The sequence below is a fragment of the Ambystoma mexicanum genome, chromosome 12 (assembly GCF_040938575.1).
Source record: "Ambystoma mexicanum isolate Mex_15411 chromosome 12, UKY_AmexF1_1, whole genome shotgun sequence".
Lineage (NCBI taxonomy): Eukaryota > Metazoa > Chordata > Amphibia > Caudata > Ambystomatidae > Ambystoma > Ambystoma mexicanum.
In genome coordinates this window covers 851,011,114-852,066,998 of record NC_090936.1, presented here as the reverse complement: position 1 = coordinate 852,066,998, position 1,055,885 = coordinate 851,011,114, and the positions used below count along the sequence as shown (strand labels likewise).

The following is a 1,055,885-nucleotide window of genomic DNA, read 5'->3' as shown; positions in this document are numbered from 1 at the left end:
AAAGGGGGGCGATAGAGCTCGTCCCTTAGCGGCTCCAGGGCTCCGCCGTGTACTCCAGATTATTTCCGTTCTCCAGCATGGGGTCTGGCATGGATTCACATGCTCATGAATATTCCCCGTCGTCAGGCCGGGAATCCTCGGTATAGAAAAAAATCAGTATCAGTTTTGTTTCTGAATTGTCTTTCTTAGCAGTAACCAATCACTGGTCTCTGGGTCATACTGCCCCCAGCCAATGACTGCCCTCCCTAATCCCCGCCTCTGGCAGCCATCCTCAGATTTTTACCGCACGTTCAAGTGTTGGGAGTCCTCGTGCTGTATCTCTCGAGCTTTTGCTGCGTTTTCGCGCTTTTTCAGGAGATTTTTCTCATTTTTCGGTTAAATAGAGCCTCAAGCTCCACCGTTTCTACATCCGATCAACGGGGATCCGTTGTCATGATCACTGCTTCCAAGGAGCTAGGACCAGCCCAACGTCCTTGGAAGCAGGCCCCTAACCTTCATCCTAGGCACCAGCCGGTCCCCACTGGGACCTTTTGGACCTTGTCCTGGCGCCGGTGGCACCAGGCTCATCAAAGTCACTGGTCCCGGCACTGGAAGCGCCGGGCTCATAATTTGTATGAAGATGCTTGGGTGGACTTACCTGCAGCAGACCATGCTGCTTACTTACCAGCCACATAGGAATCCTCTGTGAGCCGGGACTACTTTCTTACCTGGGTGGGGCAAGCTCCACTCCCTGGATACAACACTGGAACTCTTCTGGAACAGGAACTCTTTTCTTACCTAGGCGAGGCCGTGGAGGAAGACGCCTCATCACTCCAAGGCTATTTAAACCACACCCGATTGATGAAACGTGCTTCGCGTTATTCTGCATCTGCAGCAGAACGCTCACCGTGTCTGTTCCAGTTTTCTTCTTTCCGATCCTGAACCTGCAAGAACAAACGCTTACCATTCCTGTATCCAGCCTTCGGTAGCACCTGCAAAGACAAGAAACAACAGGTTAGCACGGCAACCTTCACGCGCAGCGCTTTCCTCACCTGATCCATCGGCAGCTACCATCTCTTCACGCTGCTCCTCCGCCTGTGAAGACAAAAGCATAGTTATTCCTGTGTGGAATTACTTACCGGCACTCCGCGAATTCCGTTTTTCTTCAGCTCTGCAATCCTGCACCTGAAAGACAAAAGAAGAGACATTAGACAGGTATTTTACTTACGCGCCATCGCGCCCGCCACAATAGGGCGCCTGCAAATACTCCGGCGTTTCCAGCGTCTCTTCAACACCCGAACTCACAACTGCAAGGGAAAAGAGACAGTTAGAGAGCTTTTGAAAAGCAGGCAACCGGCATTTACTTACGCATTTCCAAGCGCTTCATTCCAAGACTCTGGCTCGAACTTCGGCTTTCTTCACACCATCTTCTACCTCAAGAGCCCTGCAAGACAAATAGAAAAAGCATTATACAGAGCCCTGTTCCACATTAACGTGCCCACGCGCCTAAAGACTGTAAGGACTTAAAAGGTGTCCGGAAACTCACCGTTCGTGCAGTTAACGACGGTAGCAACCCTCTGATGTCAAGAGGCCTACGTTTCACCCAGTGAAGGAACTGGCAACGGCACCCTGCACCAGACGCAGATGGAGAGTCCAGCATTCACCTATCTAAGGTGAGCACGTTGACCTTGGGGCTCCACGGAAAAGCGAGGAAGGGAAAGGGAGAGAGATACCCGACAACCCCAGATCATTAACCCCATATTCTTTCACCTGCAGATATCTCACTCTTCGAGTTAGACACACAGTGCGAAGAGGCTCAGCCCCGGAAGCCAATCGAGTCCTGCACTTCACTTTTCGAGTCACAGACACCATCCTGCCAAGACCGGCGCCTCCGCGGGAATTAGGTGAGCGTTACATCCGTGTTGGAGTTTTCTACGCCCCTCAAGGGTGAAGATTTCGTCGAGTTTTGCTTTTGGAGGATTGCAGAAGTTCTGAGGCCTACCCTGGGTATGGCCCAGGAGAAAGGAAGCTCGACGCCCGGGAATCTGTTCAGGACCTGCCCTGGATGCCAGCTTCAGAATGTTTTCAAGGAGGATGAGCATTCGTTATGCCTCTACTGTCTCCATGAGGACAAGACGCACACGGAGAAGGACTGTGCGTTTGTGGGAACATGTCGGAGCGGACCATGAAGGATCGCCACCTCCGTCTCGCCAACTGGCTGGAAGGGAAGAGCCCGTCAGGCGAGAAGAAGAAAAAGAAGTCAGAGCGGTCTTCTAAGTCCTGTGAGGGCGCCCCGGCGATGGGGGCCCAACAAAAGGCCAAGCACCACGAGTCTGCAGGCGCCGGGAGCGCCGAACGGTCAGGCTCCTTGGCTGCCAGGCAGGGCGCATCCTCCGCGGCGCCATCAACCACGAGCCAACGCTCTGGCTCGGGTAAGAGGAAGTCCGAGAACCCGGCGAAGCTTCTGGAGAGGACCCGGTCGATCTCGAAGATTCCGGCAGAGGGGGAGCGAGGCTCGGACCCTCCCCCCAAGGTGACGGCCCCAGGCGTACAGAAGGTGACGATGGCCTTAATTCACCCTGCTAAGACCTCGATTGAGGATGTTGCAGCGGCCCTGGCTCAGCCTGTGGAGGCTACGCCAGTGGAGGCGACCTCAGGACCCAGAGTCTCCCTGCCACCGCGGAGGGAGTTGTCTTTCAGGCCCATTGAGAAGACCCCCACAAAGTCCTTGTTGGAAAAGGTGGGGGAGGGGTAGGTGGCCATCGTGGATACGGACACGACCTCTGAAGAAGAGCTCATCGAAGTCGTGGAAGAGACTCAGCCCATCGGGAGGGATCCCGACGAGGGCGACGAGACGCCGACGAGGTTCCTCAAGAGCCCTCGCGCCCGTCGTTTACGGTGCCGCAGGACACTTCGGTGGCCATTTTGTCAGCTATTCAGTCCTTATGCTCAGAGATAAGGACAAGGTTGCCCCCCCCCCCGCCGGAGGTACCTGAGCCAGACCCGATGGGGGAACCGGAGCCAGGACCTTCGGAAAGTCCACCGCATAAGAGGAGGAGGACGCATCCTACGCCACCTCTCCCACATCTGCGGCCTGCTCTGCCTTCCCCCCGGTCTACTACCCACGGGGATGATACAGGCACGGACACGGCTACGACAGGTACAGATGATGACGGAGGCAACGACGACGGGACGTGTCCCCCTTCGCCCCCTGCTTGGGCGTCCCCGCCCGACGAGATTGGATCCTTTCATGCCATGATTTCCAGGGCATCCGAGCTCTTCCAGCTCTGCCCAGAAGAGAAGAAAAAGGAAGGGTTCCTTTACCAACGGCGCGAGGCTAAAAGGAAGACGGTCCTCGCCGTACCACTTCTTGATGACATCTGGGATGAGGGGCTCGCCCTCCTCATGAACCCTGCCACGGCGCCGGCAAAGAGGGACCGGTACGAGAAGAAGTACCGGGTCCCGACGCTGCCCCCTTGTGCTTTCGGGTGCAGCCTGCCCCGGATTCGGTCGTCGCGGCGGCAAAGAAGAAAGCTGGGAGGGCATCGGCCTCGACATCAACTTCCCCGCCGGACGGGGAGGGCAGGAAGCTGGACACGATGGGACGACGGGTCATCTCATCCGCAGCAACGACTATCAAGGCGGCCAACGCCTTGGTATCGTAGCCTGCTACGACAGGGAGTTGTGGTTCAAAATCGCCCCTCTGTTGCACTTCCTTCCGGACGCGAAAAGGGCTGAGGCCCTTGAAATCCTACGGGAAGGTGAGATTGCTTCGGACCACGCCATCACGGTGGCAACAGACATCGCCGACATCAGTTGGGCAACAGCGTTTGCCTGAGACGTTGAGGATGGCTCAAGGCGACGGATTTCCGCCAGGATGTACGAACCAAGGTTTTGGACATGCCCTTCGACCGGAACAACCTGTTTGGGAAGGCGGTTGATGAGTCTCTTCAGGCCATCAAAACCGACACGGAGACGGCCCGGGCACTGGGAGTGCTCCAACAACGCCGGCCGTCCTTTTGGAGCTCTGGAGGCAGACAAGGTGCCTCCAAGGGATCCGGCAGTGGCTCCTCCACGTACCGCCAAGCGGCCAGATCTTCGTCCCAGGAAGCCTACAGGGGACGCGGGAAGTCAGGTGGTGCCCGTCGTCGTCGACAGGGAGGCCAAGGAGGCAAGGCGGCCTCCAAACAAGATTGAACCGACCGTGGGGTCGGGCCCCCGCCGAAGCACCCCGGTGGGAGGCCGGCTGGTGAGGTTAGTCAGCGTGTGGGAGTCCATCTCCACCGACCGTTGGGTGCTGGACGCCCTGGCCCAAGGGCACGCCCTCGAGTTTCAGAAGAAGTGCCCTCGCGTTCCACCCGTGGCCCGGAAGGAAAATCACGTCCCTCAACTACTGTTGGAAGTAAGGGCGATGCTCAAGAAGGGTGCCATCGAGCTCGTCCCAAAGAGGCTTCGGGGCTCCGGAGTTTACTCAAGGTACTTCCTCGTAAAAAAGAAGACAGGAGGATGGCGCCCCATCCTGGACCTGCGACGACTGAACAAGTACATCAAGGCACAGAAGTTCTGGATGGTCACCCTCCAGCACGTGCTGGGACAGCTGGAGGAGGGCGATTTCCTGTCGTCGTTGGACTTGGAGGATGCGTACTTCCACATCCCCATTCTAAAAAGACACCGAAAGTTCCTCAGGTTCGTGGTCCAAGGGCGGCACTACCAGTTCAAGGCCCTCCCGTTAGGATTGCAGTCGGCACCCAGGGTTTTCACCAAGTGCCTCGCACCGGTGGCGGCGCGGCTGCGCCTACAGGGGATCCACGTCTACCCCTACCTGGATGACTGGCTCATCCGGGAAAGGACAAGGGAGCTCGCCGTGGAGCACACTGCGAAGACCGTCCAGCTGCTCAAGGACCTGGGATTCTCCATCAACTTTCCAAAATCCCACCTGATTCCGTCGCAAGTCGCCCTGTTTCTGGGAGCCAAGCTCGACGCAGTGGCGCGGCTGGCCTCACCGTCGGAGGAAAGGACCAGGACCATTCTGGGCAAGGTGCAGTGTCTGCTGGCCACGGACATGGCCAGGGTAAGATCTATCAAGTCCCTCCTCGGGATGATGTCCTCCTGCATTTATCTGGTGAGCCTTTGCAGGCTTTGGATGCGCCCCTTACAAGAGTTCCTCGACGCCTGCTTGGTCCAGTCGTCGGGCAGCTTCGAGGACAGGATCCCTCTCAACGAGACGTTCTGTCAGGCGAACCGGTGGTGGGGTACCCGCTCTCATCTGTCGGCTGGCACGGACTTTCAGACCCCAGCTCACCAGGTGACTGTGACGACGGACGCCTCCCTGGAAGGTTGGGGAGCGCACTCCGGAGATCTTCACGCGAGAGGCCTTTGGCTCCCGGAGGAGAAGTCAATCCACATCAACATCTTGGAGCTCCGCGCAGTGTTCTGGGCCCTCAGGTCCTTTCTTCCGTCCCTCAAAGTCAAGGTGGTGAGGATCTTCACCGACAACACCACCACGATGTTCTACATCCGGAAGCAGGACGGAACCAGATCCCCGGCCCTATCCAAGGAATTCCAGGATCTGTGGCATTGGGCCGTCACCTAAGGGATTTTTCTGGTGCCTCTTCATCTGGCAGGAATAAAAAACACGATCACCGACTCACTCAGCAGAGAGCTGCGCTCGTGCCACGAGTGGGAACTATGCCAGGATCAAGTGGATCGACTCTTCTGACGTTGGGGCGAACCCCAAATCGATCCCTTCACGACGGCGATGAATTCCAAGTGCCGGAGGTTCGCCAGCAGGTTCCCCCAGCCGAGGAGCATGGGCGATGCTTTCTCGTTCCCCTGGGACGGCCTATCTCTTTATGCGTTCCCTCCGCTGCCGTTGCTGCTCCGGCTCATCAACCAGCTCAAGAGGTCCCGGTGCAGGATGATCCTCGTCGCACCGGCGTGGCCGAGACAGATCTGGTTCCCGGACCTTCTGGACTTGTCAACGTCCACACCAGTCAAGCTGCCGATGGACGCAGACCTTCTCTCCAGAGAAGGAGGCGCCATTCTTCACCACAACCCGGAGTCGCTGAACTTGCAGGCCTGGCTCCTGCAGCACTAGAGTTTGGAGGGTACGACATCCCGGCCGACTGCAGAGAGGTTCTTGCAAAGGCCAGGGCGTCCTCAACTCTCAAGTGCTACGGACATAAATGGAAGAGGTTCTCTGTCTGGTGCCGTGCACAGAAGATTAACCCTCTGCGGATTACGGCCCCCCCAAGTATTGCCGTACCTACTGTCATTGGCCAAGGCTGGACTAGCTCACGCTTCCATCAAGATACATCTGGCCGCCATCTCACGATACACCAGAACTACGGGACGGGCGTCCTTGTGGTCTCATCGACTGGTGAAGGAATTTATGAAAGAATTGTTCTGATCATTCCCGCCGGTGAAGGCCCCTGCCCCGGCGTGGGAGCTCAACGTGGTGCTGACCAGGCTCATTGGGCCCCCATTTGAGCCTATGCATTCGGCACCGTTGAAGTTTCTGTCGTGGAAGACAGCGTTTCTCGTGGCCATCACCTCCGCACAATGAATGGGAGAGATCCAGGCCCTATCTTGCAAGCCGCCATACTTGACGTTTCACGACAGGAGGGTGGTGCTGAGGACGCACCCCTCCTTCATGCCCAAGGTGCCATCGGACTTCCACCTCAACGAACCCCTGGTGTTGCCAGTTTTCTTCCCGTCTCCTTGGTCGCCGGCTGAAAGGACTCTGCACTCGCTGGATGTAGCTAGAGCGCTGAAGTGCTACGTGGACCGCACGAAGAGTTTTCGGAAGACATCACAGCTGTTTGTGAACTTTGGGACTGTGAATCAAGGGAAGGCTCTCTCGAAGACTTCCATTTCCAGATGGCTCTCCGGCTGCATCATGCACTGTCACCGGTTGGCAAACCGACCGCTGCCTGGCCGTCCGAGAGCCCATTCGACCAGAGTGATCGCTGCTATCACGGCGTTCCTGTCTGGTGTGCCCCTGCTGGACATCTGCAGGGCTGCTCCGTGGAGGTCGACGCACACCTTCACAAGATTCTACTGCATCGATCGGGACTCCACGGAGGAGTCCAGGGACGGCCAAGCAGTGCTGCGCAACCTGTTCGCTTAAGGTGAGCCTGGTGAGGAGGTAAGAGATGCTTAGTGTTGAGTTGTTGTATTGCTTAATGTTGAGCCTGTTGCCACCTCCCGTGGTTGTGCATGTGTGTACTGCTATGTATTCTCTTATTCATGAGGATGTGAATCCATCCCAGACCCCATGCTGGAGAACGAACAAGTTACTTACCTGTAACTGTTGTTCTCCAGTGTGGGTCTGGCATGGATTCACATGCGAACCCTCCCGCCTACCCCTTTGTGGCTCTTCACTTGGTCATACTGCCACTTTACGTGCTACCAAATCTGAGGATGGCTGCCAGAGGCGGGGATTAGGGAGAGGGCAGTCATTGGCTGGGGGCAGTATGACCCAGAGACCAGTGATTGGTTACTACTAAGAAAGACAGATCAGAAACGAAACTGATACAGATTTTTTTCCTATACTGAGGATTCCCGGCCTGACGACGGGGAATATTTATGAGCATGTCAATCCATGCCAGACCCATGCTGGAGAACAACAGTTACAGGTAAGTAACTTGTTCCTTTCAGAAAAAGTCAGGACGGTGGCGACCGAACCTAGACTTCAGGTCCCATAACAAGTGTTCGAAATCCCGGAAGTTCAGGATGGTCTTGTTGCAGCATGTGCTCAACCACCGGGAGGACAGGGATTTCCTGGCAACCTGGAGGACGTCTACTTTCACATTCCCATTCATCCAAAGCATCGAAAGTTCCTGCAGTTTGTGGTCGAGGGACAGCACTATCAGTTTAAAGCCCTGCCCTTCGGCTGGAAATCAGCACCAAGGGTGTTCACAAAGTGCTTGGCTCCGGTGGGAGCACATCTACGTCTCAAGGGCATTCACATCTACCCTTATCTGGACAACTGGCTCATCTGCTCCCGCTCTCACGCGGTGACAATCCAGCACACAGGCTGGGACCATTTGCCTTCTCATGGAGCTCGGATTCTCCAACTATCTGAAGTCCTGTGCGGAGCCATCATAGAACGCTCTGTTCCTGGGCGCTCATCTCAACATGGTCGCATGCCTGGTGACCCCCTTGGCGGAGAGGGTGATGGCCATCCTGCGGAAGGTACAGCACCTATCGTTGGCGCAATCTACGACAGTGCGAGACATCAAGTCGCTGTTGGTTTCGATATCCTCCTGCATTCGCATTGTTCCATTCTGCAGGCTCCAGATGAGACTTCAAGAGTTTCTGGATGTGCAGTTTTTCTGGATGTGCGGTGGCTGCAAGTCACGGGCACTTGGACGGACAAGATCGCCCTCATCCAGGAGTTTTGACCAGCTCTACGATGGTGGGGAGTGCGCCCATATCTGATGCAAAGGAACTCACTTACAGGACCCACTGTACCAGGCCACGGTCACCACGGATGCCTCTCTGAAAGTGTGGCGGGGCCACACTGGACAGTCGCATGCCAAAGGCCTCTGGCTCCCAGAGGAACATGACCTTCACATGAACGCTGTGGAACTCTGGGCAGTCTTCTGGGCCATGAAATCATTCCTGCTGCAACTGCGGGGGAAGGTGAGGAGGAGCTTCACGGATACCACCACCATTTTCTACATCCGAAAGCAAGGGGGGGAAGCGCTCCCCGGCAGGAAGCTCGGTCCCTGTGGCTCTGGGACATTATTCAGGAGATGTTACTTGTCCCTTTTCACTTGGTAGGCACCAAGAACATTATCAAAGACTCGCTCAGTAGGGAGCAGCGGCCCTGCCACATTTGGGAGCTTTGTCTGCAGCACATATCCTTTCTCTTCAGCAAGTGGGGTCAACCCCAAATTGACCTTTTCACGACGGCGGCCAGCTCCAAGAGACAGAGGTTTGCCAGCAGGTTCCCTCAGCCCGAGGGATGCCTTCTCGTTCCCGTAGGAAGGGCTTTTCTTGTACGCCTTCCCTCCGATCCCGCTATGTGTGATCAACACACTCAGACAATGTCATTGCAGGATGGTACTCATTGATCAGGCCACACTCTCTTCTTGTGTCACAGTGCAGGGACCTGGCTCGTCCTCATTCTGGCTCCGCAGTCGCCGTGTTCTGGATCAATCCCATATAACTATCTATTGTCTGTCGTTACGGTGCAGGCTCGCCGAATTTCGATTGATCACACAGGAAGAGAGTGTGGCTCGGTGCGGTTTGGAGACTGTTGACCATGCGAGTGCCCACAGATCTGGGTACCAGATCTGGTACCCAGACCTGCTCTGTCTGTCTGTCGGTGGCCCCGTTCATCAGGCTGCCTCCACTCCCCGATCTCTCCAGAGAAAACTGAAACATACTGCACCATGACCCAGTGTCTCTGAGCCTCACAGCCTGGGTCCTGCAGCCCTAGAGTTTGGACATGATTCCCTGCCGCTGGAATGCAAGAAGATGCTGGCCAAGGCCAGAGCTTCCTCTACGCTATGGTGCTACAGTCACAAGTGGAAACGCTTCTCAGTGTGGTGCAGGACTCAGACGATTACGTCGCTGCGAGTCACAGCTCTGCATCTCCTTCTGTATCTGCTTTCCCTAGCCAAGGCTTGACTGGCGCATGTCTCGATCAGGGTACATCTGGCTGCAATATCCCCTTACACCAGGGCATCGGGTAAGCCATCTCTTTGGTCACACAGGCTCATAAAGGAGTTCCTCAAAGGCCTCTTCAGGACTTTTACACCAGTGAAGGCTCCTGCTCCAGCTTGGGAGATCAACGTTATTTTGGCTAAGCTTGTGGGGCCCATTTTGAGCCAATGCATCAGGCCCCTTTGAGGTTTCTCTCATGGAAGACTGCTTTCTTAGTGGCCATCGCCTCGGCCAGGCGGGTCGGGGAGATCAGGCCCTCTCTTGCAAGCAGCCATACTTGTTCCACGCTACGAGGGTGGTGCTGCAGAATCACCCCACCTTTATGCCGAAGGTTACTTCAGAATTTCATCTCAACAAGCCTTTGCTTCTGCCAGTCTTCTTCCTGAATCCTTCTTCGCTGACAGAAAGGACGTTGCATTCACTGGACTTTGTTTGTGCCTTGAAGTTTTATGTGGCACGCACAAGGGACTTTCGTTAGACATCTCAACTCCTTAAACAGTTTGGACCTATGAATCACGGGAAGGCTTGTCTAAGGCTTTCATATCCAGGTAGCTCCGGCTGCATCATGCACTGTCATTGTCTGGCTAACAGACCTCTTCCAGGCTGGCCAAGAGCCCATTTCATCAGGGCCAGCACAGCAACAACAGTGTTTCTCTCTGGTGTTCCCCTGCTTGACATCTGCAGGGCTGCTACGTGGAGGTCCTGCTACACCTTCACAAGATTCCACTGCGTCGACAAGGATTCCAGGGAGGAGTCCTGTGTCGGCTAAGCCCTGCTATGCAACCTGTTTATTTGAGGTGAGTCTGTTCTTGGGGCTAAGTGTTTTGCTTCTATTGAGTTTTGCCACCTCCAGTGGTTGTGTATTTGTACTGCTGTGTAATCGTATTCATGAGAATGTGAATCCATGCCAGACCCCATGCTGGAGAAGGAACAAGTTACTTACCTGTACAGGTAACTCCTGTTCTCCAGCATGGGTCTGGCTTTAATTCACATGCAAACCATCCCTCCTTCCCCTCTGTGGCTCTTCTTGGTTCATATTACCACTTTAGATGCTCTACACAATTCAGAAGATGGCCACCAGGGGTGGAGCTTAGGGAGACAACCGCCTTTGGATGGGGGCAGTATGACCCAAAGGGCAGTGATTGGTTATATGGGGAAATGCAATTTTCAGGCTAAAGCAAAATTGCTTTTCTTTTTGACCGAAGATTCCCTGCCTGACGACAGGGAATATTCTTGAGCATGCAAGTCCATGCCAAACCCATACTGGAGAACAGGAGTTACAGGTAAGTAACTGCTAGTTCTAAAGAGGCTGCAGAAGCTAGAGCCTACCATGATCCGGATTGCTCTGGAATGGCCCCAGAGAACATGACATCCAGAACCTCTGTACATGTCCATCTGTCCTCCTTGGTGCCTTCTGACGAGGGTGGGCATGCTATCCCAAATTGGGGGTTGGGTCCTCCACCTGAACTTTAGCAGTCTGATTTTTCATGTGTGGCTGCTGAGATGCTGAGGGATGTGAGGGGTCAGAAATGAGAGACGGACACAAATTTGTACTTTTCTCAACATTTGGCATGTTTATTAAAAAATAAAAGGGGTTGAGATAAAGGCCTATATGTCCCTATCCTAACAAGGATGTCCCTGCCTAACAAACTAAAACTAAAGAAAATCGAGGGGGTGTGGCTAACAAGCCATGCGATAGGCTGTGTTATCCGAGATCTCCCGCGGATCCGTAACTATCCTGGAATGCTCATAGAAGGAAGAAAGCACCCATAATTAGTGTAGGCATGGAAGCGGCATGCTGCGCACTGAGCTGTAGCTCAATCTGATGCACCTGATGCGAGATACGAGCCATCTAAGCATGACGGAGTCCCGAGACACGGGGGCAAGATGGCCGCCCTCTAATAACAAAGGAATCGAAATTCGGCGAGCCTGCACCGTAACGACAGACAATAGATAGTTATATGGGATTGATCCAGAACACGGCGACTGCGGAGCCAGAATGAGGACGAGCCAGGTCCCTGCACTGTGACACAAGAAGAGAGTGTGGCTCGGTGCGGTTTGGAGACTGTTGACCATGCGCGTGCCCACAGGGACGGGAGCCAGGTGAGGATATGTGCCGAGCCGAGGTTACAGGGAGAGGAGCAGGAGGCAGCTCTTCCTCGCCAGAAGATCACATTGGGACGTAGGTAACTGTGATACGAGTTACTGTAACAAGCCTAAACAAAAACTGCGTGGCAGGTCCCGTGGGACTGCAACTGGTGCTGGAAAAAAGAGGAGGAAAAAAAAAAGAAAACCAAAAGCCCGGCGCTTGTGGAGCCCCCAGCAGCACTGACACATACGGGAAGGGGTGTCTCAGAAGCGGAGACTACAGCGGTAGAACTGGAGGCATAGAAGCGAAAGTTCTCATTCTGCGTGCTGAAGCTTAATATGGAGATTGGCCCTGGGTGATTCAGCTGACCGTGCGCACAGCGGCAACATTACTCTGTTGCCCAGACACTGGGATTCCTGCGCCACAACAATGCACAAAGGTCCAGTAACTGGTGGGGCAATATATTCAGGATTGGTGCAGTCCCCAAAAGACGGAAGCAGCAGGATAGAAGGTGGGTACCCGAAACGCACTGACCTACGCTAAATACACAGAAATATCAAGCATATGGAGGCCAGGTTCCGCTGAGCAGGGAGTTCATAACCCAGATTGCGTGCCCTGAGAGCCCCGAAGGCACCAGAAAGGGGGAGAGTTTTCTCTGGGCAAAACAAGATAAGCAATAAACAAGGTTAATGCAGACAACCTACAGCTAAGTGAACTGGCACTGCATGCACACGGCAGTGCAATACTCTTTATGAGGGACACATCAGTGGCTATTGTTGAGGTAATACAAGACAGAATCCTGCATGTGTGGAACCCATGGACACAAAAGACACGCTGCAGGGCACATCAGTAACAAATATATGGTAGCACAAACAGGGACCCCGAACACTATGGTTGTGTAACTGGAGTGCAGAGGATCCTGAGACATAGTGGGAACAAGACGGGCGAACACACCGTACAAAGGCGAGAGCCACAGGCTGAGGAGACACAAAACCCCAAGCTGCGGAGGAACCAGCAACCTATGAGAATCACGCGATTAGGGCGCCTGGTACTACGGTGCACGTTGGAAGAAGAGACGCGAGGCGCTCGTTCTGAAGATACATAACCGTGGATTTCAAACGAAATTGAGGGATGGTACCAGATTACACAGGTATTATCCGGGTTGTATTAGCAACATGCAGCTCGGGCGGACCCTCATTGGTACACTGACAGCTCCCAAACAGAACCAAGGAACAGATGAGCCGGGACAGGCGGAAGGGCCTGAAAGGCTAGCTCCAATTACTTTGAACTGATACACAAAGCGGCACCAAGAATGTGTCCAAGTTACCCAAAACAAAAGGGAAATGTTATGCTCACCTGGCTCCCACAGAGGCGTCGATCTGGACTGGACTGCTGCGACCTCCACCAATGTGTCGCGTAGGGCCAAGATGACAGACTGGACTGGCCCACCTAGCTTTGTTTGCTTGGCCCGTAGGAATATTCTTCTGCAAATGGAGAAAGGGAATTAACCACCCGTGGAGTTGATCGTAAATCCCCCCACCCCGCTGTTCTCCCCACTGATCACCTTGGATGTCCCCTCTTATAGTCTCACCTGATGATTTGAAAAGATGAGCTCTCCATCCTGCATTGAGTGCAGGGGTGCGTAGATAACCAGTTACTTCACTAGCTCGAAGGAATTGGTGAGTTCCAGGACAATATTGACTCCGATATTCCCGGCAAGACGCCGTAAGTATGTAGTTCGTAAGAGTTCAAATGCCTGACTTTCACTCTTGTCTGATTCCTTGCAGGTTGCAGCTTGACCCTACTGATGAGTTCCTCGTGGCAACCGGTAATGTTCTGGTAAGGATTTGTATTATCCAACACAGTTCGAAAAAATAATGTCCATATGTAACCTGTTGCTTTCTCCCTTATTCAGGCACTGAGAGAAAGTATGAAGTCTCGGGAATAATGCCTCTGGCGGTAAAATCAGGTAAGTCTTTTGTGGTGAGGAGGGTTCCCCTTGTTAGTCCCTTGTTTCACCTTGCTGTCCTTTTGTTTCCCCTTAGGGGCCGGGGTTCGGCTAGGATGCAGTGGAAGCTGCGCAGACCCGTGAAGAAGAATAATACCCCCGGTGGTAAAATCAGGTAAGTCTATAGGGGGTATTCCTCTGTGTATTCCCTTGGCTCACCTTGCTGTTCTTGTCTTCTCCTTAGGTGCCGGAGTGCGGCGGGAACATGCAGGAGGATGCGGTGAAATGTGAAGATGCAGCAAAGGCCAGTGAGTTCAGCGTGGCGCTGCAGCAGGTGAGGCGGCGCGCATAAAATAACTTCTTTCTTCCAGCTTGAAGGCGCGATGGATCGGGAATTCAGGTAAGGATCAAAGGTATTGCTCTTGTTCTAACCTTTTCTCCTTCTTTCTCCCTTTTTCTAGGAGCTCCAAACTCGAGGCGGGCAGAAGACTGGATGCGGACTTGCAGGCACGGTGAGCGTTACGCTGCTGGATGCAAAATAACGCAAAGCGTGTGCTGGTCTTCGGGAGTGGTTTAAATAGCCTCCATAGTAGTCCCAGGTAAGTATTCCTCCTCAGCCCCACCCGAGTAAAAAAATAGTCCCTAGGTAAAATAGTCCCTTCCAAGCCTCGTTTTGGCTTGGAGCTCACCAGCATGGTCTGCATCAGGTAAGTTTGCAGCATGGTCTGCATCAGGTAAGTTTTAATCTATGAGCCTGGCACCTATGGTGCCAGGACTGACTCTCCATATGAGCCTGGCGCCATAGGCGCCAGGACTGCAGCCAGATAGCCCCTAGTGGGGGTTGTTGGGCTTGCTTGGGGTAACTTGATGCCTGCTTCCGGGGTTGCTGGATTTGGTCTGGGTCCCGGGGGTAGGCATCATGACAGGAAACAATCAACAATGGACGAATTTACCAAAACACCTCAGTCAACAGAGGGGGCCAGGAATAGGGAAAAGAGCCAGCAAACGGACAATGCACCAGCACGCAACGATCAACAGATCCTAGACGCTATTGCGGACCTGAAAATTGCATGGGAAACCAAGTTGGAGGCAGCCATGGTTGAACTTAAAACATCACTGGATCTTAAAATTGGAGCAGTACAAAAAGATGTAAACTTGCTGAGACAAGATGTAAAGAAAGTCGCTGAATGCATCGGCGAACTGGAGAAGGAAGCAAGCTCAAACACAGCTGCCTGCACGTCACATGCCTCGGAGATCCACATACTGCGACAACAAGTGTGCAACCTGGAAAACAGAGCGGAGGAAGCTGAAGGACGGGCCCACAGAAACAACATATGCATTGTGGGGTTCCGGGAAGGAGAGGAAGAACCAAACCCCACGGACTACATTGAGACCATGCTGCTGCGAGAAATTGAAGGAGGGGCACTAACCCAGGGGTTCGTGATGGAGATAGCGCACAGAGCCCTAATAAGGAAACCGCCGCCAGGAGACCCCCCCACGAGACCGATAATTGCCAAAATCTTGAATTATTGAGACAGAGAGAAGATCCTGGAATTCTTCCGAAAAGGGGTTACAATACAGAGGGCAGCCGCGACCATAACGGCGTACCCAGACTATACACTCCTGGTGCAGAGGAAGCGACTGAACTATGGGACATGCTGATGTACCCGGCGAAACTGAAAGTGTTTCACTGGAACAGAGCCCTCTTTTTCGAAACCCCAGAGGAGGCGACAGAATGGCCGGATGGACAGAATTGCCCGTCAGGGACATACACACAGGAGGAGGACGGAACAGAGAGCTCCAGGGGGTGAGGTGCTGTGTAAACTAAGACACTGGGACTTGAATATATGATAGAGTAAACGTAAGCTGAGAAATGGGCTAGGTTTTTAAGAAGAAGAATATTAGCGCGCATAACATAATGAGCTCAAGTGCGGGAGATACAACTGACCCACTATCACACCCCAATAGTTAGTTTAGATAGGTTACCGGTAGTGTGGTAACCTCCTGCTGAGTTCCTAGTACCAGCAAGCCGAGATAGGACTAAATGCGGGATCGCCTGAGATCCAGGGATGGAGCTGGGCAACAGTTGGGGGAGGGAGGGGAGTTGGGGGGAATTGCAGTGTTTTTAGTTGGGGAACGAGCTTACACACATGCGTGCCTGGACTTGAAGCATGACGAGGAGGGACAATGGAGGGGACTGGGTATGATTGAAATATGGGGGACCTTAAGATAGTTACCTGGAATGTCAGGGGCCTCAACAATTACCTGAAGAGGAACAAGATTATGACGTATCTAAGAAGGCAGAAAATAGGTATAGCCCGAATACACAAAGCACATCTCACGAAAGAGAAACAAGAGGTGATACAGCAGAAATGGAAGGGGACCGTCATAGGTGCAACGTACTCCGCTTATGCTAGAGGGGTGATTACTTGGGTAGCACCACATGTCCCTTTCCAACTGCTACAGACCACAGTGGAGGCGGATGGGAGGATGGTGGCAATAAGGGGATTGATAGAAAATAGAGAAATATGCATTATCAATATATATGTCCTGAATCAAGACACAGTGGCTTACTTCAAGACCCTATATAGCAAAATGAGCCCATACCTGGGAGGTGCAGTGATATGGGGAGGCGACTTTAACTGCACGTTAAACCCCAAGGGTAGACAGGTCAGACAGGAAATCAGACAAACCCACCCCCGCTGCCAAAACCTTACATACCCTGTTGGTAGACCACCTACTAGAGGATATGGGGAGGTTACACCACCCACACGATAGACAGTATTCGCATTACTCTGCCCCACAGAACTTGTACACAAGACTAGACTATATGTTTTCCTCAAAGGAGATGACGGTGGAAATAGTCCGATCAGAGTACAAAGCGAGGGTCCTCTCGGACCACTCGCCATTAGTTTTAACATGGCTATATCTGCCTCCAAGAGCTAGGATCCCAACATGGCAACTTAGAGCTGAAGCATTGAAAGACAGTGTTCAGGGAGGACCTGAGAGAAGAAATTATCGAATACTTTGAAAATAACACTGGGAGTGTTGAATCGGCCGGCACTCTATGGGAAGCATTTAAGGTGGTGGTGAGAGGATCGGCTATAGCCAAATCTAAAGGGCTGCAGGGAGGCTTACTAAGGGAACTGCAGAGGCAAAACTAGAAACAGTTTTGGGTAAAGGAGGTAACTCCCGGGAGGACGCTGAAACCATAAACCAATTGCAGCAGGAATGCGCAGGGCACTGGGAGAGATTGTGTAATCTAAACTATAAGAAATACATAGAGAGAAGACACGCGGGGGGAGACAAGCCAGGGAAATTGCTAGCATGGTTGTATAAAAGCGAGACCCCCAGACCAACGATCAGAGCAGTAATGGGGGAGAGTGGGCAAATATTGGATACCCAAGAGGGCGTGAACGGAGAGTTCCTTGAATTCTATAAACGATTGTACAGGGACGTAGGAGGGGGCGAAAGTAGCGAGATAAGGGAAACATTAGAGGATATTGGCCTGCCAAAAATAAGTGCTGAAGAGCGTGAGAACCTAGATGCCCCAATTACAATGGAAGAATTAGAAGCGGTGGTGGAGCAACTACCCACCAGCAAGAACCCGGGAGCGGATGGACTCTCCAGTGAGTTTTACAAAATGTATAGGAAAGAAGTGCTCCCCTCGCTGCTCGCGATGTTAATCAAAGCATTTGAAACAGGGACACTACCAAAATTCTTGAGAGAGGCGATCATTATCCTACTCCCCAAACCGAATAAGCCAAGCACGGACTGTGGGTCGTATAGACCGTTGTCAATGCTGAACCAGGACAGCAAGATACTCACGGCTGTGTTGGCAAACAGAATGAGACAGGTCATAAGCAGATTAATACACCATGATCAGTCTGGATATGTCCCATGCAGAAGCATATCCGACAACCTCAGATGACTTCACCGGGTCATAGAGCACACAGTAGGAGACTCGAGCGAGATTGCAATCATATCACTAGATGCAGTGAAGGCCTTTGACTCTGTCAAATGGCCTTGGCTGATGGCAGCTCTAAGAGAATATGGGATAGGACCCGGGTACCTTAAGTGGGTGAATTTATTATAATGTGCACTGCTAGCCAGAGTAAAAATGGGAGTGATCATCTTGGAGAAGTGGCAACTCAGTAGGTGCACCAGACAGGGATGCCCTTGGTCCTTGATGCTTTACATCCTAGCATTGGAACCCCAGGCAATATGCTTGAGACAACAATATGAGGAAGTCGGGATTTATACAAAAGGGGAACCACACTTAATTTCATTATATGCAGATGACATGTTACTATACTTGAGATACCCTGAGGAAAATCTTCAATACATTCTAGAAGCAGTGGAGCGATTTGCGTTGCTCTCTGGCTTTGCAGTTAATCCCAAGAAATCGTGCATATTCCCCCTGGGGAGGTATATAGGGGTCCCGCTGGAACAACTGCCAGTCTTACAGATACCGTGGGAGACCAGCAGAGTTGATACGGTGGAAGCAGAATATAAACACAACACACCAAAAAAGCGGTAGTGAAAATGGAAAATAGCATGAGGTTCTGGACTAAGCTCCCCTTGGCCATGATGGGGAAGGGGGCGCTGTTGCAGATGGTGGTATTGCCATGGCTACTACATTTTTTTGGGAACATACCATATATGATACCAAAGCGTTTATTTGTTAAACTCCAGAACATATGCAGAGGCTTTATTTGGCATGGAACTAGGAACAGAATTGACCTATGGAAGTTACAGAACACGTATGATAAAGGGGGTATAAAACGGCCTAATTTTGAGATCTATTTGGCCAGTCAACTGCAATACGTGGCAAAATGGTTAACGGAAGACCCGACATCAGAGTCCAGACTGTTGAGATCGGAGTGTGCCCCGTTCTTTCTGAAAGTAGTAATATGGCTGCCCAAAACCGAGCTAAGAGGGCGCCCTGGGATTTTGGAATTGGGTTGGAAGATATGGCGCAGAGCTTGTCAGGTCATGGACAACCCAACCCTGTGTTCTCCGCAAGTTTGTCATAAACAGAAGATGTTATGTAAATATGATGTGTAGTGATATTATGTCCAGGATCTTTGCCCATGACAGAATCATTAGAATTAGGCAACGTCGCATGTGACTCATTGATTCCTAAGGATTAAAAACATATTCTGTTTAGGTGGTTTCTCATATAATTTTCTTTGGTTTTTAACATTGGAGGGACTTGGGCCGTGACAGCATGCCATTTGGTATTTGGGAATTATATGATCTCTTTATCCTCACAAAAGGAATAATAATGTATCTCTCCTAAGGGAGTCACCACTTCTCCCGACAGCCATCTCCTCCCATTTGATCATCCCTCATAATGCCACCCCCAGAGTCAGGATCAGGTACGGCTGCCTTCCCCATGCCACATGGTTGGAGATTTTAGGCTGGGGATCAGTCATGACTATGCAGGATTCATCTTGGGGATAAGGCGCAGGATTTGGCAGACAACATCCTAGCTATTTATTCATGCAGAGGGTGTACATTTTCTTCTTGGTGCAAGGGCAAATATTTGGATCTCTTGAGTTGTCATACAACTGTTGTCCTGGATTTTCAGATCTAATTAGTCTGGCTGAGCCTGCCGCTTTCTTGGTGTTTAAGAGGCTAATTTCTGTAATGCCCACTGTTATGAAACTCTTGCAGGGATAGGGTAACCAGTTTCCTACAGGGCCATTTGTTATTCCGGTGTGGGACTTAAATCTTGTGTTGACTTTATTGATGGCTCCTCTGTTTGAGCCTCTTCATTCTTGTTCCATGTGAATGCTCACCATTAAGGTGTTCTTCCTGACTACGATTACTTCTACTGGGTGTGCGAGTAAGTTCCAAGCTCTTTCTGTAAAACTCTGCTGTTCTCTGAGGAGAGTGACCTTGAGCTTATGGCTGACCTTCACGAGGTTGTGTCAGATTTTCATCTAACTCAGTTGTCTGATCTGAACGAACAAGATCTTTGGACCCATCCTGAGCTTTTTAATAAAGCCACATTAATTAGGGTCAAGAAAACCATTGCTTTCCGTACAAGAGAAATTATGATCAATGACTGCCACAAACTGAGGTTGGGAGACGCATACCTAGAGAGTAAGTTTGAAATCGGTTTTGAGGCATACCTAGATCACATTGAACTATCTTATGCGACAACCTTATATGTCGACTTCCATTTGGGTACACTGGGGCTAGTCTCGTATATGAAATCATGGGGCCCAAATAAAACGGATGTATGCCCCTTCTGTAACTTGGATGCTGAGACTGTCATTTTCTGTTCTTTTGCATTAGCCTCAGGAGTTTGAGGTTTCTTTATATAAGCCCATCCTAGGTGAGGTAGGTGTAATGACTGTCACTGACACACTCGGCTATCAAACATCCACCCAAGACCTCATGTCGTTGCATCACTGGCTAAGTTCATTCATCGGGCATGGTACAAAAGACCTAAGATTTGATGTATTGGTACTGCATTAAATGGACTCTTTCTGCTTACATCATTATAGCTGTGATCCTAATGGAAAAACCATCCCATATAGGATAGGGTTTACAAGCCCATACCCTGGTAAGTGAAAGATCTAAAACTATGTAAAGGGCTGCGAGATACCTCCCCCTGTGTCGCAAAATTTTATATCAACTCACACACCCCTAGCTCTGTAAATGAAAGATCCTAAATTATCTAAACGAAAGACCTAAAATATATGAAGGGCTGAAATATATCTCTCACTGTGTTGATACACTTCATACTAGCTCACACAACCCTAACCTTGTAAATGAAAGATTCTAAATGATGTAAAGGACTCTGAGATATCTCTCCATGTGTTGAAAGAGTTCATATTAGCGCCTCATATTTACTTTTCCATAAGTGTAAAGGGGCTACGACTGATTTTAAAAGCTGGCATAGTAAGCCTTGGGCTTGATATTTTAGCATACCCTTATCCTACATTTAAATGTTCATGATTTATTGTTCCTATTGATCTCTTTTAATCCGATCTCTAATGCTTTTAATCGGATATTTGTGTGAACATTTTCTTGTTTGTCTGTATAATTATGTGATGATCATTCGTGGTTTTACACCGAATAAAGAACTTTTGATGATGATAAAGATTCTAGGAGTTTTGTTTAATCTTTCATGTAACCCAAGCTTTGTCAGTACAGCACCCACACAGATTGTTTTCAGATCCATAGTTTTTGAATAGTCATGCACTTTCTCCAGCAATGGATTTTTCATGGATTCACATGCTTTAAGAAAAATGTAAAAAAACACTTTGAGTTTCGTTTTCAACCTGTTAGCAAACAAAACTTGCATGCATGCAACAGACGGGTTACCACACAATATAAACAGCATCTTGGAGCACAGTCCAGGTTGTCACCATTTGAACCGAGTTCACAGTCCCTCGAGGATCTTGGGGGCACTGTTTGAGGGGTAGGGGTCACGAGTATCTTAGGGGCCCACTTCATTGGGGGAAGGGGACTGGGGCGAGGCTTCATATGCTAATCAGCAGCTGTGAACACACCAGGGTGACCCATACACTTCCGCTCACAGCCCCAGTGAATTCTGTGACTTTGTCTATTACACCCTAAGATTGCTCCGGTCCGACATTGTTTGGATCATGGTATTCCAGGCATCAATTTGTACGCTGCTTTCCTGCATACCCTTCTGTGATGCAGTGTGCCATGCTGCTGATTCTGCCCACCATGCTTCTATGTTTGGGCCTGTGATGGATTTCCAGGCCATCGCGATTCTGCGTTTTGCCAAGATACACATCCGGTCTTTCATCTTGGCCAAGTGTACTGACTGCTTGCTACCCCTCGGGAAGAGTTCAGGTGGCCAAGTATGCAGTTGGAGGCTGCCAGTGGCCGCTCTGGCTCTGATCTGTTCCCAAAATTGCACAATACTTGGCATGACCAGAACATATGTATCATGTTTGCGTTTACTGTGGAGCAACGTGGACCTGTCTGCTCCTCCCTGCCTCCCATTTTTGGATAGCATGTACGGGGTTAGGTACGCCCTCTGTGTTACGTACAGCTGTGTTACTTGAAATCTAGCATTTCTGGAAACCTTTTTGATATACAGCACGGCCCTTGCCATTTCGTGTCGATTGGTGCCCTCCCGAACTCATGTTCCCATCTGGCACGCGCGGGAAGTGCTGCAGTGTTATAGTTTTGCAGGAGCAGTTCATACAGTCTCAACACTGTGTATCCACCTTCTGCCACATCGAACCATGTGTCCAGCACTTCATTTGTATCCTCTCCCATGCTTAGCCCTGCCCATCTTTTATTTAATGTTCTTATTATGCCTTTGTATGCTATGAATTGGCCCCTGTGTATGTCGTAGGGCCTCATTACGAGTCGGCCGTGCCGGAATCTGATGATTCCGTGACAACGGTTACTCCACTTCCGCGACCGCAAGGTTGCGGAAAGAAGGGCCGATTACGGCACTTGGGTCGCGCGCAACACACCGAGGCAGAAACGGAGTCAGCGCCGTCATGTAAACACCCACGCACATGGACTTTACGCCACAGAAAACAGTGCTAAACCCGTGTCCGCCCCCGCCGACACAGAAACACCGGAAGCGGAAACACCATGACCGTGGGAAAAAAACGGAAACAGAGAGGCGGCCGTTATATAAAGCACAATACACTGCCATCCTCAGACACAACAGGTCAGATTACCTCCCTGAGACTGACAACTCATCGAATGGCATCCAGGATACCAGCCCTGAGGCTGAGCTCACAGTTCTGGTGGACCACATTGTTGAGCATGCGGAAATGCTCTTTAGTGCAGACCTTCTGCGAGCTACTCAGCAACGGCGCAAGGAGGTGTGGGCGGAGGCAGCACGCAAGTGCACAGCTGTCGGTGTGACCACACGCTCTGTGAAGGATTGCCATAAGAGGTGGGATGACCTCAGGCTCAGGGTGCGCAACCTCATGACTGCACACCGCCAACACAGCACTGGCACTGGTGGAGGCCCTGCATCCCCTCTCAAGTTGCAACCGTGGGAGGAGCGCTGCAGCAGTGTCATGCACCTCGAAGGCATCCACGGCATAGGAGAGGCAGAGGCAGGAGTGAGCCCACCTGCACATGCTGGTAAGTGCACATAGTACAAAGCCATAAGTGTGAATGGGAGTGACCCTATGGACCCACTGACAATGCCCCCCCCCCAACAGGGCAGGAGTGGCCCAATGGACCCACTCACAATGCCCCCCCCCCCCAAACAGGGCAGGAGTGACCCAATGGACCCACTGACTGGCCAGATGACAAGTAACACATCCCCAAAGCATGAACCCTGGAAATGCACACAGTGCGTGCCTGACTGGAAGCAGACACACACACACCTGAGTGCATCAATAGTCACAAGTGTGTACATGCAAGTGGTCATGGATTATCATGTTGGATGCATGTGATGGACACATCTAGTAACATCACACAACTAACAGCATGCCCTCTGTATCCCCACAGTCGAGACAAGTGACAGCGACGGCCAAGAGGCAACACAGCGGCCACCTGCACGTGCCCAACTCAGCACTTCTGCCCAGGAGGATGATGCTAGCTGCTCCAGCACACAAGCACCGGCTGCATCAGGCACACCGGCTACATCAGGCACACCGGCTACATCAGGCACACCGGCTGCATCAGGCACACCAGCATACGCCACCATCCCCATGCAGGCACCCACCCTAGCCCTGGATGATGATTTGCAGCCCATCTGCACAGCTGAGGAGGCTGAATCAAGTGATGGAAGTGCCCCGGCCATGCAGGCCGAAGCAGTACAACAGGGTGAGGGGGACAACATGGATGAGGTGTCACCCATCCATGGCCTACAGTTCAGCCCCCAAGAACTGCACAGCCCCATGCGCTCCCCAACTCCCTCCATGGCTGAGCTCAGTACACGCTTGCAGCACTTTGAGCAACAACAGGCCACCCTGACGCAGCTGGTGGAAAGTCAGCTGGAGGAGGCCAGGCTGCAGCGTGAGGAGGCCGTGCATCAGCGGAAGGAGGCCAGGCTGCAGCGTTAGAGCAATGCTACGTCGGTGCGGCGGCTCTCCAGGTCGATTGGACGATTTGCGGCCACCATTGTCACCCTGGCACGCCATGTCAGGGAAGGGAACAGTGTGCAATCCAGCATTGCTGAGTCAATGTTGGTAGCCCAGCAGGCGTTTCAAGGGCGCTTGCCCACAGTCACACCGACAGTCACCTCAGCCAGCACCACCCCATCCAGCTCTGCCACTGCCAGGACACGGAGGCCTTCTAGTCGGCTGACTTTGAGCCGCCAGCAAGGACACGGCACCGCATAAGCGCCCCGCAAATAGTGGCATGTGGGGATGCCAGTCAACATGACATTTGGGGACACCATGGGTGTAGGGGGGTGGGTACGTTTGGGTGGTGGGGGAGGTCCATTAGGGGGTTAGTTGTTTGGGGCCTGGTTGGGGGGTGTGTACGTTTGGGTGGTGGGTGGGCACAGGTGTACAGCTTACCTACCCAATGCACTTTCTTTCCTGGTTTATTGAAAATACAACACCTTTGAAAAGTACCATAATGAGTGGACATCAGTCATTTCATATGCAGTACAATTAAAGGGTATTTCCGGTCCTACATTTTTATTGTCCCTACGGGTCGGCCATGTGTTTTTAAACATTAATCGGTCGATCGTAGTAAAATTTGCTATGGACCTTACCCGATCTTTCGTCCACTAAACAAACGATAAATCACACTTTTACATAAATAGACAATTATCTCCATATTTATGGTTCTCTAGGGCTGCAAAGCACGCTGACAATATACAAAGATGGAGTGTAAAATTCAAGTTCTCAGGGATGGCTTTACACAGAATGTTGCAAAGTAAGAATGTATGCACGTTCACAGTGAAGGTCAGCTGCTTCGATTTATTGCTCGCGGGCCGGAGTGGCCCACGACTCGCAGTATAAGGTTCTATTGTTTTTTGACCTTGACAGACAGGCACCGTGCCTAAAGACTTCTTTTGAAGGAGGGTGCAATAACGTAAGAGAAGATAAGGATGAAATTTTAGAAACTAGACCGATTTTCTTGTTTGTTCACTATAAGTAAGATCGTTGGCACAGACGGAGTGGTATTTAGGGACTGCATTACGCCTAGACAACGGAAAATGCAAATCTAATGTAAGTAACCCTTTAGATGATTTTATACCGGAATATATTAACAATAGCGTAGCGTTGTTAGGGAGAATTCTCTGTAAAGGCTAATTTCCCAAACCTAGTGAATCCCCCAGCAGCTTTGCTGGATTTTTGGGGTTTATTTTTTTCTCTTGCTAAGAGTGAGTCTCTTTTTACTCCCACTCTTAGACATGATTTGAGGTGTGCCTTTATCTTTCCATGTGTTTTATGGGCTATGGGATCTTTTACTCCATAGGGTCTCATGTGTTTTTGATGTGGTTTACACAGCACCCTCCGTGCCGTAACCCAGGGGTGTCGTAGCGACCCCCCAACGTAGACTCCATACCCTGGGACTGTCTACTGTCTCCCAGGGCATGTAAAGTCACCATTGGCTTTACTAGTCCCAAATTATGAACAGAAACCAGTACAAACCTTCATATTGTGGACGTACTGGTCGGGGCAATTCGATTGGCCCGGGGTCTGTTGTTCGAGGGGGCACGTCTCCGTCCCCCCTGATCGAGTTTTGGCTGGTGGCAGTGGATACTACTTTTTATATTCGACCGCGAATATATCCCTATGGGATTTTCCCATTGTTCGAGGCTACCAACTTTAATTATTTCATTCTTATAGCCTCGAACATACCGCCGGTTTATTTATTTAATATTAATTCACCGGTTGGTATTTTTTGCCAGAACTCGATTCTAAAATGGCGTTTGTGTTCTCTTCTGTGACTCCAACCCAAGTCGAGCCCTTTGTTCCACTTTTTGGCGGGCTTCTCCACAGAAGCCTCCAAAAGTGGTTTCACTCTGTCTGGGTAGCACAGGGGGTGTGGGAGGGGGTTTAGGCACCCTGGACTGAGTTGCCTTAGCAACTCAAGTCGCACTCTTGTGTGATTGGCCCAAGTGGTGAGCCGGCCGGCTCACCACTTAGCATGTTTGATTGACAGCTAGGCTGAATGAATGGGGGTTTGCTGCATAAAAGCAGGGCTTTGGGGACTGGAACTTCAGAAGTCGCCACAGGACCTAAGAATCCGAGGAGGGAGAAGCTGAGCCGACCTGCAACGACGACGCCACCGGTGGAGCCCTGCTGAACCGTCTCACCACTTTTCCCGATGACAGAGGAGATCTCCAGTCCGGAGAGTCTTCTTCCTTTGACTGGTGGGGATAACCAGTTTTGCCTTCTTTTCACCTTCCTGGAGCATCTCATGGCCGCCTTGCCCGTGCCAAGCACCCCGGCAACCGGAATACCATGGCTTACCATTACCGTGAAGAGAAGGGTAGTACCTTTTAACCAAACCAACTCCACGGCTGGTTTCTTCCCTGGCAGTGCAACAACCTTCATCTTTCCTCCACGGCAAGACCTCCTCTTCCTCTGGACGAAACACCGACTTGCACCTGCTGCCAGGAACAACTGCCCCCACTCGAGCTTCCTTCACACTTAAGGTACTGTGTCTCGCCTGGCTTCCCTTGCGACAGATCGTTCGGGGCGACAGTAAAGGCTTGACTTTCTAACCTGGGCTGGCCTGGGACAACCTAGCTAACTTCTCCTGACTTTAATTTCATCCTTTGTGTGCAAGCTATCTACAAGACTCTTTGGGCATAACCCCACTGTGTGAACCTGGACCCCTTCTGCTTGCTCTCTCCAAGAGCTGGGCCTTGCAATTGACTTCCTTGCTCTCCAGTAGAACTCTGCCTATCCCATAACTCTGCCTTTTTCCCTCCCTTTTTAATAACTTATTAGAGTGCCATCTTATGTTAAGTGCTCACCTCTGTCTGAAAATAAGTGGTGTTTCTCACTAACACTTGTCTAATAAGTAATTAGGGTTGTATATATACAATAGTGACTGTGTGCTCAATTTACTTACCTCTTTGTGCTAGTGTAATTTACAAGTGTGTCTTTAAAATAAATAATTATATACTTTTACACCCAAGCTCTGGTCAGTATTTGCTTGTGCTACTGTATCTCTGTACCTATTGTGTATACTCTACATACTGCCTAACTCTTCTTGAGGGAAGTCTGACTGCTCAGCCACAGCTACCAAGTGAATCTGTGTGGTACAGACTGCTACCAAGTGGGTTTACTGCCAAACACCTGTAGTCTTAAATCTTTTGCAGTGGTCCCTAAGCGAACTGCACAGGTTTCTGCCTAACAAACGTTAAAGCCTGGTTAAGTTGTACTTGTTCGTTCAATGTGGCATTTTGTACCGCGCACTATCAACGCCGAAGTGGTCCCCTGGCGCTCAGGCGGCTCTGAAAAAGGCAGAGGAGAGGGGTGGGTTAGTGGGAATAACGTAACATACTCTGTTGCACTATCCTCGCTAGCAAATAGTTTCAGGCCCAATAAATAAAATGAATAATTTTAATGAAGATCGGCTGGAGAGACTAATTTATGTTTTTAATACAGGTACATCCTTCCCTACTGCCAATGCCATCATTTCCAGACCCCGGCCGACGGGTTCTTCAGCTGCCAGGTGCAGCTCCATGTCAACAACTGACCATTTTATGGGACGATCGGCAAGGACCAATATGCCCTTACGCGGTACTAGCGGTACTAGCAGCTAGAAGCAACATACCAACCGTTACGGTGGTGTAGTGCCTCGTTGTTGGAACAGCCTTGCGATTATCAGTGCGACCATAGTGCTTCTTTTATCGTAAACCAACACCCTGTGTACCACAAAGGAACAGCGCGTGACCCAAGATGAACTTTTGCGGATCGAGAGCAAAGACAAATGCGAATCGTTGAATATTCTCTAAACATTTGACGTCAAATAAATGTACTTTACCAATTGTACAATCTTGCTGTTTGCTTTTAAACCACAGTTTCATATTTCAAATTGTGGCGCGCTGTGTTGTGAGATGATCTGTGTTGTTTTACGGGTTCTGTGTGAAGTCACGTAGAAGTCGACTGTGCGCGTTTGGCTATGCAGCCCAGTAACGTCACGGAGAGAGGCGGGGAATATGAATGCTTTGTTGATGTCAGGCTCAGGGGCGGGGGATAGGATTTAGTGCCGCAAAAGCAGGTCAGCCAGGCCGATGGGGCAAGTGATAGGATTATCACATAATGTCGGCGCACAGCAGCCTGATTTATCGTTTGTTTAGTGGACGAAAAGTCGGGTAAGGTCCATAGGAAATTTTTCTACGATCGACGGATCCATGCCTGAAAACACATGGCCGACCCTTAGGGACAATTAGAATTTGGTCACGGAAATACCCTTTATTCATTTAGTGGCATCACCATATCCCTGAAATGCTGTGGATGTGCTCTCTCTCAAAAGTAAATGCGAATCAGTGCATCCCGTACTTGTTGGCCATCTAGTGCACCCCCAGGAGGTGGTTGTGCCATCCCATCCCCATCTCCGTCTGGGGGCATTGTTCCTGCGCAGGCACAGATTGTGCAGCATGGCACAAACAAGCGTAATTTTACCCGTCTTCACTGGGCTGTACAGCAGTGATCCGCCAGATCTGCTTAAACAGCGGAACCGGGCCTTCAGTAGTCCAAATGTCCTCTCAATCATGCCACGTGTGCGGACATGTGCCCTGTTGTACGCATCCTCATGCCTGTTCGTTGGCCTCCGTACAGGCGTCATCAGCCATGGCGTGAGTGCATATCCGGCATCTCCTACATGGGATGTAGATGGGGGAGACATGTCAGTGTTGGTAGTATCATGTCTTCATCAGATGCAGTGCAATCTTGTGTCATTGTTCATTCATGCGTATGTGTCATGCAGTGTTTTCACTGATGGGTGTTAATCTTCTATGGCCATCATAGTGGGGGTTGGCAGCTGGACATTGACCAATGCATTGGTGTGCATGTGGCTTGTGAGTATGGCATTGTGCAGTGATGTGCACACATGGCAGGGTCACTCCACAGTGATGATATAGTAGATGCAGGACGTCTCATGTACAGCCATCATGTGCATTGTGAGTGCTGTGTTGCATATTATGGGGGGGGGTTGCTGTGGCTCCAGGTGTGTGTGCCAGCGGGAGTTCAGGCTGTGTGTGTCAGGTGGCAGGGTGTGTACGGCCACACTGTGGCTACCTGTCATGTGTTGCTTTGTGAAGTTTGGATTCTGCTGTCTATTCAGTGGATGGGCGGGGGGTGATGCATGTGCAGTCTCAGCAGCCCACTCACGTAGCTCATTGCCCTGGTCACACACACACCCCCCACTTACACAGGTCCGGAGCATTGGCAGCTGTACTCACCCAATAGCCATGTGCTTTGTCCAGCAAAGCGTTCCATGTACCGTGGCAATGTTGAATTCCGCAGTACCATTGAGTCATGGGTTGAGCCTGGGAAACGTGCGCAGCAATGTGTAATCACTTGCGTCGCATCACATACCATCTGTACATTCAGTGAGTGGTACTGTTTTCTATTGCGGAACACCATTTCAATTGCACGTGGTTGCTGTCAGCTCAATGTGGGTGCAGTCGACTGCACCTATGCAATTTGGCATGCCTGCTATGGCATGGAAGGCCAACTTGGTGGCAATCACCTAGGGGAGGGTACGGGGTAGGGCAATCTGTTGAGAAACATGGCACAACAGGGCATCCAGTACCTGAACCAGGATTATTGAGAAACAGGGTTGTGATAGGCCGTGCAGCTCACCGACTGTGTGTTGATAGGTACCGGTGCCAAGAAAGTGCAGTACAGGCACGACCTTCAGGAGGGGGGGATGGTGGTGGGGGTGTCTATGTGGCTGCTGATGTCGTCCTCTATCAGGCCAGTGATGTACAGGATTGTTGGACGGTCCAGCCGGTATAATGTGTGGATCTGTCCTGGGTTGAGGTTCCAGGGTGAGGCCCTGATGCGTGGTATTGCAGGCTGCCTGCGGGGTGCTGCCGGCTAGACAATGGGGTTTGCCATGGGTACAGGGTTAGCTGGTTGCCGCCTACGCCTCCTCCTCCTCTGCAACATTACTGCCATCATGTGCAGTGCTGCCTGTTGGTTGAGTAGGCCCAGTCCCAATGCTACTAGAGCTGCTGCCTGCATGGTTCTGTTTTGAGTTGGCCTGGGTGTGGCCCTTTTGTACGCTCCCAGTGGCCTGCTGGGTCCAGCTGGGCTGATTTGGTGCACCTGTGGCCTGATTAAGGACAACAGGGACAGTTTAACATCATGTTCGCTGTGGCGGCGGTACCGCCACCGTGATTACGGTTTTACCGCCATTTTGTTGTCGGTGTTTCCATGTCTGCGCTACTTGTGATGCTCGCGGTGTTTCGTATTGCCGGCAATGGAGGGGTTTCCGTGCAGGCAGAGTTTACGGGAGCTTTAACTCCGCTGTGGCGGTTGGAGGTGGTGCTATTTCCGGGTTCGCAGGTCACGATTAGGCGGACGCGGAAACGGTGCCGGTATGGTTATACCGGCAGCGTTAATTCCGGACCGGAGCACTTGTAATGAGGCCCATAGTCTTCCATAAGCCTCTGAAACTCTATCCACTGTCCATCCTCCCGCAATTCCCCTACATGTGCAATTCCCTTGGTTTCCCATTGCCTAGGAAATGTGTCTAGTGTACCCTGTTGGCTATCAATGAGTCCTGCCAGGGGAATATGTATAGAGCAAGGGTCCGGGGTTTTTAGGATCTTCCACGCTCTCTGCCACAGGGCAAGGCCCAGTGTGACAAGAAAGGGGGTTTCTTTTTTTTTAAACATATTTTTATTGAGAGAGTAGGTCAGCAGCAAGACACAATATAATAAACATATCAAAACATAGCTTCATTATTTTACAGCCTTCAATTTAAGGGAGGAGTAGTAGACATTGCAAATCAAGGCGAGGACCCGGGTGTTGCATCAGGTCGCAGAGGTAAAAGCGTAGCAATGACCAAATATCTTTGGAGCAACATGGTGACGGAACCGACAATACAAATAGTTCCTCATCGTCATTTACCATACAAAGGTCTTTTAAGAAAGTGGCTCTGGTTGGGCGGTGGAGGACTTCCAACATTTAAGAATACAGCGTTTGGCAATAATGCAAGAGATGTTAAATAATCACCTTGTGGTTTCCTTTACTTTGCCTATATCGCCCAACAAGTATTTCAGGGGGGAGAGAGTCGCCGGGATGGCCGTGATATCTTCAAGGAGCCTCGCGACTGCCTTCCAGAACTCCACAATTAACGGACATGACCAGTACATATGATAAGGCCCCGCATTGGGGGCGTCACATTTGGGGCAGGCACCTGTGCAATTTTCCACAAATTTAGCTAATCTGGCAGGGGAATAGTGTAATTGGTTTAAAACTTTGAACTGAATCAGCCGGAGCCCAGCATTCATGGACACTGATCGAGTAAGCTGACAATCCCGGGCCCAGAGGCCCTCTTCTATCTGAGTGCCCACATCTCGCTCCCAGATTTCTCTCATCGTGTTGCGCAATGGGGAATTGGTCTGCACCAATGAATATAGCATAGAGACCCCCTTGCCGTGACCGTCCATGGACACTATTGACCTAATGCATGCATGGGACTGGGGTTCCTGCGGAAATGTCGGCCACTTCGCCGAGAAGGCAGCCCTCATCCGGTAATATTGAAGGCGTTTAAGCTGGCCCCTCCCCACCTCTTCAGTAAAGCCCGTGAGGTCACAGAACTCACCATCTGGGAACATGTTGCGTAGTGTGAAAAGCTTGTTAGGGTCCCAGGATTGCTGGAGGGCTCGATCAAATGTGGGGGAAATGCTGTAGAAATCCCACAGGGGGACTTCCGGGTCGTAGGGGGATTCCAGTCCTAGCCTCTTGTAAATTCTGGCCCAAGCATGAGTGGTCGTGTATACCGGATCGAACGGGCATATGTCCCCATAGCTTGGGTTAAGAAGGACTGAGCGTATGTTGTTTGGGCGAACAGAGTGCTTTTCAATCAATATGTGTGGGGGCAGTGTCCTCTGGGTCGAACCAATGCTTTGCAAATTGCGCTTGCACGCATAAATAGTAAAGCTTGAAGTCTGGTGCCGCGATGCCTCCCTGCACGAAAGGCTTAACCATCTTATCCCAACCCATCCTGGCAGTTTTCCCATTCCAGATAAACGAGGAGGCGAGTGATTTAAGTTTCGAGAAGAAGGGTTTACCAGGCCAAAGTGGGATGTTATTGAAGTAATATAGGAGCTTGGGGAGGACCACCATTTTGAGTAGCGCAACTCTGCCATACAGGGATAGTGGAAGGCTAGCCCACATCTGAAATTTGGTCGAAAGGGTTGACAACAGTTCCCCATGATTGTGCGTATAAAGCAGGGTTTCATCTCTGGTGACCATTATCCCTAGGTAACGTACCTTTGTGGGGGCAGGTCTAAATCCCTCTATTTCAGCTAGGTCTCCCGTGCCGTCAGTAAGGGGAAATATTTCTGACTTCGGTACATTAATTCTAGAACCCGAGTGTTCTGAGAATTCATGTATGTCGGACATGATGTGTTGCACATTTTCTTTGGGGTCACGGACATATAGTAAAGTGTTGTCAGCGTAAAGTGATATTATCTGAGGGGGGCCGTCATCCTAAGACCCCTGTGTGAGTGGTTCTGACGTATGAATTCCGCCATTGGTTCAATGGTCAGAGCGAAAAGTATGGGTGAGAAGGGACATTCCCGCCTGGTCCCCCTGTGTAGGTGGAATGACGGGGAGAGAGTGGTGTTAGTCAGGACCTTAGCTGTCGGTTGTGTATATAATAATCGGACACAGTTGATATAGTACTGGCCGAGACCAAACCGCTCCAGCACCAGAAAGAGGTATGCCCAGGAAACAGAGTCAAAAGCCTTCTCAGCATCTAATGCGACCACGGCCGCCTTGGCATCTGGGTCTATCTGTGCCATAACATTAAATAGGCGTCTCAGGTTGAAAGCCGTGGATCGGGCTGGTATAAAGCCGGCCTGGTCAGGATGAACCAGGATCGCCATGTATGGCAGGAGTCTGGTGGCCAGCACTTTTGCAAAGATTTTTGCGTCAGTGTTGATTAAAGACAGGGGTCGATAGGACGCCATGTCTTGTGGCAGTCTACGGGGTTTCAAAAGGACAGTGATGATTGCTTCTCGCATCGATTCCGGGAGAACCCGCAGGCTCATTGCCTCTTCCCACACTTTCAGCAGTATCGGGGCCAATTCACTAGAGAATTCTTTGTATAGTTCCACTGGAAGGCCATCCGAGCCAGGGGAACGGCCGCTCGATAGAGCTTTTATGGCCTCTGTAATCTCCTCTGATGTGATTGGCCTGTCTAGTATATTACGGGTTTCGGCCGTTAATGTGGGAACGTCATGATTATCTAGATATTGAAACGTGTCCTCTTTGGTTTTTTTATAGTGGTTGGAATAGAGGGAGGAGTAGAACTCAGTAAAAGCGGAGTTAATGTCTTGGTCTCTGTTTACCGTCCCTCCAGTCGATGTCTGTATGCTCGGGATCGGGTTATGGTGCCTATCAGTTCTAAGCATGTTGGCCAGGAATCTCCCAGCCTTATTGCTTTCACCGTATCGTCGGGCTTTGGCTGGTGCAGCCATATAAAGAACTTCTCTATGGGCCAACTTGTGGAATTCTTTTAGCGTGGTATGTATTTGCGACAGGGTTCCCTTATCCTGTGTGATGCTGTACTCAGTCTGTAACAGGTCAATTTTTGTCTCACCCACCCCCAATTCCTCACGTACCGACTTCAACATACCAGTCGACTTGCCCAGGATGGCTCCCCGGACCCAGGCCTTGAATGCATCCCATAGTGTGGCATAAGTGGCAACCAAACCCTCGTTTAGTTCTAGGAACTCCGCAATCTCTGCATGCAACGATTCGCATATGTTGGGGTCTCTTAGGATTGCAGGGGGCATCCTCCATCTTCTCGCCGGGGGGGAGACATCACTAAAGTTAATGTCAAGCGATACCGGCGAGTGATCCGAAAGGGTACGGGGATGTATATCACATTGGGAGATCGCCCCAGATAGGGACTGACTAACGATCCAATAGTCGGTGCGCGAATGAGAATCGTGCACCGACGATTAAAAGGTGTATTTCTTCTCGCTTAGGTGTAATGCACGCCATGCGCCTACCATACCCATCTGTTCCATTAATTGTGTTAGTACCAGTGCGGCCTTGGAAGGGGTTCTGGGGACAGTCGATGAGCGATCCAGGGATTGGTCCAATATCATGTTGAAATCGCCACCCCAGAGTATTTGTGTCTCCCCAGATGATGATAGCATATCCAGTATGGTGCAATAAAACTGTGGGTCATCTAAATTGGGACCATAGGTATTAATCAGAAGCACTTGGTGCCCCGCCAATTCCCCCCACACCAGTACGTATCTACCCTGTGGGTCTATTTTGCTGGACTGATATTTAAAACACAATTTGGGTTGTATGAGAGTCAACACTCCCCTGGATTGTGCTGAGTATTCTGTATAGTACCTGTGCGACCCCCACCTCGGTAAAAGTTTAGTATTGACCTGCCCAAGCGCATGCGTCTCTTGTATAAAAAGAATGTGAGGGTTGTGGCGTGTGATGTATGCTGTGATCTTCCTTGCCTTAATCGGGTTATTTAACCCCCGGATATTCCAGGAAAGGAGCTTAACATTCAAGCCCTTATTGACCTGTGTCATGGTCGTACCTGAGACTAGGCATACGTCCATACTCCCGCCCCTGTCGCAGAGAGAATGGGTATCCCGCTGCAAAACCGCTCTCTATTTTAACCGCTATAACAACCCGAAACATGGGTTCCCCCAACAAGCCTGGCATTTCACACGGCAACACCATATCCCTATTCCACTCCCAACCCCCTCCCGCATCATCAACCCCAACTGGACGATGTACCCCTAAAACCATAACCTAGGAACACTCCTGGGGGTATGAGCTGCACTCATACGACCGTTGACCCAGGAAGCCTGCACGGCTCCATTCCAACAAACATTTACATTCAGGGCCACCCTGCGGCCTTCAATTTAAAACATTATAGCAGTGTGGCATCAAAAAAACATATCACCCCGCGGGGTCGTCGGGCTCCACCGCACCCCGGGGCGGCAGATTCTGGTTCCCGGCCCGTTCCCGAGTCGGTAGAGGGATGGAGACTTCAAAGTAGAGCATGGCTCCGGTTGGATTTTCAAAAATGTGAGCCCTGCCTCCATGCTGAATTCTCATTTTCGCTGGGTAGACAAGGGAGTACGGGACCTGGCGGAGTCTCAGTTGTCTCTTGACGGGCTCATAGGATCTCCTAAGTGATTGCACATTGGTGGAAAAGTCAGGATATATGTGGATTCTGTTGTTTTCATGGATTAGGGTGCCCTTATCCCTGGATATCCGCAGGGTAGCGTCCCTATACCTATAATTGAGAAGGTGGGCAATTATTGTACGAGGTGGAGCTCCAGGCCTGGGCGGAGGCGCCGATGTACGGTGTGCTCGCTCCACAAGGAAATGGTCCGAAAAGGAGTCGGAACCCAGGAGTTCCTTCAGAAGGGCCTCTACCTGGCGTTCCATAGACCCTTTGCCAAAGGTTTCAGCCACCCCAACCGGACGGATATTGTTCCTCCTGGAACGGGATTCCAAATCCTCGCATTTGTCAAGGGTTTTCCGGAGGTCCCCTTTCAACTGGGCAATATCGCACCCATGTTGTAGTATCGAGTCTTCATTGATAGCGATCCTGCCTTCGGCCTCAGTAATCCGTGTGCTTTCCTTGTCCACCCTCGCCTTCAAGGAGCTGATTGTTGCCCCTATGTCATCCAATTTAGTGTTCACAGCTAGGAAGCCGTTCTGAACCATAGCCATCAATCGGTCCACCCTCTCCTCCATTGGCAACTCGGGTTGACTGTCCACTTGCTGCAACGGGGCGCCGTGGACCCGCTGGGCTGGGATTTGGCAAAGGAGTCCATTGGGCCTGTTTTCTTGGGGCGTGCTCCCTTCTGCTCGTATCGGCCCATGTGTAGATTCAAGTAGACCGCGTCTTCCAGCGCCCCCAGCCCCGTTGCCCCAACGTATGGTACGGCCTCTATACAGGATTGGTAGTGAGCTTAGACCCAGTTATCGTGCAGGAGAGGTGTGTAAAGGTTATCGCCCAGGGAGGGCTGTAGCCGGATAAAATGCCCCCTCCTCGGCAGATCCTGTTCGGGGTGTCCACCCTCCTCATGGGTTGCCCCACCTGTTCTTACTTGTTTTAACGTCCGTCCACATGTGGAGGGGCACTCCACCAGCAGAAGATATCAGGGGAGCCAAGGGCAGCTCCGCAGGCACGGGAGTCGGATCAACAGTGGCCCGCGTAGCACGGCGGCTGCACACCACGCGGCCGTTGGCGGGGGACCACCGTGTTCGCCGTGCCTAGTATGCGGCGGCGATATATACCGACGTGGCACCCTCACATTAGCCGGCAGCGATGGTCCGATCACCTCCAGGAGTTTGGTCGAAGCGCGGCCTCTTCGACTTGACCCGACCCCTCCCCCCGCGGCTCCAGGGAAGATCGCCCGGAACTCGCGGGCGGCCAATGTCCCAACCTCCGTCCGCAGGATCTTCAGGACAGTGTATCTTCAACACGGTCCGGCGTAGCGGCCCAAATTTTTCCCAGTATGTGCCCACAGCCTTACGCCACAGATCGACGCACTTCGTTTGTTCCGTGGGCGGCCCTGAGAGAGGATGCGTATCTTGAAGGATTTATAGAAGCCGGAGCTCTGGAACTAGACGGCCATCTTAGATGTGCGCAACAGCGCCCCCCAAGTAACGGGGTTTCTAAGTCAAGGTTTTACCCGTCCACAGTATTTCTTTCAGATAACGGTGGCTAAGCGCAGGCTGCAAAAGCAGAATGTCCAGGGAGGACTCATCCCCTAGCCAGTGAGCAACAAACTGTAGTTGACCTGTGTTATGCTTGAGCTAAAACATGGCGCTGGTGCACAGTGTGTTCTGGGGGCACTCAGAGCCATAATGGATATTTAATCCATGCCTCAGTGAAAAGATGTACTTACTTTGCTGAGAGCTGAATTTACTTTGCTGAAAAAAACATGCTTTCCAAACCTGGTATGCAGTCAAGGACATTCTGCTGGGAAAGCTGGTTTTGTTATGTCTTGTTATGAGTTATGGGACTGTTTTCCGTGGCGTTTGTTCTTAGGAGAGGGAAGCGCTTTGCTCCTTGAGGTTACTGTCGGTTGACCCAGCTGGCAACCAACGGTTGCCCATCAATGCGCAAGTGCATTGCCAGAAGGTTTGAGAAATGACCACCCCTTTTTGAGGAGTGCATATATGCAGAACCCCTCAATGGTCAGACGGGACAAGTACAAAGACCTCAGTCGGAAGGGGGACGCCTTTGTCCGGCATACCTGTGGGCTGTTGTGCTCTCGGCCTGGCTGTTACCGGGGTCTTCCAGCCGCTTCTGGCGAGATGAGGGATTCAGTTACTCCCACGGTGACGTATTTTCTTTTGAATTCTCTGTCTTTTCTGTGATTTATTTCTGTGTTATCACTTGTTGCTTCCAAGCTTTGAATAAATAGCCGTATAAGTGCTCATTATTTTCTAAGCGTGCGTGTGGTTGTAAGTCATTGCGTCGTCTACCTGCGTTCAAAGTATTGGCTCTGAAATTGCGCTGGTGATTAATGACTGTCCGTGCACTCTGGGCGAGCAATACAACCTGCTAAGTAGTATAGTTCAAAGGGCGGTAGTTTGATCCCCCCTGGCTGTAGTCTCTCTGCACTGTGCCCAGGGCCACCTTGTTCCTGCCTCCTCCCCACAAGAATTCTCTAATGACTGTGTTCAGCTGGTGAAAGAAAATCCCAGGTATGTTATGGGGGATATTGGTGAAATTATATAATAGACTGGGGGGCACTTTCATTTTTAGTAACGCCGCCATGCCCAGGAGCCCTAGGGGCAATGTCCCCCACAATTTCATGGAGGTCTGGATTTGCTTAAGCGCCACCATGGTGGTGTTGCGATTCAATGCCTCAGGGTCATGGCGTATATTAATTCCCAGGTAGTGGAAGGTGGTGCACGCCCATTTTCGGTCCAGTACTGGTAGCTGTTGTGTCCTCAATTCCTTTAACGCTGCCAGGGGAGACAGGCAGGACTTCTCGATATTGATGCGTATGCTTGACACTATGGCGAACTCAGCTATAATGTCCAGCAAGTGCTGCATGTTTTCTTCCGGCTTATTGACATATAGGAGTATGTCGTCCGCTTAAAGGGAGATTAGGTGAGTTGTTTTACCTATACGTATCCCTGCGTCCGCATATTCCTTCCTGAGGAATGCCGTCAAGGGTTCCTGCACCAATATCTAGTGCATAGGCGACAGTGGGCAGCCCTGTTTCGTACCTTTTTGGATCTCCCATTCTGCCGAGACCTGTCTCTCTGTTTTGACCCTGGCTTTGGGTTCAGTATAGATCAACTTGATCCATTTCAGAAATCCTGGCCATAGTCCAAAATGCTCCAGCACTTGCAGCAGCCAGTCCCAGCGTACCGAGTCGAAAGCTTTTACTGCGTCTACGGAGGCCACTGCACTGTATCCTGGCGCCTGGTTGGTCTGATCAATGACATGATGGAGTCTTCTCAGATTCCATGTGGTCTTGTGGCCTGGGCCCTTTAATCGGTTGGCGAGAACCGCTGTTAGGATTTTACTATCTTGATTGATCATGGGGAGGGGCCTATATGAACCGCAGTCCAGTGACTGCTTCCCAGGTTTCATTATCAGTATGATTAAGGATTCTCGCATGAAGTCAGGTAGCCTGCTGCGCTCATATCCTTCCTCATAAACTTTCAGTAATGTGGTTGCCAGCATTTCTTTGAATTTTTTGTAGAACTCCCCCGTGAGTCCGTCGGGCCCCAGAGTTTTACGTCGGGAGATCATTAGTAACTGCCTCCAATTCATCTAATGTTAATGGAGCATCTAGGGCTGCGGCTTGCTCCACGGTCAGTTTTGTTACATCAATTTGGGCTAGGGCCTCAGGCACATCCTTCTCTTCTGTGCTCTGGGCTAGTGAGTCAGATTTTTTAAGCATTCTGAAAAGACCTCATTGATACCAGTTTGGGTCCTAATAATCTCACCTCCCTGATTCCTTATCTCGCTTATTGCATCTTTCTAAGTTTCCCATTTGGTGAGCAAGGCAAGCAGCCTGCCAGGCTTGTCGCCCCCTCTGTGTGTAGCTTTTGCATATATTTTGTGTGGTCTAGCTTCCCTAGCTCTTCCCAGTTGCTCATACATTTTAGTCTGTGTTAGTAATTCTTCTGATTCCACCCCACCAGTCCCGCTATTCTCTCTTCTCTTGCTATGTTTTCTTCTATGTCCGATAGTTCTCTCATCACATCCCTTCGGAGGCCTTCTGTTTTCCCAATTGCTGTGCCCGAACCACCACCTTAAAAGCGTCCCAGAGTGTGCTTGCCTTGTCTACACTCCACGTGTTGAGCTGGAAATATTCCTCCATCACGTCTGACATGTGGGCAAGAAATTCCCCATCTAGTAGGGCCTCTGCCCGCAGACGCCATGTCAGTATGGGTGCTCTCGCAGTGGTATGTGCCCATCTCGCTATCAAGGGGGCATGGCCGAAAGTGTCATTGTCTTGAATTCCATCTCTGTGAATTTGCCCAGGGTCTCCGATCCAGTAAATATGTAGTCTTTCCGTGTGTGTGTGCTGAAAAATGGGAGTATCCGCGGTCCTCCCCGTGCTTTTCCCTCCAAACGTCTGCTAGGCTGAGGTGGTTTAGGAGGATTTTCAATGATTTAGCTGGTGGGGCTGACTTCCTGAATTTGGTGTCAGACCCGTCTAATAACTGGTTAAGTGTGCAATTGAAGTCCCCCACCCAAATGTATGTCACACCTCTGTATGTGGTCATTTGGGGGCCTAATGATCTGAAGAACCCAGTAGCGTCGTGATTGGGGGCATATGTATTTATCAGGCACACTTCCCTGTTTTCAAGTAGGTAATGCACCATCACCAACCATCCTTCCTTGTCCTTTTTTTACTTCTATGTGTTGGAAGGGACATTACGGGCTACCCATGTCAGCACTCCTCTCGCATAGGTGGAATACGTTGAGCCATATACCGTGCCCCCCATTTCCTTGCGAATGTGGATTGCTTATTATCTACAGTCCCAATCTTACCCTTTCACGTGGCCATACAAAATAGGGTGGCCAAAAATTGGGAATCCCCGGATTCTATCCCTGCAGTGAGTAAATCCCTCACGAGAAAAAGCTGCCTTCCAGTAGCGACCCCGGCTATCTGTCCAAACACCCCAATCCTGAGAGTCTGGTGGTCCAGGCAGCCACAGCTACATCTAATAAAGCGGCATACCCTTTCATCCCTCCGGATAGGGACGACAAGCGTGTGGATGGATGGGCACAAAAGGTAATTTCAGCTGGAAGTATGGCCCTTAAGTCTGCCAACTCCACATGTGCCTTAGCCAAATTTTCATACTCTATGGGAGTGCATATCAATGGCAGCGGAGCACATACCCGAAGGGGAGGAAAGGGAAGGTTTCCTAGCGACAGTTAAGGATGGCAAAGAAGCCATGCAGGAATCCCTTCAATCTGGATTGGATACTGCAGATAGTGTCAGCAGGTCCATGGCTACAAGCACGGTTATGCACAGGTTTGCATGGATGCGGAAGTGGGGTTTTGTACCAGATGTGCAGGCCCGTCTTCTAAACATGCCATTTGACGGGTCTCACCTTTTTGGCAACAAGGCTGACGAGAGCCTTGAGAGGTTGCAGACCTCAAAGGTGGCTGCCGAATCTTTAGGGGCTACTGTTAGGCAACCTAAGCCTTTTCGTTCTTCAGGACAAGCATGGAGGGGGCGATCCTATCATTACTACTCCTCATTTGGAAAGGCGAGAGGAATGGCCAGTCAAAGAGGCCAAAGAAACACTCGTGGTGGATGAGGAAAAAGTGCAAAGCCAGCTCCAGCTTCCTTGCCATCGACAGCTGCAGCAACCACTTCAAAACCACTTTGAGAGCTTGCGTCGCAAAACACTGGTGGGAGGCAGACTATCTCAGCATCTCGAAGATTGGCGACCCATTACTTCAGATGCTTGGGCTCTGGAGACAATAGCCCAAGCTTGCTGCCTTCTGTTTATATCGCAGCCTCACAACAATCCACCGGAGAAACACTCTTTGAGGATTCCAGATCCGCTCCCTGTGCAGGAAATAATAACCCTGCTAGAGAAAGGTGCTATAGAACCAGTGCCTGTAGCTGAGAGGAACAAGTGTTGGTATTCCCCATATTTTTTGATCCCCAAAAAGGACGGGGCACTGAGACCCATCTTGGACTTGAGATACTTGAACAAGTTCCTTAGGAAGGACAAATTCAAGATGGTCACACTTTCTCAGATCCTTCAGGCCGTCCAGTTACAGGATTGGTTGGTGTCATTGGACCTTCAGGATGCTTATTTTCATGTGCCAATCCATTTCAACCACAGAAAATCCCTAAGGTTCGCCGTTGGAGGCTCGCACTATCAGTTTCGAGTACTACCATTCGGGTTGACCTCCACCCCGAGGCTCTTCACGAAACTGATGGTGGTGGTGGCAGCGCATCTCAGGAGAGGGGGGATTCATATCTACCCCTACCTGGATGATTGGCTGATCAGGGCACGTTCTCCCGAACAAGCTGTGGATCATCTCAAAGTCACCTACCACTCCCTTCAGACTGGACTTCTCCCTCAATTACAAGAAGTCACAGATGACACCTTCCCAACAACTCCTGTATATCAGGGCTGTACTAGACACATCCCTGGGAAAGAGTTCGCCACCCAAGGCAAGGGCTCAAGACATTCTTCAGATGGTTACCAAATTCCAAACTTCCCAGAATCTTCCGGCCTCGATTTCTTGAGGTATCTCGGTCTCATGGCATCCTGCATTTTTCTGGTGCCAGAAACCCGCCTGAGAATGAGATCCCTTGAATGGGCTCTAAGAACACAATGGTCCCAATTCTCAGGAAAAAGGTCGGACCTACTTCAGGTTCCAAGCACGGTCGCACAGGATCTTCTGTGGTAGGCCTACGAGGACAATATCCTGAAGGGAGAACATTTTTGGCAGCCATGGCTGGAGATTACAGTAGTGACGGACGCCTCACTCACAGGGTGGGGAGCCCATGCCAACGGTCTGACAATCAGCAGTCGTTGGTCTCCATCCGTGTCCAAACTACACATCAACCTTTTGGAGCTGAGGGCGATGAGACTAGCGCTGAAGTCCTTCTTGCCCTCGGTCAGGGGAAAAAATGTCCTGATTATGATGCACAACGCAGTGGCCATGCATTACCTCAACAAGAAAGGGGTGTAAGGTCACTAGCACTGTGCAGAGAGGCAATGCAGCTCTGGTACTGGGCAATTCAAGAAGGAATCTCCTTATCAGCAGTCCACCTAGCCGGAGAGGAAAACACGACGGCGGATGCTCTGAGCAGGCAGGGCAGTCTCCCACGAGTGGGAACTAGCTCAGGAAGTCCTTAAAGAGATCTTTGCCCTTTGGGGAACCCCTCAAGTAGACCTGTTTGCGACCGTAGTCAACCGGAAGTGTAAAAGGTATTGCTCAAGGGAATTTTGTCCAAGAGGAGCTCTAGGAGACTTGTTCATGGTGGATTGGGAATTCACACTACTTTGCGCGTTTCCACCGATCCCCGTCATTCCTCAAGTAATCAGGAAGTTGAGACGGTTCGGAAGCCGCATGATCCTAATTGCCCCATATTGGGCCAGATGAACGTGATTCGTCTTCCGATAGGGAGGGACAGGCTCTCCATCCAGAGGTCAAACTCTCAACCTTCATGCTTGTTTTCTGAAAGGCTGAGATACAAAGATTGGGACCTCCCAGATGATGTCATGGAGGTGTTGCATTCGGCATTTTCTATGTTCAGCTCCAGAGGTGTATCTTTCCTCTTCTCATTGGCACACAGAGGTCTCAATGTTGGTACCATTAAGGGTTACCTGGCAGCGCTCTCCATTTTCAAGCGCTCTTCAGAGGAATGCTCCTACGGGTGATTCAATTTCTGAAAGGGCTCACAAACGTATTCCCACCTTCTTCTTTACAAGTCCCAGTTTGGGATCTTAATCTGATTTTAAAGTTTTTAATTTGTGCCCCATTTGAACCCTTGCACACATGTCCATTGTGGTCGTTGGCCTTCAAAATCATATTGTTGATTCCATTGACATCTGCACGTAGAGTGAGCGAGTTGCAGGCACTTTCCTCTAGGCCACCTTATACTGTATTCCATAAGGACAGGGTTGTGTTAAGGGTAAAACCCTCCTTCCTCCCTAAGGTTGTATCTGATTTCCATCTAAATCAGAAGATTGTTCTGCCGGCATTCTACCCCCCGGCGTGTCCCGTAAAGAGGAAGAAAGGCTCCATAGGTTGGACCCTAGAAGAGCTTTAAGCTTTTATATATCTAGGCTCTCCAAACTCATATTGGATGATAAACTCTTTATTGGATACACCAGAAGGAAATTGGGTCAAGCTGTTTCAAAACAGACATTATCACAGTGAATTATTCTTGGCATCTCAGAATGTTAAAAATTGGCAGGCTAGGATCCGCCAGAAGTCTCGAGAGCTCATTCTACCAGAGGTATAGCCTCTTCTGCAGGCCTTCAAAGGTGCGTACCTATTAAATCTATCAGTGATGTGGAAACTTGGTAATTGCTGCATACTTTCACAAAGCATTACTGTTCAGATGCTTCCCACTCTCAAGATGTTGCCTTTGTTAAGGCGGTACTGTATTCGGCCTAATCAAATTCCGACAATTTCAAATTCTACTCCCTCCACCAAAATTCTGCATACTGCTTCGGGAGTCTATCAAAGATGAGGAATACGCTGGCGGACACAATCCATTCGAAGACCAAGTTACTTACCAACTGGTAACTTTCTTTCTACTGGCTGTTCCTCCAATGTATTCCTCATCGCCCTCCCAGCCTACCCCACTGTAAAATGTCCTATGCTATTGCAGCTTCCGTTCTCACAGGGCTAACTACTGCTTGCCTAAGCTGACAGCACAACACGAACAGGAGGGAAAAACATAACTGAGGCCATCGGGCGCCGTGAATGCTTCTTGTACTCCGATGATATCACCCTCGATGGAGGCCTTAGAGGGACATTGAATCAACGGCATCGACGCATGGCGCCCTCTGCCGAGAAAAAACATAATAAATACATTTCCGAAAGCAGCCGAAGCTGGACGAGATATCAAAGATGAGGAATACGTTGGAGGAACATCCAGTCGAAAGAACGTTACCAGTTGGTTAGTAACTTGTTCTTCTGTGCGCTAGCGCTCTTACATCCTGGCGTAACAGGCCCACGTCCACCATCACTGCATCAATTTTTTGCCCCAGCGCAGATTTTAGTGCTGCAATCGCCTCTAAGATAGGACCATCCTCTTGGCGCTGCACTAGCGGGTCCGGTCGCATGGCATTAGCGTCTTGAGAAAGCTATGGGTCGCTATTTTCCTTACAAGCGTAGGATTCCATCACTGTCTGTTTGGCATTTCCACTGCACTGTTTTTCAGGCATTTTGCCATTTCTTGTGAGGTGCTGTGGTGGCTCAGCCTGCAATTTTCCACGAGGGCCTCCAAGACCCACTCTGCACCCGAGGCTTACGTGGGGCTCCTGATTGCTTGGCTCTGCGTGTGGTGGCTATTGTTGTGGGGCTGATTTGTATCAGCCAGTATATCACTGTCACACTCACCTGATTCCCACGGAGGCGCAGGTCTGGCTTCGAGTGCTGATGCTTCTTCAATGGTGAAGCGCAGGACTCTGAAGATGGACAGGTAGGGCCCCTCTACTCTGGCTTCTCTGGCTCGTAGGAATATACCCTGTGTGTGAAAAGGGAGTATTACCTACTGACGGAATAATGCTCAAGCCTCCCACTTCCTTCCAACCCTCCACGATACCCTTCCACGATTCCCCGTGAAGTCTCACCTTAGGGTCTGGAAGGATGAGTTCTCCATCCTGCTTCTGATGCAGGGGCGCGTTGAAACCCAGTTACTTCACTGGATTGAGTTTTGATGGAAGTTCAAATAAGCTTGACTATTCAGGTAAGGCGCTGTAAGAGTTCTGTTGCAAGTTCAACAGTTCAAGCTTAATAATAATGTTCATAGTCTTATTGCAGCAAGCACTAACGCTTATGTCTTTTTCCCCATAGGGGCCGGGGTCCGGAATGCCAGGAAGCGGCAGGACCCGAAATTAAATGGGAATGACCCAACTGGTAAGTCTTAGAAGGAAACTGAGCTTTTCCTATTCCCTTCCTTCTCTCACCTTGTGTTCTTGTCTTTTTCTCTCTAGGCACTGGGAAGTGGTTGCGGATCCGGATGATCGCTGCTGAAGATGGAGGTGCCCAGGAAAGGTGAGTGAAATGCAGCGCTGCAGCGATCGAAACGAAATGCTTTTAAAAATGATGTCTTCCCTTTCAGGATCGTTGGTGTGATGTCTCCGTGGTACAGCTTTAGCAGGTAAGGTCTTCTTTCTCCCCAATTCTCTCTTATCTCCCTTTGCAGGTGACCCAGGATGCTGACAGGCGTGGCTGAAGTCCAGATACAGGAGCTGACACAGTGAGCGTCCAGCTGAGAGGAGCAGAACAACGCGAAGCATGAGTTGCCGATCGGGCGTGGTTTAAATAGCTTTGGAAGAAGTTCCAGGTATGTATCCTTCCACCGATCAGGTATGTATCCTCCCCTGACCACCCCCAGGTGGAAAGTAGTCCCACAGGTAAAGTAGTTCCATTCAGGCCTCAAGAGGGCCTGGATGTAGCAGCATGGTCTGCATCAGGTAAGTTCACATTGAAACACTTGAACACATGTCTAGCTTTATGAGCCTGGCGCCTAAGGCGCCAGGACAGGGGTCCAACATGAGCCTGGCGCCAGGACTGTGTCCAAAGGGCCCCAGCTTGGGCCCGCTGGCACTTCCCTGGGGGGAATGATGCCTGCCTCTGGGGTTGTTGGGTCGGACTCTGCTCCTTGGAGGTAGGCATCATGATAGTACCCCCCCCCCCCCCCCCCTCAAGGCCCCTCCCAAGGTTGTTCCCTCCGGGGGTCTTGGCTTGTTCGGAAATCTCCGGTGGAACCTTTGTATTAATCGAGGTGCGTGAACATGGTTACTAGGCTCCCACAATCTCTCCTGAGGTCCATATCCCTTCCAGTCAACAAGATAGAAGAGTTTTGACTTTAACACCTTGGAGTCTAAAATATCTTTAACTTCGAATTCTAATTCCCCTCCAATTTGAACTGGGTCTGGAGGCTTGGACAGTCGGGTCCCTGGTTGTACTGGCTTCAAAAGTGATGCATGAAAAACTGGATGAATACGCATGTTGGACGGTAAATCCAGTTTAAAGGCCACGGGATTGATTATAGCCTTGATGGGATAAGGTCCTATGTATCTGAGATTGAAGGTTCGCGGGCCCTTGAGGGGTAAATGTTTCGTTGCTAGCCATACCTGGTCTCCTACTTGGTAAGGAGGAGTTTTACTTCGGTGCAAATCAGCATTTTCTTTATACTTTTTCTTGGCTTGCTGTAAATGAGTTGCAGCTTCTTTGAAGGCTCAGGTTATTGTGGAATGCAAATGATTTACTGCGGGCATTTCCAGGGTCAGAGGTGGATCTAGGTCAGAGGTCCGAGGATGGTGACCATACAAAGTATAAAAAGGAGTTTGTCCGGTTCCAGAATGCACTGAATTGTTGTATGCACATTCTGCGATCCAAAGGATGTCTTTCCAATTTAACTCGGATTGGTGTAACATGCACCGAAGATATTGCTCGAGAGTCTGATTGGTTCTCTCGGTTTGTCCGTCGGTCTGGGGGTGGTGGCTGGTGGATAACCGCACATCTATTTGTGCTAGTTGGCAACACTTCTTCCAAAAATGGGAGATAAATTGACTTCCACGATCCGAGACTAATATGGAAGGGAAACCATGTATGCAAACTATATTCTCCAGAAATTCCTTGGCCAAGGTGGAAGCTGAAGGCAAACCTTTTAAAGGGATAAAGTGGGCCATTTTGGAGAATAGATCCACAATTACAAGAATAGTGTTGTAACCAGCACAAGGAGGCAGGTCAGTTATAAAGTCCATTGACAAGGTGTGCCATGGTGCCGGTGGAATATCCAAGGGTTGAAGTAGGCCGGCTGGCCTTTTCTTTTGACCCTTGTTTTGGGTGCAAATTCCGCAAGACAATACAAAAGACTTTGTCTTTTCTCCAAGAAGGCCACCAGAAGTGGCGTTTGATTTTTTCCTCTGTTTTAGTGATACCAGGGTGTCCTTCCATTAATGATTCATGATGATGGGCAATAACAAGTTCTTGCAATTCTTTACTTGGCAGAAACAACCGCTCCTGGAAGTAGGGTAAATCATCCTTAACGGTGTAATGAGGACCCTTCTGACTCCATTCCAGTAATGCTGAAGAGTCTAGAAGTTGTTTTACTTGCGTTTGGATGTCCTCAATAGTTTGCAATGAAGTTAGGCCTAAGATTCTTTGTTCCGGTATGATTGGCACAGGTTCTAAACTCGAATTGGGTTCTTCCATGCCTATCCGGGATAAGGCATCTGCCTTACCATTCTTGCAGCCAGGGCGATAGGTAATTACAAAATCAAATTCCGCAAAGAATAAAGCCCATCGGAGTTGTCGCGAAGATTGAGCTTTGGCCGTCTTTAAATACTGCAAATTTCTGTGGTCCGTAATTACGGTGATGGTGTGTCTTGCACCGAGAAGATAGTGACGCCAAGCCTTGAAAGCTGATTTAATAGCCAGTAGTTCTTTGTCGGTAATTGCGTAATTGAGTTCAGGTGGAGAGAATTTTCTGGACCAAAAGGCTACAGGGTGTAGTTGGTTAGTTTCTGGGTCTCTTTGCGACAGGACAGCTCCCATGGCCGAACTGGATGCATCGGTTTCCACGATGTAAGGGAGATCTGGGCGCGGGTGCTTCAATACAGGTGCAGAGGTGAATTTGGTTTTCAGGTCCTGAAAGGCTTGTTCAGCCTCAAGAGTCCATTCAAAGCGTTTATTTTTCTTTAGGAGAGCTGTGATGGGTTGAACAGTTCGAGAAAATTCCGGGATGAACCTTCGATAGAAATTGGCAAAGCCAAGCATGCTTTGCACTCCCTTCACAGAGCTAGGAGATGGCCATTTGAGAATGGCGTCCACTTTCCGCGAGTCCATTCGGATTCCTTGAGGTGTCAGGATGAATCCGAGAAACTCCACTTCTGTGGTATGAAAAACGCATTTTTCGAGCTTGGCAAATAATTTGTGCTGGCGCAATTTCTCAAGAACTGCCCTAACATGGTTTCTGTGATCAGATTCTGAGGAGGAATACACCAGGATGTCGTCAATATAAACGATGACACAAACATCGATAAGTTCCCGAAGAACATCATTCATGAAGTACTGAAAGGCGGCAGGTGCGTTGCACAAACCGAAGGGCATTACTTGATATTCGAAGAGCCCAAATTTGGTGCGGAATGCAGTCTTCCACTCGTCGCCCTCTTTTATACGTACCAGGTGGTAAGCTCCTCGGAGATCTAGCTTGGTGTACACACGAGCATCTTTTACTTGGTCGATAAGCTCAGGTATCAGGGGCAAAGGGATTCTTAATCGTTATCTGATTTAGGGCGCGGTAGTCAATACAGGCCCTAAGGTCTCCTTCCTTTTTAGGTACGAAGAACAAAGCGGAAGAGACTGGTGACTTTGATGGGCGAATGAAGCCATTGGCCAGGTATTGATCCAAATACTGGCGCAAATGCAGGTTCTCAGGTTCAGTAAGAGCATAAATCCTACTACAAGGTAGTTGTGCATTGGGTACCAAGTCGATTTGGCAATCGTAAGATCGATGGGGAGGTAAGGTGTTAGCCTGCTCTTTCTGAAAAACGTCTTGGAATTCTTGGTATTCAGATGGTAGCTGTACAGGGGTGGAAGTTACAGAGGCTAGACCCATAGCTGGATTCCTTGGGTAACAGGTTGGTTCACAATCAGGAAAAGTTATCTTCTTTGCTCGCCAGTCTATTCTCGGATTATGTGTTTCTAACCAAGGGATACCAAGAAGTACTTGAAATTGTGGGGCCTTGATCACATCAAACACGATTGCTTCCCGATGTCCGTCCTGACCCACCAGAGTGATTTCAACTGTGGAATGCGTTACAGGCCCTGAGGCTATTTCGGTTCCATCAACTGTAGTAATTACATCTTGGGTTACTTTCGGGCGGAGAGGAAGCTTAATCCTGGAAGCCAATTCACGGTCTATGTAATTTCCAATAGCTCCACTGTCTATGTATGCTTTTATAGCATGCAACTGCTAAGGCTGTTTTGGGTTCACAAGCACCATTGGCATGACAAAATGCGAGGTCAAAGAGTTTGTTTTCAAGCTCGGCAAGCGGACCCCTACGCTTGTCGGGCTAGGTCGTTTCCCGAACCAGGTGTCAATAACTCGTCATCAGTGGCTCCAACCACCTTCTTGGGTGGTTTAACTGGACAACTTTGAAGAAAGTGACCGGAAGTTCTGCAATACAGACAAAGTTGCATTTGTCGCCTTCTCTCTCGTTCCTTCTGCGTTAATGGTCCTTTAACACTGCCAATTTGCATAGGTTCGGAAACGTCAGTACTTGTAACGCTCACCTGATTCTCGCAGAGGCGCCGGTCTCGACTGGGCGACTACCGTATCTTCAAAGGTGATGTGTAGCACCCGGTTGGCTCTTTGGGCTGGACCTCTGTGCACTGTATGCCTGACGTGCAGAGTAAGATGTCTGCAGATAGAAAATATGGGGTTAATGAACTGGGGTTATTGGGGTGTCCCTATCTCTTTCCTCTTCTCCTCTCCTGTAGACCCCCAAAGGTTAACGCTCTCACCTTAGGTAAGTGAATGCCGAGCTCTGCATCTGCCTCGGGGCAGGGTGCTGTAACCAGTTTCTTCACTGGATAGGTAGCGCAGGCCTCTTGACTTCAGGGGACTGCTGTCCGTCGTTTACTGCACGAACGGTAAGTTTCGAGTCATTCAAATGTCTTTAAAGTCTTTAGTAATGATGTCTCTTGTTTTGCAGGGTTCCGGCGATGGCGGATGACGGGCTGAAGTGAGTTGAAGATGGAGCCCGTGTGATGAATAGAAGCGCCTGGAAGCACGTAAGTAAGCGCTTGTTGCCTGCTTCACTATGCGCTCTAACTGTCTTTTTATTTTGCAGGTACGAGTTCGGAGCGGCTGCAGGGTGCCGGAATACCCACTGGATTAGATGTGGAAAGGAGTAATGGCACGTGAGTATTAAAGTTCCCCAATGTCTTTAAACGCACCTTGTTTTGTCTTTCAGATGCGGGATGCAGCGCCGAAGGCCTCCGGAGCGTGCGAAGAGTTGGTAAACTTTTGTCTTTCAGATGCCGGAATGCAGTGTGAAGACCTCCGGAGCGCACGAAGAGTAGGTAAGCCTTTGCCTTTCAGATGCCGGAATGCTAACCTGTTCTTTCTTGTCTTTATAGGTGTTGCTGAAGACTGGATTCAGGATGGTAAGCCTTTGCCTTTCAGATGCCGGAATGCTAACCTGTTCTTTCTTGTCTTTATAGGTGTTGCTGAAGACTGGATTCAGGATGGTAAGCCTTTTTCCTTAGGCCCAGGACCGGATGCAGAAGACACGATGAGCGTTCTGCTGCAGAGGTTGCAGAATAACGCAAAGCAAGATTCATCCACCGGGTGTGGTTTAAATAGCCTCCTGTAGTGCTTAGGTGTCTCCTTCCACAGCCACGCCTAAGTAAGAAAAGAGTTCCTGGTAAGAAAAGAGTTCCTGCCTTCCAGAAGAGTTCCAGTTTTCTGAATCTAGGGAGTGGCTCCAGCCCCACCCAACAGGAAAAGTAGTTCCAAACAGAAGAGGATCAGAGGCTCAACTGGCAGGCAAGTAAGCAGCATGGTCTGCTGAAGGTAAGTCCACCCAAGCATTATGAGCCCGGCGCTTCCAGCGCTGGGACTGGGCATATTTATGAGCCTGGTGCCACTGGCGCCAGGACTGGGTCCAAAAGGTCCCAATTGGGACTGGTTGGCACTCGGAACCTGGGTTATGGATCTGCTTCCAAGGGAGTTGGGAAAACCCTGACCTTTTGGAAGCAGAGATCATGACAGTACCCCCCCTCCCAAACCGGGCTTCTCCGGGGGTTTTGGCTTGTCAGGAAATGTTCGGTGAAATCTTTTGATTAGGCGAGGAGCGTGGACATATTCAGCAGGTTCCCAGGATCTCTCTTGGGGGCCGTAGCCTTTCCAGTCAATTAGGTAGAATAGTTTAGATTTGGAGATCTTGGAGTCCAGAATGCTTTTGACTTCAAACTCGAGTTCTCCATCCACTAGGATAGGTTTTGGAGATTTGGTTAGTCGGGTTTGAGGTTGCACGGGTTTTAATAGAGAGACGTGGAAGACCGGATGTATCTTCATGTGCGGGGGCAAGTCCAACTTGACCGCTACTGGGTTTACTATGGTAGTGATGGAATAGGGACCAAGGTATCTTGGGTTGAATGTGCGTGGCCCTTTTAGAGATAGATATTTGGTGGATAACCAGACTTGATCCCCTACTTGATAGTGAGGGGCTTCCTTCCGATGTTGATCTGCTCCTTTCTTGTATTGTTCTTTAGCCCTTTGAAGGTGAGAAACAGCTTCCTTAAAGGCTTGGGTGATTGTAGAATGCAGGTAGTCTACTGCTGGTGTTTCAAGATCTTGGAGGGGATCCAACTCCGAGGTTCGAGGGTGACTGCCGTACAAAAGAAAAAACGGGGTTTTCCCAGTTCCCGAATGGACAGAGTTATTGTAGGCATACTCGGCTATCCAAAGGATATCTTTCCAAGTTTTTTCAGTTTGTTGCAGCATGCAGCGTAAATACTGTTCCAGAGTTTGATTGGTCCTCTCGGTTTGTCCGTCGGTCTGAGGGTGGTGACTGGTCGATAGTCTCACATCAATTTGAGCCGACCGACAGCAACTTCGCCAAAAATGAGAAATAAATTGACTACCTCGATCCGAAATTAGAACCGAAGAAAAACCGTGCAGTCGGACGATGTTTTCGAGAAATTCTCGGGCCAGAGTTGCTGCTGTTGGCAAGCCTTTGAGCGGAATGAAATGCGCCATCTTGGAGAATAAGTCCACGATTACTAGAATCGTATTGTATCCGGAGCATGGAGGTAGATCGGTGATGAAGTCCATAGAAAGCGTATGCCAAGGGCGAGGTGGGATGTCAATAGGGCGTAAGAGGCCTGCTGGTCTTTCCTTTTGACTCTTGTTTTGGGCGCATACTCCACAGGACATTATAAAGTCTCTGATATCTTTTTTCCAAGACGGCCACCAGAAGTAGCGCTTGATCTTTTCTGAGGTCTTGGCTATACCGGGATGACCTTCCATTAAAGAGTCGTGATAACAAGAGATTACTTTTTTCTGTAAATCTGTGCTGGGTAGGTATAATCGTTCTTGGAAATACAATAAGTTGTCCTTTACTGCAAAGTCCTTTCCCTGCAGATGCCAATTCTGTATGTCTGCTGGAGCTACAAGTTGCCTGGCTTTATCCTTAACTTCCTCTATGGATTCTGTGGCGATTACACCCAGAATTCTTTGTTCGGGAATGATTGGTACAGGTTTAGGGTTGACCAAGTGTTCTTCCACTCCCATCCGAGAAAGGGCATCGGCTTTACCGTTCTTTGTACCAGGTCGATAGGTAATTATGAAGTCAAACTCGGCAAAGAATAATGCCCAACGGAGTTGTCTAGAGGATTGGGCTTTTGCGGTCTTCAAATATTGCAGGTTTCGGTGATCCGTAATCACAGTAACGGTGTGTCGGGCCCCCAGCAGATAATGCCGCCAAGCCTTAAAGGCAGACTTGATAGCCAGAAGTTCCTTGTCAGTAATCGTGTAATTGATTTCAGGAGGCGAGAATTTGCAGGACCAAAATGCCACGGGATGCAACTGATTGGTTACCGGGTCCTTTTGTGATAGAACTGCCCCCATGGCAAGGCTTGAAGCATCAGTTTCCATGATGTAGGGGAGTTCGGGGCGAGGGTGTTTTAAGATTGGTGCAGAGATAAATTTAGTCTTCAAATCCTGGAAAGCTTGTTCCGCCTCGGTAGACCATTCAAAACGTTTGTTTTTCTTTAACAAGGCAGTGATGGGCTGGACTATTTGAGAGAATTCGGGGATAAACCTGCGGTAAAAGTTAGCGAAACCTAACATGCTTTGCACACCTTTTACGGAGGATGGTGATGGCCATTTGAGAACTGCATCGACCTTCTTTGAATCCATACGCACTCCGCCAGGTGATAATATGAATCCCAAGAATTCAACTTCAGTCACGTTGAAAACACATTTTTCCAACTTAGCGAAAAGTTTGTGTTGACGCAATCTTTCGAGGACCATTTTCACGTGTTTCCGATGTTTAGATTCCGATGAAGAATAAACGAGGATGTCGTCAATGTAAACAACAACACATACATCTATGAGCTCTCTGAGGACATCGTTCATAAAATATTGAAAGGCGGCCGGGGCATTGCAAAGTCCGAAGGGCATGACCTGATATTCAAATAGCCCATACCTGGTGCGGAAGGCCGTCTTCCATTCATCGCCCTCTTTTACTCGTACCAAGTGGTAAGCTCCTCTAAGATCCAGCTTTGTATATATGCATGCTTTTCTGACTTGGTCCAGGAGTTCAGGGATCAAAGGTAACGGATATCTATTCTTAACGGTGATCTGGTTCAGGGAGCGATAATCGATACAAGTTCTAAGGTCTCCTTCCTTTTTTGGAACGAAGAACAAAGCTGAAGAAGCAGGGGACTTGGAAGGACGAATAAACCCATTTGCCAGGTATTGATCCAGGTATTGTCGAAGGTGAAGGTTCTCGGGCTCGGTGAGGGCATAAATTCTACTACAAGGAGGAGTAGATCCAGGTATCAGGTCTATCTGGCAGTCATAAGACCTATGAGGAGGTAGAGAGTTAGCCTGATCCTTCCGGAAAACATCTTGGTATTCTAGGTATTCGGGAGGTAACTGGGGAGTCTCTGAAGAAATTGCGGCCAGTGCAACACCAGGTGGAGGGTGACAAGTAGAGACACATTCTGGAAACTGGACCGTTCTTGCTCGCCAATCGATCAGAGGATTGTGTTTCTCTAACCAAGGTATTCCTAGAATAATCTGAAACTGAGGGGCCTTGATCACATCGAACACAATCTTCTCATGGTGTCCATCTTGACTTACTAGCGTCACCACTTGAGTGGTATGCGTTACTGGCCCGGAGGCTATCTCCGTACCATCCACCGTAGTAATGACGTCCTTTACAGCCTTGGGACAAAGAGTCAGATTCATCCTCAAAACCATTTCATGATCCACATAATTGCCGATGGCACCGCTGTCGACGTAAGCTTCAATTGCATGTAATCGATCCGGATTATCAGGGCTAATGAGGACCATAGGTATCACGAAATGCGAGGTCACGGAACTGGTTTTCACGCTCTGCAAGAGGACCTCTATTCTTGTCGGGCGAGGTCGTTTCCCTGCTCAGAGTTTGTAACTTTGGTAACTGCAGCTCCTACTGCCTTCTTGGCAGGTTTCACCGGACAGTCTCGAAGAAAGTGCCCTGAGTTTCCGCAATATAGGCATAATTGCAACTGTTTCCTCCTTTCCCGCTCCCTTTGTGTTAGAGGACCTTTCAGACCCCCTATTTGCATGGGTTCCCCGGAGTCTACTCCTTTGGAAGGAGTTGGCGGTTTGGAAAATACTCGAGCATCAAACTTGGAACGATCGGCCTTCCTGTTCTGCAGCCTGTGATCTATTTGAACGACCAAGTCTATATAATCCGAACAGTCTTGTGGGGGATTCACTACTTGGGCTAAAACGTCTTTGAGCTCTCCACGTAGACCTCTATAAAACAGCGTAATCCTTTTGTCCTCAGGCCATTGAGTTTCCACTATTAGTCTATTGAAAGATGCAATATAAGCCAAAAGGTCTTGATTACCCTGTCGCAACGAAAGAAGCTCATTGTCCAAGGCCTGCCCCTGTGAATGTCTTGCGAACAGTTTTTCCATACTAAGCTGAAAGGCTTGAAAATCATGGAGAACCGGATCATCTTGATTAACTAGAGGGATCGACCAGTCTGCCGCATTGCCACTAAGGTACGAAAGTACAAAAGCTACTTTTGCTTGATCAGTTGGAAAGGCTGCTGGCCGGCATAAGAAGTGCAACCGGCACTGATTGATAAATACTGCAAACCTCTTTGGGTCACCAGAAAATCGTTCGGGCGGAGCCAGAGGTACATTCCCAGGTAGGTTGATCTGCACTGGATTCATAGAGGATGTTGAAGGAAGATTTGCCCCTGATGCGGGTAACGGGGTCTGTCCGGCTTGTGACTGTAGCACTTGTCTAGCAAGATTGTCTGTTCTCTCCTTGGAAATAATTAGTTCCCTTCTTAGAGCATTTGTTTCCTGACGAGCTGCATGCACTTCTGCCCTTAGTTCCCCAAGTAACCGGGCTAGGGGGTCAGTATCCGAGGTTTCCATAGCGCCTGGGCGAGAGTTTTGCGGTAGGCTTTGCGTTCTGTAACGCTCACCTGATTCTCGCAGAGGCGCCGGTCTTGACTGGGCGACTACCGTATCTTCAAAGGTGATGTGTAGCACCCGGTTGGCTCTTTGGGCTGGACCTCTGTGCACTGTATGCCTGACGTGCAGAGTAAGATGTCTGCAGATAGAAAATATGGGGTTAATGAACTGGGGTTATTGGGGTGTCCCTATCTCTTTCCTCTTCTCCTCTCCTGTAGACCCCCAAAGGTTAACGCTCTCACCTTAGGTAAGTGAATGCCGAGCTCTCCATCTGCCTCGGGGCAGGGTGCTGTAACCAGTTTCTTCACTGGATAGGTAGCGCAGGCCTCTTGACTTCAGGGGACTGCTGTCCGTCGTTTACTGCACGAACGGTAAGTTTCGAGTCATTCAAATGTCTTTAAAGTCTTTAGTAATGATGTCTCTTGTTTTGCAGGGTTCCGGCGATGGCGGATGACGGGCTGAAGTGAGTTGAAGATGGAGCCCGTGTGATGAATAGAAGCGCCTGGAAGCACGTAAGTAAGCGCTTGTTGCCCGCTTCACTATGCGCTCTAACTGTCTTTTTATTTTGCAGGTACGAGTTCGGAGCGGCTGCAGGGTGCCGGAATACCCACTGGATTAGATGTGGAAAGGAGTAATGGCACGTGAGTATTAAAGTTCCCCAATGTCTTTAAACGCACCTTGTTTTGTCTTTCAGATGCGGGATGCAGCGCCGAAGGCCTCCGGAGCGTGCGAAGAGTTGGTAAACTTTTGTCTTTCAGATGCCGGAATGCAGTGTGAAGACCTCCGGAGCGCACGAAGAGTAGGTAAGCCTTTGCCTTTCAGATGCCGGAATGCTAACCTGTTCTTTCTTGTCTTTATAGGTGTTGCTGAAGACTGGATTCAGGATGGTAAGCCTTTTTCCTTAGGCCCAGGACCGGATGCAGAAGACACGATGAGCGTTCTGCTGCAGAGGTTGCAGAATAACGCAAAGCAAGATTCATCCACCGGGTGTGGTTTAAATAGCCTCCTGTAGTGCTTAGGTGTCTCCTTCCACAGCCACGCCTAAGTAAGAAAAGAGTTCCTGGTAAGAAAAGAGTTCCTGCCTTCCAGAAGAGTTCCAGTGTTCTGAATCTAGGGAGTGGCTCCAGCCCCACCCAACAGGAAAAGTAGTTCCAAACAGAAGAGGATCAGAGGCTCAACTGGCAGGCAAGTAAGCAGCATGGTCTGCTGAAGGTAAGTCCACCCAAGCATTATGAGCCCGGCGCTTCCAGCGCTGGGACTGGGCATATTTATGAGCCTGGTGCCACTGGCGCCAGGACTGGGTCCAAAAGGTCCCAATTGGGACTGGTTGGCACTCGGAACCTGGGTTATGGATCTGCTTCCAAGGGAGTTGGGAAAACCCTGACCTTTTGGAAGCAGAGATCATGACAGTACTCTTGGAGTTAACGTGGGTCTTGATAGGTACTCTGGTTTCATACTTGAGCCGATCTGCTTTTCTATTTTGAAGTCTGTGATCAAGTTGAACCACTAAGTCTATGTAGTCTACGCAGGCCTGGGGTGGATCTACTATCTGAGCTATAACATCTTTAAGCTCTCCGCGCAGGCCTCGATGAAACAATGTGATACGTTTATTTTCAGGCCATCCGGTTTCCACAACTAGTCTATTAAAGGTGGCGATATAGGATAAAAGATCCTGATTACCTTGTCGTAAGGATAGCAGTTCGTTGTCAAGGGCCTGTCCCTGCGAGTGTCGAGCGAACAATCTTTCCATGCTGGCCTGGAAGCCCTGGAAATCCCGGAGATTGGGATCATCCTGATTTACCAATGGAATAGACCAATCGGCAGCACAGCCACTGAGGTAAGATAGTACAAAGGCTACTTTGGTCTGGTCGTTGGGGAAGGCCCCGGGCCTGCATAAAAAGTGTAAACGGCATTGGTTCATAAAAACGGCATATTTCTTGGGATCCCCCGCAAAACGTTCCGGCGGGGCCAAAGGCATGTGTCCAGGTAGATTGATTTGTACCGGGTTATTCGAACCCATTGTTGTAGAAATATCTCCAGAAACAGGTAAAGAAGTGTGCTCTGCCTGGCCCTGCAATAACCTTTTGGCCAGATCATCAGTTCTTTCCTTGGATAGGATTAGTTCCCTTCTGAGAGCATTAGTCTCCTGGCGGGCTGAGTGCACTTCTGCCCGTAATTCCCCTAAAAGATGGGCCAGCTGATCTATCGCGGAAGTCTCCATAGCGCCCAGGTGGGAAATTGTGGTAAGGCTTCGCGTTCTGTAACGCGCACCTGGTTCCCACGGAGGCGCGGCGTCGAAGGCGCAGAACTCTGAAGATGGACAGGAAGGGCCCCTCTATTCTGGCTTCCCTGGCTCGTTGGATACCCTCCTTAGGGTTTGGAAGGATGAGCTCTCCATCCTGCTTCTGATGCAGGGGCGCGTTGAAACCCAGTTACTTCACTGGTTTGAGGATTGATGGGAGTTCAGGTAAGCTTGACTGTTCAGGTAAGGCGCTGTAAAAGTTCTGTTCAAAAGTTCAAGCTTAATAATAATGTTCGTTGTCTAATTGCAGCAAGCGCTAATGCTTATGTCTTTTTCCCCTTAGGGGCCGGGGTTCGGAGTGCCGGAGATATGGCGCCGACCCGAAGTGAAACAGTTCTGGATGAGCGCTCAGGTAATGTCTTTGCATTCGCTCATTCAATGTCTTTGTCTTTTTTCCCCATAGGGGCCGGGGTCCGGAGATGCCAGGAAGCGGCAGGACCCGAAATGCAGTGGGAATAATCCAACAGGTAAGACTTAAAAGGAAACTGAGCTTTCCTTATTCCTTTTCTCCCTCTCACCTTTGTTCTTGTCTTTTTTCCTCTAGGCGCCGGGGCGTAGCTGAATCCGGAAGATCGCTGCTGAAGATGGAAGCGCCTTGCAAAGGTGAGTAAAATGCAGCGCTGCAGCGATCGAAACAAAATGCCTTTAAAATGATGTCTTCCTTTTCAGGGCCGTTGGAGAAATGACTCCGGGATGCAGATTTAGCAGGTAAGGGCTTTTATTCTCCTATTCTCTTCCTTTCTCCCCTTGCAGGTGTTCCAGGGTGCTGGCAGGCGTGGCTGAAGTCAGGATGCAGGAGCCGACACGGTGAGCGTCCAGCTGCTAGGTGCAGAACAACGCGAAGCACGTGTGGCTGTTCGGGTGGGGTTTAAATAGCCTTGGAAGAAGTTCCTGGTATGTATCCTTCCACCAATCAGGTATGTATCCTTCCCCGACCACACCGTGGTGGTGAAGTAGTCCTACAGGTAAAGTAGTCCCATTCAGGCCTCAAGAGGGCCTGGATGAAGCAGCAAGGTCTGCATCAGGTAAGTGTGCACCCAAGCACTTAAACACATATCCTCTTCTATGAGCCTGGCGCCCGCTATGAGCCTGGCGCCTAAGGCGCCAGGACTGAGTCCAAAGGGCCCCGACTTGGGCCCGCTGAGACTTCCCTGGGGAAAATGATGTCTGCCTCTGGGGTTGCTGGGCCTGGCCTGGCTCCTTGGAGGTAGGCATCATGACAGCAGGTTCTCAGGTTCCGTAAGAGCATAAATCCTACTACAAGGTAGTTGAGCATTGGTAACCAGATCGATTTGGCAATCATAAGACCGATGGGGAGGTAACGTGTTAGCCTGTTCCTTCTGAAAAATGTCTTGGAATTCTTGGTATTCTGACGGTAGCTGTACAGGGGTGGAAGTTGCTGAGGCTAGACCCATAACTGGATTTCTTGGATAACAAGTTGGTTCACAATCAAGAAAACTTATCTTCTTTGCTCGCCAGTCAATTCTGGGATTATCTGTTTCTAACCAAGGAATTCCAAGAATTACTTGAAATTGTGGGGCCTTGATCACATCAAACACGATTGTTTCCCTATGTCCATCCTGACCCACCAGTGTCATTTCAACAGTGGAATGCATTACAGGCCCTGAGGCTATTTCGGTTCCATCTACTGTAGTAATGACATCTTGGGTTACTTTCGAGCGGAGAGGGAGCTTAATCCTGGAAGCCAATTCATGGTCTATGTAATTTCCAATAGCTCCACTGTCGATGTATGCTTTTATAGCATGCAACTGCTGAGGCTGTTTTGGGTCCACGAGCACCATTGGCATGACAAAATGCGAGGTCAAAGAATCTGTTTTCAAGCTCGGCAAGCGGACCCCTACGCTTGTCGGGCTAGGTCGTTTCCCGAATCAGGTGTCAATAAATCGTTATCAGTGGCTCCAACCACCTTCTTAGGTGGCTTAACCGGACAATTTCGAAGAAAGTGACCGGAAGTCCCGCAATACAGACAAAGTTGCATTTGCCGTCTTCTCTCTCGTTCCTTCTGCGTTAATGGTCCTTTAACACCGCCGATTTGCATAGGTTCGGATACGTCGGTACTCGAAGTTGGCGTGGGTTTTGATCGGTACTCGGGTTTCGTACTTGAACCGATCTGCTTTTATATTTTGAAGTCTGTGATCAAGTTGAACCACCAAGTCTATGTAGTCTGCGCAGACCTGGGGTGGATCTACTATCTGAGCTAGAACATCCTTAAGCTCTCCGCGCAGGCCTCGATGAAACAATGTGATCCTTTTGTTTTCTGGCCATCCAGTTTCCACAACCAGTCTATTAAAGGTGGCAACGTAGGACAGGAGATCCTGATTACCTTGTCGTAAGGATAGCAGTTTGTTATCAAGGGCCTGTCCTTGAGAGTGTCGAGCAAACAATCTTTCCATGCTGGCCTGGGAACCCTGAAAATTCTGGAGAATGGGATCATCCTGATTTACCAATGGAATAGACCAATCGGCAGCACTGCCACTGAGGTAAGATAGTATAAAGGCTACCTTGGTCTGGTCGTTAGGGAAGGCCCCAGGTCTGCATAGAAAGTGTAAACGACATTGGTTCATAAAGACGGCATATTTCTTGGGATCCCCCGCAAAACGTTCAGGCGGGGCCAAAGGCATGTGTCCAGGTAGATTGATTTGTACCGGGTTATTCAAACCCATTGATGTGGAAGTACCTCCGGAATTAGGTAAAGGAGTGTGCCCTGCCTGGGCCTGCAATAACCTTTTGGCCAGGTCATCTGTTCTTTCCTTGGATAGGATCAGTTCTCTTTTGAGAGCGTTAGTCTCCTGGCGGGCTGAGTGCACTTCTGCCCGTAATTCTCCCAAAAGCTGGGCCAGCTGATCCGTCTCGGAAGTCTCCATAGCGCCCGGGTGGGAAATTGTGGGTAGGCTTCGCGTTCTGTCACGCTCACCTGATTCCCACGGAGGCGCAGGTCTGGCTTCGAGTGCTGATGCTTCTTCAATGGTGAAGCGCAGGACTCTGAAGATGGACAGGTAGGGCCCCTCTACTCTGGCTCGTAGGAATATTCCCGTGTGCGTGAAAAGGGAGTATTACCTACCGACGGAATAATGCTCAAGCCTCCCACTTCCTTCCAACCCTCCACGATACCCTTCCACGATTCCCCGTGAAGTCTCACCTTAGGGTCTGGAAGGATGAGTTCTCCATCCTGCTTCTGATGCAGGGGCACGTTGAAACCCAGTTACTTCACTGGATTGAGTTTTTATGGAAGTTCAAATAAGCTTCACTATTCAGGTAAGGCGATGTAAGAGTTCTGTTGCAAGTTCAAAAGTTCAAGCTTAATAATAATGTTCATAGTCTTATTGCAGCAAGCACTAACGCTTATGTCTTTTTCCCCTTAGGGGCCGGGGTTCGGAATGCCGGAGATATGGCGCCGACCCGAAGTGAAACGTGCAGTTCCAATAAATGACAGGTAAGTTCTGGATGAGCGTTCGGGTAATGTCTTTGCATTCGCTCATTCAATGTCTGTCTTTTTTCCCCATAGGGGCCGGGGTCCGGAATGCCAGGAAGCGGCAGGACCCGAAATGAAATGGGAATGACCCAACTGGTAAGTCTTAGAAGGAAACTGAGCTTTTCCTATTCCCTTCCTTCTCTCACCTTGTGTTCTTGTCTTTTTCTCTCTAGGCACTGGGAAGTGGCTGTGGATCCGGATGATCGCTGCTGAAGATGGAGGTGCCCAGGAAAGGTGAGTGAAATGCAGCGCTGCAACGATCGAAACGAAATGCTTTTAAAAATGATGTCTTCCCTTTCAGGATCGTTGGTGTGATGTCTCCGTGGTACAGCTTTAGCAGGTAAGGTCTTCTTTCTCCCCAATTCTCTCTAATCTCCCTTTGCAGGTGACCCAGGATGCTGACAGGCGTGGCTGAAGTCCAGATGCAGGAGCTGACACGGTGAGCGTCCAGCTGCGAGGAGCAGAACAACGCGAAGCATGAGTTGCTGATCGGGCGTGGTTTAAATAGCTTTGGAAGAAGTTCCAGGTATGTATCCTTCCACCGATCAGGTATGTATCCTTCCCTGACCACACCCAGGTGGAAAGTAGTCCCACAGGTAAAGTAGTTCCATTCAGGCCTCAAGAGGGCCTGGATGTGGGGGGGGCGCTGTTGCGCTCGACGAAGATGGCCGCCTGCTGATTAGCTCCGAGCCGCGAGGCGCTCCTTCAGCCGAAATCCTCCCGTTTGCCTTGGCGCTTCAACACGGAATTGACGGAGGGGGAAGCTGATGTGTCTGGGATCCTGTTAGCCTCGTCCCGCCCTCCTAACTCCATTTGCTGCGGAGCTGTTGGCCCCTGCGTGAGTGCCGGGAGCGGGTGCTTCCTCCGATCCCCCACAGGGCTCCGGGGGATCGCGGCCGTGTTCCGTGGCTTACGGCCTTCCTTGGGGGGAGGGGCGTCCTTCCCGCCCTGCGCGCCCGCTCTCTACAGCCTTCGTGAGGAGCGGCTGACGGAATCCGAGAGCGTTTCGCTCCGCTGCCCCGTCCTAGGCGGCGTGCTGATTTTAAATCGAGCCCCCAGACCGTGGCTCCGAGCGGTGAGTGGGGCCCCTGATCCCCGCGGGACGTACCGCTTGGTTGGTGGCCCTGGACGGGGTGAAATCGCGCTTGGGGCACAGTGGTATCCCTCGCATGGTTTTGGACGCGGCGACTTGGCCATGTGACATTCGACACACTCCGCCTGCATCCTGATACTCTGTGGGGGGGGGGCCGGTTCCTCCGGAGCCCATCTCCCGGCAAATCCCACCTTCCCTGGACCCGTGGAAGCGGCGCGAGACTTCGCCCCCCCCCCCCCACTTGCCTTGTGCTGCGCACTTTACTGGGCCTGTTCTGCTGTATGGAGGCATCACCGATTTGGCCCATACCCGCCTTATTGCTCTACTAATCTAATCACCTGTTCCATCTCATCCTCGGCCACGCCGCTCCCTGGGCCCATAGGAGCGGCACGAGGCGGCGACTCCTTCCCGCTTACCTGATACTGTTCATGCTCTGTGCCGCTGAATGCTTTGACCCCTGAATCCACTGTACGGAGGCACCACTGATTTGGACCATACCCACCTTATTGTTTACTAGAGTGCTGACCACCTGGCTATCCCATCTCATCGCAATAGCTACGCGAGGCTCCTCTTGTTTCTCTTACTGGTTGCTGTCTCCTTGGCGCCTGTCTCCTCAGGTTATCGGGGGAGTACGTGTGCTTCACTGACCACCACATACATCGGCTGCCCTGGCGACCCAACATAGATTGGTCTCCCCTACCTGAATTTGGAACACCGCATCTCGTTTGCCAGTCGGCTGTGGCCTCACGCGTACCTGGCACTTTCTCTTGGCGTCCCCCTCGTCCCCCTGTCCTCCGATCCACCGGACTTGTCTTCACCTTTTACTGTCACCATGTCAACGAGGATGGGAAAGAAGCAATCCTCTATCAACATGTTTGCGAAGCCTCCGGGTGGATCTGGCGCGGAGACACCTGTACAGGAACCATCCACTGCACAAGAACTGGAACCTTCCGAATCTCAGAAAATGATGGAATACATTCGTGAGGGGTTCACTGCGATCCATAGTAAACTAGACGACATGAATGGCACGATATCCTTCATTAAGGCACACATGGAGAGGACTGATGGACGCGTGACTGAGGTTGAGTCACGTGTGAGCACCGCTGAAGACGGCCTGGGCTTCCTTCGGGCAGAGGTTTCCACACTATCCGCACGCGTAGCAGAGGTGGAGAAGAAAAATGAGGATCTGGAGTCTCGCTCAAGACGCAACAACCTCCGCATAATCGGGGTACCAGAGGATGGCATACAAGAACCCATGGAGGACTACGTGGAGAGCTTGCTACTTCGACTCCTTGATTCCCCAAAACTCTCCTCACAATTTGCAATCGAGAGAGCCCACCGTGCACTCACGGCAAAGCCTAGGCCTGGCGCTCCCCCTCGCCCGATTATAGCCAGGATCCTTAATTACCGCGACCGAGATGCCCTGCTCAGGGCGGCGAGAGTCAAGGGAGACCTCTTGTTGGGCGCGGCCAGAATCCATCTATACCCGGACTTCTCGATGGCGGTCCAGCGTGAGCGTAAATCCTTCCTGGCGGTGAAGAGGCGATTGCGCGAGCTTCAGGTTAAATACGCTATGCTTTACCCCGCCAAACTCCGGATCGAACACGCGAATCGAGTATACTTCTTCACGTGTCATGATCTCTGCTTCCAAAAGGCGCCAGTGGCACCATGCTCATAAATATGCCCAGTCCCAGCGCTGGAAGCGCCGGGCTCATAATGCTTGGGTGGACTTACCTTCAGCAGACCATGCTGCTTACTTGCCTGCCAGTTGAGCCTCTGATCCTCTTCTGTTTGGAACTACTTTTCCTGTTGGGTGGGGCTGGAGCCACTCCCTAGATTCAGAACACTGGAACTCTTCTGGAAGGCAGGAACTCTTTTCTTACCAGGAACTCTTTTCTTACTTAGACGTGGCTGTGGAAGGAGACACCTAAGCACTACAGGAGGCTATTTAAACCACACCCGGTGGATGAATCTTGCTTTGCGTTATTCTGCAACCTCTGCAGCAGAACGCTCATCGTGTCTTCTGCATCCGGTCCTGGGCCTAAGGAAAAAGGCTTACCATCCTGAATCCAGTCTTCAGCAACACCTATAAAGACAAGAAAGAACAGGTTAGCATTCCGGCATCTGAAAGGCAAAGGCTTACCATCCTGAATCCAGTCTTCAGCAACACCTATAAAGACAAGAAAGAACAGGTTAGCATTCCGGCATCTGAAAGGCAAAGGCTTACCTACTCTTTGTGCGCTCCGGAGGTCTTCACACTGCATTCCGGCATCTGAAAGACAAAACAAGGTGCGTTTAAAGACATTGGGGAACTTTAATACTCACGTGCCATTACTCCTTTCCACATCTAATCCAGTGGGTATTCCGGCACCCTGCAGCCGCTCCGAACTCGTACCTGCAAAATAAAAAGACAGAGCGCATAGTGAAGCAGGCAACAAGCGCTTACTTACGTGCTTCCAGGCGCTTCTATTCATCACACGGGCTCCATCTTCAACTCACTTAAGCCCGTCATCCGCCATCGCCGGAACCCTGCAAAACAAGAGACATCATTACTAAAGACTTTAAAGACATTTGAATGACTCGAAACTTACCGTTCGTGCAGTAAACGACGGACAGCAGTCCTCTGAAGTCAAGAGGCCTGCGCTACCTATCCAGTGAAGAAACTGGTTACAGCACCCTGCCCCGAGGCAGATGGAGAGCTCGGCATTCACTTACCTAAGGTGAGAGCGTTAACCTTTGGGGGTCTACGGGAGAGGAGAAGAGGAAAGAGATAGGGACACCCCAATAACCCCAGTTCATTAACCCCATATTTTCTATCTGCAGACATCTTACTCTACACGTCAGGCATACAGTGCACAGAGGTCCAGCCCAAAGAGCCAACCGGGTGCTGCACATCACCTTTGAAGATACGGTAGTCGCCCAGTCAAGACCGGCGCCTCTGCGAGAATCAGGTGAGCGTTACAGAACGCAAAGCCTACCGCAAAACTCTCGCCCAGGCGCTATGGAAACCTCGGATACTGACCCCCTAGCCCGGGTACTTGGGGAACTAAGGGCAGAAGTGCATGCAGCTCGTCAGGAAACGAATGCTCTAAGAAGGGAACTAATTATTTCCAAGGAGAGAACAGACAATCTTGCTAGACAAGTGCTACAGTCACAAGCCGGACAGACCCCGTTACCCGCATCAGGGGCAAATCTTCCTTCAACATCCTCTATGAATCCAGTGCAGATCAACCTACCTGGGAATGTACCTCTGGCTCCGCCCGAACGATTTTCTGGTGACCCAAAGAGGTTTGCAGTATTTATCAATCAGTGCCGGTTGCACTTCTTATGCCGGCCAGCAGCCTTTCCAACTGATCAAGCAAAAGTAGCTTTTGTACTTTCGTACCTTAGTGGCAATGCGGCAGACTGGTCGATCCCTCTAGTTAATCAAGATGATCCGGTTCTCCATGATTTTCAAGCCTTTCAGCTTAGTATGGAAAAACTGTTCGCAAGACATTCACAGGGGCAGGCCTTGGACAATGAGCTTCTTTCGTTGCGACAGGGTAATCAAGACCTTTTGGCTTATATTGCATCTTTCAATAGACTAATAGTGGAAACTCAATGGCCTGAGGACAAAAGGATTACGCTGTTTTATAGAGGTCTACGTGGAGAGCTCAAAGACGTTTTAGCCCAAGTAGTGAATCCCCCACAAGACTGTTCGGATTATATAGACTTGGTCGTTCAAATAGATCACAGGCTGCAGAACAGGAAGGCCGATCGTTCCAAGTTTGATGCTCGAGTATTTTCCAAACCGCCAACTCCTTCCAAAGGAGTAGACTCCGGGGAACCCATGCAAATAGGGGGTCTGAAAGGTCCTCTAACACAAAGGGAGCGGGAAAGGAGGAAACAGTTGCAATTATGCCTATATTGCGGAAACTCAGGGCACTTTCTTCGAGACTGTCCGGTGAAACCTGCCAAGAAGGCAGTAGGAGCTGCAGTTACCAAAGTTACAAACTCTGAGCAGGGAAACGACCTCGCCCGACAAGAATAGAGGTCCTCTTGCCGAGCGTGAAAACCAGTTCCGTGACCTCGCATTTCGTGATACCTATGGTCCTCATTAGCCCTGATAATCCGGATCGATTACATGCAATTGAAGCTTACGTCGACAGCGGTGCCATCGGCAATTATGTGGATCATGAAATGGTTTTGAGGATGAATCTAACTCTTTGTCCCAAGGCTGTAAAGGACGTCATTACTACGGTGGATGGTACGGAGATAGCCTCCGGGCCAGTAACGCATACCACTCAAGAGGTGACGCTAGTAAGTCAAGATGGACACCATGAGAAGATCGTGTTCGATGTGATCAAGGCCCCTCAGTTTCAGATTATTCTAGGAATACCTTGGTTAGAGAAACACAATCCTCTGATCGATTGGCGAGCAAGAACGGTCCAGTTTCCAGAATGTGTCTCTACTTGTCACCCTCCACCTGGTGTTGCACTGGCCGCAATTTCTTCAGAGACTCCCCAGTTACCTCCCGAATACCTAGAATACCAAGATGTTTTCCGGAAGGATCAGGCTAACTCTCTACCTCCTCATAGGTTTTATGACTGCCAGATAGACCTGATACCTGGATCTACTCCTCCTTGTAGTAGAATTTATGCCCTCACCGAGCCTGAGAACCGTCACCTTCGACAATACCTGGATCAATACCTGGCAAATGGGTTTATTCGTCCTTCCAAGTCCCCTGCTTCTTCAGCTTTGTTCTTCGTTCCAAAAAAGGAAGGAGACCTTAGAACTTGTATCGATTATCGCTCCCTGAACCAGATCACCGTTAAGAATAGATATCCGTTACCTTTGATCCCTGAACTCCTGGACCAAGTCAGAAAAGCATGCATATATACAAAGCTGGATCTTAGAGGAGCTTACCACTTGGTACGAGTAAAAGAGGGCGATGAATGGAAGACGGCCTTCCGCACCAAGTATGGGCTATTTGAATATCAGGTCATGCCCTTCGGACTTTGCAATGCCCCGGCCGCCTTTCAATATTTTATGAACGATGTCCTCAGAGAGCTCATAGATGTATGTGTTGTTGTTTACATTGACGACATCCTCGTTTATTCTTCATCGGAATCTGAACATCGGAAACACGTGAAAATGGTCCTCGAAAGATTGCGCCAACACAAACTTTTCGCTAAATTGGAAAAATGTGTTTTCAACGTGACTGAAGTTGAATTCTTGGGATTCATATTATCACCTGGCGGAGTGCGTATGGATTCAAAGAAGGTCGATGCAGTTCTCAAATGGCCATCACCATCCTCCGTAAAAGGTGTGCAAAGCATGTTAGGCTTCGCTAACTTTTACCGCAGGTTTATCCCCGAATTCTCTCGAATAGTCCAGCCCATCACTGCCTTGTTAAAGAAAAACAAACGTTTTGAATGGTCTACCGAGGCGGAACAAGCTTTCCAGGATTTGAAGACTAAATTTATCTCTGCACCAATCTTAAAACACCCTCGCCCCGAACTCCCCTACATCGTGGAAACTGATGCTTCAAGCCTTGCCATGGGGGCAGTTCTATCACAAAAGGACCCGGTAACCAATCAGTTGCATCCCGTGGCATTTTGGTCCCGCAAATTCTCGCCTCCTGAAATCAATTACACGATTACTGACAAGGAACTTCTGGCTATCAAGTCTGCCTTTAAGGCTTGGCGGCATTATCTGCTGGGGGCCCGACACACCGTTACTGTGATTACGGATCACCGAAACCTGCAATATTTGAAGACCGCAAAAGCCCAATCCTCTAGACAACTTCGTTGGGCATTATTCTTTGCCGAGTTTGACTTCATAATTACCTATCGACCTGGTACAAAGAACGGTAAAGCCGATGCCCTTTCTCGGATGGGAGTGGAAGAACACTTGGTCAACCCTAAACCTGTACCAATCATTCCCGAACAAAGAATTCTGGGTGTAATCGCCACAGAATCCATAGAGGAAGTTAAGGATAAAGCCAGGCAACTTGTAACTCCAGCAGACATACAGAATTGGCATCTGCAGGGAAAGGACTTTGCAGTAAAGGACAACTTATTGTATTTCCAAGAACGATTATACCTACCCAGCACAGATTTACAGAAAAAAGTAATCTCTTGTTATCACGACTCTTTAATGGAAGGTCATCCCGGTATAGCCAAGACCTCAGAAAAGATCAAGCGCTACTTCTGGTGGCCGTCTTGGAAAAAAGATATCAGAGACTTTATAATGTCCTGTGGAGTATGCGCCCAAAACAAGAGTCAAAAGGAAAGACCAGCAGGCCTCTTACGCCCTATTGACATCCCACCTCGCCCTTGGCATACGCTTTCTATGGACTTCATCACCGATCTACCTCCATGCTCCGGATACAATACGATTCTCGTAATCGTGGACTTATTCTCCAAGATGGCGCATTTCATTCCGCTCAAAGGCTTGCCAACAGCAGCAACTCTGGCCCGAGAATTTCTCGAAAACATCGTCCGACTGCACGGTTTTCCTTCGGTTCTAATTTCGGATCGAGGTAGTCAATTTATTTCTCATTTTTGGCGAAGTTGCTGTCGGTCGGCTCAAATTGATGTGAGACTATCGACCAGTCACCACCCTCAGACCGACGGACAAACCGAGAGGACCAATCAAACTCTGGAACAGTATTTACGCTGCATGCTGCAACAAACTGAAAAAACTTGGAAAGATATCCTTTGGATAGCCGAGTATGCCTACAATAACTCTGTCCATTCGGGAACTGGGAAAACCCCATTTTTTCTTTTGTACGGCAGTCACCCTCGAACCTCGGAGTTGGATCCCCTCCAAGATCTTGAAACACCAGCAGTAGACTACCTGCATTCTACAATCACCCAAGCCTTTAAGGAAGCTGTTTCTCACCTTCAAAGGGCTAAAGAACAATACAAGAAAGGAGCAGATCAACATCGGAAGGAAGCCCCTCACTATCAAGTAGGGGATCAAGTCTGGTTATCCACCAAATATCTATCTCTAAAAGGGCCATGCACATTCAACCCAAGATACCTTGGTCCCTATTCCATCACTACCATAGTAAACCCAGTAGCGGTCAAGTTGGACTTGCCCCCGCACATGAAGATACATCCGGTCTTCCACGTCTCTCTATTAAAACCTGTGCAACCTCAAACCCGACTAACCAAATCTCCAAAACCTATCCTAGTGGATGGAGAACTCGAGTTTGAAGTCAAAAGCATTCTGGACTCCAAGATCTCCAAATCTAAACTATTCAACCTAATTGACTGGAAAGGCTACGGCCCCCAAGAGAGATCCTGGGAACCTGCTGAATATGTCCACGCTCCTCGCCTAATCAAAAGATTTCACCGAACATTTCCTGACAAGCCAAAACCCCCGGAGAAGCCCGGTTTGGGAGGGGCCTTGAGGGGGGGTACTGTCATGATCTCTGCTTCCAAAAGGCGCCAGTGGCACCAGGCTCATAAATATGCCCAGTCCCAGCGCTGGAAGCGCCGGGCTCATAATGCTTGGGTGGACTTACCTTCAGCCGACCATGCTGCTTACTTGCCTGCCAGTTGAGCCTCTGATCCTCTTCTGTTTGGAACTACTTTTCCTGTTGGGTGGGGCTGGAGCCACTCCCTAGATTCAGAACACTGGAACTCTTCTGGAAGGCAGGAACTCTTTTCTTACCAGGAACTCTTTTCTTACTTAGACGTGGCTGTGGAAGGAGACACCTAAGCACTACAGGAGGCTATTTAAACCACACCCGGTGGATGAATCTTGCTTTGCGTTATTCTGCAACCTCTGCAGCAGAACGCTCATCGTGTCTTCTGCATCCGGTCCTGGGCCTAAGGAAAAAGGCTTACCATCCTGAATCCAGTCTTCAGCAACACCTATAAAGACAAGAAAGAACAGGTTAGCATTCCGGCATCTGAAAGGCAAAGGCTTACCATCCTGAATCCAGTCTTCAGCAACACCTATAAAGACAAGAAAGAACAGGTTAGCATTCCGGCATCTGAAAGGCAAAGGCTTACCTACTCTTTGTGCGCTCCGGAGGTCTTCACACTGCATTCCGGCATCTGAAAGACAAAACAAGGTGCGTTTAAAGACATTGGGGAACTTTAATACTCACGTGCCATTACTCCTTTCCACATCTAATCCAGTGGGTATTCCGGCACCCTGCAGCCGCTCCGAACTCGTACCTGCAAAATAAAAAGACAGAGCGCATAGTGAAGCAGGCAACAAGCGCTTACTTACGTGCTTCCAGGCGCTTCTATTCATCACACGGGCTCCATCTTCAACTCACTTAAGCCCGTCATCCGCCATCGCCGGAACCCTGCAAAACAAGAGACATCATTACTAAAGACTTTAAAGACATTTGAATGACTCGAAACTTACCGTTCGTGCAGTAAACGACGGACAGCAGTCCTCTGAAGTCAAGAGGCCTGCGCTACCTATCCAGTGAAGAAACTGGTTACAGCACCCTGCCCCGAGGCAGATGGAGAGCTCGGCATTCACTTACCTAAGGTGAGAGCGTTAACCTTTGGGGGTCTACGGGAGAGGAGAAGAGGAAAGAGATAGGGACACCCCAATAACCCCAGTTCATTAACCCCATATTTTCTATCTGCAGACATCTTACTCTACACGTCAGGCATACAGTGCACAGAGGTCCAGCCCAAAGAGCCAACCGGGTGCTGCACATCACCTTTGAAGATACGGTAGTCGCCCAGTCAAGACCGGCGCCTCTGCGAGAATCAGGTGAGCGTTACATCACGCTACCGGAGGAAGCCTCTAAGTTTATAGATGAACATTTCCCAGGCTGAACAATACTTACATCGATATCTTCCATTGCTTATGCCTTGCTCCAGTGGTCCACACGCTGTACTTTTGTTCTACCACAACATGCTCTTATTGCGGGATAGCCACCATTGAGCCCTAACCCAGAACTGAGGCGGTCTCACGGCGTCCCGCCTTTCTGGTTGCGGCACTTCGTGGACTCCTGGGCCGGAGGGTTGCTGCACATTTCGTCCTGTTGACGTTATGATTATGAATGTTTATGTCACTGTTTTTTTTAAGCGATGCATCTGTGGGTGTTGGGTTGTGATGCAGAGGGAACTGACTGCTGATCTGAGGGCGTCACTGACTTCACCGTCAATGAGTCCCAGCTATCCGCCACAGTACACCCATTGCCCGCTCGATTATCCTGAAACACTGTGGTAACCCCTAGTTACTGATATTTGGTCTGAACACATACACCATCCCATTCTAGCTGTTCGGATGGTTGCCCCATATTATTTTGCTATATTGGTCATTATTGATGGTCGTGCCTTCCCCCCCGCCCCCCACCGCGGGCTCATCCCCGTATGGGACTTGCTCTCATTGCCAGGCATTAAGTTTATCCTCAAATTGCCTCAAGGTTCGGAGCATCGCCGCCAGGCCGACGTACAGGCCCCCCAGGCGTTGATGCCAGTGTTTTTGACTTTATTGGTTGTATTTGGGTTGTTCATCTCTCTGATTGGGGGAGGGATGTGGGAGGGGGCGGGGGGGTAGGGGAGTTAACGTTAAAAAAGGCTTGGTAACTGCAGAAAAGGTAGAGTTCGGGGAACCAGGGTCTCTAGGCCATTGCAAGTCTGTCGGCAATGGGGCCCGCTTATGGGGAGCACTGTTCCATCCACCGGTGTATTTCTATGTCTGCTTTGAGTGTGTCGAGTGAGGAAACCCTTACATTCCTGAGTTGGAACGTGCGGGGGCTGGGGAACTTCAAGAAAATGAGATTGCTACAGCTCCAGGCTGAACGGCATGGGACTAAGATCCTGTTTCTCCAGGAGACACATGCGGTAACTGATCACTGTGAGAAGTTTGCTAAAACATGGGGACCACAGAGATACTATACTTCCTACTCCACACAAAGCCGCGGGGTTATGACCCTTATTCACAAGAGTATTAGATTCATCCCCATTGCCACGACAATAGACCCTCTGGGCAGATATGTCTTACTCCATGGCATCCTACAGAATAGGGAAGTGGTCCTACTAAATATCTACGGTCCCAACATCGATGATCCTGAATTTTTCACACATCTCACGTCCCTCCTAGATGGCTTCCCGCTGATACCTATTCTCTGGGGAGGCGATTTTAATACAATATTCGATGTGGATCTCGATAGATCTGGTTCTCGTCCCCGTCACCTCACTAGGGCTGCATATTCTACACTATCTTCACTCCCTCGCCTGGCCCTGTTTGACGCATGGAGGCTTCTCTACCCTGACTCCCGCACCTTTTCCTTCTATTCCTCGGTACATGATTCCTTCTCTCGGATTGATAGATGGCTAGTCTCTGACACACTCATAGGGCACATCTCAAGCTTGTCGATTCTCCCCAGGACTCTCTCCGATCATTCACCAGTAACTATTACCCTATCCTGGGGCTCAGATCACGATCGTTCTAGACACTGGAGGATGAAACCACTCTCCCTCCTTGACCCGGTCTTCGGTTCGGAACTGGAATCGGCAATTGAGGAATTCTTTGAGATCAATACCGGCTCCGTCTCATCACAAGCCTCCCTCTGGGAAACTTTTAAAGCCTACATCAGAGGCATCGCCCTCTCTAAAGAAAATGGCATCCTTAGAACCATCCGAAGAGAAATTGCTGAGAGCGAGGCCACGCTATCCGTGCTGGAGGCCCAATATGCATCAAATCATACTCCTGATACTCTTGCATTGATCGGCACGGAGCTGGACACCTTCCGCGCTCTTGCGGACCGAGAGCAGAGGTTTCTTGACAACCCCGGGCTAGCGAGGAGATACGGTGAGGGTGAGCGCCCTTCTCGTCTTCTGGCTAGGCTTCTTCGCCGTGAGTTTGGCGCTCCTCTCATTCCTGGCGTTGAGAGACCTGATGGATCCCTAGCTACTTCCCCCGGCGATATCAATTCAGAATTCCTCTCCTTCTATCAATCCCTTTATGCTAATGCGGATAATGCCACTATAGCAGAAATAGACGTCTTTCTGGACAAGCTCCCTCTGTCGGTTCTTTCCCCCGATACCATCGGTGCCCTTGAGAGTCCATTCACGCTCTCGGAACTCTCGGAGGCCATAGACTCCCTCTCATCTGGCAAATCCCCGGGATCGGACGGTATACCGGTTGAGTTCTATAAGCGCTACAAGTCTCTTCTACTTCCTCACCTGGTCGCGCTTTGGGAAGAATCGTTGGAGGTGGGCCAGCTCCCTCCTACGCTCCGCGAAGCCATCATAACTGTCCTGTTAAAACCTGGTAAATCCCCCACGCAATGCGGTTCTTACCGTCCACTCTCGCTAATCAATTGCGACGTCAAAATTTATGCTAAGCTACTCGCTTTACGTCTGGCCCCCTTCATGCAACATATCATTCATCCAGACCAGGCGGGGTTTATTCCGGGACGCTCTACCTCCCTGAATCTCAGGCGTCTCTTCAATATTATAAGCAGGGTGAGCCCGGACGTTCACGCTGTTGCCGCCACGCTCGATATGAAAAAAGCTTTTGATTCCGTCTCTTGGAGGTATCTTTGGCGGGTACTTAATAAATGTAAATTCGGCCCCACATTTCTCTCCTGGGTCAAGCTGCTATACTCAAGCCCCGTGGCCAGAGTCCGTACCGGGGACCGGTGCTCTTCCCTCTTCCAAATAGCTAGAGGTACTAGACAAGGTTGTCCCTTTTCACCATTAATCTTCGCTGTAGCGCTGCAGCCGTTCGCGGATATGCTTCGTCAATCTCATTCCCATAGAGGTCTACGCACTGCCGGGGTCTCAGATATAGTTTCCCTATATGCTGACGATGCTCTGCTCTTTATTCGCTCTCCTGAAATCAATCTTGCCCCAATCCTGGAGGATGTTGTTCTTTTTGGCCGTATGTCTGGTCTGACGGTAAACTGCGCTAAATCAACTCTCTTCCCACTCACCCCCGTCACTCTCCCTCCTCCCGATACTCTTGGATTCACTTGGGCCCAAGCTGAGTTCACCTACTTGGGTATAGTGGTGTCGCGACATATCGATTTGGTTTTCGAGAAGAACTATCAAGTATACCTCACAAACCTCATGCAAAAAATTCAGGGTTGGGACAAACTCCCGGTTTCACTGGCAGGTAGGGTGGGAATACTAAAGATGGTGGTACTCCCCCAGCTATTGTATAGGTTTATTAATATCCCGCAATGGCCGGGTGCTGTGTTCTTTCAGACACTGACACGCACCCTCAATACTTTTCTCTGGCACTCTGGTGCAGTCCGCCTCAAGTTAGAGACCCTCGCTTCTCCGATGGAAATGGGTGGCTTCGGTGCACCCGACTTTCTCAAGTACTGGCTGGCAGCCCAGCTTCAACACATCGCACACTGGTTCAACACATCTGACCCCCCTCCCCATGTCAGACTAGAGAAGTTATCGGTTGGTGACCGAGATATCAGATCCCTGGTGATCGCACCTATGCCAATGGAATCGGGCTCATTAGACCCGTTGAGATGCACATCCCTGGCTTTACTCAAAACATGGCAATTACTGGGCACCACCCATCCCTTCCATGGTAACTTCCCGATCTGGAACTTTCTCCCGGGAATCCCGCAGGTCCCCCCATCGGTTGTTCGCACATGGGCTGAGGCAGGATTTGAATTGCTTCGAGACATATTTGTAGATGGTAATTTCACGGAATGGCCTGACCTTCCGCCGTCCCTCAGACAGCGTCCCTCAGTGTGGCTTCAATACTCATCCCTCCGTAGAGTCCTCAAACATAAGTATCCATGCTTCCCAGCTTTACCGCCGGATGAGCCGGCGATCACTGAACTGACCTCTCCTTTCCCTATGAGGGGGAAAACTTCCAGACTATACACCCTGGTACAATCCAGATCGCCCCCTTCTTTTTCTAAATTAAAGCTCGCCTGGGAGTCTGATCTCGGAGTGGAAATGACCGAAGACCGTTGGTCCCAAATGTGCTCACGTATCCAGAGGGTCTCCTTCAACTCCCGTTTCAAGTTAATTCAATTTAAACTACTCCACAGATACCATTACACCCCAATCAGACTGCACCGTATTTCTAATAGCCTCTCCCCTAGATGCGGCCACGACGGTGCTGACTACTTCCACATGATCTGGTCATGTCCCCGCCTTACCCAATTTTGGGACACTGTTTGCTCCACCATCTCATCTATTCTGGACCACCCTATTTCCCCTACCCCAATGAAATGCTTATTCCATGACTTCCCTGATCCCCATGACTTTCCTGATCTGCACCGAGATTCTAGGAGACTGGCCGGCCTCTGCATGCTTCTGGCTGTGCGGGCAATACTTCTTTGTTGGCTCAGGCCTACCACCCCGACCCACGCACAGTGGCTCAGAGCAGTCACTTGGGCCTCCGATACTGAGGAATCATGGGCGGTACAACAGCCCACCTGCTCTAGACCCAGGAACATCTGGCTCAAGTTCCGAATATTTATGTCCCCCTCTGACACCGACTCGGGTCCTACATCCCCAGCAGACTCTTCTCGTCAATCCCCTGCAGCCCTTTGAACGGCCCTCCACCGGGTCTTGCGTTGTCCTGCTACTCTCCATTGCCCGCGGGGCATGCCCCGCTACTTGCTATGTGATTATGTGATGGTTTAATTGTTTGATGTTATATGCTCTGTTTGTTGCTCGCCTGTTTCTGTGCTACCAAGCTGTAAAAAATAAAAGTTTAAAAAAAAAAAGAGGGCCTGGATGTAGCAGCATGGTCTGCATCAGGTAAGTGCACATTGAAACACTTGAACACATGTCTAGCTTTATGAGCCTGGCGCCTAAGGCGCCAGGACAGGGGTCCAACATGAGCCTGGCGCCTAAGGCGCCAGGACTGTGTCCAAAGGGCCCCAGCTTGGGCCCGCTGGCACTTCCCTGGGGGGAATGATGCCTGCCTCTGGGGTTGCTGGGTCGGACTCGGCTCCTTGGAGGTAGGCATCATGACAATCACTTATGCCCAGATGATGATGTGGTGCTTCTCACCTGTCGCTGCCCCATGGGCTCCAATTTCTCGCTGTCCAGGCGGCTTTCAAAGTCGCTTTTCGGGCTACTGTCTTCACCACAGGCGAGGCGCACCTACTGCCGCCATCTTATTTTCGCACTGTCACGCTACGAGCACTGCTCCTTCTGATTTATGCTCGAACGCTGCACTAAGGCACCGCAGCGCTCGGGTTCTGCTATTCTTCAGGTGTTCTGACGCAGGATTTTGCAAGTTGCTTCTTAAAACGGACCAATCTTAGGATCTTGATTTCGGATCTAGCGGGAGCTCTTGTATCTGCTGCCTTACTGCATGACTGCTGGCCACGCCCATGGATTCACGTGCTTATTGAATATCCCCCTCGTCAGCCTTGGAATCCTCAGTAATATTAAAACAGTTTAACTTTGAAGCTTAAAACTGCTTGTCACTTTTGTAGTCTATCAGTGTCACCTTGGATCATACTTCCCAAGCCAGTGACATAGGTCCTCCTTAGCTCCACCCCTGGTGGCCATATTCAGATTTTTACTGCACGTTTAAGTGTTGGGAGTCCTAGATTTATACAACTCTTCGTTTTTTGTCCGATTTTTGAGTAAAATGTCATCCATTTCTTTAAGTTTAGTGCCTCACCGCTTCCCGACTACGGTGATCTGTTGCCGGTGAAGTTTCGACCATCAACGGAGCTCCAGTCTGACTGGGGCCTTTTTTGTCTATCAGAGCATGGCAGACACAAGGAAGAAAAACCTTTTTAAGGCTTGTGCCAAATATTACCTCAAGAATGTGTATATTGAAGATCTCCATGCGAATTGTTTGTACTGCCTGCATTCTGATCACAACATCAACGGCTGTCCCATCGGCCAATCCTTTTAATCAAAAACACGCAAAGATCGCCATTGCAGGTTGTTGACATGGTTAGATGAAGGGACCAGGGTCTCTGACTTCACCACAGTCCGCAGTCATGCCTCCGCCAGACACAGCAGATGCTTGGAACGCACTCCCACTTCTAAGAGGTTGTGGTCCTACAAGGAACCTTCCCTGGGAAAGAAACTCAAAAAGGGACACGGGTCGCATCACGCTGTTCCACCGTCAACCACCTCATCGACGACTGCCCAGCTCCACCATCAACCACTTTCTTTACTCCCATGACTGTCTCATCAGCATTTGCGGTGCCGTGACAGTCAACCACTATGTCCAGGGGGGGCGTGGCTAAGTAGCCATGAGATAGGACGTGTTGTGTGCTGTCTCCTGCCGATCCTACAAGATCCTGGGGCATGCATTTGCCTAAACTGACACACGAGCCATAAGAAGATACGTGGAGCAGTGTGAAATAAGGAACAGCTGAAAGGCCTCTTTGCTGAAGACCGGACTGTGGTAACAAAGTTACGATATGGAATTTAACAAGCACGGACTGCAGTGACTTCTGAAGAAAATGGCGGCCTTCTTCACACAAAGAACAAGGAACCCTGCTGATTCATGCAGGGACTGACCGCAGCGTGAGCATTGCAGAGGAATCCAGCTAGTGAAAATAGTATGGTGCACATCGCAGGACCAGTGGCATCATACACCCTTGCAGACACTGAGCAGACACATATTACAGAGAAGTAGCAGTGGGACTGTTTGCAGAGCCCCGGCAGTGGAATGCACACTTCATTGGAACGAAACAGGCTTCTCACAGCGAGACGTCCGTGAAGAGGCTGGTAGGAAGCAACGGGACGGACCCCTGCGAAGCGACTGTTCCCCGATGTGGCGTGGACGACTGCGGGGATGCGCTGGGTGGACTCGGACAAGCAGGGATATGGGTGTGCAGTGAAGTCGCACAGTGCTGCAGCACAAAGACGGAGAGAACTGTGCAGATAGAATGCACACCGTGTGCAAAGTAATGGCCTGTCGGATCCCCACAGCAACATGGGGAGTAGCGCATTGCCTCAGCTGCTCTAACAGGAGATTAAACCCGTGACAGCTGCTGTGTGAGAGGCTGCCTACGAGAGTTCTGATTGCTGGAAGTAAACGTATCGGAGCGGGATCCTTAAAGGAAACGGGACACGGCAGCTACGGCGGAGATACACTGCTCGGGCCAAGCTAAATGCATCAACCAGAATACACTTCCACCTTAGGCACGCGACTGGCACAGGCAACGCTCATTGTGTGTGGGTCCTGAAGTTGCCACATATACAGGAAACCAGTGAGAACAAGGACTCTAAAAGACCAGAACGGGCAAGTGCCAGACAATGCCAATAGAAGAGTGTGAGACCCTTACCCATGCAAAACTGGAAAGCATTGCAGCATACAATGGTGGCAACTGCTGAGGGCAAGGACTGAACGCAGGCTCGACCAGGACCTCGTAGCAGACACCAGTCCCAGAGGCCAGCACGCAGGAGGACATCCGACTGGACTCCCAGACTGGCAACAGGTGGGGGTAAGGACAGTACACAGGACCGGCCAAGACTGTGTAGCAGACATTAGACTCTGAGGTCGGCAAGCAGGTTGACATCTGATCATCAGACCAGAGAGGACTCCCAGACCGATCAGCAGAACACAGTGAGGTGGCAAATAGAGAACTGACCTTGCCAAAGAACTGAAGGAGCTCCCCCGGTTGATCAAAGGTCCACCATGCTCATGGGCGCGCCTAAAGACTAGAGAGTGAGCACAGCCAGGCACAAGCAGGAATGAAAACTGCAATGAACGACGCCACGCAGCATACATCTTAACAGCAACCTAAGCAGTTAAGGCAGGTCAACCCCGCCGGACTGAGGAGGCATAGGGGCCACGACCACGCTTGGGAAGTGCAATAAGAGATCTCTGACACCAAACCCATGCATCTACTCAGTGCACCTCAATATGCACTAATAGCTACAGACACACCCCACACCGCAAGCGCAGCTGGCAGTCCCTTATTCAAAATCACAAGCACCAGGCGAGCCGGGGCAAGACGGAGAATCCGTGGACTGGCCCCAATTACTGTGAATTGATACACTAGGCGGCACCGGGATGGCATCCAAGCTGCCCAAAACGAAGGGGAAGCAATCAACAATGGAAGAATTTACAAAAACACCACAGCCAACGGCAGGTGCCAGAAATAGGGAAAGGAATCCGCCAACAGACTCTGCACCAGCACACAATGATCAACAGATCCTGGACGCGATTGCGGACCTGAAAATAGCATGGGAAAACAAACTGGAGGCAGCCATGGTTGAACTCAAACATCACTGGATCTTAAAATTGGGGCAGTGCAAGAGGATATAAACCTACGGAGACAAGACGTTAAGAAAATATTAGAACGGACAGGCGAACTAGAGAAAGAAGCAAACTCCAACACAGTGGCTTGCACGTCACAAGCTTCAGAGATCCATATACTGAGGCAACAAGTGAGCAACCTGCAAAATAGAGCAGAGGAGGCGGAAGGACGGGTCCGCAGAAACAACATATGCATCGTGGAGCTCCCGGAAGGAGAAGGACTGAACCCCACAGATTACATCGAGACCATGCTGCTGCAAGAAATTGAGGGAGGAGCGCTTACCCAAGGGTTCTCGGTGGAGAGAGCACACAGGGCCCTGACAAGGAAACCGCCACCAGGAGCCCCCCTGAGACCGATAATTGCCAAAATATTGAACTATCGCGATAGGGAGAAGATCCTTGAATTTTTCCTGAAAGGGGGTACAATAGAAAGGCCAACCGCGCCCATCGCGGCGTACCCAGACTATACACTCCTGGTGCAGAGGCGGCGACTGAACTATGCGACTGGGAAGAAGAGACTACGGGAAGCGGGCCTTAAGTACATGTTGATGTACCCGGCAAAATTGAAAGTGTTTAACAAGAACAGGGCACTGTTTTTCGAAACCCCAAAAGAAGCAACGGAGTGGCCGGATGCACAGAACTGCCCATCGGGGACGAGCAAACAGGAGTAGGACGGAACAGAGAAGTGAAGCAGCAAGCCCAGAGCTCGAGGTGCTGTATAAACTGTGACTTTGGGACTTGAATATAAGATAGAGCGAATAAAAGCTGGGACACAAGCTAGACGTTAAGTAGAAGAATGCGGGCAGTCATAGTATATTGTGGCATGATTGGGAGAGATACCGCAGACTCTATCTCATACACCTATAGATAGTTTAGATAGGTTACCAATAGTATGGTAGCATCCTGCTGAGTTCCTAGTGCCGGCAAGCCGAGAAAGGACTAAATGCGGGACCGCCTGAGATCCAGTGATGGAGCTGGGCAACAGTTGGGGAAGGGAGGGGAGAGGGAAGGGATTTGGGGGATTTGCTGTGTTATTAGGGAACGATCTTACGCACACGCGCTGCCATGCTAGCAGCGGAAGAGGAGGAGGGTCAGAGGTGGGACTGGATACGGTTGAAATATGGGTGATTTTAGGATAGTAGCTTGGAATGTCAGGGGGCTCAACAGTTACTTGAAGAGAAACAAGATCATGATGTACCTCAGGAGACAGAAAATAGATATTGTCCTAATACAGGAAACACACCTTACAAAAGAAAAACAAGAGGTGATGAGAAAAAATGGAAGGGGACCTTTATAGGTGCAACATATTCGTCTTATGCCAGAGGGGTGATCACTTGGGAAGCACCACATGTCCCCTTCCTGTTGCTACAGTCCACGGTGGAGCCTGACTGGAGGATGGTAGCAATGCGGGGATTGATTGAAAATAGAGAAATATGCATCATTTATACATACGCCCCAAACCAAGATACAGTGGCCTACTTTAAGACCCTATATAAAAAGAAGGGTAGATAGGTCAGACAGGAAATAGGATAAACCCACCCCCACCGCCAGGGCCCTAGGGACCCTGCTGGGAGACCTTCGGCTGGAGGACATGTGGAGACTACACCACCCACATAATAGACATTACTTGCATTACTCGGCCCCACAAAATTTGCACACGCGGCTGGACTATATGTTCCCCCTCACAGGAGCTGACGGGAGAAATAGTGCGATCAGAATACAAAGTGAGGGTCCTCTTGGACCACTCGCCACTGGTAGTAACATGGCAATACGTAACTCCAAGAGCTAGGATCCCAACATGGTGGCTTAGAGCTGAAGCATTGAAAGATACAGTGTTCAGGGAGGATTTAAGAGAAGAAATCGTAGAATACTTTGGAAATAACACTGGGAGTGTAGATTCAGCCGGTACTCTATGGGAAGCATTTAAGGTGGTGGTGAGAGGATCAGCTATAGCCAAATCTAAAGGGCTGCAGGGAGGCATACTATGGAAGTTGCAGAAGGCGGAGGCGGAGGCGGAACTAGAGTCAGTCCTGGGTAGAGGAGTTAACTCCCGGGAGGAGGCTGAAAACATAAACCAATTGCAGAAGGAATGTGCAGGGCACTGGGAGAGATTATGCAACCTAAACTATAAGAAATGCATAGAAAGACAGCACGTTGGGAGAGACAAGCCGGGGAGATTGCTGGCATGGCTGTTTAAAAGCGAGACCCCTAGACCAACGATTAGAGCAATAATGGGGGAGAAAGGACAAACACTACATACCCAAGAGGGCGTGAATGGAGAGTTCCTTGAATTCTACAAACGATTGTATGAGGACGCGGGAGGAGGTGAAGGAAGCGAGATAGCGGAAATACTAGAGGATATTGGTTTACCAAAATTAAGTGCTGAAGAGCGGGAAAACGTACATGCCCCTGATTACATTGGAAGAACTAGAAGCGGTGGTTGAGCAATACCTTCCAGTAAGACCCCGGGAGCGGATGGATTCCCCAGTGAGTTTTACAAGACGTACAGTAGGGAAGAGCTCCCCCACAAATGGCAATGTTAAATGAAGCATTCGAGACAGGGATACTGCCAGAATCCCTGAGAGAGGCGATTATTATCCCACTCCTCAAACCAAATAAACCTAACACAGATTGTGGGTCGTATAGACCGATCTCGATGCTAAACCAGGACAGCAAGATACTCACGGCTATGTTGGCAAATAGAATGAAACAGATCATAAGCAAGCTAATACATCCCGATGAGACCGGATATGTCCCGCACAGACGCATATCCGACCACCTTAGACGGCTACACCATGTCATAGAGCAAACAGAGGGAGACAAGCATGAGCTGGCAATTGTATCGCTGGACGCTGGATGCAGTAAAGGCCTTTGACTCTGTCAAATGGCCTTGGCTGATGGCAGCCCCTAAATGAATATGGGATGGGACCCAGGTACCTGAAGTGGATGAAATTACTATATAGCTCACCGTTAGCCAGAGTCAAGACAGGAGCGACCATCTCAGAAAGGTGGCAACTCAATAGGGGCACAAGACAAGGCTGTTGTAACGCTCACCTGATTCCCGCAGAGGCGCCGGTCTAAATGGGTGAATGCCGTATCTTCAAAGGTGATGTGTAACACACGGTTGGCTCTTTGGGCTGGACCTCTGTGCACTGTATGTCTGACTCGAAGAGTAAGATGTTTAGGTAAGTGAACGCCGAGCTCTCCATCTGCCTCGGGGCAGGGTGCCGTAACCAGTTTCTTCACTGGATAAGGGTGCAGGCCTCTTGACCTCTGAGGACTGCTGTCCGTCGTTAACTGCACGAACGGTAAGTTCTGGGCACTTCAAATGTCTTAAAAGTCTTTTGTAATGATATCTCTTGTTTTGCAGGGTTCCGGCGATGGCGGATGGCGGGCTGCTGAGAGTTGAGGATCGAACCCACGTGAGGAATAGAAGCGCCTGGAAGCACGTAAGTAAGCGCTTGTAGCCTGCTTCACGATGCGCACTAACTGTCCCTTTTATCTTGCAGGTACAAGTTCGGAGCTTTAGAGAAGCTGAAGGGTGCTGGAATACCCACTGGATTCGGCGTGGGAAGGAGTAATGGTACGTGAGTAATAAAGTTGCCCAATGTCTTTAAACGCACGTTCTTTTGTCTTTCAGATGCGGGATGCAGCGCCGAAGGCCTCCGGAGCGTGCAAAGAGCTGGTAAGCTTTTGTCTTTCAGATGCCGGAATGCAGTGCGAAGACCTCCGGAGCATGCGAAGAGTAGGTAAGCCTTTGTCTTTCAGATGCCGGAATGCAGCGCGAGGCGTTGGTGACAGCCGATGGACCAGGTAAGAGATGCGCTGCCACTGAAGACCGTAGTGCTAACCTGTTCTTTCTTTGTCTTTACAGGTGCTGCTGAAGACTGGATTCCAGGATGGTAAGCCTTTGTTCCCTTAGGCCCAGGATCAGAAGCAGAAGACACGATGAGCGTTCTGCTGCAGAGAATGCAGAATAACACAAAGCAAGATTCATCCATCGGGTGTGGTTTAAATAGCCTCCTGTAGTGCTTAGGTGTCTCCTTCCACAGCCACGCCTAGGTAAGAAAAGAGTTCCTGCTTTCCAGAAGAGTTCCAGTGTTCTGAACCTAGGGAGTGGCTCCTGCCCCACCCAACAGGAAAAGTAGTCCCAAACAGAAGAGGATCAGGGGTTCAACTGGCAGGTAAGTAAGCAGCATGGTCTGCTGCAGGTAAGTCCACCCAAGCATTATGAGCCCGGCGCTTACAGTGCTGGGACTGGGCATCTTTATGAGCCTGGTGCCACTGGCGCCAGGACAGGGTCCAAAAGGTCCCAATTGGGACTGGAAGGCACTCGGAACCAGGGTTATGGGTCTGCTTCCAAGGGAGTCGGGCAAGTCCTGATCTTTTGGAAGCAGAGATCATGACAGCACCCCCCCTCAAGGCCCCTCCCAAACCGGGCTTCTCCGGGGGTTTGGGCTTGTTAGGAAATGTTCGGTGAAATCTTTTGATTAGACGAGGCGCGTGGACATATTCTGCAGGTTCCCAGGATCTTTCTTGCTGACCGTAGCCTTTCCAGTCAATCAGGTAAAATAGTTTAGATTTGGAGATCTTGGAATCCAGGATGCTTTTGACTTCAAACTCGAGTTCTCCATCAACTAGAATAGGTTTTGGAGATGTAGTTAGTCGGGTTTGAGGTTGCACGGGTTTTAATAGAGAGACGTGGAAGACCGGATGTATCTTCATGTGAGGGGGCAAGTCCAACTTGACCGCTACTGGATTTACTATGGTAGTGATGGAATAGGGACCAAGGTATCTTGGGTTGAATGTGCGTGGTCCTTTTAGAGGTAGATATTTGGTGGATAACCAGACTTGATCTCCTACTTGATATTGGGGGGCTTCCTTCCGATGTTGGTCTGCTCCTTTCTTGTATTGTTCTTTAGCCCTTTGAAGGTGAGAAACGGCTTCCTTAAAGGCTTGGGTGATTGTAGAATGCAGGTGGTCTACTGCTGGTGTTCCAAGATCTTGGAGTGGATCCAACTCCGAGGTTCGAGGTTGACTACCGTATAAAAGAAAAAACGGGGTCTTCCCAGTTCCCGAGTGGACAGAGTTATTGTAGGCATATTCGGCTATCCAAAGGATATCTTTCCAAGTTTTTTCAGTTTGTTGTAGCATGCAGCGCAAATACTGTTCCAGAGTTTGATTGGTCCTCTCGGTTTGTCCGTCGGTTTGAGGGTGGTGGCTGGTCGAAAGTCTCACATCAATTTGAGCCGACCAACAGCAACTTCGCCAAAAATGAGAAATAAATTGACTACCTCGATCCGAAATTAGAACTGAAGGAAAACCGTGCAGTCGGACGATGTTTTCGAGAAATTCTCGGGCCAGAGTTGCTGCTGTTGGTAAGCCTTTGAGTGGAATGAAATGCGCCATCTTGGAGAATAGGTCCACGATTACTAGGATCGTATTGTATCCGGAGCATGGAGGTAGATCGGTGATGAAGTCCATAGAAAGCGTATGCCAAGGGCGAGGCGGGATGTCAATAGGGCGTAAGAGGCCGGCTGGTTTTTCCTTTTGACTCTTGTTTTGGGCGCATACTCCACAGGACATTATAAAGTCTCTGATATCTTTTTTCCAAGACGGCCACCAGAAGTAGCGCTTGATCTTTTCCGAGGTCTTGGTCATACCGGGATGTCCTTCCATTAAAGAATCGTGATAACAAGAGATTACCTTTTTCTGTAAATCTGTGCTGGGCAGGTATAACCGTTCTTGGAAATATAATAGGTTGCCCTTCACCGTAAAGTCCTTTCCCTGCAGATGCCAATTCTGTATGTCTGCTGGAGTTACCAGTAGCCTGGCTTTATCCTTAACTTCCTCTATGGATTGTGTGGCGATTACACCTAGAATTCTTTGTTCGGGAATGATAGGTACAGGTTTAGGATTGATCAAATGTTCTTCCACTCCCATCCGAGAAAGGGCATCAGCTTTACCGTTTTTTGTACCAGGTCGATAGGTAATTATGAAGTCAAACTCGGCAAAGAATAGTGCCCAACGGAGTTGCCTAGAGGATTGAGCTTTTGCGGTTTTCAAATATTGCAGGTTTCGGTGATCTGTAATCACAGTAACGGTGTGTCGGGCCCCCAGAAGATAATGCCGCCAAGCCTTAAAGGCGGACTTGATAGCTAGAAGTTCCTTATCAGTAATAGTGTAATTGATTTCAGGAGGCGAGAATTTGCGGGACCAAAATGCCACGGGATGCAACTGATTGGTTACTGGGTCCTTTTGTGATAGAACTGCCCCCATGGCAAGGCTCGAAGCATCAGTTTCAATGATGTAGGGGCGTTCTGGGCGAGGATGTTTTAAGATCGGTGCAGAGATAAATCTAGTCTTCAAATTCTGGAAAGCTTGTTCCGCCTCGGTAGACCATTCAAAACGTTTGTTTTTCTTTAACAAGGCGGTGATGGGCTGGACTATTCGAGAGAATTCGGGGATAAACCTGCGGTAAAAGTTAGCGAAGCCTAACATGCTTTGAACACCTTTTACGGAGGATGGCGATGGCCATTTGAGAATTGCATCGACCTTCTTTGAATCCATACGCACTCCGCTAGGTGATAATATGAATCCCAAGAATTCAACTTCAGTCACGTTGAAAACACATTTTTCCAACTTAGCGAAAAGTTTGTGTTGACGCAATCTCTCGAGGACCATTTTCACGTGTTTCCGATGTTCAGTTTCCGATGAAGAATAAACGAGGATGTCGTCAATGTAAACAACAACACACACATCTATGAGCTCTCTGAAGACATCGTTCATAAAATATTGAAAGGCGGCCGGGGCATTGCAAAATCCGAAGGGCATGACCTGATATTCAAATAGCCCATACTTGGTGCGGAAGGCCGTCTTCCATTCATCGCCCTCTTTTACTCGTACCAAGTGGTAGGCTCCTCTAAGATCCAGCTTTGTATATATGCATGCTTTTCTGACTTGGTCCAGGAGTTCAGGGATCAAAGGTAACGGATATCTATTCTTAACGGTGATCTGGTTCAGGGCGCGATAATCGATACAAGTTCTAAGGTCCCCTTCTTTTTTTGGAACGAAGAACAAAGCTGAGGAAGCAGGGGACTTGGAAGGACGAATAAACCCATTCGCTAGCTATTGATCCAGGTATTGTCGGAGGTGAAGATTCTCAGGCTCGGTGAGGGCATAAATTCTACTACAAGGAGGAGTAGATCCAGGTATCAGGTCTATCTGGCAGTCATAAGACCTATGAGGAGGTAGAGAGTTAGCCTGATCCTTCCGGAAAACATCTTGGAATTCTAGGTATTCAGGAGGTAACTGAGGAGCCTCCGAGGAAATTGCTGCCAGTGCAACACCAGGTCGAGGGTGACAAGTAGAGACACATTCTGGAAACTGAACCGTTCTTGCTCGCCAATCGATCTGAGGATTGTGCTTCTCTAACCAAGGAATTCCTAGAATAATCTGGAACTGAGGGGCCTTGATCACATCGAACACGATCTTCTCATGGTGTCCATCTTGACTTACTAGCGTCACTTCTTGGGTGGTATGCGTTACTGGTCCGGAGGCTATCTCCGTACCATCCACCGTAGTAATGACGTCCTTTACAGCCTTTGGACAAAGAGTCAGATTCATCCTCAAAACCATTTCATGATCCACATAATTGCCGATGGCACTGCTGTCGACGTAAGCTTTAATTGCATGTAATCGATCCGGATGTTCAGGGCTAATGAGGACCATACGTATCACGAAATGCGAGGTCACGGAACTGGTTTTAACGCTCGGCAAGAGGACCTCTATTCTTGTCGGGCAAGGTCGTTTCCCTGCTCAGAGTTTGTGACCCTGGTAACTGCAGCTCCTACTGCCTTCTTGGCTGGTTTCACCGGACAGTCTCGAAGAAAGTGCCCCGAGTTTCCGCAATAGAGGCATAATTGCAGCTGTTTTCTCCTTTCCCGCTCCTTTTGTGTTAGTGGTCCTGTCAGGCCCCCTATTTGCATGGGTTCCCCGGAGTCTACTCCTTTGGTAGGAGTTGGTGGTTTGGAAAATACTCGAGCATCAAACTTGGAACGATCGGCCTTCCTGTTCTGCAGTCTGTGGTCAATTTGAACGACTAAGTCAATATAGTCCGAACAGTCTTGCGGGGGATTCACTACTTGGGCTAACACATCTTTGAGCTCTCCACGTAGACCTCTATAAAACAGCGTAATACTTTTGTCCTCAGGCCATCGAGTTTCCACTATCAGTCTGTTGAAAGACGCAATATAAACCAAAAGGTCTGGATTACCCTGTCGCAATGAAAGGAGCTCATTGTCCAAGGCCTGCCCCTGTGAATGTCTTGCAAACAGTTTTTCCATACTGAGCTGAAAAGCTTGAAAATCATGGAGAACCGGATCCTCTTGATTAACTAGAGGGATCGACCAGTCTGCCGCATAGCCACTAAGGTACGAAAGCACGAAAGCTACCTTAGCTTGATCAGTTGGAAAGGCTGCTGGCCGGCATAAGAAGTGCAACCGGCACTGATTAATAAATACTGCAAACCTCTTTGGGTCACCAGAAAATCGTTCGGGCGGAGCCAGAGGTACATTCCCAGGTAGGTTGATCTGCACTGGGTTCGTAGAGGATGTTGAAGGAAGATTTGCCCCTGATGCGGGTAATGGAGTTTGTCCGGCTTGTGACTGTAGCAATTGTCTAGCAAGATCGTCTGTTCGCTCCCTGGAAATAATCAGTTCCCTTCTTAGAGCATTCGTTTCCCGACGGGCTGCATGCACTTCTGCTCTTAGTTCCCCAAGTAACTGGGCTAGCTGGTCGGTATCTGAGGTTTCCATAGCGCCTGGGTGGGAGTTTTGCGATAGGCTTTGCGTTCTGTAACGCTCACCTGATTCCCGCAGAGGCGCCGGTCTTGACTGGGTGAATGCCGTATCTTCAAAGGTGATGTGTAACACACGGTTGGCTCTTTGGGCTGGGCCTCTGTGCACTGTATGTCTGACTCGAAGAGTAAGATGTCTTAGGTAAGTGAACGCCGAGCTCTCCATCTGCCTCGGGGCAGGGTGCCGTAACCAGTTTCTTCACTGGATAAGGGTGCAGGCCTCTTGACCTCAGAGGACTGCTGTCCGTCGTTAACTGCACGAACGGTAAGTTCTGGGCACTTCAAATGTCTTAAAAGTCTTTTGTAATGATATCTCTTGTTTTGCAGGGTTCCGGCGATGGCGGATGGCGGGCTGATGAGAGTTGAGGATCGAACCCACGTGAGGAATAGAAGCGCCTGGAAGCAGTAAGCGCTTGTAGCCTGCTTCACGATGCGCACTAACTGTCCCTTTTATCTTGCAGGTACAAGTTCGGAGCTTTAGAGAAGCTGAAGGGTGCTGGAATACCCACTGGATTCGGCGTGGGAAGGAGTAATGGCACGTGAGTAATAAAGTTGCCCAATGTCTTTAAACGCACCTTCTTTTGTCTTTCAGATGCGGGATGCAGCGCCGAAGGCCTCCGGAGCGTGCGAAGAGCTGGTAAACTTTTGTCTTTCAGATGCCGGAATGCAGTGCAAAGACCTCCGGAGCATGCGAAGAGTAGGTAAGCCTTTGTCTTTCAGATGCCGGAATGCAGCGCGAGGCGTTGGTGACAGCCGATGGACCAGGTAAGAGATGCGCTGCCACTGAAGACCGTAGTGCTAACCTGTTCTTGCTTTGTCTTTACAGGTGCTGCTGAAGACTGGATTCCAGGATGGTAAGCCTTTGTTCCCTTAGGCCCAGGATCAGAAGCAGAAGACATGATGAGCGTTCTGCTGCAGAGAATGCAGAATAACGCAAAGCAAGATTCATCCATCGGGTGTGGTTTAAATAGCCTCCTGTAGTGCTTAGGTGTCTCCTTCCACAGCCACGCCTAGGTAAGAAAAGAGTTCCTGCTTTCCAGAAGAGTTCCAGTGTTCTGAACCTAGGGAGTGGCTCCTGCCCCACCCAACAGGAAAAGTAGTCCCAAACAGAAGAGGATCAGGGGTTCAACTGGCAGGTAAGTAAGCAGCATGGTCTGCTGCAGGTAAGTCCACCCAAGCATTATGAGCCCGGCGCTTACAGCGCTGGGACTGGGCATCTTTATGAGCCTGGTGCCACTGGCGCCAGGACAGGGTCCAAAAGGTCCCAATTGGGACTGGCTGGCACACGGAACCGGGGTAATGGGTCTGCTTCCAAGGGAGTCGGGCAAGTCCTGATCTTTTGGAAGCAGAGATCACGACAGCTGTCCTTGGTCCCCGATGCTATACATCCTGGCATTAGAACCCTTAGCGATATACCTGAGACAACAATACGAGGAAGTGGGGATCTATACAAAAGGGGTACCACACTTAATATTGTTATACGCAGATGACATGCTGTTATACCTAAAGTACCCCAGGAAATTCTGCAATACATTTTAGAAGTAATGGAGCGATTTGCGTTGCTCTCCGACATCGCCGTCAACCCTAGGAAGTCGTGCATATTCCCCCTGGGGAGGTATATAGTGGTCCCGCGGAAACAACTGCCAGTACTGCAAATACCTTGGGAGACCAGCACCTTTAGATACCTGGGGATTGACATCTATCATATAGTGGAAGTAGAATATAAACATAACACTGAGAAAGCGGTAGCAAACATCGTGAATAGCATGAGGTTCTGGACTAGGTTCCCCTTAGCCATGATGGGGAGGGGGGCGCTGTTGAAGATGGTCGTACTACCCAGGCTACTACACCTTTTGGGGAATATACCATACATGATACCCAAGCAATTCTTTGTTAAACTTCAGAGTATATGCAGGGGCTTTATCTGGCATGGAACTAGGAACAGGATAGCCCTATGGAAGCTACAGAACACGTATGACAAAGGGGGGATAAAATGACCTAATTTTGAGATCTATCATTTGGCTAGTCAACTACAATACGTGGCCAAGTGGTTAGCAGAAGACTCAACATCAGAGTCCAGACTGTTGAGATCTGAATGTGCCCCGTTTTTCTTGAAAGAGTGGATATGGCTGCCTAAGTAAGAGATAAAAGGGCGCCCAGCAATGTTGGAACTGGGATGGAAAATATGGCGTAAGGCTTGCCAGGCCATAGAGAACCCGACCCCGTGTTCTCCGCAAGGGCTGTTAGTGGCACTGATCTGAGGAGATGTGCAATTGAGGAAGATGATCCGTAGGCACTGGGAACCTGTGGGAATTGCAAAAATGGGAGACATATGGCAAGAAGGAGAAGTGAAAGAATTTAATGTGCTGGTAGAAGAAACGGGTTTACACCCAGGGCAGTATACCACTTATACCAGATTAGTGCAGCGGGTGAGAGAGACATGGTCTGAAATAATGCTGGAAGATCAACCCGATAGGGCCATTGAAACAATGTATGATGTTGCAGAGGGAGGACACGAGGTCTCCCGAATCTATTAATTGCCGATGTCCAGAGTGGGTAAGGAAACGACTCCGCTGAGACGAGATTGGGAGGAGGAATGAGGGGAACTCATGACAGATGGGTTGTGGGAGCGGGTCCAAGGGTATGATAAAAAAGTGTCTAGAAATGCAAGACTACAACAAATACAGCTATATGTAACCCACAGAGCATACATGACCCCCCAGAGGATAGCCCGATTCAAAAGCACAGAACGACAAATATGCCCCAAATGCGGGGAAGAAAATGCAGGAATGATACACATCTTTTGGGCATGTCCGGAAATTGGTAAGTTCTGGGTAGAAGTAGCCCTCAAATTAGATGAGAAAGGGATCAAGCTAAACGTGGAATCAGTGTGGGCATGCATGGTAGGGGGGTTTCCTAGACCACGACAACTGAAACATGCGAGAAAACTCAAGGACTTGGCATATATACTTGCCAAGCGCAGAATTGCCATGGGGTGGAAAGCATGTAATAGACCTAAGGTAGAGGTCTGGTGGAACGATCTCCAGAAATGGACCGAAGCAGAAACGACAGTATGGAATGAAGCGCCCAGTAGAGGGGGGGAGGAAGCGGAAACTCTGACGGCCTGGAAACACTTAGTGGCCGCACTAACGAGGTCCACTCAGGACGGTTCAAGCGTTGATACCTCCGAGAATACTGATGGGGAGGCACCCCTAGAAGGAAAAATGGCAGAGGGCGAAGTGAAATAAGCTTAAGGGGTGGGTTGGGGGTGAGCAGTAGATATTTAACGATTTTCTATGATGTTTAAAAGGTTAGGCCAAGTACTGCTGGGGTTGTTTAATGTTGATTATTTGTTGTAAAAAACCAATAAAAATTGTTTAAAAAAAAAACACTATGTCCATGACTACGACTCCATCGATGACTCAGTGTCGCACAAAGTCACCGTTGATGACCTCGTCAACGACCCATATGCATCCAAGACCGCCTTCTTCGATGACACGCCCATCCTTGTTGATGACTGCCTCGTAGATAACCGCTTCATCGACAATCTCATCGGAGATTCTGTCTACTGCTACGTCCACGACTACCGTCACTGCAAGCAAGACTATTACTACTCCGTCAACCAGTTCTTCTATGTTCAATATATCCCTGCCACCCAGACCGTCATCAGCACCACTGGTTACACAGTGTTACTCCTACCTTGTCTCTGCGGGAGTGCCTGGAGCCTCGGTGGGTCTGGTCTCAACTGGGGAGTAGAGTGGGTATGGTTCACCTCCCGGAATCACTCATAGCGTGAACAGAACAGGAATTAGTTTACAATAGGCATATAGGCATGCCCCACCTAGCTCCTCCCTCCTCAATGTATGTATTATGCTCCCTGGATTCTGCTCACCTTGTGAATGATGTGGATGAGCTCTCCGTCCTGCTTCCAATGTCTCTGTAGTCTTGTGATGCTTTGTCAGTTGTTGCACTGAGTCCTAGGTCCAGTGCTACTGTGACTCAGGATGCCTCTGTGTTTGCTTGTTCAGGGCTGCAGGGTTGTACTGCGCTCACAACGCTTGATGTAAATATCCCTATGAAGCTGCTCTGTTCTTTCCCTGATGTAATTAGTTCTTCTTGCTGCTGTGGGCGTAGTGGGCAGCTAGCTTGTCTGCCTACATGTGTTTAGCTCCATACACGTGTGATTTTCGGTGCATGTGCACTTGTAGCTGGGTTCTGCAGGGTATGGTGCTAGTTCATCTGCAGTATGCCAGGTAAGTTCAGCCGAGTACCTATGTTGCTTCACACAATCTGGTCGTTTTGCATATATCTTGACTTTCCACTAATGCGCCGCAGTATGACGGTTAAATGTCCAGAGCTGTGTGCGTGTGCTTCTTGTTATAACTCACTTGCCATTTCCCAATGTTTTTCCTTTCATGCTTTCAGGTGTCCGTGTTGAGGAAAGCTGGTTCTGGGACAGCTGCAGTGCGCCGAGAGTCCCAAACGTGGATCCCGACCGGGGCACCGAAGTGCGGATACAGAGAACGAAGGAGCTTCTTCCATCGGCGATGGAAATGATGATCAGATGTTTCTTTCCTCTGCAGGTCGGGTCAGAGCAACGGTAGCGTTACGCTGCCAACAGTAGCAGAAACAATGGGAAGCAGGGGCTGGCTGCCTGGGCGTGGCTTATATAGCCAACCACTTCCAGAAACATGACAGCCCCTGGCAATGAACATTATGGCCCAACCCACCTCCATCTTGGGAGAACTAGGAAATACCTACTCTCATACTGTACCCTGCCTTAAAGACTAATGGGAATGGTGCCAAGCTTGGGCCCAGCTAGTTTTCTTCCTCATCTTCTGTGGTTCATGCCTAACACCCTTACATGCATGGTTTTGGGGGGGTCTAACAGCCCAGGGATGATGTTGGAACTGAGGAATACCTGTTTGTGGGAGCAAGCCGATGGTTGTGACACACAGGTCCAAGGACCCGTACTAGTCACATTTCCAAGAGGAATTAGTGTCAACAGGGACATGTCATTTGCTTTGGAGTTTCTGCCAAGACCCACGTGGGCTCGGCCATTGTTCTCTCTGGCCCCTTATGTTCCGCCCATGACTACCTATCAACCCACTACTCCACCTCAGCAATTGCTTCAGCAGGGTGGATTTTCAGATGATGAGCCTCTGGAGGCTCTTCTCTGACCATGAGGACGTGCATGAAGAGCCTGCCCCTTTTCCCAATATGCCTTTACCACTCCCTCATAAACAAACCCTCTACCATTTGAAAGGGTGCTGACGGAGGAGACTGACACACAGGTGGCATGCTTGTTGGCATAAACATTTATTTAGTAAACATAAAGAGGAAAACTATCTCTCCCTAACTCTGAGGGGTTTCCCTGCCTCAACTAAGGAACTAAAGATTCTGTCAGTATGTCCAAGTCAATGAAAATAGCCCACCGTCGTGTGTGAAAATGCCTTTGTCTGTCTCTCATAATTGTAACCGATACTAAAGACGTAGTGCAGCTGCTTGGTCCTGAGCTATGGCTTCCTTCTTCTGAACAACGCACTATAATTCCCATTGCAGGTTAGAACTTCGCCTGAGAGAATGACTCCCTTCCCCAGGTCCCAGTTCCTTTCCAAGATGCATAACAAAGTTCCAGCTTGTGATGTTGTAGAGTTCTCAGTTCAAAATAAAAAGGGAAAGTACCAACTCAAACATCATTCCTTATTGCCCATATTTGTCTTCACTATTGGATCCCTGGAAAATGCCTCTCTTTTCCAAGTATCTTGTCTTCAAAACCTTCACAGTGCCTGGGGAATGATTCTCTTCCCCTGGCCTTCCTTGGCTTTGCTTCACGGTACACACGATCAGGGGGTATGGCTTCCTTCCCCTGATCTTTCTTGGCTTCGAAGGTACACAACACCAGAGGGTATGGCATCCTTCCCCATGGCTCTCTCAGGCTCTTTACCATATTTCATGAAGCCTCGGGGATTGACTCCCTTTCCCAGGCCCTTCCCAAGCTCTTTATCACAATTCACGACGGTTGGGGGAATGACTTCCTTCGCCAGGCCCTTCTCAGGCTCTTTATCAAAGTTCAGAGGCTGGTGGATTGATCCCCTTCCCCAGGCCTTCCTCAGGCTTTCTGAGGCAGTTTGCAAAACCAGGGGGAATGACTCCCTTCCCCCTGCTTTGGTGTACCAAGAAGATGTCTCCATTCTCTTCATACTGTATTCTCACAGTTCTACTCCACCAGGGCGTATGCTACTCTTCCCTTGGTCTTCCTTTCACCTTGTTTTACTGTCTGTAAGTGTGGTTCCTAGGATTCTGCTGCTTCCCTTTTGCATACCCGGTTCACTTTCCTGCCAGGTGCTGCGCCGAATAAGAGGATTTGGGATGCTCTTCTCAAGTGAGTGTGGGTCCCTGACCTCTACTTCTTTCTCTAGTTGCTCTTGCCGGCCTGGTTCACCCCTTGGCCAGGTACTGTGCAGAAGAAGAGGATTTGTGATGCTCTCCTCAATTGGGTGGAGGTTCCAGACCTGTGTTTCTCTCTCTGATTTCTCTGGTCAGCCTGGTTCACCCCTCTGCCTGGTACTGTGCTGAAGAAAATGGCTCCTGTGCTCTTTCTTGTGTTTTTGGTGCCTGACCTGTATTTCATTACCAAGTGGCAGACCTGGCTTGCTAGTCTGCCTGCCAGGTTCTGCGACTATGAGGAGGACTAAAGTAGTATTCTTCTTGCAGTTGTGGGTCCCGACCTGTATTTTATTTTTAACGGCTTTCACACAGTCTCTCATCTGGGCTGTTCCACAAGCCCTTTTTCCCAGGGTCTCTCTACCCTTCAGCACTGGCGTCTTATCCCTTCTTCTGTGCCTGCCAGTCATTCCGGAGGAGCCCCTATGTCCAGGGAGCCTTTTCTTTGGCTTCTGCCGGTCCAGGAATTCGGTTTCAGTCCACTTATAGTGACTCTGCAGCTCTTGTTACCATCTGGTCTGCCTTTCTGATGTGGACAGTGCCGTCCCCGCTTTCTTGTCAGGTCTTGCAGCCTGTTTCCAGTTGGGAAAAGTGTCCAAGGGTCCTTCGTCTTCTGTGACCCAGTCTGCATGCTTCCTCTTCTCCCCATATATGTTGGTTCACCTGGCTTCTCTTCTCTGTAAGTCTGATCTGCTCACGGTTCCTCGAGGGAGGGTCGAACTCCGACTTGAGTCCTTCATCTCTTTTTACGTTAGATTTGCCTGTACATGGTGCATATATACAGATCTGCTGCCAAGAGATTCACCTGCAGATGAAATAGGCTTGTTTCAAGCCCGCATGACACGTGCAGCCAAACTGTTCGACCTTATACTGGAAGAACAAAGGTAGAAAGGTAGCAAGGTGTTCTTTCAATTAATTACTTTTCTCTTGCAGATTCCTCATCAGATAGCTATGCCTTCCAGCGTCAGCTGCTCTGAAAACTTTTAGACAGAAGCGTAGTGTATGTCGACGGATGTGGTGTCAGTTGTCATACATATACTGGATCATTGCACCCCTTTACCAACTCTCTCTCGGAGAATAATTTTTCAGCCAAAGAATTTACCATCTTTTTTGACGAGGTTATGGCAGAATGTCAGCTCCTAAGGTGTTGGGCTTCAAACGCTGCAAGGACTTTAGTCTTAAGATGTCCCTTACGGAAACACACAGCGTCTGCGTGTGGTGCCTCGGTGTTGGTCACGTCGCTGAGGTCTGCGGTTCTTGCATGAAAATGAACCGAAGTCACTGCGGGAGAGGGCTGCGATACTCGCGGTACGTCGGCCCCCTCCTAAATCTCCAGCCCGCTCAGTCAGCTGTCAGAGCACGATGCGAAGGGGCCCACTCCGGCATCGCCCTATACATGCAAACTCATCACCGCCTGCAGACCGTTTCTGAACCCTCATAACTGCATTACCCTTGCTAGAACACTCATGTCCAAAATCGACTACTGCAGTGCCCTCTACTTAGGGACCAGTCAGTCTAACCTCAATAAACTGCAAACTATCCAAAATATTGCCATAAGGGCAGCTCTCAATATCCCCAGATGGTCCCATATCTCCATCGTCAGATCTGACTTACGTTGGCTCCCGGTAAAACAAAGAATTGCCTTGAAAACACTAGCCTTGACTCATAAATGCCTGAACAACAATACCCCACCTTACCTCTCCTCTCGTCTTACACTCCACACCTCCTCCCGACCCACCAGATCAGCCCAAACTCACAGCCTAACCCTGCCCTACCCTTTAAACTCAAAAAAGCAGGTGATGTGAGCTTCTGTGTCCTAGCTTCCAAACTCTGGAACACTCAGCCGACCTCCATCAGAACTGAACCTTCGTTCCTAACTTTCAAGAACAACGCCAAATCTTGGCTGTTCACTCAGAACCTATGAAGTTCCTCATTCAAGTTTTGCTTCCTACTTGTAATATATCTCATTTGTGTATATACGCTATACTGTACTTGTATTATAACTTGTAAATTTGTATTCTGTGTATAACTTGTAAATTGGTATTCTGTGTATACTTTTAATGTAACCTGTGTCTAAGATTATGCGCGCAGTTGCCCATGGGCCTGACTGCGCTTTGCAAATAAACTAAACTTCAAACTTAAAAAAAAACAAGAAGCATTCACATTCACCGAGCCATTCGCCCTCTTCTTCACATAAAAAGAAGCAGCAGTATCGACGCAGAGAGTATTACAGCACTTCTGAAGAACGCTGTAAGTTGGCATCTAGAGCCGAGTGTGTGGCCTTTAAAGAGCAGATGTTCGACATGTTTAAAAAAAGCAGCTGCGGGTATGGTTGACACCTCGAAGCAGCAAGCTCCCGATGTGTCGGTAGACCCCAGCGACAAGGAGACTGTGTCAGCACTGATGCCTTTAATCTCGTTGCCGACTGTCACCAGGACGGCCTTGTCATCAAAGCCGTTATCTGCGCTGTCATGCATGGGTCCGCCGATGCCCGACTGATTATACATCCCCCAATCTCGAACATAGTTTTTCGACACAATGGCAACAATTTCCGGTGACGATGATGACCAAGAGTCGTTTATTCAGGCTCTAGAGGCCTGGACACTTCTCCTGATGCAGAGAATCAACAACCCTACCCTTATGGTCATGCAAGTGGCAAATATTGCTCCACAGTTGACAGGGTAGTGGATGCCCTAGGTTGGAGTGCTGCTCCAGCCAGACCTCTATCAGGATATGATCTGACATCATTCTGGATGAGGGGGGGACCCTAAAGAAACAAATAGAGCCTGGCAAGGGGAGATCCAGATTACCTTTCCACTCATCCTAAGCCCGAGGGGCTGGTGGTCCAGGCAGCCACGGTCAATACTAGGCCGCCACATCACCTTCCATTCTCCCTATACCTTTGGGCTGTGGAAAGAAGCTTCTCAGTACATTCCCGAAGGGTAAATGCGAGAAGACTTTTTAAGGATTGTGGATGATGGGCAAGAGGTGGCCCGGCAGTCCTTGCAGATGGCCCTGGACGTCGTTGACTGCGTCGGACGATCAATGGGATCAGCTACTGTTTTGAGGAGACAGGTGTATCACCACAATTAAGGTTTTTCATCTATTGTGTGGAATAAGTTGCTGGATGTTGCCTCTGTTTGGGCCAAAGGTCGACAAGTCTTTGAAATGTTTAAGGACTTAAAGCTTGCTGCAAAATCACTGGGCCTAGCTGTGCAGCAGCCGGCTAAACCTGAATTTGGTTTTGCGTCTAGAGGACTGGGGCACAGACGTTAAGTCTCCTTTGGCAGGAAAGCACAGCTCCTGCAGGCCAGGCAAGCGCCAGGGCATTTCCCATGCTCCGGAAGGGGAGTCTCTAGGGGTTAGCAGACGGCGGCTGCAGCGACTGTAGCGGCAACGCTCTCAAAGCCGCTTTTGAGTTCTCCCCCATGTTTCACCAGCTGGAGGACGGATAGGCGAGCACTGACCCCAATGGCGGGAGATTACTTCTGATGCCTGGGCCCTTCAGCTCGTCCGATGGGGGTACTGTCTGCATTTCCTAAAGAGGCCATCTAACAGACCACTTTCACCTCCTCAACAACTGGAACAGGAGCTCCAGGAATAACTGCAATCCCTGCTTTTGAAGGGTGCAATGGAAGAGTTACCTCCCGAGCAGAGCGGATTGAGCTGGTATTCCCGGTATTTCCTGGTACCCAAGTAATGGGGAGGACTTTGGCCCATCTTGGACCTCAGGCCCTTGAACAAGTTCCTGAGGAAAGACAAGTTCAAGATGGTGACATTGAGAGAAATTCTCCACGCTCTCAGACTTCAGGATTGGCTGGTGTAGTTAGAACTCCAGGATGCATATTTCCACGTTCCGATCCACCAAAAGCACATGCAATTCCTGAGATTCCTCATAGGGGACAAGCACTACAAGTTCAAGGTGCTCCCCTTTGGGTTGACGTCCACTCCAAGGGTTTTCACCAAGCTAATGGTGGTAGTCACGGCCCACCTCCACGGGATCCGGCGTCCATGTGTTCTCATACCTGGACGATTGGTTGATCCGAGGGAAGTCGGCGGAGCAAGTTTCTTCCCATCTTGAGGACACTTGCTCTCGCTACTCCACAGGCTATGCTTCTCTCTGAACTTACAAAAGTCCCACACGACACCAACACAAAGCTGTTCTGGACATTAGGGTGGGGGTAAGTCCTCTTCCACCGAGGAGAGAGTCATCATTGTCAGACAGATGGTTCATTTGTTCTAGAGCCATGCCACCTTGCCGGAAGTCTCCTTCCTCCGCTTTTTAGGTCTAATGGTTTCCTGTATTTTTCTAGTGCCAGAGGCCAGGCTGTGAATGCGGTCTCTGCAGTGGGTACTAAGAGGTCAGCGGTGCCATTATTTCTGCACCTTGAAAGATGTTCTAAGTGTATTCGCGTCAGTAGCCAACAATCTCGGTGGGCCACTAGTACCAACATGATGGCGGGAGAAACTTTTTGGTCCCTGTGGCCCCAGGTCTGAGTGGTCACAGATGCGTCTCTGAAAGATTGGGGGGCTCATTGCAAGGATATGCACGGTCTTTGGTCCCCAATGGAGATCCGGTGGCACATCAACAGGTAGGAGCTGTGAGCAACCAGGCTAGTACACTCCTTCTCGAAGGAACGCATGTCCTGATCATTGTTAGGCAGAATCCTGGGCAGTGCCCTTAGGGACCATTACACACAATTAAGACTACAGGTGGCAATACAAGTTTTACCTTTGGTACAAGCCTGTACTACTATGTCAGAGTGGTAGCAGTGGCGGAGCAGCCAGGCTTATCGCAAGAGTATATGAGCAGTAGTAGAGATTACACAAAGGTACCACAAGTACTGTGACTCAAGCAAACACTGACTCAAGGTTTCAGGTAAAATATATAAGTACATTTATTTTTAAACCATTCGTTATAAACGCAACACTTCTATTAAACTCAAATAAAAACCACACATTAAATATACTACAAATAACCAATTCACTTTGTACACTAAGTCTCAAGGTAAGTTGAATGAACCGGTGTTACGAAGAAACAGCGTTACCCCAAATACGATTGCGATCACTTTTTGACAGTTTGGTCTACTAAATAAATGCGTATCCGTGACATGAAATGCTACCGGGGCAAAAACACACTTAGCACGTGAGATACCCAGAGGGAGTTGGAGGCAAAAATCACAGGCAATATTTTGGTTAGGCAGGCAGAATCAAGAAACACTCAGAGACAGGAGTTCAAAAGTCAAAGGGCCGGAGCCAGGGTCGAAAGACAGCGGGGCCTGTTGCCGAAGGTCACACAGTCAGACAGTTCACGATTCCTTGTAGCCAAAAGTACTTCGATATTGTCAATGTTCGGAAGCAAAAGTAATAAGAAGGAGGGAAGAAAACGGCAAGCCTTGGAAATGAAGAAAAGGTATTCACCCAGTTTCCTCAATTAGAACACAGTACCTTGTTCCAATGGTGCAGCTGGTGCCCTGGCAGTTGTTCCTGTTGGTTTCCCGCAGACCCACGATTCCTGGAGCTTCGTTGTGAAGGAGGACGTCTGAAGGGGGTCTGCACTACACAGGGATGAAGCCGGCATTAGCGACAAGGAATAAAAGGTGCGCACCTTAAAAACAGGAGAGGCTCTTCAGGTGGCTATCCGGATCACTACAGCAGCGTGCAGCAATTTCGACCAAGGAAGAGGATCCTCTGCCTGTGGAAGATGAGCTGGTTATCCCCACCAAGCTCAAGGGAAGAAGATTCCGGACTGGAGTCGTTGAAGGGAAGATAGCTCAGGACTGCAGCAGGGCTTCACCAGGACGGGGTAGTTGCAGCAGCCGTCGTTCTCTCTGCTTCTCTTCGGTTCCTTGTAGTTCCAGTGTTGACTCTCTGATTTTATAGCCCAAGACACCTGCCTTTTAATGTGGAAAAACCCCACTCACACAGCCTGGCTGTCAATCACCCAGCAGGGGGGTTGTCCAGCCCGGACAACTACCCTGGCCAATCATGACAAAGTGTGACTTGGGTTTCCTATGATACCCTGTGCAGGGGGTGACTACACCCCTCCCTCACATTCAGCCCACCAAAGGACAGTGAACAAAGAATTCGAACCTAGTTTGCCACGCAAAGTAAAACACAAGAAGGACTTTAACAAAAAGAAATGGCAAATAAACCCAATCGGAGCCAAAAGAAAGACTATTTGGTCAAGTGGGTTTATGTTCGAGGCTAATATAATAGCCAAGAACAGTACCACGTTTATTTAATATAATCGCGGTAGAAAGGTTAGGGTAGATACCACTGCCACCAGCCAAGTCTAAATGTTAAAAGAGCGAAACAATGCTCTAGGAGGTACAGATAAAAAGGGATACGACGTAACCCTTTTCAGTACTCCATGGAAGATGGGGTGTACTGGATAAGTGGTAGATTGACTAAGTAAAGTTAATGGTAACTTTACCCTTTTCTGGGGGATGGTAGTCGCCTCAGAAATGGAGTTGAGGGAAGTCTCAAAGACAACCCTGTGCCACGGCACTGAAGGTGCTGTGTGACACACAAAAGACAAGGGCTACTGAAGTGGTGTACTTCAGCGTCCACAATCACAAAAATAGGTAGAAACACATAGAAAAACACAAGTAAGAGTGGGGAAAAAGCTCTCACTCTTACCAAGTGGAAACAAATAAACTCCAGAAGTCCAGCAAAGCTGCTCGGGGACTCACTAGGCTAGGGAAATCAGCCATAGATGAGAATTCTCCCTAACAATCATGACAGACAATACAGTGGCCATGTACTACCTGCACAAGTAGGGAGGTCTACGGTCTCTTCCCCTCAGGAGGGATGCAATGCAGCTGTCGTTTTGGCTTTTGGGGAAACAGGTCTCTGTCTCAGCAGTTCATCTGGTGGGGACAGAGAACAGATTGAGTCTCTGAGCAGGCAGAGCACGGTCTCACATTAGTGGGAATTGTGTCAGTTGTCCTCGAGGGGATCTTCACTCAGTGGGGTACCCTGGTGGTGGACCTGTTTGCCACGGAGTCCAACAAGAAGTGCAGACAGTTTGGCTCGAAGGAATTCCCAGTGAGAGGCGCACTAGGGGATGCATTCCTAGTGGAGTGGGACTTGAACCTCCACTATGCCTTCCCTCCGATTACCGTCATTCTGTGGGTTCTCAGGAGGTTGAGGAGGCTTCAAGCATCCTTGATCTTGATAGCCCCAGACTGGGCGAGGAAAACATGATACTCGGACCTCCTGGACTTGGCCATTGCCCACGTCTCCAGTTGCCTCGACGGCCGGATCTCCTTTCTCAGCTGGAAGGTCGGGTACTACACCCGAACCCGGAGTCCCTCAATCTACATGTTTGGCTCTTGAGAGGATGAGATATGACAGGGACCTCTGAGAGGAGGTACTTGAGGTGCTCTGTCTGCACGCAGATCTTCAAAAAGATTGCTGTATGTCGGCAGGTGGAGAAGAATCGAGGCATGGTGTGGGGAATGTGAGATCGACCGTATCTCTTGCCCCACCACTTCTGTGATGGAGTTCCTTCTTTTACTGGCCTTGTCAGGCCTTCAGGTTGCAACAGTCAAAGGATACTTGGCGGCTTTGTCTGTTTTCAAGCGGTCTCTGGATCAAGACTTATTTACGATTCTGGTTATTGACTAATTCCTGAAGGGCCTTGTAAATAGATTTCCGCCTACCACCTTAGTGGTTCCTGTTGCACCTGGAAAAGGGACACAGCCCCTTTAAGGCGCCCACACACAGCAGGGCGGGAAGAGGACTGAAGGGGAGGGACAAGGGAGGGAAAAGTTAGTTCGAATGTTGAGAGGAATAAAGAAGGTTAGATCAAACAATGTCTCTGTGTTTAATACGCAGTGTTGGCATAATTAGGTGAGGGACCTGAAGCCACCGAACAACTGGCGATGAAGCCGCCGTCCCAGGCGTGAAGCAGAGGAGGATTGTCAACCAACTGGTCGAGGAAGCAGTGAAGATACGTCGCGGTCACCCGACCGCAGCAGAGGAGGACCGCCGCCCGCAGCGTGTGGCCCAGCAGCACAGGAAGTCGCAGCAGGAGCAGAGGCCTCAGCAGCAGCAGGTCGTTGCTAGATAGAGCATCTGCAGCAGCAGGAGAATCGCCGGTGGACCACGGGCCAAACAGCGGCAGGAGACCGTGTGCCCAGCAGTGAGGAAAAGCGCCGGTGGACCAGGAGCCCAGCAGCGCCAGGAAACCGTGAGCCCAGTAGTGAAGTGAAACGCCGGTGGACCAGGAGCCCAGCAGTGGAGGGAGAGCGCCGTCGGAACATGGCAACTGGAAGGGACACCAAGGCAGAGGAGCTGCGAGACGAAATAATACGACAAAGACAACAGGTACAACGTCGCGCCCCCAGATAGCAAACACACGAAAGAAAGGGACTGCCGACCATACCCCAGAGCATCAGAAAGCCTTGCCCGTACCCAGCTACCACCATACGCTTGAGTGTATTACGAACATCCAGCACCACATGTGAGCCCCGCCGTCAACACACGTGTATGCACAACCTAAAACGCTCACGCTGCTCTGACTTCTCTTATAGCGGATCCCTTTGACCCTTTGTATTCCTGCTCCATTTGTTTGCTTACTCTGAAGACCGCTTTTTTGCTGGCCATTACGTCAGCCAAATGGTTCAGTGAGATGCAGGCCCTATCGTGCAAGCCACCATAACTTTTTCAGGGAGAACGTTTCTCTTAAGGTAGGACCGGGGTTTTTACCCAAGCTTGTTTCAAAGTTCCATCTGTCCCAGGCTATCAACCTGCTCATTTTCTACCTGCCCTCTCATCCCTCCAAGTAGGAGGTTCCAGAGGCTAGACCAGAAGAGGGCTCTTAGCTTTTATGTTGCAACAATGGCAGAATTTAAAAAACGGACCAACTGTTTGTAGCCTTCTCATTGGCAGGAAAGGGTTTGACTGTCTCCAAGCAATCCATCTCTAGGTGTATTACACTCTGCATTTCAGAATGTTATCACAATGCAGGAAAGGAATTACCTCTGGGCACCAGAGCCCGCTCCGCTAGGGGTGTGACAGCCTCTTCGGCTCTACAAAGGGGTGTGCCAGTGAGAGACATCTGACGAGACATCTGCCGAGCGGCGACTAGGTCCTCACTGCATACCTTTACACAACACTACTGCCTGGATGTAGCCTATGGAGATGTCGCTCGTTTTGGGAGAGCGATTTTGCATAGTTTTCTGGTATGAGGACTTTCATCCTGCCTTCTTGATACATACTGCCTGGGGCAGTCTATCTGAAAAGGAATCTGCAGGAGAAAAGTAACCCATTGAAGGAGAAATTGTGCATCAGTGTGTTTTGTGGAGGCAACAAGGCTACAAGTATTTTTCTAATGGTGTCTGGCAGTGGAGGCTTTTTTCACTTTCTTTGGAGCCAGCAGGAGGAGGAGCCCTTAAAAACGTATACACCGCGTGGAGCACAGACTTGTGCATCAGTGTGTTTGGTGTGCGGGGCAGTGAGCAGTGGCAAGACTTTGAGTGCTTGGAGGTAAAAGCTGCATGACTTTTAGTACAGTTTGTACTGACATTACATATAGGCTTTGCCTTCGTTTCTCAGTTATCAATTGTACTCTTTAGTTCCACTCCGTTACCCACCTGCCCCATGCACCCCAACGTTTGGTTGGTTTATGGCCCTTTGACAGACACGTGCTTTCTGAACTGTCATCTAGCAAGTTGAGTTTTCTGGTTTAAAGTATTGTTGCCGGGAGTCGCCTCTTAAGGAGAACTATCTTTGCTGCTGTTGGACTGATCATCTTGTAATTCAGTTCCTCATGTTTACTTTTACTGACTGGAAAACTGCTGGGGTTAGGTGACTGCGGCTTAATACCTTTTGAACCGCCCGAGCTGAGTAACGTGTGTTTAGTAGTATAACCGGTTCTTTTCCATACAGGTAATGGTGGCTGTATTGCGGAGTAAAGCGAATCTCCCTCAAGGCGATTTTGGGGTAATCCCTGTAACTAACCTGGTCACAGATATGGAACAAGGGCCCAATGAAGCAGAAACTGGTATACCCGCTAACGCAATTGTGCCACAGGAGGTAAAGGTGGTAATTGTGTGGAGGACAGGGCCTGATGGTAGTGTGCTTAAACCCCACTCTAGTGTAGTGGGAGAAGACTGTGATGGGGACCCTAAAAAATTGTCTTTGACAAGGGGGGGTGATACTGACACTAACAATAATATGAGCGCTCCACAGCTATTGACTGCAGCTATTGACTAATGTTTTACATTGTAACAAGTCACCGGTCAGCATACCTCAGTCAGAGTTTACCCCATGAGATGGGCCACACCTTGTATGTGGAGGTAGCAAATTAAATAGACTTGGTATCAGATGTCTTAATTCTTGCCCCAATAATTTCATATGAACTGGGGAAGCGAGTGCGCCTTTCTTTGGATTTTAAAGCAAACCAATGGCTCGTACCAGAGACTATTACTGTTGAAGATGATTTGACTGAAATCTTACTACACTGACCCTTGGAAGCAGCTTTGCTGGACACAGTGATTGTGTCCCCCAAAAGAAATGTTTCATTACTGTCCTCTGGTTTGAAAGGCCCCAGTGATCTAGAGAATGTCACTCACAATGCGTTAAGACAGCACAGTGAGAACTTGTCTAATGTGGTGATGGGGACACCCCCTGAGAGGTTTGACTTTGAAGGTGGGCAAGTAGCAACTGCTATCGTCAAGCTGTCCGTTCCGGTGTTGGTTTGCCTATTTGATACTATGGACAAGAATGTATGATATCCTACATTTTGAAATGAGGGAGGTTCACTCAACATTAAAAGAAATGTGTATACGCTAATGGAGTTACCTGACGTTGGACGTGGCGGGAGATAGAAATCACGGCCAGGACTTCAAGATGGCCGTCGGACCGTGAGGGTGTTTGTCGTGGTGCTCTGTCCCGAGCCACGACAGTAGGGGAATTCAGCAGCAAACAAACACACATGCTGTGTGATATTCCCAGCCATGATCGGAGGAGGACTTTGAGAACGTCTTCTAACCCCCCCCCGCCCACCGCTGTGATAACACGGTGCAGACTGGTTCGGAGACCCGCCTCCGGAGGAAAAGATCAACGGCACCACACCCGGCTGGGCAGGTGACATAACGGCTGCGGACCGCCTGCTTTGGAATAGAGATCCGAGGGCGCCCGGTGGAGCTAAAGGAGACCACAACAAACCTGTGAGGGGTCCCATACATCCGCCAAACGGTGGTAAATATCACTGACACACTGTGGCAGCCAGGAGGGAGAACCAGAGCACCAGTCGGCTGCGCTTCCGGAGAGAGCAACAGTGTAGACATGCTGTGATGCCTGGCCTCTGCACAGAATGACACTTCAAAAGGTGATCTGCAGTGCAAACAAGCTGTTCCCCGCGGTGGACAGGGAGTTGGACCGCAGCAGCAGATGCACCCCTGGAAGGGGCTGCAGTGAAGAGGCAGCTCAGCACCCGCCATCCGTATAGCACGGCGGAACAGAAGGTGAGCCAGAACAGACAATCGTCCAGCCCGCTACCATAGCTGAAGCGGACCCCCTGCGGGGTTGGCACGGAGAGGAGGCGTGGGACACATTATAAGCAGCAGCTGGTAGGACTTCCTGAGGTTTCTGCCACAACACGCAAACAAGGGGTTATACACGTTAAGCCCCACCATAAAACGTATTGAAAGCGCCGAAAAGAAGGTGCACCCAACACACATGAGCAGCAAAGAGACATACAAGGTTAGTGGGGGGGCGAGAAGACGCGGCACACAACAAAAGGTGCTGCACAACTAAATGAACAGCAAGAAAGGGTGATCCCCAAATCATCAACACGATGTATCACAGCAGACCGTGAAATCTGCTCATCAATTCAAAATAGACACAGAGAAACACCAGAAGTCCACCTGGGGGCGTGTGGAAGAGGAGAAAATTGGAAGGCCCTTTCCATACCTAGCCCCACAGTTTAGAAGTAGGACCTGCCTGGGGTTACTGAAGGCTACAGAAAGCTACTGAAGGCTAGCAAAAGCCACCAATGGCTTAAATTGAAGGATCAAACTACCCACAAGGACAGCAACTAAGCCCATAGGGATCGCCACAGAGCCCCCGGGTACTATATAATCACTGCCAGACCGGTAACCCAACAAATAAAAGTTCCCCCCACCCACCCGAAAGAAATCGAAGTACCATTACACACAGTGTGAAGGGTAACAGTGTCATATACCTAGAGGAGAAACAAAGCATAAAGAAAGCTCTCGGATGCCAGGGGCAAAACCTAAGAGTACCCCAGCAAGAGCTAAAGGGACATTAACCTCAGAAGGCGGACAGCTGGAGTGTTCTTGGAGACAACAAGAGGACACCCAGACATTGGCGCCGGAGCATCAAGCCGAGGAAAGTGGGACTGAGAGCCACCCCACCCCAAGATGGGGTTAAGTAAGGAAGAACTACAGTATTGCCTGGGAGGAATGGAGACAAGAATGATGGAATCACTCCAGGGGCAGTTTGGGAACTTGAAGGAGGAGCTCAAATCCTCACTACAAGAAGTGAGAAAAGAAATAAATGAGCTGGGGAATAGAGTAGATCTCACAGAGGAGTGTCTGACGGAAGTGACAGAAGAAATCAAACAAAAGAGCGTACTACTGGAACAGGTGGTCCCGGGCCCCCCACAACTTAGAGATCCAAGCAGAGGACCTCGAGAACCACTCTAGACGTTCCAACATCAGGATCAAGGGCCTGGTCTTAGACCAAGATTTAAAAGAGACCATGCAACAATGCTTCAGCAGCCTTGTGAAAGGTACTCAGCCCGAGGACATAAGGATCGACAGAGTGCATAGGGTGGGCCCGAAGAAGAGGGACCCAGGTGCTAGACCCCGGGATGTCCTGGTAGCCTTGACCTCTTATGTCATGAAGGAGCAGATACTTATGGAGGCATGACCACACCAAAACCTATCCATAAATGGCTCTCAGGTTCATCTATTCCAAGACCTGGTCCTCTCCACGTTACGAAAAAGCAGAGCGATGCAACCAATCACGAAAATACTGGTAGCCAAAAATATCACCTACAAATTGACCTTTCCCTTTGGTCTGCTGTTTTTGTGGGAAGGAAAGCCGCATCGGGTCACCACATGTGAAGAGGGAATGTCAATGATGCAAATTGAAAACGAGGAGGATCTCTCCGAGCAACAGGCAACTCAGTCCTCCTTAGAGGACATTCCAGATCATGGTCAGGGACTACTGTCCGAAACAGGAGCCGATAGAGAGAAGCGAAATTAACAGGCCCGTGATCCAAATCAACCAACAAATGAAAGGGGGCTCACGACAATTCAATACCACAAGACGTGGGAGGAAAATGTAAGAAATTTGCTATGGTAAGGTGAAGTGACCCCGGGCAGAGGAGCAGACAATGGACTATCTTGGAGTCTGACACAAGACTCAGAGTACCCTGTCCATATCCCATCCCAGAGTTGTACAAGGCCCAATGCCCTAGAGTTCTGCCTGTGGGGGTTTGTGAGAACCCAGGCCAAGAAGGGGTAAAGGGATGGGCGACGGGAAGGGGAGTGGCAGGGGGAAATGGGGAAAGTTATTGTTGAGGTTTTGAGAGTTTGGGAAAAGTTTTATGTATGGTATACATCCGATGCACGTTTTAAAGATACGGGGAAACAGAAGCAGCAACAATAATAAAGAGTCAGATAGATTCTCCGTACATGGCTGATATGAACATTGTAACTCTAAATGTGCAGGGCCTGAACTTGCCGGCAAAACGCCACTCCATACTCAGGAGGCTTTTGGAGCTTCAGACATCCATAGCGTTTCTACAGAAAACACATTTACTTCATAAGGATGAGAAAAGACTGTTGCATAAAGCATTCCCCAAACAATACTATGCCCCAAGTGGGACAAAAACAAAAGGAGTGGCAATCCTGATTGGCGCCAGCCTATCATTTACAAAACGATTTTTGTATATAAAGACCCAGAGGGAAGGTTTCTAGTACTCAAGGGCATACTGGAGGGCCAGATGTACACGCTGCTGGCAATATATGGGCCTAATGAAAAGCAGGGCATTTTTCTAGCGAAAACGCTTCAACAGATAGGAAGCTGGTGTGAAGGGCAGGTGATTGCGGGGGGTAGATTCTAATTGTGTAATGGGCCCCGCACTAGATAAAACACTCCCACCATCCTAGGCAGATGGCAAGAACAGGCAAGCACTGGGGAAGCTATTCCGAGATCTGGGGGTAATAGAGGCATGGAGATTTGTCCACGACTAGGAGAGAGACTACACGCATTACTCAGCAGTACCCAAACGCTACTCAAGAATAGACATGATCTTGGTCTCCGCAATAATAATCCCCCAGGTGATAAAGATAGAAATCAGAGTCAAATACCTATCCGACCACGCCCCAGTGATAATACAAATTGAAAGGCCCAAAGTAAACCCTGTAAACTGCAAACGCTGGAGATTGAACTTCTGATTAATAAAACCTGTGTCAGACTATTAAGATCTAGCAATAAGAACTTTTGAACTATTCCAAGATGTAGAACTGTGAAGGTCTTTGCAATTGCCCCGAAGGCTTGGAATGATCTCCCTTTAGAGCTACGATGCACTGAGTCAACAGAAATATTCAAAAAGAAGTTAAAGACTCACCTGTTCGCCTGATTAAAGAGACCATAATTGCCTTAGGAATTTGCTTCATGACTGCCTCTGTGAACTTAGCCCAAGGGTCAATGGCTGCACATAACACATTTATTAAAGTAAAGTTGAATGAGCTGATTCAAGGAGACATAGCACTGAGAGCACATATGGAGGGGGTGATTGGTAACTACTTTAAAGAAAATGAGGATGGGAAAACCGATTGGAGAATAGTCTGGGATGTGTCTAAAGCAGTGGTGCGGGGGAAATTTATATCCCAATCAATAATATTTACTAAAGGTAGAGAAGCGATTAGGAAGAAACTGGAGGGGGAGGTTGAGGAAGCAGAAGCCCAACATTAAACCCTGCAGACCACAATATCAGAGCACAAGTGGAAGCCCACATAGCAGACCGCACGGCGGGAGTGTTAATAAACACTAAACAAACATACTATGTGCAGGGAGGGGAAGCCAACCGATTTTTTGCAGCAAAACTTAGACAGCAAAAAGCCCAGAATTATATAGCCCAACTGCACGATGAGGGTTGTAGATTATTCTCAGCAGAAGCAGATAAGCTTAGGATCATGGAACAGTTCCATGCTGCTCTGTCAAAACAAGAAGGGCTAGACCCACAGCTCCAGACTAAGTATATGGAATCCCTACATCTACACCAAATATCCAGAGAAGATAGTGAAACCCTAGAAGCACCCATCCCGTCACAAGAAGTTAGCGATGCAATTACTTCGCTACCTAGCAATAAAACGCTGGGCCCTGATGGCCTAGGGAACAGCTTCTATAAAACCTTTAGGGCCCAACGGATCACACCATTAACTACATTTTTAAATCACATAAGAAAACACAGGGTGATCACCGATGATATGGGGAAGTTCAACACAGTTCTCATCCTAAAACCGGGCAAAGATTCTCTGGACTGCGCCAGTTACCGCCCCATTGCTCTACTAAATAGCGACGCTAAGAAATATGTCAAGATTTTAGCTGCCAGACTAATGAAAGTCCTCCCGGGTATAATTCACGAAGATCAGGCGGGCTTCATAGTAGGGAGACACACACAGGATAATGTTAGAAGAGCCATATATATAATAGACTTAGGCACCAAAACTGGGCAACGATTCTCAATAGCAGCACTAGATGCACAGCAGGCTTTTGACAGCCTGGATTGGGGGTATCTGCGATTGGTTCTTTCGTTGTTTGGTTGTGGACCGGAATTCACCAGGATGATTATGGCAAACTTCCAAATACCTTCAACAACCTTCCTACTTAATGGGCAAACTTCGGCACAGATTAATATACGCCGAGGTACACCCCAGGGGTGCCCCTTACCCCATTGGTTTTTGCCATGGCTACGGAGCCACTCGCGTTTGCAATCAGACGGGACCAAAGAATTCAGGGGATAACGAGCAGAAACGAGATACATAAAATAGCGTTGTACGCAGACAATATACTTTTATTTCTGAAGAACACAAACAGATCCCTGTCCGGAGTGATGGAGAAGCTGCAAGAATTTGCAGCAATCTCTGGGTTTACCATAAATTACACAAAATCCAAAGCCTTAAATATAACTGAGGACTGACATGAAATACGCAGTTTAAACAAAGACCACCCCTTGATATGGGAAGAGAACAGCATAGAATACCTGGGGATACAAATAACAAGAGAATACAAAGGACTATATGGGGCAAATATAACCCCATTATGGAAACTCCTGAAGGAAGACTTACATAGATGGGAAGTCCGGGAACTCTCCTGGTTTGCACGAATAGCGGCAGTAAAAATGACTGTTCTGCCCAGTCTACTGTACATAGTGAACTTGCTCCCAGTAGAGATACCAACCCGCATGTGTAAGACATTACAGTCTGTAATTGTAGCCTTTATATGGCAGGGAAAGAAACCTAGAGAACAACAGAGAGTCCTGACACGCATGCCACTCTTGCCACCCAGCACTCCTCCTCCTGCGCCGGACCAGCCAGATGCTCAGGTGGACACAGACGAGGGAGAAGAACCTGACACACCATCATCAGCCAAGGCCTCCCATGAATGATTTACAGGTCTGGCTGAGTACCTGGGCCTTCCTCAGCCCGAAGTCGAACAACCAGGGGCAGGGGTACCTGCTGAGAGCCTCACTCTATGCCCCTCGGCTAGGACGGGGATCCTGATGCAAAAGGATGTTCTCACCTTGTCCAAAAAGGGGTGGCTCAACCCCCACTCGGCCCAGCCAGTCAATCGATGACTGGATGCCAAGTACAGGCAAATCGAGGGGGATACACTCTTGCTGTCGGCCCACCCTCAACCACACTCTTCTGTGATTGCAGCAGCGTCACTCTACTCAAAGCCTCAGTCGTCCTCGGTCACCTCGTCCTCTGGGCTGCTAGGCAAGGAGGAGAAGATCTGTGAGCGTACGGGAAGAAGCTTTATTCCAACGCTTTTCTGCATTGTAGTCAAGCCAACGCGGATGCCACGCTGGCAGCCGTTAACCAGAGGCTTGGGCGGGAAATAGCCAACTTCCTTCCAGAAGTTCCGGTGCAGAGCCAGTCCTGTTTCAAGGCGGGACTGGCAGAGGCTAAAATGGTGGAGAACAAAAAGGGCTTCAACCACAGATGTAACTCTTAACACTATCCTAATGTCGGAGTGTCTGCATGATTCTATTGTCAATTATTTTAAAGTGGGGTTTCAAATAGTAAACCAAGTATCCTTTACATGCATTATCAGATCACCATATATGGCAGAAAGAGGCACAAATCCCTCATTCTTAGTCATTATTCAATTTGAGTTAACCATTGTTCAAGTTATTCTTCTTTATTTATTTTAACCAAAAAGTCATAAGCCATAACTGGCTGGTTTGTAAGTAGAAAAACAGACAAAAATACAATATGGGGAACAATATTTTCACAGTGAATATTTTCGCTTTTCAATAGTCACATAGTGAGTGGGCTAGTATCAATTAAGTGCACAAAAGACATTTGTGTATAATAAGAAAACAAAAAAGATGTTTGCATTTATAACTATGAATTGTTCAATATTGATACAGAACCAATAGGGGGAGCATACCGGCCAATTGTTTGGTCCCCCAGTTTCAACGAGGGCTGGCTAGAGCCCCTGTTTAGGGCTGGGTGTCTAAGCAGTCAGGTATAGAGGGTCGACTTGAATTTAGTCAAATCAGAGCCGAGTTACATTGACCCAAAAATGCGTATTAGCAGTACACAACGAAAACAGGGGAAACAGATAGTAGCGAAACACCTGATTTGCCAGTCCACAAGTAACGCAAGGTGCATAAATCGCCCCGCTAAACTTAGAGGTACTGAGAGGTCAAATAAGGGTATGAATTAAATTACAAATACAGAGGACCAAAACCATCGGTCTACGCCAGGGGGAGGGGCCCCCTATCTAGTTGGTAAGGACAATACAGCACATGGGGTGTTTGGCCTTTGGGCGTTTCGGCTGGAAATTAGAACGCCTTCGTCTGGGCCTCCGGTATGGAGATCTCTGTAGTATGAGAGAAAGGAGAAAGAAAAAGGAAAGGAGGGTGAGATCTACATGTGATTGCATTGCCTATTGAAAGCACCAAGGAGCTAAAAATAAGAAAGCATTGCTGCCTAGCATACAATCTAAGTAAAAGATACTTATTAGAGTAACACCAAAAATATCAGCTATAGTCTGATATGTTAAAAACATAATGGAGTTGCGAAGAGGCCAACCTGTAGGGTGGGAACCGCTAATCTTCACTGTAAGGGGGGGCGGAAACCTGTGATCACTGAATCCAGACATAAAGTTGCTGGCTAAGGACCCCGCGTGATGGAAACCACTTCAGGAAAGTTTAATCCAGTAAGTGAAGGGACAGGTCATCTCAAAGATTAAGAATCTGGAAAACAAATGTTAAAATAGCACTGTGGAATCAGAATATGTATGTGAGGGCCTCAAAATAAAACAAAAGGGGGCAAGAACAAGTACATTGCTTGCTATGGAATTTGAGGTTAAAGCGAACTGTACCTTTGTAAGATGTCATAATAAGAGGAGTAAAAAAGGGTGAAGAAGTGCAGTCGTGCTGAGGAGCTCCAGGATACTGTTCTCTGGTAGCACGTTGTATAAACCCCAGGGGTAATGCTGACAGGAGTTAACAAAAAGAAAAGCGGGGTCAACATGGTCGAGGTACTCGAGTGGTAACAAACTAAACGAAATAGGGGCTGGTAAAAAGAGCCTCTCGAGCGCTCAAGTGCTTACCTAGAGACAAATCAAGCCAGTGATTTGTGTTGCGTCTGTACCGCGGGGCTCTCCTGCACCCGCGGGGAAGCTGTACCATTGAATGGTGCACTGCGCATGCACCCGGGACTAGTGTCATATAGTCCCGCTCATGCGTGGGGTGAAGGTAACAACATGTAGTCATGGCGACGTTGTTGGGGGATGTATCGTATAGTCCTGCGCATGCGCTGGGTGCGGGTGTCACCACGTAGTCATGGCGACGTTGTGGGAAAATAAGGTCGCCGTATCTGGGGCCTTTAAGATATAAAGGCCGAGGAGTGATTTTGTTTTTAGCATGAAATGTGCCTTAGTGGTGTGGCCGACCGCTGGTGAAAGAAGTTCACCAGTGTGTTAACTGACTGCAGACAAGGTGGAGTAAATGCTGGTCAAGACGGGCTGTACATATAAAAGAACTATTAAAAAGCATAGAGCTGCGAGCGGCTCATCTTATATGGCATAATACATCTAGTGATGGCTCAAGTTGTACAGTGTGAGCCAAGTGGATCCTAGGGATTACGTGTTTGTATAAGTGGGTCATATTAGAGAGATGACGGCAATTCCAACGATCATAATGTCGTACGAATGATCATTAACAAGTGATCTAATCTCAATCCAGTGTTGCGTTGGACAATTCAGTGCTCTAATAGACTGCACAGAAATGTGCATCTTCTACAGTCAGCAAATCGGTCGATTGACCAATCGAGGATGGTCTTGTATATGTGTAGCGGTACAGTAATCGCTACAAAGGTGGAGATATGTCATAGCAAATAATGCACAGGAGTACATGGATCGTGCTCGTATCAAGGGCCTCCTTACATCAATCAATGACTAGATGCCAAGTACAGGCAAATCGAGGGGGATACACTCTTGCTGTCGGCCCACCCTCAACCACACTCTTCGGTCATTGCAGCAGCGTCACTCTACTCAAAGCCTCAGTCGTCCTCGGTCACCTCGTCCTCTGCGCTGCTAGGCAAGGAGGAGAAGATCTGTGAGCGTACGGGAAGAAGATTTATTCCAACGCTTTTCTGCATTGTAGTCAAGCCAACGCGGATGCCATGCTGGCAGCCGTTAACCAGAGGCTTTGGCGGGAAATAGCCAAATTCTTTCCAGAAGTTCCGGTGCAGAGCCAGTCCTATTTCAAGGCGGGACTGGCAGAGGCTAAAATGGTGACGCAAGACATCATGAAGTCCACTGTGGCCCACATCAACACCTCTGGCCGGGCCATATGCCTCGCTACGAGCATGAGAGGGACGGCCTGGCTCCAGGCTACTAAATTCAATCCTGATGTCTAGGAACGCATATTGGACCTTCCGTTCGAGGGTGGCAACCTCTTTCACTCCACCACCGACGAGGAGCTAGATAAAAAGAAAAACAGCTTGCAAACTGCAAAGTCTTTATCCTTACGAAGGCCACGCCCAGTCACATCAATGCTCCAACAAGGGACAGACATTGGGAGGGCTCCGCGGCTTCCAAGAACGGAGGTCGAGGCAGCATGACCGTTCACTCAGTCAACACCTGTGCTATCAACAAAGGGGGGGGAGTAAGGGCTTTTTCCAGTCCCCCTCCTTAGCAACAGCCTCAGAGGGAAATATAGGCATGACGCGCCCCTTCAGGTCATGTGTCTCCGGTGGGGGGCACACTTGCCCTTCACACACAGTTCTGGTGCCAGTATTTTGCGGACCCTTGGATCCTCTGTAGTATCCACGGGTTACTGCCTACCGATCCCTTTCTCACCTCCCTCCCCCCCTCCACTCCCACAGATTGGGACAGTAACTCTGTTGGCGGAGATTCAGTTGCTCGTGGAGAGCCAGGCAATGAAAGAAGTCCCAGCCTCCCACCGAGGATTGGGATTCTATTCCAGGATTTTTGCCATACAGAAGAAGAACCAGGCTGGCCTGAGAGTTGTGTTGGACCTTTCCACCCTCAACCTCTCTCTCCCCTTCAAAAATTCAAGATGGTTACGCCAGCACTCATAGCAGAGACATTGTGCAGGGGAGACTGAATGTGCTCCCTGGATCTGAAGGACGCATAACATGTCCCAATTTGGCAGCAGCATCGTTCCTTCCTATGGTTCAGGATCATGGGCTGCCATTTCCAATACAAGGTGCTACCCTTTGGCCTCAACTCAGCTCCCAGGGTGTTTACCAGACTCATGAATACGGTGGCGTCCCTCCTCAGGGCCCAGAGCCACATCTACCCATACCTTGATGACTGGCTCGTCAGGGTGACATCGCCGGAGGCAGTGCCCCACACTTCTTTTGCTCTTATGAGCACACTCCACGACCTGGGATTATCGCTCAACCTCAACAAGTCTCAGCAGCCCATGCAGAGACTTACTTTCCTGGGCCTCATCTGGGACACATGCTCCAAGTGAGTTTTACCCTCAGAGGACAAGATCACGGCCATCAAGAGTGCTACGGCTCACTTCCTCACCTGAGAAGTGACTTCGGCCTAGTAGTACCAACACTTATTGGGACTCATGGCAGCGCTCCCCCTGGCCGTCCCCCACACGAGACTCAGGATGAGGAGACTGCAGCTGCACTTTGCAGCCTCATGGAATCAGGAGCAGGGCTCAGCATTCCTCATTCTCTCTACTCGGACCTCACATGGTGATCCAGGGACTGCAACCTGCGGACGGGCAAGCCCTTCAGGCTTCCAGCCCGCAGGTCATCAACACTACAGACTCCTCTCTTGAGGGCGCACTCTGGACAGCCACAGCGTCCATGGAGTATGGACCCAGCAGGAGTCTTATATCAACTGGCTGCAACTGAAGGCCATCTGGCTAGCGCTCAGAGCTTTTCTTCCAGACATTGGGGGCAAAGTTGTCCTCATCCAGACAGACAATTTCCCCAGCATGTACTATGTCAACCAGCAGGGGGGTACCAGGTCCCCTCCACTGTGAAGACTAGCCGTCAGCATGTGGGAATTGGCCCTGGAGAACAACATCTACCTAGCGGCTGTCCACCTTCTGGGGGAGTCCAACTTGGAGGCGGACAGGCTCAGCAGGCTGGGAGCGGACAATATTGAATGGCAATTGAAAGACCAGGTGCTGCAGGAGATCTTCGGCAGATGGGGACACCCTTGGTGGATCTCTTTGCCTCCTGGGACAACAAGAAGTGCCAGCAGTGTGCGTCCTGGCAGGGGCACGGCCCCAGCTCCCTGGGCGACGCATTGCAGATTCAGTGGAATGGCATCATGACAGCATATGCCTTCCTACCCACACCACTGGTCCACAGGGTGATATGATCCATGGTGGCCGTCGAGACCATGGTTCTCGGAGCGGCTCAGCCTCTCGGACAGGCCACCTATCCACCTTCCAACAGGCCCATCACATCTGTTGGCGCAACAGGGGGGCAGGGTTGACAACCTCGCGCCACAGAAATTAGCCCTCGCAGTGTGGTTCCTGAGCAGGTCACGCTAAAGCACCTCAACCTCTTACAGACTAACCTATACATCATTCAGGGTGCGAGGGGCAAGGCTACCAGGAGCCAGTACAAGAGTAAGTGGACTAGGTTCTGTCACTGGGCCGACTCTAAGGAGATTGACCCCCTTACGTGCAAGTTGGACGATGTGCTCGCCTTTCGGCGCACCTTGCACACTCAGACGTGCAGGTGGACACATGCGGCATGTATTTGGCAGCCATAGGGGCCTACAGAAACTCGGAGGAGGAGGTCATCTCCTCTTCCAACCCGATAGTCAAGAGGCATTTGACCGGCCTCGCCAGACTTTACACACCCATCAAAAAGCCACACCCCGTTTGGGACTTCAATGTAGTGTTGGGCGCCGTAGCGCACAAGCCGTTTGAGCGAATGGCGTCCGTGGACATCAGGCTGGTCACCATTAAGACACTGCTGCTAGTGGGCCTCACTTCGGTTCGCAGAGATTGCGAGATCCAGGCTCTGGTGGCGTCCTAGCCATATACTACTTTTCACAAGGATAAAGTAGTCCTACGGACACACCCAGCGTTACTACCAAAGGTACCCTCTGCTTTCCATCTAAACAAGGAAATATTCTTACCTACGTTCTTTGGCAAGCCTAAGGACAAGGCTTAGAGGGTTCTGCACTGTCTGGATGTTAGACGTGCTCTGAAATTCTACTTGGACAGGGCCAAGGGCTTCCTCAAGTCGGACGCACTGTTTGTCACCTTCGGCGGGTCAAGGCCCGGGTATCAGGCATCCAAGGCCTCAATAGAACAGTGGATGGTTTCGGCCATCAAGGAGGCCTATGAGGGGCAGCACAAGCCAATTACAGCTAACATGCATGCCCATGCGGTCAGAGCCAAGGCCTCGCCCATTGCATTCCAACGGCAGGTCCCGTGGCAGGTCATAAGCAGGGCCACCCCTTCAGCTTTCTGCAAGCATTACTGTTTGGACGCCGGCTCTAGATCAGACATGGCTTTCGGACAGGCGGTTCTAAGAAACCTATTTGCTTGACGACGGTCTTCTCCACCCTGGGGCTACATTCAGTTGTAATCGCCCATGCAGTATGGAGGAAAGGGGACAGGACGTAAGAGTTAAAGTTACTCACCATAGTGACTAGCGTACTTTTAGTCCTTAGTCAACTTTCCTCTATACGTCCCACCATTCTCCCCCGTGATAAAACTGGTGTCATAAGGCAATGTTAATATATTGTCGACGCATCCATGGGGACTGTGGTGTGGCGCCGGATGACGCAGTCAGAGGAGCGCATGCTCCCAGGGCCGCACCCCGCGCTCCACTAAATTTGAAGGGGAAGATGGTTTTTTTCTGGTATAAAAGGTTCCGTTCCTAGGAAGGGACACCCATGCAGTACGGAGGAAAGGGGACCAAGAGTACGTTAGTCACTATGGTGAGTAACTTATAATTTATTGACCTTGTTGAAATGGGTTGACCCGGATTCAAAGACATGGCAAAAATGTTTACTCTTTAATATGTATTTTAATACGTATAGTGCTAGTTTAGATGCATTTTTAGCAGATTTCTTTTTTAATGCTTGGTGAGACTCCTGAAGATGGTGCACACACAATGTAGTGGGAGACTTTAATGCCGAATGTTTGAGCAATGAATGGTACCTGAAACCTGATGGTCTTTTGATCACTCATGAATTAGCAGCATGCAATTTGGTTGCTCTAAATGGTATAACTCAGGGGCACATCCCTCCAAATATTTCATGGTTCAACAAGCAATGGAGGTCGACCCTGGATTATATTTTTGCTTCGTTGTCTTTGCAAGTGGAAGGTGGTGCCCTGAGGATTTTGAACTCGTGTATAAGCGACCACTCGATGGTAACATATGCAGTGCCAATAAAGACATGTGCGTAAATGCCAGTAGCAACTCCAGAGACCATAGTGTGAGATGGTGCAACAGAATTGCTGCACCATTTAATGTTTTAATTGAGAGCCAATATAACAGCCGGAAGGTTATATGTGAACCGTTGATGTGAACCGTTGAAATTTGAGCATGTTATTCAGGTAACCCTGGGTGAGTTGACATCCTCAAGGTAAGTGTTAAAGGGGGCTTAACAATGTCACACACACGCCTTTGATGTGGAGGGTCAAAATCGCAAGAAAGCATTGCGTAAGAGTACAAGAATGTTGCAGAAAAAAAGGGCCCAAGTTTTGCTGAGATAAATAGCTTGAAACTGAAATTTAAAAATTGGCTAGACGGTCATAAATGGCTAAAGCTTATCAAAGACGCAGGGAGATTCGTTGTGCTGCCTTTCGAGGAATTGTCCGGACATGTTCGGGAACTTGATTGAAGCAAAGGGAGTAGAAGCCTCTCTGCAGATCAAGCCAATAGCAGAAGGAACGGGGTCTCATTTTGTGGATTTGCATACTGTAATTGAAGTGGGTAACACACTCGCTTATGAGGGGTCAAACTGGTTTGGTGCATTAAATTGGGTACTGGACGATATTGTAGCCCTGATAAATCGGAGTAAAAAATCAAATGCTCCTGGGTCAGACGAGCTTTCTGCAATGACACTAAAATCAGATGCTCCCCTATGGGGTAAAATTCTATCAGGGTTGTTTTACAACATTTTATCCACCCGTATGATTCCCCCGTCTTGGAAGCTGGCAACAGTGACTTTGGTCTTCAAGGGGGAGGCAGATTTTTTAAATCAGATCTTTGCGAGAATACTCCTTGGTGAAGTCCACAGCTGTGATAGGGAATCCGGTAATATGGATCCTTATCAAGCTGGTTTAAAAAAGGGGTGGGGAGACAGGCATTAATAATTTTGTGGTCTCACTGTTGGAGACCCAAGCAAGGGCTCAGAAAACAAAATTGTATCTTGCATTCTTGATGTGAGTAAAGCGTTTGATTGTGTGGATCACACAACTCTTTGGAAAGAGCCAACTAATTGTGGTTGCTCGGCCCCCTTGGTTGGTATTTTGGTGGCTTTACACAGGGGCATAAAAATAAGGGTGCAGTTGGACACCCATGGATCGAATCAAATCAGGGGCTTTGCCAAGGTTGCGTCTTGACCCCCTTTTTATTTAATTTTTACATTAGGGGAATAGGTGTCTGTTGGAACACCAAACGCACTTACCCTCCCAAATTTGGGTGCAGAAAGATTCAATATTTGAATTGTGCAGATGATACCATTATCTTTTGATTTTGACACCTATTGACCTGCAACGAGCACTAGATGGATTTAATGCCTAGCTAATGAAATTAAAGCTCAATATAAATATTGCAAAATCAAAAATATTGATATTGAATCCGGGGAAGTCCAAGAGTAAACCCTGTAAGTGGAGTATTTTAAATGAAAACCTGGAGCTGGTGAATGATTTTAAATATTTGGGCAGCTATATTTATGCAGGCGAATCAAAATTGTCTTTGTATAAAGAGAAAAAGGGGATAGTTTTAGCAGCCGCTTCCCAGTTTGACACAGTGTGATTATGAATTTGGTTTGTATTCAGCTTTGCCAATGATTAAATTCTATAGGTAGAAGCTGGAACCTAAACTAATCTTTGGAAGAGAGACTACTACTGGGGAAATTCCCTGGTCCAATCTTGAGTCTCTTCTCTGGAGAAAGGTGCTTTGGTTGCCCAATTTAGTGCCAATGGCAGGTATTAGCTATGAACTGAGCTTACTGCCTTTGGGTACATTTCTTGAATGGAAGAGGTTACAACTTTATGCTTCAGTGGTGTCTCCACCGCTGTCCTCCATCTATGTGAAATTGGGAATTGAAATGGACAGAGGTATATGCAAGACCCTGGTTACCTGGAAAAACGAGTGTGAAGGTGTCATGCCACTCACCTGGGGACCGGGGTGCGTACGCCAAGCCTGGCGCGCCCCATCATGGCGGATTTATCTGTGGTTTAGGTTGGGGGGCTGCGGTCCCCCGCAGCCTTCCTTTCTTCCGGGATCCCCGTTCGGGTGGGTTCGCGCATGCATGGGTGGCCATGTCCTGCCCTCCGTGCATGCGCAGTCCACCCTGCACTCAGACCAACACAGGCTTGCGTTGCTGGCCTCGCTCTGGGAACGTCAGCGTCCCCAGACAGTTGCAAGCCTCTCTTTGTAGGCTGCCCTTCATAAGGGCTCTGATCACGGGAGCTACCCGCGTCTCAGCGCAGTTTGCTCCCTGATTGCGAGCTTCGCCAGGATTGTTTTCCTCAGTCCTGTCTCCAGCCTTGTGTATCTTGGTTTCCTGACCCTTGCTCCCTAGTTTCCAGCTCCTTGACTTCTTGCCTTCTGGCTTCTTTGTCTTCACCCTCCTTGTACCCCTGTGGCACTCCAGCTCTTAGGGCCTCCTGATGGTTCGTGCATCCTGGGTTCCCCGGATCCTTGGGGTGGGATCTTTCTTGCGTCTTGTTTTCTCTTATCTCCTGGGTTCCCAGTTGCCCCTTTGGGTTTGGCTTCCCTCACCCGGGTCCTGACCTGTTTGCTCACCCAGTACTGTTGTTCTATCCTGGGTTGTGGTGCCTGGCCTCCAGCCTCTGCTTGGGTACTCAGCCACAGCTGCTGCGCCTGGTACACCTTCGCCTGAAGATCCTACAGAGTTTTGGTCTCTGCTCCAGCAAGGACTTGCCTTCCCGGTCAGTGCTTGCACTGTCCTGACACCACGCTAATCAGGGAAGTGCCCACTCATGGCGTTGGGAGCTGGTTCACCTCTGACTCTGTGCTCTCACAGGCGGGTGTTGGACTGGTTTCTAGCATCACCTATTCTTCACCTGTTTCTTGGACAGCCTGGTTACCTCACCGCGACAGTCATCTGGAAGTTCAGGTACTCAGCGCCCCCGTGACGCTTTCCCCAACAGAAGGTTGGCTAGAGAAATTAGATTTGTCTGCTGAAGAACTTAGCATGAACCCAAACAAGGTGAAGTTAAGACTGTATAGATATAAATGGATTACACATGTTTTAGTGATAATTAATTGGAATGCTAAGCATTTTAATGGTTTTGCTCCCTACTTGTCCAAACATCCATCAAAAGAATTTCAAACTAAAATGCTAATTTCAAACTAAAATGCTAAGATTCAAACTGAATTTGCTACCACCCCTTGAGGTTGTGGGAATGGGGCAGAGGTTCCTGATGGATCAAAGGTTATGCTGCCACGGTAGTCTGGATATTGAGCCCTTAAGACACTTGTTTATGGAGTGGCTTGCTCATGAGGACCTTAGGCAGGTCAAGCTGTGTAGATGTATGCACTAGTGGGACCTAATGAGGGTTAGCCAGTTTTATGTCCAGATTTTAAATACAAATGAAATCTTACTATCAATTGCTATTTTTGATTTTGTAGAAATAGCTTTCATCAATTTTAATATAGGATCTTAAACTGGATTGTAATGTGGTTCTTAATATGTTCAAGAATTGTTTTGTAGGATTTGTGGGTTTTAGTTGTTCAGGTTTTAGCTTGGTTTGCCATATGGTTAATGTTTTAAATGTCCCTGTTTAATTGTTTTTTAATGTGTGCTTCAAATGCAATCCAATCCAATAAACACAATAAAATAAATAAAATTAAAGAAGAAATGACTTACCGGTAATGTTCTTTCTATGGATTCTTCTCACACAGATTCCTCATTTCCCTCCCATCCAACCCCGCTACGAAATTGCCTGCAGTTCGATGAATGACTTATTTAGTGTGAAAAGGAGGCAAGCTCTCTTTTCAAAGGTCTACCGTACAAGGTTATTTGTGTTTTCTGAAATATCTTACAGTTCCGTTCTTCACCAAAAAACAAAACCTTCATAGTTGTGGCTGTTTCAGCCGAATCCTTAGATTCTTCCTCTGCAGCACATAAGCTTAAGGGGGGGAAAGGTGGGGAACTGAGGTACAGAGGTACAGAGGCGTAGTGACACAGTATATGTATGACAACCAACATCACTTCCGGAGTCGATGGTTCGCTGCATTGAGTCAAAAGGGATCGACGGCTGAGTCGAGGTGCACTACACCGCCTGTCGAAAAGTTTTCCGAGCAGCTTACGCTGGAAGTGATATCTGTCTGGTGAGGAATCTGCAGGAGGAGAATCCATAAAACATTACCAGTAAGTAATTTCTCCTTTCAAAGAAGGGAAGCCTCAAGAAAATCTGTACTGTCTATTCCCTTGTTGGAAGATATCTGGGAGGATGGTCTTCTGGTCATGAAAAACCCCTTTTCAGCACCTATGAGAGACCGGCTGGATAAAAGGTATAGGGTACCAGATTCAGCTCCAAAGTGCCTTCACACTGAACCCTGCCCAGATTCTGTAGTCTCAGCAGTAGAGCGGAAATGGTCCGCCAGCCCTTCCTCCCCCTGCATGGTGCTCCTGGACAAGGAGGGTAAGCAACTCAATGCCTTCGGGAAGATGGTTTTATCCACAGCCGCAACTTCCATCAAGGCGGCTAACTCATTGGCGATCCTCTCCCATTATGATCGCGAGCTTTGGTACAAGATGGGTCCCATCCTGGAATTTTTTCCCAGATGATAAGCGGGACGAGGCTCTCTCACTATTACATAAAGGGGAGGCTGCTTTAGACTATGCCCTCACCATGGTGTTTGTCATCGCCGATACAGGTTTTCGGCAGATGGAAAACCGGGCTGTTCTGCGGCACCAAGAATGGCTGAAGGCCACCAAATTCCAGCCAGAAGTTCAAACAAAGGTGGTCCATATGCCCTTTGACAGGGTAGACCTTTTTTTGAGGAAAAGGGACCAAACCCTGCACACCATAAAAGGAGACACGGACACAGGCCATTCCCTGGGCACCCTGCAACAACACTGCCAGTCCTTTCGATCTGGGAAACCAAGATTCCCAAGGACGTCAAGGGAGTACAGGTCCTCCTATTGCCTGCAGACATCCCGCACAGGCTACCAGCAGGGTTACAAAGGAAGCTTCCAGGTGTACAGTGAAAACCAGTGTTGAGGCAGTGTTTCTTCTAGTGCCCCAGCCGCTAAACAGCCATGACCAGCCCCACTGTCCTACACCCCCTCTGCCACACCGCAGTATGGGGTTGGTTGTCCAACTTTGTCACTCAGTGAGAAAATATCACCACAGACAAATGGCTGCTCAAAATCATTCGTCAGGGTCACACCCTGGAATTCATGGGGAAATGCCCTTCCATTCCTCCCATGCGAAAAAAGGAACACCACCAATCTTTCCTCCTGCAGGAGGTTCAGGGCCTTTTAAAAAAGGGGGCTATAGAAGACGTCCCATTGCTCCTCTAGGGCTCCTGAGTGTACGCCAGATACTTCCTAGTCAGAAAAAAAGTCTGGAGGATGGAGACCCATTCTATCTCTCGGAAAGCTCAACAAGATCGTAAAGGCCCAAACGTTTTGTATGGTCACTCTAGAACACATTTTGGACCAGCTGAAACAATGAGACTTACATTCCTCTCTGTACTTGGAGGACACGTATTTCCACATCCCTAAACATCAATGACACAGACACTTCCTCTGCTTCGTAGTGCAAGGCAAGCACAATCAATTCAAAGCGCTACCCTTCGGCCTAAAGTCAGCACCACTGTTGTTCACAAAATGCTTAGTTCCAGTGGCAGGCCAACTCAGGCACTCAGGCATCTACATCTACCCTCTTAGACAGAATCCTGTGCAGTTCCCTTAGGGAGCACTACAGAAGATTAAGACTACAGGTGAGAGCAATAAATCCCCTTTGGTATCAGTCTGTACCACAAAGATTTAGTTGGTAGCCATGGCTGAGAAGTCAGACTTATCTCAAAAGGGAGATGAGCAGTATTCAGGGTTTACGCAATAGGCCTACAGCACTATGGCACAAGGAAACACTGACCAAAGCTTTGTATTAAAAAGTACATATACATATTTTATACACTTCTAATAAAACACATGTATCACAGTCATCAAGCAAGCTAAATTAAGTCAAAGGAAAAATATACACACTCCCAAGTTAAATTGTAGACCAAGTGAACCAGAGTGAAAACTGAGCAAAACGGCACAGTGAAAACCACACACAAGGGATACTCTATCAATTTCTCACAAGGGAGGGAAAGCACAAGTTATATAGAAATAGTTTCTTACACACCCTAGCAACCCTTCCCATAAATGTGTGAACCAGTTTAAGCAAGACAGTGCATCTGTATAGGCAATACTTAAATGAAAACTGAGCAAAATGGCATTTCACAAGGTTTAGAAAGGGGAAGAAAAGGGTAGTTATAAGAAGTGCGTGCACCAACACAGTTCTAAGTGAGAATCAATCTAAACGAGGCAGTTCTAACAAATGTAGCCAGAGTCAGTAGGCCTGTGCCAGAGTCAGTGGTACAGGGCAAGGGCCCAGGAGCAAAATGTTCTTGTAGCTCCAGTCAAGTCTTTGGTTAACGATTTTGAAAAGGTGGATGCAGAAGTTGAAAAGACAATGTTAAGAGAGAGGGGCAGCCAACCCAACAGGTAGATAAAGGATTTAAAACACCTCTAGTGCTACCGAGAAGAAAGGGCGGCCTGGCGGAACAATGTACCTTTAAATGAAGAAGTGGCTCCTGCGGTGGCGGTTGTCCCTGGTAGTTCCTGCAGTTCGGGTGATCCAGCAGAGGAAGAGAGGCTCTCGTCGTGGTGGAAGGTTCGAGTTACTGCACTACCCAGGGATGAAACCAGCCGCGGTGCTGCCTGACGAATAAAAGGTATGCTCCTTTAAATCGCGGTCCGGGTGGACTGGTGCCTGGCTATCCAGCCTCCGAGTACAGGGTACGGGAGATTCAACCAACGCAAGTCCGGAAGGCGATTGGCAAACTGGTTGGCCCCACCAGCTCAAGGGAAGAAGGCTCTTGCAGATGAAGATCTTCTTTCGTCGTGTGGAGAAAAGTGGTGAGACGCTGCAGCAGGGCTTCACCGGTGGTTCAGTCGTTGCAGATGTCTTTGGCTTCTCTCCTCTTCGGCTTCTTAGTTCCAGTAGCGATGTCTTGCTCTTCCAGTCCTCAGGACCATGCTTTTATGCAAAAAGATCCCCATTCATACAGCTTAGCTGTCACTCACACAGTGGAGTGGTCATCTTGGCGGGAGACCCTCCAGCCTATCAGGATAGAGTGCGATGTGGGTTGCTGAGGCAACCCTTCCAGGGGTCCAACTACCCCTCCCACACAATGGACCCACCCCAGACTCAGTGGCACCGAAAGGAGGGCTTCTTGGCAGAAGCCCGCCAAAAGGACGAACAAAGGATCCCCGACCTGGGTTAGGAGTTTAGAGAAAGACATGAGAAAGAAGTTATATTTAAAGTTCTGGTAAATAAAACCTACCAGAGTAAAGTTAATATTAAAATACACCGGCGGTATGTTAGAGGCTGTCAGAAAAAGTGGTAGCCTCAAACAATGGGAAAATCCCATAGGGAAATATTTGCGGTCGAATATTAATGGTAGTAACCACTGCCACCAGCCAGAAACTTTTGAGAGAGGGACTGTACGGTACCCTCTCGAAAATGAACATAAGGGAAAAACTATTAACCCTTTCAAGTACCTCCATAGTAAGATGGGTTCTACTGGTTTAGTTCATAGGAATTGACAAGTAAAGTCAATTGGGACTTTACATGCCCTGGGAGACAGTAGTCAGTCCCAGGGTATGGAGTCTATGTTTGGGGGTCGCTACGACACCCCTGTGTCACTGCACTGAGGGTGCTGTGTAACACATGTGAATAAAGATGGTTCCTATGGGGTTGAGAAAATCCCATAGGCATTTTTGCTATGTGTGTTCTAGGCTATTTTTGTGTTATTGTCTATGAGTGGGAAAACGAGTCTCACTCTTAGCAGGAAAAAAGAAACAAACCCTTCAAATCCAGCAAAGCTGCTGGGGGACTCTATAGGTAAGGGAAATTAGCCATAAAATGTTACGCTCACCTGATATCCACAGGGACGCCACCCAGCCGGGTTACTCGCTGGTATACTTCTCAGCTTTGCCCAGGTGTGGTCAGCGGGGAAGGTTCTGCCTTGTGGAAGAGTTAGGCGTGCTCTCCGTCCTGCCTTCTTTGCAGCGGCGCGTTGTCTTTCGTGGGCGTGTGCGGTCCAGTTACTTCACTGACGCCGGCCCGTTTGATATTGTTCGTATTATTGCTGTTCTTTAGTATTGTTGCTATCCTGCATGCCTTTCTTTGTTTGAAATGTATCTTGTTCTCCCTTAGGTATGCAGAGCTTCAGCGTGGCGAACTGGCTTGGTTGAGCCCCGCTGGTAAATGATGGCGCATTAAGAGCGCTATGATGCGGTAAGTAAGCACTATGCGCAGTGCTGCGAAGTCTTGCCTTTGCTAACCTGTGTTTTCCTTCCTTGTAGGTCGCAGTGTTCTTCAGCACGAGTGGAATGTCCGGAGTGGTGCCAGCCGAGAGGCAACCAGCCAAGTAAGCCTTTTGAGCAGTTCGTAATTGGCAAATGTCTCTACTGCTTTCTTTAATGTTGCCTCTATCTTCCTCTTTCAGGTCGTTCTGTCCGGGAGGTGTGCAGATTCGAGGAAGCTGTTCTCAGGAGCTGCAAGTGGCTAAAGATGAAGACTGCAGGTAAGATGCTGCTGCTAATGATGTTCCTTTTGTCTCCTTGCAGGTTCTGCTGCTCCGTGGTTCGGGGGGAATAGCTGGACACGGTGAGCGTCACGTTGCAAGCTGCAAAGTAACGCAAAGCGTGTTGTCTTGCTCGGGTGTGGTTTAAATAGCCCCAGCAAAATAGTCCAGGTAAAGTAGTCCCTAGGCTACCACACCCAAAACACTAGACCGCATAGCTTGGTTCCTAGGAACCAAGCTATGTGGATGCCTCCATGTTGGCTGACAGTACAATAAAGTAGTTCCCAAGCACATTGTTTTTCATGATGTATGAGCCTGGCGCCATAGGCGCCAGGACTGGCCCCATGAGGACTTTTGGAGAGGATGCCAGGCTCTAGGGGCCTGAGTCCTGACTCCACCTGGCCAATGGGTTTGCCAGAGGGGGTTTTGGGCAAGGGTTGTGACATAAAATGAGAATTCTCCCTAACATACCCTTACCTGAACTATTGACTAGTGTGCGCTCCATCCTTGGCACTAGCAACACAGCACACTGACCAGACCATCCAGTGTCCAGCATCTCGGGAATTCTACATCAATTTTCTGAAATCCTGCATACAGCCTGTTCAAAGTTCTCTGTTCCTAGGCTCACGCCTCAATACTTTAGCATGTCTTGCCACCCCCACAGTGGACAGGGTGAAATCCATTCTGCACAAGGGCCAGCAACTGTGCAAATGAATAATAGCGTCACTCTGCTCCATCAAGTCTCTACTAGGGATGATGTCCTCATGCATCCCTTTGGTCCCACACTGCAGGTTCTACATGAGGCCTTTTCAGGAATTCTGCAACGCTACCTGGCAACAAGTGTCAGGGTCCTGGGAAGACCAGCTTCTCCTCACACCACCTTTCCACAAAGCGCTCCAGTGGTGGAGTCATTGCAATAACCTCATACAGGGCACTCCCTTTCACCTTCCAATACACCAGGCTACAGTTACCACGGATGCCTCCCTAGAAGGGTGGGGCGCCCACACAGGACAGTACCACGCCAGGGGGATATGGCAACCCAAAGACAAAGCGCTCCACATCAACATGCTTGAATGATAAGCCGTGTTCTGGGCTCTAAAGTTGTTCAAGCCACAACTTCAGGGCAAGGTAGTGTGCATCTTCACGGAAAACACTACCATCATGTTCTACATCCGGAAATAGGGTGTTACCCGCTCTTGTCCACAAAGGCACAGGCGCTATGGTACTGGCCATAGCGCACAACATGTTTCTTATCCCTTTCCACCTACTGGGAATCCACAATACCATTACAGACTCCCTCAGCACTGAGCTCCAGTCCTGCCACTAGTGGGAACTTCATCATGAATAGGTTTTACGTCTCTTCTCTCAGTGGGTGCGCCCACATATCGAATTGTTCGCCACAGCGACCAACACCAAGTGCACCCAGTTTGCCAGTCGATTTCCCCAGACGAGGAGTTTAGGGGACGCTTTCTCATTACCATGGTAGGGACTTTTCCTCTATACCTTTCCACCAATTTCACGAATCCCTTGAGTTCTAAATACACTCAAACAGAGCTCCTGCAAAATGATTCTGGTAGCCACGCCAAATTTGGTGCTCTGACCTGCTCCACCTGTCAGTGGCCCCTTACATCAAACTGCCTCCACTTCCCGACCTGCTTTCCAGAGACAGCGGGTCAGTCCTACACCATGATCCAGCATCCCTCAACTTGATGGCTTGGCTCCTGCCGCACTAGAATTCAGGCATATACCATAGCACCCGTAATGCAAACAAATTCTTGCCAGGGCTAGAGCCTCCTCTTTGCTGACATGTTGTAAGCACAAATAGAAGCGTTTTACAACTTGGTGTGCATCCCAGCAGCTGCACCTGCTCCAGATCCTGTCTCTGGCTAAAGTGGATCTGGCACACTTGTCCATCAAAGTACATTTAGCAGCCATTTCCTGCTACACACGTACCGCAGACCAACATTCTGTATGGTCACAACGACTCATCAAAGAGCTCCTCAAGGGACTGTTCCAAGTGAGCGTTCCCCCTGTACTAGCCCCGGTGCAGGTTTGGCAACTAAATGTGGTCTTCTCCAAGTTAATGGGGCCTCCATTTGAGCCTCAACATGGTACTCAATTAACATTCCTCTCCTGGAAGACCGCATTCCTAGTCGCCATCACTTCAGCCAGGCGAATAGGGGAATCGCAAGCCTTTCCCTGCATACCACCATACCTGACTTTTCACCACTCCAAGGTTGCTCTCCAACCAAACGCTTCATTCATGCCAAAGGTCCCTTCAGTCTTTCGCCTGAATGAACCACTGCTGCTGCTTGTGTTCTTTGACTCTCGCTCTACTCCAGCAGAACAGGCCTTGCGTTCTCTTGATGTTGCACGTGCCCTCAAGTTTGATATGACCCGCACCAAGGAGTTCCGCCAGTCATCGCAGCTGTGTGTGGCATTCGGACCTGTGGGCAAGGGCAAAGCCCTCGCAAAGTCTTCCATTTCCAGATGGATATCTGAGTGCATCTCACATTGCCATTGACAGGACAAAATGCCCCTGCCAGGAAGACCAAGAGCACACTCGACCAGAGCTGTGGCTTCTGCTATGGCCTTCCTGTCCGGTGTCCCCCTGCTCGACATCTGCAGCCATGTGGAGGTCTGTCCACACCTTCACAAGGTTCTACTGCATCAATAAGGATTCCAGGGAGGAGTCCTGTGTCGGCCAAGCAGTGCTCCTCAACCGGTTTGTTTGAGGGGAGTGTTCCAGAGGTGAGTTCAATTGCTTCTGTAGAGCTGTGCCGCCTCCCATTGGTTGTGTATATGTGCTGCTGCATAATCATATTCAATATCACAAAAACACAAGGTAGGAAAGCTCATAAACCCTCATTTCCTGGTTGAAATGCATATCACTCTAACAACAAGAAGGAAGTGAGGGTCAAGTCCAATACGAGAAAATGATCAATATATGTCATTTTTAATAATTCCATGTAGCGGCAAACTGCTGGCTTTGACACATACACGTTAAAACAACAAATGAATGAGGGTCATTTTGTATTTTTACTTTTTGCTCCCTGTTCTAACACATTTCCATATTTCTTTGCACATTATTCCTTCTCTTTCTTTTGTGTCTTGATATTTTGTGATACATTGGTTTTGTGCATTTCATCTGTTGTTTTAACGTGTATGTGTCAAAGCCAGCAGTTTGCGGCTACATGGAATTATTTAAAATTATATATATTGATAATGTTCTCGTATTGGACTTGACCCTCACTTCCCTTTTGCTGTGGAGTAATCATATTCAATAAACATGTGAATCCATGAAAGATCCAATGCTAAAGAAGCAACAAGTTACTTACCTGTAACTCCTGTTCTCCAGCATTGGTATCTTTCATAGATTCACATGTGACCTTCCCGCCTCCCCTTCTGGCTCTTCTTGGTTCCTACTGCTACATTACTTGCGCTTCCAACTCTTAAGCTGGCCACCAGGGGTGGAGCTAATGAGGACCTTTGTCATTGGCTTGGGCAGTATGACCCAAAGTGACACTTACAGACTACAAAAGTGGCAAACAGCTTTAAGCTTTAAAGCTAAACTGCTTTAATATTACTGAGGATTTCCAGCCTGACTGAAGGGAATATTCAATAAGCATGTGAATCAATGACAGATAACAATGCTGGAGAACAGGAGTTACTAACTTGTTCCTTCTCCCATATGTAATGCAACTCTGTGTTTGTGCAAAGTGTTTTCTGTCAGTTAGCATTAATCCTGCAGAGACCACTCTGCTCTTTCTAAATGTGCCTAGAAGTGTTGATTTTCAAACATTATGCTTTTTTAAAGTGTTATGCCCAGGGAATGGACTTTATCAGGCTAGTGGCCTGTCACCCACACACATAATCTGTGGCACGGATTCCGGACAAGGTTGGTTGATCGAAAAGTTAGTTCAAAGAAAAGAGAAGGACAAGCCCTCGGATTGGAGAAAGAATTCAAACACTTTCACTGCGGTTGAACGAAACAAGCAACCAGATTTGCACAGTACCTTAAAACGGAGAGGAAGCTGTAGCTGAGGCGAATGATCCTGGTAGTTCCTGCAGGCTCACGGTTCCTGAAGCGACTGTCGGACTGACAAGAAGTAGGAAGACTGGAGGTTCATGCACTACCCAGGGATGAAACCAACAGCAGAGCAAAGCAACAAATAAAAGGTGCGCTCCTTAAAACCCAAGCAGGGTCCGACCTTCCTGGCTATCCGGCCCACTGTAGCTCTACAGAGCAAATATGACCAGATGAGGGGTCCTGGCTTGCAGTTTGGGTGAACTGGTTGGTCCCACCAGCTCAAGGGAAGAAGTTTCCTGGAGGATCTTCTCTGTCGTCGGATTCTGAAGATTCGGACCTGCAGCAGGGCTTCACTGGGCGGTTCAGTCATTGTAGGGGTCCTTTTCCATCAGCTCCTCATTCGTTCTTTTGTTCCAGTGGCGACTCTGCCTTTCTAGTCCCAGAGACCTGCTTTCTATGTAGTTTTCCCCCATTCATACAACCTGGCTGACAGTCCCCTCAGCCAATAAAACAGGAGTGTGACTTGGGTTACCAAGGGAACCCATGGCAGGGGTCCAAAGATCCCTGCCTCACATCCTGCCTACCTAGACTTTCAGGCGCCTTAAGGAGGGCTTCTGTGCAGAAGCCTGTAAAAAAGACGGCGAACAAAGGAATGAACCCCGGTTTGGCGCACAGAGAAAAACACAAGAAAGACTTTAACAAAAAGAAATGGCGAATAAACCTAGCCAGAGCCAAAATAAAATGTATTTAGTGAAGCGGGTTTATGTTTGAGGCTAATATAATAGCCTGAAACAATACTATGATTATATAAGATAACAGCGGTAGAAAAGTTAGGGTAGTTACCACTGCCACCAGCCAAGTCTTGATGTAAAGGGAGCGAAACAAGACTCCAAGAGATACAGACAAAAAGGGATACAAATTAACCCTTTCCAATAATCCATGTAAGATGGGGTGTACTGGGTCTGTGGTTTAAAGTTACTAATAATGAAGTTAATGGCAACTTTACCTTTTCTGGGGAACAGTAGTCAGCCCCAGAAAATGGAGTCAGTGGGAAGTCTCAAATGCAACCCTGTGTCACTGCACTGAAGGTGCTGTGTAACACGCATGAAAAATATGAGGCCAGGGAGTAGGTGAGGCTCCAGTGCTCAAGATCACACAAAAAGGGAAAACATACACAGCAAAACACATGTAAGAGCGGGAAAAAGGCTCACACTCTTACCAGGTGAGAAAAATAAATCCTAGAAATCCAGCAAAGCTGCTTAGGGACTCATTAGGTAAGGGAAATCAGCCATTTATGAGAATTCTCCCTATCACCCCCACCCCCAGACTAAGGGACAGGAGGATTTAATCCACTCCTGGATGAATCTCTACCTCTAGTCGGTTAAAAACATCCTAGAGAGACCATCAGCATTTTGGTGGTGACATCCTGCTCTGTGCCCAATGGTGAAATCAAACCCATGCAGGCTGATTGACCATCTTAGAAGTTTTGGGTTCTCCCCTTTCATTTTTTTTTTTTTTACTTGAATTTTAATTAAAAAATAAATTTTCAATTTTTACAAGGGTTTTTCCCAACTTAAGGAGTCCCGAAGTGCGGAGATGAACTATTGACTCTGGAGTCCTTTGATCCCGTCTGGTTATATTCCGTTTTTTTTTTTATTATTATTTTTTGTTTTGTTTAGCTGCAGGAAGCATTAACCATCTCAAGGGTTGGTGTGTTAGGCAGAATCTTGTGCAGTGCCCTTAGGGACCACTACACACAATTAAGACCACAGGTGACAATACAAGTTTTACCTTTGGTACAAGCCCGTACTACTATGTTATAATGGTAGCAGTAGCAGAGCAGCCAGGCTTATCTCAAGAGTATATGAGCAGTAGCAGAGATTACACAAAGGGACCACAATTACTGTGATGCAAGCAAACACTGACTCGGTTTCAGGTAAAAAATATAAGTACATTTATTTTTAAACCATTTGTTATAAACACAACACTTCTATTAATTCAAAAACCACACGTAAAATACACCAGGACTAACTAATTCACTTTGTACGGTATACTTCAAGGTAAGTACCCTGTGTTTTAGGGGACCGGTGTTGTGAAACAAAAGACGTTACCAGGAATACACTTGCGATCACTTTTTGACAGTAATGACAGTTCGGTCTTACTAAAGAAACGCGTATCCGCTGCAAGAAATGTTTGCCCACAACCTTGAAGGGTCCTATCCATTTGTCCTGCAAGACCCTCTGCCTTGTTGGCACCATAACTAGTACAAGCTGGTCTTGAGTAAACTCAACCATGCTGGCCTTCTGGTCGTGCCAATGTTTGACCAGAGCCTGAACTGCTTTTAAGTTATCACTTGCTTCTGCCATCATGTGTGACATTCTCCTCCGGAGACCTATCACCTAGTCAGTCACTCTGACTGGCTTGGGGGAAGGAGCACTCTCCAATCCCTCCTTGATCAGGGCCAATGGACCTCTGACTGGATGGCCATAGAGAAGTTCAAAGGGACTGTAACCAGCTCCCTCCTGAGGGACTCATGTATATGCAAAGAGAAGGCATGGCAGTAGAAGGTCCCACTTTATCTATCATGCTCTTCATAGTATGATTAAACCTCTCTACCAGTCCATTTGTCTGTGGATGGTAGGCTGTAGAGAACTTGTAAATGACACCACAGTTTTTCCACATGTCTTGCATGTAGTGGGACATAAAATTGGATTGGCTTCTGGGTACCTTGTAGCATGGTCTACTACAACCAGGATAAACCTGTTCCCTGAAGATGTGGGATGGTCAAGGGGACCAACAATGTCAATGCCCACCCTCTCAAAAGGAACTCCCACCACTGGGAGAGGCACCAGGGGTGCCACATTCTTGACTCCACACTTGCCCGAGGTTTGGCAAGTGTGACAGCTCCTACAGAATTTGTCAACTTCTGAACCCATTTTAGGCCAGTAGAAGTAGAGAGAGAGCCTTTCCTTGGTCTTCTTGAAACTCAAGTGACCAGCCAAAGGTATTTCGTGGGCTAACTGTAGGAACTGGAGTCTGTTGGCAAGGGGCACTACAATTCTTTTGCAGTCCCGAGGGATAGACTCAGTTGGTTCACTGTAGAAGAGGCCATCTTCCCAGCTCAACCTGTGCTTTCCAACTTCTTGCCCATCAAGTTGGTTAGCAGCCTGTTTTCGAAGACCTTCAAGAGTAGGACACTCTCTCTGTCGTTTGCTAAAGTCTGCCCTGTTGGGTTCACCTTCTGCCAGTAAAGACTGCAGCTCAGGATGGTCAACAGGGTCAAGATCTCCAACTAAGACAGTGTCTTCTTCCCGATCTGATTCTTCAGATATTGGTTGAACCACACAAGGTTGCACCTCACACTCTGACTCAGCAGGTGTAGGAGTCACAGGTGTTACTTTGGACAATCTTGGGGATATCCTTGTTGGTAGCACAGGGGTGCTTTCTGACTTTTTCCTGGAGGTCGTGGGTTTCCCCTTTGCCTCTGTTTTCTTAGAAATGGCAGTGAGCAACTCATGTGGAGTGGGAGTGATGGTTTCCTCTATCAACTCCTCTGGAGAGCCCCTCAAGGTTCTCTCCCTTGCAGACCTAGTGAGCTCCTGTTTCCATTTACTGGGAGGCCTGGGGGTGCTTGACACAACTCCAAGAGTTTTTAGGTCATTACTCAACAGGACTCTCCCAGGCACTTCACTCTGTACACTAACAGGTATTTTGACAATCATATCATTACACTGGATGAGAGCTGGTAACTGGGGAAGCATTTGCACAGGGCGTCCAGCTAACTTGGTGAGGCGTGTGGGTGCTTTAGCAACATCCTCCACCTTGAAAAATGATTCATCCACCACAGTTATGCTGGCTCCAGTGTCTCTGATGGCAGGGGTTTCCTGACCATTCACAAGAATACTATATTTATAATACTCTTTAGTATTATCTGGGATGGAATTATAGACATCTAAATTATGTTCCCGCAAGCCCAGGGACACTAAAGAAACACTAGCTGAGACTCTCATGGGTTCATCAGCCAGTAGGTGAAAGTTTCCTCTGGTCATACGTACTTCTTCCTCTGGGGAGAAGGCTAAGGAGACAGTGTGGACCCCTGAAGGTTTACCCTTGCATCTGGGATCCCCTTTCACATAGTCAGTTGACCCACAAACATAACATTTCCCAAATGTTTTGATGAATTGGGGTTTGTTCTGACCTCCGTCTGGTTTGGGTCCAGATGGTACACTAGCCTGATTTGGTTTCCCTTGTGGTTTACCCATATGTTGTTGTTTGTGGCCCTTTTTGGATTGGAGGTTTTAGAATTCTCTTTGTTATCTTTCTTTGGCTGTTTCCCCTCATCCTTTTTCTGAGTAGCCCCAGAATCCTTGTGAGTAGCCCTGTTGGCAACCCACAAGTCAGCAGCCTTAGCAAGCTTCTTTGGATCTATCTCCTTAGAATCAGCCAAGTGCTGTCTGAGCTCAGGAGAACAGACATCAAAAATAGACTCCAACATAACAAGATTTCTCATTCCTTCATAAGTGTTTACTCTGTAACACTTAATCCAACCATCTAGGTTTTTCAAACATTCACATACCCAGGTGGCCCAAGGGGTACCATCATGCTTTTTGAGGGTCCTAAACCTCCTAAGGTACTGGGAAGGGGTCATCCCAAATATAGCAATTAAAGCTAGCTTCAAACACTCATAATCCATCCTATCCACCTCCCCCAACTCCATCACAACATCAGATGCAACAGTGGGTAGCTGTAACGCTCACCTGGTATCTTAAGGGACGCCACCTGACTTGGCTGGATTGCTTCAGACTTGGATTCACCTCCCCCGGGTACTCGTTCTGCCGAGGATCTATTCTGGAAGACAGGAGTTCTGTTTTATCCACAATCTCCCCCTCTCGGGGCCCACCTCCCAAATGTCCCCCAGCAACCCCCTTAGTGTCTTCCTCACCTTGTGTTTTGAAAAGATGTGCTCTCCGTCCTGCTGTTCTGTGCAAGGGCGCATTGTGGCTGGGCACCTTGCTGCCAAGTTACTTCACTGGGGTAGGCCCTGGAGTCCAGTCCTGCTGCGACTCCGCTCTTGAAGTAAGTCTATAGTTCTTAAAGAGTGTGTGTCCGTAATAGTAGTTGCCCCGTTAATCTTCTCCTTCTCTCATAGGTGAAGAAGGGATGATCTAGTAAAAAATTGTATTTAAAAAATAGATAGGCAACATAAAAAAAAAATACTAGCATTCTCTGTTTTAAAACTTCCTATGTAAAATTTTGAGCTATTCAAGCTCAAAATTCGCAAAAGCAAGCACATGGGCGCATCCATTTTGTGAAATGGAGGCCCTCCTGTGCTGGCTTTTGCGGCACTAATGAAGGAAAAGCCAGCCAGCTGTAGTAAACAAAATAAAACCGCAGCTTTAAAAACGTTGTATTTATGTTTGCGGTCGCTTTTGAAGCGACCGCAAACATGAATACAACGTTATTGTGTTGGAAAACGCTGCAGTTTTTCTTTCCAAGTTTCTCAGGCTCCTCCAGTATCGGAGGATAGCTCAAAATTTTACATAGGAAGTTTTAAAACAGAGAATGCTAGTATTTTTTTTTTATGTTGCCTATCTATTTTTTAAATACAAATTTTTACTAGACCATCCCTTTAAGATGGTAAGTGAATGCGCGGAGCGCAGCACTATGAGCATTTTTATAATTGGGCAAACCTGTATTGTTCTTCCCTTACAGGTCGCCGAGAAGTTCCTGGATGAAGTGCGATCGGATAGAAGTGGAACGTAGAGTGGAAGATGTCCAGACCGCTGTTGAATACCAGGAGAGCTTTGCTAGCTAAGTGCGAGTCTGAAAGGTGTTAGAAACGGAAGACGAACGCTTACTAAGATTGTCCTCTTCTCTCTTCTCCCTAGGATGTTGCTTGCAGGTGAGAACGGACTCCAGAGAAGACACCGGAGTGATCGAGGAGCTGGATTGCTGAACAGGTAAGGAGGACTATTGGCGTTCTTCTTCTCCCCTCTGTAGATGCAGGCCTGGAATGCTGCGGACAAGTCACGGTGAACGTCACGCTGCGAGTGCAGAGCAACATGAAGCGTGTGCTTCAGCTCGGGCGTGGCTTAAATAGCCTACAGGTATCCCAGGTGCCTCCAGGGTGGACCACGCCCTAGATGCTAAACTGCATGGTTCATTTTCCAAATTTAAGGGTGTGGAGGCAGCCATGTTGGTCCATTCCCCAATGGACACTCCATCTGCCATATGAGCCTGGTGCCAAAGGCACCAGGATTGGCTCCAGGAAAGCCGAGAGGGGCATAATTGGGCCCTTGGGGCCTTGCAGGAACACTGTGGTGAGGCCCAGAGACCCCGAGTCCCAAATCCAGGAGCTATGGCCGTGACAGCACTCTCCCCTAAGGCCCCACTCAAGGTGGTTCTTCTGTCTGGTCCCTGCTTGGTGAGATACTCCTGATGGAAGCGTCGTATTAGACGTGGTGCATGAATGTGATCACTGGGTTCCCATGTTCTGTCCTGTGGGCCATATCTTTTCCAGTCTACTAGATAGTATAGTTTTGTTCTAACGTACTTTAAGTCTAGAATGTCCTTGACTTCAAACTCCGGCTCTCCGTGGATCATCACAGGTCCCGGTGGAGTGGTTACTTGAGTCCCAGGCTGAACTGGTTTCAAGAGGGATACATGAACCATGGGGTGTATCCGCATGTTGGGTGGTAATGTCAGTTTAACCGCAGCTAGGTTTATGATGGACTCAATGGGAAACGGCCCTAGGAATCATGGGCGGAATGTCTGGGTTCCTTTTAGAGGCACATGCTTGAATGCTAGCCACACCCTGTCCCCTACTTGGTAGTCGGGGGCCTTTTCACGATGCAGGTCTGCGTATTTCTTCTGGCGAACTTTGGCTTGACGCAAATGTTCAATGGCTTTTGTGAAAGCCTGTGAAATGGTAGCATGTAGGGTCTTGTTGGCTGGCATTTCCAGAGTCGTAGGAACGTCCAGTTCTGGCGTGCGTGGGTGTCTGCCATACAAAGTAAAAAATTGAGTCTGCCCGGTACTGCTGTGTAGTGAATTGTTATAGGCATACTCGGCGATCCACAATAAGTCTTTCCCATCCCCTTCCACTTGGTGAAGCATACAGCACAAGTATTGTTTGAGCATCTGGTTCGTCCTCTCAGTTTGACCATCCGTTTGGGGGTGATGGCTAGTGCATAGTCGAATGTCTATTTGGGCCATTGAACAACATTTCCTCCAGAAGTTGGATACAAATTGGGTACCCCGATCCGAGATCAAGACTGACGGGAACCCATGGAGCCTTACCACGTGTTCAAGGAAGGTTTTAGCCAGGCTGGATGCATTTTGTAGTCCTTTAAACGTTAAGAAGTGGGCCATCTTGGAGAACAGGTCTACGATCACTAGGATGGTGTTGTAACCTTGACAAGGGGGTAGATCGGTGATGAAGTCAAGAGACAACGTGTGCCACGGAGCCGGTAGGTTGTCCAGTGGTCACAGGAGCCCAGCTGATCTTTGTTTTGACGATTTATTTTGAGCACAAATACCACAAGAGGTGATAAATTCAATAACGTCTCTGCGCCACGTCGGCCACCAGTAACTCCGTTTCACCTTGGCCAGTGTTTTAGCAATTCACGGGTGACTTTCCATGAGGGAGTCATGATACTCCGAGATAACCTGTTCTTGAAGCTCTTTTTTAGGCACGAATAGCCGATCCCTGTAGTAAGGTAATTGGTCCTTAACCCTATTATGTTCTCCTCTCGAATTCCATTCATGTAGTTGTTCCCGAGTTATTCCTTGTTGGATTTCTTGCAGCAACTCGTCTTGAGTCATGGTGGTTGTAATGCCTAAGAGTCTGTCACTCGGAATGATGGCCACGGGTTCAGGGGGTGTATACACCAGCTCATCGGTGCCCATGCGTGAAAGGGCATCAGCTTTGCCATTTCTGACTCCAGGCTGGAACTTGATCACACAGTTGTACTCCACGAAGAAAAGGGCCCAGCGTAGTTGCCGAGAGGATTGAGCCTTCGCACTCTTCAGGTATTGTAGATTTCGGTGGTCGGTTATCACAGTGATAGTGTGTCTGGCTCCCAGTAGAGAATGTCGCCAGGCCTTGAAGGCTGCTTTTATGGCCAGGAGCTCTTTATCAGTGATGGCATAATTGAGCTCAGGTGGCGAGAATGTACGTGACCAGAAGGCCACAGGACGTAGTCGGCTGGTGTGTGGGTCTTTTTGCGATAGCACAGCACCCATAGCCATGCTGGAAGCGTCCGTCTCTACCACATACGGAAGGTCTGGGCGAGGATGTCGTAAGATTGGAGCAGAAGTGAATTTCGCCTTGAGTTCTTGAAAGGCCTTATCAGCCTCTTCTGTCCACTGGAATGTCTTGTTGCACTTCCTTAACAACGAGGTGATCGGGTGTACTATTTGAGAGAATCCTGGGATGAATCGGTGGTAAAAGTTTGCAAAACCTAGCATGCTCTGGACTCCTTTGAATGAACTTGGGGCTGGCCAATTGAGGATGGCGTCGACCTTGTGCATATCCATTCGGATTCCTTTTGGAGTGAGGATAAACCCCAGGAACTCTACTTCCGTAACGTGGAATGAACATTTTTCAAGTTTGGCGTAGAGATGATGTTGACGGAGCTTGGTAAGGACGGACCGCACATGCTTAACATGATCTTGCTCTGAGGCTGAATATACTAGGATGTCATCTATATAGACTAAGGCGCAGACCTCAATCAGCTCCCTCAGAACATCGTTCATGAAATATTGAAATGCGGCGGGGGCATTGCACAGGCCAAATGGAATTACTTGGTATTCATATAAGCCATATTTGGTACAAAATACTGTTTTCCATTCATCCGCTTTTTTAATGCGCACAAGATGGTAGGCCCCTCTAAGGTCCAATTTCGTGTAGATTTGGGCATCTTTGACCTGGTCTAACCATTCCGGGATCAGGGGTAGGGGGGTAGCAATTCTTGACGTTGACTTGGTTCAATGCAGGTCCTCAATTCTCCTTCCTTCTTCAGCACGAAGAATAAGGGAGACGCTGCTGGTGACTTTGAGGGGCGGATGAAACCGTTGGCCAGATATTGTTCCAGGTATGACTTCAAATGTTGGTTCTCGGGTTCAGTGAGCGCGTAGATACGGCCAAAAGGAATTTGGGCACCAGGTATCAGATCAATCTGGAAATCATAGGGTCTGTGGGGCGGCAAACATTGGCTTGTTCTTTTTGAAACACGTCTTGAAAGTCCTGATATCGGATTGGCAGGGTATCAACCACACCTAAGGCACTTGTCTCCCCTTCTTGAACAGATGAGCCAGTATTTTTACTCTTCCTTCCTTTGTGATAGCAGGTGTGTGTGCAGTCCTGGGAAAAAAACAATTCTCGGACATGCCAGTTGATCCGTAGATTATGCGCGACCAGCCACGGCATCCCTAGAATTAGTCGGAACTGCAGTGCTTTGATGAGGTTAAAAGTGATTGATTCTCGATGACCATCCTGACACAAAAGGGTGAGAACAGTGGTAAACTCAGACATGTGACCGGAGGCAATTTCGGTGCCATCTACAGTGGTTACAGTCTCTCTAGTGGGCTTAGAGCAGAGTGGGAGCCCCATCTTTGCTGCAAGATCCTGGTCCATGTAATTCCCCACAGCTCCGCTATCAATGTAAGCTTCTAACAAATGCATCTTTGATGGCTGTTGGTGGTTGATCAGGATCACAGGTAAGGCATAATGGGAGGTCTGTAATTGGGTTTCTTCGCTCAACAAATGGACCCCTACAATTGCCGGGCTTGGTAGTTTTCTGACTCCTCACTTGGTTTCTCCTTGTCTGTTTCTCCTACGGTTCTTCTTGGTAGTTTTACTGGAATTCTTTGAGAAAATGGCCTGCCTTTCTGCTGTACAGGCATCACTGCTGTTCCCTCCTCTTGTCCCTTTCTGCTTTGGTTAGAGGAGGTCTAACCCCTCCTAGTTGCATTGGTTCTATGGAACTTTCTGTTCCCCGCTGGACATGATCTTTGGAGCGCACAAACATGGGGCGTGCATCTGGTTTACTTCGATCCGTTCTCCGATCCTGCATGCTATGGTCAAATTGAACTACCAGATTAATGAACTCGGCACAGTCCTTGGGTGAGTCCACTACTTGGGCAAGTACATCCTTTAACTCCCCTTGCAAGCCCCAGTGGAACAAGGTGGTTCTTTTGTCCTCTGGCCATTCTGCTTCGACCACAAGCCTATTAAAGGTAGCTATGTATGTCAACAGATCTTGATTTCCTTGACGGAGGGACAAGAGCTCATTGTCTAAGGCCTGTCCATAAGAACGACAGGCGAAGAGCTTTTCCAGCTCCAGTCGAAAGCCCCCAAAATCGTTGAACAGTGGATCATCCCGGCTAATGAACGGTACTGACCAGTCTGCAGCACTGCCACTCAAGTAGGACAACACAAAGGCCACTCGCGACTGGTCATTGGGAAACACCCCAGGTCTGCACAAAAAGTGGAGGTGACACTGATTCATAAAGGTCGTGTATCTTCGAGGATCCCCCAAGAAACGCTCTGGGGGAGCTAGTGGGACTGCTCCAGGAAGGGTAATCTGCACCGGATTGCTCGTGGGGGTTGGCATTGATGGGCTAATTCCAAGCAAAGGGGCTTGTCCGGCCTGTGATTGAAGGAGTTGTCTGCCGAGATCATCAGTACGTTCTGTGGCCACAATTAGTTCTCTCCGCAAGGAATTGGTTTCTTGTCGGGCTGAATGTGCCTCCACGCGTAACTGCCCCAACAACTGAGCCAACTGGTCGGTTTCCAAGGTTTCCATGCTGGGTGCCTGGGTGGATTATAATGTTTGGGCTTCGCGTTCTGTAACGCTCACCTTGTATCCACAGGGACGCCACCCGACTTGGCTGGATTGTTTCTGACTTGGATTCACCTCCCCCGGGTACTCGTTCTGCCGAGGAACTATTCTGGAAGACAGGAGTTCTGTTTTAGCCACAATCTCCTCTCGGGGCCCACCTCCCAAGTGCCCCCCAGCGACCCAGAGTCTTCCTCACCTTGTGTTTTGAAAAGATGCGCTCTCCGTCCTGCTGTTCTGTGCAGGGGTGCGTCGTGGCTGGGTACCTTGCTGCCAAGTTACTTCACTGGCGTGGGCCCTGGAGTCCAGTCCTGCTGCGACTCCGCTCTTGAGGTAAGTCTATAGTTCTTAAAGAGTGTGTGTCCGTAATAGTAGTTTCCCTGTTAATCTCCTCCTTCTCTCATAGGTGAAGAAGGGATGATGAAGACGTCGAGCTGATGGAGAGGGTGGTGCTCGAGATGGTAAGTGAATGCGCGGAGCGCGGCGCTCTGAGCGTTTTTGTAATTGGGATAACCTGTATTGTTCTTCCCTTACAGGACGCTGAGAAGTTCCTGGATGAAGTGCGATCGGATGGACGCGGAACGTAGAGTGGAAGATGTCCAGACCGCCGACGAATACCAGGAGAGCTTTGCTAGGTAAGCACAAGTCTGAAAGGTGTTGGAAACGGAAGACGAACGCTTACTAAAATTGTCCTCTAATCTCTTCTCCCTAGGATGTTGCTTGCAGGCGAGACCGGGCTCCAGAGAAGACACCAGAGCGATCGAGGAGCTGGATTGCTGAACAGGTAAGGAGGACTAATGATGTTCTTCTTCTCCCACACATATACAATCAAAAGATTGAGGGGAAATTATTCACTGGCCCCGGGATTCATCCCCCCTAAAAAGGGCTGGCGCAAACTAACAAACTCAAGAATCATGTTACCTTTATGCTGTGCCCCATAGGCGGGACAAGGAACACTACTGAGCACAATACCTCGACTTATTACCAAAAATACACTCCACCACTAGAGAACTTGCATACTACAAAACATCATTTGTATTAAGATAATAGATTAAAAATGTATTAAACAGTTCATGTACACAATCCATAAGCATAAAAAACATTACATTTACAAATGGTTACCTAAAATTCATACCACACACTACGAAGCTTACAAAGTGAAAAAGTGCTTCTTTTCTACTCACACACCTCACATACAGATGTTAGTCCACACTCCCCTCACCATACATTGTTGTTCAGACACCTGTCGAATACACAAAACAGAGAGCTCACAAATTCTGAATTGCTCCCTCCAGACCATTCATGTCCTTATTAAACGAATCCTATTAATACAAGCTTCTCATTAATTTAATTAATCATTAAATAACATTGCCTTCCAATGAGGCAACCGCAATGCCCGACATGTTTCGTTCTTCTCACAATGTTAGACAAATGAAAGAACTTCTTCAGGGGAAATTCGACAAACAGATTTTCATGGTCTTCTCAACATTTGTGTGACAGTGCTCCTCTATGACCCTATGGGGGACAGCATAAAAACCAGCTATAAGTTAAGCTGTTACTTAATCACATCTAATACCAACATTGGAGTGTTTTAGTCTCCTATGGTTGACTCACCGTGGTAGATTTACTGAATTAGTTTATCCGTGGGCTCGTAGGCGCGTTCTCAAAGTAAAACGACCCACCGTAGTAGTCAACACCACGCACGATGATGCCACCGTCTTTTAGCGGCTCTGGAAAAACAAACAACCCTTAAGTGCCAAACAGCAACCTCCAAGCTTCAAACTCTGCTCTTTTTTTACTCCCAAAACATTGAGTATTGCCCACATGGCATTCTACCCCTGGGCGGTGTTAATGGTAAAGACCATTTAAAATATGACTCCACAGAAGGAGGTGAGTAATTCCTCCTATGCCCAACTCCACAAATGAACAAAGCCATTTCAAAAACGTGCCTCCTGTTCCCCTTCAACATTTTACCATGGCACCTTTTTCCTTCCAACCTGGCTCTATTCAAAGGTTCAAAATGTTAACCAAGCTGTGTTCCAGACAAACAGGTAACACAACAAAAACAAATACGTTGTGATTCAAGGAAAAAAAGCCATCTAAGTGACAACACTTACATCAGCAGAAGAAAAACCAGTCGTGCCAGCAGTTTGACTGGTTACACTTCATCTTGTAAGCAGGACCGCCTGTTAAATTGGTCCATTCAGTTATTCACGGGATGAAACTCCGCTCGATAGGCTCTCCTTAAAACGGCTGCAAAAAGAAAACATGCCGGTTAGTTCCGCATGCCTCAATAAAAGCAGATGGGTTGTACAGCCCTTGCCTACAGGCACACAGACAACACTAAGGTGCTGTGTTTCACACTGCACGGGGCAGTGATAACAACAGCGACCGTCAGCGTTTCCCAAGAGGGTTCAATTAGCACTTACTTGCAGTATGCTAAACGTCCTGTGTCTCTTCCTCCGTGTTTGCGTGCAAGCTACCTTGGTCACCTGATGCTGGAAAAGGCACTTCCCAGTCCTTAAGTAGGGCAAAATAAGCGCACCAGTGTCGCCAATTAGCGGAATCTAATACGGAGGAAAGGCAGCACCATGGGTGTGAAGTTGCCGGCGGCAATGTAAAAAAACGTTTTCAATTAAAGACAGCTCAAACAAGCATCCCGCAACACAAGTGTTGGTTGCTACTTCTACTGCCAATGTGTTGCATATTAACAACATGGACCAGCATGAATTCAGGTGAGCGGAATCAGCATTTCACAAAATTCGAATGTTAACGAATATTTTGTGTTGATGCTACACCGACGGATTCCTGAAGGCAACATAACACTGTCAAACATCTAACCCTTAGAGTGACTCGCCTAACCCAAAAAGGATATTGCCTTAATGCTCGAGCGTTATTAGGATTTCTGAGTGTATTGTAAATCAATTAGTATGTTACATGACACAATTCCAATCTACATCTTCATTCAAACCCGTGACAGCTGTTTTACACAGAAAAATGAGCCATTGCTCTTTTGCCTGTAACCTTGTAGATATACTTGCTTCATTACCTGTTGCAATATGAAGTAGTACTGTCTACTTGAAGTCGTTTGGACCATGGTCCATCATCATAAAATGATTGACCATAGGAGCTGTGGTGACCTTATTCTTAATACAACTCCTATGTTCAGAAATCCGAAATTTGATTTTCTTTTTGGTCATGCCAATATACAGCTTACCGCATTGGCACCATATTGCGTACACAACATTACTTGTATTGCAATTACTAAAAGACACTTGGGCCCAAGGTTTGTCCAAACCTAGGTCTACCTGAGTCGTACTGCAAGTCTGATTACAGTTGATGCATTGGCCGCATGGTGCATGGCCTAGTGTCTTTGGAAGTCCCCATATTTCAGTAAGACTCATTTGCTTTGCTGGTTTTTTAGAGATATCATTTTTTGTGAGCAGGTGCTTCAAATTCGGGCCTCTCTTAAAAGCACACAAAGGGAGATCAAGAGGGCATTCCCCTCCCATCAAGATACACCAATGTTTCTTAATGATCTTAATGACCTGGTTTGTTTGAGGGGTATATGTACTTACAAATGCTAGCCCTTCTTGCTCTTTCGCTCTAACATTATATTCTAACAGGCTCGCACGATCATTATTTTGGATCTTTTGAGTGCACGACGCACTAACGTGATGGGATATTTTGTAGCGGCCAGTTTGGAGCTTAAAGAGTTAGCTTCCATTAAAAAAAAGTCTTTTGTGGAGCTATTGCGTTTGAGGCGAAAAAATTGCCCCACAGGAAGGTTCTCCCTTGTATGTCGAGGGTGACAACCGCCAAACTCTAAAATCGAGTTACGGTCAGTTGGTTTATGGTATGGGCTGACCTGTAAGATGTTCCGGCTGGTGTCAACCCAGATTGTAATATCCAGAAAATCTATTTTAAGATTGTTCTGTGTGGAAGTAAATTTCAAATAAGAATTTTGGCAATTGATCCATAACATAAATTATTTGAACTCGTAAGTAGAACCGCCCCAAACTAACAGTATGTCGTCTATATAACGACGCCACAAACCCAACTTAGAACAGTATGGGTTGGTGGGACTGTAGATGACCTTGCGTTCGAAACTAATAAATTTGCTGCTGAAGGAGCTACTGAAGAACCCATTGCTGTACCATGAGTTTGACGGAACAGTTGTCCATTGAAACTAAAATAATTCTCAGTAAGTGACATTTCTGCACACCACATGATAAAGCTGTTAGGTGTGTTCCCCTCTGTTCTTTTAGTGAGGAGTACCTCTTCCAACACCTGTAAAGTTTCCTGTTGTGGGATACAAGTGTAATGTGACACTATATCTAAACTTACGAGCAGTTGTGTATTTGGGTCAAATTGCATCTCTTCCACTATATTAATGATCTCCGTGGTATCTTGTACAAAGGAGTACATATAATGTACAAAGGGTTTCAAATACCTGTCGGCAAATTTTGCTAATGGTTCCAGGATGGCACCAGTCCCAGAAACAATAGGACAGCCTGGCGGGTTGATCAAAGTCTTATGAATTTTAGGCAAGATGTAAAATTTTGGAACGGTTGGATTCTTGACTACAAGAAACTCGCTTTCCTGTGGACAAATCCAGCCCCTGGCACAAGCTTTCTCTACTTTGTGATTGATCAAAGTTGCAAGTCTATTAGTAGGATCAGTCTCGATCGGTTGATAAAACTGCCGGTCTTGCAATTGCCGCTCACATTCAGTTATATATGCCTCTCGATTAACCATGACAATTGCCCCGCCCTTATCTGCTTTCCGCAGAATGATGTCTGGATTTGTAGCCAGACTTTGAAGAGCTGCTTTTTCCAATCTGGAGATGTTTTGGAAAGGGTGTTTCAAACCCTGACTCTCCAGTTGATGTAAGTCATGCCACACTCTCTTAGCAAAGACAACTGCTTCAGTAGTATAACTACTGGTTGGCGTATTAAAGGAAGATTTATTTGCGAAAACCACTTTCATTTTTCTCGATATCGAAGTTCTGGTTGGCAAAGAATTGTCGTAGGTGGATTTTGCGCAGTAACTGCTCTATCTCTGCGTGCGTTGGAAATTTATCATAGCTGACCGTCGGAACGAAGCCGAAACATCTATTGATCAATTCCACTTCTTCTACACTCGGTAGGTATGAGGAAAGATTCACTAATAGGGTCGGCTGCTGTGTAACTGTCTCGGTTCGTCCCAAATGTCGGGTGTTTGGCGTGGATCTAAAAAAGGTTGTAGTTGTTGTTGTTGTATACCTCCGCCTGTGATGCCCTGGTTTCCCACATTATAATTTCTTCTGTTACATGATGTCCTGTTCTGTCGGCCTTGATTCCTACCTCGATGACGAGGCCCTCTGTACTCCCTTTGATTGGAGGAATTACCGCCATTTGAGCTACCTGAACTAAAAGAAGTGTTCCCGAAACTCACTTGTCGGCCTTGATTTAGACCACCCTGTTGTTTTCAGGGCTCTATAGATGCAGGCCTGGAATGCTGCAGACAAGTCACGGTGAACGCCACACTGCGAGTGCAGAGCAACGCGAAGCGTGTGCTTCAGCTCGGGCGTGGCTTAAATAGCCTACAGGTATCCCAGGTGCCTCCAGTGCCGACCACGCCCTAGATGCTAGACTGGATGGTTCAGTTCCGAACTGAACCTTGTGGGGACAGCCATGTTGATCCATTTCCCAATGGAAACTCCATCTGCCATATGAGCTTGGCGCCAAAGACGCCAGGATTGGCTCCAGGAAAGCCGAGAGGGGCATGATTGGGCCCTTGGGGACTTGCAGGAACACTGTGGTGAGGCCCAGAGACCCCGAGTGCCAATGCCAGGGGCTATGGCCGTGACAGTAGCCTAGAGAAGAGCCAGGGAAGCAATTGATTCCCTGTAAGACCCTGAATAACATGGTTATATTCAAACATTGCTAACCAATCCAAAATATCAAGCTTAACCTCATACATACCCACAATTTCTTTAGGCATACAGGGTCTCTTAGGACTGGAAGACCTGGAAGACTCTGGGAGAGAAGCATTTTCAAGAGACAATCTTTTCATTTCTAGTTCATGATTCAACTCAATTTCTCCGAGTTTAAGTTCTTGGTGTTTGTGTTCAGTTTGAGCATTTAAACGTTTGAATTCCAGTTCAAGCCTCATTTTCTCTAGAGCAATGAATTCAGGACTGAGTGTAGGACCTGTGTGGGTCCCAGTGGACAAGGGTTGAGGTTGCGGAGCAGGCAAGGGGCAGAGAGGCTTACATTCATAGACACATCTACCTCTTCCAACTCATCATTGACAGACATATTATCATCCTCAATACTTTCCACATTTGTTAGAGAGTCAGGCATTTCAGACCCCCTCCTCAGACTTTGGTTCTTTAACAACTTTTCAACTACTTCAATCTTTTTGCCTTTGGCAGAGAGTTTCCTTTCTTTACACATGTTTCTTAAATAATCAGCAGTGTAACTCAGGAGGGTCTCCTGACTGTGGCTTTCCATATCAGACATGGTATGTTATGTTATTTGGCATTTATATAGCGCCTTATATATCATTGGTATACATCTCAAAGCGCTGGTAGGTTGAACGCCCTCGGGAACCGCAGTTCAGACAGTAGAGAGAGAGAGAGTGTGGTATGGTGTTTGGGTGCACCGGATATGTGTACAGCTGGTGTGGTTGTTGCATGATAGCTGCATCTTAGCGGTAGGTGTGGTGCTGAGGAAATCAGTTGGATGTGTTCAGTCCAGAGGGTGGACACCCAGACTGAGTTCTGCCTGCGTTAGGCCTGAGGAGATGCTTAAGCTACCCATAAAGTGCTCAGCTAGCTGTGTTTTATTAGGATGATGTCGAGTTCGTGGGGTCATGTCATTATGAGCACAGCTAGACCGAATGTGCCATAGTACAGCTGTGTTCTAGTTGAATGATGGTTTATAAGGGAGAGTAAGCATAGTAGTGTGATATGGTGGTTATCAGTAAATCACCTGCGATCAAGCACGAGAGCAGAACGGGGGTGTACATTAGGCACAATTTCTAAGTTCAACAATAAGTGTGAGACATGATATCATTCACAAGTCTATCTAAGTGCGGCATATACTATCATTCACAATTCCAACTAAGTGAGGGTTATGCTACAATCATAATTCTATTTAGATGAGGCACATGCTATCATTTACAATTCCATCTAAGAGTGGCACATGCTATCATTTATAATTCCAACTAATTGTGGGATAATGCTACCGCTCATAATTTTATCTAGATGAGGTACATGCTATCATTCACCATTCCATCTAAGTGTGGCGCATGCTACCATTCACAATTCTATTCAAGTGTGGGACATGATATCATTCACAATTCTAACTAAGTGAGTGATAAGCTACAATCATATTCTATCTAGATGAGGCACAATGCTATCATTAACAATTCTATCTAAAAGTGGCACATGCTATCATTTACAATTCCAACTAATTCCAACTAATTGTGGGATAATGCTACCAGTCATAATCCTATATAGATGAGGCACATGCTATAATTTTCAATTTCATCTAAATGTGGCACATACTACCATTCGCAATTCCATCTAAGTGTGACACATGCTATCATTTACAATTCCAACTAAGTGAGCTATATGCTACTCATCATAATTCTAACTAGATGAGGCACATGATATCATTTGCAATTTCATGTAAGTGTGGTTCATGCTATCATTCTCAACTCAATCAAAGTGTGGTGCATGCTATCATTCACAATTCCTTTCAGGTGTGGCACATGCTATCATTTACAATTCCATCTAAGTGTGGCACATGCTGCCATTCGCAATTCTATCTAAGTGTGGCACATGCTATCATTTACAATTCTATCCATATTCTACCAATCATAATTCTGTCTAGATGAGGTACATGCTATCATTTACAATTCCATTTAAGTGTGGCACATGCTACCATTCGCAAGTCTATCTAAGTGCGGGATATGCTATCATTCACAATTCAAACTACGTGAGGGTTATGCTACAATTCTAATTCTATCTAGATGAGGCACATGCTATCATTCACAATTCTATCTAAGTGAGCTATATGCTACCAGTCATAATTCTGTCTAGATGAGGTACATGCTATCATTTACAATTCCATCAAAGTGTGGCACATGCTACCATTCGCAATTCCATCTAAGTGTGGGACATGCTATCATTTACAATTAGAACTAAGTGAGCTATATGCTACCAGTCATAATTCTGTCTAGATGAGGTACATGCTATCGTTTACTATTCAATCTAAGTGTGGTTCATGCTATCATTCACAATTCCATCTAAGTGCAGGATATGCTATCATTCACAATTCTATCTATCATTTACAGTACCAACTAAGTTAGCTATATGCTACCAGTCATAATTCTGTCTAGATGATGTACATGCTATCATTTACAATTCAATCTAAGGGCCTCATTACACGGTAGGCGGTAGCCATGGCGCTACTAGCGCCATGGCTACCCCCATACCGCATTCCGGGTCCGTGTTGCCGGAATAGGGACTTACCAGGTCATTCCGACCTTGGAGGACCTGGTAAGTCCCCATTCCGCGAACCATTCCCCATTCCCATTTGGGCCCCCATAGGGTTCAATGGGAATGAAGATGGAGCTAATAACGGGCCCGTTATCAACGGGCCCGTTATTAGCGCTGAAGTCCCTCAACGGGTCCCTTCCATAACGCCTGGTAAAACCAGGCGTTAGGGACGGGACCCGCTAAGGGACCTCGTAGTAGGGCAGTAAGGGATTACTGGCACTGGTGCCAGTAATCCCTTACCGCCTACCGTGTAATGAGGCCCTAAGTGTGGTTCATGCTACCATTCACAATTCCATCTAAGTGCGGGATATGCTATCATTCACAATTCTATCTATCATTTACAGCACCAACTAAGTGAGCTATATACTACCAGTCATAATTCTGTCTAGATGAGGTACATTCTATCATTTACAATTCAATCTAAGTGTGGTTCAGCTACCATTGGCAATTCCATCTAAGTGTGGCTCTTGGTAACATTGTTGCACCTGTCTTAGTGTGAGGCTGGCTAATCTTCATCATTGTCTCTGGGAGTGGCACAAGTTAACATTGGTAAGTATGTTAGTATGTTATGCAGGACAACATTTACAGTCCAGCCTTGAATGGATTTAGCTTGGTGGTCAAAACTCTCTAGGTGTGCATGGTGTGAGTCTATGGCAGTTTACGTTATGGTAAGGTAGAGTGTCAGGGGCTTTCTTGCTCTACACCCCACCCATGCCACACTTACAGTTTTGTTGGTGTCTGTTCACTGCTGGCTTCACTGGCTTCCCCTGCTGAAACCTGCAGACACTTTCTGGAGCCGCCATTGCGGGAGCCGCCCTTTGCCTTGGGGTCCTTAGCCCCAGGTGCTGCCGGGCAGAGTGCTGTCCTGAGAAGGTCAGTTATGACCCGGTGAATGTACCAATCAGGTTGGTTTGGAGGGGGTAGAGTGGGACTGGGAAAAGGCCAGACACAAACAAAGGACTACACCCTACAGACTGCACCCTTTGGATGCAGCCCAGCACAGAAAAACGGCCTCAGAAGCCAAAACAAACACTAGACAGACACCAGATTAGCACATAGTGCTCACCAAAAAATATAAATACATAAATGGTTAAGTAAGTAAATAAATAAATAAATAATAAAAATTTGACGGGAAAAAAAAGTATTATAATTTGAAGAAAACTCACACCACTCCAAAAGAGTGCATAAAGCAGGCCACACACGGATTACAATCATTGTGAAACTACTCACTCACAATCAATCAGCACCTGCGGTTGATTAAAGACTGGTGTCCCTGCCACATCCTTCCACATGGCTCTCCACAAAGCATATTGTTTTTTTGTGATGTTATCCTTGTGGTTAGTTGATCCAAGGTAATAGCAGCACTCCAAGTGTAATTACTATACTTTGATCCTCACCGCTGTACACCAGTGTTAGGCAGAATTACATGCAGTACCCTTTGGGAACACCACACACAATTAAGACTACAAGTGACAGTACAAATTCACCTTTGGTACAAGCCTGTACTACGCAGTTAAAGTGGTAGCTTGCGGTAAAGTTCGTGGCACGGATTCCGGACGAGGTTGGTTGATAGAAAAGGTAGTTCAAAGAGAAGAGAAGGACAAGCCCTCGGATTGGAGAAAGATTTCAAACACTTTCACCGCGGTTGAACGAAACGAGCAACCGGATTTGCACTGTACCTTAAAACGGAGAGGAAGCTGTAGCTGAGGCGGACATTCCTGGTAGTTCCTGCAGGCTCACGGTTCCTGAAGCGACTGTCAGACTGACATGAAGTATGAAGACTGGAGGGCCCTGCACTACCCAGAGAAGAAACCAGCAGCAGAGCAAAGCAAAGCAACAAATAAAAGTTGCGCTCCTTAAAACCCAAGCAGGGTCTGACCTTCCTGGCTATCCGGCCCACTGAAACTCTATACAGCGAATTTGACCAGAGTAGGGGTCCTGGCTTGCAGTTTGGGCAAACTGGTTGGTCATCCCAACAGCTCAAGGGAAGAAGTTTCATGGAGGATCTTCTCGCTCGTCGGATTCTGAAGATTCGGACCTGCAGCAGGGCTTCACCGGGTGGTTCAGTTGTTGTAGGGGTCCTCTTCCATTAGCTACTCATTGGTTCTTTCGTTCCAGTGGCGACTCTGCCTTTCCAGTCCCAGAGACCTGCTTTTTATGCAGTTTTCCCCCATTCTTACAGCCTGGCTGTCAATCACACAGCAGGGGGGCTGTCCTGGCAAGGGCAGCCCCCTCAGCCAATCAAACAGGAGTTGCGACTTGGATTACCAAGGGAACCCATGGCAGGGGTCCGAAGATCCCTCCCTCACATCCTGCCTACCTAGACTTTCAGGCACCCTAAGGAGGGCTTCTGTGCAGAAGCCTGCGAAAAGACAGCGAACAAAGGAATCATCCCCGGTTTGGCACGCAGAGAAAAACACAAGAAAGTCTTTAACAAAAAGAAATGGCGAATAAACTTAGCCGGAGCCAAAATAAAATGTATTTGGTCAAGCGGGTTTATGTTCGAGGCTAATATAATAGCCTGAAACAATACCATGGTTATATAAGATAACCGCAGTAGAAAAGTTAGGGTAGTTACCACTGCCACCAGCCAAGTCTTGATGTAAAGGGAGCAAAAACAAGGCTCCAAGAGACACAGACAAAAAGACCTTAGAATTAACCCTTTCCAATACTCCATGTAAGATGGGGTGTACTGTGTCTGTGGTTTAAAGTGACTAATAATAAAGTTAATGACAACTTTACCTTTTCTGGGGGACAGTAGTTGGCCCCAGAAAATGGGGTCAGTGGGAAGTCTCAAATACAACCCCGTGTCACTGCACTGAAGGTGCTGTGGAACACACATGAAAAATATGAGGCCAGGGAGTAGGTGAGGCTCCAGTGCTCAGGATCACACAAAAAGTGAAAACGCACACAGCAAAACACATGTAAGAAAGTGGGAAAAAGGCTCACACTCTTACCAGGTCAAAACAATAAATCCTAGAAATCCAGCAAAGCTGCTGAGGGACTCATTAGGTAAGGGAAATCAGCCATTTATGAGTATTCTCCCTAACACTCTTCAGCACCGAAGTGCCTCCGAGGGTTGCCATGGTGACAGATGAGCAAAGCCTGTGATTGGCAACCGTGTGGGATTTTCAGGCCTACCAGGAGCCGGCAGGTGAGAAAGCCGGCCGGCCCCCAGCATCAAAACCCACGACTAAGGCCCCTGTTTGGCCCTGTCCCGAGCTGGAAGGTGCCCCCCTCCATGCTACCGCCCCTGCAACTTTCCCCAGCCCACGCAACACACAGAACAAACCCACTGTATCCCTGCATTTCGGGACGATAAACAATGGGCCACTACTCTGCACCGGTAAGCACATCAGATCACCTGCCCCTGGTACACAACCCTCTATCTGGTTGCCTACTGTCTCCTGCCTCTCTTGTCTCACAGCCTGACTGCAAACTAACATGTGTCTTCACTGTGCCTCTCACTTATAGCATGCTTTCTGCTGCCTACGAGAGCCAAACCCAAATTTCCTCATTAAGAGCACCTTAAACATCTTTACCCTCCATTGTGTGCTGTATTAGTGCTGTTTGGCAAAATCCAATCTAGGTGTGCTTTGTAAATTGTTGGTGTTTGCATTACCTTGGAGCTTCGTTTTGCAGTTTGAACTCTACCCTGCTACTCACAGCATTGCGAGCTGCAGATAGCTCTTGCTGTGGCCCCTTCTGCTTCCTGGAGGAGGCGGAGCCACGCTGCATCACGTGACGGATCACGTGACTTATCCGGACCTTTTATTCAGCCGTGAGTCAGCTGAGCGGTGTGTTTGCATTACCTTGGAGCTTCGTTTTGCAGTTTGAACTCTACCCTGCTATTCACAGCATTGCGAGCTGCAGATAGCTCTTGGTGTGGCCCCTTCTGCTTCCTGGAGGAGGCGGAGCCACGCTGCATCACGTGACGGATCACGTGACTTATCCGGACCTTTTATTCAGCCGTGAGTCAGCTGAGCGGTGTGTTTGCATTACCTTGGAGCTTCGTTTTGCAGTTTGAACTCTACCCTGCTATTCACAGCATTGCGAGCTGCAGATAGCTCTTGCTGTGGCCCCTTCTGCTTCCTGGAGGAGGCGGAGCCACGCTGCATCACGTGACGGATCACGTGACTTATCCAGACCTTTTATTCAGCCGTGAGTCAGCTGAGCGGTGTGTTTGCATTACCTTGGAGCTTCGTTTTGCAGTTTGAACTCTACCCTGCTATTCACAGCATTGCGAGCTGCAGATAGCTCTTGCTGTGGCCCCTTCTGCTTCCTGGAGGAGGCGGAGCCACGCTGCATCACGTGACGGATCACGTGACTTATCCGGACCTTTTATTCAGCCGTGAGTCACTCTCGCGGCGTTAAGCCCGGCGGGGAAAAACCCATCAGCTGTTGTGCGGCTGTGAGGCGCTGGTGGTGCCAGATTCACTCGGGAAGTGCTCCTATGTGCAGACAGTGGCAGGGAGACAAGAAGGCAGCAAGGTAACTGCAAGATCTATTTATTCTGAAAAGACCTGTATATCAACCTGGTACTTCTGAAATCTTAGTAATTCGGCCTGGTCTTACTGACTAACTGTTCACAATGGCGGACTCACCGGTCTCAAAGCTCTCGCCATATAGGACAGGGGTGGGCTGCTACCCCGAGGTAGCCATTACATGCAGCACTGCCTCATTCGAAAATATTTTACAAACAAATGTGGAAACGGCTGAGGAGGTGGTGAACGGATCAAGTATAGGAGAACGGGAAGGCTCCCACACAGAGCTTCACCTACAGCCCCAACAGTCTTCCAAGACCCCGGATACATCAGTGCCCCCCATAGAAATTGAAAATCGGGGACTTTTTAATAGCACGGTGGTCATTGACGATAGGGGCCAGAACGCGAAACCACAAATAGGACTGTCCCCCAAGGCCACAGTGTGGGAGGTTTCGCCCAATTCGATTCCCTTAAATTCTACTCTCTCCTCCCAAAAGGACTTGGGCACAACTTATGATGATGAGACGGGTTCTCTAAGGCCAACCGCACCTCCTGTTGTGAACCCCTTTGTCTTCGGTTCCTTAAATGGGAACAAAAGAGATCAGCCTCCAGCAAAAAAATCGGACAACGGTTGGAAACCCTTCGGGATTTCCTTACTGAACACCGATTTCCACACAAACTATTCAAGTACGAACCAGCAAAACAGGGTGACTATTCGAGAGTGTCTTCTGGACCCCTCTACGCCACGGTCTAGATCCCAACAAATGACCACCCCAGGGTCGTACACATTTATCACTGAGCGTAAGGGGTCATCACCAAATAAATGGGGGGGTCTCTTGCCTCAGTCAACAAAACTTTACCTCAGGGACCCCCACAAAGATTCCATAAAGGAGTATTCCCCCAGCAAGCGCCGTTTCCAAGTAAACGGCAAAGTAGACAACCCTCTCCCACAGACGAGGATCTCTTGTCCGTCTTGGAATCAACTCAAGGAGATGCTCCTTCTAAAAAGGATCCCCAAATCGATCCTGGAATGATCACAGCTTTTGCTCTTGTAATGGCCCCCTTTATGAAACTTATTGAGTCGCAAAATGATCAGCTTCGGGACCATACGACAACAATCGCAATGATGTTTTCTAAAATGATCTTTATAGAAGGCTTTGTTTCGGCAATTCAGTCGAAACTCGAAAAAAATGACGAACATACGACAAACATTTTGAAAAGTATCATCGAGCCAATCATAAAAGAAAAAGAAATAAGAAGATCGGAAAGGACAAGTCTCAGGTTAGGGAGTGCAGGTGGCCCGAGAGTGTGGTCCGACTTCCCTGGAACAGACTCATAACCAGCAGGTGGTTCTGTCTACAAAGAGTACTTTTGAGGAACTTTCCACTACTAAATACAAGGACAGTTCTACCAACACGGACCCTGCTGTGCGGGCAATTAGCCCAGTAATGAAGGAGGGTAGGCTAGCACCGAAGGAAGGATGTTCAGCATCTTCCATTGCAACTAATACTCTGCCCCTGGTTACACGGGATCAGCTCGTGGCTCCAGTGCCAACTAGCAACATCAAATTATTTGACTTATTTAAGAAACCAAAATCAGGTGTATCCCCAATGAAGGAAGGTCTACTTAAAGTAAACAAGAAAGGCGACAAAAACTATGGGAAAATAGTCATACCAACGGACAAACCTATAGGACAGAGACCTTTGCCTACAAGAAAACCCACATTGAGATCTAAAATTGCAACTGGTCTATCCCTTCCAAGGAACTTGGCACTTCCCTGCAAACTGCCAACTCATGAGAGACCAGTAATAAAAAAAACAGAAATTGCTCCTGCTGCCTGCCTAAAAGTAACTCCTGATGAGTCCCCTCGCCCAGTGGACATCACGTCGACAAATGACAACATGGACATCTCTCTCATGGACTTATCTGTTTATTCAGACATAAACACCACATGGGAGGGGGAGTCAGGATCGAATACCTCCGGAACAGAAAGTGGTATCGAGGAAGAAGATCCAGAAATATACAGCAAGATAAAAGAAGTCGACCTTAAAGGGGAGACGAAGGCCCAGACGATTAAAGACAGGGCGGTGCGGCTAGTGTCCTTCAAAAAGCCCTCAATGCCCACGTTATCGATTCCGAATTCTCGGTCTTCGATAAAAAACTCAAGTGGAAAACTAGAGTGCACTCCGGTAGAAAAATATCGGCCAGCCCCACAGAAAAAGAGAGGGCAGACATACACCCATCTAATGCCTTGGTTTACACAACACTGGAAGACAGACGGAACTTTCTTGTCCAGAGATCCCTGGAAACTACCAGTAATAAAGGAGTCAGCCCTGACGCGTCAAAGGAAACAAAAAGAACAGTGTCATGGGCAGAAACGATTGAGAGAAAACCAACATGTGGGCCCAACAATCACAATGCCCACAATGGACCGGGGGCAAGAAATGCCAAGGAACACTACAGAATACTATTGGAAAGAACTCTAGGCTACGAAGACAACTTAATTATGAATCGGGCTAACGTTATGAGGCTCTTACAATCCCTGGATCTTCTGAAGAAATTAAAATCGAGGGATTTAGACTGGATCGAATTTCATAATGAACAGCGACACGACAGTGTGATTCTTCACACAACTGATCAAAACACTAAAAATTTACTCTTAGAGTTGGGCCCAAAACTTAACTTATGTGGATTCGTGCTTAGGGAGTTGGAGGAGGAAAACAGATCCGACCGTGTAGCTACTCGGAAACATCTACTACACAACCACCGAAGTACCACTACCAAACCCTATAAGGATCATCCGATGAAAGCAGGAAATAGTGGTAGAGGGACCCGAGAGGTTGATAGTGGAGGAGACCAAGTGCATATTCAATCAGAAAAAGCAGGACTAAACTTGGTGAATAGTCAAGACGACTGGAGTTGGCTGGCTGGGGTCCTATCTGCTAAGTCATAACGCCAACACCCATCTACGAGTGCCCACTCCAACTCCAAACCAAAAGGGATAAAGATCATGAGTTGGAACACAAGGGGTTATGTGCATTTACTTGGCAATTCAGCAACACACCTGTCCTCTTACGACCTATTTTGCTTGCAAGAAACCTGGTTGTGTGATCTACCTCTTCTGGACAGGTTTGAGCTATATCTAAACCCCGCAACAAAGGGCTCAAAAGGCAGACCGAGCTCGGGTTTACTGTTGGGGGTAAAGCGCACCAGTGGCATAAAAGTGCTCTCTTCTCTAAACAAAAACCCTTGGATCCAACTTACTAGGATTTCATCCACATCAGAACCAGCTTCACTTACTTCAGACTGGCAGTTGCTTATATGCAACGTATACTGGGGCCCGACAGCCCAAGATGAGGACAAACTTATGGAAGTCCTACTGGAAGCCATAGACGACGCCAGGATTGAATGCCCACTACTTGAAATTCTGCTATGTGGTGACTTGAACATGGAATGTTACGACAAGAAGCAGAGGAAAATAGAGTTCCTGCCTTTGAACGCCTCAAAAAAAATAACGAGAGGCGTGGTCATGGAGAAGGAACTACTAGCCAGAAATATATACATGGTAAACGGTAACTTGGCGGGCGACAAACCAGCCGCCCGCACATGGAAACGGGGTGCCCAAACAAGTACACTGGACTATATGTTTGCATCAGAAAATCTCTTTGGCAAATTAATATCGTTGGAAGTGATCCCCACGATCCAGAGTGATCACAACATCCTGGAACTCAAATCTGAGGCCTGGAACAAGCTCTCATCTGTACCAGGCAAACATCTACCAAACCAGTTTCTTGAGTCAACTCCTGGTGGCAATAGACTATGCATGGGAAGAAAAGAGATGGCCCTGGTGCTGGATTCCTTAAACAAGGACCAAGGTCCAAACCTGATAGAATATGCTGAAACACAGAAGATCTTTCGCCCAAAAGTAGTCGCCAAGGAAATTCACCAATGCAAGCGGCACCACTATGATCACCAAGTAGTGACAAAAAAAAAACTGGTTAAAAAAGCCAGGAGATTATATGTTAAAACTAGAGCACCAGCTGACTTAGTCCTGTATACTAAAGCTAGAAACACCTACAGGAACTGGCTTAAGCAACACAAACATCAAATAATGCAACAAGACAGTGAGAAGATGCTTCACCTACTATCTACTAAAAACATCACTGGTATTTGGAAGTTGATCAATGAAATAAACATCCCTTCCGACTCAAAAATGGTAAATCCAATAGCCTCAGAAGTTTGGGAAACTCACTTTCGGAACCTTTACTCTATGGGCAAAATCTGTGGTCCTGCCCCATTCTTCCCATCGAATGAGCCCTGGGACTTTAAATTTGGAAAACAAGATATTCTAGACCTTATTAAACAGTCCAATTCTTCAAGGGCTGCAGGACCTGATGGTCTCACTAACTACATCCTCAAAAGGGACCCGGAAAAATGGGCTTTGTTCATGCTGGATTTGTATAACAACATAACAAGACTAAAAAAGTTACCTAAATCTTGGACGACGTCCATAATTGTGCCAATCTTTAAGAAGGGAGATAGGTCCGTGCCCACTAACTACAGACCGATTGCCCTTTTGGATGTCGTAGGCAAAATATTTGCAGCACTAATCTTGAAACATCTAAATGATTGGAGTCGGCTGGCAGACCATCTGAACCCTTGGCAATCAGGCTTTCGAAAGGGCATTGGAACATCCTTAAATGTGCTACTCATCAACATAATCAAATGCATGGTTAAGGCCAAGAAATATAAGAACATCTATATCGCGTCAATAGACTTGGAACAGGCATTCGATTCTGTTGATCGCGGAATGCTATGGCACAAATTAGGGAAATGGGGATGTCCGACCAACCTGAGAGAACCTCTCGAAGCACTACACACGGGGACAACCCTCAGAGTAAGGTTGGACAGACAGGGCAACCTCTCAAACAATGTGGTGGCCATGCACGGTCTGAAACAGGGCTGTCGGTTGGCTCCTGCTGTTTTTTGCCTTTTTATATCCGACATGCAGGAAGCTTTCGAAGCAGTGAGGTGTTTCCCCCCAAAAATCGCGGAGACCGTCGTGGGAAGGCTGTTATTTGCGGACGATCTTCTGTTGCTAGACCAAACGGCCATCGGACTTCAGCGGTAACTAAAAGCACTCGAGTCATACACATAAGTAAACGGCCTCCGTATAAATCCAAAAAAATCCAAGATCTTGAGGCTAGGACCTATCATCGGCATGAAAAATCTAAGGTGGTACCTCTCCGGGGAAGAAGTACCAGTGGTTTCGTCCATGATATACCTTGGAGTAACTTTAAACAACAGCATCCAAGATGGTCCAGGTATCTGCAGGCTTAGAAGTAAAGTTACGAACTTAGCTTCGCAAGCCTTGTTAATCAAGCGACGATACTGTTCTTTTTCCCTTCGTCCTCTGATAGATTTCTACAAACTGAAAGTTGTGCCAATTCTCACTTACGCAGCAGAGGCGAATTTCTTCATCAATTCAGATGTTTGGAAACTGTTGGAGGGCCTATTCGGGAAAAGAGTATTGGGCTTACCGACATCAACTCCAATGGAAAGTGTGCGTAAGGAACTAGGCCTATCGTCCCTTTACATATCTACGGTCTGGAAATCCCTGACACTCCTCTGCAAATGTCTGCACCCCCAGGAAAGAAGTGGATTTGTGGCAATTAACGAAGCAATCAAAAGACAATTGATTCCGGTCCTAACCAAGTGGCAATTAATTTGTTTAGAAATCCTGAATACCATAGCACTAAAACCAGACAATCTCATGTTAAATCCGCTCATGGTAAAGAGAAAACTCTTGGACTGGGACTGGATAGCCACCCTGGACAGGCTCAGTGCTTCGCTATCAATCACCCAAGGCATGGACGAGCACTATTGCAGAGGCACCGTCCACCCTTACTTGGATAAATTTCCCTCAAATACGGAAAGACAGCGGTTCTTAAAATTCAGACTAAACCTCTTCCACACAAGAGAAGTCTTAGGGAGAAGAACCAAAAAAGAGGAAAAACCCAGTCTGCTGCGTCGTGGCTGTGGGCAAGAGGCTGAAACCTTACAGCATCTAGTGATGAATTGTGTTACCTTAACTAAGTTCAGAGAGAAATGGTTGGGGACGCACTTTTCAAATTTAAGCACTTTAACCTTGCAGGACAGGTGGCTAATTCTGAGAAGGGGGGAAAAAGTATTTACGACCCTGGCTCTGTTGAACTTTATGAGAGAAACCTTTACAATTTTGGACATTTAGTTATTTTTCTCGAGTTATACTGTTTCCCCCCCTATATATATATATAATTGATGTAACTGTGTTTTTTTTTTTTTTTTTTTTTTTATCTCCACAATGCATTTAAAGTTTCCTTTGGTAACTAATTGATGCAATAAAATAAAAAATAAATAAAATAAAAATTGTTGCATCGTCCATTTTGTGCTGTATTAGTGCTCTTTGGCAAAATCAAAACTGTGTGCTTTTAAATTGTTGCATCCTCCATTTTGTGCTGTATTAGTGCTCTCTGGCAAAATCAAATCTAGTTGTGCTTTTTAAATTGTGGCATTCTTCGTGTTGTGCTGGATTAGTGCTCTTTGGCAAAATAAAATCTAGGTGTGCTTTTAAAATTGTTGCAGCCTCCATTTTGTGCTGTATTAGTGCCTTTTGGAGAAATTTGAATCTAGCAGGGTTTTTCAATCGGTGCACTGACTGTTTCCCTTGCACACCTCCTCCACTGTGCCTGCCTGGCTGCTAGGACACCTGGTTAGCTCCAGTGCACTGTGCAGCTCTCTTGCCTATCTCTCTCTCTCCCCGTCTATTCCCATGGTACTCTCCATCTCTCCTATCTATTCCAACTGCTATTCTATCACCTATCCTTCCTCTCTCACAAAGTCTGGAAGAAAAAAGCTCTCTTGGACTCCAACCCAGGCCTTCTCATCGCTGACAATTACGTCAACACCACTTCCAGGCAGACGTTCATGGACATCTCTTCACTGTCCCCTCTCCTGATCCATGGACCCTGCATCTGGTCTCCACCCTTTCACTTTTCTCCTCTTCACCCATTAAGGGTGGCACTAAATGGGAAGTACTTGCATACTTCTCATCCTCTAGGTGCATCATTAATGTCTATCACAATTCCACTATTATGGCCCAAGATTCTCGCCCAGCACCTCAGTTCTCTCATAAACCTCCTCCCCTCTCCACCACCTTCTCCACCACCACCAGTGGAGTACCACGTCCCTGTACATGCCTCGAAAAACATTCAAAGGTGGAAACCAGCTTCACTTAGCTACTATGAATGCTCGCTCTGCTGTCAAACACTTCTCTACAACCAAAAAAGTGATGAGTGGAAGGTTTTGAATTTATTTATGTATTTATTTAAATTTTTGTATACCGCGCCACATGCCCGCGGGCTTCAGGGCGCACACAAAGACAGCAGACAGAATGGACTCAGATAAGTAACACAAAAGTTCGGGTCAGGTTGCATAGGAGGAGACAGCATTAAGCCCAATACTAATCAGGCGAACGGTTAAAGAGAAGAGTCTTTAATCCTTTTTTTAAATCAATTGACGTAGAAGTGGTTCTTTGTCACGACCATAGCCCAGGGCCTTGGAACTTGGGGTCTTTGGCCCTCGCCACAGTATTCCTGCAAGCCCCAAGGGCCCAATCATGCCTCCCTCGACTGTCTTGGAGCCAGTCGTAGCGTCTTTGGCGCCAAGCTCATATGGCAGGTGGAGTTTCCATTGGGGAATGGACCAACATGGCTGCCCCCACAAGGTTCGGCGTGGAACTGCACCATGCAGTCTAGCATCCAGGGCATGGTCCGCCCTGAAGGCACCTGGGATACCTTCTGGCTATTTAAGGCACGCCCAAGCTGAGGCACGTGCTTCGCGTTGTTCTGCACTTGCAGTGTGACGTTCACCGAGACCTGCTCGCAGCATCCTTGGCCTGCATCTGCGAGGGAGAAGAAGAACACCACCATTATTCCTCCTTACCTGTTTAGCAACCAGCTCCTCAATCGCTCCGGAGTCATCCCTGGAGCTCGTCCTCATCCGCAAGCAACATCCTAGAGAGGAGAGAAAAGAAGAGGACAATTAGTAAGCGTTCGTCTTCCGATTCCAAGGTCTTCCATCCGCCGCTTACCTACCGAAGCTCTCCTGGAATTCAACAACGGTCCGGACATCTTCCACGCTACGTTCCACTTCCATCTGGCCGCATTTCTTCCAGGAACTTCTCGGCGACCTGCAAGGAAGAATAGCACAGGTTAGCCCGATTCAAAGGACACTCATAGTGCCGCGCTTTGCGCATTCTCTTACCTTCTCGAGCATCGCCCTCTCCATCAGCTCGACGTCTTCATCAACCCTTCTGCATCTACGAGAGAAGGAGAAGGTTAACAGGGCAACAATGATTGCGTGCATATACTCTTTAGAAGTAAAGACTTACCTCAAGAGCGAAGTAGCAGCTGGTCTGGACTCCCGGGCCCACGCCAGTGAAGTAACTCGGCCGAAGGTGCCCAGCCATGACGCGCCCCCGCACAGAACAGCAGGACGGAGAGCGCACCTTATCGAAATACAAGGTGAGGAAGACTCGAAGGGGGCTGCTAGGGGAACGCTTGGGAGGCGGGCCCTGAGAGAAGGTGATTGTGGCTAAAACTGAATTCCTGTCTTCAGGAATAGACCCACGGCGGTGCGAGTCCCTGGGGGAGGAGAACCCAGCCCAGAAGAGATCCAGCCAAGTTGAGGGGCGTCCCTGTGGATACAAGGTGAGCGTTACAGAACGCAAAGCCCAAACAATATAGTCCACCCGGGCACCTAGTATGGAAACCTCGGAAACCGACCAGTTGGGGCAGTTACGCGCTGAGGCACATTCAGCCCGACAAGAAACCAACGCCTTGCGGAGAGAACTAATTGTGGCCAAAGAACGAACTGATGATCTTGGCAGGCAACTCCTTCAATCGCAGGCTGGACAAGCCCCGTTGCCTGGAATTAGCTCATCAATGCCTACCCCCACAAGTAATCGGGTGCAGATCAACCTACCTGGGGCAGTTCCACTAGCACCACCAGAGCATTTCTCGGGGGATCCCCGAAGGTACGCAACCTTTATGAATCAGTGTTGCCTCCACTTTTTTTGCAGACCTGGGGCGTTTCCCAATGACCAGTCGCAGGTGGCCTTTGTTTTGTCCTACTTGAGTGGTAGTGCAGCAGACTGGTCGGTCCCGTTCATTAGCCGGGACGATCCGCTGTTGCACGATTTTGGGGGCTTTCAACGGGAGCTGGAAAAACTCTTCGCCCGTCGCTCTCATGGTCAGGCCTTGGACAACGAACTTTTGTCCCTCCGTCAAGAAAACCAAGATCTGTTGACATACATAGCCACCTTCAATAGACTTGTGGTCGAAGCAGAATGGCCAGAGGACAAGAGAACCACTTTGTTCCACCGGGGCTTGCGAGGGGAGTTAAAGGATGTTCTGGCCCAAGAAGTGGACCCACCCAAGGACTGTGCCGAGTTCATTAATCTGGTAGCACAGTTAGACCATCAGTTGCAAGATCGAAGAACAGACCGAAGTAAACCGCATGCACGCCCCATGTTCTTGCGCCCCAAAGACCATACTCAACGGGGATCAGAAAGTTCTGCAGAACCTATGCTACTAGGAGGATCTAGACCCCCTTTAACCAAGGCAGAACGGGACAAGAGGAGGGAACAGCAGTTATGCCTGTACTGCGGAAAGGCAGGCCATTTCCTCACAGTGTGTCTGGTAAAACCACCAAAAAGAACTGTAGGAGCCACAGACAAGGAAAAACCAAGTGAGGAGTCGGAAAACTACCAAGCCCGGCAATTGTAGGGGTCCAATTGTCGAGCGAAGAAATCCAATTAGAGACCTCCCATTTTGCTTTACCTGTGAACCTAATCACCCATCAACAGCCATCAAAGATGCATTCGTTAGAAGCTTACATTGATAGCAGAGCCGTGGGGAATTACATGGACCAGGATCTTGCAGCAAAGATGGGGATCCCACTCTGCTCTAAGCCCACCACCGAGACAGTAACCACTGTAGATGGCACCGAAATCGCCTCTGGTCACGTGTCCGAATGTACCACTGACCTCACCTCTTATGCAAGGATGGCCATCGAGAATCCATCACTTTTTGACCTCATCAAAGCACTGCAGTTCCGATTGATCCTAGGGATGCCTTGGTTGGTCCCACATAACCCACGAATCAACTGGCATGCCCGAGAGTTGGTCTTCTCCCATGACTGCACACATACCTGCTATCCCAAAGGAAGGAAGGGTAAGCATGCCGGCTCATCCGTTCAGGAAGGTGCGATAAGTGTCTTTTGTGTGGTTGCTACCCTACCAACTCAATACCAGGACTTTCAAGATGTGTTCCAAAAAGAACAAGCAAATACTTTGCCGCCCCACAGGCCCTATGATTGCCAGATCGCTCTGATACCAGGTGCCCGAATTCCTTGTGGCCGTATCTACGCAGTCACTGAACCCGAGAACCAACATCTAAAGACATATCTGAAACAATATCTGGCCAATGGTTTAATCCACCCCTCAAAGTCATCAGCAGCGTCTCCCTTATTCCTCGTGCTGAAGAGGGAAGGAGAATTGAGGGCCTGCATCGACTATCGTGCATTGAACCAAGTCACCGTCAAGAACCGCTACCCCCTACCTCTGATTCCGGAATTGCTAGACCAAGTCAAAGACGCCCAAATCTACACAAAATTGGACCTTAGAGGGGTGTACCATTTTGTGCACATTAAAGAAGGGGACGAGTGGAAAACGGCGTTCCGTACCAAATATGGCCTATATGAATATCAATTGATGCCGTTCCGCCTGTGCAATGCCCCGGCCGCATTCCAATATTTCATGAACAATGTTCTAAGAGAGCTGATTGACGTCTGCGCCTTAGTCTACATAGACGACATCCTGATATATTCGGCTTCAGAACAAGAGCATGTTGAGCATGTACGGTCCGTCCTTACCAAGCTCCGTCAACATCATCTCTACGCCAAGCTTGAGAAATGTTCCTTTCACGTTACAGAAGTAGAGTTCCTGGGTTTTATCCTCACTCCAAAAGGAATTCAAATGGATATGCACAAGGTCGATGCCATCCTCAATTGGCCAGCACCAAGTTCATTCAAGGGAGTCCAGAGCATGGTAGGTTTTGCAAACTTTTACCGCCGATTCATCCCAGGGTTCTCGCAAATAGTACACCCGATCACTTCACTGTTAAGGAAGTGTAACAAAACATTCCACTGGACAGAAGAGGCCGAAAAAGCCTTTCAAGAACTCAAGGCAAAATCCACTACCGCTCCAATCTTATGACATCCACGCCCAGACCTTCCGTATATGGTGAAGACAGACACTTCCAGTATGGCGATGGGTGCTGTATTATCACAAAGGGACCCACACACCGGTCAGCTACACCATGTGGCCTTCTGGTTACGTGAATTCTCGCCACCTGAACTCAACTATGCCATTACAGATAAGGAGCTGCTGGCCATAAAAACTGCCTTCAAGGCCTGGCGACATTATCTGTTGGGAGCCAGACACACCATCACTGTGATAACGGACCACCAAAACCTACAATACCTGAAGAGTGCAAAGGCTCAATCCTCTCGACAACTACGCTGGGCCCTTTTTTTTGCGGAGTACGACTATGCGATCACGTACCGGCCAGGAGTAAAAAATGGCAAAGCTGATGTCCTTTCATGCATGGGCACCAATGAGATGGCGTATACACCTCCTGACCCCGTGGCCATCATTCCGGGTGATAGACTCTTAGGTATTACAACCACCATGACTCAAGACGAGCTGCTGTATGAAGTCCGACAAGTATTGACCCAGGAGCAACTGCAAGAATGGGATTCAAGAGGAGAACACTTTAGCGTTAAGAATCAATTACCTTACTACAGGAATCGACTATTCGTGCCTGTAAAAGAAATTCAGGAACAAGTTATCTCGGAATACCATGACTCCCTCATGGAAGGCCACCCAGGAAATGCTAAAACCCCAGCCAAGGTGAAACGAAGTTACTGGTGGCCAAGGTGGCGCAAAGATGTTATCCGATTCATTACCTCTTGCGGTATCTGTGCTCAAAATAAATCATCAAAACAAAGACCAACTGGTCTCCTGCAACCACTGGACATCCCGCCGGGTCCGTGGCATACGTTGTCTCTTGACTTCATCACCGACTTCCCCATCCTGTCAAGGTTACAACACCATCCTAGTGATCGTAGACCTGTTCTCCAAGATGGCCCATTTCTTTCCATTTAAAGGTTTACCAAACGCATGTGGTCTAGCCAAAACCTTCCTTGAACATGTGGTACGGCTGCACGGGTTCCCTTCAGTCTTAATCTCAGATCGGGGTACCCAATTTGTGTCTAACTTCTGGAGGAAGTGTTGCTCGATGGCCCAAATAGACATCCGATTATCCACTAGCCATCACCCCCAAACGGATGCTCAAACTGAGAGGACGAACCAGACGCTCGAACAATACCTGCATTGCATGCTTCACCAAGTGGAGAGGAGTTAGACGGATTTATTGTGGATCGCTGAGTATGCCTATAACAATTCATTGCACAGCAGTACCGGGCAGACTCCATTCTTTACTGTGTATGGCAGACACCCATGCACATCAGAGTTGGACATTCCTACAACTCTGGAAATGCCAGCCATCAAGAATCTACACATGACCATTTCCCAGGCTTTCACAAGAGCCATCGAACATTTGTGCCAAGCCAAAGTAAGCCAGAAGAAATACGCGGACCAACATCGCGAAAAGGCCCCCGACTACCAGATAGGGGACAAGGTGTGGTTAGCATCTAAGCATGTGCCTCTAAAGGGAACCCGGACATTCCGCCCACAGTTTTTAGGGCCATTCCCCATCGAGTGCATCATAAACCCAGCCACGGTAAAGCTGACTTTGCCAACCCACATGCGGATACACCCGGTGTTTCATGTATCCCTTCTGAAACCAGTTCAGCCTGGAACTCGAGTGACTACCCCACCAGGACCTGTGATAATTCACGGAGAGCCAGAAATCGAAGTAAAGGACATCCTAGATTCAAAGTACGTTAGAACGAAACTTTACTATCTAGTAGACTGGAAAGGATATGGCCTGCAGGACAGAACATGGGAGCCCAGTGACTACATTCATGCCCCACGTCTGATACAATGCTTCCATCAGGAGTACCCCACCAAGCCGGGAACAGACAGAAGAACCACCTTCAGAGGGGCCTTAGGGGGAAGTGCTGTCACGACCATAGCCCCTGGCCTTGGAACTCGGGGTCTCTGGCCCTCGCCACAGTATTCCTGCAAGGCCCCAAGGGCCCAATCATGCCTCCCTCGACTGTTCTGGAGCCGGTCCTGGCACCTTTGGCGCCAAGCTCATATGGCAGGTAGAGTTTCCATTGGGGAATGGACCAACATGGCTGCCCCCACAAGGTTCGGCGTAGAACTGCACCATGCAGTCTAGCATCCAGGGCGTGGTCCGCCAGGAAAGCCCCTGGGATACCAGCTGGCTATTTAAGCCACGCCTGAGCTGAGGCACGCGCTTCGCGTTGTTCTGCACTCGCAGCGTGACATTCACCGAGACCTGCTCGCAGCATCCTTGGCCTGCATCTGCGAGGGAGAAGAAGAAGAACACCATTATTCCTCCTTACCTGTTTAGCAACCAGCTCCTTAATCGCTCAGGAGTCATCCCTGGAGCTCGTCCTCATCCGCAAGCAACATCCTAGAGAGGAGAGAAAAGAAGCGGACAATTAGTAAGCGTTCGTCCTCCGATTCCAACGCCTTCCATCCTCCGCTTACCTACCGAAGCTCTCCTGGAATTCAACAACAGTCTGGACATCTTCCATGCTACATTCCGCTTCCATCTGGCCGCATTTCTTCCAGGAACCTCTCGGCGACCTGCAAGGAAGAATAGCACAGGTTAGCCCGATTCAAAGGACACTCATAGCGCCGCGCTTTGCGCATTCTCTTACCTTCTCGAACATCGCCCTCTCCATCAGCTCGATGTCTTCATCAACCCTTCTGCATCTACAAAAGAAGGAGAAGGTTACCAGGGCAACAACTATTGCAAACATATACTCTTTAGAACTAAAGACTTACCTCAGGAGCAGAGTCGCAGCCGGTCTGGACTCCCGTGCCCACGCCATTGAAGTAACTCAGCCGATGGTGCCCAACCACGAAGGGCCCCTGCACAGAACAGCAGGACGGAGAGCGCACCTTATCGAAATACAAGGTGAGGAAGACTCGAAGGGGGTCGCCAGGGGAACGCTTGGGAGGCGGGCCCCGAGAGAAGGTGATTGTGGCTAAAACTGAACTCCTGTCTTCCAGAATAGACCCACGGCGGCGCAAGCCCCCAGAGGAGGTGAACCCAGCCCAGAAGCAATCCAGCCAAGTCGAGGGGCGTCCCTGTGGATACAAGGTGAGCGTTACATTCTAAGGGTAATCAGGAGTAAATTCCAAGCAGTAGGGCTAAGTACATCAAAGCTATGACCACCTGCTTTTACCAGTCTGAACCAGGGCTGAGGGTACATGATGGAGTGTAGTGTTGGAGGCGAGCAGATAGATATTTGGGAGCTGTGTTAAGGATACATTTATGAGTCACGTTGAGGAGCTTATGAGTCACTCTATGCTTAACAGGAAGCCAATGTAGATCTCGTCTTGGGGCTGTAATATGAGCATGTTTAGAGAGCCCAGTAATAGCATGAACCACGCCATTCTTGGTAACCTGGAGAGAGGATAGGATGGACTGAGAGCAGCCACTCAGGAGACTATTACAATAATCCAGGCAAGAGTCTACCAGAGCCGTAGCCAGGACGGCGGCGTTCTCGTGCATCACAAAAGGCCAGATATTACAGAGCAATTTATTAACAAGGCCACAGGAGCTCCGAACCTGTGCAACATGCTGCTTCATTGTTAGCTCAGAATCAAGAATGACGCTGAGAGATTTCACCTTGTCTGCCACAGGGGTGACAGCATTAAGAATGGTAAAGCTGTCATACTCCCGGGGTAGAGTTTTGAGCTTGGGGGCAGTGGCCACAATGAGAAGTTCAGTCTTCTTTGTGTTTAGTGCTAGAGAGTTAGTGATCATCCACTCATGGATAGTGCTGTAGATTTGATTGAGATCGGCTTGGTGCGCAGCATAATTCCCGGTGAGTTTCAAAACGACCTGGGTATCCGCGTAGTTGGTGTACTGGACACCCAGGTCATCTAACAATATCAGAAAGGGAATAATTATTTTTTTTAATTATTTTTTTAATTGATTTAGCTGAACATTGTCATCTTCACAATACATCATACGAAAAATTGTCTAAAATAATGACTAACATCAGAAAAAATATACAATAACACACTTTAAGATTAATGGGTTTTTTCTTTCAATTTCAAACTTCATCAATCGTTGAATCAAGTCAAGCAAGCGTGGACTCAAAAATTAATCATGCTTAAAACTGATTTCCATTCAATTTCAATTCATGTAAAAAAACAATTGCCCCAATTCTCAATTTAGTTAGGAAACCAAAGTGAATAATTTTCCACATGGTATCATAAGTCAATTCTCGGTACTCTTCAGAGGGGATTTCAAATATTTTAGTCGGATGTTCATCAAGGCTCCACACTCAACTAGTATATGTTTCAAAGTTTCTCTTTGAGAAGATTTATTACAATATCAACAGACCTTATCCAATTTCTGAATTATTTTGTGCTTAGCTAACACATCTCTGGTTAACCAGAGATTGAGGCGTATTCAGAAAAAATCACCTCTATGAACCATTGAGGGATATTTGTTTATATAGCTCTCAGGAATGGAGTGGCTTTTCAATTTGAAGGGATTTCCACCAAAATCTCTACAATTTACATTTATTTCCATCAAAATCTCTATACAATTTACATTTATTTCTATTGGAACTCCAGAAAGGCAATAATGTAAATGTTAAACAGGGAGGGTGATCGTCTCCCGTGTTCTTTTGGAACCAATTAAAGAGCATGATGACCAAACTTATCTGAGCCGGGAAACAACCTCGCATTTCACTAGACATACTATGCCGACTGTGCTCCCAGGGAGGATTAGACGTCCCTGACCTCTTTCTATAGTACTTGGTGGCCCAGGTTCAGTATCCCGTCTGGTGGTGGTCCCCCACAGGCAACCTCCCTCATTCGCGCCTTGAGAAGGCTATTACCCAACCTGGTGACCTCAGGGATCTCCTGTGGGCTACGCGGGAATGCCACTTGAGGGCAGAAATACAACCCTTGGATATCACTCTCAGAGCCTGGAACTGCCTGGCGAAATGGGCCGGGCTGGGTCAATGGTACTCCCCATCCATGACTATATACCACGTCCGAGGCATACCACTCACACATGAGGCTATCTTCATTCAACACTTCACTAACCTACAGATCCACACAATGGGAGATATTGCCCCTGAAGGCAAATTCATATCATGGGAAGACCTCAAGTCCAGGGGTATATGGACCCACTTCACGCAGCTTTTGTATTTCCGGCTACTGGAGGTATTGAGGGCCAGATGGCCGGACTTTCCAAACACGCCTCACACATCTCCATTGCTGATGTATGCTACTACGCCGACATCCACCATCCCCTCTTACCCTACACAAATTGTTCCCACTCAGATCCCCAAATTGTAAGAGGTGCCACCAGGCCCCAGCTGACTTTTACCACGTCGCCTGGCTCTGCCGTCAGGTTCAATCTCTTTGGTCAGGCATAGCAGAGGCAATGGCGAGTATGGTTGATAACCCCATTCCACTTACCCCTGAGATTTGGCTGCTGGCCCTAGTTGCGTCTGACTCCCGTTGCGAGAAACGACTAGTTGGCATGGCCTCCGTGTTCGCCAGATCCTTGGTGGCGCATACGTGGGCGGCTACCAGAGCACCTTCATTTCAACACTGGCTCAATCTTATGTCGAGTTGTGAACAGAGGGAGACACAGTACAATCTGACGCTCCCGCCTAACAGCAAACCTAAGGACTATTTTGCAGTCTTTAGGAGTTACATGGCCAGGGAGGTTGATCATGAAACCGACCTCAATGTACAGAGGCCCCATGACCCTCCGGATAGTCTCCCCGCCCCTCTCTCCCTGGGTCGCATTTCCTGTGATCATTCACGAATGAGGTCTCTGAGTGATTAAAGCTGGGATCACAATCCATGGACAACTGGCTAATTTCAACGGTGCTGTGTGCCTCACAAAGACTGTGGTAATTTTGTGTGCAATTCAATATTGTTTGTAAACGATGGAAGAAGTTGGGGGGTTGGGAGGAAGGCATGTTGCCCCTTTGTTAGTATCAGTATGTACTGTTTAACATGCAAAAAGTTAATAAAAACTGTAAAAAAAACCAAAAAAACAGGGAGGGTGAAATACACGACCCCTGAGGAATGCCACATGATATAAGAGCAGGCCTAAACTGGGCTTCCCCACTAAAAACTCTAGCCGATCGTGGCCCAAGAAAAGAAGAAATCCATTGTGAGGCCAGACTGGAGCAACCCACTAGGGTTTGTAATCGTTCCACCAGAATGGTATCATCCACAAGATCGAAGGGGGAACAGAGGTCCAAGAGCATTAGAATTTCAGGTTGGACCTGGTCCATGATGTTAAGTAAATTAGCCTTGAGATCAAGCATGCCCATCTCCGTGCCATGACAGGCTATGAAGCCAGATTGGTGAGTCCACAGGATGTCATTCTGTTCTAAGAAACACTTTTATTGTGAGTAAGCTACTTTATCGAGAATCTTAAGAAGAAACGAGACATTGGTAATAGGGCAGTAATTTTCTGTCACTAGGTGGTCAAGACCTTCCTTCTTCAAGAGAGGGGTGACCCAATCCTCTTTGAGAATAGGGGGAGAACGGATCCCTGTGCAAATGAAAAATTGACAACTTTGGTGACTCAGGGACAGAGTACATCGTAACTGATAAAAAGGTCGGAAGGACAGACGTCGCCCCAACAGGTGTACTAGGAGAAAAGGCAAAAATAGGAGACTCAGAAATTATGGGAGAAGCTAATTCAAAAGAGACCAGTGAGGGCTTTTTAGCATAGTTAAAAGAGGTCTCGGAGGACTGAATGGCATTCTGACGAGATGTAACCTTATTAGTAAAGGCATTGTGAATGGTTTGACACCAATCAGCATTCTTTACTGGACCGGGGGCTGTACCAGGCTTACTCTTAAATTCATTAAGGATGGTGAATGATTCTTTAGAGCTGGACTTAACTTGGAGAATCCTATCATTGTACACAGCAGATTTATCCTCTATGATAGCAACTTTGTATTGCTTAATTAAATGTTTATAAGTAGCCAGAGTGGATGAAGAGGGGTTATTGGCTCCAGCAACGTTCAGCAGACTGTTTCTTTTGTCTAAAAGAAGAATTAATCTGAACCACTGGCACTGCCCTGGCCAACCTTCCATACCACAGTTCTTAAGCCTGTCAGCGCCATTGCAAAAGGGCGCAAATCAGTCAGGTTCAGGAAACATATTTGGGGATGCTTGTGATCTCGTGCAGAAGGGATGTGACCTAGCAGTTTGGGCTGGACTGCCCCTTTTGGGGCGGGTACAAGCCTGATTTGCATATGGTCTTTCCCCTTCTGTAGTGGCTTGGCAGGTGAAGAACGATGGTCTGTAGGGTTTCCCAGGGCAATGTCAGAGGTTAAGATTCATTCTAAACTTCCAGGCATCACCTCTTTATTTTTGCTTTGTCACCCCGAGTGAAACGGGTATGCCCAGATGTGGGTCCCGTGCCTGCTTGACCTAGAGACCCAAGGTACTCCTCACTGATGAGGCCCAACAAGGCTGAACCATGGTTAGGGATGCTTGTGGTCTCGTGCAAAAGGGATGTGACTTAGAAGTTCAGGCTGAACTGCCTCTTTTGGGGTGGGACCAAGCCTGCTTTGCAAAAGGTCTTTCCCCTTCTGTAATGGCTTGTCTGATGAAGAATGATGGTCTGTAGGGTTGCCCAGAGCAATGCCATAGGTTAAGATTCATTCTAAACCTTCAAGCCATCACCTCTCTGTTTTTGCTTTGTCTAACACTCCTCTGACATCTGCCTCCTTCTCGAATACCTTGACTTGGATGTCCTCTCTCTTACCTAGATGCAGTTCAATGCCAACTCTGTCACTGCTCTTGACACTCTCCTTCCTGAGGGCTGCCAAATCCTCTCCAAACCCAGACCCAACAGGACTGGAGGTGGAGTGGCCGTTATCTTCCCTGAGTGGGTCCATGCTGCCATCATTCCTACTTAATCCTACTCCTCTTTTGAATACCTTGCCTGTAGACTGGGGTCTCTCCAACTTTCTCCCTCACCCTTGCCACTATCTATAGACCCCCTGGCCCTTTCTCCCTCTTACTCTCTGAATGGGAAGTCCTCGCCTCATCTCTTTGAACCTCTTCTTTTAAACTCATCCTCCTTGGTGATGTCAACATCCACCTCGACTCTCTTGATTCAAGCACCTCTTAGTTCTGGGTCCTCTGTGACTCCCTCTCACTCACTGTTCTTCCTTCCGGCCTGGCTCGCTCTACTGGCCACCTTTTTGATGCCCTCATCTCTGGTGACATCTCTATCTCTAATCCAGTCACCATCCCCCTCTCCTGGTCTGACCACTCTCTCCTTTCCTCCTATCTGCGGCCCCTTCGCCCTCTATCCGAGCCACCCCCTGCACTGCCGGCCTCCTTCACCATCATTCGACCAATGAAGCGACTGCCCGTTGCTGTTTTTGCCTCCACCTTCATCCCCCCTCCCACCCCTGCTCCTGACTCTCCCTCTGACTCTGTCTTTGCTAATCTGCATCTTGTCTTCTCCAACACTCTTGACATCCTTGTGTAGAGAGCGGTAGGCACTATCCTGCCAGTCCTTGTCCCCTCACCACCGTCATATTGGAACACTCGGAGAAGAGCTATAGATGGGACCCTATGTATCATTCCTATACTACATCGAGCGTATGAGAGATGCTATGCACTCAGACAGCCCTACAGAATGTACCCTCGAAATCAAAGTGTGGCAGATTTTCAGCTGGAAGAAAGCTATGTGAAAGGATGTTGTTTGCCAATATGTCAGAATGCATTGGTGAATATCATGGATGGACGTTAATGAAATCTGATGAGGACGAAGTGATGTCACAAAGAAGATATATGAACCTATGTTAAAACGATATGTAACGATAAGTAACAATGTAACTGAAGCATTAAGAGTAACAGGAACCTAAAACTAAAATAATCATGGATCTAAAGAAAATGAAGTAACTTACTGACCAATAACTGTAAATACGCAATAATGCAAGGCAGAAAGAAAACGTATAGAAGCTTGCTATAGAGAAATATATAACGTGGCAAGGACGTCCATATCAGGAAAAATGGAAGACAGTTCACGTTGAATGTAACCGAGCTACTTCAGAAACAGGCCTACACTGTAAGAATCAAGAGGCGTGGAAAGACAACCCCCGTGAGCAGATCCGGCGCTGAGTCAAGGTTGGCTCAGAGTGAAGATGCTAGTTTGGGGGTTAAGCTCTGAATGTCGGACATTCTTTATAGATGGAAGAAGACGAAAACATCTGTGAGAACTAAACTGCTGGTCAATTAAAAACATACGAAGTTCATATGAGATAGAGTGAGCAAGTCTCTAGAGGCTAGGAGGAGCAACAGCACCTTGCATAATTAAATCAAATAGTAGTAAATGGAAGGCTGAAAAGGACAAATTTGCGGTCCACTCACATGTGACTCAGAAGTTGAAAACAAAGACTATTTAGAGCCTTAAGCTAAGATAGTGGTGTGATCACACTCCCTTGAATGTCCCAGAACAGTGAGCAGCAACAAGGTCAACTACAAATGAAAGACTTTGGCTGATGGCCTACCGATGACAGATGATGGACTAATTGGGAAAATGGGGAGTAGTCTGATGGGATTCAAACACCTAGGTTTCGTTTCACGTACGTGTTGCTAAAGAGCTAAAAGTCCAAGGTTGGGATAGAATGCCAACCAATCAGTGGCGTTGGGGGGCAACCTAACATACAAAGTTGTAGGAGCCAATTCACTAATGTTTTGTTCCCAATAACCAGTACTTTGTGTTTTGAGGTAGTTCAAGGCGTGCCCTACAGACAAAGGGTAGCCAATGAAGCACTGATCCTTATTTATTCTATAAATAGATATGTCCCTTCACCAACCCCTTCCCTCGATAGGTTTTGCATTTTGCCATGTAGAATGACTTCATAGATGACCTCTATGTAATCAGGCTGCTATGTGAGTGTAAATGCATCAGTCTGACGTTTGTCATGTCTCCCCACTTTATTAAACTGAGACTAAAGATTGCCATAATCTTTGAGTCTGTCTGATTATTTGGTCTAAGATCTATTAATGTAATTCCATCTAGCAGAAAAAGACGCTTCAATGTGCTAGAGCACACTTGCCTCTGCCATGAAGATCCGTCTAAAACCTGCCACCAAGAACCACAACTGGTACGATTCCGATCTAGCATCTCTGAAACGCAAGTTATGTTATTTGGCGTTTATATAGCGCTCTATATATCATTGGTATAACCTCAAAGCGCTGGTAGGTTGAACGCCCTCGGGGACCGTAGTCCAGGTCAGTTGAGAGAGTAAGGCGTCATAGGGTGCTTGGGTGCACCAGTTAAGTGTGCAGCTGATATAATGCCTGATGGTAGCTGCATCCTAGCATTAGGTGTGGTGGTATTGATATCAGTTGAATGTGTGAAGTTTGTAGGGTGGCCACCAAGACTGGGTTCTGGCTGCGTTAGGCCTGTGTAGGACACTTATGTGTGCAGGTAGGCCAGTTTGTCATGGGTTGTAGCTGCGTTTTATTAGAATGATGAGGTGTTCATAGGGTAATGTTCGTATGTGAGCAGCTAGGCCAAAATTGATTGAGGGATGTAACTGCACTCTAATTGTTTGTTTGTTTGTTTATTATTTATAGCGCACACCAAACCCGAGGGTAACCGGGCGCGTTGTTCAAGGATACTTTAAACTTTACAGGTTACGCATGCTTACAAGTGGTACATCGTAGAAATTACATAATGCAGGACAGTAGGGAGAATATACATTGAGTATAGTATAAGCATATAACATAATATATACAGGAAATATGCAGTAGGAGATGGAGAGTATATAATTATGTGCATAGTACGTCGGTAGAACAGTAGTTGTGTTGGTGTAGGGCAGGACTATTGGTCATTTTCTTTGATCCAGTTAATACAGTTAGATCTGAAGAGAGCGTAGGATTGGGTAGATCTCAGGCCGGGCGGGAGGGAGTTCCAAAGCTGGGCAGCTTTGACCGGGAAGCTGTTTCCTCCGGCCGTACTTAGTTTAAATGGGGGTATCACTAGCTGGTTGGAATATGCTTCTCTGGTGTGTCTAGTGGAGATTTTTCTGTTGAATCTAGCAGCTAGGTATTTGGGTGCTAGATGGTTGATACTTTTGAAGGTAAGAGAAGCTGTCTTGAGTTTGATTTTGTCCGCTGTGGAGAGCCAATTGGATTGTCTTCTAGCCTCTGAAATATGCTCCCTTCTTGGAATTCCTAAGGCAGCTCTAAGAGCATTGTTCTGTAGTGTTTGAATCTTTTGCAACGTATGTTTATTGGCCCCTAAGTATAGAGCGAACAATCTTTGTCTCAATGCCATTGTGTGATGCAAGTGCAGAGTTGCTGAATGGAAGTGGCATACCTTAGGCTCATCCACTGACAAACTGACCTGCCGCCGTTCTAAAAGGCAATATCGCTACTCTATCGGCTCTAAAAAGAAGGCCCACATCCAAGCCTGTATTACTGGAGCCCCGAACAACATGGAAAAACTTTTCAAAATCTTCAGGGAACTTGCCAATCCACTTGCAGTCTCCACCTCTCTCCTTCCTTCCCAGGCCCTTTGCACTGCCTTGTCCTCCCACTTCACATCCAAAACTCAGGACATCCTGTCCTCACTCTCCTCCACCACATCTCCCCTCACTCGCCCCCCTCCTGCCCATAACATCGGACACAGTCTCTAAAGTGGTTTGCTCTATGAAGGCCTCCTACAAACAGGTGCTCCCCTGCTCTTCCAGAACCATTAAGGACAACATCTCATCTCTCACCCGGCCCTTGAAGACCTCTATAACCACTTCTTCAACCATGCTTGCAAATCTTGATTCCGATTCTCCTGCTGTTCTCATTCTCCTCGATCTCTCCTCCGCCTTTGACATGGTCAACCATTCCATCCTCATAAAATGACTCTGTGACACCCTTGGCATCACTGACCGGGCACTGGACTGGCTTACCTCTTTCCTCACTAACCACCCTTCCCAGCTGCAATTGGGCCCTTTCTCCTCCTCCACTACCCTTTTTACCTGTGGTGTCCCCCAGGTATCGCCTTGGCTCTTCAATATCTATCTTGCCCCTCTTGCTCATCTGATCTCCTCCTTCTATCCTCATTTCCAGTGCTATGCTGATGACACACAACTTTCCTTCAAATTTACATTTACTTCCCTCTCTTCCTCCTCTCTCATCCCCCACTGTCTGTCCACCATTCAGGCATGGTGTTCAGCGAACAATCTTTGTCTCAATGCCATTAAGACAGAGATCCTCCTCATCCGAAAATCTGTGCCCTCTTTTCCTCCTACCCTTTGGCCACCTCTCTTGGGCCCTCTACCCCCACCAAATTGTGAGGCCAAAAACCTTGGGGTCATCTTCGACTCCACTCTCTCCTTCACCCCTCACATCACCTTTACCAAATAGTCCCACTTCCAGCTCCTCCTCCTCAGAGGTATACTTCCTTTTCTCACCTTCCCCCAGAAGCTCAATGTCTCCATAGCTCTGGTCCTTTCCAGGCTGGACTACTGCAACAGCCTCTTTCTCAATCTCCTTCTCTCCTCTCTTCAGCCCATCCAGCTAATTCAGAATAAGGCTGCTAGGCGTATGCTTGGCCTCAAGCCCAGGGACTGTATCTCGCCAGCCCTAAAATCTCTCCACTGGCTCTCAGTGGCTGCAAGGGTCAAATTCAAGACCCTCTGCATCATCCACAAGGCCTTCTGGGGCCAGAGACCATGCTATCTCTAACTTTCCCTCCATAAATACTCCCCTGCTCGAGCCCTATGATCCTCTAATTCCAACTCTGGCTGTCAAACGTTTCTCTAAGCAGAGAGTGGGGGCAGATCGCTCTCTGCAGCTGGTACCTCTCTTTGGAACAGGCTCCCTGCCCATCTCAGATTTGAGCCGCACCTCCATAGGTTCTGGAAATGGCTCAAAACTCTGCTTTTTTCTACCTCTTACCCTCCCTTGCAAATCACTGCATTGCCGCTGTGACCGGTGGCCTGATCCTCATGAACCTCACAGATCTCAGGCCCTTCCTCCCCATCATTACCATCAGCCCCCCATTGCATTGCCCCATGGGGCCCTGCCTAGTGGCTCTACACATACCCCCCATGAAAGACGCTTGTACTAGCACTTAGCCTGAGATGCTCCTCCTGGCTCCCCTTAGCACTTCCCTCTTGGGCCCTCCACCAGCACTTGTTCACTCTTTTGCTCTCCCTTTCGATCCCCCTCCCAGGCACTTCTCATCAATGCACTTGCACGGCCAAATGCCACAAGGCCTAGTAGGACTGCGACTGTATATATATTATTATTGCTTTCGTTTCTTACCACTGGTATCTCCCCTGTTCCCTTCCCGTTTAGCTTTGTGGTGCTTTGTAACACAATTCTGTTGTATAAAGTGCCTTACAAATCAATAAATAAATGAATAAATATTGGGAGGGGATTTTAATGTGGTGTTAGACGGTGGGATAGACGGGTCCATTTTGTCAAGGGGGTTGAATATTGCTGTGTCGGAATCCCTTCGACAAGTGATGATAGATTTACAATTGGTAGCCATTTGGAGACTGCAACACCCCCTAGAAAGGGACTAGACCTCCCAGATTGATTTCTTTCTAGTCTCCCAGTCATTGGTCCCAGAAGTGGCTCACACAGTTATAGGGTTGGCAATAGCTTCTGATCACGCTCCAATTATGCTTCGGATGCATCTGCTTTGGGGGCAAGGAGAACTGCTTTATAGAAAATAAATGACTCCTTACTTGATGATGTAGCCTATAGCACTGCCATCTCAGAGAGCATTGCTTTATATTTTCAGGAAAATCTCACGAGTGATGTACCAATTGTGACTGTTTAGGATGCTCTTAAGACCACTTTGTGTGGTGAGTTTATAACTTGTCCTCCGCTAGTAGGCGGCTGTTGGTGTACCAACGGGAGGAAGTGGAGAAACGAGTGTCGGAATGAAATTTGCAATGTAAGAGGGGAGGTGCGAGGAGGGTCTATAGGCAGCTTCAGATAGCCAGATCTGCACTTAAAGCGCTTTGGGCATCAAATGTCTCCCATAAGCTACTCCAAGCCAAGCAATTTTACTTTAGTACTTCCAATAAAGCCTCACGCTTCCTTGCATACAAGTTTAAGGCCCAAAGAGCTAAGAATACCATTGCTAAATTACAGGATGGTAATGATCACCTAAGCCAAAACAAAGCACGATTCACAGAGGCAGCAGAAGTTTACAAAAATACTTTTCACAAATCCAAAGCCACTACCTATAACGTGAGGATTACTGAAGCTGCTTCAAACACCCCGAGAGCTGTTCTCCATCTTAAGAGAACTAGAATCCCCATCACCCCACTCCAACGTCACATAAAATGCCATTTGGTGAAACAAAATACAAGAAACCCTAACAAATGAAGTCACACAACTCCAGGATAAAATTAAAGCCAAACTCGACAGCTAGTCTTCAAAATGGTTAGGTCATAACCAGAACAACCCGACTCCCACCGGCCAACCTTTTGAATTAAAACCTATTTCAGAGCCTGAATTAGCTACCATTATTGCAGGCCTTAAGCCATCCCGCTGCATGGGTGATATCTGCCCCGCCACTCTGGTAAAGGAATGTGCAGTCCCGCTGATCCTTCTCATCACCGCCATTGTCAACTCTTCATTCAAATCCTGTACCATCCCGACCTGTCTTAAAGAGTTGTGGATCACCCCCCTCCTCCAAAAAATCTCTCTGGACCCCTCTATCCACACCAACTAATAGACCCATCACTAAAAGTACCCTTCCTCCTGAAAATCATTGACAGAGTAGCCTACACCCAAAGCCAAGCCTTCCTGGAAACTTACCACATCCTCAGCCCTCACCAGTCTGCCTTCCGCCCCTCCATGGGACTGAAACAGCACCCCTTGACTTGGAGAATCAGCTTGATGAGGCCAATTACGCAGGAAAACTATCTTTCCTTCTCCTCCTGGACCTATCAGCATCCTTCGACTTAGTCAACCACCAAATCCTCTGCAGCCACCTCACTAAGGTTGCAGGCTTCTCCCCTGAGCCGTCCAACTGGATTGCATCCTTCCTTGCCAACAGAACCTCCATAGTCTTCTCTGATGAAGCATCTGCCACCCCCACTCCTATATCCTGTGGTGTGCCCCAAGGCTCCTATGTCTCCCCCACATTGTACAACATTTACAGCAAACAGTTATTTGACCACCTTGACGCCCTCTGTATTACCTTCACAAACTATGCCGGCGACTCCCAGGTCCTCACCCCCCTTTCAGGTGACTACAACCAGGACTCTGAGGGTGTAAACAAAATCTACAAATTAATTCAACACTGGATGGCCCAACATAATCTATGTCTGAATGACGAAAAGACGGAGCTCCTCTTAGTTGGAACACCATCCAGTCTAGCACATCTCGACCTAGCCTTCAGACTCTTCTTTATTGATGGCCATAAAATCCCAGTCTCACAAGCAGTAAAGACCCTGGGAGTCTACCTTGATGCCTTGCTAAGCATGTCATGCCAGATCAACCATATCACCTCTTCTGCAGCGTATGTCACCAAATTGATATGAGCCAGCAAACCATTCCTATCATCTGACAACCGCCTCACCATCACCCGAGCCCTTGTAGGCTCAACGTTGGATTATTGTAATGCCTTGCTCTGCTGTTCATCTGACAAAACAATAAACAAAATCCAAGTCACACAAAACAATGCTCTCCGGGCAGCACTGGATCTAAGGACAACTGACCACATCTCCGAAGCTCGAAAATCGGTACACTGGCTCTCAGTCAGAGAAAGTATTACTTTCACAATCCTTTCAACTACGCATGAATGTCTACCCAACAATGCCCCACCCAACCCAACCCAGGAAATTACTCTGTATACATCATATAGCCGACCAGATTCACTGTCTGGTCAAACCTAGATTCAGATGAAAAAGAGCCTGTGGCTCCAGCTTCCCGACCATGGCAGCCAACCTCGGGAACAATTTACACCTGCCCCTATGCTCTGAGATATCTTATCTCAGGTTCCGGAAATGCCTAAAGACCCATCTTTTCAACTCATTTCTATGCAACTGTACTGAATATGTCTATAACCAGGGCCTAGATGCCCCAGGGCTTTGTTCCCTTTATAAGTGAAAAAATAAATACATATAAATAAATAAGAGATGGCGAAGCCTCTAAAATGCACATTCTGGTGTGGTTCTATGTCTTTGTTTAGCGCAGATAGCTGGGACACTGCGGCCCAGAAGGACTTTATTACGGAGGCAAATTTACCTTCAATGTCTGAGCAGGACCGACAGAGTCTTGAAAGCCCGATCACACTTTAGGAAGTAACTGGAGCCATCCGGTCCCTGCCTAATAATAAAGCTCCTGAGCCTGATGGTTATCCGACTTTATTTTATAAGAAATGTGCAGAACTCCTTTGCCCCTATTTGGCGACTTTATTTAATAGCTTTGCCGACAGTGGGGCAATTAAACCTACAATGGGCAAATCCCTACTATCATCACTTGGCAAGCCTGATAAAGACCCCACCCTTAGCACATAATACAGACCCATTGCGGTCTTAAAGTATGACTCTCAAATCTATTCAAAGGTCCTAGTGGCCCGTTTAGAGGATATTCTTCTGAGCATTGTCCAAATGAACCAAACAGGTTTCATCACAGGACGTCAGGCTTTTGATGATGTTCGCAGGACCCTGAACGTAATTAAGTATGCAATGAGGCATGATCAGGAATTTGCTGTGCTATCTATAGATGCAGAAAATGAATTTGATACCGTTGATTGGGTGTGTCTCTTTGAAGTGTTGGGCAGTTTGGGGTTTGGTCCCACTTTTATTAGGCGAATACAGGCTAATACTGTCCACTCGACCCCTCAAGTAAATTTGAACAGGGCTTTGTCTGATCCACTTGCCTTGTCTAGAGGGACCTGTCGGGGATGCCCGTTATCCCCTCTCCTGTTTGCATTGTTGATGGAGCCCTTGGCAAGTACATTTCGTCTGACGGACAATATACGTGGGATTGATATAGCCGGGTATCAGCATAAGGTTTGCACTCTACGCTGATGACCTTATCTTTTTTATGCACCACTCTCAGACAACCCTACCCCATGTGGCTTCTCTACTGGAATCATTCCATCAGGTCTCTGGCTTTAATATTAATTATACATATTTTAATGTTTCTGTGAAGCCTGAGGCGGTGCAAGCACTTCAGGTGGTGTTTGCATTTCAGTGGACTGGGACCTCATTGAAATATTTGGGGGTTCAGTCGTTCAGACCACACCTTCTCACTCAACCCCATGCTAGTAATATCCCTGGCCTCTTTTCCTCAGCCAAAGCAGGCTTGCTTCGTGGACGCAATTAGTTATTCATGGCTTGGAAGGGTGGCAGCTTTTTTTTGTAAATTTGGTTTTATTAGTTTTACAAATACAAGTTATGCAGATAAAGTATACGATAGGTACATAGATAAGAGTTGCACTATAATAAAATAAATCCCCACAGAATTCCATATTTTGCATCTGTCATTTGTAGGTTTTCTGCATAGATAATGTTCGTGCTACAACATAACTTTTCCCCATGTTCTCAATTCCCACCCCCCTCCCCCCTGGTCTGAGCCTTTACCACAGTTCATGCAGCATACATTGTGTAATGATCTGAAGCATTGTTTTGTTTGCTGTCGGATTCTCGATATTCATAACAGTGTCCGTCTGAGAGATTAACTTTAGACCTCATTTAGATAGTACCTTGCTCCTCTGCCATCAAGGCAATAGCTGTGTTAGGGGATAGGCCGTCTGGTAGATATTTGCTTTTGTATTCCATCCACAGTGATTCGGTCTGTGACAGTTTACCATGTAGTGCTGCTGTTATGTGCTCCATTACACAAATGTTAGTGGATATGTGGATCCATTCGTTTTTCGTGGGGCTTGTGGGATTTTTCCATCTCATGACTAGTGTTGCCCTAGCCGCAAGGAGCAGTAGTGGAGCTATATCTTTGATTTTGACCCATTCGTCTTCATATTTCTCAAGGCCAAACAGTATGAGGTAGGGAGTAGGTGTTCTGGCGATGTCATCGACTTCTTTGATCCAGCCTAAAACTTCTGACCAAAACACCTGTATCCGTGGACAATCCCACCACATATGCCAGTAATTGGCCTTTTGCCCGCACCCTTGCCAGCAGTCTGGGCTCGTGGTCTGAAACATTTTTAGATAATCTGACAGGGTCATATTACCATCTATGTAGTAATTTGATAGCGTGAAGTTTGTACTGATTTGAGATGGATATCTGTGTGGCTGATTGGCATATAGTGTCCCAAAGTTCGGTTGTGAACTGTTCGGAGACGTCCTTTTCCCATCTGTTTTTAAGCGCATCAGTGTTTACCCCCTCTCCCTCTATCAGAGCTCCGTACATATCCAATATCAAACCCTTCATTATAATTCTTGAGTCCAGTATTTTCTCAAAAGGGGTGAGTTCTCTGACCAATTTGGGTCTCCACATGTTTCTTGTTAGAATCCCTTTGAGTTGTAGGTACTGAAATGTGGATAGTGGGCCTATTCTGAGGGCTTCGGTGAGCTCAGGGAGTGTGATGAATGCGTCTTTTCTCTGTAATTGGCCTACTCTCTCCAAACCAGCCTCGTACCAGCTTTGGTACCTTCCTACATCTGGGATATGGTCGTTGATTCCCGGTGACCACAAGTGACTCAAGGGGCTCGGCCAGGTGGTGATGCCTTGCATGTTCATGCCCTGTTTCCAGATATCCCAGATGGTCGTTAGTATCGGGTGAGCCTTAATTTTCCGAAATATCCGTTGCTTGGGTGCCCAGAGCCATTCAGAAACAGTGGCTGGCGAAAAGTAATGGTTATCCATTTTAACCCACTGAATGTTTGTCTGATCACGCAGGTGTGGGATCAGCACTCTAAGTTGGGAAGCTTCATAATATTTTTGGAGATTGGGTAGACCCACCCCTCCCTTGTCTTTGGGAAGAATTAGAGTCTTATATGGGATCCTCACCTTCTTTCCCTGCCATAGGAAGTGGAGCATGGCCTTTTTGATTTCAGTGAAGAAGCTTTCCGGGATCTTAATCGGTATTGTTTGGAAGGGATATAGAAAGCGGGGAAGTGATACCATTTTTAGTGCGTTTAGCCGACCTAGCCAGAAAATCGCCAGTTTGTCCCACCTTGCCAGATCTACCTTGAATTGTTTCATTAGAGGGGGAAAGTTAGCTTCAAATAGGTCCTCCAGCTTTCTCGTAATGTGTATTCCCAGGTAGTGTAGTTTTGAATACTCTATGTGTAGGCCAAGTGAAGAGAATTTGGTGATATTGTCGTCTTCTCGGCCTTGGAGAGGAAATAGAGTCGACTTTGTTCTATTTATTTTGAACCCAGAGAGTTTGCCGTATTCTTCTATCAAGGATAGGGCCTGGGGGACGGAAGAGGAGGGGTTTGTGACATGGAGAAGGATGTCATCAGCATAGAGTGCGATTTTGTATTCTGTTGTCCCCAGTCGAATACCTTCAAGCATGGGATCCGTTCTCATCGTTATCGCCAGGGGTTCAAGGGAGAGGGCGAAAAGGATCGCCGAGAGGGGACAGCCCTGTCGGGTCCCATGTTGAAGCTGGAACCACCGTGAATATTCACTGTTCACAAATATAGACGCTTTAGGGTCAGTATACACCGCATGTATTGCTTGTCTGAATTTATCGCCCAGTCCCACCTTTTGGAGTACCGCCATTAGGAACCCCCACTCCACCCTGTCAAAAGCCTTTTCAGCATCGATAGAGAGTAAGATCGGGTCATTCTCCATAGACTGGGACGCATGTATTAAATGGAGGGTTTTGCGGATTGTGTCTGCCCCCTGTCTTCCCAATATGAACCCAACTTGGTCAGAATGTATGAGTTGAGGGACAAGGGATTCTAGTCTTGCGGCCAATACTCTGGTGTATATCTTTGCATCAATGTTGAGCAGCGAGATGGGGCGGTATGAAGCACAATTCGTGGGGTCTCTTCCAGTCTTGGGGATGACCGTAACCAGTGCCCTGGTGAATGAGTCAGGGGGCTTCCCTGTGTCCATTATGTCATTGAAAAGGAGTGTTAGAAAGGGAGCTAATATAGTTGTAAAGGTTTTGTAAAAGCCGGCGATATAGCTGTCCTCGCCCGGGGACTTGCCTAGGGTCAGTCTCTTTATAGCAGCCTGGACCTCCTGTTCTGTAATGGGAGATTCTAGGGAGTCAACGTCTATGGCAGGTATGCGGGGTACCTCTATTGAGGATAGGTAAGACTCAATCCCAGCTGGGTCTGGGTCCGCATCGGATGAATATAATGTTTCATAAAAATTGGCGAAGGATTCTGGAATAGTGGCGTGGGTATGTGTTGTAGGGGATAGGTCGTCTTTAATCTCTATTACTCTACGTTCAGCCCTTTGCTCACGCAACCTGGCAGCCAGGAGTGCATCGGCCTTGTCGCCCTTTTCGTAAAATTTCTGTTTTAGCATTCTCAATTTGCGCTCAACCTGTTCATACTCAAGGAGTTTCAATTCACTTCTCTTCTCTTTGGCCTTATTTAATTTTTGCGAGTCTAATGTTTCCCCCACTTTGGATTTGCTCTCTAACTGGCAGATTTCAGCTCGCAGTCTTTGTTCAATGAGGGCGCGTTCCCTTTTTTTCGATGCCCCCTCCCTTATCAGGATCCCTCTCCAAGTGGCCTTCCCCGCCTCCCACACCGTTTGTCTGGATACTTCACCATTGTCATTTGCTTTGAAGAATTTGGAGATCTCTGTCTCCATTTCTGCTCTAAAGACAACATCTCTCCACAGGCTCTCATTACAACGCCATTTACAATTCTTTTTTGGCAAGTCGTCCCACTGGATGTCTGTGATGACCATGTCATGGTCAGACCAGGTGATCAGCGTTATCTGTGCCCCTGATATTACCTCGGAGAGTTCTCTGGAGAGGTATATATAATCGATATGGGTGAGCGTATTGTGGGGGGCTGAGTAGAAGGTATAGCCCTGTTCTTCCGGGTGGCAGACCCTCCATGCATCTAACATGTCGTGCAGCTCCATCATATGAGCCATCTCAGACAGTTCAGACCTGTCTTGCCTCACTATCTCGGGGTTCACAGGCTTTCGATCTTTCACAGGATTCGGCCATTGGTTGAAATCACCTCCCAGGATAATGTGCCCTGTGGCTTCAAGTATTATCTTAGGGATCGTTCTGGAAAGGAATCTCGATTGGGCCATGTTCAGAGAATACAGGGTGGCTATGGTGACATTTAGCTTACCCAATTGACCATTTACCAATATTGCACGGCCTTCTACATCCGACCATGACTTGGTTAGTGTGAAACCTATACCTTTCCTGATGAGGATTCCAACCCCCCCTCGTCTGAACGGGCCCGACCCCCAAAACTCCAACCCAACTTGTTTCCCAAGAATGCATCGTTCTTCTCCTCTCAAGTATTTTGTTTCCTGCAGCAGTAGGATGTCCAGGCAACTCCTGTGGAATTCCCTGGCCACAAGGGACCTTTTCGTTGGCGAGTTAAGCCCCTTGACGTTGAGTGTCCCGACTCTTAGGGAGGTAGGCTCCCTTATGCTACTGTTTGCCATGTGATCGATATCGTTCTTTCATCTCAGATTGTAAGCTGCATCGATTGTTCTGATGTACATTTGACATTGCTCTGACCCTTTTCCCTTCTTTCAACCCCTCCCGACCCTCCCCCCTCCCTTCCCCTTTCCCTTGTTGAAGGCATCCGATTAAACTCGGTTGACTGCACCGAGTTATCATCGAACCACCAGTGGGGGTCGTTACTTCACGCCCCTCATTCACGTGCTACTCCTCTTAACTGAGTTGAGCCCTTCCTTGGTATCCCCCTAATGCTCTTCGTCCTCATCTTGGAACTATGTATATGATAACGTTTCATTGTAGTATTGGCAGATGAGATACATACATTTGTCTTACCAAAGTCGACCATTTTCAATCACCCCCTTCCGGAGAGAGGTTTCCTCTACGGAATTTCCGAGATCCTTTTACTTTCTTCCTCCTGGGTCCCTGGATCAGCCATTCACGATCTCCTTTTTTCACCTCGGCCTGGCTTTCACCGTCTGGCCAGGGCCCAAGAAGATCTGAGATGCATTTCTGTATTTCTTTTTCAGACCGCAATTTAAATTTGGTTCCCTCATATTCAAACGAGAGAGAGAAGGGGTAACCCCATCTGTACCGAACATTCTTCTCTTTGAGTTTCCTTGTGAGAGGGCCGCACATTTTCCTGAGGGCCAGTGTTAAAGAGGAGAGGTCCTGGTATATCGAGATCCGAGCTCCTCCCAACGTAATCTCATCACTTGCTCTCACTTTCTCGAGTATTCGGGTTTTGTCTCTGAACCGGTGGAACCGGGCTAGGACTGATCGTGGCCCTCCTGGGGGGCCGCCGGCCCTATGGATTCTCTCCGTCATGGGTGCGTCAACCACGTCGTCGGCCACAAGAAGTTTGATAATATTATGGCGAGTTTCCCTGAGATACGCCTCTGTTTCGCCTTCTCTTTCCGGAATTCCAAAAATGCGAAGATTATTGCGGCGCTCCCTATTTTCCAAATCATCAAGTTTGAGTTTAAACTCCTCTTCCTTATGCTCCAAGTCTGACAGTCTCAGCTCGAGTTGGACCTCAAGAGCGTCGATGGAGGTCTGATTGTTCTCTACGCCCTCAAGCCTATCCTCCATATTGTCCAGTCTTTGGGTGATTTTATCTATCTTGCCCCCTATGTTGGCACCCAGGTTTTTGATTTCACCTAGTAAGGCAGCAATATATCCTTTTGTGGCTGCAGTCAAGTCATTCGTCGTGGTAACGTTATTCGCCATCATAGACCCTGTTGACGTGTGTGGAGTGGCGGTGTAGGCAAAAGGAGCCAATTTATGCTTAATGTCCATATGATCTTCTATCAATATGATCAGCTCAGCAGTTGTGATGGTTAGGGTCTTCAATTCCTTGAACCCACTGGCAAGGTAGAGGAGGCACATGCCCCTGTGTCGGGGGCCTTACCCTCTGTGCCAGCCCGTCGCGAGGTCTTGTTGACTTGTATCTCCTTGGCGGTAGAGAAATCACTACAGTCCCAGGTTACAGTATCGGGGATGTACCGCCGAATTGTGGAAGGTAGTAGAGACTTCAGTCCGTGTGGCCGGAGGAGGCACTCGCCCTGTTTTCAGGGGCCATACCCTTCGTTCAATATGTGTTCTTGTTCACCAGGTAGGAGGCCAGTGGCTTCACAGGGGCCAAAGCATTGTGTGCGTGGTCTAGTGTTATACAGCGTCATTCAGTTCGTGGTGTGCCACCTGTGATGGGCGGGCATTCACCACCTGGTCTTCCTCCAATATTGTGGGAGCGTGTAATGACAAGGTGTCTCTAGAGAGAGACCTTAATTGAGACTGCAGTGGGGGATCTCTGATATGCTTTGGGAACCGTTGTCGTGTAGGTAGCCTCTACTGATGGGCTACCGAGTTGTGGAGGAAGGTCTCCATGGCCTTATAGATTCCTCCTGTATTGGTCCGTGGGAGGGGGCGCAGGGGGGTCCACTGCTCTCCCAACTTCTGCGGGCCCGCTCTGCTATTTCTTACAGGGGCCCGCGTATAATACGCAGATGTCTGCCACGTAGCACTGCACACCGAGTTTCCGCACGAGGGGCCTCCTCTGGATATGGCGTAGCGTCCTCCGCGCCCCACCGCGGCTCCCCCCCCCACACCCGGGGCTCCGAGCCGAACTCCGGGACAAGATCTCAGGAAACCATGCAGCCGGGACGAGCCGCGTGAGCGTGTCGGTGTCCGGGTCGGGCCCGGCCCCAATGATGTCCGGGGGGCCGCGTGGGGTGTCTCCGTGCAGCTTCTCACCTTGTTGTATTATACGTGTGGCGGGGAGCGGGGCCGCAGCAAGGCGCATGTAGCGGCCTGCTCGTCTCCGTAACAGGGCTCGACGCTGCTCCGCGGGGCTTCTCCACGCTCTTCCTAGTTTCGCATGCCGAGGGAAGGGGAGGTCTCCAAACATGGGCCGTCTCACAACGAAAGGGGGCCGTTTTTCTCAGAATTTTCGACCAGACGGTGGGGGGCTGTGTCACATCGCCGTGCTCCAGTTTACATACCCGGGGTGGTCCAAAAAGTGGGGGCTCAACTCACTTCTTTGGGCTATGTAACGGGAGCTCACACGGAGAGCTTCCACATCCGTGCGCCCCCTGGTGGCCGATAGGGTGGCAGCTTTTAAGATTACTTTCTTACCACGGTTACTATATGAATATATATAGAACTATCAGTCCTATTCTATGCTCACCTATCCGCATATGCACTAGCCCCACAACGATTTAGGACCGCCGCCTTTTGCATTTGTGCACACCTGCCAGCATTTGTATGGTCCCTTACGGACCTTACTCTCTTTCAACTAGCATCACCTCGTGAACTGCACTACTGCAATTTGCGCCTCGCTCACCCATCATACTCCGTTTGAACCAATCACTGTGCAAAGTTGTATTTCTCATGTTTGTCACTGGGCACCTGTAACTAATGTAACTTGCACGTTGCTTGCCCTTCATGATCGAGTGAACTGAATTACAGCATAAAGATTGCTTGCGCACAGATCTGCCTGCCACTCGCCAACTGAGACTTGACGTGTGTAACCCCGGCCTATTGTGATTACTGTGACTTGTCTGCTGCCTGCCCTTCCCATTCGAATCAACAATTACACTGCAAATTGCTTGCGCCACCCATATGCTAGCCGCTCGCAACCCTAACTTACTGTGATTTGTTCACCATTGCCCCTCACATCACAAGTGAATCAAGCACACCTTGCAGTTGCCTGTGTAATTGCTATGCATGCCACTTGCTTATTACAAATAATACACTTTGCTTTCACGCTTTGAGTGATTTACTCTCACTACAAAGTTGCACATCTTAAAATGACAGCTATGCCTAACTGTTGCCACATTTCACCCACTGCATTGTAAACTAATACCTCTCATGCGCTTAACTGTTGCCACTTCCCACCTAGACAGTAGTGCCTAACTTCGGCCAGGTCCCGCCAGCAATTTTTACACCCTATCTAGACCACATGTGCCTTTCTGATTTTGCACTTTACTTAGACTCTTGTGCTTGACACCCACCACACCCTACCTAGACCACAGCGCCCTCTCCAAATTCTACACCGGCCACACCTATGGCAGCCTTTCACAGAGCTACCCTCACCATGGCCTCAATCCTCCCACTCATCCACTCCATTACTCCCACCAACTTCCTCCCACCACTCCAAGCCTTTAACGGCCTTACCACCACCACCACTAAACCACAATAAATTAACATCTCTGCTAACCTACTCTGCCCACAGGAATGGATACAGTGGTATGAAACTCCCCCCACACCTCTGATCCCATGCCCTGTTAACATTAGGAACTGGAGACTACGATCACGTTTTACCACCCACGTTCATCCCCCTAGGATGCCGCCCCATTCTGCAAAAGTCACCCCTATATCTGGAGTGCGCACTCCAGCCACCACCCAAACAAGGACACTGTCATTTGCCATTACTCCTAAACTGCACAAGCCAAACACTGTATCACAGACTCCCACCATCAGAGGGGCTCTGATCAATGCATGCTCCTTAGTTGCGCATGCCACAAACATTGCAGACCTTACCTCTAAACAACCTCGATTTCTTATCCATCACAGAAACCTGGCTCCGCCAAGCGGCAGGCCCCGTCCTCGCCTTAGCCCTCCCAGAAGGATACCCAATTATCAGATCAGACAGAACCTCTGACAGAGGGGGAAGCCTCGCATTATAGCTAGAACCTCGCTGGGCCTTAGAGATACCACCAGTGTTAGCCTACCCTCAGCTGAACTTCTCTCTGCTAAAATCCCACTAACAGCCACTCAAACAATCCTCCTACGTCTAGCCTACAGACCACCAGGTCCCATCTCTTCCTTCGAGGAAGACATCACTAGTCTTCTCTCCTCCAACACAAAACCAGGCTCCCGCATCATATTCCTCGGAGACCTCAACCTAGGGTTCCAAGATTCAAGTGATGCCAATGCCCTCGCTCTCGAAAAATCACTATCCCAACTCGACTTCAAGCATCACATTTTTGAGCCTACCCATGCCAAGGGTCGCACCCTGGACTGGATTTCTGACTTGAACTGCTACATAAACATTCTTCAGAACGAAGCTATTGCCTGGACAGACCACCACTTCATATCCTTTACTATTCAAGGATCAGCACCTCACACCCTGCTATCGCTCCCCCCTCATTTTCCAGGAACACTCACAATATAACACTACCTAATCTAACCCCACTAATCAACAATATTCTGGACGATACCATCTACAAGAATTTAGACCCTACTGAATTGGTTGATCTCTATAATACAACACTGAATTCCGCATTGGACATTATCGCCCCTGTTAATCTAAAAAAAGCCAAAGCTGCTGCCCACCTCAACAATTGGTTCACCCCAGAACTTAAATCATTGAGAAACCTAAAAAGAACAGCAGAAACTAACTGACACAAAGATCCCTCCATTCATAACAAGGCTCTGTTTTCCAATGCAGCTACTACCTACAAATCAACCGTTATCTCTACCAAAAAGGAAATCTATAACACTAAAATACTCAACGCCAAATCCAAGACTAAGGAACTCTTCAATATACTAACAGAGCTAGAATCCCCAGCACCACCCTCCTCAGACTGCACTAAAGATGCCGTCTGGTGCTCCAAAATTCAACAAGCCCTAGCAGACAAACTAGCCTCCCTCCAAACTAAAATAGAAGCAAAAAAGAACAGCCTTGCAAACAGCTCATCAGACAATGCCCCTCCGAAACCTCAACACCATCAGTGCCCACCATTCTCATTCGCTATGGTCACACCCAGCGAAGTGGAAAACATCATCAAAGACCTTAAGCCTTCAAGATGCCAAGGTGACACTTGTCCAGCCCCCGTTATCAATGACTGTGCCAAGGAATTATCTCCTTTCATTGCCACTATAATAAACGCCTCATTTAAGACTAATCTATTACCAAAAAACCTCGAAGAGGCATGGGTAATGCCTCTCCTAAAAAAGCCCACTCTAGACCCAAACACACCTACAATCTACAGACCAATCACCACTGTCCCCATCCTCTTAAAAATTCTGGACCGAGCTGCCTACTTACAAATCCAGAAACATCTGGAGGACAACAACCTACTTGGTTTACCCCAATCAGGCTTTCGGCCTAGGCATGGCACTGAGACCGCACTCCTGGATCTGAAAATACAAATGGACGAGATGAGAGACAAAGACAAGCTGGCCATGCTCCTCTTGCTAGACCTCTCAGCCGCATTTGATCTGGTCGACCACCAAATCCTCACCGATCACTTAACCTCTGCTGCAGCCTTTTCCACCAATGCCTCCTCCTGGATGAAATCTTTCCTTTCCGAACATACCACCAGAGTCTTCTCTCCCTCTGCCTCTGCAGATCCTATCCCCATCCTCTGTGGGGTGCCACAGGGTTCCTGTACATCCCCAACTCTATACATCTTTACAAAGCTTCAATTCGACCGCCTTGACAAATCTACACAAAATATGCTGATGACACCCAGGTCCTCTTCACTCTGTCAGGACACTACGCCAACGACACCAAATTAATTAACAACATCTATTTGGAAATCCAGGCCTGGATGGCAACACATAGCCTATGCCTTAATGACGAAAAAACCGAGCTCCTGATCGTAGGCACCCAAGCTCGTCTGAACAAACTTGACCCTCAGTACTCGTCCTTCATCATTGATGGTAATACAATCAAAGTTTCAAAAGAAATAAAGACGCTTGGCGTCCACCTCGACTCCACCTTATCTCTAAAAAAAACAAGTGAGTGCTATCGCCTCATCAACTGCTTACACTAACAAGCTAATCAATGCCTGTAAGTCCTACCTATCCCTTACCAGCTGCCTGCCATTAGCCAGAGCTCTAGCTCTATCCAAAATGGATTACTGCAACACGCTCTTCTCAGGTACCTCTGAAATGAATCTCAATAGACTCCGGGTCTTACAAAATGACTCCTTAAGATCCGCCCTAAACTTCCCACGATCCAGCCACATCTCCAGCCACAGAAAAAATTCTAACTGGCTCCCAATGCACGACAGAATCTCACTCCGCACCCTGACAATCACCCACAAATGTATCTCTCACACCACTCCCAAATACCTCAGACAAGTTCTCCCTAGATCACGTCACCTGCCCTACCAGATCATCCCACACTTACCGTCTCACAGTCCCCAGATTCAACCTCAAAACCGCAGGAGGAGCAAGCTTCCCTGTTCAAGCGGCCAACCTTTGGAACTCGCTACCCCCTTCCATCAGTCTAGAACCATCCTTAAATGCCTTCAAAACTAACGTCAAACTCTGGCTGACTAATAAGCCTTCCAACTACTGAGCCCAAACAATCCTGCACCACTATGATCCAGTATCACATCCCTTTGCTTGGCCTAAGTATCTCGCGGCTCCCCACCTCACCCGTACCTGCCTTAAATGGTCAGACTAATATGTAACCTAGTCGACCTGTCACTCTTATTGTATATATCTATACTTATTTTGAAGGTGCGACCAAAATGTAAATCGGAACCTGTGTAGACCCTTCCGCCATTACTGTACCTATCCGTTATGTAAATATGTATGTACCGTTGATCTCTGCCTATATCATGTTAAGTTTTCCAGCGCCCAGTTACCTCAGGGTTAGGTGCGTGATACAAATAATAAACAAATACAAATACAAATGTCTTATAAGCCCTTCCGATCTGGATCCCCAAGCAGACCCTCAAAGATTTACAATCCTCTTTTTAATTTGATTTGGACTAAACAAATCCCTGACAGTCTCCCGATGTACATTGATGACAGCAAAAGATAAGGGTGGCTTGGGTGTTCCAGATAATGAGTCATCTCTACGCTGCGCAGCTTGCCCCCCTATTTGATAGTATGGATGCGGCCCAGAATCCTAGGCACTGGATCAATATCGAACAGTCAGTGCTACGGATTCCCCTGCATGATTGGTGCTGGAGGTCACCTGGGATTCAGGAGTTTCGTCTCCTCCTGGCGACCTGGGTTCTGATGGAATATTGAGACAAAGCGGGTCGTAAGTACCTGGGGACTACGTTCCTTTCCCCTCTTATACAAATCTGGAATACACCCGAATTCCCCCCCCCCAGCTGTCAACAGGTTAGATTTACTCTGTGGATTAATCCAGCTATTTGAATCTGTAAAGCCACTGACCTTCGAAAAGTGCAAACAAGTCTTTGTGGTTCTGGACATTGATAAGTATACTTACATACAACTTTGTCATTGGGTATCCGGTACAAAGGTGTCCCAGCACGCTCAGCATGAAACCACTACATTTGAAGATCTCTTTTTTGGGATCCTCCCTCTCAGAAGGTTTCCTCTCTGTATCGAGTTCTTAACGCTTGCTGTTTTAAGCACCTGCATGCCTATATGTTAAAATGGGAGGAGGATTTGAACATCCCAGTGGGGGACCTTACATGGCACAATGTGTGGACTAGGGCCGGTATATCCTACAGGTGTGTGCTCCTGAAAGAGAGTAGTTATACATTGTTATTCCAGTAGTAAATCACCCCTGTAAGACTCCAGAAGATGGACTTCACTATTTCGGACCGATGCTGGAGGTGTGCGCAGGCCCTGGTGACTCTCTTCCATATATGGTGGTTGTGTATACTGATCCAACCCTATTGGAAAGAAATGGTAGCTCACATCAAGAGGATTAGTGGAATAGAGCTTCCGTTGGAACCCTTAGTGATATTGTTAGGGGATGAGAACCTGGAAGGGCGATATAAGCTAGCAGGAAAATCGGCTAGATTGCTTACGCATTTCCTGGTTGCTGCCAGAATAGTTCTGCACGTAATTGTAAATCCCCAACCGCCCATGACATAAAGGAAAGGTGGGGTCAAACTGTGGTTGCTATGTGCAAGATAACGGCCAATCTTAAAGGTGAAATGCCCCAATGCCTCGCGGAATGGGAACCTTCAATTCAGTTTGTGACCCAGAATGATAACCCCGGATTACATGATAAACCATACAATGGGATATATTTACGTTAGTGTGATGTTTTACGATGTTTTATGTCAATTCGCTAATGATGTAATTGGTTTGTTAATCACCAGTGCTGCGAAATTTGTATTATTCAGATTGCTAATTTAGTGTTTTCCTCCTTTTGTTTTTGGATTTTTCTTATGTCTTATTTTATTCTGTCCTGTGATGTAAAAGGCTGAATTTCTATGGTCATGTTCAAACAACACCGGATGATGGAGCTGTGTAATTGCCTAATAGTAATATGCATTAGCCCAGTGTATGTGTCTGGATATTGCTCCGTGTTCTTTTTTCTCAATAAAATTGAATGATTAAAAAAAATGTGCATGTATACCAGATAATAAATAGAGCTATATTTAAACTAGAAAAAGGCTGTTTTTTGGAACGATTAGAAGAAAGTGAGTTTTAGATTGAAAAAGTATTCAACATCTATCCTTCAATAGCAGAATGATTGCAGGCAGTGGATGTACTGTAGACAAGTTCTTTCCTTCTAAACCTGGGTATCATATGCCTACTGTCCAATGACAATTCTATGCAGATTTTCAACAGCTCATGTGTATGCGATCAGCATGAGAGATCGGCTTGAGCCATGACAACCCCAATAAGGAATTGCTAGGGAACAGGACCTAAATACCTCCATTTCGAGTATGCTTCAATGAATAATTAGAGTAATAGCATGCTTCTGCCCTCTTGCTCATCACTGTTATATCCCTCCCTTCCCTCCCCTCCCCCCAGAGGGGGTCTCAATGAATGGGCCTCAGCCTTCGAACTTGTGTCCTTCAACTAAACATGTTGAGAATGCTTGTTTTAGGTGGCCACCATTGTTCCATATAGTCTTCCTGTAAGTAGTTCAGGGTTGTATCCCAGTCTGTCCTACACTTCTGACGGTCTCCTTGAACAATGTAGGTGATTCGTTCCATTGCAATGTGTGTCCACACCCTCTGCAGCCATTCATATATTGTCGGTGGGGCTTTCTGTTTCCATTTTTGGGCTATCTTCAACCAAGCTGCTATCAGTAGCCCCATGAAGTTCAGTTTCTGTCACTTTGACATTGCTTTCTCTCGGGGGTCCCAGAGCCCACATAGCCACACTTCTTCCCCTATTCCACTCACCCTCTCAAACATCTCCTGCATTTGGGATTTGACTTTGCCCCAAAACTGTTGTATAGCCGGACAGTCCCGCCAGGTGTGTCTCCAATCCCCTACTCCCCCACATTCCCTCCAGCATTTATTCGTTGTATTTTTGTACATGGTGTGGAGCCTCTCTGGGGTGTAGTGCCATTGTACTCAAATCTTTGTCCACATCTCCCTGGTCTGTATTGCTATCGCGAATGTGGGTATTGCCTCCCATACATGTTCCCACTACAGAAGAGTCCACCCCAAGGTTTTCTCCCATCTTTGCATATACCGCCATGTGATTTCTTCCGCCGGGGCGTTACGAAAATGTATAGGTTATCGAGACAAATTTCTTCGTACATGTATGAGTCGTGATGTAGGTTTCGAATGGGGTCAGTTCCCTTGTCACTGCCTGTTTGATCTGTGAGGTTTGTAGCCAATGGTGTAGCTGTTTGTATTTATATCTATCTTTAGGGGATAGTTCTAGCCGTGTTGTGCACTCTTCAAATGACCTAATTTCCTGGGTTTGACACATGTCTCCTATTTTGTCACAGCTCGGTTCTTCCCATTTCTGATATGCATTCTTTACCATGCCCGGAGGGAATTCTGGGTTATTAAACATCAGCAGAAATGGGGCCGGGTCCTTAGTTAACGTCCCTTCTTTCGTGGTGTTGTCCCATATATTTAATGACGCTGTCATTACGGTGCTGATCTGTAAGTTAAGGTGTCTATATTGTTTCCCCCCCACAAGACCTGACGGAGATGTGTTGTTGCCACCGCTCTTGGGCCACCCATATTTTCTGTGACGTTTCTGGGATCCATTCTTTCAGCACCCAGAGATGAGCCACTTCATAATATTTACAGAAGTGCGGGAGTGCGCATCTGCTGTTCCGTCTCTGTGCCGTGAGGATTGTCCTGGACACTCTAGGGGTCTTTTTTTTCCAAATGTAAGCCATTATTATTTTGGTCAGGGCTTTAAAGAACGAGGCAGGGACTTTGATTGGTAGTGCCTGGAACAGGTAGAAGGCTCGGGTAGGACAGTCATTTTGACCGCAGTGATGCGGCCCCACCATGAAGTTGACATGGGTTTCCATCTCTCCACATTTCGTTTAACCCTTTCTAGCAGTTGGGGGTAATTTTCCCAGTATAGTTTGTCTATCCCTCCTGTTAGCGTGACTCCCAAATATTTGACCCCTTTATCTGCTACCTTCAAGTGTATTGCATTGGCCAGATGATGTATGAGGTCCCTGTACCCTGCTAATATTAGAATATCTGATTTTTGTCTGTTAATTATTAGCCCTGAGATAGCCCCGAATGTTTCTTTCTCTTATATTAGAGGTGGAAGAGTCTTTTCCGGGTCTCTCAGTACCACTAACATAACGTCCGCATATGTCGCTATTTTGTGGGAGTGGCCTACCATGTCTATGCCTATTATATCTGTTTTTTCTCTTATTAACGCTCAAAGGGGTTCCAGGAAGATTGCATATAGAAGTGGGGATAGGGGGCACCCCTGCTTGGTCCCTCTCTCTATTCAGATTATTTCGGAAAGTTCTCCATTCACTGCTATTCGAGCACTTGGAGTATTATAGTTGGACCGGATCATGTCTATGAAGGCTGTCCCCATGCCCTTTTTTCCCAGAATTCGGAAGAGAAGGGACCACTCAATGTGGTCAAACGCTTTTTCCGCATCGAGGGCTAACAGTATTGCCGGTGTGTGGGTTATCCCTGTCTTTTCTATCAGATGAGTTAATCTCCGAATATTATCATGGGTCTGCCTGTTGGGGATAAACCCTGACTGATCTTGATGGATCAGTTTCGGGAGGACATGTGACAGTCTATTGGCCAGAATTTTCGTAAACAATTTAATTAGCGCTATCGGGCGATATGAGCTAGGTAGCACCAGGTTCTTCCCCTGTTTTTGAAACACTAACATTTTTGCCTCATTCATGGATTGGGTTATGTTGCCTTTTCCTTTGGAAGTGTTGAACAGCTCTGTTAGGACAGGGGACAAGACCTCTATATATGTTTTGTAGAATAGCGCGGTGTAACCGTCCGAGCCCGGGGCTTTGTTCATGGGTAGTTTGCGGATTCCTTTCTTAACCTCCTCCTCCATTATTGCCTCAGCTAAGTATTGTTTTTCTTCCGCTGAGATTGTCGGGAGGGAGATATCATCTAGATGTGTGTCTTGAGCCTCCTCATTGGGGTGGTCAGAGGTGTATAGCTTCTGGTAAAAATTGTTTAAAGATGTTCCATATGTCCGCTGTTTGGGTCTCTGTTTGCCCTTTGTCATCTATGAGGACTTTCCTTTGAGTTGCCTGGCCAAGAGGTTGTCTGCTTTGTTCGCTTTTACGTAATACCAATCTCTCAAATGTAGCAAGTTTCTCTCTGCCCTTTTGGTGTGGAAGGCCTCTAGCTGGCCTTGGACATGTCTCAAAGCTTTCTTTAATTTTGACGAGCATTTCTGGACCATTTCATTTTGTATCCTGGTCAAGTTCCCCTCTAACTCTGCTTCCCATTGGCGGTCTAGCTTGTCCCTCTTTGCTTTAAGTGCTATTAGATGCCCCCTCGTCACGACCTTGAACGCCTCCCACAGTGTCTCCCTAGAAGTCTCAGGAAGGTTGTTGCTGGTGAAATATTCTATTATGTTTTCCCTGACTGACTTACCCATGACCAGGTCTTGGATTATTTCTGCAGGGAGACACCTCCTCCAGAGTCCTAACTGCCGTTGAGAAAGTGAGTGTTCGACCCATAGCGGGACGTGATCAGAGAGTGAAATCGCTCCAACCTCCATGTGCTGGATCCTTCCCAGGAGCCCTGTAGAAACCCAGGCACAGTCTATTCTAAGCAAAGGGTAAGACATTGGGCCTCATTAGAAGTTTGGCGGTAACCTTGCTGGTAAACCCGGCAGGCTGCCGCCAAACTTCCGCAAATTTCCGGCACCCGCGAATGAGCAATTATCGGGTCATTACGGGCCTCCCTGTCGCAGTAATTGCCCTTTCATGGCCGCTGGAATGGAATGCTCCCCATTCCCATTTGAACTCCATAGGGCTCAATGTGAATGGGGAGGTCGGATGCACCGGCACCGTTATAAACGGTGCCGGTGCATCTGACATGCACTGCTCGCGGGTGCCTTTACGGCCGCCAGGCCAGTGCTGGTGGCCAAAATGGCACCCGCAAGCAGAACTCGTAGTTTTCTGGTTAGGGAACTACGGTACCGACATGCTTACCGGTACCGTAGTTCCCGGACCGGCAAACTTATAATGAGGCCCATTGTATTTTGAATGTGTGAAAAGTACGTGTAGCCTGGTTGAGACCCTTTGGTGCTCCGCCAAGCATCTTCTAGTGCTTGGTCTCCAATTTTAGCCTGTAGTTCTTTGGAAGGGGTGCCCTGTCTGTGTGGTCTGATACCCGATCTATCCAGAGTGGGGTTCCATGCTATATTAAATCCCCCCCCTATAACCACCTTCCCCGCGGTTAACCTTTCAAGCTTATCCAGTGTGTCCCTTATGAAGCCATCCTGTCTCGTGTTAGGGGCATATATTGTCACCCACGTCAGGGAGTGTCCCTCTAGCTTGGTGTTCACGATGAGGTATCTCCCTTGTTTATCTGCGTGTATGTTCTGATTTTGGATGTTTAGGGAGTTATGAATTGCAATTAGGACCCCCACTTTTTCCTCTTGCCCATTTGCCTGAATGATTTGGTTGTATCCTTTCAGGCGCACCTTCCCTTTTTCCTTGTCCTTAATATGTGCTTCTTGAAGCATTCTGATGTCATATTTCCCTTTGTGGAGGAAGTGTTCCACCTTCTTCCTCTTTACAGGAAAGTTTAAACCTCTAGTATTATATGTTAATACCTTTACCCCCATCCTGCCCAATTGTAGTAATTCTCTGCTTGTGTGCCCGGGCCTCTTCATAGTAGATTCTGCTGCCTTCCAGATCCCCTCATGTTTCCACCCTCCCTGATCTGCACAACCCCCAACTTGCAGTAACCCCCCCATTACTGCCCAGAGGAGGGCTCTGGTGCCTATGTCCGCTCAGGCGTACAGCCCTTTGCGCCATACCCTCTTTGTACTCAGGGAAATCCTTGTGGGGAGTCCTAAACCCCACTTGGATTCCTCCAAAGGCGTCGGGGATGGGTCTTCCCCACCCCGCCCATCACCTGGAGTGGTGGATTCTCGCTCCATAGATGTCTTGCCATGTCCAGGGTACCAGGGGCATGCCGGTATTCCTTTCTGCCCGCCTAGGGTCCGGAATGTCTTACTTCTTTTTACTTGGGCGTCGTGACCATCTGTTCATTGTCTGCCATTGCCATGGGTTTTGTCCCTTGGTCGAATCTTCTCTGCAGCGATCCGGGGGATCATCATCCGGGTCTTGGATGTTCAGTATCTGTATCCCCTCCTCACATGTTATTCTTTGTTGCTTCCCCTCCCACGAGAAGAGGAGACCGAAGGGAAAAGGTCCACTTATATGTTATTTGTTTGGCTATCAATTCATTTATTACTGGACCCATTTCTCGCCTTTTGTGTAGCGTTGAACATGCCAAGTCCCGGTATAAGTAAATGTCCAATCCCTTCATCCGGATATGGTCCATTGTTCTGTCTTTCCGAAGGATCATCTCCTTTTGGGAGTAGGATGTGAGGGCCACCACGACCTCGCAAGGGCAGGATCCTGGCTCTTCCGTTTTCCGTGGCCCCACCCAGTGCATTCTGTCTATTGGGACCTCTGTATCTTTCTCTGAAGCTAAGATGTCTTTGAAGACTTGTTCAATCGCATCCCTGAGATCTTTATCATCTACCGTTTCCGCCATGTTTTTTATTCTAATGTTCGATCTCCGTGTTCTTGCGTCTCCGCGCTTTGCTGTGTCTCCTCCTCAATATTTTCTCCAGGGTGTCCGTTCTTTCCCCAGGTGCACCACTCCGGCTTTCAGTTCATGAACGGCCGTTTTCATTTCACTTTTCATTGTTTGAAACTGAATGTGCATCGAGTCCATGAACTTCATCTTGAGTTCTCTGTGCCAAGCCTTGTTATCCTCCTTTGTGGCTATCTCCGCCGGGTTATCGTTTGTGTCTGTGCTTGCAGTTGGGGCTCTGTGTGCTTTCACCTTTGCTAGTGTCCCAGGATCCGCCCACCAGAGCTGTACTAAGTTGGGCTCCTGCCTTGATTGTGGTGTCTGCGGCAGCGGTTGTTGTTGTTGTCTTCCTTTGGATTTTGACATGTGTGCTGGCCTCGTGGGTTCCGCTAGCCACAGGGGAGACCCTCTGCGTGCACCTGTTCTTCTGTATGGGCCCCTGCGGGTGGGTGTGGTCGCTTTCCCCTTTATGTATCAGCCGTCCTTAGTCCTGGCCGGATTGTGCCTCTGGGGGGTGTCCCCTTTCTTGTCTCAGATATGTTCTCTGTGCCTCTCCGGCCCCCCAATGGGCCCTAATTGCCTTGTAGACCTAGGACTGTGGCCTGCTAGGCGCTGTTCTTTTCCTCGGTGGTGATCCCGTTCCTGTGGACACTCTCGTCCACACTATTTGCCTGTGTGGATTGTGGGGAAGCTTGGATCCTGGAGGTACTGATTATTCCTTCCTAAAAATGACCTCCTCCCTCGAGGAGACGCCCCTACCTTGTTCCCTGGGCCCTTTTCGCATCTTATTTCTTTTCCTTAGGTGCCTCTTAGGTTCATGCATTTCCTCCCTTTTCGTTTTGTAGATTTATCATGGGGGAGTCCCCCCCAGACGGTCCCTCGTGTTATCTCCTCCCGTGGGGTGGCTGAATATTGTAGGTGGCCACAGGGTTTAGTTCTCGTGGTTCCTGGTAACTGCCCCCGTTGTATTTAGCTCTTCGATATCGCCTGGTTCACTGTTCCACTTTGCTATCATGGTGGGTGTGGTCGCTATCCGTTGGAGGCTCTTACCCTCCACGACGTACTTTCAGCCTGCTGGTGTTAGGGAGAATTCTCATTTATGGCTAATTTTCATCACCTAGTGAGAACCCCAGCAGCTTTGCTGGACTTCTGGAGTTTATTATTTTCCACTTGGTAAGCGTGTGAGCTTTTTCCCACTCTTACCTGTGTTTTGCCATGTGTATTTCTCTGTTTTTTTGATTGTGGACTCTGAAGTACACCACTTCAGCAGGCCCCTCCTTTTGTGTGTCACCCAGCACCTTCAGTGCCATGGCACAGGGTTGTCTTTGAGACTTACCCGGACTCCATTTCTGAGGCTGACTACAGTCCCCCAGAAAAGCGTAAAGTTGCCATTAACTTTACTTAGTCAATCTACCACAGATCCAGTACACCCCACCTTCCATGGAGTACTGGAAAGGGTTCATTCGTATCCCTTTTTATCTGTACCTCCTAGAGCATTGTTTTGCTCTTTTAACATTTAGACTTGGCTGGTGGCAGTGGTATCTACCCTAACTTTTCTACCGCGATTATATTAGATAAACGTGGTATTGTTTTTGGCTATTATATTAGCCTCGAACATAAACCCGCTTGACCAAATTGTCTTTCTTTTGGCTCAGGTTGGGTTTATTCGCCATTTCTTTTTGTTAAAGTCCTTCTTGTGTTTTACTTTGCACGGCAAACTAGGTTCGCCTTCTTTGTTCACCATCTTTTGGCGGGCTTCTGCTCAGAAGCCCTCCACCAGGCACCTGGGTGTCTAGGTGGGCTGAAAGTGAGGAAGGGGTGTAGTCGCCCCCTGCACAGGGTATCCTAGGAAACCCAAGTCGCACTTTGCCATGATTGGCTGAGGTGGTTGTCCAGGCTGGACAACCCCCCTGCTGGGGGATTGACAGCCAGGCTGTGTGAATGGGGGTTTTGCGCATAAAAGGCAGGTCTCTTGGGCTAGAAGTCAGAGAGTCGCCACTGGAACTACAAGGAACCGAAGAGAAGTGGAGAGAACGACGACTGCTGCAACTACCCCGTCCCGGTGAAGCCCTGCTGCAGTCCTGAGCTATCTACCCTTCAATGACTAAGAGAAGATCCAGTCCGGAGTCTTCTTCCCTTGAGCCTGGTGGGGATAACCAGCTCATCTTCCACAGCCAGAGGATCCTCTTCCTTGGTTGCAATCGCTGCACACTGCTGTAGTGGTCTGGATAGCCATTTGAAGAGCCTCTCCTGTTTTTAAGGAGTGCACCTTTTATTCATTGTCGCTGCTGCCGGCTTCATCCCTGTGTGGTGCAGACCCCCTTCATACGTCCTCCTTCACAACGAAGCTCCAGGAATCGTGGGTCTGTGGGAAACCAACAGGAACAACTGCCAGGGCACCAGCTGCACCATTGGAATAAGGTACTGTGTTCTGCTTGAGGAAACTGGGTGAACCCCTTTTCTTCATCTCTAAGGCTTGCCCTTGTCTTCCCTCCTTCTTATAACTTTTGCTTCTGAACATTGACAATATCGAAGTACTCTTGGCTACGTTGAATCATGAACTATCTGACTGTGTGATCTTCGGCAACAGGCCCCCGGTGTCACTTGACCCTGGCTCCGGCCCTTTGACTCTTGAACTCCTGTCTCTGAGTGTTTCTCGATTCTGTCTGCCTAACCAAAATATTGCCTGTGATTTTTGCCTCCAACTCCCTCTGGGTATCTCAGGTGCTAAGTGTGTTTTTGCCCTGGTAGCATTTCATGTCACGGATACGCGTTTATTTAGTAGACCGAACTGTCAAAAAAGTGATCGCAATCGTATTCGCGGTAACGTGTTTTGTTCGTAACACTGGTTCATCCAAACACAGGGTACTTGAGACATACTGTACAAAGTGAATTGGTTAGTTGTAGTATATTTGGCGTGTGATTTGTGTTTAAGTTTAATAGAAGTGTTGTGTTTATAACGAATGGTTTAAAAATAAATGTACTTATATTTTTCTACCTGAAACCTTGAGTCAGTGTTTGCTTGAGTCACAGTAATTGTGGTCCCTTTGTGTAATCTCTGCTACTGCTCATATACTCTTGAGATAAGCCTGGCTGCTCCGCCACTGCTACCACTCTGACATAGTAGCACAGGCTTGTACCAAAGGTAAAACTTGTATTGCCACCTGCAGTCTTAATTGTGTGTAGTGGTCCCTAAGGGCACTGCACAGGATTCTGCCTAACAGCCGGTCCCGCTCTGCTGGTGCGGTCTGTCCTCCCCTTCTTTGCCTCTATGTTTGCTTCGAGAGTGGTACCTGGATGTCCTCCCTGACCGCCTCCTCACCGTACGAGGATCCGCTTGCTCCCGCTGTCCGTTGGGGCTACGTAGTTCCGCACCCACCGCTTGTCCGTGCTATGGCGTACTTTGGAGAATTATCTGCTGGGAACTTCCCTTACATTCCCCCGGCAGCTGTTTTGTGTCTGGTTGTGATTTGCTGTGTAGGTTCCCTACGCGGCCTCGAGCCGGGGCTCTGGACTCGCCTGGTGCACCCTGGGGGTGTTGTAGATTGTGTTCTCTGGTTAGTCCGGGCACCCCGCCTGGGGAGTGCTCCCCCTCTTCCTGTGCCCCGGTTGCTTTCGCCCGTCTGCTTCTGTGCCGTGTGTGATGTGTCTGATGGGGCTGGACCTGATGGTTTGCGGATTACTCCCAGCGCGGAGGGTATCTCCTCTCGGTCCTTCGCTTGGGTCCGACGGGTTGCACCTCTGCGTTCTGCCTGTGGATGTGGCAGCCCGCTTCTTTCCGTTCCTCCGTTGGCGGTACGGGCCAGCGGCCGCTTCTCCCTGCTTTTCCACTGAGTACCCGGCTGTGTTATTAGCCTGTGGAGCCCGAAATCCGCTTCATTGGACTGCTCATTTTGGCGCGGCCAGGAGGGGAGACAGAGCTGCACTCATGCATGTCTTCCCCTGGCGGCTGCCATCTTGAAATCCCCAAATTAATGGTTTCTGAATTTAGCAATGTCGGATATATAAAGGACTGAGTCCGGATTCCAAGATATGATTGTATGTTGTTCACCAATGTCAGATCTGAGCATTTACCTAATTGAGCTGTTGCCAGCAAAGAACATAGTCTATGTAGACATGAGCATGCCCAAGATGTTTGGCAAATACTTGTGAGAACCATGTCAAATGCATATGAGAAGTCCGAATAAATGACTCCCTATCATCCAGCATATGGAGGGAGTTATCAGCAACATGAGCATTTAATGTGGCAACATTGGCCAATGCCAGATTGAAAATTGTCCAATGTAATTTAATGGATTGCATTCTCCCACAGATTCCTCATCCTAACAGATATTCATCCAGCATCAGCTGCTGGGAAATCTTTTCATGGTGGCAACAAGTAAGACTGACACAAGTGATCACAGTTCAAGGGTGTTTATTGAACAATGAATGTTTTATTTTTTATTTAAAATATTTTATTTGCTTTTTCCAACAACAGTACAACATGTACATACATAGTCTATTAACTACCCGTTACCCACCCTCTCCCTCTGACTTTTTCTACCTTAATCATTCTAAGTTCCGGACAAGAATCTCGTCCTCTCTATCTTTCGCATCACTGAGTATCTGTCTTATTGTCCTATTGTTTGTTCCTTACTGGTCTGAACGTGAGCAAGGTCTGTGTCAGTTCGACCCAGGATGTGAGATTGTCAGAGTCTTCCCCATTTCTACCCCTGGCCGCCTGCAGCCTTACTGTTGAATCCGCCATTATCAATTTTTCTAAGTTATTCCACCACGCCTCCATTGCAGGTGCTTCCCTTGATTTCCAAGCCATGGCCAGCCTTCGTTTTGCCAATGTGTATAATAGGTCTTTCAGTTTCCTTGTAGATTCTTTCCTCGTAGTGTGTGGGTAGTGCCATAGTAGACAGGTACTTGGTGACTGTAACTCTAATGTGATATCTCCTCCGGCCATTATGTTTGCCATGTCCTCCCAATATTGTCGTACCTTCGGGCAAGACCATAACAAGTGGAGCATCCCAGCATCCCCATCCCCACATTTCAAACAGCTCTGCTTTTCCACTCCATTAATTGGTGAGACCTTTCTTGGGCTCAGATAGGCCCCGTGCGTAATGTAAAGCTGTATCAACTGTAATTTTGCATTCCTGGAAACCTTTTTTATGGTATCCCAACACTCCACTCCACTCCCTATTTACGCATACTTTCCCCATGTCCATCACCCATTTCTGCCTGATGGTTAATACCCTGCGTGTGCCCTTGGTAAGTAATAGCTCATATAGCCATGACGTTGTGTGTCTTCCCTCAGCTATATCATACATTGTGGCTATCGCCTCTTGCTTTCCTATCTGCTCAACCAGTGCAGGCCATCTGAGCTCAATCCTATATCTTGTTGCACGGTACAGCAAGAATTTTCCCTCATGTATGCCTGTGTTTTCTGCTAGAGTTTTAAAGTCTGCTAGGTCGTCCCCTCGCATCAGGTCCCCAATGGTCACCACCCCAACCAGTTCCCAATGTCTCGTGACGCCTGCTTTCCACTGTTCCTTGTCAGCCATTACTGCAGCCTGCAGGATCTGTGGTGAAATCGGATCTGTAATTCCCAAAGTTTTACAGTCTCTATGCTATATCTGTATGTCTAACGTTATTAGCCAGGAATGGCTTCTGATGTACGAGTCCATAACACTTCTTTTAAAAATAGTTGTTTTATTGTTGGTTGTAATAAATGTGTATGAACAAATGAGTGTACCCTTACTGACAATGGTTCGAACCAAAAATGTATTTGGGTGGACAGATACAGAAATTTAGGTCTGTCCGCAAAGTTTAAAGTGTGGTCTCCTAAATTAGAGATCCAGAGAATAAATCCCAAAATAATAACCACCCACTGTATCAATGTACTGAGTGCTAGAAAACATGTGTTTATTCTATTCAGCAAAAGGTCATATAAAATATCTGTATAGACAATTGTGACCAGAGCTCCAGATAAGATTTTGTGGTGGGAGTATTTTACGCACTATTTTTCAAATTAGAGAGTAAATGCAATTTCAAGAGAGTAAAAATGAGTTTTCTCCTCTGAAAGAGAGTAAAAACGTATCCAACATACACCCAATGCATACATAAAATCAGACCTGTAGACCAAAAGAGTTGTAGATCAAAGATGTCTGGCTTGCCTTTAACCATTTTATTAAACTTGTGGAAAATATTCTGCCATAATAACTTGTAAGTACATGCAGCATACACAGCTTCATTTTCAAAATTCTGGACCCTAGAAACTCTATTAAGAACTACTATAGATAGAGACTAATGTATTGCTTGCAGAGGGAGTGTGTCTAAGCAAGTGTTACCATATGATTTATTTACAGGAACTTGCACACATAATCTCAGCAACTGTCACAACCTGCTAAGCTACCTTCCCTGCTGTCTGCTGCAGGAAATTAATGTGGATCCCCACATTGTGTACAAAACCAAAAACATGATTCTGGCAATTACAGTTGGGAAGAAATGCAGACAAGTCCATAAGTTGCAGACTGGTCCAAAATCCCTGATTCAACACTAAAGTGTGTGATCCTGGGCAACTTATTTTGCCGCTGTGCCTTTTTAGTAAAAACACAAATTTCTATAACAAGTGATTTATTGCCAACTAGTTACTACTCACAAAAGCCTGACTGACCCCGTTTCCACTGTTTGAACTATGCCATTAATAGTAGTGACCATTTATATAATCCACATGACAAAGGGCCTAATTCATTGAGCATTTTCCAATGGGGTGTTGCCATTATAAAAGGTTTCTGTGAATTAGGCCCAAAGTGTATATGTCTCGCGGCTTACTCCTTGCTGCTTCTTTAATATAAATTCACATGAACTCCTCGAGTATTAAAAACTCACCTGTTCCTGCCCCCATCTTGCACTTCCATCATAGGTGAGCAGTCTTGCTTGCCCGATAGGTTTCTTCCAAGATAGTCAAGAATCTGCATATCTGGCATGACACGCATCACAGCCAATTTAGCCCGTAATCGCTAATCACAACAGGGGGATTAAAGAGTGGTGCAAGTGGAAAAAAGGAACTACTGGTACTCTGGCTGCATCCAAAAAGGGAGTGGGGTGGCCAGACAGATGGGGCGGGTAGGCAAGGGGGTGTGCGGGACGGTACCAGGATCACAAACCTTGCCTGAACTGTGAAGCAGGGATTTTAATCCACTCTGCAAATTTGACCACATCGCTTCCAAGCTTTACTTGGTACAAATAGTTTGGATTTCAAGGCCAACAGTAATGATGTCTTATAGAGTTTACTTACAAAAAACACAAATTGCATAATAACGCCACATGCCAACATGTAAATCCTTACAGCTATGTGTTAAGCCAAAAGAATATCATTGTGGCTTTAATGTTCGTCCTGAATGGTATACTGTAAGTCCCAGAATGCAAGATAATGTCAACCTGAAAGATCTAGTTAACCCCACAGTACTTTCAGTGATTTAAGACATGTAATAAAATATGATGTATAATAAATTCAGATATGGAGATTCTTTGCAACAGACCTCCATCTCATTGTTATTCATGATGTTGAAAACATTTGATTAGTGACTTAAAGCAACTTTACTTTTTTTTGCGAGTCAAGCTAGTAGACATCATAGATATATAAAGCGCCCATTTAATGTTGTGTTAATATAAACACATAATTAAATGGGCGCTTTGGGTTGCTCACTTTAACTATCATGCATTTGAAAGGCTCTGCCACTGACAAAAGAAATGTGTTTGCAACCTGAGCACTTAACAACCTGCAGAGCCGTGTGTCTGCCTAGTGAGACCTGGTAAACTGTCAGCTGCGAGCCCAAGGCTACTCTTCCTATGAAAGTATGCGGCAGTACTGTGGAGTGAAGGACACTTGCGCAGGAAATGTCTTGCTGAGGGGAGGAGGTGAGGGCGAGCCCTGGTTACATGTCTCAGAGAGACCAGGAAGGGAAGGAGCGAGCGGGTCAGAGCAATGCACTTATTATGCCACATGCTGCACATGCGTTAACTCTGCAAGAAGGCCCAGGGTGTGGAGATGCGTTCACAACTTGACACAGCATGATTGGTAGTGAGGCTGGTTTCACCTTGTACTTTAAGTTCAAGGCTTCCCTTCTCAGTGGTTGTCCAGACTGCTATTCACTGTTCACTTTGCTATTTAATGTTTGCCTCCACGTCCCTGGCTTACTCTGGCCAATCAAATCAATAAAGGCTCCTCCTCCTCGGGCCCTTGAGCAAGCAAAGGCATAAATGCCTTCCCCACAGATGATTACTGTTCTTATGAAATGGGTGAATTCTTTGTTTCCGTTTTTCTAGTTTTTACTCCTCTCATGAGGAGCTCCTGGCCCGCATGGGAATCTTCCCAGAAGTCAGGGAATGCATCAAAACATTCCCTGGAGATAATCCCTGGAGGACACCTATGGCCTGTATTTTACTTTTATGGGCTTGTTCCATAAACTCCAAGACACAGCACGGCACACTAGTGCAGATCCAAGACACCTTCTGCACTCTAGTGCCATCTAGTGGAGAAAAGTATGCTTTTTAATGAAAATAAATACAGCGTAAACGGTATGCAGAAGAAAATGAAATGCTCCGTAATGGCCATAATTACATGCGTAAAATGGAGCAATACGCACCTTATCTGGAGGGCTGATTGTGACATAAGTAATATCTAAACAAACAATAATGACTAATTACAATAACATCATAAAAAAACAGTAGTACAACATTACATGGTGTACGTAGTTATGTGCAGGTATCAATTCTACTTCATTGACACAAATGATTAAATGGGAATTTTAAAAGAAGAGAAAAGTGCCTGTTAATTCAAACACTATTTTAACAATTCTGGCTCAGGTGCAAACTGATGGTTCAATGGATCCACTGCACTGTTGAGCTGAAGGGATTTCAAAGTTGCCCTTGGAGGAAAAAATATAATTTCAAATGAACAATAAATGTTCCAGGGTCATGGGGTAAAAGATATCGTAATAAATGTGTGTCAATGGTAGGTTCATCCGCCAACCAGCCGACTACAAATTGCAATTGGCTCGCTATATAATAACCCTCAAATGTTGGTATTTTAATACTTCCTTCATCATAGGATCTCTGGAGAAAACTTAACACAATTCCATTGGGTTTGTTTTGCCACAGGAGGTTCCTGCACAACGTTTCCAACTTCTTGGAGAAGAGTCTCGGGAGGTCATATGGGATGTAGTGATCCTACCATCTTCACTAGTGCAGCCCTCCCCATTAGTGTCAGTGGCAGCTTACTCCTATTTTATTCTGCAATCTGTTTGCCAGTATTGCCGTCAATATCTTACTATCCTGGTTCAATAGGCATAAGGGGCCTGTATGACCCGCATTCCTCTTTAGGTCTGTTGGGTTTAAGCAACAGGACTATTACCGCTTCTCTGAGGCTATTTGGTAATGTCCCCCTCTTGTACGCCTCGGCAAACATATTTAAATTTGCCAGTGCCAGATCTTCTGCCTATTCTTTATAGAATTTGCTCGGAAGTCTGTCTAATCGCGGTGTCTTACCAGTGGGCAATGATCTAACCGTGGCCAATATCTCCTCAACTGTAATGGGGCTCTCCATTGTTTCTGCCTCTTCCTCCTTTAGACGCGGCAGTGGGATTAAATCTAGAGCCTCCTGTATGTGTTCACTTCCTCCTGTGTATTGCATAAGTGGCCTTGTCCGTTAGTGACGAGCAGTTGACCTCTTGAATCCTATCACTTTTATATAACGATGCTAGGAGTTTTCCGGGCTTGTCTCCTTCTGCATGTTGTCTTTTCACATGTCGCGCATAGTTTAATTTCACAAGCCTGCACTCCTGTTTTAGTTCTACCTCCCTACCTCGATCCATACCTGCTTTCCCATTTAGTTTTTCTAAGTCTTCCAGTTCATTTTCAGCTTTAAGTTCCCTAGTCAATTTCGCCTGTATTCCCCCTGACTTAGTTATGGCTACACCTCTGACCACCACTTTAAACGCCTCCTATATCGTACTCAGGGACTAATCTAGTATGAACATCGTGTGGGGCTGAATAATGCGAACCGTCTCGACCGTCTGGGTGTAGGTGTCGCCATACTATCAGTGCAAAAGAATGCAGCAACGTTCTAAGCAATTTTGTTTTTTGCCGGCAGGGATGGATTTTACATAGACCTAAAAAAGATGGCTGCTTTGTGATTTGGTGCATAGGTGTTCACAATGCATAACTGTCTATTTTCAAGTTTGCCTTGTATATTTACCATCCTACCCTCCGTGTCTGTTTCTGTATGCTCTATTTGAAGAGGCAACATTTGGTTTAGAGGAGAAATACAGTTTGTAAGTGAAAATGAAACCGTTTTTTCTTTTACTGAGGATTCTCACCCTGACAACAGGGAATATTCATGAGCATGTGAATCCATGCCAGACCCCATGCTGAAGAAATCCAATATGCCTAACATTGCCTTAAAACCCGAATTCTGTCTCCTTTTCTAGGTAATGGATATTGGATAGCTGTGAACTTGACGTCGGATATTTTATCTCCTTCATTATTTTGCATTCAATGTCTAGCCAATGGTTTCATCTTTACTTGGTTCAAAATTGCCCTTAGATTTTTCTATTTTCTGTTTTAAAGGCCTGATGATGCTACCAATGTATGCCTTGTTGCAGCTGCAGAAAATTACAGATGACTTTGGTGGCAGTTCTCAAACTCTGTCAACTTATATTTGAAGTTATGCTTGGTGTCTAGTTCAGTTAGCTTGTTCGGTGCATGGGGGCACACTTTACAAGCCCCCCAATTGTGACAATCTATTTACCTTTTCTGAGTAGCCATGTCACATGTGTTTACTTTTTTCTATGTGGGGGGAAAAAAGGCATGAACTGTCTTCAATAGTTGCTGCTCTTCTGTAGATAATATTGGGTGTTCTGGGCGTTTCTCTAATGTATCAGTCACTGGCTTTCTTCCTTCTTTCTCATATTGTGTATTGTTGGGCAGTTTTGTTTGGCCCTTAGGAATTCCCCTAGTGGAATATTCTGAATCACTGATCTTTGATGGCCCTGGCTGGGTGGAGTGTTTTGTTAAATTTGGTGCATTTGCGGCATAGACTACTGCATGGGCGATTCTTTGTATTTCAAACTCCTTATCAACAAAGGACATTATTTCTTGGCTATTATTTACGGCTAGCTGAATTTTAAGCTCCTTTTCATGTAGTTTGTTGTAATTTTCCAATAGTTCGGGATCTCTCCCTTTCCACACTAGTATGATGTTATCCATGTACAGCTTTATAATATCGTTTGGTGAAGAGTAGTCCCTCAACGCACACCATAAGAAATGCAACCCACTAGGGAAAAAGGTCAAGCACACCTCTGGCAAAGAGAACAAGGATTTTTCTCACAATAATACAAGATTGTGCCAGCAAAGAACTCTGCTGCCACGGAGCGCTCTGACAAAAACAGCATAAGCAATGGGTTTTTAAGGTACGCAGCGTCACAAGTGACGTACATCACATATTTTACAAATCCAGGTAGCTGGTTGGTGCAACCCTATACACATATAGCCTGCTCCATACGCCAGGCGATTGGTCCCAGCATCTCCTGTCTATCTGTTTCTATGTGAAGATCTTCTTTCGTCACCAAGTAAGAAGACTCTAATTGGCAATTTGGTTACACAATTCATTATTTCATAGCTCTACAGTGTACCTAGTACCAAGGACATGAGCAAAGTGGCTACTTTCGAGGTCATACTAACTTCTCAGAGAGAACCCCCACTCCTTCCCAGACACACCGGCGCCTCCACAACTATCCCACCCGCAGCCAAAATTCTTACCTTCTCCCCTGGCACCTCGCAGCACAAATCACATGAACCGATAGTGGGGGAAGCCCATCCCTGCTTTCTGATCGCCCTGATCGATTGGCCATTTTACAGACTTTCGGCCAGGGGTCTTGGGCTGGCCAGGACCTTCATATGTTTGTGTCGTGGGCTCGGGGGTCCTGAGTCCCTATAACTTAGAGATCTGGACTGGCAAAGGCCTAAATTCCCCACCCCCTTCTCGTGGGATAGTTCTGCAAAGGTCCTTTCCGGCCCTCTCTTGGTGTTGCAGGGCACATTCCTTCTGGATTACATTCACTAACGATAAGACACAAGAAAGAACTGTGTGTTCTGAGAAACCTAAAGGTGTCTCACCCGCTAGTTGTTAGGGAGAATTCTCATAAATTGTTAATTTCCCTTACCTACTGAGTCTCTCAGCAGCTTTGCTGGATTTCTAGGATTTATTTTTTCACCTGGTGAGAGTGTGAGCCTTTTTTCCCACTCTTACATGTGTTTTGCTATGTGTATTTCTACTTTTTGTGTGATCTTGGGCACTGGGGCCTCACCTACTCCATGGAACCATATTCTTTCATGTGTGTTACACAGCACCTTCAGTGCAGTGACACAGGGTTGTCTTCTAGACTTCCCACCAACTCCATTTTCTGGGGCTGACTACTGTCCCCCAGAAAAGATAAAGTTTCCATTAACTTTATGTAGTCACTTTTACCACAGACCCAGTACACCCCATCTTACATGGAGTATTGGAAAGGGTTAAATCTTAACTCTTTTTGTCTGTGTCTCTTGGAGCATTATTTCGCTCCCTTTACATCAAGACTTGGCTAGTGGCAGGGGTATATACCCTATTTTTAATACTGCGGTTATCTTAAATAACCATGGTATTGTTTTAGGCTATAATATTAGCCTCAAACATAAACCCGCTTGACCATATATATGTTATTACGGTTCTGGCTGGGTTTATTCGCCATTTCTTTTTGTAAATGTCTTTCTCGTGTTTTACTCTGAGCGCCAAACAAGGTTTGGTCCCTTTGTTCATTGCCTTTTTGCAGGCTTCCACACAGAAGCCCTTCTTTAGGCGCCTGAGAGTCTGGGTAGGCAGGATGTGAGGGGGGGGTTTTAGGACCCCTGCCATGGGTTCCCTTGGTAACCCAAGTCGCACTCCTGTTTGATTGGCTGGGTGACTGTCCTTGCCAGGACAGCCACCCTGCTGTGTGATTGACAGCCAGGCTGTATGAATGGGGGGAAACTGCATAAAAAGCAGGTCTCTGGGACTGGAAGAGCAGAGTCGCAACTGGAACAAAAGAACCAATGAGGAACTGATGGAAGAGGACCCCTACAATGAGTGAACCGCCTGGTGAAGCCCTGCTGCAGGTCAGAATCTTCAGAATCCGACGACAGAGAACATCCTCCAGGAAACATCTTCTCCAAACTGCAAGACAGGACCCCTCCTCTGGTCCAATTCGTTGTACAGAGCTACAGTGGGCCGGATAGCCAGGAAGGACGGACCATGCTTGGGTTTTAAGGAGCGCACCTTTTATTTGTTGATTTGCTATGCTGCTGGTTTCTTCCCTGGGTTGTGCAGGACCTTCCAATCTTCCTACTTCTGATTAGTCCCACAGTCGCTTCAGGAACCGTGAGCCTGCAGGAACTACCAGAAATGTCTGCCTCAGCTACAGCTCCCTCTCCGTTTTAAGGTACTGTGCAAATCCGGTTGTTCGTTTTGTTCAGCCACGGTGAAAGTGTTTGAAATCTTTCTCCAGTCTCTCTTGTTCGATTGCCCTGAGTACTTACCTGTTGGTGTAATTCAATTTCAGTTAACTTTGTCTTTCCCTCCCTTTTTAATTGCTGGAGTGCCATTTTGCTCACACTTCATTTTGTGAGCTTAACTTGTCTGGAACTTATTGGGAGTTGTGTGGTGTATTAAAAGTGTGATTTTTAAACTGCTTAGAATAGTTAAATTGTTATACAACTGAAGAGTGAAGTAAATGTATATTATTTTACTTGAAAACCTTGAGTCAGTGTTTGCTTGAATCATAGTAATTGTTGTTCTTTGTGTAACTATTTGATACTGCTCACTTACTCTTGAGAAACGTCTGGCTGCTCAGCCACTGCTACAACTTTAACTGTGTAGTACAGGCTTGTACCCATTGTGAAATTGTACTGTCACTTGTAGTCTTAATTGTGTGTGGTGTTCCCAAAGGGTACTGCATAAAATTCTGCCTAACACTAGTCCCCGGGGTTCTGCCATCCAGGTGGCAGGACACGGCCATCGCTTTTGGATCCAGTTCCTGGGGGGACCAGTGTGGGAGGATTACCTGGATGAGGGGTCCTCAGGGAGTAGAAGTGGGACACCAGAGGGTGAGACACGGTATCCCCTTCCTTGTAACACCTTTTCCCCATCCTACTAGGTAGGATACATAGGAACTCAAACCCCCCCACCCCCCACTTTTCCAACACAAACACTTTCTCGTGGACAGTTCACTGTGAGCGGCAACAGACTAACACCAGAACCGTATACCTGACATGTCCCAACACCCTGGCCAGGCAAGGTCAGGCAATTATGGATCATTACACACACCTGACTTCCATCACACTTCCCCACACGGGTAAAAGGCGGAGCATGAAAGCACACTGAGCAAAGAACTCAGGAACTCAGGCGACACGCCCAGAGACCGAATCAACTACAGTGTTGTGGAATTGCCGAGATATTGGCAACTAGCACACAACCTGTTGACATTGGCAGGTGCACTGGCCACAGGAGTATGAAGGGAGGACAGGTGGGGCTATGAGAGCGCCTGGTAGACGCGGGGACAAGAGGAGTAAGGAACCTTGAATGTCAGAGGGACCCAGATCAGGACAGGCACATCAGGCGAGACTACACAAGCCCAGACCCTCAATTCAGGATAAAGATGCTAATTAACCAAATCCACTAACAATTTCCCCTCTCCATACACCTCTCACATTCCAAACCAACACAACCAAAACCTACAGCACAACAAACCGCACAAACTTCACTACACTGCAACAACAAAAAAAAGACACATAGACTCGCACAACAGTACACAACGTCTACCGGCCGCAAACACCCAGGCCCAGCCAAAAGACCCACCGGGCTGAGGCCGGCAACAGCACATCACTGCTCTCTTGCACTTTTCCTGCTTCTTACCACTAACCCAACCTCCCCCCCTCTTTCAGACCCGCCAGAGCGCCAGGGGACCACTCCGGTGGTGATAGTGCGCGGTAAAAATGTCCTTTAACATTAACAAAGCAAAACAAACGAGGAAACAGCAGTTTCAAGATGGCAGTTCAATACAAGGAGAAAGACAGCGAGACCAGAGAGGGTTGCGAGGAGGGAAGAACCCTTGACCTATAAAGACCATTACTTGAACCTTGGAAAGTAAGAAACCGAAGACCAGGAACTAAGGCTGAACAAACCTGCACAGTGTGTCGGAGGTACCCAGGGCTCTCCAAAGCGGCATCCGAAAAGAAAGTACAGCCGGTGAGTCGGAGAGACTGATACCAAACCAGCTTGTGTTTTGAACCAAGGTTGCAAGCAGCAACATTGCATAAAGAGAACAGTGTGTGAAGCATTTAGGATAAATGACGCAAATACAACTGAAAGCTAAAAGAGACAGTTGAACTTTGTAACTGAACTTTGGGAAACCAAGGAAAGATACCATACACAGAGTTGTCCAGCACCACGCAGCTGCTCATACGGAAGTCTCTGTCAGGTATCCAGCTGATGCTGAGTGGGAGAGAAGAACAAGTTACTTTCTTACCTGGTAACGTTCTTTCGATGGGATGGTCCGAAGACGTATTCCATATCTATGACAGGTAATGTCCACAGCTGTCCTGCTTCGGAAAATCTTCGGCGTCTGCGTCCTGCGTCGATGACGTCGATGCGCCGTCCCCAAGGACCTCCTCCGACGGCCGACGTCACCCAATGTGATAAGTAGGACGCACAAAGCCCGTAGCCTCAGTTGTAGTTTTTTCCCCCAAGAACGTGTGCCACCAGTTTTCTGCCAGTCAGACACACAAGGCCTTGCGGAACGCTAGCTGCAATCGCAAAAGAAATTCTGCAGCGGGGAAGGTAGGGAGGGAGCGATATGGAATACGTCGTCAGACCATCCCATCGAAAGAACGTTACCCGGTAAGAAAGTAACTTGTTCTTCGAGGGGATTGGGTCCTCAGACGTATTCCATATCTATGACAGACTCCCAAAGCAGTACCAAGCAAGGAGGTGGGAAAAGAATTTAGAACACAAATTTAGCATGCCCAATCAAATTGCGGAATAAAGGACTGCCTTGCCAAAGGCCAGATCCTGCCCTCTGATGGAATCGAGGGAGTAGTGACGTACAAAAGTATGTACTGAAGCCAGGGTGGCTGCATCACAGATGTGACGAATAGGAACACCCCTCTGCAGGGCAGTAGACGCAGCCACTCCCCTGGTAGAATGGGCCCGCAAGCCAGCGGAGGGTCCTTACCTGCCAAGCGGTAACACTCGAGATAGCTAAAATAATCCAACGAGACAAAGTCTGTTTCATCGCAGCTTGTCCCAAATGCTTTCCAGCGTAACCAATGAAAAGTTGATCATCCACTCTGACACGGGACATGCGCGAAATATAAAAGCTCAACGCTCTCCTAGGATCAAGCCTATGGAGCCTCTCCTCTTCCTTACCAGGATGTGGAGGAGGATAGAACGCCGGAAGAACAACCTTCTGGCTCAAATGAAATTCCGAAACCACCTTCGGAAGAAAGGAAGGACGAACTCTAAGGACACCCCTGTCCTTATGAAGCACAGTGAAGGGTGGCTTAACTGAAAGTGCCTGTAACTCACTCACTCTGCGAGCGGAAATAACCACAACCAAAAACACAGTTTTCAGAGTTAACAGTCTCAAAGGGCAAGAATGCAAAGGCTCAAACGGAGCACCCATAAGAAACTTAAGAACAAGGTTCAAATCCCAACCGGGCACCAGAAAAGGTGACGGAGGAAACACATTAGTGAGCCCTTTCAAAAACTGAGAAATTAAAGGAATCTTAAAATAGGAACATTCTTCAGACGAGCGCTTAAAGATGGACAGCGCCGCCAGGTAACCTTTAATGGTCCCCACTTGCAAGCCCTTGTGGGCCAAGGAAAGCAAAAAAGACAGAACCATGGGAATGTCACACTCAAAAGGATCCACATTCTTAACTCTGCACCAGTCGCAGAACTTTCTCCAAAAGCAACGGTACAGAGACTTTGTTGCCGGCCGCCTGGCCGAGAGCAACACCTCCATCACGTCTTCAGGGAGGTCCCAATCCTTATACCTCAACCTTTCAGAAGCCAAGCGTGAAGGTTGAGGGATCTGACCTCTGGATGGAGAACCTGACCCCCCGTCCCGTGAGAGCAGATCGTCTCGGTAGGGAAGACGACGTGGAGGGTAGATGGACAAGTCGAGAAGGTCTGGGTACCACGTCCTCCGGGGCCACGCCGGAGCAATGAGGATCATCCGAGAACCGAACCTCCGTAACCTCTGCAGTACTTGCGGGATGACGGAGACTGGAGGAAACGCGTACAGCAGTGGGAATGACCACTCCACCACGAACGCGTCTCCTAAGGCTCCTTTTGGAGGAAATTCCAGCGAGCAGAACCTTTCGCACTTCGGTTGACACTGGAGGCGAAGAGATCCACTTGAGGGGTCCCCCAAAGGGTGAAGATCTCCAGGAGAATCTCCTGAGCCAGCTCCCACTCGTGAGAGATCGTGCTCTGCCTGCTCAGAGCGTCTGCCGTCTCGCTGTCGTCTCCGGCCAAATGAACAGCCGAGATCGAAACTTCTTGATGGATGGCCCACAGCTCGAGCTGCATCGCCTCCCTGCACAGAGGAAGTGACCCTGCCCCCCCCTTTTTATTGAGGTAGTGCATGGCCACCGTGTTGTCTGTTAGAATCAGGACACTCTTTCCTCGCACAGTCGGCAGAAAAGCCTTCAGGGCAAGCCTGACGGCCCTCAGCTCCAACAGATTGATATGGAGTCTGTCCATCACGATCGTCACCTCCGGCCAAGGCAGCCAAAATGGGGCCCCCTTCATCAGATTGCCTTCGACGGCCCACCACAGAAGGTCCTGGGCGACCGAGGGCGGCACCTGAACAGGGTCCGACAGCCTGCCGGAGGACTGAGACCACTGGAGCTTGAGTGCCCACTGCAAAGATCTCATCCGCAGACGAGCCTCTGGCACCAGAAGAATGCAGGATGCCATGAGGCCGAGCAGTCTCAAGAACTCGGATGCTGGGAGATTCTGGGCAAGTTGAAACTTGTGCACCATCTGCTGAATGTGAAGAGCCCTCACCTTGGGAGGAAAACACTGCCCCAGGGATGTGTCGAGCACTGCTCCGATGTACTGGAGCTGCTGTGTTGGTGTCAAATGGGACTTCTTTAAATTGAGGGAGAAGCCCAGCTTGTGAAGGGAGTGGCAGGTGACGGACAGATGATCCAGGACTTGCTCAGGAGAGCTCCCCCTGATCAACCAATCGTCCAGGTAGGGGTAGACGTGAATCCCCCCTTTCCTGAGATGCGCTTCCACCACCACCATGAGCTTGGTGAAAACCCTCGGGGCGGAGGTCAATCCGAACGGCAGGACCCGAAACTGAAAGTGCGAGTCTCCAACCATAAACCTCAGGTAGTTCTTGTGCTTGGGATGGATCGGCACATGGAAGTAAGCATCCTTGAGGTCGAGAGACACCAACCAGTCCTGAAGTTGAAGGGCCTGGAGGACTTGAGAAAGAGTAACCATCTTGAACTTGTCCTTCCTGAGGAGTTTGTTCAAACCGCGCAAGTCCATGATGGGTCTCAATTCTCCGTCTTTCTTTGAAATCAAAAAATAAGGGGAATACCATCCCTTGTTTCTCTCCGCTACAGGCACCGGTTCTATGGCACCTTTCTCCAGCAGGGCTTGAATTTCCTGCGCAAGGAGCGGATCCAGACTCTTCAAAGAGAGGTTCCCAGGTGGATTGTCGTGAGGCCTCTGCCGAAAAGGAAGACAGTAGCCGTGGGTTATGATCTCCAGAACCCACACATCTGAAGTAATGGCTCACCACTCTACAAGATGCTGCACCAGCCTTCCCCCAACCGGCGAACCATGGGACCTGGCCTCATGACTGAGTGGTAGCGGCTGCGGCGTTGCCTGAGGGCAAAGAGGCAACTGCCCGAGCGGCCTTGGCACCTTGAGTACCCTTGTTTCCACATCTCTTACTCTTACGGTGGCCTCTTTGACTGCTAGCTCCTCTCGCTTTACTGAAGCACGAGTAATAGCGAAAGGAACCTCCCCTCTATTGCTGTCCCCTAGGACAAAAAGGCAGAGGTTGTCGAACTGCAGCGCCCAAAAACTTCGCTGCAGCTTTGGAGGTCTGCAACCTCTCAAGGCGCTCGTCAGCCTTGCTGCCAAAAAGATGTTCACCGTCAAAGGGCATGTTCAGCAGCCGGGAGTGCACATCAGGAGCGAACCCAGACTTCCGCAACCACGCAAACCTGCGTATTACGGTGCTCGCCACCATGGACCGGCTGACACAATCTGCCATGTCCAAACCCGACTGAGCGGCCTCACACATGGCATCCTTGCCATCCTGAACCATAGCAAGGAAACCATCCCGTTCGTCCCCTTCGGGAATATGTTCAGCCGCTAATGCAACACAGTTCCACAGGGTGTGTGTGAAACGAGACAAGGCACATATGGAGTTGGCCGCCTGAAGCGCCATACCCCCTGAAGAAAACACTTTCTTCGCCCAGCTGTCAAAACGTTTGTAGCCGCCTGCACCACCAAACTCTCTGGAGTGGGGTGCCTGGACAAGTAGCAGGGGTCGCTACTGGCTGGACGGTATTTTCGCGACAAAGACTTGCCCACTGCCGGGAGACTCTCCAGAGCAGTCCAAGCCGCTGCCACCCTTCTCTGCAGAGCCATATGAAACGGCAATACCGGGTCAGTGGGGGGACCAAGATCAACGATGTCCGTGAGATCATCCTGAACGAACTCCCCTGGGGGAGCCGACCAACCCAAGTACTCGGTGACCCGAGACATATGGCGCCGATATGAAGAATCGGCATGAGTGCCAGGCTCCGGCCTACAAAACTCCACCTCATGCAATGACTGCCTCAGGTCATCAAACTGGCTATGGCCCGAGATAAGCTCATCTGGTACTGTAACCGGAAACAAGCCTTCATCAGAGCCTTCATCGCCCTCTGAAATGTACTCAAGGCAGTGAGAGGAAGACATCTGGGGACCAAAGCTGTGCCTGACCTTAGCCAGAGCCTTTCTAGGGGATAACCCTGTGCCACAAGGCCCCTCCGACACCACCGCCTCGAAAGGCGTCGAGGGCACCGAACGAGTCAGCGCCGACATCAAGCAAATCGGCGTCGGCGTCAACTGCAGCGCCGCCAGCATCGACGGCGTCGACACAGGCCTCGAAGCCGGAGCTCCGAGCGTGTCTCTCGATGACCTAGGCACCAACAGCGTCGACGACCCTCTCGGAGGTGGAGCCTCGAGAGAAATCGTCGACGACCTCGGCGCCACAGGCGTCGACGTCTTCTTTGAAGACGGCACAGGATCACGCGGTCTCGAGCGCGTCGAGGAGCGGGACCTGGAACGGGCATGGCGAGAACGGCTACCCTTGTCCGAGCGGGACCTCTCCCGCGAGGCGTGCCGACCACCCGAGCCCGAAGGCATACGAGCGGTGTCTCTCGACTGGTGCCGCTTGACCCCACTCGGAGGCGCGGACAGACCGGTGCCCTGCGATTCAAGAATCGCTAGCATCTGCTTCCCGAAGGAAGCCCATTCCTCTGGTGTCGCTTGCATGGTGGGATAAGCGACCCACCGACGGGCGCAGTCCTCAGAAGAGGATGGGGAAGGTGCCCGATGCCGGTGCTTCCCGGGAATGCCTCGAAGAGGCGGAGGAGTGGCGAGACCGACTCCTGGAAGGAGACCCACTGGACTTCCGACGATGATGCAGAGAGACGCCTCTCGAGTCATCCGTCGAAAGCCCCGTAGACCTCGGCTTCCGGGGCTTAGACACCCAACCTACCGACAGCTTCTTCTTGCGTTCCCGCAAGGCCTTGGCGGTGAGCGACTGGCAGTCGACACAGTCGTCCGTATCGTGGGCCTCCCCGAGGCACCAGAGGCAGGCGTTGTGCGAGTCCGTGACCGACATCTTGGACCCACAGTCCCCGCATTTCTTGAAGCCCGGACGCTGGGTTGAAGACGAAGTAGACATCGCCACAAACAGGTCTTCACAAAAAACCAAACAGGTTCAAAGAACCGAGTAGAAAACGGCAAACTCCAAAGAGTCAAGGCGTACCGAGATTCACGAAGCGAACACGTTCGCCGAAAAAACGGAACTGAGGCTACGGGCGTCGTGCGTCCTACTTATCACATCGGGTGACGTCGGCCGTCGGAGGAGGTCCTCGGGGATGGCGCATCGACGTCATAAACGCAGGACGCAGACGCTGAAGATTTTCCGAAGCAGCACAGCTGTGGACATTACCTGTCATAGATATGGAATACGTCGGAGGACCCAATCTCCTCGAAATATTCAGATCAAAGTGGTTATGCAACGGTTCAAGCTAAACCCTGTGCAGATTCGAAAGTCTTTGACAGTTTAAAGTAAATCCAAATTGGTCAGAGCCCGGTTAATGGAGACTAATTGAACCTTGTTTATGAAAAGGATCTGAGCCCGGCGGAGGGAGATCCAGGGTGAACACTCAAGTTGAATATAGAAGAGAACATTTATGTGTTGTTTCTGGTACAGCAGGCCATCTGCGTCAAGAGAACTAAGAACTGTAGCCTTGTGCCACAGAAGCCAGAGGGTGTGCTTTGCTCGAGTGACCCACCTTGCCCTGTGCTGAAAACACAGCCCGAGAATGAGAAGGGCGAGTGTCGTTTTACTACGACTGTTTGGAGTTTGCTGCTTTCCTGCTGACCGGTGGGCGCTTCAGTGCAGCTGAGCCCACCCTCGAGCCCAAAAACTGCTAGTGGGTTCATGACGCGGTCTGCGGAAAGTCCCCAGACCCGGAGGAAGACGCTTCACAATCGTAGAATGGCAAACCCATGGACTGCATTGAAATCCACCTCGGACGGGGGTGGCAAGGTAAGCAAAAGTGCTCACTGGCCCACCTCTGTACCCTCTGCCACACCCCCTCCGAAAATGCCTATTATTGCATTGACAAATACTCACTTGTTAAAGGACTGGTCTATTGTGCATGACGATGGCGACTGCCTCTGCACCACCCACATTCAAAGTCTGCCATCCTACCATGCAAATTTAGACATAAACAAATGCATGGATAGTCACATCCATGACCAATTTCAAAACAACAGTATTCACGCCTTCCAGGCTCGACAACAACTGGCTGCCGAAGCAAGTGCAATCCAGAAGGAAGTAACAATAAATATACCTGGTACTGCGAATATGCAGGCGACGCTACTCCCTCCATCTTTGATACCCACCATACAAACTGCAGCGTCTGATTTGCCCAATTCACATGTAAAGATGACCATGATAATGAATAGTGACCTTGGCGACCTGTCTCACAACCTCAATTCTTCTTTGTCTGCTATCGAGGTTACCAACGCCGAGCTAATCAGTGCTGCCAATGTTCCGAATGTGGATCAACAAACAGCCTTTAATGATATTCAAGAACAGGCGGAAGGTGCCACTCTAAAAAGCACCTCTAACGAAAATGAAAACCAGACAGCACAAACATTAATTAAAAATGCCTCTGTTTTTCCAATACAACTATGTCTGCATGCTCGTCAAGGAGCCACAAACCGTACCATCAATAATAATACGAACATAGTGTTGTCAGCACTCAATGAACGAGTTGACAAAACACACAATGACGCTCAACTACTATGTAATGGGAACAATTCACCTGCACCTAAAATTAACTTCGCTGGAAGTTCAACTCATAAAAACATGGATAGACGAAAATCAGGTAAAGGAAAGCGCAAATCAAAGCGCATATGCATGCCAAGCCCCTGATGACTTAGGGAAAAACAAATTGCCTATTCAGGCAGCGATCCTGTGGAATCAGACCAAGGACTACCTTGTCCAACACCCAGGTTGGCAAGCATGGATTCAAGCTCCATTGCAAGAGTTCGCCGCCGCCTCCAGCGAATCATCAAATTGAAATTAAAATTAAATCAGTCGGCCTTCGACGAGCCTGTATCATTACCAACAAATGTGAGTACTCCATGTACCAAAAACCATAACAGCTCCAGCCAGGAAAATGCTAAAAAAGTACAAAACTCTTCACTTCAGGATGATCAGTTTGACATGGAACACTTGCAACAATCATCAAATGGAAACAACTCATCTGTGCAACAAGTGATTTTATCTGTTGATACCTTAACCCAACTTCACAACAATGTGGTAGCTGCCTCTTCAATTGTCCTATTACCTTTTACCAAATTATATGAATCCTTGAATGGGACAATAAGTGATCTAGGAGCGATGCTCACAAATCTAACAAACAAAATGGAAAAACTTGAACTCTTCACAGGCTTCCTACAAAAACAAACTGAACTACAGGCAGATCTGTCTGTTCGTTGGCAGGAACGTTTATGTGATTTAGCTGCAAGACATCACTGCCAAAATGATAATCTAATCGAAAGTTTGCTGGAAGCAGTGAAATGGATGCGTCACCAGTCTGGAGAGGCAGAAAAGAAAATCCAGACGTGTGACTCCCTCTTGACACGAAACAATCTGCCAAAACTGACCCCTCTACAAAGTGGAAACAAGATCTTAAAGGTTCAGGGGCATTGCTTGGCAACCACGTCATCAACGGTTGAAAGCTCACGGCCACTGGCAACGCCTCCTCACGACATTCAACCCCTGCCTCCGATAATAACCCTGAGTTTCAGGCAAGGTCTCAGCCTCTTTCGCAGACAAAATTGACATCAGGATACCGGAAACAAATAACCAACAAACTATTGAGGTTACCACAAATGCAAATAACATCTTGCAAAGTGACGCTGGAAAGTTACTGCTCGCACCCGTGGCACATACGCTCCCAGCCTCAACGAACATCTCGGAGAATATGACATCAATAATGCCTTTCAATATTACAAAGAGCTCATTTGACATATTCAATGGGTCATCTAAAACCATTTTGATGACCGAAAAGCACGCTAGAATGGCAAGGAAAGAAAACAATGCATTACTTCAAGAAAATAAAAAAAGACAAACAAAGCCAAAACATCCAAACGTGAAAAAATTCATAAGGAATCTCACAACGTCAACAAAACCATGCTTGTTTGACCGCACAACGGGAACAAGCAAGCAGACGACAAACGACGTGCTTGACCAAGACCTAGACAAAGGAAACGATCATGCGCCACACAAAAAGTCAACAAAACGTCGGTGTCTCGACTCTGATGAATTGAGTAATGGCAGTTCTACGGGGGCCTCGGCAATAGATCTATGCAATTTCTCAACATACTCGGCAGAAGTTGACGACCTAGATGAGCCAACAAATATAGGCCATCCCAAAGAAAGTGTGGGTACTCGAAAGACATTGTCTGCTGAAAACTGGAAACAACAAAAAACACTGGCCGGAAAAAAATCAACCGGGACTGGCCTACAAAAAGAGACAGCAAAATCGATCGAGAGACCATAGTCACTACTAGCATCTAAGCTAAATCCAAAACTGACGTATAATCAAAGAAATACTAAAACCCGATATACATCCAGGGTGCACTCAGGCAAAAAACAAACATCCAATAATCGACTCTGGAAATTACGACTTCAAAACATCCAATCTGACGACAATGATGTCAACATAAACAGAGCAAATATCATGAAATTATTTGCATGCATCCCAGTTCTACGGACAATATCGTCGGACGACATAAAGATCGTAGAATATCCAACCGAGATAACTTCTGATCAAGTATTACTGCACATTGGCTCTTCAGCGGTGAAAAACATGCTATTGCGAGCAACAGAAGAACTACTTGCATTCGGTTTCGATTTAACTCTGGAATCTGAACATGAATCTCAACACGACACCTTGGAGCATGACGTTCGTGCAAAGGCGGAAGGAATGGACATTCAACGTGCTACCCTGCGGAAATCATTAGCTTATTCTGTTGTAAAATACAATGAAAGCAAGACGCGTGGTTCTCCCTCTCGAACACGGCCAGGAAACCGGCTCTCAAATGGTAAACACCAATAACAATGATTGAAGATGAACAACTCGGCCCAAATCGTGATATCCTGGAACACCCGAGGATTCATCCACCTATTTAACAACTTCGAGATGCCTATGGATAATATCCTCGCCGTATGTCTACAGGAAACATGGCTACGCGAGTCACCGACCCAAGACGGCTTTACTACATTCCTAAATCCTGCTGGGAAAAACTCTACTGGTCGTCCATTCTCTGGTCTGGTCACCTTATTGAAGATCCAAAATTGGCTGACACCGCTGGAATCCCAAAATCCAAATCCTTTTGTCCAAGGCACTCTGGTACAAATAACATCTACAACAACGTTGGTGAAACAATATCTACTCCTAATAAATGGATATTGGAATCTTGCCAAGATTTTCTCAAATAGTTTCATCAGAACCGTAACAACCTTAATTGACGAGACATCACTGAAATACAATAATTTAACCATAATGGTATGTGGTGACCTAAACTGTAGTTGGTACAAATATGATAAAACTACAAAGACAAACACGCTGAAGAAGCCCAACGAGGTTGAATATAGAGGAAAGCTTTGGTTCGATGCACTAGCAATAAGAAACTGCATTATGGTCAATGGGAAAACCAAAGTGGATCAGCCCTGTAATCCAACATGGCAAGGCCCATATATAGTCGAAACACACTGGACTACATTTGGGTTTCCCGAAATCTTTTTGACCAAGTGGATTCCCTAAATGTAATACCTATGTCTCATAGCGATCATGATCTACTCCGCCTAGTTTTGGAGACGGATTGGGGGAACCTCCTGGTATATATGACTTACAAGTCATATCAAATGCGGCAGGAAATCGCCTGAGGATCAATCGGTCGCAAATTGGGAAACGTACAACTGACCTAACCAACGAGAACAAGGTGGACTATGTCCCCTTGTAGTCAGACCGCCAGCTGCAAATTGTAAATTCTAGAGTAATTGGTCACTCAGATAAACATCTGTTCAGCAATGTCATCGCAAAAGCAAAAAGGGAATTAAGGAAAGACTTGCGGCAGATTAAGAAAATGAAGTCACCACCAGGAAAAATTGCAATCAAAGTAAAAGCAAGACGTCAAGAATAACGACATTGGCTAAAGGCGCACTCAGTGATGATAGAACAAAATCACGCTGAGTTGATGCTTCAATTGCTGATTACAAAAAACACGCGCAATATTTGGGCAATCCTAAATAAAGGTAACACAAAAGTTGCACCGACAATCTCCAATCCAATTGATGGTACGAAATGGGCAGAGTACTTCGAGAAAGTGTATATACAACCCACGGAAGACATTCAAGTTCGAGAAAGTGTCTCAGCACTACACTACCGTGGGATATAAATCCTCAAAGTGATGAAATAGAACTAGTAATACAGAAGTTAAAAAACTCAAGAGCAGTGTGTCCTGACCAAATTTCAAACATCATGCTGAAGAGAAACAAAGGACATGGGGCCAAGTTCATGGAATCTCTGTTCAGAATAGTGTCGGAAAATAAGAGAATTCCTGAGTCATGGTCTAAAGCGATTGTGGTACCGATCTATAAGAAGGGCAATAGAAACGATCCGACGAATTATCGTCCCATCGCCCTCCTTGACACAATCGGGAAAGTCTTCGGTTCCTTCCTTCGAAAGAGACTTGCTTCATAGGCCTCCAAGTCAGGAATACACGCATTCGACAAACAGGCTTCACCGAGGGGGTTGGAGTTCATGTAAACCTACTCTTATTGAACATTCTAAAACTCGAAGCTCTTCGTGCAAGGAGGAAAATCTTCTTTGCATTTATAGATTTGAGGCAAGCCTTCGATACGATAAACCGGGAGTAACTATGGTCTAAGCTAAAAAAGTGGGAATGTCCTTCAACAATCTTGGAACCACTAAAAGCACTTCATTCTAACACCACGATACAGATCAGGTTAAATCAACAAGGCGAGTTGAGCTTACCGGTAACAACCCATAAAGGTGTCAAGCAAGGATGCCCGTTGGCAGCTGAATTATTCAAAATCTTCATAGCTGACCTGCCGGAATGGTTAAACTCTGTATCATGCTTCTCGCCCAAGATCAATCACACCCAAATCAAATACATTATCTACGCAGATGATGTAGTACTAACTGATTACACACATATCGGCTTACAGCGCCTACTGACACGATTGAATGAGTATATGATATCAAATGAGCTGCTGATAAATACCGAAAAAACAAAAATCACGAGTATCACCCATACGCTCAACAGGGCAGATAAAAAATTCAAATGGCAAATTGCTAATGACAAACCCAGCATCGTAACATCCATAAGATACTTGGCCGTGATGTTTAACAACTCTGTTTGCGAAACAGCATGGATTAATGATCTGACCAGTAGAACAATTAAACTCGGTCTACAAGGAGCAAAAATTAATCATGACTATGGGAAATTTACTATTGCGCCAAGGTCATTCCGACCATTGTGTTTGGTGCTGAAGCAGGTTGGAACTTGAATTACCGTTTATGGCAAAGATTGGAAGGCATCTTCTGGAAACGTGCATTGAGGCTTCCTCATTATATTCCGATATCGGCGTTGAGACACGAACTGGCACTCAATTCACTCTATACGACAGTTATTTGGAAATCTTTCTCCACCATGAGGAAAATGTACTGTGGCCAAAAGATACCAGCATATAAAATCTTCATGATCGGAAACGACGATATGCAATCCAAATTAATCCAAATTTGGAAACAAAAACTAGACGCCGTTATGGAAGCTGCAAATATAAGCCGACTCGAGCTAATCAATCGCCCCCAACACGCCAAAAAAAAACTAGAAGAATGGGATTGGATTCAAAACATCGAAAAACGCATGAACCTAAAAACTGCCCTTCCATCAGGCCCAGGAGAAATCAAACTGCACAAGCCACCGAAACACCTTCACGCTACCATAGGAACAGGTTCCTAAAATTTAGGCTAAATGCCTTAAATAATCGAGAAATGCTTTGGATAAGACGAAACAAAGACACCACAGATAATAAATGCAGATTTTTAGTATAGGCCCTTTTAATTTGGCAAGACTCTAGGACTGCATTATTATTATTTGATGGTCGTAGCTTTCTCCCATCTGTATATATTTGTTTTTAAACATCTTTTTATTGTTTTTATAGCACAGTACAGGTGATTAAAACTTTTGCATACATCAGATTTGCTCAGTATAGCCGTTGAGGCCATTCATTCGAATGAGTTCTGAGAACTACTTTCACCCGTCCCAACATTGCCCCCCTCCCTTATCCCGGTTCAGCTACCCCCCTACCCCCACCCCAAAACTGTGTGTGTGCTCCTCTAGTATCTAAGTCACTATGAGTTGGTGCATGATGTGGTCAGTGTCTCTCTAGACGGTCCTTACTTGCTTCCTTGTTTAGTAGTGGAACCTTCCCAATTGTTACACTCACCTGGTCTCTGTGGGGGCTTTGGGACACGATTGGAGCCTTCGCTCTACTTGGCTCCCCTGGCTCCCCCTTCCCCAACTGCTGTATTGTGGACTGCTCTAGCTGCTGGCACTGCCCCTGAGAGAAGACAAGAGGTAATAAGAATGCTGCAGATGAATGGTGATTCCCCTCGAACTCTTCGTTCCATCAGGTGAGCATGCGTTTACCCATATAGTCTCATCTGTTTTCTTGTGAGGATGAGCTCTCCGTCCTGCTTCTCTTCAGCAGGGGCGCTGTTGATGGACCTAGTTGCTTCACTGGTCCGTGTGTGTGGCGGCCCAGACCGGCTGTGACCGAACCACCTTGAAGGTAAGTGTTTGTAACATTGATTATTGTCCGTATCCTTTTGCAATGTCTTTGCTCAATAATTATTGTCTGTATCCTTTTGCAATGTCTTTGCTCAATGATTATTGTCTGTATCCTTTTGCAATGTCTTTGCTCAATGATTATTGCCTGTATCCTTTTGCGATGTCTTTGCTCAATGATTATTGTCTGTAACCCTTTTGCAATGTCTTTTCTATCCCCAATAGGTGTGAAGATGGCCAGGCAAAGTCACAGTGTTGGAAGCGAGTCTGAATGGTGCCAGAGGGCGTTGCGCAGTCCCCACTTAGATGGTAAAGTAGTGTTTCAAGGTTGTACGCAAGGTTTATATGTTGCATGACCAAGCATAAGGTATTTATACAGATTCTAACCTTGTGTGCTCCTTTTCTCTTGCAGGGATGGCCTGGCGGCGCCTGATGGGGAGCGATGATCCGAAGACCTGCTGGCGATTACTGGATGGATGGATCCATGAGGATGCTGGGCAAGAAGAAGGCTCTTGAGTAGCTGGACGCTCGGAACAGGTGAGGATGCGCTCCGACTCCGATGACAAGGGAATCAGGTAAGATGAGATGCGCTGCTGGCGATGGTATTGCAGAGACAGGTAAAACTTGCATCCGGCGATGGAGTTGCTGGAGTCAGGTAAGCTGCGCATCGAGCAATGGTATTTGTGGAGGCAGGAAAGATGTGCAATGAAGATGCAGTGTTGGAATCAGGTAAGCTGCGCTTCAAGTGATGGTGTGGCTGGAGTCAGGTAGATGCACGCTGAAGAAGTAGTTCAGGAACCTGATGAGTCGCGTGCAGAGATGAGCTCGAAACAGGTAAGGGTGCTTCGACGGCGGTAAGCGTTATGCTGCAGAAAGCAGACTAACGCAAAGCGCTTGCATGCGGGTGGAGCTGGCTTAAATAGCCTGGCCCCAGCCACTCCCCTTAGTCCTGCGTTGTGGCTCCACCTTGCTCTTCCCACAGACTCCTGCACGTGCCCTCCAATGTCTTTTAATGGCCACGCAGGGCCTGGATGCACGTGCCCTAGACACAAAGTGTGCAGAGCACACTTTCTTATTAGCCTGGCGCCAAAGGCACCAGGACTGGGTCCATTTGGACCCTTTGGGTGATAAAGGTTGTGGCTCTTGGCTAGTGGCCATGACAGCACTCCCCCTCAAGGCTCCTCTCACGGGCATTCCTCTCCCGGGCCCCGGTTTGGCGGGATTGTCCCGATTGAATTGTTGGATTAGTCGTGGGGCATGGACAAATTCAATGGGTTACCATGTGCGGTCTTGCGGTCAATAACCCTCCCAGTCGATCAGGTAGTACAGTTTTGATCGCACAATCTTGGAGTCCAAAATGCCTCGACTTCATATTCTGGTTCTCTTTCAATGATCTCGGGCTCAGGTGGAGTTGCGATCCAAGTGTCTGGTCTCATTGGTTTCCGGATGGATTTGCATATTGGCTGGTAAATCCAATTTCATGGCAGCAGGGTTAATGATGGCTTTGATGGGATAAGGTCCGAGGTATCTTGGACGGAAGGCCGAGGTCCCTTCAATGGGATATTCTTGGATGCCAACCATACTTTATCTCTGACTTGTATGGGGCCTCTCTTCTATATCCGTCTGCAAACCTTTTCTGTTGTTCCTTGACTCGGGTCAAGTTCTCGCTAGCTTCTTTAAGGGATTGAGTAATGGTCTTGTGCAAAGAGGTGATTGCTGGCATTTCCAATTCGTGAAGTGGGTCAAAGGAGGATGTCCGAGGATGCTGACCGTTTATTGTGTAGAATGGGGTCTGTCCTGTGCTAGTTTGGATAGAGTTATTGTAGGCAAATTCGGTTAACCAGAGAATGCTTTTCTAGGACCCTTCCGTCTGCTGCAACATACACCTCAGGTATTGTTCCAGAGTCTGATTGGTCCTTTCCGTTTGACCATCGGTTTGAGGATGGTGACTAGTAGATAAGCAAAGGTCGATTTGGGCTATCTTACAATACCTGAATTGAGTTCCCCAGTCCGAGATCAATACAGACGGGAAACCGTGCAGTTTGACAATTTTCTCCAAAAATATTGTGGCCAGTGCAGCAGCAGTGGGAAGAACCTTTAGCAGAATAAATTGTGCCATCTTGGAGAATAGGTCAACCACGACAAGGATTGTATTAAACCCATCGCAGGGTGGAAGATAGGTAATAAAGTCCATAGACAGTGTATGCCATGGTGCTGGTGGTACCATTAATGGATGCAACAACCCTGCAGGACTTAACTTCTGGGATTTGTGTTTCGTGCAAACACCACAAGTTGCAATAAACTGGGCCACATCTTTTCTCCAAGTAGGCCACCAATGTTCTTTTGGAATTTGGCTCGAGTCTTGGTGGAAGCACATCCTGGAATTGCTAACGACTCGTGGTAGTTGGCTATTATTTGGTTTTGTACTTCCATGTCCTGGATATACAGAAGCCGATTCATGGAATAATTAGCGCGGCGCAAGTGGGCAAAAACGTGCGAATCGCAGTGGAATAGCGAAAATCGCAGTGCAAGTGCGAAAATCGCACGAAAAGCAGCGCACATCGATTCATGGAAGGCCATGCGCGAGAAAACCATCGGATGTGCGATAAAAAAGTGCGCGGCGCACGTTGGCGCACAGGCCATCTAACTGCGTGCGCCAGGTCACAGCGAAAATCGCACAGGCCACAGCGAAAATCGCACATAGCGCGGCGCACGCAACAAAAGTAGGCAGAACACGGGGCGTAACACTCGGAATGGGGAACAACTTGCCAAAACGTGGGCGTCACGGGGGAAGTACAGGGTACAAGTGCGCGGAATGCCCACACGCTCGCCTACAACACGTATTCATGGAATAGAATAGGGCATAAAAACGCACGCTCAAACCAGCGCACAGGCACAAACACGACCGCCACAAGAAAGCAGGCGGTAGCGTCTCTGCGCCTGGAAGAAATGTGCGCCAAAAGGTGCGCCAACAAATAGCACCTATATACAGCCATGATGAATGTCCTATACTGTGGCCCTCCAGGACAAATGACGTGCAAAGGGGTACCCACAAACACGGACACCCGCAGACAAAAAATACGTGTGCGTGTATACCGGGGTGCGCGGGAAGTCTCACACGCGATTTCGGCAGGGTACGTGTATTTCAGGGGTGCGCGGGAAGTTCCACACGCGATTGGCCCAGTGCGAGCAGGGTACGTGTATTCCATGGGTGCGCGGGAAGTTCCACACGCGATTACGGCAGGGTACGTGTATTTCAGGGGTGCGCGGGAAGTTCCACACGCAATTGGCCCAGTGCGAGCAGGGTACGTGTATTCCATGGGTGCGCGGGAAGTTCACACGCGATTTCAGCAGGGTACGTGTATTTCAGGGGTGCGCGGGAAGTTCCACACATGATTTCAGCAGGGTATGTGTATTCCAGGGGTGCGCGGGAAGTTCCACACGTGATTTCAGCAGGGTACGTGTATTTCAGGGGTGCGCGGGAAGTTCCACACGCGATTGGCCCAGTGCGAGCAGGGTACGTGTATTTCAGGGGTGCGCGGGAAGTTCCACACGCGATTTCAGCAGGGTACGTGTATTTCAGGGGTGCGCGGGAAGTTCCACACGCGATTTCAGCAGGGTACGTGTATTTCAGGGGTGCGCGGGAAGTTCCACACGCGATTTCAGCAGGGTATGTGTAGTTCAGGGGTTCTGGGGAGTACTACACGTGAATTGGCCATGTGGGTCCTCCCAGGTGTACGCTCCACAACCTCCACGGCCCCTGCAGGCAGCCCACACCACGGGGGACTACCCTGCACCCCTGCTCATGTCCCGCAGGCAGCCCATCCACCATGGGCATGCCCCCCAGCCAACCCACATGTCACCTTGCACTACTGATCAACAATGCATGTCTCCCACCACCCCCACCCCCCAGCCACCATGGCCAGCCCCCACCAGGCCCCCACTCATGTCTCCCACCACCCCCACCCCCCAGCAGTGCAGGGGCACACTCCACCAGGCCCCCACTCATGTCTCCCACCACCCCCACCCCCCAGCAGTGCAGGGGCACCCTCCACCAGGCCCCCACCCATGTCTCCCACCACCCCCACCCCCCAGCAACCAGGGGCACCCTCCACCAGGCCCCCACTCATGTCCCCCTGCACCCCCACCCCCCAGCCACCAGGGGCACCCTCCACCAGGCCCCCACTCATGTCCCCCACCACCCCCACCCCCCAGCAGTGCAGGGGCACCCTCCACCAGGCCCCCACCCATGTCTCCCACCACCCCCACCCCCCAGCCACCAGGGGCACCCTCCACCAGGCCCCCACTCATGTCCCCCTGCACCCCCACCCCCCAGCATCCAGGGGCACCCTCCACCAGGCCCCCACTCATGTCTCCCACCACCCCCACCCCCCAGCAGTGCAGGGGCACCCTCCACCAGGCCCCCACTCATGTCTACCACCACCCCCACCCCCCAGCCACCAGGGGCACCCTCCACCAGGCCCCCACCCATGTCTCCCACCTCCCCCACCCCCCAGCCACCATGGCCAGCCCCCACCAGGCCCCCACTCATGTCTCCCACCACCCCCACCCCCCAGCAGTGCAGAGGCACCCTCCACCAGGCCCCCACTCATGTCTCCCACCACCCCCACCCCCCAGCCACCATGGGCAGCCCCCACCTGGCCCCCACTCATGTCTCCCACCACCCCCACCCCCCAGCAGTGCAGGGGCCGCCTCCACCAGACCCCCACTCATGTCTCCCACCACCCCCACCCCCCAGCAGTGCAGGGGCCGCCTCCACCAGGCCCCCACTCATGTCCCCCTGCACCCCCACCCCCCAGCCACCAGGGGCACCCTCCACCAGGCCCCCACTCATGTCTCCCACCACCCCCACCCCCCAGCAGTGCAGGGGCACCCTCCACCAGGCCCCCAACCATGTCTCCCACCACCCCCACCCCCTAGCCACCAGGGGCACCCTCCACCAGGCCCCCACTCATGTCCCCCTGCACCCCCATCCCCCAGCATCCAGGGGCACCCTCCACCAGGCCCCCACTCATGTCTCCCACCACCCCCACCCCCCAGCAGTGCAGGGGCACCCTCCACCAGGCCCCCACTCATGTCTACCACCAACCCCACCCCCCAGCCACCAGGGGCACCCTCCACCAGGCCCCCACCCATGTCTCCCACCACCCCCACCCCCCAGCCACCATGGCCAGCCCCCACCAGGCCCCCACTCATGTCTCCCACCACCCCCACCCCCCAGCAGTGCAGGGGCACCCTCCACCAGGCCCCCACTCATGTCTCCCACCACCCCCACCCCCCAGCCACCATGGGCAGCCCCCACCTGGCCCCCACTCATGTCTCCCACCACCCCCACCCCCCAGCAGTGCAGGGGCCGCCTCCACCAGACCCCCACTCATGTCTCCCACCACCCCCACCCCCCAGCAGTGCAGGGGCCGCCTCCACCAGGCCCCCACTCATGTCTCCCACCACCCCCACCCCCCCGCAGTGCAGGGGCACCCTCCACCAGGCCCCCACTCATGTCTCCCACCACCCCCACCCCCCAGCAGTGCAGGGGCACCCTCCACCAGGCCCCCACTCATGTCTACCACCACCCCCACCCCCCAGCCACCAGGGGCACCCTCCACCAGGCCCCCACCCATGTCTCCCACCACCCCTACCCCCCAGCCACCATGGCCAGCCCCCACCAGGCCTCCACTCATGTCTACCACCACCACCACCCCCCAGCAGTGCAGGGGCACCCTCCACCAGGCCCCCACCCATGTCTCCCACCACCCCCACCCCCCAGCCACCAGGGGCACCCTCCACCAGGCCCCCACTCATGTCCCCCTGCACCCCCACCCCCCAGCATCCAGGGGCACCCTCCACCAGGCCCCCACTCATGTCTCCCACCACCCCCACCCCCCAGCAGTGCAGGGGCACCCTCCACCAGGCCCCCACTCATGTCTACCACCACCCCCACCCCCCAGCCACCAGGGGCACCCTCCACCAGGCCCCCACCCATGTCTCCCACCACCACCACCCCCCAGCAGTGCAGGGGCACCCTCCACCAGGCCCCCACCCATGTCTCCCACCACCCCCACCCCCCAGCCACCAGGGGCACCCTCCACCAGGCCCCCACTTATGTCCCCCTGCACCCCCACCCCCCAGCATCCAGGGTCACCCTCCACCAGGCCCCCACTCATGTCTCCCACCACCCCCACCCCCCAGCAGTGCAGGGGCACCCTCCACCAGGCCCCCACTCATGTCTACCACCACCCCCACCCCCCAGCCACCATGGCCAGCCCCCACCAGGCCCCCACTCATGTCTCCCACCACCCCCACCCCCCGGCAGTGCAGGGGCACCCTCCACCAGGCCCCCACTCATGTCTCCCACCACCCCCACCCCCCAGCCACCATGGGCAGCCCCCACCAGGCCCCCACTCATGTCTCCCACCACCCCCACCCCCCAGCAGTGCAGGGGCAGCCTCCACCAGGCACCCACTCATGTCTCCCACCACCCCCACCCCCCAGCAGTGCAGGGGCAGCCTCCACCAGGCCCCCACTCATGTCTCCCACCACCCCCACCCCCCCAGCAGTGCAGGGGCACCCCCCCACCAGGCCCCCACTCATGTCTCCCACCACCCCCACCCCCCAGCAGTGCAGGGGCACCCTCCACCAGGCCCCCACTGTAACGCTCACCTGATTCCCACGGAGGCGCGGGTCTTGGCAGGAAGGTGTCTGTAACACGAAACGTGATGTGCAGGATTCGGTTGGCTTCTGGGGTCGAACCTCTCCGCACTGTGTGTCGGACTCGTAGGGTGAGGTTTCTGCAGGTGAAATAATATGGGGGTTAAAGGTCTGGGTTGTGAATGTCCCTATCTCTCTCCTCCCAGCCTGACTGTTGAGCCCCCCTCCCAGGTCAACGTGCTCACCTTAGATAGGTGAATGCTGGGCTCTCCATCTGCGTCTAGTGCAGGGTGCCGTTGCCAGTTCCTTCACTGGTGAAACGTTGGCCTCTTGACTTCAGAGGATGGGTACCGTCGTTGTCTGCACGACCGGTAAGTTTCTGGACACCTTTAGTCTTTATAGTCTTTTTATGCGTGGCGGTGAAGCGCCTGGAATTGCGTAAGTATGGCAAGCGCTCTTACTGTCTCTTTCTTTGTCTTTGCAGGCGACGATGCAGAATGAAGAAATCCAGAATTCGCTGCGTGCCGGTAAGTGTAACTCTGCTGTTGTCTATGAAGATGCAGCGTGAAGAATCCGGAATGCACAGCGTGCCGGTAAGTAGAATAATGCTGTTTATCTTTGCAGGTGAAGATGCAGCGTGAAGAGGCCGGAATGCACAGCGTGCCAGTAAGTATGATAATGCTGTTTATCTTTGCAGGTGAAGATGCAGCGTGAAGAAGCCGGAATGCACAGCGTGCCAGTAAGTATGATAATGCTGTTTATCTTTGCCGGCGAAGGTGCAGCGTGAGACACGGCCGCTGCCGATGGATCAGGTAAGTAAGCACTGCGTGTTAAAGTTCGTTCTGCTAACCTGTTGTTTCTGGTCTTTTGCAGGTGCTGATGTTGATCGGGTACAGGAATGGTAAGTATAATTCTTGCAGGTTCAGGATCCAAAGAAGAAAGGCTGGAACAGACTCGGTGAGCGTTCTGCTGCAGATGCAGAATAACGCGAAGCACGTTTCATCAATCGGGTGTGGTTTAAATAGCCTAGGAGTGATGAGGCGTCTCCTTCCACGGCCCCGCCTAGGTAGGAAAAGAGTTCCTGCTTCCAGAAGAGTTCCAGTGCTGTATCCAGGGAGTGGAGCTGCCCCACCCAGGTAAGAAAGGAGTCCCAGTTCACCGAGGACTTCTAAGAGTCTGGTAAGTAAGCAGCATGGTCTGCCGCAGGTAAGTCCACCCAAGCACCTTCACACCAATGATGAGCCCGGCGCTTCCAGTGCCGGGACCTATGCTTCTGATGAGCCTGGTGCCACCGGCGCCAGGACAAGGTCCAAAAGGTCCCTGTGGGGACCGGCTGGTGCCTAGGATCAGGGTTAGGGGCCTGCTTCCAAGGACGTTGGGCTGGTCCTGACTCCTTGGAAGCAGTGATCATGACACCCACTCATGTCTCCCACCACCCCCACCCCCCAGCAGTGCAGGGGCACCCTCCACCAGGCCCCCACTCATGTCTCCCACCACCCCCAGCCACCATGGGCAGCCCCCACCAGGCCCCCACTCATGTCTCCCACCACCCCCACCCCCCAGCAGTGCAGGGGCACCCTCCACCAGGCCCCCACTCATGTCTACCACCACCCCCACCCCCCACCCCCCAGGGGCACCACCAGGCCCCCACCCATGTCTCCCACCACCCCCACCCCCCAGCCACCATGGCCAGCCCCCACCAGGCCCCCACTCATGTCTCCCACCACCCCCACCCCCCAGCAGTGCAGGGGCACCCTCCACCAGGCCCCCAATCATGTCTCCCACCACCCCCACCCCCCAGCCACCATGGGCAGCCCCCACCAGGCCCCCACTCATGTCTCAAACCACCCCCACCCCCCAGCAGTGCAGGGGCAGCCTCCACCAGGCCCCCACTCATGTCTCCCACCACCCCCACCCCCCAGCAGTGCAGGGGCACCCTCCACCAGGCCCCCACTCATGTCTCCCACCACCCCCACCCCCCAGCAGTGCAGGGGCACCCTCCACCAGGCCCCCACTCATGTCTCCCACCACCCCCACCCCCCAGCAGTGCAGGGGCAGCCTCCACCAGGCCCCCACTCATGTCTCCCACCACCCCCACCCCCCAGCAGTGCAGGGGCACCCTCCACCAGGCCCCCACCCATGTCTCCCACCACCCCCACCCCCCAGCCACCAGCGGCACCCTCCACCAGGCCCCCACTCATGTCCCCCTCTCATGTCCCCCTGCACCCCCACCCCCCAGCCACCAGGGGCACCCTCCACCAGGCCCCCACTCATGTCTCCCACCACCCCCACCCCCCAGCAGTGCAGGGGCACCCTCCACCAGGCCCCCACCCATGTCTCCCACCACCCCCACCCCCCAGCAGTGCAGGGGCACCCTCCACCAGGCCCCCACTCATGTCTCCCACCACCCCCACCCCCCAGCAGTGCAGGGGCACCCTCCACCAGGCCCCCACCCATGTCTCCCACCACCCCCACCCCCCAGCAGTGCAGGGGCACCCTCCACCAGGCCCCCACCCATGTCTCCCACCACCGCCGCCCCCCAGCCACCAGGGGCACCCTCCACTAGGCCCCCACTCATGTCCCCCTGCACCCCCACCCCCCAGCATCCAGGGGCACCCTCCACCAGGCCCCCACTCATGTCTCCCACCACCCCCACCCCCCAGCAGTGCAGGGGCACCCTCCACCAGGCCCCCACTCATGTCTCCCACCACCCCCACCCCCCAGCTGTGCAGGGGCACCCTCCACCAGGCCCCCACCCATGTCTCCCACCACCCCCACCCCCCAGCCACCAGGGGCACCCTCCACCAGGCCCCCACTCATGTCCCCCTGCACCCCCACCCCCCAGCATCCAGGGGCACCCTCCACCAGGCCCCCACTCATGTCTCCCACCACCCCCACCCCCCAGCAGTGCAGGGGCACCCTCCACCAGGCCCCCACTCATGTCTACCACCACCCCCACCCCCCAGCCACCAGGGGCACCCTCCACCAGGCCCCCACTCATGTCTCCCACCACCCCCACCCCCAGCAGTGCAGGGGCACCCTCCACCAGGCCCCCACTCATGTCTACCACCACCCCCACCCCCCAGCCACCATGGGCACCCTCCACCAGGCCCCCACCCATGTCTCCCACCACCCCCACCCCCCAGCCACCAGGGGCACCCTCCACCACGCCCCCACTCATGTCCCCCTGCACCCCCACCCCCCAGCATCCAGGGGCACCCTCCACCAGGTCCTCACAATCGCCAATCATGTGCGTTATGGTCAGCCTCCACAGCCAAAAAGCCCTACCAAGTAACCCATTCACCCACATGGAAATGGAAATTACATGTTACACCCCCAATGTTCATGAAGCTAATGAACCCATGTCCGTCACACACAATGGTTGCAATTGAATGGGAAAACACCCAACATGACATGCATGAAACCAATGAGATGATACCACACAGTGAAGTATGAAAACAAAATTGTATTGAAAAAAAGAAAGAATGCTAAAGAAATGAAACAAACTACAATGGGAATGAGAAAAAATAAGCTGCATGTCCGTATAAAAAAAAAAAAGCAAATCCGAATCCAAAAAAATGTTGTCCAAAGTCAAATGTAAAAAAATATCTATCCAATTAAGAAACATGTAAAAAACTTCCAAGGGTCCATGAGCCCAACTGAACAAAGGAAACCTACAAAAAAACCTAACTAAAATGCAACTATATACAAAAAGTGGAGCAGTGTCCGTCGACTCCAAATCATAATAAGAAAGAAAGGAAACCTAAAACTAAAGAACTATATACAAAGGCGGCGGGCAAGTCCAGCGGCTCACTCCGTGGTGTTCCGGGCCAGGGCATCATCGAACTCCTGTTCGATGTCCCGGAGGCGGTCCAGTTCCATGGCCCGAGGGTCCGCAGGGACGACGCCGTGTCCTCCTCCAACCCCCTGCGGATTGCCTCGAGGCACTCGGCCCGCCTCAGGGCCCTCCGCATGGAGTTCTCCGCCCTGACCATTGTGAGTCGCGCCTCTTCCGCCCGCCGCCGCTCCGCACCTATGGCGTGGCCCAACCGCTGCCACACGGAAGACACTCTCTGTCCTGGGTCCTCCTGCCTTCCGGCCGATGCCTGCCCCTCCGATGTCGAAGGCCCCGAGCCTTCATGGCTCCCACCATGTTGCTGCTGCTGCTCTGCCTCTGCCCGTGCACTGCCTCCTGCTGCCTGCACATCCTCCGCTGGCTGGGGTGCAGTTGTTGATGTGGCCACCCCTGCTGGACCTCCGACTCCTGACTGTGGCAGGGATGCCTCCTCCACCAGCCTGGCCGCACCGTCAGAGGCAGCTCCACAGGGCACCCAGGTGACTGATGGGTGGGAAGATGGCACAGAGGATGACTGGCGCGTAGGGGGTCCAGTTGAGGAGGGGGTCGGAGCAAGCCCCATCAGACAGAGGAATCCGGCCTGGGTGACCTGTCCCAGCAGGCTGACGTGGTCAACGAGCCATTCGAGATGACGTGCAGTCTCTCCATGAAAAGACTGCAGGTCACCTCGCATGGCCCGTTGACGCAACGCCACACCAGCCAGGACAGGCTCAACCCGGACCTGGATAGCCACGTCCGCAGGCAGAGGAAGGCCAGTTGACGTCAGCTCATCCCCTGCCTGAAAACGGGTCTGGACGTAGGTATCCCTGCTGGTGCAAGATGATGCAGGGACAGGATCGGGGACAGGATTGCACACAGGCACCTCCGCGGCGGCCTGTGCTGCCTCCTGTCCTTGGTCCTGTACTGCACCACTAGCACCAGTGGGATCCCCACCTCCAGACCCCGTCTCTGGTGCTTGCATGGCCTCCTCCTCCACCAAACCCCCCACCAACCTGGATGATTCCGTGCCATCTTCCCCTGTTGGGCCCTGTGGGGTCCCAGCTGCCCCTTCTGCTGCCGAGGAGTCCAACTCCAACCTCCGCCTCTTGGACCTCCCCCCGGCAGCTGCGGCCTGGGACGCGGCACCGGACTCCTCACTCCCCGACGAGATGACAACACGGGAGGGGAGCCGGGCCTTGCATCTCCGCCTGGCGGTGGGATCCCCGCCGCTGTGCTCCACAGCACCTTCTCCGCCCTCTTCATCAGTTGACGCTGCAGACAGGGAGAAACAAAACACAGGCATCAGGGCACTGTTCAATGGACACATACACACATGACAGTTGCACATGAGTGGCATTGGCAAACCTCAGACATGTCATCACAATCCCCAACACACATGTCATTGCAACTCGCACACATGAGCCATACCACAGCCATATCGCAACTGCCACCACCATCCATACACATACAACAGCATGAGCAGCCAAAGGTGAGCCAGACATCACATGCAACACAGGAAGTGCACCACACATGTACACACACCACCACACTTGCATGCATGTGTACACCTCTGCCAAGTGTCGCACTGTTCAGATGGGCATTCATGTCACATCTGCCAATCAGGCTTCCACATACCGCTGTCACATGCATCCATGTTGCATCACTGTTGCACCCTTGTCAAATACACACACATGCACATGTACACAGTGCTCATACATGCAGCCGAAAACAACATACATGCGTGACATCACGGACATGTCTACTTACATACACATTCATCCAAACATGTGTGCACGCACAACAGCATTTGGCATGCAAGCCTACACACACAAGCACCATCCATGTCTCACACATTACAGCCCTCGCATGTGTCAGCCCCACGGCCCTGTACACCCCCACCCATACTCGACCCCATACAAACAGATGTGCAACCTGCACACTACCGAATAATCACCACACGCACTGCTCACAATCAGGATGCATGTACACTCACCGCTCGACTCCAGACGGGTCTGCTTCTCCAGGACCTGGACGTGGAGCGCTGGGGATATGCGCTCCAGGACCCTCATCTGTTCTTCCGACAAGTGGCCCAGGCGCCCCTTGGCATCCGCTGCCTTCAAGAGGCGCCGGGCCTTGTTCAGGGTCCTGGACCTGAAGTCCTCCCAGTGCTTCCTGACATGTTGTAAGTCCCGGACTGCCACCCCCTCCGCGTTGATGGCAGTCACGATGTCAGTCCAGATCCGAGTCCGTCCTTCCTTGTCGGCGCGGGAACTTCCGAAGAGGGCATCATACTGCCCCAGGACTTGCTCCACCAGGACACCAACTTCGGTGGCACTGAAGCTGGTGCCCCTCTGCCTCTCTGGCCGGGGGTTGTCAGTGGTCACAGATGGTGTTTGCCCCGACATGACAACCCCAGAGGCAGGAGTGGGTGGGCAACTGGGTCCTGCGGCTGGGCTGTGGAGCGATGGAATCCCAGTCGGGAGTCTTCAGTTCCAGCAGGGGTGGTCACAGCAACAGCACCCCTGGCTGATGTGCAGGCAGCAAATGGCAGTGCACGCGGGCAGCAGGCAGTCAGGCAGCAGCAGATGGCAGGTGGGAGCGTGCTCGGGGCTCTGGGGGGCAGTAGTTCGGCCTTCTGGGCAGGAGCGTGGTCTTCCGTGTGCTTACGCGTGGCCAGCTTGGTACGGAGTGATTTGGCACGTGAAAATCCTGCACGTCAGCGTGAAAATCGAGGAAAGGCCCTTAGCGCGTAAGCGCGTCAGCACGCATACGCGATTCTATTGGACCAAAGGCCCTCAGCGCGTAAACGCGTCAGCACGCATACGTGATTCTATTGGACCAAAGGCCCTCAGTGCGTAAGCGCGTCTGTGAAGTGACCCGCACGGGTGTTTCCCACACAGCACGTGATGACAGAGCACACGTGGAAAGACTGCACGTCAGAGTGTCATCGCGTGTAATTGGACAGCACGTCAGAGTGTCATCGCGTGTAATTGGTGGGAATGGGCCTAGCGCGTACACGCGGCAGTGACAAAGCGTGTAATTGGTGGAAATGGCCCTACACGCAGAAGTGACAAAGCGTGTAATTGGTGGAAATGGCCCTACACGCAGAAGTGACAAAGCGTGTAATTGGTGGAAATGGCCCTAGCGCGTACACGCCGCGTAAGTGACGCTGGACGTGTGGGCCTGTATAAAAGGTACGTGTAGAACACCATTTCCTTGTACGTGCTTTTCGTGGAGAGCGAGTGGGTGAATTCTGTACTTCTTGTCGTTTCACATGCGATTTACTTCACGGCGTTTCAAGTTCGTATTCCCTGTTACCTCTGACAGCTTTTTCTCTTTCTTCTCTTTGACTGGTTTACCTGGGCCTGTTCCCTCAAACAGTGTTCCCTTCTACTGTTGTCCTGTCTCCTCAGACAGCGTACAAATCTTCTTTTGGCGGGGGTGTTGCCAACCAAACGCGCTCCTTTTTCACGCTCTTTTACCTGGCAGACGGTGAGTCACGCACGTATCTAACATCTGTGCTTGCCCCGTGTGTAGCCTACCCCTTCAGAGGTCATTCTAGGCTGCGTGTGACACGCATACGTTCATTCTTGTGTTACTGGGTGCCACAGCGTAGTGCAGCTTTTTCTTTCTGCACACGTGGTCTAGGAGGGGTTGCGTGCACGTCATCTCCCTTTTTTGGGGCTCCTGTGCGTAGCGTGACCCGTCATCTTTCCCCAGGGGTTACATTCAGCCTTGCAAGAGCACTAGGGTACAATTACCATCTGGTACCCAACACCTTTGACCCCCAATTGCCCAGGACAATAGTTTACAGCCACTCCCATACGCACATTTACATCAGTGCCATGGCTGGGAGGCGAGGATTCCGTAAGGGTGGCAAAGGTGGAAGAGCCACAAGTGGTGGCCGTGGTGGATCCGGTAGGGGACGTGGTTGTTACTTGCAGGGTGAGCCTGTCCCCCCATGTGTGGAGGACCAGTCAAGGGCACCCATAATCCCCCCCCCTCCCGTTGAGGCTGATGTGGCTGACACCATCCATGCTCAGCCCTTGTTGGACCAGCCCATTGTGGCACCAGACCTGGCTGACTCCATGGCTGACTTCCAGGTCAGCAGGCCTATGACACGTGCGCTGGTGCACGTTGATGTCACCATGCCACGTGCATCTGGGGCAGCAAGGTCATCTGCTGCCCCAAGTAGGCAGGGCGGAGAGGCTGCAGGGGCAGCTGCGGCTCCATCCACCCCAGCCCTCACACACCCAGCCAGGACAGTGTCGGTCCTAGTCCATCCTGCTGACATTCCCCCTGACACCATCACACTTGAGCCAATGCCTGCACCAACTCCCATGCTGAGTGTGCAATCCCACACTCCTGATACAGAGTCCACCAGGGCTCCTGCCCCTAGTGTCCAGAGCGGCGCAGGACACTCAGGATCACCACCACCTTCCAAGCGGAAGAGGAAGAGTGCTTGTCCGGCACAGGCTGATGCCCCAGACACGGCTACACAGTCCGGCCCGTCGAGGAAGCCCAGCTTCACGGATGACGAACTGAATGCACTTGTCGAGTATGTGTCCGCACATGACAATGAGATGGTCATTGTTGCAGGATCCAAGACCACACCTGCACAACGCCAGGCACATTGGCAGACCGTTGCGGACATCGTAAGTGCCCTTGGAATCGTGAGGCGCACAGCCAATGATTGCTATAAGCGCTGGAATGACCTAAAGCGCAGGGCAAAGAGTAAGCTGGCCTCAAGTCATGCCGCAACTCTAGTGACTGGAGGTGGGTCTCCAGTAGTAGACATGGAACTCACTCCACATGAGTCAGTCGCTGGGACCTACGTCACGGAGGAACAGATCCAAGGCGTGGGAGATCTGCCTGATTACGAGGCATTGTCCGGTGAGTGCACATGCATGTGTGTGTCATCCATGTGCATGGTGTGTGTGAGGGCTTCTGTTTGTGTGCCAGGTGAGAGTGTGTGCGCCTGAGTCGTATGGGTCAGCCATGTGCTTCATGCAATACATCCTGCGCAGCTGCATTTGGCCATAGCAGTATCCCTTCTGCCAACAGTAGACAACTAGCCCAACTGCACGCCAGTTGCCCTTGAAGTGTCACCTTGCCACAACATTGTTGCTTATTTTTCACTGTTCATTCAGTCAGATTGTTTGCATTCCACCACTTTTACTAGGCATGTCGCAGTCCTCTAGTCACATGTCTGACATGGCTATGGTAAAGTGGAGTGACTTTGTTACCTGGATATCATTTGTTCACAAATGTCCCTGTGCAATTGGACCATTTCGGACTGGCAGCTCCAGGTGAAAAATCTGACCTGTTTGAATTAGAAGAGCTATTACATGCGGGAACTGGACTGAATGAATAGGTGCTGCCCTCCTCTCCATCTTCACTCAATAGCAATGGTACATGCCATCTGTGTGATGGCATGTGTGTTTCACCTGGCAATCACAGGCCAATGTGTGATGCCACTGCCAGGCAGCATGCAGAAAATGTGTTCATCTTCCATCTTGGTGTCATCAGTGTGTGCCATTTGCCTGCCCTTCATATGCAGTGAGGGTGCATGCATGGGAGGGTTTTAGTCATGTGGGACATGTGTCAATCAAGTACTGGTTCTCTTGCTTCTCAGCCCTCATTGTGTGCCATGGTGCTAATGCCTGTTTCCATTTCTTTGTTTTTATGTCTTTGCAGGGGAAGACGCACCTGATACTGCTGGGGTTGTGGAGATGGTGCAGACCCAGGAGGGGTCCGAGGGCCGACCAACCACCAGTAAGGGACGTGGTGTGGTGGTGGGTGAGAACCCACAACTGCTGCAGGTCATGCTCTCAAGGGGTGTCTCTGGCTGCACCTCCCCCGAGCTGTACTCAGGTGTTGATTCGGATGAGACCTACGTGCCGTTGCAGGTGAGTGTTCCAGGGAGGGATTCTGTTCTGTCCCACCCACCTGCACCAGGGTCAGAACCCTCAATGGGGATGTCAGTGTTCGCAGCTACGCCTTTGGTGGTTACGGATGCAGGGTCACACTCCGCGACATCTGATCCTGATCCTGGGCCAGCAGATCAGAGGGGGAATGCAGTCCTGCAGCCTCAGGCAGTGCCGGCACAGCAAGGCGCAGTTCGCCTTGCCCCAGACAGGTGTGGTGCCCGCCGACGTGGTGGCCGTACGCCACCTGGCAATACCGCATGGGAGCAATCCATTTACGGTATGGCAACCCAACAGGCAGCCTCATCCGAGATGATGGCTCAAGCCATGGATAGGGTGGCCACTTCCATTGTCCCCCCTGAAAGGCTGATGGAGCGACTACAGCAGGCAACCGACTCCATCTGCCAGTCACACAGGGAGGACATGTTGGGGTCCAACAGGGACAGGCGGGCGGCACTGGCGACTCTGCAGGAGGCCATCTCCATTGAGTCCCAGGGCCACAGGGAAGCCCTGATGCAGGAGCTCCTTCACCTCAGGACGACTCTTGTTGAGCTTGAGGCTTCAACACACCAAAGGACAGAACAGCAGCTGGAGCGTCTCACCCGTACGCGCTCAGCTGAGATGCAGGCAACGAGCGCGGAGGTCCGGGCATCCCGTGAGTTGTTGCATGGGGACCTCCGCACACTCATCCTCCAGAACCAGACCTACCACACCCGCATGCTTGCAGCCATGGAGGAGCAGACTAGGGCCTTGCGTGGGCTGCCTCCCATAGTGCAACCACCTCCGGATGCAGCTGCACAGGGTGATAATAGCGACAGCAGTGATACTCCCACAATAGGGTAGCCGTGTGGGCCATGAGCCCATGGAGGTGTTTTTTTTTCCCAGGATCCACACAGGTGGGTTCTGGTGTGCACCCTGTCCTCGGACCTCCTGGGTGGCCTCCCCAACCCCCCCGGGCCCATCACTGGCCATTTTTTATTTTTTTTTATTTTTATTTTTATTTTTAATTATTTTTTTCCCAATTTTCTTGGGACAATTTGTTGGCTTCCGTGGTTTCTGTGGGCATACGCTGCATTGTGGCTGGGCACATGCAGGCTTGTCATGTATTTGGTTCAGATGCTTGGGTTTGAGTCACACACACCCCTCCTGCTTCCCGTTTCCATGGGCTTGCAAAGGGTGTGCCCAAGTGACATTGACGTACATGGTGACATTGGACTCCCACTACATGTGTGGGTAGTCTAGTCAATACTGTGTATACATTCCTAGTGCATATTGCTGTTGTGTTGTACACTGCATGTTGCATTGATGTGTAACTCATCATCTGTGTCTACCTCCCAATTTGCAGGTCCCTTCCTCATGTCTACACAAGGCCCTCTAGTCTGGAGATGGGGTCCATGTTGGCAGCAGTGCACCTACAACTCTACATGGCGCCAACACTGCACAGTTGGTAGTGGTGGGAGTGCAGGCATTTCCAGGTGGCGAGACTACTAATATATAACATTTGTGATGTCATGTTAATGGTAGTACCTGCTCAAGTTTGTTGTTGGTCCTGCATTACTGTGAGCATTTCAGGTGTTGCAAGTTTCAATTAGGGACACTCTACATTGTGACACTAGTGTCATGTTGTGGGGATTACTTTGTTTACCTGCAAATAGCATGACATGGCACGGTGTGTCGTGTGGCGGTGCTGGGGATGGGTTGGCTGACATGGCACTGTCCTCTTGTTGCATTTTGCAAGTGGGTATTCATTTTAGCTGCTTGAATGTGTTACTTCACAAAACTGCATTGGTGGTGTCTGTGTGGGTAGGGATGCACACATTGTGACACTTCCAGGTTAACAATCTCAGGCTGATATGGTTTTCACGGTTGATTCTCCAGACATTCAGGATCAGTGTCAGGTTGAGTCATCATTGATTGTCAGATGGAATGTGCCAGGGCAGTGTGCCCTCCACATGGGTGTGATTTCTATGTGAAGTAATTAGCCACTAGCTGTGTACGGGCTGCCTCCCCCCGTGCCCTTTCCCCTCCCATGCGCAGCGGCTGTGCATGTGGTTGGGGATGTGGGGCCACCACCATGTCCACGGCCAGGCCCCGGCGTGTTGCAACGTTGTGCAGGACACATGCTGCCACTATGATCCTGCACACTACTGGGGGAGCGTACAACAGCTGCCCGCCAGAACGTTCAAGGGAGCGAAAGCGTGACTTTAGCACTCCGAATGTGCGCTCCACTATGCCCCGGGTTGTAATGTGGGCTGTGTTATATCTTACCTGGGGTGGCGTGGTGGAGTTCCGAATTGGCGTCATCATGTGGGGGCTGAGAGGGTAGGCACTGTCCCCTGTGGAGGTGGTGATTGGTATCATTGGTGGGGTTGTGAGCTTGCTCAGTATCTGACATGCATGCATGTGCAGTGGCATTCATACTCACCAAGCAGCCATGTATCGCCATGCCGCCCAGCTTCTAGGTCCCGGCTTAGGGTGGACATTCGGTAAATGAAGCTGTCGTGGGTTGACCCGGGATAGTTGGCATATACTGAGGTGATGATTCCCTTGGCATTACATACTACCTGCACATTGATGGAATGCCAGTGCTTGCGGTTCCTATAGATGTGCTCTGATGCCCTGGGGGGACGTAGAGCCACATGGGTGCAGTCGATGGCACCTAGCACTTTGGGGAATCGTGCCACACCGTAAAAATCCAGGGCGGCAGCATGCCTTTCTGCAGGTGTTCTGGGCAGGTATATGTGCCTGCGGACTGATGGGCGTGCAGTGATGATGTTCAAGACCTGGTGTAGGCAGCGTGACTGGGTGGCCTGTGATACACCACCCACAATGGCACTTGTCCGCTGAAATGATCCAGTGGCTAAGAAGTGCAGTACATTGAGGACCTTCTCCAGGGGGCTGAGTGCTTGGGAGCACAGGGTGGGTGATGTGAGGACATCCTCCCACTCACTCACCAGGTCCAGTATAATGTGTGGTGGAAACCTGTACCTTCCATGCACCTGGTCATCAGGCATCCCGAAAAGGCTGGTTCTGGGTGTGAATATTCTGGCCCTGACTATCCTCCTCCTCCTCCTTTGGTAGCCCACGCCCACTGCTGCTAGGAACGGTATGTTCATCCTGGGTCTGAGCTTGTTATTTTGTTAGCGCGCAAATTTATGCGTTGCGTGTGTTGTAGGCGAGCGTGTGACCCGCGCACCCCTGAAATCCAGTACCCAGTCCAATAGCGTGTGGAAATTCCCGCGCACCCCGGGATACAGGTGTGCTGACGTACTTGCGTGTGTAAGTGCCCGCGCACCCCTGATATACACGTACATAGGCCAATCGCGTGTACGCGCACTTTTGTCCAATTACACGCGATGACACTCTGACGTGCTGTCCAATTACACGCGATGACACTCTGACGTGCAGTCTTTCCACGTGTGCTCTGTCATCACGTGCTGTGTGGGAAACACCCGTGCGGGTCACGTCACAGACGTGCTTACGGGCTGAGGGCCTTTGGTCCAATAGAATCGCGTATGCGTGCTGACGCGTTTACGCGCTGGGGGCCTTTGGTCCAATAGAATCGCGTATACGTGCTGACGCGCTTACGCGCTAAGGGCCTTTCCTCGATTTTCACGCTGACGTGCAGGATTTTCACGTGCCAAATCACTCCGTACCAAGCTGGCCACGCGTAAGCACACGGAAGACCACGCTCCTGCCCAGAAGGCCGAACTACTGCCCCCCAGAGCCCCGAGCACGCTCCCACCTGCCATCTGCTGCTGCCTGACTGCCTGCTGCCCACGTGCACTGCCATTTGCTGCCTGCACATCAGCCAGGGGTGCTGTTGCTGTGACCACCCCTGCTGGAACTGAAGACTCCCGAATGGGATTCCATCGCTCCACAGCCCAGCCCCAGGACCCAGTTGCCCACCCACTCCTACCTCTGGGGTTGTCATGTCGGGGCAAACACCATCTGTGACCACTGACAACCCCCGGCCAGAGAGGCAGAGGGGCACCAGCTTCAGTGCCACCGAAGTTGGTGTCCTGGTGGAGCAAGTCCTGGGGCAGTATGATGCCCTCTTCGGAAGTTCCCGCGCCGACAAGGAAGGACGGACTCGGATCTGGACTGACATCGTGACTGCCATCAACGCGGAGGGGGTGGCAGTCCGCGACTTACAACATGTCAGGAAGCGCTGGGAGGACTTCAGGTCCAGGACCCTGAACAAGGCCCAGCGCCTCTTGAAGGCAGCGGATGCGAAGGGGCGCCGGGGCCACTTGTCGGAAGAACAGATGAGGGTCCTGGAACGCATATCCCCAGCGCTCCACGTCCAGGTCCTGAAAAAGCAGACCCGTCTGGAGTCGAGCGGTGAGTGTACATGCATCCTGATTGTGAGCAGTGCGTGTGGTGATTATTCGGTAGTGTGCAGGTTGCACATCTGTTTGTATGGGGTCGAGTATGGGTGGGGGTGTACAGGGCCGTGGGGCTGACACATGCGAGGGCTGTAATGTGTGAGACATGGATGGTGCTTGTGTGTGTAGGCTTGCATGCCAAATGCTGTTGTGCGTGCACACATGTTTGGATGAATGTGTATGTAAGTAGACATGTCCGTGATGTCACGCATGTATGTTGTTTTTGGCTGCATGTATGAGCACTGTGTACATGTGCATGTGTGTGTATTTGACAAGGGTGCAACAGTGATGCAACATGGATGCATGTGACAGCGGTATGTGGAAGCCTGATTGGCAGATGTGACATGGATGCCCGTCTGAACAGTGCGACACTTGGCAGAGGTGTACACATGCATGCAAGTGTGGTGGTGTGTGTACATGTGTGGTGCACTTCCTGTGTTGCATGTGATGTCTGGCTCCCCTTTGGCTGCTCATGCTGTTGTATGTGTAGGGATGGTGGTGGCAGTTGCGATATGGCTGTGGTATGGCTCATGTGTGCGAGTTGCAATGACATGTGTGTTGGGGATTGTGATGACATGTCTGAGGTTTGCCAATGCCACTCATGTGCAACTGTCATGTGTGTATGTGTCCATTGTACAGTGCCCTGATGCCTGTGTTTTGTTTCTCCCTGTCTGCAGCGTCAACTGATGAAGAGGGCGGAGAAGGTGCTGTGGAGCACAGCGGCGGGGATCCCACCGCCAGCCAGAGACGCAAGGCCCGGCTCCCCTCCCGTGTTGTCATCTCGTCGGGGAGTGAGGAGTCCGGTGCCGCGTCCCAGGCCGCAGCTGCCGGGGGGAGGTCCAAGAGGCAGAGGTTGGAGTTGGACTCCTCGGCAGCAGAAGGGGCAGCTGGGACCCCACAGGGCCCAACAGGGGAAGATGGCACGGAATCATCCAGGTTGGTGGGGGGTTTGGTGGAGGAGGAGGCCGTGCAAGCACCAGAGATGGGGTCTGGAGGTGGGGATCCCACTGGTGCTAGTGGTGCAGTACAGGACCAAGGACAGGAGGCAGCACAGGCCGCCGCGGAGGTGCCTGTGTGCAATCCTGTCCCCGATCCTGTCCCTGCATCATCTTGCACCAGCAGGGATGCCTACGTCCAGACCCGTTTTCAGGCAGGGGATGAGCTGACGTCAACTGGCCTTCCTCTGCCTGCGGACGTGGCTATCCAGGTCCGGGTTGAGCCTGTCCTGGCTGGTGTGGCGTTGCGTCAACGGGCCATGCGAGGTGACCTGCAGTCTTTTCATGGAGAGACTGCACGTCATCTCGAATGGCTCGTTGACCACGTCAGCCTGCTGGGACAGGTCACCCAGGCCGGATTCCTCCGTCTGATGGGGCTTGCTCCGACCCCCTCCTCAACTGGACCCCCTACGCGCCAGTCGTCCTCTGTGCCATCTTCCCACCCATCAGTCACCTGGGTGCCCTGTGGAGCTGCCTCTGACGGTGCGGCCAGGGTGGTGGAGGAGGCATCCCTGCCACAGTCAGGAGTCGGAGGTCCAGCAGGGGTGGCCACATCAACAACTGCACCCCAGCCGGCGGAGGATGTGCAGGCAGCAGGAGGCAGTGCACGGGCAGAGGCAGAGCAGCAGCAGCAACATGGTGGGAGCCATGAAGGCTCGGGGCCTTCGACATCGGAGGGGCAGGCATCGGCCGGAGGGCAGGAGGACCCAGGACAGAGAGTGTCTTCCGTGTGGCAGCGGTTGGGCCACGCCATAGGTGCGGAGCGGCGGCGGGCGGAAGAGGCGCGGCTCACAATGGTCAGGGCGGAGAACTCCATGCGGAGGGCCCTGAGGCGGGCCGAGTGCCTCGAGGCAATCCGCAGGGGGTTGGAGGAGGACACGGCGTCGTCCCTGCGGACCCTCGGGGCCATGGAACAGGACCGCCTCCGGGACATCGAACAGGAGTTCGATGATGCCCTGGCCCGGAACACCACGGAGTGAGCCGCTGGATTTGCCCGCCGCCTTTGTATATAGTTCTTTAGTTTTAGGTTTCCTTTCTTTCTTATTATGATTTGGAGTCAACGGACACTGCTCCACTTTTTGTATATAGTTGCATTTTAGTTAGGTTTTTTTGTAGGTTTCCTTTGTTCAGTTGGGCTCATGGACCCTTGGATGTTTTGTACATAGTTCTCCATTGGATTGATTTCATTTTTGATGTGACTTTGGACGACATTTTTTTGGATTTGTATTAGTAGTTTTTTTTTTTAGACGGACATGCAGCTTCTCTTTTTTTCTTTGCCATTGTAGTTTGTTTGATTTCATTTCCATTCTTTTTTTTTTAATACAATTTTGTTTTCATACTTCGTGTGGTATCATCTCATTGGTTTCATGCATTTCATGTTGGGTGTTTTCCCATTCTATTGCAACCATTGTGTGTGACGGACATGGGTTCATTTGCTTTATGAACATTGGGGGTGTAACATGCAATTTCTATTTCCATGTGGGTGAATGGGTTACTTGGTAGGGCTTTTTGGCTGTGGAGGCTGACCATAAAGCACATGATTGGGGATTGTGAGGACCTGGTGGAGGCTGCCCATGGTGGCTGGGGGGTGGGGGTGGTGGGAGACATGAGTGGTGGCCTGGTGGAGGGTGCCCCTGGTGGCTGGGGGGTGGGGGTGGTGGGAGACATGAGTGGGGGCCTGGTGGAGGATGCCCATGGAGGCTGGGGGGTGGGGGTGGTGGGAGACATGAGTGGGGGCCTGGTGGAGGGTGCCCCTGCACTGCTGGGGGGTGGGGGTGGTGGGAGACATGAGTGGGGGCCTGGTGGAGGCTGCCCCTGCACTGCTGGGGGGTGGGGGTGGTGGGAGACATGAGTGGGGGCCTGGTGGAGGGTGCCCCTGCACTGCTGGGGGTGGGGGTGGTGGGAGACATGAGTGGGGGCCTGGTGGAGGGTGCCCATGGTGGCTGGGGGTGGGTGGGAGACATGAGTGGGGGCCTGGTGGAGGGTGCCCCTGGTGGCTGGGGGGTGGGGGTGGTGGGAGACATGAGTGGGGGCCTGGTGGGGGCTGGCCATGGTGGCTGGGGGGTGGGGGTGGTGGGACACATGAGTGGGGGCCTGGTGGAGGGTGCCCATGGTGGCTGGGGGGTGGTGGGAGACATGAGTGGGGGCCTGGTGGAGGGTGCCCCTGCACTGCTGGGGGGTGGGGGTGGTGGGAGACATGAGTGGGGGCCTGGTGGAGGGTGCCCATGGTGGTCTGGGGGGTGGGGGTGGTGGGAGACATGAGTGGGGGCCTGGTGGAGGGTGCCCCTGCACTGCTGGGGGGTGGGGGTGGTGGGAGACATGAGTGGGGGCCTGGTGGAGGCTGCCCCTGCACTGCTGGGGGGTGGGGGTGATGGGAGACATGAGTGGGGGCCTGGTGGAGGCTGCCCCTGCACTGCTGGGGGGTGGGGGTGGTGGGAGACATGAGTGGGGGCCTGGTGGAGGGTGCCCCTGCACTGCTGGGGGGTGGGGGTGGTGGGAGACATGAGTGGGGGCCTGGTGGAGGCTGCCCCTGGTGGCTGGGGGGTGGTGGTGATAGGGGACATGAGTGGGGGCCTGGTGGAGGGTGCCCCTGCACTGCTGGGGGGTGGGGGTGGTGGGAGACATGAGTGGGGGCCTGGTGGAGGGTGCCCCTGCACTGCTGGGGGTGGGGTGGTGGGAGACATGAGTGGGGGCCTGGTGGAGGCTGCCCCTGGTGGCTGGGGGGTGGTGGTGATAGGGGACATGAGTGGGGGCCTGGTGGAGGGTGCCCCTGCACTGCTGGGGGGTGGGGGTGGTGGGAGACATGAGTGGGGGCCTGGTGGAGGGTGCCCATGGTGGCTGGGGGGTGGGTGGGAGACATGAGTGGGGGCCTGGTGGAGGGTGCCCCTGCACTGCTGGGGGGTGGGGGTGGTGGGAGACATGAGTGGGGGCCTGGTGGAGGGTGCCCATGGTGGCTGGGGGGTGGGTGGGAGACATGAGTGGGGGCCTGGTGGAGGGTGCCCCTACACTGCTGGGGGGTGGGGGTGGTGGGAGACATGAGTGGGGGCCTGGTGGAGGGTGCCCCTGCACTGCTGCGGGTGGGGGGAGACATGAGTGGGGGCCTGGTGGAGGGTGCCCCTGCACTGCTGGGGGGTGGGGGTGGTGGGAGACATGAGTGGGGGCCTGGTGGAGGGTGCCCCTGCACTGCTGGGGGGTGGGGTGGTGGGAGACATGAGTGGGGGCCTGGTGGAGGGTGCCCCTGCACTGCTGGGGGGTGGGAGACATGAGTGGGGGCCTGGTGGAGGCTGCCCCTGGGTGCTGGGGGGGGGTGGTGATAGGGGACATGAGTGGGGGCCTGGTGGAGGGTGCCCATGGTGGCTGGGGGGTGGGTGGGAGACATGAGTGGGGGCCTGGTGGAGGGTGCCCCTGCACTGCTGGGGGGGTGGGAGACATGAGTGGGGGCCTGGTGGAGGCTGCCCCTGGTTGCTGGGGGGGGGGGGTGGTGATAGGGGACATGAGTGGGGGCCTGGTGGAGGGTGCCCATGGTGGCTGGGGGTGGGTGGGAGACGTGAGTGGGGGCCTGGTGGAGGGTGCCCCTGCACTGCTGGGGGGTGGAGGTGGTGGGAGACATGAGTGGGGGCCTGGTGGAGGGTGCCCATAGTGGCTGGGGGGTGGTGGTGATAGGGGACATGAGTGGGGGCCTGGTGGAGGGTGCCCCTGCACTGGTGGGGGTGGTGGGAGACATGAGTGGGGGCCTGGTGGAGGGTGCCCATGGTGGCTGGGGGGTGGGGGTGGGTGGGAGACATGAGTGGGGGCCTGGTGGAGGCTGCCCCTGGTGGCTGGGGGGTGGTGGTGATAGGGGACATGAGTGGGGGCCTGGTGGAGGGTGCCCCTGCACTGCTGGGGGGTGGGGGTGGTGGGAGACATGAGTGGGGGCCTGGTGGAGGGTGCCCATGGTGGCTGGGGGGTGGGTGGGAGACATGAGTGGGGGCCTGGTGGAGGGTGCCCCTGCACTGCTGGGGGGTGGGAGACATGAGTGGGGGCCTGGTGGAGGGTGCCCATGGTGGCTGGGGGTGGGTGGGAGACATGAGTGGGGGCCTGGTGGAGGGTGCCCCTGCACTGCTGTGGGGTGGGGGTGGTGGGAGACATGCGTGGGGGCCTGGTGGAGGGTGCCCCTGCACTGCTGGGGGGTGGGTGGGAGACATGAGTGGGGGCCTGGTGGAGGGTGCCCCTGCACTGCTGGGGGGGTGGGGGTGGTGGGAGACATGAGTGGGGGCCTGGTGGAGGGTGCCGCTGCACTGCTGGGGGGTGGTGGGAGACATGAGTGGGGGCCTGGTGGAGGGTGCCCCTGCACTGCTGGGGGGTGGGGGTGGTGGGAGACATGAGTGGGGGCCTGGTGGAGGGTGCCCCTGCACTGGTGGGGGTGGTGGGAGACATGAGTGGGGGCCTGATGGAGGGTGCCCATGGTGGCTGGGAGGTGGGGTGGGTGGGAGACATGAGTGGGGGCCTGGTGGAGGGTGCCCCTGCACTGCTGGGGGGTGGGGGTGGTGGGAGACATGAGTGGGGGCCTGGTGGAGGCTGCCCCTGGTTGCTGGGGGGTGGTGGTGATAGGGGACATGAGTGGGGGCCTGGTGGAGGGTGCCCATGGTGGCTGGGGGTGGGTGGGAGACATGAGTGGGGGCCTGGTGGAGGGTGCCCCTGCACTGCTGGGGCTGGAGGTGGTGGGAGACATGAGTGGGGGCCTGGTGGAGGGTGCCCATGGTGGCTGGGGGGTGGGTGGGAGACATGAGTGGGGGCCTGGTGGAGGGTGCCCCTGCACTGCTGGGGCGTGGGGGGGTGGGAGACATGAGTGGGGGCCTGGTGGAGGGTGCCCCTGCACTGCTGGGGTATGGGGGTGGGTGGGAGACATGAGTGGGGGCCTGGTGGAGGGTGCTGTCATGACCACTGCTTCCAAGGAGTCAGGACCTACCCAACATCCATGGAAGCAGGCTCATAACATATACTATCGGCACCAGCAAGTCCCAATAGGGACCTTTTGGACCTTGTCCTGGCACCGGTGGTGCCAGGCTCATAGCATGGACCTGTCCCGGCACAGGAAGCGCCGGGCTCATAACAAGTGTGAAAGTGCTTGGGTGAACCTACCTGCAGCAGACCATGCTGCTTACTTACCAGCAAGATGATGTTTCACTCTCTTCTGGCAGGGACTACTTTTCCTTCTGGGTGGGGCAGGCACCACTCCCTGGATCATTGATGCTGGACCCCTTCTGGAAGCAGGAACTCTTTTGCCTGGGCGAGGCTGTGGAAGAAGACACCTAAGCACTCCTATGGACTATTTAAACCACACCTGATTGGTGCAATGTGCTTCGCGTTATTCTGCATCTGCAGCAGGACGCTCACCGTGTCAGCTCCAGCGAATCTTCAGTTACGGATCCTGTGAATACGAAAATTACCTGCTGGGAACCAATCCTCAGTCTTCAGCAGCTCCTGCAAAACAAAAGGCACAGGTTAGGCAAAGGGAAAGTTAGCGGTTCAACTTACCCGATCCATCGGCAGCATTCAAGAACATTGGTTAGTAACGCTTAGTTACAAAACGGCTTACCTGTGTTACGCTCGCTCCAACTCTGCTCGCGCTGCATTCCGGCACCTGTAAAGACAAAAGAGACATTAAGGTGCATTCTACAGCCCTAGAGCAACCTTTCTACTTACGTGCCTTCGTATTCACCATCTTCTTGTTACGCTCTCTGCCACGGACCTGGGGGGAGCATCTTCTTCGGCACCGACAGCATCTGAAAGGGAAAAGACATAGACATTAAGGAGATAAGACATTTGAAGAGAGCAATCTAAAGGGAACTTTAATACTTACAAGTCACGCTCGTGCAGCACACAGCGGCATCGCTCTCAACTTACCCTCTGCAATTCCTTCCAGCCACTAATACCTTGATTTTCCACTTGCAGACACCTCACCCTTCAGGTCAAACTTTCGGTGAGAAAGGGGCCAAATCCGGGAGCCAAACAAATCCTACGCCTGACGTTGAAGACGGTTTCTCCGCCCAGTCAAGACCCGCGCCTCCGAGGGAACCATGTGAGCGTTACAGAACGCGAAGCCTTACCACATATTTCCCGCCCAGGCGCAATGGAAACTTCAGACACAGACCAATTGGCCCAGTTGCTCGGGGAGTTGAGAGCAGAAGTACACGCAGCGCGCCAGGAAACAAATGCCCTAAGGAGGGAGTTAGTGGTTTCTAAGGAACGAACAGACGATTTGGCTAGACAATTGTTGCAAGCCCAAGCGGGACAAACTCCTCTGCCTACCCCTGGGGGGAGCCATGCTCCAACGACTTCCTCTAATCCGGTGCAAATTAATCTACCAGGAAATGTACCTTTGGCCCCGCCCGAACGCTTTTCAGGTGATCCGAAAAGATATGCTGTGTTCATCAATCAGTGTCGTTTGCACTTTTTGTGTAGACCTGCCGCTTTTCCAACGGACCAGGCTAATGTGGCCTTCGTGCTCTCATATCTTAGTGGCAGTGCCGCAGATTGGTCTATTCCTTTAGTGACTCAGGATAACCCAATTCTTTACAATTTCCAGGACTTCCAAGCTAGTATGGAAAGATTGTTCGCAAGACATTCTCAGGGACAGGCCCTGGACAATGAAATTCTTTCACTACGACAGGGCAATCAAGATCTTCTGGCCTACATTGCATCATTTAACAGACTAGTGGTTGAAACCGGATGGCCTGAGGATAAGAGGATCACCCTTTTCTACAGAGGCCTGCGTGGAGAACTCAAAGACGTTCTGGCTCAGGTGGTGAATCCTCCACAAGACTGTTCCGAATACATCGATCTGGTGGTTCAATTGGATCATAGAATACAAAATCGAAAAGCCGATCGTTCCAGAATTGAGACTCAAACTTTTTCAAGACCACAGAGTTCCGCTAAAGGAAATGATACCGTGGAACCCATGCAGATTGGGGTTGTGAAAGGACCTCTAACCCAAAAGGAAAGGGAAAGGAGAAGACAACTGCAATTGTGCCTCTATTGCGGAAACTCAGGGCATTTCCTTCAAGATTGCCCAGTGAAACCAAGGAAGAAGATAGTAGGAGCTTCCGATAAAGGTGCCAAAGGTTCAGAGTCGGAAAACAACCTTGCCCGACAAGTGTAGAGGTCCGCTTGCCGAGCGTTAAAACCAGTTCTTTGACCTCGCATTTCATCATGCCCATGGTCCTCGAGAGTCCAGAACAACCCAATCGTATGCATGCCATTAAAGCATACATTGATAGTGGCGCAATCGGCAATTACGTGGACTGTGAATTGGCCGCCAGGATGAATCTATCTCTTTGTCCTAAGACGGTGAAAGACGTCATCACCACCGTGGATGGTACGGAAATAGCTTCCGGACCAGTAACTCACACCACCATGGAAGTGACGTTGGTAAGCCAAGATGGACATCAAGAGAAGATCGTGTTTGATGTGATCAAGGCTCCGCAGTTTCAAGTTATCCTGGGAATCCCTTGGTTGGAGAAACACAATCCCCAAATCGATTGGCGAGCAAAGACAATCCGGTTTCCAGAATGCGCTCCTACCGGTTATCCTCAGCCTACCACTAAGCTAGTAGCAACTACTTCTGAGAGTCATCACCTGCCTCCTGAATACCGGGAATTTCAGGATGTCTTTCGGAAAGATCAAGCTAATTCGCTGCCTCCTCACAGATCATACGACTGCCAGATAGACTTGGTTCCTGGACCCACTCCTCCGTGCAGTCGAATTTATGCCCTCACAGAACCTGAAAATCTTCACCTGAGGCATTATTTGGACCAGTACCTGGCTAATGGATTTATCCGTCCTTTGAAGTCCCCAGCCTCTTCAGCTTTGTTCTTCGTTCCAAAAAAAGAAGGAGACCTGAGAACATGTATAGATTACCGTGCCCTGAACCAGATTACGATTAAGAACAGTTATCCGTTACCATTGATCCCTGAACTTCTTGACCAAGTTAAAAGTGCCTGTATCTACACAAAGATGGACCTCAGAGGAGCTTACCATTTAGTACGAATAAAAGAGGGCGACGAATGGAAGACGGCCTTTCGTACTAAATATGGACTGTTCGAGTATCAAGTAATGCCCTTTGGGTTATGCAACGCACCGGCTGCTTTTCAGTATTTTATGAATGACGTCCTCAGAGAGCTCATCGACGTATGTGTAGTTGTCTATATTGATGACATTCTGGTCTACTCGTCCTCTGAGGCGGATCATCGAAAACACGTCACAGCAGTACTGGGGAGGCTCCGAAAACACAGACTTTTTCCAAAACTGGAGAAATGCGTTTTTCATGTCACGGAGGTCGAATTTTTGGGATTTATTTTGTCACCTAATGGAGTCCACATGGACTCAAGAAAAGTGGACGCTATCATTAAGTGGCCCTCGCCAACGTCTGTGAAAGGAGTTCAAAGCATGTTGGGCTTCGCCAACTTTTATCGTAGATTTATTCCTGATTTTTCTCAAGTAGTCCAACCCATTGCTGCCCTTCTCAGAAAGAATAAACGTTTTGAGTGGTCTACGGAGGCTGAACAAGCTTTTCAGGAACTAAAAACAAAATTCACCTCGGCTCCAGTTTTAAAACATCCTCGCACGGAACTTCCTTATATCGTGGAGACTGATGCTTCCAGTCTCGCAATGGGAGCAGTGCTCTCGCAAAGAGACCCAGAAACAAACCAGTTACACCCAGTAGCATTTTGGTCCCGCAAATTTTCGGCTCCCGAAATCAACTATACCATTACAGATAAGGAACTTTTGGCTATTAAGTCCGCCTTTAAAGCCTGGCGGCATTATCTCCTGGTAGCCCGACACACAGACACTGTCATCACGGATCATCGTAATTTACAGTACCTTAAATCAGCCAAAGCTCAATCCTCTAGACAACTTCGCTGGGCATTATTTTTTGCCGAATTCGACTTTGTGATAACTTACCGACCAGGCAACAAGAATGGTAAAGCTGATGCTCTCTCCCGAATTGGAGTAGATGAACTCACGACCAATCCTGAACCAGTACCCATAATTCCGGAAAAGAGAATCCTGGGTTTGATAAGTGCACAATCCATTGAAGACATTGAAGCTAAAGTTAAAGAACTTCTGACTCCAGCAGAAGTGCAAGACTGGCAACTCAAGGGAAAAGATTTCACAATGGATAAGAACTTACTATACTTTCGAGGAAGATTATATCTACCATGTACCGATTTACAAAGACAGGTGATCTCTTGTTACCATGACTCCTTAATGGAAGGACATCCCGGCATTGCCAAAACGTCGGAAAAGATAAAAAGGCATTTCTGGTGGCCGTCTTGGAGAAAGGACATTAAGGATTTCATAAATTCCTGTGGTGTGTGCGCTCAAAGCAAAAGCCAGAAGGAGAAGCCAGCAGGTCTCTTACATCCAATAGGCAGGTCTCTTACATCCAATAGACATTCCTCCACACCCATGGCATACTCTCTCCATGGACTTCATCACGGATTTACCACCATGCTCCGGATTGAATACAATCTTAGTGATTGTGGACCTATTCTCGAAGATGGCTCATTTTATCCCATTGAAAGGGTTACCTACAGCTTCAATTCTGGCCCGAGAGTTCCTCGAAAACATCGTTCGGTTGCACGGCTTTCTTTCAGTTTTAATCTCAGATAGAGGAAGTCAATTTATTTCCCACTTCTGGCGGAGTTGTTGTCGCCTAGCCCAAATTGATGCAAGGCTTTCAACCAGCCATCATCCCCAGACCGACGGGCAGACCGAGAGGACCAACCAAACCCTGGAACAGTATCTGCGCTGCATGTTACAACAGTCGGAGGGCACTTGGAAAGACATTCTCTGGATTGCGGAGTACGCTTATAATAATTCAGTCCATGCCGGAACCGGAAAAACTCCTTTTTTTCTTTTATATGGACTCCACCCTCGCACTTCAAATCTTGATCCACCTCAAAATCTTGGGACACCCGCTGTAGATCATCTGCATTCTACAATCACTCAAGCCTTTAAAGAGGCCACGTCTCACCTTAAGCGGGCCAAGGAACAATACAAGAAGTGTGCGGACATACATCGAAAGGAAGCTCCTCAATATCTTGTGGGAGATCAAGTCTGTCTATCCACCAAACATTTACCTCTAAAAGGACCGCGTACTTTCAATACGCGATACCTGGGACCTTACCCAATCACTGCCATAATTAATCCAGTGGCAGTTAAATTGGACCTACCTGCCCATATGAAAATACATCCAGTTTTCCACGTTTCTCTACTGAAACCCTTGCAACCTGGAACCCGTTTGACGAAATCTCCAGACCCTATTCTTGTGGACGGAGAACTGGAATTCGAAATACAAGACATCTTAGACTCCAAGATTTCCAAATCAAAATTATACTATCTGATTGACTGGAAAGGTTATGGCCCCCAGGAACGATCTTGGGAACCGTCGGAACATGTTCATGCACCCCGTCTGGTTAAGAAGTTTCATCGAACTTTTCCTGATAAACCGAAACCCCCGGAGAAGATGAATTTGGGAGGGGCCTTGAGGGGGGGTGCTGTCATGACCACTGCTTCCAAGGAGTCAGGACCTACCCAACATCCTTGGAAGCAGGCTCATAACATATACTATCGGCACCAGCAAGTCCCAATAGGGACCTTTTGGACCTTGTCCTGGCACCGGTGGTGCCAGGCTCATAGCATGGACCCGTCCCGGCACAGGAAGCGCCGGGCTCATAACAAGTGTGAAAGTGCTTGGGTGGACCTACCTGCAGCAGACCATGCTGCTTACTTACCAGCAAGATGATGTTTCACTCTCTTCTGGCAGGGACTACTTTTCCTTCTGGGTGGGGCAGGCACCACTCCCTGGATCATTGATGCTGGACCCCTTCTGGAAGCAGGAACTCTTTTGCCTGGGCGAGGCTGTGGAAGAAGACACCTAAGCAATCCTATGGACTATTTAAACCACACACGATTGGTGCAATGTGCTTCGCGTTATTCTGCATCTGCAGCAGGACGCTCACCGTGTCAGCTCCAGCGAATCTTCAGTTCCGGATCCTGTGAATACGAAAATTACCTGCTGGGAACCAATCCTCAGTCTTCAGCAGCTCCTGCAAAACAAAAGGCACAGGTTAGGCAAAGGCAAAGTTAGCGGTTCAACTTACCCGATCCATCGGCAGCATTCAAGGCGTTTTTTCTGCATATCTCGTCCGGCATCGGGCCTGCAAAGACAAAGAACATTGGTTAGTAATGCTTAGTTACAAAACGGCTTACCTGTGTTACGCTCGCTCCAACTCTGCTCGCGCTGCATTCCGGCACCTGTAAAGACAAAAGAGACATTAAGGTGCATTCTACAGCCCTAGAGCAGCCTTTCTACTTACGTGCCTTCGTATTCAACATCTTCTTGTTACGCTCTCTGCCACGAACCTGGGGGGAGCATCTTCTTCGGCACCGACAGCATCTGAAAGGGAAAAGACATAGACATTAAGGAGATAAGACATTTGAAGAGAGCAATCTAAAGGGAACTTTAATACTTACAAGTCACGCTCGTGCAGCACACGGCGGCATCGCTCTCAACTTACCCTCTGCAATTAAGAGGCTGAACTCATATCCAGTGAAGTAACTGGACCCAGCGCCCCTGCATGAGACGCAGGATGGAGAGCCCAGCATTCACCTATTTAAGGTTGCACAACAATCAACCGAGTACCACGGGGAGAGAGGGAGAGAGGGGCTTGGAACTTCTCCCAACCTTCCAGCCACTAATACCTTGATTTTCCACTTGCAGACACCTCACCCTTCAGGTCAAACTTTCGGTGAGAAAGGGGCCAAATCCGGGAGCCAAACGAATCCTACGCCTGACGTTGAAGACGGTTTCTCCGCCCAGTCAAGACCCGCGCCTCCGAGGGAACCAGGCGAGCGTTACAGGTGCCCCTGCACTGCTGGGGGGTGGGGTGGTGGGAGACATGAGTGGGGGCCTGGTGGAGGGTGCCCATGGTGGCTGGGGCGTGGGGGTGGGTGGGAGACATGAGTGGGGGCCTGGTGGAGGGTGCCCCTGCACTGCTGGGGGTTGGGGGTGGTGGGAGACATGAGTGGGGGCCTGGTGGAGGCTGGCCATGGTGGCTGGGGGTGGGGGTGGTGGGAGACATGAGTGGGGGCCTGGTGGAGGGTGCCCCTGCACTGCTGGGGGGTGGGGGTGGTGGGAGACATGTGGGGGCCTGGTGGAGGGTGCCCCTGGTGGCTGGGGGGGTGGGGGTGGTGGTAGACATGAGTGGGGCCTGGTGGAGGCTGCCCCTGGTGGCTGGGGGGTGGTGGGAGACATGAGTGGGGGCCTGGTGGAGGCTGCCCATGCACTCCTGGGGGGTGGGGGGGGTGGGAGACATGCATAGTTGATCAGTAGTGCAAGGTGACATGTGGGTTGGCTGGGGGGCATGCCCATGGTGGATGGGCTGCCTGCGGGACATGAGCAGGGGTGCAGGGTAGTCCCCCGTGGTGTGGGCTGCCTGCAGGGGCCGTGGAGGTTGTGGAGCGTATAACTGGGAGGACCCACACGGCCAATTCACATGTAGTACTCCCCAGAACCACTGAAATACACATACCCTGCTGAAATCGCGTGTGCAACTTCCCGCGCACCCCTGAAATACACGTACCCTGCTGAATTCGCGTGTGGAACTTCCCGCGCACCCCTGGAATACACGTACCCTGCTGAATTCGCGTGTGGAACTTCCCGCGCACCCCTTGAATACACATACCCAGCTGAAATCGTGTGTGGAACTTCCCGCGCACCCCTGAAATACACGTACCCTGCTGAAATCGCGTGTGGAACTTCCCGCGCACCCATGGAATACACGTACCCTGCTCGCACTGGGCCAATCGCGTGTGGAACTTCCCGCGCACCCCTGAAATACATGTACCCTGCCGAAATCGCGTGTGGAACTTCCCGCGCACCCATGGAATACACGTACCCTGCTCGCACTGGGCCAATCGCGTGTGGAACTTCCCGCGCACCCCTGAAATACACGTACCCTGCTTGCACGGGGCCAATCGCGTGTGCAACTTCCCGCACACCCCTGAAATACACGTACCCTGCTGAATTTGCGTGTGGAACTTCCCGCGCACCCCTGGAATACACGTACCCTGCTGAATTCGCGTGTGGAACTTCCCGCGCACCCCTGAAATACACGTACCCTGCTTGCACGGGGCCAATCGCATGTGGAACTTCCCGCGCACCCCTGATATACACGTACCCTGTTCGCACTGGGACAATCGCGTGTGGAACTTCCCGCGCACCCCTGAAATACACGTACCCTGCTGAAATCGCGTGTGGAACTTCCCGCGCACCCCTGAAATACACGTACCCTGCTTGCACGGGGCCAATCGCATGTGGAACTTCCCGCGCACCCCTGAAATACACGTTCCCCGCTTGGCGTTTGCTGTTTGCCAGCCCGGTGAACTGGTCCAGGGTTAGCGCAGCCCTTTGCGATGATTTAGCGATTTTGATGGCTTTTCCTTGCGCGAGGGCGTTCTTGGGGGCGTTACTGGCGCTGCTGCAGGGTTGCTGCGATTCTCTGCGCCACGGCTGGTTTGGGAGCCTAAAATCCATGAATACGCTGTGCGCGGAAATCGGTTTTAGCGCACGTGCCTGGCGCAGTCAATCGCACGCGGACATTCTGCGCCAGCCGCTTGCGACACTTTTCTGCGAAATTCTATGAATTACCCTGACAGTCTTCCCTGAAAATAGGGTAAGTTATCTTTGATGGAGTACTGGTCTCCCTTACTCAACCAGTCTTGTTGGGCTGTCTGGTCCATTCGAGATTAGAGATCGGTCTTCAAGTCTTCCCAGCAAGCGGTTACAGCAATCTGGTTTTGGATCCGTTCTTCGGGAATAATGGCTACTGGTTCAGATGGTGTGAAGGCGTCTTTGTCCTCTTCCATGCGTGATAGGGCGTCTGCTTTCCGTTACGCACTCCTGGTCTGTGAGTAATAATGAAATCGTATTCTGCAAAGAAAAGAGCCCAGCGAAGCTGACGCGAAGATTGGGCCTTAGCAGATTTCAAATATGGCAGATTACGGTGATCTGTGATAACGTTGACCATGTGTCTTGCCCCTAGAAGGTAGTGTCTCCAGGTTTTGAGGGCTCCCTTAATTGCTAGTAGTTCCTTTTCAGTGATTGCATAGTTCATTTCTGGTGCAGAAAATGTACGGAACCAAAATGCTATGGGATGTAGCTGCCCCGTCTCTGGGTCTTTTTGCGATAATAATGCCCCCATGGCCACCCTGGAGGCGTCTGTTTCCACTACATAAGGCAGATCAGGTCGGGGATGCCGAAGAACGGGTGCTGAGGTTAAGGCACGTTTTAATTCCTGGAAGGCGTTTTCTGCCTCGAAAGACCAGAAGAATTTCTTATTCTTTTTCAGAAGAGATGTGATTGGGTGGACGATTTGCAAATATTTTGGGATAAGCCGTCTGTAAAAATTGGAAAATCCAAGCACACTTTGCACTCCTTTGGTAGTCGTTGGAGATGGTCACTAAAGAATAGCATCCACCTTGCGTGTGTCCATATGAACTCCTCGTGGAGTAAGCATGAAGCCCAAAAATTCAACTTCCGTAACATGGAAGAAGCATTTTTCCAATTTGGCAAACAGCCGATGCTGACAAATGTTTTCCAGAACTGCCCTTACATGGCCAACATGGTCTTCCTTGGATGTTGAGTAAATAAGAATATCGTCGATGTAAACGAGGACGCAGACGTCCAGCAATTCGTGAAGCACATTGTTCATGAAGAACTGGAATGCCGCTGGAGCGTTACATAACCCAAAGGGCATAACCTGATATTCAAAAATCCCATATTTAGTTTGGAATACTGTCTTCCACTCGTCACCCCTTTTAACTCTCACAAGGTGATAGGCTCCTCGTAGGTCTAGTTTTGTGTAGATTCAAGTATTTTTCACCTGATCAAGCAGCTCGGGATGAGTGGTAGAGGATATCTGTTCTTAACTGTGATTTGATTCAGTGCCCTATAATCTATATATGTTCTGAGGTCGCCCTCCTTCTTGGGTACGAAGAAGAGAGCCGAGGAGGCAGGGGACTTAGACGGGCAGATGAATCCGTTAGCTAGGTACTGATCTAGGTAAATCCTCAGATGTTGGTTTTCTTGCTCAGTTAAAGCGTAAATTCGACTGCAAGGAATTTGTGCTTCAGGGACCAGATCGATTTGGCAGTCGTAAGGCCTATGTGGAGGCAGGGTGTTAGCCTGCTCCTTTTGGAACACATCCTTATAGCCCAGGTATTCAGGGGTTAGGGCACCTGAGAGTCCCAGGATAGGTTTCGTCTTGACCTTCAGGCTCTTCACGCCTTTGTGGTAGCAACCGTTGGTGCATTCTTGAGGAAAGGCCAGCACTCGTGCTCGCCAGTCAATCCTGGGATTATGAGTTTCTAGCTACGGCATTCCTAGGATCATTTGGAACTGGGGAGCCCAAAGAAGATCGAAAGAAATGTCTTATCGATGACCACCCTGACACATCAGCAACACTTTGTCGGTATGTTGCGTCACTGGGCCGGATGACAACTGGGAGCCATCCACTGCGGTGACGTTTTCCGATTGTAGCTTCTGCTGGAGGGGAAGACCTATCCGTGCGACCAGATCCTGATTGATATAATTTCCCACCGCTCCCCTATCAATATACGCTTCCAAGGCATGTACCTTTGATGGCTGTTGGTGCTGGACCAAGAGTACCGGAATGACCAGGTGTGAGGTACAACTTTCTTCATTTCGCTCAACAAGTGGACACCTAAGCTTGTCGGGTGTTGGAGTTTTATGGGGTTTGTTCTTTCTCATCGTTGCCGTTGTCTGTTGCACCTACAATTTTCTTGGGAGGTTTTATTAGGCAATCCCAGAGGAAATGTCCTGCCCTGCCGCAGTATAAACAAAGTTGTTGTTGTCTCCTTTTTTCTCTCTCAGCTTTGGAGATAGAGTCCGTAATCCCCCAATCTGCATGGGTTCGGTGGGCTCATGAGCTTTGACCTGGTTGTCCTGGGGTCACCTATAAACTGATCTCCCTTCCGTTCTTGTGCGGTCCATTTTTCAGTCCTGTAACCTATGATCCAATTGTACCATCAGATTGATGTACTCTGCACAACATTCGGGAGGGGGGTAAGGGGGGGGGGGGTTGACCACTTGGGCTAGCACATCCTTTAGTTCCCCATGCAATCCGTGATAAAACAGTGTGGTCCTTTTTTCTTCGGGCCCATTGGTCTGTGCTACAAGACGACTAAAGGTGGCAATATAAGTCAACAGATCATGGTTTCCCTGTCTGAGGGACAACAGTTGGTTATCTAGGGCTTGTCCTTGGGTGTGCCTGGCAAACAACTTTCCCAATTCCCGTTGGAATTCCCCAAAATTTCGAAGTAGTGGATCATCCTGATTTACTAATGGTATGGACCAATCCGCTGCGCTGCCTCCCAAATATGAAAGTACAAAGCAACTCTTGCAGTATCGTTAAGGAAGGTCCCTGGGTGACACAATAAGTGGAGACGTTATTGGTTCATGAAGATAGCATATTTGTTAGGATCGCCGGTGAAACGTTCATGCGGGCCCAATGGCACAGCCCCCGGGAGTACCACTTGGACTGGTGGTGATGGCTGCGGCAAAGGAGTTGGAGCGATTCCGGGTAATGGAACCTGCCCTGCATGAGTCTGAAGCATCTGTCTCGCCAGATCATCCGTTCGTTCTCGGGCGACAATAAGTTCTCTTCTCAGGGCATTAGTCTCTTGTCTGGAGGCATGTACTTCGGGCCATAGTTCCCTCAGTAATTGGGCCAACTCGTCAGTTTCCGAGGTGTCCATAACGCCCAGGCAGAGGTTCAGAGAGGCTTTGCGTTCTCTTACGCTCACCTGGTCTCTGCAGGGGCGTTGGGGCACAGTTGGAGCCCTCCCTGGACTTGGCTCCCCTGGGTCAGCCTCTTTCCCCAGCTGCTGTAGTGTGGACTGCTCTAGCTGCTGGCACTGCCCCTGAGAGAAGACCAGAGGCAGTGAGAATGCTGCGGATGAATGGCGATTCCCCTCAAACCCTTCGTTCCAGAATGAGGTGAGCATGCGTTTACCCATATAGTCTCACCTGTTTTCTTGTGAGGATGAGCTCTCCGTCCTGCTTCTCTTCAGCAGGGGTGCCGTTGATGGACCTAGTTGGTTCACTGGTCCGTGTGTGTGGCGGCCCAGACCGGCTGTGACCAAACCACCTTCAAGGTAAGTATTCGTAACAATGTCTTTGCTTAATGATTATTGTCTGTATCCTTTTGCAATATCATTGCTCAATGATTATTGTCCCTATCCTTTTGCAATGTCTTTGCTCAATGATTATTGTCCGTAACCCTTTTGCAATGTCTTTTCTCTCCCCAATAGGTGTGAAGATGGCCACGCGGAGTTGCGGTGCTGGAAGCGAGTCTGAATGGTGCCAGAGGGGGTTGCGCAGTCCCCACTTAGATGGTAAATAGGGCTTCAAGGTTGTACGCAAGGTTTATATGTTGCGTGACCAAGAGTAAGGTATTTATACAGTTTATAACCTTGTGTGCTCCTTTTCTCTTGCAGGGATGGCCTGGCGGCGCCTGATGGGGAGCGACGATCCGAAGACCTGCCGACGATTGCTGGATGGATGGATCCGTGAGGGTGCTGCACAAGAAGAAGGCTCTTGCATAGCTGGATGCTCGGAACAGGTGAGATGCGCTACAACTCCGATGACAAAGCAATCAGGTAAAATGAGATGCGCTGCTGGTGATGGTATTGCAGAAACAGGTAAGACACGCATCCGGCAATGGAGTTGCTGGAGTCGGGTAAGCTGCGTGTCGAGCGATGGTCATCCTTAGGTGGCATCATGTCCATGTCAGGGGGCAGGGGTACCTTGCGCCGGATGCACATGTTGTGTAGCATGGCATATACGAACACAATTTTTCCCACCGTCTCCGGCCCGTAAATGAGTGCCCCACCCGACCTGCGGAGGCAGCGAAACCGGGCCTTCAACAGCCCAAATATCTGCTCAATGGTGACACAAGTGCATGCATGTGCACGGTTGTAGTCCTCTTCATGCCTGTTGACTGGTTGCCTGATGGGGGTCAGGAGACATGGCCTCAGGGGGTACCCAGCATCACCTGCATGGCAGCAATAGTAAGGGTACTTCTGATTAATTAGGTAATTACTTGTTAGCACTGCGTGTACAGTGTCCATGATTAAATGCAACAAAATATTCATAACTGCATGACTTGTTCCTTAGGCAAAGACCCAGGTAAGTGCACTTAGGGATGGTCAATGGTTGGGTCGGGGATGGGTGCTGTTGACGTCCCAAGGAACATTCAATCTGAACCTGCACTCTCACAAATGAAGTCCAATAATCCATGATTTCCTTGCATCTAATTGATGTGTTACCAATGGAAATGGCTTATGCATATACAGTGCATATTCACACATTTGCCTGATGTGCTTCATGAAACACAGTGGTTTCCACATTATGCATTCGACTAATTGATAACACCATGTACATGTCCATCAACACCTTCCCCCATATGACCAAGGCATATTCACATTGGTGGTATGCGTCATGGGTGAAGGGTTATGTTTCTGTGATACGGCTGGGTGGGGACTGGCATGGTGGGAATAAAATACTTTGGATGAGTCCTGCTCCTCTCAGTCATATGTTGGTGGTGGTAAATGTTTGATGATTGCAATCATTTCTATACTTGACCCATTGTTCTTGGAGGTGTCCCTTTAGGTGACAAGAAAGGAATACTGATCTGCGGTGTACCTGTGGACTGAGTGCAGTTACTGAGATTTCTATGTGTGGCAGTTGGATTTAGCGCAGGCATGGCAGCATGACTCGTAATTTACTTTGCTGTGATCATGTATTTCATGCATTGTGACTGCAGGGTGGTGCATTGTGGTACCTGTGGTTCATGTCTTATGTACCAGATGCATGTGTTGGTGTGAGCACTGTGTATATTGCTTGCATGTACGCACAGCTGTGTAGGCATGCCACATCTGCATCCATTGGCTGTGTTCCACATTGTGTTGGATCTACTAGGGTCACAGTTTTAGGCACCCAGGACGCTGTGTGTAGTCTTGTTCCATTCTGTGTGTGTGATTTCTTATTGTGCAGGTTGGGCATGTAGAGGTATCTAGGTCTGATTCCTCATGCGACCTTCCCTTCTATTGCCCGACACAGTCTATCTGCACTTCATTGCATTCTTAGTAATGCTTATGCCTATTTTCAGGAGTGATTATGGATTTATGCATGTGGTGTGCACTTGTGCTCCTCATGCATGCAATCCTGTGCTATGTTCCAACACCCCTCATGGCCCAGCCGGCAGGCCCGTTGCCTATGCTTGTGATCCCCCCCCCCACCATCAACACCCCCCATGACCCTGTGGTTAGACTCACCCAGCAGCCAGGTACGTTGTGCAGCATGTTGTGCCATGTAGCGGGGAAGCGTGAAGTTGCGCAGCACCATGGCATCATGTGTGGAGCCAGGGAATCTTGCACAGCAATGCGTGATGATTTTGCGTGCATCACACACCATCTGCACATTCAGGGAATGGTAGAGCTTCATGTTGCGGTACACTACCTCCACAGCATGCCAGACTACCAGCTCCACATGGGTCGGATCGAGGGCACCAATTACATTTGGCATGCCTGCCAGTGCATAGAATGCTATTTTGGTTGCATTCTCCTCCTCCACAGTCAGTGGTAACTTGATTTATTTAAAAATTTGTTTATTGGCATTTATAGTTACAAATCACTATTCAGATTGACCGACTTGGTCACTGAAATTCTGTCTTTGCAAATAAAAAACAACATTTACATAACAAGAACATCAAAACATTAACTATCTCCGGTCTGGGGGCAAGTGATGGCTGATTGGGTCACAAGCGGGGGGAGTGGCCGAGCGCCACGGACGTGGGTATGGGCTTTCCAAGAATGTTAATGCTGGAGGGGTCTGATTTCGAGTGTCTTGGTCGACCATTTAGGTAATGTGATAAGGCCGGCGGATTGTTCAGGGGGGTTTATCATCGGAGGAATGAACAGTCTGGACATGGTGTCTTTCCATGCAGCAAGGGCCGTACTCGACTCGTCCGTGGATCTAGCCACGCTGTCCTCCCAAGCTCTTGTTTCGGTGGTCGCCCATCTTTCAAATTCTTTGCGCCATGCTCTGTGATTCGGCCCTGCCGGCCGTTTCCATGCCATGGCGATGGTCCTCTTGGCTGTTATGCATAGCAAGTCCATCAGCTTAACCGCATATTTGAGTTTGGCCAATCTGGGGTAGCAGCCTAGGAGGCATTCAGCTGGGGTCCACTTATACCTAGTGACTTCTGCCTCTTCACAGGTTCTTTTCACCATTGACCAGAGGCTACGTGTTTTGGTGCAGTTCCATAGCATGTGGATTAGATATGCTCCCTCTGTCCCACACCAGGTGCACTGTGTCTGGGCGGTTTTATTGAACTTCGCAATCCTGCTCGGGGTTAAGTATGTGCGATAAAGTATATTTAATTGGATTAGCCGAAATCTCTGGTTTCTAGAGACCTCTTTCGGAAAGGACAGCGCTCTACTCCATTCTTCTTCGGACAGCTCTTGTCCCATGTCTGATTCCTAGCGGGTCTTTAGTGTATCACTGCGGGGATTGGGGATGTCAACGAGAAGACTATAGATTTGAGATATTGCCCTTCCCCCTTCACTCAGGCTGTATAATAGTGACAGAAAGGGGGTTGCCTTCGGCTCCTCTGGCCAGGTGTCCCATTTCGTGCATGCTATCTTGCGGATCTTTTTGTACCACAGGAATTGGCCAGCGTGAATGCCCTCTCCCTTCTACAACTCAGTGAAGGCCCTGAATATGCCTTCGGAGTATAGATCCCCCCAAGTGTATACACCTTTGTCCTCCCAGAGCCTAATGGTGTGGAGGGTGGTGACAGATTTATCGAGTCCCGAAAGTATTGGTACTTCTTGGAAGTATGGTTGCTTCCAGTGTAATGTCATCTCAGTTCTGAGCCATATTTTCCTGCCCAGGGTTGCCAGAAAAGGCTGATCGTGTAGCAAAGTTTGAGGGGCCCAGACCAATTCCTTCAGACGGATTGGGGAGATCATGGCCTGTAGCAGGGGGGGGGTCTCTGAAGTAGTCCCGTCTGCTAACCATTTGGTTACATAACTTAACTGGGCTGCAAGGTAGTACTTCTCAAGGCTCGGTAATTGGATCCCTCCTTGTCTGTGTGGTAATACTAAGGTAGATAGTGCCACCCGATGTCTGCCTTTCCCCCATAGAAACTCCTTAATTATTGTGTCCAAAAGCTGGAAGAAGGGTTTGGTGATATAAAAGTGCACATTCTGGAACCCGTACAGGAATCTAGGTAGAATGATCATCTTGGTTATTGAGGCCCTGTCCAGCATGGATAGTGGAAGCTTAGACCAGAAACTTATGGACTTGCGCAGTTTGGGTATCGCAGCTTTCGTGTTTTGCATGTGCATTTGTTATGGGGTGTGCATTATCTGGATCCCAAGGTAATGGAAAGATTCAGTCTCCCACTTTATGCCCACTGAGGGAAGCTCTTCTGTGGTTTTATTTTTCAGGGCTGCTAATGGGAACATGCAGGATTTCATTTTGCTGAATTGTATGCCCGAGACTTTGGCGTAGTTATCAAGGACCTCCAGTATTGCCGGAACATTGAGATGAGGGTTGTTAACGTATATCAGTACATCGTCTGCATGTAGTGAGACAATGTGATCTATCCTGCCCAGCCTAATTCCTGCATCGAAAAATTGCTGCCTGAGGAAGATTGCAATGGGTTCTAGACCCAGGATGTAGAGCATGGGGGAAAGTGGGCAGCCCGGCCTGGTGCCCCTGCGGATATCCGATGCGTCTGACACATACTTCCCAGATTTTAGCCTGGCCTTTGGTTCATTATACAGGATCAGTACCCATCTGATAAATCGTTGGCCAACTCCAAAACCCTCCAAAACCGCTACCAGCCACTCCCAATAAATGGAATCAAATGCTTTAATAGCATCTAGGGATAGTAATGCGAGTTGTTTTTCGCTTGTATTGGTTTCAGCTATAGTGTGCTGAAGCCTGCGTAAGTTTAGGGACGTGTTACGCCCAGGTACAAAACCATTCTAGTCTTCGTGCACTATGTCACCTATCACTCTAGATAGTCGCTTTGCCAGTATCTTCGTCAATATTTTAACATCATAGTTAAGCATGGCGAGCGGGCGATAGGAGTCGCATTTATCGGAGGGTTTATTGGGTTTGAGCATCGTGACCAATAAGGTTTCCCTCATACTGTCAGGTAGGATACCAGTTTCAAATGTCTCAGAAAAGACCTGGTGTAATAAGGGCATCAGGGTGGGTTCATATGCCTTGTAGAATTCTGGGAGGAGCCCGTCGCACCCTGGGGCCTTACAAGTAGCGAGGGACCTGATAGCCTCTGTTATGTCTTCCGGTGTGATGTCGGAGTCTAGGGTTTCGGACTGTGTTGGCAACAATTTGGGCAGGCCGATTTCTTCCAGGGTATCTAGTATCTGATCTTGTGGGACCCTGTGTGCGTGGGAGTATAGTTGTGCGTAAAAGCGCTGAAAGGTGTTGTTTATGCTCTGCTGGGTTCTATGCCTTGTTCATCCTGTAGTGCTGTAGTTGCATGCCTAGGGTGTTCTTTTTTACAGAGTCATGCTAGTAGCCGACCCGGCCTATCGGCCTCTGCATGTGCTCGGTTAGTTCTAACGCTAAAATCGAACTTAGCCAGTCTGTCCCATGCTTTAGAGCAATCCTCTCTGAGAGAACTTAGTTCTTCCTCCCTCCCCGATGTGTCGATAGGGGTGGACTCTAGTCGCTGGACTTCCAACTCTTTCTGGTTCAATTCCTCCCGTAGTGTTCTCCTGATGCCCCCTGCTTTTGCAATTGCTTCTCCCCGTATCCCCACCTTTAGGGCTTCCCATAGCATACTTATTTGGTCTACACTGCCTGAGGTTTCCGCTACATAATCCTCTATGGACTCTTGGAGCTCCTCCCTGAAGGTCAGATTTTTCAGGGCCTCGGCAGACATTCTCCACATTAGGGATGGGCGGTCTAGGACTGTTGTGTTGCCAGTCTAACAGGAGTGGGGAGTGGTCGGAGATGGTCCTTCCTAGATATTGCATACTACCTATCTGAGGCATGTGTTCTCTGCTTATGAAAAAATAATCCAACCTCGTGTGAAGTTTTTTGTGGGGATGAGTAATATGAGTATGTCCTTTCGCCCGGGTGAAGGTCCCGCCAAGCATCAATCAGATCTAGTTCATCGATCATAACATTCAGGGATGAGGTGGCGGCGGGAAAGCCGCTTACCGGTGGATAAGACCTATCTAATTCAGGATTGTGGACGCAGTTGAAATCACCTCCCCATAAGAAGAAACTGTCCCGATATTGTGACATCTGGGTGCTAAGTACCCTTAAAAGGGCTGGGATATTGTTGTTGGGGAAGTATGAGTTTACTATACATATTTCTCTTTGTTCTACAGTTCCCCATATGATCAGATATCTACCTTCAGGGTCCTTCACCATCTTACGTAGGAGAAATGGTACATGGGGGTTGAACCAGATGAACACTCCTCTGGCGAATTTAGAGTAGGGGGCTCTGTAGCCTTGTCCCCCCCAGTGTTCTCTGAGTCTCTCGTCAGCTTCAACGGTGCAGTGAGTCTCTTGTAGGAGAGCAATGTCCACTCTCTTTCTGTGTAGGTAAGATTTAATCCTGTTCCTACGGAGGTAGGTGCCCGGGCCCCTTACATTCCAAGTCAATAGTCTAATGTGCGTAGCCATCTCGGTTTCGCAAAACGCTTAGGGAACCCCTTCTTCCAACGGAAGTGCAGATGGTGACATCCGGTGCCGCCAATTCGGCACTGTTTTGCAAGGTCCAGCCCATCTCGGCCCTCAAGCCAGCCCCCTATCTCGCCAGTTGTGTTATTGCCTTTGGAGATTTACCAACTTGAACAACTTCCATCCCGTGGAATGGATCAACGAAAAAAGTAAACTGCCCCCAGCAGTCGATACAAACTCACAACGCTCGGGGGCTCCCGGGCCTTCCAGTCCTCTCCAGGTCTTCCGGCTCGGGTGGTGTGCAGGCATTTTACCTGCACCACTTCGGTTGGGGTGGGTCATCGGTAGTTTTGCACATGGGCCTTCGAGCTCCTGCCCGATTTCGTCGCCTTCCTGGTGTGGCGATGCGGTTCATCCCAGGGTTGTAACCGTAGTTGATGTGTCATTCAGCTTCTCGTGTGGTCATTGTCCTTGCCCTGGTGTTTATTGCTTCTCGCCATTCCTTCCGCATCCTCAGCCAGGTTGTTGTGTTCAAGCCATAGATTTGCCGCCGCCGGGGTTTCCAGAAAGATTGCCTTCCCGTTGTGAAGCACTTTGAGTCTCTCTGGATATAGCAGCATGTATTTAAGATTGAGTTTCCTTAGAGTGGCCTTTACTGGTATGAAAGAGTTTCTTGCTCGTTGTACCACAGGGGTATAATCGGGATACATGACTATTGAGGCCCCACCTCTTCTGATCTCTCCGCCTTCTCTCGAGAACCACAGTATGGCCTCCCAATCCCTGAAGTTTAGGATTTTTGCTATTATTTGTCTCGGATGTGAACCGGGGGGTGGCCGCTTTTGAAGGGATCGGTGAGCTCGCTCCACGGAAAACCCCTGGGTGAGTTTGCCTGCCCCGATTTCCTGCAGGAACAGCGATTCAATGTATTCGGTAGGGTCGGGGCCCTCTGAATCTTCCGGTATCCCTAGTATTCGGACATTATTGCGGCGGGCTCGGCCTTCTGCATCTTCTGAGCGCGTTTCCAGTCGAGCTACTGTAGATTCCAGCTCTTTGACTTTCGCTTTAAGTTCCAGTGTGGTCTCCGCAGTGTCCTGCAGGGAGGCTTCCGCGGTGACCATCCTGTTCGTTAGGTTTCGCGCATCTTGTCTCATCAGTTGAATGTCCGATTTTATTTCGCCAATCTTGTCTTCCATGGATGTTCTCAGTGCTGCCATCACCTGTAGGATTTGAGAGTCTCGAGGATTGACTGCCTGAGTCGGAAATTCTTCGGCAGCGCTTGTCTCCTGTGGCATCTGTTGTTTTCGGTCTGACTGAGGTGAAGGAATCCATTGTGACAAGTTTGGGTTTTTGCCTTGGAGGTGACATTCTTTCTAAAGAGGGTTTTTGGTGAGATGCTATGTGATGTCCGCTTCAAGCTCGTGATCGGTGTGAAGTAACCGTGGAACCCTGTGGGTCGCCCGTTCACCAGGGCTTACGGCTGAGTATTCCGAGAAGTATGTGCAGTGCCGTTGTTGCCTATGGTAGTAGCGTGTTCGTTGGGCCTTCCTCTTGAGTCGTTTGTGCGGCTGTTGCCCCTGTTACTTGTTGCTGTTTGGGCCGGACTATTGTGAGGGAGTCCTTGATGCGGCTTTCAGTTTGCCTTTGGGAGTGGACTTCCCCTGCTACTGGGTTTCCTGTTCCTCGCTCCGCCTCGGGACTCACTCGCGTGCTCTCATGCTATAGGGCCGGTGGCTGTCTTTGCTGGATCCCGCAGTGATGTGGCCCCTTCCAACGGCCTTATTCTCCTGCACCAGTGGTACTGGGGCATTGGTGGCTTCCGTTTTTTGGGTGGTTAGGCAGTCGTGATGTTGGCCTCCCGCTGGTGTGGTCCCGGCCGTGGTGGGTGTGGGGCACTGTAGCCGGTGTGCCTTCCCCTCTTCCGGACCCGTGGCGTCTCTTGGGCGTCCCGTTGACACTGCACCTTACTTTCCGCAGCACTTCTTTTCTCGGGACCTCTATTTGTCAGGTATATGGGAGCCTATGTCTATCCTAGGGCCGTCGTAGATTGGTAGTCTTGTGGCCTGATGGCTACTCAGGCCGTTTCCGGTGATTGCTTGTGCCCTGGGAGGCGTTCCGCTCTGCAGCCCCTCAGCTGTTTTGTGTGGGAGGGTGCAGTTCACTGGTTTGTTACGGGCGCCGCCATTTTGCGTGCACTAAGGGGCCCCACCTCACTCACCTCGTTTTTATGATATATTGATCCGGTTATTACCGAAGGGTAGTTCCCCCTCTCGGTGCTGTAGGATCTATGGTGCTGTGCTGTTTTCCCCCATTATGTGTGTATCATTCAGGCAGGAGGTGGGGGAGTGTTCGCAGGAGTAAAGCCTCTCTTGACCATTGGTGCGGGGTGTTTCTCGTGCTGGGGCCAGGCACTCCAGCTCTGTGTAAGTGTCGGTCCTCTGGCTGCGCTGTGTGGGTAGGCCGTGTGATGGCCCCTGCCGCGGGGCTCGTAGGATTATGTTGCGGTTTGGATGGATCCAGGTGTCCCGGGGGGCTCATGTCTCGCAGGGTCGTCTGCACCGGGTCGTGTGTGCAGGCCGTATGGCGGTCGCTGCTTGCAGGGCCCGCCGGTGTCTGTTAGGGCTTAGTGGTGGTCCGCGGTGCCCGGGTCAGAGCGCCGCGGACCGAATTGTCCACCGAGGATGAAGATTGCCTGGCGGCAAAGTCCTCCAGCCGCTGGGTCCCAAGAAGGGCCTTGGTGTCCCGGAAGGCTTAATGCGCCTCTCCGTGCAGCGCTCCCTGTTCACTTAGGGGCCCGCAGCGGCCCGGGCCTCCAGCCCCCGCCTTCTCCTCATCACCTCTCAGTGGCGGTGCGCCCCGGGCGGCAGGCGCCTCGCGATAGTCTTGGCACAGGGATGGGGGGCGCAGATGTCCGAGCGCCGTCAGTGGCGCAGGTGGTCAGCGACTCTGCACCCTCCGGAGCCGCGGGTGCCGCCTCCCTCAGTTGTCGGGCTCTCCTCGTCTGCGGGCTCAAGACGGAGTCGCGGACGCCATCTTGGATTCCTGGGGACCGAAGCGCGGAGGTCGCGTTTTAAATGTTGCCGGCTCCGTTTTCCTCTAAGTTCACCTTCGAGTGGTGCAGGATCGGGTGAGGCAGCTGGACATATAATTATTCTCATCCTCGGATCAGGCTGGAAGTTCTTTTAAGGATCAGTCTCAGGATCGGGGCAGGAGCTCGGGAGAAGTACGTCCTCAGTCCATGGATCTAGGCCACGCCCCCGTCAGTGGTAACTTGATGTGGTTCCTGGTGTGTTTCAGGAGTGCATCTGCCACCTGGTTGAGCACACAGGAGAAACAGGGTTGTGAGATTCCATGCAACTTACCCACTGTGTGCTGGTAAGTGCCTGTGGCAAGGAAGTGTAGCACAGACACTACCTTCAGCAGGGGTGGGGGGGGGGGTGGCTGTCTGGATATTGATTTGATGAGGCTCACCAGGTCATCATGAATGAGGTCCACTATTGTGTAGATGGTGTCCCTGTCCTGTCCAGCCGGTACCGGGTGTGGATCTGTGCAGGGGTTAGGCCAAATGGACTGGCCCTTAGGCGAGGGATTGGTGGCTGCCTGCGGGGTACAATTGCCTGCACTATTGGTATGTACTGGCCCAGTCTCGCCCTCCTCCTCCTGCGCCTCCGCTGCATTCTCTGGATCACTGCGTGCTCAAAGAGTAGCAGTGCAGGCATGTCCTCCAGCTCCAGTACTGCAAGTGCTAATGGTAGCATTGTGGATTTAGGATGGGGGTGGTGTGTGGTGTGAGGGAGTGCCCCTTTTGTGCTATGCCAGACTCCATTGCCTACACCTGTACTGATTGTGTGCACCTGTGGCAGGTTTCTACACAGCAGATTCCTATTAACGTCTGCACCGCGATGCCAGTGTTAACAGCATCGTTGTATACGTTATTACTGGCATCTCTATGCTAGTAATTGCATGTCTGTGCACCTCTTAATGTGCACTTAACTGCAGCATGCGGGTGTCACTGCCATGGCTGCTGAATATCGACGCTCATACCGGCAAGGAAGAGCCCGGTCACAGCGGGTCCCTGCCGATGCAGGCGGAACCAGTGTTAGGCAAAGTTTGTATGCAGTACCCTCTGGGAACACTACAAAAAACTCTGAGTACAGGTATAGGAAACCCAACCTTTGGTATAAGCTTGTACTACATAGTTTTGGTAGCGTATTGAACAGCTAGGCTTATCTCAAGAGGGTTCAATGTGAGCTGTAGTGGAGTTACACAGAGATTCTACAGTTACAAGTATTCAAATAAACTCTTACACTCAAGGCTTCTTGAATAAACAATTATTAATGTATTAATAAGTCAGTTAGAATAAGCCTTCTTCAGAAGGGAGCAATATAATAGTAACACTCAAATACACTTCATGAAATACACACCCTTAATATCTCTAAATCAGTAGATACCCTTTTTGGATGGCCCACCGACACTACCTACACCCTCAGGTGACTTCAATTGCTAGGCTGCTTGGGACATTAATATATCACTGTTGCATTTATGATCATGGAGTAAGAAGTCAAAAGAAAAGATTATTTAGAACAAACAAGAGACCACAAATATTCTTAAGCAGGCAAATACTTTCAGATCCCCCCACTGAGAGTCATTCAGTGGAAGAGGCTAAGCCAAAGTCAGTAGGCAAAAGTCTATGTAAGCTGAAGCACTTCTTTGTAGGTAAGTCTTTGCACAATGTTTTTAGAAGTCTTTGAAGAAAAGAAGAATCAAATGTAGGGCCACAAGCTGATTAGACTTGTGAGTAGTAGAAGATGCAAGCAACTCTACAGCAAGAGGTAAGTTCTCTCAGACTTTGTCTTTGAAATGAAGAAAAGATCCAGTAGATGACTTCTGTTCCTGTGCAGCCCTGCAGATCTCTCTGTTCCTGGGCCTCAGTCATGGGGACAAGAGGGAGGACATCGGGGGACTCCTGCAATGCAAACTGGCAAACTTCACTTTCAGTGGCTGTTCAGTGTTTCAACTCCTCACGTCTACCGCAAAAAGCAACACCGCAGTTCCTGGCTGTCGAGATGGACTTTCCTTGATTCTGGGGTTCTGCACTCTATTGAGGGGGCTCAGGCTCGGTCAGTCCTGCTTCCTGGGAGTCCGGAGGATCTTCCGGGAGCTCTAGGCCAGCTTAAAAGTGACGCACACAATCTGGTGTTCCTCTCCCTGGATATACGGTTTACAGCAGCAACTCTGTGGAAATTCAACCAGCTCTGAGATGGATGTCCAGGTGGCTTACTTTGGAGTTGATTGGTCCCACCAACTCAAGGGGAGATGTTGTCCTTGCAGGGGCTTCTCTGTCGATGCAAACTTGGCGTTTCGGCACTCCAGCAGGGCTTCACCAGGCAAACCAACAGTCCAGGAGTTGCAGCAGGCATCCTCTTCAAGTTCTTCTTCGGTTCCTTCGCCCAGTGGTCGACTGCCTTCCAAGCCAAAAGACTCCCCTTTTATTCAGTTCTCTCCCATTAATTTCAGACTAGCTGTCAATCATCCAGCAGGGTGGCTGTCGTTGCCAGACAGTCAGCCAGCCAATCATCACCTAGTGCATTTGGGTCTCCTAGGAGAATAAACACAGTGAGTTTCGGGCACCTCCCTCACTTCCTGCCTACCCCAGAGCCAGAGGCAGGTTTCACCTGTGAATCCCGCCAAAGGCAAAACGAACAATGGGACCAAACCTGGTTTGGCGCGCAGAGTAAATCTCAAAAAAGACCTTTCCACAAAGAAATGGTGAAAAAAGAAGACCGGGCCATTTTTACAAAAATGGCACCCTGGGGTGCTTTACTGCAGTTGCGAACGCAGCCCGCGGTAAATGCAAACTATGATGGTTAAAACAAAACCACTGCCACCAGCCATTCAGTGAGAAAAGGGTAATATAAAAAATGTTACATGAGAAGATAGACAAAGGGGATACTAGGTAACCCCTCCAGGACCCTATTGTAAGATAGTGTGTGCTGGGTCTAGAAAGTTACAAATCTAAGTAAAGTCAATTTCACTTTACTGCTCTTGGAAACAGTAATTTAACCAAGAGAAGGTATTTAAACCTTTGGGAAATCTGAAAGACTTCCCTGTGGCACTGCACTGAAGATGCTATGTGGCACAATGTAAAAGATGATACCTATGGAGTTTGTCAGACTCCACAACCAAAAGAAACACAGCGTACAAAATCACATTAAAATCCATGAGAGTGGGAAAAAGGTTCTCGCTCTCTCCAGGTTAAAAAAAATCAAGTCCTTAAAATCCTGCAGTTTCTGGGGGTCTCTAAGGTGGAGGGAATTAGCACATTTCTGAGAATTCTCCCTAACAACCGGCATCGCTGCTCGTAATACTCCGGTCCGGTAAATGCTGCTGGTACGGTAATACCGGCATCGATTTTACCGGACCACCAACCTTGTAATGAGGCCCTTGGTCTCTGTACTGAGAACACCAGATATGTACGGCTCATCTTGCAAGTCTAAAGTTGCTTCTTTACCTGTTCTTTACCTGTTCTGAGAGCTGAGCTGGGGGCCTCCAGCCCTCTTCTCCTCCCCTAGTCATGGCAGTTGTAGTAAAGGTATCAATGTTGCGTTCTGTACTTTATCAATCTTCTCTCTGCCTCTCCCCATCCCCTTCTTATGCCTTCACAGTGGCATGGTCACCTTCCTCGGAAGCACCAAGATGCCGGATAACCCTGTCCTTGAGTGCTGCTGTTCTCTACTTTGATATGATGCAGACACATTATTTATTGTATCTTAGTTCCCCTTGTGCACAAGGATGGAGTGGCATTCTGATCTCTTCAATTGGATCTCCAACCCTATGTGGCTGCCAATCTGCTGCAGTGCCACCTGCTAAGTACTTTGTCTCCAGTCCTCAAGATGTGTGCTGCCACGCTAACCAAGCCCAAGGTTAGGAAGACTAACTTTGAAAGCCCCGCACCCCCACCCCACACGGTTATATGCCAGCTTGTCACAAACCAGCAGATGCTTGGAGGCAAGCCAACTGCCACTTCTTTTCCACAGGCCTGCTCAGCGAGATTGATTTTTCATAGAGAATTTGTATCATCGAGAAGAAGGAAAGCATTAACAAGTGTGGCCCTCTGGTCCCAGGCATCTCTGCACCTTGCTCCGCAAGTAACTGATGGACAGGTTGCACACAAACTCCTTACTGGCTCTCTACAAACCTCCACGTCCTTGGATTCCCCTCTTGTTTGGTGGTGAGCATGTCCTGACTAGTCTAGATTGCCCAGCCCATGGTCAATCCACAAACCCAGGGAAAGGGTTCCTTCGATCGTTTGCACCCGCAATACGTTTTTCCCTCCTTCTTTGCCAGCTCATCATCCTCTTGGGGACTGATTCCACACACTACGCTGGTTCTCATCTGCTTGTGCCTCAATGAAGCTGCTCTCAGCTCAACCAACATCTTGGAGTCAGACAGTTCTGCCACTGGCAGCATGCTATTCTCTCTTCTTCCTTTCAGGTGCCCTAGAGCAATCAGCACACTGAGCATCCGTAGCTTTGTTCTTAGTCTGAGCTCTGCCCCAAAGTATGCCCATCAGGATACGGAGTGGGGATGGTGGGGTATGCATTGACAACCATGCTCTGATGGTAATGTTCATACTTTAATCTGTCTGAATGATGTTTTGCTGCTCTGAAGAGACTATCCCCTGGTTAGCCTTCCTGAAGTTCAGGATATCTCAAAATATTTGGGGGATCAGAAAGGAGCTCACTTGGGCCACATCTTCAACATCTGGGTGTAGGTCAGACACAACCACCCTGAGCTCAGGGCTTCCAGTGGAGGACCCAGAAACACATCAGATTTCTTTGTAGTTTCTGCCACTACACTCTCCATGCAGAACTTAATTATATCCCTTACCTAGTTGATGATCCTGGTATAAATTGTGTGCAATTGTGTTATAGTGCTGAACTGCCATATCAATCGCCTTGACACAGTAAATTGGCTAGGAGTTCTGCAGACCGCAGTCTGAACATACATGATGAACCGTACATTGCAGTACACATTTTATTTTGGTGTTTTGTAAGACGCAAACTTGCAGGAGTACCGCTTCATAGCACCAGGGCTACAGACAAAATCAGTACAAAACATAGGTAAAGGATATACACAAAACCCTTAACAGCCAAGACGTCATACATTGGCATGGGGAAGGCCACAGGCTGATGGGGTCACTGGTTTTGATAAGGCAGGGATACACAGAGGGGAAAACATGCATTTTCCTATTTCTTTGCTACATAAATAACAACGTTTTAGTTGTGATAACATTTCACCCATTACTAAACATTAGGAGATAAAACAGTTACAAATAAGAGGACTTTTCGTGGGATCAAAGTGAAATTATTTGAGGTTAAAATAAATGGTTTGAGCCAACTGGAAGCTGTAGTAACAGTGCTATTTCTTGTAAAGTTAAATACGGAGGATCGTGTGGGTCATAGCGAGCAGAGCAAAACCACACTGCCATAGTGGATGGTCTACTGCTTAGGGTTTGCAGTTGAGTGTTTCGGATATTTCTTATATCTTTTGGGGGTTGTGTTCTTTTTTTGGTTGAGAGATGTGCCTATGTTCAGGGTACAAAAACTGAAAGGGACCCCCCCCCCCCCATGTCTCATTCTCTTGCGACTGCATACTATTAGATAATTGCTACTAGGCTCAGACTTAAACAATACATCCTTAGAATGTTTAAGAGTTTTGATATTTTAGTCCGCAATTGCCCAACAGCCGAAAAATAAGGCAGAGGACTTTGGGCCTCATTACGAGTGTGTAGGTATTTCGGAAGTCAATCCTGTGAGATACCACCAAACGGATTTACAGTTACCACGTCGTGGACACGTGGATTTACCACGGGATTACAAGTGGTGTTAGATTGTGTAAATCCCCATTTTCTGGAGTCTATAGGACTCCATTGGGGATTTTTGGCGTAATTACCATTTGTGGAATTACGAGTATTAATTTTACAGATTTCTTGGAGGAAAAGTGAAGGATTCACCCCCAGCATCATGCTGGAGGTACATCCTACACCTTTCCTCCAGAAATTGCTGGAATTACCACTTGTATTTCCACCAGTGGTAATTCTGCCAAAACTTGTAATTTGGTGGTGCAGGAAAAATTGAGGTAACAGAATTACCTCCACTTTTCACTGCACCACCAACCTTGTAATGAGGCCCTTTGTGTAGAGTTCAGTTCTCCACTGGGTGCCAATTGAAGGCTTTGAAGCCTGGTGAGATATGAACTAACATATTGCTAATTTTGTCTAACCCCCAATAGGTGGTATTTCAGTAGTAGAGGTGCAAGAGGAAGAGTCCTCTGGTATGTTTAATTCTAGGATTTGAGTAAAGGGTAGGGCACAAACCTCCTAAGGATGTGGAGTTAGAACTGGGAGTTTTGTGCCAATGACTCAAATTTAAGGCTGTGGTGAAAGTTTGTCAAACATTAGCAGTAGGTTTTTAGCTTGGTCTGGGGAAGGGATTGGTCCCATGAGAGCTTGCATTTTGAATCAGACTCAAGTGTGGGTGGGTAAACCGAAGGAGATAATCTTGGTCTTTGATGCATTGAGACAAGAGATTCTCATCTATGGTCCAAATTTGGTAATATGTAGGTTGTGCTTTTAGACTCAAAGTTCAAAAGGACCTATGAATCGTCTATGCATAGATAGGATGGATCATTGAGTACACCGGCACCTGCATGATTTAGAATCTTCTATATTGACCTTTGAGGCACGGGCTTCAAGATACTTTGTAATCATGTCCACCACTGTTCCTTCAATTTCCATGTGAGTTTTTATTTTTACTTTATTACATTATTAAAGAGAAACACAGTATACAGACATATAACTTTCGCTTGACACGGATACACAACAATTAACCAACCAAGTACATGATGCATCTCTCACCCTAATACCTAGTCCCTCACGCCACTACCCCTGTAACTCCACCTCCCATCTTGTAACATCTAAATGGCATTTACATGTTCATTCTAATTTAACTATCTTTTCTGTGGATTCCTTATTTTCACCAAAAAATGTCAATACCCAATTAAGTACCATATTCCCTTCATACGGTATTCTCCTTGCGTCGGCTCTGTCCCCAATCTCAGGTCTCCAGGAGAATGTATTTACGATAAAAGTCTGACCATTGCATTTCAACAAATCCAGGGTCCTCATGGATCCCTGCAGTTAAACGCTCCATTGTATACAAATTACAAGCTGTATTAATCCATTCTCTCTTTCCGGGCGGCCGCACCCTTTTCCATTGTGTCGCCAAATATGCCCTTCCCGCCAGGAGCAGGCCGTGGACCCTTTTTGGTAGCCTAGTATATTATTCCTCCTGTTCCTGTAAACCAAACAGTACCAGCATCAGGGTTTTCCCTCTAGTGTCATGTTCTACAGTATGTCAGTGGTTCCATTAATTGTTTTTTTCTAACACCCTGGACAGTTTCCTAATATTGCATGAGTTTATTGCCTGTCCCCAGAAAGGTATAACAGATTTTACTATGTCTCCAAAAATTTGCCCAGCAGTATCATCTCGTTGTGGCCGAGATCTAGATATTTTTGCTATTTCAGAAGTTTTGGCGAGGAATACACCAGATAATAATATCCCCAAGTAACAGGTACCTTCCCAGTTTCTAGGTAACCATGGAAAAGCTTGATCTCCACACACAAAATAGACAGACCCTCCAATATATAATGTTTTTTCTTTGTGCTCAAGTACAGATGTATTCATGCATCTAGTAAATGTTCCCACCGGGTGGGAACCTTTTTTCCGTAAGGAAGAGTGTAAGAAAGCACATAGGCTGGGGTATTCATAGTGGGAGCATTGACAGTTGTCAATAGGGTGTTCCCGGGATGCATAGTTGCCAAGTACCAAAACATTGGTATTAGTGTAGATACAATACAGATAGATATAACGACCACAAGCAGGCTAGTCTTTGTAGACCAAGTCTTTCTTGGAACAGATTGGATGTCAGTGTCTATTGCTCTATCAACGGCAGCATCAGTGCAGGCGGCAGCATGAGCGAATACAGGCATGATCTATAAAGCTTATTTCAAGAAAGGTTTCTCAGCGTCTGTCGGAAAAGTTCTTCACGGCAACACACGTGTAGTCAGCAAAGTTCAAACAAGTTGAGTTCAGCCTGCTTAAGAAGGCAGCAAGCTGGTGTTTACCTCAAGAGCTCCAAAAAGGCAGGAGCAAGTATCAATATAAATTTGTCATAGTGCCGGTACCTTTTGCCCCCGCTTGTTCACGCTAGGTTGCAAAGCCCTTCACTTTCAAAGATAGCACCGGGAAATTGCGTGTCAGAGCTCTCATCCGATACAGCTCATATGCTCCCTTTCCCTAAGCCTCCGTTTCCAGCTTTGTCCGTGAGCTAGAAACGAAGGCTGCTGATTACTTCTGATTTCGTGAACACAGATTGTACCTTAAAGCTCCAAGTAGTGTCATCGATAAACAAAGCACTGTCGTCGTTTGCACCAGATGCCGAAACAATGCCAACCGGTGATACAATCAGTGATGATGATTCAGCAGACGAGCAAAGTTGAGGTAAAACTGATGTTTCAATTTTTGTTACAATCTCCCCTGGCCCCTTCTCGTGCTTAGGAAGTAGTTCCGTCTGAATTTCGGTGATGTCTTTGTGATCGATCAGGGCTGGTTTTCTATGCACGTCAGGATTATCAGTCTCTTTCTCATGTGTCAAAGGAAACGGGATTTGCTTTGTGTGGGCTGCGTGGATCCAGTGTTTTCGACTGTTCACTCGGACTGCAGTCTGCGTTGCCAGAAGCACCTGGTACGGTCCCTTGCAACGCGGTGCAAGCGAAGATTTTCTGTCAAAGTTTTTCACAAGGGCCCAACCTACCAGTTGCAGACTATGTCCTGGGCCCGTATATCTGACAGGAAGAGCCTCCTGCACCTGCTGATGAATCAAACGCAAGTTTTGAGTCAACTGTCTACAATAGTCAGTGAGTAACGGGTATTCAACATCCTTCAGTTTTCTCGGACGTGGCACATTCCAGACATTGGCTGGTCTCCCCATAACTATTTCATATGGTGAGAGACCAGTCCTTGCCTGCACAGACGTGCGCATACACAACAAAGCTAGTGGTAATGCATCGGGCCATTTCAAATTGCTTTTGGCACATATCTTGGCCAACTTATTTTTCAAGATACCGTTTTGGCGTTCTACCAGACCAACACTCATCTGGTGTCTAGCTGAATGGAATTGTTTGTCGAGTCGGAGGCCTGCACAAATCTGTAATATCACGGCCGCTATACAATGTCGACCATTATCTGACCATATGACACGGGGTAGCCCAAACATGGAAAAATACGCCTTTAACATGGATTTCGCTGTTGACATAGTTGAACAATCTTTCAGGGGGTAGGCCTCCACCCATTTACTAAATGCACAGACCACTACAAGGACATATTTATAGTTGTGGCATCTCTCCATTTCTATGAAGTCAAAATGGATGACCTCAAATGGTATAGAGGGAAGACCAAAACTTCCTACTGGTGTCACTGTCCCTTTTCCAATGTTATGTTGTAAGCAAGTCATGCAATTCTGAACCAATCTCTCGGCAGTTTTCTTAATGTTGCCATTGTACCATACAGAATCAAGGTGCTGAGACATCTTTTTCGCACATATATGTGTTGGACTATGGGTCATGGTAACCATTGCCACAACATATGCATTTGGCAACATCCATCTATTATTTTCTTGGTCTACCCAACAACCCTCGGGATCTAATTCTGCTGGACCCTAGGTCCATTTTTTTATTTCCCCAGGAGTGGCTTCTGCTTGTAACTCTTTAACTGTCTCAATTCCATCCCCTATCATGCACCCTCTCTGTTGTTTCAACATACATGTTTGTGTGCAAATCAGTGGCATTTTTTTTCGCGATTTGGTCTGGAAATGCGTTTCCCTTTCCTACATTACACGTTATCTTTTTATGTGTGTCGCATTTCATTATTACTAACCGCTTGGGAAGCGCAAGTGCTGACAACAGTCTCACTATCAAAGTGGCATGTTGAATCTTAGTTCCATGTGACGTCAGAAAGCCACTTTCAGCCCATTATCGGCCAAAACTGTGGACTACCCCAAAAGCATATTGACTGTCAGTGTATATGTTTACACTAAGGTTTTCTGAAATTTCACATGCTCTGGCTAACGCTATTATTTCAGCAGCTTGAACTGAGTTATATGGGATTCGTTTGCTCTCTACAATAGTTTTCAGTGTAGTAATGGCATAAGCAGCAGTTGATAAGCCATTTGGCAATTTAAAACACAAAACAGTTCTCCATCTGGCTCTTTCAGGGGTGTATCGGTTAAATCAATTCTTCCTTTTGTCTCTTTCTCAGTAATAATTAAGCAATCATGTGATAATCGTTTCTCACTCCCTTTTTCACTGGGAGGAGGCAATAACTCAGCCGGATTTAAAGCGCAACATCTCTTAATTTGAATATGCAGTGCAAATAGGATAATTTCATACCTCGTTTGTCGGACGGATGTGAAATGTTGCGTCTGCGTTCTATTTAAGAGAATGTCTACTGAATGGGGTACCATCAGTATACCGTGTTGTTTTGTACCACCTGCAAGCCAGTAAGGTCATGTTTGGAGATGCCAAGCAGAAGGCTCGAGCAATAATCCAATTTGGCTCCTATAATTACCCGGGCAACTGGGGCGCAGTTTGCGGGGGAAAGAAAGGGCTGTAGCTGAGCCAGCAATTTAAGATGCTAGCAAGTACTAGCCACAAGACTATTAACCTGTCCTTTCATGGATAGTTCTTGATCCAAGATAGCCCCAAGTGTCTTAACCGTGGGCTGTGTGGGAATGTTACAATCTGCAATTTTAATGGAAAGATACTCTGAGCTGAGCTTCTGGTACTGTCTAGCGGTACCCAGCATCATGAGTTCTGTCTTTGAGCTGTTGAGGGCAAGCTTGTTAGCTTGCATCCATGTTTGGAAGTACTCATAGGTGGAGCTCAGAGTAGACGAGTCAGTGATGATAGCTGTTTCCAAGGACCTATGATAGGCAGTGGACAGTTCCTCGGCCAGATGCAGGTTGGCCAGATTGTCAATAGTTGGTAGAATGTACGGTGCCATAGCTGTGGGGGTAAGTTTGCGTAAGCTTCTATAGGAGACACAACATTTCTCTACTATGGTTTTAGTAGCAGAGGGAATGGACATAATCCAATCCAGAAGATGGTGACCGGACCATGGCATTGGCTATTATGTATGTTCTCAATGATGATATTCTGTGATAGAATTCAGTCCAAGATGTTTCCCTTGACATGAGTGGGCAGGGTAATATGCTTGGTAAACCCAAGATCAGGTAGCTTAGTCTTACCTGACATGACTAAGGTGTCAGACTCGTTGAGAAACCCCAAATTAAAGTCACCCAGAATGAGAGTTCTTGCATTAGGTTTCGGAGTGGGGGCCAGAAGGTCTTGTCACATTGGTTAGGAATTCTGCTGTACTATGTGGGGGTCAATAGATCACAAATACATTAATTGTGGTATTGGGATTCACTTGAAACTTGGCCCAGATCACTTCACATTCTGGAATCGATATGTTATCAATTTTACAGATGTTTAGTGCTTGGTTATAAAGTAAGGCTATACCACCGCTTTTGGCATTTAGTCAATCAGTCCTTATAATGTTACAGCCAGCAGGCACAGCCAAAGTAAGGGCGGATCCTGCGGTGTCATGCAGCCAAGATTCAGTGATAGCACAGAGGTCGATTTTCTGAGTAGTCAGATGATCCGCGAGGTGTGTAAAGTGCTTAATGAGAGACCTAGTGTTCCTCAACATACATCTCAGTTCCCTAGAACAACTGATGACTGATCTTTTAGTACTAGTAGATGTATAGTCATTAGACAGTCTAATAAAGGTGCCTGAAATGGGTAGTACAGCTACGTGGGTCTGGCCTGGACCAAGAGACCCATTGCCTCCAAACCCTTGGTCAGAGGGCATGGGGTCTTTCCACAGTGACTCATTAGACCTCCACTCAGAATTCCTGGGGCACAGGCCACTCCATTCAAGGTCAACTGATACCATGTCATGGTCCAACCAAATAACTGGGTGAATCCCTGATCCCTGTGCCAGGTCCCCAGAGATCCCTTGAGATATAAAGTTAATATAGTCTTGTTGACGTTCCGTGTTTGGGCGGAATAGAAGGTGAACCCCCTTTCTTGTGGGTGGAATAAACGCCATATGTCCCTTAGCCTGTATAGTTCCACAGCTGCCTAGAACTCCCTGCAACCCTGTTTCAGGGATTCCCGCCCCCCCCCCCGGAATGCATAGTCTGTCTGTCCAAGTTGACATCCATCCATACACTAAGGCCCCGCCCTCCCAGACTATCAGGTGCCCCGTTCCCTCATATATCACTTTCACCAGGGTTCTCTGTAGGAATCTCATCTGGCTCTGATTTGGGGCATACATTGTGGCAAACGTGAATCTGATCTTCCTAATTAAACCAGAGATCAAAAAGGCCCTTCCATCCGTGTCTGACCACACTTTGGCAACCTCCATTCTGAGTCCTTTGGGGACCAAAATCCTGACTCCCACTTTTCTCGCTATCCCCGACTCCAGTACTCACAACCGATAAGGCCACAGGGAATCTTACGTTCCTCGCCCCTCAGGTACTTTGTCTCTTGGAGGAAAAGGGCATCAATTTCAAATCTCCTGAACTCTCTAGCAACCATAGACCTTTTAGTCGGGGCGTTGAGGTCCTTTATATTCAGTGTGTACACATGTAAATTATCTCCCTTAGACCACTCTCATTGTACTGCCATAATGAGCTCCGTCACCAAAAAAACGCTTTTTTGATTCAGCATTAACCCACTAAGAGTATAAAGAACACTACCACATTTAAACATTGCAAACACCTGAGCACAAGTTCTGGCTCCCCTTCTTTCCCCCTGTGTATCTCCCCCCTCCACCTCCCCTCCCCACCCAGTCCCTCCTAATTAGCATAACTAGACGAGTGCTGAACCACCAAAAAAGCCTGACATCCAAGCCCCAGCCATAGTCACCTCAGTCTTCAGAGTCCCCACTGTTACACCCGTAGATAATGGATTAGCCACAACTAGCTTCAAAACCCTTGAGTCCCAACTGTCCCAACATTAAACAGTAGCCTTGCTCATTTCCATTCAGGATCTCCCCTTAGTGTCGTGATGGTAAACTCAATCATGACCAAAACTGCCAGTGTCACCCACAGATCCCCCTCCGGAGGTGTATTCGGGGTGTGTTGGTCTGGGGAGTGTTCAGTTTCCTAAATGTCTTTGCTCAGGGGGTTCTTCTATCTGGACTCTTGATATGCCATTGTGTGTCTCCTTTGTTTTCCCCTTGTAGGTCGGAGGGCGATTCATCGCTCCCATAAGTTCTCCTTAAAGTTTGTTTATGTCCTCCTCTGTAAACAGCCTGTACTTATGCTCTTCAAACTCAAAAGCGATTGAGAACAGGAATCCCCCCCACCACCATCTGTATCAGACTCCCTTTCCATTTAGCCATTTCGTCAAGGGCCAGCACATCGTCCACTTCATGAGGGTGAGGGAGGACAGATCTTGAAAAACAGTGATTCACGCCGTGCCAAGCATCACCGGACCCTTTGCCCTTGCCTTCTCCAATATCTTAAGCTTGTCAGGATAATTGTGGAATCGGGCAAGCACAGATCTTGTTCCTCTGGCCGAGCCGGCAGCCCTATGGATTCTTTCAGGTTTCGCTTCATCAATCGACTGGTCCCCAAAGAGAAGTTTTGCCACTTCATGTATGCTTCTCCTGAGGTCTCTTTCAGTCTTCCCTTCCTTCTCCGGCATCCCAAAGAACCTGAGGTTATTTCTCTGCTCCCGATTTTCAAAGTCTTCAATTTTTAGGACAATCTTTGCTTCTCTCCTCTTCATTTTGCTCATCCGTACATCCCTTGGAGTCTGCAACGTGTCCAGTGAGGACTGGTTATTTTTTTTTTTATTGATATAGTTGAATTTTACAACTTTTCAATATAAATGAATTAAAATATACAATTTGAAAAAAAGAAGTGAATGAAAGAACAAACAAAATTGTTTTAAGATTGTTTCAAAAAGAATGGAAAACGAACCTTAGGCAAGGGGAGACTATTGAAGCTAAGTAACATCAGACACAAAGCAGAACAACACAACCACAAAAAAAAAAAAACAAGTACATCTTTGTGACGGGTCAAACATTTGCCTGAAATCAGTTTTTGTTCAGTTGCTATAGTTACCATACTACTAATCTGCTTTGATTTGTTCAAGCTTCAGTTCCTTTAAAAAGGCTACTGCCCCAATTGACACAGCTGTTGAGATGCCAGAGTATATAGTTCTCCATAGTGCGTCAGATGTTATACACCAAAAGGTTCGGTTAGATGTTTAAAGAATTTGACACGAGAGTTTACAAGGGATTCGCATTCAGTAAGTAAGTGATTCACTGGTATCTTGGTGTTCACAATATCTGCAAAACGCTTGCTCTTTGTTAATAAGCTTGCGGCGGGCCATCACCTGCCTCGTCGGCCATAGGTTGAGTCTTAGTAGCTCATTGCAATGTTTTGCAGATGGAGATTTAATCAGATAGCGTTCCGGAAAAGAATGCTTCTTGAATGTGAAGGTTGTGGGATCATGATCACAATATTTTGTGCATTTGGTTCTGGTGTTATTCCAATCCATTGCAAAAAGTCTTGCTTTAATGTGATCTGGATTTTGAAGTAAGCTGGAAAGAGAAACATCAACCAACGCCAACGTGTCAATGACTAAATTTCGCCATTTTTTTATGAAGCTGTCTTTAGAATCAAAAATGTAATTAGCCAATATTCCCAGGACCTTGTTGCTTTCCACGCCAGTAAGCATTTTCGGAACAACGCTATTACTAGCCAAATGTATCTGGAGTATAGGGAAATCAGTCCCAGCTCATGTCTAATGATGACTAGTGGAGTTGATGATGGCAGCTGAAGGACACTACGCCAGAACTTCTATTCCAAGGTGTTCCAAAATTTTTCGGTCATTACCAGTCTCGATTCTGATGAGTATAACAAAATTGGTGAGACTTTTTGATTGTAGAACGATAGAGCCGGAGCCAGTGTGAACTTTCCGTATTTCCTTAGAATTATTTTGGATTGTTGAATGAAAGTAGTCACCTTATCTTGTTGTTGTTGTTTATATGCCACAGCTTGATTTTTTGTAAATATTTGAGCACCCAAATAGGTATAATGACTTACTATTTGGAGGTTCTCTCCCTCAATGTTCCAATTGAGCATGGCTCTAGATGTTTTGCGATTGACATTGAAGGTCATCACCTTTGTTTTCTCATGGTTAATGCTTAAATGATTCGCATTTGTGTAGTTAATGATTGCATCCAAAGCCTTTTGGAGGCCTTTCAGTGTTTTGGACATAATCACGAGATCATCAGCATACATTAAGAAAGGAATGGCCTTGTTGTTTAATTTTGGTGGATCAATGAGTGTGTTTTTAAAAGACTCACCCACATCAGAAATAAAAAAGTTGAAAAGAGCTGATGCAAGGGTACAACCTTGTCTCAATCCTCGAAATGTTTTGATCGGTTGAGATAATTTCCTCTCATGTGTGAGACGGATTTGTATTGTGTTATTTGTATGCAAATCTTCAATGAGATGTATGATATAATTCGGACATCCTAATCGAGTTAACTTTTGAACTAGTAACTCGCGTGAAACAGAGTCAAAGGCGGCTCGCAAATCTATATGGATGAAATATAATGGTTGTTTAATTATTTTATGGTGCTCAATGATGGCTGTTAATGTGAGTAAATTAATAGAAGTTCCCATACCGGCTACAAAACCGGTCTGAAAGGGATCTCTAACATCTGACTCGAATGTCCATTTGTTGAAGTCTCTTAATATGAATTTTGAGAGCAACTTGCCAGAGGCATCAAGTAGGGAAATGGGCCTATAGTTCTTTGGTAATGAGCGGTCTCCTTTTTTGAAGATTGGTATGATGATTGCTGTTTTCCACGAAGCTGGTATAATGACATTGTTGATGATTTGATTGAATATTAGCGTCAAGATCTTAGACCATTGTATCGGAGCTTGTTTGAACATGTAGTTGCTCATACCATCCGCTCCGGGTGCACATGAATTTGAGAGCTTGTTTATGTAGAAGAGTACATCCTCTTCTTCAATTTTGAGGCCTACATAATTGGAATTCTGTCTAATGATATTACTTAGTGGGCAAGGCTCTTTCTGGTACATGTTGGTGAAATAATTGATCCATTGATCTTCGCTCACTCCATTTAATTGAGCTGCCTTTTGTGTGGAATTCGAGGAGTCATTGATTAAAGCTCACATTTGACCCGCATTTTTATTAATACTATTATGCAACATAGATTCCCCGTCTTTTTGGTACATAAGAATACGATGGCCTCTCAGCCAGTTAGTAAACTGACAGCTGAGTGATTTTAACTTCTGGTGTTTATCGATACAATTTGAAAGTAAAATTGTTTTTCTATTTTTTTCTTAAAGTTGTTTTTTTGTTGTACAAGCACATCGAATTCATGCCTAGGTTTTGCAAAGTCAAGTTTGCGGTTTTTATAAACAACTTGAAAAAGATGGAGATATGCTGTATAGTCACGATGCCTGTTCGCTTCAATAGTTGTGCAGTAGTCCTCCAACTTCCTCCCATTCCATACCAGCCTTGAACCGGCATTATTGATTGACACTATACATTCAAATTTTTGATTATCATTTTGAAAATTAATTTCGACATTCCATTTTAAGTTCAAGACGTTATGATCAACTACTGATTTGTGGAAGAATCTGAAAACTGACCGCCATATTAAAAGGAAGGGAGTCCAAAAAAACAATCGATTATTGAGGACACTGTTCCTCTACTCCAAGTAGTATTGGGGATAAGGTCACCAGGGAACGAACCATTGCACATGACCAGTTTCTGAGTTTTCATTAGGGTCTTCAGTCTTACACAAGTGAGATTATATTTCAAGTTGTGTTTAGGTAGAAGCTGCAAGTTTAGATCTCCTGCTACAATGATTGAGGTGATGTTCGGTTCATCTGAGATTATGTTCAAAAGGAGTTCCAACTCCAGAAAAAAAATCTTCGTCCCCAATGCCTTTCGGATTGCGATAGACGTTGAGTAGTGCGATTGCACCGTCTCCCATGTTCAGTCTGACCAATTGCAAATAAGGATTTGGGGAGGCCCAATCAGAGAGACTCCAGTTCTTATGGTTCTTAGTGATTATCATCAGCCCTGAAGAGGGTCTTCCAGACTGCCTTGAGATTGCTGGATTTAGCAAAACGGTGTGATCTTCCCACGTAGGGCTCTTGATTAGCCATGTTTCTTGCAACAATATGATATCATGAGGTAGTAAGACAGCTGCACTGGGGCCTAGTAGATGGATGTGGCCACATGTGTTCCAGCTGATTAAGGATACTGTACGTAATTCATTTCTTTGTTATGATTTTAGTTCTTCCTCATTAGCTGATGTTTGTAAATTTCTTGCTGTGTTTATGGCGGTATTATCTGTAGAATGGGTATAGTTTCCCTGGTCATGTTCTTCCGTATAATTACTTTTTGATTCTAACGTTATGTTTCCTTGCGCATCTAAACACATGGGATCTCTGGCTAACACAAATCCCAAGGCAAATAGTTCCATTCGGGCTTGCCATAACGCATTTCTTGTCAAGCTCGAAGGTAACCAAAGTCTCACCATAGAGTGATCATGATCTTTGATGAATTCTACCTGTGCGATGTCAATTGAGGCGATGTCATGTAGAGCATCAATATCGTCACAGATTGCTAGAATACTCGTTCAATTGAGTACATAATCCGGATATGGAGCAGGTCGACATTTGAGGATCAGCCTATGATGAGTATTCCATTTTTGTTTATTTTTAGTCTCATTACCTCTCATGGTGCTATTCTCTTTCTGTTTAACCGGTTCCTGTCTTTTTCTAAGTTCTTGCTGTTTACTCATTATTTGGTCTCGGTCCACTTCTGTTGTGGATTTATTGGACTGTATCCGTTTGTTCATATTCAGAATAAAATAATTTTCAATTGCTTTTGCTATTTGCGTGTCAATATCAGCTGCTTTTGAATGCTGTTTCTCTCATGTGTCAGATTGTTGACTTTCACAATCAACTTGGACATAAGGACTATTAAACCTAGCAGTAATCTCATGTTGAATGATAGACTCTTGAGAGTGTAACTGGTTTTTTCTCTTGTCATGTGTGTCAGACTTTAGAGAAGGATTTATGTTGGAACTTGGTAGCAACTGCTGCACTGCCTGATGATACAAGGCAAGTTGAGACTGTTGAGTAACTTGGACTTGTTGAGGCTGTTGAGTAACTTGGACTTGTTGTGGTGTTTGAGATTTCACATTGGTAGAGCTTATAGCAGATATTGGCATGTTCAGCCGATTATCTTGTTACTGTAATGTGCTTTTCATCGATTGTTGCAGCTCAAGATAGTTCTTTATGGAATTCTCAATCTGAGATCTAATGTCAGCCAGTATTGAAAAATGTTCTCCATCTTATTTGGCACTGTTCGATACATCTCGTTTTGAGCAACTACCCTGCGTTAGGCCAGTGACCACCTGTGTTATAGTGGTTGCGTCGCTGGGGTTCGTCACCTGGGTGAGACCTACTTGCTGAGTTATTAAAGATTGAACTTGTACATCTTGATTCGCAGATTGGACCGCCACTGCATCGATTAGTTCATCCTTTTTTGTTTTTGCATTGGTCAAATCGTTGCCTTCTATAGTGGCAATCAGTTGGTTCAAGGGTGCATAGTCTTTGACAGAATGGTCCGAGGTTTCAGATGTTAAGCCAGCTTTTTTGCTTTTCAGGTTTTTGGAGGCCTTATTGAAAGTCGTCTTTAGGTTCTCTTTCATTTTCAGAATTAACCGTTTGATTAGGTGTTTGATGTTGGCTCTCGAGCGTACTGCTAGTCGTTCCTGTTTTTTTTTTTTTTTCGATTCGAACCAAGGTCTTTAGTTTTGTCTTTCATTTGGTTGGGATTTTGAAACAGAGTATGCGTTATTGTTTTGAGAATCTCTAAAGACTTCTTTTCTTTTGTAGCAGAAGTTGACTTAAGGTTGCTCTTTTGCGTGTGCACATTGGAGGTCAAATGATCCTTTTGCTGAGATGGAATAAAGACAACATTCTGAATCTTATCTTTCGGTTGTTCGGCCATGTTTTCAATAATCAGAACGGATTTGTTTGAAATCTCTTGAGGAAGTCTTCTTCGATGACATGATCAATTTCCGGTAGAACGGAATACACCTTTGCTTTAGACGCATCAATGGAAATGAGTTTATCAGGACTCCTAGGCACAAGACCTGCTTTAGTCGTCAAACTATTCATCCAGGTGACTAGTTGGTCAAGTTGTTTAGCTTGTATTGATAATTTGGAGTCCAAAGTTTCAAAGAGCTTCATCAATGTGACTATAGTCATGTGCATTGAGTTGAGGGTGATTTCCAACATATTGAATTGTGATTGTGGTTCCTGAGCTGACCCAGCACAAGGTGACTTGTTGTTATCATGAGTGGGAGGCAATTTTCCTTCATTTACTAATCCGGCCAAAGACATGTGTAGAGTGTTTTCAGTATTGTCATATAGACTTGGCAATTTGTACAAACTGTTGTTCTGGTCCGGAATCATAGATGACGATGCTATGACTGACAGTTCTTCCAGATTTAAACTCGACCCTTCTTCTCTATCTTCTAGGTCGATGTCAGCTGGGCCAGTTGGTATGATTTTTCCTTCGTCACACGGACACTCAGGATTTAACCTCGACCCTTGTTCTCCATGTTGTAGAATAATGTTAGTTGATACTGGTGGGATGATCTTTTTTCCCCTCGTCTTGTGAACAGACGAGATCATTGTCAGATTTCAACTTAGAGTTGTTGAGTGAATTTAATACAATTTCCTTTGCAGTGTCAGAATGAACCTGATCTTCAATCAAGATAACTGACACCTCTACAGGAATTGGATTTGAACATACTTCCAGTGACAAAGTTTGAATGACTTCAGATGTCTCAGAATGGTATTGGGGTATACGGGCCACCGTCTGGTTTACGGGCACGTTTTCTATAGCTGTTGCTAATTGCTCCGCAGCCGTCCTCAGTTGTGTGTCCGTTATGGAAGTATCGTGGATGTCAATAGGTTTCTCACTGTTACACTTCACTGATGAAATAGCATTAGAGAAAGTATGAGGACACATAGCACCTGCAATATCGGTCAAAACACTGTCACTGGACTTAAATTTGCAGAAGTCACGAATGTCTCCTTCGCATGGTTTCTTAGTGACAATGTCTAAAGATTGATTGCGTACTTTTCTCTTCAGATTGTTAACTTTCGAGATCTTATTAGGTGCAGATTTCAGAGTGAGGGACGTACTTGATATTTTCAAGTTTTTAGACATCTTTGATCGCAAGAAATATCCACCGGTTTGCATCCAACAGCCACACCTTTTAAGCGCCTTTTATCAGGTGGCGGATGCGCTGTTGCCTTACTATGAAGTTTCTTTGAGTCGTAGCGCATCCGTTCCAGGGCCAAGCCCCACAGGCACGAAATAAAGCCGTTTAAAGGGCAACGCCCCGCAGTCACGGCTAAGTCTCGTGGAAGTGGCCGTTAATTCTGTACGGAGGCCGTTCAAAGGGCATAGCCCCGCAGTCACAGCCACATGACTAATAGGGTGCACTGGGACATATGAACCAATTTGTAGAACGCCTGAAAGTACGCGTGCCACGGGAGAGTATATGCTCCAAAATAGGATTCCCACAAGCTTAATTAGTTCTTACCTGCAATATATTGCAGACTGACCCGCTATGTTTTCCAAACGCCGGCGTCAACAGTCCGAACTCGGTCTCCCCACGTCCCGCCGCTACCCAAGCAACACAAACAAAACACTCGCCGCACTCCGTGACGCTCCGCGTGTCTCTGGTGTTTTTAAGCAAAAGGTCCGCCTCCTGGAAGGTAGACAGTGTAAAGAGACTGGTCGCTGCAGCTCCTCTGAGTGACAAACACAAACAACACACTCGCCGCACTCCGCCAGGACTGGTTATGTTCAACCTCTTATAACCTGTTAGGCAGAAACCTGTGCAGTTCCCTTAGGGACCACTGCAAAATATTTAAGACTACAGGTGTTTGGCAGTAAACCCACTTGGTAGCAGTCTGTACCACACAGATTCACTTGGTAGCTGTGGCTGAGCAGTCAGACTTCTCTCAAGAAGAGTTAGGCAGTATGCAGAGTATACACAATAGGTACAGAGACACAGTAGTACAAACAAACACTGACCAGAGCTTTGGTGTAAAAGTATATAATTATTTATTTAAAAACACACTTGTAAATCACACTAGCAAAAAAAAGTGGCAAGTAATTTCAGCACACAGTCACTATCATATATATACAACCCTATTCACATATTAGACAAGTCTTAGTGAGAAACACCACTTATTTTCAGACAGAGGTGAGCGCTTAACATAAGATGACACTCTAATAAGTTGTAAAGAAAGGGAGGGAAAAAGGCAGAGTTAAAGAAGCACACAAGTTTCAATACTTTCTCAAAGAACCAAAGTAAGGCACGATAGGCAGCGTTCTACTGGAGAGCAAGGAAGTCAATTGCAAGGCCCACTCTTGGAGAGAGCAAGCAGAAGGGGTCCAGGTTCACCAGTGGGGTTATGCCCAAAGAGTCTTTGTAGATAGTTCGCACAAAAGGGATGAAAATAAAGTCAGGAAAAGTTAGCTAGGTTGTCCCAGGCCAGCCCAGGTTAGAAAGTCGAGGCTTTACTGTCACCCCGAACGATCTGTCGCAAGGGAAGCCAGGTGGGATACAGTACCTTAAGTGTGAAGGAAGCTCCAGCGGGGGCAGTTGTTTCTGGCAGCAGGTGCAAGTCGGTGTTTCGTCCAGAGGAAGAAGAGGTCTCGCCGTGGAGGAAAGATGAAGGTTGTTGCACTGCCAGGGAAGAAACCAGCTGCGGAGTTCTCCGGTTAAAAGGCACTACCCTTCTCTTCGCGGTAGTGGTAAACCGTGGTATTCCGGTTGCCGGGGTGCTTGGCACGGGCAAGCCGGCCACAAGATGCTGCAGGAAGGTGAAAAGAAGGCGAAACTGGTTATCCCCACCAGTCAAAGGAAGAAGACTCTCCGAACTGGAGATCTCCTCTGTTGTCGGGAAAAGTGGTGAGACGGTTCAGCAGGGCTCCACCGGTGGTGTCGTCGTTGTAGGTCGGCTCAGCTTCTCCCTCCTCGGATTCTTAGGTCCTGTGGCGACTTCTGAAGTTCCAGTCCCCAAAGCCCTGCTTTTATGCAGCAAACCCCCATTCACTCAGCCTAGCTGTCAATCAAACATTCTAAGTGGTGAGCCGGCCGGCTCACCACTTGGGCCAATCACACAAGAGTGCGACTTGAGTTACCAAGGTAACTCAGTCCAGGGTGCCTAAACCCCCTCCGACACCCCCTGTGGTACCCAGACAGAGTGGCACCACTTTTGGAGGCTTCTGTGGAGAAGCCCGCCAAAAAGCGGAACAAAGAGCTCGACTCGGGTTGGAGTCACAGAAGAGAACACAAACGCCATTTTAGAATCGAGTTCTGGCAAAAAATAGCAACCGGTGAATTAATATTAAATAAATAAACCGGTGGTATGTTCAAGGCTATAAGAATTAAATAATTAAAGTTGGTCACCTCGAACAATGGGAAGATCCCATAGAGATATATTTGCGGTTGAATATAGAAAGTAGTATCCACTGCCACCAGCCAAAACTCCATCAGGGGGGACGGAGACGTGCCCCCCTCGAACAACAGACCCCAGGGCAATCGAATTGCCCCGACCAGTACGTCCACAATATGATGTTTTGTACTGGTTTCTGTTCATAATTTGGGACTAGTAAAGCCAATGGTGACTTTACATGCCCTGGGAGACAGTAGTCAGTCCCAGGGTATGGAGTCTATGTTGGGGGGTCGCTACGACACACCTGGGTTACGGCACGGAGGGTGCTGTGTAACCCACATAAAAAAAACACATGAGACCCTATGGAGTAAAAGACCCCATAGCCCATAAAACACGTCGAAGTGAAAGGAACACCTCAAATCATGTCTAAGAGTGGGAGCAAAAGAATCTCACTCTTAGCAGGAGAGAAAAAAATAAACCCCAAAAAATCCAGCAAAGCTGCTGGGGGACTCACTAGGTTTCGGAAATTAGCCTTACAGAGAATTATCCCTAACATAACCTCTCCTCCATTGTATCCAGCCTAGTTTTGATCTTGTCCACTTTACCACCGATGTCAGCTCTCATGCTCCTGATCTCTTCAAGTAGTAAGGCGACATCCTTCTTGGTTGCCATTGAGTCCTACCCTGTAGTCGCCATTTTCTCCCCAGTGGTGTTGTCCGCTGAGTCAGGTCTTCCCCTGTATACAAATTCAGCAAGCTTCAATCTAGACTCCATATAATACTGGGCCACATTGAGTCAGTCACAGGCAACAGTTTGCATCAGGGTCCCCCTTCATCAGGAGGGGTGGCCATGTTATGGCTCTCTTGAGACAACCAGGCTCACATCATGCAGGGAGTTCGAAGCGACACAAATTTAACAAAACTGATGCTCACCAGAGTCTAACCTAATGGGTTATTTCCCGGCCTGCCGATATCCCCCCCCAGGTCCGCAGGCCGATGTACCACATCCTCAGTCATCACCTCCTGCTCCCCAGGCTGAGTCTATCAGGCCACCATACATTTTAAAACTCTGAGAAGCCGGGTTATGGGGAGGCGGGCACACGCCCCAGTACTGGGGGCCCACACCGCCTGAGAATAACTCCTCTCGCGACCTCACGGGAGCCTTGCCACAAGGACCGTGGCCTGCAGGTCGTACTTCCTCCAGGTTCCCCTTTCAGCACGTTGCCAGCACTCTAGAATCCCAGCCCCGAAGGCACCTTTCAGCCTCAATATCTCTGGTATGCCTGCCAGTATGTTTTAACAGGGTGAGATCTCACCAGAAAAGCAAGACACTCTGTGGCCTATCTCACCCTTCAGGGAGAGCCAAGCCCGTCAGTCATGAAGCGGGTCTGCTCCACAAATGAGACAGCGCTGCATGGTCCGGACCTCTCACAGGGCGAATTCAAAGCCCTGAGCCAAGTCTCACAGCCGATGCTCAGCTGTCTGGGCAATGATCGAGGGTCCCAACTGCAGCACTCTGACCTTCGCTCCAGGATGGGGGTCCGATCTCACAGGTGTCACGGGACCGTCCTGATGCAACCTCCAGTGCCCCCAAGCCATTGACCAAAGTCTCTGCAACGGTCTGCGCAGCGGGGAGATCACTTTCACACTGTACTTTTCAGCAAGTCGGATCTCTGCCGTTCTGTGTCCAAATTTGTCAGGTTTTGGGGTGAAATGTGGTCTTCCAATGAATGGCTTCAGTCTTTCCGTTCCCAGGGGTTCATAAGTGGGGGCTCACTTAGTTTCTGGGGCTCTGGGTATCGGAGGGCACGGTTAGGAAGCTTCCATCTGCATGCCCCTTGGTGGCCCTTCTTCCATTTGAGTTTTGAATCTTTGTATTAGTGTGCTGACTATCATTCACAGCTGATAATTCGATGAGGGGGCTGCTGGGCATGTTACTGTCAAGCAATTTCAGAATTGATTTTTTCAAGAATGGCAGGCTTGTTTCCACACTCATGTTTATGTGTAAACCTGATTGGGTTTCATGCAATAGCCAGTTTTCTTTGTTCCCGTAAGTGAGTTGGGTAGTCATAATTTATTTTCCAGAATTTCAGCAATAAAAGGGACGCTTGCAATTGTTCCAAGTTTAATTTTTTAAATCCATGGTTCAGTGTAGAATTTAAACAGAGGAGTAGTAGCAATTGTTTTAAGGGAGGCATGTGTGGCAAGCCAGAAGTAGGACCCGAATGCTGAGACCTAATGTTCACAGATCTTTATTGTCTTTTCTTACAGTTAGTCTGACCTCATGTCCAGCTTCAAAGTAAATAAACAAAAATAATGAAAAATAACACTAAGAGTTATGTTCCCGATTCTGAAACCCAAAAGTTCCTAGCCCAAATCCTAAACTAGTCTTCTACTTTTCTAGAAATACTAACACACATGGGTCTAAAGGATTTAACAACTAAAAATATGATTGAATGCTTCTGATCCAGGTTTACTGCCACTCTGGTTCCACTGGATATAATGTTTCTTCAGGTACCAGCATATAGCCAAGTGTTCCAAAGAAAGTGTTACTTGGGTTATTCCAGTCTCTCTTTCTGGCCACCTCTGGGTGCCATTTTCACTGGTTTACCCCACTCAGGTGTTTCTTTTCCACTATAGGACTTTTCACTCTCTTTCGGCCCACTCTGGGTATTTCTCCCTTGTTTATATATGGTATCCCTGTTCCAAGGTGTCTTCACTCTCTCCCTCGCCCCCTCTCTTGGGCTATCTTCACTCTCGTCCCAGCTTTACTCTTGTCCCCTCTCTTGGGGTATCGTTACTCTCGGCCCCTCTCATGGGGTATCATCACTCTCGCCAGCTCTCGTAGAGCATCTTCACTAGAAGCAAGGGGGTGAGTCTCTTATGCGCCTCCTTTGAACTTGGCTCACCCCTTCTCACCTTTTCCCCTCCAGGAGTAGTCAGGAGTCCCACAGTCCCTCCTTCAGTGGGGAATTTCCGGTTGTCTAGTTCCTCTTCTCCTCTGGGTTCAGCCGGCGCTTTCAAGTTTCCCTCTTCAGCACAGCAGGATAGCCACTAGGCACAAGGCAGCCTTCCTTTCCCCGCTTCAGGCTTCTTCGCCAAGGTTTTCCCTAAACCAGCGAGAAAGGGAACCAGTCCCCAGCTTAGACGGTATCCATTTAAAATAACAACAAAAAAAAAATGACTGGTAGAATTGATCAAATTTCGGCTGTACCAACATTTCTTACAGCCGAACATTTTGAACAATTCTACCATTCGTGCCCATTATATCGAACAAGGGAAGCAGGGCTGGGGGGGGGGGGGTTGTCCTCCGCACCCTTTTTTGCTATAATGGCATCAGAGGGTGTCCTTGTTTGCAAAACAACAATGTTTTGCAAAAAGAAAAAAAAAAGGACCCTGCAACGCTGGTTCCAATGCACACAGTGTGCCGCTAAAAGGAGGAAGTAGTGCTTACACCATAGGCCACCCAGGGTAGTTCATCCCCTATTGGTCAGTTTGAATATTGGTTCAGTCAATTAAGATGTCATCAGTGATGTCATCAATGACATTTGTGATGTCATCTTTCATGTCCTGGGTGTTAGTCTTAGCAATGCACAGTGGTGGCGCGAGTTATGGTTGCTTAGCTTACCATAACTGGCGAATTTCAGGAGTTTTCTGGTTTTACTTGGAACCATAACGTCCCTTTAACAAAGATTTTTTACTGAATTTCATAGGTTTTTAGTAGCGCAACTTAACCATAACATCCCTTTAACAAAGTTTCTTTACAGAATTTCATATGTTTTTAATAGCGCAACTGGACCATAACCTTCCTTTATCAATTTTGTATTTTATTCAATATCCATATTCATATTGTGAATTTGATAGATGTTTACTAGGATTCCCTGACTTTATATACATGTAACATAGAACATACTGAACCCCCAGCTAATGATTTTGATGTCCGCGGACTCTGCGTATGTCTGCGGACGGATGCAGACAACATCAACACTACCCAAAAACTCAGGGGGTATCTCAAATTGTTCTATCAAGTCATATAAACACTGCACAAGTTCAGAAAGCAGCATATAAACACATTATATGTAATAATAAATAAGAAGTGGAACCTATATATGTAACACATCAACCATCCATTTAAATACCATATGAACTAAAATGGAATATACCAAAACCAAAAAGATATGCCTCCAACATAATTACCTCACAGAAACTGCACAGCTAGGAGCAACAGCAGACCTACAGAACAGTAAGAACACAATTTACCAGAAGCTAGTAAGTAAACTTCATTTTTCCTATACATTTCTAACCTTTCTGTATTAGTTACACTAAAAGTAATATATATATATATATTTTTTACACAGAAATGGCCAGTACTTTGGAATGGTTTGAGGAAAATGTTTCACGTGAGGAAATGACTGAAGATAGTGATACTAATGGTAGACACTTCTCTATAAAATCAAATTAATAATACACCAAAAGACACATTGGAAAAGACTCTGAAACGCATGGAACAGAAAATGGACATGCTCAAGGAAAATTTTAATGTTTTGAATCAGTTTGTGGAGGACCACATAAAAGAAAAAATTAAATACCATTGTCCCACATGTACCTGTTCCCCCCCCCCCACTCCATGTCCCAGTCAACTATCCCCAAACCTTCCCCAACAAGAAAAACGTTACGGTGAGGCATCTATCCCTTCACCTTCTCCTATCCATCCTCTCCAAACCCCCAATTCCCCTGTGTTTGTGTTAGTTTCTGCTTCCCCCTCTCTTGCATAAATGTTATATCTGTATATAATTAAAAAAAATATTAGATGTGTTTTAATTCAGTCCTTTGTGTCTTATTTCTTTTTAAAAGGCAGTTGGGATGTCCGCGAACAGCGCGGGTGTCCGGAATGTCTGTAATTAACCAAAATGGGGGTGTTCTAAGGACACTATGCCTGTCCGTAATGTCCGCAGGCAGGTTGAAACTGATCTAAGAACATGCGCGGTGTCTGGTTTGTCTGTAATTAACCAAAATGGGGGGTGTTCTAAGGACACTATGCCTATCCGTACTGCCTGTAGAAAATCTACGCACATGCACACCACACCCATAAATCCTATGAACATCGCGCCTGTCCGTAACTGTCCGTCTCACTTGTGTCGCACTTTCTATTAGTTTCAGGACCCGAACACTGTCCGTAGAACACCCGCGCGCACGCGTACAGCCGTTCCTGTACATTTGGTGTCCTGCTTATACACAATCCCTTCGCGGACGCGTACGCGACGTCATCATGTGACCGCACCCACGCTGATCGTGTGTCCTGAATTGCGGACACTGTCCGGGTCCCCGAACATTTTAAAAGTACTTTTTCAGGCAATCCAAAGTATTTTATAGTAAACAATTTGCCATAACATGTCCCAGACAATGACCCTGACTTTCTACATACTTTTTGGAACTTTTTGAGCCTGTCCGGGTTGTCCATAATTAACCAAAATGGAGGTGTCCTAAGGACACTATACCCGTCCGTACTGTCGGCAAGCAAGATGGAACTGTTCTCAGAACACATTTGGTGTCCTGAATGTCCGCAATAAACCAAAATGGAGGTGTCCTAAGGACACTATGCCTGTCCGTAATGTCCGCAGGCAAGTTGAAACTGTTCTAAGAACATGGCAGTGTCTGGGTTGTCCGCAATTAGCCAAAATGGAGGTATCCTAAGGACACTATGCCTGTCCGTACTGCCTGTAGAACATCTACGCACATGCGCACCACACCCACAAGTTCTACGAACATTGCGCCTGTCCGCAACTGTCCGTCTCACTTGTGTTGCACTTTTAGTTTCAGGACCCGCACACTGTGCATAGAACACCTGCGCGCATGCGCACAGCCGCTCCTGTACATTTGGTGTCCTGCAGACACCCGTTCCCTTCGCGGACGTGTTCGCGACATCATCATGTGACCGCACCCACGCGGAGCGTGTGTCCTGCATTGCGGACACTGTCCGGGTCCCTGAACATTTTAAAAGTTTTTTTTCGGGCAATCCAAAGTATTTTATAGTAACAATTCACCATGGCACATGTCCCAGACAATGACCCTGACTTTCTACATACTTTTTGGAACTTTTTTAGCCTTTTTAGGGTGTTCGATCTGTCCGCGAACAGCGCGGGTGTCCGCGAAGCGCGCACCCGCACCCCTATAAAAGGCCACACCCCAGAGCTCATCCTCATTGTGCTTCTGGCTATCTGACAGAGCATTGTCTACTTTGCATTGCAATCTTCCAGATTTTGCTGCCTTTGCTGAAACCTGATGGCATCCATGGCTGCTGTTCTTCCACCTGGTGCTACATCTGCCTCAGCACCACCCCCCCCCCCCCACCACCACCACCTCCCCAAGGGCCTGAAGAGGGGAACAGGAGTGAGGATGTAGAGGAGGATGAAGAGGATGAGGTAGTGGAAGTCCCTACTACCAGCACTCACTGTGAGTCTTGGGTGTGGCGGTTATTTGCCATTCATGGTGACGTACCAAAAGCATGTGCAAACAAGGTCACCTGCAACCAGTGCAAAATGGTGCTGAGTCGTGGGAGGCCTGGTTCGTACAGCTTTGGTATGACATCTATGCAGCGACACCTAAGGTCGTTCCACGGTGGGGCCATTCGCAAGGTTGTACCTTGTGATCAACGTAGTAGGTTGAGTTCCTCTACCACATCCTCCGTTTCCGCTCCTGTCACCACAAGAGACACTCCTGTGGGACAGCTGCCTCACAGGCCATCCATGATGCTGATGACCCTTACCTTTCGAGGGTCACAGTTTTGTGTATGTACTGCGACGCAGTACTCTGCAGGGGGGAGAGACTTCGAAGTGCTTTCGAGACTGCGGCCAAGGAGCACGAGAAGACCTGCGCACTACCCAAGTAAGGCCCACCCTACATCTTCCTCTCTCCACCTGCCCCTCTCCTAGTGTGTCATGTGTAAAAAACCCAAAAAAATATAGAACATCAAAAAAAAAAAATAAAGGCTCTTTTCAGAGCAGCCTTTCACAGTATAAAAATAGAAGTGACAAATAAATGAAGCAGGGCCCTGTGCGTTTTTTAGAAGTCTGCAGACAGTTCACGGACATCTAAAATTTTGGGGTGCTGCCCTATCAAAACCATTGCACTTTTCTGTGGGAGGAAGTGGTGGCTCTGAAAAGAGCCTTTTGGTGGTGTTTTTTTACCAGCATAAGTAAGATGAACTCCATCTCTGCGAAAAATGTATGTGCTACGAAACAATATTTTCATTGTGGAAAGAGGACATGCCAATATCTCTTACACCTCCAACAAATGTATCCATGAGTCTCCCAAAATCCAGATAATCTGTTTTCTGAAACACACAGCCATAGCTAACTGTTGTTCTCTCAGGAAAAAGACTTTCTGACAAACTCTCTCCTTACACAACACACCCAGTAAACTTTACTGACCAATCCCTTGCTCTGCTCATTCTCATTTGCATGCCTCTCCACCCCAAAATCCCCATATGTAATACGCGATGTCCGTGGACTACCGCCATGTCCGCTGACATATCGTAACTTGGACAGCCCTTCTACCATTTCCACTTCACTCACTGTGCCATTCCCTCATTGGATACAGCTAACCAGTCACACAACCATCCACCAATCACATCCAAGACCTCTACATCTAACTCCATCAGAGTTCACCACTGCCAATGTACTGTTGATCACTCTGAGTACAAGTCTCATATCTTTGGAAAGCACCTACTACAAAAACTACTCTACAAGTCTCCAAGATTTCTACTTGTAGCTGCATGCATATCCACATGCATGAATACAAACTACAGGTATGCATATGTTCTGCACAGTACATGTACAACTCTTATAAATGCATATAAACAGAGTAACTGCCACTTAACCTGTATAACCTTTAAAATGAACTTACTGTCATTTTTCCCATCTGCTATAATCAACTGTCACTTCCAAACCGGTCTGCTATCTAATTTTCTTTTTACACACACACACCTATCTAAAAGATTATAATATTAGAAGATGGGAGAAATAACAATATAATTGTGGAAAAACACTTAGTAGTGTATTATAAAATTACACACAGCCAGTAAAAGGTCATGCATCTTCGTACACACACACACATAGACACTATCATTGAAAAGCTCCCAGCTGCAATAACACCATTACCTGTAAATCACATCCTTCTGCTTTATTACCCACACCTTCACAAATGCATACATTCCATGCTTTCTATACAGTTTCTGCTATTTACCTTATAAAAATTGCAAAATAAAAATATCATTATTTCTTCTTTCTCCTAACATCCTATAACACAGTTTTAAAAAACCAAGTTAGTTTCATACAGTTAATATTCTACTCATTTGCAAAACATGTTGAACTAAAATATTGTAAATAAAATATAAATGCTGCACAGTGTATGCATGCAGTTTCATTTGACTTTGTTCAGATATCAAACAAGAATACTACTACAAAAACATAAAAATCAACGTCTCAATTAACATCAGTACTATAAACAAAAAAAATTACTAACTTCTTTCTTTTACAATTGCAGTGAAGACCACTCTCCTGGAAAACAGCAGCATCTGAACTCCAAAGAAATCTGCTAATTCCACAAAAAAAGAGTAAGTACAATACAACCTTAATTTCTCTGCCTAGTCTTTAAATCTCTCCACGGCCTTGCTCCCCCTTATCTCTCCTCCCTCCTCTCTTTCTACACTCCCACCCACTCCCTTCGCTCTGCTGACCACTTCCTTCTCACTGTTCCTCCTTCCCCTTGTGCCACATCCTGTTTCCGCTCCTTACATCTCCTAGCCCCCCTGCACTGGTACTCCTTACCTCGCTCACTCTGCTCTATTTCTACCTTTTCCTCATTCCACACTTCCCTCAAATCTCTCCTTCTCCATTCCCTGCCATGAAACCCCTCCCCCTTTCTGTGCCCCTCCCCCTCGTCTTATCTCCTCGATCATCTCCTCCCCCCCATTCTCACCCTTCACCCCATCCGTTTCCCTTCTCTCTCTCTGTCTCTCTCCCTCTCTCTTATACTTTCTGTTTTGTTGCGCGGTTGATTCATGTAATATGTGCACCAAAGAAAATTAAGATTTGTGCACCTTTCTGCCCACAAATCACCATTAATTAAACAGGGATTAGCAGGCAGAATGACATACAAATCCCCGTTCTTCGGAACACAAATAACATAACTCAGCCCCTAGAATGTTAGTATTACAAACAAATAACTGTTTTAATTTTATACCATTAGATTTACTATTAGTGCTTCTCCTCACCACTAGCTCACTTTCTACTGTCATCTGACCCACAGTATAGTAACACCCAAATAGAAGAATAGCCTTCCCAACCAACTGTAGCTGCCCAATGCACAATTACACACCACCACATACATCTTTACCATCATACTCCGACACTCATGCATACAGCACACATACATTGCACAACAGCCCAACCCATACCTTCTTTTTTTGTTTCAACAGACCCCACAGAATGCCTACCAGAAAGCAAGTCCGTAGAAAGCAACGGAGAAATAGAGCAAATGAAAATAAGTGTCCAAAATAAGCATCCATCTCTAGCAGAGTTTGTAAAAAAAGTTCAAACAAAAAAGCTAATACAGTCATTTAGCAAAACAAAACAATCTTCCAGTACAGAAACTTTGCCTCTTCTATCAAAACGTAACAGAAATCAGAAAATGATTAACAAGAATGCAGCTATCACTATTGCTAAATCTGCTCCTATAAATCTTGATATAGTGGCAAGTAACCATACCAAAAAAAGTATTTTAGCAAAAATGTTCCACCACAGAGTCCTTCAGAAGCTTATAAAAACAGGAGACAAATCATGCACAACCCTTAAAACCTACCGTAGAAAATTAATCTTAGAAGCTTTTATAGACAGTGCAATCCTTCTCAAAAGAAAGTTATTTATTTTAGTGTTAAACAGAATGAAACAACTAACAAAACCAACTACTAAATTACAAAAAGACTTCTCAATAAACAGAATGTCAACAAAAATAACCTCTTAAATATCTGTGGAGGTGAATGGAGTCACACCACAAAACCATATTTTAATGAAGAAGCATACAAACAAAATCAAACAAACACTATTGCCATACATAGCAGTGGACGAGGTTATGAAAAACTTAATACCATAATGCAACAAGAAATACTGCTTACACAAATATCCCCAGAAAACTCAGTATCAACTCTCCATTCGACTGAACCAGAACGTCCAGTATACAAATGGTCATGCACGTCAATGTGTAACATTGCCAAAACATCTTTCAAATCTTTACGCCAGTTCCTCAATCAATATGTGAAAGGCAAAGACAAAATCAAAATGAAACTGCTGCAAAATATGGATACCTGTCTACCGCGCAAATACACAGGACTACAAGGACATTAATTGGCCTGCATTTCAGGACCTATTTGCAAAAGCACCTTCCATCATATCAAAATGATATCAACACATCATTCAACTATAAGAAATCTAGTCTATAAACTATACTATGCTAAAAGTCCTGCTTTAGCACTAGCCAATTTAAATAACAATCTTCTACATGGTACAGCCAAAGATCTACTGGAAGAAATACAGCATATCCAGAAAAAATATTTTGGAAGTGAAAGCCACTTACAAAATACAGTAGCTGTACAACAGACTAGCAACAATTGTACAGATGGCAATCTTCTACAACACACAAACAAAAAAGAAATTCTAAAATTGAAAAGTACATCCGCTGAAGTACCAAACCGTGTGTGCGTGTGTTGCGCAGAATTTATTATAAAAGTAACACAAAAACTATTGACTTAACATACAAAATAGAAAACAATGAAGATTCCAAATGGTTTGAATTAGCTCTCTACCTTATAGCAGAAAACAAATACGAAATAACTGACCCCTTAATACTTTGCAGTTATTGCACTACAAAAGTTGACAACAATCTAACTCCTTCACATGCTATCACAAATAATTTGGAATTATTCCCACTACCAAAACCCCTGCAACAACTCAATTTATATGAGAGCATCATAATTCAACAGTGCACCCGTTTCAAGCAATAATACGCCTTCAACCAAAAACAGCAAAATTACCTCCCTCAGAATTGGTGAAAGGCATTCTTGGCAAAGTAGTTTATTTACCATTAGGTCTAAAAGAAAATGTGCACACTCTGGGAGTGCAACGTCCAATAAAGCAATCTTTAATTGTCTCAGTAAATGGTTTACCTACAAAAGACAAAATAATTTGGCAACAACTCGTAGACTTACATAAAGTTAGACAAGCCTTGCAATATCTAAAAGACAATAATGAATACTACAAAGAAATAAATATTGAAGAAAACTTAAGGGAAACAACTGAAATAATTCAGGAGTCACCAGAAACTGGTCAATTTGAACTTCTAGATCCTGCAACAGTATCCAATATTTTAGACCATTATACAATTCATCCATTACACTCTAATGACACCACAGATAATGCACTAGAAGCGTACCAAATGCGACAAACCAAAGGACCACCAATCAGCATATGGGAAAAAAAGTATAGAAGCACGTGCTTTTCCTCTACTCTTTCCTACTGGCAAAGGAGGAAGGTACGATAATAGACCTATTCAGATAACAGCATCAGAATATCGCTTGTTACGAATGTATTCTGAAGATCCCAGATTTAGACAAAATGTGGAATATATATTCCACCTACTCTTTGAAAGTGAACTAGCAACTCTATGTTACGGAGTTGCACACCCATTAAAATCAGGAATCCACTTTCAATATATGTCAGCTACGCAATTACTACAAAAAGTGCAAGAAAAAGATGAGGTTTTACAATCAAGCATTACAAATCTCTTGGCAAACATGCGTCGTACTAAAGAGTATTGGTTCCGACGTCACGGAGATGAACGTTGTATGATAAGAAACCTTGGCCCACCCACTTGGTTTATTACATTAAGTTGTGCAGACTATGCATGGGAAGATTTACATGATTTCGTAGGCATATCAAACAAAAACAAAACAAACTTAGATTTACTAACACCTGGAGAACTTTGCTCTCTAGATCCTGTTAATGTTTTAAGATATTTCTATCATCGCTTCATTGCTATGCTACACTTTATTTGTAATAAAACTGTTCCTCCCCTCGGAGAAGTGCAACACTTCATTTGGAGAAAAGAATACCAAGCCAGAGGAGCACCACATATCCACATGCTTTTATGGATTAAGGATGCTCCTAAATTTGGTCAAGACAGTGATGCCACTGTTTTACAGTTTATTGAAAAATATGTCACTTGTGAAATTCCATCAGAAGCAACAAATAGTGATCTTCATGCACAAATTGCACAATTTCAAAGACACAAATGTGGGAAATATTGTTGTCGCAAATACAAAATCAAAGGGAAATACTACACCAAATGCCGTTTTGGTTTCCCTAGACCGGTTACAGAAACAGGTGAAGTGAACAACTTCATGTCTTCAGTTAGACATAGTGTTAAAGGTAAATCACCTAAAAACACATTACATAAAAAGAACAGAAGAGGCAAAATATATCAATGATTACAATGCAATCATTGTCCTATTATTGAATGCAACGATAGATTTGCAGTACATTGCAGACAATTCCACTGCAGTTGCACGATATGTTACAGCCTACTTAACCAAAGCAGAAAAAACAAAGCTTCAAGACCTCTGGAATGACCTATCATCAGACAAAACACTGTCTCAGAAATTGTACAGCTTGGACATAAAAATGCTCTCCCACAGAGAATGTGGCTGCTAGGAAGCTGAAGATCGTTTAACCAGTACTGCTTTGTATGGAAAATCTGAAAATATAGTATGGCTAAGTCTTGGTCCTGCTAAATCTAGAAAAAGAGTTCTCAAATCATACGACATATAAACAATAGCCAAAAATTATCCCAACAGCCAAGACATTTTGAAAAACAATTTACTAGACACATACTACCCAAACAGAAGTACCACTTTGGAAACCATGTGTCTATACCACATAGCCCAACATTTTACATACAAACATAGTATAAAACCAGATGAAAAAAAAGGTAGATAGAGAGTGACAAATTGTGAAGGCAGCTTAGTAAAACTTACCAAACCAAGTTTAATTAATCATATCAAATTGTCATTAAAAACTCCTCAACATAAAGAACTATATTACATGTCCCTGATACAACTCTTTAAACCATGGCAAAAAGAAGAAGATATACTAGATAAGTATGACTCCTATGAAGACGCTTTCAAAGCAAATGAAAGCACTATAACCGATGTAAACTTTACACAGTACATAACAATGTTGCACAATGAACAGCAACACGAAGAAGAACTCCAGGCCCAACTAGATAAGGATACTCCCGACAGTAGTCAACCTTCTGAAACAGGAAGCCAAGAGCCACTAATAGCAAATGAGGCAGAATTAGCTATGACAGAAGTAGAAAACACCATGTGTCACTATGAAGATACAGAAGACTTAACTGTACTACAATCAAAACTGAACAATGTGCAGCATAGCATTTTTCAAGAAGTAACAAAAGAAATCGCACATGGTGTACAGCATGAAAATAAAGAATGTACCTGCCAAAATTACAAACCTATACTACTATACGTCAGTGGTGAAGCTGGTTCAGTCAAACAATTCTTAATCAAAATCATCAGCAAGTTCCTTCAACAACTGACAAACAACAAACTGTCAGGTGTTGTAACTGCCCCCACAGGTTTAGCTGCCTACAACATAGGCGGTGTCACTTTACACTGATTACTACTCCTTCCAGTAGAACACCAAAACAAATTAGAATATTACAAACTTTCTACAGAAGCTGCAATGGAACTACGCAGAGTGTTAAAACAAATGAAAATGCTACTAATAGATGAAATGAGCATGGTCTCCAACCTAATGTTGGCTTTGATTCACCTCAGATTACAAGAAGTACTCAAAACAAACTACGAAGAGCTCTTTGGAGGAAAACACATTGTTTTTGTAGATCTTCAATTGACACCAGTGAAAGGTGAACCTATTTTTAAAACCTTAGGACACAAACTCTGCCATAAAACTGTTGGCAGCATAGGAAATGTCAACCTTTGGCAACATTTCCAATACAGAGAATTAACAGAAAACATGCACCAGTCTGCAGACCTCACCTACGCCAACATTTTAAAAAGTATTAGAATTGGTGTACTATCTCAAGAAGCACAAGCAATATTAAAAACCTGGCACATCCATGCACTTTATGGCCATAACTCATGTGCTACTGATGTCATGGAACAATTAGCGCACAAAAACGTCAATTGTATGTCCTTGATGACAACTCTTGCAAGCTGTTCCAAATTCAATGAAACAATGTTGAAAAAAGAAATACAACCAATAATTGAAATTTCCTCCACAGACAAACTGGACTTACATGGTATGACAATACCCATGTGTCAACAAGCCACAACAAGACTAAATACCTTAGAAAATTCTATCTCCAACACAGCTGGTTTGGAGAAAATATTAAAATGATCTTTAAACTGTAGGGTAATGCTTAAACGTAACCTTGACGTGGAGCAAGGACTAGTTAATGGAGCACTGGGTACAGTTGTTGGCTTTCAAACATACCCACGTGACAACAACATTCAGTTTGTCAATATTCTCTTTGACAAACTTTCAGAAGTAAAAAGGATAGGACGCTCAACAGCTCGATTCCTTCTCTTCAGAGACATGTATGTACGCAGAGAACAATTTTCTCTAACTCTAGCATACGCAGTCACCATTCACAAATCACAAGGTCTTACCCTAGATAAAGCATTGATAGATATTGGGAACAGAGTCTTTAAAGAAGGCATGAGCTACCTAGCACTATCACGCTTACGCACACTTGACGGTCTATTTCTAATCAATTTTGATGCAAGTAAAGTAAACGCTGATATTCCTTGCATTTTAGAATACAATAGACTACGTTTACTATACACCCCCCATCTAAAAATATTTCCTGTTCCACAAAAAGGAAAACGTTGTAAAAGAAAACTAATTCAAACAGAAATGCAACAGGATCTCACTGCAAATCCTCCAAAGAGAGTAAAAGAAGCTAATACTTTATCAATTACCTCAACCAAAGAAGAACCTATTACTCAAAGTAACTCAGGTTCTTCTTCAAAGAAGCAACACACACTCCGAAAAAATGACTTGGACACAGAACTATCTGGTCCATTCAAATTTTTAAATATAACTCGTGTAAGTTGCTACGCAAATGTAGCAATCAATATTCTATTTCAATTGCCACCAATTGTTGACAACATTTACTTACACAGTACAGACCAATTGTGTTTGCAAATGTTAGTCCTTCATAGAAACGCAACAAACAATCCTGACAACACATATAGTGTTCACAGAATAAGACAATAATTGGACTACTGTGCTGGAATGGTGAAATTCACTATAAACTCACAAGAAGGTATAATGTACTTTCTACAAGTACTGGAAAACAAAAACATACCTATAAATGAAATCTTCCAGATTTCATACATGTGGAAACATACATGCACTCTGTGCAACAATATGCACTATGAACAAATCTCTAATGAACGTTTTGTGTATGTATCCATACCTAACTGTGAATCCGTTCCATTTCCGCAACTTGTACAAAATGCAAACCATGGCAGATTATGTACTACCTGCAATTCAAATAATCGCTCCACTTTACTAATACAAGCACATAGTAAATACGTAATACTAATGCTTCTATGTTACAATGCCAATGGTACTAAAAACAACTGCAAGCTGACTGGATTCACACATGGTCAAGTATCACTTGGTAAGAAAACCTTCACAACCATAGGTATAATCTACCATGCAGGAACCACAACCAATGCAGGTCACTACACTGCATATATAAAAAAGAATTGTGGATGGTTCGAATGTAATGATAGTACCATTAGTTTAAAGCAAAGATTACCAGCAAATCTTATAAACGCTTATTTAATATCCTTAAAACCAAAATTTAATAACTAATCTGTGCATAAACATTAATACAACTTAAATTAGAAAACTATAAACCGTTAGAATACACCAACAGGTATCTAACTGCCCCAAGATTTTGCAACAACCAAACAGATAGATTAACAACTTAAGAATATAAATAAAAAGTATAATCAGTTACAATTCAACAATAAGTATCTAACAATCTGCAACAAGCCAACATTAGCCAGAAACACCAAGTAAACACTGAAAACACAAAAATAAATGTACTGTACCAAAACAAAAAAAAAAGGTTTTTTTTAATCCAACATGGATTGTTTTTCCCACAGACCCAATGATTTAACAACAAACACAGAAATTGAGCAAATTGCACAGTACACTGGTTTGTAAACTAATAAATATGAGGGTAGAAAAAAAGCTGAAATGTCTATTTTGCAATGTAATAAGTCCTTATAAACCAGCAACACTAATATGATCTTTTCTTTTATCACAGAAATTGACAAAGAGTATATGTGCTCCAGTTACCAAACCAAACAGTTAGTATATTATAAGTACAACTCATAAATACTGCTCCATAACACAACCATTGAAGCAAACATGTAACCGTACACCACAATGCAAAATGTTTACTTCCATGGCTATGTTACAATGCAGTGCTTGTTACCAAACTCTACAATCTTAATGACATGACGTAGCCAAAACTTCATACAAACTATACAAATCAAACAGTACATAAACTGTAGATTTGCAAATATTTGATAGATATTCAATTCTATGGATGTGATCTATGGGTATGATAGAAATAAGACAGACTGGGGGTCGTGAGTAGCCAGTGCGCTGGTTGATACCAAAATTAGAGCAAGTTTGATGGCCTGCTGCTCTGATAATCTTCCACTGATGTCCCCTAGTAAACACCAATACAGGTAAACATAGGAAAAAACAGAAGGTGTAATCAGTGCATAGATCCCAAAATTCCAATTGTGGAGTCCATAAAGCTTAATACAGAAATTGCTTACGGACATCCCGGACACCGCGCCTGTTCTTAGAACAGTTTTAACTTGCCTGCGGACAGTATGGACAGGAATAGTGTCCTTAGGACAAATCCATTTTGGATAATTGCGGACATTCCGGACACCGCGCCTGTTCTTAGAACAGTTTCAACTTGCCTGCGGACACTACGGACAGGAATAGTGTCCTTAGGACACATCCATTTGGATAATAGTGGATATTCCAGACACCACACCTGTTCTTAGAACAATTTCAACTTGCCTGTGGACAGTACGGATAGGAATAGTGTCCTTAGGGCAGGAATAGTGTCCTTATGACATCCCGATTTTGCCAATTACGGACATCCCGGACAGCACGGTTGTCCACGGATAAGACGAACAAAACAGGGGTGCCTGCCACCTAAATAAATACAGCATTTGACCCATGTCTTACTCCCTCACCCTCCCCAAACTCTCTTACACACCAACACACTTGCCAAAGTTATATTTCTCCACCATTTGTCACCGCGCTGTCCGCGGATCCAAGATGGCAGGCGTTTCCAAAAATCTGACGCACTTCATGCTCTTGCCCATCCAATCAGCGGACATAGATATCATTAATTTGTTGTGACCTACTTTTCAGTCTTTTAAAAAAAACTACTGGATGGATTTTCACCAAATTTACAAAAGCACGTTTTCGGGACCAAGCCGCTGCTCCTGCCACAAATTTGGTGAAAATCCATCCAGCGGATTGGGCTGTAGGCGTGAGCAACGTTTTTTTCCCCATTCAGTCTATGGGAAAAAGAAGTTTTGGGATCCCCCTCCCCTATAACTTTGCCCCCCCCGGACCAAACCTCACCAAACTTTGCAAAATAAATACTTTTTTTTTGTGCAAAGTTTGGTGAGGATTCGTCCAGAGGGAGCGAAATTATAAGCCACCCAAAAAGTGCTCTTCCTATGGGATTAGCAATTTAACCATAACTACACAGCCACTAATGTGGCTGTGTAATTATATATATATATATATATATATATATATATATATATATATATATATATATATATATATATATATATATATATATATAATATTTATTTATTTTATTATTTAGTGTGTTAGAGTTTATCGTACACTTTTCAGACATATTAAATCAGAAACAAATATCATTCACAGTTAAAACATTAAATCATCATTAGATAACAATTTCAAAAATCTCATTGCAGAAATGCACAGCAAAGTTTTTGAATCACACATCAATCGGTGCCATGTAAGTGTTGGAGCTATTTCATGGCAAGTCAAGTTAAACACATAAAAACATTTGTATGAATTTCAACAAATTTGTTACAGTCAGAAAATAAATGCTCCAATGTTTCCACTGCATGTTTGCAAAAGTGACGAAGTCTATCTTGTGTAGGATTTTTTTGTCTAGCACTCCAACATCTTTGGTTGGGAATAAGTTTAACTTCAACCTCAGCATCATATGTCTGAGTCTTTTAGAGGGGTATTTGGCTACAAATGACTGTAAAACATTAAAAGGTTTAATATACTCAAAGTGCTTACAAATCTTAAAATTAGATAAAACCTCTCTGTTATTGATCCAATCGTAATTAAAAAGTGTTTTCTTAGTGCAAAGCGGGCAAAATATCAGCTCTTCCTCTGTTGACCCAATATCCCGCAAGATGGATAAGCATGTTTCACTCAATAAATCTGATGCAGTACAAGTTTCGCTTTTTAGTACGCCAATGAATTACCTATATAAGGAGTCAGCCGGAGGGGCTAATAAGCTTCTATATAATTGTAATATGCTCCAGTCCACCTGAGAGCGAAGAGACAAAAAGCCTAATACGTGTCTAATTGCATGTAGGGGAATCCCCTGTGGTAGGCACAAAACCTTTTTCCAAATGTTAGCCTCCATCTTATTCCAATCGCCGGATGCTAATGCAGTCTCTGCACCATACAATCATTTTTTAGTTATTTTCCGCTGATAATATTTAAGAACTGGAATTAAAGAGAGATGCCCATATTTGCGATCCACTTGACGCAACTGAACTATAGATGACCCTTTAAAAAAATGTATTAGTGCATTAGCGCAAACAAACCAGATATGATCATTACATCTTCACACCTTGTGTGATTCACTATCAAGTTTTCCCCCAACATTTTCTCCCACCTTCAACCTCTAGCCAACCCCCCCTTCCACATGTGGCCCTAGGGTGAGCATGTCAGGTGTCTCATTGGAGCCCTCTATTCAAGCTCCTTCAATCACTTGTTCCAATAGATGACCCTTTTAATGCCTTAGAAGATGAGGATAAAATATGTTTTGTATTGTTTGCAGTAAGCAACACCCCCAAATATGTGAAGCTCTCAACCTTCTCCAAAGCCTGTCCGTGTATAAACCACGTATAACCATTTGTTCTTGACTCTTTTTTTTCATCCTGCTATTCAAGATCATCATTTTAGATTGCTCCATGTTCAGGAGCAGGTCCAATACCTTACTTTAGTCGTAGACAGCTGTTAGTGACGGTTGTAACCCTATTGGTGTGTATTCAAATAACACACCGTCATCTGCATATAGCAGATAGTGGATGACAACAGTGCCTAATTTAGGAGGATATGCACCAATATAGTTTAAAGCCGTTCTCAAATCTGGCATATATAAACTAAAAAAAACAGGGACAAGAACACAGCATTGACGCATGCCCCTATTGGTACTTTCCCAGTCTGTAAATGATCCCCTCTGGTCTAATCCTATTTTTAATCTCGTATTTGTACATCAATCTTTCAACCTATTTAAAAGAGCCCCTGGACACCCACATTTTGAAATGTTTCCCCACAGGGTTAATCTCTTTGTGCAAACAAAGGCTTTTGAGAGATCTAAGAAAGTGATATTTCATGTAGCATATACAAACCATTTATAAAAGCCATGATTGGCGATGGGGGGTATAAATTGTTAGTCTCCTCTGGATATGCAAAGATAATCCCAGCTTCTTTTATTAATCCCTTTTGTGGTAATTTATAGCCCAAAGGTAAAATTGAATAGATGGTTGTTTGTGAACCATGTTTCTAGGATTCCTATATACTGGCAGATTGTTGGGGTGTTTAATGGTCAATCTGATGTTGATTGCACTGATATAGATCTGTATAGAGTGCTCTGTATTTCTGTATTAGCCAGGTGTTTTAGTGTTAAGATTGTGGGAAGATATCCAAATTTGGGCAACGTAAAGGGAGATCTGCCTTCCCTGGTGCTATGGGGTCCCGATTGCTTATGTTGATGCCCAGGATTACTATCATTCCTGGAATGGGATCACCCAACAGTGTTGTGGACCATTGAGGGTGGGTGATGGTCTCAATTGATTGTCATTGAATGTTCTAGTGGGTCAAGTTTCCATTTGCGATTAGCATTACCCATAGATATTTTAATGAGTTTAGGAAGGAAGATGTGAAGGGTTGTCAACTTAAGGGTTTTATTTGTCTGAAATATGATGGTTCATTTTGAGTTTGTCATTTTTCTTTGTGGTTATTTTAGTGTGCGACAGGAACAAGCATTATTAGGTGTTTTAGACCTAAGGTCAAAGAAGGTTTTTAGGGTTGTCTCCTACTGTCTGAGGTGGTTGGTGAAGAACATATTTGTGTGCCATACCTTATTCTTTCTACCCCTATAGCAGTCTGCATAAGGGGTATCTGAATTAATTTGAAGGCAATTTTTTTTTAATGTTTCCTTCCATTCTTTGAAATGGTAGAGTGTAGGAAATACAGTGTAGGAGGGTAGTTGCAATGCTTAAGGGTGTTGTGACAGATAACCTTATTACAAGCGCACTGATGTGATGAACAGGTAGCTTTGAAAGTATAACTGGTTTTGGAGGAATACTAGTAGGGTGCTCTCTGTTAGCAGGGGTATGGAATATCTGGGTTATCTTAGCATGTGCCAAGTTTTAGTTATGCGTAGACAATTAGCGAGGTTGTAAATGCGTCTATTATGAGCTAGATCATCACCCGAATGATGCTACAATTTTCCTTGTTGGAGTATTAGGATGTTGTCTAGGATGACAATGTTTGTAGTAACATTTATATGAGAATACAGGGCCTTATGGGCTGGGTGCAAATTTATAAGCACAAAAAGTACAGGGCCAAACAGGCCAGATGTACCCTTTAAGGGAGCAAGGAACACAGATGTAACTTCTGAATGCAGACAATAATGCAGGATCCTATGTGCCAGATATAGCTTCTTAAGGAGCACAGAAAAACAGGGATGTAGATTTTGACAACACAAACAATATAGTTGTAACTAAAACACATTAAAAAAATACAGGGCCTTATCGGCCAGATGTACCGTTTAAATGCAAATGAAATACAGGGTAACTATTTTCATTTATCTATTTATATCACGCCGATAGCCTACAGGCAACAGGGCGCACAGTTACACAAGTGAAACAACTAAAAAAAGACAGGACAATCAAGAACCTAGAGGGCACAAAGATGCAGCGATGGGCGATTACTTAAAGAGGAAGGTTTTTAGAGCCCTGCGGAAAGCCCTTGTATTTCCTTCTTGTCTTAGGCTCAATGGGAATCCATTCCAGAATTTGGCAGCATAAACTGGAAATAATCTTCCTAGTACATTGGAGCGTTTATATACAGGGCAGCAGACCTGTGCCAGATTGGATGAGCGTAAGGATCTGGTTGGGATGTAGCAAGAGACTAGAGATTTTAAGTCATGTAAAGGCAACAGTGTACAAGAGTGCCTATTTTAAAGTTGATGCGCTCCCGCAACAGAAGCCAGTGGAGGTCTTTCCTATGATTTAGAGATGTGATCTCTCTTTGGAATTCTCCTGATGATGCATAAAGCATCATTCTGGATGATTTGTCATTTCTGCAAACATGAGATGTTTGCACCGGACAGTACGGCGCTCCGATAGTCTAACCTCAACAGTATTGTTGCTCGAGCTATGGTTGCACATTTCTTTTTTGTAAGGAAGGGCTGGGTGTTTTTTAGCAGGAGAAGGTAGTATGAACAGTTCTTCCTGACCTGGCTGACGTAGGTTTCGTCATTCATGGAAGATTCCAGATAGGTACCCAAAGTTTTTACTTCGCTAAGAACTGGACTAGTGCAGTTCTGGATTTTGAGACTTTTGGAGTCGGGGTTCAGTTTGCATCGTACCTGCGAGGAGCCGAAGATCAATAGCTTGGTTTTGCTTCCATTGAGACACATTCAATTGCTGGTTATCCACGACTCAATAAGACAATAATTGTGGTGGAGGTTGAATGAATCGCATTCATAATCACCGCTGATTTCCAGAATTAACTGTGTGTCGCCTGCATAGTTGGAAAAGAAAATGCCTGTTTCTTTAAGGAGAGAACAGTGTTCTCATATAAAGATTGAATATAACTGGGGACATGCAGGCTCCCTGGGACACACTGCAGTGAATGGGAGCTGTGGATGAAAAGGCCCCACCCCAGTGAACTCTGGACACTCAGAGAGACAGGAAGGACTGGACCCATTTGATGGCTTCCTTAGAGCAACTGCCCAAATGACCCAGTGTGTGAAGAAGGCGGTCGTGGTCGAGGAGGTTGAACGTCACCGAAAGATCGAGTAGAACTAGTAGGCCAGCCTTTACTTTGTCTATGGTGCTCAACATGTGAGTTTGGAGATCAATGAGTGCCGTCTCAGTGCTATGTGCAGGTCCAAAACCTGATTGCCTGGTGTGAAGAGAACCGGTCATTTCTACAAAGGCTTAAAAGGCTTGAAGCTGTGATGTGGCTATTTTGTCCAGTATTTTCAAGCGGAAATTTAAGTTTGTGATGGTTCCTTAGGATCCATTCCAGGTTTCTTGACCAGAGGGATGACCGTAAACACCTAGATTGATAGCCACAGAAGGACGAGTTAATGAGGCGGGTGAGTAAAGGGGCCAATAACTTTTCATGCTCTAGGATCATTTCTGGAGGAAGCATGTTTTCCGGACAGGTCGTGGGGCGCATAGAGGAAAGCATTTTTCCCATATCAGTACTGATAATAGGTGTCAGTGTGAAGTTAAGGTGTTCTTGGTTCATGGCTGATGTGACCACTAGATTTCCAGGAGGACTGTTAGCCAGGTTGTTTTTAATTTTATCCTGCGTTTTCATTATTTTTGCTTCGAAAGCAGCCTGTCGTTCAGCACAGTCCTCAGCCGTTGCAGAGATTGACATAGCTTGGGCTTTTGGGTTTTTCATCGATTTGAGCATCTCAAATAGTTTTCTAGTGCTATTTGTGGCTTCATCAATCCGGGCATTACAGACATTTTTCTTAATTTCCACTATATTTAGTTCATAGCGTTTTTCCTGATCTTTCCAACCCTTTTTATTATCGTGTGAGGGGCATTTAAGCCACTGAGCTTCTAGTTTTCCTTTGGCCCTTTTAGAGTACTGAGCTCTTGAGTAAACCATTTTTGGTGCCCTACATTGGCCCTGACGGATTTAGACCAGAGCAGAGTTATCCTGTCAAACATATCCAAAAAAAGGTGGAGTTAGGAGGTCACTAGGTGCTCTGCTGAATCAGTGTCCGCTGTACATGCCATGAGCTCTTCCAAGCAAACCTGAATGTCCGAGAGATGTACCTTGTTGAATTTATGACAGGTGACTTTTTTAAATATTGTTAGAGGATTTCAGGGGTGGGGTCCTGTAGCTGGGTATGAAAATCAACAGCATAGTGATCGGACCATATCAATATACACCATTAGATTTCGAGCCACAACCCAATCTAGCAGGTTATCTTTGGCTGTGAGGGGCCACTATTAAGTATTTGGTGATTGATATTATTGAGAGCCAATTCCAAATCAATGGCCTACTTGACAGCTGGATTACCCCGCCAGCAGTTAAGATCCCCTAAGAAGAGGGTAGCATAATTTGGTCCACTGAATTTTCTTAGTAACTGAATAATCTCCTCATTGAAGCCAGGCTTTACTGAGGGAGCCCGGTAAATTAAGATAAAGTTCATACAGCTGTGGGTGGTCGGTGTCATTTTAATACAGAAGATGTCACAATCCAGGCAGTGGCATGGAGAGGTGAAAAATGTAAACTTTCTTTAGGCGATAAAGGCCATCCCCCCTCCATGGCCCTGTGCCTGGTTTTTGCAGAAAATAAGTAACCCTCTGGGACGTCCAAATCTATCATAGGAACAATGGCATCAGTAGTCCACATTTCCATCAGACACATTATGTCTAGCTTCCTATCAAAGATGAAATCGTGGATGTCACGAGTGTGACTATTGAGGGACCCAGTATTCAGTATAGCCATTTTAAGTCTTCTGCATGCTCTTGTAGCTGGAGGCGCTATCTCTCTAACCTCCTCAATCCGGTTGTGGGAGTGAGGTGGAAAACCATCACCAACAGTTCTTGCTAGGACTGGGCCCTGGCTAGTGGAGGAGGGGTAGGACATGGAGGTGGCATTGGAGCACGGAAAGTTGGGGGCATCAATAGATGACAGGGACTTGCCTGATTTTGGAAAGGTCTGGGATCGTGGGCTAGAGAGTGGGATTTCTGTGGCTAAAAGATTGCCAATCGTTACACACTGCACGATTAAGGCTTCTTCAATAGGATTAGGTCGGGCTTGTTGCACCCCTTTATTAGTGTTGGGCTGGGGACAGTTGTGATTCTGATGTTCAGGAGACTGATCCTGAAGGTCGGATAGTTTTGGTTTCATGTATTTGTCTACAATAGCAAGACGATTCGCCCTTTGGTCTGCCAAGAGCAGGTTCAGTTTTTAAGGATAGCCCACTTTGCAAGGCTAAATATCACTGAAGAACAGGGAACCAGTTATCCCATTCCTAGGGCTCCGGCAACCACTGGGATTGTGCACGAGGTTCAAAGGGAGCTGATGTATGCCTATATGCCTGAACCCCAGAATGGTATCGACGTAAGTAATATAAGGTAGAGACCCTGTATATACCGGGATTAGGGCCCTAAGCATGTGTGTCTATTAGAACTAACTCACACGCAGTTTACAGGGCCTTAGGGGCCATATGTAACTTTTGAAAGAACGGGAAATGTGAATTGCTTACACTCAAAAGGCCAGAGTCAATTATTTAATTGGACCAGGTATTTAAGGGCCCTAGTATGTAACATAACGTGTCAATAGGTTAATTATTGGTGCAGAAAGGTGTGTGCATTCCTTTGCTGACCAACATTCACAGTAAATGTCTATTGGTTATCAACTTTTCCAGCAACAACAACTTGCATAGTGAGTGGTGGAGAATGGCAGTCCTGCAGCTCGTAACTCTGTGTGACTGTGTTTCGGCAAGAAGAATTCAGTCTGCCTACGGTTTCTACTTGCTCTCACCTGTGGGCGTACTCCTCATAAACCCATTCTATCCACGGAGTGGCGGAGAGTGGCAGTCCTGCAGCCCATAACTCTATAACTCTGTGTGACTGTTTCAACAAGAAGAATTCAGTCTGCCTAGAGTCTGTATACTGTTTCTACTTGCTCTCACCTGTGGGCGGACTCCTCATAAACCCTTTCTATCCACAGAGCCGGGGAGAGAGGCAGTCCTGCAGCTCGTAACTCTGTGTGACTGTTTCAGCAAGAAGAATTCATTCTGCCTACAGTTTTTCTGTTTCTACTTGCTCTCACCTGTGGGCAGACTCCTCATAAACCCATTCTATCCACGGAGCGGCGCGGAGGGGTGGGGATTGGCAGTCCTGCAGTCCCGCAGCCAGTCGATTGGTGAGCGCTCTATCTTATCCACCACATCTTGATTTATATTCTACTTCTTGTCCGCAACTTCAAGATGTCTGATGCCAATTTCCCTCCCATTGCCCTTGCATTAAACGATGAACAGCTGTCTGAACAAAGTCAAACCTTTACTTCCTTTGAAGTTTTGCCCCGGCACTCCTTGTCAGCATCTGATATATCGTCCACGGAAACCGCAGACTTAGATGATTCCATTCTAAATTCTGTACAAGATCTGACATCTTCGTTCAGCCCAATCTCCACTCAGATTGGTTTGCAAACCCAGATGAAACGCTTCCTGCCTCTTAATGTTGATGCAAATATCGTGGCAACAACCTCTTCTCACATCAACACGCTACAACCCCCTTTGACAACAACATTGGCTGAAAAATCGGCAACAGTTTCTGAGAAGCGCTTACTTAGTACGCCGAACACACCCGACGCCACTAATAATGGCGGCAACCCGATTAACATGAAATGCACGCTGAGTTCGGCCTAGGTAATTCGCTTGTAAATTCACCTTTGAGTCACGTGAGTCTGTGGCCAGACGGGGGTGAGAGTGCGCCCATGGCTACCAGTCTGTCGGCCGGCAAGGATCCAGTTGGGGGCTCGGTTGAAGCTGAGTTCGGGGCGGGGTGTGTTGCAATTACATGCATCCTCTGTTCCCTAGGGGAGGGTGAATCGTACCAAGACAAGCGCATGGTTACATGCACCTGTCGCAATGCGGAGAAACCGGATGCATTTCAAGCTGACCAACACGCCCCACATTGCATCAAACACAATCAACTCCAACCACATACTCAAACACATGATCAACGCTCTTTTTGTCTGTGTTCTGTGCCCCCATTAGCCACTTTTGATTCCATTGAAGCGCACGCAGACAATACAAAACAACTTGCAACAAAATAACCTGTAACCTTATTACTTAAAAGAAAACATGAAATATCTTTTCACGAACAACGGGTGGCCAAATTCTTTGCAAAACGAGCCCATATAGGCAACACAAGAACAATATGGAAGCCCATGTCTCTCAAGCCCCAAACTAATACATTCAATCTTCAGCTAGCTAGCCATGCAAATCGTACATGGCAGAAATCGAATAGAGCTGCAAAAAGGACCGATCAACTGCCTCATTTGCAGCCCCACGAGGTAATAACAAATATTCAAACAAAAGACTTGGAAATTCCAGACAAACTCTTATTAGAAAAGTCAAAATTAATGGAGACTGATGTAGCTCGGGATTGCTACGCTGCACTAAATAAAAATCTTTTGTGCAGTCATAATTCAAAATCTGTTACAAGTTGGAGCTGGACACCATCTGAACGTAGACTGTCTGTCAGCCCCAACTTATCTGACAAAAACATACTTCTGGGCACACAAGCAGGATCTTCTCTTAACCAACCATTGGTCAACGATCACTTGCTGATAAACAAACATCAGAAGATTGCTAATATCAACAATGCAACTCAAACTGATGTTCATACCTCTGACAAAAACAACCAAGCAAATATTTCCAATAATCGCGAATTCCTATTGATTTCAACCTTAACAGCAATATTATCTCCTTTCATGAAGCTATACAAACAAATGCGCAAGCAATTGAAAGGCCAGACCACAGTTCTCGCCATGCTTCATTTCAAAACGATGTTTAAGGTTTTGTAACAGAAGTACAACATAATTTAGAGTCAAATGAAGCGAAAGTATCAAGCACGCTGGTTATCGCGTTCATTTGACCCAGTAGATCCCATTGTGCAACCTGTTATGTCAAAGAAGCAGTTGTCTTCAATTGCAATCCAAACCGATTTGGGAGGCAAACCAGATATTCTTGCAGTAAACAACGTCATTAGCATGCTGGCAGCCAACACGCCCCACAGTGACTATATCCAACAAAATGGTATATCTACTGAACATACATCCAGATTTAATGTACCTTGTTTAACAAATAATCAACAAGTAGATTCACCAGCTATTGCTGCTGCACAGACCCGTCAATGTAGTACTGATCCAGTTGTGATCACACAAGAACAAACATTTTCCACACAGGACCACACAACATCTGTACCAGCCACTATAGCGAAAATAATGTGTCCATTCTGCTTTGCCCGCGATAGTTGACAATAACCTAAAGGATAAAAACTGGAAAGCCAAAAAAAAAAAAACATAGCTGGGTCGATTACACAGATGAAAAAAGAAATTAATCTGCACTAAGAAGCGAAATTCATAAGCAAGTAAGGTCTTCATCTAAAACTTATCACTGCTCGACCCTTCTCAATCAACTATAATAACAATGGTGCCCAACAAAATTCAAAATCCTCAAATAATACCTGCTCCGATGACAGAAACTACACAAGTAGCTGACATTTCAATCAACGAATTAGCAGATCTTTCAACATACTCAATAACGTCAGAGAACCTCGAATCGGACCAAAACAATGACGAAGAATCAACGTGTGCACCTGACTCCCCAGAATCTGATGACGACGAATCTTGCAAACCAAGATGGAACAAGGTACCAGTAGGCCTGCGGCGCATACGGCGTCAAGCACAGGCAGAGCTAACAACCAAGACTAGGGGCTAAGTGGTGGATTTAAATCCAACATCAGTTCCAATGAACACTATGTCCTGTGCAATACATAATGAATCTGAACCTGAAATGCCCCGGGTCACCATAGCCCCTTCTTCGTTGCAAATAAAGTATGCATTTCGAGCAGGCGCAAACACATTGAAAGCTGAAATACCTCTGAAACCATCGACCATTACACAAGAGGAAGCAGAATCAATACATCTGATTGAATACCGAAGGGTTGTGCACTCTGAACTAGTGGCTTTGTCCAGCCCTTTAAGATGAGTAGCGGTACCCTGGAAATAGGTGGGGATGCAGATTTTATTCATACATCAATAATCAAGATGACACAAATGGTTTGGCAAAAGTTTGTCTGTTTTAATATCAAGTATCTAAAACAGGGAGTACAACGAACATCAGCAATTGCTCTATACTCTGACTCCAACTACTTCATAAAAAAGCTGGGTTCTTATACCCATAACTGGCCATCATCGATGTTTTGACCTGCGTCATTACCAAAGTTATCCTACGTGGCAAACTACAAAAACCTTTCGGGAAGTGGGATTGGTTCTAAGTGAATAACTAAGCATAGGTTCTATATCTGTAGGGAGAAACGGAAAGAGGTAATTGCATAGTTAACATCAAGTAGGGCGACTAAGCCCTCCCTTCAAAATGGCCACTATGAACGTCACTAAATGTACGACGTCCCATTGGCTACTCACATTTCTCATAAAGGCTTAAACATGCCTCAGTCCAAGGTTAATAAACCTTTCTACCTTTTCTTGTTATCAAGGCTTAAGCATGACTTAGTCCAAAGTCAATAAGCTACTGTGGCTTTAAGAATGCAGATCTTCTTTTACTCTGCAACTAAGATTCACAGAATGTTCGAATGTGTCCTTTTACCCTTTTATTTATAGCTCAAAAGGGAGTGTCCATAATCAACCCACAGTCCACTAGAGGGTTCTCCACGCTTTCCACTTGTCAGGTTATGCGTCCTTCTTCCTCCTCAGAGATCTCGTCTGCACGTGCACGTGCTGTGGTTCTTCCCCGATGATTGTAGCTTCTTTCGCAGAGGGGTGTAGACAGAGGAGTTACTCCAGAGTAGATCTTGATTTTCCCCAGGAAGATCCAAGCGCGCCTACCCTGCAATTTGACAGCAGATGGCGTGACATCCTCAACGATAAAAGGAACGTTGAAACTGGGCTTGTCCCCCTCCTTGTGTGGTTACGAACTAAGACTGCATCTTTGGGAAGTTGAAATTCAGCAGGTTGGGTTGTTGATGCATCTCCTTCTGTGTTCTGTACTGCCTTACACCCTCGTCTCTGAAACTGTCCTGACATTACAGATAAACTGGAAGTCATACAGTTCAAATAGTTTTGCAATTCAAGTCCTAAAACTTCTGACATTGGCTGAGCATCACATCTAACCCGGGATGGAGGCATTAAGGGTGTTCTCATTTGCCGTCCTGTCACGATTTTGTGCAGGGTAAGATGGTTGTAAGAACCTGGTTGGTTCCTTAGTCCATATAATGCCAGTGGTGGCAATGTAACCACCCTTGTTTCAGAGTAAGCTTCAACTTGGCTATTCTTTCTTTTAACAGGCCATTGAGCTTTACACAGATCCCATTTCCTTGCGGATGAGAAGCCGAAGAAAACTTGTGCTTTATACCAAGCAACAAGCTGATCTGCTCGAAAACTGTATTAACAAAATGAGTTCCATTATCCGATCTGATTACCTCGCACACTCCCCATCTAGTAAACACTTACCGCACAAAAAATTTAGCTGCGCATGTAGAGTCTGGGTGTGTGCATGGACCTGCCTCTAGCCATCTACAAAAAGGACACACTACAACAAGCCAATATCGGTATCCATTGCAAACTTGTATCATGTCGACATAGTTGATATGCAAGTGCTGAAAAGGGCCATTGGGTCTTGGGATGACTCCCCTCACTATGCGCAGTGTATGCCCAGCCGTGAATTGTTGGTAAACAATTTAATTTACCATAAAAAATGCAACATGTTCCATTAGGTTCGGCACAAACCAATCTCAGCAATAGTTACAGCAAGTTTCTCCCTAGTTGTATGCAAGGGTAGCGTAACTGTTCTAGCGCTACCCTTAATAAGGCTATAGGCCACACTGGTTTACCAGTGCTGTCTTGCCGCCAAAATGCTTCGGAGGGGTTTAATCCGGTGCCTCCCCTTGGAGCTCCACTATCTGTGTTTTTGGCATATGATTATATCCCTCACCCACAATCATCATCACATTCATTCTTCCATTCACATCAACGGTTTCAATATTCATCATCCCTGTATCTGTATTTGCTGTGCACTTGGCTTCAGTGTTCAATCTGTCCCTTTCGTGTGATCTGCGCATTTAATGACTGCTATGCCCACTGGGAGTTGTAGTGCCTTAATAAGCCTATCTAATAAGGCTGCGTGCTGCATTGGCGTGCCGTCCGCTCGGAGGTAGCCCCTCCTCTTCCAGCGTGCTAGCCCTGCGCGCACCGTCGATATCACGTAGACGGAGTCGCTGTACACTGTTACTTCCTGGTCTGTGTGATTCGCAATCGTGAGTATTAACGCCAATAATTCTGCAGCTTGCGCTGAATAATGAGATAGCAATTGAGTACTTACGAGCACTCAAAATTATCCATTTGCCAAATGCTTCACTACAGCGGCACCTGTATATTTTTGCCCATCATTTTGATCGATTCTTGAGGACCCGTCAATGAAAACAACCCCTCCCCCCACGGCGAGTGCATTCTCCTTTACTCTAGGGAGCTCATCATAAAACTCTTCATAGTTTGTGCAATCGTGCATGGGCTCTCCTTCTGTGATTGGCTCAGCTATAAACATAGCTGGGTTCACTATTTTGTATCGAAACTATTTTAATCGCTGGATTCAATAGGACTACCTCATAGGCAGAAGCCCTTTGAGAAGTCAACATGCCTTTCGGTTTTTCCAAAATGGCAAATAGGACAAGTTCAACAAATAACGTCATACAACATCCCATCACTATGCTTGTAGCTTTCTCTATGGCGAACGTGGTGGCTGCCAAACTTTGTTCGCATGAAGAAAGTGACTTCTCATTACAGGGTCCAAAATTCCACTGTAATATGCAAGGGGCTTGTACCCCAATGTGGTTCTGTGTGCGAGTACTGCTGTCATAAAAGAACCATCTGCGAGAATAAAAATAATTCCTCTGCATAATTGGGGATCCCTAGAACTGGGGCTGTGCAAATCAAACCTTTCTTCCATTGCCTCAATCCACACGATTTTTTCTTGCGTTGCTTGTGCTTTCTTTAAGGCCTGTAAGAGAGGCTGTGTATACGAATTGTAGTCAAAGACCCATGCCCTGACATAATTGCATAATCCCAGAAAACTCTGCATCTGTTTTATGGTGTGTGGCTTGGCTGTTTTTAAAATGGCCTCAGCTCTTTCAGGGGTAATGTTCTTTCCCTCATGTGAAATCAATTGGCTTATGTACAACACTTCTTGTTGACAATATTGTAACTTTTCCTTGTCAACCTTATATCCATTGTCAGCAAGTATAATCATCAGTTGAACAGAATCGCGTCTGCACTCTTCCTCTGTGGTGCTGCAAACTAAAATGTCATCTACGTATTGCAGCACAACGCTTTCTAAAGCAATATTGCTCAAGTCCATCTGGAGGACTGTGTTGAAAATTGATGGGGACTCACAGTACACCTGGGAAAGGCTTGTGCTTTTTAATCGCACTTATCTAAAAGTAAACAATGTCAAATCTTGTGAGTCCTTGTGCAATGGGATTGAGAAAAACACATTTTTCAAGTCAATCACCGTGAAACAGCGTGCATCAACAGGTATATTACATAGAATTGTAGATGAGTTCGGGACTAAAGGGAACTCGGCCTCTACAATTTGGTTTATTGGGCGAAGGTCTTTTATTGAACACCACAACCCCCCCAATAGATTCTTTGATAGGATAAACTGACTTATTACATGGTGACTCTGACGTCACTAGGATACCTTGGTCCATCATGGCAGAAATCGTCTTGAAAATGCCTTCATCTGCCTCTTGAGACATGGGATATTGCCATGCTCGAGGTAAAATTGCTCCTGGTTTCAATTTAATCTTCATCTTCCCCAATCCCCTTCAGTAAGCCTACGTCATAGGGGCCAGTGGTCCATAATGAAACTGGCACTTTCGCCATATCTTCATCAAAATATTCAGGGTTTTTCTTTGCTAGCATCATTCTTTGCAGAACTTCTCTCTTAATTGCCTTTATCAAATAAGTAATGCATATTTCAAATATCACAAAATCATCAGATAGGTCATCTCCAAACAATTCCTCATCTGTGACGTCAGTCACTCTGCAGCCTTCCTCAATGGCAGTTATTGTGCTCCATCGTCTACCTTTATCATCAGTTGCATCAAGCAAAGCCATATTTCCTCGGACTATAGCTGATTCTATGTGTAAGGGAAATATTCACCCATATATCTGTACGGAGTAACAGAAAGAGGTAATTGGACAGTTATCAGGTGGGGCGACTAAGCCCTCCCTTCAAAATGGCCACTATCAACGTCACTAAATGTACGACGTCCCATTGGCTACTCACACTATAGGATTCCCAACTACGTGGTCCCCTACAATTGGTTGGTTTCTAAGCCCCATCAGTACTTTCCTATCTACGTTAGCAGCACGCAGACTGAACAGCAGGTGCGGGTGAGCTCGTCTTAGCACCAGCTTCCCACCAATTAAAACATCATTCATCATCACCTCAATGGTCCAGTGTCAATTAGTGCTTTGAAGTTGGCCTTGAGTTTGTACTGTTCTCTGAGAATTTTTAAGGAGTATGGTCACTAGCCGTCTTCCTTGCGTAGGTGTGAGCATCTCGCTCGTCCAACTTTCTTCTATCACATGACTGGACACCATGAAATTGAGCCTTTTCGTGTGTTTGATTTTATTTACAATAGTCCTCTGACGTCTTTTTTTGCTTGACCTCTCTGTTCTTTCACATTAATTGTATCCAATGTCAGCCAATTCCAGTTTGAGAAGACCTTGGCTTTCTTGGCTCAGTGAACTCCTTCGCTGAACTTTTATTCTGTTTAATTAAATTGCTTTTCTCAACTGTGACACTAAAATGAGGCCTTCTTGCTTCGTTCAGTACTGCTTATGTACGTAGTGGAAACATTCATCCTTTACTTGTCCATATGTATCTTTTGAGGTATATATCTATATGTTGGCACTTGCCGCGGTCTAATCTATTTAAAAGCATGTGGCCAGCTTCATGATTGCTTTGCTGCTTGTGTTTCATTGCATCTGTATACGTTTAAACTAACTAAGTATCTTCATCAGGTCTGTGGCATTAGTCTCTTCATCTTGATCCCAAGATGTCACTTATCCATGGCACCTTCTTGTACTTTATAAATCGTCTGCCTCTCTGGTCCGGTTATCTTTCTATATGGGTGTCGATTCAACTTTGTATGACGTCACCATTCATCTTTGTCCTTTATTTTTTTTTTCTTCAGGAATCTCGTTCAAATGGCCATCATATTGTCTTGGATGCAAGGATGGTTTCCTCAATGGGTACTTTACCTCTGATATTCTCTTAGCTATAGGTATGCTTATGGGTACTGCACAGAGTCCACACTCTTCTCTTTGCGGGATTAACTGTTCAGTATTTGTCACATAATTCGGTTCATGTGTTTCAGGTAATGTAGGCGGGGCAGTTGGAGTGGGGGTACTTGGCTCCTCCTCTACAGCTCCTTTGTGCCAAGTGAAGGACACAATACAAACATGGCAACAAACCAAGTACAACAAATGTTGCCCACTGAAGTTAACTTTGTGATATCCCCCTTCGAATAATGCAAATAAAATACATCCAAGAGGCGCTTTATCCACCTCCAACTGGTGAGCCCATATCTGCAACCACAGCAAAACGAGTTGAGCCAACATATTGTGTCCTGCTTGAACGCATCATCTCAGATGATGATGATGGGCTAACCTTAAATCGTGCCAATGTCATCAGATTATTTCACCATCTACCAGCACTAAGGCTATTATCTACTCATGATTTAACAACCTTTTAATTTCCTGAACATAGAACTGATAAAGTGATTGTTCACTTAACAAGTGTTCTAATCAAACACGTCTTGCTGGGAGAGGCGCTGAAGTTAAGACCACTCGGATTCGATTTATTGGAACTAAATGACACGTTCCGAGCAGTCAATTTATCAGCAAAACAGAAGTATACTCCAAAACAGCAGTAAAAAGTATCATGGAACCCCATTGACAAAAGGGAGTGCTTTAGCTCAAAGGATTTACCACAAAAACTAGCTGAAGAACGAGTTCAACCGCCCAAATTTTGGGACACGGCACCAGAGTCACAAATAATAGAACAAGGTACAACGGAGAATTGGAGATGGCTTGCTAGCTTGTTTGCTGCCAAAATGAACAACTCATAGAATTTACAATCCAATATCAAATTTACCTGAAAGTGGCCATTTGGAATATAAGTGGCTTTACACATCTGACAACAAACAATAGCTTGGTGGGATTAACTCAAGATATCATCTGCCTACAGGAAACTTGGCTACAATCCCTACCAACCATTGATGGATACTCTGTATTTTTGAATCTAGCTGCTAAAGGCCCCAGTGGCAGGCCAAAATTGGGCCTTCTTATTGCCATTAAAAAACACGTTACAGTTGAGCTATTAGAAACAAACCATTCAAACTGACACATTCAATATGTAGTGGGAAATATTTCTCTCAAATCCATCGACCACCCAATAACTCTAATCGTTCTAAACTTATATTGGAATCCTGCAATAAAGTCTTTGAGCGACTTCCCGGATAAAGTTACATAGTATCTGGACAAATTTGGAGAACAATTTTGAAACCCACATATTGTCATCTGTGGGGATTTAAATGCCATCTGTTGGTATGCTGACGGTTATGAAACCGACGACGACCCTGTAACTCTAAAACCGGCAAGAGAGAGTGGCATAACCTGTAGAAGAGCGATGATACAAAGAAACATCTGCCTCTTCACAGACCATCCTTCAGGCGACAAACCAGAGTCAGCAACATGGAGGGGAAAGAAATATAAGCAATCTCTGATTATATTTGTATTTCAGAGAATATAACAAGATTCTTGATCTCGATGCAAGTAATCGAAAAACTTCATAGCGATCATAATCTTTTGGAGATGACCTGGTATTGCCAAACTGAAGTCACAATGAATCAACATAATGCTCAAATAGAAGTAATGCCAGGACGCAATCGATTAAGAATAACATACGCACAGTTAACTTAGTTGCACACCAACTTTCAAGCGTCGATCGAATTAACCGCCCAATCCAGGCCCAGCAACACAATGCAATTTACAGCACTACTGAAATTGATCGAAACCAAACAGGGAAGTTCCACAAAAGCAAGATTGGTACCTCAGCACTGCTTTGATCCTACACTTGCAGTGAAAAAAAACAAATGAACAGGGAACTTCGTGCCCTGAATAACGAAGAGCTTGCCATCCGACAAATTTATGCGAAAAAAATTAAGCAAAAATATCGTTATTGGGGAAAAGCTCATTATAGACTGACCACTCAATATGATGCCGAACGAATGCTATACAACATTAAATCAAAAAAATGTTGCACAAAATTGGTTGCTGATTAACAATTTAGACACTCCTCAAGATGCTGTAAGATTGAACTCAATTACATCCACCACCTGGATCAATCATTTTTCGAAATTCTATGACTCAACCTCAAATTCTTTAATGAATCACAATGAAGATCAGTCAACTTGGGACATATTCGAAATAAATGTCAATTCAATAAGAAATGCAATAAATAAATTGAATAGATCCAGAGTGCCCAGACCTGTCGGCCTCACGAACGCCCACCTCAAAGAACATCCTGACCAATTGGCTGAAATTATGTCGCTGCTATTCTCACAGGTAATCATAAACCAGGAAATTCCAACATCATGGAAAGAAGCAATTAGAATTCCAATTCCAATTTTTAAAAAAGGACCAAGAAATATAGCATCTAACTACATGCCGATCGCCTTACTCGACGTGGTTGGCAAGAAGTTTGCTTCTTTTTTAGTGAAACTGGGCAAATGGAGTGTGGAATCTGGCCATCGCAACCCTTGGCAAAGTGGCTTTGTTAAAGGCATCAGCACTTCATTAAATCTCTTCATAATCAACATCTTAAAGTCTCAAACTGAACGATGTAAAGACAAAAAAATCTTTGCAGCATTCATCGATCTCACTGAAGCATTATACTCAGTTGATAGACCTAAACTGTGGTGCTGGTGTGCATGCGTTTAGGCTGGATGTGTGCCGGTTGTCATGGTAACGCGGCACAGTGTACCCGCTATGGTTTGGAGGCATATGGAACAAGGATCAGGCATACAAAAATGATTGAAGTATGATGCGTGCTTCTAATGAAGCAAAGTGCTGTCATAAAGAGCGATGTAAAGAAGAGGCGCGGGCAGGGCTCGCCTGATGCATTCTATGAGGTATCTTAGGAATTGTGGTGAGCATGCCACTGGGGTGCATCCCTGGTATCAGGGGAGAGGCGTGGTTTAATTCAGCACCCTCGCTCAGGGTGGCTGGGCACTTTCCTATATTTGTAAGGTGCATGCTTGTAGATGCTGTGTCAGTAGGGGGAGTGTTGGGGAAACATCCCTCTTAAAAGTCTACTGCCCTAATTGTGGGAAGCCTTGCTAGAACATGTATGAAGATAATAGATGAAGCTGTGCTGTTCAGTTGCAGGAGAACATTCCTATCAGGCACAGTTGACACATTGCAGTTGTATAAGTTCACATATATTGTCAAAAGCTGTAGTCCCCAATTATACATCTCTTGCCAAAGAAGGTTAGAGCCAGGCTCACAAACATGTATAAAGGCAGAAAATAGAAACTGTGCTGTTAGATAAGGGACCGATAGAGTTGGCCTAGCAGACAGTGTTGTCGCATTAGGTATGAATGGAAATACATACATTGTCAAGTATTCAATCTTGTTTTATCTGCAAACAAACATATTTTGTATTTACATTGTATTTACATTCATATGTAGTAGTCTGTATAGTTGTGAGACAGATGATGATGTATGTATGTGTTAAGTGCTCAAGAGACTGGGTACCACCGAGCGCATGCGCACTTGTTGTCTAGTGAACAGCTCCTCCGGATCACAGACGCCGACTCTCGCGGCACTAATGCACACTGCTTCCTTCGTTCTCGCAGGATTCAAAGCCTCTGCCTAAGGTAACCAGCCTGATCATGACTACATGGCCCCACTACGAGCGGGCCCCTACTTCCCTCTACCACGCTGCACCTGACAAAGAGCAGAACCATTTCTGCATCTGCAGCAGCTCTGATCTCCTCGTGTGCTTTCCTTTTACAGCCACCACATGGAGGTGTTTCAACACACGGAGCAGGATTTGCCCGCACACCACACACACTGGGGACCTTGAGGAATTCCAACTGTTCATTTACACCACGAATAGTCCAGTCCAGATACTAAGTTGCGCCTATCTGGTCCTGCTGTCCTACTTACCTATATAACTTAATGATTGCCTTGAGTTATAGCACAGCACTTTTAGCCCCTCAAAAATACACACAACAGATATATTTATTTTTTCTTACAGACTGGTGACTAGTGCCCGTCTGGCACACGCGTATCCGACGTTTGCCCACTTCCCAAGAATTCAACATCATCTCAACCAGGGACTAGACCAACCACATGACGTGCAAGAGTATGCCCCCCCCAGCTTGCCCCAGCAGATCCCCTCCAGGTCAGTACCTGATTTGTCCTAACAAATCTAATAAAACATCGTTTGTCACAAACTACATAACGCCCCCCTTGGCTTGCAGAGTTTCTTTACTCGCAGCAGTTGTCTGTTTTAAAATGATTTCAACATCACTGCAAGAGTCTTAGCTTTCTCTTCCTTTCTTCCCTCTCTTCATATGTCTAACTTGGTTGTAAATTAAAGTGGACATACAAGTAGCAATGTACTGTCATGAATTTACCATGTCGTAGGAGCAACCCCCCTGTGTTTCATGTTAGCGTTCACACACAGTTATAAGGGCATTGGGAGCATGTGCCCTTATTCAGGTACTTTCACCTGATGATTACCTCTTAGTGTGCTTTTTTTCTTTTTTCTTGCATGAGTTCTTTAGGAATGTTGTATACAGTGTGCGAGGGTTTCAGACATGTTGGGGTGGTTGACTATCCGCACTGAGGGGACAAGTAAAGACCATTGGTGTCTGTATCATCCAGTGTCTGATAGCTTGGTCGTGGGCAGGGAGTCACTGAATCAATGAGATTGCGGTCTTGGTTGGAAGAGGAAGAGCGTGCTATCTAAATTGGCGTATCTCAAAGCCGTCATTGCTTTACTCCAGGAACCCCATCTCTTATAGTGAGATTGGCCAAGACTCCTTGCTAAATGGTTTCTCCATCAATACTTTGTGCCACTTCCTCACAAAAGAAAGTCGGGATTGCGATTTTACTAGCTAAATCCCCCCATTTCGAGAGGATGAAGATTACAAGACATCCAGTTTAGACACTTGGGTCGCCACATATGGATCAGAGGGAAGGACTCATCTCTGGTTTCTATTTATGGCCTGTATCAACAGCATGACCTGTTTTATGTCCAGGTCATTCCCCGTATTGCTCAGTTCCAACGGGGAGAACTTCTGATGGGAGGGTATTTCAATGTAGTGCTAGACGCAGGGGTAGATAGATCGGGTCCAGGCGTCCAATCTGATCTGTCGAAAGCTGTCTCCCATGCATCTAGCCACACATCTCCATCCTCAGACTCATGACTATTTTCACTATTTGCATATATACACTGCAGTTATTCTAGAATGGAGTATTTTCTGATGTCTCTACCATTCCTTCAAGAAATTAGTTCTGCTACTACAGAAGTTACACTGGTGTCCAATCACTCACCCATCACGTTGCAGATAGACGCCCTGGGACTGGGTGGTAGGAAATCCCACATATAGAAGCTAAATGATTCTCGTCTAGTAGATATGGCTTGTTGTGCGACCATCTCTGACAGGATCACTCACTATTTTCGGGGGATGTCCCTGCGGCAACAGTATCAGATGCTTTTAAACCTACATTATGGGGCAAACTGATTAGCTTAGCTTCAGCAAGTAAGAAGGTCTTGCTGGCCCAACGCATGTAGGTTGAGGAGAGAGTCCACGACTGGGAAGCCTGCTATAAACGCAATGGTTCCAGGAAGACCTATACACAGCTACAGGTAGAAAGATGAGAGCTAAAAGAGCTATGGGCAGATGACATATCCCATAAACTTAAAACTAAAATCTTGTATTACTGCACGTTTAACAAATCACCACATCTCCTGGCCTCAAACTTAAGGCTAAGAGAAACAGCAACGCCATTGGGGGTTTAAGAGATGCAGCAGCTAACCTGCATGATGATGAGCCTGTCAAAATGCCTATATTAACACAGTATTACTCGACATTGTTCACAGCGGACCCCTTAATGCGGCTCAGCAGGGCACATTTATCCAGGATGCGCATCTCCCCCAGATGACAGAAGATAGTAAACAAAGGCTAAATTTGCCTATAACATCAGAGGAAGTCTCAGATAATTTTCACTCTTGCTGTTAATAAAGAACCAGATACATTTACAGCCCTCGTCTGTAAGAAAATGTGCAGCTATACTATCTCCAAAATTGGCTGGCTTTTTTAATTCTTTCGCAGATACGGGTCCATTACACCTTCCATCGACACTTCCATTAATAGCTAAACAAGGCAAAGATCACACCCTATGCTCCTCCTTCAGGCCTATTGCGGCCCTTAATTACGATTCCCACATCTACTCCAAAATCCTCGCTGCACGCTTAGCTACAGTGTTCCTCGGGGTGGTGGACAGAGACCAAAACAGGTTTGTTCAAGGGAGACAAACTTTTAATATTCGCCACACTGTTGATGTCCTGGCATGGGCATCACCGCACAAACGTGAGATGGCCCTCCTCACTATCAACGCGAAAAAAGCTTTTGATCGAGTGGATTGGATATACCTGTCAAAAGTATTGGTACGGTGTGGTTTTGGCTCCACTTTTCTTAAACAGATATGAGCCAATTTCGTGATCCCATGCACTCTGATCAAGTAAATGGTGTACTATCAGATCCAATAGCATTGCAAAGGGGTACCCGGGCAGGGCATCCCGCTTTCCCCCGCTTTTGTTTGCCTTGGAGACCTTGGTGTGCCAGGTCCAAGCATCCAGAGATATTCATGGCCTGGAGATTGCCTGCTACCAGCATAAAATGGTGCTACATGCTGATGATCTTTTCTACATGTGACTCCTGCAGCTCACTGCCCCATATAGTCTCCCTGTTGGAACAATTCCATGACGCCTCTGGGTTCAAGATCAATTATACAAAGTCCACCATTCTTAATGTCTTCGAAACACCAGAGACGGTTGCTAGATTGAGGGCCGCTTTTCCGTTCTCATGGGCCCTTGGTTCTTTGAAATATCTGGGTGTTTACTTAACCGCACAATACAATGACTTATACGCAGCCAATATTCCAGCGCTCTTGCTTTGGCTAAGCAGGAACGGACACATCGGGGAGCTCTGAAATATCTTGGTTGGGAAGAGGAACGGCAGTCAAGGTGACTTTGCTGCCTAGGCTGCTTAACACGCTCCAGTCAAAGACCTCCAATCTCATAATTTTTGATTAATTTGGGCACGAAATTCCCCAGGGTGGCTAGGCGCACACTTATGGTGGCAAAGGAAAAAGGAGGTCTAGCGGTTTTAGACATTGAAAGCTCTTTATTCGTTGGTCAATTTACACACTTTTGGCGAGTCAAGAGGCTACACACAATCCTAAATACTGGGTGGATTTTGAACAGGATAGTCTTGCGGCCCCTTTACACTAATGGTGCTGGCATTCTCTGGGGATGAGGAAACAAGAAGGACGAGCACTCCCATCAACCAGTGCTAAGCTCAATTACTGGGAGAAGGCTGCCCGTAGATATGCAATAAAACTTTCCCCTCCCCCAAGACAGGTATCTGGGATAACCAAGAATTCCCCCGGGACAGGATACTGGGTGTCTCGGTCGGTGGATTGAAGGAGGTCTCCTTAGATTGAGTTAGTTGTTTGTTGATCAGCACCCACTTACCTTTGAGCAATGCAAACAGGCCTTTATGGTAGAAGACGCCAACAGATATGGCTATATACATCTCAGACACTGGCTTGCTAACAAGTAAATAGCGGTGCAGGCAGAGAGCGAAACTTACCAATTGTAGGATCTCTTTATCGACGATCCCCCAGCTGGCAAGGTCTATTCTTTACATAAAGTGTTACATTCTAATAGGTTTAAACCCCCTCATGGGTATATGGTTAAGTGGGAGGAGGATATTGGGCCACCTCTAGATGATCTAGTGTGGTACAATATCTGGACAAGAGCTAGTAAATCGTTCAAATTGGTTTAAATCAGGGAGAACAGTTTTAAACTGATGTGTGGATGGTACCTCACCCCAGAGCGCCTGCACAAAATGAACCATATACTGTCCCCCATGTGTTGGAGATGTACAATCGCTCTAGGTACCTTTTTCCATATGTGGTGGACATGTCCCCTCATACAAGTGTTTTGGAAGGAGGTTTTGGCCCAGATAAAAAGGATGTGTGGCATAAACCTAGTATTGGACCCACAAGCGATGCTGTTGTGCAATGAGGACACGCTGGGATTATAGGTTGGGAGATAAAACATCCAAGTTGATAACTCACTTTCTGGTGTCTGCCCTATTGGTTGTGGCAAACAAATGGAAGTCTGCAGTGGTCCCAGATACGTAGGAATGGTGGGTTCGAATGGGGATTGTGGTCACCATGTGCAAAACTGATGCAGCACTGACTGGGGGGAATGCGCAATTCCTAGTGGGGTAGGGATCGCTAATATAGTTTGTGAGTATTAATGATAACCCCGGCATCCATCATAAGCACCATGAGATGGCCTCCTTTTCATTGCTGTGGGATCTAACGTTGGCAAATTGAGCGATAGGGACTGCTGCACTGTATTTTGTAATCTGCATTTTGTGTTCAATTATGATTATGCTTTACTGTTGGGAATTAGTTTTTTGTTTGATACACTTTATTTTGAGCCTCATGTACCAACTGTAGTATATATGATCCTTTTTTTAAACTAACGTATATTGCTGTAATGGATTACTGTTGCAGAGAGTGCACGTGGCAGTAAATGAAGCAGATATATGTTTCATGTTCATTTTTTAATAAAGTTTCAATTGTAAACAAACAAAAATGAACACTGAACACCCATTAAAGTAAACCTGAATGGATTCTACTCTGAAGGTCAATTAAAAAAGGTTAAAAAAAAACTATTGGTTTCATATGAGACAGACTAAGCAGTTGCATAATGTGAAGCATAGGTCCAATCAATGTCAATTATTTGTACATTTATAGGTTTTTCCAGCAGTATTGAGGAAACTGTGTCAAAGTCCAAAAGAATTCAGGAGATATATTTAAACTGGCAACAACACTTTGAAGACAGTTAGGAGATGGCAAGCTGTAATATTCCCTTAATTTCAGCTTCTGAATGTTGCTTAAAACACTGCAAATCAGTTTCTTTGAGTGGCATTGATGCAATCATCTGAAAGGAGACCAACACCAAGTGGCAGCACTCTAAAAAATGCGACTGCAGAATTAGAACATATTTTACCATCTTTTGCCAATTAATTCACATTTTAAACACCTTGTGGCCTGCAACATGTCTAAGCATGTTGGTTTTTGTTAACATTTGACGTGCACTTTATACACCATCCAATATGATGTCTTTGAGCTTCTCCATCCTTTGGCCCAACATGCAAGAAAGAACGGCAAACAGAGATTTTGGCTGAAAGTCACATTCATATTTAGCCAAGTCAACATTGATAACTGCTGGTTGAGAACCTAAGTGGGTTTCTGGAAGGGGCCAGATCAAACCAAGATGATGGCGATGAAGCTGCAGAAGGAGATAACAAAAAAAGAAATCAGCTCAGCATTAACAACCAAAGTAACTCATTTACTGCCAACGAAAGTCCTGCTTTATGAATAACATTTATGATATTCAGCCAAAACATAGGAGATCCAGATGCATACTTCTGAACACACTAGTGCCAGCTTGATAACTCATTCACGCTATTAGAATAGCCGCTACAAGGCACTGAATGTGGTTTAGTTAGAATTTAGTAGGTGCTGGTCTGCATAGGTTTAAGACAAACATCCCCAAAAACATGCAAGATATCCCACTCAGACTGTTTTAAAAACAGAAGTCTAATTCATTAAAAGTGAATAAGTGTACTTAATGGGTTGGACCAGTTTCTCTTTAGTATTAATGCATCGCTACATTTCGATAAGCATATCACAATACCTTTAGGCATGCTAGTGCATTCCATTCAAAGTGTATTAGGATTAAGCATCCATCAAATACAAACATCAAATACACATTAAAAAAATGAGTTAACAATAGCCATTACATCACGTGTTAAATAAATAGCATTAACATTGTCAAGACCCTTCACAGATATGTTAAAACCAACATTTTCTATTCCCTTAAAATACCCTTTCTCAGATACACAGCTCTTTCAATTAAAATAGGACAAAAGAACCCAAGCAGTCAACTCACATTCTGCCGTTAGAAGGAAGAGTAATGCCAGCCTATGAAGGCGGATGTTAGTGAACTTGACAAGCTGCAAAATGGTGGACCTTCTAATATCCCCATACGCCGGACAGAATAGTAAAACATGCTTCAGGTCTTCCCTTGCCGTCCCCCACGCTGGGCAGCTTGGATTAAGGGGAGGCCGGGCCCCTTTCCGTGTTGCTCCTTAACTGTAGGCAATCAAACCTTGCCCGTGTTATGAGCCATCTATCCTTTTTCGAGCCCCACAAAAGGTAAGACTGGATATCAGACACTCTACTCATCAGCACATGTTGACTTTCAGAGTATGTTGCCTATTCCATATTCCTCCACCTTTCACGTGACCCCCAATACAGTGCATGCTTGTTGTCTCTCAGCTGCATGGGTGATAACACTGCATCTGGGAAGAACCAGACTTGGATATTGCTGGAGCACAGGGACTCCTTCACGTATAGCAGCCATGGGATTTTGCGCCAGCTTTCCCTAACCATAATACTCCTGATGAAGTGGCATAAAGATGCATGGTCATTTGCAGATAGGTGTAGCCAGAAAATACTTGGAGCAGCTGCCCATTGATCCTCCCAAAACTCCATCCCCAATTCCCTGTGGACAGAGGCACAAAGGGTTGCGCCTGGAAGGCCCAGAAGCTTTTTAAGGAACTTATTTTCTTTCATCTGTAGTTCCGCAGCCTTCTTGTGGCCCCCACAATGGAGCTCCAGATAAAGTGGCTGCCTTTGTTTGGGCAGCGTAGACCTTCAAGTCTGGTTTGAGGGGCTAGCCCTTGCACCTACTTAGAAAACAGGAAATTCCTGCGGTGTGCTGGCTCATTTTCAGAGACTGTTTTTTAATGTGAGCGTTTCCCGTAACTGCTTCTTAAAATCTAACCCCCCCCCCCCAAGTAGTCAAATTCTTTGACTCTTTGGATGATTTACCCGTTACAAACCACAGGGTGCATCTTAGCAGGCCTCTTCCTTCCTACACATCCCATCACCGCTGACTTGGTGGAATTGATTTTTTAGCCCCAGACCGTTCATGAAAGTTGCGTAGGTGGCAATCACAGCCTATATGGCCCTTGGGATTCTGGCCATAAGAACTGCATCGTCGGCATAGGCCAGAACCAGAAAGGCCCTATCACCCATACTCAAAGTCCGTGCTCGTACCCACCAGGGCCATCAAGAGCCCATTAATGTATAGCTTGAACAGTATTGGTCCTAGCACACACCCCTGCCAGACCCCAAGCCCGACATCAAAGCACTCTGTGCGCTGCCCCCCTCCCGGACCAATGCAAACACAGGCCTTATTTTCCTTATGAATCTCTCGCAGCACACCCAATATTTCTTCAGGGCACCTCAGCGACCCTAGCACGGCCCACAACTTTGGTCCATCTACTTTGTCAAAGGGCATGCTTGCGTCCATGAAGGCGAGATAAACTGCCTCTCCCTTACAGAACACAAAATTGGAGATAAGCAGGTACAAATTAAGGCCCTGTTCCATGGTTCCTAACCCCAGGGGAAATCCAAACTGAATGTCAGACAGGACCGACCCTTACGAGTGCCAGGACACTATGTGACCCAACAGGACTCTTCCGAAGATTTTTAACAAAGTGTCTAAGAGGGATATGGGACGCTAAGACATCGGGCTGGTGTGGTCCCCTTTTTTGAAGATTGGGAAAATGATGAGATTTCCAGAATGGTGGAAATTGGCCGGACATTTGTAGGCAATATATGCTAGGGTCAACACTGGTGCCCATAAGTCAATCTGGTCCAGAAATAAGTGTGCGGGTACCGCATCTGGTCCAGGGGCTCGATAACTGGTGTATGCCCTAATTGCTAGTGCAACACATAGGGTTGAACTTCTATTCACCCCCTCCTCTGGTGCACCTCTGGCTCCAAAGGGAGAAGCAAAATGCAACAACCTGGCTTCCACTGCTACATGGGTCCCCCGCCCTCTGTTGGGTTGTAAACCTGCCCCCCCTTTACAAATTCCCAAAATATTTTGGAGTCATTGGTCCTGGTGGCCTCAAGAAAACCTCTCCACGCCTCTTCCTCAAGTTCCATTTTTCTTTTCTCTATCATGGAGCGTGGATAATCTTTCCTCTTTCGATAGGCGGAAGTTTTAGAGCATTTAAGGGGGTTTGTTTAGTGGTCTTGCAGGCTAGATCAAACCATCCCCTCCTTTTAACATTACCTTTGAGATTGTACTCAACCACAAAACTCCCGGTAAATGCGTCTAGGATGCCCTTAAAGTGTTCCACCACCTGCACTGGGTTGGCCGTTTTCTCAAGAATGCCATTGAGTTCCGGAATCATCCCAGCCATAATGCTCAGATGCAGTCCTGAATCCCGAATTCTCCCCATGTTACTCTTCTTTTGGAAACTGCTTCTGTTTCAACCTGGCAGATTGCACTGTCGGGCGATCCTCCCCCCCTAAACATCCTGCTTAATTTCAGAACTAAGGGGTTGTGGTCACTATTAGCATCTGCCACTACTTCAGAACTTACTATATCACTCCACAGATCTAAGGAAATCCAAAAGTAATCGACTGTAGAGGAGGCCAGATGGTTATGAAAAGTTATTTTCCCCGGGATATCAGGCTCAATGTGACCATTAACCGATCTCATTTCCCATTCAATCAGTCAAGCACTTAACTGTAAGCCCTTCACACATGCCCTAGAACACCCATCACAGTCCTCAAGCAGGTTAAAACTCTGGGTGTCCACTTAGATGCCAATCTAACAATAACTAAACACGTCAAAGCGCTCTCATCAGCCACCTCCTATACGTCCAAACGTATAGCCTTAAGCCGTCAATTTGACCCCACAAAAGTGCATAACTCTGGCCTGTGCTCTTATTTTGTCCAAACTAGATTATTGCAAAGTTCTTCTGTTAGGATCTTCAAATGCAAATCTGGCTAAACTCCAACTTCTGCAAAATAAAGCGCTGCGAGCAGCTCTTGGTCTAACAAAATTTGACCATATTTCCAACAAAAGGAGAGAAGCTCATTGGCTACCCATTAAAACTAGAATTATCCTCAAAACTATGTTACCCATAAATGTATTTCCAAAAAGGCTCCCACCTACCTCAACAATGAGATCACCCCTAACAAGGCCACAAGAGTATTTAGATCCAATAATAGTACTCAACTCTTTGTCCCACGGTTCAAATGTACGAGGGCAGGAGGAAGTAGCTTTCCAGTTCTAGCTCCTAAAATCTGGAACTCTCTCCCGTCTCATCAGAAACGAGCCCTCCCACCAACATTTCAAGAAGACACTAAAAACTAGGCTGTTCAACAAATTCTGAAATTCAACTCATTCTCTTGACTGCCCATCAATACAACCCCTAGCCATGTGTTAGGCAGAAACCTGCACAGTTCCCTTAAGGACCACTGCAAAAAGTTTAAGACCACAGGAGTAAGCAGTAAACCCAATTGGTAGCAGTCTGCACCACCCAGATTTACCTGGTAGCTGTGGCTGTGCAGTCAGACTTCTCTCAAGAAGAGTTAGGCAGTATATAGAGTATACACAATAGGGCTAAAAATACATTAGAACAAGCAAACACTGACCAGAGCTTTGGTATTAAAAGTATATCATTATTCATTTAAAACACACTTATGAAAATACACTGGCACTAATATATCAAGCAAGTTCAAACACAGTCACTATAAGTATATACACCTCCCTATTTAATTATTCGACAAGTCTAGGTTAAGACACCACGTATTAGCAAAACAGAGGTGAGCGCGTAACTATAGATGGCACTCCAATAATTAGTTAAAAAGGGAGAGAAAAGGCAAAGTATGGAAATAACACAGTACCAACACTTTTAAGAAATCACAGCAAGTCAAGAAAGGCAGGGTCTACTGTAGAGCCAAAAGTTCATAGGCCAGGCCCACTCTTGGAGAGAGCAAGGCAAAATGTGCCCAAGATCACACAGTGGAAATGCACTCAAAGTCTTTGCAGAAAATGTCAAAAGAGTTTGGGTCAGTTCAGAAAGGCAAAGTTAGCAGGTCTGAGGTCAACCCAGTTGGAAGGTCAAGGATTTACGGGACCCCTTTGGAAAATCCGTTGCAAGGGAGACCTGGCGGGACACAGTACCTGAAATGGTGAGAAAGCTCCAGCGGTGGCAGTTGTTCCTGGTAGCAGGTGCAAGTCGTGGCTTCGACCAGAGGAAGAGTTGATCTCGACGAGGAAGAAAGCTGGAGGTCGTTGCACTGCCAGGGAAGAAACCAGCCGCGGAGTTCCCGATTAAAAGGTACAACCCTTTTATTCACGGTTAGTGGTGAAGCGTGGCTATCTGGCCACCGGGGTGCTTGGCACAGCGATTCGACCACGAGACGTCCAGGAAGGCGAAAAAGGCGAACTGGTTGATCCCACCAGCTCAAAGGGAAGAAGACTCTCCTGGAAGAAGATCTCCTCTGTCGTTGGGGAAGTGGTGAGTTCATACAGCAGGGCTCCATCGGTGGAGTTGTTGTAGATGGCTCAGCTTCTCCCCTCTTCGGATTCTTTAGGTCCTGTGGCGACTTCTGAAGTTCCAGTCCCCAAAGCCCTGCTTTTATGCAGAAAACCCCCCATTCAACAGCCTAGCTGTCACTCAAACATGCAAAGTGGTGAGCCGGGCGGCTCACCACTGAGCCAATCACACAAGAGTGCGACTTGAGTTGCCAAGGCAACTCAGTCCAGGGTGCCTAATCCCCCTCCCACACATCCTGTAGACCCCAGACAGAGTGGCACTATTTGGAGGGCTTCTGTGCAGAAGCCTGCCAAAAAGTGGAACAAAGGGCTCAACTTGGGTAAGAGTTTCAGAGACGAACACAAACGCCATTTTAAAACCGAGTCCTGGCAAAAAGACCCAACCGGGGAATAAATATTAAATAAATAACCCGGCAGTATCTTTAACATTGCACCAAAAAGTGGTGCGTTTAAAGTCAAAGGGAAAATCCCATAAGAAATATTCCGGTGGAATATTTTGCGTGGTATCCACTGCCACCAGCCAGAAACTCGACAAGGGGGGATTGGACAGTGCCCCCTTGGAAAACAGACCCAGGGGCAATCGAATTACCCTTACCAGTACTTCCACAATATGATGGTTTGTACTGGTTCTGTTCACGATTTGAGACTAGTAAAGCCAATGGTGACTTTACATGCCCTGGGAGACAGTAGTCAGTCCCAGGGTATGGAGTCTATGTTTGGGGGTCACTATGACACCCATGTGTTACTGCACTGAGGGTGCTGTGTAACACACATACCAAAAACACATGAAGCCCTATGGAGTAAAAGACCCCATAGCCCATATAACACATTCACAGTCAAAGGACATAATCAAATCATGCCTAAGAGTGGGAGAAAAAGAGTCTCACTCTTAGCAGGAGAAAAAAATAAACCCCAAAAATCCAGCAAAGCTGCTGGGGGACTCACTAGGTTTGGGAAATTAGCCTTAACAGAGAATTCTCCCTAACACCATGCTAGAGTCACCCCCTCTTTACTCCAACCATACTCCTACAACTGTACCTGGGTTTATACAAATCAGTATGAACTGAAACTACTCCTCCCACTGTAAATAGTGACTCAAGCTTACTGTTACTTTGCTATGGTCTCAAATGCATTGTTTTGTCTGTGACACCTCCAGGTTTGGGTGTATAACAAATGCAATAAATAAATAAATAAATAAATAAGAGTAGCTAATTAATTGTTAGGTCAGCTCACCGCAGATGACGAGCACAGCAGCATCCACGTGAATAGAGATGGACAGATTAAAATGGACCAATGGCCTGGCATCCCATATGGATCAGGCCCTACATCTATAGGCCTCCGCCAATCCATATTGTAGAATTGTACTGTGTAGTATGACGTCATTAGTGACGCATTTTGTGCTTATAACATACTGCACATGCCAACGGCCCTCAGAACATTTGCTGATGCATTCCTATTTTTGTAGAAATAAATACTTGTTAACTCTGCAAGAGTATCTTGGGACTTTTTCCCTAGCGGGCTGTATTTTTTCTGGTGTGAGCTTGCAGGGGCATGCCTTCACTCCCCGGATCTGGTGTTGGAGCACCTACTCCATCCATGCACTGTTTTGCACAGCTTGGGCTTTTCCCTGCACCTCAAAAGGTTTCTGTTTTTTCACAGACCCAGTATTTCTGATTCATCGGGGCAGCCTTGGACACTCACCTGGGCAGGGCTTTTCCGCTGAGGATCAAGTAGCAGACGTCCGGATGGTTAATGTCCTCCAGTCAAGGTCAAGTCCCGGCCTCTGCTTTCCTGTGCCTTCTGACCCATATGGCCTAATGCATCCTTGTGGTTCCAGAGGCAAGGCTGTGCACAAGATGGGCCTCAGTGGCTTTTTCAGTGCCAGTGGTCTCAGTTTCAGGTCCACATGTTGGACATTCTACGGGTTTCGAACCAGGTGGCTCATGATCTTGTGTGGTGAACCGTGCAAGACAACTTGCTGAGAGACTTGTTGTTTTGCCAACCTTGGCCCCATGCGACAGTGGTCACGGACATATCTCTGATTGGATGGGGGGCTCATTGTCAGACCTAACAGTAAGTGGACTGTGGTCTCGGCAGAGTCTTGGGAGCACATCAACTTGCTGTAGTTGATGTCTATCAGGCTGGCCCTGGTTGCGTTTCTCCTCTCTGTGAAACACAAGACTCTCTGCTGATCCTGAAGGACAACACCCTAGCCATGCACTACCTCAACAAACGAGGTGGTGTGGGGCCCTTGCCTCTGTGCAGAGAAGCAATGAGGTTGTGGTTCTGGGCTCTGGAGAATAGTGTCTCTCTGACTGCATCTCATTTGGCCAGAAGAAAGAATGTCACAGCGGATGCGTCCCAGGAGTGGGACCTCTGCTAGGAAGTTCTGTAGGAGATCTTCTCCTTTTGGGGGGCAAGGGGGACTCCTCAAGTGAACCTCTTCGCTTACGGTGTCAACAGGAATTGCGAGTTGTTCTGCTCCAGGGAATTTCCTTGCCAGGAAGCTCTGGGGCACGCACTGATGGTCGAATGGACTTTCGACCTCCTTTATACATTCCCGCAGATCCCGGTCAATCTGCTCGGTCTCAGGAGGTTGCTCCTGTTCGGAACCACAATGATCCTGATCTCTTCGGATTGGGCCCAGAGAACGTGGTATCCGGAGTTGCTGGACATGTGCATCTGCCCTTCCTGGTGCCTTCCCGGTAGAGTCGACTTGCTTTCCCAAAAGGGGGAGCATGTCCTCCACTCAAACCTCCACAGCCTTATACTTCATGCTTGGCTACTGAGCGGCTGAGATACAACTAGAGGAACTTGTTGGACAACGGCCTTGGTGACGTTGAACGTGAGACCCTCCTTTCTGGCGTAGGTGGTCTTGGATGTCCATCTCTCTAAGAAGATCCATCTTGTGTTTTTTCTTCCGCCTCACCCTTCTAAGGCAGAAGAGCGATTCGATCGCTCGACACAGTACAGGCCCTCAAGTTCGGCGTCTCTTGTACAAGAGATTCTAGGAAAGATTACCAGCTTTTTTCTGGTTATGCTAGTGCTCGTGCTGGCAGGGCTGTGACCAAACAGACCCTGTCCACGTTGATCATTATCTGCATCTCAGAATCCTACAATCTGGCTGGGAATGATGTGCGTGAGGGTCTCAGAGCTCATTCTACCAGAGCAGTGGCTGCCACCTCTGTCCTGCAGAGGGGAGACCCTGTCCTGGACATTTACCAGGTGGCAACGTGGGAATCGTTGCACAAGTTTGCTAAACATTACTACTTTGATTCTCTTGTGAGCCAAGATGCCCATTTTGGTAAGGCAGTCCTCTAGAGTTTTTTGGTTTAGGTGGTGTCCTTGCTTCCTCCCTCCTTCAGATTACATACTGCTTTAGGAGTCTATCAAAGATGAGGAATTCATGGCAGGAAAGAATCTATTAGAAACAAATTTGCCTCTCAGTAATTATCTTTCTGATCGATGTTCCTCTTACAGGTTCCTCATCGGCCTCCATATCTGCCCCTCTTTGCGGGAAGCTAGTGCACCATCGAGTCTACGCTCCCTCAGCTTCAGAATGCTAGGGAAAAAGGTTGAAACTGAGGTCATGGGGGCAGTGCCGCTATATATATATGGCACCAATGTTATATCCGGGTCAGGGCGCGTAGAGGCGTCTGACGGGCATCGTAGAGCTGTGCTGCGCCCCCTGGCGGCAGAAAGGCTTCCAGAAAACAGCTGCGCTGGGATAGTGATATCCCAGATGAGGAATCCATGGGAGGATCATCCACCAGAAAATACATTACCGAGAGGTAAGCAATTTGTTCTTCATTGGGCAAAGTCTAATATTGTGCCCTCAGAAGGAAGTATATGTTAATTCAGGCCGATCGAATATCTCCCTTAACGGCAGTGACGAATCCTTGAGAGCTGCCCAGTAAGGGATGTGACCCAAGCCAACACACGAGTGTTAAGAAAACCCACCTTCGCTCTGCTGGTAGGAAAGACAGTCTGGTGAAAGGAAAAGGTCACTAAGTAGGCATCCAAGAGTAGGTAATGAAACTGTATCCCGATTGACAAGGGCTTGGCGCAGATAGGAAATTTGCCTTTAAATTCTACACCTCCACAGTAACTCCCAGAACAGCTATGCCCCATTATTAGATGTGATCCATCTTTTCTTTTTGGTTAAGGCGTCGCAATCTGTCAGCTCCCGCCTTATCTTACTGATGATCGATGTTTGTAGCAATAGGCGTCGCTCCACCTGACCAGCCGCCAGGACCTTATGGTATGGTAACAAGGTCGTGGTCCTGTCCCGGGGGCGTAGACTCAGGAGGCAGTGGTGAAAAAACAAGATTGGAGGACAAAAAACATGACAGATGTTTTCAAAGTCTTTCTGACGGAAGAGTAGATACTTTAGTAGAAAGGCTTGCAAGGGTTGAGGAGGAGAAAACAGAATGCAACAGAGAATCAGGAGCTTGGCAGAGGAGGTAGAAAATAGGATGCATGGAGCACGGACTGCAAAAGGCAACCAGGAGAGGAGGTAAGCCAGGAGCGGAGTAGGTAGCAGTAAGGTAAGAGAAACACAGCATTGTAGCAAAACGGTATTTTGCAACACACTGACTTACTGAGCGATCCGGTATATATGCAGTACTTCGGATCATTCTGCTCATCCGCGGCTTCCTGATTGACGTGCAGCCATGTGTACTTTGCATCAAGATGTTTTGGATGCCATTGTGCTTTGGGATGCTATAGCCTCGACTGATGCCAGAACAACCAGGACCCTGGGCCACGGTGATGATTCCTGACACAATGGCCTTCATTATGAGTTGGCCCTCTACGGAATGAACATGCCAGTTTTACCATATACCAGCACGTTTCATCTCCGGCCAACTATAAGTTGGCCAGTGAGGTGGCTGGAATACCTCTAGCTAAAAGCTGGAGGTCATTCCCTCACCTTATTGGCAAAACCGCCAGTATTAAAGGCACCGCTAAGACAGGCGCCTGCCCATGGCGTCCATTGGGATTTACCACCGGCACTTGGAATCCGGTGGACATTCCACCAGACTGAATGCCGGTAACGGTATTAGTTTGCCAGTATCCTGGCAGAATTACCCCCAGGATACCGTCAAACTCATAATGGAGGGCCAATGTCTTGCCTGTCAGAGTACAGATCACAGCACTGTGATTGAGGAAGCCCACTTAAGGTGTTTCTCTGCCACAAAGTAATGACCATGCAATTCAATTCCCATACTGTGTCAGCCCTGTAGGGGGATACAATTCCAAAATGTATCCATGGTTTGGAGGGGATCACCACAAGTGGATATTTGCTGCACTACTGTATCTTGCTGGTTGTGAAACAACCCCACAATCTATCACCACAGCATCTGTGTCTACCCTCCAAACAGCTCTAGCTCCTTTGGGCAGAAGTGAGTACTTTTCTGCAAATGGGGGCCGCTGAGGAGGTACCATGTCAAGAGGGAAACACATCCATGTACTCGGTGCATTTTCTGCATCCAAAACAATCTATTATTGAAACCTGTATTGGATCAAAAGGCCAGCAAACCAGTTTGTCAAGTCTCAAAGTTCAGAATTGCCACATTGCATGAGGGTGATAACATTGTTAAAGCAAGGGGTCGTGCCTTGAAACACTTGTGTATAGGCGCGTTAGAAATGCCATATCATATCATGTATGGCATGTTCACAGATCATCGCTGTTACTCACAAGTTCAAGGTAGACAAACAACATATTCAATTTAAGCTCCACCCTTTTGGGATTGCATTAGCATTGCGTGTGTTCACAAAGATGCTAGATGTTGTCGTCACACCCCTGCTCTGACAGGTAATCCAAGTTTACCCTTGTCTACACAGTTGACTCATAACAGGGAACCGTGCCTCTCGTTGTCCTCTAAACACACCGACTACAATCAACATTCTTCATCATCTAGGCTTCTCAATAAATATGGAGTCAAATCCAACTTCCAGTCACATCATGCTCAACATTACCCAAAGCCAAATTGATGCCTTAACAATTGCAGGAAAGACTACACGTTTTCCAGGTACTAATTCCTTTTCATCAGCCCCTTTTCTTTTGAAAATAATTGATAAGATAGCAACAGCCCAATTACAGGAACACCTGGAAAGTGCACAGGTCTTTCACTGGAGGCAATCTGGTTTTAGAGCTCACCACAGCACGGAAAGTGCCTTGTTGGACCTACAGACAGAAATGCTTCTGCTAATGGACAAAGGCAGGGCAGGGCTGCTGATGGTAGTGGATCTATCAGCAGCCTTTGACCTTGTGGACCACGTGAAGCTGGTCAGTAGGATGAAAATGGTAGGATATTGTTCAGATGAAGCAGCCGACTGGATCGCATCGTTTTTAGAAAATAGGTCATCCAGGATTGTATGGGGCAGGGCCTGTTTGATCCATGAAGTGTTGAAGTGTGGCGCCCCACAAGGCACATGCCTCTCACCATCCCTGTTCAATGTAAACTACCAACCGCTGTGTGTCCTCCTGGAGGATCTGGGAGTTTGCTTTACCAACTATGCTCACGAAACACACCTCGACATCGAGCTGTGTGGAGTATACAAGAAAGACAAAGAGTATGACTGGTTTACAACCTGATACAGAATTAGATGACATGCAATGATATGTGTCTGAATCCCTCCAAGACAGGGCTGCTACTTTTTGGTTCATCCCAGTCTAGAGGGAAGCTAGAGAACTTGTATGCTGGATTCACCATTGACGATCACTTTATCCCCATAGCTTCCAAGGTGAAGACTCTGGGAGTTAAGCTCGAAGCGCCTCTTAGTTCAGAAGCTCACATCCAAAATGTTGTCAATAAAACTCAGTACCACCTTAGATTGCTGGGAACGGTGAAACCCTATGTATCAGAAACCAACTGCATGTCTCTGGTCCGAGCATTAATCATGCCAAGGATCGTCTATTGCAACGCTTTACACGTACACATCAGCGCCAGTAAGGCCAGCCTCAGCTGTTTGCAGGTCCTGCAAATTGATGCTGTGCGCCTGGTAAAAATCGTGCGTAGATATGAGCCCATCTCGTAACATAGAAGAAACCTCCACTGGCTCTTGGTGAAGGCCAGGACCTGTTTCAAGACACTTACTATTGGACATAAATGTTGCTACGGGCAAGCCCCAGAATACTTAAAGAAGTGCATGAAGGTGCTTGTCCCCAAAAGAGCCACTAGATCAAGTGATGAAATGTGTTTGATGGTCCCTATCAAAAAACGGGTCAGAGGATATGGCAGATCCTTCCCTGTACAGGCATCTACGGCCCGGAACAAACTGCTGAAAGAACTGCGCGCCAAACCAAATCTTCTAAACTTAAGAAAACATTTAAAAACGCTCCTTTTTGAATAGCCATGGACTCTTGTGACCTGACTCCGGCTCCTGAAATTTGTCTTCTTTCTCTTTTTCCACGCCCTGATGCCTGCGGGCTCTGACGCTATATAAACAGATACATAACTAAACAAACCGGGCCATGGCAATGCGCACAGTGATGGTACTCCTATAGATGATGGCGGCTTGCAATGACCTCATACAATTTGCACAATTCCACATAGAACCCCTCCAAGAGGGTCTCACAAATAAGTGGTCACAAGCAAATGCAACTGGGAAGATCTATTTGTCATTTTGCAAAAGGTGGTACATACAGGCTCTAAGGTGCTGATCTCCCGCAAACATGTTAAAGGGTTCTTCTTTTAAGAATATGGCTACGGAAGTCACACGATGTTGGATTGGGAATCTTATTGCTAGGCACTCACAGCCCAGGGCAAATGGACCCCTCAACAATCACGCAAATAAATGTCCTGGAGTTACAAACTGTCAAGAAATCCCTACGCAGTTTCCAAACATGCCTCCAACGCGTTCTCAGATAACATAACAGCCATGATTTACATAAACCAATAAGAACACTCTCCAACATCTAAAATCACTGAGCAAATTTGGCTTTGGCGCATAAAGGAGTACATTTATATTCAGCCTCGACATGCCCTGGGAAGACAACACATGGCAGAAAACCCTGAGCTAGTTGGTGGTGCAAGAATGGGAACTAAAACACAAGAACACTCAAACACATCGTCAAAACATGGGGCATACAAACATATTTATGTCAAATAAAAGGGCAAAAAGCCTGTCCTTTCTGTTTAAATACCCACAACCAGGGCCCCTCTGCAACGCTCCATGCATGAGTTAGCCAGGTATACTTGATTATGCTGTTCCCCAAATTACCCTCCTCTATAGAGTAGTTGACTATTTACTCCAGGGAAAACTCGCAATACTACTTCTGGGCAAGGCAAGTGTTCATAAAGTGTTAACACAACAGAATCAACAGATAAAGATTCTCAATCCACAAGCTATGAATTTGGCAGCTTGGCTCCTAATGTCATGGAATTATTATCACCATTATTTCATAGTATAAGGATTAGTCTACAATTCCCTCAGTGTCCATTTATCCGCTCTAGCAGCATATACCACCTCTTAATATAAGGTGTCTTGCTGGAGGGTACCTGTGTTTAAAGCCTTTTATGGAAGGGGTAAAATGCTTACACCCAATAAGCAATCTGAGGTGTCTAGACACAGCAAAACATGGGCGCCTGTACACGTAGAGCATGGATAGTGCAATTCCCAGGTTAACTTTAACCTCTATATGTAACTGCTTGGCTCATTCCTAGATGACCCCATCATGGCAATACACCAATAACAAATTATCTTTAGATACAACCGTTTATCAAGGTCCCAAAAGATATTGCTTGCCTCACTCATGCAAGGTGGCTGGATGAAATTCGCTTGGACAGGTTCAGCCCTCACTCATTCAGTAAAATCCCTAGTCTTCATTGTGGATAGCAATCCCTTCTTCAAACACATTGCAAAAAAATGTCCAAACCACTTGGTATCAGATCTTTATTCTGCAGGATCAAGCCCTTCTTCCTTCTCCAGGACTTCTAAAAGGCAGTGTACGCCTTAGTGTTCTCACTTATAGATGGTGGTAACGCCTCCCTCTCAGGGTTCCCAGCGGCTCACCTGTCCCCCTTAAAGCAGTCAACCATGCTGTGGCTCTCCTCGTCTCGTCACTGGCTCTTGGAAGTTTGACCACATCACCCCACCTAGCGTGAGTTACACTTGCTCTCCAACCTGGCTAGTATCTGGTTCAAAACACATACCTCACCTTTAAGACAACCACCGCTGGTGCGCCTGCCTACCTGACAGCCTAATACATCGGGCGACATGGTTTTCACGCAGCAAGATCACTTGTTTGAAACTAGATTGGCTCGCATAGAGACAACTAGAAAACAGTCCTTCTCATGCTTTGCTAACGCCCTCTGGAACTCCATCTTGGTGGTAATCTGGACTGCTCCGAGTATCCTTCAGTTTTGGAAAGAACTAAAGCCCTGGCTCTCCCAACAACACTGTGTAAGGAACAAGTTACTTACCTGTAACTGTTGTTCTCCAGCATGGGTCTGGCATGGATTCACATGCTCATGAATATTCCCCGTCATCAGGCTGGGAATCCTCGGTAAAGAAAAAACCAGTATCAGTTTCGTTTCTGATCTGTCTTTCGTAGTAGTAACCAATCACTGGTCTCTGCGTCATACTGACCACAGCCAATGACTGCCCTCTACCTAAGCACCGCCTCTGGCAGCCATCTTCAGATTTGGTAGCACGTGAAGTGGCAGTATGACCAAGCGAAGTGCCGCAGAGGGGTAGGCGGGAGGGTTCGCATGTGAATCCATGCCAGACCCATGCTGGAGAACAACAGTTACAGGTAAGTAACTTGTTCCTTCTCCAGCATGGGGTCTGGCATGGATTCACATGCTCATGAATAAAGAATACATAGCAGTACACACATGCACAACCACGGGCGGTGGCAAAGGCTCAACATTAAGCATCACATCAAACTCAACATTAAGCATCTTACCTCCTCACCAGGCTCACCTCAGGCGAACAGGTTGCGCAGCACTGCTTGGCCGACCCTGGACTCCTCACTGGAATCCCGATCGACGCAGTAGAATTTCGTGAAGGTGTGCGTCGGCCTCCACGTAGCAGCCCTACATATGTCCAGCAGGGGCACACCAGAAAGGAACGCCGTGGTAGCTGCGATCGCTCTGGTGGAATGGGCTCTCGGACGGCCAGGCAGCGGTCGGTTTGCCAACCGGTGACAGTACATGATACAGCCGGAGAGCCATCTGGAAATGGAAGCCTTCGAGAGAACATTCCCCTGATTGACAGGTCCAAAGTTCACAAAGAGTTGTGACGTCTTCCGAAAACACTTCGTGCGGTCCACGTAGAACTTCAGCGCTCTAGCCACATCCAGCGAGTGCAAAGTCCTCTCAGCCGGCGACGAAGGTGACGGGAAGAACACAGGCAACACCAAGGGTTCGTTGAGATGGAAGTCCGACGGTACCTTGGGCATGAAGGAGGGGTGCGTCCTGAGCACTACCCTCGTGTCGTGAAAAGTCAAGTACGGGGCCTTGCAGGAAAGGGCCTGGATCTCTCCCACCCGTCGTGCGGAGGTGATGGCCACAAGAAACGCTGTTTTCCACGACAGAAACTTCAACGGGGCCGAGTGCAGAGGCTCGAACGGAGGTCCCATGAGCTTGGTCAGCACCACGTTGAGCTCCCACGCCAGGGCCGGAGCCTTCACCGGCGGGAACGATCTGAACAGTCCCTTCATGAACTCTTTCACCAGACGATGAGACCACAAGGACGTCCGCCCCGTGGTTCTGGTGTATCGGGAGATCGCAGCAAGATGAATCTTGATGGACGCGTGTGCCAGTCCAGCTTTGGCCAGCGTCAGCAGGTACGGCAGTACCTGGGGAGCCGTAATCTGTAGAGGGTTAATCTTCTGTGTGTGGCACCAGACAGAGAACCTCTTCCATTTGTGTCCGTAGCATTTAAGAGTCGAGGACGCCCTGGCCTTTGCAAGAACCTCTCTGCAGTCGGCCGGTATGTCGTATCCTCCAAACTCTAGCGCTGCAGGAGCCAGGCCTGCAAGTTCAGCGATTTCGGATCGTGGTGGAGGATGGCGCCTCCTTCCCTGGAGAGTAGATCCGCGTCCACCGGCAGCTTGATTGGCGGGGACGTTGACAAGTCCAGAAGGTCCGGGAACCATATCTGCCTCGGCCACGCAGGTGCGACGAGGATCATCCTGTACCGTGACCTCTTGAGCTGGTTGACGAGCCGGATCAGCAGTGGCAAAGGAGGGAACGCGTAGAGGAACAGGCCCTCCCAGGGGAACGAGAAAGCATCGCCCATGCTCCTCGCCTGGGGAAACCTGCTGGCGAACCTCCGGCACTTGGAGTTCGTCGCCGTCGCGAACAGGTCGATCTGAGGTGTGCCCCACCGTCGGAAGAGGCGATCCACTAGATCCTGCCGTAGTTCCCACTCGTGGCACGAGCGCAGCTCCCTGCTGAGTGAGTCGGCGATGGTGTTTTTTATCCCTGCCAGATGAAACGGCACCAGAAACATCCTTTGGGCGACGGCCCAATGCCACAGGTCCTGCGCCTCCTTGGACAGTGCTGGGGACCTGGTTCCGCCCTGTTTCCTGATGTAAAACATGGTGGTGGTGTTGTCGGTGAAGATCCTCGCCACCCTGCCCTTGAGGGACGGAAGGAAGGACCTGAGGGCCCAGAACACTGCACGGAGCTCCAGGACGTTGATATGGAGGGACTTCTCCGTCGGGAGCCAAAGGCCTCTCGCGTGCAGATTTTCGGTGTGTGCTCCCCACCCTTCCAGGGAGGCATCTGTGGTCACTGTCTCCTGGTGGTCTGGAAGTCCGTGCCCGCCGTCAGATGCGCGCGGGTGCCCCACCACCGGACCGCTCGGCGGAAACTCTCGTCGAGTGTGATCCTCTCCTCGAAGCCGCCCGTCGTTTGGATCCAGCGCGCGTCCAGGAACTCCTGCAACGGGCGCATCCGGAGCCTGCACATGGGAATGAGGTAGATGCAAGAAGACATCATTCCGAGGAGGGACTTGATGGACCTCACCTTGGCCGCGTCGGAAGCCAACATCCGCTGTACCTTGCCCAGGATGGACCTGGTCCTTTCCTCCGAAGGGGAGGCCAGAAGGGACACTGTGTCGAGCTTCGCTCCCAGAAACAGTGCGTTTTGCGCGGGTACCAGGTGGGACTTGGCGTAGTTCACGGAGAATCCCAGGTCCGTGAGAAGTTGGACGGTCCTTGCCGTGTGCTCCACGGCGAGCTCCCTCGTCTTGGCTCGGATGAGCCAGTCGTCCAGGTAGGGGTAGACGTGGATCCCCTTGCGGCGCAGCTGCGCCGCCACCGGTGCAAGGCACTTGGTGAATACCCTGGGTGCCGACCGTAGTCCGAAGGGGAGGGCTTTGAACTGGTAGTGACGCCCTTGGACCACAAACCTGAGGAATTTTCGGTGCCCCTTTAGGATGGGAATATGGAAGTAGGCATCCTCCAAATCCAACGACGACAGGAAGTCTCCTTCCTCCAGCTGACCCAGGACGTGCTGGAGGGTGACCATCCGGAACTTCTGCGCCTTGATGAATTTGTTCAGACGTCGCAGGTCTAGGATGGGGCGCCATCCTCCCGTCTTCTTCTTCACGAGGAAGTATCTCGAGTAAACTCCGGAGCCCCGAAGCCTCTTTGGGACGAGTTCGATGGCGCCCTTCCTGAGCATCGCCCTTACCTCCAGGAGAAGCTGAGGGACGTGAAGCTCTTTCCTGGCCACGGGGGGGACGCGCGGGCACCTTCTTTGAAACTCGAGCGCGTGGCCCCGGGCTAAGGCGTCCAGCACCCAACGGTCGGTGGAGATGGACTCCCACACGCTGACGAAGCTCGCCAGCCGGCCTCCCACCGGGGTGCATCGGTGGGGGCCCGACCCCACGGTCGGTTCAATCCTGTTTCGACGAGGCTTTGCCGCCTTGACCTCCTTGGCGACGACGGCGGGGTCCGCCGGACTTGCCTCGTCCTCTGTAGGCCTCTTGAGACGACGAGCGGGCCGCTTGACGGTAGGTGGAGAAACCGCCGCCGGAACCTTTGGAGGCGCCCTTGCCTCCGCTGCTCCGAAAGGGCGTCCGTCGTTGCTGCAGAACCCCAAGGGCCCGGGCCGTCTCAGTGTCCGCGTTAATGGCCTGAAGGGAATCGTCCACTGTTTTCCCAAACAGGTTGTTCCCATCGAACGGCATGTCCAGGACTCTGGTCTGTACGTCTTGACGGAAGTCCGTAGCCTTGAGCCATCCACGCCGCCTAAGGCACACGCCGTTGCCCAACTGGCGAAACCCAGTGTCGGCGATGTCCGTCGCAATAGTGATGGCGTGGTCCGACGCCACCTCACCTTCCTGTAGGATCTCCAGGGCATCCGCCCTCTTGTCGTCCGGTAGGAAGTCCAGCAGGGGAGCCAGTTTGTACCATAGCTCCCTGTCGTAGCGGGCCACGATAGCCAAGGCGTTGGCCGCTTTAATCGTCGTCGCTGCAGACGAGATGACCCTGCGTCCCATAGTGTCCAATTTCTTTCCCTCGCCGTCCGGTGGGGAAGTCGATGTGGAGGCCACCCCCCCCCCCCGCTTTCTTCCTGGCCGCCGCGGAGACGACGGAGTCCGGGGTAGGCTGCACCCGGAGGCACAGGGGGGCCGCGTCCCGGACCCGGTACTTCTTCTCGTACCGGTCTCTTCTAGCTGGCGTAGTGGAAGGGTTCTTGAGGAGGGCGAAGCCCTCATCCCAAATGTCGTCCAGTAGAGGCACCGCGAGGACCGTCTTCCTCTTGGCCTCGCGCCGTTGATAAAGGAATCCTTCCTTTTTCTTCTCCTCAGGGCAGAGTTGGAAAAGCTCGGATGCCCTGGCGATCATGGAGTGGAACGAACCAATCTCGTCGGGCGGAGAAGCCCTGGTGGGAGGTGACGACGGTAGATCCTCGTCGTATACCTCGTCGTCCGTACCCGTCGCTGCCGTGTCAGTCCCCGTATCATCCCCTCGGGTGGACGGGGAGGAGGGCTGGACGGTGCGCGACGGCTGAAAAGGAGGTGGAGGGTGAATCCTTCTTTTCTTGGGTGGGGGAATGCCAGAAGGTCCCGGTTCAGGCTCCCCCGACGGGAGAGGTTCCTCCGTCGGCAACGGTAGTCTCGTCCTTATCTCGGAGCATAAGGACTGTATAGCCAACAAAATGGCCGCCGAGTTGTCCTGTGGCGCTGGCAGAGGGGAATCCGACGGGCGATCAGGGGCCCCGTCGGCACCCTCGACGATGTCGTCGTCACCTGCGTCGGGATCCATCCCGACGGGCCGGTCTTCTTCCACGCCAAGGCCGTGGCTTAAGACCTCGATCAGCTCTTCCTCCGAGGTTGAAGCCGAATCTACGACGACGCCCTGCCCCCCCTTCTTTCCCGCCGGGGATTTCACGGGGGTCCTATCGATGGGCACAAAAGAGGACTCCCTCCGAGGTGGCAGGGAGACTCTGAGCCCCGAGGTCGCCACCACTGGTGTAGCCTCCACAGGCTGAGCCAGGGTCGCCGCAACAGTATCGATAGAGGGCTTGGCCGGATGTATTAAGGCCTTCACCACCTTAGGTGCGCTCACCGCCTTATCCTTGAGGGGGGGGACACTGCCTCGCTCCCCCTCCGATGGGGCCTTCGAGCTCGACCGGGGCCTCTCCAGAAGCTTTGCCGGGTGCTCGCCCTTCCTCTTACCCGACCCAGAGCGTTGGCTCGTGGTTGATGGTGCCGGGGAGGGTGCGCCCTGCCTGGCGCCCGTAGAGCCCGACCGTTCGGCGCTCCCGGTGCCAGCGGACTCGCTGTGCTTGGCCTTGTGTTGGACCCCCGTCGCCGGGGCGTCCTCAAAGGTCTTAGAAGACCGCTCGGATTTCTTCCTCTTCTTCTCGCCTGACGGGCTCTTCCCTTCCAGCCAGTTGGCGAGACGTTGATGGCGGTCCTTCATGGTCCGCTCCGACATATTGCCGCAAAACGCACAGTCCTTCTCCACGTGCGTCTTGTCCTCATGTAAGCAGTAGAGACAAAAGGAGTGCTCGTCCTCCTTAAAGACGTTCTGCAGCTGGCATCCAGGGCAGACCCTGAACAGCTTTCCGGGCGTCGAGCTTCCCTTCTCCTGGGCCATGTCCGGGCCTGAGAAGCTTCTGGAGTCCTCCAAAGCGTAGCTCGACGAAATCTTCACCCTTGAGGGGCGCAGACGAATCCGACACGGGTCCCCGTTGATCGGATAGAGAGTCGGTGGAGCTTGAGGCTCTTTTGACCGAAAAAACGAAGTTTTTGAGCAAAAAACGTGAAAAAATAGCACTAACGCTCGAGAGCAATAGCACGAGGATCCCAACACATGAACGTGCGATAAAAATCTGAAGATGGCTGCCAGAGGCGGTGCTTAGGTAGAGGGCAGTCATTGGCTGTGGTCAGTATGACGCAGAGACCAGTGATTGGTTACTACTACGAAAGACAGATCAGAAACGAAACTGATACTGGTTTTTTCTTTACCGAGGATTCCCAGCCTGACGACGGGGAATATTCATGAGCATGTGAATCCATGCCAGACCCCATGCTGGAGAACCTAGATTCTGGCTATCTTATGCAAACCCCATCCGTATATTGTACTGCATTAGTAATGTTTACTTGATAACATGTTTCATTCTAGCAACCAATATTTTGCTCCATGACCTGTACAGTGCACTGTTGCTCCTGAGCTACATTCATGCCATAAAGATATTTAACTTTGGAAGTAAACAACTTGTCATACTCAGCCAGACCAGCCAGTCGATGGAGGTCTATGCAAAGCGTGTTACTCTAAAATGATACAAGCCACAGATGACTATCAGTAGCGATCCTGTAGTTATGGTTAACCTTTCCCAAAGGAAGAGCAGTTTTTGCAAAGTTTATAACTTTAGTGCTGTTTGAAACCTAGTAAAAAGAAATATAGGCCTGATTCTATATTGTTATGCAAAGTTTGGTGCAGTATCGTCAAGGGGGGGGATCCCAAAATGTGTTAAGTGACTGGATAAACCTGAATGGGAAGAGGGTTTTGCTCATGGCTATGGCCTGAACCGCTGGACCGATTTGCATCAAACTTGTGTGAAGAGCGGCGACCAGGTCCTGAAAGTGTGCTTTTGTAAATTTGGTGTTAATCAGGCCAGCATTATATTTTTTAAACGTGGAAAGAATAGGTACAAAAAAGGAGTGCTATCTCGGTCTGGTCAGCGGGCACACTTCCTGAGTGGGTGTCCGCAGACGCCTCTGGATCAATCAGAGAGTCACGTAATGTCTGCAGAGACCGTACAAGGGTGGTCAACCAACGAATGTGAGGTGCGTTCAAATATTTTCAGACGGGTGCTATGTCGGGTTTGCAATCTAAGTAGTTTGTTCACATACACAGCGGTAGAAAAATGGGAAATAAAAAGAAATAATCCCACTCATTTTTGTTAATCATGAAGGGGCCCCCGAGGTGGTTAGGGACGAAGAAGCAGAATATATGCCAATATGGCCAAAAAGAGAGCTTGATGTGTTCTGCTGTGTTCACGGTATCGGTTTGATGGTTGTAGACATCCTAATACACCAAGAACTATTTTGCTGTATGTGGACACCACCGCATTAACTATGGAGGGAATCTGATGCCACACTTATGGTGGTTTAGTTAATGTATATTGATTGCATGTATGTTGGGCTAGGTTTTATGTTACAGATAGGGAATCATGATTGGGGTTGTACTTTTGTCAAGCGTTTGCTGGTTTGTGGCTATGGCTAATGGTCACATTAAGTTGGGCTGTGGTCATGACCAGTGGCCAGATATTTCGGACATGGGCTAGTGGTCAGATTTGGCCATGCCTCGAACAATCATGAAGGATGATTTATGTTGGATCTGTTTGTCAGGGTAGTCATGGAGGATAATGTATATTAATTGTATGTTGGGGTGGGTTTTATTGTGTTACAGGTGGGGAAAAGTGACTGAGCCCTAGATTTGTTAAGTGGGTGCAAAGTTACCTTTTGGACTTGGCCGGTAGTGAGATTGTTTGGGATATGCGCTGAACAATGTGGACACTGGTCATGGGTATGAGGGATGATATATGGGAATGATGTTAGTGGTGGGCCCGGTCTGTTTCAAGTGTGCTTTGAGATGATTAGTGGGGTGTGCAATATAGTCTCTATATATTGGGTTATGGTTGGCAGTGTGACTGACCTGCTGCATTGGTAATGTTGATTTTGAGATGTCAGGTGGGCTTTGAAAAATGGCTGAATGCTGTGTCCCATAGATTCTGGACAGTAGGCATGTTTGTAAGCTAGCCACTGTGATGGGGAGACTGTTCACAGGTGCAAAATGTGGTAAATGGTCTGTGTGTTATGGTTAGGGAAAAGTGAATGTGTGCACTAGTTTTGTTGTAGGGGCAAAGTTGCCTTCTGGACTTGGCAGTAGTCAGATTGTTTGGGGTATGGGAAGTGGGTGCTGAGTTGGGCTGTGAGTGTGTTGGCTGTTGCGCTTGAACCATGGCCAGTGGCCAGGTTGGTCGAGGCACGGCCCCCAGCCATTCTCTGAACAATCTGGTCACTGGCTATGTGGAATGATGTGGAATTGACGTTGGCAGTGGGCCTGCCCTGTTGAAAGAGCCATTGTGTAGTTTGAGATGATTAGTGGGTTACCAGTTTATAGGGTTAAAGTTGTCAATGGAATTGGGCTGCTGAATTGGCAATGTGTCATTTTGAGATGGTTAGTGGGGTTTGCAAAATGGCTGAAGACCATGCCCCAGGGATATTGGAGAGTGGGAATATCTGTAAGTTGTTTCAGACTGATAACTGGGACAGGTCATATAATGTTTGTTTGTCTGCAAAGGAAAGAAAATACAATTAGTGGTAGATCATGATATGGAAAATATTCCTACATTAGCCCTTTTTTGTTGTCGGTACCCTTGTGTAGTATATTGAATGTACTATTGTTTGTACAACATGTTTGTGTAGTACACTGTTCTAATCATGGGTCATGGTTGGGGGAAATCTGAGGTAGACAAATAGCTCTTATTTGTTTGGTACATTTTTTTTTATAATGTTGACTTTTATTATGAACTTTCATATTCAGTGTGTGTTTTTGCACAAGCACTACTACCACTTTGTTCAACTTGTTCTGCTTTCCTTTTCCAGTCTGCGATGTTCACGGAAAGGGTAGAGACAGGGGATAGTTATCAAGTGATTTTATCAAGTGATCCTATCAATTTTCTTCTATTAATGTTCAAACCGGTTCTGCACCTGAAGAGGACAAAGTACTGCAATCATGGCAGCAGTGATGATTGTTTCTTTCCTTCATTGGCCACTAACGCCTCCAGAACCATGACATGGGGGTCATGGAGGTGGGAATAATGAGCACAGTCGGGCAAATCATAGTGTTTGTTTTAGGATTTATAAGAGGTCATGGAAAGTTTACACATTATGTGAGAAATTACAAACAATTATCACTAATATTTGCACAGTATTTGTGTGTATTTCACTTTTGTTGAATTAACATATTTCTAATCATTGGATCATGGAGAAAGAAAACAAGATGGGTTGAAACAAAACATATTTTAATGTGCATTTTAGCACATCTATTGATAATACTCACTAAACAAGTTTTACTATGGTGTGTTGCGTGTGGTAAGCCTGTAGCCCATTCGATGCATGGGTGGAGACCTTGCACCGATAACTATGTGTCCTGGTTGAAAGTGAGTTTGACCTTGTTGCCTTGTGTGTGTGGTTCATCAGCATTGCATATATTGTTGGTTCCATGGGAGTGGTGATTGTTAGAAAATCCTACAGTTTGTAGTCCATGGCTGCAGGTAATGGAGTGAACAGTCCTGCAGTATGTGCACTGGGTGCAGTGTTGAAGTACTGTGTGCATAGAAGTGGATAGGGTTGAACTGCATATTTTATCGGCTTGTAGTGTCCATTGCGCGGTGTACTGTACAGCACTATGCAGTATTGGTTTTGTGCACTTAATAGAGTGCTGGGAGCACAGCCACTGTTGTGAAGATTTTGTGGGCTGGTTGGCAGTAATATAATGCCATGTGAATGGGAGTGGGTAGGGTGCCGGACACTGTGGTAGGTTTGTGGATTCTGCTAATTGTTACATGTTTGCATGCATCGCTGTATTATGGTGCGGGGTTGGGTAGAAGTGCTGCTGCCTATGTGATGTTTGTGGATTGTGGTACCTGGCCAAATGTTTGCCTGCATGGCTCGGTTATGTTGTGCTGGGTGTATGCAAGGCTGTAGGCCATAGGCCATGCACCCAAGAGGCTATGCCTTGACGACAACCACCACTTAATATTGCAGCCATGGAGTTTTTACTGTGCATTTCTCTGAGGGTGGTTCACCTTTAAAGAATAGTTGTAGAGGACATTTTACACTTGGTAGAACACCTGAATTACCAGGTTACTCACCGTAGTGACCACCTTACTCCAAATCCAGAGTCCCCTTTCCTCCATACTTATGGGACATCTCTCCGTCCTGTGGGACGGGACAGGAGCACTTTGTAAAACGCATCCAAATTTTTTCCAAAAATGTGTCCTTCCTCTCTTTCTTGCGCGGGGCCCGGCACGCGGCCGTAACCCCGCCCGTCTTGGCTCCGCCCCACGCATCATTCCTTTTCTATCGCCAGGTCAAAGACCCATTAGCAATAACAGAGGAACCTTATTAGAGGGCACGGCGGGCGGGCGTATGGAGGAAAGGGGACTATGGACTAGGAGTAAGGTGGTCACTACGGTGAGTAACCTGGAAATACCCTACGTCCCGTCCCCTTTGCTCCATACTTATGAGAGATTCCCAAGCACTCCTTACAGGAACTACGGGTGGATGGAAATACCCCTCACTGAAAGAGGTTCTTCAGGACAGCCTGACCAAACTGAGCGTCAGCCCTTGAGCTCATGTCGAGACAATAATGCTTACAGAAAGCAGATGGGGAGGCCCAAGTAGCTGCCCTAGCGATGGACTCCCAGGGGACATATTTCTGAAAAGCAACCGCGGATGCCTTGCCCCACACCAGGTGTGTATGAATAGCCTTAGGAGGTTTCAGCCCTTGGACGGTGAAAAACTCTGTGATGCAGGCGGCGATCCACTGAGAAATAGTTGCCTTAGACGCCTGCTTGCCCTGAGGGTTACCGAAGTTCACAAAAAGTTGAGAAGAACTCCTAAGCTCGGAAGTCCCGTCCAGGTAGAACTTAAGAGCTCTTCGGTCATCAAGACAGTGTAGAACCCTCTGAGCCTCAGAGGCAGGGTTCGGAAAAAAGACTGGTAGGAAAATCGACTGATTCAGATGGAATTCGGTCACAACCTTCGGCAGAAAGGCCGGATTTGTCCAAAGGACTACCTTGTCCTTGTGAAAGACCATGAAAGGATGCTCCACCGACAATGCCTGGAGCTCACTCACTCTCCTTGCTGACGTAATGGCAACCAAAAAGGACACTTTCCAGGACAAGTACTTGAGGTCTACAGTAGCCATTGGTTCAAAGGGTTTATGGCACAGCGCCGTCAGGACCACATTTAGGTCCCATGGCGGGTGCGGATTACGAACCGGTGGGTAGAGGCGTGTCAAGCCAGAAAAATGCCTCTTCACCACTGGGTTAGTCAGGGAATAAGAACACTGGTCTGTAGAAAGATAAGCGGAAACCGCTGAGAGAGAAGTCCTGCATGACAGAACATGAACCCCCGACTCTGCTAGGAAGGACACGAAGGACAGCACCGTGTCAACCGTGGCCACCCTTGGATCCAACTTCTTCTCCAAACACCAATCACAGAACCTGAGCCATTTACTCTTGTACTGAGATCTGGTCGAGGGTTTCCTGGCTGCCTGGATAATACGCATGTTATCCATAGACAAATTCAGATGCTCTAAAGACTTGAACTCAGGCACCATGCCACCAAGCTGAGCGATTGAGGGTAGGGGTGCCAGAGCTGCTGTTCCCCTTGGTGAAGAAGATCAGGAGTTACTGGTAACCTGATTGGCGGATACACCGACAGGTGTTGAAGCTCTGAGAACCAAAACCTGGCCGGCCACCACGGGGCTATGAGTAGAAGGGAACAATTCACCGAATTCTTCAACTTCCAAATTGCCCGGTGAACTAGAGGCAGAGGCGGGAAGGCGTAAGCTCTCATGTTGTGCCATGGAATCTCGAGAGCATCCCCCAGAGAGGAGGCTCCCAGCCCACGTCTGGAGGCATACTGAGGAAGCTTCTTGTTTACTGCAGTAGCGAAGAGGTCCACCTCTGGTGTGCCTCAACGCAAGAACATCCATGGGAGGACCTCTGCCTTCAACTCCCACTCGTAGCTGACCACTGTCCGCCGGCTGAGGGCTGTGACATTCAGCTGGCCCGGGATGTGTACTGCAAGCAGCCAGACACCATGAAGCACGGCCCACTCCCATATCTGGATAGACAGGTCCACGAGGGGGCGGGGGGGGACTTCGTTCCCCCTTGCTTGTTGATGTAATACATTGACACCACATTGTCCGTGCGTATGCGGACCACCTTGTTGGCAATGAGCGGTCTGAACGCCTTGTGCACCAGAAAGATCGCCAGAAGCTCCAAATGATCTTTGCGCAGGAGCTTGTCCTGAGGCGACCAGAGGTCCGAGACCTGAAGATCTAACCTCGCACCCCACCCCAGAAGGGAGGAGTCCATCGTGATCGTCACCGTGGGGGCTGGGTCCCGAAACCCTGCACCCACCGACAGGTTGCTGAGAGATGACCACCAGTCCAGGTCCACTCTCATGGAATCCGGAATCATTATCCGCTTGGAATCCGGGTCCATAGCCTGACGCCAGGAACTCCGAAGAGCCATCTGGGTCCGTCTCATCTTGAGACGAGCAAGATGGCTCGTCTCAAGAGCCATCTTGACGAGTCATCTTGACGAGCAAGATGAGGAAGAGCGTGTTTTCTCCCTGCACCTCTGTACCCTCTCATCCCACAAACTCTCCACTCAAGGTGTTATTTGCGGTGCCTGTCGTGCTTTCTCTTCACCATCATCCTCAAACTCATTCACTGTACTCCACCCATCCTCACCCTGATCGCCACCTAGGCCTCTTTCGGATCTTACAGTTCCGTACCCTGTGCTACGTGCTTGTTTGTCTTCTTTCTTCTCTATATGCACATCTTTTATTGCTGTGCTGTCTAATCTGAACAAGATGTCGCCCGCTCTCCATTCGGCTAGGCCACTCCCCTTTGCCTCACTCTGTGCTGTTTGCAGCCGCTCTAGCTCTGCTCATGCTGACTCTAGCGCCTCTTCCAACTCTTTCTGTCGTGCACACTCTTGCGGTGGAGCTGTTGCTGAAATGGGGCTATATGAGGGCGGTGGGATCGTGGCCCATGTGGACACATAGGTCGGGTTACTATACCGTGTCGCTGGAAGCTCTGCTAGCAGATATACTCCCTTGTATTTTGGTCGTGTCCCACCACTTCTGCCCGCTTGCCCCCTTCATGGGTGTCCAGTGCCCCTCCCTCATTAGAGTCTTCCATGCCCTCAATCATCTTCCATATATCCAGAATTTCATTTCTGTTCTGCAACAGTTTGCCTTTACGGTTCGCTGCTAAAAATGTAGTCATGTGATCCAGTATTCCCTTATTATGGGTCCCTTCCTCTGGCCAGGAACGTGGCATTCCTCCTCTTGTGAAAACCTCTGGGACATACGCGTTTTTTGGGACTGGTCGCTGCAGGTGGGTGCGGCCCCTCGGGAGAAGCAGCCTTTAAGCCTCTGTCAGTGTGGGGGTCGCTGGGATCAACTCGGGTCACCAAATGCAGGCACGCCCCTACACGCTCACATCCAGAAAAAATACAGCCTGCTAGGGAAAAAGGATTCAGCTAAAATGACCGAATCCAATTTATCTACCCCACCAAAAGACCTAATGTACATACCACAAAAAGTTCGAACTACCAAAAGTTCAAACTTTTTGTGGAATGTATATTAGGTTTTTTGGTGGGGTAGGTAAAAAAAGAAACACAAAGGCTGCGGGGATGTGTGCCGCAACACCCTGCTCACTATACTATAGCGTATAGTGAGCAGGGGTTGCAGTGACACCCCTGAAGCTGACCTGCTCAAAAGAAAAGAAAAAAAAGAGCATGGGCTGCAGGATGTCCCCCGCAACACCACACTCACTATACTATACTGTATACTGTATACTGTATAGTATAGTGAGCAGGGTGTTGCGGGGACACCCCTGCAGCTGACCGAGTTAAAAAATAAAAATTCTAAAAAAGGTCCCTACAGCGCCGGTTCCCGATCATGGAAGTGAAAGGGAACTGGCGTTGCATGGACCAGCAAGACTGAAGGAAAGATAAGTAGGGGGTTGGGGATGTGGGTGGCGGTTGCGGGTTAGGGTTTTAGATTTGGGGTTGTTTTACCTTGAATGACTGAATGGGAAATGTACAAACATTTTTGCATTACGTTATGATTATGATGATGATGATGTTATGTTATGATAGGTTATTTATAACGCGCTTAATACCCAGAGGTTTCTAAGCGCGGACCCGGGGATGGAACCCATGTTGCTCCGTGTCATCTTGCTTCCAAGGCAAGCACGTTGCCGTTGAGCTATCCTCCCGAGTACATTTCTCATTCGGTATCCCCGGCGCTGTTATTTCTACAGCGGTAAAACAACCCCAATTCGGGAAAAAGGCGCAAGACACTCTTGCAAGGATAACAAGTACATATTTCTACAAAAATGGGAATGCATCAGCAAAGGACTCTGCTGCCACGCAACGTTCTTGGGTCCGTTGGCATGAGCAGTATGTTACAATCACAAAAAGCGTCACTAATTACATTATACTATACAGTACAATTCTACAATATGGATTGGAAGAGGCCTATGGATGTAGGGCCTGCTCCATATGGGATGCCAGGCCATTGGTCCATCTTCATCTGTCCATCTCTGTTCACATGGGTACTGTTGGGCTTGTCATCCACGGTGAGCTGACCTAACAATTAATTAGCTACTCTAACACAGAATGTTATTCTTACAATTGTATCAATGCACCCGATAGATACAGGGATGGGCTTGGGGGAGAACCAACGTCACACTGACCCATACACACTTCACTCGTTCCAAGACAGATCAGCAACTCCCAAGGTCCCCCACCTTAGGTTTGAGCTATAATTCTGATGCCACCCTGCATCTTGCTGCACAAATCACGTCACCCATTCCTGAAGGCACGGTAGCCTTGCCTTCTGATCTTAATGATCGATCGAGGGGTGTAAAAGTTTTATGGTCGGTGGTCTGGGTTTGGATGCGGGGGTCATGGGATGAAAGCATTGCACGGCTGTATTTGTCATGTGGGGATCGTTGGAGGCAGGAGGGCCTTGCTATCTGCTTCGTGGGATCAACTGCCAAGAGGCGCTCTGCTCCAGTCTCATGACCTTGCAGGGCGCATTCTTCCCAGGGGGCGGGGACCTGTAAATCTTCGAACAATGGAGGAGGTTGTGGATTTCTGAGACCTGGTTGTGGATTTCTGAGACCTGACCAGGATGGGGGTAGTGTTCACGCTCATGCAACAGGTCTAATATTAATACACAAAGTGCTGAATTTATCTGGAACAGGATGATGAATGGTTGATTCAAGCCCCTAATCTTCTCATTGGCTAGACTATTGAAAACAGTCGACCTGGAATTCGCTTTGTTTAACTGAATGTGGTAAATGAAATATTATCAGCATTACATAGTAAGAGATGAAACATGTAAAAATCATGAAATTTGGATTCCAAGATGGCCGCCGGACTGTAAGGACGCACTCCTCAAGTCCTCTGTGCAGGCCGAGTAAAAGGTGAATATAGCGGCATACGAAAGCCCCTGAGCAACCGAAGGGGAAGCACAGCGGGACGGGGAACGTTCACCCACACGACATACGCCTGAACATAGTGTCCGACGCGGGCGACGGAGCTCCCTACACCCGGGCGCACACCCAGCAGCGTGGGCGAGCTGGTCCCTCTGGAGGCCCCGGAGAGGAGCAGGAAGACCCGAGGCGGCAGCAACCGGCAGATCCACACGCTCGTTCGCGGAGGACCCGCGGAGATACCCCCACCCCCCCAAGCAACAAAGCCGCGACCCCCGTTAGGAGCCAACCTGAGGCGGCTAAAGGGAAAAGAAGATCGGTGTTGGAGGTTCCCCTCCTCCCACCCTGCAACACATCTAGGCAGGGCGGAGAAGCCCGCGAGCTGCCTGCCGGTGGCCTAGGGAGGAGACAGCAGCGGACGTCCAGAAAAGACTCCCCCGCCCCCAAGCAACGAAGCTCCGAGCCCGGCCACACCAGGAGCAGCGAGGGAAGATCGGAGGTAGGAGCTCCCCTCCCCTTGCCCCTCACCATGCCTCAGCGGTGCGGCGCAGCCTGCGAAGTGCCAGCGGGAGACCTCGGAGGGAGGCGAGAGGTCCTGAGACACCAGTTACAGGCAGCCCCACGTGCTCGGTCTCCCCCGCCTCCAGACAACAAAGCCCAGAGGCAGCGAAAGTTGATCGGGGCTGGGTGTTCGCCTCCCCCGCCCTTCAGCACGCCTCACCAGTGCAGAGAAGCCCATTGGGGGTTCCCTTCCTCCCCCTGCCCATCAACGCACCTCGGTGGTGTGGAGGAGCCCGCGAGGTGCCGGCGGCCCCTGGAAAAGGAGCTCCAGCAGACCCATACAGCAGGGTGAGTGACCAGAGGGAAAGACAGCGGTGTGCATGGAGGGAGGAGCGGCGGGCGCTGAGGGAAGGCCTGGGATACAGAAGCAGTGAGCTGCGGTGGTGGGGGAGAGGGAGTCGCTGCTGAGGTTGGGACCCTCCCCCCCCCCACCCTCACGGAAGCAAAGGAGCAGACACCGGGCACATCCAACGCCCCATGTTCTAGAAGATTCCCAGCTGAGCACGACCTGGCGCCCCCCCCCCCCCCTAGGTTGCTGACACCCCTGAAGCCGTGGGTAAGCGAATGCTCGCCCGGAGGAGCGGTGAGATATAGGAGGTCGAATTCGGACCAGAGGGGGTAGCACATCACGAGGCGCCGGGCAGTGGGTGACCCCCATCCATGATATTACATGTTGTGTTTGGGCTGGAGGTGGTGCTGTGAGCAGAGCATGCTTAGAAGTACTTAAAGGTTCCCCCCTAAATCTGCGCTACGCTAGCAGCCCAGTAACGGGCCACTAGAACCCTGAGAGGCACAGAAGATTCCGCCTAGGTGCCCAAAATGAACTGTGATCCAGACCCATGATCCACAATCCCGCAAGGGACACCTAAAACGGAAGAAGGCAACAGCTGCAACCCCGAAACTCGCACTGCCTCAGGCAAACTAACTGTCGACAATAGCTGCCTGCCTCAGATGCCAGGTACCAAATCCAAAACGGGCCCATCAAGAGCACGGACCCCGGCCAGGCCCCAGGAGGGACAGCTTGAGAAGTGCTGGCGACAAAGAGGCCGTACGCAGGCGGACTCGCCCTCTCCTCCCCCAGCGCCACTCACTGAAGCACAGGCCCACCAACTAGCAATATGGCAACCAACAAAGACGAACTGTTAAATTGCTTGAAAGGTATGGAGGCCAGAATGACAAAAGCCTTCCATACTCAAATGGAACAACTTAGGGAGGACCTGAAATCATCCCTCCAGGAGGTTAACAAGGAAATGGCGGAGATGGGTGAAAGTGTAGACATAGTGGAAAGAGGCCTCTCGAACATCACGGAGGAGACTAATCAATATAGCCTGCCTCTAGACCAGTTGGCAACCGCAACGCACAATTTGGAACTCCAGGCGGAGGATCTAGAAATCCGCTCGAGAAGATCCAATATCAGGGTTAAGGGCCTGGCAGAATCAGTACTGGACAAGGACTTAAGAGACACTATGCAACTCTGCTTTAGCAGCCTACTAGCCGATGCCCAACCTGAAACAATAGGCTTCGACAGGATTCATCGAGTGGGGCCGATACGCAACGAACCGGGGTCACGACCCAGAGATGTCTTAATAGCAATGACATTGTATGGTCTGAAGGAAGAGGTGCTACACGCGGCAAGGATGAACGGGGACCTCATGATCAACGGGTCCCGCATACAGCTATACCAAGACCTCGTCCGAATCACCCTTTTTAAAAGGCGGCTAATGCAACCAGTCACGAAAGCCCTTCGGACACACCAAATCAGATATAGATGGTTGCACCCGTTCGGCCTTTCATTCACATGGGAAGGCAAACCGAGGAAGATCGGGAACTGTGCAGAGGGTTTAGCTCTCCTACACTTGAGGACGAACAGCAGGAGGCACCGGAGCGCCCTCGGCCAAACGCATCTGGCCAGTCAAGCAAACCATGGGAATGGTCGACGGGGAGAAGGCAAAGACGAGGAAGAATGGGTAGAACTGGCAGCACCCAACCGGTTCAGGTTTGTGAACCCAAAAGCCCACCAGATCCGAAGGCAGCCAAACACACAGACAATGAGTGAAGCGCCACCTAAAAATGAGAAGACCGCAAAATGACTGAAGCGCCTGCACGGAGGTAGGAGGTCATTCATCTTGGAAGCAGGGTCAGAGTAAATCTACTCCTGACCATTGTGAACTGGGGGGACCCTAGAGGCCTTACATCCGTTGGTTCAGCGGAGGAGCCCATTAGGGGCCCAGGCCTCATACTCTCCCAGGATGGGGGTGATGGGGGGGTGATGGGAAGGGTGGGGGGAGCGTTCGGAGATTGGGAAAGCAAGGAACCAAAAAACTATGAGCAAAGATGAGCCACCTCCACAACTGGGTTTAACAGAAAGACAACAGACAGTTGGAAAATTCTGTAGTAGGATACAAGACCCAATATGCCGAACCCCATCTCCTAGAGAGCAATGGTAGAAGTGAACATAATCTCGCTTAACGTCCAGCGACTGAATTCCCCTGCTAAAAGACGATCGATTCTGAGTAGGCTGGAAACCATGCAAACGAAAATAGCGATCCTACAGGCGACACACCTGCTCCAGCAAGATGAAAGAAGGATGCGTAGTAGATCCTTCCCTCTCCAGTTTTTTGCCTCAAGCCAGTCTAAAACGAAAGGGGTGGCAATCCTTTGTAGCAGGGACTTAGACTTCCACAAACAACATGTCATGAAGGATCGGGAAGGCAGATACTTGGGGGTGAAGGGTACCATCAATGACCAAATGTACACAATTATAGCAGTATATGTCCCCAATGAAAAACAGGACCAGTATATCCTCAAACTACTCCAGAAGATCGGGAGCTGGTGTGAGGGCAGAGTGATAATAGGTGGAGACTTCAACTGCGTAATGGACCCAAAAATAGATAAAACACTCCCCCCGACAGCTGCAGACCAGCGAAATAGACAGGCCCTGGGAAAACTCTTCAGAGACTTGGAGGTGATAGAGATGTGGCGGTTCTTCCACCCAGAAAGCAGGGAATATGCACATTACTCGGCGGTACACAGGGGATATTCTAGAATTGACATGATCCTAGTGTCGTCCACCCTGATCCCCTATATCAAGAAAATAGAAATCGAGGTCCAATACCTCTCAGATCACGCCCCAGTGGTAACCTGCATGAAAATGCAGAAAATAACGAATAGGCCCCGCCCACAATGGAGGCTAAATGAAACAATCCTGAGGGACACAGCGCTCAGAGCACATATGGAGGAAGTCATAAGTAATTTCTCCCTGGAAAATGACAATGGAGAGGTGGACTGGCGGGTAGTATGGGATGCGGGGAAAGCAGTTATTAGAGGGGAATTCATAGCTCAAGCAACGCAATACTACAGAGAGAAAGCCCTTACAATGCAGAAATTAGAAGAAGAGGTACGAAATGCTGAAAAGCTCCATAAGACCCGTCAGACCCCAGAACCTGGCGAGATCTAAAAAAAGCTAGATCCAAATTAGAAAACCACATGGCGGACAGAACAGCGCAAATACTGCTAAGGAACAAGTTACTTACCTGTAACTGTTGTTCTCCAGCATGGGTCTGGCATGGATTCACATGCTCATGAATATTCCCCGTCGTCAGGCTGGGAATCCTCGGTAAAGAAAAAACCAGTATCAGTTTCGTTTCTGATCTGTCTTTCGTAGTAATAACCAATCACTGGTCTCTGCGTCATACTGACCACAGCCAATGACTGCCCTCTACCTAAGCCCCGCCTCTGGCAGCCATCTTCAGATTTGGAAGCACGTGAAGTGGCAGTATGACCAAGTGAAGAGCCGCAGAGGGGTAGGCGGGAGGGTTCGCATGTGAATCCATGCCAGACCCATGCTGGAGAACAACAGTTACAGGTAAGTAACTTGTTCCTTCTCCAGCATGGGGTCTGGCATGGATTCACATGCTCATGAATAAAGAATACATAGCAGTACACACATGCACAACCACGGGAGGTGGCAAAGGCTCAACATTAAGCATTACATCAAACTCAACATTAAGCATCTTACCTCCTCACCAGGCTCACCTCAGGCGAACAGGTTGCGCAGCACTGCTTGGCCGACCCTGGACTCCTCCCTGGAATCCCGATCGACGCAGTAGAATTTCGTGAAGGTGTGCGTCGACCTCCACGTAGCAGCCCTGCATATGTCCAGCAGGGGCACACCAGAAAGGAACGCCATGGTAGCTGCGATCGCTCTGGTGGAATGGGCTCTCGGACGGCCAGGCAGCGGTCGGTTTGCCAACAGATGACAGTACATGATACAGCCGGAGAACCATCTGGAAATGGAAGCCTTCGAGAGTGCCTTCCCCTGATTGACAGGTCCAAATTCATAAAGAGTTGTGACGTCTTCCGAAAACACTTCGTGCGGTCCACGTAGAACTTTAGCGCTCTAGCCACATCCAGCGAGTGCAAAGTCCTCTCAGCCGGCGACGAAGGCGACGGGAAGAACACATGCAACACCAAGGGTTCGTTGAGGTGGAAGTCCGACGGCACCTTGGGCATGAAGGAGGGATGCGTCCTGAGCACTACCCTCGTGTCGTGAAAAGTCAAGTACGGGGCCTTGCAGGAAAGGGCCTGGATCTCTCCCACTCGTCGTGTTGAGGTGATGGCCACAAGAAACACTGTTTTCCACGACAAACTTCAATGGGGCCGAATGCAGAGGCTCGAACGGAGGTCCCATGAGCTTGGTCAGCACCACGTTGAGCTCCCACGCCGGGGCCGGAGCCTTCACCGGGGGGAACGATCTGAACAGTCCCTTCATGAACTCTTTCACCAGACGATGAGACCACAAGGACGTCCGCCCCGTGGTTCTGGTGTATCGGGAGATCGCAGCAAGATGAATCTTGATGGACGCGTGTGCCAGTCCAGCTTTGGCCAGCGTCAGCAGGTACGGCAGTACTTGGGGAGCCGTAATCCGTAGAGGGTTAATCTTCTGTGCGTGGCACCAGACAGAGAACCTCTTCCATTTGTGTCCGTAGCATTTCAGAGTCGAGGACGCCCTGGCCTTTGCAAGAACCTCTCTGCAGTCGGCCGGTATGTCGTATCCTCCAAACTCTCGCGCTGCAGGAGCCAGGCCTGCAAGTTCATCGATTTTGGGTCGTGGTGGAGGATGGCGCCTCCTTCCCTGGAGAGTAGATCCGCGTCCACCGGCAGCTTGATTGACAAGTCCAGAAGGTCCGGGAACCATATCTGCCTCGGCCACGCAGGTGCGACGAGGATCATCCTGCACCATGACCTCTTGAGCTGGTTGATGAGCCGGATCAGCAGTGGCAATGGAGGGAACGCGTAAAGGAACAGGCCCTCCCAGGGGAACGAGAAAGCATCGCCCATGCTCCTCGCCTGGGGAAACCTGCTGGCGAACCTCCGGCACTTGGAGTTCGTCGCCGTCGCGAACAGGTCGATCTGGGGTGTGCCCCACCGTCGGAAGAGGGGATCCACTAGATCCTGCCGTAGTTCCCACTCGTGGCACGAGCGCAGCTCCCTGCTGAGTGAGTCGGCGATGGTGTTTTTTATCCCTGCCAGATGAAACGGCACCAGAAATATCCTTTGGGCGACGGCCCAATGCCACAGGTCCTGCGCCTCCTTGGACAGTGCTGGGGACCTGGTTCCGCCCTGTTTCCTGATGTAAAACATGGTGGTGGTGTTGTCGGTGAAGATCCTCACCACCTTGCCCTTGAGGGACGGAAGGAAGGACCTGAGGGCCCAAAAACACTGCACGGAGCTCCAGGACGTTGATATGTAGTGATTTCTCCGTCGGGAGCCAAAGGCCTCTTGCGTGCAGATTTTCGGTGTGCGCTCCCCACCCTTCCAGGGAGGCATCCGTGGTCACTGTCTCCTGGTGGGCTGGGGTCTGGAAGTCCATGCCCGCCGTCAGATGCGTGCGGGTGCCCCACCACCGGATCGCTCGTCGGAAAATCTCATCGAGTGTGATCCTTTCCTCGAAGCTGCCCGTCGTTTGGATCCAGCGCGCGTCCAGGAACTCTTGGAACGGGCGCATCCGGAGCCTGCACAGGGGAATGAGGTAGATGCAGGAAGACATCATTCCGAGGAGGGACTTGATGGACCTCACCTTGGCCGCGTCGGCCACCAACATCCGTTGTACCTTGCCCAGGATGGCCCTGGTCCTCTCCTCCGACGGGGAGGCCAGAAGGGACACTGTGTCGAGCCTCGCTCCCAGAAACAGTGCGTCTTGCACGGGTACCAGGTGGGATTTGGCGTAGTTCACGGAGAATCCCAGGTCCGTGAGAAGCTGGACGGTCCTTGCCGTGTGGTCCACGGCGAGCTCCCTCGTCTTGGCTCGGATGAGCCAGTCGTCCAGGTAGGGGTAGACGTGGATCCCCTCTCGGCGCAGCTGCGCCGCCACCGGTGCAAGGCACTTGGTGAAAACCCTGGGTGCCGACCGTAGTCCGAAGGGGAGGGCTTTGAACTGGTAGTGACGCCCTTGGACCACAAACCTGAGAAATTTTCGGTGCCCCCTTAGGATGGGAATATGGAAGTAGGCATCCTCCAAATCCAACGACGACAGGAAGTCTCCTTCCTCCAGCTGACCCAGGACGTGCTGGAGGGTGACCATCCGGAACTTCTGAGCCTTGATGAACTTGTTCAGACGTCACAGGTCTAGGATGGGGCGCCATCCTCCAGTCTTCTTCACGAGGAAGTATCTCGAGTATACTCCGGAGCCCCGAAGCCTCTTTGGGACGAGTTCGATGGCGCCCTTCCTGAGCATCGCCTTTACCTCCAGGAGAAGCTGCGGGACGTGAAGCTCTTTCCTGGCCACGGGGGGGGACGCGCGGGCACCTTCTTTGAAACTCGAGCGCGTGGCCCCGGGCTAAGGCGTCCAGCACCCAACGGTCGGTGGAGATGGACTCCCACACGCTGACGAAGCTCGCCAGCCGGCCTCCCACCGGGGTGCTTCGGTGGGGGCCCGACCCCACGGCCGGTTCAATCCTATTTCGACGAGGCTTTGCCGCCTTGACCTCCTTGGCGACGACGGCGGGGTCCGCCCGACTTGCCTCGTCCCCTATAGGCCTCCTGAGACGACGAGCGGTCCGCTTGACGATAGGTGGAGAAACCGCCGCCGGAACCTTTGGAGGCGCCCTTGCCTCTGCTGCTCCGAAAGGGCGGCCGTCGTTGTTGCAGAACCCCAAGGGCCCGGGCCGTCTCCGCTTTAATGGCCTGAAGGGAATCGTCCACTGTTTTCCCAAACAGGTTGTTCCCATCGAACGGCATGTCCAGGACTCTGGTCTGTACGTCTTGACGGAAGTCCGTAGCCTTGAGCCATCCACGCCGCCTAAGGCACACGCCGTTGCCCAACTGGCAAAATCCCGTATCGGCGATGTCCGTCGCAATAGTGATGGCGTGGTCCGACGCCACCTCACCTTCCTGTAGGATCTCCAGGGCATCCGCCCTCTTGCCCTCTTGTCGTCCGGTAGGAAGTCCAGCAGAGGAGCCAGTTTGTACCATAGCTCCCTGTCGTAGCGGGCCATGATAGCCAAGGCGTTGGCCGCCTTAATCGTCGTCGCTGCAGACGAGATGACCCTGCGTCCCATAGAGTCCAATTTCTTTCCCTCGCCATCCGGCGGGGAAGTCGATGTGGAGGCCGCACGCCCTCCCTGCTTTCTTACTGGCTGCCGCGGAGACGACGGAGTCCGGGGTAGGCTGCGCCCGGAGGCACAGGGGGGCCGCGTCCGGGACCCGGTACTTCTTTTCGTACCGGTCTCTTCTCGCTGGCGTCGTGGAAGGGTTCTTGAGGAGGGCGAGGCCCTCATCCCAAATGTCGTCCAGTAGAGGCACCGCGAGGACCGTCTTCCTCTTGGCCTCGCGCCGTTGATAAAGGAATCCTTCCTTTTTCTTCTCCTCAGGGCAGAGTTGGAAAAGATCGGATGCCCTGGCGATCATGGAGTGGAACGATCCAATCTCGTCGGGCGGAGAAGCCCTGGTGGGAGGTGAGGACGGAAGATCCTCGTCGTAGACCTCGTCGTCCGTACCCGTCGCGGCCGTGTCAGTCCCCGTATCATCCCCTCGAGTCGTGGACGGGGAGGAGGGCTGGACGGGGCGCGACGGCTGAAAAGGAGGTGGAGGGTGAATCCTTCTTTTCTTGGGAGGAGGAACGCCAGAAGGTCCCGGTTCTGGGTCCCCCGACGGGAGTGGTTCCTCCGCTGGCAACGGTAGTGTCGTCCTTATCTCCGTGCATAAGGACTGTATAGCCAACAAAATGACCGCCGAGTTGTCTTGCGGCGCTGGCAGAGGGGAATCCGACGGGCGATCAGGGGCCCCGTCGGCGCCCTCGGCGATGTCGTCGTCACCCGCGTCGGGATCCATCCCGACGGGCCGGTCTTCTTCCAGGCCGTGGCTTAAGACCTCGATCAGCTCTTCCTCCGAGGTCGAAGCCGAGTCTACGACGACACCCTGCCCCCCCCTTTTTCTTCTCCGCCGGAGATTTCACGGGGGTCCTATCGATGGGCATAAAAGAGGACTCCCTCCTAGGTGGCAGGGAGACTCTGAGCCCCGAGGTCGCCACCACTGGCGTAGCCTCCACAGTCTGAGCCAGGGCCGCCGCGACAGTCTCGATACAGGCCTTGGCCGGATGGATTAAGGCCTTCACCACATTAGGTGCGCTCACCGCGTTATCCTTGAGGGGGGGGGGGGACACTGCCTCGCTCCCCCTCCGATGGGGCCTTCGAGCTCGACCGGGGCCTCTCCAGGAGCTTCGCCGGGTGCTCGGCCTTCCTCTTACCCGACCCAGAGCGTTGGCTCGTGGTTGATGGTACCGGGGAGGGTGCGCCCTGCCTGGCACCCGTAGAGCCCGACCGTTCGGCGCTCCCGGTGCCAGCGGACTCGCGGTGCTTGGCCTTGTGTTGGACCCCCGTTGCCGGGGCGTCCTCAAAGGTCTTAGAAGACCGCTCGGATTTCTTCCTCTTCTTCTCGCCGGACGGGCTCTTCCCTTCCAGCCAGTTGGCGAGACGTTGATGGCGGTCCTTCATGGTCCGCTCCGACATGTTGCCGCAAAACGCACAGTCCTTCTCCACGTGCGTCTTGTCCTCATGTAAGCAGTAAAGACAAAAGGAGTGTTCGTCCTCCTTAAAGACGTTCTGCAGCTGGCATCCAGGGCAGACCCTGAACAGCTTTCCGGGCGTCGAGCTTCCCTTCTCCTGGGCCATGTCCGGGGCGGGCCCGAGAAAACTTCTGGAGTCCTCCAAAAGCGTAGCTCGACGAAATCTTCACCCTTGAGGGGCGCAGACGAATCCGACACGGGTCCCCGTTGAGCGGATGGAGAGTCGGTAGAGCTTGAGGCTCTTTTGACCGAAAAAAATGAAGTTTTGAGAAAAAACGTGAAAAAAATAGCACTAACGCTCGAGAGCAATAGCACGAGGATCCCAACACATGAACGTGCGGTAAAAATCTGAAGATGGCTGCCAGAGGCGGGGCTTAGGTAGAGGGCAGTCATTGGCTGTGGTCAGTATGACGCAGAGACCAGTGATTGGTTATTACTACGAAAGACAGATCAGAAACGAAACTGATACTGGTTTTTTCTTTACCGAGGATTCCCAGCCTGACGACGGGGAATATTCATGAGCATGTGAATCCATGCCAGACCCCATGCTGGAGAAACACTAAACAATCATATTACATACACGGGGGGAAAGCGGCAAATTCTTGGCAGCCACATTACGCAAACAGAAGGCTTGCAACCACATTACCCGGTTAAGAAATAGTAGTGGGGATTTGCAAACGGGAGATAATGAGAAACTAGAAACGATGGTCCACTTTCACAAAAACCAAATGTCTAGTGGGAACCTGAACGCGGCAGAACAAGTGTCCTATCTGTCAGCCATAAAACGGCACAGATTTCCGAACAGCAAAATGAACAATTAGGAGCCCCTTTCACAACACAAGAAGTGAGTGGCGTGATTGCAGCGCTACCTAGAGGAAAGGCACCCGGCCCAAATGGTTTAGGGAACGGGTTTTACAAAGTATTCCTGACGCAGCTGACAACCCCCCTCACTCGCCTTTTCAACTTAATTAGGGATAAGGGAGCGGTCTCAAAGGATATGGTACACTCAGTCACAATCCTTCCCCTAAAGCCGGGGAAAGACCCGGTAGAATGCTCCAGTTACCGCCCCATAGCCCTCCTCAATACTGACGCAAAACTATATGCAAAAATACTCGCAAATCGGTTGGCGACAGTATTGCCTGGGATAATACATACAGACCAGGCGGGCTTCGTACGGGGAAGACACACTCAGGATAATGTCAGGCGGGTAATTGACATTATAGACTGGGGCACCAGAGGCATCCAGAAATTCGCCATCGCTGCACTCGATGCCACACGAGCATTCGACAGCATAGACTGGGAGTACGTAAGTCTGGTTCTAGACATTTACTAAGATGGTTCTGGCTAATAACCAGCATTCTTCTACGCACCTAACTATAAATGGCTACACATCAGAAAGACTCAATATCCGGAGAGGTACAGGGGTGCCCCCTCTCCCCTCTTATATTTGCCTTGGCAATGGAGCCATTTGCCCACAGGATTAGGGAGGACCCAGGTATTAGAGGGGTGCGCACAGGGGAAACTCAACATAAAATTGCCCTATATGCAGACGATTTATGCTTTACATGGCAGATCCAAAGCACACGTTACCCAGAATAATCAAAGAACTGCAGAAATTCGAAAAAATATCAGGGTTCACAATAAATTACACCAAATCCAAAGCACTGAATGTAACCGAGGGTAGAGAGAATATAACTTACCTAGAGGAACGCTACCCCCTCCAGTGGGAAAAACGGTCCATGGAATACCTAGGAATCCAAATCACTAGGATCCACAAAAAACCTGCTCAAAGCGAATATCACTCCTCTATGGAAGCACCTGCAAGGAGACTTGCAGAGATAGGATGTCCAGGAATTAGCATGGTTTGCTAGGATAGCGGCTATAAAATAGACCTTGTTACCCAGACTACTGTATGTGGTAAGTTCCACCCCCAGTGGTTATCCCCCCGGCAATGATCCAGCAACTCCAAAAAGTAGTGTTTAAATTCATCTGGGGGAATAGGAAGCCGAGAATCCAAAAAAAGATCATGATGCGCCCAACACTAATGGGGGGGCTAGGTGTGCCGGATATAGGGAGATATGTATTAGCAGCCCAATTGGCGCCAGCACTGAAATGGGCAGGTAGGGACCCCCTCCCAGGGTGGGGGGAAATGGAACAGTCTGCGACGGACACCCCACTATGTATGCTACCATTCCTCAAGCCAAAAGCACGAGAGAGAGGAGGTATCCTATTGGAAGCGACAAAAACAACACTTCACACCTGGGACACGGCGATCCACAGTAGAGGGATCAAACTAGGCCTGGGTCCAATGTCCCCTATAGTACATAATCCTGATTTTATGCCCGGGCTTCAACAAAAGTTCTGGGACGGTTGGCAGGGAGCAGATACAGTGTCCTTATGAGACTTGTACCAGGATGATGCCCCACTTTCCTTTGAGCTATGCAAACAAAGATTTGGCATCACCGAGCATCACAGATTTAAATATATACAAGTGCGTCACTGGATCTCACACTCAGAGGTAAAACAGGCTGGATTACGCCCCCCAGTAGGTCTAGAACTCACGATACGGGAGGGGACACAGGGAAAAGGGATCACTAGACAGTACAAGTTACTTGATAAATCGCAAGCAGAAGAAACCCTCCAATATATGAAAGACTGGGAGCGGGACATAGGGGAGGAAATCACACAGGAAGAATGGAGTCAAATTTGGAGAAGGGCTCACAAACTAGCCAAATCCACGTCAATCAAAGAATCAGCATATAAGATAAGCTACCGATGGTATCTGCCCACAAGTAGAATACATAAAATGAACCCCACGTATCCCTCAGACTGTTGGCGCCAGTGTGGAGAAAGAGGTGACCTTTTCCATATGTGGTGGTCGTGCCCAAGGATAAAAGTGTATTGGAAAGAAATACTGAGTCTAATCAAAGACATAACAGGCGCAGACCTACCACAATCCCCTAAGGTCATTCTGTTGGGGGCAGTGTCAGAAGGAATATACGTAGCTTCAGGGAACAGAGCGTCTCTCATCACCCACCTACTGTCGGCAGCAAGGATGACAGTGGCCCAACGATGGAAGACAGTGGAAGGTCCTACAACCCCATGGTGGTGGATGAAAGTGTGGGGAGTTATGGCAATGGAGAACATTTGCGCCACAAAATCAGGGACATACCTGAAATTCTTAGCCATATGGGATCCACTTCAAGACTATGTGGGGGAAAGGGAGGCTCAATTCTTTAAACCCAGGACTCTAAGAAACATTCATATCAGATAGAGACAGCAGTAGACGGAGGAGCGATGAGCTCAGGAAACAGCTTTGCTTTGGTTATAACCTTGATTCAGTTTGGTTCAGATAACTCTAAGGGAAAGGGGAGGGACGGGTGGGCAAGGGTGGGGATACTCGGGGGGGGGGGGGGAGTTGGAAGACAATAACAGTCTCGATGCCAAAGTTCAAGTAGGTTAAATAATTGCTTTCACAGATGATAATGGTTGTAATACTGCTGTAACCAAAGGCTAACTGTTGTTTTTCGTTTAAAAAAAAAAAAAAGAACACAATGAAAATAAAGTTGGTTAAAAAAAAAACATGAAATTCATATTGCATGAAAGGTGAAGTTCAAAATATTTATTTTTGTTTGTTTATATATATTGTAAAGTAATGATTGTATAATTGTATAGAATGTTTTTAAATTTGATCTGCTACATATTAAACATTTGATGTATGTTTAAAATTTTGTAAAGGCTTTTTGTTAGCCACATACAATAAAACAATTTTTTTTAAAAATACACAAAGTGCTGTTCGCCATGCCTGGGCCTAAGATGGCTACCACTTGCCAAGATGACGTTCACACCCGCATCTACCCTATAGCTTATAATACTTACACTAAGGTGATCGTGCACCGTTCTGTTTCTGCATCCCCCCATGCTCCCTGGATGTGCTTGATTAGCGTCTAGTTCCAGTTCGGTATCGCCTAGGGGGTGGGAAGACCCTCTCTCCTTCAGGTATGGAAAGACATGAATGCCCTCCATCCAGAGGTAAGCCGCTATAACTGCCAGCAGCTTGGTGAAAACCGTGGGAGCCGAGGAAACACTGAACGGCAGGACCGTGAACTGGTAATGGTGTTGGCCCACCATGAACCGTGGGTACCTCCTGTGCTTTCGATGAATCAGCGAATAGAGTAGGCATCCTGAAGGTCTAGGGAAACCAGCCAGTCCTGCAGATCGAAGGCTTGCAGGATCTGGGCTAGAGTAACCATCTTGAACTTGTCCCTGCATAAGAACAAGTTCTGCAGCCGCAGATCCAGAATGGGGCATAGGCCTCCATCCTTTGGCACCAGAAAACAGGTGTACCGCCACTCACTTCCTCGTTCTGAGCAAGGAAAGCGCTCGATCGCCCCATTTGACAAGTGCCGACGGACCCCCTCCAGGAGGAAGGGGTCCGGAGGCCATGGAGTGGCCAGAGGGCCGTGGTTGCTAAAGGAATTGGAGGCAATATCTTTGTTGGATGACCTGTAAAGCCCAAGCGTCGGACGTGGGCTTCGACCATTCCGGCCTGAACAAGGAAAGCCTCACTCCACCTGTGAAAAGTGGCAAAGCCTGTCACTGAGGTATGGCGCCCAGGGGTGCGGCGCGGGGAGCGGCTGCTGTAAAGCCACCCTGCTGGGTACCCCTTCCTCTGACTCTCGGGAAGCGGCTGCTTTGTTCTATTCCCGGGGCAGACTGACCAAGACTCCTAGGGGGTAAGGAGGAAAAGGGACAAAATACCTTGCCCCAAAATGACGGCTGTGCGGAAGGCTGCTGCACCGCTAGCCCCAAGGACTTAGCAGTTGCCTTAGACGACTGGGCCTTCTGTAGGGCAGCGTCAGCCTTAGCTCCAGAAAGATTTTGGCCATCTAAAAGGCATGTCCAACAGCCTGGTCTAGACATTGGCTGCAAACCCTAATGTCTTCAGCTACGAGTGGTGCCTGACCACTGTGCTAGTGGCCATGGACCTGCCCACACAGTCCCGATTGTAACATCTGGCGTGTTGCCTCCTTGCTAACAGAACAGAAAGATGGGTTAGGGCGGCACAACCGTGTTGTTCAGTTTTAAGGTTATTATTATGGCACAGTTTAAGTGATTCATAAATGTAAAGAATTGCTTCAGGTGCAATATGGAAAAGTCTCGAGGCCACTCGAGACGAAAGAAACTACACAAAACACAACCAGTTGTCACCAATCGGTAACCCTATAATGCACTCCTCAGAGGATTTAAAGTCCCAAATATCTTGAGGCCTAAAATTGGTGAATACCCAAACTGGGTTTCTCCTAATAGACCAATGATGTATCTGGTTCGAATGATGTATCTGGTGTAGAAATATAACTATCAGAAATCTAAACATTTCAGAAATACTCATTTTTTCAGAAACATACATTTTGAAGAACAATATTAAGATAAGAGGCAGTTCTTATACGTAACCAATTTTATATAGACATAAATTACTAAAAGACGTCAAACAAGCAAGGAGAAGGCAGAAATGGTAATCTTCCAATGAGTACCATCAGTCCTTATTAAGTTTCGAGATTGTAATCAAAATCAAAATAGTGGTAACATGCATCAACATTTTATATCCATCTCAATGCCTATGCATAAAGTGAATCAGTTTAAATCCAAAACTTTCATCAAATGAAAATGAGTGTAACATAAAACACACAGTTCAACGGTATAACATATAGCCATTAGCTGGAATTGTCTAATGAGCTCCTCTTAAGTACACATTTGCCAATGCTTTTCGGATTCTAATAAATCCATCCTCAGGGCTAGGGTGATCATAGTATTCCAAAATGTTACAAATTGTAGCTTTGCATAATGTTACAAATTGTAGCTTTACTATTCTTGTTTTCACCTAAGGGATAGCAAGTAGACTTGCTTAGTCCTATCACCTCTAAATGATTTAAAACAAGGGTTCATCCATTTCATAACCATAAATTACTAACCTTCAAACCCCACGGTCTAGGGGCAAAGGTTGTGGCAGAGTCTTACCTATTTTAGAAAGACAGATGTCACTAAGTATCAATGAAAAAGCTCCAAAACTCTGCAAAGTGATAGAATTCAATACGCTAAGGAACAACAAACTACTTACTCGGCTGCGGTGGAATCAACAACCGCTGGGCAGCGAGTATGTAGTCCGGTCGCTAAGAGCACTGTATTCTCTAATAAAGATAAGGAGAAATAAAGGTATAAGGGCAGTGTATATAGATACATAAATGATTTGAAAAGATTTCAGTCTGTAGCAACTTTAGCGAGCTACCCTGGTTTTCAGAATAGTATCTATATTTTGTTTGGCTTATTTGTTTGCTGCATGTGGAGCTGGAAACATTGCGACTGACCAATGTAAGTAATAATATGTAACATACAAACACCAAAGACGCTCCGCTTTGCGCTCCAAATTGTATATAGTGTTCAAAAACTTTTTAGAATTGCTCCATTTTTGTTTAATTTTCTGATTTTTATTTTTTGTTTGAAAATTGTATAGACAATTTCATTTTCATGTCTTACTGTAGTTTGCAAAACATTTCTTCTTAGTACACATTGTGCTGATTATTGCATTTCTATTGCATTTTTACTTTCTGGCACCCTCTGGTACCTTCTCAAAACAATTCTTCTTGGTACACTTTGTGCTGATTGTTGTATGTCTATTGCATATTTTCTTGCTGGTGTTAGGCAGAAACGTGTGCAGTTCCCTTGGGGACCACTGCAAAAGATTTAGGACTACAGGTGTTGGCAGTAAACCCACTTGGTAGCAGTCTGTACCACCCAGATTTACCTGGTAGCTGTGGCTGAGCAGTCAGACTTCCCTCAAGAAGAGTTAGGCAGTATGCAAAGTATGCACAATAGGCACTCAGATAAAATAGCACAAGCAAACACTGACCAGAGCTTTGGTATCAAGGTATATAATTATTTATTTAAAAACACACTTATTGAAACTCTCCAGCACTATTATTGTAATTCACTCTAAACACAGTTACTATTATTATATATACACTCCTTATTCCTTATCAGACAAGTCTTTAGTTAACACCACTTATTTCCAGATAGAGGTGAGCGCTTAACTATAGATGGCACTCCAATAAGTTAACGAACAAGGGAGGGACAAAGGCAGAATGTAGAAAAATACACCACACTAATACTTAGGAACTCTTAAGCAAGGCAGGAAAGTCAAAAGTTACTTGTGAGCCAAAGTCCATAGGCCGGGCCCACTCTTGGAGAGAGCAGGGCACAAATGCACCCAAGATCACACAATGACAACAGGCTTAAAAGTCTTGCAGGGAGTTCAGAAAGGTTTTAGTTAGGCTGTACGGGGTAGATTAAGCCCCCGGCTTTCGACCCTGGGTTAGCCTGGGACACCCTGGCTAAACTTTTCTGAGCCTAACTAAAACCTTTCTGAACCCCCTGCAAGACTTTTTAAGCCTGTTGTCATTGTGTGATCTTGGGTGGATTTGTGCCCTGCTCTCTCCAAGAGTGGGCCCGGCCTATGGACTTTGGCTCACAAGTAACTTTTGACTTTCCTGCCTTGCTTAAGAGTTCCTAAGTATTATTTTGGTGTATTTTTCTACATTCTGCCTTTGTCCCTCCCTTGTTCGTTAACTTATTGGAGTGCCATCTATAGTTAAGCGCTCACCTCTGTCTGGAAATAAGCGGTGTTAACTAAAGACTTGTCTGATAAGGAATAAGGAGTGTATATATAATAATAGTAACTGTGTTTAGAGTGAATTACAATAATAGTGCTGGAGTGTTTCAATAAGTGTGTTTTTAAATAAATAATTATATACCTTGATACCAAAGCTCTGGTCAGTGTTTGCTTGTGCTATTGTATCTGAGTGCCTATTGTGTATACTTTGCATACTGCCTAACGCTTCTTGAGGGAAGTCTGACTGCTCAGCCACAGCTACCAGGTACATCTGGGTGGTACGGACTACTACCAAGTGGGTTTACTGCTAACACCTGTAGTCCTAAATCTTTTGCAGTGGTCCCCAAGGGAACTGCACAGGTTTCTGCCTAACACTGGTGTACCGCGGTGGGATTTGTATGGAATATGCCCTTTAGAGTGCTTTAAGAGACCTTAGTGCAACTAACCACAAAGCTTAGCACCGAAAAAGTAATCTTTCTAACATGTCAACTATGGAAAATTATAGTCAAGAGTTCCTTGCTACAAAAACTGCTGATTGTTTAAGAGTTCTCTTTAAGCATAAGATCTCCGGACTAAAGGCAAGAAAATGGAATTGATAGAAAGGTTGTTAGATAACCAAAGTCTGGATGTTGGTTCAGAGGAACCTACCATGCCAGAAACAGTAGATAACAGTATAGAGATTGATGTTGATCAAAAAAAATGTTGATAATATTGAGGAAGAGTCAGAAGAGGAGGGTGAGGCTGCTGTGACTGTCCCCCCTAGGCCTCTGTCTGCTCTACCAGCTGTACCTACTGTACCTTTACCAGGTCCCACACTTAGTCCTCAATATCTTGAGCTAGAGAAAATGAAACTTGAATTAGAATTCAAGAGACTGAATACTCAGGCTGAACAAAGACACCAGGAACTGAATCAAGAACTCAGGCTAAGGGAAATGGACCTCAAGCATGAGCTAGAAATGAAGAAATTATCTGTAGACAATGCTTCTCTCTCTGACTCCTCTAGAAGTTCCAGTCCAAAAAGACCCCGGGTGCCTAAGGAATTGATTGGTATGTATGAGCCTAAGCTGGATGTGTTGGATTGGTTGTCTGTTTGACTATAATCATGGGCTCCAAAACATCACAGGAAATGACTTACTCACCTGGTTGTTCTGGCTGTTGCAACTGATGTGGTAATGGAAATGGGGGAGGAGGATACGAAGGATTACAAATGTATGAAACTAGCTTTGATAGCTAGATTTGGGAAGACCCCTTACCAGTATCTTAAGAGGTTTAGAACCCTCAAAAAGCATGATGGTACCCCTTGGGCTACCTGGGTGAGTGAAGGGTTGAAAAACTTAGAGGGATGGATTAAGGGTTACAAAGTGAACACTTATGAAGGTATGAGAAATTTGTTTATGTTGGAGTCAATTTATGATGCCTGCTCTCCTGAGCTCAGACAGCACTTGGCTGATTCAAAGGCATTAGATTCCAGAAAACTAGCTAAGGCTGCTGACTTGTGGGTTGCCAACCGGGCCACTCACAAGGATTCTGGGGTAACTCAGAAAAAGGATGAGGGGAGACAGCCTAAAAAGGACTCCAAAGAGAATTCCAATACTGCAAATTCCAAAGAGGGCCCCAAACAAAACCATAAGGGTAAGCCACAAGGGAAACCAAATCAGGCTAGTGTACCTTCTGGTCCCAGACCAGAAGGAGGTCAGAACAAGCCTCCATTCCAGAGAGCCTTTGGCTCTTGTTATGTTTGTAAGGCCACTGACCCTGTGAAAAGAGATCCCAGATGTAAGGGTAAACCTTCAGGGATCCAACTTGCCTCCTTAGCCTTCGCTCAAGAAGAGGAAGTCCCAATGGCAAGTGGAAACTTTCTACTGCTGGCTGATGAACCCATGGGAGTCTCAGCCAGTGTTTCTTTAGTCTCTATGGGGTTATGGGAACAACATAATTTAGATGTATATAAGTCTATCCCAGATAATACTAAAGAGTATTATAAGGACAGTGTCCAAGTGAATGGTCAGGAGACTCCTGCCATTAGGGACACTGGGGCCAGCATAACTGTGGTGGATGAATCATTTTTCAAGGCAGAAGATGTTGCTAAGGCACCCAAATGCCTCACCAAGTTAGCTGGAGGGCCTGTGCAGATGTGTCCCCAGTTACCACTTCTCATCCAGTGCAATGATATGACTGTAAAGATACCCGTCAGTGTACAATGCGAGGTGCCAGGAAGGGTTCTGTTGTGTAATGCCCTGAAAGCTCTTGGAGTTGTGTCACATACCCCCAGACCTCCTAGTAAAAGGTTACAGGAGCTCACTAAACCTGCAAGGGAGAAAACCTTGAGAGGTTCTTCTCAGGAGATGATGAAGAAAGATATCACTCCTCCTCCACTGGAGCAAACTACTGCAGTCTCAACCAGATCAGGAGCCAAGGGGCAACCCAAGACTCCAAGGAAAAAGCCAGCAGCAAGCACTCCAGTGCTCCCAACAAGGACTTCCCCTAGGATGTCCAAAGTTACACCAGTAACTCCCCCTCCAGCTGAGGCTGAGAGGGTGGTTGAACCCTGTGTGGTTGAACTAGACTCTGAAGAAGAGCTAGTAGGAGGCCAAGACCTTATTGAAGATTTAGATCCAGCTGACCATCCTGAGCTGCAGTCTTTACTGGCAGAAGGTGGACCCAGATGATCAGTTTTCCGTAAGGGCCAAAGAGAATGTGCAACTCTGGAAGGTCTCCGCCAACAGGCAACTTCTCAGGCTGATGGGCAAGAGCCTGGGAAGTGCAGGTTACACTGGGAAGATGGCCTCTTCTACAGTGAACCAACTGAGTCTGAACCTGGAGACTACAAGCGTCTTGTAGTACCTCAAGAAAACAGACAACAGTTCTTACAACTTGCCCATGAGATACCTTTGGCTGGTTGCTTGAGTTTTAAGAAGACCAAGGAAAGGCTCGCTCTCTACTTTTATTGGCCAAAGATGGGGGCTGAAGTAGATAAGTACTGTAAGAGCTGCCATACCTGCCAGACTTCTGGTAAGGTTGGTTCCAAGAATGTGGCACCTTTAGTGCCTCTCCCAGTTGTGGGTGTCCCATTTGAGAGGGTAGGGATTGACATTGTTGGTCCCCTTGATCCCCCAACCTCCTCAGGCAACAGGTTTATCCTTGTTGTAGTAGACCATGCTACTAGGTACCCTGAGGCAATTCCTATGAGGACTGTTACAGCTCCGGCTGTGGCTAAAGCCCTCCTTGGTATTTTTACCAGGGTTGGGTTTCCTAAGGAAGTAATCTCTGACAGGGGTCAAATTTTATGTCCCACTACATGAAAGCCATGAGGAAAACCTGCAGAGTTACTTACAAGTTCTTAACAGCCTACCACCCTCAGACAAATGGATTGGTAGAAAGGTTTAACAGAACCATGAAGAGCATGATAGGTGCTTTAGAGGAACCCCTTAAACGAAAGTGGGACCTTCTACTGCCATGCCTTCTCTTTGCTTATAGAGAAGTCCCTCAGGAGGGAGTAGGTTATTCTCCCTTTGAGCTTCTTTATGGCCATCCGGTCAGAGGTCCATTGGCCCTGATCAAGGAGGGGTTGGAGAGTGCTCCTTCCTCTTAGCCAGTCAGAGTGACTGACTATGTGATACGTCTCCGACGGAGAATGCCCCACATGATGGCAGAAGCAAGTGACAACTTGAAAGCTGGACAAGCTCTGGTGAAGCATTGGCATGATCAGAAGGCTAACATGGTTGAGTTCACCCAAGACCAGCTAGTTCTCGTTATGCTCCCAACAAGGCAGAGGGCCTTGCAAGATAAATGGATGGGACCCTTCAAGGTTGTGGGAAAACTTGGAGAGGTCAACTATCTGGTGGATCTGGGCAAACCCAGGGAAGCTCCCAGAGTCTTCCACGCCAACCGCCTCAAAGCCTATGTCTCTAGACTTGAAGTAGGAGCCTTGCTCCTAGCTTCATCGGAAGAGGAGGAGGAGAGGGAAGCGCTACCTGACCTCCTTAGAGGCTTATCTTTGGACGAAAAGGTTGAAGGAGTTAATCTCTCTTCAGATCTGACACCTAAGCAACAAGAGGAGTGCAAATCTATGTTAAATCAGTTTGCCTCCCTGTTCTCACTTTCACCAGGCTTGACCCCTTGGGGCGAGCACGATATTCTCACTGGTGACTGTCTGCCAGTCAAAAGCAGAGGGTACAGAATGTCAGAACCCACATCAAAGGTGAGGTCAAGAAGATGCTTGATCTCGGGGTAATAGAGCCCTCTACTAGTCCATGGTCTAGCCCAATTGTGTTAGTACCAAAGGCTGGATCCAAAGAGTTGAGATTCTGTGTGGACTATAGAGCTCTTAATGCAGTCACCAAGACTGATGCCCACCCTTTGCCAAGGACAGATGAGTTGGTGGATAGGCCTGGTGCAGCCAAGTACCTCAGCTCATTTGACCTTACGTCAGGCTATTGGCAAATAGCCCTGACAGACCATGCCAAAGAGAAAACTGCATTATCTACCCCAGTCGCCTTATACCAACTCAAGGTTATGCCTTTTGGACTGAAAAATGCACCTGCTACATTTCAAAGGATGGTAAACCAAGTTCTAGCTGGGATGGAGGACTTCTGTATGGCATACTTGGATGACATTGCAGTCTTCAGCCACTCCTGGGAGGAACATGTGAACCACCTGGGACATGTTTTGCAGGTTCTTGAGCAGGCCCATCTGACCATAAAGGCAAGTAAATGCCAAATTGGACAGAGTAAAGTGGTCTACCTTGGGCATGAGGTAGGGGGTGGAGAAATAAGGCCTCTGCTCAGCAAGATTGAAGCTGTGCAGAATTGGACAACACCTACTACTCAAACCCAGGTGAGAGCCTTCCTAGGCCTCACTGGGTATTACAGGAATTTCATAGAGAACTATGGGACCATAGCTTCTCCACTGAATGTAATCTCCTCTCCAAAATTCCCTAAATTTTTTTTTTTTTTTCAGGTTTTCAGGGGCCTGATTCCCTAGTGTTTCAATAAGTGTGTTTAGGCAGAAACCTGTGCAGTTCCCTTGGGGACCACTGCAAACGATTTAGGACTACAGGTGTTGGCAGTAAACCCACTTGATAGCAGTCTGTACCACCCAGATTTACCTGGTAGCTGTGGCTGAGCAGTCAGACTTCCCTCAAGAAGAGTTAGGCAGTATGCAAAGTATACACAATAGGCACTCAGATACAATAGCACAAGCAAACACTGACCAGAGCTTTGGTATCAAGGTATATAATTATTTATTTTAAAACACACTTATTGAAACACTCCAGCACTATTATTGTAATTCACTCTAAACACAGTTACTATTATTATATATACACTGCTTATACCTTATCAGACAAGTCTTTAGTTAACACCACTTATTTCCAGACAGAGGTGAGCGCTTAACTATAGATGGCACTCCAATAAGTTAACGAACAAGGGAGGGACAAAGGCAGAATGTAGAAAAATACACCACAATAATACTTAGGAACTCTTAAGCAAGGCAGGAAAGTCAAAAGTTATTTGTGAGCCAAAGTCCATAGGCCGGGCCCACTCTTGGAGAGAGCAGGGCACAAATGCACCCAAGATCACACAATGACAAGAGGCTTAAAAAGTCTTGCAGGGAGTTCAGAAAGGGTTTTAGTTAGGCTCAGAAAAGTTTAGCCAGGGTGTCCCAGGCTAACCCAGGGTCGAAAGCCGGGGGCTAAATCTACCCTGTACAGTCGGTTGCAAGGGAAGCCAGGCGGAACACGGTACCTTATGTGAAAAGGATCCTCCAGCAGGGGCAGTTGTTCCTGGCAGCGGGTGCAAGTCACGGCGTTGTCCGGAGGAAGAGAAGATCTCGACGTGGAGCAAAGATGAAGGTCGTTGCACTGCCAGGGAAGAAACCAGCCGGGGAGTTTTCCGGTTAAAGGTACCACCCTTTGATTCACGGTAGTGGTAAAACGTGGTATCCCGGTTGCCGGGGTGCTTGGCACAGGCAAGGCAGCCACGAGATGCTCCAGGAAGCGAAAAAGGAAGCAGACTGGTTATCCCCACCAGTCGAAGGAAGAAGACTCTCCGGGCTGGCGATCTCCTTTGTCGTTGGGAAAAGTGGTGAGACGGTTCAGCAGGGCTCCACTGGTGGTGTCGTCGTAGCAGGTCGGCTCAGCTTCTCCCTCGTCGGATTCTTAGGTCCTGTGGCGACTTCTGAAGTTCCAGTCCCCAAAGCCCTGCTTTTATGCAGAAAACCCCCATTCACTCAGCCTAGCTGTCACTCAAACATGCTAAGTGGTGAGCCGGCCGGCTCACCACTTGGGCCAATCAGGACGGAGTGCGACTTGAGTTGCCTAGGCAGCTCAGTCCATGGTGCCTAAATCCCCCTACACCCCTCCTAAGTACCCCAGACAGAGTGGCACCACTCTGGAGGGCTTCTGTGGAGAAGCCCGCCAAAATAGTGGAACAAAGGGCTCAACTTGGGTTGGAGTCACAGAAGCGAACACAAACGGCATTTTAGAACCGAGTTCTGGCAAAAAATACCAACCGGAGAATTAATATTAAATAAATAAACCGGCGGTATGTTCGAGGCTATAGGAATTAAATAATTAAAGTTGGTAGCCTCGAACAATGGGAAATCCCATAGGGATATATTCGCGGTCGAATATAAAAAGTAGTATCCACTGCCACCAGCCAAAACTCGATCAGGGGGGACGGAGACGTGCCCCCTCGACTAACAGACCCCGGGGCAATCGAATTGCCCTGGCCAGTACGTCAAGAATATGATGATTGTACTGGTTCTGTTCAGAATTTGAGACTAGTAAAGTCAATGGTGACTTTACATGCCCTGGGAGACAGTAGTCAGTCCCAGGGTATGGAGTCTGTACTGGGGGGTCACTATGACACCCCTGTGTTACTGCACTGCGGGTGCTGTGTAACACACATCACAAAAACACATGAAGCCCTATGGAGTAAAAGACCCCATAGCCCATTAAACACATCTAGAATCAAAGAGACACACTCAAATCATGTCCAAGAGTGAGGGTAAAAGAGTCTCACTCTTGGCAGGAGAAAAAAATAAACCCCAAAAATCCAGCAAAGCTGCTGGGGGACTCACTAGGTTAGGAAATTCAGCCTAAACAGAGAATTCTGCCTAACAGCTGGCACCCTCGAATATCTTCTGATACCCTCTACACGTGTTTCCACATGCTTGGATTGGGCATGGTTCCTCAGGAGGGAATTGTAGTGAGGAGCTGTTTTAGTTATAGATCATGCAATTTGACTGTGGGAGAGAAAGGGAACAAGAGAAATGTCCTTAATACACGTAAGCCCTTGAGTGCCCATTGTCAATTTATAGTATGATTTACCAAAGACACTTACTTTGTGGTATTACTTCATAGGGGATTCTCATGGCATTCAAAGTCGCGTGTTGTGGCTATTAGTTTGCAATATGCTAAACGGTCTCTGAAAGAAAAAGGACCGTTCTTAGTTACAGTTTAGCTTTTAGCTTCCTCTATTGTTAAGCTACAATCTAAAGTTCATTCAGTGGCAGTATTGGGCTTACCTGTGATTTTTCCATTCATCCGCTCATGGCTCCAATTTCACAGAGATGCATCGGATACGAGTGTCCGATGCATCTCTGGAAATGGCCGCCATTTGTATTGCGTCTGCGACGTCGCTACATGACGTTGTGACGTCACCGCGCGTAACGGCCCGATCGCCATTTTGTATCGGGCTGTTTTTTTGGGGGATTGCGGGGAATTTTCTTGCCCTTAATATCTTTGGGCTATACTCTATAGTAGTAGTGTGTGGAAGCTTTAGCCCTGGATATTGTAAGTTAAGATAAAGGGTAAGATGGAGACATTACTATTTATCATTGCCTGACTATGCCAATTGATGACTTAACAGTATGAGCTGCCACTAGTTGCCGTAAGTTGCACGGCTCACAGAATGTCACTATATCTGCGCTTTCCAATTTTAGCTAATGTTTATACCAAAGTTTGCTGCATTGTTTGTTTACAAAAAGTTAATGGTCAACATTAGTTACTTCGGTTCGTTAGTATACACAATTAACACAGTAACAAACCTTAGGGTCCACACAAGAGGACGTAGCAAGAAACACGGTTTCATAATCAACAATCCATGTCAGGCAAGGATTAGACTGAAGTGACATGATGTGATGTCGTTCTAAATTTAAATAAGTTAGAGTTTATAGCTCCAGGATTACATTCCCTATGTGCATTTGAGTGTTCATGGATATTATATTCTAATGTGGTGTGTCCCGCACTTGCCAATATGACAGCTAGAGCCAGCTGGGTGTTCCGAACAAAGTGACAGATCCTGCAATTCGGGAACACAAGTAAGATCAGTGGTGTGTATATATATATATATATATATATATATATATATATATATATATATATATATATATACGCGCCGGTGCCATGTAACTTAGTCACCATCTTGGTATGGGTCTCAAGGGCCGATGTTATTGCCAACAGAAACCACGGACAGGAAACCATCCCTCATCTCTCCCTCCGCGTACTCAGCCGCATTAGCCACTGCTTCCGAAGGCCAAAGGAAAACGTTGCCATGGTGCAAAAGGCATTCACGCCCTTAGTGGAAGACTGTTCGACGCAAACACCTTCTTGACCCATGCGCCAAACCTCTTACTCCCCCTGTCCGGTGGAAGGGACAGGAAAGTAGAAGTCTTCAGGCTAGCCACCATGGCCTGAACCACCAAGCTTTCAGGGGAAGCATGGGAGGAAAAAAAGACTGAGTCCGTCAAAGTGGGACAGTGTTTCCTCATCAGATTCCGGTCAACTTCCAGAACAGAGGCAGTTTTCTCCCACACCTCCAATACAGGGGCCTCCACTGCCACATTGAAGGGCAGGAGCGTCTTTTTTGGGGCATTGTCCAGAATATCACAAAGTTTGTACTAAACCTTGGACCTGGAACTGGACGGAGAAGATAGCCCCAGAGTACTGGTCAACTTAGCCATGAAACGCTGGAAGGCGGCTTCAGGCTTTCCTGGGCTGTCAGAGGGCAAAATGGACATCTCTGGGGAAGTGACAAGGCCACCAGCCCCTCGCAGGTCCTCTGACAGGAGCAGCACATCTGTATTTTGCCTGTAGAATTCTTCTGGGAAGTCACTCGCCTCCCTAGAACCCATGGGTACAAGCCCAAAGGGGACGTGGTTGCCCTCTTTATCATCAATGTCGTACATCTTTGATATGAAGGCGTCCCTAGGGCATGGGATGTATTCCAGGAGCCCACGACTCTGGTCAGCGCTGACGACTAAGACGGCGCAGCAGTTCCCGAAAGTGGTGCCAAGAGTCCTCATTGTCTGTCTGGTCCAGGCCTGAGTCCTTAGGTGTGCGGGAGTTGTCCCCAGAGGGTACCCTGCCGCTCGCAACAGACACAGTGGGATGCTGCAGCACCGTAGCAGAAGGGGCCGTCACCTGTGCCATAGGAGCCGAAACCGCCACCGCCGCCGACGACTTGGCAAAGATATCCAACATCTTCAGGTGGAAGTTCTCCCATTACTCCAGCGTGGAGGATTGGGTCTGAAAAGGTACCTGCGGCAGACTATCGGGTGACTCCCTGGAGCGGTGGCTCTTCTTTCAAGCGGAAGACTAATTTCCGTGTGAGGACTCACTCGGGGAGCAGGACCTTTTCTGATGCTGCTGCTTCTTTTCTTTTTGTGGCGCAACTTCCACTTCGGCGCGTCGTCCAGCGTGGTGCGAGCTTGAACTAGGAGCCTCAACCTTCGCCTTGTGGAAGAACGTGAAGATCTTCGGTGCCCTTTCCCGGAGTGCCTTCGGGTGCATGAACTGGCATGACCAGCAATCTTGGGTGTCTTGTCCTCACTTAAGCAGAATAGACAAATCTGGGGCAGATCCAAAATGGACATCTGCCGGCCGCAATCCACACACGTCTTTAAGCCTGAGGCCTTCGAGGAAGTAGTTATGGCGTAGTTTCAGAAAATAGAAGCTCAACAAGCATGTTCCCCAAGTAGCGAGTGCAAGGAAAAAAAAACGAAGGTCATGCTATATATACTGACCCCTGACGTGAAGTCCAGCGCTGGGCACGTAGAGGCATTCGGTGCCCCATGGCGGCAGAAAGGTTTCCAGAAAACAGCTGCGCGGGCATAGGGATATCATATATGAAGAATCCATGGGAGGAACAAATCCATTCGAAACATGGACATTCTATCATACTTGATGAAAATGGCCTGGCCCAAAGAGGCTTGTTTCACATTGTATCGTCACAGACTAAACAATCAACTCAAGGAGGAGCTAGCTTGAGTGCCACGCCGGACCTCCCAGACCTCCCTTGAAAACCTGTTAAAAATCATGATACAAAACTACTTTGCCTTTAGAAAAGGAGATTGGAAAAGAAAAAAGGGGTCGTCGTCTGAGGTTTCTCCTCTCAGGCAGTGTCCACCACAGCCAGAGGCCCCAGAACCTATGCGGATAGGAGCAGCCCGGGCCCCTTATCGGAATGAAATGGGTAGTATAGCTCAGTGGCAACACGCTCATCTTGGAAGCAAGACAACGCAGAGCAACATGGGTTTCAGTATTAAGCGCGTTCTTAGAAAAACACAACTATAATAATGAGAAAGGACGCGACAAAGGAATTAAGGGTTTTGTATGTACTGTGAGTCAGCCAAACACTTGTTGAGAACATGCCCATTGGCCCAGCCTAGAAAGATGGGAAAGGAACCAGTTACTTACCTGTCACTCCTGTTCTTCAGTATGGATCTGGCAAGGATTCACATGCTCATGAATATTCCCTGTCGTCAGGCTGGAAATCCTTGGTAAAAAAGAAAAGCAGTTTCGCTTTAGTCTGAAAACTGCATTTCTCCCCTATAACCAATCACAGTCCTTTGGGTCATACAGCGCCCATCCAATGGCAGTGGTCTCCCTAAGCTCGACCCCTGGTGGCCATGTTCAGATTTTGCAGAGCCTGTAAAGCGGTAGTATGAACCAAGAAGGGCCACAGGGGGGGGGAGTAGGGAGGATTTGCATGCGATTCCATACCAGAACCATGCAGGAGAAGAGGAGTTACAAGAAAGTTACTTGTTCCTTCTCCAGCATGGTGTCTGGCATGGATTCACACACTCAACACGGGAGGTTGCAAGGCTTAACAGAAGCAATACACTTACCCCTGAAACAGACCTCAAACAGGTTCCATAGCACCGCTTCACCGACCCAGGAATTCTCCCTCGAATCCCTGTCGACGCAGTACAATCTCGTGAAGGTGTGGGTGGACCTCCACGTAGCAGCCCTGCATATGCCAAGCAGGGAAACACCAGAGAGAAACACTGTTGTTGCTGCGAAAGCGCTGGTGGAATGGGCTCTCAGCCGGCCTGGAAGAGGTCTGTTAGCCAGACGATGACAGCGCATGATGTAGTCGGAGAGCCACCTAGATATGGAAGCCTTAGACAAGGGCTTCTCTCAATTCACAGGTCCAAAATTCACAAAAAGAGTTGAGATGTCTTTGGAAAGTCCTTTGTGCGTGACACATAAAGCTTCAAGGCACAAGCAACGTCCAGTGAATGCAATGTCCTTTCCGCCAGCGTAGAAGGATTTGGGAAGAAGACTGGCAGAACCAACGGCTTGTTGAGGTGGAATTCTGAATTAACTAAGGGCATAAAGTTGGGATGAGTCTGCAGAACCACCCTTGTAGCATGGAAAGAGGAGTACAGCAGCTTGCAAGAGAGGGCCTGGATCTCCCCGATCCACCTGGCTGAGGTGGACACCAAGAAAGCCATCTTCCGCGAGATAAACTTCAAAGGGAATTGATGCATTAGCTCAAATGGGGCCCCAAGGAGCTTAGTCAAAACGATAGTTAGCTCCCAAGCTGGAGCAGGAGCCTTCACTGGTGGAAAAGTCCTGAAGAGGCATTTGAGGATCTCCTTGAGGGATGGCCTACCCGGTGTTCTGGTGTAACAGGTTATGGCAGCCAAATGCACCTTGATCGAGGCGTGCGCCTGGCCAGCCCAGGCCAAGGAAAGCAGATACGAAAGGAGCTGCAGAGCTGTGACTGGCATCAGCATAACTTTCTGAGTCCTGGACCACACTGAGAAGAGTTTCCACTTGTGGCTGTAGCCTGACAACATAGAGGAAGCTCTAGCCTTGGCCAGGATCTGCTTGCATTCCAGCAGATGGGAATAATGCCCAAACTCAGGGGCTGCAGGCGCCAGGCCGTGAGGTTCAGCGATGCTGGGTTGTCGCGTAGTATTTTTCCGTTTTCTCTGGAGAGAAGTTCAGGAAGTGGAGGCAGCCGGATGAACGGAGCCAGTTACAGACAAAGCAGGGCTGGGTACCATATCTGCTGTGGCCACGCCGGAGCGATGAATACCATCCTGCAATGACATTGTCTGAGTGTGTTTATTTATTTATTTAGTTACTTATTTGCATCGTGCATAAAGCCCAAAAGGCAGCTAGGCACTATAAGTCTCTTAAGGAACAAGTTACTTACCTGTAACTACTGTTCTCCAGCATGGGTCTGGCATGGATTCACATGCTCATGAATATTCCCCGTCGTCAGGCTGGGAATCCTTGGTAAAGAAAAAATCCATATCGGTTTCGTTTCTGATCTGTCTTTCTTAGTAGTAACCAATCACTGGTCTTTGGGTCATACTGCCCCCAGCCAATGACTGCCCTCTCCCTAAGCCCCGCCCCTGGCAGCCATCCTCGGATTTGGTAGCACGTAAAGTGGCAGTATGACCAAGTGAAGAGCCGCAGAGGGGTAGGAGGGAGGGTTTGCATGTGAATCCATGCCAGACCCATGCTGGAGAACAACAGTTACAGGTAAGTAACTTGTTCCTTCTCCAGCATGGGGTCTGGCATGGATTCACATGCTCATGAATATAAGAATAAATAGCAGCACACACATGCACAACCACGGGAGGTGGCAAGGCTCAACATTAAGCATTACATAAAAACTCAACATTAAGCATCTCTTACCTCCTCACCAGGCTCACCTTAAGCGAACAGGTTGCGCAGCACTGCCTGGCCGACTCTGGACTCCTCCCTGGAATCCTGGTCGACGTAGTAGAATCTCGTGAAGGTGTGCGTCGACCTCCATGTAGCAGCCCTGCAGATGTCCAGCAGGGGCACCCCAGACAAGAATGCCGTGGTGGCAGCGATCGCTCTGGTCGAATGGGCTCTAGGATGGCCGGGCAACGGTCGTTTTGCCAACCGATGACAGTGCATGATGCAGCCGGAGAGCTATCTGGAAATGGAAGCCTTCGAGAGAGCCTTCCCTTTGTTCACAGGTCCAAAGTTCACAAACAGCTGTGATGTCTTCCGAAAACTCTTTGTTTGGTCCACGTAGAACTTCATTGCTCTAGCTACATCCAGCAAGTGCAAAGTCCTCTCGGCCGGCGACAAAGGCGACGGGAAAAAGACTGGTAACACCAAGGGCTCGTTGAGATGTAAGTCCGACGGCACCTTGGGTATGAAGGAGGGGTGCGTCCTCAGCACCACCCTCGTCTCGTGGACAGTCAACTATGGAGACTTGCAGGAAAGGGCCTGAATCTCTCCCACGCGTCGTGCAGAGGTGATGGCCACAAGGAACGCCGTCTTCCACGACAGGAACTTGAACGGAGACGAATGCAAGGGCACGAATGGCGGGCCCATGAGCCTGGTCAGCACCACGTTGAGCTCCCACGCCGGGGCTGGAGCCTTCACCGGCGGGAACAAACGGAACTGTCCTTTCATAAACTCCTTCACCAGGCGATGAGACCACAGGGACGACCGTCCTGCAGTTCTGGTGTATCGGGAAATCGCTGCCAGATGTATCTTGATTGAAGCGTGAGCTAGTCCAGCTTTGGCCAGCGCCAGTAAGTATGGTAGCACTTGCAGGGCTGTAATCCGTAGAATGTTAATCTTCTGTGCACGGCACCAGACAGAGAACCTCTTCCACTTGTGTCCGTAGCACTTGAGAGTTGAGGACGCTCTGGCCTTTGCAAGAACCTCTCTGCAGTCAGCCGGGATATCGTACCCTCCAAACTCTAGTGCTGCAGGAGCCAGGCCTGCAAGTTCAGCGACTCCAGGTCTTGATGAAGAATGGCGCCTCCTTCTCTGGAGAGAAGATCTGTGTCCGTCGACAGTTTGACTGGTGGGGACGCTGACAAGTCCAGAAGGTCCGGGAACCATATCTGTCTCGGCCACCTCGGTGCGACGAGGATCATCCTGCACCGGGACCTCTTGAGTTGGTTGATGAGCCTCAGCATCAACGGCGGGAACGCATACAGGAACAGGCCGTCCCAGGGGAACGAGAAAGCATCGCCCATGCTCCTCGGCTGGGGGAACCTGCTGGCGAACCTCTGGCACTTGGAGTTCGTCACCGTCGCAAACAGGTCAATTTGGGGTTTGCCCCATCGCCGGAAGAGATGATCCACTTGATCCTGGCGTAGTTCCCACTCGTGGCACGAGCGCAGCTCCCTGCTGAGTGAGTCGGCGATGGTGTTTTTTATCCCTGCTAGATGAAAAGGCACTAGAAACATCCCCTGGGCAACAGCCCAGTGCCACAGATCCTGGGCTTCCTTGGACAGGGCTGGGGATCTGGTTCCTCCCTGCTTTCGGATGTAGAACATTGTGGTGGTGTTGTCGGTGAAGATCCTCACCACCTTGCCCTTGAGGGACGGGAGAAATTACTTGAGGGCCCAGAACACTGTTCGGAGCTCCAGTATGTTGATGTGGAGCGGCCTCTCCTCCGGGAGCCACAGGCCTCTCGCGTGAAGATCTCTGCTGTGCGCTCCCCACCCCTCCAGGGAGGCATCCGTCTTCACTGTCACTTGATATGCTGGAGTCTGAAAGTCTGCCCCACCATCGAATTGCATGGCGGAATGCTTCGTTGAGCGAGATCTTGTCCTCGAAGCTGTCCGTCGCTTGCGTCCAACGAACGTCGAGGAACTCCTGCAGAGGACGCATCCGAAGCCTGCACAGGCGCACCAGATAGATGCAAGAGGACATCTTTCCCGGGAAGGGACTTGATGGACCTCACTCTGGCCACGTCCGTGGCCAGCAGACGCCGTACCTTGCCCAGGACGGCCTGTGTTCTTTCCTCCGACGACGAGGCCAACTGCGCTACTGTATCGAGCTTGGCTCCCAGAAACAGCGCGACCTGCGACGGAACCAGGTGGGATTTGGGGGAAGTTGATGGAGAATCCCAGGTCCGTGAGCAGCCGGACGGTCTTTGCTGTGTGTTCTAGGGCGAGTTCCCTTGTCCCTGCTCGGATGAGCCAGTCGTCCAGGTAGGGGTAGACGTGGATCCCCTGCAGGTGCAGCCACGCCGCCACTGGTGCCAGGCACTTGGTGAACAACCTGGGCGCTGACTTCAATCCAAATGGGAGGGCCTTGAACTGGTAGTGCCGCCCTTGCACTACGAACCTGAGAAACTTCGGTGTCCTTTTAGGATGGAGATGTGAAAGTACGCATCCTCCAAATCCAACGACGATAGGAAGTCGCCTTCCTCCAGCTGGCCCAGCACGTGATGGAGGGTGACCATCCGGAACTTCTGTGCCTTGATGTATTTGTTTAGCCGACGCAAGTCCAGGATGGGACGCCAAACTCCTGTCTTCTTTCTCACAAGGAAGTATCTTGAATATACTCCGGAGCCCCGGAGCCTCTTTGGGACGAGCTTGATGGCTCCTTTCTTGAGCATCGCCCTTATCTCTAACAGTAGTTGAGGGACGTGGTTTTCCTTCCTGGCCACGGGAGGAATTCAGGGACACTTCTTTAGAAATTCCAGAGTGTGCCTGTGGGCCAGGGCATCCAGCACCCAACGGTCGGTGGAGATGGACTTCCACATGCTGACGAACCTTGTCAGCCGGCCTCCCACTGGGGTGCTTCGGTGGGGGCCCGACGCGACGGCCGGTTCAGTCTTGCTTGGAAGCAGCCTTGCCGCCTTGGCGACGACGGCGATATCCACTGGACTTGCTTCGTCCCCTGTAGGCTTCTTGCGACGAGGAGTGGACCGCTTGATGGTAGGTCGAGGAGCCGCCACCGAATCCTTTGGAGGCACCTTGCTTGCCTCCGGAGTTCCGAAAGGGCGGCCGCCGCTGCTGCAGAACTCCCAAGGCCCGAGCCGTCTGTGTCGGTCTTGATGGCCTGCAGCGACTCATCCACAGTCTTTCCAAACAGATTGTTCCCGTCGAAGGGCATGTCCAAAACCTTGGCTTGCACGTCCTGGCGGAAATCCGTCGCCTTGAGCCACCCTGGCTGTCGAAGGCAAATGCCGATGCCCAACTGGTGGAAAACGGTGTCGGCAATGTCCGTGGCCACAGTTATGGCGTGGTCCGACGCCACCTCACCCTCCTGTAGGATCGCCAGGGCCTCTGCCCTCTTGTCGTCCAGGAGGAAGTCCAACAGGGGGGCTATCTTGTACCACAATTCCCTGTCATAGCGGACCAGAATCGCTAGGGCGTTGGCCGCCTTAATCGTCATCGCCGCCGACAAGATGACTCATCGTCCCACGGCGTCCAGCTTCTTTCCCTCGCCGTCCGGTGGGGAAGTTCAGGATGAAGCCGGCTGTCATGATTCCTGCCCCTCATGTCCCCAGCCCTCCAAGATGTCAGGCTGGAGCCAGGCCACAATCACCTACATGGCCCTCAAGGGCCTCTCCATCCCTCCAAAGACCCACTTGGAGTAAGACTTGGCGCTTGTGGCACCAGACTCACTCCCTCCCATAGGATAACATTGGGGGGGACTTGTAGTGCATTGATGGGGACAAGATGGATGTCCCCACAAATTTCGGTTCCCAAAACTGCATGTGCGGTCTAGTCTTTTGGGTGTGGTTCAGCCCAGAGACACCTGGGATATCCAGAGACTATTAAAGCCACACCCAGGCTGAGAAACATGCTTTGCGTTTTCTGCACCTGCAGCGTGACATTCACCGTGTTCGGATCGGTCTCCAGTAGGCCTGCATCTTTCTTCTGCGTTCAGCTCCTGCAAGAACAAGAACACCGTTAGGAACAGCCTTACCTTGCGGCGCTTCTGCCCATCATTCATCGCTCCTTCTGTTCTGCGGGCTTCTTCGGCGGTGTCATCCCCATCCCGGCATGCCGCTTCCTAAGGAAAAGAGAAAAGAACAGAAAAAAGGCATTAGTAAGCATTCTGCAAATCTTCGCTTATTTTTAAATACTGTATGAGATTCAAACGCTTACCTGAATCCCAGCCGCTCTGGGGGAACTCTGTCTCCGGAACTTCTCATCCATCTGCAAGAGGGAAAAGACACTCCAGGTTAGCGTGGAACCATCTAGAGGCGCCGCATACCGGGCTTACCCACCGCATTTGTTCTTCATAACCGGCATCCACGCTGAAAACGTCGCAACACCTAAAATACACAGAAAAATAACTCAGTTCAATGCAAATACAAAAGGGGTGCATCGCGCTCTCACTCACCTTCAGCGCTACTCATCTCAGCAGCACGCCGCCATCCCCGGACGCCAGCCATCATCTAAGGAAGGAAAGGAACGAAGTTGGAGAACTGTTCAAAAGACTCATTATACTTACCTGCCGGACTCTTGCCAGTGAAGTAACTAGGCAGCAACGAGCCCGCATCAATCAACGCGCCCCTGCGCTGAAAGCAGGACGGAGAGCACACTATCCAAGAAAACAAGGTGAGCTGTGGATCAAAGGGAAGTGTTGGACCCCTGGGAAGAAGGGGTTCAAGCACACAGAGACAATAGGGAGTTAAACTCTACCAATCCTGTGTTTCAGGCCCAGTCTCCAGTCGAATAGCCTCCAGGGAAGGGTTCGAGGTCATAAGAGGTCAGAACAGGCTGAGTGACGTCCCCGTGGATACCAGGTGAGCGTTACACCGATGCCCCCCCGCTTTCTTCTTGGCCGCCGCTGAGACGACCGAATCTGGGGTCGGCTGCGCCCTAAGGCACAACGGGGCGGCGTCTGGGGCCCGGTACTTCTTGTACCGGTCCCTCTTGGCAGGTGTCATGGACGGGTTCTTGAGGAGGGCAAGTCCCTCGTCCCAGATGTCATCCAGCAATGGCACCACGAAGACCATCTTCCTTTTGGCCTTGCGCTGTTGGTAGAGGAAGCCTTCCTTCTTTGCCTGAGGGCAGAGTTGAAAAAGCTCGGATGCCCTGGCAATCATGGCGTGGAAGGAGCCAATCTCGTTGGGCGGGGATGCCCGAGGAATTGGAGACGGGAGGCCAGTCCCGTCGTCACCGCTGTCCTCATCCGTCCCCATTCGTGGCTGTGTCCGTTCCCGTGTCGTCCCTCGGGATCGAGGAAGGCGACAAAGGCCGAGAAGGCCGTGAGGGCCGAAGAGGCACTGGATGAATTCTCCTCCTCTTGTTCGAAGGGCTTTCCGATGGACCCGGTACAGCTGGGTCATCCGTCGGGGGTAGATGCAGTCTCGTCCTTATCTCCATGCATAAGGCTTGGATTGCCCTCAAAATGGCCACCGAGTTGTCCTGAGGCTCGAGTTGCGACAGGCGTGCCAGGAGCGACGGTTGTTCCTCTACGGGAATCTCGTCGTCGTTGCCACACTGGCTCTCGTCGTCCCCCTCCTCGGGATTCCTCCCGTGGGGCTGGGCCTCTTCCAAATTCTCGGTCAGTTCCTCCTCGGAGGTTGTGTCTGTCGGCCACCGGCCCCCCACCCCCTCTTTTTCCAGTGGGGTCTTCTCGATGGGCCTAAAAGAGGATTCCCTCCGCGGAGGCAGGGAAACTCTGGGCCCCGAGGTCGCCTCCACTGGGATAGCCTCCGCAGGCTTCGCCAGGGCTGCAGCAACTCCCTCGATAGAGGCCTTAGCCAGGTGAATCATGGCCTTCACCACCTTGGGTGTGCTTGAGGCCTTCACCTTAGGGGGAGGGTCACCACCTCACTCCCCCTCGGCCGGTTCCTCAGAGATCGACCGGGGCCTCTCCAGAATCTTAGCCGGGTTCTCGGATTTTCTCTTCCGCGAGCCAGAGCTTTGGCTCGCAGTTGTTGGCATCGGTGAAGGTGCGCCCTGCATGTCAGCCGAGGAGCCCCACCGTTCGGCGCTCCCCGTGCCCGCGGACTCACGGTGCTTTGCCATCTGTTGCGCCGCCGTCGCCAGGGTGCCCTCACAGGACTTAGAAGACCGCTCAGACTTCTTCTTCTTCTCACCTGCTGGGCTCTTGCCTTCCAGCCAGTTGGAGAGACGGGTCCGGCGATCCCTCATCGTCCGATCCGACATGTTAGAGCAAAAACGCAGTCCTTCTCCACGTACGTTTTGTCCTCGTGGAGGCAGTAAAGGCATTTGAATGCTCGTCCTCCTTGAACACATTTTGTAGGTTGCATCCAGGGCAGTTTGCCGGGAGTCTACCTTCCCTTCTCCTGGGCCATGTTCTTCTCGTCCACGAGGTAGGCCTCAGAAACTTCTGGAATCCTCCAAGAAGCATAACTCGACAAAACCTTCACCCTTGAGGGGCGTAGATAAATCCGAAATGGGTCCCCGTTGATCGGAAGTAGAAACGGTGGAGCTTGAGACTCGATTAAACCGAAAAATTAGATAAATCTCTTTAAAAGCGCAAAACGCAGTAAAAGCTCGAGAGCTATAGCACGAGGACTCCCAACACTTGAGCGTGCGGTAAACATCTGAGGATGGCTGCCAGGGGCGGGGCTTAGGGAGAGGGCAGTCATTGGCTGGGGGCAGTATGACCCAGAGACCAGTGATTGGTTACTACTAAGAAAGACAGATCAGAAACGAAACTTATACTGATTTTTACTTTACCGAGGATTCCCAGCCTGACGACAGGGAATATTCATGAGCATGTGACTCCATGCCAGACCCCATGCTGGAGAAGGATACGGTTGCAAGAAGTTATAAAATAAACACTTAGTTATATTTTACATGAGTGATATGACATTGAATTCTTTTTACGAATTTAGTTATAGCAGTTGTTACACAATTTACACATTTACACATTATTACATTTCCCCTTTGCATTGTGAATTCTAGTTGTAGGATTGAGAAGGGTGGTCCGTCATAAAGAGTAACGTTTTTAGGTTTTTTCGGAAAGACCAGAAGGATGCGTCATTTCTTAGTTGGGTAGGGAGGGCATTCCACAAGTTAGGTGCCATTACTGGACGCTTGACCCTCCTGCTTTCTGTCTTCTAAACCTAGGGACAGTAAGCTGGTTTGTGCAGGCAGACCGGGTAGGTCTATTAGATTGAGATTGCTAAGGTATTAGGGCGCTTTATTCATGATGCATTTGTGGACTATTGTCAAAATTTTAAAAGCAATCCTGTCCTGAACCGGAAGCCAATAGATACTCCTTCCAGTCGAAGAGATGTCTTCGTTCTTAGGTATATTTAGGGCTGCTCTTATGGCATTGTTCTGTACTACTTGCAGTTATTTTAATGTTTCTAGTGCTTGTTCCTGCAAAGAGTGAATTGCAGTAATTGATCCTGGATAATATCAAGGCTCTGACCAGGGTGATGGAGTTGTTTTAGGAAAGGATGCGTCTGCTCACTCTTATCAATTTGGATGTATAAGCTGCTGAGGAGACAACAGCGTTGACCTGTCTGTTTAGAGTGAGAGAGGAATCTATATAGATCCCTAGGGTTTTTATTTTGTTGCCTACCGATATGGTATTGCCATAGATGATAAATGCTTTGTATAGTGTTGGGAGGTTACAGGGTTTGGTTTTGTTTCCAATGATGATATGCTCAGTCTTATCATCGTTGAGGCATAGTTCATTAATAGCCATCCAGGCTTGAATTGCAGTGTAGATTTTGTTTAGGTTTTTAGAGTCTGTGTCATAACATCCAGTGATCGGAATAAGTATTTGGGTATCGTTGACATCATTTGTATACAAGATGCCCATTTTCTATCAAGTTTGTCGAAACAGAAGCTTAGTGAAAGCATTGTATAGTCTGGGGGACACACAAAAACCTTGTGGAACACCACATGTCACAGGAATAGGGGGGCTGCTGATGTGTCAGAGAAGACCCTCAGTCAGATTAGATGAAAATGATTTAATCCATTTGATGGAGTCTTGGGGAATTGGGCAGCAGTTTCAAGGTGTTGGCATACAATATCATGATTGACCAAATCAAAAGCTGCTGAAAGATCAAGCAGGAGGAGAATACACTATTTTTTAATTTTGTTTTAATTGTTTGGTTGATAAATCAACTTTTCAATTTAAAACACATTACATACACAATTCACCTTTATCATTGAATTGGTCCATTTGTGTTTTCAGGTCGAGTAGGGCAGTCTCAGTACCATGACCAGGTCTGAAGCCTGATTGTCTTAGGCCCAGAAGGTGGTTAACTTCAAGGAACTTTGGGATCTGCAAATATGCTGCATGATCGAGTATTTTAAGTAGGAAATGTACTGTGGTGATGGGGCGAAAATTAGTAGGGATATTGGGATCTAATGTAGGAGCAGGGAAAGAACTGTTTTTAGATCTTTCAGGACTGTATTGGTGGCAAAGGAGTTATTGATGAGACTGGTAATAAATGGTGCCAGTTCAGTCCCACATTCTTTTACTAAAGGTTGTAGGACAGATGTCCCCTTTGCATGTGGAGGGTTTTAGACTTTTGATGATATTGATGATATCTGAGGTGGAGAGTGGGGTGAATGAGAATTTGGGACCATCAAAGGTCTCTCATGTAGAGGGTGTATTTAGAGAGGTTTGGTTAAGGCTGAGTTTGGATTCTTTTAGTTCTATTTTTTGTTGCAATAGTGAAATTTTGTCAACTAAGGCATTTTGAATGTTAGAGCACCATAATTTGTCTTTAACAGTGTGATCTAGTGAGGGTGCAGGACATTCCAATTCACGCAAAATAGAGAATAGTTCTCTGGTGTTTGATTGGGCATTAGAGATTCTCTGGTTGTAGACTTTGCTTTTAGATTTGATGATCTCTTTCTTGTAATTAGTAGCTAAGGTTTGGAATACATTTTTGTTTGCTAGAGTTGGCGATTTTAACCATTTGTTTTCAGCCAATCTTTAAAACTTGCAGGGCTTTGAGTTCCAGGGTTAATCATGGGTTGATGTGTGCTGCAGGTTTGGCTTTTTAAATTTTTAGTGGGGCAATTTTATCAATCGCTTCAGTCATGATTTCATTGTATTGTTTAGCGTTACAGGGTCGATATTTAAATAAGTTGATTGTAGGATCGGGGTGAGGAGGGGTAGTATGTTGTCTCTAGTGATATTTTTGGAATTTCTGGAGGGAACCGAGGGAGTTATGGACGGCTGATTCAAGTTTTTGGTGCTAATAGGTGTTATAAATAGTGATATTGTGATCCAACCAAGGTGACAAGGTATTAGATTGGCTAGCTGACACTAACTGTACTACCAAAATCCAATCTAAAGTGCATCCTTTTTCATGCGTGGGTGCAAAGATCCTGTGTGTGAATTCTTGGGCCTCCATAGAATTGGTTAAGAGGCCTGCATGTATATCTAGTGGGACGTTCAGGCCAAGATTGAAATCCCCCATAATGATCACTTTGGTGTGGGGTTTCATATTATGTGCTAGAAGTGTGGTGATGTTGTTTTCGAAGGCGTTGATCACACGTAGCAGGAGCGGAGGTAAGGCGTACAGGAAGAGTCCCTCCCACGGAACGAGAAGGCATCCCCCAGGATCCTTCGCTGAGGAAACCTGCTGGCGAACCTCCGGCACATTGAGTTGGCTGCTGTCGCGAAGAGAGGTCGATCCAGGGTTGACCCCCCTTGTGGAAGAGAAGGGATACCTGATCCTGAGAAGCTCCCACTTGTGGCAGGACCGCAGTTCCCTGCTGAGCGAGTCCACAATGGTGTTCTTGGTGCCTGTCAGGTAAAATGGGACAAGGAACATGTCCGGAAGCATGGGCCAGTACCACAGGGACTGGGCTTGCAGGAAGATTGCTGGAGAGCACTCCCCACCCTGCTTCCGGATGTAGAACATGGTGGTGTTGTCTGAGAAGATCCTCACCACTTTCCCCTGCAGTTGCAGCAGGAATGGCCTGAGGGTCCAGAAGACTGCCCACAGTTCCAGGACGTTTATGTGAAGGTCTTTCTCCTCTGGGAGCCAGAGGCCTCTGGCGTGCGACTGCCCAGTGTGGGCTTCTCACCCTCCCAGGGAGGCATCCATGGTGACCATGGCCTGGTACAGTGGGGTCTGATCTGCGTCAGATGTGGGCGCACTGTCCACCACTGTAGAGCTTGCCGGAAATACTGGTTGAGGGCGATCTTGTCTGTCCAAGAGCCAGTGACGTGCGTGCAGCCACCGCACATCCAGGAACTCTTGAAGAGGTCTCATCTTGAGCCTGCAAAATGGAACGAGGTGGGTGCAGGAGGACATCATGCCCAACAGGCGCTGCACCTTCCCCAGGATGGCCAACACCCTCTCCTCCGAGGGTGTAGCCAGGCATGCGACTGTGTTGAGACAGGCGTCCGGGAACAGAGCGTTCTGCAATGACTCCACACAGGACTTCGGATAGTTGGAGAATCCGAGCTCTGTCAGAAGGCGACTGGTCTCCACAGTGTCCTGGATTGCCAGCGTGTGAGAGCAGGAGTGGGTGAGCCAGTCCAGGTAAGTGTAGACGTGAATGCCCTTGAGATGTAGATGCGCCGCCACCGGAAGAAAGCACTTTGTGATCACCCTTTGTGCTGATTTCAGGCTGAAGGGCAGGGCCATGAGCCGATAATGCTGTCCCTGAACCACAAACCGCAGGAACTTTCATGATTTGGATGAATGGGGGATGTGAATTTAGGAGTCCTCCAGTTCCAAGGTCGCCAGGAAATTCCCCTCCTCCAGCTGGTCGAGCACGTGTTGCATCATTACCATCCTGAACGTTTGGTATTTCAAGTACTTGTTGAGGCGCCTTAAGTCTAGATTGGCCGCCACCCTCCTGAAATTTTCTGTACCAGAAACTATCTGAAGTACACTCTGGAGCCCAGGAAACGCAGAGGAACGGTTGTCCCCTTTCTTAACATAGCCTCAACCTCCTGCAGCAGTTGCGCCATGTGTAGTTCTTGACGCGCCACAGGAGGAATGAAAGGCCATCTGCAGTTTCCAGGGTGTGCTTCTGATGAAGAAAGTTCAGCACACATTTGTCCATGGTTTGTCCAGGGTGATAGAGCTCGACTTGACGACAAAGTTTGCTAGCCTGTCGCCCACTGGGTTGTGAAAGTGGGGGCCGAATCCACAGCCAGTTCAGGCCTGCTTGGCCGTCTTGGTCCTGGCCTGTGGGTGACGACGACGACGATGTCCTCCACTGTTGTAGGCCTGTGAATGGCCTCTGTAGGCCTCTTGGGCCATGGAACGTGAGGGTCAACGATAGGGGATGTTGTAGACCTTGGAGGACCTGCTGGACTTCCCTCTCGAGGACCGAAAGGAAGACGACCTCCTCAGCTGCAGCGTCCTCAGCAAGCACGCTGTTTCTGTATCTGTCTTATTGGTTTGGAGCGAATCGTCCACAGCCTTGCCAAACAGATTGTCCACACCAAAGGGTATGGTCCACTACCTTGGGCTCGACGTCTACCCTGAAATTAATGGCCTCCAGCCAGCCCTGGTGTCAGAGGGCCACCCCATTGTCCTTCTGGCAGAACCCAGAATCTGCAAAGTCCAGCGCCACCGTGATGGTGTGGTCCGAGGCTACCTCACCTTCCTGGAACAGGGCCAGGGGCTCAACCTTCTTGTCCTCCGGCAGGAAGTCTAAAATGGGTCCGAGCTTATACCAGAGCTCCCTGTCGTAGCAAGACATGGTGGGCCGGGCACTGGCAGCCTTGACGGTGGAGGCCACGGTGTAAATGAAGCGCTTGCCCACCGCTTCAAGCTTCTTCCCCTCCTGGTGCGGGGGCACCATGAAAGATGATGACTGATTCGGTGAGCGCTTCCAGGAGGTGGCGGACACCACAGAGAATGGAGAAGGCTGGGATTTTAAGCAACTGGGAGTCGAGTCTGGGACTCTGTACTTCTTCACAACCTTTGTGGAACACTCCCGTCCCCTGTTCCACAAAGGTTGTGGACACCTGCTGTTTTCACATAATTTGATACAACCTAGTGTCAGGGTTGATATTCTCCTCTGCACCCCACTAAGTATCGTAATACTCTCACCTCACTTAAATTAGAAGGTGTGCACTAGGCCAACTTGTTTGAACACTGTACTTCTTCTCCAGCCGGTCTCTCTTGGAGGGTGCGGTACTTGGCGTCTTCCATCAGGGTCAAAACCTTCCTCCGAGACATCGTCCAGCAGAGGGATCTACATGACAGTCTTCCGTGAAACCTCTCTTTCCTTTTCTCCTCCGGCACCAAATTGAAGAGAGCGGAGTCCCTCGAAATCATGATTTGAAAAGAGCCAACCTCATCCGGTTGCAAGGCCATGGTGGGCTCGTCGGCACCCATTGACTCCCCATATGCCAGGACACAGTCGTCATACTCGTCGATACGAGTTGCAATAGTGTCCACATCCGTACTGATGTCGGAGCATGGTGGTTCCTCCACTGTGATATAAGTAATTTATAACGCACCCGTACCCAAGCGTTTCTAGGCGCGACAAGACAAGGAAGGGGAAGACAAAGGGGAACAAAAAAGACCAATCTTACTAGGCCTTGTGTCAATCAGATCGTGTAAGGGAGAGGAGAAGTGCCAGGGAGAGGGGAAAAGGAGGAGGAAAGCAAAGCTCAAGCAAGTGCTGCGGCATGGCCGGTCCTAAGTGCAGGAGACAGGGGACTGTAGGGTTGCAAATACAGTCCCCAGTGCGCTGTAGGCCCGGAGGCAGTGCATGGGGCTACTAGTCGTGAAGAAGCCTGGTCCCCATAAGGTTCAGAGGGAGGCCAGGTAAACAGTTAGTGCAGCGGACAAGAACATCAGCAGGGGAGAGAGAGAAAAGGAAGGTCTTCAGTTGCTTCCGCAACCTGAGGTGGTCGTGCTCCAGTTTGAGAGAGGTACAGAGGCTGTTCGAGGGGGAAGGCACCAGCCAAGGTGAGAAATCTACACGCCCCTCTTTGCCTGGAGAAGCGTCAGACCCTCAGGGAGTTGGAGGTGGATGAGTGGAGGGATCAAGAAGGAAAGTGCTTAGGAAGAGAGTTGGATGTGGTATGGCCGCCAGCCCCAGAAAGCCTTGTGGACAATGCAGAGGGTCTTGAACTTGATCCTTGCAGCCACCGGGAGCCATTGGAGAGATTTCAGGGCTGGAGAGATACAATCCCTGGGCTGGAGGTCAAGGACAAGTCTCGCAGTCCTGTTCTGGATTAGTTACAGAGGGCGAAGAGTAGAGGAAGGCAGATTTAGAAATAGGCTGTTGCAGTAGTCCAGCCTAGCGAAAACCAGGGCTCTGGAGACAGTAAGCTTCTGGGGGAAAAGTGAGAACAAGCAGAATACCTATGAGGATTTGCAGCTGGTAGTGGGACTTCTTAGAGACGTCCGTGATGTGAGGAGAGGGTGAAACCGAAGATGATACCAAGGTTTTTGCTTCGCAGGAAAGTGCAGGTAGAGGGCCTAAGGAGGGCAGCAGAGTGAAAGAGGGAATCAGGAGTCCCAATGAGAAGGATCTACTGGAGTCAAAAGCTGTTGGTGCGGCTGCAGTGACATTGGCTGTTGCTTCAGTCCTGAAGGATCCTTCGGCCCTGCAGGACTCAACTTACGCCTTGGCCTAGGTGGGCTCGGCCTGGGAGGATTTCTTGCCGGAGGCCTATGGACAGGGCTAGGCACCAGAGTAGCTGGTAGTCTCTGCTGCATCTCCGACACCAAGGTGTGGAGGGTCGTAAGAACGTGCAGACATGTCCCTAGGCCCCGGCTGGGGTGCAAGAAGAACAGCTGTTCACGGATCCGGACAGAAACACCTTGGAGGGGCAGATGGCTGATCCTCCTGGGACATAGGGCTGAGGCCTCCTTCGGGATCAGGGTAGTAGTCCTCAGGCAAGTGCTGGTCATCCGTCAGAGCTCATATAAATGTGAGGGGATCTCCACAGAAACCCCACTGGCACCCCTTGGGACAGCCTCACAGGCCTATGCAGAAAGTCCATTGGTGGTAGCAGCTCCCTCAATCTACCCAAATCCTTGCTGAAGGATGTGACAATGGGTCTCTGCGCCGTGGGAGGCACCTCTGTGGTAGTTGGCCGCGGAGGCAGAGCCACCACAGGACCACAAACTCTTTACCTCACATACCAACATACTAAAACATGGCTTTTTAGTCAAGACACCAAACAGAATAACCGTCATCTGTAAGTAACCTGACTTCTGTAATGGACTGACCGTAGTTACCTTCCACTAAACTCTATTGCCCCACCACTACGTGCTCTGCACTGGATTACAACAAGCTATCTGCCCCCCTCACTGCACCCATAACATTCCTATCTATGAAAATGCAACTGCCTCCTCACTCTGTTCTGTATAACTCCCACACACTTTAGACTTAATCGGTATATCTAAGTATTACCTGTAACAACAGCCCCTAGTTTGTAACACTTGCAACCACTTTCTTTGTCTGCATGACCTGTAACCATTTTCGTAAGACTGTATGCCTGTAACCGCATTCTCTAAGTATGCATAACTGTAACCTATCTCTTAAGCTTGTACTACTTGGAACCATAGTCTTACTACTTGCAACCACATTCTTTAAGTATGCACATCTGTAACCAATCCCTTAAACTAGTACTACTTGTAACCATATTCGTAAGATTTGCACCGAGATGCCCGCGGGCTAGGCGCGCAATACAAATGTAATAATAAAATAAAATAAATACATACCAGCTCAATACTCTTCAACCTACTTTATAGACCACCTGGACCCATAGGCTCCTTCGAGGATGACCTAACTCACCTCCTCAATGCCAACCTCAAACCAACATTTAAAATCATTCTCCTAGGTGACCTGAACCTGGACCTGAACCGGAACGACCCCACAGACCGTAGAGCCGCTTCACTAGCGAGTGCGTTAAAAGGATTAGGCTTCACACTTCGGAAAAACCCACCCACACACACACACCAAAGGCTGCACCTTGAACTGGCTGCGAGATTTAAACTGCATGGTTAACATCACAGATGGCTCTCCTTGCCCCTGGTCAGACCATTACGTAGAGAGTACTGGCATCCCATTACCCTGGGACAATCGACCCGGCGGCATCTTGGTGCCCCCCACCTGGGTCAGAAGTGCCCTAAAAATCTCCAGAGATAGTATCTCGCCAACCTCCACACAGACCACTGTATACTCTGGGCAGATAACCCAGAAGCGCGGGCTGACCTCTACCAAAAGACACTAGAAAGCGCTGTGGACATAGCGCTCTCCCATGCTAACACCTGGTTCACAGGTGACCTCCAAAATCTGAGAGCTAAGAAGCAGCAGGCGGAAGCTTTCTTGGAAGAAACACCAAACACACTCCCATAAGGATATGTTTTTTTTTCAAACCAACATTTTATTAGGCATTTCACAAGCTTTGACACAAACATCAGAATAGCATAATATAGGTATACAGTACACCAAAATAGGGCATTCAAAGGACATTCAAAGGGGGGACTCTCTCACTGGGGAACAGTCCTGGGGCACTCGAATCCTGTCCGGGGGATTAGGGCTTTGTGGTAGCCTTTTCCACCTCCCCCACCATTCCATTGTAGCCAGCAGGTTAGTGGAGGCCTTCGGGTAAGTCCCAGGAACTTTTATGCATAGTCCATAAACGGGCCCCACGTGTTTCGAATGGAGTTCAGATTTCCTGAACGGATTGCTGTGACCTTTTCTGCCACAACAGTGTCCCAACATTTCGACCACCATAATTGGATTGAGGGGCCCTCTGGGTTTTTCCAAAGTCTGGCCAGGGCAATCTTGGCTGCCGCCAGGAGGCGAGTGCACAAGTGCGCTATTTCCATAAGGCTGTGTTTAAGTCCGTAGCCAAGTCCTACAGACTAGCCATCACCCAGGTCAAGGCCACCTCCTACAAGGAAAGAATTGCAAGAGCTAACTCAAACAGGAAGGAGCTCTTCTCCATCCTTAAGGAACTGGAACCCAGAGCATCTACCCCCCCATCCCCCATGTACTTTCAAAGACTACACCTAGTGTGCTAATATCCAAGAGGCCCTCCTAACAAAAGTAGCCACACTTCATAAACAAATTGCAATCAAACAGGCTTCCATCAAAACCCAGCCGCCCACATTGCCACAACCGAACACGTGAACCAATACACCTTCAACTTCCGCCAGGTATCTGAAAACGGAGTGCGTTCCATCCTCAAAGTCTAAAACCATCAAGATGTAAAGGAGACATTTGCCCACCTCTGTCATTAAAGAGTGCGCTGGAATGCTTATCCCTTTCATCACCAATTTCATCAATGCATCCTTCTCCTCAAGTACAGTTCCCACCTCACTGAAGGAAGCCTGACCTTCCCACTTAAAAAAAACACTTGCTTGACCCGGCCATGCCGAATAACTACCGTCCCATCATGACAGTCCCATTCCTGCTTAAGATCTTAGACCGAGATGCCCATCTTCAAATCCAGCACTACCTAGAAATCAACCAGTTAGTTGGATTACACCAATCGGGCTTCAGACCAGGTCATGGGATTGAATCAGCCCTGTTAGAACTAATAAATCAACTGGACACCATCAGAGATGAAGGTAAGCCTGCACTCCTTCTCCTATTAGATCTCTCCGCTGCCTTGGACCTGGTCGACCACAATATTCTCTGCCAGCACCTGACCTTAGCAGCCACCTTTTTGGACAAAACCATGTCATAGGTAGCCTCCTCCTTGACTGATAGGACAATATGAGTCTTCTTTGAAACCACCTGCACTTCCCCATCTCCTGCGGAGTAACTCCAGGCTCCCGTGTTTCTGCTACACTCTACAACATATTTACAAAACCCCTATTCGACCTCCTGGATTCCTTCGGCATCTCCTACACTAATTATGCCAATGATATGCAAATTCTCCTACCCCTCACTGGACACTACCTAAATGACTCCCCATTACCTCAACTCAATCTACACTGTGATACAGGCTTGGATGGCGACCAATGTCCTTTGTCTAAACGATGATGAGACTGAGATCTTAATGGTCGGGCCACCTTCAGTCCTAAGAACCCCTCCCTCCACCCAATATGCTAACTTCAACATAGACAATCTCCAGATACCAGTCACCACCTCGGTAAAGACCCTATGATTTTACCTAGATTCCTCACACTCCCTGACTCACCAGGTCAACGCCATCGCAACATCAGCTGCCTAAACGACGAAGATCATCAATGCGGATAGACCATTCCTCCCCCCTGCCAACTGCCTCACCATCGCACAAGCTGTAGTGGGAGCCAGACTGAATTATTGTAATGCCCTCTTTGCTGGTACTCCCTCAGACAACATTCGCAAATTACAAGTGATCCAGAATAACGCCATCCGGGCGGCTCTCAACATCCCTAAAAGAGCACATTTCTGAAGCAAGAAGGAATGCCCACTGGCTCCCAATCAAGGAAAGGATTATCTTTAAAACACTGTCGATCACACACTGATGCCCATCGAACTCAGCCCCACCGTACCTTGCCCAAAGATTTGTTAAAGCCCAGTCTGCCAGAACCATCAGAAGAGCTTACATTGACAGACTTCAATGGAACTCTCTCCCTCCATAGCAGTATTGAGCCATCAGAGTTGAAAACTTGGCTCTTCAACTAGTGCCGTAGACACTTATCGATCAGTTACATTGTCTATTCTTTCCCTCCCGAATATTATGTAAGAATACCTGGTTGTAACAGCGCCTTGATGCCCCTGGGTTTTGTGCGCTTAATAAATGTAAAGATAATAATAATAATAATAATAGGAGTCGCTGTCGAAGTGATCATAGAAACCACAGTCGTCGCATGGGCCCTCTTTGCTGCAGTTATTATGATCATCGTCAGAGTCGTCGACGGGACTGTCATCCAAGCGGGCACAGACTAGGTTTTTGGATGGGTCGTGGTCGTCGACGGGGCCACCGCTGACAAAGCAGTCGTCTTGGAAGACGAGGCAGTCATCAACGAAGACAAGGTCTTGGATGACAAAGCAGTTGTCGACAGGGTCCTGAGCCTCTCCTTCGCAGTTTTGTCCTTGGAGAAGGACCCGTGCTTGGAAGGGGTAAGGAAGGGGTAAGGGTATCTTTGCGGACAGTACCCACCCCCCCAACTGGAAGGTTCACCATGGACAGAGATGGGGACGAGAAACGGGTCCTTCCTGAACTATGTCCCACACCCCTGGCAACACAAGCAGGATAAGCAGCATGGTGCTTGGCCTTCTTTTGGATCCCCTGGGAAGAGGCCTCCTCAAAGGATCTCAACCTCTTCTCAGAGAGAGCACGTTCATGGGACTGGCCGGTCCTGGACAAGGCATTATTGCGCCCAGAGGCCGAGTCAGAGGCCTTCCCCAACTTGAGCCATGCTGCCAACCTGCGAGAACAGACCTTCTTCGTCTTTGTTGGAAATACGCTGGAAATCTCGCATCCATCCTCGTTGTGGTCTGGATGCAGGCAATAAAGGCACCAGAGGTGCTGATCCTCCTGGGCCTTCCAAAACCTGAAGTGAAGCACTTGCGATGAAAACAGATCTTCCCCACTGCCAGTGTCGACGATGAAAAAAAAAAAAAAATAATAATAATGTATCCGAAAAAACTCTTAAATAGCAAAATACTTTAAGAGCAAGATGAGAGGACCTCAAACACTGAAACGTGCGGTAAAAATCTGCAGATGGCCACCAGGGGTAGAGCTTACCGAGACGAATGCCACTGGATGGGGCAGCATGACCCAAAGACAATGATTGGTTATAGAGGAGAAAAACAAGTTACTTGCCAACTGTAGCGTTATTTCGACTGGATGTTCCTCCCACGTATTCCTCATCTTAGATATTTGGTCTGCTAGCTTTGCTGCTTCGGAAAAAATGTTTCGCCAGAGGGCGCTGTGCTCGAGGCCACGGAGTCCAGGTCCCTCGACGGTTACCGCCACGTCATCTGCTGTATAAAGGGCTCGAGCCGCGCACGTTGGTCTCAGTTCTGTTTTTTCTGTGTTAGTGGTCGCATCAGTTGCATCAGGCATTGGAGGATGTCAGGCTCTTAAGGAAGTTCAAGTGCAAGAAGCGTAAGAACTGTACGGAGGGAAAGGCTGGGAGGGTCGATGAGGAATACGTGGGAGGAACATCCAGTCGAAAGAACGTTACAGTTGGTAAGTAACTTGTTCTTCAAATGGATTGTGTCCTCCCATGTATTCCTCATCTTAGATAGACTCCCACAGCAGTTGGAATTTGGAGGAGGGAGTACCAGAGTATTTAGTCATGGACTGAATGAAGGACGGCCTTTGCAAAAAGGCCTCCTTGGTAAGAAGTAGAGTCTAAAGAGTAATGTTTTACAAATGTGTGCATCGATGACCAGGTGGCCGCTGCACAAATGTCTTGCACCGGAACACCCCTCTGAAAAGCTGTAGTAGTTGCTATGCCCCTGGTTGAATGAGCCCTTAGTCCATCTGGAGGCTCCTTCCCAGCCAATCTGTAACACTCAGATATTGCCAGAATTATCCATCTGGATACAGTTTGTTTGGACACTCCAAGGCCCAATTGGTGTCCAGTGTAACTGACAAACAGTTGGTCAGTTCGTCGAAATCTTTCTAGTCTAGAGATATAGATGCTGAGAGCCCTTTTAGGGTCTAGCCTGTGGAATCTTTCCTCCTCTTTACTAACGTGCGGAGGAGGGTAAAAGGAAGGTAGAGTAATTTTTTGTGACAGGTGGAAATTTGAAACTATTTTAGGTAAGAAAGAAGGCTTGACTTTCAGAATGACCTTATCCCTGTGGAAAATGGTGTGAGGAGGCCTGCAAGAGAGCGCCTGCAACTCACTCACCCTGCGGGTCGATGTTAAAGCCACTAGAAAAATAGTTTTCCAATTTAAGAGTCTTGGAGGACAAGAATGCAAAGGCTCAAAGGGAGCACATATGAGAAATGTTTAAAATAAATTTAAGTCCCAGATAGGAACTTGAAAAGGTGTTGGAGGAAACACATTCGTTAGCCCTTTAAGAAATTGAACAACTAAAAGGCATTTTAAAATAAGAAACTTCTTCGGAGGAGCGCTTGAAGATAGATAGCGCTGCTAAATATCCTTTAATAGTGCCAACTTGGAGCCCCGAGTTGGCCAGATGTAACAGAAAGGAAAGCACCATAGGAGTGCCACATTGAAAAGGATCCACATCCTTATCCCTGCACCAGTTACTGAATTTCTTCCGACACGACACCGGTACAAGGATTTTGTTGCTGGCGTTGTCCGGTAGGTACCAATCCTTATACCTCAGCCTCGCAGAAGCCATGCATGAAGGCTGAGAGTTTTGACCTCTGGATGGAGAACCCAACCTTTCTCTTGTGAGAGAAGATCTTCTCTTTGTGGAAGACGAATTGGAAGGCAGATGGACATGTCCAGAAGGTCCGGTTACCACGTTCTCCTGGCCCAATCCGGGGCAATGAGGATCATGGCTTTCCTGAACTTTCTCAACCTCCCGATTACTTGAGGAATCACAGGGACTTTAGGAAATGCATACATGAGTGGAAATACCCAGTCCACTACAAACGCGTCCCCTAAAGCTCCTCTTGAGGGAAATTCCCTTGAGCAGTATAGTTCGCACTTCCGGTTGGTCCCGGTCGCGAACAGGTCCACTTGAGGGGTTCCCCAAAGGGACGAAGATCTCTAGAAGGACTTACTGAGCTAGTTCCCACTCGTGGGAGACTGTACCCTGCCTGCTCAGAGCACCCGCCGCCGTGTTTTTCTCTCAGGCTAGGTGAACTGCCGATAGAGAGATTCCTTTTTGCATTGCCTAGAACCAGAGCTGCATTGCCTCTCTGCACAGTGGAAGTGCTCCTAGGCCTGCTCTTTTGATGAGGTAGTACATGGCCACTGTGTTGTCAGTCATTATCAGGACATTCTTTCCTCGTACAGAGGGCAGAAAGGCCTTCAGCGCTAGTTTCATTGCCCTGAGCTTCAAAAGGTTGATGTGTAGTTTTGACTCCGGTGGAAACCAATGACCGCTGATTGTCAGATCGTTGGTGTGGGCTCCCCACCCCGTGAGTGAGGAGTCCGTCACTAACGTTCTCTCCGGCCATGATTGCCAAAAAGGTTCTCCCTTGAGGATGTTTTCCTTGCAAGCCCACCATAGAAGATCTTGTGCCACTCTGGCCTGGACTTGCAGAAGATCTGACATCTCCCCCGCAAATTGGGACCATTGAGTACTGAGTGCCCATTGAAGGGATCCCATCCTCAATCTGGCCTCTGGCACCAAAAAAATGCAGGGTGCCATGAGGCCTAGCAACCTTAGAAAATCGAAGGCCGGCAGATGTTGGGCATCTTGAAATTTTGTTACCATCTGCGGAATGTGGTGAGCTCTCTCCTCGGGAGGCGAGGCTTTCCCTGAGGTCGTATCCAGGACAGCACCAATGAATTGGAGTCTTTGGCTTGGAATCATTTGTGACTTCTTGTAAATGAGGGAGAAGTCCAACTTGTGTACGAAGCGACAGGTCATGGCTAGATGTTTCCGGGCTGGTCTGGATGAACTTGCCCTAATCAGCCAATCGACCCGGTAAGGGTAGAAGTGAATTCCCTCCCTCCTGAGACTCGCTGCCACTACCGCTATCAGCTTGGTGAAAACCTTTGGGGCGGAGATCAGCCCAAATGGCAGAACTCGAAACTGATAGTGAGATCTCCCAACTGCGAACCTCAGGTACTTTCTGTGCTTGAGATGGATCGGCACATGGAAGTAAGCATCCTGAAGGTCCAATGAAACCAGCCAGTCCTGAAGTGGAAGAGCCTGAAGGATCTGAGAAAGGGTCACCATCTTGAACTTGTCCTTCCGGAGGAATTTGTTCAAATTTCTTAAGTCCAAGATGGGTCTCAATCCTCTGTCCTTTTTGGGGATGAGAAAATGAGGGGAGTACCAACCCTTGTTCCTCTCTGCTACAGGTACACGTTCTATTGCACCTTTCTCCAGCAGGGTTGAAATCTCCTGCACAAGGAGCGGGTCTGGAATTTTGACAGAGGTGGCTCATGGTGGATGATCTTGAGGTCTTTGATGAAAAGGAAGGCAGTAATCATGGGTCACTATCTCTAGCGCCCAGGCATCTTATGTAATGCCCCGCCATTTGTTCAGATACCGAGTGATCCTGCCTCCCACGGGGTCTTGTGGGTGAAGACCTCAGAGTGGCTTTGCAGCGGCTGCAGAAGCAGATGAGGAGGAAATAGCCGCTGCTGAGGCTGATCTAGCACCTTTCCCTCTTCCACCACGAGGGGGGTCTTCTCTGTTGACCTCTTTGACTGGCCTGCCCCTTCCCTCTTCCAAAAGAGAAGTAGAAACGAAAGGGACGGTTCCTCCAGAAAGATGACCCCGAGTAGGAATGTTGTTAAGGCTGTTTTATAGCGGTGCTGAGTGATTTAGCTGCTGCTTTCGTGGTCGGCAGCTTCTCCAAACTCTCGTCCGCCTTGCTGCCGAACAGCCTCAAGCCGTAAAAGGGCATACTGAGTAACCTGGAAGGCACATCAGATGCAAAACCAGATTTCCTCAGCCAAGCAAATCTGTGTAGGACCGTGCTAGACGTCATGGACCTGCTCACGCCATCAGCAGTGCCCAGTCCTGACTGGAGGCACTCCTCCATAGCCTCCTTTCCATCTTTTACTATCACCAGGAAACCATCACATGTGTTACACAGCACCCTCAGTGCAGTGATACAGGGGTGTCGTAGCGACCCCCAAACATAGACTCCATACCCTGGGACTGACTACTGTCTCCCAGGGCATGTAAAGTCCCCATTGACTTTACTAGTCGAACCCTACGAACTAAACCAGTACAACCCATCTTACTATGGAGGTACTGGAAGGGGTTAATAGTTTTTCCCTTATGTTCATTTTCGAGAGGGTACCCTACAGTCCCTCTCTCAAAAGTTTCTGGCTGGTAGCAGTGGTTACTACCATAAATATTCAACCGTGAATATTTCCCTATGGGATTTTCCCATTGTTCGAGGCTACCACTTTTTCTGACAACCTCCAACATACCGCCAGTACATTTTAATATTAACTTTGCTCTGGTAGGTTTTATTTGTCAGAACTTTAATATAACTTCTTTCTCGTGTCTTTCTCTACACTCCTAACCCATGTCGGGGATCCTTTGTTCGTCCGTTTGGCGGGCTTCCACCAAGAATCCCTCCTTTCGGCGCCACGGAGTCTGGGGTGGGTCCATTGTGTGGGAGGGGGAGTAAGACCCCGGGACAGGGTTGCCTCAGCAACCCATGTTGCACTCTATCCTGATAGGCTGGAGGGTCTCCCGCCAAGATGACCACACCACTGTGTGAGTGACAGCTAGGCTGTATGAATGGGGATCTTTTTGCATAAAAGCAGGGTCCTGAGGACTGGAAGAGCAAGACGTCACCACTGGAACTAAGAAGCCGAAGATGAGAGAAGCCAAAGACATCTGCAATGACTGAACCACCGGTGAAACCCTGCTGCAGCATCTCACTACTTTTATCCACACGATGAGAGAAGATCTTCACTTGCAAGAGCGTTCTTCCCTTGATCTGGTGGGGCCAACCAGTTTGCCAATCGCCTTTCCGGACCTCCCTTGGTCGAATCTCCCACACCCTGTACTCGGAGGCCGGATAGCCAGGCACCAGTCCACCCGGACCGCGATTTAAGGGAGCGTACCTTTTATTCGTCGGGCAGCACCGCGGCTGGTTTCCTCCCTGGGTGGTGCAGTAACTTGAACCTTCCTCCATGACGAGAGCCTCTCTTCCTCTGCTGGATCACCCGAACTGCAGGAACTACCAGGAACCACCGCCACTGCAGGAGCCACTTCTTCATTTAAATGTACATTGTTCCGCCAGGCCGCCCTTTCTTCGCGGTAGCACTAAAGGTGTTTTAAATCCTTTCCCTACCTGTTGGGTTGGCCACCCCTCTCTCTTAACATTGTCTTTTCAACTTCTGCAACCACCTTTTTCCAAATTCGTTGACCAAAGACTTGACTGCAGCTACAATAACATGTTGCTCCTGGGCCCTTGCCCTGTACCACAGGCCTACTGACTCTGGTCACATTTGTTAGATCTGCTTTCTTTAGATTGATTCTCGCTGAGAACTGTGTTGGTGCACGTATTTCTTTTAACTACACTTTCCTTCCCATTCTTAAACATTGTGAAATGCCATTTTGCTCAGTTTTCATTTTAAGTATTGCCTATACTGATGCACTGTCTTGCTGAACTGGTTCACAACCTGATGGGAAGTGTTGCTAGGGTGTATAAGAAACTATTTCTAGATAATTTGTGTTTCCCCTCCCTTGTGAGGAATTGTTAGAGTACCCCTTGTGTGTACTTGTCACTGTGCCGTTTTGCTCAGTTTTCACTCTGGTTCACTTGGTCTACAATTTAACTTGGGAGAGTGTATATTTTTCCTTTGACTTAATTTAACTTGCTTGATGACTGCGATACATGTGTTTTCTTAAAAGTGTATAAAATAAATATAGAACTACTTTTGAATACAAAGCGTTGGTCAGTGTTTCTTTGTTCCATAGTCTAATGGGCCTATTGTGTAAACCCTGAATACTGCTCATCTCCCTCTTGAGATAAATCTGACTGCTCAGCCACAGCTACCAACTAAATCTCTGTGGTACAGACCGATACCAAAAGGGATTTATTGCTCGCACCTGTAGTCCTAATCTGGTGTAGTGCTCCCGAAGGGAACTGCACTGGATTCTGCCTAACAGTGGCATGGAAGGATAAGCTGATTGCCTAGAGGAGGTTGCAGTTTGAATCACCAAGCTCTCAGGTGAGGGATGCTTAGACCGATATTCCGGATCTGAAGATGAAGGTCTATACTTTCCCACAAATGTTTTATTCACTGCTGGCCCAGAATCTGGCGTTTCCCAATTTGACATTACCCTTTTCTGTAGTGCTTTGTGGAAAGGAAGGATAGGGTCCCTCTGTGGCCCTTCATTAATAACATCAGTCATGTCGCCCTGGTCGTAACTAGGGGACGCTGTCTTCCACCCCAAGAAGTCGATGACCCTTCCCATGAGGTTCATATACCCAGGTTCTGCATGATCTGCAGGGTCTGGTCTTTCAAATTCTACCTCAGGGTAGGTATCCAGACCACTGGCCGACTGAAGGCAGTCATAAAGGTCAGCCATCTTGGTATTTGGATCTATTAATTCCTTAGGAACCTCTCTGGTTCCAAATATAACACCAGCTGATATCCTCATCAGAGGAGTGTTCCTCGAAGATAGAGGACATGGATATAAAAAATTCCTGCCTGGGCTGAGGATGGAACATTTTATCTGGTAAAGCCGGCGGTATTGACCTAGGTTTAGCCATAGGTATCGCTGTAGGTATTGGGATTAAAGATTTCTTCGACAAAGGCGTCGATGGGATAGGCGCTAGCTTCGACGTTTTTGAAGGAGTCTTCAAAGTCGTTGAGGAAGCCTTCGGCACTGTAGCCGAAGGTAACAATGCCATCTTGGGTAGTGGCTTCGACGTAGTCGTCGAAGGATGCGTTGAGTCGATGTTCGACTTCGATTTCGACGTCGACACCATTTTGTTCTCTGACAACCTCGATTTATGCACCCGAAGTTTTTGTTTTCTTTCATGAGGCGTCGGGGAATCTTCCTCCGAGGATGCCCTCGACTTTTTTGTCGGATTTTGCGTGTTTAGTTTTAGATCTCCCTCTGTCACTGTTGGAGTGGACAGGAGCATGCTCTTCATGCAACTTTTTTGAGGGGGTCGGGCCGCCTTCTCAAAAATGTTTAGCATAGAAGCCCTAAAGGCCTCCCATTTTTTAGGGGAATCATGCTTAGAAGGATATGAAATAAACCTTCTCTCAGGCGAGGAGGCAGAAGATCTGTGACATTGCATCTTTGATTTTTTAGATGAAGAGGAGGATTTCCTCGAGCGACTCTTCGACCTCGACCACCTCGACCCGTGTTGAGATTTTCCACTCGACCCTCCAGAGACTCTGTCTTTTCAAAGACTTCTAAGTCCTCGCCCACCGCTAGCTTACCTTGGCATTCCGTAAGAGCCTTATTCGACATCTCCTGACAGGAACCACACTCATTGACCCGATGGTCAGGGCTGAGGCACCAAAGGCAGTTGCGGTGAGGGTCGGTAATGGACATCTTCCTTCCACACTTCAGACATGTCTTAAAACCTGTCTTGGCTGTGGTAGGTGTCGAAGACGAAGACATTTTTAAGTAGAAAGAACTGAAGCGCCGTTTCGAAACACGAAGCAGAAGTGCAGAAAAACCAGAACTGAGACCAACCGGCGCAGCTGGAGCCCTTTATACGGCAGATGACGTCGGCAGTCGACCGCAACTCTCAAGGGACCTGGATTCTGTGGCCTCGAGCACAGCGCCCCCTGGCAAAAACATTTTTTCCGAAGCAGCAAAGCTGCCAGACCAAATATCTAAAATGAGGAATACGTTGGAGGACACAATCCATTCGAAATGCAGTTTTCAGGATAAAGCAAAACTGCTTTATTTTTTTACAGAGGATTCCCAGCCTGACAGGGAATATTCATGAGCATGTGAATCCATGCCAGAACCCATGCTGGAAAGTGCCAGCTCCCGAACCTCACAGGGACATTGGTCAGGGAGAAATGTAACTGTCCCTTACCAGCCTCCAGGTGTGCCTTTAAATCGGAGGAGACTTTGCTATTGGTCCAGATTCTTGCAGGGTTTAAACCCTTCTGTTAGTCAATTCAGACGCTGCCAGCCTATGTATGGATCACACCTGAGCCAAACAGATGGGTATTCCCATCCATGCGAAAGAGACGGCTAAACCAGTGGAAGGAGCAGATGGACGACCATTAGCCAGCGGACACATCACACTAAACACTGCCCCATTGCAGATGTACATTAGTCAATATAGTGAGGTGTTAACCTTTTATTTAATCCAATCAGCCCACTTATCCGTGGCATGCCCTGGTAGGTTAGACAATCTCTGCATCAATTGGAAAGCCTGCAGTCTATTCTTGGATTCTGAATATTGTTTCACCAATGACATTATAAAAGTCGAAACGCTATCCACATTGGTTACTCTCAATGCTGCAGTTCCACTGTTGTGCATCGTTTCCGTAAGGTATCACTCCTTCCAACAAGTGGTTTCCACCAAACAGGAAAGGGTGCTTTCACCCCATAAGCCAGATAATTGTGCCATCGACTTTCTACCTAATACTGAAGCTCCATTCAACCGGATGTTCATTCTGTTCCCTGCTGAAAAAAGTAGGTAATTGACACAGGCAGAATTACCTTTGTCACCTTGGCAGAAGATAACCACAGATTTTATTGTGGCCCTTCTAACAGCCATACTGTGATTTTGGTTACAGTTGATGAGTTCACCCAGATGGCTAAATTCACCCCTTTGAAAAAGACCTCCACGGACAATGAAATGAGTGGCATATTTTTGAAGGACACTTTTCGTTTACATGGGCTGCCTCAAACCATTACATCCAATCGGGCACCCCAGTACACTTTGAAATTCTTTGTGTAAAGACTTGGGAATCTGCAGTCAACTCTCATCCGGATACCATTCAGAAACAAACCGCCTCACAGAGAGAACAAGTCAGACCTTCAAAACATATTTAAGATGTTTTGTTATAGTCCCATGCGACAAGTGGTATGCACTACTTCCCACTGCAGAATTTAATAACACACTTTTTAAAGATGAGCCCTTTTTTTGTTCTTACGGGTGCCACCTCCATTGGATACCTGGAAACTCTCCTGCACTAAGGTGCCTGCGGTGGAAGGTATCTCCCGACACTTGCACAAGACACAACAATTGGCCTGGAAACACCTAAGAGCCCAGGAAGACATCAAGCGACATGCAGAGTGCAGACTTCAATTAAGGAGATCCGGTTTGGTTGTCTGCCCGACATTTACCCACACGTCTTTCTCAAACTAAGTGCTCACCCAAGTACTTTGCACCCTTTCGGATTACTAAGAAAATCAACCCTGTTGCATATAAGCTACAACTTCTAGCCAGCTGGCAAAGAATCTATCCTGTGTTTCATTCCTCTCTTGACGCTGTATGTCACGGCTCATCTCTTACACAAAATGAAGGCTCTCAACCCTCTTGCGCTCCATGGTTCGGCAATAGTATATGAAGAAGATTGCATCTGTGAATGCAGATATCATCAGGGAAGAGGAAGTGTTGAGTATCGTCCCCACTCTAGTTGCCCCCTCCCATTGCCTATTGAGTTCACACCCAAGTATGTGACGTATGAATAATAGTTGAATCAGCAAAGAGCAGCATATGGGCTCTGCCCAGTACCTATCAGTATGACAGTACCTATTAATATACCGACACCTAAGAAAACCTGGACAGTAAGGTATCCATTAAAAAAGCCATACTTACATTCTAAACAATATGACGGTTGTTTGAATAAAATACCTGAAGAAGCAAAGAAGATAATGAAGGAAGATGAATGGTGACGTCATAAGAAATCGGACTGACGCACATATAGAAGATATAATCACTTGAGAACACTGACAAGAGACGAAATATAGAGAAGATACCAAGTGACATCTTGAGGCCAAGGTGAAGAAGTTGATTTCTAGATGAAGAAACTTATGCCACATACATGATGAAGATACTTAGTTTAAATGTGTACAGATGCAAGTAACTGCAAGAGGCAAAGAAATTGTGAAGCTAGCTTATGCTTACTAGTCAATAGATTACGGCAAGCGCCAACGTTTACAAGTATTTTCCTCAAGAAGCACTGAATGCAAGTCCACTATGCATATTAGCAGAATTAAACAAAGGTTACAAAAGGCCTCAAATGAAGTGTGTTGCAGCAAAAAAATCGAGAATCAACACAGAGCAAAACTCAGCTAAGGATGACTATTCCAAGAAGCCAAGGTCCTATCTGGCTGGAATAAGCCGACATTGGATACAATTAAGGAGAAAAGAGAACAGAGGATACTGTTCAGAAAGGTCAAAGTAAGCCACAGATGTCAGAGAACTGGTAGGATTAAATCAAATATACGAAAAGACACAGAGAAAAGCAGATTTCACGGTGTCCAGTCACATGACAATGGCAGGCTGGAAGAAACTATCACACCTACGCATGGATCCCCGCCATGCCCATAGTCCTTAAAAGTTCTCAGAGCACAGAGCAGACTCAAGGCCAAACTACAAAGAAGTAATTGACACATTACTACTGAGGTGATGATTGATTCTAGCATTATTGATGGGAAGCTGGGGTGCAGACTAGTTTCTCTGCACCTAGATGTTCTTTCTGCATGCTGCTAGACGTAGGTGGAAAAGTATGAGTGGGGTTGATGCTAACCCAATCAGTGGATCGTGTAATCTAGGGTCCTATAGTGAATAGAGCCAATGGGACGTCATACTTTTAGTGACGTTCATAGTGGCCATTTTGAAGGGAGGGCTTAGTTGCCCCACCCGACATTGATTTTCCAATCCCCTCTATCCGTTACCATATACAGATATAGTACCTATGTTAAGTTACCTTCCTATTACCAATCACGTTGCATGTTAGGTTTTTAAGATTGCCACGTAGAATGACGTTAGTACGTGCGCAGGTTGTACGTCAGCAATGACGAATCTTTGTTATAAATAGTGTTTTTTCTGACAGTAAAGAGAGCTAGAAGATCGAGCGATTGCTGATGATCATTGTACTCCCTGTTTTATGAACCTGTCATTAAACAGACTCACTTTGCCAAACTATTGAGTTGTCTTAATTATTTGATGCGCAAGTATGAATCTGCATCCCCATCTATCTCGAGGGTACTGCTACTCATCTTAAATGGCTGTTTGGAGATCATCCAGTCCAGGGGTGTTCGACAATACCTTATAAAATGGCTTGGGGGCGGGTAGTGCATGATGTCAGGAATCACTGCCAAGGCCCAATGTCCTGGTCTATGGCAACATTTGTGGCTATCGCGACCAAAAGCAAGATTGCGCCTGAAAACATCTTGACGCAACGTACACACTGTCGCACATCCATGACGTAAATCAGGAAGCCACGGATGAGCAGAACGATCTGAAGTACCAAATATACACCGGAGTGCTCGGTAAGTCGGTGCATCACAAGCCATCCGTTTGCTATGACGATGTGTTTCTCTTACTTTACCACTACCTACTTCTCTCCTCGATTCCTTTCTCACCTGGTTTGCTTGCAGCTCTTGCTCCGCGCATCCTATTTTTTGCCTGTTCTGCCAAGCTCCTCATTCTCTGTTGCATTCTGCTTTCTTCTCCTTAACCATTGCGAGCATTAAGCACCACTGGTCCCACTAATGCTTTTTGCAGTTGTTGTGAATACCTCCTGGATCCTTTCTACGGACGAATCTACTCATCTGCCACAAAGACATGGGAAACATCTGGCAGGTTTCTTCGTCCTATCTTGGTCTTTTTTTCCCTGCCTTCTGGGTCTACGCCTCTGCGACAGGACCAAGACATTTTTACCATAACAGAAGGACACGGTGGCTGGCGAGGGGGAGACGTCTGTTGCTACAAACATCTCTCAGCAGTAAGGTAAGGCAGGATGCCGACACATTGATTGTCCCCCAGTTGCACTGTTGCCCCAACTTCCAAAGGTTTGCTGTGTGAATGGTGGTGTAGCATAAGAGTGGGATATTGTCCATGAAAAAGGCTGCAAGCAGATGTTGCTCTGCACCTTTTATATTGTAAACCTGAGACTTTACCCTAACGTTTTCAGTGTCATTTTCTTCCTTTTCAAAGGCCTCTTTGACGTTTTGCCAAAAAGGAGAGAGTATTCGAAGGGTTTGTTAATGTGTGGCCTGCGTTTGAGGGCAAAACCGTATACCAGTTTGCCAAGCAAGCCTCGTTATAAGAATTGCCAATTGCAACTAGGTGCCTTGCCATCTCTGTGGTATCTTCAGCACTCTTGATTAAGAGATTAGCTGAGAGTCGACCCACATCGACAAATGTCTGATCCCCTTTCCTGTAAAGAGGCTGGCATGCCCTTGATGAGGAAGTTCAGGTCGTCCCAACGTACTATATTCCATCTACCCATTAATGCTGTCGCTTTATGTTGGATTATGTTTCCATATTGTATATACTGCGGATGGATCCTCAACAGTTACTTCATGACCTTGAAGTACAAACAAAAAAGGAGTTTCATAAGTTTTATAAATTGTTGCAAATCGAGTTCATGCTTCATTTCCATTGGATGTTCGTTCCAGATTTTAGGTATAACTAGAGAGAAACATCAAGAGGAGAGATCGATATGGACTGTATAAGGTGTTGGTAATACTTACACTGTAGGCGGCTGAGTATGCTCAGTTTGCTGTGTAAGGCATAACATTTCTTTTTTTTTAGACTTTCCCTGTCTGTAGTATTTATGAATATATTGGGGCAGTACCTCTTTCTTGCTGTAGTGACTAATAGGAAATCTGGAGAGGGGTGCTCCTGAATAACCTGGGCCTGATGATTCTATTTTATTCTATCCTCATATTAACCACCCTTGTGGAAGCTATTTTCTGAAGGACATGTACATCTGTGTTTCTACTGAATTTAAAAGAGTAACACAGTGAGCAATTAATGTCTGCTCCATTAGGATGTCCTCTATAAAATATGTCTCTTCCTCAGCTACTCAAATCTTTATAGAGAAGCTGGTTGCAGCTCTTTTCAACAGACTAATTCTCAATTTGGGAATTAGCGATGGGAGGCTTAATGTTCTGTTGGGGCACCATTGGATAAGTGGGTTTTCCCTTTTGTTATTGCCACTTGTGCACGTATGGAGGCAAGGAAGGAGCACCACCATCCTCTGTTTCCTCTTGCATACCCTCCTCTTAATGAGTATCATGATCTTAAGTCTCTAAATTTGCACTTGCTACTAGCCAATTGTGAATGAAAAATGACAGTTGACGAGTAAGAAATGGTGTATGATGTGCATACAGAGAAAATGAGGGGGCGAGTGCATTTTTATGTCAAGCTCTAAGCTTGCAACTTGACATTGTTAACCCATATAATATGCTTCAGAGGGTAAAAACGAGCGTAACCCTTTTTCCTAAAGCACTCAAGTAAGGGTGTGTAGAGACTGTACAGACTGCAATATCATAGGCTGTAACTTTAGAGCCAACGCTACTGGCAATTTAAAGGTATGGATGTGTGACGTGGTGTGCAAGGGGGTGGGCTTCAATTTGCTCCTTGAGAAATATACACCCCTGGGGTCAAATGTTTAGCACTTGTATCTGCTGAACATGTAACCTGTTGATGTGTTTAAGGCATTTAAGGTGTGTGTAGTGGACAAGCGCAATTTGCCCGGCCTTACCCTTCAATCTTTAAAGGACTTGGGTTTGAATTATTATTATTTTTTTTTTTTTTTTTTTTTTTTTTTTTTTAATCGGACGAGCACTTATCCTTGGTTTGGCCTCTTGGAAGGTAATGGTGCCACACCCTATGGGGGCCCCTTGTAAGGGAATTTAGAATTATATTTGGGGCATCATTTAAAAGGTGCGTTTGTCCACTAGGTGAGCGCAACCTAGGACAACCAACACATGTAAAAGTATGGGGATGTCAAGTCATTCTTAATGTCGTGTATGAGGAGACCCCTCCTCCACACTGCACTATTGTATGGTGAGCGCAGGGCGAAGTCTGACCGAGTTGAATCATCTTTCGATGCTGATTATGGGTGTCGTTCTTTCTTTCTTTCCAATTATCGAATGCGTGGGCAGACCCACGCAGGAGCTTCCCCATCCAAAAGGATGATGTGCACCTACCCCACCAATCTTACACACAGCCCTCACATTCTCATAACTCCTCCCACCGCCCCGTCTGCCCCACATAATCTAGCAACACACTGCTCCTCTCCCTGCCTCTCACCCCGACTCTCCCAGCAAAGCCTTCCCACTCAGTTCAGCCACTCCCAGCGCAGACAACCGAACCCTCATCAACTCTCTCTCCTCAACATGCCTCTCACACGCAAGCAAAAATGTCCCACAGTGTCAGGCGCCACACACACCGCACAGTCCCTCGACTCACGCTTCCCCACTCGAAACAGACTGTCATTCAACCCCACATACCCTATCCTCAACCGGTTCAGCATCACCTCCTCCCTCCTCCTCCATTGCAGGTTAGTGCTAATGTGACAAGAAGGCCCCTATAGACACAATTTTACTTTGTATGTAAAGAGCGTTCAATACTCTGGACCAACCACTAGATGGTGGCCAATGCAAAGCAAGCACGTCTCAACAGATTAACAAGCTTCAGAAACGGTTCAACTTGTTTTGAAAGACTCATTTCAGTCTGTATTTTGTTCGTGCACTTTTTGTAGACCTGAATTGGACCATTACTTTTTTGCTGTTGTGTGCTACCCCAATACGACCCCCGTACTTCACAACCCCAGCCCCTGCATACACATATATGTGTATATTTACATGGTCGATTCGACCAATTCCGAACAAACAAAATTCAAACTTTCCATTGAAAGTCTTTTAAAACACGCATTATATTGGGAAACATATGTATACATGCCAAAGGAATAAATATGTCATTTTTACACACACAAATGTAAAGAATAAATACTATCGAGCCAACAATTGTAAATCATTGCAATGTTTTTGTTGCATTTTATACCAAATTGTATAATACAGACATCTCTTACCTTCACTAACCCACCATTCTTGCAATGCCATACTATTCCTTCAATCCTGGCCTCTTTGCAGCTTTCAAACCATGAAAGGAGGTCACTATGTCTTAGCTTCGGTAGATTCTTTATTGGAAATATTCCGTGTGGTACCAGAAAGTGCACAGGATATTTTTTACTTCCTAAACCTTAATTTAAAAACGACATATGTTAAGGGAATAAGATTTTGAATATAAATATACAGTATTGGAAACAATTATAGGAAACCTCGTAATTGCGAGTACTTTCCGTCAGTTGCAGAGAAAGGTTTCTGGATATCTGCACGCCAGTTTTCCAATTGGGAGACTGGGGAGTCGATACACAACTTTGGCAAGAGGAGGCAAGGGCAGGAACCTAACAAGGTTTATATTGAAGGCTTTATCACAATAGTCAATACAAAATAAGGCTTTCAAAACATGAATTAACGACAGACTAAATACCTTGCAATGCATGCATAAGAACTGCTAGATGGGGAGAAGGGACCAAAAATTAACCACATAAAACAACTTTCAAAAGGTGCAGAACAGGGATGCCCCAACTTGACAAGTATATCAAAAAAGGTAGCAGGCGCTCCTCTCCAGAAAGAACATGGCATGATAACCTGTTCTGAGATGAGAGTTTGCAGCAACTTGACAAGGCCTAAAATCTGGGATTGAGCATCAAGGTCTTTAGTTAAAAGCAAATAAAATGGTAACAAAGTAGGCTATATTGGGTCTTATACATTTCACATGAAGCAAACAGTGCCATTGACTGCATAAGGCCACGAGCGTTGGCCTACTGAGTATTAGGCCTCTTGACTCTGACAAGGGATTTGACTAATTGAAGTGGCGCTTTGTGTGACCTTGAGAGAATCGATTTCGGGCTGGCATAACGTAGGCTTCTCATCAAACCACCACTTTTAACTCTCCTCTTTGTGCTAGAGTGCCTGTATGAGAAGGATATGGAGGAAGCCGCTGGTGGAAGGGTTTTGTTAGCCATGGCGTAAAGGGTTTCCATATTGTTCTATTCGGATCTCTTGTTATACGAGAGATCTCCAATTCTCATTGAGGGCCGAGTGTGATGGATTGAATCAGGGAAGCAAGTTTAAAATGAAGTGGGTCAAATGGAGACAATTTCCAGTGATGATTGAAAATAGAGCCATTAGAAGTAGAACTCCTTTGGTAGTTCAGCAACATACTTTTAGGTGTTTGGGGCTGCAGGTTGGGAGAGATGACCAGACCTTCCAAGAGACCAATCTGATTCCAGCCTTCAGGTGGTTTGCATCAGATGCCACACAGCAGGAACTACACCCCCCAAAGCTAACTAGGAAAGTTGCACAATACAAGATTGTATCCTTTTCAAGGTTTCCGAACATGGTTTTAGCTCCCCAGGGAAAACAAGGTTGGAGGAATTTAAAAGGATGGATGGGTTAATATGGTAGCGGATCTGGCAAGACATGCTCTGGATGTTGCCATCATGAAATTAAATGAAATGGTATTTAATTTATATCGCGATCATACACAAGTGTTTCAGAGTGCGACCAGGCAAAGGGAGGGGAACAGGGTAGGACAAAACAACGATCTTACTAGACCCAGTGACATTCAGAGTGTGCAAGTGCATGGGAAAGGGAAAGGGGAAAGTGCAGGAAGGGGGTGATGTGGAAAGTGCAGAGGAGAGAACAGAATAAATAAGAATAAGTAAAATAAATAAATAAGCGATAAACAGTGGTAGTGCAGCCAGCAAGTGGCAAATGCTAGGATAGTGCAGAGGAAAAGTGTGTGGGGGACTGTATGGGTACAGATACAGACCCCAGTGCAAGTGGTGGACCCCAAGGCAATGCATGGGGGTGGCAGGGTGAGCAGGTACATGGGCCTGAAGGACAGAGGGTGGCCAGGTACACAGTGCCAAGAGAGAACAGATCAGCAGGGGAGAAGAGGGGAAACGGCAGAGCCGAAGAGGAAGGTCTTGAGGTGCTTCCGGAAACAGAGATGGTTCTCATCAAGTTTCAAGGTGGCAGGGAGGTTGTTCCAAAGGGAGTCCCCAGCCGAAGACGGATCTACCCCCGGCATGTTTCTTTGAAAAGCGACGGACCCTAAGGGAGTTAGAAGTAGAGGAGCGAAGGACTAGAGAGGGACCGTATTTACGGAGGGAGAGTTGAAGGTATTTTGGACCCAGGCCCCAGAAAGCCTTGTGGACAATGCAGAGGGTTTTAAATGTAATCCTTGCATCCACTGGGAGCCAATGGAGAGATTTCAGAGCTGGAGAGATACGATCCCAGGGCTGTAGGCCAAGGAAATGTCTTGAAGTCCTGTTCTGGATCAGTTGTAAAGGTCAGAGAGTGGAGGTAGGTAGATTTAAAAAAAAGAGGCTGTTAGAGTAGACCAATCTAGAGAGAACCAGAGATTGGGAGATCATGGCACTGTAGAACTCAGTATGTGAGGGTCGTCTAGGGCTGCCCAACATTCGTTGTGTCTTGGGGCAGTCTAGGAATGGGAATTCGAGAGTGTGACTCACAATGTGGTACTACTCAAATTGAATGTTTTTTGAAAAACGGGGACACAGAGGATGCTATATTGAAATAGGAGCAAAACAGACTCTATAGGGAACAAAGGCAGTGGGTGACACCTGTGTTGTGATGTGCTTTCTAACTGCTCGATCTTGCCTGCCTCTATGCATGATGTCATGAGAGTTCTGTGTGTGTCAAATGCTGTGCGAGTGGCCTATTGAGTGTTCAATGTATGACAGTTGGAGAAAGGATGGCTGAGTGAGAGGATGTGCCAGTTGATATACCTTTACATAACTTGCGTGAGTGTTTCTACTTACCTGCACCGTACCCAGTACTTCTAACTGCAAGAACAAAAGACCGCTCCTTTTGTATTTGAGGCTCCTGGCTTCCTTAGATGATGGCCTATCTTAACACAGGCGATAAGGTGAACCAGCAACTGCCTATGCTGTGCTGATGGGGGAGAGTGAGTGCCATCCAAACCTCCCCTAACCTAACATCTACCCCCTCCTGCTACATGAGTGCCAGCCTCCTGGGAGTGTAGCTGTCATCCTGCTGCCCATGCATGTCCGACAGCCTGCCTACCAGCTAGTCTGCATAGATTTGGCATGACCGGTTCCCTTAATGCAATCAATGCTGCTGGGGTATCCGCAAATGCTGCGTCTGCTATTCTACCAAGCGTGTTAGTTGGCTCCGAGTATGACCGTTCTTTCTGCTTGACCTGCCCAGTTGATGAATTAGCTCTGTGGTGACTGGCACCATGCAGCATAAGCACCCTGCAGCTTTGCTGGGTTAGGTGCAGGTATGTACCTGCTCCACCACTGCTTGCTCCTACAGTGTTGAGAGCCCATTTGTTTTTGTAGCCACCATGGAGTGTTAAGCGACTTCAATTCAGTACTCCAACTAAGTCAGTGCCTAGTCTGGGATGCCCAATGAAAGCCCTTATTTATATATTTTTATGGCAAGTTCATAGATCTGGATGATAAACCCTTGTATAACACCCCTCTCTTTGAATCCCCCTGACCTCACTGAGCCAATAATTAGGTTTGTTTTGCAAATTAAAAGATTTATTGAAAAATTAAACAAGATATATGTCACACTTTTATGAATAAATTAATATTCGATAGCACACTTATGAATATGACAGTGATCAACAATGGATAATATTACACTAGCACACTTTTGTAATCACTTAAGAGTTGGTATACAGAGGATAAAGTAGCTGAGAATTCTTTTATGGGTTCAAGGAAATGCAATGATGGAAAAGAATGCAGAACAGAAATAACTGAGATGGTTTCCACAAGAGATAATATGATCATGATCACTTTTTCTTTTGACAATTCCCTCCCCCCTATGCAATATAAGGAGATGGAAGGAGAACACACAAATTTCAGGAATACAATCGAATGCAATACCAATTCCGTTCCCCCCTAGCAAGCTTAGAGCCGGTATGCTTTTAAAACATGCAGAAATACTTTTAATGTGATTTACAATGAAGTGAAAATATGCTAAAAATGATTTTAATTCCCTATAGGAGATTCAGGGCAGGTGATAGCTACTTAGGATTGGTTCAGGTCAACACTATCAGTGATTCATGAGGGATTATCAGGTTGAAAACGGATTTCAGCAGTTGCAAGCAAAAGACAGCGATTTTTGACAGGTGGAGAAATTTGATTCAAATTGCAATTCGCGGCACTTTTTCCGAGTCCGTCGAGCGCGATTACGGGAAAACTATGTATAAAGTTAAATCTCGTTCCTAGCACACGCGGTTTAAAAGATACAGACAATATAGTGGAGGTAGATTCTCAAAAATAAAGTACAGCTCAGAATGACAAATGACACTTTCACAGGTTTGAAATCACAGAATGGACACACGATTTCTATGAGGCAGTTTTAAATAGGTGCAAATGGTTTGAATTAGATTATTTTAAACTAAGAGATGACTATGCACAGTTCTGTGGATACCCACACTATAAATTTGAAATAGGCCGTCAAGACCTGGTCATGTTTGGGCTTCACTCGCCACGGACGGTCTCTGGTACCGGTTCTGCTCACAGCGATCTGGTCTGGGTCTCTGGTTTTGCCAAAAGTTCTGGCGCTACACAGCGGTCTGGTAAGGGTCTGGTCTGCAGTTCTGGCAAAAGTTCTTGGCACAGGGTTCTAGCCAGAATCACACAGCTCGCCCAGCTGTTGAATGGTTTGGTTAGGTTGCTGGATTCCGAGGCCTCGGAAGGATTCAGCTTGTGGACTATGCCTCTCTGCTACAAGTTCTGAAGTCTGGATTCTAAGTTCTGGTTCTGGAGTCTTCTGGATCTGAAGGCTGGATTCTAAGTTCTGGTTCCGGAGGCTTCTGGCAAAGCGCTTTGCAGGAAATCAGTTTGAAGTGGGAAGTGAGCGTCTCTACCTGGGTCTCAGTGGCTCTTTTTATGTATTTTGAACGTGGGTGGTAAGGCTGACTTTCTATGCCCAACCCTCTGAAGATCCTGATAGGTTAGCGGATTTTCTGTGCTCTCACTGGAGAACAGAGTTGTGAGTCATCCGGTGTCATTTTTATGGCATACAGAAAGAACACTCCCCTTGTCACTTTGCACACAAATCTATTTTTGATCCAAATGCGTATTATTTATGTACAATTTTTCTAATATTATATGTCCAGTTAACATATTTTGTGTAGCACCAAACCATCCGATCCCCGTCTTTGTAAGATGCTGTGTTCACTTCTGACAGAATTCTGCCCTTTTCATCCAGAACACAACCTCGAAACTTTTCCAGAATGTACACAAATGTGCCCAAGGAATATGGGCATCAGATGATGAAGGGTCAGATTTTTAACATACATACATTTGGAGTAATACCCTATTTTCCGCTACTACTCCCCAGAACATACCACAGAGTCCTAACACCTCTTAAAATGTGCACAGAAATAATGATACCATTTACATAATTTTGACACTTCCGTACTATGAATTATCCATCTTTTTAAAATTATGCTCTGGCTCAGATGGGTGTGGTTTAGGTTCCAAAGCACATGGGGGAATTTCTGTCTGTCCCTGCCTCCAGCTCAGGTGGCTCCCAGAGGCAGCGCCCCTCCCATTTCCTTCCAAGAGGAAGCCATTTACGACCCCCTGATTTAGCATTTGCCTGAGCCAAGGTTCATTGTTCTGTTTCCTGCAGTCCCAGGTAATCCTCCCCTAATTCAATCAAAGAGGTGTGATCTCCTTTTGGTGGGAACAGCAGAAGGCAGCCAAGCCTGTGAATGCAGTTGCTGGGCAAGTTTCAACTCCTGTCGGGGGGTAGTTGCCGGGCAGAATTCAATCTCTTTAAGCCAGGCTTCAGCCAAATGTCACTTTTGTTCCAGTTTTTCTTCATTCAAATCAAACTTACAATTTTGACACATGCAGCTAGAACGCTGATTCTAAGTTCAAAACTATGACATTTAAACAGTTGCAACCTATGTGACACTCCAAAGTAAATCACTCATTTATTTCAACATTTTGATTTTAGTGTCTTTAAGTCCAATTTCACTTAAGCTGCTGACATCCACAGCTCAGCATTTGTTATGAACATTATTTTAGGCTCCTCATCTTTCCAGATTTGGTATGCACACAAGACTTCATTCTACCAGACGTCTGCTGGTGTTCAATAAGATTTTTGAATATCTTAGAATGTTTGAAATAGGCATTTTGAGCTTGCATTTCAGAGAAACAAATGTGATTTCAAAGCGCTTTTTGAGCTAACAGGCACTGCTGTTTTTCCTTTGGCACCACGTTTCACTCATGGCGCTTCTGGCCCATCACGCTCGCACTGGTGGGTGGCAGGCCAGGCGACCATTTTGGTGTGCGCAAAACTGCGCGGTTTTCCTGGATTCTGGCGCAAATGTGGGCTTTTCGGCCATCTTGGATTTTCTAAGCCCACAGCACCAAATGTTGTAGCATAATAATTCAAACGTGGGTCAAGACACCTGACAGGAGCCTGGGGGCCCGTGGCTTCAGTGGAACGTGCAGAGCAGTTGATGGCTTTCGGAGATCTGTACTGGACGCTGGTCCCTCTTGCAATGAGTCTGCTACGGCTTCACTGTGCGCTACCTTGTTAGACGTTTTCGGAAATGTTGTGCGCACATATTCGTGCGTGTAGAGTTCAGGCACACCACACATGTTACTTGGGGCATGCACCCAATTGTGGCAAGGAGCAGTGCTCGCCTTGGGAATCTATGGTAATGTCAGCACTTCAGGCAGGAATTAGAAGGCGCGGTATGAACCCACACCTTACCTTCTGGAATCAGGGATACTAGCGAAAGAGGCACTTTGCAAGCTGTTCCAGTGCTTATCTGTAACATTACCGGAACACCCCATTGTGGCCAACTTTGGTCAAATGATGCAGGTACTTTAAGGGAATAGACTGAGCGGACAGATTGTTCTTCATTATGGGGCATCTAACGCATCGCTGCCACAAGAGATTCTTGAGACATTTAGAAAATGCATACCCTCCTGCACTGATACAACACAGGTTTATTCATGGTGCACATTTAGGGTTTTGATGAGTTTTGGTGCATATATAGTGATATTCCTGTGGAACTCGGGGCAGCAGAGCACTTGATCCATTTATTGCATCTCTAACATGCACAGTTTAGTTGTGATGCACAGCCCATATCTTGATATTATGTGTGCATGTGTATGCATGTCGTGGCCTCTGTTCTTGTATGGTATATGCATATGTTTTGCCTATCTTGCATTATATTTTTACCACGGGTTGAGGCCCACTGGCAGATGTGAGGTACTTGAAAATTGCCCTTACTAGCAACTACTATTAGCATTAACAGTTACCTATGTCTATTTGAACTTACTGATTGCCTTGTGGGTTGGTGGACCTGCACTGGGACTTATATTTAAGTTTTGCTTTACTGGATCCACGCCTAGCAAACCATGGGACCAGGGATGGGATGGCATTAGTGTTTATGTTTTATGCGTAGTTTGCTGCTAGTATGTTGCAATGTTTATGCTTTGGACACTGCTACTTATGTTGCCTCCTCATGTTCTATTGTGCGTCGGTGTTGACACTATTTGGCATTCCACCTGCTTCGGAGGGAGTTGCGCATGGTGACTGGTTCACATGGGATGCGTGCATGCTTTTGCTTGATGCTTTAGGTGCTGTGTGTGCACTCCTTGTTTTGTGAATGGGTGTCCCCACTGTAAATGGGTTGCACCCGTGCAGAGTCGGCTTAGTGCATTGAGGTTTCCGTTGTGTGTTTTGTTGAACTTACTGTCCATTGGTAGGTTACTAGAGAGGTGCTTTAGACAGATTCCAAACAGTGTGGTATGATTTGACTCTGAATGTGCAGCCCTCAACACCCTGTACTCATTTTTGCTTTGGCACTGTGGGTTGCAGCATGTATTGGGAGATCTTCCCTGTGTCTTGTGGGGCTAGTGTTCTGTATGATTCACGAGGAAGTCTTAAATGTGCAGCCTGGGAATGCATGATCGTCTGGTTGAAGCCTGCTTCCTTTTGGCTGTAAAGTTGTTAAACTCCTTTGTGAGAGTTGCATGAGTGTGTGCCGCACAATTGTGGAGGTAGATGAGGGATCTATTGATTTATGTCAAAGTGTTGGTTAGTTTTGATTGTTGGTTTGTGTGCTTGGGATTCTACTTTCCTTGCACCCTTATTCTCTTGCAAGTCCCTTTTTTAGTGCACTTTCTTTTCTGATGTTTTTTCATAAGGTGAGACGTGTTGTGGTCTGCTTTCTACCTGCTCTGCCTTCCCTGCCTGCTTGTATGATGTGGTGATTGTGGAATGTTGTGTGAAGACCTGCTGAATATTCTATGTATGACAGTTTTAGAGGCTGGCTCAGTGAGAGGTTATGCTGGTAGATGTCCCCCACATACCTTGTGTCAAGTGCGCATATGTACCTGCTGGGGCCTGTACTATGGATACTACCTGTTACTCAAGAATGAAGACTGTTCCTTTTGCACCCAACTTCGCTACATGACAACCTACCTTAACAACAAGCCACAATCAGACTGGGAGGGAAAACCCGTCTACGCATGTTCCAATACAAGCCTAAATAAACTAAAAATGCTGAAATACAAAGTATAGTCCATTTCTTCCTTTATATTCCGATTGCATATATTTTTTTTAGTGGGTAGTTTGACACCCGTTGCAATTTCTCATTTTACATCTCTCATAGCCAGATATACATGTCAACCTTAAAAACGTCTGTATTTCGGGCCAGTTTGTTTTATGTCTACATTATGGGCCCAATTACGGGTCTAGCGGTAACCGTCCCGGTGCTACCGGTGGGTTGCGACCGGACCCGTAATAAATCACCGGCGCCTTACTTCCCGGTAGCACCAGGCTATTCCGGCGGCCGGGAAGTCAGGTGTTGGTAATTTTGTTAATCCCCATTCCCATAGAGTCCCACAGGACTCTATGGGAGTGGGGAGACGGAAACACTGGCCCCGTTTACGGTTCTGGTGCTTCCGTGACAGCTACACCTGGCGTGACTGCTGTGCCCAGCAGGGTCAGATTTGTCGGGCACAGCGGCTCTGGCAGGCAAACCGGTAGTTTGCCGGTCCGGAAACAACAGTGCTGGTAAGCTTACTAAACCGTTGTTTTCGGACCGGCAAATTTAGAATGAGGCCCTATGATTCAATACCAACCTTACTTCTAGACCATAGTCCCCTTTCCTCTACACTTATAGGGTGTCCGTCCAAGGAGCCTTTTACACAGCAAAAAATTAATCTTACCCTTTACATTTGTTGTGCAACTTGGCACAGCAGAGGAAGTGTGGCTTGCCCTGCTTACTCCGCCCACCGGCAACATTAGCCAGTCCCTTCCATCCACATATCAGGCAAAAGCATGTACACATTTTAGGGGGATGGAGGGTGGGACATATGGAGAAAAAGGACAATGCACTCAAAAAATATAATAGTCAATATTGCAAGTAACTTTCTGACTACTAGGTCTACTCCCCTTTCCTCCATACCAATTTGGGAGATTGAATTGTATAAATGCCCCAAGGAGGAGGATTAAAGACCTACCCAAATAGGTTCTGAACGAGTGACTATCCAAACTTCTAGGGAGCTTGCACCCTTGTAGGAATGTCTGCAGAATGCTGACGAAGAACCCCTTTTCCTGATCTAATCCCATGGCATATTTCTCTAACTCCACAGCGGTAGCTTTAGCTCTTTCTGCTCGAGTGTGAGGATTCTTCTGAGGGCCCTCGCCCTGCAGGTTTGTAATCTTCCAGAATACAAGCCACAATCCACTGTGCAATCATCATTGGCCGTTTGGTGAAAGATTAGTATCGATGAGCAGTTATGGCTAACTGGAAATGAGCACAGTATGCTGTGAATGAAGGGAGGACAAACTTAATGGGACTTTTAGTCCCAGGGAATCGGCAAACCATCTCTCAGATAGCCTGAACCACTGACCAGTCCACAAGGTAGGGAAATGACACTTCCAGTCGCATAGAACAACTAATGCCCCGAATTTCCACTCACGGCTGGAATGTGACCGATGGCTGAGCCGGTCAGCTTCCACATTGAGCTCCTCTCCCAAATGAACTGCCTGAATCAAGATTTATTTCAAGAGAACTTATTCCCAAATGTGAACTGCAAGGGAGAAGTGAGGAGGAATCTTTGTTCCCCCATTTGTTGGTATAAAACACGCCCTGTGTTAAGGGTAGGAATGCCATCAGCACTTATTGCACAGCAATTAACTCCAGAAAGCTGTAAATATGAGCTGCCCTCCTGATTGTGCCAAGCATGACCTTTGAAGTTCTCCAGAATAGCCTTCCACCTAGAGAAGGAGGAGTCAGAGTGATGATGTGCTAGAGGGGTAGGCCTAGAAGGGAAATCCCAGAATACAATTGCAGTTGTAATACTGCCATTTCAGATCCAACTTGACTCTTAGTGAAATAGCTACCTTGTCCAATTGTCTGCACAATTCCCGATTGCAAATGGAGAAGAGGTCAAACTAGAGCCTCTTCCTCTTCAATTGGCCGGAGGATTCGCTAGTATGCAGGAGGTGATATGATAAGATCCACTAGACATTTATACCACCAGTCTGCAGTCTGATGATGCGAAAGAAACAAATTAACTGTAGCCTTTATATAATTTTATGTCAAGACCGGAGGCTCACACTATGCTTCTCTTCCTTTATTATTACATATAAGGAAAAGCTCAGCAGCAAGATATTTTGTGCACCTTATACATTAAACAGACTCATAATGAAGGGGCATCAAACATAACAAAACACCATAAAAATGTATCCCAAAGTCCATAACAGTGACAAAAAAACTCAATTTCCCATGATGCTCCCCAAAGGTCATCTAGTGTTCATAGCCATGTGACACCAGTCCTCTAACGGGCGTATAGTTATCCCCATAAACAGTCCTGAACAAGAAGTAACTTCCTCTTTCTTTGCTGCTCACAGCAAGAGAGAAGTTCACTTCTTGTTCAATTCTGTTTATGCAGTAGTTTGGAGTATATTTAATGACTTAATTGTTATCTGATTATACCCTTATTTATATTGTAATTGGCGCTTAACCGTTAGCACGTAGCGTTTTGTCTGCAATTGACTTGTTTTGTCTTGTTAGGAGAGTTTTCCTTGTTCTCCCGACGCCAGCTACTTCCTGCTGGCGTCGGAGACTGGATTTATAGCAAACCTTTTGTTTGTGTATTCCCGCTTGCAGCGTTCTTGCTTACACGCTGCAGCGGGTACCGCTGTGACTGCGCTGCCTTCCCCGGCCCAGGGGTGTGTCCCACGGGCTCCTGAGAAGACAGCGCAGCGCCGCTTGCAAGCCACCAGGGGGAGCTCTGCTCTCCCTGGTCCATTTCTTCAGGCTCTGGCGCTCGCGTAGCATTTTCGTTCGAAAATAACGGTTGATGCCAGCGCGAGCGCCGGAGTCATTTACTCACCTTTGTTCCTGAATTTAGAGGAATATAAAAAAAAAAAAGAGGAAAGATGAAGGGATTCTTCTAATTGTATGCTGCTCCAGACTGATTAAGGAGCACATATAGGAAAGGAGTAAGAATACAGGAGTGAAATCAAATACTCCTACTACAAAAAAAAAATATATAATATATATTATTTGATTAACAACTACTGACTGATAGAGAAGGCGGTCAGTGAGCCCAGTTTGAAAAAAACAACAAAAAAAGCAGTAGATAAAGGCTCTGATAATCATGGCAGCGCAGCACTACCCCCCCCCCCAATCAGATCAGGCTTGGTCTGAAGGTGAGGAGGATTCATGTTTTATTGATGAAGTGGCTATTTAGAAAAGCCTTAAAAAAGGTGCTAGGATCTACTGTTGAGATCAGTATTAAGAAGGCTGCGACAGGCAAGCTTCTGCCGATACAACAATGCCTGCAAAATATGGAGGAGCGCATGCGAGGGGCATCTCCAACACGGAGAAAAAAGACCCAGAAGAGGTAGCACCTTACACATGCTGAAAAAAGCCTTTATGAGTAGGAAGGTAACACCTTCCTTGGAAGCACCCTCTAACCCAGAGGAGGAAAACAGGGGTACTAGACCCTCGAGCCCGGAGGGAGAAGAACAGGGCATGGAAGATGAGCAAAGTGCAAGATTATAGGATGATGATCTATCACACTCTTCCTCAGATGAAGATATTCAGATATGGGGTTCGAAACCCTCAACCTCAGGAATTGTGGCAGCCCCCATCCCCAGGAAAAGCATCGGGGAACAGCCACCTGAAAAGGGGATGTTCGCTCCCAAAGATTTAATACACCCCAGATCCACCGACTGGGAGCCATCAGCCAGAACGGCCGATTACATTTTTAGTAGGCTGCGCAAGCCTCTCGACAAAGAGATCAGAGCAAGACTCCGGGCAGAATGCCCACGTCTAGAGTTACCAGACAGAGTGGCTCTGACTCCGGAACTCGATTAAAAAATGATCACATTCTTGGGCAAGCACGTGAAAGATCCTAGGAAAGGCATCGATCGAGCCTGGCCCCGTTTACAGTTCTGGCCAGGATAAGCTTCTGGACGTCACCGGTCCTCTTGCAAAGATCTTAGATCTGGCGGTAGAAGCCTCCAACTCTTCAGACCCTATTGACCCAGTGACCCTCTCCGGCTGGGCGCAGAGAGCAATCTGTCTACTAGGCAATGCAGGCTGCGCCAATTCTACCGAGCATCGTAAGGGCATCCTCTTTAAGATTTACTCGAAGCTAACGGAACTGGCAAACGCAGAGTCTGGTGCTGCCGCTCAAGGCTTACTCTTTGGGGATCCTTTCATGAAGGTAATGTCCAAGTTTGTCAGTACCTTTACCGCATTGGACAAAGCCCAAGCCTCCATCAAAAGAGTCTTTGCATCAAAGATTTTCTCAAGGGCCGGTCGAGGACGCTCTTCCGGCCGCTATTCCTTCGATAGAAGACCTCAACACCAGCAGGAGCAACACCTGGCAGGAGCGCACCGATACCTTCTTTCCGTCAAGAGGACGAGGCAGAGGGCGCTTCTGGAGGAGAGCCGCTAAGAACGCAGCCCAGCATCAACCCGCAGGTCAGTCTACTCATACCAGCGCCAGATATACCCATTGGGGGGAGGCTAGTGCTCTTTACAAATGCTTGGGATGTCTTATCAGGGGACGCCTGGGTCAGGGACGCAGCGCGCGTCCTGCGCCTAGAGTTTTTCGCGCAGCCCGTTTAGGTCAGTCGTCCCGCCCCTATAGTGATGTCCAAAATAGATCGGAGGGCACTAGATGGCAAAATTCACAACCTATATCAAAAGCAGGCGATTTGCCTCTGCTCGAGTCCGGGTGGTTTCTTCAGCCCAATTTTTCTAGTGCGCAGGAAGGAAAAGATGAGACCTGTAATAAATCTGAGAGCACTCAACGATTTTATAATATACCATCATTTCAAGTTGGAAAGCATTCACATGCTCAGGGACATCTTGAGACCCAACGATTGGCTTATGCGCCTGGACCTAAAGGATGCCTATCTCACAGTGCCCATTCATCAGGCACATGTGAGTTACCTAAGATTCTCTTAGGGGCTAACAGACTGGGAATTCACGAGTCTACCCTTCGGACTCTCTTCAGCACCCTGGGCGTTTACCAAGCTGTTGGGACCAGTGGTGGCTCATCTCAGATCAAGGCGTCCGGCTGATAGTCTACCTGGACGACATTATTCTTATGGTTCAATCTCAGGAGCTAGTACAAGCCAAACTGGCCATAGATCTACTGCACAGTCTCGGTTTTATCATCAATTGGGAGGAGTCAAATCTTTGTCCTTCCAGGAACCTAGAATTTCTGGGGTTCATAGTGGACACACAAAACACACAACTTTGTCTCCCTGCTGGCAAAATACATTCCACCAAACGGGAGATTTGAAGGCTTCTACAGAGGGACTTAAGCTCTCTGTGGGAACTAGCGAGAGTAATAGGACTTCTATCCTCATCTGTCCAATCAATATTTCCCGGCCCCCTTCATTACCGAGAACTGCAAAGACTGAAAGGTCAACACCTAAGGCGCAGTCTCTCTTACTCTCAACGCCTGACTCTGCCCCCCCAAACGAGAACAGAACTCAATTGGTGGCTCACACACATGGAGGCCTGAAACAGCAGAGCTATCTTCGGTTCCACCCCGGACATCATCATCGAATCAGACGCCAGTTGTTCCGGTTGGGAAGCGAGATGTGACTCAGTAGCCACAGGGGGTGGGGGGAACTTGGTCCCCACATGAGTTGGAGATGCATATGAACTGGAGCTTCTTGCGGGCTCATTCGCAGTTCGCTCCTTTGCCAGGAACAAAGTTAGCTGCTGTATCTTGCTGAAGATGGACAACATATCTGCAATAAGATACATCAATCATGTGGGTGGTACCAAATCACGTCCACTAGCAGAGCTAGCCAAAGACTTTTGGCATTTCTGCCTGGATCACCGGATTTCCGTCAAGGCGGAATATCTTCCAGGTCTCAGGAACGTAATAGCGGACTGGCATTCTCGCCATTACGCTGATTCCAGTGACTGGAGACTGAACAGAGACATTTTTCTCTGCCTGCAACAGATCTGGGGTCCAATATCCAAGGATCTCTTTGCCTCCTGTCTAAACACTCAGCTTCCAGTGTTCTACAGCTGGAGACCCGACCCAACAGCCTCGGCAACAGATGCATTCTTACAGCTCTGGACAGAGGGAGTTCACTACGCGTTTCCTCCCTTTTTCATGATAGGGAGGACCCTGGCGAAGACCCGTCAGGGCCAATCAGAACTAGTTCTCATAGCCCAAGTCTGGACTTCTCAGACCTCGTATCCAGTTCTTCTGGAACTTTGTACGGATTCTCCAATCCTTCTACCCCACTCTCCGGATCTTCTATTGAATCCGTGGAGACAAGCTCACCCCCCGCTCCTCTACAGGTCCCTGACTTTGGCGGCTTGGAGGATTTCAGGGCAAGATGGAGGACTCCGGGAATGTCTCTCAAAGCAGTCCATCTCATTGAAGAGAGCTGGGCCCCCACAACCCTCAAGAGGTATTCCAATTCCTGGAGCGCCTGGTTTTCACCCAGTTTCAGCACCTTTAGGGGAGCCATGGCCTTTTCTCTCCCACCCCGCAAGGGCACTAGGGTTACCATTCGCATGAAGTAATTATGGTTCTGTATTTTTTTCTCTTGACGGCGTCTACAGACAAGTCCGTTTAATACACAGCTCGACGCCTCTTCTGGTTCACCGCAGTTGTGTTTCTACTTATCATTCACGGACAACCAAGTTCGCAGCCTCAAAAGAGGAAGTTACCTCTTGTTCAGGACTGTTTATGGGGATAACTATACGCACATTGGAGAACTGGTGTCACATGGCTATGGACACTAGATGACCTTTGGGGAGCATCATGGGAAATTGAGTTTTTTGTCACTATGGAAATGTTATGGACTTTAGGATACATTTTCATGGCGTTTTGTTATAGGTTTGATGCACCTTCATTATGAGCATGTTTAATGTATAAGGTGCACAAAATATTGTGATGCTGAGCTTTTCCTTATATGTAATAATAAAGGAAGAGAAGCATAATGCTCGTCTCCGTGTCTTTAATAGAATTAAGACTTTCTAGTAAGTTATTATGGAAAATCTTTATTCTGCCCGAATCAGCCAATCATCTAAACATGAATTGATGCGCATGCCTTTCAGGTGCAGATGGGCTAGCACTGGAGTCATCACATTGGTGAAAATTTGGTTAGCGGTACCTAGACCAAAAGTGAGAACTCAATATTGAAAGTGTGTCTTTTGCAGTGAAGACTGGAGGAATTGTCAGTGCATTTTTGAAATGGGATGAGCAGATAGGCATTTGTTGAATCCACAGCGCATATCTAATCTCCCTGGTAAAGGGACGTCCATTTGAAGGGGTGACAATCTTGAATTTTTCAAGGGAAGGAAAAAAATAATACAAATAATACTCAGGGAGGTGAAGACCAACACTTTTCAGGCTAACCTTGTTTTTCTTAGGAGCAGTGAAAAAGCGTAAATAAAAACCAGCTTTCACCTGCTTCCACGCTCTGTAAGGGGAACCTCCTGTGATGCACGGATCTGGAGAAGGTCGCTGACCTCCCGACAGAACTATACTTGACCAATCTAAATCAAAGGAGGTGAAACGGGGTAAAGGGGGGGATAGACAGGTGGTGACCTGAAGCAGTGACCAATAGCACCTAGGAATCTTCTGAAATGGAACACCATTCTAAAATGTATACATTTTTTTTTTTTTATAATTGGTTAATGCGCTTAATAACGAAGAGGTTTCTAAGCGCGGCCCCGACATTCGAACCAGTGTTGCTCTGCGTCATCTTGCTTCCAAGCCCAGCACCTTGCCACTGAGCTATACTACCCGTGCCAACATAGCCATTAACTCAGAATCTGTGGATATGGAGAACAAATGTATTGCTTCTGCGGATCTGAAGAAATTGAATGAGCAGTGGAGGATCGGCTTGTTATTATGCATTAAGTGCTGCTTACTGCTTTGTAAGTGAGGTGACCTTTAGAGCTGCCTGTTGTGACCACCACAACCATAGAACAATGTGGTTGAGGATGTGAGTATAATAAGCATGTTTTCACTGATGACAGTTGTCAGCATCAATGACCTGCTTACTAATCGCCTGGATCAAAGGAGGGTTTCTTATGCAGCTTCAAAAAATGTGTCAAGTGCGCCCCTCTATGAAAATGAACACAGCAAAAATGACCTGTTCTATGGGATGGTACCCACTCTAGAGTCCGCAGCCACTTTTTAGCTCAATGTCCCATCTGTGAAAGGTACATTGAGCTAAAAAGTGGCTGCGGACTCTCGAGTGGGTACCCTCCCAAAGAACAGGTGAATGGGCTGTGTTTGTTCTCGCAGAGGGGCACCTATGGACTATTTTTTGATTATTTTCTAGCTTGCCTGCCCTGGTAGGGATACCTTTGGAGACCATGCCTGATCTTTTTGACCCTTTGAGGGAATGAACCCTTGCCAGAGTGCCCGGATCTGCAGTAACCTCCTCTAGTGTTTGAAGAGAAAATCTCTGCCATGCCCCACATCCTGTCATGGAAGGTCTTAGATGATGGGGGGGGGGGTTATTGGTCAGTCAGGTTTGTGGTCATCGTCCATGTCAGATAAGACATGGTCAGCCCGGACAGGTAGATCACACCCTATGGGATCAGAGAGAAACTGGAAAAGACAACTGAAGATTCTCCTGTTCACTGCTGACTTTGTACATATAATAGGCAAAATCCTGCCAATCCTGTCAAGAGGTACCCTGGGTTGCAAAGAACCTTTGATACGGGACAGCTGAGGAGGAAGGAGTAGGGGGGCAGAGTGGGTCGCAGAGACAATAGCTGCAACGCCAGATGATGCAGAGTACTGCATCTCAAAGAAGAAGGTGGCACTGGGTAATAAGTGGGCCAAGTGGTTGACATAGGAAGTCAATCCACACCAATAAAAACATCCTTGCTGACCGTAGGGTAGGGAAAAAGGAGCCTCACTAAGACGAGCTGATCTTGAAGGCACCTCCAAGTGCTAGCATTCTGGCAACAATATTGCCGAAATGGACCCTGCTGTCCATATCACAAAGGCAGAGGATTCTCTGCCTTTTTTAGCATTTGTTGCTACCATTCTATGACACTTTGAGAGGTGTGAGGAGCCCAATACTAAGTGTAGAGTCTGGTCTGGGAAAACGGCTGTTTGTTCATACCTTGAGCGAGTCACAAGAGACTTGGTGCTCTGAGCAGAGGACCCTGGTGGACCCACAGGGCGATCCCTGGCAATAGATGCAGAATCCTCAGGAAAAGCCCTTTTAGAAGATAGACAGCCCTCCAGCTAAGGGAGTCCAGTGACAGGATGCTCAGGCATCACCTTGGGTCCCTTGGACCAGATTACAGACCAGTGGAGCCCCTCTGCGCAAGTGCTCGTAACAGCTGCATAGGCCTCTGGTATGTTGGAAGTTCCTCTTGCTAGACTGCCCTCAGAAAAAGTTACCAAAACGTGTATTTTATTGGACGACCTACACTAGATGTGATTGGGAGGAGGTCTATGGAAGATCTCCCCACGCACTGAAGCCTCCTGCACTAGACTAGTAGAGAAAACAGGTGGATGGCCGTGCAGTTGACCCACTGGTTTTCTGGGCCTATCCACTCTAGGCAGATCATGAGCGAGATTGCTGCTGTGGAATGCTCTCAGCAGAACCTGCACACAGAAGAACAAGTTACTTTCTTACCTGGTAACGTTCTTTCGATGGGATGTTCCTCCGACGTATTCCACATCTATGACAGGTAATCACCACAGCTGTGCTGCTTCGGAAAAATTTCCTGCGTCGATACGCTGTCCCTCGAGGGCCTCCATCGAGCCGACGTCACCGGATGTTATAAGTAGGACGCACAAAGCTTCCAGCCTGTAGTTTTTTTCCCAGAACGTGTGGCACCAATCTTCTGCCAGTATGACTACAGAAAGCCTTGAGGAAACGTAAGCTGCAATCGCATAAGAAATTCTGTAGCGGGGCAGGCTGGGAGGGAGCGATGTGGAATAGGTTGTAGGAACATCCCATCGAGAGAACGTTACCAGTTAAGAAAGTAACTTGTTCTTCGAGGGGATTGTGTCCTCCGACGTATTCCACATCTATGACAGACTCCCAAAGCAGTACCAACGTATGGAGGTGGGAAAAGAATTCAGAATTTTAGAATGCCCAATCAAATTGCAGAATAGAGGACCGCCTTACCAAAGGCTACATCTTGCCCATGGATAGAATCCAAGGGTAGTGTTTTACAAAAGTATGGACAGAGGCCCATGTGGCTGCTTCACAGATATTACGAATAGGAACACCACTCTGCAGAGCAGTAGAGGCAGCCACACCCCTAGTAGAATGGGCCCGTAAGCCTACTGGAGGGTCCTTAGCAGCCAGACGGTAGCATTCAGATATTGTCAAGATGATCCAACGGGACATGGTCTGCTTAGTAACAGCTTGACCCAAACTCCTTCCAGCGTATCCTACAAAGAGCTGGTCGTCCACTCTGACCCGGGACAGGCGTGAGATGTAGAAACTTAAAGCTCTCCTAGGATCCAACTTATGGAGCCTCTTCTCTTCCTTACCAGGATGCAGAGGAGGATAGAACGCCGGAAGAATGACCTTCTGGCTCAAATGAAACTCCGACACAACCTTCAGAAGAAAAGAAGGACGAACCATAAGGACAACCCTGTCCTTATGGAACACCGTGAAAGGTGGCTTGGCGGATAGTGCCTGCAACTCACTCACTCTGCGAGCGGAAGTAACCGCAACCAAAAATACAGTTTTAAAGGTCAACAGTCTCAAAAGACAAGAATGTAAGGGCTCAAACGGAGCTCCCATTAGGAATTTCAGAACTAAGTTTAAATCCCAACCTGCCACCTGGAAAGGTGATGGTGGAAACACATTAGTTAGTCCTTTCAGAAACTGAGAAATTAAAGGAATCTTAAAATAAGAACACTCCTCAGACTTGTGCTTAAATATGGACAGCGCCGCCAGGTAACCCTTAATGGTACCCACTTGCAGGCCCTTGTGGGCTAACAAAAGCAAAAAAGGCAGAATCACAGGAATGGCACATGAAAAAGGATCCACATTCTTTACCCTGCACCAGTCGCAAGAACTTTCTCCAATGGCAACGGTACAGGACTTTGTTGCGGGCCTTCTGGCCGGAAGCAACACCTCCATCACATCTTCAGGGAAGTCCCAATCCTTGTACCTCAACCTTTCAGAAACCAAGCATGAAAGTTGAGAGACTTGACCTCTGGATGGAGAACCCGACCCGCCTCCCGTGAGAGCAGATTGTCTCGGTAGGGAAGACGGAGTGGAGGGCAGATGGACATGTCGAGAAGGTCCGGGTACCATGCTCTCCTGGCCCATGCCGGAGCAATGAGGATCATTCGGGAACCGAAACTCCGCAACCTCCGCAGCACTTGTGGAATGACGGGGACTGGAGGAAACGCGTACAGCAGTGGGAAAGACCACTCCACTACGAATGCGCCCCCTACGGCTCCTCTTGGAGGAAATTCCCGCAAGCAAAATCTTTCGAGCTTCCGGTTGACACTGGTAGCGAAGAGATCCACTTGGGGGGGGTCCCCCAAAGGGCAGAGATCTCCAGGAGAATTTCCTGAGCCAGTTCCCAGAGACCGTGCTCTGCCTGCTCAAGAGCATCCGCCGCCTCATTTTCGCCTCCGACCAGATGAACTGCCGAGATCGAAATTTCCTGCTGGATGGCCCAGAACCAGAGCTGCATCGCCTCTCTCCACAGTGGGAGATACCCTGCCCCCCCCCCCCCTTTTTGTTGAAGGTAGTGCATGGCCACTGTATTGTCCGTCAGAATCAGGACATTCTTCCCCCGCACAGACGGCAGAAAAGCCTTCAGAGCTAGCCTGATGGCCCTCAGCTCCAACAGACTGATATGGAGTCTGGACTCCGACGGAGACCAACGACCGCTGACTGTCAACTCGTTGGCATGAGCTCCCCATCCCATGAGGGATGCGTCCGTCACGATCGTTACCTCCGGCCAGGGTAGCCAAAATGGAGCTCCCTTCATCAGATTTACCAGGTTACTCACCGTAGTAACCACCTTACTCCTAGTCCATAGTCCCCTTTCCTCCATACTTATGGGACATCTCTCCGTCCTGGGGGACGGGACCGGAGCACTTTGTAAAAAGCATCAACATTTTTTTCAAAAATTTGTCCCTCCTCTCTTTCCCGCGCGGGGCCCGGCACGTGGCCGTAACCCCACCCACCTTGGTTCCGCCCCGCGCATCGCCCATCAGTCCTTTTCTATCGCAGGGTCAAAGACCCATTAGCAATAACAGAGGAACCTTATTAGAAGGGACGGCGGGCGGGCGTATGGAGGAAAGGGGCTATGGACTAGGAGTAAGGTGGTCACTACGGTGAGTAACCTGGTAATACTCCTACGTCCCGTCCCCTTTCCTCCATACTTATGGGAGATTCCCATGCATTCCTTACAGGAACTATGGGTGGATGTGAATACCCCTTACTAAAACAGGTTCTTCAGCACAGCCTGGCCAAACTGAGCGTCAGCTCTAGAGCTCATATCGAGGCAGTAATGCTTACAGAAAGCAGATGGGGAGGCCCAAGTAGCCGCTTTAGCGATGGACTCCCAGGGAACATACTTCTGAAAAGCAACCGCGGCTGCCTTGCCCCGCACCAGGTGTGCATGGATACCTTTAGGAGGTTTCAGCTTTTGGACGGTGAAAGATTCCGTGATACAGGCGGCAATCCATCTGGAAATAGATGCCTTAGACGCCGGCCTGCCCTGAGGGTTACCGAAGGTCACAAAAAGTTGGGAAGAACTCCGAAGCTCGGAAGTGCTGTCCAGGTAGAACTTAAGAGCTCTTCGGACATCCAGGCAGTGTAGAACCCTTTCCGCCTCCGAGGCAGGGTTCGGAAAAAAGACCGGAAGGGAAATCGACTGATTCAGATGGAATTCGGTCACTACCTTTGGTAGGAAAGCTGGGTTTGTCCGAAGGTCTACCTTGTCCTTGTGAAAGACCAAGAAAGGATGCTCCACCGACAATGCCTGGAGCTCACTCACTCTCCTCGCTGACGTAACGGCGACCAGAAAGGACACTTTCCAGGACACGTACTTGAGGTCAACCGTAGCCATTGGCTCAAAGGGTTTATGGCAAGGCGCCGTCAGGACTACATTTAGATCCCAAGGCGTGTGCGGATTACGAACCAGAGGGTAGATGCGTGTCAAGCCAGCAAAATGTCTCTTCACCACCGGGTTAGTTAAAGAATAAGAACACCGGTCTGTAGAGAGGTAAGCGGAAACTGCTGAGAGATAAGTCCTGCAAGACAGAACATGAACCCCTGACTCTGCTAGGGAGGATACGAAGGACAGTACCGTGTCAATTGTTGCCACCCTCGGGTCCAATTCTATCTCCAACCACCAATGACAGAACCTGAGCCATTTACTCTTGTATTCGGATCTGGTCGAGGGTTTCCTGGCTGCCTGGATAATGCGCATGTTATCCGCAGACAAACCCAAACGCTCTAGAGACGTGAACTCAGGCACCATGCCGCCAAGTTGAGCGATTGTGGGGAGGCGTGCCACATCTGCTGTTCCCCTTGGTGAAGAAGATCGGGAGTTATTGGTAACCTGATCGGCGGACACACCGACAGGTGTTGAAGTTCTGAAAACCAAAACCTGGCCGGCCACCACGGAGCTATCAGTAGAAGAGAACAGTTGACAGAGCTCTTCAACTTCCAATTTGCTCGATGAACTAGGGGAAGAGGCAGGAAGGCGTAAGCTCTCATGTTGTGCCATGGAATCTCAAGAGCGTCCCCCAGAGAGGAGGCTCCCAGCCCCCCTCTGGAGGCGTACTGAGGAAGCTTCTTGTTTACCGCCGTGGCGAAGAGGTCCACCTGCGGTGTGCCCCAACGCGAGAAAATCCATGAGAGGATCTCCGCCTTCAACTCCCACTCGTAGCTGACCACTGTCCAGCTGACATTCAGCTGGCCCGGGATGTGCACTGCAAGCAGCCAGACCCCATGAAGCACAGCCCACTCCCAATGCTGGATGGATAGGTCCACGAGAGGGGAGACTTTGTTCCCCCTTGCTTGTTTATGTAATACATTGATACCACATTGTCCGTTCGTATGCGGACCACCTTGCTGACAATGAGCGGTCTGAATGCCTTGAGCGCCAGAAAGATCGCCAGAAGCTCCAAATGATTTATGTGCAGGAGCTTGTCCTGAGGCGAACAGAGGTCCGAGACCTGAAGAAGATCTAACGTCGCACCCCACCCCAAAAGGGAGGAGTCTGTTGTGATCGTCACCATGGGGGCTGGGTCTTGAAACCCCGCGCCCACTGACAGGTTGCTGAGAGATGACCACCAGTCCAGGTCCACTCTCATGGAATCCGGAATCATTATCCGCTTGGAATCCGGGTCTACAGCCTGACGCCAGGAACTCCGAAGAGCCATCTGGGTCCATCTCATTTTGAGACGAGCAAGAGGAAGAGCCAGTACACACAAGGCCATGAGGCCCAGAAGCCTCTGGAACCACCAGGCCGACATGCTCTCCGACTGCGCAAACATCTGACACGTGGCCAACAGATCCGCCATTCTGTCCCCGGTCAGATACACTCGGCAGTTGATCATGTTCCAACGCAAACCCAGGAAAGTCAGGTCCTGTGAGACCGTCATGGAGGATTTCCGCCAGTTCACCGACAGCCCAAGATGGAACAGGAGCTGAAGGAGAGACTGGAGGTTGCCCGCTGCTGCCAACGGACAAGGGCTGCGTAGGAGCCAGTCTTCCAAATAGGGATACACATGGATATCCTGGAGACGAAGATAGGCCGCAATCACCGACATCATCTTCGTGAAGACACGTGGCGCCGAACTGAGGCCAAAAGGAAGCACCTGAAACTGGAAGTGCTCCTCTCCCAAAGAGAAGCGGAGGTACCTCCTGTGTGGATTCCAAATCGGGATATGCATGTACGCATCCTGAAGATCCACCACACTGAGCCAATCGGCCATCTGCAAAGAGGAGCGAATCTGGCCGGGCGTGATCATCTTGAATTTCTCTTGGAGTATGAAAAGATTGAACTGGGAAAGGTCTAGGATGGTGCGCAGGCCAGCCTGGTTGGGTTTGGGCACCGTAAACAGCCGGGAGTAAAAACCCTCCCCTCGCTCCCCAAGGGGAACGGGTTCCACAGCTCTGAGGTGCAGAAGTTTCTGAACCTCAGCCTTCAGGGAGGGTGAGCCCGACAGCTGAAAAGGAGGGTTGAGGGGTGGGGTAGGGGGTAAAGGTAAGCGGAAGCCCGCTCGAGCGACTGGCAAGACCCATCTGTCTTCTGTGATGGTCTATATATCGAAAGCTTGTGTACTGCCTTATTATTAGCAATACATAAAATCACTGTCACTTGAATTGTACTAACCCACTGAAATATGTACAAAGTATTGTGATCTATATACAATATCTTTGTGCCCAGGACGGCATATGTCGTTGTTTTAAATATTCTTTTATCGGATATGAACTAATAAATTGCAGAACTTAACTGTCTATCTTTTTCTGAAAGAGCATATTGATTTACGCTATCTAAAGCTCCACTGCACCCTTTTAGATAAACCACCTTAGTATCACTGACAAGGGTAGCCTTTGACTCCATTTTCTTTCGATATATTTGCCTTAACCCTCCGGAGTCAGGCCCCCATCAAAAAAGAGGGTTCTTTTGCCCTTACTGTACACTTCTGTGATGGTCTGCCACGCCTCCCAATGAGACGCAATGCGTCCTCCCACCAGGGTCTCGTGCGAGCGCGGAAAACCCTCATTTGCCAGGCTTATCGGTGGCGGTGCCACCTGAACCTGATGAGGAGGCTGAGGAGCGGGAGAAAAAACGCATACGCTGTTGTCTACGGCGGTTATTCCCCACAGGAGTATCCACTCTGCGAGATTTGCGGTCGAGGAAGCCCCTAAAACCAGAGGAAGGTCGACTTTGCGACAACGGTCTTTGAGACTTGAAGGGAGCTTTAACCAGAACAGACAATGATTTAACCGTCTGAGTGCCATCTTTGGTTTTGGTGAGCTCTACATCAGTAGAAGAGTGAAAAAGCTCCTTACCATCGAATGGAAGGTCCAGAACCTTGTCTTGCACTTCATTCGAAAACTTAGTGCATGCAGCCACACTTGCCGCTAGGTATCAACCCCAAGCATCAGACCCTGAGCCGAGGTGTCTATGTGATGAGCCGCAGCCTCCAGGCGATCCTGGGCCAAGACCCTGGCATCGGAAAGGCCCCCTCTGAAATCTTCCAACCTCTCAACCGGAATGTGCTCCTCAAACTCCGACAGACCTCTCCACATCCGCATGTTAGCTCCCACCAAAATCAATTCTGTATTGGCCTGCCTGAGCTGTAAGGCCGAATTGGCAAAGATTTTCCTCCCTAGGGAGTCCAGGAGCTTGTCCTACTTTCCCAAGACCTGAGTAGCCGTCACGGAGGAGGATGCTGCAGCCACCACTGTGGAGGAGGGAGGCGGACAAGATGACAAGGCCACTTCTTCCGACGAATGCAGCCTATACCTCGCGTCAATCTTTTTATTGACAAAAAAGTCCTGAGTGCGGCTTTTCCCAAACTCTTTGGACCTCGGCCAGAATGTCCTTCTGCAAGAACAGGCCGGTACGCTTCAAAGGAGACAAGGTGAACCCCCAGAAAGCACGCCCTCCTGCGGAGCGGGTGCCTTGGGCACCGGAACGTCTAAGAAACTCATCATGTCCAGCACCCGGTCATGGAAAGCTCTGATAGAGCGGGGGAGGTCCTCGTTGTCCTGATCGCCTTGAGGGTCATCTGACAGGTCAGGATCCTGCTGAGCCATGTCAGGCACTGCCTTGTCCACTGGGGACAATGGTGGCAAAGGCGGAAACGCAGGGGAAGGCACCACGGGCAAGGGAGGTGCCGGCGGGACCACCAGCGGAACGGGTGGAGCCGGAGGCGCAGGTGGACATATCTCCTTCAAAAGCCCTTTGAAATATTCCCTCATGGGGTCGGTGCGCATAAGCGCTTGAAATTTACCAAAAAAGGCGTCCTCAGGAGATTGTTTCGGAACCTGAGGAGGCCTCTCATGAGGTGGACAAATCCAGGGACGTAACGGGGAAGGGTGCCACACCGGCCCCTCCACCGACGTATCCACATTAATCAAGGGAGCCGCCCCCGCGGGCAACGAAACATTGTGCGGAAGAGGCATCCGGGCGTTCCAATCATAAACCGGCCGGTAAGGATGCGCACAAGGGACCGATGGCGTAGATGTAGGGGTAGTACCTAAAATGGCTGCCGTGGTCGTGGCGGGAACGGCCGGCATTTTGTCCTCATCTGAGGGGAACTGCGGCACGTGAGGAAGTGAGGCAGGGGTCCCCGTCGATGGGTCAGGGGTCTTAACTTTAGCCTTAACGTAAGGAACCTCGGCAGAGCCAGTACTATGAGGCCTGGAATGTTTCTGCAACATACCAACCGCCAACTGAGCCTTCGAAGGAAGGGCCTCGGCACTGCCGCTAAAAGAAGAAACTTTCTTCTTTGCCCCCTCAACAGATCTGGTGTCACCACAAGAGCGGGAACAGTGAGCAACCGCTTTCACCGACAGGGCAATGCCCGGCCCCTCAAAACTGTTGGTATCCTTAGCCTCTGTACAAGGGACCTCGGACCTAGGCCCGGTAGAAGCCTTATCGGCACGGGCCTCGAACATCCGTTCGGTAACCTCTAGCCCAGCCAAGACCTCGGAGCGCACCCCGGTTTTGTTTTTGAGGGAAGCCGAAAGAGCGGCCTCAGAGCAAGCTCTGGTACCCCACGACTCAGTAGAACTGGGTCTACAAACAGCCCCCACAGGAGGGGCCTCGGAGCGTACTCCGGTGAACACAGGCCCCTTACAGAGACCCTCGGAGAAAACTCCGGTAGAATTATTAGGCCCGACAGGCACCTCAGGGCGAACCCCGGTAACAGAGCGATCAACGCCCCTCCTGGCCCGAGAGGAACCCGGAAAGGTATCCCCTGGCTGGGGTGCTCTGAAAAGTAAAGAATTTACCGGGCGTTTCTTCTTCTCGTCGATGAACGCCTGAAAATGCGAAGGAGGAGTTTGTCCGAACACCTCCTCACGCCGCTCCAACCGACGTTGAAGTGCCCGGACCGAAAGGGAGTCACAGTAAAAACAGGAGTCCCAACGGTGTTCCGGACCCAAACACTCTAAACAAAGAGGATGGGGATCCACCCTCCCGAAGCGACGGTGACACGATGAACAGTCTGGAAAATCTAGTTTAAAAGACAGACAGACTAGTGAACAAACGCTAGCAAGAGCCAGAGAGGAAAACAGGGAAGAAAGTCTTCCGAGGATGCAAGTGTGTCCGGCCCCGATCGTGCGGAGAAAAGGACTGATGTGCGGTGCGTGGGTCGGACCCAAGGTGGGCAGGGTTACGGCCGCGTGCCAGGCCCCGCGCAGGAAAGAGGAGGGACACATTTTTGAAAAAAATGTGGATGCTTTTTACAAAGTGCTCCGGTCCCGTCCCGCAGGACGGAGAGATGTCCCATAAGTATGGAGGAAAGGGGACGGGACGTAGGAGTATGCCTTCGACAGCCCATCACAGAAGATCCTGGCCGACCGAGGGCAGCACCTGAACGGGATCTGACATCCTGCCAGAGGACTGCGACCACAGCATCTTGAGAGCCCATTGCAGAGATCTCATCTGCAACCTGTCCTCTGGCACCAGTAGAATGCAGGATGCAATGAGGCCGAGCAACCTCAAGAACTCGAACACCGGGAGACTCTGGGCACGTTGAAACTTGTTCACCATTTGCAGAATGTGATGAGCCCTCACCTGGGGAGGCGAACACAGCCCCAGGGATGTGTCGAGCCCTGCTCCGATGTACTGGAGCCGCTGGGTAGGTGTCAAGTGGGACTTCTTTAAGTTGAGAGAGAAGCACAGTCTGTGAAGGGAGTGGCAGGTGACTGACAGATGGATCCAGGACTTGCTCGGGAGAGCGAGCCCTGATCAATCAATCGTTCAGGTAGGGGTAGGCATGAATGCCCCCTTTCCTGAGATACGCTGCCACCACCACCATTAGCTTGTTGAAGACCCTCGGGGCAGAGGTCAATCCGAACGGCAGGACCTGAAACTGAAAATGCGAGTCGCCAACCGCGAATCTCAGGTACTTCCTGTGCTTGGGATGAATCGCACATGAAAGTAAGCATCCTTGAGGTCCAGAGACACCAACCAGTCCTGAAGTTGAAGGGCCTGGAGGACTTAAGAGTAACCATCTTGAACTTGTCCTTCCTGAGGAGCTTGTTCAAACCATGCAAGTTCATGATGGGTCTCAATCCCCTGTCCTTTTTCAGGATAAAAAAAATATGGGGAATACCATCTCTTGTTCCTCTCCACTACAGGCACCAGTTCTATGGCGCCTTTCTCCAGCAGGGATTTGATTTCCTGCACAAGGAGCGGATCCAGACTCTTCAAAGAGCTTCCCTGGTGGATTGTCGTGAGACCTCAGCCGGAAAGGAAGACAGTAGCCGTGGGCTATGATCTCCAGAGCCCACACATCTGAAATAATGGCACACCATTCTACAAGATGTTGCGCCAGCCTTCCCCCAATCGGCGAACCATGGGACATGGCCTCATGACTGTGCTGAAGCAGCTGCGGCAGTGCCTGAGGGCAAAGAGGCAACTGCCCGAGTGGCTTTGACACCTCGAGTACCTTGTTTTCCACCTCTGGTACTCATACGTTGGCCGTTTGACTGGCAGCTCCCCTAGAGAGGCAACTGCCCGAGTGGCTTTGACACCTCGAGTACCTTGTTTTCCACCTCTGGTACTCCTACGTTGGCCGTTTGAATGGCAGCTCCCCTAGATCTACCAAAGGACGAGTAGTATCAAAAGGAAGCTCCCCTCCATTGCTGTCCACTAGGACGAAAAGGCAGAGGTTGGCAAACTGCAGCGCTCAACGACTTCGCTGCAGCTTTGGCGGTCTGTGAACTATCAAGGCTCTCGTCAGCCTTGCTGCCAAAAAGATGGTCACTATCAAAGGGCATGTTGAGAAGTCGGGACTGTACATCAGGAGCAAACCCCGACCTCCGCAACCACGCAAACCGGCGCAGACTGTGTCAGCCGGTTCATGGCGCATCACAGTGCTCGCCGCCATGAACCGGCTGACACAGTCTGCCACGTCCAGACCCGACTGAACGGATTCACACATGGCATCCTTGCCATCCTGAACGAGGGCAAGAAAACCATCCCGTTCCTCCCCTTTGGGAATATGTTCAGCCGCTAAAGATACACAATTCCACAAACTGTGAGTGAATCTTGCCAAGGCACAAACGGAGTTGGCTGCCTTTAAAGCCATACCCCAGATGAAAACACTTTCTTCGCCCAACCGTCGAAGCGCTTGTCGTCCCTATCAGGAGGGATGGTAGGGTACGCCGCCTGCTTCGCTGGAGCCGTTACCGCCTGCACCACCAAACTCTCCGCAGTGGGGTGCAAAGACAAGTAGCCGGGGTCGCAACTGGCTGGACGGTATTTTTTCAGCAACGATTTATTGACTGCCGGGAGACTCTCCGGAGCAGTCCAAGCCGCTGCCACCCTTCTTTGTAAGGCCATATGAAATAGCAGCACTGGGTCAGTGGGTGGACCTTGGTCCAAAATATCTGTCAGGTCATCCTGCAGAAAACCCACAGGTGGAGCAGACTCCCCCCTCCCCCCCCCCCCCCCCCAAGTACTCAGTCACCCTCGACATGAGACGCCTGCACAAAGACTCGGCGTGTGTACCAGGCTCAGGCCTGCCAAATTCAACCTCCGGAGAGATGTCCAGACCACTGGCGTCATGCAAGGATTGACGCAGGTCTTCCATCTGGCTATGACCAGACAACAGTTCGTCAGGTACCTCAGGAGGGCCAAACCCTTCCACATCCGACCCTTCATCCACCTCTGAGATATAATCCAAAGGCTGGAATAAATCCCTGGATGAGGGCACAGAGAAAGGCTGAAACATAGGCCTCACTGACTTACTCAGGGCCTTCCTCTGGGTTTCCACCGGTCTCCGGGGCACTTCCAATACAGCCTCCACAAAAGGCGTCGACGTCAAACGAGGCGCCTACGTCTTCGACAACGGCTTCGAGGCCGGAGCCTCGAGTGTGTACTTAGACGGCCTCGGCACCGATGAAGCCGATGACATCCTGGGAGCCGGAGCCTCGAGACGTCTTTTTAGAAGACCTCACAGGCTCCGATGGTCTCGAGGGCGGTGAGGACCGGGACATGGAGTGGGCATGGCTAGATGGATCCACCTTGTCCGATCGGGACCTCGACGGCTCCCGATGATCGCGCCGACCGCCTGAGCCCAAAGGAGTGCGAGCGGTGGCCCTAGCGCGTTCCTTGCCGGCTTCTCGCGAAGGCTCGGATGGAACGGAGCCCTGCGATTCAAAAATCGCCATCATCTCCTTGCGAAATTTGACCCATTCTGCCGGAGATGAATGCTTGTTGAGACAAGCTACCCGCCGTCTGGCGGAGTCCTCGGATGAGGACGGGGAAGGCGACCGGTGACGGTGCTTCCGAGAGTGCCTAGAAGAGGCAGAGGAATGGCGGGAACCACTCCGGGATCGAGACCCCCTGGACTTAAGCCGACGCAAAGAGTCGCTCCTTGAATCGTCGGTCGAAAGCCCTGCGGATTTCGACTTTCGGGGTTTGGAAACCCTACCTACAGTCAACTTCTTCTTTTGCTCCCGCAAGGCCTTCGACGTCAAAGACTGGCATTCATCGCAGTCATCGGTGGCATGGTCCTCGCCGAGGCACCAGAGGCAGACTTTGTGCGGGTCCATAAGCGACATCTTGGAACCGCAGCCCCGACACTTCTTGAAACCCGACCGCGGGGTAGATGAAGACCAAGACATGACACTTCACAAACAACCAAGTTCGAAGAACCGATTCAATCAGGAGAAGAACCGAGGCGCACTGAGATTCTGAACCTAACACGTTCGCGGAAAAAACGGAACTGAGGCTGGAGGTGTGGTGCGTCCTACATCCGGTGACGTCGGCTCGACGGAGGCCCTCGAGGGAGAACGTATCGACGTCATTGACGCAGGAAATGTTTCCGAAGCAGTACAGCTGTGGTGATTACCTGTCACAGATGTGGAATACGTCGGAGGACACAATCCCCTTGAAAACCTGGCTAAGTCAGACAGAAAACAGAATAAGGTAAAGGAATTAAATGAAAAATGTGGCGAACCAAAGTAAATGGATACAAATAAAAAAATAATGCTGCAAAGCCTCCGGCTCAATGTGGTCAAAAAAGGGACTGGCGTGTATTGCCAGTGGGCAAAGTAAGAGGGCTAGCCAAACTCTCGCCAAAATGTCCACTTACCACATTTAAAGGGATACATTATTTTTTTGCTGTGCAAAAAGCTCCTGTCCTGTACCCATTAGATCTACACTCCATAAGTATGGAGGAGAAAGGACGTAGCGTATGGGGCAGAGAAGACATTCCAAAATCTCAGAAAAGAGCTCAAAGTAGCGTGGGAAGTTTTTAAAAGTATCTACAGTGAAAACATGCTCTGATCACACAGATGGGAACTGGCCAGGACCACCTAAAAAACTCCCCATTTGTTTGCAATGTACTAGACCAGAGGTCTTCAAACTGTGGGGCACGGCCACATCCCCGGGGGGTACGTGAGAGCCCAGCATGAAATATAAAGTAAAAAAAAAAAAAGACCTTTTTTAGATTGGAGGAAATGGGCTGGGGCAGCTCACATGGTCGGACAGGAGCGTACAACTGTCTCAGGCACCAATAAACAAGTGCAAATGGATATTCATTCCTTTAGTCACAGACTGAATAGTACCTAATGTAGTGTTTTCTGTTAAAATATAAGCAAGTTGTGATATTTAAAGAATATTTATTCAGCAACAATGGTGAAAACGTCTACCTTCATAGTGAAGTAACGCAAAAAGTGGCCCATTTTGACTGGCCCACACTATGTTTTGGTACGGGAATTGCCTATAGGCCAGTCCGAGTAGGCTGCTCATCCATAATGGGCGAGGGGGTGTCCAGCCGGTGGCCCCCCTCACCCATTTTAGAGGAGCTGAAGAGGCAAGCCCAGTGAAACACTGAGCACTCCCTCAGCTGATTTTTCTAGCTGAGGGGGTGCTCCTGGGCTGGCTGAACTGTTAAAGGTAAACCATGTTTCCCTTTGACAGTTCAGTTCCCCAGCTGTACATGCTCACTGAGACATGGAAGGCTGAGGGTGTTTTGCTTCGCCAGCTCTGCATAGCTCATTGGAAATGCTGGCTGGGGCACTGCATGTCTGTCTGTGCGAGGGGGAGCTCCTGCGCCTCCTCGCACATATGGTAGAGCAGCCTGGTGCAGGGCGTTTCAACACCCGTGCGCAGACCCCTGCTGAATGTACGTTTATGCTAATTTATTTTTTATTTAAATGTGCATGGATGCGTGTATGCTTGTGTTGTGTGAGTGTATGGTGATAGATGCTCATGTGAAAGATAGAGTGATTGCTGTGTGTGTGTGTGTGCGCGCGCGTGTGTGTTTGTTTTGGTTCATTGTGCTGATTTCTACGAGTGCAGGGTAGAAAGGGGAAGGAGGGTTGCACAACCCCCCTACCTACCTGCCAAAATCAGCTCTCCTTCTAAGGCGCTGTAGAGCCCATGGGACAGAGGATGGTATTTTTTTTACTGAATATCTATCATAGATTTCCAGTCAAAAATACCATGCTTTCCCCCTTGGCCAACCAGCCCCTTGCAAACTGTTTGGCTTTTTACCCATTTTTTTGTTTAAAATATGCTCTAAAATGCCCTATTTTAACCCATTATTTAAACAGAATTCACGGGGGAACCCGATAAGCCCCTCTTGATTGGTTCGGGCTCCGTCGCTGCGCTCAGTCGCTTTGTCATATCTGGTTGAAATATTTATGCCCCTCCACTTAAAAAAATTCACCAGCCACCATTGGCCCTGGGACTGTGCTGGGAGCAGGGTGGGGGAGCCCAGGAACTGTGGTGGGAGCAGGATGGGCGGGATCCAATAGATACTGGTGGGAGCAGGGTTTGGAGAGTTCAGGGTCTGTGGTGGGGTGGGGAGGGGAGGGGAGGGGAGGGGAGAGCACAGGGACTGGGCTAGGAGTGGGATGAGGGAGGCCAGAGACCTGTGATGGGAGCTGGGAGAGCTCAGCGACTATACTGGGAGTAGGATGCGGTGACGGCACGCGATAGTTCATAACCATTTGGATTTACTGTCCATTTGACATTTTTTGGGGGGCCTGGCCTGCCCACATTTTGCTCGGGGGGTTGAAGGCCTAAAATGTTTGAAGACCACTGTACTAGAGAGTCAGATACAAACGACTAACTACCCTTTATAAGGCCTTTATTACAAATCTGCGGAAGAACCTGAGGTACAAGTGGATGAGCAATGTAGAGGACCTCCGATAACAAATGGATAAAGGGTGCAGTCCCAAAACTGCGCAAGATCCCATAGAAATATCTTCACAAGAGATATTACTCTGATAACAGGTTCTTTAATACAGGAAAAAGTAGAGATGAAATTAGCCCAATGTTGGGATGCAAGTCCAACGCCCCAAACGTGAGAGAGAAAGTACTGGTTGACGAAGTTCCCATAGTAAGGAGAGTGGGCCATCTTATAGGGTCAGCAATTCCGTCTTTGTGCATGGCTACTCTGCTAAGAATTAGCTGTGTCAGGTGCACATACATTTTTTAGAGCAATTCTATGAAGAAATGTAGGGCAGTGACATGCAGTATGCATCATATGTAGAGGGCAGGCAAGGTGGGATTATGGGACAGTTTTGTGGCAAAGTAGCAGCCTATTAGAACAAATGTAGATTTTGCAGGTAGAGAGACGTGCAAGAGGCACCTCTGGTAGTTGAAAGGCTGTTATGTAGTGTGACAGGCAAGTAGGGGTAGATTGCTTTAAGAATGTATAAGGAAACCTATAGATGTGTTAACAGCAAGCAGAGGTTCTTTCCCACGTGGAATAGGTCATGTTGGAAATTTCATAGGACTAGGCCATAGAGGTTATGAGTACTCAGAGTTTTCTGCAGTGAATTAGGTTTCATTCTTGTGTGTTTTTGCTGGTGTTACATACAGGGCCAGCGTCCTTGGAGGTGGAGTGAAATGCTGCACAGCGATTGATTGAGGGTGCAGGCCGAAGAAGGATCCCAGGCGTCAAACAATGGCTGATCTAGCAAGTAATGTTTCAAACCCATAGCTAGCATTCCAGAAGCCAAAGGACACAGGTTGATGAGAAGGCAGTAATGTTGAAGTGCAACCAGAGGAAGCTTTATAGGGTGTAACCCTACTGCCCCCACTGAAGGAATGGCCACTCAATTGGTACTGCCAAAACAAAGGTAAACAGAGCTCATAAATTCAGGGAAATATCCTCATCCGAGTGGTGTCCGAGTAGTGTTTTTTTAGAAGGTGGCTTGTTCGCATGGTAAGAGCTCTTGAAAGGCAACATGTTTCCAAACAGAAGTCGCAATATAAGCGGTCAAGTGTACAGCTACAAGGGTCAGAACCATTAGGTAGTGCCAAGAATTCCGGTCAAATGGGAAAAGGATGAGGTATTTGATTGTGTTGCCACACTGTCTACAAGTCTCAAACGGAATAGTTAAATCTCAGGGGTGAAGTACACCATGAGACCCTGTGGTCAGGTCCTAAAGAGGGGGTACTCTCAGGTCTGAGACTTTAGTCAGGTTCTGTTTTAGAGTGATTTTAGAACATTAGTTGGGTGCCTTGGGTTTTATTTTAAGAATGGGAATTCTAATTTTGTTGGGCTCAGTTGGGGTTGGCCTTCACTAATCTGTTTTCAGAAGGAATGTTTCCCAAACCATCATGGCTGTGATGGATCAGGAAGCTGATTGGAGATGACAGGTCCAGGGAGCTGTTTGGTGGATGATGAGAACTTTGAACCAGAACTTTTTAATTTTCTTCCTCAAGCAGGAAGGTCCCGTTTTAGTGAAGTGTTCAGATTTTAGGCCTTCACAGGAAAAGTGGAACTACAGAACCAGGAAGAGGACTTCAGTTAACCTTGAGCAGCGTGGGACTAGAAAACCAATACCATTGTGGGAGCGCAGCGTAGCATTTGTTCAGAAAATACTTTTTTCTTGAAGAAAATAAATATGTGATAAATCAGTTAATTGATAAAGGTTATTCAAAATTCGTTTAGGTATTTAGTTAGATAATTAGTAGTAACAGTTACGGTCTATAAATTCAGCTTGAAAGCCTCGTACGCTTCGTGTAACTGTAAAAGGAAGCTTGTGTCAAGAAACAGAGATACACTTCATTGCATGCTTATTTGTAGCCATCCCAACAAAAAACAAGTTCACTCTGAGAGCAGCGTATTCAATTAAATAAGGTAAGTGTTCGTTGAGCAGCGCAGGCATAAACTTGAGAATGATAAGCCTCGCACAGGCAGGTTGAAACTCTATTTTATGTGCGCTGAGACTCCGGTGCAGCATTTCCTTTTCTGTCCAGTGTAACGCGGCGGCAACTGAAGGAGAGCAGTGGATTATCCTTCAGATGCGTTTCACCGCCTGACGGAGAGTAGTATTCTCCTGATTTGCGCATGCGCAAAGGAACTCGTGTCATCTGATATTCGTTTGTGCTTTAACATTAGGAAGGGGCCTTTTTCTGGGGAATAAAGCACAACAAGTTTTTTCCTTCCATTACTTCTTTCTTTCTGGAACAATTCGAATATAAAATTTTAGCACAATCAGTTTTTTTTTTCAAATATATTATTACTGGTGAATTTGCATTGTTACAACATACTCAATATTCCAAACATACATTCACCCTATAGGTTTTCTGTTTCCTCCCTCCTCCCCGCCCAACAAGAAACTAAACACCCCTACCCCTCCCACCCCACATCCCTCCTTCTATCCCTTTTATCGTCAGGTCCTTCGTGGCTCCAGGGCTGCCACTTCTGTGTTTTCTCTGGTCATCGTGTTCCAGTTTGTCCTATTGCTTTTTACTCTCAGACAAAAACAGTCCCTACTACGCACTCTTGGGGTGTCCGTTTCATCATCCGGGTCCAGATTGGGGCACTACCTTTGTGTACTCACCCCTGTCCCTTCATGGGCACTGCCGTCGTTTCGCCTCACCAGATCTCCCATGTTTTTACTGGGCCCTCAAATTTCCCTGTCATGTGCCAGACTTCTCCCTCTTTCTGTTTTCCCTCCCGCCTTTTGGCTATGGTTTCTCAGGGTCATATTTTGCCAGAAAAGCCACCCATACTATAGCCTTTGTTGGGGGTCTGGTCATGTAGTTGTCTGCGAGTTCCTCCATTCTGTATAGGTCCAATGCCTTCGAAGCCCATTCCCTTTCTTTTGGGAGCTCCTCTCTCTTCCAGTCCCCAACCAGATATGCTCTGGCTGCCAACAGCAGGCAGTGTGGCATGTGCAGAAGTTTAGCCAATTCCCCCTCTATTGTTTCCATACCAAACATTACCAGTAAGGGCTCTATCCCCTCCAGTGCCTTTATCCATCCTAGCACCTACTTCCAGTACTTCTGCACCCTGTCGCATCCCCACCATACATGCCAATCGTCTGCCATTTGCCCACATATCCCCTCCGGGCAGTGAGGATCCGTCCCCAGGCACATCTTTGATATCCGCACTGGGTCCCATTGCCACCTGTACAGGAGTTTGAGCATGTGTAGTTTATATTGACTAGACACTGATGTACGGTGTGCATTAAGACAATCGCTTCCACTGTTCAAGGTCCATTTCCAGCCCCATATCACTGTCCCATTTCTTCTTAAGTGTGGTAATGTCTTCCCCCTTTGCTTCCAACAATGCTTGATACATTCTGGATATGTCCATGTCCCCTTCTCCGTATCCAACAACCTTTCTGTTCGCGTCAGTTCCCTCTGTAACCCCTCCTTCCACTCTTCTGACATTAACACCCCCTTAAGTTGTAGGTACTTAAATACTGAGATGTTCTCTATCCCCAGGGATTCCTCCAGGTCTGCTATCTCCACAGATGTGTCTGTCTTTCAGACCTGTCCTACCCGTTCCAACCCTGCTTCAAACCAGTCCTGAAATCTTTAGTGTTCCAGTATGCTGTCATGTATCGAGGGGAGGGGGGGCATATGTGGCTCAATTGTGAAGGCCACATCGTGACCCTTCTCATCTCTCGCTTGATCCTCCACAACCTCCAAAGTGGGTCCAGGATCCTATGCTGATGAACCCTAACCGGGGCTGCCCTAGCCGACGCCCAGAGCCATTCTCCCAGGGTGACCGGTCGGCACAGGAAGTTTTCTCTATCTACCCATTGCTTATCTCCGTCCATCCATAGGTTGGGAATAAGGGCCCTGAATTGGGCAGCTCTGTAATATGTGCGCATCTCGGGTAACCCCACTCCTCCTTTTTCTTTGGGTTGGACCAGCAGCTTGTAGGCTACCATTTGTTTTTCCCTTGCCACAGGAACCATACTATCCTCTTTGTAAGTTCTACAAAGTGTGAATCAGGGAGTTCTATTGCCAATGCCTGGTATAAGTATAGCACTCTGGGGAGGAGCATCATTTTGATCGCGTTCAGTCTACCCAGCCATGAGATTGTTAGTTTCAACCACACTTGTAGCTTGCCGAACAGTTTGTGCATTAGCCCAGGGAAGTTGCGCTCATATAAGTTATCCAGGTCTTTGGGTATTATCACTCCTAGGTACTTTATACTGTCTTTTTTATCAACGGAATGCCCAGCTTCGCCCACACCTCCACTTGCTGCTCTGAGAAATCCCCCAGAGGGAGGAGGATTGATTTGTTAGTGTTTACCTTAAAACCCAATACTTGCCCATATTCTTTAAGTATCCTAAGCACCCTCTGAACTGTACCGGTTATATCCGTTAGGTATAACAGTATATCGTTTGCATACATGCTCACCATATAATTTTGGTCCCCCACATGTTTGCCTAGTGGTTCTATAGTCAGTGCAAATAGCAGAGGCGACAGGGGGCAACCCTGCCTTGTGCCTCTGCTTAGGTGGATCACAGGAATTCTTGTCCCATTCACTATAACCCTTGCCCTGAGCCCCGAATAGATTGCTTCGATCGCCCTACACATTCTGTCGCCCACCCCCATCTTCCACAGTACAGCAAAAGGAAGCCGCACTCCACCCTATCAAAGGCCTTCTCGGCATCAAGGCCCAGCAGTGCCCGCTCTCGCATCTCCCCCTTAGCATGTTCCATGAGGTCTAGTGTTTTCCGAATTGCATCTGGGCCCTGTGTTCCGCTATGTATCCCAGTTGATCTGAGTGCACTATGCGGGGAAATTTCCCTTCGAAACGTGTCGCCAGTATTCTCTTAAATATCTTCTCATCCACATTTAGTAGCGAGATTGGGTGGTATGAGGCGCAGTGGGTCGTGTCCCTCCACTATTTCAGAATCACCGATATTAAGGCATTGCTAAATGTCCCTGGGGCCTCTCTCCTGTGTCCAAAATGTGATTATAAAGTTTTACCATATGTTGTGCTAGGACTCCTGCATGCTTTTTTATAAAAACCCTATTGTATAGCCATCTTCTCCCGGTGCCTTTCCATTAGGGAGGCACGCAATTGCATCCTGCACTTCCTCAACCGTGATTGGACTTTCTAGGTGCTCCACCTCTTGGCGTGCGAGTTTGGTCATCTTTACTTTTCTTAGATATTTCCCCACTGTGTTTTCCTTACTGTGTGCTTCAGATTTGTATAATTTCTCGTAATACTGTGCGAAGCCCTCAGCAATATCTTTGGGCAAGACCCGCTCTTTCTCTAGGGGGCCTCCCACCTTGGACACCCATCTCAGCCCTCTGCACGCAAAGCCTAGCTGTCAACAGAGCATCTGCCTTGTCTCCCTTTTAGATATATTAGTTTCGAAAGGGTTTCTCCCATTCCCAATGCCTTTAATTCTGTTCTCTTTGACAACAATTCTTCCCTAATTTCATCTACATTCTCTTCTGCCGCATGCATCCTCCTTTCCCCGGCCAATATTTATTTTCAAAGTCGTTCTTCCCTCAATCCTCTCTCCCTTTTCCTCCTAACCCCTTCTCTGATCAGGAGGCCTCTCCAGGTTTCTTTTCCTGCATCCCAGACCACCTAAGTATCCACTTCTCTGGTGTCATTGAGTTCAAAATATTCTGTTATTGCCTCAGCCAATTGAACTGAAAATATAGGGTCCCCCAAAGTGTTTCATTACAGCACCACATCCACTTCGTTCTGTGCAGCCCCTGTACATCCAGGGTAGCAATCACCATATCGTGGTCCGTCCATCCCACTGGCCTAATACTGCTAGCTATCCAGCACTCTTGTGCCCTGTTCCTCATTTATAAGCAGGTAGTCAATCCGGGTGAATGTTATGTATGATACCGAGAAGAAAGTGTAGCCCTCCTCCAGTGGGTGCTGACTCCTACATATATCTACCAAGCGTCGCTGCTCCAATGCCTACCCCAGGTGTCCCAATCTATCTACCCTGTTGTCCGATCCCATTCCCCTCGCCTTCCTATCCCACGTTTCGTGCGCCCATGAGTTCAGATTCCCACCTATGATGTATAGGTCAGTTTCCAGCACTTGTATTTTATCAAATGCTTCCCATAGGAAGTTCTCTTGTCCCTCGTTAGGGGTGTATATTGCTGCCAGTGCCACTCTTGCCCGCTCCAGGTTGCCCTGTATTATTAACAGTTGTTAGGGAGAATTCTCAAGAATGTGCTAATTTCCCTTAACTTTTTAGACCCCCAGCAACTTTGCTGGAATTCTAGAATTGAACAAGTTACTTTCTTACCTGGCAACGTTCTTTCGATGGGATGGTCCGACGACGTATTCCATATCTATGACAGGTAATGTCCATAGCCGTGCTGCTTCGGAAAATCTTTGGCGTCTGCGTCCTGCGTCGATGCACCGTCCCCGAGGACCTCCTCCGACGGCCGACATCACCCGATGTGATAAGTAGGACGCACAACGCCCATAGCCTCAGTTATAGTTTTTTCCCAGAACGTGTGCCACCAGTTTTCTGCCAGTCAGACACACAAGGCCTTGCGGAACGCAAGCTGCAATCGCAAAAGAAATTCTGCAGCGGGGAAGGCAGGGAGGGCGCGATATGGAATACGTCGTCAGACCATCCCATCGAAAGAACGTTACCAGTTAAGAAAGTAACTTGTTCTTCGAGGGGATTGGGTCCTCCGACATATTCCATATCTATGACAGACTTCCAAAGCAGTACCAAGCAAGGAGGTGGGAAAAAAATTAGAATACAAATTTAGCATGCCCAATCAAATTGCGGAATATGGAACTGCCTTGCCAAAGGCCAGATCTTGCCCTCTGATGGAATCAAGGGAATAGTGACGTACAAAAGTATGTACGGAAGCCCAGGTGGCTGCATCACAGATGTGACGAATAGGAACTCCCCTCTGCAGGGCAGTAGGCGCAGCCACTCCTCTGGTAGAATGGGCCCGCAAGCCAGCCGGAGGGTCCTTACCCGCCAAGCGGTAACACTCGGAGATAGCTAAAATAATCCAACGAGACAAAGTCTGTTTCGTCACAGCTTGTCCCAAACGCTTTCCAGCGTAACCAATGAAAAGTTGATTGTCCACTCTGACCCAGGACATGCGTGAAATATAAAAGCTAAACGCTCTCTGAGGATCAAGCCTATGGAGCCTCTCCTCTTCCTTACCAGAATGTGGAGGAGGATAGAACGCCGGAAGAACAACCTTCTGGATGAAATGAAATTCCGAAACCACCTTCTGAAGAAAAGGACGAACCCTAAGGACAACCCTGTCCTTATGAAACACAGTGAAGGGTGGCTTAACTGAAAGTGCCTGTAACTCACTCACTCACTCACTCTGCGGGCGGAAGTAACCGCAACCAAAAACACAGTTTTCAGAGTCAACAGACTCGAAGAGCAAGAATATAAAGGCTCAAACGGAGCCCCCATAGGAAACTTAAGAACAAGGTTCAAATCCCAACCTGGCACCAAAAAAGGTGACAGAGGGAACACATTAGTGAGCCCTTTCAAAAACTGCGAAATTAAAGGAATCTTAAAATAGGAACACTCTTCAGACGAGCGCTTAAATATGGACAGCGCCGCCAGGTAACCTTTAATGGTCCCCACTTGCAAGCCCCTGTGGGCCAAAGAAAGCAAAAAAAAAAACAGAACCATGGGAATGCCACATTCAAAAGGATCCACATTCTGAACTCTGCACCAGTCGCAGAACTTTCTCCAACGGCAACGGTACAGAGACTTAGTTGCCGGCCGCCTGGCCGAGAGCAACACCTCCATCACGTCTTCAGGGAGGTCCCAATCCTTATACCTCAACCTTTCAGAAGCCAAGCGTGAAGATTGAGGGATCTGACCTCTGGATGGAGAACCTGACCCCCCTCCCGTGAGAGCAGATCGTCTTGGTAGGGAAGACGACGTGGAGGGCAGATGGACAAGTCTAGAAGGTACCACGTCCTTGAGGCCCACGTCGGAGCAATGAGGATCATCCGGGAACCGAACCTCCGTAACACTTGCGGCATGACAGGGACTGAAGGAAACGCGTACAGCAGTGGAAATGACCACTCCACCACGAACGCATCTCCTAAGGCTCCTTTTGGAGGAAATTCCCGCGAGCAAAACCTTTCGCACTTCCAGTTGACACTGGAGGCGAAGAGATCCACTTGAGGGGTCCCCCAAAGGTCGAAGATCTCCAGGAGAATCTCCTGAGCCAGCTCCCACTCGTGAGAGATCGTGCTCTGCCTGCTCAGAGCGTCCGCCGTCTCATTGTCGTCTCCGGCCAGATGAACCGCCGAGATCGAAACTTCCTGCTGGATGGCCCAGAACTCGAGCTGCATCGCCTCCCTGCACAGCGGAAGTGACCCTGTCCCTCCCTTTTTGTTGAGGTAGTGCATGGTCACCGTGTTGTCCGTTAGAATCAGGACACTCTCTCCACGCACAGTCGGCAGAAAAGCCTTCAGGGCTAGCCTGACGGCCCTCAGCTCCAACAGATTGATATGGAGTCTGGACTCCGACGGAGACCAACGACCGCTGACTGTCAACTCGTTGGCATGAGCTCCCCATCCCGTGAGGGATGCGTCCGTCACAATCGTCACCTCCGGCCAGGGCAGCCAAAATGGGGCCCCCTTCATCAGATTGCCCTCGACGGCCCACCGCAGAAGGTCCCGGGCTACCAAGGGCGGCACCTGAACAGGGTCCGACAGCCTGCCGGAGGACTGAGACCACTGGAGCTTGCGTGCCCACTGCAAAGATCTCATCCGCAGACGAGCCTATGGCACCAGAAGAGTGCAGGATGCCATGAGGCCGAGCAGTCTCAAGAATTCGGACGCTGGGAGATTCTGGGCAAGCTGAAACTTGTGCACCATCTGCTGAATGTGAAGAGCCCTCACCTGAGGAGGAAAACACTGCCCTAGGGACGTGTCGGGCACTGCTCCGATGTACTGGAGCCGCTGCGTTGGTGTCAAATGGGACTTCTTTAAATTGAGGGAGAAGCCCAGCCTGTGAAGGGAGTGGCAGGTGACAGACAGATAATCCAGGACTTGCTCGGGAGAGCTCCCCCTGATCAACCAATCGTCCAGGTAGGGGTAGACGTGAATCCCCTCTTTCTTGAGATGCGCTGCCACCACCACCATGAGCTTGGTGAAAACCCTCAGGGCGGAGGTCAATCCGAACGGCAGGACCCGAAACTGAAAGTGCGAGTCGTCAACCGCGAACCTCAGGTACTTCTTGTGCTTGGGATGGATCGGCACATGGAAGTAAGCATCCTTGATGTCGAGAGACACCAACCAGTCCTGAAGTTGAAGGGCCTGGAGGACTTGAGAAAGAGTCACCATCTTGAACTTGTCCTTCCTGAGGAGTTTGTTCAAACCGTGCAAGTCCATGATGGGTCTCAATCCCCCGTCTTTCTTCGAAATAAAAAAAAATGGGGAATACCATCCCTTGTTCCTCTCCGCTACAGGCACCAGTTCTATGGCGCCTTTCTCCAGCAGGGCTTGAATTTCCTGCGCAAGGAGCGGATCCGGACACTTCAAAGAGAGGTTCCCTGGTGGATTGTCGTGAGGCCTCTGCCGAAAAGGAAGACAGTAGCCGTGGGTTATGATCTCCAGAACCCACACATCCAAAGTAATGGCTTGCCACTCTACAAGATGCTGCGCCAGCCTTCCCCCAACCGGCGAACCATGGGACCTGGCCTCATGACTGAGTGGTAGCGGCTGCGGCGTTGCCTGAGGGCAAAGAGGCAACTGCCCGAGCGGCCTTGGCACCTCGAGTACCTTTGTTTCCACCTCTGGCACTCTTACGATGGCCTCTGACTGCTAGCTCCCCTCGCTTTACTGAAGGACAAGTAATAGCGAAAGGAACCTCCCCTCCATTGCTGTCCCCTAGGACGAAAAGGCGGAGGTTGGCGAACTGCAGCGCCCAACGACTTCGCTGCAGCTTTGGAGGTCTGCAACCTCTCAAGGCTCTCGTCAGCCTTGCTCCCAAAAAGGTGTTCATCGTCAAAAGGCATGTTGAGGAGCCGGGGACTGCACATCAGGAGCGAACCCAGACTTCCGCAACCACGCAAACCTGCGCATTACGGTGCTCGCCGCCATGGACCGGCTGACACAATCTGCCAAGTCCAAACCCGAATGAACGGTCTCACACATAGCATCCTTGCCATCCTGAACCATAGCAAGGAAACCATCCCATTCGTCCCCTTCGGGAATATGATCAGCCGCTAATGCAACACAGTTCCACAGAGTGTGTGTGAAACGAGACAAGGCACATATGGAGTTGGCCGCCTGAAGTGCCATACCCCCCGAAGAAAACACTTTCTTCGCCGAGCCGTCAAAACGTTTGTCGTCCCTATCCTGAGGGATGGTAGGATACGACGCCTGCTTTGCCGGGGCTTTAGCCGCCTGCACCACCAAACTCTCCGGGGTGGGGTGCCTGGACAAGTAGCAGGGGTCGCTACTGGCTGGACGGTATTTTCGCGAAAAAGACTTGCCCACTGCCGGGAGACTCTCCGGAGCAGTCCAAGCCACCGCCACCCTTCTCTGCAGAGCCATATCAAAAGGCAAAACCGGGTCAGTGGGTGGACCGAGATCAAGGATGTCCGTGAGATCATCCTGAACGAACTCCCCTGGGGGAGCTGACCAACCCAAGTACTCGGTAACCCGAGACATAAGGCGCCGATATGAAGAATCGGCATGAGTGCCAGGCTCCGGCCGACAAAACCCCAGCTCCGGAGAGGTGTCCAGTCCGCTGGCATCATGCAGGTCATCAAACTGGCTATGGCCCGAGATAAGGTAATCTGGAACCGTAACCGGAACCAGGCCGCCATCAGAGCCTTCATCTCCCTCCGAAATGTACTCCAGGTGGGGAGAGGAAGACCTCTGTGGACCAAAGCAGTGCCGGACCTTAGCCATAGCCTTTCTAGGGGCAAACCCCATGCCATAGGGCCCCTCCGACAGCACCGCCTCGAAAGGCGTCGAGGGCGCCGAACGAGTTGGCGCCGGCGTCGAGCGAATCGGCGTCGACGTCAGCTGCAGCGCCGCCAGCATCGGCGGCGTCGACATAGTTCTCAAAGCCGGAGCTCCGAGCGTGTCTCTCGACAACCTCGGAGGGGGAGCCTCAAGAGAAATAGTCGACGACCTCGGCGCCACAGGACCACACGGTCTCGAGCGCATCGAGGACCGGGACCTGGCACTGGCATGGCGAGAACGGCTACCCTTGTCCGAGCGGGACCTCTCCCGCGAGCCATGCCGACCACTCGAGCCCAAAGGCGTACGAGCGGTGTCTCTCGACCGGTGCCGACCGACCACACTCGGAGGCGCGGATGGACTGGTGCCCTGCAATTCCAGAATCGCTAGCATCTGCTTCCCGAAGGAAGCCCATTCCTCCGGTGTCGCTTGCATGGAGGGATAAGCGACCCGCCGACGGGTGGAGTCCTCGGAAGAGGACGGGGAAGGCGACCTATGCCAGCGCTTCCTGTAATGCCTCGAAGAGGCCGAGGAGTGGCGAGACCGACTCCTGGAAGGAGACCCACCAGACTTCCGACGATGACGCGGAGAGTCGCCCCTCGAGTCATCCGTCGAAAGCCCCGCAGACCTCGACTTCCGGGGCTTAGACACCCGGCCTACCGACAGCTTCTTTTTGCGTTCCCGCAAGGCCTTTGCAGTGAGCGACTGGCAGTCGACACAGTCGTCTGTATTGTGGGCCTCCCTGAGGCACCAGAGGCAGGCGTCGTGCGAGTCCGTGACCGACATCTTGGACCCACAGTCCCTGCAGTTCTTGAAGCCTGGACGTGGGGTCGAAGACGAGAAAGACATCCCCACGAACAGGTCTTCACAACAAACCGAACAGGTTCAACGAACCGAGAATAGAAAGCAGCAAACTCCAACGAGTCGAGGCGTACCGAGATTCACGAAGCGAACACGTTCACGGAAAAAACGGAACTGGGGCTATGGGCGTTGTGCGTCCTACTTATCACATCGGGTGACGTCGGCCGTCAGAGGAGGTCCTCGGGGACGGCGCATCGACGTAGGACGCAGACGCCAAAGATTTTCCGAAGCAGCACAGCTGTGGACATTACCTGTCATAGATATGGAATACGTCGGAGGACCCAATCCCCTCGAATATATTTTTACCTGGAAAGAGTGAGCATTTTATTCCCACTCTTTCATGTATTTTTGATGCGTGTTTCACTTTTGTGTTCCTTGGATATGGAGTTTTAAAACAACTCCATAGGCATCATCTTTTTCTGGTGTGTTACACAGCACCTTCAGTGCAGTGGCACAGGGATGTCTTTCAGACTTCCCAAGGTTTAAATACCTTCTCTGGGACTGACCACTGTCGCCCAGAGCATGCAAAGTTAAATTGACTTTACTAGTCTTTTTAAATTTACAGACCAGGCACACACTATCTTCCTATAGAGAGCTGGAGGGGTTGCCTAGCATCCCCGGAGTCTAACCACTCATGGAACAGTCAAATGTTACCCTTTTCTACTTGAAATGGCTGGTGGCAGTGGTTTTTAACAAACTACCATGATTGTTCCCGACCGCGTACACCGGTAGCTAAAAATCGGGTCAGCCATGTTTTTCAATATGGTGCCCAAGACCCATCTGTAAAAACAGACCCCGGTCGACTTTTTTGGCCGTTTCTGTTAGTAAAGGTCCTTCTTGTGTTTAACTGCGCGCTAAACCAGGTTTGGTCACTTTGTTCGTTGGCCTTTGGCGGGCTTAAGTGCTGAAGCCCTCCTCTGGCGTCTGAGTGTCTGGGGTGGACAGGATCTGAGGGAGGTGCCCGACACTCCCTCTGCTTAGTCTCCTAGATGACCTGAAGGCACTCTGGCATGATTGGCTGGCTGGCTGTCTGTCCAGAAAGGACAGCCACCCTACTGCCCGATTGACAGCCAGGCTGGAATGAATGGGGGAAAACTGTTTAAAAGCAGGTCTCTGGCACTCAGAAAGCAGAGTCGACCACTGGAACGAAAGAACCGAAGACGAGCTGAAGGAAGACTACTGCTGCAACTCCTCGTCCACCGGTGAAGCCCTGCTGCAGGTCCGAATTGCCTAAATCTTCATCGACAGAGAAGCCCTTCAAAGTTAACTTCTTCCCTTGAGTTTGGTGGGAACAACCAACTCGTTAGCCACCTGGACACCATCCCCAACCTGGTCAAATTTTCTTCAGAGTGCTGTTGAAAACCGGATAGCCAGGGGGAAGGAAACCAGCTCGTGAACTTTAAGGCACTCACACCTTAAACCGATGTTTTGCCAAGCTTGTGGCCTCTTCCCTGGGCAGTGCAGGAACCTCCCAGCGTCCTCCTTTTTGTCCCCACGACTGAAGCTCAGGAACAGCGAGATCTACAGGAACTGCCAGGAACAACTGCCTCAGCTACAGCTCTTCTTCATTTAAAAGGTACTGTGGAAGTGCAGTCAATGTTCGGCCGCAGTGAAAGTTTGTGAAACCTTCCAAATTTTGAAGGCTTGTCCTTCCCTAAACTAACATCTAACTTTTCGTCTGACCAACTACTTCTAAAAATCGTGGCAAAGACTTAACCATTTACTACCAGAACTGTGCTATCGTATCCAAGAACCATTGACTTTGGCCCAGGCCTATTGAATTGAATTGCTGGTTGTAGTGAACTGAAACTATTTGCCCTCCCTCTGAAAGTATTTGTGCTTTTGATTCTTTTAGTCTTGTCTTTTTACCCCTTATTAAAGTAACTGAAGTGCCATTTTGCTCCTACTTCAAGGGAGCTGAACTTGTTCAGAAACTGATTGGTTGTGTATTGTAGTATATTAGATTGTGATATTGAGCTGCTCTTGCTAGTGGAATGTTTTCCAACTGACTGTAAATAAATGTATATTCTTTTACCAAGAAACCTTGAGCAAGTGTTTGTTTAATTCACTGTTATTGCTAGTCCTTTGTGTAACCTCTTGTACTGCTCATTTTACTCTTGATATAAGTCTGGCTGCTCAGCCACTGCTACCACATTACTGTGTAGTACAGGCTTGTACCAAAGGTGAAATTGTACTGACACTTGTAGTTTTAATTGTGTTTAGTGTTCCCAAAGGGTACTGCATGTGATTCTGCCTAACAATCTTCCTTCCAGCAGGGACGTGGCCACACAGTCACGCAATCTGCACTGTCTATGGATGACTAGGCCCACCCCTCCCCTCTTGGTGCTTCCAATCCCCAGTGGACTTGTCCTATCCCACCCCCCCCCCCTCTCAGCGCTCGCTCCTCCCAGTTTTAGTTGTGTTTCTTCCAAAAAAAGAATATCTACTGAGGCTTTTCAGAATTCTCTTACAACTGGTGACCTCTTTGTAGGGAGGTTTAGCCCCTTCACATTGATTGTGCCCACAACCAGACCCTTTCCAGCATCCTTTTCCCATTGTGTGTGCTCCCCCCTTCCCTCCACTTTTATTTTGGCATGGTCATGGGACTTTCGCTTGCAGCAATTTCCGTAGCATGGAGCTCTTTCACAATTTAACCAAGGCGTGCCCTCCTGGAGCCGATCCCTTCATCATTATACAAACAACTTCTTAACCATTCTGAACTCAAACTCATTGTTTTGATTACTACGTGTCTCGGAGACGTCCTCTCTCTCTCACAGTGGGCCACTTTGGAGAGGAGCTTTCTGCCTCCCTCTAGCAAATCTGCTACAATTCTTTAGGTTTACACCCGCTCTCTGATTCCATTTCGTCTTTCACACTTTCCGTTCCCCAGGGTCTTGCTCCGGCCGCTGCTCCTGAATAACGGGCGACTTACGGGGTGAGGGTCCATTGAGCTGCATATACTTCCTTCCTGTTTGACCACCACTCCTCCTTTGTGTGCCCGGCACAGGCCCAGACCTTTCCCCACTAGTGGATGGAGCCAGTGGGATTCTTGACAAGGCTTCAATGTCTGCACTGTAAGGTGGCCCAGGGCCTGTTCTGCCTCCTCTGCCGATGTTATGCAGCAGTCCACCCCTTCCACCTCGAATTGCAATGAGAACGGATAGCCCCACCTATATCTGATTTCTTTGTCACACAGCCATGTTGTGAGGGGTCTGCAGGCTCTGCGCCTGGCTAGCCTGAGATTTGAGAGGTCCCGATATATCGCAACCTTGGAGCCCCCGAATTCCACTTCTCATAACTGCTTGGTCCTATTCAAAACTTCTGTTCTATCCTTGTAACTGAGAAATTTGGCCACGATGGACCGATGGCCATTCCTGCCATTCTGTGCGCTCTTTCAAGCTGTACGGTCTTACCCCATTCCGCTTCAAAAAAGTTGATGCACTAATGCCTGAACCTTTTCTTCAACCTGCCTCTGGGTTTCTCTTGCCGACTCTTTTAGTCAGAGTATCCTTATGTTATTGCGTCTTTCTCCATTTTCCCAGTCTTCCATTTTAAGCATTACTTCCTCTTCCGAAGCTCTAACTCCGTCATCCTTGCATCCAGTCTGATTTCGACCATATCTGCATTCATTTGGTTGTGTTCAAGGCCTTCGACTTTATTTTCCACTGTGATCATTCTGCCTGCCAAGTCTGCTAGGGAGGCCTGGATGTCCCCTCTGAGGGCCTTTATTTCTGCCAGGATGTGTCCTGTGTCTTCCTTTGTCGAGAATGTCTGTTGCTGTGGACATCTCCTTTTAAGTATCTCTGACTTTCTTTGCCATTGCCCCTTGCTCCTCTGAAGGTCACTCTGCGTCGTGTTCAACATCACACTACGAACTGCAGTCTCTTTTGGATGTTTCGCAGCCCAGGATCTCCTATGTCTAAACTCTAGTCTCTTTCCTGTTGCTACCCTTTGTCGCCACCTCAGGCAGGACTCGTTAGTCTTCCTTCTCACCCAGGGGTCACTTCTGTTTCCTAGACCTCACCTACCCCTCTGCGTGAGGCATGACTTTCACCCCTGTCTTCAACTTCACTTTGGGGGGCTGTCCCCTGCTCATCTTGTGCACACCAAGACTGAGGCCTGTATCCCCCCGCCCGAGTGTGCTCACCTTACCACACTTCCGTGCTTCTCTTTGTAGTGTGGCAGGGCATCCAGTGATTGTCTTTACTGTACCCTCAGACTTTCTCCGTTTGTGGCTTTCCCTTCCCAGGCGCTTCGTTGGATGGACACTGCCGGGGTAGTAACCGCACCTCTAGGGCTTACTCCGTTGATCAGTGGATTGGCAGGAAACATGCCAGTGACTGCGGCCATGGCCGGGGCGTTCTCTCTCCTCTGTCGTGTTCCTCTCGTGGCCCGTGCTTCTTGCTTACGGCTACGGGGCTGCTCCTCTTCTTCCAGCAGTGCTTGCGCGGGCCGCTTTCCTCCTCCAGTGTGGCAGGCGGACTGCGAGCACCTCTGCAGCTCCGGGTCGGCTCCACTGCTAGTCACCCTCGCCCTCCACTCCACCGGGGTCGCCCCACCGGTTCTCCACAGGCGCGCCTCCGTCTTGTGGCAACTTGTGAGGACATGCCTGTCTAGTCCAGCACAGAACCCAGGGGGTCTTGTTGTCTTTTCTGGTATGCTCTGTCCGTCCTCCCTTCATCAAGTGCGGGACTCCACTCCGGTGTGCAGTTCCACCGACTGGCGGCCCAGGCCCTCACTTCAACGTAATGTGTTGCTGAGCACTGTTGTCTCCTTGCTCCGGCCTTCCGCGTTCTCAGACATTTTTTCAATTCCTTTCCCAACTCAATCAGCTTTCGTTGTCATCCTCTCTAGACGGATGCGTTCGGATTCAATTTTCCCAGGTGTCATTGCTCAATCTCATCTCTATTTTGCTGGAGGGAGCGGGAGCTGCAAACCTATGCGGCCATCTCCTCCCCTTCCCCCTAGTCAGCACAATCAGTTTTAAACGAACGAAAAAATAAAACAGAGTCAACAGAAGAAGTTTCTAGCATTTATTGTGGAGTTTGTTCAGTGAAGTTTATGCTTTCTTTTTTCTTTTGGTGAACTTCCAATTAGTTTTTTGGGCAAGTTAAGTCAAGTAAGAATTCACACTTTCTGGAGGTTCATTTATTTGAACACCCTCTGCGAACTAAAGGAGTCACTGTAACCAATCAGAATTCATATTTCCTCCCAGCAGTAGATTGGGGTTTAGGGCGTTATGTAAGGTGGGACAGAGACATTTTGCTAATGTTAATCTTGCTTATATTTTCTCGCTCTCCGGAGATAACCGTTTGACAGAAGACTGGAATCCGTTATTTATTATTTTCTCCACTTCCGCTTTACCTTCGAGATGTTTGTATTTAAGCTGTTAAAATACTGTATCTGTTGACCAAACACCTTATGGGGTCTGTGGGGTTCAGTGGCTTCTGCGGACAAGATCAAACGGGACCGGACTGAATGAAAGGCCCAATCGGAGAGGTGTCTGAACAAAGTGAACCCAAGGCCACTGGCTACTCGGGAGGAAGAACTCCAGTTGAACCTGACATAAGGTCACTATTAGAGAGATGGGACTGGTCTGGTCACAGGGGAAGGATTGAGCCAATGGGGCTAACAAATGTATGGTTTACTGCAGGGGATTATTAGCATCAACCAATACAATTGCAATGTTTTTATTATATGTCTCGAAACAATGTCAACTCTTACCTCATTAGTCAGGCTATATATATATACTGCCATTCAATGACGATGCAGTGAATGAAGCTTGTCTTTTTTCCCGGCTGAGATTGCATGTAATAAATTGTGTGTGTGTTTTTTTTATTGTAACATTTAGTTTGTACAAACTTTTATTACAAATCACAACAAAATTAATAAGATTCCAATCCTTCCAAACATTCACTTCCAATTCCAAATCTCACATTTACTCGTCATTCTCAAAGACATTTCTTTTTCTTTTTTTTTTAAACTCTTTATTAGTGGCCACAAAGATACACAGCACAATGACATTGTTTCCACAGTACAGGAGAATCACATAATTTACATATCATCGAGGTGCCAAGGGTTACATAGTTTCTTCATCATCCGGAACTATGTCACACAAGTACATTCTGAAGGGTCCCCATATATCTTTAGGTCTGCTTGCCGCTGAGGACAAATTGCTCTTCAGCTTCATTTACATATGTCAGTTCCCGAAGGATATGTTTCATGCTAGGTGGGCCAGTACCTTTCCACTGTTGTAAAATGCATTTTTTGGCGACTGCGCATGAAACATTGAACAGTCTCCTGACCTTTTTTAGGTTTGGGGACTTGCCTATGTCCTATTTCTTGCCTATGGCCTATTTCTGCGGGGCTAGTGCAGTGGGAACTTGTGTGATTTCTTCTAGCATATCCGCCACCTCTTTCCAAAAACTCACCACTATCGGGCACCCCCAGTACATGTGGAACGCGCCAGCCCGACTTGCTTTGCATTTGGGACACTCTCCGAATCCATCTGGCGCAAACTTGGCTATTTTGGCTATTTTGAGTGTAATGTAGTCTGTTTACAATTTTAAACTGGATCAGGCGTAGTCCAGCATTCAAGGAAACCCTTTTGGTGAGCGAACAGTATCTGTCCCAGGTTTTATCATCTATGGAGACCTGTAGATCCCTCTCCCATTTAACATTAACCAGGTTAGTCGAGGGGGAATATGCTTGGACTGCAGCATATAATCTGGAGATCCCCAGACTGTCCCTGGAAGTCACCAGCTGTATACATGGATTAGTAGGGGGTTCCTCAGGGAAGGGTGCCCAGTGTTTCTGAAAGGCTGATCTCATGCGATAGTATTGGAGTACCCTAAGTGGACCCCCGCCAAATGCCCCAGTGACTTCCTGTAGGGTCGCAAATTTCCTGTTAATGGACATGTCCCCCAGTTTCATCTCCTCATTGGGATCCCAGGCCTCACACAAGCTGCTGTCATGCGTTGGCGGTATGTCAAGGTAATTCCAGAGGGGAACCTCTGGGTTATAGGGGGACACAACTCCCAATCTTTTAAAGGCATGGTCTAGTAAAAATTTTTATTGTCCCTACGGGTCGGCCATGTTTTTTTAAGCCTAAGTGGCTCGATTTTAGAAAACTTTCCTATGGACCTTACCTGAGTTTTTGTCCATTGAACGCACGCGAAAACAAGCACCAGGGAGCCGCCATTTTCTGATAATCCTATCTTTTCCCCGATCGCCCTGGCTGACCTGCTTTTGCGGCACTAAATCAATTCCCCTGCCCCTGATCGTGACATTATCAAAACATTCATATTCCCCGCCTCTCCCCGTGACGTTACTGTGCTGCGTAGGCAAACGCGCCCAGTCGTCTTCTGCGCAACTCCACACAGAACCCAGAAACCAACACAGATCAACTCACAACACAGCGCGCCACAATTCGGAATATGAAACTGCACTTTAAAATGAAACAGCAACACGGTACTTTTGGTAAAGTACATTTATTTGACATTAAATGTTTAGAGAATATTCAGCAATTGACATATGAACTCCGGAAGCCATTTATTTTCTTTTATCTGTATCCGCAATAACGGTTCCGTTTCATCTTGAGTCACGCGCTGTTCCTTTATGGTACACAGGGTGTTCATTTTCGTAAAAAGAATCACTTTGGAAGCACGGTGAACCGCAAGGCTGTTCCATCAACTAGGCACTAGTCCAGCCTAAAGGTTGATATGTTGCTTCTAGCCACTAGTACAGCGTAAGGGCATGTGGGCCCTTGGCGATCGTCCCATAATATGGTGATCGTGCTCCAGTTGTTGACACAAAGCTGCAGGTGTCTGCTGAAGAATCCATCCGCCGGTGTCTCAGACAGGTGGCAGTGGCAGAAAGGGATGAAATACCTGTTATGAAAACAAAAAAATGATAATTAGTATCGCTAGCCGAACTTCATTAATATTACTCATTTTATTTATTACGGCCGATCAGAAACTATTTGCTTGCAAGGATAGTTCAATGGAGTATGTTCGTCTCTAAAATCAATGCGAAAAGTAACGAGATAAATCGAGGCCAACACACAATGATAAACGACAGTCTACATGCGTGAGGAATGATATGATATACGATATGCCATTTGTAACGCGCCTATACTGAAGTGTTTCTAGGCGTGACGAGGCAGGTGGGGAACAAGGGCAGACAGACAACGATCCTACTAGGCCAGGTGTCTTTCTAATCGCACATGGGGAAAGGCTGAACATGGTTAGTTGAATACAAATTAAATAATAGGGCCAGCTGGTGGCAAGTGCAAGGTAAATGCCGGAAGAAGTGGCTGAAGGATACAGAGACAGTCCCGTAGTGCAGGGAAAAGTGGCTGGGCCAAGGACTGAGATCGGTGAGACCAGTGGACCTGCATGCCCATGTGCCCACTACGAACAGTTTTACTTGCTTTTCCTAGCTCTTCATTCATTCATTTATTCATGCATCCATTCATTAAATCTTCATTCCGGTATAAAAGCGTGTAAAGATTTACTTACATTATATTTGAAATTTCCATTGTGTCTCTTCGTAATGCAGTCTGTAAAACGGACCGTGCTCTTGACAATGATTTTTCGTATACTGACCTAAAACTGAAACTCGGTCTAGTTTCTGAATTTTCTGCCTTATCGTCTCTTACGTTATTGCGCACTCCCTTCAAATGTAGTTCTTTCGGCATGGTCCCTGTCTCAAGGTCAAAAAACAAGAGACCCTTATACTTCCAGTGCGACTTGTGGGCCTCATCTGGGCGCTGTCCTTCGCATTCTTTATTTGCAACATCACGTAGTATAGGCATCTGTGAGAACTTGAAGTTTAGAATCCGTCTATGTAGTGCGCCTCAATGTGCAAATGCGAACTGGCTTCTCTCCCAAATGCCACGGGCCGCTTGGCTGGCACGTTCTAAGTGCCCCAATTTTGTCCCCGTTGTCTGCGAGCTTTGCAGCCCAAATTGAGACATTTAATTTTTGGCGGAAGGTCAGGGAAAGTATAAAGTACCACAGGAGTTGAGTTAAAAGTGAGATTTGTTTGTTTGTTTTATTATTTGCAATAGGCAAGCCTCCACTCCGTTAACAGTGCGCAGCATTTACATTTACATGAGATGAGACATGAGAAAAATATATACATACACATATATGAGGTGAATAGAGAGAATTCAAAGATGACACCCAGCTTGTTCGCCACCCATGATGGTGAAGGTAGGGGTTAGGGTTACAGGTACACTGTACAATAACATTTATTTACAAAAAGACAATCGTATTGCAATTATTTAAACCGGGATTTGTACTTCACAATCAGCTGTGCTTCGGGTGGGCATGGCACAGTCGCAATGTTCGGTGGCAATGGATCACTGCTCTGCACAGAAACGTCCAAAATTCCATATCTGAGCTTCTCTAACACAGCAACAATAAGGCCTTTCACAAAGTCGAACTGCATTTCATCATAGACTGGTTTGATCACCCATTGCTTACTTCGTTTTGAAAACACCTTAGTGTAGCGAGGCATCCTTACTTTACCCCTAGTCCTAGATTGTTCACGTCCGACATTGCTGTTATGGGCCAAGACCGCTAGTAGAGTGCGATGTTTCATGCCCCGAAAGCTAAAATGCAAGCGCTTTGGCCTGTACTTTAGGCACATATTGTGGAACACCTCCAAATCTCCTGTGTGACAGAATTCTGTCAGTCCTCTCAAATCTCTTGATAGAGTTTTGTTGAAAACAATCTTCTCAATGGCTTTGTGTGTCGGTAAAGATGGATTCCACCTCTTCTTCTTCCGTGCCTCCTCTGGGGACAAAGGGCCATGTTCACATTGGTGGAAATGTTCATTTGCTGTCCAGCGGTGAATGTTGGTACAGTGGTGCATCAGTGACCGCCATTTTTCAAGTAGTATTTCCACTGACCCCTCACAAGTTTTTGAGCTCCACCAAAGATGGTTGGTGATAGAATGTGACCACTGCAAAATACTTTCAAAACCTTTTTTTTTTCCCTGCAGCCGAGATTTTCTTATTGATTGATTTAGCAGGATGCCATACGTCAAACTGATGTTTAATATGTGGGAACTGCTCTCTCGTTGTCTTGGCAATTGAAACGTGTCTATCCGTGGCTATGAGGTCGATGTGCATTCCCCTCGATTGTAGATATTCCACTGATTTTATAAAACCTAGTTTCTCCATGGCCACTGAGGATGTATATTGTGTTACCTGCATGACCACCGAACTCACAATTTTCTTACTATCCATGTCCTGAAAGTGGTAGGTGCAGTACTTGGCAGAAAATCCAGGGCTGTTGCACTGTCCATCGCCTGCTAGCCTGAATCGTTTGCCTTCGAATGTACTTGCTAGAGACAATTGTTCAATTTTCCAAGCATCACTAATGGCCGGAAACAGATAATCACGTTGGTATGTGTAGTACAGCGCTTTAGAAATGAAATGGAGTCCCACAAACTGAAAGAAAGCCTCTAACTTTCTAAAACTGGAGCCACTAAAGTGATGCAGCTGCACACAGTAGATTGCCTGCTGGCAGTTTCCCCAGCATCGGTTGTGCAGACCATGACAACCTATGATTTAATCTACAGGCGGCATTTATTTTGACGTTACTGCCTTTTATTCGACGAGTCACATTAATCAATGGCTTCCCACAAACTTTCCCTCTAATGGCATGCACACATTTCAGCATACTTATAAGAACCATCAAACAACTGTCGAATACAATGTATTTGCTCTCTTTTATTAGACTGTCATCCTGCGTCAACTTTGTTTCGGCCTTTGACGTTGTGGAGATTTCAACACATTGGTAAATAATATCGCTGATATCAAGTTCTGATGCGTCTATGGATGCTGCGGCTGGTTCATTCTCTGTCATTTCAACATCTATTACTTCGACATTGATGGGAGAACACAACAATGTCGACAGGTTTTTTGGTGGCAAATTTTTGGCGGGTGTAGATTGTGTAAATTGATCTGCAACTACTTCAGAGCTATCTTCAATACATTCAATAACATCTTCTTGTGGTGGTGCGGTCGCACTGTAGCTATGGTCCAATGCAACTTTGCTGTAGTCTCCAAACACAATTAATTCATGTTCTGGCCATTGGACATGAGCATCTCAAGCCTGAACACGCCTCGCCTGAATTAATAGTTCCTCCATAGTGTACACGGTCTGGCAAGCCACATCTCTCATTCGCTTCACTGTCTGTGTGTGTATAGTTCTGACACCCACGGGTAACTGGAGGAGAGATTGAAAAAGGGATGTTCAGTTTAAACACAAGATGGAGTGTAGTAGAATTGACTGGAAAAAAACATAAAATAGTCCCTAGCACAAACATTTTTTTAAAGTTATGAACTGTTTGTAACTAACCTTTTTTTGTTTTTTTTTCTTTGCAACTTTTTTGACTGGACCTTCAACATCTGCACGCTGTAGCTCCGATTCATTTCTGCATGTCCTCCCTTCCTCTTGCGCAGCAAAGACTATATTTTCTGTATCCGCATAGACAGCACGGAATGAGGCTCCATCGTCTCCCTGAAACATAGTACTTTCATTACTTTGTATCAAAATATTGTTAGCATAAAACACACGTGAGGACGAACACACAGGTACATCTCAATAGCCAAATATGATTTAAACATTGTGTGCAACAATCAAACGACAAGTATTCGACCAGTGATGATCTATTTCGATGAACGGTCAGTATCCATACCTCTGGCTCTGCATGGACTGCCATGAATGGTTGTATTGGAGAGGAGGCATCCGCATCTCCCTGAAACATAGTACTTGCATTAGTATGCTTTTCAATATTGGAAACACAACACACACTTGGGGTCGACGGCACAGGTACATATAAAGAGATAACCGCAAATAATGCATTGTCCAAAAGAATCAAGGAAAATCCAAATATGATCACATTACATAGACTTATTTCAACGATTCCTTTACATCTGCATCATCTAAATGAGATGTGATTGTGGTGGAAGCTCCGTCGTCTCCCTGAAACACAGCACTTGCGTTAATAGGGAAGAAAGTATAGCAAATGGAATCACGTTATATGATCACGCATGATGGCGCTGTCATTATCCATACCGCGTGCTGCTGAAGAATATCTATGGATGTTGCAAATGTAGTGCGCACTTCCGAAAGCTGTTGCGCCGATTCGTATACTTGAATGTCAGGCTCTGCATCAAGTGCAGGGGTTGACGCTCAATCAACTGCCTGAAACATAGTACTTGCATTAGTGAGGATTACAATTGTGAAAACATAACACACACCTGGGGTCGACAGCACAGGTACATATCAACGGCTAACCACGAATGAAACAAACTGATCCAAGCAATTTGCTGCTACTCCTGTGCACAGGGAAGTCGTCAACCCGCTACGTTTATCATTATTTTGTATCCAACTCCACAATCTCCCTTTTTTCTTTGCTAGTTGTGGGTAGGACATCACTGTTTGCCATTTTATTCCGGCACAATCTAAAATGTTCTTTATTTTATTTGCCCAACTCAACAAAATACCGGAGTGAGGATTTAAGGTTGTTGGTGCCAGAATACGATATGATGGAGCAGGGTCAGTTATATACATTTTCCTTACAACGGAAATTGATCTCCATAACACAGTACCATATAATGAATCGAAACCAAGTTTGTGTCATAGCTTTTATTGAGATGTTAGTCTGAGAACTCGTCTCCAAAAGAGCCCTTCTAGAGATGACTAAGTTTGATAGTTCAGGTTCCATCCTGCCTCTGCTCCAAAAGTGATCGAAGGTACCACTTTCTGCTTATAAAATGTCAAAACGGGATTTAATCTAAATTTGCCCTATTCGGCATGTAGCTTTGCTCCTTGCAACGAGAAGATTGTCATTCCTTATTTCAAATCAATTGCCCAATCCCACTCTCTAACTGATTTGTTGAATAGTACATAGATAACGAATGGCTGAGACTGTTTCAATGATCTCCCCTGCAACAGTCCACTTGAATCTTTTGTCTTTCATTTTCCCTGTCGCTACAATAGTCAAGACCTTCGTCTTCTTTTCATTTATTACAAGGTCGTTCTCTTCCAAATAGATTTGTAATCTCGCTAAAAACCTTTGAAGACCAATTTGCATTGAGTCCACCAGGATGAGCGTAAATGGCCCAGCTTATCTGCTGGTCATTTACTTTCGGTGGGAAACAGTGAACTTTTAATGCAACAGAGATATCGGAAATGAATAACTTGAACAGAAACGCAGCTAGGGGGCAGCCTCGTTGCACCCCTTTAGTCGTCTCTATTTACTCCATCAAGTTGCCGCGTTGATTGGTCCGCAAACGGATGGTTATATTTGCATGCAAAGCCATCAACGGATGAAGTAGTGATGGTGGACAAGGCCACTCAGACAGCTTTGCCCATCATCTCTCCCGGTTTAATGTGTCGAATGCTTGTCACATATCGACAAAGGCCGGGAACATCTTGTTCTTTTTGATGGTCTCTAATTTCAGTAAGTTTAATAATATCAAATTTACTTCGGTTCCCACTCCTTTTGTAAAACCGGTTTGCTGGCAATCCATTAAACCGGCTTTACTGGCCCACGTTATCAACTTGTGCTGCAGGAAGGTGGCGAATATCTTGCCGACAGTATCAAGAAGGGCAATCGGGTGTCATGATCTCTGCTTCCAAAAGGTCAGGGTTTTCCCAACTCCCTTGGAAGCAGATTCATAACCCAGGTTCCGAGTGCCAACCAGTCCCAATTGGGACCTTTTGGACCCAGTCCTGGCGCCAGTGGCACCAGGCTCATAAATATGCCCAGTCCCAGCGCTGGAAGCGCCGGGCTCATAATGCTTGGGTGGACTTACCTGCAGCAGACCATGCTGCTTACTTGCCTGCCAGTTGAGCCTCTGATCCTCTTCTGTTTGGAACTACTTTTCCTGTTGGGTGGGGCAGGAGCCACTCCCTAGGTTCAGAACACTGGAACTCTTCTGGAAAGCAGGAACTCTTTTCTTACCTAGGCGTGGCTGTGGAAGGAGACACCTAAGCACTACAGGAGGCTATTTAAACCACACCCGATGGATGAATCTTGCTTTGCATTATTCTGCATCCTCTGCAGCAGAACGCTCATCGTGTCTTCTGCATCTGATCCTGGGCCTAAGGAAAAAGGCTTACCATCCTGAATCCAGTCTTCAGCAACACCTATAAAGACAAGAAAGAACAGGTTAGCATTACGGTCTTCAGTGACAGCTCTTCACTTACCTGGGCCATCGGCTGTCACCAACGCCTCGCGCTGCATTCTGAAAGACAAAGGCTTACCTACTCTTCGTGCGCTCAGGAGGTCTTCACACTGCATTCCGGCATCTGAAAGACAAAAGCTTACCAACTCTTCGCACGCTCCGGAGGCCTTCGGCGCTGCATCCCGCATCTGAAAGACAAAACAAGGTGCGTTTAAAGACATTGGGGAACTTTAATACTCACGTGCCATTACTCCTTTCCACATCTAACCCAGTGGGTATTCCGGCACCCTGCAGCCGCTCCGAACTTGTACCTGCAAAATAAAAAGACAGTTAGAGCGCATCGTGAAGCAGGCAACAAGCGCTTACTTACGTGCTTCCTGGCGCTTCTATTCATCACACGGGCTCCATCTTCAACTCACTTCAGCCCGTCATCCACCATCGCCGGAACCCTGCAAAACAAGAGACATCATTACTAAAGACTTTAAAGACATTAGAATTACTCGAAACTTACCGTTCGTGCAGTAAACGACGGACAGCAGTCCTCTGAAGTCAAGAGGCCTGCTCCCCTTATCCAGTGAAGAAACTGGTTACAGCACCCTGCCCCGAGGCAGATGGAGAGCACGGTGTTCACTTACCTAAGACATCTTACCCTTCGAGTCAAACATACAGTGCACAGAGGTCCAGCCCAAAGAGCCAGCCGTGTGTTACACATCACCTTTGAAGATACGGTATACGCCCAGTCAAGACCGGCGCCTCTACGGGAATCAGGTGAGCGTTACATCGGGCGATAGTTTGCAGGATCGTCCCGACTGCCCTTCTTGAATATCGGAACTATTATCGCCGTTTGCCATGAGTGTGGTAATTGCTTTGATGACGAAATCAGGTTGAATAGCTCCTCAATTAATTTTGACCATGGATCTTTTTTTGCCTTCAGCATCACATTTGTTAGGCTATCCGAGCCTGCTGCATAAGAGTTTTTTAGCCGTTGAATTACAAACGCGATGTCCTCTGTTGATCCCTTTCTATTCAAATTCTCTGTGCACATTACTGCAGATTTATTTTGCAGTGGTCTTGTGTTGTTAAACACATTTCTAAAGTGTTGTTCCCATTTGGCGCTTGATATGCGATATGGGAGCCTTGCCTCTTCATTGAAGGTGCCTTTGTTTAAAATTCCCCATATTTCTCTTCACTTATGTGAGGTAATCAACTTCAGGATTTGTTCCGCATGTTCTTGATCTCTAATCAGAGAAAATGATTTGAGCCAATTTCGATATTTCAATTTTCGACTTCGGATGGCTTGCTCGGCATTAGGACCCAGTGACTTTTTCAACAGCCTAATGTCTCTATGCAGAATTTGTTTCCCGATTCACTGAAGCGCTAAACACACGTGTCCTTAGTTGGGAACAATTCTTCACCTGTGATGAAACTGTTTTGAATTACGAAAGTAATGGTGCATAGTTTATTTTACTTGTTGGAGACAGGTTTCCTACCACTATGCTTTCTCTTAGCATATTGATTTGTGCAGTGTTTATTCTCAATCTATTGGCGCCTTGATTGACCTCCAGCGAGAATATATGACTTGCACCTGGAAACACGCAATGCATGTACCACGACATTTCTAATACGCCGTGGTCACTAATTGTTGTGTTCCGTATTTTCAGGTCTTCTATTTAAAACATTTCGCAATTACGGGCTTCCAGCGCTGATTTCCAATGCTGTCCTCTGCAAAATGTATTCTCTGGAATCGTTGTTCCCATATTGACATCTTCAGTCGTGCCGTTGAACCAAGAAAAGTTCAGATCTCCACATATCACAGAGAGATTGATAAATTTGATCAGGCAGGCATCAATTATCATCGGTATTGAAGTTATGTATTGATCTGTTGATATCATTCTAGGGTTCCAATATGTGTTAAGCGAAAGCAACTGTTTATGTTTATTGTTATTGAGTTGCAATTGAAGCACTGTTCCTTGCACAAAAAGATTTGGGTTATATGTATGTATTATTACCCATCCATTGCCATTGCTCACCGTTGTTAATAGGCCAGAATATGGATGGCCTAACCTAATTTTCCCTGCTGGATTTAGCAGAATTGAATACCCATCTCTGACGGGGGTCTCGCGCAGCCATGTTTCCTGTAGGCATATTGCAGTTATTTTCCAATGAGAAGGGATATTCTTGGAATAAGTGCTTAAAACCTCTAGTGTTCCATGAGATCAACACACATAAAACTTCACTGTGCATATGTTCTAGTTATTTCTGAGGAGGTCTTTGCTGCCTGTTATTCATAGAGTTGCCTGGTCGCATCGATTGATGTATTTCTTCCATTGTCTCTGCCGAGTTTATTTTAAACAGATATTTCAGGGTGTCTCGTTTTATTTCATTGGCTAATCTAGTATCACCTTCCGACGTTGAGCTGTCATCTCGCGGGGATTGGCGTTCCTTTTCTACAGAAAGATCAAAACCATATGAAAGAAGTTCGTCCTTTGCTGCCAAAGGGGTTTTTCCACAGCCTGAGACCTAATATGTAAGAATACTTGATCAGAGCATTCTTCTGTTATGTATTCGACTATTAGGATGTCTTCAGAGGTGATTGCTCTCAGTGGAGGAATAATGTTCGCTAAACGTATCGCATTCCCTCTGTTTAAGTTTACCTTATTTCCATCTGGGAAGATATTTTTGATCTGAACCTTCCAATTCCTGGAGTGACTCCTTTTTTCTTTCAGTCCAATCAATCATTTTTTTTGCTTTTTGTTTTTGCCATTGGGCTGTCGGCATTTTTGGATTTAAGTTTGTTGATGATTTTTTCATTGTGCTTTCCTTTAAGGCTATGGTTCTTCGTGGACTTTTACTTGATCTTGCACTCTTTAAGGCATTACTCTGGTTCGTCACAGATTTTTCCTTGCTTACCGGCATGTCCACATGTGCCTTTAGGTCAGTGGCTTTATGAGTTGATTTTGGTAACATTTTTGCTGAGCAAGCTGGTGCAGAGTCCACTTGGCAGTCAGACAACATCATGTCTTCATGTGTAACAATTGAATAGGTCGACCACTCACATAGGTCGACCGAGCCTTCGTGGGAACCACTGAATTCAACTTCCGAATCAAGCCTCACATGTTTTTGGGGATTACTGCTCTTTCAGTTCAGAGTTATTATCGTTTTTTTCACACAGAGGTGGCTGGTCTGTTGATTTGGTCACAGTGCTACGCTGTGGTGTTGTTACATTTCATACAAATAGTTTTGTTTTGGCCGGGTGTCTCTTAGTGTTTCCCTTCTTGGTGGTCTCTAATTTCTGATATTTTTAGGGATTTCGACGGTCTTGATGGTTGTGATTTTGTCACCAGTATTTTTGCAGACCCAGCAAAAATTCCAAAGGTATTCATCTGAGCTTTTGTCACTTGACCATCCTGTTTTAGAGTTATATCCTTTGTCTTTTCCAAGCCAGAATCCAACATAGTTGTTTTTTGTGAATTACTGGTTATACGTTCAGATTTTTGTTTGCCCAATGTTTTGTTGTTCTGCTCCCATTGTATGTCGTCATTGTATTGCACTGGCGGTGGGACAGCTGATTGATGGCAGGATGCCTGCTTTGCGATGTTTGCATTTGGATCCAGGCAACTCTTATCGAGATGTCGAAACCATTTCATGCATTCAAGAATTGCATCCAATAAGTCTGCCTTAAGAGTATCGTATCATTTTACAAATGGAATAAGCGCAAGAGATGTTGCTGCCAGCACATTGTTATGGATTTGAATTCCTGCGGCCACAGAGAAGTTGGTTTTGTTATTGTATTCCTGTTCGCTCTCATAGCAATGCTTAGTTCTATTTCGAGGATGACCATTTGCATCTGCCGTCAAATTCTTTTTCTGTTGTGATTTTTCAAATGCGGCGTACTTGTGCGATCATAACATTTCTTCTGTATTGAGGGGGGTATCAATCTAGCCATCTCGTCATCCACTTGTGTGTCTGTTTCTTGGGATAACGTCTTGGGCCCTGCAGAAGATGCAAAGCCATTGATCAGCTTGTTCTTGATTAGCAAGTAATCCACCTTCAAGCGTTCCGTTAAAACGTGCTTCACGCACGGCCAGATGAACTCCTAGTGTTTCCAAAATAGATAATGATGTGTTTTGGCTTGCATCTATATTTCAAACCGCCGGATTCGCCAATTCAGCTGGGGCAATTGTTATTTCTTTGTGCGTTTCCTCATCCTTATTCGAATGTGAAACTTTGTTTGACCACTGCTATCATGGCTGTCATCAGTACGTTGGTGTGGTCTTAAGTTTATGCTGCCTACTGTCCATTTAGTGGCGCTGGCACGACTCGTGCTATTTACTAACTGTGATCCCATTTGAAAGTTAGTCACTTTTGCGGTTGAGGTTTCCAACTAAACGTGCCTTATTGGAGGGACTAGCCGTGCAGTCAGTGTTCTTTTTTATCAAATTCGGCTCCTGGCCGCTGGTTGAAAGAATGTCATTTTGTTCAAAATTGAACATTGAAGCCACATGCCCATTGATTGTTACTTGATGAAGGTCTGAATCGCGGGCGTCAAAGATTTCTACGGCTGTTATGGGCGGAACGAAATACAGGTCACTTCGCTCAAAAGTTCCAAATGGAACATGTATTTCTAGCAGTTCGGTATCAGTGACATCAAAGGGTGACTGGAATAAGGTAGTATCAACTTCGACACTATCGACGTTGTTACAATTATTGACCATTATTTCTGTCTTCAGTATCAGCCAATCTTAAAGGCACTGTTAAAGCACCAATGTTCATTTTTTTTGTCAGCACGGACCGTCAAACATTCTGTTTCATTGTATGGCAGAGCGTTAATGCGGCTCGCATTATTAGCGCACGCCCTCGCTAGCGCCGACAAAGAAGGAACACACCGGGTCTGTGTTAACCTGTTATGATTTCATTCAGATGCTAGTTTCTCGCCGCTTACCTCGAGAGTTATGATTCCGCCGTGAAGCTTCTCCACTCTGTTTTGGTGGCGTCCATATAGCTTATTTTGGCACATCTGGTGGCCATGGGCTGCCATTAGCAAGTTTCCCTTCGCTCCTCGCCCCTTGTTCCGAGGCGGACTGGGGCAGACTGGGACTCTCACGGGACTCTGCGCGGTGCTCCACGCCGCCAAAAACCTTTAAAGGTGGAGCCAGGTGGAGTTAAAGGGCCAGCAAAAAAAGCAGGAGAATCAAATCACCGTTGCTGCAGCTTGTCGCACAAAGTGTTCTGGGCAGACTGGGACTCTCACGGGACTCTGTTTTTACTGCTTTTTGTGCACTCATTTTTGCTCTCCTGACGCATAGCCTGGCTGTGCCGCTTACCTGCAAAGACCAATACCTGTGCACACAACAAAGAGGCAAACAGGCACCTGCGTTAATTAAAAGCCTGCCTGATCGCTGGAGTTGAGCACTGCGCCCAACTGTGCTGGTTTTAAGGGGGACACTGCATTGGAGGACGGTGGAAGAACACTCAGGAGTGCACCTTTTATGGGAACGACAAATGGGGGTATGATTGCTGGGATATGGATGGGAAGAGTATGGTGAAGTGAACAATGTGGTGCGTATTCTTTCTTTTCCAGCAGCAAAGAAAAAGGAGGGCTCCTCCAGAGAGGAGCAGTGACGCAACAATGGTAGTTATATAGAGTCAAAAGAAGCGGACATCCCCTCTAAGAAGAGGGAAGGCAGCGCTGCGTATTAAAAAGGTGAGAGTCCTGTAGTGGAAAAGACTGAAATCTCTGGTTCGAGGAGGAAAAATAAACCATTGTGCAAATAAGTGTTCTTTTGGAATGGTGCATAAACATACATTTGTGAAGTGGGGTAGCCTGGTGTGGAGTGTGGGGAATGGAATTGTGGTAGGGGAACAATTTGTGTTGGAGAACACTGTTTTGGGTGAGGGGTTGGTCTGGGGTTGTTGTGCGAAGACGCATTGAGATTTATTGTAGCGTCAGAGCAGGGGGGCCAGAAGGGCAGCCCCTGGAGGTTGTTAGTGGTAATCGTTGTTGTGACAATTTTGTTTTGGTCATTGTGTCAGTAAAAAGGTGCACGCTGATTAAGCACATGTCCAAGGTGCTGCCACAGTAGAAGAAGATTTTGAAGTACCACAATGAATGGCTACAGGGAACAGAAGGCAAGAGGTTTACAGAGTGGCCCGCGGAGGGCACATACAATAAGCGTATCCTAGAGTTGTGGAAAATACATGAAGACGAAGTACACAACGATAGTGGAAAGGAAGGGGTTAAGGCACCTGTGCAGGCCACAGCCCGTCCCTCTCAAGAGGATAGCCCCAACCAGGCAAAGGCACAGACACCAGTGGCACGACCCATACCCGGAACATACCCACTACAACCTGCAGCAAGGTACACAAATCCATGGCATGAGCCCAAGAGAGACCCCAAACCAATCGCAACCAGGGATAACAAACAGAACACAAGACCCACTCATAATGGAGATGGAGAACAGAGCGTGCAGGGACTTAGAAGCAGCATTACAGAAGACAGAGGAGGAGCTAGCAAGAGTAAGGCAGGGAAACACAGGGGGAGAGCAGTGTCCAGTGCTAGACACAGATACATGGAAGTCGGGCCATGTACTTCTCAAAATGGACAGCGCAGCCATTACAGATGTTAAGATCGAGAGAGATGAGGGAGTCCGTGTTGCAAGGGGAAGTCAGGAGAGCAGGCCACACAGGGAAGAGGGGCACCAGAGCATGAACTACGATACTGTCTTCTCCGAAGGAAAGGAGGACCAGGAGGTGAAGCAGCGGGAGAAAGACCAGGAACAGAGAAATTACGCTATGGGGTGCGCAACTTCCACCACGAGCCAGGCGGATGGCAGTAGCAAAAGGGAGTAACGGCAGGGAGGCAGTTTTTCCTGTTACAGAAGGGATTAGGGAGGGCACATTATGCACCCTTGTCCCATGTGGATGGGAAGAACTTAATGAAGGCATTGCCCTTACTTACAGCGGGAGCTGGGAGATGGATATATGCCCTGGAGAAACAAATGGCAGGAGTAAAATTTGCAGTGGGATCCATGAAGAGCTTGCTTGCTTCAATATTAGGAGAGCAGGGATGGGTGTGGAAGATGGGCGACCAATGTAAAGGGGAACCAGCAAGGCTTCTGCCGCGCCCAAAATAATCCCGATTATCTCTGGATTGCACGATTCCCATCAGTGTGCAGAGTTGAGGGCTGCCTTGAATTCGCAGTGGGGATGGTGCTTTCTGACAGAAGCCAGCAGATGAAGTAAAGGCACGAAGAGACCCAGCGACAGTGTCGCTGACATCAGCAGAACGCTCCTGTGGGCACCTTCAGAGCTGCAAGCCTACCGCAAAAGTGGCTCGGGCAGTGCCCGGTATCCATGCTATTGAGCCTTGGGAAGGCCGTCGCCTGCAAGCATTGATGCACATCCAGGTGCAGACCTGGTGCCTAAGAAGAACCTCCGACATGGTGGCCGTGGAGGCCATGGATGCCGAGACCCCCAGCACCTAACTACCAGAGGAGGCACGCCCCTTCTAACAGCAGGGGGCAAGGAGACCCTGGCACCTAGGCAGTGGTGCTAGCTGAGTGTCCACGGCAGCTCACAGATCCGACTGCCCAGGGGCCCGCATCCCTGTTCCTGCGGTGTGAGGGGGAGCTGGAGACAGCACACAATTGCTGGCAGCGTGGAGAGCCTGACAGTTCCATCCCGCAAGCAGGCTGTCAAGTCATTTGGCAGCAGAAATCAAATGCTGCTTCCCACACACACAGCTTGCCATCCGCAGTGTCGGGGAGCCCCATAACGGCTGTGTGAGGTATCCTGAACATCAAGGCTGAGCTGGGGCTAGGCAGCGCAGTACAAGCTGCACTTAGAGTCACTGCCCAAAGCCCGAATGAGGAACCTGGAGCGTGAGCAGCACGCCAGATACCCCCTGCAGGTACCCAGGGACAGTATCTCATGCGTTGTGTCCTTGATTGCTCTAAGCTTCTAGCTACTACCCTCTTACTCAGATGGCTGAGACGGCTAGTTCAGCTGTTATACTGTACATTTGCCTAAGCTAACACAAGTCTTTGCTGCAGCGCCTGACTGATGGGCGCCCATCAAGCTGCCCACATTTAGACACATGCCACGGTTGATGAGACAGGTCACTGCCATCGCACAGCAATGCAATCAGTGGGACTCCCGCTAAGACCTTCTCAACCCTGCCATACCTTCTCCCAAATGCTAATGGAGAAACCATGTGATCTTGATATCCTTTCCAGGCAGAGGCTGGGAATGAAAACAGCAGCTAAGTAAAGACTGGGGTTGGAGCAGTGGAACGCGGGGAAGACCGCCCCACGCGACAGGAGGTTATAATCTATAGTCCCAGCATGAGGAGGTCAGGGAGCAACCTGTCCTATGGGTCCACGACAGTCGGGACACGGGAGACCCCCACAGCATGCACAGGCGACAGGAGGGCAGCTGGGGATGCCAGGGGCCTGGACAGCCTGAGACTGCCCATTTGGAATTGCCTGGAATGGACCATCAGGCAGGCACAGGCAGGAGAGAGCCCCCAATACATATACAAACGCTGGGCTTCGGCTTGAGGCACCGATAAACGTGCTGGGGGCCTACTGCCTTTGAGACACTGGCTCTTGTTTAACCTTGACGCAGGAGTTTCATCAGGGACTGGCCAGGCAACTGCGGTTTTACTCCCACAAGACTGAGGAGGACAACGCACAAGCAGCCCTAACAGGGAGTCGGCCTGAGGTAAGGCAAGCACGTGTGTGGACAGGCCATGATGGGGGGGGGGGGGGGAGAGAGCAGACATCCTAAGATTGACAAATATGCAACCCTGATTTGGCAGCTGCCACCACCCAGAGCATTGCCACCCCTCGCCCCCTAAACTGCAGGAACTTCTGCCATCTCATTTGGAGGGGAGAAATGTGGAGGTCCTGCAGGCGGTGCCCTGGAACTCAGGATCGGCACCACCGGGGAGGAACTGAACCTCATTAGAGCGGACATACAAAAATCAGCAGAGACCGAAGGCCACTGACCGGAGGGTCACGACAACAGAGGCCAAGGTACAGACGTTTAAGAAGCAAGTGGCTACACTCCTTCAGACAACCATGGCCCTGGAAGGAGGCCAGAGCGGAGGACGAAGAGGGCCAATTGAGAAGGAATAATTTGCAGATAGTCGGTCTCCCTGAATCTGCAGTGGGAGACTCAATGCAATTGTTCCTGGAGAAGTGGCTGCCGGAACACTTGTGGGAGAAAGGTTTATCACAATGGTTTGCTGTGAAACAAGCCCACAGAGTCCCCTGCACAGAGACCAGCAACGGGGGCGAGACCGAGAACGATTGTGGCCAGGATATTAATTACCAGGATTGTGCTGTTCTCTTACAAGCAGCCAGGAGACGGGGTCCGATTGGATTCTCTAACTCGTCAATCATTGTATTCCCGGATTACACGAGGAGAGTACAACAGCAGCAGCAGATCTTTGAGGAAATAAAGCAGGTTTTGGAGGAACAACAACATAGGTTACATGCTGCTGTATCCAGGAAGACTCAAGGTCATTAAAGGGGTCTGCCAGTGGATCTCCAACTCCCGGAAAGAGGCGTTGGAATGGTAAGTTGTCCTTACTTACCACTCGTTCGTTGAACAAACATGCAATTAATGTTCACGACTACATACAGTAAAAACATATCATGTGTATAATGGAAACCTGGCTCATGGTTTCTAGCGGCCCTAATGTAAGTCTAGCTATCCCATCTGTATTTAGCTTTTACGGTAAAAAACATGAATATGGAAAAGGCGGAGGAGTGGCTCTCCTAGCTAAGTCAGACCTGCACCTCTTTGAGGCACCCATTGCCTACCCAGGCTGTGAGATCATCCATCTTAAACGTCTTCCTAATGCTAACTTCTGCGTTAACTTCATTCTGGTATATCGACCTACAGTTAAGATTTCAGAGTTTAATGAAGATGAACAAGTTACTTCTTACCTTGTAACGTTCTTTCGATGGGATGTTCCTCCGACGTATTCCTTATCTTAGATATCTCTTTCCAGCTTTGCTGGCCTCGGACAATTTTTTCTCTAGAGGGCGCTGCGCATCGACGTCCGCCGAGTCGATGTCCCTCGACAGCCGCCGTATCGACGTCGACGTCATCCTGCCTATAAAGGCCGCGCGCAGCGTCCGTTGCTCAGCTCCGTTTTGTAGCCCACAATAATTCTTTCTGGACTAGGCTAATCACCCTGAAGGAGCGTAAGCTGCAACAACAAGGGAAGTAGTACTGCAGGGATGGATGGGAGGGTCGATAATGAATACGTCGGAGGAACATCCCATCGAAAGAACGTTACAAGGTAAGAAGTAACTTGTTCTTCGAAGGGATTGTGTCCTCCGACGTATTCCTTATCTTAGATAGGCTCCCATAGCAGTATTCTGTTATTGGAGGTGGGAGTACTGACTTCATGCTTCCTTTTATTGATGAATAGAGTGCAATACTGCCCTTCCAAACCTAGTCTCTTGACTGGAGGAGGAATCCAAGTTGTAAAACCGTGTAAAGGTATGGACGGACGACCATGTGGCAGCCGCACATATGTCTCTAACCGGCACTCCTCTTGAGGGCCGATGAAGCTGCGATACCTCTGGTCGAATGAGCCCTAAGATTTTGAGGGGGCTCTTTTCCTGCCAGTTTATAACATTCCAAAATGGCTAGAATGATTCATCTGGAAATGGTCTGCTTAGTTATCGGTAACCCCAGCGTTTGACCTGCGTAACCTACAAACAGCTGGTCTGCTTGTCTTATCCTAGCCAGTCTACTGATGTAAAAACTTAAAGCCCTTCTTGGGTCTAGCCTGTGTAACCTCTCTTCCTCTTTCCCTGAATGAGGAGGAGGATAGAAAGATGGAAGGGTAATCTTCTGAGTGATATGAAATTCAGAAACCACCTTTGGGAGGAAATTAGGCTTCACTTGCAGAACAAGTTTGTCTTTGTGAAAGATTGTATGAGGGGGTTTACAAGAAAGAGCTTGTAACTCGCTCACCCTTCTAGCAGATGTAAGTGCTATTAATAAAACAGTCTTAAGGGTAAGAAATCTTAACGAACAAGAGTGGAGTGGTTCGAAAGGTGTGCCCATCAGGAAAGTTAGGACTAAGTTCAAATCCCATAGGGGTACCTGGAATGGTCTTGGGGGATAAATGTTAGTTAACCCCTTTAGAAACTGTATTACCAAGGGTAACTTGAAATAGGATGGTTCTTCCGCAGTGCGCTTAAAGATGGATAGCGCTGCGAGATAGCCCTTGATGGTGCCAACTTGAAGGCCTGAATTTGCTAAATAGAGTAGGAAGGACAAAACCATTGGTGTACCACATGAAAAGGGGTCGATATTCTTTTCTCTACACCAGCTGCAAAATCTGTTCCAACGGCAGCGGTATAAAGATTTTGTTGCTGGCCTCCTTGCCGAAAGCAACACCTCCATAACATCATCAGGGAGATCCCAATCCTTGTACCTCAGCCTTTCAGAAGCCAAGCGTGAAGGTTGAGGGTTTTGATGTCTGGAAGGAGAACCTGACCTCCCTTCTGTGAGAGCAGATTCTCTCTGAGTGGAAGTCGAATTGGAGGGCAGATGGACAAGTCTAGAAGGTCCGGGTACCACGTTCTCCTGGCCCAATCCGGGGCAATTAGGATCATGGTTTTCCAGAATCTTCTCAACCTCCTGATCATTTGAGAAATGACAGGGATCGGTGGGAACGCGTACAGAAGCGGAAACTCCCAGTCCACTATGAACGCGTCTCCCAGAGCTCCTCTCGGGGGAAATTCCCTTGAACAGAATAGATCGCACTTCCTGTTGACACTGGTGGCGAACAGATCTACCTGAGGGGTTCCCCAAAGGGCAAAGATCTCTTGAAGGACTTCCTGAGCTAGTTCCCACTCGTGGGAGAATGTGCTCTGCCTGCTCAGAGCGTCCGCTGTCAAGTTCTTCTCTCCGGCTAGGTGAACTGCCGATAGAGATTCCTTCTTGGATTGCCCAAAACCAGAGCTGCATCGCCTCTCTGCACAGAGGTAGTGATCCTACGCCTCCTCTTTTGTTGAGGTAATGCATGGCCACTGTGTTGTCCGTCATTATCAGGACAGTCTTTCCTTGTACAGATGGCAGGAACGCCTTCAGCGCAAGTCTGATGGCCCTCAGTTCTAACAGGTTGATATGTAGTCTGGACTCCGATGGAGACCAACGACCGCTGATGGTCAAGTCGTTGGCGTGGGCTCCCCACCCCGTGAGTGAGGCATCCCTGACTACTGTTATCTCCGGCCAGGGTTGCCAAAACTGTTCTCCTTTCAGAATGTTCTCCTGACAGGCCCACCACTGAAGGTCTCGAGCCACCCTGTCGGGAGCCTGAAGAAGATCTGTCATTCTCCCTGAAAATTGTGACCACGGAGTTCTCAGTGCCCACTGGAGGGATCTCATTCTCAGGCGAGCCTCTGGCACTAGGAAAATGCAGGATGCCATGAGGCCTAGCAACCTCAAAAAGTCGAAGGCTGGGAGACGTTGGGCATTTTGGAACTTGGTAACCATCTGTAGAATATCTTGAGCCCTCACCTCTGGTGGCGAGGCTTTTCCCAGGGAAGTGTCCAGGATCGCTCCGATGAACTGGAGTCTCTGCGATGGTATCATTTGTGACTTCTTTAAATTGAGGGAGAAGCCCAGTCTGTGAAGGGAGTGGCAAACGTGATTTAGCTGGATCTGAGCTTGTTCCGAAGATACAGCCCTGATCAACCAATAGTCCAGGTACGGGTAGACGTGAATCCCTTCCCTCCTTAGACTTGCAGCCACTACCGACATTAACTTGGTGAAGACCCTTGGGGCGGAGGTCAGCCCAAATGGCAGCACTCGAAATTGATAATGAGAGTTGCCAATTGCGAACCTCAGGTATTTCCTGTGTTTGAGATGGATAGGCACATGGAAATAAGCGTCCTGAAGGTCCAGAGATACCAACCAGTCCTGGAACTGAAGGATCTGAGAAAGAGTTATCTTGAATTTGTCTTTCCTGAGGAATTTGTTCAATTCTCGCAAGTCCAAGATGGGTCTCAGTCCTCCGTCTTTCTTTGGAATGAGAAAGTAAGGGGAGTACCAGCCCTTGTTCCTCTCCGATACAGGTACCGGTTCTATGGCACCTTTCTCTAGCAGGTCTAAAATTTCCTGCAAGAGGAGCGGATCTGGAGCTTTTTGAGAGCTGATCCCCGGTGGATGACTCTGAGGTATGCGTAGGAGAGGCAGGCAGTAACCTTGTGCAACTGTCTCCAATGCCCAAGCATCTGACGCGATAGCCTGCCATTCTGCCAGATGTTGAGTTAACCTGCCTCCTACAGGTGTCTTGTGAGGGAAGTCCTCAGAGTGGTTTTGGGGCGGCTGATGCAGATGCCGATGGTAAAGAGGCACCTGCTGTTGCTGCGGCTTTTGAATATCTACCCCGTCCACCTCGGGTAGTTCTTCTTTGTCCCCTTTGAGCCGGTCGTCCTCCACCTCTTCCGAATGCGCAGTAGAAGCGAAAGGACTTGCCTCTCGCAGAGGATCCTGTGGAACGAAAAGGTGTCTGACGGATTGCAGCGCCTAGGGATTTTGAAACTGCCTTTGATGTTTGCAGTTTTTCTAAACTGTCATCCGCCTTTTTCCCAAACAAAGAGCCATCGAATGGCATGTTCAAGAGCCTGGCTTGCACATCTGGGGCAAAACCAGACTTTCTCAACCAAGCGAATCTCCTGGTTTTTGTACTTGCCGCCATTGCTCTGCTGATACTGTCAGCCGAATCAATGCCCGTCTGGAGGGATTCGCACATAGCGTCTTTACCGTCCCGTATGATATTTAGGAACGCCTCCCTTTCTTCTCCCTCCGGGATGCAGTCAGCCGCTGTAGAAGCACACGCCCAAAGTGTATGGCTGAATCTAGCAAAGGTGCTAGTAGCATTAATAGATTTTAACGCCATGCTACATGCCGAAAAAACTTTCTTTGCCATAGCATCATATTTTTTATCGTCCCTGTCCTGTGGGACGGTAGGGTAAGTAGTCTTGATGTCAGTAGAAGATGCTGCCTGTACCACCAGACTTTCTGGGGATGGGTGTTTGGACAAAAACTCCGGGTCTGCAGAAGATACCCTGTATTTAGTAGACAGTTTTTTATTTACTGCTGGGACGACATCTGGGGTTTCCCAGTTCGTCATGGTTTTCCTTTGAAGAGCTTTATGAAAAGGCACTACAAGATCCTCCTGTGGACCTTTATCAGGAATATCCGTGAGGTCATCTTGTTGGAAAGCCTGTGAAGGTGTTGACCACCCCATAAATTCTGTGATCCTGGCCATTAAGGCTCTATAGGGGGTTTCAGCATGCTCCCCCGGGTCTGGCCTAGAGAACTCCACCTCAGGGGAAGTGTCTAACCCACTTGCCTCATGTAAGGAATCATGGAGTTCCTTTAATCTGCGTTCCTCTGAGGATAACTCCTCTTGAACTGGGGTTGCAGATCCCTGCAACTCAAATGTCTCTTCTTGGTCAGATAGTTCTCCCTCTTCCATAATTGAGGACATAGTTCTCAATTGGTCTGAACTCACAAAGGGTGTGAAACCCATCTCCAAGGCAGAGGGTGCCAAACTTGTAATCGGCCTCGAAAACGTTGATGTCGTCGACGCCGACGTCGAAGGCTTCGAATGTGGCGTCGAAAACAAAGGCGGAGGCCTCAAGGTCCTCGATAGAATTGGGATTCTGCTTGAGGATGTCGACAATCTCAACGCCATTGTCATCGAAGACCTGGGGATAGCCACTGGGTGCGCCGCAACCGTGACTTTCCTTGGCATCGACGCCGGTGTCGAAAATGGCGTCGAGTCTACAGACCCGTGTGTCGAAGGTCCCTTCGACAACGGCGTCAAAGACACCGACCTTGGCGTCGACGGCACCTTCGAAGAAGGGTTCGAGGTCATAGCTTTACTCGAGGGTTCGTGATGCGCTCGAGAAGCTTCCTTTGCCGGGTACTGCGACTCGCGGTGTTTTAAACCTTCGGGTCTTTCGACCAGAGCATCGCTCTCGGCAGACTTCGAGGGGGTCGAGGCCGCTTTCTCGAAGACGCTCATCATATTTTTGCGGAATTCCTCCCATTCAGCCCGGGAACTATGTTTCGTGGGGCAAGGGATTCTCTTAGGAGAAACAGAGGAAGAGGAGGACGAAGAAGGGGATCTTCGACGTCTCCTCTTCGAGTGCTTCGATCTCGAGGAGTGATGGGACCCGCTTCGAGACCTGGAGCGCGAATGGCGACGAGGAGACGAATGTCTCGACTTCGTCGAGGAAGAAGAAGCTTTTGAAGTCTTACCTTTTTCCAGCTTCCCCCTACGCTCCTTCAGGGCCTTAGCTGTCATGGACATACAGTCTTCGCACTCCGAACAATGGTGTTCAGCTCCCAAACACCACAGACAAACTCTGTGAGGGTCAGTCAGAGACATCTTTTTCCCACAGTCTCTGCATTTTTTAAAGCCGGACCGAGGGGTCATCGGTTCCGACGAGGAAGCCATTGAGTATGGATTGAATATCTCGAGGAAATTGGATTAATTCTCTACGAAAACTGAGCAACGATATTCCGAGGCACTGAGTAAGCGCGGAAAAACGGAACTGAGCAACGGACGCTGCGCGCGGCCTTTATAGGCAGGATGTGGCAGGGCGGCTGTCGAGGGGCATCGTCTCGGCGGACGTTGACGCGCAGCGCCCTCTAGAGAAAATGTTTTCCGAGGCCAGCAAAGCTGGAAAGAGATATCTAAGATAAGGAATACGTCGGAGGACACAATCCCTTCGAAATACTCCATACCCTAGAACCTCTCAATAAACCTAATAGTGCAACCATTCTGCTAGGAGACTTGAATAGATAGTTGGCCAATTCTGGAGACAAGGATGCTAAATAATTGGCGAGACATCTGAAAAATCAAAACTTTAACATCCTAAAAAGAGAACCCACACTTGTAGGGGGAAACATCTTGAATTGGATGGCTAGTAGGAACATCACTTTGAACATTACCACAACTAGACCATGTGCTTGGTATGATCACTGTTTCATAGAAGGACTCATTCGATACCCAAACAACTCCAGAAAGACCCACAACCTACCTAAAACAGTCACCAATAGGAATTTGAAAAAGATTGTCTCAGACTATCTGCTTCAATGTTTAGCACGGGTAATGGAAATGACCTCGGACTTAGACCACCGCAGAAGCATTAGCAAATACATACAATAAACGACTAACCACCTTCTAGACAGAGATGCCCCGATGAAAACCAAGATAGTCAGGGACAATAACTGCAAGCAAGTTTGGTTTTCAAAGGATTTGGTAACATTGAATAGGAAAAAAGGCAGAGCAGAGCGCTTTTGGGCAAAAAATCAAACGGAAGAAAGTAAAACGTCTTGGAAAACTCTACAATCTATAAAAAGAACATTCTAGAGGCAAAATAGACCTTTTACAATAAAGAAACAGAAAAAGCAGAGAATGAATTTCAAAAACTGTTTAAAATATATCACAACCTGGAAAAACCACTACTTCAACCAAAGGCATATACACCGTCTAGGGAAGATTGCATCAAGGTGCAAGGGATAACATTTCTGAGATACCAGAGAATGAGACGGGTAGTGACCATAAGCCAGCAAAAAAAGAGGAACCTGTGGGCTCCTTTCATTCCCAACCAATAACAAGCACCAATATGTGCGCCTTCTTTGGAGCTATGCGCCCTACCCACTGCCATGGAGAAATTCTGCCTCCTAAACTCATCTTAAGCTTCCCTAACATTTTGTTCCTTTTTTGGTTCGCTTTGTTAACTCCTGCTTTTACCACAGTTTGGCCCCAGACTCAATCAAACGTCCTATTACAAAATCAATTTTTCTCCAGAAGGTGATTGTCAAAGTGGCTTCTGCCCAATTCCAACAACACTTGGAACAGCTGGGTATCCTACACCATATGCAATCAGGTTTTCGTTCTGATCATGGTATGGAAAGTGACCTATTAGACCTGCAGTCCCATATGCTCAACTACTTGGAAACAGGCAAAGTTGGTCTTCTAGTACTTTTAGACTCGCCAGCCGCATTCGAATTGCTTGATCATTATCGCTTATTGGATACCTTGATCACAACTGGGAAATGCTCTAAAGAGGCCAGACTGGATTCACTCTTTCTTGAATAACAGGGAATCACGAATAAGCTGGGGCAGAGCCTGCTCGACTCAGAAAATGCTATATGGTGTCCCACAGGGAGCGTGTCTATCACCTGCTCTTTTCAACCTATATGAAATCATTCTGCGACTGGCTATCCAGCATGGGCATGTATTTTGCCAATTATGCCGATGACAACCAGCTCATGATCGAGCTATATGGTGATCACAAGAGCGATTCAGATCGGCTCAACTCCATCTATGACTCAATAAAAGGAGTGGATGTGCAGGAAGTGGATGTGCCTCAATCCCACAAAAACTGAGCTCATGATCTTTGGATCTGAGCAGGCAATGGCTAAATTAAGTCCTAAATACAAATCCATGACTCTGGAGGGAAACTGTATAGACATCCTCGGGAACGCTGGGTGTTTATAATTAAGTCTCCCTCCGTTCTAAGGGACACGTGTATGGAGTCTTTAGCAACTCACACTATCACCTTAGAGTGCTAAGACTCGCCAAATCTTTTACATCACCAAAAAATTCTGAAGTATTGGTTCGAGCCATTATTAAGCCCTGGCTGGACTACTGTAACGCTCTTCTTTTAGGAGCGAATAAACAATGTAAAACCAAGCGCCAGATGATTCAAAATGAAGCAGTGCGGATCATTTTTGATATTCCTAAGAGGCAACATATATCTGGAGCCAGAAGGATATTAAACTGGCTACCAGTGTCAGTCAGAGCAAGTTTCAGGGCCCTTTCTGTGGCACATCAATGCCTACATGGAAAAGCTCCCAGCTATCTTAAGAAAATGCATAGCCCCATACATCCAGGCACCTACGATCAGATACCCAAGGACAACTGGAAGTACCACGTGCTAAAAAAGAAAAAGGACTTGGGTGTTCTTTTGACGTTCTTACGCCTCAAGCATGGAATACACTCCCTAAAATGATGTGCCTAGAGAAATGCCACTTGGCTTTTAGGAAGCAACTAAAGAACTGGCTGTTCGAATAATTTCTATTCCCTAGCCTGTTTTACCCTTTCGTCCTGTCTGATCCTTGGGATCTTTTGTCTGTGTGTTTATGTTGACTGTGCCCTGATGCCTGCAGGCTTTGGCACTATATAAATAAACAACAAAAAGGCAGTTGGTCGGCGAACCCGCAAGGAGGAAGGTAGGGCAGATGCTCTGGCAGACGAGGGTAAACCCAAACGCTGGAGAAAGTAGGGGACTGTATCTCGAACTCTCAGACCGAGTCAAACAGGGTCACAGTGGTGGAAGATGGGACTCTTCGGCTACAGGGCGAGGGTGAGCAGTTGGCTGGAGCATCGACTGAGACTCCGGACGAAAGTGGCCAGTGAGCAGGGAGGAATGCCCTAGCCCTGGATTCTCCATAAGAATAGTATAGTAGGGTGCACTGAAGGTGGTGACGAGATCAGTTGCAACACAGACATGGGGTACCTGGGAGCCTGGTCCCCATAGATCCTTACGACCAGGAATCTGGACACATACAATCACCCCGCCACTTTGCAGGACAGTGCTTAGCTGTGCGCCCCCTGGCACACGCATAGAGTCTGACTCTCCTGATGGTGGGTTGATGCAGAGTACCCATATTTCAGGTATTCTATTATGGATGTTGATGAACTATTCTGGTTCCTTGTTGATGTTTTTGTTATGTGGGGTGGAGGGGAGGTGTGTGAGAAGGGGTCATGGGGGAGGGAGGTGGTGGGATAGTCCAGCTCATAGCCAATGCCATGTTGGGTACCGGGAAGCACTGAATGCTGCAAAGTAGGGGGGAAGGGAATCGCAGGCAGCACAATGGGATTTTGTTTGGTTCTCACGTGGAACGTGAGGGGGCTGGGACGGCCAGCCAAACATAGGGAGGAAATGGGGTTCCTGACGCGGTGAGGAGTGCAGATAGCATTTCTCCAAGAAACACACCTCAACAGATTTGAGCTCGAGAAGTTGAGGCACACTCCAGGGCCATGGTTGTCTGAAGAATGAGGTACATGGCATGAGCTGCTCCTCCTATTCTAGAAGGGTTTTGACCTGGACTACGGGTGGGGTGCCCTTCCAGGTGACCAAAGTTCTCTGTGATGAGGAGGGAAGAACTCTCATCCTTTTGGGAGTGTTAGACGGGAGGGACGTGCTTAACCAACTTGTCTGCTCCCGACATAGACAATGGTACCTACTTCCGGGGGTAGTGGGGATGATGGGGGGACATAGGCATAGAGAACAAATACGGGGGTAGCGGAGAGATTTCAACTACTCCTATTCCCACCCACATGGCACATACTCGCACCTGCATTATATGTTTGTGGTGAGGGAGCAGTACCTTCAATTTTGGGCAATCGAATACATGGGAAGGATGCTGTCAGACCATGCCCCGAAGAGCCAACATGGCCTGGGGGTGGAGGAGGAGGGTGTCTCCAATGTGGAGGCTGCGAGCCGAAGCACTGACAGATGGGGCATATGTCGAGGAGATTAGGCGAGCAATGGGGGACAATTTCGACCTCAATGATGGCTCAGTGACTGATTACAGGTACTGTGGGAGTTATTTAAAGCAACAATCAGGGGCAAATGCATAGCAGCCACCCACAGTGTTTTCTTCAACGTTATTGTCCACTCTGAAGGGCTTGGAGGACCGGATTAAAATACTGGAGAGGGAAATGGCGACTGGATAGCCATGTGGGGCTGAGTTCCTCTGGGGCAAGGTGCACCAACAACAGGCGCAAGAGCGCCTGGGGAAACCTGATTATGCACACTATCTAGCAAGGATTCACATGAAGGGGGACAAAGCAGGGTGACTCCTGGCCTGGCTCCTCAGGTGGAAACAGCCGAGGAGCTTGATCACCCAGACTGAAGCGGAGGGCAGGCACCTGGTCACTACGCAGGAAGGCATTAATGCAGCCTTCCAAAGGTACTACGAGCAGTTGTATGGTAGTAGGGGGCCTGTGCACACAGAGGACATGGAGGATGTACTGGAGCAGGCCCCCCCTCTCGCAGAGGAGTGCAGAGGTACCGGCTAAGCTAGAAAATCCCCTGTTGGAGGATGAGATCAAAATAGTCATAGTATCACTGGGGAATGGGAAAAGTCTGGGAACGACGGCCTCCTGGGTGAATTTTATAAGATGTACTCTGATTAATTGGTCACATGACTCAGACGACTTTATAATTCGGCCTTCCAGGAGGTGAGACTCCCTGCATCCATAAGGGAGGCTATCATTGTGCTATTTAAGCCAGGGAGGGAACCAAGGCACAGCGGGTGCTATCGCTCCATCTCGCTGATTAATTTAGACACTAAAATACTAGGCAATTAGCGGCGAGGCTCCTTAAAGAGGCCTCCCAATTGATCCACTGTGACAAATGAAGATGTGTATGGGGCAGGAACACCACAATGAACCTTTGGATGCTTTAATATGTCATAGAAAAGGTACAGGGGCTGGAGGAGGAACTGGTGGTGGTGTCCCTGGATGCAGTTAAATCCTTTGACTCCATCAACTCGGAGTGGCTTTTCCGCATTCTAGAGAGGAATTGGCTGGGCCCAAACATGATGAAGTGGATTTGATTACTGTACCAGGAACCTCTAGCAAGGGTAAAGACAGGCAAAGTTTCGCACAGTTGGCAACTGGGGTGGGGCACATGCCAGGGTTGCCCACTATTGTCCATTCTATTCGCCCTAGTACTGAAGCCCATGGCAAGAATCATCAGGGCACAATTCCACGATGCAGGGATAGCGGTAGCAGATCAGCGGCACGTCATTTCCCTATATGCCAATGCTGTCCTGATTTATGTGGATAGCCTGGGGGTTCACATCCCTTATACAATGAAGGTACTACAGTATCTAGAGGCATTCACTGTTTTTCAGGTAAACATGGACAAATCACTGGTGTTCCCACTAGGCTCACTCGTGGGCAGAGCCTTACAGGACTTACCGGAGGATGGGCTCCGCTCGGTGGATGACTCATTTCGCTATCTGGGTATCCAAATTCACCACGCCACGGCAGACCCCTTCCAATATAATGTGGGGGTGGCCTCACAGGGATAGAAGACAAGATTGCATTCTGGAACCGATTACCTCTGTCCCTAATGGGCGAGATAGTGATTTGCAAGATGTTGATACTCACCAGACTACTCCATTTATTCACCAATATCCCACACATGGCACAGGTTCCCGTCTAGGTTTTTGTTTGGACACTAAGAACTTTGGAATTACTATGAGGGGGGAAGTTACATAGGGTTTCATTGACCAAGGAGGCTCCAGGAAGGGGGACCGGCTCTCCCAGATTTTAAACTATACTTCCAGGTGGTCTAGCTGCAACATGCTACCAGGTGGGACGCCACAGCAGTGAGGTGGGGGTGGTTGGACTGGCAGTTAATAGGGGTACTTAGGAGGCACTACACATGGATGGAGCTACTTTGGAGGGAACCAGGAGACAGAATAGTCCTGCCCGAGTAAGGTGGTTTGGCAAGCATTGAAAAGGACACAGGCCAAGCTACAGCTAGGGGAAGGTTACAGCCCAGACATGACCCTAAGGGCCGACACCAGGGTGGCAAGGATCATGAGGACATAGGAGACACCAAATGCACTCAGGAAGGGTGCCGGCAATTTGTTGAGGGGAGGGCGCTAATGGAATTCAGCCAATGGGCAGAAAATTACTGGATGCCCAAGGGTCAGTTTTTGAATCATGCCAGGCTAACTAACGCATGTGCAAGCGAGTGCGGCACAATACCAGAGGAACCCCCAACTACCCAGTGTCAGGTCTATCAAGTCTAGCAGTTGGCCAGTGTTAACACATTGGGTCAGTGGGTGCTTTGTACATAGACACAAAGTGAGGTGTTAGAAAGGTTCAGATTCTGTTATCCCTTCATTATAATCAGTGTAGATCTCCCAAGCTAAGATGGAGGAATAGTGTACATATCTGATCGGTTGGGAGAACAATGGAAGAAGTGTCAAGGGTGACTCCAGGTTTCTATAACTGCCTTTCATCTTTAGTACTTTTCATGGCAGGTAGTATTTATGTTAAGCTCCTTAACTAAGGTCTAAACTAGAGTTCTGAAGAGCAGTAGCAGCAGAAGCAAGAAGATCTAAGCAATAACCTTTGTGGTATAAGAAGGTCTCAGGTGGGAGCGCAGCAAATTGAGAGACATTATGTTATGTATTGACCGTCACTGAAGGCAGCGAACGCAGCGTGTACCAGAAGATTTATAAATACTAAGTTCTTAGGAAAAAAAACGTTATGCACATTGCTTTAATTGGTCTGATAAAAGTATTCTGAAAGACTGACTGTTGTGAGGAATCAAGCTTCTTACCATTAAGCTTCAATGTTATGTGGTGTGCGTGTGACACACAACACAGAATCACTCGTGCAAGTGAGTGTCAGACAGTTGGAGGCGCGCACATTAGCGGAACTAGTGGGCTGCAGCATCCATTGATCCTAAGGACATTTGAAGTACGGGCTGATAGATTCGCAGCGCGTAGCATCCCAGCCATTTCTAATGGGCTCGGCGGCGCAGCAACTTCTTCTTCTTCTAAATTACTGAATGCGTGGGCGGACCCACGCAGGCGCTTCCCCATCCAATAGGATGATGTGCACCTACCCCCACCACTCATACACATTGCCCTCACAATCTCATAACTCCTCCCACCGCCCCGTCTGCCTCACAAAATCCAACAACACACTGCTCCTCCTCCTGCCTCTCACCCCGTCACCTCCCAGCATAGCCTTCCCACTCAGCTCAGCCACACCCAGTGCAGACATCCGAACTCTCCTCAATTCTCTCTCCTCAACATGTCTCTCACACCCAAGCAGAAAATGTCCCACAGTCTCAGGCACCCCACACACTGCACAGTCCCTCGACTCACGCTTCCCCACTCTATATAGACAGTCATTCAGCCCCACATGTCCTATTCTCAACCGATTCATCATCACCTCCTCCCGCCTCCTCCATTCCAGACTCCCCGCATCCACCTTCACTGACACTTTCCCACGGACACCAAACATCCACCTGCCCTTCACCCCACTCCCCCACCTCTCCTGACACTCATCCATGACCCGTCTCACCACCACAGCCTTCACCTCATCCACACTCAAAGGCAACCTCACATCAACCGCTCCCCTCCTCATACCTTCACCCGCCGCCAGATCCACCAACTCATTACCCAAAATGAACGAGGACAGGAAGTGAATCTAACACAAGAAGGGAAAATAAAGGCAGAGTAAATGTGCATGCGCATTACAGCAAAAGAAAATCAAAAGACTTTAAACCTAGTGCACATCTGAAAGAGTCTTTCAGGAAGTAACGAACATCAGGCAGCATTTTAAACTGGGCCCAGGAAGCTTCTATCACAAATTAAAAGACTGCAATCTGAAAATAAAACCTCAGCAGTAGCAACAAAGGAAAATTCAGTATATAAGCAAAGGAGAAAAAAGACGTAAAATAAATTGGTGTATAAAAGTTATAAGAGAAAACATAGTTAGGAATAGTAGATAGATTACAGTAAAAATAGCAAAGACATAGGAACAAGAAGAAGTAAAAGGAATGACACAACTCACCTCTCAGCAATATGCAGAGGTAGACAGGTAAAACTAAAATACATGGTATAAGAAATATTGAGGTCAACCATTTAGTACAGTTTAATAACTAACCAAGTGCCTTTATTTTGCTGCAGATGCCAGATTCCAGGAGAGCAGCGTCTGTCATTTGTTATTTTATCCATTACCCTTTTCCCTTTCCTGGGGTTTCTGACTCAGCTGTAAAGTCTGGGGTTGAGAAGGAAACATCCAGTGAGGGTCTGTGGGATCAGCATCAGCTCCTGCGGATTCCAGTTAACCTGTCCTGACACCGACATTCTACATGCGATCCTCACTTTTGGGAATGAAGGGCATGTCATACTGGGTTATATACCGCCCATATGGAGACGTTGGAGTAATCAGAGTGGGGCAAAATATGTATGTGAGTCAGTAAAGTGTCTAGGAACGGCTGTTTTAAGTTGAACCAGTTAATTTTCTGCATCAGGTCTATCTGACGACCCCAGAAATTGCCTGTCGAGAGGTGATGAGAGTAAATGCTTTGCTAGGGGGCCAGTTTGACTGTTCCTCCAAAATATGCTTATTGGGGGTTGTACCCGTGATGAGTCGAGGGGAATCAGAGGAAGAAGATGGCAGTCTTGTTGTTATTCCTAGCGAAACACAGGCTGGCAATTTCGTTGAAATGCCCAAAGGTCCCCGTGTTGGCACAATGGCTGGCCGATACGCAGCGGTGGGTGGCCGCAGAGCAGCAAATAATGCAAGAACTGGGGTGAAAGGAAGGGAATGCCGACAAGGGACTTGCATGGACCATTCTCCTAAATAACTTTCAAACCTCTCAGATGGTCTTCCGCTTGAGATGCAGGAAGCTGCCAATGGAGGGCCGGAATCTGACAATGGGAGCGGATCATCGGTCACTGGTATGGCGCAGATCATGCGACTTAAGGCAGACATGGGTGGGAAGATGGCCATCTCAGGACTATTTTTACAGGATTGGACTGGACAGGGAGGGGAAGGAGATGTTTTTGTTTATGTCTGGAAAAATGTAATGAACCGATAAAAAAATAAAAATAAGCAACAACCCCTGCAATACCAAACATCGAACACAGTGCAGACCCACATGCAGTAAGCACCTGCTTAAGCTAACATGTCCCCACGCGAACAAATTGCTTTACCACGCGGTACAGTGACCCACTTTATGGGAGTAAGTGTCCTGGGGCTAACCCATTCCTGCTACCAGGGACGTATACGTATCCACAATAGGACAGCCCACAGCAAGCTCTGACGTGCCCAGTCCTGTCCGTCAACGCTGATCCGCAAGAGGAACCCCAGGTGAGAGTGACGATAGGACAAAGCATGTTCACCTTTATGGTGGACATGGGGGCCACCAAATCCTGTATCAGGGAAGGGAGGTTTCCATTGACCAACACAATTATGGGCACACAGATTACCTGGAGCAGGTGCCATAGTTCCATTCCCTGAAGTTACCCATCACTGTAGGTGCACACAAAATATCCTTACTTTATTGCAAAGAAAGCCCAGTCGAGCTGTTGGGTAGAGATATGTTAAGCAACTTAAACATCTCATTCTCGGACAAAGGGAGAGTGTGCTCAACAAAAGGCATGCATTACACAAGGGTAGCTGCAGTTCTCCAAGCATACTGTGGCACAAGAACTGTGCAAGGAGTGCCCATACATGAGCAGCTGTTCCTGTATAGAGTAACTGTCTTGATAGGATGGCTACCCGGACTCCAGAACATATTTCTGCATACCTCTGAAATTCCTGTTTAGACCAGCTGTCCCACAGAAAAAGGTACCAGGCACCATTTTCACCTTACACATAGAAGCAATGATTACCAGAAAAGATGCAGGTATCTGAGCAGGAACAGACAAGGAGAGGTGGAGTGGTGCGCTATCCTTTGCATAGATCCCACAATACCACTAAGAGAAGTGTCAGATGAAAGGTTGTTCGAGGACATAGAAGAGTAAGGAAACATGGGGGTTGAATACACTGTCGCATAGTGATACAACACAGAAAAGTGCTGGACACTATTAGTTGCCAAGCTACCACCATCACTTTTGTGTGAATACATAGCACAAGTGCCCAGCTGCCTGTGGACTAGCAACCCTCATGATGCAGGAGTACAAAAGAGAATAGGAGCAGTACTTTATCAGACTCAAACCAGGTGCAATACTGCCTTGAGTGACGCAATACTCATTGCCCAGGGAGGCTGATAAAGGACTGTATGACACCATTGCTGCATTATTTAAACAATACATTATAATGCCATCCACAACCCCATGTAACACAGTCATTTAGCCTGTGAAAAAAAGCAAAAGGCTCCTCTTGGAGGATGATACAAGACCTCTGCCCTTTAAATAACATTGTTGAGGCAGAGTTCCCAGGAGTACCCAATCTAGTCAACATGCTATGTAACATACCCACAGAAGCGACTCACCTCACCGTGTTCGATCTCAAGAATGCATTTTTCTCAATCCCACTGCACCCAGACTCCCAGTATCTCACTGCGTTCACTTGTCGTGGTCAGAGATTCCAACATGCTTGCTTGTCTGAGGGGTATTGAGAGTGCCCAAGCATATTCAACAATCCAAATAGATTCAGGCAACATTCAGGTACAAAGCACAGTAATCCAATAGGTAGACAATCTCTTGGTGTGTAGCACGCCAAAAGAACAGTGCAGAAAGGATTCAATACAGCTTTTGAAATTACTGGCAGATAAGGGGTTCAAAGTTGACAAGGAAAAACGACAGTACTGCCAGAACATGTAGCATACCTGGGACAAATATCTTCTGAAGTGAGGAAAGTTACCACAGATAGGGCAGCAGCAGTCCGCAATACACCTGAGCCAACTACAGTGAAAGAGTTGCTGCAGTTTCTGGGGTTGAGTAATTATTTAAGATCATGTATCTTTGATTACACAACCTACACCAAGCCCCTACTCCAGGCACTGAAAAAGGCACAGAAAACCAAGGGACCCCTTGAGTGCACAGATGAAATGACAGACTGCTTTATTAACCTCAAACTAGCAATTACCAATGCTCCATTATTGGTAACACCAAATTAAAACAAACCATTCTATTTATTCTCACATTCAGATGGCCAGGATTATTTTTGGCTTTATGGAAACATGGCCCCCACCCTTATGGAATGGTCTGTACTCACTGGTCACATTACATTCACCAGTCCAGATCGTCCCCGAAAAACACCTTTCAGAGTCCACTCAAAAAGCCCAGTCTCCACCGCAGCCCCTTACTAATGAACAGACAGAAAGATCAGAAACTCAGACTCACAAGCAAAGTACTAATCATTATTCTCAGGAATCTACAGACACTCTTAACAAAATACCCAGGTACCGGCTCTTCACAAAAACAGACTTTCTTCACCTCATTGTTAACCCCTGGAATTCAGACAGCCACGAAGGCTGAGTGGATCCAAATCGTGTGCAGGGATTCGGTCCAACTGGCAAATTCTACTGAAAACGGACTCAATGCTGTACAAGAGGAGCTACGAGCACTCTGAGTAATGACACTTAAGAATAGATTTATGTTGGACCTTCTAACGGCCATGGAAGGTGGAGTCTGCAAGACCAGGGCCACCTGTTGTACCAACATACCACACAAAAACTCCAACAATGGTTTATTCAGCATCACAATAAAGGCCCTCCATAATTTACAAACTGACATGGAACAAGAAAGATGGGTCATTGATGAACAAGACTGGTTATCAACAATATTTGCATGGATGCCCAAATGGTTGACTATCACATGCAGAGTAATGTTTCCTATAGCTGTCTTTCTAATATTACTTTTCAGTACCTACAAAATAATAACTGCCTTCTGTGTGCCCCATGGAGGAGGAGTAAGAGTACTTTTAGTAAGAACAGGTAATGCCACTTCTCTTTGCAAACATGTACATACACATACAGATAAAGGGAATGAGGAGAATGAGCCATGCACCATACGTAGAGGGAAGGCCAGGTGGGATTATGGGACAGTTTTGCGGCAAAGTAGCAGCCTATTACAACAAGTGTAGATTTTGCAGATAGAGGGAAGTGCAAGAGGCACCTCTTGTAGTTTAAAGTCTTTTATGTAGTGTGACAGGCAAGTAGGGGTAGATTGCTTAAATAATGTATAAGGAAACCTATAGCGATATGTGTTAACAACAAGCAGAGGTTCTTTCTAACGTGGAATAAGTCATGTTTGAGATTGCAGATGACTAGGCCACAGAGTTTTCTGCAGCGAACAGGTTTCATTCTGTGTGTTTTAGCTGGTGTACAGACTGGGAAAGCGTCCTTGGAGGTGGTGTGAAATGCTGTGCAGAGATTGGTTGATCGTGCCAGGCAAAGTGGGATCTCGGGCTGATCTAGCAAGTAATGTTTCAAACCCATAGCCAGCATTCTAGAAGGCGAAGGACACGGGTTGATGAGAATGCAGTAATGTTCAAGTGCAACCAGGGGAAGCTTTATAGGGAATAGCCACTCAGTTGGTACTGCAGAAACTAAGGGAAACAGAGCTCAAACATTCAGGGAAATATACTCATCCGAGTTGTGTCCCAGTAGGGTTTTTTTATAAGGTTGCTTCTTCCCATGGTAAGAAAAGCTCTAAAAAAGTAACAGGTTTTCAAACATAAGCCGCAATATAAGCTGTCAGGTGCACAGCTACAAGGGTGAGAACCTTCAGGGAGTGCCAAGCGTTTTGGTCGCAGGATGAAGTATTTGATTTTGTTGCCACACTCTCTACACCTCACAAGGGGATTGGTTAAATATGACTCGAGGGTGGGTTGACCAATCGGAGAGAGGTCTGAAAGTAACAAAGTGAACATAAGGCCACTGGCCAATGGGGATGTCTCCCTCTGGGACCACTGCAAAAGATTTAAGACTACAGGTGTTTGGCAGTAAACCTACTTGGTAGCAGTCTGTACCACACAGATTCACTTGGTAGCTGTGGCTGAGCAGTCAGACTTCCCTCAAGAAGAGTTAGGCATTATACAGAGTATTCACAATAGGTCAAAAGAACATAGTAGAACAAGTAAACACTGACCAGGGCTTGGTGTAAAAGAGATATAATTATTTATTTAAAACCACATCTAGTAAAACACACAGGCACTAATGTTAAGCAATTCAAAAACACGGTCACTAAAAGATATACACTCCCTTAGAAGAATATTAGACAATTCTTAAGTAAAGCCCCACTTATTTTCAGACAGCGGTGAGCGCTTAACGCAGATGGCATTCTAATAATTCGTTTTAAAAAGGGAGAGAAGAGTATAATTTGAAACAGATCCCAACACTTCACAAGAACACAACAAGAGAGGAAGGCAAAGTAAAACCGTGAAGTTAGAGTTCAGAAGGCCGGATCCACTTTAAGAGGATCAGAACGAAATGTGTCCAAGGTCACATGGTTGAAGTGCACAAAAGTCTTGAAAAGGTTCAGAAAGAGTTGGACTAAAGAAAGAGACCAGTTAGATGTTCAAGGCGGCCAGCCCAGTCCAGAAGGTTAAGGGATTATTATTACCTTGTAGCAATCTTTAGAAAGGGAGGCCTGGTGGACACTGTACCTTAAAGTGGTGAGAATACTCCAGCGGGGGCAGTTGTTCCTGGCAGCGGATGCAAGTCGGTGCTTCGTCCGGGGGAAGAGGATCTCGTCGGGGAGGAAGATAGGAGTCCGTTGCACTGCCAGGGAAGAAACCAGCCGTGGAGTTCTCAGGTAAAAGGAGCGGTCCTTTTATTCGCGGTCCAGTGGTAAGTGGCTATCCGGTTGCCGGGGTGCTTGGCACGGGCAATTCGACCACAAGACGTCCTGGGATGCGAGGGAAAGAAGGTAAACTGGTTGTGCCCAACAGTCAGGGGAAGAAGCCTCTACAGTCGGGAGATCTTCTCTGCTGTCGGGAAGTGGCGAGTCGGTTCCGCAGGGCTCCACCGGTGGCGTCGTCGTGGTAGGTCAGCTCAGCTTCTCCCTCGTCGGATTCTCAGGTCCTGTGGCGACTTCTGAAGTTCCAGTCCCCAAAGCCCTGCTTTTATGAGGCACACCCCCATTCACTCAGCCTAGCTGTCAATCAAACATGCTAAGTGGTGAGCCGGCCGGCTCACCACTTGGGCCAATCACACAAGAGTGCGACTTGAGTTACCAAGGTAACTCTGTCCATGGTGCCTAAACCCCCTCCCACGCCCCCTGTGGTACCCAGACAGAGTGGCACCACTTTTGGAGGCTTCTGTGGAGAAGCCCGCCAAAAAGTGGAACAAAGGGCTCGACTTGGGTTGGAGTCACAGAAGAGAACACAAACGCCATTTTAGAATCGAGTCCTGGCAAAAAATACCAACCGGCGAATTAATATTAATTAAATAAACCGGCGAACCGGCGGTATGTTCGAGGCTATGATAATTAAATAATTAAAGTTGGTAGTCTCAAACAATGGGAAAATCCCATAGGGATATATTCGCGGTCGAATATAAAAAGTAGTATCCACTGCCACCAGCCAAAACTCGATCAGGGGGGACGTAGACGTGCCCTCTCGACTAACAGAACCCGGGGAAATCGAATTGCCCCGACCAGTACGTCCACAATATGATGTTTTTTACCGGGTTCTGGCAATAATTTGGGACTAGTAAAGCCAATGGTGACTTTACATGCCCTGTGAGACAGTGGTCAGTCCCAGGGTATGGAGTCTATGGTGGGGTGTCACTATGACACCCCTGTGTCACTGCATGGAGGGTGCTGTGTAACACACATAGTAAAAACACATGAGGCCCTATGAAGTAAAGGACCCCATAGCCCATAAAACACATTAACAGTCAAAGGAACACCATAAATCATGTCCAAGAGTGGGATAAAAAGAGTCTCACTCTTGGCAGGAGAAAAAGAACAAACTCCAGAAATCCAGCAAAGCTGCTGGGGGACTCACTAGGTTAGGAAATACAGCCTAAAGAGAGAATTCTCCCTAACAGGATGAAGAACTCAAATTGAGCCTGACATTAGGTCACTATTCGAGGGATGGTACTGCTCTGGTCACGAGGAAAGGTTTGAGCCAATAGTGCTAACAAACGTAGGGCTTTCTGTAGGTGATTATTAGCATCACCAATAAGATTGCAATGTTTTTGTTATACGTCTCGAAACAATGTCAACTCTTTCCTCATTAGTCAGCCTATATATACACACACACACACACACACACGCCTATTTAATGATGCATTGAATGAAGCTGGTCTTTTTCCCAGCCGAGATTGCATTTAATCAAATTTGTTTTTACTGCAATTCGTACACTCATTTTTGCTCCTTGATTGATTTTGCTTGTTTCAGTTTTTGGGCCTATCTTACACTGAGGTGCAAGAGAAACAAGGGGGATTCTTTCAACAGGGTTTGGGGTTGTGTGGTATTGAGAAAATATTTGGATGAGGTACTTCAGGCCCTCTCTGATGTAGTGGGGTGGAGAGAGAAACCCTGATCATAGGATGGTTCCGGATGGGGTTTGTGACCTCACTGCTGCGCTTACCATTCGAACATATTATGATCATTCATTTGTCGTCTCACAGGTTGGACTAATACATGTTATATGTCATCCTTTGTGAGCGCCTACCACGCTTGCTTATCTATATAGTTGATTCTCGGGTGATATATTTTATCATAGGTTTTTAATAATTCGAATTTAGTCAATGTTGTGTCTTAGCAATGAGATTTTAATCATGTTGCCCTTCTGTCAACACGTGTTTCAACCATTTGAACCTTATCACGACAGGGCTAATGTCATATATATTAGAAACGTAAAATATCATCACATTTCCATAATTAACCAAAAACAAATAAGAGAAAAAACCCATAAGGTGTAAGAAATTAAATGATCCATTTTATCATTACACCATGGTACCCAATGCATGGGTCAAATTAATAGACAGAAATTAAGGGGCTGGTATGAGGAGGATCAGTAGGGGAGAGAAAAGATACATATATTCACGTTAGTTATGACACGCTGATGTATTACCTAGTGATAAATATATCAGTGCGTCCTTCACCAGCTGATAATATATGTCACCACAGTGATACACTTCTTACTAATATTAAATCCTGATAGTTGTCCGACTAAGATTCATATAGTCCGTTCTGTAGAACAGTTGCATATTATTGATTCTACTGTTGATATTATCAATCACCCATTGTGTGTCTCTTGCACCTTACCCAAAACATTTCTCCTCATTCAAATGCATGTATTCACCAATCTTGTATTGTGAGATTACACTCGCCACATCTCGGCTTACCTTTAAAATCTTTCATAAGTGTAGCCTATCTCCACCAATCTCATTTGTTGGGAATAGTCCCTTTATTAGCGGTTGCTTAATTTCATCCTGAAAATCCGAAATGTCCATTAGCCATTATTATATATTTTCATTGTAATCCCCCAAATTCTATCGAGTGTGCCAGTTATTTCATATCTATTACCAGATGCCCATGCAATTTATTCTGTACTTCATATTGAAAAGTTAGCTAAACCATATTAAATCCACCCATTCAAATGATTTATTCACTCTAGCATTATACATCCAGATTGTCAGATATTTATGCATGTTGGCGCATAGCTCTACAGTTTCTTCTATTATTTAATAAAGATGTACCCTATATTACCCCCACCCATTTAAACACTTTATCTTCTCTAGCAAAGTGCTCAGGGTGAGTAGCTTCCTTACCTCGAGTAGCCCTTGTTTTACTGTAGGGCAAACTCTGCCAGGGTCATGCGTGTCCGGTATTTTTTATATTATTTTTTTTATTTGCTTGTTTTAATTGATTTACAATTTTTACAAGACAACTTCTACTAAAGAACGTCCTCCTTTACTTTGTTAAAATCGTATTAAGTTTACTAGGTGTGTATTATAGTCAGTTACCTGGGCATTTCCTTCCTTTGTCGTCCTCTGACGTGTGGTGTTCTTAACATTGATGTCATTGTATAATCCGCTATAATGCTTTATCATGTTTTCCCTTTTCACAGTGCAATGTTTTCAAAAATGATGCCACTGCTATCACCAAGTTTGTTTTTTCCCGCTCATCAAACAGGTCCACCAATTCTTCCTTGTAGGCTTAAAAATCTGAGAATAAGTGGCCCAAATAAGTTGCCCTTGATTTATTCAGGCCCACGCAGGAAAACAGCAGATGTCTGATCGTTTCCGTTTGATCCAGTGTTTCACAGTAGCAGCAAATTGTTCGAGGTTGACAGACCTCCGATTGCCTGGACCTCATTGGTAGCCAAAAGATTCAGACAAATCCTCAAAGGTATTTCGAAAGGCCCTGTTCGGGAATGTTTCCACTTATCCCAAGAGCTGATTTATGCTTTTTGTGTTTATTGGAAGCTCTGCTGTTAATTTGCTTTTGGCCGCTGTTGCAAGTGTCTCAATCCAATCGCGTTCTGAAAGCTTCTTTTTTACTTTGTCGGGTTTCGCCACAGCTCTTCCGAGCTGCCGTTTTTCTAAGAATGTCTATTTTATTTTTGGCTGACCAGGTCGTCAAGGAGGTGTTTTTGCCAGCAGAAAGTTTGTTGTAGATTACGAAAATCTTCAGGCGGGAAGGTGATAGTATCTTCCTGTACAGCATCAAGGCATTCCGGTCGATTGTGGCTTGCAGTGACATCAGGCTTAGTTCCCGTCAGATAGAACCCATTGGGGTGGAGGCTGGTAAACGCAGGACTTGCCACCAAAAATATCCTTCCAGCCTCAACCAGGTCTTGGTAGGGATATCTGGCATTGCTTCCATGCCACAAGTCAATGACGGCAGAACATTTGCCTTGTAGAAATTCAGTGTCGGGATGATGGAGAAGCGACCACATTTCTTGTCTACTGCTTTTGTCTGAGCCGTTAGGCTTTTTCTCTTTTCAAATGAATTTTTTTGCATTTGGAGCTCGACTGAACTGTTATTCAGAGTTACACCAAGGTATTTGAATTCCTTTACTCTTTCGATCCTCACTCCATCTAGGTACCATTGCAGATTTTCAGATATCCTAGTAGATTTTGCAAATACCAGGACTTTAGTTTTATCCTCTTTAATCTCCAGGTTGTTTTCTTTTATATAGTCCGATAAGTTGTTTAGTTGCTGGAGGACGACTGCTGTCTGGTCCAGTAGGATCATGTCATCTGCGTACAGGAGGCGAGTTATCCTCTCTCCTCCTAGTGATGGAGGGAAGGATCTGATTTTTCCTTCTGAAAATCCCCTAAATAGCTTGAGTTGAGTTGAACAGGGCAGGGGCAAGTGGTCATCCCTGCTTTACTTCTCTTGATGTCACGATTTCCTCAGATAGAAGCCTCAGACGGTTCAGTTTTACCCTCATTGAAGTGTCAGTATAAAAGGGCTTGTATCGGCTCCAATATAGTCTTTGGGCATTCCCAGGCTTCCAGTGTTTGCCAAAGAATTTATCGGTTGACCTGGTCCAAAGCTTGGACCAGATCTATAAAGGCGATGAATATTCTGTGGCTTCCATCTTTGATCTTAACCTTTAGGGAGCTTAAAACCAGTATGTTAGCGGTTGTTCCCATCTCCTTTACAAACCCCGCCTGAAACGGGTCTGCACATGTAGCTGTTTTTGCCCATGACTGGAAGTGGTCTGAAGTCAAGGATCCGAACACCTTGCTGATGACGTCCAATAACACTATTGGACGGTACTCCCTTGGGCACTCTTTTGGTCCTTTTTTATATATCGGAACTACCGTTGCAGTTTTCCATGATTTCAGGATTGATTTTGTCAGTACACATCTTGTGAAGACCTCGTGGATAAAGGAGGCTCAATCCTTAGGATGTTCTTTAAGGTCTATGTTCCTGGTTCCGTCGGGCCCAGGTGCTCTTGGGGTGTTTAGTCTGGTTATTTTCCCCAGTATTGATTCTTCATCATATAGAATGATCCAGGGAACAGATGAATCAGTCTCCACAATTCGACTTTCCTTTGATGTTTTTTAAAAAAGTTTTGTAAAATGGGTCACCCATGCTTCCTGACCTATGTTGTTTTGTAGGGAGTCGTCGGTTGTAGATGTTGTGGACTTAATTAGGGACCAGAAGTTTCTCGATTTCTGCCCACATATTATCTGTAGCATATTCTAGCAATCTGATTGGTACATTTTCCGTCTATGGCATATGAGCCAATTTGTATATGCCTTTGTCATGAGATTTGCCTTTTCTACATTTTCTAAGGAATCTGACTTGACTGCTAGACGTTTTGCTCGCCTCAGGTCCTTTCTTCTTGCAACGAGTAGCGTATCGTATTTATGGGTGTTCTGTCCTGTATTACTCTTAAGGTTTTTCCTTTTCAGGCGATGAAGAGTAAGTAGGGGTTGATAATCAACCACTGCTGCATCTGTAGCCTTGTCTCCTTGTTCTTTGTTCTCCAAGTATCTTTTGGTTAGAGTACTTATAGTTTTTGCCATGAGTCTTAAGAGTGTTTCACTATTGCATTATTCTACTTGAACTGACATTTTAGGTCTTAATTTGCTCACTGTCTTCCATGCTGTCAACAGCAAGTTGTGATCGCTACTTTTGGTTCTTGTAATTTTGAAGGAGTTAATGAGAGGCAGAAATTCTCTGGATACAAATAAGTAGTCTATTATTGCACTTTGCCCTTCTCGTTCCCACGTCGGTGTCTGCGGCTTATCTAAGCCGAGTAACAGGTGTAAGTTGTAGAGATCTCTTGAACCCATCAGCTTTGACCATGCGGCTCCTCTATCACTTGAAGTTGGAACATTTACTGATCATTTTGCTTTTCCGCTAGATGTTATGCAGGTTGCATTTAGGTCACTGCATACGATTATGTATTTTACTTGGTGGTCAATATGCGCCTCATGGATGACTTTCTCTACAATCCCAAAAATGTTTCCATTATTCTGGGTGTTCGGATTCCAGTACACATTAATTACTACATTATTTTTCTTTCCTTCGTCTTATGAAATACCTTGTTGGTGCCAGTTTATCAGAGCCACTTGAACAAATATGTTTGAGATGACGGATTTAATAACTGCCAGGCCACTTCCCGATCTTACTGCTGTAATTAAGCCTGAAGTAGGGCTTCCTTTCGTGCCTTTTCCAGCTGGACAGATAGAACTTTAATAGCCGTTTTAGTAGGGTTTGTCCGTTAGCCACATCTCTTGGAGACAAAGGATGTCAAAGGACCTCATTACAAGTATGCCGTTCCGGAGAGATCGTTGCCGGTATAAAGGTACTGGCATCCTTTAGCGGACCGGAGTAGTCTGAGTCGCGATGACAGTGTCACCGGCATCGGCTCGCCATGGCCAGCCCCACTGTTGCCGGTATCAGTGTTGACACGCAGCAGCCGTGCCAGTGACACTGGCATGCCGCTAGTAAGTCCACATTAAGAAGCGCACGGACATGCAACCACCGGCATGGAGATGCCGGTAATAACGGATAAAATGATGCCGGAAACACTGGCATCGCGGATCAGGCGTTAATAGGAATCTGGTGTGTAGAAACCTGCCACAGGTGCACACAATCAGCACAGGTGGAGGCAATGGACTGTGGCACAGCACAAAAGGACCACTCCCACACACCACACCCCTTTCAATTCCACAATGTAACCATTAGCACTAGCAGTACTGAAGCTGGAGGACATGCCTGCAAAGCTACTCATTGAGGAGGCAGTGAGCCAGAGGATGCAGTGGAGGCGGAGGAGGGCCATCATGGGCCAGCAGAAACCCAATGTGCAGGCGGTTGTACCCCGCAGGCAGCCACCAATCCCTCGCCACCCCTTTCAATCTCACCCCAACTCAGATCTACACCTTGTACCGGCTGGATAGGGACACCATTACCACTATAGTTGACCTCATACATGAAGACCTGGTGAGCCTAATCAATATCCGGACAGCCATCTCCCCCCTTGCTGAAGGTAGCGTGTGTTCTACACCTCCTTGCCACAGGGACTTCTCAGCACACAGTGGGTCAGCTGCATGGAATCTCCCAACCCTGTTTCTTCTGTGTGCTCGCCCAGGTTATAGATTCATTCCTTTCCCACGTACGTGACATTAGCTTACCAGGGACTGCGTAGGAGATTAATGCAAACAAAATAGCATTCCATGCACTTGCAGGCATGCCTAATGTAATAGGTGCGCTCGGCTGTACACATGTGGAGCTGGTTGTCCGGCATGCTGTGGAGGTAGTGTACTGCCACAGGAAGCTGTACCATTCCCTCAATGTACAGGTGGTGTGCGATGCCCGCAAAATAATCACACATGGTTGTGCAAGATTCCAGGCTCCACACATGACTCCATGGTGCTGCTCAACTCCACGCTGCCCTGCTACATGGCACGACACGCTGGACAACGTACCTGGCTGTTGGGTGAGTCTAATCACAGGGCCATGAGGGGTGTTGAATTGGGGGGGCAGTTAACAGCATAGGCAACCTGTCTGCTGGGTGAGTCCAACCACAGGGCTATGAGGGGTGTCCAAACATACCATGGCATGAAGAGCAGATGTGCACACTAAAGCATGAACCCATCATCACACCTGCAAATTCCCCTACCCATTACCAAGTATCCATTGATGTGCACAGAGACTGGATAGGTCAATAGAAGGCGAAGGTTGATGAGGAATTACACCAAGCAACCTCATCATTCCCAACCTGCACAACACCAAACCTCACACATTGAATGGAATAAGACCAGACACAGTGTACTGGTGCCTTGAACTAGGACGTATGTAGATTTACCAGGATGTGCAACACAGTGAATGCATGCCAAAGTGCAAGGCCTTCCCAGCCGTGTCTTCATGCATTTAACAGACACAGTGCTCACATCAGCACATGTATTAGGATCATAATAAAACAGAAACCACATGTACCACGATGCACCACTCTGTAGTGACAATGCATGAAATATATGAACACAGTTGTCCCGTGAGGATAGCTTAGCGGCAACGTGTTCACCTTGGAAGCAAGACGACACGAAGCAACACAGGTTCGATCCCCGGGTCCGCGCTTAGAAACCTCTGGGTATTTAGGCACGTTATAAATACGCAACTAAGACAAAAAAAAAAACAATTACGCAACAAAATAAAAACAATTCCTGTGACAGCGCCTCGATGCCCGCGGGCTGTGTGAGCGCTTTAAAAATGCAAATAAATAAATAAAAACAGTAAAGCAATGCACAAGTCATGAAGCTCAGCCAGAGACAAAATCATCTGCCACACTGAAAATAATAGTGACTGCACTCACAGTCCACAGGTACACCGAAGGTCAGTACGCCTGTCATGTCACCTTAAGGGGCACCTTCAAGTTGAACGTGTCAAGTCTGAAATTCAAAAATGCCACAAATCTTGACTCCCACCAATACATGATTGAGAGGTGCCGGCCTAAACCAATGTAGCTTCATTCCATCATGCAAACACCCACCCAGCCGTATTCTTGTAACGTAACCCTTCACCCGTGACACATACTACCAATGGATATCTCACCTAATCATATGGGTGATGGTGTCGGTGGAAATGTACATGAAGATCTGAATATGTTGAATGCATACCAGGAAGACCACTGTATTACAAAGGCAAATTAGTCAAATGTGTACGTTGCCACTGTATAGACACAGTTCATTTCCATTGGTGACACATCAATGAGAACTAAGGCCATTGTCAGATGTACTTGATTTGTGAGAGTGCAGGTTCACAGTGGATGGGCCATGTGACAGCAACTGCACCCATTCCCCCCCCACCCATGGATCAGTCCTAAGTTCACTTACCGGGTTCATAGCCAATGACACATTCCATCTACAGTCATGAATTCCTGTGCTAAATTGACTTTTCAAATGTACTCTGTACAGCAAGTGCCAACATGGAATGGACCAAATAAATCACAAGTACCCTTTCTCTTGCTGCCATGCAGGTGATGCCGGTTATCCCCTGCAGGCATGGCTCATGGCCCCCATCAGGCAACCACGCAACAGGCACGAAGAGGCCTACCACCGTGCACATGTACGCACTCGCTGCACCATCGAGCAGACGTTGGGCCTGTTGAAGGCCAGGTTCCGCTGCCTCAGCAGGTCGGGTAGAGCCCTCATTTATGGGCCAGGGAAGGTGCGCAAAATCGTGCTGGTATGTGCCATGCTACACAACATGTGCATCCGGCGCAACATCCCCCTGCCCCCTGACATGGACATGATGCCACGAGAGGATGAGGATAAAGAAGATGTAGCAAATGCTCCGCACCACAATGGAAATGATGGACGTGCCACACGGCAAGAATAATTTGAACATTACTTTCGATGGACTGTTGAGGAGACAGCACTGGGCATGGGTCACACTGGGCACTGAAAACTGTACATGATTGAATAGACTCACACTGAATGAGCAAAGTTCAGTCATGTTTGTTCGAAACACCAGGTGTATTGCATAAGGATAAACTATGTACAGATGTGAAATACATTGCCTAACACTACTATCCCATTGTACTGACCCACCGCCCCCTCACCAATTAACCCACACACCCTCCCCCACACCCTCCCTTACTCCCACTCCCCTTCCCCTTCCACCACAACCCCTTCCCAACTACTCCTTCCCCACCTGCACAAGAACCTTGGCCTATTTACGACCCCTTTTTGGTGGATGAGGGGGAGCCACTGGTGGGCGATTGAGTCACTGTGACTGACGCACAGGGCTACTTTGAATGGAACTGGTTGGTGTTGTGCTTGAGGATGGGCCAAGAGGGGTGGTGGTGTGGCGTTGTTCTGCTATAGCATTGACCAACAGGTTGATTAACTCTGCCATTCCAGACATTACTCCATTTCCCTCCCTCACAAGCCTCGCCAGGTGGTACGCCCCCTCCGTGGCTCTGCCCAGCATCCTTGCCGTGTTACGCGAGGTGTCCTGCATGGTCTGCCATGTCAGTTGTGCCTCAGTAAGGTACTGCGTGACCAAGATGTGCATTGCCTGCTGCCTTTTCTCCATCCTGGTGAGGCGTCCCTCAATGTCTCGTATGTGACCGAGTCCAGGTAGTGGCATGGGTGGTGGGCTCTGAGGGCCTGGGGGAGTGAACACTGATTCACCCTCACAGCTAGCATTGGTCAGTGTGTCGTGTTCACTGGCCTCGACAATCCTGTGTGTTCATGACCCTTGTGTTGGTGTTGCAGGTTCATCCGGCTGGCTGGGTGGTGGGGAAACAGGCTCTTCCTGCTGCCTGGGGTCTGGGGATACATGCTCTTCCTGCTGACAGGCCTGCTTGGCAGCAGGTGTTGGTGGCTGCTGGGGCTGCTTGGAAGCAGGTGCCGGTGGATCCTGGGGCTGCTTGGCAGCAGGTGCTGGTGGCTGCCGGGGCTGCTTGGCAGCAGGTGCTGGTAGCTGCCGGGGCTGCTGGGAAGGAGGTGCTGTTGGCTGCCGGGGCTGCAGGGCAGGAGGTGCTGGTGGCTGCCGGGGCTGCTGGGAAGGAGGTGCTGGTGGCTGCCGGGGCTGCAGGGCAGGAGGTGCTGGTGGCTGCCGGGGCTGCTGGGCAGCAGGTGCTGGTGGCTGCCGGGGCTGCTGGGCAGCAGGTGCTGGTGGCTGCCGGGGCTGCAGGTGTTTCCTGCTGGCGGGGGGGGGCTGGGCCAATGGTATGGCACGCGCCGATCTTGCGGTGGATGTGCATGGCTCCTGGCTCGATGTGGTCGATTTCCTGCGGCGACGTGCCCCAGTGGAATTGGGTGTGGTAGCATGTTCCCCTTTGCTGTCAGATCTGCCTGTGGAGAACAGTGAGGCAGGGCATCGGCAATGGGTGTGGATCCATCCGACAGACATCAATGCTAGTACATTCGGAGTCCTGTGCATTGTCATGGACATGATGGAGGGCATGGCATGGTGCACACATGAATGTGTGGGGGATACAGTGTGGGAGCATGTTTGTAGTGCGGCCATGGAGTGCACAGTGTCTGTTGCCAGGGGTACTGGTGTTTAGTGGTTTGGGTGTTGTGGGCATGCCACAGGAGCTGTGTGACATGTACAGTTCGATTGTGGAATGGATGCGTTTCTCTTGTGGACGTTGCTGCATTGATGTTAACTCTGCGGGAAGGTACATGATGGGTGTGTCAAGTGTGCGACGAGCGTCATTGATGTGTGCATCTTGGCATGAGGTGGCTTTGGCCATGTGGTGGCGCGGCGATGACGACAGCAGTTGTACATTGCCTGGGTGATGTGTGTCTGTGTGCATGCAGATGCTACTTATGTGGCCAATTATAGGTGACATTTGGGGTGTATCAGTGGGGTTTTAATTTGGTCTTGCAGCTAAGTACATGTACTTGTGTGGAAGGAGTTTGTCGGTGGGTGGTATGGCAGCAGGGATCTGGCGCCACATACTTGATATTCAGACATGACCATTGGCATTGGGGCTACAAGGTGCGTCATGTGACTTTGGGGAAACTTTCACTACTCCCTCTATAGCCTCCATGTGCAGGACAATGCTGCACGTCTCCTCCCACACCTGCAGTTTGATGGGGGATGGTGCTCCACCTCCTGTGGCCAGGCCCTGGCTGCGCTCTGTGGCAAGGAGGTTGGGGACACAGACGTAGGTCGTCCCACCTCTTCCTACAGTCTCAGACGGTCCGGGATGTTGTCCCCACCTCTGAGACGTTGTGGGCCACGCCCCCTCAATGGCCTTTTTCCGTATTTGGGCTTGGCGCTGCAGATCTGCACAGAATACCTAATCTGGGTGCTCCACAAGGGTGTCTGCCAGCATGTTCAGTTCCTGTTCACTGAACCGGGGATTGCGGCGGCGTACGACAGGCTGCCTTGAAGACATGTTCCTCTATGTGGGTAGGTGCTCAGATTTTGAGAAACACTCCTGTGGAATGAGGATTGCAAATGATAGTTTTTAAAGATGGCCGCGGCTGCATTTCCTGTTCCGGTGCAATGTTGTTATTTCCAGTGATGGTAATACCGGTACCAGTAATTACGGGCTCCTCAGTGCCGGAGTCAGTGGCTGCGGCACCAACAATGCCAGTATCGGGGGTTTTGGGGCCGTTACAGGCATGCCGGTGCTACTGTTTCCAGCATTTCTACTGGAAATTTTGGCAGCAGTGCTACACGGACACGGTAGCACCGGCATTCCAGTAATTTTCTTTTTTTACCGGCAAACTCGTAATGAGGCCCACAGTCTCCCAAGTTGACATCGCTAGGGATGGTCAAATGGTTAATCCCTCTGTTAGGGAGAATTCTCTTACAAGGCTAATTTCCCAAACCTGGTGAGTCCCCCAGCAGCTTTGCTGGATTTTTGGGGTTTGTTTTTTTCTCCTGCTAAGAGTGAGACTCTTTTGCTCCCACTCTTAGACATGATTGGAGGTTTGTCTCTGACTTTGTGTGATTTTGGGCTATGGGGTCTTTTACTCCATAGGGTATCATCTGTTTTTTGTGTATGTGTTACACAGCACTCAGTGCAGTAACAAAGGGGTGTCATAGTGACCCCCATACATAGACTCCATACCCTGGGACTGACTACTGTCTCCCAGAGCATGTAAAGTCACCATTGACTTTAATAGCCTTAAAAATTATGAACAGAACCAGTACAAACCATCATATTGTGGAAGTACTGCAAGGGGTTAATTATATTGCCCCTGGGTCTGTTTTCAAGGGGGGCACTGTCTAGTCCCCCACTTGTCGAGTTTCTGGCTGGTGGCGGTGGTTACCACGCAAAATATTCCACCGGAATATTCTCTATGGGATTTTCCCATTGATTTTAAATGCACCATTTTTTGGTGCAATGTTAAAGATACCGCTGGTTTATTTATTTAATATTAAATTCACGGTTGGGTCTTTTTGCCAGAACTCTCTTCTAAAATGGCGTTTGTGTCCGTCTCTGTTACTCTGACCAAGGTCGAGCCCTTTGTTCCACTTTTTGGCGGGCTTCTCCACAGAAGCCCTCCAAATGGTGCCACTCTGTCTGCGTTACACAGGATGGGTGGGTGTTATGCTTGTTATGCTTGAACTAAAATGGCGCTGGTGCGCAGTGTATTATGGGAGCGCTCGGAGCCATGATGGATATTTACTTCATGCCGCAGGAAATAGCTTCACACATTTTGCTGAGTGTTAGATTCACGGTGCTGAGGAAAACATGCTTTCCAAACCTGGTATGCGGTCAAGGACATTTCTGCTGGGAAAGCTAACTTTGTTATGGTTTGTTACTGTTCTCCATGGAGCGTGTTTTTAGAGAAGGGAGACACTCTGCTCCTTGAGGGTAGCTCTCGATTGACCCAGCTGGCAACCGATCAACTGCGCATGTGCCATTTCCAGAAGGTTTGAAAACTGAATATATGCGGAAGCCCGGAGGTGGTCAGGTGAGACTTCAGCCGGAGAAGGACGCTTACGTCCGGCACTGTGGTGCTCTCGGCCTGGCTGTTCCCGGGGTCTTCCAGCCGCTTCTGGGCGAGATGAGGAATTCTGTTACGCTCACGGTGATGTATTTCGTTTTGAATTCTTTGCGTCTTCTGTGATTTATGTCTATATTCCTTCTGTGAGTTATTCCTTTGTTATTATTGGTTGCTTCTAGCTTTGAATAAATAGCCGTATAAGAGCTGATTATCTTCTAAGAGTGTGTGGTTGTGAGTTATTGCGTCTGTCTACGTTTAAAGTATTTGCTCTGTAATTGCATTGGTGATTTATGTTTTTCCGTGCACTTTGGCGAGAGCAATACAGTGGGGAGGGGAATTGGCACCCTGGACTGCGTTGCCTTAGCACTTCAAGTCGCACTCTGTTCTGATTGGGCCAGTGGTGAGCCGCCTGGCTCACCACTTAGCATGTTTGAGTGACAGCCAGGCTGTTGAATAAAAGCAGGGCCTTTGGGACTGCAACTTCAGAAGTCGCCACAAGACCCAAGAATCCAAAGAGGGAAGAAGCTGAGCTATCTGCAACGATGACACCACCGGTGGAGCCCTGCTGCAACAACCTCACCACTTTCCCGACGACAAGAGGAGATCTTCTGCTGGAAGAGTCTTCTCCCTCTGAGCTGGTGGGATCAACCAGTTCACCCCTTTCGCCTTCCAAAGACGTCTCTTGGTCGAATCGCCCATGCCAAACACCCCGGCGGCCGGATAGCCAAGCTTCACCACTTTGACCGCGAATAAAAGGAACGCACCTTTTACCGACGAACTCCGCGGCTGGTTTCATCCCTGTCCTCGATGAGATCCTCTCTTCCCCTGGTCGAAACAACGAACTGCAACCACTGCCAGGAACAACTGCCACCGCTGGAGCTTCCTCTCTTTTTAAGGTACTGTGTCCTGCCCGGCCTCCCTTTCTTCGGTTTGCCCAAGGTGACCCTTAAATCCTTGGCTTGCCAACTGGGTTGGCCCCAGACCTTCTAGAATCACCCAAACCTCTTTTTGAACCTTCTGCAAAGACTTTTAGTGCATTTTAAACCGTGTGATCCTGGGCACATTTCACTTTGCTCCCTTTAAAGTGGGCCTGGCCTATGAACTCTACAGTCTATACTGCCTTTATTCCCTTGCTGAAAACTCCTAAAAGTGTTGGGACCGGTTTTATTTCTATGCTCTGCCTTTTTCTCTCCCTTTAACTGAACTATTGGAGTGCCATCAGGTTATGCGCTCACATCTGTTTAACAATTTGTGGTGTTTTAATTCTGACTTGTCTAATAGTTATTAAGGGAGGAGTGTATACTTTACCTGACTGTGTTTTAACTTGTTTTTTATTTAGAGTGCATATTGCCAAAAGTGTGTTTTAAATAAATAAATTATATGGGATACATTACTCACCGTAATCGTATTTCTGATGCTTGTATCTGCTTAGATTCACATGCTGTGCATAGGCCGACATCTAGTGGAATGTGTGCAGTATTACAGTTTTTTGAAACTCGAAAATGGGCGTCAACACAGGGCGTGCCAGTAATACTATCCCTAGTGTGACGTCCACTGTACCCATGATCCCTCACGCGTGTAGGACCCTCAGATTGTATTTTTTCTGACATGAGGTAGCATGAGGAGTAGCGAGAGTACAGATAATCCAAGCAGATAGAAAGAAAGGTAAGACTACAAGCATCCATGCGCCTTCTCTCAGAGGGGAGGAAGGGTGGGTCGCATGTGAATCTAAGCAGATACAAGCATCAGAAATACGATTACGGTGAGTAATGTATCCCTTCTGAGGCTTGTGGAATCTGCTTTTAGATCACATGCTGTGCATAGATTAGCGAGCAGTACTTTAAGGAGGAGGTGGGATGTGAGAAGGGTCATGAGCAAATAAATGTCTTAGATCCGCTTGTCCCACTTGTGTATCTGTCTTGGAATGTGCGTCAATGCAGTAGTGCTGAGTAAAAGTGTGAATAGAGCTCCAAGTAGCTGCTTTGCAAATGGTGTCAAGAGGTACATTTGCAATGAAAGCCAGAGTGGCCCCAATGCCTCTTGTAGAGTGGGCTCTTGGCGTGAAAGGCAGAGTTTTTTCAGAAAGGGAGTAATACAGCTGGATACAGTTAATAATCCACTTAGAGATGGCACCTTTAGAGACGTGATCCCCCTCTCTGCCTGTAGCTACGGAGACAAACAGTTGGTCTGTTTTCCTTAGCGGTCTGGTCTTGTTTACATAGTAGACGACCCCCCTACGCACATCTAGGGTGTGTAGTTTCACCTCAGCCGAGCTTTGTGGGTTTCGGAAGAAAGCCGGAAGCTCGATGGACTGGTTCACGTGGAATTTGGAAATAAACTTAGGTGAGAACCTAGGGTGTGTACGCAAAACCAGTTTATCCCTGTGAACTGTAAAGAAAGGATCTTGCACTGACAGAGCCTGAATTTCACCAACCCTTCTTATGGATTTAATAGCTACTAAGAAGGCTGTCTTATAAGTCAGGTGTTTGAGACTGCTTTTATGCATGGGTTTGAATGGGGGGCCCATGAGTTTAGCTAGCACCACATTAAGGTCCCACCCTGGTGGTGGGTTTGAATAGGAGGGTGAAGTCTCTTTACTCCTTCCATGAAGGCTTTAACCACTGGAACCTTCCACCACGACACCATGTTATGGGAGGCGGGGTATGCTGACAGAGCTGCCAGATGCACCTTCAGTGAGTTAAAAACCAGTCCTGCATCCAGCAGGTGGAGCATATATGTAACAATAGTTGAAGGAGTGCAATCAACTGGGTTGATTTGTCTATTCTGGCACCAGATAACGAATCTCTTCCACTTGTCAAAGTAGCAGTGCCTTGTGTTAGGCTTCCTAGATTCTTTTAGGATGTCCATACATCTTTGAGGTAAATTTAGATGTCCAAACTCTATGACCTCAGGAGCCATGCTGTTAGGTTCATTGAGCTGGGTAGAGGATGTACTGTTTGACCTTGATGCTGGGACAGTAGGTTGTACCAGCCCGGGAGTTTGATGGGGTCGCACGTTGCTAGTCTGCGTAAGTGTGGGAACCACGGTTGTCTCGCCCACATGGGAGCAACTAGGACGAGCGTCATCGATTCCCTGTTCATCTTGTTCACCACCTTCCTGATGAGGAGTTGGTGGAAAAGCGTATGCAAACATTCCTGACCAGTTCATCCACAGGACGTTCCCCTGGGATCCTGGTTGTGGGAATCTGGACGCAAATCTTGGGCATTGTCTGTTTTCGCTTGTGGCGAATAGGTCTATGGTGGGGGAACCCCACTGAGAGAAGAGATCTTCTACGATTTCTCTGTGTAGACACCATTGGTGGTCCTCTGGGAGGGGATCTCTGCTTAGTGCATCTGCTAGAGAATTGAGATCCCCTAGAACATGTTGCGATGACAGGAAGATGTTCCGTTTGAGTGCCCATGTCCAAATTTTCTGGGCAAGTTTGGACAGATTTGGCAAACGAGTCCCTCCCTGCTTGTTTATGTAAAATATGGCTGTAGTGCGGTCTGTCCGGATCTGCACTGACTGATTCAGCAGGTAGGGTTCGAACGCTTGAAGCGCTCTGAATACTGCCAGAAGCTCTAGCAGGTTGATGTGATTCTTGGCCACTGAGTGAGACCAGAGCCCCTGAGCTGTGTGGTGGAGGAGGTGAGCTCCCCACCCTGTCAGGCATGCATCGGTTGTGACTACCGCCTGTATCTCGGGATCGTAAAAGGGTTTCCCCTTGGACAGATTTTCCCTTGTCCACCAGTGAAGGCTTTGTATCAGTGTTGGCGAAACGACCACTAGATCGTCCCACTGACCACTTGCCTGAGACCACTGTTTCGCCAACCATTCCTGCATGGGACACATGCACAGGCGCGCGTGGGGGACCAGGTAAATGCATGCCATCATGCCTAGCAAACGCATTGCTTTGCGAACCGTTATCTGACGACCAGCCTGATATTGAGGAATTTGCAGTAGTATATTCCAAATTCTCTCCTCTGATGGAAAGGTCAACCCCTCTTGTGTGTCTAGGATAGCTCCTAGGAACTGTTTGGAGGTGCTCGGCACCAGACTTGACTTTTTCTTGTTTATTGAGAAACCCAATTCGAAGTGGAGGTCGATTGTTCTTTGAATGTTCGTTCTGCAAATCGCTGGGGTTTCCCCCGTGATGAGCCAGTCGTCCAGGTAAGGGTACACCGGGATTGCCTCCATGCGTAGGTGTGCTGCCGCCACCGCCAGTACCTTGGTGAATACCCTTGGAGCCGAGGCTATTCCGAAGGGCAGTACCTTGAACTGGTAGTGCCGACTGTCCACCTTGAAGCGCAAGTACTTTCTGTGCGCTGGGAACCTGGAAATATGAAAATAGGCATCTTTCATGTCCAATGTTGCCATGTAGTCCCCCTTTTTTAGGAGGGGGGATTATCTCTTGGAGAGTAGTAATGCGAAACTTTTGGGTCTTGACATATTTGTTTGCCGGCCGTAAGTCTAATACAGAGCGCATTGTTAAATCTTTCTTTGGTACAAGGCAGTAAGTTGAATAAATACCCTTGTTTACCTGGTGTCCCGGGACGAGTTCGATTGTGTCCTTTGCTAGCAGATTGACGATCTCTTTCCGAGGAGGATTCTTTGGTGGTCTAAAGAATGTGTTCTTTGTCATGGAGGATGGTTTCGGGGACGCTCTAAGAGTTCTATGCAGTATCCTACGGACACTGTGGACAGCACCCATCTGTCTGATGTGATCCCTTCCCAAGTTTGGGTGAAGTTGGAAATGCGTCCTCCTACTGGGGATGTGTGAGAAGGGACCCTGAATGGAAGGTCACTGTTTTGGTGGAGGCGTGCCGCAGCCTCTACTGGGGTTGCCTCTACCTTTACCCTGTCCTCTCTTATTCCCTCTACTATAACCTTGGGTAGACTGTTAGTTATTGTTCCACTGCGTACCCGGGCCCTGGGAATAGTTTGACCCTCTTTGGTAATTGCCATTACCCCTTTGATTAGGGGGTTTGGTGGTTAGTTGACCTAGGGACTTGAGTGTTTCATACTCGTACTTGGCATTTCTCAGCGCGTCCTCGACCGCCTTACCGAACAATAGATCTGGCTCCACCGGTTTGTCTAACAATGATGCTTGTGTTTCGGCCTTGAATCCAGACTGCCGTAACCAAGCGTGTCTCTTGATAACAGTACCCTCTGCTATCAATCTACCGGCATTATCTTCAGCATCAAAGGTTGCCTTTAAAATGCAACCGGATACGGCTCTGCCTTCCGCTGAGACTCGTGCCAATTGGCTCTTTTGGGGCGGAAATCTATGAGTGCCGCGACTTCCTCCCACTGGTGGCAGTTATAACTAGCCAGTAGGGTGGTGGAGTTGGCGATTCTTGCTTGGTAGGTGGAAGTGGAGGTAACCTTTCTGCCGAACCCATAGATTTTCTTGCTCTCCTTGTCGGGAGGAGCTTCTGATGATGACAAGGGTGTTCCTGCCCTCTTGCGGGTTTTTGTAACGACTAGGGAGTCCGGTTTCAGATGCCCTCTTATATACAGTGGGTCTGATTGACTGCCCTGGTGAGATTGGGGTTTACCAGTGAAGGGTCTATTCTTCTTTGGATGGACTTAAGGATAGGGATGGCCTGCGCAACAGGTCTCCTTTCTCCCACCAACTCTTTGGCAAAATCTCTTTCCTCTTAAGCACCCTGGGTGTCAATGTGGAAGTGGTTTGCTGCTCTAGATAGGACCTCATTTAGGAGGGGCTGGTTGTCGATAGGGGAGTCGGTAACCGTGTTTCTTTATCTACCGGGGAATCTATCCTGTATATTTCTGGGTCGTCCTCTTCCTCCTCTTGTTCCTCATCATCCCCATAGTAGCCTGTCCCAGTCTGTTCTTCCAACATGCCCAAATCTGTATCCTCACAAAGGGAAGGATCTTCTTGTTCCTGAGAATAAGGGTGCATGTGGAAGGGATCTGAAGACCGTGCTGTTTCGAACCGGGACTTTTTACTTGGGGGGATAGGATCCTTGGAGCCTGAGGGTGCTGACCCGTCGGGGTTATAAGTGAGAAAATGTTTGGGATTTTTAGAATAGAAATCTGCCAATGATGACATTCTTGACATGACTATCTATGTCCTCACTGGACCACTCTCTTGAACTGGGAATGACTTTGCCTGGGGGAAGGTTCCCTGACTCATCTATAATAGAGGTGTGAAACCTGTCTGTCTGAGTGGAGTGGAATGTTTCTGCGGTGTGGAAGTAGGCCGAGACTGCTTCCTCTGTTGTTTTCCCCCCTACCTGTGGCTGGAGGAGTGTTTGTCCTGCTTCTTTGGGCCTTCAGAGCTTTTCGACGCCTGGCGTCGAGCTTCGGTCGTGGTGGTACAATCCTTCGACCATGTAGGTTGGGTTTCGGGAATGGGTGTTACTTGTACTGACGCCGACTCCTGGAGTGCGGTCTGGGGATAGAGGTCGCTTTCATCTTCCGACGATCGAACCTCGGTTACCTTGGGGAGCGAGGCACTTTTGGCAATAGTGGATGACTGCCAGGCGTCATGCGGCGATCTAGATCGTGAACGCCCAGAGGATGCCGATTCGGACCGTTCCCTATGTGCCTCTTTCCGAGAGCTCGACGTGCGCGTCGAGTCTCGGTGGGATTACGTGTGTTTGGAAGTGCTGTGGGTTGCACTTACGTCGCCGGGGGTCTTCCCCATAGCCGCCCTGCCGGACGACCTTCCAAGGTCGGGGACCTGCGCCTGGCTGTCTTTCGACGCCGTGTTGCCCTCGCTGTCCGAAAGTACAGCGTCGCTGCCGTCGCTGAAGGCACCCTCCGCGACCATGGCCTCTTGACGCCTGGCGTGGTGGGCCCAACGCTTGGTGGAACGGTCTTTTAGTGTTTTAGGTTTGAACCTACTACACGCTCTGCAATTTGCCTCGGGGTGATCCCTTGGCAAGCAGAGATTGCACGTGGCGTGTCTGTCAACCTAAGGATACTTGCGGTTGCACTTTGGGCAAAATTGGAAAGGGGTACCCTCCATACGCACCTTCAGACAGCGGGCTGGTAAGTGTAGGAATATATATAAGAGAATATATAAGAGTGTAGAGTATGTCCACCCCCCACTCTCCCTACTTGTAGGGCCGAGGCCAGAGGCCTTCCGAGGCCCGGGCCGAGGCTAGAGGCCTTCCTAGGCCCACTCCGTCGTGAAGCTCTCGACGGTCGCCTTCTTCTCTGGTTCGGCGTCGAGTGTCGAAAAAAGGGGGAAATATAACAATATTTTTCAAAGTATGGCTAATGCCAGGGAACTCCGCTCAATGCTTCCGACCAGTATGGTGGAAAAAAACAATCTGAGGGTCCTACACGCGTGAGTGATCATGGGTACAGTGGATGTCACACTAGGGATAGTATTACTGGCACGCCCTGTCGACGCCCATTTTCGAGTTTCGAAAAACAAACTAATACTCTGCAACTTCCACTAGATGTCGGCCTATGCACAGCATGTGATCTAAGCAGATTCCACAAGCCTCAGAAACTTTTATACAAAGCTCTGGTCAGCGTTTGTTTGCTCTACTGTGTTTTTGGCCCTATTGTGTATACTTTATATACTGCCCTACTCTTCTTGAGAGATGTCCGACTGCTCAGCCACAGCTACCAGGTAAATCTGGATGGTGCAGACCGCTACCAATTGGGTTTACTGCTTACTCCTGTAGTCTTTATCTTTTTGCAGCGTTCCCTAAGGGAACTGCACAGGATTCTGCCCAACACCCTCTTGTGTTCCACAAACGCATTATTAAAGTTTCCGAAGCCAATAGATGGGTTGTCAGGCTGCTCTCCTGCAGGTGCTTTTCGGATGGCTATCTTTTTTTACTGAGTCGCGAGAGTTGCCAGGAGCCAGGCCCAGTTTTGACGTTCCTGTTCTTTTGTGGCCTTTGCACAACTGTTTATTTGGTTTTCTTGATGGGACACAGACAGATCTTTTTCAAAAGTCACTTTTAATTTCGGCAGATGGCCACTGGATCTCCTACCTACACGCAGAGGATCTTTATAGGTTTCTGCTTCTGGGGTCTGCGTTGTTAGCGTGCCAACTTCTGCGTTGCGTGTTAAAACACTATCTTGATCCGTTGCTACTCGGTTCCGGCTATACTGATGCAAACTATTTTTATTGTAAAAATGTCCTCCTCTTGTTTTTTTCTTTTTGGCTCATCCCATCCTCGATGTGCATATCTAAACCAGTGCGGGACGATGAGTGTGCTTTCAATCCCCTTTCCTTATCACTCTGGTCTCGTGAGTCTTCAAGGTCGGTTTTAATTTTGGTAAGGTCAAATCCTAGCATCAATACGCTCTCAATTGCGTCTGACAGCATGCTTTTCACTATTGGTGATGCTATGTGAAGGTAGGAGCAGTCTAAATGCCCAACTTCTCCAAATTCAATTATCTTCAGGTGTTCTGAGTGGAGTTGTTTTAAGTTGGGGATACAGTAAAACAGAGCCAGGATTGTTTTTCTATTAAGAATAACGTCTTCCGCTTTCTCATAAATTCTTTCCAATTTGAACGTGCGATTCCTTTTGTTCTTTTCCCTCAGGGTACGACGCTCTGCGTTGTGATAGGTTTTCCTCCCTTGGTCTAAACAGGATTTGGCCTTTTTCTTTGGACTTTCTCCCTGCCCCCATCTTCTCTTGTTGCTCCTAGATTTTTGGTGCGATGGATTACGGCGGAAGACAGTTGGGCTTCTTCTTGAGGACCTCTCATTTGATGGACTCCTAGTAGTTCTGCTTGTGTTGCTCCGCTTAGTGGTCGGATAGGGTTTATTCTTTGGCCTTTCCTTCAAAACAGATCCATCGTGGGACTTGTTTTCTTGAATTTGCCTTGGAGTGGGCCATTTTTCCTGCTTTTTAGTCAATGTTAAGAAAGGCAGCAAGACTGTTTCTTTAGTTTGTCGCTTCTTCTCTGTGGTAGGGCCCAGAGGGCTTCACCAAGTTGTTACAAGTCTTTGTTTAGTCAGTTCATATTCCGACTCCATGACTGAGTATTGACTCAAGCCCATCAAATCAATGCTAGTTTCTGACTTATCAAAATGTATTGGTGGATTGATTTTCTCCTTTTGCTTTCCGTGTAGTGCAGAATTGGGGGCTTTCTTTTTGTTTGTTTTATTATTTATATTGCGCACCAGACCCGAGGGTATTAGGGCGCAAAGGCATAAAGAGGGTTGTTAAACTTATGTTACATTGGTACACAGGATAAGAAGCAGCTATGGTTATGTTGTGTGCATGATCAATTGTCAGAGCGAAATTTATACAGAGGTAAGTATGTTCTGCTGTAGGACAAATATATACAGTAAATGCAATGAGGTACTGAAGACACATATATACAATAAATGCAGTGGGTGCTAAGGAGGTTGCATGAGATGTAAGTTCAGATATTGTGTTCCTTAAGCCAGTGGATAAGATTGGATCTGAATTGTAGATAGGATAAGTCTTCCCTTAGGGGAGGGAGTTCCAGTATTGTGCCGCTTTGATCGGGAAGCTGCTCCCGCCGGACTTAGTGCGTTTATATCTAGGTACTAATAGAAGGTTGGAATTTACTTTTCTTAGAGGTTGAGTGGCAACTTGTCTAGTAAATATAGCTGTGAGGTACTGTGGGGCAGACTGGTGGAGACATTTGTGTGTCAATGATGCAGTTTTGAGGAGAATCTTGTCTTTCGTAGAGAGCCAGTTGACAGATCTCCTAAGGTCAGATATGTGAGCATTTTTTGGGAAGCTTAGGGTAGCTCTTAAGGCATTGGTTTTGGAGGGTCTGAATCTTGGACGTAATGTATTTGTTGCTGCCTACATAGAGGGCGTTGCAATAGTCCAACTTGGACAGGATCAGGGCTCTCGCTAAAGTAATACAATTGTTGGGTGAGAGGAAGGGCTTTGCTGCTCTGATTAGCTTGCAGGTGTAGGAGGTGGCCGAGGCCATAGCATTTACTTGTTTTCTGAAGGTTAGCGTAGAATCCATGTAGAAGCCAAGGGTTTTGACTGCCTTAGCCACAGTAATGTTGTTGTTGTCAATTTTGAAGGAGGAGGAGTCCTGGCCTAATCTATTAATGTTGGATGGGGTGCCTAGAATGAGGAGTTCCGTTTTGTCATCATTCAGGCATAGACCGTGAGAGGCCATCCATGCCTGGATGATTAGGTATACTCTGTTCACAAAGGCCAAATTCTTGCCATAATTCCCCGTCAACGGGATGTGGATCTGTGTATCATCGCGTTATTCATGTAGGTGATACCCAGACCATCTAGATCATCGAAAAGGGGCTTTGTGAAGATGTTGTACAGAGTGGGAGATACACAGGAGCCCTGAGGCACACCGCAAGAGATGGGTGAAGGGTCAGCAGCTGCTACAGGAGAATAAACTCGCATTGTCCTGTTATCGAGGAAGGACTGGATCCAATCGACTGCCTCTTGGGAGAAGTGAGCCGCGGAATCCAGATGGTTGCAGAGAATCTTGTGATCAACCAAATCAAAAGCAGCTGAAAGATCAAGGAGTAGCAGGAGTGCCGTCTTGCCTTTGCCTCTTAGTGCATCATTTTGTGCCTTGAGGTCTATGAGCGCAGTCTCAGTACCGTGTTGAGGTCTGAAGCCAGACTGTCGAACCCCTAGAAGGTGGTTTTGTTCCAGATGATGCTGGATTTGCAAATACGCTATTTTATCTAAGATTTTGAGTAGGAATGGCACTGTGGTGATAGGGCGGTAATTAGTGGCATGGATGGGTCAAGGTTTTGTTTTTTGAGGAAGGGGAGGACCCAGGAGTGTTTCAAGTTGTTGGGTATGGTAACTGATGTGAAGGACGCGTTTATAAGTTTGGTGATGAAACGGGAAAGTTCACGGGCAGCATCTTTTATGATTTCAGCTAGGCATGGGTCACGGTTTGAGGGTGAGGATAACTTTTTCAACTTCTTTGGTAGATACTTTGTGAAAGTAGAAGCAGGGAGTCGGTGGTGTGGGTGGGGCCGGGATTGTCTGAGGTGCTGGTGTGGCATTATTGCAAGTCAGTGAGAGTGTCTTTTTTATTGTTAATCTTGGCCTGAAAAGTTATTATCTTATTGGCCAGGGAATGTTGAATATTCGTGCACCAATTTGTGTCCTTGAGACAAGAATCTGGGGCTTGAATTGGTGATTCTACCTCTTTGAGAATAGCGAACAGTTCTTTAGTATTTGATTTAGCTTGGGAGATTCGGAGGTTGTAAGATGTTTGTTTGGCTAGGATGATTTATTTTTTGTAGAGAGTGGCTAGTTTATTCAAGTTGTTCTTGTTGAGATCTGAGGGGTCTGATCTCCAGGTTTTTTCACTTCAGCGTTTTTCTTGTCTAATTGCTTTCAGATGGGGCGAGAAAGATGTGTTTAAATGTTGTCAGGGTTTACTCTTTCTGATTTTCAATGGTGCTATAGTGTCAAGAGATGAAAGAATCACTTTATTGTACATTTCTACCATGGTAGATGGGTTGGTCTGATTTGGGATGGAGTTCAGTGTGGGAAGTATGAGGGGGATATGTTTTTCGGGAGTAATATTTCTTTTATTTCTAGTCGGAGCAGCGGGTGCTATGATACTGATATTTATGGGAGATGTGGCCTCTAGCGTAAAGGAGATCAGGAAATGGTCAGACCAGGGCTGAGGCATTATAGAGGTAACAGCAGTTGGGCAATTATGTTCAGCAATCCAGTCAAGGGTCCTTCCTTTAATGTGAGTGGCCCCTGTGACCTTTTGGGTGAATCCTAGTTCCTCTAAAGAGTTGTTAATCTGTGTGGCATTAGGATCTATGGGGTCACTGAAACAGAGGTTAAAGTCTCCTAAAATGAGGCATTGTGATGAGTTTTTGAGGTTGTCCGATAGTATGTTCGATAGGTCTTCCTCAAAGGAACCTAGAGGGCCTGGCGGTCAGTATATCAGGTGAATGGTGATGGTCTGAGTATTAGCAGTGGTAAGTTTGGCGGTGAGGGATTCACAGGACTTTGTATTATGGAGTGTGGAGCGTCTCAGGGTTAGATTGTTCTTAACAATTATGGCAAGACCTCCACCTCTAGAGGTAGTACGATCTAATCTTATAAGAGTGTAATTGTCAGGGATAGCCAGCATAATTGCGGGGCCTGCTGCAGAGTGAAGCCATGATTCAGTAATGGCCAGGAGGTCGATATTTTCATTGTGGATTAGGTCAGATATATCTGTGGGGTGGGCTACCATGGAGCGGGCGTTTATTAGTGCGCCTTTTATGCCAGTTTGAGTAGGTTGGGCAGATGGTGGCTGGGCCTTGTGATGGCATTTCAGAGGGGTGGTAGGATCTCTGAAGAGTCGGCTATTGAGCTGACGTGGGTGTTGGCCGTTGGTATCTTTGTAGGAGGAAGTATTGGTAGTGGACTGAGCGTACCTTGGAAGTTTAGTGTTGAGGTGGGCATGAGGAGGTGATGTTTTAGTTAGTGGATCATAAATTCTTGGGAGTCTAGCACAGAGTTTGAAGTTTCTCTGTTGGAGGCTGCAGGATTTGGTGGTCATGTCTGTCTGAATGGGAAGTGCAGTAGGGCACCTAATTGCATTGTATATGCGTAAATGGTCTAGAGTGGGCTGCAAATGCTAGCAATAGGTGACACAGTGGCTACATATGGGCAACACAAGGCTATATATTCTGAGCATAGGCAATGTGTATAGGTTGAGTGCAACCCACCCATGGTTAAGTTAAATACTTGTGTGGTACAGTGCGCAGGTGATGAGGGGAAGCTTAGTGACAGACTTAGAGTTATGAACAACAGGTAGTTTCCCAGTTTACAGCGTGGGTCACTATAGGCGATAGTCTTATGGCGGCGCTCCAAGGTAATATGAGGGACAGGATGCAGGGCTAAATGCAGGTGGTATCCACGTGGGAGACATCAATAGACAATAGGGAAGATTGCGGGGCTTTCCGTTCACAGAACCTTAAAGGGGGCGACATCCGGAAGATGGTGGGTCCTTTGTGCGGAGATGCAGCGTTCCTGGCAGGCGGCAGGGACTGGCAAGGGACAGGCTTGGACAGGTGTAAGCCTTAGATCAATGGCCTTTGAGAAAATGGCCGGCTCACGCCTCCCGGCGACTGATTGACTAGCTTGTAGAAGCTGCTAACCAATGATGTTGCAGGTAAAGGCAAGGTGGGGGAACAGGCATGGAGTGGAGCCTAGTGCAGCTGGGCATCCATATTGGAGTGGATGACTGCGTGCAGCCCTGTATGGGAAAACGGCAGTAAGGGGCACACAAAGGTAGAATTACTGCTTAGCGATGATTATTTAAAAGTGCTGTGGAAGCAGTAAACGTAGGGGCGCATTAAGCAGCACTTTCCCTTGGAAATGCAGCGGCAGCGGGACATCATTGTTGGCAGGGTCCTGGGCTTTCCTTGATGAGGGAAGCTCCAGCTTCGCCTCATCAAGAGGTGCACTGCTCCGGCAGTGTAGATGGGAGCTCCTGCTCCTTGGATGGAATCCGATCGAGTGTGGCCACTTTCTGTTGTTGTCCATGAAATGCTTTTCGAGGCACAGGTATTTGGGGTTGCAATGAGTTCTTTGTTTGATGCTCTGATTCTCGTTGATATGGGATTTACTCGTGGTTCTTCTTCTATAATGCAGTTTGATTCGTCAAGTTTATTTCTTGAATGGGCAAAAATAGCAAAATCCTTGTTTAGGACTTCAGTAGTGATATTACTGTTTTATGACTGCAGAACTTCAGTTTGGGATTTTTTGTTGTTTCGAGGCTGGTTGCAGACTTCCAGTACTGTGCATCCATTTATCCTCGTTTTTAGTTGTTCGCCGCCAACGTCTGTGACAGTCGTCGTCGTTGTGTCTGGTCTTTCTTTTTACGTCACAACCTTTTTCTCGTGAGCCATAGCTCTGGTGGTTTCCGCAGTTGCTTTCTTTATCCTATGCGAGGAGCCCACTGTGTCTGTACTCCGGTCCACCTGTTCAAAGCTGTTTGTGGTCCGTGGATTAACAGGTAGTTCGCTTTCTAGTCCTATTTGTATGACTATAGTAGGTAGACTTTGGGCGTCGGACCCTATGAATGGGGTCGGGTTGATCTTTCATTGATGAATTTGTTGAATAACTTTGATCTCTCATGTCCGGTTTTCGCGCTTCAATTGCGGTAATATATCCCTCTAAATAAATTACCTTGGTGTGCATGACGGCAATCAGAGTGATATGATCCTTTAATTTATCGTTTAAAGCTTCATAGAGCTAACTGAACAGAGCTAGCTCTGTAGTTACTGTAGACAAGACAGTTTTTTTTATCTGGAGCTTCTTTTCCGCTTTTGTGCGTGGTCCCTCTTGATGATCTGTTTTGGGTCGACAGATTTAAGGGGGATTGTGCCATGAGTGGAGAGCGGATGCTTTTCTCTACAGGATACAGGAAAACTCTTCGGCCCTTCATCTTGCACAGTCGGTATTTCTTCCATTGGAGGATGTCCATATCTCTTATTGGGTGTCCTAGCCAATGAGAGAGGGAACTTTGTTAATTCCTCTGTAGGTTTTGGATGGTTTAAGTGGAGGTGAATAGACCTGCCTCCCAAAAGAAGCGGGCTTGCTTCCCAAGTAGGTAGATTTGAAGTGCTGGTTCCTTCTGCAGACTGTTAAGGGTAGTGTTTCTTCATCCCCCATTCTAGATTTTATATGTACGAGGACGGGTTGCCTCTCACACCCATACCCGAAGCATTGGTTTCTCTTGTATTTCCAAAGTAATTAACTGAATTCAGGGTCACTACCTGGTTTCCATTGAGTTGAGTGGCCGTCGAAATAAATTCTGTGATAGGTGGACGACTGAAATGCCAGTTTCTAGTGGCTGGTGGTTGAACACTTGGTAGTAGGAAGCCCCGTTTTGGGGACTCGTTTGGTTCCTCGACTGGTTTCTCCAACTCTATATCATCTAATGTGTGATCTTGGACACCTTCTAAAATTTCTGCATCAGAAAATTTGCTTGTGTTAGCGTTTGGTGTCCTACTATGTTTGTGAAAGAAGACATTTGCTAAAGAGTTGGAGTGAAGTGGTCTAATTTGAGTTATTTTCTGGTAAGTACGTGTCTTTGTTTTAGATGGTTTAAGTACATGTTGATGGTGTTTCTTCAGGGTGATTTTGCTTGCATGGGAAGTTTGGGCACTGAGGTTGCTTTTTCTATCGCTTTTGGAGTCTCTGGTGCGGCTGTTCCCTTACCACCATGGCGAAAACTTGGATGTACCCTGCTGCCTCCCTTTATGTTTTTCTTGCTCTTCTAATTAGCTTTTGATTGATGCTTTTCAGCCCTACTAGTTAATGGGGATTAAGAGAGGGGGCCTCCGCTTGTTCTTCCTCATTTCTCTCACTTATGTCTGATACAGTGGAGATCTCAAGCTGAGCGTTCCCAGTTGGCAGGCTCTTTAAATCCTCTGCTTGAGTTAGCGGGTGAATTTCAATTTGCACCACGAGCAGAGACGTGGCTCAACCCAGGTGCAAGTCCACTCCTCCTTGCAACACTCTCGGCGCCCCCTCCAGTATGTCTGCGTTGTCCTGCCTGTTCAGCAAGTCGGACGCGTCAGACGTGGCATTTACATAGTCAGAAGGGATAGTTGTAGGTAAGTCTGTGGGTGCACCAAGAGCTTCACGTTGGGAATCCCCTACACCATTCTAGTCCGATCTCGGCTCAACTCAGTCATTGGTTTGCGAGTCGTAAGGAGTGCTTGTGTTCTGCACGTGTGCACCGGGCATTACACGGGAGGGGGCATTGTCAACGGAATGCGAATTTTCAATTTCATTTTTACGTTCAGTCTTCATGTTACACAAGACAATCTGTTTGGTACCTGTAACTCTCGGTTCCGTTGTCGTAGCCGAAGATGTTTTTAGTCGGGGTATATCCAGAGGAGAAGATATCGCACGAGACACGCTCCGTTCTTACAACTCACCAAGGTCCTCTGAATGAGGTTGCGAGCTTCGGAGGCAACTGCTCGCGCCTCCAACGTTTTTCCTTTTTGCCACAGATTGCAAAGACTGCTCAACTCCGTGGCCGCACGTAGCAGCTTCTCCTTTCAGGAAAAAAATAGTGGACAGACTTCCACAGCAGGGTCACAGACAAAGCGATCTATGGTGGACTGCAAATATTGCTGTCTGGTATTTGGTCGCGGGCACATTCTGGATTCTATATTTAAAGCAGTGTTTACATTGTGACATCATAAGATCGTTTTGTTTTAGCAATGCTCCGGATAGGATACAGGTTTAGTTTATATAACCTTAAATCTATTAGCAGCATCCTTTTGTATTTTCGGAGGGCATCACATTATTCCATGTGCTTTCAAACCAGTTCTTGCACATTACTAAAGCTTGTTCATCATTATAAAACTTTAAATATAAACACTTCCATTATGTATAAGCAGCACGAAGCACAACCCGAATAGACGAGGAAATCATTACTGTTTGTTTAATAAACATTTCTATATTTAGGCTACTGTTTACATTGTTACGTCACACGTGTTACGTGCGACGCCACACATTTTTGGCAGGCCATTTTATCTAATCTTACAGATTCCAGTTGATTTCAAATAACTTTCATTATTCAGAATGGAATGCAAAGTTCCTTAAAATAACCATACATTGGGCCTCATTTCGAGGCTGGCGGTAGCCGTGCCTTTAATACAGGCACGGCTGCCGCCAGTACTCATTTTTTCCGGCGCCCAGAAATGGGCAATTACAGGATCATTATGGCCTTGCCGGACCCGGTATTTGGCCATTCCTGGGCGCCGGAAAAAATTCTTCCCCATTCCCATTTGAGACCCATAGGGCTCAATGGGAATGGGGAAGCCGGAGGCGTCGGCTCCGTTATCAACGGTGCCGGTGCATCCGACATGCTCTGCTTGTGGGTGCAATTACGGCCGCCAGGCCAGACATGGCGGCCGCAATGGCACTCGCGAGCAGAACTTATAATGAGGCCGCTTGATTTATAACATCTTTTTATATGTGTTTGTGCCTCACATCATTTCTGGTGCTTTTGTGCTGTTTCGTCGTTATTTTCATGGGTTTCTTTGCATAGCTCTAAACTCACCTGATTATGGCAGGTGTCACCCGCCAAAATCATCCACACACCTGCCCACCCGTCTGCTCCTTTGTTTCACCCGCTTCCCACACCTCTTGAGAGTGTGTGCTGAAGCGATGTGTAAAGCACTAGTAAGTGTGTTAGGGAGAATTCTCAAAATGTGCTAATTTCCCTTACCTTTTGAGACCCCCAGCAACTTTTGCTGGATTTCTAGGATTTGATGTTTTACCTGGGAAGTGTGAGAGCCATTTTTCCCCACTCTTCCATGTATTTTGATGTGTGTTTTAATTTTGTGTTCTTTGGTTATGGAGTTTTAAAACAACTCCATTGCCATAATCTTTTTTTCTGTGCGTCACACAGCACCTTCAGCGCAGTGGCACATGGGTGTCTTTCAGACTCCCCAACGTATAAATACATTCCCTGGGACTGACTACCGTCTCCCAGAGCATGTAAAGTTAAATTGGCTTTACTAGTCTTTTTAAATGTACTGACCCAGCACACACTATCTTCCTATAGAGTGCTGGAGGGGTTGACTAGCTTCCCCTGAGTCAAAACAATCACGTAACATTCAAATGTTACCTTTTCCTACTTTAACTGGCTGGTGGCAGTGGTTTAGATCAACTACTGTGATTTTTCCTTACCGCTAACAACGGTAGCTAAAAATCGGGTCAGCAATGATTTTCAATATGGCGCCCAAGACCTATCTGTAAAAACAGACTCCAGTCATCTTTTTTCGCCAATTCTTTTAGGAAAAAGTGCTTCTTGCGTTTGTCTCTGCGCGCCAAACCAGGTTTGGTCCCTTAGTTCGTTGGCCTTTGGCGGGCTTCAGTGCTGAAGCCCTCCTCTGGCACCTGAGTGTCTGGGGTGGACAGGATGTGAGGGAGGTGCCCGGAACACCCTGTGCTTAGTCTCCTAGGAGACCTGAATGCACTCTGGCGTGATTGGCCGCCTGACTGTCCGGCAAGGACAGCCACCCTGCTGTGTGAGTGACAGCTGGGCTGGAATGAATGGGGGAAAACTGTTTAAAAGCATGGCACTGGGACTTGGAAAGCAGAGTTGACCGCTGGAACGAAAGAACCGAAGACGAGCTGAAGGAAGAGAACTTTGTTATGGAGAATTCTCTGTTAAGGCTAATTTCCCAAACCTAGTGAGTCCCCCAGCAGCTTTGCTGGATTTTTGGGGTTTATTTCTTTCTCCTGCTAAGAGTGAGACTCTTTTTTCTCCCACTCTTAGACATGATTTGAGATATCCTTTGACTTTGTAATGTGTTTTATGGGCAATGGGGTCTTTTACTCCATAGGGTTTCATGTGTTTTTGGTAAGTGTGTTACACAGCACCCTCACTGCAGTAACACAGGGGTGTCATAGTGACCCCCAAACAGACTCCATACCCTGGGACTGACTACTGTCTCCCAGGGCATGTAAAGTCACCATTGACTTTACTAGTCTTAAATTGTGAACAGAACCAGTACAAACCATCATATTGTGGAAGTACTGGTAGGGGTAATTAGATTGCCCCTGGGTCTGTTTTTTGCGGGGGCACTGTGTAGTCCCCCCTCGTCGAGTTTCTGGCTGGTGGCAGTGGTTTCCACGTGAAATATTCCACCGGAATATTTCCTATGGGATTTTCCCATTCATTTTAAACGCACCACTTTTTTGGTGCAATGTTAAAGATAACGCCGGGTTATTTATTTAATATTTATTCCCCGGTTGGGTGTTTTTGCCAGGACTCGGTTTTAAAATGGCGTTTGTGTTCACCTCTGTAACTCCAACCCAAGTTGAGCCCTTTGTTCCACTTTTTGGCGGGCTTCTGCACAGAAGCCGCCAAAAGTGGTGCCACTCTGTCTGGGTCTACAGGATGTGTGGGAGGGGGGTTTAGGCACCCTGGACTGAGTAGCCTCGGCAACTCAAGTCGCACTCTTGTGTGATTGGCCCAGTGGTGAGCTGCCCGGCTCACCACTTAGCATGTTTGAGTGACAGCAAGGACTGATGAATGGGGGTTTTCTGCATAAAAGCAGGGCTTTGGGGACTGGAACTGCAGAAGTCACCACAGGACCAAAGAATCCAAAGAGGGAGAAGCTGAGCCGACCTGCAACGACAACACCACCGGTGGAGCCCTGCTGAACCACCTCACCACTTCCCGACGACAGAGAAGATCTTCATCCCGGAGAGTCTTCTTCCTCTGAACTGGTGGGGATAACCAGTTTGCCCTCTTTTCGCCTTCCTGGATCGTCTTGTGGTCGAATCGCCCGTGCCAAGCACCCCGGCGGCCGGATAGCCACGCTTCACCACTACCGCGAATAAAAGTGTAGTACCTTTTAACCGGGAAACTCTGCGGCTGGTTTCTTCCCTGGCAGTGCAACGACCTCCAGCTTTCCTCCACATCGAGATCTTCTCTTCCCCTGGACGAAGCACCGACTTGCACCCGCGGCCAGGAACAACTGCCCCCGCTGGAGCTTTCTCACCATTTCAGGTACTGAGTCCCGCCTGGTCTCCCTAGCAACAGACTTTTCAAGGTGTCCCGTAAATCCTTGACTTTCTATCCTGGGGTGACCTGGGACCTGTTAACTAAATTTCTCAGAACTGAGCCAACTCTTTTCGAACTTTCTGCAAGGACTTTTAAAGTATAATTCAACTGTGTGATCTTGGACACATTCTGTCTTGCTCTCTCCAAGAGTGGGCCTGGCCTATGAACTTTCTTGCTCTAACAGTAGACTCTGCCTTTTCTGAATTGCTGTGGTTCTTTTTAAAGTGTTGGTGTTGTGTACTTTCCAAAATCTGCCTTTTCCCTCTCATTTTAACTAATCTTAGGTTAAGCGCTCACCTATGTCTGCAAATAAGTGGTGTTTTAACTTGTCCAATAAGTCATTAGGGATGTATATATATTGATAGTGACAGTGTTTGAACTTGCTTGCCATATTAGTGTTAGTGTATTTTACAAGTGTGTTTTTAAATATTTATATACTTTTATACCAAAGCTCTGGTCAGTGTTTGCTTGTGTTACTGGATCTCTGTACCTACTTTGTATACTCTATACTGTCTAAATCTTCTTGAGAGAAGTCTGGCTGCTCAGCCACAGCTACCAGGTAAATCTGGGTGGTACAGACTGCTACCAATTGGGTTTACTGCCAACACCTGTAATCCTAAGCCTTTTGCAGTGGTCCCTAAGGGAACTGCACAGGTTTCTGCCTAACACTGGTGTACAGCGGTGGGATTTGTATTGAGTATACATTTTAGTGTGCTTACAGTGCAACTAACCACAAAGCTTAGCACAAAAAAGTTTATTTTCTAACCTGTCAACTATGGAAAGTTGTAGTCAAGAGTCCCTTGCTACAAAAACTGCAGATTGTTTAAGAGTTCTCTGTAAGCATAAGAATCTCCTGACTAAAGGCAAGAAAATGGAGCTAATAGAAAGGTTGTTAGCAAACCAAAGTCTGGATGGTGGTTCAGAGGAACCTACCACTCCAGCAAATGTAGATAACAGTAATGATATTGATATTGATCCAAGTATTGATAATCTTGAGTCAGAACCATAAGAGGAGGGTGAGGATGATGTAGTTGTCCCCCCTAGGCCTCTATCTGCTCTGCCAGCTGTACCTACTGGACCTTTGCCAGGTCCCACATTTAGTCCTGAATATCTGGAACTAGAGAAAATGAAACTTGAATTGGAGTTTAAGAAACTTAATACTCAAGCAGAACAAAGACACCAAGAACTGAATCAAGAACTAAGGCTCAGGGAAGCATGAGCTAGAGATGAAGAAATTGTCTGTTGAAAATGCTTCTCTCTCCGGCTCCTCTAGGAGTTCCAGTCCCAAAAGACCCCGGACGCCTAAAGAGCTTGTGGGTATGTATGAGCCTAAGTTGGATGTGTTGGATTGGTTGAGTCTGAGTATAATCATGGGCTCCGGAACATCACAGGAAATGAGTTACTTTCCTGGTTGTTCTCTAGGCTCCCCCCCCTGTTGCAACTGATGTGGTAATGGAGTTGGGGGAGGAGGATAAGAAGGATTATGAATGTGTGAAGCTAGCTTTGATAGCTAGATTTGGGAAGACCCCTTCCCAGTACCTTAAGAGGTTTAGGACCCTCAAAAAGCATGATGGTACCCCTTGGGCTACCTGGGTGAGTGAAAATTTGAAGAACTTAGAGGGATGGAATAAGGGTTACAAGGTGAACACTTATGAGGGAATGAAGAATCTTGTGATGTTGGAGTCAATTTATGATGCCTGCTCTCCTGTGCTCAGACAGCACTTGGCTGATTCAAAGGAATTAGATTCCAGAAAACTAGCTAAGGCTGCTGACTTGTGGGTTGCCAGCAGGGCTACTCACAAGGACTCTGGGGTAACTCAGAAAAAGCAGGAGGGGAAACAGCCAAAAAAGGACTCCAAAGAGAATTCTAATAATTCCAATCCCAAAGAGGGCCCCAAAAAAAACAATAAGGGTAAGCCACAAGGGAAACCGAATCAGGCCAGTGTACCTTCTGGTGCCAAACCAGAAGGAGGTCAGAGCAAGCCACCATTCCAGAAAGCATTTGGAAAATGCTATGTTTGTAGCTCGCCTGACCATGTGTAAGGGGATCCCAGATGTAAGGGTAAACCTTCAGGGGTCCACACTGTCTCCTTAGCCTTCGCTCCAGAGGAGGAAGTACAGATGGTCAGTGGAAACTCTGTTACAAGCTGTTGAACCCATTGGAGTCTCAACTAGTGTTTCTTTAGTGTCTCTGGAGTTGTGGGAACAACAGAAGTTAGATGTATATAATTCTATGCCGGATAATACTAAAGAGTATTATAAGGACAGTGTCCAGGTGAATGGTCAGGAGACTCCTGCCATTAGGGACACTGGGGCCAGCATAACTGTGGTGGAGAAATCATTTTTTCAGGCAGAGGATGTTGCTAAGGCACCCAAACGCCTCACCAAGTTAGCTGGAGGGCCTGTGCAGATGCTTCCCCAGTTACCAGTTCTCATCCACTGTAATGACTTGACTGTGAAGACACATGTTAGCATACAAAGTGAGGTACCAGGAAGGGTTCTGCTGGGAAATGACCAGAAGACTCTTGGAGTAGTGTCACATACCCCCAGACCTCCTAGTAAAAGGTTACAGGAGCTCACCAGACCTGCAAGGGAGAGGACCATGCGAGGTACTCCCAAGGAGATGATGAAGAAGGATATCACTCCTACTCCACTGGAGTTACAACTTGCTATCTCTGAACAACAAGAAGCAAAGGGGAAACCCAAGACTTCTAGGAAACAGCCAGCAGCAAGCACTCCCGTGCTTCCAACAAGGAATTCCCCTAGGTTGTCCAAAGTTACACCTGTAACTCCACCTCCAGCTGAGGCTGCAAGGGAGGTACAACCCTGTGTGGTTGAGCTAGACTCTGAAGAGGAGCTAGTGGAAGGCCAAGAACTCTTTGGAGATCTGGATCCTGTTGACCATCCTGAGCTGCAGTCTTTACTGGCAGAAGGTGGACCCAACAGGGCAGACTTCAGTAAGGGACAGAGAGAATGTCCAACTCTGGAAGGGCTTCGCCAACAGGCAGCTTCTCAGGCAGATGGGCAAGAGCCTGGGAAGTATAGGTTGCACTGGGAAGATGGCCTCTTCTACAGTGAACCAACTGAGTCTGCACCTAGAGACTACAAGCGGCTTGTAGTACCTCAAGAAAACAGACAACAGTTCTTGCAACTAGCCCATGAGATTCCTTTGGCTGGTCACTTGAGTTTCAAGAAGACCAAGGAAAGGATCTCACTCTACTTTTATTGGCCAAAGATGGGGGCTGAGGTAGATCAGTTTTGCAAGAGCTGCCACACCTGCCAAACTTCTGGTAAGGTTGGTTCCAAGAATGTGGCACCTTTAGTGCCTTTCCCAGTAGTGGGAGTCCCTTTTGAGAGGGTAGGGATTGACATTGTTGGTCCCCTTGATCCTCCAACCTGCTCAGGCAACAGGTTTATCCTTGTAGTAGACCATGATACTAGATACCCTGAGGCAATTCCTATGAGGACTGTTACAACTCAGGCTGTGGCTAAGGCACTCCTTGGTATTTTTACCAGGGTTGGGTTTCCTAAGGAAGTAATCTCTGGCAGGGGGTCAAATTTTATGTCCCACTACATGAAAGCCATATGGAAAACCTGTGGAGTTACTTAGAAGTTCTCAACCACATACCACCCTCAGACAAACGGATTGGGAGAAAGGTTCAACAGAACCATGAAGAGCATGATAGGTGCTTTGGAAGATCCCCTTAAAAGAAAGTGGGACCTCCTACTGCCATGCCTTCTGTTTGCTTATAGAGAAGTCCCTCAGGAGGGAGTAGGCTATTCTCCCTTTGAAATTTCTTTATGGCCATCCAGTCAGAGGTCCATTGGCCCTGATTAAGGAGGGGTTGGAGAGTGCTCCTTCCCCCAAGCCAGTCAGAGTGACTATGTGATAGGTCTCCGGAGGAGAATGTCACACATGATGGCAGAAGCTAGTGATAACCTGAAAGCTGGGCAAGCTTTGGTGAAGCATTGGCATGATCAAAAGGCTAACATGGTTGAGTTCACTCAAGACCAGCTAGTTCTAGTTATGATCCCAACAAGGCAGAGGTCCTTGCAAGATAAACGGATGGGACCCTTCAAGGTTGTGGGTAAACTTGGAGAGGTGAACTATCTGGTGGACTTGGGCAATCCCAAGGAGGCTCCCAGAGACTTCCACACCAACTGACTAAAGGCGTATGTCTCCAGGCCTGAAGTAGGAGCCTTGCTTCTAGCTTCAACAGAAGAAGAAGAGAGTGAAGCTCTCCCTGATCTCCTCAGAGGCTTACCCTTGGATGAAAAGATTGAAGGAGTAAATCTCTCTTCAGATCTGACACCTGAGCAACAAGAGGAGTGCAAATCTATGTTAAATCAGTTTGCCTCCCTGTTCTCACTTTCACATGGCTTGACCCCTTGGGGCCAGCATGATATACTCACTGGTGACTGTCTGCCAGTCAAAAGCAGAGGATATAGAATGTCAGAAAATGTAAGGACCCACATCAAAGGGGAGGTCAAGAAGATGCTTGATCTCGGGGTAATAGAGCCCTCTACTAGTCCATGGTCTAGCCCAGTTGTGTTAGTACCAAAGGCAGGATCCAAAGAATTGAGATTCTGTGTGGATTATTGAGCTCTTAATGCAGTCACCAAGACTGATGCCCACCCTTTGCCAAGGACAGATGAGTTGGTGGATAGACTTGGTTCAGCCAAGTTCCTCAGCACATTTGACCTTACGTCAGGCTATTGCCAAATAGCCCTGACAGACCATGCTAAGGAGAAAACTGCATTTTCTACCCTAGTTGGCTTATACCAATTTAAGGTTATGCCTTCTGGACTGAAAAATGCACCTGCAACATTCCAAAAGATGGTAAATCAGGTTCTGGCTGGGATGGAGGACTTCTGCATGGCATACTTGGATGACATTGCAGTATTCAGCCAATCCTGGGAAGAGCATGTTAACCACCTAGGACATGTTTTGCAGGCTCTTGGACAGGCCAATCTGACCATAAAGGCAAGTAAATGCCAGATTGGTCAGAGTAAGGTGGTCTACCTTGGGCATGAGGTACGAGGTGGAAAAATAAGGCCTTTGCTCAGTAAGATTGAAGCTGTGCAAAATAGGACAACATCTACTACTCAAACCCAGGTGAGAGCCTTCCTAGGCCTCACTGGGTATTACAGGAATTTCATAGAGAACTATGGGACCATAGCTTCTTCACTGAATGTAATCTACTCTCCAAAATTCCCTAAAAAGGTCAAATGGAATGAGGAGTGCAATCAGGCCTTTGAAAACCTGAAGAAAGCAGAGTCGGTGAAGAGTCAAAGGAGCAGCTGGTGCGGAGAGCTGTTCCCTTAGCAGTCTGTTTACTCTACCTTTCACAATTGTGGGCATACCTGCGTGCCTACAAAGACTCGATTCCCCCGCGGAGCGGGCGCGGAGTCGGTGAAGAGTCGAAGGAGTCCAAGGAAGTCCGAGGGAGCTCGAGGGGGCTGTACGGTCTTGTGCGGCAATGAAAGACGTTTATCCCACTAAAACACGCGCACAGCGGAGACTGGAAGCGGCGCTGTTAGACAAACCAGCAATTCCAGCGACTGCAATCCTTGTTAACCGTTACGTCCCATTCCGCACAGACTCTGTCACCAGCAACGGGCCGGTCCCTCCATCAGCCATTTCAGCACTCCTGGACGATCCTCAAGTAAGTGACTGTATGGTGAGAGTTACTGGGAGCTGTATGAACGATTGTACAGTGGTTAACAGCGACGAAAAAATGACATTAACAAGCACACTGCGCTGGTATACTCCCATGAGCACCATCCGGTGGCAATTAACGATGCGACCATGGGTTGCGTACCGGCTAGGGAGGACCGTATAGGAGCGAGTAGGAGTAATGTGGGTGCCGATGTGGCAAGGGTCGACCTTAGCATCAGTAATGCTACAACAACGTTGGATACTTGTCAGGTGTCGACGGAGAGCAACACTGCTGTTGCACACAATCCTCATGCGACAGTGAGTGACCCGATCCAAACGATCACGGCGTCTGGAAACCTGGGGCGGTCTCAAAGTGTGGCAGCAATAATTGTTTTTCGCGAAGTCCAAACCAACACTTACGTCCAGTGGAGAGCTACCTCACGGCCGCTTTTTCAGTGCGGTGTCCTCAATAGGCTCCGTAGGTGAATCCACACACAGAGTTTCATTGTGCTTCCAATTGTGGCTCGAATTGTGAAGACGAAGATGCGCTCTTTACACGCCCAGACGACGAGGTGGTAAGACAGCGAGGAAATCCAGCAGACGACCTCTGGACCCCAATGACAAGGGAGCACGATTCTGCCTCGGCCAATGCCATTGTAGTTGGCATGGACCGGAGAAATTCACTCGAAGTTGTGAACAAACTGCTGGCCGATCTAACACGCATCAATAAACAAAGAACGACGAAAGGCGACACAGGAACAACGATGGACGGCCAGCTGCCCACAGATCCGCCTACGAGGTTGCCCTACGAAGAAAGGTCGTCCTCGCCAAACTCTGTGCAACAGAAAATTCATCGAGTCAGCTGCCTCGTTAAACGGAGAAGAATGGACGAAAGTATTTCACCCAGCCTCAGATGCTCACAAAATAAAAAGGTGAAAAGTTCTTACCACAATTCACTACTGAACGCAACCTACCCAACAGAAGCTCTGCAAATAGAACAAAGTGGGAGCGCAATACTTTTGACAGTAAGTGAGGACGATTTAGAGCAAGTGTCATCTGATTCCTCACTTATGGAGCGACCATTTCCGAAAATTAGAGACTGTGTCATTCGCAAAAAAAGAAGTGCGCGCCGCGGAGAGCCTGAGCAGGCGGTACTAGGAAATGTACAAAACTCACAAGATCTACAGGCCTTGATAATGTCATCAATGTGTATGTCCACTGCCCCGTTTCTCAAAATGTACAAGCAACTTAATGACACCATGAAAGATTTGGCTTCGGGAGTACACATGTTGACAAACAATGTGTGTAAGATTGAACAAGAATCTACCGACCGCAAGGCGGCTTTGCAAGAGATGAACAAGAAGATGGATGCGACATTTGCAGCCTTGTTAGACAATGTAAGAAGCGCCAACATTGACAAAAAACTGTTGGCGGAGGTCGCAAAAGAAGCCTTGAATATCTTTCAAAAAGATACAACATCGAATGGATTGGCAACTGTTGCTAAGTGCCAGAGGCGCAATCCTGCTACAGTATTGGACACTGGTGTTTCTTGTTCTAGACTTGAAAATAGCTATCTAACAACCCGGCATGCGTGGCAGCATTGCCTGAGAAAAATGTGGAACTTATGAAAAGTATAATTGGCGTACAGGTTTCAGCAGTAGTTCCTCTGGAACCGGTAAGGTCTGTTGACCTAACTGATATTGATGAGCATAGTTTGCCTGTCACTATCCCATCTAGGGATCTTTGTTCCACCATAGTAAATGGGTTTGAGAAAGTTGTAAAAGAGGCCCAAGACGTTGCCAATTTAGCCTTACAAAACCCACAAATGCCTTCGACATCTGCAAGCCGCATACACCAGGCGACTGTGCCCGAGGGACCACCTAAAGCGATGGCGGATGCAGCCAAAAAGTCAGCTGTTATGTACGATATCTTTACGATCCCAACTGACACACATAAAACAAACAAAAGTGACGAAAATGTACTAAGTTGCCCCTGTAAGAAAACTAAAAATTTACCAACAAGAAAAGCGAAGAGAGGAGCCAACAATTCACGAAAATGTCTACGTAACATTAAAACCATGAATGTTACGGTTAATGGACTGCTATCAAAAAGTAAATCATTGGAAAGAAAGCAGTCGGTTAAAGCTTCCAAGGAGACGGCAACAGATTTGGAAGCCTCGTACACGTGCATTAGTGACGTCTCCGACGCGCTGATGAATGTATCGATTTACGAGGATGAAGAGCCGAATAGCAAGGCCACAAATCCACCGACCGCTCAAGTGCCTTGTCTGCCGGCACCGGCTATATCGGCTCATGAGGTACCATCTGGGAACTCATTGGAGCATGGGATAACTAAGAAGGTCGTCACTGGCCTGATGCACATACCTAAAGTGGTGTCAGTAGTAGAAACTGTCCTAGATACAGAGGCCAGGCTGATGCAAGCCTTCCTACCCCTACGCCACGGCGAGACCAACAATGGCAAATACCTTGGTTCTTGACAATGCCATGAAGCCACTCACTCCTGCAGTGTGCCCTATAAATGAAGGGCTAAAGGAAGCAGACGACAAAAGAAAACCGACAAGACTATGCCAATTGATTCAACCTTCGCGTCCTCGTTCCCCAGAAAAAGCGGACCAGATCTTACATTTTCTAACTTTGGCTGATAAATGCAAACTGGTGGAAGCAAAGTATAATAATCCATCTGTAGCGCAAGGATCCGTTGCTGCCAAACTTAAACCGGAAGGCAAGAGTTTGCTGTCCGGGAACGATGAGCCAGTGTTGCCCCGTTTGACGGGCCCTTCACGGGCCGACAAATTGGACAGCAAACCGTCTGACTTTACATCGCAGCCTAAATATCATCATAATAGACAAAAATCAGCTAAAATAAGTAACTGCATGGGTGAGAAGGAGGAAACCTTACGGAGCAAATGTCAGCAAGGTCTACACCGCCTTCTACTTGAGCGTATCGTATCCTCGGATGACTTAATTCTAAACCGCCATAACGTAATTTGGCTGTGCCACTTGATTCCAAGTTTAAGAGCAATTGCTTCCGAGGATCTCACGATTGTAGAATTCTTTAATGAAAACAAAAACGATGCTGTAATTCTACATCTTCAGTCGAAACTGATAGCTGACGCCCTACTTAATGCTGGTCCTGTACTGATGTCATTAGGGTTTGACATAACTAGAGTGGACCAAAGTGCGTGGCTGCCATCAATAAAAAGAGATAACAGCACTATAACAGAGTGAGAGTAATCAAGGTCGATCTCAAGAGCAGGAATCAAGAACAACTGACGCAATGATAAAGGCTCCAACAATGGCTTTACCTTTGTCTGTGGACTGTGCGGCGTTACCACACAAGGATGACCTGATAAAGATTACAATCAACGGAGCCCGGAGTCCAGCAATGCCAACGCCCAACGGCTCGACAGCATCTAACTCTACCCATAGTTTGTCCGATTGGTCTTGGCTTGCGGCCACCCTAAATAAGGTGTCAAACACCTAACGCCAGGAAGTGGAGCCCAGAAGTACTTGCACAGTGGCTTTGTGGAGCACTAGAGGCTTTAGCCACTTGTTTAAAACCTCATGGGCAAAGAATCTGGATCTTATTTGCCTACAAGAAACATGGCTAAGTGAAAGTCCTCTACTTGAAGGATTTGAAATTGCATTTAACCCTGCGATATATCAATCTAAGGGAAGACCGATGGCTGGCCTACTGACGGCAGTTAGAAAGGCCTCAGGGTTTAGGATAATTGAATCCTATAACGTGTCGCCCTATATCCAGATAACTACAATAAGTGTCATACAGTCTGTGAACCTCAAGAGTGGCCACTTATACATCATTAATGTCTATTGGAATCATCAGGCAAAAGATGCAAAGGCATTTGCAGATACAGTGACAACAGTGATTGATGAGCTACTTGAAAAGACACAGCCGCTGGACCCGACTCTATGTGGGGACTTAAATATTATCTGTCTAAATGAGAAAAAAAAAAAAATCACATGATGCCAAAAGCGACCCAATTGTGCACAGAAACGAAGGCTCGTGGAATGTATATGCTGAATGGTAACACTGTGGGCGACATGCCAGCTCAGCCCACATGGAGAAGGCTGAAGCAAACCTCAGTGCTTGACTATATATTTGTCAGCGAAAACATTTACAAGAAAGTGCTGCACCTAGACGTTCATAAAATGACTCATAGTGACCACGTAATGGTGCAGCTCACCCTTGAAAAACAGAATAAACATGTTCGTTCAGATTGGCCACTCTCTGTAAATACTGGGTCTAGCAGGATCCGTTTAAACCTTCTCGTTACCGAAGTAGAGGAGATAACAGCTAACTTTATGGAAAATACAGAGGGCCTCGAATATCAACACTTGTTGTCTAATTTTGAAGAACGTAAACACAACCTAAATCAAGTCGAATTACGACCAAAACACAAATTCGATGTGACCGTTCTGCAACGAAAACGACTGGTGAGACAAGAAATAAGGAAGATTAAGGGGCCTGTGAACGAAAATACAAAACAGAGGAGAAGGAAACTTAAACAAAACTACAAGAACTGGCTCAAGTCCCATGCGGCAATCATGTTGCAAAATGACACTGAGAATATGCTATCTAAAATGGCGGGGAAAAAAAATCAGCAGAGTTCTGGAAACTGATAAATAGCAATTTAGCGCCTCAACATGCTCTTCAGGCTATTGCAGTGACTGAAAAGTATGGGTAGAGTATTACTCAGCCCTATTTAGCAAAGGAGTACCATCGATAGCTTGTGATCCACCGACTGCGACTGAATGGGACCTAGAATTTGAGAGAACAGACATCCTACTCGCAATTAAAAGTGTGCGAGAATCCAGAGCCCCAGGTCCGGATGGCCTTACAAACCATACGATTAAGCGTAATCCGGATTTATGGGCAGATTTTTGTGTTACCTTATTCAATCGGATTGTTTTGAATCGCGCAACCCCTAGTTCTTGGAAAAGTGCCGTTGTGGTGCCAATATTCAAGAAGGGAGATCGATCGAACCCGAAAAATTACAGACCCATAGCAATTCTTGATGTCTTGGGTAAGATATATGCAACACTGCTCCAACGGAAACTCTTGAAGTGGGCTAAAGACTTCAACCACATTGACCCTAGACACGCTGGGTTTGTAAGGGGGGGGTTGGCTGTCGCCTAAATCTACTTATACTGAATATCCTAAAGATGGAAACAATCAGACTAAACACCAAGCTGTACCTGGCAATGATGGACCTTTCGCAAGCATTTGACTGTATAAACAGAGAGTTGTTGTGGAAAAAACTAGCCAAGTGGGACTGCCCACGAGCTTAGTGAGTGCAATTCGTGAATTGCACATGGAAACCTCCATTAAGATAAGTCTAGATATGACAGGCACACTGTCTGCTAAAATCAATACACACAAAGGCGTAAAACAGGGATGCCCTCTGGCAGCAACAATATTTATCCTGTTTATATCAGATATACAAGACGTTTTTTCTAGTGCAAACACGTTTCCTCCAAAAATACATGGTGCGCCTATTGACTACCTGGTATATGCCGATGACCTTGTGCTGATAGATCAGACCCCAATAGGGCTCCAACGCAAAATGACTCTTATAGACTCATACATAACGTCAAATGGTCTGTCTATCAATAACCAAAAATGTGAAATTCTGATCGTAGAAAAACTACAAGGCTCTAGTGGAAGGGGCAGGAAATTATCCTGGCACATTGCCAAGGACAAAATTCAGCTTGTAAAACACTCGACATACCTGGGCATGAGAATTCGTGCGAGCCGAAACAACGGACCCTGGGTAGAAGCAACCAAAAATAAGTGTCATCAGCTAGCATCCCAAGCCTCATTGATCAATAACAGATATGGGAAATTGTCATTAAAACCAATCATTATGTTTTACCAACAGAAAGTGGTACCTATTCTGATCTACGGAGGGGAAAATGCATTTGGTTCCTCGTACGAGCTTTGGAACACACTAGAAAACCTCTTCTGGTCTCGAGTGCTGAAATTAGCAAAGGGTACATCAACTGTTTGTATACGGTATGAACTGGGGCTGATTTCGATGCACGTTAGAGTTGAATGGAATCTACTAAGTTTATACCGCAAAACAATGTTGAAGGACCCGGTACCCCAATTTGGCATTTTACACAGCCTGATCTGGAAAATGCGAATACCATTCTAGCGAAATGGAATCGCCTGTCTCAAGACTTACTGGAAGAATACGATATCACTCCTATTCTGTTATTGGAAAATCCGGAGGCAGCTAAGAAGAAGCTCTGGAGACTGGACTGGATTAAAACCTGCGATCGAAGAGCAAGCTCGACAACAATGCTTGAAGTACCGAGCGAGGCTAAAGCATACGAACAACGCTTTCATTATCTAGTGCGCCTTCCAAATCAGCACGCAAGGGCATTATATATGCGATTCAGACTAAATGCCTTTCCGACAAAAGACCGTATAGGAACATGGTCCAAACACATTAATTTCAACCTTAATTGCCAATTCTGCAATGAGGCCAAAGAAACTTTGAAACATCTGATCATATCTTGTCCGACTCTGGAGCTACAAAGGGGCCTTAGCTTTGCCCCTGTGATTAATACACACTGTATAAAGAGCACTGAAGAGTGGTGGAAAGTTCTCTTTGAAGGACTTAACAGAACAGCACTGTTTGCTCTAACAAACTTTTTACAAGTCCTTAAAAACCCGGCTGGAAGAACAAGAAATAAACTTATAAGGGACAGAATCAAGTACTGCATGAGATGAAAGGAAGGCCCCCTTTCTTTTGTTTTAAAGATGTTAAGTCACAAGGAGGACGGGAGGGAGGAAAGGGATATTCGTAATGGAGTGATTTGGGTGCAGTTATGTCTTTTTGTTTTTTAAAGGTTGAATAAACCAATAAAAAAAATAAAAAAAAGAAAGCTCTTTGCCAAGCACCAGTATTGAGAGCTCCTGACTATCAACAAACTTTCATTGTGCAGACAGATGCTTCTAATGTAGGTATAGGTGCAGTCCTTAGCCAACTGGATGAGAAAGGTAGGGAGCACCCCATTTGCTTCATCAGCAGAAAGCTGAAGGATCCTGAGACAAGGTGGGCAACAATTGAAAGAATGTTTTGCTATTGTGTGGGCACTGAAGAAGTTTAGGCCATACTTGTATGGTTCTACTTTTGTCATTCAGACTGACCACCAACCCTTGAGATGGTTGATGCAAATGAAGGGGAAAAACCCAAAACTATTGAGATTGTCAATCTGCCTTCAAGGGTTTGATTTCACCATTGAGCACAGGTCAGGATGTCACCACCAAAATGCTGATGGTCTCTCTAGGTATGAGATTCACCCAGGAGTGGATTAAATCCTCCTGTCTGTCCCTTAGTCTGGGGGGTGTGGGGGGCGAGTGTTAGGGGAGAATTCTCTGTTAAGGCTAATTTCCCAAACCTAGTGTGTCCCCCAGTAGCTTTGCTGGATTTTTGGGGTTTATTTTTTTCTCCTGCTAAGAGCGAGACTCTTTTTTCTCCCACTCTTAGACATGATTTGAGATATCCTTTGACTTTGTAATGTGTTTTATGGGCTATGGGGTATTTTACTCCATAGGGCTTCATGTGTTTTTGGTAAGTGTGTTACACAGCACCCTCAGTGCAGTAACACAGGGGTGTCATAGTAAACCCCAAACAGACTCCATACCCTGGGACTGACTACTGTCTCCCAGGGCATGTAAAGTCACCATTGACTTTACTAGTCTTAAATTGTGAACAGAACCAGTACAAACCATCATATTGTGGAAGTACTGGTAGGGGTAATTAGATTGCCCCTGGGTCTGTTTTTCAAGGGGGCACTGTTCAGTCCCCCCTCGTCGAGTTTCTGGCTGGTGGCAGTGGTTACCACGCAAAACATTTAACCGGAATATTTCCTATGGGATTTTCCCATTCATTTTAAACGCACCACTTTTTTGGTTTAATGTTAAAGATACCGCCGGGTTATTTATTTAATATTTATTCCCCGGTTGGCTCTTTTTGGCAGGACTCGGTTTTAAAATGGTGTTTGTGTTCGCCTCTGTAACTCCAACCCAAGTCGAGCCCTTTGTTCTACTTTTTGGCGGGCTTCTGCACCGAAGCCTCCAAAAGTGGTGCCACTCTGTCTGGGTCTACAGGATCTGTGGGAGGGGGGGTTTAGGCAACCTGGACCGAGTTGCCTCGGCAACTCAAGTCGCACTCTTGTGTGATTGGCCCAGTGGTGAACCACCCGGCTCACCACTTAGCATGTTTGAGTGACAGCTAGGACTGATGAATGGGGGTTTTCTGCTTAAAAGCGGGGCTTTGGGGCCTGGAACTGCAGAAGCCACCAGAGGACCAAAGAATCCGAAGAGGGAGAAGCTGAGCCGACCTGCAATGACGACACCACCCATGGAGCCCTGCTGAACCGCCTCACCACTTCCCGACGACAGAGAAGATCTTCATCCCGGAGAGTTTTCTTCCTCTGAACTGGTGGGGATAACCAGTTCGCCCTCTTTTCGCCTTCCTGGATCGTCTCGTGGTCGAATCGCCCGTGCCAAGCACCCCGGCGGCCGGCTAGCCAAGCTTCACCACTACTGCGAATAAAAGGGTAGTACCTTTTAACCGGGAAACTCAGTGGATGGTTTCTTCCCTGGCAGTGCAATGACCTCCAGCTTTCCTCCACGTCGAGATCTTCTCTTCCCCTGGACGAAGCACCGACTTGCACCCGCTGCCAGGAACAACTGCCCACGCTGGAGCTTTATCACCATTTCAAGTCCTGAGTCCCGCCTGGTCTCCCTTGCAACAGACTGTTCAAGGTGTCAAGTAAATCCTTGACTTTCTATCCTGGGGTGACCGGGGTCCTGTTAACTAACTTTCTCTGAACTGATCCAACTCTTTTCGAACTTTCTGCAAAGACTTTTCAAGTATAATTCAACTGTTTGATCTTGGACACATTCCGCCTTGCTCTCTCCAAGAGTGGGTCTGGCCTATGAACTTTCTTGCTCTAACAGTAGACTCTGCCTTTTCTGAATTGCTGTGGTTCTTTTTAAAGTGTTGGTGTTGTGTACTTTTCAAATTCTGCCTTTTCCCTCCCTTTTTAACTAACTTATTGGAGTGCCATCTTAGGTTAAGCGCTCACCTCTGTCTGCAAATAAGTGGTGTTTTAACTAAGACTTGTTCAATAAGTAATTAGGGATGTATATATATTGATAGCGACAGTGTTTGAACTTGCTTGCCATATTAGTGTTAGTGTATTTTACAAGGGTATTTTTAAATAAATAATTATATACTTTTATACCCAAGCTCTGGTTAGTGTTTGCTTGTGCTACTGTATCTCTGTACCTACTTTGTATACTCTATATACTGTCAAACTCTTCTTGAGAGAAGTCTGGCTGCTCAGCCACAGCAACCAGGTAAATCTGGGTGGTACAGACTGCTACCAATTGGGTTTACTGCCAACACCTGTAGTCCTAAGCCTTTTGCAGTGGTCCCTAAGGGAACTGCACATGTTTCTGCCTAACAGACTTCTGCAACTCCTGGACGACCGGTGAAGCCCTGCTGCAGGTCCGAATTGCCTGAAACTCAAATCGACAGAGAAGCCCTTCAAGGTTAACTTCTTCCCTTGAGTTTGGTGAGAACAACCAACTCGTAAGCCACCTGGACACCGTTCCCATCTGGTCGAATTTTCATCAGAGTGCTGTTGAAAACCGGATAGCCAAAGGGAAGGAAACCAGCTTGTGGACTTTAAGGCACTCGCACCTTAAACCAACGTCTTGCTAAGCTTTTGGCCTCATCCCTGGCCAGTGCAGGAACTTCCTGACGTTCTCCTTGTCCCCACGACTGAAGCTCAGAAACAGCTAAATCTGTTCTAACTGCCAGGAACAACTGCCTCAGCTACAGCTTTTCTTCAATAACAAGGTACTGTGCAAACGCGGTCCGGAAATCTTTTCAGCCATCGAGAAAGTGCGTGAAACTTTCCTCAACTTCGAAGGCTTGTCCTTCCCTAAATATTCGTCAAACTTTTCGTCTGGCCAAATTCTTCTAAACTCTGTGGCAAAGAATTTACCGTTAATACCAGAACTGTGCTATCCAATACAAAGACTCTGAACCATGGACTTTGGCCCAGGACTATGAAATGAATTGCTGGTTGTAGTTACTGAAAACCTTTGCCCTGCCTATGAATCATTTGTGCTGCCGATTCTTATAACCATGTCTTTTTACCCCTTTCAAAAGTACATGAAGTGCCATTTTGCTCCCACTTCAGGAGAGCTAAACTTGTTCATTTACTTACCGGTTGTTTATTTGTGGTTTATTAGTGTGTGATATTGAGCTACTGTTACTAGTGTAATGTTTTCGAACTGACTGAGTAAATACATGTACATTCTTTTACCAAGAAACCTTGAGTAAGTGTTTGTTTGAATGACTGTATTATTTGGTCCTTTGTGTAACTTGTTCTACTGCTCACAAACCATTGAGATAAGCCTGGCTGCTCAGCCATCGCTACCACTTTACTGTGTAGTACAGGCTTGTACCAAAGGTGAAATTGTGCTTACACTTGTAGTCTTAATTGCTTGTAGTGTTCCCAAAGTTTACTGCAGGTGATTCTGCCTAACAATGTGAACGGCCATGCGCCTTCATTGTCATATCGGGGTAAATGTCTTCCTCATCTTTAGAAAGCAGTTGCAACAAGTGTGTTTCTGACCAGGGTTTCTGCACAAGCGCTGGCGTACTATGGACCTGCGCTGTGCCCAATGTTTATTCTCAAAATCTGTGACATTCCACCCACCTGGATATTTCACGCATTTCTGCAGTATTTTTATGGTGATGCGGTCCCCCATAATCCCCATTTCACTCCCCTCTCAACCCATTATTCCGAAGGAAAAAAAAAACATGAAGTCCTCTGAGCAAAGGGTAGCTGCGTTTGGTGAGGACAGAGGATATGTACCAATCAAAAGCTCAGATATGGAATACGGAACAAGTTACTTACCTGTAACTGTTCTCTAGCATGGGTCTGGCATGGATTCACATGCTCATGAATATTCCCTGTCGTCAGGCTGGGAATCCTCTGTAAATAAAAAATCAGTATTAGTTTCGTTTCTGATCTGTCTTTCTTAGTAGTAACCAATCACTGATCTCTGGGTCATACTGCCCCCAGCCAATGACTGCCCTCTCCCTAAGCCCCGCCTCTGGCAGCCATCCTCAGATTTGGTAGCACGCCAAGTGGCAGTATGACCAAGTGAAGAGCCGCAGAGGGGTAGCCGAGAGGGTTCGCATGTGAATCCATGTCAGACCCATGCTGGAGAACAATAGTTACAGGTAAGTAACTAGTTCCTTCTCCAGCATGGGGTCTGGCATGGATTCACATGCTCATGAATAAAAGAATACATAGCAGTATACACATGCGCAACCACGGGAGGTAGCAACATGCTCAACATTAAGCAATACAACAACTCAACATTAAGCATCTCTTACCTCCTCACCAGGCTCACCTTAAGCGAAAGGTTGCGCAGCACTGCTTGGCCGATCCTGGACTCCTCCCTGGAGTCCCGATCGACGCAGTAGAATCTTGTGAAGGTGTGCGTCGACCTCCACGTAGCAGCCCTGTAGTTGTCCAGCAGGGGCACCCCAGACAGGAACGCCGTGGTAGCAGCGATCGCTCTGGTCGAATGGGCTCTCGGACAGCCGGACAGCGGTCGGTTTGCCAACCGGTGACAATGCATGATGCAGCCGGAGAGCCATCTGGAAATGGAAGTCTTCGAGAGAGCCTTCCCTTGATTCACAGACTCAAAGATCACAAACAGTTGTGACGTCTTCCGAATACTTCAGTGCTCTAGCTACATCCAGAGAGTGCAAAGTACTCTCGGCCGGCGCCGAAGGCGACGGAAAGAAAACTGGTAACACCAAGGGCTCGTTGTGGTGGAAGTCCGACGGCACCTTGGTCATGAAGGAGGGGTGTGTCCTCAGCACCACCCTTGTGTCATGAAAAGTAAGGTATGGAGGCTTGCAAGATAGGGCCTGAATCTCTCCCACTCGTCGTGCAGAGGTGATGGCCACGAGGAACGCTGTCTTCCATGACAGGAACTTCAAAGGCGCCGAATGCATAAGCTTGAATGGGGCCCCCATGAGCCTGGTCAGCACCACATTAAGCTCCAACGCCGGGGCAGGAACCTTCACCGGCGGGAATGGTCGGAATAGTCCCTTCATAAATTCCTTCACCAGGCGATGAGACCACAAGGACACCCGTCCCGTCGTCCTGGTATATCGGGAGATGGCAGCCAAATGTATTTTTATGGAGGCGTGAGCCAGTCCAGCCTTGGCCAGCGACAACAGGTACGGCAGCACTTGAGGGGCCGTAATTCGCAGAGGGTCAATCTTCTGTGCACGGCACCAGACAGAGAACCTCTTCCATTTAAGACCGTAACACTTGAGAGTTGAGGACGCCCTGTCCTTTGCAAGAACCTCTCTGCAATCAGCCGGGATATCGTACCCTCCAAACTCTAGTGCTGCAGGAGCCAGGCCTGCAAGTTCAGCGACTGTGGGTCGTGGTGGAGAATGGCGCCTCCTTCTCTGGAGAGAAGATCCGCGTCCGCCGGCAGCCTGACTGGCGGGGACGTTGACAAGTCCAGAAGGTCCGGGAACCAGACCTGCCTCGGCCACGCCGGTGCGACGAGGATCATCCTGCACCTGGACTTCTTGAGCTGGTTGATGAGGCGGAGCAGCAACGGCAATGGAGGAAACGCGTATAGAAACAGGCCGTCCCAAGGGAACGAGAAAGCATCGCCCATGCTCCTCGGCTGTGGGAACCTGCTGGCGAACCTCTGGCACTTGGAGTTCGTCGCCGTCGCGAACAGGTCGATCTGGGGTTTGCCCCATCGTTGGAAGAGTCGACCCACCTGATCCTGGCGCAGTTCCCACTCGTGGCACGAGCGCAGCTCCCTGCTGAGCAAGTCGGCAATGGTGTTTTTTATTCCTGCCAGGTGGAAGGGAACCAGAAACATCCCCTGGGCGACAGCCCAGTGCCACAGATCCTGGGCCTCCTTGGATAGGGCTGGGGATCTGGTGCCCCCCTGCTTCCGTATGTAGAACATCGTGGTGGTATTGTCTGTGAAGATCCTCACCACTTTGTCCTTGAGGGATGGGAGGAACGACTTGAGCGCCCAGAACACTGCTCGGAGCTCCAAGATGTTGATGCGAAGAGACCTCTCCTCCGGGAGCCAAAGGCCTCTTGCGTGGAGATCTCTGGTGTGGGCCCCCCAACCCTCCAGAGAGGCGTCCGTAGTCACCGTCTCTTGTAACACTGGGGTTTGAAAGTCCGTGCCCGTCGTGAGGTGAGCCCAGGTGCCCCACCATAGGATCGCCCGACGGAACTCCTCGTCGAGGGGGATCCTGTCCTCGAAGCAACCCCTCGCCTGAAACCAGTGGGCGTCAAGGAACTCCTGTAGCGGACGCATCTGAAGTCTGCACAGGGGCACAAGGTAGATGCATGAGGACATCATCCCGAGAAGGGACTTGATGGACCTCACCCTGGCCACGTCCATAGCTAACAGGCGCCGCATCTTGCCCAGGATGGTCTTGGTCCTCTCCTCTGAAGGGCAGGCCAATTGCTCCACTGTATCGAGCTTCGCCCCCAAAAACAGAGCTACTTGCGATGGAACCAGGTGGGATTTGGGGTAGTTGATGGCGAACCCCAGCTCCGTGAGCAACCGGACGGTCCTCGCCGTATGATCTACGCCGAGTTCCCTTGATCTTGCCAGGATTAGCCAGTCGTCCAGGTAGGGGTAGACGTGGATCCCCTGCAGGCGCAGCCGCGCCGCCACCGGTGCCAGGCACTTGGTGAAAACCCTGGGTGCCGACTTTAATCTGAACGGTAGGGCTCTGAATTGGTAGTGGCGTCCCTGAACCACGAACCTTCCACATCCCCATTCTTTTCAGAATGGGGATGTGGAAGGAAGCATCCTCCAGGTCCAATGACGATAGGAAGTCGCCTTCCTCCAGTTGTCCCAGCACATGTTGGAGGGTGACCATCCTGAATTTCTGCGCCTTGATGTATTTGTTTAACCGACGCAGGTCCAGGATGGGGCGCCAACCGCCTGTCTTCTTTCTGACGAGGAAGTACCTTGAGTACACTCCGGAGCCCTGGAGCCCCCTGGGGACGAGCTCGATGGCACCTTTTTTGAGCATCGCCTTTACTTCCAACAGCAGTTGAGGGACGTGATTCTCCTTCCTGGCCACGGGAGGAATGCGAGGGCACTTCTTTTGGAATTCCAGCGAGTGCCCGTTGGCCAGGGTGTCCAGCACCCAACAGTCGGTGGAGATGGACTCCCACACGCTGACGAACTTCGTCAGCCGGCCTCCCACCGGGGTGCTTCGGTGGGGGCCCGACGACACGGCCGGGTCAGTCTTGTTTGCAGGAGGCCTTGCCGCCTTGGCCTCCTTGACGACGACGGCGGGATCCCCCTTGCTTGCCGCGACTTCTGTAGGCCTCCTGGGAAGAGGAGCGGGCCGCCTGGCGGTAAGCGGAGGAGCCACCGCTGGATCCTTTGGAGGCACCCTGTCTGCCTCCGGGGCTCCGAAAGGGCCGTCGCTGCTGAAGCACCCCAAGGGCCCGGGCCATCTCCGAGTTGGTCTTGATGGCCTGTAGAGACTCATCCACCGCCTTACCAAAGAGGTTGTTGCCGTCGAACGTCATGTCCAACACCCTGGTCTGGACGTCCTGGCGAAAGTCTGTCTCCTTGAACCATCCCCGTCGTCGGAGGCAAACTGTGTTGCCCAGTTGGCGAAATCCAGTATCAGTGATGTCCGTCGCCACCGTTATGGCATGAGCCGACGCCACCTCGCCCTCCTGCAGAATTTCTAGGGCCTCCGCCCTTTTGTCATCAGGCAGGAAATCTAGCAGGGGGAGCCATCTTGAACCAGAACTCCCGGTCGTAACGGGCCACGATCGCTAAGGCATTGGCCACCTTAATCGTCGTCGCCGCCAACGAGATGACTCGTCCCATAGAGTCCAACTTCTTGCCCTCGCTGTCCGGCGGGGAAGTGGAAGTTGAAGCCGCCGTGCCCGCTGCCTTCTTAGCCGCTGCCGTGACGACTGAGTCCGGCGTGGGCTGGGCCCTGAGGCAAAAGGGGGAGGCATCGGGGACTTGGTACTTCTTCTCGTACCTGTCCCTCTTGGCGGGTGTCGTGGCAGATGTCGTCGAGTAAAGGCACCGCGAGGACCGTCTTCCTCTTAGCCTCTCGTCGTTGGTGGTTCTTCAGGGCAGAGCTGGAAGAGCTAGGATGCCCTGGTTATCATGGTGTGACGCTCGCTTGGGGGGGGGGGGAGGAGGGGGGAGGAGGGGGGGAGGGGGAGGGTGATTGTCTGCTGTGTCATCGCCGCCGTCATCGTCCGTCCCCGTATCCGTCGCTGTATCCTCTCCCGGCGAGGGGGATGAGGGGTCCACCGGTCTCGCAGGCACGAAGGGCGGAGCGAGGTGGACTCTCCTCCGCTTGTTCGGAGGGCTTACCGACGGGCCTGGTTCTGGCTCCTCCGTCGGGGTGTGTGGTGTTAGGCAGAAACCTGTGCAGGCAGAAACCTGTGCAGTTCCCTCTTGGACCACTGCCAAAGATATAAGACTACAGGTGTTTGGCAGTAAACCCACTTGGTAGCAGTCTGTACCACACAGATTCACTTGGTAGCTGTGGCTGAGCAGTCAGACTTCCCTCAAGAAGAGTTAGGCAGTATACAGAGTATGCACAATAGGTCAAGAGAACAAAACAGAACAAGTAAACACTGACCAGGGCTAGGTGTAAAAGAGAGAATTATTTATTTAAAACCACATCTAGAAAAACACACAGGCAATAATAGTAAGCAATTCAAAAACACGGTCACTAAAAGATATACACTTCCTTAAAAGAATATTAGACAAGTCTTAAGTAAAGCCCCACTTATTTTCAGACAGCGGTGAGCGCTTAACGTAGATGGCACTCTAATAATTTGTTTTTAAAAAGGGAGAGAAAAGCAGGGAATACATTGAAACAGATCCCACCACTTTTTCACAAACACAACAAGAGAGGAAGGCAAAGTAACACTGTGAATTCAGAGTCAGTAGGCCGGATCCGCTTTAAGAGGATCGAAACGAAATGTGTCCGAGGTCACATGGTTGCAGTGCACAAATAGTCTTGTAGAGGTTCAAAAAGGAGTTGGACCAAAAAAAGGGACCAGTTAGAGGGACAAGGCCAGCCCAGTCCAGAAGGTTAAGGGGTTATTGTTACCTTGTAGAAATCTTTAGAAAGGGAGGCCTGGCGGACACGGTACCTTAAAGTGGTGAGAACACTCCAGCGGGGGCAGTTGTTCCTGGCAGCGGATGCAAGTCGGTGCTTCGTCCGGGGGAAGAGAGGATCTCGTCCGTTGCACTGCCAGGGAAGAAACGAGCCGCGAGTTTCTCAGGTACAAGGCGCGGTCCGTTGATTCGCGGTTCAGTTGTAAGTGGCTATCCGGTGGCCGGGGTGCTTGGCACGGGCAGTTCGACCACAAACCGGTCTGGGGTGGGAAGAAAAGAAGATAAACTGGTTGTGCCCACTAGTCAGGGGAAGAAGCCTCTCCAGCCGGGAGATCTTCTCTGTCGTCGGGAAGTGGTGAGACGGTTCCGCAGGGCTCCAGCGGTGGTGTCGTCGTGGTAGGCCGGCTCAGCTTCTCCCTCGTCGGATTCTCCGGTCCTGTGGCGACTTCTGAAGTTCCAGTCCCAAAAGCCCTGCTTTTATGCAGCATACCCCCATTCACTCAGCCTAGCTGTCAATCAAACATGCTAAGTGGTGGGCCAATCACACAAGAGTGCGACTTGGGTTACCAAGGTAACTCAGTGCAGGCTGCCTAAACCCCCTCCCACACCCCCTGTGGTACCCAGACAGAGTGGCACCACTTTTGGAGGCTTCTGTGGAGAAGCCTGCCAAAAAGTGGAACAAAGGGCTCGACTTGGGTTCACAGAAGAGAACACAAATGCCATTTTAGAATCGAGTCCTGACAAAAATATCAACCGGCGAATTAATATTAAATAAATAAACCGGCTGTATGTTCGAGGCTATGAGAATTAAATAATTAAAGTTGGTAGCCTCGAACAATGGGAAAATCCCATAGGGATATATTTGCGGTCGAATATAAAAAGTAGTTTACACTGCCACCAGCCAAAACTCGATCAGGGGGGACGGAGACGTGCCCCCTCGACTAACAGACCGCGGGGCAATCGAATTGCCCCGACCAGTGCGTCCACAATATGATGGTGTGTACTGGTTTCTGTTAATAATTTGGGACTAGTAAAGCCAATGGTGACTTTACATGCCCTGGGAGACAGTAGTCAGTCCCAGGGTATGGAGTCTATGGTGGGGTGTCACTATGACACCTCTGTGTTACGGCACGGAGGGTGCTGTGTAACACACATAGTAAAAACACATGAGACCCTATGGAGTAAAGGACCCCATAGCCCATAAAACACATTAACAGTCAAAGGAACACCGTAAATCATGTCCAAGAGTGGGAGAAAGAGTCTCACTCTTGGCAGGAGAAAAAAAACAAACTCCAGAAATCCAGCAAAGCTGCTGGGGGACTCACTAGGTTAGGAAATTAAGCCTAAAGAGAAAATTCTCCCTAACACGTGGTAATCTCGTCCTTATCTCGATACATAAGGATTGGATTGCCAACAAAATGGCCGCTGAGCTATCTTGGGGCTCGGGCAATGGCTGCGACGGACGGGATGGCCGCTCCATTGGGCCCCGTTCGTCATCGCTATCTTCGATCGCGTCAGCAGGGACCGTCCCCTGGGATCGAACCTTCTCAAACCTCTCGTTGAGGTTTCTGAACCTCTCGTTGAGGCCTATGGACCTTTCGTTGAGGCCCTTCTCGGTCTCCACCAGTTCCTCCTCAAAGGCTGATTCCGAGTCTGTAATGGTCACCGCCCCCCACCTCTTTTTCAGCCGGGGGCTTCACGGGGGTCTTAGCGATGGGCTGGAAAGAGGATTCCCTCCGCGGCGGCAGGGATACTCTGGGCCCAGAGGCCATTTCCATTGGCGGTCTCAGCCGGCTCCGCCAGGGTTGCAGCGACCACTTCGGTAGAGGCCTTAGCCGGGTGGATCAAAGCCCTCGCCTTGGGACTTCCTCTTCCCCGAACCAGAGTGCTGGCTCGTGGTTGAACGTGCCGGGGAAGTAGCAGCCTGCTTGGCAACCGAAGAGCCCGGCCTTTCCACGCTCCCGGAGCCCGCGGACTCGCGGTGCTTGGCCTTCTGTTGTTGTCCCCGTCGCTGGGGCGCCCTCAAAGGACTTAGAAGCCCGCTCAGACTTCTTCTTCGCCTTCTCACTTGCTGTGCCCTTCTCCAGCCAGGTGGCGAGGCGGGAATGACGATCTTGTTTGGTCCGTTCCGAAAAGGTTCTTGCAGAACGCACAGTCCTTCTCCACGTGTGTCTTGTCCCCATGGAGGCAGTAGAGGCATCGCGAATGCTCGTCCTCCTTGAAAACGTTATATAATCCACATCCAGGGCAGTTCCTGAACAGCTTCGATCCGGGCGTCGAGCTCCCATTGTCCTGGGCCATGTCCGTTGAGGTAGGCCGCAGGTTTTCCGGAATCCTCCAAGAAGTGTAAACTCGACGAAAACTTCACCCTTGAGGGGCGTAGAAGAATTCCGAAACGGGTCCCCGTTATCGGAAGTAGAAACGGTGGAGCTTGAGGCTTGATTAAACCAAAAAAATGAGAAATTCTCCTGAAAAAACGTGAAAACGCAGTAAAAAACTCGAGAGCTAAACACGAGGACTCCCAACACTTGAGCGTGCGGTAAAAATCTGAGGATGGCTGCCAGAGGCGGGGCTTAGGGAGAGGGCAGTCATTGGCTGGGGGCAGTATGACACAGAGATCAGTGATGGGTTACTACTAAGAAAGACAGATCAGAAACGAAACTGATACTGATTTTTTCTTTACCGAGAATTCCCATCCTGACGACGGGGAATATTCATGAGCATGTGAATCCATGCAAGACCCCATGCTGGAGAAATTTCTCACCGTAATCGTATTTCTGATGCTTGTATCTGCTTAGATGCACATGCTAGTGTAGAGTATTACAGTTGTTGTTTTCTAAACTCGAAAAAGGGATGTCGACAGGGTGTGCCAGTAATACTATCCATAGTGTGAGGTCCACTGTACCCATGGTGCTTCACGCGTCGAGGTCCCTCAGATCCTTTTTTTCTGCCATCATTGTCGGACGCTAAACGCAGAGTTCCTCTCACACTGTGCTCAGCCCCTCCTCCTTTTCCATTCCATTGCTAAACTTCCTACCTGCACAGTATTCCCTTCTGAAGATGCTTAGGCTTTACACCATGCATACCCATCGACAAAAACTTTTGGCAGGTGTCTCCCGCAATGGATAAAGGCCTCTTATGGCCAGTCATTTACTCGTCCCTAGGCTTCAATGGGATACCACCCCCCCCTGGTAATTCAAAAGGTTGGGAGGTATGCTTTGTTCCAAGTTGATTTGTGTTGCAAATTGGGAAGACTCCTAGGCCAACTGGTATGTCAAACTGTTATCAAAGACTGGCTTTATAATTGCAAAGCTAAACATAGCGATTTATCGGGGTAGGATACTCCCTCCCAAGTGGTCCGGTTGAGGTTAAGGAATTTATAAAGTGATGCTATGGCAGGAGGTGTTTAAAAAAAAAAATGAGATACGTGTATAAGTATGTGAAAGTATGGAGACTAGAAGTGCTCAAACATCCCACAATGTGCCCTATGGGAACGTTTTTCCTGCGTAGGCTCGACCAGCAGAGCGGTAGTCTGCCAGATTTGGCAAGGGTCGAATCATGCTGTAAGTCTCATTGTGGAATCCAAGTGAGACTCGAGTGGGGAGTTCACCTAGCCTATTGGAGGGGCCAAGCAATTCTAAAACGGAATTGTGCTCCTCCCCCCTACTTTCTTCTTACTTCCTTGGTGGGTTTTGTTTGGCTATCGGGTTAGGAGTGGACAGGATAGGCTCACAAATTGTTAGTGCCTGCTGGAAAGTCAGTCCACATCTACAGTAGGTAAGAGACTAGATTTCTGACCAGTGCTGCAAGTATAATGCATGATCACAACAATAAACAATTGAAAATAAGAACTTACCATATGGATTTGAATTAATATTGGTTCCAATGAGCTCCAGTGTCTGTTCTAGCAGATCACATAATTGTACAAGGCTAACTTCTGAAATGTCAGTATCCTCAGCTTGTGGTCTTAGCACAAGAGCAACTCCAGCTTCATAGTTTATCACAGAAGAGTGCCAACAATATTGTTTGTTTCCCTTCTCAACTGGCACCCAACCTGGAAAAAAAGTGCACAATCATGTAAGCTGAGTGAATTAACAAACAGTGTTTGTACAAAGTGACACAGAGTAGAGAGACACCTCACATTTAGTTACAATAACAGTAAAAATGGTTCTAACAGCACATGCTCGCTTTAAGCAGTGCACTCATTAGACAGCAGTTGCAAGTCAAACATACTACATGGCACACAAAGAATTTGATGGTGAAGAAAAAGCTAATTAAACCACATTTATGACAAGTTGTAGGACAGTGCTATAAAACGTTTCTACATATTACACTTCCAAAAATGTATTGCCTGTTAGTATTCCATCACATTACAGGTATCAAAACAAAGAGCTGACGAGCAAGATCTAAAAGCAGCTCGTAGACCTGGATTAAAAAAGAGCTACACCTGGTGAATGAGGATCTGCCATGATGAACAACTTCTCTTGTAAACCTCTGATTTACTTTTGTAAATCGATCTGCTGCTTATTAGCTAGGTTTGATTATAGAAATACCATACATACATAGAATGCCACAAATTGAACTTCCACATGACATGCAAACTGACCTATTGTCCATCATGTAGGGATGATTTAAACATCCTCGAGATGTGTCCTAATGGAACTTTACAGGCATTCACAAACACAGATTTTTGTTTTTAGCATACTCGATTTCTTTTTATCAAATTTAATAAAAATAACAACACTGAACAAAATGTATAAACACTATGAAAATATTTAAGACAGTCTGGAATAATACACATGTGGAATGGTCTAGGGGCAGATTGAAATAACTGTATAAAGTTTACAAATCAGGCCTTGCAAATTCTTAAAAATCTCACTATCTGCAGAGCATGCTCCTTAGTTTACATACTCGACCTAAGAGAAATGCACTCGCCCCATGCTAAAATATTTACCAGTGCTTTCTGTAAAAATGGTGCTCGTCACCATAAGCACACTTCATAGTTGGTGCAATGCTGCCACTAAAAGGCCTGCAATGCACAGTGAAACGAATGTCTGCTATTTACTGAAAAAAAAGCAATGAAAGTCAAATGGTATGTATGGTTTTGTTTATTTATATAGCGCTTATACACCGGCAAGTGTTTTATAGCACTCAAGAGGGGTGGGAAGACAGGGGGTCGGGGGGAGAGGGGGGAACAACAGTCACTCAGAGCCCGACAATCTGAGACGATAATAGTCTGCACGGGCAGAGTAAGTGCATAAAATACATTTAAAAGTATGGGATATAGCAAATAGACCTGACAGCGATTCTGCAATTTTAACAGTACAATTAGGGGTGAAGACAGGGGAGAAACAGACAGACGATCTTCAGGCATGGTGCGTACGGATCGTGCAAGTGCACAGAGGTCCCAAAGGGGGGGGGGGATCAAGTGCACCTGGTCAGTTGAGACTGGATTAGTGCAGAGAGAGACACTCTTTGGTTTCTTTCTCGGTGCAGTGTGGGTGGGGTGTAGGGCCCTGAGGCAAGTGCGAGAGTGGAATGGCGGGGGTGCCGGAGACCAGTGAGACTGAGGTATAACAGGCGGCCAGTCGGCATGCTGTAAGGCATAGGAGGGAGAGAGGGAAAGGACAGAGAACTGGGTTAGCAGGGTAGCAGGAGAGAGAAGGAGGAGAAGAAGAGGAATGTCTTGAGGGGTTTCCAGAATTTCAGGAGATCCGGCTCAAGACAGTGCAGCAGGTAGGCTATTCCAGAGGGAGGCACCTGTGAGGATAAGGATCTCCCACCAAATCTCTGCTTGGAGAACCGGCTCACTCGCAGAAGGTTGGAGGAAGATGAGCGCAGGGCTCATGAGGGACAGTATTTAGGCAGGCAGCGTTGAAGTTAGGAGGGTCCCCAGCCCCAGAAATCCTTGTGAACAATGCAAAGCGTCTTGAATCTGATCCTTACAGCCACGGGGAGCCAGTGGAGGGATTTCAGCACCGGAGAGATGCGGTCCCTGAGCTTGAGGCCAAGAATAAGTCTTGCGGTTCTGTTCTGGATGAGTTGCAGAGGGGGCAGGGTATAAGAAGGGAGGTTGAGGAAGAGGCTGTTGCAATAATCCAGCCTGGAGAGAACCAGGGCTCTGGAGACAGTGAGCCTCTGGGGGAAAGTGAGAAAGGGTAGAGTACCTCTGAGGAGGTGTAGCTGATAGACTTTTTACAGATGTCTGAAATGTGAGAAGAGAAGGAGAGAGTGTAATCAAAAATGACCGAAAGGTTTCTTGCTTTGCAGGTGGGAGGCCGGCCAGAGTGAAAGTGGGAAAGCAGGAGCAGGGGCCCCAATGCGGACGACTCAGTCTTAGTGGCGTTGAGACAGAGGTTGTTTGCAGCACACCATGACTGAATAGCGGACAGTCAGATATGAGCGAGGAGGAGGAGGCGGCGGCTGAGGGTAGCCTGAAAGATAGTTGCATGTCATCCACATAGCACTGGAAGTTAGAGGTGAAAGTGGCAATCACCTGTGCCAAGGCAGCCATATAGACTTTGAAGAACCAGGGGATAGGTTAGATCCCTGGGGAATGCCACAGGTTGAGAGAGTGATAGTCGAGTGAAAGGCTCAGAGTTCCACCTGGGATGGGCAGTCGGGAAGGAAGGAGGTTAACCACGCCAGAACCTGGCCTGTGATTCCCAGGGTGTCACAGAGAAGTGCGATCAGTAGTCTGTGGTTAACCTTGCCGAAGGCAGAGGAGAGGTCAAGGAGAATGAGGATAGATGGGGTGTTAGTGTCAAGACTTGATAGCAGGTCTTCACAGGTGTTTATAAGAACAGTTTCTGTGCCTCTGGATGCCCTAAAGCCAGATTGATGGTCATGGCAGCCACCACTAGATTCAGCGTGTAGGGTCATCTGAGAGATAGCCAGTTTCTCCAGGCGTTTGCCCAGGAAAGGAGTGATGGAGATAGGGCGGTAGTTTGCTGGAAAGCCGGGGGTCGGCAGATGTTTCTTTTTAGCAGAGGGTACGCAAGGGAGTGCTTCAGTGCAGTTGGGAAAACTCCAGTGAAGGAGAGATTGCAGAGATCAGCCAAGGCTGGGGGCGAGGGAGTTGATATTGTCTTTAGTGTTTTTTGAGGGGCAGGGGTCCACCTGATGAAGCCTTCATAGATCGGACCGGTCTGGTAGCCTCATCGATGTGACAGGTGAGAGAGAAGAGAGGGTAAGTGGAGGGGGGGGGACCAAGGGAGGCTCCAGTGTTTGTGTATGCTGTGGTTTGGAAGGGATGGTGGAAATGAGGTCTTGGGTTTTTGTGGTGAAGTGTGCAGCCAGGGCCGAGAAAGGGTCCTGGGTGGGTGTGATAGAAGAAGATGCAGCTGCAGGATTGGCCAGCTCCTTGCAGACTTTGAAGAGTTTGGCTGTGTTGTTTGATGCCGCGGAGATGCAGGCTTGAATAAAGACACTTTTCTTGGTGCAGATGCAGAGTCGATAGTGCCTTTGAAGGAGGTAGCAGGCCAGTTTGTCAGATGGTTCGTATGACGCATTCCATTTCCGCTCAGCTGCACTACACTTGCGTTTAAGGGCAGCCGTCAGAGTTGTACCAAGAGTTGCACTTTTTGGAAGGCTTCAGTCGGACCCTCGTGACAGGGGCAAGAGTGTCAAGGGTGTTGGAGATAGAGAGATTGAGGCTAGCAAGGGCTGTGTCAGGGTGGGAGTCATCCGAGGGAGTAGGTGGAGGAGAGTAGGAAGAGGCAAAAGCAGCCACTGTCACTTTTTTAACGGGTCTGGTAACTTTGAAGCCCAGTGGCTGTGTCAGATGTATTGCTGCAAGAGGAGAGAGCGAGCTTAAGGTGTGTAGAGAGAAGAGAGTGGTCCGTCCAAAAAAGGGTGGTAGTGAGAGGGATAGAGAGAGGGATGTCAGTAGAGATGAGAGCATCAAAGGTGTGACCCGCGGTGTGCGTGGGGCCAGAGGGAAGGATAGAAGGGCGAGAGAGTCGCAAAGGTTGCGGAAAGGACCTGAGGATTCAGGAGAGTTCAGATGGATATTCAGATCACCCATCAGGAGGAGTTGAGGGGAGGAGGAAAGTAGGGAGGAGACCAGGTCAGCCTATTCCGAGAGGAAGAGAGTGGACTGACCTGGTGGCCGATAGAATGTGGCCATAATGAGAGAAGATTTTGGGGATAGTGAGAGTCTGCAAACTAGGCACTCTAAGGAGGAGTAGGCCCGAGTAGGGATGATGGACACATGTATCCATTCTGGGAAGATAAGTGCCACTCCCCCACTTGTCTTCTTAGGCCTGGGCGCATAGAGGATTTTGTAGCCTTCAGGGAGGAGTGTGTCAAAGCTTGTGACGGAGCTCTCCTTGAACCACATCTCAGTGATGGCGAGCACATCAAGATCCATGAGTTTGACGAGGTTGCATATGTCTGTTGAGTGTTTGACGGCAGAGCGAGTGTTGAGAGTGGCAATGTGGAGCAGCTTGCCATCTTTGAGGGTCTTCCTCAGGGGGGCACAGGGGACGGTGGTCCCCCCCAGAGTGCAAGAGGGCCAGGGGGATAGTGGAGGATGACGAAGGAGTCAAGGCTGACAGGGGAGCCGGCACACTACGACAAGGCAGGGTCGCCTGTGCAGAGGAGGAGGAAGGCACAGGCAAGGGAGCCTGGACGGAGGGAGAGGTGAGGTTAGAGAGGCGAGGGAGGAGCCTGTCGAAGAGAAGAAGGTTGAGTTGAGAACCCTGAACTATGATGGTTCAATTGAGATAAACATTAATGATGACTCTGGAAATGGCGGAGAGGTCAAGGAGAACCTCCCACCATTAATGGGAGAAGAGGCGATAGGAGAGAGAAAGCCGGCCATGTAGAGAGTCCATAGGTGAGGTGAGTTGATGAAGAAGAGGAGGTCAGTGATAGTCTCTCTGGCGGAAGCCGTGACATAGGTGTCTGCAATAGGAAGACCTAGGTTAGAGGCCAGAGTGTCTTAAGTTTCGTCCGGCCAGATTTAGTGATAGGAGAAGGATAGGAGATAGTGAAGCAGTTTGAAAGGATAGGAGATATAGTGACATGGAGAAGGAGAGAGTGTAATCAAAAATGACCGAAAGGTTTCTTGCTTTGCAGGTGGGAGGCCGGCCAGAGTGAAAGTGGGAAAGCAGGAGCAGGGGCCCCAATGCGGACGACTCAGTCTTAGTGGCGTTGAGACAGAGGTTGTTTGCAGCACACCATGACTGAATAGCGGACAGTCAGATATGAGCGAGGAGGAGGAGGCGGCGGCTGAGGGTAGCCTGAAAGATAGTTGCATGTCATCCACATAGCACTGGAAGTTAGAGGTGAAAGTGGCAATCACCTGTGCCAAGGCAGCCATATAGACTTTGAAGAACCAGGGGATAGGTTAGATCCCTGGGGAATGCCACAGGTTGAGAGAGTGATAGTCGAGTGAAAGGCTCAGAGTTCCACCTGGGATGGGCAGTCGGGAAGGAAGGAGGTTAACCACGCCAGAACCTGGCCTGTGATTCCCAGGGTGTCACAGAGAAGTGCGATCAGTAGTCTGTGGTTAACCTTGCCGAAGGCAGAGGAGAGGTCAAGGAGAATGAGGATAGATGGGGTGTTAGTGTCAAGACTTGATAGCAGGTCTTCACAGGTGTTTATAAGAACAGTTTCTGTGCCTCTGGATGCCCTAAAGCCAGATTGATGGTCATGGCAGCCACCACTAGATTCAGCGTGTAGGGTCATCTGAGAGATAGCCAGTTTCTCCAGGCGTTTGCCCAGGAAAGGAGTGATGGAGATAGGGCGGTAGTTTGCTGGAAAGCCGGGGGTCGGCAGATGTTTCTTTTTAGCAGAGGGTACGCAAGGGAGTGCTTCAGTGCAGTTGGGAAAACTCCAGTGAAGGAGAGATTGCAGAGATCAGCCAAGGCTGGGGGCGAGGGAGTTGATATTGTCTTTAGTGTTTTTTGAGGGGCAGGGGTCCACCTGATGAAGCCTTCATAGATCGGACCGGTCTGGTAGCCTCATCGATGTGACAGGTGAGAGAGAAGAGAGGGTAAGTGGAGGGGGGGGGACCAAGGGAGGCTCCAGTGTTTGTGTATGCTGTGGTTTGGAAGGGATGGTGGAAATGAGGTCTTGGGTTTTTGTGGTGAAGTGTGCAGCCAGGGCCGAGAAAGGGTCCTGGGTGGGTGTGATAGAAGAAGATGCAGCTGCAGGATTGGCCAGCTCCTTGCAGACTTTGAAGAGTTTGGCTGTGTTGTTTGATGCCGCGGAGATGCAGGCTTGAATAAAGACACTTTTCTTGGTGCAGATGCAGAGTCGATAGTGCCTTTGAAGGAGGTAGCAGGCCAGTTTGTCAGATGGTTCGTATGACGCATTCCATTTCCGCTCAGCTGCACTACACTTGCGTTTAAGGGCAGCCGTCAGAGTTGTACCAAGAGTTGCACTTTTTGGAAGGCTTCAGTCGGACCCTCGTGACAGGGGCAAGAGTGTCAAGGGTGTTGGAGATAGAGAGATTGAGGCTAGCAAGGGCTGTGTCAGGGTGGGAGTCATCCGAGGGAGTAGGTGGAGGAGAGTAGGAAGAGGCAAAAGCAGCCACTGTCACTTTTTTAACGGGTCTGGTAACTTTGAAGCCCAGTGGCTGTGTCAGATGTATTGCTGCAAGAGGAGAGAGCGAGCTTAAGGTGTGTAGAGAGAAGAGAGTGGTCCGTCCAAAAAAGGGTGGTAGTGAGAGGGATAGAGAGAGGGATGTCAGTAGAGATGAGAGCATCAAAGGTGTGACCCGCGGTGTGCGTGGGGCCAGAGGGAAGGATAGAAGGGCGAGAGAGTCGCAAAGGTTGCGGAAAGGACCTGAGGATTCAGGAGAGTTCAGATGGATATTCAGATCACCCATCAGGAGGAGTTGAGGGGAGGAGGAAAGTAGGGAGGAGACCAGGTCAGCCTATTCCGAGAGGAAGAGAGTGGACTGACCTGGTGGCCGATAGAATGTGGCCATAATGAGAGAAGATTTTGGGGATAGTGAGAGTCTGCAAACTAGGCACTCTAAGGAGGAGTAGGCCCGAGTAGGGATGATGGACACATGTATCCATTCTGGGAAGATAAGTGCCACTCCCCCACTTGTCTTCTTAGGCCTGGGCGCATAGAGGATTTTGTAGCCTTCAGGGAGGAGTGTGTCAAAGCTTGTGACGGAGCTCTCCTTGAACCACATCTCAGTGATGGCGAGCACATCAAGATCCATGAGTTTGACGAGGTTGCATATGTCTGTTGAGTGTTTGACGGCAGAGCGAGTGTTGAGAGTGGCAATGTGGAGCAGCTTGCCATCTTTGAGGGTCTTCCTCAGGGGGGCACAGGGGACGGTGGTCCCCCCCAGAGTGCAAGAGGGCCAGGGGGATAGTGGAGGATGACGAAGGAGTCAAGGCTGACAGGGGAGCCGGCACACTACGACAAGGCAGGGTCGCCTGTGCAGAGGAGGAGGAAGGCACAGGCAAGGGAGCCTGGACGGAGGGAGAGGTGAGGTTAGAGAGGCGAGGGAGGAGCCTGTCGAAGAGAAGAAGGTTGAGTTGAGAACCCTGAACTATGATGGTTCAATTGAGATAAACATTAATGATGACTCTGGAAATGGCGGAGAGGTCAAGGAGAACCTCCCACCATTAATGGGAGAAGAGGCGATAGGAGAGAGAAAGCCGGCCATGTAGAGAGTCCATAGGTGAGGTGAGTTGATGAAGAAGAGGAGGTCAGTGATAGTCTCTCTGGCGGAAGCCGTGACATAGGTGTCTGCAATAGGAAGACCTAGGTTAGAGGCCAGAGTGTCTTAAGTTTCGTCCGGCCAGATTTAGTGATAGGAGAAGGATAGGAGATAGTGAAGCAGTTTGAAAGGATAGGAGATATAGTGACATGGATGGCTGCAGTGAAAAAGGGGGGGGGTGCACTTACCAGTCAGAAGCACAGATGCACTTGGAGGTAAGGAAAGGTGGACAGCGCAAAGGGGGTTGGGGGAGTGGGAGGGGATAGATAGAGGGGAAACGTGCCAGCTAGTAGGAGCACAGCACTACAAGGCACCACTAAAATCGATTTTCAGCAGGACAGTAGAAATACATGCAGCAACTGGGCAGACTAAAAACGATTTTCAGTGGGACAGTAAAAATACATGCAGCAGCTGGGCAGGCTAAGTTAGTGGAAGTCCAGATGAGGTGAAGTGAGGGTTGAAAAGTTCCATGTGTGAAGGAAGGGATCGAGAGGATAGACAGGGAACTGACCTTCAAGAAATGATAGGATGTCCATTGTTATTGTGTCCAAAGCACATGGAGTTTTCCTCAGCCTCCATGTGCACGTTGGGGTGGGGGAAAGGACCCACAGACCCCATCAGGCAACGGACAGGGGAACAGACAGGGCCTTAGAAAGTGGCCCTTGGAAGGGGTGGGCCGGCTAAAAGTCAGCCGGTCCATTTTAGGCCTATCAAATGTTCAAACAGCCCCCATACGCGCCAGGAAGGTCGATTGACTACCCCCTGACCCGTTAGGGGGCAAGGAATCTCCCAAGTCCGGGTTTTACTCCACTTCCCTTTATCACAGAATCCCCCGAGTGTTTGGGCTATATGGGAGTGGAGCAGTACAATAATGTACAGTGGTGGCATTATTGATTGATACAGACTTTTATTAAAGAAATGAGGGTTGGGAAAACGCCTACCTATCCTTAATACTAAAAGGGGTTTCCCTGCTTCAAAGGAATCTAAGGGGTCCATCAGGATGTCAACTAAAATCCAGTCCACCAATGTGTCCAAAAACCTACTTCTAACCCTCACTAATAACTAAGAATGAGGTGAAAAGGGGATTTGTTTGTAGTTTGAGATTCGGCATAATAACCAAGTTCCAAAATTAATGTGCACAAAAGAAGAGCCAAAACCAAAGTTCAGGAGTATCTCCCTGTCAAAACCTGGACAGTTCTTACTACAATCCCCTCTTAGCCTGGAGCTAATTTGCAACCAGACTTTCCTCACAAGAGCGCAGTCTGTAGGAGTACAATAATCCTGACAGACCAGGGGCTCGAGTGAAAAGGCAGGAGCAGCAGCAACAGAGCTAGAGGAAACAACAACAGCAGTTCAGGACTTTGATCGAGGATACCAACCCTGCCAGCCACCACCTTCTATTTCCCACTCTTACCTGCTCCGTGAAGAATAAGACCCAAAACCTACTTGGCCACAAAGGACGTAGTAGAATGAAAACAAGGTACCAAAATCCTAGAAGAAGTCCTGTGATCCCAATGGAACAATTCCATGACAGTCTTTATCTTTCTGCACAGCGTCCCGATGTTAGTGGGAGGAGTGACCAACGAAGAAAACAGGAGAGCATCCACAGTAGTCACCCTTAAATCCAAAAAGAATGATCATGGAATTTCAGCAAATCGTCCCAATGTGTAGGTAAGTAAGTCTGTGTATGGGTGTGTGGAGAAGGGGTAAAAGCCAGGATAGAAGGCAAAGGAAAGGAGATTTAAAGAGGGGAAAACAAAAGGTAGTCAAAAAAGGGTCCAATCGGAATTGGGGAAGTACTTGACCAGGTTTCAGGAGTACAGGGATCCGAAATAGCGACGTAACTAGACAATAAGCAAAGAGAAATCCAGGTAAACAATGCAGCGTCAGGGGTATCGGGAGACAATCCAAAGGAACCGGGCACCAGAACTCAAGGGGAATCCAAAAACCTAGTCCGTAGTAACAGGCCAAGAAGTCGAAGACAGGATTCAAGACAGAAATATCAGGATACAAACGCTACGAAACTGGCAATAATGCTCAGTTAAGGAGCACCCGATCCGTGTGTGAAGTCAGAATAAATAGACTACTCGCGTACGGACGTGAGAAAACAGTCCGTGCTTGTCACGTGACCATAGTGTCCGACTCGACCACTAATGCGGAATGCTGGAAGCTGTAGTCCGCACGGAAACGCCGTGCTTTCGGCGTTGATCAAGACGCCAAGGGATTTTCCAGGTGATTGAAGGGGTGCTCGCACGCTGTTGTGGCCGTATATGGTGTCGGAGCATGACACTCCCTCTAGACAGTTCTCAAAGTCTGAATCAAATTACCACACCAGTCTTCCTTAGGCACACAACACAGTTTAGCTATTTGTATGGAAATGTCTCCCTTTCTTAACTGGCTCTCCCGGCTTCTCCTCTCCCTTTGGGATCCCCGACCTGGTTTGCTCCTACCGGGCACGGCAACGAAGAAGAGTGTTTTAGATAATTTTATTTTTTATTTTGTTACTGCCTTTTATATAAACAGTTCACAGGTTAAACACTTACTGTATAGCATCTCACTTTCAACATTTCCAACCGTATTCTCCTCCCACTTCCCTAGCCCTGTAACTAGCCATGATATAGTTCTATTTCTTACGGTCTCCTTGTCCTGCACACATCTTCACCATTGCTTTTCCTCCCAAGGCGCTTTAGTCTTCACTTTCTCTACTGCTTTCGTTAAATATAGTTAGTGTGAGGACAGTCCATTGCAGCATACCTTTGTCTGGGTCTTGCTTTTGCTCCCTTATCGCCTGTTTCCACACTCCCCTTTCTGCTATTGACCATTTTCAAAAATTATGCCACCATTTCTCAACACTCGGCCCCCTCTCTGCTTTCCAGCTCATGGATATGCTGCGTTTGGCCAACACATATTTTAGATCTTCAATCTTACTGAGCGCTTTCTCTTTCGTTCTCCTTCGGAAGAGACCCAGCATACATGCCTCTGGGGTTTCGATATTTAAATGCATGCCTGCTTTGGCAACCTTAGTTGCGATCTCCCTCCAGAATGTCCGTATATAGTTACGTTCCCAAAACATAGGTACCATTCTGGCTTTTTCCATTTTGCATTTTGGACAACCCTGTCTGCCGTCTCCCTTCAATTTGGCCATTACTTCTGGGGTCAGATAAGCTCTCTGTATTACATAGAATTGTATTAGTTGCAATCTTGTATTCCTGGAGACCTACTTATAATAGTCAGCCACCTAACGCCAATCCTCATCTCCGAAGGGCTTCCATCTCCCCTTGTTTTTCAACTCCACCCTGGAGTGGTGCTCTAGCAGCACATTGTATAGTCTTGATTTGGTGTGCCCTCCATCTGAGATATCTATTATTGTTTCTATTTCTTCACTGCCTATTGTCTCCTCCCCAATGGTTGGCCATCTGTGCTTGATCATGTTTATCATGGAACTGTGTAGTAAGAATTCCACTCTGTGTATGCCTGTCGTTTCCTGTAATTCTTGGAAGTCAGATAGTTTTATTTTCTCCCCTCGTGTCCCCTATGGTGATGATCCCACAAGTCTCCCAGTGTGTACGCACACTAGCCCATAGCCCCATACCGTCTGTCATTACTGCTGATAGGGGTGTCTGTGGTGATACTGGGTCTTTAATTTCCAGTGTTTTGCAGGCCCTCCGCCATATTTGCATACCCAGTTTCACTAATTGCGGGTATCCTTGCAGTTCTGGCTGGGCAACCCAAATTAGGTCTTTCAAGTGGAAATGTTTTGTTGCTCGTTGTAGGAGTGCTGTGTCTGCAGTGGGGTCGTCTACAAGCCAGCTCACCAGATATTGCATCTGGCATGCTAGGTAGTACAGTTCGAAGTTCGCAATCCTCAACCTCCCTTTTTCATAATGTCTTTGTAGGGTATTAAGTGCCACCCTGTGTCTCTCGCCCTGCCAATAGAAGCTTCTGCACTCTGTTTCAAGTTTAATGAAGAATTGTTTTGGTATTTTGATTGGTATATTACCGAAACAATGTAGCAGTCTCGGCTATGCCACCATTTTTAATAACGTTGCTCTCCCCATTAATCGATAGAGGCAACTTCCCCCAGAATAGCATTGACTTTACTAGCCCTTCCATTATCTTTATGGTATTGTATGTGTGCTCGTGTTTCAGGTCGTGATACATGTCTAGTCCTAGGTATCTAAAGGAGTTTTTTTTTCCACAGTAGAATCAGTTTTGGCAACTCTGCTTTGTTACCCTCAGCTAATTTTGCCAGCGGGAATAAACAGGATTTATTCCTGTTCATTACAATCCCAGACAAAGTGTGAAAATTGTCTAGCAAGTCTAATACATATTGTAAGTTCTCTACCGGGTTGTGTAGGTATAATAGCATATCGTCTCCGTACATTGACACAGTGTGTCTCACCCCATCTATTGCTATTCCTGTCTCCTTGTATTCCTGTCTCAGGAATGCCACCATTGACTCCATTGCAAGAATGTACAGCATTGGAGACAGTGGGCAGCTTTGTCTGGTGTCTTTTTGCAATTCCCATCTTTCAGAGAAAATGCTTCCTGTTTTAACTCTCGCCATAAATTTTATATAAATCGATTTTACCCATCTGTAACAAAAAACATAGAGGAAGCTCTGGCCTTGGCCAGGATCTTCTTGCACTACAGGGGCAGGGAAATCTAGGGCTGCAGGAGCCTGGCCGTGAGGCTCAGTGACACGGGTCGTGCTGCAGTATTGTTCCGTTTTCTTAGGAGGGAAGGTCCGGAAGTGGAGGCAGACGGATGGACGGAGCCACGGACAGATGGAGCAGGTCCGGGTACCATATCTGCTGCAGCCACGCCGGCGTGACCAGCATCCTCATGCAACGGCAATTTCCGAGTGTGTTGATCACGCATTGCAGGAGCAGAATCGGAGGAAGGCGTACAGCGAGAGCCTCTCCCACGGGAATGAGAAAGTGTCCCCCAGACTCCTCGGCTAAGAGTACCTGCTGTCAAACCTCTGGCACTGGAGTTGGCAGCTTTTGTCGATCTGGGGAAGAACCGACTTGCTGAAGAGTTGAGACAGAAGTTCCCACTTGTATCAGACCGCAGCTCCCTGCTGAGCTAGTCTGCAATGGTGTTCTTGATGCCTGCCAGATGAAAGGGAAGGAACATGTCCTGCAGAATGGCCTAGCGCTGCAGGGACTGGGCTTCCAGGTTGAGAGCGGGTGGGGGGTGCGTCCCACTCTGTTTCTGGATATAAAACATGGTGGTGGTGTTGTCTGTGAAGATCTGCACCACCTTCCCCTGTAGTTGAGGCTGGATGACTTGAGGGCCCAGAACACCGCCCTGAGCTCCAGGACTTTTATGTGCAGGTCCTTTTCTGCCAGGAGCCAGAAGCCTCTGGCGTTTGATTGCCCTGTGTGGGCTCCCCAATGCTCTAGGGAGGCGTCTGTGGTGACTGTGACCTGCTATGGTGGAATACGAAAAGGGGCTCCCCGAGTGAAATGCGGACGCACCTCCCACCACAGCACAACCTGCAGGAATATCTGAGGCCAATTTTGTCCAGCCAACCGCCTGTGACCTGCTGCCGCCCGGCGTCTAGGAACTCCTGGAGAGGCTGCATCTGGAGCCTGCAAAAGGGGACCAGATGGATGCAGGAAGACACCATCCCCAACAGAGACTGGATGGACCGGACTGTTGCGATGGACACCGCTGACAGCCACCAAAATATCCCTAAAATGGCCCTCACTAGGCCGAGTGGGTCGCCAGACATGCGACAATGTTGAGACAGGTGCCCAGGAACAGAGCATTCTGCGATGGCTCCACGCAGGACTTTGGATAGTTGATGGAGCATCTGAGCAAAGTCAGAAGGCATATGGTTTCCGCTGTGTGCTGGGTAGCCAGCGCATGAGAGCAGGAGGGAATGAGCAAGTCGTGCAGAGAAGGGTTGACATGTATCCCCTTGTGGCATAGATGCGCAGCCACTGGGGCCAAACATTTTGTGAGTACTCTTGGGGCTGAGTTCAGGTCAAAGGGCAGGGCCCTGAACTGGTAGTGCCGCCCTTGTACCACAAAACACAAGAATTTCCAATGCTTTTGATGACAGAAAATCCACTTCCTGCGGCTGTTCGAGCTCATGCTGCAACGTGACCTTCCCGAACTTTTGGGACTTTAAGTACTTGTTGAGGTGTCTTAAGTCTAGTATCAGCTGTCACCATCCTGACATCTTTCGTACCAGAAAGTATCTGGCGTACACTCCGGAGCCCCGGAGTCGCTGAGGCACTGGCTCTATTGCCACTTTTCTTAACATTGCTTGGACCTCCTGTAGCAGTTGGGCAATGTGCAGTTCCTGATGCACTACAGGAGGAATGCAAGGGCACCCGTGTTGAGATTCCAAGGCGTGCTCTTGCCGAAGAACTTCCAGCACCCAATTTTTCTGGGGTGATGTTTTTCCACAGTTTGACAAAGTTTGATAGCCGGCCTCCCACTGGGGTGCGAAAGTGGGGGCACGGGTCCACGGCCGGTTCAGGCCTGCTTAGGCGTCTGCGTCCTGGCATGTGGACGACATCAACGCTGGCCCCCGCTGCAGTAGGCCTGTGAGCAACCGATGTAGACCGCCTGGGTGGTGGAGCAGGAGGGCTGATGTTAAGCGGTAGTGTACCCTTTGGAGGACCTAGAGACTCTTCCCCGTGGGTAATGAAAGGACGACCTCCTCTGCTGCAGGGTACCCAAAGAGCGAGCCGTCTCTGTGTCAGTCTTGATAGCCTGAAGCATCTCATCCACTGCCTTCCCAAACAGGCTGGCCCCATCAAAAGGCATGTCCACAATCCTGGACTGGACTGGACGCCTCCCTGTCGTCAAAGGGCCACACCATTATCCATCTCGCAGAACCAGAGTCCGCTATGTCCATTGCCACCAAGATGACGTGATTTGAAGCTGCACCTCCTGGAACAGGGCCATAGCCTTAGACTTCTTGCTGGCAAGAAATCCAACAACGGTCAGAGCTTGTACCAAAGCTCCTTGTCATAATGGGACAGGATGGCAAGAGCACTGATGGCCTTGACGGTAGAAGCTGCGGTGTAAATTGTGCATTTGCCTGCCGCATCCAGCTTCTTGCCATCCTGGTCTGGGGGAACCAAGGAAGAGGCACCAGGCTGAAGAGTTTGGACGACCTTGGCGTAGAAGGAGCCAAGCTCATCCGGTGGCGAAGCCCTGGCAGATTCGTCAGTACCCAGAGGCTCCCCGTCAGCAGGGACATAGTCTTCAAACTCATTCATATGAGTAGCCATGGTGTCTGTGTCCGTGCCGGTAAACAGCGGCTCTTCCTCCACTAGGGTCAAAGCCCTATGGGGTGGCACCGGCTGATGCTTTAGGACTGAGAGGACTTGGCCTGAGGGGACGCCTGGTCGGAGGCCTGGGAGGACTGTGGGCTGGCCCAGGCACCAGAGCAGCAGGCAGCCCCTACTGAATTTCAGCAGTTAAGGTATGCAGGGGGTGAGAATGTCCAGCGACATGTCCCAGAGTTCAGGTCTGGGTGCAAATGGTGCATCCGGGTATGGATTTGGGCTAAATCCCCTTTTTTTGGGACAAACGGCAAGCATGGTTCCTGGCGTGAAAACCCTTCATGGCCTTAGCAAAAAATCCTCAGGCAGATGCTCATCCTCTGAGCTACTGTAGATATGAGGAGATTTCCCGAGAGATCCCACTGAAGCTGGCGGAGACACCTTCACGGGTCTCAACAGAAAGTCTAACAGAGGCAGAAACTCCCTCACCCTACCAGATTTTTTCAGGAACGAGGCGATGATAGGGGTTTGGCGTCGCCGTCAACGAGGTCGTGGTCGGTATAGCAGCCTAGGGCCATGGAGGTAAAGACACCCTGGGCGTTGCTGTCATCGTGTATGTGGACACGACGGTCATCATCGACGAGGTGGTCGCTGATAGTGTCATGGTCGTCGACAAAGAAGCCGTTGACAAGGTGGTGGTCTTGGTAGACGAAGAAATTGACGGCGCCCTTAGAGCCAAAAGGTGCTGAAGACGAGGGAACCGCTGATGGGCATCCCACAGGTCTCTCCTTTAATGGCTTATCCTTAGAAGTCAACTTGTGTTTGGATGGGTTAAAGACTTCCTTGCAGAAGGCAATCCACCAACAGATAGGCTCACTGTCGAAGGTGTCGGGGAGCAACCCCTTCCTGGACCAGATCCCGCGACTCAGGAACCTTTGTGTGCAGAAGCGTGATGCTTGGCCTTTTGGATCTTCTCAGAAGGAGCATCCTCAAAGGACCTCAGCTCTTTTTCTCAAAGATAGCACGCTCAATGGACCTGCCGATCCTCGACGAGGCATGACTGAGCACGGAGGCCATATCAGAGGCCTTCTTCTACTTGATCCAAGCCACCATCCTGCTATAACTATCCATCTTGGTCTTCGCCGGCAAGTTACGGCAGATCTTGCACCCGTCTTCGTTGTGGAGACAATAAAAGGCACTTGAGTTACGAATCCTCGATGTACACGTTCTTTAGGACAAAGGACTCACAGGCTCTGAAGAGACTCCTCTTGGCCACGTCTGACATCGTTGAGGTGAGATGTAGGCCCAAGCCTGGGCCTGCCAAAACTCAGAGAGAAGGTTCAACAATGGGATACGATTGTTGCCGACAACGGGTCCCCACTGTTGGTAGTTCAGGTTTAACAGCCGAAGAAGGTTGTAGAAACTATGGAAAACTATCCAAAAACAGCAGAAAATGTCACAATTCACAAGGAGAAAAGCGAGAGGACTCCCAAACACTGAAACGTGGGGTAAACATCTGAAGATGGCCACAAGGCATTCATGTGTTTTCAAGAATCGATTAGCAGAGTTTGCTAATTAAAATGTTCTGGATTGGCAAACAAACCTATTTGATTAGCAATGTTGTACTAATATATCATCATCAGAAGTAATTTGTACCCAAGACATAAAATGAGCAAACATACAGCAGTGTTGTGCACTGCTGAAATAAGACCTTCATTAGTGAGAGGAGTCAGGCCTTGCAAATTCTTTTAAAATGCTGCTAGCCCTGCAGTTTGAGTAACTTAGTTTACCTACTCAAGCTAAGAGAAATGCAGTCAGCGCATCTCAACGGATGTCAACAAATTTAAAGTTGCTTTCTGTAACCCACTTTGTTTGGCACACTGCTGCCACCCACAGGCTAGCCATGCACAGTGGAATCTTTATTTGATATTTACTGCACACAAAGTAAATGTTAAATAAAAGTTTCACACATCCCCAGCAAACGTGACTTGCCATTTATAAAATCTACTTGACTATGCAAGTGGGTTAAAAGACTTTGCGAGCCCTGGTTGAGTGTCTATAAAATGTTAAATGTTAGCTGCATGAATGGACAGAAATGAACAGATATGTAAAAAAAAAGGCTCTGAAATTGTTTTGCTCGTTCCCTCCTGCAGGTACTAATATATAATTAAATCAGAGAAAAGTGAGATCTGGAAGCACTGAGGTGTATGGTAGTGCAGTAGATCTGTAGATGTACAGACTGGCTGGATCACTACTTTGCGTAAACATCTAGTTAGCTCTGTGCATTAATTATGCAAGAGGAAAGGAAGTAAGAGACTAAGCAGCGTGGTTGGAGTAGCAGGCAGAGAACTAGATAAACTAGGGGGAATATTGTAGGTTGCGAGCCATCTGACTTTCAGGTTAGATGGTATAAAAGGTGATAAGATAGAATGTCATGGAGTATGAGATCAGCTCATGGGTTGAGCACCGGTTCCACAGATATATGCAACCAGCAAGTTACAGAACTAGGTTTGCCATCAAAAGCATTTGGCTGTGTAATCATGTACATTTTCCAAAGTGTTCACTCGTCAATATGATGCATCTTCCCCAATATAGTTTAAACTATGAGATTTAGGCATAATTAACTAAACCTTACTGCAAAGCATGGAGAAGATGCAGTGTTTTAGGGGATGAATACCATAATCATGCATTATGTAACAACTTACATTTTTGCAATGGAATTGCATGCATGTCAAGTTAACACATACTGGTCTTTGACAGACAGGATATAGTTAGCTTAATAAAAGTATCATTACGATTACTTCTGGTTTGCAATTATTTGAAAAACAAAAAGAAATTATGGCCTAGCACTCCCAAACAGGACACTTCGTGGAGGAGATGATTACTGCTGCACTCTCTCTCTCCATTAGTGCCTTTGAACTTGCAGTGAACAGAGAAAAGAGGGCGAAGAGAGGCTTGCAGATAGGAGGAATGCAGGGCAAGCTGTGATTTCATTCAACAGGGTAGCTTAAATAGCTAACCTGCTACAGAACTGGTAATTTGAGTAGCAAACCTACAGAATTGCATAGCAAATCGCTATGCAACATTGCTTACATTTAAGCCTTGTGGCCACCAGGGATGGAGCTTAGGAGGACACGTGTTAGTGACTGGGGGCAGTATGACCCAAAGGACAATTATTGGTTATAGAGGAGACAAGCAGTTTTCAGTCTAAGCGAAACTTTTTTCTTTTTTACCGAGGATTCCCAGCCTGACAACTGGGAATATTCATGAGCATGTGAATCCATGCAAGACCCCATGCTGGAGAAGGGGAACTATTTGCTCCAAGCATGGAGAAGGAGGATTAGAAGTTTAACATGATGTGTCGTTCTCTAATAAAGGTCATTCAAACATGACCTGCTCGGTAAGCAGGGGTACAAGATGTAGTCAGGACATTCGTGGTTGCTATGAGCTAGATTATGGAAGATATTCCCATTTTTAGACTGTGATTATAGGCAGGCATTTATGAAATATCAGGCAATCTGTTGCATGTGAACTTTGAATTACCACATGTCCTTGTGGTGGCCTTAATCTTGTTTATGGGTGCCACCTTCCCTTCTAGGTTCTTATATCGGTAGGAACTTTGCATCCTGTATACAGCCGTATGTGGAATATTGTTCACCTTCAGGGATTGTATATTTTGCACTTTTAGAATGCTGTTGACTGGTCCTATATGCTGGATTTTTAAGATTGAAACGGTTTGCCTATTGTGCACAGTATCTACAGAGGTACTTTATGAACAATTTGAATAAGTTGCACTTTATTTGTATGCTGATTTCTTAATTGATTGTATCGGACATGTTTTTTACTGTGTATTGTATGGCTTTTAGGACTTAATGGTCGAAATAAAGCAAGGAAACAAAAAAATAAAAGTCCACCATCTGACCTCTAACTCTGCCCTTACACTTATTACTAAACTAGAAGGTTGAGCACCTGTTCTTTGTCCAGGAGAATGACTCTCTTATCCTGGATGAGGCAGCAGCATTCTGATTGCAAGTTCTTACCAGGGGTAATGACTCCCTTCCCCTGGCCAAAAGTGTCCACCAAACTCCTATCCAGTTCTCAATGGTTTTCTCCAAGTTAAAACGTGCCCATAATTATACTCCAATGTTCTAAAACTTGGTATCCAAAAGTTCACCAAAGATGCCAGTGGGAATGACTCCCTTCCCCTGGTTGAAGACTTTGTGGTTGGCTTCCTTTTTAGCCAAGAGACGGACTCCCTTTGCTTGGCTCAGGGTTTTCCCTAGCCTGGGGGAATGTCTCCCTTCTCAAGTGCAACGTTACCAGGAGAATGACTCCCTTCACCTGGTATCCTGGATTTCACAGTCGACTGTGCCCAGAGGAATGACTCCCTTCTCCTGGCCTCCTTGATCCACCTTTAGATATCTTAATAACACAGTTCACATAGAATTAGGGTCCCCAGACACAAATGTCTTCACTTCTTGAATGTGGTCCACTTGGAAGAGAACATATCTTTCTCCTGGTTTGTGTGTGGGTCCCAGACCCATATTTCTCTGCTCTTGTCATTTGGCAGATATGGTTCACTCTCTTGGCAAGTACTGCCACGAGGAAGATGACTCATACTTCTCTCTGTGTTTGGGTGTGGCTCCCGAACCAGAGTTTCTCTAGTACTTTGGCAGACCTGGTTCACTCTCCTGTCAGATACTCCCCCAAAGAAGATGATATACAAAGTCCTTCTCCTGGATTTGGTTCACCAGATGGTTTCCAATATGCATTAGCCATTATCATCATCATCACAACTTTATTTCGGCTTAGAGCCATAAATGTTTACAAAGAAAAACATCATCATTAAATACAAATGAAATACAAATGATAACGCCCCATACAAATTTCCCAGAGACGCCAACCATTGGTTTGGGGAGACGGAATAAAATCTCTTAGGGGCCAAGTTCATTACCAGACAGTTTTGGGGTATGCACAATGGAATCTCACGGGTTCTAGTAAACTATAAAACTTGGAATTCCAGGCCTGGGGGGCAAATTGGGTAGCCTGTTTCCTAACAGAGCTATGTTTGCACCCGAAAGTATGGACCTCTGTGACGGGTTATTGCAGGGCTGGAGGCTTAATTATATTTGAGAGTTTGGTGAGGGTTGGCACCTCTTGATAAAGTTCAATAAGCCCTTAACCAAACCATAGTCTCTAAAATCTATTCAGATTGTATCATGTGCAACAGTTTCCAGGCTATAGATCCAAGTATATCGTGATATTTGCTCCCTTGTGATGAACAGGCACCCCCTCACTACCCGGATCCAGCAAATAGGCTTGTTCGGAAGGGCGTCGCGGGGCTCATGATGCGAGGCTGTAAAGACCAGGGGAGGTGGGGGGGGTCTGTACTTCTGCTCTCTATATGGTAGAGGAGAGACACAGAGACCCCCGCCAAGATTCTCTAGTATTGGTAGTTGTGGTCGAGCAATCAAGGCCTAGCTTCTCGGGAGGTGATGCAAGCTGGTTCTTAAGTACAGTGTAGTCCCCGAGCACCCACGAAGGAATGTCCACACACTGTATCGGTTAAAACACAGTCTTTATGCAATTAATATTCAAAGTCATATACACGATCACAATAACTTCATTTTGTACTCCGAAAATCCACAATGGTAAATATGTACAATTCTAACGTGGTACCACTAACGTTATTAGATCTCATTAAAGTGCATACGGTCAGAATGACACACAGATCAAAATAAAGAGGAAACCAGCAGTAGAGAGGAAGGGAAGAAAGATGGTTGAGCAATTGGCAGAATATTGGTAACTACCGTTAACAGTTCAGTGTGGAGATCCCCCACCTGAGCAACCTGTAGAAGATACAAGCCCAGTCCATATATTGTTCCCACTAGACTTTCCAATAGTTCTGCAACCCCAAAGTACCTTGGCGTAGCGTTCCTCGCCGGGGAAATAGACAACCCTTCTTGAGTGCCCTCCCTTTAAGGCAGGAGTCACGGGTCGAACGTCTGACGGAGAACAGTTCGAGCTATGACGGTGAAGTGACCACGTTGTTCCTAGCGGTGCTCGTTGACTAGGAAGCGTAAACATCCTGAAAGGAAGAGGCTTGCGGGGCACCTCGATGTCAGTTCTGGACCGCAAAGAGTTGAAGAACTGTGGCCCAGCAAGGGCGTCGAGTCATCGGCGTCTCTGTGGTCTTTGGGTGGCGGGAAACCCACCGGTGGATGCTCCTCGGCGCGTCGACGGTCAGGCCTGCTCTGGCAGGATACAGCAGCGACGATGCGGACGAGAGCGTCCTTGGATCAATGAAGTTCTTAGGCAACGGGAGCTTGGCGGCTCCAGTCGGCAACGGCGGTCGGCAACAGTGGTGGACAACAGTCCGGGCGCTTCTCCTGGAGTTCCGCAGCAGTCCCTGTATCGGGTCGGCAGCCTGTCGAAGGTCTGTCTACCAGGGAGCGTAGGCAAAGATCAGCTGCGCATGATGGTCCCTCGTAGCTCGGGAAGAGGGTGCCTTACCAGGTCCTCCCTGGGTCAGTTCTTGAAGCACAGCAGCTTTCAGATTGCGAAGGAGAGCAACAGCAATTCTTCTCGTCCAGCAGGGCTTCAGGATCAAGCTTCAGTTACTCCAGTTACTCGTCGTAGTGGACTTCAGCTTCTGAACACGATTCCTAGCAGTGAGAGGTCCCCAGATATACGGTTGATCTCCCATTCATTCCGCTGGGTCATACTCGAGCATCCAATCACGACTACGGGCATTCAGGCAGGCAGGCAGCCAATCAGGCACATGAGGTATTCAGGTCATTCACTTCTCTCCAGACACTCGCAACAAGTTATGTGTATTGGGACAAGTACCGAGCCATTCAACACTCCAAGCTGCATTCATACCGGTTTCGGGCAGGGCTGTCTCAACCATTGTGTCAAACACCAGACAGTCACCACACAGAATGCGTATTCGTCACACACTCCATTCACCCAGGTCCCACCCACAGGCGTACCCATAACATACAGTCGTTGAGAAGGCTCCAGCCAGTCTGGTCGGCACTTTCCCACACTACCATATCCAGAACGTCCACCCAACAGCCAGTCAGGGGGAAGGGACAGAGACAGGGCTTCCCGGGACTTCGGGAAGATCAAGGTAACAGGTGATGGAAGGTAAGAGGCCATGGGGGCCATTTTGTCTCCATCGGGAATCTACCGATTCCAATGACAGGGCCTGGGCATCCCAAAATGGAGGACGCTCAGGGCACCAGTCGTTTCAGCACGGAGCTGCCACCAGCCCGTACCCTGCTCTGTGGGTCACACACAGGTGCCCAGAAACATACACTAGGGGCCCAGGGTTGTACCCCTACCCCAGGGTGCCATAAGAGTATCCCATGGTCTGTTCACCAAACCAAAAGAGAGAGCTGCACCGCCAGGAGCCCCACATGAACTCCTGCACGGAAAACACGACAGAACACACGATTAAAAGCAGTAAAGGACAAGGATACGGAAGCCCTGTCCCGCTGATGCATTTCCAGCATCACAGAGGCCAGCTTGGGAATCCAATGTAGATATAACGACCCCACCGTGCCTAGTAGACCATAGGTATTTTATCATTGGCAGATGACGGTCGGGGGCAACCCAACCCGGTAGTCCTTTCATGTACAATGCAAGCCATTGCTTCCTTAGGGCCCAAGACATTCATCGACTGATGTATTGGAAGGGCAATGGAAATTAGCAGCAGTAACACATATTGGAGTCTGGCTTAGTCAGTCTCTTCTTGCCCACCAGTTTGGTTGTTGGGGGTATGCCAAAATCATAATTACTAGGGCCGATGCCACTCTGGTTTGGGGTGATACTATTTAGTTCTGCTTTGTGCAAGTGTAGGCCAGGTTGCTCCATTCTGTCTCAGTCCATACTCATTTAACACCATCCCAACCCATGTCCATCTTCAGGCTTGCCCCGGTCCCTACCCATCAATACTATAAGATGGGTAAATAGCTTCCTAAGGGACGAAAGTTCAGCGAGCACCATACTGCAATGACAGGCACTGGGTACTAATCCACACCCCACTGGGGAAATCGATGCACCGGTGACCGCCTGCTCACAGGGTAAAAAGGGGCTCCATATACATTTGCAAGATTTGGGGGCTCTAAATTCCCTCTCCAGTGCAGCATGTGACCCGACTTCTGCCACCCCTTTGGCCTCTTTGTCATCAGTCTTGGCTATTTCTTCACATACGGGTGACCTGTTTGGAGACATACTTAGGCTGGTGTTTGGCTTGATCAAGATAACTGAGCACATGCACTCCTTGGGGGCAGACTTATTCAGACGCAATGTAAACCTCTTGCTCGAAGGTGTTCTGTTACAAGGGCAATCTGATCCTGAATGGTCTTCAACTCAAGAACGCTAGGGGCCCAGACAGGTCGGTCCACAGTGATCATAGGCATAGAGCAGTTACTAGTTTGGACTAAGAATCAAGTTTGGTGAGCTCTGCTGGGGCGGCAGTAATAGAATTAAGCAACAGCACTGAGCCCCCTGTTGCCAGCCCACCTATGACTGGACAAGGGCACCCATTGCATTCATTGTAGTTAAGGTTCTTGGGGACAATAGCACCTTGAGCAGCAGCCCCCTTGCCCATGGATCAAAACTAAGGGGAGGGCCCATGAGCCCAGAAATGTATTGATTTTGTTTATAAGAAAACCAACGTTATCCGAAGGCCTCGTCACTTTAGCAGAATTTGACTCAGCGCGGCTTGCAGTTAGCGGTAATGCTGGGATTTTCCTTTTGACTTTTTCGGTGGGACGACCAACACTGGGTTATGATTGTGGGCATGATTCATTATCACAGTGATGGTATCCTGAGCCTCAGAGAGTGACAATCAAATGGACACCGGGTTTTCAGAGTGCAGAGTACAGAAAGGTTAGAATTAGCCACCTGTGCGAGGCTATAAGCTCAAGTCAATAAGGGCAGTGAATAGAGTTAGCCTGTGCTGGCTCTCACTTTGATTCCTCTGACTGCTTGCACACACTTGATTTCCCAGGGACTACGTCAGATTTCTCGACAGGCGTTCCGCCAACCAGCAGATATCAGCACAAACCATGTAAAGAAGAACTGCTCAAAGATGCTTGGGGTCGGGAACAAAACTCAGACATTAGCAGCTCGCAAACACCCATGCCCTTACCCCCGATGGGCTGTTATGAATGGAGTCGGACCAGCCATATGCATTAGCACTGTACCAGGCTTCTCTTGGGTTTGTGTTGGCCTAGTCTTGGCCAAAGCTCAAAGAGCATCTCCCTCTGATATTCAGCTTCTCGAGGTTCGGGTCCCAGACCCTTCTCAGTATCTCTTCTAGGTTGGGCGCATTTGGTTTAGTCTTTGACCAAATATTGCCTCTAGTAAGATAACTCCTGATGCTTCTCGTGGCTTTTACACAGGACTCACTCTTATACCAAGCATTGCGAGGAGGGAGCGGGTTCCCAAAGTTATGACCACATTGAACATGCCATTGACAAGTAGTTAACCCCCAATCGATCTCTGCACAGCTCCAGTTACCTTGAATCTTCACAGGATGCTTTTCCGGTTCCTCCAGAGGACAGGCTTCTGCATTGTTTGGGTAGTATTTCAGACTACCCAATCCAATATGTGACAGATATTTCCTTGTTCATGTAATATACATATTTATCATGTTCACCCTCCCCCACCACTCGGCCACTTGGTGTGCTATTTGTGGTAAGTCAGACTCAGGAGACTGTCCAGAAGACATAGTTTTAACCTTATTTTTATTAAAGGAAATAATGCCTTTCCTGTCCTTGCTGTTATGATGCTGGTTTGCCTCATTTTCAAAAAGAAATCTAAAACTAGTGCTCCTTAGGGTGCCTTACATAAATTCCATTCTCCGTCCAAACCTAAGCTAACCTATTGTCTGTCCCTATCACTAATGGAAAAACATCAACTTGGCCCAGGTAAGATTGATCGTCCTTTGATTGGCTAGTGGTGGCTGATTTCTGACCCCATTTAAAGGGGTTTTGGTTTTCTCTCAGGCCACCAGCCTACTGATGCAGCTAAAACCTTTCTTTTAGTCTTAGGAAGTAAGGCTCTGAGCGCTAGCCAGATGGCCTTTAGTTCCAGCCAATTGATGTGGTACTCCTGCTCCTGCCGGGTCCAGGTGTCATGTATGCAGTGGTTGTCCTCGAGAGAGGAGTCCGTAGTGATGGTGACCTGTGGGGTAGGTTGCCTGAAGGGCTTGCCCGTCCGCAGATTGTAGTCAGTGGACGACCATGTGAGATCCGGGTGGAGAGAAGGAGGAACGTTTATCATCTCCGCCTGAGAGCCCCGTTCCTGGTTCCATGATGCTGCGAAGTGCAGCTGTATCCTCCTCATCCTGAGTCTCGTATGGGGGACGGCCAATACGGCCGCTGCCATGAGACCAAGTAGGTTTTGGTACCACCAGGTAGATGTCACCTCTCTGCTGAGGAAGTGCGCAGTGGCCCTCCTGATAGCCGTGATCTTGTCCTCCGAAGGAAAAACACTTGGAGCATGTGTCCCAGATGAGCCCCAAGAAAGTCAGTCTCTGCGTAGGCTGCAGCTGTGACTTCTTGAGATTGAGCGAAAAGCCCAGATTGTGTAGTGTGTTCATAAGAGCGTGGGAAGTGAGGTGTAAAGCTTCCGGAGCTGTCGCCCTGACGAGCCAGTCGTCCAGGTACGGGTAGATGTGGTGGCCCTGGGCCCTGAGGAAGGCCGCCACAGAGTTCAGTCTGGTAAAGACCCTGGGGGCCGAGTTGAGGCCAAAGGGAAGCACCTTGTATTGGAAATGGTAGCCCAAGATTCTAAATCTTAGAAAAGAACGATGAGGCTGCAAAATAGGGACGTGGAGGTACACGTCCTTCCGATCCAAGGAGCCCATCCAGTCCTCCCTGCACAGTGTCTCCGCTATGAGCGCTGGCGTAACCATCTTGAATTTTTGTAGAGGCAGGGAGAGGTTGAGGGTGGAAAGGTCCAGCACAATTCTCAGGCCCGCCCAGTTCTTTTTCTGAATGGCAAAAATCCTGCAGTAGAAGCTCAAGCCTCGCTGGGAGGCTGGCACTTCCTCCACTACCTGGCTCGCGACGAGTATTCGGATCTCCGCAAAAGAGTTGCTGTCCCAACCTGTAGGAGCAGAGGGGAAGAGGGAGGGAAGGCAGGGATAGGTAGACAGTACCCCGTGGAAACTACGGAGAGGATACAGGGGTCTGCAAAATTCTGGCACCAGAAGTGTGCATGGAGAGCAAGCCTGCCCCCCACTGGAGACACGTGGAGCCGGAGGGGCGTGTCATGCCTTCTTTCCCTCTGGGGCTGTTGCAGAGGAGGGGGACGGGGAAAAAGCCCTTACTCCCCTCTAGCCCCCTTTTTGTTTCTTGCGCCGATGTTGGGTTGGCGAACGGTCTGGCTGCCTGGACCTCCGCTCTTGGAAGCCGCGGAACCCTCCGTATGTACTCCCCTTGTCAGTGCACTGCTGTGACTAAGTGTACGCTTTTTGGCGTGGTCTTTGTAAGGATGGATAAAGACTGCACTGTTTGCGAGCTGTTCTTTTTATCCAGCTCCTCGTCTGTCAGGGCACAGAGCATGGGAGTGTGTGTGCAGGGGGTGGGAATGGGATGGCAGGGTTCCTTGGTAGGCTGCAGGCAGAAAAGAACATAAGACAAAACAAAACAGGAGACAACGAAAAGAGGTTCCAGCCTTATAGAAAGCTTCTTTGCCCTCTTTGCAGGCACAGAGACCTACAGACTACACTTCCCAGCAACCTCCGGGCCAGGAACTACTTCAATACACCCACGCTGGGTGTGGCATGTGCACGCGCAAGAACAAAAGCACAGGCTTGTGCTTAAGAACTCGACTGAAGCAGACGCATCGGCTGGAGCTCGAGCAAGGTCATATTGGTTGCATGTACCCAGCACTAATCTGCCTTGGGGGAGCCACCAGACTTAGTTGCATTAACAGTTGTATGCTCTGGGTGACACGTGCAAGTAGCACGCAGATCACCAATTTCAGCTCTCTTTGCAGCATTTGAACTGCTCCAGAGAGTGCGCAGGCAGGAGGCCAGCACTCACAACCAGAGCCAAGTGCTTTTCTGGTTATCTTGTATACTGATGTAGTGTGGGGCATACGCATTGTGTGTGTGTGCGTGTGCATTTAATACTGTTATTAAAAATATCCTGTGTCCCCCTACCGATCCACTTCCCCTCTCCTAACCCTCTTACCGGTTACCCTCAACAACTGTACCTGTCCAACCAACAAAATCCTAACCCTCTTTCCCTGCTGGGGTCTCGGAGGCTTGTGTAAGCTTAGTCTTGCAGGCACCAAGACCGCAGTGGGGGTAGTTGGTTCGTGCCACTCCTGCGCCTGGAAGATGAAACTGACATCGTCCGTGGTGGAGTGGAAGAGGTCACCCCCTACCAACTGCAGGTCCAAAATGCGCTCCTGGACATCCGGGTTGAAATTAGTAGCACAGAGCCAGGCCGTTCTTCTCATGTTATGTTATGTTAAAGGTACTTATATAGCACATCATCACCAACGGAATTGGTCCCCAGGCGTTCTGGCGGATCTGTAAACAGGAAGGACGGGTACGGTTAGTCTGGAGGAGGGGAGCAGGAGAGTGGGAGAAGTGATGTGCTGTTGGCAGCTTCAGCTCGGTATACACCGAGTGCTGGGCTTTGGTGCTAGTATCGGATCGGGCAAGACCTCGAGTGCTGTAGGTGATGTTTATGTGTTGTTGATGAGGTGTGGTAAAGTGCGTGCGGATTGCTGGGCGAGAGATGGTTGTGTGGTTTAAGTATGCAGAAGATTGAGTGTTGGGTTAGTAGGGTCTGTGTCCTCATTCAGGTACTTTCTGATTCCTTATCGGTTTGGTTGATGCCGGTTCCTCATGGGCCGACTCAATTTGTTGGTGCTGCGCTGACCCTGCTGTATCATAGTACTGTTTGGATTGATAGGTGCGTCGAAAACTTTCTTAGGGTGTGGGACTAGGTTGGTAATATCTCTATTTTCTTGTTATCTGGTGTGACACTGGTCAGTTGAGGTTTTGAAATGGTTCAGGGTGGGAGTGGTGTTGATGTGGCGTTCTAATGCTTCGGTCTTGGTGAGCCTGTGTATTCAGTCATTCGTTTCCTCCTGTCGTGAATGTCTTTTCGTTGGTTCATCAATTTCTGTGGGGTGGGCATCCTTGGGGATGTTGTTAGTTGTAGTCTGTGTGATGGGGCTAGTGTGCTTCCCGATGCGAGGTAGGTGGACAGTGTGTAATGATGAAACATTCTATTTCTTACCTACTCGATTGGGGCTCGTGGCGAGGTCCTTCCTTTCCCTCTCTGTCTGTTGTCCTTAGGTCTGTTGGGAATGGCTATAGTTTAATGTCATGGTCCGCTTGGTGATTCGTCCTAGTGTTTCTGTCTTTGTCTTGTAATGTATATGGTCTTTGGTCGCATTGTGGCTGTCTCTCGTTTAGTCGTTTAGTATGTTGTGGAATATTTTCCTGAGGGTTTTTCCCCCCCTTGATTGCTTGGTGTGAATCCAGGTCTCTCTACGTTCATAGATGTTTTGGTTGTGTGCGTGCTCCTGTGGCTGGTCTTTCTAGTTACAACGTGAAGAGTCAGGTTTTGAGTAGTTTTCTGAATAGTAGGTGGTTTCTTGTTTTACATATGTACTTCGGAAGGTTGTTCCAGGTTTTGGGGGCTTGGTGAGAGAAGGAGGATCCTCCAAGTTTTCTTTTGTTGTAGGGTTTCGGTTCCAGGCGGATGTCAATGCTTGATCTGAGCGTTCGTGTGGGTTGATGTAGACACAGTTTGTCTCTCAGGAACTCAGTGCCTTTGTTGTGTACTGCTCTGTGCGTGATGCACACTGTTTTGAATTTATTTGTTGTTTTATTGGTAGCCAATGTAGTACTTTCAGCGCTGGTGTGGTGGGTTCTCTTCGGGGTAGTTTCAGAAGGAGTCTGCCTGCCACGTTTTGAATGCGTTGTTTTTTCAGTAGTCGTTCGGCATGCCCAAGTAAAGGCGTAGTCTAGTCCGGACATGACTAGGGCGATGATGGTGGTTGTTTTGTTGCCGAACGATAGAAATGGTAGGATCCTCTTTGCCTCTTTTGCAAGAGGAACAAGCTTTTCTTGAGAAGTGCGTTTACTTGTGGCTCTGGTGTGAGATTATTGTCCATCAGTACTCCCAGGTTTTTCACAATCGGCGAAGGTGCTGGGGTTGTCCCGAGTTCCCTTGGCCAAGGGATGAAGTGGTTTTTTCCTCCATTTTATGCGACAATCGTTATTTCCGTTTTGCCTGGGTTGATTTTGCGCAGCTGGAGTTCATCCAGAGGAATACATCCCAGGGGCAGTTTTCTACCGTCAAGTTTATTTCCGTGTTGTCTTGTATTTGGAGATTATTTGTGGATCCTCAGCGTAGTTGTAGCAGGTGAGGCCGTGGCTTTTGATGATTCTGATGAGTAGATACAGGTAGATGTTGAATAGTAGCGGGGAGAAGGACGATCCTTGTGGTACTCAACAGGTCGAAACTCTCGGGCTAGATTTGAAGGGTTTCATCCATACGGTTTCCGTTCTGTTTGTTAGGAAGGATTTGATCCATAGTAAGGCGGTGTCTGTTAGTCCCAGTCCTTCTAATCTCAATATGAGGGTGTCATGGTTAACTGTGTTGAATGCTACTGATAGGTCTAGGAGTATCAAGGCAATGCTGTTTCCGAGTCTGCGTTCATTTTTAGATTGTCCCATATTGAGAGCAGTGCTGATTCCATTCCTCTCATTGGTCTGAAGCCAACTTGTGCTTGGTCTAGTAGGCCGTGCTCTTCTATGAAGTCTTGGGTCGTTTTGTATATGTATGTTTCGAGCAGTTTGGCTGTGTATGGGATGTTGGAGAGGTCCTCTACGTTTCCCACTGTATCTTTGAGTAGTGGCCTGATGTATGCAGTTTTGAAGGCTTGTGGCACTTTCCCAGTTGCGATGGAAAGGTTGAGGACGGTCCTGTGATATTGCAGGGGCGTTCCTTCTTTAAGAATCGATTTGTATATATCTGGTGGGCAGGGGTCTTCAGGAGACCCCGAGTTGTTGCTTTCATTCACCAGTTTGACAAATGTCTCCACTGATATTTCTGGAAAGCCTCAGTTTGTTTGGATGTTCCTCCTGGGTGTAGGTGGGGATCGTGGTCAGATCAGGCAGTCTGCTTTGTATGGTTTGTTGGATGCTGGTGATTTTGTTTTTGAAGTGGTCAGCAAGGTCATTGCATAGTTTCGTGGACAGAGTTGGTGTGTTACATCCCGGAGGGTTTTTGATTTAGTTTATGATTTTGAAGAGTTCTTTTTGGGTGTTTGGCGCTTCGAAGATTCGGTTGTCGTAGTGTTTCCTCTTTGCTTTTTGTATTTCCTTTTTGTACGCGCGGCTGTGTTGTAGGAATTTCAGTTTTTTCGCATCGTCGTTTTGTTTTCTGCCATCAAGTTCTAGTCTTTGGTTTTTCCTTTTCATGGTGCTAAGTAGTGGTGTGAACCATTTTGCCATTGTGCGTTTATGGGAAGGAGTGAAGGGTTTTTCTTTGGCAATATTGTCTATAGTAGTTATAATCCAGGAATGCAGATGGGGTACTTTTTTCTCCAGGTCATCTTCTTCCATGAATGTTTGGTGTGGTTTGCTAAGCTCCAAGAGTTCAATTAAGTTGGAGTTTTTGATGGTTCTCCCATTTATTTTCATGGTGTTCGGTGTTTTGTCCGGTTGACTGTTGTGGTGGTCATTTTGATTACGAAAGGGATGAGGAGATGGTCGCTCCAGGGTATTTGAATTGGGGGTGCCGTGATGAGGAGTAGTTTGTTTGCGAATATTGTGTCAAGTGTGTGCCCTGCCGAGTGAGTTGCTCCTTTTACTAGTTGTTGCAGATTCATTGCTGCTAGTTGGCTGGTTAGCGATTTTTGTATGGTCGTGGTTTCTTCTTCAAACGAGATGTTGAAGTCTCCGAGGACTATCAGGTGATTGTGATTGATGGCTAGGACGGTGATTGCTTCTGTGAAGGCGTCTACGAAGGTTGCATCATAGGTTGGTGGTCTATATATTAGTATGAATTCCAGGTTTGTTTTGGGGCTTCCTGTTAGACGTATGATTAGGGATTTGCATTTATAAATGTTTAGTGGGTCTTCCAAGTTGATAACCAGGTGTTCCTTGTGAATGATTGCCAGCCCCCCTCCTCTTTTGGTTTTTCCATTGGCTTGGACACATTTGAAGTATTCAGGCAGGCAGTTGTTGAGTATGATCTTGTAGCCGTCATATAGCCATGTTTCTGTTACAAACAGGATGTTGATCCCTCCGTCGCAGAGCAGATCGTATATCTCAGTGGCATGTTTGGACATTGACCTTGCATTGAGGAGGTTGCAGTGGATCTTTTTGGTGTGGTTTTGCTTGTTAGTTGTTCCTTGTTTTGGTTTGTGGTCGTTGGGTTGCGGTGCATCTTTATTGGCATTGATTGGGGGTGGATGAGGATCAGCGAAGGCTGCATCTTCATTGTACGGTGGCGGATGCAGATCAGCCAAGGCTGCATCTTCATTGACGCGGTCTGTTAGATTGAAAGCTTGACTGTTCAATGGCGGTGTTTCTCCATTTATGCCGTTTAGGTGAAGGTCCGTGGAAGCTTCTTCTTCATTGAATCGGTCAGTTAGGTTGATGTTTAGGTTGTTGGATGTTAGATCTTCGTTTTGTCCGGTGTGGTGTGGGTGTTGAGGGTGTCCTGTTCTTGTGTGTATGGGGTGATGGGGTCGGAGTTTATCCACACTCTTCTTGGGTCTTGCCGTCGTTTTTCTGGTTTCCCGGGTTGTTCTTTGTATGTCTTGATGTCTGTCATTGGGGTGTCCTGGTTCAGGGGTTGTTGCGAGGTAGGGTGTGAGATATAAGGATTTCTCCCTTTGGAAGATTGTTCTGGTCGTTTCGGTTTTTGACGTTGTGTTTCCTCTATTATCAGTTGTTGCTTTGGTGGTCAGTTGGGTTTGTGCATCTGTGTCCTGTGCAGCCTTGTCTTGTGCCCTTTCTCGGCGTCCCTTCCTGGTCCGGGGCATTTTGGTACTCTTGCGGAGGTGCCGGTTGAGTGTTTGGTTGCGGTGTCTTGGAATGGCAGTACTGGAGTTTCTTCTTGTGTTGGTAGGCTAGAGCGCTTTTTGTGCTGTCTGTTCTCCAGGTGGGTTGGTTTGTGTCTCCTCAGAGCGGTGTCCTGGTGTGCAGGGGTGGGGGGGCTTGGGGTGCAGGGCGTACAGTTGTCAGGGGTGTAGAACAAAGTTCAGTGGCTGTCTATGTAGGTCTCTCGGAAAGGTGAGGGCGGTTGAAACTATACTACCACGGTCTGGTCCTCACTAGGAGTATGTTAAGGTGCTTAAGGCTAGGTTTGTGCTTTAGACTAAGTCTAACTATGTTCTAGAGTCTCGTATGGAAGGGGGGGCTCTAAGGAGTATTGTAATCCTTATAGTGCGGATTTTGGGAACAGAACCCCTGCTAAATTTGAGAGACCTGTATAGTGGGAGAGAAGCCTATCAAATGCAATCTGAATATCATATAATGCAATATGTGGACCTAACCATTGCTAAATTTCGGAAACCTGTATAGTGGGAGAGAGGCCTATCAATGCAATCTGAATATCATACAATGCAATATGGGGACCGAACCCCTGCTAAATTTCAGAGACCTGTATAGTGGGAGAGAGGCCTATCATTGCAATCTGAATATCATATAATGCAATTTGGGAACAGAACCCTGGTGAATTTGAGAGATCTGTATTGAGAGATCTGTATAGTGGGAGAGAGGCCTATCAGTGCAATCTGAATGTCATACAATGCAATTTGGGAAAAGAACCCCTGCCAGGTTTGAGAGACCCGTATAGTGGGAGAGAGGACTATTAATGCAATCTGAATATCATACAATGCAATATGGGGTCCTAACCCCTGCTAAATTTCGGAGACCTGTATAGTGGGAGAGAGGCCTATAAATGCAATCTGAATATCATACAATGCAATATGGGAACAGAACAGAACCCCTGCTAAGTTTCAGCAATGTCCGTGGCAATGCAAATGGCCCGGCCAGAGGTGTCAATGTGGGCCACAGTGGACTCCATGATGTCTTGTGCCACCATTCTGGCCTCTGCCAGCCCCACCTTGAATCCCGATTGGCTCTGCACCGGAAGCTCTGGGAGGAAGTCCGCAATTTCCGCCAAAGCCTCCGGATAACAGCTGCCAGCATGGCATCCGCGTTGGCTTGATGAAGATGCAGTGAAGCTTTGGAATAAAGCTTCTTCCCGTACGCCCCCAAGATCTTCTCCTTGCCTAGCAGTGCTGCTGACGAGGAGGCTGAGGATGACGGAGGCTTGGAGTAGAGTGATGCTGCAGCAATCACCAAAGAGTGTGGCAGAGGACGGGCCGATTGCAAGGGTGTATCCTCCTCCATTTGCCTGTACTTGGTGTCCAGGCGTCGATTGACCGGCTGGACAGAGTGGGGCTTGAGCCACCCCATTTTGGCCCAGGTGATAACGTCTTTCTGAATCTGGATCCCCGTTCTAGCCGTGGGGCGTAGCGTGAGGACCTTGGCAACCACCCCCTCTGTTGGTTGCTCAACTTTGGGTTGAGGAAGGCCCAAGTGCTCTGCCAGCCCTGTAAGACGTTCGTGGAAGGCCTTGGCTGACAACAGTGTGTAGGGGTCCTCTTCCTCATCCATGTCCCCCTGGGGATCTAGAGGGTCCAGCCTGGTGGAGGGGTGCTGGGAGCCGATGGCTGGGTTGTGGAGACTGGAGCTGGAGGCTGCGGCGGAGGCTGGTACAGAACCGCCTGCACTATCGGTTGGGGGGCCGGAGCGGGGGCTGCACTGGGGCCTGAAGCGCCTGTATTGGGGCCTGCGGAGCCGTTGGCGGGAGCAGGTCCCTGATGGCATCCCTGAGGATGACCCCCATCCGGGGAGATTTCATGAACCTGAGGAACCTCTCCAAGAACCTGTACTCGCAGGCCGGAGGGGTGGTAGGCGATATTGACGGAGTAGCGGGAGGCTGCAGGAGCCGTTGCATGCCCTGCCCATACGGACGCAGCAGGAACCTACCCTGCGCAAATGAAGGATAGGCTATAGGCCACGTACCTGGTTGACACCAGTCCCACCTTGACACTCGTTCCTCCAACTGCTCCCTTCCTTGGTGCGGTATTGGATGGGTGCCCATAATGTCTGGCACGGCGGCCATCTTGTTGAGCTGCCTTCCACGTGCCTGCGTCGTGTTGCTTGGCTCACTGGGCCCAGCCTTGTCCAGGACTCTTGAGTGTGGATCATGAGGCGTACCCTGAACCTCAGATCGAGACCTGGTAAGCGTATCGCCCTCGGCAGAGTTGCCGGTATTGCCGCATATAGGCGCCCCTTCGGACATGTTGCCAGTACTAGGGCGTGGCCCCTTGGGTGAAGACACAGAAAAAGAACCTTCCGGTCCCTCAGCACTGTCACCGGGAGGATCGACTAACCCCTCGGCCGATAGCTGGATTAGCCTCAGTACTTGTGCTGGTATGAGAACCTAAGAGGTTCCTCCTGTGCGGGTGAGTCCTTGGAAAGTAGTCTCCCTAGCGGGGTGCACTGGAAAAGAGTGGCCCTACCTTGGGCCTGGATCGATGTTTGATGAAGTCCTTCAGGTCCTCTGGAGGCAACCTATGGAAGAGCTCCCTCCACCTGGCTAGTCTGTTCTTCAGGGACCTCGAAGAGAGCACGTTGCACACGGTACAAGCTTGCCAGCCATAGTTGGGCCAAGGCAACAGAGGCAGAGAGCATGGGGGCTTGAAGTCGAAAAGAGAATGGACTCCTGCTGAACTCTGTTGAAGTCAAAATGTCACGGGGAGGAGCGTGACGCCGGAGGACCGAGCACCTGAATGAAAAAAGACAGACAGAAGAAGAAGAAGACGTATCCGTGCGTGGAATTACATGGCTGAAGCCAAACCCAGGAGCGCTGGTGAATTTGGCTCGTTCCCGCCGACGTGGAAAAGGGGACTGGTGTGTGGCACCGGAGGGCAGAGTCAGGGCAGTGCATGCTCCGAGGGCCGCACCCCCGCGTGCCTCATTTAAAGGGGAATACGTTTTTTTTCTGGTGAAAAAGGCTCTGCCTTCTGTCCCTAGGAAGGGACCCCTATGCAGTATGGAGGAATGGGGACGGGACGTAACAGTATTATTAGTTACTATCAGGCTGAGAGAAATCCTGTGTCCGCGGAAGCTGCTGAACCCCCGACAATCCCCCTGAAATGTAATCCTCAGAACCAGATTATACTCGGCTCCGTTAACTACACCCCAAAGGGAAAGGGGGAAGTGGATAACATAAGAAACACCAGGCTGGCGATGTCTAGGCTAGCTGATGCAGAACCTGGTTCTTCTAAGGATCTTAGAGAAGAGTGGAGTAATTGCTGATAAAATCTTTCTACCTATATTTTGCTTTGAAGGTCTTGAAGATAACAGAAATTCCTTTCAGATATGTAGCCTTAAGAACCTTGACTCTTGCCTTTAAAAAACTGTATATTGTTCCAGTTATGATGGGCTTAAATGAATCCTGTTCTTTCTTTAAAAAATGTATTTTAAACCAACACACGCGAAAATAAAGTACATAGTCTCTAAGAACTTGCAAACTTGTCCATAGTTCGTAGAAACCTTTTCGCGCACACGCACAAAAATGTACACGCGCAGAACACGCGCTGAAGAAAATACACGCAGGAGAAAACACGTGCTAAAAACACACGTGCTATGAAAACACGCGCTGTAGAAATCACAAAGCAGTCTTTTCTCACGCTCGCGTACACGCGCAATGAACACCCGCGGTACGAACACAAGCGGCTGTAGAATTCACGTAGCAGTCTTTTCTCGCGCTCGCGTACATGCGCTATGAATACACACGCTATGAACACCCACGCTGTGAACACACGTGCTGTAGAAATCACTTAACAGTCTTCCGTAGCTCGCGCATGTTTAAGAATTAAACAATGAACTATTAACAGTTTAACATCACAGTTCCACTTATGAATTTACATTAACTTTCGCCAAATGGGGGGCGTGGCCAGCTAGCCATGCTGTAGGACGTGTCTCACGGAGCTGCTCCTATGGATCCGTGATCGATCCGTTGAAACACATGCTTCAGATAACTAACGGTGCCCAGAAATGGAGGCGAGGGCATCCGAGCGTATGCCCTGCAATACTTGGACACTATAAGCTGGGAGGAAGCTTAATTGCTGCAAAAAGTAACATCATTCGGCCGCGGCCGCTCTGGAAGACGGTGGCACAAGATGGTGGCGACAAAGGACTCGAGCCTAATGACCTGAGTGTTGGCCGGTGAGGACTCGAGGCAGGGATCGTGCAAAGCGCTCCCGGCTGCAAGTGAAGACACGCTCGCATTGCAGAGCCTGCAGCCTTGAAGAATATTAACACACTGCACACAACGATCGTGGAGCGGAGGGGCTGTGAGCGGCGGCAGCGGGCAACCACTGGAAACAAGGATACCGAATACAAGAGGGACTTCATTTTTGCTGAAATTGACGTGATCGCGCTGCTCCCAGCTAAGACACAGCTGGGCTGGAGCAGAAGCGGAGGTAACTTTGTTGCACCCCTCCATGCACAGCTTAGGAGGGGAGGCTTTGCCCACATGAACAGAGGACAGATAATATGTGCAGAAAGCGAGTTGGACATAAATAATAAGCGGATTACTCGCATAGAAAGGAAATAACAAATGCCCTCGGTGTGCAGAGACTTGAAACTTTAACTGGCATACAGCTTCCACTAAATGATAGCTAGGTGCTGTGTCCCTGTGGGAAGGTGAGACACCTTGGCACCTGGAGTACGCCGGACGCCTGCCCTGCACTGTGAGGGGGCCTGGGCACCATATCACTAAAGAGGGCAGGGAGAGCGCCCATAACCTGTATGAGGGGGTGGATAGAACACCCAGGCACCGCCACGAAAAGAGGTTAAAACAGAAGGGCAGTGCTCCAAGAGCGGAAGCTCGGGGGCACAAGAGTGGAACTGCGCTGAGAGGCAGATAAGTTAATTGGCACGTGGGAGGACATAACCCACTCGAGGTGATCTCTCAGCGCGCAGGACTCCAGGAGTGCACCCTAAACTCATATCCGGAACTAGGAGTAATCAGCAGACAATACAGTGAAATAGAGTGACGGGCTTGCTGTGCCAAGTGTGAAGCGATAAGGGACACTTGCCCTTGGCCAACAGGATGACTGGGAGAGTGATCAAGGGCAAGAGCAAACTACGATGGAGGCGTTCACCAAGACGCAGCGGTCCCCAGCCGCATCGGCGCTGGTGGGCGCAAGTGGGCCTGCGGGTAGCCAAACTGGAACTGAAAACCATCAGATCTTGGCGGCTATAACAGAACTAAAGGACTCCTGGGGGATAGCAATGGTGGACTTAAGGACCTCCTTGGAGGCTAAGATTGACGCGGTGGGGATACATGTCAACTTGCTACAACAAGATGTCAGGGCGCTGGCAAATAGAACAAGTAGCCTGGAAAGTGCTGTTAAAACCAACACGACCACCAGCACAGACAACGCAAAGGAGGTCCACATACTAAAACAGCAAGTGGCCAACTTGGAGAACCGTGCGGAGGAGGCGGAAGGGAGAGCGAGAAGGAACAGCATTCGAGTGGTCGGTCTGCCCGAAGGAGAAGAAGGCAGAGACCCCACAGACTATGTGGAGAACATGATCCTGCAGGAAATATGAGCTGACAAACTCTCGCAAGGATTCACGATTGAGCGTGCACACAGAGCCCTCGCAAGAAAACCGAAGCCCGGAGCGCCCCCCCGCGCAATAATTGCCAAGATTCTGAATTATAAAGACCGTGAAAAGATCTTGGAGTACTTCAGGAAAGGGGGAACGATAGACAGAGCCTCGGCTACCATCACAGCTTAACCGGATTATACAATGCTGGTCCAGAGGCAGAGATATAGCTATGTGGCGGTGAAAAAATGGCTGCGTGCGGCCGGTATGAAATATATGCTCCTGTATCCTGCGAGATTGAAAGTGCTACATAAGAGTCAAATGTTTTTCTTTGACACCCCAGAGGAGGCTGCCGCATGGGTGGACCTACAGGGATGTCCGGAACAGGATGCTGCACGGGCCCAAGGAGAAACAGATATGTGACTGAGGCAATTCATGTGGACTGGTATGCCACGCCGTGAGGTATCCCAGCAGAGGCCCGACAGGAACTTAAAAAGACGAGAAGAGATGGGTGGGGCGGAGGCTGGGATTGGGTATCCTTGGTTCCATTGAGTGGCATTGGACTGGAATATAGAGCTTTGATTACATAGGCAGATAATAGCATGTTATTGAATTGTGACAAACAGGAGCGGCAGAATACAGGCATCCTACCCCCAAATAGAAGTAGAAGTAGGATAGCCATTAGGGCCACCTCACCCTGCTGAGCTTCGAGTACAGGCTATCGCCAGAAAGTGCTAGTTGCGGGGATGCCTGAGATCCAGGGATGGAGCTGGGCAACTGTTGGGGGGGTTGAAGTTGGGGAAGGGAAGGGTGGTGGAAGGGAGGGGTGTTTGGGGTGTTTGTAGTTAGGGGAAGTTTGTATTGGGAGGTGGAGGGGTTTGTTGTGTTTATAGTTAGAGGGAGTTCAAGTTGGGGTATGAGCCTACATTTAAGTTCAAACATGAGTCTGCATGGAAGAGCCAGAGGGTTGTATCTGTATTGCGTGGGCGGGGGGGGATTGGCTGGAGGTAAGTGAGGAAAGTATTAACGAGCCATGGGAGATCTTAAGATAATAATGTGGAATGTCAGGGGACTTAACAGCTATTTGAAGAGGAATAAGGCCATGCTGTATCTGAAAAGGCAAAAGATAGATATTGCACTGCTGCAGGAGAAGCATTTGACATGGGAGAAGATGGAGCTGGTTGGGAAAAAATGGAAAGGGATTGTGGTGGGTTCTTCATACTCTGCCTACGCTAGAGGAGTGCTTGTCTGGGTGGCGCCGCAAGTCCCGTTCCAGCTAATACAGGAAGTGGTTAAGACGGATGGGAGGATGGTCATATCGAGGGGGCTGGTGGCGAATAAAGAGGTATGCATTGTAAATATTTATGCCCCCAATCAAAACACTGCGGCATACATCAGAACTCTGTGCACTAACCTTAGTATGTGTGTGGGTAGCGCAGTGATTTGGGGCGGGGATTTTAATTGTGTGATGAACCCCAAAGTAGACAGATCTGATGGCAGGATTGATAGGCCCACCCCAGCGGCTAAAGCATTGCAGACGCTGCTAGATGATTTTGGTTTGGCAGATGTGTGGAGAACAAAACATCCTAAAGGGAAGCAATATTCGCACTACTCAGCCCCGCAGCAGCTGCACACAAGACTTGATTATGTCTTTGCCACGCCAGATGTAATGACAGAGATTATTCAAATAGAATATAAGGCGAGGGTCATCTCGGATCACTCGCCCCTGGTCCTCGGGTGGCAATACTGCCCCCCCGAGGGCGCGGATTCCGACATGGTGCCTCCGAGCAGAGGCGCTCAAAGATCCAGTCTTTAGAGAGGATATAAGAGATGAGATTACTAACTATTTCGAGGTGAATACTGGTAGCGTTGACTCGGCGGGTACGCTGTGGGAAGCCTTTAAGGTAGTGATGCGGGGGGGTTGCCATAGCTAAGTCAAAGGGCCTGCAAGGCGGGGTCCTGGCTGACCTGCAAAGAGCAGAAGATGAGCTAGAAAGAGCATTAAAAAGTGGAAGTGTGGACACGTAGCTAATCCTTAAACTACAACAGCAATGTGCAGAACACTGGGAAAGGCTCTGCAACCTTAACTATAAAAAGTATATAGAGAGACAGCATGCGGGAGGGGATAAAACGCGCCGGCTCTTAGCGTGGCTATACAAGAGCGAAACCCATAGGCCCCGATTAGAATGATAACCAGAGAAGACGGGGAGGTAGCGGACACCCAAGAAGGAGTTAACAAGGAGTTTGCGGATTATTACAGGGTGCTATACGGGGACAGGGAGGGAGGCAGCCAAGAAGAGATAATCGAAACACTAGAAGATATAGGACTGCCCAAGATAAGTGAAGAGGAAAGAGGAGCTCGATGCACCAATTACCCTGGAGGAGTTAGGAGAAGTGGTGAGACAGTTGCCCACCAGTAAGACCCCAGGAGAAGATGGGTTCCCTAGTGAATTTTATAAAATATATAGGGGGTCATTCCGAGGTTGGAGGTAAGGGATTACCAGCGCCTGTAAGGGCACCGATGGCGGTAATCCCTTACCTCCGTATTCCGAGTTCCCTTTGCGGGTCCCTCTTTACCTCCTGCTTTTAGCAGGAGTAAATTACGGGACCCGCAAAGTGACCTTGGAGTAAATTACGGCACCGTAATTTACGGTGCCGTAATTACCTCCTTCCCCATTCCCATTGAGCCCTATGGGGGCAGAAATGGGGATGGGGAAGGGCTATGGTGAATGGGAAATTACCGGTCCATCCAACCTTGGAATGGACCGGAAATTACTCCATTCACCATGCCGGTATTCCATGGAGTAAATAGCTCCATGGTTGCCAACCATGGAGCTATTTACTCCATGGTGTAGTCCTAACTCGGAATGAGGGCCATAGAGAGGAAGTGCTCACCCCAATGCTAGAAATGCTTAATGAAACGTTTGAGGTGGGACGGTTGCCGGAGTCGCTCCGAGAAGCGATTATAATACCGCTACCCAAACCCAACAAACCAGGGCATAGCTGTGGCTCCTATAGACCTTTGTCGATGCTGAACCAGGACAGCAAGATATTGACGGCTGTCCTGACGAACAGACTGCGAAGAGTAATCAGCAAATTAATACATCCAGACCAAACGGGCTATGTCCCGAATAGAAATATAACTCACAAACACAGGCAACTCCACCGGGTGGTCGAATGGGGTGGTAGGAATGAAGGCGAAATGGCGATTGTGTCTTTAGATGCAGTAAAAGCTTTTGACTCGGTTAAGTGGCCATGGCTGTTGGCGGCCCTGGGAGGGTACGGAGTGGAGTCCGGTTACATCAGGTGAGCAAAGATGCTGTACAGTGAGCCGCTAGCCAGAGTTCGAACAGGATCAGTGATATCTGAGAGATAGCAACATAGTAGAGGCACCAGGCAGGGGTGCCTCTGGTCTCCGATGCTTTACATTCTAGCCCTGGAGCCCCTGGCAATATACCTCAGGCAACAATATGATACGATAGGTATTGAGATAGGGGGGGAACGATACCTAATATCCTTATACGCGGACGATCTGTTATTATATTTGAAATACCCGGAAGAAAATTTCCACTATATCCTGGAAGTGATGGAGAGGTATGCGGGGCTGTCCGGCATAGCAGTGAATCCTCAATAATCTAGCATATTCCCGTTAGGTAGCTATAAGGGAACCCCTGTGGAAAGGTTACCGGTGCTACAAATACCATGGGTGGTTAGTTCTTTCCGTTACCTTGGAATAGACGTGTACCACATGGCAGAAGAGGAACATAGGCACAACACCGAGATAGCCATTGAAAAAAATAAATAAATAAATAAATAAAATCGGGAAATGCATGAGGTTTTGGGTGAAGTTGCCCCTAGCAATGATGGGACGAGGGGCAATGCTTAAGATGGTGGTCCTACCTAGGCTCCTACATTATTTTAGTAATATTCCACATATGATACCCAAGAAGTTTTTTGCTAAACTGAAAAGTATGTGTAGGGGACTTCCTGTGGCATGGTACCCGGAACAGAGTGGCGCTATGGAAGCTGCAGAACTTCTATGAAAAGGGGTGCATCAAACTGCCTAATTTTGAGGTTTATTATGTAGCGAGTCAACTACAATATGTGGCCAAGTGGCTTTCCGATGAAGCAACCCCTGAACTTAGGTTGTTTGGGCAGGATTGTACCCCGTTTTACTTGAGGGAAATGATCTGGTTGCCTGAGTCAGAAATGAAGGAGCGCTCTGGGATGATGATGCTTGGCTGGAAAATGTGGCGTCGAGCATGCCGGATTATGGGGGACCCATTCCCATGCTCCCCGCAGGTACCGCTGGTTACTTTGGCAGGGGGAGATAAGCAGCTGAGGGTGATTATCAGGATCTACTGGGAATCGGTGGGGCTGGTAACGTTAGGGGATCATTAGGGATTTTGAAGGACTTGGGGAAGAGGCGGGATTACATACGGGCCAATATGTTACGTATCATAGGATGGTGCAGAAAATTCGGAAAACGTGGCCTGAGACAGTATTGGCAGAGGAACCAGATGCTATTATGGGGGCAATATATGACATATCGGAGGGGGGGGGCATGACATCTTTAGGTTGTATGAGATGGTGATGACTAAGGTTGGGAAGGAATTGACACAATTAAGACTGGATTGGGAAGCGGAGGTAGGAGCCCCGATAGAGGATGGGATGTGGGAACGTGCCCTGGGATACCACAAGAAGGTGTCAAGAAATGCTAGACTAAAACAAATACAGCTGTATATAACACAGAGCATACATGACTCCTCTGCGGATATCGAAGTTCGGAAACGCTGGCCGACAGGCGTGTCCCAAATGCGACAAGGAAAACACTGATATGACACACATGTTTTGGTCATGCCCAGTAACTGAGCGTTTCTGGGGTGAAGTGGCACAAAAACTAGCAGAGAAGGGGGTCACGCTCGTTATAGACACGGCCTGGGCCTGCTTGCTGGGAGGGTTCCCCAGATCACGGAAACTTAAACATTTTGGGAAACTAAAAGATTTGGCATATGTGCTTGCAAAATGGAGGATTGCCATGGGATGGAAGACGTGTCACAAGCCTAGGGTGGAGGTATGGTGGAAGGAGTTGCAGAGATGGGCAGAGGCTGAAACGATTGTATGGCAAGAGGCGAGCAGCATGAGGGGGGAGGAAGAAGTGGGTACCCTGATGGCATAGAAATCATTAATAGCAGAACTGTTTGGAGCAATATCATATCCAACAGAATCCAGGGAAGTGAGACCCTGCCACATGTAGAAGATAGGGAATGCGAAGAACAAATAGGCTCATAAATGGAGGTGGGATTGGGGGAGCAGTGACCAAAGACTAAATGGTGATTATTGGAACTGTTGTAAATTGCACTGCATGTTTGGTTTGTATTCTTGTTTGGTTTGAATAAAATTAATAAAATCTTTTTTTTTTTTAAAAAGAAAAATGTCACTAATTAATTTGAGCAAAAGATTTACATATCGAAATAAAGTCACTTAGCTTAAGAATGTTATTTCCAAAAGAACTTCCGAAAACTCTCCTGTGAACCTGGATACTCTCCTGAAACAACCCCGAAAAAAGTAGCCGCTCCACTGCCAGGATTTGAAAGTTCAAATCCACTAGGCCCAAGAATAAAGCAGGAGCAGCTACAAACACGTCCTCTCAGCTGGGGTTACGACGATGAAAGGCAGAGAGTGACAGTTTAGAATGTTGATTGTTATCCTGCAGATCTCTCTTAGCCAATCAAAGCTTCTATTGTAAAGCTCCATCTTGCCTTGGGACAGAGCCAGGAATCTGTATTGAAAAATCAAGGCCAAACCAACTATAGTATAAAACCTCTAACCTACACAGAAATAAAAAGGGAAATGTTAGAGGAAACCTGACAGTTACTCACCGTAGTGACTAATGTACTCCTAGTCCATTATCCCCTTTCCTACATACTGTATAAGTAAACCTCGTTAGGGACGGAGACGGAACTTTTTTCACCAGAAAAATGATCTTCCCCTTTAAATTTAGATGCGCGTGGGGGCGCGGCCCTGGGAGAATGTGCTCCACTGACTCCGCCCACCGGCGCCACTTCTCAGTCCCCTTTGATGCGTCAACAATATTATATTACCATTGCCTAATGATACCAGTTTTATTAGTGGGAGGATGGTGGGACGTATGGAGGAAAGGGGACTATGGTCTAGGAGTACGTTAGTCACTACGGTGAATCATTTATAAATACTCCTACCTCCCATCCCCTTTCCTCATAATGTATGGCCAATTACAACTGTATGTAGCCCCAGGGTGGAGAGGTGCTCTCTTAAGGAAACAAGTTCCTTAACACTGCCTGACCAAATGCAGCGTCCAACCTGGAGCTGGCATCCAAGCAGTAGTGCTTTCAGAAGGCCAAGGGTTTAGCCCATGTAGCCGCCAGTTAACCTGCTATGGGACGTACATCTGGAAGGCCACCACTGTGGCCTGTGCACTGATCGTGTGGGCATGCATATTTGCTGGGAGAGGTTTGTGCTGCCCTGTAACGCTCACCTGATTCCCGTAGAGGCGCCGGTCTTGACTGGCCGTATACCGTATCTTCAAAGGTGATGTGTAACACACGGCTGGCTCTTTGGGCTGGACCTCTGTGCACTGTATGTCTGGCTCGAAGGGTAAGATGTCTGCAGATAGAAAATGTGGGATTAATGAACTGGGTTATTGAATGTCTCTCTCTTCTTCCCTTTCTCTTCTCCTGTAGAACCCCAAAGGTTAACGCTCTCACCTTAGGTAAGTGAACGCCGTGCTCTCCATCTGCCTCGAGGCAGGGTGCTGTAACCAGTTTCTTCACTGGATAAGGGGAGCAGGCCTCTTGACTTCAGAGGACTGCTGTCCGTCGTTTACTGCACGAACGGTAAGTTTCGAGTAATTCTAATGTCTTTAAAGTCTTTAGTAATGATGTCTCTTGTTTTGCAGGGTTCCGGCGATGGCGGATGGCGGGCTGAAGTGAGTTGAAGATGGAGCCCGTGTGATGAATAGAAGCGCCTGGAAGCACGTAAGTAAGCGCTTGTTGCCTGCTTCACGATGCGCTCCAACTGTCTTTTTATTTTGCAGGTACAAGTTCGGGGCGGCTGCAGGGTGCCGGAATACCCACTGGGTTAGATGTGGAAAGGAGTAATGGCACGTGAGTATTAAAGTTCCCCAATGTCTTTAAACGCACCTTGTTTTGTCTTTCAGATGCGGGATGCAGCGCCGAAGGCCTCCGGAGCGTGCGAAGAGTTGGTAAGCTTTTGTCTTTCAGATGCCAGAATGCAGTGTGAAGACCTCCGGCGCGCACGAAGAGTAGGTAAGCCTTTGTCTTTCAGATGCCGGAATGCAGCGCGAGGCGTTGGTGACAGCCGATGGACCAGGTAAGTGAAGAGCTGTCACTGAAGACCGTAATGCTAACCTGTTCTTTCTTGTCTTTATAGGTGTTGCTGAAGACTGGATTCAGAATGGTAAGCCTTTTTCCTTAGGCCCAGGATCAGATGCAGAAGACACGATGAGCGTTCTGCTGCTGAGGATGCAGAATAACGCAAAGCAAGATTCATCCATCGGGTGTGGTTTAAATAGCCTCCTGTAGTGCCTAGGTGTCTCCTTCCACAGCCACGCCTAGGTAAGAAAAGAGTTCCTGCTTTCCAGAAGAGTTCCAGTGTTCTGAATCTAGGGAGTGGCTCCTGCCCCACCCAACAGGAAAAGTAGTTCCAAACAGAAGAGGATCAGAGGCTCAACTGGCAGGCAAGTAAGCAGCATGGTCTGCTGCAGGTAAGTCCACCCAAGCATTATGAGCCCGGCGCTTCCAGCGCTGGGACTGGGCATATTTATGAGCCTGGTGCCACTGGCGCCAGGACTGGGTCCAAAAGGTCCCAATTGGGATTGGTTGGCACTCGGAACCTGGGTTATGGATCTGCTTCCAAAGGAGTTGGGAAAACCCTGACCTTTTGGAAGCAGAGATCATGACATGCCCCTCGTACGCCTCCTTGATGGTCGTAACCATCCACCTTGCTATGGAAGCCTTGGAGGCCCGACAGCCAGGATTTGACTCGCCAAAGGTGACAAAGAGTGCCTGTTTTGCAGAAGCTCTTTGTCCTGTCCAGTTAGTATGTCAGGGCACGCCTGATGGCCAGACAGTGCAATAACCTCTGAGCGTAATCCGTAGGGTTCACGAAGAATGTTGGTAGCACCATCTCCTCATTTAGGTGAAACAAGGATACAACCTTAGGTAAGAATGCAGGGTGAGTTCCAAGCATCACCTTGTCCTTATGAAAAGTAATACAAGGCTCTGAAGCCACCAGCGCCTGGATTTCACAGATCTGGCGTGCTGAGGTAAGGCACGCAGGCAGGGCCGTTTAAATGGTGACTAGCCTGATGTCCGCGTACGCCATAGGTTGGAATGGTTTATGCGCCGGGGCACCCAAGACCATGCTGAGGTCTCACACTGGGTGTGGTTGCTTGATGGGCAGATCAAGACTGGTCAGGTCCGCCATGTGTCTTTTAACCACCGGATTAGAGGATGAAAATGCCTCCTCCTCAGAGTTCCTGTAGGCACCAATTGCCGCCACATAGGTGCAGCATGGCTCTACCTGCACCCTCAAGTGTGTGAGGTGCGCAGAGAAGGATAGCATGTCGTCCAACGTGCAGGTCAACGGATCGACCTCCTTAGATTCTGCCCAGCGACAAAACCTAGTCCACTTGCTTTTGTACTGGCTCCTCTTAGCATCGCTCCTAGCCCCTTGTGTAATGTTCAGGTTAGCCTAAGGCCTAACCCAGGAGCGCTAAAGAAAGCAGTCCGTTCCAGTCGACACAGAAAAGAGGACTGGGGAGTGGCGCCGGTGGGTGGAGTCAGGGGAGGGCATGCTCCAAGGGCTGCGCTCCTGCACGCATATAAATTTAAAGGGGAAGATGATTTTTCTGGTGAAAAAGGTTCCATCTCCCGTTCCTAGCGAGGGACGCCCATACAGTATTGAGGAAAGGGGAAGGGACGTAGGAGTATATGCTGCTGCAGGAGCTATCGGAGGGATTCGCTGTAGAACGGGCCCATTGGTCTCACCAAGAAACCCCCGGCAAGGGCATCACTGTGACCGGTGATAGCGAAAATACTGAATTACAGAGATAAACTATCCTAGCATTTTCCAGACGAGGAGGAGTCATCAAAAGGGGGTTGGCCAAGATAGCAGTATACCCAGACTACACACTCAAAGTGAGGAGGCAGAGAGCAGAGTTTGGCGATTTAACCTGCTAAACTCAAAGTCATACATAAGGGAGAAACTCATTTTTTCGACAACACGGCGGATGCGCACACTTGGATGGAAGTAGTGCCGCTCCTGGGGAGAAGCAACAGAGACTTGAGATGATGAAAGATATGGAGATTCTGGCCTCGAAGAGACATGGGGCAGGGAAGTACGAGTACTATGAATGGCGGGAGGGGGAGCACAGATGTTGAGTGGGAGGTTAACTACAGAGAGGGTAGAGAGAGGTCACGCAGTAATCACTGTATTTCCCACTTTAACCTTGAGTTCTTAGGGGTGCCATTTGGAGGCACCCAGCCGCTGCACATGAGACCGGTGGATGGGGAGGTAACGACTGTGGAGTGCAAAAGGCGGCCGAGCCTGAACGAACCAAGGGTCATTGGGCAATTGTTACAATGTTGGGGCATTGGAGGGTGGTTACAGTTCAGTTCAAAGTTGAGTTGCGATGCATGCTAACCCGATGGGAGGTCCACTCTACCGCACTACCACATAGGACACATAAGAGGGGGTTGGGGGGAGGAACATTGTGGGAAGCGGGTGTCAAAGCCTGACAAGTGATGGGAGATGAGAGAAAAAGGGCAAGGCGAGTGAGGCGCGAGGGAGATGAAGCCAGAAATGAGCGCGGTCACGGTAGTCACTTGGAATATTAGGAGACTGTCAAAAGGAACAGGGTGCATACATACTTGAATGCGAAAGGGATACATATAGCCCTTTTGCAGGCGGCCAGACAAGCAAAGATCACCAAGAAGTGGGCAGGACAGATGTATGGTTCAACTTACTCCGCGTATGCAGGGGGGGGGGGGATTACATGGGTGGTTCCCTCAGTAACCTTCAGTTCAAACTGATGGAATGCACGTGCGACAATGAGGGCAGGATGGCAGTATTGCACAGGTTCCTGGAGCAGAGGGAGATCTGCATTATTAATACCTATGCCCCCAATCACAATGCCACAGCTTTTATCAGGGCACTGGGCCCCAGGCTGGCACAGTATAGGGTGCCATATGGATATGGGGGGCGCTTCAAGTGTACACTGAACCCAGCCTTGGATAGATCAGACGACCGGTACAAGAAAGAACATGGGCGGGTTCGAGAGATCTATGGAATTCTGGCAGAAGCTGCTGCTGTCTATGATGGGCCGAGCCGCAATAATGAAGATGGTGGTACTGCCGCGTTTGTTGTACCATTTTGTCAATATACCGTGTGATAAACTGAACTGAATCCATTGGCGAGGGGTTCATCTGGGGTGGAGGGAGGTGCAAGAGCTTGCTGGGCACACTGAGCAAGGATTACAGGGATGGGGGATCAGACTGCCTAATTTTGATGCATACGACCTGGCAGGTCAGCAGCAGTGTGTCATGACCTGGCTAGCGGACAAGGGTTCATTGGACACTGGGTTGGTGAGTGAGGAAGCCGGACCATATTACTTGAAGGAGGTACTGTGGTTGGGAGACGCAAATCTACAGGAGACACCAGTGCTTACAACTCTGGGGAGGAGAATTTGGTGCAGGTTTTGGAGTATGGTGGGGAAGCGGGTCCCATATTCCAGTAATATACCTTTGACAGCCACTGCGGGAGGAGCCTGGGAGAGTTGCGCAGCCTCAAATTCACTGGGAATCAAACAGAATAATTACATGGGGAGACCTATACAAGGAGGTGGTGTGGGTTAGCTTCCCCAAACTGACGGAGAAATATGACATCCCTAAAGGACACTTTTTTGGCGTACCACAGGCTGAAAAAGATAGTGAAGACAGATGGCTGGGGCTGAAAACAGGTGGGGAGGGGGACACCATGCTGGATGTGCTGTATGATGTAGCAGAAGGGGGACACATAATTGAAGCTTTAAGAGATTGTACTGGAAGCACTAGGCCAGTGGAACTAGAACTGGAGAAGACCTTCACAGATGGGGAATGGGTCAGAGTGCTGGTATATACAAGGATGGTGTCTTGGAACACCAGATTTAAGCAGATACAGCTACAAGTCACACACAGGGCATACACGACCCCACAAGCCATTTCGCAGTTCCCAGGAGCAGAGCTGCAAAGATGCCCCAGATGCGCAAACTCGGCAGGAATGATACACATGTTTTGTTCATGCCCAGTGATCGGGATCTTCTGCCAGAACAGTGGGAAGAGTCAGAGGAGACGGTATAGATAATCAGGAGTGGTCACTCGGGGCATGCCTACTAGGACTGTTCCGACGGTGGAGAGGTGAAGCACATATGACAAAGATGAAAGATCTCATATGCATCTTGGCCAAAAAGATGAATTGCACTGGCTTGGCAGTTGGTGCAGGGCCTGCACATAGAAGCATGGTGGGCAGACACAGAAATGGGAAGAAGCTGAGACGGTGGTGTGGCATAGGGCGGTATGCAGGTGACAACGGAAGGTCAGAAGTGACGTGACAGCGTGGAACAGATTGGTGCAGATGTTTGCACCCCCGGGCAAAAGGTCCCCCTTGAAATAACAGGGCAGTTGCGCAGAAAGACTTATGTGGCAGACAGGAAGAGGTACAGGGGTGGTGGACGAGTGGGGATGGGTAGGAGGTGCTGGAAGGGAAGCATGCAAAGTTGGGGTTGTGTTTAGTTAAGGACATGGACTAGAAATGAGACGTAGCAGGGGCTGCCGGGCTGTAATGCAGTAGGAGTGGAGATGCGGGTGGTGGGAGCAAGGACTGGAAGGTAGAAGTGACATTGGCCAAACACACAGGACTTGGACATCGCCGAGCGCACAGAAACAAATTAAGCCTGTTATTGCTTTGTAATGTATTTGTTGTTCCATTTAATGCAGGTCTACCGTTTGGTTGCCTAAATACAATAAAAAAGTCTAAAAAAAGAAAAGAAAATCTGGACCAAAGCAATAGCCTCCAATCTTGGGTTTTGCTCAGGCCACCTACACGGATCTCTTAACAAAAGAATTTTTTTTTTTTTTAAGTTTGATTTCTCAAAATGCATCTTCCAGACTCTCTGCAGGCTTTGAACGTCAATCTTCATCCCCTTCTTTACATGGAAAAAGGGTCTGCTTAATGCAATGCCACCATCTCTGACTTGGTGGTGTTTGATTATGCTCCTTTTTTGGGTTCGAGCATGTGAACCCTCCAGGTCCTCTCTGTTCCCAGTCTTGCTTTATATGTTCCAGATTCCCAGGGCTCCCCAAAGCCCTTTGGTCCTTCGGTCCTTCGGTTAGGCGTATGCCAGTATCCAGTGTTTGGGTTTTCCCGACTAAAAAAAAACAAAGCACTTTAGTCCTCATATACGCCTGCTTTAGAGGGGCCTCTGCCCGTTGAGATTTTCCTGCCTCCCGTAACCTTTTTGACTTTCTGTATCTTGAACACGGCTGGTCGCCCCGCTCAGCAGCGTTACCTCTTTGGGAGCATTTGCTTCCGTTGCTCGGCAGGTGGTGCACTTCTTGGGGATCCAATCTCTCCACTGCAGTGTGGTCTCAGTGTCTGTTAATAGGCCCCAGGCCCACCACAGCTTCTGTGTGGTCATACCACCAGACGAGAAGGTCTCTACACAGTCTCCTTCTCTTGACTTTGGCTTTGTTACAGTCCAGGACACCAGCCTTCCAGCATCTTGCTAGCAATCAGCTTGCTCCTCTCGCTACCACCAACTATGGGGCCTAGCGTGGCTCTGCCCCTCCAGGACGTCTTCCCATCAGAGGCTCGCTTCTGCCTAGGATTCTCTCTCCTCCATTCCAAGTTCTTTGCTATTTTATGTACGTCATCACAAACAAAAGGGGTGTGTCGCTCGTCTTTTATTAGAGTTTAGGCGAGGTCCAGCATTACTTGATGCCTAAAGTGATTGAATAAATGTCACTTTTTGGAGAGTCCAAAACAGAAGTAACAGTTTTTCCGATTCCCAACTAGGCAGACAATGTGTTCTGGACAGGGAGTTATTTACAGGAATGGGAGTCCTTGTCCCCAAGAGGGGTGTCAATCCCAGTGAGGTCTTGCTTAGCAGGCTCACCTCCCTAGCCTCAAAGGGGGTGGCTGCCATCTGGGGAGAAGGGACAAATAGTCCAGATTTATCACAGGTGATACAGATGGACAATCAATACGCTTTACAAGTAGATCTTACACAAATACCTCCTCTCAGTTAACTGCATTCTCCAGAATACCTATGATGCAGATATTGTTGCGGCAAGATCACGATTCCAAAGAGTTACATTTCGCTTTAATTTGTAAGAGGTGTTTAGTGAGGCGAATCATCAGTTTTATTTGATCAATTGCATCCTCAGCGTTGATGGGCCTTGCTCCTTCCATCTTGAGTTTTGTGTGGAGGGAGTGGATGCTTGCTCCGATATCATCCAGCTTCGAGTTCACTGAGGATAATCTCTCCTGCATGCTAGTAAGGATTTGTTGTAAATATGAAGGCTCCCTTGAACCAGTTGAGACATCCCCTCCATTGTTAGACCCACCCTCCTCAACAACCTTGGGGATCAACTTTGTTAAAAAGTTCAATGCTGCCCATTTGCTTCTATGACCCCCTATTCATAACTGCAGAGTAGCAGCAGTATAAGTGGTCAATAAGTTCTTCCTTTTGTGCCTTTGCAGTTTCGGGCATTGGTAGTCACTGCCTGAATTATGGGTGCCTTAAGACTATTGCAATGGGATTTACCTGGCCAACCAGACCTTTTGTTCCAGCGTCTTCAACTTCAAGTCCTTCAAAATGCTGCTGCGCGTGGCGCTTAATGCACCATTTCGGTCCTCGGCTTGCATTTGCTGGTCAAGCTTCATTGGCATCCAGTTAGGAGCTGGATTAAGTTCAAGACACTTTGTACTGTTCATCATGCTTTTTTCCATGTAGGACCCTCTTTCCTTCAAGCTAAATTGATTCCCTGTTGTCCGGGGCGCCTCCTCTGTTCCTCTTCTGGTAATCTGCTGGAAGTCCCTCAGTTCTGTAAAGCCCGAGCTGGAGGACGCTTCTTCTCAGTGCTCGCCCCAGTCATACTAATCATGAAGTACATAAAACCATTGCTATGCAAAGGTGGCATCTGTCCAGCAAGCATCATCAAAGACTGTGCTATAGCACTAGCTCCCTTCATTACAGCCTTTATTAATGCATTGTTCACCTCGGGCACGGTACCCACTTCCCTCAAGGAAGCATGGGTCCAGCCTCTGCTAAAAAAGCCCAGACTGGACCCTGACTCCCCAAACAAATATAGGCCTATTGTTAAGCTGAATTATATGCAGTACCCTTTGGGAACACCACACACAATTAAGACTACAAGTGACAGTACAATTTCACCTTTGGTACAAACCTTTACTACACAGTTAAAGTGGTAGCAGTAGCAGAGCAGCCAGACTTATCTCAAGAGTAAGTGAGCAGTATCAAATAGTTACACAAAGGGCATCAATTACTATGATTCAGGCAAACACTGACTCAAGGTTTTCAAGTAAAAGAATATACATTTATTTCACTCTTCAGTTGTATAACATTACACTATTATAAGCAGTCTAAAAAAAATCACCCTCTTAATATACCACACCACTTCCCTTAAATTCCAGACAAGTTAAGCTCACAAAATGAAGTGGGGCCAAAATGGCACTCCAGCAATTTAAAAGGGAGGTAAAGACAAATGTTAACAGAAATGGATCCACACCAACAAGTAAGTACTAAGAGCAAGCGAACAAGAGAGACTACAATGATAAAATCAGATAGAAAAGGCTTAGGGCCAAAGTCAATGGTTCAAAGTCTTTTGCTCAAGATAATACAGTTCAGGGTAGTTCGCGGTAAAGTTTGTGGCACAGTTTCCGGACGAGGTTGGTTGGTAGAAAAGTTAGTTCAAAGAGAATAGAAGGACAAGCCCTTGGATTGGAGAAAGATTTCAAACACTTTCACCGCGGCTGAACGAAACGCATAACCGGATTTGCACAGTACCTTGAAACGGAGATGGGGATGTAGCTGAGGCAGACGTTCCTGGTAGTTCCTGCAGGCTCACAGTTCCTGAAGTGACTGTCGGACTGATCAGAAGTAGGAAGACTGGAGGGTCCTGCACTACCCAGGGAAGAAACCAGCAGAAGCGCCAAACAACGAATAAAAGGTGCGCTCCTTAAAACCCAAGCAGGGTCTGACCTTCCTGGCTATCCGGCCCACTGTAGCTCTGTACAGCGAATTCGACCAGAGGAGGGGTCCTCGCTTGCAGTTTGTGTGAACTGGTTGGTCCCACCAGCTCAAGGGAAGAAGTTTCCTGGAGGATCTTCTCCGTCGTCGCATTCTGGAGATTCGGACATGCAGCAGGGCTTCACTGGGTGGTTCAGTCGTTGTAGGGGTCCTCTTCTTCCAGTTCCTCGTTGGTTCTTTCATTACAGTGGTGACTCTCCTCTTCCAGTCCCAGAGACCTGCTTTTTATGCAGTTTTCCCCCATTCATACAGCCTGGCTGTCAATCACACAGCAGGGTGGCTGGCCTGGCAAGGCCAGTCCCCTTAGCCAATCAGATAGGAGTGTGACTTGGGTTACCAAGGGAACCCATGGCAGGGGTCCTAAAATCCCTCCCTCACATCCTGCCTACCCAGACTCTCAGGCGCCTAAAGGAGGGCTTCTGTGCAGAAGCCCGCAAAAAAAGCGATGAACAAAGGGACCAAACCTGGTTTGGCGCGCAGAGTAAAACACGAGAAATACTTTAACAAATAAAATGGCGAATAAACCCGGCCAGAGCCAAAATAAAATGTATTTGGTAAAGCGGGTTTATGTTTGAGGCTTATATAATAGCTTAAAACATTACCACGTTTATATAATATAATCGTGGTAGAAAAGGTAGGGTAGATACCACTGCCACCAGTCAAGTCTTAACGTAAAGGGAGCGAAACACTGCCCCAAGAGGCACAGACAAAAAGGGATAAGAATTAACCCTTTCCAATACTGCATGGAAGATGGGGTGTACTGGGTCTGTGGTTTAAAGTGACTAAGGTAACGTTAATGGCAACTTTACCCTTTTCTGAGGGACTGTAGTCAGTCCCAGAAAATGGAGTCGGTGGGAAGTCTAAAAGACAACCCTGTGTCACTGCACTGAAGGTGCTGTGTAACACACATGAAAAATATGGTGCCCTGGAGTAGGTGAGGCTCCGGTGACCAAGATCACACAAAAAGTAGAAACACACATAGCAAAACATGTAAGAGTGGGGAAAAAAGGCTCACACTCTTACCAGGTGAAAAAAATAAATCCTAGAAATCCAGCAAAGCTGCTGAGGGACTCAGTAGGTAAGGTAAATCAACCATTTATGAGAATTCTCCCTACCACCTATCACCACTGTGCCATTCCTGTTGAAAATGCTGAACAAGGCTGCATACTTGCAAATCCAGTCCTACCTGGAATTGCACAACATCTTGGGAAAGAGGCTATCTGGTTTTCATCCTGGGCATGGCACTCAGTCAGCCCTGCTTGACTTAAAAATCAGCTACTAGAAAACATGGACAAAGGCAAATCTGTGCTTCTTCTGCTCCTCGACCTGTTGGCAGCGTTCGACTTGGTTGACCACAAGATTTTAGGGAAACACCTCACAGACTTTGCCCACTTCTCCCATGAGGCCACCACATGGATAACATCCTTCCTGGAGGGCCGAGCTAGGAGGATCTTCTCAAACCAGGCATCAGCCGCTCCATCCCCCATTGGTTGTGGTGTACCACAAGGTTCATGCACCTTCCCTACCCTCTATTACCTCTTCACTCTACCACTTTGAATCACCTAGAAGTATTCGGCATAACATTCACCAATTATGCCGACGACACCCAAACTCTTCTCCCATTATCTGGTGACTACGAGCAGGACCTCAAAACCCTACAACACACATATGCTATCATCCAAGCATGCATGGCAGCCAATGGCCTCTGTCTCAATGGGGACAAAGAGACCCTAAAAAAAACTAGACAGCAACTACTGCAACTTCAAAATAGAGAACACTAATCACAGTCTCGGCTGCTGTAAAAACTCTGGGAGTTTTCCTAGACTCAACCTTGTCTATGGATAGACAAGTTACCTATATCTCCTCCTCAGCAGCACTTACAACTAAAATTATCAATGCGGTAAAACCCCACCTCTCTGCCAAAAATTGCCTCAACATTAATAGGGCTGCCATAGGCGCAAAATCGGACTACTATAATGTAAAACATTAACAGATTACAAATTGCACAAAACAATGCGCTTAGAGCAGCTCTCAGGATCCCAAGGAGAGAGCCCATCTCTCAGGCAAGACAAGAGGCCCACTGGCTCCCGATCAAAGATCGCATACTGTTCAAGACACTCACAATCACTCACAGATGCCTATCTCAATCAGCACCCCCCTATTTAGTGTAAAGAATACACCAAGTTCAAACACTCAGACCTAAACGTGACATATACTCGCACCAACTCACAATTCCCGCCTTTAACAGAGCCAAAGCCGGAGGGTCCAGTTTTGAAGTATTAGCACCAAAATCCTGGAACTCACTCACTACCACTCAAACTTAGAACAGAAACGTCTCTCATGGCTTTCAGAAAGGCACTGAAAACCAAACTATTCAAGTAGACCGCACCCGCTCTGCTGTTCCCTTGTGACCATGGAACATGAGCACTGTATGTGCCTTAACTATTGAACCTGCACCTAAAATACTGTACCTATGTTTAACCTGTATCCAAGTGAATATTCTGTAACAGCGACTCGATGCCCGAGGGCAGTTTGAGCGCTTTATAAATGGAAATAAATAAAGCTCATTGTACTCAACTCTCAACTAGGTGCATCAAATTCTCCATAAAAAAGAAATCTCAGTCTAATCCTTAACTTTGTGGGAATTTTTGCCGGTTTTGAAGGGTGCACTGATTTGGCAACAGGACATTTCCTCACACTCAGCCTATCTATATCTGATGTAATAGAATATGCACTAGGGCAGAATATTAATTATCCCAGTGGGGAGTGCTCAGAGATCAATGGTAGAAGGCAGACACATCAACAAAGTTCCCTCAATCAAGGAGCGTCTTGATATCAGCGGTGTAGCTGATGGCTAGAATGTTTTCACTCTTGACAAATTTCTTGTCAGTGTACAATCATTGCTCCAGATAGGATTTTGACGTGAGAGTATTTTACTCCCAATTTTTAAAATTGGAGAGTAAATCCAAGAGAGTAAAAATTAGTTTCCTCCTTCGCAAGAGAGTAAAAAAGTGTCTTACAACTATCCAATTTGTGTGTAAAATTAAAACTGTGTTCGAAAACACGAGCGTTAAACAACTTGTCAATGCGTACTGCCCAGCTTCATCGTCATAATACTTGGACACTAGAAGTCTGTTAAGAACTACTATAGGTGGCAGCTAGTTACATCATAAATCTAGTTACATCATAAATCAAGTCCCTCGCTCTACCAGCATCACTTCTCTGTCTCTTGGGCCTACTGTTGCTGCCTGGCTACCTGCTTGACAGCTACTCCATGTTTTTGCTTCATCTCGCCTTCCCTTTGCTACTCTGTTTCCCCTGTCTCTCACTTTCTGATGCTCTGCCTCTCACCCTTAAGTGTTGCCTCTCTGCATTCTATTATTGCTGTTCCCTCTTAATTCTTGTGTATCGGTTGATATAACTCCTCGTCCTTTCTCATGTCATTACTCTGGCTAGATCTGTTTTTTTTTGTTTTTTTAATCAAAATCTTTTTTATTGAAACATCAAAGCATAAATTCATCCGTAAACAAGTCAGTGGCAAGGTTGATTGGTTAAAACAATACATTGATCAGCCGCCCCCTTGGCGCCTGTCCCTGGAAACCCTTCCTGCCACTCATAAGGCTTCCTAGAGGTCGGAATTGTCATTGTTCATACAGCTTCAATTAATTTAATTTGTCACAATGCATTAACGTTTCATTTTAACATCTATATAATTCATAGTATTAAACTGCTTCATGGATGACGTTTGGGGTATAATATAGCTGCTTTACATTCTACAATGCATTTGGTTGGAAGGGAGAGAAGAGAGAAAAAAAAAAAAAAAAAACAACATTTTACAGTACCACTTTTCTCATAGTCACCGTTAAATTCATTCAAATTCAATTCCCATCAACCCTTTCTTCATTTTTCCCAGTTTCCAAATATCCTCAATGTCCTTCGGGATTTCTGTCCTTTGTCTCCAATCAGTGGATCTTCCCTTTATTCCCAGGCTGTTCAGGGTTGAAGAAGGAGTTTAATCAGTCTCGGTTGGAAGAACACATGTTCTTTTTCTTCAACGTATTCTAGAAGTGGACCCCAGGTGTTCTGAAATGTATTCAGTCGGTTTTCCATGGTGGCTGTTAATTTCTCTACTCCCAGAATGTCCCAGACTTTAACCCAACAGTGCGTAATGTGGGGTCCTTCTCGCTCTTTCCAGAATCGGGCGCGCGTGAGGCGTGCCGCCATTAACAGCTGAGTGATTAACCGCGCTCTGGGACCCAATTGGGGGTATGATCCGTCCTTTGGGGTGTCGCCCAGTACCATTATTAGTGGATCCAAGGGGAGAAGGGTGCCGCAGATATCCTTGATTTTGGACCTGATCTCCAGCCAGGAGGATTGAATGGTCGGGCAATGCCACCACATGTGTCCCAAGTCCCCTTTGGCCCCACATCCGTGCCAGCAGTCATCTGGATACTCTATGTTTATTGCATGCAGCCTCTGTGGCCTGAAGTACCATCTATAACAAATCTTAAGAGCACACTCTCTGGTAGTTGTACATCTGGAGGACCTGTGGGCCCTTTCCCATATTCTTCGCCATGATTCTGGGGTTATCTCTCTCCCTATATCCCTTTCCCATGCTGTCGTATAAGACAATTTTTCTTCTTCAGGGACATGTTCTAGGAGGCGGTAGCAGGTTGCCACCTTGTGTGTTCGCTGCCCTTCCGCCACCGTTAGTTCTAGACCCATAGGCTGCATGGAAGCCGCTTTCTTCACATTCGGGTTGGTGATCCAGTGTCCAAGTTGTATGTATCTAAATCTCTCCGTCTCCGGGAGGTTACATTTTTCTTTACATTGGATAAATGTCAAGGGGTCATTATCAACATAAAGCTCCTGTAGCCTCAGGGTCCCCGTTCCCGCCCAGTTGTTGTAAGATCTATGTTGGAGCTATGGGTGAACATTGGGTTCTGCGTGATCGGGGTCAGGGGGCCCACACCGGGGGGGGTCAATCCTCTCAGGGTTATCTGCCGGTCCCAGCATCGGAGCGTGGAGCGCGTGGTAGGGAGAAGGGGTCCCCGGGAACCCCGTGCCCCCCCTGGTAGAAAGGGGAGGTGAGAAAGGGGCGCCCCTGCGAACATCTGTTCAATATCTTGCCATTTGGGGGGGTGGGATCAACTGGAATTGCCCAGCCCAGGATGGGGGCAATTTGTGTAGCTCTATAGTACCTTAAGATCAATGGGAGTCCTAGGCCTCCTAATTGTCTGCTTCTAGTTAGGATCCAGCACTGGATTCTGGGTGTTTTGCGCTGCCAGATACATTTACAGATTATGCAAGTCTCGCTCCGAGATGTGGATTGGGAGCGCCTGAAGTGTGTAAAGCATTCGGGGTAGTAGGGTCATCTTGATGGCTGTTACTCGTCCTAGCCAAGATATCTCCTGAGGAGCCCATTTTACTAGGGAGTCCTTTGCCTCTTTTAATAAAGAGGGGATATTGGCTCTTACTAATACTGCGTATGTTGGGGTTAGGTGTACGCCTAGGTATGTTATTTTGGAATCTACCCATCTAAGAGAGTAGGTGTCCTGTAGGGCTTTTAGCACCCCAGGCTTTTCACAGATTTAAGCCTTTTGACTTTGCCTTATTGATTGTGAAGGCCGCTATTCGCGCAAACCTTCCTAGCAAGCTCATGAGTGGGGGGATCGAAGTCTGGGCCTCTCTTAAAAAACAGAGCACGTCATCTGCGTATAGCGCCACTTTGTGGGTTTGGGTTCCCACCTTGAACTCTTGAATATCAGGGTGCAGGCGAATGTGTTGGGCTAAAGGTTCCATAGCCAGAGCGAAAACCAGAGGTGATAGGGGACAACCCTGCCTGGTCCCTTTACCCAATTTTATCTGTGATGTCCATTGGGCGTTGACCCGTATTCGAGTAGTGGGAGTCTGAAAGTTGGCCAGGACCAATTTAGAGAAGTGTGGGCTAAAACCAAACCCCTCCAGAACTTGGCGCAGGTAATCCCAAGCCATGCTAGCAAAGCCCCGCTGGGCGTCTAAAGAGAGCATTGAAAAAGGGCCAGGTATAGAGGGGGCTAGGGCTATTAAATCTATTGCTCTTCGGATGTTATCATGGTCCGATCTTCCCAAAATAAATCCCGTCTGGTCCCTGTTTATTAGTGTAGGTAATATATCTCCTAATCGCCGAGCTATGATTTTGCTGAACAGTTTGGCGTCTGTATTGAGCAAGGCTATGGGTCGGTAGGAAGCACAATCTGCTGGGTCTTTTCCGGGCTTTAGAATTAAGATTGTGGTGGATTCAGCCATAGATTGGGTGACTGCTCCCGTTTCCCATAGGATGTTGAATAGTTTTGTGAGGTGTGGTATTAGTTCTTTCGCAAATGTTTTATAGTATTTGTTTGTGTATCCATCTGGACCCGGCACATTGCCCAGAGGGAGGAATTTGATGGCCAATTCAACTTCCTCTGTCAGTATTGGGGCATCTAGGAGTTCTGAAGAGGATTGGGGCAGTTGCGGGAGGTCTGCCTTGGATATAAAATCTTTAACCGCTTGTGGCTCCCCCTTATGTGAGGTTGTGTGCTCCCTGAAGAAATCTTCTATGATGCGGCATTTGCTCTCCTCAGAATATGTGTCTTTGCCTGATTTATCCCGCAGAAAGTCAATTCTGTTTTGTTTCAGTTGTTTACCTAATTTAGCTACCAATAGTTTGTTGGCTTTGTTTCCTTTAGTGTAAAAAAATTCTTTGGTGCGCATCATGCTGTATGCCGCCTTTCCCATATGAGGCGCTTCTAAGGCCTTCCTCGCGACTCTCAGGTCCCTTAATAAGCGCCGGGAGGGTTTTTCCTTGTGGGCCCCTTCGAGTCTGAGTACTTCCCCCCTCTAATTGCTCTCTCAGGAGTCTCTTAGCTCTCCCTCGTTGTGTTGCCTGTTCTATCAGGTGGCCCCTGAGTACTGCCTTACTTGCATCCCAAATCGTTCCCCAGCCCACCTCTCCTGTGTCATTTTCGTTAAAATAGGCTTCGATAGTTTCTCTGATGTTAGCGCGGGTTAGTGGATCGTCTAACAGGAAATCATTTAGCTTCCAGGCAGGCTTCCTTGATGAAACCGGTCCAAGGGGGGCTGTCGCCAGCAGGACCGGAGAGTGGTCTGCAAGCGCTTCAGGACGTATGTCTACCATTTGGACATATTGAATCAGTGAGTCAGATATCATAAACATGTTTAACCTTGAAAATCCCCCATGGACCACCGAGAAATATGTGTAGTCCCTTTCTTCCTGATGGCAGTATCTCCATACCTCAATCAGGGAGTGGTCTTTCAGTAGAGAGGTGAGGGCCCTAAAGTTGTTTCTATCATTAGCTGTGGGGGGGTAGGGTTTTGTCAACTAGGGGATTGACCACAGCATTGAAGTCCCCCCCCCCCATAATCACTTCTCCCTCAGCGTGGTCAAATATCGCTTTTGACAATTTCAGGAAGAATTGACTTTGGTCACTATTGGGGGCATAGATGGAGATCAAAGTGACCTTACGGCTATCTAATATGGCGATGATCAATAGGAACCTCCCCTCCTCGTCACGGACCACTCCCTGAGTTTTAAATGAGATCCCTTTGCGCACCAGGATGGCAATCCCTCGCTTTTTCATCCCGCTAGAGGCAAAACAATTGGTGGGGTAGTGCTCATCATTGAGGCAGAATTCATCAGCCGGTAGCAAGTGGGTCTCCTGAAGGAGTAAGAATGAGGCATCTAGGGATTTCAATCTATGGAAGAGGGCTTTGCGTTTCAGGGGGGAGTTTAGTCCCTGGATATTGAGCGAGATGAATTTATAGCCAGGGGTTGCCATGGTGTTTTCGCAAGGTGTAACTTTTGGGATTGAGCTTTACAGTGCAAGTGCAGCGCGGCTGAGTGTTGTGGTAAAACAAAACATAATAACCCCTCCCCGGTTGCCCGATGGGGGTAAACATAAAATAATTAAAAAAGGAATTATAATAAGAGTAGGTCGTAACTAATGAGCATGTTACCTTCCTTAAGAGTTGCATTATCTTTAGTCCCCCAGGTAATTTAAACCTCATACAAAACATGTCGGGCGTCTTCCATTCCGACGCCCAGATCAACTTTCAAACAGAAATTTTCAGAACTTTCAAGCCCGGACTCGAGACAGTCTAACCATGAGCTCCAGTGGGGAGGGTGCATAAACGCCCAAGGTTCTCTCGGCTTGTTATTGTATTGAGTAGCCTCACACCATTGCTTCGCATGCAAGCCGTCTAAGCTTCCTGTAGTTCCCAGATGTTCCTCCGCACCATTGCGAAGTTTCCAATACTTCCGGTGTTCCCCTTCCCACGGCGCCCGCCTCTTCAACTGGGAGTATAATTAGGCCCAACCGGGGTCCTGAACAATAAACCACTTTCTGCAGGGGGGAGGCCGTTTCCGGGGGTTCGGGTGTTTTCCCCGGGTCTGGTCCACGGATTGGGGTCGTGGAGCGGTGCGGTCGGCGTCGTGACCTTCCCAGTCTTGGTTTCGGTAGGGTGTCTGGGGTGGATTTCTTATCTTCCTGAGATCGTGGCTTGAGGGCATCATCTGCGGGTGGTGTCTCGCCTATTATGTCTCTCGCTTCCTCCTCCGAAATGATTACGTGCTGTTGATTATGAAGTTCAAAGATCAGCTTACATGGGAATCCCCAGCGGTAGCGGATTTTCCGGTCTCTCAACCAGGATGTCACTTTCAGTAGTCGCCGTCTGCGCGCTAATGTGTAAGGGGCTAGGTCTTGGAACAGTCAGACCTCTGTGCCCTGAAACCGAATTGAGTCTGAGTCTCTGGCAGTGGCCATGATTTCCTCCTTTTGGGGATAGAAGTGGACTTGAGTGAGTACATCTGGGGTTAGGTTTTTCTTCATCTGGGCCGATGAGTACACTCGATGGGTTCTGTCCAACTTAAGGTCCTCGTTTGGAGGTAGTTCCAGGTGGGCTCAGAAGAATGTCTCCACGTAGTCAGCTAGTTCCCGATCAGGTATCTTCCTGGGGATCCCTCGCAGGCGCACATTGTTTCTCCTGGATCTGTTTTCTAAATCGGCTTGTTTAGGCCAGACCTCCTCCAGGTGTTCAATTGCTTTCACTCTACCCGCCAGTACATCACTATCATGAGATTGACTGCAGGTTATATTCTCCAGATCACCACCGTGGATCCCCGGCGGATTTCGCGCTGAATCGTGCAGAGTAGACCAGGTCCGGCGCAGGGCTCTAAGCCTCAGGGGCGGCTCTGGGTGGCACGCGCCGCCATTTTGTGGATCCCTCCCCGGCTTGCTTTATCAGTCAAAATAAGGCTCTGGGTTGGGCGTTCAGGGGGAATAAATGCAGCGGAGGATACATCACCTTCTTATGATCATTTCCCTGTGGTTTTCGGGCGAAAGTTGAGCGTTAAGATGATAAATTCCGCCGATCTGGGCGCCGTGACATGGAGCTTACGGGAAGCACGACCGCATGGCACGCTTCCTAGCCACGCCCCCCGCTAGATCTGTTTTTTCATTTTCTCTGTTGTGGTTGCTACTCCTTTTGATTATATTTCTTGCACTGCCTCTTATGGTATTGGCCTGCCTTTCTCTAGTCTGGATTTTCAATTTCCAGCTCTCCCAGTCTGCTGTTGATATGTTTTTTTTTTATTTTATGGTCTCTATATGTCTCTTTTGCATCACACCAGCTCAGGAGGATGGTGGGAAGGATCAACATGAAAATACCAATTATTTTACTGTGAGGTTGAAAATCATGCATATAAAACAATACATTTTCTGTATTTTTATTTTTAATATCACATTTTATTGATTTTGCTTTAAACATCTAACAGACCCTGTAGGAGTCTGAATCTTATCAACAAACAAGAGACATCAGATTTGAGTAGGTCACTCAAGTTACATGCATCTCAACATTTTCTGCTTTGACAATTTTAGATGACACCCTGAACAATATCTAGGTCAGAAGGCTCATACTGCATCCCCCCACCGTTGCAAGATTTTGCCAGCTTTATCTGGGTATCCACGTGCCCTGTATACTTCCATAGCAACACATATCTGTTCATCTGTGATCCATTGTTCAACTGTTGGCAACTCTGCAGCACCCCATAATTTTGCAATGTTCCTCTTAATCACTGCGGTGGTGGTGGTCGAAAAGCAGTTTTTCCTACCGGGACATGCCCCCTTCACCTTCCTTTCCTAGCAACAACTTTTTGGGATCTCTGGGGATTGTTTGACCCAAAACCTTTGACAGTATATCACAGCATTGTTGTCAAACGTGCCGTATGAGCGGGCAATCCCATAATATATGGAAGAACGTGCCTTCCTCATTCTGGCAGCGCAGACAATTGGGTTCTGCCACCTTGCCCCAGCGGTACAGTGCCACTCTCGGATAATACACCCTATGCAGTATTTTTAGCTGTATCAGTCGTAGTCTATCCAAGATGGCCGTTTCACGTGGGTACATTAGGGCCTTGGTCCAGTCTTCTGGCATAATTTCTCCCACCTCCCTTTCCCAGTTAGTTTTCAGACTCAACAGTTCAGGTGTAGCAAAGGAGGTGATAGCAGCATACATAACCGTGGTGACTTTAGTATTGATTCGTTCCACGACTATGTTTCTTTCCATAGGGGTACATTCTGGAATTTTGGACAGGGCAGGTAGGTGTTGCTGCAACGCGTTTCGGAGTTGTGTGTAGTGATACCTTTCGGTTGCTGGGAGATGAATATCGGCATTAAGTCCTCAAAGGGCCTAATAGTCCCTTCGTCTATCACATCCCCTACTTTTACTATACCACACGCCACCCAGATTGCCCACTATGGCAGTTTATTCACCTCAGGAATGTTCCCATTTTCCCACAGTGGTTGCAGTAGTGTGACTCTTTTCCCAGCCTATGAAGGCATGTGTCTCTGCCCAGGTTCGGGGTGTCTCCGTCTTCATATTCCGAGGAAGTGGTGAGGGTGATTTTGAGTACAATTTCATAGCAGGTGATGCCCTCACATGTGGCAACGTCCCATCAGCATGCAGTGCAACATTGACTACTGACATCTGGCTAGCCCAGTAGTATGTCTGTAGCCATGGTAGACCAATCCCACCATCCCATATAGATCTTTGAAGTGTCCGAAGTGCTATCCTCGGGTGCCCACCGCTCCATAGGGGTTTCCTAATTGTGCAATCTATTTTCTGGAATGTCTTCGTTTGTAGGTGTAATGGGGCATTTTGTAAAACGTATAGAAAACGGGGGAGCGCAAGCATCTTAAATAGGGCCGCCCGTCCCAACAGAGTCAGAGGCAGAGACATCCAGTGCTGCACATCTCTCGCAAGTCTTTCCATATTGGGAGTAAGTTGTCGGGCGTGTAATCGTCTAGATCTCTCGTGACTCGGACACCCAGATACCGGAAGTGGTCTCTTACGACTCTAAGGACAGGACTCATGGATCTCCTCCTCTAATCCATTGATCGGAAACAGAGTTGATTTAGTCCAGTTTACCCTTAGGCCGGTAAAGGCCCTGTATTTTTCCAATAGTCGTGTCACCGCAGTGCATGCCGCTGCTGGATTTTTAAGATATAACAGTAGGTCGTCCGCATACAAGGAGACTGTCTTCCCACCCCAACTAATTCTGGAATCCCCCCCATGCTCGAGTTTCCCTTAGCAGCACAGCTAGCTGCTCTATTGCTAATGCAAAAAGGAGCACCCACAGGGGGCAGTCTTGCCTTGTCCCTTTTCCCAGCCCAAAGGACCTTGACAACCAACCATTCACCTTAATTTCAGCCATCGGGGAAACAAAGCAGTTGGACCCAATTTAAGAATTGTTCACCAAACCCCATCCGACGCATAATCTCCCAGAGTGCTTCCCAATAGACCGAATCAAATGCCTTTTCAAAATCAATTGCCAGTAATGCTAATGGGACATCTAGGGTCTGGGTGCGCTCTATTGCCAGATGTAGTCTTCGTATATTCTTTCTTGTGGATCTGCCAGGCATAAAGCCACATTGATCTGGGTGAATCAAGGATGTTATGACGCGCTGCAGTCACACTGCCAAGACTTTGGCTAGGATTTTCGCCTCGCTATTAATGAGAGAAATTGGCCTGTATGAGCTGCACTTGTCCGGTTGTTTGTCGGCTTTGGGTAACACTATTATGGTGGCCTTTCCCAGTTCTGCCGGAAGGCTGCCTAGTTCTCTAGCCTTGCGGTAAATATTTAGAAGGTTTGGGGCCACCTCGTTGTTAGGCAGAAACCTGTGCAGTTCCCTCTGGGACCACTACAAAAGATTTAGGACTACAGGTGTTTGGCAGTAAACCCACTTGGTAGCAGTCTGTACCACACAGATTCACTTGGTAGCCTTGGCTGAGCAGTCAGACTTCCCTCAAGAAGAGTTAGGCAGTATACCGAGTATTCACAATAGGTTAAAAGAACATAGTAGAACAAGTAAACACTGACCAGAGCTTGGTGTAAAAGAGATATCATTATTTATTTAAAACCACATCTAGAAAAACACACAGGCACTAATAGTAAGCAATTCAAAAACACGGTCACTAAAAGATATACACTCCCTTGGAAGAATATTAGACAAGTCTTAAGTAAAGCCCCACTTATTTTCAGACATCGGTGAGCGCTTAACGCAGATGGCACTCTAATAATTTGTTTTAAAAAGGGAGAGAAAAGCAGAGTATAATATGAAACAGACCCCAACACTTTCATAAGAACAAAACAAGAGAGGGAGGCAAGTAAAACCGTGAAGTTAGAATTCAGTAGGCCGGATCCACTTTAAGAGGATCTGAACGAAATGTGTCCAAGGTCACATGGTTGAAGTGCACAAGAGTCTTGCAAAGGTTCAAAAAGAGTTGGACCAAAAGAAAGGGACCAGTTTGAGGGTCAAGGCGGCCAGCCCAGTCCAGAAGGTTAAGGGGTTATTATTACCTTGTAGCAATCTTTAGAAAGGGAGGCCTGGCGGACACGGTACCTTAAAGTGGTGAGAAACTCCAGTGGGGGCAGTTGTTCCTGGTAGCGGATGCAAGTCGGTGCTTCGCCCGGGGGAAGAGAGGATCTCGTCGGGGAGGAAGACAGGAGTCCGTTGCACTGCCAGGGAAGAAACCAGCCACGGAGTTCTCAGGTAAAAGGAGCGGTCCTTTTATTCGCGGTCCAGTGGTAAGTGGCTATCCGGTTGCCGGGGTGCTTGGCACGGGCAATTCGACCACAAGACGGTGCGAAGAGAAGAAGGTAAACTGGTCGTGCCCACCAGTCAGGGGAAGAAGCCTCTCCAGCCGGGAGATCTTCTCTGTTCTCGGGAAGTGGCGAGTCGGTTCCGCAGGGCTCCACTGGTGGTGTCGTCGTGGTAGGTCGGCTCAGCTTCTCTCTCGTCAGGTTCTCAGGTCCTGTGGCGACTTCTGAAGTTCCAGTCCCCAAAGCCCTGCTTTTATGCAGCACACCCCCATTCACTCAGCCTAGCTGTCAATCAAACATGCTAAGTGGTGAGCCGGCCAGCTCACTACTTGGGCCAATCGCACAAGAGTGCGACTTGAGTTACCAAGGTAACTCAGTCCAGGGTCCCTAAAGCCCCTCCCACGCCCCCTGTGGTACCCAGACAGAGTGGCACCACTTTTGGAGGCTTCTGTGGAGAAGCCCGCCAAAAAGTGGAACAAAGGGCTCGACTTGGGTTGGAGTCACAGAAGAGAACACAAACACATTTTTAGAATCGAGTCCTGGCAAAAAATACCAACTGGCGAATTAATATTAAATAAATAAACCGGCATATGTTCGAGGCTATGAGAATTAAATAATTAAAGTTGGTAGCCTCGAACAATGGGAAAATCCCATAGGGATATATTCGCGGTCGAATATAAAAAGTAGTATCCACTGCCACCAGCCAAAACTCGATCAGGGGGGACGGAGACGTGCCCCCTCGACTAACAGACCCCGGGGCAATCGAATTGCCCCGACCAGTACGTCCACAATATGATGGTTTGTACGGGTTTCTGTTCATAATTTGGGACTAGTAAAGCCAATGGTGACTTTACATGCCCTGGGAGACAGTAGTCAGTCCCAGGGTATGGAGTCTATGGTGGGGTGTCGCTATGACACCCCTGTGTTACTGCACGGAGGGTGCTGTGTAACACACATAGTAAAAACACATGAGACCCTATGGAGTAAAGGACCCCATAGCCCATAAAACACATTAACAGTCAAAGGAACACCATAAATCATGTCCAAGAGTGGGAGAAAAAGAGTCTCCCTCTTGGCAGGAGAAAAAACAAACTCCAGCAATCCAGCAAAGCTGCTGGGGGACTCACTAGGTTAGGAAATTCAGCCTAAAGAGAGAATTCTCCCTAACACTCGTTACCTCCCATCTTCCTCCAGGTCTCAACGGGGAAGCGGTTTGTCCTGGCGTTTTCCCCGATTGGAGCTGTGCCATCGCCGACAGCACTTCCGTAATTTCTGCCTCTAAGAGAGTATTTTGTTCAGTGCTCAGCGAGGGAAGGGTGATCTCATCCAGTATGGAAGTCGAAGGAGGGACACCAGGGGCTTGGTATAGTTCTTTGTAGTATTTTGCAAACCCTTCTGCTATCTCTGCGTCCGTTAGGAGTAGGTCAGCATTATCTGGTTTAATTACCCTCACCCGACTATGGCCCTCATCCCTACGTTCTAACCATGCTAATATCTTCCCCGCTTTATCTCCAGTTTCATAGATTCTGGCCTTCATTGCGTTGTGGGGCTGCCTAGCGTTATCTAAGGCTACGTTTTGCAATTTCTTTTGGGCCAGGATCAAGGTACTCTGCGTGTCTGACTGATCCCGGGCAAGATGGGCCTCCTCCGCCTGATTAACTTTTCCCTCTGCTTCTTCCATTGCCTTTAGTTGTGCTTTTTTGTGTGCCGTGGTCCAGGAGATCACCTCTCCCCGGAGCACTGGTTTATAAGCTTCCTAGAGCATTATGGGGGGACTCCACTGACCCTACATCCAGCTCAAAACATGTCTTACCCATCGCTTGCATGCGTTCAGTTAGCTCCGGAAAACCCAGATAATAGCTATTCAGTCGCCACAATGGCGGAGGTGATGGCTTTGAAGTTTCAATCATCATGAACAGGGGGGGAGTGATCTGAGATGCCCCTCGGGAGAAACCCTGCCTGCATTGCCATATGTATCGTGGGTGCTGGTAGAAAAAAAATAGTCCAGACGTGACAATGAAGCATGTAGCCCGGAGTGATGGGAGTGTTCTCTACCTCCTGGGTGTAGGTCGCGGCACACATCCTGAAGTCCAAACGCTTCGGCGAATGCGGCTAGTTTAGTATGGGTAATGGGGTCTCTGCCACGTAGGTGTGTGCGGTCTTGTGTTACGTCAACCACCTTGATGAAGTCCCCCCCAGGATCAGGATCTCCGACGTATTATTAATCAGCAGTGGTGATATGTTGTGTATCAGTGTGACCAGTAATGTAGGTGATATGATATGGCATTTGTAACGCGCCTATACACAAGTGTTTTAAGGTGCGTAGGTGGAGAGTATATCGCCATCAGTGAGATTGTTTCATCCCAAAATGTGCCCGTGACATATGTGAACCTACCCCCAGTATCATGTATTACCTTAGGTAGGGTAAAAGGGAGCCTCTTGTGTATTAGTATGAGCACCCCTCTTGAGCCCATTGTGAAGCACGCCTGTATTGCCGTACGGTAGCTGGTGTGTTTAAAGAGGGTATTGTTTGTGCCGGCCAGGTGGGTTTCAGTTAGGAAGACCACAACCGGAGCATGTCTGCTTAGAAAATGTAGTACAAATCTCCTTTTTATACTATTCCCCAGCGCGTTCACGTTCCAGGTCAGAAGTTTTAGGGCTCGGGCCGCAGTGTTACATGAGGTCATTTGGTGTTTGTAAGCATGAGTGTTATATGTATCGTGTAAGGTAGTTGCCATCTGTCTGAGCCATTGTTCGATGCAGAGTTGTGGCTAATATGCATAGATAAAGCTCCACTCGGATCCATGACTGTCTCAGTGAATCTCCCGGGTCTTCCCGTCTGTCAACCCGCATATCAAAATTTGAAACAAACTTGCCCTTCCCCCACCCCCACCCAATACTCCGTTCCAACTCGAAGCATCTATTGCCCGAACAGTAGTCGGAAGACAACCATCTACTTGCTCCCGACTATGAACATTACATTATTAACACCCTTTTGACGCACTTTCGCTACAGTTCTTTCTAACAGAGGCGCTTCTGCACAACAAAACTGGGCTATAAACAACTAACTCTGTGGGGGGCCGCCGTTTTCTCAGCCGTTCCAATTCTCCTCATTGGTATCCAATGTTGTGAGTACAGTTTCTAGCATGCTGTCAGACAACTGGGTGGTGTCCTGCATGGTAGAGGGGAATTCAGGTCACAATGTACAGTTGAGGCCGATATTCATTCTCCCGCCGCACCAGGGCAGTCTACGTCCATTGGTTGTGGTGGTAGCAGTCTTTGATCTGGACGGGCAAGCCGATTCCCGCTTCTGTTTCACGCTGCTTTCCAGTCTCCCTCAATGTGAAGCTCTGCCCATTTCCAGGCCTCTTTTGGGTCAGTGAAATGGACGGGCGTACCCTTGTGGTAGATTTTAAGCTGGGCAGGGAATAGCAGACCGTACTCGACGTTGAGTCCTTGCAGTTGCCTCTTAAGCTGGTCGAACAATTGTCTGTCTTTCTGTACTTCCCGTGTGTAATCAAGGAAGAAGGCAATCTTAGAGCCGTTGTAGGTTAGCGTACCCTTCGCTCGTGCCCATAATAACAGCGCGTCCCAATACCTTTAAATAAGGAGTTTCGCAATTACGGTGTGCAGTGGAGCCCCAGGGATCGGTTTGCCCGTGGGCATACGATGAGCTCATTCAATAGAGAAGAATTTCGAGAAGGAGTCTGGTTCGAAAATGTCCGTGATCCATTGCTCCAGAAAAAGTTCCATGCTTGGACCTTCTGTGTTCTCTGGTAAGCCTAGGATCCTGACGTTGTTACGTCTCGAGTGTCCCTCTCCTTCATCCACCCTATCTTCCATGGTTTTCAGCTTCACTTTAACACCCACCATTTGTTGTCGTAGTTCCTGTATCGCATCTTCTGCCCCAGAGATGCGCTGCTCGGCCTCCCCCATGCGGGATGTCAGTTTCTAAAGATCTTCCATAATATCAAAAAACGAATGAGCACCTTGTGTGGGTGGTCACAGAATTCTCATGAAACTGTTCTTCTGCACAAAAGGGTTTTATTTTGAAGTGCAGTGGTGTAGTAATACACTGGTATTTTTCAAAAAACAAAGGACATTCACATTTGAGGACATACAAAGTGTAGTACCTAAGTACAAATGATCAATAGTTTGGTTAGGTTGCTGGATTCGGAGGCCTGCTGAGAAGGATTCAGCTTGTGGACTAGGCCTCTCTGCTACAAGTTCTGGATTCTAAGTTCTGGTCTCTGGATATTGTCTGGATTTGAAGTCGTCCGGCAAAGTGCTGTGCAAGAAACTGGAAAGAGCAGTCCCTATCTGGGTTTCAGTGGTTCTTTTTATGACTTTTGAAAGTGGGTGGGAAAGCTGACTTTCTATGCCCAACCCTCTGAGGATCCTGATAGGTTAGAGGATTTTCTGTGCCCTGACTGGAGAATGGAGTTGTGAGTCATCCTGTGTCATCAGGTATCATTTTTATGGCTTTAAGGAAAGAACACTCCCCTTTGGTTTCTTATAGGAAATCAATTTTACCCAATACACAAAATTCCCAGATACACAAGTTATTGAAATTACATGTACACATCATAGATTGCTTAAGGTACACTTCAGTTCAAGGCACATGTTTCTACGAGCTTGGGTTCAGAAACGACAACATTTTGCGCTTTTAGTGGGTTTCGCCATATTGTTTTTTTTTATCAAATCTTCCACGGAGGTACCCACCCTCTCTGGGCACATCACAGTAGGTTTTCAATTCTCTAGTGTAATCCCAGTGTCTGCAATATTAATAATGCTGGGGTTTGGTCTCAGAACATCGTACGGAGTTGAGCTTGGTCTCAAATTGTGGGTGCATTTTTCATATTAAGAATCCCCAAATTGTACATTTCTGTCAGCTTGATACAATATTTTATAAGCAATTTAATAAAATATACATTTGCCTCCCCTTCAGTACACCTATTTGTTTGTCCCCGCCTCCAGGAACTTGGTTCTGACTCAGAGATCAGATGTCTTGCCTACCCCCAGAGCAGTTGTTCAGGCACACCCAAATTAGCATATTCTGTTTAACTGAAAGAGTCTATTGTCTTGACTGAGGTCAGCAGACCAGGGTGCCACTCTCCATTTGATTAAAAGAAACTTGTGATTTCCTGCCTTCTTGTGTGGAGTTCTGAGGTGTGAAGACTTCCCGGGGACAAGCAAGGCTTTGAAGTCCCAGCTAACTCAGGTTCCTTTTCAGCTCCTGGAATACAGGTCTCCTGTCAGAGTTTAGATCACCAGCGCCGGTCAGTGGCAAACACCGGTATTGCACCCATTTTTGGCAGCTGTCTTGAATGAATACATTTCAAAAAGGGGATTTTACTTGATGGCATATGATCCTTGCTAACATTGTATTGATTTGGATTCTGCAGTAGAGTAATGTAGAACACCCAACCAGAAGTTGGATTTTTTGTTTGGTGGTTTCGTGCCCATGATTTTAGCAATTTGACATCAATTAAAACGGATTTTGAACAGCACCATATTCCTTTGCACTGGTTTTGCTCTGTGTGGAGCCAAAGGATAGGGTCTGGCAATGGTCTCCTGTATTAACATTGACAGAGGCAAAAATGGATGGCAACCTATATTTCATGTTTTCCCTGTGCATTTTTGGATGATTTCTGACAAGCAGCATGTTTTCCGGCGGCCATTATGATGTTTCCGCTGCCAGTAATGCACAATTATGTTGTAGGGCTTGGATGCAGGGGTGAAACATCCCACAAGCCCCCCCCCCCTGTTGCAATGGCCAGTCTGACCTTTCATTGATGGAACTCGCAAGATCTGGGATGTTCGCATCATCTTCTAATTCCGCCGATGGCAAAGTTCAGCATCTTTTCCTCCATCAGGGTGGATCGATCGGTTCTCCTCGCCGGTCCTGATGGGAGTATTGGGCGGTACCCCAGGCCCCTCGGATCTTTGCTCCCAGTCCCTGGGTCGTCCTCAGTCAGTCTCCATGGTTTATCTCTGCTAGGATGACAAAGCAAAAGCGGCAGAAACATATTCGTAGACATTTCGCCACCACTATTAATGCGGTGGGGCGAACATATACATTTTTTAAAATAAGGAGACATTTGCATTCTTATCATAATATTTTAGAGACTATATGTGGAATATATTAGGGTTGGAAATGTATTAATCTGGAGCGGCCCCTCTGGGATTGCAGAGGACTCCTCCAGTTGCTGCAAAGTGTGCCTGGGATGGCAACATTTTAGCTGATTAATATGGACCCACTTGTCTTCCCCTTCCGCCAAACTGCCTTTGGGGATGCGGATCTTGTAGGCGACTGGTGAGATCTTGTCTACAATTTCAAAAGGTCCCTTCCATGTAGGCAGACATTTCCGCTGTTTGGCCTGGTTCCTTTGGAAATTGTATAGATAGACCCGGTCTCCCACATTGTATTCTTTCCTAGTAGTCTTCAAATCATAGTGAGTCTTCATGCTATCTGCTGATCTTTCTAGGTTTCGCTGAGCATGGGCAAAAGCATGTTGGAGGTGTTTCCTTAAATTTTCCACATACTCATGAGTTGTGGAGGCATTGATCAATGTTTGCTCTTGGGTCCTGTAGAGCAAATGCTGGGGAAGCACCATCCTACGTCCAGTATCAGCTCAAACGGTGACCTTTTAGTTGCAGATGAAGGGTTAGATCTGATGGCCATTAGGACAAGAGGTAATCGGATATCCCAACTTGGCCCAGAATCTGCCACAAATATTTTTAAGATGCTCACAATGGTTTTGTTGTAACATTCTACTGCAGCAGAAGAGGCTGGCCGGTAAGTAATGTGTAGCTTCCTTTTAACCCCCAGTATCTCCCACATCTTGGTCATTACTTCGCTGGTAAAATGGCTACCTCTGTCTGACTCAATCCCTTGGGGTAGTCCAAAACGCAAAAAGATGTAGTTTATCATCAGGGCAGCTGCTGTTTCTGCCTTGCAGTATGGGGCCGGGAGACATTCCACCCATTTAGTAAATAACCATGTCACTGTCAACATGTACTTATTTTCCCCTAGAGGAGCGAATCACGGGCCCTATGTAGTCGACTTGCAAATCTGACCATGGCAGTGTCATCCCCCTCTTTTGGAGAGGCGCACGGAGTGTGAGGGATGTTGGCTGAAATTGTGCACACACAAGACACCCCTTCAAGTATTGGTCGAGGTCCTGCCCCATGTGAAGCCAGTATGCAACCTCTCTAAAGATCTCAGTGTTGTCTGAAACCCCCTATGACCGGCGGTGGCCGCATTATGGGCGTGACTTAACATCAGGCTTCGGAATGAGGTAGGAACTACCCACTGATCATGGCCAGCTTGGGATTTGCTTACCAACAACCCGTCTTGGATTCAGAACATTTTTGGACATTTCATCAACACTCCAAGGTCCTCTTTCCCAATGTAATCGGTATCCGCCAGGGGAAAGTTCACAGTGTCCTCAATGTGTTGGTAAAACTTACCAATTATTTGATTCCCCCCTTCTGAGCCGTAATCAAATCAGCATCTGGGGTCTCCTTCCTCCATTGTGCAGTTGAAAGATCATTGTGAGCATTTGTCTAGGACCTAGTGATAGCAGTGACCTGGATTTCCCCCAACAGGGACTCAATCTCTATTAGATTCCCTTGGATGGCCCCGGTTTTGGCCAGCTGATCAGCTAAGTCATTTCCAGTTTTGTCTGGCCCCTCTACTTTGGAATGACCCTTGATCTTTTTCCAGTAGATGGTCATCCCGTTCGAGGTGACCAGATCATCAATGTTTTGGATTAACTTCCCATGTTTCAAGGGTTTGTTATTAGCACATAACATGCCTCTGGTTTTCCAATTAACCAGGTGCTCCACGAACCCGTTCCGTACATAATCCGAAATCTGTGATTATGACCAGTTCGTGGAGTTGATGTTGGACAGCAGTGAGGATGGCTTGATGCACAGCAAGTCAGCCGGACCTTCTGCGAGGGGACTCTTCTTGTTTTGGCCATATCTGACCTCCACAGGAAAGCCTTGCATTGACAGAATCCAGGAAGTAATTCGGGATTTACTGACTTTTCTGGACCGGATTCTGTCACTTTGGAGATATTGCAGAGGCTGGTGTGGAGTCTCCACTATGATGTGTTCCCCCTGGATAAACGGGCGGTAATTCTTCAACGCCCACACCGTTGCCAGGAGTGCCTTCTCAAAATCGTTGAATTTTTCCTCCACAGAGGATAACGTTTTGCTCGCATAGGAGATTACTTTATTGACCTTGTCATGCTTTTGATATAATACTGCAGTCAAGCATGCATTAGAGAACCCTGTCTCCAAGAAAAACTCATTGTTTCTGACAGGGTAAGCTAGGCAAGGCGCTTGTGAGAGGCTTGGTGATCTCTGCATAGCCCTCAATGAACTTTCTGCTGTAATTAGTCAGTCCAAGGAGGCTCCTTAGTTCCCGCAGAGTTGTGGGGTCTTTCAGTTTCTGGAGTGCTTCCACTTTCTTTTCCTGGGGACAGAGACCCTGAGGAGTAATCTCATGCCCCAAGAAATGAACACAGGTTCTACACCACTGTGATTTCTGAAAGGAAAGTGTTGCTCCAGCGGCCCTCAACTGGGTCAGAACATAACAGATCTCCGCTATGTGTTCCTCCACAGATGCACTTTTGATGAGGACATCATCTACATAAGCCAGGTTACCCCTTGCACCCAGGTCGGGCATGGCCTTGTGTAGGAAAATGTTGAATTCATTGCCGGAGTTGAGGTATCCGAAGGGTGTCCGGGTCCATGTGTACTGCTGGTCCCCAAAGGTAAAAGCAAGTTTGTATTGGTCCTCCCTACGGACAGGCACAGTCCAGTATCCATTGGTCAGGTCTATTGCAGTGAATACCTGTGACCCCTGGATCTGGGCCAGCCCTTAGTCAATGTAGGGAAGAGGCCATCGGGAAGTATGGACCCGTTTGTTGAGCTCCCTAAGGTCGGCGCAGAGTCTCCACTGGCCGTTTGCCTTCAATATTCCCAGCACCGGGTTATTGGAGGTGCTGTGAACTGGACAGATTATCACCCAGGACTCAAGGTTCTTAATTATTTCAATAAGGGACTCCATGGATGCGAGAGGCAAGTGATATTGCTTCACAAACACTAGAGCCATGCCAGGAACCGTGGGAATTGTTGTGTGGATGTCGGTGCGACCACAGTCATATGAGTCCACCGCAAAGAGATCTTGGAAATCCAAGAAAACTTGTTTCAACTTTTGCATCTGCTCCAGTGACACAGGCATCAGCTAGGTTGACTCTCTCTTCAACCATCTGCCTGAAGCCTGGAAAGACTTCTGGTTTTGCTATCTCAGCAGCCTCCTCCAGCTGGGTGGAGAAGTCCCTGGTCAGAGTGCTGATTTGGACTGGAGGCGTCAGGTGGGAAAGGCAGCCCTCATGGACCTGGAAAATCACCTCATCCCCTCTGAAGTCACATCTTCCTTACCATAAGGGCAAGAAGTGTACACCAGGAAGTTCCCCCCCATGCCGGGTAAAGCTCCTGTCTGGTGTTGTATCGTCATCACTGTCACTGTCAAAACAGTGCTTGGGCATTGGTCCTAACAGTTAATTTCCTAAATCAATGGAAAAATGTCGGTCATCAACCGCCAATCCAATAATGGTGCCTGCGGCTAGAGGAATACTCTTTAAGTCGCTGTTATCCACCTCTATTGGAATGGTGTCCTGTTCTATGTTGACTAATGGTGTTGGGTTTACCCCCAACCCTTGCTGTTGGAGAGAAGTGTTTTTCAATTTCTGTCCTCTTTTAACTTCACTTCCAGGGAGAATTGTCGGGTCCTTTCTGGGATGGTGACTTCCTCTTTAATCTGAATTTCCAATGCATAAGGTAGCAATTGAGCTGACCTAAATGCTTTTTCTGGATCATCAAAGCCCATGGGATTATCCGCTAACCGGTTCCAAGCTTTGAAGTTTATTAGGTCCAAACTAATGGCAAAGCGATTGAGAATGTCACTGCCTAAGTAAAAGGCGGCAGTGACGTCTCGCACAACCCAACAATTATGGACTATGCTCTTGTTGCCAATGGAGATTTTGAGCATACACCTGCTTGGCAGGAGATGTTTGGAATTGGGTGTTTCCAGATCCATTTCCCATTTGTCTATCAGTTTGAATGTGGGAATGGCTGGATCTTTTGGGAGTTGGCGGAACATGGCTTCGCTGATGAAGCTCTTACCATTGTTCACACACACTTGGGCGAGAACAGAGTCCTTCCCATCATTTAACTGAACAGGGATGAACAACTGCTCTCCAATTTGCTGAATATCAGCCAGGCTCTGAGCTGATTTCACATATTTCTGGACTATTGGAGTGGGAATGTCTGATTGTGGATTATTAAAGTATTTCAGAGTGTTTCCTTCCAATGTGGAATACCACCTTAAACTGGAAGGAAGGTTGATTTTCAGAAATAGAGAGGACCCCCCATCACCAGTCTGTTGTCCTACTCTATTACTGTCACGTCTGGAATTTGGTTGTTCTGGAAGTGAAATTCTACTTGGTCAGATTTTTGTTCAACCATGTGGCATGTGCCGTTTAAACTAACATGGTTGACACTCTGTTTTAATTTTATTGGCCGGCTAGTGTGGGTCCAGAGGACCTTGTTTACGCAATCTATTAGGGGTGACAACTTTCTCAGGAGGTCAATCCTAGTAAACAAGGGGTGCCCTCTGGAGTCACTACTATGACCGGGGTGTCTCACCTTGTGTCGCCCAATTTTAATGTCCAAATCCGCCGTCCCCTCGACAGGAATTTCCTTCCCGTCAAAGTTCTGAAGTTGTCCAGGAAGAGAGCTGGGAGGAATACGGTAATTCTCCCCCTTCCTGCATTTAGTTTGTCAAAGGCCCTTCTAGACAGAAGGGTAGCTTGGGATCCAGTGTCCACCAGTGCCAAAATTGTACCCTGTCCCTGTACTTGTACCAGGGCATTGTATCTTCCCTCCTTCTCAAAGGGGCACAGATAATGCACATTTTTGGACAACTGGTGGGCTAATTTTCTGGTTTTGGACAAGGAAAGAGAAGAGATTTGGGCTGAATTCTGTGGAGTCTCTTGGGAATCTGAAAGAAACAGTTGGCAACTGGAGATAGGAGACATTTTGAGTTCCCCAAATTCCGGTTCTGGGCCGCCCCCCACTGTTTGGAGGCAGTCACCAGGATGGCTTTGAATCAGGGGTTCTTCATGCTGTTGGTTCTGGGATGAGATGAGGGGCAGCGCTAGCTCAGTCCCCACATCTACCCAGTCTGGATGTGGATCCCTTGGGACCCATTTTTCTTTGGGAGGAGTTCCCCCATCTCTGAAGGAGAAGATCCTTTTCCCAGGATCCACCGAGGATCCCTCTCCCTCAAATTGGTAGATCTGTACCTCATCCTCAAAGTGGGTCTGTTAGGGTCCTTGGTTTCTCCTACCTCCTCTATGCTCTTTGGGTGGCAGACTTTCAGGGGTAGGAGATTTTGTTTCCGGTTCCTGGGTATCCAGGGGCTGTTTACAAGTGGGGAAGGATGCTTCCTCCAAGGCTTTACACCTCCCTTCCCCTTGTGCCTCCTCCCTGGGAACCGGTGGGTATCGGGGTGCTGCCCCCATCATTGTTCTGGAGCACCAGGCCCAGAGTTTGGGGCATTCTGTGCCGGCATGCTCATCTGGGGGTTCTGCTGAGCCCTCAGCATGCGACCCAGATCCTGTGCCATATTTTGGACCTGGCGCTCTAACTGTGAAACCCTTTCAGGCTGATACGGGGTTCTGTTTTCTCCCCTGGGCTGATCCCGGGAAGGGTAGCTATCCCTTCTCTGGTACTACCCCAGGTTGGGAAGATTTGGGTACCCCTCCACCCTTGGCCTCCCCTCTCCCGGATTAGGTGGTCTGGGCTCAGGGAAGTGGGGAAAGAAGGATGGATGATTTTGGGGTTGGAAACTTTGTGGATACCTGGGAAAAAAGTTCTGCCAAGGGTTTGGTGAATTTCTGCCCTTCTCGGGGAGGTTACCTCCTTGACTCCCTGTCTGTGACTGGCCCGAGGGCCTTCTGGGCTTAGAATTATTCTGCGCAGGCAAGTTTTTAGGCCCCCCCCCCCATCTCCAAATCTAAAACGGGGGCAACCTTTACCTCTGCCACCTTTACCTCTGCCACCTTGGCAGGGGTGCTGGTCGGTTTGGGGCTTTTCTGAGCATTATTTTTATTTTCTATGGGCTTCTGCACCTCATAGATTCAGGTGGCCTGTTCAATGACCCAGTCTAGTGACCTTTTCTCATGAAAATCTCTCACTAGCTGGGTCATGATATATTTGGGCAAGGCATGGAAAAAAGTGTTAAATTCTTTGCTATCCGTGCGCACCCTTTTGGTAGTCTGCGCAAAGGCACGCTTCAATTCCTGCATAAATTCTTGTGGGGCCTGATCCTCCCCACATTGCAAATTGTAGGCTGCCTTGCGAGCCTCTTGGGGATTCCGGTGAACAGAAAAATGTTTCAAGATGGCAGCCCTATATGTGGACCATCTTGAATGATTCTGGTCCTCCAGCACCGCAAAGAAACTGGAGTATTCTGGGGAGACTGTCCATTTCACGTACTGCATGAAGCTACTGCTGTCTTTCAAATGGAAAGTCTCCATCATTTGCTCAAAGAGCTCCTAGTGTTCCCACACAGAATACTTGGTGTTCTTGTGATAAGGCATGATGACACTCCCGATTGCCTTAGTCTGTTTTAAGGGGTCCTTAAGCAAGGCCCTTTTTGCCTTATTGGCCTTCTTGGTTTGGGTAACCCTGGTCCATTCATCCTCTGACTCAGAAGCACTGCTCTCAGAGGTGCCCGTCTGATCTTCCAGGTTTTCCCGGATTCTGAAAGTGTGGGAATGGCCGGCAGAATGTGGGTACCTACTCTCTTGTGTCCTGGGACGCACGGAGGAGTCTTCAGATTCCTCTTTGCTGCCCGGATTTGATGGGTACCCCCCCCCCCCCACTGACCTAACTGGGCAGAGGTTTTCAGAATGCCCTTAGAGGGCCTACTCTCCCGGGGTTCCCCACTAAATTGCGCTGTACTTGGGTGTCCATACCCGGATGCCCGCCCATCCATTCCTGGGAGGTACTGACCTATGAGCCCCAGACATTTGGCTGGATAGTAATCTGCCATCCCCGTGGCCCTGGGCTCATGTGCGCCATGGGACATGGGGGTGGCAGAGTCCAAGGACTGGGAGAGATGAAGGCCTCTAGTACTAGGGCTCCTGAGGTTATGCTCAGGTGTTTCCCTTTCCCAGCGAACCTCATCTCTGTCAGCCCCTGCTCCCTGTTGCCACGCCAGGGCCTGTGCTTTCAGTTCCTCAATCAAGGCCTTACTAGACTCCATCAGTCTATCCTGCATGGCTATCTGTTGCTGGAGCCTATCATTGTGCTGGCAGAGAGCCTCATTCTCTCTCTGTGCTTCTTGATTAGTCTTGGAGTACTGGGCCAGTCTTTGCTGCAGGAGGGTTACCTCCTGGGTACCGTCCCTACTGGCCTGCTCCTTTCTTGCCAGAGCATCTTCCACCCTCCTGGTGTGCTCTAACAAGTTCTGACGCTCTTTTTGGAGGTCAGTCCCCGGAGGGCCAGGTGATTTTCTTCCATTTTCTTTTTTAAGTGGCAGACTTCCTGGCCTAAGGTATCCCTTTCCTGAGTAAGAGCTTGCATCTGTGCCGCCAGGTCGTCCCTCTGCCTTTGAAGGGCACCAGCTTTCTGGTGCTCCTCATCAAACTCTGCCTGGGTATCCAGGTCCTTCAAAATCAGTTTGTTGCTCTCTGCCTTTTCCCTATCTAGGTGGCTTTGCAGGGTGACTACCTGCTCTGCGCATGCCCGGTTGAAGTCCAGTTGTTGCATCAACCTTTTCTGGCTCTGCAGTAGGGAGTCCAAACCTTCTTGGTACTCCTTCTGCAAGGCCATAAATCCGGTATCCTGGTCTGCCTTTTCCTGTTGCAGGATACCCATATCCTCTTTTATTTTAATGAGATACTGTCTATCATTTTCAGACTCCTGGCTCCTGTGCAGCCTCTGCTCAGAAGAGTCCAGGTCAGATTGGGCCTTCTCTAATGCCATCAGTTGCCTATTTGCCAGCTCTTGGCCTTCAGCACATTTGTCCTGTATGGCTCCCATATAGAAATATGCTGCTATCCTGGCAATCTTGTCGTGCTCATCTTTGGCTTTAGAGGCCATATATAGTTCACTCAGGGCCACATGAAAGGGACCCTGATCTCTCCATATATCTGACCCTGTTGCAGTGCTCTGGGCTGCGATTGCCTGCAACGACCCCGTCTGGTCCTGCTGAGTCCACTCACCTCTCACAAATAGCTTATGTAAGAGGTGCTCTCTCGCTATTTTGAGATCTACCAGTGTCGTCATTCTGGAAATTGAATTCCTTCCTGACTTACAGAAGTTAGTATTTTATTTTGCAAAACAGACCGTTTCCTTAGAGCGTTCCTTTGAGGAGTGCTTTTACAGCGTAACACAGCGTGGTGATCCAACAGGGTTTATGTATCCTGTCAGTTGGCACACTGTATTAAGCTGCACAAGTGGTAGTTCTAATCCAGACGTCCCGTTACGAGCCCCCACTCTGTAAGTGACTTCAATTCAGCACTCCAACTAAGTCAATGCCTAGTCTGGGATGCCCAATGGAAGCCCTTATTTATATATTTTTATGACAAGTTCATAAATCTGGATGAACCCTTATATAACGCCCCTCTCTTTGAATCCCCCTGACCTCACTGAGCCAAGAAGTAGGTTTGTTTAGCAAATTAAAAGATTTTTTTTAAAAATTAAACAATATATATATCACACTTAATATTTGATAGCACTCTTATGAATATGGAAGTGATCAACAATGGATAATATTATAGTAGCACAATTCTTTGATTACTTAGGAGTTGGTATAGAAAGGATAAGGTATCAGAGAATACTTTTATGGTTTCAAGGAAAAGCAATGATAGAAGAATGCAGCACAGAAATAAACTGATATGGTTTCAACAAGAGATAATATGATCACTTTTCCTCGTGACAATTCACTCCCCCCTTATGCAATGTGAAGAGATGGAAATGAGAGCACACTGGTTTTCAGGAATACAATCAAAATGCAGTTCAAATTCCAGTTCCTCCCTAGCAAGCTTAGAGAAACCGGTATGCTTTTATTTTATTAAGTGTATTTGGTTTATTACATACCTTTCACCATCAGTAAAACATTTCATCTTACAAAGAGATCTGTCACAGCCAGTCAACATCAAGCAGATATCAAGTCATAATCAGCTTACAATAACTAGTATATCCTATATAGGCTAGACTAAATCCAAGAAGCCATTTTCTTTCAAATTGGTTACTTAAGATAAGTTTTGTCTCTCCCGAGATCGTAAAGTTAAAAAAAAGTTACAAAAATTGGATTGATTCACAATAAAATGTTCAATAAAATATTTACAACAACACTGCACGGTGAGTCCTTTTAACCAATTCAGTTCAGTTTTTTTAAATTATTTTAATTCCCTATAGGAGATTCAGGGTAGGTGATAGCTACTTTGAATTAGTTCAGGTCAACACTAGTAATGATTCAGGAATGATTATCAGAGTGAAAACGAAGTTCAGCAGTGGAAAGCAAGAAGCAGCTATTTTACAAGTGGTGAAATTGAGTCAAATTGCAATTCGCGGCACTTTTTCCAAGTGCCACTATCGCGATTACGGAAAAACTATAAGGAATGTCTTGGGTCTGGGTATTGGGTTTGTTGGAAAGCTTAGGTTCTTAGCTTTAAAATGACAGTTAATTCTCGCTTCTAGGACATACGGTTCAAAAGATACAGACGGTTTTGTGGAGGAAGATTTTCAGAAATGAAGTCAAGATTTCAGAATGACAGATGCGCTGTGGAAGGTTTTGAATCAACAGGATGGACACACAATTCTGTGATGCAGTTCTGGACAGGTTAAAATGGTTTGAATAGGATTATTTTAGACTAAGAGATTGGTTCTGTACAGTTCTGGCTGGATACTCGCTCCTAGTTTTGGACCGGAATGGGCCTTGGACTGCACTCTCGCCACGGGACGGTCTCTGCCACTGGTTCTGCTCACAGCGTGGCCTCTGGTCTGGGTCTGGCACTGCACAGCGGTCTGGTCTGGTATCAGCACTGCACAGTGGTCTGGTCGACCTCTTGAACTGGACCCAACAGTTCTGGATACAGCTGTGCTTTCTCTGGATCTCGGTTCTTGCCCGGGTTCTGGGCCAGAAGCGAACAGCACAGCCCGGCTGTTGAATAGTTTGGTTAGGTTGCTGGATTCTAAGGCCATCTGAGAAGGATTCAGCTTGTGGACTAGGCCTCTCTACTACAAGTTCTGGAGTCTGGATTCTAAGTTCTGGTCTCTGGATATTGTCTGGATTTGAAGTCGTCCAGCAAAGTGCTGCACAAGAAACTGGAAAGAGCAGTCCCTATCTGGATTTCAGTGGTTCTTTTTATGCCTTTTGAAAGTGGGTGGGAAGGCTGACTTTCTATGCCCAACCCTCTGAGGATCCTGATAGGTTAGAGGATTTTCTGTGCCCTGACTGGAGAATGGAGTTGTGAGTCATCCTGTGCCATCAGGTATCATTTTTATGGCTTTAAGTAAAGAACACTCCCCTTTGGTTTCTTATAGGAAATCAATTTTACCCAAAACATATATTTCCCAGATACACAAGTTGTTGAAATTACATGTACACATCATAGATTGCTTAAGGTACAGTTCAGTTCAAGGCACATGTTTCTACGAGCTTGGGTTCAGAAACGACAACATTTTGTGCTTTTAGTGGGTTTCGCCATATTGGTTTTTCATGAAATCTTCCACGGAGGTATCCACCCTCTCTGGTCACATCACAGTAAGTTTTGAATTCTCTAGTGTAATCCCAGTGTTTGCAATATTAATAATTATGGGGTTTTGGTCTCAGAACATCGTACAGGGTTGAGCTTAGTCTCAAATTGTGGGTGCATTTTTCATATTAAGAATCCCCAAATTGTACATTTCTATCAGCTTGATACAATATTTTATAAGCAATTTAATAAAATATACATTTGCCTCCCCTTCAGTACAACCATTTGTTTGTCCCCGCCTCCAGGAACTTGGTTCTGACTCAGAGAGATCAGATGTCTTGCCTCCCCCCAGAGCAGTTGCTCAGGCACACCCAAATTAGCATATTCTGTTTAACTGAAAGTGTCTATTGTCTTGACTGAGGTCAGCAGACCAGGGTGCCACTCTCCATTTGATTAACAGAAACTTGTGATTTCCTGCCTTCTTGTGTGGAGTTCTGAGATGTGAAGACTTCCCGGTGACAAGCAAGGCTTTGAAGTCCCAGCTAACTCAGGTTCCTTTTCAGCTCCTGGAATACAGGTCTCCTGTCAGAGTTTAGATCACCAGTGCTGGCCAGTGGCAAACACCGGTATTGCACCCATTTTAGGCAGCTGTCTTGAATTAATACATTTCAAAAAGGGGATTTTACTTGATGGCATATGATCCTTGCTAACATTGTATTGATGTGGATTCTGCAGTAGAGTAATGTAGAACATCCAACCAGAAGTTGGATTTTTTGTTTGGTAGTTTCGTGCCCATGATTTTAGCAATTTTTGACATCTATTAAAACGGATTTTGAACTGCACCATATTCCTTTGCACTGGTTTTGCTCTGTGTGCAGCCAAAGGATAGGGTCTGGCAATGGTCTCCTGTATTAACATTGACAGAGGCAAAAATGGATGGCAACCTATTTTTCATGTTTTCCCTGTGCATTTTTGGATGATTTCTGGCAAGCAGCATGCTTTCCGGCGGCCATTATGATTTTTCCGCTGCCAGTAATGCACAATTATGTTGTAGGACTTGGATGCGTCGGTGAAACATCCCACATACGTTTATGCTCCGTTGGCTCTGGTTTCTTGTAGCCAATGTCAGTGCCCCAGGAAGGCCCTGCCGTTTCACAGGGGCGAGGTCAGCATTATTAAGTACCCCAGCGTTCAACCTCGCCTTTCACGGTGTACCCCCACCACTGTGGTAAATAATGGCGTGTGCGCCGCGGGCACCCCACACCTCCACCAGCCCTAGGGACTGCCAGCAGCGCGCTGTACCTCCAGATCCGTGGACCAGGTGTCTCTCCCGGCCGCTTTGGCTTTCCTTCAGGGCGGGATGGAGCAGCAGTTTGTTGTTAATGCGGGTGGTGTCCTCTCTCCGTGCTGAGCCGCACGGGTGCTGCAGGGGAGTCCGGGCTGATCTCCCCCCCCCCTTCGCGTCAGACCTCCGCGCAATGGCTTCCACCGCTGACAGCTCAGAGGTCAGGGCGCCCACAGCAGGTTTATGGCCGCAGTCTCCCACTCCCCTGCGTCTTGCTGTTTCTTCCCAGAGACGGGGTGACCAGTGTACGCCCCACCCCAGCACACTCCTGTCGGGCCAGCAACTTTGGCTGCTCCCAACAGAGCAATCGCAGGCTCCGACGCATCACACGCGTGGTTCACGCATAGGCACACCGCTGTTCCAGTAGAGAGCATAGATCGAGACACACACACACACACACACACACACACACACACACACACACACACCCCCCCCCACCCCCCCCCCCCCCCCCCACCCCCCCCCCCCCTGCGGGGCCCACAGGTCCACTCTCTCCTGGGCCAGAAGCTGACATTGCGCAGCCGCTCGGTCGGGTTTTGCCGGGGGGGGGGGGGGAGGCACACGCAGGATAAGCCCCAACTCTGCGGTCAGGCAGCAGGTCACCGCTCAACAGTCATTCGCCGGCAGTGTCAGCTCGCTGTTGGTGAGTGCTACAATCTCAGGGAATGGGGAATCACATGGCGGCCATCTTAGATTCTTCCCCACCTTCAGTTTCCGACTCACCAACGGACGGCCCGGCAATCTCCCACAGCTGAAAAAATTCCTAGAATTATGCTCCAGGTGTCCTTCTCACAGTACGACAGCTTATATATCCGATATCATGCAGGATTCAGGCAAGATATTACAGGATTATTTGGTGGCCCACAGAGCTATATGGGCTCACGTTCGCATCGCCTCGTCGTTGGCCACGCCCCTGTCATTTTCTGTATTTTTAATGTGGGGAAGAACCTCCAGCACCCACACTTCTTCCATCTGCACCACATCCCCCCCCACTATATTAAATACCCCTATGCAACTGCCCTTCTGTTTTTGGGGAGAAATTACTTGTTTTCCATGCAAGGTTTTCTACCTTGCAGTAATGTTATTCAATATTTTGTAGTGATATCGGTGGTAAAAGCTCAGACACTGTTCTTGCTCAGTACTTTACCTCGCTGCAGAAAATGCCAACACATGTTCGTGCTTTGTCAGTACAGCAGCTCTGTTAAATAATTCAGGTACTGTCCCAAAATATAGCAGTCCTGCTAAGAAATGTGGGCACGATGCAATCATCCCGGCTGTGAATAATTGGCATTGTGCCATGACATGAATATAGCAGCTAGGCTGATAAATTATGCTACTTTGCCTGAATATACAGCAGTCCTGTTGAGAGGTACCGGTACAATCTGTGCCACTGAAAATATATACAGCACTACTTCTATCAGCATCCATGATACTGGCCTGTGTTGGGTAGGTGGTCAGAAAGGGAGTTAAAGTAAAGTTCAGACCACATGTCCAGCTATTCCTTGCTCTCTAAGACAACAAACTAAGTACAGTTCCCTTTCATGCAGGTGCCTGCACGCAAACACATGCAATCTTAAGACTTAAAAAACACATCCTTCTCACAAATGCCAAACAACTGCTTGCTGGGAGGCTCTCCTAAAACTTCGACATCAAGAATCCCAAGCCATTAAATGCAATTGGCGTGCTTCTGTGATGAAAAGAAAAAGTATGAAATACCCATGCTGCTGCAACTTCGCTGTCTCTAGTAAAGCTGATTAAAACAGAGGAAAATGAAGCAAAAATGCAGCCCTAGTTTAACAAATGTTTATTTTATACAATATTACATGTGTCCTAAAAAAATGTGAAAAGCATGTTCATGATTCACAATGCTTTAACACTGTAACCTACAAAATGCAGGCAGTTGAACAAAGTGAACGAAACACAATTTCCCTTCTACATTACTCAGAAAGTATTATCTTGATAGAATTATTAACAGAGGACAGTATTTAAAAATGCTTTGAAATTTAGGTTGGGCGCCTAGTTGAAGTCGATTTGCAGCATAGCTCGGGCTCCATTGACGGTGACCTACATAAGAAGGAAGCCACTAATTTCAGGATACACACCCTCGGATGAAGCAGCTGGATCAGTAAGTAAGCAAATTAGAATATAAACATGCCACAAAATGGCGCCTATGTGAACAAGGCCAAAAAAAATCCCCAAAAAAACACAACGTAAAACTGTACCCATCTGGCACTTCTGCTAATTACACAAAAGGACAAATTTAAACCAGTTTTAGATGTCTCAGGATTATTTCAAAAACTCACTCTGTAGGACCCTATTTCAATCATCAGATCACAATAAGCACATTAGCACAGTATTGCGTCCTTTCCCCGGTACCTGTTTTTACGACAGGTGTTTTGCCGCTGGAGTTTTTACGAAAAACAACATAGACACTACTAATTGAGAACAGTGGAGGCTAAACTGCAAGATTGTAACCTGTGGCTAACTTGGATTAGCATTCCTGATTTCTCACCTGGAATGTGTCCAGCTTCATCAGGCAGGGGACTCCCGTTGCATTGGTGAATTTCTTTAGCAGGAATCCAATTGTCAGGGACTGGTTTAAAATCATCTTCAACGTTCCAAACAAAGTCTTGAAAAGAAAAGCATTTAATGTCTATTATTTGGGTGTTACAAAAAAGAAATGCTAGATGACAACCTCAACATGCAACCTTGCAGGTTCAATTTTGTAGAGAATTACAATTATGGCAAACTTTCATTTCATAAGCATATTGGTATAGTTACCATAGATTGTATTAACAATCATTAGCAAATTCTTCCAAGATGTATGTCACAGATCTGGCTGTGACCCTTCTGTGTATTATTTTACATGGCAGATTAGCGGTTGATCCGTTACTGTAACATGTCCACGTCCATCCCACCAACAAAGATTTTCTGGAGGCTGATGCTTAACATGCAGATACTGCACGAGGTAAAGGCCTAATCTTGCAGAGGTCCTTAGATCTCTGCATGCACCAACAATCAAAGCGTGTGAAGATCTGAGGGAGTCGCAAAGTGGGTCTTAGATGAATGTGCGAGAAATTGCTTGCACCAAACTTTCGCACTGCCACACGTGCACGCTTAAAGTTCAGCAACGTGTGCACATTGCTAAAGTTCATTAAAAAAAAACAAAACACCCTTATCCAGGAAACCCAAATTGATGGCATCTCCCTTGTTACTGCTTTTTTAAAATGAACTGAGCCATGCAAAATATACAATTATTTTAATCTTACTTGGAAAAGAGTGTTTTACAAATGTAGCAGCAACAAAGATTCTCACAAACACCCAACAATGGGAGAACAAATGTTTTGACTCTATGGCCTCGTGAATGGGTTTTGTAACAGTGACAACATTTTAAATGTGTTTGACGTAAAGGTCCCTCTATCAGTACACCTTGATGGTTCACATCGACTGATTCGCAGATTACAAGACACGCTTGCAGGCACATGTGGAAGATAAGCCGTGCAAAAGGGGGCCAGGGCTACCTGTCCTCTCTGCAGAGCATACCCAAAGTGAGATAACATACCAAGTCAAGCAGTAAGCACTTCTTGCTAGCATCAGGGATATTATTTTATCATCATCAAGTGAACCCTATAGGTGTGTATGGTCTGGAACAGCCACTTAGTTCTACTTGGGTTTAGCATGGACTCGCCATCTGAAGGTCATGTGAAGGCATCATGAGGCAAGACACCAGAGTTAAAGTTTAAAAATGTAAAACTCTGTCCGTGTCCCAAAACCTATCACTGTCCTCACAACTAAAGCTAAACCATGTGAAGGGATGTCAATACAAATAAAAAGAAATGGTGATTAACAAAGTTCTGAGCTTCTTCCAGCTACTAGCTTCCTCTTCAGCTCCCCTTCCCCAAGTTCAAGAAAGTTCAAAAAATTCTTGAGGTTCCCTTACTCAAGTTAAAGACAATACAGCTCCACACGCTCCTCAGGGTTCCCTTCCCCAAGTTTAAGTTAACACAATTCAAATGAAAAGGGTCTTGAGGCTCTGCCCTCAAGACAGCATTGCAGTTCATAAAGTCTCAGGGTTCCCTTCCCCAAGACTTCAACGTAGAAACTTACACTTGTCTCAGTCTTTTAATGTCTTTTGTCTCAGTCTTCCATCCTCATAAAACGGCTCCATGATACCCTTAGTATCTTGGAGAGTGCACTGGACAGGCTGACCTCCTTTCTCACTGACTGTCCGACTCCCTCCCAGGTCCTCCTGGGCTCCTTCTCCTCTCCTACCTCGATCTCCTCCTGTGGCGTTCCCCAGGGCTCTAACCTCTCACCCTTGCTCTTTTACATCTATCTCGCTCATCTTGTTCATTGTCATGATCTCTGCTTCCAAAAGATCAGGACTTGCCCGACTCCCTTGGAAGCAGACCCATAACCCCGGTTCCGAGTGCCAGCCAGTCCCAATTGGGACCTTTTGGACCCTATCCTGGCGCCAGTGGCAGCAGGCTCATAAAGATGCCCAGTCCCAGCGCTGGAAGCGCCGGGCTCATAATGCTTGGGTGGACTTACCTGCAGCAGACCATGCTGCTTACTTACCTGCCAGTTGAACCCCTGATCCTCTTCTGTTTGGGACTACTTTTCCTGTTGGGTGGGGCAGGAGCCACTCCCTAGGTTCAGAACACTGGAACTCTTCTGGAAAGCAGGAACTCTTTTCTTACCTAGGCGTGGCTGTGGAGGGAGACACCTAAGCACTACAGGAGGCTATTTAAACCACACCCGATGGATGAATCTTGCTTTGTGTTATTCTGCATTCTCTGCAGCAGAACGCTCATCGTGTCTTCTGCTTCTGATCCTGGGCCTAAGGGAACAAAGGCTTACCATCCTGGAATCCAGTCTTCAGCAGCACCTGTAAAGACAAAGAAAGAACAGGTTAGCACTACGGTCTTCAGTGGCAGCACATCTCTTACCTGGTCCATCGGCTGTCACCAACGCCTCGCGCTGCATTCCGGCATCTGAAAGACAAAGGCTTACCTACTCTTCGCATGCTCCGGAGGTCTTCGCACTGCATTCCGGCATCTGAAAGACAAAAGCTTACCAGCTCTTCGCACGCTCCGGAGACCTTCGGCGCTGCATCCCGCATCTGAAAGACAAAAGAAGGTGCGTTTAAAGACATTGGGCAACTTTATTACTCACGTGCCATTCCTCCTTCCCACGCCGAATCCAGTGGGTATTCCAGCACCCTTCAGCTTCTCTAAAGCTCCGAACTTGTACCTGCAAGATAAAAGGGACAGTTAGTGCGCATCGTGAAGCAGGCTACAAGTGCTTACTTACGTGCTCCCAGGCGCTTCTATTCCTCACGCGGGTTCGATCCTCAACTCTCATCAGCCCGCCATCCTCCATCGCCGGAACCCTGCAAAACAAGAGATATCATTACAAAAGACTTTTAAGACATTTGAAGTGCCCAGAACTTACCGTTCGTGCAGTTAACGACGGACAGCAGTCCTCTGAGGTCAAGAGGCCTGCACCCTTATCCAGTGAAGAAACTGGTTACGGCACCCTGCCCCGAGGCAGATGGAGAGCTCGGCGTTCACTTACCTAAGGTGAGGGCGTTAACCTTTGGGGTTCTACAGGAGAAGAGAAAGGGAAGAGGAGAGAGGCACCCAATAACCCCAGTTCATTAATCCCATATTTATATCTGCAGACATCTTACTCTTCGAGTCAGACATACAGTGCACAGAGGTCCAGCCCAAAGAGCCAACCGTGTGTTACACATCACCTTTGAAGATACGGCATTCACCCAGTCAAGACCGGCGCCTCTGTGGGAATCAGGTGAACGTTACATTCATCTTATCTCCACTCTCTCCCCTCGCTTCCAGTGTTATGCAGATGACATCCAAACTTCCCTCTGATGCTCCAATTCTCTACTTCCTCTACCATTCCCGACTGCCTATCTGCTATACAGTTCTAATGTGCCTCCAATGATCTCTGCCTCAATGCCAGCAAGACTGAGATCCTTCCTTTTGGTACTCCCACTCCCTCTTTCCTCCATTTACTCTGGCCACCATCTATGGGCTCTCCCCCTTTTCCTGCATCTGAAGCATATATATATATATATATATATATATCTCTCACACTCTCACACTCTCTCTCCTCCCTCACATCTTGGATCTTGCCAAGAAGGCCGATTTTCAACTCCGCCTCCTCAGAGGTATCCTCCCTTTCCTCACTCTTCCCCAGAAGCTCAATATCTCTAATGCTCTGATATTGTCTAGGGTGGACTACTGCAACAGCCTCTCCTTTAATCTACCCTCTTCGACTCTCCACCCCCTCCAGCTTGTCCAGAATAGGGCTTCAAAACGAATCCTTGGCCTCAGGCCCAGGGACCGCATTTCTCCAGCCCTAAAAACTCTCCACTGGCTCCCGGTTGCTGCAAGGATCACATTCAAATACCTCTGCATCATCGATAAGGCTCTCTGGGGCCGAGGACCAATCTATCTACAACTTGCTCTCACCAAATACCTTCCTTCTAGATCTTTACGCTCCTCTGGCTCCAACTCTCTGCGTGTCAGGTGCTTCTCTAAGCAGCGAGCTGGTGGCAGATCGCTCTTCTCGGCTGGCTCCCTCCTCTGGAACAGCCTCCCCCCTTTTCCCTCTGTCTTGAGCCGGATCTTCTCAAATTCCAGAAGCTCCTCAAGACTTTCCTCTTCACCTCCTCCTTCCCCCTCTCACTCCCGTGCCGATTCCCCACAGTCACTGAGATTGGGGGTCTGGGACCTTATGTATCCTTCTGGGTCCCAGCCTCTCTGCCCATTCACCCTCAGCCTTCTGCCCCATCCCAGGACTTGCCTTCGGGCACCCACAGGCTTGTGTTCTCACAGGCCTGCACTTATTATTGGTAGGTGATCACTCTGTACCCCTGCTGGTCTTCCCCACACAATCTTCCCTGTTGCTGGTCTCCCTGCTGCTCTCTTGATCTCCTCTTATACACCTGCAACAACTTGACAGGTTGCAGGTGTGAGCCCTTAATTGGACTTTCTTAACTATATTTAGAGGGACATGCCTCAACCTTCACAGTACACTGCAGGCATCTTTCTCGTCCCAGTACTAGAGTGGTGAAAAGAGTTACTGGTGTTCACTACTCCTAGTCACTTCTTCCTTGTCCCAGTGCTGTCTAGGAAACATGTGGGGTAATGGGGGGAGATGTTTGACAATAGCCCATAAAGGCCAAGGGAGAATTTGTTTTCTTTTCAATAGGGAAAGGGTGATACCATGTCTCGCCTGTGGGTACCCCCACTCTCAATCCCCAAGGACCCTCCACCCAGGTGATCCTCCCTCGTTTCTCCAACCGCAGTGTCAGGATCCAAAAGCGATGGCTTTTCCCTGGCCACCTGAGAAGAAGATCCAGAGGGAGTAGGAGCGAGGATACCCTGAGGTTTCTCAGGGTCAATAGAAGTAATTCCTTGTAACACAGTTGGTCCTTCCCATGATCCCATTGATAATGCAGCTCCAGAACAGTAACACTATCAGTTAACTTGCCTACAGCAGGACAACAAAGTGATGCAGCAGGAGTTTATAGAACAGATAAAGCTGCAATTGCTTATGAACATTATCCCCTAGCTTCTAGCACACCCAAACCGAACTTCAGAACCCCACTAGCGTTCTAGACCTGCAGCAGCCATGCGCAGATTCCAACATCTTAACCTGCTCACCACGTAACCTGCTTCTGAACTTCTTGCCAGCCTCCACAGTCCTACTGCCTTTCACAGTGGGCTCAAGGCAGCTGGTTGAATTGTTGAATGAAGGGATAAATTTAGCACAGATTTGACATTTTCCACCTCAGAGGAACAGAGAGGGGAGGAGCATGTTAGAGGGGGACAAAGCAAGCATTTAGCCTAAATCATGAAGTCTCATGCTTGAGGTAAGGAATGGGATTTGGATGACCCTAGAGGCCCGAGTCTGCTTCTCGCTCCATGATGCACGCACAAGAGGATGAATATGGCAGATCCCCCAACCCATCTCATGGCTTGTATGACTAGCTAATCCTGTGCTCCCTAGAAATCCTGGGAGCATGGGGAGATGTCATTTTATGGGAAGCCTAACAGGAATTGGGAGACGGACCAATGTTTGAGGATGCCAGAGGGGACATCCACAAGTCCCACTGAGGATTGGTTCATGGAAAGAGAAAGGCTTGCAATTCCTACCTGCTCAACGGACTCCAGACTCTACCTACTGCCTGCTGACCCCGTAATGTCAGAGGTTTTAGACTCCCACAGAAACATTTTAGAGGGGAAGGTGAGCGGGTCCATGGAGGAAAGGGGACTATGGACTAGGAGTAAGGTAGTCACTACAGTGGGTAACTTTGTTATACTTCTACGTCCTGTCCCCTTTCCTCCATACTTTTGGGAGATTCCCAAGCATTGACCCATGAAATGGGTGGATGGAGATAGTTCACAGAAAAAGGGTTTTGAGCACTACCTGGCCAAACTGGGCATCAGCCTGGGAACTGAGATCAAGGCAGTAGTGCTTACAGAAAGCCAAAGGTGAAGACCATGTAGCTGCTTTGGCAATGGTCCCCGATGGCACATATTTTTGAAAAGCAACAGCCGCTGCTTTCCCTCGCAATAGCTGTGCATGGATGCCTTTCGGATCTTGCAGGCCTTGTACCGTGTAAGCTTCCAAGATAAACAAAGCAACCCAACGTGAGATGGAAGCCTTGGAGGCAGGACTTCCTTTTGGATTCCCAAAGGTAACAGAGTTGAAAAGAGCCTCTGAGGTTGCTTGTTCTCTGGAGGTAAAACTTCATTGGCCTTCTAACGTCCAAGTTATGGAGGACTCTTTCTGTATCTGAAGCCGGGTTTGGAAAGAAGACCGACACTGAAATTGGATGGTTGTATGGAACTCAGGAAGCAAGGAAAGATGGATGTGTACAGAGCACCATCTTGTCCTTATGAAAAACCAAGAAAGGATACTCAGAGAGGGTTTGAAGCACACTTATTCTTCTGCCAATGTAAGCGCCATCAAGAAGGCCACTTTCCAGGTGAGGCACTTGAGTTCTACAGTGGCTAGTGGCTCAAAGGGTTTGTGACGGAGCGGTGAGGACCACATTGGGATCATATTTAGGATGAGGTGGCTTGACCGGAGGAAAAAGATGAAGAAGCTGTAAGGACCTCATGGTGGCAACAGTAAAGACAGACACAAGTGATCACAGTTCAAGGGTGTTTATCAAACTGTATGCAGGTTGGGATAATGCCTAAATCTAAGATGGGAGCAAGCGTCGATCATCAAATAAAAATAAGGCAGTCCTAGTGGTGTTGTGTCAAATAAAAGGGTCTATACTAAGAAACCTATTGGCAAACCTTACAACTAACACAAAAATGGTGTGGGATAGTTCTCAAGAAAAGAAAAAAGTTTCTTCAAATAATATGTCAGGATAAAGTAGCGTGGGACTCCCTTGCCCACGTTTTGAGCCAAGGGCAAGGTGGGATCTTGGAGCACAGTACAGTCTCGAGTTTCCCCAGCACGATACGACAGTTCCACTGGCAGCTATCAGGACCAGCGATGGCCAAGTCTTGTTTCTCCTGAAAGTATCTTGCCTTCGAGGACCAGAGGTATTCAAATAACAAAACAAAAGTACCTTCATTAAAATGAAAGTTTGTTTCCTGGTTATACTTGGGTGGAGGCTGTGGCGTAGAGCGTGCCAGATGATGAAGAACCCATCCCCATGTTCCCCGCAAGTACCACTAGTTGCATTGGCCGGGGGAGATAAGCAACTGAGGACAATAATCAGAAACCACTGGGAACCGGTTGGGTTAGCAACAATGGGTGATATTTGGCAAGAGGGAACTATCATAGATTTTGAGATGCTGGGAGAGGAAACTGGGTTACACACGGGCCAGTATATCACATATCATAGAATGGTGCAGAGAATTAAGAGAACATGGCCTGAAGTGGTACTGGCGGAAGAACCTGATGTTACTGTAGACATGATATAGCGGAGGGGGGACATGAGATATCCAGAATATACGACATGATGATGTCTAAAGTTGATAAGGAGGTAGTACAATTGAGACTAGACTGGGAGGCGGAAGTGGGAACCCTGATGGATGATGGGTTGTGGGAAAGAGTCCAAGGGTATCACAAGAAGGTCTTGAGGAATGCGAGATTAAAACAGATACAGTTGTATATCACGCATAGGGCGTATATGCCACCCCAGAGGATATCGAGGTTTAAAAATGCGGGACGGCAAGCATGCCCCAAGTGTGATGAAGAGAATGCGGGCATGGTGCATATGTTTTGGTCATGCCGGTCATCGAGCGCTTCTGGAGCGAAGTGGCACAAAAGCTAGCGGAAAGGGGGGTCAAGGATTGTGGTGGATACAGTGTGGGCCTGTTTGTTGGGGGTGTTCCCCAGACCAAGGGAACTTCAGCATGTGAGGAAACTAAAAGACCTGGCATATGCGCTCGCAAAGAGGAGAATTGCTATGGGGTGGAAGACATGCCACAGGCTTCGATTAGAGGTGTGATGGAGGGATTTGCAGAAATGGGCGGAGGCAGAAACCATGGTATGGCTGGAAGCGAGAAGTGCCGGGGGGAGGAAGAAGCAGAGACCCTGATGGCCTGGAAATTATTAATAGCAGAGTTTTTTGGATCAATACAAGACCCAACGGAACCCGTAGAAGGGGAGACCCCACTATAGGATGTAGGAACAGAATGCAAGAAGTAGCAGGCTCTGAACGGAGGGGGAGGGATAAGGGGAGCAGTGAACATTACTAAACAAAATATTGTGGAAATGTTGTTAAATATACTGCAAGTTTGGTTTGTATTGTTTGAATAAACTAATAAAAAATGGTTTAAAAAAAAAGTTTGTTTCCTGGTTTTACTTAGGGTGAGGATTCTTCACCCCTGGGGCCCTCCTCTTCCGGGCGCTGACCCCTATTCCTCATGGAGTTGGGTGATACTTTTTTACCCCCTGGATCTCCCGCTTCCGGGCTTGGATTCTAAATAGTTTTTATCAATATCAAGGCCTTCAGTGGTTATGGTTTCCTGGTCCCGAGGGCCCGATAGATTTTACCAAGGACAAAAGAACAAAGAAACACAAAGATCTGATTCACATATTTTTCGGGTGATTACTTCACCCCTGGGTCCCCCTCTTCCAGGTGTAGACCCTACCTTGTTTTCAGCCTCCCTCCTCTGGGTCCACTATGCTTGGCTTTTCTCGTGTGGGGGGTTAGCCCTTTGGTCCCCCTCTTCCGTGGGCTGACCCTTCTCTTACTTTGAGCCTCCCTCTAACGGGTTCATTATGGCTTTTCTTTCACGATCCTCAATGTCTTTTTTAAACATTTCAAGTGGACATCCCTCCGCCAGGTTCCCTTTAACACTTTTACAGTTCTTCGAACTTAGTTCAACTTGCCACTTTGTGACGTTCATTCACCACAGCCCGGCTCTTATCGGCTCTCCCTTCGACTCACTGGCTATGATGAACTGCTTGGCTTTCCTCATAACTGGAGTCAAGGCTGGTACCATGGTAGCAGGAGTTTCCTTCGCTCACGCTTATCAACGTCGACACGTTCGGGGGGGCGTGGCTTGGCAGCCATGGAGTAGGCTGCATCTCTACTGAGCTCTGTGATCCGGCAACAGATCCTGAGAAGCGCGAGCTGCCTGGCGGCTGATCACGACATCAAAACAGCACCATGGATGCATAAAGGTGTCCAGAATAATAAGAAAACATCCGCAAGCAAATCAACCCAGGTGAACGTGAGATCTGATACTTTGTTGCACGAACCGAGAGTGGCAACAATAAGGACAAGATGGCGGCGTATTCGATACAAAGGGACCCGTGCAGATGTAAAGAGCGAAAGTGAAACGGGCTGCTAAAGGAAGCAAGATACATCAGTAAACGAAAGGAGACGTGCGCCGTGAAATAAAAGCATATCCGCACTGGCCTGCATTCATAAGAAGACAGAAAGTGCGGTACTCAGAAGCGAGCAGAGACCGCTGAAGAATACATGACACGGCAGGCAAGGCGCGTAGTGGCGGGCAGCCGTGCGCAAATAAGAACGGCGGTCCCGGCCCCCCGCGAACACTAAGAGACACAAGGTGGCCCCATGAAGTAGGAACAGTAGCGCGAATAAGCGCATGTAGTTAATGGCTGGCACGAGGACACCCGCAGTTACAGCAGCGTGTTGAGGCTTGCGGTCTGCGAGCCGTGGAAGTAGTGCTGGAAAGGAGGAGGACGCCGCGGGACGCACAGCTTACTATAACGGGAGAAAACCGTGGAGAGTAAGAAGCGGAGGGCAGGCGACCTGGAACATTCCCCCAAGAACAATGGTACATCACGAAGGACCATGCTACGTTTTGGGGAGCGTTGGCCTGGGTGGGCAAGGCTGGAAAAGTATATCATAAGGAACCCTGCATATCACATAAGCAGCAACAGGTGGCAGCCAAGCCCAAGCACAGAGAGCAAGAGGGACACAACATAAAGGTAGTAGCGCGGGGCTGCCTGCACCACACAGAGGCTTGGAGATAAGCCAACAAGTAAGAAGGGGAGTGTGATTGCTGGGGGTCGGGTGCAGACGGTTGTGGCCCCCCCCCCCACCCCCCTAAAGATTGGCAAGTAAGGAGAACTCCTGAAAGGGATGGCAGAGCGGTGCATGCCCCCCCCTGAGAAGTTGCGCATAGTGGAGTGATTAAGTATAACGCTCCATAACAGATGTAATAGACATCGGAGCGAATAAGCCTGTAATCAGCACATGACAGAAAAACTGGAGTAACAGGCGAGCTGTGGGGCAGGTGAAGGCATGGCATAAAACAAACTGAGGCCATAGTAAAAAGAAATTGCAGCTGCTGACAAAGCGCTGAGATACAGCCTGGGACAACAATCACTGGGGAGCATTGGAACTTATACTATTGGATGGAAGCACATGATAAGGTATAGCAATCGGCCCCCAGCGAGGACAGGCCCTAGGGCACGGACAGAGTGGAGCAATGTCTGTAAGGGGCCGAAAAGTCAAAAGCAAGCAACCCATGATAGACATCTTTGCAAAGTCACAACAATCTCCCACCACCCTAGCGCAAGGTACGGCAACTGTACCGACAGATGTAGGCACACCTCGCGATGATAGCACAATCCTAACAGCCATAACAGAACTGAAAACCTCATGGGGGGCAGCGATGGCAGACATGAGAACTGCACTGGAAAATAAAATAGATGCAGTGGGAATGGAGGTGAACTTGTTGAGACAGGATGTGAGAGCTCTGGCGGAACGAACGAGTGGTCTAGAAAGTGTGGTGAAGATTAACACGGAAACTAGCGCGAATAATGCCAAAGTCGTCCACGCATTGAAGCAACAGGTGGCTAACTTGGAAAATCGAGCAGAGGAGGCAGAAGGATGGGCGAGACGTAACAACGTACGAGTGGTCGGGCTCCCGGAGGGGGAAGATGGGCAAGAACCCACAAATTATATGGAGAACATGTTATTGGAGGAGATAGGAGCTGGTGAGCTCTCCCAAGGGTTTGCAATTGAGCGTGCACACAGGGCGCCGATGAGAAGACCACAACCTGGGGCCCCTCCCAGAGCAATTATAGCAAAAATGTTGAACTACAGAGACCGAGAGAAGATATTGGAATTCTTCCGGAAAGGAGGGATGATAAAAAGAGGATCTGCGACCATCACTGCGTATCCCAATTACACCATGCAGGTGCAAAGATAGCAGTATAGCTACGTGGCGATCAAGAGGAGACTGCGCGCAGCTGGATACAAATACATGCTGCTGTATCCCGCAAAGCTCAACATTTTCCGCAAAGGCAAAGCAATGTTTTTTGATACCCCAGAGGAGGTGGCAACATGGCTGGACACAAACGGCTGTCCGGAACGAGGCGAGGAGCAAGATCAGCAAAAACACGATTAATGATTACAATGCTATGTAGGGTGGTAGGAGGGAGGAGGGAGCAAGTAAAGTGGCAACAGAATTGGGAAACAGAATAGGGTTGTGAGATGTTAAACAAATGACATTTGGACATGCTGGACTAGAATATAACCCGTGAAATGCAAGACAGGCAGCGATAGAGGGGCTTAGATTGATCTATTAAGGTGGAGCTATAAGCTGGAGAAGGCTTACCCCCAAGTAATAGAATAGTTGGATCAACATTAGGGTGATATTTCCCTGCTGAGCCGTAAGTACGGCATTTGATGGAAAGGGGCTAGATGCGGGGGTGCCTGAGATCCAGGGATGGAGCTGGGCAACCGTTGGGGGAGGGCGGGGGGGAGGGATTGCAGTGGAAGTTGGGGCGGGGAGGGGAGGGGGATGGAGTTGGGGATGTTGAGGTGTTTGAAGTTGGGGAGAGTTGGGGAGGGGGGAAGCTGAGAAAGTTGGGGTGCAAGCCTACACTCCGGAAAGACGATATAAGTCATGGGAGACCTTAAAATAGTTACTTGGAACGTTAGGGGGCTCAATAGCTATTTAAAAAGGAAGGTTATGAGGTACCTGCTGAGGCAGAACATCGACATAGCCTTGCTACAGGTGACTCATTTAACGCAGGAGAAGCCGGAAGTGATACGAAAGAAGTGGAGGGGGACTGTTGTGGGGGCAGCATACTCAGCCTATGCCAGAGGGGTAATTATTTGGGTGGCACCGCATGTCCCATTCCAGCTGTTGCAATCTACAGCGGAGCCGGACGGGAGCATGGTTGTAATGAAGGGGCTGGTGGAAAACAGAGATATGTATTGTAAACACATACGCCCCAAATCACGACACGGCGGCATACTTCAGAACCCTATATGGCAAACTCAGTGGGAGCGTTCGGGGGGCAATGATCTGGGGAGGAGACTTTAATTGTGTATTAAACCCGAAAATGGATAGATCGGACACCAAGATAGATAGACCCACCCCAGCTGTGAGGACATTGCAGTCATTGTTAGCAGATTTTGGGTTGGGGGACGCATGGAGATCACATCATCCGCAGGATAGACACTATTCGCACTATGCAGCCCCTCAGAACCTACATACTAGATTAGACTATGTGTTTGTTACACATGAACTAGTAACAGAAATGGTACAAGCAGAGTATAAGGCGAGGGTCCTTTACGACTACTCGCCGTTGATGCTAGTATGGCAATACCGGCACCTGAGAGCAAAGATACCGATATAGTGCCTGCGAGCAGAGGCGTTGAGAGACAATGTATTTAGGGAGGACATGCGGGAGGAAGTAATAAGTTATTTTGAGATAAACACTGGCAGTGTAAAGACAGCGGGCACACTCTGGGAAGCCTTCAAGGTGGTGATGAGGGGGATAGCCATAGCTAAGTCCAAAGGACTACAAGGTGGGATCTTGACTAAATTGCAAGAAGCGGAAACGGAACTAGAAATAGCGGTGAAGAGGGGAGGTAATGCCAAAGAAGATACTGAAGTAGTACTTGAACTGCAACAGAAATGCACGGGATACTGGCAAAGATTATGCAACCTCAACTACAAAAAGTATATAGAAAGACAGCATGCAGGAGGGGATAAACCAGGGAGAGTTCTGGCATGGCTATATAAAAAAAAGAGATCCCAAGACTCACAATTAGAACGATAGGGAAGGAAGATGGGAGCATAGTAGATACTCAAGAGGGGGTTAATTAGGAATTTGTAGATTATTACAGGCATCTGTACAGAGACGAGGAAGGAAGCAACAGCAAAGAAATAGGAGAAACGTTAGAGGATATTGGATTACCACAGATTAGTGCAGAAGAGAGAGAGGAGCTGGACGCATTGATTACCCTAGAGGAATTGGAGGAGGTAGTGTGGCAGCTACCCACTAGCAAGACCACGGGTACTGATGGACTCCCGAGCTAATTCTATAAAACGTACAAAAATGAGGTACTCCCCCCGCTCTTAGAGATGCTAAATGAAGCATATGAAGTAGGGAAACTACCGGAGTCCCTACGAGAGGCGGTTATCATACCGCTCCCCAAACCCAATAAGCCTGGCCGTGTCTGCGGCTCTTACAGGCCCTTGTCAATGCTGATGTCAACAAGAAGAAATTGTCCCCTTTCCCATGTATCTAATTCTTAGACACCCTCCTCTTCTATGGGGGGGGGGGCATAAACTTGTTCCTACCTTGTCACGTATAAATTAACCATTAGTTGTAAGACAAGGGGACTACTGAGGGACTCATCACATGACTCTGCATGCAGTTGTGGTCATTATCTTAACCTGTAATGACCATAGAGGTCGTTATTCCAAAATAGGGGGGCTTTCTATTTGCAGACAGGAAGAAAGACCATATGCGAACAATTCTAATGAAAAAAAAGAAATTTATGTGATAAAAAGAACCAAATTATATAAAACAGGTGTGCATTAAACATTTTATAGTGACATGTATTTAAAGGTAAAGCAAAAGTGAGATAACGTATAACCATGTTGCACTTTAAATCCTCAGTGCTAAACATCTGGTGTGCAGTAAAAATATATTTTGTGTGACATAACATCAAGCAATACAATTACTGAATATGTGTAAGTTGTCACATGAATTGTGAAGCTCAGTTGCCTCCAGAATTAGTACATTAGAGCAAAGTGTTCATAGTCATTCACACAACTTCAGTGCTCTTGATTGACTTTCTTGGGTCTGTACAGTTTGGACTTGAAGGATATCTCTATGTTCAGTGTCAATGCTGAATCAGGACAGTAAAATATTAACGCCGGTTTTGGCAAACAGAATGAGAAGGGTCATCAAGTTAATACACCCTGATCAGACTGGCTATGTCCCCAATAGGAATATATCCAACAACCTCAGGCGTCTTCACCGAGTCATTGAATATGCAAACGGAGACGCGGGTGAGATAGCGATAGTATTGCTAGATGCAATAAAGACCTTTGACTCGGTCAGATGGCCCTGGCTAATGGCGGCCCTGGCCAATTATGGCATAGGACCGGGATATCTCAAATGGGGTAAGCTATTATACAGCGCACCGATAGCCAGGGTCAAGACAGGAGCTATAATATCAGCTAGATGGCAACTCAGTAGAGGCACTAGGCAGGGATGCCCATGGTCCCTCAAGCTGTATATGCTGGCCCTAGAGCCCCTGGCAATATATCTGAGGCAGCAGTATGACGTAATAGGCATCACCATAAAAGGGGAGCCGCATCTAATTTCCTTGTACGCGGATGACATGTTGTTGTACTTACGCTTTCCAGAAGAGAACATCCAATACATATTAGAAGTGATGGAGCGATTTGCAAAACTCTCAGGCATAGCTGTGAACCCTGGAAAGTCCTGTGTATTTCCATTGGGCAGGTACAGAGGGATCCCGTTAGAGCAGTTGCTGACCCTGCAGATGCCATGGGAGGTCAACACATTTAGATACCTTGGGGTAGACGTATATCATACGGTAGAAGCAGAACATAAACGCAATACGGAAGAAACAGTTAAGAAAATTGAGAATAGCATGAAGTTTTGGGTGAGGCTCCGCTTGGCGATGATGGGATGGGGGGCAATGCTTAAAATAGTGGTATTGCCCAGACTGTTTCACTGCTTTGCGAACATTCCATATTTGATACCTAGAAGATTCTTTGCCAGGTTAGACAGCGTATGTAGAGAATTTCTATGGCACGGGACGAGGAACAGGGTGGCCCTATGGAAGCTACAGAATGCACATGAGAATGAGAATGCATTATTATTATTATTATTATTAAACTACCAAACTACGAAATTTATTATATAGCAAGTCAATTACAATATGTGGCTAAATGGCTCTCCGAGGAGCCGACCTTAGAATCCAGATTGTTTCAGATGGACTGCGACCCATTCTTCTTAAAAGAGGCAATATGGTTATCCAGGTCAGAGATGGAAGGACGCCCGAGGATGATGATGCTCGGGTGGTAGATATGGCGAAGAGCCTGTCAGTTAATGGAGAATCCATCCCCGTGCTCCCTGCAGATCCCATTAGTCGCTTTGGCGGGAAAAGAAAAGCAACTTAGACTAATGATTAGGAAGCACTGGGAACCGGTTGGGACAGCAACGATGGGCGATGTGTGGCAAGAGGGGAATATACGAGATTTTGAAGGGCTGGTGGAGGAAACTGGGTTGCATGCGGGGCAGTATATCGCATATCATGGGGTGGTGCAGCAAATTAAAGAGACCTGGTCTGAAATAGTACTAGCAGATGAACCAGACGCCACCATAGACACTATATATGATATAGCAGAGGGGGGACATGAAACATCCAGATTATATGAGATAATGACCGCAGTGGGGAAGGAGGTGGTGCAACTTAGACTGGACTGGGAAGAGGAAGTGGGGGCCCCGATGAGTGATGGGATGTGGGAGCGAGCCCACGGGTATCATAAAAAAGTGTCAAGAAACGCCAGACTACAACAGATACAATTATAGATCACTCATAGGGCATATATGACACCCCAAAGGATAGCCCAATTCAAAAATGCAGGACGACAATCATGCCCCAAATGTAATGAAGAAAATGCTGGAATGGGACATGTTTTGGTCATGTCTGATAATGGAGAGATTTTGGGGAGAAATAGCGCAAAAGATGGAAGAAAAAGGGATCAAATTAGGAGGTGGATACAGTGTGGGCTTGCCTGATAGGAGGGTTTCCTAGACCATGTAAATTCAAGCATGTGAGTAAACTGAAAGATATAGCGTATGTTCTAGCAAAGAGAAGAATTACTATGAGGTGGAAGGCATGTCATAGACCAAGACTGAAGACATGGTGGGAAGATCTACAAAAATGGGCAGAGGCAGAATCTATGGTGTGGCAGGAAGCGCGCAGTGGTGGAGGGGAGGAAGAGGCTGGAACCTTACTAGGTTGGCGGCAACTGATAGCTGAATTATTTGGACCCACGCATGAAGAGTCAAATGACCAGGACCCAACAAGTATTGCTGGAGAGGAATCCCGCAGGATGTAGCAACAGGAAATGAGGGGGGAGTAGGCTTGGTGGGGGGGTGGGAACGGGAGAAACCGTGGACTTGGATGCAGCAATGTATATTCAATTATTGTTTGGACTGTAAGTTTGGTTTGTATTGTTTGTGGAAATAAAATCAATAAAATTAAAAATAAATAAATCAGTGTCGACACGCTTCGTGTACCGTTGACATCTGTTTCAGCATACTTGAGCTAAGGTCACCTATCTTACGATTCCCACAGCAGAGGGTTCGCCGGTCTGCTTTGAAAAGGGCAAGGCTGTGTCTCTCTTCGTCAGCCTCTCGATGTTTGCTGCCTTTCTCCTCCTCTTGAACTGCCGGATCGGGATAGCAGTCTCGTCGTGCGGTCTGCCTTGCTCATACTGTGCTCTCTTGCTGCACCTTTTATCCCTGTGGGGAAAGGAAAAGGCTGTCCGGTGTGTGCGTTTGTGGTCAATTGCCTAACTTTGCCTGACCCTTGAGTTGGGACAGGTCAGGTAAACAGGTTGCATATTATTTTGTTGTCTTTCATGGGGTTAAACAGTGTTCATGTCGGAAAAGGAAGGGGTTTGAATGTCAGATTGTCCTACGGGTTAGGATGCAAAAACGGTGCTATGTGGAGTTCCCATCCTCGTTTCAGAAGGTTTTTTGGCGATCTCGCAAGGGTGAGTTTTGGAGGGGTGTTGAAATACGTAGGAGGGTTTGTGAGGCAAACTGGAGTGACCTGAATTATTAGTATGAAGAAAACAAGGGTAATTGGGGGAACAGTAATGTTTTGTCTGAGCAGATTGAGAGTGCAGAAAATAGTGACTAGAAGGGCGTGGAAAAGAATGACAGGAGTATGTGGGTAAGACACAGGAAAACAATGGTTTTGGGAGAGAGGTTTTGGATATCACAGGGTGTTGGATCCTAGGGGATTGGTTCGGTAAGGAGGGATCATTGGATCCTGGCAGGAGAGATTTAAATAGAGGAAGCAGGGCAGATATATTATAGCCTATGAAGACCTCGATGACATCGTTCATCTCCCCTTCTTTCTCGGCATAGTACCACATCTCACCTGGGGCACTGGCCTGAGCATAACCCCGAGTTCCATCAACCAGGTGATCCTCTCTTGCTTGTTCACCCTAAGGGTTGGGAAAAACAAGGGCCCGTTCTTCCATGGCAACCTGAATAAGGGGCTCCCAGGATCTACTTGGGAGAACACCCTCAGGTTTCTCACAAAACCCAGCAAAATGTCTCTTTATAACCGGATTTCCCAAAGTGAAAGAGGAATTATCTGTGCTAAGGTAGGCCCCAATGGCAGACAAATAAATTCTGCATGATAAAATGTGGATGCATGTGGCCGCTAGATGTGAAATGAACGACAGGACACAGTCAATAGAAGCCTGACGAGGGTCAAGCTGTTTGGCAAGGCACCAGTGACAAAGCCATTTTCTCCTGTACTGGGCTCTTGTCGAAGGTTTGCGTGCTGCCTGAATTATAGGCACATGGTCTTCTGAGAGACTACACTGCGCTAAGGATTTTAACTCAGGAACCATCCTGCTAAGCTGAAGGATTGTGGGGAGGGATGCCACACTTGTTGAATGTTCAGGTGCAGAAGTTCAGGGATCGGCAGCGATCTGATCGTATTGCGTATGGACAGGTGCTGAAGTTCCGAGAACCAGAACCTGGCTCGCCACCAAGGAGCTATTAACAGCAGAGTGCAATTGTTGGCACTCCTGAGTTTCCAAAGCAATCAATGAATCAATGGCAGAGGACAGAAGTCATATGCTAGCATGTTGTCCCCGGAATCTCGAGTGCATCCCCCCAAGGAAGACGCACCACGTCTGTCCCTGGAGGCATAGCAGAGAAGCTTTATGTTGGCTGATGTCGCTAACAGGTCCACTGCCTGAGTGCCCCACTGCGAGAAAAAGTGGACAAGAACGTTCTTGTAAATCTCCCACTCGTGGTTCGCTATAGACTGGCGGCTGAGGTAATCCACTGCAATATTGTTCTGCCCTGGCATGTGAACTGCCTGTAGCCAGATATTGTTCTGCGCTGCCCATTCCCAAATCTGGATGGCTAGATTAACAAGTGGGGGAGCTCTGGTGCCTCCCTGTTTTTTCACATAGAACATAGCCACCGAATTGTCTGTGCATATTCTCACTACTTTGCTGACAATGGAAGGCCGAAAAGCTTTCAACACCAGAAACACTGCCAAGAGCTTGTGGTAATTGACATGAGACATCCTGTCCGGAGGTGTCCATAGGTCACAAACCTTCAGAGGATTCAAGGTAGCTTCCCAGCCCAGATGGAAGGAGTCAGTTGTTATTGTGACTTGCATGAAGGCTCCTGAAAGGAGGCTCCACCGAGAGATTGACAGGAGTTGACCACCAACGCAGATCAGCCAGCATAGATGAAGGGATTGCTATCATTTGGTGTTAGGAAAGATTTCCATTTATGTGTAATTTTCCCTCCAGTTGTGAACCCCCACCAACTGTTTTGTACCTTACAGTACAGTGCGCTGGGGTCTTCCTTTCATTTTTAAGGCCCTAGACACCCTCAAAGGATTTTTTGGTACAAGTTGGACAGAGCTTGTGGCAGCTGTTAATTTTCACATATTTTTAACCCTTTTGTGTGGTCAATACCGTGTTTGGCCCAGGACTGTGGCTTGGCCCCAAAATGGCCATTCCACAAGGTTCTTTGTTTTATCCTTTGGCCATCTTGTCCCTTTGCCTTCCCCAGGTCAAGCAGACCTGGGAAAAGCCTTATTTGGTCATGCAAATCCCAGCATAAACCGAAGCTTTTGTGGGCTTCTGCATGCCTTGCGTGTGTGCTCCCAGGATGTGGGCTGGACTGTCTACTTCCAAAACACACCCTGGGTGCCAGGATGTCTGGTGTGCTGGGAATGACTGGGACCACCGTGGTCCGTGATTGGTCCACATCTGGGATGGCTGTATGTGATCAGATTTCTCATTGGGTCCTCTTCGTTTTGGCGCGAAGGAGATTCTGGATAAGAGAAGGCCCCTTATACCCATACCAGGTCGATTTCTTGAGTTCTCACCAAACCTAGAATAAGAGCCAAGTATCCTGAAACCAAGAAGGAGGTCCGAGGAACCACTGGTGACCCACTGGAAGGTTTGGCACCCTGAGCCTGCTGTCGTCCCGTTGAACCCCCTGTTTCTGATCAAATTGAGAAGGTTTGCAACGGCGCTTCGACCCATTGGAATAGTGGGACTAACTATTTTCGCATCTCCACCTTAACCTGTAAGCGAGCCTTTTCGGAAGTGTTTCTGGAACGCCCAGTGAACTGACCAGCTTGCACGGGACCTTTACCCTGGAACTACCGCTGTCTCGAGTTGACAATTGAGCATTTGGAGACTCTAAACTCTGGGTATAAGGCACTCTCCCGCCGGGTTTTGTACACCTAGCATTCATAGGTCTGGAATTAGGAGAGTACACCTGACCCCGAGCATACGTGGTCGCCCCAATGTGGTGATGAACTTAGTGGGTGCCTTGCTGCTGTGCCCCCCTGTGCCCTGAGATCGGCTGCAGTGGAAGTGGCCTGATCCCTTCATCAGCATCAGAGAAATCGTCACTGACCCGCCACAGCATCGTCCCTGGAACGCAGCCCTTGAAAGCTGTAGAACCGCACAACTACAGGATTCGTACCCACAACCGAAGTGCACTCGACTGACGAAGTTTGGTCCGGAGTGCGCAGAGAGTCAGTGAGTACTTGCAACCCTTACCGGTGGCCCCTGGCGCATCCATCCATTTTTACGCACGAGTGTCCTCTGAGGGCCACTCTCCTTTATCAAGATAGCCTGTGCTACCAAGTTATTCCCAACTCCTTGATCCTTCTGCCCTCTTGGGGAGACCCTCCTCGAATAGTGGGAACTCATTCTTCACTGCCTCAACCGCCTACCTGAGCTGCTACAGCCCCTGCAAGTGACCCCATTTTGGCTCAACCACATGCATCAGCACCGAAAGTACTTTTGAGCACAAGGCTCCACTCATCGTAGGGACTGGACTGCCTCTTAGTTAGGGTTTGATGAGTGAAGGACTGCCTAAACGTTACTTGCACGGTTTGCTCCCTTTCTTCACAGGTTGTGGACCCTTACTGTGCACTATCCCTTTAGGCCATTGGTAACTGTATATATGTTTAATAGTAGTGTTGTGTTGGTTTAGTTATTACTGCTGATATTTGCTTTGTGTTTGATTTAAAAGGCCTTTAATAAATGTATATGTATTTTTGATATATACACCTGACAAGAGTAATTTGTAGTCTTGTTTACTGTGTGTGCTCATTGTGGGCTTTCGATCACTCTCACCCTTCCTGAGATCTAGTCTTGACCACCGCCAATGCTAACTTGATTGGTCATTTGGGAGTTTGGGTCTGAAGCTTGAGACCCATTGCTCTGTAGAGTTAGTGCGCCTCATCTTTAGCCTCGCCAGAGGAAGAGCCAGAACACATGAGGCCCAGAAGCCTTTGAAACCACTAGGCTGACCTGTGGGAAGAGCTAAGAAACAATTGACAAGTGACTGACAAGTCCGTAATCCTGTCCTCTGTTAGAAAGATTCTGGCTTTGATGGTATCCCAGTGAAAACCTAGGAAAATCAGGTTCTGAGAAATCGTCACAGGACTTCCGCCAGTTTACGACAGCCCAAGTCGGAACAGTAGTTGGAGAAGGGACTGAAGATGGTTCGGTGCAGTCTGTTGACAGTGACTTCGAAGCAGCCAGTTTTCTAAATATGGATAGATGTGGATTCCCTGGAGCCTGAGGAGCGCTGCAATGGCCTCCATCATCTTCATCTTCGAAAAAACCTGTGGTGCTGAACTGAGACGAAAGGGGAGGACTCGACATGGAACAAGTTACTTACCTGTAACTATTGTTCTCCAGCATGGGTCTGGCATGGATTCACATGCTCATGAATATTCCCCGTTGTCTGGCCGGGAATTCTTGGTAAAAGAAAAAACAGTTTCACTTTCACTTACAAACCGCACCACGTTGCGCAAACGTGTCAACTGTGCCCGTAGCATTTCAGAGTGAACGAAACTCTGGCCCTGGCAAGGACCTCCCTGCAGTCCGCCGGCAGCTCGTACCACCCAAACTCTAAGGCTGCAGGAGCCAAGCCTTCAGGTTCAGCGATCCTGGGTTATGATGTGGGATTGCACCTCCTTCTCTGGCGAGCAGATTCGCGATTACCGGCAGCTTGACTGGGGGCGACGTTGACAGGCTGAGAAGATCCGGGTACCAAATCTGCCTCAGCCACACCGGGGCCACGAGGATCATCCTGCATCGGCACCCTTTGAGTTAATTAATGACTCGCAGCAGGAGAGGCAACAGAGGGAACGCATGCGCATGCGTTCCCCATGCTTCCCGGCTGGTGGAACATGCTGGTGAATCTCTGGCATTTGGAATTTGTCGCTGTCGCAAACAGATTGATCTGGGGTCTGCCCCATCTGAGGAAGAGGCTGTCCACTTGATCCTGTCCAAGTGCCCACTCGTGGGAAGAGCGCAACTCCCTGCTGAGGGAGTCAGCAATGGTGTTCATGACTCCTGCCAGGTGAAAGGGAATGAGGAACATCTCTTGGGCGACGGCCCAATGCCACAAGCCCTGAGCCTCTCTGGAGAGCGCTGGGGATCTGGTTCCCCCCTGCTTCCTGATGTTGAACATTGTGGTGGTATTGTCCATGAAGACCCTCACCACCTTGCCCTTGTGGGACGGAAGGAAGGACTTGAGGGCCCAGAACACTTCCTGCAGCTCCAGGACATTGATGTTGAGATACCTCTCCTCCGGTAGCCACAGGCCTCTGGCATGGAGACGTCCGGTGTGGGCTCCCCAGACCTCCAGGGAAGCGTCCGTGGTGACTGTCTCCTGGTACGGAGGGCTCTGGAAATCATTGCCCCCGGTGATGTTGGAGCGCATGCCCCACCACCTTATCGCTCAACGGAACTCCTAGTCGAGAACAATCTTGTCTGCTAAGCTTCCGGACACCTGGATCCACAGAGTGTCCAGGAATTCCTGAAGTAGCCACATCAGCAACCTGCAGAGTCGGATCAGGTAAATGCACGACATCATGCAGAGCACGACTTGATGGTTCGCACCGTGACGGTCTTCAGTGCCAACAGTCGTTGCCCAGCATGGCTGCTATCCTCTCTTCTGAGGGGGCTGCCAGGCAGGAGACAGTGTTCAGCCTGGCCCCCAGGAAAAGCAATTTCTGCGATGGTATCAAGCAGGATTTTGGATAATTGACACACAACCCGAGATCTGTCAGCAGCCGGATGGTCCTCTCCATGTGTTTGATGGCTAAATCCCTTGACTTGGCAGGGATGAGCCAGTCATCGAGGTACGGGTATCCCCTGTAGACGCATATGGGCCGCACTGGCGCCAGGCACTTCATGAACACCCTGGGCGCTGACTTCAGTCCGAAGGGAAGTGCCTTGAACTGGTAGTGCTTTCTTTGTACTAAGAAGCGCAGGAACCTGGGATGCATGTATGCGTCCCCCAGATCCAGCGACGTCAAGAAGTCTCCTTCCTCCAGTTGGCCGAGCACGTGCTGCAACGTGACCATCCTGAATTTTTGGGACTTGTGGTATTTGTTGAGACACCGCAGGTCTAGAATGGACCTACAGCCTCCGGTCTCCTCCTTTACCAAGAAGGTATCTGGAGTAGACACTGCAGCCCCGAAGCCGACTACTGTCCCCCAGAAAAGGGTAAAGTTGCCAATAACTTTACATAGTCATTTAACCACAGATCCAGTACACCCCATTTTACATGGAGTATTGGAAAGGGTTAATCCTTAGCCCTTTTTATCTGTACCTTTTGGAGTATTGTTTCGCTCCCTTAACGTTAAGACTTGGCTGGTGGCAGTGGTACCTACCCTAATTTTCCTACCGCGATTATATTACATAACGTGGTATTGTTTTAGGCTATTTTAGTAGCCTCGAACTTTAAACCCGCTTGCCCAAATACTTTTTATTTTGGCTCCGGTTGGGTTTAATCGCCATTTCTTTTTGTTAACATCCTTCTTGGGTCTTTCTTTGCGCGGCAAGTTTGCCTCCTTTGTTTGCCGTCCTTTGGCGGGCTTCTGACCAGAAGCCCTCATTTGGCATCTGGGTGTCTAGGTGGGCTGAATGTAAGGGGGGGGTGTAGTCACCCCCTGCACAGGGTCACCTTAGAGACCCAAGTCACACTTTGTGTTGATTGGCTAAGGTGGTTGTCTGGGCTGGACAACCCCCCTGCTGAGTGATTGACAGCCAGGCTGTGTGAATGGGGGATTTAGGCATAAAAGGCAGGACTCTTGGGCTAGAAGTCAAACTGCAAGGAACCGAAGAGATGCAGAGAAGAAGACGGCTGCTGCAACCCAGAGTCCCGGTGAAGCCCTGCTGCAGTCCTGAGCCATCTACCCTTCAACGACAAGAGTAGATCCAGTCCGGAGTCTTCTTCCCTTGAGCCTGGTGGGATCAACCAGCTCGTCTTTTCTTCAGTCAGATAATCCTCTGCTGGGTCGAGATCACTGCTGTGCTGTAGTGGTCCGGATAGCCATCAGCAGAGCCCTCTCCTGATTCAAAGGAGCGCACCTTTTATTCATTGTTGTCTTTTTTGCTACTGCTGGCCTCATCCCTGGGTAGTGCAGATCGCTACAGACGTCCTCCTTGTCCCCATGACTGAAGCTGCAGGAACCGTGAGTCTGCAGGAACAACTGCCGTGGCACCAACGGAATAAGGTACTGTGCACATTTGGTCGGTCTCTCCGTCTGAGCAGCCGGAATCGGGGCAAACCCTTTTCCTCCACGAAGATTTGTTCTTTCTTCCCTCCCTCTTATAACTTTTCCTTCCATTTGACAATCTTTACGAACTCTTGGCATCTCGAATCTCGAACTGTTCAACGTGTGATCCTCGGCAACTAAGCATCTGCTCCATTGACACTGGCGCAGGCCTATTGGCTTTAATCTGTATCTTTGAACACGTCCTCGAGTCCCCTTGCCTTGAAAAAGTATTGCCTATGATTTTTATTCACTTTTCCCTTGCTTGAAATTCTTAAGTACAAAGTGTGGGCATTTCTTTCCGCGGGTACGCATTAGTATCGCAACACGGGTCTGTCAAATCCTAATGTACTTACCTTGAATTTACTGGAACAAGTGGAATTGGTTGTGTGTAGTGTATTTTACGTGTGGTTTCAAACTTATAGCAGTGAAGTGTTTTATAACAGATGGTTTAAAATAAATGTACTTGTATTTTATACCTGAAAGAAACCTTGAGTCAGTGTTTGCATGAGTCACAGTAATTGTGGTCCTTTGTGTAATCTCTACTACTGCTCATTTACTCTTGAGATAAGTCTGGCTGCTCCGCTACTGCTACCACTTTAACAGTGTAGTACAGGCTTGTACCAAAGGTGAACTTGTATTACCACTTGTAGTCTTAATTGTGTGTAGTGGTCCCTAAGGGCACTGCACAGGACTCTGCCTAACACTCCTGGAAGGCCACTGGTGGTATCCGCTAACACTTCTGCTGGAACTCTATAGTGTGTCCGTGGGCGAGAGCATCCAACACCCATCGGTCGGTGGAGATCTTTTCCCACTCGCTGATGAAGCCCCCCAGCAGGCCTCCCACTTGGGTGCATGGGTGGGGGCCCGACATCCTGGCCGGTTCAATCCTGTTTCGGGGCCTGCATGCCGCCTTAGGAGCGACGTCCACCGAAAGCCTTGGGAACGGCCTCTGTATGCCTCTTGGGTCGTGGATCGGGAGGGTTGACGGTATGAAGAGGATCCTCCGCCTTTTCCCCCGGAGGCATGAAAGGATGGGCGATGCTACCGAAGAATGCCCAGGGCACAGGCCGTCTCCGTGTCCGTCTTAATGGCCTGCAACGACTCGTCGGCGGTGTTAGGAATCACCGACCCAGATCCTGGAAACTCTGGCACAAATGGAGATTACAGTGATTCTCTCATCCTTCACCTCCCCCAAGATGGCTGCTGGATTCAGCTGTGCAAAATTCATGCAGCAACTGCCTAGCTCTCCTACAGGAGGAGCCACAGCATAAAACGCCGCTTGAACTCGACTCGCTGCGTTGCTACTACTTTGGAACCGTTACTTCTACATTCTACTCGCAATTGCTGCTTTGGATTTCCTGCTACCCCAAACCCGGTAACGCTTTCCCGCTTTTTGTATCTGCTCACCACTTTCTTTATTGGCTGCTATCTCTCGCGCCCCTCGCGTACTCCCACTCTTTTCTTACCCTTCTTTTCCTGCTGAACTCCAGCTGCTGTCCCCTTGCCTTTGCTGCGTTACCGTTATTTGTCCTTTCAAGGCGCAGCCCTGCGCTGCGCTGCTCCTACATCTACCTCTGGGCACCATCTTGCGCTCCTCGCATTGCTCGTGCTCCTCGCATATGCCAAAGCATAATCCCATGCCCACACTACGGACCGCCTCCAGCGCTAGATAGAGGGTCTCTGCGGTGCTTGCTTGTTCGTTCGTTTCACGCACTACCCTCATTCCCAGCAGGTGGCTTAATCCCATGCCCACGCTGCAGTACGCCCTTGTTGCACTGCAACAGGTTTCTGCCATGGCTGCCTCACTGCATCAGCGCTCCTCGCCTTCCAGCTTTTCACACCCTCCCAGCTGACAATTACTACAGTCTTAACAACCTTTTCCTCGGACAAATCCCACAAACGCCAAATACCTCCTGCGAAGACAGAATAACACAGCTTCTCCTCTACTGTCTTACTGATCAGCAGGAAAGAAACTACTCATCCCTGGGGGTTTTTCCCAGTCATTCAAGGTTTTCCCCATTTCTGCACGACCTTCTGTTTTAACTTCAGAGGTCAGACAGAAACAGGGATTGACTCACACTCCTCCCTAACAGACTGCCTTTCCAAAGAGGTTGTCGCCATCGAAGGGCATGTCCAGCACCCTCGTCTGGACCTCTTGATGGAAGTTGGTGGCTTTCAACCAGCCACGACAACAGAGGCAGACACCGTTCCCCATCTGTCGGAACCCTTTGTCTGCGATTGTCCACGACCACAGTGATGGAATGGTCCGATGCCACCTCGCCCTCCTGGAAGATCTAAAGCGCCTCGACTTGCTTGTCATCGGGTAGAAACTCAACAGCGGTTCCATCTTATACCACAGCTCCTTGTCGTATCTGGCCAGGATTGCAAGTGCGTTAGCTGCCTTGACTGTCGTCGCCGCCGAGTAGATCACTGTCCTACCCGTGGCATCCAACTTCTTCCCTTCACTGTCCGGGGGAACGGAGGCTGAAGATTAGGGGTTGGATGACTTCTTTCTCGCTGCCGCCGAGACCACCGAGTCCGGGAAGGCTGCGAACATACTCAGGCACCCAGTACTTTTTCTCCAGCCTACACCTTGTCGTTCAGGGCCGAGGCTGGGTTTCTCATCAGCAACCAGGCCTTCGTCCCAAACGCCGTCTAGGAGAGGCATCGTCAGAATGGTCTAACTTTTGGCCTCCCGCCGTTGATATAGGAAGCCTTCCTTCTTCGTCTCTTCTGGCGTCAAGTGAAAGAGCTCAGACGCTCTGGCGACCATGGCATGGAACAACCTACCTCGTCTGAGAAGGCCTTGACAGCGGAGAGATGCTGCCGTCGTCGTCCATGTCCGTAGTCGTTGTGTCCGTCCCCATATCCCTAGGCAGGGAGGGCATGTGCGGAAGTTGATGAAGAGAAAATAGCACCCTATACCACTGCTTCACCGGCGGCGGCAGGCCCATTGCTACCGGGGCCGGAGGAGCGGTCAGCATCCTCGTCTGGATTTCCGAGACACCAGGTCCTCCTCATCCGAGGAAGAAATATCCGTGCCCTGGAGCATGGTTGAGGCCTCCCCTCCCCCCCTTCTTCGCATCCTGAGGGGCCGGCCTCAGGTTTAGGGATGGCATCCTCCACTCCTCCACTGGTTTGCCGAAGCCTCCCGTGTCGGGGTGTCCCTTAGACCGGTACAGCCCCTCTCGAGAGGGCGTCCGCCACCAGCTCGATCGTCGAGGATGACTTTGCCTGTACCACCTGGGCCTTCAGGGGCAGGTCGGACACCCTGCCCTGCGCCTTTTCTCTGGCTTCTCCCGCAGCTTTCCTGGGTTAGCCGATTTCCTCTTCGAGGAGGAGCTGGAGCGATGACTGGAGATGGAGGCAGATGGCGAAGATGATCGTGCCCTGCCCGTTGCGGGACTCGCTTGCCCGGCGACCCCGACGGAAATGGACACAGTGCTTGGCCTTGTCTTCGGCCCCCACGGATGGAGCACCCTCAAAGGACTTAGAAGCCCGCTCCTCGGACCGGCCGGACCTGGGTGAGGCATGCCCCTGCTTGCCGCACGGGGTAGAGGCCTTGGGGTTGAGTCACGCCACCAACCTACTGTGACCATCCTTGGCGGTTCACTTGGAGAACCCAGGGCAGATTTCACAATCTGCTTCCCTGTGGTCTGGATGGAGACAGTAGAGGCACTGGGAGTGTTTGTCCTCCACAAACGTTCCTCAATCCGCAGCTGGAGCAGAGCTTGAGGAGGGAGCCTCCCTCCTTCTCCTCTGACATGGTCCGGCGTGCGGTGTAGGCCCGATGGCCTTCTAGAATCTTAGATGAAACGTTGATGATTCTTGCCCTTGAGGGGCATTGAAAGACAAACGGATCCCTGCTTGCCAGTCAAAGGAGCGAAAGAGCGCACAGGCTCTATTGATCAAAAATAGAACTTTTGAATCACACAGAGCATAACACGATGACTCCCAACACTGAACGTGCTGTAAAAATCTGAAGATGGCTGCCAAAGGAGGGGCTTAGGGAGAGGGCAGTCATTGGCTGGGGGCAGTATGACCCAGAGTTCAGCGATTGGTTTAAAGGAGAAAGACAGGTTGTAAGTGGAAGTGAAACTGTTTTTCTTTTACAGTGGATTTCCCGCCTGACAATGGGGAATATTCATGAGCACGTGAATCCATCCCAGACCCCAAGGTGGGGAATGAAAATGTTCCATCCCTACCGAGAGGCAAAGGAATTTGCGGTGCTGAGACCATATTAGGATATGCATGCAAGTATCCTGGAGATCCACCCCGTTGAGCCAGTCGCCTTTCCGAAGAGACGACCTGATCTGGTTGGGCGTGATTATCTTGAATTTCTCTTGGGGCAAGGGAAAGGTTGAAGTTGGACAGGTCTAGGATAGTGCGCAGGCCAGCCTAGTTGGGTTTGGGCACTGAACAGAAGGAAATAAAATCTCTCCCCTTGTTCCGATGGAGGCATATGCTCCACTGCCCTCAGGTCCAAGAGTTTCTGCACCTCGGCCCTTAAAGAAGGAGACCCTGTCTGATGTAAAGCGTGGTGAGGAGTTTGAGTATCTGAAAGGGGTAGCCGAAAGCCCGACCAGGCGACAGACAAAACTGACAAAACCCACTGTTCGTCTGTTGTGGTCCTCCGTGCCTCCTGATGAGACCAAATCCTTCATCCCACATGTGACTTGTGTAGACTTATCGGAGGCAAGGGCTCTTGTAGCTGAAGAGGAGGCTGAGGACCAGGAGATAACCGGCTACCTTGTCTCTGCTGTTTGCGCTGAGGCCCACTGGAGGAACGATCGGCCTGGCGTGCACTTTGATCTTGAAACCCTCTGAAGCCTGAAAAGGATCTAGATCAGGATTCAGATTTCTGAGTATAGGTTTTAGACAAAGCAGGTTTTGCTAAAACAGCTGTTAGCGTACTCGCTTTGGTTTTGTTAAGTTCCTCATCAGTGGAGGAATGGAAAAGCTCTTTTTCCTCAAAAGGAAGTACAAGCAGCTTTTCTTGGACCTCCCTTGAAAACATAGCGTGAAGCCACACCTGGCGGGAAACATCAACCTCGATCATCAGGCCCTGGGCTGAAGTGTCCACGTGACTAGCTGCAGACTCGAGCAGATCCTGAGCCAACACTCTGGCATCAGACAGGCCCTCTTTGAAGTCTTCCAGCTTGTCTTGAGGAATACAGTCTTGGAATTCTGACAATTCCTTCCATAACTTGAGGTTGGCTGCCGCAAGTATGACCTCAGTATTTGCCTAATGTAGCTGAAGCCCTGCATAGGCAAACACTCCCCCCCCCCCCACCAAACCCCCCCCCGCCCGATACTATTGAGGACCTTGTCCTATTTAAGCAATACCTGTGAGACAGCAATGGAGGAGGAGGAGGAAGGTTTAGACTGACGCATAGCCGCCACCACTACAGTAGATGAAGTAAGTGGACAGGGAGCTAAAAGGAATGTCTTCTGATGACTGTAGCTTGTAGCAAGATTCAACTTTTTTGTTGATGTGATGCCCGGTATGGGGTTCCTCTTAAATTTTGGGAGCTTCAGCAAACACGTCCTTTTGAAGAAATAGACCAGAGCGCTCTTGTGACTTTAAGGTCAGGGCTGCCGAGAGAGCACCGTCCTGCACGGTTGGAGGATCCAGAGTTGGAATTTCTAGCAACGCCATAACATCCAACACCTTGTCCTGAAACACTCAGATGGAATGGGGCGGGTCCCCATTATCTTCGTCCATCTGCCCCTCGTCTTTTTTGCTGGGGAACTGAAGACTGTTCCGAAAGACGTGGTGTATCAGGCCCCTTTAAAAAAAAAAACACTCCAGCGAACAAGGAAAAAAATACAGGACTATCGCCACTGCTTACAAAAAAAAAAGCCATCACTAGGACAAAAAAGGAAATCTATAATGAAAGAATCCAGAATGCTAAATCTAGCACCAAGGAACTTTTAACCATCCTGAAAGAACTAGAATCCCCTGCCCCCATCATCGACGACTGTTCTAAAAAGGAGACCCGGTGTGCGAACATCCAAAAGGCCCTCTCAGACAATAGCTCTGCTACAATCCAAAATCAACACCAAAAAAAAATAACCTACCCCCTAACACGCACTCCTTCAAAGACTCTCAGCATAATACTCCATAATACTCCACCATGTCCCCCCCTTCCAATTCTCTCAAGTCTCCATTAAAGATGTGGAAAACATTATCTCAGGAATTAAACCTAACTGTAAGGGCGACATATGCCCCGCTACAGTCATCAAGGACAATGCAAGAGAATTAGCCCCATTTATCACCACTCTGATAAATGCTTCATTTAAAAACTGTGCAATACCCAACAATCTCAAGGAAGCCTGTGTCATGCCCCTGTTAAAAAAGCCTAATTTAGACCCCAATGTGCCCCCAAACTATAGGCCCATCACAACAGTCCCGTTTCTTCTTAAGATCCTGGACCGCGCAGCCTATTTACAAATACAAAAACACCTTGAAGACAACAACTTACTAGGCCTTCATCAATCCGGATTTAGACCCAGACATGATACAGAGACGGCACTGCTAGATTTCAAGATTCAGATGGATGAGCTTAAAGACAGGAAAGATTGTCATTCTCCTGCTTTTGGATCCATCAGCTGCATTTGACTTGGTAGACCATGAAATCCTCACTCAAAACCTAAAATCAGCTGCCGCCTTCTCACCGAACGCAGCCAGTTCCAACAGAACCACCAGGGTCTTTTCACCCACAGCTTCAGCACCACCAGTGCCCATTACCTGTGGTGTGCCCCAGGGCTCTTGTATGTCGCCCACACTCTACAATATTTTTACCAAACTCCTATTCGACTGCCTCGATAATCTGTGTGTCACGTATACCAACTATGAAGACGACGGTCAGATCCTCGTCACACTCACTGGATGTCACTCTCAAGACACCAAACTGAGTAACGACATCTATCTAGAGATCCAAGCTGGATGGCCACTCATAGCCTCTGTTTATATGATGATAAAACGGAACTACTTATCATTGGTTCTCAAACTCGTTTAAACAAATTAGACTCATGCTAGGAGTCTTAACATTGACTTGAATATCATTAAAGTCTCGAGGGAAGTTAAAACGTTGGGTATTTACCTTGACTCCTCATTGACACTAAATAGACAAGTTAACTCCTTAGCCTCCACCACAGCCTATACTAACAAACTGATCAACGCTTGCAAGCCATTCTTATCTACCACCAGCTGTACCACACTAGCAAGAGCACTCATTCTCTCCAAGCTCGACTATTGCAACACACTATTCATCGGGACCTCTGTACGGAACTTAAACAAAGTCCAAGTGTGCAAAACAATGCCCTTAGATCAGCCCTCAATATCCCGAGATTGAGTCATAAATCCGCCCTCAGAAGAGAAGCTCATTGGCTACCCATCTGGGATAGAATCACTCTCTGCACTCTGCTCATCACTCATAAGTGCCTAGCCAATACAGCTCCTGCGTACCCGACAGCCAAATTCACAAGACAACAAACCAACAAACCAATCAGATCCAACTACCTCAACCAACTTACTATCCCCAAATTCAACCTAAATACAGCAGAGGGGGGGGGGCAGTTTCCCAGTGCTAGCAGCCAAATGCTGGAACACACTCCCTCCTGACATCAGAGCAGTCCCCGCTTTCTGGACTTTTGAGCCAAAACCAAAGGCTGGCTCCTCAGTCCAAACGACTCCTAAGTTTGTCATGTCCTTCCCGATAACCACATGCTCTCTGGTTGTGAGGTCCCTCTGATGGGTTGTTCATAAATTTGCTATTGCTCCAATCCTATGTAAATGTATGTATAAATGTAACTAATAATGATGTATAATTGTAACCAATAATATTTCGCCTCTGCCCTTGTTCTGATCTACTGCTTTTTGACTCTGACTTTAAGGTGATCTGTAACACACCTCAAGTATCCATTTCTGAAAAAAGGTGAACTGTAACCCTTCCCCGTCTGGCGGGATTTGTAATTGATGTATGTAACATTATGTCTAAGTCTAAGCGCCCAGTTACCCCTGGGTGAGGTGCGCTATATAAGAAAATAAACTAAACTAAGCTAAGCATCTTCCCAGATCAAGTTGGTACAAATATGTGTTGAAGTTTAGTTTGAATACTCAAATGTATACATATTACTTTAAAAATGCACAAGTAGGGGGGGTGGGAAAAAAGAGGGTGCAGCCAATCGGCAACAGACCTATTATGGCGCCAAAATAACTCAGGAAAAGTAGTAATGCCCATCAAACTGTTGGAGATAGCATTTCAGCAATTACACTTTCCAGCACACAACACCAAACAACACATTGCAGCAGAGCTACAAGAATACTGGTTCGTGCCCTGTCTCCAGGACCACATATCCAGATTGACAATGGAGTGCACAACGTGCCAGATATACAACTCTGGAATGACGCTAAAAACCCTCAGGGGAACAATTCCAAACCCCTAGGGCCCTTCAGAGAACTGCACATTGACTACGCAGATATGGGGGAAAGGTGTAATGGGGCACGCTACATTATAGTGTTTGAATGCCCTTTTTCAAGGCGGGTGGAAGCAGGCCCATGTGCACGACCTGATGCTAAAAGCGCTGCAAAGTTCCGAGTAAGAGAAGTGTTCCCGCGTTAGGGAATTTGCGACGTAATTCGCTCAGACAACGGCACTCACTTTGTGAACGAGCTCTTCAAAGAAGTTACCACATTATTAGGGATAAAACATAAACTGTGCTCGATTTATCATCCTAAAAGTAATGCGATTGTCGAAAAGATGAACGGACTGTTAAAAGGGAGACTGTCCAAATTGTGTTTTTCGTTAAAGAAAAACTGGATCTACTGTTTGCCCCTTGCGCTGTTTGAGCTGAGCAATCAGACGAGCAAGGACCACCATCTGTCCCCGCACGGAATTGTGACAGGGAGACGGATGCACACTGCACATTTCCCACTACGCCAACACTCGGACGCGCACAGAAGTGCCACAATATTGGGAGACGAGTTCACAGAATACCTGAAGAAGCTAACTAGGGCAGCGCGCGCAACTTCAAAGCAGCTCTCACCACCATTCACAAGGGAAGAGGGAAGCACGACAGTGTCCCATGCAGAACACGAAGTACAGGGACAATTAATGCCAGGAGAGTTCGTTTTTGGCCGGAGTTTTGTGCGCCGGTGGAATGCCCCACGGTTCCAAGGACCATACGAAGTGGTATTTTGTACCCCTACAGCTGTAAAAGTAAAGGGGCTCAAATACTGGATACATTTGACAGATGTGCGAAAGGCGTATAATAGTGTACAGGAAGAGGTGGATGAGGAGGCACAGACAACAGCAAACAAAAATAATGAGAATGATGAGTGAACGTGAACAAGTGAATAGAGGAATGTAACTGACAGATAAAAACGTTAACGAAAGACATTATATCACAGGTTATCGATCGAGACAAAATGATTAAAAAAAAAAAAAGGTGTGTTCAAGTGTAAATAACAATGTGAAAAAAATGTATATAGCATGCTCCCTTCTCTGTATATTTTTCTACCTTTCCCCTCCCCTACCCAACCCAACCCATCTCCCTTCCATGACCTCCTGGCACAAACAGTGCCAACAAAAATGTTTACATGCACGCACTTAATGCACTTTTATATCTCAAACAGGAACTACCATGGCAACAAACGGACAGCCTGCAACGGATAGATTTGTTAGATATAGAGAAATTTTAGCTGAAAGATGTAGATATTCGTAAGAGTGTGGATTGTCTGTATGCATTACATTATTTTTTACAATACTGTTTGGCCTGGTTACGTATTGGTTTATAGCGTTCATCTCTATCGAGATGAACGAGGGGGGAGGGAATAATGGGATTAATGTGACAAATGAAACAGCAATTGTAAATACTAAAGAAGGTGATTTTTTGGTATGGGACGGATCTAAATTGGTATGGGGGTATTACACAACACCATCTTATGTTGCTATCTCGCCAAATGAAAGATTGCAGGAAAAAATGCAAAACAGCACAACTTCCCGCCAAAAGCATCTGATTACAATGCCCATAGTTTAAATGATCGTAACCCCTCTGTTATATCATGGTTATACAACATCCCCACCAGCGTGCCCACTCCCGCAACAGAAAACACACTGTAAGATAGCACGAAGAAAGAGAATGAAAAAATGACAGCAAGATATGAAGCATTATATGATGACTGGGAAAAGGGGGGCGAAGGGAACAAAGGGGGGCCCACACTGTTCCTCGCTCATAAAGCTGGGAAATATCTTAGAAATAACAGAAGGAAAAGGGAGGCGGGGAGGAGGAAATATGACGAATATTATGGGTTGGGATTGGACAAAATGGAAGACCCACGACATCCCCACCAGATAAATAAATGGTATGCAGACATGAGTGCATCGGCTAAACAAACAACAAATGAGAGCTGTTAAGTCTGCTCCCTGTTTCCCCATGCTTCAGGTACACCCAAAGTATTGCTACCCAAAGAATTGCCTATTGTCGATGCCCAATGTCTCCTTCATCTCACGTTGTGCAGAATTAAGAACACCTTCCAAGCACATGAGGTAACTTTTAAAATGCTGCAGACTGAGAAGACGTGTTATCCAAAGGCGGTAGGAGTGATATGTTTGGAGGAACCATTTTTTATAATACAAGGGACACGGTTTTCAGAAAATAAGTGGAAATATGAAGAGATAATGTGCAAAGCAGAAGCGCTGCGAGGTGTGGCACCAGAGAAACTGCAATGGATAGAAGAAACTTGCACACCAGTCTGGAAGGAGCACATCTCAAAATTGACTTGGGTGACGGCCATTGAAAAACCCTTCAAGCTACAGAAAAAAATAAACTATGAACTGTGTTTCAAGGGAGAGGGGAAAAACATCATGGGGGTAAACAAAAATTGCAACAAGACCCTCACCATCCCAGACATGAGGAAGGGGACAGCGGCCCTCATGGACACTTATTGGGTATGTGGCAACCAGGCATACCTGCACCTCCCAAAATCCTGGGGTGGCAGCTGCTCATTGGCCACCCTACACTCCGCACTAATGGTGATACCGGAAAGCCACATTGATGGGAGCAAGAGAATGCGAGAAAGACTTCAGCAGAATGAGGCCCAGCCAACTGCAGAGTCGCAAGTATATGTCCTGTCTTCCGGTAACAAGGAGGAGGTGCTGTCACGAAACAAACAATCATCGAACTACATATCAAAAGCATCATCAGAGCTGCTGGCACAGATCCCGGATAGAGATCGATTATTTAGCTCTGCAGAAACTTTCTTTGCCTCACTCATCCCTAGCGTCCAGGCACGAGCCAATGCAAAGTGGCTCCAAATCACACGCTGGGAGCTGATCCAGCTGGCGAATGACACTGAAGAAGGGTTTAACGTAATAAAGGTGGAAGTGCGAGCACTGCGGCTGATGACCATGCAAAATAGGTATGTCTTGGACCTGTTGACAGCAATGGACGGAGGGGTTTGCCGAAAAATTGGAAGCGCCTGCTGCACTTTCGTACCTTCCGAAGACGCGGATAATGGTTCCTTGTCCCATGTGATCGAAGCAGTACATAACCTCGGAGAAAGAATGAAAATGGAAGGTGGAGCAGAAGAAAGCACATAGTTCGACAACATCTTCTCCTGGGTCCCATCGTGGTTAGGAATGACTGTTAACTTTTTGATGCCGGCAGTAGTGTTCCTCCTTTTTATTTTTTGCATGTGCCAGGTGGGTCTTCGATGTTGTGCTAACGCAGTACCAAATGGTGCAATGATGATGGTGACAATGGGCAACGCCCGCGGTACGATACAAACCATGCAGGAAGTACAGGTACAAACAGGAGCAGATTACACTTCAAGATTCCAGATGGTGCCCATATACCACGACAAGGATATAGTAGATAAGCTATGGCACACTACAATTAAAGATCCCCGTATACCTGAATGGTATGAGGAGGTGTGGGTGGACTTAGAAGGTGCAGTAGTTGTATATATTTGACCTGCACCCCGGACGAATATGCTAGGAGAGGAGAAAGCCTGCGGGGAGTGTGCAGGGCATGGATGCCCATAAAAGGCACTCCTGCATGGGATGACGCTATAGCTGAAGAGGAAGAATGCAAGAGGTTGGAGGATTTAAAGTATTCGTTACGTAACGAAAGGGGGGAAATGTATGGGAGGATTGGTCCAAGAGACCCCCGTCCCCTGCATCCTCTCCCCCTTGTGAAGTCCATGGCTCGTCAGGGGTTCCCCCTGCCACCAGGGCCCAGGTGGTGGGTGGGCCACTGGCTGAAGACATTGACAAAACATGCTGAATTTAGCTAGGCTCTGGAAACCATTTTGTGAAATAAAGATGGCTTGAGCCCTGTGCACCGCAGCGCGGCCCCCACCCTCGTAGAGTTTCACTTATCCCTGTGGCCGCAGTCTCTGGCAGATCCGCTGAGAGCCCGTTCCCACGAACAGACGGACATGAGCTAGTGTTAGATACCAACACTAACATTTCACCTTCCGCAGTGTATCGCTGTTTCCAGTATGACCCGGCCAGCAGGGCCGGGGTGGAAAAGAACTATAAAATGGTCCCCGGACAAAAACAGAGTCCCCAAATACTAATGAGCAAACCACCTGTGATGAAACCTTTCTCTCCACGACCTTTCTGACTAAAAACCTGTAACCACCATGAAGATGGCAGAATGTGTGCTTATATGATATTCGGGATGAAGTACCCACATCCCCGTAGCTGTGCGCAAATAGTAAAAGTGTCCCGGGGTTTTTTTCATGTTGTATGTTTCGCCGAGAAGACTGCACCCCCAGGTCCCATGCCATAACCAAACTAATGCTGCTGGAGCACAAAGGAAGACAAATGCAACCCTATTGGGAGCTCATGCAAGGGGTGCACGAAAATGCACCATATGTATGTCCAAGCTCACTATGTGTCACTGCCGTCAGTCTTACTGGCGGGTTGCTCCTGCGTGCTCCACCAACCTTACTACTACCTCACTTACCGCACATGTATAGAAATGTAACAAAATGTTGTGGTTGTTAAATACTTAACGTATAGGTAACGTGTTTGAAACGGCCATGTGAAAGGCATTAACAATGTCAAAAACATAAGCTTTGAAAAGACTGAATGAGTATTGTACATTATGTGAATGATTATGTTTCTTCCACTTAAAACTGCAACACACGAGGAAAATACCTTTGTGAACACATGCAAGGCCATTCCCCCTTCCTCCCAGTGAAGCCTGCCAGACGAAAAAGCAGAGGCCTGTGCTGCTCTGCTCCACCTCCCCCAATTTGGCTGGAGCGCTTCAAACATTCACATTCCCCCCGCAGCACCCAAGGCCACGGCCTGCCACCTGAATTATTTACAACCCAGCAGTAAACCCCGGCCTTAAAACACAGATCCAAAGGCGCCCTTTCTTAGGCTCCACGACCCACCGGCTCACCCTAGGTTAATGGCCCCTGTAAAAGTAGGACACCCAATATTATGGCAACACTGCAGGAACACATTCATAATGACTTCTAACGAGACATAACACGGACAGGCCGTCCCATGCCCTGAGACCCAACCTCGCGACCTATGATACCCGGTCAACAGGACGATGGTAACCATGTATTGATGTATCACCAAAAGACCCCACTCTAGGTGCATTCCTCCTGTGTTGCATTAACCTGTAGAATAATCTATTGGAAGATTTACCGGAGAAGATAATATTGCAATGTTGAAGGACTGCGGTGTGCGTGGCCTTAGGGCAGAAAGCCAGGAAAGACGTTCATCACTGACACTGGTCACGGCTGACACAACACTGTCCGGATGAGCCCGGCTGACCTGCCAGGCCCAGCCCAACCCACGAGGGTAACCAGTGACGTCCTCCAACCACGGCAAACCACATTGCAACAACACCTATAGTTATTTGTTGCCACCCAATCCCCACGAACTTGTGCCCCCTCTAGCATGTAGGTTCTTGTGACGCTTTTTGTAAATATATACGCCTGTCTTTGCTATTGTCAGGCAGAGCGCTCTCGGAGTTTGCAGAGTCCTTTGCATGCCCTATTCTGATTGATAAACTCCCATTTTAGCTCACCCGCACTTTGCCCTAGTCTTATTCCCATCTTGCGAGAGTCCATTACTGTCTCTCATTGTGGGGAGGATCGTGCTTTCTGGGGGACGCTCGCCTTCAATATCTAGAAAATAACACAAAAGAGGAGTATTTCCTATAATGTTGCTAGTAAAGTATAAAATGGGCATATCTTTTAAACCTATAGCAGCATTTAAATATTACCTTCAGAGTGCAGAGGTGGATTTAACAGTCGGACGTGGGACACATGGCCATGGTTGCCCCGCTGTGCCCCTCTCCCCTCAAAGACAAATAGCCAAAGCAGCACAGGCCCTCCCAGGGAGGTATTATCGTTTGAATGGGCTTTAGCAGCAGGTTATTTACAACAGGAAGTGATTAGAGATGGGAAAAGGTAGTTTACTATTGTTGTGGAACTTTTTTCTTAAAATTATGCAAGATTTTAATAAGCTCTTTAAGTTTGTTGGGCGATTAGAAATTAGGGGGTACAGAACAAGCTGTGTGAAACAATGACCTTGACATGCATTTCAGTTCACTTTGTGTCTGTATCAGATTTTTTTGCATGCTGGAACATGTAGGTTTTCATTCAGGATGGATAAAATAAAGCTACAATCATAGGGGGTCATTTTCCAAGTCAAGCGGAGTGGAAAAGGTGATGCTAAAAGATTTACTGACACTTTATGTGGTGAAGGATTTTGTATGAATTGGGCAGACGATTTTTTTTTCTTTTTTCCACTTTGTATTTATTGAACTTTTCAATAGCAACAGTAACATCAGAAAGCATCTGATGAAAATCGAAGAACATTCCCAACCGAGATGACATTTAATATCCCTTACCCCCGCCCAATCCTCCCAATACTCCTGCCCCCCCCCCAAACAATGAGCTACACAGGGTTCAACAAGATAAAAGAAACAAAAAGTGCACGAGAGTTAGAGCCAAGGCATAAAACCAGGTAAGCCTTCTCAGCAACCCCTCTCTACCGGTAAGGTCCCAGCAAGACACTAAAATTTAGGTGATACATTCAAATGCCAGCCACGACCTCCCATCCTCAAGCCCCATTCCGAGTCCAAGATTTTAGAGCGTCAAGGCTTCACAGTCCACACTGTGAAGAGAAAAACAACCGGTGGGGGGTGTCTGTACTTCTGCTCTCTATATGATAGAGGAGAGGCACAGAGGACCCCGGCCAAGATTCTCTAATACGGTAGCAATGGACGAGCAATCCAGGCCTAGCTTCTCAGGAGGTGATGCAGGCTGGTTCTTAAGTACAGTGTACCCCAAGCCCCCACAAAGGAATGTCCACACACTGTATTGGTTAGAACACAGTCTTTATATAATCAATAGTCAAGGTTAGGTACACTTATCACAATAACTCACTTTGTACTCCGGAAAATCAACAATGGCAAATATATACAATTCTAAAGTGGTACCACCCCTTGTACTAGATCTTCTTAAAGTGCATCAACAATACTGTAACAATGTCACACAGATCAATAGAGTGAAACCAGCAATAGAGAGAGGAGAGAAAATAAGATGGTTGAGCAATAGGCAGAATACTGGCCCCTACCACTAGGCACAGTTCTGTGTGGAGATCCCCCCCCACCTGGGCAACCTGTAAAATAAAGATATAGCACAAGCCCAGTCCATATATTGTTCTGCAAGTCTTATTCCCTCCTATAATGTTTTTACCCCCCCAATGTACCTGGTGGAGTCGAGTTCTTCGAAGAGGCGTCGACAGATCCTTCTTGAGCGACCCCCTTTCAAGCGGGAGTCACGGATCGTCGAGAGGTGTCGAGAAACGTCGAGGAACTCGGTGTTCGGCGATGGGGAATCGACGGCCCTTCTTGAATGCCTTCCCTTTCAAGCGGGAGGCACGGGGCGTCGAACGTCCGTCGACAAACAAGGTAGAACGGCGTCGATGAGGCGGCAGCTTCGTCCGAGCGGTGCTCGTCGGCGTCGGAGCGTCGGCGTCCTGCAAGGCAGAGGCGTGCGGGGCACCTCGGTGACAATAGTTCTGGACCGCAAAGATTGTGGAGACGGAGGCCCAGCAAGGGCGTCGAGTCGTTCGAGTCTTTGTGGTCTTCGGGTGGCGGGAAACCCACCGGCAGGTTTCTCCTCGGCGCGTTGGTCGTCCTCGACTTTCTCCGGCAGGACAAAGCGGTCGACGGTGCGGACGAGGTAGTCCTTCGATTCGAATGTTCTTAGGCAAAGGAGCGGACGGCTCCGGTCGTCGGCGGCACGGCGTCAAGTGGTTCCCACGGCTGGGCAACACAACTTCGACGGGCCTCCAGCGGTTACACAAACCTGCGAACCCTGGTCGACGGCAATGGACTTCGACGGCGGCGATGTCCGGGTGCTTCACTTCGATCTCCTCGGCGATCCTGTCTCGGGTCGGCAGCCTTTCGAGGGTCTGTCTTCCAGGGCGCTTCGGCGAAGATGGAGCGGTGCTCGATGGTCCCTCGGAGCACGGGAAGAGGGCGCCTTACCAGGTCCTCTCTCGGGTCAGTCTTCGACGATTTCGGCAGCCTTCGGATCGGTCGAAGCAAATGCCACAGCAAGTAGTCTTCCAGCTGGACGTCGAGGATCAGCAGTTCCAGTTACTCTTAGAGTGGAGACTCAACTCCAGAACGCTTCTGAACGCTTCTGAACGTTCCTGAACACTGAACAGTGGTGAGAGGTCCCCAGATATACTATTCTGTCTCTCATCCACACTGCTGGCACACACTCAGCAGCCAATCATACAGAGGGGCATTCATGCAGTCAGTCAGCCAATCAGGCACACAGTGCATTCAGGCCACACTCCTCCCTTTCAGACACTCACAACAAGGAATGTGGATTGGGACAAGTACCCAGCCATTCAACACTACACACTGCATTCAGGCCAGTTTCGGGCAGGGCTGTCTCAGTCTTTGTCTCTCATGCCAGAAACCAGACAACCACAACAAGGAGTGTATATTGGTCACACACTCCATTCACCCAGGTCCCACCCACAGGAGGTACCCACAACATACAGTCTCTGGGAAGGCTCCAGTCAGTCTAGCTGGGCCTTCACAACAACACCATATATGGAACTTCCACCCAACAGCCAGTCAGGGGGAAGGGACAGAGTCAGGGCTTCCCAGGACTTTGGGAAAACAACAGGCAATAGAAAGCAAGAGGCCACAGGGGCCATCTTGTTTCCTATCAGGAATCAACTGATCCCAATGGTAGGGCCTGGGCATCCCAAAATGGAGGACACTCAGAGCACCTGTCAAAGTCAGCATGGAGCTGCCACCAGCCCATACCCTGCTCTGTGGGCCACCCACAGGTGCCCAAAAACATACACTAGGGGCACAGGGTTGTACCCCTACCCATGGGTGCCATAAGGGTATCCCAGGGGTCTGTTCACCAAACCAAAAGAGAGAGCTGCACTGCCAGGAGTCCCACATGGACTCCTGGGCAGAAAATATGACAGAACACACGATAAAAAGCAGTAAAGGACAAGGATTCAGAGGCCCTGTCCCTCTGATGCATTTCCAGCATCACACACACTTAATAGCACAATAGTCCAATCCTGCAAGAAAGAGAACATGTTATCATTGGCAATAGCTGCAAGTTTCTCATATGTAAAAATTGCCAAGAGTTTATTAAACCATTGCGCTTTCGTTGGGGCCTGGGGACTTTTCCACTTCTGGGCTAGGACCATTCTCCCAGCCCTCCACATTGCTCCCATCACCCTGGAAAAAGGCAATTCCTCACTCTCTGGCCTGGGGGTACCCAAGAGGATCTCCATGGGGTGTAGGGAGGGACAAGTTCCCAGGATGTCCTTAATCCAGCTTAGCAACTCCGCCCAATAAACCCCCCAGAAATCCACCGAAGATAAAGGGTCGCTCGCAACTAAAGAAGACCTCCAGGCTTTCATGACCGACATTAAGTCGGAATTCAGGTCCTGCATGGCCAAACTAACGACCAAACTGGAGCAAACAGAACAACGAGTTAGCAACATCGAACATAGGTTGGGGGGAGTCCGAGGAGCTGGCTACGGATCACAATGCATTTACGGAGGTCCAGCGTTCCATCCAGGCACTAATGGACAGAACCGAAATCCTTGAGTTTAAACAGGAGGATTTGGAGAATCGCTCCCGGTGCAATAACCTCTGCATTCGCGGGGTCCCCTCTGCAATCACAGATAAGGAGCTTCTCGGATACATAAGCCTCTTTTTTCAATCCCTGCTGCCAGACCTGGATGAGACTCATCTCCTGCTTGACCGCCTCATCGGTTGCGCCCCCGCCAAGGATTGGATACGGATCCCCCTCCGGGCGTCATCACAAGAGTGCACTTCTACACTACCAAGGAGGCCATCTCAGCTATAGGCCGCTCAAAGGATGAACTCTCCTTCCAGGGCTCCCCATTACAGATTTTCAAGGATCTCTCCCCCTTAACTCTTCAGAAGCGCAGGCTGCTGTGCCCTCTCTTGCTCTTCCTGTGAGACCAACAGATCCACTATCGCTGGTTGTTCCCCGCAGCACTACAATTTTCGTATAAGGGCACTCCCCGTACCATTAGTCACCTGGACGACGCAGCATCCATCCTCTGCCCGGACTCCCCTGGGACTATAGAACCACACTCTTCGAGCCAGACAAGTTCTGAACAGGTCGCCGCCTCGCCCAAGCCAAGGCGGACCCCGTGGTCAAGGGTGCAGAGAAACCGTAAACCTAGATAACTGGGGCTGGTAGCTCCGAAGCATACATAGCGCAGGCACCACCAGGATTCCCGCAAGCTCGCCGCGGACCCAATGCAGTCCACACCCTCCTCCAGGGTGGATGTCATCTTTTTTACACTTGGAGGGACTCATGGAGAGACTCTCAACTATGTTGGAGATGTCACTTTGTGACATCCGGAGTGGCCGGGGGAGCCTCTGATTGATCAAATCAAAATCGACCCCCCCCCGGTCACAGTTTGGCTCTCCCGTTGGAGGCCGCCGTTGGAAGTTCTTATCTCCCGAGACCATTTCTAAAAAAAAAACTCAGCCACAGGAGACCCCAATGCAGCGTATTCCTCACAGCTATGGCCGACCTAATCCGTTCCCATTACCCCCCCCACAGAAATTGGACTTGGAGCACCAGCCCCCACACGTAAAATTAAAGTTCACCACCTTAAACGTCAGAGGCTTGAATTCCCCCCCGAAGAAGAAATCCATCCTCCAAAGACTGCACGATGAGGGGACCTCAATTGCTTTTTTACAAGAAACGCACCTACTCCCAGCAGACTTCTCTCGCTTACGAAGTACACTCTATCCTCTCCAATTCCTAGCCTCCAATGGAACCAAGAAGGGAGGCATCGCTATTTTTTTCGCTAAGGACTTACGGCCCCAGATCCTGCACTCGCTGAGTTGCCCCGAGGGCCGCTGTGCTCTGTCCTCGGCCAACTTTACACCCTAGTCTCGGCCTACGCCCCGAATGAGCACCAGGTGGGATTCTATCAGGACTTGGAGGACCCCCTTCTTCGATTTATTGAAGGGCAAGTGGTGGTCGGCGGTGACTTCAATGGGGTCCCGGACCCCCTCAGGGATAGATCTCACCCCCCAACGGCCAGGGACCTGAACTTGGCAACAGCCCTGCTCCGCTTATTCCGGGCCCTGAACGTCGTTGACTCCTGGAGAGTGCTAACTCCGGAGGAGAAAGACTTTACCTTCTATTCATACGTCCACCGTACCTTCTCCAGAATAGACTTATTACTGGTCTCCCCTCAGATCCTGACCTTTACGGACAATGTCACAATTGGCTCCCGGATCCTCAGACCACGCTCCGGTCTCGCTGACCCTGCGGGCATACGACCCGGATTCCCCCTCCCCGCCGCCAATGGGCCTTGTACGACCCTATCTTGGGGAACATGGCGACGAGAGACACGATCGCCAGAACCATCAGAAACTTATTTGCGGAAAACCCCGACGAGGACACCTCCCCGGCTAATACCTGGGACGCCATGAAGGCGGTGCTTAGAGGAGAGCAGATAGCCCAAGGAGCCGCGTACCACAAACAGATGAGGGCAACTCATGCCACTTTGGAAACTGAGGTTCATGAGGCCGAAGCTACCCATAAACGTAAGGGCTGGTCCCCGAAATCCTTTAGGGTCCTACAAATGGCAATGAAAAGACTTGAGGCGTACTACGCCGATGCTACAGCTAACCTGCTGACCAGAACCAAACAGTGGTACTATACTCATAACAATAAAGCTAATAAACTACTGGTCAGCAAGCTGGCCAAGGAAAAGAGCAGAAACTCCATCCTGGGTCTCCACGACGCACAAGGGAAGATCCATCACACGGAGGGTGAAAAACTAAGGCTGGTGGTCACCCACCAATCAGAAATAATGACGGCGGTCCCGCGGGACCCATAGGAGCAGCACTCCTACATTCAGGAGGCGTTGCTACTGCTTTTGAAACCAGAGGCGAGAGAGGAACTAGAGACACCTATCACCAATGAGGAAGTGGAGGAGGATATTAAGAGTCTAAAGCCGAGGGCCCCTGGCCCGGATGGGTTCTCCTCACGCTTTTATAAACTCTTCCGGCCTCAACTGGTGGCTCCTCTGACCCCGCCTATTCAACTCGTTTGTGGCCTCTGGCACAGTCACCCAATCAATGCAGAAGTCCATCACGGTGTTGGTTCTCAAGCCTGGAAAGGACCCCCAAGAAAATAGCTCGTACAGGCCCATCTCCCTGTTGAACTTGGACGCCAACATCTACTCCAAGGTCCTGGCCAACCGCCTTGCTCCTGTTCTCCCAAGCATAATAGACCCGGATCAGACAGGGTTTATCTTCCACAGATCAACGAAGGACAACATTCGCAGGCCACTAAGGACTCCCAGCAGCTAGCCATGATTGCGCTAGACGCCACTAAGGACTTCTATAAGGTGGACTGGCCCTATCTGTCTCTCGCCCTAGCGGCCTTCCGCTTTGGACCTACCTTCATGAGGATGGCACTGGCGACCTACCAGGCCCCGAGGACCCGACTAAGAGTCAATGGCCGCCTGTCGGACCCGATCCCTCTCACGTATCCCTCCTGCTTTTCGCTTTGGCCATGGAGCCGCTGGCCCAGCGAGTTCGCCGGGATCCCCCGATTTCTGGCCTGAGGATCGGCACGACCCACCACAAAATTGCTCTCTATGCGGACGATGTACTGCTGACCATCACAAACATCAGAAATTCCATGAGGGCAACCCTGGCTGAATTCCGGGCCTTCGGGAGAGTCATAGGTTTCGCTATCAATTTCCACAAATCGATTGCACTCGGAGTGGGCCTGCCCCCGGGCGAAAGGGAAGCCCTGGAGAACCACAACCTGTTCTAGTGGAGCACCCAAGCGATCCCATACCTAGGGGTCCAGATTCCCACCGACCCAACAAAGGTCTACAAGGTCAACTTCCCCCCCACTTTTCGCGGAATTGGAAAAGGACCTAGCCCGCTGGCAAACCCAAGAGATCTCACTGCTGGGGCGCATAACGACGAGCAAAATGAATATCCTTCCTCGCTTTCTCTCTATGTGCGCTGCCCTCCCAACCACAATTCCCCTCCCTCCTTTGCAACGGCTTCAAAGGAAAATCAGTGACTTCATCTGGAAGGGCAAGAAACCACGGATCCCTCGGAAAACGTTGATGGCCAGCACGAGATTGGGGGGACTCGGGGTGCCGGACCTTCGAAAATACTATATCGCAGCGCAACTGGCCCACTTCCAAGCATGGGACCTCGCCTCCGGACACCCGAAATGGGTAGAGATTGAACAAACCCGCCTCCCTCTCCCGCTCCGCTTCCTCCCGTTCATTCCTACCACGCTATGCTGCACCTGGCCAGATGTGCTGACCGCCACAAAGCAACTGATAAAGGCATGGGAGTGGGCCCGCAAACGGGGAGACATCCCAGGAGGCCTCAGCGCATCCTCCCCCATTTTCCTCAACCCCGCCTTCGCCCCGGTGGCCCGCCCACAGAATTTTAGGAACTGGGTAGCGGGAGGTCTCGAAACACTGGGGCAACTCTTTGAAGGGGATGCCCCCCTCACCTTCGAACGCTGTAAATCAACCTTCCAGCTGACGGAGGCAGACAGATTTACCTATGCTCAACTGAGGCACTGGTGCTCCCAACCCCAGACCCGGGCAGCCGCAACAAAACCCCTGGCCCCGCTGGAGCTCACAATGAAGGACCTGCCAGCCCGGGGAAAGATCTCGGCCCTCTACAAACTATTGCTGGAAGACCCCCTCCGTGTCAGGCCCTCCTATATGGGCCACTGGGAAGCAGACCTGGGCCATGCGATTGAGGACCACACATGGGTGGATGTCTGGACCAGAACACGTACGGCATCCCGCTGCGTCACCAACCGGGAATGCGCCCACAAACTCCTGTTGCGTTGGTATTACCCTCCCCTACGGCTCCACCACTTTCAGAGCGCCTTGGACCCCCACTGCTGGCGCCTCTGCGGCAACCCAGGCTCCTACTTCCACATGTGGTGGTCTTGCCCTAGAGTGAAGGAATTTTGGACCCAGTGTCTGGCCACCATTCGGGAAATCACCCAGGTCGTAATCCCCTCGATGCCCGAGCAGGTCTTCCTGGGAATCCTACTCCCGGGCGTATACCCGAGAACAGGGAGGAGGGTGGCGCCGATATCCGAACTTCTTTTGGCCGCCAAAATCACGATGGCCCGCACCTCGAAGTCTGCGGACGGTCCACTGATGACCCTATTGTGGCTTAAATTATGGGACATACCGATAGCAGAAAAGGTCACGGCAGACAAAGCGGGTCTGCTCTACCGATTTACTGACTCTTGGGCCCCGGTCCTGGACTATGACCAGAACTACCCGGCTCTGAACTTCAAACCACGCTTGATCGCGAGAGCCCTCCACACGGTAGGGGAGGACTCGCCGCCTGCCCAGGCCGAATGAGACACAGATCACTGCCTTCCGGGATTTTGGGGGTGGGGGACGGGACACTATGGTCTGATATGCCCTGTGAGATGTAAGCTTTGTTAATGCTCTGTTATCCAGTGTGTTGAACTATAAATAAACAAGTTAAAAAAAAGGGGCATTCCCGCGCATGCACCCCAGAGAGCCTGGACGGAATACTCGTGTGTGTGTGTCATACTGTGGGGGGCTGGGGGCTACCGTGATTCAAGGCTGCGTGACCCTATAACAATGGCGACGAGGCGGTCGCTCACACGTACCCACGTGCTGGATCAGCTGAGCTGACAGACAAAGGGGAACGATCGATCGGCATAGCAGCTGTGTCAGCACATGAGGGGGAAGGTGAGACACGCCCTATAACGCCGGCAAGAAAGATTACGGCTTCTCAACCAGAGAAGTGCAAGTGCGCCTCTGGAACTATTTTTTGTGCACATGAGGGCGCACTTTGCCCCCCATTTTTTTTTCTCTTTATCTCCCGACATGGAATGGGAGGTTTGCAAGTTTTTCTTTGTCCCCTCCCCGTAAATTTTTGAATACTTTGTACCTGCCTTAGGCGGTCACACCGAGTTGCGGCCCTCTGTTCACGGGGGGTGGGGATGTGCAGAGGGGTTCCTGTGCGCACAGTGTGACGTTGCTGAGTGGGGTGCTATGCCAGCATGGCGGATGGCCAAGTGGTAGACAAAGGTGCTCTGGCGATGGTCCATGTACACCATCAACAAGGGGCACTGGCTCCCATGCCAGAATTCGATGTATCTGGGGCGCCAGCGGCTCTGGGCCCCAGATGGAACTTCGGTTGGGGAGGTGAATGATCAGGCGATGAGAATCACCCCTTCTGTACGCTGTGGGCCAGTGGTGTTGAAAATCTTTGAGACATTGCAGCCTGTGGATGACTCCTACGGGGCAGCATAGGACTCTCCGAAAAAACATTTCATTCAGTTGGTGAACGTCGATTTTGAGAGGTTTGTGATGTGCGCAGCCAAACAGAGGGACGATGAGTCGCTAGACTATTTCCACAGCAGGCTGAGGCAGATGGCGGCCATGTGAGCTTAGAACAATGAGAAGGAGATGGTCAACCAGTTAATTCAGGAGTGTACCTCAGGAAAGATGCGGGGACAGGCCCTGAGGAAACCGGGGCTCACCCTTGTGCAGATTCTAGAATTTGGGTGATCCTAGGAGCTAGAGGACACAAGGGCTTCCAGAATGGACGAAGCCATGAAGATGGTGAAGCTGGAGGATGTCTGTGCGATGGTTCTATGTTATTTAATCGCAGACTTTTCATCGCAAATTTTTTCTCAAAAAAAAACCCATCTAATTTTTTTTTTCCTTTTGGGGGGGGGGGGTACCCCCCGTAAATTTTTTTTTATTCCCTTACACATTTTTTTTATTTTTTAACCCCCCCCAAAAAAACAAATTTGCAGTAAAAAACCCAGCGATGAAAAGTCCTGCGATCAAAGGATGGTATACCCTGTGCGATAGGGCACCAGGGGCAGTCGGTGTGGAATGGGCCCTAGAGGCGGCAGGGGACCGGAGATGCCGACTCACTGCACACTGTGCGAATACAACCTCCTGCATGTGGTCGAATGTCCTGCAAAAGGGCGAGTGTGTGGGAGATGTGGGGCAGCCAATCACTTTGCACGCATGTGCAAGGCCCCGGGGCCTGTAGTCACACCAAGAGGCCCTGCCAAGATAGGCATGTCTTCTTAGAGATGCTTCCTGAGGTTGGCCCAGGTGGATCAAGATGAGCACCAGCCAAATCTTGATCCTGACCCAGATGATGAGAAGACGATTTATTCTTCATCTCCAGTCTCAGTGATATCAAGAGAAAGAAGAAGAGTCAACTGAGATGTGCAGTGACTGTGGATGGATGTGAGATCCTGGTACTGATAGACACAGGAGCATCTGTGAGTGTAATGGCCTTAGAACATTATGAGGTGTTGCCAGGCCCGCAGGCTCTGGCCCAAGCAAAAGTGAGGATTTTCACCTTCGTTGGTAAACAGCCGCTGCCGTTGATAGGAGCATTCGTCTCGACAGTGGGTCATGGGCCAAGCACCATCAAGGTGAGATTTTGCGTCACCAATGTCAGCAAAGACACTCTGCTAAGCTATGCCATGGCCGACACCCTCAAGATTGTAAGCTTCGCATATGGGGTCTACGTGGAAGACACTCACGAGGTGCTGCTGAAGTTCGAAGATGTGTTTGTGGGCATAGGTAAACCGGTAGGGGTGCCAGTGAGACTACATATTGATAAATCCATCTGTCCTGTGGCCCTTAAGCACAGGAGGGTCCCATTTCATCTGAGGGACCAGGTGGACAAGGAGCTAGAACGCCTGGTGGAGATGGATATCATTGACACAATAGAGGGGCCGACCCCGTGGGTGTCACCGATAGTGGTGGCCCGGAAGCCGAGACAGACGGAGTGACATCATTGCAGAAGTACAAGGAGCAAGGTTTTTCTCCAAACTGGACCCGAGGGCAGACTATCATCAGGTGGTCCTGCACCCCGAGTCTTGGTACATTATGACTTTCACAACTCACAAGGGCTAATACAGATATAAGCAACTCCCTTTTGGCAACTATTCTGCCGCAGAGGTTTTCCAGAACATTATACGTGGAGTGCTGGCCGACCTGGCCGGGGTTATTAACATCAGTGATGACATTTTGGTGTTCGCCGGGACAGAGACTCAACACTGGAGAGGCTGGAGAAGATACTTGAGAGAATTCAGTCACGGAGTCTCACCCTCCACAAGGAGAAATGTGAATTCTTCAAGGATAAGATTGTGTTTTTCGGGTTTGTGTTTCAGCAGGGCGGCGTATCGCTGGATCCCAGGAAAGTGAGAGATATCAAAGAGGCAAAACCAGCAGAATGAGTCACGGAGGTGAGAAGCTTCCTCGGTATGGTAACATACTGTGGGTCATACATCCGGAATCTGGCGACGTTGTCTGAGCCACTGCGAAATCTGACAAGAGTGTGCTTGCTAGTGGACCCTACTGGAACAGAGTGCGTTTGAAGAGATCAAGATGTCCCTAACGGCCGACAGCACTATGGCATTTTTCAATCCAGCTGTAGCATCAGAAATTGTGGTGGACGCAAGCTCTTTTGGGCTTGGAGCAGTGCTGACCTGCAAAACTCTATGGGTGATGTGCAGCCTGTGGCGTTTGCGAGCAGAGCCTTCACTGATACTGAGCAGCACTATTCCCAGATTGAACGGGAGGACTGGCTGTGCTCTGGGGGTGCACACATTTCAGGCTCTATGTGTTGGGGAGACCAGTGATGGTTGTGACCAACCATAGGCAGTTGTTACCAATCATGGCTGGATCGTCAGAGGCCACCGGCTCGGATTGAGCATTGGATGCTGGCCTTGTTGGAATACGATGTCTGTTTGGTGTACTGGCCAGGGACGAATAATGTCACTGATTATCTGTCCAGACATCCAGGGAAGTCTGGAGCGGAGGCTGGGAATGGAGAGAAGGAAGTTGAGGAATGTGTCAGGCTGGTGGTGGAGTCCAACACTCCGACCACCATGTCAGTGCAAGAAATGGTGAATAGCTCGGCCAGAGACTAATGTTTCTGCATGCTCCGGGAGGCCCTCAACAAAGGAGAGTGGAAGTAGGCTCTGATGGGGCTGGACAAACGCACACAGGAATCGAAGGCATCACATTTTCCTTTACAGGATCGGGGCTGCTGTTGAGAGGTCAGAGGATGGTTGTGCCGTCAGCGCTGTGATAACACTAGTGCATCAGGGGCATGTCAAGACCAAGTAATGATTAAGGATGAAGGTGTGGTTCCCAACTTGGAGCTACCGGTGGAAGAGTTTGTGAGGAACGGTGTGTCTTTTCAGGCTGCTGCCTCTGTGCGCAGAGAACCCCAAATCGAGTAGCTGCCCAGGGGTACCGGACTGTGGGAGGTGGTGCACATGTGGGTCGATAGGGAGGGACGTGCACTTTCTAGTGGCCATTGATGAATGGAGCAGATATCCAGAGGTGGAGTTTGTGGAATCCACATCATTTGAGAACATTGTACCGGTGGTGGAGAAGGTTTTTGCATCTCACGGGTTCCCGGAAGAAGCATGCACCGACAATAGACCGCCATTTCACAGAGAGAGCTTTGCACATTTCTTGAAGGAGTGCGGAGTCAAGCACAGGAAGACATCTCAGTTGTAGCCCAGATATGGGGAGGCTATGCGTTTCATGCAGACCATGAACAAAGTGGTCAGGATCGTTCATTGGCAGGGGCGGTTCCTGCATCGAACGCTCTATCAGTTCCTGAGGGAATAAAAGGCCACTCCGCACTGCTCCACAGGAGTTGCACCTGCCAAAGCCCTGTTCAGAAGGTGCCTGTGTGGGCTCTTGCCAGGCAGTGAGGACAGAGCACTGGGAGTGATTGACTAAGAGCAGGTGGCCAAGGAGCGAAGGATGCGCAATGAGAAAGAGCACATCAGGAGGAAACTGCGACCACCATACATATCCCTTGGTGATGAGGTGCTGGTCAGGAACTGACACCGGAAGGCAAGATCTCGCTGCCCTATGACCCAAAACCGCTGTACGTGGTCTGAGTAAATGGGTCCATGGTGACTGCATCTGATGGAAGGACGACGATGACCAGGAACTCTAGTTTCTTCAAGAGACTAAGTGGCAGAAATCCAGTCGCCCTAAACCCAGTGCGGAGTGAGGCTGACCAAAATACTGGTCAAGCGTGGAGCCAGTCAGAACAGACAGATCCTGGCCCAGGGGTAGAAGAAGAGTCCAGAGGGAGCACAGGTAGGAGTTACCCCCAACGGGAGTTCAGGTGCCGTCCGTCAGGTTTGAAGGACTACGTGATGGACGATTAATATGCTGCTGATGTTGCCCCGGGAGGCAACAGACACTGGTGTGGTGTGTTTTTGAGTTTAACTATATTGCTGTTATGGGTTTAAGGCGTTGACAGTGTTAGTATGCATATTATGTTCATTGTTATGAAAAAGGAGGAATGTAGTGACGTGGTCACGTTAAGCCCGTGTCGGAGTGATGCAACTACGTCGCAAGGAATAAAAGGGGCATTCCCGTGCTTGCACCCCAGAGTGCAGGCTGGAGTTCAGATGGAATATCTACCTCGAGTGTCATTCTGTGGGCGGCCCAGGGGCTACCCTGATGCAAGGCTGTGTGGCCTTATAACAATTTGTACTAAAATCTTTTCCCGTTATAGGTTGTGTTCACTTCCTCCAGAACTACCCCTGCACCAGGCCCGTGCACCAAAATGATGCCAAACGTTTGAATGAATGTAACCCCTCCACCTTGACACCCACCCAACTTTGTTTTCTGATTGTCCGCATTGCATTCCCTCCCCAGTTCAGGTGAAAGATGCTTACCGCCTGGCTGCCTAGCAGTTGTCAACCTCCAGGAAACGTACACACCAACAGCCACCCACCCCCAACAGGGGGGCTGACCCTGAACATGCCCACTTATTTGCATAGCCAGACCAAACACTGACAGAGGTCATATCCAAAGCAAGAGCAGGTGAAGGGACTTGTCCAGAATCACATGGTGCGTTTTTCTAGTGGCGCAGCCGGGATTAGAAGAATGGAGAAACTGCCAAAGCCTCCGACAACATCCCCACCCATAATTGGGCAGTCAGCGTACCAGACTCTCCCAGACTAGTGTAGAAAACTTGCAAGAGCATGCTGAAGCTCCATCTAGCATGCTATGAGATCTGGATACAAGAGCATCAACATAGGAAAAATACAACATATTGCAACTCAACAGATTAAGACGCCATGTTGGTGGCTAAAACAGACAGAACACTCTGATAAAACAACACTTGAATCCATCACTTTGTATTGCAACCAACAATATTTGCAGTCAAAAACAGCCCATCACTGTGCTCCCAAGTGTCGCCGTCTTTTACGTGTGGGTGCGCGTAGGACAGGACAAGTCTTACACATCAAAGTTTACAAAGCCAGACCAATTAGATTTCCCAGTGCTGGTTGTTTTTAGCTAGGGGTGGTTGTTGCTCAGAATCACTCACCAATACCCGCAGGTGCCAAACATGGTGTTTCCTGGTCCGGAGGCGGGACTTTCTCAGGACCTCCCCTGTTTCATCTCATGGGTCCAATCTCTTGGGTCATCTCCTTTGTATAAGGAAACAATGCAAACTTCTGTTCATTTTTTGACCTGCTCCAAGGACCAAATTTGCAAGATTGTGGCAAATATGAAACCCACCTCTTGTATGAGGGACAGTTGTCCTTCCAGCCTCTTTAAAGCCTGTATTGACACTTTGGCCTTTTGGGTGACCCACAGGTTAATCTCTCTTTCGAAGAAGCAATTGTACCCGCGGCTCTTAAAGAGGCAATGGTTACATGCTAGCTAAAAAAAAAAAAGTACCTTAGATCCGCTCATTGCTAAAAACTACCCACCTACTACTAATGTGAAGTTTTTACTGAAAATATTAGACTGTCCATCATGCCTACAACTGCAGGACTTTCTGGCAAGTAACAATCTTCTTAATCCCAAGCAATCTGGCTTTAGGCCAAAACACAGTACTGAAATTTACTCAACCTGAAATTGAGCATTGCAGGCATTGTCGACAAAGGTAAACCAGCACTTCTTATGCTGCTCGACTTGTCTGCAGCATTTGATTTGGTAGATCACTCCCGGCTGGTGGCTAGGTTAGTAGATCCAAGTGCTCTGTTCTTGTGCCGCGGATCAGTGGACCGCATCTTTCCATGGACCCAGATATGCCAGAGTGGCCATGGACAATGTTCGCTCTACTCATGCTCTAGTCACCTCTGGGTGTACCCCAGGGCTCTTGTAGTTCACCAACATTGTTCAACATATATATCATTCCTCTTCTCGCTCTCCTGGATATCCAATTTACCAGCTATGCTGACAACACCCAGGTCATAATGGAATTATCAGGGTGCTATACCAAGGACACCAATACTGTTAACTATATCAGGCCATCCAGGCTTGCATGGTTACCAACTCGTTTGAACTTAATGCTGAAAAAAACGGAACTCATTGCGTCTGGAAACAAAATCAAAAAATTGGGTCCAGACTAAAGCCACAAAACAAAATTAAAGTTGTTAAATCTGTAAAAATGCTAGGTATTACTCTGGATGCAGAGCTTACTATGAGGCCTCAAGTTGCTCAGATAAAAGCATTCTGTAGCTGTGTCCGAACTTCTGAATCACATACGTCCCCATATCTCCTTACAAAATAGGTCATTGCTTGCTACGGCCCTGGTCAATTCACGCCTTGAATGTGGCAACAGCCTACTGCCCGGAACTTCCAAAGTCAATCTTCAAGTTCTGCAAGTTATACAGAACAATGCTGTTAGAGCAGTTTTTGGTCTCTCTCGAAGGGATCATATGTTCGAAGCCAGACGAAAACTTCACTGGCTATCTGTAAAACACTGTTACACATAAGATCTCGTCATTAACTTATAAATGCTGTAACACTGACGCCCCACAATGTATTTATCAAATCGGTTGTCTCCTACTTTATGAGGACACTCCATGCGCTCCTATGATCCCGCCAAACTGGGTTTTCGTGGCACTATGTTTGATGTGCAAGCCTCTGTGGCCTGGATTAAGCTCCCTAATCACTTAAGAAAGGCAAACTTCCTACCCGACTTTAAGAAGGGAGTTGAGACTCACTTTTTTAATCTCAATCCAGATTAACCTTCCTATTATATCTATCATCTGATCTGGACCGCTTTTGTTTTTGTCCATCTTGTTATGTTAACAGTGTGCTCGGAGGCCCTTATGAAAATTAAACTAAACTAAACCAATGAGTTTAATGAGTTTCGTGCCGCCTGCCAATAGAAACTCAGCACTGGTATCCCAATGATAGTTACTAAAGCAGGGCTTGCTCCTTACAGGCAGCAAGTGAATCAGCAACAGCTTCTCTGTTAAACAAAGGAACGGGGCAGGTAAGCAGACAGCACTCACAAGGGACTATCCAATGCGCGCCGGTGCCAAAGATATGGCGTTTCCGGGTTGGAGGTAGGACTTTCTCAGGAACAACCAATGAATTGAATGAGTTTCTTGCCGCCTGCCAATAGAAACTCAGCACTGGTATCCCGGCAGCAGCGCTGTTAAGAGATCACTCCAAAGCATTGGTGCATACAACTTTGGAGCGCCACGCAGCTCCCCAGCAACAGCAGAAGGCCAGCAGACGTGAGCGAGAGGGTGAAGGCCCAGCTGGTGCTTCGGCCATTTCATCGCGAGCGTAAACGTTGCCATGACAATGCCATACACAGTTCCTGAATTCCCCTTTCTTTACAGTAACAATGTTTTGGCATATTTGTGGCTTGCGCCACTAAGCGCCCACTCCTTCGCCCCCAGCACATCAAAATATCCATGTCTGTGTTCAGCAGAATCAGTCTGGTACAGCTGGTGCTCCAGCCTCAGTTAGCAGGAACTGAGCATTCGGTCCCCAGACATTTGGAGGACGGCATTTAACTAAGTTTTCAAATATAAGCCAAATCAAAATCAAGACAATAGGCAATATCCTCTAACCATTGTTTTTTCTTTGGCCCTGGACCCTGCCACCATGTCATAGCCATTCTTCTTTGGGCTAGAATCAGCAATAAACCTGCCAGTCGCCTATACGGCCGAGCCAGACCCATGGTCGGGCTTAACAGGGCCCTCAGGTGGTCCACCACAAAGGTTTCGTTAATTGGTGTGCAATAGGTCTGGTGTACGTAATTAAAGTGTATTTGTTTATATTGTGTATTAAGTGACACATTACAAGTTTGGGCGCCAATGTAGTTCCATGTCTCGGCTTCAATCTCCACTCCTAGCACCCTCTACCACCTCTCCTTCACTTTATCTCCTACAGGAACTCCAGCGCTCATCTTCTCATTAATCTAGGAGAACAGCTTCCCCTCAACCCACGCCTCCATCACTGTAGTTGTGGAAAGGCTGTTGTGGGAACGCAGGGAAGATGGCCTAGAACTAATTCCTAATCCTAAAACAGAGGAATTCTTCGAGAGAGGTTTAAAGTCCTATAAGCTCAGGAAGATGTAGTTTGTGTAGAAATCCTCCAGCGTCGCACTTCACAGTTTATCCTCGAAGGCCGTATATACTCGTTCATTGGCGATTCCCAGGCCCTTGATGTACAGGGAGTGCCGGAGAGTACAACACCGCCACCCCTACTTTATCTACCAACTTCCGCAATGCTAGCTAGCAAACACCCCAGTGCCTCTTCTTCTCTGGCTAGTCTTACCCGGAATCTCTGCCCGTAGAAGGTGTGGCACCACAATCGATTTCTCAATTTGGACGTGGGGCCTACTGGGTTTCATCTCATACCAGACTGATAAAAAGTGGGCTTGTGCTGCCCAGTAATAAAGTTCAGAATCCGGGACCATTACACATGCCCTCCCCCCCAGGCCCTGGTAAAATCGCATAAGCACCTCCCATCTTACCCTCAGGACTTTCCCTGCCCATAAGAACCCCAACAGCATTCCTTGTAGTTTTTTTTAAAAAGCATTTGGGAAGAATTATTGGGAGATTTTGGAATAAAAAGAATTTAGGTAGCACCACCATTTTGATGACCAGAACACGACCCATTATGGAAAAGGGAAGACCCGTCCCACTGCCAATTTGCTCCTGCAACCTTTCCACCGCTGTGCCATAATTTTCCCTGAATAGTACATCTGGGTCCCGCAATATTTCTATGCTCAGGATCTAGCGTTGACGAGTTCCCATCTGGACTCATAGTCATCTCCAAAGGCCACCATCCCGGCAGGGAGCGGGAATATCAACGATTAACATAGTTCATATTAAACCCTGACATTTCTCTGAATTGAATTATCTGCCTCATCACCAGGTTAAGGTTTTCTCTTGGGTTTTTCAAAAATAGAGCCATCTCATCTGTATAAAGTGAAAGAATAACCCTGTCTGAGTACAAATGAATACCTCTCTGTAAGTGCCGTTCCCTCAGCGCTGCAGCTAGCAGATCGATAGCAAGTGCAAATAAAAGCAGCGGGAGAGGACAAGCCATGGAGCGTCCCTCTCGCCAACTGCAGTGTCAACTCCCAGTCCAAGTATTCCTTCTGTTCTGGTGACAACCAATGTAGTTCCACCTCCCCCAAGGTATTGCCATATACTATCCTCAAAGTGCGTCCCTTTGGACGAGTACAGAGCCCTGTAAAATTCACGGAATGTCTCCACAATGCCAACTGTCTCAAAGACGTATTCCCCTCTGGAATTCCTTATATGTTTGACCCGAGTTGGTCGCTGCTCAGCCTTCAGGAGCCGTGCCAAAAAGGCCCCAGTCTTCTGGCCCTCTGCATTCTGTCTAATCAATATAAAGTCGATGCAGGAAGCAGACCTCCCTCTATGCGTTCGCCTGTAACGCATCCGGCTCCTTTCTAATTTCCGCCAGCACAGCCGCATTCCCAGTCTCTTGATACAAGCGTTCTAAATCTTTCAATCTGACCTCACTGGCCTCTAACTCGGCTCTAATCAAGTTCAGTATCCCTGCCTCCTCCCCCCCCAAAAATCTCAAGCACATAACATTTGAAGATTTCCCATAGTAGCCCGGGAGATTCGACCGTGCTGCTTTTGGTGGCGAAAAAGGCATGTCTGCAAGCGGCACATCATGAAAAACTGTGTCTTTTTTGCACTTCTGACTTAAAACGCCAGTTTGCTCCTCTCACAACCACCCCGGGAATACGGCATTCCAGCGTCACCAGAGAATGGTCCTACAGTGTCCTTGGCAAGATATCACAAGACCCCAGATGTATTCTCGATTGCCTAGAGGCCAGATTGAGGTCAATCCAGGAAGCCGTGTGGTGTACCCCAGAATGGAATGTGTAATCCCATTAAGTAGCGTGTTGCACCCTCCACACATCTACCAGGTCATATATAGAGCAGACATCCAACAACCTCCAACTGGCCCATGATTGCCGGTGTACCCCACTAGCGGACATGCCCAGCTCCTCATTCAAAGTGGTGTTGAAGTTGCCCCCAGAGAAAAAGGGAATTGGGTGTCGAGAACAAATGGAATGTAATCCAGTCGAAAAATCTCAGCTCGGTGTTCGGAGCGTATGTGTTAAGAAGCAAAACCTTCAACCCTTATATGTATCAGGTCAACAACGCCCTGCCTTCCTGGTCTTTTGAAATCTCTACTAGGCGGAGCCTGAGAGAGCTGTGATCAAGATGGCCACACCTCTAGCATATGAGGTGCAAGATGAAGAGTATCTATGGGACCCCCACTGTGCCACCCATTTATTTTCAAATGGACCCGTTTCATGGTTCTCCTGAAGAAATGCTATTTTTATATCATGTCGCCTCATATACAGAAGGAGCTTCCGGACCTTATCTGGGCGGCTACCCCGCCTACCTACCCCCCCGTATATTCCAAGTGATTATTTTAAAGCTTTTCATCCCATTCGGCCCACCACTACCAGCAGCCATTGAGGACACTGTTCACATAAATCCAGGCCCTCATAGAAAGGCTGATCCAACGCCCAAGGACCATACTGGAGGTTGCCTAATAAAGGACACTCTGAACAACATGAACAATCCCACAAAACCTTACTTCCCCATCTCCCGCACGCCCCCGCCCCCTCCCTGCCAAACAATACCCGCAACTAGTTTGGAAATCCCCTGATGCAGCCTCCCTTCCATCCCCCAACCAACATTGGTGGAGCACACACAGTGTCCTTGAGTCTCCACCAAACCTCAACCCTTAATCAAGTAGCTTCAGTTCCCAGCTACATGCAGTCCCCCTGAATGGACCTTAACGCTATGCCCCAGTTAGATCAGTAATAATAACGGACAAGGTTTCCCTCTCCCACATTTCTGGACAGCCACTCCTGGACTAGACTGTTCACCCGTGGCAAACAGTATGGTGGGCCAACAGTTTTTCAGCCAGACACAGGGGAAAGTGAAATAAAGGCTGGTACCAGAAAATGCAATGACCCCAACCAGACCGGCCCAGTGACAGGGCTCCCCATCAGAGCCGTCCTCTTCATATACTTCCCAAAATGTATCCGATTGCCAACCCCCACTCCCCTATTGTCCAGTGTCGGGTCTGACTTTGAGATGACCCAGCGGATTCTTGGTCTGGACTGCGAGGTGATCGGCTTCTGCTGGGCCCCTTCCTGGGGATTCTGTCCAAGAACATACTGCCTCTTCTGGTGTGACAAAAAAGTTTGCCTTCCGAGCATATTGGATCCAGAGCTTGGCTGCAAACTGCATGGCGTATCGCATGTCGAAATTTCCAGAGCCAGAATTTCACTCCCGTAAAAGGTCTCCTCGCCGCTTGCACTGATGCAGAGAAATCCGTGAATATCTGCATGTTCTCTCCATCAAAGACCAGATTGCTTTTTTCCTTGGATACCTAAAGGATTGTGTCCCGATCCCTGTAGTTAAGGATTCTTGCAATTATGGGGTGCGGAGGGGCCCCGGAATGGGGGATGGTGCTGGAATTCTGTGAGCCTGCTCCACAATGAACACTGGTAAGAGCTTCTCTTTACCGAAGAGTGTTGTACACAATTTTTCCACAAAGTCCTCCATGCAGCCTGTTGTTCTGAGACCCCAACCAGGCCTATGTTGTTACATCTTGCACGCCCCTCAAAATCTTCATTTTTGGCCATAATTACTTTGACAGCCGTTACGAGGGCCGCCAGCTAGATCGGGACCGTTACTGCTGCATCTTCAAGCCCGGAAATTCTGTTCTCTGCCACCTCGAGTCCGGGAACCATGTGTATCCAGCTGCAGTTGCACGAGTTCTGCCTTGGTATCAAGGGTGTCCAATTTAGTGTCCAATTTCCCTACACCGGCATTGCAGTGCAGCAGGATTTCCCTCAAGTCCAAGTCAGTATCCTCCGGTGTCTCAGTTGCACCCTTAAACATACCAGGGGTGATAGAAGGCTCTCGTGAGGCCTTGGAGCTATTCTCGGCTTCCTGTCCCTCAAAGGATAGGGTGCGTTGGTTTTCGCCCCCTTTAACTATCCAGCTCTCCACCCAGGCCAGTCCAGCTACTCGGGGAGGACCTTCGGGATATCCTACTGCCCTGCTCCAACCATGTGTGTAGAAATATAGGCTTTATTCAGTTGGCCCAAGGTCTCCCACAGCGCTGCTTCCTTCAGCAGGGCCCCAATTAGCCTGTGCTCAGCTCTCCACTTGACCCATAACTGGGTGCCCCTCCAATAGATACTCTTCTGGCCTTGATCTCTCTGTCCCAGACTGCAGGCCCCATTCCCTGGCTTAGCATGTACTTTCCTTTCCAATGCGCTTTCTTACCTTGCAATGTGTTCCACGCATCCACCAGGCTCCCCTTTCTCCAGGGTAGCAGTACTCCATTTCTTCACTCCCACTACTATTTTCTTGCACTTCTCTAGCATCACCTGCTTTTTCCTCCTAGGTGAACGCTTGGGGACACCTGCAACTACTTTCACCGACAGGATGTATTGGGCCATGGCTCTGTTCTCATGATTTGCTTTTCCCCAATAGGCCTTTCTCCTCTTCTCTAGGTTCCCCCACTCTGGCTCCCAGCTCTCCCCCTAGGGTGAGCTGAGCCGGCTCCAACTGTTGGTACTCATTGCCTGTGCTTTTCTGTTGTTCACTGTACTCTGTTGTAGAATGGTTACCCTACTGTAACCAGTTCTAGAATGGTTATCCTACTGTAAGCTACTATTCTTAGCCTGTTCTCTGTACTTGTGTATCCCTGTGTTCTCTCTTCTCCCTTCGCGCACACATCGTACCCATCCATTGCATCTCAGTTGCTCAGCCTTGCGAAGTGCCTCTTCCACCCCCTCCCCCACCCACTATGTGCGCCCTATTTCCCCCATCTTCTCTAATTGCTTCTTTATCTCCTATCCTTCTCCTCTCACTAACTCTGGTAGGAAGAAGCTTAAGAAGGACACACTGGTCTCCAACTCAAGCGTTCCCATCGCTGACACCTATGTCAGTGCTTCTGTCAAAGAAACTCTCACCAACATACTCTTTGCTGTTCCTTCACCCGACCTAAGGACCCTGCATATGGTCGCTCTGATATCTCCTTACTCTTCCACACCCATTAATGTGGCAGATGTTGGGAGGTCCTCTTAGCCACTTTCCATTCCTCCAAAGTCATCATTAATGCCCATCTCAATGGTAACATCCTGGTACAAGGAGCTCAGCCCAACCTTTTACTTTGCAATAGGTGCCTCCCTCGCCTCATCAACTTCCTTCCTTTTTCCACCACGGCTACCTCTGCTCGGCCACCTTCTTCCACCACTTTGGCTCCCTTGTCATTGTCCTCCCTGGCTCCCTTGCCACCCACCTCCATGGCTCCCTTGCCACCCCGCCCTCTGCTACTCTGGCTCCCTTGCCACCCACCTCCATGGCTCCCTTGCCACCCCCTACCTCCTTTACTCTGGCTACCATGCCACCCCCTACCTCCGCTATTCTGGCTCCCTTGCCATTTACATCCATGGCTCCCTTGCCACCCCCTTGCTCCGCTACTCTGGTTCCCTTGCCAGCCTTGGCTCTCCTAACTCCCTTACCGCTCTCGTCTCCCAGCTTCTCCTCCTTGGGGATTTAATCCACCTGGACTCTCCTGACTCCTCAGGGCTTTTTTTTCCACAACCTTTGCGACTCTCTTTCATTTCTACCCTCTGGTCCGACCCACTCTGTCGGACACACCTTGGATGCTCTCATCACCTCTGACATCCCTGGCTCTAACCCTCTCACTACTCCTCTGTCCTGGACTGATCACTTTCTTCTCTCTTGAAGCTTCCTGTTCCACTGGCAATGGCCCACCCAGCACCGACACCCTGCTTCATGGTCATCCGACCCATGAAGAGAGTGTCAGTGGCAGCCTTTGCCTCCACGTACTCCTGCGGCTGACTCACATCCTGACACAGCCCTTTCTAACTTTCACCTTTCCATCTCTAACACTATTGACATCCTTGCCCCTGTCATGAGGATCCACCTGAAGCCTTCCAAAAAGTGCAATTCTTGGTACGACTCCGACCTGGCCGCCCTAAAACACAAGTGCAGAGCAGCTGAACGGAAATGGGGAGCTCCAGGTTCACCCTCTGACAAACTGGCCTGCCGCCTACTTCTCCTGCTTTTCCCCTTTCACTCTGGACGGCCTCCCTCTAAATTCAAGCCCACATCTCTGCGGCATCTAACAATATGGCAGAACATTTTAAAATCTGCAAGAAGTAGGCCAATCCTACTGCAGTATCTTCCTCTAGTACACCCACCCAGGCCCTCCGATCGGCACTTGCCTCTCATTCCAGCACAAAAACTCAGGACATCCTGTCCCCACTCATCTTCTTCCCTCCCTCCCTCACTCACTCCTTCCCTTCCACTCACAGGCCCTCCTTAGCCTCCTTTTCTCCTCCCCTCGCCACCCTCTCTCCTGTCACACCTGATGAGGTTTCCAGATAAGTCTGGTCTACGAAAGTCTCATCCGAACAGGGGTCTCCCTACCCCCTCCAGAACCATCAAGGACAACATTGACTCTCCTTCAGCCTTGGCCGATCTCTGCAACCACACCTTTGCCTATTGGAGTTTTCTCCTCTCCTCTTAAGCACTCCCTTGTGCACCCCCTGCTTAAAATGCCTTCTGCTGACCCCTCCATCTTGGCAAACTATCGCACAATTTCTATTACTCCTTTCCTGAGCAAACTCCTGGAGAAATTGTCTATCTCCCAACTAACCTGCCACACAGAATCCGTTGGTCTGGCTTCAGAGCAGCCAGAGGCACAGCAACTGCTCTCTAGGACACCCGTGAAGACTTATCATCAAACCTCGACTAACTCTCCCTCTGTCCTCATCCTCCTTGACCTTTCTTCTACCACGTGCATGGTGAACCACAACATCCTGATCACCCGTCTCTGAGATACCCTGGGCATCATGGATCAGGCTATGGCGTGGCTATCCTCTTTCCTCTTGGACCAACCTTCCCAGGTTGAACTTGGGTCCTTCCTCTCCTCCATCACACTCTCTACATGTGGTGTTCCCTAGGGATCTATCCTCTTGCCCTGGTTTTTCAATGTCTGTCTGGCTCCCTTGGCACAACTGATCTCTACTTTTTCCTTGAACTTTGTGTTATGCGGATGGCACGCAGCTCTCCTTCAGGCTACTCTCACCATCCTTATCCTCGCTCATCCTTGACTGTCTTTCTGCTATTCAGGCATGGTGCGCCTCTAATGATCTCTGCCTTTAATGCCAGTAAGACAGATCCTTCTCATTGGGACCCCTGCTCCTGCTTTTCCCCCCCTTCACTCTGGACGGCCTCCCTTGGCCCTTTGCCCTCAACCTCTTGCGAGGCAAAAAACCTTGGGGTCATCTTCGACTCCATGCTCTCCTTCTCTCCACATATTACAGACGTCTCTAAAAAGTCCCATTTCCAACTGCACCTCCTCAGAGGTATTCTACCTTTTCTCACCTTTCCCCAGGAGCTCACTGTCTCCAGAGCCCTGTTTCTCCCTAGGATGGACTATTGCAACAGCCTCTTTCTTAATCTACTTAACTCTATACTCCACCCTCTGCAACTCATCAAAAACAAGACTCCAAGACTTATCCTTGGCATCAAGCCCGGGGACCGCATCTCTGGCTCTGAAATCCCTACACTGGCTCCTGGTAGCTGTTAGGATCAAGTTCAAGACCCTTTGAATTGTCCACAAGGACTTCTGAGACCGGGTCGCAAACTATCTCCAACGCCCTCTTCCTAAGTACCTTCCTTTCAGAGCCCTCCACTCGTCTACCTCCAATTCTCTACGGGTGAGTCGCTTCTCCTAGCAGACTGGGTGGTAGATCTCTTTCCTCTGCAGGTGCCTCCCTCTGGAATGGCTTCCTTGCCACTCTCTGCCTTGAGCCAGACCTCCTTAAGTTCCGGATGCTCCTCAAACCCTTCCTTTCCTGCTCCTCCTTCTCTCTGCCTCTCCCATGCTAACCTTTCCCCACCTCCCTTTTCTCTCTGCCTTCCCTCTGCTATCCTTGCCTTCCTCTCGCTGTTACGATGACTGACTGCCTGGTGCTCTCTGTCATATAGGACACCTGTCCCCCCCAGCCCAGTCCCTAGCACTTGCCTGCGGGCCCTCCTGCACTGCCTCCTGGCCCTCCTTGCACTTCCTGGGCGTGTTCCCCTCTGAGGCCCTGCCTTGCGGCACTTAACCCAGGCACTGTTCCACTGGGTGCACTTCTCCCCCCTCCCCTGCACTTCTTGTATGTGCACTTGCACGATCTGAATGATACTAGGCCTAGTAAGATCACTTGTCTTGTTATGCACTGTTTCCCCCTCCCTTGCCTGGTTGTGCCTTGAAACACTTGTGTATAGGCGCATTATAAATAACCTAACAATCAAGCACTGCCACAGTCTCCGCACTGGCAGCTGCCCACTGCTCCCTCTTCTCATGTGTGGCGCACACTGAGATCGCTGTGACTGACTTGTCTCCGGGTCTTCCCTTACAGGGCACTGCTCATGGTTCTCGCTCCTCCGGGGCCGTAATCCTGGCTGCAGTCAACCAGTCCTTGGCCAGGCTGTGCGCACCGCAGCATCAGTTTACGCAGCTTTGACACCTTGCAGGCTCCCCCCCTTCTTGGGGCAACCGAATCCGCAACGGCGTCTCTGCCCCAAGCCGATACTCGTAGCCCATCCTCAGTGGCCACTGGAAGATATTCCATGTCATTATGGCTCCTTTCCTACGGCCTGAAGGGCAGTTCGGCACCACCATACCACGTAAACCCATTAGTCTCGGCGGCCAACTGCGTTTCTTCGGGCTGGGTCTGCTGCCAGTCAACCACGCCACCACCAGTGTTCGTTACCAGTAATAGCCCGGTCTGTGTGGGCCACAACGCGGTCCGAGCGTTCACCAAACGAAGCAGAGTAAACGCCAACAATTACGGGGCTGCTCGCACACAGGATATTCTTCAGGATGTCTGGGTCGAAAGAGGAGCTCACATCAGAGCTGCCATACTGCTTGGGCTCTTGAGGCCCTCCTGCCCGACCCCAACGGAGCACATGTTTAACGTCCCATGTAGCGCATCATTAGGTCTCCTTTTAAAAGGCATTGAAAGTAGTGCCAGTTTCTCAAGGAGCCAATGCAAAAGGGGGAGGCAGACTGGCAGAACAGTGGAGTGAAACAGGCTAGAGGAAAGGCCACCAGGGGGCGCACAGGCTATGGCAGCCTGAGACTGGAGCTCCCGCCAAAGCTGGGCTAATTTGTGGGATTGAGCCCCCCCGGGAGTCCCTCCATCGGGATAACTCAAGTCCGGAGAGGCGGGGAACCCCCGGGGCTCCCCGGCCGAAGGAGTGACGTCTGCAGTCCTCCGGTCTGCGGAGAACGGGACCCGATACCCTGTGAGGGAGTCTGCGCGGGCTGGAACAAGTCCGGGAGGGTCCGCGGTACGGCTCCCCCACCCCTCTGGATTGCGGCTGCCCCCCCTAGCGGCTCTTGGTGGAAAGTGGATCCCGTGGTCGAAGGGGGAGAACAAAGTGGGGAGGCCCGGACTCCGAGTAGGTGGTGGCCCCGGGCTTGGCTCTCAGGGTGTGTGCCCGCCTACTGACAATCAAGGTGAAGCCTAATCAACCGGAAAAGCCCGGGGGGGGGGGGGGCGAGACGGTAGGGCTCCCTGGAGCGGACACTCCGGGGCTCTGCTCACGTGGCCTCGGCGACCGTACCATCCCCCCCGTGAGTGCAGGAAGGACCCGGAGGGATACAGGGAGAACGGCCAGGGTGTGAGGCCTCGGCCTGAGGCTGGTGGGGCATGTGCCAGCCCAGAGGTGGTTACGCCCTCCCCTGTCAGGTTTTGCGCGGACAGTGGGGGGGGGGGGGGGGCTGGGGGGGGATACCAGGAAGCAAGTAGTGAAAATTGTGGTCTGGCCCGAGGAAGTGGAATGGCCCAGAAGGAGTCGCCGTCCCCGTCCGCCACAGTGATGGAAAAAGGCTTCGCCACAGTCCTGCAAGAAATCGGGGATATGCGAGCGGAAATCGCGCAGAAGTTAGAAAAAATTGACCAATGCGTGGACAAGGTTGAGGACAGATTATTACAACTAGAGACCCACCAGTCCTCCTCAGCGACCCAAGAGATACAAACGGACTTGAGGCTGTCGGCCCTGGAGAAAAGGGATGAGGAAAGGGCCAGGCAAATGGATGATTTTGAAAATAGGGAATGGAGGAACAACCTCAGATTTTTTGGGGTCCCGGAGATGGAGGGGGAAACAGAGAGAGATCTGGTCCGGGTGGTGAGAGAGATTATCGCCCTCCTTTTCGCAGACGAGATGACAACTGAAACAACGTTTGATCGGGTGCACAGGGCGGGAGGTAGAGCGGGGGGGTCCCCGGTCGGTCCTGGTACGATTTCACTAATTCACGGAAAAGGCGAAGGTGCTGGAAGAGGCCAGGAAGGCGCGGGAGATCGCGTACAACAATGCCCAGGTTTCCATCTTCCAGGATCTCCCTTCGTACACTCTGGCCAAACGCAGAATGTGTCGTCCCCTAACGCAGATATTAAAGGGGTTGGGAGTGCGCTACAGATGGGGCTACCCCTTCTCTCTCGCGTTTGAGTACATGGGCCAGCAGTTGACCCTGGTCATGGAGGTAGACATACGGGGAGCCATCCGAGACTATGTGACTGATCCGACCCCCCGTGGGAGCCCTGCAGGGAAGGCCGTGGTTGGTGCTGGGGGCCATGTGTTCCAGGGAGACAGGAGAAGGAAGACTGGCTCCAGGAAATTCAAAATTTTGAACACACCGTCGCAGACGAAGGACAGAGCGCCATGACCCTGTATGAGGAGGTCCGGGTCACTTTGGCCCACAGGGGTGTGGGAGTTGGAAATTTGGGGGTCCAGTTGCGGGTATAGTCCCCATGATCAGCAAGTATAAGGTGTTTTCTAGGGGGGCGATCTGTTGTGGGGGGGGGCTCAAAGAGGAGTGCATATCGATAATGGCCCGGCAAGGGCAGCTAGCTAGTGGTCCGGCCAATTGCCAGTAATGGTGGAACTACTTGGCTGGATGCCGGAGTGGGGGGGGGGGGAGATAAAGAGTCTCTTCCTACAAGAGACTCACTGGGAGCGGAGGAGAGAGCCCAAAATGCGGGGGGGGGGGAATCTGAGAGGTATTCAGTGCATCACACATGACGGAAAAAAGGGGGGTGGCCATATTGCTGTCAAGGGATGTTGGTTGTGAGAAGGAGGCCATCCTGAAGGATTTGGAGGACCGATATTTGCTAGTGAAGGGCTCCTTGCAGGGCTCTCCTCTTACTCTTGCGGTGGTGTATAGCCCGAACGAAGGCCAAGCTCAATTCTGGGAGGAAATAAGGGACAGGTTGAAACTTTTTGCCCATGGTGCAATGGTGGTGATTTCAATATGGTCCTGGACCCAGTTATGGATAGGAAACGCTGAGGACCCCAGCCCACTAGGGCCGCGGACGAAGCCTTAGCACGTAACTTTCAGAAGGTCAACGTGGAACTGGGCCTGGTAGACACTATCCTTAATGCCAGGACGGGAGAGCCCTCATTTACATTCTACTCTGCAATCCATGCTTCCTATTCTCTGGTCTGACCATGATTTGGTCCGGGCTACCATAGCAGGGGGATGGCGGGGGGAGTCGCAGAGGGCGGTGGAAATGTAATGATTCTCTGCTGAAAGATGAGGCCAATGCAAAGGAGGTTTTGGGTACCATAACAGAGTATTTCGACCTGAATGACAATGGTGAGGTTGGCACACACATTCTGTGGGACGATTTTAAGGCGACCATGCGAGGTGTTCTTATTAAAATGGGAGCCCAGAAAAAAAGGGGGAGGGAAGCCCAGGAGAGGGTCCTGCGGGAGGAAAATAGCCCAATTCCAACCGGGAGGTCACCCAGAGGAGCCCCTAGAACGAGAGCGGATGTCCGCCTTGGAGGGCTACAGGCTTCAATTGAAGGACCTTCTGCTGCATAGGACCAAGAGGGGTCTGCAGCTGGTGAAACAAAAATACTACGAGAAGGGGGATAGAGCGGACAGAATTCTAGCCTGGAGATTGAGGGAGGTTCAGAGAAGTAGGATGGTGAAGGCTTTGAGGGTTGAACGGGGGCGGGTGAGGTATGATATAGGAGCGGCCTTCTGTCGATACTATGAACAGTTGTACTCGTCAGAATACGACGGGGACGACGCCCAGATTGAGGGCTTTCTGCATTCCATTCAATTTCCGGCCCTGGCTAGAGAAATGGCGGAAGGTTTGGAGGGTCCGGTGACGGAAGATGAGGTGGAGCAGGCGATTAGTGGAATGAAAGTGGGGACGTCCCCCAGTGAGGACGGCTTCTCTGTATATTTTTACAAAAGGTTTCGCTCCGCCCTCGCTCCCCACCTGGTGAGGGTGTTCAATGCGGTGTTGGAGGGGGGGACCCTTCCGGAATCTATGATGGGGGCTATAATAGTAGTGTTGCCCAAGGAGGGTAAGGACCCGATGGAATGCTCCTCCTACTGCTCTTCTCAACATGGATGTCAAGATTCTAGCCAAGGTAGTGGGAAGGCGAATGGAAGGGATAATGGCAAGCCTGGTACACGGGGATCAGGTGGGTTTCATAAGGGGAAGGCAAGGCTCGGATAATATCCGCAAGACGATAGACCTGGTGCATTATGCTCAAAAGTCAGATCTTGAGGCATCCCTGCTTTCTCTGGACTCCGAGAAAGCTTTTCACATGGTCGAGTGGAGATACATGGAACTCCTCCTTCAGAAAATAGGTTTCGGAGTCCACATTAGGAATTGGGTGTCCGCGCTTTACAGAGCCCCAACAGCTAGGGCGCAGGTGAATGGAGTTGTCAGAATCTTTTTCCCTCTCTCGGGGGACAAGGCAGGGTTGCCCCCTCTCCCTCTTGTTATATGTTTTTACGATGGAAACCTGCTAGGGAGAATTCTCTGTTAAGGCTAATTTCCCAAACCTAGTGAGTCCCCCAGCAGCTTTGCTGGATTTTTGGGGTTTATTTTTTTCTCCTGCTAAGAGTGAGACTCTTTTTCTCCCACTCTTAGACATGATTTGAGAATGTCCTTCGACTGTGAATGTGTTCTATGGGCTCCTTTACTCCATAGGGCTTCATGTGTTTTTGGTATGTGTGTTACACAGCACCCTCAGTGCAGTAACACAGGGGTGTCATAGTGATCCCCAAACATAGACTCCATACCCTGGGACTGACTACTGTCTCCAGGGCATGTAAAGTCACCATTGGCTTTACTAGTCTCAAATTGTGAACAGAACAAGTACAAACCATCATATTGTGGAAGTACTGGTAGGGGTAATTCGATTGCCCCTGGGTCTGTTTTCCAAGGGGGCACTGTCCAGTCCCCCCTTGTCGAGTTTCTGGCTGGTGGCAGTGGATACCACGCAAAATATTCCACCAGAATATTTTTTATAGAATTTTCCCATTGATTTTAAACGCACCACTTTTTGGTGCAATGTTAAAGATACCGGCGGGTTATTTATTTGATATTTATTCCCCGGTTGGGTCTTTTTGCCAGGACTCGGTTTTAAAATGACGTTTGTGTTCGCCTCTGAAACTCTAACCCAAGTCGAGCCCTTTGTTCCACTTTTTGGCGGGCTTCTGCACAGAAGCCCTCCAAATGGTGCCACTCTGTCTGGGGTCTACAGGATGTGTGGGAGGGGGATTAGGCACCCTGGACTGAGTTACCTTAGCAACTCAAGTCGCACTCTTGTGTGACTGGCCCAGTGGTGAGCCGACCGGCTCATCACTTAGCATGTTTGAGTGACAGCTAGGCTGTTGAATGGGGGTTTTTCTGCATAAAAGCAGGGCTTTTGGGACTGGAACTTCAGAAGTCGTCACAGGACCTAAAGAATCTGAAGAGGGCAGAAGCAGAGCCATCTACAACGATGACACCACCGGTGGAGCGCTGTTGTACGAACTCACCACTTCCCCGACGACAGAGGAGATCTTCTTCCAGGAGAGTCTTCTTCCCTTTGAGCTGGTGGGACCAACCAGTTCGCCTTTTTCGCCTTCCAGGACGTCTCGTGGTCGAATCGCCCGTGCCAAGCACCCCGGCGGTCTGATAGCCACGCTTCACCACTGACCGCGAATAAAAGGGTTGTACCTTTTAATCGGGAACTCCACGGCTGGTTTCTTCCCTGGCAGTGCAATGACCTCCAGCTTTCTCTCTCGTCGAGATCATTTCTTCCTCTGGTCAAAGCCACGACTTGCACCTGCTGCCAGGAACAACTGCCCCCGCTGGAGCTTTCTCACCATTTCAGGTACTGTGTCCCGCCTGGTCTCCCTTGCAACGGACTGTCCAAGGTGTCCCGTAAATCCTTGACTTTCCAACTGGGTTGTCCTCCCAACCTGCTAACTTTGCCTTTCTGAACTGATCCAACCGCTTTTGACATTTTCTGCAAAGACTGAGTGAATTTCCACTGTGTGATCTTGGGCACATTCCGCCTTGCTCTCTCCAAGAGTGGGCCTGGCCTATGAACTTTGTCTCTACAGTAGACCCTGCCATTCTTGACTTGCTGTAGTTTCTTAAAAATTTGTATGGCAGGGGAGGACCCCCGAGGATAGGGAGAGCTATGCCAACTCTTCCCAAGGAGGAGGGGGGCTTTGGGTTTCCGGATTTTCTTCTTTATTTCCGGGTGGCCCAATTGCGCGTTCTATTAGAGCATATGAAAGAGGGGTTGGGAACTTACTGGTCCTACTTGGAGGATATGGATGCCCATCCGCTGAAGGTACGTGACCTCTTGTGGACACCAGGTAAGCTTATCCCGAGAAGATTGAAGGTCCATCCTACCTTGGAGTTCCTCTAGGCGATTTGGAAAGGGGGGCCCCTCAACCGCACACCTCACTTCATGGCCATCCCCGATGTCCTCGCTCTGGGGTCGCCCTATTGTTCTTGGTGGTAGGGGGTTCAGGAATGCCCAGTCTTGGTCGGACAGGGGAATGGAATGGAATGGGCGGGACAAATGTTTAAAGAGGGCGAGTTACTCTCGTATGAGGTAATGAGGGAGGCTCTTGGGCGGGGTTCCCTTTCTGTTTTCGATTATCTTCGCCTAAAGGGCGTTCTCTGTGACCAGACTTGGGGTCAGAACCTGAGGAGACAGCTGACCCCCTTTGAAAAATTCCTGGACACAGCGGCAACGAGGAAGGGGTCAGTGTCCAAGATGTAAAGAATATTGAACACCAATAATTTAGAGGCGAGGAGGGGATTCCGCAAGCTCTGGGATGAGCTGGCAGGGGAGGTTCTCTCAGAGGAGGCCTGGTCCAGGATATTCAAAATAGCATTTCACGGGAACTTATTTACGTCAGATATGGAGCACAATTTCAAGATCTTGCAGGGGTGGCATAGGGACCCTTTGAAACTGTAAAAGATGTTCCCAGGGGTGTCCCCTAGATGTCCAAGAGGCTGCGGCCAGGTGGGAACGAGGGGTCACATGTGGTGGCACTGTCCTAAGGCTCAGGAGTTTTGGGAGAGACTGAGGGGATGGATCGCGGAAATTACTGAAGAATTACTCCTGCCAAATCCACCAACGATGTTGTTGGGCCTCCCCCCGGAGGAGACGGAAATATACAGGTACCCAAGAATGTGGGAAACAATGTTGAGGCCGGGTAGGGTGGCTCTGGCAAAGAAATGGAAGAGCGCTGTGACCCCCTTCCCAGGAGGATTGGTTGAAAAAGCTAAAGAACATGTTCCTCATGGACAAACTGACTGCTTTGGTAAATAATGACTCCGGTTCTTTCTTAGCGAATTGGTATGGTGTGCAACAGGCATGGGGTTGGGACGCCCATTGACTCCAGTGCTACCACTCTGGCTCGAAGAGGGAGTGGAAGGGAATGTGTGGGTCCTATGGTGGGTTGGGTGGCATACGGCCCAGGGGACAGCAGATGTAACTTAACTAACACTGAAATCAGCGACCAGTTCAGCTTCCAGGCACTGACATGAAGGGGTCACTTGGAAGTTTTTCGTGGTTATATCCCTGTTTGGTCATGCTATTGAGGGGGATGGAAGGAGTTGGGGTGGGGGGGTTGGGGGTGAGGCAGGTGCTAGGTTCTAGGGTTTGATGGAGGCGTTTATTGTGATCTAACAGTGAACCTGTTTGTTTTATTAAGAAAATGCGAATAAAACTAAAGTTTAAAAAAGAAACAGGCTAGAGTGCTGTGTGTATAAGCAGGTTGCAAAATTTCAAGTTGCATGCTACTAGCCAGCCACAAAAAGTCACTAGCCAACTTAATTCTATACACGGACAGAACACCATTTCTTACTCACCAAGAGTCAAGATTTACGAGCCAAGGAAGTACATTTTGCGCCCTGTATAAGCAAACACGATGGGAGGGAGGAATGGATTTCAGAGTGCATCCACATGTTGAGCTTGTCCAATTAGTTACCCCAAATTATCCACATGGATCCTCCCAGACAGAGGCTGACAGTAGCTTCTCAATTGGAAGGGTATATAGGAATGCTAGATAATTAAACAAATCTGGAGTGAGAGTTGCCAGACAAAAGCACATTAGTAGGGCAGGGAGTGAAGGTCGGACTTATACTAAATACTGCATGAACAGGCTGATGAGTCAGAATTAAGGCAATGGTTGGGGGACTAGCATTTCCCCTGAAAAGTCTAACCTTGACAATAGGATTCTATGACAAGACAGGAGGCTCGCATTATGCTTTACTTTCTTTTAACTCTGCCATATCAGCACTTCAAAACTTGACTAACTTTTTTTTTATTTTTTCGGTATCTCATCAGAAAAACAAAAGAACCAAATCAAAGTTACAAGTTCCATTTTCTTAAACAACTTGAAATGATTTCCAGAAACTACAACTCCCATCCACCTGAGGCCTTCTGTAGTCATGACCTCTGTCCTTGCAGCAATCAGTGCCCAGGTCGGGGTATAAACTGTCTCACCCCTAGGTACATTCCTCTTTCTTTTTGCTCCCATACAAAAGATGAGTACTTATGTCTGTTGATGTTTGGAGATTTATGTGCGCCCACAGGGTGTATAGACATTCGTAGATATCCTTTGATGTTACGTTAATATAGAATGCATTAACGAAGTAGCTCTGTTGGCGGCGCGCCCGTGTATAAGTTTATTTTGCCGTATCTGAAGAGGTTGTCAGAACGTAGCTCGGAGTAGAGGCGGAGTGGAGCGGCGGGCAAAGCCGCTCGCTATAGGCAGCCGCCCCGTTCTCCTCAGAGTCGCATACCCGTTTCGCGCCAACGGGCCCAGTAGTCCTCGGTCCCGGCGGCACTCCGTCCCTACGTGCATGTGCAGGGACGTCTCGCGCCTCCGAACACGGTGAGTGCTGAGACCCAGCAGAACAGCGCCGCGGAGCCTTCCCGGCATGCACGTTTCCCAACGCTCGTTTTCGCATTGAATATTAGCGAAACGGAGCGGCGTGACGTGCGGGCACTTGTGGAATAGTTAGTCCACTACTCCACAGTGGAGTGAACAAGAGTGAGAGGAGGAGCCCACCTGGCAAGATTCGGATTTATCCCTCTGCTTCAAGAGGGTACTGGGTGATTCGCTGTCTCAGGCAGTCTCTCAGGGGGTGCAACCTCTGACGCAGAGGTTAGAGATGCTGGAGGCATACATGGCTGAGCAGAAAGAACGGCTCACAGCAAGAAAAAGACGGGCAGACAGCCCTGGGGAAGGGACATCGGCTGGACACCCTCACAAGAGGGTTGAAATTCAGGGGTGTAAGAAGGCCCGGAAGAGTGCAGACCCTTTGACCCCCTCGGGCGCAAAGGATAGGGTTAACACTGTTCCCCAAGACCAGAGCGACCCTGTCGCCAGACTGAAAGACGCCTTTCTAGCTAACTTGGCTGACAGCCTCAACAGACCCCCTGCCCCAGGGGTGGACAATTCAGGGGATTATGGACAGGGATACGCCCCCGACGATGAAGGCGGCGAAGAGGAGGAAGAAGAAATTCTTCAACCCATCCAACACATTCCACAAGAAGTTCCCGAAGAGGAAGACAACATACTTGATACGTTTGATCCGGAGACCATTAGGCACCCGAGGTCTTCCGAATGGGTACCCTCCCTTAGAGTGGCACTGTATATGGCTCAACACATCCGGAAGCCACTGGACAGGGAAGTTAGATCCCGCATGCGGGCAGAATGTCCAAGACCCGAGCTGCCTGGCAAGCTGGCAGACACTCCAGCGAAAGACATCCGGAAGGGTGTCGATCGCGCCTGGAAAGGGTGCCAGGATAAACTTCTGGACCTAGCAGGTCCATTAGCCAAAATAATGGACTTGGTTGAAAAGTCAAAGATCACAGGTATCCCAGTTGATAATCAAGCCCTAGGGAACTGGGCGCAAAGAGCAATTTGTCTGCTTTGTAACGTTAACTGCGCCCTCTCTTCGGAGAGGAGGAGGGGTGTCCTCCTGAAAATTGACAGTAAACTTAGTGACCTGGCCACATATGAAGCGGGAGAGGGCGCCAAGGGCTTTCTTTTCGGAGATGCCTTCGCGAAGGAGATGGCCCAATTTGTAGGTACATATACAGCTCTTGAAAAAGCCCAGAACTCTATAAAAAAGATTTTCCCTGGGCGTGTTTTTGCTGGGACCGGACATTTCAGAGGTCGCTCGTCCGGTCGCTATAACTATCAGAGAATACCTCAAGGTCCACGCGCGCAGTATTGGGAAGGCCGTCAACAGGACACCTTTTTCCCAGCCAGAGGAAGACACGCAAGGGGCCGCAGAGGAAGATGTTCATTCCGTCAGCCCAGTACAACAGGCGATGAGTACACCAGAGATTCCTATCGGAGGGAGAACCCTCCATTTTCTGAAAGAGTGGCAAGCTTTATCAAGCGATGTTTGGGTTTTAAGGGCGATAGTGGGTCTTCACCTAGACTTCATAGGCGTACCAAAGCAGGACGCAGAACCGGCCGCCATTTACATGTCGCAGAACGAAAAGACACTATTGCACAGCGAGTTGAGCAAATTAGTGGAAAAGAAAGCGATAGAGCGAGAGGTCACAGAAGGACAGATTTTCCTCAGCAACATGTTTCTTGTGCACAGAGGGGAAAAGATTCGCCCAGTCATAAACCTAAAAGAATTGAATGGCTGGTTGGAGTACAATCATTTCAAGATGGAGGTTATACACCTCCTCAGATACCTATTGCGTGCAGGAGAAGTTAGCGCGACCAGACCTCAAAGACGCGTACCTAGCAATTCCGATAGCAGCAGCCTTTCGGAAATCTCTGCAGTTCCGATGGAAAGGGGAGATCTGGCGGTTTGCGTGCCTACCATTCGGGATGGCCTCAGCACCCTGGGCCTTCACGAAGGTGATGAAGCCGGTGACGGCAGCTATCAGGGAAAGAGGCATTCAGATGATTATCTATCTGGACGATATTCTATTGATGGGATCCAGCAAAGAGTCTCGCGAGAGAAGTTCAGTGGATATTCAAGCTCCTATCATCTCTGGGATTCTTGGTAAATTTGGAGAAGTCCCATTTAGCTCGGGTGCAGAGGTTAGAGTTGTTAGGCTTCACAGTGGGCACAGTGAAAGCGATTCTAGAGCTCCCAGGACACAAAGTAAGAGCTATAAAGAAGGAGCTCAGAGCAGTGATAGCGAAACGATCTATTTCGCTTCGGAATCTAGCCAGGATAGTGGGCCTATTAGCAGCTTCCATTCAGGCTATTTTCCCTGGGCCATTGCATTACCGTGCATTGCAGAGACTGAAAATCAAACATCTTCAAGGAGGCTTGAAGTACCATCAGCAGGTGGACTTAGATCAAGAAGCCATGTCAGAGCTACATTGGTGGCTAGAGAACATGGAGGCCTGCAACGGTCGAGCGATCTTCGGGGATGTCCCAGAACTGATCATAGAATCAGATGCAAGCAGGTCAGGTTGGGGAGCGAGATGTGAATACATTCAGACAGGAGGGAGATGGTCCGACAAAGAGTTGCATCTCCATATAAACTGCCTCGAGCTTCTAGCAGGCTCCTTCGCAGTTCAAGCTTTCATGAAGGACAAAGTAAGATGTTGCATTCTGCTCAAAATGGACAACATCTTAGCTGTCCGCTACATCAACAAGTTAGGGGGAACAAAATCCAGAATGTTAGCGGAACTCGCAAAGGACTTCTGGCATTATTGCCTCCAGAACAACATTGCAGTGACCCCGGAATACCTTCCAGGGAGCCAGAACTGCATAGCAGACTGTAATTCTCAATATCTTGTAGACTCCAGTGACTGGAAGCTACATCCCCTAATATTCCAGTGCATCCAGCAGACTTGGGGACCCTTAGATATAGATCTATTTGCGTCCAGACTGAATGCGCAGACACAGAAGTACTTCAGTTGGTGGATAGACCCGGGAGCAGCGGGTACAGAAGCCTTCCTGCACCCGTGGCACAGAGCAGTGCACTATGCCTTTCCGCCATTTGCAATGATCACGAGAGCTCTGGCGAAAGTCCGCAGGGACAAAGCAGAGGTGGTAATGGTATTACCCTGTTGGAGGACGCAGGCTTGGATTCCAGTAGCAATGGAACTTTCTACGGATTTTCCGAGGATAGTTCCGAGCATCCCAGACCTTCTACTCGACCCGTATGGCCGGATTGACCCGCTGGTAGAAGCGGGCTCCTTGCAGCTGATTGTCTGCAGGGTTTCAGGAGGAGATGGAACTTGCTAGGAATTTCAGAACTCGCTGCAGATTGTATCCGAGATTCCTGGGCGCCTTCCAGGAGCTATAACACAGCTTGGAACAGTTGGGCGCAATGGTGTGCAGAACACAGTTTGGATCCCATTTCAGCGCCTCTAGTGAGCATCCTCAATTTTTTTGTTTCAAAGTTTCAGGATGGGGTGCTTATAGGACTATCGGAGTCTACAGATCCGCTATTTCAGCAGGACACAGCAGAGTGGAAGGGAATCCAGTAGGTGAGCACCCAGCAGTACTGCGTCTCCTCAAAGGTATGAAACTGAGGAGGCCGCCAGAGCCGAAATACGCAGTCTTATGGGACGTCAGGGACGTTTTCCAATTATTCCTCAGGTGGCCAGAGAATTACGTCCTGTCCTGTTCAAAATTGTCAGGCAAATTGGCGATGCTTCTATGTTTGATAGCATGTCGGAGAGTCTCAGACGTGAAAGCGTTAGAGATTGATAGAAAAATGTTCTATCCGGAGGGAGTGGCGTTTACTATCTCTAAAAGGACTAAAACGGATTCCAGAGTAATTTCCTACCCATATTTTACTGAGAATAAGAAGTTATGCGTTGTGCAGTGTATCAAAGATTATGAAGCAGCGACAGCTCAGCTTAGACCGCGTGGCGTGACCCAGTTACTTATAGCGCGTAGGAAGCCTCACCATGCAGTAGCGACAGCAACCATTGCGAGATGGGTGAGGGAAGTCATGCAATGGGCAGGTATAGATTTATCCTTGTTTGGGGCCCATTCCACTAGAGGGGCAATGGCTTCTAGAGCTTTTGCGACAGCACAGTTGATGAAGTAGCTTGGACACGTTCTGGATGCTAATGGGATTGAGTGATTATGGACAAAAGAAAGAGGAAAGTACCTAGGGGTGAGAGAGTTTATACCCCGACCTGGGCACTGATTGGTGCAAGGACAGAGGTCAGGACTACAGAAGGCCTCCGGTGGATGGGAGTTGCAGTTTCTGGAACTCTTTTCAAGTTGTTTAAGAAAATGGAACTTGTAACTTTGATTTGGTTCTTTTGTTTTTCTGATGAGATACCGAAAAAAAAGAAAAAAAAAAGTTTGTTACGTTTTGACGTGCTGATATGGCAGAATGAAAAGAAAGTAAAGCATAATGCTCGTCTCCTTGTCTTTAATAGAATCAAGACTTTCCTTAGCAGTCAGCGTTGGCAATCTTTATTAGTGCCGATTCACATAAAATGTAAAGTTGGGATGGAGTTTAACCTAGGCAGGCAAACCCCTTTGTTACTCTTTCACCTATCAATATTATCATAACTAGGATTTACTGAGCTTGTTTGCCACCACTAAAACGGTCCATTCATAATCGATGAGGTGTAAGAAGAAAGCAAATAAAGCTGCGGTTCCATATTGCAGTTTTTTTCCAATAAAAAGGTGAACGAGTATTTTGTATTAGGGTAAATTCAGACTATTTTAAAATTAATCTACAACAAAAAAACTGTTGTATTCATTTATATGGTAAACATTGTAAAGTAGCAGCACAGCAGAACCCATTATTGATACGAGATGTGGAGTAGTTGAGTAATGGAAACGTAAACGACTGCCACCACGCTGGGCTCCTCTCCCAAGATCACCTTTATTTTTATCAAAATTAAGTTTTAACAACTTATCGAACATTTTAGCTAAGCTTTACAAATAAAAATATTTGAAACATTGCATACATTACTAAAAACAAAAATGAAACCAACCTTTTTCTTGCTTTGAATGGACACATTTTTTAAACCTTTTTTCAGCTTGCTTGTTAGGTTTCCGATCCAGGCGGGCCCACAGATATGGTTGCCCTACAATAGAAATGAAAGTTAGAAAGGATGTCCTATGAAACAATGACTCAAAATAGAATAGAATTACTTTGATGTTCACATTCCTGCCCGTTCTGGAAAGACTGCCAAAGCAGTAATTCAATTGATTTTTTAGATCAATTGTTCTTCCTGTGATTACCGACATTTTATCTTAATGGTATGCAAATCTGAGGAGAACCCACCTAAGGTTCCTTCCAATGCTGCCTTGTTCTGAGACATGCAAAGTGTTTCTTTAAATTGGCAAAAATGTGGGGACACTTCCACCGAGAATGAACACGGCCAAATAACCCGTTCTATGGGAAGGACGCTCTACATATCAGTCTGGTTCCATCAAATACACTTTTTTGGGTGTATTTTCTTTTAGTGTAGCCTGCTCAAATCAAATACACATTTAACAAAACAAAAACACATGGAAGGGAATACACCCAACCGAATCTCCCACTGCAGTGGGATTTCTTGTCCTCTTCTGTTTAGCACCAGTGGAGCAATATAATATACAAAGGCAATTTAACAGAACAATCCTATTTTGCAATATTTCACCCCAATTTATGTAATCATGTCCTAGAGGCTTAATAAAGTAGGCTTCAAAAAGAAACCCCAATTTCAAACAAAAATAACTAATCACAACAGAGTTGGATTGCAAGTATGATAATCCCAATACACCACAATTATTATTATGAACGTTTCTAAAATAGCATATTAAAACTAATAGCGTGTAACCATTTTGGCAACGTTTAAACCTATCTTCCGTAGCGTTTGCTACAGGCTCTTGGGGAAAGGGACCAGAGTATGTACCTTTTAAGAAACAAGTGCGGTGTGCACGTGAACACCTACATCAGGATGCGATGCAGATTATCTACATATGGGGGTATTCAGCTGGGCCTGGTGGTGGTGGGCCAGGAGAGGGTTTCGGATTTGGACGACTCCTTGTGCCAGCAGCAGGATCCGTAAAGCAGCTGTGAACCAATTACATCGGTTTGCCAAGCAATTATATTAAATAGGAAACCTTCACCATCCGCAGCCAGTACTGGTACGTTATAGAATAAACAATCACATGTGACCCATCTGCCCCAGGGTCCACACAGTTAAGGCAGGAAGGAACCACTAGTATGTCATTTCAAAAAAGACCTCACAAACAGAGTGCAAAGAAGAAAGAAAACATTGAATGACGACGGGTAGGTGAAATCACAAACAAAGTAAACTGGGGCATACCCTCCCGGCTTTGCCGGAAGGGGGCTGGCTTTGTGCCACTGGTCTGAAGGATGACAGTTTCCATTTAAAACCTTTAGAAAGCAGGCAGACATGTTGCAATTGACATTGTACAATTCACTTTTCACAGCAAGTTTAGAAACATTGTATTGATATAATTACTTATTTTTTGGGGAGGATTGAAGAAAAGGAGCAAAAGAATCTGGGAAACAATATAAGTACGACAGGGGTGCATCCACCTGGGCCACCCTTTAATATGCCTCCTCAATCTTCTCTCTTGCGTGTACATGGGAGCGTGTACATAGGAGGTAATCAACAAAGGGCCCCCAAATGTTTTCGGTCACCCCGAGGATATGACTCAAGTACCCTTCTTCCTTTTCATTAACATAGGTTAAATATTTAAGCCATTCACTGTACGTGGGAAACCCTTTAGATTTCCAGTATTTCAATATGCATTTTTTCGAGATAACACAACCAAGGTTAAAGAACCTTCGTGCAATTATGGATATCTTCCCTATGTCCCCCAACAGATATTTGAGCAGTGATAACGGAATGTCCACAATCTCGTCTAGCACATCAGCCACCTCCTGCCAAAACCGCCCCAGCCCTGGGTAATCCCATAAAATATGATAAGAGTCTAGCCCCCCCCCTTCCACATTTTGGACACTCATCGCTCATTGCTGACGAAAACCTGGCGATCCTCGTCTGTGTGTAATACAATTGGTTGAGAACCTTAAACTGTATGAGTCGAAATCGCGCATTAAGTCAGACTTCCTTTGTCAGAAGAGCGTATTTCTGCCATTGTGGGTCTTGTATTTCCACCTCCAGGTCCCGTTCCCATTTACTGCACGCCGTGTTCCCTGAGGCTGTCTTGAACCAACCTACATAACTTCGAAATTAATGTTCTGGTGCCCCCACCGACAGCACTGCCTCAATACAATTTTGGGAATCTGGCTAGAGCGGGAATGATGGCCATCTACGTCGGACAGCCGCCATCATCCGAAAATATTGTAAAGTTTTAATGGGAGTATTGCCCAATTTCACCACAAACTCCTCAACGTCATGAATCTTCGGCATGCATATAGATCCCCCAGAACATAAAACTCTTTTTGAAGCCTCACAGAAAGTTCCCAGAGATTTTTCTGAGGGCGTCTATTACCAGTTCAGATGTTAGTCATTCAACAACAATTCAGTAAAAACCTGTGTCTACCAAGCTAATGATCTTCGTGGCCATGGTCCTCAAATGCCATGGCATAAACTATTACCCCTACCTGGATAACAGGCTGGTGAGCTCGCTATTCTCATTCTCTATGCTTCTGCTATCTGGACTTCCAGTCAATCACCTAGTCAAAATACGTTTCCTTCATTAGTGCAAATCTTAATATAAGACTAAGAACAGCTTTCCCTCTCACTGAGATGATTGAGTCTCTTTATATTGTGCATACAAATGGTTCTTGTAGGCCCTATCCGAATGCACATGATCCAGTTAAACCCGTTCTCCTATTGGTACCAGATATGAGAGAAAGTCTGAGCATTTGCTGCGGTGGCCCTTCCAATCAAAACGAATCACCATTGGTTCATCCAGATTCACAGCTGAATGCCAACACAGATTCTTCAATGTATGGGTCTGGTGCTACTCTGTGTTCTTTGAAGATACATGGCCTCAAGCACCCAAAGGCTGAGTGCTCTTTGCAAAGGACCAAAACAGGAAGGATATTGCTTGCTAGGTGGTCCTTCCCTCCATTGCTTCAGGGTCAAAGAGACCGTATCCAGACAGGCAAGTTCACTGCATTTTATGAGAACACAATGTTCTCAGGTTAGGGGTAGAGTCTGCAGCTGCTGATGGAGAGAAAACTCTCATGGTTCTCTCGCTCAGGAATAATTCTCAATCACTCACCATCCACTTGCAATACCCATTTGTCAGATGTCATTGGTTTTCAACGGTGTAGATGTTGGCTTATCAGCCCTCGCACAGGGGTGCTATGTGGGTGGCGCTGTACTCTCGTGTCAATTCTTTTTAGTCTGGGCATTGACCTGGCCTGACCCTTCCTGCCTCTGAGTGGTATTTCATAGTAGATTGCTGGTATCTAATGCCCGTCTGGTAAGAAGTGGAGGACAATCCTTGTGTGTGAAAGGGTCTGCAGTATCCCTTGTATCTTGTGGTGGAACCGTAAAAGGAAAGATATGAATGTCGATCTTTATTTTTATCCCTGAGCAAGCTTATAGCTCTTGCCGTATCGGTATCTGATTTGATACCCTTTAGGTGGTCGTCCATTTTTTTACTGAACAGGCACGTTACCCATCGAATGGCATGTCTAGTATTTGGGCATATACTTCGGGCCTGAAATTGGTGGCCTTCATCTGTGCTGGTCTTCTAAGCACTGTACCATGAGCCATTTGTCTGAAACCACATTGAGCCATGTCTACTGCGGTGTCTATAATATGGTCTGATGTGGCTTCCCCATTCGCAACAATGGCTTTTGCCTCCTCCTGGAACTCCACAGGTAGGTGAAATTTTGAGGCATATCTCCCTGTCAAACCTAACTGTCATTGCTAGCACATTGCTTGCTGACTGCGAGTGATGCTGCGCAGGACACGTTGCTGCCTAAAGCCTCAAGCTTCCGCCCTTCCTTATCCGCAGAAGCTGTTAAGGGTTAGGCTGGGTTTGGTTTGGCTTTTTTTTTTAGATGCCACTGTTATTACAGAGTCTGGTTTCGTATGTCCTCTCAGATACAATGGTGCAGTATCTGGCGATTTATACTTCTTCTAAGGGTGAGCAAGAAGAGCCAGAGTAGATAGAGGAGCTGCCGAGATCTTCTCCCCTGCCTCCCATATTGTAGCGAGGATTGGGATGGTTGTTAACATACGCTTGCGCTTGTCTCTATGCTCGTAGAGCACAGATTTCTTCTCTTCGCTAGACACCTCAATTTGAAATGGCGCCACCGATTTGGCTATTATGATATGAAAAGACACGGTTGTCAGGTGGAGATGCACCCCATGGAGAGGCATGCTTCTCTTTTTCGATTATGTGGGTGATCCACTCCTCTGCGTCCTGATCTGGAGTATCTCTGGGAAGTTCTCCTTCTGGCTCGCCATCTGGAGTGTCTGGGTCTGAGAAGTCCCTAAAAGGGTCATCTCTAGTGTTTGGATCATACAGGTCTTCCTGCCAGTCTGGTATAGACACTGTGGACAGAGCTATATAGTCCCAGGTCCTTGGTGGTGGTGATGAGGACCTTGATGGTGACAGAGACCGTCTCTGGTTTTGAGGTCTACTGGTTTGGATCACCTGGTCTACTGGTTGGAGATGTGTGTCTCTGCCTTGCTGGCGATATACTGCAGGCTGACCAGGTGATCTATGTGGGAATATTGAAGGTGATCTTCTCCGTGAAGATCGGGGAGGCATAGTGAATGCTCCGAGGTGACCTGCCCCACTGTGGCAAATCTTCCCTTACTGTTGTGGGTGATCTACTCCTATGCCAAGGAGGAACACTTTCTATTCTTGGAGACGGTGGAGCTGCCAATCGAGCGCTCTGTCATCTTTGAAATGTGTCTATGATTCTCTGCATTGAATGCATGAGGGTACAGTCAAATGGATCTGAGGAATCCTCCATGGTAGGTTGCCAGTGAGGGCTTTGCTCCTTTGGCAAAGGTGGGTCTACTTTTTTCCTCATTATTGATTGTTTATTTATTATGCGCTAAGACATAAGTGTTTCAAAGCGCAACCATGCATGGGAGGGAAAGACATAGGGAGCACTATACAAACAATCTTACTAGGCATGGTACATTCAGATTATGCAGTTGAACAGAAACAGGAAGTGCATAGGGATTTGGGGGGGCAACAGGGACCAAGTGCGCCCAGTCCCAACAGAACCTGGGTTAAGTGCAGAGAGATACCGCTCTCATGGGTCGTAACCGAAGTGCAGTAGTGCTGCGGCAAGTGCAAGGGCCGGGGGCAAGTGCAGGAGACTGGCGAGGAAGCTTGGGACCTGTGAGGCTCTGAAGGTGCACCAGGCAGCCATTCGGCGAATCTGAGCAGAAGTAGAGAAGAGAGAGCGAGAGAGCAGAAAGAGGTGGTTAGCAGGGGAGGGGGAGAGAGAAAGAGGCGAAGAGGAAAGTCTTGAGGCATTTCCAGAATTTAAGGGGATCCTGCCCAAGACAGAGAGAGGCAGGGAGGCTGTTCCAGAGGGAGGCACCTGCAGTGGATAAAGATCTCCCCCTCCCTCTCTCCCCCCCCGCCCCCCCCCCCCCCCCCCCAAGTCTCTGCTTGGAGAAGCGGCTCCCACGCAGAGAGTTTAAGGAAGACGAGCGGAGGGCTCAGGAAGGTGAGTATTTAGGAATACAGCGTTGCAGATAGAGCGGGTCCAGGCCCCAGAAAGCCTTGTGGACAATGCAAAGGGATGCTAGTGCTTAATCCTTGCAGCCACGGGGAGCCAGCGAAGGGATTTCAGCGCCAGAGGGATGCGGTCCCTGGGCTTGAGGCTAAGAATAAGTCTTGCGGTTCTGTTCTGGATGAGTTGAAAAGGACGGAAGGTAGAAGAGGGCATGTTGAGAAAGAGGTTGTTGCGGTACTCCAGCCTAGAAAGGACCAAAGCTCTGGAGATGGTGAGCCACTGGGGTAAGGTGAGAAAAGGTAGAATACCTCTGAGAAGGTGCAGTTGGTAGTAGGACATTTTAGAGATGCCCATGATGTGAGACGAGCAGGATAGAGTGGAGTCAAAGATGACCCCCAGATATTTTGCCTCGTTGGTAGGTGGAGGCGCAGGGCCAAGGGAGGTCGGCCACAGAGAAAGAGGGAAGGTAGGAGCAGGGGTCCCGATGAGGACAATTTCTGTCTTACTGGCATTGAGGTAGAGGTACTTTGGAGCACACCACGACTGAATTGCTGACAGTCAGGTATGAGTGAGGAAGAGGCTGAGGGTAGCCTGAAGGAGATCTGCGTGTCATCTGCGTAACAATGAAAGTTGTCAGTGAATGTGGCTATCATACAGGGCAAGGGGGCCATGTAGCCATCGAAAAAACAGGGGGATATGTTAGATCCCTGGAGGACACAGCACGTAGAGAGACTAATAGGGGTGTGGAAGGACCCCCATTCCACCTGGCTTGGGCGGTCGGAGAGAAAGGAGGTTAGCAATGCCAAAGCCTGATCTGTGATGCCCAGGGTATCACGGAGATATGCAATCAGAGTGTTGTGGTTCACTGTATCGAAGGCAGAGGAGACGTCTAGTAGAATGAGGATAGAGGTAGAGTTAGAATCAAGGTTTGAGAGCAGATCTTCGCAGGTGTCCAGAAGAGCAGTTCTGTGCCTCTGGATGCTATAAAGCCAAACTGGTGATCGTGGAAGCAACCAACAGGTTCAGTGTGGAGGGTAAGCTGAGAAATGGCCAACTTCTCCGGGAGTTTGCCCAGGAAAGGAGTGATAGAGATTGGATGAAAGTTTGCCGGAGTGGAAGGGTCGGCAGAAGGTTTTTTGAGGTTAGGGTGCACAAGCAAGTACTTAAGAGCCGTGGGGAAAACTCCACTGGCAAAGGAGAGGTTTCAGAGGTCGGCCAAGGCCGCGGTGAGAGAGACAATGTTGTCGGTGATGGTTTTGGAGGCACAGGGGTCCACCTGTTTGGAGGAGGCAGAGAATGCCTCTTGAAGAATGAGATCAGGAAGCTCAGTCAGTTCTATAATTGACGATACATTTCCAGCTGCTGCTGGGCTGATTAGAATTGGTGTGCGCTTCTCTTGACCGCCTGTTTTATCTTGTCCACCTGCTGTGTACGTAATAGATGTGCCACTGGCTACTTGTTTTAGATGTTTTATTTTCCCCACGGACAGTGTGGTTATCGTCGACGAGCTGTCCATGGGCGTCTTCATTGACAGGATGTCCTTGGGCGCCTTTTCCATCGGTGGTGTACCCATCATTGAGGACTTTGTGGACGTGCAATGCTTCGTGGATGATGAATGTTTAGCCGTTGATGAGTCCTTTGTGGACGAAGCCTCAGTCGTCGAAGAGGTTCGGATCGCTGTTGTCGAGTAGCTTTCCGGGGATGCGCCCAGCGTTGACAGGCAGATTTTGGTGGCAGATGCCTACTCGAGGATGGTGCTGAGGTTACGCTTGTAGGCAGTGTCCCAGTTGATGGACGCTCCGTCGACAAAGGTTTAAGGAGAGTATTGATTTTTGGGGCCGTGGAAGCCCTCCTATCACCCCTCTTCTTTATTTTATGGGGTACAGAGTCTACCCTCTCCACTGAAGCTCTTTTTGCAGCTTGCTTCTCAGCACGTTTGTGTGAAGTTGAAGGAACTAATTTGGAGTACTCTTTATCTGAAGACATTCCCCGCTTTCCATGTGCAGCAGGAGCCTCCTGTGACTGCCCTGGAAAGTCTTTTGTGTAAAAGACCGGCAGATCTGGCATGCCTGGATGTCATGAGAGTATAGGGTATGGCATGAGAGTATAGGTAGTAGATGAAGTATTCATGCAGATGCCTTATGAAGATGAGGAGAGAGTGCCCGAACCCAGGAAAACTCTGAGAAGTAAAACAACCTTCCTGTAGTGAAAACATTCCCAAAAGGATTTAAAATTGTAAGATCTTTGTGTAAAATTCAAAGAACGCTCAGAGAGCTAAGGAGAATTCCCTTATCTAACTGACTGCTGTGAAACATTTGAAGATGGCTGTCTGGGATGGAGCTTAAACCCTGCTGCCTCATTGGTTAGGGTCAAAAAAGGAAAAAAAAGATGAGGTGGAGGGACTGCACAAGTGAATGCCTCTGGAGGCATTATCACCATTCTGCATTCATTTCCTATGGGAAAAATGGTATACATAATTATTTTAAATTATTAAGGATTCCCAGTCTGACGACAGGGAATATTCAAGCATGTGAATCTATAAAAGATCCAATGCTGGAGAAGTGGCATTTCAAGAGCAATACTAGCAGCCCAGGGTACTTGTGCTAGCATAGGTAACTGGATACATTATGAAAATAGCAGTCACAAGGTATACAGGGCTACAGTATAGATGCAGGGTAGATATTAGGTTTGAAATAGGCACACATGCCCCAGCATTATAACAGAAATTAGACTAGCAGCCTCATTTAATGTTAAAGTGCTCAAGGAACCAGGAGCCAGATTAGAAGCAACCAAAAATGTACCACTACCTTAGCACGGATAGAGACTGAATAAAAAGGTACGAGGAAAGTGCATGCATCCGAACATAAGACTAGGATTAGAAGAAGGCCATGGTTTTTAAGTGGTGTAGCTATTTCTGAGCAAAGAAACAAATGACTGAGGTGTGCAGTATATCAATAGTCTCTATTCTGTGAAGCAACAACATAGCCAGTTAAACCACGAGTGTGGCTGTTTTGAAGAGCATACCATGAGAACTAAACACTCTTAGGGGCTGACAATTTGGAAATATTGATGGACAGGCAATTTTGATAGGGTGAGCAACATGGAACTAAATGAGTTGGCAGGATCACCCACTTCTGTTAGGAGGTAGGAAAATAAATATGCATGCATAATGCTCCTATCCATGCATCTACAGACAACACAGCAGAAGTTAAACAAAAAAAAAACGATTATTTGTCTCACTGTGCAACGTTTCTTTCTAAATGCACACAGCTCTGAGAGCTTTCTGACTGCTTTGGCTTCTCTATGGCATGCAATTTCATCCAGGGAAATAAAAATCAAGATCCTCTGGTTTCGGTCAAGTGACCTGACCTTTGCACTGCCATGTTCTCACTTCTCAACTAGTGCATAAATGATACGCAATATTTTAATGCGTAAAAAGGCCTAGTACGACCCTTATCTGGAGGCCTGCACAAACCTCCACCAAAACACAACTTCCAGGTAGTTGATAATAACCTGGTGCACTGTGGTCATCTACAAGGCAGCTGCAGACAGAAGGGATACAACCACATGGTCCAGTACCATAACAATGGTCTAAATTCTCAAATATGATAGTGGATGTCAGATTTCACGAGGCCAAACCGGTATAAAACACAATTACTCCATGCTACCCTATAGTTGAATCTTTTACTGGTGAAGATGAACAACTAATTCACGTTTTTAGGTTAAAAAAAACAAATGTTTTAAGGAAGTAGCTGCCCTACCAGAGGAGGAAGAAGTTGAAGGAAAAGACTGAAAAAACATCCTTCGAGGAATTGGAACAGTGAACTACTCATGCCAGTAGAATCAGATTTATCATACAAGTCACTTATTAAAGTTTCTCAGTGCCCTTAATCTCCAACTGAACTGTCTGCATTAAAATCAGATAACCACATGGATATTGTTGATCTGAAATCACTGCACTTAAATGTTGTTGCTGCAAGGGTCCAGATCCATAGCTGTCAAGGGGGCACACGTACCAGTTACTGTAGTAAAATTGTGACGTAGAAGTGACGTGGTGGGTGATGTCGGGAATGGTGACGCTATGGCACATGGTGCAGGTAGTACAGATATAGTTTGTGAAGACACAGGAGCTGCCGCAGCACAAGGAGTCACATTGAGGGGTGGTAAAAATGCAAGTTCAGCGCGGTAAAGAGGCACAAATTGATCAGCTATGGGATTAACCCATTAAAAAGGGAAGGCAGAGACCACCAGGAGGCGCAGATGAAGATAGCCGCTTGAGTGTGGAGCTTTGCGCTCAGCCAGGTGTTAAAGTTATAAAATTACCCGTGTGAGCGAGACAAAGCTACTGATATCAAGGCGGATAGCAGTGGGCACGTGACCCTCACACTGGTGCAAGTCCCGGAGGGCCAGTGGAGACCAGCAGACCCAGACCCAGTTAACGCCAACAAAGTGGCTTGCGGCGCCAGCGCCATCTCCAGCGTGCAGTGAACTGGAGAAGGTAAACTGTTGAAACAGATCCTGCTGAGATCGGAGAGCAGGAGAGCCCCGCCAACATATGCAAGTAAGGCGCCAGTCTCCCCTCCGCTACCCCCCCCCCTCGCACAGAAACAGCAGGGAACCACCAGCACCGTTATGAAGACTGCAAGGCAGCAAACCGGAGGCCCTTCCACCAACGTGACAATGCAGCTTCACAGAAACGGTGAGCAGTTATTTCCGGCTCACTTCAACACAGCAGGGCATTACCCCCCCCCCCGACACCACACACTGCATAGAAATCATAGTGGGGAAGCACTGGCAACGTTACAAGGAGGGAGAGAGAACTGTGAACCGGCAAGGCAGACGCCCCTCCCCCAGCCTTACTCCACTGCTGGCACAAACCTGCAGAAGCAAGCAAGGAGTCAAGCATAGAGCTGGACAGTGGGTTGTGGATACCCCTAGGAAAGACAAGAAGATCCCGGGCCCCGCTAGGGAGGCAGGTGGGACCCCTGCCTACAAGAGCTTCCAGGCATACCTAGAGGTGCCGCAGCACCACACGTGCTTAGGGGGGACAGGATCACAATACAGGCCCTGCCACCACAGACTGGGGCCAAGGAGGGGCCCCCGATGTCCAGCGCAAACAGAAAGATTTGCGCATAGTGCTGAAGAGGGAGCATTACAGCGGAGAAAACAGGAGGTGCACAACGGATAGGAGAAGCTGGAGTGGATAGTGCAACCTGGGGGGCTTACAGCGGGACATACACATTGTATTATCAGAACTACGTGCATTTGGGGTGGAGGTCCAAGGCTCGTTGGGTGCGCTCACTGAGAGAGTCACGAAGGTGGAGGACCGAGTGGAAGCCCTGGAGCACTCACACCGCGTCGCAGACATAGGTGACAGAGGCAGAGATGTGGCTGAAGGAGCTTGAGCATTGGGACCGAGAGGTGCGGTCTAAAGTGGACGATATTGGAAAGAGAGAAGAGGAATAATTTTCGCGCCAGGGGGCTCACAGGCCGAGAGACAAACACCACAGGAACTGGAAAAGTTCCTACTGCGCCTACTGTGTGACCTGCTGGAGGCCTCTCCAGAGAGGGGCATTAAATTTGATACGGTTCACAGGGGTGCAGGGACCTGTGAGGGACCACGCTCGGTGGTTGCTAAGTGCCACTACTATACAACAAAGAGGAAATCCTACAGAGAGCAAGGGAACGTGGCATGATTGAATGGGAAGGAGCGGAGATCAGGATTTTCCAAGACTTATCCACCTACACCCTGGACCAAAGTCGCAAATGTAGGCCCCTGGCGAAATGGCTTCAAGATAAGATAAGGGAGTGAGGTACCGTTGCAGCTTCCCCTTTGCCCTCAAGGGGAAAATTATGTCCTGCATCAGGGTGAAAATGCAGACAATCTCCTAAAAGAATTACAGAGCGATGAGGCGCAACCAGAGAGAGAGTGTCAGCGACAGCTGAGGGAGCGCTTCAAGGGTGCATTTGCCCAACCCAGAGGAACTAAAAGAGACAGGAGCTCTAGGCGCTTGAGAAAGCCAAGGGCCCGGCATTCACCACCCCCGAAGTGATCCGTTGTTGCAATAACCTGTCGGAGGACTGGGGGTGATTGAGACAGTATCCCGCCAGACATGGGGCCACTCAATGGGGAAAGGACAGCCAGGCTGACCGTTAATCTCCACACACCCTGGTGACCTGGTGAAACCCAGGTGTCTCTACCAAGTTGGGCTTTATGCTCCATTTCTTGGGGGTTTGAGGTTGAGATTAATGTTGTGGGTTAGGGAGAGAATGGAGGGGGAGGGGGTAAATCGGCATGCTGTTGGGTGTCATGACCCACGTTTGGACTATTATGCTGCAACATTTGGTGCTGTGGGCTTAGGAAATCCAAGAGGGCGGAAAAGCCCACATTTGCGGCAGAATCCTGGAGAACCGTGCAGTTTTGCGCACAGCAAAATGGTCCTCTGACCTGCCACCCACCAGTGCAAAGAAAGATGGTTCTGTTCAAAACCCATTTTTATTAATCTCAAAAATTGCTAAGATCATGGGCCCGGAACCACCAAACAAAAATCCAACTATGGTTGAGTGTTTTACTTTACTCTACTACAGATCCACATCAATGCCATGTCAAGCAAGGATCATATACTATCAAGTGAAATCCTTTCTTTTGGAAATGTATTAATTCAAGACAGATCCCAAAAATAATGCAGTACCGGCATTTTCCACAAACTGACGCTAGCGGTCTAAACTCTGACTGGGAACCTGTATTGCAGAAGCTAAACAGCATCCTGAGCTAGCTGGGACTTCAAAGGTTTGTTCCCAACAGTTCAAAGGGCCTCTGTGTCATGATACCTGCCCCCGGAGCACCAGGACCGGCCCAGCACCCCCGGAAGCAGGCATCATGCCCTCGGGAGGAGTCTCAGCAGCCCCAAGTAGGGGCCCTGTGGACTCAGTCCTGGCGCCTTTGGCGCCAGGCTCATATTGGACAACAGTCCTGGCGCCGAAGGTGCCAGGCTCATAAAAGATGACTTTGTGTTTAAAGGTGCTTGGTGTAAACTTACCTGATGCAGACCATGCTGCAACAGCCGGGCCATCTTGAGGCCAGAACTACTTTTCCTGTGGGACTCTTTTACCACCGGGTGTGGTCGGGGAAGGATACATACCTGATTGGAGGAAGGACACATTCCAGGAACTTCTTCCAAGGCTATTTAAACCACACCCGATCAGCCACACGTGCTTCGCGTTGTTCTGCATCTAGCAGCTGGACGCTCACCGTGTCTGCTCCTGCATCTTGACTTCTTCCACGCCTGCCAGCATCCTGATCACCTGCAGAGGAATAGAACAAGAGAACAGAAGAAGGAAAAGACCTTACCTGTTAAATCTGCAACCTGGAGACATTTCGCCAACCATCCTGAAAAGGAAGACATTTATTTTAAAAACTCATCGCATTGACTGCTGCAGCGCTGCATTTACTCACCTTTACAGGGCGCCTCCATCAGCAGCGACCATCCGGATCCACAGTCGCTCCCCAGCACCTAGGGAGAAAAAGACAAGAACAAAGGTGAGAGAAAGAAGGGAGAAGGGAAGCTAAGACTCCATGTTAAGACTTACCTGTTGGGTCATTCCCTTTTCATTTCGGGTCCGCGCCGCATTCAGGCAGTTCCAGACCCCGGCCCCTAAGGGGAAAAAGACATCAGCGTTAATGGGCAAATGAAAAGACATTATCAAAACGCTCATTAAAGACTTACCTGATTTCCACAAGGATTTCACCTTTCATCTCGGGTCGGTGCCTGTTCCCCGGCATTCCGTACCCCGGCCCCTATGGGGAAAAAGACATTAGCGTTAGAACATTAACGCATGGACACAAGGGGAACCATTAATCAAAAAACTTACCTGGAAGCCAAGCAAGTTTGCTTCTCACCAATCCGAAAATCCAGTGAAGCAACTGGATATCTACGCGCCCCTGCATCAGAGGCAGGATGGAGAGCTCGCCCTTCCAGACCCTAAGGTGAGCTGTTGCGCTGAATCACAGAGGGGTGTCAAGGAGAGTGAGAGGGGAAAGAGGGAGATCGATTACTTACCCCGCACACCATTAATCCCCTATTTTCGCCTACAGAAGGGTACTTCAGCGAGCCAGGCAAGCAAGAGTTGGGGGGCCTGGTCCAGTCCATCTTCCGAGTCCTGCGCACCACCCTGGAAGAGGCCACCGCAGCGCAAACCAGGCCGGCGCCTCCGTGGGAGTCAGGTGAGCGTTACACTCTGTCCATGGGAAGCATTCACACCAGCCCTTACCAGCAATAGCCCAGGAGATCACATGGTCATGCTAACCAAATGCAAAGTGGCCCCCTGGTCTGCTGACCTCAGTCAACACAATAGACTCTTTCAATTGAATGGAGTATGCTGATTTGGGTGTGGACTGTAAACGGAGCTCTGCCTGGAAGAAGAGACATGTGATCTCTGATTCACCAAGCTTCTGGGGGCGGACCCAGACACTTTTTGTGAATTGAAGGCAAATATATGTTTTATAAAAACACTGATAACTAATTGTAACCAGATGACTGGAATGTACAATTTAGAGATCCTTAAAATGGAATATGTACCTACAATTTGAGTCTAAACTCAATTCCGTACGATGTTCTGGGACCAAATCCCATGAATTATGGAGATTGCAGACACAGGGTTCACGCTAGAAAAATGAAAATTTACTGGAATATGTGTAGAAAGGCGGTGTACATTTGTGCCATTTTTGGTAAACGTCCGATATTGGTAAACCAACTAAAAACGAAAATAAGTTGTCATTTTTTAATGAAAGCTCTTAGGAAGATCAGAGTTGAACAAGAATGTACCTTAGGTCATCTGCAATCTGTACATGTAATGTCAACCACTTGTGTATCTGGGAAGTATGTTTAGTTATGAAAAGGATTTTCTAAGGTAAAAGCAAAGGGGCGTTTCTTCAATAGACTGTAAGACTCTGACTCACTGCTCCCTTCTCAAATCAAGTCAAAGAGAAATCCTTGACCTATCAAATCGCGAGTGGGTTGGGCAAAGAAAGTTAGCATCCACACCCATTTTCAAAAGACATAAAAAGAGCCACTGAAAGCCAGACAGGGTTTTTTTTCACTTTCCACTTTCTTGCGGGACGCTTTGCCGGGAGACTCCAGACTTCAAATCCATCAATCACCAGAGATCCAGAGAGACCAGAGATCCAGAGAGACCAGAGATCCAGAGAGACCAGAGATCCAGAGAGACCAGAGATCCAGAGATCCAGAGAGACCAGAGATCGCTGTGCAGTGCTGAGAGCTGACCCAGATCGCTGTGTGCAGAACCAGTACCCAGTGGCGAGAGAACTGCAGCCAATCCTGACCCGATCCGTGACGAAGTCGTATTCCTGTCCAAAATATAGTGTGAGTATTCAGCCAGCACTGTGCAAAACCAATCTTTTAGTTTAAAATAATCTAATTCAAACTATTTTAACCTATTGAGAACTGCATCATAGAAATCGTGTCCGTCCTGTTGATTCAAAGCTGCAAAACTGTCATCTGTCATTCTGAGCTTTACTTTTATTTTGAGAATCTACCTTCACAAAATCGTCCGTATCTCTTGACCCGTTTGTGATAGAAGCGCGATTTAACTTTTATTTTAAAGCTGAGATTCTAAGCTTTCCAACAAACTCTAAACCGACTTATACTTCCTCCGTAATTGCGCTCGACGCACGCGACTAAATTGCCACGATTTGACATTTTGTTTCATTTCAGCCACGTGTAAAAATATTTGTCTTTCGCTTCCATTGCGGAATTCCGTTTTCAACCTGGTAACCATCCCTGAATCATTGATAGGGCTGGCCTGAACTGATTTAAAGTATCTCTCCCTCACCCTGAACCTCTAGAGGTAATTAAAATCATTTTTAGCCTATTTTTCCCTTCTTTGCATACCACATTTAAAGTACTTTGCCTGTGTTTAAAATCATCCCTGTGATCTAGACTGCTAGGGGGGAACTGAATTCGGATTGTACTGTGATTGTATTCCTGAAGACTGTGGGTGTTCCTTCCATCTCCTTACATTGCATAAGAGGGGGGGGGGGGGGGGGAGTGAATTGTCAGAGAAAAGTAAATCGTATTATCTTTTGCTGAAATCATATAAAATTATTTCTGTGTTGCATTCTGTCCCACCTTGCATTTCCTTGAACCATATAAAGCATTCTCTGCTACCTTAGTCCTCTGTTCTTATTCATAAGAAACCAAGAACTGTGCCACTGTAGGATTACCTATTGCTGATTACTGCTCATATTCCCAAGTGTGTTATCAATTTATTTCTAAAAGTGTGATATATATTATATATATATATATATATATATAGTTTCATTATTCAATAAATCTTTTAAATTGCAAAACAAACCTACTTCTTAGCTCAGTGAGGTCAGGGGAATTCAAAGAGAGGGGCGTTATATAAGGGTTTATCATCCAGAGTATAACGTGTCATAAAAATATATAAATAAGGGCTTCCCTTGAGCAATCCCAGACAAGGCACTGACCTAGTGGGAATGCTTGATTGGAGTCATTAACAGAGTGGGGGCTCGTAGCCGGGGATTCTGGATTAGCAGATTAATACAGTGTGCTGACAGGATATAAATTCTGTTGCATCACCACACCGTGTTACACTGTAAAAACACCCCTCAAAGGAACGCTCTAAGGAAACGGTCTGTTTTGGAAAAAGAAAACACAAACTTCTGTAAGTCAGGAAGGACATCAAGTTCCAGAATGACAACCTTGGTAGATATCAAAATAGCCAGAGAACACCTCTTACATAAGCTATTTGTGAGAGGTGAGTGGGCTCATCAGGACCACGCGGTCTGGTTGCAGGCAATCGCACCCCAGATCACTGAAACAGGGTCAGATATATGGAGAGATCAGGGTCCCTTACATGTGGCCGTGAGTGAACTATATATGGCCCCTAAGGCCAAGGATGAGCCCAACAAGATTGCCAGGGTATCGGCATATTTATATTATATTTACATATGGGAGCCATACAGGACAAATGTGCTGAAGGCCAAGATCTGGCAAATAGGCAACTGATGGCATTAGAGAAGGCCCAATCTGACCTGGTCTCTTCTGAGCAGAGGCTGCAGAGGAGCCAGGAGTCAGAAAATGATAGTAGGCAGTATATTATTAAAATAAAGGAGGAAATGGATATCCTGCAACAGGAAAAGTCTGACCAGGATAACAGATTTCTGGCCTTGCAGAAGGAGTACCAAGAAGGTTTGGACGCCCTACTGCAGAGCCAGAAAAAGCTGGAGCAACAACTGGACTTCAATAGGGCATGCACAGAGCAGGTAGTCACCCTGCAAAGCCACCTAGATAGGGAGAAAGAGGAAAGCAATAAATTGATTTTGAAAGACCTGGATACCCAGGCAGAGTTTGATCAAGAACGCCAGAAAGATGGTGCCTTTCAAAGGCAGAGGGACAGCCTGGCGGCACAGATGCAGGCTCTTAGTCAGGAAAGGGACACCTTAGGCCAGGAAGTCTGCCACCTAAAAAGAAAAATTCAAGAAAATCACTTGGCCCTCCAGGGGCTGGGTGACCTCCAAAAAGAGCATCAGAACTTGTTTGAGCACACCAGGAAGGTGGATGATGCTCTGGCAAGAAAGGAGCAGGCCAGTAGGGATGGGACTCAGGAGGTAACCCTCCTGCAGCAAAGACTGGCCCAGTATTCCAGGACCAATCAGGAGGCACAGAGAGAGTTAGGCTCTCTGTCAGCACAATGATAGGCTCCAGCAACAGGTAGCCAGATAGAGTCTAGTAAGGCCTTAACTGAGGAACTGAAAGCGCAGGCTCTTGCATTGCAACAGGGAGCAGGGGCTGATAGAGATGAAGTTCACTGGGAAAGGGAAACACCTGAGCATAACCTCAGGAGCCCTAGTACCAGAGGCCTTCATTTCTCCCAGTCCTTGGACTCTGCCACCCCCATTCCCCTGGCGCACATGAGCACAGGGAGGGCAGATTACTATCTGGCCAAAAGCATGGGGTTCATAGGCCAGTACCTCCCAGGAATGGATGGGCGGGCATCCGGGTATGGGCACCCAAGCACAGTGCAATTTAGTGGGGAACCCCAGGAAAGTAGACCCACTAAGGGCATCCTAAAAACCTCTGCCCAGTTAGGTCAGTGGGGGGAGGTGGGGTACCCATAAAATCCTGGCAGCAAGGAGGGATCTGAAGACTTCTCTGAGAGGCCCAGGACACAGGAGACCAGGTCCCCACATTCTGCCAGCCATTCCCAGGCTCGCAGAATCCGTGAGAGCCTGGAAGATCAGACAGGCACCTCTGGGTGCAGTGCTTCTGAATCAGAGGAGGAATGGACCAGGGTTACCCGAACCAAAAAGGCCAATAAGGCAAAAAGGGCCTTGCTTAAGGACCCCTTAAAGCAGATCAAGGCCATCAGGAGTGTCATTACGCCTTATCACAAGAACGCCAAGTATTCTGTTTGGGAACACTTGGAGCTCTATGAGCAAATGATGGAGACTTTCCATTTGAAGGACAGCAGTAGCTGCATTCAGTATGTCAAATGGATATTTGCCCCAGAATACTCCAGTTTCTTTGCGGGGCTGGAGGACCAAAACCATTCAAGATGGTCCACATATAGGGCGGCCATCTTGAAACATTTTTCTGTTCACCGGAATCCCCAAGAGGCTCGCAAGGCAGCCTACAATTTGCAATGTGGGGAGGATCAGGCCCCACAAGAATTTGTGCAAGAATTGAAGCGTGCCTTTGCGCAGACCACCAGAAGGGTGCGCACGGACAGCAGAGAATTCATCAACACATTTTTCCATGCACTCCCCAAATACATAATGACCCAGCTTGTGAGAGATTTTCACGAGAAAAGATCTTTAGACTGGGTCATTGAGCAAGCCAACCGCATCTATGAGGTGCAGAAACCGGTGGAAAATAAGAATCAGCCCAAACAGACCCATTTTGTGGAGGAGGTACAGGTCTTCCAATTTGAGGGAGAGGGATCCCAAGAGGATCCTGGGGAAAGGATCTTCTCCTTCAGAGATGGGGTAACTCCTCCCAAGGAAAAATGGGTCCCAAGGGATTCCAATCCAGACTGGGTAGATGTGGGGATTGAGCTGTCGCCGCCCATCATTCTATCCCAGAACCAACAATACCAAAATCCCATGGGTCAAACCCATCCTGAGGACTGACTCCAAAAAGGGGGCGGCCCAGAACCGGAACCAGGGGAACCCAAAACCATTTCAAGTTGCCAACTTTTTCTTGCAGATTCCCATGACTCTCCACAGAATTATGCCCAAATCTCTTCTCACGCAATGTCCAAAACCAGAAAATTTGCCCGCCAGTTGTCCAAAAATGTGCATTATCTGTGCCCCCTTGAGGAGAAGGAGGGAAGATACTATGCCCTGGTACAAGTACAGGGGCAGGGTACGATTTCGGCACTGGTGGACACTAGATCCCAAGCTACCCTTCTGTCAAAAAGGGCCTTTGATGAACTAAATGCAGGAAGGGGGGAGAATTACCGTATTCCTCTCACTTCTCTTCCTGGACAACTCCAGAACTTTGACGGGAAGGAAATTCCTTTGGAGGGGACTGCAGATTTGGACATCAAAATTGGGCGACACAAGGTGAAACACCCGGTCATAGTAGTGACTCCAGAGGGCACCCCTTGTTTACTAGGGAATTACCTCCTGAGAAGGTTGTCACCCCTAATAGATTGCGTAAACAAGGTCCTCTGGACCCAGACTAGCCGACCAATAAAATTAAAACAGAGTGTCAACCATATTAGTTTAAACGGCACCTGCCACATGGTTGAACAACAATCTTACCAAGTAGAATTTCATTTCCAGAACAACCAAATTCCAGACGTGACAGTAATAGCAGTAGGACAACAGACTGGTGGTGGGGGGCCTCTTTATTTCTGAAAATCAACCTTCCTTCCAGTTTAAGGTGGTATTCCACACTGGAAGGAAATACTCTGAAATTCTTTACCAATCCACATTCAGACATTCCCACTCCGATAGTCCAGAAAGGTGTGAAATCAGGTCAGAGCCTGGCTGATATTCAGCAAATTGGAGAGCAGTTGTTCATCCCTGTTCAGTTAAATGATGGGAAGGACTCTGTTCTCGCCCGAGTATGTGTGAACAACGGTAAGAGCTTCATCAGCGAAGCCATGTTCCGCCAACTCCCAAAAGATCCAGCCATTCCCGCATTCAAACTGATAGACAAATGGGAAATGGACCTGAAAGCACCTAATTCCAAACATCTCCTGCCAAGCAGGTGTATGCTGAAAATCTCCATTGGCAACAAGAGCATAGTCCATAATTGTTGGGTCGTGCGAGACGTCACTGCCGCCTTTTACTTAGGCAGTGACATTCTCAATCGCTTTGCCATTAGTTTGGACCTAATAAACTTCAAAGCTTGGTACCGGTTAGCGGATAATCCCATGGGCTTTGATGATCCAGAAAAAGCATTTAGGTCAGCTCAATTGCTACGTTATGCAGTCGAAATTCAGATTAAAGAGGAAGTCACCATCCCAGAAAGGACCTGACAATTCTCCCTGGAAGTGAAAGTTAAAAGAGGACAAAAATTGAAAAACCCTGATGCTTATATTCATCTAAATGCTTCTATCCAACAGCAAGGGTTGGGGGTAAACGCAACACCATTAGTCAACATAGAACATGACACCATTCCAATAGAGGTGGAGAACAGCGATTTACAGAGTATTACTCTAGACGCAGGCACCATTATTGGAATGGCGGTTGATGACCAAAATTTCTCCATTGATTTAGGAAATGAACTGTTAGGACCGATCCCCAAGGACTGTTTTTGACAGTGACAGTGATGACAATACAACACCAGACAGGATCTTTACCCGGCACGGGGGGGGAACTTCCTGGTGTACACTTCTTGCCCTTATGGTAAGGAAGATGTGACTTGTGACTTCAGAGGGGATGAGGTGATTTTCCAGGTCCATGAGGGCTGCCTTTCCCACCTGAAGCCTCCGGTCCAAATCAGCACTCTGACCAGGGACTTCTCCACCCAGCTGGAGGAGGCCTCTGAGAGAGCAAAACCAGAAGTCTTTCCAGGCTTCCGGCAGATGGTGGAAGAAAGAGTCAACCTAGCTGATGCCTGTGTGACTCTGGAACAGAAGCAAAAGTTTAAACAAGTTTTCTTGGATTTCCAAGATCTCTTTGCGGTAGACTCATATGACTGTGGTCGCACCGACATCCACACAACAATTCCCACGGACCCTGGCATGACTCCAGTGTTTGTGAAGCAATATCGCTTGCCTCTCGCATCAATGGAGTCCCTTACTGAAATAATTAAGAACCTTGAGTCCCGGGGAATAATCCGTCCAGTACACAGCACCTTCAATAATCCGGTGCTGGGAATATTGAAGCCAAACGGCCAGTGGAGACTCTGTGCCAACCTTAGGGAGCTCAACAAACGGGTCCATACTTCCCGATGGCCTCTGCCCTACATTGACCAAGGGCTGGCCCAGATTCAGGGGTCACAGGTATTCACTGCAATAGACCTGACCAATGGATACTGGACCGTGCCTGTCAGTAGGGAGGTCCAATACAAACTGGCTTTTACCTTTGGGGGCCAGCAGTACACATGGACCCGGACTCCCTTCGGATACCTCAACTCCGGCAATGAATTCAACATTTTCCTACACAAGGCCATGCCCGACCTGGGTGCGAGGGGTAACCTGGCTTATGTAGATGATGTCCTCATTAAAAGCTCAACTGTTGAGGAACACACAGCGGAGATCCGTTATGTCCTGACCCAGTTGAGGGCCGCCGGAGCAAAACTTTCCTTCCAAAAAGCACAGTGGTGTAGAACACGTGTTAATTTCTTGGGGCATGAGATTACTCCTCAGGGTCTCTGTCCCCAGGAAAAGAAAGTGGAAGCACTCCAGAAACGAAAGGATCCCACAACTCTGCGGGAACTAAGGAGCCTCTTTGGACTGACTAATTACAGCAGAAAGTTCATTGAGGGCTACGCAGAGATCACCAGACCCCTGATTCATCTTTTGAAGGGGGTGGGGGGGGGTCAAGTGGGAATGGGGTCCAGAACAATCCGAGGCAGTAAGACAACTCAAAAGAAGCCTCTCACAAGCGCCTTGCCTAGCTTACCCTGTCAGAAACAAGGAGTTTTTCCTGGAGACCGGGTTCTCTAATACATGCTTGACGGCAGTATTATACCAAAAGCATGACAAGGTCAATAAAGTAATCTCCTATGCGAGCAAAACGTTATCCTCTGTGGAGGAAAAATTCAACGATTGTGAGAAGGCACTCCTGGCAACGGTGTGGGCATTGAAGAATTACCGCCCGTTGTTGGGGAGAATTCTCTGTTTAGGCTGAATTTCCTAACCTAGTGAGTCCCCCAGCAGCTTTGCTGGATTTTTGGGGTTTATTTTTTTCTCCTGCCAAGAGTGAGACTCTTTTACCCTCACTCTTGGACATGATTTGAGTGTGTTTCTTTGGATCTAGAAGTGTTTAATGGGCTATGGGGCCTTTTACTCCATAGGGTTTCATGTGTTTTTGTGATATGTGTTACACAGCACCCTCAGTGCAGTAACACAGGGGTGTCATAGTGACCCCCCAGTATAGACTCCATACCTTGGGACTGACTACTATCTCCCAGGGAATGTAAAGTCACCATTGACTTTACTAGTCTCAAATTCTGAGCAGAACCAGTACCAACCATCATATTGTGGACGTACTAGCTGGGGCAATTCGATTGCCCCAGGGTCGGTTAGTCGAGGGGACACGTCTCCGTCCCCCCTGATCGAGTTTTGGCTGGTGGCAGTGGATACTACTTTTTATATTCAACCGCGAATATTTTCCTATGGGATTTCCCATTGTTTTAGGCTACTATCTTTATTTAATTATTTACGGTAGCCTCGAACATACCGCCGGTTTATTTAATTAATATTAATTCTCCGGTTGGTATTTTTTGCCAAAACTTGATTCTAAAATGGCGTTTGTGTTCTCTTCTGTGACTCCAACCCAAGTCGAGCCCTTTGTTCCACTTTTTGGCGGGCTTCTCCACAGAAGCCCTCCAAAGTGGTGCCACTATGTCTGGGGTACTTAGGAGGGGTGGAGGGGGATTTAGGCACCCTGGACTGAGTTGCCTAGGCAACTCAAGTCGCACTCCGTCCTGATTGGCCCAAGTGGTGAGCTGGCCGGCTCACCACTTAGCATGTTTGAGTGACAGCTAGGCTGAGTGAATGGGGGTTTGCTGCATAAAAGCAGGGCTTTGGGGACTGGAACTTCAGAAGTCGCCACAGGACTTAAGAATCCGACGAGGGAGAAGCTGAGCCGACCTGCCATGACACCACCACCGGTGGAGCCCTGCTGGACTGCCTCACCACTTTTCCCAATGACAGAGGAGATCTCCCGCCGGAGAGTCTTCTTCCTTTGACTGGTGGGGATAACCAGTTTCACCGTCTTTTCGCTTTCCCGACGTATCTCGTGGCCACCTTGCCCGTGCCAAGCAACCCAGCAACCGGGATACCACGTTTTACCACGACCGCGAGACAAAGGTACCACCTTTAACCGAAAAACTCTGCGGCTGGTTTCTGCCCTGGTAGAGCAACGACCTTCATCTTTCCTCCAAGTCGAGATCTTCTCTTCCCCTGGACGACGACGCAACTTGCACCCACTACCAGGAACAACTGCCACTGCTGGAGGATCCTTCCCACTTAAGGTACCGTGTCCCGCCTGGCTTCCCTTGCTACCGACTGTACGGGGTAGATTTAGCCCCCGGCTTTCGAACCTGGGTTAGCCTGAGACACCTTGGCTAAACTTTTCGAAGCCTCTCTAAAAACGTTTCTGAACCCTCTGCAAGACTTTCTAAGCTTAGTGTAACTGTGTGATCTTGGGCGCATTTGTGCTCTGCTCTCTCTAAGAGTGGGCCCAGCCTTTGGACTTTGGCTCACCAGTGACTTTTTGCTCTCTGCCTTGCCAACAGTGTTCTGGAATCGTAGAGTGGTGTACCTTTTCATATTCTGTCTTTTTCCCCCCCCTTTTCACAAACTTATTAGAGTGCAATCTAGTTAAGCGCTCACCTCTGTATGAAAATAAGTGGTGTTTTACTGTGATTTTCTAATTGGGAAAAAGGGGAGTATATATCATAATAGTAACTGTGTTTAGAATATTTTACAATAAGAGTGCTGGTGTGTTTCAACTGTGTGTTTTTAAATAAATAATTATATACTTTGATACCAAAGCTCTGGTCAGTGTTTGCTTGTATTATTGTATCCGAGTGCCTATTGAGTATACGTTGCATACTCTCTAACTCTTCTTGAGGGAAGTCTGACTGCTCAGCCACAGCTACCAGGTAAATCTGGGTGGTACAGACTGCTACCAAGTGGGTTTACTGCCAACACCTGTAGTCTTAAATCTTTTGCAGTAGTCCCTAAGGGAACTGCACAGATTTCTGCCTAACACCCGTTCATCCTGGGGGGAACACATCATAGTGGAGACTCCACACCAGCCTCTGCAATACCTCCAAAGTGTCAGAATCCGGGCCGGAAATGTGAGTAATTCCCGAATTACTTCCTGGATTCTGTCAATGCAAGGCTTTCCTGTGGAGGTCAGATATGGCCATAACAAGAAGAGTCCCCTCGCGCAAGGTCTGGCTGACTTGCATGATTGTGCCAGAGAAAACTGTCTCGAGGACGAAAGTCTAAAAATCAAGGACAACATGGAGGCATACCTTAATTCCCCAAACAAAGTCTTTGAAGAAGACAAGTGTGAGGGAATGCCCACTGTCTATGTGGATGGATGCTCTTACCATGTTGACAACAACAACGGGGAAAAAGAACTGGTGGCCGGCGTAGGGAATTCATGGGTGAATGAGTCCCCAGAACCCTCCGCTGGGTACAAAATTGGTCCCCAAAGTAGTCAGGTAGCAGAGTTGATGGCTGTGCATCAAGCCATCCTCACTGCTGTCCAACATCAACTCCACAAACTGGTCATAATCACGGATTCGGATTATGTACGGAAATGGTTCGTGGAGCACCTGGTTAATTGGAAAACCAGAGGCATGTTATGTGCTAATAACAAACCCCTGAAACATGGGAAGTTAATCCAAAATATTGATGATCTGGTCACATCGAATGGGATGACCATCTACTGGAAGAAGATCAAAGGTCATTCCAAAGTAGAGGGACCAGACAAAACTGGAAACGACTTAGCTGATCAGCTGACCAAAACCGGGGCCATCCAAGGGGATCTAATAGAGATTGAGTCCCTGTTGGGGGAAATCCAGGTCACGGCTATCACTAGGTCCCAGAAAAATGCTCACCACGATCTTTCAACTGCACAATGGAGTAAGGAGACCCCTGATGCTGATTTAATTACGGCTCAGTAAGGGGATCCAATAATTGGTAAGTTTTACCAACACATTGAGGACCCTGAGAACTTTCCCCTGATGGATACCGACTACGTTGGGAAAGAGGACCTAAGAGTGTTGATGAAATGTCCAAAAATGTTTCGAATCCAAGACAGTTGGTTGGTAAGGAAATCCCAAGCTGGCCATGATCAGTGGGTGGTTCCTACCTCATTCCGAAGCCTGATGTTAAGTCATGCCCATGATGCGGCCACAGCCGGTCATAGGGGTTTCACACAACACTGGAGATCAAGAGAGGTTGCATACTGGCCACACATGGGGCAGGACCTCGACCAATACTTGAAGGGGTGTCTTGTGTGTGCACAATTTCAGCCATCAACCCTCACACACCGCGCGCCTCTCCAAAAGAGGGGGATGACACTGCCATGGTCAGATTTGCAAATCGACTTCGTAGGCCCTGTGATTCGCTCGTCTAGAGGAAACAAGTACATGTTGATGGTCACATGCTTGTTTACCAAGTGGGTGGAATGTCTCTCGGCCCCAAACTGCAAGGCAGAAAGAAGCAGCTGCCCTGATGATTAACCACATCTTTTCCCGTTTTGGTCTACCTCAAAGGATTGAGTCAGACAGAGGTTGCCACTTCACTAGTGAAGTGATGACAAAGATGTGGGAGATACTGGGGCTCAAAAGGAAGCTACATATTGCTTACCGGCCAGCGTCTTCTGGGGCAATAGAACGATACAACCGGACCATTGTGAGCATATTAAAAAAAGATTGTGGCAGATTCTGGGCCAAGTTGGGATATCCGATTACCTCTGGTCCTAATGGCTATCAGATCTACCCCTTCATCTGCAACCAAAATGTCACCGTTTGAGCTGATGACTGGATGCAAGATGGTGCTTCCCCAGTGTTAGGCAGAAACCTGTGCAGTTCCCTTAGGGAACACTGCAAAAGATTTAGGACTACAGGTGTTAGCAGTAAACCCACTTGGTAGCAGTCTGTACCACCCAGATTTACCTGGTAGCTGTGGCTGAGCAGTCAGACTTCTCTCAAGAAGAGTTAGGCAGTATGCAAAGTATACACAATAGGCGCTCAGACACACCAATACAAGCAAACACTGACCAGAGCTTTGGTATCAAAGTATATAATTATTTATTTAAAAACACACCGTTTGAAACACTCCAGCACTCTTGTTGTAAAATATTCTAAACACAGTTACTATTGTAATATATACACCCCTTGTTCCTTATCAGATAAGTCTTAGTAAAACACCACTTATTTTCATACAGAGTTGAGCGCTTGACTCGATAGCACACCAATAAGTTTGTGAAAAAGGGAGTGAAAAATACAGAATATAGAAAGGTACACCACTCTAAGATTCAGGAACACTGTTAGCAAGGCAGAAGAGCAAAAGTCACTGGTGAGCCAAAGTCCAAAGGCTGGGCCCACTCTTAGAGAGAGCAGAGCACAAATGTGCCCAAGATCACACAGTTACACTAGGCTTAGAAAGTCTTGCAGGGAGTTCAAAAAGAGTTAAGAGAGGCTCAGGAAAGTTTAGCCAGGGTGTCCCAGGACAACCCAGGTTCGAAAGCCGGGGGCTAAATCTACCCCGTACAGTCGGTGGCAAGGGAAGCCAGGCGGGACACGGTACCTTAAGTGGGAAGGATCCTCCAGCGGTGGCAGTTGTTCCTGGCAGTGGGTGCAAGTCGCGTCGTCGTCCAGGGGAAGAGAAGATCTCGACTTGGAGGAAAGATGAAGGTCGTTGCACTGCCAGGGAAGAAACCAGCCATGGAGTTTTCCGGTTAAAGGTGGTACCTTGGTTTCGCGGTCGTGGTAAAATGTGGTATCCCGGTTGCCGGGGTGCTTGGCACAGGCAAAGCGGCCACGAGGTACGTCGGGAAGGCGAAAAGACCAGTCAAAGGAAGAAGACTCTCCGGCGGGAGATCTCCTCTGTCGTTGGGAAAAGTGGCGAGACGGTCCAGCAGGGCTCCACCGGTGGTGTCGTCGTGGCAGGTCGGCTCAGCTTCTCCCTTGTCGGATTCTTAGGTCCTGTAGCGACTTCTCAAGTTCCAGTCCCCAAAGCCCTGCTTTTATGCAGAAAACCCCCATTCACCCAGCCTAGCTGTCACTCAAACATGCTAAGTGGGCCAATCAGGACGGAGTGCGACTTGAGTTGCCTAGGCAGCTCAGTCCAGGGTGCCTAAATCCCCCTCCACCCCTCCTAAGTACCCCAGACATAGTGGCACCACTTTGGAGGGCTTCTGTGGAGAAGCCCGCCAAAAAGTGGAACAAAGGGCTCGACTTGGGTTGGAGTCACAGAAGAGAACACAAACGCCATTTTAGAATCCAGTTTTGGCAAAAAATACCAACCGGAGAATTAATATTAATTAAATAAACCGGTGGTATGTTCGAGGCTACCGTAAATAATTAAATAAAGATAGTAGCCTAAAACAATGGAAAATCCCAAAGGAAAATATTTGCGGTTGAATGTAAAAAGTAGTATCCACTGCCACCAGCCAAAACTCGATCAGGGGGACGGAGACGTGCCTCCTCGACTAACCAGCCCCGGGGCAATTGAATTGCCCCAGCCAGTACATCCACAATATGATGTTTTGTACTGGTTCTGTTCAGAATTTAAAGACTAGTAAAGTCAATGGTGACTTTACATGCCCTGGGAGACAGTAGTCAGTCCCAGGGTATGGAGTCTATACTGGGAGGTCACTATGACACCCCTGCGTTACTGCACTGAGGGTGGTGTGTAACACATCACAAAAACACATGAAGCCCTATGGGGTAAAAGACCCCATAGCCCATTAAACACATCTAGATTCAAAGAAACACACTCAAATCATGTGCAAGAGTGAGGGTAAGAGAGTCTCACTCTTGGCAGGAGAAAAAAATAAACCCCAAAAATCCAGCAAAGCTCCTGGGGGACTGAGTAGGTTAGGAAATTCAGCCTAAACAGAGAATTCTCCCTAACACCCAGCATTTGCTCTACCGGACCCAAGAGCAGACGTTGATCAATGCCTCCACAACTTATGAGTAGGTGGAGAATTTGAGGAAACACCTCCAACATGCTTTTGCCTATGCTCAGCGGAATCTAGAAAGATCAGCTGATAGCATGAAAACTCACTATGATTTGAAAACCACCAGGAAGGAATATAATGTGGGAGACCGGGTCGATCTATACAATTTCCAAAGAAACCAGGCCAAACAGCAAAAATGTTTGCCTACATGGAAGGGACCTTTTGAAATTATAGACAAGATCTCCACAGTAGCTTATAAGATCCGCATCCCCAAAGGTAGTCTGGCGGAAGGGGAAGACAAGTGGGTACATATAAATCAGCTAAAGGGTTGCCATCCCAGGCACACTCTGCAGCAACTGGAGGAATCCTCTGGAATCCCAGAGGGGGCCGCTCCAGAGTAATTCAGTTCCAACCCTAAAATATCCTGCATATAGTCTCTAAAATATCATGATTCTGGTATGAAAATGTTTCCTGTTATATCTTGTTTTTTAAAATAAGACTGCAAAATGTATCCGGATGTATAAAATGTATATGTTCGCCACACCATTAATAGTGGTGGAAAAATGTCTAGGAATGTGCATTGCCGCTTTGCTTTATCATCCTAGGAGAGATGAAACCATGGAGACTGACCAAGGAGAACGACCCAGGGACCGGGAGCAAAGATCTGAGGGGGCCCGGGGTACCGCCCCAATATTCCCATCAGGACAGACGAGGAGAACCAATCGATCCAACCGGATGGAGGAAAAGATGCTGAACTGTGCCATCTGCGGAATTGGAAGAAGATGATGCGGACATACCAGCGCATGGATCAAAACATCCTTTCCACCCGACTCCCCCTCGACTCGAAATCAAAGCGCAGTCGGGCGGGGGGGCTTGTTGGGTGTCATGACCCACGTTTGGACTATTATGCTGCAACATTTGGTGCTGTGGGTTTAGGAAATCCAAGAGGGCGGAAAAGCCCACATTTGCGCCAGAATCCTGGAGAACCGTGCAGTTTTGCGCACAGCAAAATGGTCCCCTGACCTGCCACCCACCAGTGCCAAGAAAGATGGTTTTGTTCAAAACCCGTTTTTATTAATGTCAAAAATTGCTAAGATCGTGGGCCCGAACCACCAAACAAAAAATCAACTATGGTTGAGTGTTTTACTTTACTCTACTACAGATCCACATCAATGCCATGTCAAGCAAGGATCATATACTATCAAGTAAAATCCTTTCTTTTGGAAATGTATTAATTCAAGACAGATCCCAACAATAGGTGCAGTACCAGCATTTTCCACAAACCGGCGCTAGCGGTCTAAACTCTGACTGGGGACCTGTATTGCAGAAGCTAAACAGCATCCTGAGTGTTACGCTCACCTGGTTCCCACGGGGGCGTCGACCGGAACTGGGCCGCTGTTATTTCCACCAGCGTGACGTGTAGCGCCGAGATGACTGACTGGACTGGCCCGCTCAGCCTAGTTTCTCTGGCTCACAAGAATATTCTTCTGCAAAGGAGAAGAGGAATTAACCACCCGTGGAATTGAGTGTCAACCCACCTTCCCCACTCCCGTTGTCTTCCCACAGATCACTCTTGATGTCCCCTCCTTAGTCTCACCTGATGGTTTGGAAGGATGAGCTCTCCATCCTGCGTCGACCGCAGGGGCGCGTTGATGACCAGTTACTTCACTGGCGTAGAGGAATTGGTGAGTTCCAGTATTGACTCTAAAGTCCAATTGTTCATAAGAGTTCAAATGTCTGCTCTTCACTCTGTCCGATTCCTTGCAGGTTGCCGATTAATCCACTCGAAGATTTCCTAATGGCACTCAGTAAGATTCAGTTAAGTCTATTGTGGTTTTCCCCTTAGGGGCCGGGGTACGGCGATGAAGCAGAGTTGACTGTGCCGACCCGAGAGGAGGCGAGACCCCCGTGGTAAATCAGGTAAGTTTTGTGGGGGGGTAACTGGTATTGTCTTTGCTTTCTCCACTTAGGGGCCGGGGTACGGCGATGAAGCAGAGTTGACTGCGCCGACCCGAGATGAGGCGAGTACCTCCCGTGGTAAATCAGGTAAGTCCTTGGGGGTAGCTTGTATAGCCTTAGAGAGTCCCCTTGCTCACCTTGCTGTCTTTGTCTCCTTAGGTGTCGGAGGGCGGCCGCGAGATGGAGAGAGCGTGATGGAATGCTGAAGTACCGCCAAGCAGGTGAGTTCAGCGTGGCGCCGTAGGAATGCGAAGAGATGCTTCAAAGACTTCTGTCTTTCAGTTCCGTGGCGAAATGGATCAGGATTCAGGTAAGGATTAAAGTTAAAACTCCTGTTCTAACCTTTATCCTCCTTTTCTTCTTGTTTCAGGAGTCCCAGGACTGAAGCGGGCGTGGCTGAAGACTGGAGCTGCTGAAAACACGGTGAGCGTTACGCTGCAGCAAGCAGAATAACGCAAAGCACGTGTGGCTGTCCGGGCGTGGTTTAAATAGCCTTGGAAGAAGATCCAGGTAAGTATTCTTCCACAGCCCCACCCAAGTAACAAAATAGTCCCTTCAGTAAAATAGTCCCTCCTAAGCCTCATTTGGCTTGAGTCTTCATGCAGCATGGTCTGCCTCAGGTGAGTATGCAGCATGGTCTGCTGCAGGTAAGTTATCAATAATGAGCCTGGCGCCCATGGCGCCAGGACTGTCTTTATCTTTATGAGCCTGGCGACATAGGCGCCAGGACTGTACTCAAACAGCCCCTAACTGGGGCTTTTGGGCATGCTCCAAGTGGCATGATGCCTGCTTCCGGGGCTGCTAGGCCTGGTCTGGTCTTCCGGGGGCAGGCATCATGACACTGAGCTAGCTGGGACTTCAATGGTTTGTTCCCAGGAGGCAGTCTGATTCAATTAAAACAGTTCTAAGGGCCTCTGTCCATGGGAAGCATTCACACCAGCCCTTACCAGCAACAGCCCAGGAGATCACATGGTCATGCTAACCAAATGCAGAGTGGCCCCCTGGTCTGCTGACCTCAGTCAACACAATAGACTCTTTCAATTGAATGGAGTATGCTGATTTGGGTGTGGACTGTAAACAGAGCTCTGCCTGGAAGAAGAGACATGTGATCTCTGACTCACCAAGCTTCTGGGGGTGGACCCAGACACTTTTTGTGAATTGAAGGCAAATATATGTTTTATAAAAACACTGATAACTAATTGTAACCAGATGACAGGAATGTACAATTTGGAGATCCTTAAAATGGAAAATGTACCTACAATTTGAGTCTAAACTCAATTCCGTACGATGTTCTGGGACCGAACCCCATGACTTATGGAAATTGCAGACACAGGGTTCATGCTAGAAAAATGAAAAATTACTGGAATATGTGTAGAAAGGCGGTGTGCATTTGTGTCATTTTTGGTAAACATCCGATATTGATAAACCAACTAAAAACGAAAATAAGTTGTCATTTTTGAATGAAAGCTCTTAGGAAGATCAGAGTTGAACAAGAATGTACCTTAAGTCATCTGCAATCTGTACATGTCATGTCAACCACTTGTGTATCTGGGAAGTATGTTTAGTTATGAAAAGGATTTTCTAAGGTAAAAGCAAAGGGGCGTTTCTTCAATAGACTGTAAGACTCTGAGTCACTGCTCCCTTCTCAAATCAGGTCAAAGAGAAATCCTTGACCTATCAAATCGTGAGTGGGTTGGGCAAAGAAAGTTAGCATCCACACCCATTTTCAAAAGACATAAAAAGAGCCACTGGAAGCCAGACAGGGTTTTTTTTTCACTTTCCACTTTCTTGTGGGACGCTTTGCCGGGAGACTCCAGACTTCAAATCCATCAATCTCCAGAGACCAGAGATCCAGAGAGACCAGATCGCTGTGCGCAGAACCAGTACCCAGTGGCGAGAGAACCGCAGCCAATCCTGACCCGATCCGTGACGAAGTTGCATTCCTGTCCAAAATATAGTGGGAGTACTCAGCCAGAACTGTGTAAAACCAATCTCTTGGTTTAAAATAATCTAATGCAAACTATTTTAACCTATTGAGAACTGCATCACAGAAATCGTGTCCCTCCTGTTGATTCAAAGCTGCAAAACTCATCTGTCATTCTGAGCTTTACTTTTATTTTGAGAATCTACCTTCACAAAATTGTCCGTATCTCTTGAACCGTTTGTGATAGAAGCGTGATTTTAAAGCTGAGATTCTAAGCTTTCCAACAAGCTCTAAACTGAGTTATACTTCCTCCGTAATTGCGCTCGACGCACGCGACTAAATTGCCGCAAATTGACATTTTGTTTCATTTCAGCCACGTGTAAAAATATTTTTGCTTCCATTACGGAATTCCGTTTTCAACCTGGTAACCATCCCTGACTCATTGATAGGGCTGGTCTGAACTGATTTAAATTATCTCTCCCTCACCCTGAACCTCTAGAGGGAATTAAAATCATTTTTAGCCTATTTTTCCCTTCTTTGCATACCACATTTAAAGTACTTTGCCTGTGTTTAAAATCATCCCTGTGATCTAAGCTGCTAGGGGGGAACTGAATTCGGATTGTACTGCGATTGTATTCCTGAAGACTGTGTGTGTTACTTCCATCTCCTTACATTGCATGGGGGGGGGGGGGGGAGTGAATCGTCAGAGAAAAGTAATCGTATTATCTTTTTCTGAAATCATAACAAATTATTACTGTGTTGGATTCTGTCCCACCTTGCATTTCCTTGAACCATATAAAGCATTCTCTGCTACCTTAGTTCTCTGTTCTTATTCATAAGTAACCAAGAACTGTGCCACTGTAGGATTACCTATTGCTGATTACTGCTCATATTCCCAAGTGTGTTATCAATTTATTTCTAAAAGTGTGATACATATTGTTTAATTATTCAATAAATCTTTTGCAAAAGAAACCTACTTCGTGGCTCAATGAGGTCAGGGGAATTCAAAGAGAGGGGCGTTATATAAGGGTTTATCATCCAGAGTATAACATGTCATAAAATATATAAATAAGGGCTTTCCTTGAGCAATCCCAGACAAGGCACTGACCTAGTGGGAATGCTTGATTGGAGTCATTAACAATGCACATGGAAGGGGCTTCTGTGACAAACGAAAGGGCAATGACCCCAGGTGCAGGGGAATTTCCCAGACAGGGATATGGTTGATCTGAAGGTTGGGACCCTCAACCTCAAGGGGCTGAACTCCCCAAATAAACGGTCCCTGACCTACAATATGTTCCGGTCCCTCAAGCTATCTGCCTTTTTCTTGCAGGAAACACACTTCAGACAGTGGATGGAGCGTCCCCCACGGAAAGGGGCAGTGGGACAAATGTTCTGGGCTTCTAACATGGATCACAAAAAGTAAGGGGTAGGAATTGTCCTGGCAAGGCCCTTTTTCATGAACAGGCTTCAAATCAAGTGGGGCTTTGGAGGGAGATTCCTGGAACTCAAGGGTCACATGGATGGAGGTCCTGTTCACCATGGCCACGGTGTACGCACCCAACATTGGCCAGATTCACTTTATTAGGAGGGTCTTCGCAGCACTGGAGGAATGGGGAGAGGGACATGTACTAGTAGGTGGCAACTTCAACCTGGTGGCAGACCCGGGTTTATACTGGTGGTCAGCGAGAGGGAGAGCAACTAAGCAGATGGGAAAGGGGAACAGGGAATTTGCTGCCCTCCTCGAGGATCATATTTGGGCAGATGTGTGGAGGGTTAGACCTGCTATTGATCCGCCGGTAACAAGTGAAGGACATTACATTCCCTACAGTGGAAACAGTCCTGTGGTCAGATCACAAAAAAGTGACGGTGTCATGGCAGTTTGAAGCAAAGAGAAGGGTTACCCCAGGGTGGCCTGTAATGTCTTACTTCGGGACCCGGTTTTCTTTTAGGGAATATCTGGGGAATGAAATACGATCCTTTTTTGTTAAGCCAATGAGACAGGGGAGGTCCACCCCAACATTGTCTGCGATGTTGCTAAGGCCACAATACAGGGACTGTTAATAGTGGAGGGGGCCCACAGAAAAAACAGGCGAGATGGCTCATCAAGAGTATGTTAGGGGAAGAAATCTGGGGGCTCAAGAGACAAAGGAGGAGGCATGGTCGGCGCACAAGACGGGATACCCAGTTGTTTTGCCGAATACTATGACAAGCTATATAGGGGGGCACCAGAGCCAGGGGACCAGGCCATCAAGACATACCTGGAAAGCTTGTAAATATCAATGCTCCTCCCTCCCCCACCCAGGAACTTGGTGGTCCTGGATGCCGAGGTCACAGCAAAAGAGATAGTGGCCACCATAGGGAGTCTGAATGCTAGTAAAGCCCCGGGGGAGGATGGGTACACCACAGACATCCTCAAACAACTCCAGGAGTTGCTGGCAGCTCCATTGGCAAGGGTTTTCAATGCCTCCAGCGAAATAGGCAAAGTTTCCCCACCTTCTTGGAGGCAAGAATAGTGGTGCAACCCAAACCAGGGTAGGACCCTACGTACTGTCAGGCGTACAGGACATTCTCGCTTTTGAATGCGGACGCTAGGCTTTTTGCGAGGTTCTGGCCACCAGGCTTCAGAAGGTTAGCCCTAGATTACTCCACCCAGATCAGACAGGCTTTATCAAGAATCGGCAAGGGGCGGACAATCTATGCAAGACCCTCCATGTGCTACACTCACCCATGGTCAAAGAAAGGGGAGCCTTGATGCTATCCTTAGAAGGCTTTCGACCACGTAAGCTAGTTGTTGTTAAAAGGGGTACTAGTGTCGGTAGGGATGGGAGAGAAATGGGACAGTTGGATAGCAGCCCTGTACTGCAGTCCCAGGGCAAGAGTGGTGGTGAACAGGGAACAGTCACGTCCTTACGGGTTGCAAAGGGGAACCAGGCAGGGGTGTCCCCTGTCGCTGCTCCTATATGCGCTGGTCATGTAGCCATGGGCAATAGATATCAGGGCTGACAGCCAAATCCGAGGGGTGCAGATGGGGAGCAAGTATATAAATCAAGTCTATTCGCGGATGATACCCTCCTATACATATCTCACCCCCAGGCCTCCCTCCAGACACTATTGGAAAGGCTCGAGGTATATGGGCAAATGTCAGGTTTCAAGGTAAACCTTGGCAATTCCATGGCATACGCGCTAGACCCCAAGAAAACCCAGATTGGGGAATACGTGAAGGGACTTGGTTTCTGGGTGCAGGGAGATGGATTCTGTTACTTAGGCGTGGAGATCCCGGGAGACCTTGGCGACCTATTTGACAGGAACCTCCCCCCGTTATGGGAGAAAAAGGAGCGATCTTGACCTATGGGCCAGGCTCAACCTGTCATGGATGGCGACACTCAACTCTATCAAAGTGGTCATCCTTCACAAATTCCTGTTCCTGTTTCAGATGCTCCCAGTGGTTGTCCCTGCGCCCTTCCTAGATATGGTCAAACGCAGATTACTGAAATTCCTATGGGCGGGTAAGAAGCCCAGGGTAGCATATGGGACTCTCATTCTCCCAAGGGAGGAGTGTGTGGGGTGGGTCTCCCAGACCTGGGGCCATATTACAGGGCAACTCAGTTGCATGTGTTAGTAGACCAGCTGGAGTCACAATGGGTTGCAATGGACAACCCAATCCTTTCCCTGGGCAAGTGGGTGTGGGTCCCACAATGGGAGATACCACGTAAGGTCCTCCAAAACCCTCTATTGGAAGTGTTGTGTTGTGGTCAATCTGGAAGGAGGGAAGTGACATGAGATGGCTCAGTTCTGGAAGCAGAACAAAGCCCAAAGGAAAGGGAATGGCTAGAGAAGGTCAAAACGATCCATGAGATGGAATACTTGACATATTCTCAATGAATCCAGGGTCAAAGTTGGAGAAATATTGTTACCGTGTTTTGCAAAATATGGTGCATAGCCTGAGGGGTATCGAATGCAGGAGCACACAATTACCTCTGAAAGTTGTTTGAGTGGTTTTAAGGGCTACATGCCGGGGGAGGGAAGGGGAGTGATGGGGAGGTAAAGAACACATAGGGGGTCATTATGACCCTGGTGCTAAGGGGTTAACGGCGCCGTAAAAGGCTGCAGCGCCGTTAACCCCTTAGTGCCTAATTACGAGGTCCCTTTGCGGGACCCGACCTGAACGGCTGGTCTGGACCAGCTGTTAAAGTAGGGACCCGCAAAGGGACCTTCGAGGTAATTACGGTACCGCAATTTGCGGTACCGTAATTACCTCCTTCCCCAGTCCCATTGAGCCCTATGGGGCAAAAATGGGAATGGGGAAGGGCCAATGTTCAATGGGGAATTACTGCCCCGCCAACCTTGGAATGGGGTGGTAATTCCCCATTGAACATTGGCGGACTCGTTACAACACCGGCAGCAACCATGGTGCTAATAGCGCCATGGGTTACCGCCAGTGTTGTAATGAGGGCCATAGTAAGGACAACAGGATTATTCGTTTTTGCAAATTATGTTTATTCTTTTTGTTCAAGTGCCTTAACATCTTGTTACAAAATGCTAATAAAATTTGATTTAAAAAAAAAAAAAAAAGGGGGGGGAAGGGGGCTTCATGGATAGCCACAGTATTCTATGCACTACGTTGAAGAATGCCCTAAATAAGATTCAAGAAAATAGCATATAGACTATAAAAAGTGTGTTACAGGTAAGTATACATATACATTACACCAAGGCACTGTAAAAGAGCATTCACATTTTATTAACTTGCTTAGTAGCTGCAGAGACTGCAAATTACAAATTCCCAGGATTACAAACACAAACAGCCTTTGATACTTTCGAGGTTGGGAAACAAAGCTCATGGGTGCCGGGGAAAGGCAGTGAATGCACAAACATTTTATAATTCGGCATATTAATTTAATGAAACTGGTCTAACGACAGTTTCAAACTGCCCCATGGCGGTTTCAAATTGCCCCTTAGCACATCTCAGCCGGGGAAGAGGTTCGAAGAGTTCCTAAAATGCAACATTAAAACGGCACCTTATTAATGATTCAAGGCTCTTGCAGTGTCATGATCAGTTATGTTCCCATGAAAAACAGAAGGAGATAACCGGCGGCAGATGAATTAAGATCGGCTGATCATCTCAAATGTCTCAATGTTTTGGCACTATAATGTGGGAATTGTGGGCTGGACTGTGACGTCACAGAGGGGGTCACGGGTGGTGTGGTAAGGTTTGTGGGACCCAATCTTTTCAAGATAATGTATGTGCTTCTATGGGGGAATTACACTACCATGCCAATCAGCTTTGCATGGGGGATTATCCTAATGTTGCAATATGTTTTGATGCTAATTAGTTTGTATGATTATAAAAGCTTTTGTCTTTGGGGGGTGTATCTTTGACAGCGCTTTTCATGCAGTTCTGTCACACATTGTTTGAATTTCACTTTCCCAGCTGTGTCTGAGCCCAGAATAAATTGCGTTACTTCTTGCCTGGTGTATACTCTATACTACTTTTGTAATTTTTACTGTTGAGTTCGGAGGCGACCCGCAGTACAGATGAATAGACAAGTGTGTGTAATTTGTTTAGTAATGGGGTAGCAGGTGTAGCCTGGGCTTAAGGGTGGAGGTCAGAGGGGCTTTATGGGGTATTGTGGCAGAGGGATTTTTTGAACGATATGTGAATATTAGAGAAGCAATGTTTTGTAGGCCCATGTTAGGAAAGCATGGTTTGCAGACAGCTCATAATAAAAGGCTGTAGGCTTTTTGCTAGCAGGGTTCATTTTTGAATACTCAGCAGAAACAGTGCACAGTAAAGTTGCACGACTGAAGTTTTCCAGGAGAATGTATTCCTCTTGAAGTCTCTTCAGGAGATGCTTTCGAGGCCACAGAGCTAGGCAACTGGGTGTCAAAGAGACTTGCCAGGGAAAATGTAATCAAATACAGTTAATTAAAATAGATTCAGTGTTGGGTAGGGTTTTTAGAAGCACGCCTGGCAGCGAGGCGTGAGCTGGGGGCTAGAGCGAATGGTTAGGGATTGAGCGGTGCACGACATGGAATCAATCAGTGGAGAGAGGTTTTGGTGTTCCGAGGGTACAACATTGTAAAATTCATTGTTCAGATTCAGTGAGAAGAAGGTCTCACCCAAAGCCATCCCAAGATGCGATACCAAATCAGTACACAGCAGGCTACCCTTTTGTATATTGGGCTGTGCCAATCAATTACAATTGAGTGTTTTTGACCGATTAGTACAATAACATAATTGCGGGGCAGAGTTGGAAGGGTTGTGACATCACGAGGGGTGTTGATGTGATTTCGCACCAAGAAATATTTTACCCGATAGAGGTCATCAAAGGTAAAGAATACTATATGGGTCAGACCTATGTCCACCAATCTGCTTCTATGACCTGCCCCAAAAATGTAACTAAAATGTTGTATGGTAATTTTGTAATTAGTGTATAAAAAGTATAGCTGCAGTGGGTGGCGTTGAGAGCTCATTTCATTCAATTCGGTTTCACAGAACTGTGTGAACTGTGTCTCTCAGCGGTATGGGTCCAATAAATCTGCATTACTTCTTGCTTGGTGTACGCTCCATTTTGATTCTTTTTTCTTCACTGGAATTATTTTTGACAGAGGTCCCCTGGCACATTGTGGAGGCCCCAGCGAGATCCTCAGTCCCCTCAGCGAGTTGAGGGTATTCTTGCCGCACTCCTGGAGAGTGCGGGGCAGGCGGCCTGAGATCAGTCGAAGTCCAGTTATACAAACAAGGAACTGACCTCATCCCATCAAAAATATTTATCTTATTACACACACTGTTTTTTCCATGTGGTGCTCTACGAACAGAAGGCTTAAGACTAATTCGCCTATAAAACAATGAATGTTGAACCCAAATACTCTGGATATCTAATTAATTTGATATCGCAGGCTACCCCGAAGCATCGAGTGTTGCTGCCTTGGAGCAAAAGACAATATATAAAGAAAATTACTGTGATAGCTTAATGGCTATTTATTAATTGTACAGTTGTTGTCTAGCAAATAGACATGATCTCCCAAAGGAGCATTTACAAAAAATTGTACTTTCAGAAACAGAAACCATGATCATTAAAGTGCACAGTGAATTGCATCGAATAGTATGGAACTTACACTCTGGTATTTGGCAAGAAATAAACATTTTCAAACAAAAACCATCCACAAGATGTGTAGCTGGATACACAGTCTATATAATGAGTTAAAAAGACAAAGTGAAGAGAAGGAAACAACAAAAAGCAGAACCCCAACATGTCCTGGTTGTGTGTGATAGGGCAAAGCAACCAAATGCGACCCCCATCAGAGTCTGATGTATTAGTGGCCAAGGCCAAAGAACCAAATGTCAAGTCCTAGGGTTTGGAGCCCAGGGCAAACGTGGTTCCAAACCAATGCCAGAGGTCAGGTCCTCCTGGTAACTTGGAGGATCAGCTGTTGGGAGTTTATCAAGAGACCAATCCTAGGTCAAGTCCAGAGCCGAAGTCCAGACATCGCCAAGTTCGCAAAAGGTCTGCCTGGTCCTGAGCGCCACTCGCACTCAAAGGGAGGTGTAGGCCGTGGCAGAAGACTCAGCGCCGAGAGGACTCAAGGATCTCTGGAGCATGTGTGTGCACCCTTGCGCGCAGTGCCGTGGTTGCATGTACGCGCTGGGTGTTTTATGGTGCATAGGACACACCTTACAGGGAGAAGGACGATCGGCCGTAGTAGTTGTAGATGTTCCACCCATGCAGTAGAGTAGGGAGAGGGTGCGTGGCGAGCACATCTATCAAAGAATAGATGATTGCGTAGACAGTGGCACACTTCATTAAAATGGTGTGGTGCGTAGTGCAGGCGATTTTATAGTTGCGTCATTTTTCCTTTTCTATGCGGATTGAGGTAAGAGATTATTGAGGAGAGAATAAGCGCTGGTTATTGTTGAGTGCGTGCAGTAGAAAAGGAATATTGTGGCCAGAGGTGGAAGGACTGGCATAAGATTGTTGCTGTAAATAGTAGTGCATGGTGGTTGTATAGTTTGGTGGCCAAGGAGGATGGGCCCGGTAGTGGTACAGTAAGGTATATTGGGCTGTAAAAAGAATTGTGTGGGCCTATGGAGGTGGCCAGAGTTTTTTGTTTTTGTGTGATTGAAAGTGGGTTGAAGGTGTGGATGTGGGGAGAGACATATGTGAGAAACCAGAAGGTGTCTCACCCAGTAGTCCCTGGGGATCTGACATCCAGGTAGCCAGGACACGGCCATCGCTTTTGGAACCAGTGCCAGAGGATAACCTGGGTGAGTATCCCCTTCCCTGTAACCCCTTAACCCCATCCTACAAGAAAGGATATTTAGGAACTCAACCCCCCCCCCCCACCTTTTACAACACAAACACTTTCTCACAGACAGCTCGCTATGAGAGAAAACGGACAAACACCCGAGCTGTATACCTGACGTGTCCCAATACAATGGTCAGACAAGGTCAGGCAATTACTGACCATCACACACCCATCACACACACACACCTGACTTCCATTACACTTCCCCACACAGATAAAAGGTGGAGCACGAGAGCACACTTTGAGCGAGGCAAAGCACATGAGAAAACAGCAGTTCCAAGATGGCAGTTTAACACGAGGAGAAAGACGGCGAAACAGAAGGGGATCGGAAGGAGGGACATTCCCTTGACCTTTTTGACAAGAACTCTTACTTTCACGAAGTATCGAGAATAGGAAGCATAAGACCAGTAAACCAGGTTGAAGAATCCTGCATTGTGTGTCGGAGGTACCCGGGGCCCTCCCGCATCGATAATCAAGGCGGGGAGATCACCAGCTGCCATGGTACTGTCCTCTGCTCCAACAACAAAGCAGCATCAGTGAAATCAACACAGCCAGTGAGTTGGGGAGACCGATACCAGACTGGTCTGTTTTGAAGCTAAGCTTGCAAGCAGCAAAATTGTATGGTGAGCGTTGGAGAGAACAGAGTATGCAACGCATGTGAAAACCAACACGAGTAAAGTTGAACTGCAGATGAGTGACTGAACTTTGAAACCAAGATACGATACCTTTGACAGAACGGTCCGGCACCACCTGTGTGCGCATTCAAAGGTCTCTGTAAGGTCCCCAACTGAGAGCTGACAAAAGTGAAAGAATGGCAAAGAATTGTGATTCAAAGTGGTCCAGCGACGGGTGAAGCAAAATCCTGTGCACAATCGAAAGTCTTCGATGTTGTTACAATAAAGAAGGTTGATGGCAAAGTAGATCAAGTTGGTCTGAGCCTGGCAGAGGGAAACTGATTGAAGATTTTGTGTCAGACCGGATCGGAGACCGGCAAAGGGGCTTCCGGGGTGAACCTTGAATCACAAAAGAAATTAGATACGTGAAAATCATGACAACATTGTGTTAAAGTGGATCTGAGCCGGCAGAGGGGGATCAGAGGTGAATAGTAAACCACCTAAGAAAATGGTGTATATGTGAAATACTAAAAGGAAAGGAACTTTGTTGCATCAGGCCCTCTGAAAGAAGAGACTTTCAATGGCAAACAGACTTTGGCACAGAAGGCCATGATGTTGAAGTTTTGAACTGCACTCTCGTGCTAGAGAAGACAGAGACTGTGATAAGCATCTAATATGCCGCCTTGCCCTGTGCTGAAAACGTGGAGAAGGGAAGCCAACAGCTTGAATATCCTGACATATCATTTCTTGAACACTTTTTCTTTTTTTTAACATGGTTTCTCACACTATTTGTATTTAGAGGTACGGGTTGGCAATAGGTTTATTAGTATAGGCCCTTTTATTTTGACAAGACACCCCTAGGAGTGCATTATTATTTCATGGTCGTAGCTTGCTCCCATCTTTAGATTTAGGATTAGATAGGTGTTTTTCAAACTCAATTGAAATTCAATAAACACCCTTGAACTGTGGTCACTTGTGTCTGTATTACCGTTGATACCATGCCTTCCTTACATGTAGTGGCTATGAGGGAAGAGTGGAGTGTGTGTTCTAAAGAGTGGGGTGTTGATTGAGTATATATGGTTCTTGTATAATGTTATTTTTTGTTAATAATTTTGAAGACTTGTACAAGTGAAACAATTGTGATTTGCATGTTTGGTAAATTGGGAGGGAAGCTAAATTGCTGACGAGGGAAAGAGGGAGGTACTCATGACTGTGGTAAGTAAGTCAGAGTGGACAAAAGGGATTGATTGGAATTATGGAAACACCCTGAGCACCTTTGTGCTAAATTGCCCTAATATAGAGATAAAAACAGTTAAATATCATTTTCAATGGGTGCAGGACACAGCAGGGCAGTGTTTGCAAGAATGGCCAGGAGCAGGAACATTTGATAGTGACACATTAGAAAATATGTTTGCATATTTATTGGCGACATATACAGGTACCAAACCGAATGCAAAACAAGGACTCCAGGCGGCCGATTAAACACCAGGTCACACTGGCAAGCATGCAGCACACGCATTGCTAAATCTATCAGGAATTGACTCCCCCAAAACTCAACACACCGTCAACTAGCTACGATAACTAGATGGACCTCCAGAACTGAGCTGAATCGCAGCACATGAAACGCATTTAATGTATAGATGCTCCAGCATTACAGAAACTCTCATGATCCCATGTAAATCATGTTAGGTCACATAAGGAATGCATAAGTGTGAATGGCTCTGGAAAATTGTTCAGTTTGATATATAACTAAACTGTCTTGACAAACCCTGGATGAGCGAAACTATTGGCCACAGGAGTCAGTAACAACAATATATGTTGATAAGAAATTGCAGTACTATGTGGAAGTCACCTAATACATTCTTACTGAAAATTGCATAAGCGTTTGTGAAAATCAATTGGAACTAGTTTTTGGTTTATGCCTAAAATAAAATGTACACTAAAGCTACATGCTCACTATATACTTTCTTTTCTGAAGCGCATGCATAGGGATGAACCTTCGAAAACTAGACTATTATTACAGTAACACATGGTTGAGTGTTACCCCTCCCTTCATCGAGCAGCATCAGACACACATTAAAAAATTAACTAAGATTACACATTCAGATAAGTGCGACTATATGGTTTGTCAATCAACCTTCCCCCTTGTAAAACCAAACTGAAGAGTAGGCAAAACATTTTAGGATTATGGAAGCTGTATGAAGAGAATAAAAGAGGAACCCACCAGAGATGATGAAAGGTAGTGACACACCACCCCCTCCGTATGGGCTGTACCCCACGCTGAAGCCTGCAACACGGTACACAAACCCACGACTTGTGTACCCAGGGACAAGACAGGAATAGGGAAGGAAAAGTCAGAGGCTACAACCACTACTGCCGAGAACAGCAGCAAGTAACAAGAAGCAATTAGCCGACATAGAAAAATTGTGCAGCAACAGTTAGAAACCGTGTTCAAGGCAGCAGAGAATGGATAGAGTGGGCAGTCCAAAAAAAAGGAGGAGCAGCGAGGGACGGCGGGAACACCAGGTGACTAGAGGTCCGGAAAAATAAACTTCAAATTAGATAAAAGACCTCAGAAGAAGAGGAAGAGGCTTTTGCGGGGTCTAAAGCTGGCGCGGAAGATACAGGCGAAGACGAAGGAGCAGGGGGTGAGAAAGGAAGCATGTGGGACAAAGAGGAATCGGACGAAGACAGAGAATTGGAAAGGGAGGAGGAAAAAGAAGGAGGAGAGAGAGGGAGATAGAGAAGGAGAAATAAAGAGAGAGTGGGGAGGTAATAGGGACTGGTCCCAGACCCTCAGAAATAGGACAGGACGAATTGCGGTAGCCAGCACTGCAAAGGGAGGGGCCACCCCAGTGCAGAGGACACAGCTGCGATATGAAGAGCCTATTCGCAGCTTTATTAAGCGAGCAGGGGGAAAAAATATGGGAACAAGCAGGATACGACACAGTTAAATTGAGCAGGCACATTCATGGCAGTGCGCCCTTCAGTAACTGCCACACACAAGTGGATAGTATTGAGGACTATGTAACCAGACATCAGATATGCAGGCCATTTTGGCACGCAAAATGAAACCAGAAGAAGACCCCCACACAATACATTCAACAGATACAGGAGATGGGGACATTGGAGACACGACAAGCATGGGATGTGAACATACCTATATTCTAACACATATTGCTCAAGGGTCTCCCCACGGATGTGCAAGCATCCTTAGCAAAGGTGGTTGGGATTGAAGCAAGGGGGTGGCCAAAGAGACAGACCCACATTGTACATTTTTGCAAGAGGAACAGCAAATATGGAAAGACACAGCAGAGCTTGCCGCTCTTTTTTCCGTACTTAAGGAGCCCTCCAGTATCTTTTCATTTGGAGCTGGGGAGCAGGTTTAAGTGGATCTAGGTCACCTGGCCTAAGCACCACCCACCTTATTAGCCCCGACTCTTCCTTCCTGCTCTTAACTCTTAGATCAAGGGCGTCTCTCACCCGGGCGTCCAAATTGAAGGGCAGTCAAAGAAAAGGGCAATTCCTGTTTGGACCAGGAGGATCCAGGGACCGCCCCCTTGCTAAAACAGCAGGCAAGCATGCACCAACACGTGTTTACACCCTCTGTCCCCACAGGCCATCCCCACCCTCTCTGGTCCGCCTGTGTTGTTCCCTTGTGCCCCCCGCCCCTTCCCGCACACAGGAGTCTTTCCTGATACATTCTGGTTTCACCATCACCGTCTTGTGGCCAATGCTGGATTTGACTTTTATGGACTTCATTGATTCACGGTGCGGCACCCTTTCTCAACTCTCATGCTGGACTTCCTTTGCATCTTGTACTGATGGTGGCCCTGAATCATGCTGTTCCCATCTTCATCTTGTATCCTGGCTTGCAACATTATGTGTTACTACCGACTTCTGCAATTGTATTTGCTCTCCCCTCTTGCTTACCACTCTTTTTGACAGCTTACTTTCTGTTCTCTCCTGCCCTCCCCTCTCCCTTTTCCTATCTCTTCCCCTTACTTTCTTCTATGCACTTACTCTATCAGAATTGTCCCTGGACCAAGTATGACAGCAACCTCGTCTGTCACTCCCGCATCCCCTTACTGCCCCCCCCTTCCTCCAGCACTATCTGAAACATTGTCAGGACTAGTACGATAGTCGCTTGTTTTGTTCCTCCCCTCCCTTTCTGCACCCCTCTCCCTCACCTTTTGTTTTTCTCCGGCTCTATCAGAAATGTCGTCAGGCCTAGTACCGTAGTCGCCTGTCTGTTTCCATTTGCTTCCCACTCTCCCCCTCCCTTCCTTCCTTCTCTATGTCTTAGCTCTTGCACTATATGAAATGTCGTCAAGCCGAGTACAATAGTTAATTTCACAACCTTACAGTTCATGGCCTGTAAGAATGTCATTGTATTTTCTCTTGTTCCCTCCCTTGCCTTGAAGCGCTTTGAAACACATTGTGTATAGGGGATATATAAATAAACATATATCATATCATAATGCAGTAACAGCAGATGTAAAGTTGGTGCAAAAGAGATTAGCAAAAATATCCATGGAAGGGGCTGTACATACAAACATTATTCCAGGGCAGCTTGAAGCAGCTTGCGCCCAACAAGGGGGTTAAACCACAGGGAGCGTGCCACTGAGAGGAGTGTATCCACAGCAAGGAGGAGGGTTCCAGCAGCAGGGAGAGTATCAACCGCAAGGGTATTATCAACAAGGGGGTATTACCCACAGACGGGATATTATCAACAGGGCAGGGGATATTTGCAGAGAGCGAGGGGGTACAGATATGGAGGAGCAGGCCCAGATTCAGAGGACCATGTTTTATGTGTGGGCAAAGGGCACACTTTGCAAGGATGTGCCAACAAGGACAACAGCCACAGTATGGCAAAGAGGGGTATATGTGCAACTCACGCAAGCACAGATGCAACCACTGCAAGCAAAACCACAGCAGGTGCAGGTGCCCGTTACCCAGATCGTTCAACCCGCAGTGCCCATGGTTGCCCAGAAACCACAGGCAAACACTCAGCTGCAAGCAACAGCAACACAGAATACCTTACAGGCTCAAGCACTCATGTACACACCGGGGACTGCGCATGGTTAGCTCAGAACACAGTGCCACATAACACGGGAGTGGTCCCTCTGCGTCAGGTTCAGATCTCTCACAAAGAAGTTCACATAGGTTCCCCGCGGTCGGGCTCGGACCTTTCACATCACAGGCCAAAAAGACTTAAGGGGGCTCCCTTGCCCAAACTTATCACACTTTGGGTCTCCCTCAGTCAGGCTCTGAACGCTTTCGGATGTTGAAGACTTTCGAATGTGCGTGGCTTTCTTTACAGACCTCCGCAGGACCACTTCGACTAAAATTTCAAGATTCAACTTTCACTCTCCCCTTCTCTCGTAGCTAATTTTGCTTCCTTCGCTTTTGCAGTTAATTTGCTTTATCATTACAAACAATGCACCTTTCACAGAGACTCGAGTAGGCTACTTCCTTTCGCTGGACCACTCCGTTAGTCAGTATTGCTGATTTCACAACGGCTCTTCAAAGTTTATTCACAGGTCTGTCTTTTTTCGCGTCTCATCCACTTCACTTGTGATATAATGTTGCCACTTCAATCTTTAACACACACGGGCTCTCAGGTCGCTTGCCAACTCACTAGCTGTGTGCGTTTCTTTCCTGGTTTTTACAATTTCCAATTCACAAGTCAAGGTTAGAACCACAGGCTTGGCCTCGCCTCCTCAACTTTGCCGTTCACCCGGGAAGGTCGCTGGCGTCCTTGAAACACAATGCAGCCTTCTGATGTGGGATCTGGCCTTCTCCACATGCCTTTCGCGGCCTGTCTGAGGCAACGACCTCCAGTAGGGAACTCTTGGGGTTTTCGACCGCTGCTCTGGTCCCTTGGTCTGTTGCTCTGCTCCAGTAGGTTTGCCTTTGTCTCAGACGTGCTGCTCGTACTCGTGTTCCACCTTGCTCAGAATGTGTCTCTAGGTTCTGCCTTTTATCCGTGTGAGGAGAGCTAATTGGTATAAATTGTATGCACTTAAAGTCAATTTCCTGACTTTGCCTGACCTGACTAATTGGACATTTCCTGTATGATGTATGAGAGTTAGTCTTGTTACTCTCAGTCAACCTCTTCCTTTGCCCAGTGTTTGTGTAAAAGGTGTGGGGGTTGAGGGTTTGGGACCTCAGAGAATCCTAAAAATAGGACGGCTTAGTTGAACAAAAAAGGGGGGGGGAATACCGCATCTCACCATCAGCTGCCTCACCCCCACACCCCGAAGACCCCTCACCCAGGTGATCCTCTCGTACTGGTCCACCCCCAGGGTCTGGTTGCAAAAGCAATGGCCGTGCCCTGGCCACCGGAGAGAGAGATTCCGGGGGACTAGCATAGCAGATGAGATACCCTCTGGTTTCTCACAATACCCAGAATGAAAGACAATGTATTTCGATTGGCCACAGAGTTGTTTTTTAGACCAGCAGTACACAAAGAAATAGTACCAAAAACGAAACTCAGAATACAATCAGCACTCACAAGGAAGGACATGGTAATTTTATATGGGACAGACGAGGAGGGTACAGAGTGACGCAACGTCCTATGTATTGACCCAACATTAATAATAACAGACTTGACAGACAAAAAACTGTTTTCATAGGACGAAGAGGAGGGGAGATGGCATTTCAGAGAAGCGTTAGGTGACTATAGGTGAGAGAGAGGTTCCCCAGAGGATGCAGATAGTGGGTACCAGAGGTACTATGGACAAGTGGGCCCCATGACGTAGGATTATTGCAGGGATCAGGGGTGGTATGCATTAAAATTAGTGACCACAAAAGTGATGGGTGGAAGGTTTCGAATGAATCTGAACCACTGGCAATTGCTCTGGGCAACCTTCCACACCACCGTTTTTTAGCCCTTCTGCGCCATTGCAAAAGGGGTCCAGCCGAAACATGTCTGGGGTTGCTTGGTTTTCTGTGCAGAGGGGACCGGGCCTAGCAGTTCGTGCTGGGCGCTACCATTGGTGGCGGCAGCTGACTGATTTGCACATGGCTGGACCCCTTTTGCAATGGCGCAGACGGGCTAAAAAAATGGTGGTGTGGAAGGTTGCCCAGAGCAATTGCCAGTGGTTCAGATTCATTTGAAACCTTCCACCCATCACTTTTGTGGTCACACGTGCATTAAAATGAAGCAAGGGGCACTGTTGTCCGGGTTAGACAATACCCACTGTGAAGAAAAGCAGACACAGGCATATATGACACGCTCCATGCATTATAGCGACAGGCAATAATAAAAATGTTAGAATCCCCAGGCAACACAGGCATTTACCCTGTGAAGAAATCAAAAGACGGGGCTTAGAGATTTATTCATGATCTCCGCCCCTTGAACAATATAGTGAAAGCGGAGTTCCCAGTAGTACCAAATCCAGCCACCATATTGTCTAACATGCCTAAAGAAGCGACATGCTTCATAGTTATTGATTTGAAGAATGCGTTCTTCTCCATCCCATTGCACCCAGACTCACATTATCTCACTTCATTCACGTATCGCAGGATTAGGTTCTAAAAACACCCGTTTACCAAAGGTTATTGCGAGTCACCTAGTGTGTTCAACAATGTAATCCAGATGGACCCAAGTAACTTGCAAATGCTCACCAGAGTCATCCAGTACCAGGATGACCTACTGGTGTGCAGCATAACAGAAGGGCAGTGCAGAAAAGATTCAGTCACATCCCTGACATTACTCTGGGCAGAGAAGGGGTAGAGGGTGGACAAGGAACAATTACATTACTGCCAAAGGGAAGTAGTGTCGTAGGACAGATAATATCAGTAGAAGTCAGGAGGATCATACCAGAAAGGGCAGAAGCCATACACGGCACACCACAGCCCTGCATGGTCAAACAGATGCAGCAGTTCTTAGGCCTGTGCAACTATTGCAGGGCATATTCCACATTCGACTAGTCCACATTTAGCCCGTTCCTTCAGGGGTTAAAAGAGGCACAGAAAATAAAAGGCCCCATCGTATGAAAGATTGACTAATTTGTAGAGCTCAAGGAAGCGTTAGCACATACGCCAGTTTTTAGCAACCCCGGATTACAAGAAAACATTCCATTTGTTTTCACATTCTGATGGTACGGTGATGAAGACTCTCCTCAGTCAAAAGAAACCAAGGGCACAGGCCCCAGGCATATTACAGTAGTCTTCCAGACCCAGTAGTGCAAGGTCACTTCCCATGTGAACAGGCACTCACCACAGCAGTATTTACCATTGAGAAATCTGCAATAATAACTATGGGCTGTGCAGTCACGCTCTATACAGAGTAATCGCTTTTTGCGATACTCAGAAAAAAGGCCTCACTGTCAACTCAGAGATCAGTGGACGAGGTGATATTGTCCAATCCATCAATTGAAGTAGTGAGGTGTCAGGTTTTCAATCCAGCAACATTGATCGAGCAGTCAGTGGAGGTAGGGGAGTGTGCACGATTGTGCCTCATACATGCACACCATTGAGCGTGGCACTACAGTGCAGGAAGATCCCATAGGAGTAGAAATGCTCTTCATTGACGACTCGTCAACAATAGATTCGAACACTGGTTGCCGACATATGGGTGCGGCTGTGGTTTGTCATCAGGGAGGAGAGTTTAAGATGTGGGCTCAGGTAAGGGTGCCACTGCACTGTTCAGCACAGGCGACTGAGTAGACAGCTCTGATAATGACCATAGACATATCAGTAGGACAAACTGTCACTTTATTCTCAGATTCACCTAAGTCACATCAGCAGTGCACTTAGGATTGGTCCTATGGAAAAAGAGGGTCGATTCCAGAGGAGCGATGGCACCTCCGTGCAACATGCAGTTATTATCCCGGTTAATGGACGTACTACATCTCCCACCATCACTGCCGGCGGTAAAATGCGCCGCCCATATGAATGGCAACAATTTAATTCTCAGGGTAACGACAGTGCTGATCTACAGCAAAAGAAGCAGCATATTTGCCACTTACAAAATACTGTACAATCCCTTTAAAAAGGATGAAATGCCCTTGATTGCATTATAGCAAAGGCAGCACTCCACGGTCGCTGCATTACTTAGTGCCCAAGTGATAGAGTTACAGGGGGATGCACTCCAGCAAGAGCATGAGTTGTGAAGAAGGAGGGGCTGCTCACTGTCGCCCACAGATTTGGTGTGGAAATATAACAGTACAGGGAAACCGGTAAAGTGTGAGGGGCTGCTTAAAATGGCACTGGATCAGTTGCATTACCCAACACATGTCTCAAAGGAGCATGTTGCTGCTGTGATTAATACAGAATGGTTTGTGCCAAATTTAAAGGAACTGGTAATTGAGTTTGCAAATAACTAACTGACATGCCCGCGATTCACAGCTGGTCACACAATAAAAACTGTGAAAGCCACATTGCCACACCCAGAGGGGCCCTTCCGGCATTTGCATATTGATTACGTTGATATGCAGGACACATATGATTGTAGTTGCATGTCCTTTTTCACTTAGGCGTGAGGCTGGAGCTTGTGCCCATAATGATGCCAAATCGGCAGCCACATTTTTAGTAAGCAAAGTATTCTCCAGTTGAGGAGTAAGCGAAGCGTTGAGGTCCGACAATAGACAATACTTTGCCAATTACCTTTTTAAGCAGATCACCTCCTTACTGGGCATTAAGCACAACCTGTGCTCTGCATACCATCTCCAAGTCAACAGACCTGTAGTGCACCTCAACGGCCTGCTAAAAGAGAGTACTGCCATGCTGTCAGACACATTTGGCAAGAATTGGCTCTATTGTTTGCCTCTTGCTTTGTTTGCACTGCATAATTCCCCCGGCGTGGATCACCATTTGACTCTGCACTGAATTGGCACAGGAAGGAGAATGCATGCACCCCTCACTCATGCATGTACAATTTCACCATATTGATGACTGGGGGTGGCAGTGACCTGGGCGCAATGTTGCAATGTCATATGTATCGAGTATAGCTAATTATGGATGGGATTTGTTACTTTTAGTGTCACTGTTTGTCAAGAATTGATGCATATTAGATTGGCACGTGCGCAGAAAGACACAAGGTTAAAACCGCAAATGTAACATGAACACGATCTGCACACAGGGTGCTCTGAAGTACGTGGAAACTTGGAGACGGAGGGCTTCAATGCGCATACAGAGTGCGGCCTGTCCTGAGATCCCGTGGTAAAGTAGGAATAATATTTATAAAACATACCCAGAGAAAAATATATAAAAAGGAGTTTAATGAGGAGTTTATATAAATCTGCATGTAGTGGGGTTTGGAGAGTTTATTCACACTTTGCAGTTAACAGCTGGACGATGAATTTTAGGTAGCTGAGAGATTCTGGCTTTTTCGGGCTTGGAGGGTTGACAGAGGAAGAATGAGTCATCCAGTAGAAGATCAGCCATCGAGCAGGACGTATGTTTATGGCTTAACAGTTCTACAAGGTAGAGATGTAATATTGCTCATTGCATTGAAGTTGCGTAGATGGGGTTGACCATTTGTTTTGGGCCGCCACTAATGATGGGGCCTTAGGCCAGGGTTTCCGGTGTTCAATTGGGTTTCTAAGGGTGAAATTAGAGGCTGTTTGTGTTGGAGTAGCGGTCGCATAAATTAGATTGTCTTAAGAGGAGCCAGGAGTCATTCAAAGAGAACCCGTTTGTTCAGCCCTTCCTCGTATTGCTAAAATATCTGAGCTGACCATGTGGCCAGTTGATACTAAGTAATTAATGATGTTATACGTGAATGTTTCATTGTACCATGATGTCACGACCTACCATGGACCAATCCCCAGCAAAGGCAGACTTCGAACACAATCAGAAGATTGCAGTAAAGATTGTCGATGACCAATGAAGAGAATAAATTGGAAAAATATGGAACTTCTTTGTAAATGTTTTGTCCGATCATGTTTGAGTGGTGGGTGGTAATAAAATATCTGGGAGTGTTTTAACTGTTGCAAAAATGTATAAAGATGTACCAATTGATGTAATTCGCTGAGACTTGAGCTGGTTTGGTCCCACTGTACTATCCAACAGCTCCCCAAATGATTTGTGCAATAAACCTTGGTTTGTGTACAAAACGTGCACTCGTTCCTCAGGTGGTGGACCGGGTTTGTGCCGATACAATTAGGGCTCTGCACCTATACCTGCCATCCTGTTATCAAGCACAGATAACCCATCAGCACAAGAGACTGAGAACTTTGCAGCACAGCTCCCACTCTATCTAGCCGAGAAGGTATTAATCCGGAACTTCACAATGTCTTGGAAGAAGCTGCGATTAACTGAGAAATATACAGTGAGGTACGAGGGGTGTGGCTAGAGAGCCATGTAACAGGATGTGTTCTAGCTGAGGCTCCTGCTGATCCTGACTACATCCGAAAAAAAACCCACATGAAGACAGACCCTAGAGCCATTATTGCTGGAGAAAGGAGTGTGTGAAGCTCTAGGGTGTAATTGGCTACATTAATGCACCCGGCAGATAGCTCAGTAGAACAGTCTAAAGAAGTCCGGGGAAGATAGAGTGCGGCAGTATAAAGATGGCGGCTGCCTAAGAACAAAGGGATCGAATCAGCAACGGCTGAATCAGACTCCGGAGGATCGCGTGTCCGTCAACACAAAGGTCGCAGCGCACATTTCAATGGCGGCACTCTTGACGTGAACCATGGCAGTGACACAATAAAATAACGTCCTGGAGGACTAATGGAAGAAATCAGAGGCGAGCACCCAGTGCAGGGAACAAGACGACAGCTGACCGCAAGAGATTGCTTGCAAGTCCTGTGGAACGCCCATCGGCTGGGTTCAGGAGGGGGCCCGACTGAAAGACACAACCGCGCAGAGGCGAAGCCGGGCCCGTGAATGTGTATACAGCAACTGTATCACTGGATTGGTGTGAGCGGACTGAACAGCAATGCTCCAGAACCCGCGGAGCGGGCAAGCCGAAAAAGCAGAGGGGATACAAAGTATCAAGGACAACACGGACCGAGCAGAGCTGGGACAGTGGAGGGGGGGCCCGGCAGGCAGCAGAGCGTGGCGGACCTTACGCGAGCAGTGATACGAGGCACAGACATGAGGCGCTTCATCACGGAAGTAGTGAACAATGTGGAAAGCGCTTGCACAGGATGTTAAAGGCTTGGAACTAGATGGCGGCACTCTGTAATTTAGCCCAAAATTGACAGAAATGCTTGAGCATCTGTGGCATACACTCAGGGAGCCATGGAGCAGAGGTGAGGCCATGCAACGCTGCTGAGAGTGCATTCCGTAGGGCCGCCAAACTGCGCCGGTGTTCGCATAGACAAGGAGGAAAATGGCAGCCGGATTCCAAAGTGTCCAGAGACAAGTGAGATGAAGACGGGAACTGTGCCCGCTCATTGGAGCCTCTGACAGAGACGGTTGATCGGCTGAATGGACAGCCCTGCAGCCCTGGACTGGGTGTAGCAGGAGACATTTGCCATTAACCAGAGTGCGGCGGTGCGTGGTGGCAGGCGGAGGTGCGTAATACAGTGCCATGCATGTAACGAAGGATGGCCGGAGGCAGTGAGCAACTCCCCTGCCAGTGACACTGGTGGGCCTGCGGAGGCGCGGCTGGAGGAAAGCGGAGGGCCCGAGCGGAGAGTGGAAAGCGGGTGGCTACTTGCGCGCACAAAGACCATAAATGAGCCGACGCCGGTGATCGAGGGGGAACAGGCTCATCGTAGAAGAAGCAGCGGAAGCGCCCAATCATTCCCCCAGCTGAGACCGGGCATAGCACTAAAGACACGGAGACGGTGGGGGATGAGAGGAAACCAGAGTGAGCGGTAAGGAGAGGAGGGGGAGGCCGCGCAGGACTGGATAATAAGGCGGCATAGACCCAGGGCACGTTCTGCCACCCAGCATTCCTAAATATCGCCGAGTCCAGATGCCAGCTGCACCTGGGTGATGGCAGACTAGATGTGTGCTGCTGGAAAAGGCAGCAAAACCCTACCAGGACCAATGGTGAGCGAAGGGCACAGGCACTAAAAGTGGAGCGAATAGATAGCAGCAGCCGACAAGTGAAAAATCACAACAAGCACACAGAGGGAATCCCGGGCACACAGAGGGAATCCTGGAAGGGGGACCATAGCTGGCCCTCAAATGAAGTGCGAGCCGCAGTAATAGGAAGGCTGTGGGTTGATAAGGACATAATAACAAAAGGAGCCCCGCTGCAGTAGAGGCTAGTCTCCCACTGGAGTGGGGCAATCGACTGAAAAGGGGAGCAGTGGCTTGTAAGGCGGCCAGACCCCAGTGTAACAGCGCTGCCAAGGGAGCATTGGACTAACACAACACGGGAAAGGGCCAGGCGACGGACCGTCTAGAGAGACCTGACTGAACAAGACACCACACGGTACACAACCCACTCGTGAAACAACACAAACAGAATACGAGGACTTCTACCACAGCCTCCCTCAGGCATCATAGTTGGTTATAGACTAGCCCCGAAGTGCCGGAGACCACACTTCTGAGAGCCTAAATTGAAGCATACGATAACACTGAGATGGCGAACAAACAGACCAAGGCAAAGGGCAAAGAACCCACGCTGGAATAATATGCAAGAACACTGCAGTCGGCAGAAGGGGCTAGGAGCAAGGAGAAGACCCCCGCCAGGGACACCGCCCTGGCGAGCAAAGACCAGCAGATCCTGGAAGCAATCATGGATTTGAAACTACTGTGGGAAACTAAACTGGAATCGGCCATGGTTGAATTGAAGGCGGCACTGGAACTTAAAGTTAGCGCTGTAGAGGAAGAGGTGAATCTCTTCAGACAAGATGTTAGAGCACTAGCAGATTGCACAGGCGAACTGGAAAAGGAAGTGACCCCGATTACAGCTGCATGTGCGTCTCACACATCGGAAATTCACATCCTGGAACAACATGTGAGCAATTTGGAAAATAGGGCAAAAGAAGCAGAGGGACGCACCCAGAGAAACAACATATGCATCGTGGGACTACCGGAAGAAGCAGAGGGATCAAACCCAACAGACTACGTTGAGACGATGCTGCTGCAAGAAATAGGAGGAGGGGCGCTCAAGCCAAGGATTTGCGGTGGAACAAGCACACAGAGCCCCGACAAGGAGCCCCCCCCCCCCCCAAGACCAATAATCGCCAACACCCTGAACTATCGAGACAGGGAAAAAAATCCTATAACGCTTCCGGAAGAGAGGCACGATACAAAGGGCGTCGGCGAATATCACGGTATACCGAGACTACACACTGTTGGTGCAAAGACGCCGTATGAACTATGGGTCAGTGAAGAGAAGATTGAGGGAAACAGGCTACAAATACATGGTAATGTACCCGGCCAAAATGAAGGTGTACCACAAAAACAGAGCACTGTTCTTCGACACCCCAGAGGATGCGTCAGAGTGGCTGGACACACAGAACTGCCCTTCGGAAACTGACAACCAGAAAGAAGACGGTGCAGATAAGTAAAATAGAGACTGCGGTACCTACGGTGCTGCAGAATCAGACACTGGGACTAGAATATAAGACAGGGCGAAGCCAATTGGGATAGATGCAACACAGGCTGCATAAATCCGAATGCTCAAGTACGGCCATATAGTGCAAATTTGTAGGAGCCTCAAGGGACTCGCTCTCATACCCCCAAGAATAGATTAGTTAGGTTACCGATAGATCGGTAACACCCTGCTGGGTTCCTGATTTTGGCACACCGAGATAGGACCAAATGCGGGGGAGCCTGAGATCAAGGGATGGAGCTGGGCATCTGTTGGGGACGGGCAGGAAGGGGGGGGGGGGGAGGGGAGGGATTGTGTGTAGTGGACCTAGTTGGGGAGTGTGGGGGGTTAGTTTTGGAGTTAAATGTTGAAAAAGGGACTGGGAACGAGCCCACATTCATGCCAAGCAAAATCGGAGAGAAGAACGAGGAGGGAGAAGGGATAAAATATGGATGACAATGGGAGGTCTTAGAATAGTAACTTGGAATGTGAGAGGCCTCAACAGTTACCTGAAGAGGAACAAAGTAATGATGTATTTGAGAAGGCAAAAAGTGGACATAGCATTACTGCAAGAAACCCACCTTCCCAAAGAGAAACTAGAGGTGGTCAAGAAAAAGTGGAGAGGGACCACCATGGGAGCAACATACTCATTTTACGCCAGGGGGGTGGTAACCTGGGTGGCACCTCATGTGCCATTCCAGATGCTTCAGGCCACGGCACAGCCGGATGGGAGGAAGATAGTGATGCAGGGGCTGCTGGAGAATAGAGAATCATAAATACATACGCCCCCAATCAAGATACGGCAGCCTACTTCAGGACACTATACAGCAAAATCAGCCCCGATATGGGAGGCGCGATCATATGGGGAGGGAACTTTAACTACACGCTATAGCCTAAGATGGACAGGTCAGACACGAAACTAGATAAACCCACTCCCGCCGCGAAAGCACTACAGGCCCTGCTGTGAGACTTCGGGCTAGAGGATATCTGTAGGCAGCAACACCCGAATGATAGGCGCTACTCGCACTACGCCGCCTCGCACAACCTGTATACGAGGCTGGATTATATGTTTGTCGCCTCAGAACTTGTAGGGGAAATGATGGGCTCACACTATAAGGCAAGAGTACTATTGGATCACTCCCCTCTGGTCCTGGAGTGGAGACATCAGCCCCCCAGAGCAAGAATCTAGAAATGGCGGCTTAGATCTGAGGCCCTGCAGGATTTGGTATTTTGAGAGGACCGAAGGGAGGAGATCATTGGTTACTTCGATACTAACACAGGGAGCGCAGAGTCAGAGGGAACCCTATCGGAGGCATTTAAGGTGGTGGTCATGGGAGCAACCATATCCAAATCCAGAGGGCTCCAAGGGGGCATGAAGCGGGAGCTACAAGAGACATAGAAGAAACTAGAAGAAATAATGAATAGGGGAAGATACCTCAAAGGAGGACGCCGAACAAGTGAGCCAACTACACCAAGTTAGCGGGGGGCTTTGGGAGAGGCTATGTAATCTGAACTACAAAAAATACATTGAAAGGCAACATGCAGCGGGCGATAAACTGGGGCGGCTGCTAGCATGGCTATATAAAAACGAGACACCAAGACTAGCAATCAGGGAGACAACGGGAGAAGAAGGCCAGATCTGGAACACCCAGGAGAGGGTGAACGAGGGGTTCCTCAGATTCTAAAAACGTCTGTATGAAGACACAGGGGAGATCACAGAATGGGAGACTCAGAACACACTGGAAGACACAGGATTACCTAAATTAAACGAGGAAGAAAGGGAGAACCTGGAGGGCCCCAATCGCAATAGAGGAATTAGAGACAGTGGTACTGCACCTACCCACGAGCAAAGCCCCAGGGTCAGATGGGCTCCCCAGTGAATTTTATAAAACATAGACAAGAAGTGCTCCCCCTGCTGCTGGCTATGCTAAATGAGGAGTTCGAGAGGGGAAGATTGCCGGAATCCCTGAGGGAGGCAGCAATTATTCAGCTTCTCAAACCTGATGAGCCGAGCACGGAATGCGGGTCGTACAGACCCCTATCCATGTTAAACCAGGACAGCAAAACTCTCACGGCCGTGTTAGCGAACCGACTCAAAAGGGTAATAAACAAACTCATACACCCCGATCAAACTGGTAATGTCCCAAGCAGGAATATATCCGGTAACCACAGGAGACTCCACCATATCATAGAACAGACAGAGGGCGACCCTAGCGAAATGGCAATAGTCTCGCTGGATAAAGTAAAAGCCTTTGAATCTGTGAGGTGGCCTTGGATAATGGCGGCCTTGAAAGAATACGAGATAGGACCAGGGTACCTGAGGTCGGTGAAGATGGTGTATAGCTCTCCAACAGCTAGGGTCGAAACGGGAGCGATAATTTCAGACAAATGGCAACTTAGCAGGGGCACGAGACAGGGCTGCCCCTGGTCCCCCCATGCTGTATATCCTTGCATTAGAACCACTAGCGATACGTCTCAGACAGCAGCACGGAGAGATAGGGATCCATACGAAGGGGGGACCGGACTTGATATCATTATACGCAGATGATATGCTGCTATACCTGCGCTTCCCAGAAGAAAACTTGCAGTATGTCCTGGAAGTGATGGAGCACTATGCGACCCTTTCGGGCATAGCATAAACCGTAAGAAGTCATGCATGTTCCCCCTGGGGAGATAAAGGGGAGTCCCACAGGGGAACCTACCTATAATGCCGATACCCTGGCAGACCAGAACATTCAGATACTTGGAGATCAATATATACCACACAATTGTAGACGAATATAAATATAACACGGAAAGAGTAGTGGAAGGCATCAAAAACAGCATGGGGTTCTGGGCGAAACTCCCCCTGGCCATGGTGGGTAGGGCGGCCTTGCTCAAGATGGTAGTCCTGCCTAGGCTACTACACTTCTTCATGAATATCCCATATATGCTCCCCAAACGCTTTTGTATGAAACTCCAGAACTTATGCAAGGGCTTTATATGGCATAACACTAGAAACAGGGTGGCTCTATGGAAATTGCAGAACACGTGTGATAGAGGGGGCATAAACCTGCCGAATTTTGAGATATACCACCTGGCAGGGCAGCTACAGGACGTGGCCAGATGGTTGTCCGAAGACGAAACAGCAGAAGCTAGATTGCTGAGGAGGGTCTGTGACCCATTCTTCTTAAAAGAACTGATATGGCTACCTAAACTAGAACTGCAAGGGCGAGCGAGATTGCTGGAACTAGGCTGGAAAACATCGCGCAAAGCGTGCCAAGTAGTGGGAAACCCGAACCCATGCTCCCCGCAGGCGCCACTCGTGGCACTATGCAGAGAGGATGAGCACTTGATGAAAGGGATCCATACATTCTGGTAACCGGTGGGCCTCGCGACCCCAGGAGATATATGGCAAGAGGGGGAGGCACTAGACTTCCAAAAGATAATGAAAGAAACCGGAGTACACAAGGGACAATACATTACGTATACGAGAATCATTAAACGAGTGGGTGAAAAGTGGCCTGAGGCAGTACTAGCAGAACAACCCGATACTGTCATTGAAACGATGTATGATATCTCAGACGGTGGGCACGAAATATCCCGAATTTACAAACTATTGATGTCTCGAGTGGCTAAGGAGTTGCTCCAACTGAGGCGGGAGTGGGAAGGAAGCAGGAGAACCTATGTGGGATGGGCAATGGGAAAGAGCCCAGAGATATCATAAGGTGTCCAGGAATGCAAGGCTGCAGCAAATTCAGTTATATGTCACCCCCATGGCATACATTACCGCCAGTAAAATAGACAGGTTCGGAAGCACAGCAGTACAGAAATGCCCCAAGTGCGGGGAGGTGGGCGCCGGGATGATTCACATGTTCTGGGCGTGCCCGCAGGTGGAAGATTCTGGGTGGAAGTTAAACAACGCCTGTCCCAAAAGGGGATTGAGCTAGAGGTGGAATCAGTATGGGCATGCATGTTGGGGGGGATTTACCAGACCACGTAACCTAAAGCATATCAGTAAACTGAAAGATCTGGCCTACATCTTGGCCAAACGGAGAATTGCTATGGGCTGGAAAGCAGCCCAAAGACCTAGATTAGAGGTGTGGTGGAATGATCTCCTGAAATGGGCAGATGCTGAGACAGCGGCATGGTACGAAGCAGTTAGTAGGGGAGGGGAGGAGGAAGCGGGACCCCTGATAGTATGGAGACAAATGGTGGCTAAGATGTCGGGACTCTCCCATGTCAAACCCAGTGAATATGATACGTCTGAGAACAGTGAAGGGGATTAACCCAAAAGAAATAAAATCCGAGGCATCGAAGTAGGAGCGCGAGTTAATGGGGAGGGAGGGGGAAGGGAGGACTGTAATGTGTAACATGTAAATGTAAGCTAAGAAGCTAGCAAACAGAAATGTCTGATGCGTTGGTAAAGTTTGATGTGTTAAAAAATAATTAAAAAAAAAAAAAAAGTTACCAAATGACCAGTGTCTTGAAAAAAGAATATATATACAGTGACATATTTCACCCCAACAGCAGTGAAGATAGCCGAGAGGCATCCATGGATACATCTAAATGATGTCCGCTGGGACAAGGCTGGCGTTCCGCTTGCAGGAAAAAAAAGGAACAAGTTGCTTACTTGTAACTATTGCTCTCCAGCACGGGTCTGGCATGGATTCACATGCTCATGAATATTCCTCCGTCGTCAGTCCGGGAATCCTCGGTAAAAGAAAAAACAGTTTCACTTTCACTAACAAACTGTCTTTCTCCTATAAACCAATCACTGAGCTCTGAGTCATACTGCCCCCAGCCAATGACTGCCCTCTCCCTAAGCCCCTCCTCTGGCAGCCATCTTCAGATTGGTAGCCCGTAAAGTGGCAGTATGACCAAGAAGAGCTGCAGAGGGGCAGGAGGGAGGGTTTGCAGACAACTGGGCAGAGGTCTGTTTGCCAACCGGTGACAGTGTGTGATGCAGCTGGAGAGCCACCTGGAGATGGAAGCATTCGACAAGGCCTTTCCATGGTTCACAGGACCAAAGTTCACATACAGTTGAGATTCCTTCCGGAAACTCTTTGTGCGTGCCACATAAAACTTCAGCGCACAAGCCACATCCAGCAAGTGCAAAGTCCTTTCAGCCGGCGACAAAGGTTTTGGAAAAAACACAGGCAACTCCAAAGGCACGTTGAGGTGGAATTCCGACTGAACCTTTGGCACGAAGGAGGGGTGCGTCCGCAGCAGCACCCTCGTGTCGTAAAAAGTCCGATATGGCTTTTTCAGAAAAGGCCTGGATCTCACCTACGCTCCTAGCAGAGGTGATAGCCACGAGAAAAGCCATCCTCCACTGTTAGGGAGAATTCTCTTTTAAGGCTAATTTCCCAAACCTAGTGAGTCCCCCAGCAGCTTTGCTGGATTTTTGGGGTTTATTTTCTTCTCCTGCTAAGAGTGAGACTCTTTTTCTCCCACTCCTAGACATGATATGAGAATGTCCTTTGACTGTGAATGTGTTTTATGGGCTATAGGGTCTTTTACTCCATAGGGATTCATGTGTTTTGGTATGTGTGTTACACAGCACCCTCAGTGCAGTAACACAGGGGTGTCATAGTGATCCCCAAACATAGACTCCATACCCTGGGACTGACTACTGTCTCCCAGGGCATGTAAAGTCACCATTGGCTTTACTAGTCTCAAATTGTGAACAGAACCAGTACAAACCATCATATTGTGGAAGTGCTGGTAGGGGTAATTCGATTGCCCCTGGGTCTGTTTTCCAAGGGGGCACTGTCCAGTCCCCCCTTGTCGAGTTTCTGGCTGGTGGCAGTGGATACCGGAATATTTCTTATGGGATTTTCCCAGTGATTTTAAACACACCACTTTTTGGTGCAATGTTAAAGATACCGCTGGGTTATTTATTTAATATTAATTCCCCGGTTGGGTCTTTTTGCAAGGACTCAGTTTTAAAATGGCGTTTGTGTTTGCCTCTGAAACTCTAACCCAAGTCGAGCCCTTTGTTCCACTTTTTGGCGGCCTTCTGCACAGAAGCCCTCCAAATGGTGCCACTCTGTCTGGGGTCTACAGGATGTGTGGGAGGGGGATTAGGCACCCTGGACTGAGTTGCACTCTTGTGTGATTGGCCCAGTGGTGAGCTGCCCAGCTCACCACCTAGCATGGTTGAGTGACAGCTAGGCTGTTGAATGGGGGTTTTTCTGCATAAAAGCAGGGCTTTGGGGACTGGAACTTCAGAAGTCACCACAGGACCTAAAGAATCCGAAGAGGGGAGAAGCTGAGCCATCTACAACGACGACACCACCGGTGGAGCCCTGCTGTACGAACTCACCACTTCCGACGACAGAGGAGATGATCTTCCAGGAGAGTCTTATTCCCTTTGAGATGGTGGGACCAACCAGTTCGCCTTTTTCGCCTTCCAGGACGTCTCATGGTCGAATCGCCTGTGTCTGTGTCTTTTAATGTTGTCTTTCTTCTGTCTGCTTTCTCACCACAGGTGAAGTTGCGGCCCAGCATGGCAGCTCAGCTCTCTTCCGAGGGGGCTGCCAGGCAGGAGATTGTGTTGAGCCTTGCCCCCAGGAAATGCGCATTCTGCGATGGTATCAAGCTGGATTTTGGATAGTTGACAGAGAAACCCAGATCCGTCAGCAGCCATTTGACGGCTAATTCCCTGGACTTGGTACAGATGAGCCCGTTTTTGAGGTACAGGTGCACATGTATCCCTTGTAGACGCAGATGGGCCGCCACTCACGCCAGGCACTTCGTGAACACCCTGGGTGCCAACTTCAATCCGAAGGGAAGGGCCTTGAACTGGTAGTGCCATCCCTGTACCACGAAGTGCAGGAACTTCCGATGCTTCTCGCTAATGGGGACGTGGAAGTATGTGTCCTCCAGATCCAGTGACGACAAGACGTCTACTTCCTCCAGTCGACCGAGCACATGCTGCAACGGGACCAGCCTGAATTTTTGGGACTTGGTGTTTGTTGAGGCCACCAGGTCTAGAATGGGCCTCCAAGCCCTCTGTCTTCTTTTTTACCAAGAAGTATCTGGAGTAGATTGTGAAGCCCCAGAGTCGCTTTGGAACCAGCTCTATCGCCCCCTTTTTTAGCGCGGCCCATACTTCATGCAGGAGCTGAGGGATGTGCTACTCATGCCGGGCCACCGGTGATATCCACGGATACTTCTGCTGGAACTCTAGATTGTGTCTGTGGGCGAGAGCGTCCAGCACCCATCGGTCGGTGGCGATCTTATCCCACTCGCTGACGAAGCCCGCCAATCGGGCTCCAACCGTGGTGCATGGTTGGAGGTCCGACGTCCTGGTCGGTTCAATCTTGCCTCAGGGCCTGCGTGCTGCCTTGTGAGTGACAACAACGTCGGCTACCTCCACCGAAAGCCATGCAGTGGCCCCTGTAGGTCTCTTGGGTCATAGACCGGGAGGGTTGACAGTACAAGGAGGACCCTCCAACGATCTGCCTGATTTTCTGCCAGAGGCAAGAAAGGATGGACAATGCTGCTGAAGAGTGCCCAGGGTACAGGCCGTCTCCGTCTTGATGGCCTGCAACGATTCGTTGATGGATTTCCCAGAGAGGTTGTCCCTGTCAAAGGGCATGTCCAGCACCCTTGTCTGGACCTCTTGACAGAAGTTGGCGGCCTTGGTGGCCTTCAACCAGCCACGACGACTGAGGCGACATGTCCCTGGGAGGGGATTATACAGGCTTGCTGGGCCGAGCACCCACGTCGTCGTCGGCATTCCTGCCGTCACCGTCCCCCTCAGCGTTTCCGGCGTAGTCGTCCTCCTCAGCGTTCCCGTCGTCATTGTTCCACACGTCCTCTGGGACCGTGTGACCGGACACCAGGTCCTCGCCATCCGAGGAAGAACTATCCGTGCACTGGAGCATGATTGAGGCCTCCACTCCCCCCCCCCCCCTTTTCTTTTGCATCCTGAGGGGTCAGTCTCGGGCATAGGGTTGGCATCCTCTTCTGAGGCGTTTTCTCCACTGGCTTGGCCGAGGCCTCCTGCCTTGTGGGCAGGGCCATTCTGGGTGCCACCGGGGTCCCCTGGACTGGGTGAGCCCCTTTCGCCTTCGAGAGGGCGGCTGCCAGCCGCTCGATGGTGGAGGATGACTTTGTCTCAAACACCTGGGCCTTCCAGAGTAGGTCGGACACCTTTCCCTGCGCTTTGGTCTTCGCCGGCTTCTCCCGCAGCTTGCCTGGGTTAGGCGATTTCCTCTTCGAGGAGGAGCTGGAGCGATGATTGCAGATGGAGGCAGACAGCGAAGATAAACGCACCATGCCCGTCGCTGCACCTGGTTGCGCGGCAATCCCGATGGAAACAGACTTGCGGTGCTTGGCCTTGTCTTGGGCTTTCGCGGAAGGAGCGCCCTCAAAGGACTTAGAAGCATGCTGCTCGGACCGGCCAGTCCTGGGTGAGGCGTGCCCCTGCCTGCCGCACAGGGTAGAGGCCTTGGCATTGAGACACGCCGCCAACCTACTAGGACAATCCTTGACGGTGCGCTTGGAGAACCCAAGGCAGATTTCACAATCCACTTCCCTGTGGTCTGGATGGAGACCGTAGAGGCACTGGGAGTGTTTGTCCTACACAAACATGTTCCTCAATCTGCAGCTGGAGCAGAGCTTGAAGAGGGAGCCTCCCTCCTTCTCCTCCGACATGGTCCGGCATGCGGTGTAGGCCCGATAGCCTTCTGGAATCTTGGATGAAACTCTCGACGATTCTTGCCCCTGAGGGGCATTGAAAGACACTGACAAACAGATCCCTGTTTGACGGTCAAAGAAACAAAAGAGCACACAGGCTCTATTTGACAAAAATAGAAACTTTTTTTATCGAAAAAGTGTGAAAACGTAGAAAAGCTCTCGGAGCAAAACACGAGGACTCCCAACACATTAACATGCTGTAAAAATCTGAAGATGGCTGCCAGAGGAGGGGCTTAGGGATAGGGCAGTCATTGGCTGGGGGCAGTATGATCCAGAGCTAAGTGATTAGTTTATAGGAGAAAGACAGTTTGTAAAAGAAAAAACAGTTTCACTTTCACTTACAGAGGATTCCTGGCCTGACGGAGTGGGGGGGGGGGAATATTCATGAGCATGTGAATCCATGCCACACACCATGCTGGAGGAGGGTGCAACTGATGGGAAATATTACCCAATTGAAGATTATATTTTTGTCTTCATTTCGCCTTTACAGAAGATCAGTGAACGGTCCGAAGAAGTTGCAGCAAGTTGAAGTAGCAAGAACGAAGCGTAGTACAAGCTATGCTTTTGTAATATCAGTATTTTTGTGTTTTGTTTTTATCTTTATTTGGTTTTTAGCTGGGAGGGGAAAGTTTGTCCTTGTTAGCAGCAATAACATGAAGAACTGTGAAATAAAAGAGAAGTCTTTCATTCTGAATTGTTCGAAGATGGCATTCGGGGCAGACATGGCAATGAGTATGGCAACGTATAGTATGACCATATGGAAACGGTTAGTCAAGAGAGGGCCAATGGCACGTTATATGTGCTCACTCATTCCACACTTTACAGGGTCACCCAAGCTCTTTCTCCCTCAAGACGTATCAGTTAGGCTGGTGGGCTGTTTGATGTATCTAGCGTTGTGCAAAACAAGGGGGCTGTTCCAGGTACACACAGTTACAGTCCACTGAATAGATGAGGGAGAGGAAGTGTACGCTGATAATTATATGCAAATTACAAAGATGGCAAATGCAGAGGCCACCAAACACATAATATTGGAATAGATCACAAAGGGGGAACAACTGTTTACAATCCACTACAGACTAGCGGGCTACAATGCCACTGTGCATATTATATCATGGTGCTATACCAGACCATTAATTCAGGGGTCAGTTTTCCATAACGACGGGTGGGTATAGGGAATGCTGCAAGGTAGGGCAGAAGGACTGGTAGGGTTTGAGGAAGACGTGGTGATAGTCATCGGATAATTTAGAACAAGCATGTCCAGGCTTTAACATGGATAGATTTTTTATTTAATTTATTTATTGGTTATTTATAATGCACACTATACAGCAGAATTTTGTTTCAAGGTGCATTAAAACAAAAAGGAGGCAGGGAATGGGATGAAGAAGTAAAAAAAAAACAATACAGAACAAACGTACTAGGTCTTGAGGCATTTGGAACGTGCAAGTGCTAAACAAGAAGAGGGGAGAGGAGGAGGAAGGAAGGTGCAGGAGGGGGAGGAAGGAAAGGTACAAAAAGTGCAAAACAGCTTTAGCACAGGCCGTTGTGAGACACAGCACTTCAGAGAACAGAATAAAGGGTTACAGTAAGTACATGGAAAATAGGCAAGTCAAACATTGGACTGCATCAGCTTCAGGTGCAAGGTCAAAAACGGTAAGGCGTTCAAAAGCAAAGGTGTAGCATTAGGGAAAAAACAGCAGGTCTGGAGGCAAGGGAGACAAAGTGGGAGTGAAAAGATATAAATAACTCGAGATGCAACATGCTGGTAAGCAGGTGAAAATAGTGAGGCGCGATGAATAAGTGTATGCAGAGGCCAGATGAGCAATTAAATTATGCCGCAAGGGGACTAGGTAGGAGCTCAGCGCTCGAGCGGGAGGATATTCGGGAGAGTCCTGAAGGTTTGGCATAGCAAAACAAGGTGAGAAACAAGCAGCAATACAGTTTAGAGGGTGAACAAGAGAAGGTAAACGCCAGAACTGCCTGCAGGGTGGGGTTGCAGGGTGGGAATACCAGGAAGAAGTAGAAGGGAGTAACACAGATGTTGTAGTAAAAAGTCAATGCGCCAGGTGTTAACGGCAAGGTCCAAAGTTTCAGGAAGATGTCTGCAAGTTAATGCAACCACCTTTACTTATAAGGGAACTCGCACAATATTCTTTATGTTTCATATGCAGTGGCTCGATCCACCTGGGGAACAACAGGGGGTACCAAGAGGTGATGATGTTGCCGACATTGAGGAGCGGGACTGTAGCACGAATACATTTCTGGTGGGCATGTTGTACCCAGGCATACGTCCAGCTTCCCCAGGACTAGGGAGTTACTTGCTCCATAGTGACACGGCAGAGCACCTCCCTCATGGAACCCCGCTCACAATTATTTAATTTTTTTTATCACCCTGCACCATTGAATAAAGACTTACATAAGAATAAAGCATTAAGGGTTGCAAACATGACCGGCCCGATCTTTGAACTTGCGTAGAATTTGCAGAGACAACACCTATTGATCCCAAAAATCATCGGATAGACTGCCTGCCATTCCACCAGAGTTTTGCCTTTTCAGCAAGGCGTCAACATTTTTCTCGTCACTTTTGCTTCATGGGGTCCAAGCAGCAGCAAACCCCAAATGGATACAACCAGCTACGAAGTACTATAGTTGGCCAATTTGATTGAGAAAGGGCTGAACACAGTGAGGGAGAAACAAAGGCCTTTAAACCTGGTTGCGCTTCAGAACTAGCACATTCGCAATATTAACAGCAATGGAGGGTAGTGTGTGCAAGAAAATAGGCAGCAGCTGCTGTACCTTTTTTCACCAGCAAACGATGCAGCCAATGGAACTTTGTCCGAGGTTATTGAAGAATTGCACGCAGAGGTTATTGAAGAATTGCACGCACTCCATGAGATTATGACCACAGAAGTTGCCCAGCAACACCCAACAACTGGCGCAATAACCTTCTTTCCTGGGTCCTCACATGGTTGTCATTTTTTAAGATAACTGTCCCAAACCTTGTTTTGGTACTCAAAATTTGTGTGCATGTCTAGTAGTAGGGCTAGGATGATTATGTAATGGAAACAGGGGAGGAGGGACATATATGATGCCCCCGAATGTTGATGGAGTAAGGGAAGCGACACCCTGCATACACCACATACAAATACAAAAAAAGAAATGCCTGAATGTGCCCCCCCGGATGTTTACAATGCCAACCCTGGATATAGACAACTATGAGGCCTTCTGGGCAAATTGTTCGGCTGAGGAGGCGGCTTGTTTGATATTGGATTGCTCCGCAGAAGAGTATGAGGCACAATGGGGGGGAACTTGCGCAGGGTAACAAGGGTATGGATACCAAAGGACAAAAGCAGCGAGCTGATAGCAAAAGATGTGTTGATTGATAAATCGATCAAATAGGGGTAATGTTGTAAGTGTCCGGATCCAACGCTGTCAAGGGGGGCACACGTACCAGTTACACAAGCAACGTGGTGATGTAAAAGTGATGGGTGACGTTGGGAGTAGTCACGCCATGGTGCACAGCGCAGGTAGTATGGATATAGTTTGTGAAGACACACAAGCTGGTGCAGCGCAAAAAGTCATATGGAAGAATGGACAGGAGTGTGTGTAACTTGTTTAGTAATGGGGTAGCAGGTGTAGCACAGGTATAAGGGTGGGAGTACAAGGAGCCTTATGGGGTATTGTGGTAGGGGGCATTTTTTTAAACAATATGTGACCATTAGAGAATCCATGTTTTGAAGGTCCATGTTCGGCAAGCATTTTTTGTAGACACCTCATAATAAAAGGCTGTAGGCTTTTTGATAGCAAGGATAGTTTTTGAAGACCCAGCAGAAACAGTGCACAGTAATGTTGCAAGGCTGAAGTTTCCCAGGAGAGTGCAGTCCTATCAAATTCTCTCTATGAGATACTTTTAAGGCCACAGAGCTAAGCACCTGGGTGTCCAAAGGGAATTGGGAGGGAAAATTAAATCAAATACAGTTAATTAAAAAAATATTCACAGTATTGGGTAGGGTTTTTAGTATCACGCCTGGCAGCGAGGCGCAAGAACGGAGCTGGGGGTTAAGGCAAGAGTGTGGGGATTGAAGTGCGCACGACAGGGAACCAATCAGCAGAGAGAGGGTTTGGTGTTCCGAGGGTACCACATTGTATAGTGTCCTTGATGATGTCCACAGGGCACATAATTGGTCAGATGCGGTGAGAAGGTCTTGCGCCGTGCCATTCCAAGATGCCATACCCAATCAGTACGCAGCCAGTTATCCATTTGTATATGGGACAATGGCAACCAATTACAATTAAGTGTGTTTGACTGATCAGCACAATAAAGTAATTGCAGGGTGGTGTGGTAAGGGTTGGGAAGTCACAAGGGATGTTGATGTTATTTCACTCCAAGAAATTCTTTTTACCCAATAGAGGTAATCGAAGGTAAAGAATACTATATGGGGCTGACATATGTCCACCAATGAGCTCCTGTGACCTCCCCCAAAAATGTAATGAACATTTTGTATGGTCAATGTGTAATATGTGTATAAAAAGGATAGCCACAACGTGTCTCCCAGCTGTTTGGGTTCAATACATCTGCATTACTTCTTGCTTGGTGTATGCACCTTCTTGATTACTTTTTCTCCCCAGGGATTATTTTTGACAGATGTCCCCTAGTATACTGTGAACCCTAGATTGCGTACGTTTTGTGGTACGAGACTGTCAGAGCCTAAAAGGGCCTCATTTCTGTTACAAAAGGGCCCCATATGCACCTATACTTGGTTAGAGAGCCCGAAAAGGTGGCAGTAATCTTCTCCATGGCGCAAATATGCCAGATCTTTGCCCACCATATGTTAAGGGAGGGAGCCAACTTCTTTCTCCAATATTGAGCAAGAGTTCGCTTAGCTGCTGTAAGCATATGAGTGGATAGCACTGAATGGGGGCACCCAATGGTGAAGACTTCTTGATCAGGCATGTCCCCGAATAGAACCACTAAGGGATCCAAGGGAAGCTGAATACCCACAATTTGCTAGATCAAGATGATGACCCGGTGCCAGTAGTGAGGGACGGGTGGGGAGCCGATATTTATGATTCACCCTGTCCCAGTGTGTTTACATGGTCAGTGTGAAAGACAAAAAGGAGCGCTTAGAGGGTTGGCAATTTGATGAGAGCGAGGGCAGAGGGGTTAAGTTAACACCAAGATTTGCCTGCTCAAATTCCATCCAGCACTTAGTTAGCTGAGCTTTAGAGAGGATGAGTATAACTGATATTTGGGCTGCTAGCAGGTACTGGTGCATATTGGGCACCGCTATACCATCCTGTTGCTTTGGAGGAGCAAGGACTCTTCTAGACACACAGGGAGGCTTCTCCTGCCAAACAAAATCCCAGAGCTTAGATTGCAGGGTTTTAAGAGTGTCTGAGGAGAGCAACACCAGGAGAGCCTGAAAAGTGTAGTGTAATTGGGGCAGTACGTTCATTGAAATAGCCGTACATCTACCAAAGCAGGATATCTCGGTATGCTTTCATCGCTCCAGATCTTGGTACAGCTCACGGAGGAGAGACAGAAAATTATGATAAAAGAGGGCATCATGAGAACGGGTAATGTAAATTCCCATGTATTGATCTTCCTCCCACCTGAATAAATAGGCACTTTGTAATGGAAGAAGGTCCGCTCGGTGCATAGAAATGTTGAGAGGCTGATTTTGCGTAGTTAATGGCGTATCCGGAGACCCCACAGAAAACATGTAGTCCTGCGGTAATCGCAGGGAAAGTGGACACTGGGTTGGTTATCTGCTGAAAGAGATAATTTATGTGTAGTCCCACCAGTACCTATCCCAGCAATTAACAGGTTACCTTGCACACTTATAGCCAAGGGTTCAAGTGCTATGGCAAAAGGAAGTGGAGATAGGGTGCAACCCAGGGGTGTGCCATGAGAAATAGGGATTGGAATGGAGAGTCTCTGGGTCATTATAATGGACGCAGATAGACAAGCAAAATTTGCCAGGATCAATTTGCTGAAGTTGGGGCCAAAACCAAAAGCTTTTAAAACTACGGTTAGATAGGACCAGTTCATGCTTTCGAAAGCCTTAATCGAGTCAAGTGACAGGAGAGCCATCAGAATCTTCTTGGTACACCAATTCACAGCATTAATGCAAACTGCAATTTCAATTTCTTCTGTTGGATCAGAGAGAAATCTCTTTTAATAACCAATCTAAAAGGTCAGTTGGATCATAACATTCCTATTTTAGACAATAAACTGCTACTAGGTGAAAATCAGGACTCTCAGCCATGCTGCAGATGCCCTCTTATACCATAAATCCTGGCCCGCTCAGCAAAATTAACATTTATGAACGGGTGACCAGTGGATAAATGGCAAACCATGATACAAACCAAAAACTCAAAATATAAAAACAATAAATTACGTGTTACCTTTATATGGAGCAACATAGCAGCAGGTTCCATCCACTTTTTCAGTAGGAATGGCATTGTGTAAATCAGCCTCACATACTTTAGGATTTATACTTTCCATTGCCAAAACCCTAAATGGCTGAAAAGATTAAAAAGGGTTTTAATGCCCACGTTCCATGCATTCATATCAAACTACATTATACTATAGAATTACCAAAATGAGTGCCTAAAAAATGGGCGGGGGAATATTTAAGTTTACTTAAATTAAACATGCACCAATATCCACATTTTGTAAGAACTATAATTTTTTAGAACAAGCTACAGGCAAGGTAAAACATCCTAATTCTCTTGAGGCTTCTTCAAAAAGCGACATGAACTGAATAACTAATAAACTGCGTTTTTATTTATCAAAGCTTTATGTTAACAAAAAGCAATTGGCCGCAAAGCCAATTTTGCCACGGCCATAACTGCCCCATTTGAATACCCCCCCCTCCCCCCCATGCCTCCATCCCCTACTTACCTTTTCACTGCCAGGTCCTTTTCTGACCCTGCAGCGTTGGATCTGTCCCTCCTACGCGGGTCCGATCCGACGCCACAGGGTCCCCTTTTATTTGATTTTGTACTGTCCCCTGCCTCATACCTCTGGAAGAGGGGGGAGACCCCCGCTAACCCCAAAGGCAATCACTGCCAAACATGGAGAGCTGGGGACACCCACGCAAAACCCGCTCCACATGTTTGGCAGTGATTACCCAAATTGGTCGAAACTACCAAATGGTACTGGCCGTATTCGACCAATTGTACCATTCGGTCAATTCGAAACGGCTAATTTGAGTAATACCGCCCATTTATGTACAGAAACAGCTCCATATACAATGAAAACGGGAATTCATTGCCAGCAGATCAGCAAAATCAACAATCATGATAGAACTCCTGGACAAAAGAAGAACCGAGTCTATCCTGGGTTTTGTACATAGAAGTGGCTTTCTTTAGGGTCATTTACTCCTATATTGTGCATTAGCATAGTCACGTTTTAAAATGTTATTCTGCAATAAATGTGGCCCCCATCCGCCATTATAAAGGCTTTCGGGAAGGCCTGTTCCACTTTTTGACCTAAACTGCAAGTACTTCTACAACTCCATACAAAAAAGGACAAGCAATTCCAAAACCGCGTTGTTGCCTTCCCTCCCCTGCAGCAGGACTGAAAACACGATTAGAAATGTTGAGCTTTATTTAAGCATTTAGCAAAATCCATTGAATTATTAAAAAGACAACACTTTTTTTAACCAGCTTTATTTAAGTTTGGCTGCACATTAATGACATAGTGATACGATAGGTTATTTATAACACGCTTAATACCCAGAGGTTTCTAAGCACAGACCTGGGGATCGAACCTGTGTTGCTCCATTTCGTCTTGCTTCCAAGACGAGCACGTTGCCCCCGAGATATCCTCCCGAGTAACGGCGCTAATGCACCAGATACATTCATGGTAAGCTCATTGTACATCATTAACGTTTCCACCCTCCACACCATTTTCCCCCTCCCTCCTCCCAGTCCCCAAAAGAACAGGTAAGCATCATATTTATTAACAGCCTTGCAGGAACTGTGCCACTTGACATGTCTTCACGCTTATGCAGGACAGCGTAAGTCATATTCCAGTATTGGAGGCTAGCCCTCTAAACTGATGTAGCACCCCCCCCTTTTGCAGCTGCAACTTTTTCTGTCCCAAATCTGTGTCCGCCACGGGGGATGAGAGGGCCCTCAGCGGTCTTCTAGGCCTGGGCAATTGTAATCAGACGCTGCCAATGGGAGATGGGCAATTAGTCGACCATCACCCCTGAACTTGTATTTACCAGGGATTGGCACCGCTAGCAATGGCACTTCGGACTCCAATAAGAGCTGGACTTGGGCTATCGTCTCTATTGTAGAAAGTATGCACTCGTGGAGTTTCCCACCACATGTAAATATATGACCCTGTGCCCCACAGTTACACCAACAAGACGGGTCCAAAGATTTCTTGATATTATGTAACCTGACTGGAGGCTACAACAGTAAGTCAGTTTGAAAGCGCATTCCTTGTTGGTTACACATTTCGAGGAGGAGTAATTCCTTGACCATATGTCCACCCATTTCTGGTCTGCCATGGGGTGACCTAGATCTGCCTCACATTTCGCCATGTATTGAGGTCCAAGTGTCTACATATCTACCTGTAGGTGTTTGTATAGCTTGGATATGTTCCCCCCACATGGCCTCCCTGACGTGTCCCGCGAATAGTTGAAGCCCTGGGGAAGCTACTCTGTTGACTATGACCTTGGTTCTTGTGTTTTGATACAGCGCCATGGCTCCTGTGAGCCATCTGGGGCCAAGGTCTGATTTCCTTGATGCTTGTTCCATGAATTTGCTTTCAAACCTGTCAAAGGGCTTTTTGGGTGTTGACAGATAACACAGGGTCTTCTGTTGTGTTTGTTATCCCAGCAATGATGTTTAGAGTCTTGCGGATATTGTGTGCCCCCTGCCTGCCTATGATGTAGCCCACCTGATCATTATGAATGAGTTTCAGGCGAACTCTTTTTTTAGCCTTTCGGCAAAGGAACTGGCATATATTTTTCTGTCCAAATTTATTAACGATATGGGTCTATAGGACCCATAGTCCAGTGTGTCTCTTCCCTCCTTTGGGAGACCTATGATCCGCGCTTGTGTGAACGAGATGGGGGGCCCTCCCACCATCTAATATACTTTTAAACTGCTTAACCAATAAGTAAGGGCCCATGCCTTTTATAGAAGGCCAGTGTATATCAATCTTGACCAGGCGCTGAGCCCGCTCTTCGTTTAGAAATAGCATTGAGAATTTCTTTACGACTTATGGGAGACTCGAGGGTTGCTCTGTCTCCGTTTTTAGCATGGGGAGGGCGCAGCCCACCAAGGTAATCTTGGGTTTCCTTCTCAACACGTGCACTTTGTGGTGTACAGTCGAGAGTAGCATTTGCCAAAATGCTGTGTGATGTCCTCTGGTTTATTATATATTGTTCCCCTCTCCTCTCTGATTTTGTAGACCGATCTTTCTGCTCTTTGGCATCTAAGATGGGCTGCTAGTATAGTATGGGCTTTGTCAGGTATAGTATGCTAGTATAGTATGGGCTAAAGCCAGGAGCATTACTACCCAGGGGTCAAGCAGTACCCACTGCCCAGAGAGGACGAAGGGATCCAGGAGACACTAAGTGCACTACTTTAGCAAGGGATAATAGTACCCTCAAATTCACCATGAAACGCGGCTGTGTATCCGATTAAGAAAGCGACAAGGGGGTCGTGGCGTATGATCCAGGACCTTCGCCCACTTAATGATCAAGTCCAAAAGGAGATCCCTCTCGTCCCAAATCCCGCTTCCATTTGGTGTAGCATCCCAAAACAGGCCACTCATTTTACTGTGGTCGATTTAAAAAGTGCCTTCTACTCAGTGCCCCTGGATCCAAGCTCATAATATCTCACAGCATTTGCACTGGGTAGGAGGAGATATGAACACCATCAACTGCCCCAGGGGTACTGCTAGAGCCCCAGCATATTTAACAGGATATTGCACGAAGATCTCAGCAACATTCAAGTTCCAAGCACCATCATTCAGTATGTAGATGACCTTCTAGTCTGCAGCGAGCGTGAAGAAAATTGTCTAAGAGACTATTGCCCTTGTCCAGTTACTCGCCCAAAAAGGGTGTAAAGTAGACAAGAAAAAAACTGCAGTACTGTCTGACTGAGGTTCTGTACTTGGGCCAATTGATTTCAAAAGATGGTAAAAGAATAATACCCGTCAGGGCGGCGACAGTACACGCTTCAGCCAGACCACACACTGTTAAGGATATGCAGAAGTTCCTTGGAATATGCAACTAGTGTAGGGCTTGGATATTAGATTATGCAGCCTACACAAGGCCCCTCTTGCAAGGTCTAAAAGAAGCACAGAAAGACAAGACACATAAACTGGACAGCAGAAATGCAGACTGCATTCAACAGTTTGAAGGAATTGCTTAGCATGGCCCCTGTCCTAACCACACCTGACTACGAGCAGGAATTTTACCTGTTCTCACACTCCAATGGGACCCTAATGACAGCCATGTTGACACAAAAAACATCTATGGGTCACAAACCACTGGCATATTTCAGTGGCACACTTGATTCAGTAATGCATGGTCAGTTCGCTTGCGAACAGGGCCTTGCAGCTGCCGCCTTTGCTATTGAGAAGAGCTCAACAATTGTCATGGGGTGCTCTGTCACTCTGTACGTTGAACACTCCCTGTTCGCCATACTTGAAAGGTCCAAATCCACTCTCACCACACAAAGGGCATCAGCCTACGAGATAATACTCTCGAGCCCCAATATTCATGTGCTACGCTGTAAAACAGTAAATCCAGCCAAGTTCCTTACAGAGCCATGCACAGTGAAAGATATGCAAGAACATGATTGTGCCACCTATGTGGGAGAAGGAGAGGACATTCCTAAGGCTAGGGAAAATGCACTGCAGGAAGGAGAAGTGTTCTTCGTAGATGGATCAGCATCCATTTGCCAAGAAACAGTTGAAAAACATGTTAGAGCAGTAGTAGCGTGACTGGAAGATGGGGAATAAGAGGTACTGGTTAAGAAACGTTTGCCCATGTATTATTCCGCCCAAGCCGCAGAGCTAGTGGCATTGAATGAAGCACACCATGCAGCAAAAGGGTGTGCAGTGACAATATGTTCAGATTCAGCATACGTGATCACTATGGTAGATGCCGGACTATCTAGATGGAGAAAGAGGGGGTTCGGGAGGGCTGATGGGTCCCCAGTACAACATGCAGAGTTACTGAATAAATTGATTGAAGCACTTGTAGAACCCTCAGTAGTAGCCCTGGTAAAATGCCAAGCCCATACCCATAATGACAATGAGATATCTCTGGGGAATGTAGCCGCAGAGCAGCTGCCAAAGAAGCAGCATATCTGCTCATACCAATGAACACATAATGCCTATTAGTAAGCAAACAGGAAGAAGCCAAAGCAGAAAGATTTAACTCATTACCTATTGCCCAAGTCATAGAGTTCCAGAAGAGAGCCCCATCCACAGAACAAGAGTTGTGGCCCAAACAAGGGTGCACACAGTCACCCACTGATCTATTGTTGAGACAAAACATAACCGGGAAAGTAGTTATGCCCATAGAACTGTTGTGTGTGGCATTCAAACAATTGAGCTTTCCAGCACATACTTCCAAACAGCACATTGATGCTGATCTCCAGGAAGATTGCTTCATCCCAAACCTCGAGAAGTACCTCAACAAAATGGTGATCAAATGTACGACATGCCAAGTATTTAATTCAGGAATGACTCTCAGAAAACTCAGAGGGACATTACCCCGCCCTTCCGTGAGCTGCATATAGATTCCGCAGACATGATGTAATGGAGCCAGATATTTGATTCTGGTGGTGTGTCCCGTTTCAAGATGGGTGGAAGCAGGTCCTTGTGCCTACCCAGACGCGAAATGCGCAGCCAAGTTCCTCGTCAGAAAGGTGTTCCCCCAATGGGAACGCATTTCGTAAACGATTTGTTCAAAGAAGTCACATTATTGCTAGGAATAAAACACAAAATGTGCTCGATTTACCACCCACAAGCAAGAAAATCAACAGTCTCCTTAAAAGTAGGTTATCAAAACGATGCCACTCCCTAAAAAAGAACTGGATGTACTGCTTGCCATTGGCCCTTTCCCAGCTGTGTACACAACCCAGAAAGGTCCACCACCTGTCCCCCCACGAAATAGCAACTGGTCGATTCATGCAGACGCCATTGTCACCAGTGAGGAGTGTCTGATGGGCATAGAACAGCAACTGTTCCAGGGGAAGAGTTTAAAGAATATCTCACCCAGCTCACACGGGCAGTAAGATGTATTGCCAAACAAATTGTCCCTCCCCACCCCCCAGCTGTAAAGGTAAAGGAATTACAGTACTGGATGCACCTCTCAGACGTCAAGAAGGCACACGACAGTGTAGCACCTGAACTGCTGGATAACAATCAAGCAAACGTAGAAGTACTTTAGAGGGTTAATGGAGATAAGAAATACATCAGAAAAATGTAAATACTAAAAGTGATATGTAGCACAGAATTATAAAATAGATGATGAGTATAAAGTACTCTCTCTCGCTCCGTCTCCTATATCACAATCTGCTTTCACCCTTATGTCTCATCCTGTCTAAAGCTTTATTAATACCCACCTTGTGTTATCCTTTCCTATAGTTGCAATAATATTAGAGATGGTGCCGCTTTACACTAACACTGTACAGTTAGATAGCAGTAGGAATAGGCTAAGCGCCGCATGCGCATACAGCTACGAATGTGGTCTTAATTTTGTTGCCATAGTTTAACTATGATGGTTTTAGGAATATATTGGTCAGCATCTTTTATCGGGGGGCTCATATAAAAGAAAGGGGTGATATGGAAGGGAGGCAGCAATATATCCTTAAACTTAAAGAGTCTGTATAAAAATGTGTCCAAAGCAACCCCAGATATTGAATTATTAAAGAACAACGAAACTGAAAGTACATCGATTGCATTAACTGTGAAGTTACCACCCCCACCATGCTACCTCACAACCTAATATAGTACCTACCTCAACGCTTAGTAAAATATACAATGTATTCCACACCCCAGTGTCCAAAGTGAGATTAAGTCCCTCCTCCCCACTATGGTGTACCAACAAGAAACCACAGATTCTAACGTAAATGTACATACTGGTATTTTCCCCATGTAAAATCAGCAGCCTGCACATGTACAAGGATGACTATGTACTACTGAGACACTGTGTAAAAGGTTGACAGGGAAAAGACAATCTCTTTTGCATAACAGAAGAAAGAAAAGACAAGCACGTCAACACACAATGCCTACCATGGGTTAGGATAAGACATGGTTGAGGACCTTCATCATCCTGGGCAGTCTAACAGTTGGTATTCTGATATGAGTGCAACAGGAAAACGAACGACCAATGGCAGTTACTACATGTGTTCCTTAGTACTACATGCTTCTATGACGCCCAAGGTTTTAGTGCCTCCAGAAGACCCCTTAGTAGAAGCCCAATGTCTCATCCACCTCACACCTGCAGGATAAAGTGCTCCTTTCAGGCCTGCACAGTAAGATTGCAACTTCTCCCGCCAGACAAATAAATTTGCAAAGAAGGTTCGCAAGGTCCGACGTGTATCAAAGAACCAATCCTGGCATTCATGGGCACCAGCTACGCGCATAACAAACATCAAGTGTCAACCATCATGTACAAGGCTGAAGGACTGCGTGGCTTGTTGGAAGGCTGGAATGGATGGACAAGACATGTGCGCAGACATGGACAGAGCATATCACCAAACTGACATGTGTCACAGCCCTCGAAAAACCAATCAAGGTACAGCAAGAAGAAAATGATGAACTTTGTTTCTATGGGGAAGGAAAAGTGTCAATGGGTTCTAACACACGCTGCAACAGAACCTTCATCATCCCTGATCTTCTGAAAGGCACTGCTGCCCAAATGGACTATTATTGGGCGTGCAGCAAACAGGCATACTTGCACCTCCCGCCATCATGGAGAGGCTATTGTACGCTTGCAACACTGCACTCCGCATTGCTGGTGATACCGGAAGAGCATATAACGAGGGGAGCGGTGCATCTAGAGCAACCACGAGCACCTCAACCAATCGAAGCGCAACCCCTTCGTTTGCATATTCCCCGAAGAAGAGCAACATGCTCACCTATTCCGAAAGAAGCGTGCCTCCAACTACTTGTCTCAAGAGTCCTCTGACCTCCTTGCACAGATCCCTGACGAATACAAACTCTTTAACTCAGCAGAGACATTTTTTACATCACTTGTGCCCAGTGTGCAAACAAAGGCAAACGCAAAATGGCTGCAGATACTGAGATGGGAGCTCATCCAGCTGGCGAATGACACTGAGGAGGGCTTTAATGTCAAGGTAGAACTTCGAGCCCTCTGACTAATGACAATGCAAAAATCGCTACCTATTAGACCTTCTCTCTGCTATCGAAGGTGGCGTTTCCAAGAAAATCGGAAGTTCATGTTGCACATTTGTATATTCTTCAGACATCACAAGCTGACCAAAGGAGCCGGAGCTCACCTCGCGCTGCAGGAGCAGCACCAGGCTCAACCCTGCCTCGCTTTGCAGGTAAGGCCATGGGTGTCTATTGAAAAAAAGACGTCCTATCCACGGCCGTCCACTGAGCTTTGGGTACATCCGCTTTATCACTGAAAACACTGCGTGCGGATTCCAGGATGGAAAGATCCCTATATAACTGCAGAAATCGTTGCAGTTAGTAAAGGAACATCTTCCCCTTAATTGCAGCCATTCCGAACCACGAGGGTTCGACATTCTACAAGATGGCCGCCGCCTTCTGAGGCATCCGACAGAAGCCCCACCATCGACCCTCAGCCCGCCCCACATGCTGATTGGGCAAACAGCCTGCTAAAATCACCAATCACACATCGCCAGAAGGCGAAGCCAGGCCCCGGAACGAAGGCATGGGAACCAAGGCACAACGCCTGTCCTTGCCTGTCACTGCTGAAGTCTGCCGTCTGCAGGGAATGCTGCCCTTGCATTCCGAAGGTACTGTCGACAAAACACCCATATCTGCGCCTAACATTCTGTAGCGGGCCCTAATGAACCTTGCGTGGTATGTACTCCTGCAGTGTCCCCCTTTACGTTAACAGGCTAGCACTACTATCTGGAGGCTTACGGATTATATTAAGCACACTCCTGTGTATGTACACTATATCATAGCCTAAATGCTAACTCTTGTATGTCATGTGGGAGACCACTACTTCTTATTTATTTTCACCTTGAGCAGATACATTTTGCTCCCATTGCGTGTGCGGATAACTGTATCTTGGTGGACCTATAACCCAACCAACAGTGTGCGCTCGCACTTCCCCTACACCCTGCTTACATCCTCATTGTAATTTCGATCTAGTGTCCCACTGCCTATGCATGCTGAACTACGGTTTATTTGTCCCATTCGGTCTATTTGACAAAAATTCGAAACTAGGTGTGCCTTTGCTTGTGCATTTTGAACTGCTGCTTAGTTGCCCTCATTGCAAAAAGTCAAATCTAGGTGCCCCACTGACTGTATGTTCTATCTAGGTGTCCCACTGAACTGCTGCTTATCTGCCCATACTGCAAAATTTTTAATCTAGGTGTCTGTGCCAGTGTGTATACTCAGGTCAATTTATGATTGATTATAATCAGCCATTGTGAGACATCTGCACTCATTGTGCTACACTGCACTCATATTGTTCAGGTCACTTGATGTCAGGAACAGTCAATCACTGCAAGGTTTTGGCAGACTCATTGTGCCAGTTTAGGCTGCCAGGCTTTACTTTTCACACCCCTCACCGATTAGTCTAGTGAAGTTCCTAGCCAACCTCATTCACTACAATGCATCACGCCCCCAGACCACACCAGCATTACCCAGTTTCGTACGCCAGTACCTTAAAGATCGCACATTTGCCGACCCTTTACCTCATCCACCACGCATTGATCACTACTGCGGCTGTATCTGACCTACAGCTCAACTACACCACGGCCCAACACCACATACCAACCTCCATTACAACGAGTGTACCAATATCCCCTACAATGGATACTAATCTACTGTGCATACCCCCAGCATATAACAACTTTGCTCAATCCATACCTAAATGCACCAGCCCTCTGATTACAACATTTCACCACCAGACCCACCCCTAACCAACCCTGGCCCACTAGCATCAGAAATGCCAGGCTTAGATCTCGCCTGCACAATAGTATCACCCCAACTGCCTGTCACCACACTTTGGCTGATACAGGCATTTGGAATGCTGCGTCACTTAAACCTACATTCTCTATAAGGGCTAGATTGATAGCATCCAACCTCACTAGTCAACCTTGTGACACCTAAGTTAGAAACCAAAAATTAGCATCCAGATGTCACCATTGGTCCTACCACATGAACATCTCTAGCATGGTAAAAACAAATAACACTGCCCCAGTGGTGCCGATAATTGTCGCAACCCCCACTGCAAATCCGGCCAACACTGCGACCAACCTCAAAGGTGCACTTATCAACGCACGCTCTGTCCCTGCTCACGCCTTAGATATTGCAGATTTCATTGTTACAGAAAACCTTCACTTTCTTGCCATCACTGAAACTTGGTTGCATGCGGCTTCGGGTCCTTCCCTGACCCTAGCCATCCCAGAAAACTATTCCATGATCAGATGTGATAGGGATACTAAGCAAACTATGGGGGGTGGACTAGCATTTATATTCAAGAGTGCGCTTAATATTAGAGCTGCCAACACCCTACAGATGTCATTAGCTGAACTTCTCTCTATTAAACTACCGATTTCACCCAATCACACTGCTTTAGTGCATCTCTTGTACAGGCCTGCTGGCCCTACCTCAACATTTGTAGAGGACATCTCATCCATCCTAGCCTCTAGCACCAAGCCTAAATCCCAAATCATCATACTTGGCGATCTTAACTTAGGATACCAGGATACGAATGATGCCAAAGTTAACGACGTAGCCAGTGTACTGGCTGACTTCGGCCTCACCCAACATATTAATGAACCCACCCATATCAAGTGTCGCACCCTTGACTGGGTTTCAGACTTGAACTGTGCACTAAAGGTAACTTCCGTGATACCATGTGCGTGGTATGATCACCATAAAATAATATTTTCCATCAACGCCAGCCCTCCCATTGACAAACCTAACCTTGCATTGCCCACATATACACGAAACAAGAAGGATATTACGGTTGAGAAACTACTCCCCCTTATCCTCCCTTTACTTAACTCGGCCTCCTCCAGGTGTTCAGACCCTACTGCCCTAGTTGACACCTACAACCGCGTCATGCTAAAAGCTCTCAACACTATTGCCCCACTCAAACTGCGCAAACAGAAACCCTGCAACCATCTCAATTCATGGTTCACCCCGCACCTGCGTGAATTGCGCAAAGCAAAAAGAAAAGCTGAGTCACAATGGAAAAGCTCACCTACAACAGACAATAGAAATAACCTTACAACTGCCTCCATCACGTACAAAGAAGCTATCCTGGCAGCCAAAAAAGAAGTCTATAACGTTAGGATCACACAAGCTCAATCCAATACCAAGGAACTCTTTAAGATACTTAAGGAACTAGAGACTCCAGTTGCTCCATTGGATACCTGCACCCCGGACGCTGAATGGTGCTCCAATATACAAAAAGCACTACTAAACAAAATTGCCCTGCTCCAAGCCAAAATTAATATTTTTAAAAAAGCCACCTCTCAGACTCTGCGGGCATCCCCCAGTCCTTCACTACACCCGTTCCGAAGCCCTCATTCAAACCCTTCAGCTTCTCACCCTTTACCATCAAGGAAGTGGAATATATCACCTTGAAGCTGAAGCCATCTAACTGCCAAGGCGATGCCTGCCCTGCACCGGTAGTAAAGGAAGCCTCTCATGACCTCGCCCCATTCATAACCTCCTTTATTAACTCATCATTCAAATTGAGCACAGTGTCAGACAATCTCAAGGATGCGTGGGTCATCCCCCTAATTAAAAAACCTAACCTGGACCCCAGCAACCCTGCCAACTACAGGCCCATCACCACGGTGCCCTACCTACTCAAAATCCTGGATCGTGCAGCCTATCTACAAATCCAAGATTACCTTGACACCAACCACCTATTAGGTCTTAGACAATCTGGCTTCTGTCCAAGACACAGTAAAGAGACAGCCCTGATTGACCTAAAAACCCAAATTGAGGACCTGAAAGATAAGGGCAAACAAGATCTCTTACTCCTCCTCGACCTCTCCGCGGCTTTCGATCTGGTCGATCACCAAATCCTCTGCCATCACCTTAGGATAGCCGCTCACTTCTCTGACGCAACTACCTCATGGATCAGCTCCTTCTTGGCAAATAGATCCAGGAGGGTCTTCTCTCCCCTAGCCGCGGCGGACCCAGCACATGTCCCTTGCGGATTCCCACAAGGCGTGTGCGCATCGCCCACGTTGTACAATGTGTTTACCAAACCGCTCTTCGATATTCTTGACTATCTGGGTGTCTCCTACACAAATTATGCGGACGACACCCAGATAGTCGCCCGTAATGGGAAGGAGTATGTAACCGATGGCAACGCTCTCAACTCAGTCTACTCGGTCATCCAGGCCTGGATGGCACACCATGGGCTCTGCCTTAATGATGAGAAAACTGAGTTTCTCATCCTTGGCTCTCAGTCCAAACTCGTGAAACTTGGCCCCAAATATAACTCCTTCATTATTGATGGAAATATTATTAAAGTCACCAACGTCACGAAAACACTTGCATTTTACCTAGATTCCACTCTCTCGCTTGATAGGCAAACCAACTCTGTTGTCTCAGCATCTTCATACACGTTTTCCTGACAACGGACAACTGCCTGATCTTAGCCAGAACCCTCATCATGTCCAAAATTGACTATTGCAACACCCTTTACCTAGGGACTAGTCAAAGGAACCTTGATAAACTTCAGGTTACCCAGAACAATGCCATTAGGGCGGCTCTTAACATACCCAGGCGCTCCCACATCTCCTCCACCAGGCGTAACCTACACTGGCTACCCATTACACTTTGTATCTCACTCAAAGCACTTGTTCTCACCTACAAGTCACTAAATAATGCCGCTCCTACTTACCTGTCCACACACTTCATCTAGACCCTTAAGATCTGCACAGGCGCACACACTAACCATTCCCAGATTCAAGCTTCAGACAGCTAGAGGCACGAGTTTCCCAGTCCTGGCTGTTAAGCTGTGGAACCATCTACCCAATGATCTTAGGAATGTGCCAGTCCTCCAATCCTTTAAAAAAAGAACTAAACGTTGGCTGAATGAACAGGATGCTCTAGCTTCCGCTTTGTAACCTTGCAGTAGTCACTGTATACAGGCTACTCACTGTATATACTGTACTGATGACCTTTCTGCCATTCCGTTTTATACTTCTGATGCACGTTTTCTCTTATTGTAAATATGTTTATACAATGTAACTATGTAATTTTGAAACCTATCTATGTAACTATGTTCTGTAACTACCTTTCCAAACATGCACCCTGATGCCCGTGGGCATGGTGCGCAATGCAAATAAACAAATACAAATACAAATATACGCTGAAAATGGGACTATCACATGTTATTGCAGCAGTACATGAACTTGGTGTAAAAATGAGAAAAGAAGGAGTACAAGAACATGACTGGTTAAATATGGCGTTTAGCTGGGTACCCTCGTGGCTAGGAAAAATCATGAAGATGCTGGTATCCATCATTGTGTTCTTCCTGCTGATCTTCTGTGTGTGCTAGTTAGGACTCCGGTGCTGCACAAAGGTGCTGCTGAATAGTGTGAAGATGATGGCGACAATCAGCTATAGGAATTTTAACAACAAATGAGAAGCACTGATGCAAAATGGTGAAAATGATTAGCCCAAATACTGCATGGTGGCAATATACCATATAGGGGATGAGGCAGATAACTATTATCATACTACTATCAAACAGCCCCAGGATTTCGAAAATTACAAGGAGGTAAGGGTTGACCTGGATAGGGATGTAGGATGTATTTACATGACATGTACTCCTGAAGAATATGCATGACGTGGGGAGAGTTTGAGAAGTGTGTGTAGAGCATGGATGCCCATGAATGGTACCCCCTTATGGGACAAAGCAGTAAAACGGGCTGAGGAATGTTGAAATACTGTGGGGGGGTATTTGTTACTTTAGGAGTAACGAAAGCGGAGAATGTTGGGAAGATGATCCAATCCCACCCTCTAGCCTGTCCATCAGTAAGTAGATCACGTGTAGGCCAAGGGGGGGGAAGAGACACCCACCCCCATGGCACGTCCCCTTATGATAGAACATAGAGACTATAAATAGCGCTGCTCACAGGCCAGAGGATAGACACCATTTTGCATTGGCACCAACGCCATCTTTATATTAGGCCCAAAAATCATCCCTTTGTTAACTCAGCTCTCCCTTCCCCAGTGCATCGCACGGATAGTCCAAGACATTGCCACCCCCTGCCAGCTCCGGCCGAGCCTTGTTCACATGGAAGTCCAGCCATTTATTGTTGCAATTGTTTAGTGTCACTTCCACAGAATGTGCTCTCCGCAGAGCGTGAGATCGAAGAAGGCACCAGCACAAGTGCCCATCCATCTTCACTAAACTGCCCATGCCCTCTCAAACCCCACCTCGCTAGACCAGAAACTACCAGTCCCCGACGCTTCACCCTCTTTCATGTTGATAACACATCTGTCCCCGTTGCACTGATCATTCCAGAGCACCCACCATAAACATAATCCTTTGCAACATTATATACTCGTCTAACCAAGGCATGTCTGTTCGTATCATGAGGCATCAGGGAACACAAATAGTTGATCAAACCCCAAGGCGGAGACACCTGGCAGCGGGACCCTGGTATCAATGAAGGCCTGAATGTAGAGGTCCAAATGCCAATATATTAACCCATTTTATCTAAGTACCCCATTCATGCAAGGATTTTTATGTTCGCCATTATTCTCTTATTATCAGTTCCTGCTGTTTAGCTTAGACAGTTAGTAATTTGTCACATTTGTCCTGACCTTCACCGCAGAGATGAGCCCAGCTGACTCACGTGCCACCTGATCGACTGGGAAGAAGCAGCCAATTGCAGTCTGGCATCCCCTATGGAGCAGGCTGTTCCATACGGCCCCTCCAATCCGCACAATAATTTTTTACATTATATGATGATGTCAGTAATGACAAAATTGCTCAATAATGTACTGCCTGTGTAAGTTTTGGCAGAGCGCTCTTGGACAGTAGAGTTCCTTGCTTGCATACTTTAATTTTATATAAAGTTTGTTATCCTTGCAACCTATCTCTTGGTCTCATTCCCCAACGGGGTGTGGTATCCTTATTTTTGCTTATTGGGAGGACACCTGTTTGGGGGCCCACCTTCAGCGTCCTGCCTGAGCTCCGCTCTCTCAATGTGTCCATGCAGAGATATTTCACTCCAGTCCAGCCCTGGTGCAATGAATACTTTCTAGTGTCTGTAGGAAGCTGCTTACAACTACAAATGCCTTCCATCCGATTGTCTGTTATTCAGGTACTTATAAAGTGTAAAATACATTTGATTTTATACATGATATGATTTTATTTGAAAAGCCAGTGTGTCGAGGGTAGTAAATCAGTGGCCAACAGAACATTGCCTGACTGTCAATTCTGTGTGATTATATAAACTGAAATTCTGCCACGTTAGTCAGGTGTTAACTCCAAATTATTTGTCACACAGATTTATTAGGTTTCCTCTAATTGTTTTCACCAAATGCCATGTCGCTGGATTTCTTTTGCTGATTCTACCATGTTTTTTTACTGAAAAAGGCAGGGGGGACCCCCCTGCAGCCCTTCTTCCCCCTGCAACCCCACCCCCACTCTCCACCATACCCCAATTTACCATATATAGTTTTGCGGTAAAAAGGGGTAAATGGTTCCGCAAACAAATGTCTGCAAAATGCCATTCGGGGAAAGTAAGGAATAGTGGTCAGGCTACCTATGCTTGGGGGATAAAAAGTCAATGTATTACATTAGAAATGTATTATACTGTGTTGCTAATAATTCGCGTGACATTTCCTGTGATGTCTGCATTATCCTAATTACAAATTTTGAAACTTGAAGAATCCTACAGATTTTGGTCACAAAAAGTTTGCATGCATGTGGTAAGCATTGACCGAAAGTCCCAGCTGCAGTGCAATAAAGAAGTAATGGAAGTATCCTGCAAAAGCGGCCATGACTAAAAGCAAGACAGCACACTCAATAAAAACACCCAACGATGCCAACGGAAATGAGAGTCTTGACAATGCGTCTACTAATGCCCGGCTACGCGCCACCCTCCTCGCCGTGTCCCTAGCCTCCAGCCGTCTATCATGCTGTAAAATCCCACTGCTCCACTGCTACCTGATTCTCTCTCTTGAGCGAAGACTCATCCTTCACCTCCGTCACGAACACACAAGAGATTTTCTGCTGGACGGAGCACAATCGTTGCATAGTACTCCAACTTCAACTCGCGTTACCTTAGTTTAAAAAACACCTAAAAGAATAGAGTATTTAAGGTAAACTCGTTTAACAGTAATTTCAGCACTCTATTATGCTCAGTTCCGCCTTAAAACAACACTGCGCATGTGCAGTTTAGATTTTTTTTTTTGGCCACGGAAGGCAGCGCCTGCGCCTTTCGCGCTCTAGCGTGGGCGCAACGGTACCAGTCAAGAGTTGTCCGCTTCCTAGACTAGGCATGTGTATGCACTATGGAGTCTGGCTGTTCTAAGGCCAACATTGGCGAGTAAATAACTGTAGTATACGGAAACAAGCCTGCGCTGTGCGAAGTATTATGGTGAGGAGAAGATAGAAGGGTCAGTACTTAGGAGGAGGTGAGCTGCATGATGAAAGAGATGAACATAAGGTATTGTCAATTCATAATAAGGACTCCAATCAGGAAAGTGGGATGGAGTCGTTGATAAACAGAAAAATAAAACTGCAGAAAAAGAGGATGGTAAAAGTGATATGATATAAACTTAATTCGTCGTTTGTGCCATCAACGCCTATTACATTTACATACACAATTACACGTGAAATGAAATGAAACATATAAAAGCCATGACTAAATTCAATTTATGTTTTCTTGTGTAATTTGGCTATTAACAAGCCTTAAACACAGTGAGAAATAGAAAAACCATTATTACATCATCAAACACAGTAACAAACAAGTCATTATCACATCAGCACTATGATAAAATACACCTACCTAATAATGAACATTTCATATTTATACAGGAGACATTGATAGTTAAGAACACTTAAAACAATCCTATTCATCCTACTAATTTCAAGAATTCTTCCCATATATGAAAATCTGCTGAGGAAATCACCACTGAGTTTGCTCTGAACAAAGTATTCCAAAATTGGTCCGACTTAATTAATCTAAAATCCATACAAATATTTTCCTAGCCTTTTTAGTTCTGGCTATTAGGTGTCGCTGAAAGTGCTACCTATAAAACCGAAACTATTATCATTAAAGGGGCTTTGGATGCAGGTTTGTTGTAATGGTTTTCAATGCAGGTTGGCATACGAGAATGGATATGTGTTGTTTGGCCTATGTGTCCCACCCATTTATGCCCATCTGTTAAATCATCAGGATTTTCCTCCAATGTCTACCCATCTGTGGGCAAACACGCCCCTTTTTGCACTCTTTGGCTGATTTTCTACTGTGTGGTGAAGTTGTCAGCCATTACTTCCAACATGGCGCCCACCATGTGTTAATGTTATAAAAAAAGTTATTTGATTAGACTGATGCTTTAAAAAATATTGACTACAGATTTAAATGTATGTTACACATTTTAATGTATTTTGTATTTAAAATAAACAAGTAAATGTAATAATAACGTTTTGTTCGAAAATGTCCACTACTTGCTTGTGAGTGTCTTGTGTTTTCTGCTGTTAGTACCTGATTAGATATGCTGTATGTTAGTAGGCTGTGACTGGTTCTGCAGTATGTGATTTTTTTGGCACAGTGGCCATTTTTCCCCCGCATTGAGAGTCTGGTTTAGGAACTGAGGGACTACGGCTGCATTGCATATGAGTATATTATATCCCAATGTTATTGAGCTGGATGGCACCCTACTTGCTCCGACACATACAGCATCATGATTGCCTTACTTGGGATCTCTAATACAGTGCCCCGCAGTCATCTGGCGGCACTAGCCCACTCTAAGTGCATGACTGTAGCAGGCTCAAACCACATGCTGGGGTTTCCTGTTCTGCTTTCCCCTTACATACAGGATGTAAAAAAAAAAAAAAAACTCAGCCCAGCACCATTTCGTTGGACTGTTTGATGAATACTGCTCAGTGGGTAGTGGTTTCTCGTCTTAAGCAGCACCGCTGCTCTACCGCAGGCAGGCTCACAGGAGCAGCCGCTCGGGGACTCTCCAGCAGAGGTGGGAAAGAACATGGCTGACAGGAGGCAATAAGAGCGCATTCCTGACTGCCGGGGACAGGCTCCCCCGCTGACACAGCACCCTGCTGGAGGCTCAAAACTTTGTGGTGGCTGCTCGTGCGAGCCTTCAGGATGCTGGCTCCGGAGGAGAGGCTATCTGGGAAAGACAAAGAGAGACTACAGAACTGCCTTGCTCCCTGACCAGACTGAAGGGTGACTGGGGAGGCATGCGCACATGAGCAGAGCCAGAATTGGTCGCCCCCAAGTGGTCTCCAGTCCACACATTGGTTTGTTGAGCTACAACTTGATTTGGAGCTGCTAAAACGCAAGGTAAAACGTACACATCGTTGCTGCAGTTTCTAACGAGCTCAGGGATGTGTCCAGGCAGGATAGAACATTGCATGCTAGCAGCAACCCATGGTAGACCCACGAAATGGGCGGTTCCTGTCTCCCGTGGGGTTAGGAACCAACCTCTCGCCTAGACCCAATATAAGATGTGAGCTGTTTGTTGCATCTTATCATTATTTATTGAGTTGCTTCCCGCTTCCACCACTTTAAACACTTAATGTGACTCACTGTAAGCAATAAATAAGACAGGGCACAGGTGGAGAGTACTGAGGAGCTCTTATGGCACGTTCCTTTCGCCTGATCTTTTATAAGATGTTTTCCATGGTGTACTGTGCAACATTTAACTTTCAAAGTATTATTACATATCCCCTTATTCAGTACATGGCAAGCAAACGTTTTCGAAAGCGTGAATTCTTCCACATAATTTGTCTGTGTGATAGTTGGTCAAAACTTTAGGGGAGAACATTTAAGGAAATGTAGTATTTTTTTATACCTAATATTTGTGAGAGAAGCGGGAGCTCTGCCTTGAATACATTGATATTGATATTTTATTTCTATCGCGCTCGTACGCAAATGTTTCAGAGCGCGACAAGGCAAGGGAGGGGAACAGGGGAGAACAAAACAGCGATCTTACTAGGCCCAGTGTCAGGTGTCTTGACCCATGTTTGAATTATTATGCTCCAACATTTGGTGCCGTGGGCTTAGAAAATGCAAGATGGCCGGAAAACCCACATTTGTGCCAGAATCCAGGAAAACCGCGCAGTTTTTGCACACACTAAAATGGTTGCTTGACCTGCCACCCACTAGTGCGAGCGTGAGGGGCCAGAAGCGCCATGAGTGAAACGTGGTGCCAAAGGAAAAACAGCAGTGCCTGTTATCTCTAAAAAGCACTTTAAAATCACCTTTGTTTCTCTGAATGCAAGCTCAAAATGCCTATTTCAAACATTGCAAGATATTCAAAAATCTTACTGAACACCAGCAGACGTCTGGTAGAGTGAAGTCTTGTGTGCATACCAAATCTGGAAAGATGAAGAGCCTAAAATAATGTTCATAACAAAACTGGCTGAGCTGTGGATGTCAGCAGCTTAAGTGAAATTGGACTTAAAGCCACTAAAATCGAAATGTTTAAAATAAAGTAGTGACCTACTTTTGAGTGTCACATAGGTTGCAACTGTTTAAATGTCATAGTTTTGAACTTAGAATCAGCGTTCTAGCTGCATGTGTCAAAATTGTAAGTTTGATTTGAATGAAGAAAAACTGGAACAAAAGTGACATTTGGCTGAAGCCTGGCTTAAAGAGATTGAATTTTGCCCGGCAACTACCCCCGACAGGAGTTGAAACTTGCCCAGCAACTGCATTCATAGGCCTAGCTGCATTCTGCTGCCCCCACCAAAAGGAGATCACACCTCTCTGATTGAATTAGGGGAGGGGTACCTGAGACTGCAGGAAACAGAGCAATGAACTTTCCTTGGCTCAGGCAAATGCTAAATCAGGGGGTCGTAAATGGCTTCCTCCCGGAAGGAAATGGGAGGGGCACTGCCACTGTGAGCCAGCTGAGCTTGGAGGCGGGGACGAACAAGGAATTCCCCATGTGCTTTGGGACTTAAACCACACCCATCTGGGCCAGAGCATAATTTTAGAAAGATGGATATTTCATAGTACATAGTTGTCAAAATTATATCAATAATATCATGATTCCTGTGATTTTTCTGTGCACATTTTAAGAGGTGTTAGGACTCTGTGGTATGTTCTGGGTGGTTTTAGCAGAAAATAGGGTATTACTCCAAATGTATGTATGTTAAAAATCTGACACTTCATCATCTGATGCCCACATTCCTTGCGCACATTTGTGTACATTTTGGAAAAGTTTAGAAGTTGTGTTCTGGATGAAAAGGGCAGAATTCTGTCAGAAGTGAACACAACATCTTACAAAGACAGGGATCGGATGGTTTGGCGCTACAGAAAATATGTTAACTGGACATATAATATTAGAAAAATTGTACATAGATAAATATGCATTTAAGTCAAAATAGATTTGTGTGCAAAGTGACAAGGGGAGTGTTCTTTCTGTATGCCATAAAAAGGATGCCGGATGACTCACAATTCAGTTCCCCAGTCAGGCGACAGAGAATCCTATAGCCTATCAGGATCCTCAGAGGGTTGGGCATAGAAAGTCAGCCTTCCCACCCACTTTCAAAAGACATAAAAAGAGCCACTGAGACCCAGGTACACATTCACTTTCCATTTCAAACTGATTTCTTGCGAAGCACTTTGCCGGACCAGACAATATCCAGAAGACACCAGAACTAAGAATCCAGACTTGCAGCAGAGAGGCCTAGTCCAAAAGCTGAATCCTTCTCAGCAGGCCTCAGAATCCAGCCACCTAACCAAACTATTCAACAACCAGACCCAGAAAGCAGAGCTGTATCCCAGCCGCAAACCAGACCCAGACCAGACCGCTGTGCAGTGCCAGAACTTTTGCCAGAACCAGAGATCCAGCAGAGCAGAGAAACCTGTTGACCAGATCTGTGACAAGGCCCATTCCTTCCAAAATTAGGAGTGAGGATCCAGCCAGAGCTGTGCAAAACCAATCTCTTAGTTTAAAATAATCTAATTCAAACCATTTCCACCTATTTAGAACTGCATAGAAATCGTGTGTCCATTCTGTGATTCAAACCTGTGAAAGTGTCATTTGTCATTTGAATCTTACTTTATTTTCTGAGAATCTACCTCCACTCAATTGTCCGTATCTTTTGAACCGCACGTCCTAGGAGCGAGATTTAACTTTCATTTTAAAGCTAAGATCCTCAGCTTTCCAACAAGCCCTTCCTACTCTTTATAGTTTTTTTCCGTAATCGCGCTCAACGCACTCGGAAAAAGTGCAGCGAATTGCAATTTGAATCAAATTTCTCCACCTGTCAAAATCAGTCTTTTGCTGGCAACTGCTGAAATCCGTTTTCAACCTGATAATCCCTCATGAATCACTGATAGTGTTGACCTGAACCAATCTTAAGTAGCTATCACCTACCCTGAATCTCCTATAGGGAATTAAAATCATTTTTAGCATATTTTCTCTTCTTTGCAAATCACATTTAAAGTATTTTTGCCTGTGTTTTAAAATCATCCCTGTTGCTCTAAGCTTGCTAGGGGGGAACTGAATTGGTATTGCATTTGATTGTATTCCTGAAAATTGTGTGCTCTCCTTCCATCTCCTTACATTGCATAGGGGGGGAGTGAATTGTCAAAAGAAAAAGTGATCATATTATCTCCTGTGGAAACCATCTCAGTTATATTTGTGCTGCATTCTTTTCCATCATTGCATTTCCTTGAACCCATAAAAGCATTCTCTGCTACTTTATCCTCTCTATACCAATGTCAGAGTCAAACTCCAAACTGCCCTCTTCTTCTTCTAACTCCAACCCTCCAACCTCCTCCTCACCTGTGGCAATGGTTTCCTGGGGCTGTTCCAATCTCTTCTTCCACCAAGCAGTTTTTTTTGACGGAGGATAGGGCCTACCCCGGAAGGAAGCCACCCTGACCTGGTACAATAAGGTCTAGAGGGGGCCTCTCTGCCGGAGCAAGCTAAATGGGGGAAAAAGCCTGATGGCATAAAAAACCCCCTAGCGAAGCTGTGGTAAGTAGGTCCAAAGAAGAGGTAAGGAGGACTGATGAATGGAGAGCTGCCAAAGCGGAAAGTCCGAAGCGCTGGAGTCAGACGAAATACTAAGGGAGGCCAGAAGGAGAGAGTGTAACCGAACAGAGAGGGGGACCAAGGGGGGTCCAGGAAAGTCGCAAGGAAACAAAGGAGGGAGAGGGAGATGAACTGGAAAAAAGGGCAGGCAGACAAATAGAGGGACCGAAAAGGGAACGAAGAAAACTAGCGTCTCACCCGGAGCCTGACGCGAGAGGGTTGCAACGCGCAGACTTCCGGGTGTGACGGGAAGAAATAGGCGTACCGCGGCAGACGCCGCGGAAACAACTAGACCGCTGAACACAGTGCGTGGTGGGACGTGAAGGGGTGGCTAATGGCCGCCCAGTCTCCACCGTGACCAAATTCCCCAACGTTGGCGACGCATGACAGTATGCCCCCTTCTATACCTGGACCACCCAGGCTTGCCTGGGTGAAAACGATGGAACCTCTGGGTAAGGAGGGGGGCATGAACAAAAGACCCCGGTTCCCAGGAATCCTCTGAACGGGGATAACCCTTCCAAGCCACCAGATATTCCAGTCTTCCCCTTTTAAATCTGGAATCCCTGATGTGGGAAACTTCATATTCTTTAGCAATAGGGTCGGGATCCGAAGGGAGATGTAAGTTCCTATTTCTGGGGGTATTGGGATCAGCCGAGCGTAGAAGAGAAGAATGGAAGACCGGATGTATGCGTCGCATATCTTTGGGAAGACTGAGCCTAAAGGCTACAGGATTTATCCTTTGTGTGACCTTAAACGGCCCCACGAAACGGGGGGACAATTTTGTAGGATGCAACCAACGAGGCAGGTATTTAGTGGATAGCCATACGCGATCCCCTTCCTTCCACAGGGGACACGGCTGGCGATGTCGGTCGGCTTGCGACTTATACCTTTCCCGAGCTGAGGTCAAACTGACCAGGGCGCTCTTATGGGCAGTGGAAATGTCGGCTAATGTAGACTCGATGGAGGGTATGTTGGTCGGGGAACCGAGTAAGGGGAGTATTCCTCGGGGATGGAGACCGTAGGTACAAAAAAAGGGGCTAAGGTTGGTAGCCGAGTGTACAGAATTGTTATAGGCAAATTCTGCAGTGGGCAGAAGGGATACCCAGTTGTCCTGGTGGCGATTTATGTAACACCTCAGATATTGTTCTAGAGTGGCATTGAGCCGTTCGGTTTGGCCATTGGTCTGGGGATGAAACCCCGAGGACAGTGCTCTGTTAATCTCCACGCGATGACACAAGGCTGTCCAAAATCGAGAAGTGAACTGACTCCCCCTATCAGAAATGATCCTATCAGGGAGTCCATGTAGTCGGAATATGTCCCTGAGAAACACCTCGGCCAATTCCGGGGCAGTGGGGACACCAACTAAGGGGGAGAAATGGGCTAATTTTGAGAAGGAGTCCACGGTGACCATGAGACAAGTATAGCCCTGGGACACGGGTAATTCCACGATAAAGTCCATCGAGACAAGGGACCAAGGACGTGATGGTATTTCAGGTTGTTCTAACAACCCCAATGGTTTACATACAGAAACCTTGCTTTGCGCACAGACTGGGCAGGCCTTACAGTACATCCTGACATCCTTAGACATAGAGGGCCAAAAGAACGTACGAGATACTAGCTCCAAAGTGCCCTTCTGTCCTCGGTGACCAACCGTAACATGGTCGTGACACCATCCCATAACCTTCATGCGCAAAGCTTGAGTGGGAACGAATAACTTCTGTTTGTACCAAAGGAGCCCCCCTGTCCTTGTTAACTCTTGTCTGTTTTTTGGAGGTAGTATGTCTTCCATACCCTCCGTGGTTGCGGATTTCACTTCTTGAAGGAATGTAGATATGATACCCACTATCCTGTTGCGGGGAATTAGAACTTCTGCCGGAGAGGTGGCACCCATACCTGGGGAATTCCGCCGGGAAAGGGCGTCGGCGAGACCATTCTGGGAGCCAGGGATGTAAGTTATGACAAAGTCATATTAACTAAAGAAGTGTGCCCATCGTGCTTGTCTGGAATTAATGCATTCCATCCCCCTGAGAACCTTCAAGTTCTTATGATCAGTACGCAGAATGAAGGGTGATGCACTACCCTGTAGCAAGTGTCTCCACTCCTCACAAGCCGTCTTGAGCGCTAACAGTTCCTTCTCTATAACCGAATAATTCTTCTGACTCACAGACAAGGTCTTAGAGAGATAGGCCACTGGGTGCTCAATCCCCTGATGTTCTTGTAATAACACGGCTCCCAAAGCTTCGGCGGAGGCATCGGCCTCAACTATAAACGGTATAGTCTGATCGGGCTGGCGAAGCACTGGAGCAGAGCAAAACAACTTCTTCAATTGCACAAAAGCGTTGTCAGCCTGGTCAGTCCAAACAAAAGAGCCAGCTTCCTTTTTGAGTAAAGCCGTGATAGGTAATACTGTTTGAGAAAAGTAACTGATAAATTTCCTGTAGAAATTCGTCAAACCTAGGAATCGTTGAACGTCCTTCAGTGAGGTGGGTGTGGGCCATTGCAGTATGGCAGATACCTTTCCGGGATCCATAGAAACACCTTCCTTGGATAGGATAAATCCCAGATAGGAGATTGTGTTGGTCTTGAAAACACACTTCTCTGGTTTCACCATGAGGCAGTTGGCTCGAAGGCGATCTAGTATACTTCGTAGATGCTGGTCGTGTTCTTGTGGGGATCGAGAGAAAATCAGGATGTCATCTAAGTACACAACCGCAAAGATATAAAGGACTTCAGAGAATAGTCGATCCATGAAGCGCTGAAAAACAGCTGGGGCATTCACTAAACCAAAGGGCATAACCCGATACTCATAGAGCCCAAAAGGTGTGCGGAATGCCGTCTTCCATTCATCACCCTCGCGTATTCGGAGAAGATGATAGGCACTTCGCAGGTCTAGTTTAGAAAAAATGGTAGCCCCCTGCACTGCCTCCAGTATGTCGGCGATAAGCGGCATAGGATATCTATCTCTTATTGTGACCTTATTGAGACCCCGGTAATCAATGCAAGGCCTCAATTCTGCAGAATCGCGCTTGGGGATGAAGAACAATGGGGCCCCTGCGGGAGATCTTGAAGGTCGGATCAATCCGTTGGTCAGGTGGGCATCCAAGTATTTTCGTAGAGCTGCCTTCTCTGTGAGAGACAGTGAAAACATCCGCCCGAAGGGGACTAATGCGTCTTGGGCGAGTTCTATGGCGCAGTCCTCTGGACGATGCGGGGGCAGCTCTAGTATCATTCTGTCAACAAAGACCTCGTAGAACTCCTCTAATTCAGACGGAATGCAACAGATATCCCACGTGGCGGTAGATTCGGGCGCGAGAACCTTCACTATTTCCTGTGATCGGTGTGGCATACAGACTTCCTTACAGAATCCAGACTCAAAGGTAATGGTATTCCTGAACCAATCTATGGAGGGGTTGTGTCTCCTCAGCCATGGGATACCCAGTATGACTGGAAAGTGGGCAGCTCGAATAAGATCGAATTTCATACGTTCAGTATGATGTTGGATAACCACAGTGAGCGTTTCTGTAGTGTGAGTGATGGGACCAGAGGAAAGCGGGGTCCCATCAACGCCTTCTACCTTCTGGGCATCCTCGCGTTGAACTAAGGGAAGACCTTGTTGATCGGCCCAAACGGTATCCATAAAGACTCCAGCGGCACCACAATCAATGAGGGCTAGAGTAGTTAACTTTTTGGTAGACGTTTGTATCTGTAAGGATACCACCATCAAACGAGAGTCCATAGTGTCTCCTTGGGGAGTGACTGCTAAGGTTACATAGGGACGAGAAGATATACCTCGGAAACCTGCCCCCTTCAGTTCCGAGGTCTGTCGTTTCCCGGTTTCCGGGGGGGAACCGCTGGACAACTTCGTAGTAGATGCGCATCTGACCCGCAATACATACAGAGACCAGTGTCTCGCCGTCTTCTACGTTCTTCAGGTGTTAATGGGGCTCTTGCGGCTCCTATCTGCATGGGTTCTTCCTTGCTTGATGCTGAGGGTAACAGGTGAGAAGGAGTTCCAGAAGAGGGTGAGTTGACTGGGGTGCGCAGCTTCCGTCTTTCAGCCCGCCGCTCACTGAGGCGGAATTCTATCTGGAGTGCTATGGACATCAAATCTGAAAGAGAGGTGGGAAGTGCCAGACGAGCCAGTTCGTCCTTTAATTCTTCTTTTAGACCACGGCGAAATATTGTAAATTGCGCGTGTTCCGGCCACCCGGCCTCTGTCGCTAGGCGTTTGAAGGACGAGATATAGGTCCTGAGATCGCTGCTACCCTGCTGAACGTCTAGCAGTTCTTCTGCGGCAATATGAGTTATCTCAGCCTGTTCGAAGGTCTGTTTAAACAAAGTGACAAAGGCGCCATAGTCCTGGAGTACCGGATTGTTGCTGGTTACTAGTGGGGAGGCCCAGGCCAGGGCGTTTCCTGTTAGATTAGAAATAACGAACCCCACCTTGGTGTGAGCGCTGGCAAAAGTATGTGGGCGAAAGGCAAAATAAATGGCACAAGACTCAAGAAATTCCTTGAGACGTTTCGGCGATCCGTCATATTTGCCAGAAGACAAGGACATGGGGGGGAGATCAGTCTCCCTAGATTCTCGAGCCGTAATCATTTGTCTTAATGCTGCATTTTCAGCTTTGACATTCTGTAGTTCGACGTTCATTCCTTGTACGGCTTAAATCAGCTCTTGCAGCTGTTCTGGGGTAGCCATGGTCTTTTTTGGGCGTTGCAAACTGTCAGAGTCAAACTCCAAACTGCCCTCTTCTTCTTCTAACTCCAACCCTCCAACCTCCTCCTCACCTGTGGCGATGGTTTCCTGGGGCTGTTCCAATCTCTTCTTCCACCAAGCAGTTTTTTTTGACGGAGGATAGGGCCTACCCCGGAAGGAAGCCACCCTGACCTGGTACAATAAGGTCTAGAGGGGGCCTCTCTGCCGGAGCAAGCTAAATGGGGGAAAAAGCCTGATGGCATAAAAACCCCCTAGCGAAGCTGTGGTAAGTAGGTCCAAAGAAGAGGTAAGGAGGACTGATGAATGGAGAGCTGCCAAAGCGGAAAGTCCGAAGCGCTGGAGTCAGACGAAATACTAAGGGAGGCCAGAAGGAGAGAGTGTAACCGAACAGAGAGGGGGACCAAGGGGGGTCCAGGAAAGTCGCAAGGAAACAAAGGAGGGAGAGGGAGATGAACTGGAGAAAAGGGCAGGCAGACAAATAGAGGGACCGAAAAGGGAACGAAGAAAACTAGCGTCTCACCCGGAGCCTGACGCGAGAGGGTTGCAACGCGCAGACTTCCGGGTGTGACGGGAAGAAATAGGCGTACCGCGGCAGACGCCGCGGAAACAACTAGACCGCTGAACACAGTGCGTGGTGGGACGTGAAGGGGTGGCTAATGGCCGCCCAGTCTCCACCGTGACCAAATTCCCCAACGTTGGCGACGCATGACAACCAACTCTAGTGTAATATTATCCATTGTTGATCACTGTCATATTCTTAAGTGTGCTATCAAATATTAATGTATTTATAAAAGTGTGATATATATTGTTTAATTTGTAAAATAAATCTTTTAATTTGCAAAACAAACCTACTTCTTGGCTCATTGAGGTCAGGGGGATTCAAAGAGAGGGGCGTTATACAAGGGTTTATCATCCAGATTCATGAACTAGCCATAAAAATATATAAATAAGGGCTTTCGTTGGGCATCCCAGACTAGGCACTGACTTAGTTGGAGTACTGAATTGAAGTCACTTAACAGAGTGGGGGCTCGTCCGGGATGTCTGGATTAGAGCTACCACTTGTGCAGCTTAATACAGTGTGCTAACTGACAGGATACATAAATCCTGTTGGATCGCCACGCCGTGTTACATTGCAAAAGCACCCCTCAAAAGAAGGACGCTCTAAGGAGACGGTCTGTTTTGCAAAATAAAATACTAACTTCTGTAAGTCAGGAAGGAAATCAATTTCCAGAATGACGACCTTGGTAGATATCAAAATAGCCAGAGAGCACCTCTAACATAAGCTATTTGTGAGAGGCGAATGGACGGAACAGGACCAGAATATATGGTTGCAGGCAATCGCGCAACAGGTCACTGTAACTGGGTCAGATATATGGAGAGATCAGTGTCCCTTACATGTGGCCCTGAGTGAACTATATATGGCCCCTAAGGCCAAGGATGAGCACAACAAGATTGCCAGGGAAGCGGCATATATATATTCATATATGGGAGCCATACAGGACAAATGTGCTGAAGGCCATAATCTGGCAAATAGGCAACTGATGGCATTAGAGAAGGCCCAATCTGACATGGTCTCTTCCGAGCAGAGGCTGCAGAAGAGCCAGGAGTCAGAAAATGATAGTAGGCAGTATATCATTAAAATAAAAGGGGATATGGGTATCCTGCAACAGGAAAAGTCTGACCAGGATACCACATTTCTGGCCTTGCAGAGGGAGTACCAAGAAGGTTTGGACTCCCTACTGCAAAGCCAGAAAAAGCTGGAGCAACAACTAGACTTCAACAGGGCAGGCACAGAGCAGGTAGCCACCCTGCAAAGTCATCTAGATAGAGTGAAGGCAGAGAGCAACAAACTGATTCTGAAAGACCTGGATACCCAGACAGAATTTGAGGAAGAACGGCAGAACGCTGGTGACTTTCAAAGGCAGAGGGACGACCTGGCAGCACAGATGCAGGCTCTTAGTCAGGAAAGGGACACCTTAGGCCAGGAAGTCTGCCGATTAAAAGAAAAAATTGAAGAAAATCACTTGGCCCTCCAGGGACTGAGTGACCTCCAAAAAGAGCATGAGAACTTGTTAGAGTACACCAGGAGGGTGGAAGATGTTCTGGCAAGAAAGGAGCAGGCCAGTAGGGAGGAGACTCAGGAGGTAACCCTCCTGCAGCAAAGACTGGCCCAGTACTCCAGGACCAACCAGGAGGCACAGAGAGAAAATTAGGCTCTCTGTCAGCACAATGATAGGCTCCAGCAACAGGTAGCCATGCAGGAGAGACTGATAGAGTCTAGTAAGGCCTTAACTGAGGAACTGAAAGCACAGGCTCTTGTATGGCAAGGGGGAGCAGGGGCTGATAGATATGAGGTTTGCTGGGAAAGGGAAGCACCTGAGCATCAGGAGCCCTAGTACCAGAGGCCTTCATCTCTTCCAGTCCTTGGACTCTGCCACCCCCATGTCCCATGGCGCACATGAGCCCAGGGCCACGGGGATTGCAGATTACTATCCAGCCAAAAGTATGGGGCTCATAGGCCAGTACCTCCCAGGAATGGATGGGCAGGCATCCGGGTATGGGCACCTAAGTACAGTGCAATTTACTGGGGAACCCCAGGAGAGTAGGCCCACTAAGGGCATCCTGAAAACCTCTGCCCAGTTAGGTCAGTGGGGAGGGTACTCATCAAATCCTGGCAGCAAGGAGGAATCTGAAGACTCCTCTGAGCGTCACAGGAGACCAGGTCCCCACATTCTGCCAGCCATTCCCAGGCTTGCAGAATCCGGGAAAACCTGGAAGATCAGACGGGCACCTCTGGGAGTAGTGCTTCTGAGTCAGAGGATGAATGGACCAGGGTTACCCGAACCAAAAAGGCCAATAAGACAAAAAGGGCCTTGCTTAAGGACCCCTTAAAACAGATTAAGGCAATAAGGAATGTCATCACCCCTTATCACAAGAACGCCAAGTATTCTGTTTGGGAACACTTGGAGCTTTATGAGCAAATGATGGAGACTTTCCATTTGAAGGACAGCAGTAGCTGCATTCAGTATGTCAAATGGGCATTCTCCCCAGAATACTCCAGTTTCTTTGCGGGGCTGGAGGACCAAAACCATTCAAGATGGTCCACATATAGGGCGGCCATCTTGAAACATTTTTCTGTTCACAGAAATCCCCAAGAGCCTCGCAAGGCAGCCTACAATTTTCAATGTGGGGAGGATCAGGCCAAACAAGAATTTGTGCAGGAATTGAAGCGTGCCTTTGCGCAGACTACCAAAAGGGTGCGCAGGGACAGTAAAGAGTTTGTAAATACGTTTTTCCATGCCTTACCCAAATACATAATGACCCAGCTAGTGAGAGATTTTCATGAGAAAAGTTCACTAGACTGTGTCATTTAACAGGCTACCCGGATCTATGAGGTGCAGAAGCCCATAGAAAATAAAAATAACGCTCAGAAAAGCCCCAAATCGACCAGCACCCCTGCTGCTACCAAGGTGGCAGAGGTAAAGGTTGCCCCCATTTTAGATTTGGAGATGGGGGAATCTAATAGAGATTGAGTCCCTGTTGGGGTAAATCCAGTTCACGGCTATCACTAGGTCCCAGACAAATGCTCACAATGATCTTTCATCTGCACAATGGAGTAAGGAGACCCCAGATGCTGATTTGATAACGGCTCAGAAGGGGGATCCAATAATTGGTAAGTTTTACCAACACATTGAGGACCCTGAGAACTTTCCCCTGACGGATACCGATTACATTGGGAAAGAGGACATTAGCGTGTTGATGAAATGTCCAAAAATGTTCCGGATCCAAGACGGTTTGTTGGTAAGGGAATCCCAATCTGGCCATGATCAGTGGGTGGTCCCTACCTCATTCCGAAGCCTGATGCGGCCACCGCCGGTCATAGGGGGTTTCACACAACACTTGAGATCTTAAAAGAGGTTGCATACTGGCCACATGATGGGGCAGGACCTCGACCAATACTTTCAGCCAACATCCTTCACACACCGTGCGCCTCTCCAAAAGAGGGGGATGACACTGCCATGGTCAGATTTGCAAGTCGACTTCATAGGCCCTGTGATTTGCTCCTCTAGGGGGAATAAGTACATGTTGACGGTGACATACTTATTTATTAAATGGGTGGAATGTCTCCCGGCCCCAAACTGCAAGGCAGAAACAGCAGCTGCCGTGATGATCAACCAGATCTTTTCCCGTTTCGGTCTACCCCAAGGATCGAGTCAGACAGAGGTTGCCATTTTACCAGCGAAGTAATGACTAAGGTGTGGGAGATACTGGGGGTTAAAAGGAAGCTACACATTGCTTACTGACCAGTTTCTTCTGGGGCAGTAGAACGTTACAACTGAACCATTGTGAGCATATTAAAAAAGTTTGTGGCAGATTCTGGGCCAAGTTGGGATATCCGATTACCTCTGGTCCTAATGGCCATCAGATCTACCCCTTCATCTGCAACTAAAATGTCACTATTTGAGCTGATGACTGGGCGCAGGATGGTGCTTCCCCAGCATTTGCTCTACAGGACCCAAGAGCAGACATTGATCAATGCCTCCACTACTCATGCGTATATTGTGAATTTAAGGAAACACCTCCAACATGCTTTTGCCTATGCTCAGCGGAATCTAGAAAGATCAGCCGAGAGTATGAAGACTCACTATGACCTGAAGACTACCAGGAAAGAATACAATGTAGGAGACCGGGTCTATCTATACAATTTCCAAAGGAACCAGGCCAAACAGCGGAAATTCTTGCCTACATGGAAAGGACCTTTTGAAATTGTAGACAAGATCTCCCCAGTCGCCTACAAGATCTGCATCCCCAAAGGTAGTTTGGCGGAAGGGGAACACAAGTGGGTCCATATAAATCAGCTAAAGTGTTGCCATCCCAGGTATACTCTGCAGCAACTGGAGGAGTCCTCTGCAATCCCAGAGGGGGCCGCTACAGACTAATACATTTCCAACCCTAAAATATTCCACATATAGCCTATAAAATTCTATGATTCGTGAATGCAAATGTCTCCTGATGTATAAAATGTATATGTTTGCCCCACCATTAATAGTGGTGGGGAAATGTCTACGAATATGTTTCTGCCGCTTTGCTTTGTCATTCTAGGAGAGATAAACCATGGAGACTGACCAAGGAGGACGACCAAGGGACTGGGAGCAAAGATCCGAGGGGCCCGGGGTACCGTCCAATACTCCCATCAGGACTGGCAAGAAGAACCGTTCGATCCATCCAGATGGAGGAAAAGATGCTGAACTTTGCCATCTGCGGAATCAGAAGAAGATGATGCGGACATCCCAGCGCGTGGATCAAAACATCCTTTGCACCCGACTCCCCCTCGACTCGAAATCAAAGTGCAGTCGGGCGGGGGGGCTTGTCAGGTGTCTTGACCCACGTTTGAATTATTATGCTACATTTGGTGCCGTGGGCTTAGAAAATCCAAGATGGCCGGAAAGCCCACATTTGCGCCAGAATCCAGGAAAACCGCGGTTTTTGCACACACCAAAATGGTTGCCTGACCTGCCACCCACTAGTGCGAGCGTGAGGGGCCAGAAGCGCCATGAGTGAAACGTGGTGCCAAAGGAAAAACAGCAGTGCCTGTTAGCTTAAAAAGGCGCTTTAAAATCACCTTTGTTTCTCTGAATGCAAGCTCAAAATGCCTATTTCAAACATTGCAAGGTATTCAAAAATCTTACTGAACACCAGCAGACGTCTGGTAGAATGAAGTCTTGTGTGTATACCAAATCTGGAAAGATGAAGAGCCTAAAATAATGTTCATAACAAAACTGGCTGAGCTGTGGATGTCAGCAGTTTAAGTGAAACTGGACTTAAAGCCACTAAAATCGAAAATGTTTAAAATAAATGAGTGACCTACTTTTGAGTGTCACATAGGTTGCAACTGTTTAAATGTCATAGCTTTGAACTTAGAATCAGCGTTCTAGCTGCATGTGTCAAAATTGTAAGTTTGATTTGAATGAAGAAAAACTGGAACACAAGTGACATTTGGCTGAAGCCTGGCTTAAAGAGATTGAATTTTGCCCGGCAACTACCCCCGACAGGAGTTGAAACTTGCCCAGCAACTGCATTCACAGGCCTGGCTGCATTCTGCTGCCCCCACCAAAAGGAGATCACACCTCTCTGATTGAATTAGGGCAGGGGTATCAGAGACTGCAGGAAACAGAACAATGAACTTTCCTTGGCTCAGGTAAATGCTAAATCAGGGGATCATAAATGGCTTCCTCCCAGAAGGAAATGGGAGGGGCGCTGCCTCTGTGAGCCAGCTGAGCTTGGAGGCGGGGACGAACAAGGAATTCCCCATGTGCTTTGGGACCTAAACCACACCCATCTGGGCCAGAGCATGATTTTAGAAAGATGGATAATTCATAGTACATAATTGTCAAAATTATATCAATAATATCATGATTCCTGTGATTTTTCTGTGCACATTTTAAGAGGTGTTAGGACTCTGTGGTATGTTCTGGGGGGTAGTAGCGGATAATAGGGTATTACTCCAAATGTATGTATGTTAAAAATCTGACACTTTATCATCTGATGCCCATATTCCTTGCGCACATTTGTGTAAATTTTGGAAAAGTTTAGAGGTTGTGTTCTGGATGAAAAGGGCTGAATTCTGTCAGAAGTGAACACAACATCTTACAAAGACAGGGATCGGATGGTTTGGTGCTACAGAAAATATGTTAACTGGACATATAATATTAGAAAAATTGTACATAGATGAATATGCATTTAAGTCAAAAATAGATTTGTGTGCAAAGTGACAAGGGGAGTGTTCTTTCTGTATGCCATAAAAAGGATGCTGGATGACTCACAATTCAGTTCCCCAGTCAGGCGACAGAGATTCCTATAGCCTATCAGGATCCTCAGAGGGTTGGGCATAGAAAGTCAGCCTTCCCACCCACTTTCAAAAGACATAAAAAGAGCCACTGAGAGCCAGGTACACATTCACTTTCCACATCAAACTGATTTCTTGCAAAGCACTTTGCCAGACCAGACAATATCCAGAAGACTCCAGAACCAGAACTTAGAATCCAGACTTCAGAACTTGCAGCAGAGAGGCCTAGTCCAAAAGCTGAATCCTTCTCAGCAGGTCTCAGAATCCAGCCACCTAACCAAACTATTCAAACAGCCGGGCTGTGCTACTCTTTATAGTTTTTCCGTAATCGCGCTCGACGCACTCGGAAAAAGTGCCGTGAATTTGAATCAAATTTCTCCACCTGTCAAAATCGCTGTCTTTTGCTGGCAACTGCTGAAATCCGTTTTCAACCTTATAATCCCTCATGAATCACTGATAGTGTTGACCTGAACCAATCCTAAGTAGCTATCACCTACCCTTAATCTCCTATAGGGAATTAAAATAATTTTTAGCATATTTTCACTTCTTTGCAAATCACATTGGAAGTATTTTTGCCTGTGTTTAAAATCATCCCTGTTGCTCTAAGCTTGCTAGGGGGGAACTGAATTGGTATTGCATTTGATTGTATTCCTGAAAATTGTGTGCTCTCCTTCCATCTCCTTACATTGCATAGGGGGAGAGTGAATTATCAAAAGAAAAAGTGATCATTTTATCTCTTGTGGAAACCATCTCAGTTATTTCTGTGCTGCATTCTTTTCCATCATTGCATTTCCTTGAACCCATAAAAGCATTCTCAGCTACTTTATCCTCTCTATACCAACTCATAAGTAATTAAAAAAGTGTGCTAGTGTAATATTATCCATTGTTGATCACTGTCATATTCATAAGTGTGCTATCAAATATTAATTTATTTATAAAAGTGTGATATATATATATATATATATATATATATATTGTTTAATTTGTAAAATAAATCTTTTAATTTGCAAAACAAACCTACTTGTTGGCTCAGTGAGGTCAGGGGGATTCAAAGAGAGGGGCGTTATACAAGGGTTTATCATCCAGATTCATGAACTAGTCATAAAAATATATAAATAAGGGCTTTCATTGGGCATCCCAGACTAGGCACTGACTTAGTTGGTGTACTGAATTGAAGTCACTTAACACCAGTGACATTGAGAACGCGCAAGTGCATGGGAGAGGGGGAGGGGAAAGTGAATGGAAGGGGAGAGAAGTGGAAAGTGAGAAGCAGAGGAGAAACAGTGCAGGAGGGTGGCAGGGTGAGTAGGTACCTGGGCCCGGAGGACAGGGGGTGGCCAGGTGCACGGTGCCAAGGGAGAACAGATCAGCAGGGGAGAGGGGGAGCGAAGGCAGAAGAAAAGAGCAAGGTCTTGAGGTGCTTCCGGAACCAGAGATGGTTCTCCGAAAGTTTTAGAGTGGCAGAGAGGCTGTTCCAGAGGGAGGCCCCAGCCGAAGACAGAGATCTACCCCCAGCTCGTTTCTTTGAAAAACAACTGACCCTGAGGGAGTTGGAGGTAGATGAGCAAAGAGCTCAAGAGGGGAGGTATTTGCAGAGGGATAGCTGAAGGTATTGTGGACCCAGGCCCCAGAAAGCCTTGTGGACAATGAAAAGGGTTTTGAATTTAATGCTTGCATCCACTGGGAGCCAATGGAGAGATTTCAAAGCTGGAGAGATACAATCCCAGGGTTTGAGGCCAAGGACAAGTCTTGCAGTCTTGTTCTGGATTAGTTGCAGAGGGTGGAGAGTAGAGGCAGGTAGATTTAGAAAGAGGCTGTTACAATAGTCCAAGCTCGAGAGAACCAGAGCTCGGGATACCATGAGCTTCTGGGGGAAGGAGAGGAAAGGCAGAGTACCTCTGAGGAGGTGCAGTAGGAAATTTGACTTTTTAGAGACCTCAGAGATGTGGGCGGAAAAGGAAAGGGTGGAGTCAAAGATGACCCAGGGGTTCTTAGCCTCGCAGGTGGGGGTAGGAGGAGGGCCAAGGGAGGCCGGCCAGAGAGTGAGGGGAAAGGATGGTGAAGGAGTGCCGATGAGGAGGATCTCCGTCTTACTGGCATTCAGACAACGATCATTGGTGGCACACTAGTCTTGAATGGCAGTTAGGCAATCAGAGATGAGAGTGGGAGAGGAGGTGGCAGAGGGCAACCTGAAAATGAGTTGAGTGTCGTCAGCGTAGCACCGGAAATTTGAGCAGAAAGTGGTAATGCAGTGGGCGAGAGTTGCCAGGTATTGGTTGAAAAGACAGGGCGAGAGGTTAGACCTCTGGGGAACACCACATGTAGATAGGAAGATAGATGAAAGGAAGGACCCAAGTTGGACCTGGGAGGGTCGATCTGAGAGGAAAGAGGTCAGCCAGGCCAGAGCCTGATCAGTGATACCCAAGTTTTCACGGAGACGGTTGAGCAGTATGGTATGGTTGACCGTGTCGAAGGCAGAAGAGAGATCGGGGAGGATGATGACAGAGGGAATGTTAGAGTCAAGGTTGGAGAGCAGATCTTCATGGATGTTCCGGAGAGCAGTTTCCGTGCTTCTGGAAGCTCTGTAGCCACACTGGTGGTCATGGATACAGAATTGGAATGAAGATTAAGCTGAGAGATGGCCAACTTTTCCAGGAGTTTGCCCAGCAAGGGAGTAGTGGAAATTGGGTGATAGTTAGCTTGACAAGAAGGATCAGCTGAGGGTTTCTCGAGAAGAGGATGCACAAAGGAGTGCTTTAGAGGGGAGGGGAAGGATCCCGAGGCAAAGGAGTGGTTACAAAAATCAGCAAGGGCCGGAGCGAGGGTGTCAATGTGGTCCTTGATGGTTTTAGAGGAACCTGTTTGACGAGGCTTTCATAGATCGGACTTGTCTAGTGACCTCGTCAGGGGAGAATAGAGGAAAGGACGAGAAGGATGGTGGGGGGTGGCTAAAGGATGGTCAGCAAGCACATATGGAGAGGAGAGTGGAGGGGTGTGGGTGGAGAGGGTGGACAGGATGTCCTGTTTTCTTTTAATGAAGTGAGAGGCAAGGGCATTGCAAAGAGCCTGGGAGGCAACGGGGGTGGGGTAGAGACTGCAGCAGGGTGGGCCAGCTCCTTGCAGATTTTAAAGAGTTTGGCCGAGTTGTTAGATGCCGCAGAGACACGAGTTTGAATGTGGACTCTCTTCTTGGTGAGGACAGCAAGTCGGTATTGCCTTGGTAGCAGGCGACAGGCCAGTTTGTCAGAGGATGAACAGGAAGTCCTCCATTTCCTCTCAGCCGTCCTACACTTACGTTTAAGTGTAGCTAGGTCAGAGTCATACCAGGAATTGCACTTGGCTTTGGACTTCAAATGGATCCTCATGACAGGGGCAAGGGCATCAAGCGTATCAGAAATTGAAGAGTAGAGCAGAGAGAGGGCTGTGTCAGGATGTGAGACAGCCAAAGGGGGAGGGGGTGAGAGAAAGTGGTGGCAAAAGCCTCAACTGACTCATGCTTCATGGGCCGGATGTCCGAGAAGGTAGGTGGCAGTGTTGGGTTAGGCTTGGCTTGGGGGGGAAGAGAGGGAGAGATGAGAGGAGAGGAGAGGAGGGAGTGATCACTCCAGGAGAAAGGAGTGGTCAGAGGGATGGAGAGGGGGAGGTAAGAATAGATCAAGGCATCGAGTGTGTGCCCTGCAGAGTGAGTTGGGCCAGAGGGGAGGATGGACAGGGAGAGGGAGTCGCAGAGATCACGGAAGAGCACAGAGGAGGAGCAAGGAGAGTCTAAATGTATATTGAGGTCACTGAGGAGGAGGAGTTGAGTGGTAGAGACCAGGAGGGAGGAGGAGAGGTCTGCCCACTCAGAGAGAAATCAGGTGATTAGACCAGGAGGCCGGTAGGTGGTAAACACAGTAAGAGAATGGGTAGGCGAGAGAGAAAGCCTACAGACAAGGCATTCAAAAGAGGAGTAGGTCTGAGTGGGAATGATAGAGGCAGGAATCCACTCAGGAAAGATCAGGGCTACCCCCCACCGGACCGGGAGGATCTGGCTGCTGAGAGGATCTTGTAGCCATCAGGGAGGAGAGCATCAAAGCTCATGACAGAGCTGGCCGTGAACCATGTCTCAGTAAGACCAAGGACATCAAGGTCTAGTTCTTCAAGGAAGTGGCAGATGTCAGAGGAGTGTTTGACAGCAGAGTGAGAGTTGAAAGTGGCAATATGAAGAAGGTTGCCAGCCTTAGAGACCTTCCGGGGAGGGGTACAGATCAGAGGTAAGCCCTGCGGAGGAGAAGAAGCCCTGGGAGGAGCAGAGGAGGAGGAGAGAGAGGGCAAGGTAGCCAAGGGGGGAGAGGAGGGGACAAGAGGAGATGAGAGGAAATTGATGAGGCGCGGGAAACGCAAATAAAAGAGGGGGAGATTGGCCTGAGGGCCTAGGACCATGACAGTGCCATTTAGGTAGACATTAATGATGACTTTAGAGGAGTTGAAGAAAGCCCTGATAACTTCCCAGCAAGTGACACTATTAATGGGAGAGGAGGAGATAGGGCAGAGCACAGAGACCATATGAGGAGTCCATAGATCTGGCGAAGGAACAACAAAGATGATGTCGGTGAGGGTCTGTCTGGCGTAAGCATTGGAGTAGGTGTCGTTGATCAGAAGACCAGGGTTAGAGGCCAAGATATCCTTTTTGAACTTCTTCCTACCAGACTTAGTAAGAAGGGAAGGATAGTCAATGGAGAAGCAGTTTGAAAAGATAGGAGAAACAGAAAGCGCCATTGGGGTGGAAGCAAGGAGAGGATGGAGATACTGGGGGGCTAAGGCAGGTAGGTGTGGGACAATAGAGAGTGGCGGGGTCACTGGGCCGGCAAGTTACAGAGAAGAAATAGTATGCAAGCAAAATACAGAGCATTTCGCAGTGGGCAGCAAGATTTGACTTTTTAGCACAAAGCAAAAACAGCAAGATTTGACTTTTTACACTAAGCAAAATCAGCAAGATTTGACTTTTCATTCTTGGAATCGGATGTTAGCAAAGGGTTTTAGGAAGCACTGCGCATCAGCATGACAACTTGGGAATAACAAGCAGAAAGAACGGTGATAGTCAAAGGCGGTAGGAGTGAGTGTCATGATGCCGGCTCCCGGGGAGCCGGTTCAAGCCCTGCGTCCCCGAAAGCGGACATCTAGTCCCCAAGGAAGGACCCAGCAACCCCATATAGGGGCCCTTTGGACAGTGTCCTGGCGCCTATGGCACCAGGCTCATAAAAGACATCAGTCCTGGCGCCATAGGCGCCAGGCTCATTATGGGAGTGCTTGGGTGCACTTACCTGATGCAGACCATGCTGCAGGATCCCGGCCTCCTTGAGGCCTGAAAGGAACTACTTTATCTGTGGGACTAATTTACCATCCGGGCGTGGTCGAGGAAGGATACATACCTGATTGGAGGAAGGATACATACCTGGAACTTCTTCCAAGGCTATTTAAACCCCACCCGAACAGCCACACGTGCTTCGTGTTGTTCTGCATCTAGCAGCTGGACGCTCACCGTGTCTGCTCCTGCATCCTGACGTCTGCCACGCCTGCCAGCATCCTGGATCACCTGCAAAGGAAGAGAAGAAGAGAACAGAAGAAGGAAAAGTCCTTACCTGCTAAATCCGCATCCCGGAGATATCTCGCCGACAATCCTGAAAAGGAAGACTTTTATTTAAAAGCTCATCTCGTCGATCACTGCAGCGCCGCATTCCACTCACCTTTACAGGGCGCCTCCATGTTCAGCAGCGATCATCCGGATTCGCAGTCACGCCCCAGCGCCTAGGGAGAAAAAGACCAGAACAAAAGGTGAGAGAGAGAAGGGAATAAGGAAAGCTAAATCTCCATGTTAAGACTTACCTGTTGATTCATTCCCTCTTCACTTCGGGTCTGCGCCGCATACTGGCATTTCCGGACCCCGGCCCCTAAGCGGAAAAAGAGACATCAGCGTTAATGAGCGAATGAAAAGACATTACCAAAAAACGCTCATTAAAGACTTACCTGATTTCTACAAGGATTTCACCTCTCATCTCGGGTCGGTGCCTGTTCCCCGGCATTCCGTACCCCGGCCACTATGGGGAAAAAGACACTAGCATTAGTACATTAATGCATGGACACAAGGGGAACCTCTTATCAAAAAACTTACCTGGAAGCCAAGCAAGTCTGGTTCTCACCAATCCGAAAATCCAGTGAAGTAACTGGATACCAACGCGCCCCTGCATCAGAAGCAGGATGGAGAGCTCGTCCTTCCAGACCCTAAGGTGAGACGCTACGAGAAATCACAGAAGGGTTTCGAGGAGGGTGAGAGGGGAAAGTGGGAGGCCGATTGCATTACCCCGCAGACAGTTAATCCCCTATTTTCGCCTACAGAAGGATACTTCTGCGAGCCAGACAAGCCAGATTTGGGGGCCCGGTCCAGTCCGTCTTCCGAACCCTGCGCATCACCTTAGAAGAGATCACAGCAGCGCGAACCAGGCCAGCGCCTCCGTGAGAGTCAGGTGAGCGTTACAGAACGCGAAGCCTTCCTACAAATTCCCACCCAGGCGCTATGGAAAGTTCTGAGACTGATCAGTTGGCCCAATTACTGGGGGAATTACGGGCCGAAGTACATGCCGCTCGTCAAGAGACTAATGCCCTCAGGAGGGAATTAATAATATCAAAGGAAAGAACTGATGACCTGGCCAGACAGCTTTTCAAGGTCAAGCTGGGCAAACTCCTCTACCCGGTTCCGGAGGGAACCCCGCTCCTGTGGTTTCCAGTAACCCTGTGCAGATTAATTTACCTGAAAACATGCCGCTGGCCCCACCCGAACGCTTTGCTGGGGACCCCAAACGATTCGCCGTATTCATGAATCAGTGTCGTTTGCACTTCCTATGCAGACCTGAAATTGCCTCTGGACCGGTAACACATTCCACTACTGAGGTGACTCTTATTGGTCCCGACGGCCATCGGGAGGGTGTTGTGTTTGATATAATCAAGGCTCCACAGTTTCAGGTTATTTTTGGAATCCCTTGGTTAGAGACACATAATCTTCGAATTGATTGGCGAGCTAAGAGAATAACCTTCCCGGATTGTACACAAACCTGCTACCCAGAAAACCTGAAGATTAATCTAGCATCTGTAACCTCTGCCTCCATGCAACTACCTCCGGAATACCAAGACTTTCAGGACGTCTTCCAAAAGGAACAAGCCAACACGTTACCTCCTCACAGATCATACGATTGCCAAATCGATCTGTGCCCGGTGCACAACCCCCTTGTAGCAGGATTTATGCCCTTACCGAACCTGAGAACCTGCATTTGAGACAATATTTGGATCAATACCTAGCTAATGGTTTTATTCGCCCGTCAAAGTCCCCGGCATCCTCGGCTTTGTTCTTCGTGCCCAAAAAAGAAGGCGACCTTAGAACTTGTATCGATTACCGCGCATTGAACCAGATAACGGTTAAAAACCGTTATCCTCTGCCTCTGATCCCTGAACTCCTTGACCAGGTGAAGGACGCTTGCATATACACCAAGTTAGATCTCTGGGGGGCTTATCATCTGGTACGAGTGAAAGAAGGCGACGAATGGAAAACTGCCTTCCGTACTAAATACGGATTTTTCGAGTACCAGGTGATGCCTTTCGGATTGTGTAACGCGCCGGCTGCCTTCCAATACTTCATGAATGATGTCCTTCGGGAACTCATTGATGTTTGTGTTGTCGTATATATCGATGACATTCTGGTGTACTACTCTTCGGAATCTGATCACAGAAAACACGTCAGGGCAGTACTTGAAAAACTGCGCCAACACAAACTATTTGCTAAATTGGAGAAATGTGTTTTCCATACCACAGAAGTCGAGTTTCTAGGTTTCATCCTGACACCCAAAGGAGTCCAAATGGACTCAAGAAAAGTGGATGCCATCCTCAAATGGCCATCACCTTGCTCTGTAAAAGGGGTTCAAAGCATGCTCACCCTTTGCCAATTTCTATCGCAGATTTATCCCGGAATTTTCACGCGTGGTACAACCCATTACTGCACTCTTGAGGAAAAATAAACGTTTTGAATGGTCTGAAGAAGCCGAGCAGGCCTTTCAGGATTTAAAAGCTAAGTTTACCTCTGCACCTATATTGAAACATCCGCGTCCAGATCTCCCTTATGTCGTCGAGACTGACGCATCCAGCCTAGCCATGGGAGCTGTCCTGTCCGAAAGAGATCCCGAAATCAACCAACTGCATCCCGTAGCATTTTGGTCCAGAAAATTCTCGGCACCCGAGGTTAATTATGCAATCACGGACAAAGAACTGTTAACCATTAAGTCCGCTTTTAAAGCCTGGCAGCATTATCTGCTTGGCGCTCGACATACCATCACAGTGATCACTGATCACCGGAATTTACAGTATTTGAAAACCGCCAAGGCTCAGTCATCATTGCAGCTCCGATGGGCTTTGGTTTTTCGCTGAATTTGATTTCGTGATTACCTATCGACCTGGCTGCAAGAATGGCAAAGCAGACGCCTTATCCCGAATTGGAATGGGAGAATCTGATACAAACTCAGAACCAGTACCAATAATTCCCGAACAGAGGATTCTAGGCATGACTTCTTTACAGACGCTTGAAGACATTCAAGCCAGAGTGAAACAACTCCTGGACCCTACAACCTACAGGATTAAATACAAAAGGGATCAGACTTTACCATAGATAATGGTTTACCTTATTTCCAAGGACGCTTATTCCTGCCACATAAGGAATTACACGAACTAGTTATTTCCGGATATCATGATACATTAATAGAGGGACACCCCGGTATTGCCAAGACAGAGGAAAAGGTGAAACGACAATTTTGGTGGCCCTCTTGGCGAAAAGATGTTAAATCTTTTGTGATGTCCTGTGGTGTTTGCGCCCAAAATAAAAGTCAAAAGAAAAGACCAGCCGGTCTCCTTCAACCTCTAGACATACCGCCAGCACCCTGGCACACCCTATCAATGGATTTTATTACGGACCTACCTCCTTGTTCGGGGTACAATACTATTCTGGTAATTGTGGATTTGTTTTCCAAAATGGCCCACTTTATTCCTTTGAAAGGTTTACCTTCAGCTTCTGTCCTAGCCAAAGAATTCCTCGAAAATATTGTTCGGCTACATGGATTCCCATCTATACTAATCTCTGACCGGGGAAGCCAATTCATTTCCCACTTCTGGCGCAAATGTTGTCAAATGGCGCAGATCGACGTAAGATTATCGACCAGTCACCACCCTCAGACCAATGGTCAGACCGAGAGGACAAATCAGACCCTTGAGCAGTACTTACGGTGTATGTTACAGCAATCTGAAAGCAACTGGAAAGACATTCTTTGGATAGCCGAATACGCATATAATAATTCGGTACACTCTGGAACTGGCCACAGTCCTTTTTATACTTTGTTTGGGCATCACCCTCGAACCTCAAACCTTGACTCACCTCAGAACCTCGGAATGCCTGCAGTAGAACATCTGCATTCTACAATTACCCAAGCCTTCAAAGAGGCTACTACGCATTTACAACAAGCCAAGAGAAAATACAAGGAGAATGCTGATCTACATCGGAGTGAAGCACCTCCGTATCAGATTGGGGATCAAGTGTGGTTAGCTACCAGACATTTACCACTCAAAGGGCCTCGAACCTTTAACCCAAAATATCTGGGACCTTATTCTATTACGGCAATAATTAACCCAGTGGCTGTTAAACTTGATTTACCAGCTAGTATGCGAATTCACCCTGTTTTTCATGTGTCACTTCTGAAACCAGTGGTACCCGGAACCCGACTACTCAAACCTCCAGAACCTATTCTAATATATGGGGAGCCCGAATTCGAAGTGAAGAACATTTTAGACTCAAAAATGTTTAGGTCAAAACTGTTCTACCTAATTGATTGGAAGGGGTACGGACCTCAGGAGAGGTTGTGGGAACCCAGCGACCATGTGCATGCACCTCGATTAGTCAGGAAATTCCACCGACTCTTCCCAGACAAACCAAAACCTCCGGAGGGAACAACCTTGGGAGGGGCCTTGAGGGGGAGTGCTGTCATGATGCCCGCTCCTGGGGAGCCGGTTCAAGCCCTGCGTCCCCGAAAGCAGACATCCAGTCCCCAAGGAAGGACCCAGCAACCCCATACAGGGGCCCTTTGGACAGTGTCCTGGCGCCTGTGGCACCAGGCTCATAAAAGACATCAGTCCTGGCGCCATAGGCGCCAGGCTCATTATGGGAGTGCTTGGGTGCACTTACCTGATGCAGACCATGCTGCAGGATCCCGGCCTCCTTGAGGCCTGAAAGGAACTACTTTACCTGTGGGACTAATTTACCATCCGGGCGTGGTCGGGGAAGGATACATACCTGATTGGAGGAAGGATACATACCTGGAACTTCTTCCAAGGCTATTTAAACCCCACCCGAACAGCCACACGTGCTTCGCGTTGTTCTGCATCTAGCAGCTGGACGCTCAGCGTGTCTGCTCCTGCATCCTGACTTCTGCCACGCCTGCCAGCATCCTGGATCACCTGCAAAGGAAGAGAAGAAGAGAACAGAAGAAGGAAAAGTCCTTACCTGCTTAATCCACATCCCGGAGACATCTCGCCGACAATCCTGAAAAGGAAGACTTTTATTTAAAAGCTCATCTCGTCGATCGCTGCAGCGCCGCATTCCACTCACCTTTACGCTCCATGTTCAGCAGCGATCATCCGGATTCGCAGTCACGCCCCAGCGCCTAGGGAGAAAAAGACCAGAACAAAAGGTGAGAGAGAGAAGGGAATAAGGAAATCTAAATCTCCATGCTAAGACTTACCTGTTGATTCATTCCCTCTTCATTTCGGGTCTGCGCCGCATCCTGGCATTTCCGGACCCCAGCCCCTAAGGGGAAAAAGAGACATCAGCGTTAATGAGCGAATGAAAAGACATTACCAAAAAACGCTCATTAAAGACTTACCTGATTTCTACAAGGATTTCACCTCTCATCTCGGGTCGGTGCCTGTTCCCCGGCATTCCGTACCCCGTCCCCTATGGGGAAAAAGACGCTAGCATTAGTACATTAATGCATGGACACAAGGGGAACCTCTTATCAAAAAACTTACCTGGAAGCCAAGCAAGTTTGGTTCTCACCAATCCGAAAATCCAGTGAAGTAACTGGATACCAACGCGCCCCTGCATCAGAAGCAGGATGGAGAGCTCGTCCTTCCAGACCCTAAGGTGAGAAGCTATGAGGAATCACAGAAGGGTTTCGAGGAGGGTGAGAGGGGAAAGTGGGAGGCCGATTGCATTACCCCGCAGACAGTTAATCCCCTATTTTCGCCCGCAGAAGGATACTTCTGCGAGCCAGACAAGCCAGATTTGGGGGCCCGGTCCAGTCCGTCTTCCGAACCCTGCGCCTCACCTTAGAAGAGGTCAAAGCAGCGCGAACCAGGCCAGCGCCTCCGTGGGAGTCAGGTGAGCGTTACAGTGAGTTCATAAGGAGGGAACTAACCCATAGTTCTGGAGGAGGCAAAGTCAAGGCAGTCTGGATTTCTTAGAGGAGTGAGGGGGCAGCATCATTGTGGTTAAGGTGCAGAGAGGACCCCAATTAGCGTTCCATAAGCGTACAGGGAGCAGACAGGGGCCTTAGAAGTGGGCCTTTGCTGAGAGAGCCGGCTGAAGACAGCCAGTCCCTGATAGGATGAGAGTGCAGCACAGGGAGAGGTGGTTCAGCACGGCCTGCCGACACAACAAATAAAACCACGGCGGCCATTTTGGAAGGGCCAAAAAACAGTCAAATAAACAGGCAATAGTGGGAAAAAACTTGTGCTTTCAAAATAGCAAGGCAGCTCCAGGTATTAAAAAGCTCAAAAAATGGCAGCACGATGAAAATGCCAAATAAAACAGTCCTTTCCAACAATTTTATGCAAATTTTGTTTTTTTCTTTTTCTTCTCTTTTTTTTCCAATTTCGATTTTTCAGGTTCATTAATTCCCCTGGAGGTGCAGTAATGCACAGAAAGTGCACCTACCTAATGGAATGGTCAGCAGCCAGGCAAAAACTCCACATGTGCAGGAAAACAACAGATGGCCAGGAGGGTGGAAACACGAGGGTTGTTACATATTATCAACGTTGGTCATGGTGGCAGAGGAAAAGATTAGGCAGAACTGTGGGAAACAGTATTGGAAGAACAGCCGACGCTGCAGCATTGCATACTGGAATCAGCGGTCTAGTTGTTTTATGTTCGCCTGCCGCTTCCGCGACAGATCACGTGATGCCTGATAAGGAAGGAAGTGCTTCAAGCAAACTTCCCTTATTGTTCTAACTATCTATTTTCTCTCCCAATCTCCTTTTCTCAGACATACGATCCGGCCGATCACCGATTATATGGTTAGATACTTGAGAGAGGATCCGCCCTCAGCAGGGAGTGTTCACATTATCCGTCTCTACTCCCCTGTCATTACTCTTCCCTCCAAACCATACATTTCTGAATCTCCTTTCTTTTCCACTCAGCCCAGCTACCGAGTGTCATGATCTCTGCTTCCAAAAGATCAGGACTTGCCCGACTCCCTTGGAAGCAGACCCATAACCCCGGTTCCAAGTGCCAGCCAGTCCCAATTGGGACCTTTTGGACCCTGTCCTGGCGCCAGTGGCACCAGGCTCAAAAAGATGCCCAGTCCCAGTGCTGGAAGCGCCCGGCTCATAATGCTTGGGTGGACTTACCTGCAGCAGACCATGCTGCTTACTTACCTGCCAGTTGAACCCCTGATCCTCTTCTGTTTGGGACTACTTTTCCTGTTGGGTGGGGCAGGAGCCACTCCCTAGGTTCAGAACACTGTAACTCTTCTGGAAAGCAGGAACTCTTTTCTTACCTAGGCGTGGCTGTGGAAGGAGACACCTAAGCACTTCAGGAGGCTATTTAAACCACACCCGATGGATGAATCTTGCTTTGCGTTATTCTGCATTCTCTGCAGCAGAACGCTCATCGTGTCTTCTGCTTCTGATCCTGGGCCTAAGGAAACAAAGGCTTACCATCCTGGAATCCAGTCTTCAGCAGCACCTGTAAAGACAAAGAAAGAACAGGTTAGCACTAGGGTCTTCAGTGGCAGCGCATCTCTTACCTGGTCCATCGGCTGTCACCAACGCCTCGCGCTGCATTCCGGCATCTGAAAGACAAAGGCTTACCTACTCTTCGCATGTTCCGGAGGTCTTCGCACTGCATTCCGGCATCTGAAAGACAAAGGCTTACCTACTCTTCGCATGTTCCGGAGGTCTTCGCACTGCATTCCGGCATCTGAAAGACAAAAGCTTACCAGCTCTTCGCACGCTCCGGAGGCCTTCGGCGCTGCATCCCGCATCTGAAAGACAAAAGAAGGTGCGTTTAAAGACATTGGGCAACTTTATTACTCACGTGCCATTACTCCTTCCCACGCCGAATCCAGTGGGTATTCCAGCACCCTTCAGCTTCTCTAAAGCTCCGAACTTGTACCTGCAAGATAAAAGGGACAGTTAGTGCGCATCGTGAAGCAGGCTACAAGCGCTTACCTACGTGCTTCCAGGCGCTTCTATTCCTCACGCGGGTTCGATCCTCAACTCTCATCAGCCCGCCATCCGCCATCGCCGGAACTCTGCAAAACAAGAGATATCATTACAAAAGACTTTTAAGACATTTGAAGCGCCCCGAACTTACCGTTCGTGCAGTTAACGACGGACAGCAGTCCTCTGAGGTCAAGAGGCCTGCACCCTTATCCAGTGAAGGAACTGGTTACGGCACCCTGCCCCGAGGCAGATGGAGAGCTCGGCGTTCACTTACCTAAGGTGAGGGCGTTAACCTTTGGGGTTCTACAGGAGAAGAGAAAGGGAAGAGGAGAGAGGCACCCAATAACCCCAGTTCATTAATCCCATATTTTCTATCTGCAGACATCTTACTCTTCGAGTCAGACATACAGTGCACAGAGGTCCAGCCCAAAGAGCCAACCGTGTGTTACACATCACCCTTGAAGATACGGCATTCACCCAGTCAAGACCGGTGCCTCTGCGGGAATCAGGTGAGCGTTACAGAACGCAAAGCCTACCGCAAAACTCCCACCCAGGCGCTATGGAAACCTCGGATACCGACCAACTAGCCCAGTTACTTGGGGAACTAAGAGCAGAAGTGCATGCAGCCCTTCAGGAAACGAATGCTCTAAGAAGGGAACTGATTATTTCCAAGGAGCGAACAGACGATCTCGCTAGACAATTGCTACAGTCACAAGCCGGACAAACTCCGTTACCCGCATCAGGGGCAAATCTTCCTTCAACATCCTCTACGAACCCAGTGCAGATCAACCTACCTGGGAATGTACCTCTGGCTCCGCCCGAACGATTTTCTGGTGACCCAAAGAGGTTTGCAGTATTCATTAATCAGTGCCGGTTGCACTTCTTATGCCGGCCAGCAGCCTTTCCAACTGATCAAGCTAAGGTAGCTTTTGTGCTTTCGTACCTTAGTGGCAATGCGGCAGACTGGTCGATCCCTCTAGTTAATCAAGATGATCCGGTTCTCCATGATTTTCAAGCTTTTCAGCTCAGTATGGAAAAACTGTTTGCAAGACAATCACTGGGGCAGGCCTTGGACAATGAGCTCCTTTCATTGCGACAGGGTAATCAAGACCTTTTGGCTTATATTGCGTATTTCAACAGACTGATAGTGGAAACTCGATGGCCTGAGGACAAAAGGATTACACTGTTTTATAGAGGTCTACGTGGAGAGCTCAAAGATGTGTTAGCCCAAGTAGTGAATCCCCCGCAAGACTGTTCGGACTATATTGACTTAGTCGTTCAAATTGACCACAGACTGCAGAACAGGAAGGCCGATCGTTCCAAGTTTGATGCTCGAGTATTTTCCAAACCACCAACTCCTACCAAAGGAGTAGACTCCGGGGAACCCATGCAAATAGGGGGCCTGAAAGGACCACTAACACAAAAGGAGCGGGAAAGGAGAAAACAGCTGCAATTATGCCTCTATTGCGGAAACTCGGGGCACTTTCTTCGAGACTGTCCGGTGAAACCAGCCAAGAAGGCAGTAGGAGCTGCAGTTACCAGGGTCACAAACTCTGAGCAGGGAAACAACCTCGCCCGACAAGAATAGAGGTCCTCTTGCCGAGCGTTAAAACCAGTTCCGTGACCTCGCATTTCGTGATACCTATGGTCCTCATTAGCCCTGAACATCCGGATCGATTACATGCGATTGAAGCTTACGTCGACAGCGGTGTCATTGGCAATTATGTGGATCATGAAATGGTTTTGAGGATGAATCTGACTCTTTGTCCAAAGGCTGTAAAGGACGTCATTACTACGGTGGATGGTACGGAGATAGCCTCCGGACCAGTAACGCATACCACCCAAGAAGTGACGCTAGTAAGTCAAGATGGACGCCATGAGAAGATCGTGTTCGATGTGATCAAGGCCCCTCAGTTCCAGATTATTCTAGGAATTCCTTGGTTAGAGAAGCACAATCCTCAGATCGATTGGCGAGCAAGAACGGTTCAGTTTCCAGAATGTGTCTCTACTTGTCACCCTCGACCTGGTGTTGCACTGGCAGCAATTTCCTCGGAGGCTCCCCAGTTACCTCCTGAATACCTAGAATTCCAAGATGTTTTCCGGAAGGATCAGGCTAACTCTCTACCTCCTCATAGGTCTTATGACTGCCAGATAGACCTGATACCTGGATCTACTCCTCCTTGTAGTAGAATTTATGCCCTCACCGAGCCTGAGAATCTTCACCTCCGACAATACCTGGATCAATACCTAGCGAATGGGTTTATTCGTCCTTCCAAGTCCCCTGCTTCCTCAGGTTTGTTCTTCGTTCCAAAAAAAGAAGGGGACCTTAGAACTTGTATAGATTATCGCGCCCTGAACCAGATCACCGTTAAGAATAGATATCCGTTACCTTTGATCCCTGAACTCCTGGACCAAGTCAGAAAAGCATGCATATATACAAAGCTGGATCTTAGAGGAGCCTACCACTTGGTACGAGTAAAAGAGGGCGATGAATGGAAGACGGCCTTCCGCACCAAGTATGGGCTATTTGAATATCAGGTCATGCCCTTCGGACTTTGCAATGCCCCGGCCGCCTTTCAATATTTTATGAACGATGTCCTCAGAGAGCTCATAGATGTGTGTGTTGTTGTTTACATTGACGACATCCTTGTTTATTCTTCATCGGAAACTGAACATCAGAAACACGTGAAAATGGTCCTCGAGAGATTGCGTCAACACAAACTTTTCGCTAAGTTGGAAAAATGTGTTTTCAACGTGACTGAAGTTGAATTCTTGGGATTCATATTATCACCTAGCGGAGTGCGTATGGATTCAAAGAAGGTCGATGCAATTCTCAAATGGCCATCGCCATCCTCCGTAAAAGATGTTCAAAGCATGTTAGGCTTCGCTAACTTTTACCGAAGGTTTATCCCTGAATTCTCTCGAATAGTCCAGCCCATCACCGCCTTGTTAAAGAAAAACAAACGTTTTGAATGGTCTACCGAGGCGGAACAAGCTTTCCAGAATTTGAAGACTAGATTTATCTCTGCACCGATCTTAAAACATCCTCCCCCAGAACTCCCCTACATCCTTGAAACTGATGCTTCGAGCCTTGCCATGGGGGCAGTTCTATCACAAAAGGACCCAGTAACCAATCAGTTGCATCCCGTGGCATTTTGGTCCCGCAAATTCTCGCCTCCTGAAATCAATTACACTATTACTGATAAGGAACTTCTAGCTATCAAGTCCGCCTTTAAGGCTTGGCGGCATTATCTTCTGGGGGCCCGACACACCGTTACTGTGATTACAGATCACCGAAACCTGCAATATTTGAAAACCGCAAAAGCTCAATCCTCTAGGCAACTCCGTTGGGCACTATTCTTTGCCGAGTTTGACTTCATAATTACCTATCGACCTGGTACAAAAAACGGTAAAGCTGATGCCCTTTCTCGGATGGGAGTGGAAGAACATTTGATCAATCCTAAACCTGTACCTATCATTCCCGAACAAAGAATTCTAGGTGTAATCGCCACACAATCCATAGAGGAAGTTAAGGATAAAGCCAGGCTACTGGTAACTCCAGCAGACATACAGAATTGGCATCTGCAGGGAAAGGACTTTACGGTGAAGGACAACCTATTATATTTCCAAGAACGGTTATACCTGCCCAGCACAGATTTACAGAAAAAGGTAATCTCTTGTTATCACGATTCTTTAATGGAAGGACATCCCGGTATGACCAAGACCTCAGAAAAGATCAAGCGCCACTTCTGATGGCCGTCTTGGAAAAAAGATATCAGAGACTTTATAATGTCCTGTGGAGTATGCGCCCAAAACAAGAGTCAAAAGGAAAAACCAGCCGGCCTCTTACGCCCTATTGACATCCCGCCTCGCCCTTGGCATACGCTTTCTATGGACTTCATCACCGATCTACCTCCATGCTCCGGATACAATACGATCCTAGTAATCGTGGACCTATTCTCCAAGATGGCGCATTTCATTCCACTCAAAGGCTTACCAACAGCAGCAACTCTGGCCCGAGAATTTCTCGAAAACATCGTCCGACTGCACGGTTTTCCTTCAGTTCTAATTTCGGATCGAGGTAGTCAATTTATTTCTCATTTTTGGCGAAGTTGCTGTCGGTCGGCTCAAATTGATGTGAGACTTTCGACCAGCCACCACCCTCAAACCGACGGACAAACCGAGAGGACCAATCAAACTCTGGAACAGTATTTGCGCTGCATGCTACAACAAACTGAAAAAACTTGGAAAGATATCCTTTGGATAGCCGAATATGCCTACAATAACTCTGTCCACTCGGGAACTGGGAAGACCCCGTTTTTTCTTTTATACGGTAGTCACCCTCGAACCTCGGAGTTGGATCCACTCGAAGATCTTGGAACACCAGCAGTAGACCACCTGCATTCTACAATCACCCAAGCCTTTAAGGAAGCCGTTTCTCACCTTCAAAGGGCTAAAGAACAATACAAGAAAGGAGCAGACCAACATCGGAAGGAAGCCCCCCAATATCAAGTAGGAGATCAAGTCTGGTTATCCACCAAATATCTACCTCTAAAAGGACCACGCACATTCAACCCAAGATACCTTGGTCCCTATTCCATCACTACCATAGTAAATCCAGTAGCGGTCAAGTTGGACTTGCCCCCTCACATGAAGATACATCCGGTCTTCCACGTCTCTCTATTAAAACCCGTGCAACCTCAAACCCGACTAACTACATCTCCAAAACCTATTCTAGTTGATGGAGAACTCGAGTTTGAAGTCAAAAGCATCCTGGATTCCAAGATCTCCAAATCTAAACTATTTTACCTGATTGACTGGAAAGGCTACGGTCCCCAAGAAAGATCCTGGGAACCTGCAGAATATGTCCACGCGCCTCGTCTAATCAAAAGATTTCATCGAACATTTCCTAACAAGCCCAAACCCCCGGAGAAGCCCGGTTTGGGAGGGGCCTTGAGGGGGGGTGCTGTCATGATCTCTGCTTCCAAAAGATCAGGACTTGCCCGACTCCCTTGGAAGCAGACCCATAACCCCGGTTCCAAGTGCCAGCCAGTCCCAATTGGGACCTTTTGGACCCTGTCCTGGCGCCAGTGGCACCAGGCTCATAAAGATGCCCAGTCCCAGCGCTGGAAGCGCCGGGCTCATAATGCTTGGGTGGACTTACCTGCAGCAGACCATGCTGCTTACTTACCTGCCAGTTGAACGCCTGATCCTCTTCTGTTTGGGACTACTTTTCCTGTTGGGTGGGGCAGGAGCCACTCCCTAGGTTCAGAACACTGGAACTCTTCTGGAAAGCAGGAACTCTTTTCTTACCTAGGCGTGGCTGTGGAAGGAGACACCTAAGCACTACAGGAGGCTATTTAAACCACACCCGATGGATGAATCTTGCTTTGCGTTATTCTGCATTCTCTGCAGCAGAACGCTCATCGTGTCTTCTGCTTCTGATCCTGGGCCTAAGGAAAGAAAGGCTTACCATCCTGGAATCCAGTCTTCAGCAGCACCTGTAAAGACAAAGAAAGAACAGGTTAGCACTACGGTCTTCAGTGGCAGCGCATCTCTTACCTGGTCCATCGGCTGTCACCAACGCCTCGCGCTGCATTCCGGCATCTGAAAGACAAAGGCTTACCTACTCTTCGCATGTTCCGAGGTCTTCGCACTGCATTCCGGCATCTGAAAGACAAAGGCTTACCTACTCTTCTCATGTTCCGGAGGTCTTCGCACTGCATTCCGGCCTCTGAAAGACAAAAGCTTACCAGCTCTTCGCAAGCTCCGGAGGCCTTCGGCGCTGCATCCCGCATCTGAAAGACAAAAGAAGGTGCGTTTAAAGACATTGGGCAACTTTATTACTCATGTGCCATTACTCCTTCCCACGCCGAATCCAGTGGGTATTCCAGCACCCTTCAGCTTCTCTAAAGCTCCGAACTTGTACCTGCAAGATAAAAGGGACAGTTAGTGCGCATCGTGAAGCAGGCTACAAGCGCTTACCTACGTGCTTCCAGGCGCTTCTATTCCTCACGCGGGTTCGATCCTCAACTCTCATCAGCCTGCCATCCGCCATCGCCGGAACTCTGCAAAACAAGAGATATCATTACAAAAGACTTTTAAGACATTTGAAGCGCCCCGAACTTACCGTTCGTGCAGTTAACGACGGACAGCAGTCCTCTGAGGTCAAGAGGCCTGCACCCTTATCCAGTGAAGGAGCTGGTTACGGCACCCTGCCCCGAGGCAGATGGAGAGCTCGGCGTTCACTTACCTAAGGTGAGGGCGTTAACCTTTGGGGTTCTACAGGAGAAGAGAAAGGGAAGAGGAGAGAGGCACCCAATAACCCCAGTTCATTCATCCCATATTTTCTATCTGCAGACATCTTACTCTTCGAGTCAGACATACAGTGCACAGAGGTCCAGCCCAAAGAGCCAACCGTGTGTTACACATCATCTTTGAAGATACGGCATTCACCCAGTCAAGACCGGCGCCTCTGCGGGAATCAGGTGAGCGTTACACCGAGTCAGCCTCCTGAGACACTTTCCGCTGTTTTCCTCAAACCTCAGAGAATAGTCAAGTCTTTGTATCGAACACCTGTCAGGATTCATTGTAAGTCCCCTCCCGATAGGTAGCTTTCTGTATCGAGACACCCTTCTATCCTTGCACTTACCTGTTCTGCCTTTCTTTCATAGAAAGAATACCAACCCTCATCGCGTACAAACTCGTCTAAGGAACTGCGTCCACACTCCACCGCCCAGTCCGGAGCTTCGCTGCTACACTGCTTTTTTTCCCCTGGAGGGTTTCCCTGGGGGTTGTGCCTTCCTCCTCCCTGACTTTCAACCGTGGGGAGAGAGGGGAGCAGGATTCTCACGGGAGATTTTCCAATTCCTTGCTGGCTGTCTTCATTGTAAATCGCAGCCTGCCCAGGTTAGTGATACAGATTGTCATATACCAGTTATCAGAATAACAGTTAGCGACACCCAAAAAAGATTTGAGAAGGATTTGGTTATTGCCAAGGCAGACTGCGATTTACAATGGAGCAACAGATGCAACAACTCATGGCCGCTATGCAGGCTATGTCCTTAGAAATGCAGACTTTAAAACAAGATAACGCACAGTTAAAACAACAGGTAGTCCGGGCATTCACAGAGACTCCCCCATCTTCGTTACAGATTAGTAAATTTGACGGCGATCCTCACAAATTGAAGGAGTTTCTTGATAACTGCACGATCCAATTTACCTTTAAGCCCCTGTTTTTTCCAACAGAAAAAGATAAGGTGGGATTTTTGATTTTGCATTTATCAGGGCCCGCATTGGCCTGGGCTACTCCTTTGGTTACCTCGGGCAATGCTGTTCTAGACTCATTCCCAGCCTTTACCAACAGTTTGAAATCTATGTTCAGCCGAAAATAAATCTCGGTAACCACCCAGGAGAGGTTACTTGATTTTAAACAGGGTTCAAAGGACCTCATATCATATATCATTCTTTTTAAACAACTGTCCGCTGAAACTGGATGGCCGGATGATGAACTTACTACCTTATTCAGACAATGCCTTTCTGAAGAGCTCAAAGATGAGGTATCCGAGGTTCCCAGACCAGCCAATCTGACGGACATGATCACTCTTACTATGCAGATCGATTACCGGTTACAGGAACGTCACCATGAGAGGAAAAAGGGAAAAGGTATCCGGTCTCATAAAGAATTTCTTCCCAGTATTACTAAGCCTGTATCCACAGAAGAGCCTATGCAAATAGGTTCCATGAGGGGTCCACTATCCACTAATGAGAGAGAGAGGAGAAAGACGTTGGGACTGTGTATGTATTGTGGGTCTTTCGTACACATACTAAGAGACTGTCCATTAGTCCCACCACGTCGAAACCATTCCCAGGTTTCGGGAAATGCCAAGCCCCTACCATAGGGGGAACCACGGTAGGCGTTTTTCGACAGGGTTCCCCTAGTAGAAAAGAATCTTCACTAGACACTGAACTAACTGAACAACCTATGGTGGTGATTTCTCTGACAATGATCCTCCCGAATGTCATCCTAAAGAATATCCCTGCGCCTATTGATTGTGGGGCAGCGGGGAACTTTTTGGATGATGAGTGGGCTTCTAAGAAAGATATTGCCAGAGTAACTAAACCACTAGCCACTCCTATTCAGGGGGTGGATGGAACTCCCTTAAGTTCAGGTCCTATCCGAGAATAAACTATACCCTTAACCTGTTTAGTTGCTGCTCACCAGGAAGTTCTGGAGTTTGATCTAATCAGAACCACACATTTTCTGGTAATTTTAGGCCTCCCTTGGCTAAGATTACATAACCCATTTATCAATTGGTTCGCCAGAACTCTCTTTTTGGGATCGGAATACTGTGTTACTCATTGTTTGTCCCAAACGTCAGCGGGAGTACATATTCCTTCTGAGACTGAACAGATTCAGAGTGTTCCATCTATTAACCACATTAGAAAGATCCCCGATTGCCATCAACAATATTTGGCAGTGTTTTCGACTCCCAAATTCCCTACTCTACCCCCACATAGAAGAGATGACTGTCATATTAATCTTCTCCCTGACCAGACTCTTCAATTTGGTCAGATGTATGTGCTATCTCACAAAGAAAAGTCCACCCTTAAGGAGTACCTACAACAAAATATCCAGAACGGTCTGATCACCGAATCCAACTCTCCTGCAGGAGCATCATTATTCTTTGCCCCGAAGAAAGACTCTGAAGAACTCAGACCATGTATAGACTACCCAGGACTGAATAGAATTACCATTCCTGACAAATACCCAATGCCATTGATCCCTGATATTTTAGAAGCTGTTCAGGGGGCATCGCTCTATACAAAGTTAGATCTGAGAGGGGCATAGCACCTCATCAGAATTGCTCCAGGAGACGAATGGAAGACGGCGTTCCGAACTCCATTCGGACACTATGAATATCATGTTATGCCCTTCGGCCTGGTCAATGGACTGGCTATATTTAAACGCTTTATGGACCATCTATTCTCTGACATTCTTCTTCATTTTGGCAAGAAACAAAGATTAGGTGAAAACCCAATCATACAGCCGCTCTCTGGAATCCCATACTGGGTTTGTTATTAGTTGTAATTTCACTATGTATAGTTCCTTCGATCCAATTCTTGAAAAAATACAAAAGTCAAATATATAGTGATTTTTCAATGTTGAAAATTATTTTATAGAAAGAAGTGACTAGTAGCCACCAAAATTGTTCTTCGTGAGGAAGAGATTGCCATAAATCACTCTATCTGAAGACTTATTTTTGTGCCAATGCATTTCGGAATATAACAAATTCCTTCATCAGGGCAAGTCTAAAACAATAAACACATAACATTCACATGCAATTGTGCCAACCATCCCAAGATTAATATCCAATATAGAATAATTCCCACATTAGAAACAACGTAAGTATATAAATATCAGTATGAACAATCATCATCCAAATAGTTGAAAAAATATGAAGGTAAACACATACCCGACAATGTAATGAGCCGGATCAGAAGGCAGGTCAAAAGATATAAATTAAGAAACAAATCAGTACAAAGGCAAGTAAAGTTATCACTATAACAAAATGGAGGGAATCGGGTCCATTACCTGATGTAGGTGAGTAATGGCGAAATCTATGTTTCAGAGGTCAGGCTGCTCCACCGTGTACGGCGAGTAGGTGCTGTGAATGGTAAAGTGAATATATATAAAGGACCTATTCAAAGTGTAGCTAAACGCTAAATAGAAATAAACAGGCGTGAATTGTAACTCACCATATGTAAAGAACGAAGCGGAGAAGTTCTCTCAGCGTCTGCTCAAAGCAGACTGTCTTTGTTGCATCGGCGCGTTGCCGAGCAACCTGGTTTAATAAGACACGTGATTGAAGGCAGAATGTCCTCCTTGCATCGGTGCGCAGCCAAGCAACTCAGTTGTGTAAGACACGTGATCACGGCTCTATGAACACGAGCCGTGACCCGTGTCCGAGAACTGATCAATAAACTCAATATGATCAAAATATCTAATTACTGGACCTCCTGGGGCAGTAATGATAAAAGTCATCGCCTAAGAATCAAAAAAGAAATAAGTAATCTGTCATCCATGGACATAGAAAAAATACTAAGATTGAATGAACCCATTTGGATAAAAGTAATGGCTGTTATATGAGCACCTCAGATGAGGCTATACTAATTATGAACGTACCTAAGTAGGATGGATGGAGCCTAGGGAGCAACCCTAGGGCTGTACCTTATATTAATAGTATGTGCCTTAATGCCGCTAGTGGTGTCGTCTAGACAGACGGCACCTCGGGTCCTGGGGGAACTCCAGGATGCGCAGCATGCAGGACATCTTTTAAACATGGGAAACATCTCTTGTTCATATACATTCAAGTGACCCTCAACATTCAGGTCATATACGTACTGGTGTCAATCTAAACCAAATGATGCTAAATGCAATGTAAGAAAACAATTAGAAAAAACAATTAGAGAAAACAGTGAAAGTTGATCTCCTCATTTAACCCATTGGGTGCCAGACTGCCAAGTTTGTCAATCCAATATGTCTCTCTGCGACTCAAACGTTGGCATAAATCCTCATGAGGGCTGTTCTTGGTTAAAGCTTCCAAAATTACAAATTTTATTTGGGACACGTTATGTCCATTGGCCATCCAATGTCGTGCCACAGCTGAATTAATGTTTGCATTACGAATACAAGATCGGTGTTCACCCCACCTCAATTTAGCTGTTCGGGTTGACTGTCCCACATAAAATTTCCCACACGGGCATTTAATGCCGTAGATGATATTACTACTGTCACATGTAGCAAAAGTCTTAAGCATAATCTTCTGCCCCGTCCTTGGATGGTTAATGGAGTTTCCTTTAATAACAAAATTACAGTTGACACACTGTAAACAAGGATATGTCCCAGTTCGCTGTGTCATAGGTTCCCTGACTGTAGGTTTCGTCTGCACCAATTCATCCCTTAGGTTCCTACTGCGTTGGTATGCAAAGATTGGTCTTTCACTAAAAATATCTTGAACTCGAATATCATTCTTGAAAATCTCCCAATGCTTCATAATAGTTTTCTTGATTTTGTTACTTTGCGTAGAGAACTTGGATACAAATACTGGTGACTTCAATTCTCTCTTACTTTTGGGATTCTGTTCTGATAATAGAGTCTCTCGTGATATGGCATCAACTCTGTCAGATGCCAGATCGAGTTCACCCTGCTTATATCCCCGGGCCAGAAATTTTTCTTTCATTTCCATCTGTTGCATTCTGTAGTCTTCAGGATCACTCACTATTTTCTTGACCCTAAGTAATTGGCTGTACGGTAGATTCTTCAGTAGGCTCGGCTGATGGAAGCTGAGTCGGTGCAGGAGATTATTCCGATCAGTCTCTTTCCGAAACAGTGAAGTGCTGTAGATAGTGAGTTGTTTTCTGACTTGTACATCAAGGAATGTTATGATTTCATCTGAGATCTCTCTAGTGAACTGTACCCTTTGGTCGATGCTGTTTAGATACACAAAAAATGTTTCAAAAGACTCTCTGGTTCCTTTCCAAATTCCAAAGATGTCGTCTATGTATCTCGTCCAGATGCGGATGTCCTTGTTCCATTCCTGTTTATTCAATACATGGTCTGTTTCAAATTTATACATGAAACTGTTGGCATATGAGGGTGCCATGGTAGCTCCCATTGAAGTCCCTGCAGTTTGTAGAAAAAATTGGTTGCCATATTGAAAATAGGAGTTCTCAGCAATGAATTGTAATAATGCCAGTATGAATTCCTTCTGGGCCCGTATCTCGGGTGCTTTCAGTAACAGCCATTCTACAGCCTCCATTCCCAGGTCGTGGGGTATAGAGGTGTATAAACTCTTCACGTCTATAGTAAACAACAGATCTTCAGGCAAAGGTGTCAATGAGCTAAGCTTTTGCAGGAAGTGGGTGGTATCCCTTGTGTAGGTGTTGGTCTCTTGTATCAATGGCTGTAGGAAGAAATCTATATAAATCCCTAAAGGTTGGTTGATGCTCTCTATCCCTGCAACAATTGGTCTACCTGGTGGTTTGATGGCATCTTTATGGATTTTTGGCAGCGTATAGAAATTAGGTATTGTAGGATGTTCTTTCGAGAGAAATTTTTGTGTATGCTCGTTGATCCAATCCAATTCAAATGCTTTATCTAGGAGGTTCTTCAAATTCTGTTTAATCGAAAGGGTGGGGTCATGGTCCAAACTAGCATATGTAGTCTGGTCTTGGAGCTGTCTTCTACATTCAGCATCATAGTCACATGTATTCTGAATAACCAAGGCTCCTCCCTTATCTGCAGGACGAATGGGTATACTCTTGTCACTAAACAGGTCTCTAATCAATCTCATCTCGTGTGGTTTTAAGTTCCTGTACGGAGGATTTCTGTAGCTGATACGTTCAAGGTCCCGAGTGACTAGTCTCTGGAATATTTCTATGGATGGTACTGTAATGGGTGGAACAAACCCACTTTTGACTCTAAATTCTTGAAAGTCTGGAATCTCGGTCGGACTTTCTTGTGTCTCCAACTCGTTAAAGAAGACTTTAAGTTTAAGTTTACGAACAAACTTATATAGTTCTATCTTCGTGTCAAACAAGGTGGTACCGTAAGTCGGTACGAAGCTGAGACCTTTCTGTAGAGTCTCTTCCTCTGCCTTGTTGAGTCGCCTCCCCGAAATGTTAACGACTAACTTTTCTTCTGCTGTAATCTCGTTAGGGGTTTGTTTCTTGTGTTGCCTCCTCCCCCTGCAGGTTCTTTTCGGCGGGCGCCTAAAAAAGATACAGCAGACGGAGCTTGTGCCAAAGGGCTTGTTGTCTGTGCAAGATTCTCTGTGGTTTGTTCTGCTGGAATATCAGACTCTCTCTGGGCTTCTGAATCGGAACTGGAGGTATTGTCAGATGTGTATCCAAAAGGTTTCTTTGGTGCTGCTCGGCCGTATTTGTCCATCCAGGTGTATACCTCGTCATTGATATAATCATAGGTATCCCTCTTGAATTTTTTAATCTTCTTTTGCTCCAATTCAGATTTGTAGTTCTCAAGTTTAGTGTTAATCTCTAGTAGTAAAGTGTCATATTCCTCTCTTCCAAGTGTATCAACTAATTCCTTCTCTATCTCCTGAATTTCTGTACCCAGGGTTGTTAAATTCTTTGATAACTCTTGGATAGTTAGCAAGATGAGGTCCAGTGAACATTTATTCAGTATAGATTCCCACCTTCGAACAAACTCTTTACTCTCTTTGCATAGGGTCGGTCGGAGCTGTATGCGAAGCCCCCTTGGGATGCGTTGGTTTTTGAAATATCGTCCAAGGGTAATTGCGTGTAATTTCCTGTTTATCTCCTTTCGTATAAGATACTCTAATTGTTTAATTCGTTTGGCCGGATCCTTTGGTGTAGTACCATGAGCACCAATAGACGTTTCGCTAATGAGTTCAAGAATGGCAGATGCTTCCTCAGTTGAGAAACCTAAAGTTTCTGCACATATGTTGGATAAACCTTCAATGTCCTCAAATGACATGTTCAGTATGTTGGGTAATCTTTTTTGAAATTGTGTGCCACCACTGCTGTGTGTCTCACCAAAAGAGGGAAGGAAAGAAGCAGGAAGCAAATTTGAGTGGGCACCACAGGAGTATCGAATCCTTCTGGCGTTATCAAAAGTTTCTAGTGTGATAAGTCTTTGTTAGGAAGTTAGATCCTCTATGCAGGAGCTGGCTGAAAAAGGCCTGGAGACACCCAAACCCAAAAAATACAGCAAGAAACAAAGATTAGGTGAAAACCCAATCATACAGCCGCTCTCTGGAATCCCATACTGGGTTTGTTATTAGTTGTAATTTCACTATGTATAGTTCCTTCGATCCAATTCTTGAAAAATTACAAAAGTCAAATATATAGTGATTTTTCAATGTTGAAAATTATTTTATAGAAAGAAGTGACTAGTAGCCACCAAAATTGTTCTTCGTGAGGAAGAGATTGCCATAAATCACTCTATCTGAAGACTTATTTTTGTGCCAATGCATTTCGGAATATAACAAATTCCTTCATCAGGGCAAGTCTAAAACAATAAACACATAACATTCACATGCAATTGTGCCAACCATCCCAAGATTAATATCCAATATAGAATAATTCCCACATTAGAAACAACGTAAGTATATAAATATCAGTATGAACAATCATCATCCAAATAGTTGAAAAAATATGAAGGCAAACACATACCAGACAATGTAATGAGCCGGATCAGAAGGCAGGTCAAAAGATATAAAATAAGAAACAAATCAGTACAAAGGCAAGTAAAGTTATCACTATAACAAAATGGAGGGAATCGGGTCCATTACCTGATGTAGGTGAGTAATTGCGAAATCTATGTTTCAGAGGTCAGGCTGCTCCACCGTGTACGGCGAGTAGGTGCTGTGAATGGTAAAGTGAATATATATAAAGGACCTATTCAAAGTGTAGCTAAACGCTAAATAGAAATAAACAGGCGTGAATTGTAACTCAACATATGTAAAGAACGAAGCGGAGAAGTTCTCTCAGCGTCTGCTCAAAGCAGACTGTCTTTGTTGCATCGGCGCGTTGCCGAGCAACCTGGTTTAATAAGACACGTGATTGAAGGCAGAATGTCCTCCTTGCATCGGTGCGCAGCCAAGCAACTCAGTTGTGTAAGACACGTGATCACGGCTCTATGAACACGAGCCGTGACCCGTGTCCGAGAACTGATCAATAAACTCAATATGATCAAAATATCTAATTACTGGACCTCCTGGGGCAGTAATGATAAAAGTCATCGCCTAAGAATCAAAAAAGAAATAAGTAATCTGTCATCCATGGACATAGAAAAAATACTAAGATTGAATGAACCCATTTGGATAAAAGTAATGGCTGTTATATGAGCACCTCAGATGAGGCTATACTAATTATGAACGTACCTAAGTAGGATGGATGGAGCCTAGGGAGCAACCCTAGGGCTGTACCTTATATTAATAGTATGTGCCTTAATGCCGCTAGTGGTGTCGTCTAGACAGACGGCACCTCGGGTCCTGGGGGAACTCCAGGATGCGCAGCATGCAGGACATCTTTTAAACATGGGAAACATCTCTTGTTCATATACATTCAAGTGACCCTCAACATTCAGGTCATATACGTACTGGTGTCAATCTAAACCAAATGATGCTAAATGCAATGTAAGAAAACAATTAGAAAAAACAATTAGAGAAAACAGTGAAAGTTGATCTCCTCATTTAACCCATTGGGTGCCAGACTGCCAAGTTTGTCAATCCAATATGTCTCTCTGCGACTCAAACGTTGGCATAAATCCTCATGAGGGCTGTTCTTGGTTAAAGCTTCCAAAATTACAAATTTTATTTGGGACACGTTATGTCCATTGGCCATCCAATGTCGTGCCACAGCTGAATTAATGTTTGCATTACGAATACAAGATCGGTGTTCACCCCACCTCAATTTAGCTGTTCGGGTTGACTGTCCCACATAAAATTTCCCACACGGGCATTTAATGCCGTAGATGATATTACTACTGTCACATGTAGCAAAAGTCTTAAGCATAATCTTCTGCCCCGTCCTTGGATGGTTAATGGAGTTTCCTTTAATAACAAAATTACAGTTGACACACTGTAAACAAGGATATGTCCCAGTTCGCTGTGTCATAGGTTCCCTGACTGTAGGTTTCGTCTGCACCAATTCATCCCTTAGGTTCCTACTGTGTTGGTATGCAAAGATTGGTCTTTCACTAAAAATATCTTGAACTCGAATATCATTCTTGAAAATCTCCCAATGCTTCATAATAGTTTTCTTGATTTTGTTACTTTGCGTAGAGAACTTGGATACAAATACTGGTGACTTCAATTCTCTCTTACTTTTGGGATTCTGTTCTGATAATAGAGTCTCTCGTGATATGGCATCAACTCTGTCAGATGCCAGATCGAGTTCACCCTGCTTATATCCCCGGGCCAGAAATTTTTCTTTCATTTCCATCTGTTGCATTCTGTAGTCTTCAGGATCACTCACTATTTTCTTGACCCTAAGTAATTGGCTGTACGGTAGATTCTTCAGTAGGCTCGGCTGATGGAAGCTGAGTCGGTGCAGGACATTATTCCGATCAGTCTCTTTCCGAAACAGTGAAGTGCTGTAGATAGTGAGTTGTTTTCTGACTTGTACATCAAGGAATGTTATGATTTCATCTGAGATCTCTCTAGTGAACTGTACCCTTTGGTCGATGCTGTTTAGATACACAAAAAATGTTTCAAAAGACTCTCTGGTTCCTTTCCAAATTCCAAAGATGTCGTCTATGTATCTCGTCCAGATGCGGATGTCCTTGTTCCATTCCTGTTTATTCAATACATGGTCTGTTTCAAATTTATACATGAAACTGTTGGCATATGAGGGTGCCATGGTAGCTCCCATTGAAGTCCCTGCAGTTTGTAGAAAAAATTGGTTGCCATATTGAAAATAGGAGTTCTCAGCAATGAATTGTAATAATGCCAGTATGAATTCCTTCTGGGCCCGTATCTCGGGTGCTTTCAGTAACAGCCATTCTACAGCCTCCATTCCCAGGTCGTGGGGTATAGAGGTGTATAAACTCTTCACGTCTATAGTAAACAACAGATCTTCAGGCAAAGGTGTCAATGAGCTAAGCTTTTGCAGGAAGTGGGTGGTATCCCTTGTGTAGGTGTTGGTCTCTTGTATCAATGGCTGTAGGAAGAAATCTATATAAATCCCTAAAGGTTGGTTGATGCTCTCTATCCCTGCAACAATTGGTCTACCTGGTGGTTTGATGGCATCTTTATGGATTTTTGGCAGCGTATAGAAATTAGGTATTCTAGGATGTTCTTTCGAGAGAAATTTTTGTGTATGCTCGTTGATCCAATCCAATTCAAATGCTTTATCTAGGAGGCTCTTCAAATTCTGTTTAATCGAAAGGGTGGGGTCATGGTCCAAACTAGCATATGTAGTCTGGTCTTGGAGCTGTCTTCTACATTCAGCATCATAGTCACATGTATTCTGAATAACCAAGGCTCCTCCCTTATCTGCAGGACGAATGGTAATACTCTTGTCACTAAACAGGTCTCTAATCAATCTCATCTCGTGTGGTTTTAAGTTCCTGTACGGAGGATTTCTGTACCCTCATATGCCAACAGTTTCATGTATAAATTTGAAACAGACCATGTATTGAATAAACAGGAATGGAACAAGGACATCCGCATCTGGACGAGATACATAGACGACATCTTTGGAATTTGGAAAGGAACCAGAGAGTCTTTTGAAACATTTTTTGTGTATCTAAACAGCATCGACCAAAGGGTACAGTTCACTAGAGAGATCTCAGATGAAATCATAACATTCCTTGATGTACAAGTCAGAAAACAACTCACTATCTACAGCACTTCACTGTTTCGGAAAGAGACTGATCGGAATAATCTCCTGCACCGACTCAGCTTCCATCAGCCGAGCCTACTGAAGAATCTACCGTACAGCCAATTACTTAGGGTCAAGAAAATAGTGAGTGATCCTGAAGACTACAGAATGCAACAGATGGAAATGAAAGAAAAATTTCTGGCCCGGGGATATAAGCAGGGTGAACTCGATCTGGCATCTGACAGAGTTGATGCCATATCACGAGAGACTCTATTATCAGAACAGAATCCCAAAAGTAAGAGAGAATTGAAGTCACCAGTATTTGTATCCAAGTTCTCTACGCAAAGTAACAAAATCAAGAAAACTATTATGAAGCATTGGGAGATTTTCAAGAATGATATTCGAGTTCAAGATATTTTTAGTGAAAGACCAATCTTTGCATACCAACGCAGTAGGAACCTAAGGGATGAATTGGTGCAGACGAAACCTACAGTCAGGGAACCTATGACACAGCGAACTGGGACATATCCTTGTTTACAGTGTGTCAACTGTAATTTTGTTATTAAAGGAAACTCCATTAACCATCCAAGGACGGGGCAGAAGATTATGCTTAAGACTTTTGCTACATGTGACAGTAGTAATATCATCTACGGCATTAAATGCCCGTGTGGGAAATTTTATGTGGGACAGTCAACCCGAACAGCTAAATTGAGGTGGGGTGAACACCGATCTTGTATTCGTAATGCAAACATTAATTCAGCTGTGGCACGACATTGGATGGCCAATGGACATAACGTGTCCCAAATAAAATTTGTAATTTTGGAAGCTTTAACCAAGAACAGCCCTCATGAGGATTTATGCCAACGTTTGAGTCGCAGAGAGACATATTGGATTGACAAACTTGGCAGTCTGGCACCCAATGGGTTAAATGAGGAGATCAACTTTCACTGTTTTCTCTAATTGTTTTTTCTAATTGTTTTCTTACATTGCATTTAGCATCATTTGGTTTAGATTGACACCAGTACGTATATGACCTGAATGTTGAGGGTCACTTGAATGTATATGAACAAGAGATGTTTCCCATGTTTAAAAGATGTCCTGCATGCTGGGCATCCTGGAGTTCCACCAGGACCCGAGGTGCCGTCTGTCTAGACGACACCACTAGCGGCATTAAGGCACATACTATTAATATAAGGTACAGCCCTAGGGTTGCTCCCTAGGCTCCATCCATCCTACTTAGGTACGTTCATAATTAGTATAGCCTCATCTGAGGTGCTCATATAACAGCCATTACTTTTATCCAAATGGGTTCATTCAATCTTAGTATTTTTTCTATGTCCATGGATGACAGATTACTTATTTCTTTTTTGATTCTTAGGCGATGACTTTTATCATTATTGCCCCAGGAGGTCCAGTAATTAGATATTTTGATCATATTGAGTTTATTGATCAGTTCTCGGACACGGGTCACGGCTCGTGTTCATAGAGCCGTGATCACGTGTCTTACACAACTGAGTTGCTTGGCTGCGCACCGATGCAAGGAGGACATTCTGCCTTCAATCACGTGTCTTATTAAACCAGGTTGGTCGGCAACGCGCCGATGCAACAAAGACAGTCTGCTTTGAGCAGACGCTGAGAGAACTTCTCCGCTTCGTTCTTTACATATGGTGAGTTACAATTCACGCCTGTTTATTTCTATTTAGCGTTTAGCTACACTTTGAATAGGTCCTTTATATATATTCACTTTACCATTCACAGCACCTACTCGCCGTACACGGTGGAGCAGCCTGACCTCTGAAACATAGATTTCGCCATTACTCACCTACATCAGGTAATGGACCCGATTCCCTCCATTTTGTTATAGTGATAACTTTACTTGCCTTTGTACTGATTTGTTTCTTATTTTATATCTTTTGACCTGCCTTCTGATCCGGCTCATTACATTGTCGGGTATGTGTTTACCTTCATATTTTTTCAACTATTTGGATGATGATTGTTCATACTGATATTTATATACTTACGTTGTTTCTAATGTGGGAATTATTCTATATTGGATATTAATCTTGGGATGGTTGGCACAATTGCATGTGAATGTTATGTGTTTATTGTTTTAGACTTGCCCTGATGAAGGAATTTGTTATATTCCGAAATGCATTGGCACAAAAATAAGTCTTCAGATAGAGTGATTTATGGCAATCTCTTCCTCACGAAGAACAATTTTGGTGGCTACTAGTCACTTCTTTCTATAAAATAATTTTCAACATTGAAAAATCACTATATATTTGACTTTTGTATTTTTTCAAGAATTGGATCGAAGGAACTATACATAGTGAAATTACAACTAATAACAAACCCAGTATGGGATTCCAGAGAGCGGCTGTATGATTGGGTTTTCACCTAATCTTTGTTTCTTGCTGTATTTTTTGGGTTTGGGTGTCTCCAGGCCTTTTTCAGCCAGCTCCTGCATAGAGGATCTAGCTTCCTAACAAAGACTTATCACACTAGAAACTTTTGATAACGCCAGAAAGATTCGATACTCCTGTGGTGCCCACTCAAATTTGCTTCCTGATTCTTCTTCATTTTGTCATAATTTATCTTGATGATATCTTAGTTTTCTCCAAGGACAAGGAGGAGCATATCCGACACGTCAATCTAGTTCTGGCTCGTCTGCAAGAAAATCAGTTATATTGTAAAGCTGAAAAGTGTGAATTCCATCAAGAGCAAGTAACATATTTGGGATTTGTATTGTCATATCGAGGAATCTCCATGGATCCAAGGAAGGTATCTTCTATTTTGGACTGGCCACCACCAACGTCTGTTAAAGGGATCCAGCGGTTCTTGGGGTTCACAAATTTTTACCGCAAATTCATTCCCTGTTTTTCTGAAACTGTTCAACCTTTTACCAGATTGTTAAAGAAGGGGGTCTCATTCTGTTGGGATGAAGTGGCACAAGAGTCTTTTGAAAAACGAAAATGCCTTTTTACTTCCGCAGAGATCCTGGCGACTCCAGACCAGACTCGTCCTTTCGTGGTTGAGACGGACGCCTCACATCATACTTTGGGGGCTGTTTTACTCCAAAAGGACAATCAAGGATTCGAGAAACCAGTAGCATATCTATCAAAGACCTTTAGTCCTTCTGAAGAGAATTATTCAGTCCTCGAAAAAGAACTGTTAGCTATTAAGAGAGCCTTCGAGGAATGGAGGCACCTCTAATTGGGAACAATTTTTCCGGTGGAGGTCCGAACGGATCATCAAAATCTCAAGGTCCTACAGCAAGCCTACACGACTAATAGTCGACAGGCAAGATGGGCCCATTTCTTTTTGCCTTTCAGAATAGAATTTACGTTCCTCCCAAGGAGCCGAAATTTACGAGCAGATGCTCTTTCTCGCAAGGATTCCCCTTCACACAGAATTACCCCAGAACTATTATTCCCAAAGGCTAAATTTGTAGCTATGGTGGCGGATTTTCTTCAAGTCCTAAGACAAGAAACTTCTCGGAATAGACAGGTATGTGAAGATCTCGCAGGCCCTCATCCACTTATTTTGACGCAAGGGTGCTATTTCCATAAAGAACAAGTCTTCATCCCCACCAAATCTCTTCGAAAGGATGTTCTACAGATGTGTCATGACTCTAGAGCAGCCGGTCACCAGGGATATCGAAACACCTTAGAATTAATCTCCCGACATTTTTGGTGGCCAACATTAAAGACTGATGTCCGGGATTATGTATCCGCTTGTGTGGTTTGTCAGCAGTCCAAAACCCCTCGAGTTCCTCCTTACGGTCTGTTATCCCGTATGCCTATCCCTGACAAACCCTGGAAGGTGATTTCTACGGATTTTATAGTAGATCTCCCCCTCTCTTCTCAATACAACACTATTATGGTAACCATCGATTACTTGACCAAATTGGCTCACTTTACGTCGCTAACCAAGCTTCCTGGGGCAGTCCAAATGTCAAAGGTGTTTTTGGTGGAAATCTTTTCCCGCCACGGTCTTCCCGATACTATTGTCTCTGATAGAGGACCCCAATACACTTCTCTATTTTGGAAGTACTTGTCTCTCGAATTGGGAATTAAGAGGGCTCTCAGTTCTGGTTATCACCCGCAGACCGACAGACAGACCGAGCGTCTGAGCCAAACCTTGGAAGGTTACTTACGATGTTTTGTTTCAGCAGCCCAAGATGATTGGGTAGGATTACTTCCACTGGCAGAATTTGCCTACAACAACGCCTATCACTCTGCACTAAAGTCTATTCCCTTTTACTGCTCCTATGGTTATCACCCATCGCTCCTACCTTCAATCCCCCCCCTTCATTGCAGAGTCCGGGGGTGGACAGTCTTATTGAAGACATTCGCAAAGGTCATCAACTGGCTCGCCTATCTTTGAAATCAGCCCAGGACATAGCTAAACGATATGCAGACCGCAATCGTAGGAAATGACCTGCACTTCAGGAGGGAGAATGGGTCTGGCTAGCTTCCAGGTTCCTTCCCAAACATTTGGTTCCTTCCAAACTATCTCCCAAATATTTCGGTCCATTCAAGATAATTTCCCTAGTGGCATTTTTGGTGGTTCGACTTGAACTACCCCCCTACTGGTCTCCGATTCATCCAGTTTTTCATGTCTCCCAGATCAAGTTGTCCATTCCAGACCGCTTTTCACGGGCAACTGAGACTCGCCCTCCGCCGGTGTGTACTCAGACTGGTCCAGAATATGAGGTAGCCAACATCTGTGACTCAAGATATAGACGAGGTCGCCTTTATTTTCTAATAGACTGGAAAGGGTATTCACTATCAGAAAGGACGTGGGAAGCGGCTTCGGGAGTTCATGCCCCTGAATTAGTGAGAACGTTTTTCCGACTTCACCCGGGTAAGCTGGGGTCACCTCCCCTGAGAAGGGGGCATACTGTTACACATTATCAACGTTGGTCATGGTGGCAGAGGAAAAGATTAGGCAGAACTGTGGGAAACATTATTGGAAGAACAGCCGACGCTGCAGCATTGCATACTGGAAGCAGCGGTCTAGTTGTTTTACGTTCACCTGCCGCTTCCGTGACAGATCATGTGATGCCTGATAAGGAAGGAAGTGCTTCAAGCAAACGCGTCGCTACTGTCTTTACCGACGCTCTGTAAGTCCGCTACTAGGAATTCAACCTTTCTGACTCTGTTGACTGCAACTTCCCTTATTGTTCTAACTATCTATCTTCTCTCCCAATCTCCTTTTCTCAGACTTACGATCTGGCCGATCACCGATTATACAGTTAGATACTTGAGCGAGGATCCGCCCTCGGCAGTGAGTGTTCACATTATCCGTCTCTACTTCCCTGTCATTACTCTTCCCTCCAAACCATACATTTCTGAATCTCCTTTCTTTTTCACTCAGCCAAGCTACCGAGTCAGCCTCCCGAGACTCTTTCCACTGTTTTCTTCGAACCTCAGAGAATAGTCAAGTCTTTGTATCAAACACCTGTCAGGATTCATTGTAAGTCCCCTCCCGATAGGTAGCTTTCTGTATCAAGACACCCTTCTATCCTTGCACTTACCTGTTCTGCCTTTCATTCATAGAAAGAACACCAATCCTCATTGCGTACGAACTCGTCTAAGGAACTGCATCCACACTCCACCGCCCAGTCCGGAGCTTTGCTGCTACACAGGGTTTTTTCCCCAGGAGGGTTTCCCTGGGGGTTGTGCCTTCCTCCTCCCTGACTTTCAACTGCCGGGAGAGAGGGGAGCAGGATTCTCACGGGAGATTTTCCAATTCCTTGCTGGCTGTCTTCATTGGAAATCGCAGTCTGCCCAAGTTAGTGATACAGATTGTCATATACCAGTTATCAGAATAACAATGGTGGCATACATTGTAATGTTGAATGAGGAACTTGTCACACAGCAGAGTAGGGATTCCCTTTTCGGTTTTGCTAAAGTTTGTAATTAGCCTCCATAACTTTCCTGGCACAATGCAAGTATCGTGGAAGTTACCCCACAATTGTACTGTACACTTCCAAAGAATAGTCTTTAAGCATTCAACAGTTTGGGCCCTTGTGTAGGCATGGGAAAGGCACTTGCCAGGCACTGCTGTAGTTTTGTTATCTGCCCATTGATGGTAGTAGGTGCAAAATGGTGCGAGTACATGGGCATCTAATAGCAGTGCCTGGCTTAATGCGTGATACTTATACAAAAGCCAAAACTGTTGACTTTGCCAATGCCTGTTTATAAACAGGCTCTATTTCTTGGCAAGCTATTATCACATGTCTACTGGTTTCCGTGGTCTCCTCACATAATCGACATCTGCGCTCTTCTCGGGGGAGACCTTGCTAGGCTCCCACATGATCCTTTGTTTGAAGTAGATTCAAACAAAGTCATAAAATGAAGCGCTTCAGGGTCTTCAGGCACAATTTGGTTAAATAAGAAACAGGAGAGACTGCCTCAAAACCTTGACTAGCATATTTTGCATATCTGACTGTCTTAGATAGTTTTTCGATGTTTGAAATTCTATTGCTGATTTTCACCTTTCTTTTCAGGATTGTTTCAATATCTGGGCACAATAGTGCTTCTTCTAAAATGATCTCCAAGCTCGTCAAGTATTCAGCAGTAAATGATCTAAGCTCAGCCAGGTACACATTATTTTTCATTGAGCAATTGCTCAAACCCAACAGACGCAGCAATTTTTTTGCATTAAGTTTACTAAGTGACATTTTCAAACACATCAGCATTCTTTGAATCGCCCAACTTGTATTGAGAGAAGTGAGTCCATACTCTAACCTAAGTGCTTCTACCGGGATGGAGGAAGGAAAATTTATTATGCTTCTCAATATTTGTTTTTCAACTTTATTTAACCACCCTACATGAGTGCGATGTAGGGCTTCTAACCTATACAATAAGCTAGGCACTATACTCACCTTATAAATCTCTAGTAGTGCCATGATATTATGCCCTCCATTCTTGGCCACATATTGTTTGGCATCAGACTATTTTCTCCAAATGGGTGGTATACACATCTCTGCATAGTATACTAGACTGGGGTTCTTTTGAATGTAGAAACCCAGGTAGCAATAATGTTCTACCTCCGCCAGAATTTTTCCATTAGGTTTCCATGTGAATTTGGGTTTCCGTAAGTTAGTACCACTGAAAATCATTACCATAGTCTTTGAGGTGTTGACAGTTATATAATTGCTTTTCGCATACAGTGACAACACAGTAATTGATCTTTGTAATCTAATAATAATAAGCAACGCTCAGATGCCTGAGGGTTCATAGCACTATATAAATGTGAATTATTATTATTATCATAGGCGTTAAGTGAGCTTATGGGAACATTATTAACTTTTGGAGGAAAGTTCTGAATTGTGCTTAGAGCCTCAGGAAGGACCACCACATACAAATTATGTAAAATGGGGGCCAATCCACAACCCTGCTTCAGGCCCCGATTTGTCCCACTGGGGCTTGTCATTGTTCCTCCCTGGTCTAGATGTATTGAGACCTATGTATATGAATAGAGTCCCTTGATAAAATATAACGATCAGGAATCGATTCCCCACTTTCTGAGTTTCTCCCACAACAGAGGGCTTGACACACTGGCAAACACCTGACTGTTAATGTATGTAGCAACATTAAAGGGTTTTCTTCTTTAGTCCCAATTTTGACTCTGCCATAAGGTTTTGAATTACCAAAATATTATTTGTGGTTCCATCGTTTTTTCAGAAACCCAGTTTAGAATGGTTTCAAGAGCCCTTTCTCATTTGCCAATTTTGATATTTTTCTTAATAGTATGCTGGTAAATATTTTTCTGCTTGCATCTTGCATTGCTAATGGTCGATACTTAGCAGGATATGATTTCGACCCCTTTTTAAAAATGTGGATAAGGATAGACTCCTTTCATGTATTATTCCTGTGGCTTCGATCGATCGAAAGACTTTAAAGAGAATTTCCGACCACAGCTTGGGGTCACCCTTATAAGGGATGTTAGGCACCCTGTCAGGGCCAGGTGGACATGTAGATTTTAGCTTAATGATGATGTTTCTTACATCTTCTATATCATATTCCATAAGGTGAGTACTATTTCGTACCTTCCAAGTGTTGTCCAATGATAGTACTTCATCAGCATCGTAATACATGTCCTTAATATGATCAGCCCATATCATATGATCAGCCCATATCATGGCAGTGATTGGATTTAATTCCATTCAGTTAACCAAGGTCTTATTCTCGTTAAAGTAGTGCCAACATTTTCTTTTGTTTTGGGTTTTAAGTAGGCCAAAAACAGTAGCCACTTTAACTTTTTTTAGACTGTCAGAGAAACATCACCACGGACGTTGGGGCAACCTTCTTTTTATGGATCAAGATGTCAAAAGGATTGGTATGTAAGTTAACATATTTGCCTGGAGAATTAGAATTTTCTAGGCCTGTGCTAGATTCATTTTTTTGCATCAATGTACCCTGTTGCCATTTATCCTGTTCAATTTGAGAGAGTAATTGTTCACAATTTTCCAGTAGTTGGCTATTAATTTCTTTAACTTTGGTCGTAGTACACCTCAGACGATTACCCTGGCTATTCACTCTAAAGACTCCTGTGAGTTGTTTGGGACTAGTTAGTGTGGGGATGTCGATCTGCCAGGACAAGATTTTATAGTTGCTCACCTCATCTTCCTGCAATCTAATGGGATGATAATTGTGATTCCAGTCTGAGTTGACGATAACATAATCTATATGGGAGTGGCTGGTTCTGTTTGTCCAGGTACAAGTCCCTTTTAGGCAAATCATTTATTGAATAAGTCAGGCATTCCAATTCAAATGCCTTCATTAATTGATACCATTGTTTTGCTTGTTTAATAATTATGCTTGTACTAAATGCAAGTTTATCACATTCAGGTCCCCTACAATAATAATTCCACCCCTGGGGTTTTGCTCAAGCTATTGCAGTAGCAGTTCTCTAATTGTTTGTAAAATGTCATCAGTGAGAATGCCCAATGGTGGATCATAAACATTAAGAATGAGAATCGTTTCCAAAGGATGGGCTTAGATCTGAAGTACTGCTGGAAGAACATAGTGGGAACTACTAAGAGCCACGCATGCCTGCACTGACAAGCTGACCCGTTAGCCTATAACCAAACCCCTGCTAGCTCTACCTCTATTAGGGGCAATCCCATGACTATGTAGTATAGCAAATCTGTCTATATAGAATGGTCTTAAGGTCCAGGTGTCTTGCAGGAAGAAGAGATCTACACCAGTTATAAATGCAAAGCCCTGTGATTTCCTCAACATTGAGCTATAGCCTTGGGTGTTCCAAGACAGGCAAGCTAAACTGCTGTCCACAAAATATTGTCAATTAGGGCCTCCTTGCACTGGTTCCGGCATCCAATGGTAAGTATTCTGCTCTTCCACCATTGAAAAGCCGAAAGTCATAAGCACCTATTTCTCTAAACTTTTTATCACATGTGCCAAGGACTCAGGATTATTCCAAAGGCTGCATTATACTTTTTGCTTTTCTACAAACAGTGAGAGATACCCCCAGCGTTTCCTATTGGTTTATATTTGTTTAACCAATGCCACCATCATTGGAGAGGAGAATTCCACCAGAGTCCAATTGGAATCGCTACCAACCGTAGACAGCTCAATCTTGGTAATGTCATGTGAAGTAATTACCCTTAGTTGCTTTGTTTTACCAAACAGTGTTAACACACATGAACCAAGTAAAAAGGGGCTATAAATTGATGGATTATGCTCTTGAATCAGAACACATCTTCCCAACGCTATTAAATCCTCTTCCACCATCAAAGCACTGTTAAGTGCTTCGTGCGAAGACCTAGACACTGTCTTATCGCTTTACTGGGAAACAAGGTACCTCGGAGCTTCAATAAAGGTTGCCTTAGGTGTCACTTTTTTCGAATCTACTTCATCCAATCGAGTATTAAATTCCTACAGTGTAGTTTGAATGGATTTAGGGACCAGTGGGGGATTAGGCATGTTAGGCAGAATCCTGTGCAGTTCCCTTGGGGACCACTGCAAGAAGATTAAGACTACAGGAGTAAGCAGTAACCCCAATTGGTACCAGTCTGTACCACCCAGATTTACCTGGTAGCTGTGGCTGAGCAGTCAGACTTCTCTCAAGAGGAGTAGGGCAGTATACAGAGGATACGCAATAGGGCTAAAAACACAGGAGAGCAAGCAAACACTGACCAGAGCTTGGTATCAAAAGTATATAATTATTTATTTAACACACACTTAAGGCAATACACTAACACTATAAATCAAAGCAAGTTCAAACACAATAAGAAAAGTATACACACCTCCCTTAAGAATTATTAGACAAGTCTAAGTCAAAACACCACTATTTGTAAAAACAGATGCGAGCGCGTAACTTAGATGGCACTCCAATAATTAAATAAAAGGGAGAGAAAAAGGCAGGTCATGAAAATAAAACAGTTCCCAATACTTTTTTAAGACCAAAACAAGTGAGTGAAGGCAGAGTCTACTGTAGAGCCAAAGTTCATAGGCCAGGCCCACTTTAAATGGAGCAAGGTGAAATGTGCACAAGATCACACAGTTTAGAAATGCATTCAAGTCTTTGTAAAAATGTTCAAAAGAGGTTGGGTTGATTCAGAAGGTAAAGTTAGAAGGTCTGGGGGCCAACCCAGTTGGAAAGCCAAGGATTTAAGGGTCACCTTTAGCAAACCGTAGAAAGGGAGGCCAGGTGGAACCCAGTATCTTTAAAGTTGAGGAAGCTCCAGCAGTGGCAGTTGTTCCTGGCAGCGGGTGCAGTTTGTGGTTTCGACCAGAGGAAGAAAAGATCTCGTCGAGGAGGAAACGTGGAGTTGTTGCACTGCCTAGGGAAGAGACCAGCCGCGGAGTTCGTCGGTTAAAAGGTGCGGTCACAGTGGTGAAACTTGGCTATCCGGCCGCCGGGGTACTTGGCACGGGCGATTCGACGAAGAGATGTCCTGGAAGGCGAAAATGGTGAACTGGTTGATCCCACCAGCTCAGAGGAAGAAGACTCTTTCAGCAGAAGATCTTCTCTTGTCGTCGGGAAAGTGGTGAGGTCGTTGCAGCAGGGCTCCACCGGTGGTGTCGTTGTTGCAGATGGCTCAGCGGCTCTCCCCTCTTCGGATTTCTTAGGTCCTGTGGCGACTTCTGAAGTTCCAGTCCCAAAAGCCCTGCTTTTATGCAGAAAAAACCCCATTCAACAGCCTAGCTGTCACTCATACATGCTAAGTGGTGAGCCGGGCGGCTCGCCACTGGGCCAATCAGAACAGAGTGCGACTTGAGTTGCTAAGGCAACGCAGTCCAGGGTGCCCATTCCCCCAGCCACACATCCTGTGGAACCCAAACAGAGTGGCACCAGTTGGAGGGCTTCTGTGGAGAAGCCCGCCAAAAACTGGAACAAAGGGCCCGACCTTGGTTGGAGTTACAGAGACGGACACGAACGCCATTTTAGAAAAGAGTTCTGGCGAAAAGACCCAACCGGGAATTTAATATTAAATAAATAAACCGGCGGTATCTTTAACATTTAACGTTTAAAATCAATGGGAAATCCCATAGGAAATATTCTGGGGGAATATTTTGTGTGGTAACTACTGCCACCAGCCAGAAACTCGACAAGGGGGGACTGGACAGTGCCCCCTTGAAAACAGACCCAGGGGCAATCTGATTAACCCTTTGCAGTACTTCTTCAATATGATGGTTTGTACTGGTTCTGTTTACAATTTTGGACTAGTAAAGTCAATGGTGGTAAGGGGGAGGTCAGGGCTGGGCCCTTCTGAAAAAAGGGCATTTTGATATTTTTGTCTTGCAATGTTTTTCTTGCAATATTTATTGCACTTAGTAATTTTACGCCACTGTTATTTCAGCAATAAAATCAACCTACTCAGCCATGCCGTGTACAAATATTTGGCTACGAAATTTGAAAGGTACAGTCTTTGCTTTTCCTGCAGAAGTCCATTGCATCTGTAGCCCTTCGAACTCCTTTCAGTCTGAAGATTGGCTTGGGGTACTTGGCTCTAAGATCATTATAACCGGGACAAAATCGTACAAAATGAAGAGCAGATTCACATGGCACCCCACAGATCAAACATTCAGTGCTTTATGATTGGTCCAGTTTCTCTTGAAAGTTGACACCCGCAGGGTCCCCGCTCTAAGATCATGAAAGAGCAACCGTGCATAGCTTGGATAAATGACGTTTAAATAATGTTCATAACCAAAAACGTCCTTGACCTGCAAATACTGTTGCCCACAAGAGAGACCTGCACAGGTTCCTTCCATTGATCTTCCACATTCCTGTCTGCAAGCCATTTTAATCACGCTCTTCGAGTCAGATGTCATGCCAGATGGCTGGTCCCAATATGAGCCAAGACCCAATTTCTTAGACAAGAAATATACATGATTCACCCATGAGGTTGATTGGCTTCCTTACAGCGCTAAGAAATGAGTCAACATTTCTTTGAACATGTGTAGCCCGGGTACCGTCCAGAGCTGGACTCACAAAAGGAGCGGTTTAGTTTGTGAATGCTCGATGGGACATAGGTCGTGTCGCATTCAAGGTGCAATATGGCAATAGGTGCACTATTAAGCTGCAACAATAGGGATTTTTAGAAAATGTTTTCAGCCACACCCATAGCCGCTGTTTTAGAGAATCCACATATCTCTGCTCCATATGCTGCTGGGATAGCCTGTTATCTATATAGTTCGAGAGCAGGGGACAGGGAGTCCCTCCCGTGAGATTGAAAGAACTTCCTTATGCCCCCACTATATTTACTCAGATTCGTGGTCACCTTAGATAATTGTTCATACCAGGAACCCTTTTTAGCAAAACACAGTCCCAAGTAGTTATAAGCAGTACCCTGCTCCAGTATGACACCTTCTACCTCTATTTTAAGACTGACATGTTTAGCTGTTCTACGTCTAAAGACAAGGGTGTTGGTGTTACTTTTATTGATTGATTTATTTATTGATTGGATGCCACATTTCGTCACAAATATAGGCATTGTGTGCTTTATGCCCATTGGGGTGGTAGACAACATCACTGCATCGTCTGCGTCATCTGCTAAGAACAGGGCCGGGAAGCACAAGAGATCCATCATTGGTGGATCCATGCTATTGGCCTCCAACTCCTCTATCAAGGTGTTGATATAGATACAAAAGATATGTGGAGCCAATACGCATCCCTGCATTACTCCATGCTGCACCCCGAATTTCCTTGTGTTGTCCCCATTCAACCCCCAGCGCACAGAGGCCCTGTTGTTAGAGCATAAGGCCTGAATTATGGACAAGAGGCCAGCTGGGATGTGGTAACCATTCAGAACCTGCCACAGCCTGGTTCTGGGAACAGAGTCAAACGCTGTTTTTAAATCAGCATACATAGCATGCAGTTTGTTATTGTTCAGGGTTGTATATTTTTGGACTATGAGGTCTAACCTTAGGCACTGCTCGAGCGTCCACATTCCCTGCTGGAATCCCACCTGTAAGTAGTTGATTCTCCCTATTGAATCTACCCATTCCTGAAGACGCCCCAGGAGGATTTTCGCATATAGCTTCCCTGCCCATCCAACAGACAGATGGGGCAATCATTTTCTGGGGAGTCTTTTAAACCCTTCTTGAATATGGGTATGATATGATAAGTCATTTATAACGCGCCTGTACACAAGCGACTAGACATGGGAGGGAAGACAGAGAGAGGACAGGACAAACTATCTTACTAGGCCTTGTGTCATTCAGATTGTACAAGTGCGGGAACGAGAAGTGCAGGGGTAAAAATGGGGGTGGGGAGTGCCAGAGAGAGGGAGGGGGAAAACAGGGCAGCATTGATCTCAGTAAGTGCAGCCAGAGGAGCGCGGCTCTCGGCAAGTGCAAGGAGGCAAGGGACTGTAGAGGTTACAGTTACAGCCCCTAAGTGTGTGGTAGGCCCGGAGGCAGTGCCGGGGTGCCTGATCAGGAAAGAGACTGGTACCCAGGGAGACTTTGAGGGTAGCCAATCAACCAGTCTGTACAGCAGACAGGTAGGTCCACAGGGGAGGGAAAGAGAGAAAGTAAAGGGGAAGAGGAAAGTTTTGAGCTGCTTCTGGAACTTCAGGTGGTCCGGCTCAAGTTTGAGAGGGGCAGGGAGGCCATTCCAGAGGGAAGCACCTGCAGAGGAGAGAGATTTACCCCCACTTTCTGCCTAGAGTAGCGTCTGACCCTTATAGAGTTGGAGGTAGCTGAGCGAAGGGCTTAAGAAGGAAGGTAGTGTGGGCCCCGGCCCAATAAAGCCTTGTGGACAATAAAAGGGGTTTTGAACTTGATCCTTGCAGGACACCGGGAGCCAGTGGAGACAATTCAGGGCTGCAGAGATAGGCCAAGGATAAGTCTTGTAATCCTGTTGTAGATTAGTTGTAGAGGGCCGAGAGTAGAGGAAGGCAGATTGAGAAAGAGGCTGTTGCAGTAGTGCATTCTAGAGAGAACCAGGGCTCTGGAGACAGTGAGCTACTTTGGGGAAAGTGAGAAAGGGAAGAGTACCTTTGAGGAGATGCATCTGGTAGTGGGACCTACTGGTGACGTTCGAGATATGAGTAGAGAAAGAGAGAGTAGAGTCGAAGATGACACCAAGGTTTTTAGCCTCACAGGAAGGCAAAGGAAGAGGGCCCAAGGAGGGTGGCCAGACTGAGAGAGGGAAAGCGGGTGCAGATGTCCCAATGAGAAGGATCTCCATTTTACTGGCATTAAGGCAGAGATAATTGGAGGCGCATAAATCCTGAATCGTGGATAGACAGGAATAAGCGAGAGAGAGGAGGCTGAGGGGAGCCTGAAGGAAAGCTGAGTGTCATCCGCATAACACTCAAAGTTAAAGAAGGTAGAGTTCAGGAGGGACGAAGGGGCCAAGTAGAGGTTGAAAAACCAGAGTGAGAGGATAGAGCCCTGGGGAACACGACAGGTGGAGAGAGAGGTTGCAGAGAGAAAGGAACAAGGTTGGACCTGGGAGGTTTACAAAAATGCCGGCTTGGACCTACTACATCCAAAAAGTCACCCCTGTATTGCTGTATGGGATGGAGGCATTAGATCTGATCGAGGATCACACATTTGACAAACTTGAAGCCACCTACTGGAGACAAGTCCTAAATTTACCACAGGGAGTATCGGTTGCATGGATCCGTTATGAATTAGGCTTGATCTCTTTAGCTGCTCGGTATCATTGGTGATTGTGTGCCTTATTCAGAAAGTGTCTCATGTGTAATGATTCATTGACTCTTTTGCATTCTTTATCATCTTATCTGTTGTCATCTAACCACATTTTTCCTAGAAAGTGGCTGCAAAGTGTTTACGATACACTAGTAACTGCAAATATTACTATTGAACTTCTTGTAGGTAATCTGACAAAAGCCAAGTTGCAAATCTTTAACACAAATTGGATACAGACAAGAGATCTTTGTTTGACCTATAAACATTTTGATGGCAATTATATGTTGCATAAGAAATTCGGGAGAATTACATCTTATTTGGTAAAGGGTCCGTCTTTGGCAATTCGTGCATCAACTATGCGGTTGCGATGCAATTTGTGGCCAACCAGAGAGGTTTTGGCCGATAGACAGATAATTAAAGAGTCAGAAAATATTTGCAGGTACTGTCTTTCAAGTAATGAAAAAGAAACGTTATATCATCTAATTATTGAATGTCCAGAGTTGGTCTCTCTCTGGGGAAAATACATTTTGCAAACAATTATTGTTTTTTAGCGGAGTTAAATCGGGATTTGCGGTGGAAAATCATTGTTTCTGCTCAGCTAGTAAGTATCAGAATAGCTACTGCCAACTACTTGACTGCCTTGCAATTGTAGAACAGTCAATTTGCAGAAAGCAAACAGTGAAATCCTTTTCTATTTTTGTTTTTTCTTGTGTAACCAGATTTTCTTGATTGTTTTGTATAATTCTAGAAATTGTATGATTGATCGTAATTTTAAAACACTGTAAATATCGATGAGATTTGTAGTAAGTTTGATACTAAAAATTATATTGTAAAAGTTGAATGATTCAACTATAAACAATACATTTTCTTTTAAAAAAGACCTGGGAGGGACGGTCCAGGGCCTGATCCGTGATGCACAGATTCTAACAGAGTCGATTCATCAGGATGACGTGGTTGACCATGTCAAAAGCAGAGGAAAGATCAAGGAGGATGAGGACAGAAGTAATGCTGGAATCAAGGGTAGAGAGCCGATCTTCACAGGTGTTCAGGAGAGCAGTTTCCGGTCCTCTGGCAGCTCTGAAGCCAGACTGATGGTCATGGAGACAACCAACAGATTCAGTGTGGAGATTAATCTGGCAGATGGACAGCTTTTCCAGGAGTTTGCCCAGGAAAGGGGTGCTAGAGATCGGGTGATAGTTTGCCAGACAGGTAGGATCGGCAGATGGCTTCTTGAGGAGGGGGTGCACAAGGGAATGCTTGAGGAGATAGGGGAATGTTCTAGTGGTGAAAGAATACTTACAGAAATCGGCCAAGGCTGGAGCGGGGGTGTCAATATGGTCCTTGATGGTTCTGGAGGAGCAGGGAAGCACCTGTTTGGATGACACTTTCATAGATCAGACTTGTCTAGAAACCTTGTCAGGTGTTGTCAGAGAGAAAGAGGAGAAAGGAGGCAGAGAGGGAGGGTTGGCCAAAGGGGGCCGAGAGAAAAAGAGGAGATAGAGCACGGGATGTCCTGGGTTTTAGTGGTGAAGTGAGAGGCCAGAGCTGTACAGAGGGCCTGGAGGGAACAGGAGAGATACAGACTGCAGCAGGATTGTCCAGTTCCTTGCAGATTTTAAAGAGCCTGTCCATGTTAGAGGCCGCAGAGAGGCGGGTTTGAATGTCAGCTCTCTTCTTGGACAGGACAGAGACTCTGTATTGCCTTTGGAGCAGGTGGCAGGATGCACCCGAAGCCCTCCACTTCCTTTCAGCCAGCCTGCACTTGTGATTCAGGATGGCGAGGTTTGAGTCATACCAAGAGTTGCACTTGGAAGTAGGTTTCATCCGGATTCTCATGACAGGGGCAAGTTTTTCCAGAGTGTTGGAGATAGAAAGATGCAGATTACAGAGGGCTATGTCAGAGTGTGAATCAACCGCAGGAGTAGGAGGAGCAGAGAAAGTAGAGGTAAAGGCATCCACTGACACCTGCTTCATGGGCCGAATTACCGCAAAGGTAGGTGGCAGTGCTGGGGTGGGCTTTGCCTGAGGGTTAGAGAGTTTCAGGTGAGAGGGGAGTAGAAAGTGGTCAATCCAAGAGAGAGCATTGGTGAGAGGGTTAGAGAGAGGTTAGTCTGAGGAGATGAGAACATCCAAAGTATGTAGGGCACAGTGTGTCGGACCAGAGGGTAGAATGGAGACAGAGAGCGTGATGCAGAGGTTGCAGAAAAGCCCAGAGGCGGGATTAGAAGCATGATTTCAGCCTCTCACCAGGTGGAGGGTACTGAGCCCAATTTTATAACAGGATTAAAAACTTGAGTCAAGACCAGGCCCCATAGTGTAAAAGAGATATAATGGCAGAAGGAAATATAGAAAACTGACAGAGTTTGAACATAGTGAAAGAAAAATGGAAAAAAGCTGTGTAAAAATACATCATACTTCGCTGCACTATAGTTAAGTTGGGTATCAAGGTTCACAAGAAACACGAAAATTGAATTGCTAACAACTTTTGACTTGCATTACAGATTTGGCTGATATTTTGCAAATACAAAAATGTGTCATGCCCCCTGACCCCTGCTCCAGCCCCCACCCCGACTGAAAACTTTCGGAAAGAATCGTTAAAAAATGAAAAAGTTATTAGGAAGGCTGTTTTCGCCCTACTCACATTCATTTTCCCATACAGAAAAGGTCAACGTTTTGGTGCAGCACACAGCAAAAAACGCTGGATGGAATTTGACCAGGTACGAAACAACCTGGGCACAACACAATGACTTGATTTTCCAGGAGAGGTCTGTGATTATTCTGTCCAGTAGGTGTTCAAATATTTGACGGAGATGGGGGAGGCCTTTTTCCGAAAAGATAGCTCCTTTTTTCCTATGGTGCTTTGCAGCAGAGGCCTTTCGGAAGCTGCCATTTTTAAATGTTTGATGCAAGAGATAACCCGGGTTAGCTGAAAATGAAAAGTGGAAAAAATGCTGTACGGAGGAGGAAGAAATATGAAATGGCATCAGTCTAGAGGTGGGGAGGGGGGAAGAGGATACCATGAGAAGTTGGGGAGTTGTGTGGGGACCAAGTTTGGAACTGAAAACATTTTTGCGTAACTGGGGTTATACTGATGATAACCTCTGTCATAGTATAAAATGGGAACGGGAATTAAAGTGCGTCACATGAAAATAACCGCAGTTATTTGTGGGTGTTTACGGATAACCAGCGTTATTTGTAGTACATTGCATATATTACTGGGGTTATGGGAGAAAGTTTTTTTTTAAAATGAGATAGCTACAAAAATGTGATTAATAAAAAAAAGAGGAATTTAACAGCTACTGTGAGGTGGGGGGTAATGGGTGTGGCCAAAGGATATGGGTACTAGGTTACTTTGAGGAACCAAATGGTGCAATATGGAAAGTGCAGAGTAAACTGGGTATAGGGTGAACACCTTGTGAATGAACAAGTTTTAAGATAGTAGGTTAGTCCGGACAGGCTGGCTTCAGATTTTGAAGGTGCTGGGGAGGAAAAAAAGACCTTGGCACAAGGTCTCGCAACAAACATGAAGGAAAGAAAAGAGGATCCAATGTAGGAACCCTCCCGTCCCCTGCACTCTATCTATAATCCACGAAAGAGGTGGTAGTTAGATATCTATAGTTCTGCATTCAAAAATGGTAAGTTGGATTTACAATAATACAATTCATAGAAAATACATTCAAAGAACGAAGAGTTCTAGAAACACAAGCTACGTTCAAAATTTGGCAAGTGTTTTTAATGACATATTCATGAACAAATATGATGGCGAGCAAAAATACATTCCACCAATTCAATATAGTGAGGCTTTACGTGTTTCGAGGTAGATCCTCTTGATCAGAAGCCTATATTGAGCTGTTGATGCTTGATGATTAGAAATCAAAACAGAGGGGCAAAAAAACAGAACAAAAGGAAGAAAATTGAGTCAAAAGTTCTGTAATTTTAACAATGCCTGTTCCTCTAATTTTAGACATATTTGTAGTCTACGTGCAGTGGTAACCACAATCAAATGAATTAGACCCTTTCCAAGTGAGAATGACATGGAGTTCAAGAATTGCTAAATGCATACAGGTGAGGCCCACACTTCTATTACTTTTGAATATTTAACATCATGTTCCAATGTATAGAGGGTACTAGGGTAAAAGACCCATAAGTCTCAATGGGAGTTTCAAAAAGTAAGGTAATTACATTTCATATGGGTCTTGTTTGGAGACTACTTAGACTCCGCTACATGAAGGGAGCCCATATAATCTAGTGTAGGTAAATTTAACAGCAAAAGCATGGATAGAAAAGGCGTCAAATGAATACGTGAACAGACTCAAGATGAAAATCTAAGTACAAAGGTTAAGTCCAAAGGCTAGAGCTCTATAATGGGTCTAATTCATCCCTAAACAATGAATGAGAGGAAGGACATTAGAAGGGTGTGTGCACAAGATAAACAGAGTCAGTGACAGGGAACTTAACCATGGAAGAGAGGCGACTCACCTCTCTAGGTGTTCATGTTTGTGTATTTAAAACAAAGACAGAATTCACCCGGAAAAATGGAGGACACACCATGCGTTGGAAGCGACTGATTGTTTCAGGAGAAGGGTCCTGTAAAAGTATGAAGTGGAACAAGAGTATAAAAAAAGTAGCTAAGAACATGGACCTGTAAATTACATCCTGTAATGTCACTTCTAAGTCTGGAATATAGTAAGGACTGCAGACTGAAGCAAGAACTGTACGAACACTCATAACTACTCAGGATAAAAAGATAATGCTGCATGTAGGTAAACGATTTAAACGTTACTTAAGGAACTGGAAAAAATCCTGATGGCTAATGTCCCTGCAATTCACGTGCGTTGCAGATGCAGTGTAAAAAGGCAGACTTTCTAAGTGGAAGCTATTCAATACAACTGTCACATATTATAGGCATACACTAGTACGTACCTATAGGGACTATTAGAAAAATGCATCAATAGATGTCGATCAATGAGGTAAGTGCAGACAATCTCGGCCGGGGGAAGGTGGGTGATATCCAGAAGATTTGGACACAAGTGACCGAAAAGTGTAGGTCAAAGGACAGTGTGGCTGAGGCAAACGCCGGCGACACTGTAAGAGCAAACAGTGAGAGACGGATTGAAAATATTAGAATCAAAGCTGTAACCGATCTCCCAGTAGGAGAAGCGGCGGTGCATATCGAACAGCTTACCTGTTCGTACTGGAAGAGGGTCGCACAGCAACAACGGCGTGTATACAACCCGTTGTCACAGATACTTGAGGAGACTCGGTAACAGGCTCAAAACAAGTCTATGGTTTAAAACATAAAAGACGGACTAAGCCGGCTCAGTAACCAGCTCATTAAGTAATCAGACTCACTAAGCCGAAAGCTCAAAGAGATCGGCTGAGTGTGGTATAACGGAAGGTGGACAATGCTATCCGATGGCAAAGTTGTAATATGGGTAGAATCTAAAAAGGATGGCCAATAGTGATGAAATTATGAGGCATGATCAGAAGAGTTGAAAACAGGAGGAAGGGGCACGGGTGCTCATCATTGAAAAGATCGAGATATGATTGAACTCTAAAAAGGATGGCGGATAGGGATAAAAGTATAAAGCATGTTCAGAAGAGTTGGGAAATGCAGGGAGGGGCTCAAGAGTGAAACCGAAAAGGGGAATGTGAACTCTGTTTGAATCCAAATGGATAGAAGAAAAGAAAATGAACAGAGTAGGAAAAAAGGATGAATGGAATGAAAATGAAGCTTGGGGGGACAAAAGGAGTCCTTATAGGGCATTAAGGACCGATGGAATATAAATGCTAATCTCCAGACTTAAACATCCCAAGTAAAACCTAAAGGAGGGTAGTGGAGAGGTTTCCCATAGAGAGTAAATACAATAACACGTGTAAATCTTGGAAGTAGTCCACATTGATCTTATTATTCAGGTCTTTTAAACAGGTAATCCATCGTTGCAAGGGGAACAAAGTTTACAATCTCTTGCCGAGAATGACACCAATCCTAAAGAAAAATAAAAAGCAGGTTTCCTATGGAAGGTAAGTGGAAAACGTACAGTGACATGTGTCAATCATGAGAGCAGCCCACACTGATCTTGGCATTCAGGTCTATTAAACAGGTAATCCATCAATGCAAAGGAAACATAACTCAAAGTCTCTTGCGGAGAATGTCACAGATCACAATCTGACTTGCATGTGGGTTAATGACTGTGTATTGGGTAAATTATACATTTAAAGTATAGTGTTAAGTCAAATGAAGCAACTCAGCGAAAACTTGTCATTCAATCCTTTTGGTTGTAGAGTGTCCAATTGGTCAATCCAAAGTTTTTCTTTTCTTGAGAGGAGAGCCTGATAATTTCCTCCTCTTTGTGGTTTTCTCACAACTTCTATGATTTGGAATTTCATCTGGGCAATGGTATGCTGATGTTTAAGGAAGTGACGTGCCAGAGGAGACTTCTTATTTTGGCACCTGATTGTGGATTTATGCTCCGTCCACCTATCCTTTGCTGCTCATGATGTTTGTCCAATGTACAGTTTGCCACGTGGGCATTTGATTGAGTATATGACACCTGTTGAGAGGCAAGTTGATCTTTTTCCCTGTTTGCGGATGCGAGATGGAATCGCCCTTGGTTATGTTATTGCATTGCAGTTTAGGCATAGGAAGGTACCCTTCTTCTTTGTCTTAAGTACCTGTTGCTTATCTTTGTTGGGTTTTTCAGCCCTAACCAGTCTATCTCTCAAATTACGACCTCTTTTGAAGGCCATCATAGGTGCCTTCGGAAAAAGTTTCAACAATGCAGGGTCGTTATGTAGTATGTTCCAATTTTTCCTGATCGCTCTACTTATTTGGAAGCTTTGTCGTGAAAACTTGGAGATATAAAGAAGAGGTGTAGATTTATCTTTCATCTTTGATGTAAGAAGGTCATCCGTACTCAGGTGGGTAGATCTTTCTATTGTGTCTTCCAATGTATCCTTAGGGTAACCTCTTGATTCAAACCGATCTACTAATTTAGAAAGTTCCAAGTCTAGTCCGTTGGGATCAGAGATGATCCTTTTGAGCCGGAGCATTTGGCTCTATGGCAGACTTTTTAGCATGGATTTTGGATGAAAGCTTGTGTAGTGTAGTAAATTATTTGCATCAGTATGTTTGTGGTAAATGGTGGTCGAAATCTGTCCTCCTTGGATACTCAATTCCACATCCTATGCTCCTATCTCCATTGTAAACTTTATTTTTTGATGTACTCATTCAGATAATTGAAGAAAAGGTCCAGTTCGGTTCTTGTGCCACAACAGATGCCAAAAATGTCGTCAATGTAGCGTTTCCAGGTAAGTAGTTGAGGAGCCCAATGTTGATGATCAAGTACAAATCTATTCTCAAAATGGTACATAAAGGTGTTGGCGTACACTGGCGCCATTGCTGACCCCATGGATGTACCTGAGATTTGACCGTAGTATTTGCCCTGGAATCGAAGATAGCTATTGTTTAAGATAAGGTCGAGTAATTTGACGGCAAACTCTGGGTTCCCCTTAATCTCAGGTGAGTTGGAGAGTAGCCATAAGACAGACTGGATGCCTTCTGTGTGGGGGGATGGACATATAAAGACTACATACGTCCATGCTGAAGATGATACACTCATTACTCAAGGCTCTCTTGTAGACGGTTCAGAAAGTCAGTGGTGTCTTTCAGGTATGTTGGAATGGACTGTACTAGTGGTTGCAGCAGGCGATCAAGGTAGATGGCTAGTGTGTCAAACACACTATCTGTCCCAGCGACGATGGGTCTCAACGGGGGGTTCAACAGGTTCTAATGGAGTTTGGGTAAGCCGTAGAAGACAGGTGTGATGGGGTGTTTGTTTAGAAGAAATTGGCTTGTTTTTACACTTATCCATCCCTTCTCTATAGCATTGGTAATAGATGTTTCGATGCTGGTTTTGATTTTAAGGAGTGGGTCCTGGTCCAGTCTGGTATATGTGGTTTCATCTCTCAGGAGTTCAAGGCATTTCTCAATGTAGTACGAAGAATCCATTACTACAATGGTGCCCCCTTTGTCGGCTGGTTTGATTGTTAAGTCCTCATCTTTGGCTAGGAGCTCTACATGCTCTAGTTGACTGTTCTTGGTGTTAGTAGGGGTATTTCTTTGGTAATTAATCCTCTTAAGGTCATTCATGACATTTCTTTCAAATAAATCTAGAATGGAGTTTTGAATTTGCAGATCAAAGGAGCTTTTCGGGCGCATTTCCAAAGTGTCATCTAGTTGCATAGTGGCCTGTTCATCCAAGTCAGTTTCAAAGAATACTTCTAATCTCAATTTTCTTATGAGCCTATGGAGACAAATGTTTTCTTCAAACAGCAAGGTATTGCTTGTTGGCACAAAAGAAAGTCCTCGATTAAGGATGTTAAGCTGTGAACTTGTCAATGGTTTGTTTGAAATATTGACCACACGGTTTTCAATTATTGGGAAAGTGCACACAGCCGAAGGCCGTGGCTAGTGGGACCCAACGAAACCTATTGTGGCAACATGTCAAGGGGTGCATTATGGAAAGTGGACATGGCCAAAGGATACCTAGTGGTGTGGGCACAGCCAAAGGGCATGGCTAGTGGGCCTCTTGAGGAAACCGATTGGAGCAATATGCAGAGTGGCTACAGCTGAAGGCCAAGAGAACTGGCCAGGGCTAGTGGTACCGGAAGAAAGCTATTGGGTAACATGTAAAGGGCCGAAGACCGGGGCCAATGGTTATAGGCGAAGGCCATGGCTATTGAGTAAGAAAGAAAGGTAGTGTTTTAAAATATACAGTGGGCACGACCGAAGACCATGGCCGAAGGTGTTGTGGCCACCTAGTGGGTCCAAAAGAAACATATTGGGGGAACATGTACAGTGGAAAAGGCCAAATGGCTGGTGGCCTGTAAACAAAATTGATGATATAACAAAATCCTTAAAAGTCACTAAAAAAAGAAAACTAAGTTGCGCACTTGCTAAAATGGCGGGTCCTTAGAGATCTGACACCTGGTACTGCTTCAAGGCGGCAGGTTCCCTCGTATTGTCCCTACCAAGACTGCAGGTTTGGCTAGAAAGCTACTGAAGACACTGGCATTCCATTGATCCTATTCAGACTCTGGCGCCAAGAGTGAGGGATGACCTGCCTGGGCTGCCTGAGCTGATTCCTACACCCGACATCCTAGCAGGCCACTTTCTTCTGTGTCGGACGTGCTCCGACCTTCATAAAATCCTCTTCGACCGGAGTGCAGTGATTGTGGCACAGAAGGGGTCCTACGTCTGGCGTACCATCCCTCCAGGAGCACTGCCAATGCCGCTGCCTGACGTCTGATTCGAGAGGCGGGGGAGTAGGTGAAGCAGCGACTGCGGCCCGCCTGAGGCACCCGATAACAGGCCAGGACTCCCAGACCTATCAAGTGCAGAGTCTGTTTTATCCTTGCCCATCTCAGGCTCCTGGCGGCAGGCCTGGATCCTGGACCCATGGGACCATGTGGGGGTAGTGCCTCGCGGGTGCCCCAGAATAACGTTGAGACACCAGAGCTGTACCTCGCAGAGAGCGCCCTCAGTACAGGTGAGCACCAGTATAGCTGGCCCCCTTGTGGAAAATACTTGAAGAAATTGCCAGCGGCCTCGCTCCCAGGCCCACTTGACACCATTCCCCTGGAGGATCCATTGGGCCCCTTCATCAACCTAATTGATCCCACAGACACTGCCCCTGGCAGACTGGGCGCAGGGTGCACATGACCTGCCCATCATGTGCTTCACGGCTCCCGTCTCACTCGACCCTCATCTTGACCTTCTGCCACTCGCATGGCGGACCCTCCTGCTGGCACCCCCGACCTTCCTGCATGTGCCTCTGACCTACAGCAACCAGTGGCCATTGTATACTGTTAAGATGGATTTCTGAACACTGTCCTGGAGGGGCAAAGGTTCAGAAGGCCAGCCTAGTTTCTTGGAACAGGGTAACCTCTGGACAAGCCAGACCAATCAAGGTAGCGATCGCGGCGGTCAAGACTAGGTCTCAGGAGGGGTGAGGGTGACTGAAAGCCCGCAATGAGCACACAAAGCAAGGACACTTACAAACTACTCCAAACAGGTGTTATATTAAAAATATAGACACATTTATTACAAGGCCTTTGTAATATTGACCATAGTAAAGAATGACGATAAAACTCAAGTAAACCAACACATCACCATCAAATACAATATATATACAATTACCGAAGGGTCTAAAGAGTTTGAAGCACAAAATATGCAGACCACCTAGATGGGGAGGAAAACAGGCAATGCAAGTAATCGTTTAGACCCAGTTCGCCTTCAGAGGCCACCTAACTAGAAGGAAGTCTGAGCCCCACGAAGAGTGGAGCCTTGTGCTCAAGAGTACCTGCACACGCTGGTGCTGATGGGCCAAGGAGAGTCTCTTCAAGGAAGTCAGGCAGTTCAGAGTGGTGAACAAAGGAGGGCGAACAGATCTCCGCTACTCAAGCGCGGCCTCCACTTGCGGGCAGAAGCAGAGCGCGAGTGCGAAAAAGGTGTGCTGTTTAACACGGCGAGGAAAAGCTACGGGTTACTGCAGGAGGGCGACCAGTTCCTAGCGTTGCTACTCACCGGTCCCCGATGCAGGCAGACCCAGGCTTCTTCGCGTCAGTTTCAGTGCTGGCAGGTTCAGATGCGAGCAGGGGACGTCTCGGTGTCGTGTAGATTCCGCGGCAGCAGAAGTTAGAGTTGAGGATGTCCCAAACGCAGGGAACCCGCACAGATTGTTACCACAGCAGGGCAACGAAGCGGCCGTGTGTATTTCAGCCCAATGTACACTTCTCATTTCAGACCTGGGAATGCCAAGTGTACGAATCGTGCGAGAGTGCTAAGGACTCGGAATACAACACAACCTGATGGCGGTAACAGAGCAAGACTCCTGTGTAGGCTGGTCAGTCCACTGGATGGCCCAGAGACGCTTCCGAAGGCTTACATGCAGGAGATGATGAAGATGCCGAGAATAGTTGTTCCCACTATTCCAAAGGGTCGAAGTACCAGTACAGGCCTTCTCGTTCGATCAGAGGCAGAATGGTTTCACAGAGCGACAGCAGTGCAGAGGAGCAGTCCTTCAGCGGGTCACCAGCGATTCCTCGGTTCATCCTCCTAGTTGCAGGATACTTGGCTCCTGTATCTGTTGTTCGTGAGAACTCAGGAGATCGACATGGTAGTGGTGTTTCCAGCCTCCTCTTATCCAGGGTTCCCTTTGCGCCAAAACAGAGAGGATCCAATGGGAGATCTGCTCACAAAACACTCACACCATACGTGGACCTATCACGGACCACAGTGGTCCCAGGCATTCAAGACACACTAGACTCTCTGGCACCCAGGATGTGTATTGGGACCAGACATCCCAGCCCACATTCTGGAGGCACACACAAGGCCTGTAGAAGCCCGCGAAAGCATCTGTGTTTCGCGGGAAAGTACATGCTCAAATAAGGACGGCCCCGGGTCGGCTCGACCTGGGGAAGGTGAAGGGGGCAAGACGGTCAGCGGGCAGGACAAAGAGCCTCGTGGTCTGGCCATTTTGGGAGCCAGGCCACCATTTTGAGCTAAGCGCGAGAAATGCGCTTAAACAGCCAAAAGGAGCTCAAAACACAAAGAAACGATCGCTGCCACCAGTCCCGTCCGTGATTCACTTGCACCGTTCGTTAACAATCCAAAGAGAGTGTCTAGGGCCTGTAGAATGACTAGAGACCCAAGAGAGCAGTAACTTAGCTTACAGTGCCCTCTTGTGTCATGTTGCGCGAAAGCTGCAACATGATAAAAGAACTACGGAAAACAACATTTCCCGGTACTGACTGTCTTAAGGGCATGTCAGTTTCCCCGTAAGAATGGAGCGAAAGCCCAGAGGAGTGCGGCGGAAGGCTGCGCTTCTCTGGCAAAGTCTAGATCAGGGTGAAAACAACAGCAAAAAGTTTAGGGGTTGCCACATGGAAGGAAAACAATTAAGAAATCTTTCCTAACATATACCACTCACTCATCTATTTCCCACTGTAGAACGCAACCATGCTACAACTTTAACTGTTGGCAATCCCTAAGCTGAGCTCCTCTGGTGACCGTCAGAACAAGTCTACTATACCGGTGCTGGTGACCGTCAGAACAAGTCTACTATACCGGTGCCCCTCACTGCACCTTGTGGATTGCTCCTGCACCTGCAGATATATGATGGTAGATAGGAAACCAAGTGGTGAATACTGCGCAACTAGGGCTCTAGGGCTCTTCGGGGGCGCTTTTCATTGCTACAGACGTCCCTGTCTGCTCATGCAAGATGACCAAAGGGAGCTCTAAAAGTCAACGCTCTATGAATTTGTACACCAGATCCGCCCCTAACCCTCTAGCAGCTAACAGATCCTCCTCAGCATGAACACGGATCCCTCCTCACCTGAACCCTCAGAAACCCAGCACACGATGGCCTGTATGCAAGAGGTTTTCGTTGAAGTGCATATTACATTGGACGACATGACCAGCACTATAGACTCCATAAAACCCTGCATTGATCAATGCCTGGCTGAGGCGGAGGTTAGCCTGGGCTTGGTGGAAGATGAAGTGTCTACTATGAGAGGGGAACTCACAACCTTTACTAGACGGGTGCCCAAGATGGAAAGGAAGGACGACGACCTGGAGTTGTGATCCCGACACAACAACATTCGGATCGTCGGAGTCCCTGAGAGCGGTTCGGAGTTCCTCCTGGAGCAGTGGATAGAAACCACCCTACTACCAATACTTGGGAATCCAGTTCTATCCCCACAATTTGCCATCGAGCACGTGCATAGATTTCTAGCCCCCAAATCAAGACCAGGAGTCCCTATACGCCCAATAATTGCCTGCATACTCAATTACTGAGACCGTGATGCTCTTCTTCGTGCAGCTCCTGAGCAAGACGATTTGATGTTGGGCTCCATCCGTAATCATATGTATCCTGACTTCTGTGTGGTGGTCCAGCAGGAGAGGAAATCCTTCCTATCGGTGAAGAAATGGCAGCGAGACAACAAAACTTTATTTTTCACAATGCCAAGCAAGACTTTGAAATTCCATGATGAAACCCTACCCTCACCCGGGAATGCTGACTAATCACTTTACTCAAGGACACTGACAAAGCCAAGACTCCGGCCCTACATGCCTACTCTGACCTACGCCTATGAAAGGCTTCCAGCTGTAATCACGGAGGCCGCGGACGGGTTGGTGTTGGCATAATGGGGGTATGATTCAACAAGAGAGAAGTGGAGGGAAAAAGCACCAACAAGCAGACCCTCTAACCACAAGGGGAAACCCTTAAAACTTCAAACACAGAGCTTGTGGTTTAAAACTGTCCTCCCTTCTCACAGAGAGAGACTTCACCACCTTCTGTCCCTTCACTTTGACATAAGAAGATGCTTTTCACTGAGGGGCGTGGCTTAGACGGCCATGTAAAGGGACGTGCTCTTGTGGAGCTCCCCTGATCCTACAATGATCCCGGAGGAGAAATGCGTGCACGGGAACCGGCCGGCACCGAAAAATAACGTCCATGCTTGTGAAGATGACGGCTACAATCGCTGAAATTTTGATGCGTGTGGAGGGTGCAGACACCCAGTTATACTCGTCTGCTCGCTGCGGGCCCTGAATAGGCGAGTGGAACAAAATGGCGGCAGAGACAAAGAGGACAACAGGGGTCACGAGAGCGTTGCTGCGTTTACGAATGTAGGAGTTGTAAGGCCCCTGCATCGAACTCCAAGACCAGCGATTAGAGGCGGACCGTGGCGTTTGCCCGGGACGCGCTGCTGCTTCACTGAGGCAGCGCACATCTATAGGCGCGCGCACCCGGAGCTGGTACAATCTACGGACTGTACACCGCCGAGACCCACTGAGCGAACTGGTAGCTGACGCTGGGCCCGCGGCGTAATCGGAACAAACACCGGCGGAACCCAGGTACATACATTGTGGCAGCGCACCTTTGGCAACAAGGTGGCTGCGGACCCTGGGGCCAGCGCGAGCGGGCGGGTGGCGGTGGCTGCAGTTTTCACAGCGCTGCCGATTAATTCTGTACACGCAGAGAGATGGGAGAAATCCCATAGGGACAGACGAAACATTGGCGCAGGCCAGTTGAGGGGGCCAATGCGAGACATTTGCTGATCCCCTGAAAATTAAAGCGGCCCCCCTGGGCCTGGGCATTGTGGGCCGGATGGCCTCGTGATCGGAGTGCGGCGGATAGGTGAGCGCACTCGAGCACTGGCCACGGAAGGAACACGACAGAGACTGGGGCCACGACACCGAGAGTGCACAAGCACATGGGAGGACACGGCCCACTCTCGGCGCGAAGTGAGAGACAAGTACATACTGATAGTGGTTCGTGACCACGCGGACCTTTGTGCGGAGGGAGGCACGGCAGGACCTTGCCCAGTTACATAGCAGGATGTCCTCTAAAGTGGTTAGACCCAGGATCAGACAGCCCACGATGGAGGCCTACGCCAGGTAGCCCCCAGATGCGGAGGGGGCAAGAGCAAGGAGACCCCCACGGCAACGGCGGAGACACCGGGCACGATCCAGGAGGTGCTGGCAGCGATCGCAGACTTAAAGGTGGCCTGGGAGACTAAGCTGGGCCATGCTATGAAAGCTGCAGGAGGGCCTGGACCTCAAGATCGGAGCAGTCCAGGAGGAGGTGAACCTGCTGAGACAGGATGTGCGAACGATTGCGGAGCGCACTGGGGCCTTGGAGAAGGAGATGGCCCCGAACACGGAGGCGTGCGCTGCACACGGAAAGGAGCACCATGCCCTCGTGCAACGGGTGGGCAATCTGGAGGACAGAGCTGAGCAAGCAGAGGGGTGCGCCAGACGCAATAACATCCATATAGTGGGCTTGCCAGAAGGTATGGAAGGGTCAAACCCCACAGAATACGTGGAAACCATGCTCTTACAGGAGATAACAGGCGGGGTGCTGACCCAGGGGTTCGCGGTTGAAAGGGCGCACAGGGCCTTGACAAGGAGACCGCCCCCTGGAGCCCCCCCGCGGCCGCTGATCGCAAAGATCGAGAAGGTACTCGAATTTTTCCGGAGGTGTGGAACGATCAACTGGCTGGATCTGCTGGACGCACCAATCCTAAAATAGACGACTTGGAGCTCCTAGGAGGCATCCCTTGCACCCAATAGTAATATACTTAGTTAGGTCACTGTTAGATCGGTGACGCCCCGCAGGGTCCTAGTCCACGGCGACGGGACAGGACCAGACGCAGGTGGGCCTGAGATCCAGGGATGGAGCTGGGCATTTGTTGGGGTAGGGTAGGGTGGGGGGAGGGGCTGGTTTGTGTGCAGTGGAAGGGAGTTGGGGAACAGGGAGGGGGGAACTATTGAGGGGGGGAAGGGGGAGAGTCGGAAAACGAACCATCAAGGGAAGTATTAAAGGGAGAGGTGGGTTGGGAACAAACCGAGTAGATGGCATCGGGTAATCTCAGAATTGTGACCTGGAACGTACGGGGCCTTAATAGCTATCTGCAACGTAATAAAGTGATGCTGTATTTAAAAAGGATGCACATTGACATAGCCCTGCTGCAGGAGACTCATCTCACAAGGGAGAAGTTGGAGGTTGTCAGGAGAAAATGGAGGGGACACATTGTGGGGGCTACGTATTTGGCGTACACTAGAGGGGTTATCACTTGGGTGGCGCCGCATGTGCCGCTTCAGGTGCTTAGCTCAACGGCAGACCCAGTAGGCAGAATGGTGGCGGTGACAGGACTCCTGGAGAACAGGGAAGTGCATATCATAAATCTGTACGCCCCCAATCACGATACAGCGGCTTATTTTAGGTCCCTTTACAGCAAAATTAGCCCCCTGGCTGGGGGTGCGGTGGTGTGGGGAGGGGACTTTAATTGCACCCTGAATCCCAAAATGGATAGGCCAGTTGACAAAGCGGGGAAACCGGCACCGGCAGCCAAAGCGCTGGGGACATTGTTAAAAGATCTAGGCCTAGAGGATGTGTGGAGAAGGTTGCATCCAATGGATAGGCAATACTCGCACTATGCAGCGCCACATGACCTGCACACGAGGCTAGATTATGTGTTCGTAGCGGCTGAGATAGCGGGAGAAATGGTGGGAGCGGAATACAAGTCCCGGGTACTATCCGACCACTCGCCTTTGGTTGTAGAGTGGCGACACCAACCCCCTAGAGCGCAGATCCCGACATGGAGACTTAGGACTGAGGCATTACAAGATGAGGGGTTCCGGGAGGATTTAAGGGAGGCCATCGAGGAATATTTTGATATAAACAGGGGCAGTGTACGCTCAGTGGGAACATTATGGGAGCCTTTTAAGGTGGTGGTGCGTGGAGTAGCCGTTTCGAAATCTAAAGGGCTCCAGGGGGGCATCGAAAGGGAACTTCAGGAAACAGAAAGGGAGCTGGAGGGTCTCACACGACATGAGGATACCGCCCGAGATAATAGCGCCAAGATAAAAGATCTACAGTAAACCTGCAGTGGACTCTGGGATAGGCTATGTAGTCTAAATTACAAGAAATACACGGCGAGGCTACACGCAGGGGGCGATAAGACGGGCAGATTGCTGGCCTGGCTGTATAAGAGTGAGACCCCCCGCACAGTGATCAGTGAGATTAGGGATGAGGAAGGTCGCATCTGTAAAACCCAGGAGGGGGTGAACGAGGAGTTCCTCAATTTTTACAGACACTTATATGAGGACACAGGGGAGGATAAGTGTCAAGACATACTGGACACGTTAGAGGACATAGAGCTGCCCACCCTGGACGACATAGAACGCGCGGAATTGGACGCCCCTGTCACCTCGGATGAGCTGCAGGTGGTGATTCAACATTTGCTCACGTGCAAGGCACCTGGGACGGATGGGTTGCCTAGTGAGTTTTACAAGACATACAGACAGGAGCTGCTTCAGCCACTGCTTGCCATGTTCAACGAGGCCTATGAGCAGGGGGAACTTCCATTGTCCCTTCGCGAGTCGATGATCATCCCACTCCTGAAACCAGGCAAGCCGGCCGTGGAGTGTGGGTGCTACAGACCCTTGTCCATGCTGAATCAGGACAGCAAAATACTTACGGCAGTGCTGGCCAATAGGCTGAAGAGGGTGATCAGTAAACTGATACACCCAGATCAGACGGGCTACGTCCCCGGCAGCAACATTACAGATAACCATAGGAGGCTACACCATATCATTGACTACACTGAGGAAGATACGGGTGAGCTGGCTATCGTGTCGCTAGATGCGGTCAAAGCCTTTGATTCGGTGCAATGGCCTTGGTTGAAAGCGGCCCTGAGGGGATAGGGAATGGGACCCGGATATATCAGGTGGGTCCAGTTGTTATACAGCACCCCGATGGTTAGAGTTAAAACAGGATCCATAATCTCAGATACTTGGCAACTCAGCAGGGGGACCAGACAGGGATGCCCCTGGTCACCCATGTTATACATTCTGGCATTAGAGCCGTTGGCAATATGCCTGCGGCAACAATACGGGGAGGTGAGGATTGGTACAGTAAGTGGTAGACACCTGGTATCGCTGTATGCAGATGACATTCTCCTTTATCTGTGTTATCTGGAGGAGAACCTGCAGTATGTGCTGGAGGTGATGAACCGTTATGCCACCCTTTCGGGCATATCGGTGAACCATAGGAAGTCTAGTTTGTTCCCCTTGGGTAGATATAAGAATGTCCCGTTACAGAGACTGCCCACCCTACCAATACCATGGCAGACTGAGACATTTAGGTATTTGGAAGTAAATATTTACCACAAGATCGAGGCGGAGCACAAACACAATACGGAGAAAGCATTAGAGGGAGTTAAGAACAGCATGGTGTTTTGGTCTAGATTGCCCCTGACTATGATGGGGAGAGCGGCCTTGCTCAAGATGGTGGTCCTGCCTAGACTCTTGCATTTCTTTGTGTATGTCCCGTTTTTGATCCCCAGGAGCCTATTTGTGAGACTTCATAGCATGTGCAGGGGCTTCATATGGGGTAACTCTAGGAACAGGGTGGCCCTGTGGAAGCTCCAGAACCCATGCGACAAGGGGGCATAGGCCTGCCAAATTTTGAGTTTATTATCTGGCGGGGCAGCTGCTGTTTGTGGCCAGGTGTCTGTCGACTGAAGACTCGGCGGAAGCCAGGCTTTTGCGGGGAGACTCGGCCCCATACTTTTTGAGGGAAGTGGTGTGGTTACAAAAGAACAAACTGGTGGGAAGAGGGCGGCTATTGAGGCTGGGCTGGGAGGTCTGGCGCAGAACGTGGAGAATGATGGGTGACTCAGAGCCGTTCTCTCAGCAGGCCCCGCTGGTGGCACTATGCGGGAACGACTCTCAACTGTTTGAAGCGGTCCGTAGATATTGGGAACCGGTAGGCCTGGCCACTCTTGAGGACATATGGCAGGAAGGGGAGGCATTGGAATTTCAGAGGTTGCAAGAAGAGACAGGGGTGCATAAAGGCCAGTATATAACCTACGCTAGGCTCATGAAACGGGTTAGGGAGAGATGGCCTGAGACAGTGCTAGCGGATGACCCTGATGCCTCCCTGGAAACGATGTATGATGTTTCGAAGGGCGGGCACGAAATATCAAGGATATACAAGCTTCTGAGAGCAAAGGCAGGGAAGGAGCTGCTTCAACTAAGGCTGGACTGGGAGGAAGAAGTAGGAGGACCCATGGCAGATTGGCAATGGGAGAGAGCCCTAAGGTACCACAAAAAGGTATCCCGGAATGCGAGACTCCAACAACTCCAATTGTATGTCACTCATAGGGCTTATCTGACTCCCGGGAAAATTGCAAGGTTTGGAGGCTCGGCTACGCAGAAATGTCCCAGGTGTGGGGAGGTGGAAGCAGGGCTGCTACACATGTTCTGGGCTTGCCCGGAGGTGCACAGATTTTGGGATGAGATTAAAACTAAACTGGCTGGTGGGGGAGTGGAGCTGGACGTGGGATCAGCTTGGCCATGCATGCTCGGGATTTTTCCCAGGCCACGGGATTTAAAGCACAAGCAAAATGAAGGACTTAGCCTACATCCTGGCCAAGCGCAGGATCGCAATGGGCTGGAAGGCGGCCCACAGACCCAAGGTGGAGCTATGGTGGGTGGACCTCCTCAGATGGGTGGAGGCGGAATCCGTAGTCTGGTTTGAAGCGGTCACTAGGAGGGGAGAGGAGAAAGTAGGGCCCTTGCTGGCCTGGCGGCAATTGGTGACCTCTATGGCAAACCCTCACCAGGACAATAATGAACCAGAGGACTCGGATGAGCGCATAAGCACTGCGATACCTGATAATGCTCCTGTAGATGACATGAGTGAGTCGGCTCTAGTTTGTGGGGTGGGAGGGGGGAGGACGGAGAATTACACTGTATAATGTGATGGTTTGATGCTGATTATGTATGTCCTAAGCAGTTGTAATGTGTGTTGTTCTGTTTGGTTTTTTGAAAATAAAAATAAATTAAAAAAAAAAAAAAGAAGATGCTTTTCACTACAACCATTTGTAAAAAATATACATATTTTAATGTTCAATCAATACAGTTCTTTTAAAACAATTTTTGAAAATTCCTCCAGTCTTGCCGTGAATGAATCAAATCAGGCTAGAACATCACAACCGCCAACTAATAAACACAAACCCTTCTACATATACATAACAATCCAGTTCATTGTTAACCTAAAGTGACTTGTGCTGTGCAACATGTACACAATGGACATACCTCAATACACATACCACTCATTCTCTCATACCAATCATGCTGTTTCTGTTGTGTCAACTACACCTTCAATATAAAATGAAACAAACAAATGTACACTGTGCCCAACATTTTTCTTTCCAACTATAATTTTTTTTATTCCTGCTTGGAAATTCTTCAGGAGCTAAGAAAAAAGTTTGGTCATATCTGCCAGAGCTTCATTGCATGGTCAAACAAGACAAAATGCTGTTTACAAGTTGTTTTTCCTTTGGTCGTGTCTAAGTCCTTGTTCAATAGGATCAAGTTGCTCTGCTTTATGTGCAGGGAGAAAGTGTCTCCCCCTAAAAGGGAACAGTAAACAAAATGGAAATGTTGTGTTCTATTCTTTGGTTTCTAATTTTAGAAACATCTTAGACAACTATTATCTAATAGCAGAAGTCTAGATTATTGGTTTGGCAGTCTCACGACTTGGATCCCTTTCTCTTAGTGGGTTCCCTTACACTCAAATCAGGCGGTCAGGCAAGGTACCTTCAAATACACGGGTGACTCGGATATCTCTTCTATCAATCTCGGGTGAAAATAACCCCCTTGGACTTCTTGGATTACGGTAGGTTCATGGACGGCTATAACTGTGAGTTAAGGTGTGTCTATAGTGCCTAGGACCTAGAGTAGGTCATGTCTACACGGTTCCACACTCACCGTTTATCAATTGGCAGAGGGGATCCACGGGGTGTTGGAGAATTCGATTCCTTTACTGGGGCTTGAACGTTCTGTGGCGCAATTGCTACTAGAGTGGCTCTGCTTGTTTGGCTGTAACCGTGGGAGAAGTGGAGAAATCAACTTTAAATGCGGGTCTGAAGCTGTTCATCCCTCAGTTTGGCCTTTGTAGTCTATCGTTCTCACCCATGGGTGTCATAAACTATGGTGCTCCCGTTTTTGCAAACTTAATCAAGTAGCGAGTCCTGCCCTGGGAAATCCTCCAGGTATTACAGGCTAGGTTTCACTTGTAGTGCCCTCTGCCGGGTTTCTGTTTCTCAGTATGGTCCTATGATAGAGAAAACAGTGGCCCTTTAGTACCTGGGCTGGAGCTGATTTATGCTTATTTTTAACATCTCTAAGGGCCTAACTGCTCCAGTTTTTACCATTTCAGTGTACACGCTACATGCACAGCCTGTGGTCGCGGATCGGCTTCACCGACTAACGCCCTGGTGCGGAGTCCGACACAAGACAGATGCTTTCACTCATTGCTGCACGGTACGTTGGCGTAATGGGGGCTCTCCCCCACTCCGTTATCATGTGCGGTGACTACATCACCCCATCCGGGTGCAACTGCGATCGAAGTATACAAAGTTTGATCCTTATTTGTGTAGCCCTTGTTTCAAGCTTAATAGCGGCCCCGGTGAGCCGGTGCTGCAGTGACCCTAAACAGTGTTGCGTTTTCATTTGGGAAAGTTCTCTATGGGTAAGCATCGCCCCATTTGGGGGGGGGTTGGGGTGGGGGTGGGCGGGAAGGTTTGAAGTTAACATTGTTTAAAAAGCACTTGGAGCACGCTATATTTGCAACTAGAGGGGAGCGGGCACAGGGAGTTGTGATGAAATGCTGAGACAACTATGTTATATCTGGGGAACGGCCAACCCTACACCGCTCAGGTCGTAATAGGTGATGTAACATACCTTAGTTGGAATGTACATGGATTGGGGAACTCAATTAACCGCCAGAAAATGCAACTCTATTGTGAGAGACACAAAGCTAGCATATTATTTCTGCAGGAAACCCATGCCCTCTCTGGATCGTGTGTGGGGTTCGCCAGAAACTGTAGTGGGAACCTCTACTACACTTATTATTCCTCACAGTCCAGGAAGGTTATGATTTTGATTCACAGATCCCTCCCGTTCCAATGTAAACACACGAAAATAGACATACTGGGTAGATGTGTGCTAAGGTATGGCCTACTTGCGGGGAGGGAAGTTCTACTTATGAATATCTATGGCCGAACATAGACGATCCACAATTTTTCACACAGGAACTTGCCCGATATCCCCTGATTCCTCTTCTCTGAGGGGGAGACTTCAACACTATCCTTGATCTGCAGCTTGATAGATCCTCATGCACACAAAGGGCTCTCACACGATCTGCTTAAGTTATTAAGAAGGGTATGCAGTCCATGGGACTAGTAGACGTTTGGAGAACTTTACATACCGATACCCGATCATAATCCTTTTACTCGTCAGTCCATGACTCGTCCTCCCGAATCGACTTGTAGCTCCTATCAGACACATTACTCTGGTAGAGTCTCAGACATACACCTGCTTCCCCGTACCTATTCCGAACACTCCCCGGTGAGCATAACCCTAACGTTACCAACACTCTCCAAGTCCCGTAATAATTGGCAGTTGAAACCAACAGCACTCAAGGATGTCGTCTTTGGATCTATTATCGAAGACCACATCCAACTGTTTTTTGAGAAAAATTTCAGATTGGTGACCTCACCAGGAGTGGTTTGGGAAGCCTTTAAGGTCTACATAAGAGGGGTAGCAATGGCCTCTGAGTTTAGTGTCCTAAAAGCGATCTGGCGCAGCATAGAACAGTGTGAGGACGACCTGAGAGCACTGGAACAAGGCCTTGTGGCTGACCACCGCACGGCTACCCTAGCTCAAATAAAGCAACCCTTAGGCACCTTCAGAACATATGCAGAGAGAGAGGTGAAGTTTTATCAAGGCCCTCAACTGGCTCGGAAATTTGGGGAGGGTGATAGGCCGGCTAAACTGCTAGCCCATATGGCACGCAGTGAAAACGTCAGTAGATGCATCCCCCTCGTTACTGATACATCCGGGGACATAGTCCATACACCCACTGCCATTAATGGAGTTTTCACCCAAATTTACACTGATCTCTACTCCAACAAAGACACATACACAACCGAGAATATTAACGCATTCTTCAATGCTCTTCCACTCAGTTAGCTCTCGCGGGAGGCAAGAGATTTGCTGGAACTCTACCAGAGATAAATCAAGCAATAGACAGTCTGTCAACTGGCAAGTCCCCGGGACTGATGGCCTCTCGGCTGAACTATACAAGCGGTATAAAGGGACACTCACTCCTCAACTATTTTTGGTGTGGCAGGAGGCACTTACATCGCAGATACTCCCCAGTAGCATGCAGGAAGCAGTGATCATGCTACTGCTGAAGCCGGACAAACCACCCGAGCAATGCGGCTCCTACCGTCCTCTCTCACTGCTTAACACCGATGTCAAGGTGTTTGCAAAGATCTTGGCTACTCGACTGATACTTGCAACGCCATATATTGTCCATCCAGATCAATCAGGATTTATCGTGGGGCGGTCTACGACACTAAATTTAAGGCAGCTATTTAATATACTGGTGCACATCGATCCGGATGTCCGGGCAGTAGCTGCCACATTCGACATTCAAAAACCTTTGACTCAGTGTCCTGGCAGTTTAGGTACACTGTGTTGCTGAAGTGTGGGTTTGGTCCGAAATTCCTAGAGTTGGTGCACCTCCTCGATACTGCACCAGTGGCTAGGGTTAACACGAACAGGATCTCCACTTTGCAATTTCAGATAGGGAGAGGCACCCTCCAAGGTTGTCCCTTCTCCCCTCTAATATTTGCTATCGTTATAGAACCACTGGCAAACGTGATCTGTCTCAGACATAGCCACAGAGGGATCAGAATAGCGGGAGACCCACAGATAATTTCTCTCTACGCGAATGACGCGCTGCTGTACATTTGTAACCCTGATGTTCACTTGTGGCCCATAATGTAAGATATCCTATCATTCGCAGAGGTTTCAGGACTCCGGGTTAACTGTGCAAAATCGGAACTCTTTTCCCTGACAGACACAACCACTCCTCCTTCAGTTTTACTGGGTTTAAGGTGGGCTCCCGAGTTCATACGCTACTTGGGGGTGAAGGTGGTGCATTACTACCCCGCATTACACAATCACAATTACACCAGTTACGTGTTCCTGCTGCGAGGCAAGCTCACAACATGGTCGAACCTACCTATTACGGTCACGGGTAAAGTAGCACTACTAAAAATGACCGTACTGTCTAAGCTCTTATACCTTTTTCTCAATATACCACTATGGCCTGGGCACGTTTTCTTTCAAGAGTTGAACAGCGAAATGTCCAGGTTTCTCTGGCACTCTGGGGCAGTAGGACTCAAATGGGACACATTAACCCAGCCACATGAGAGGGGAGGACTTGCAGCACCGAACGTTCGGTGATACTGGATGGCCGCACGGGCACCATTTGCGACTGCTTAGTTTGATTGCGGCACCCCCCCGCCCCCAATGTACAACTGGAGAGACACTCGACGGGAGACAGGGACCTCTGATCATTCGTTTTTCCAGCGAGATTTGCAGACGATTGTAGATTCGACCCTGCTAGTATTACAGCACTGGCATGGCGGAAAATATGGGCATAGGTGTGTGTCCCGAACCCTTATCATGAAAACTGTCCCCTCTGGAACTGCGTCCCTCACTACCGCACTCAGACGCAGACTCCCAGCAAGTCTGGGTACAACATGGATACCATACGGTGGAGTCGCTATGGGGGTAACTTCATTCATGCCACTGAGGTGCTGGGCTTGCGGCGCGAAAGTTCCTTGCAGTGGCTACACTATGCTGGCCTACGTAAAGCATGCAAGAAACTATGCTCACCTTCCTAGTGGAACCCGACAGCGACTCACTCCTTGGGATCGTCCTATCCACACATGATACCCGTAACCGAGTGACGACCATATATCAACTGATCCAGGCCCGCTCCGACACCTCCCCCTGTAAGGCTCGGGACGAGTGGGCATTCGACCTTCAGCTGGAGATTAATGATGACCTCTGGAGTGACATGTGCTCTCAGATACCTAGGGTGTCATATAACTCACAATTCCGATTGATTCAATTAAAAGTGTTGCACCGGTACCACTACACTCCGAGCCTGCTACATTTGTTTTCCAATGAGGGGACCGGGGCATGCCCGTGCTGTGGATCCCCAAATGCTAAATAGTTCCATGTGATCTGGGATTGCCCTGTGTTGGCCCCTTTTTGGAGAGATGTATCTGCAATGTTATCTGAAATTCTGAAATGATATGTAAACCTGTCGAACCCACTCCCCTACTATGTCTTTTCTGTATCTTTGGCACACCCACTGCTGCTACGAGTACATTTGTAAAGTTATGTTTACTACTGGCAAAGCCTTGTATTCTCCTACGATGGACAAGCACACAGGCCCCCAATAAGGGCCACTGGTTGAATGACCCGGTGTGTGCAAATGATAGGGAGGATCAATGGACACATATGCAACTGCTCAATTCCCGTCCCAAGGACATATTTGTATTTGTATTTTGTATATATTGTGCTTATATACATATGGGCCCCATTAAGGCAGTATCTACTACAAACTGTGCTGAGACCTGGCAACCCTCCTGAGCCCCATCCCTCTATAATTGTCATGCTCCTTCTGTGTTATCCCCCCCTCGGACATTGCTAGTATATTGATGTAATGTGACAAGTGTCTCCAAGCGTACTAATAAAGAAAGTCTGAAAAAAATAAAACCTTAGTTAAGGTGCAGTTAAGTTGCGCAGATATAACACAGCAAAACTGTTGAAATTCAGCAGATGTGGGAAGTCATGACCAGCTTAACTCGGCACGTTCCTGTTCCAAAGCCCATGACCACATACATATTATATGAGAAGGGACTCACAATGTCATACAAAAGGGCATTATGCAGGACATAGCATTATGGACAACATCAACGGGAGCGTGCCAAGTTACGCTGGTTATGACTTGCCACATCCACTGAATTTGAAGGGTTTGGTTGTGTTTAATCCAAGATTAAATGATTTTACTATGTTGTTAATACTTAAATCTTGAAGTTCTGTTTTAAAGAATTATGAGTACATTCACCTTGTTATTTTTATTTATTTCACTGCACGTTGGCATTATAACCGTCTGCAATTCAGCATACACATCTGTTACACGTGACATCTTGAAATGTAATTTATTGGTGTTGCCAACATTGAAGAGAGACTAATTTTGACCCCACTTATGTCTCCCTTAACCACCATCTTAAAGGGTTTATGCTTCCAAGTAATCAAAAGTCCCAACCTTCCCAAATGTTGTTAATCTATTTAATTTATTTAATTGTTTTTTATAACACGCCCAATACTGTACCTGAGTTCGGTTTCTAAGCGTGGATCCGGGATTCAAACTAGGGATAACAATCTTGTTGTGTGTCGTAATGTAAACCGTTGTTTCATGGTGGTTTGTCGTTTGGTGAATGGAACATAGCGTCCACCAGTGCTTTCCAGGCCTCCAAGGCAACAGCGAGATTTTCACACGGCAGTAATGCTGAATTTCCCCTGCCCACGTTTCTGCTTCACTCCAAATTTCAAAGTCTTTTAACCAATGTTTGTACTGGGGGCCTTTTGGCGATTTCCATTGCATAGCGATTTGCCTTTTTGCGAGTATGGATGCCAAGTCCATGAATCCAACAGTATGTTTATGTTTGCTTTCTCTCGGGTACGCTCCCAGTAAGCACTCTAGTGGGTTCCAGGAGTATATAAAGACTCCCGCCGCCCTGCAAGCCTGTTCCATTTGTAACCAGAAGGGATATACTATTCTGCAACAAGGCATAAAATAAGCAAGTGCCGCATAGCAATTTCTTATGCAATTCTGTCAGTTTGCTAATCAAATTGACACTTCTGTAGTAAAGATAGCTATTTAAGTTGCCCTTTTCAATGAAAGCACAGCTCACCCTTCTCTCCTCTTCCCCCTGTTCTCTTCAAGTCCTAATGGAGAGAAAGTGCAGCAGTAATCATCTCCACTCAAGGCATGTGTGTGAGTGCTAGGCAATAATTTCTTTTTCAAATAATTGCAAACCAGAAATAATCGGGATGCTACTTTTATTAAGCTTTCTATATGCTGTCTGGCAAAGACCACTATGTGTCAACTTTATATATTTTTTAAAAAGACAGTCCTGCATTTCCATTCCTAAAATTTAGGTTGTTACATAATTTAAGACTAGAGTATTGATACTGTAAACACTGCATCATCTCCATGCTTTACAGTAAAGTTTAGGTTAGTGTATATACATTTCATTATCACCTAGTTGCTTTATACCAGGTACCCTGAAATTGAGATGACCACAAACTACAATATTCCATCTAACGCCCTGCTACCCAACCCACTCTGCTAAGTCTCTTTCTTTCCTCTTAAATAATGAATAAACAAAGTGAACTAAATGCTTATGCAAAGTAGTGATCAATAGTTCGATCCAATATGTACATCTACAGATCGATTGCAATACCAAACACTGTAGTTAGCTTCCAGAGCTCGCTTTGCTTTATGATTATGACTATTATATATTACCACCTGCAGAGACAGCTGGTCAAACTGTTTTCAGAGCCTTTTTTCATATCTATTTATTTGTGTCCATTCAGCTAACCCTTTACATTTTATAGACACTCAGCTGTGGCTCACAAAGTCTTTTCGCCCACTCGCATAGTCGAGTACATTTTATGACGGGCCATTGGCATTTGCAAGAGATGTTTGAAACTTTTATTTAACATTTACTTTGTTTGCAGTAAATGTCAAACAAAGGTTTCACTGTGCATGGCAAGCCTCTGGGTGCCATCAGTGTGCCAAACAAAACTGGGTTGTAGTGACATGCACCATTGTACACTAATCACATTTTAAATTTGTTGTCCTCCGTTGCTGTGGGCCGAGTCCATTTCTCTAAGGTTAAATGGGGAAACTAAGTTACCCAACCTGCAGATCTAGCTGAATTTTAAAGAATTTGCAAGGCCTGACTCCTCTAGCTAATGTCTTATTTCAGCGGAATGCAAAACTGCTGTATTGTTGCTCATTTCATGTCTTGGGCACTAATAACTTCTAATGACATTAACAATATTATTCCAAAATTGCTTATCAAATGGATCTGTTTGCCAATCAAAAATATGTTAATTAGCAAACTCTCCTAATCAATTTTTTAAAACTAATGTATGCCTTGTGCAATTCCAGAACATATGTATTAAGTCTGCCTCCTCTTGGTGGCATCGGGGGCAATGAAATGAAGCTTCAGTGTTCAATTTGGCTACCCTGGTGGGAGTCATATATGCGCGGTGTAGTACGTTCAATTGGAGCAATTGAAACCTGGCATTTCAGGATACCTGTTTAGGGGAGGAGAGCGCACTTTCCCAGTCAGTGATGCCAGAACCCAGATCCACCTCCCATTTTAGTTTTAGTTTGGGATCTCTGACGCCACTGCCTTCAATCAGGAGGTTATGTATTCTAGTCACTGGTCTCCAGCCATCCTCCAGTAGATACATTAGGGCCAGAGCTCCCATCTCCTCTGGCTCCTCAGGCCCCCCTTCCCACTTGTGTTTGGCTACGCTCCTCACTCTCATATATTGCAATAATTGGCCCTTGGGTAGGCCTGTCTGTTGTGACAGGTTGTCACTATCTCTGAACTGACTGCTCTCGTACATGCCCACCCATTATAGACCCACCGTTCCTCCTACAGTCTAGCAGCTTCAATGTATAATCTATTTGTGCATGCATCTGTGATTATTGGAAACATTAGGTGAGTATGGGCTGTATGTTTTTAGTTGCTTCATAGCCCTATGCCATATCTGTCTGCCCAGTCTAACCAACATTGGGATTGTGTTTGCGCAGCTCACTGGGAGCCACAGGATTTTGCTGAGCCTGGCTGGGGACACCAGTTGCTGTAGCAACTGTGTTTCTGATGTTGGAAGTTCCGCTAACCATTTCGCAACAAAACTTAGTTGGGCAGCAAGGTAGTAAAGTTCCAGATTAGGTAGTTGTACCCCTCCATCTTTGTATGTCAGTTGCAACACTCTGAGGGCTAGCCTGTGGCGACCGGTGCCCCATATGAAGTCTCTAATTACCGAATCCAGACAGCGGAAGACGTCTGTTTCTATATAATGGTGGATATTCATAAATCCATAGATCTTGGGAGCACTATCATTTTGATAACGGCAATTCTGCCCATGATTGATAGCGGCAGCTTGGACCAGAAGGACATGGATTTCTCCAGGCCCTCCAGTACCCAGAGCATGTTGCAATTGTGTGTTTCTGCGGGTGTATGTGCAATCCGGATTCCCAGATATCTAAATGACTCAGCCTCTGAGGGGAGTCCCAAGTTAGGCAGGGCAGTCGGATCTGTCTCCTGGAGGCCAGCTAGAGGAAAAAGGCAGATTTATGTCTGTTAAATGAAATCCCAGATAGCTCGGCAAACCTATCGAGCACGTCTAGGATAATGGGGAGATTATCTCTAGGTTCGCATAAGTAAAATAAGGTGCCGTCCGCATAGGTGATATCAAGTGCTTTATGTTGCCTATCATATCATATCATACCAGGCCCAGCCCAAAATTTCTCAGTGATGCAAGCAGCCACTCCCAGTAGACTGAGTCAAATGCCTTAATAGCGTCTAGGAATGCCACTGCGTACTGTTCTTTGCGGGTGTGGGTCTGGTCAATTATGTGTTGGAGTCTTCTGAGGTTTAGGGCCGTACTGCGTCCTGGGACAAAACCTGTCTGGTTCGTGTGTATCAGTGTTGTGATGACCGTGCGGAGGCATCTTGCCAGCACTGTTGTGAGTATCTTTATGTCACAGTTTAGCATTGCCAGAGGTCGGTATGAATCACATCTATCTGCTGGTTTCCCAGGTTTGAGAATGGGTATCACTAGGGTTTCCCTCATGCCGGCCGGGAGTGTGCCTGTGTCGTAGGCCTGTGTAAAGATTTACAGAAGTGAAGAGGTCAGGGTGGCAGTGAAGGCCTTGTAAAATTTGGGGGGAAGCCCATCTGTGCCCGGGTTCTTCCTGGAGGGCAAGGAAGTGATAGCTTTGTTCAATTCCTCAATAGAAATGGGCAGGTCCAGGGAGTCTCGCTGAGGGTCTGAGTGTCAGGAGGCGTATCTGAGGGAACACCTCACCCAGGTCCTTCTGGGACCCTGCATTCGTCGTGGAGCAGCGTTGTCTGTGATCTAGGGTGTTCCCGTTTGCAAAGCCAGGCCAATAGTCTCCCGAGCTTATCCCTCCCCATGTGTGCTTGGGCAGTTTGGACCTTGTGGTCAAACTGATAGTGTCTGCAAGGCATCGCGACACCTAGATTGCGCGTCTTTCAGATTGTCTTCAGTAGATAATTGGCCTGGGTATTGGGTTTCTGGTGTCCTAATTTCTTCTTCTGTGGATTCCAGTGCCTTGCGTAAAATCCGACGGATGCCCCCCTCCCTAGCAATTATCTCACCTCTGATCACTACTTTCATGGCCTCCCGTATGGTGCCTCTACCTTTCACGCTCCCAACATTATTCTCAAGGAAACTGATTAGGAAGCCTGAGAGTGAATTTTTAAAGGCTATGTCAGTTAGTGTTCCAGTGGGTAAGCACCACATCGGGATAGGAGGTCTAGGATACGCTCGGCACCACTTGATCACCAGGGGGGAGTGGACCGACATTGTGCAGCCTGTGTATTCTTCACTAATGATCTCTGGTAGATGTAGTGACCCCACAAAGAAATAGTCAATTTGTGTGTGTATCTTATGGGGGGAGGAGTAGTAGGAGTAGCCTCTGCTGTCTGGGTGTATTTCCCTCCAGACGTCAACCAAGTCGAGGTCTGTCAGCATCATGTTCAATGTGGTAGAGGCTGAGGAGGGGTTATTATTCAGTGGGGAAGATCTGTCCAGTGCTGGGTTCCATACACAATGAAAGTCTCCACTCCGCAGAACAAGGCCTTCGCTCCTAGCTGTTAATATTTTGTATAGGGTGCGTGTGTGCGCCGGGATCTTGTGATTTGGGAAGTATGAGTTAAATATGCAGACCTCCCTATGTTCAAGAGACCCTCTAACGATCAAGTATCTCCCTTCCTTGTCTCTTTCTATGTCTAATAATTGAAAGGGTAGTGTGCCGTCGATCCAAGTGAGCAGTCCTCTGGCAAATCTGGAATAGGTAGCTCTGTACCCAGTCCCTCCCCAACGGGATAGTAATGCCTCCTGTCCCTCTGCGAGCAGTTGCATTTCCTGGAGCAGTACTATTGATATCCTTTTGCCTTTTATGTAGGATTTTACTCTATTCCTGCGAAGGTAGGATCCAAGGCCTCAGAGTTCCAAGACATTATTCTTATGGTGATAGACATTGCGTTATGTAGTGGTTAGCCCTCCGGTAACCTCTACCACTGTTCCCTTTTGACAGTGCTGCTGTCTTGACTCCACTAACCCTTTGCCACTTTGAAGTAGATTCCACCAGGATCCCAGTGCTAGCATGAACATTACAGATACCCCAAATCAACCTTTTTTGTGCCCGTCATGCTTGGTAGACGGGATCTCTAAAAAATTGTCCTGAATGGATAGGGGGGCTAACCCGGGTGAGGTATCAATGTGCTGCCCTCGCAATCATGGTACATTTCCCGTTGAACAAAAAGCAAATAGCAGGGTAGGGTACAAAAGTGTATTTTCGTTTGGTAAAAGCTCTCTGAGCTCTAGTGAAGAGCCGCTATCTCAGTGGTCACGCAGCAGCGTACCCCGACACAATATGTTTTTTTAAGTAGTTGGTGCATAAGAACAAATAATTAGTACACATGCAAAATGCAAGAATTCTACACTTTATATAGCACACATAATCCACAGCGTTTGAATTCGTAAACAGAGTTAAACTATGGGCCCTAATAGAGGAAATTGAGATACCAGAAACTATTAGGGCAGTGCTATTTGAGATGTATGAGGGTACAGCAGCCAGAGCTGGGTAGTGCAGAGGGGGCCAACGCACATTGGGTTTTCCAGTCACAAAGAGAGTGATGCAAGGCTTCAGGCTTGCACCACTATGCTTTTAGTACAAATTGACCCAGTTGTGCTTGGGTCAACTAGGTTCTTTCACCGCCTTCATTTGGGAAATCGTTTATCCATCTTTTAGCCTTTGCAGATGTCATGGTTAATCAAGTGGACCGGGCCCCTACATCATTTCAATGCCTGATAAATGTTTACTAAGTTATCACAAGGTGGCTACCACAGAGCACACAAGAGACATGGTTAGTTCAGCACCTTTTTATTATTTCTTGTGCAAGAAGGTTTGTAGAAATACCTATAGAAGTTTGGGAAACCCTTTAAACCAAAGGGAGATCTTGGATTCACTAGGGGGCAGAGGAGCAGCTGAATGACTGTGAAAGGGATCTTAAGCTAAAATGACTTCGAGTCCTTAGTCTCAAATTCCTGGTCCTATTCTAATTACTTTTCTGGGGCATCTGTACTCTCAAAATAGTTATTTAATTCATTCAAAATCTCAAGGGGGTTTTGAGTTCTATGGTATACTTCTTTACTTGGCCTAGGCAAATGTTCCTAAAAATGTACAATCCTTTGGATCTCTTTAATCTTGCCACATGCACCTGAGATCTTGTTGTGCCCCCCGCTTCCCGCATGCCCTAGGATCTTCTTTAGATTATTACCAAGGAATGTCTCCCTCTTGCCCTAGGGGCCTCTGTAGGGGCGTACTGAAGCAAGACCGTGTACCCTTTTCCCCTGGTCATGGGGGTTTCTCGCATCTTCCCATAACTTTTTGTGTCTTTAAGTAATTATAAGCCCCGAGCCAAGTTTCACCCACCTTGGATTGATCCTTCTACCACCTCTGATCAGATTCACGGGGTCAAAGTTATACTTGAGCTCCGGCTACTTTTCAGCAATCACCAGGATCGGGGATAGTGCACCAAGCAGCCTGCTTTCTCTTCATTGACCACTGTCTCCTGCCAGTTTCTGACTCAAGGTCTCAAGCAGGCTCCATGTTCTAATCTTTCCTGCAAGTATGAGCTCCTTCACGATATTCAGTAATTTGTTCGATATTTACAACAACAAATAGAAAAACAGATGTAAAAAGAACGATTTTCTTGCATTTCCTATGGGACAAATATCGTTTGAAAGGTTAGAGATATACTTGTATTCGGGAGGGGCTATGTGGGAGGGAGGGGGTGCTTCAGGTGCAGAAAAGGAGACAGGAAGGGGGTTGGGGAGGAATCCCCCACATAAAAAGGTATTTGCTTGTTTGCAAGTGAAGTTATAATGTTTGATCTGTTAGCAAAACGAATTATTTACCAAGCTTAAAACCTTTTTTTAAAGCTGTATTACAATTCTACAAAGATCCACTAGATGGCACTCCGAGACAAGAGACTAAAGAAATAAATCAAATAGTGATTGCTGTGATTTTAAATAAAAAATTAGGTCGGTAAAAAAAAAGGTTTATAAGCGTACTCGTTTTTTGAGGGTGAGATATCATATTCGTTATTTAAACCAAACGGTGCCTTTCCTGCGTTATAATGACATTTAACCTTCATTCACAGTGTAACCCATTTCACTAAGGTCCTACGATTTCTGAGCTCTCACACAGTGTAGCCTCATTGGCTTGGACACCTCTTGCGCTCTCCTTCCGCGCCCTGTCACTGCAATGTCACAAAATCTCAGGAGTGTGGTATTTACTCGTTGACATTCGGGAGGTCTCTACCTTTTTTTTCTTTGGCACTAATTGTTTCAATGCAGGTGCACATTAGTGGGTCAGTTGCCACATTAATTGCTGTTCGCCCCTTATGTTCACGTGTTGGGATTTCTCTCATGACTCTATTTGGCTACTGGACCAGCCTAGGGGACGAAAGGTCTCAAGTAGGCTATCAATTTTATGGTTGGCGGGCAGTCCTACATCCATTGATCCTAGTTAAGATTTGGAAGTTAAAGTTAGGAGTAAAATTATTTTTTAGAGAGTAAAAATGTAAATCAAATTCTCAAGTTGAGTATTTTATAAGCGAGTAAGAATATGTTTTAACTGGAAAACTTAAATATTTTTGTAATAATTATTTCTTTGCACCTAGTTATTTATGCACTTTAAAAGATATATATATATATTTACTTATTCCGTTCAGGCAGTAATGATAGTAGTTTCTTCCTGTGTTACTACATGGACTACAGGTCCAAACATATTCATGGAGCTGTGTGTGTGTGAAAACAGGGGCACAATGTTGTGTGTATATTATTCCCTTTTATGTTTGGAGTATTTTTACTCCCTATTTTTATTTTTTGGGAGTATTTGCCTATTTTTAGGGAGTAAAAGTGGCCGACAGACTCCTTAACTGTAGACTGCCTACATCACTGCTGCAGATGTTTTGAGTAAGTTTGCTTGCATGTTACTTGCATTCCTTTTTTAAAATCTTTATTGTTATATGGTTAGACAAATAACCTTTTACAAAAAGAAAAAAGAAAAAAATCACAATATAAAATACATTTCATTAAGCAACAACATTTCCAATTCATACATATTAGCACCTAAAAAAAGATTTGATCATGATTCATCTTTAAAAATTAATGATAAAATGTCTTTTAGGAAATAAACAGCGGCAGTCATCTAATGATTCAAACCATACGAGAACATTATAGACTGCCATATAATTTCCACAGATAGCAGTTCATATTGTTGCAACAGATGCCCAAAGTAGAAACATCTTCGATCGTTTAAAGATTGGCAATGAAATAAAACATGTTTTACTGTCTCCACTTGATCTACTTGAAGACAGAGGGCCTCAGTACGCTGTTACCACTGTACTGTCACATTACGAGTTCTGCTTGCGGGTGCTGCTCTGCAAGCCTGGTCAGACCAGGCGTGCAGAGCGGCACCCGCGAGCAGAACAGGATGGTAGCAATGGTACCGTTATGAACGGTACCGCTGCTACCATCCTCCCCATTCCCATTGAGCCCTATGGGGGCTCAAATGGGAATGGGGATGTACTGGCTCCGGGTCCTGCTAAAGGGAAATTACTGCGCTCACTGAGGTCGGAATGGCCCGGTTATTCCCCTTTCGCGGGACCCAGAGCCGGACCCGAGTCTGGGGGTAGCCATGCCCTTATTAAGGGCATGGCTACCTCCAAACTTGTAATGAGGCCCAGAATCTTTATGTCCTTTCACCCTGTGAAATCCTGTCTCTAGCACCTTCGATCTCCCTAGTTGGTAAAAGATGTAATCTCAGTCTCATGATCTGTCCATATGGCCTCACATCCAAGAGAAGATCCCTGTGTGAACGTTATGACTGAACCTTCTCAATTGTGTGAATCCAATCCATTTCGTAAAGCCTTTTCTTTGCTTTTATTGTGGTTTTCATAATCAGATCTTTCGATAGACAGTGCTCCATACATATTTTGTCACACTCTTTTATCCATACATTGAGGGAAGGCCAATACCCCTTCTCTGCTAATGTTTTCAATACCAATCATATGGTACCCTCATCTGTGTTTGAGATCTTACTTAATAATGTAAGGTTTTTCCACAGGATAATTAAGTTAATGGAAGACAGGCCTAAACTCATACTGAATTACAGCTGCTGGAACTCCCATTGGCAACTTCAGAACCTTGCGCCAGAAGTGACCCTCTAGTGCAGCACAATCAAGAGCCATCAGCAAGCAAATGTTTTCCACAACATACGTTATTACAGGCAAAACTTTCTTTCTATAAAATTGCAGCTTTAGGGACAAGAGTAAAATTGAACAAACCTTTGGTTTATTAGAATTGATTGGGAAATGATCAGCCAATTCAGTCTGATCTCTGAGGTCTGTTAGAAAAATCCCCAAATACGTAAAACTCGAGAGACACTACAGTTTAGCCTCCCCGAGCCTCCAGGCAAAGCTCTTATACTTTTGCCACATTCCAGGCCTAAACTGAAATACCTTGGATTTTGATGTATTTATTGTTGAGTTATTCGGCCTGACATACAAGTCTTACACCTGTAACTTATGTTCCAGACTGATTGGAGTATAATTAAACATTGCCAGGTCATCTGCATATAACAAATAATGCAAATGAGAGTTAGCAAAGCGTGGAGGAAAACAGCAGACGTTCTCAAACGCCTCATTGACGTCCAAGAGAAACAGGCTGAACTGCATCGGAGCCAGAACGCAGCCCTGTTTAAGGCCACTGCTGGTAACGATGGAACTTGTTAAGCTACCCTGATTATTCAGCCTGACTCTCACTGATGTTCTTGTGTGTAATGCCATTACCATTTCAAGCAAGCTTCCTGGGCACCCCCACTTTCGCAGCTTACTCCATAAAAGATTTCGATCCACGCTATCCAAGGCCATGGTGAAGTCAATAAAAGCTATATAAACTGTATAAACTGATTTAGACTTTACCATGGCCTCCTGCTTTAATAGACCTCAATTAAAGGCATTTGCATGGGTACCTGTGCCCAACTCAAAACCCGCCTGAAACAAGTCTAGTCCAGCCACCATCTTTGCCCGCACAGTTAGCTCTTTTAGAATCACAGATGCAAAGAATGTAGCTGGAATATCCAATAATGCAATTGGGCGGTAGTTAAAAGCAAGGGTTCTTGGACCCTGGACCCTTCTTATGCACATGTACCAGGATTGTCTCTGTCCAGGAGCTAGGAAAGCACCTTGATGCAATAATTACTTCAAATATAGTTCTTAATAATCTGACCCAGAGGGTAGGATCTTCCTTCAAAACAACATTTGATAACCCATCTGCACCAGGAGCTTGTGAGTTCTTACTGTTAGCTATTATGCATACAATGTCATCTTCATCACAGTGCAAATTCCAAAGTTTATCTCCTGTTTCCATTATTGTCTGCCATTTGCCCCCATCACTCCCATACACATTAGTGAAGTGCTCAATTCATCCTACTTCTGATATCGGGGTCAGTTGTGCATACTGTATGTATGTATGGATGTTGTAGCCACAATCTGAGTAAGCATCGTATGGGATTCTCTCTGCAACATCGCAAAATGATGGGCTTTTAACCAAAAACGATACCCTCATTTAATTGCCTTACATTCAGCCGCACTCAACTCCTTGTGGGTACGTAGATTTCTCCTTATTTCCCTCTTTTTCAATTGTACCTCTTAATCATACTCATGACTCCGCAATGACTAATTTCTCTTGGGTTTCTGTGGCATCAATGAGTAAATACGATTGAGGATAAGTTGATACAGCATCCTTCTAAGAGCTTCAACAAGCTTGTTGTGATGGAATACTTTCCCCAAGGTGCAATAGAATGATCGAATGTTATCCCTATTCCAACACACTCTATTTTTCCCCCATTCACTTCCAAGTCAGCAGGATACCATAACCCCTTTATCCCAGAGCCCTCTACTCTCCAGTTTACCATAACAGGAGAGTGATAACTCTTATCTGAGAAAAGTACTTCCATGCAAACCACATCCTGGAAGATTTCCCCCGACACAAAGAAATAATCCAGAATACTTTTGGATTCTTCTTGTTGCCAGCTGTAATTAGGGGGACAATCACCTGGGACTGAACCATAAAGAATGTTGAGTCCCCAAGCTTTCATTAGTGCTAACCAAGATTTACTCCTCAGTATAAGGTCCTTATTATGATTACTGCTCGGGGGTCGTATTGAATGCTGTATGCAGGCTGCATTGAGATCCCCAAAGATTATCACAGAGTTAGTTTTTCTTCTAGTCTGCCAAGTAAATAGTACCTCTTCAATGCATTAAAAATAGGAGAAGTGAGCCACTGCACTTGGATTCCAATATAAATTTAAAATGAGAGTAAAACTCATCTTTGCATATGTCACTCTTTCCCACTCAAGTTCAACTGCCTGCACAAAGGGGTTGTCTGTGGCCAAAGCTGCTACCGTTATTCCAATATTGTTTCATACACCTAATAATACAACTTCACCCGGACTACCCCCTTGTAAGCAGGAGTTAACAAACACACATAACGCTCTCTGTCTGGTGGATCTGAAAGCCAGTTTCCTGAAAATAAAAGAGATCTGCTTCCAAAAATGCTGACTTGGGTTCAGAGAACAAATGCTTGAAGCCCCTTGTGTTACATGAGATTCTCTTCGTAGTCTTAAAGCCATTCTCTGAACACAACAATAGGGTCTAATTTTTGCGATTGTTCAAGGTAGATGCCATGGCTATTTACAATCCCATCTGTCGTTTGATCCACAATTTGCCTTCTACTTGATCCGTCTGCTAAGCACTTAATCACTAAGGTCAGCTGTTGATGTAACCCTCCCTCTTCAACATTTGGGGCATGTGCTTCTGATAGCAGGGTGACCTGTTGACAATTTAAGTCTCCAAGATATGCAGAAAAACTCCACGACTTCAAGTGAGCTGCTGCCTGATAGACTTGTTCCTTCACTAGGCGAAAGTTAAAGTGGAGTATTACCTTGTCCAAGCTTTCATTATTCCAAAATTCCACCTGGCTAATGTCAGAGGAGGTTATGTGTCAAAAGGGTACCTTTTTCAGCAGATTAAGTACACATGATTGGTTTAGAATGAGTCGCTCACGATCCTCTGAAAAGCACTCTAATATGAGACACAAGCTTGAGTCAGTAACCTTAGAGGTACCCAGCAACGCAGTTTACTCCACTTGCTTCCTTCTTTCCTCTACTGTTGCAAAGGTAGTACATTGTGTTACCTCCACTTTGCCTGCAGTCATACTTGCTCTATCAGTTCGATTAACAAACTCCACTTGAGGCACAGTTACAGTCCTAGAAAGCAGTTGATCGGCCTCAACATCTGCTACTCTTGCCGACACTACTACTACTACTAAAACCACCTGGTTACCGCCGGACTCGTATTACCATTCCGCCTCCGTGATTCCCAGAATTACCGGGGCATTACAACCCCGGTGTCCCGGGAATTCCAGAGGCGGAATGGTGTAAATCCCCATTCCCATTGAGTCCTATGGGACTCAATGGGAATGGCGATCATGGAAACACCGGCACCATCTCGTGATAGTGCCGGTGTTTCCTCGTCCACCTGCAGGCGGGCGGTGGTAAACCTGCCAGGTCAGGCCTGGTGGGAATGCCACCTCCCGCCTGCAGGACTCGGGATCGGGCGGTCCGGAATTAACAGTGGCGGCGGGTTTACCGCCACTGTTATTTCCGTACCGCCCGACCTGTAACGAGGCCTATAGTGATCTAGCATATAAAAAAACCCTGGTTGATCTATGTCAAAAAGTCTATATGGACAATGTGGGCTGGGAACTGGTATTCAAAACTATAAGGCAGGTAAAGCATGCTCTTTTCCAACTTTATACAATGGAGAAGATCAATGCGCCGTAAGTGCTCAGTTCAGCTAAATATTATTATTATTATTATTTACATTTTGTAGAGCGCTACATGCCCATGGGCCTCATGGCGCACAAAAAACAAGGAATGTGGACAGGACAAAACAGTTACAGGGTTAGTGCAGAGGAGTAGGAAGGATTGCGCCCAAGTACTCTTCAACCTGGTTTTGGATTAAACAGGTGAGTTTTGACTCGTCTTTGAAATTCTGAAAGTGAGTTTGCAGTTCTCATTGCCAGTGCAAGACCAGTCCATGCTTTTGGTGCCTGAACATCAAAGCTGGTGCCGCCAAATCTAACCAGTTTAAAACTTGGTTGAACCATTTTGAAGTTGTTCTTGGTCTGCAGGTTGCGGCACGGCTGGTTCACCTTGAGGTGGTCTATAAGGTATTTGGGAGTTGTGGCCCTCCAACATTTGTAGGATAGTGTCAGTATCTTATGAGTGATCCTGTGCTTTATCAGCAGCTAGTGTAAGGCCCTTATGGCATCCGTGATATGATCTCGTCTGGAGAGACCATGGATTGCATGGACTGTGCCATTTTGAGTGACTTGACGCGATTGGATGTTGGTTTGTGAAGTGCCGGCCAGCAGACTGTTGCAGTCGTCTAGCCTGGTGTTCACTAGGGCGGTGGCCAGTCAGGACCTACTGCTGGTCGAGATGTAAGGGTGTATATGATTAAGGAGCTTGGTAACCTATCCGCAAGTAGATCGAATGCGCAAGACCTGAGGTCTCATACTAATCTCTGCATCTAAATACACACAGAGTGTCTTGACACTTTTTGCTACCATGATTCTCCTGCCCGCGATGATAAAGCTTTCATAGTCTGGAATGAGTTTCTTCATTCGTGGCCCTGAAGCCATGATAAAGAGCTTGGTTGTATCCCTGTTAAGGGCTAGGGAATTTGAGGCCATCCAGATTTGCATGGCCTCACAGACTACGTTAGTGGCATGCGTGTCCTGTGTATAATCACCTGATAGCTCGAGGACGACCTGGTTGCACATCCAGGAGTCCAGGCGGCTGAGCAGGGGCCTGAGGGAGATGTTAAATAGTATGGGGGCGATACAGGAACCCTGTGTCGACTCTGCAGGTCATGGATGTAGGGATGGATTTAGCGCCATCTGATACCACTCTGGCAGTACAGGCCCCAGGAAGGAGGTGATCCATTGAGCCGCCATACTGGAGCAGCAGACTTGATCCTTTATTCTGGCCACCATGAGGGTATGGTCGACCAGATCAAAGGCCGCTGAGAGATCCAGCAGCATCAGCAAGGCATGGTGTCCTCTATCACTAAACTGGTATGGTTGGATTTTAAATCCAAAATAGCGGTTTCAGTTCCATGCCTGGCTCTGAAGCCCGATTGACGTGAGCCCAGGATGCTGTTGTTTTCGATAAAATCCTGGAACTGTAGATGTGCCACTCTATCCATGATCTTAAGGAAGAAAGGCACACATGTTATGGGCAGATAATTGTTTGCAATGGCTGGGTCCAAGTTGCTCTTTTTCAGAAGCAGCATGATCCATGCTTCCTTAAGTGAAAGTGGGACCTTGCCTTCACTGAACGAAAGGTTAACTAGTCTGGTGATCCAGGCACCAGTGCATCAAGGGAACCTTTAAGAATGTTGGCGGGACAGCTATCTCCCAACCAGGATGTCGGTTTCATATCTAGGATTATTTTACAGATTTCAGCTTCAGTACACTGCTTAAAGTTGAATTTGGGTGAACCGTTATTCATATGGGGGTTCTTACAGCTAAGGGGCAGAGGTAGAGCCTCCCCGGAGTCCATTGCTGGCCCAGAATGGTCCGTTGATGCCCTGTGATTTTAGATCAGAATACATCATGTATTGCCTGGTACCAGGCTGTGTCTCTGCTATAGCTTTGATTCACAGTACTTTACCTCAAATTCTTTAAGGATTTTGAAGAGTGTGCGTGAACTATATCGAGCGCTGGATATCCTAGTGTTGAAATCAGATGATTTGGCTTCCATAATGGCTGCTTTACACTTTTTCACTGACTGCTTATAGAGACAAAGGGATTGGAGGCATGGGTTATTGCGCCATTCCCTTTCCAAGGAGGTTTTGGTGCGTCTGAGTTGAATAATGGTATCATTGTACCAGGTGTTCTTGCTGTTTTGAGGTTTGATCCTTTTCCTTTTTTTTACCACATTTTATTGGTTTTACAACATAAGAGAAACATGAAACAACTGGTCCTGTAAGGGCCAAATCTTAATAACAATAACAATAGATGCAACGTCTACAGCCTACAGCCTGTGGTGTCATCATTTCAGGGGGTTCACATAGCATCTTCCCATTGTTGCCAGATCTTGCCAGCTTTTTCCGGGCATCCCCTAGCCTTGTATACCCTCCTTTCTATGGAAATGCATATCTGTACATCTGTGATCCACTGTTCTACCTGCGGTGGCTCTGCTACTCCCCACAATTGCGCTATGTTCCTTTTGATTACCGCAGTTGCAGTTGTGAAACAGAGCTTTTCATACCTGGACATATCTACCTCCCTGTCCACACCTAGCAACAACAATCTGGGGTCTCTGGGTATCCTCTGGCTCAGAACTCTTGATAGAATATCACAGCATTGCTGCCAATAGTGACGTAAATCTGGGCATTCCCATAGTATGTGGAAGAAAGTTCCCTCCTCTCTTCGGCAGCGTAAACAGTTAGGTTCTGCTATTTTACCCCAGCGGCACAGGGCCACCCTCGGGTAGTAGACTCTGTGCAATATCTTCAGTTGCACCAGGCGTAGCCTAGCTGATATGGCTGTCTCACGGGGGTACATTAGGATCTGTATCCAATCTTCCGACTTGATCTCCCCCACTTCTCTCTCCCATTTTATTTTCAGATTCATCAATTCAGGAGTGGCAAAGGAGGTGATGGCACTGTACATGACTGTGGTAACTTTAGTCTGAATCTGCTCCGTGACTATGTTTCGCTCCAAGTGAGTGCAGTCGGGAATGTCAGAGAGGATGGGGAGGTGTTGCTGCAATGCATGCCAGAGCTGTGTATAGTGATAACTTTCTGTCTCCGGGAGATCAAAAGTCGATGTTAGGTCATCAAAGGGTCTAATGGTTCCTTCTACTATTATGTCTGTCACTTTTTCTATGCCATGTCTCACCCAGATTGGCTACTTCGGCAATTTGGTCACCTCAGGGAGGTTCCTATTGTCCCACAGCAGATGCAATGGTGTGACTTTACCCTCCCAGCCTATAAAGTCGTGTAATTCTGCCCAGATTCGGGGTGTTTGTGGCATCATGTTTCGAGGGGTTGGTCTGGGCACGCAGCATATAGCCTCGTGGGAGGTGATGCCCTCACATGTGGTAGTGTTGCGTCAGCGTGCAGTGCATCATTTACCATCGACATCTGGCTGGCCCAATAGTACGTCTGTAGCCTTGGCAGACCGATGCCTCCTTCCCATACTGACCTTTGCAATGTTCAAAGAGCTATTCTCGGATGCCCGCCACCCCAGAGGAGTTTCCTAAGTGTACAGTCTATTTTTTTAAACGTCTTCATAGGTATGTGTAGTGGAGCGTTCTGCAGTATGTACAAGTAGCGGGGGAGTGCTAACATCTTAAATAAAGCCGCCTGTCCCAGTAGGGTCAAGGGTAGAGACATCCAGTGTTGCACATCTCTCTCAAATCGTTCTGTAATGGGTTGTAGATCATTGGGCATGTAGTCATTGAGATCTTTCGTGACCCGGATACCCATATAGCGGAAATGGTCTGTGGCGACCTTGTATGGGCAGGGCACAGGGGTTTCCTCGCCTCATCGATTTATCAGAAACAGTATAGATTTGGTCCAGTTCCCCCTTAGACCGCTAAAGGCTCCATATCGTTCTAACAGCTGTGTCAAAACTGGGCATGCCGTCCTGGGGTCTCGTAGGTATATCAGTAGATCGTCCACATACAATGAGACTCTGTCTTCCCACCCTGGTCCACCCGGAAAACCCCTCCCACGTACGTGTGTCCCTCAGCAACTGAGCCAGTGGCTCCAATGTTAATGCAAAAAGTAGCACTGACAGGGGGCAGCCTTGTCTTGTCCCTTTTCCTAGGGCAAAGGATCACAAAGTCCAGCCATTCATCCTGACTTCAGCCGTTGGTGAGTTATAGAGCAGTTGGACCCAGGTCAGGAACCGTTCGCCAAACCCCATCCGACGCATGATCTCCCAGAGTGCCTCCCAGTAGATGGAATCAAATGCCTTCTCGAAATCTATTGCAAGTAATCCTAATTGGACGTCTATGGTCTGGGCGCGCTCAATGGCCAGGTGCAGTCACTGTATGTTCATTCTTGTGGACTTACCGGGCATGAAGCCATATTGGTCTGGGTGAATCAAGGATGTTATGAGGGGGCGTGGCTTGGCAGCCATGCAATAGGATGCTCTTTTTTGGAGCTCCCGGATCCGACAATTGATCAGTGAATTTGCACACTCTCAAGCCGGTGATTTTCAAAAGAAAGTGAACAAGGATCAATAGGAAAGGGAGCGGAGCTGAATGCATCGCCTTTCACGAAGATCGGATGTCAGGAAATGAAGTCATGCAATATTGTAACTTCTGACAGGGAAGGACAGGCTAATGGCAAAATGGCGGCAGAGAATGAACAAAGGAAACTCTGGGAGCCTGCATCGCGTCAACTATAACAGGCGCCGTAGCGTAGGAGAGATGCGGCTATCTGAGGTGACGGACGGCCAGCGTGTACACTAGGAGAATGAAGTGCAGGATCGCCCGGACGGGCAGGACAGAAGAGGAGGATCTCGCAGGTGCGCGCCCGGACGGCCGGGAACGAAGAGGAGGATCTCGCGGGTGCCGGCGGACCCAACTTCAACACAAGCGAGAGCACACACAGTGATTTGAGGTCTGTGGCTCTCTACCATGCCAACACCGAGCGTCCGGACAGCTGATTAAAGCAGCCAACAAGGACACAGTGATGCTGGAATGAAGAAACAACACAGCATGGCAGATTGGATAAGTGTGGTGGGGAGGTGCGGAGGATCGGCCGAACCACGGCAGAGACACTGGAGCATGACAAAGGGTTGGTCACTGCACTGGGAAATCCCGCTACTCACGGCGGTGCATGTACCAAAAAACTGTATGCAGAACTGGATCATCTGGCCCTGCATGGCCTAAACGCCCTTCACAGTGCTTGATAATACGAGCGGCGGACGAGCGCCCAATGTGAACACGCATACGTGAATCGCTGGAGCGCCTGAATCAAGGCGATTGAGAGGGAGCACAGCGCTGATGTCAGCGAGCCTACCCCCGGCACAAGCGAGGGCACGGGCTGCGCCACGCATCCCGGAGCCCCCTAGACACAAGTACCAGGGGCCCGGAGGTAAAGCAGAAGTGAACTGCATAGTCACCAAGCAAAAGAAGCAGCTTAATGGCAGGGGGACAGCGGTGTAACACGCCTGAGGCACACATACACTAGAATGGACTGGTGACCGTGCTACAGCGAAAGCGCATTGCGCAAGAGGTGTGGATACGGGACTGTGGGTTGGCTGAGGCAATGATATGATATGATATGGTATTTGTAACGCGCCTATACACAAGTGTTTCAAGGCGCGACGAGGCAGGGAGGGAGGGAAACAAGGGGAAGACAGACAAACGATCCTACTAGGCCAGGTGTCATTCAGATCACGCAAGTGCAGAGGTAAGGGGAAAAAGGAGAAAGTGCAGGGGGAGGAGGTGGGGGGAAAGTGCAGTACAAGGTAAGTAGCGTAATAAAAAATAAATAATAAATGATAAAAAAAAGGGCCAGCTGGTGGCAAGTGCGAGGTAAGTGCAGAGCAAGTGCTGGGAAGTGCTGGGAAGGGGGCTGTAGGGATACAGTGACAGTCCCACAGTGCAGGGGGAGCCAGGGAGGCAGTGCAAGTGGAGAGTGGCTGGGCCCTGGACCGAGGTCGCTGAGAGTGGCCCAGATGCAGGTTTAGTGCAGAATTCAGTGGGGAGTTAAGAAGGTTTAGCAGGGGAGAGGGAGAGAGAAGGCAGAAGCGAAGAGGAAGGTTTTGAGGTGCTTCCGGAACCGGAGATGGTTCTCCTCAAGTTTCAGGGAGGCAGGAAGGCTGTTCCAGAGGGAGGCCCCTGCTGCGGAGAGAGATCTACCCCCAGCTCGTTGCTTAGAGAAGCGGCTGACCATGAGGGAGTTGGAGACGGATGAGCGAAGGGCTCGTGAAGGAAGATATTTAGGAAGAGAGAGTTGAAGGTATTTAGGCCCCAGGCCCCAGAAGGCCTTGTGGACAATGCAGAGGGTTTTGAACTTAATCCTCGCAGCCACTGGGAGCCAGTGAAGAGATTTCAGTCCTGGAGAGATACGGTCCCTGGGCTTGAGGCCAAGGACAAGTCTCGCAGTTCTGTTCTGGATAAGTTGCAGAGGGCGGAGAGTGGAGGCAGGCAGATTAAGATAGAGGCTGTTGCAGTAGTCCAGCCTTGAGAGAACCAGGGCTCGGGAGACAGTGAGCTTCTGGGGGAAGGAGAGGAAGGGAAGAATACCTCTGAGGAGGTGCAGCTGGTAGTGTGACTTCTTAGAGACGTCAGATATATGAGGAGAGAAGGAGAGTGTGGAGTCGAAGATGACCCCGAGGTTTTTAGCCTTGCAGGTAGGGGCCGGAAGGGGGCCAAGGGAGGCCGGCCAGGGAGCTGCAGGGAAGGAGGGAGTGGGTGCGCCGATGAGTAGAATCTCAGTCTTACTGGCGTTAAGGCAGAGGTCATTGGCGGCACACCATTCCTGGATAGCAGACAGACAGTCAGAGATGAGGGAAGGAGAGGAGGAGGCCGAGGGTAGCCTGAAAATGAGCTGGGTATCGTCCGCATAGCACTGGAAGTGGGGGCAGAGAGCGGCGATGCGGTGGGCAAGGAGTGCCAGATACTGGTTGAAAAGCCAGGGAGAGAGGTTGGATCCCTGGGGGACACCACAGGTGGAGAAAAAGATGTCAGAGAGGAAGGAGCCCATTTGGACCTGGGAGGGTCGACCGGAAAGGAAAGAGGTCAGCCATGCCAGAGCCTGACCAGTGATACCCAGGTTATCACGGAGACGGTTGAGCAGGATGGCATGGTTGACAGTGTCAAAGGCAGAGGAGAGATCGAGCAGAATGAGAACACAAGGAGTGTTGGAATCGAGGTTCAGGAGCAGGTCCTCACGGATGTTCAGGAGAGCAGTTTCCGTGCTTCTGGCCGCTCTGAAGCCGGATTGATGGTCATGAAGATTACCAACAGATTCAGCATGGAGGTTAAGCTGGGAGATGGCCAGTTTCTCCAGGAGCTTGCCCAGGAAGGGAGTAATGGAGATTGGGCGATAGTTGGCCGGGCAGGAGGGGTCGGAAGAGGGTTTCTTGAGGAGGGGGTGCACAAGGGAGTGCTTGAGGGGGGATGGGAAGACTCCAGAGGCGAATGAGTGGTTGCAAAAGTCAGCCAGGGCAGGAGCCAGGGAGTTGATGTGGTCCTTGATGGTTTTGGAGGAACAGGGGTGAACCTGTTTAGACGAGGCTTTCATAGATCGGACTTGTCTGGAAACCTCATCAGCAGAAAAAGGTGGAAAAGCAGAGAAGGAGGGCGGAGGGGCGGCTGCAAGAGAGCAAGAGGAAGAGCCGGGAAGAGAGGGAGGGAGGAGAGAGGCAATCCTACGATCGCAGGCAATCCTACGATCCACAACACATGAACTCCATGGTGCCTGAAAGTGAAGCACAGACGTGAACTGTTTTAAATTAATCCTCTGCAGCTTGACCCAACCACTGTGGCAGAAGGCGGGGACGCCCACACCAGAAAACAGTGTGATGACAAGAGCTGGGAAGTGACCCGCAAGCTGGCAGCAATAAAACTGGGATCTTAGGCTATTCACAGGATGATAGAAGATGGGTACAGGCTCCTGGCATGGTGAGGAGGTGACTCCTTGAGGACAATGCGGAAATAGTGGTGGGACACACCATATAAGACCCGAAGACAGGTGAAAAACAGCGGAGGAATACAGATTGGAATGCGGCCTGTGCACCAGACCCGAAGTAAATAAGAGGACAGAAATGTCGGTGAGAGGGGTTAAGGCTAAAGGCAAACAGCCCACAATGGATATTTTCGCTAAACCACAGCAGTCGCCCACCGCCCCAACGCAAAGTGGCACTATTGCGTCCACTGGAGCGGCAACGCTAAGCGACAATCACATAATTTTGGCAGCCATAACGGAACTGAAAGCCTCGTGGGGGGTGGCGATGGCAGAATTAAGGACTGCATTAGAGACGAAAATAGATGCGGTTGGAGTGGAGGTCAACTTACTAAGGCAAGATGTAAGGACGCTGGCGGAATGGACCAGTGGCCTGGAGAGTGCTGTGATAATCAACACAGATACTAGCAAGGACAACTCCAAGGCAGTCCACATACTAAAGCAGCAGGTGGCCATCCTGGAGAATCGAGCAGAGGAGGCGGAAGGGAGAGCAAGATGCAATAATATACGTGTGGTTGGCCTGCCGGAAGGGGAAGAAGGCCAAGACCCCACAAACTATGTGGAAAACATGATGCTGCAGGGGATAGGTGCAAATAAGCTCTCCCAAGGATTTGCGGTCGAACGCACGCACAGGGCTTTGATGAAAAAACCGCAACCTGGAACCCCTCCGAGAGCAATTATAGCAAAGATCCTGAATTATAGAGACAGGGAAAAGATCTTGGAGTTCTTCAGGAAAGGAGGGACGATAAAGAGAGCATCTGCGACCATCACGGCATATCCTGATTACACTATGCTAGTCCAGAGACAACATTATAGCTACGTAGCTATCAAGAGGAGACTGCGCATGGCTGGATTGAAATATATGCTGTTGTACCCCGCTAAACTCAAGATTCTTTACAAAGACAAAGCACACTTTTTTGACACCTCAGAGGACGCAGTGATGTGGCTAGATGCACATGGCTGTCCGGAGCAAGGCAAGGAGCAGGATCCCAGAAGTAACGATAAGTGATCTAACAGCCATGCATATTGAGAATAAGACGTAGGGTGGTGGGTTGCTGCATTATGAGACATTTGAATATGTTGGACTGGAATATAGAATGTGTAGCGACAGAAGGAGAGTGGAAGGTGCGATGAGCTTTATTTTTGAATTGGGAGCAAAGGGACGGAGACAACCTATCCCCAAGAGTTAGATTAGGAGGACCGCCACTAGGGCGATATCTCCCTGCTGAGCCGCAATTAAGGCAACTGCCAGAAAGGGCTAGATGCGGGGGTGCTTGAGATCCAGGGATGGAGCTGGGCAACAGTTGGGGAAGCAGGGCACGTTGGGGCAAGGGAGGGAGGGAGTAAGAAGGGAAGTTTGGGAAAAGTTGGGGAAAAGTTTGTATTGGGGAACAAGCCTACATAAAAAAAAGGAAAAACTGATACCTGACACAACTGGTGGGCACCTGGGGAGGGAGGGGAGAGACCCGGATTTGCTATGGGAGACCTCAAAGTAGTCACCTGGAATGTGAGAGGGCTCAATAGTTATTTAAAAAGAAATAAGGTTATGATGTATTTGCGCAGGCAGAAAATAGACATAGCCTTGTTGCAGGAGACTCACCTGACAAAAGAAAAATTGGAGGTGATCAAGAAAAAGTGAAGAGGGACTGTTGTGGGGGCAACATACTCGGCGTATGCTAGAGGGGTAATTACCTGGGTGGCACCGCGTGTACCGTTTCAGCTACTGCACTCTATAGTGGAGGCAGATGGGACAATGGTAATATTAAAGGGGTTGGTGGAAAACAAGAAGATATGTGTGATAAACACCTATGCCCCGAATCAGGAAACGGCGGCGTACTTCAGAACCCTATATAGTAAACTCAGCGCGAGCCTGGACGAGGCAGTGATCTGGGGAGGAGATTTTAATTGCCTAATAGACCCGAAGATAGATCAGACTCCAAAATAGATAGACCGACCCCAGCAGCCAGGATATTGCAGTCCTTGATAACAGACTTCGGGTTGGAGGACGCATAGAGAATACGCAATCCGCGGGACCGACAATATTCGCATTATTCAGCCCCCCAGAATCTGTACACTAGATTGGACTATGTGTTTGTCACGCATGAGCTAACGACAGGAATAGTACAGATAGAATACAAGGCGAGGGTCCTATCGGACCATTCGCCGCTGATACTGACATGGCAGTATCGACCTCCGAGGGCGAAAATACCGACGTGGCGTCTCCGGGTGGAAGTGCTGAAGGGCTACATTTTCAGGGAGGACATGAGAGAGGAAATAATAAGCTATTTCGAGACTAATACAGGTAGTGTGGAGTCGGCGGGTGTTCTCTGGGAAGCCTTTAATGTAGTGGTAAGGGGGATAGCAATAGCCAAGTCCAAAGGGCTACAAGGAGGGATCGTAGTGGACCTACAAGAAGCGGAAAGAGAGAGGTAGCACCAAAGACAATAATGAAGCAATACTTAGGTTGCAGCAGAAATGTGCGCGATATTGGGAAAGGTTGTGCAATCTAAACTATAAAAAATACATAGAGAGACAGCATGCGCGGGGAGATAAACCAGGGAGAGTACTGGCATGGTTGTACAAGAGCGAGACTCCCAGACCAGTAATCAGGACGATAGTGAAAGAAAATCGAAGCATAGCAGACACCCAGGAGGAAGTGAATCAAGAATACGTAAACTATTACCACACCCTGTACGAGGATGTGGTGAAAAGTGATAATAAGGAAATAATGGAAGTTTTAGAGGATATAGGATTGCCGCAGATTAGTGCTGAAGAACGAGAGGAGCTAGACGCACCAATTACTCTAGAGGTACTGGAAGAGGTGGTGAGGCAGTTCCCCACCATTAAGACCCCAGGGACTGATGGACTCGCCAGCGAATTGTATAAGATGTACAAAAAGGAGGTACTCCCACCACTCTTGGAAATGCCCAATGAAGCATACGAAGTCGGGAAGCTACCAGAGTCCTTGAGAGAAGCGATAATCATACCGCTCCCCAAACCCAATAAGCCTGGGGGTGAGTGCGGCTCCTATAGACCCTTGTCGATGTTGAACCAGGACTGCAAAATACTGACGGCGGTCCTGGCAAACAGAATGAAGAGAGTCATTACTAAATTAATACATCCATCGAGTCATTGAATATGCGAATGAAGAGACAAGTGAAATGGCAATTGTGTCATTGGACGCAATAAAGGCTTTCGACTCGGTCAAATGGCCATGGTTGATAGTTACCTTGACAAATTATGGAATAGGGCCGGGGTATCTAGGATGGGCTAAATTGCTATACAGCCAACCGCTGACCAGAGTGAAGACAGGAGCAGTTATATCAGAGAGATGGCAGCTTAGCAGAGGCACCAGACAGGGATGCCCATGGTCCCCTATGTTGTATATCCTGGCCTTAGAGCCTTTGGCGATATAGCTGAGGCAGCAATACGACACAATAGGCATCGTCATTAGAGGAGAACCGCATTTAATTTCCTTGTATGCCGATGACATGTTGTTGTATCTGCGCTCCCCGAAAGAAAACCTACAGTATGTCCTGGAAGTGCTGGACCGGTTTGCAGGGCTCTCGGGCATAGCAGTGAACCCCAAAAAGTGCTGTGTGTTCCCATTAGGGAGGTATAGAGGGATCCCGCTAGAGCAATTACCGCTCCTTCAGATACCATGGGAGGTCAGCACATTTCAATACCTTGGAATAGACATATACCACACGGTCGAAGCAGAGCACCAACATAATCCCGAGAAAGCTGTACGGAATATAGAAAATAGCATGAGATTTTGGGTGAAACTTCCCTTGGCGATGATGGGCAGAGGGGCAATGCTTAAAATGGTGGTCCTGCCGAGACTGCTGCATTACTTTGGGAATATCCCATACTTGATATCTAAGCGATTCTTTGCTAAATTGAGCAGCATATGTAGGGAGTTCCTTTGGCAAGGGACAAGGAATAGGATGCCTCTTTGGAAGCTGCAAGAAAACGATTGGGAGGCGGCGGGGTATATGGACCCGGTGAGTTCTCTAGTGTGCCGTGCCCCACCTGTTGCCCTGTGTCACCCCTGGCTGGGCGCCCCTCGCCGCGGATCATTGGCGGGGGCTGCTGGGCGAGCCTCCCCATCCCTGCCTGGAGGACTAGCTGCTGCGGTGCTCCGTGGCCCTGCCCCGCGGATTGAGCCCCCGGAGCCTGACGTGGTGTTTCGGGCATCGCGCGACCCAGCACCTCCGAGAGGCAGTGATAAACCAGCGCTGTGGGACCTGCATTGCCATCACCTTGGGCCGCGCAGTGCGGGAGGCCTGTCTCCTGGTCCCTTGGCCCTCTGCAAAAAGCAGGATCTGCAGCTTGTATGCCACAGGCACCAAAACCTGAACACATGTGGTGGGATTGCCTCACAGAAGTACCCCTGAACATCCCTGAGAACTTAAAAAATACAGGGGGAAACGGCAAACCACTTGGTCCCTGACAGCTGCACCCTCCCGTGCTGCCCGTGCGGGCCACTGTAATGAAAAATTCAGACAAGCAACAGGCCAGCAAACAGCAGCAAGCTTGCAGGGGCCCTACTGCAGGACAATCACCTGGTGCCCCTATACAGATCCGGATACCGCCACTAAACAGCCCAGCACTACACGGTGGCTCCAGATTGAACAGACAACACTAAAGGCGCCCCACCGCCTACCTACCCTGGCCTACACATCACCAGGCGACACAACCAGCGACACCAGAACTGAGCCCATTCCCAAACGCACTGCTCAAGACCACAGCACGCCATGGGAAAGACAGATAAATCTCAGCACAAGCTCACCTTCGAACCCGGTGCAACAACCAAAACACCTAGGTCCACCAGCAGGTCGGGCTCGCCCACACAGGAAGACGCACAAGAAGACAGACAAGAAGTGGCAACCCCCCCAATCCCTAGACATCAAAGAAATCCTTCTTGACCTAAAAGCAGAGATTGAGCCCCTTGACTGCAAGATGGACACATTATCCTCAAAAGTGGACCAACTACAACATCGCCTTGATAAACAAGCAGATAGGCTTGACGCAGTTGAACAAAGGGTCTCCAACTTAGATGATACCACATCATCACTACTGACTAAAGTGTCCACCCTAGAAGGCCAAATGAAAACGACTATGGCGAAAAACGAAGATTTAGAAGGGCGTTCCAGAAGGAACAATATACGCCTGGTCGGAATAGGTGAACGCCAGACTCAGCTAAGGATGGAAGACTATGTTGAAAAAATGTGCATAGATCTGTTCGGTGCGGAAGCAATGTCCAAACTGTTTGTGGTAGAGAGGGCGCACAGGATCCCTTCCATTCGGCCGGTCCCAGTGGCACCCCCACGACCTATCATAGCGAAACTCCTCCACTATAAAGAGTGCGATACCATCCTCCGACTAGCCAGGGACAAGGCAGAACTTTGGTTTGAAGGAGACTCCACCCAAATTTACCCAGATTTCTCGCCAACCGTGCAAGCACAGCAGAGGACCTTTCCAGGAGTCAAGCGTCGCCTACAAGATAACAAGATAACATACTCGATGCTATTCTCTGCTAAACTGCGGATCCAGCACGGCGGTGTTAGGGAGAATTCTTATCTATGGCTAATTTCAGTCACCTAGTGAGTCCCCCAGCAGCTTTGCTGGTCTTCTGGGGTTTATTTTTTTCCACTTGGTAAGAGTGAGAGCTTTTTCCCCACTCTTACCTGTGTTTTGATATGTGTTTCTACCTGTTTTTGTGATTGTGGACTCTGAAGTACACCACTTCAGTAGCCCCCTTCTTTTTGTGTGTCACACAGTACCTTCAGGGCCGTGGCACAGGGTTGTCTTTGAGACTTCCCTCAACTCCATTTCTGAGGCAACTCCCCAACACACCCACTCCCCCCTCCCACCTCAACTCCCCTACACATGGTGTGCAGTACTGTGCACTAGTGGACCACGTGGCACCAGTACACAAGGCTGTGCCTACTGGCATCCCCCTCTTCCAGCACCAGGTGCACCCCTGTCTGATCGCCGTACGTTCCTGCCAGACCTGCGATTGGGCCGGTCCTGGTGGAACTGGCAGCCAAGGATGTACTCGGTTGCTCGGATGGACGCATGTCCCGCATTGCTTGCACCATCTCGGACAGTACGTGCCGCACTGCGGCCAGTTCTAGGCATATGTCCTTTGAGCTGGACTCAATTGCTGACCTCACCAGCACATTCACGCATGTCCTCCCTTGCACTACCACATTCTGTAATGTGATGTGTCAAGAGGCCAGTGAGCTGCTGCTGGTGCCTTATAATGTCCTGGATCCCCTCTTGGGTGTTTGGGGCTGGGGTGGATGGTTGAGGGGTGCCCAAAATACTGTGTTCCTCCGGCACAGGTGTGGTTGGGCTGGGAGTTGCCGGCCACGAGTTAGCTGGAGATAGCCTGTGCATGCTGGTGTCGGGCAGGCTGCATGGGGACAGGTGGGGGGAATGCAGGGGGCCAGTGGGGGGAGTAGCAACATGCAGCACATCCCCTTCCTCGTCATCTGAGATTGCTGCTGTGGCAGCTGTTTCCCCAATGGTGCTGCTTGCAGCCGATGCAGTCCCTTCAGCCGCCGACACTTGGCTGATGCTGGCTGTTGTGGGTGCCAAAGTGATGGACGTGGAGCACATTGGTGCTGTGGCCTGTGGTGTGCTCTTGGCCTTTTTGTGTCGTAGGGGTTTCCTTATGCCCTGTAACGCTCACCTGATTCTCGCAGAGGCGCCGGACTTGACTGGGCGACTACCGTATCTTCAAAGGTGATGTGTAGCACCCAGTTGGCTCTTTGGGCTGGACCTCTGTGCACTGTATGCCTGACGTGTAGAGTAAGATGTCTTAGGTAAGTGAATGCCGAGCTCTCCATCTGCCTCGGGGCAGGGTGCTGTAGCCAGTTTCTGCACTGGATAGGTAGCGCAGGCCTCTTGACTTCAGAGGACTGCTGTCCGTCGTTTACTGCACGAACGGTAAGTTTCGAGTCATTCAAATGTCTTTTTAAAGTCTTTAGTAATGATGTCTCTTGTTTTGCAGGGTTCCGGCGATGGCGGATGACGGGCTGAAGTGAGTTGAAGATGGAGCCCGTGTGATGAATAGAAGCGCCTGGAAGCACGTGAGTAAGCGCTTGTTGCCTGCTTCACGATGCGCTCTAACTGTCTTTTTATTTTGCAGGTACGAGTCTGGAGCGGCTGCAGGGTGCCGGAATACCCACTGGATTAGATGTGGAAAGGAGTAATGGCACGTGAGTATTAAAGTTCCCCAATGTCTTTAAACGCACCTTGTTTTGTCTTTCAGATGCGGATGCAGCGCCGAAGGCCTCCGGAGCGTGCGAAGAGTTGGTAGGCTTTTGTCTTTCAGATGCCGGAATGCAGTATGAAGACCTCCGGAGCGCACGAAGAGTAGGTAAGCCTTTGCCTTTCAGATGCCGGAATGCAGTGTGAAGACCTCCGGAGCGCACGAAGAGTAGGTAAGCCTTTGCCTTTCAGATGCCGGAATGCTAACCTGTTCTTTCTTGTCTTTATAGGTGTTGCTGAAGACTGGATTCAGGATGGTAAGCCTTTTTCCTTAGGCCCAGGACTGGATGCAGAAGACACGATGAGCGTCCTGCTGCAGAGGGTGCAGAATAACGCAAAGCAAGATTCATCCACCGGGTGTGGTTTAAATAGCCTCCTGTAGTGCTTAGGTGTCTCCTTCCACAGCCGCGCCTAAGTAAGAAAAGAGTTCCTGGTAAGAAAAGAGTTCCTGCTTTCCAGAAGAGTTCCAGTGTTCTAATTCTAGGGAGTGGCTCCAGCCCCACCCAACAGGAAAAGTAGTTCCAAACAGAAGAGGATCAGAGGCTCAACTGGCAGGCAAGTAAGCAGCATGGTCTGCTGCAGGTAAGTCCACCCAAGCATTATGAGCCCGGCGCTTCCAACGCTGGGACTGGGCATATTTATGAGCCTGGTGCCACTGGCGCCAGGACTGGGTCCAAAAGGTCCCAATTGGGACTGGTTGGCACTCGGAACCTGGGTTATGGATCTGCTTCCAAGGGAGTTGGGAAAACCCTGACCTTTTGGAAGCAGAGATCATGACAGTACCCCCCCTCAAGGCCCCTCCCAAACCGGGCTTCTCCGGGGGTTTTGGCTTGTCAGGAAATGTTCGGTGAAATCTTTTGATTAGGCGAGGAGCGTGGACATATTCAGCAGGTTCCCAGGATCTCTCTTGGGGGCCGTAGCCTTTCCAGTCAATTAGGTAGAATAGTTTAGATTTGGAGATCTTGGAGTCCAGAATGCTTTTGACTTCAAACTCGAGTTCTCCATCCACTAGGATAGGTTTTGGAGATTTGGTTAGTCGGGTTTGAGGTTGCACGGGTTTTAATAGGGAGACGTGGAAGACCGGATGTATCTTCATGTGCGGGGGCAAGTCCAACTTGACTGCTACTGGGTTTACTATGGTAGTGATGGAATAGGGACCAAGGTATCTTGGGTTGAATGTGCGTGGCCCTTTTAGAGATAGATATTTGGTGGATAACCAGACTTGATCCCCTACTTGATAGTGAGGGGCTTCCTTCCGATGTTGATCTGCTCCTTTCTTGTATTGTTCTTTAGCCCTTTGAAGGTGAGAAACAGCTTCCTTAAAGGCTTGGGTGATTGTAGAATGCAGGTAGTCTACTGCTGGTGTTTCAAGATCTTGGAGGGGATCCAACTCCGAGGTTCGAGGGTGACTGCCATACAAAAGAAAAAACGGGGTTTTCCCAGTTCCCGAATGGACAGATTTATTGTAGGCATACTCGGCTATCCAAAGGATATCTTTCCAAGTTTTTTCAGTTTGTTGCAGCATGCAGCGTAAATACTGTTCCAGAGTTTGATTGGTCCTCTCGGTTTGTCCGTCGGTCTGAGGGTGGTGACTGGTCGATAGTCTCACATCAATTTGAGCCGACCGACAGCAACTTCGCCAAAAATGAGAAATAAATTGACTACCTCGATCCGAAATTAGAACCGAAGGAAAACCGTGCAGTCGGACGATGTTTTCGAGAAATTCTCGGGCCAGAGTTGCTGCTGTTGGCAAGCCTTTGAGTGGAATGAAATGCGCCATCTTGGAGAATAAGTCCACGATTACTAGAATCGTATTGTATCCGGAGCATGGAGGTAGATCGGTGATGAAGTCCATAGAAAGCGTATGCCAAGGGCGAGGTGGGATGTCAATAGGGCGTAAGAGGCCTGCTGGTCTTTCCTTTTGACTCTTGTTTTGGGCGCATACTCCACAGGACATTATAAAGTCTCTGATATCTTTTTTTCAAGACGGCCACCAGAAGTAGCGCTTGATCTTTTCTGAGGTCTTGGCTATACCGGGATGACCTTCCATTAAAGAGTCGTGATAACAAGAGATTACTTTTTTCTGTAAATCTGTGCTGGGTATGTATAATCGTTCTTGGAAATACAATAAGTTGTCCTTTGCTGCAAAGTCCTTTCCCTGCAGATGCCAATTCTGTATATCTGCTGGAGTTACAAGTTGCCTGGCTTTATCCTTAACTTCCTCTATGGATTCTGTGGCGATTACACCCAGAATTCTTTGTTCGGGAATGATTGGTACAGGTTTAGGGTTGATCAAGTGTTCTTCCACTCCCATCCGAGAAAGGGCATCGGCTTTACCGTTCTTTGTACCAGGTCGATAGGTAATTATGAAGTCAAACTCGGCAAAGAATAATGCCCAACGGAGTTGTCTAGAGGATTGGGCTTTTGCGGTTTTCAAATATTGCAGGTTTCGGTGATCCGTAATCACAGTAACGGTGTGTCGGGCCCCCAGCAGATAATGCCGCCAAGCCTTAAAGGCAGACTTGATAGCCAGAAGTTCCTTGTCAGTAATCGTGTAATTGACTTCAGGAGGCGAGAATTTGCGGGACCAAAATGCCACGGGATGCAACTGATTGGTTACCGGGTCCTTTTGTGATAGAACTGCCCCCATGGCAAGGCTTGAAGCATCAGTTTCCACGATGTAGGGGAGTTCGGGGCGAGGGTGTTTTAAGATTGGTGCAGAGATAAATTTAGTCTTCAAATCCTGGAAAGCTTGTTCCGCCTCGGTAGACCATTCAAAACGTTTGTTTTTCTTTAACAGGGCAGTGATGGGCTGGACTATTCGAGAGAACTCGGGGATAAACCTGCGGTAAAAGTTAGCGAAGCCTAACATGCTTTGCACACCTTTTACGGAGGATGGTGATGGCCATTTGAGAACTGCATCGACTTTCTTTGAATCCATACGCACTCCGCCAGGTGATAATATGAATCCCAAGAATTCAACTTCAGTCACGTTGAAAACACATTTTTCCAACTTAGCGAAAAGTTTGTGTTGACGCAATCTTTCGAGGACCATTTTCACGTGTTTCCGATGTTCAGATTCCGATGAAGAATAAACGAGGATGTCGTCAATGTAAACAACAACACATACATCTATGAGCTCTCTGAGGACATTGTTCATAAAATATTGAAAGGCGGCCGGGGCATTGCAAAGTCCGAAGGGCATGACCTGATATTCAAATAGCCCATACTTGGTGCGGAAGGCCGTCTTCCATTCATCGCCCTCTTTTACTCGTACCAAGTGGTAAGCTCCTCTAAGATCCAGCTTTGTATATATGCATGCTTTTCTGACTTGGTCCAGGAGTTCAGGGATCAAAGGTAACGGATATCTATTCTTAACGGTGATCTGGTTCAGGGAGCGATAATCGATACAAGTTCTAAGGTCTCCTTCCTTTTTTGGAACGAAGAACAAAGCTGAAGAAGCAGGGGACTTGGAAGGACGAATAAACCCATTTGCCAGGTATTGATCCAGGTATTGTCGAAGGTGAAGGTTCTCAGGCTCGGTGAGGGCATAAATTCTACTACAAGGAGGAGTAGATCCAGGTATCAGGTCTATCTGGCAGTCATAAGACCTATGAGGAGGTAGAGAGTTAGCCTGATCCTTCCGGAAAACATCTTGGTATTCTAGGTATTCGGGAGGTAACTGGGGAGTCTCTGAAGAAATTGCGGCCAGTGCAACACCAGGTGGAGGGTGACAAGTAGAGACACATTCTGGAAACTGGACCGTTCTTGCTCGCCAATCGATCAGAGGATTGTGTTTCTCTAACCAAGGTATTCCTAGAATAATCTGAAACTGAGGGGCCTTGATCACATCGAACACGATCTTCTCCTGGTGTCCATCTTGACTTACTAGCGTCACTTCTTGAGTGGTATGCGTTACTGGCCCGGAGGCTATCTCCGTACCATCCACCGTAGTAATGACGTCCTTTACAGCCTTGGGACAAAGAGTTAGATTCATCCTCAAAACCATTTCATGATCCACATAATTGCCGATGGCACCGCTGTCGACGTAAGCTTCAATTGCATGTAATCGATCCGGATTATCAGGGCTAATGAGGACCATAGGTATCACGAAATGCGAGGTCACGGAACTGGTTTTTACACTCGGCAAGAGGACCTCTATTCTTGTCGGGCGAGGTCGTTTCCCTGCTCAGAGTTTGTAACTTTGGTAACTGCAGCTCCTACTGCCTTCTTGGCAGGTTTCACCGGACAGTCTCGAAGAAAGTGCCCTGAGTTTCCGCAATATAGGCCTAATTGCAACTGTTTCCTCCTTTCCCGCTCCCGTTGTGTTAGAGGACCTTTCAGACCCCCTATTTGCATGGGTTCCCCGGAGTCTACTCCTTTGGAAGGAGTTGGCGGTTTGGAAAATACTCGAGCATCAAACTTGGAACGATCGGCCTTCCTGTTCTGCAGCCTGTGATCTATTTGAACGACCAAGTCTATGTAATCCGAACAGTCTTGTGGGGGATTCACTACTTGGGCTAAAACGTCTTTGAGCTCTCCACGTAGACCTCTATAAAACAGCGTAATCCTTTTGTCCTCAGGCCATTGAGTTTCCACTATTAGTCTATTGAAAGATGCAATATAAGCCAAAAGGTCTTGATTACCCTGTCGCAACGAAAGAAGCTCATTGTCCAAGGCCTGCCCCTGTGAATGTCTTGCGAACAGTTTTTCCATACGAAGCTGAAAGGCTTGAAAATCATGGAGAACCGGATCATCTTGATGTACTAGAGGGATCGACCAGTCTGCCGCATTGCCACTAAGGTACGAAAGTACAAAAGCTACTTTAGCTTGATCAGTTGGAAAGGCTGCTGGCCGGCATAAGAAGTGCAACCGGCACTGATTGATAAATATTGCAAACCTCTTTGGGTCACCAGAAAATCGCTCGGGCGGAGCCAGAGGTACATTCCCAGGTAGGTTGATCTGCACTGGATTCATAGAGGATGTTGAAGGAAGATTTGCCCCTGATGCGGGTAACGGGGTCTGTCCGGCTTGTGACTGTAGCACTTGTCTAGCAAGATTGTCTGTTCTCTCCTTGGAAATAATTAGTTCCCTTCTTAGAGCATTCGTTTCCTGACGAGTTGCATGCACTTCTGCCCTTAGTTCCCCAAGTAACCGGGCTAGGGGGTCAGTATCCGAGGTTTCCATAGCGCCTGGGCGAGAGTTTTGCGGTAGGCTTTGCGTTCTGTAACGCTCACCTGATTCTCGCAGAGGCGCCGGTCTTGACTGGGCGACTACCGTATCTTCAAAGGTGATGTGTAGCACCCGGTTGGCTCTTTGGGCTGGACCTCTGTGCACTGTATGCCTGACGTGTAGAGTAAGATGTCTTAGGTAAGTGAATGCCGAGCTCTCCATCTGCCTCGGGGCAGGGTGCTGTAGCCAGTTTCTGCACTGGATAGGTAGCGCAGGCCTCTTGACTTCAGAGGACTGCTGTCCGTCGTTTACTGCACGAACGGTAAGTTTCGAGTCATTCAAATGTCTTTTTAAAGTCTTTAGTAATGATGTCTCTTGTTTTGCAGGGTTCCGGCGATGGCGGATGACGGGCTGAAGTGAGTTGAAGATGGAGCCCGTGTGATGAATAGAAGCGCCTGGAAGCACGTGAGTAAGCGCTTGTTGCCTGCTTCACGATGCGCTCTAACTGTCTTTTTATTTTGCAGGTACGAGTCCGGAGCGGCTGCAGGGTGCCGGAATACCCACTGGATTAGATGTGGAAAGGAGTAATGGCAGGTGAGTATTAAAGTTCCCCAATGTCTTTAAACGCACCTTGTTTTGTCTTTCAGATGCGGATGCAGCGCCGAAGGCCTCCGGAGCGTGCGAAGAGTTGGTAGGCTTTTGTCTTTCAGATGCCGGAATGCAGTATGAAGACCTCCGGAGCGCACGCAGAGTAGGTAAGCCTTTGCCTTTCAGATGCCGGAATGCAGTGTGAAGACCCCCGGAGCGCACGAAGAGTAGGTAAGCCTTTGCCTTTCAGATGCCGGAATGCTAACCTGTTCTTTCTTGTCTTTATAGGTGTTGCTGGATTCAGGATGGTAAGCCTTTTTCCTTAGGCCCAGGACTGGATGCAGAAGACACGATGAGCGTCCTGCTGCAGAGGGTGCAGAATAACGCAAAGCAAGATTCATCCACCGGGTGTGGTTTAAATAGCCTCCTGTAGTGCTTAGGTGTCTCCTTCCACAGCCGCGCCTAAGTAAGAAAAGAGTTCCTGGTAAGAAAAGAGTTCCTGCCTTCCAGAAGAGTTCCAGTGATCTAATTCTAGGGAGTGGCTCCAGCCCCACCCAACAGGAAAAGTAGTTCCAAACAGAAGAGGATCAGAGGCTCAACTGGCAGGCAAGTAAGCAGCATGGTCTGCTGCAGGTAAGTCCACCCAAGCATTATGAGCCCGGCGCTTCCAGCGCTGGGACTGGGCATATTTATGAGCCTGGTGCCACTGGCGCCAGGACTGGGTCCAAAAGGTCCCAATTGGGACTGGTTGGCACTCGGAACCTGGGTTATGGATCTGCTTCCAAGGGAGTTGGGAAAACCCTGACCTTTTGGAAGCAGAGATCATGACATGCCCCTTGAAGTGGAGAGCCGGTGTTGTCCCTCTTCGGCCCTGGCCTTCTTAGCTGGGGTGGCACCGGTGTCGTCATCGGCGCTGTCTGATTGTGTGCCTGTGGGGGACCAAAGGAGGGAGAGGGTTAGTGATGGGTCTACGGGCATTGAGCATGCATTGTGGTGGCTGCATTGATATGTATCGGGGGATGAGTCACATTGGAGGGAGTGACATACAGGTTGTCTCACTCTTGGGTGGGTGATGCATGGAGGCATGTGGGTAGCAACATAAATGGAGTGCATCATGCATGTGGAGAAGGTGATGATCTGCACTGCCTGTAGGCAGTCTTGTGCTTATGTGTCTGGTGGACCCTGATATACATCATTGCACTTCCCATTCATCTGGACACCATCGTGGTGGTATTGGCATAGTTAGATTTGAGACACCTACCTGCATCGGCTGATGACGGGGCTCCTCTCTCCATGTCCCCAACTCCCTCTATGGACTCCGTGCCTATGGTGGAGGCACATATCTCGTCCCATGGCTGGAGTTTTAGGGGCGACTCTGCACCTCCACCTGTCGCCATCCCAAGATTTCTGTTTGCCGCCAGTATGCTTCTCACGCAGAGACGTAGGTCGTCCCATCGCTTGCGGCATTGTTTTGGGGTGCGGGGTGTTGTGCCGACAGTACTGACCCTCTGGGTGTCACGACCGCTGAGCGCTGGCGGCTGTGGAATAGGTGGAAGCTGGGCCGCCATTAAATTGTGCCGTCACGTTATTTCCCTTACAGCGCTAAAGTTCTAGTCTTTTTTCAACATGGCCGCCGCCTACGTGTATTTACTTCCACACGCTAGGCGGCTCGGCGCGTTGCAACTTCGAATTTCCCTCTGTTGCGCTCGCTCTGTTCCACAGTTCTCTCCCAGGCGGTGCTCCGCCCGTGCTGTCCTATTTTCCTTCCAATCTCTTGCTCTCTTTCCCTTTGCTCTTTCTTCTCCCAGTCTTTCCAGTTTCCCCCCCCCGGGTGTTTAACACCGGTCCGTTCCTTTTCCCTGCGGTCTCTCGCGCTGCTCCTTTCTCTACGGAGCCTTCCTATCTTGTTACACTCTTTTACTCACCTTACCTTGGATCGCCTGATTTCTTCACCGAGCATCACCATACCTTGGATCGCCTGATTTCTTCACCAAGCATTCCTGATATGGTTCCTGGTTTCCAGAGCGGTTTTTATGCCGTTTGGCTTTTTCCCTCACTCCGTCTTTTAGTCCGTCGCGGAGGGGGGTCACCGTGCCTCCTGTGTGGAGCCGCGGTGGCTTCCTTTCGAGGCCGACATTACCTTCTCCAGAAGAAAAGGCATCCCGCTCTACACACCAGAAGAAAGAAGATAAATTACTCTTCAAGCTCAGGTGAGGAGGAAAGGGAACGGGGGAACGAGTCGAGTTTTACTGATGAGGAAGACATTACTGATCAACCTAAAGAGGTGGTGAGCCTGCCAGCCCTTTCTGATAGCTTGCAACGCCACAATATTGAGATGGCAACCCCACAACAACTCCAGGAACTCGTCGCAGCAGTACAGAGTTTGAGTCAGGAGGTTCAGACTTTGAAAACAGACAATGCCGCCCTTCAACAAAGGGTTGCTGCTCGAGAACAGCTCACAGCGGATCTCCCCCCCACCCCTGGTATCAGGTAAATTTGATGGCACCGAGAGGAAAGTAAAGGAATTCCTTGATGCTTGTAATATACACTTTGCTTTCAGAAGAGGCACTTTTTCCACAGACCATACCAAGGTAGGGTTCATGATAACCCATATGACGGGGAATGCCTTAGCATGGGCCACCCCTTTGGTATCCCGATCAGACCCGGTGTTACAGGATTATACAGCCTTCAAGGACCTTCTCAAACAGACTTTCCTTCATACGGAAACAGCCTTTGTAGCCAGTGAAGACCTCCTTGACGTGTGTCAAGGGAATTCCGACCTACTTTCCTATCTCCTCTTTCAAAAAGATAGCAGCTGAGACTGGTTGGCAGGAAGAAGCACAGTATACCATATTCCGGAGGGGTTTGCGGGAGGACTTAAAAGACGAACTAGCCAGAATTCCCCGCCCGGAATCTTTCTCCAATCTCATTAAGGCGGTAATAAGGATCGATTATTGCATGACCGAAAGAAAGAACGAGAAGAAGAAGACTCGTCCTCCCAGATCCTTTCCTGAAACCCACACTTCAACCTCCTCACCTGTTACTCGCCCACCTTCCAGAGACGAACCAATGCAGATTGGTACTACACGAGCTCCTTTGACAGCGGAAGAAAAGAAGAGAAGGCGAGAAGGCAATCTGTGTCTCTACTGTGGTTCAGCCAATCATCTTCTGAGAGACTGTCCTGACGTACCCCCGAGAAGGCCGGGAAACGAGCGCCCTCGGTAGTCGGTGGGACAGACTATCGAGGGGCGTCAGTTGGTTCCTATGCTACCCTCTCAGTGACCCCTGCCAAGACCTCCGAAGACCATCGATTGATGGTAATTGCCGTCCAGCTCCGGTTTAGAGGACAGAACATAGAGACACAAGCCCTACTTGACTGTGGAGCTGCCGTGAATTTCCTAGACACCTTGTGGGCAGACAAGGTGGGTCTTCTCAGAGTTCCAAAGAAGGAAGATCAGAAGGTAGAAGGGGTAGATGGCACTCCTTTATGCTCCGGGCTCATTACCCACACCACCGAGGAAGTACAAGTATCTATCCAACAACATTCTGAGTCTTTGAAGTTCGATATCATTAGGGCTGCCCATTTCCCTGTTATATTGGGGATTGGTTGGCTCCGCAAACACAACCCAACAATAAATTGGACAGACAACCTGCTGAGTTTCCACTCTTCCTTTTGTCAAGAAAGGTGTTTGCCGGGACCTATGTTTGAGGAAGTCAAGACGATACGTGCTACTGAGAGTAGCTCCATCCACAATATACCCAGGATATTTGAGGAATTTGCTGATATTTTTAAGGAACAACAACCTTCGGTACTCCCCCCTCATCGGCCGGAAGATTGTAATATCGACCTCATACCACAGGCCTTGGTTCCTTTCGGAAGAATGTATCCCCTTTCTATGTCTGAAAAGGCAGTTCTCCGGAGCTATTTGGATGACAATCTTGCTAACGGATTGATCCGACCCTCGAGATCCCCAGCAGGGGCTTCCTTATTTTTCATACCCAAGAGAGACTCCAAGGAGTTGAGACCTTGTATCGATTACAGGGGTCTAAATCAAGTAACGATCAAGGACAGATACCCGATGCCCATAATCTCGGAGATACTTGAAGCCATTCAGGGATCGGTATTGTTTACTAAGCTCGATCTTCGGAACGCATACCATTTGCTTCGGGTGAAATCCGGTGATGAATGGAAGACTGCTTTCCGCACTCCCTACGGGCTTTTTGAGTACCGAGTGATGCCATTTGGACTAGTAAATGCTCCTTCTATATTCCAGAGTTTTATGGATCGCATATTTTCCGATCTGTTGGGGATCAACACAGTTGTTTACCTTGATGATATCCTGATATTTTCCCGGAAGAAGGAAGAACATTCTTCCCAGGTATTGGAGGTGTTACACCGACTCCGATTACATCACCTCTTGGTCAAACCAGAGAAATGTGCTTTCGCTCAATCATCCATGCCTTACTTGGGTTTTCTACTCTCTGAAGAGGGGATAACCATGGATCCCGAGAAGGTAGAAGCCATTCTCTCATGGCCATCTCCTTCATCTGTCAAGGAAGTCCAGAGGTTTTTAGGTCTGGCAAACTTTTACCGGAAATTCATCCCGGGGTTTTCAAGGCTCACCTTGCCCATCACTTCTCTCCTTAAGAAATCCTCTAAACCCTTTCTCTGGAATAAAGAGGCTGAAGACAGTTTTGCTAGTCTCAAAGGAAGATTCTGCACGGCTCCTATTCTTCGGCAACCAGACCAACTGAAACCTTTCATAATGGAGACCGACGCTTCTGCTGCTGCAGTAGGGGCTGTTCTTCTCCAAGTCAACCGCGACATGGAACACCCAATAGCCTATTTTTCAAAGACCTTGACAAACAGTCAACAAAACTATTCTGTCATCGAAAAAGAGCTACTGGCTATGAAATTGGCTTGTGTGGAATGGAGACACTTACTTCAAGGAAGTGTGCACCCATTTCAGATACGTACCGATCACAAAAATCTGCAGATTTTGAGGCAACAGGAATGCTATAACACTCGACAAGCCAGGTGGGCACACTTTTTTGCTCAGTTTCATTTCACCATCACGTATATTCCGGGATCTCAGAACCAAGTCGCTGACGCGTTGTCCCGAAGAAATGAAGTCAACAAGCCATATCAGAAAGAACTCATGTTTCCTCGAACTAAGATAGTCCTGGTTGTGTCGTCTTTTCTAGAAGAAGTTAGGGGGGCTTATACTTCTTTAGAAGGACCCGCTCCCACTCTAGGAAAGTTACCTGTCGAGGAAAAAGATGGACTGTATTTCAACCAAGGAAGACTAATTCTACCTACACACGATCTCCAGGTACAAGCTCTGAGGTGGTGCCACGACTCGAAGGTTGCGGGTCATCGAGGTCTTCGTGGTACGCTAGAACTACTCCGAAGAACCTTCTTTTGGCCAAATATGAGGGCAGACACTCAGGCTTATATTCAAACATGCTTGACTTGTTTACGTAACAAGAATTCCACCCAGAAATCGTTGGGGTTACTTCAACCCAGCCCGATCCCTCCAGTTCCTTGGATTAACATTTCTACGGACTTCATCGTCGATTTACCTAAATCCCAAGGTTGTACATGCATCATGGTAACTGTCGATACCTATTCCAAATTGGCGCATTTCTCCCCATTGTCCGGCATACCTTCTGCTTCGCACACTGCTGAAGTCTTTCTCAAGGACATATTCAGATTGCATGGTCTCCCTCAAAAAATTGTAACCGACCGTGGCAGCCAGTACACCTCTAAGTTTTGGTCAGCTTTGTGCAAATTGTTGGGGATTGAGAGGGCTCTTTCTTCTGGATTCCATCCTCAGACCAATGGCCAAACTGAGAGGCTGAACGGAACCCTAGAACAATATCTGAGGTGTTTCGTAAATCAGTCACAAGACAATTGAGTTTTTCTTCTCCCAACTGCCGAATTCACGTACAAAAATGCGATTCATGCGTCTTTAGGTATGAGTCCTTTTTATTGTACTTATGGATATCACCCCAGATCTATAATACCCACCTTCTGGAAAGATACCTCTATCCCATCAATTGAATCCGGTTTGGCGCAGCTGCGAGGAGCTCACATATCCGCCGAACAGAGTCTAAAGAAGGCAAGCATTCAATACAAGGACCAAGCAGATCGCCACCGGAGACAGGTGCCGATGTGGGACAAAGGCTCAAAGGTTATGCTGTCTACCAAGTTTCTACCCCGTTGGGTCAGACCTTCCAAGTTGTCCCCCCGGTATATTGGACCTTTCGACATCCTGACCAAGATCAACCCAGTGGCTTACCGCCTCAAGTTACCTAAGTCGCTCAGTCGTGTTCACCCGACTTTTCACTCCTCACAACTTCGCTCCTATGTGGCTGATGAGAGAAGGCAGAGAGCTCCCAGACTTCACGTTCCACCCGACCCTAACTCTGAGGAATACGAAGTCTCCCACATCAGTGATTCCCGTTACCATAAGGGTCGCCTGGAATACCTTATCCATTGGAAAGGCTTCCCTTCATCCGAGGATTCCTGGGAACCCCGATCTTATGTTAACGCACCCCGTTTGTTATGCCGGTTCCACAACCTGCATCCCGGCAAGCCCGGGGGGTGTCGCCCTGGAGGGGGGCATACTGTCACGACCGCTGAGCGCTGGCGGCTGTGGAATAGGTGGAAGCTGGGCCGCCATTAAATTGTGCCGTCACGTTATTTCCCTTACAGCGCTAACGTTCTAGTCTTTTTTCAACATGGCCGCCGCCTACGCGTATTTACTTCCACACGCTAGGCGGCTCGGCGCGTTGCAACTTCGGATTTCCCTCTGTTGCGCTCGCTCTGTTCCACAGTTCTCTCCTAGGCGGTGCTCCGCCCGTGCTGTCCTATTTTCCTTCCAATCTCTTGCTCTCTTTCCCTTTGCTCTTTCTTCTCCCAGTCTTTCCAGTTTCCCCCCCCGGGTGTTTTACACCGGTCCGTTCCTTTTCCCTGCGGTCTCTCGCGCTGCTCCTTTCTCTACGGAGCCTTCCTATCTTGTTACGCTCTTTTATTCACCTTACCTTGGATCGCCTGATTTCTTCACCGAGCATCATACTCACCTTACCTTGGATCGCCTGATTTCTTCACCAAGCATTCCTGATTTGGTTCCTGGTTTCCGGAGGGGTTTTTATGCCGTTTGGCTTTTCCCCTCACTCTGTCTTTTAGTCCGTCGCGGAGGGGGGTCACCGTGCCTCCTGTGTGGAGCCGCGGTGGCTTCCTTTCGAGGCCGACATTACCTTCTCCAGAAGAAAAGGCATCCCGCTCTACACACCAGAAGAAAGAAGATAAATTACTCTTCAAGCTCAGGTGAGGAGTAAAGGGAACGGGAGAACGAGTCAAGTTTTACTGATGAGGAAGACATTACTGATCAACCTAAAGAGGTGGTGAGCCTGCCAGCCCTTTCTGATACTGGGCGACCAATGCCCAAATCTGCTTTTTCCGCAGCAGCGCCGGTCGGGTCATCTCTGTTGCAAAAACGACGTCTGCATGCTCCTGAAGGGTTTCAGCCAACATGGTCAGCTCCTCTCTTGAGAAGCGCTCCTGGCGCAGCCGATCTCCAATTTTGTTCACAACTTTTGGCATTTTCAATTCAGACAGGTGGTGGTTGAGGTGTGTGGGAGTTCTGTGGGTCAGATGTCTCCTGGTTGGGGTGGATGGCAATGGATTGTGTTTTTAAAGATGGCCGCCCTGCTCTTTCCCGTTCCTGTGCGATGACGCTACTTCCGGATCCGCTTATTTGCGGTCACCGCTAATAGCGGTTCCCGCTATTTGCGGTTACCACTATTAGCGGTGACCACTAATGCCAATAGCTAGGATGCCGGAGGTGCTAGTTGCACTGCATACGATGCCGGTAAGGGGGATTTTTCGGCCTTTAGTGGCATGGCAGTGATTTTATTACCGGCATGGCGCAAAGCTCATGCCCACAAACTCGTAATGGGACGTTTTTAGCGGTCTATTGCCAGCACGGACACGGTAATTGCGCCATGCCGGTAATGACCGATACTTACCGCCAGGGTCATAATGAGGGCCATTGCCTGTGATTTTTGCCTCCAACTCCTTCTGGGTATCTCAGGTGCTAAGTGTGTTTTTGCCCCGGTAGCATTTCATGTCACGGATACGCATTTATTTAGTAGACCGAACTGTCAAAAAGTGATCGCAATGGTATTCACGGTAACGTGTTTTGTTCGTAACACCGGTTCATTCAAACACAGGGTACTTACCTTGAGACTTACTGTACAAAGTGAATTGGTTAGTTGTAGTATATTTGACGTGTGGTTTTTATTTGAGTTTAATGGAAGTGTGTTTATAAAGAAATGGTTTAAAAATAAATGTACTTATATTTTTTTTCCTGAAACCTTGAGTCAGTGTTTGCTTGAGTCACAGTAATTGTGGTCCTTTTGTGTAATCTCTGCTACTGCTCATATACTCTTGAGATAAGCCTTGCTGCTCCGCCACTGCTACCACTCTGACATAGTAGTACAGGCTTGTACCAAAGGTAAAACTTGTATTGCCACCTGTAGTCTTAATTTTGTGTAGTGGTCCCTAAGGGCACTGCACAGGATTCTGCCTAACACTGGTGTACAGCGGTGAGGATTTGGAAGTAGAGTGATTACACTTAGAGTGCTGCTATTGCTTGGGTTCAACTAACCACAAGGCTAACACCACTAATTCTATTTAACTAAGAAATCATGTCAAATATGGAAAACTACTCTGAAGAGAGTCTTTTATTCTATACTGATGAGGTTCTGAGAACCATGTGTAGGGATAAGAATATCTCTGGTACAGGAAAGAAATCTGAACTGGTTGCAAAGTTCATGGGAAAAAGTCTGGAGAATGGGTCAGAAGGACCTACCACTCCAGCAAATGTGGATTTTGACGTTTCTGATTCTGAGAGTGTTAATTGTGAAGAAGTAGATGAGTCCTTGCTAGGAGACCCTGCAACTCCCTTGCCTGCTCAGAATGCACAACCTCTGTCCGCAGGCACCCACACAGGTCCTACACTTACTCCTGAATTTATTGCACTTGAGAAAATGAGACTTGAATTGGAAGTGAAACGTATTGATGCACAAACTGCAATGAAACATCAAGAGTTAAGGCTCAGAGAAATGGAGCTGAACCATGAACTAGAAATGAAGAAATTGTCTCTAGAAAATGCTTCTCTCCCAGAGTCTTCTATGTCTTCCAGCCCTAAGAGACCCCGTATGCCAAAGGAAATGATTGGTATGTATGAGACTAAACTTGATATTTTGGATTGGTTAGCAATGTTTGAGTACAATCATGGGATTCACTGTATCTCAGGGAATCAGTTGATTCCTTGGCTTTTCTCTAGCCCCCCCCCCCCTGTTGCAAGTGATGCTGTAATGGAGTTGGGGGAGGAGGATAAACAGGATTATGAGTGTGTGAAACTAGCATTAATAGCTAGGTTTGGGAAGACCCCTTCCCAGTATCTTAAGAAGTTTAGAACCCTCAAAAAGAATGATGGTACCCCTTGGGCTACCTGGGTGTGTGAATGTTTGAAAAACTTAGATGGTTGGGTTAAGGGTTACAAAGTGAACACTTATGAAGGTTTGAAGAATCTTGTAATGTTGGAGTCTATTTTTGACGTCTGCTGTTCCTGAGCTTAGATAGCACTTGGCTGATTCAAAGGAGATAGATCCTAAGAAGCTAGCTAAGGCTGCTGACTTGTGAGTTGCCAACAGGGCAACTCACGGCCACTCACAAGGATTCTGGGGCTACTCAGAACAAGGATGAGAAGAAGCAGCCAAAGAAAGAGAACAAAGAGAATTCCAATAATTCCAATCCAAAAGAGGGCCCCAAACATAACCAGGGTAAGCCACAAGGTAAACCGAATCAGGCTAGTGTACCACCGGGTTCCACACCAGATCGAGGCCAGGGGCAGACCCCCATTCCAGAGAGCATTTGGAAAATGCTTTGTTTGTGTGGGTTGCCTGGCCATGTGAAAGGAGATCCCAAGTGTAAGGGCAAACCGTCAGGGATCAACACTGTCTCCTTAGCCTTCTTCCAGGCGGATGAAGTACCTTTGACCAGTTGAAATTTTCAGCTACTAGCTGATGAGCCAATGAGAGTCTCAGCTAGTGTTTCTTTAGTGTCCTTGGGTCTTTGGGAACAACAGAACTTAGATGTCTATGACTCAATCCCAGATAATACTAAAGAGTATTATAAAGATAGTGTTCTTGTGAATGATCAGGAGACCCCTGCCATCAGAGACACTGGAGCCAGCATAACTGTGGTTGATGAATGTTTTTTCAAAGTGGAGGATGTTGCTAAGGCACCCAAACACTTAACCAAGTTAGCTGGAGGCCCTGTGCAAATGGCTCCCCAGTTACCAGCTCTCATCCAGTGTAATGACCTGACTGTCAGAATACCTGTAAGTGTGCAAAATAACGTACCTGGGAGGGTCCTGTTGGGTAATGACCTTAAAACTCTTGGAGTTGTGTCCAGCACCCCCAGACCCCCGAGCAGAAGTAAGCAGGAACTCACAAGGTCTGCAAGGGAGAGAACCTTAAGTGGGGCTCTCCTGGGGTCATGATAGAAGAAGTTATCACCCCAAGTCCACATGACTTACTTACTGCCATTGCAGGGCAAGAAAAGACAAAGGGGAAACCTAAGTCTGTCAGCAAGAAAACAGGAAGCACTCCTGTGCCCAGAAGGACATCTCTGAGATTGTCCAAAGTCACACCTGTGACTCCCACACCAGCTGAGGCAGAGTGTGAGGTTCAACCCGGTATGGTCAAACTAGATACTGAGGAATCAGATCTAGAAGAGGATCTTACCTTGGTAGGAGATGTTGACCCTGTTGACCATCCTGAGCTGCAGTCTTTACTGGCAGAAGGTGGACCCAACAGAGAAGATTTCAGTAAGGGACAAAGAGAGTGTCCTACCTTGGAAGGTCTACGCCAACAGGCAGCTTCTCAGCTCAATGGGACTGAGCCTGGGAAGTATAGGTTGCACTGGGAAGATGGCCTCTCCTACAGTGAACCAACTGAGTCAACCCCTGGAGACTACAAAAGACTTGTAGTCCCTCAAGTAAACCGACTCCAGTTTCTGCAGTTAGCCCATGAGGTACCTTTGGCTGGTCACTTAAGTTTTAAAGAGACCAAAGAAAGGCTATCTCTGCACTTCTACTGGCCTAAGATGGGTACAGAAATAGACAAATTCTGCAGAAGCTGCCACACTTGCCAAACCTCTGGCAAGAGTGGAACCAAGAATGTGGCACCCTTAGTGCCTCTCCCAGTGGTGGGAATTCCTTTTTAGAGGGTTGGGATTGACATAGTTGGTCCTCTTGACCCTTCCACAACTTCAGGCAACAGGTTTATCCTGGTTGTAGTGGACCATGCCACTAGATTTCCTGAAGCCATACCTATGAGGACTGTTACGGCTCTGGCTGTGGCTAAGGCCCTACTTGGTATTTTTTACCAGAGTAGGTTTTCCTAAGATGGTGATATCTAACAGGGGATCACATTTTATGTCCCACTACATGCAAACCATGTGGAAAACCTGTGGAGTCACCTACAAGTTCTCAACTGCCTACCACCCTCAAAGCAATGGGCTGGTAGAGAGGTTTAACAGAACTCTGAAGAGCATGATAGGTGCTTTAGAAGAACCCCTTAGAAGAAAGTGGGACCTTTTACTGCCATGCCTTCTCTTTGCATATAGAGAAGTCCCTCAGGAGGGAGTAGGATTCAGTCCCTTCGAACTTTTCTATGGCCATCCAGTCAGAGGTCCATTGGCCCTGATTAAGGAGGGGTTGGAGAGTGCTCCTTCCCCCAAGCCAGTCAGAGTGACTGACTATGTGATAGGTCTCCGGAGGAGAATGTCACACATGATGGCAGAGGCAAGTGATAACTTGAAGGCTGGTCAAGCTCTGGTCAAACATTGACATGACCAGAAGGCTAATATGGTTGAGTTTACTCAAGACCAGCTTGTTCTTGTTATGGTCCCCACAAGGCAGAGGGCCTTGCAGGACAAATGGATAGGACCCTTCAAGGTTGTGGGTAAACGTGGAGAGGTGAACTATCTGGTGGACATAGGCAATCCTAAGGAGGCTCCCAGAGTCTTTCACACCAACCGTTTAAAGGCTTATGTCTCTAGACCTGTCTTTTATGTGAAAAAACACCATGCACACAGCCTGGCTGTCAATCACCCAGCAGGGGGGTTGTCCAGCCCGGACAACTACCCTGGCCAATCATGACAAAGTGGTACTTGGGTTTCCTAGGATATCCTGTGCAGGGGGTGACTACACCCCTCCCTCACATTCAGCCTGTGGGTCTGCGGGAAACCAACAGGAACAACTGCCAGGGCACCAGCTGCACCATTGGAACAAGGTACTGTGTTCTACTTGAGGAAACTGGGTGAATCCCTTTTCTTCATTTCCAAGGCTCGCCCTTGTCTTCCCTCCTTCTTATAACTTTTGCTTCCGAACATTGACAATATCGAAGTACTTTTGGCTACGTTGAATCGTGAACTGTCTGACTGTGTGATCTTCGGCAAAAGGCCCCGGTGTCTTTCGACCCTGGCTCCGGCCCTTTGACTTTTGAACTCCTGTCTCTGGGTGTTTCTTGATTCTGCCTGCCTAACAAAAATATTGCCTGTGATTTTTGCCTCCAACTCCCTCTGGGTATCTCAGGTGCTAAGTGTGTTTTTGCCCCGGTAGCATTTTATGTCACAGATACGTGTTTATTTAGTAGACCGAACTGTCAAAAGTGATCGCAATCATATTCGCGGTAACATGTTTTGTTTGTAACACCGACTCATTCAAACACAAGGTACTTACCTTGAGACTTACTGTACAAAGTGAATTGGTTAGTTGTAGTATATTTAACGTGTGGTTTTTATTTTAGTTTAATAGAAGTGTTGTGTTTATAACGAATGGTTTAAAAATAAATGTACTTATATTTTTTTACCTGAAACCTTGAGTCAGTGTTTGCTTGAGTCACAGTAATTGTGGTCCCTTTGTGTAATCTCTGCTACCACTCATATACTCTTGAGATAAGCCTGGCTGCTCCACCACTGCTACCACTCTGACATAGTAGTACAGGCTTGTACCAAAGGTAAAACTGGTATTGCCACCTGTAGTCTTAATTGTGTGTAGTGGTCCCTAAGGGCACTGCACAGGATTCTGCCTAACAGGCGGAAAGGTCCAATTCTTTTCAACACCAGAGGAAGCACACTCCTACCTTGACCGAGCCGGATGCAGGCCTTCCGGTGGTCGCAGCCCTGGGCCACCACGGAGAGATGGAGCTGGGAAGATCCCACCGTAGAAGCATCCAAAAGGTACAAGCCCGCAAACAATTCTGCTTCACAATCCCATCAGGGATACACACCCATGATCTAAAAATGGAGTCCTACTTGTTGGGAGACCACTAGCGCCCCAGGCGCAGCAATGCTGTTTTACTTCGGGGGAGGGATTTACACTTCAGGCCAGTTGGGGGTTGCCTGCATAAGGGAAGGAAATTACAAACTATTGGGGCCAGGTGTCCCTGCGGCCTTGCTCCGTGGCCGCCTCGCCTCTCGAATCGACACAGCTGCATTATATTACCACATCAATCTGCAGCCACGACACCAGCCACGACACTCACCGGCACTCTGGACCGCGAACATGCCGGTCAGCGACAATCTCCTCAAGGCCAGTAATCCCCTCATGTTGAATTCAGAGTAATCACTTGGAATATCAGAGGTGGCAGTCTCCCAGGGAAGTCCCGGAAAATTATCCAATACCTTAAGCGATACAAAGCCGATGTGGCCCTGCTGCAAGAAACGCATCTTCTCCCCGGCTCTGAGTCCCGATGGGCACACGAGTGGGGCTGCCACAGGTACTTCTCACCATACTCCTCATAGGCCAGGGGAGTTGCCATCCTCATAGACAGGAGAGCCAAATTCAGTCTAATAAAATCAGAAAAGGATGAGGAGGGCAGAACACTGTTGGTCCGGTGGATTCTGGCGGGCAAAGAGGTAACTTTTGTAAACTCCTATGGTCCTAATGTAGATGGAGCTAACAACTTTAACTGGGTCCTATCTAAACTTTCAGACGTGGGCTCCGCCTCGATCATCTGGGGAGGCGACATGAACACGCCAATGTGCCCTATGAAGGACAAATCACACACTACCTCCACTCGCCCAACCAGAGCAAGCCCACAAATACAAGAAATATGCAAGGCATACGATCTGGTAGATATATGGCGCCACAAGAACTGGGAAGCGAGGGAATACACCTTTCACTCTGCCGTGCATGGCACAAACTCAAGTATCGACTATTTCCTTGTGACATCACAAGGCCCTTTCAAATGGGGACAGTGCACAATTCTCCCCAGATCCCTCTCCGATCATGCCGCAGTGACTCTGGAATGCGAGCTGCCCATAATCAAGCCGCATGTGCCCCACTGGAGATTCAAGCCAGGCGCACTTACAGACGCAGTGTTTGCGGGTGAACTCAGAGAGGAAATTGAGGCCTTCGTGGTGGTCAACCGGAGCTCTGTCCCCTCGACAGGGACACTCTGGGAAACTTTAAAATGCTTCATAAGGGGGATATGCATGGCTAAGGAGAACAGGATTCTTAAACAAATTAGAAGAGAACTTACCACACGCGAGACCCAACTGAAGGCCCTAGAACTTAAATGCTCCCATACCAACAATCCCCAAAGTCAAGCAGAACTCAAAGAAGAACTACTAAAGTTTGACGCCCTAGTGGTTAGGGAGCTGAAATTCCTGAGCAGAAGACACCAAATCCAGCAGTACGGGGCGGGCCAGAGATCCAGTGCCCTACTGGCATGATTAATATCCGCCGACAGGAAACCCACTCAGGTTGAAAGAGTTCACAACGCTCAGGGCACATTGGTGCATACTGAGGACAAAATCATTAAAGTATTTCACTCGTTCTATCAAGATCTTTGCAGCTCTTGGCACACCAGCACCCCCAAAGCCATACGGGAATACCTGAATGACACATAACTCTACTGGGTAGAAGGAGAGCTCCGGGAACCTCTCAATCAACCCATCTCCCTGGAGGAGATTCAACAAGCTATCAAAAGCTTACCCAGCACCAAAGCCCCCGGCCCAGATGGCCTCATTGGTGAATTCTATAAAGCACATACAGATATAGTCGCCGCTGCTCTTGCAGGTGTATGAAGAGGCACTTGGAACAGGGATTCTACCACCGACCCTCTGTGAAACCCACATCATCTTACTGCACAAACTGGGTAAATCGCCCGAGGACTGCGCCTCATACAGGTCAATTTCATTAATTAATCTAGACAACAAGATACTAGGCAAAATCCTGACAACCAGACTACTCCCACTCATGCCTGGCCTAGTGGCCTAGTACTAGGAGACCAAGCAGACTTCGTGCCTGGGCGTAACGTGACTTTCGGCATCAGAAGAATGTTTGGTGTGATGGAGGCGCTTGACCACTCGCAAAAAGCAATTGCAGTGCTGCTGGACGCCGAGAAGGCCTTCGACTCGGTCGAATGGCCCTATCTCTTTGCAGTCCTGATACAGATGGGACTGGGGAATTATTTCATTAAACTAATCTCTCTCTTGTACAATCAGCCACGATCATCCATTATCCTTGGCAACACAGAATCCAAGCCCACAAGCCCATAAACCTACAGCAGGGAACTAGACAGGGTTGCCCACTCTCTGCTCTAATCTTCGCCTTCATGGAACCCCTGGCATTGGGACTCCGCTCCCATCAACTACAAAGAGGTCTCTCCCTCGGTCCGCACAAACTAATAATCTCCCTCTACGTAGATGATGTTGTTCTTTTCATACGAGACCAAGAATATCAACCTCAACCAAACACACATTAACAGATGGAAAACGCTTCCGTTAACACAAATGGTGGTGCTCCCTAAAATGCTATACCTATTCGCCAACATACCTCTGCTTTTACCACAAACCCTTCTGAAGAAAATCAAGAGCCTGATCCTTGAACTTATATGGGCAGGTAAACCAGCACGAGTAGCATATACAACACTTATAGTACAGACGCAGCGGGGTGGCCTGGCGCTCCCGGATTTCGAGAGATACTACTAGGCAGCCCAGGCTCAGGTCCTGAGCCACTGGTACACGACCCACTTCATCAGACCACACTTGCAGGTGGAGCGGGCACTGGCATCCCCCAATCTACTAAGGGCAGTGATCATGGGTCAACTTCCAGTGCCCCCAGCCACGATGAACGTAGTCCTCACCACATATGCAATCTGGAAGAAACTTGCTCGGAAATATGACGTCCTCACCAGATTTTCTCCCTTACTACCGATTAAGTTTATACCGGGACTACCGCTGACAGCATAGAAGGTGTTCCACCAATGGGCTGATAAATTGGAACTGCGCAACATGGGCAACCTCTTCATGGATGAAGCATTTATCACACTCCAAGCCGCCAAAGAAAAAGGGAGTACGACGTCCCTCGACACATTTGTGTACTCCAGACTACGGCACGCCTTGCAAACAGCCCTTCCAACATTTCCACAACAGCCCCCCACCTGGCAGCTGTTGCATAATACAATCCTAGCCCAAGGTGAAGAAAAACTGTTTTCAATGATTTACAAATCTCTGCTGACAGACACTGCACCGCAAAATACCTGCCCAAAGGCGAGATGGGAAAAAACACTTTCAACAAGATTCTCAGACGAGTATTGGTCTTTTATCCTCCAGCAAATGCAAAAGATAGAGTTAAATACACGGCTCAAACAGATACATTTCAACTTTCTCCATCAGACCTACTACACACCAGCTAAAAAAGTAGACAACGACCGGAAGTGGTGGCCCTCTGCGAAAGATGCAGCGCACCAGAAGCTGACTTCCTCGATGTGGCGTAGGCCTGCGCCGTTGTGTCACGTTTTTGGTCACAGGTCTTGCAGACAACAGCAGCAATTATTGGAGAGGAACTTACACCTATTCCGGCCGTGGCCTTGCTTGGGCTGACGAGGCATCTCTCCCTGGGGGTGAGGAAACTTACAGGTACCCTTTTGACGCTAGCACGTAGAAGAGTGGCCCTGGCTAGGGGCAGGGGACCTGGCCCCACTCTGGCGAACTGGTCGAAAGATGTCATGTACTGTCAGGACGTGGAAACGGAATTCATCAGAACACTGCCCCTGCATGCACGCCCTCCCGATATTTGGGGACCATATATACTTTACCTCCTTTCTGTATCTGATAATGATATTGCTTCTGCGCAAACGCAAATCCCCTCCTGAATAATCTGACTAAATGACTTAAATACGATCACATACTAATAGGAGTGCACTTAAGACAGAGTTATTTCTACTGGCAGTTCCTGAGGTGGGGGGGGGGACTCAGTTTTTGTTGCACCCACTTGGGTCTTGTAAGGATGTTACTTGCTACTTGTTGAAAACCCAAAAAGTATGGTAATTAACATGCAGTTACTTCTTCGTACGCCACAGTGTAGGAGGAGGAGGGGGGTCCAGGGTGCAATATACGATTGAGCTTATGTTTAATTCCCCGGCTGCCCCAGGGGGATCCGCAGCCGGTTGTTGCGGTGGTTGTGGTCTCCTGTCCATGCGGGCACGTTGGTTCCCATTCCTGTTGCCGCGCGCAGTCTTCCAGTCTCCCTCGATGTGGAGTTCCACCCATTTCCATGCCTCCTTCGGGTCGGTGAAGTGGACCGTTTTGCCTTTGTGGTAGATTTTTAGCTGGGCCGGAAATAGGAGGCCATATTTGACATTGAGACCCTGGAGTTGCCTCTTGAGCTGGTCAAATGATTGTCTGGCTTTTTGTAAGTCTCGTGTATAGTGGGGGAAGAAGGCAATCTTGGAGCTGTTGTAGGTTATTGTGCCTTTAGCTCGTGCTTTTTGTAATAGCGTGTCCCGATCTCTGTAGTTAAGGAGTTTTGCTATTATGGTGTGTGGTGGTGCTCCAGGGGTAGGTCTGCCCATGGGCATACAATGCGCCCTTTCTACGGAGAAGAATTTCGAGAAAGAGTCTGGTTCGAACATGTATATGATCCATTGTTCCAAAAACAGCTCCATACTCTGCCCTTCCGTGTTCTCTGGTACGCCCAAGATCCTTACGTAATTATGCCTGGAGCGTCCCTGACTCAGGGCCTGTATTCCATCTTCTGCACCTGAGATGCGCTGTTCCGCTTCCCTTGTGCGGGATGTCAGCTTGTGTAGGTCATTGCAGAGTAGCGAGACGTCAGTACTTATTTCGTCCATTTTCTGCTCCATTGATGCGCGTGAGTCTGCTATGGCCGCCATGACGTCTCTCAAAGACAGTGTGCCATCCATGTTGGTCACGCAGGTGTCCGGCTCTGGCTCTTCTCAACTCATCGTGGTTGGTGTCGCAAATTGATCAATCTTGCTTTGCAGGACGTGTTTCTTTTGTTAGTCCTTTCCCATGAGAGGCAAGGGTACCAGGCGCGACACCTAGTTTTGCCACCTCAAATGTGTGTGACATTCTGGATGGTGACTCCCAACCTTAGCGTACCAGTACTGTGTTGTTTCTCACTATTGTGTATCAGCTGTGGTCGTTCAATTAGTTATTGTTGCTATGCCTCTGCTATTGATGGGTGTTGGGTCTCCCCGGGGGACCGGCAGTCTTGGGTTTCTGCAGCCCATCTCCTTCGTTTGGGGCACTGCCAGGCTTCAGTTATAATGACAGATGACCCTTTGCCACGTACGTGCCAGTTGTAGTATTTTACACCATCACTTGTTTCCTTTGCATTGGTCTTAGCTGCGTGGTCGGGCAAATCAGTTCTGTTAGGGAGCTCGCCTTTCTGTTGCCAACCTCAGTTGGTCATTTGTGTGATCTTCGATAGGCCCAGGCCCCAGGGACTCGCTTCTAGGTTCTTTTTCGTGATCAGTGCCTTACGTCCTGTGGCTTGTCAGTGGGGTTTTCAGGCGTGTTGGCGGAGCAGGCCTGGGGGCCTAAGGTTCCCCGTGCTCTATGTAGCTCTGTGTGTCATCAGAACACCATGGTTTACATTTGTTCAGGCTGGCTCAGATGTTGTGTTTTAATCGCTGTGTCAGTGCCCAATAGTTGAAGACCTACCAGCAGTTCTTCCGCTGTCCGTCTCGCTCTTTCATCGTTGGAGAAAAGCAGTTAATTGTGTCTTGCTGGTACTCTATGCCCATGCTGTTACATGCTTCTCGGGCAGTGCGTACCTTCAGATCCGTGGGTCCGGTGCAGTCAGGTCAGTCGCTGTATTTGCTTCTTGATTGAACGGTCTTCACTCCGTGCCAGATCAGTCTTTTGCCAGTTTGCGATACGTTTCCTGTTTCTTCCCTGGGTCCTGTTTACAGGGGCGCTGCTGGGCGTCTTGGGTTGCATCTCCTTCCAGGTGGCTGCGCATGCTGCGGTTTCTGCTTCTCGCAGCCTGGGGACTTGGTACACTGTGTTGGGCGCAGGAAATCTTGGCCCCAGTAGTTACTGTGGACTGCCTTTTTCCTTCCTGCTGTGGGCCGGTTCCGTCGCTGCCTGTCCCGGATCACCATGCCACCAGGATCAGTAGCTGCGGATGCACAAGGTCATCGGAGGTATCCCACAAGTCCTGGTGTGCTCACCTTGGATGTCTCGTACGCAGGGACTGCAGTCCGAGGGGCAGCTGCGTACGCCCCACAGCTTAGTACGCGGATTCGCAGGGCCTTTTTCGCTCAAGGTGACCTACGTTCTGCGGGCTTTCCCCTCTCACCGAGGCTTTGGCTCTTCGGGTTTTTGCACTGGTGAGCGGGCGTAGGGTCCCCACTTCTCTGCTCAGTCTTAGACCTCTGTCCACAAGCAGTTCAATGCTCGTTGCAGCGTGTTTGTGTTGTTTGTGGGTCGCCGCAGACTCAGGAACGCTTAGCGGCCATTTGGGATGCAGCGATTTTCACCGGCTTCGACCTCTCCCGCTCCAACAGCTGGTATGGCAGGCGTTTCTGGTCAGGAAAATTGTACAAAAGTGTACCCCATACATTTCTCCGTCAGGACAACAGCTTATATCCCAGATGCCATGCAGGGATCAGGCTGGATGCTACAGGATTGTAGGTGACCCGCAGAGCTTAATGGATACACATCCACATCGTCTGGCCGCTGGCCACGCCCCCGAGGTTTGATCCTTTTAACTCTTTCTGGGGCTAGGGCCTCTATAGAGGAGCTGATCGTGGCCGTCAGGTGAGTCACCAGTTCAGTTGAGTCGGTCAAGATGTCTATTGGACGTAGTCTAGCTACCAATAAAGTGGACAACTTTGCAGGTATTACATTTTTTAAGTTTCTCATTGTTTGTAGTTTCTAGGTTGGAGTCCAATCTAGGTGCTGGTGCTGGTGGGTGAACTAGGGAGTTCACCATATAGTGATCGGACTAGGGAGAGGGGAAAGCCACAATGTCTGAGATATGCAGGAGATGTGCCAGGACTCAATCCACAGTATATCCCCCAGCATGAGTGGGCTCTTTAAATCATTGTGTGTATCCAATGGCATCTAGTGCAGCAAGTAAGGAGGTGGCTTGCTTATGTTGGTGATCTTTCGGCCCATAAATTGAGGTCACCTTTTGTGATCATGGGAGACTTGGCTTTGGTGGCATTGTTGAGGAGTTTGAGAAATTGTTCCTCGAATTGTGGCATGTCCCTGGGTGGTCTATAAATAACCAGTACGCTCAGGGTTATGTTGTAATTTATTTTAACTTTGACAAGAAGCCTTTCACAGTCCTCAGGATTTGAATGATTGACCAAGTGGCAATCTAGGTGTTTTTTATCATTAGGGTTACCTCTCCTCCTCGCTGACCTGAGCAGTCAACTCTAAAGATTTGGTAGTCCGATGGAAGGGCTAACGTAGAATCTATGGGCGTTGACTTGCTGAGCCAGGTTTCAGTAACTGCAAACAAGTGTGGAGCCGACTCTGTCAAATTGTCCTCAATTTCTACCCCATGATGCACTAGTGATCGGCTGTTCAGAAGAGAACAGGTAAGTGGCGGCCTGGGGAGATTATACTGCCAGGAGTGTTGGTGCCTGGGGGTAAAAGGTCAGGTATAATGCAAGCACTGGGCAGGGAGTCATTGACAGAAAAGCCCTTTATGTCAGGCATAAGGACTGTGGGGGGATTTTGCTGGTTAATGTTGTGCACAGCCTTCAATTCCCTGCTACTGGTATAAGGAAGGCATGGTATCAAACAGTGAAGACAGACACAAGTGATCACAGTTCAAGGGTGTTTATTGAACTTCAATGGGTTGGTTAAACGCCTATATAACCCTAAACCTAAAGATGGGAGCAAGCTACGACCATCAAATAATAATAAAGCAGTCCTAATGGAGTCTTTGACAAAATAAAAGGGCCTATACTAATAGAACGATTGCCAATCCTTACTTCTAAATACAAACGGTGTGGGATTACAATGTATGCAAAAGAAAAGTGTTCAAGAAAGAATATGTCAGGATAGTTGAGCAGTTGGCTTCCCTTCCCCACGTTTTCAGCACGGGACAAGGCGGCATGGTTGAGCTTTGCACACACTCTGGCTTCTCTTCCATGAGGATACAGTTCAAAACATAGGTATCAGGGTCTTCTGTGCCAAAGTCTCTTTACCATTCAAAGGGCCTCATTACGACCCGTGCGGAATGGGTTAACGGGTTCCGCTAATGGATGCGGACCCGTTAATACCATTCCGCACGATTATGAGGTCCCTCACGGGACTCGGTAAGGACGCCTGGTAAAACCAGACGTCATTACCGGGTCCCGCGAGGGGACATGGGTGCTAACAACGGGCTGGTCGTAATCGGCCCGTTGTTAGCTCCCTCTCCCATTCCCATTGAGTCCCATGGGGACTCAGATGGGAATGGGGAAGGTCCGGGTTCCCAGAGGGAGGAATTACCGGGCCCTCCGAACTCAGAATGGCCCGGTAATTCCCCATTCAGGGAACCCGGACCCGGTTTTGGTGGCAGCCATGCCGCCAGTAGCGGCATGGTTACCGCCAAACCCGTAATGAGGCCCAAAGTCTCTTTATTGCAGAGAGCCTGTCGTAACAAACAAGCACTAAAGTTCCTTTCTTCCCAGGTTTTTCACAAGTTCTCCGGTTCACTATTCACCATGGGTCTCTCTCCTTCAGGTTTGGACCCCCTTTAGCACAACCTTCATAATTGGTCTCCCTCAATTGGGCTCGGACCACAGATCTCCCTCATTTAGGCTCGGACCCCTTAACACAGTGGGCCTCTTATGCCCCTGTCGGTCCCGAAAGAACAGTGGCGGTAAACCCGCTGCCACTGTTGTCTACGGACCGGCAGATTAAGAGTTCTGCAGGCGAGTGGTGTCACGCCACCCGCCTGACGACAGAAATGTAAACACCAGCACCATTATTTACGGTGCCAGTGTTTCCATGGTCCCCATCCGCATGGAGTCCTATTGGACTCCATGGAGATTAACGGAATTCCGCCTCTGGAATTACCGGGTCACCGGGGTTGTAATGCCCCAGTGATTCCGGCAATCACAGAGGCCGTAATTCACTACCGCCGGACTCGTAATGAGGCCCAATGTTCTCAATTGGTCTCCCTCGTTTGGACTCGGACCGTGTCATAATCGAATAACTTTCGATTGTGCAATGGATTTTGCTTAAACCATTGCAGGACCACTTCGATTCACTCAATTTTTCGCTCTCATCTTTTCCTTTTCCATTTTATCACTTTTAGCTGGGCAGTTTACAGAGACTTTCGATTGAGCACACTTGCGGTGCCGGACCACTCTGTCACAAGTGTTGTATATTTCTTCTCTTTGTTTAAACATCCACCAGCAATTCAGCTTTCCTTGTGTTTTTCATCACACGCATTACAAATCTTCCTTCTTGCGCTATTTATAAAATGTTGCCGCTTCCACCCTTGACTTCAACACAGAGCGGTCTTGCAACAGTCTCCCCAGCTCACCGGCTGTGTTAACCTTACTGGCGCTGCTTTATTCTTTTAGCCAAGGACGTTACCACAGCACCTGCTGCACCTCCCTCATTCTCCTCCAATCTCGAAAACACTGTTCCTACTTGTGCTTTGCCATGCTCAGAGTGCACTCTTGTGCTCCGCCTTTTATCCGTGTGGGAAGCTTAATGGAAGTCAGGTGTGAGTGGTTACCATGAATTGCATGACTTTGCCTGACCATAGCAGTGGGACATGTCAGGTACAATGCTCGGGTGTTAGTCTGTTTTCTCCCAGAGTGGGCTGTCCATGTGAAAGTGTTTATGTAGTAAAAGGGGGGAGGGGTAGAGTTCCTAAATATCCTACTGGTTAGGATGGGGTGAAGGTGTTAAACAGAAGGGGATACCGCATCTCGCCATCAAGTGTCCAACTCCCACTCCCCGAAGACCCGGGTGATCTTCCCGCACTGGTCCACCCCCAGGGTCTGGATCCAAAGTGGATGGCCATGCCCTGGCCACCTAGGAGAGAGATTCCCGAGGACTAGTGGGTGAGACACTGTGATGCTGGAAATGTATTGGAGGGATAGGGCCTCCCTGTCCTTGTCCTGTAGTCCTTTTATCATGTGTGCTCTGTATTATTTTCTGCCCAGGAGTCCATGTGGGACTCCTGGCAGTGCAGCTCTTCCTCTTTTTGGTTTGGTGAACAGACCCTTGGGATACCCTTATGGCACCCATGGGTGGGGGTACAACACTGTAACCCTAGTGTATGTTTTTGGGCACCTGTGTGTGGCCCACAGAGCAAGGTATGGGCTGGTGGCAGCTCCATGCTGAATTTGACAAGTGCTCTGAGTATCCTCCATTTTGGGATACCCAAGCCCTGCCATTGGAATCAGTTGATTCCTGATAGGAGACAAGATGCCCCCTGTGGCCTCCTGCTTTCTATTGCATGTTACCTTGTTTTCCCAAAGTCCTGGGAAGCCCCGACTCTGTCCCTTCCCCTGACTGGCTGTTGGGTGGAAGCTCCATATATGGTATTGTGGGGAAGTCAGGCCAGAGTGGCTAGAGCCTTCCCAGTGACTTTATGCTGTGGGTACGCCCTTAGGGTGGGACCTGGGTGAATGGAGTGTGTGACCAATATGCACTTCATGTTATGGTGTCTGGTTTCTGGTATGTGACACAAAGACTGAGACAGCCCTGCCCGAAACTGGTATGAATGCAGTGTGGAGTGCTGAATGGCTGGGTACTTGTCCCAATACACATTCCTTGTTGTGAGTGTCTGGAGAGAGGAGAATGGCCTGAATGCACTGTGAGCCTGATTGGCTGCCTGCCTGAATTCCCTTCTGAATGATTGGTTGCCTGAGTGTGACCCAGCAGAGTGAATGAGAGACCAAACAGTATATCTGGGGATCTCTCAATTAGGGTAATTGTTCAGAAGCTGAAGTCAAAACGGATGCTTAATCTCAAAGCCAAGCCTGAAGAAGAAGGTTGACTGCTGTTACCATCGACACAATACGAAAGCTGCTGTATTGCCGAAAAACTGATCCAAGAGAGGAGCTGGCTAGTAGACCTCTTCCCGAGCTACAAGGGACCATCGTGCACTGCTAATCTTCGCCGAAGTGCCCTGGAAGTCAGCCTTCGAAGGACTGTCGACCGAGACAGGGACGCCGAGGAATCCGAAGAGAAGCACCTGGACAGCCGTCCACTGTCGTCAACCAGGGTTCACAGGTTTGATATAACCGTTGGAGGCCCGTCAAAGCCGTGTTGCCCAGAAGTGGGGACAGCTTGACGCTGTGCCGCAGACGACCGGAGCAGCAAGGCTCCATTGATTAAGACACTTTGAATTCAAGGACTCTCTCGCCAGCACCACTGACCGCTTTGTCCCGCCGGAGAAAGTCGAGGCCGCTGACGTGCCGAGGAGCATCCACAAGTGGGTTTCCCACCACCCGAAGACCACAGAGACGCCATCGACTCAACGCCCTTGCTGGGACAAAGTTCTTCATAGACTCATCGTGGTAACAAACTACCGGCGTCAAGGTGCACCGCACGCCTCACCTTCACAGGACATCCACGCCCGATCATTGACGAGCACTACCAAGACCGAAGCTGCTGCCTCGATGCCTTTGTTCACCATTTCCTCATGGGATCTCGACAATCCCTGGCTCCTGCCTAAAAGGGAGCCGCTCAAGAAGGATCCATTGACGACCCGATGTCGAACACTGCTTTTCCAAGTACATTGGGGTGGTAGAACTATTTTAGAAGGAAATAAAACTCATTGAACAATATATGGACTGGGTTTGTGTTATACCTTTATTTACAGGTTGCCCAGGTGGGGGGATCCTCACACAGAACTGAGTCTAGGTAAACGAGCCAGTATTCTGCCTATTTGTTTAACCAACTGCTTTTCCTCCTATGTGTATTGTTGGTTCACATTATTTACTGATTTGTATGTCATTTGAAGTGAGTACAGTTGATGCTTTTTAATGAGATCAGAGAGTAATTGTGATACCACATAGAAACTGTATATATTTGCCATTTTGGATTAACCTGAGCACAAAGTGTGTTATTGTGATTGTGTACATAACATGAGCCTATTTATATAAAGAACTGTGTTTTCACTAACATAGTTTGTGGACATTCCTTTGTGGGTGCTTGGGGACTACACTGTACTTAAGAACCAGCCTGCATCACCTTCTGAGAGCTTAAGCCTTGGTTGCTCGTCCATAGCTACCAAATAGAGAACCTTGGATGGGGTGCTCTGTTCTTTTACTCTGCCATATAGAGGGCAGAAGTACAGATACCCCCTCCAATCTGGTGACAAGGGTGGGATGCTAATGGTTTTAAGAATCGGTGTGTAACCTTGCCACTTACAAAATATCTACACTTTGTTAAATTGAGGTTTAGTTGTGTACTAGATAACTACATTACAAGCAATGGAATCTATTTCAAATGGTAAATTGACTAGGATGAGCTTAGAGGCTATCCAGAGTGCTTGTGAAGCCAGGGAGTTAGGCGTTGAGGCTAAGTCTAAGGCTGAGCTGATAGCTGCCCTGGTGGAGTACCAGACTGATGGTGAAGCTCTTGTTGAAGGGGGGGATGCAACCAATGAGGACCCTGCCCCTGAGGTTGTTACTGAATCTGTTTCTGGAAGTGCCACCACTCCTGCTGCCTCTATTCCAAACCCCAGCAATGTTTCTTCATGGAATCCCTTGGCACTTGAAAATTAAGGATGAAATTGGCCTTTGAATATCGAAAGCTGGAAACTGAAGCTGAACTAAAATAAGAGGAGTTGGCACAACACGTGATACTCAAAGATAAGCATCTTGAACTTAAAGACAAGGACACTGAATATCAGAAAATCTAGCTAGAGAAAGCTAGAGTGGAGACTTCAGCAAAACCAGTTGAGAGTGTCAGGTCCCCTGCCACCAAGTTTATGAAGGATTTGGTTGGTGTGTATATAGAGGGTTCTGATATCCTCCAATGGACTGAAGCGTTTGAGATGGCTTGTGGAATCCATGCTTTTGATAAAAGAGATTGGGCTAAGTGTTTGTTAAACAGAGTTCCTCAGACTGGCTATGACTGTATTCTGAAACTGAGTGTGGAAGAAAGGGATCAGTATGAGTGCATGAAATCTGCTTTGATAACCAAGTTTTGCAAGAAACCTACCCAATACCTTAAAAGGTTCAGGGAATTTAAGAAAAGAGAGAATGTGTCTTGGGTTGACTGGGTGAGTGCCGGAACATATGAACATGATGGGGTGGATTGATGGTTACAAGGTGAAAACGTTTGTTGAATTGTCCCACCTTTTGTTTTTTGAGCATTTCTCTGAACCCTGTTCACCAAAGCTACGTCAGTATGTTGCTGACCAGAACATTTTAGATCCCTTTAAGCTGGCCAGGCTGGCTGACAAGTAGGTCTCCCACCGGGTGTCCCCTAAGGACTCCAGTGGGAAGGACAAGGCCAAAGAAAAGGGTACCTCTCAGAAGTCTGAGGAGTCCCAGAAGCAGTCACAGTCGGGCAAACCAAAACCTTCCTCTCCTAAAACCCAAAAATATGGTGGGGATAAGTCCTATGTGGGTGGGAGTAAGAGTAGTGGTCCACCTGCTACAAAGCAGACTCCCAGTGGCTCCAGTGCCGTACCCGGATTCCTGGCACTTGTTGGTGCTGTGGGGCTCTGGACCACAAGAAGGGTGACCCTAAGTGTAAAGGTAAGGCACTTGCACTCCAGGCTGTCAGCCTGACCTACCCTTGCTCCATGCCTGAGGTGGAGACTACTGTCCTTCCCGCCTCTACAGGAATCACATTTGGTGCTCCTGTAGAGATTTCCCTTGTGTCCCTTGGAGCCTGGGACCAGTACGCAGAAGTACTGGCTTCAGTCCCACAGAACACCCATAGGTTTTTGAGAAGTGTCCTCCTGAATGGCCAGCCTTCTACTGGTTTGAGAGACACTGGGGCCATCATGACAGTGGTGGACAGGACCCTGCTCATGCCAGAGGACTATGTAGGTGCTCTTCTGAAAACTACCAGGTTAGCTGGTGGGTCTCCCAAGTTATCGCCCGTAGCCTTAGTCAACATAATGATTGGAGATAAGACAGTAAAGCTTCCTGTCCTGGTTCAGGACAATGTACCTGCTAACATTTTGTTTGCAATGATCTAGTGGAGTTGGGGTTGATCTCTGATGGTCTCCCCTGACTGCTGCTGCAGTCACTAGGTCACAGGTACCACCGGGTCTGACTGCCAGTCAGGTTCCCAAGCCAAAGCTGTGACCCAAGGCAAGAAGACAGAAGGGCACCTCTGCGAAGGGGGCACCTTCTCTTCCTGTTGCTTCAGCAGCAGCACCTGGGATTCATGCTCCGGAAGGGCTGGGTCCAGTGGTAAACCCAAACTCAACTCCTGAGGGAGGTAGACAAAAGACCATCCTATGGGAGAGGTGCTCAACCCAGAGGATCACCCCAACCTTCAATGTCTGCTGGCTGAAGGGGGGCCTTCTAGGGGAGACTTCTGTAAGGGATAGAGAGAGTGCCACTCTCTCGAGGGTCTGAGGAAACAGGCCCTGGCCCAGGCACAAGGAGAAGTGCCTAGATCATTCCGGACATACTAGGAGGGTGAACTCCTTGTTAGTGAACCCGCTAAGCCTGAACCAGGAGCTCTCAAGAGGTTGGTTGTACCCCAGGTTTACAGGCCCTTCCTAATGCAGTTGGCACATGAGGTGCCATTTGCTGGTCATCTTGGGACCAAGAAGACAAAGCAAAGACTATCTGCACATTTCTACTGGCCCTAGATGAGAGTAGAAGTAGAGTCCTGCTGCTGGACCTGCCCCACTTGTCAGTTGTCTGGCAAGACTGGAGGCAGTATCATTTCCCCACTGCACCCGTTGCCAGTGGTTGGCACACCATTTGAGAGGATGGGCATCTACATTGTCAGTCCCCTTGACCCTCCCACTACAGGTGGACATCGGTCCATCCTGGTCTTGGTTGATCATGCCACCAGGTACCCTCAGGCTATACCCCTTTGGACTGTTACTGCCAAGCTGGTTGCCAGGGCTCTCCTGGGCATTTTTACCAGGGCTGGATTCCCTCAGGAGGTTGTCTCTGACAGAGGATCCAACTTCATTTTGAGTTAAATGAAAAAGATCTGGAAAGAGTGCAGAGTACCTGGAAGTTCTCCACCTCTTACCTTGCTTTGGAAGAGCCCTAAGGAGGAAATGGGATCTCCTCCTGCCATGCCTGCTGTTTGCTTACAGAGAGGTACCTCAAGAGGGTGTTGGTTTCAGCCCCTCTGAGTTGCTCTTTGGACATCCCGCGAGGGGGGCCCTTGCCTTGATCAGAGAAGGTTTGGAAGCCACCCCTCCAGGTCCTGACAAGCAGGCGGGGGACTATGTGTTAGGCCTCAGACGGTGGATGACACAGATGATGGGCCAAGGAAAGCCAGGAATTGAACAAATACTGGCGTGACCTTAAAGCATCACAAGTGGATTGGACTGCAGGTCAGGAGATCCTTGTGATGGAGCCTACCAAGCCTCGAGCTTTGGCAGATAAGTGGGCTGGACCTTTCAGGATAATCTCCAAGATTGGCAAAGTCAATTATCTGGTTGACATGGGAGTCCCTGGGGTATCCCCTCAGGTATTCCACGTCAACAGGCTCAATCCTTTCCATAGTCTCATGCCTCTCTCTAACTTCAGAGCAAGAAGAGGATGAGAGTGAGCCCCTTCCTGATTTGTTGCATAGCAACCCTCAGGATGGCTCAGTGGAGGGAGTGCATCTCTTTCCAGATCTGACACCAGAGCAGCAGAGAGCCTGCAGGGCTTTTCTTCAGCAGTATGCTCCTCTGTTCTCTCTGACACCAAGCCTCACTCCGTGGTGCAGACACAAAATTGACACTGGTGACAGCATACCTGTCAAAAGCAGATGCTACAGGATGTCAGACACTGTGAAGAACCACATCCAGGCTGATGTCGCCAGGATGTTGGATCTGTGTGTTATTGAACCCTCAACCAGTCCCTGGTCCAGTCCAGTGGTCCTTGTCCCCAAGGCAAGTTCCCAGGCAGGTACCAATGATTGGCGGTTCTATATGGCTAAACAAAGGGGTCAATGGCGTCACCAAAACTGACACACACCCATTGCCCAGGGCTGATGAGCTTGTGGATACCATAGGTGCTGCCAAATTTGTGAGTACCTTTGACCTTACCTCAGGCTATTGGCAAATAGCTCTGACGGACCATGCCAAGGAAAAGACTGCATTCTCAACACCTGAGGGCCTCTATCAGTTTAGAGTAATGCTTTTTTGTCATGGGTATCAGGCAGGTAGTTGGGGCAAACTGGGTGGCGGCTTGGCAGGCCTGGCATAGGCACATGAAGAACAGATCACAAATCCCTCCTTTCATTCCTTCCTAGTGTTTGTAGTAACTTCCTGGTTCCCACTTCCTGTTGCCAAACAGGAAGTGCATGATAACTCATGAGCTCTCTAGTGTTTGGGTGTGGCTGGCTATATAAGCCACACCCAAGATTCTTCCAGTGCTTTGTGTTGCTTACTGTGAGCTGTATCAGCAACACACTTGCCGTGCTCTGGATCAGCCAGCATCTGCTTACCTGCTCTGGATCATCCTGTTTCTGCTTACCTGCTCCGAATCATCCTGCTTCTGCTTACCTGCTCTCGGAACATCCTGCTTCTGCTTACCTGCTCCGGATAATCCTACTTCTGCTTACCCGCTCTGGATCATTCAGCTTCAGCCTACCTGGTTCTTACTCAACGCCGCAGCTTACTCCAGTCAAGAGGGGACTTCTACACCGGCACCTGTAAGAACAAAGAAGAACAGCTTTAACAAGTGCATATCAGTAACGCTGCGCATACTCACTGAATCTTCCCGCGATGCTGGAATCCAGGTTAGTTGCACGAGCGCACAAACCCCTGTAAGAAAGAAGAGACATTATTCATTGCGCTCGCTCCAGTAACGCTGACACTTATTTCACTGCGCTCTCCCTCTCTCTACGCAGTGCATACTTACCAAAGCCTCTGTGCAAACTTACCTAACCACCAAGTCTCCAGTAGCGCTGAACCCGGACTCGAGGCGCTAATACCACATAATTTCTCCTGCAAGGGAAAGGGTGAGACATTACTAGGCGCGCTTGAATTGAAGGCGCTGCGCAATCCTACCAGCAGCTAGCTTCTACGCGCAGCGCTACTGTTAGGGAGAATTCTCATCTATGGCTGATTTCCCTCACCTAGTGAGTCCCCCAGCAGCTTTGCTGGACTTCTCGGGTTTATTTTTTTTCCACTTGGTAAGAGTGAGAGCTTTTACCCCACTCTTACCTGTGTTTTGCTATGTGTTTCACCTGTTTTTGTGATTGTGGGCTCTAAAGGACACCACTTCAGTAGCCCCCTTCTTTGTGCGTGTCACACCGCACCTTTTGTGCAGTGGCACTGGGTTGTCATTCAGACTCCCACCGACTCCATTTCTGAGGTGACTACTGTCCCCCAGAAAAGGGTAAAGTTACCATTAACTTTACTTAGTCAATTTACCACAGATCCAGTACACCCCATCTTCCATGGAGTACTGGAAAATGGTTAATTCGTATCCCTTTTGATCTGTACCTCCTAGAGCATTGTTTCACTCTTTTAGCATTAAGACATGGCTAGTGGCAGTGGTATCTACCCTAACTTTCTACCACGGTTATCTTATATAACCGTGGTAAGATTGTAGGCTATTTTGTTAGTCTAGAACTTAAACCTGCTTGACCAAATCCTTTTTCTTTTGGCTCCAGTGCGGTTTATTTGCCATTTCTTTTTGTTAAACTCCTTCTTGTGTTTTGCTTTGCGCGACAAACCAGGTTTGCCTTCTTTGTTCGCTGTCTTTTGACGGGCTTCTACCTAGAAGCCCTCCTCAAGGCGCCTGGGTGTCTAGGTGGGCTGAATGTGAGGGAGGGGTGTAGTCACCCCCTGCACAGGGTATCCTAGGAAACCCAAGTCGGACTTTGTTACGATTGGTCAAGGTGGTTGTCCGGGCTGGACTACTCCCCTGCTGCGTGATTGACAGCCAGGCTATGTGAATGGGGTTTTGCGCATAAAAGGCAGGTCTCTTGGGCTAGAAGTCAGAGAGAGTCGCCACTTGAACCACAAGGAACCGACGAGAAGCAGAGAGAACGACGGCTGCTGCAACTACCCCGACCCGGTGAAGCCCTGCTGCAGTCCTGAGCTATCTACCTTCAACGACTCAGGGAAGATCCAGTCCGGAGTCTTCTTCCCTTGAGCTTGGTGGAAACAACCAGCGCATCTTCCACAGCTAGAGGATCCTCTTCTCTTCCTTGGGCGAAATCGCGGCACACAGCTGTAGTGGTCCGGATAGCCATCTGACGAGCCTCTCCTGTTTTTAAGGAGCGCACCTTTTATTCCGTGTCACTGCTGCTGGCCTCATCCCTGTGTGGTGCAGACCCCCTTCAGACGTCCTCCTTCACAACAAAGCTCCAGGAATCGTGGGTCTGCGGGAAACCACTAGGAACAACTGCCAGGGCACCAGCCGCACCGTTGGAACAAGGTACTGTGTTCTGCTTGAGGAAACTGGGTGAATCCCTTTTCTTCATTTCCAAGGCTTGCCCTTGTCTTCCTTCCTTCTTATAACTTTTGCTTCCGAACATTGTCAATATCGAAGCACTTTTGGCTATGTTGAATCTCGAACTATCTGACTGTGTGATCCTCGGCAAACGGCCCCGGTGTCTCTCAACCTTGGCTCCGGCCCTTTGACTTTCAAACTCCTGTCTTTGAGTGTTTCTTGATTCTGCCTGCCTAACCAAAATATTGCCTGTGAGTTTTGCCTCCAACTCCCTCTGGGTATCTCAATTGCTAAGTGTGTTTTTACCGTGGTAGCATTTCATGTCACGGATACGCGTTTAGCTAGTAGACCGACCTGTCAAAAAGTGATTGCCATTGTATTTGCGGTAACGTGTTTTGTTCTTAACACCGGTGCATTCAACACAGGGTACTTACCTTGAGACTTACTGTACAAAGTGAATTGGTTAGTTGTAGTATATTTAACGTGTGGTTTTTATTGAAGTTTTATAGAAGTGTTGTGTTTATAATGAATGGTTTAAAAATAAATGTACTTATATTTTTCTACCTGAAACCTTGAGTCAGTGTTTGCTTGAGTCACAGCAATTGTGGTCCCTTTGTGTAATCTCTGCTACTACTCATATACTCTTGAGATAAGCGTGGCTGCTCTGCTACTGCTACCACTATAACTTAGTAGTACGGGCTTGTACCAAAGGTAAAACTTGTATTGCCACCTGTGGTCTTAATCGTGTGTAGTGGTCCCTAAGGGCACTGCACGGGATTCTGCCTAACAGCTACTCACCCACAGAAATACCGGCAAACAAAGACAATACAGACGATTTTGGACACTCAACATTCTCCGCGCAACGTTCACTTCTGGGAAGGACTTTCTAGCCAGTGAAGAAACTGGCGCTTTGAACTCTCGGCCTCGCTGTGAAGGCATAAAACAGCGTTTGGAATCTGAACTCAGCCTACAGACATTGGCACCAATCAAATGAGTGAATCGCACCCCTGCAAATGGAGGATGGAGTGCACACCCTACTAAAGATCAAGGTATTCCTCCGGGTGAAACAGGGGAAGTGAAGACTCGGGGTCAAGGGTGGCTCGTCCATCGCTCCTGCAGAGACACAGGTGAGTGTGACAGAACACAAAGCCATCCTCAATACCTCTGCCCGAGCGAAGGAAACCTCTGAGGTAGACCAGCTTTCCCTATTGTTAGGTGAACTACGGGCCGAGGTGCATGCAGCCCTCTCAGAGACAAATGCCTTAAGGCGCGAACTGGTAGTCAACAGGGACAAAACAGACAATTTGGCAAGACAGCTCCTACAGACCCAAGCTGGTCTAGCACCCCTACCAGGTGGAGTTCCACAGGGGCAGCCTACCTTGTTACCTTCAGCCACACCCGTTCAGGTATTGCTTCCAGGCAACATCCCTTTAGCACCCCGGGAACGCTTCTCTGGGGATCCCAAGAAATTTGGAGTGTTCATGAATCAATGCCGGCTAAATTTCATATGCAAACCAGACACCTTTCTGAATGACCAAGCTAAAGTAGCTTTTGTCCTCTCCTATTTAGGAGGGCACGCGGTGGACTGGTCTTTCCCATTAGTGCTTAGAGACGTCCCTTTACTGAGAAATTACCCAGGTTTTCAGCATGAACTGGAAAAACTATTTGCCCATCGGACTCGAGGTCAAGCCCTGGATGATGAGCTAATCTCTCTGCGACAGGGTGGTCAGGATCTAATCTCATATGTCACCACATTCAATCGCTTAATAGCCGAATCAGGGTGGCCAGAGGAGAAACGAATAACGTTATTTTATCGAGGACTGAGAGGAGAATTAAAAGATGTCTTGGTGCAAGTAGTTAATCCTCCCGAAGATTGCAGTGAATACATCGACCTAACTATGCAACTAGACCACCGGTTACAGGGTCGCAAGGCCGACCGAACCAGATCAGAGCATAGACCAGTGTATGTCCAACCAAAGGAAGCGTCCCATTGACAGGCCTCAGAAATACACTCAGAGCCCATGCAATTGGGTGCTCTCAGGGGACCATTCACCAAGGCGGAGAGAGAACAGAGGCGTCAGGAAAAACTTTGCTTATATTGCGGCCAATCTGGTCACTTCCTCTGGAACTGCACGATTAAACCCCCACGGAAGACAATGGGGGTAGGTGAAGACGCAGGTGCAGTAGCGGAAAACTCCAATGCCCGGCAGATGTAGAGGTCGGTCTGTCGAGCCAGGAACAGAGCACTCAGATCTCACATTTCAGTATTCCTGTGGTTTTGGTAGCCCCTTCACAGCCCACCCGAATGCATGCCCTCAAGGCTTTCATAGACAGTGGGGCTATTGGAAACTAACTGGACATAAACACTGCAAAGACCTTGGGATTAGCACTCCACCATAAGGACAGCGCAGAAAGCGTGACAGCTGTGGATGGCACACAACTCCTTTTGGGATCAGTAACACAGTGCACTTCCACAATCACCTTAATCTGCCAAGGTGGCCACAGAGAAAGTATTAGATTCGACCTTATCGCTGCACCCCAATTCCAGCTGATTCTTGGGATACCGTGGCTAGAGACGCCCAACCCAAAGATAGATTGGCGAACTCGAACCTTACTCTTTTCGACGGAATGCACCTCTTGTTACGACATCAAAGGGATCAAAGGAAGCCCATTATTAGCTTCACAGGAAAAGATAGCAGGTTTAGGCTTGATTGGCACTTTACCAGAAGAATACCAGGAGTTCCAGGATGTGTTAGCGAAGGAGCAAGCGAATACCCTACCACCACATCGAGTTTACGACTGCCAGATCGACCTGCAACTAGGGGCACAAGTACCGTGCCACCGCATTTATGCATTAACCGAGGAAGAAAACACTCACCAACGGTCCTACTTGGATCAATACCTGGCCAATGGCTTCATTAGACCATCTAAGTCACCAGCTGCTCCCCACTCTTCTTCGTACCGAGGAAAGAGGGGGACTTAAGAACGTGTATTGATTACTGAGCCCTAAATCAAGTCACCATAAAAAATAAATACCCATTACCTCTGATACCAGTACTCATAGACCAGGTGAGACAGGCGAAGATTTTCACCAAGCTAGACTTACAGAGCGCATATGACCTGGTACGCATGAAGAAAGGAGACGAGTGGAAAACTGCGTTCCATACCCGTTATGGCTTGTACGAATACCAGGTTATGCCCTTTGGGCTTTGCAATGCCCCAGCTGCGTTCTAGCATTTTATGAATGATGTGTTACGGGAACTCCTCGATGTCTGCGCAGTCGTCTACATCGATGACATTCTGATCTACTCCACCACTACCCAAGAGCACGTAACGCACGTGCGAGCTGTACTCTGCAAACTGCGTAAAAACCAACTGTACGCAAAGCTAGAAAAATGTTCCTTCCACGTCACACAGGTGGAGTTTCTGGGATATGTACTGACACGGCAGGGGATCAAGATGGACAATAGAAAAGTGGAGGCAATCCTCATTTGGTCCTCACCCACGTCTGTAAGGGGAGTACAGAGTTTCCTAGAGTTTGCAAACTTTTATCGACGTTTTATACCAGGATTCTCACATATTGTACATCCAATAACGTCCTTGCTGCGTAAACACCGAAAGTTCGAATGGACACCAGTGGTGGAAGAAGCTTTCCGAGCTCTCAAGGAAAAATGCACCTCAGCCCCAATTCTGCAACACCCACAGCCCGATTTACCGTACATCGTGGAAACGGACGCTTCAAGCATCGCCATGGGGGCCGTATTGTCTCAACAAAATCCCGAAACCGGATGCCTTCACCCCATTGCCTTTTGGTCAAGGAAATTTTCCCCAGCAGAATTAAACTATGCAATTTCGGAGAAAGAACTCCTAGCAATTAAAAGTGCACTGTGTGAATGGCGACATTACTTACTAGGAGCAAAACACACCATCACAATAATAACAGACCATCAGAACTTGCAATACTTACGCTCAGCAAAAACTCAGTCTTCTAGGCAGCTATGTTGGGCCCTATCCTTAATGGAATACGACTTTGTAATCACCTACCGCCCCGGAGTTAAGAACGGGAAAGCGGATGCGTTATCCCGCATTGGCACAGGAGAGGAAGTCTACAATGCCCCTAACCCGGTGGAGATCATACCCAGCCATAAAATTCTCGGCCTCTGCATTGGCCCATCTCCGTTAAAAACTATGCAGGAAACAATAAAAGAAAATATGTCTGAAGAAGACCTACTGGCTTGGGACACGAAGGAAGATCAGTTCACCATTCAAGACAAACTACCATACTACCCAAAACACCTCTACGTTCCAACTAAGGATCTGCAACAAGCAATCATATCAGACTACCACGACTTGCTGTTAGAAGCCCATCCGGGTATAGCCAAAACCATGAAGAAAGTAAGCAAATCTTATTGGTGGCCAACTTGGTGAGAAGATATTGCCACCTACATAGGCACCTGTGACGTGTGTGCACAATACAAAACATCCAGGCAAAAACCTGCCGGCCTCCTTCAGCCAATCACCATTCCACCAGCGCCCTGGCTGTCACAACCCACATCCAGAAACCTCCCTGGCAAGCCCATGGGCCAGGAGGGGTCTTGGCTCGGGTCTCCAACAAACTTAGGCATCCTTTGCCTAGGCCCTCTTGGGGCCAGTCCTGGCGCCTTTCGCTCCAGGCTCATACTTAATAAAGACTTGTGTTTAGGGAACTACTTTATTTCAAGTGCCAGCCAACCTGGAGGCATCCACATAGCTTGGCTCCTTGGAACCAAGCTATGCGGTATAGTGTTTTGGGTGTGGTAGCCTAGGAACTACTTTACCTGGACTACTTTCTTGAAGCTATTTAAACCACACCCGACTTGGATAACACGCTTCGCGTTACTTTGCAATCCTGCAACGTGACGCTCATCGTGTTCAGCTGTACCCGCGAACCGCGGAAGAACAGCATCTGTAAAGAGACAAAAGGACATCATTAACAGTAGCAGCTTACCTGTAATTTCATCGTTAGCTGCCCACAGCTCCTGCGAACAGCATCCTTGGATCAACGCATCTCCCGGACCGGCAGATCTGCAAAAAAGGAAGAAACAAGACATTAGACACTTTTACAACATAACGAATTGTGCCAAAAAGCTTACCTCGCAAGTCGCCCATCGACAAGCATCGCCTCAGGATTTCATACACCGGGTGAGCACCGCAATCTATGGGAAAGAAAAGACAACAGGTTAGCAAAGGCAAGGCATCATAGCGCTGCGCATAGCGCCTACTTACCGCATCAAGGCGCTCTTAATACACCATCATTTACCAGCGAGACCCAATTCAGCCAATGCATCACATTGGACTTCCGGGCACCTAAGGAAGAGAAAAAGACATTATTTAAACGAAGAAAGGCATGCAAGAATTACAACAATATACAACAGCAATAAGACCTACCTGAAAGACTCAAAACGGGCCGGCATCAGTGAATTAACTAGATCGTATTTGCCCACAAAGGACAACGCGCCCCTGCCAAGAAGACAGGATGGAGACACACCTGAATTAACAACAAGGTGAGGAGAGGTCCAGAGGGGCTGCGGGCATACGGGGTGGTGGGGGGTTGCTTACCCCAGTTGCCCAGTCTTGAACATTACCCACCTGTATTCCAGGCAGAACTTCCACGCTGGTCACAACTGGGAACCGCAGAGAAGGATACCAGAGTCCCTACGGCTGGGTGGCGTCCCCGTGGATACCAGGTGAGCGTAACACTGGCACACAGTATCAATGGACTTCGTCACTGATATACCTCCTAACTCAGGTTATAATATCATCCTCGTAGTAGTGGACCTCTTCTCCAAAATGGCCCATTTCATAGCTCTAAAGGGTATTCCCTCAGCTCAGACCCTGGCACAGGTTTTTCTAGACCGAATCGTCAAGTTACATGGATTCCCTACCATAATCGTTTCTGACAGAGGCAGCCAATTTGTATCTCGTTTTTGGAAAAAAATGTTGTGCCCTGGCAAGAGTAGAAGTCTGTCTGTCTTCTAGTCACCCCCCTCAAACGGACGGCCAAACCGTGCGCACGAAGCAGACTATGGAACAGTATTTATTTTTTTTAAACTTGTTTTTTATTAGTTTTCCATGCCAAACATCAACATCAACAAACTGTAGTGGGTTATTCTTATTCCCAAGTATTTTATGCCTTTCCCACCGATTTTAAGATCCAGTAGGCTAGCTTCCCTTTCTATCTTTCCCCTATCACCCGCCAGGATTAGAATTTCTGACTTTTTCCTATTAATGTTTAGTCCTGATATGGTCCCAAACTCGTCTAATTCCCTAACCACAGTCGGTAAAGTTGACTCCGGATCTTCCAATGTTATCAGCATATCGTCTGCGTACGCTATTACTTTATGCTTTGTGCCTGCCATTTCAATCCCCTTAATGTGGGTAGCCTCCCTCATTCTAATTAAAAAGGGTTCCAAAAAGATAGCGTACAAGAGTGGGGAGAGCGGGCAGCCCTGTTTCGTACCCCTAGAAATTATTATCTTGTCAGTGACTTCTCCATTGAAGGCCACCCTGCTAGAGGGGGAGTTATAGTTCGCCTTGATCCTGGCTATATATTGTTGCCCAAATCCCATGCAGGATAGGACTTTAAATAGCATTGACCATTCTACCCGGTCAAACGCCTTCTCGGCGTCCACTGAGAGTAATAGCTCAGGGGTGTGTGTTATGTCTATTTCTTCCACTAAGTGGATGAGCCTTTTGAGGTTGTCATGGGTTTGTCTTCCCGGGATGAAGCCCGATTGATCTAAGTGAATTAGCTTTGGGAGGAGCGGGGATAGTCTTGCTGCTAGGATTTTTGTATATATTTTTGCGTCCAAATCGATCAGGGAAATTGGCCTGTATGCCTCAGGGAGCGTCGGGTCCTTCCCTGCTTTATGGAAGACTAACACCTTCACCTCATTCATTGTGGGGGTCACATTGCCGCTAACTTTGAATGAATTTAGAAGCCTAGTGAGAGCTGGGATTATCTGATCTGCATACTTTTTGTAAAAAGGGGCTATGAAACCGTCTGGGCCTGGTGCTTTATTTACCGGGAGTTCCGTTATTGCTTTTTTAACTTCCTCTTCCCTGATTGGATTCTCTAGGATTTGTCTATCTTCTTCTGAGATTCGTGGAATTGGGAGGGCTTTTAGATATGTGACTTGTGCTTCTACATCTGGGAGGTCCGAGGAGTATAGTTTTTGGTAGTATTCTCTAAATGACTCCCCCATCTCTTGTGTGCCCGTCTGTAATTCCCCTTTAGAGTTTCGCATGGCCTTAATCGTTATATCTTTCTGCTTTGAGCGGAGTTGTCTCGCTAGGAGTCTGTCAGCCTTGTTTGCTTTTATGTAATATCTCTGCCTGAGGTAGAGTAAGTCCTTTCTGCATTTTTCGTGCGCAGCAGCTCCAGTTGGCCCTGTGTGTGTTTCAGCGCTTTCTTTAATGCCTTAGTGGGGTGAGTCAGGATTTTCTCGTGCAGCTCTGTTATAGACTTTTCCAGTTCCTTTTCCCACATATAACTTTGTTTTCCTTTGTAATTTTAGTGCCATGATCTTCCCTCGCATGACTGCTTTAAACGCGTCCCAGATTGTGGCCCTGGAGACCTCCCCAGTATCGTTTTGCGCAAAATATTCTTCTATCATTTCTTTTAAGGTCTCCCCTGTTATCGGATCTTGGATTACGTCCGGGACTAATCTCCACCTCCACAGAATGTTTGTTTTCCCCAGTAGGGTTAAATCGAGCCAATGCGGTGCATGGTCTGATAGCGCTATCGCTCCCAGTTCTATCCGTTGAATCCTTCCCATCAGGCCCACTGATGCCCAGAAATAATCTATTCTTGACATAGAATTGTGAACGTGCGAAAAGTATGTATACCCCTTTTGTTCCCCTTTCAGTTCCCTCCATACATCATTAAGGGCCATGTGATCCATCTGTTGTCTGAGGCGTTTAGATGGTGCTCCCTGTCCCTGGGCGTTGCCTGCGCTTCTGTCTAGTAATGGATTCCAAGCCATGTTGAGGTCGCCTCCCAGCATCACCTCCCCCTTAGCGAAGCTTTCTAGTTTCCCCAATGCATCTCTGAAGAAGCCGTCTTGACCCAGATTTGGTGCATATATCGATGCTATGGTAATGCAATATCCTTCAAACACTGCATTAGCAAACACATATCTCCCTTCTTTATCCGTAAATGTGTCCACCATGTTGGCCTCCCTCCCCTCCCGTATCGCTATCAGTACCCCCCTTTTTTCTCTGTTGATGTTGCCTGTGCCCATATTTTATACCCTCTGATGCGTGTTTTCTGCTTGTCCTTTGTTCTAAAATGAGTTTCTTGGAGCAATAATACATCTGCCTCCTCCCTTCTAAGCTGCTTCTCCAGTTTCCCCCTTTTCAATGGATGGTTCATGCCCCTAATGTTATAGCTTAAGATACGTATCTTCCCCATATTTTACATGTTCATGCACAACTTTCGGGTCCCCCTGGTAGCCCGGTATGAATGGTTCCTGCCTCTATCCCTCCCTCCCCTCCCCATTAACTGTCCCCCCATCCAAAACCATTAAACCAAACAACTTGCCCCCGAGTTGGGTGAGGGTTCCTAATGTCGCTAGGGTGTTGCGCCCGTCGCTCCCTGCCCATCTTACCCCCGGGGGTAGATTTTGTAGGGAATCCTAAACCACACATTTACGTTCCTTCTTTCTCGATTCCAAGCTGATGGGTCCTTCCCAGACCGCCATCTCCGTGTAGTAAGTGGCTGACCTTATCTTTCCGTTCCCCCTCCACTGGGGCCATGAATTGACCGCATATATTTTGCTGTTCATTCAAGTCCTGTGCCTCTCGATTCCGTCATCGCTGTTTCCTATGATCTTCCCTTCCTGCTTTTGATTTTCTCGGTCTGACCGTTTCCCAGCCTCTCGGCTTTCTCGATTGGTCTCCCCTTGCATTAGCTTCCTCCAACTCCACTTCCTCTTCTTGTAGTCCCATTGTGCTGAGGCCTTCTTGCCACGTGGTGACCCTTCTCTACTTTCCTTCCCAGGTGAATATCATCCCAAAGGGGAAGGTCCACTTATAACGGAATTGTTTTGCCACCAGGGCTTTGACCAGAGGGGCCATAGCTCTTCTTTTTTGTAGGGTCACCAGCGCCAGGTCCTGATATAACTGTATATCTTGTCCATTCATTCTGATGTGCTCCATTTCTCTTGCCCTCCTCAATATCTGTTCTTTCTGCGGATATGAAGATAGAGCCGCCAGGATATCCCTGGGTCTTTCTCCTGGTGCTCCTGTCCTTCTAGATCCTACCCTATGGACTCTGTCTATCCCAATTTCCTCTGTTTCCTGAGCACCCAAGACATCTCTAAAGACTTCCTTCACTGCCTGCTTCAGGTCTTTATCAAGAACGGATTCCGCCATGTTTTTAATGCGTATGTTGGACCGTCTGGACCGGTTTTCTAGATCTTCACATTGTATTTCCAGGTTGTGGGCAAGTCTCACTAGGTGTTCTTGAGTTTCACTAACCTGTAGCGCCTCTTCCTCGACCTGCTGGATTGTTCTCTCAACTATATCCGTTCTTTCCTCTAGCTTGGCCATGTCTATCTTTATGTCCTGCACCACCTGCCTCATGTCATTCTTCATCGTTGTGAATTGGTCCTGCACTGTGGACATGAACTTTTCTTGCAGGTCCTGAAACCATGTCTGCATATCTTCCCTCGTTGGAGGCTGTTGATGATGGATGGACCCTTCGCCCTCTCTTTGGGAGTCCTCTTGTGATTTCCCTCTATGTTGTGTCGCACCTTCCGTTGACCACATTTGTAGGATATTTGCGTCTTGTTTTGTGGACTGTGGTGCTTGTTGCGTGACGTTGCTTTTCCCCTTGGCTCTTGACATATTTCAATGCCTTTCTGAGGCGTCCCGTGGGGTTCCTGTCTCATGGAACAGTATTTGCGCTGTCTATTACACCAAACAAGCCAAAGCTGGACAGAAATTCAATGGATGGCAGAGTATGCCAAACAGAAGTGCATGATAACTCATGAGCTCTCTAGTGTTTGGGTGTGGCTGGCTATATAAACCACACCCAAGATTCTTCCAGTGCTTCGTGTTGCTTACTGTGAGCTGTATCAGCAACACACTTGCCGTGCTCTGGATCAGCCAGCATCTGCTTACCTGCTCCGGATCATCCTGTTTCTGCCTACCTGCTCCGGATCATCCTGCTTCTGCTTTCCTTCTCCGGATCATCCTGCTTCTGCTTTCCTGCTCCGGATCATCCTAATTCTGCTTACCTGCTCAGGATCATCCTACTTCTGCTTACCTGCTATGGATCATTCAGCTTCAGCTTACCTGGTTCTTACTCAACGCTGCAGCTATCTCCAGTCAAGAGGGGACTTCTACACCGGCACCTGTAAGAACAAAGAAGAACAGCTTTAACACGAGCATATCAGTAACGCTGCACATACTCACCGAATCTTCCCGCGATGCTGGAATTCAGGTTAGTTGCACAAGCGCACAAATCCCTGTAAGAAAGAAGTGACATTATTCATTGCGCTTGCTCCAATAACGCGGACACTTATTTTACTACCCTCTCTCTCTCTATGCGGTGCATACTTACCAAAAGCCTCTGTGCAAACTTACCTAACCACCAAGTCTCCAGTAGCACTGAACCCGGACTCGAGGGGCTAATACCACATAATTTCTCCTGCAAGGGAAACGGAGAGACATTACCAGGCACGCTCGAATTGAAGGCGCTGCGCAAACCTGCCAGCAGCTAGCTTCTACACGCATCGCTACTTCTACATCTAATTCTACATCAGGTCTCCTAGGTTCAGTGTTTTCCCAGTTCCATACTGGAGAGTTTTGGGAGCAATAGTCTGCTTGCCAACAACTCTGGGGTAGAAAATCTCCAAATGGAGGTGGAGTATCCTGTAAGAGAGTAGAGAAGGTAGGGAAATCCTGCTCCTAGAATAACTTCTTAGGGGAGTCCAGGAATTATGGCTGATAATATTTCACAGGATTTGCCCCGGATATTAATGTGTTCAGGTATTTTGGGGTACACTTCATTGTCCCTGTGTACACATGTAACTCTAACTAGAGCTGCATTTTCCAAGTCCTTTGTTGTAACTAAATCGGCCTGCATAGGAGTTTGCTTACTACCTGTGTCAATTAAGGCCCTCAATTGCCTCCCATTTACCCAGGCCTTTTTGTATGTAAAGTCAGTAGAAGATTGACATAAACAGATACTAAAGTTCCCTTGCTCTTCTTCAGTTTCTTCCAATTCTTTGCCCTTTAGACAGCCTATTTACATAGATTTGTCCCTTAGATTCTTTGGACAGTGTCTAGCTACATGTCCCATTTCTCTACAAGAAAAACAGACAACAGGAGGTAGGTCTGCTTCCTTTTATTTCCTCCCTTTTTTATTTTCATCTTTGGTTTTAGGGTCAGTATTTCTGACCTCTACTTTGTCTCGTGGCATCCCTTCTTTAGTTCTATACAGCCCCCCCTTGTTTATCTAATCACCGAGGTGGAGGTCAGTGGATAGGGTTATGGTCCTTCCGTTCCTCCCAACGATGGGCTGAGTGGAATTGTTAAGCTGCATCTCAGTGGTTTTGTGCAGTCTCAATGGCCGTGGCTAAGGTAGGTCGATTTTACTGTAGAACAGCTTTCTGCAAAAAAGAGGGTAAGGAATTAGTTAATTGTTCTAGGGTTAACATCTCTGTCAGTTCTTCTAAGGATTTGTTATTGATCCACAGGGCTACAGTGTTTTTGACACATTCACGCATTTCTAAGGGAGTTTCTCCTAGGTTTAATCTGATGGCCCTCAAATTCTGCCAATAATAATTGCAGGTTTGCCCCACTCTTTTTAACAGCCCCTCTTTAATGGATAGAAAGGTGGTACCCTCTGCAGGATTAAGTAGCTGATAGGAGGTTTGTAGTTCACCTTTCAACCAAGGGCTGAAAGGTAGCCCAACATACAGGGGTACCCCTTAAGTATACGGCTACCCCTAATCACGCTCACACCGGCTTGAAGTTCACCCCTCTAGGGAATTAAGGCCGAGAGTCTTATCTTGCAACGATAACACATTTTATCTGTATAGAAATGAGGATACAGGGGCAAAGGACTCTGCTCCCTGACCGGCATTCTGTCCTTCTTCTGTGGCCGGCTACTGCAGACTGGAGCCAAGGAGGAGCCTTATATACTGTTCAACTTGGTTACTGGATACCGGCATGGCTCATCCAAAACTGTCCTTCTTCCCTTACAAGGGATGCTGCAGTGTTCCTTCTTGCATTGTCCATTTAGGACAAAACTATCATAATTTTGCTATATTATAAATATTTATATATAAACACACCTTCCTGCCTTACTCTCACTCAATATACTCATATTTTATCTGGTCCAGTAATTCTGCTTAAAACCTTGTTTTTCATAGTACTCTGTATGTCGTGCATTGAGCCTTTAGTCTGCATGGGTTTTTAAAATTTGTTTATTTATCAATCGACACACAGGAGAGATTATACAAGGGCATTACATATAGTATCTCAGGTCATGTAACCCAGAGTCCCCGTCACCCACCCCATGCATTCCCCGGCAAGCATAGTTCTCGGCCTTAGTCAGACTGGCTCGGCGGCACTGGTGGGTCCTCCATAGCGTGAAGGGCCCTTGCGATCAGGGGCGGTTTGTAGGTCAGGGCAGGGTAATTCCGGTCGTAGTCTAGCACTGGTTCCCAGATATCCCGAAAACAATGAAGCAGTCCCGCCCTGGCTGCCGTGACTTTCTCAGCTATTAAAATATCCCAAAGTTTGACCCAGCAAAGGGCCATCAAGGGTCTGTCCGCGGACTTCTGTTCGGGCGTGAGCGGAATGATCGCTTGGGTGACGTCTTTAATGGTGGCTAGGCAGAGAGACCAAAACTCCTGCACCCGGGGGCAGGTCCACCACATGTGGAAGTAGGATCCTGGGAGGCCGCAAAGTCGCCATCAGAGAGGGTTTAGTGCTGGTTGGAAGTGATGAAGGCGTAGAGGGGGGTAATACCAGCGCAGGAGTAGTTTATGGGCACACTCCCTGTTGGTTATACAGCGGGAAGACGTCCGCGTTCTTGTCCAAATGTCTACCCATGTATGGTCCTCAATGGCGTGTCCGAGGTCCGTTTCCCATTGGGACATGTAGGAAGGCCTGGACCGGAGGGGGTCCTCCTGTAGCAGCCTATACAGGGTCGATATTTTCCCCCGGGCCGGTAGGTCGCTCCCCGTCAGTTCCAGTGAGGTAAGGGGTCTTGTGGCCGCCGCTCGGGTCTGTGGGTGAGAGCACCAGTGTCTGAGCTGAGTGTAGGAGTAGCTATCCGTTTCCGCTAACTGAAAAGTCATCTTGCAGCGTTCAAAGGTTAGGGGGGAGTCCCCTTCAAAAAGTTGTTCTTAGGTGGCGAGGCCCCCTGCGACCCAGTTTCTGAAGTTTTGGGGACGGGCCCCGGTGGAGAAAGCTGGGTTGAAGAAGATTGGGGAGAGTGCACTCAAGCCTCCTGGGACGTCTCGGTGTCTACGAGCCCACTCCCAGGCCCTAATAATTTGTTTTGTAGCTGTGAGAGGTCCCGGCCAGCTGCGGCGTAAAGCTGTGGGTAAGAACGGGGGGAAGAGAGAGGCCGGATTGTTCGATCTCCACCCATTTCGGTCGACCCGTCGCAAGTCCCCATGCCTGGAGGTGGGCCAGCTGTGCCGCCATGTGGTATTTGTGGAGGTCGGGGACCCCCAGGCCTCCCAATCTCGTGCTGGCCATCATTGTTCTCCGCGGGATGCGCGGTTTCTTCCCTTTCCAGATAAAGTCAACCATATTCCTTTGGAGCCGCTGCAAGGGAGGAAGCGGAATGGTGATCGGGAGGGCGGCACAGGCATAGAGGAAGCGCGGGAGTAAGTTCATTTTGCATGCCGTGATCCGCCCTAGGAGAGCATGATCTTGAGGTTGCCAGCGGGTCAGATCCTTTTCTAGTTCCTCGAAGAGTGGCGGGAAGTTAGCTCGGTAAACTTCCGTTGGGCGTGCGGGGATATGAACCCCCAAGTAGGGGATCGATTTGATGCTCCATTGAAACGGACCTCTCTTCACCAGGGCCTCCCGTTCCGCTGGCGTCATGCCCACTCCCAGCACCGCTGACTTTTGATAGTTAATCGCGAATCCCGAGACCATCCCAAAGTTATGGATTTCAGGTAAGGCCTCGCTCATGGATCTCTCAATGTTCGTGATGGTAAGCAAAACATGATCCGCGTAGAGGGCCACTTTATGTTGCGCAGAGCCGGTGCACAGGCCACTATTTCGGGGGTTCTTCCGGACCCGTTGAGCCAGCGGCTCCATGGCCAAAGCGAAAAGCAGAGGGGGCATCCCTGTCTCGTTCCGCACGTGAGGGAAATTGGGTCCGACAAGCAGCCGTTGACTCTCAGTCTCGTCCTGGGGGACTGGTAGTTTGCCAGGATCATCTTCTGAAAGGTCGGACCGAAGCCAAAGGCCCTCAGAGTGAGGCGCAGATAAGACCAGTCCACCTTGTCGAATGCTTTAGTTGCGTTCAATGCCAATAGGGCTAGCTATTGGGAATCCCGAGTGGCGATTTCAATGAGATCCAGGGCCCTGCGGATGTTGTCTTTCGTCGACCTGTGGTTTATAAAGCCTGTTTGATCCGGGTCTATGATATTAGGGAGGATAGGTGCCAGACGGTTGGCCAAGACTTTAGAGTATATGTTGGCGTCCAAATTTAGCAACGCAACGGGTCTATATGAGCCAATATCGTGAGGGTCTTTCCCGGGCTTGGGGATAAGGACTGTAATAGATTCTTGCATCGTTGGGGTGACGGTGCCAGTGGCCACGAATGAGTTGAAGAGGCGGGCCAGGGGGGCCACTAGTTGGGGCCGGAAGATTTTGTAGAAGCGAGTGGAAAATCCATCCGGGCCGGGGGCTCTAGGTTTTAAGCTCTTAATGGCCACCTCCACCTCCTCGATTGTAATCGGGACCTCCAGGTCTTCCCTGGCCGTCTGGGTTAGGTGTGGTAGGGTCGCCTCTTGGATGTATGAGTGCTGCTTAATTGGATCTCTCGGGGCTGCCGTCATTATTTCCAGGTGGTGGGCTGTTGCCAAGCGTATTTTCTCATGGTCAGCGTAGTGGATCATCCCCTGCGGATCACGGAGGCCTAAGATAGTATTTCTGCTCTTCGCCTTTGCCAGTTTGCTAACCAGAAGCTTGTTGGCCTTGTTGTTATGAGCGTAGTACCATTGCTTAGACTTGGTTAGCAGATTCGCCGTAGCCTCAGCGTAGTGGGCTTCCAGCCGTTTCCTGGCCATTTGCAGGATCCTGTAGGATTTAGGGGCCCAGCCCTTCCTTTTATGTGTAGCCTCAGCCTCTCGGACTGCTGCTTCCAAAGCGTCGCGCGACTCCCTCTTCCTTTAGTGGTATGCGGCTCCCTGGGCAATCAGCTCGCCTCTGAGGACCGCCTTCATGGCGTCCCAGGTGTTAGCCGGGGAAGTGTCCTCGTCCCGGTTTTCGATGAAAAAGTTCCTAATGGAGTTGGCGATTGAGTCCCTCACTGCCATGTCTCCCAGGAGGGGGTCATAGAGGCACCACCCGCGGCGCGGAGGGGGGTCTGGGTCATGAGACCGCAGGGTCAGAGTAACTGGAGCATGGTCCGAAAGGATCCGGGGGCCAATTATCACATCATCAGTGAAGGACAGGATCTGTGGGGAGGTCAGGATTAGGTCAATTCTGGAGAAGGTACGATGCACATATGAATAGAAGGTAAAGTCCCGTTCGTCCGGGGACAGAACCCTCCAAGAGTCCACAATGTTTAGTGTGCGAAACAGGTGGAGCAAGCGAGCGGCCAACTTCAAATCTCTAGAAGACAGGGGGTGAGATCTATCCTTGAGAGGGTCCGGAGCCCCGTTAAAGTCTCCTCCCATGACGACCTGCCCCTCGATGAATGGGAGGAGAGAGTCCTCCAGATCCTGGTAGAAGCTTTCCTGATATTCGTTCGGGGCGTACACCGAAATGAGGGTGTAGAGCTGGCCATGGATGGAGCATTTGACTGCCATAAAGCGACCCTCCTGGCACTGTAGTGAGTCAAGGATCTGAGGCTTCAGGTCTTTTGCGAATAAAATAGCGGTGCCCCCCTTCTTAGTGCCGTTAGAGGTGAGGAATTGTAGCGGGAAGTGTTTGTTTCGCAGGCGCGAAATGTCTGCCGGGATCAGGTGCGTCTCTTGCAAAAAAGCGATCGACGACCCGTTGTCTTGTAGCCTCTGTAGGATCGATTTCCTCTTCGGGGGGGGAGTTCAGGCCCCTAACATTCAAGGAGGTGAACTTGAGTTTCAAGTGAGGGGGTTGGTCCGGGCGATCCTCTTTCTGGGGGGAAAGGGGTCGTGGGGGGGTTAGGTCAGCCATAGACGTGAGAGCATGATCGAGTTGGAGTCTCCTGCGGTCGAGGGTTTTTTAAACTGGTCCAACTGGTCTCCAACGGGAGAAAACATATTCAAAAGCGACTTCCAACGGGAGGACCAAAGTGCGGCCAGGGGGGTCGATTTGGAACTATCGACATGTCCCCCAGGCACCAGGGCTGTCATTCGACAGCACCAACATGTTTGAAAGTCTCTCCAAGGGTAAAGTGGTGTCATCCGCCTTGGAGGGGGTCATGGACCGCGTCGGATCCGCGGCGAGATGTGAAGCTTAGGGTCGTTCCAGCGTCATGGTTCCAGTGCAGGCGTTAAGGCGTGTCATTTGGGTTTGCGATTTCTCGGCACTCTGGACCATGGGGTCCGTTTCGGTTTTGGGGAGGTTGCTTCTGAGGCTGGGCTTGAACGGCCCAGAGCGGAGGTCTAAGGTCTCTGGGGAGTCCGGGCGGAGGATTGACGTCGCATCATCGAGGTGGCTGATGGTGCGCTGAGTGCCCTTGTATGAAAACTGTAGGGCCGTAGGAAAGAGCCATCGATAACGGATCTGCTGATCCCGAAGAAAGAGTGACAGAGGCCGGAGCATTCTGTGCTTTTGAAGAGTCAGCGGGGAGAGGTCATGGAAGATCTGTATCGGGATTCCCTGAAATGAGGGCTCGTCCTTAGAGCGGCCAATCGCTGCTATGGCCTCCTTAGTGGTGTAGAAGTGGACCCTAGTGATCACATCCATGGGATTCCGTATCGACCCCTCAGCGAGGACGCAGTCTGTGGGTCCGATCCAGCAGCAGTTGAGTCTCGTTCAGGTCTGGCAGGAGGGACTGGAAGAAGGTGCTAACGTATTCCGGGAGCTCCTGATCAGAGATCGAAGCAGGCACCCCGCGAAGACGTAGGTTGTTGCGGCGGGAGCGGTTTTCCAAGTCCTCCTGTTTATGTTCGAGGATTTCAGTTCTTGCCACCAGCGATTGGACGGTACGTTGAATTTCCGTCAGTGAAGCGGATTTAATATCGCTCATGAAAGCCTGAAGATCCTCCTTAGTTGCGAGTGTTCCGCCGCCCTCAAACGTTTTCTGGGGGGTGAGCTTGAGGGGGTCCGCCTTCCCACCCTTCCCCGAGGACTGCAGCATAGCAGAGATGTCAGCCGATTTAGGAGGCTTTGGTGCTTTGGCCATCGTTCCGCGAGGAGGGAACGTCCCCCGAGGGTGACTCCCGAGTTCATGTTTTGCAAGGGGTTGAGCGGGCGGCCGAATAAATGTGCCGGGATGGGCAAAGCCTGAGGATCCTAGGCGGTGGAGCGGACAGGTTAAGATTCCACCTTCTCGTGAAATAGAACAGTTCCTCGAAGTTGGGCAGTCCAGCGAGCTGGGCGTCCGCCTAGGAAGGTGGCGGTCGGCACCTCCGGCCGGTGGTGAGCAGACGTGGGCAGGAGCGCCCCAGGAAGTCGCAGGGGGGGACACACTCCGTGTGGGGTCGGAGTAGGTGGAGCTCGAGGGCCCTCCCGGCGAGGATATTAGGCGCCCGGAGGGGGTGTTGTGGTATGCCTCAGGGTAACCCCGGGGGGGGGGCAGAGAGCCGGTAGCAGAGGGGCCAGAAGTGTTGCTCAAATCGGGGCCACGCTGTAGCTGGAAATGGAGGGCCTCCGGGGTGAAGGCTGGCCGGGGGGGGTTGCTGGGGCAGGGCTGAGGGGCAGCCCACCTCACCTGTGCGTGGCTGACCCCCGAGCCGGGGCCACGCTGCAGCAAGTAGGCCTCCGATGGTAGCCGGGGGAGGCAGGGCCCCACCCCTGAGAGCAGCAGGCCGAAGATGGGCAGGGGCGCCCCAGGAATCGAAGAGGGTGCTGACGTGTGTGGCTCTCACTCGAGCCGGGATCACGGGGGGCCTCCGGTGGTAGCCGGGCGAGGCAGCAGGCAGAAAGTGGGCAGGGGCGCCCCAGGAAGACGAGGGCGGAGGGTCCGCAGAGAGAGCAATCCCAGCGAGGCGTGATCACAGGCCTCGCACCGTCGAGGACCAGGCACAGGGGGGGAGATGCTCCGGTGCAGGGTGTCGGGCGTCTCATGGGCAGACGATGGTAGCCAGCCGCCAGCCTGGAGTGAGTCGCGAGGATGCGGCGGCCTTTTTAGGTCGTGTTACAGGAGCAGGCCTTCGCGCTCCCCATCGCGTTTTCGCCATTAGCGAAGGCGTTATGCTCTCAAAACGCTGCCAGCCACTGCCCAGGACCGCAGCAGGCGAATGCTCCCCATCACGACCAACGAACTTAGCTGGAAACGGGTAAAATTAATGCTGAGCCGCGGATCCGAGCAGAGGCCATCAGAGGAGCTGCCTCATCGCTGGCGCTCCAGCCCACGCCCCGTCTGCATGGGTTTTTGATGGACAGAAAACAGCTGCTCACCCTCTTTGTGTGCTCTGTGTGAGCTAGTTTCTGTGATGCAACACTGCATGCTCTGCAATCCATTTTAGCGCACAACAGTTATCTAGTGGCAAAAACAAGAGAAAGCTGTCCCCGGTGTTGCAACATGCTTGGGGGTCCGGCTAAACAGTAGGGTGATAGGTACAGGTTCATTCAGAGTCAGACAAATAGCAAGGTTTTAATTAGCCTACTGATCCTTACCGTGCTTTGAGACCAACTAACTACAATTTAACATTTTTACAAATGTATTCAGCTAATGGTTATTTACACCTTATATTTAAATACTAGCCATCTTCATTTAGTGCCTGGCCATGCCTGTCTCTATATTTACATGAAAAAAGCTTTCTCAGTGCTCTAGTGCTTAGAGAAGTCTTGCCTAATTGTGAAGTGCTTGGGGGTTCAGGAAAGCACTAGCCAAGGAGCTAGCGCCTCCCCAACAGGGCCTAAATAGCATCTTTTGAAGTTATATTCCCATCCTAGTTGGTCAGCTAGGCGTTCGAAGTCCAACTCACAGTTCCTTTTCTGTATATCAAGGCCTCTGTACCCAAATCTCTTATCATGCAAAGTCTTGCTTCATAGGCCTGATATGCCAAAACAACAATACAAAACTTCCTCTAGATGACCTTCTCGTCAGGTGATTACTCTTCACACTTGGATCCCCCTCAGCCAGGCTGCGATCCTATTCTCAATGATTAGCCTCCCTCAATCGAGCTCATACCAACCATTCACTCTGGACATCCCTCAGTCTGGTTCATACTTGTCACATTGTTGTTCACTTAGCTTCTTTACAACTTTTCTCCTGACGTCCCTCAGTCGGGTACACTATTGCTTTCTAATCACAATTTCCTTATTTGTAATATTCAAGAGTCTCAATGTCTTTTTAAACAGCCACCTTTTTGTAAGGTCCCCCCTCATCCGCGGTCAGTGCTTCGACTGCACTTGCCAACTTTAAACAAAGACTTCAGAAGGGCGATCACGTCTCGCTGAGTCACTTTGTTACCCTATGGCAAGGGCGTATTTTTTCACAATAACCAGTTGGCACAGCGTTCCCCTCCTCCGGGTGAAAACGCCTGACTCGCAATTCCCTCAGTCGGGTGCAAACGTCTTCCATTATCGTTAAAAACATCTACAACGTGTCAAGGACTTACGATTGTACAAGGGGTTTTTGCTTGACCCGTGTGTGACTACCTTGTCACCTCACGTCGGCCTTCCCTAAGACCTCTTGGTATTTGTAGTTTCTTTTACCCCTTTTTGTTCAACACAGTCTCTTCATTCAGGAGGGGGATACCAAGTTCATTCACAAAAAGACCTGTGTCTCTTAATCTTCTCAATGTTGCCACTGCAACCTTGAGTCTAACACGGACACGTCCACCATCAGGTTAGTCTGACTCACCGGCTGTGCTGAACTCGTTGGTGTTTCTTTTGCCATTGGAGTCAAGGACGGTACCACAATGGCAACTGCGTCTTCTCGCCCCTGGCTATCAGTGCAAGAGGTTTCCATGTACCGCTCACATCCGTCACACCTCTCGCCAGCTGCAATTCCTGGTTTTATATATCTTTCATTAGAGGCTTTGCAGGTCTGGGTCGAAAAAAGGGCACGGGCAACTCCGTCCTTGATGTCCTTTCAGGTCCTGCCGCCTTTCTCCCCCATTTGAACTGTCGTCCTGGAATAGTGGTTTCCTCGTGCATTTGGCCTTGCTCAAAGTGTGCTCTCGAGATCCACCTTTTATCCCAGTGGGGGAAGGGAAAGGGCAGTCAGGTGTGTAGCTGTCGGCAAATGCCTGAATCTGCCTGACCCTTGTGTTGGGACATATCAGGTAAATGGCTTTGATATTAGTCTGTTGTCACTCGTGGGTGAGAAAGTGTTTGTGTCAAAAAACAGGGGGGTCGAATTTCTAAGTATCCTACTGGACAGGATGGGGAAAAGGTGTCCTAAGGAAGGGGATACCATGTCTTATCCTTCGGTGTCCCACTTCCTCCTGCACTGGTCCACCCCCAGGAACTAGATCCAATAGGGATGGCTGTGTCCTGGCCACCTGGATGACAGATCCCCGGGGACTAGTAAGTGAGACACCTTCAGGTTTCTCTTAGTTAACAGTTCCAGGCAAGTACAGGTGCAAACGTATGTCAGAAGTAAAACGTGGCTGTGGCGTAAAAGGCAATGGATTAGCCATAGACGGAAAAGGCAGCAAGTGGTAAGCAGAAAAAACAGTGACTGAGCAGCCATTATGGATATAGAATACGATAAGGGCATTTTGCTCCTGAGCGCATATGCATACGACAACCTTCAACCAAGTCGAAGGAAGAAAGCGAAAAAACACACAAACTTTACAATATTGTCAGCTCGTGAAGCGGAACTTACCTCTACCATTTTGTCAAGCACTGCCCCTCAAAACAGCCCACAAAAGGCCTGCAGGAGGCCAAGAGAGTGGTTACAAAGCTCTATTGATATTGCTGCTTGTTAGGCAGAATGATATGCAGTACCTGTTGGGAACACCACACACAATTAAGACTACAAGTGACAGTACAAATTCACCTTTGGTACAAGCCTGTACTACACAGTAAGAGTGGTACCGTTTCTGAGTAAAAGAATATACATTTATTTACACATCAGTTGTATAACATTTCACTAAAAAACTCTAAAAAACTAAGTAAAGCAGTTGGAAAATCATGTTACAAATACACCACATCACTCACAATGTATTCTGGACAAGTTTGAACTCAAAATGAAGTATGAGCAAAATGGCACTCCAGCAACTTAAAAAGGGAGGGAAAATCAAAGTAAGGCTAAAATTGAGCAGCACCAACAAGTAAGTAAGCAGGGCAATCTAGAAAGAGGTACTACAGTGATGGAATCAAATCAAATAGGCTGAGGGCCAAAGTAAATAGGACAAAAGTCTTTTGCTCAAGATCACACAGTTCAGGGTAGTTTGCGGTTAAGTCTTTGCCAAGAGTTCCGGACGAATTTGGTCAGCAGAAAATTTAGTTTAAAGAGAAGAGAAGGACATGCCCTCGAGTTGGCGAAAGGTTTCACACACCTTCAACGCGGCTGAACGAAACGCACAACCGGATTTGCACAGTACCTTTAAATGGAGAAGAAGCTGTAGCTGAGGCGGACGTTCCTGGTAGTTCCTGCAGACTCACGGTTCCTGAAGCGACTGTCGGACTGACACGAAGTAGGAAGGCCGGAGGGTCCTGCACTACCCAGGGAAGAAACCAGCAGCAGAGCAAAGCAACAAATAAAAGTTTAAAACAGAAAAATGTGGATTAACGCGTAGAGGTCTGTGCGCTGGTGTTCACTGATTATGTTTAATAATTCAGTTAAAATTAAGGACTTGGAAGTGTAAGCTGCATTACCACCTGCGCCAACCAGTCCACCCTGGCTGGTACTGAAAATTGTATACAAAAAAGGGGGGTTGAGGTGGAGATGCGCTAAACACTATGTAAATAAGGGACACTAGTAGTACAGTTGATGCTTTAATTGTAGCTGGAACAGCCGACACGTGTTTCGACACGGAGGTCGTTTTCAAGGCTGAATAGTTAAATGCAACATTGATATTACATAACAAAAGCAAAATCCAAAATGTCACAATCACATTAAGTATGAACAAATACAACCGCATCACATTTCATTAGATAATGATTTAAATAAAACCGAATAACACAACACATTGTATAATAAGAAGTCGTTGGCATACCGTAAACCATGGTTGGAGAGTGGAACAAGCAGAAGCACAGGCAGTTGCAAATGTTAAAACAAAACAGAAGATATACGGTAAGTTAACATGCTTTAGCAATTAGTGAATACATCACTCCGGGTATGGGGGAACAAAAACAAAAGTCCTCTTGAACTGTGCGCAGCCACACCGGAGCCTCCATTCATGCATAGTGTGCACAAATCAACCGAAAAAGCAGTGAAGTAACAGTCTATTAGGCACCAAAGGAAAAGGCCACAGATTGGTTCATCAACGTGACCTCCTGACTAATGTGACCAGGTCAAAAGAACATCCCCCATATATCTCACTAATCACTCCATTCACAAATGATTCCTCATTGCTATACAAAATGGTTGCCAAGCATTGGCACATTCTAAGACTTGACAAAGATTTACAACCATTTTTGACTCCGAAACCCAAATTCACTTTCACAAGATCACCTACGATCAAAGACATTGTGAGCCCTTCATTTTTTGATAACCAACCAAGCTCCTCCACGTGGTTACAACAACCGGGTGGTTTTCACAAATGTGGCAATTGTAACCAATGCCCTTGGGCTGTTAGCAAATGCAAAACTTTTTGTGACAAATTTGGAACACGAATTGAAATATGTGATTTTATTAACTGCAAGACTACCTATGTGGTCTATGCCATCATTTGTACCTGTGAGAAGGTGTATGTGGGTAGCACCATTCGCCAACTTCGTATTCGAATAAGGGAACATTTGTCCAGCCTTAAAATGCTTGAACCAAAATCACCTTTGGCCGCTCACTGGCAATTGGAACACCAGCTGGATAATATTGCTGATTTGCGCTTTATTGGTCTGATGAAGGCGCATAAGGGGAAAAGGGGTGGCAACCTACAGGTGAAACTTCGCCAAATGGAGGCAAAACTTATTTGTTTATTACGTTGTACCACACGGGGTCTAAACACAGACCACGAGATGTCTGTTTTTCTATAATAATTTTCTTAAAAGAGTCATATTGGATCTTATGTTTTTCAATCAGTAATTGGAGTTGCACTATGCTGGAGCCATTCCATCATGCTCGCGGGCACTAGCACCCACTAATTTTAACCTGTTTTATTCTCATTTTGATTTATATACTTCATATGTCTTATCTTTGCAATATATAGCTCCTTTGGTCCTCTTTTTTACTACTGCAATTGTGACTTGACCTTGTCTTTCATATTTTGGCAATGATTCTAATCGCTATTTCGAGTCCGGACTATATATTTTTTGTTTAAGTATGAATTTATTCGGGAAATACTGTCTGCCTATTTTTGTGCTTATTAACTTATTTCAGATTTATTATTATTCAGGTACAAGCCTCTCTTCATTAGTTGTTTGTTTACAACTTACGTTATCAACGCGACATCAGACGCGTGCAACACCACCGACGTCACCGCTGTGACATCGGCTGCTTCTCTTCTACTTCTTCCTTACCCTTTTATTATTATTCAGGTACCAGCCTCTCATTATTGGTCTTCTTTACACTCTTTCAGCATGACGGTTTGTCGGCTTAGTTTTAACCTCACTCTTAATTCAGTTGTTTGTTTACAACTGACGTCATCCACGCGACGCCAGATGCGTGCGACGCCACCGACGTCACCGCTGTGACGTCGGTTGCTCTCCTTCATTTCTCTCTTACCTTTTGCTTGGACGGCTGCTTCGGGGATTTCCTCTGTAACTGTGAACGCTCGATCTAGCGAGTAAGTTTGGTTCCCTGTTGCGCAGTATTAGGTAAATTGATTCTATCTAATCTGGTTGTAGTACTCAGCTAATTTGTTGATTTTCTTTAGGCTATATATTGGTTACGGCCATTACGGCACGGACACATTTTCTGAATGTGACATCAGCGTGATACATACAACGTCCTGTTCTTTGTGGTATGTGGACTCGAATTCTCTGATTTATAATTTATACCTCCATACAATTGTTAGAACCGCTCCTTATGCCGTGCCACTTATTTGACACTGATGATTATTTCGCACAGGGATTACACATCATTGACTTTTTTGATATATTTGATTTGCTCGTGGTAAGTTTAGTTTTTTACTTGTACTCTATTTTGTCCATCGGACACTGGTTTATGGACAATCTGTGGCCTTTTCCTTTGGTGCCTAATAGACTGTTACTTCACTGCTTTTTCGGGTGATTTGTGCACACTATGCATGACTGGAGGCTCCGGTGTGGCTGCGCACAGTTCAAGAGGACTTTTGTTTTTGTTCCCCCATACCCGGAGTGATGTATTCACTAATTGCTAAAGCATGTTAACTTACCGTATATCTTCTGTTTTGTTTTAACATTTGCAACTGCCTGTGCTTCTGCTTGTTCCACTCTCCAACCATGGTTTACGGTATGCCAACGACTTCTTATTATACAATGTGTTGTGTTATTCGGTTTTATTTAAATCATTATCTAATGAAATGTGATGCGGTTGTATTTGGTCATACTTAATGTGATTGTGACATTTTGGATTTTGCTTTTGTTATGTAATATCAATGTTGCATTTAACTATTCAGCCTTGAAAACGACCTGCATGTCGAAACACGTGTCGGCTGTTCCAGCTACAATTAAAGCATCAACTGTACTACTAGTGTCCCTTATTTACATAGTGTTTAGCGCATCTCCACCTCAACCCCCCTTTTTTGTATACAACAAATAAAAGTTGCGCTCCTTAAAACCCAAGCAGGGTCCGACCTTCCTGGCTATCCGGCCCACTGTATCTCTTTATAGCGAATTCAACCAGAGGAGGGAGTCCTGGCTTGCAGTTTGGGCGAACTGGTTGGTCCCACCAGCTCAGGGGAAGAAGATTCCCGGAGGATCTTCTCTGTCATTGGAGTTCGAGGATTCGGATCTGTAGCAGGGCTTGACCGGGCAGTTCAGTCGTGGTATGGGTCCTCTTCCGTCAGCTCCTCATCGGTTCTTTCGCTCCAGTGGCAACTCTGCCTTTCCAGACCCAGAGACCTGCTTTTTATGCATTTTTCGCCCATTCACACAGCATGGCTGTCAATCACACAGCAGGGTGGCTGTCCTGCCAGGACAGTCACCACAGCCAATCATTTGAAAGTGCAACATGGGTCTCCAAGGAGACCCTGTGCAGGGAGTCCTAAACCCCTCCCTCACATCCTGTCCCCCCCAGACATACAGGCGCCTAAGGAGCGCTTCTGCGGAGAAGCCCGCAAAAAGACGGTGAAAAAAGGAATGAAACCTGGTTTGGCGTGCAGAGTAAAACACGTGAAATACTTTTACAAAAATAAATGGCGAATAAACCCAGCCAGAACCGTAATAAAACATATATGCTCTAGCGGGTTTAAGTTTGAGGCTACCAAGATAGCCTAAAACAATACCAAGGTTATTTAAGATAACCACGGTAGGAGAAATCAGGTAGTTACCACTGCCACCAGCCAAGTCTTGAGGAAAAGGGAGCGAAACAATTCTCCAAGAGAAACAGACAAAAAGGGATAAGTATTAACACTTTCCAGTACTCCATGTAAGATGGTTTGTACTGGGTCTGTGGTTTTACAGAGGCTAATAAAGTTAATGGCAACTTTATGTGTCCTGGGAGACAGTAGTCAGTCCCAGAAAATGGAGTCTTGGGAAGCCTTAAAGGCAGCCCTGTGTCACTGCACTGAAGGTGCTGTGTAACACAAAGTAAAAAGATGATGCCTTGGAGTAGGTGAGGCTCCACAGTCTATGAACACAAAAATGTTAAAGACACACAGCAAAACAAATGTAAGAGTGGAAAAAAGGCTCACACTCTTACCAGGTGAAAGAAAGAAATCCTAGAAATCTAGCAAAGCTGCTGAGGGACTCAGTAGGTAAGGGAAATTAGCCATTCTTGAGAATTCTCCCTAACACTCGCCCCCCCAGACTAAGGGACAGGAGGATTTTATCCACTCCTGGATGAATCTCTACCTCTAGTCGGTTAAAAGCATCCTAGAGAGACCTTCAGCATTTTGGTGGTGACATCCTGCTATGTGCTCAATGGTGAAATCAAACCCTTGCAGGCAGATTGACCATCTCAGAAGTTTTGGGTTCTTCCCTTTCATTTGCATTAAATATCTCAAGGGTTGGTGGTCTGTCTGAATCACAAAAGTAGATCCATACAAGTATGGTCTAAACTTCTTCAGGGACCACACAATGGCAAAACATTCACACTCTATGGCTGCCCACCTTGTTTCTGGTTCCTTCAGTTTCCTACTGAGGAAGCAAATGGGGTGCTCCCTACCTTTCTCATCCAGTTGACTAAGGACTGCACCTATACCTGTATTGGATGCATCTGTCTGCACAATGAAGGGTTGGTGATAATCAGGAGCTCTTAGGACTGGGGCTTGCCAAAGGGTTTTCTTCAGGTTTTCAAAGGCTTGAGTGCACTCCTCATTCCATCTAACCTTTTGAGGGAATTTTGGAGAGGAGATCACATTCAAAGGAGAAGCTAAGGCCCCATAGTTCTCTATGAAATTCCTGTAGTACCCAGTGAGAGCTAGGAAAGCTCTCATTTGTTTTTGAGTTGTAGGAGTGGCCCAGTTTTGTACAGCTTGTACTTTGCTAGGCAATGGCCTCATTTCACCTCCACCTACCTCATGACCAAGGTAGACCAGTTTGCTCTGACCAATTTGACATTTGCTTGCCTTTATGGTCAGATGGGCCTGCTCAAGAGTCTGCAAAACATATCCTAAGTTATCAATACGTTCTTTCCATGTAGGGCTGAACACTGCAATGTCATCCAAGTATGCCATGCAGAAGTCCTCCATCCCATTCAGAACTTGATTGACCATCCTTTGGTATGTAGCAAGTGCCTTCATTAGTCCAAAAGGCATAACCATAAACTGGTAGATGCCTGCTGGGGTTGAGAATGCAGTTTTCTCCTTGGCATGGTCTGTTAGGGCTATTTGCCAATAGCCTGACTTCAGATCAAATGTACTGAGGTATTTGGATGAACCAAGTCTATCCACCAGTTCATCTGTCCTTGGCAAAGGATGGGCATCAGTCTTAGTGACTGCATTTAGAGCTCTATAGTCCACACAGAATCTCAACTCATTGGATCCTGCCTTTAGTACTAGAACAACTGGACTAGACCATGGACTTGTAGAGGGCTCTATAACCCTGAGATCAAGCATCTTGTTGATCTCTCCTTTTATGTGGGATCTTACATGTTCTGACATTCTGTAACCTCTGCTTTTTACAGGTAGACAGTCACCAGTGAGAATATCATGCTGGCCCCAAGGGGTCAAGCCTGGGGAAAGTGAAAACAGGGAGGCAAAGCTCCCACTTCTGGTCTCGAGACATATGCCTTTAAACAGTTGGTGTGAAAGACTCTGGGAGCCTGCTTAGGTCTGCCTAAGTCCACCAAATAGTTCACCTCTCCAAGTTTGCCCACAACCTTGAAGGGTTCTATCCATTTGTCCTGCAAGGCCCTCTGCCTTGTTGGCACCATAACTAATACAAGTTGGTCTTGAGTAAACTCAACCATGCTGGCCTTCTGGTCATGCCAATGTTTGACCAGAGCCTGACCTGCTTTTAAGTTATCACTAGCTTCTGCCATCATGTGTGACATTCTCATCCGGAGACCTATCGCATAGTCAGTCACTCTGACCGGCTTATCGGAAGGAACACTCTCCAACCCCTCCTTAATCAGGGCCAATGGACCTCTGACTGGATGGCCATAGAGAAGTTCAAATGGACTGTATCCAACTCCCTCCTGAGGGACTTCTCTATAAGCAAAGAGAAGACATGTCAGTAGAAGGTCCCACTTTCTTTTAAGGGGTTCTAAAGCACTTATCATGCTCTTCATAGTATGATTAAACCTCTCCATCAGTCCATTTGTTTGTGGATGGTAGGCTGTAGAGAACTTGTAAGTGACACCACAGTTTTTCCACATGGCTTGCATGTAGTGGGACATAAAATAGGATCCCCTTTTGGATATCACTCCCTTAGGAAACCCTACTCTGGTAAAAATACCCAGTAGAGCCTTAGCCACAGCCTGAGCCGTAAATGTTCTAATAGGTATGGCTTCTGGGTATCTTGTAGCATGGTCTACAACAACCAGGATAAACCTGTTCCCTGAAGATGTGGGAGGGTCAAGGGGACCAACAATGTTGATGCCCACCCTCTCAAAAGGAACTCCCACCACTGGGAGAGGCACCAGGGGTGCCACATTCTTGGCTCCACTCTTGCCAGAGGTTTGGCAAGTGTGACAGCTCCTACAGAACTTGTCAACTTCTGAACCCATCTTAGGCCAGTAGAAGTATAAGGAGAGCCTTTCCTTGGTCTTTTTGAAACTCAAATGACTAGCCAAAGGTATCTCATGGGCCGACTGAAGGAACTGGAGTCTGCTGGCAAGGGGCACTACAATTCTTTTGCAGTCCTCAGGAATAGACTCAGTCGGTTCACTGTAGAAGAGGCCATCTTCCCAGCTTAACCTGTGCTTTCCAACTTCTTGCCCATCAAGTTGATTAGCAGCCTGTTGTCGAAGACCTTCGAGAGTGGACACTCTCTTTGTCCTCTGCTGAAGTCTGCCATGTTGTGTCCACCTTCTGCCAGTAAAGACTGCAGCTTAGGATGGTCAACAGGGTCAAGATCTCCAACCAAAACAGTGTCTTCTTCCAGATCTGATTCTTCAGAAATTGGCTCAACCACACAAGGTTGCACCTTACACTCTGCCTCAGCAGGTGGATGGATCACAAGTGCAATCTTGGACAATCTTGGGGATGTCCTTGTTGGTAGCACAGGGGTTCTGTCTGACTTTTTCCTTGTGGACTTTGGTTTCCCCTTTGCCTCTGTCTTTTTTAGAAATGACAGTGAGCAACTGCTGTGGAGTGGGAGTGATAGTTTCCTCTATCAACTCCTCTGGAGAGCCTCTCAAGGTCCTATCCCTTGCAGGCCTATTGAGCACCTGTTTCCTTTTACTAGGAGGCCTGGGGGTACATGACACAATTCCTAGACTTTTCAGGTCATTACTCAACAGAACTCTCCCAGCCATTTCACTCTGCACACTAACATGTATTCTGACAGTCATATCACTACACTGGATGAGAACTGGTAACTGGGGAAGCATTTGCACAGGGCATCCAGCTAACTTGGTGAGGCGTATGGGTGCCTTAGCAACATCCTCCACCTTGAAAAATGATTCATCCACCACAGTTATGCTGGCTCCAGTGTCTCTGATGGCAGGAGTCTCCTGACCATTCACACAAACTCTATCTTTATAATATTCTTTAGTATTATCTGGGATGGAATTATAGACATCTAAATTCTGTTGTTTGCACAAGCCCAGGGACACTAAAGAAACACTAGCTGAGACTCCCATGGGTTCATCAGCCAGTAGGTGAAAGTTTCCACTTGCCATAGGTACTTCTTCCTCTGGGGAGAAGGCTAAGGAGACAGTGTGGATCCCTGAAGGTTTACCCTTACATATGGGATCCCCTTTCACATGGTCAGTTGACCCACAAACATAACATTTCCCAAATTTCTTGATGAATGGGGGGTTGTTCTGACCTCCATCTGGTTTGGGTCCAGATGGTGCACTAGCCTGATTTGGTTTTCCCTGTGGTTTACCATTATGTTGCTGTTTGTGGCCCTCTTTTGGATTGGAGGTATTAGCATTCTCCTTGTTATCTTTCTTTGGCTGCTTTCCCTCATCCTTCTTCTGAGTTGCCCCAGAATCCTTGTGAGTAGGCCTGTTGGCTACCCCACAATTCAGCAGCCTTAGCTTACTTCTTTGGTTCTATCTCCTTAGAATCAGCCAAGTGCTGTCTGAGCTCAGGAGAGCAGGCATCATAAATTGACTCCAACATAACAAGATTTTTCATAGCTTCATAAGTGTTTACTCTGTAACCCTTAACCCAATCATCTAAGTTTTTCAAACATTCACATACCCAGGTAGCCCAAGGGGTACCATCATGCTTTTTGAGGGCCCTAAACCACTTAAGGTACTGGAAAGGGGTCTTCCCATATCTAGCAATTAAAGCTAGCTTCACACACTCATAATCCATTCTATCCACCTCCCCCAACTCCATCACAACATCAGATGCAACAGTGGGTAGCCTAGAGAAGAGCCAGGTAGCATCTGATTCCATGTAAGACCTTGAATACCATGGTTATATTCAAACATTGCCAACCAATCCAAAATATCAAGCTTAACCTCATACATACCCACAATTTCTTTAGACATACGGGGTCTCTTATGACTGGAAGACCTAGAAGACTCTGGGAGAGAAGCATTTTCAAGAGATAACCTTTTTATTTCTAGTTCATGATTCAACTCCATTTCTCTGAGCTTAAGTTCTTGGTGTTTTTGTTCAGTTTGAGCATTTAAACGTTTGAATTCCAGTTCAAGCCTCATCTTTTCTGAAACAATGAGTTCAGGACTGAGTGTAGGACCTGGTGGGGTCTCAGTGGACAAAGGTTGAGGTAGCTGAGCAGAAAAGGGAGCAGTGAGGCCTACATTAGGAGACACATCTTCTTCTTCCAACTCATCAGTAATAGACACATTATCATCCTCATTGTTGTCCACATTTGCCGAGGGGTCAGGTATCTCAGACCCACCCTCCAGACTTTGTTTCTCTAACAATCTTTCAATCAATTCAGACTTTTTGCCTTTAGCAGAGAGATTCCTTTCTCTACAAAGATTTTTTAAATAATTCACAGTGTAACTAAGGAGGGTCTCCTGACTGTAGCTTTCCATATCAGACATGATTAATATTGCTTTTTATTGATGTTAGCCTTGTGGATAGTTGATCCAAGCTAATAGCAGCACACTAAGTGTAATTACTATACTTGATACCACCGCTGCGACCAGTGTTAGGCAGAATTATATGTAGTACTCTTTGGGAACACCACACACAATTAAGACTACAAGCGACAGTACAAATTCACCTTTGGTACTAACCTGTACTACACAGTAAAAGTGGTAGCGATGGCTGAGCAGCCAGACTTATCTCAAGAGCAAGTGAGCAGTATCAAATAGTTACACAAATAAAGCAATTACTATGATTCAAACAAACACTGACTCAAGGTTTCTGAGTAAAAGAATATACATTTATTTACACATCAGTTGTATAACATTTCACTAAAGTAAAGCAGTTGGAAAATCACATTACCAATACACCACACCACTTCCAATAGATTCTGCATAAGTTTAAACTCAAAATGAAGTATGAGCAAAATGGCACTCCAGCAAGTTAAAAAGGGAGGGAAAAACAAAGTTAGGCTACAATTGAGCAGCACCAACTAATAAGTAAGCAGGGCAATCTAGAAAGAGGAACTACAGTGATGGAATCAAATCAAATAGGCCTAGGGCCAAAGTCAATAAGACAAAAGTCTTTTGCTCAAGATCACACAGTTCAGGGTAGTTTGCGGTTAAGTATTTGCCAAGAGTTCCGGACGAAGTTGGTTGGCATAAAAGTTTGTTTAAAGAGAAGAGAAGGACAAGCCTTCGAGTTGGCGAAAAGGTTTCACACACCTTCACTGCGGCTGAACGAAACACACAACTGGATTTGCACAGTACCTTTAAATGGAGAAGAAGCTGTAGCTGAGGTGGATGTTCCTGGTAGTTCCTGAAGGATCAAAGTTCCTGAAGCGACTGTCGGACTGACACGAAGCAGGAAGACTGGAGGGTCCTGCACTACCCAGGGAAGAAACCAGCAGCAGAATAAAATGTGCGCTCCTTAAAACCCAAGCAGGGTCCGACCTTCTTGGCTATCCAGCCCGCTGTAGCTCTGTATAGCGAATTCGACCGGAGGAGGGAGTCCTGGCTTGCAGTTTGGGCAAACTGGTTGGTCACACCAGCTCAGGGGAAGAAGATTCCTGGAGGATCTTCTCTGTTGTTGGAGTTCGAGGATTCGGATCTGCAGCAGGCTTCACCGGGTAGTTCAGTCGTGGTAGGGGTCCTCTTCCGTCAGCACCTCGTCGGTTCTTTCGTTCCAGTGGCGACTCTGCCTTTCCAGACCCAGAGACCTGCTTTTTATGCAGTTTTGCCGCCGGGACAGTCATCACAGCCAATCATTTCAGATTGTGACATGGGTCTCCAAGGAGACCCTGTGCAGGGAGTCCTAAACCCCTCCCTCACATGCTGTCCCACCCTCAGACATACAGGCACCTAAGGAGGGCTTCTGCGTAGAAGCCTGCAAAAAGACGGTGAACAAAGGAATCAAACCTGGTTTGGTGCGCAGAGTAAAACACGAGAAAGACTTTAAAAAAAAGAAATGGTGAATAAACCCAGCCGGAACCGTAATAAAACATATATGATCTAGCGGGTTTAAGTTCGAGGCTACCAAGATAGCCTAAAACAATACCAAGGTTATTTAAGATAACCGCGGTCAGAGACGTCTTTATGGGAGGCTAACAGGGGCACTTGCTCCGGGCCCCCACGTTGGAGGGGGCCCCAAGAAAGAGTCTTATTAATTATTATTAAGATCTTTTCATCCTGTAATGCTATGTTCACTGTGGTATACATAGTTTGTGTGGCACAGCAACTGTAGCATTCTCACCTTCCTTTGGGTATTATATTGATCATGTGCAAAAGCCAAAGTTGAAATACATATTGATACAGTTGAGTGTCCCGATGGTTCAGAGGATAGCTCAGTGTGTTAAGCACTCATTGCAGAGATATGCGTTCACATGCAAGATTACAATACCAAATTCCAACAAGGCTGACTCAGAGTTTCCAATGTATGAAGTTGTTAAGCCTGCATGTAAATGTACATTGTTCTATAGCACCCCAGGTGTTATCATCACCAATTTACCTGCATTAGACAGCATATCAAGCTATGGGTTGTTATCGTGAGACGGGGTGGGGCGCACTAGATATTCTATATCCCTTAATTCTTTTGCTCTGTTGGAGGGGGGCCCCAGTGGTGTCCGTGCTCCGGGCCCCAAAGTGCTTAAGATGGCCCTGACCGTGGTAGGAAAAATAGGGTGGTTTTCACTGCCACCAGCCAAGTCTTGATGAAAAGGGAGCGAAACAATGCTCCAAGAGAAACAGACAAAAAGGGATAAGTATTAATCCTTTCCAGTACTCCATGTAAGATGGTTTGTACTGGGTCTGCGGCTTTACAGAGGCTAATACAGTTAATGGCAACTTTATATGTCCTGGGGGACAGTAGTCAGTCCCAGAAAATGGAGTCTGAGTTAGGAAGGCTAAAAGACAACCCTGTGTCACTGCACTGAAGGTGCTGTGTAACAGACAGGAAAAAGATGATGCCTGTGGAGTAGGTGAGGCTCCACAGTCTATGAACACAAAAATGTTAAACACACATGAAAACACATGTAAGAGTGAAAAGAAGGCTCACACTCTTACCAGGTGAAAGAAATAAATCCTAGAAATCCAGCAAAGCTGCTGAGGGACTCAGTAGGTAAGGGAAATTTGCAATTTTTGAGAATTCTCCCTGACACTGCTGCAATGGTAATTAAAGTTTTTTTCTGCAGCATGGCGACACAGCCAAATAGCACTCTCCGGGACTCTTGCAGTGTGATGCTGTAGAAGTGACTGAATACAATGTTTGACCGAATTTAAATAAAATATATGTGGGTTGGGCTAAGGGATATCATTAAAGGTAGGGGGAGAAAGAGGGGGCTGCGGGGAGCCTCCCCCCGGAATATGAAAACATTATTCAGTCACTTCACTCTTTCGAAAACATGGATTCATAACTTGCAGTGCACACAGGATCCGGTTTTTAAACAATTTCAGGTGCAAGGGGGGATGGGCTACTCTCCACCACTGAGAAACAAGCTGATCCAAAGCCCAAAACAGTAAATATAATGATTTCCAATGCAAAAGTAGACTTTGAACGCAGCTGCCGAGAGTCCCACAGCACTCCTGCAGGTACAAATAATTGATTTCAATTTGGGAACATTTCATTTTGAAATTTCATTTGATTGAGACCGGGGATATCACCTCTCCATATTACAAACACATCATCGATGTAACATTACTACATCAGAGCATGATTCTGCTCACCATCACCAGCAAAGTGCAATGTTTGTTGCCTCCAGAAAACAACTTCTGGATTGGAAATGGTCAAACAAAAGATCGTTGCCTCTGTCCTAATAGAGATGCAAGTGACCTCCAAAAGAAGTTGGATAATCCTCCTCTTACCAGCCTCTTACTAACCTCATACTACGAAGACAAGAATAGAAAGTCCTCTAGATCCTCCTTGTTTTTAATTTCTCAGTCACAGCTTTGAGGCACATACGGCTTTCAGTCCCAATTGATTTACCTGTCTTTAAAAGCATTTTCCTTCTACCTCTTATCAAGATGCTCCCGACCTTGTTGGCTTTAGTGATGCTTGCAAAACATGCAGCCTTTTGGGTTTCAAAGAGCTGGATATAATGTGTCAGTGAACACATTGAGGCACCTTCTGACCAATCCTCTGTACGGCCATGGAGGTGGTAATCATGTTTCTTTAATTAATATCCTCCATCTGAGATTGAGTTTCAAAACATCCTCATTGCTGAGTAAAGTGAATATAGTGCCTGTGCACCACCCTGTATCAGATAGTTCGATATATACGAGGTAATTTTATGCTTGCTGCAGTGGCCTAACTGGGATTGATATTCACATTTAGTCAGAGGGTAGGAAACAGTAGTGGTAAACGGTTAGGTAAGGAGCTGTGCTAGGAAATAAAACAGTCACTTCATTCACCCAACAAAAACAGACAACCAATTCTCACTTAAAAGAGGGGACTGGTCCAATGGCTCCAGGCCACTTGTGGCAAAACTTCTTCTTATTAGCCAGTATTCTGTGTGTGCCCCAATGAATATAACTTAAAATCTAATGGTTGTCTGTTTTTGCTGGTTGAATGAAGTGATCAATAAATAGAAGGTATCGTTTCACATTTTTCAAAAAGCAATATAAGTATATTGTACAGTGCGGGTCCTATTCTTCTGCTATCGACTTGTAGATAAGCGGCACATCAGCGCAGCCTAAGTATTTGCGGCTTATAGGTAGGGACAGTTAGACAATCTCTCTGTCCCTCTTTGGATACTGTTTGGTCTTGCACATAGAACCATTGCACTTGTAGCTTTGACCTGTTCATGTCATTCTGGATGGAGAATGTTTTGCACTTTATATTGTTCAGGTGGTTTTTTGCTCCAGCACCTGCACCAGCACTCTGGAGAATGCAGGCTGTTATATACCATGCAGTGCTGCAACTGCCAGAGGTCAGGAAATGCAGTACCAGCGGGGGGATGGTTGTCCTGATGCCGAGCCTGCTCCCTATGGTCTCCTGGATGTGGGTGAGGAATTCTTCCAATAGTCCCCCTGTCAAAGTGGTACAGGGTGAGGATTTGTGTATCTGTGAGGGTCCCTGGTGTGGCACTTGTGTGTGGGATCACTGCACGCCTCATCCTTGCTACCTGCATCCCCATCTGTATCCTCCTCCTCCTTCTTTCCCTGGCCACCTGTCACCACTGCTGGCACTCAGCACCAGCAGCTGTAAATCCGCATGGAGCACCTCCAGATCCATGTTAGCAGCAATGAGTGGTAGCATGGTTGTTTTGGTAAGTGTTTTGGGGGAGGTATCAACACTAATAGATAGTATCTTGAAGTTTTACTCACGTAACTTCACACAAGGTTTAGGTTGGTGAATTTTGTTCGAAGAAATAGGTATGTCTCCCCCAAGTCACGAAAGAGATCAATGATTGGCCTCTCAGTGACCGGAGGGCAGCATCCACGGGAAACCCTCAGTGGAAGAAAAACCGTCATAGAGATGCCGCAGCTGTATCCAAAGACTGTATCCGCGAAGCTGAAGGTAAAATGGACATCCTTCCGTGAGTAGAATTCCAAAGCGGCTGCAGGCAGCAACAAGGAGGGGAGAAACTGGACAGGAACGGGAAGGCACCGGCTAAACGCTGAGGAAGGAGAAGGAAGGCAAGGAATGCTCAGAGTGGTGGGATTGCGAGGAGGTAAGAAGGAAATAATACGGAGAAGGCAAAGGTTGGAAGGGTAAAAGGGGTAATTCAAGGAGCGTAGCGAAATAGCACACAAGGGAGCAAAATAGTGATGCACCTACCCGAAGTTCTGAAGGCACTAAATAGATTCGGGTAGGTGGCGGTCGTCGTCTTGGAAAGAACTAGACCGATGCATTCTAACTGGAAAAACGGACCAAAAAAGATGCCATCTTGGTTTATTTTGAGTGTAGCTGGGATGATGTTTATTCCATTGCATCCATAAGGATCTCTGTGTGGTTCTGACAGTATGCCCTGCCCGTGGGGTACTAGATCCTGGTTTCCATGGATGCGTGCGTTGGAACTTGCGAAGGAGATCTGAAGCATGTACAGATGAGGCAGGCTCCCAAGAGCGGTCGGATGGTGCATAACCTTTCCAGTCTATAAGGTATTGAAGAGAGCCCCTGTAGTACCTTGAGTCACAAATGGCTTCAACTTCGTATTCAGGCCCTTCAGAAGTTAAAACCAGAGGAGGATGGGCATTCTGTCGTCTGTGAAATTTGTCTTCGATGTCTTCCTTGAGTTGAGACACATGGAATACGTTGTGTATCCGATGCCAGGTCTTAGGTAGTTGTATCTTGTAGGCGACTGGTCCTATAGCCTTGATCACTGGAAAAGGACCAAAATACCTGGGTGAAAGTTTAGTAGGGACCAGGTGTTTGGGCAGGTATTTAGCAGAAAGCCAGACTTGATCCCCTGGGTTGAAGATTATTTTCTGGGAAAGCTTTTTGTCCGCTTGTTGCTTCACTTTAGCCCTGGTATCTTTGAGTGTAGTAATAGCCTTCACATGGTTTTCTTGGATTTCCTTAACCAGGGAGTCCACCGAAGGGATCTTTGTAGAGGAAGGAGTGGTAGTGGGAAAGACAGAAGGATGGAACCCATAGGAACAATAGAATGGAGACATTTGAATTGCTGAATGTAGTGCATTATTATATGCGAATTCGGCATATGGTAGCAGGGTGCTCCAATTATCTTGGGATGCCGAGACAAAACAGCTGATTTATTGTTCTAGGGACTGGTTAAGTCTTTCTGTCTGTCCATTAGATTGAGGGTGATATCCGGATGTAAGGTTTTGTTGTATTCCCAAAGAATGACACAAAAGATTCCAGAAGGCTGAGATGTATTGTGGTCCACAATCTGATATAATGCTCTTGGGTAATCTGTGTAATCGAAAAATAGTTTGCAGAAAACAGGAAGCCATTTGAGCAGCGGAAGGTATTTTAGTTAAGGGAATGAAGTGAGCCAACTTGGTCATGGAATCTATTGTCACCATTATGTGTATTGTAGTGTATTGAGAAGAAGGAGGTAATTCAGCTATGAAATCGGTAGATATTTTCTCCCATGGTTGAGATGGCAAGGAAGGTTGTATTAGTTTTCCCATAGGCAGTTTACGAGGATTTTTGGATTGGATACAAATGGTACAGGATGCTACGTAGTCTTTTACGTCTTTGTACATAAGAAGCTACCAGAAAAAATGATGGATCAATTCATAGGTGGTGGCCTGTCTGTGATGTCCGGCTGTTTTGTGGTCATGGCAGAGATGGAGAATTTGTTTCTGTAAGGTCTTGGAAGGTATGTACAGTTGCCCTGAATGGTAAAAAAGCTCTTTTTCCTGACCCAGTTGATACTGCTGTATCTCTTCAGAAATGATGTCTTTACTGTGTTTCTTGATTTCTTGCAATAGGGAGGAAACGTAATATATGAAGGTGGTTTGAGGCAACATCTTTTCGCTCTTCAAAAGAGATCAGTCTTCGTATAAACTGCGTGATAATGCATCTGCAATCCGATTGCTGGTTCCTGGTATGAAAGTAATAACCATGTCGTAAGATGAAAAAAAATGAGCCCACCTAGCCTGGCGTGAATTTTGGCATTGAATGTTTTGGAGAGACTTTAAGTTCTGGTGGTCTGTTCTGACTAGAATGGGATCTTGAGCTCCTAATAATAGATGCCTTCATTCTAGACATGCTCTTTTCATGGCCAAAAGCTCTTTTTCTAATACTGTATAATTACATTTGGCTGGAGTGAGGGTTTTTGACATATAAGCAACAGGGTGTTCCGTACCATTAGATGATGTCTGTTTAAGCACCCCTCCTATTGCTGAAAATGAAGCATCTGTCTCCAGGATGAACGGTTTGTTTTGCTCTGGTAATCTCAGGTTAGGAGCTGTTGCAAAGGTAAATTTGAGGGTCTCAAAAGCCTGTTGTGTGTCTTGGTTCCAACAAAATGTCTTGCCCTTTTGTAATAATGTTGTGAAAAGTTTGATCACTGAAGAAAATTTTGGGATGAATTTACTAAAGAACTTTGAAAATCCCAGAAATCTTTGTATTTCTTTGACGTTATGAGGGGGTTTCCAGTCAACGATAGCCTTAACCTTTCTGGGATCTATTGCGGCTCCTTCTGCAGAAAGGATGTAACCCAAGTAAGAGATACTGGGTTGATGGAAAGAACACTTTTCAAGTTTGGCAAAGAGATGATTATTTTGCAGTCTTCTCAAGACCTCTGCCACATGTTTAACATGCTCTTGAGGATCCTTAGAAAATATGAGTATATCGTCAAGATATACTATCAGAGAATGTAACAGAAGATAAGAGAATATGTGGTCAACGAAGCGTTGAAAGACAGAAGGAGCATGTGCTAGTCCGAATGGCATTACGCGATACTCGTAATGACCAAATGGTGTACGAAAGGCGGTTTTCCATTTGTCTCCGTGTTTAATTCTGATGAGATGATAAGCTCCTCTTATGTCCAATTTGGTGAATATGTTAGCACCTCTGACAGCTTCCAGAATGTCCTGGATTAATGGAAGAGGGTATCGATCCTTGCAAGTCACCTTATTCAGCCCCCTATAATCAATACATGGCCTTAATTCCTTGCTGTCCTTCTTTGGGATAAAAAACAAGGAAGCTCCTGCAGGGCTCTTGGATTCAGTAATAAGTCCATGCTGAAGATTGGCTTGAAGGTATTCTTTCAGTGCCTCCTTTTCTGGTCCGGAGAGTGTATACATTCTTCCAAATGGCACTTGTGCCTCAGGAATTAGGTCGATGGAACAATCATCTTGCCGATGAGGTCGTAGTTCTTTAAATTCTTTGTTAGAAAAGATGTCTTGGTATTCCAGATAACATTCTGGTAACAGGTTGAGATTGGATACCACAGACGTATTGGAAGGAGTACTGTCTTTTGAATAAGAAGTGAACAAGCCTATAGCTCCTTCCATGAGGCAGCGTGTCAAACAATGTTCAGAACCCAAAAGGAGGGTACCTGTGTTCCAGTTTATGAAGGGATTATGCTTGACTAACCAGGGAAGGCCCAAGATCAGAGGAGGTAAAAATAATAGGGCGGACCCTCTTTTTTGTAAGGGGGATTGACTCAGGAGGGTAAGAGGTATAGAGAGAGGGGTGAGTCAAAAGCTACCCTAACCAAGGCGTGACATAGGGTCACCAGGTTTGCAGTAGAGTTAGATAAATACTAACTCAAAACAAGACAAAAAACAAACACCCAAGGATGCCAAAAATAGCAAGGAAGAGGTTTTGTTTAATTTACACTAACAAAGAACAGACAAAATGTAACACAATGCGCCTCGGCGCTGAGAGAAAGTATTACTAGACACATAATAATCGGCAATTCTGTGGATTAGTAGCCATAGTGACCAACAGTGTCAATTTTGTGTATTGTTTTCAATTATAATACATTTAACAGAGTTTAACATTGTCTTTTGCATGGATTGTTTGTAATGTCAATACATTTAACATTGTCTAGCATCGATGCTCAGAGGAGCAAGATCAGAGGATAATGTGCCGTCTTAATCAGATCGAAAACAATCTTTTCTTGATGGGAATTGATTTTCAAGATGACTTCCTCCGTGTTCTCTTTTATAGGACCTGATAGAAGCAGGGTTCCATCAACTCCTTCGACGGGGACTACCACGTCTTTGGTTCTTCTGGGAATTAGATTGTGAGTAGCCCATTCAGTGTCCATAAAAATACCGGCAGCCCCGCAATCAATAAGGGCTGGTACCCTGGGAAGACTCTTGCCATGCAGAACTAAAGTAACCGGGAGTACCACCATATTCTGAGATGTGGGAAGACAATCTAGGGAACTCCTAGCTCGGCACCCGCTCATGGTCCCTTTCATGGACGGGTATCGGAGTTTCCCAAACGTTTTGGGGGAACTAGAGTGCACTCTGTTAAGACATGCTTATCTGAACCGCAATACATGCAAAGACCTAGCTTTCTGCTTCCAAGTCTTTCTTCTGAGGTCAGCGGACCTCTGGTTGATCCCAATTGCATTGGCTCCCCTTCGTCTAGACCTCATGAAGGTCTGTCAGGGCAGCTTGGATGTGGTATCGGACGATTCCAAGATTTGCATTTCTCATTATTTCTCTCCCGAACCCGGTAATCCATCTGGAGTACAAGTGAAATCATTTCAGCAAGGTTAGGGGGTCTTGGGACGCAGGATATTTCATCCTTGAGTTTGTGCAAAGGTTTCTCTGAAATACGGTAATTAGGGCATCATCAGACCATGCAGTATCTGCCGCTAATTGTTTGAATTGTGTTATGAAAGAGAGAATCTCTGTGTTGCCTTGATGTAGGTCCAGTAACTGTTCTTGAGCCATGACCACTAACTCTCGTCTACCAGACATGGCTTGTACACTATTGGTGAACCCAGTGAGTGAATCCATCAACTGGTTGTTGGTAGTAACAAGGGGCGTTGCCCATGCCAGAGCACTCCCAGACATGTTTGATATCATGTAGCTAACATTAGCTCTCTCTGTAAGAAAGAATGTAGGTTTGAGAGAAAACTGAACTGTACAAGAGTCCAAATATTCCTTAAGTTTCTTAGGATTACCATCAAATTTCCCCATGGGTAAGGGTCCCGGAGGTATTTCGGATTGTGAGGTAACCCTTTGCCGAAACAGTTGGTTTTCATTTTTCTTTTAAAGTTTGCATCTCAGTATTCAAAGTTTGGACCGCCAACATCAACTGTTGTACTTGCTGATCCATCTTCTTTTTCAGGCTTCGCTATCTATCAACACTAATAGATAGTATCTTGAAGTTTTACTCACATAGCTTCACACAAGGTTGAGGTTGCTGAATTTCGTTCGAAGAAATGGGTATGTCTCCCCGAAGTCACGAAAGAGACCAATAATTGGGCTCTCAGTGACCGGAGGGTGGCATCCACGGGAAACCCTCAGGGGAAGAAAACCCACCGTAGAGATGCCGCAGCTGTATCCAAAGACTGTATCCGCGAAGCTGAAGGTAAGATGGAAATCCTTCTGTGAGTAGAATTCCTAAGCGACTGCAAGCAGCAACAAGGAGGGGAGAAGCTGGAAAGGAACGGGAAGGCACCGGCTAAAAGCCGAAGAAGTAGAAGGAAGGCAAGGTATGCTCAGAGTGGTGGGACAGCGAGGAGGTAAGAAGGAAATAATACGGAGAAGGCAAAGGTTGGAAGGGTAAAAGGGGTAATTCAAGGAGCGTAACGAAATAGCACACAAGGGAGCAAAGTAGCGATGTACCTACCCGAAGTTCTGAAGGCACTAAATAGATTTGGGTAGGTGACGGTCGCCATCTTGGAAATAACTGGACCGATGCATTGGAACTGGAAAAACGGAACAAAAAAGCCGCCATCTTGGTTTATTTTGAGTGTAGCTGGGATGATGTTTTTTCCATTGCTTCCATAAGGATCTCTGTGTGGTTCTGACAGGAGGTGTGGCCCTTTAGTACTCTTCCTGTACCTATTGGGGGCACCTGAGTAGATTGGGTGCATCTGTGGTCTGTTTGACATCACCTGTGTCCATTTACCGGCTGCTCTGTGGTGTTGGTATCTCCGCCAGAGATGTTCTGGTAAGACTGGCTAGGTTTTGCCGGTATTACCGGCAAATTTGTACTCCTACTTTGCCAGTATCACTGTTGTGTCCATAACACACTGGCGCTGGGGTCTTGGACATCCGGTATCCCTTTGCTGGTATTACCAGCGACGGTAATTCCCAAAGATCCGGTATCCAGCGCCAGTATTATCGGCAACAATGTTTCTGCCTACTTTTAATTTGCTGGTACGTTAAAAGTGCTGGTAAATGGAATTACCAGCACTTTTAACATTTACCAGCAAATTTGTAATAAGGCCTAGTAATAAAAATCTCTTAACTCTTAACTAAGTGTACCTGTTTAATAAGCAGTATGCATGTCCTTGCACTGAAGTCCTGTTAAAAACAAGCTTTGGCAAAGTCCACCATTTTGGCTTGTGTATAGGTATCAGATAGGCAGATGCCAGACACTTCTTACATATGCCCCGCTACTCACACAGTTTTGCAGCTGTTATCCTCTTATGACTAGGTAGTACAATTTTGGTATTGCTTGGCAAATGCCTATCTTACACCTACACAAAAGTCAAAATTGTTTTTTTGGTTTAGGTTTTGTTTACTAAATCAATTAAATTAAAGTATGTTGTGGTTGGGAAAGATGTTCTTTTTGCGACTTTCCTCCTATAGACATGTATGGGGCACTCTTTCTTTTTGCTTTGTTTAGACTGCTGTCCTGAATTTTTGGAGGTAGCTGAAGCCTTTTGCATTGCTTCTCTTGATATGTGCTGATTATTATGGGGAAACTGATCCATCGATAAGACTATCAGTAATGGAAGACTATGGGCCTTATTACGAGTTTGGTGGTATCTTAATCCACCCAGATACCACCAAACTCTATTACCGTTACCGGCAACTCGGTCTGGCGGTGTTACTGCCAGATTACGAGTGCCGGCAACGGTTGTAAATCCCCATCCCATGGAGTCCCCCAGAAATCTTTTTCTTTTATTGGCAATGTTTATCAGCTGGCTAGTCACTGGAACCATAATACAGGTACTGCAGACAACCAAAAACGAAATCCTGCACCTGAAAATGACCTCTGTACCCCTGGCCCCTGGGCTTCCCTCGACCGGACCAAGCACAGAAGTACGTGTCCCCAACAGATTCCCGGAACCTATGAAGTGGTCTCTGGTAAAATCAGGGTAAAGTGGGTAAGTTACCATACCTGTTTCATCACCCCCGTGTCCTCCATAGTTTTACATAGTGGGAAGTCCTGTCCCTATCCCTACTTTCCCTGACTCAGATAGGTGGTGGTATAGTCAAGGATCCCCTCCTAAGCGTTCTCTATTGTGGTGGGATGGAGGTAGCTGCAGGAAGGACAGGGGTAGAGGAGAGAGTAGAGGGAGAAGGAGGAGAGGACAAGAGGGTGGACAGGATGTCCTGGGTTTTAGAGATGATATGAGAGGCTAGGGCCATGCAGAGGGCCTCGGAGGGGACAGAAGAGGTACAGACTGCAGCAGGATTGGCCAGCTTCTTGCAGATTTTAAGGTGTTTGGCTGAGTTGTTAGATGATACAGAGACGCAGGCTTGGATGTGAGCTCTCGTCTTAATGAGGACAGAGTCAGTATTGCCTTTGGAGCAGGCAGCAGGCCAGTTTATCAGTTGATACACACAAAGCCAGCCATTTCCTCTCAGCCACCTTACACTTGAGTTTAATGTTGATGAGGTCTGAGTCGTACCAGGAGTTGCACTTGTCTTTAGGCTTCAAGCGTATCCTCATGACAGGGGCAAGTACGTCAAGAGTATCAGAGATAGAGGAGTGGAGCATGGAAAGGGCTGTGTCAGGATGTGAGTCACCCATAGGTGGAGAAGGGGGACAGCAAGTGGTGGCGAAAGCCTCAATTGACACACGCTTCCTGGGTTGTATGCCCGAGAAGGTAGGTGGCAAAGAGTGGGTTGGCTCGGCCTGAGAAGTAGAGAGGTGCTGATTGTATATGGTACAATGGAAGGTTTATCCTCTCTCTGAGAATTCTTGGGAGCCAGTTTCCTATATCAATGCACCCCAGTTCATTGATCGGTTTAAGCGCCTCCATCTGGGGTAGCAGGGCTCCTCAGGGAATAAAAGGGGGCATACTGTCACCGGTTGGCGACCCTGGGGACTTTGGAGGAGATGGGGGTTCCTCCATTGATGGGCTGGCAAGCTTCCGCCTTTACGCCCTTGAGCGGTCTAGACTTTTCTTGTTTCATTTCCTCCTCCTTATCTGTCCTTGCTCAACACACTGCCTCGCTTTGCAACCACTTGCTTTACAGCTCTTTGGTGTAGACGCTAGTTTTCCTGCGTCCTTTCCCTTCCTCTCACCTGACTTCTCCTCTTGCCCTGCTGCCTTCTTCCGTTCCCTCTGCATTATGCCTGCTCTCCCCTCCTCGCTTCAGAGCTCTGGTAACTCTGCCTCCTGGAACCTGCAAAATTTCGCCTGGAGCTGTTCCTTCTCTAGCTTGGCTTTCGGCCACTCTCCTCTTACGGTCTTGTTGCCTCCTCTCTCAGCAGAGTCCCCCTCTTTGTTCTACCTTGCTTTTCCTGCTCTGTTTACCTTTCTGGAGTATAGCTTTACAATCTTGTTTGTCAAACAACTTTCTATCTACGGATACTACAGCCACATTTTATGTCAACACTGCTTACCGGATCTACAGAAACACCATCTATGGCATCCATTTGACAGGGGTTTTTTCAGCCATTTGTCTTTTTCCCTTTAACCTACTGGTAATTTCCAGGGGATGGATGGCCTTGCCTTAGCTGTGCCAGCGGCGGGCATAGTGGCTACCTCCCGGGGAAGACCTTACCTCTACAACGTGCGCAAGTCATCTAAGAAAAAGGCTACTCTGGCAGATTCTAAAGAAGAGGAATTCTCCGCATAAGACCTAGGTGAGGATTCACACACTGTTGTTGACCGTTTGCAATGCCCAGAGACTACATCTAGGATGGCAATGGCAGAACAAATTCAGGAACTTATTGCTGCTGTCCAGGGGCTATCTATGGAACTGCAGAACGTGAAAGCCGAAAAATCTGTCCTAAGATAACTTGTAACTTCTAGGGATGACCGCCCTACTGACCTGCCCCCCAAGGCTCTCTCTTCAAGCAAGTACGATGGCTCACCGAGCAGACTGAAAGAGTTTATTGATGGCTGCATCATGCATTTTACTTTTCCTTCCAACACTTACTCCACTGATAAGGCTCGAGTGGGTTATATGGTATTTAATATGGCAGGCAATGCACTTGCATGGGTCACTCCATTGGTGACTTCAGCCGAACCTGTGATGCAGAATTTCGAGGCATTCATAGCCTTATTGAGGAGGACCTTTGAAAGAGCCAAGGTGGCTTATTCCGCTTGTGAGTCGCCGTTGGATTTGCGGCAGGGGAACACTGATCTGATGTCTTACATTAGTGAATTCAAGCAGACAGCGGCAGAGACTGTTTGGCCTGAGGAGACTCAATTCGGCATCTTTAGAAGAGGATTACAGGAGGAACTCAAGGACGAGTTGGCAAGTTTCGCCCGACCTTCATCACTCTCCGATCTGATGACATTGACTCTCCAAATAGACTATTGGCTTAGGGAAAGGAAGGTGGAATGCAAGAAGATCCCCTTCAAACCTCCAGTTGTTCTACCTCCTGTTTCACCTCGCCAAGTTTCCGGTTACACTCCTAAAGAAGGACCCATGCACATCGGTGCTACTCGAGGTCCTTTGTTCAGCACAGAATGGAAAAGAAAGCGGGACCGCGGTCTGTGTATGTATTGTGGTTCAGAAGGTCCTTTCTTATGGGATTGTGTCAAAGTTCCACGACAGAGAACGTGAAACGAAAGACCCTGGTCCTAGGAGGGATGCAGGATTGTGGTTTTTGGAACCATTCCCTGTTAGCCACCCACTCTGGAGCTGTTGAACAAGTCACTAGACTTCTGGTGGTTTGCATTCACCTTCATTTACCCCATAAACAGGTAGAAGTATTCGCTCTTATCGACAGTGGAGCGGCCGGAAACTTCCTGGACGTCCTTTGGGCTCAGAAAGAAGGTATTCCACGTCTGGAAAGAAAGGAAAACAAAGCACTCATACCTTGGTGGGTCTCACGGTTGTCTTCCTTGAACACCAGGAAACTATCTATTTTGACCTGATTTGGGCGTCACACTTTCCTGTTATACTGGGAATACCCTGGTTAAGGTTATACAACCCTTACATCGATTGGAACAAGATCCTGCTCCTCTCATTGTCTTTCACAGTCAAGGGTGCAGATGGCCTTTGCCGAACGTACCCAAGAAGCTGTCCCCATTTTGGGGGTACATTGCATACCCAAACAATAGCATCATTTCAAGGAAGTCTTTCTGGATCAGGTTCACAAGGCGCTGCCTCCCCATAGACCAGAAGACTGCTCCATCGATCTCCAGGAGAATGCACTGGTGCCGTTTGGACGCAGGTTTTCTCTCACTATACCGGAAAAATAAGCATTAAAGAAGTATCTGGAGGATAACATGCAGAACTGACTTATCAGGCCTTCCAAATCCATTGCTGAGGCCTCTCTGTTATTTATCCCCAAGAAGGATTCCAAAGAACTCAAGCCATGTATAGATCATTGCGGCCTAAATCAAGTAATCCTCAAGGACAGATATCCCATGCCCCTCATAAGGGACATACTGGAAGCTGTCCAGTGCTCTACCATTTTCACTAAACTGGACTTTAGGGGGGCCTACCATTTGTTGCGCATCAAGGCCGGTGACAAGTGGAAGAATGCCTTCAGAACCCCATTAGGGCACTATGAGTACCAGGTTATGCCCTTCGGCCTGGTCAACGCTCCTGCTGTTTTTCAGCAGTTCATCGACCATCTATTTTCAGACTTACTGATTCATGCAGTGATCATATACCTAGATGACATCTTGGTGTTCTCAAACAATTCGGAATCACAATGTGGTCAAGTTAATGAGTTCCTCGATCGGCTTCAACAAATCCACCTACCAATTAAACCTGAAAAGTTCCTTTTTGAGGTTTCATCTGTTCCTTACCTAGGATACATCTTATCCAATAAGGGGGTTGAAATGGACCAGCGCAAGGTGTAGCTGTACGTCAGTGGCCAACTCCCAATACTGCTAAGGACAGTAAAAGATTTTTGGGACTGGCGAAATTTTGGCAAACTTTATTTATTTCTCAAGAGCACAAATTACAAACATATATATGGGAGCTTGTGGGATGTTTTTATCCACGCATCCAAGCCCTACCTCAAAACTGTGCAGTACTGACATGGAAAACATCATGATGGCCAGAGCTTCCCAGAAAATGCCCAGGGAAGTGCATGAAGAATAGGCTGCCACCCATTTTTGCCGATGTTATGGGCACAGAAGGGCACTGCCTAAAAACCCCATTGGACTACCCACACAGTAGTCTGAAACCATTGGGAATGGAAATGCTGATTGCCAAAAGCCACATAGAATTGTGGGGAATTCATTTCTTAAATCCCAAAAAGGGTGCAGTACCAGTACTCACCACTATCCAAAAGCTGGCGTTTTAAAACCACCAGATTTTACTTTTTTGTAGAAAACTGAATAAATGAACCCAAAACATGCCAAAGAAAGACTTACTGAGAGGTGGATCCAATGTAAAGTTATATTCTGAAGTGACTTGAAGGTTTATAACAAGACTGGCTGAGCTGTGGATTTCAGCAGTTTAAGTAAATTTGGACTGAAAGACACTAAAAATCTAAATGTTTAAAAGAAATGAGTGACCTACTTTGAGTGTCACATAGGTTGCAATTGTTTAAATGTCATAGTTTAAACTTAGAATCAGCATTCTAGCTGCATATGTAAACATTGTCTTGACTTAAACTGGGTAACAAAAAGTGACATTTTATCTGAAACCTGGCTTAAGGAACTGAATTCTGCCTGGCAACTACCCCCATCAGGAGTGAAATTTGAGTCACAGCTGTGTTCCCAGGCCTATCTGCCTTTTGCTGGCCACACTAAGGATATGCCATCTCTCTGATAATTGAATTAAGGGGAGCCCCCACAGAATACAGGAGCTCTGAACAAAGCCCTCTCCTGACTCAGGCAGATGGTTTATTGCAGATGTCGTAAAAGTAGCTTCCTCCTGAAGCAAAGGTGAGGAGCACTGCCTGTGAGAGCAAGCTGGCTTGGCAGAACTGGAAAAACCAGAAATTCAACCTTGTGCTGGTGGAAAACCACACCCCTTTGGGGCCAGAACATAACTCTAAAAAATGAATAACTCATAGAGCGGACATGTGAAAATTTTATAAATGATACCATAATTCTTGTGATTTTTCTGCCCACATTTTAAGAGGTTTTTAGAACCGGTGGTATGTTCAGGGGAGTTTTAGCGGAAAAGAGGATATTACTCAAAATGTGTGCATGTGAAAAATCTGACACTTCATCAACTAATGTCCATACTCCTTGCGCATATGTGTGTAAATTTGGGGTAATGTCCGGTATTGCAAACCAGTTAAAAAGTGCAAAATATTGCCATTTCTGAATGCAAGCTCCCAGGAAGAGCAGAGTTTGAACAGGGGATACCTCCTGTGATATGTGAGGGGTGCATATGATTTTAAAACAATATGTACCTCTGCAAATATGTATTTGGTTCAAATCTAGATTTGTGTGTAAGTTGACAGGAGGAGTGGACTTTCTGCAGGCCGTAAAATGACATCACTTTGACACAACTTTGCTTCCCCAATCAGGGGAGAAATGAAAGCTTGGCCAATGATAAGTGGAGAGGGGTAGGGTCTAGTGATGCTGCACACACACCCATTTTGAAAACACATAAAAGCAGACAGACAGGACAGATAGGGACCTTCAAATCCATTTGCAGCTGGAAGCTCTGCCGGAAAATCCATACTTTACCTCCCTCAACCTTCAGAGAGCAGACATAGAGACTTCAAATCTATCAAATATCCAGAACCAGAAACCTAGACCAGACCAGCAGAGCAGAGCTGACCCAGATCACTGTGAAGTGCAGAGACCAGAGTCCAGTCTAAAACCTGACCAGATCCGTGGCGAGGCCCATTCTAATTCAAGAATATAGTGTGAGTACCTAGCAAGACTATGCAGAACCAATCTCTTAGTTAAGATAATATAATTCAAGCTATTTTAATCTAAGTAGAATTGCCTCCTAACTGTCAACTGTCATTTGTAAAGCTGTCACTTGTCATTTTCTAGTTGCAAGCTGCACTTGTCTTTTTTAACTTTAAAATTTCAAATCTGAAAAACGACCTTTATTTAATCGCTCATATCTCCGTGACCATTTGTGCTAGAGACTTGCAGTAACTTTCCTCTGAAAGCTGAGATTCGTGGCTTTCCTACGAACTTAGAATCGCATTCCTACCCCCTATAGTTTTGCCGCAATCGTGAAAAACGCACTCGTGAATTTACCGCGATTTGCAAATCTCTCCACGTGTAAAAATCTGCTGCTGCTTGCCTTTCAGTTGCCAAAAATTCGTTTAACCTGCTAGTTACACCCTAGATCCTTGCTAAAGTGAGCCTGGACTAATATTAACTGGATACCACTCACCCTGAACCTCTAGAGGGAATTAAAAGCATTTTAGCATATTTTTCACTCCATTGCCAGCACATATAAAAGCATTTTGGGCCTGTGTTTCCAACTTCTGTAGTCTAAGCTTGCTGGGGTTAACTGAATCACATTTAATTGCATTTCTGAGAACTGTGTGCCTTCCTTCCATTTCCTTGCATTGCATAAAAGGGGGGGGTGAATTGTCCAAGAAAGTGATTACATTGTCTTTTGCTGAAATCCTATCAAGTGATTTTCTGTACTGCATTTCATTCCACATTGCATCCATTGGAAACCATAAAAGTATTGTTGCTATCTTATCCATCCTATAACCACTCATCATTGATTATAAAGAAGTGTGCTAGTGCCAGACTATCCATTATTGATTACTGATCAGATTAAGTGTGATATTCAATTATTAATTTATTATAAAGTGTGATATATATATATTGTTTAAATTCTCAAATAAACCTTTTAAACTTGCAAAACAGAACTACTCCTTGGCTCAGTGGGGTCAGGAGGATTCCAAGAGAGGGGTGTTATATAGGGGTGGTCATCCAGAACGCATGAACTGGACATAAAGATATATCAATAAGGGTTTTCATTCAGTATTATAGACTAGGCGTTGACTTAGCTGTAGTGTTGAATTGAATCCTCTTACAGATTGGGGGCTCGTGCCGGACGTTTGGGTTAGATCTACCATTTGTGCAGATTAATACAGCGTGCCAGCTGACCAGATACACATATCCGGTCGGATCACCACGCTGTGTTACGCTATAAAGCACTCCTCAAAGGAACGCTCTTAGGAAAAGGTCTGTTTTGCAAAAATAAAATACAAACTTCTGTAAGTCAGGACAGAGACCAATCTCTAGAATGACGACCTTAGTAGACATGAAAATAGCCAGAGAGCACCTCTTACATAAACTATTTGTGAGAGGTGAATGGACTGAACAGGGCCAGGATGCCTGGTTGCAGGCCATCACGCGACAGGTCACTGAAACAGGGTCAGACCTATGGAGAGATCAGGGTCCATTACATGTGGCCCTGAGTGAACTATATATGGCTCCTAAAGCCAAAGATGAACACAATAAGATTGCCAGGATAGCAGCATACCTGTACCTATATATGGGAGACATGCAGGATAAATGCACTGAAAGCCAAGATCTGGCAAATAGGCAACAGATGGCAGCAGAGAAGGCCCGATCTGATCTGGCCTCTTCTGAGCAGAGGCTGCAGAGGAGCCAGGAGTCAGAAAATGATAGTAGGCAATATATCATTAAAATAAAAGAGGATATGGGCATCCTACAACAGGAAAAGACAGACCAGGATACCAGATTTCTGGCCCTGCAGAAGGAGCACCAAGACAGTTTGGACTCCTTACTGCAGAACCAGAAAAAGTTGGAGCAACAGATCAATTTCAACAGGGCATGCGCGGAGCAGGTAGTCACCCTGCAAAGCCAGCTAGATAGAGAGAAAGAGGAGAGCAATAAACTGATTCTGAAAGACCTGGATACCCAGGCAGAGTTTGATGAGGAGCGCCAAAAAGCTGGTGCCTTTCAACGACAGAGGGACAACCTGGCAGCACAGATGCAGGCTCTCAGTCAGGAAAGAGACACTTTAGGCCAGGAAGTCTGCCACTTAAAAAAGGAAATTGAAGAAAATCACCTGGCCCTCCAGGGGCTGGGTGACCTCCAAAAAGAAAACCGGAACTTGGTAGAGCACACCAGAAGGGTGGAAGATGCTCTGGCAAGAAAGGAGCAGGCCAGTAGGGATGGGACTCAGGAGGTAAACCTCCTGCAGCAAAGACTGGCCCAGTTCTCCAGGACCAACCAGGAAGCACAGAGGGAAAATGAGGCCCTCTGTCAACACAATGATAGGCTCCAACAACAGGTAGCGATGCAGGAGAGACTGATAGAGTCTAGTAAGGCCTTAACTGAGGAACTGAAGGCACAAGCTCTTGCATTGCAACAGGGAGCAGGGGCGGATAGAGATGAGGTTCGCTGGGAAAGAGAAACTCCTGAGCATAACCCCAGGAGCCCTAGTACCAGAGGCCTTTATTTCTCTCAGTCCCTGGACTCTGCCACCCCCATGTCCCCTGGCGCACATGAGCACAGGGCCACAGGGATGGCAGATTACTATCCAGCAAGAAGCATGGGGCTCATAGGCCAGTACCACCCAGGTATGGAGGGGCGGGCATCCGGGTATGGGCACCCAAGCACAGTGCAATTTAATGGGGAACCCCAGGAGAGTAGGCCCATTAAGGGCATTCTGAAAACCTCTGCCCAGTTAGGTCAGTGGGGGGGTACCCAGCAAATCCTGGCAGCAAGGAGGGATCTGAAGACTCCTCTGAGCGGTACAGGACACAGGAGACCAGGTCCCCACATTCTGCCAGCCATTCCCAGGCTCGCAGAATCCGGGAAAACCTGGAAGAACAGACAGGAACCTCTGGGAGCAGTGCCCCTGAGTCAGAGGATGAATGGACAAGGGTTACCCGAACCAAAAAGGCTAATAAGGCAAAAAGGGCCTTGCTTAAGGACCCCTTAAAGCAGATTAAGGCGATCAGGAGCGTCATCACGCCTTACCATAAGAACGCTAAGTATTCTGTTTGGGAGCACTTAGAGTTGTTTGAGCAAATGATGGAGACTTTCCATTTGAAGGACAGCCAAAGCTGTATTCAATATGTAAAGTGGACCTTCTCCCCGGAATACTCCAGTTTATTTGCGGGGCTGGAGGACCAAAATCATTTAAGATGGTCCACCTATAAGGCGGCCATCTTGAAACATTTTTCCATTCATAGAAATCCTCAAGAGGCTCGCAAGGCAGCCTACAATTTGCAATGTGGGGAGGATCAGGCCCCACAAGAATTTGTGCAAGAACTGAAACGTGATTTTGCGCAGACCACCAGAAGGGTGCGCACAGACAGTAGAGAATTCATTAATACATTTTTTCATGCCTTGCCCAAATATATAATGACCCAGCTCGTGAGGGATTTTCACGAGAAAAGATCTTTAGACTGGGTCATTGAACAGGCTACCCGGATCTATGAGGTGCAGAAACCGGTAGATAGCAAAAGTAATGCCCAGAAAAACCCCAAAGCCAACAGCACCCCTGCTGCTGCCAAGGTGGCAGAGGTAAAGGTCACCCCCGTTTTGGATTTGGAGATGGGGGGGCCTAAAAACCTACCTGCACCTAATAATGCTAGGCCCAGGAGGTCCTCGGGTCAGTCACAGACAGGGAGCCAAGGAGGCAGCCCCACAAATGGGGTCCCTCGCTCTCCTGATTATGTAAGTCCCCGTTACAAGGGAAATCGACCCATCCTGGGTTATGTGTGGACTCCTCCAGGCCAAGGGGGGGGATCCAGCCAAGAACCTAACCCAGGGAACTTTCCTCCTAACTTCCCACCGGAGGGCAGAAATTCTCCGAATCCTGGGCAGAACTTTTTCCCCAGGTATACACCCAATTTCCAGCCCCAAAATCCTCCACCCTTCTTTCCCCAATTCCCTGAGCCCAGACAACCTAATCCGGGAGAGGGGAGGCCAAGGGTGGAGGGGGTACCCAAATCTTCCCAACCAGGGGTATTACCAGAGGAGGGACAGCTACCCTTCCCGGGATCAGCCCAGGGGAGAAAACAGGGCCCCGTATCAGCCTGAGCGGGTTTCCCAGTTAGAGCGCCAGGTTCAAAACATGGCGCGGGATCTGGGTCACATACTGAGGGCTCGGCAGAACCCTCAGATCGGCATGCCGGCGCAGAACGCACCCAACTCTGGACCTGGTGCTCCAGAACAATGACGGGGGCAGCACCCCGATAACACACCGGTTCCCATGGAGGAGGCACAAGGGGAAGGGGGGTGTAAAGCCTTGGAGGAAGCTTCCTTCCTCACTTGTAAACAGCCCCTGGAAACCCAGGAACCGGAAACAAAATCTCTTGCCCCTGAAAGTCTGCCTCCTAAGGAGCAGAGGGGGGGTAGGAGAAACAAAAGACCCAAACAGACTCAGTTGGAGGAGGAGGTACAGATCTTCCAATTTGAGGGAGAGGGATCCTCAGAGCATCCTGGGAAAAGAATCTTCTCCTTCAGAGAGGGGGGAACTCCTCCCAAAGAAAAATGGGTCCCTAGGGATGCAAATCCAGACTGGGGAGATGTGGAGACTGAGCTACCGCCTCCCACCATCTCATCCCAGAACCAACAGCAAGAAAATCCCCTGGTTCAAATCCATCCTGGTGACTGCCTCCAAAAAGGGGGGGGCGGCCCAGAACCGGAACCAGGGGAACCCACAATGGCTCTGATCTCCAGTTGCCAAATTTTTCTTTCAGATTCCCAAGGCTCTCCACAGAATTCTGCCCAAATCTCTTCGCTAGCGACGTCCAAAACCAGAAAGTTAGCCCACCAGTTGTCCAAAAATGTGCATTATCTGTGCCCCCTTGAGGAGAAGGAGGGAAGATACTGTGCCCCGGTACAAGTACAGGGGCAGGGTACAATTTTGGCACTGGTGGACACTGGATCTCAAGCTACCCTTCTGTCCAGAAGGGCCTTTGACGAACTGAATGCAGTAAGGGGAGAGAATTACCAAATTCCTCTCACCTCACTTCCTGGACAACTCCAGAACTTTGACGGGAAGGAAATTCCCGTTGAGGGGACTGCAGACTTGGACATTAAAATTGGGCGACACAAGTTGAAACACCCGGTCATAGTTGTGACCCCAGAGGGCACCCCTTGTTTACTAGGGAATGACCTCCTGAGAAGGTTGTCACCCCTAATAGATTGCGTAAACAAGGTCCTCTGGACCCAGACTAGCCGACCAATAAAATTAAAACAGAGTGTCAACCATGTTAGTTTAAACGGCACCTGCCACATGGTTGAACAAAAATCTGACCAAGTAGAATTTCACTTCCAGAATAGCCAAATTCCAGACGTGACAGTAATAGCAGTAGGACAACAGACTGGTGATGCAGGGTCCTCTCTATTTCTGAAAATCAACCTTCCTTCCAGTCTAAAGTGGTACTCCACGCTGGAAGGAAACACTCTGAGATTCTATACTAATCCACAATCTGAAACTCCCACTCCTATAGTCCAGAAAGATGCGAAATCAGCTCAGAGCCTGGCTGATATTCAGCAAATTGGAGAGCAGTTGTTCATCCCTGTCCAATTAAATGATGGGAAGGACTCTGTTCTCGCTCGAGTGTGTGTGAACAACGGTAAGAGCTTCATCAGCGAAGCCATGTTCCGCCAACTCCCAAAAGATCCAGCCATTCCCACATTCAAACTGATAGACAAATGGGAAATGGACCTGGAAGCACCTAATTCCAAACAGCTCCTGCCAAGCAGGTGTATGCTCAAAATCTCCATTGGCAACAAGAGCATAGTCCATAATTGTTGGGTCGTGCGAGACGTCACTGCCGCCTTTTACTTAGGCAGTGACATTCTCAATCGCTTTGCCATTAGTTTGGACCTAATAAACTTCAAAGCTTGGTCCCGATTAGCGGATAATCCCATGGGCTTTGATGATCCAGAAAAAGCATTTAGGTCAGCTCAATTGCTACCTTATGCAGTTGAAATTCAGGTTAAAGAGGAAGTCACCATCCCAGAAAGGACCCGACAATTCTCCCTGGAAGTGAAAGTTAAAAGGGGACAAGAGTTGAAAAACCCTGATGCTTACATACATCTAAATGCTTCTCTCCAACAGCAAGGGTTGGGGGTAAACCCAACACCATTAGTCAACATAGAACATGACACCATTCTAATAGAGGTGGATAACAGCGACTTAAAGAGTATTACTCTAGCCGCAGGCACCATTATTGGAATGGCGGTTGATGACCGACATTTTTCCATCGACTTAGTAAATGAACTGTTAGGACCAATCCCCAAGGACTGTTTTGACAGTGACAGTGAGGACAATACAACACCAGACAGGATTTTTACCCGGCATGGGGGGAACTTCCTGGTGTACACTTCTTGCCCTTATGGTAAGGAACATGTGACTTGTGACTTCAGGAGGGATGAGGTGATTTTCCAGGTCCATGAGGGCTGCCTTTCCCACCTGAAGCCTCCAGTCCAAATCAGCACTCTGACCAGGGACTTCTCCACCCAGCTGGAGGAGGCCGCGGAGATAGCCAAACCAGAAGTCTTTCCAGGCTTCAGGCAGATGGTGGAAGAGAGAGTCAACCTAGCTGATGCCTGTGTGACTCTGGAACAAAAGCAAAAGTTGAAACAAGTTTTCTTGGATTTCCAAGATCTCTTTGCGGTAGACTCATATGACTGTGGCCGTACTGACATCCACACAACAACAATCCCCACGGACCCTGGCATGACTCCTGTGTTTGTGAAGCAATATCGCTTGCCTCTCGCATCAATGGAGTCCCTTACTGAGATAATTAAGAACCTTGAGTCCCGGGGAATAATCCGTCCCGTCCACAGCACCTTCAATAATCCGGTGCTGGGAATATTGAAGCCAAACGGCCAGTGGAGACTCTGTGCCGACCTCAGGGAGCTCAACAAACGGGTCCATACTTCCCGATGGCCTCTGCCCTACATTGACCAAGGGCTGGCCCAGATCCAGGGGTCACAGGTATTCACTGCAATAGACCTGACCAATGGATATTGGACCGTGCCTGTCAGCAGGGAGGACCAATACAAACTGGCTTTTACCTTTGGGGGCCAGCAGTACACCTGGACCCGGACTCCCTTCGGATACCTCAACTCCGGCAATGAATTCAACATTTTTCTACACAAGGCCATGCCCGACCTGGGTGCGAGGGGTAACCTGGCTTATGTAGATGATGTCCTCATCAAAAGTTCATCTGTGGAGGAACACATAGCGGAGATCCGTTATGTTCTGACGCAGTTGAGGGCCGCCGGAGCAAAACTTTCCTTTCAGAAAGCACAGTGGTGTAGAACCCGTGTTAATTTCTTGGGGCATGAGATTACTCCTCAGGGTCTCTGTCCCCAGGAAAAGAAAGTGGAAGCACTTCAGAAACTGAAAGACCCCACAACTCTGCGGGAACTAAGGAGCCTCCTTGGACTGACTAATTACAGCAGAAAGTTCATTGAGGGCTACGCAGAGATCACCAGACCCCTGATTCATCTCCTGAAGGAGGGGGTCAAGTGGGAATGGGGTCCAGAACAATCCGAGGCAGTAAGACAACTCAAAAGAAGCCTCTCACAAGCGCCTTGCCTAGCTTACCCTGTCAGAAACAAGGAGTTCTTCCTGGAGACGGGGTTCTCTAATACGTGCTTGACGGCGGTATTATACCAAAAGCATGACAAGGTCAATAAAGTAATCTCCTATGCGAGCAAAACTTTATCCTCTGTGGAGGAAAAATTCAACGATTGTGAGAAGGCACTCCTGGCAACGGTGTGGGCATTGAAGAATTACCGCCCGTTTATCCAGGGGGAACACATCATAGTGGAGACTCCACACCAGCCTCTGCAATATCTCCAAAGTGACAGAATCCGGGCCGGAAATGTGAGTAATTCCCGAATTACTTCCTGGATTCTGTCAATGCAAGGCTTTCCTGTGGAGGTCAGATATGGCCAAAACAAGAAGAGTCCCCTCTCGCAAGGTCTGGCTGACTTGCATGATTGTGCCAGAGAAAACTGTCTCGAGGACGAAAGTCTAAAAATCAAGGACAACACGGAGGCATACCTTAATTCCCCACACAAAGTCTTTTAAGAAGACAAGTGTGAGGGAATGCCCACTGTCTATGTGGATGGATGCTCGTACCATGTTGACAACAACGGGGAGAAAGAACTGGTGGCCGGCGTAGGGAATGCATGGGTGAATGAGTCCCCAGAACCCTCCGCTGGATACAAAATTGGTCCCCGAAGTAGTCAGGTGGCAGAATTGATGGCTGTGCATCAGGCCATCCTCACTGCTGTCCAGCATCAACTCCACAAACTGGTCATAATCACAGATTCGGATTATGTACGGAACGGGTTCGTGGAGCACCTGGTTAATTGGAAAACCAGAAGCATGTTATGTGCTAACAACAAACCCTTGAAACATGGGAAGTTGATCCAAAACATTGATGATCTGGTCACCTCGAATGGGATGACCATCTACTGGAAAAAGATCAAGGGTCATTCCAAAGTCGAGGGACCAGACAAAACAGGAAATGACTTAGCTGATCAGCTGGCCAAAACCGGGGCCATCCAAGGGGATCTAATTAAGATTGAGTCCCTGTTGGGGGAAATCCAGGTCACTGCTATCACTAGGTCCCAGACAAATGCTCACAACGACCTTTCAATTGCACAGTGGAGTAAGGAGACCCCTGATGCTGATTTGATTACCGCTCAGAAGGGGGATCCAATAATTGGTAAATTTTACCAGCACCTTGAGGACCCTGAGAACTTTCCCCTGACGGATACCGATTACATTGGGAAAGAGGACCTAAGAGTGTTGATGAAATGTCCAAAAATGTTCCGGATCCAAGACGGTTTGTTGGTAAGGAAATCCAAAGCTGGCCACGATCAGTGGGTGGTTCCTACCTCATTCCGAAGCCTGATGTTAAGTCACGCCCATGATGCGGCCACCGCCGGTCATAGGGGGTTTCACACAACATTGGAAATCTTAAGAGAGGTTGCATACTGGCCACACATGGGGCAGGACCTCGACCAATACTTGAAGGGGTGTCTTGTGTGTGCACAATTTCAGCCATCCTCCCTCACGCACCGTGCGCCTCTCCAAAAGAGGGGGATGACACTGCCATGGTCAGATTTACAAATCGACTTTGTAGGCCCTGTGATTCGCTCTGCTAGGGGGAATAAGTACATGTTGACTGTGACATGCTTGTTTACCAAGTGGGTGGAATGTCTCCCAGCCCCAAATTGCAAGGCAGAAACTGCGGCTGCCCTGATGATTAACCATATCTTTTCCCGTTTTGGTCTACCTCAAAGGATTGAGTCAGACAGAGCTAGCCACTTCACCAGTGAAGTAATGACAAAGATGTGGGAGATACTGGGGATCAAAAGGAAGTTGCATATTGCTTACAGGCCAGCTTCTTCTGGGGCAGTAGAGAGATATAACCGGACAATTGTGAGCATATTAAAGAAGTTTGTGGCAGATTCTGGGCCAAGTTGGGATATCCGATTACCTCTGGTCCTAATGGCCATCAGATCTACCCCTTCATCTGCAACCAAAATGTCACCATTTGAGTTGATGACTGGGCGCAAGATGGTGCTTCCGCAGCATTTGCTCTACAGGACCCAAGAGCAGACACTGATAAATGCCTCCACAACTCATGAGTATGTGGAGAATTTAAGGAAACACCTCCAACATGCTTTTGCTTACGCTCAGCGGAATCTAGAAAGATCGGCTGATAGCATGAAGACCCACTATGACCTGAAGACTTCCAGGAGGGAATATCAGGTGGGGGACCGGGTCTATCTATACAACTTCCAAAGAAACCAGGCAAAACAGCGGAAATTCTTGCCTACATGGAAGGGACCCTTTGAGATCATCGACAAGATCTCCCCTGTGGCCTACAAAATCCACATCCCCAAAGGTCCTTTGGCAGCGGGGGAAGACAAGTGGGTCCACATAAACCAGTTGCAATGTTGCCATCCCAGGCACACTCTGCAACAACTGGAGGAATCCTCTGGAATCCTAGCGGGTACTGTCTCAGACTAATTCAGTTCCAACCATAAAACATACCACATCTAGTCTCTAAAATATTGTGATTTGCATGAAACTGTCTCTTAGTTATACTGTTTTTTTTTTCAAAATAAGAATGTAATGTTTTGTTATGATGAAATGCATATGCTGCCCCACTATCTCAACAGTGGTGGAAAAATGTCTATGAATAGGTATTGCCGCTCTTCCTTTGTCGTCCTAGGAGAAAGAAAACCTGGAGACGGGACAAGGAGGACGATCCGGAGACTGGGAGGATGACGCAAGGGGGCCCAGAGTACCGCCCAATATTCCCATCAGGACCGGCGAGGAGAACCGATCGATCCGACCGGATGGAGAGGAAGATGCTGAACTGTGCAATCTATTGGAAGAAGATGAGGAAACATCCCAGGTCTTGCGAGTCCCATCAGTGAAACAGAATGGCCATCGCAAGAGGGGGGATTGTGGGATGTTTTTATCCACGCATCCAAGCCCTACCTCAAAACTGTGCAGTACTGACATGGAAAACATCATGATGGCCAGAGCTTCCCAGAAAATGCCCAGGGAAGTGCATGAAGAATAGGCTGCCACCCATTTTTGCCGATGTTATTTTGCACAGAAGGGCACTGCCTAAAAACCCCATTGGACTACCCACACAGTAGTCTGAAACCATTGGGAATGGAAATGCTGATTGCCAAAAGCCACATAGAATTGTGGGGAATTCATTTCTTAAATCCCAAAAAGGGTGCAGTACCAGTACTCACCACTATCCAAAAGCCGGCGTTTTAAAACCACCAGATTTTACTTTTTTGTAGAAAACTGAATAAATGAACCCAAAACATGCCAAAGAAAGACTTACTGAGAGGTGGATCCAATGTAAAGTTATATTCTGAAGTGACTTGAAGGTTTATAACAAGACTGGCTGAGCTGTGGATTTCAGCAGTTTAAGTAAATTTGGACTGAAAGACACTAAAAATCTAAATGTTTAAAAGAAATGAGTGACCTACTTTGAGTGTCACATAGGTTGCAATTGTTTAAATGTCATAGTTTAAACTTAGAATCAGAATTCTAACTGCATATGTAAACATTGTCTTGACTTAAACTGGGTAACAAAAAGTGACATTTTATCTGAAACCTGGCTTAAGGAACTGAATTCTGCCTGGCAACTACCCCCATCAGGAGTGAAATTTGAGTCACAGCTGTGTTCCCAGGCCTATCTGCCTTTTGCTGGCCACACTAAGGATATGCCATCTCTCTGATAATTGAATTAAGGGGAGCCCCCACAGAATACAGGAGCTCTGAACAAAGCCCTCTCCTGACTCAGGCAGATGGTTTATTGCAGATGTCGTAAAAGTAGCTTCCTCCTGAAGCAAAGGGGAGGAGCACTGCCTGTGAGAGCAAGCTGGCTTGGCAGAACTGGAAAAACCAGAAATTCAACCTTGTGCTGGGGGAAAATCACACCCCTTTGGGTCTAGAACATAACTCTAAAAAGATGAATAACTCATAGAGCGGACATGTGAAAATTTTATAAATGATACCATCATTCTTGTGATTTTTCTGCCCACATTTTAAGAGGTTTTTAGAACCGGTGGTATGTTCAGGGGAGTTTTAGCGGAAAAGAGGATATTACTCAAAATGTGTGCATGTGAAAAATCTGACACTTCATCAACTAATGTCCATACTCCTTGCGGACATGTGTGTAAATTTGGGGTAATGTCCGGTATTGCAAACCAGTTAAAAAGTGCAAAATATTGCCATTTCTGAATGCAAGCTCCCAGGAAGAGCAGAGTTTGAACAGGGGATACCTCCTGTGATATGTGAGGGGTGCATATGATTTTAAAACAATATGTACCTCTGCAAATATGTATTTGGTTCAAATCTAGATTTGTGTGTAAGTTGACTGGAGGAGTGGACTTTCTGCAGGCCGTAAAATGACATCACTCTGACACAATTTAGCTTCCCCAATCAGGGGAGAAATGAAAGCTTGGCCAATGATAAGTGGAGAGGGGTAGGGTCTAGTGATGCTGCACACACACCCATTTTGAAAACACATAAAAGCAGACAGACAGGACAGATAGGGACCTTCAAATCCATTTGCAGCTGGAAGCTCTGCTGGAAAATCCATACTTTACCTCCCTCAACCTTCAGAGAGCAGACATAGAGACTTCAAATCTATCAAATATCCAGAACCAGAAACCTAGACCAGACCAGCAGAGCAGAGCTGACCCAGATCACTGTGAAGTGCAGAGACCAGAGTCCAGTCTAAAACCTGACCAGATCCGTGGCGAGGCCCATTCTAATTCAAGAATATAGTGTGAGTACCTAGCAAGACTGTGCAGAACCAATCTCTTAGTTAAGATAATATAATTCAAGCTATTTTAATCTAAGTAGAATTGCCTCCTAACTGTCAATTGTCATTTGTAAAGCTGTCACTTGTCATTTTCTAGTTGCAAGCTGCACTTGTCTTTTTAAAGTTTAAAATTTAAAATCTGAAAAACGACCTTTATTTAATCGCTCATATCTCCGTGACCGTTTGTGCTAGAGACTTGCAGTAACTTTCCTCTGAAAGCTGAGAATCGTGGCTTTCCTACGAACTTAGAATCGCATTCCTACCCCCTATAGTTTTGCCGCAATCGTGAAAAACGCACTCGTGAATTTACCGCGATTTGCAAATTTCTCCACGTGTAAAAATCTGCTGCTGCTTGCCTTTCAGTTGCCAAAAATTCGTTTAACCTGCTAGTTACACCCTAGATCCTTGCTAAAGTGAGCCTGGACTAATATTAACTAGATACCACTCACCCTGAAC

At 48.0% G+C, this 1,055,885-nt stretch overlaps 1 protein-coding gene across 2 annotated transcripts; it reads right to left on the bottom strand.

Moving 5' to 3' along the window:
- Positions 1 to 345,092: 345,092 nt before the first annotated feature.
- On the bottom strand, positions 345,093 to 838,575 carry RLIG1 (RNA 5'-phosphate and 3'-OH ligase 1). 2 transcript variants are annotated; one of them, XM_069629330.1, is made up of 7 exons: positions 838,349 to 838,575; positions 822,387 to 822,504; positions 752,018 to 752,110; positions 673,660 to 673,776; positions 586,726 to 586,923; positions 439,490 to 439,659; positions 345,093 to 345,842 (listed from the first exon to the last, which is right to left on the bottom strand). In XM_069629330.1, the coding sequence occupies exons 1-7, from the start codon at positions 838,436 to 838,438 to the stop codon at positions 345,651 to 345,653; spliced, it is 978 nt and encodes a 325-aa protein (XP_069485431.1). In that variant the 5' UTR covers positions 838,439 to 838,575; the 3' UTR covers positions 345,093 to 345,650. The 2 variants fall into 2 exon arrangements, with proteins under 2 accessions (XP_069485431.1, XP_069485430.1); XM_069629329.1 differs by having other exon boundaries at positions 838,346 to 838,565.
- Between the last annotated feature and the right edge of the window lie 217,310 nt (positions 838,576 to 1,055,885).

Coding starts and splice junctions, on each gene's coding strand:
- RLIG1 (XM_069629329.1), bottom strand. CDS start 838,438: ATGCAACGATTGTGCTCCGTCCAGCAGAAAATCTCTTGTGTGTTCGTG. Junction 673,777..752,017: donor CCATTCAAAGCAAGAAAAAG/GTTGGTTTCATT, acceptor TTTCTTTTCAAG/ACTTTGTTTGGAACGTTGAA. Junction 345,843..439,489: donor AGAATGGTGGGTTAGTGAAG/GTAAGAGATGTC, acceptor CTCCTTCTGCAG/CTTCATCGCCATCATCTTGG.